Genomic DNA, 1,128,305 nt, shown 5'->3' with positions numbered 1-1,128,305 from the left:
GTCATGTATGGCTCTTATTATTTTGAGGCATGTTCCTTCAATACCTAGTTTATTGAGAGTTTTTAACATGAAGGGATGTTGAAGTTTATCAAAGGCCTTTTCTACATCTATTGAGATAATCATGTGGTTTTTTTCTTTAGTTCTGTTTATGTGATGAATCACATTTATTGATTCGTGTGTGTTGAACCAATCTTGCATCCCAGGAATGAAGCCTAGTTGATCGTGGTGGATAAGTTTTTGATGTACTGCTGGATTTTGTTTGCCAGTATTTTATTGAGGATTTTTGCATTGATGTTCATCAAGGATATTGGCCTGAAGTTTTCTTTTTTTTGTTGTATCTCTGCCAGGTTTTAGTATCAGGATGATGCTGGCCTCATAGAATGAGTTATGGAGGAGTCCCTCCTTTTCAACTGTTTGGAATAGTTTCAGTAGAAATGGTACCAGCTATTCTTGGTATCTCTGGGTAGAATTCAGCTGTGAATCTGTTTGGTCCTCAGCATTTTTTTGTTGTTGTTGTTGTTAGGCTATTACTGCCTCAATTTCAGAACTCATTATTGGTCTATTCACAGATTCAATTTATTCCTGGTTCAGTCTTGGGAGGGTGTATGTGTTTAGGAAGTTATCTATTTCCTTTGGATTTTATAGTCTATGTGCATAGAGGTGTTTATAGTTTTCTCTGATGGTGGTTTGTATTTCTATGGAATCAGTGGTGATATCCCCCTTAACATTTCTGATTGTGTTTATTTGAATCTTCTCTCTTTTCTTCTGTATTAGTCTAGCTAGTGGTCTATTACTTAAAAAAGAAAAAAAACAGCTTCTGGGTTCGATAATTTTTTGAAGGGTTTTTCATGTCTCTATCTCCTTCAGTTCAGCTCTGATCTTGGTTATTTCTTGTCTTCTGCTAGCTTTGGGGTTTGTTTGCTCTTGGTTCTCTTGTTCTTTTAGTTGTGATGTTAGGTTGTTAACTTGAGATCCTTCTACCTTTTCGATGTGAGCATTTAGTGCTATATATTTCCCTTTTAACACTGCTTTAGCCGCATCCCAGAGATTCTGGTATGTTGTATCTTTGTTCTCATTAGTTTCAAAGAACTTTTTGATTTCTGCCCTAATTTCATTATTTACCCAAGAGTCATTCAGAAGCAGGTTGTTCAATTCCCATATAGTTGTGTGGTTTTGAGTAAATCTCTTAATCTTGAGTTCTAATTCGATTCCCCGGTGGTCTGAAAGACTGTTATGATTTCAGTTATTTTGAATTTGCTGAGAAGTGTTTTACATCTGATTATGTGGTCAAATTTAGAGTAAGTACTGTGTGGCAATGGGAAGAATGTATATTCTGCTGTTTTGGGGTGGAGAGTTCTGTAGACATCTATCAGGTCCACTTGATCCAGAGCTAAGTTCAGGTCCTGAATATCGTTGTTAATTTTCTATCTCAATGATCTGTCTAATATTGTCAGTAGAGTGTCTAATATTGTCAGTAGGTCTCCCATTGTTATTGTATGGGAGTTTAAGTTTCATTGAAGGTCTCTAAGAACTTGCTTTATGAATTTGGGTGCTCCTGTATTGGGTGCATATATATTTAGGATAGTGTATTAGGGTTCTCCAGAGGGACAGAACTAATAGGAGAGATACATATATATGGATATATATATATATATATATATATCCATATATATGTATCTATATATAGGTATACATATATCCATACATATGTATCTATATATAGGGGTATATATATATCCATACATATGTATCTCTATATAGGGGTATATATATATATATATCCATATATGTATGTATCTATAGGGGTGTGTGCGTGTGTGTGTATATATATATATATCCCTATGGTGTATAGGGATCGCTATACATCCTAATAAGCTCCCTTTTATATATATATAAAGGGATATATATTATAAACATATATATATAAAGGGATATATATTATAAACATATATATAAAGGGATATATATTATAAACATATATATATAAAGGGACATATATTATAAACATATATATATATAAAGGGATATATATTATAAACATATATATAAAGGGATATATATTATAAACATATATAAAGGGATATATATTATAAACATATATATATAAAGGGATATATATAATGGGGAGCTTATTAGGATATATATATATACACACACACACATATATATGTATGTATGTAAAGGGGAGTTTATTAAGTATTAACTTACACAATCACAAGGTCCCACAATAGGCTGTCTGCAAGCTGAGGAGCAAGGAGAGCCAGTCCGAGCCCCAAAACTGAGGAACTTGGAGTCTGATGTTCGAGGGCAGGTAGCATCCAGCATGGGAGAAAGATGTAGGCTGGGAGGCTAGGCTAGTCTCTCCTTTTCACATTTTTCTGCCTGCTTTATTTTCACTGGCAGCTGATAAGATTGTGCCCACCAGATTAAAGGTGGATCTGCCTTCCCCACCCCACTGACTCCAGTGTTAATTTCTTTTGGCAACACCCTCACAGACACACCCAGGATCAATACTTTGTATCCTTCAATCAAGTTGACACTCAGTATTAACCATCACAGATAGTTAGCTCTTCTTGTTTAATTGAACCCTTTACCATTATGTAATGCCCTTCTTTGTCTTTTTTTTTTATCTTTGTTTGTTTAAAGTCCTTTGTATAAGAAACTAGAATTGCAACCCCTGCTATTTTCTGTTTTCCATTTGTTTGGTAAATTTTACTCCATCCCTTTATTTGAGCCTATGTGTGTCTTTGCATGTGAGATGGGTCTCTTGAAGACATCGTATTGATGAGTCTTGGTTCTTTTTTGTTTGTGTGTGTTATCTCTTTTTTTATTTTTTATTATTATTTTTAAAATATCTTTTTCTTTTTTACTTTAAATTCTGGGGTACGTGTGCAGAACATGCAGTTTTGTTACATAGATATACATGTGCCATGGTGGTTTGCTGCACCCATCAACCTGTCACCTACATTAGGTATTTCTCCTAATGTTATCCCTCCTCTAGTGCCCCCCACCTGCCAACAGGCGCTGGTGTGCGATGTTCCCCTCCCTATGTCCATGTGTTCTCATTGTTCAGCTCCCACTTATGAGTGAGAACATGCAGTGTTTGGTTGTTCTGTTCTTGTGATAGTTTGCTGAGAATGATGGTTTCCAACTTCATCCATCTCCCTGCAAAGGACATGAACTCATGCTTTTTATGGCTGCATAGTATTCCATGGTGTATATGTGCCACATTTTCTTTATCCAGTCTATACTGATGGACATTTGGGTTGGTTCCAAGTCTTTGCTATTGTGAACAGTGCTACAATAAAAATGTGTGCATGTGTCTTTATAGCAAAATGATTTATAATCCTTTGGGTATATACCCCATAATGGGATCACTGGGTCAAATGGTATTTCTAGTTCTAGATCCTTAGGAATTGCCACACTGTCTTCCACAATGGTTGAACTAATTTATACTCCCACCAACAGTGTAAAAGTGTTCCTATTTCTCCACTCTGATGATAGTTTCTTTTGCTGTGCAGAAGCTCTTTAGTTTAATTAGATCCCATTTGTCTGTTTTGGCTTTTGTTACCATTGCTTTTGGTGTCTTAGACATGAAGTTTTTGCCCATGCCTATGTCCTGAATGGTATTGCCCAGGTTTTCTTCTAGGATTTTTATGGTCCTAGGTCTTACCTTTAAGTCTTTGATCCATCTTGAGTTGATTTTTGTATAGGGTACAAGGAAGGGGTCCAGTTTCAGTTTTCTGCATATGGCTAGCCAGTTTTCCCAACAACATTTATTAAATAGGGAATTCTTTTCCCCATTCCTTGTTTGTGTCAGATTTGTCAAAGATCAGATGGTTGTAGATGTGTGGTGTTATTTCTGAGGCCTCTGTTCTGTTCCTTTGGTCTATGTATCTGTTTTGGTACCAGTACTATGCTGTTTTGGTTACTGTAGCCTTGTAGTATAGTGTGAAGTCAAGTAGCGTGGTATCTCCAGCTTTGTTCTTCTTGCCCAAGATTGTCTTGGCTATGCGGGCCCTTTTTTGGTTCCATATGAACTTTAAAGTAGTTTTTTCCAATTCTGTGAAGAAAGTCAGTGGTAGCTTGATGGGTATAGCATTGAATCTATACATTACTTTGGACAGTATGGCCATTTTCACGATATTGATTCTTCCTATCCATGAGCATAGAATGTTTTTCCATTTGTTTGGGTCCTTTCTTACTTCCTTGAGCAGTGGTTTGTAGTTCTCCTTGAAGAGGTTCTTCACATCCCTTGTAAGTTATGTTCCTTGGCATTTTATTCTCTTAGCAGCAATTGTGAATAGGAGTTCACTCATGAGTTGGCTCTCTGTTTGTCTGTTATTGGTGCATAGGAATGCTTGTGATTTTTGCACATTGATATTGTATTCTGAGACTGCTGAAGTTGCTTATCAGCTTAAGGAGATTTTGCATTGTGACTATGGGGTTTTCTAAATATACAATCATGTCATCTGCAAATAGAGACGATTTGACTTCCTCTCTTCCTATTTGAATACCCTTTATTTCTTTCTCTTGCCTGATGGCCCTGGCCAGAACTTCCAATACTATGTTGAATAGGAATGGTGAGAGAGGGCATTCTTGTCTTGTGCTGGTTTTCAAAGGGAATGCTTCCAGTTTTTGCCCATTCAGTATGATATTGGCTGTGGGTTTGTCATAAATAGCTCTTATTATTTTGAGATACGTTCCATTGATACCCAGTTTATTGAGAGTTTTTAGCATGAAGGGGTGTTGAATTTTGTTGAAGGACTTTTCTGCATCTATTGGGATAATCATGTGGTTTTTGTGATTGTTTCTGTTTATGTGATGGATTACGTTTATTGATTTGCGTATGTTGAACCAGGCTTGCATCCCAGGTAGGAAGCTGACTTGATCGTGGTGGATAAGCTTTTTGATGTGCTGCTGGATTTGGTTTGGCAGTATTTTATTGAGGATTTTTGCATCGATGTTCATCAGGGATATTGCCTGAAATTTTCTTTTTTTGTTGTGTCTGCCAGGTTGTGGTATCAGGATGATGCTGGCCTCATAAAATGGGTTAGGGAAGATTTGCTCTTTTTCTATTGTTTGGAATAGTTTCAGAAGGAATGGTACCAGCTCCTCTTTGTACCTCTGGCAGAATTCAGCTGTGAATCTGTCTGGTCCTGGACTTTTTTTGGTTTGTAGGCTATTAATTACTGCCTCAATTTCAGAAGTTGTTATTGGTCTATTCAGGGATTTGACTTATTCCTGGTTTGGACTTAGGAGAGTGTATGTGTCCAGGAATTTATTTTCTTCTAGATTTTCTAGTTTATTTGCGTAGAGGTGTTTATAGTATTCTCTAATGGTAGTTTGTATTTCTGTGGGATCAGTGGTGATATCCCCTTTATCATTTTTTTATTGCATCTATTTGATTCTTCTCTCTTTTCTTCTTTATTAGTCTGGCTAGTGGTCTATCTACTTTGTTGATCTTTTCAAAAAACCAGCTCCTGGATTCACTAATTTTTTGAAGGGTTTTTCATGTCTCTATCTCCTTCAGTTCTGCTCTGATCTCAGTTATTTCTTGTCTTCTGCTAGATTTTGAATTTGTTTGCTGTTGCTTCTCTAGTTCTTTTCATTTTGATTTTAGGGTGTCAATTTTAGATCTTTCCTGTTTTCTCTTGTGGACATTTAGTGCTATAAATTTCCCTTTACACACTGCTCTAAATGTGTCCAGAGATCCTGGTTTGTTGTGTCTTCATTCTCATTGGTTTCAAAGAACATCTTTATTTCTGCCTTCATTTTGTTATTTACCTAGTGGTCATTTAGGAGCAGGTTGTTCAGTTTCCATGTAGTTGTGTGGTTTTGAGTGAGTTTTTAAATCCTAAGTTCTAGTTTGATTGCACTGTGATCTGAGAGACTGTTTGTTATGATTTCTGTTCTCTACATTTCCTCAGGAGTGTTTTACTTCCAATTATGTGGTCAATTTTAGAATAAGTGCAATGAGATGCTGAGAACAACGTATATTCTGTTGATCTTGGGTGGAGAGTGCTGTAGATGTCTATTAGGTCTGCTTGGTCCAGAGCTGAGTTGAAGTCCTGAATATCCGTGTTAATTTTCTGACACATTGATATGTTGTGTTAAAGTCTCCCACTATTATTATGTGGGAGTCTAAGTCTCTTTGTGGGTCTCTAAGAACTTGCTTTCTGAATCTGGATGCTCCTGTATTGGGTGCATATATATTTAGGATAGTTAGCTCTTCTTGCTGCATTGATCCTTTTACCGTTATGTAATGCCCTTCTTTGTCTCTTTTGATCTTTGTTGGTCTAAAGTCTGTTCTAGCAGAGATAAGGATTGCAACTCCTGCTTTTTTTTTTTTCTTTCCATTTCCTTGGTAAATATTCCTCCATCCCTTTATTTTGAGCCTATATGTGTCTTTGCATGTGAGATGGGTCTCCTGAATACAGCACACTGATGGGTCTTGATTCTATCCAATTTGCCAGTCTGTGTCTTTTAACTGGGGAATTTAGCCCATTTACATTTAAGGTTAATATTGTTATGTGTGAATTTGATCCTGTCATTATGATGTTAGCTGGTTGTTTTGGCCATTAGTTGATGCAGTTTCTTCAAAGTGTCAATGTTCTTTACAGTTTGGTATGTTTTTGCAGTGGCTGGTACTGGTTGTTCCTTTCCATGTTCAGTGCTTCCTTCTCTTGTAAGGCAGGCCTGGTGGTGACAAAATCTCTCAGCATTTGCTTGTCTATAAAGGATTTTATTTATCCTTCCCTAAGAAGCTTAGTTTGGCTGGATATGAAACTGTGGGTTGAAAATTCTTTTCTTTAAGCATGTTGAATATTGGCCCCTACTCTCTTCTGGCTTGTAGGGTTTCTGCAGAGAGCTCTGCTGTTAGTCTGATGGGCTTCCCTTTGTACGTAACCCCACCTTTCTCTCTGCCCTTAACATTTTTTCCTTTATTTCAACATTGGCAAATCTGATGATTATGTGTCTTAGGGTTGTTCTTCTCGAGGAGTACCTTCATGGTGTTCTCTGTATTTCCTGAATTTGAATGTTGGCCTGTCTTGCTAGGTTGGGGAAGTTCTCTTGGATAATATCCTGATCTTGGTTTGAGAATTGAACTTGGTTCAATTCGCCTCCTCACTGTCAGGTACACCAATCAAACGTGGATTTGGTCTTTTCACATATATTTCTTGGAGCCTTTGTTCACTCCTTTTTATTCTTTTTTCTCTAATCTTGTTTTCTCTCTTTATTTCATTAAGTTTATCTTCAGTCACTGATATCCTTTCTTCTGCTTGATCGATTCGGCTATTGAAACTTGTGTATGCTTCATGAAGTTCTCATGCTGTGTTTTTCAGCTACATCAGGTCATTTATGTTCTTCTCTACACTCGTTATTCTAGTTAGCAATTTGTCTAACCTTTTTTCAAGGTTCTTAGCTTCCTTGCATTGGGTTAGAACATGCTCCTTTAGCTCGGAGGAGTTCGTTATTACTCACCTTCTGAAGCCTACTTCTGTCAATTCGTCAAACTTTCTCCATCCAGTTTTGTTCCCTTCCTGGCAAGGAGTTGTGATCTTTTATAGGAGAAGAGACGTTCTGGTTTTTGGAATTTTCAGCCTTTTTGTGCTGGTTTTTCCCCATCTTTGTGGATTTATCTACCTTTGGTCTTTGATGTTGGTGACCTTCATATGGGGTCTTTGAGTGGATGTGCTATTTCTTTCTGTTAGTTTTCCTTCTGACAGGCCCCTCTACTGCAAGCCTGCTGGTTTGCTGGAGGTCCACTCCTGACCCTGTTTGCCTGGGTATCACCAGCGGAGGCTGCAGAACAGCAAAGATTGCTACCTGACCTTTCCTCTGGAAGCTTCGTCCCAGAGGGGCACCTGCTGTATGCCAGCCAGAGCTCTCCTGTATGAGGTGTCTGTCGGCCGTACTGGGACGTGTCTCCCAGTCAGGATACACTTGAAGAGGCAGTCTGACCCTTAGCTGAGCTGGAATGCTGTGCTGGGAGGTCTTTTGCTCTCTTCAGAGATGTCAGGCAGGGACATTTAAGTCTGCTGAAGCTGTGCCCACAGCCGCCCCTTTCCCCAGGTGCTCTGTCCCAGGGAGATGGGGGTTTTATCTGTAAGTCCCTGACTGGGACTGCTGCCTTTTTTCAGAGATGCCCTGCCCAGAGAAGGGAAATCTGGCAGTCTGGCCACAGCAGCCTTTCTGAGCTGCAGTGGGATCCACCCAGTTTGAGCTTCCCAGTAGCTTTGTTTACACTGGGAGCAGAAAACCACCTACTCAAGCCTCAGCAATGGCGGATGCCCCTCCCCCCACCAAGCTTGAGTGTCCCAGGTCTATCTCAGACTGCTGCTGTGCTGGCAGCAAGAATTTCAAGCCACTGGATCTTAGTTTGTTGGGCTCTGTGGGGGTGGGACCCCCAAGCCAGACCACTTGGTTCCCTGGCTTCAGCACCCCTTTCCAGGGGAGTGAACGGTTCTGTCTCACTGGCGTTCCAGGTGCCACTGGGGTATGAAAAAAAAGAACTCCTACAGCTAGTTTGGTGTCTCCCCAAATGGCCGCCCAGTTTTGTGCTTGAAACCCAGGGCCCTGGTCGGGTAGGCACTGGAGGGAATCTCCTGGTTTGCGGGTCGCGAATACCATGGGACAAGCACAGTATCTGTGCCATAGTTCCTCAGGCTCAGTCCCTCACAGCTTCCCTTGGTTGGGGGAGAAAATTCTCCGACCCCTTGCACTTCCCGGGTGAGGTGACGCCCCACCCTGCTTTGGCTTGCCCTCCGTGGGCTGCATCCACTGTCCAACCAGTCCCAATGAGATGAACTGGGTACCTCAGTTGGAAATGCAGAAATCACCCTCCTTCTGTGTCAATCTCACTGGAAGCACAGACCAGAGCTGTTCCTATTCGGCCATCTTGCCAGCAATCTGGGTCTTGGTTCTTTATCCAGCTTGCCATTCTGTGTCTTTTAATTGGGGCATTTAGCCATTTACATTTAAGGTTAGTATTGTTATGTGTGGATTTGATCCTGTCTTCATAAAGGTAGCTGGTTATTTTGCAGACTTGTTTATGTGGTTGCTTCATAGTGTCACTGGTCTGTGTGCTTCATTTGGTGTTTCTTGTTTGTTTTTTTACTGGCTACTAATGGTTTTTCCTTTCCATATTTAGTGTTTCCTTCAGCTCTTGCAAGGCAGGTTTGGCGGTGACAAATTCCCTCAGCATTTGCTTGTCTGAAGAGGATCTTATTACTTCTTCACTTATGAAGCTTACTTTGGCTGGATATGAAATTCTGGGTTGGAAATTCGGTTGAGAATGCCGGATATTGGCCCCCAATTTCTTCTGACTTGTAAAGTTTCCACCGAGACGTCCGCTGATAGTCTGAGGGGCTTCCCTTTGTAGGTGACCTGGCCTTTCTCTCTGGCTGCCCTGAACATTTTTTCTAACATTTTGACCTTGGAGCATCTGACGATTATGTGTCTTGGGGTTGATCTTTTTATGGAGTATCTTCCTGGGGTTCTCTGCATTTCCTGAATTTCAATGTTGGCCTGTCTTGCTAGGTTGGTGATGTTCTCCTGGATGATATCCTGAAGCATGTTTTTCAACTTGGTTTTGGCTAATAGACTTCTTAAACTCTCCCTCTCAATGTGGTCCACTCACAGCTTTCCCCAACTCTGTTGATGGCAGCTAAACTTTTCTGGCTGTTCAGACCAAATCTGGAGTCATTCTCAACTACTCTGTTTTACTCCCATGTCCAACTTGTCAGGAAATCCTCTTGGGTCTACTGTTAAAATGTCTGCAGAATCTATCTGAAACCTGTACTGCTTGTTCTGAACCACCCGGTCTGAGCTACGATTAGCTCTTGCCCGCTTCGAGTCATGCTAATATTAATATATTCTCTAGACAGCACCCAGAGCGATTCTTTCAAATAGAAGTAAAGTCATGTCATTTCTCTGTTCAAACTCTGCTATGGTTTGCATTTCACTCAGAATGAAACCTGGAGTCCTTACCAAGGGCCCACAAAGCCCTTTGTGATTTGTCCCCCAACCCCCCACCTCCCACCTCTCCATTATCTTCTGCCAGTATCCCGTCACTTCATTTGGTCCTCTAATTTTGTCTGGCCAAGATAGTGGTTTATTTTTGTCTTTTTCTATGTAATAGGGAAAAGGCAATGAATACAACTAGATGGGAGTTACGTTTCCTTGCAATACAAGCACTAATTGTCTTATTCTTTTGTTAAGCATTCATATACCTGTGGGGCCCCTGCCAGCCTTGGAGTATTCCTACAATGTAGGAGGCAAATGTAAAGCCACCGAAGGTTTTAAACAGGTCAGATTTGCGTTCAGATGGATGATTTTGCATTCATCATGGAGAATGGGCTTAAGCTGAACTCCACTGGAAGCAAAGACTGAAAAACCATTAAAAAGTTTTTACAACTGTTCAGCAGGAGCGCAAAGGAGACTCCAGATTTCAGAAACACTAAGGCAGAATAAAGAGGACCTAGTGCTTGACTGAATAAGACCGTTTGGGGGTCGGGCAGTAAGTTTCAGGGAAAAGCTCCTAGGTTTCTGGCTTGAGTCTTGAGTAACCTAACAGACGAAGGTACCACGTTAGGTGAACATGAGGCCTCCTCGGGTAATTTTTAAGCCTAGCTATCTTGAAAATGCAGCAGTCCTGATGGGCACACACGTGTTGGGGAAGTTTGCGGTTCCTATAGGCCGCGAATTATTTAACTTTTTACACAAGCATTTCATACAACTGTGATGGAGATCAAGAGCTACGTGTTGCCGGCCTCCTGAGGAATGAGGAAAACTGGAGGCCTGACTTCCCTGCTTCCTCCGCTTCCCGGGACCAGCCGTCCTGGCCGCCTGGCGCCCCGCATGCCCGCGGCCTCTCCCTCCCGTGGAGCACCGCGTTTCCCTGGCCGTTGCTGGCGGGCTGTAGTGGAGGAATAACGGACCTGAGCAGCGGTCACCACAGTAACGAATTCGCTGCCAGTGGAGTCTCGAGGGACACAGGCGTCTCCAGGGCGCCCCTTCCGGGTGACCGCGCTGGGGGTCCACACGCGCGTCCGCCCCCAGCCTTCGTTCGCCGCGCTGGTCCCTGCCCAGAGGAGGAGGAAGGGAGGGTAGGGGGCGGCGGGGGTGTTCCCGTCGCAGCTTGGGAACCCCGAAAGGCACCTGAGTGGCCGGCCTCGGCCTCCCTGGGCGGCCGTATTGTCTAAGCTCCATAGCAACCCCGGCGCGGCGCCGGCCACGCTAGCCAGCGTAGCTCCGGAGCCCGCGCGCCGTCGCCGCGTCGCTCAGGCCCTGACCCGCGCTGGACCCGCGCGCTAGGGCCCTGACGGCCCGCGCGGGCTCCAGGCGCGGGCAGCGGGGACGGCATGCCCGAGAAGAGGCTCACCGCGGGTAGGTGGCGGCCCCACAGGGACAGAGGATCAGCCCGCGGCGTCGGGGCCGCACCACGCGCCAGCCTCTGGACTTTACCTCCTGCCCTCCTAGCGGTATCCCCGCTCCCAGACATGAGAAAAAAGGGCTTCACTGCCCTCCTGTTGGATTTTATGACGAATTTCACGTCCTCGCCGGTTTATGCTGGCACCACGTTATCTCGCTTAATTCTGCATATTGTACGTAGAATAATAGAGGGTTCCGTCTATGAAGAAGGGTAACTCCTGGGTCACAGTGAATTAGTGACCAGGCAGGATTCCAGAGGCCTTTCCTTCCCACTTCCACCTTGAATTCCAACTTAAAATGCAAGCCATGTACAGAGAATGAACAGAGGGCCAGAAATGTGCTACGTTTGCCTGTGTATAACGTAGGGCTAGGTGCTGTCTCCCATGATTTCATTTACTCAAAGGAAATCAGATTTGAGGGAGATAATGTAATATTTTGTCTTGTTTCAGAGCCACCAACTATTACAGAAGAAGAATTTGTAAGTATCATTTCAAGGGGCTATTTTTTTCTTTGGCCTTTAAAAAAATAGCAAATATTAGATCATAGAAGAAAGCTGTGTGTTTTCTTTCCTCCTTTTTGCCAGAGTTTTGGTTTAGTAACAATTGTAATAACTGTGTACAAGATCTTTTTAAATTCTTTATCTGGCACATAATTTTAAGAAGGGGCCAATTAATTTGTATGGTGGATGCTGTTCATCATTAAAGTTCTTTCACATAAATGGCCTCATTTAATTTCTCTAAACTCTTTAATGACTCCATGAGAGGAAAGTTTTATCTCCATGGCTGTATTATGATGTGGCTGTGCATTTCCTGGTTGGAGTAAACATAAGTAAATGGCGTTGATGGATAAAGAGTGGTCAATTTATCATTCCTTTACAAATGTACTAAATACTCCCATTTCAGACTTCTAGAGAGGTGAAGTAATAAAAGTATTTGCTAAATATATCCTATACATTGTCATTTAGGTGAGTGCTACATTTAGGCTGGGTTCCATTGTAATTCCCATTGTATACAGTGTTTCAGGAACTTGCCTGAGGTTACACAGACAAATAGGAGCTGTCAGAGCCTAATTCCTACCAAGATCTGAGTCTGATTCCAAGAGCTCTAACCACTTCTATTATTTATTTATGTCTTCCAGCACTTACTTCTCTTGTTGGCTAATTATCTTATTTGCTTTTGGCTTTCAATCAACAAACATGCATGATTGTATAGTCATAGTGTGGTCCTAGATGCTGAGGTTAAGTCTCAAGAAGTTCACAGTCTAGCAGGGACTAAGAGAGAAGAAAGGGCTAAGCCTGTGTGCGCGGGTGGCTTTCACATTCACCTTTCCAGAGCTCTGGTCCATTGCTGGGAGAGACAGACACACACACATCTACACATACACACATACACACACACAGCCACTGAAGGTAGAGGTACACAGAACAAGTCAGAAATTCCTTCCATCTTCTGGCCATGTTGACAGAGCTCTGCTTTAAGAAAAAAAAAAATACACACACACACACACACACACACACACACACGCACATATTTTGAGACAGGGTCTCTCTCTGTCACCCAGGCTGGAGTGTAGTGGCCCCATCACAACTCACTGCAGCCCTGACTTCCCTGGGCTTAGGTGATCTTCCTGTCTCAGCCATCTGAGTCACTGTCCCTATAGGCACGTGCCAGCACGCCTGGCTAATTTTTATATTTTTTGTAGAGACAGAGTTTCACCATGTTGCCCAGGCCAGTCTCGAATTCCTGGGCTCAAGCAATCCACCCACCTCGGCCTCCCAAAGTGCTGGGATTACAGGCCCGAGCCACTGTTCCAGGCCCAGAGCTCTGCTTTTAATGGGAAATTTCTTTAAGCTGCTCCAGGCCTTCCTGAATTTACTCTTAGTTCCAGCAGGAGGTGAGCATTTCTGAAGCCAGCAAATCTTTTCCCATGCTGCTGAAGACTACTCAACAACACGCCACTTACTGTTTGAACAGTTCACTATTTTAGGTGTTGGCCCCATCCTTGAACTCATGATAGCCTGAAGACTCTAGGCATTCCCTTTCTCTTGGCTTGGTTTCACTGTCTCCGAGTTCTCTTATCTTTCATTATTATTCCCCCTTTCTGGCTTCTCTTTTTCTTTTCTCATGAAAGTATTGACCTTCAGGATTCTGTTCTCTGGGCTTTCTCTGGGTGAGCTCCTCTTCTCCTCCTGTAGCTTCAGTACCCCTGTTTCGTGGGACTTCCACATCTCCATACCTCCAGTCCAGACACCACTTTTAATGCCAGCTCTGTATATCCAGCGGTTATTGGGACTCTTTATCATCTGAATGTCCGTGTCAACAGTCTAAACTGAACTTTTCTCCCCAGGCCCCTCCACACTATGCTGTCTTTCCTCCACTTCTTATTTTGGTTTGTGGTGCCACTGGCCATTCAGTCACTCACATCAAAGACTTTCTTCCCTTTTCTTCATCCCCTGCCTGCAATCATTTACCAAGCTCCTTTCATAGCCAGATCTTTTTCTCCATCCACACAACTACTGTCTCATTTCAGGCCCCCACCCTGGGTCTGGACTTTGGTAGTAATCCTAACTGATACCATTGCCTCCAATATTCCTTCTGCCAACTCCAGTTTTTCTTTGTCTAAAGCATAAAATTCAAGCTCCTGAGCATCAGTTGTATTAGATTACTTCCTATTCCTTTGCTCTGTCTACCTTTAGATTTTTCCTTCTCCTATCACTCTTACCCTGGCTATCAGATTGCTATTAATTTTTTAAAACATTACCTTGTTACTGGCTTGCTCAGAGCTTTTATTAATAGCTAGTATTTATTGAATGCTAACAACATGCTAGTATTTAGTCTCAAAACAACCCTATTAGGTGGTTATTACTGCCTACATTTCACAGAAGAGGAGGTCGAAGTTCACAGTGGTTAACTAACTGGGCCTGAGGCCACATATCTCATAACTGGTAAAGCCAAAATGTCAAATGCTTTGCTTTAGCCTTCAAAACCTTTTCTATAACTTTTCAGCCTTCTTTAACCTTACCTCCCAATGCTTTTCTCTGTGATAAAGACAACATTCTTACTGTTTTTGATTTATAAAGTACATCCACATGCCTCCTGCCCCAGCCAAACTATACCCCACTTGTCTCCTTGCCTTTGCTGTCAAATTTTGTCTCAGTTGCCCTTCCCCATCTATTTCACAATCTTGCACATTCTTCAAGGCCCAGCTAATCTCCTCCATGAAGCCTTTCCAACCTAACATCATCCAGACTGCCTGTGAGCTCTGAGCATCTTTTAGCTGAGAGCAGTTTATAACCAGATTCTCAAATTCATATGCTCAACCAAGTATTGTCTATAGATTAAATAATTAACATGTCTTGCACATGTATTTACCCCTGTTTTTCAAAAGTGTGAAAGTATTGTTTTCATTAATAAATTACGTATTCTTAGGAAAAATGTGTCACGGACCTGTAGTTCCCCAAACTCCATTCTCTCCTTTCCATGGTAGATATCAGACCCATTGCTATCCCAAATTAAGACTACATTTTCTAGTTTCCCTTGCAGCCAAACATGGTCACAGAACCAAATTCTGGCCAATACGATGTAGGCAGAAGTGTTGTGTCCTACTTCTCTGGAGAGCTGATGTTTATAGAGATCAAATAATGGACCCTTAGGTCACACAGCTAGTAATTAGTTGAGCCACAGTTAGAAGCTGGGCTATTCTAACTTTAATACTTACATAAGTGTAGAAGGAAAGAATGAGCCCTTTTTCTTCTTTTCTGCCAGCTGGAATACAGTTGTGATGCTGGAGCTAAAGCAGTCATCTTAAATCATGAGATGGATGTGGCATCTTGAGGATGGTGGAGACATAAGATCAGAGGGGCCTGGGTCCCTGATATTTGGGAAGCCACAATGCCTTATGATTAATGTCTTATGATTACAACTGCTTTTGATTACATGAGAAAAATATTTTATTATTTTATTTAAGTAGTTTTTTTTTTTGGTTTCGTGCTCCTGTGTTCATACTAGCTTTTTTTTCATATTGTATTTTCTCAGTGGATCTAAAAGTACCATGCTGTTATAGACATCTGCAAAATAATATTTGAACCTCAACATGGGGTCTTCATTCTCAAAGGATAGAATAACTCATTTAGAATAAATTATTTGTTTGTTAGGGACACATACCTTGTATATATTTTTAATTTTTTACCTAGGTGTAAGATACACATTGAGAAAGTTTAAAGTGAGAGTGAATTACAAAATTTACACATTAAAATTTAGGGCTGGGCGCAGTGGCTCATGCTTGTAATCTCAGCACTTTGGGAGGTCAAGGTGGGCGGATCATGAAGTCAGGAGATCGAGACCATCCTGGTTAACACAGTGAAACCTTGTCTCTACTAAAAATACCAAAAAAAAAAAAAAAAAAAAAATTAGCTGGGCATGCCTGTAGTCCCAGCAACTCGGGAGGGTGAGGCAGGAGAATCGCTTGAATCCAGGAGGCAGAGGTTGCAGCGAGCTGAGATCACGCCACCACACTCCAGCCTGGGCAACAGAGCGAGACTCCATCTCAAAAAAAAAAAAAAGAAATTTAGGAGTCACTGTCACTTTAAACTTACAGCTAAAGTAAGGTGTAAGGTACACATTCAGAAAGTTTAAAGTGAGAATGACTCTTAAATTTTTTTATCATTAAAATAGAGTGCATTAATAGCGAAGATTTAAGAGCCTGACTTTTACATTCAAAATAATATCTTTTTCTTGTGCCTTAAAAGTAGTTAGTTTGCAACTATGCAAGTAAGTGTGCCAGACTTCAAAAAAAGTCTTTATCAAGTCTTCCATCAAAAAATGGAATCCAGGAAAGAAAATTCTTTATGGAGTAAAAACATTGTAGTGTAATGATCTATTTTGTTGAAGGTTTTCTGATTTAGAAAACCCACAGTTTTATTAACGTTAAAACTGGATTAAAAGCTGTTTAAAAAAGGAAAAGTTAAAAAAGAGACTACCTTGTAATCTTACTATCAAATTAAGATAAACTTTAGCTTTAAGCAGTATTTACTTGTATTTTAGTTGTTAAAAGTGGTATTCATTTTTAACTAATTTTTAGTCTGTTCAAATTTCTATTTTGTTATTTTTACAGGTTGAATGAAATTATAATAAACATAGGGTATTTCCCAAGCATGAAGACATTCTCATTATTTTAACATACAGTAACATAGTTGACTCTCCATATCCATGGATTCCACATCTGTGGATTCACCCAAACTTGGATTGAAAATATTCAGAAAAAGGCCAGGTGCAATGGCTCACACCTGTAACCCCAGCACTTTGGGAGGCCGTCGCAGGCAGATCACCTGAGGTCAGGAGTTCGAGACCAGCCTGGCCAACATGGTGAAACTGCGTCTCTACCAAAAATACAAAAATTAGCTGGACGTGATGGCACATGCCTGTAGTACCAGCTACTTGGGAGGCTGAAGCAGGAGAATTGCTTGAACCCAGGAGGTGGAGGTTGCAGTGAGCCCAGATCATGCCATTGCACTCCAGCCTCGGTGACAGAATGAGACTACGTCTCAAAAAAAAAAAAAAAATCAGAAAAAAATACAAACTTTAAAAATATAGGATAACAACCATTTACATAACATTTACATTGTATTAGGTATTGTAAGAAATCTAGAGTTGATTTAAAGTACATAGGAGGTTGGGTGTAGGTTATATGCAAATACTATGCCATTTTATATGAGGGACTTGAACATCCCCAGATTTCAGTGTCTGTGGGGGGTCCTGGAACCAATCCCCTGTGGATACCAAGGGACAACTGTATAGAATAAAGGTCCATAATTCCAGTCCTCCTAAACAAGACTAATTACTTGGCAATTAATGACCACTTGGTGGTTTTTTTCAAACAAAATATGTTAAATTACACATAATTGGGTTAAATGAACAGTGAGAGCCTACTGGGGCTGACACACTAGGCAGCTTCATATGGAAACACTGGAAGATAGGGCTAGACCTAAGTACTACCCCTACGTTCTCCTGTTCTTGTTTCTTTAAGAGGTTGCAGAGCTAGGGGCCAGAAGTGTTGTGAACAAGTCTTTAGGAAACTAAGACAGGTCCCAGAGGTCCTTTGTAAAGTGTTATGCTATTTGGAATTCTTTCATCTCTATGGAATCCTTTACTCTGAGTAGGAATCAAATTCTCTGATGCTTTTTTGGAACTACAGAAACTGTTAACAGTCCCATTGATAAGTTGGTAAATAAGTATATCATTAAGCAACTTTTTCAAGGTATGGCCATATTAGACACTACTGGGGACAAACATTGTCATTAGTCCCCAAAGTAGCATACCTTCTGATCAGAGAGATGGCCTTTAATATGAAACAGTAAAAGGATAAGCAGTTTATAGTTTAAGTGTGAGGTTTGAATTAAAAGTACATTGGGATTTAGAGAAGCTTGCCACATCCTCTTTTTACCTGTAAAGTATAGAATGGGAGACAAGGTGACCAAGGGTGTGAGATACTCTCTGCTTTAAATGAGTTTATTGAGTTGTAAGTATCTTTGTACAAGGAGAAAGCCTTAGGGTGTTTGTGCCTAATGGATTGTCTTAAGCCTAGTAGGTATAATTCGAAGTATTGGATTGGATAAAATTGATTGGATAAAAGGGAGTCTGGGCCAGGCGCAATGGCTCACACCTGTAATCCCAGCACTTTGAGAGGCCGAGGCGGGTGGATCATGAAGTCAGGAGATTCAGACCATCCTGGCCAACATGGTGAAACCCCGTCTCTACTAAAAATACAAAAACTAGCTGGGCTTGGTGGCATGCACCTGTAGTCCCAGCTACTCAGGAGGCTGAGCCAGGATAATCGCTTGAACCTGGGAGGTGGAGGTTGCAGTGAGCCAAGATTTTGCCACTGCACTCCAGCCTGGTGACAGAGCGAGACTTCATTAAAAAATAAATAAAATAAAATAAAATAAAATAAAATAAAATAAAATAAAATAAAATAAAATAAAATAAAATAAATAAAATAATAAAATAAATAAAAAAATAAAAGGGGGTCAGGGGCAGGGGAGCATCCAGAGCTTCCTTCACCTTCTCAAGCCTTTTGGGTACTTGTTGAGAGAGAGAGAGACAGAGAGAAGGAAAGGGAAGAGAAAAGAGAATAGAAGAGAAGAAGAAGGAAGAAAGAGGGAAGAAGAGAGAAGAGAACAGAAACCCGATGGAAAAGTGCTTCTGGATAGATACTGATGTAATCTGTGATGATAACCTTTGGAGGATAAAAGCAGAGTCCATACTTTTGCTCCTCATTGCATGAACCACTTTAATATCTTCCTCCTTCATAGACTTTGTTTCTAAGAAAATATAATTTTGCAAACCAGTGGGGATCTGATATGCGGGCTTTTGGTTTTCAAATTTCAAAAATGCCTTGATCTAGGCAAGCTATACTTTCAACAAGATGTGTTGTGGAGCTTGTCTCACCTTGCATTCTCTTTTTCTGACCCTTTTCTCTTTTGACAATATCTCTTCTTTTAATTAGTATTATTCGTTAGAGTCTTTTTAAAGTTATTAGTCTTTTCTCTTTAGGTTTCATGTCCTCAGTGTAATCATTCAATTATTCAGTAAAAATGTTCTAAACATTTACTATCTAAAGGCATTGAGAAATTAAAAGAATAAATAGGAAACAGCCCTTTTCCTCCAGTTCACAATCCAGTGGATGAGACATGTAAACAATTATAGTATGAAGTGATAAAGGTTTTTATAGGGGAAATATAGATGACCACTACTCCAGACTTCTGGAGAAGAAAAAAGATAGGTACGTGAATAAAGGGGAAAATTTTTCTGGGCAGAATAATCAGCATGTGCCAAGGTGCAGAACTATAAAAAAATTGCTATGACCACAGCGTGTAGTATGAGATAAGGCTGGACAGTGGGCAGGAGCCAAATTGCTTTCACCATAAGCCCTTTTTGTAGTAGAAAAGGATTGGAGATTGGGGGAACAATGGATCCCTTGTATTAAATGAGGTGTGGCTAGGAAGGCTGACCCATAGGGTGGTGTGGATAAGAAGGAATAGGAAAGATGAGGTTTGGCATATGATGGACAGTACGGTGAACCGAGGTCAGTCCCTTAGTGGACAGGATTCCAGAGTAGTAATCAGAAGATGGTCAGATAACCAGGAATTTATTCTAGAGGCAACGATGCTGATTTGAGAATCTGATATTTAATACACAGAAGGCTAAGAAGCCTGTCCATAACGTGCAGAGAAACTTGATCTTATTTCCTTGTACATAAAGCCCTCCTCCAAACATTTTACTAGGAAAAAATTTAAACATATAAGAATTAAAAGAATTGTATAGTGAACACTGATATACCTACCACTAAGATTTCACAATTTTTGTTACATTTGCTTTTTCACATAGCTGTCCTATCTCATCATCCATCAGTCCATCTTATTTTTTATGCATTTCAAAGTAAGTTACAGACATTGATAAACTTCACCTGTAAATACTTCATAAGTATCATGAACTATTAATAATATTCAATATTAGTTTATGATTCTTTTGTTGATGCACAATTTATACACTGAAATGCAAACATTTAAAGAATGATAATTTGATGAATTTTGACAAATGTATACACTTGTGTAATCCAAACTCCAGTGCATACATAGAACATTTTCATAGTCCTAGAAAGTTCTTCAAGCTCCTTGTCAGTTGATTCTCGCCCCCATTCCCCAGAGACACCTGCTATGCTGTCTTGCTTTCTGGCCTCTCTTCTTTGCTCGTGTTTATCTATGTCCTCAGCATTATTGCCCCTCATATTTATATTTCTAAATACAGAATTTGAAGTTATTTGAAATGCATTTCAAATGCCATTTTTCCCACTTGAGTCTCTTCTGATTCATCTTACCAGATAACGTCTTTCCTTCCTTTGGAAGAAACAGTTTATATTGTAATTCCCTTATGGCATGTATCACATTCTTTCTTGGACTGTAGTTTTTTTGTCTGTATCTTATTTCCTCTTCCTTGTTTATAGTGTCTTTGTATATCTTGCATCTTTTAGAGTTGTAAAGAAATTAGGCTGGGTGTGTTGGCTCATGCTTGTAATCCCAGCACTTCGGGAGGTCTAGGTGGGAGGATTGCTTGAGCCCAGGAGTTCAAGACCAGCATAGGCAATATAGTGAGACCCTGTCTGTACCAAAAAAAAAAAAAAAAATTTTTTTTAAATTAGCTAAGCGCCTAAGTGACAGAGCAAGAACCTGTCTCAAAAAAAAAAAAAATTGTAGTTCATCTGATTTGAAGGTGCAGCAAAATAAGTTTAAGCAAAAAATTTTACCTACCATAATTAGCAAGCACACATAAACTATTTTGTTAACCCTCTTTCAGTAAGACCTTTGAGAAGTTTGGACTAAAAATGGAAAAGCTGACTTCATTTTCACAGATGGCACACCTGTAATACATGAAAAAACAGGTTTCAAGAGTACATTCAATTCTGAAGAAGTGTTCCTACCTTCATTCAACAGAGAATCTGTGTTGCAAATTTTGCAGTCAGGCTTATGGAATGATGTAATGGAGGAAATGATTGTAACTCAATTTTCTTCTTGATTGTACCATTAACCATCACCAGTTTATTGATTATTTGGAAGATGTTAAACCTAAGCATAGAGACTTAGAGCATTTTAATATAGCCAAGTAATGGGACTGTGGAAACTCTTTGAGAGTGACTGAGCTACTTCTTCAGCTCAAGGCTTAATTTTGTTTTTTTAATTAAAGGGTTTGTGGTGTAAACAGCTTATCAGATACTCATGGGTTTACAAGACTGCTTAGTGATGTGACAAGATATTTTGAACACATTGAACTAGAAACTGCAGTGGGAAAATAGGTTCCTTTATTTACTAAGAGAAGGACAAGCCTTTCCACTCAGGTGCCAGATGTGGGTTGAGCAGATCGCACTTGCAGGCAACACTTATTTCCCATTGTGGAACTACCCAATATCAACGGAATTGCTGAGGTTTCATATTGATAGAAATTAAGGCACAATTTTATAAAAGATATAATTGATTTTGATGTATTTGATAATACCTGAGGTTTTCATAGTTTTCTGTAAGTGCAAACCAAAGGATATGACTGAATGCCTAGGAAATGTCAAGTCACCAAGGGGTTAGAGCAGTGCTACTGCTGCCACCTGAGAACTCTTATCAGTCTGTAGTGAGATGAGCTGAGCTCAGGAATCTAGAGTAAACTTTTAGAACCTTTATGGCAGTTTGACAGAGTATATTTATATCTGTTAAATTTAATAACAAAAAATTGGGATTGCAATATGTATCTTTTATTTCATTTTCTAATTATTCTTTCAAAGTTATCTGTCTGAAATACGTTAAGGAAAAAAACAACAACAAAACAGGGCTGAGCATGGTGGCTCATGGTTGTAATCCCAGCACTTTAGGAGGCCGAGGCGGGCAGATCACTTGAGGCTAGGAGTTCGAGACCAGCCTGGGCAACATGGTGAAACATTGTCTCTACAAAAAATACAAAAATTAGCTGGGCACGGTGGCATGTGCCTGTAGTCCCAGATACTTAGGAGGCTGAGGCACGAGAATCACTTGAACCCAGGAGGCGGAGGTTGCAGTGAGCTGAGATCACACCACTGCACTCCAGCCTGGGTGACGGGGCAAGACCTTGTCTCAAAACAAAAACAAAAATAAAACGGGTATCTCATCTCAGATAGTTCATTGAGTTAGAATCTTTTAGAAGTGCAAGACATCTGGAAATGAATATATGAATCTGAAAATTAGAAATTTCAGACAAGGTGGCAATTCTAGGCAATACTTACGTCCACCAGGTGCTATGAAATACATATTCTGTATTATGGCTAAAAATTAAAAATGAAATGTATACTTTAGAAAAACTAACAAGGGATTGTACTGCACTACTGCAAATTATTTAAGCTATTCACTGTTCACATCTGTGGATTTTTGATCATGTGATCCAGTACTGCCAAATTTGGCCACCCTTATTGTAGCACAATGCCTTCTACCCAGAATTCAGATGTTTTCTCATAAGAATTAGCAAAAACTAGATAGTCCACTAAATACAGTAGGAATTATTAAAGTAACTTTGAAAGGTAAAGTTTGATAGGTTACTAAATGCCTTATAGCTTCCCCCAAAAGGATATCTGCCTTGTTCTGCTTTGTTAGACTTTGCCAATCAGGACTTTCTTTGAGCACATGCTACTAAGGTACTACTACTAAGGTAGTAAATTTATTAAATCCTTAGTTTGTTGTTATTTTAATCAGTTGAAATTTTTAGAAAACTAAATCTTTTAAGGTTTCTAGTAAGTTTCTTGATATAAATTCTATAAGTGATTGTTTATAACTCTCTTCTGATGCTGCAATTACTTAAAGAAATTACCCTGAAAATCCACTTTCCAAAGTAGGTGCAATATGCTATAGTGTCTTCCTGATAGCACTATATACTTCAATAAATTTTTAAAAATTGGCCAGTATAAAAAGAAAGTAATCAGCCATATGGAAATAATAGCATTGTGTCATATTGTGAACTTTCATGTTAGATTTGCAAAATTGAAGTATAATTATGAATAACAAAATAAACACATGTACCATACAACAGTATGCCATGATGTGCTTTTGACATAATGGAAACAATTGCTAATAAAATAAGGTGTCTTATGATTTGGAAGAGAAATTTTGTTCTTGGCAGTGGCTTTTCAATTTTGCCAATTTGAAAAGTGGCTATGTTGGTGGATGAGATAGTTATGGAAAAAATGCATACAATCTTTATTCTTAGAACACATGCATTGTCAAACTTTCCTCGTGCAAAAGTGAAGCAGGATCCAGATTTAAAAATGTACCTCATTCTGGGGTGGGGGACAGTAGAACATTTTCTTCACTTCCTTTATCATTTTCATTGGGCAATTCAAGAAATTTACATTCTCAATTTCATTTGGGCTCCAAACACTGCTTCTTGTTGACTCTGCCTTTATTTTTATGAAATATGTATATATTTAATAAGTCTGTGTGAAACTTACCATGTGGTGGTATTATTTTGTATTTGTTGATGTTTCATTTAAGTGTTGTGCTATATTTTTCATGTGTTCTGTTTTCCAACTAAGTATAGTAGCAAAGTGTTTTAAGAGTATGCCCACTTCTGTTTTCTTATTTTTTCCTTTCAGAGATTGGAAGGAGACAATAAAACACCATAAACTGTGTTCAGTTTATAGTGAGGGTTCACTGTTGACTGACTAAAAGAGATTTGAAGATCTATGTGATAATAAATTCGTAGCAGAAATAGAGAATAATATAGGCATGATTTAAAATGTATAATTATAATACTGTGTTTTTATGTTTTTTTTTTGCAGGAAGATTCTCTGGCAACAGATGATTTCCTTGTAGACTACTTTAATGAATTCCTAAGCCTTCCAGTGAGTTTATTATTATGATCTATTGAATATATATTATCAAAGCAAAATATTTTAATCACTGGGTTATCTTGTGAAACCAATTTATCAGGGATAATGCTTTTTAAAAAAATATTAAAGCATTTAGGTAAAGGTTTTATCTTTTTACATAGTTAATCATTTGGATTTGAATCATATTTAGAAATTATTCTTATTGAAGAAATCTGGAGTTTTTCTAACCATTAAAAAGCATTCTGTACAAACTCTGGTTCAGCTGTATTTGGCACCATGTTAGGCTTTTTTTTTTGAGACATTGTGTTGCTCTGTCGCCCACGCTGGAATGCAGTGGTATGATCATGGCTCGCTGCAGCCCCGACTTCTCAAACTCTAGCGATCCTCCTGCCTCCCAAGTAGCTGGAACTTCAGACATGTGCCATGATGCCCAGCTAACAGTTAGACTTTTGACAGAGATAATAAGGACAAAATATCAAAAAAGTCAAGGAACTAATTTTTTGCTTTCAAGCAATTATTTTCATCCTCTTGGATAGAACTTAAAGTGGAATTTGTATTTAAGGCAACTAGAGTTTTATATCAGTAGTAAATAGGACTTGGCACACTGTCATTGGTGTAACATAGATTGATGCCAATTAATAGTTTCAGTCATAGACAGCAGTAACATGTATTGTGAGTATTAAGGGATGTCCTAGTCCATATAGTCTATGCTGCTATAGCAGAATAACTGAGATTGGGTAATGTATAAGGAATGGAAATTTATTTGGCTCACAGTTCTGGAAGTTGAAAAGTCCAAGATCAAGGGGCTGCATCTGGTGAGGGCCTTCCTCCCACATCATGCCATGGTGGAAGGGAAAACAGAGATTAAGAGAATGAGGGAGAAAGAGGGGCGCTGACCTCACTTTTATAACAAACTTTAAACAAGTTTTATAACACTCTCTTGATAACCAACCCACTCTCAAGATAACAACATTAATCCATTCAGGAGAGCAGAGCCCTCATGACCTAATCACTTCTTTTTAGGCCCCGCCTCCCAACACTGTTGCATTGGGAATTAAGTTTTCAACACATTAAATTTGGGGGACACATTCAAACCACATTAAGGAATTGGGGAAAAGTGAAATGAGGGGTCATAAAAAGACCTATCTTGTTGTATGAAAATAAAGTTAATAAGGAATGCTGGTTAAAAGATGTATAAGAAAAGGTTTTTGCTATTGTGTTATGAAACTGTTTTCCAGGGAAAATTTGAAACATAAAAAAAAATCACAAGTAATTTTTAAGGGAGTGTACCATAAATGTGAAGTCTCTTAAAGCCTAAACACTGGAATACCTTTTGAAGGGAAAGTACTATTCAGCACTTTCTTGTGTAGATTAGTTTTATATATATATATATGTATCTATGCATGCATGCATGTTTGTTTTGTGATTTTATTTTTCTAAAATAATTTTGTACTCTCTCTGTTGGGCATAGCTAGGTCTCTGGACCCATTATGGAAATTAGATTGACACACCAAAGCTCCTGCTCCCTTTCCAAGAACAAGCCTGAGCAACACCACAGGATATTCAAGGAGTTCTTGTTTGGTCTGACTCTTTAACTTTTGTTGTCCAGTTGTATATTATATAAGACCCAGTAGCATGACAAAATTGCCAGAATTTTGCTTTTCCAGATTACATAGTCTTTCCTGTGGGCTCTGCAATCTCCACTCTCCCTCCAAAACAAGTACATTTTTGTGAAATTTTAAATAGAAAAATCTCTATATAGATCTAATGTCGGTTTCTTAACATTTACATTTCAGTGTCTTGGGATTTGTGATTACATCAACTTGTTTTGGAAAAGAAATAAATTCTCTTAACTTTCTTTTAAAAAAATCTATTTTAAGTTATAGAGATGACATAACAATATTATAGACAGTTTACCAAAAATGTGATAATCCTGCCACCCAGTCAGAATAGACATTGCCATTTTTCTGTTTCCTTTCAGACTTTAGGTGACAGGACAGTGTGATTTCTGTTGAATTCTATGTAGTAATGTTTTTATCCCTCCTGAGCAAGACCTGAAGTTTGACCCCTTTGTGTGTCCCAAGCACTCACCTGGGCTGCCTTTTTCCTGTTTTCCATCTCTCCAAATCCTTCTGTTTTTACCTCCTCTTTTTTTTTTTTTTTTGGAGTTCCTCTTGCATCTACATTCAGGATCACACAGTCTACCAATTAATTACCCATTCTTCACATTACAAGACAAGAGAAGAGAAAATGTTGTCGCGGGTTTTCAAAAAGAATCTGGGGACAGGGAGGAGAAGGAATGATGTATTCTCAAACTAAGTGTCTGGCAAAATTCTAGAACAGATTAGTAATGTTTGGTTTATGAGCACTTAGCTAAATATTAGAAGCCAGTATGGGTTTACTGAGAGTAAGTATGCCAAACTAATCTTTCTTTTTTTGGATAGTTATAGACTGGTATTTTAGGGAACCATAAATTAATGTATTATGATTTCAATAAAGTATTATAAAAATAATAAATTGAATCATGTTACTTCCTGCTCTGTTCAAAACCCTGTCTAGGGACTTCTCATTACACTAAGAATAAAATCCAGAATCCTATATGATCTGGCTCTTGCTATCTCTTGATCTTTATTTTCTACTTATTTTCTCTACTTACTTTCCAACCTGACTGACTTTCTTTATGCTTCTCAAACATGAATATGCCAGATATACTCAGGGTCTTTCTACCTGGCATGCTCTTCTCTGAGATACCTGTATCACTTTCTCCTTGACTTAAATCCCTTCTGTTTAGAAAGCCTTCCCTAACAACCCTATCTAAAATAACAACCTCAACACATGCTCCACTTATAGTGCTTTGTCTCCAAAGACCTTATCATTATCTGTGAAATTAGTTTTCAAGTATTTGAACTGGTTGACTAACCATAACCAGCAGGGGTTGATTTTTAATAACCTACAGATTGAATTCCAAATTTGCTAGTATACAATTCAAGACCCTTTGTAATTTGGCTTCAACTTAATCTTTCTACCTTTATATCTCATTTCACATTACTTTTGCCATCCTGCATACTCTTTCCTGCCTCCCCTAGCCCACCAATCCATCTTGACCACACTTATTCTTCCCATGCTCAAATCTCACCATGTAATTGTTGGTATTAGGAGTGAGAGAACTGTGTTTGATTCCAGCTTTTCCACTCTTACCAGCATGATCTTAGAAACCTTGCTTACTTAATTCCCCAATTTCTTTCTCTATGAAGACAATATGACTATCTTACAAAATTATTATCAAGTGAGGTAACGTATGTTAAGCGCCTGGCACAGGTTTAGTGCTTCACTTTTCTTTTCCTTCACTAATTAGACTATCTCGTCCTCCATTCCTGCAGCATAACAGGCAATCACTGTTTAATGGGATTGGTGGATGGTCAATATAGAGGATAATCTTATGTGCCAAACAAATCTGTCATTGGCTTTGCCTTTTTAACTGTTTTTATCAGGGACTTGGATGAAAAGTTGCAAGTTCCAGTATTAGGTCATGCATCTAGTAAATAATGGTCCACACAGGTTCAGATGGCTCAAAACTTTTGATTGTCCCATCATGCTATGATGTCTATAGAACTGGCAGCAGAGGAGTAAACTAATGATTTGGATAAGAGAATCTGGTCTTGTTTTTATCCCGATAGTGTGAAATGGACCAAAACAAACAAAGCTAATGTGGTTTTAGGGGTCATTAATAGAAATGTAGTCAAGATCAAGAAAAATATTAGTCTGGAGCACAGAAAGCACTCAATAAATGTTTCTTTGAATAGAGTTAAATTGTCAGACTGCACTTAGACCGTTGTGTTCCATTTTTGGTGCCATATGTTAAGAGTTGCTCTGCCAAACCAGACTCAGGGAGTCTTAGCCAATGATCACTCTGGAAACCATGTCAAATGAAGGGTTGAAAGAAGTTTGGTGTTTAACCTGGCTTGGGAATGGGTAGCAGGGGTGAAATGGAGTAGTCCCTTTCAAATATTTTATGATTTGATTGAGGAAGAAGGGTTAACGTATTCTGTGAAACTAGAGTGCAGAACCACGGCCAGCATTTATGAGAGAAATTGATTTGATTTTCACTCACCATAAGAAGGAACTTTAGAATTTGTTTTCTAACAATTAAATGGGCTGACTTGTGAAGGAGTAAACTTGGAGGTATTCAAGTAGAGGTTAGAAAATCATCTTATGAGAATATCGTGTGTGTGTGTGTGTGTGTGTGTTTGTGTGTGTGTGTATCTCGTGTATCTCTATTATGTATATATATCTATGGTGGAAGATTGGACTTTCTTGACCAGAGAAAATTTCCTTCTTCTCTGTTTATTTTATCTCAGGAGCTACATTGTAAATTTCCTGGGGGCAAGGACAGGTCTTTTCTGTATCTCCCAAAGATTCTTGATTATGATTCTGTTTTTATTTCAACATCTTCCATGTAAGATCCTTAATATAAACAAGTAAACCTTCTAATCTTTTCTCCTGCCTCCTTTCTTCACCCACCTCTACCCTCAGTCCCCACCAAAAGCAATAGCCTAAGCCCTAGAGTGTAGATATAGACTATAGGGCCCTTAGGTCATCTCTGAGATGACTTCTGAGACTTTTTCCCTATCTGTAATGACATGCCCAAGGTCCTATAACCGGATTGTGGTAGAAATGGGCCTAGGAATCAGGCATTCTGGCCCCTACACTATTTCTTTCCATTACACCATTATACCCTTGGGACACATTGTAAGATCCTGAAACTGGTGGCTGGTAGCCTGCCTCCATGTTATTTTTTGATGAGGGGAATTCAGGACAGTTGCTGCTATTATAAATGATTGCAGCACTTTCCAAATCCTAGCTTTCATAACTTCATTCCGTTTGTTCTTGTGCCAAGTTCACATTCAGATATTGTTTTCATTTGGTGTCTGGGAGGTTTTTTGCTGTCAACTCTTTATGGACAAGTGTTTGCTTATTAAGTTTTCTTCCGTGCTATAGTGTGAAAACATTTTTTTCCTTTTGGCTTTGTTTTGTGTGTTTTATGCTTAGTGACTGTTGTGGGATTGAGTAGATGAGCCCACGTAGATTTAGGTTGGTCCTCTGTGGGTGGTTTCAAATGTTTGTGACATTTATAGTTTGCAGAAGCTGAAGGGGTGGCCTGTTCTATACCCTCCTCGCAAGGATAGGTATGTCATGTGTTTGCCAGACCATGCTTAGTTATGTGCTGTTGAAATTTTACCATAACTTCTTTTTTTGGACTGATTCTCCACACTTTTTACAATCCGTAAACAGTTATAATTTCTTGCAGCTTTATGAAGGAGTTATATGCTAGATGGACTGTTGTGGGGGGCCAGTGGGGAGAAAGAGAGAGTATATTTTGGGGGAATGCATGGGATGAAGGGTTTGGGTCTTCTCTTGCCAAAATCTAAATACTCAGAAATTGATTTTTACAGGTGTTGATAAAGCTCTAGGAAACTGCTTAGTTCAGTGTTTGCACCTCTGGGTGTTTTGATAAGACTTGTAGCTCAAAAATACAGCACTCAAATTACCTAACTCATTTATTAACTAAGGATATTTTCTATACATTTTATGTGGCACATTATTCATTCCATCCCATTGGTGAATATATCTAGTAAACAGTTTATGGTTAAACATCTAAAATGACAATAAAGCTTAGATTAAAAGAAGTTGTTATTGGTAACTGACTTGTTACATTCAAGTAGTCAGATGTTTTCCATTCACTGACTAGGGATGCATGTTTAAAATACAGCTTTGGAGCTCAATTAGTAAAGACAGAGTTGGAGCAGAGATGAACATGTATTAAATTAACCTAGTCATTAGTTTTTAATTTAAATACTGTTCAGCTAAATAATTTGGCACCCGGTAAGTTTCACTGGTGCTGGGCTGGCAGTTTAAGTACGTCACTAATTATTCACAGGTTTTTTTTCTCTCCCCTTTTCAAAGAAATGTGGAACCAGCAATTTACTCTGGTAAAAATATTTTCATGCACTTGCTTTTTCTGTGAAAATATTTTTCACACATGGATGACTAGTACTACAAAGTTAGCTTTCACCACCTTCAGGTCAATTCGTTTTGGAATATTTGGAAAATGATATCCTTGAAATAAGAAAATTAAGTAAGGAAAAGAGCAGTCTGTAACAGCTTGTGGAGGATTGGGTTTGAGGCTCAAACTGAAGGTTTTTCCTGTTATATGATTTAAGGTTGAGCATTCTCTAAATCAGCCAACTTAGCATTTTGGAGAAAAGACTTTCTACATCATTCATTTCTGTCTCCCATACCCTATGTGTCTTGTATTGTTACTTACTAAACTATAGGAGTTTTATAGATAAGCTTAGAAATGGTTAAAACAAAGGACTTGATGTTTAAGAGAGCTTCTTTTTAAGCAAACAACAGGAATTTGGGTACTAATGAAAGACCAGGGCTCTTTCTCCTGGGTATCAAACACAGACGGCTGGCACCACCTCATATATGAATACCCATGAGAGTCAGCATGAAGTAACCAACAGAATGTGGCTTTGCAGTTTGTCTTCATCTGGATTCTGCCTCTCCTCAGCTAAAAACTCTTCAGTGGCTCCTCCTTGTTGTAAAGCAGTGATTCTTAAACATGTGCATGCGTTAGAATGATCAGAGGGCTTGTTAAAACTCAGAGTGCTGAGCTCCTTCCCCAGAGATTTTGTTATACGGAGGGGACCGATAAGTTGCTTATCTTTCTTTTTTCTTTTCAACTTTTATTTTAGATTCAGGGGTGTACATGTGCAGGTTTGTTACCTGGGTATATTGCGTCATGCTGAGCCTTAGGATATGAATGATCCTTCACCTAGGTACTGAGCATAGTACCCAGTAGTTTTTCAGCCCTTATCTCCATCCTTCCCTCTCCCATCTAGTTGTCCCCAGTGTCTATTGTTGCCATTTATGTCCATGAGCACTCGATGTTTAGTTCCCACTTATAAGTGAAAACATATGGTGTTTGGTTTTCTGTTCCTGTGTTAATTTGCTTAGGAGGGAATTTGCATTTCTAACAGGATCTCAGGTGATGGTGATATTGCTGATCTAGGAACCACCCTATGAGAATCATTGGTTCAACAGTGTAAGTTGAGAGTTACAGCATATGATAGTAGGTCCTCAACGAATTCATCCTTTCTCTCCAGTCTTATTTCTGCTATTCTCCCTTAAAATATTAAAGTTGAATATGTTTCACTGCTTGCAGTTCACCAAATGTAACCTATTATTTTGTGCTCTTGTATCTTTTATTTTTATTTTTAATTTTTGTGGGTACATGGTAGGTGTCATGCTCCTTTATCTTGATGCATTGGCTATTACTTTTGTGAATTCACCTCTTCCCCCTCTTCTCCCTTGTCTACCTGACATTGCCTGTTCATTCTTAAAATTCAGCTCTAGCAGCCCACTTTCCCTATACATCTTCCTTAATTTCCAGAATATATTAATAGTTAATGAATCCTTCTGTGCCATCACATTACTTTGTATGTTCTTCTATTGTGCTTGTTCTGTGTTAAACTGGAGTTCAATATACATCCATTCTTATTCAAATTGAGCTACTCATGTTCTGCAGAGAGAGTGAGGTTTAAAGAGTGACATGAAGAGTGATTTAAAGAGTCACAATGATTTTGTCTGTTGTACCAATCTATGTGTATGTGCCCTGTAGAGGGTGTGAGATGGAAGATGAGAAACTGCCATTCCATCAATGAGTGTCATCCTTCCTGCCTCTTACAGTATGTTGTCATATCATCATGCTAAGGGTGATTCTAGTGTTAAACATACACATTTTGTGTACAGCATGAGCTTTAAACACAAGTCCATCCCTTCATCCAGTCCCTAACTGAAGAATCAGTGACTCATTTCAATCCAGAGGAACAACTGACTCATGAACTTTTTGAGAACATTGTTGAAGACAACTTTATGGATGTTTTCAAGATTTCAAGGGATAATCTTGACTAAATATGATTTCACCTTATGTGCTGACTTTCATATCCCTTCCCCTCATAGGATGGGTCTTTATTGCCTATTTATGTTTACTTATCTGTCTTCCTCTGCTGGATAATGTGTGCTCTGAGGCAGGATCTGTGTCTTTTTCATTTCATTTGGGGCCTTGTGGAGGATGCCCTGTATTGGCTCACTCAATATATTAAATAGGATATTATGATAATAATAATTAAATACTTATTGAATAAATGAATGAGCTAACAAAGGAATAGTGGGGCTGAGTGATCTTACTAAAGAGCAGAAGATATAGACTTTTTTCCTGGAACGTCCATCATGGACTGATGGAGTATCAAACATGGAAAGCACCTTCGGTTTATCTAGTTACAACTTCTTTTTACTGATATGTCTCAGAAAGGCAAAGTGATTTGCCCAACATTTCTTCCATTTTTAATCATTCTGCTTATGTTTCTCTGGGTAGTTTCTAGTTTAGCCAAATCCCTTTTAAAGTGTGATAACCAGACCAGACATAATATTCTAGTATTACTACCCTTGTCACTGGGGACATATTTGCCCTTGGCATTTGCATTTACACAAGTTTTAATTTATTTCGGTATTTTGTTTACTCTTTATCATAGACAAAAATGAAAGATCATGTACTTGTTCCTTCAAGGGCAGAAATAATGTTTTATTCATCTTTGTATCCTCTAGGTTTAGGGCAATAATTGGCACTTGGTAATTCAAACATTTTGCTATTGGTAAAATGAATTACTGAGAGAAGCTTTGAAACAGTTGTTTGCCACTTTTATCATCTTAGAATCATAGTGCTTTTAAGGACCTTCCAGGATCTAAGCTAATGCGTGGCTTTTCAAATACAAAAACACTGATTTACCCCTGGAAAGATCTCTGTTCTATTATAATTAATTCCATAGAAAGAAATTCTTAAGTTTAAAAGTATAAACATTTTTACATATACATTCACATTTCTTTTTTTATAATAAATAGAAACATTGCATGCCATTTTATTATAAACATAATTCCAATTTTCCTTTTGTTGTTTTTACTGTGCTGTTTCTGTAAAGCACTTCTTTTTGACCAGTTCCTCTCCTCACTTTCATGCTTACATACACTTTCTTCCTCAGAATGGATACACTGCCTTTTTCCCTACTAGGTCCATTCAGAATTCAAGTATTTTTGTAAGTGCATACGAGTAGCACAACCTAAAGCACACATGAAATCGTAGCTGTAGGGAGTCTGAGAAATAAAGTTTTTACTTTTCCAGGCTTTGCATTTTAGGAGGTTGGAATGGATTCTGAGTGAGCCAGTCCACAGCATCCACAGTAAGCCTTAACTAAAATTATGTGGCCGGGCGTGGTGGCTCACGCCTGTAATCCCAGCACTTTGGGAGGCCAAGGTGGACGGATCATGAGGTCAAGAGATCAAGAACATCCTGGCCAACATGGTGAAACCCCGTCTCTACTAAAAAATAGAAAAATTAGTTGGGCGTCGTGGCGCCCAGCTACTTGGGAGGCTGAGGCAGGAGAATCCCTTGAACTCGGGAGGCGGAGGTTGCAGTGAGCCAAGATCGCGCCACTGCACTCCATCCAGCCTGGCGACAGAGCAAGACTCTGTCTCAGAAAAAACAAAAAACAAAAAAAAAAAAAAAAAAGAAAAGAAATTACGCGGTCAGTTCTAGGTTTAAAGCAGTTGCATAGTGATAACTCCAGAGTTGTGTTGTAAGCTCATTAGGGGACTTGCTGTAAAGCCATGAAGAGTTCATTTAGGCTTTCTCAGCTGTAGTTTTGCTTTTTATGTAAATATAAAAGTAATTGTTGGCTGGGCACAGTGGCTTATGCCTGTAATCCCAGCACTTTGAGAGGCCAAGGTGGGTGGATCACGAGGTCAAGAGATTGAGACCATCCTGGCCAACATGGTGAAACCCCATTTCTACTAAAAATACAAAAATTAGCTTGGCATGGTGGTGTGTGCCTGTAGTCCCAGCTACTCAGGAGGCTGAGGCAAGAGAATCGCTTGAACCCAGGAGGCAGAGGTTGCAGTGAGCCGAGATCACGCCACTGCACTCCAGCCTGAGGACAGAGCAAGACTCAGTCTCAAAAAAAACCAAAAGTAATTGTTAACTACCTGCTTTAAATACTGCCCTGGCCTCTGCATGTGACGGGGACAGTATCCCATCCAGAGAGTTAGTAATTTTTACATAAAACCTGGTCGCGATGTGATAGCAGTAGCTCTGAGATAACAGCCAGTCTCCCCAGAGTGTGGTGATGGTTCTGCTTCTGTAATGTGAGCAGCCAACCCCACCAGCTCATGAGCTGACAAGCAACCATTACATCTTCCAGACTGCTCCAGAACCTTTCTAAAACACAAATTAGAAGTAACTATTTACTTTCCTACTTAGGGTGTTCATGTGCCTCCCTGTTTCCTAGAGGGTTAAGATAAAGCCCGTACTTGTTAAAATGGCATGCAAAGCCTTTCATGATCTGGTTATACTATGTTATCTACTTCAAGTCTTTTTTCTTTGTTCCTTAAACTATTCCAACTACGGCTATTCTTGTTCTAATCCAGCTGCGTAGAGTTACCCACATACACCATGTTGCTTCATGCCTCTGTGCCTTTACTAGTAAAACCAGGGTAGATAAGAGTATGGGCTTTGGAATCAAAATGCTTTGTTTGAATCACAGCTACCCTAACTTCATAGGATTATTGCTTAGCAAAGAACTTGGTGTAGAGAAGTGGTCAGTACACACTAGTTTTGTCATACGTGAGGCAGTGTATTAAAGAGGAAATGTTCTGTCTTTGGGACCAGACAGACTTGTTTCCATAACCCTGATTGTCTAGCACTTTATAGCTCTGAGTCCATGGACCACCACTTAGCCATCCCTACCATCAGTTTTTTGTAAAGAGCTATGTCAGGAATGTGGAAGGATTCAAGAGAGGGCTTTTAAAGTGTCCATCACGACCTTTAACCCAAGGGAATTAATGCAGGAACAGAAAACCAAATACCACATGTTCTCACTTATCTGTAGGAGCTAAACATTGAGCACACATGGACACGAAGGGAGCAATAGACCTACTATTGTAGGGGCCTACTTGAGGATGGAGAGTGGAGGGAGGGTGAAGATTGAAAAACTACCTATTGAGTGTTATGCTGCTTACCTGGGTGACAAAATTATCTGTATGCCAAACCCCTGCAACATGCAATTTACCCATGTAACAAACCTGCACATGTACCCCTTAAACCTAAAATAAAAGTTGGAAAGAAAAAAAATAAAGTGTCCATCACACACCTATCACATGATAGACATTCAGTAAATAGTCCTTATCATCTTCGTTATTTCTGCCAACTATACCGTAACTACTCACTACTACTAAGTAAGATTGATTACTAGGGTCTTGGAGTATCAATAGCCCCTCCTAATTTTTTTACTTGAGCACTTTTTACTTGATTAGTAGGAAATGTTTTATTTATCCATTGAACTAACTAGTTAACATTCTTTGCGTTGGATTATCACAGCTTTCTGTTCCTCTGGCTACCAGGTCAGAGGGTAGGAGGCAAAAAAAAAAAAAAAAAAGGAAAACAATAAAAGTCAAACTTGTTCTCTTGTTCCATGGATACTCAGAACTAGAAGAAATGTTTTCCAGATGGTCTTTCACTTTATACAGCTTAGTTTCTCCTACTCCCATTAATATTTGATGTCATTCTCTACCAAGTTTAATTAATTTCCTATCTCCAGATAAATCTAATCTGCGATATCAGCAGACTCTTTTTTCTCTTTAGTTAAGTGATAGCATAGTTTAGGGATGGTATTTATGTCATTTAGGTAAATGGTGCCTGTTTGAATCCCATGTTTGAAAGACAGATGCAGTGGGCAACTAATGAAATATATCTATTGAAGAAATTTTATATGTAATTTATGGCTAATTCTTTCTTACTCATTGAGCAATACTTATCATTTTGGGAGAAACTCTTAGTCCTAAGGCTTTTGAGACTGTGGACTGACATTCATCTTGAACCGTATCATCCATGTACTTTAAATTCCTCAGAAGGGGAGACAGTCAGACCTTAGAGATGTGATATTATGAGACATTAAAATTTAAATATATATATATATATATATACATACACGCACACATATATACACATACTTCTAGTTCCAATTTTACTGTGAAATTCTGCCACTTTTTAAATTATGACTATAGTATATCTAGCAATCCCTTAGTAAAACTTGAATTAATGTTCTACTTAGAACACTTACTGATCCAAGGGGAAGAATTTAATTTCTTCTACCACTCGCCTAAGCATGTATAAGTTAATCTACATGAGTAGTCAGTTCACTGAAGGCACCCTAAAATAAATGAATATTCTGAAAAAGGGACCTGATTCTAGATTTGGAAGACAAATGGGAAAAGACATGGCCAATTCACCATTTACTTCTTACGGAAGTGGAGGCCCCAAAAATGTTCAGTGATTTACCTAGAGTCACAGAGGTACTTATTGGCAAGCTGGCATTCAAACTCAAGACTCCTGACTATTGTATATCAACTGACTGGCTTTAAATAAAAGTTGGCAGCATTTAGAATTACTGATAAAAACCTCAGAAATGTTATTTTCTTCTCTCTTTTTTTGTCACAGTGCAAAGGATGGTGTTGAAATAGTCTTAACTGAAGAACATATTGTACTTAAATTTCTCCTTTTGGACAAGGGAGATTGTTAGCCTTCATGGCTCCTAAGGATGAAAGACAATGGGAGCATTATTTCTTCCTTTACTCATTCTTCCCTAGTGATCCACCCCCTTCTAAGAGAATAACATTGCTTTGTAGAGCCAGGTATATATTTCTCTCCAGTTTCAAATAATCACAGACTTAAGATGTTTATACAAAGGGAATTTCTGCCATAGCATACCCTGACACTTACTCGTGGCATAAGTGCATTGGCAAGGAAGAGTTTAGTGGGTTCCCTGACCTCTACCCAAGGGATTTCCTAGCTCCTAAAAAGGAAGAGGGAATGATTACAAACACAGAACTCTGTGAGGTATGCATGCATGTATGTAAACCACAAGTCTTCTTAGAGACCATGAGTTTCCAGGTTTAAAAAATGTTTTAATTTCCACAAATTTATATTGCAGACCTTTTCAGAGGCAATTAGATTTAATGCAGATTATGGAGTTTTTGAAGTAGCTAATGATGCTCCACAATTTCTGGAAAAACAACTGAAAAAAATTCTACAAAACCAGCAACCTCGAAATCCCATTTATGATGTTGTAAGGAAAGGAAAGAATGAGGTTAAACCTGTTCAAATGAATGCCCCCGATGAAGATGAGACCATTAATGTCAACTACAATATTATGGTAAGAAAGTATACTGTTTTATCTTGTTAGATAGATAAAGCATTTGGTGAAATTAACATGAGTTTACTTAGGCTTCCCTTTTTGAAGTGTAGCTACATTTATTAGCTTGTGTTGTACGTACACATAGTATTTGTTAAGCACTTTTCAAATCCAATGGCCAGTTCAGCAGTTTTGTTGATGTTCACTTATCAATTTGAGAAGATTCATATAATTTACCTTGAATATTTGAATATTAGGTTAGTTTTGAGTCATATAAATATAAGTGTCCTTTATAATTTTGATGCGTTATTGAAAATGTGGATATATAGGCAATGTATTTCATTTGGGTTTTGAACCAATCCTATCAAGCAGTTGGGAATTGAGACTTCTGACCCTCAAGTTGCATTGTGTGGCTCTGACCTCCCTGGCCTTAAATTTCATTTTCAGCTTCTGGATTTTGTCTCCTTAGCATGAGGTTGGAAAACCTGGGTTCTAATATTGGCTCCTCTGCTTACTGACTCTGTGTACAAGTCACTTTGATGAATCTGATTTTCATCATCTGTCAAATGATGCCTTTACTACCTACTACTTAGGTTTCTTGTGTGGATGAAATGAAAATAATAATGAATGTTTAACAATACTATTTCACATTGATTCAAAATGTCTAGTATAACCAGGCTAAAGTATGTCTAACATTTAAGACATAGATCTACTCTAGCCTGAAAGTTCTTCAATTCTTCTGTTACTGAATTCAAATAGTATCTATCTTTAACTTTCACCAAATAGTTTCTATCTTTAACTTTCATCAAACTAAATGCTAATAGTTTCTATCTTTAACTTTCATCAAACTAAATGCTAATAGTAATAACCATGTTACAACATTGTTTCGAAGCCAGAACAAGGATATATATTCTGCGCTACACAGTACTATATAATTGTTAGTTTAAAAATTTTTTACTAGGTGGGACAATGTTTATTGTTTTATTCACTTCCTTCAGTGAATAGAAATTTTTGATTGTATGGAGGTCTTTATAGCCTATTTATTTATTGTTAAACAAAAGCTATTTAGGAGATTCTTGAGTTATGTGCTTTGGCACAAGTTTCTCAAAAAGATCTGGATGATCTTATTTGATATATTTGAAGATAGACTGATTAATTAAGCATGTCTATTATAAAACTAGAGCAGCAATTTAGAAGTTTTTAGAAAGAGGCATAAGTAATGAGAACAGGCCAGCTGCAATGGCTCACACCTATAATCCCAGCACTTTGGGAAGCCAAGGCAGGTGGATTGCCTGAGCTCAGCAGTTAGAGACCAGTCTGGGCAACATGGCGAAACACTATCTCTACAAAAAATACAAAAATTAGCCAGGCATGGTGGCGTACACTTGTAGTCCCAGCTACCCAGGAGGCTGAGGTAGGAGGATCACCTAAGCCTGGAGAGGTTAAGGCTGCAGTGAGCTGTGATCACACCACTGCATTCCAGTCTAGCCAACAGAGTGAGACCCTGTTTCAAAAATAAAATAAAAATAAATAAAAATAAAAACAATAGTGGAGATCAAAGGAATTAAAAAGTACTAAATGGAAAGCAGACAGAAAATGAGGAAAAAACAGACAAAGAACATATGGGACACATAAAGAATAAAACAACTAGGAAAATGGTAGTAGTGATTTTAAACAAACCATATCAATAATTAGTATCACATTAATCATATAATATATATGATTAATAATATAATATAATTAATCATATTGAGTTGTCATGATGTCTCATTCGTTTGATTCCAGAGCTTTAGGAGGCTGAGGCAGGAGGATCACTTGAGCCCAGGAGTTTGAGGCTGCAGTAAGCTATGATGGTGCCACTGCACTCCAGCCTGGGTGACAGAGTGAGGCCTCATTTCTAAAAATAATGATAATAATAATATACATCAATAATTACATGATATTTAAATGGCGTAAGCACCCCAAGTAAAAGCCAGAGTCAGGGATGATTTTTTAAAAAAATCCCAATTATTTGCTGTCTACAAGAAACTAACCTTAAAAATGAGACATAAATAGGTTAGAAGTAAAAAGGATATTAAAAGGTATACTATGCAATTATGAATTAAAGGAAAGCTGGAGTGACTATATTGATATCTGGCAAAGCACCCCTCAGAACAAGGAATCTTACTATGGATAAAGAGGAACATTACATAATGATAAAGGGGGGAGGGTCAATTCACCAAGAAAGCTTAACAACTCATATATGCACCGAACAACAGAGGTTCAGAGTACATGATGCAAAAGCTGATAGAAATGAAAGGAGAAATAGATAAATTTATAGTTATAGTTGGAGACTAAAGCACTGCTCTCTCAGTAACTGATAGAAAAGATAGCAGATCAGTAAGGAAATGGAAGTTCTGAAAAACACTAGCAACCAAGTAAATCTAATTGATCTTTACAGAACACTTTATCCCACAACAGTAAAGTATACATTTTTTTCTCTAGTGCACTGGGAATATTTACCAAAATAGACCACATTTTGGGCCATAAAATAAATTTCAGCAAACTTAAAAGATTTGAAATCTTGCCAACTATGTTCTCAGACCACTTCAGAATTAAACTATAAATCGGTAACAAAATCCTTAAATACTTAATTACATAACATACTCCTAAATAATTCATAGGTCAAAGACTAAGTCCCAAGGGAAATTAAAAATTATGTTGAATTGAATAAAAACTAAAGCATAACATATCAAAATTTGTGGGATGCAACTAAATTGGTCTTTACAGGGAAATTTGTACCATTAAGTGCTTATAATAGAGAAGACTAAATAAATCTATGATCTACTTGTCACTATGAGAAACTAGAAAAATTAAGTTAAAATTAAACCAAAAATAAAGAAATAAAGAACAGAATCAATGAAATTGAAAACAGAAAAACAAGAGAGAAAAATCCATGAAAATAAAGCCTTGTTTTTTGAAAAAATCAATGAAATTGATAACCTTTTAGCCAGAATGATGAAGAAAAAGAGAAAGATATACATGCCCAATATCAGAAATGAAAAGGGGATGTCATTACAAATTTTACAGGCAGTTAAAAAAAATAAGAGAATTTTACAAACAACTTTATGTCTATAAGCTCATGGAATTTAAATGAAATAGACTTTTTTTTTCTTTTTTTTTGAGACAGGGTCTCGCTCTGATGCCCTGGCTGGAGTGCAGTGGGGCGATCTCAGCTCACTGCACTCTCCGCCTCCCAGGTTCAAGCGATTCTCCTGCCTCAGCCTTCCAGGTAGCTGAGATTACAGGCATATGCCACCATGCACAGATACTTTTTGCATTTTTAGTAGAGATGGGGTTTTGCCATGTCGGCCAGGCTGCTCTCGAACTCCTGGCCTCAAGTGATCCGCCTGCCTCGGCCTCCCAAAGTGCTGGGATTACAGGGATGAACCACCGTGCCCGGCCCACATATTTCTTAAAAGGCACAAATTATCAATGGTCACTGAAGGGGATATAGATAATCTGAATAGTCCTACATCTATTACAGAAGTTGGATTCACAGTTTAAAATCGTGCCACAAAGACAACTCCAGGCCCAGATGGCTTCACTGGTTAATTCTGTCAAACACTTAAAAGTGAAGTAAACTTGAATTTATAAAAACTTATACAAAAAACAAAAGAAATCAATTTTTAATTCATTTAATGAGATGAGCATTACACTGATGCCAAAACTAAATGAAGGAATTTGAAGGAAAATAAAAACCTACAACTTAACATCACTCATGAACACAGACCACAAAAATCCTCAAAAAATCAGCAAATTAAATCCAGCAATGCAAAAAAGATAATTCTATTTAAGAAGATAATACAGGTGTAAATCTTCATAACCTTGGATTATGCATTGGTTTTGTTAGATATGACACCAAATGCACAAGGAAAAAAAGATAAATCAAAATGCAAAACTTTCACGCTCTAAAGGACACTACCAAGAAAGTAAAAAGACAACCCACAGAATGAGAGAAAATATTTGCAAATCATATATTTTATAAGGATGTGTATCTAAACTATAAAAATAACTCTTAAAACTCAAAAATAAAAAGACAAATAACCCAATTAAAAAATGTGCAAAGGGTTTAGAATAGACATTTCTCCAAATAAGATAAACAATAAGCACATGAAAAGATTTTCAACATCATTAGTCATAAGGGAAATGGAATCAAAATCACAGTGGGACACTACTTCACACCCAACACGATGGCTATGATTAAAAAAAAAAGGGCAAATAATAACAAACGTTTGTGAGGATTTGAAGTGATTAGAACCTTCATACACTGCTGCTGCAATTGTAAGACAGTACAGCTACTTTGGAAAATATTAGGCAGTTCTTAAGAGGTTAGCCCAAGAGTTATCAAATTACCCAGAAATGCCACTTCTAGGTATATACTCAAGAGTATTGAAAACATATGTTCACACAAAAACTTATATACAAATGTTCATAGCAGCATCATTCATAATAGCCAAAAAGTGGAAGCAACCCAAAAGTCCATTCTCATTGGTGAGAATTCCATTTTGGAAAACAGTTTGGCACTTCTTTCCAAGTTAAACATATACCATACCATCTATAGTCCATTTGTGTTGCTATAAAGGAATACTCAAAACCAGGTAATTTGTAAAGAAAGAGGTTTATTTGGCTTATGGTTCTATAGACTGTATAAGAAGCATGGCACTAGCATCTGCTTCTGGTGAGGGCCTCAGGAAGCTCCCACTCATGGTGGAAGACAAAGAGGGAGCAGGAATATCACATGGCAAGAGAGGTAGCAAGGGAGAGAGTAGGGAGGCACCAGGCTCTTTAAACAACCAGGTCTCACCTGAACTAACAGTGAGAACTCACTTATTACCATGAGGAGGACACCAAGACATTCATGAGGGATTCGCTCCCATGACCAAGACATCTCTCCCACTAGGCCCTACCTCCAGCATTGGGGATCACATTCAGTATGAGATTTGGAGGAGGCAAATATCCATACCATATCACTGCCCATCTATCCTACTCCTGAGTATTACCCAAAAGAAATGAAAAGTTATACTCACACAAAAACCTGCATGCGGCCAGGCGCGGTGGCTCACACCTGTAATCCCAGCACTTTGAGAGGCCGAGACGGCTGGATCATGAGGTCAGGAGATCGAGACCATCCTGGCTAACATGGTGAAACTCCGTCTCTACCAAAAATACAAAAAAAAATTAGCCGGGCGTGGTGGTGGGTGCCTGTGGTCCCAGCTACTCGGCAGGCTGAGGCAGGAGAATGGCGTGAACCTGGGAGGCAGAACTTGCAGTGAGCCGAGATCACGCCACTGCCCTCCAGCCTGGGCGATAGAGCGAGACTCCATCTCAAAAAAAACCACAAAAAACAAAAAACAAAAAAAAAACAAAAAAGAAACCCTGCATGTAAACGTCTATAGTTGCTTTATTCATGATCACAAAAGCTGAAAGTTATCCAGATTCCTTTAACTGGGGAATGGATAAACAAACTGTGGTATATCCATACAGTGGAATATTACTCAGCAACAAAAAAGAATGAAGTATTTATACATGAAAGAACATAGATAAATCTTAAATGCTTTATGCTGAATGAAAGATACTAGAATCAAAAGTACATACTATATTGATTCCATTTATATGACATTCTGGAAAAGGCAAAACTACGGAACAGATCAGTGGTTGCCAGAGCCTAGGGTTGGAGGGAGTTGCTGACTACAAAGTGGCATGAGGACATTTGGAGGGTGTTGGAACTATTCTGTATCTTGATTGTAGTCCTGGTTACATGATTATATGCATTTGTCAAAACTTGTAGAACTGTATTAAAAAGGGTGGATTTCACTGTATGTAATTTATACCTCAATAAATCTAACCAATAAGATCTATTGGCTGATAACGATGCTTTGTTTGCCTTGTACATCTAAATATAATTTTTTATTAATCCAATTCTGTAGGCATTTTAGACAGCTTGTGTATGGCTATTTGGAAATGGTTCTGTATTGATTTACCTAAAGCCATCTTCCCTTAACCTTCTGGTCATCCCTTTTTGTTTCTTAACCAACTTAAAGAAATTTTTTTAAGGTTTAAATAATTTCACCTTAGATAGATTCTTTTTGTGTTTCTTATAAGTATTTATTAAGTTATTTTATGGTTGATCAGGATTGTCTTGTATGTTTTTGGTCTTTGTATTTAGTTACTTTTTAAAACCATGAAGAGTTTTGTTTTCAGCTTGGCTAAAGACTTTTCTTCAATTTTTTATTTTATTCTTTTTAAACTTTTTAATTCATTTTATTTTTAGGTCACATAGGTACAAAAACACTCAAAAGAGGATGAATTATAGGTAAACTGTTTACTAGCTGAATATTCAGCAAATTGGTTTTGAATGAACTGACTAGTTTGACAACCTTATAGAATTCTTTAAGGGTTTATGTGGATCTTTATATGTAGTTTGGTATCTTTCTGTGATACATTGAATGTAGCGCTAGTGGGCGTTCAGGAGTCCTGCATGCTTGTCAGTGTGTAGCCTATGCAGAGTCTTTCTAACTACAAGATCCAAATGTCCTTCAGATCTCACTGATAAGCAGTGAGACTGTCAACAAGGTGCTGCTGATTAGGTGCTGGCTATTTCCATGGTTTTCTTCTATTCTTTCATTATGCAGAAGATAGTGTTTGGTGAAGGCAAATACATGTTTTTTTTGTTTTTTTTTTTTGTTTTGTTTTTTGCTGATTAGAAGGAAACTATTTTATGTTCCAATCCTGAATGCCTAAAGACTTCTGCGCGTATCAGCAATGATGAGCACACATCACCCTCATGAGCATCAGCACATTGGATGTCGGCAACACTCTGTATGGACATTCAATTTCCTCACTAGAGTTTGTAATGGTCTATGTGTTAACTCTTATGCAATATCATAGCAAAACTATCACCTTAGATTGTCCATGGAAGCCACATAAATGCAAATACATTTACCTCACTGAGATTGTTTTATTTATTAGTAACATATGTTTTGTGTCCAAGGTACTGATATTATTTAGAATTCTAGAAAAAGTGAATACAAGAAAAAGTAGAATCAAGAGTGAGTAAGTATTTTAGGATGAACAACAGTAACTCTTCAGTAATTCTGTATTGCTCTCACAACCTCAAGATAAAATCTATACTCCTTAATGTTATTTAAAAGGCTATTTGCAATCATGACCCTTTCTACCTCTCCAACCTTTCTCTCTCTCATCCTGTGACCTAATACTGCTACACTTATGGTTTGTCTCCTCTTTTGCTTCCCTGCTCAACCTAGCTAGCTTTGCTTCGGGTCAGAGAGTGAAGTGCGTGTTCTGTGGGAAACCTCTCCTAAGTTGAGTGTCTCTGTAGGCTCCCACAGAAGCCTACACTGTAGTATTTGTAACACTCTACTATCATTGTTAACTTTTGTATCAGTAAGAGAGCGCCTGGAGATGTTAAATAGTTAAAACATTTTTTTAAACTTGAAGAACAAGGGGCCTGCAGTGACTTTGGTGGCCTTACCAAGTTTTCTTGGTGGTTCTTTTTCTGTTTGTGATTATTTTTAACCCATTTTATGACTGTGAAAATACTGAGATGCATTGGCTTTTTTTCCCTCATTCTCCCTCCTTCAACAAGTTACTTAACTTCTCTGGATTCGATTTGTTAATCTGTAAAAATTGAAATAACATATAGTTAATATAGGATTGTTAAGAGAATTAAAAACGTACCAGGGGCAAGAAGTGCCTCACATTTGTGGCTCAGGTTTATTGATCTCTCTAGTGGAAATAGAAGACCTAGGGGTAGGGCTCCTGCTGACAGCTGGAGGTCATTATTGCTCTCACTATTAGGTGTTAATCATCCTAAAAGTGATTTTCTCTGACCTTCTTTTTCTTTTTCTCTTTCTTCTCATAGTGTCTCAGTCGTGAAGAAGGTATTAAGTGGATCAAAAAAGAAAGACTTCCAGCATTTCTGGAAAGTGATTGTTACTTTGAATACAGGTACTATAGTCCCATCAATATATGTATTTTTAAATACATATATATTAGCCTCCCAATTTGCTAGGACTACAGCTGTATGCCACCATGTGTGGCAAATCTTTTAAATTCTTTGTAGAGTCAGGGTCTTGCTATATTGCCCAGGCTGGTCTCGAACTCCTGGCTTCAAGAGAGCCTCCTGCCTTGGCCTCCCAAAACCTGGGATTACAGGCGTGAGCCTCTCCAACCAGCCATATTTTAAAAATTATCTATTGGTGATAATGGTATTTAGGTGCAGGGCGTTTAACAATGAATACTAGTGTGACGCGAAAAACATAGAATGCCGTAGTCCAGAGCCAAGTTTTTCCTTTATGTTCCCTGACTTTTAACATGTAAGAACCTAAAATTTGACCTCTGAACAACAATTTTTAAGTCAAAATCAATTAAAATGAATAATTATTAACTAATTAGTAGTTTTATGAATAAGCTATTAATTTTAGCAGAGCCAAAGAAAATCATCATCAAGAGTGAGGAGAGGAGATTGGCTTGAATACATAAAATTTTAGGTTTTTTCCCTGAATTCTGCCATATTTGAAACTTGTTTTAAATTTGTATGATTTCTAAAATGCAGGTTAGCCAAATTGGTCTCACAAGTAAGATGGAGCAAGTCCGGCATGAATTTCACAGTAGGATCAAATTTTTCTCCCTGGATCGTGAAAAAACCACCCAGTCTACCACCTCCTGCCACTGAAGAAGATAATCTTGTAATTATGAAAAAGTTCTATGTATCACTTGGTGAGGTAAAAGTATGAGCATTTTTTCATGACTTAGCGCTTCACTAACACTTCTGATTTTATTTTTTATTTTATACATATATTTTTTGAGACAGGATCTCACTCTGTCACCAGGCTGGAGTGCAGTGATATGATCATGGCTCACTGCAGCCTCCATCTCCCGGGCTCAGCTGATCCTCCCATCTCAGCCTCCTGAGTAGCTGGGACTACAGGCATGCATCACCACACCTGGCTAACTTTTTTTTTGCATTTTTTGTAGAGACGGGGTATTACCATGTAGCCCAGGCTGGTCTCGAACTCCTAGGCTCAAGGAATCCACTCACCTCCGCCTCCCAAAGTGCTGGGATTACAGGCGTAAGCTACCACGCCTGGCCAGAATTTCTCATTTAAAGCATTTGTATTACCTGAACAGAAAAAATGATTTCAAATACATGTAAAGCAGATTTAGCAATACTTCTTATAGATTTATGCTAACTAATTTGCTCTGCTCTCTTTTTTTTTTGGTATTCACCTCTGCCTCCCAAAGTGCTGGGATTACAGGCGTAAGCTACCACACCTGGCCAGAACTTCTCATTTTAAGGCATTAGTATTACCTGAACAGAAAAAATGATTTCAAATACATGTAAAGCAGATTTAGCAATAATTCTTGTAGATTTATGCTAACTAATTTGCTCTGCTCTCTTTTTTTTGGCATAACTACATATGATTTAATAACACATTATACACCATTAAATACTAAAACAATACAAAAAACCCACAATTATAAATTTCAACAAGAAATAACATAGCTATAATGACATATACCCAAAACCCAGGAAAACAGTGTTCCTTAATTTGGTCAGAAATCTCTATGAAGCTGAAATTAACTGTCCGAGAAAAAACTGAAAGTAGAGTTCTTGATAGTAAAGACAATACATTTCAGTCTTGACCCTTCATATTGGTCACACCATTGTCCCTTGATCTCAAATAGTTTTTTGAAATTAGGCTTTTTCGTTATATTTTTCATACTCAAAGATCTGAAACATCTTATTAAAATTTCTCAATTTTTTCTATTTAACATTTTCTCAATATGTCTAGAAGAGTGAGAGCAAAGGATTGATAAAAATTTTACATTCACAGTGCTATTTTAAAAATCTTATGTTCTCATTTGTTTTAAATTCTCAACTTAGCAGTCTCCACACTGTTATCCTGCTCTTTTCCCCTGGAAACCTAAAAAGAACTCTGAGATGTTAAAATTGTAAATAAATCTCTTATTTAGAGAATTTCTTGAATATTTATCACTTAGATTCGTTATTTTTCTTAGTTGACTCTCCTAGTTTTGTTTTGTTTTTTTTTTTTTTTTTTTTTGAGACAGAGTCTTGCTCTGTCACCCAGGCTGGAGTGCAGTGGCATGATCTCTGCTCACTGCAACCTCCACCTCCAGGATTCAAGCAATTCTCCTGCCTCAGCCTTCCGAGTAGCTGGGATTACAGGCACGTGCCACCACGCCTGGCTAATTCTTGTATTTTTAGTAGAGATGGGGTTTCACCATGTTGGTCAGGCTGGTCGATCACGAGGTCAGGTGCTCTGCTCCCTTTAATTTGAAATGTAGTTAGAAATATTATCCTCGTGTCTGAAGAGACAAAGGCAAGGTTGAAGAACATGCTGTGTCACCTGGGAAGCAAGAGTAACTTGAATTATATCCATGGTTTCATTGTTCATTCCAAAATTGCTATAATTTGGATTCATTTCTTTTGTACAAAAAGATAAATTGAGTCTTTTCCTTCCTGTTCTCTAGGTTATTCCTTAGTAGTAAAATGTGTTATTGTTTAGTTGTTATCAAATACATTTGTCCTCCATGATTAGAGAAATGTGAGGTTGTATGAGAGCATTTGAAGAGATTTAACCTAGAATCAAATGTCCTTTTGGAGAGTCATAATGTAGTGAGAACTGTTATTTGATCTTTGGCCTCTAATTGTTAGATCTTATCTCTGGAACTATACTTCTAATACACAATTCTATACAAAATCAGGAATGGCATCTATGTAGCCCTTGTGCTGCTACTCCCTATGACAGATATTGTTAATCAATTGTGGAAATTTTTTCTGCTGAGCTAGGATTTGGCTCCAGATTCTTTACAACACAGCATTCTGGATAGGCACTTCCAAACTTGCAAATAAGGCACTTTCAGTTGATCAAAATTATCATACAAGAGGAAGCCTCTTTGCTTTCTGTGTTGGAATAGATAGGCTAAGGTTACTTGAACTTTTTTTTTTCATTTGCATCTGCTATTAATTTTGTAGTTCAGCATTTCTATCAGCAATATTTGTCAAAAATGTTCACAGTTATGCCAGTTCCATTATTTCCACTGGATAATGTTTAGTGGTGTATTTAAGGCACATTTTTCTTCTCTCTTATACTGATTTTAAGTATTTTTTCTTCTTTCTTTTTTTTTTTTTTTGAGACAGGGTCTCACTTTATCACCCATGCTGGAGTGCAGTGGTACAATCTCAGCTCACTGCAGCCTTGACCTCCCAAGGTTCAAGGGATCCTCCTGCCTCTGCCCCCCAAGTAGCTGGGACTACAGGCATATGCCACCACTCCCTGCTAATTTTTGTATATTTTTTGTAGAGACGGGGTTTTGCCATGTTGCCCAAGCTGGTCTTGAACTGCTGAGCTCCAGCAATTCACTCACCTCAGCCTACCAAAGAGTTGGTATTACAGGCGTGAGCCACTATGCCTGGCCATATTTTTTCCCTTAATTTATATACTATAGAAATGTTGGAAATGTCCTAAAAAATATGTACTCATAGTTGAGGTCAATAAACATGTAAAGGGAAGAATCAATCTGGGGAATAAGTTCTGATTTGCTATATGTGAATTTAATTAAATATAAGGGAGTTAAAATCCAAACTAGTTTACCTTTGCTATTTTCTGAGATTAAAAAACTCATTTGTATTCACTTGAGTAATACTTTAACACTGTATATATATATACAAAATGTTTTTTGTTGAGACAGGGCCTCACTGTGTTGCCCAGGCCAGAGTGCAATGATGCAATCATGGCTCATTGCAGCTTCAACCTCCCTGGCTCAAGCGATTCTCCCGCCTCAGCCTCCCAGCTGGGACTACAAGAGTGCATCACCATTCCTGGCTAATTTTTAAAAAATTATTTGTAGAGACGGGGTCTATGTTGCCCAGACTGGTCTTGAACTCCTGGGTTCAAGCCATCCTCCAACCTCAGCCTTCCAAAGTGCTAGGATTATAGGCATGAACCACCACACATTGCCGCTTTAACTATATATTACCATTTTTCAATAGCTTTTGAATTTTGCAGATTCAAAGTTCTTGGACCCTTACATTATTTATGTCATGATTATACATAGGGATTAATCTTCATGATAATTGGTAATATTTCTTTGAGCCCTAAGTTATACCATCTAAAAAACAATTGGCACATCTCTTAAAAGTATAGGCCGGGCGCGGTGGCTCACGCCTGTAATCCTAGCACTTTGGGAGGCTGAGGCGGGCGGATCATGAGGTCAGGAGTTCCAGACCAGCCTGACCAACATGGTGAAACCCCATCTCTACTAAAAATACAAAAATTAGCCAGGCATGGTGGTGGGCGCCTGTAATCCCAGCTACTCGGGAGGCTGAGGTGGGAGAATTGCTTGAACCCAGTAGGCAGAGGTTGCAGTGAGCCGAGACTGCACCATTGAACTCCAGCCTGGGTGACACAGTGAGACTCTGTCTCCAAAAAAAAAAAAAAAAAAAATGTATAAAGTGGAATAATTATGTTAAAGATGTTAAAGTCTGACTGATGACTTCTTTCTCTCCTGTGTCCTACTCCCTCATTCTTTTTTTGCAGTTGAAATAGCAAGGACCTTGTATGTTGGTCTCTCTGAACTCCTTGAATGTTTCTTAATTATTTTGGCCTCCTGCTTAGGCTATTGCTTAGAATAAAGTAGTCACTCGATAATTATATGTTAGATGAATGTATAATTAATAATAAGTAACTTGATTTTAAAGGAAAAGGGGAACAAAAGTGAATTAGTCTTTGAAAGCTTTTATGCACCCAGGAAACCTTACCTCTAAGAGGGATGGTGACTACATAGATGCCACCTCTGATTTCTCTGTCTTGCTTTGGTCTTCTTATGTGGCTTGACTTGCTATGTTAATTCTGCTTAATAGATAGGGAGTAATTTTTCTTCCATTTGAGGTACCTATTCTCCAAGTGTTTCTTAGACTAAGTGCTGACCAACCAGCTGACTGAGTTGGATAAATCAGAAATGAGAGGAATGCTGGAAACTCTCTTCTCTGCTCTTGTTGAACAACTTGGATTCTCTAGTAAAAATAAAAAAGGACATTACAGAGAGAGGCAGGCAGAGGAATCTTCCCAAGAAGGCTAGGATAGGAGCTTCTTAGGGCTGGGGTTCTAGAAGCTAAGGATCAACTTCAGAATTGAATTGGCTAGTTCAGGGGTACATAGAGGAAAGGAAAAATGGAATGCTCCATTCAGGGGCAGATGGAGTCAGGAATCAGTCTGCAAGAAGCATTCAATCTAAGCAAACTTGTGAAAACTGAATCTAATGCAAAGGGGCAGCTGAGTTTGGAGAGGTTCCAGTGGCACTAAGAATAGTGTCTCTGTCATACTGGGGGAGCAGTTGTTAAAAACACTGAGCCAGGTGAGACAGAATGGGGGACCTGAAGTAATTGGGAAAGTTGTAAAGGGGAGCAGCTAGCAAAAGGATTGATGGGCCTGGTGACTGCCCATCACCAGGATTGTAGTGAATCCAGGAAGTAGGGTTTCATGCCTTTGGTCAACAATAGTCTGAGAGTGAGAGTGGAGAATTTATAGGTATTGGACACATATTTTCCTTTGGTTATCAAATATGAAAAAAAAATCTGGATTGAAATTTCCTTCAGTGTCCTCTTAGCTAATTAATTTTTTCAGTAGAATTTTATTTTCCTTCATGAGATAATTTTCACTTTACATATTGTACTGTGCAAGTTGAATATTATTATAATGATTTTTCCAGGTTTGTGATCAGAGTAATACTGCTAATCATATGTTAAACTAATATGCTCCCTTCTTCCTAGGCTTCCTATACTCAAACAAAAGATTGGTTTGCATTAGCAAAACAAAGTCAGCAAACAGTATCAACCTTTTCGTTACCCTGTTGTGTACCCTACAACAAACTTAAATCACCAGCTATTTCATCTGTTTCTGGTAAGCAGAAAAGGACAAGAATGACTTCAGAACTTCTCTTTAAGTTTTTGTTTGTTTGTTCTAATTTTACAGTACAGTACTTAGTGGTTGGGGAGAAAAAATTATCCACATACGCTTTGCCTCACTCGACTTCCTATGTTTTTTGAGAGACAACTTTGTATAGTGAAAAGGAGATGGGTTTAGAATGCAACTCTGATATTTATTAGCTGTGTGATGTTTGATGAGTTTTTCCACTTCTGGGAGCCTTGCCTTTTCTCATCTGTAAGATTAGAATAATGATATATACTAAATGGATAGAAAATGCCTGGCCTGGTGCTTGGTACCTAATATGCAGTCAATCAATGTCATTATTTCTTATCACAGTTTATAAATTCTTGTTAAGTCTTTGCAATAAAGTGGGTACAACATTTTTCCCTTCCTAAAAAAAAATTATTGATGGAAATTGAGTTTCCCTTCTGTTTTTAAGTTCAGACTATTTTTCACCTTAAAAAGCAGATAAATTTCTACTGTGGGGAGCTTTGTGGATATACTGACTTTTCATAAAAATAAAAGGAATCTTCCAGAAATGGGAGTCATTAACAGTGATATTGTTAGAGAAAAAAACTTAAGTGTGAGGACTCAGAAGAAGAACCCAGGAATTCACTTACAGTTCTTAACTAATCTCTTTAAGAAGTATAAGCAACCTCTGGGGAAGTTAAATCTGGATTCCCTAGAATTGAACCTGAGTCTAGGTAAAGAAGAAAATAATCTCCCCAATTGAAAATACCTGGATTCATAGGCTTCTTGTTGTTTTCCCAAAATATTGAAGTATATAATTGGAGATAAAAATAGTATACAGGAAGAGAAGGATGGCAGGAGATGGTGAGCTGGAATGCCTGCCTCGCTCTGTGCGACATCCTCCCTTCAGTTCCATGGGATTGAGTGTACATCCAGCATCCTCTCACAGATTTACAAAGTCTAATCTCTCAATATTGGGGAATTTACTTGCAATAAAAATTGTAATGAAATGTTTCCAGTTCATTGAGATTTGAACTCTGGTAATTGAGAAAATGGTCATTGAGAATGGGGCATGGATGACAACAGTTAACTGATCTGTGGCAATTCAAGGCGCAGATTTACTATGTGAAATAAAGCACTAACGTCAGACATGTCACTGATTTTTGAAAGAGAAAATAGGAGCTGAATACTATATCTTTAGAAAAAGCATACAAATAATCCCTTTGTAAACCTTCATAAGTATCTCGTGCCATTTTGTAAGTTTAATGATAGACTGTAAGTTTGATAGTAATTGAATCTTTTAATGAAATGGTGAATTTTAAAACTTGCTATTATTGTTTCCAGTTCTGGTCTGTTCATACATGGTCTCAATCTATGGTAGTGAATTTTCTTTTATCATACAACATGAAATATCAAAGCACATATAATCATTTAGTATACATATTCTAATTCCTTAATAGATTTGGCCCTTATATATTGATATTATATATTAGTCTGGAATATTACATTTTAAAAGTACATAATGTATTTTTGTATATCTTCTGTGTGTTAGGGATGTCAAATATTTAGTCCATCTGCCACCATTCTTTTCCTCCAAATCCAGGGAAGACAAGGTTAATTCCCATTGGCAGTTTTTTTCTACTGGTTCCAAATGTAGCCTCAGAATCCTTCTTTTTTTTCTTTTTTGTTTCTTTTCTTTTCTTTTTTGAGACAGAGTCTTGCTCTATTGCCCAGGCTGGAGTGCAGTGGTATGCTCCCAGCTCACTGCAACCTCTATCTCCTGGGTTCAAGCGATTCTTGTGCCTCAGCCTCCAGAGTAGCTGGGATTACTGTGCCACCAAGCCTGGCTAATTTTTGTATTTTTAGTAGAGAAGGGGTTTCACCATGTTGGCCAGGCTGGTCTGGAACTCCTGACCTCAAGTGATCCACCCACCATGGCCTCCCAAAGTGCTGGGATGACAGGCGTGAGCCACCGTGACTGGCCCAGAATCCTTCTTAAGACACCGGTCCATGCAGTCACTACCTATGATAAACCCATTTGCCATTCTGGCTCTATAGCATCTATTTAATAATAAGAAAGGTTTGTATTCATATCTAATCTAATAGCTTTTTATGACTTAATACAGAGAATTTTATCTTTGATGATGGAGTTCACCCTAGGACAAAAAAGGACCCATCTAAAACCAACAAATTGATTTCTGAATTTGAAGAAGAAGAAGGAGAAGAAGAAGAGGTGTCTGTATCTCTACAAGACACTCCTTCTCAAGCTCTTCTGAGAGTATACCTTGAAAAGAAACAGGATGTTGATGAAAGCCTGACAATGCATTTCTCAACATGTGAAGAATTTTTAAGCTCCTATATATACTTTATTTTGAGAGGAGCAATTCAGCAAATTGTTGGAAAGCCAGTTGGAGAAACCCCAGACTATATAAACTTCAACAATATAACAAAAGTGTCATTTGATGATTGTTTTGAGTCTATTCATGGCAAGAATTTTTTAAGTGAATTAGTTCAAACTACAAAGGAGAGGTCAGAAGAGATAGAACAAACAAGTTTAAGTTCAAAGAATGAGAGCGCTGGACCAGAGAGCAGGGCGGACTGGTGTATTTCTCATAGGACTTATGACATTGGCAATAGAAAGGAGTTTGAAAGATTTAAGAAATTTATAAAAGGTACATTGGGAGAGAGATATTGGTGGCTATGGATGGATATTGAGAGGTTAAAAGTTCTTAAGGATCCTGGAAGACATCAAAGGTAATTCTATTTTTTTATTTTTCAATAGTTTTAAAAACAAATTATGAATATTAATTTGGGTTATTTAGCACAGGGAGAAAGCCCAAAGTAAATTTTAAAAAATGTAATTTTTTACTCTTGGAGGAATGAATGATAATAAAACTTATTATAATAGTAAATATTGATCACACTAGTTTTCTGATTTCATAGTTTTCAGATACTAATGATAACAGTTATTTGGGTTTGCGTAATGTTTCTGCCCATACATTCTAGAACTACTTTCAAATTAATTATTCTATTTTCATTTTTATAACATTAAAATGATGTATAATTTTTATAGAATAAAATAATTTATCAGTTATATAACCACACTAGCATAAAATAGACACCTACTCTCCCTAGCAGCCTGCTTGGTTAACAAATTCCATAACCTTGGTTGGATGCCAGGTAGCTGGGTATCTGGATGAGTCTCTCCACTAGAGAACTTCTTGGAGGTCTGATGGGGCTCAGGTCTTTGGTCAGCTCTGTATGTTTTAGATTACTGTAAGTTGAAGAACCTTAAGAGAACCCTGTTTTAGGAAAGTCTTTAACTTGTGTTTATTCTCCTGAATATTCAACTACATTTTGGTAGTTGAATATTCTACCAATGTGTGTGTGTATATATGGAAATGTGTTTTATTTCAGACATCTTGAGAAGATGAAAAAATGCTATCTAGTGAGCAATGGAGATTACTACCTTTCTGCAGAAATCTTATCAAAATTTAAACTGTTAGATGGATCACAGTGGAATGAAGAGCATTTAAGAAATATTCAGTCTGAAGTTTTAAAACCTTTACTTCTGTATTGGTAAGAAAACATGAATCAGTTACTTACTTTCACTTTCCTTACGCCAGTTATGAGTTATACTTTTTTTGTCTTACGGATATATAACTTATGGAAACATAAAATGACAAGACTATTGTATCTTTGGCCTTCTTTAAGGTACTTGTCCTTTAGATAATTTGGATGTTTGGGTGACTTTAAATCCATAATAAGGTGGGACAGTATTTAAGTTGCCTTTTAACTTTGGTGAGCATATTCTTTTTTTTTTTCAGCAGAATTTATGTTTTATTTATTTATTTACTTTTAACTTCTATTTTAAGTACAGGGGTACATGTGCAGGTTTGTTACATAGGTAAACTTGTGTCATTAGGGGTTTGTTGTATGGATTATTTCATCACCCAGGTGTTAAGCCTTATATCCATTAGTTATTTTTCCTGATCCTCTCCTTCCTTTCTATCTTCCACCCTCTGATAGGCCCCAGTGTGTGTTGTTCCCCTCTGTGTATCCATGTGTTCTCATCATTTAGCTCCCACTTATAAGTGAGAACATGATATATTTGGTTATCTGTTCCTGTGTTAGTTTGCTGAGGATAATGGCCTCCAGTTCCATCCATATTCCTGCAAAGGACATAAACTTGTTCTTTTTTATGGCTGCATAGTATTCCATGGTATATATGTACCACATTTTCTTTATCCAGTCTATCACTGATGGGCATTTAGGTTGATTCCTTATCTTTGCTATTGTGAATAGTGCTGCAATGAACATACACATGCATGTGTCTTTATAATAGCATGATTTATATTCCTTTGGGTATATACCCAGTAATGGGATTGCTGTATCAAATGGTATTTCTCTTGTTAGGGCTTTGAGGAATTGCTGCACTATCTCCCACAGTGGTTGAACTAATTTACACTCCCACCAACAGTGTATAAGTCTTCCTTTTTCTCCACAACCTCATCAGCATCTGTTATTTTTTGACTTTTTACTAATAGCCATTCTGACTGGCTTGAGATGGTATCTCAGTGTGGTTTTGATTTGCATTTCTCTAATGATCAGTGATGTTGAGCTTCTTTTCATATGACTGTTGGCCACATGTATGTCTTCTTTTGAAAGTGTTCATGTCCTTTACCTACTTTTTAATGGCTTTTTTTCTTGTAAATTTGTTTAAGTTCCTTACAAATGCTGGATATTAGATCTTCGTTTGATGCATAGTTTGCAAAAATTTTCTCCCATTCCATAGGTTGTCTGTTCACTCTGTTGATAGTTTCCTTTGCTGTGCAGAAGCTCTTTAGTTTAGATAGATCCAATTTGTCAATTTTTGCTTTTGTTGCAATTGCTTTTGGCATCTTTGTCAGGAAATCTTTGCCTGTGCCTATGTCCTGAATGGTATTGCCTAGGTTGTCTTCCATGGTTTTTATAGCTTTTAAGTTTTACATTTAAGTCTTTTTGTGTTAATTGTTGTGTGTGGTATAAGGAAGGGATCCAGTTTCAGTCTTCTGCATATGGCCAGCCAGTTATCCTAGCTCCATTTATTGAATAGGGAATTCTTTCCCCATTGCTTGTTTTTGTTGGGTTTTTCAAAGATCAGATAGTTGTAGGTATGTGGTCTTATTTCTGCATTCTCTATTGTTTGATTGGTCTGTGTGTCTGTTATTGTACCAGTACCATGCTGTTATGGTTACCATAGACCTGTAGTATAGTTTGAATTCGGGTAGTGTGATGGCTCCAGCTTTACTCTTTTTGCTTAGGATTGCCTTGGCTGTTTAGGCTCTTTTTGGTTCCATATGAATTTTAAAATAGTTTTTTCTAGTTCTGTGAAGAATCTCAATGGTAGTCTAATAGGAATAGCATTGAATCTATAAATTGCTTGGGGCAGTATAGCCATTTTAATTATATTGATTCTTCTTATCCATGAGTATGGAATGTTTTTCCATTTGTTTGTGTCACCTCTGATTTCTTTGAGCAATGTTTTGTAGTTCTCCTTGTAGAAAATTTTCACCTCCCTTCTTAGTTGTATTCCTAGGTATTCCTAGCTATATTGCTAGCTATATTCCTAGGTATGTTTTTTGTGGCAGTTGTGAATAGGGGTATGTTCCTGATTTGGCTGTCAGCTTGGAGCACATTCTTCTATATGTGACATTTTTATGATTGGTATTTCATAAAGTTGGGGTGCGTGTGTGTGTGTGTGTGTGTATATATATATATATATATACACGTAGCTAAAGTTGCAGATTTATCATCTTAATAAACTTTTTTTGAGTATTACTATAGACTAAGTGCTATGCTGAGAATACAAGGGTGAAACATGATCAAATCCTTGTGCTCATAGTGTGATGGGAAGAACATACATGTGACATTAGTATAATAAAAGAAAGTATGGTATATGCACAGGATATAGAGAGGAGGTAATATTTTACCTGGGAACTTGAGGGACTTGAAGCAAGGGAAAGAGAATGGGCATAGTGGAAAAAAATATATACCATTTGAAGATCGGTGAATTGTTCCATGTGAGTGTGATCGATCTGATTGTGTCACTTATCTACAGTAGACTTTTTATTTTAAGATAACTGTAAACTTATAGTCAAAGAAGGCTAAGCATGATGGCTCATGCCTGTAATCTCAGCACTTTGGGAGACTGAGGCAGGAGGATCGCTTGAGGCGAGGAATTTGAGACCAGCCTGGGCAACACAGTAAGACTCCATCTCTATTTTATTAAAACCATTTTTTTAAAATAAAGAAAAATTAAAAAAGAAATAATACAAAGATATACTGTGTATCTTTCATATATTTTTCCCCAATGGTAACATCTTGCATAACTATAGTACAATATCACAATGAGGACATTGACTTTGATACAATTTCTTTGTTATTTTTCTCTCTGGAGGATCTGTCCAATGCTGAAAGTCAGAGGTTGAAGTCTCCAGCTATTGTTGCATTGGGACCTATCTCTCTTTGTAGTTCTAATAATATTTCCTTTATATATCAGAGTGCTCCAGTGTTGGGTACATATATATTTAAAATTGTTATATCCTCTTACTGAATTGACCCCTTTATCATTATATAGTGACCTTCTTTGTCTCTTCTTACAGTTTTTGTCTTGAAATCTGTTTTGTCTGATAGAAGTATAGCTACTCCTGCTTTTTTTTTTTTGTTTCCATTGACATGGAACATGTTTTTCCATCCCTTTATTTTTAGTTTGTATGTGTCTTTGTAGGTGAAGTGTGTTTCTTGTAGGCACCATATCAATGGGTCTTGTGTTTTCATCCATTCAGCCACTGTGTCTTTTGATTGGAGAGTTTAGCCCATTTACATCAATATCATTATTGATAAGTAAGGACTTCTGCCATTTTGTTGTTTTCTGGTTGTTTTGTGGTGTTCTTTCTTTCCTTCCTTCCTTCCTATCTCCCTTTAGTGAATGTGATTTTCTCTGTTGATATGATTTAGTTTCTTGCTTTTTATTTCTTGTGTATCCATTGTATGTTTTTTGGTTTGAGGTTACCATGAGGCTGGCAAATACTATCTTATAATCCATTATTTTAACCTGATGAGAACTTAACACTGCATAAACACACAAGCAAAAAGAAAACTTCTTTAACTTTGTCCTCCCCACTTTTAAATGTTTTGTTGTTTCTGTTTATATCTTACCGTACTGTCTATGTCTTGAAAAGGTGCTGTAATTATTAATTTTGATTGGTTCATTGTTTAGTCTTTCTACTTGGTATAAAAGTAGTTTACATATCACTATTACAGTGTTATAATATTCTGTGTTTTTCTGTTTACTTGCTATTTATTACCTGTGTGTTTTATACCTTCAGGTGATTACTTATTGCTCATTAACATTCTTTTCTTTCTGATTGAAATACTCCCTTTAGCATTTCTTGTAGGACAGGTCTTGTGTTGATGAAATCCCTCAGCTTTTGTTTGTCTGGGAAAGTCTTTATTTCTCCTTCATATTTGAAGGATATTTTTGTTGGATATACTATGCTAGGGTAAAAGTTTTTTCCTTCAGCACGTTAAATATTAGGTTGGTGCAAAAGTTATTGCAGTTTTTGCCATTACTTTTAATATGTCATGCCACTCTCTCGTGGCCTATAATGTTTCTGTTGAAAAGTCAGCTGCTGGATGTATTAGAGCTCCCTGTATATTGTTTATTTTTCTTGCTGCTTTTGGGTTCCTTTCTTTATCTTTGACCTTTGGGAGTTTGAGTATTAAATGCCTTGTGGTGGTCTTCTTTGGGTTAAATCTGCTTGGTGTTCTATAACCTTCTTATATTTGGATATTGATATCTTTCTCTAGGTTTGAGAAGTTCTCTGTTATTATCCCTTTGAATAAACTTTCTACCCCTATCTCTTTTCTACCTCCTCTTTAAGGCCAATAACTCTTAGATTTGCCCTTTTGAGACTGTTTAGGCATGCTTTATTGTTGTTGTTTTTTTTTTTTTTTGTCTCCTCTGTGTATTTTCAAATAGCCTGTCTTCAAGCTCACTGATTCTTTCTTCTTGATCAATTATGCTGTTAAGACTCTGATACATTCTTCAAAATGTGAGTTGCATTTTTCAGCTCCAGAATTGCTGCTTGATTCTGTTTAACAATTTTAATATCTTTGTTAAATTTATCTGATAGAATCTTGAATTTCTTCTCTGTGTTATCTTGAATTTCTTTGAGTTTTCTTAACACAGCTATTTTGAATTCTCTGTCTGAAAGGTCACATATCTCTGTTTCTCCAGAATTGGTCCCTGTTGCCATATTTCATTCATTTGGTGAGGTTGTTTTTTCCTGGATGATGTTGAGCTAGTAGATGTTCTTTAGTGTCTGGGCATTGAAGAGTTAGTCCATTCTCATGCTACTAATAAAGACATGCCTGAGACTGAGTAATATATAAAGGAAAGAGGTTGATTGGACTCACAGATCCATGTGACTGGGGAGGCCTCACAATCATGGCAGAATACAAAGGAAGAGCAAAGGGATGTCTTACATGGCAGCAGGCAAGACAGCTTGTGCAGGGGACCTCCCATTTATAAAAATCAGATCTCATGAGTCTTATTCACTACCACAAGACCAGCATGGGAAAGACCCACCCACACGATTCCATTACCTCCCACTGGGTTCCTCCCATGACCCATGGGAATTATTACAATTCAAGGTGAGATTTGGGTGGGGACACAAAGCCAAATCACATCATTCCTCCCCTGGCCCCTCCCAGAAATCTAATGTTCCTTTCACATTTCAAAACACCATCGTGCCTTCCCAGCAGTCCCCAAAGTCTTAACTCATTTTGGCATTAACTCAAAAGTCCACAGTCCAAAGTCTCATTTGAGACAAGGCAAGTCCCTTCTGCCTATGAGCCTGTAAAATCAAAAGCAAGTCAGTTACTTCCTAGATACAATGGAGGTACAGGAATGACGTAAATAAACCCACTCTAATTGGGAAAAATTGGCCAAAACGAAAGGGCTACAGGCCCCATGCAAGTCCAAAATCCAGCAGGACAGCCAAATCTTAAAGCTCTGAAATGATCTCCTTTGATTCTATGTCTCACCTCCAGGTCATGCTGATCTGAGAGGTGGGTTCACATGGTCTTGGGCAGCTCTGCCCCTGTGGCTTTGCAGTGTATGGCCTCCCTCCCGACTGCCTTCATGGGCTGGCATTGAGTGTCTGCGTCTTTTCCGGGCACACAGTGCAAACTGTTGGTGGATCTACCATTCCGGGGTCTGGAGGATGGTGGCCCTCTTCTCACAGCTCCACTAGGCAGTGCCCCAGTGGGGACTCTGTGGGGGCTCCAACACCACATTTCCCTTCCTCACTGCTCTAGCAGAGGTTCTCCATGAGTGCCCCGCCCCTGCAGCAAACTTCTGTCTGGACATCCAGGAGTTTCCGTACATACTCTGAAATCTAGGCAGAGTTTCCCAAACCTCAATTCCTGACCTCTGTGCACCTGCAGGCTCAACACCATGTGGAAGCTGCCAAGGCTTCAGAGGGACTTGCACCCTCTGAAGCCATGGCCCAAGCTGTGCCTTGCCCCCCTTTAGCCATGGCTGGAGCAGCTGGAACACAGGGCACCAAGTCCCTAGGCTGTACACAGCAGGGGGACCCTGGGCCCCAGCCCACAAAAACATTTTTTTTCCCCTAGGCCTCCAGGCCTATGATGGGAGGGGCTGCCGTGAAGGTCTCTGACATGCCCTGGAGACATTTTCTCCATTGTCTTGGCGATTAACATTTGGCTCATCATTACTTATGCAAATTTCTGCAGCCAGCTTGAATTTCTCCCTAGAAAATGGGTTTTCTTTTCTGTCGCATCATCAGGCTGCAAATTTTCCAAACTTTTATGCTCTGCTTCCCCTTGAATGCTTCGCTGCTTAGAAACTTTTTCCCCCGGATACCCTAAATCATCTCTCTCAAGTTCAAAGTTCCACAGATCTCTGGGGCAGGGGCAAAATGCCACCAGTCTCTTTGCTAAAACATAGCAAGAGTCACCTTTGCTCCATGTCCCAACAAATTCCTCATCTCCGTCTGAGACCACCTCAACCAGGACTTTATTGTCCACACTATCACCATTTTGGTCAATCCCATTCAACAAGTCTCTAGGAAGTTCCAGACTTTGCCACATCTTGCTATCTTCTTCTGAGCCCTCCAAACTGTTCCAACCTCTGCCTGTTACCCAGTTCCAAAGTTGCTTCCACATTTTCAGTATCTTTACAGCAGCACCCCACTCTACTGGTACCAATTTACTGTATTAGTTCATTCTTATGCTGCTAATAAAGACATACCCGAGACTGGGTAATATATAAAGCAAAGAGGTTTAATGAACTCACAGTTCCACATGGCTGGAAAGGCCTCACAATCATGGTAGAAAACAAAGGAAGAGCAAAGGGATATCTTACATGGCAGCAGGCAAAAGAACTTGTGCAGGGGAACTGTAAGACTTATTCACTACCAGGAGAACAGCATGGGAAAGACCTGCCCCCATGATTCAGTTACCTCCCATCGGATCCCTCCCATGACACGTGGGAATTATAATTCAAGGTGAGATTTGGGTGGGGACACAGAGCCAAACCATATGAGGTAGATATTGTAGTCTTCACTACCTGGGCTTTTTTGTACCCATCCTTCTTGGGAAGGCTTTCCAGATATTTGAAAGGACTTGGGTATTGTGATATAAGCTGTATCTGCTTTAGGGGGCACCCTAAGGTTAGTAATGCTGTTGTTCTTGCAAACTCATAGAGGTACCTCCTGGATGGTCTCGGACAATATCTGGGAGAATCCTCTGGACCCCAAGTGGAGACTTTTGTTCTCTTCCCTTACTTTCTCCCAAATAGAGTCTCTCTTTCTGTTCTGAGCCACCTAAAGCTGGGAGTGGAGTGCAGCTACCACCACTATGACTGTGCTGGGTCAGATCTGAAGCTAGCATATCACTGGGTCTTGCCCAAGCCCTGCTGTAACCACCCCCTGGCTACTGTGTATGTTTGCTCAAAGCCCTGGGCTCTACAATTAGCAGGTGGCAAAGCCAGCCAGGCTTGTGTCCTTCCCTTCAGGGTGGCAAGTTCCCACAGGCCCTAGGTGGGTCCAGAGGTGCCATCCAGGAGTCAGGGACTGGAGTCAAGCACCTTAGAAGTCTACCTGGTGTTCTATTGTACTGTGGCTGAGCTGACACTCAAAGCATAACTTGTAGTGCTTCCCACTGTTCCTTCCACTTTCCAAAGGTGGAGGAGCCTTACCCCACAACCACCATCACCATGGGCCATGAGGAGTTCTGCCAGCCATCCCATGTATGATTTATTTGATAAAAGTCTATAGATATGCCCCCTTACTGGTTGACATGCAAATAAGTAATTTTGAATATTTCCAAGTCTGCAAGTAAAGGTTCTGAAACACAGTAGAGAATGACCACAGAGATCTATACCAAATGCTTTCTGATCCTAAACTAATTATGGACTTTGGATTCTCTTTCACTCCCAATCTGTGTCCATATCAGGAGAGATATCCATCTTTTTCCTATTTTATTTTTAAAATTTTTTAAATTTTCTTAGAGACAGGTTTCACTTTGTCAGTCAGGCTGGATTGCAGTGGCATGGTCATGGCTCACTGCAGCCTGGAACTGCTAAGCTCAAGTGATCCTCTCACCTCAGCTTCCCAAGTAGATAGGACTTACAGGAACATGCCACTATGCTCAGCTAATTTGAAAAATTTTTCTGTAGAGACAAGCTTGGTATGTTGTCCAGGCTGGTTTGAACTCCTGGCCTCAAGCAATCCTCCCACCATGGCTTCCCAAAATACTGGGATTACAGGTATGAGCCATCATGCATAGTCATTCTTCCTATTTTAAAGGGAAGTAATTTTCTACCAGGCCTTGAAATATGGAATAAGAATTAGTCTTTGGGCTGTGGCATTAAGGGGAAGACCTGGTCCAAGAAGCAATTAGCAGCAGGCTCTTACAGCTGGAGTTAACCCTATATCCAATAAAGTGTTAGCCCACATACTGAATACCATGATATCTATCCAATTAAGTGTGGCCTTAATATTGTGCCAGACATTCTTTTCCCTAAGTTTCTGTCAGTAATGTTGGTCTTTGATTTATATAAATTGTTGTAAAATTAATTCTTACCTTCAAATTTAAGGCTTGAAAATAAATAGTATGCATTATAACCTACTTTAGTAGCATACTTAAGCATTATAAAAATGTTTATAGGCCAGGCGCAGTGGCTCACGCCTGTAATCCCAGCACTTTGGGAGGCTGAGGAGGGCAGATCACAAGGTCTGGAGATCAAGACCATCCTGGCTAACATGGTGAAACCTGTCTCTACTAAAAATACAAAAAATTAGCCGGGCATGGTGGCACACGCCTGTAGTCCCAGCTACTTGGGAGGCTGAGGCAGGAGAATTGCTTGAACCCAGGAGGCAGAGGTTGCAGTGAGCTGAGATCGCACCACTGCATTCCAGCCTGGGTGACAGAGCAAGACTCCGTGTCAAAAAAAAAAGTTTGTATGTTTTAAACGTTAATTTTATTCTAACAATTTTTATTATAGATAAATGCCAAAGTGCTTTAAAATTATCCCAAGTACATTTTATATTTATTTTACTAGAAACTGTAAGTTGTTTTAAAAATTCCTTTATGGATAGACAGATTCCTTCCTTCCTTTCCTCCCTCCCTCCCTCCCTCTCTCCCTCCCTCCCTTCCTTCCTTCCTTCCTCCCTTTTTTAGATGGAGTTTTGCTCTTGTCGCCCAGGCTGGAGTGCAATGGCACAATCTGGGCTCACTGCAACCTCCGCCTTCTGGGTTCAAGCAAATCTCCTGCCTCACCCCCCTGAGTAGCTGGGGTTACAGGCGCCCATCACCATGCCCAGCTAATTTTTATATTTTTAGTTTTCTTATCAAGCAGCTAATAATTTGAACATAATTTTACTTATGATGTTTTTCCCAATGTATATTGCCTTTTTGTATGAGTCAATGGGATTGCAGGCAGCTGACATATCACAGAAAAATATTTTTTCAAGGCTATGTAGTAGAGAAAGAAGTAAAAGTTGTTAGAAAAGAGGTATGGCAAGACTGTTAATTGTGAGCACAGCTATTATGTATTTTGTAGGCTTTTCATTTTTGAGGCTTGTTGTTTAGTTCAATCTTACATTTATTTTTCCAATAAACAGGGCACCAAGATTCTGTGTTACTCATTCAGCCTCAACAAAATATGCTAGTGCTGAACTGAAATTCTGGCACCTCCGTCAAGCAAAACCAAGGAAGGATATTGACCCTTTTCCACAAATGGCAACCCTCTTGCCATTAAGACCCAAATCTTGCATTCCACAGATACCTGAGATCCAGGTAGGGTGTACATTCATGCTGTGATCTCTACTAAGTTTGTAGTAAAATATGTATGCTTGAGTGTTTGTGCACTGATAATTTTCATTACAAGCTTTGTTGTGATTTTTGCTAATGTACAAGCTGCAACATTTAGGAAATAAGAAAACCTACAGTCTGTTCTCTACCAAGCAGCCAAAGTGAGCCTTTAAAAATATACAATCATGGCCGGGCGCGGTGGCTCATGCCTGTAATCCCAGCATTTGGGAGGCCGAGGCAGGCGGATCACGAGGTCAGGAGATCAAGACCATCCTGGCTAACACGGTGAAACCCCGTCTCTACTAAAAATACAAAAAATTAGCAGGGCATGGTGGCGGGCGCCTGTAGTCCCAGCTACTCGGGAGGCTGAGGCAGGAGAATGGCGGGAATCCGGGAGGCGGAGCTTGCAGTGAGCCGAGATAGCGCCACTGCACTCCAGCCTGGGGGACAGAGCGAGACTCTGTCTCAAAAAAAAAAAGAAAACATATAAATATAAATATGTATATAAATATATATATACATTTATATACATTTATATATTTATATATAAATATACATATATATGTGTATATTTATATATGTTTATATATTTATATATGTTTATATATTTATATATGTTTATATATTTATATATATATTAATATATGTTTATATATTTATATATAAATATATATAAACATTTATATATAAATATATAAATATATATAAACATTTATATATAAATATATAAATATATATAAACATTTATATATAAATATATAAATATATATAAACATTTATATATAAATATATAAATATATATAAACATTTATATATAAATATATATAAACATTTATATATAAATATATAAATATATATAAACATTTATATATAAATATATAAATATATAAACATTTATATATAAATATATAAATATATAAACATTTATATATAAATATATAAATATATAAACATTTATATATAAATATATATAAACATTTATATATAAATATATATTTATATATAAATATATATAAACATTTATATATAAATATATAAATATATATTTATATATACGTATATATAAATATATATTTATATATACGTATATATAAATATATATATGTATAAACATATATAAATATATATTTATATATGTATAAACATATATAAATATATATTTATATATGTATAAACATATATAAATATATATTTATATATGTATAAACATATATAAATATATATTTATATAAATACATGTATAAATATATATGTATAAATATATAAAAATATATTTATATATATTTATTATATATTATATATAAATATATATAATATATATTTATATATAATATAATATAAATAAATATATAAATATATAAATGTATATATATATAATAAATATATATATAAAAATATATATAAAATCATGTCACTCATCTTCTGAAAATTCTCCAGTGGTCTTCTTTTTCACTCAGAATAAAATCCAAAGTCTTTACACAGTTGTATAAGCTCCTGCTAACCCTCTGACTTCATTTCCTACCACTCTAGCTTACTGCATTCCAACCACATTGGTCTCCTTGCTCTTCTTTGAGGACACCACAGAAAAATCTCCAGGGCTTTGTGCTTGCTGTTTGCCTTGCTTAGAGCACTCTTCCTCCAGATATGCAGATGGCTTTCCCTCTCACTTCCTTTAGGTGTCTGCTCAAGTGCCACTTAATCAGAGAGGCTATTCTTGAGGCTTATTATTTCTATATAAGCACACTTACATAGAATAGCACACATACCCTCCATCACTATCTATACCCTTTGCCCTCCTTTATTTTGCTTTACTATATTTATTACCATGTGATTTATCTATTTATTGTCTTTTACCTCCTACTAGAATGTAAAGAACTTTTCTTTAAGTGCATTTCACCAGTGCCTAGAACAGTGCCTGGCACATAATAGTTGCTGAGTAAGTATAAATTGAATGAATGAGTGAGAAGTAGCAATAGCTGAATTATAAGTCATGAGCATTTTTTCAAATGGGGAAAACAGTACAAAAATATAAAGGGGGAAAGTTCAAAAAGAGAAGAAAAGTTAACTATATAGAGAAGAAATAAATAACCCTACATTTTGGCATAGAGCTGCAGTAACTGTAGATACGACCTGTGTTTCAGAAGTAAAGAGCCTTATTAATCATAGTAGCCCTTAAAGGTGTCACCTGTTAACTGTTATTGGCCATATAGTCACATACAACCTCTTGGAAAGATTGCTTTATATTCAGGATGTCTTATTTTAAAAGGCAGAAGATATATAATGTGGTTTTTAAAGTTTTACTTCCACAAGCAGTGTTGTAGAGCTGGAGGGACCTTAACCCTGTCTGTAGTTTAACCCTGGAAACATTAGAATCACCTGCAGAACTGTTCAGACATACAGGGGTCCCGCCTTCAGAGATTCTGATTTAATTGATCTGGAATGGGTCAGGGTCACTCTGTAAAATCAGGGGTTTGGCTTACAACTGAAGTTCTCAACGCTTCCTGAACATTAGAGCCACATTTTAGAACCTGCAACTTATTAAGATTCTCAGGTGATTCATATGTGAAACACTGCTGTAGACTGGTGGTTCTCAAGCTTTATAGCATTCAGAAAAGTCAGCTGAAGAGCTTGTTAAAATAGAGATTCCTGGGCTTCACCCAGAGATCAAAATCCAGTAGTTCTGGGATGGAACCCAAGGATTCATTTGCTTTTCTTTTTTTCCTTTTTTTTTTTTTTGGAGATGGAGTTTCGTTTTTGTTGCCCAGGCTGGAGTGCAATGGCATGGTCTCGGCTCACCACAACCTCCGCCTCCCAGGTTCAGGCAATTCTCCTGCCTCAGTCTCCCAAGTAGCTGGTACTACAGGCACCCACCACCACGCCTGGCTAATTTTTTTGTATTTTTAGTAGAGATGGGATTTCACCATGTTGGCCAGGCTGGTCTCGAACTCCTGACCCAGGTGATCTGCCCGCCTTGGCCTCCCAAAGTGCTGGGATTACAGGCTTGAGCCACCACGCCTAACCTCATTTGCATTTCTAACAAGCTCTCTCCCTGGTGATGCTCTTGCTGCTGCTTTGGGGACCACATTTTAAGTTAATGTACTTTAGTGCACGAATGTTTCCTCATCTTGGAGCTGTAGTACAGGGAGCACATCATCTGATAACATATGAACATTTGTACAAACAACGTTATTAAGCTGAAAAGAAAGGGGGAAGAAAAATTAAGTGACGTGCTTGATGAAAGGAACTCGAATAAGAGAACAATGCCAAAGGAGTGGGTAGAGATTAGCTTGTGTGAAAAAGTGGTATAAACCTGACTTCTCATCTGTTGTTTTCATTTGACTTCCTGAAAATCATTACCATATGCTGTCATTGGTGTTATCTAGTTGGACAGCTCATTCTGGTCTCACTCTCTGTCTCCTTGGCAGAAAATACTCTAAGGAATAGAGCTCAATTCCATTTTATTTTTCCATACAGAAACTAAGGTATAACTTATATACAGCAAAATTCACCCTTTTTAGTGTATAGTTCTGTAAATTTGGACAAAAGTATACATTGTGTATCCACCATCACACTCATGCTGGAGAGCAGTTCCTTTATACCGCCCTCTGCTACAATCCACTGTGACCCTTCCTCAGGCTTTTTTGTTTTGTTTTTGTTTCCCCACCCATCCCCATCAGTTACTTTCTGGGTACTTCTAGCTTTCACCTAAGCCAGCAAGCTCAAAAAGTCTAATATAGGCCTTTGTCTACATGATATGTTAATTTTTTTTATTTTAAGAAAACTTAAAAAATTATTGTGGTAGAACACATAAAATTTGTCATCTTAATCACTTTTTATATGTATGGGTTCAATAGTATTAGTTATATTCACAATGTTGTGAAACAGATCTCTAGAACTTTCTCATCTTGCAAATATGACTCTGCCCATTAAAGACCAACTCTCCTTTTCCCCATCCCCACAGCCCCTGGTAACTACCACCCTACTTTCTGTTTCTATAAATTTGGCTACTTTTGTATTATATACTTTTAATAATAAGCTCAGCCTCTTGTGGTAACTCTCATTTATAGAGTGTTGTTTAATGTCATGCTGTGTTCTGAATTACTAAAACAGATGTAAGCCCTTATATATGGGAAGTTATATATAGAATATACTTGTTATTAATTTTCTTTATAGAATTCTGAAAAAATTATTAGTAGTTATTACATAGAGTATATATAAGGTTTTATTGTTTGTTCTGGATAATAAAACATTAAAAGTATATTCCTTGCTTTCTTGCAATGTATATAGTATTCTAATGGAAGTTGACGTATTAGAAAAGTTTTGTATGTTTGTTTTTGAAATTATAAAAATAATAAAACTACTGTAAATTTGGAAACTGGAGAAGAGACAAATCACTTCTGATCTTACCTACTTCCAGACAACTACTAACTTATTTTAGGCTGCTTCTGTGAATTTTTTGTTTTACTGTACTTAGACTTTTGTTTTCTGATTATCTCTTTTATCATAAGGATTTTTCCATGTGTGTCATCATTTTTGTAACTACTACTTTTAAGTATTATATAATGTTACATTTATGTATATCCCATTCTCCATTTGGACATTTAGTTGTTTATACTTTTTTTAATCCATGCATCTCATATTCTGGATTTAAATTGTTAACTTTTACCATAAATAACTCTAAGAATGGGAAAAATAACCATGAAATAAATGTCCCAAAATGGAAGGAAATAGTGCTGTTAAGATATAGAGCCCTTCTTATGTGGACCAAGGGTATCTTTGTTTCATTTCCCTGCCCTGTGACCGCTGACACCCGCACCCCCCCCCAGTACACACACAGCCCTCGCCACACATACATACATCTAGCTCTAATACCTATTCAGTTATAGAATAAAGAATCGTTTTTACAATGTTCTTTCTCCAGGAAAGAGTCTTCTTTCACAATGGTGGAAGTAAGGATATAAGCCTTTTGCTCTTCCTTTTTTACAGTCTAAATTGCTGTTTGATTCCACTTTGCAGCTTGCATAAAAGTAGGAGTTGGAGAAAGAAAAAATTTCTATTTTATTGGGAAGCATTGTAGGAGGCAAAGGGAAAGAAAAAGTACTCGAGTGATGAGAACAAATTTGAGGTATAGGTGCAGAGCTGTGCTTTTTTCTCTCTCATTTTCATCTTGCTTATGTTACCATCTTTTAGAAAGAAGAATTCAGCTTATCACAACCTCCTAAATCTCCCAATAAATCACCTGAAGTAAAAACAGCAACTCAAAAGCCTTGGAAGCGGGAGCTTTTGTATCCAGGTTCTTCTAAGGATGATGTGATTGAGAAAGGGTAGGTGCAACTTTTTGTGTGTTAAGTGCTTTTCTGCAATACTAAGCGTTTTAGAGAATTTAAAAACTAAACAGAAATTAAAAACTAGTACTTTGATATTTTTACATGGGTTCTTAATTTTCAATGATATGTATTAGAGGCTTATACTTTGCATGAATACTCTAAATTAGGAGTAGAGTTCCAGATATTAGTAATTTTAAAGAGATGATGCCTCTGATCTCCAGCTTCTCAAGACTTCTCTGAGAAGATTGCCCTCTAATTCTTTTTTGGCTCTATTCAATAATTCTATATTTCTCAAATTTGAGAACTTATAAGACTCTCAAGAATATTGTCAAGAATATTGTTACTGACCAGACACGGTGGCTCAGAGCTGTAATCGCAGCATTTTGGAGACCAGGGCAGGCAGATTGCTTGAGCCTAGGAGCTTGAGACCAGCCTAGGTAATATACTGAGATCATGTCTCTACAAAAGTTTTAAAAAATTAGCCGAGTGTGGTGGCACGTGCCTGTAGTATCAACTACTCGGAAGGCTGAGGGATAAGAATCACTTGAACCCGGGAGGCAGAGTTGCAGTGAGCCAAGGTCATTTCACTGCACTCTAGCCTGGGCGACAGAGTGAGGCGCCATCTAAAAAAAAACAAAAAAACAAAAAACGGTATGAAGGGTTTACCAGTGTCTTTGACTCTCGTAAGCAAAGCCTCAGGAAAAAGCAGCCTCAAATGCCGAAGTCACCTCTGTGAATTCTTATTCTCTGGGTTTTGGCTGAGTTATTCTTGACTACATTGTTAACACGCAGATGCCTTTAAGCAGATTTATTTTTGTAAGTTTTTTCAGCTTATCTAGTTGCCTTCTACCTGAGATTGATCCAAATCACCTTCTCTGCCATTTCCAAAAGTAGCAGTTAATGAGCTTTTGTGGCATTGACACTTTGCTTGCATTGTATAAATTAATTCTTTTTTTTTTAAATTGCAACACCGTTCTGAAGGCACATGTATCTGCTAATTCTTACTGGATCCCCATGAAGAAAGCATTATCATCATTTTTCAAGTGATAAAACAAGTGAAAAGACATATAGTCATGAGTTGACAGAAAAGCTGAATTTTGAAAACTATACATTGTTACGGCTAGAGTATTACAGTGAAAAAGCAGGAGATGAGCTGAAAAGTGAGGTTCAGAATGCTATTTCTTATCTGTCATATTAAAGAATCTGGAGATTATTCTCTATGAACTCAAGAACAACTGGAGAGTTTTTTGTGTGTCATTTACTGAAATTGTTTTATTCTTAAAAATTAGAAATATAAACATAGTTCAAAAATAGTGGCATGCTATACACTTGTTTTGTGCCTTGTTTTTTTATTTTAAATTTTTATTAAAATATCTTAGATTTTTTCCATAGCAGTGATTGTGCTATAGCAATAGATATACCATAATCTATTTTGATTCTTATTCTTGTCATCTTGCCTCCTCCTATGTCTGCTTCTTTCATTTTATACCATACTTTGCATTTGTACTCTATTGATGGACGTGACATTGTTTCTATTTTTTTCTGTTACAAACAATGTTATAGTGGATATTCTTATACATTGCTCTATTTCATATATATATATATCCCCATAAAGAAAACATTATCTTCATTTTTCAGGTGATGAAACAAGTGAAAGGACATACAGGCATGAGTTGAGAGAAAAGTTGAATTATTCAACATTAATTCAACAATTAATATTGTTGAATATATATATTATATATCATATATATTATAAATTCCTAAAAGAATTTTTGAGTCAAAATTCATGTGCTTTTTAAATTTTGCTAGATAATATCAAATTGTCTTTCATAGGAGTTATAACAACTTATACTTCCTTCAGCTTGTATAAGAGTGCCTTTTTTTAACCATTCCTTCACCAACATAGTATGCATTACCCTTTCTAAACATATATTTTAAAAACAGTATTTCTTTTGACTGAAGTTGAACTTTTAAAAAATCTGTTTAAGAACTATTTCTACATTATTTTCTGTGTATTTGTTATTCTCAGAAGGAGGAAAAGCAGGACTGGAGGAGGCAGATGATTTTAATTTGGGGTGCTTCCTAGGTGAATGCTCCGGGGTATAGTACAGTATCTGGCACATAGTATGTGTTCAATTAATATTCGTTGAATGAAGGAATATAGAGCCTAAGGTAGTCTTTTTTTTTTCTTTTTTGTTTTTTTTGAGTGTCTCACTCTCTTGCCCAGACTGGAGTGCTATGGCGTGCAGCCTTGAACTTCTGGGCTCAAGTGATCCTCCCACCTCAGCCTCCCAAGTAACTAGGACTACAGGTGTGTGCCACCATGCCTGACTAATTTTTTTTTTTGTAGAGATGGGTTCTCTCAATGTTGCCCAGGCTGGTCTTGAACTCCTGGCCTCAAGCAATCCTCCCACCTCCCAAAGTGCTGGGATTACAGGCATGAGCCACCAAGCCCAGCCAGTACTCCAGGGATGAGATGAAACTATGTTGGGTTTCCGTTTCTCTACATCCGAATTTTTTGTGTGTTGACAATGTGAATTTTATCTCAATAAAAAATGTAAAACTACATTAGGATATATATTGGGATATACATGTTCAAAACAGTTGAAATCTAGGTTTGGAGCCCAGGAGAGAGATCAATTACAAGTAGAAAATCGAGGAAGCATTACACTTCAGTGGGTAGTTGAAGCTGTGGGCATGGATGAGATGATCATGAGAGAGAGAAGGAGCAGTATATAGTGAGAACTAAGTTATCAAGGTTTACAGTAAAGGCAGAGAATAAGGAACTTGAAGAGAAGACCAAGAAAAGATAATCCGAAAAAAAAAAAAAAAAGAAAGGGTAATCTGAGAGATGGGAGATGTACAAATAAGGAAAGAGTGGTGTCACAGAAGCCAAAGGAAGGAAGAATTTTAGGCTGGGCATGGTGGCTCATGCCTGTAATTCCAGCACTTTGGGAGGCCGAAGTGGGTGGATCACTTGAGGTTAGGAGTTTCAGGCCAGCCTGGCCAACATGGTGAAACCCCGTCTCTACTAAATATACAAAAATTAGCCAGGCATGATGGCTCACGCCTGTAATCCCAGCTACTCGGGAGGCTGATGCAGGAGAATACCTTTAACCCAGGAGGCAGAGGTTGCAGTGAGCCCAAATCGTGCCACTGCACTCCAGCCTGGGCGACAGAGTGAGGCTCTCAAAAAACAAACAAACGAACAAACAAAAAAACCAGAATGAGCAGAATGAGTTGGGAAGTGTCCCCTCCCCTTCTAATTTTGTAAGAATTTGGGAAGAACTGCATATTAGTTCTTCTTTAAGTACTTGATAGAGTTCACCAGTGAATCCTTTTGGGCCCAGGCCTTTTATTTGTGTGGGGAGATATCAAATTATTGATTTAATCTCTACTTGTTATAGATCTATTCAGGTTTTCTTTCTTTTTGAGTAATTTTTGGTAATTTGTGTCTCTCTAGGAATTTGTTCATTTCATCAAATTACCTAATTTGTTTGCATATAGTTCTTCATTCCTAAGTATTCCTTCATAATCCTTTTAATTTCTGTAAGGTTGGTATTGAGGTATCCTCTTTTATTCCTGATTTAAGTAATTTGAGTCTTCTCTTTTTCTTGGTTAGTCTAGCTAAAGATTTTTGTTGTTTTTGTGGTTTTTTTTGTTTTGTTTTGTTTTTTGTTTTTTTTTGAGACAGAGTCTCACTCTGCCCGGCCTGGAGTGCAGTGGCGCAATCTTGGCTCACTGCAGCCTCCACCTCATGAGTTCAAGCGATTCTCCTGCCTCAGCCGCCCAAGCAGCTGGGATTACAGGTGCCTGCCACCACGCCCAGCTCATTTTTGTATTTTTAGTAGAGACGGGGTTTCACCATGTGGACCAGGCTGGTCTCAAACTCCTGACCTCACGTGATCCACCTACCTCAGCCTCCCAAGTGCTGGGATTATAGGCGTGAGCCACCGTGCCCAGCCACTAAAGGTTTCTCTTGGTTAGTCTAGCTAAAGGTTTTTGTTCTCATCAGAAAGAGTATTTTTAATGTGAAGACTTGAGTCTGTTGATATGCCTAGAATAGAATCCAGAGGAAATGGAGAAGCTGAAGATATATGAGAAAAAACAAAGGTCTTCATATTCAAAGGAGAATAGAGGGACAGGTTCAAGAGCCAAGGGAATTAGATTAACCACGGGCAGGAGGTGGGGCGCTTCTTCCTGAGACAACATGGAAAGAAGTAAGGATGGGTACAGGTGGATATGTTTGTTGTTCATACCAAGAATGATTTCAGCTGTAAATACCAGAAACCTAACTAGCAATGGCTTAGATGAATTGACCTAATTTTTCTTACATAACAAGAAATCCGATAATAGGCAACTGCCAGTGTTGGTACAATAGATCAGAAAGATTAGGGCCTGAATCTTTGTGAGGCTCTTGGCCTTTCCCTCATGGTCAGCAGTGTTGCGGCTCCTAATATCAGGCTTTCAAGTCAGAATGGAGGAGGAAGGGCAATTTCCATTAACCCTCTCCCTCTTGTCAGGAAAGCAAGCTTCCTCAGAAGCTCCCTAGCACATTTCATTTTGTATCTCATTAGTCACAACTGTGTCTCATGGCTATGTCTCGCTGCAAGGGAGTCTTAGAAGGTTAATGTTTAGCTTTTTCAGGATCTCAGTGGTACTGTATATAGAAGCATGCCATTCGGCTACATGAGGAAATGGAAACTGAAGCATGTTGTACATACATTTTGTGTGAGAAGAACCTGCAAGGTAATCTGCTGGTGGATTGGAATGGAGGAATATTGGCAAGGTAGAATAGGCATGTTTTATGGAGCAAGAAAATAAGGCTTTAGAATAATTGCAGTGTGGGTGTGGGAGAGGGAGCTGGATAAAAAAATAGAAAAAGATAATATCCAAAGTCATTAGTCTAACTCCAAAGTCTTCCATTATGTCACCCCAAACTAATCTATATAATTCCCTATGAATCTCACCTCTGTGAGGATTAAATATTATAATATGAATTATATCTAGCACAGTGTTTGGTATGTAGTATATAATGTTCACTTTTTAATGTTAGTGTCTTCCTGCCCTAAGCAAATTATGTTTGCTGCCTTTTAAACAAGGATTTCCATACCTACCTTCATTTATTGCTCACTATTTTCCTATCTAAAGAGCCCCTCTAAAACACATTAAAATTTTTTTAATTTTATTAAAACACAAATAAATATTTTATTTTAAAATTACTAATATAGGTTGAAGGAATTTCTCATTCTTGCCCTCTCAAAATATTTATTATCCATCCCAGTCATTTGGCATCTATAATAAACCATCTTGAATTCATCTAACCAGCAGTTATTTTGAGAATTGTCTTTCTGTATAACTATGACTCATTTTCTGAACCACCACTTTAGGGCTAGAACGATGTTTATCCTTTTTTTCCTGAGTCACATTGCTCAGAAGTACTCTTGAGATTCGGTGCTATGTATACCAAAAGTGCTCAAAATTTGTTTGTTGATCAGTTAGTTCTCATTCTTATAATTTTAGTTCTCATCCTTATAATTTAGGTCAAAGTACATGTCAGAAAGCAGCAAAGTCATTCATTTAACATCTTTTACTGACATTTCTGAATGTCTCAAGCCCCAGCTGGATAGAAGATACGCTTATACAGAAGAACCTAGGGTGAGTGTTTTGAGGACTGAATAAACCTGATTCTTCATTTAACTGATCAGTATCTCCTGATTTTAGAGAATTTGTATTGATTTATCATAATATTTTTTCTTTACTAAGCAACACATTTGATTTTTTTCCTTGCCAAAGGATTTTTACACAAATATTTCCTCTGTGTTTTTCTTTTGTAGTACCATGGTTCTATATACTGCATTGATTACTGTTTTCAAACACAATGGTGTTCTGGTTTTGGTATGATGACACTTGAAAGAAAAATAGTATTTGATGTTACATTTTAGAAGCCTAGAATTTTTTTTTTTTTTTGAGATAGAGTCTTGCTCTGTTGCCCAGGCTGGAGTGCCGTGGCATGGTCTTGGCTCACTGCAACCTCCACCTCCCTGGTTCAAGCAATTCCCTGCCTCAGCCTCCCAAGTAGCTGGGACTACAGGCGCACACCACCACGCCTGGCTAACTTTTCTGTATTTTTAGTAGAGATGGGGTTTCACCATGTTGCCCAGACTGGTCTCGCACTCCTGACCTCAGGCAATCCGCCTGTCTCGCCCTTCCAAAGTGCTGGGATTACAGGCATGAGCCACCGCACCCAGCCAAAGCCTAGAATTTTTAAAGGGCAGGGTGTTTCCATGGTACAGCTACCCTGATAATGTGGATTTAATGCACTAGTTCTAAATGAAAACTTCATATTCCCTAAGGATTATACTTTAGGTAGAAACCTTGGCAGTCCTAATACAGTCTGAACACTTAGCTATAATTTTGCATAACTATTTATTTTATTCTATGCAAATAGTACTCCATTTCTTTTAACTGTTTTTTTCTACTAAAATAATGATTTTTTTTTTAGTTTGTAATGCTGATAGTTAAACATAGTAAAAACATTAAATTCTCACTTCAGAATTTGTTTAGCAGGCAGATAGAGAGGTGGAGAAATGGAGAGACAGTAGGACAAAAAGAGAGTGAGAACCTTACTTAAACCCTAAATTTTTTATACCATTATTGTCTTATTATAAAGAAGTAGTCTATGAGTTCTATAAAACATATAGCAAAGAGTTAAACTGAATAGTAGATGCCCTTTCATATTCTGAAGTCACTCCTGTGCTTGGAGAAATAGCCAGCTTTCTGTGTTTCAAAAATTGTATGAGGATTGCCAGCACTGTTGGCAGAGAAGCCTATAAACAGCAACATTTTATGAGAACTTACACTGCCATTTACACTGTGCAGGCCATGACCTATACAGGGTGAGACTGTCCAAGAGGGACCCCCTAAGGATAGTTAATGAGCAGCACCGAGAGGCCTTGGAGATAGTTCTCATCATAACCCTCTGTAGCTATAATAGCAGCACTTCAAGGCTAAAATAACATTAAATATGCATGAAAGAGGCCACCAACAAGGATTTGGAATACTCCTAAAATGGTCTTACTTTGCCTGAAACATGAAAATAATTGAGGCTGGGAAGTTGCTTCAACATTATGTTTAAAATCAGATTGGTTTATAATAGAATATATTCTGTGGCTATAGTTGGGCTCCACAAATGAATCTTATATGACTCTCAAATGCAAACATACTGCATTAATTACATATATGGTACAAAAATAAAATAGTCCAGTGGGAAAATGACAGCATGGTAGAGTTTATGAAATCCTGTTGTGTAATGCCATAAAAAAATTACAATGTTTTTGGGTGGATAATAGACTTCTGTTTTGTTATCTAGGTTAAAACCGTGTCAGATGTTGGTGCCTTGGGAGGATCTGACATGGAAAATTTGTTGCAATCTTTGTATGTAGAAAATAGAGCTGGATTCTTCTTTACTAAATTCTGCGAGCATTCAGGGAACAAGGTAGAAAAGAATTATTTAAAATTTAATTTTATAATTTTACTTCATTTAAAAATGAGACATCAAAATAATTAAGTGCTCACATAATTATATTTGATGTTAAAATTCCCATCTGTGATAAGAAAATTCATATTTAATATTTAGTAAATATTTAAGCATCTCAATTATAATTCTTTTGCTCATCCTACAATTACAAATTACATTGAATAGTGGCAACATTATTTCCAGTTGGTTTTTCAAAATTTAAAAAAAAAAAATCAGTCTTACTTTTGCTCAAATGAAAAGTATTGGCCAGGCGCGGTGGCTCATGCCTGTAATCCCAGCACTTCGGGAGGCCAAGGTGGGTGGATCATTTGAGGTCAAGAGTTCGAGACCAGCCCGGCCAACATGGTGAAACCCCATCTCTACTAAAATACAAAAATTAGCTGGGCGTGGTGGTGCATGCCTGTAATCCCAGCTACTCGGGAGGCTGAGGTGGGAGAATCACTTGAGCCTGGAGGCAGAGGTTGCGGTGAGCCGAGATTGCACCACTGCACTCTAGTCTGGGTGAGAGAGTGAGACACTGTCTCAAAAAAAAAAAAAAAAAGTATTTAACTGGTTCAATTACTAGAGTAATGTTTGGTTCTGCTGTAATACACATTGCCCATATATATCAAAATACATGGCTACTCTTTAACTGTTAACTAGAATACTTACCATTTTAATGACTAATTATGTGAGAGGCATACATGCAAAAATATAATCTTCCAGCAACAATATCAATAAATATTTTGTGTATTGCCAGTTTGTGATAGAAGATTAAAACCATCTTAAATTGAACCTGATTTATGGTAACAGCAAGGAGCTAAACAGTTACTTATATTTGAAATTAGAGCTTTGTAAGAGTTTTAATAATTGGGTGGTAATAATTTATGTACTTTTTCCATCTGTAGTTGTGGAAGAACAGTGTGTACTTTTGGTTTGACCTGCAGGCTTATCATCAGCTTTTCTACCAAGAAACACTTCAGCCTTTTAAAGTATGCAAGCAAGCGCAAGTACGTAGTAAATAATATTGGTTCAATGTGAAGCACTAAGTACACAGAGAAATGAAAATTGTGTCCAGTCCCAAACGAGAAATCTGGGATCGCAGGCAAAAAGGCAGCAATTAAATTGTTGCCATGGGATTACTGTATTTGAAATCAGCAAAATATTGTTTTATAATATGATTTGTGAGTTTTCAGTTTTATGTCTTTTATTTGGTTTGCTTTATTTTCTCTTGCCAACTACTTGTTCTTCTGATAAAGAACATCTCTCTCTCTTTTTTTTCTAATGTATACCTTTTTGGTTTGGTTTTGAGTGATTTAAAAGAAGACCCCGAGAATGGACATGTAATGAATCATTGAAGTGATGGGGAACAGAGACATTGACCAATGTTGCTCTCTGAGCTTCCTGCAGATATCAGCTGTTGGACATACTAGGCTGTTGACTTGGTATAAGCAGGAAAAGATGTTGACTGACTATGCAGTGCAGGCCCCATGTAGTTGTTTAGGCTTCTGTTCTACATGTCATAGGAGACAGACACTCAGGGAGTGGAGGAAAGAATGTTTCAAGACCACCCTGAAGCCAAATAGAGGAGGAAAGAAAAAAAAAAATAGAGGGGGAAGAACAGAGGATTCTCTGTAAAAGGAGACAGAATAGCCTCTTTTGTGGGGAAGAAGAAAAGGGAGCAGAATTGTGACTCAAGCTGACTTATTTTTGCAGTTTTTTATTGTCAGGCTCTTCTGATCTTTTATGGAGACAGGTCTCCAAGCCTAGAAAAGTGCTAATCACTTCTATATCTGTTCACCACTTAAGTGATTCTTACAATCCAGAATAACTGCATTCCAGAGGACCTCCCCCTGAACAATGCTAAGGAAACTAGCTTCATCATTTTATTTATTATCTTATAATCTTATTTGATGTATCATAGTGTACCGCTGGATGTTCACTGTTACTTCCCCCACCCTGACTCTGGCATTAATAACTATGCTTTGTAAATCAGCTGACAGAGCTTTGTACTTTTTACTGTGAGATTAAGGGCTTCAGCCCCTACATAGCCCATATCTGTCTCCATGAAATCATGAAATTATATCTCTAATTTACTAGCACCATTTCTGAGACCACCCAGTTGACTATTCTGTTTGTTAATCCTTTACCTGTAATTCTCTATAACCTTTTGCCCTAATCCTCCTAAACTATTGCCCCTGTCTGTTCAAGTACCATGCATTATTTTTATTATGTTTTCACTACTACAAAGAGTATTCCTCCAAAAATCTTCAGCTGCCCAATTGAGTTTTTTTCTTAATAATTTTCATATTTCCATGACCTTGTAAAAGAGGAAATTCTATTTGAGCTTGGTTGACTTGTTAATTATTAGTAATAAATGATTGTAAAACCACACAGTTTTGGTTACTTGAAGGTGGACTATTCTGTTTTGGGATTTTCGAGGTCTGTAAGGTTTTTATCTTCTCCTAGGTTCTCTTTTGGATAGTTAAAGCAGGGTGAGAGGAAAACAATGGAGACATTTGCTTTTAGGAATGAAGAAAGATAAATAAAAAAGCAGATCTATGTGTTTGTTGTTTTTTGACATACTTGCTCTTTGCATCTATAGTTATTTTACTTTGTCTTACTTTTTTATTTATTTACTTTTTTAGAGGCAGGATCTTGCCCTGTCACGCAGGCTGGAGTGCAGTGGAGGGATCATAGCTCACTGCAGCCTTGAACTCCTGGGCTCAAGTGATCCTGCTGCCTCAGCCTAAGTGCTGGGATTACAGGCATGCACCACCATGCCCAACTTTATTTTTTTGGTTACAGGAGCAATTGTCTAAATTAGTTTAGGTTCTAATTATCCCAGGTTTCTGTGACTTAAGATACAAGAACTGCCTGTAATACTATAATCCTAGAGATTCATTTTATGGTATGAAATGCTGTTCGTTTCTTTATAATAGATATATGACTCTCTTCAGGGGTAAATTTTCAATTTAGATCGTTGGATTGATAATGCCAATGGCACAATACAATAAGCTGGACTATGTAAAAATTGCTATGGGCCAGGCGTGTTAGCTCATGCCTGTAATCCCAGTACTTTGGCAGGCTGAGGCAAGAGGATTGCTTGAGCCCAGGAGTTCAAGGCCAGCTTGGACAACAAAGTGAGACCGCATCTTTATAAAAAATTTAAAAATTAGCCAGGCATAGTGATGTGCACCTGTAGTCGTAGGTACTGAAGAGGCTGAGGTGGGAGGATCGCTTGAGCCCAGGAGTTCAAGGCTGCAGTAAGCTATGATTGCGCCACCACTCTCCAGTCTGGGTGGCAGAACAAGACCCTGACTCAAAATAAATAAATAAAGTTTCTATGAACTTGATTTTATATTGTTTTCAAGTTTCTGCCAATTCGTGTGCTAGGAGACTGAGATTTGATTTCAAGAGACTTACATGATTTTCTGTACATAAACGCTGAAGTTTTATTGCCCCATGAACTATTGCAGAAATATCTTTATTCAGACTAGATGGGGAAGGGTATATCAGTAACAGTGATTAGCATGACTAAAGAGTCCAAGAGTTTGAAGTACTGTCTTGGGTACACCCTGAAGATTTCACCACATGGCTTCAAGATAGAATAGTACACAGTTGGAAACCAATTTAAATGGTGTTGGCAAGGAGAAAGGGAATTATCACCATAGTGTAGAGACATCTTTGACCCTAGCGACAGCTTGCCAAGGAACCATATACCACTACTAAGATTTGGAGACCAGATTGTTACTGTAGATCGTTCTACAGTTTTTTTTTTTTAATTTGGAGATTTTTCTTTTATTTCAATTTTTTTTCTTTTTTAAAATTGTTATTATGTTTTAAGTTCTAGGGTACATGTGCACAACGTGCAGGTTTGTTACATAGGTCTACATATGCCATGTTGGTTTGCTGCACCCATCAACTTGTCATTTACATTAGGTATTTCTCCTAATGCTATCCACCCCCAGCCCCCCACTCCACAACAGGCCCCAGTGTGTGATGTTCTCTGCCCTGTGTCCAAGAGTTCTCACTGTTCAATTCCCACCTATGAGTGAGAACATGCAGTGTTTGGTTTTCTGTCCTTGTGATAGTTTGCTGAGAATGATGGTTTCCAGCTTCATTCATGTCCCTGCAAAGGACATGAACTCATCCTTTTTTATGGCTGCATAGTATTCCATGGTGTATATGTGCCACATTTTCTTAATCCAGTCTATCATTGATGGACATTTGGGTTAGTCCCAAGTTTTTGCTATTGTGAATAGTGCCACAGTAAACATACATGTGCATGTGTCTTTATAGTAGCATGATTTAAAATCCATTGGGTTTATACCCAGTAATGGGATCGCTGGGTCAATGGTATGTCTAGTTCTAGATCTTGGAGGAATTGCCACACTGTCCCCCACAAGGTTGAACTAATTTATACTCCCACCAACAGTGTAAAAGCATTTCTATTTCTCCACATCCTCTCCAGCATCTGTTGTTTCCCCTGGCTTTTTAATGAACGCCATTCTAACTGGCGTGAGATGGTATCTCATTGTGGTTTTGATTTGCATTTCTCTGATGGTCAGTGATGATGAGCATGTTTTCATGTGTCTTTTGGCTGCATAGATGTCTTCTTTTGAGAAGTGTCTGTTCATATTCTTTACCCACTTTTTGATGGGGTTGTTTGTTTTTTTCTTGTAAATTTGTTTGAGCTCTTCGTAGATTCTGGATATTAGCCCTTTGTCAGATGGGTAGATTGCAAAATTTTTCTCCCATTTTGTAGGTTGCCTGTTCACTCTGATGGTAGTTTCTTTTGCCATGCAGAAACTCTTCAGTTTAATTAGATCCCATTTGTCAATTTTGGCTTTTGTTGCCATTGCTTTTGGTGTTTTAGACATGAAGTCCTTGCCCATGCCTATGTCCTGAATGGTATTGCGTATGTTTTCTTCTAGGGTTTTTCTGGTTTTAGGTCTAACATTTAAGTCTTTAATCCATCTTGAATTAATTTTTGTGTAAGGTATAAGGAGGGGATCCAGTTTCAGCTTTTTACATATGGCTAGCCAGTTTTCCCAGCACCATTTATTAAATAGGGAATCCTTTCCCCATTTCTTGTTTTTGTCAGGTTTGTCAAAGATCAGATGGTTCTAGATATGTGGTGTTATTTCTGAGGCCTCTGTTCTGTTCCATTGGTCTATATATCTGTTTTGGTACCAGTACCATACTACTGTAGACTTGGAGTATAGTTTGAAGTCGGATAGCGTGATGCCTCCAGCTTTGTTCTTTTTGCTTAGGATTGTCTTGGAAATGCAGGCTCTTTTTTGGTTCCATATGCACTTTAAAGTAATTTTTTCCAATTCTGTGAAGAAAGTCATTGGTAGCTTGATGGGGATGGCATTGAATCTATAAATTACCTTGGACAGTATGGCCATTTTCACAATATTGATTCTTCCTATCCATGAGCATGGAATGTTTTTCCATTTGTTTGTGTCCTCTTTTATTTCGTTGAGCAGTGATTTATAGTTCTCCTTGAAGAGGTCCTTCACATCCCTTGTAAGTTGGATTCCTAGGCATTTTATTCTCTGTGTAGCAATTGTGAATGGGAATTCACTCATGATTTGGCTCTCTGTTTGTCTGTTGTTGGTGTATAGGAATGCTTGTGATTTTTGCACATTGATTTTGTATCCTGAGACTTTGCTGAAGTTGCTTATCAGCTTAAGGAGATTTTGGGCTGAGATGATGGGGTTTTCTAAATATACAATCATGTCATCTGCGAACAGGGACAATTTCACTTCCTCTTTTCCTACTTGAATACCCTTTATTTCTTTCTCTTGCCCGATTGCCCTGGCCAGAACTTCCAACACTATGTTGAATAGGAGTGGTGAGAGAGGGCATCCTTGTCTTGTGCTGGTTTTCAAAGGGAATGCTTCCAGTTTTTGCCCATACAGTATAATATTGGCTGTGGGTTTGTCATAAATAGCTCTTATTGTTTTGAGATACATTCCATCAATACCTAGTTTATTGAGAGTTTTTAGCATGAATGGCTGTTGAATTTTGTCCAAGACCTTTCCTGCATCTATTGAGATAATCATCTGGTTTTTGTGATTGTTTCTGTTTATGTGATGGATTACATTTATTGATTTGTGTGTGTTGAACCAGTCTTGCATGCCATGGATGAAAAGCCAACTTGATCATGGTGGATAAGCTTTTTGATGTGCTGCTGGATTTGGTTTGCCATTATTTTATTGAGGATTTTCGCATTGATGTCAGAGATGTTGGTCTAAAATTCTTTTTTTGGGAGGATTCCCTCTGTTTCTATTGTTTGGAACAGTTTCAAAAGAAATGGTACCAGGTCCTCTTTGTACCTCTGGTAGAATTCAGCTGTGAATCCATCTGGTCCTGGACTTTTTTTTTTTTTTGGTTGGTAGGCTATTAATTACTGCCTCAATTTCAGAGCCTGTTATTGGTCTATTCAGAGACTCAACTTCTTCCTGGTTTAGTCTTGGGAGGGTGTATGTGTCAAGGAATTTATCCATTTCTTCTAGATTTTCTAGTTTATTTGCATAGAGGCGTTTATAGTATTCTCTGATGGTAGTTTGTATTTCTGTGGGATCAGTGGTGATATCTCCTTTATCATTTTTAATTGCATCTGTTTGATTCTTCTCTCTTTTCTTCTTTATTAGTCTTGCTTTGGTCTATCAATTTTGTTGATCTTTTCAAAAAACCAGCTCCTGGATTCATTGATTTTTTTGAAGGGTTTTTTGTGTCTCTGTCTCCTTCAGTTCTGCTCTGATCTTAAGTATTTCTTGTCTTCTGCTAGCTTTTGGATTTGTTTGCTCTTGCTTCTCTAGTTCTTTTAATTGTGATGTTAGGGTGTCAATTTTAGGTCTTTCCTGCTTTCTCTTGTGGGCATTTAGTGCTATAAATTTCCCTCTATACACTGCTTTAAATGTGTCCCAGAGATTCTGGTACATTGTGTCTCTGTTCTCATTGGTTTCAAAGAACATCTTTATTTCTGCCTTCATTTCGTTATTTACTCAGTAGTCATTCAGGAGCAGGTTGTTCCGTTTCCATGTAGTTGTGTGGTTTTGAGTGAGTTTCTTAATCCTGAGTTCTAATTTGATTGCACTGTGGTCTGAGAGATAGTTTGTTGTGATTTCTGGTCTTTTACATTTGCTGAGGAGTGTTTTACTTCCAATTATGTGGTCAATTTTAGAATAAGTGCTATGTGGTGCTGAGAAGAATGTATATTCTGTTGATTTGGGGTGGAGAGTTCTGTAGATGTCTATTAGGTCCACTTAGTGCAGAGCTGAGTTCAAGCCCTGAATATCTTTGTTAACCTTCTGTCTCATTGATCTGTCTAATATTGACAGTGGGGTGTTAAAGTCTCCCATTATTATTGTGTGGGAGTCTAAGTCTCTTTGTAGGTCTCTAAGGACTTGCTTTATGAATCTGGGTGCTCCTGTATTGGGTGCATATATATTTAGGATAGTTAGCTCTTCTTGTTGAATTGATCCCTTTACCATTATGTAATGGCCTTCTTTGTCTCTTTTGATCTTTGTTGGTTTAAAGTCTGTTTTATCAGAGACTAGGATTGCAACCCCTCCTTTTTTTTGTTTTCCATTTGCTTGGTAGATCTTCCTCCATCCCTTTATTTTGAGCCTGATATGTGTCTCTGCACGTGAGATGGGTCTCCTGAATACAGCACACTGATGGGTCTTGACTCTATCCAATTTGCCAGTCTGTGTCTTTTAATTGGGGCATTTAGCCCATTTACATTTAAGGTTAATATTGTTATATGTGAATTTGATCCTGTGATTATGATGTTTGCTGGTTATTTTGCCCATTAATTGATACAGTTTCTTCCTAGCATCGATGGTCTTTGCAATTTGGTATGTTTTTGCAGTGGCTGGTACTGGTTGTTCCTTTCCATGTTTAGTGCTTCCTTCAGGAGTTCTTGTAAGGCAGGCCTGGTGGTGACAAAATCTCTCAGCATTTGCTTGTCTGTAAAGGATTTTATTTCTCCTTCACTTATGAAGCTTAGTTTGGCTGGATATGAAATTCTGGGTTGAAAATTCTTTTCCTTAAGAACGTTGAATATTGGCCCCCACTGTCTTCTGGCTTATAGCGTTTCTGCCGAGAGTTCTACAGTTTTTTTGACATTACATACTTGCTTCAGTGAGAGAGCACTACTAGAGAATGAAACAGACCTGAGGACTACTGTCTTTTGTAACTTGTGAAATCTTTCAGATAAGTTATATCCTAACAAAAATTGTGCATTTAGAATCTATCACTCTCCATAGCATACATAATGATATTTAAATAAAAATAAGTAAACGTATGAAACAAAAATATTAAACATGTTTAAGTACACACACACACACGCACCAAATTTTAAAAGTAAGAAATGGGAAGGAGGAAAAAACTTAGAGTCTAGGAGAATTATATGGAAAATGTAGTAATTAATGAATGAAGAGGGTAGGTAAGAATGAAATGGAAATGAGAAATAAGAGAATTCCTAGGTAAATCCACAGCACTTTTACCACAAAGTGCTATTTAATATAAAGAAATTCTTGCAGCAGTGTGAGATTTTTGTCTTATTGGATTGGACGTCAGGGTAACACACTGTTATTTTAATATATCACCTAGATCAGAGGCTATATGACGTAGAAGGCAAAAAAAAATCACAGAATGTGGCATTGAAGACATGAATTATTTACATTCTCCTAGTTACTAGCTGGGTAAACTTTGTTAAGTCAGTTAGTTTTAATAGGTCTTGGTTTCATGTTCTGTAAAATATGGATAGTGATAATGTTTTACATTTTGTTTTCCTCTACTGGTTTGGAAGTTACATATTATATTTCTCTTTTTACCCTTACAGTTTTGACATGTATACGGAAATCTGTGAAGTCTAAAATTAATCATTATCTTCATCCTTCTCTCAAATAAATCAAGGATCTTAGAACACTTTAATTCTACCATACCTTGCCCATTTTACATATAATTTTTGTACACTATTTTTGTTAATTTCGGCTTTTACCCTCCTAGTAGTCATCATTACTTTTTTAATACTGTCAATGTTTATGTCAGTTTATTCACAAATTTCTTGCTTGCTATTGCTTTTTGTGTCATATTCCTTACTTTCAGTTTAATTCCTGAAGACTATCCTTTAGTAGTTTTTCCATTAGAGCCTGCTAGTGGTAGTAGACCCTATTTGTTTGAAAATGTCTATTTTATTCTCTTATTGTTGATTTAGCTGAATATAGAATTCTAGGTTGACAGTTTCTTCTCACTACTTTGAAAATACTGTTTTATTGTTTTCTGCCTTCCATTGCTATTATTGAGGAGTATGCCATTGCTCCTTTGTAGGAGGATGTTTTTTCTCATGTTTACTTTTGCAGTCTTTTCTTTGACTTTGGCATTCTGTATTTCACCTCAGTGTGTTTACCACTGGAAGGTTTTCAGGGGCAGTAACATGCATGGAGCTGTCATCTCCTGTGATAACAATGCCTTCTTCTGGGATTCCTCCTGAAGCACCTGCCTGAGCCTGTTTTACAGTTAACTTTTTTAATAAGTAGAAGGAGTACATTCTAAAAAAATGATAAAAAATATAGTGTAGCAAATACATAAACCAGTAATATGATCATTTATTATCACTATCAAGTATTTTGTACTATACATAATTGTGTGTGCTATACCTTTATACAACTGGCAGTGCAATAGGTTTGTTTACACCAGCATCACCACAGACATGTGAGTAATACATGTGCTACAGTGTTACTAGGCAATAGGAATTTTCCAGCTCCATTATATTATGAGACCACCATTGTATATGTGGTCCACCATTGATTGAAACAATTTTATGCAGCACATGACTGTATATTTCATGTCACTCTTAACCCCTCTTTCAGGTTTTTCCACCTTTGAATATCTGTGTTGTATGTTTTAGATTGAAATAGATCAATTTTCTTTGTACTGTTTTTCAGTTCATATATTCTTCAGATTTCATTCTGCTATTTAACTTACCCATTGAGTTAAATCATTTTAAGATTATGTTTTTGTATTATTAAACATTATATTTGTGTTTTACAAAATTTCCTGGGGATTTTTGGTCTTTTTCCTCATTTTAAAATTTCTTTTAAAAACATTTTTATTTTACTTTAAGTCCTGGGATACATGTGCAGAGCATGCAGGTTTTTTACATAGGTATACACATGCCATGGTTTCTTTTTTTCTTTTTTTTTTTTTTTTTTTTTGAGACGGAGTTTCGCCTTGTTGCCCAGGCTGGAGTCCAATGGCATGATCTTGGCTCACTGCAATCTCTGCCTCCCCAGTTCAAATGATTCTCCTGCTTCAGCCTCCCAAGTAGCTGGGATTACAGGTGTGCACCACCACGCCTGGCTAATGTTTTGTATTTTTAGTAGAGACGGGGTTTCACCATGCTGGTCAGGCTGGTCTTGAACTCCTGACCTCAGATGATCTGTGTGCCTCAGCCTCCCAAAGTGCTGGGATTACAGGCATGAGCCACCATGCTTGGCCTGCTACAGTTTCTTTTTTGATGTCTCTAATCATTTTAAACGTGTTATAGTTTGTAGCTGCATTAGTTATCTCTTCTGTCATAACAGTATTATCACAAAATTTGTGACTTAAAGCAACACACATCATTATCTCATAGTTTATGTAGGTCAGGATTCTGGGCACAGCTTTATTGGGTTCTCTGTAAGGTCTCAGCCAGGGCTAGTGTCTCATCTGGGGCTCGACTGGGGAAGGATCAGCTTCAGTGTTCACATGGTTGTTAGCAATATTCATTTTCTAGCATCAGAATTGGATTGGACATCAGGGTAACACATTGTTAGACTGATGGCCTCAGATTTTTGTTGGCAGTCAGCTAAAGGCCACCCTCAGTTCTGTGTCATATGGCTGTCTCCATATGGCAGCCCACAGTGTGGCAGTTTGCTTCTCTAAGCCAGAAAAGGGGAGAATTTCTTAGCAAGACAGGCATTGCTATCTTATGTAATGTAACCACATACATGTAATCACGTACAAATCATCACCGTTGCTATATTCTCTTGATTAGAAGCAGCCACATGTTATGCCCATACTTGGTGGGAGAGGATTATGAAAGGGTATGAATACTAGGAGATACTGTTTTCGTGGGGGCCTGGCTGCTATAGTATTCAATAATTCTGTAATTTGTAGTTCTTGGAAGAACTAATTCTGCTATGTATTAGTTCTGCTGACATGGTGGATTCTTTTCTGGCATGTTTTGTAATTTTGAATTATGAGCTTTTTAGTGGGGTTTTTTATCTATGCTGTTTCTGGTAGGCACATTTTGTAATCATTTCCAAGATGAGAAATTAGACAAGTATAAACTTGAACATGAAGCCCACATAATGGTAAACTCACGATACCAAATTCTCAGGAGATATGTTGTTTTCTTTCTTTTACAAAGAGGCTAGGCCAATAGAAGCAAGGCTTTTTTTTTCCTTTTTTTTTTTTTTTTGTCTCCTAGGTTTGGTAGGTATAAAGAAGCTTGCTTTTCTGGTGCTTACTATGGGTATTAAATAAGGGAACATGTGACTGCTTCTTGCAGAGATTTCCTTTTCTGGTATCTTGGCAGCCTAGATTACCTGAAAACTCTTCATCTAAAAAATACCTAGAAATGCTGGATAAAATATAACAAATGTACTTTTAAGTGCATGGCCGAGATGGTAAGGGACATCACCAGGGACCATGGTTAAGAAATGTACTGAGAACCAGAGTGATAAGCATGAGCTGACAATGGGACTGTCATGGATAAACCAAGAAGTGTGGGTTATAAGACCCACAAGGCACAGACAAGGCCCTGGGCTCTTAGAGGCGAAAAGTGACACTAAGACCCCCCACATCTACCAAGGTCTATGAAGGGTTATACACAAGGTGAAATGCAGAGTGAAAAAAGACTATATATATGTTTATAAAAATTTATTTTTAATATGTATTTTACAAGATCATATACAGGTGGAAGCATTTTGTCATATAGTACAGAGCACTCAATGGAATAAACAGTATTATTAGGGTCAATATTTAAGGTTCTATCAATTACCTGGATAATGAGGAAGGAAAATGGGAATTTGAAGAAACTAGGGTGGAGGAACAGTTCTACAATATAACTTAAATTAAAATATACTACATTAGGCCAGGCGTGATGGCTCATGCCTATAATCCCAGCACTTTGGGAGGCTGAGGTAGGTGGATCAACTGAGCTCAGGAGTTCGAGACCAGCCTGGCTAACATGGCGAAACCCCATCTCTACTAAAAATACAAAAATTAGCCGGATGTGGTGGTACATGCCTGTATTCCCAGTTACTCAGAAGGCTGAGACAGGAGAATCACTTGAACCCAGGAGATGGAGGTTGCAGTGAGCTGAGATCATGCCAATGCACTCCAGCCTGGGCAACAGAGTGAGACTCCATCTCAAAATAAATAAATAAATAAAATGAAATAAAATATACTACATTGAATCACAACCTTTTAAGAATCTCCTTTATAATATTCAGTTACTTATTAATGAACATTCACTGAGAAGCCTGCTATGTGCCAAGTAATGTTCTGTGGATAGAAAGATGATTAGGACAAAGTTCTTGACTTAGAAGTCTCACTCTCTAGTGGGGGAAGGAGATAATTACAAAGCACTTCAGTCGTATTTAAAACAGATAATAATGTCTCTCTCTTTTTTTTTTGAGACAAGGTCATCTTGCTCTGTCACCCAAGCTGGAGAGCAGTGGCTCACGATCACGGCTCACTGCATCCTCAACCTCCTGGGCTCAAAGTGATCCTACCACCTCGGTGCCCCCTATGATTCCCCTAGTAGCTGAAACTACAGACACACCACCAGCCCCAGCTAATGTTTTGTAGAGACAGGGTCTCACATGTTGCCCAGGCTTGTCTTGAACTCTTGTACTCAAGCAATCCTCCCACCTCAGCCTCCCAAAGTGTTGGGATTACAGGCATGAGCCACCATGCCCGACCAGGTAATAGTGTCTTAACTGATAATGAAATAATTTCTCGCTTTACTGGCAGAAAACAGTTGGTTATTGTTTTGTTTTACTTTTAAGTCATCGGCTTCTTTTCAAATACCTGTAGGAATGAGGGAACTGTTTCCTTTTTTCTCATTTTTGAGCCAAAAGCTGCTGTCCTTTAGTCTTATGCTTCTTAGGACACTGTCCTGTTTTATTCAGATTAACAACTTCAGAATCAATTTTACATCTTTCTAGTATCTTCAGCTATAGCCAAATGAAATTTTAACATTTGCAAGTCCTGTTCCTGACATCTCCACCCAATGATATGACAGCTTGAAAATACTCTGCTGTAATGCTCCAGTGAGAGACTCCTGTTGTTTCTCCTTCTATTTCTATGAAGAAGTCACTTCATGGGTCCCATGACAAATAAGTCAGTCCTGGTGACTTCTACTATTTACCCAGGGTTTATAGTACTGTTGCCTGTTTACTCTTGTATTTGCAAAATTTCACAAGAGAAAAAGAAAACGCAAAAGCTGAGTCAGTAAATGTCACCAGATCCATGTTGTGCACTGGTGTTTTTAGGAAGCCCATAAGTTGTGATGTAATTGTAATGCAGAATTCATTAAATTATTCAGTAATTATTTATTGCTATCGTTATCCTCTCTGGCCCTAGGTCATTTCAGTCTCCTATTAGGTGATCTGAGACACAGTGTAGATCCAAATGATGTTCATACTGGGTTGTGCATTGTAGCCCTGCCTTAAGGTTCTCTGAGTATGTCTATGTATTTGTCCCCTTTGCTCCTGCTTTTATAGTGTACAAACCAGTAAATCAATATAAACTGAATAGCAGTTAGACTAGCAATTAGGAGCACACATTTTTCCTAGCCTAAACATGTTATTGCTATTTCCACAAACATTTACCAAACACCTACTATACCTTAGGCTGTGATTGGTGCTGGGAACACCTTGGTGAACAAAGCACAGGTGCAGCTCCCCAAGCATTCTTTCTATCAAGGGTCAAGAATGTGCTTTCTTTTGCCTACTTTTCCAGAGAACCCTAGAAAGATTGAGAGAGAAAAAACCAGTTAAGACTATGTAGCTCCTCCCCCGTAAAATTTGGATTGTTCTTACAGTGTTTTCCAATGAAGTCTGAGGTAACACCCAGGACCTTGGGTGTAATCACAAATTCCATTGAAAAAACTTTATGGCATAAGTGGGGCAGTGTTGAAGATTTTTCTCTGATAATCAGCTTTATTTTTCCTTTGCTCACTGTCATCCATTACCTTAATTGTTTAGCTCCTCTCTTTACTTGGCATTTACAGGACCTAAATACTTCAGGGTGGTCCTGACATTTTCATTAAAGTGTCACGAGCTAAGTTCTCCTTCTCTAGGCTGATGGTGTATTTTCAGGTGCACTAACAGAGCTCATTATTTCTCTATTCAGCAGCAGCATTAAGAATCAAGCTCTGTTTTCTAAAAGATGAATGGACATGGGTGAGGGGTGAGGTTGGCTGGTGATTGAATGTGGAAAATCAGGTACCTCTTTATAGCTTTATGGTAAATTTTGGTGTCTTCACAATTAGGTTGTTTCTGGAGTGCTGGGCAATTACTATTCAGGCTTTGTTACATTATTTGTTTTTGTTACCAGAGAGATGGTGTCCCAATTAGCGGCCAGGCTTGGATTCCTGAACACTGTGAATCACTGAGCACAGAATCAGCAGGGTTCTCGTGTTGCATCGCATTTTGTCATGTTTGCTAGTAAAGTGGGTTCAGGAAGAACAAGCACAGCAGCCAGCTTTCTGGCTTGTAGCTACCCACTCATTTCCCCACTTCCTGATGTTTACCCCAGTTATGCATAGAGTCTTAAGATTTTTGAATACTGTAGGATTATAGACCAAAAAAGGATCTCCAAAGATCCTCATTTATTTATTTATTTATTTATTTATTTATTTATAGATCCTCTTTTAATCCTCTTGTTTCCAGAAAGGCCAACACCTGAACTTCTCTGAAACACCATTATCTATTATACCTGACGTTTCGTTAATGTTTCTGTTAGGTTCTGTGGTAATAACTTTATATGGATAATTTTATTTAATTCTAGACAATCCTAAGAGGTAGATTGGTATCCTTATTTTACAGATTTGGAAACTGAGACTTAGGGAAGTTGAATGCTTTCCTAACGCCATCCATTTAGCAATTGGTGAACTTGGAATTAGTACCAAGTATTCTGACTCCAGACCCTATACTCTTAACTTCTAAGCCATTGCTTTCTTATTATTATCTCTAGAAAAAAGAGTATCTGTTTATCACCTTGTTTAATCTTTCACTTTAATATCTTAAACTATCTTTATGAACATTAAATGTCAAACATCACCTTTAATATTTTTTTTCTCCGTGAGACTGTAGGTCCATGAAGACAGTCTGCTCTGTTTACCTTGTATGCTCAGGACTGAAGGTGCCATATAAAAGGTGCTGTGATAGGTATTGAAAAAATTCATGAACTCATTGGCATGTTTATATTTGTAGCAACGTATTATAAACCTAATGAAAGATAGTCATTATTTGGAAATGACAGCCAGCTGAGTGTTTTTATTTTTTTAAGAAAAATTTTATGTGAAAACAGTTTAATGAGCCCCCATATACCTTCACTAAGCTTCAGCAATGATCAACATTCTGTCTTTCCAGTTTGCTCTTGGCTGGGCTTGGTGGCTCACACCTGTAATCCCAGCACTTTGGAAGGCCAAGGTGGGTGGATCACGAGGTCAGGAGTTCGAGACCAGCCTGGCCAACATAGTGAAACCCATCTCTACTAAAAATACAAAAATTAGCCGGGCGTGGTGGCGCTCGCCTATAATCCCAGCTACTCAGCGGGCTGAGGCAGGAGAATTGCTTGAACCCGGGTGGTGGAGGTTGCAGTGAGCCAAGATTGCGCCACTGCACTCCAGCCTGGGCGACAAAGCAAGACTCTTTCTTGGAAAAAAACAAAAAACAACAAAAAAAGGGAGCTCTTAATAAATTGTATTGGAGCAGCAATGAAATCTCCCTGTCCCCTCCCACTTCACCCAAGGAACCTAAAAATATGGTTGCTTTTTGAAATTTGAACTAGGAAATGAATGTGTAATAAATCAGAACAGATATGAGCAGCTGACTAGAGACAAAAAGGCTTCACAGGCCTGCAAGATTTGTAATGAAGATGCCAGCACATGTAAAGAAAGAATTTTCCAGGCCAGGCACAGTGGCTCGCACCTATAATCCCAGCATTTGGGAGGCTGAGCTGGGAAGATCACTTGACCCCAGGAGTTCAAGATCAGCATGAACAACGTGGTGAGGCCCTATTTCTACAAAAAATTAAAAAAATTAGCCAGGTGTGGTGGCCCGTGCTTGTAGTCCCAGCTACTTGGGAGGCTGAAACAGGAAGATCACTTGAGCCCAGGAATTGGAGGCTGCAGTGAGCTATGAGTGCACCAGTGTATTCCAGCTGCAGTCTGGCATTGGCAACAGAGTGAGACCCTAGCTCTTAGAAAAACAGAAAAAGAAAGAATGTTTCACTCATGAAGAGACATTGTTTGGCAGTGGCATCCCAGAAGGTGTAGTGTCTCAGAGGCAGACCTTGACATGCCCTTGAAGTACTGTCCTAAGCTGTCTGCTCCTTGTATCTAGTCAGCCTGAAAGATTTTGATGGAGAGAATATTCATAGGGTTCATACAGTTACCTTCACTTATTCTGACTATGTAAACTTGTTTTCCAAGATGGTGTGCTGGTAAACATAGACCTACAACCTTAATGATGGTTGATTTTCTCATTTTTCATTGTACAGCAATCACTTGATACTCTGGTTTCATGTATCAGTCCTGTGTGCTTTGTTAGCATAGATTATCATACTGGTGAAACAGGTTTGTTTTTTTTCCCAAGCCAGAAATTTTAATATAATCATGTTTTTAAAATTGAATTATTTATCTCAGCATTTTGGGAGGCCAAGGCACGTAGATCACTTGAGCCTAGGAGTTCGAGACCAGCCTGGGCAGCATAACAAAACCCTATCTCTACAAAAAAAATACAAAAATTAGCCTGGTTTGGTGGTGTGCACCTGTAGTCCCAGCTACTCGGGAGGCTAGGCTTGAGCCTAGGAGGTTGCAGTCAGCTGAGACTGCGCCACTGCACTCCAACCTGGGTAACATAGTGAGACCCTATTTAAAAATAAATAAATAAATTAATTAATTAATTTAATTGAATTTTTTTGTTCACTGATTTCCAAGAAATTATTTATTAATAGAAGTTAAATAATTCCATTAGTTTAAATGTATATCTTGCTTTTGTCAGTTAAAGGTTTTTTAAAAAACAAATCCAAAAATTTATAAAATAAAACCTTTATTTGTTCCTTAGATTGCCTTAAACTGCATAGTAATAACTTTTTTTTCTGTGTGCTTGTTTATTTTATTTCATCATGCACTCAACTGATTTTACTTAAAATGTCTTAAGCAATGACCCAAATCTATCTTAAAAACCTAGCCTTTTTTGTCCCTGGTTTGTTCTCGTCTTTTCTTAACACGTTCTATTTTCCCCTTCTGATTTTTTACTCTGTCCCAAATGATTCAAATTGTTTTACTGTTTTATCCTATTGGCATTTTCTTAGGCTCTCATTTGCTTTGAATTCTCTTTAGTAGGGTCTGAGCAATTGGCAAAAATTCTAGTTTGTCATCATTATCTTTTTTCGTACAAGTCCATCTTGTGTTGATCTCTGCAGTAGTTTGCCTCTTGGTATCAAGACGTTGCAATCCCTAGATCCCATCTTTAAGATTCCTGTTTGAAAAACCCAAGGTCCTTCACATGAAAATCCATCTGTGAAAAGCTCCATCTGTAATTTAGTCGCTCTCGGCATAGCTCCTCAGTAATGTTTTTGAGCTCCTAGTGGGATATGAGAGGTCATTAAAAATCATCATTTTTTCCTCCTTTTGCAGAAAAAAAGATTGGATTGCTTGAACTTGCTTGTTATTTTCTTTTTCTGCCGCATATGAACTCAGATAATAATGTTCTATGCCTGCTAGAGCTGTGAATGGTTATGAAAACAGACTTCTCTTTTTGCTGAAGTAAATATTTTGTGATTTCTGAAAGTATCCTGTATCACAGCATTTATATTTCTTTTATAAACACCTCTGGGGACTCTTTTTTTTTTTTTCACCCTTAGCTTCTTGGAGCACAGTTCATCTCATTGTTTTATATAAAGTCCAAGCATAGAGTTATTGAGCCCAGTTGAGCAGATCCCATGTTACTTTGCTATTTGCCATCACATACAGCAATATGGTTTCTTTGTTGTTGTTACAGTTTAGTGGACATCTGTTCTGTTGTGTTTAAGATGATCTGTGAAGTGATTTTGGTCTCTTTGGGGTCCAGACACTGAATCAAGATCCATTAGTACCATTTCTATTTCTCATAATGCTTTAATGTTTCCTCTTCAAATATGTTCCTTGTACTTTCTCATCAGGCCAAGCTAATAAGATTTTCCCCACTAAACTCTTACCTCTTCTGATTAATTTATCAGACTGAGGATAAATGTAATATTTGAAGCTTAGTTTTGACCTTTTCTAAATAAGGACTATTCAGAATGTAAACAAACAATTTTAAAGAAAAGCTGTTGACCCTCCTCTTCTGGTTCAGCTTTACTCTAACTATTAACAGGGCCTTTACTGTATATTTTTTTAAATGGATGTCTGTTAAACAGAGTATGTAAGTAAACTGTTATAAATTGGCATATTCTGGTGTGACTTGGTATATACTGGTATGTAGCTTTGCTGCCAGTAAATATTTGAAGTAGCTGGTGTCATTTGTTTTTTCCTACTTTATTTCTCTTTCTTTAGTGATCATGATAGGAAGAGAAGTATATTTGCCTTATAATCAGTGCTATGATGAGAAATGTTTAACAACCAGATCTCTAGGGGAAAAAGCAGCCCTGATTTGTAGCATTTGCTGATCTCTGGGTATACTCTCACCATGGATGATTTCAAGCTGCCAAAGTGACGTCACTGAATGCAGAGTTGGGAAGAGATGTGCAGTAGCACCCCATCATATAATATTTCCCCCATACAGATACACCTCAAGACCATGGGTAATATTAATCGCAAAACAGTAAAATCAACAAGAAGTAATGAGTTTTGAGTAGTCATTATTTTTGTTTTTAATATAACTTCTTTTTTTCCTGAGGCCTTTGGACTTGAATCATAATTTCTTTAATTGTAAGTTTATGTGATTTAATTTTTGGTAATGACAGAGTTTAACAACTGACTCACAAAATTCCTGAATGTTTATGAATCGGCTCTTGTGAGCTGGTACAAGCTGGCTCCAGTAAACCATTGCTTATAAGGGAGGAAGAGAAGTAATAACAAGAAAAGCATCACTGTGAATCCTCTCCATTTTTTCTCTAATGTTACAGCTGGAGATCCTGACTCTTCACCTTTAAAAAATTTCTTCCACCTTTTGGAGAGTGCTTATGAACCACTCACTTATGCTTACCAAAGAAGGCACATAATCTCTCCTCCAGAATCACCAGGTCCTGCACAGTTTACTGTGAACTTCATGAAGGAGCTTATGAAAAAGCTTTGTATATTTCAGTAGCCAAAGGCTTTTTCTTCTTTTGTCTTTAGAGTGTATGAAATAGTGCCATGGCTTTTGTGGAATATCTCTTTTTCCTAGCGGCTGGCTAGGTCTTTGCTAATACCACCCTGTCAGTCCATCAGGCAGAACCTTAGTGCTACCTGATGGTAAGGAGAAGAAAATTGCGGCCGGGCGTGGTGGCTCACACCTGTAATCCCAGCACTTTGGGAGGCCGAGGCGGGTGGATCACCTGAGTTCGGGAGTTAGAGACCAGCCTGACCAACATGGAGAAACTTCATTGCTACTAAAAATACAAAATTAGCTGGGCGTGGTGGCAGGTGCCTGTAATTCCAGCTACTCAGGAGGCTGAGGCAGGAGAATTGCTTGAACCTGGGAGACGGAGGTTGCGGTGAGCCGAGATTGCACCATTGCACTCCAGCCTGGGCAACAAGAGTGAAACTCCATCTAAAAAAAAAAAAAAGTACTTTTTTTGCAACAGCAGATGGTTTTATAGTTCTTATACTGTCTTGGTGAGCATCTTGGAAAATTGTGAGAAGAATGTGAAAGATACATATTAAAATGCCTTCTGCTGCCTTACTAATTACATGATTAGAATTCCCTCTTTTACTTTTTAGTCGAGTAATGGGTCTAAAAAAAAGGGACTTATTAGTGATACAAAATGCTGAAGCATGAATGTTTTCTCCTAATCTCTGGAATACGATATTGGAAGTCTACTTTTAAAATGTCATCAATTTTAGTTAATCTGGTGATACGCTCTACGAGATGTGCTGTCAACTAGTATTAAGATCTCACAGTACATAGGTTTTGAATACATTTTATTCTTTATGTACTGAGGGACTCATTTTAAGTCATACAGTTCCAAAGTTTTACATTTCACTTTCTTACTTCCAGTCCTGGCCTGGTGGTGACAGCAGAACATCAGGTAATCAGTGTTACCAGGCAATCATAGCAAGATACATACACATGATCATTAAAATAAATACATCAAAACGAAGTATGTGAAACTGTTCCATTAACATAACTAACAGCTGAAATGTAACATAACAAATCAACACATGTGTTACAACATTTGGTATTATTTCTGACTTTGCCTTTTAAGGCTGCAGAGAAATTGTTCTTGTTTTCATTGGAACGCAGATAAGTGTCAAGCTGTAGCTCATCAAATGGCCCCTACTTATGGAAAAGATGCCTTCCCAAAGCCTGTGCTCACCTTTGGCACAGTGAGAATACTTTGCTGGGTGCTTCTACAGTATGCTAATTGGAATCTAATCCCATAGCTGTCATCATTTAGCCTTTGATACAAAGAGAAATCCAAATAGTACAGACAGTTGTGGAAAACATTTCCATTTTTTTTTTTTTGCTTTTGACATTGTTAAAAACAATAAATTCAATAAACACACAATTTTCATTTCTCAGGTATGTTTATCTAGACCTTATCTTCAATAAGAAAACATTAATGTGGGAAAAGTAAGTCTGGCATGCATTATGATACATTTGAAAGGAGATGGGGATTCACTTCTATCCAAGAATATGCTTATAAACACACAATTTCAAAATGATTTTGGAAACTATTAAGTGGTGCGGAAATCTTGCATGAAAAATATCATAATGTTGGAAAAATATAAATTGCAATGGGAAATGTCGTATTTTAAATCGTTTGAGCTATCTCATGTGTATTAATAGTACAATGCAGGTATTATATAGAGGATATTGTCTCTAATTAATGAAGCAGCTGAGATTTCCTTGAAGATGCAAACAGGAATATTTGTTCACTTTTTCCCCCAACAATGTCAGCAAATTAATATGTATTAAGAATAAATTAAACATTGTTCTTCATTTTAACGCTATTTAGAAAGCAAAACATTAATCAAAATATAGATTTTCTTCCCCTACCCTCTTTTGTGTGTGTGTGTGTGTGTCTTCATTTATTCTAATTTTTTTCTCCATTCTTTTTTCTGCTCTCCAATTCAGCTCTTCCTTCTGTCTCATGGTATCCATCCTACATCTTTTTTCTTGCTAGTCTTGTTAACTCTCGAGTAATATTGACAGTTCAGTTAGGCTAGAAAATTAACTCCCAGAATTTCAGTACTGTAAAAGATTTTTTAGGGGCAGGCATTACTTTTTTTTTTTTTTTTTGATACAGATGCCAAGAAAGTGAGTCACAGGCACAGGTGTAGAGAGGTGCGGGGAAAGCAGCACATTGTGCATTTCCTGATTACATAACCTTTGAGTGTCTCCAGGAGAGATGAGGCTTAGAGCCATGTTGTGTGCAGTGCCAGGCAGTTTGATCACAGACAGGCAGTGCTTGTATCCCTTCTCAAAAACTTTCCTGCTGGGTTGTTAAAGCATCATAGGTTAATGTTTAAATTGGACTCATGTTGGCCACAGCTGTGTGTGAGTGAATCTCTGCTTGAATGTGAATCAGAGTAGCTGACTGGAATATGAAGGGAGCATTTTCTTCTCTAACATGAGCTACATTGTTATTTACTCTGTGGCTAGAAAGGAAGAACTGGGCGGCCAGTAAAAAAGCAAATGATTTGGATATTTAAACAATGTTTCTAACCCATAATCAGACTATATTATTTATATATCATATAGTATAATCTTTACGTTTCATCTTAAAGTCAATTTATATCAACTTAAAATGATTTTATCATCTTTATAAAGATTTTAAGTGTGTTGTTTAGCTTTTTAAACTTTTGTTTTAAATATACAATTACAATATCTTGTATTTGCTATATATATATATACTCAGTTGTTAGTTATCCACTTACAGATTGCCTTGGATTATTAGAAAGACATCTTCAGATTTTAGTTCCATAATTCAGTTTAAATGTACTATAATTTTATTGTATGGGCTAATAAAGGATTGACAAACTGAATTCAGTTTTCTCATCCTTACTCTCTTAACCACCTGTGTCCCTACCATCCTGGGGAGGTGAGGAACAGCAGAGACAACTTCAACAAAAGACAACAAATGTGTGTAATGTAGGCTTGGGATGCCATGGATTGGATGACCTCACAAGCCCCTTTTTAATGCTTCCAGTTCTGTGATTTTTCAATAAAGGACTGGGCATGGTGGCTCATGCTTGTAATCCCAGTACTTTGGGAGGCCAAGAAGCCAAGAGGGAAGGATCACTTGAGCCTAGGAGTTTGAGACCAGCCTGGGCAATATAATGAGACCTTGTCTCTACAAAATATTTTTTAAAAATTAGTGGAGCATGGTGATGAAAGTTGACAAGAGGATTGCTTGAGCCCAGGAGGCAGAGGTTTCAGTGAGCCAAGATCACACCACTGTCCTTCAGCGTGGGTGACAGAGCAAGCCCCTGTTTAAAAAAAAAAAAAAAAAAAAAAAAAAAAAAAAAAAAAAGACTGGTAAGGAATCAGGGATGTAGGGAGAGTGTATTATTATTATTAATATTTATTTATTTAAATTATACTTTAAGTTTTAGGTTACATGTGCACAACGTGCAGGTTAGTTACATATGTATACATGTGCCATGTTGGTGTGCTGAACCCAGTAACTTGTCATTTAGCATTAGGTATATTATTATTAATTTACTTATTTTTTTGAGACGGAGTCTTGCTCTGTCGCCCAGGCTGGAATGCAGTGGCCCAATCTTGGCTCACTGCAAGCTCCGCCTCCCGGGTTCACGCCATTCTCCTACCTCAGCCTCCTGAGCAGCTGGGACTACAGGCGCCTGCCACCATGCCCGGCTAATTTTTTGTATTTTTAGTAGAGACAGGGTTTCACCATGTTAGCCAGGATGGTCTCGATCTCCTGACCTCGTGATCTGCCTGCCTCAGCCTCCCAAAGTGCTGGGGTTACAGGTGTGAGTCACCACACCCAGCAGGAGAGTGTATTATTCTTAAGGATTATGCTGGTTGTCAGATGGGGGTTGATATTCTTGAACAAAGAGAAATTGTTTGGGTGACAATAATTCAATAAACGTGGTGAGGAAGCAAAAGAAAAAAAAGTGGAAGGGCAAATTAATACCTACATTTAGGTGCAATCGTTTAGTTCATTTCTTTTTTCCTCCCCTCTGCTCTCTAGTTTATTTATTTTTAACAGGGAAGTCTATGAAGCGTCAACCCAAGTTCTAAATTGTATATTCTTGGTTTGAGATGTTGGCATTCGAGTATAGCTATTCAATTAATATGACTGAGAATTAGACAAATGTCTGTTTCTTATCACCTAACATCTGCTTTTCTTTGCGTTATTTTCAGCTTTAAATATGTGTCAAGTGTTTCTAGGAGTCTTGTTTTAGAGAAACTTCAGAATTTATCTAACTGATGACAATTAAATATAGAGGAACCATATAATTTATCATCTAAACCCAGATACTTTTCAGAATGAAACTATTAATAATTATGCCAAGACAGTAGGCTTAGACCAGAGTAGGGACACATGACTGTCCCAATTATATAGCTCCTAGAGACTGCAGACTCTGTAGCTAAATAATATGCATGAATCCCCGTGGCTAGAGCAAAATATGAGTGTGAGGTCAGGAAGAAAGGTAGCAGACAGTAACCTGGGAAAGGTCTGGCCTTGCTTGGTCAGAAAACTGAGTTTTATGATGTTTCTTGAGATGGAAGTTATGCTACTTATTTCCTCCTGATATTTGTTTTTGTTAGTTTCTCCTTGTTTCATTGGAGAGATTAAATTCATAGGATTTGCATTAGAGAATAAAAAAGGGGAGTGCAGGGAAGAGTCAAAAATTATACTATGAATGGTATATTATTAATGAAAACTGGAGGCCAGGCATGGTGGCTCACACTTGTAATCCCAGAACTTTGGGAGGCCAAGGCAGGCAGATTACTTGAGATCAGGAGCTCAAGACCAGCCTGGCTGACATGGTGAAACCCTGTCTCTACGAAAAATACAAAAATTAGCCTGGCGTGGTGGTGAATGCCTGTGGTCCCAGCTACTCAGGAGGCTGACACACAAGAATCGCTTGAACCTGGCAGGCAGAGGTTGCAGTGAGTTGAGATCATGCCACTGCACTCCAGCCTGGGTGACAAAGCAAGACTCCATCTCAAGAAGAAAGAAAGAAAGAAAAGAAAAGAAAACTGGAAACACAGGAGGAAGGGAGAGGCTTTAGAAGTTAGGAAAGGATAATTTGCTATATTATTGAGTCATTGAGGGTCTGGAAGATATTCATGTAGCTATAACAAAGTAGGCTGCTAGAAGCAAAGGTTTTGAGTTCAGGGAAGAAATCAGGTCTAAAACTATTAGTATTAATATATGGAGTTCTTCCACATTGATTGTTAAATTTTTGGGGCTAGATGAAGTCTTCCATTCATCCACTCATTCTAAATTTCACATTATGCCAGATGCTAGGGATACAGTAATAAACAAAGTAGACCCAGTCTCTGTCTTTGTAGAATGTAGGGTCCAATGGGAAAAACATAAAAGTACAGGGTCCATGGGAACACACAGGATGGATTCTTAAGCCAGACTTCAGGAGCCAAGGAAGCTGAGTCTTTAGGATGAATAGAAGCTCAGTGAAAGGGGAAAAGAAGATGAGGGTAGAGAGCATAGAAGGGATAGAGTGCAGAGTACAAAAATCCTGTGAGGGAGTGCTTGGCTCATGTGAGAAACTGTAGGGGCATGAACTGAGAAGGTGTAGTTGAGCATAGAACTTTAGTGAGTGTCATCTTTTAAGGGAGGAATGGAGGAAAAGGAATCAGCAAAGAGCCTGAGAAGAAGCGGAAATTGGCATAGAATCAAGAGAAAGGGTTGGCGAAGTCAGAGGAAAGAGAGTCAAGGAGAGAGGAGATAATAAGCAGTATTAAAGCTGCATAAGGGATCAGGTTGAATGAAGATTAAGGAAAGAAGCTATTGAATTGGCGATTATGTGGTTTTTAGTGATCTTTGAGTTCATTGTCATTGGCATGGAAGCCAGACTTCCATAGATTGAGGAGTGACTATGGAGACTTGTAGAGAGAGGGAAGAGAGAAGTAGTGTAAGAAGTAGGTGGCAAAACAGAGTCAGGAAAAACGTTTTAGAATGAGAGAGGCACTAGATTTCAACAACTTTGTAGCATAAAGAAGGAAATGGAATCAGTGGAGAGGTAGATTAAAGAAACAAGGCACTAAGAAAATAATTGGTGTTACAGGCTCTGGAGGAACATGGTCGAGCACACCTGAATGGCTTAGGATTGGAAAGATGTCTTTGAGACATCAGAGAAACAAAAAGATTTAAAAGAGAGCTCTTGAGAGGAAAGTTGAGGGCATTTATACCAGTGGTTTTTCCCAGTTATGTGGAAGATAAAGTCTACTGAAAGTGAAGAAGTGTAAGAATACAGTTGGGAGCATTAAAGAGGATGGCAGTTTTAAAATGGGAAATGGCATTGATTAGAAATAAGCAAAAATGTAACAAACTTTTTGATTGCAGCTAAGTTTTTTTTGAAGTCTATAATGGAGTCAGTCATTATGTTTTTAGTAGGAACTTGAGGATACAGTGGGGAGGAATTAGGGATGTTGGTAAGAGTATAGTTGAAATAATGGACAGTTCTCAGTCCCAATTGTGTAAGAAAGTAAGATAAAGCAGCTGGTGCATGATTTATTTAGAGGACGAGAATAACCTTCAGATTGTGCTGAAGGTGAAGAAAAGCTTGGTGAGGAGATACAAATAGATGAAAAGTATGGTCAGAGAGAGGAAGTTGTTCTACTAATATGGTAAGTGGTAAAATAAAGAGAAACTTATTTTGAAGAAAACCATAAAGCAAAATTTAAGAAGGTAAAAAGCCCAAGGCAATTGGATACAATCATATACAGAAACTTAGCTTCAACAGGGCATCATGAAGTGTCCACCATAGTATAGATATAGTAGTAGACTATCTAAATCACACGTAGATAATCTCATGGAACTTAGAGTAGCACTAAATCTTAAAACAGAAAGAGTAAAGGCAAGACTGAGAGTAAAAGAGAAGGGAAATAGATGTAGGCATCCACCAAAGGCTGACAATCCTAACAGCTGTCATTGTTATCCTAGCCACCATTTCAACTTCTTTCCTACTTTACCCTCTTCTCTGTTCTCATTTAAAAAAAGAAATCAGGCCAGGCGCGATGGCTTACACCTGTAATCCAAGCACTTTGGGAGGCCGAGGCGGGCGGATCACGAGGTCAGGATTTTGAGACCATCCTGGCTAACATGGTGAAACCCCATCTCTACTAAAAATACAAAAAATTAGCTGGGCGTGGTGGTGGACACCTGTAGTCCCAGCTACTCGGGAGGCTGAAGCAGGAGAATGGCATGAACCCAAGAGGCGGAGCTTGCAGTGAGCCGAGATTACGCCACTGCACTCCAGCCTGGGTGATAAAGCGAGACTGACTCCGTCTCAAAAAAAAAAAAAAAAAAAAAAAAATCAAAGGCGTTATCCTGATTTCTATATGAGAACTTTTCTTTTACTAACCAGAATGCTCAACATATGAGAATTTGATATGTAGCACATCAGATCTTTTTAAACTATAGTTTTGAATTGCAAAAGAAAAAAGCATATTTCAAAAAAATATTTCTCCCCTAATTTAGCCTGACTACTGATTTTTAATGTAAGTAATTTAGGCTGTTAAATTTTCTTTTCCTTGAAGTGAATTTGGAATTATTGGAGCAAATCCTACATTTTTAAATGTTGTTAATTTGATAATTTTAATCTTTAGTTTCGTAATTTACCTAAGACATTATTTTAGTTTACTTTCAAAAACTCTCTCTCTCTCTCTGTTTCTTTCTTTTCTTTCTCTCTCTCTCACTGTCTCTCCCTCTTTGTCTCTCTCCTCACTCTTGTCACCCAGTCTGGAGTACGGTGGCACCATCATATTTCACTGTAATCTCGAACTCCTGGCCTCAAGTGATTCTCCCACCTTGGCCTCCCAAAATGTTGAAACTACAGGAATGAGCTACCACACCCTGCCAGCTTTAAATTCTTGACCTGTGAAATTTCCCTTTCAAATCACTGTTGCTCTTTAAGCCACTCATCTCTTATTTATATACTCAGCAAATATCTATTGAATGCCTATTATATTCTGAACTTTAGTATTCCCTTTTAACTACTCTACATGCCCTTCTCCCTTATCTTAATCACTGGTTCTTTGATACTCTACCCTGCAAATTACTGTATCACTACCCTGATTTTGACCTCGTTTGCTTTCCTGCGTGTCATGGACCTCACAGTAGAGCATTTCAATTGCACTTTAACCAGCACCTTTGATTCTTTGGTTGCTTTAATGTCTTTACATATATATATATAATATATATTATTAACACCATTTATTGCTGTCTCCTGTCTTTAAGCTAACTCTTCATTTGGCTTCTGTAGCATTACTCTGACTTGGTTTACCTCTTATCTCTCTGACTTCTATTTCTCAGGTTCTTTTACTATTTCTTCTGACTTTATTCGTTATTATCATTTTATTTTGCAATAAGTATTTATTGATATTTACCCACATATTTGTACTTTCCATTGTTTTTGAGTCCATCCTGCTTTTGTCTAGAGCCTCCATTTAATATTTCATTTAGTACAGGTCTGCTGGTGATGAAGTCTCTTTTTTTGTCTGCTGATTTATAACATCTTTATTTTGTTTTTATTTTGGAAGGGTGTTTTTGCTAGACATAGAATTATATGTTGGCAGTTATTTTCTTTTGGCACATTAAAAACTCGAGGCTGGAGTCAGTATCTAGTCCATTCCTGCTCTCAGGGTGTTTTGAGAGCTTAGGATGTTTACAGGGACTTCCCCACTGACAGGTCCTGAACTATAATCCTTGTCTCCTCATCATTGCGAGACTTCCAAAAACTCCATTTATAGGTAATTATAAGGATTTTGACTTTTATTATGTGTGAGATGGGAAGCTGCTAGAGAGTTTGAGCAGAGGACTGCTGCACAAAAGGATTTTTCTGTCTGCTGTGGTAAGAATAGACTGTAAGAAAGCCAAGAGGAGTCTGGGAAGACCAGTTAAGAGGCTACTGCAAAAAAGCAAGCAAGAGGTGAAGGTGGCATATAATTTCTTGTCTAGCTATTGAAATAACTTCCAAACTGCCTCAAATATTGATCTTACTCAAACTATCACATCCAATGACGTCACTCCTCAGTTAAAATCCTTCAAAGATTCCCCATTATATCTTTAAGTAAAAATTCAAATTCCTTAACAAAGGATAAAAGATCATATTCATGCTCTGGTCTCTGCCTCCCTTTAAAGTATCTTCTCTTATTCACCTCTTTCCTTTAGCCAGTGTTACCTACTTGAAGCCTAAAATCCCTCCATAGGTTTTAAAGCTCCCATAGGCCTCCATGCATTGACCTGTGTTTTGCTTCTGCTTGGGCCGTCTTTCATCAACCCTCCTCTATTGTGCGATTATTGACTCCAACTTATCTTTAGAGATTCAGCTTAACAGTTATCTTCTGGAGGCCAGGCATGGTGGCTCACACCTGTTAATTCCAGCTCTTTGGGATGTCAAGGTGGGCAGATTGCTTGAGCCCAGGAGTTCGAGATTAGCCTGAGCAACATAGCAAGACCCCATCTCTTTAAAAAAAAAAAAAAAAGAATTATCTTCTCTCTGAAGAGTTTCTAGAATTCTTTCCTTCCCTAGTCCAATACATAAATGAGTCTTTTCTAGGGATTTGGAAAATTTAATAAATGTTTATGGCATCTACTGTCTGCCAAGAACAGTTCTAGGAATTGGAGATACACCAGTGAATAAGCTACAGTCTTTGCCCTCAAGGATCTCAGTCTAGAAGAGAAGACACATAAATACATAACTGCATTATAGAGTGACAGGCATAGCAGCAGAAATTGTGATTGTTGGGGGAGAATGTGAGTGAAAGCTTCCTAGAGGAGGGGAAATCCATGTTGGTTTTTTATTTTTTTAGACGGAGTCTCACTCTGTTGCCAGGCTGCAGTGCAGTGGCACAATCTTGGCTCACTGCAACCTCCGCCTCCTGGGTTCAAGCGATTTTCATGCCTCAGCCTCCTGAGTAGCTGGGACTACAGGCGCCCACCACCGTGCCCAGCTAATTTGTGTATTTTTGGTAGAGATGGGGTTTCACCATGTTGGCCAGGATGGTCTCGATCTCTTGACCTCGTGATGTGCCCGCCTCGGCCTCCCAAAGTGCTGGGATTACAGGTGTGAGCCACTGTGCCTGGCCTTATGTTGGTTTTAAACTCTAAATTAGTTTATCAAGCAGACAAGGTATGTGGGGTAGTGTAGACATCCAAGATGGAAGGAACAATATGTGCAATGGTATGAAATGGCAAAATAGCAAGACTTAGGGAAATTATAGAAACTTTGTATTTGAATGTAAAATTTGAAAGATGATTAATGGGAGATGAGCTTAAAAGAATCATTAAAGATCTTATTTATAATACATACCTCTCTTATAGCACTTACCGTCCTGTATTATAACCATTGATATTCATCTCCATGTCACCACCAAATTGGCTTCTTCAGAATAGGCATTGACTCTTGTTCATTAATCTTTACATACATAGCACCTAGCCAGGTGTCTAAGATGCAGTAGATGGAGTACTCAGTAAATGCTTCTGTTGTTAACATGGACCCTTTAAGTCTTAAAAGATTATTTTAAATAAGACTATTACTTGCTGTTTGGTACAAATTTATATCTGTATCTGTCTATTCTGAGTTGATCTAGATATTATCAGTTTCAAATTCTAAGTATATGAAATAAAATTGAAATAAAGTATAAGTTAACTAGAGATTTTTAGTAAAACTTGATTTAAAATGTCAGGGCATGACATATCCAGTATGCAAACATTTTTTAAACAAAATGTTATTAAATTGCTTCTCAGATATACATAACTATTATTGAGAGACATGACAATTAGTAGAATGGAACAGATATTTGTGGCAGGTTTGCTGGAGGTTCTATGTATATCTTTCCATTCACTCTTTTTTTTTTTTTTTTTTTTGAGGTGGAGTCTCACTTTGTCACCCAGGCTGGAGTGCAGTGGCATGATCTTGATCTTGGGCCACCGCAATCTCTGCCGCCCGGGTTCAAGCAATTACTTCTGCCTCAACCTCCTAAGTAGCTGTGATTACAGGTGTGCACCATCACGCCTGGCTAATTTTTGTATTTTTAGTAGAGATGGGGGTTCACCATATTGGCCAGGCTCATCTTGAACTCCTGACCTCAAGCGATCCACCCGCCTTGGCCTCCCAAAGTGCTGGGATTGCAGGCATGAGCCACTGCACCTGGCCTCCATTCGCTCTTATGCTTTTCTTTATGTCTTCCACAGCATTGGATACCAGATGGAAAGACTTAATGGCAGAAAGGGGTAATTAGCAACAGTCTTAAGAACTCTGCAGCTCAATTTGGTAGGGCTGGTAGTCTGTTGGGTCTCCAGAAGACTAATAGCCAGCTTTTTAGTCCTAGTGTATTCTTGCCACTTGTTTCCAAAAAAAAGTATTTCAAGCCACTTTGGAAAGTAACACAAGTGTTTTAGAAATGTTGTGAAGATAAAGGAAAAAAAAGAGGCACATAAACTCAAATTTACCATAATAATATTTAGTGCTTCCTCAGATTTTTGTAATCTGAGAAAAATTGACTAATTACTGATGAAGAAATTGGAAAACAAAAGGAAAAACAAAGTCTTTCGAATAGATGCATTGCTTCGTGTTAAGTAGTTTTACCCATATTTTCAAGAAAAATATCACGTGGGCTTATTTGCCTTCTCTTAGTTTTTAAAAAATGCCTATGTTGAGGTGTCTGCTAACCATTGTGGCTTCTCTTAACATCTTCTCCCTTCTTCCCTCTTCTCCTTCAGTATCTTTTTGCCACATACGTTGCTCCTTCTGCCACTCTTGACATTGGACTCCAACAGGAAAAGAAAAAAGAAATTTATATGAAAATACAGCCACCATTTGAAGACCTTTTTGACACAGCAGAGGAATATATCCTTCTCCTCCTTCTTGAGCCATGGACAAAGATGGTAAAATCGGACCAAATTGCTTATAAAAAGGTACCGTGCCACCGATAAATTGAGTGTGAAACCATTCAGGTTTACTACAATACTGACGCCTGTTATCCCAGCACTTTGGGAGGCCGAGGCGGGTGGATCACCTGAGGTCAGGAGTTCAAGACCAGCCTAGCTAACGTGGTGAAAACCCATCTGTACTAAAAATACAAAAATTAGCCAGGCGTGGTGGTGGGCGCCTGTAATCCCAGCTACTTGGGAGTCTGAGGCAGGAGAATTGCTTGAACCTGGGAGGTAGAGGTTGCAGTGAGCCAAGATCGCACCATTGCACTCCAGCCTGGATGCCAAGAGCAAAACTCGGTCTAAAAAAAAAAAATTAAAAAATAAAAAATAAAATAAAAATAAAAATAAAAAATTGTTAGGTTTACTGCTGATGATAAGCAGCATTGTTAACTTGCAAGAGAAAAACTGAAAAAGGTCTCACGTGGCCCTAAGATTTAGAGTTAAGATTTGGGTAGCCTCAAAATTTGGGCAGGGAAAGTATTTACCCACTTGAATTTTTTTTTTTTTGAGTCAGAGTCTCGCTCTGTCACCCAGGCTGGAGTGCAGTGGCATCACTTGATTTTTTTTTTCTTTTTTTTTTGCCGGTTTTCTTATTGTTGTCTAACGAAAGACTTTATGTCATTTTTTGCTCTCCGTACAAGTATGTCAGAGTAGAGAAATCTGAGTTTTGGTTTCCTGTGAATAAGTAAATATGCCCTTCTTGCTAGTTTTCAGCAGTGGCCTGAATTTTGATTAACAGAAAAGCCTATTTCATTTTATGCTAGATGAGTTTCAGTTAATATTACACCTATGGAAAACATAAACGTTTCATATGTATTGTGGAAAGCAGATCCTCTGACTTTGGTACTTCTATTTTAAAGTACCCCCAGATGTTCATCAGGTCAGACTGCTTGACTGGATACAAGTTTCAGCATGTCTTTTGTCATCCTGAAAGAGGTCATTTTAAGCCTCAATGCTTGAATATTTTCCCTATTTTATTAACGGGTGGAGGCAATTTATTTAAATATTTACTTTGAATCACAAATTAAAACCATCTATGTATACGTTTATATTAAGTTAATGCATGTACTGTGTACCTGAGGTCATTTCAGGCGGAACTCTGCTGCCTTTGCATTGTTATTCTTTGTTCACATCTCCTCAACAACTTCTTAGATCGTCATACAAAATTAATACCAAAACACCTTGGATAGAGTTACCTTATTGGATCGTGACTGAAACAACTATTATGATTTACTAAGTTCAATGACCAAAATAATTAGATTTCTCTTTGTCCTGAAAAATTAGCCTAGTATCCTTTTTATTATAAAAATGCATTTATTACAGTAGGGAAATTTGGATATCAGATGAAGTTTTAAAAAATTCTCTCCAGTCATTATTTTAAATATAGTGTATGCCGTAGAGGGTGCAATGGTTTTAAAAAAAAAAAGATTTGGAATTATAACTAACTTCCCTAAACCAAAAAGTTTCGGCATTAGTCATGATTCTTATAAAATGGATGAAACAAATTGTACAGTTTTTAGTAGGAGGAAAAATAAATCTCTCTTAGTTCCAGAAACTTCCTTCTGGAAGTATGAGGACTTATCTAAAAGATCAGCTGACTGTATTCTGTAGACTCTTTCCCAAAAAGAATAACCCAGCAGACTATCAAAGCTAGCTATTAAATAAAGAAAGTTCTCAGGCAGCTCTTCAGCCAAGCTGATTTTCCCCTGCAATAGAGAAATAGAAAATGGTCTTGTTCTCCTGACTATATGAAGTAGTACATTACAAACTCTGAAGACAGAGACCTGCTATGAGGTTTTATTTGATGATTGATGGTCTCCTCTCTTACTACAGCATTAAAGCCTTTGCTCACATACTAATAACAACATGGAGTCTGGTCATTTCTTGTTCTGTGAATTATTTGGTTCCTAAAGCTAGTGGCATCTGCTTTCATGACTATTATCAAGTTATATTGAATAGAAGCTGGAAATGTGACTAATATATTTGCATTGTTTGTAAGTTTACATTCCTCCAGAAAGGAGGAATGATCTTTGGTGGCACTATATCATTACATAGAAATGTATGCATTTTTTATTGCATCCTTTTGAAGTGTGACCCTGCTGTAGCTAATCTTTTAAACTATGTTATCTTCCTGCTTTTGCTTTGAAAATAATTTCCTTTATTGGCAACTGTATTTGTTTTTCAGCCCACTGTTACTAGCAAATTGTACATTCTCTTGATGTCACAAGCTTTATTTATTTTTTTTAGGTGGAGCTGGTGGAAGAAACTCGACAGTTAGACTCCACATACTTCAGAAAGCTACAGGCTTTGCATAAAGAGACATTTTCCAAGAAAGCTGAGGTAAGGCAACTTTCTACTTAGAAAAACAAACTTTTTATCCTGGAGAGGGTTACCACTTTATGTATGGGGCAGGGGGAGATTGTAGAGTGACGAGATCATATAGGCAGTTTCATTTTTCTGCTGTTCCTTTGCCTAGCATGCTGCATTTGACAGGTGTTACATTTTATTGACATATTTGACAAGAGAGCCAGAAAAACAAAGCAGATGAGGTATTTGGTAGGGAGCCAGGCCACTCATTTGCCTTAGCTAAGACCAGACATTGGAGCCTTCAACTGTGTTATATTCCTCTGAATGTTATCAGTTATTTTCTATATGGCAGCTGCTCTTTCTATTTGTTGTCAGGTTACAAAACAGTTAAATTAAATTTTCTAAACAGAAAAGAAACTGTTGCGTGACAGCGATAGGGAAAACAATGAAGAAAAAGTATGGGAAGGAATTGAGGAAGACGGTAAAAAGATCATAGGATTGATTAGGATATTAAAGTGTTATTTTGATTCATAAAGTTGAATCTTTTGGATTGGCTAAGTAAACATAATAAATCCTTAAAGCCATAAAATTAAATTTGTGCATCTACATAAAAATGACAGTTAATTGACCTGGAAAGTGTTTAAGATATATTAAAATTTTTGGAACAGAAAAACTGGTATGGTATGATCGATCCTGTTTATGTAAAATTATATATGTATTTCTGCATGTATCCATAAGTATAAAAAGAAATATCTGAAAAGACACTCACCAAAATATTAAAGATAGTTAACTCTGAGTGGTAAGGTTTCAGGTGATTTTTTTTTAAACTTTCTTCTTTGTACATATCTGAAATTTTTATTCTTATCCAGAAGTTCTCTATTTGATACACTACTACTAGCTTGCAAAGGATACATAAAAATCCATAAAGGTAGCAAGATATAAGGTTGTATTGTAAACTCTATGAACTAAACTTTATAATACTATCCACAATCCTTCTACATAAGGAAATTAATTTTTAAAACATTGGTAGCTTATCTCATGGATCCTTTACAAAAACAAATAGGGAGATGAATTAGTTATGTAAGGAATTATATAAGGAAGGGCCTTACAAAGAATAAGACTCTTTTCCCCTTTGCCCTTTCGTGCTTGTAAACTGTTCACAAAACATCAGAGGTCATAAAATTACCTAAAAATTAACTTTTATATGAAGGCGATTATATTTATATTATATTTTAATATTATATTTGAAGGATGTATTATTAGATTAGTAGCTTGTATTACTCTATAACTTTTAAAAATTATGTTATAAAAGAATATCTTATGTTTATGATACATTGTTAAGAAAAAGAACCAGATCACAAAACTATAAATAGGTGCATAATCCTATCTTTATATTTTGAAACTACATCAGACATTGTAAATCTCTTCATGAATTCAATCTGCTGAACTATGCAACCATCATAGTATCTAATCTTCACTTTTTATTTTTGTTTTTATTTTTAATTTTTATTTTTATACTTTTCTTCATTTTTTATAAACTACACATATATAAGTAAGACTGGAAGGATATATTAAAAAATGTTAATGGTGGTTATCTTTGAATGGTAGTATTATGTATGATTTTTATTTTCTTATTACAAAAGACATTTTACTTCTATACTTAGAAAAATATATCAAAGTTAATAATTTACAAGCAAGTGCTTTGTATAGTAAATATTTACTAAACATTTATGAAAAGAAGGGAATGGAATGAAAATAAACAGAACAGAATTTGATATGTTAGAATCTGAATCAGATTCTTTACCAGATTCTAAAGTCTTTACCCACTCTGCCATTGAATTATTAAATGGCTTTGGCCTAATGGTTGATTTTTCTTTCAGTTTCTCTACTTAAAATTGTAAACAATCTGTTGTGTTTAAGAGATTTTTGCTGAAAAGTACTATTTCACTAGGACACCACTTGTGAAATTGGAACTGGCATTTTATCACTCTCTAACGTCTCTAAACGAACAGAATATTGGGATAATGTTCCTGCAGAATACAAGCATTTTAAGTTTAGTGATCTGCTTAACAACAAACTGGAGTTTGAACATTTCCGTCAGTTTCTTGAGACTCATTCTTCAAGGTGAGGGACATAACCATATATTTCTCACTGAAAACATTTTTCTAAGCTACTATTTTTGATTCAACATATTATAAAAGTGATTTGGTGCTATAACAGATTTTACTCATGTCAATAAAAACTGACAAACATGATTATCTGAAATCTGTATGGGTAACTTTTTAAAGATGGAGTACATTTTGATTGTATCAACCTCCATATTGTTCTTTTAAGTGGTTACATATGTTGATACTTTCAGCATTGGCTAAGTTAAAATACCAGTGTGCTTTATTTTTTCTCTTTTCTACTGTTTCTTTCTTTTATATTTCTCTAGACTGGTATTTTAATTACTGTTTCTGGAATGTGTCCTTTTTATATTTCATTGAGATATTGAAATTATATTTTATAATTTTTATTAACAGATTTATAAACGAAACATTGTAGTTTTACCCAGAATCTTGGAACCTTATAACATATTTATCTAATATAAACTGAAGTATTCAATATATTTTTTTCCTATTAATATTCTCCCTAGTTAACAGAAACTGGTAAGATCTGGGAGCCAAATTTCACTGTATATGGTTTCCCTTCATTGTAATGAGGATTTTTCTATCTTTTTATTTTTTATTTATTAATTTTTTTAATTTTTGTGGCTACATAGTACATGTATATATTTATGGGGTACATGAGATGTTCTGATACAGGCATGTAGTGTGAAATAAGCACATCATGGAGAATGGGGTATCCATTCCCTCAAGCATTTATCCTTTGAGTTACAAACAATCCAGTTATACCTTAAGTTATTTTTAAATGTACAATTAAGTTATTATTGACTATAGTCATCCTATTGTGCTATCAAATAGTAGTTCTTACTCATTCTTTTTTTTTCTTTTTTGAGACAAGGTCTCACTCTGTCGCCCAGGCTGAAGTGGCATGATCCTAGCTCACTGCAGGCTCCGTCTCCTGGGTTCAAGTGATTCTCATGCCTCAGCCTCTGCAGCAGCTGGAATTACAGGCATGTGCCACCACGCCCAGCTAATTTTTCTATTTTTAGTAGAGATGGGATTTTGCCATGTTGGCCAGGCTGGTCTCAAACTCGTGACCTAAAGTGATCTGCCTGCCTGCCTTGGCCTCCCAAAGTACTGGGATTACAGGTATCAGCCATTGTGCCTGGCCCTTATTCAAGCTTTCTATTTTTTGGTACCCATCAAGATGAGGATTATTCTAAATTTGACCTTTTGTCGAATGACATGACATATGTGGAAATTTTCTCATTTTTGAAATTGATGAAATTAGTGAAAGAACTCTGAGATCCCACCAATAATGGTGACGGATTTTTTTTTCTGATCCCAAAATTCCTTTGTCATCATTCATATATTTAGCCAGGATTAGGAGTGTAATAGAGTCAAGTGAACTAGCCTAGAAAGGGATCAGAGATACAATATTGGGTTCGTTATTTCCATGATCTAATGCTACTAGTCAAGATAGCCACTTTCTAAGTTCTGTCAAAACAACAATCGGGTGTTTACTAGAATTTAGAGGAAGAAATATGAAGAGCTATACATTGTTTTTGTTTTCATTTTAGCATGGATCTTATGTGCTGGACAGACATTGAGCAGTTCCGGAGAATAACTTACAGAGATCGAAATCAAAGGAAGGCAAAATCTATATACATTAAAAACAAATACCTTAATAAAAAATATTTCTTTGGACCCAACAGTCCAGCTTCTCTGTATCAGCAGAACCAGGTATCAACATGCAAACCTATTTTTTTAATTGATGTTTGAAAACCGGTATTTTATTTCTATTTTTGCCAACAACCTGAAAGTCTCTTATTTTATTTTCTTTTGCTTATGACTAATGTGTTAAAGACCTTTGATATTTATTTAGGTATTTATGAGCATCTATAAATTAAATGTCTTTAATACTCAAACATTATATAGTATAAAAATGTGTTACTCTAAAAAGTAGTTTATAGAATAAAATAACTTTTATTCACCTACTCATTGACTCATTCAATAAATTTGAGTGCCTTCACTATGCCAGACTGTTCTAGGTGCTCAAGATAAAGTGGTGAAGAAGATGGACAAGCTCCCTGCACCTGTCAACATGTAGGAAAACAGCTGTTATCAACCATTAAGCTAAATCTCTACTACTTTTCTGTTCTTCTCTGAACTGATATTACTCTAAATATAATCAATCTTTGAAAATCCTCTTTACTATGGAACCTTGAGCAAATATTATAAAAGAAAGAAAAGAAAATCCTCCTTACAATTGTATTTTCCCCAGAAAATATTTTTATTGACCAGGACAGTTTGAACATTTTGTTGGACCAAAGTCCTATGGCCTTAATCACAATTTATTAATAACTAAATAACTACAGTGTCATTAGATTGACAGCAAGAATATAAGATTGGGCTGGGCGTGGTGGCTTACGCCTGTAATCCCAGCACTTTGGGAGGCCAAGACAGGTAGATTGTTTGAGGTCAGGAGTTCGAGACCAGCCTGGCCATGGTGAAATCCTGTCTCTACTAAAAATACAAAACTTAGCCAGGTGTGGTGGCACACACCTGTAATCCCAGCTACTCGGGAGGCTAAGGCAGGAGAATCCCTTAAACCCAGGAGGCAGAGGTTGCAGTGAGTGGAGATTGTGCCCCTGCACTCCAGCCTAGACAACAGAGTGAGTGAGACTGTGTCTCAAAAAAAAAAAAAATGTATATATATATATGTATATATATATATATATAAAAAATTGGGATTCAGCGGTAGGTTTGTGTTCATGTAACACTGCTCATGAAATATGATGCAATTTTTATACTTTTGAAATATAAATAATTATCATAATTTATTTAGCTTGAAGTTTGTTAATATTACATTCATACCTAAAGATGTAATGTATAGTTTATCATTTTTTTTTGTTTGGTAGTTTACAAGAATGCATGTTCTAATGGTATATATTAATAAAATACAAATTTCAGATTAATGCTAAATTCAGTAAATTAAAGAAAAACTCAGAGAGGTTCACAAGTAAGGCATACCAAATTTAAAAGCTAGATCTTTGGGGTGCAGGAGAAATTGGCAAAAGGCTTTGGGAGCGAGAGGGAGCAGGAATTCTGGAATTAAGCAACTTTGACAAAAATGCTTTGTCCTTAGTTCCCTGAGATACAAATCTGGGACACATTAGCAAAAGTGGTTGGGTGTCTCAATAAGCACAAGTATGAAATAAACACATGGAAAGCATTTGTTTTCTATTTGGCTTGTGCTACATTGCGTGAGGTTTCATGGTATCTCATGCTACTGTGTGAATCCTCCATAGTACACACAACATGCTGAGAATCTAAGTCAGTGAAAGTCACCCATTGCTATCATAGCAAATAGATGTGCTTACTACAGAGGATTTTCCCCAATGATCCTTCTTTGTCTTTGTCATCACTTTTAAAATGTATTTTATACTTAAGGATGTCTGCATCACATTGTTTTATAAAGATCGTGCTAGTCCAGATTTCAGTTGTGCAGCCAATTTGCTCTTTGATTAGCAAGGTAGTCTTTTTTTTTCTTTTTCTTTTTTGTTTTTATACAGAAAAATATTAGTGTTGATATTATTTAATGATATTATTAAAGGAGAACTAAGAAGAGGATTTCCTTTTTGTTTTTATATAAAACAATAGTATTAGTAGTGGTATTATATTAACATTATTGCTCAAAGGAGAACAAAGAAGAGGGCAGTTGTTCCACTGAGCAATCCAGAAATTTTGAGTGGTATGTACACAGAAACAGGTAGAAACAAGAATGAGTTATGGCAGGAAAAAGCTATTAGTAGCTTGTTGAAGCCAATCATTAAGCAGAAGGAAAATTTAGATCACAAAGAAGTTGTGTTTTACAAATGGTACTTATTATCTATAAAACATGACCTTTTTCTGTTTCCTGTTGCCTCTGTTTTCTGCTTAGAGGTTGTTGGAAAAGCCCTACATTGCTATCACTACAACTGCACTGTTCTGGGTGCATAGTGCACTACAGCTGCCATCATCCTATCTCCAACCCAACATTTGTTGGTAATATACGTATTTATAATATCTGAGTCAAGGTTGTCGTTTAATTAACACATTTTCCTCATCCACAGAAGAAAATTCTTAAGTGGATCAATATGACTAGAATCAGAGATTCATAGGATATTAGAAAACTAATAGACTAATGTCCTCATTTTTCAGTTGGAGATACTGAGTCCATGGAGGGAAAAAAATGCCATTGCTGTGGTCACACAGGATAAAAATCCCACTTCTGTGTTCTTTTTGATATATCATAAGTAAGCACAAATCATACATCTAAAACAACCAGCACATAAACCACAATTGTCTGTCTGATTTTAGGGGAATTATTGCTCAGTATAGCCAGGAGATGTTATACAGAAAATGAAAATTGGCACCCCTCAGGGTGCAGCAAATGGTTTTGTAGTGAATGAATGAATTAATGACTATTAGTGTTTCTTTTAGAAAGCACAATAGTTTCTGTTTCCATCTTAATTTTCTTAGGTAATGCATTTAAGTGGTGGCTGGGGGAAGATTCTTCATGAGCAGCTTGATGCACCTGTTCTAGTTGAAATCCAGAAGCATGTGCAAAATAGGCTAGAAAATGTATGGCTGCCATTGTTTCTTGCAAGTGAACAGTTTGCAGCACGTCAGAAGATAAAGGTATATAAATTAGTATAATCTTTTGATAGCAGTTGTCAGTACCTCTGAAAACTTCAAATGTACATACCTGGTGACCCAGCCATTGTCCTTTTTTTTTTTTTTTAAGGAATGGGCTCTCTCTGTCACCCAGTCTGAAGTGCAGTGGTGTGATCCTAGCTCACTGCAGCCTCGAACTCCTGTGCTCAAGCAATACTCCCACCTCAGCCTCCCAAGTAACTGAGACTACAGGCATGCACTACCATGCCCAGCTAATTGAAAAAAATTTTTTTGAAGAGATGGAGTCTTGCTATGTGCCCAGGCTGGTCTCAAACTCCTAGGCTCAAGCAGTCCTCCTGCCTTGGCCTCCCAAAGTGCTGGGATTACAGGTGTGAGACGCCATGCCAGGCCTTAGTCATTGTACTTCTGTTGAGAATGGTTTGAAGTATGGAGTCAGCCACGTGTGGTGGCATGCACCACAGCTGGAACACCAAGTAGTCCCAGCTACTTGGAAGGCTGAAGGAGGAGGATTGCTCGAGTCTAGGAGATCGAGGTTACAGTGAGCTATGATCACATCAGTGCACTCTAGCCTGGGTGACAGAGTGAAACCCTGTCTCTAAAATAATAATAATAATAATTTTTTTTTAAAAAAGCATGGAGTCAAAATTCCCAAGTTTTTGGTTTTTTGTTTATTTGAGAGTCAGGGGTCACCCTGTTGTCTCAGTGTCCAAACTGGAGTGCAGTGGCTATTCACAAGCACAATCATAGTGCACTACAGCTTTGAAACACTGGGGCTCAATCAATCTTCCTGCCTCAGCCTCTGAGTTGCTAGGACTATAGGAAAGTTCCACAGTGCCCAGCTGTGACTGCCAAGTTTTAATCTCAACACTGCCACATATTAGTTGTACCACCTTTAAGTTTCATAAATTGTTTCCTCATTTGAAAAATTGAGTTGGTCATAGTAATTACTTAGTAAGGTTGTTCTGAAAAATGAAGTGAAATTAACATGTGCTTGTTTCTTAGAATGGTGCCTGGCACATGGCAAACACTCAAATGTTATCTATTAATATAGTTGTTATTTTTAATATTATTAAGTCCTCACACAAGTGGACAAGGTTATACAAGGATATTCATTGCAATATCAAATGGGAGAAGAATTAGATAAGTTATGATAATTCTGTACTATGGAAAAATATGCAGATTTCCTTAAAAAATGAGATTAAAAAATAAAAATGAGATTTCCACATGTACTATATGAAAGATGTCATTTATTGAACAAAACAAGCAGGATGCAGAACAATGTATAGAAGATAATCCCATTACATTTACTTACATCTCTGTCTATGCATATCTATCCATCCATCCATCCATCTGTTTATGTTTATGCTTATGGTAGAAAAACACCTAGAAAGATCTGCCTCCTGGGAATGGGTTTGGGGAGTGAGGATTTTTACTTTTTATTTTGTAAAGTGGGTTTGTCTTTGCTTTGCCTTGTTTTTATTTTATAAGAAGTATTTCTTTGATAATTTAAAATGTCATTAGCACACCTTGTTTTTAGGTTTCAGGCAAACCTGATCTTTATAAAAATAACACAGGGGTCAGAAAACATGCAGTTTTGGACTTTAGTATGCAAAGCCACATGCCATTAATACTAATCAGGAAGAACCTGAAAAGCTTCATTCTATATTCAGTTTCTCAAACACTTTGTGGCCTACTTATTTGGAAATATCCTTAGTCATTTGAGCTGAGCAACTTATGGAAAACACAATGCAGCTGGGAAGACAGAATTTATAGTATGAAGAAGAAGGATTGACTTTAGGAAAAATGTTTCTGGAAATAAGCTTTGGGAAAACTCAAATCTCCTCAATCTCTTTCTTCAGGCTAACTCCAATTCTCTATCCAAAGTCAAGTAAAAGGACATTTGGCTTGCTAATATTATTTACCACGTTTCCTCATTATGTTTATCACTGTAATTTTATTGCAATGCATAGTCATTTCTTGACTTAGCATTCTTTAGGTGGCCAGCAAAATAAACTGATTTTGGCAACCTTGAACCAAAGACAAAAGGAAGGGTGAGGATTGATTCTAAAGTGCTGCTGGGCCACCTCACACACTTAAGAGTTGACATCCAAGCTTTAGAAAAGATGTAGGCCAGGACAGCCCTAGGAACCCAGCAAGAATTCTCAGATCTTTCCTCCTGGCTCTATCAAAAAGACTTAGCCCCAGTGATTCTAGTCCTTATCTCTCTAGATCTGCTTCTGGATCTATCTGCTATGGACAGGGAGATAGAGTCAATAGCACAGGTTTGTTATGAGCGGTTCCCAAGAAAGGGGAAATGATATGAATAGGCAATAACCCCAAGAAATATCTACTGTATTTCCATGTTGAGTAACTTTTAGTACTCTTTTAAAATTAGTTGTGAAAGTATATGGCTAGAAAATAGCTAAAAAGTCTGAGAAGTCGTAATTGTCTTTCCAGCTTCAGTTCCCATGTGAGCTCAAGTGAAACTATCATCATTTGGGGCAATAACAATCGGGTAGTATTATCTCTATTTTACAGATGAGGTTAGAGTGTTCAGAAAAATTTGGTACCTGACCACAGGGCTTCCATTTTTAAGTTTGATCCTCTTTCTCCTAAACTTCACTATCTCTTGTCCAAGTTAACCTTTATCTCATTTTTTTAGCTACTTAATTAGTAAATGATTTCAAGCCTTTAGTCTGAATAACTGGGATAAAATAATTGGTTTTGCTTTCAGGTACAGATGAAAGACATAGCAGAAGAGCTCTTACTACAGAAGGCTGAAAAGAAAATCGGGGTCTGGAAGGCAAGTAATGTTTGTTATATTCTTCCTCTTGTAAGTTTTGCTCTGTCAAAGTATTGTTTTTCTTTCCCTTTCTTGTTCAAAAATCCTCACTGAGGACACACTGTTTTCTAAACTGACAACTGAGCACTGATACTGTTTTTAATTGATGAATGGAATTTGGAGGAAAATGTGACTCTATCAGAACTCTGTTCTTTTTTTATATACATACTTTAAGTTCTAGGGTACATGTGCACAACGTGTACGTTTGATACATAGGTATACATGTGCCATGTTGGTTTGCTGCACCCATCAACTCATCATTTACATTAGTTATTTCTCCTAATGTTACCCCTCCCCCAGCCCCCCACCCCCCAACAGGCCCCAGTGTGTGGTGTTCCCCGCCCTGTGTCCAAGTGATCCCGTTGTTCAATTCCTACCTATGAGTGATAACATGCAGTGTTTGGTTTTCTGTCCTTGTGATAGTTTGCTGAGAATGATGGTTTCCAGCTTCATCCATGTCCCTGCGAAGGACATGAACTCATCCTTTTTTATGGCTGCATAGTATTCCATGGTGTATATGTGCCACATTTTCTTAATCCAGTCTATCATTTATGGACATTTGGGTTAGTTCCAAGTCTTTGCTATTGTGAATAGTGCTGCAATAAACATACGTGTGCATGTGTCTTTATAGCAGCATGATTTATAATACTTTCGGTATATACCCAGTAATGGGATTGCTGAGTCAAATGGTAATTCTAGTTCTAGATCCTTGAGGAATCGCCACACTGTCTTCCACAATGGTTTAACCAATTTACACTCTCACCAACGGTGTAAAAGCATTCCTTTTTCTCCACATCCTCTCCAGCATCTGTTGTTTCCTGACTTTTTAATAATTGCCATTCCAGCTGGCGTGAGATGGTATCTCATTGTGGTTTTGATTTGCATTTCTCTGATGACCAGTGATGATGAGCATATTTTCATGTCTGTTGGCTGCATAGATGTCTTGTTTTGAGAAGTGTCTGCTCATATCCTTCGCCCACTTTTTGATGGGGTTGTTTTTTTCTTGTAAATTTGTTTGAGCTCTTCGTAGATTCTGGATATTAACCCTTTGTCAGATGGATAGATTGCAAAAATTTTCTCCCATTTTGTAGGTTGCCTGTTCACTCTGATGGTAGTTTCTTTTGCTGTGCAGAAACTCATTAGTTTAATTAGATCCCGTTTGTCTATTTTGGCTTTTGTTGCCATTGCTTTTGGTGTTTTAGTCATGAAGTCCTTGCCCATGCCTATGTCCTGAATGGTATTGCCTAGGTTTTCTTCTAGGGTTTTTATGGTTTTAGGTCTAACATTTAAGTCTTTAATCCATCTTGAATTAATTTTTGTATAAGGTGTAAGGAAGGGATTGAGTTTCAGCTTTCTACATATGGCTAGCCAGTTTTCCCAGCACCATTTATTAAATAGGGAATCGTTTCCCCATTTCTTGTTTTTGTCAGGTTTGTCAAAGATCAGATGGTTGTAGATGTGTGGTGTTATTTCTGAGGCCTCTGTTCTGTTCCATTGGTCTATATCTCTATTTTGGTACCAGTACCATGCTGTTTTGGTTACTATAGACTTGCAATGTAGTTTGAAGTCAGGTAGCGTGATGCCTCCAGCTTTGTTCTTTTTGCTTAGGATTGTCTTGGAAATGCAGGCTCTTTTTTGGTTCCGTATGCACTTTAAAGTAGTTTTTTTTCTAATTCTGTGAAGAAAGTCATTGGTAGCTTGATGGGGATGGCATTGAATCTATAAATTACTTTGGGCAGTATGGCCATTTTCACAATATTGATTCCTCCTATCCATGAGCATGGAAAGTTCTTCCATTTGTTTGTGTCCTCTTTTATTCGTTGAGCAGTGGTTTGTATTTCTCCTTGAAGAGGTCCTTCATATCCCTTGTCAGTTGGAGTCCTAGGTATTTTATTCTCTGTGTAGCAATTGTGAATGGGAATTCACTCACGATTTGGTGCTCTGTTTGTCTGTTAATATTGCATAGGAATGCTTGTGATTTTTGCAATTGATTTTGTGTCCTGAGACTTTGCTGAAGTTGCTTATCAGCTTAAGGAGATTTTGGGCTGAGATGACGGGGTTTTCTAAATATACAATCATGTCATCTGCAAACAGGGACAATTTGACTTCCTCTTTTCCTACTTGAATACCCTTTATTTCTTTCTCTTGCCTGATTGCCCTGGTCAGAACTTCCAACACTACATTGAATAGGAGTGGTGAGAGAGGGCATCCTTGTCTTGTGCCGATTTTCAAAGGGAATGCTTCCAGTTTTTGCCCATTCAGTATGATATTGGCTGTGGGTTTGTCATAAACAGCTCTTATTATTTTGAGATATGTTCCATCAATACCTAGTTTATTGAGAGTTTTTAGCATGAAGGGTTGCTGAATTTGTTGAAGGCCTTTTCTGCATCTATTGAGATAATCATCTGGTTTTTGTGATTGTTTCTGTTTATGTGATGGATTACATTTATTGATTTGCATTTGTTGAACCAGCCTTGCATCCCAGGGATGAAGCAGACTTGATCGTGGTGGATAAGCTTTTTGATGTGCTACTGGATTTGATTTGCCAGTATTTTGTTGAGGATTTTCGCATCGATGTTTGTCGGGGATATTGGTCTAAAATTCTCTTTTTTCGTTGTGTGTCTGCCAGGCTTTGGTATCAGGATGACGTTGGCCTCATAAAACGAGTTAGGAAGGATTCCCTCTTTTTCTATTGATTGGAATAGTTTCGGAAGGAATGGTACCAACTCCTCTTTGTACCTCTGGTAGAATTCGGCTGTGAATCCATCTTGTCCTGGACTTTTTTTGGTTGGTAGGCTATTAATTATTGCCTCAATTTCAGAGCCTGTTTTTGGTCTATTCAGAGATTCAACTTCTTCCTGGTTTAGTCTTGGGAGAGTGTATGTGTCCAGGAACTTATTCATTTCTTCTAGATTTCCTAGTTCATCTGCATAGAGTTGTTTATAGTATTCTCTCATGGTGGTTTGTATTTCTGTGGGATCAGTGATGATATCCACTTTATCATTTTTTATTTCATCTATTTGACTCTTCTCTCTTTTCTTTGTTAGTCTTGCTAGCAGTCTATCAATTTTGTTGATCTTTTCAACAAACTAGCTCCTGGATTCATTGATTTTTTTGAAGGGTTTTTTGTGTCTCTATCTCTTTCAGTTCTGCTCTGATCTTAGTTGTTTCTTGCCTTCTGCTAGCTTTTGAATTTGTTTGCTCTTGCTTCTCTAGTTCTTTTAATTGTGATGTTAGGGTGTCGATTTTAGATCTTTCCTGATTTCTCTTGTGGGCATTTAGTGCTATAAATTTCCCTCTACACACTGCTTTAAATGTGTCCCAGAGGTTCTGGTACATTGTGTCTTTGTTCTCATTGGTTTCAAAGATCATCTTTATTTCTGCCTTCATTTCGTTATTTACCCAGTAGTCATTCAGGAGCAAGTTGTTCAGTTTCCATGTAGTTGTGTGGTTTTGAGTGAGTTTCTTACTCCTGAGTTCTAATTTGATTGCACTGTGGTCCAAGAGACAGTTTGTTGTGATTTCTGTTCTTTCACATTTGCTGAGGAGTGCTTTACTTCCAATTATGTGGTTAATTTTAGAATAAATGTGATGTGGTGCTGAGAAGAATGTATATTCTGTTGATTTGGAGTGAAGAGTTCTGTAGATATCTATTAGGTCTGCTTGTTGCAGAGCTGAGTTCAGGTCTGGATATCCTTGTTAATTTTCTGTCTCATTGACCTCTCTAATATTCATAGCGGGGTGTTAAAGTCTCCCATTATTATTGTGTGGGAGTCTAAGTCTCTTCATAGGTCTCTAAGGACTTGCTTTATGAATCTGGGTGCTCCTGTATTGGGTGCATATATATTTAGGATAGTTAGCTCTTCTTGTTGAATTGATCCCTTTAGCATTATGTAACGGCCTTCTTTGTCTATTTTGATCTTTGTTGGTTTAAAGTCTGTTTTATCAGAGACTAGGATTGCAAACCCTGCTTTTTTTTGCTTTACATTTGCTTGATAGATCTTCATCCATCCCTTTATTTTTAACCTATGTGTGTCTTTGCATGTGAGATGGGTCTCCTGAATACAGCACACTGATGGGTCTTGACTCTTTATCCAATTTGCCAGTTTGTGTCTTTTAATTGCGGCATTTAGCCTGTTTACATTTAAGGTTAATATTGTTAGATATGAATTTGATCCTGTCATTATGATGGTCACTGGTTATTTTGCCTGTTAATTGATGCCAGTTTCTTCATAGCATTAATGGTCTTTACTTTTGGCATGTTTTTGTGCTGGCTGGTACTGGTTGTTTCTTTCCATGTTTAGTGCTCCCTTCAGGAGCTCTTGTCAGGCAGGCTTGGTGGTGACAAAATCTCTCAGCATTTGCTTGTCTGTAAAGGATTTTATTTCTCCTTCACTTATGAAGCTTAGTTTGGCTGGATATGAAATTCTGAGTTGAAAATTCTTTTCTCTGAGGATGTTGAATATTGGCCCCCACTCTTTTATGGCTTGTAGGGTTTCTGCCAAGAGATCTGCTGTTAGTCTGATGGGCCTCCCTTTGTGGGTAACTCGACATTTCTCTCTGGCTGCCCTTAACACTTTTTCCTTCATTTCAACTTTTGTGAATCTGACAATTATATCTTGGGGTTGCTCTTCTCGAGGAGTATCTTTCTGGTGTATTCTGTATTTCCTGAATTTGAATGTTGGCCTGCCTTACTGGGTTGGGGAAGTTCTCCTGGATAATATCCTGAAGAGTGTTTTCCAACTTGGTTCCATTCTCCCCATCACTTTCAGGTACACCAATCAAAAATGTAGATTTGGTCTTTTCACATAGTCCCATATTTCTTGGAGGCTTTGTTCGTTTCTTTTTACTCTTTTTTCTCTAACCTTGTCTTCTTGCTTTATTTCATTAATTTGATCTTTAATCACTGATACCCTTCTTCCATTTGATCGAATTGGCTATTGAAGCTTGTGCATGCGTCGCGAAGTTCTCGTGCCATGGTTTTCAGCTCCATCAGGTCATTTAAGATCTTCTCTACACTGTTTATTCTAGTTAGCCATTCATCTAATCTTTTTTCAAGGTTTTTAGCTTCCTTGCGATGGGTTCCAACATCCTCCTTTAGCTCAGAGAAATTTGTTATTACCAACCTTCTGAAGCCTACTTCTGTCAGCTTGTCAAAGTCATTGTCCATCCTGCTTTATTCCGTTGCTGGTGAGGAGCTGCGATCCTTTGGAGGAGAAGAGGTGCTGTGATTTTTAGAATTTTCAGCTTTTCTGCTCTGGTTTCTCCCCATCTTTGTGGTTTTATCTACCTTTGGTCTTTGATGTTGGTAACCTACAGATGGGGTTTTGGTGTAGATGACCTTTTTGTTGATGTTGATGCTGTTCCTTTCTGTTTGTTAGTTTTCCTTCTAACAGTCAGGTTCCTCAGCTGCAGGTCTGTTGGAGTTTGTTGGAGCTCCACTCCAGACCCTCTTTGCCTGGGTATCACCAGCGGAGGCTGCAGAACAGCAAATATTGCTGCCTGATCCTTCCTCTGGAAGCTTCGTCCCAGAGGGGTAGCTGCCTATATGAGGTGTCTGTCAGCCCCTACTGGGAGGTGTCTCCCAGTTAGGCTACATGGGGGTCAGGGACCCACTTGAGGAGGCAGTCTGTCCGTTCTCAGAGCTCAAATGCCGTGCTGGGAGAACCACTGCTCTCTTCAGACGTTTAAGTCTGCAGAAGTTGTCTGCTGCCTTTTGTTCAGTTATGCCCTGCCCACAGAGATGGAGTCTAGAGGCAGTAGGCCTTGTTGAGCTGCGGTGGGCTTTATTTTCACATCATAGTACAGCAGCTTTCAACATCTGACCCACGTTTCAGTGACTTGCCCAAGAACCATATGCATTGTGGAATTCTGATACATCTCTTCAAGAGCCCCCACGTTGCATGCCAAGAATGTTGCAGGACTTTTCCTTCGTTCAGCTAAAGACTGGGTTCTTGTCCATCCCACGGCCAGGAAAATTTAGGCTTGGAGATGGCTTAAAGGGTGAATAAAGCTGGGTTTTATTGGGTGAAAAGGCAGGGGGAAGAAATGGGAAACAGGGTCCTTCTGCAAGGCCAGAGTCCCCTGCTAGAGGCTTCCCATCGGCCCTTGGAATTCAGAACTCTGTTCTTTTTTAAAAAATTATTTTTTATTATTAGGGTCTTGCTCTGTTGCCCAGGCTACCGTGCAGTAGTATGATCATAGCTCATTATCACATCTAACTCCTGGGCTCCAGTGATCCTCCTGCCTTCGCCTCCTGAATAAGGAGCTCTATTCTTAAAGAAATCCTTGACCTGCTCAACCTTAGAAGTGTGTGATTGCCTTAAGTATGTATTTTTCTTTATTCTGCATGTCATGGATTTACTGAGACAAGCTGTGCATTCCAACATATGACAGTTTATTATTGAGAGTAAATTACTCAACAAATGAGTAGCATGCAGCAGAATCAGCAGGTTAAATCGTCTTACATTATGACTTTCATTTATCTGTCTGTCTATCTGTCTATCTATCTATCTATATCTATCTATCTATCTATCTATCTATCTATCTATCTATCTATCTGTCTGTCTATCTATCTAGAGACAGAGTCTCGCTCTGTCGCTCAGGCTGGAATAAAGTGGGACAATCTCAACTCACTGCAACCTCTGCCTCCCAGGTTCAAGCAAGTCTCGTGCCTCAAACTCCCCAGTAGTTGGGATTACAGGCACGCACCACCACACCTGGCTTATTTTTTGCAATTTTGGTGTAGATGGGGTTTTGCCATGTTCCCCAGGCTGGTCTTGAACTCCTGAGCTCAGGCAATCCACCTGTCTAGGCCTCCCAAACTGCTAGGATTACAGGCGTGAGCCAACACACCTGGCACATTATCCCTTCTATTTAGAACTGCATTTTAATCATAACTGTACGCTGCTCTCAGGCATCCTTACAAGGGCACTTTGCCGAGCAGGAGCATACATAAAAAATCAAATCAAATTGAAATAGAAATAAAAATATTAAAAGCAAAAAGATAGAATTTTAGCTTTAAAAGAATTAAGATAACTATCATTTTGGTGACTTAAAACCACTACAATATAATACCTGGCTAGAAATGGCCTATTTTACTTTGTAACAAGCATGATAAACGTAGTCTTCCTTTTGAGCTTATAAGTTTTATGTGTATTTATCCTTCTGCAGGTCCTAATAAAATGTCCAACTAGACCTAGGTGACCCTCTGCTAACTAACAAAAATAGATGTTTATTTGAATATTGGAGGAATGTATGTAACTGTTAATATGCTCTTTTGTGTATTTTCCTCTTGAAAAGAAAGAAACTTTTTTAATGTTTGTTTTTTGCTATAATTTTGATTGAAAATTACATAGAATGGAATTATTTTTATATAATTATTACATATATTTTATTATTTTGTTTAAATTACAGGTTTTAAATTTCTAAGTTTTAGTATCTTAAGCAGATCTTAAAATATTATTTGCTGAGTGGGTTTTAAATAAACGTCCCAGTCTAATACATAGTTGTTCCTATTTGTAGGGCTATAATTTTAATATGGACCATATGGTGGGGGTCTTAACTTTTTGTCCACAGAACATGACATGTGTCTCACTAAAATAGTGATGGACATCTATTCACTTTATCCGGGTTAATGGCACCACCATTCATCTAGACTGCCTGGAGTTGCCTTCACTTTTCAGTTTCCAACTCAGATGTCATCCTCAAGGCCCTTCTCTGTAAAGGTTTTACTCCTCCAGGCAGAATTAGTTACTCCTTCCTTTGTGTTACCATGGCACTTTTTAAAAATATAACTCTCTAAACACTTAAATTGATGGTCACATATTTGTTTCAAGGAATTTATTTTATGTGTTGCTAAATCCATCTAAATCATTGTCTTTGGAATGATACTTCCTTGCATGGTTGTAAGCTAAAAATCAGCTTTGGGAAACTTAAATATTAAAATCTATTTAGTGAATTCAATAAAATCGATTTCTTATGTTTTCAATCTGAAAGGCTAAATGGGGTTGAATATGTGATTTTAAATGGGCAAAATTTTAAAAAGTAGATATTTTATATTTCCAAATTGTAAAGATATAAAATAAATGTTGATAAAAATACCTTTAGGTGTTACTAAAATGCCATGGGTGCTTCTAGCTTTTATGTTATGTAAAGTAAACCATCAGTCAAAGGAATTTTATTAAAATAATTTATTAATAATCATTATTTGTTATCATTATTTTAAATCATAATTTATTAAAAATAACATAAAGATGTCTCATCTAAAAATATAATATTTTCAGGATAAAATTATAGTGAAGCTCTATAGTAAATTATTTAACTTATAGAATCAATTGATAATTTTTTCTTAAAAATGAGAAATATTAAATGTTTAACTACTTTTACTTTTTAAAAGGCAGGAGAATTATATATTAATATATAACATGTAATAATAAAATAAATAATGTAATAACATATAATCATAACATTATGATTACTTTGTTCTGTTTAAGCACAGAACTCATACAATGCACTAAAAAGTAGTTTTTCACCATAATCTCAAGCTGTAATAACTGTTAACATTTTTAAACATTGTAGTCATACGGTCTAAATCATCTAGTCATTTCTTTTTCACTCTACCTCCTAAAAATGAAGCCATAAAAATATAAAGGAGACAAAAGAGAAAGGAATAGGTGAAAATGTTGTGAAATTCTATTATAGCCATGCCAGGCATTTCAACAGGCAAAATTTTAGGAGATAGAAGTTGGTAATTGTTAGCCTAATTAATGAGCTAATTTCCTATATTCTCTGCTTTGGACAGCCTGTGGAGAGTAAGTGGATCTCTTCATCTTGTAAAATCATTGCTTTTCGCAAAGCATTATTGAATCCAGTTACTTCAAGACAATTTCAACGTTTTGTGGCTCTAAAAGGAGATTTATTGGAAAATGGTTTACTCTTTTGGCAAGAAGTACAAAAATATAAGGTATTGTATTGGGAGCTAGAGAAAACCACCTGTTTTGAGGAGGAAATGCATTAAAATGTCAGATTTTTAACTAACTTTATGCACAAGATTTGTATAAGATATCCCAATTTTGCTATCTTCTTCCTACCAGTATATAAATATTGAGATGTTTATTGTCCAATCTCTAGATACATTTATTATTATACAGTGAAGAGTAAGAGTGAGCCCTGGAATGATAACACAGGTTGGGCATTCCAAGTCTGAAAATCTGAAACCTGAAATGCTCCAAAATCTGAAACTTTTTGAGTGCCAACATGATACTTAAAGTAAATGCTCCTTGGAGTATTTCAGGTTTTGGATTTTTGGGTTTGGAATGCTCAACCAGTAGGTATAATACAAATATTCCAAAACCAAAAAAGAATCCAAAATCTAAAACACTTCTGGTCCTAAGCATTTCAGATAAGGGATACTCAACCTGTATTAGGTTTTTTTTCAGGTATTAACATACATAAGATTTAATGAGAACCTTCCTGCAGAGAGTTTTAACTATATTTCTACACATCAATTATCTCTTAAATGTACTGTACATATTTTTTTCCTAACAATGTCTATATTTGGTGTATCCATACAACCAAGATCTCTTTGTAAGAATCCCTCCCAGCCATATTTATAGTAATAGTAATCAAAGATACTGGATTATGGATAAATAAACCAACAGAGAAGAGAAAAGAATTAGAAAGAATTAGAGATGAAAAAGAATAGCCAAATTCTTAACAAAATAAGTAAAAGAGAAATGGCTAGGTACAAAGACAGTTTATTTTCAGGGTTAAGTGTTTAATGTAATCATACAGAATCTTTGCATTGAAGAGGAGGAAGGGACTTTCCATGTTATGTTGTCTAGACTTGAATAAAGAAATGTTGTATAGAAATACTGAAAGGTATTTCAGTCTTTGCTTAAATGCTCCCAGAGGTAGCAGGCTCATTTCCTTGCAAGCAGTCTATTCCATCCCATTGTAAACATGAGGAATAAAAATTAACAATTTAGGAGCATAATGCTTTCAAATGGCCTATAACTATATATTATATGACACTAATACAGTTGCTCAACATACAGTTAGTAGTTGCTCAATAAAATTTATTTCCAAGCTTTTCCAACATACAGTAAAATTGTTTTCTACCCTTTTCTGTTATCAACAGTTTTTGTACTATTCTCAGCTGAGACTATAATATTAAAAAACAATTTTTTTTTGAGACAGGGTCTCATTTTGTTGCCCAGGCTGGAGTACAGTAGCACAATGACAGCTCACTGCAGCCTTGACCTGCTGGGCTCAAGCGATCTTCCCACCTCAGCCTCCCAAGTAGCTGGGAGTACAGGCATGCACCACCATGCCTGGCTAATTTTTAATTTTTTTGTAGAGATGGGGTCTCCCTATGATGCCCAGGCTGGTAAAAAAAAAATTTGAGAGAAGTTTTTTCACAATCTTTCACATGAGCAATATTAAAATAATTTTTTTGAGATTAGAAAGGAGGTAGAGTGTGTTTTCCACAATAGATAATTTTTTTATCATGGGTGGGTGGAACTATCTTTAAGCTAATATGAATATGAACAAGTCTAACTTTGCTAGGACAAGAGGTAATGAGATAAACTTTGTAAAATAGGTATTTTAAAAACCAACTATAGACTTATACACAGTGAACCCTTAGTTTTATGACTTTCTCCTTTAAGGCTGCCCTTGGTCTCCATTTTAATATCTTTTCTACAATATAGCATGACAGACTTACAATACTAGGTAGCTATTAAAAAGCATGCTATAGGAGTAAATTTGTTCATATAACAAACATTTATTAAGTATCAAATGTTATTATGCTAAATTGTAGGCGTAAAAAGGTGAATACAACACACTGCCCTCTTTCAGGCAGGAAGACATCCATGAGAACAAATATTAGGAAATAATGTTGATTCTGATGCATGTTCTGACTAGGTATGGTTTTGGCACAGAGGAGAGAATGATGGGGTATGGGGACAATAGGTCAGGGAGGTCTCAGCAAGAGTGATGACACTTGCATTGGGCCATGAGGGAGTTTGCCAGTTGGAAGGCATTTATTCCACTTTGATAAAGTCTAACCGAGCTAACTCTTATAGGGCTTACTCTTATTAAGTGTTTACTATGTGCCAGATATTGTCTTAGTGCTTTTCATGTAATAATGAATTTATTCTCACAAGAATCCCATGAGGTCAAGGATGTGATTCTCATCACTTCACAGATGAAACTAATGCACAGAAAGGCCAAGAAATTCCCGACATCACACAGCTAATTAACTGGTAGAGCTAGACTTTGAATCAGGTCATTCTATTGCTAAAGCCCATGCCCTTAACCACTAAGCTGTGCTGCTTCTCAGTATTGATTGTGGTAATATACAAAGAGATGGCTGGAGTAATCTTAGTCAAACATTACTCGGGATTGTGAAAAGTTGGAAAGAACCCAGTTGTACAACAAGGACGTTGGTTACTAAATTACGATATATCTATATAGTAGAAGATTCTCTAGCCGTTAAAAATGTTCCAGGAGAATAATCAATGATGGGAAAAGATGTTCTGCTCATTGATCTTTTTTAAAAACTAGCTACTAAAAATCAGTATGGTTTAATCTAAAGTGTGTGTGTGTGTGTGTGTGTGTGTGTGTGTGTGTCCGTAAAGACTGGAAGGATTTATTTATCCAACAAATATTTATTAGGCACCTACCAAGGGGCAGGCCAAATCCTGAGGATACAACTGTGATCAAAACAGTCTACCCTGTTAGAGCATATAGTATCAGAAGAAGGACAAATGAGTGGTAGACAAGGCAATTATAAGAGTGTGATTAGTGCAACAAGGGAAGAAGCACAGTGTGCTATGGGAGTACCTGAGATGGACATCTCTCCTGGACTGAGAGTCACAGAAAGCTTACTAGAGGAAAGTATGCTTAAACTCAGACCTTAATAATAGGCAAGAGTTAACTAAGCTAATGGCACAACAGGGCAGAACAATTAGAAAAAAAAAATCAGTTATAATTCTGACCAAATGCTGTCCTTTTACTCAAAATTATAATTGTATACTTCACAAATTTGTTTTATTTCACAAGCCTTATATTCCATAGTTAGGAGGCTAATTGAATAATATAAAATAGGCTTTTTCTTTTCTTTTCTTTTTTTGAGACACCATCTTACTCTGTTGCCCAGGCTGGAGTGCAGTGGTGTGATAATGGCCCACTGCAGCGTCAACCTCCCTGGGCTCAGGTGATCCTCACACCTAAGCCTCCCCAGTAGCTGGGACTACAGGCATGCACCACCACACCCAGCTAATATTTTGTATATTTTTGTAGAGACAGAGTTTCACCATGTTGCCCAGGATGGTCTCAAACTCCTGGGCTCAAGCCATCTGCCCACCTCGGCCTCCCAAATTGTTGGGATTACAGGCATAAGCCACCACACCTGGCCTAAATAGGCTTTATTCTAAGGTGATGCTAAATTGAGTATGAAGTGCTAATTGTCACAATGTAACATTATATTAAGCTTTTTTCACACTTAACTTATACCAAATTATATATAAAGTTTTACATGAAAGACATCAGAATTTTTGTTTCTTTTGTAATATCCATAGTAGAGCTATTACAATGCCCAGCATATACTGGGTACTTAATAAATGTTGGTTCATTTCTGGGCCTAAAGTGAGAAGTTTCCAAATTTGCTTTCTGATGATTTGGAAAATAATGACTTTGACAGAGAAATGCCATAATTTGAGCTAAACTACCTCTTTATTTTAAAAAATGATAGTCCTACACCTGTGACTTTAAAACTAGCTCATTTTGGGCAAAGGACATGAACGGATACTTCTCAAAAGGTATATAAATGGCCAAGAAACATGAAGAAATGCTCAGCATCACTAATCATCAGAGAAATGCAAATCAAAACCACAGTGAGATACCATCTCACACCAATCAGAATGGCTATTATTAAACGGTCAGAAAATAACAGCTGCTTGGTGAGGCTGCAGAGAAAAGGGGGCACTTGCACACTATTGGTGGGAATGTAAATTAGTCCAGCCACTGTGGAAAGCAGTCTGGAGATTTCTCAAAGAAATTAAAACAGAGCTACCATTTGACCCAGCCATCCCATTACTGGATGTATACCCCAAGGAGAATAAATAATTCTGCCAAAAAGATAAATGTACACATATGTTCATCACTGCACTATTCACAATAGCAAAGACATGGAATCAACCCAGGTGCCCATCAGTAGTAGATTGATAAAGAAAATGTGGTACATATACACCGTGGAAGACTACATAGCCATAAAAAAATGAAATCATGTCCTTTGCAGCAGTGTGGGTGGAGCTGGAGGCCATTATCCTAAGAGAATTAATGCAGGAAAAGAAAACCAAAATCCACACGTTCTCACTTATAAGTGGGAGCTCAACATTGGGCACACATGGACATAAATATGGGAATAATAGACACTGCTGACTACTAGAACAGGTAGTGAGGGGAGGGTGGGTTGAAAACCTACCTGTTGGGTACTACGCTCTACCTAAGTGACAGGATCTGTACCCCAAACCTCAGCATCACGTAATATTCCCATACAACAAACTTGCACATGTACCCCCGTGTCTAAAATAAATGTTGACAATTTTTTAAGTGGCTCATTTTAATGTGTGATCATTAATTTTAGGTTATCTATAAAGAGGATAATACAATAGGGTAACTACACAACATAGATAATAAAAGATATAGAATGGCACACCTGTTGACAACCAGCATGCCCAGTACCTTTTTGAGCCTAAATCACCTTGGCGTAGAAGCAGGACTGGACGGGAAAGCTTTTATATCCACCTGTAGGTGGAGTTAGGTGCCTATTCTCAATGTTCTCCTAGGATACTATGTATACCTCTATCATAACATTTATTAACTATCCAAAATAGGAGCAACATGTTCTCACACTTCTCCTCCAGTGGAGATTGAACCTTAAAAGGGTAGGGCCTGTGTCTTGAGGCTCAGCTCAGTGTCTGGTATATAACAGGCCCTCATTATACGGTTGTTAAATGAGTCAAAGTAGATACTAATGTCATTCCTTTGCCTAGAGGAATAAGTGATCAGGATTATATGAAATCTGTATTTATGTAATGTAGATGTATCAAAGTCTTAGGTTCCTCAAATCCAAGAGAAAGAAAATCTGTAATTTTTTAAAGACAGCCTTGAAATATCCCACTGCCTTCTTGACCTAAAGTTGAAATGCATATATTAATTGAAACACATATTGATACAGTTCTATTAAGTGTTCTGGTAATGCATTAATTATATACCATTCTATCTTTCCTTCTGTTCAGGACTTGTGCCATTCTCATTGTGATGAGTCTGTCATCCAGAAGAAGATTACAACTATTATCAACTGCTTTATTAATTCCAGTATTCCACCAGCTTTACAAATTGACATTCCAGTAGAGCAAGCCCAGAAGATTATTGAACACCGGAAGGAGTTAGGACCATATGTATTTAGAGAGGCACAGGTAAGAGATCAGGGCATGTGGCTAAGCATATTTTAAAATAGATTGACAATCCTTTTAAAGATAGATATCCTTTTGGGCCAGGCGTGGTGGCTCACGCCTGTAATCCCAGCACTTTGGGAGGCTGAGGCAGGCAGATTGTTTGAGCTCAGGAGTTTGAGACCAGCCTGGGCAACATAGTGAAACCCCGTCTCTTAAAAAAAAAAAAAAAAAAACCTAAAAAAAAGTAAATAAAAATTAAAAAGATAGATATCCTTTTAAAGCTTGTACGTTATTCATATTTGACAAGGTTCCAGTCCTCCCAATACTGGGACTTATTCTATTTAATTTAAATAATCTTTGCATATGTGACTGAAATATAAAAAGCTAGTAACTTAAATGCAGTTTTTTTCGTGATCATATACAGTAAATAAAATTAAATATTACCTTTTGGCTTTCCATGGTTACCATTTTTGTTTTTAACTTGTTAACCTCCAGCTAATTCCTCCTTTCTTTTCCACTATTGGTAATTCCTTTTAAAATATCTGCTACCACAAAAATGTGTAAAATATGTGTGTCCCAAGATTTGTGTATTTTTAAAGATTGGAATATTCACATAGCTCATAAAATAAGTGAGAAGAGATTTAAGAACTCTACCAACATAAAGTATACAAACTCATGAAAGGAAAATTGTGCCTGTTAACCTGCTCAAGTTACTTCTTTTTAAGATAAATAATAGAAAACAGTGACTTGGTGAACATAATTTATTTGCATTTTAAAAAGCCTTTTAGTGATGTTGTTACTAAAAAATGATTAAGAAAAATAAATTATAATAGGGGTAATAGGGAAGGCCATGTCATGAATGAAGTGATATGAAACAGAGACTTAGGGTATTATTGCCCTTGAGCATGGAAAAAGGCGATTATTCTTAGATTCATTTGAGAGCCAGCTGTGTTCTAAGTCCTCTAAGGAACTAAAAGTGGACTCACAATCCAAATTATGCATTAAAATAGGCAGAAATATAGAGGAATGATTGAGGACGTGCTATAGAGAAACATGGTGTCAGAATGGTAATATCTGTTAATGAAAAGATCTTAGAGATAGCTTAACCTAGCCTGGGTTTTCTAGTAACCAGGCCAGGACTTACCCATCGATACCAAAGGCCTTGAGTCTGACGGTAAATGTCTGGAGCTGCCGATACCTTTCGGTTCTGGTATACTCTTCAGGGACTGTAACCAAAGAATTTTATTGGAGTCTTCTAGCCTATGACTTCTACCTGATTTTCTAAAAGGGAGTCCTAGATATATCTTAAATATGGACGTTAGAGCATCTGAAAATAAATAATCTTTATTTAGGGGCCACATCACACTGAATCTGTTGTTATTCCTGTTTTCCCAAGGAAGTTTAGAGAATGGCATTGCCTCCTACCCCAGGATACAAGCCACAGATCTGGTTGGCCATCTCCATGTCTTCCCTCTATTTCATTTCCTTACCTCTGTATCTAATCCGTTCCTAAAACTTACCTAGTTGTCTCCTCGTTATCTGTCATTCTATCCACATCTCCACTCAACTACCTCACTTTAGATCTGCAACATGACTCATAATGTATTACAGAAACTCCTGGCCTCTGGGTTCTCTCCAAACCATCCAACTCAGGGCAGACAGAGCAATCCTTTTTTAATGTATATCTGATCATGTCACTTCTCTGCTTAAAATATTTCAATTCCGGTGCAGCACACTGGCTCACACCTGTAAGTAATCCCAGCACTTTGGAAGGCCAAGGCAGGAGGATTGCTTGAGGCCAGGAGTTCAAGACCAGCCTGGGCAATATAGTGAGATCCTGTCTCTACAAATAATAATTTTAAAACTATTTCAGATACTTCCCACTGCCCTCAGAATGAAGTCCATACTCCTAGATATCTCTCTAGCTACATCTTTTACCACTCCCTGCCATCTCTGCCCTAGTCTAATTGAAATAATTGTAGTTTCATAAGTGGCCCTTACTGCTTTCTCTCCTGAGCTTTTTGCAGTATCGTCTTCTCTCCCTTGTTTTTACCTCTGTTGTAACACTTATCACACTAAATTGAAAGTGATTGTTCTCATGTCTGACTTTCCCATTAGACTGTAACCTCTTTGAGGGCAGGGAATGGTTCTTATTTATCTTTGCAGTCCAAATGCCAGGCATAGAGAAGGCATTTTTTGGACACATAAATGAATGATGTGAGAAGAAATATATCATGACAGAAAGGAGTAAGATCAAATTGGATATGAGAGCAAAGTTGAGCAGAAGGGCTGAATAGTAAATTTAAAACTGCTGACAGTTTTAGCATTGTATCAGTGTAGCCTCTGTCTATCCCTCACTCCCACTCCCAATAGCCTGAAAGTTTGCATCACTCAGCCAAATTTTCACTGGCCCCTTTTGCTCATACTAAAGCCATTATTTATCTACTGGCAGTGAGTAAAGTAGCTCTATATTTATTAAAACATTTTCTTATCCACAATTTGGTTATCTTTTAAGATTAGAGAGGTACAGGGTAATTTTAATTAACAATATATATTAACCTACAATCTCAATTGCAACTTCTAACAATAGAGTAGTTTTATGCCTTCTATTGAAAAATTGTGTCTTAATTGGGTGACTTTTACTTAGAAAGCCTTCTAAATGGAAATATATATATTCAAGAACTGGGACTGACTCAGGTTTTAGAAAGATAACTGAGAAGTATGATTAATAGAGGAGGAGGAGTATTTAAGCTTCAGTTCATAATAAAAACTGCCATGATCCCTTAACATTGGAACAGGGGATTACTTAATTAAATGTATGGCAGGTAAATGTAAATGAAAATGTCTTAAAAGCCTGCGTTTCATCAAATAAAGTATCTCTAGATTTTACATTTACACTCCCAAGAGGCTATAGAATTCAATAACAAAACTGTATTTTAGAAGGAGTGAATAATTTTAGTATTACTAATAGCATTCATGTATGGAAAAGAGGAGTAATGAAATACGCCATTTCAGGTCTCTGTTGATCACTGCAGCATTTACTTTTTAAAGATTCCTCTTTTCCCCTATGAGTTGGCTTGGAGCCTAATGGGATGGTTCATTTTTTTCCAGGGTATTAGGTAAAGGCCATTCCTAGCAATAAGATGTTGGACTTGATCTTATGTGGCAAGTCCTACCTTCTTGGAAGTAATGTATGCCTCTGGAACTAATGGAAAAACTTGGCATGAGAATTAGAGCAACTATTCTTATCTCTATAAATATCACAATTAATCACTTAAAGTGTCCTTATAGAAAGCATTTGTCCAGGATACCGTTCTGCTTTTTAAATGTTACTTTTCTTGCTCTCACATAAAAGTAAGAGATTATATCATTTAAAATTTACTCAAGATTTATTCTTAGATCTGCAGCTTTGTTTAAGAGCTTTTCCAGAGGCAAAATGGTATTTCCTTTCTCTAAAAGAAAGAAAAGAGGGAGGAGGGAGTTTCCTTGATGAACTGGACATTTGGAATACTTGCATAAAACAGCAGAGTGTATGGCAGATCAACTAGTATATGTTTTAAAAGAAAACATAAATTTCTTATTTTAAAAGACCTAATGGATTCTTTATTAATACAATCAATTGGTTAGGGAGACATAAAGAATAAAGTGACTTTTAAGTGTATTTAATGTATTTTTTTTTAAAAGAAAGACTTCTCATTGGTAATAAAAACCATTGATGATAAGCATGTGCTGAGCAAAACTATACCAAGATGTCTGGAGACAATAAGTTGGAGCAAACATGGTATATATTAAAGATATAATAGTTAATCTGTTATTATGGTGAATAGAGTTTAAATTGGTACCTTTGTATAAAATTGTAATCTTAGACTTTTTTTTATACAGATGACAATTTTTGGGGTTCTGTTTAAATTCTGGCCTCAGTTCTGTGAGTTTAGGAAGAATTTAACAGATGAAAATATTATGAGTGTTTTAGAGAGAAGACAAGAATATAATAAGCAGAAAAAAAAATTGGCAGTCCTAGAAGACGAAAAATCTGGAAAGGTGAGACAAGACTCATTTTGGGTTTTATCAGACTTTTAAAAGTTATGTGATATGTGTGAATTATAGAATAATTTTGTCTGGGGATATATAGAGAGAAGTTATGGAATACAGATATTAGTGGATTTTAAGCCTTCAGTCAGAAGCTTCAGACTTTTGGAATTCCTCTAAATTCATTTCAAATGTCATCTCTTCTAAGTGAAGACTTCCTTGACTCTCTGTGGCAACGCAAGCAGCTTGCATCCGCTGCAATAACGTTCCTCCACCTTGTAGAACATGCTTTATATAGTCCTGTGATTAAGTTTTTACGTCTGTCATCTTCATTGGACTAAGATCCTCAATGATAGTATCCGCCTTATCCTTGTTTTATAAGTCCTTACACTAGTGTCCAGCACATGCTTAATTATTAATATTGTTTATTGAATAAATCAGGAAATGAATGAACAAATAGTATGTACTGGCAGGGGCAACATTTTCAATATGAAAATTACAGAATGGGCCAGACACGGTGCCTCACGCCTGTAATCCCAGCACTTTGGGAGGCCGAGACGGGCGGATTGCCTGAGCTCAGGAGTTCGCAGCCAGCCTGGGCAACACAGTGAAACCCCATCTCTACTGAAATACAAAAAAAAAAAAAAAAAAAAAAAAATTAACCGGGCGTGGCAGCTTGCGCCTGTAGTCCTAGCTTCTTGGGAGGCTGAGGCAGGAGAATTGCTTGAATTCTGGAGGAAGAGGTTGCAGTGAGCCAAGATTATGCCACTACACTCTGGCCTGGGTGACAGAGTGATATTCCATCTAAAAAAAAAGAAAAATTACAGAATGATACATTGTGAAATGTGTAAACAAGTCACAAATTGGGCAGCCTCCCTATTTGTCTACTATCTGTCCGTTCATTCATTCATTCATTGGTCTCTTTCTCTCTTTATATTTATCTGTTTTAATTAAGAAGGGGTAATTGCTCCCAAATAACATGTTTCATCTTATTTATAAGCTTATACCTATTTCATTTTTAAAAATAAATGTAAAAGACACGGAAAGACACAAAAGTAATATAATGAACACTCACATTTATTTGTGCAGGCCAAAATAAACACTTTTAACATTTTGCCTTATTTTTCTTTTTCCCATTAGAAATAAAACATTGCAAATAGAGTAAGATCTAGTAACCTCAGCCCTGAGTTCTATAACCCTCCCTATATCTAGGAGCAGTCATTAAGTTTGGGATATATTTGTCCAGCTCTTTTTAAAGACAGTGGTTCAGTCGGGCGCAGTGGCTCACGCCTGTAATCCCAGCACTTTGGGAGGCCGAGGCGGGCGGATCACAAAGTCAGGAAATCGAGACCATCCTGGCTAACACGGTGAAACCCCGTCTCTACTAAAAATACAAAAAATTAGCCGGGCGTGGTGGCAGGTGCCTGTAGTCCCAGCTACTTGGGAGGCTGAGGCAGGAGAATGGCGTGAACCCGGGAGGCGGAGCTTGCAGTGAGCCGAGATGGCGCCACTGCACTCCAGCCTGGGCAACAGAGCAAGACTCCGTCTCAAAAACAAACAAACAAACAAACAAACAAAAGACAGTGTTTCATGCATGTGGATGCATTCATAAACAATACAAAGTACTGTTTTAATGTTTTTTAACTTACATAAATGGTATCATATTGTATTAGTCTGTTCAGTCTGCCATAAAAAGCATGTTCATTCTTTTTATTTTTATTTTTTTTATTTTATTTCTTGAGATGGAGTCTCGCTGTGTCACCCAGGCTGGAGTGCAGTGGTGCAATCTCAGCTCATTGCAACCTCTGCTTCCCAGGTTCAAGTGATTCTTGTGCCTCAGCCTCCTGAGTAGCTGGGACTACAGGCACATGCCACCATGCCAGGCTAATTTTTGTATTTTTAGTAGAGACAGGGTTTCACCATGTTGGCCATGCTGGTCGCGAACTCTTGACCTCCAGTGATCCGCCCACCTCAGCCTCCCAAAGTGCTTGGATTACAGGTTTGAGCCACGGCACCTGGCCATGTTCATTCTTTTTAATCAGCAAATACACTTCTAGAAATTTATTCTAAAGGAGAGAATCAGCTGGGTGAGGTAGCTCCCACCTGTAATCCCAGCACTTTGGCAAGCCAGGGAAGGAGGACTGCTTGAGCCCAGGGGTTGGAGACCAGCCTGGGCAACATAGCAAGACCTCATCTCTACAAATAATTTTAAAATAAATAAATAAATAAATAAGAGAATCATAAACATGCACAAAGATGTATATACACAGCATCACTTATAATAGTAAAAAGTTGAAAGTGACCCAAATTTCTTTTTTTTTTTTGGTCATCTAATTATTTTAATGGCAATACACACTATCATCTGGATATAAAAAGTCAAGGACAAGTTCATCCTATGAAATGCTAGGCCTTGGGTCTTCTCAAATTTGTGCCACACTAGCAAAATATCTTGTCCTTTACAGAATATAGCATAACCCTAGCCAGCTACACAGGAAATTGAGAAATAAAATACAGGATTTCCATTATTAAAGCAAGAGTGAACTGTGTTGTTGATAATATCACCAGGTTAATTAAGGATTATTAGTAATAAGAAAATAATAGGTACTTTTAAAATTCTGTCACCACTGCAAACAGATTTATCAGATGTTGGTTCAACAATATAGAATAATCTTAATATTACAAGTTTCTAATCTAATACCAATATATTATTACTATTATTTTATTAATACCATCTATGCATAGTGACTACATTTTAATGTCTTTTCTTTGGGGCTTTTTTTTTTGAGATGGAGTCTCACTCTGTCGCCCAGGCTAGACTGCCATGGCGTGATCTTGGCTCACTGCAACTTCCACCTCCCATGATCAAGCGATTCTTCTGCCTCAATCTCCTGAGTAGCTGGGATTAAAGGTGCATACCACCACGCCTGGCTAATTTTTGTATTTTTTGTAGAGGTGGGGTTTCACCATGTTGGCCAGGTATCTCAAACTCTTGACCTCAAGTAATCCGCCCACCTTGGCCTCCCAAAGTGCTGGGATTACAGGTGTGAGCCACTGTGCCAGGCCTTTAAGACTTTTTTTAATGCATAGGGTTTTATTTTTGTTTTACATAATTATATCCATTTTTTTTTTTTTTGACAGAGTCTTGCTCTGTCATCCAGGCTGGAGTGCAGTGGGATGATCTCAGCTCACTGCAACCTCTGCCTCTCAGGTTCAAGCAATTCTCCTGCCTCAGACTCCCAAGTAGCTGAGATTACAGGCACCTGTTGCCACACCTGGCTAATTTTTGTATTTTTAGTAGAGATGGGGTTTCACCATGTTGGCCAGGCTGGTCTCGAACTCCTGACCTTATGATCCACCCACCTTGGCCTCCCAAAGTGCTGTGATTACAGGCATGAGCCACTGCACCCGGCCTTATATCCATTTGTTATATGCAGTTTTAATCTTTTTTTTCTCATTACTATTGTATCATAAGCATTGTCTACATTAAACATTCTTTGTGAACATAGCATTTTATGACTAGAAAATGTTCCATGGAAGGGTTATGGCCATGGGTTATTTAACCAAACATTTAAATCTAAACATTTCTATCTCACTGTTGCTTATGCTGTTGTAATATTGGTCTTGTTGGATAAAATCACCCCTCCCCAACCCCAGCCCATCACCAAACTTTTGGGTTACTTCATGAAACTATACATTTAAATGTGTAATTGACTGCTGAAAGGGTATAACCATTTTAAGGTATTCAACACATTTACAAATTACTCTCTCATGCAAGTAGTAACCAGGCTCCATTCTGCTTAGCTTCAGAGATCAGAAAAGATACAAATTATTCTATTAAAATGTGTATGCCAATTTAAAATGATCTGCAATCTAAATTGGCAGAAAATACCCATTTTGCTACACTTTTGTTAATATGCATTTTTTTATTATACTTTAATTTCTAGGATACATGTGCGTAACGTGCGGGTTTGTTACATAGGTATACATGTGCCATGGTAGTTTGCTGCACCCATCAACCCATCATCTGGGTTTTTGGGTTTTTTTTGTTTTTTTTTTTTTTGAGATGGAGTCTCACTCTGTCGCCCGGGCTGGAGTGCAGTGGCACAATCTCGACTCACTGCAACCTCTGCCTCCAGGGTTCAAGCGATTCTCCTGCCGCAGCCTCCCAAGTAGCTGGGATTACAGGCGCCCGCCACTACACCCAGCTAATTTTTTGGATTTTTAGTAGAAACGGGGTTTCACCATGTTGGCCAGGCTGGTCTTGAACTCCTGAGCTAGTGATTTGCCCGCCTCAGTCTCCCAAAGTGCTGGGATTAAGGCATGAGCCACGGTGCCTGGCCACGTCATCTAGGTTTTAAGCCCCACATGCATTAGGTATTTGTCCTAATGCTCTCCCTCCCCTTGCCACCATCCCCTGACAGGCCCTGGTGTGTGATGTTCCCCTCCCTGTGTCCATGTGTTCTCATTGTTCAACTCCCATTTATGAGTGAGAACATGTGGTGTTTGGTTTTCTGCTCCTGTGTTAGTTTGCTGAGAATGGTGGTTTCCAGCTTCATTCATGTCCCTGCAAAAGACATGAACTCATTGTTTTTTATACCTGTGTAGTATTCCATGGTATATATGCACCACATTTTCTTTATCCAGTCTATCATTGATGGGCATTTGGGTTGGTTCCAAGTCTTTGCTATTGTGAATAGTGCTGCAATAAACATACCTGTGCATGTGTCTTTATAGTAGAATGATTTATAATCCTTTGGGTATATCCCCAGTAATGGGATTGCTGGGTCAAATGGTATTTCTGGTTTGAGATCCTTGAGGAATCACCATACTGTCTTCCACAATGGTTGAACTAATTTACACTTCCACCAACAGTGTAAAAGTGTTCCTATTTCTCCACATCCTCTCTAGCATCTATTGTTTCCTGACTTTTTTTTTTTTTTTTTTTGAGATGGAGTCAAGCTCTGCCTCCCGAGTTCACACCATTCTCCTGCCTCAGCCTCCCGAGTAGCTGGGACTACAGTCGCCCACCACCACACCCAGCTAATTTTTTTGTATTTTTAGTAGAGACAGGGTTTCACCATGTTAGCCTGGTCGGTCTCGATCTCCTGACCTGGTGATCCACCCTTCTCAGCCTCCCAAAGTGCTGGGATTACAGGCGTGAGCCACCACGCCCAGCTTATTTCCTGACTTTTTCATGATCACCATTCTAACTGGTGTGAGATGGTATCTCATTGTGGTTTTGATTTTTATTTCTCTAATGACCAGTGTTGATTAACTATTTTTCATATGTTTGTTGGCCACATAAATGTCTTCTTTTGAGAAGTGTCTGTTCATATCCTTTGCCCACTTTTTGATGGGATTGCTTGTTTTTTCCCTGTAAATTTGTTTAAGTTCCTTGTAGATTCTGGATATTAGACCTCTGTCAGATGGATAGATTGCATAAACTTTCTCCCAATCTGTAGGTTGCCTGTTCCCTCTGATGGTAGTTTCTTTTGCTGTGCAGAAGCTCTTTAGCTTAATTAGACCCCATTTGTCGTTTTTGGCTTTTGTTGCAGTTGCTTTTGGTGTTTTAGTCATGAAGTCTTTGCCCATGCCTATGTCCTGAATGGTATTGCCTAGGTTTTCTTCTAGGGTTTTTAATTGTTTTAGGTTTTATGTTTCACTCTTTAATCCATCTTGAGTTAATTTTTATATAAGGTTTAAGGAAGGGGTCCAGTTTCAGTTTTCTGCATATGGCTAGCCAGTTTTCCCAACACCATTTATTAAATAGGGAATCCTTTCCCTATTGCTTGTTTTTGTCAGGTTTGTCGAAGATCAGATGGTTGTAGATGTATGATGTTATTTCTGAGGCCTCTGTTCTGTTCCATTGGTCTATATATCTGTTTTGGTAAGAGTACCATGCTGTTTTTATTATTGTAGCCATGTAGTATAGTTTGAAGTCAGGTAGTGTGATGCCTCCATCTTTGTTCTTTTTGCTTAGGATTGTCTTGGCTATGTGGGCTCTTTTTTGGTTCCATAGGAACCTTAAAGTAGTTTTTTCTAGCTCTGTGAAGAAAGTCAATGGTAGCTTGATGGGAATAGAATTGAATCTATAAATTACTTTGGGCAGTATGGCCATTTTCATGATATTGATTCTTCCTATCCCACGATACTGATTCTTCCTATCCATGAGCATGGAATGTTTTTCCATTTGTTTGTGTCCTCTCTTATTTCCTTGAGCAGTGGTTTGTAGTTCTCCTTGAAGATGTCCTTCAGGTCCCTTGTAAGTTGTATTCCTAGGTATTTTATTTTCTTTGTAGCAATTGTGAATGGGAGTTCACTCATGATTTGGCTCTCTGTTTGTCTATTATTGGTGTATGGGAATGCTTGGAATTTTTGTACATTGATTTTGTATTCTGAGACTTTGCTGAAGTTGCTTATCAGCTTAAGGAGTTTTTGGCTGAGACAATGGGGTTTTCTAAATATACAATCCTGTCATCTGCAAACAGAGACAATTTGACTTCCTCTCTTCCTATTTGAATACCCTTTATTTCTTTCTCTTGCCTGATTGCCCTCGCCAGAACTTCCAATACTATGTTGAATAGGAATGGTGAGAGAGGGCATCCTTGTCTTGTGCTGGTTTTCAAAGGGAATCCTTTCAGCTTTTGCCCATTCAGTATGATATTGGCTATGGGTTTTTCATAAATTGACCTTATTATTTTGAGATATTTCCATCAATACCTAGTTTATTGAGTGTTTTTAGCATAAAGAGGTGTTGAATTTTATCAAGGGCCTTTTCTGCATCTATTGAGATAATCATGTGGTTTTTGTCATTGGTTCTGTTTATGTGGTGGATTATGTTTATTGATTTGCATATGTTGAACCAGCCTTGCATCCCAGGGATGAAGCCAACTTGATTGTGGTGGATAAGCTTTTTGATGTACTGCTGGATTCAGTTTGCAAATGTTTTATTGAGGATTTTTGCATCGATGTTCATCAGGGATATTGGCCTGAAATTTTCTTTTTTGTTGTGTCTCTGCCAGTTGTGGTATCAGGATGATGCTGGCCTCATAAAATGAGTTAGGGAGGAGCCCCTCTTTTTCTATTGTTTGGAATAGTTTCAGAAGGAATGGTACCACCTCCTCTTTGTACCTCTGGTAGAATTTGGCTGTGAATCCATCTGGTCCTAGGCTTTTTTTAGTCAGTAGGTGATTAATTACTGCCTCAATTTCAGAACTTGTTATTGGTCTATTCAGGGATTCGACTTCTTCCTGGTTTAGTCTTGGGAGGGTGTATGTGTCCATGAATTTATCCATTTCTTCTAGAATTTCTAGTTTATTTGCATAGAGGTATTTATAGTATTATCTGATGGTAGTTTGTATTTCTGTGGGATTCGTGCTGATATCCCCTTTATCATTTTTAATTGCATCTATTTGATTCTTCTCTCTTTTCTTCTTTATTAGTCTGGGTAGTGTTCCATTTTGTTAATCTTTTCAAAAAACCAGCTCCTGGATTCATTGATTTTTTGAAGGGTTTTTCATGTCTGTATCTCCTTTAGTTTTGCTCTGATCTTAGTTATTTCTTATTTTCTGCTAGCTTTTGAATTTGTTTGTTCTTTCTTCTCTAGTTCTTTTAATTGTGATGTTAGGGTATCAATTTTAGATCTTTCCCATTTTCTGATGTGGGAATTTAGTGCTGTAAATTTCCCTCTTAACACTGCTTTAGCTGTGTCCCTGAGATTCTGGTACATTGTGTCTTTGTTCTCATTGGTTTCAAAGAACTTATTTATCTCTGCCTTAATTTTCTTATTTACCCAATAGTCATTCAGGAGCAGGTTGTTCAGTTTCCATATAGTTGTGCAGTTTCAAATGAGTTTCTTAATCCTGAGTTCTAATTTGATTGCACTGTGGTCCAAGAGACTGTTTGTTATGATTTCTGTTATTTTGCATTTGCTGAGGAGTGTTTTACTTCCAATTATGTTGTTGATTTTAGAATAAGTGCTACCCGATGCTGAGAAGAATGTATATTCTGTTGATTTGGGGTGGAGAGTTCTGTAGATGTCTATTAGGTCCACTTGGTCCAGAGCAGAGTTCAATCCTGAATATCTTTGTTAATTTTCTGTTTCATTGATCTGTCTAATATTGACAGGGGGTTGTTAAAGTCTCCCAGTATTATCGTATGGGAGTCTAAGTCTCTTTGTAGGTCTCTAAGAACTTGCTTTATGAATCTCCTGTATTGGGTGCACATATATTTAGGATATTTAGGATAGTTAGCTCTTCTTGTTGCATTGATCCCTTTAACATTATGTAATGCCCTTCTTTGTCTTTTTTGATCTTTGTTGGTTGAAAGTCTGTTTCATCAGAGACTAGAATTGCAACCCCTGCTTTTTTTTTGCTTTCCATTTGCTTGGTAAATATTCCTCCATTTGTTTATTTTGAGCCTATGCATATGAGATGGGTCTCCGGGATACAGCACACCGATGGGTCTTGACTCTTTATCCAATTTGCCAGTTTGTGTCTTTTAATTGGGGCATTTAGCCTATTTACATAAGGTTAATATTGTTATGTGTGAATTTGATCCTGTCATCATGATGCTAGCTGATTATTTTGCACATTACTTGATGCAGTTTCTTCATAGTGTCATTGGTCTTTCCATTTTGGTATGTTTTTGCAGTGGCTGTTACCAGTTTTTCCTTTCCATATTTAGTGCTTCCTTCAGGAGCTCTTGTAAGGCAAGCCTGGTGGTGACACAATCCCTCAGCATTTGCTTGTGTATAAAGGATTATTTCTCCTTCACTTATGAAGCTTAGTTTGGTTGGATATGAAATTCTGAGTTGAAAATTATTTTCTTTAAGGTTGTTGAATATTGGCCCCAACTCTTTCCTGGCTTACCCTATGGGGTTTCTGCCGAGAGATCCGCTGTCAGTCTGATGGTCTTCCCTTTATAGGTAACCTGACCTATAAAGGGTTGTCTCTGGCTGCCCCTAATATTTTTTCCTTCATTTCAACCTTGGAGAATCTGATGATTATGTATCTTGGGGTTGCTCTTCTCGAGGAGTATCTTAGTGGCATTCTCTGTATTTCCTGAACTTGAATGTTGGCCTATCTTGCTAGGTTGGGGAAGTTCTCCTGGATAATATCCTGAAGTGTGTTTTCCAACTTGGTTCCATTCTCCCCATCACTTTCAGGTACACCAAACAATTGTAGGTTTGGTCTTTTCACATAGTCCCATATTTCTTGGAGGCTTTGTTCATTCCTTTTCATTCTTTTTCTCTAATCTTGTCTTCACGAGTTTTCATTAAGTTGATCTTCAATCTCTGATATCCTTTCTTCCGCTTGATCAGTCTAGCTATTGATATTGGTGTATGCTTCATGAAGTTCTTGTGCTGTGTTTTTCAGCTCCATTAGGTCATTCATGTTCTTCTTTAAACTGGTATTCTAGTTAGCAGTTCCTGTAACCTTTTGTCAATGTTCTTAGCTTCCTTGCATTGGGTTAGAAGATCCTCCTTTAGCTCAGAAGAGTTTGTTATTACCCACCTTCTGAAGCCTATTTCTGTCAATTCGTCAAACTCATTCTTCATCCCGTTTTGTGCCCTTGCTGTAGAGGAGCTGCAATCCTTTGGAGGAGAAGAGGCATTCTGGTTTTTGGAATTTTCAGCCTTTTTGTGCTGGTTTTTCCTCATCTTCATGGATTTATCTACTTTTCATCTTTGATGCTGATGGCCTTTTGATGGAGTTTTTCTGTGGGTGCCCTTTTTGTTGATGTGATGTTATTGCTTTCTGTTTGTTAGTTTTACTTCAACAGTCAGGCCCCTCTTCTGCAGGTCTGCTGGAGTTTGCTGGAGGTCCACTCCAGATCCTGTTTGCCTGGGTTATCACCGGCAGAGGCTGCAGAACAAAAAGATTGCTGCCTGCTCCTTCTTCTGGAAGCTTTGTCCCAGAGGGGCACTTGCCTGATGCCACTTGGATCTATCCTGTGTGAAGTGTCTGTCGACCCCTGCTGGGAGGTGTCTGCAGTCAGGAAGCACTGGGGTCAGGGACCCACTTGAGAAGGCAGTCTGTCCCTTAGCAGAGCTCGAGAACTGTGCTGGGAGATCTTTTGCTCTCTTCAGAGCTGGCAGGCAGGAATGTTTAAGTCTGCTGAAGCTGCGCCCACAGCCACCCCGTCCCCCAGGTGCTCTGTCCCAGGGAGTTGGGAGTTTGATCTATAAGCCCCTGACTGGGGCTGCTGGCTTTCTTTCAGAGATGCCCTGCCCAGTGAGGAGGAATCTAGAGAGGCAGTCTGGCCACAGCTGCTTTGCTGCACTGCAGTGAGTTCCACACCATTCAAACTTCCCAGCGGTTTACTTAACACTGTGAGGGGAGAACTGCCTACTCAAGTCTCAGTAATGGCAGACGCCCCTCCCCCTACCAAGCTCGAGTGTCCCAGGTTGACTTCAGACTTTTGTGCTGGCAGTGAGAATTTCAAGCCAGTGGATCTTAGCTTGCTGGGCTACTTGGAGATGGGACCCACTGAGCGAGACCACTTGGCTCCATGGCTTCAGCCCCCTTTCCAGGGGAGTGAATGGTTCTGTCTCGCTGGGGTTCCAGGCTCCACTGGGGTACAAAAAAAAAAAACAAACTCCCGGAGCTAGCTCGGTGTCTGCCCAAACAGCTGCCCAGTTTTGTGCTTGAAACCCAGGGCACTGGTGGCATAGGCACCCGAGGGAATCTCCTAGCCTGCAGGTTGTGAAGACCGTGGGAAGAGCATAGTATCTGGGTTGGAGTGCATCATTCCTCACAGCACAGTCCCTCATGGCTTCCCTTGGCTAGGGGAGGGAGTTCCCCGACCCCTTGCACTTCCTGCGTGAGGCAACACCCCACCCTGCTTCTGCTCATGCTCTGTGGGCTGTACTCACTGTCTAACTGGTCCCAATGAGATGAACAAGTACCTCAGGAGAAAATGCAGAAATCACCCTCCTTCTGTGTTGGTCTTGCTGGGAGCTGCAGACGGGAGCTGTTCCTATTCAGCCATCTTGCCAGATGAGGTACCTATAATAGTCAAATTCATAGAAACAGAAAGAATAGAGGTTGCCAGGGGCTGGGGATAGAAGGCAGTAAGGAGTTATTATTTAATGGGAACAGAGCTTCTGTTTTGGATAATGAAGTTCTAGAAATGAAAAGTAGTTGGTATGGACTACATGTTTGTGTTCCTCAAAATTCATACATTGAAACTCTCATTTTATCATTTTTAAAGACTAATTTGAAAGGCATGAAATGTTCTTACTTTCATGGCTTTAATTAGTAGGGATATTGAAAAAATTGTCCATTTCTGTTAAGCATAGCATTTCCTCTTTGGGGAAGTTTCTGTTGTGTCTCTTCTTTACTCATCTGTTGGCTTATTTGTTTTTCTTAAAGATTTGTATTAATTGAAATACAATTATACATGGTTCTTTTTTGTTATAATTACTTCAAATGTGTTTTCCTCTTAAGTTTGGGTAAGTTTTTTTTTCTTTTTTTAAGGAAATTTAATTAATTTTTTATTTGTATAGATTTAGGAGTACAAGTGCAGTTGTGTTACATGGGTATGTTGTGTGTGGTAAAGTCTGGGCTTTGAAGTATACTCATCACCCAAATAGTGTATGTTGTACCCAACAGGTTGTATTTCATCGTTCACTTGCCTCCCACCCTCCCAACTTTTGGAGTCACCAGTGTCTGTTACTCTACTCTATATGTCTGTGTGTACCCATCATTTAGCTCCCACTTATAAGTGAGAACATGTGGTTTTTGACTTTCTGTTGCTGAGTAAGAAAATGACCTAAATTTCTAATGAGTGTTGTTAATTAAATTATCTATGATACATCCTTTTTCTAAAATATTATCTGTCAAAAGTGATGATAACATTTATTCATTTTATCATTCAGCAAACCTTTTAGTGCATAAGATCATTCATCCACTGAAAATGGTGATGTAATTTATTAATTTCATCATTCAACAAATATTTGAGTGCATACTATGTGGCAGACACTGTTCTACAGCAGATAAACAATGGTAAAAAATACAAAGGCCCAGAATACATTCCAGCTTTATATTTATTCACATTTTCACAACATATTCTACATGAAAAGGCAGATTTAAAAAGAGCAAACGTAGTTAGATTCTATTTGTATAAAATTTATATAATAAAATATAAAGATTAAAATTGTGAATCTATGCATTTTCCCTAGTGAGAAATATGGATGGATGTTCATGAAAATGTTTATAGTGGTTTTTCTTGGATTCCAGAATTTGGGAATGATTTTTACATTCAACTTAATCATTTCTCTCATTTATTTTAAAGTATTTTTATATTAGTATGAAATAAGATTAAAGATCAAAGCAGGAGACTCTGTCACATTAGTGATATTGACTTGATGAAACCTTAAGTGCAGCACTCACTATGAAATATTATGTCATATGATGTTATAACTCCTTAGCCATAAGTTTATATTAACATATCATTATCTTTTCTGGGTAATAATTTAATTTAATATAATTACAGGATGGAATCAAACAATATGCAAATACTTCAGTGCCTGCTATCAAAACTGCTTTACTCAGTGATTCCTTCCTAGGCCTCCAACCATATGGCCGACAGGTAAGCATGCAAGATGGTGCAGACCTCATTTCCCCGCTGGAGCATTGGATAGTGGAATGCAGTAACTCAGTCATTGTACAGTACTAGAAATGTGTTTGTTTGAAAATAAGCCTACAATTATAATAGTAGGAGAGATTGAAGGGAGTTTCTTTGAGCCTTCATTAAAATTTCAGCCAATCCCAGATAGTTTAATAAAGAAAAATAACTTCTTGAGATACATGAGGAAGACAAATTGCAGAAGTTGAAGTGATCATCTTGTTGGAAAAGAAAATAAGACAGATACAGTACAATAGAACAAGATGGAATATATATAGGATGTTGTATTCTTGGGTTAAAAAATGACAGAAGAATGTCAAATGCTTAGTCTCAAATTTTTAGTTTTTTGAAGTAGTCATAAAATTAACCATACATGACCATCCACCAATACATTATGGTTTCTGTGTTTACATGTACATTTATAACTAGTACATTACTGTTACTTCCCTGAAATGTCGTATGTTTAACTTATGTCTATTTTTGATGACTGGTATTGAAAGCATTTGTACCTTAGAGTAATACTAACTCAAGAAACAATCTTTTTGGCATTTAGGAATGTCAAATAAGTTCAGTTACCCAGCTAAGATAACTGGCTAACTATGAAGCTATTATTGAGAGAAGAGAAATATCCAATTTTATGGAACTGTATACTGAAAGAGATATCTAAAAGCATATGATACCTAGCAAATAATACCATTCATTAGCAAATGACTAGCATTAAATTTTAGAAACACAGTGTGAAAGGGGGAAATGTCCAGTTAGAGATATCAGGGTCCAGTTAGAGATATCAGGCTGCTGCTTTTTTTTTTTTTTTTTTTTTTGAGACAGGGTCTTGCTCTGTCACCCAGGCTGGAGTGCACTGGTACGATAACTCTTTGCAGGTTAAAGGGTGCAAGGGCTCTTTGCAGCCTCAACTTCCTAGGCTCAAGGAATCCTCCCACTTCAGCCTCCCAAGTAGCTGGGACTACAGGCGCACACCACCATGCCTGGCTAATTTTTTGTATTTTTTATAGAGATGAGGTTTCGCCATGTTGCCCAGGCTGCTCTCAAACTCCTGGGCTTGCGCAATTCTCCCACCTTAGCCTTCCAAAGTGCTAGGATTACAGGTGTGAGGTAACAGGCTTCTAATCTTTTTTTATCACAAGTCAGTATTATCTTGAAACCTGGATATAATCACATAATTTCCTTTGAGCCTCTTACCTTATCGGTTAAAAAGAGAGAGAGAGAGAAAGGGATGATGATGATGATGGTGGTGATGACGATGCTATCTTGTCATATTCAAGATTTTTGTAGGAAACTAAAAAACTTTTAGAAACCAAAGATATTTTATAAATATAAATGTAGCTTATAATGATTTCTGTTTAAAGTATACATGTTGAATTACTTTAGCAATTTGTAAAGTAATAATACACTGACATTTTGTAAATGTAGATGCCCTATACAGTTGTTCCTCAGTGTCCACTGTGGGGTGGTTCCAAGACTTCCTGCAGATACCAAAATCTGAAGATGCTCAAGTCCCTGATATAAAACAACATGGTATTTGCATATAACCTATCCACATCCTCTCATATACTTCGAATCATCTCTAGATTACATATATTACCTAAGTATACTATAGCAGAAGTAAATGCTATGTAAATAGTTATACTGTATATTTTATTTGTATTATTTTTTGTTGATTTTTAAAAATATTTTTGATCTGCAATTGGGTTGAATCTGCAGATGCAGAACCTGTGGATGTAAAGGGTTAACTGTATATGAATTTGTTTTAGATAGATTTTGCACATTGAAGAATTATAATGAATCCAAATGCAAAGTTACTCTCCCCCTAAAACTTGATTTACAGTCAAATTGAATATATAAAGATCTTTCCTAAGCACTAAATTTACAATCAAATTGAATATATAAAGATGACTGAATAGCTGTCAATATATCTGTAAAGCTTTTGTTGACATTGATTCACTGAGAAACAGAATATCACCACCCTCACGTTCCCACCTCACCTCCTCCCTGCAAACCAGGGAATTTAAACATTTTGTCAAGGCTATGGAAGAAAATATACTTACTTTATCATAAATATTTTTATGAAAATGGACTAAGGTAGGTTGATAATAATTTGTGGTACCCAGTTAAAAGGTGACCTGGGTACATTCAGTTGGTAAAAATTCATATCATTATAAACTTGTGATGTGCACTTTTCTTTATGTGTGTTATACTTTAATAAAAATTTAAATGAAGAGGCTGATAGAAGACATCTTATCTTCAGTTTATTTCCTAAAGCAAACATTTCAGAATTAACTTTGAAAATTGCTTTTTTTAGCCAACCTGGTGCTACTCAAAGTATATAGAAGCCTTAGAACAGGAGAGAATTCTTCTTAAGATCCAAGAAGAACTAGAAAAAAAGTTGTTTGCAGGTAATTTTTGCCTTCTGCCTACAAGTTTACTTTTTTATCTTTTATCACAGATTAATTTTAGAAGACTTTGCCAATATTTACTTTACTGTTTTTCTTATCTCTTTTATTTTTGTGCAGGCTTGCAACCTCTCACAAATTTTAAGGCTAGCTCTTCAACTATGTCTTTGAAAAAGAATATGTCTGCCCACAGCAGCCAGAGTGAGTTTCCAGTGTAGTCTATCTTCAGTTGTTTCTTTCTTTTTGATGGAGTTTTGCCTCTCACCTGGCCATTCAGAATGTACAGGGAGGAAGGGGTGAGGACCGACCCCTCCACCCTATTCTGCCCCCCAACTTAGGAGAATTTCTCCGTGTGTGTGAGTCCTGCTTCTCTCTGTCTCTGTTCCTCTCCTCTGCTAAGGAGGAAAGACTAAATATATACATAAAACTTCATGTCTTTTCCAGAGTGACAGCATTCTTGTGAATGTTTACATCCTGCTGCTGATAGGTTCAAGGTACGTCATAGTCTGAATGTTGGTTGGTCCCACACATGTCCTCGTAATACACTCATTCATGTACATGCACGCATGCACACACACAGCATACCACACATATAACATGTCCCACTAATAAGTCGATGGGGAGGAGAGCCTTGCCTCCCTTTTGAATGGCACAGTCTCCTAAGAAGTAAGGCCTCTGGAGAGTGATCATGTATTGCTTTTATTTACTCCTTGTCTGTTTTCTTCTGCAAAGAACATGTATGGAAGAATGGGCTATGGCTCAGTTTTCCCAAGATTTTCTAAGCTGGGAATATTAGAAGGAACTTAAAATTAAAAAAAAAAAGAACTAAAAATTGAGGGCCCTTCTCTCACACAGATTCTGAGGTGATTATACAGTTTTGATTGGATACTAGTGTTAGAGTTTAACAAAGCCTTACAAAGTAGTCTAGTAATGTAGTATAATGTGTAATTCATTGACCTAATACTTGAAGAACCCAGTTAAAAGTCCTGTTTCTTTTATATTTTGCTTGTAGATTAGCTTTTTGGTTTCTTAACATCCTTAGTTTTCTGGTTCTTGGGAGGTTTGATGAGTAGGCCTTAATGTTCTTAGCCCACTCATTTTTTTCTCTTCTAGTTTACCCTAGCCTCTATACTCTTTTGCCCATTTCTCCACCCCTCAGGCCAGCCTCATAGTCTCCCTAACATTTGCTGACACTCCTGCTCACATTTTGATCCTTATGACAACTGTATTAGTCCGTTCTCATGCTCCTATGAAGAAATACCCAAGATTGGGTAATTTATAAAGGAAAGAGGTTTAATTGACTCACAGTTCCATGTGGCTAGGGAAGCCTCAGGAAACTTACAATCATGGCTGAAGGGGAAGCAAACATGTCCTTCTTCAAGAGACAGCAGGAGAGAGAAGTGCCAAGCAAAAGGGGGAAAAGCCCCTTATAAAACCATCAGATCTCATGAGAACTCACTCACTATCATGAGAACAGCCTGAGGGTAACCACCCCCATGCTTCAGTTGCCTCCCACTGGGTCCCTCCCATGACATGTGGGAATTATGGGAACTACAAGATGAGATTTGGGTGGGGACACAGCCAAACCATATCAACAATTCTATATAAGTTTTTTGTTGTTTTGCATTTATATTTGTATTTATATTTTCTATAGATGTTTATATTTTCATCCATTTATGTTTCCTTTGCAGGAATTCTTTAAACCAGATTCTGCTGACATGAGAAGCTCCAGTGATTTGTTTTTTTGAAGGTCTGTATCAGAGCAAGCCTAACATCTAAATAAAGTTTGATTCTGGATTTTCCAGGTGGGAAATAAATAAAGAAAATTTGGCTTGTCTTACTCTCGCAGTTTTAAAATTATAGCTATTCTGTACACATGACATACAAGACTATAAGAACTGTTTAACTTATTTAGAATAAAACAACTACTATCTAGGTTTGAAGAACCAAAATGTTTTGCTTATCACAGTCATTAAGGAAGTATGATGCTATGTTCCTCAAGTCATCTTTCAACAAATATTCCTTGAGCATGTACTGTATTTGGTTAACAGATGTATTCAGCAGGCGATTAGGGGACAAATATTCCAAGTGGTAAATTGTCCCAAAACATAAAAGGAAGAGTTTTCCCTACCCCATCCCCAACTCTAAAGGAACTATATTATTATTATTATTATTATTATTATTATTATTATTATTATTATTATTATTTGAGATGGAGTCTCACTCCGTCGCCCAGGCTGGAGTACATTAGCACGATCTTGGCTCACCACAACCTCTGCCCCCTGGGTTCAAGCGATTCTCCTGCCTCAGTCTCCCGAGTAGCTGGGACTACAGGCATGTGCCACCATGCCTGGCTAATTTTTGTATTTTAGTAGAGACAGGGTTTTGCCATGTTGGCCAGGCTGGCCTCAAACTCCTGATGTCAAGGGATCTGCCTTCCTTGGCCTCCCGAAGTGCTGGGATTACAGGCATGAGCCACCATGCCCTGCCAGGAACTATATATTAAAGCAGTGGTTCTCAGACTTTAGTGTGCTTAATACTCACTTGTGACATTTGCTAGCAATGCACATTCCTGAGCCCCCTCCCTGAGTGTCGCATTCAGTAGTTCTTGGGCTGGACCCAGGAATCTCACTCTTTAACAGACACCTGAAGTGATTCTGATGCAATGTTCCATAAACCACTGTTTGAAATAAACTGTTAGGGTAGCAAGAAAAGAGTGTCAAAAGGTAAAAGCCACCTTATTAACTGGAACTATACTTGTGGCAAAGAGAACCCAGACATATACCCTCCTATACTTTTCCTGGAGGAAAAGGAGAGTGTGTAAGAAATGACCTGGGAGAATCATCTGGGGGCCTCATGACTCAAGAGCTCTGAGGATATGACCTAGATCACCAGATTGGAAGCACTGGACTTCCAGTTTTGTATAATCCCAGTTTCAAAGTAGAAACTGCCTCTCCAGATTCTCTGAAGAGTTAGATATTTTAAATGGGTAAACTATTAGGAGATCTACTTCAGAGATCATTTTTTCTTCTAAAGCAGTGGGTTTTCAAAATTTTTTTTTTTTTTTTTTTTTCTGATCATGGGAACCCTGTAGTTTCCTGTGCTCCTACAGTGCCACATACCCTGTAGTGTAGTGGCCATGAAGTTTCCTTTTCTTCTGACTTCTACTCTTGTGCTGCCTTCTCTGGTTTTAATTGAGCATTTTATATGATTCCATTTTTTCTCCTCTCTTAGCATATCAATTATACTTTTTACATTTTTCTTATTCATTGCCCTAGAGTTTGCAATATATATTTACTACTAATAAAAGTCCACCTTCAAATGACACAATAGTGCTTCATGAGTAGTGCAAGTACCTTATAACAGAGTGTTCCCAATCCCTCCCTCCTCTCCCTTATCACAATGTTGTCATTCATTTCTCTTATCCATAAGCTATACTCACTGAATACATTGTTGCTACTACTATTTTGAACAAACTGTTATCTGTTAGATCAGTTAAGAATGAAAAAAATAAAACATATTTTACCTTTTTCCTTTATTCCTTCTCGGATGCTTTTTCTTTCTTTTTATAGGTCTGCGTTTCTGACCTATATAATTTTCCTTCTCTCTGAAGAACTACTTTTAACATGCCTTGCAAGACAGGTCTACTGGAAACAAATTCCTTTGATTTTGTTTGCCTTAAAAGTCTTTATTTCTCCTTTACTTTTAAATGATAATTTCACAGAATATAGAATTCTAGGTTAGTGGGTTTTTTTTTCCTTTCAACACTTAAAATATTTCACTCTACTCTTCTCTTGCTTGCATGGTTTCTGAAGATGAATCAGATGTAATTCTTATCTTTGCTCCTCTATAGGTAATTGTTTCCACTGCTACCCTCTCGCTTCTTTAAAGATTTTCTCTTTGTCTTTGATTTTCTGCAGACACAAATATGCTATTCCTAGGTATAGTTTTTTTGGCATTATCCTGCTTGGTGTCCTCAAAACTTCCTGGATCTATGGTTTGATGTCTATCATTAATTTTGGAAAATCCTTAGTCATTATTACTTCAGATATTTCTTCTCTTCCTTTCTCTTTTTCTTTTCCTTCTGGTATTCCTATTATATATATTTACCCCCTTTTTTTGTCCTACAGTTCTTGGATATTCTGTTCTGTCTTCTTCATTCTGTTTTCTCTTTGCATTTCAGTTCTGGAAGTTTCTATTGATCTCTCTTCAAGTGCAGTGATTCTTTCCTCAGCTGTATGTAGTCTGTTGATGACCCCATTGATAGCATTCTTCATTTCCATTACAGTGTTTTTTACTTCTAGTGTTTCCATTTGATTTTTTTCTTAGACTTTCCCTCTCTGTGCTTACACTGCGCATCTGTTCTTGTATGTTATCTAATTTTTAAATTAGAGCTTATAGCATATTAATCATAGTCATTTTAACTTTCTGATCTGATAATTCCAATATCTCTGTCTTATCTGAGTCTGGTTCTGATGCTTGCTTTGTCTCTTCCAACTGTTTTTTGCCTTTTTGCATGCCTTGTAATTTCTTCTTGGAAGCAAAACATGTTGTATTAGATAAATGGAAATGAGGTCAATAGGTCTTTAGTGTAAAATTTCATGTTTTTCTGGCTGGGAGTTAGGCTGTATTTACTGTTTGCTGTAGCTGTGGCATTAGAGGCTGAAATTTCCTCTATGTCTTTGTTTTTCTCTCCCCTGTTGTTTTGGGCTTTTCATAGAGACTCCTTGATACAGTGCCTGAGACTTGAAGTTCTCTTAGCTAAAATCTCTGTTATTATACAACAGACCTATTGATGTGGTGGGTAGGGCGGGAGGAGGGGAAAGCATTTTATAGTCCCATGATTAGGTTCTCAGTGTTTTATTGAAACTAAGTTGGGTATTTATTTCCCTTCCCCAAGGTTGTTAGGGCTTTGGTAAAACCCTCTTCTGATAGGTTCTGGTAAAATAGTTTCCCTTGAGGCAGGCCTTGTTAAGAATAGAAAACCCTTGGTGTGTTTCAAAATGGTGACTTTACTCCTCCCTCTACCAGAGCAGCTGGGGATTTTTCTCTGGTCTTCACAGGAGAACCTGATGGGCCTCCTGTAGGTAAAACTCAAGAAAGTGTGGGTGCGCCCCTAAGACTGGACCCCCTCAGAGTATTTAATTCTCAAGTTAGTTGACACTAAGCCTCCAGAAGTTTGTTAATTACAGTTTCAAGTATTCCTCCAGATAGTGGCTGCAGCTTCAGGCTTCTGCTCCCACTAAGCTGTGATTGTCTGTATCTGCATGTCTATCTCTCCAGTTTTAGTGGCTGCAGTTTGCTCTATTACCATAATTCTTTGATGGTTCCAAGAAGAGTTGTTGATTTTCGGTTTGTTCGGTATTTTTCTTGTTGTGAGGATGGTAATGATGACCTCCACATTGTTTACTTGGGCCCTGAAGTTTGATACCTCTATTTTTAAAGTATTTTATAGTCAGTTTTGTGCTTAAGATAAAATTAAGAGGCCAGGCATTGTGGCTCATGCCTATAGTCCCAGTGCTTTGTGGCACTAAGACAGGAGGAGTGCCTGAAGCTAGGAGTTTAAGACCAGCCTGAACAACATAGTGAGAACCTATATCTACAAAAAAATAAAAATATTAGCTGGGTGTGGTGGTGCATGTGTGTAGTCCCAGCTACTTGAGAGGCTGAGGCAGGAGACTCACTTGAGCCCAGGAGTTTGAGGTTACAGTGAACTACGATCATGCCACTGCCCACCAGCCTGGGTGACAGAGCAAGACCCTGTCTCCAAAAAAAAGAAAAAAAGGTTAATTTAGTAATTAAAAGTTTTGTGTTATATATGGATATTAAACTAATGGTAATTTTGTATTATAAATATTTACATATTCCTTTTTAGCCTGCCCTGAAAGCATCCCACAGCATGGGCTCATCCTAGTTTTTGCCACCAGAGGCAATTTCCTTATATTAATGTGCCCATGAAGTATCATCTGTAGTTCTACCAGTTTTTCTTAACATTTCTTCAATGCATCTCCTCCTTTTTCCCCTTCATTATTGGATGACTGTCTTATTCCAGAGCCTTATCACCTTGGATATGGGTTCTAATTAGTATCTCTTTCTCCTGCCTGGCCACTTTACAACCATCCTGAGTGATCTTTCTAAAATGTAAACCTTAAGAAATTCTCTTCTCTAAATACTTCATTGAGATGATTGGTAAACCTGTTATTAGTAAAATAGAAGTTCTTTCTTTGGCAAGATATACATATAAGGCCCCCCTATTGAGAGGTGAAGCCAGCTGGACTTCCTGGGTCAAGTGGGGACTTGGAGAACTTTTCTGTCTAGCTGAAGGATTGTAAATGCACCAATCAGCACTCTGTAAAAATGTACCAATCAGCACTCTGTGTCTAGCTAAAGGATTGTCAATGCACCAATCAGCACTCTGTAAAAACGCACCAATCAGTGCTCTGTGTCTAGCTAAAGGATTGTAAACACACCAACCAGCACTCTGTGAAATGGACCAATCAGCTCTCTGTAAAATGGACCAATCAGCAGGATGTGGGCGGGGCCAAATAAGGGAATATAAGCTGGCCAACTGAGCCAGCAGCGGCAACCCTGTTGGGTCCCCTTCAATGCCGTGGACGGTTTGTTCTTTTGCTCTTCACAATAAATCTTACTGCTGCTCACTCTTTGGGTCCTCACTACCTTTATGAGGTGTAACACTCACCACAAGGGTCTATAGCTTCATTCCTGAAGTCAGCAAGACCACGAACCCATCAGAAGGAAGAAACTCTGGACACGTATGAACATCTGAAGGAACAAACTCCAGACATACCATCTTTAAGAACTGTAACACCATGAGGGTCTGCGGCTTCATTCTTGAAGTCAGCAAGACCAAGAACCCACCAGAAGGAACCAATTCCGGACACACTGTCTTCTGAGACAAACATTCAGATCAGGCATTTGTTCTTCTGGGAAGCTGTCTTTGGTATCCTTCCCTTACTACAGATGCCCCAAATAACTACAGAAGTTATCCTCTTCTGTTCTATCACTGTCTTGTTCACTGTTCTGTAATATAGTGTGTTCGTCACAATGATTGTAATTTTTAAATTATATGTGTGTATACCCTAATACAGTTGTTATTTGGCTTTCCATTCCATCACCTTATATAGAACATTTTAAAAATAGATGTATGTTAAATATTGAAAAAGATGAAGGAAATAGCTCCACTATAAAATTCCAGCAAGGTAAAAATCACTGCTCATCTAAGAAAGTTCAGTGCAATGCTATTCATAAAAATGTGCCATTAGTAGTCTTTGTAATTATAAATATATAGTAATGTGGAATTTTATGTGAACTGTAAAACTTTTGTCCTATCTACATTTTTCATATCTGTGAAAATATACCTATGTGTTTGTCATGTCTCTCAGATAATAAATTAAGCTTATTAAGTCACATTAAATCACTTTAGGCTGGCATTTCTCAATCTCAGCACTAGTGACATTTTTGGCCAGATAACTATTTATTGTGGAGGGCTGTGCTGTGCATTGTAGGATGTTTAACAATGTCCCTGATCTCTTACCCTTTATGTCAGTAGCACCTCTTCAGATGTGGCAACTCAAAATATATTTAGATATTTTGCTACATCATCCCTAGTTGAAAACCACTGCTTTGGACTTTTGGGCATTTTTATGTTGTATTTTTTGAAATCTCTGATGACAATGGAACCTTTAAATTCTAATTCTATAGCATATGCTTTTAAAGGTATCATACCTGCTAGCTCTATAAAACTACCAACAGTGTCTTCTAAATCAGTGATGACTCATTTGTTTTAGTGAGTATCTGTACTAAAGCCACTTGAATAATTTATTTACTTTTACATCATATTTGAAAACATAATGCCTAACAGAGATGCTCAGCCAATGTTTGTTGAATTAATAAAACTTAAAATAAGTTTTCTATTTACGCTTATTGTAACATAAACTATATTTTAGGTAATCTTAAAAGTGCCCTTAAATCTGATTTGGGTGTGTATAAAGAAATAAGTAAATAAATTATAATAGTGCCATATTTTTGCATATGATGAGCTGCTTGATATTATGAATTCTCTTGAAGAAAGACAGCTCCCTTTTGGAATATTCCTAGGATTTAAAAACAAACAAGGCTGGGTGCAGTGGCCCACATCTGTAATCTCAGCACTTTGGGAAGCTAAGGCGGGTGGATTGCTTGAGCCCAGGAGTTTGAGACCAACCGGGGAAACATGGTGAAACCCCTTCTCTAGAAAAAATGCAAAAAGTTACCTGGCATGGTGACATATGCCTGTAGTCCCAGTTACTCAGGAGGCTGCAGTGAGAGGATTGCTTGAGCATGGGGGGTCGAGGTTACAGTGAGCCATGATCATGCCACTGCACTCCAGCCTGGAAGCCCTATCAAAACAACAACAACAACAACAACAAAACAACCCAGAAAGTACTGGTATACTGTATCAACTTATACTCTTCAAAACAGGGTAAATTGAGCTCATACTTTGTATGTTTACATTATTATTTGAAGTAAATAAGTATATTTTTAAAAGTTTTTAAACCAACCAAACATCAGTGAAATAAGTATATTTTGAAATAAATACAATAGTGAAATAATCCAAAAGTAATGTGGCCAGTTGGATCAGATTCAGCTTGTGTATAATTTTTTAAAATAAGCAAATTTAGTATTGAAGGCATAAATTAATTTATGTTACATTTCTTTTTCTTTTTTTCTTTTGAGATGGAGTCTCACTCTGTTCCCCAGGCTGGAGGGCAGTGGCATCAACTTGGCTCACTGCAACCTCCGCCTCCTGGGTTCAAGCGATTCTCCTGCCTCAGCCTCCCAAGTAGCTGGGATTACAGGTGCATGCCACCATGTCAGGCTAATTTTTTGTATTTTTAGTAGAGATGGGGTTTCACCGTGTTAGCCAGGATGGTTTCAATCTTCTGACCTCATGATCTGCCCACCTCGGCCTCCCAAAGTGCTGGGATTACAGGCGTGAGCCACCATTCCTGACCGATTTATGTTATATTTCTTAAATGAATATGTTCATCATTTGTCATATAATTGAAAATTACTTAATAGTACATAATCTGGAAAAATTGCATTTTCTTTTTAAATTGGCATACTCTTTAAAATTACAGTGAAATTTCTGCCTCAAAAAATAGATGCTATATATCCAATGATTCAGTAGAATTTGGTTTTGAACCAGGCACCATGGCTCACACCTCTAATCCCAGCACTTTGGGAGGCCCAGGTGGGAGGATCGCTTGAGCCCAGGAGTTTGAGACTAGCCTAGGCATCATAGTGAGACAGTGTCTCTACAAAAAATTTAAAAATTAGCTAAGAGCAGTGTTGAGTACCTCAAGTCTTAGCTACTCTGGAGGCTGAGGTGGGAGGATCACTTAAGCCCAGGAGTTCAGGGTTACAGTGAGCTATGATCACGCCACTGCACGCCGGCCTGGATGACAGAGCAAGACCCTGTCTCAGAAAAGAAAAAAGAAAAGAAGAGAAAAAAGACAAAAGAAAAGAAGAACTTGATTCTGGTCCTAGATCTGTTGCTGCCTTTCTGATTTGGGGCCATTTATTTAACCCCTTTCAGCCACAGTTTATTTTATTTTTTTTATAAAGAACTCAGGGTCCTTTTTTAGCTCTAATATTATGTGATTCTATGAGTTTATAACGTTAAAGCTTTTTAATGTATAACTGTCTATAGAGTTTGGGTCTATTTTTCAATGAGCACTTATTTTTATATTTTGAATTAGAGCCTTAGATCAAATTTTTCTGAGAAGAATAATTTGGTTGGGCGCGGTGGCTCACGCCTGTAATCCCAGCACTTTGGGAGGCCAAGGAGGGCAGATCACGAGGTCAGGAGATCGAAACCATCCTGGCCAGCATGGTGAAACCCCGTCTCTACTAAAAATACAAAAATTAGCCAGGCAAGATGGTACGTGCCTGTAGTCCCAGCTACTCAGGAGGCTGAGGCAGGAGAATCGCTTGAACCCGGGAGGCATAGGTTGCAGTGAGCCGAGATTGCGCCACTGTACTCCAGCCTGGCGACAGAGCAAGACTCTGTCTCAAAAAAAAAAAAAGAAGAATTCAACTTCTAAACTATTTCCTTTTACAGAGTCAAATACTTAGGGTGTTGCCTGGCCCTAAAATAGTTATTGTTCTAGAAAAAAAAAAAATTCAACAGTACATGATAATAGTAAGTGGTACTCTCCCTCCTTACCCCCATTGTAACAGTGACAGAAAATGTGTTTCCAAACATATATTCTACCCTTACTCCTTTTAGTAATGGAATCCCAAGTTTTAGTTGTGCCCAAGGTGACCTAACTGGAGTTAACTATCATTTCCCAATCTACCTCACAGGTAGATACAGCCATGTGACCAAGTTCAGGCTAAGGGGTTGTGAAGAGAAGTGTGTGATATCTGTTCAAGACTTAAGTAAATGAAAATGCTCGCCAACCATATTCTCTCTTTTCCCTTTCTGTAAGCTGGGTCATAGTTACGATGCTGGCTGGCAACCTTTCACTGTGTAGATGGAGTAGATGGAGCACCTATGGAATTATGGAGCCTGGGTCTCTGGAAGGCCTCATGAAAGAGAGCTGCCTTGCACTGGACTGCTATGTGAGATAAAAACAAATCCCTCTCTTGTCTGAGTCACTTTATTTGTGTGCCTTTTGTTTTAGCAGCTTATCCTATACCTTAACTATGCAAAAATTGCCTCCAGGAGTAGGGAACTACCATAACAAAAACCTAAAATATGTGGCATTGATTAAGCAGTCAGTCAGTGGGCAGCAAGGCAACAGATAATTGCAAGCTAGAAAGGTGGTGACCAGACGGGGTGTCATGGCTCATGCCTTTAATCCCAGCACTTTGGGAGGCTGAGGCAGGAGGATTGCTTGAGCCTAGGAATTCAAGACCAGCCTGGACAACATAGTGAGACCTGTGTCTACAAAAAATAAAAAAAAACTAGCCAGGCATGGTAGCGCACCACCTGTAATCCCAGCTACTTTGGGTGGCTGAGGTGGGAGGATTGCTTGAGCCTGGGAGGTTGAGGCTGTAGTGAATTGTGGTTGTGTCACTGCACTCTAGCCTGGGTGACAAAGTGAGATCCTATCTCTAAAAATAAAAATTAAAAAAAGGTGAAGGTGGTGACTTTTGTAATACTATGACAAAATATTTGGCAAAACTATTAACTTGTGATAATTTGGAAGGCAGACCATGTGACTACTAAGCCCATAGCTTTGTAAAGGAAGAGGTTAAAAAAAAGAATGTTGGTGTGTGTTTGTGTGTTGGTTGCCCCTTTCTGCTTTTAGCAAGATATCATGAAGGTAAATCAGTCAAGCATTAACTAGTTTACAAGTAGAAATGGAAGAGAATACAACTCAACTAAGGGAGGCACATTCTCTAACTGTGGCTTGCAGTTAAAACTGATGTAAAATCTAATAATTAGAAGCCTCAAAGTTGGGAAAGTCAATTGCAACTATTCCCTGTAAAGCTGAGCCTTTGGTCATTGCCCTTTACAAAATTTTCTCAGTAAGACCTTTCATCTGGACAATGGTAGCCCAGTAATAAAGGTCAAAGTAAAGGTGTTGCCATCCTAATCTAGCCTATTGTTTTAGATGACCTTAAAATAGCCACCATTAAATAATAGAGAGGGAACTGAGCTAAACACAAACATGAATAAATAAAATAAGAGACTTCACAGGCTTAAGAACTATGACCAGAAGAGATTTTGACATGGAACTGACTGGTAGTAAATAGACTTGAAGCTTACTAAAATTTTGATAGAATTGTATTCCCAGCAAAACCACAAACCTGGCATAAAAGTATCTGTAATTTTTCAGTCTCTAAAATAATCACAAGGTCCCCAAATTTGCATCATCAAAAAGCAAGTAATGAAATTTGTACAGTCCCCAAAGAGGCCCACTCTCCAATGCCAACCTCAAACTTGGCTTAGAGAATAATAGATAAAAATTTTCCCTGAAGGTAAAGCCAAGGGCCTCAGAGGACTAGGGACAGGGAGTTTTTCCCATGGAGTAGATTCAGTATCTAACATCGTGTCTTCACACTTCCTACCCAGAAGATGAATTGTGATTACTGTGTTTGTTGCCTACTCATTCTTTTCCAAAGCATCATATTGTTTCTATTTTCTCCTCTGATTTATGTCAATATCCTCTGTCTTAGTTGATCTTGTGCTGGTATAATGAAATACCACAGACGGGGTAACTTATAATGAACACAGATTTATTTGGCTCATGATTCTGCAGAGTGGGAAGTCCAAGACTAAGGGGCTTCATCTTGGAGGGGTCTTTTTGCTGCATCATAACATTGGCGGAAGGCATCACATGGTGAGAGAACATATGCCAGAGAGAGAAAAGGGGTTCAAACTCATCCTATCAGAAATCCACTCTTGCAATAACTTCACATAAAGCCTGTTCAGATATACTAGTTTTTCTCCAAACTTTCACCTTCAGCTCATCAACCCTTTCGTTCCTAACCATAGCCTTCATTGGAACTTCAGCAGGTTTTGGATTTGCAATACTAGGTAGAGGAACTGCTCCCCAGTATGACATAATACCCATTTTCATATAACATTCAGGTACAGGAGACAACTTCCTTACATAAAACCTGTTTAAACATTCCAATTTTCATCCAAACTTGCACCTGAATCCTATCAACCCTTATGATTCTACATCATGAGAAATACAATTCTAAGCCCCTAACTGACTGAATGGACCTCTTCCTGGCCACAGGAACCTCAGAGAAATCTTGGAAGTTGAGTTCACAGACACACCTAATTCTATCCCTTCTCTTGCTAACCACCTTCTTTCCTAAGGGCTAGACAGAAATCAAACCTTTCAAAAGACTGGTTAAAAGAAAAACCGTAGACAAATTAAATTTAACGGAGTTTAATTGTGCAAAGAATGATTCACGAATCAGGCAGCCTCCCGAATCCAAGTAGGCTCAGAGAAACAGCCACATGATGGAAGATGAATTGACAGAAAAAGGCAGGTGACCTACTGAAAACATAAGTGAGGTACAGAAACCACTGGATTGGTTACAGCTCAGCTTTTGCCTTATTTGAACATGGTTTGAACAGTTGGCCACCATTAATTAGTGAAAACTCAGTGTTCGGCGCAAGAGTAGGTTAGTCTGTGTACTCATGCAGTTAAGGTTTCAGTTTACTATGTACGAAGAAATCTTTAGGCTGAGCTTAAAGTATGCAAGGAGGCAGCTTTAGGCTAAACTTAGTTTATCAGAATCCACACTGATTTTCATGCGTGTCAGTGTGAAGAGACCACCAAACAGGCTTTGTGTGAGCAATAAAGCTGTTTATTTCACCTGGGTGCAGGTGGGCTGAGTCCGAAAAGAGAGTCAGCGAAGGGAGATAAGGGTGGGGCCGTTTTATAGGATTTGGGAAGGTAATGGAAAATTACAGTCAAAGGGGGTTGTTCTCTGGTGGGCAGGGGCGGGGGGTCACAAGGTGCTCAGTGGGGGAGCTTCTGAGCCAGGAGAAGGAAATTCACAGGGTTAATCACTCAGTTAAGGTGGGGCAGGAACAAATCACAATGGTGGAATGTCATCAGTTAAGGCGGGGCAGGGCCTTTTCACTTCTTTTGTGATTCTTCAGTTACTTCAGGCCATCTGGGCGTATACATGCAAGTCACGGGATGCGATGGCTTGGCTTGGGCTCAGAGGCCTGACATTCCTGCCTTCTTATATTAATAAGAAAAATAAAACAAAATAGTGTTGAAGTGTTGGGGCGGCAAAAATTTTTGGGGGTGGTATGGAGAGAGAATGGGCGATGTTTCTCAGGGCTGCTTCAAGCGGGATTAGGGGCGGCGTGGGAACCTAGAGTGGGAGAGATTAAGCTGAATGGAAGATCTTGTGGTAAGGGGTGATATTGTGGGGTTGTTAGAAGAAACATTTGTCGTATAGAATGATTGGTGATGGCCTGGATACGGTTTTGTATGAATTGAAAAATGGAATAAGAGAAGGAGAGAAACAGGTATAAAAGGTCTAAGAATTGGGAGGACCTAGGACATCTGATTAGAGTGCCTAAGGAGATTCGGCATAGTCCTGCCAGCAAAGATTATTTATTTACTTCAAGAGTTTAGAGTGGCAGTTTGGGGATAGCACCAGGAGATATCAGCTGTGATGGCTTGGAGAAACAGTGTAAACTGGCAGTGTAAACAAGAGCAGGGCATGTATGAGTAGTTGAGAAAGGTGAATAGGAGTATGTATGACTAGACAAAAGATAGTAGGGATGACAAGTTTTTTGGGGGCACAGTCTAAGTTGGTCTGGTGTCGAATGAGACTGGGGGCTAATAAAAATGAGCATCTTTTTAAAGATGCTTTTTAAAGAGCTTAAATGGGCTGTACCTTGTAACATTCTGAGGACAGGCCTGAATTCTGAGAAGTGAAAGTGGTAAAAGTATTGTTCAGTCCTTTTTAAGTTGGTGGCTGAGCTTGGTGAGGTGTGTTTTTAAAAGACCTTTAGTCCGTTCTACTTTTCTTGAAGACGGAGGACCGTAAGGGATATAAAGGTTTCACTGAATACTAAGAGCCTGAAAAACTGCTTGGCTGATTTGACTAATGAAGGCTGGTCTGTTATCAGACTGTATAGAGGTGGGAAGGCTAAACTGAGGAATTATGTCTGACAGAAGGGAAGAAATGACTGCGGTGGCCTTCTCAGACCCTGTAGGAAAGGCCTTTACTTATTCAGTGAAAGTGTCTATTTAGACTAAGAGGTATTTTAGTTTCCTGACTCGGGCATGTTGAGTAAAGCTAATTTGCCAGTCCTGGGTGGGGGCAAATCCTCGAGCTTGATGTGTAGGGAAGGGAGGGGGCCTGAATAATCCCTGAGGAGTAGTAGAATAGCAGATGGAACACTGAGAAGTTATTTCCTTGAGGATAGATTTCCACGATGGAAAGGAAATGAGAGGTTCTGAGAGGCGGGCTAGTGGCTTGTACTATAGCATAACCTGCCGTTGCTGGTGTGTGGCGATTAGGCCTGGTGGAACCGCCATCAATAAATCAAGCGTGATCAGGGTGAGGAACAGGAAAGAAGGAAATATGGGGAAATGGGGTGAATATCAGGTGGATCAGAGAGATACAGTCATGGGGGTCAGGTGTGGTATCAGGAATAATGTGAGAGGCCAGATTGAAGTCCTGGCCAGGAACAAGGGTAATTGTGGGACTTAAAGAGTGAATACAGCTGAAGGAGCCGGGGAGCAGAAAGTATATGTGTCAGGTATGAGGAAGAAAATAGATTTTGGAAGTTATGAGAAATGTAGAGAGTGAGTTGAGCATAGTTTGTGATTTTTAGGGCCTCTAACAGTACCAAAGCAGCGGCAGCCGCTGCACGCAGACATGAGGGCTAGGCTAAAACAGTAAGGTCAAGTTGTTTGGACAGAAAGGCTACAGGGTGCGGTCCTGGCTCTTGTGTAAGAATTCTGACCGCACTAACCATGCCTAGGAAGGAAAGGAGTTGTTGTTTTGTAGAAGGTGCTGGGGTTTGAGAGATCAGTTGGCCACGATTGGCAGGGAGAGCACGTGTGTTTTTATGAGAATTATGCCAAGATAGGTAACAGATGAGGAAGAAATTTGGGCTTGATTGAAGTAATGGGAGCTGCCTGTGAAGCTTTGCGGCAGTACAGCCTAGGTAATTTGCTGAGCTTGATGGGTGTCAGGGTCAGTCCAAGTGAAAGCGAAGAGAGGCTGGGATTAAGGGTGCAAAGGAATAGTAAAGAATGCATGTTTGAGATCTAGAACAGAATAATGGGTTGTAGAGGCAGGTATTGAGGATAGGAGAGTATATGGGTTTGGCACCATGGGGTGGATAGGCAAAATAATTTGGTTGACAAGGCGCAGATCCTGAACTAACTCGTAAGGCTTGTCTGGTTTTAGGACAGGTAAAATGGGGGAATTGTAAGGAGAGTTTATAGGCTTTAAAAGGCCATGCTGTAGCAGGTGAGTGATAACAGGCTTTAATCTTTTTAAAGCGTGTCGTGGGATGGGATCTTGGCGTTGAGTGGGGTAAGGGTGATTAGGTTTTAATGAGATGGTAAGGGGTGCATGATCGGTCGCCAAGGAGGGAGTAGAGGTATCTCATATTTGTGGGTTAAGGTGGGGGGATACAAGAGGAGGACGCAAAGGAGGCTTTGGATTGGGAAGAAGGGCGGCAATGAGATATAGCTGTAGTCCAGGAATAGTCAGGGAAGCAGATAATTTAGTTAAAGTGTCTCAGCCTAATAAGGGAACTGGGCAGGTGGGGATAACTGAAAAGGAGTGCTTAAAAGAGTATTGTCTAAGTTGGCACCAGAGTTGGGGAGTTTTAAGAGGTTTAGAAGCCTGGCCTTCAATACCCACAACAGTTATGGAGGCAAGGGAAACAGGCCCTTGAAAAGAAGGTAATGTGGAGTGGGTAGCCTCCGTATTGATTAAGAAGGGGACGGGCTTACCTTCCACTGTGAGAGTTACCTGAAGCTTGGCGTCCTTGATGGTCTAGGGGGCTTCCAAGGTGATCGGGCAGTGTCAGTCTTCAGCCGCTAAGCCGAGAAGATCTGGGAAGGAGTCAGTCAGAGAGCCTTGGGCCAGAGTTCCAGGGGCTCTGGGAGTGGCTGCCAGGTGAGTTGAACAGTCCGATTTTCAGTGGGGTCCCACACAGATGGGACGCGGCTTAGGAGGAATCCGGGGCTGCGGGCATTCCTTGGCCCAGTGGCCAGATTTCCGGCACGTGTAGCAAGCTCCTGGGGGAGAAGGTTCTGGAGGAACACCTGGATGCTGTGGTTCAGGCGTTTGGAAGTTCTTGTGTGCTGGAGATGTGGCTGGGGTTTGTCTCACAGAGGAGGCAAGGAATTGCAACTTTTTTCTGTTATTGTACACCTTGAAGGTGAGGTTAATTAAGTCCTGTTGTGGGGTTTGAGGGCCAGATTCCAATTTTTGGAGTTTTATTTAATGTCGGGAGCAGATTGGGTAGTAAAATGTATATTGAGAATAAGACGGCCTTTTGACCTTTTAGGGTCTAGGGCTGTAAAGCGTCTCAGGGTTGCTGCCAAACGAGCCATGAGCTGGGCTGGATTTTTATATTTGACGAAAAAGAGCCTAAACGCTTCTGATTTGGGATAAAGAAAAAGGAGCATTAACCTTGACTATGCCTTTGGCTCCAGCCACCTTTTTAAGAGTAAATTGCTGGGCAGATGGGGGAGGGCTAGTCACGGAACGAAACTGTAAGCCGGACCAGGTGTGAGGAGGGGAGGCAATAAAAAGATTATAGGGTGGAGGAGCGGAGGCTGAGGAAGAATTGGGACCTAGCTCGGCCTGGAGAGGAGCAGCCTGGGGAGGAAGGGAGAGGTCAGATGGGTCTGTAGAGAAGGAAGATTAGAAAGACTCAGCGACGCTTGGTGTTGGTACTGAGGGGACAGGCAGGAGGGAAAGAAGGAAGATTTGGGATGAGTTGCACTGGGCACAGAGACTAGGAAGGGACTGATGTGTAAAAGGATGCCTGGATGTCAGGCACCTCAGACCGTTTGCCTATTTTATGACAAGAATTACTTAGATCTTGCAGGATGGAAAAATTCAAAGTGCCATTTTCTGGCTATTTGGAACTACTGTCGAGTTTGTATTGGGGTCAAGCAGCATTGCAGAAGAAAATAAGGCATTTAGGTTTTAGGTCAGGTGTGAGTTGAAGAGGTTTTACGTTTTTGAGAACACAGGCTAAGGGAGAAGAAGGAGGAATGGAGGATGCAAGGTTGCCCATAGTGAAAGAGGCAAACCCAGAGAAAAGAGAGCGTAGAGACATGGAGGGAAGGGGTTTGGGGGTTCTTACCCTCCCGAAAAGCAGGAAGGGGGGTTGGGGCATGGAAATAAGGGATTGGGGCACAGAGATAAGAGGTTGGGGTGTGGAAATAAGGGATTGGGGCACAGAGATAAGAGGATGGGGCATGGAAATAAGGGATTGGGGCACAGAGATACGAGGTTGGGGCATAAGGGATTGGGGCACAGAGATGAGAGGTTGGGGCATGGAAATAAGGGATTGGGGCACAGAGATATGAGGGGGCATAAGGGATTGGGGTGCAGAGATAAGAGGTTGGGGCATGGAAATAAGGGATTGGGGTGCAGAGATATGAGGTTGGGGCGCAGAAATAAGGGATTGGGGGTTCTTGCCCCCTAGAAAAGCGAGACTTGCTGTTAAGGGTGAAGGAGAAGGGGTTGAGGGGTACTTGCCCCTCCCCCAGAAAAGCAGAGAAGGGGTAGAGACAAGGAGAGAAGGGGTTGGGGTACTTGCCCCTTCCCCAGAAAAGCGGGACTTGCCGCTAAGGGTGAAGGACCAAGGCAGGCGTCCCTGTGTGGTCTGACACCTTTGAAACGTGGGTGAATAATCAGAGAGGCGTCCCTGCAATGATTAAACACCAAGGGAAGGCTGCCTTCCCAGTCCGTGACCGGCGCCGGAGTTTTGGGTCCACAGATAAAACGTGTCTCCTTTGTCTCTCCCAGAAAATGAAAGGAATTGAAATTAAGAGAAGGGAGAGAATGAAGAGTGGAAAGAAGAAAGTGGTTGAGGGACAGTGAGAGAGGTTGGAGAAAGAGAGTAAGAAGAGGCCGCTTACCTGATTTAAAATTGGTGAGATGTTCCTTGGGCTGGTCGGTCTGAGGACCTGAGTCGTAGGTGGATCTTTCTCACGGAGCAAAGAACAGGAGGACAGGGGATTGATCTCCCAAGGGAGGTCCCCCGATCCGAGTCACAGCACCAAATTTCATGCGCGTCTGTGTGAAGAGACCACCAAACAGGCTTTGTGTGAGCAATAAAGCTGTTTATTTCACCTGGGTGCAGGTGGGCTGAGTCCGAAAAGAGAGTCAGCGAAGGGAGATAAAGGTGGGGCTGTTTTATAGGATTTGGGAAGGTAATGGAAACTTACAGTCAAAGGGGGTTGTTCTCTGGTGGGCAGGGGCGGGGGTCACAAGGTGCTCAGTGGGGGAGCTTCTGAGCCAGGAGAAGGAAATTCACAGGGTTAATCACTCAGTTAAGGTGGGGCAGGAACAAATCACAATGGTGGAATGTCATCAGTTAAGGCGGGGCAGGTCCTTTTCACTTTTGTGATTCTTCAGTTACTTCAGGCCATCTGGGTGTATACGTGCAAGTCACAGGGGATGCGATGGCTTGGCTTGGGCTCAGAGGCCTGACACAGATAATGTTCATTTCTAGCTTATCTTTCCAGGTACAGAACAAAAACAAGATGAGATTACTCAATCCTTTACTCCTCCCTGAGACAGCTACTTCCTCTCTTTTTCTTCAAATGTTCACCTTAACTTACCTAAAATGTAAATTTACAAGGCACTATTTTTAAGGAAAATGTATAAATACTAAAGCTCCTGAGAACCTCTTTGGAAAAAAGAGCCACAGATGTGTCTGACTCACAATTTCCCGGGTGCACCCTCAAGCTGGCTCAGTGAACGTCAGTGATTTGAGACTTATGCCTCAGTCACTCATTTTGGTTGTCCAGCCTCTCAATCTAATTGTAGCTTGTATTAGGGCTTCACAAATGGGTTTCAGTACCATAGTATGTGGGGCTCCCATATCAAGGAGTCCCAGAAACTTCTCTTCTTCACCCCCTGACCTATTTTCCCACTCATGGGCAAAAGGCTTTGGGTCCCCAGCAGGGGTTTGAGCTAGGAGACCCTGATCTTTGTGTCTTCATATTGACTTATCTGCTTAAGCATTGCCCTAAGCCATTTTGGGTCAAGTTTCTCCTTGTCATCTTTGCCCTCTGCCTTTTAAAATTTCTTCATATGTGATAATAGAGTGGACTTCTTTGAGACTCTTTAATGTTAGGGAACCAGCCGGACATTCCTTTAGCCTGACCAACCTTCCATAACGTTGTAGTAAGACCTTTGTTTTAACCCTATCAATGTTCATTTTATTCATGCAATATTGTAACAACCACTTAAAGATTTCCACTCTGACTGGACAGGTCTCTTGGCTCTCCCCTTTCTTTCTCGTCTTTGTTTTGTACCCATCAATGTTTACTATATTCACTTGTTTCTTAAAAACCATTTAAAATTTTCCACCTTGTTAGAAGAGTCCTTTGACTTTCGCCTCTGCCTTTTCTCATTCTTTTGTTAATTAATCTAATATTTTAATTAGCATCTGTAAGACCATTGAGGGGAAACTGAGCCAGCAAATTCAATAAGGCTTCCTAGTCTGTTGCTCAGTTTTGCAGCAGTAAGATCACATAGGCTATCCATGCAAAAGCAGCCCCTTAGTTATAGCATTTACTATGACTTGAGTAATGGACATTTTCAGCAGGTGAATATCCTGGTCATTATAAAGCCAGTGCCACATAGCTTTCATATGAGAATATCAGCTATTTCAACTAGGGTGTTCTACTTGGCATTTACAGGGGAATTGGGCAGTCCTCCTCCCTAAAGGGTAGACCTACTTCACAGCAGCTTTTATCCAATCCAGCAGCCAGGCTTCTCCCTCATGATTAACCTCCTGGGTGTCTAGATCACATAAAGCCATAGATGATTGTTCAGTAGTGAGCTATGGGTCCTCCATCAACCCAAATATGTTCACTCTCTTTTCATTTCAGTTATTACAGATAACAATACCAAGAGATTGAATGTTTCACAATTTTCTTGTTATTTTGCATTTCCTCATGTCACAGCCGAGTTATTCTTGTCTGCTTCCCTGAAAAGAATCCAATTCACTGAGAACAGCAAGCGTTGCAGCAAAGAAAGAGTTTAATAATCATAGGGCCAACCAAGCAAGGGGAACAGAAGACATTTCTCAAATCTGCCTGCCCAAGAATTCAAAGGCTAGGGTTTTTAAGGGTGCTCTGGTCGGCAGGGGTCTGGGGAACTGAAACAATTGATTGGCTGGGGATGAAATTAGAGGAGTGTCTAAACTGTCTTTGTGCAGCTGAGTCAGTTCCCAAGAAGGGATCTCAGGACTCATCTCTTGGTCTGCCCAAATGCTAAATCCGAAAAATATCTCGAAGACTAGTTCTTTAGGTTTCACAATAGTGATGTTATCTATAGGAGCATTTGGGGAAGTTACAGATCTTGTGACCTCCAGTTATATGACTCTGGGGCAGTAAGCAACCTGTAGAAAAGCAAGCTAAGCCATGGCAGGTTATTGTTTAACTATGCCTATTCTTTAGCAAATTTCAGGATCCTACCATAATTCTAACCTTGTTTTATGAATGTGGCTTCAGTCTCTGAACAAGGAGGGAAGTCAGTTTTCCTTGCCTCAAAGTTTAAATTTCTCTCATGGTCTTCACACTAGAATAATCCAAAAACCAATTTAGCCTGTGAGGTTAGAAACAAGATGGAATCATTCATGTTAGATTCTCTCATTTCTTAAATTCTAAAAGAGATGGATCTAGCAAGGAGTGTGGGAAGGGACGGGGAGCTTCTATGGCCTCACTGGATATGCCAGACTTGCAGCACCTCCACGTGTTCACTGCCCCAGAAGCTCCAGCTCAGGGTGTTTAAGTGTAAATTCTGACTAATCATTGACCACTAAGCTGTGCTAACCCAGAGGTGATCCCTAGGAAACAAGACTTAAACATTAAAAAATGAAAAAAACAACTGAGCAAAGACATAAGTTGCTACACAATGTAGGGAAGACAGACTATAGAATTAGTCTAGGCAAGTCACTGAAATAAATGACAAAACTACAATAACTACCCAGGATTGGAGGTGAATCAGAACCCAGAAATGCTATAACATATTATCTTAAATGTCCAGTTTGTTGTTGTTGTTGTTGTTTGTTTGTTTGTTTGTTTTCTGAGATAGAGCCTTGCTCTGTCACCCAGATTGGAGTGCAACAGTGCAATCACAGCTCATTGTAACCTTGACCTCCCAGGCTTAAGCAGTCTTCCCACCTCAGCCTCCTGAGTAGCTGGGACCACAGGTGTATGCCACCACCCCCAGCTAATTTTTATTTTTAATTTTTTTTGTAGAGATGGGGTCTCCCTGTGTTGCCCAGGCTTGTCTTGAACTCTGGGGCTCAAGTGATCCTCTCACCTCAGCCTCCCAAAGTGCTGGAATTACAGGTGTGAGCCACCATACCTGGCTTAAAATGTCCAGTTTTAAACAAAAGATAAACACAAGACATGCAAATAAATATGAAAGTGTGACCCATACAAAGGAAGAAAAGCAGGCAGTAGAAACTCTCTCAGGGGGGCCCTCATATTAGATCTTATAGACCTCAAATCAGCTATTATAAATATGTTTAAATAACTAAAGGAAATCATACTTAAATAAAAGAAAACATGTGGTGGCAAGAGTTCATTAAACAACAAATAACAGTAAAAAGAAATTTTTTTAAATGGAAATTCTGGAGTTGTAAAATACCATAACTGAAATGAAAAATTCATCACATAAGTACAACAGCAGATGTGGGCTGGCAAAAAGAACTTAGAGATAGATGAATAGAGATTACCCAATCTGAATAACAGAAAGAAAAAAGAATGAAAATAAAGGAACAGTCCTTCAGAGAACCAAGGGACACCATCAAGCACAGAATGTGTTGCACAAAAGGAGCCACAGCACGGGGGCAGGGAAAGAAATGTGCAATAAAAATATTTGAAGATATAATGGCCAAAAACATTCCCAAATTAAAGTAAAACACTAGTCACATCCAAGAACCTTAAAGCAAATTGGATACAAGGTCAGTTTAATATCCAAAAATCATTTAATGTAAACCACTATACTAATAAAGGACAAAACCCACATGATCCTTTCAATAGACAAAGAAGCATTTGAAAAAAAAAAAACTAATGCTTATTAATAAACCTTGAAATAATTCAACCTAATAAAAGGCCTCTACAAAAAAACCACAGCTAACATTTATACTTAATGATGGGAAGACCAAAAGCTTCCCCCTAAGATTGGGATCAGTGCAAGGGTATTCCCTCTTGCCACTTCTGTTTATCATTGTGCTGGAGATTGTAGCCAGTGCAATCAGGCAAGAAAAGAAAAAGCGTACAGGTTGGAAAGAAAGAAATAAAACTATCTTTATTTGCAGATGATGTAAAGATGACATGGTTCTGTATGTAGGAAATTCCAAGGAATCCACAAAAACTGCTAGACCTAATAAATTCAAGAAGGTCACAGAATTATTGATCAGCATTAAAAAATCAATATTGTATTTCCATATACTAGCAATAAAGAAACAAAAATGGCCACATTGAATACAATTCTATTCACGATAGCATGAAATTGAATTACTTAAGAGTAAATTTAACAAAGGAAGTGCAAGACTTGCACACTGAAAACTGCAAAACATTGCTGATAAATATTAAAGAAGACCTAAATAAATGGAAATACATTTGATATCATGAACTGAAAGACTGAATATTGTTAAGCTGTCAATTCTCCTGAAATACATCAATGGATTCAACATGATCCCTATCAAAATTCCCTAGGTTTTTTGTAGAAATTGACAAGCTGATCCTAAAATTTAGCTTAGGAAAAGCAAAGGATACATGGCAAAATAATTTTGATAAGAACAAAGTTGGAGGACTTACACTTCTCAATTTCAAAATATATTGGTAATCAAGACAGTGTGGTATTGACATCAAACAGATATACAGATCAATATGAAAAAATTAAGAGTTTATAAGTAAGTCCATATGTTTACTGTCAACTGATTTTTCAACAAGGGCACCAAGGCAATTCAGTGAGGAAATTATCTTACATCAAACACAAAATTTTCCCCAGAATAGATCATACACCTAAATGTAAGAGATAAAAATTTTGAAAGAATGCAGGAGAAAAATCTTTGTGACCTTGGGGAAGACAAATTTTTCTTGATACCAAATCAACTAAAATATCAATAAAAATAAATGGATAAAATTATACTTTATAAAATTTAAAATTTTTTGTGCTTTAAAAGACAATTTGTTTTCATTAAGTAGATGAAAGGACAAGCCACAGACTTGGAGAACATATGGGCAAATTATATATCTCCCAAATAACTTGTATCTAGACTATATAAAGAACTTTTACAATTCAATAAGAAAAAAACATTTAAAAATGAGGAAAATATTTGACTAAATGTTTCACTAAACAATATACATGAATAGCCAGTAACTACATGGAAAGATACTCAACATCATTAGTCATTAGGGAAATGCAAATGAAAACTACAATGAAATACCTCCTCACACTCACTAGAATGGCTATAATGGAAAAGATGATAACAAGTGTTGGCAAGGATGTGGAGAAACTGGAACTCCCATATATTTATAGTGGGAATATAACAGCCATTTGGAAAAGTTGGCAGTTTTTTTATAAGTTAAATATATATTTACCATACTACTTAGCAATTCCACTCCTAGGAATCTACCCAAAAAAAATGAAAACATATTTTCATTTTTTAAAATGAAAGACAAAGATTTATATGTTGATGTTTATAAAAGCATTATTCTTAATAGTTAAAACATGTATACTACACAAATATCAATCAACTGGTGAATAGATAAAATGTTGCACATGTATAGAAGAGAATACCATTCTGCAATAAAAATGACAAGCTCCTGATACATGATACAACATATGTGAACCTCAAAAAACATTATGCTAAGTGAAAGAAGACAGGCAAATACAGTCTTGTGTCGCTTAACAATAGAGATATATTCTGAGAATGAATCCTTAGGTGATTTTGTCATTGTGCAAACATCACAAAATGTACTTATGCAAACCGAGAAGGTATAGCCTACCACATGCCTAGGGTATATGGTATAGCCTATTGCTCTAGGCTACAAACCTGTACAACGTGTTACTGTACTGAATACTGTAGGCAGTTGTAACACAGTGGTATTTGTGGATCTAAACCAGAAATGGTACAGATATGGCATAAAAAATATAAAATGGTACACCTATGTAGGACACTTACCATGAGTGGAGCTTGCAGGACTGGAAGTTGCTCTGGGTGTGAGTCAGTGAGTGGTGAGTGAATGTGAAGGCCTAGGATATTACTGTACATTACTGTACATTTTATAAACACTGTACACTTAGGCTATACTAAATTTACAAAAAAAGTTTCTTCAATAGTAAAGTATCTTTAGCTTACTGTAGCTTTTTTTTTTTTTTTTTGAGTTGGTGTCTCACCCGGTCACCAGGGCTAGAGTGCAGTGGTGTGATCATGTCTCACTGCAGGCTTGAACTCCTGTCCTCAAGCAATTCCCCCACCTCAGCCTCTCGAGTTGCTGTGATTGAAGGCATGGGCCACTGCACTCAGCCTTAGTGTAAGTTTTTTACGTTATAAACTTTTAATTTTTTAAAAACTTTTTGACTCTTCTGTAATAACACTTAGCTTAAAATCCAAACATATCATAAGCTATACAAAAATATCTTCTTTATATCCTTATTCTGTAAGCTTTTTTCTATATATATGGGTATATATATATATAGAAAAAAATATATATAGCTTTTAAAACGTTATTGTTAAAAACCAAGTCATACACGCACATTACCTAATTCTACACAGGGTCAGGATCATCAGTATCGCCCCTGTCCACCTTCACATCTTGTTCTACTGAAAGGTCTTAACGGGCAGCAATATGCATGGAGCTGTCATCTTCTATAACAATGTCTTTTTCTGGAATACCTCCTGAAGGACCTGCCTGAGGCTGTTTCACAGGTAACTTTAAAATATTTATATAAGTAGGAGTATACTCTAAAATAATGATTAAAAGTATAGTAAATACATAAGCCAATAACATAGTTGTTTATTATCATTATCAAGTGTTATGTACTGTACATAATTGTATGTGCTATACCTTTTTGCAAATCTCTTCAATGTTTGGTCAACAAAGATGACCTGCTTCTACTTTCAATCTTATGACATCTTGTTTTGGTCACACTGTATGAAGAAAATCTGACCTCACACAAATGTAGTTGGAAAAAAGAGGAATATCTTAATAGCCTTCTCATATAATAATGGACATTCTTTATACCAACACTTGAAAAAGAGGTAGATTTTTAAAGGTTAGTTGCAATGTGGAAACTGAAACCATAATTAGTAATTTCCATACGCTGCCATATGAAAATCCATTAGTCTGTTTTGCTCTTCGAATGCATCTTTTATCCATGTGTGATTTTGTAACATCATTGGTCTTTTGGGGAAAATAAAAGGTTCATTGAGTTATGCAGGTATTCCAAATGTTGATGTTTCATTGTACACTATCAAAAAATCATTAGTTAATATCACCACCAATATTATCAGAAAAATCTTTGAGTATTGGGAAGCTATCAGATTCACAATGGTAGATATGTTTTCCAAAATTCTGATTTTCACTTATAAGCTTGTATTTTATCACTGGGAAAAATACTGTCTGTTGTTTTTCCTGAAGTGATAGTCTCACTTTGTACATTTTTAGAAAGTGTCTGCCAAATACCCAAGTCTGAATAACTATAATTCATATGTAAGTCCTTAAAGTGAAAATGGTGTTCCATGAGACAAATGGCTAGGCCAGCTGGCAACTCAAACAATTGTACAAGTGCTTTTTCTGGAGATAACCATTGTACTTTGGTATGTGGCAGACATACTTTCTGTGTACTTCCATTTCACCACACAGAATATTAAAAAGATAAGTCTTCAAGGGTCAACATTTAATAAAGTTAAATTTTTTGGACATTATCAAGTGAAACTGGCAGACCTCAAATCTGAGGTCTTTTTTGCTTTTTTTTTTTTCTTGCTTTAAAAACATCTTTATCTATTGCTCGTCATTATACAAATGAGGACTCTTCTTAAAAACGAGCTTTATTGGGGTATAACATAAACAAAAAAACTGTACATATTTAATGTACGCAATTTCATGAGTTAGGATGTATGCGCACACCCATAAAACTATCATCACAATAAAATTATAGCCACCACCTCTAAATGTATCCTGGTTTCTTTTATATATATATAATATGAGATCTACCTTCTTAAAATTTTAAGTGTGCAATACTGTTAACTAGAGGTACTATATTGTGCAGTAAATCCCTAGAACTTACTCATCTCGCATAACTAAAACTTTATACCCATTGAACAACTCTCCATTTATCCCTCCCCCTGGCCCCAGGAAACCACCACTCTAGTCTCTGCTCCCATGAGTTTGACTGTTTTAGATACCACATATAAATAGAATCATGCAGTACTTGTCCTGTGATTGGCTATTTCACTTAGCAGAATGTCCTCCAGGTTCATCCATGTTGTCATACATGGCAGGATTTTCTTCTATTTTAAGGCCAAATAATATTCCATTGTCTAAATAAGCCACATTTTCTTTCTTTCTTCCTTTCTTCCTTTCTTTCTCTCTCTCTCTTTCTTTCTTTCTTTCTTCTTTCTTTCTTTCTTCTTTCTTTCTTTTCTTTTCTTTTTTTTTGAGATAGGGTCTCTCTCTGTTGCCCAGGCAGGAGCGCAACGGCACAATCATAGCTCACCCAGCCTCAAACTCCTGGGCTCAAGCAGTCCTCCTGCCTCAGCCGACTGAATAGCTTGGACTACAGGTGTATACCACCACACCTGGCTAATTGTTGTGTTTTTTGTAGAGATGGGGTCTCTCTTTCTTGCCCAGGATAGTCTCAAACTCCTGGACTCATGATCTTCCTGCCTTGGCCTCCCAAAGTGCTGGGATCACAGTCATGAGCCACTGTGGCTGGCCTCCTTTTTTTTCTTTTCTTTTCGGGTTTTTTTTTTTTTTTCTTTTTTTCTTTGTTGAGACTGAGTCTCCCTCTGTCGCCCAGGCTGGAGTGCAGTGGCATAATCTTGGCTCACTGCAAGCTCTGCCTCCTGGGTTCACGCCATTCTCCCGCCTCAGCCTCCCAAGTAGCTGGGACTACAGGTAGCCCGCCACCACGCCCAGCTAATTTTTTGTTTGCTTGTTTGTTTTTGTATTTTTAGTAGAGACAGGGTTTCACCATGTTAGCCAGGATGGTCTCGATCTCCTGACGTCGTGATCCGCCCACCTCAGCCTCTAAAGTGCTGGGATTACAGGCGTGAGCCACTGCGCCCAGCCCGGCCTCCTTTTCTTTATCCGTTCACCTGTTGATGAACATTTGAGTTGTTTTCATATCTTAGCTATTGTGAGTAATGCTACAATGAACACGGGAATGCAGGTATCTCTTGAAGATATTGGTTTCAATTATTTTAGATATATGCCCACAAGTAGGATTGCTGGATCATATGGCAGTTCCATTTTTAATTTTTTGAGGAACCTCCATATTGTTTTCCGTAATGTATACCATTTTACATTCCCACAAGTAGTGAACAAGGGTTCCAATTTCTCCACATCTTCGCCAATGCTTATTATCTTTTGTGGTTTTTTTTTATAATAGCCATCCTCAACAGGTATAAAATGATATCTCATTATAGTTTTTATTTGCATTTCCCTGGTGATTAGTGATACTGAGCACCTTTTTAAGATAACTGTTGACCATTGATATGCCTTCTTTAGAAAAATGTCTATTCGAGCCCTTTGCCCATTTTAAAATCAGTTTGAGTTTCACATTTTCTTTTGAGTTGTTGAAGTTTCTGTTTTTCTTTTTTCTTTTCTTTTCTTTTTTTTTTTTTTTTGACAGAGTCTCGCTCTGTCTCCAGGCTGGAGTGCAGTGGCGCGATCTGGGTTTACTGCAACCTCCAACTCCCTGGCTCAAGCGATCCTCCTGCCTCAGCCTTCTGAGTAGCTGGGATTATAGGCAAGTGCCACCATGCCCAGCTAATTTTTGAGTTTTTTTCTGAATTTTTATTTTTAGTAGAGGCGGGGTTTCACCACGTTGGCAGGATGGTCTCAATCTCCTGACCTCATGATCCGCCCGCCTCGGCCTCCCAAAGTGCCGGGATCACAGGCCTGAGCCACCACACCTGGCCAAGTTGCAGGAATTTCTTACATGTTTTGAATGTTAGCTCATTACAAGATATATGGCTTGCAAATATTTTCTCCCATTCTATAGGTAGCCTTTTTGTTCTGTTGATTATTTCCTTTGTGGTGTAAAAGTGTTTTAGTTTGATGTAGTTTCACTTGTCTGTTTTTGCCTTTGTTGCCTGTGCTTTTGGCGTCATATCCAAGAAATAACAGCCAAAACCATCATCAATAAATATTCCCCCTATGTTTTCTTCTAGGAATTTTACGGCTTCAGTTTCTTATGTTTAATATTTAAATATAAGACCTGAAATTGTAAACTAAAAACTGTAAACTTAAACTGAAACTATAAAATTCTCAGAAGCCAAATTAATTATTCTTTTAAAGAAATTTAAATCAATTTAATTCAGTCCATTTTGGGTTGATTTTTGTGTATGGTGTAAGATAGGGGTCTGATTCATTCTTTTACATTGGGATATCCATTTTTGCCAACACCATTTATTGAAGAAACTGTTCTTTTCCCAGTGTGTGTTCTTGGCACCTTTGTCAAAGTCCTATTGACCATATATGTGTGTGTTTCTTTTTGGGCTCTCTATTATGTTCCATTGGTCTAAATGTCTGTCTTTATGCCAGTAGCATACTTTTTAAATTATTTTATAATATATTTTGTAATATATTTTGAAATCAGGAAATATGCCTCTAGCTTTGTTCTTCTCTCTCAAGATTCCTTTGACTACTCTAGGTCTTTTGTTGTTCCATATGAATTTTAGGAGACATTACAACTAATGCCACAGAAATAAAAAGGATTATAAGTACTAGTATGAATAATTATACACCAACAAATTGTACAACCTAGAAGAAATGGATAAATTCCTAAAAACACACTTTTTTTTAAACTTTTTTTTGAAATAGATTCTTGCTGTCTTACCCAGGCTGGAGTGGCACAATCAAGGCTCACTGCAACCTCCACCTCCCAGGCTCAAGCAATCCTCCCACCTCAGCCTCCCAAGTAGCTGGGACTACAGGCACGTGCCACCATACCCAGCTAATTTTTATATATATATATATTTTTGTAGAGATAGGGTTTCACCATACTGCCCAGGCAGGTCTTGAACTCCTGAGCTCAAGCAATCCACCCACCTCAGCCTCCTGAAGTTAGAAACACACAATCCAACAAGACTGAATCATGAAGAAATAGAAAACCTGAACAGACTAATAACAAGGAGACTGAATCCATAATCAAAACCTCCTAACAGTAGCAAAAAAAGCCTGGGACCTTATGCCTTCACTGGTGATTCTACCAGGTATTTAAATAAGAATTAATTCCAGCTATTGTCAGACTCATCCAAAAAACTGAAATTGGGGGAACACTTCCAAACTCTTTTATGAGGCCATCATTATCCTGATACCAAAGCCAGACAGAGGCACCACAAGAATAGAAAATGATAGGCCAATATCCTTAATGAACATAGATGCAAAAATTCTCAACAAAATACTAGCAAACCAGATTTGACAGCATATTAAAATAATCCTACACCATGATCAAGTGGGATTTATCCCTGGGATGTAAGGATAGTTCAACATACACAAATCAATAAATGTGATATACCACATTAATAGAATGAAGGCTAAAAATCACATGAGCATCTTAATAGATGCAGAAAAAACACTTGACACAATTTGACACCCTTTCATGTAAAAAATATGCAATAAACTAGGTACAGAAGGAAAGTACCTCAATATAATAAAGATCAAATATGACAAACCCACAACTAACATTATACTTCACAGGGAAAAACTGAAAGCTTTCCTTCTAAGATCAGGAAGAAGGCAAGGATGCCCATTCTCCACCACTTCCATTCAACATAATATTGGAAGATCTAGCCAGAACAATTAGGCAAGAAAAAGAAATAAAAGGCATCCAGCATGATCTTCTATGTAGAAAACCCTGAACACTTCACACAGCAAAACAAACAATCAAAAACTATTAGAGCTAATAAATGAGTTTGACAAAGTTACGAGATACAAAATCAACACACAAAAATCAATTGCCCCTCTATATGCTGACAAAAAACTGTCCACAAAGGAAATTAAGAAAATAATCCCATTAACAAAAAATAGCATCAAAAATAATAAAATATTTAGGAATAAAACCAATCAAGCAGGCTAAAGACTTGTGCACTGGGGATGGCCATAGTGGCTCATACCTGTAATCCCAGCACTTTGAGAGTCCAAGGTGGGAGGATTGCTTTAGGCCAGGAGTCTGAGATCAGCCTGGGCAACATAGCAAGACCCCATCACTAAAAAATAAAAAATTCACAATGTGTGGTGACACACACTTGTAGTCCCAACTATTTAGAAGGCTGAGGTAGGAGGATCACTTCAGCCTAGGAGTTCAAGGTTATAGTGAGCTATGATCGTGCCACTACACTCCAGACTGGGTGACAGTGCAAGACCCTGTTAGTAATATTTTAGTATTATTATCAAAATAGTTTTGGCTGGACATGGTGGCTCACGCCTGTAATTCCAGTGCTGAGAGCCTGAGGCAGGTGGATCCTTATATCCCAGGGATAAATCCCACTTGATCATGGTATAGGATTATTTTAATATGCTGTTAAATTAAACGTGATTTGCTAGTATTTTTGATAATTTTTGCATCTATATTCATTAAGGATATTGGCCTATTGTTTTCTATTCTTGCCGTGCCTTTGTCTGGTTTTGGTATCAGATAATGATGGCCTCATAAAAGAGTTTGGAACTGTTCCCCCATCTTCAGTTTTTTGGAAGAGTTTGACAATAGCTGGAATAGGCTGAGCTTGAGAATAGTCTGGGCTTGAGCCTAGGAGTTCAAGACCAGCTTGGGCCACATGGCAAAATCGTGACTTAAAAAAAAAAAAAGAAAATAGTTTTGATCTCATTGAACCCCTGAATAAGAGGTTTACAGGCCATACTTTGAGAACCACTGTACTATTATAAAATAAATTACTTACAGCTCACAAGTGGGTTATGGCAGTTTCATAACTGGTTCATCTGTCTGGGAATTCCTTCCCTCTTTAACCTGCAGAGCTCCTATCCATTTTTTCAAAAGTCCAACTTGAAAATTGTTTCCTTTGTAAAGCTGTCCCTGACCCCTTCCCTTTTCTTCTCCAACTGAGTTCATCTTTTTCTCTTTTGTCTTGCCATGGCACACATATATCTGCTTTTGTACTAAACAACAGTATTGCACTTTTTGTTTACATGTCTTACTTATATCCTTAGCACTTATTGGACACTGAATAATTTAATGAGACTGAAATTTTATAATTATTTACCAGAAAATCGTGGCAATGGCTGTTTCTTCTTCTGTGGACTGTTTTCTAGGGTTTAAACACAGTACTGCTGCCATTGAATCACCCTGTACTATAGATGTGGGATACTCTATTCCTTATCATTGTATTAGGTTGGTGCAAAAGTAATCGTAGTCTTGCCATTAAAGGTAATGGCACCAACTGAATAGTTCTTAGTTGAATCTCCTTACTTGTTATTTACATATACATCTTACAAAGAAATATTAACCCACATATTCAATTCTCATCACAAGTTATACTGAGATTATGTATTTTCAATCAAATCTGTTTCAGCTTTTATTTATCTTTCTAAGTTAAAGTAGTACCTATTTACTGAACTTCTCTGTTTATCATCATCAGAAGAAAATAGCTTAAATTTCTTTAAAAGAATAATTAATTTGGCTCATAAGAAAAACACTTTATAACATAGTGGTAACACTTATTTCATCTGAGGATTTTAAATGAATTGTTAACAAAAAATCAGTGTACATTTTTCGTTGTGTGTACTATTCATTTTAAGGCTTGTTGGCAGAAAAGGAGAATGCACTTAATGGATTGTGATTTTAATTGAAGGATTTTTTTTGTCCATTAAGACTATTATGGGCATAGTCCTTTTACGCCATATGTGTTTGAAGTTCCCATCCTGCCAGAAATATATATTTTTTCAAATCGAGACAATTATCTCTTCTCAGAAAAAATTCTTGCACACAGAAGAGCAATCATGTCATTAACTAGAATGTGAAATGAGACAAATGACAGAACAAACAAGGAACAAACACATTGTCATACAGGAAGAATGTGCTAGCGTGCAAGAGCTTATGCATTACTGCTGTTAAGACAAATAATTTGATATATCAACAAAATGTAACATACTGTGTAAAAAGTTTTATAAGTGTGTGTGTGGGTGTATGTGTTTGGAGAATGGCTATTCTTGTTGATAAGTCTTCATTATTACATTTTAGCCTAAGAGAAAATGACTGTTTTAATTCAGATGTAATTCAGCAAAGACCACTGTGTAATCATTATAGCCATCAACAAACTGATTCATGTGCAGTTGGTCCAAAAGTTACAAAAGCTGTTTCTGAGTTCTTGTTTGTATCCACCATTTTAAGATTACATCAGAATTAAACCATGCAGGACCTGAACTGACTTCAAAGACTAGACTTAAACTTCTAGCTAGTTTAGCTTTTTTCTTTTATTGGTTCATGTTTTCCATTTGGCTTCCATATCCTGTTCTAGCTTGATGCCCCTTCTAGAATTTCATTTACAAGTCTTACAGTCTTGGTTCGTGAAACACACTAATTAATACTGTGATGGAAGCTGAGTATTTTAGCAATATCATGCCTCCTGCTTGGAAAAATATCTGCTGTTTTTCCACCCATGTCTAGTATCATATTGAACATGGCAAAATGCATCTTAAGTGGAATCTTAAATGCATTTAATCAAAATGCATTTAAGGAGGACTGTTTACACTGTTGCCAATACTACTAATCATTAAGCTCAAACCTTTCAATGCAACAGAAATATGAGATTTACTTTTTCCCAATTAGATTTTTTTTCAAGCAAAACAATAAAGTAAAAACAGGCCATTTTAAGATTTTTTAAAGTCCCAAGTAATACTTCAGCTAACAGCACTCCAGCTTTTAAAAAATGGGCAATTCTATGGGTTTTGTAAATCCCTTATGACTGTATTAAGCAATACTAATTTAAGGGACAAATTTCAGTTCCATAGGTCTTTGGCCTGCCTGGAAACTCTATGCAGGCAGCCAAGCTTAGATTTGCAGCTTTATGCTTATAGAAGCTATGTCTATAACCAACTTCTCAATACATTTTAATCAGTGCTATGGTGCATCTATCATATTTTAGTTGGAGTGGAATAAACCTAAAATTGTTTATTTGCCTACCAAATCTGTAGCAGATCCAGAAGGGACCATATATTTTTGGTTGATTCGAAGCTCACTTTACCTGTATGCAGTCTTGTAAAAATGTAACTACATGTGAATTCCATATTTTTTTAGCAGCATGTAGGGCTTGTTTAGTAGGTTTAAAACTTTTGGAAAAGTAGTTGGGTGGCTTTATAATAGTTGAGCATTTTTTTTGAATGTGAGATTATAGTTAAGTTTTCGACTCTTAGATTTCTCTAACCCTAGCAAAGTGATGAAAAGAAAGACCAACCACTCTTGAAACTCAAAATTCATTGAGCCTGGAACATAACACTTTTGTTTGGTATGCTGACTTGGCTACATTAGTTGGCTGTCTATAAACCAAGAGAGATGGAAAGGATGCTTTGTCAATTTGTGCTGTAGATGGTGCAATCTGCACTGCCAAGTTCAAAGCCCTATTTGCCAGGTTCCCTTCTTATCCAAATCCTCATGTATTTGAAAGTTTTATGTGTCCCTTGAGACCTTCTGATAAGTGTGATTCTGCCATACTCCCAAGAACCCAAGGATCTAAGATTAGCTAGTGAAAAGATAATTTATAATGCATTTACGTTGAGCTCTGATCGGCAGTGTTTGAGTTAGTGTAGTCCCTGTGTTCTGTCTAATGTGTGTGTATGCAAACACAAAGGAATGACAAGTTAGTTCCAAAACAACAATTTTTTAAAGTACAGGGGGAAAAACCTGTATGTGCTTACTTAAGACTGTTTTCCTTATAATTTTTTTTTTTTTAATTGATCATTCTTGGGTGTTTCTCGCAGAGGGGGATTTGGCAGGGTCATAGGACAATAGTGGAGGGAAGGTCAGCAGATAAACAAGTGAACAAAGGTCTCTGGTTTTCCTAGGCAGAGGACCCTGGGGCCTTCCACAGTGTTTGTGTCCCTGGGTACTTGAGATTAGGGAGTGGTGATGACTCTTAACGAGCATGCTGCCTTCAAGCATCTGTTTAACAAAGCACATCTTGCACCGCCCTTAATCCATTTAACCCTGAGTGGACACAGCACGTGTTTCAGAGAGCACCGGGTTGGGGGTAAGGTCATAGATCAACAGCATCCCAAGGCAGAAGAATCTCTCTTAGCACAGAACAAAATGGAGTCTCCTATGTCCACTTCCCTCTACACAGACACAGCAACAATCTGATTTCTCTATCTTTTCCCCACATCTCCCCCCCTTTTACTCGACAAAACCGCCATCGTCATCATGGCCCATCCTCAATGAGCTTTTGGGTACACCTCCCAGACGGGGTGGCGGCCGGGCAGAGGGGCTCCTCACTTCCCAGAAGGGGCGGCCGGGCAGAGGCGCCCCCCACCTCCCGGGCGGGGCGGCTGGCCGGGCGGGGGCTGCCCCCCACCTCCCGGACGGGGCGGCTGCCCGGCGGAGACGCTCCTCACTTCCCAGATGGGGCGGCTGCCGGGCGGAGGGGCTCCTCACTTCTCAGACGGGGCGGCTGCCGGGCAGAGACGCTCCTCACCTCCCAGACGGGGTCACGGGCCGGGCAGAGGCGCTCCTCACATCCCAGACAGGGTGGCGGGGCAGAGGCGCTCCCCACATCTCAGAAGATGGGTGGCCGGGCAGAGACGCTCCTCACTTCCTAGACGGGATGGTGGCCGGGAAGAGGCGCTCCTCACTTCCCAGACTGGGCGGCCGGGCAGAGGGGCTCCTCACATCCCAGACGATGGGCGGCCAGGCAGAGTCGCTCCTCACTTCCCAGACGGGGTGGCGGCCGGGCAGAGGCTGCAATCTCGCACTTTGGGAGGCCAAGGCAGGCGGCTGGGAGGTGGAGGTTGTAGCGAGCAGAGATCACGCCACTGCACTCCAGCCTGGGCAACATTGAGCACTGAGTGAACAAGACTCCATCTGCAATCCCGGCACCTCGGGAGGCTGAGGCTGGCAGATCACTCGCGGTTAGGAGCTGGAGACCAGCCCGGCCAACACAGCGAAACCCCATGTCCACCAAAAAAATACGAAAACCAGTCAGGCGTGGCGGCGCGCGCCTGCAATCACAGGCACTCAGCAGGCTGAGGCAGGAGAATCAGGCAGGGAGGTTGCAGTGAGCAGAGATGGCAGCAGTACAGTCCAGCTTCCGCTCGGCATCAGAGGGAGACCTTGGAAAGAGGGAGAGGGAGAGGGAGAGTGAGACCGTGGGGAGAGGGAGAGGGAGGGGGAGGGGGAGGGGGAGGGGGAGAGGGAGAGCTCCTTATAATTTTATAATGTCTTTTCCAAGATGACATGCTCTAATTTTTCAACATTTAATTGAAAATTTCTTTTGAAATATAGATAAATCTAATTTAGAAATGTATTCCCTGGCTTCTACTTTAAAAACATCTATCACAATTTTCAGATACTTTAACATGTATGCCTTTATAATATTCCTATTTTACTAAAGGGGGTAGGAAGAAAGTCCCAAAATGATAAAATGCATTGTTTACACTCTTTCACATTCTTATACGAAGTGAATGACAAAGTTATGGTCAGTACTAATAACATCTGAATTTCCTTACTATATTGATGATGATTATGATGATTGTTAACATTTATTAAGCAGTTTTTATGTACCAGGTTGTTCTATGCATTCCTCACAACAACCAGAACCATCAATAAAAATTATTATTTTATAGATGAAATAACTGGGGCACAAAGAGGTTTAGTAACTTGTCCATTGTTATACTGCTACAGCTTATACCATTAAAGCACAATGCCTGGCTGGGTGCAGTGGCTCATGCCTGTAATCCCACCACTTTGGGAGGCCAAGGCAGGAGGATTGCTTGAGCCTAGGACTTTGAGACCAGCCTGAACAACATAGTGAAACCCCATCTCTAAAAAACAAAACAAAACGAAAAAGCACAATGCCTTTCATCATCAATTCCCTTTTAATCCCATCAAAGGCCAACTCAAATTTGAATCATTACAACACTTAGATTTAGTGTGAGAGGAGAATTGAAGTTCTAGTCTCATATTAAGCAAATTAGCCTTCTCATTTGACATTAATAATAACATTGCTTATTTCCTAGAAATAAAATAGACTATTAAGTAGTAAGTGCAGATCTCATATTTCTGTGACAGATAGATAGAATAATCTCTTTAGAAGTATTTGGTTTTTCTAAAATGTGATGCTTTACTTTGGTTTTGGACTCTAGTATGTGGCCTGAAAAAAATAGTGACTTTGTTTTTAAATTAAAGTAAATTTTTATTTTTGTAGATTTAGGGGGTACAAGTGCAGCTTTCGTACATGCACATATTTCATAGTGGTGAAGTCTAAGCTTTTAGTATACCCATCACCCAAGTAGTGACATGGTACCCAATAGGTAATTTTTCGGCCCTCACCCTGCTCCCACCCTCCTACCTTTTGGAGTCTCCAGTGTCTGCTATTTCACTCTGTATGTCCATGTGTACCACTTGTTTAGCGCCCACTTATGAGTGAGAACATGTGGTATTTGACTTTCTGTTTCTGAGTTAATTTATTTAGGATTATAGCCTCCGGTTCCATTCATATTCCTGCAAAAGGCATGATTTCATTCTTTTTATGGTATTCCATGGATATATACCACATTTTCTTTACTCGATCCTTCACTGAGGACACTTAGGCTGATTCCACATTTTTGCTATTGTGAATAGTTCTGTGATAAAATACGAGTGCAAGTATCTTTTTAATATAATTTTTTTCCCCTTTGGATACATACCCAGTAGTAGGATTGCTGGATCAAATGGTAATTCTATTTTTAGTTCTTTGAGAAATCTCCATACTGTTTTCCGTAAAGGTTGCACTAATTTACATTCCCACCAACAGTGTATAAGCGTTCCCTTCATTCCTTTTCTCCACATCCTTGCCAATATCTGTTGTTTTTTTTTTCTTTTTTTTCTTTTCTTTTACTTTTTTTCTTTGGAAACAGTGTCTCCCTCTGTCACCCAGGCTGGAATATAGTGGCGCAATTATTGCTGTCTGCAGCCTCAAACTTCTGGGCTCAAGCAATCCTCCCAGGATCAGCTCAGCCTCCTGAGTAGCTGGGACCACAGGCATGTGGTTTTAATTTACATTTCTCTAATAATTAAAAAAACATTGACTTTGAAGATTTTTTTTCCTCTGGTAAAATGTTATTTGATAAGACAATGCTTATAGGTATAATTTTGTATTATTGGTCATATAAGAATTGATTAGCCACTTGAACTCTCAAAGTACGAAGTGAGAAAGTCAATCTTTTAAATGTGGAAGTTATTTTTTGAATGATCTCTGAGACCCCTTTTAATGGCATGGGAACTTAAATGTATGTTGTGTATGTGTGCATGCATGCATGTGTGTTAAGATGGGTTTCACATCTGAACTTTGCCATCCAAATATACTTATACATATCCTCATGGTATTGTTGTTCATGGGTGATGAACAATATGGATACTTTGTAGCTTCCTTTTTACTTTTCAAAAAATAGTCTTATTGGCCGAGCATGGTGGCTCACACCTGTAATCCAAGCACTCTGAGAGGCCGAGGTGGGCAGATCACGAGGTCAAGAGATCAAGATCACCCTGGCCAACACGGTACAAAATTAGCTGGGCATGGTGGTGCATGCCTGTAGTCCCAGCTACTCAGGAGGCTGAGGCAGAAGAATCACTTGTACCCAGGAGGCAGAGGTTGCAGTGAGCCGAGATTGCGCCACTGCACTCTGGCTTGGCGACAGAGCGAGATTCCGTCTCAAACAAACAAAAAAGTCTTATTACATGCTATGATTGGTACTTACGTCCAGATAGGTCAAGCTCTACTATTGTAATTAACCCTGAAATCTAAGTGGTTTAAAATCACAAGGAGGCTGGGCGCAGTGGCTCATGCCTCTAATGCCAACACTTTGAGAGGCTGAGGCAGGTGAATCACCAGAAGTCAGGAGTTCGAGACCAGCCTGGCCAATGTGGTGATACCCCATCTCTACTAAAAGATACAAAAATTAGCCAGGCTTGGTGGCGGGTGCCTGTAATTCCAGCTACTTCGGAGGCTGAGGCAGGAGAATCACTTGAACCTGGGAGGTGGAGGTTGCAGTAAGCCAAGATCACACCATTGCGCTCCAGCCTGGCCAACAGAGGGAGACTCTGTCTCAAAAAAAAAAAAAAAAAAAAAATCACAAGGTGTTTGTTTCTTATCACAGTCTTAGTGGGTCAGTCATCTCTCTTTCATGGCTCTCCTTCAGGCAGTGACTTAAATTTCTAGGCTCCTTCTGTGAGGTCACCATCCTAAAACCATGACCTTTGGGTCACTGTGGAAGGGGAAAGAAATTGAGGCAATTGTACAGTGGTGGAAGGGGGAAGGGAGCATTTTATGGCAGGCCTGGAAATAGTATATATTATTCCACATCCTATTGTCCAGGATTCAGTGACATTCCCCTAACATCGTTACACAAGAGGCTGGGAAATATAGAAATCTAGTGTACCTAAGATAAGAAAATGAAATGGAGTTTGGTGAACACATAGCATTGTCTCTGCCTCAGTGGAAAGGCAACTTCTTGGACAGAAAAGTGAAGAGGTACAAACTACAACTATGTTGTGACTAGCTACAGTTTCATACAAAATGTAAAATGTCCCTAATTCAGTATGTACACTTCCTCTTCTACATAAGGGATTATTAGGGCTTAGCAGCTTCCAAATTGCAGTAGTCTAGTCTTAGAGCCAGTGGTCAAAGGAGAATGGGATTACTAAATTGTCTTCATATTCCAATAATTGAATGGCACCCGGGTACTTCTTGGATGGATTCTTGATGTTTTACCTTTATCTTCAAGAATTCGCAGATCATCTTCTCTGTATCCTCAGTGCATGTTAAGATTACTAAACTTAGCCAGGTACGGTGGCTCATGCCTATAATCCCAGCACTTTGGGAGGCCAAGGTGGGTGGATCACTTGAGGCCAGAAGTTCAAGACCAGCTTTGCCATAATGGTGAAACTCCATCTCTATTAAAACACCCAATCCCAAAAAAAATCTGTGGGCATGGTGACTCCCACCTATAATCCCAGCTACTCGGGAGGCCAAGGCATAAGAATCACTTGAACCCGGGAGGCAAAGGTTGCAGTGAGCCAAGATCCTGCCACTGCACTCTAGCCTGGGTGACAAAGTGAAACTCTGTATCCAAAAAAAAAAAAAAAAAAAAAAATTACCAAACTTATAGGAAGCACAACGATAAGGGTCATGTGTGTTTCCTATCATGTAGAGGACTAAGCTGGAAATTACATGATATAGGTTTGTTGGCCTACCTTTAATTTTTCACTATATAAGAATAGGATTGGTCTATAAAAACTTAAGAAGTATTTGTGGACTTCTTGTACTGGACATGATGAAGTAACTAGCATCAGACCTTCCCTCCTGCCATAAACAACTATTAAACTAAACAAAATGTACAGAACAATTTCTTTTGGGTATGGGATAAGGCACAGTGCATGACTATAATGCTTGAGAGAAAAGAAGCTCAAAATGAGAATTTTACATTCAACCTTGGGGGGCAATTTTCCAAACCACTTTCAGAGAATTGGAGTAGATAAATAAATCGGAGTTTGGGCCTGCAGAGGTTACTGGAAATTACAGGACAGGGTATGTAGATAGAAAAGAGTGACAAAGAAGGAGCCCCAGGAATCTACATAGGAGTTTCCTTCGGGCTCTTGGCCAAATGCTAAACTGCATATGTGCTTGGCAAGATTCTGTAAGATATACCAGCAAAAAACAGCTAGAGGAGCTGAAAACTAAACCTAGATTTCAGAAGTTGCACAAAGCTATGAAGACATTGGAGTTCTGATCCACTCAAGAGTGGAGATACCATGTTGAGACACCAAAAAGACCATGCCCTAGGAGTAAGGACCATGCCATATGAGTAAGAGCCAAATCCTAGAACTAAGGAAAACTGGAAATAGACTCACCACAGAGGCCTAAAATAAACCTCAACAGAATCAAAGTGATCTACCAGTAATTTAACTTTCTTTCAGAAAAATATTTGACACTCTTCAGAGGAAGATAACAAAATCCAGATTTTTTTTATGTCCAGCATAAGATTTTTAAAATTGCTGAACATGTAAAGCAGCAGAGGAAAAACTGACCCATAATTAAGAGAAAAGGTGGTCAACCGAAGAGACTTACAGATGACCAAGATTTTGGAATTAACCAGAAGGACTTTAAACTCATAAATGTTTTAAAATGTAAAAGATCTTTCTCCTGTTGAACCTTATATGAGACCAAAGCCCTGCCTGGCAACTTGACTGTAACCTTATGAGCGAGCTTGGCCCAGAGTCATCTAGCTAAGACAGCTAAACCACACGCAGATTTCTGACCTACCAGATACTGTGAGATAATAAATTACAATATGTAAAGGAAAAGATTGAAGAAATGGCAAAAGAGATGGATGAAATTGCAATAGAAAAAGAGAAACTCAGCTGGGTGTGGTGGCTCACGTCTGTAATCTCAGCACTTTGGGAGGCCAAGGGGGGCAGATAGCCTGAGCTCAGGAGTTTGTGATCAACCTGGGCAACATGGTGAAACTACTCTACTACACAAAAAACAAATTAGCCAGGCGTGGCAGCATGCACCTGTAGTCCCAGCTACTCAGGAGGCTGAGGCAGGAGAATCACTTGAACCCATAAGGCAGAGGTTGCAGTGAGCCGAGATCATGCCACTGCACTCCAGCCTGGGCAACAGAGTGAGACTTGATCTCAAGAAAAAAAAAATAAAAAAACCAGAAAAAAAAGAAAAGAAAAAGAGAAACTAAAAAGAAAGTCAAATGAAAATTCTAAAATGGAAAAATATGGTAATCTGAAGTGAAGAATCCAGTGGATGGGCTTCCCAGCAGATGGACACAGCTGAAAAAGGGATGAGTAAACTTAAAGACAGGCTAATGGAAATTATCCAAATTAAAGCACAGAGAGAAAATAAAAGGAGAAAAATAGGACAGAGTTATAGAGAACAGAGGGATAATATAAAATAATCTAACAGGTATAATGGAGAGAGAATGGGGTAGAAAAAATATTTGAAGATAAAATGCCCTCGATTTTTCCACATTTTATGAAAGATATCAACCTACATGTGCAAGAAATTCAGAGAACCCCAAGCACATAAATTATTTGAAGATGACACCTAGGGTCATTGTAGTCAAAGTGCTGTAAACCAAAGATAAAGAGAAAATCTTAACTGCATCCAAAGGAAAAATACATATTACATTTTAAGGTACAACAATAAAAATGATGGCTAATTTTTTATAGGAAACAATGAAAACTAGAATGAAAAGACACCTTTAAAGTGATGAGGCTGGGTGCAGTGGCTCACACCTGTAATCCCAACAATTTTGGAGGCCAAGGTGGGTGGATCATCTGAGGTCAGGAGTTCGAGACCAGCCTGGCCAACATGGTGAAATGCCACCTCTACTAAAAATTCAAAAATCAGCTGATTGTGGTGGTGGACACCTGTAATCCCAGCTACTCAGGAGGCTGAGGCATGAGAATCTCTTGAACCTGGGAGGTGGAGGTCGTAGTGAACCGGGATCATGCCACTGCACTCCAGCCTGGGCAACAGAGTGAGACTCAGTCTCAATAAATGAATAAATGAATAAATAAATAAATAAAGTGATGAAAGAAGAAAAGAATTTGTCTACTTGGAATTCTATATCCAGTAAAAATATTCTTCAAAATTGAGGGCCTTCACTTCACCTTCCTCTTCCTCTTTGTCAGAGCCAAGAATTAGGTTGGCACAATCAGTGGGAACAGAGTCAAGAATTTAGCTGGCAGTTTTGGCAGAGACAGGTTTAAGAAGATGGCCTGTATAGTTAGGAGACTGATTACATATGGGTATTGCCAAAAAGTATATTGAGGATAATAGGAGCTAGGTTTTCAGTGTTGGAGAAATTACAAATATGGTAACAGAGGATGCTAGAATAAATCTTGTGGTGTTGGATTGGTATTCGAACTATTGGTGTGAATTATTTGAAATTATATAATTTCAAATTATCTTCCTACAAAATACTTACAAATTGTTAATAAGTACAGATATTTATTAACTTTACAGTGGAGAAATAAGGCACATGCCATCTTTCTAAAAATTGTGGTAAAATCTAAATAATTAAAATTTACCTTCTTTTTTTTTTTGAGACGGAGTCTCGCTCTGTTGCCCAGCTGGAGTGCAGTGGCACAATCTCCGCTCACTGCAAGCTCTGCCTCCTGGGTTCAAGCCATTCTCCTGCCTCAGCCTCCCGAGTAGCTGGGATTACAGGAAACTGCCACCACGCCCGGCTAATTTTTTTTGTATTTTTAGTGGAGGCGGGGTTTCACCATATTGACCAGGATGGTCTCGATCTCTTGACCTCGTGATCTGCCCGCCTTGGTTTCCCAAAGTGCTGGGAATACAGGTGAGAGCCACTGTGCCTGGCCCAAATTTACCATTTTAACCATTTTCAGTTAAACCATGTTCATTTTAACCATGTTCAGTGGCATTAAGTACGCTCACATTGCTGTGAAACAATCATGACTCTCTCTCTCCAAAATCTTTTTGTCTTCCCAAGCTGAAATTCTGTACCCATTAAGCAACAACTACCCATTCTCACTTTCCCCCAGACCCTGAGAGCTACCATTCTACTTTCTATCTTTATGAGTTTGACTACTTTAGGTACCTCATATAAGTAGAATCATACTGTATTTGTGTTTTTGTGACTTATTTCACTTAGCATTATGTCCTCCAGTTTCATCCATGTTGCAGAATGTCCTGTTTTTAAAGGCTGAATAATATTCTGTCATATGCATATATCACATTTTGTTTATCATTCATACATTGATGGCCACTTGGGTTGCTTCCATCTTTTGACTATTGAGAACAGGCTGCTATGAACATGGGTGTAGAAGTAACTGAGTCTCTGCTTCCAATTCTTTGAGGTATATATGGAATTGCAGGATCGTTTGTAATTCTGTTTAATTTTTTGAGGAACTGCCATACTATTTTCCATAGTGGCTGCACCATTTTATATTCCCCCCAGCAGGGCAAAGGGTTCAAATTTCTCCACATCCTTAACACTTATTTTCTGTCTTGTTGTTTGTTTGTTTGTCTTTTATAATAGCCATCCTAATGGGTGTGAAGTGGCATCTCATTGTGGTTTTGATTTGCATTTCCCTAATGATTAGTGATGTTGAACCTCTTGTGCTTATTGGCATCTGTATATTTTCATGGATAAATGTCTATTCAAGTTATTTGCCTGTTTGCTGCTTCTTCTCCTTCTCCTTCTCCTTCTCCTTCTTCTTCTTCTTCTTTTTTAAGAAACCAGTGCTCCCTGTGTTGCCCAGGATGGAGAGGCTTTTCACTACAATCATAGTGTACTGCAGCCTTGAACTCCTGGGCTCAAGCAATCCTCCCATTTCAGCTGGGACTACAGATGTGCACCACCATGCCAGACCCCTTTGCTCATTTGCAAATTGGAGCTGTTGTTGTTGTTGTTGTTGAGTTGTGGAATTCTTTATATATTTTGAATATCAGATATATGATTTGCAAATTTTTTCTACCATTCTGCAAGTTGCCTTTCACTTTATTGATTGTCTTTTCATGCATAAAAGTTTTATATTTTGATGTAGTCCAGTTGCTTTTTTTTTTTTTTTTGACAGAGTCTTACTCTGCAACCAAGGCTGGAGTGCTATGGCATGATCTCAGCTCACTGCAATGTCTGCCTCCCAGGTTCAAGCGATTCTCCTGCCCTAGCCTCCTGGTGTGCACCACCATGTGCAGCTAATTTTGTATGATATGGGGCAGTGACTCACGCCTGTAATCACAGCATTTTGGGAGGCCAAGGAAGGCGGATCACTTGAGGTCAGGAGTTCGAGACCAGCCTTGTCAACATGGTGAAACCCCACCTTTAAGTCTTTGATCCATTTTAAGTTAATTTTTATGTACAGTGTAAGGCAAGGGTACAATGTCAGTCTTTTGCATGTGGATATCCAGTTTTCCCAACACCTTTTGTTAAGAAGACTGTTCTTTTTCCATTGAATGATCTTGGCACCCTTGTTAAAAATCATTTGCTCATATAGACAGATTATTTCTGGGCTCTCTATTGTATTCCATTGGTCTGCATGTATTTCTTCATGCCAGTACCACATTGTTTTGATTACTGTAGCTTTGTAGTAAGTTTTGAAATCAGGAAATATAATTCCTCCAACTTTGTTCTTCTTAGTTAAGATTGTTTTGGCTATCCAAGGGCCCATATTATTTTAATCAAATAATAAAAGTTAACATCACCTGTAATGAGGACAATTGATATTACATGCTGATATGGTTTGGCTGTGTATACGCTGATATGGTTTGGCTATGTCCCCACCCAAATCTCATCTTGAATTGTAATCCCCATAATCCTCATGTGTCTAGGGAGAGACCTGGAGGGAGGTAATTGGATCGTGGGGGCAGTTTCCCCTATGCTGTTCTAGTGATAGTGATCTCTCCCGAGATCTGATGGTTTTATAAGGGGCTCTTTCCCCTTTACTCTCCACTCTTCTCTCTCCTGACATCATGTGAAGAAGCTCCTTGCTTCCCCTTCAATTGTTAAGTTTCCTGAGGCCTCCCCAGCCATGTGGAACTGTGAGTCAATTAGACGTCTTTCCTTTATAAATAACCAGTTTTAGGTATTTCTTTATAGCTGTGTGAAAACAGACTAGTACACATGTCTGCTGATATGATGTACTGAGAAGAACACAGAATCATTTCTGTGGTATTCCTGCCAAAAACAAAACAAAATTACACAAAAAAAGAATAACCTCTCTTGAATGATGAGGATATATCAGACAAATCCAAACTAAATGATATTCTGCAAAGTAATTGGCATGTGTTCCTGAAAAATATCAGGTGATGAAAGACAAAAAAAGGGAATTCATCCAGTTTGAAGGAAATTAAAGAGATATGATAACTAAATGTGACGTGTCATCACGGGTTAGATGCTAGACTTATAAAGATCACTCTTGGGTAGTACAGCCATTATGAAAAATAGAATGGAGTTTCCTCAAAAAACTAAAAATAGAACTACCACATGATCCAGCAATCCTACTCTGGGTATACATCCAAAGGAAATAAAATTAATATGTCCAAGAGAGATATCTACATCCCCACGTTCATTACAGCATATTCACAATAGCCGAGATATGGAATCAACCTGTGTCCATCAACAGATGAATGGATAAAGAAAATGTGGCATATATATGCAATGGAGTACTAGTCAGCCTTAAAAAAGAAGAAATATTGTCATTTGCAGCAACATGGACTGACCCAGAGGGCATTGTACTAAGTAAAATGAGTCAGACAAGAAAGACAAATATCATGTAATCTCACTTATATGTGGAATCTGAAAAAGTTGAACTCGTAGACAAAGAGTGGAATAGTGGTTACCAGGGTCTGGGGAAGGGTGGAATGGGAAGATGTAGGTCAAAGGGCACAAAGTTTGAATTAGACAAGAGGAATAAGTTCTGGAAATCTATTGTACAGCATGGTGATTATAGTTAATAATAATGTATTGTACTTGAAAACTGCTAAGCGTAGATATTAAATGTTCTCACCACAAAAAAAGTATGTGAGCTAATTAGCTTGATTTAATTATTTCACAAAAGATATGTTGAAACATGTTGTACAATGTAAATATGTACAATTTTTATTTTTCAATTACACCTTAATAAAGCTGGGGAAGGGGATGAAGAACATTATCAAGACAAAGTGAAATTTGAGTGGAACCTGTGGATTAGATGATAATATTGTATCAGTATGCATTCCCTGAATCGGGCTCATTATATCTACAACTTATTTTTAAACAATTTAAAAATTATCTGTGGGTCTGACTGTGTGTGGTGACTCATGCCTGTGATCCCAGCACTTTGGGAGGCCAAGGTTCGAGGATTGCTTGAGGCCAGGAGTTTGAAACCATCCTGGGCAACTTAGTGAGACATCATCACTATGAAAATTTTTTTTAAAAGGTTATGGGCCAGGGGCCAGGTATGGTGGCACGTGCCTGTAATCTCAGCACTTTGGGAGGCTGAGGCAGGCGGGTCACGAGGTCAGGAAGTCGAGACCACCCTGGCTAACACGGTGAAACCCTATCTCTACTAAAAATACGAACAAATTAGCTGGGCTTGGTGGCACGTGCCTGTAGTCACAGCTACTCAGGAAGCTAAGGCAGGGGAATTGCTTGAACCCGGGAGGCCGAGGTTGCAGTGAGCTGAGATCGCAACATTGCACTCCAGCCTGGACAACAAAGCAAGATGCTGTCTCAAAAAAAAAAAAAAATTATGGACCAGGTGTGGTGGCTCATGCCTGTCATCCCAACACTTTGGGAGGCCAAAGAGGGCGGATTGCTTGAGCTCAGGAGTTTGAGATCAGCCTGGGAAACATGGCAAAACCTCATCTCTACAAAGAATACAACAATTAGCCAAGCATGGTGGTGCATGCCTGTGGTCCCAGCTACTTGGGAGGCTAAGGTAGGAGGATTGCTTGAGCCCAGGAGGTTGAGACTGCTATGATCCAAGATCATGCTACTGCACTCCAGCCTGGGTGACAGAGTGAGACCCTGTCTCAAAAACAGAAAAAAAAAAAAAAAAAAAAAGATGTGGTGTGTGTAGTGGTCTAAGTATATTTACATATACATAGACAGAGAGATTGATTAAGCAAATGTGGCCAAATGTTAACAATTAAATGTTACCAGCTGAAAAGAGTACTTGAGAGTTGTTGGTGCTATTGCAGTTTTTCTGTAAGCTTAAAATTAGTTCAAAGTACAAAGTTTAAAAACCAGAAAAATGAAGGCCAAATATAGACATTTTTCAGACAAACAAAAGCTGAGAGAATCTGTTGGCAATAGACCTGAACTGCAGAAAATACTAAGGAAGTTCCCGGGGTTTAAGAGAAATGATCCCAGATGGCAGCCTGCATCTGCAGGAAGGAAGAAGAGTGCTAGAAACGGCAAGATTTCTAAATGACACTTTCAGACTGTAATTCAATATGGTGGATTAAGCACATGTGTTTAGCTCCTCTCCCTCCTAACTCCAAAAAACGACTGTAAAGTCTAAAGTTATAAATCCACAAAAATAAATAGAAGACATCAGTTGATTAAGAGATTTCAACATCTACAGGGGTTGGGTGGGAAAAAATATATTTTAAAAAGTAAAAATAAAAAGTAAAAGGATTTCAACAAATTTCTGGAGACTGAAAGTGAATAATGGAGTAAGTATGGGGGAAGCAGGGAGGAGGAAACCTCATTTAAAGAAGGTATGATGGATACTATTGCTGAGGAAACTGTACAGCTGCCCCTCAGAAGCCTGGGGAGGCTTAGAATTCAGAAATTCCAGGTCCTGCAGAGATAGCAAAACATGGGGCTGAAAACAGAGGAGTTACTGGAAAGTCTGTAGGCAGAACATTCAACTCAAACATATCTCAGCAGAGAATGCCTCACTCTTCCTAAGTATAGACAGAGAGAGAGACAGAATGAGAGAGAGAAGGAGAGATTGATTGATCTATTGATTTACAAAATAAATCAAAAAAGTGTCTGGTGAGAGACTGGACAGTGAGCGTGTGAGTTAGTGCCCTGTTCAGTGCACAGCTCTCCTCATTCTGTTTTTGAAGATCCAAAGACTAATGGCTGCTCCCTATCTGCTCATCTGAAGTGACTCCTGTCAGGTGGCAAGCCCTACCATGACATATAACTGATAATGAGTTTTTATATTGCCTTATTCTTAAATGTAGGTGGGCATGATAGACAAAAGTGTGGAGTATTAAGGAAAAAGACCCAGATATATGCAAACAAAAACTACTCCCTAGGAAACATAGTTGATTCAAGGAAAAAATAATTTTATAAAATGTATAATTAGTGTCCTCAGATATCTATATAAATATAGATCTATAAAGATATACCAGAAAACAAAAACACGATGCTATGGGGAAAGACTCAGATAAAGAAATTGCATTTGGGAATAAAAAATAGGATTACCAGGCTGGATGTGGAGGCTGTAATCCCACTACTTTGGGAGGCTGAGGCAGGAGGATTGCTTGAGCCTAGGAGTTCCAGACCAGCCTGGGCAATATAGTGAGACTCTGTCTCTACAAAAAATAAGGAAATTAGGCAGCCATGCTGGCAAGCACTTGTAGTCCCACCTACTCAGGGGACTGAGGCGGGAGGATAGCCTGAGCCAAGGAGGTTGAGGCTGAAGTGAGTATGATCATACCACTGCACTCCAATCTGGGCAACAGAGTGAGACCCTGTCTCAAAAAGAAAAAATAATAAAAGATCCATTAGAAGAGTTAGAATATACTCCTCACAAAGTAGAACAAAAAAGGATGGGGAAAAGACCAAGAGGATGTATCGAGGATGTCCAATCTATAATTATTAGGATTTCTAGGAAAGAACAGAGGTGGTTGTGGAGGGAAATGATTAAGGAAATAATACAAGATAATGAAGGAAGTGAGACATCAAATTGAAAGGACTCACTAGGTATCCATCAGAGTAAATAAAGATCCATTCTCAGATTCATCATTCTGAAATTTTAGAATACCAAGAATGCAAATGAAATATATAGAAAAATAAGCAGGTAGTCAATAAAGGAATAAATTCTGAGGCTAGCAGCAGCCTTCCCATCAGCAAGAGACATAAGAAGCCTGTGAAGAAATGCCTTCCAACTTCTGAGGGAAAGACATTTCACTGTAGAACTCTCTAGATCTCTTAAACATGTGTGTAGTCAGAATACAGATATTTTCAAACATATAAGTACTCAGATGTTTACCTTCCATGTGCTGTAGTTCCTTAGAAAGTGAATCCAGCACAGGTGAATGCAGACCAATACCTGAGGTGCAGCCATGGAAACAGGCCTGGAGAGAACCCAGGAGGGAGAACTCCAGAAGAAAGATTTGGAAGAATAAAGGATAAGGGTGATTCAATACAATAGATATGTTGGTGAATATGAAAAAAAAATTGAGGATATGGTAGACTAACCATATACCAAATTCATGCCTATAAAAAGGAGGAACTCAGAAGAACTAGGAGAACCACATATACAAGGAAAGAAATTTTACAATACTTAATTTGGGTCTAAATTGGACCATATTTAAATAAATCACGATAAGACAGCTTTGTTAATTTTCAGCTTTTAAAATCAAACTATTTAGGAATGCAAAAGTTTTATTGGAAAATCAAATCAAACCAAATTAAGCTATTAGCAAAATGCAGAAGAGTTATGGTTATACATAAACTATAAATATCATCAACATTGATTTAAATGTAAAGATTATATGCAGAAAACAGTATGCTGGTTCCTCAGAAGATTAAACATAGAATTATTTTATGATCCAGCAATCCCCCTGTATTAGCCTGTTTTCATGCTGCGATAAATACATACCCAAGACTGGAAGGAAAAATAGGTTTAATGGACTCACAGTTCCACGTGGCTGGGGAGGCCTCACAATCATGGCAGAAGGCAAAAGGCACTTCTTACATGGCAGTGGCAAGAGAGAATGAGGAATAAGAGAAAGCGGAAACCCCTTATAAAACCATCAAATCTTGTGAGATTTATTCACTACCACGAGAACAGTATGGGGGAAACCATCCCCCTGATTCAATTATCTCTCACTGGGTCCCTCCCACAACCCAAGGGAATTATGGGAGCTACAATTCAAGATGAGATTTGGGTGGGGACACAGCCAAACCATATCACCCCCTTTCTGGGCATATCTGTGAAGAAACTCAAAGCAGGAACTCAAACAGTTATTTGCACATGCATATTTACAGCAGTGCTATTCACAATAGCCAAAAGGTGGATGCAGCCTCCTTTTGGACATATTTATTGACAAATAAATGGATATGCAAAATGTGGTATATACATACTGCTGTCATTTGGGTATGGTTTGTCCCCACCAAAACTCATGTTGAAAGTCAATCCCCAATGTGGCTGTGTTGGGAGGTGGGGCCTAGTGGGAGGAGTCTGGGTGATGGGGATGAATCCCTCACAGATGGCTTGATGCATTCTCACAGTAATGGGTTCTTGTTCTTGAGGGAATGGATTAGTTCCTACAAGAATGGGTTGTCATAAAGCCAGGATGCACCTCAGGTTTTGCCTCTCACGTGTTTCTGTTTCCCCTCTGACCTTCCACCATGTTGTGAGGCAGCACCAGCAGATGAGCTGATGTGTAGTAACAACACAATATGGACTAAGACACATGCAATGGATTATTATTCAGCCTTAAAATAGAAGGAAATTCTGACACATGCTACAGCATGGTTGACCTTGAGGACATTATGCTAAGTGAAATAAGCCCATCACAAAGAGACAGATATGGTATGATTCTACCTGTATGAGGAAACTAAAGTAGTCGATTCATAGAGACAGAAAGTAGAATGGTAGTTCCCAGGGTCATGGAGAAGGGGGACTGGGGAGTTGTTTAATGGGTATAGACTTTCTGTTTTGCAAGATAAAAAAGTCTGGAGATTGATTGTACATCCATGCAAATATACTTTATTGAACTGTACACTTGAAAATAGGAAAGATGGTAAATTTTATGTTATATATATTTTACCACAATTTTTAAGAAAACTTAAGAAAAGAACCCTTGAACCCAGAGTTTAGGCATGTCCCAGCAGAACCTTGGGCTATGTTATATATATTTTATGTATTTTACATATATTTTATAGGCTAATTCTGCCTCCACAGGCCCAAGCCTCAGGACGGCCCCTGAGGACATAGGCTCCCGGCTCCAGGCCAGCCTCTGGGGACTCAGGACTTGACCCTACAGGCAATGAGATAGCATTGACAAACTTATTCTGGAAAGAAAATGGACAGTTGTGCAGGAAGAGTGACCTAGGAGTCACTGGTGTGCCCGCCTTCAGCCTCGGGTGGGTGGGGGATTATTCATTCTTGCTCTTGCTTCTTCCCAACCCTCCCTCCCTTCTTCCTTTCCCTTTCTTTCCTTCAACAAATACTTATGAGTGCCAGGAACTTCAGTGTGTTACTATGGACAGATTGTGTTACTATGGACAGATTGTGTTATACATAACACAATGTGCTACTATGTGTTATATATAACACTATATATATATATATATATATATATCACTATATATATGTGTTATATGTATAATACATATATTATGTGTATGTGTTATGTATATATAATGCATATATATTATATGTATGTACATATAATACATATATTATAGATTATATGCATGTGTTACGTATCACACATACATATAATATATATGTATATATAATAAATGAATATATAATATGCAAGTTATATATAACACATATATATGTGTGGCTAATTTTCTTTTTATTTTTGTAGAGATAGGGACTCACTATGTTGCCCAGGCTGGTCTTCAACATATATATGTGTTATATACAACACATACATATGTTATATATAACACAATGTGTTACTATGGATAGTCAGTGTTCTCTGGGGTGTGGGACACCTTTCACTGCAATATGATTTTAAGTGGTACATGGGCACTGCATTTTTTTAAATCACAAAAATTGCAAGAGGAAAAAAAGAGATAGAGGGAAAACCAGTAAATTAGAAGACATATCAACCAATTACAATGCATGGCCCTTATTTGGATCCTGATTCAAGCAGTTAAAAAAAAGACACTTGGAAATTTGAACATTGGATATTTGATGACACCAAGAGATATCATTGTTTCAGGTATGATAATGATATACTAGACAATATCTTTTAGAATATATAACGAAATATTTACCAATGAAATTATGTAATATCTGAGATTTGCTTCAAAGTGATCAGTGAGGGGAGGGGCTGGGGGATTGGGATGAAAACAAGATGCTTCATGGTTTGACTGTTGCTGCTGCTGAGTGATGGGGCCTTTCATCATACCAGTGTGTCAACTTGGCACATATTTGCAATTTTCCAAATTGAACATGTTGAATGATATAATGAAAAAGTTAATGCCTTTTTGGTACTCTTTCAATCAATCTGACTAGACCAGACTAGACTAAGTGGAAAGGCTCTAATTTTTTTTTTAACTGTTTTTTGAGAAAACAACAACAACAAAACTCCAGGCTGGAGTGCAGTGGTGAGATTGCGGCTCACTGCAGCCTCAGCCACCTGGGCCCAAGTGATCCTCCCACCTCAGCCTCCCCAGTAGTTGGGACCACAGGCGTGCACCACCACGCCTGGCTAATTTTCTTTTTCTTTTTGTAGAGATAGGGTTTCAATATGTTGCCCAGGCTGGTCTTGAACTCCTGGGTTCAACCAATCCTCCCAGCTTAGCCTCCCAAAGTTCTGGGATTACAGGCGTGAGCCACCATGCCTGGCCTAACTTTTTTTTTTATAAAGTCGAGCTCAGAGCCTTCAACTAGATATTAATAAAATTATTTGGTTTTTGGCCTGGCACAGTGGCTCATGCCTGTAATTCCAGCACTTTGGGAGGCTGAGACAGGTAAATCGCTTGAGTCCAGGAGTTTGAGATCATCCTGGGCAACATGGTGAAACCTTATCTCTACAAAAAATACAAAAAAGAGTAGCTGGGTGTGATGGTGCACACCTGTGGTCCAAGCTACTTGGGATGCTGAGATGGGAGAATCGCCTGAATCTGGTAAGCAGAGATTGCAGTGAGCCAAGATCATGCCACTGCACTACAGCCTGGGTGACAGAGTAAGATACTGTCTCAAAAAAAGAAAAATATTATTTGGTTTTCAAGTGATCCTGACATAAGTTCCGCTATGATATAAATTTTATACAAAATTTATTTTAAAAATTATTTTAAAATGTATAATTTGGTGTATGTCATTTATATATAATAAATCTTTCAAACAAAAATGTTAGTAGGTATGAACTTTATACAATGTGCTCCCATGTGCAAAAGTTGTAATTTTATTTCTCTATAACTGAACTCAGGTTAGTTCTTGTGCCCTATTTCTTCTTCAGCAACAGAAAGTATGACTAAATTCAGTCAATCCTGATTTAAAATTGGATCTTTTCTGGGGTCAGATCAGAATCCTTGTTAGAATTATGCCCCCTCCTCCTTCTCTTCTCTCTGGACTGACTGATTCTTACTCTGTTGTCAGGGAAAAACAGGGTGCCAGGTCTCCTCTGTTCCTTCACAGGGTGCAGTTTCCTGAGTCCTTCATACTATGCCTGAGCATTGGCTCCTGAAGTCTATTTTTTTCCCTTCTCACCTGCCTTCTGGCTTTGTAAGGTCCACAGCTCAATCTCAGAACCCATCTGCCTGGGGGAGAACATGGGAACTTTTAGGCTGTTCTATAGCCTTGCTATTCAAAATGTGGTCTGTGGATCAGCAACATCAGTATCACTTTGGAACTTGATAGAAATTTAGACTCTCAGGCCTCACCCCAGACCTGCTGAGTCAGAATCTGCATGACGTTAATGTTTAAGAAGCACTGCTCTGCAGCACTTGCGAGAATTGGCCTGAACCCCCTCTCTGCCACTGATGAAGCATCAAGCTCCAGCTACCTCTTCCCTGCTCCTTCTCCTCTCATCTAATTTTATTTCCCTTTGAGCAGAGAATCATGTATATTTTGGACATATTGCTTATCCTGTTTTTATAATCCTGCTTTCTGATAGACGCTTCCCTTTCCTTAAAAAGAAAAGAAAAATTTTCTCTTTCCTCAAAAAGATAAATCAGGTTGGGTCGGTGGCTCATGCCTGTAATCCAGCACTTCGGGAGGCCGAGATGGGAGGGTCACTTGAGTCCAGGAGTTTGAGACCAGGCTGGGCAATATAGTGAGGCCCCATCTTAAAAAAAAAAAAAAAAAAAAAAAAAAAGATAAATCAAAAGACATGGCTTTGAAGACTATTTGCCTGCTGTGTGGTTTAAATCACTTCAACAAGTTGATCACCCTTGAGCATAGTGTGCATGCATAGAAAGCTCTTCCTCTCAGGTGAATGGTGGAGATAGAAACTTTGGGAAATCCCAAGTTAGTGTCCCAAAATTTTGATGGCTGTATATTTTTTTAAATGAGTCAATCTAAAGAAAAATATTAAGTACATAATAGTATAGGGATGTGCAAATAATTGAAGCTTACAAAACTCTAGGTTAGGCTTCGGGCACCCTAGAACTCTCTCCTGGGGGTGCACCCATCTTTACTTGTCTTGAGTCAATCTCTCTCTCTAGAAGGCAGAGGGGGATAGCACAGGTAATTGATCCACTGAGCTTAATGCTACCAATAATGGGAATAGCTGATGATATTAAAGATACAGGAAGCTTGGAGGACAGTGTTTGTTGTTCAGGTGAGAAACAGGGGCTCTGTAGGACTCTGGGAGCTCTCTAGAGTTTGGAACTGAGCTACGTTCATACTTACTTCCACAGAAACTACCACAAAGTCTGGCATATAGTAGCCTCAGTAAACATTTGTAGAATGGGCACCTGAGACTAAAAGAAAACAGAATATTTGTGTTTCTTAAATTATTTAGAGAAAAGCTAGATATGGTCTGATTCCACTTAAAATGGAATGGCTTAAGAGGAATGAGAAGACCTAAAAGTGAAAATATAATGAAAGGAAAAAATGAAAATTAAAATATAATTCTGGATAATCTCAACATGGAAGAAAACAGGAACACCAAAACAAAATTAATGTGGTTGCTCAGGGAGTGAGTTTGGTTGAAAAGCCTATATATGGCTGGGCACGGTGGCTCACGCCTGTAATCACAGCACTTTGGGAGGCCAAGGTGGGTGGATCATAAGGTCAGGAGTTCGAGACCAGCCTGGCCAATATGGTGAAACCCCATCTCTACTAAAAATACAAAAATTAGCCAGGTATGGTGGCACGTGCCTGTAGTCCCAGCTACTCGGGAGGCTGAGGCAGAAGAATCGCTTGAACCCGGGAGGCAGAGGTTGCAGTGAGCCAAGATTGTGCCACTGTCGCCTGGGCGACACAGCAAGACTTTGTCTCGAAAGAAAGAAAGAGAGAGAGAGAGAAAGAAAGAAAGAAAGAAAGAAAGAAAAGAAAGAAGGAAAGAGAGAGAGAAAGAAAGAAAGAGAGAGAGAAAGAAAGAAAGAAAGAAAGAAAGAAAGAAAAAAGAAAGAAAGAGAAAGAAAGAAAGAAAGAAAAGAAAGAAAGAAGGGAAGGAAGGAAAGGAAGGAAGGAAGGAAGGAAGGAAGGCCTATATACAAAAGAGGAAATGAAAGCTATATGACCCAAGTTGGATATAGCAAGAATACTCACTTGTAAGAATGCCAAGAAGGCTGAGGATTGGTCTGAGGCTTGCAAATAATGCTCAAAACATTCTATTGTTTTAAATGGAAAGTATCAAACTTCTTGTATATGCAAAAGTGGACAGAAGTTTATAGTACTCATGTACTCCCACGTACTCATGATCCAGCTAAAATAGTGATTATTTTACCAGAGGGGATTTAATTATGGCCCAAAAGCCAAATCCAGCCCACTGAATGCTTTTGTAAATAAAGTTTTATTGGAACACAGTCACACTCATTTCTTTATATTTTGTCTGTGACTACTTTCACATTACAATGGCAGAGTTGAGTAGTGGGCAACACAGTTTGAGACCCCAGCCCACAGCTACTATCTGGCCCTTTATAAAAAAAAAAAGTTGTGGCTCACACCTGTAATCCTAGAACTCTGGGAGGCCAAGACAGGAGCTTGAGCCTGAGATCAGCTTGGACAACATGGCAAGACCCTGTTTCTATTTAAAAAAAAAAAAAAAAGGAAAAGAAAAGAAAAGAGAAAGTTGGTGACCTAGGTTTTATTTGCCTATGATCAACACCTTCCACTCCCATCTGCCCACCTGCCTACCCCACTTGTATTATTTTGAAGCAAATCATCATCATACCATTTGATTGGTAAATATTTCAATGTGTATTTCTATTTTTTTTAAGTGGCAGTGTCTCAATCTGACACCCAAGCTGGAGTGCAGTGGCATGATCATGGATCAGTCTAACCTCAACCTCCTGGGCTTGAGCGATCCTCCCGTCTCAGCCTCCTGAGTAGCTGGGGATACAGGTGCATGCCACCATGCCTGGCTCATTTTTTATTATTTTGTAGAGACAGGGTCTTGCTATGTTGCCCAGGCTGGTCTTGAAATTTTGGCCTCAAGTGACCCTACTGCCTGAGCCTCTCAAAGTGCTGAGATTACAGGCATGAGCCACTATGCCCTACACCTCCAGATTTTAAATGTGGCAGTGTCAGGGTGACCATACAATATTCTAACGACTGTGTCCTGCTGTCAACACAGCTACTGTTTACTCAGAAGAGCATGTGGAAGCTAAAGATATCCATGTTTGTTGAATTTGACTAGTTCACCACATCCATAAATTAAAATAAACATAAGTTCAAAGTGGAATTCCAAAGAAACTGCTAAGACATCCTTTTTTAAAAAAAATCATTTTAAAAGTCATTATCAAGTGTCCTATCTTAGAATGATAATTTGTATCTTTTGACTTTGCTGTATCCTCTTAGAAGTTAAAATAGGTATTTCCCGCTCCTCTTGTTTTTTTTTTTTTCTCATCTAGTAAACTTAAATTTTTTGCTGTCTCTGTATTCAAAATGCAGCTGAGTTTAACGTGACTCTTTCATTTAACAGCTTCATTTCATAAAGGCCATTATCAGGCCAGGTCATCTCTGTGTATAGCTTCTGTGATTGACGTCAGCCTGCTTCTGGGAAAATTGTTTTAATTAGTACTGCCTCTGAAATGCCCAAAGGAACACAAATATCTGGTACTTAGTTATTGCACAGACCTCATCATCTGAATAAATAACCTCTTTGATTCTCTAAGTAGGGGCCAGGAGGATTTATCAATTCAACTAAAAGAAACTGAAGGCTCTGGAATGATCTACTGATTTAGGAAGTGTCCTCAGTGGCTTGGGACTATCCTCTCAGCCATTAGGGACAACCACACAGGGCACACCATCGGTGCTCAGTGAACCATCCTAGGCTAATGAGTGTTATCCACTGAGATGGATTTGTTTCCTTGGATGTGCTCTCTACAGCCCTGCTGTGGAAGGCAATCTCTGGATTCTCACACTCTAGATTCCAGTCCCAGTGTTTCTGTTTTTCTACCACTATGACCCTCAGTTTGTTTATCTAAAAACCAGAGACAGATGTGGTGTTTTATGCCTTTAATCCCCACACTTTGGGAGGCTGAGATGGGAGGATCACTTGAGCCCAGGGGTTTGAGACCAGCCTAGGGAACATAGCAAGCCCCTGTCTCAATAACAAAAAAAAATTTTTAATGAGCTGGGTGTGGCCAGCTACTCAGGAGGCTGAGGCAGGAGGATCACTTGAGCCCAGGAGTCCGAGGCTGCAGAGAGCTGTGATTGTGCCATGCACTCCAGCCTAGGTGACAGAGTGAGACTCTGTCTCTAAATAAATAAATAAAATAAAATAAAATAAAGGAATTCCTGCTTATCTCACAGGATTATTGAGAGGACAAAATGAAAACATATGTGAACATGTTTTACAAACGACTAGGGGCTACGTAGGGCTTACGAATAGAGTGAGGCAGGAACTCAGCCCTTGGAGAGGCTAGAAAACATTGTCCCCAATCCACGTACAAGCTTCAGGGGAGCCCAGAGTCTCCTAGAATTCAGTACTCCATGAGAAGTCTTGGGAAGCTGGTGCCTCAGGCACTCAACCCCCGAAGGGACCCAAACATCCAGCGTTCCCCTAGGTCAGCAGCAAAGCAGGACTCTTAAGCAGAGGACAGATTCTATTTCAAAACTCAGGGTCTCTTCACAGCTTCTCTAGAGGTTAGTCAGGGCTGAGCACAGGGAGGCCCCTAATGTTGAAGGGCTGGGCTCCACCATTCCATTTTGTTTTCAATTTAGAAGAAATTGTAGTGATCAACATAGCTTATTTCCAGGCCCATCTTAATGTCCCCATTACTTTTTTACATTCCCACCGTCTCTGTCACTCAGTTTATCTGCCTCAGCGTTCACACACATGCATCCCTAACTAAAACAGATACTTGTATTTATTTATTTATTTATTTTACAGCAAAGAAAAAAATGTATTAAAACAAACATTTTACTGCAACATTTTGATTTGGGAGTTGGAGAGCAAAAACTCAATATCTGATTTCTGGGAAAATGCTAATGTTTTATGGCTTTATAAGGAAATTTCTCTGTGTTTAATTTATCAGAGTAATTTATATACTTCAGGTTAAAGCACAATGAGATTGCCACCATCATTTTGCCTTTCACAAGATTTCTTTTCTTTTTTTTAATTATATGTTAAGCTCTGGGGTAAATGTGTGGAACGTGCAGTTTTGTTACATAGGTATACACGTGCCATGGTGGTTTGCTGCACCCATCAACTCTTCACCTACATTAGGTATTTCTCTAAATGCTATCCCTCCCCTAGCCCCCCACCCTGTGACAGGGGCCAGTGTGTGATGTTGCCTTCCCTGTGTCCATGTGTTCTCATTGCTCAACTCCCACTTATGAGTGAGAACATGCAGTGTTTGGTTTTCTGTTCTTGTGTTAGTTTGCTAAGAATGATGGTTTCCAGCTTCATCCATGTCCCTGCAAAGGACATGAACTCATCCTTTTTTATGGCTGCATAGTATTCCATGGTGTATATGTGCCACATTTTCTTAATCCAATCTATCATTGATGGGCATTTGGGTTGGTTCCAAGTCTTTGCTATTGTGAATAGTGCTGCAATAAACATACATGTGCATGTGTCTTTATAGTAGAATGATTTATAATCCTTTGGGTATATACCCAGTAATGGGATTGCTTGGTCAAATAGTATTTCTAGTTCTAGATCCTTGAGGAATCACCACACTGTCTTCCACAATGACTGAACTAATTTACACTCCCACCAACAGTGTAAAAGCGTTCCTATTTCTCCACATCCTCTCCAGCATTTGTTGTTTCCTGACTTTTTAATGATCACAAGACAAGGATGCCCTCTCTCACTACTCCTATTCAACATAGTATTGGAGTTTCTGGCCATCAGGCTATCAGGCAAGATAAATAAATAAAGAGTATTCAAATAGAAAAAGAGGAAGTCAAATTGTCTCTGTTTGCAGATGACATGATTGTATATTTAGAAAATGCCACCATCTCAGCCCAAAATCTCCTTAAGCTGATAAGCAACTTGAGCAAGGTCTCAGGATACAAAAATCAATGTGCAAAAATCACAAGCATTTCTACACACCAGTAACAGAGAAACAGAGAGCCAAATCATGAGTGAACTCCCATTCGTAATTGCTACTAAGAGAATAAAATACCTAGGAATACAACTTACAAGAGATGTGAAGGACCTCTTCAAGGAGAACTACAGACCACTGCTCAAGGAAGTAAGATAGGACACAAATAAATAGAAAAACATTCCATGCTCATGGATAGGAAGAATCAATATCGTGAAAATGGCCATACAGCCCAAAGTAATTTATAGATTCAATGCTATCCCCATCAAGCTACCAATGACTTTCTTCACAGAATTGGGAAAAACTACTTTAAACTTCATATGGAACCAAAAAAGAGCCTGCATAGCCAAGACAACCCTAAGCAAAAATAACAATGCTGGAGGCATCATGCTACCTGACTTGAAACTATACTATAAGGCTACAGTAACAAAAACAGCATGATACTCGTACAAAAACAGATATATAGACCAATGGAACAGAACAGAGGCCTCAGAAATAACACCACACATCTACAACCATCTGATCTTTGACAAACCTGACACAAACTAGCAATGGGGAAAGGATTCCCTATCTAATAAATGGTGTTGGGAAAACTGGCTGGCCATATGCAGAAAAATGAAACTGGACCCCTTCCTTACACCTTATACAAAAATTAACCCAAGGTGGATTAAAGACTTAAACGTAAGACCTAAAACCGTAAAAATCCTAGAAGAAAACCTGGACAATGCCATTCAGGACATAGGCATGGGCAAAGACTTCATGTCTAAAACACCAAAAGCAATGGCAACAAAAGCCAAAATTGACAAATGGGATCTTATTAAACTAAAGAGCTTCTGCACAGCAAAAGAAACTATCATCAGAGTGAACAGGTAACCTACAGAATGGGAGAAAAGTTTTGCAATCTATCCATCTGACAAAGGGCTAATATCCAGAATCTACAAAGAACTTAAACAAATTTACAAGAAAAAATGTAATCCCATCAAAAAGTGGACAAAGGATATGAAAAGACACTTCTCAAAAGAAGACATTTATGCAGCCAAAAAACATATGAAAAAAAGCTCATCATCACTGGTCATTAGAGAAATGCAAGTCAAAACCACAATGAGATACCATCTCTTGCCAGTTAGATACTTGTATTTTTTTTAACCTCCTGTACCAGTCAGGATGAGCTATTTGTCTGTAGGACCAAACAACCCCTGAAGCTCAGTGGAGTGACATACCACTTATTTCTCCCTCACCATATCTGGCCACCACAGGTTGGTAGGAGGACTCTGCTCATCCTAGTGTCTCACAGACCCAGGTGAGACATAGGTGATGACATAAGTGCCATCTCCTTCAATACTTCCATCCTATCAAAGGCAGGGCAAAGAGAAAGTAGTAAATCACATGCTGTCTTATAAAGCATCTACCTGGAAAGGACACATGCCACTTCCACTCATATTGCATTGGCCAAAGCAAGTCATGTGGCTGCTTTGAAGGGAACAAGGAAGTATAACCCTACTGTGTGTCTGAAAGGAGAATGGAAATATTAGTTATACAGTACTAATCATGACCATACCTCCTGTGGTAGGAAGGATAACAGCCCTTCAAAGATGTCTATGTACTGATCCCTGGATTATGATATGTTACATAGCAAAGGGAAATAAGATTGCAGGTGGAATTAAGCTTGCTAACCAGGTGACACCAAAATAGGGAGACTGGTCTCCATTATCCAGGTGGGGCCAATATAATCACAAGGGAGAATGGGGAAGAGGGAGGGAGAAAAGGAGAGGCAGAGGAAGAGATGTGATGGAGCTGGCTTTGAAAATGAAAGAAGGGAACTATGAGCCAAGAAGTACAGGCAGCCCCTTGAAGCTAGAAAAGGGCACAGATTCTTCCTCTTCTAGAGCCTCTGGAAGGAATGCGACCTTGCTGATGCATTAAGTTGAATCTAGTGAGACCTGTGTCAGACTTTTGAACTACCGAACTGCAAGATAATGAATGTGTGTGGTTCTAAGCCACTACATTTGTGGCAGTGTGTTACAGCAACAATAGGAAGCAAATACACCTCTTTTTAAAAAATCACATTTATTATTATTTTTTTCTAACCATAAAAGTAAGACATGATAAAATTTGGATTGCATAAAAATAAAATGTAAAAATTACAAGTTTTTGGTATATACCCTTTCAGTATTATTTCCTGCTTATATATACAGTACATATGTATAAGTGTATGCACATGTTACAAAATTAGATCACGTGGCATACCTTTGCAGCTTGCCTTTTCATTTAGCAATGGCTCATGAGCATTTTCTTATGAGTAAAATGTTCTCATTGTGCTATCCAATACAGTCACATATGGCTATTTAGAACTTGAAATGTGACTAATTTGAATTGAGACGTACAGTAAGTCCTCACTTAATGTCATTAATAGGTTCTTGGAAACTGTGACTTTAAGCAAAACGATGTACAACAAAACCAGTTTTACCATGGGCTAATTGACATAAACAAGAGGTAAATTCCATCGGCATATTTCTGGTTACAAAAACCTCATCAACTTTTAAATAAGGACCAAAACACTTCTAATATTAAACACTGAAATAAATGTAATACAAAATGTAATAAATACATAAATCTTGGAAAGATTAATGAAAACAAGGCCAGGCATAGTGGCTCAGGCTGTAATTCCAACACTTTGGGAGCCTGAGGCAAGAGGATCACTTGAGTCCAGGAGTTCCAGACAAGTCTGGGCAACATAGCAAGACTCTTGTCTCAAAAAAAAAAAAAGAATAAATTAAAAAAAAATAAACAAGTAAGATAATTATTTACCCAATTATTTCAGTTCAGGGTCATTGGAAGTTGGAGCTAGCTCAGAGCACAAGGTAGGAACCAATCCTGGACAGGACACCATTCCATCCCAAGGGAACACTCTCTCTCTGTCTCTCTCTCTCTCCCTGTCACACACACACACACACACACACACACACACACTTACTCACACTGGAACCATTTAGACATCTAATCCTCCTAACACGCACATCTTTTGGATGTGGGAGGAAACCAGAGTACCCAGAGAAAACCCACGCAGACATGGGGAGAACATGCAAACTTCACATACAGAGTGGCCTCAGCCAGGAATTGATTGTTTAAATCAAAGTTACAATGAAACAGTGTTAAGCCAAACGATGTTATTCAAGGGCTTGCTGTACTGTAAGTGAAAAATACACACTAGAATTTAAAGATTGAGTATGAAAAATGAATGTGAAATATCTAATAATTTTTATGTTAATTTCATATTGAAATAATAGTTTGGTTATATTGGGTTAAATATATTATTAAAACTAATTTCATTTGTGTCTTTTTACTTTTTTTAATGTAGCTACTAGAAAATTTAACATTATCCGCATGGCTAGCTTTATAATTACATTGGGTAGCACTGTTCTAACACATTTTATTTATTTTTATTTTTTAAAATTAGAGACAGGGTCTTACTGTGTTGCCCAGGCTGATCTTGAACTCCTGGGGTCAAGCAATCCTCCTGCCTTGGCCTACCAGAGTGTTGGGATTGTAGGCGTGAGCCACCGCACCTGGCCTAGGTAAGATTTTACATGGAAATACTTATTCATCACACAACTGATTTAAGAAGTTATTTGGGACCAGTCGTGATGGCTCACGCCTGTAATCCTAGCACTTTGGGAGGCTGAGGCAGGTGGATCACTTGCGGTCAGGAGTTCGAGACCAGCTTGGCCAACATGGTGAAACCCCATCTCTACCCAAAATACAAAAATTAACCGGACATGGTGGCACACACCTGTAATCCCAGCTACTCAGGAGGCTGAGACAGGAGAATCACTTGAACCTGGGAGGCGGAGTTTGCAGTGAGCTGAGATTGCGCCACTGCACTCTGGCTCTGAATGACAGTGAGACTTTACAGAGTGAGGCTCTGTCTCAAAAAAAAAAAAAAAAAAAAGAAAAGAAAAGAAAAAGAAAAAAAGAAATTATTACGAACTTTCACCATGCCGCTCCTATTTAAGGTGAGGTGTGGGACCATTTTGAGAAATGAATCAGGTTTCCTCTGAACTGTCCCTGTTGTTTGTCATAAGCTGCAGTGAAAACTCTATATATGGGACACTGCTACCGCTGATGAGCTTGGAACACTCCTCCAGGTGCCTTCTTAAACCACATCCGGTCTTCCTGTGCCTCCCAAGCCCCATGCCAAACAGCATCAGTGACAGTGAAGGATCTCTCTGGTAGAGGCTGCCGTTTTTGGAGGCATGTAGAGCCAGCAAACCTCACCTCACCTGGAACTATGTTAAATGTCATCAGTCTTTAAGAGCAGGGGATCATTTGCAGATCATCACTCACAGCATTTTCTTAGTCAATAACAACATCACAGAAGAAACCACAGTATTGTTTTATTAGCCCTTATGAGTTCCCTTGGATCCTTATTTACATGTTGGATATAGTCAGGTCAAATAAAGTACCCCAGACTCAAGCCTTGTGATGGTCCATATCCTCAACTGAATTCTTAGAATATAATTCTAGGGGAAAGAATATGCCTCCTTTTTTCCTGTCCACTTTCAGATAAGTTTCCCTGTTGAATCTGGCTGGTGATTTCTTATTTATTAATCAGTGGGAAGGCAGAATAGGAAGTCTAGTTACATTATTGGGCTGCATCTCTGAAATCCTAGATTTTCTTGGTAATAATGAATAGTAAAGAGAAAAATGCCTCTCTCTCTCTCTCTCTCTTTCTCTATCTCTCCATTAGAGACAGGGTCTTACTCTGTCACCCAGGCTAGAGTGCAGTGTAGCTCACTAACTGCAGTCTTGAACTCCTGGGATCAAGTGATCCTCCTGCCTCAGCCTCCTGAGTAGTTGAGACTACAGGCATGAGCCACCACACCAGGCTAATTAAAAAAAAAAAAAGTTTTGGTTTTTTTTTTATAGGGATGGGGGTCTCACTATATTGCCCAGGCTGGCCTTGAACTCCTGGCTTCAAGTTATCCTCCCACCTTGGCCTCCAAAGTGCTGGGATTACAGGTGTGAGCCACCATGCCCAGCCTGTTGTCTCTGAACTCTAGGATCTAACTCTGACTCAACACTCTCATTATTTGTTAAATTTGAAAGTGGAAATAAATTATATGTAAGAGTCAGTAGATCTACCTCTGAGGTTTGTCAAATATTGCAGCTGCTGCTATTTTACCTCAGATAGAGCTTGTTTCTGTTGTTGCTTTTTAACTTCTGAGCCCCTCACATTTTCTTAATCCATAAAATTATTTCTGGCCCTTCCCACTGATACTGTATTAGTGATATACCTTATGGTCAAAAGGATTGAAAGTTTTCCACTCTTCCGAGTGACTACTGCCTAATTTGTTTCAGGGTCCATTTCATTCCTTTTAGCTCTTGGCATTGTAATTTGCCTTTCTAGGTGTTGTATACACTTTCCACAATAGGAAAGGCTGCAGCACAGGTGAGAGGTCAGGTTTTCTCAAAAGCATGTTCAGAGCAGGATAGTGATGGAGGAGCCAGCATGTTCCTGGGTGTGCTGCGGTAGGCAGCCTAGGCAAACCTACCCCCAAAAGTCTGAGGAAGCTGAAAGGCTGAAAAAGAGGCTGATAAATCTGCCTAAGGGAAAGATTAATGGTCAAGGGTCTTTTGTCCTAAGGACAGGATTCACAGTTAACAAGGAACAGTGGTGAGCAGGTCTATGCAAACTTGCCCCCAAAGGCTGAAGAGAGAGACTGACAAATCCAGTTTCTCAGGAAGAAACATTTAAAAGGGACTTAGGAACAGAAACAATCTCTCTGTTGGCTGAGGGATGGTAGATCCCCGCATCTGTGCTCCAGAAAATATCCTCTATATAGCAAGCTTTTTTGGTAAAACATGCAGCTGGTCATGCCTCAGACTTTCTAGCAAAACTTGTGACCACTGGGGAGGTTAGATAAACATCTTTATGAGGGTTTATCCATGCCATGGAAACACCTTGGTATGCAGTAGTCAAACATCGGTCATCATGGCAGTTTTTCTTCAAGACGGCATCACTCTTGCCATGCAACCAGCTGTTTCCCTACCCTGGACCCCACTTCCCCCTAAGTTTGTATTTAAAAAGTGGCATCTTATCAACACATTTTAAGGTAACATGCTGACCTGGTGATTGTCAAGGCCAGAATGGAGAGATATAGTGGGAACAAGACTGTTGGTATGCCTCTTTACCAATTAAGGGATCCTTGTCTCCCCCAAGTGGATGTGTCTCTGGTTGAGGATGACCTTGAAAGGGACTGATTTCTAGCCATGGGGAATACTTAACTGACATCTAACTCCCAGTATCTTCCACCCATCCATCCTACTTTATTCCTTAGGGCTATGCAGAACAAGCCTAGTCTTTCCACTGAGGCATCTTTTAGTTTAGTGAAGACCATGGGCTTGTTTCATGGGTTGTTTCATCAACCTTTCAATATAAAAAGATACCTCTTCACACAGACTTTCTTTACCCCTACTCTGTTGTTTCCATTCCACTTACCTCCTTCAGATATATTTTTTATTTTTGTTGGTTTTTTCCTCGAAGCCCACTAGAATGAAAGCTTCATGAGGCTTTTCATGCCATTTTGTCATGTGCTGTGCTTGGCACATTATAGGCACACAGTACCCTCTGGCTTTATACTCTCACAGATCTGCAAGACCCCTACTGCAACCCAATGCAAACTCCTCTCTCTATAAAAAGATATCTTTTCCCCCAGTAGTTTCAACAGAAGTCATAGAATTGAGTTTCACTGGCCTGGCCAGAATCCTGTGCCCATCCTCAACAAATTACTGTGGCCAAGGGGATGGGCTACATTGCTTGGCTACTCTTGGGTCATCTGCTCAACTGGAATAATGTTTTTTCTTTTTCTTTTTAAAGACAGGGTCTCACTCTGTCTGGCTGGAGTACAGTGGTGCAGTCATAGCTCACTACAGCCTGCAACTCTTGGGCTCAAGTGATCCTCCAGCCTCAGCCTCCTGAGTAGCTGGGACTATAGGCATAAATCACACTATGCCCGGCTAAGTTTTAAAGTTTTTTATGGAGATGGTGGTCTATGTTGCTCAGGTTGGTCTCCAACACCTGGGCTCAAGTAATCTGCCTTCCTTGGCCTCCCAAAGTGCTGGGATTACAGGTGTGAGCCACCACACCCAGTCTGGAATAAGATTTGACTGTTGTAGAATCACATGGCTAGAAGTGATGAAGGATTGATTAAGCACTGCTACTAAAAGAAAGATTGAAGGAATGCAGGACAGGCAAAAGAACACAGGGAGGAATGCATATTCAGAATGTCTGTTTGTCAAGCACTGTATAGGTTGAACACCCTTAATCTGAAAATCCAAAATCCAAAACGCTCCAAAATCCAAAACTTTTTGAGCACTGATGTGATGCTCAAGGAAATGCTCAGTGGAGCATTTTGGATTTCAGATTTTCAGATTGGGATGCTCAACTGGCATGTATTCTGCAAATACTCAAAAATCTGAAAAAATCCAAAATCTGAAACACTTCTGGTCTCAAATATTTCAGATAAGGGATACTCAAGCTGCATATACATTATCCCATTTAATTTACATCACAACCCAACAAAATGGGTACTATTTTTAGAGGAGAAAGCAGACTTAGAAAGATGAAGAAATTTGCCGCTACAAGTTGATGAGCTGGGACTCAAATCCAGGTCTGTTCGGCTCTAGAACAGAACCTATATGTAACATGTCTCTCTTCATCTATCGCTCAGGTTTTATTCACGTGTCACCCTCAGTCATTCACTATGGTTCACTGGATAGCTAGGGAAGCACAGAACAAACACTCAGTATTTCACTCAGGTCAGGCTCTGTGCCCTGAGTGTGCCTGTCTTTGCCATGTTCTCCCAGCCAATGTTTTCTCTCCAATTTCTCCAGTTTTCCAGGCTTTCCATTAGACTGAAACTCAGCTCTGCTTCCATCTCTTCCACGTATTGTCTGAAGCTTTCCCTGATGGTTTCACATACACTAATCCCTGTGAACTCTTAAGTTCACCACTTCTTCTCTGGGGGTGGGGATGGAAAGAGAATAGAAACAAATTACTCTCTGGACAAATTCCATGCAAAGATTTTCAGCTGGGTAGACCCTTGATAAGAGGCCTGAAAAACGTTGGTAAAGTCCAAACCTACTTTTGAACCTCAATTGAGCACCTTTCTTTGTGGCCAGGTTTCACCCTCCAGAGTGTTGGTTAATAGGTTGAGGACAAAGACTCCCTGATCAGAATGAGACTCCCCGAAGATCTGTCCTCTTGTTTAGCAGAATCTGGCACATAGTAGGTACTCAGTGTATATATCGACTCAATATCATGCATCTGTTGTGTCCCAGCTACCTTCCACAGGGCTTGATGGGTTGACTTAAATAATGCTTTTAAAATTCAGGTTATTTCAATACAAACAGCCTGGCATCATTAAGGCACAAGAGCCTCACCCTTCTACACCACTTTCCACGAACTTCCAGTTGCCTTCCTTCAAAATCCTTGTTTTCTTAAGAAACCCACAAAAATACCGCCCCTCTATCAAAACGTCCTCAGCTTTGCCAGGTAGAGAATTGCTTCTGCAGTAGCTGGGCCACGTCTCTGTGGTAGTGCCCACTGCATGGGATCGGTATTAATCTGTTTGTCTTTTTCATCTTCTGGGCTGTGAGCTCCTAGAAGTCAGCTTTTTCACTTTTACCCAAGCCAAACGGTTATTCGCGTAAGGTTGGTTATAATTAAAATGTCGGTTTGTGCACATGGTTTGGGACTCTGTGTATGAGTACGACTAATATCTTCAATTTACTAAGAAGATAAAGAGGTCGATAAATAAGGAGGTCAAGCCCGTTTTGCAAGGTCACACAGGAAAGAAGCAGACCACGAAATGAACTTCGGCTGTCACCTGCGGTGGGCGCACTAGAGGTCTTTTGAACTCCTTCGGCTACCGTCGCCGCGTTCTCGCTGTGCACTCTTATTCTGCGCCTGCGCGCGGCTACAGCACGGTTCGTTTTTCCTTTAGTCAGGAAGGACGTTGGTGTTGAGGTGAGTCCGGTCCCTTTTGCATCCCTACCCCGACACTGCGGGTTGTCACAACGGCACCCTCCCGCTTTCTCTCTGCCTCGGATTTAGTCGTGACTGTGTGTCTCCGCCGTGGTGCAGCTTCAGGCCTCTCCCGCATCTACTCTCTCACGCTTCCGCTGCGGCCTGAGGGAGGGCGGCGGGCGGACCACGGACCGGGGTGGGTTGCGACGGCCCCACCGAAGCCGGGTGGGCTGCGGGACCCTCGAGAACCCAGCTGGCTTCGGAGTGAGCTGGCCCGGGGCTGGTACCCGCTGCGCTTTTTCACAGCCATTGTGACCTTGGTGAGGTCATTTGACCTATCTGGCCCCGGTGTTTCTCCCGTGAGAAAAGGGGTGGTGGTTTCTAATGCAGCTGGTCGTGAGGCGCAAGGGTTAGTGTAGGCGAAGCAGCTGGCAGCGTCGCTCGCTGTGTGGCAGCGTTTTAAATTAGAGCTGGAAAACTGGAGGAGGGTCACCGTACCTGCCGCAGGAGGGGAAGGATGGGCTTCCTGCAACCTCCCTTGCCCCACGGCTTCCCATCCTACCCCCGGCCGCGTTAGCTGAAGGCCAGCAGGGACGCAAAAGTTTTTAGGCCCCTTAGGTCTTTAGGTGAGGCTGGGCAAAGGAGCAGTTAGGGAATTTGGGCCCTCATGGTATTTGCCGCGTTCCCGTCCAGGTTTTAATGGTATACCGTGTGACCGTGGAAAACACCTGCCTCATGATCTGACAGGGTTGTCGCGAAGGTTTAACGAGTGGACAGAAAATTTTTAGAAGAGAAAGTGTTGCATAAATGGGTTTGCAATCGTTAATTACCAATGCGGAGCTACTGCTTATTTTTCTTGTTGTTGGAAAGATTTTTGTTGCCTTTGCTCGTCCATTACTAGTGTGCCGCAGTTTGTCGCGTTTATTTAGGGTGGTCGCTCAGTATATGGGGGGCGGGGGGAAGATGAAACAGGCTAAGCCAAGAGACAGCTTAGGCTTTGTGGGAGGAATCCATCCACTGTCGTGCTGTGCCTCTCTAGGTAGTAAAATGTACTATGCATGAGAATTCCTTTTGATATCTTTTCTGAGTTTTTCTTTTATTATTTTACCCGAGAAAGGGAAAAAAAGCTCAGAGTAGTGAGAGCTACATGAGGTATGCAGGACGCAGAGACCTGAGTATTGGACTTCAGTGCCGCCCCTCACCCATGTCTCAACCCAAATCTTATTCCTGAATTTGTGATATAAAGGACAGCGTTTAGTCAGTCAATAGCTTATGTTATTTTAATGTAAATTTTTGATAAACAGTTTAGGAATTGCCTCTCATTTTTTCTTAACTCACTTGTAGGCCGGAATCCCAGCACTTTGGGAGGACGAGGTAGGATGATCACTTGAGGGCAGGAGTTTAAGACCAGCCTGGGGAGCATAGCTAGACCCTGTTTCTGCCAAAAAAGAAAAACATTCATTTGTAACTGCTGCTAATCGGAGTGTATATTCAGGGCAGCTCCAATCAATGCTTCCAGGTGGCCATTCTCAAGTTTGTGGCTTAAATAAACTCTGTACTTAATCATATTTTCTGAATCTCTTAAGGTTAGCATACGTATCAAGGACAGTAACTACCATGGCTCCCGAAGTTTTGCCAAAACCTCGGATGCGTGGCCTTCTGGCCAGGCGTCTGCGAAATCATATGGCTGTAGCATTCGTGCTATCCCTGGGGGTTGCAGCTTTGTATAAGGTATGTATGTTTTTTACTTTGTGCCGAAGGTCATAAAGTATGTGTTTTTGGTTGAAAAATCTTTTAAAGAAACTCCCCCTTGTAATGTGTTTCTTTCTAACCCTTTCTGCACTCACCTCAGTGTGACAGGAACTATAGCTTGTCCTCCATCTTTAAATGAAGCTTGTTAGTTTGCTGGAATGCCGTAACAAAGAACCACAGACTGGGTGCCTTAAATTTGCTCGCAGTTCTGGAGGCTAGAAATCTGTTGGCAGGGTTGATATCTTCTGAGGCCTCTGTTGGCTTGTAGATGGCTCCCTTTGTCTTCACAGGGTCCTCTGTGGGCATATATCTGTAGCTGAACTTCTTTCCCTTTCTTTTCCTTTACCTTTCCTTCCTTTCCTTTTTCTGCCCTTCTTTTCATTTTCTTTCCTTCTTTCCTTTTTCTTTCTTTGAAACAGGGTCTTACTCTGTCTCCCGGTACCTGGGACTGCAGGTACACACCACCGGAACTGGCTAATTTTTATATTTTTTGTAGAGATGAGGTTTCAGAGATGGCCACGTTGTTCAGGCTGGTCTTGAACTCCTGGGCTCAAGGGATTCACCTGCCTTGGCCTGCTAAAGTGCTGGGATTACAGGCATGAGCCACCACACCTGGCCTGCTGAATTTCTTAAAAGAACATCACTCATATTGGATTAGGGCCCACCCTAAAGGCCTCATTTTAACTTAGTTATAAAGCCCTTATTTCCAAAAAACGTTTAGATTCTGAGGTACTGAGAGTTAGGACTTAAACACATGAGTTTTGGTCAAACACAATTCAACCCATTACAGAAGCTAGTATGCAGAGGGGCTGGGAAGGCAGCATAGCTGCCCCTCTATCCATGGGGAATTGGTTCAGGAGCCCTGACGATATTTTAAATCATCTCTGGACTACTTATAATGCCTAATGCAATGTAAATGCTATGTCAATAGTTTATATTGTATTTTTAATTTTGTAGCATTTTTTATTATTTTGAATCCATGAGTGTGGAACGTGCAGGAATGGTGGGCCGATTATAGTTCTGTTTGACACCTTGAGTAATTGTCACAGAATTGCGTTTTAACACTCTGCCTAATGTGGATTTTGTTATGCCCTTTATTTTTAATCAAAGGCTGCACATTTACAACTTTTCCGTAAAAATGTTTTTGATAATATGTATATGTTTATCATGCTTGTCATAATACCCCATGAAAGAATTCAGAGCTTTGCTTTTATAACTCTTTGTATTTAATTTTTGTTTAGTGTTTATGTTCTTTACTGGGCTGTGAGCCTCATTAAGGCAGGTACCATGTCTTTTGTTTACTGTGGCACCCTGTTGTTGGGTGCCTGACACACAAATAGGTTATTAAAAGGACCTGTTGAATAAGAGGCAGTGTATAAAATTCAGTACAGTGTTGGGTAATGTAGAGTTTCAAGTGCTTTGGAGGACACAAAAGGCATGTAGCTAAATCTCTGTTCTTAAAGAACTTAGAGTCAAGTTGGGGAGGTGAAAAAAATTAGAAGACATTGCAAGATAGAACATAACTGAAAGAATGGTTTTGGGGGATGTTGTGGTTCACAGTTATTGTGGGTCATAGCTATTTGATAGAGGAGGTGGAATTTGAGCCTTGCAAGTTAGGGAGAGGGGCTGGGTCTGGTGTCTCATGCCTGTAATCCTGGCACTTTGGGAAGCTGAGGTGGGCGGATTGCTTGAGCTCACGAGTTCAAGACCAGCCTGGGCGATATGGAGAAACTACGTCTCTACTAAAATACAAAAATTAGCTGGGCCTTTCTTCTTTTTTTTTTTGTTTTTTTGAGATGGAGTCTCACTCTGTTGCCCATGCTGGAGTGCAGTGGCGTGAACTCAGCTCAGTGCAAGCTCCGCCTCCCGGGTTCACGCCATTCTCCTGCCTCAGCCTCCTGAGTAGCTGGGACTACAGGCGTCCGCCACCACACCCGGCTAATTTTTTGTGTATTTTTTAGTAGAGACGGGGTTTCACCGTGTTAGCCAGGATGGTCTCCCATCTCCTGACCTCATGATCCGCCCGCCTCGGCCTCCCAAAGTGCTGGGATTATAGGCGTGAGCCACCGCACCCGGTCGCATTTCTTCTAAAAATACAAAAATACATGATGTGCCTGTGGCCCTAGCTACTCAGGAAGTTGAGGTGGGAGGTTGGCTTTAGCCTGGGAGGCAGAGGTGTCAGCCAAGATTGGGAGGCGAGGCCAGGTACAGTGGCTCATGCCAGTTATCCCAGCACTTTGGGAGGCTGAGGCGGGCAGATCACCTGAGGTCAGGAGTTCGAGACCAGCCTGGCCTACATGGTGAAACCCCATCTCTACTAAAAATACAAAAAAATTAGCCGGGCGTGGTGTCGGGCACCTGTAATCCCAGCTGCTCGGCAGGCTGAGGCAGGAGAATTGCTTGAACCCAGGAAGGGGAGGTTACAGTGAGCCGAGTTCGCACCATTACACTCCAGCCTGGGCAACAAGAGCGAGACTCTGTCTCAAAAAAAAAAAAAAAAAATTGGGAGGTGGAGGTTGCAGTGAGCCGAGATCGTGCCGCTGCACTCCAGGCTGGGCGATAGAGCCAGACTTTGTCTCAAAAAAAAAAGTTAGGGAGAACTGGGAGAGCAAAGAGGAGATGGAACACTGAGTGGGAGCACTAAGTGGACCTATGCTTTGGGACTCTTTGGAGAGACAAGCACACAAAGTCTTTTGGTCCTTGAGATTCCTGCTGCCTGGCATATATAGTGGGCATGAAGTAAATGTTTGTAGAAGGGATGGATGTGATGCAGAATTTTTGCTCCTTAGTTTAGCTAAATTTGGGTTCTTGTGTCATGACCAGGAGGAATTAGGCACATGGAAACATTGAAGGGTGAGGAGGGCTGAATTTATTGGGTGAAAAGGAAAAAAGAAAACAGACTCTCAGCAAAGCAAGAGGGGGTCCTGCTAACAGGCCCCCACCTCACAGATTGAATACTAGGCTACCACACAGGAGCTGAAGAGACTAGGCTCCTCCCCACTGCACAAGGTGCAGCTTCTCCTGGTTCCACCCTGTTCCCCCAGTGTGCCTGTGGCCATTACTCAAAAAGAATCAGTCCTGAAAGGGTGGGCAAATGTGCAGCTCTCCCTCAGGGTCGTGGGATCTGGGTCCAACAGTCTGGCCTTTCAGCCTTCAGGCTGTTTTAGGCTTGAAGGTGGGTTTTTGCTAGGACCCTTGGCTGTCTCTCTGTCAGATGGATGACTAAGTGAGGTAGGGAGAGTCCAAATTAACCGTACATGTAATGATGGCCCCCAGCACTTGTGCTTCTGCCTCTTTTTATTTTAATTTTTTCAAGACGGAGTCTTGCTCTGTCACCCAGGCTAGAGTGCAGCGTCACCATCTCGGCTCACTGCACCCTCCGAGGCCTCCCAGGTTCAAGCAATTCTCCTGCCTCAGCCTCCCAAGTAGCTGGGATTACAGGTGCCCACCACCATGCCTGGCTAATTTTTGTATTTTTAGTAGAGATGGGGTTTCATCATGTTGGCCAGGCTGGTCTCCAATTCCTGACCTTGTGATTCGCCCCCCTTGGCCTCCCAAAGTGCTGGGATTGTAGGCATGAGCCACCACGCCCGACCTCTGCCTCTTGATTTTATTACTGGGAAGAAATTGGGAATTCAAATAGAAGTGAAGCAGTAAAACTGGTCAGGTAAAGGATTCTTACTGCGTTACTCCATCAAGTAGCATGATTTCTGTGTATTTCTGCAGAGGGAGACCCCATCTTTTTTATTTTTTATTTTTTTTTTATTTTTTATTTTTTTTTATTTTTTATTTTTTTGAGACAGAGTCTCGCTCTGTCCCCCAGGCTGGAGTGCAGTGGTGAGATCTCGGCTCACTGCAACCTCCGTCTCCCGGGTTCACGCCATTCTCCTGCCTCAGCCTCCCGAGTAGCTGGGACTACAGGCGAGACCCCATCTTTAAAAAAAATAATAAGTCACTTAAACTTTCCATTTTTGTCTTGAATCTTCATTTTTTCTTTCTCTGTTGAACCCCACCCACCCTTTGTGTACGGAAACCTCGAACAAAACAAAATAGACACCTTATTCCCCATTCTTTTCTTTGCAAATTTAGCAGTTTCTTAGACTTTGTCTTCCTTTTTATCTGTCACCACCTCCACCCCTTAGGAAATGTAGGGTTTAAATTAAAGGGTGAACAAAAACATGTGTTCTACCTTGTCTTTATATATTATAATCTGGAATCTAATTTCCAGTAATCTGAAAAATAAACTCTAATGGATGGTTGCTTTTTAGTTTCGTGTGGCTGATCAAAGAAAGAAGGCATACGCAGATTTCTACAGAAACTACGATGTCATGAAAGATTTTGAGGAGATGAGGAAGGCTGGTATCTTTCAGAGTGTAAAGTAATCTTGGAATATAAAGGTAATATGGTTATTTGAAGTTACTTAAAAAAAAATTTCTAATTGTGGTAAAATGCAAATACAGGTGACTGTCCCTCACAATGTTTAGACTTAAGATTTTTTGACTTTACGATGGTGTGGAAGTGATACACATTTGGTAGAAACCATACTTTGAATTTTGATCTTTGTCCACATGAGCAATAAGTGGCACAATACTTTTGTGATGTGGGGGAGCACCAATGACCACATCCCCCAGTCAGAAACATAATCACAAGGGTAAACAGCTGATGCTGTACTCTGTAGTGTTGTGTGAGATACTCAGTGTTTTATTATAAGCTAGGCTTTGTGTTAGATGATTTTCTTCAGCTGTAGGCTAACATAAGTGTTCTGAGCACATTTAAGGTAGGGAAGGCTAAGCTATGATGTAAGTTAGGTGTATTAAATGCATTTTCAACTTAAGATATTTTAAACTTATGATGGTTTTATCAGAATGTAACCTGATGGTAAGTTAAGGAGCATCTATAATATAAAATTTGCCATCTTAACCATTTTTAATTGTACAGTTTAGTAGTGTTAAGTTCATTCACATTGTTGTGCAACCAGTCTCCAGAACTCGTCATCTTACAGAATTGAAACCCTATATCCATTAAGCAACCCATTCACACCTCCACTCAGACCCTGGCAGCCACTGTGTTACTTTCTAAGAATTTGGCTACCCCAGGCATCTCATAAGTAGAATCACACAGTATTTGTTTTCTTGTGACTGGCTTATTTCACTTAGCGTAGTGTACTCAAGGTTCATCCATGTTACAGCATGTGTCAGAATTTCCTTTCTTTTTAAAGCTGAATGATCTATTTTAGTTGTGTCACATTGTTATCCATTCATCCATCAGTAGATGCTTGGGTTGCTTCCACTTTTTGATTGTTGTGAGTGATGCTGTGAACCTAGGCATGCAAATATTCCTTCAAGGCCTTGCTATCAATTCTTTTGGGGTATATTCAAAAGTGGAATTCCTGGATCATATGATTTTTAATTTCTTAAGAAACTGCCATACCCTTTTCCATAGTGGCTGCACCATTTTACACTCTTTCCATCCTCCCCAACACTTGTTAATTTTTTTTTTAACAGGGTCTCCCTCTGTCACCCAGGCCGTAGTGCTGTAGTGCGATCATGGCTCACTGCAGCCTCAACCTCCCAGGCTCAAGGGATCTTCCTGCCTCAGCCTCCCAAGAAGCTGGCACTATAGGCATGTGCCACCACACCTGGCTAACTTCTTTATTTTTAGTAGAGACAGGGTTTCACCATATTACCTGGGCTGTGCTTGAATTCCTGGGCTCAGGCGATCCGTCCACCTTGGCCTCCCAAAGTGTTGGGATTACAGGCGTGAGCCACTGTGCCTGGCATAATTTTGGTATTTTTTGATAGTAGCCATCCTAATAGGTATGAGGTGGTATCATTGTGGTTTTGATTTGCATTTCCCTGATTATTTGTGTTCTTGAGCATCTTTTCATGTACTTATTGGCCATTTGTATGTTATCTTTGGAGAAATGTTTATTCAGTTCTGCTCATTTTCAAATTTGGTTTTTTGTTTATTGGTTGAGTTGTTCTGTATATATTCTGGATATTAACCCCTTATCAGATATGATTTGTAAATATTTTCTCCCATTTCATAGGTTGCCTTTTCACTCTGTTGTGTCCCTTGATGCACAGAAATTTTGATGTCGAATTTATTTTTATTTTTGTTCTGTGTGCTTTTAGTGTCATATTCAATAAATCATTGCCAAATCCAATGTCATGAAGTCTTTTTTATGTGTTCTTCTAAGACTTTTATAGTTTTAGCTCTTATGTTTAGATCTTTGATTCACTTGAATTTTTGTGTAGGGTGTAAAGATCCAACTGTATTCTTTTACATGTGGTATCCAGTTTTCCCGAAATCATTTAAGATTGTCCTCTTCCATGGAGTGGTCTTGGTACCTTGGTGAAATCATTTGACTCTAAATGCGAGAGTTTATTTCTGGGCTATTTCTTTAGTCTGTATGTCTGTCTTCGGGGCAGTACTACACTGTTTTGATTACAGTAGTCCGTTTTATCTAAGATATGTTTCAAGACCCCTCTAGTGGATTCTTGAAACCACAGATAGTACCAAACCCTGTATATATTATGTTGTTTTTCGTGTACGTACATACCTATGATGACGTTTAACTCATAAATTAGACATAGTAAGAGATGAGCAACAATAACAAAATAGAACAATTGTAGTGTATAGTAATAAAAGGTGAATGTGATCTCTCAATATCTTGCTGTACTGTACTCACCTGTTTTTGAACCACAGTTGACTGTGGGTAGAACTAAAGCGGTGGAAGGTTAAACCACAAATAAGGGATGACTGCTACACTGTAGCTTTGTAGTATGCTTTAAAATCAGTAAGTGTGAGTCCTCTAGCTTTGTTCTTTCTTTCACCCCACCCGGAGGGTGCTCTAGCTATTTGTGGTTCCTTAAGAGTCTGTGAATTTTAGGATGGATTTTTCTATTTCTGTAAAAATGCCATTGGGATTTTGATAGGGATTGCATTAAATCTGTAGATTACTTTGGTAGTATGGACATCGTAACAATATTAAGTATTCCAATCCATGAACACAGGATGTCTTTCCTCTTATTTGTATCTTTAATTTCTTTTAGCAGTAGTTTGCATCTTTAATTTCTTTTAGTGTTGCTACTCTCTTACTATGCCTAATTTATGAGTTAAGCTTTATTATAGGTATGTGTATATATAGGAAAAAACGTAGCTGTATAGGGTTTGGTACCATCCATAGTTTCAGTAATTCACTGGAAGGGTCTTGAAACATATCACCTTGGATAAAAGGAGACTACTATAATCAAAACAATGTGTCCAAGGACACACATTTCTTTCCGTACTTTTCCTTTATTTTATAGTGACATGTTTCAGTTTCCTTCTTACTTCCTTATGTGTATATTCTGTATTTTCTTTGTGGTTACCATGGGGATTGCATGAATGAGATTTGCTAATTTTTTTAGCAGTATACAGGTATATATCTGTTTCATCTAGGTCAGTGTTTAAGTCTTTCATATTCCTGATTAAATACATTCCTAAGTATTATTTTTGGTGCTATTATAAATAGAATTATTTTCTTAATTTCCTTTATTAGGCATTCCTTTATTTCCTTCATTGTTGGTGTGTAGAAAGAGCTGATTTTTGTATCCTCCAACTTAGTAGAATTCATGTATTCTGACACTTGTGTGTTAGAAATCTTTAGGGTTTGCTGGAGGTAAGATTATATGATCTGTAAACAGATAGTTTTACTTACTCCTTTCCTTTTTGGATGTTGCTTATTCCTTCTTGCCTCATTGCTCTGGCTAGGACTTCCAGTACTACAATGAATAGAAGTGGCAAGAGCGGGCATCCTTGTCTGGTTCTAGGTATTAGAGGAAAAGCTTTCACGTTTTCCATGTTCAGTATACTAGACTTGTCCTTTTTGGCCATTGTTGGGTTGAAGTACATTCCTTCTGTTGATAGTTTTGATCATGAAAGGATGTTGAATTTTGTCAAGTACTTTTTCTGCATTTTTTGAGATGTGTTTTTTATCCTTCATTCTGTCAGTGTGGTATGTCACATCTATTGATTTGCATATGTTGAACTATCCTTGCATCCTAGGGATAAATCCCACTTAATCATAGTACATGATTCTTTTAATGCGATGTCAAATCTGGTTTGCTAGTGTTTTGTTGACGATTTTTGCATCTGTGTTAAAGGATTTGGCCTATAGTTTTCTCGTGTGTTTGTCTTTGATATCAGGATAATGCTGGCCTTATAGAATGAATGTGGAAATGTTCCCTTTTCCTCACTGTTTTTGGAAAAACTTGAGGAGGATTGGTGCTGGTTTCATAGAGGGCTGGGCATGGTGGCTCATGCCTGTAATCCCAGCACTTTGGGAGGCTGAGAAAGGAGGATCACTATAATCCAGAAGTTAGAGATCAGCCTGTGCAACATGGCAAGACCCCATCTCTACCAAAAAAAAAATATATATATATATATATACACACACACACACACACACATACATATATACACACACACACATATATATACACACACACAGATATATATATAGTTAGCTGGGTGTGGTGGTACATGCCTGTAGTCTCAGTTACTTGGGAGGCTGAGGCAGGAGGTTCACTTGAGCACAGGAGTTTAAGGCTGCATAAGCTATGATCACACCACTGCACTCCATCCTGGATAACAGAATATGAGACCCTGTCTCAAAAAAGTTTGGTAGGATTCACCATATGGTCTTGGACTCTTGTTTTTTGAAGTTTTTGGCTACTGATTAAAAATTCCTACTAGTTATAGACGTTCAGATTATTGTTTTCCTGATCCAGTCTTGGTTAGATTGTGTTTCTAGAGTGGGTGTGGTAGCTCATAAGGCCTGTAATCCCAGCACTTTGGGAGACCAAAGCAGGTGAATTGCTTGAGCCCAGGAGTTTGAAACCAGCCTGGGCAACATGGCGAAACCCCGTCTCTACAAAAAAAATACAAAAAATAATGTGGGTGTGATGGCACACGCCTGCAGTCCCAGCTACCTGGGAAGATTACCTGAGCCTGGGAGGTCAAGGCTGCAGTGAGCAGTGATTGTACCACTGCACTCCAGCCTAGGCATCAGAGGGAGATGCTGTCCCCACTCCCCCACAAAATTTTTTTTTGAGTTATGTATTTCTATTTCATTAGGTCATCCAGTTTGTTTACATATAATTGTTCATAGCATTCTCACTCCTTTTTAGATCTGTAAAATCAGTTGTAATGTTCCCTCTGTTAGTTGGTGGTTCTCTTTTTTTATTAGTCTGACTAAAGGTTTGTTGATTTGATCTTTTCAAAGAACTAACTGTTGGCTTTGATTTTTCTCTATTGTAGTCATTTTGTTTAATATTATTCAGCTACATTTGGGTTTAATTCCTCTTTTTCTAGTTCTTAGGTTGATACAGTTTTTTAAAAATTTCCTTGTAATTTCTTTTTTAATTTATTGATTGTTAAGAGTCTGTTTAATTTAAACACATTTGTGGATTTTCCTCTTTTCCTTTGGCTTTTGATTTCTAGTTTCATGCCATTGTGATCAGAAAAGATACTTTGTATGATTTCCAGTCTTTTAAAATTGAAGACTTATTTTGTGACCTAACATATGGTTTGTCTTGGAGAATGTTCCATGTTCTCTTGGGAAAAATGTGTATTCTGTTGTTAGCTGGAGTGTTTTGTTAAGTCCAGTTGATTTGTAGTGTTGTTCAAGTCATATGTTTTCTTATTAATCCTTCTATCTAGTTGTTCTGTCAATTATTGAAAGTGGAGTATTGAAGTCCTCTACTGCTATTGTAGAGCTGTCTGCTTCTCCCTTCAATTCTGTCAGTGTTTGCTTCATATATTTAGAGCTCTGATGTTTGGTGCATATGTATTTATAATTGCTAGATCTTATTGGTGAATTAATCTTTTTAAATTATAGAATGTTCTTTTTTGTCTCTTGAAACATTTTAGACTTGGTCTATTTTGTCTGATTTAGTGTAGCTACCCCTGTTCTCCTGGTTGCTGTATGTGTGGGACATCTTTTTCTACCCGTTCACTTTCAACTTGTGTGTCCTTAGATCTACAGTGAGTCTCTTGTAGACAGCATATAATTGGATCCAGGTTTTTAATCCATTCTGTCATTGTCTTTTGGTTGGGGAATTTAATCCATTTACATTTAAGATAATTACTGATAAAGACACAGTATTGCCATTTTGTTTTCTATGTGTCTTACAGCTTCTTTGTCCCTCATTTCTTTCCTCACTCTTTTATTTTATAGTGACATGTTTCAGTCTTTCCTTTTATATTCAGTATTTTCTTTGTGGTTACCATGGGGATTACATGAAATATGCTAAAGTTAGAACGATTTATTTTAAACTTAAAACAACCTCAATTGCATATAAAAACTCAACTCCTTTACAGCACCACCCTCTTTTCCTGTGTTACTGATATCACACATTATGTGTTTATATATTATGTATCCATTAACATGGACCTATATAGTTACTTCTTATGCTTTTGTCTTTTAAATCCTATAAAAGAATTAAAAATGAATTTACAAACCAATTTTTTTTTTTTTTTTAAGAGATGGAGTCTTACTCTGTCACCCAGGCTGGAATGTAGTGATGCAATCTCGGCTCACTGCAACTTCCGCCTCGTGGGTTCAAGCAATTCTCATGCCTCAGCCTCCCGAGTAGCTTGAATTACAGATGCACCCCACTGTGCTCAGCTAATTTTTATATTTTTAGTAGAGATGGGATTTCACCGTGTTGGCCAGACTGGTCTTGAACTCCTGACCTCAAGTGATTTGCCTGCCTGGGCCTCCCAAAGTCCTGGGATAACAGGCATGAGCCACTGTACCTGGCACAAACCAAATTTTAATATAAGCTTCTATGTTCTTTGCCAGAGAACTTTATATTTTCACATGGCTTTGAGTTACTGACTAGTGTCCTTTTTGTTTCAACTTGAAGGATTCCCTTTAGCATTTCTGTAGGGCAAATCTAATTGGTAAAACTCCTTTGACTTTTTTATCTGGGAATTTCTCCTTCATTTTTGAAGGACTGTTTTGTGGGATGTATTATTCTCAATTGACAGGTGTTTTGTTTGTTTTTTTAAGCTCTCTGCCCTTTTTCTCTTCTGGGACTCGGTAATACCTATATTGGTCTGCTTGGTATAGTCAGATATCTTAAGCTAGTTACTTTTTTTTTTCTCTTCAGACTTTTAAAATTTAATTTAATTTTATAGAGATGGGGTCTCACCATGTTGCCTGGGCTGGTCTTGAACTCCTAGGCTCAGGTGATCCTACTGCCTTGGCCTCCCAGATTACAGGCATGAGCCACCATGTCCGGCCTGCTCTTCAGACTTGATAACTTCAAATGATCTGTCTTGAAGTTTCCTGATTCTTTCCTCTGCCTGAGTCTGCTGTTAAATCCCTCTAGTGATTCCGACCCCTTCTCCCCCCATTCAGTTACTACATTTTTCAGCTCCACAGTGTGTTTGGTTTTTAGAAATAATTTTCTCTTTGTTTATATTCTCACTTGTTTATATATTGTTTATCTAATTTTGCTTAGTTGTCCACACTCTCCTTTAGCTCATTGAGCATTTTTTAGATAGTTGTTCTTAAGGTTTTATAGAGTAAGTCAGCAGCCTCTGTTTCTTTAGGGTTGGTTTGTGGAGATTTCTTTCTTTCAATCGTCCGTGTTTCCCTATTTCTTTATGTGCCTTGTGATCTTTTGTGAAATTCAGGCATTTGCAAAACCAGCTACCTGTCCCTTTGCAGACTGGCTCCATGCATGGAAAGGCCTTCACTGATTAGCGCACCATAAAGGCTTGGTGTCCTCTCAAACTTTTCCTGGGGATGCCATCTTCCCTGGGCCTGTGCATATGCATTAGTTTTAGTTTCCTCCTATACACAGCTGCCTTTCAGTTTTTCTTAGTTTTCCTGAGTTTGCCTCCAGCTTCCTCTTGGAGTCTTAGCTGTTCTGTTATTCTTTTGTCTCTGATCTCTTGCCCACAGGTTTCTGTAGGTCTGTGTTCCCCTGCAGCTCACTCATGCCATGGTACCCATCATTGCTTTCAGCTCTTTCCAACCTCCTATCCAAACTATGCCATTGTTCCCATTAGCACTCTGATTCAGGCAAGACAGAAAGCAGTCCCTTGGGCAGCTCCACACAAACCAGAACATTGTAGGTCAGTTTCATTCTTTACCTTATGTCCTGAGGGAAGAGCCAGGGTAGTTTTCTTCTGACTATTGTACTGAGGAGGGCATTTGGCAAGAGTGAGCAAAAATGCCATGAAATTTCCTGCTACTTTGAGTGTGGCTTTTTCTTGGATAGGTGGTTCCTTTGGTTGCTGCTCAACTGGTTTCTAGAGTTCTCATAAAGCTAAACATTTTTAAATTTTTGGTCCATATGTTTATTCATTATTTTTTGTGGGGGTTTGGGGGCCTGGAGCTTCACAGTCTATCTTGCTGACATGAAACTACTTTTTATGTTCAAAATCATTTTTATAGGTTATGCTATTAATTGCTAGATTGGCATTACGAATGTTACACTTTTAGAAGTCACTTTTTTAAAAAAAAGTATTTGGGACAGTATAGTTTGTTAGGTGGGTGTCCACGAGTGACTAGCTGTCTTTCCATAGGTCTGGTTTGGTCTGTTGTATTCACAAGGTCCTTATGCCTCATGGACAGTGTGAATTAAAGTTCTATTATCTAGAAAAGGACTGACTGGTGTGCTGATGGAAAGTCATCTAAACTGATTTGATAGCATGTATGAAGTACCTTGATGAGACTTCCTACTCTGGAATCTTATGTGTATATTTAACAAAAAAGAACAATGTAGTTTCTTTTTGCCACTTCAGTCTGGGTTTATGCCTTGTAAATGAGTTTGCTGTGACACAGAGAATGTGAAACTGCTATTTTGTCAGGCAGTGTTCCTAAATAAGCATTTCAGTTGCACTACATATATGTGGGTTACATTCCAATAAACCTTATCATATGTTGAGAATATCGTAAGTCAAAAATGCATTTAAGACCCTGGAAAACCCATTAGAAAGTCAAAAAAATTGTAAGTCAAACCATCATAAGTTGGGTACCATGTGTATTAAGGAAAAAAAATCAAGAAAATATTAATGGTTGTTTATAATCTTAACATATCTGCTTTAACTTTGAAATTTTCAAAATTTACAGTGAGCATGCATTTTATAATCAGAAGATGTTAATAGGCTAATTTAAATTTGTTAGATTTTTACCATTTTTAAGATTATGTTTAAAAACCTGTATGAGAGAACATATTTGGAGACAGGAACAAAAATATGGCTTGGAACAGAAACAGTATGTGGCTATAAGGGTTAATGGCAGGGGGGTGGGGGCGGTGGTGGGCATAGAATTGAGAAGGAAAAAAGCAGAATTTGTTCAATGCACACAAGCAATGAGAGTAAGGTGTGGTATGCCCAAAATGGAAAAGAGGCTATTCAGAGTGGTCAGGGAGCTTAGAGGAGCGTAAAGGAGAGTGAAACTTGGAGTCCAGGTAGCCTGAACTGTGCTTTTTCTGTGGCTGAGGGTGAGTGATCAAGGTGTGAAGTCTACTAGTAGGAATAGACCTCAGTTGATCCTCAAAGATGGTGAGTATTGAGAGAGTGTTTATCTCTAACTTAGCCTTTGTGTTTCTCTTCACAGAATTTCTTCAGGTTGAATTACCTAGAAGTTTGTCACTGACTTGTGTTCCTGAACTATGACACATGAATATGTGGGCTAAGAAATAGTTCCTCTTGATAAATAAACAATTAACAAATACTTTGGACAGTAAGTCTTTCTCAGTTCTTAATGATAATGCAGGGCACTTACTAGCATAAGAATTGGTTTGGGATTTAACTGTTTATGAAGCTAACTTGATTTCCGTGTTTTGTTAAAATTTCATTGTTCTAGCACATCTTTAACTGTGATAGTTTGTCCGTTTCATTGCAGTTACTTGGTCTTGGGCTATGGATTAAAAAGTGTTCTTCATGAGCCTGTAAGACTACTGTACTGTGGGCTCTAAGAAGAGATAGAATCCTAATAAAATCTATCCTTGGCCTTCATTGCCACTATTTGGTAGCTGTGCCACCACCACATAGTTGAAATAGGTAATTCAAATGTAGGGTTTCTTACTCAGTATTGCTTTATTAATAACAAGCTAACAGTATGTAATAGAATTTGGATATATATCTAATCCAGAAAAGGTTACTTAACTAGAATTGAGTAATGTCTCCTAATGACAAGCAGAGTATGGTACTTTTTCAGAGGTCTTCTTAGGACTTTAATTCATGTTTATTGCGAGCAAAGTGATACTGGAGAACTTTAAAAAATGACACTTATTCAAAGCTAATTTAATCAGTAACTTTATTATAACAAAACCTGTATATTACCCATTTAAACTCATGTGTAACATTCAGTGATGTGAGCTGTATTAAACCCAGGTATTAGTGAAAATTTGCATTGTAAAACCTGGTAACAGTAGACATCTATGGGTGGTCAGTAATTCAAGGACACCTTTTATTTTAAACAATTTTATATAATTCATATCAATATGCAAAATTACCATAAAAGATACAAGGATTAATACATATTTACATTTTTAGAAATAGTTACTCTGAGGTTGACAGCTGTCACTTTTCTAAATATTTACAGAACAAACTGAAAGAGACATTTTTCATAGTCAGAATTGTTCGTTAAGTCTTGCTTTCCAGTAACAATTATATAGTGACTTCTTATGCCCAACATGTGAGAGTTAAAGATCAGTGGGTGTTGGGCATGGTGGCTCACACCTGTAATCCCAGCAGTTTGGGAGGTGGAGGTGGGAGGAATGCGTGAACTGAGGAGTATGAGACCAGCTGGGCAACATAGTGAGACCTCATCTCTAGAAAAAATTTTAAAAATCAGCCAGGTATGGTGGTGCATACCTGTGGTGGTGTAGTCCCAGCTGCTTGGGAGGCTGGAGTAAGATCACTTGAGCCCAGGCAGTGAGCTTAAGCTGCAGTGAGCCATGACTGTTCCCACTGTACTCTAGCCTGGGTGACAGAATGAGACCCTCTCTCCAAAACAAATAAAACCAGTGGGCATTTAAAATTGCATTCTCTTAGTATCTCAAAATTCTAGGTAACAAGCTGTAGCCCCAAGTTTAAATGTAATATCAATCAGCAAACATGCTCTAAGCTACTGGACTGTAAGAAAGATATTTACTGAACATTTAAGACATCTTGGTAACCCAAGATCTTGAGTCAAACCCATTCTTAGATGCAAAATATTATCAGACAGACACTGGGAATATCTTCATGCTTTGTCAAGTCAATTCCACAGAATAAACAAAATGGACTGGTATAATTGTTAGCATTAATATTGGGGTTCTTGTGTGCTCTATGGCATACCAGGGAGTTCCCACTATGTATGTTTTGTTTATGGAACTAGAGAAACTCACCTGAACACTTTGGGACTGGATTCAATATAGGACAAAGGATTTACTCAAAGTTTGCTTAGTAAAACAAACTGGAAGAAGAACACTTTTTCTAAAATGTACCTGGACAGTAATCAATCAATCATCAGACTGTTGTAAATTTTAGTAAAATGCAGACTTCAGAGAAAATACACATAGCAGCTTTCAAAGAATAGCACTGCAGTTAAATGACAAATGTAACAAGCCACAAAGTCCTAAGCATTTCATTTAAAGAAAGAATCCTAGGCCTTTGCAGACAAAGGAGCATGAGGCAAAGGTGGTGACTCAGCCCAAAAACAGATGCAACTTGAAGTTTTAACTCTGGCTCTCCATTGTAAGGCCTGGCCACATTCTATGATGGAACAGAGAGTTAATAATAGACCCAAATTAATTACAGTAGAGATTTTTGCAAGTGTCATAGAGCAAAAATAAATGCATCCTCTGTATGTGGTAAGAACATATAGGGCCCTGTTAATCATTGTCTCTAAGTGGGGAAGGAACACGTTTTTGTCACTTTGAAGTATCTTTTAGAGGTAAGGATGTAAATAAGGAAACTGTTGGCCTTGTGTCCATATCAGATGATGTTAGAGCTGCCTAGGCTTTTTAAAAAAATGCAGCCCTTTATGGTGGCAAAATGCAGCCCTTTATGGTGGCAGGTGCTTGCAGTCGTAGCTACTTGTGGGTTGAGGTGGGAGGATTGCTTGAACCCCAGAATTTGAGGTCAGCAAGGGCAATGCAGTGAGACCCTGTCTCAAAGAAACCCAAAAACTAAATCACACAAGCAGGAATAAACACCTCAGAGGGGACTCAAGGAAACCCTTTCCTCAGGGCTTTATTTTTCACCATGGTAAATTTACTAAGGAAGACCTGAGCAAAATGTGGATCAACCAGGTAATGGTATGTTTTAACAGTGGAGGGGGGAGGTTCTGCAGCCACCACAGGGCATGGTATTTGCATGGAAGAACAGCTGGGGGCCAGGTGACAAGATGTCTTTGTGATGTAGTCCACCAGTCTGTTGTACTGTTGCTCTGACAGTCTCTCTCGGACTCCATCTACCTAGGATCCAAAAATAATAAAGATTAGTTGCCAGACCCTTACGAGAGTTCCAGAACAAAATTAGTTCTTTTGCCTCGATATATTTGTACATTATGCCTTTTAGGTCATCTATTAAAGCCATTAATCCAGAATGTTTCCTTTTTTCCTCTGAGATATGGCAACGATAACAATGCAGTTTTAGCAGTATAACTGAAAGTTGTGCATGAGACTTAGGACAGCCTCCTTAGAATAAGCATTTGGTGTTGCATAAAATTCCCATGTTTGAAGTTGACGATTTGATAACATTCTACTCACCATTAAAACATCTGTCATTGTTCTTTAGCAGCCAGCCCAAGAAAAAAGGAGAAAAATCTTTCCTCCACATAAATCATCTATTCAACATTAAACTCAGCACTGAAATAAAAGCTCTGTTTGCCTAGCTCCCCAAACCTCTTCAGATAGAACGTCTTAAAGTGGAGAACACCTCTTTCAAACCAGTGGCTTTGGACGGAGCATTAAAAAACCTTTTGAACTGTAACATTTTCTGCTTTTCTAAATCCTAGGATTTAAAGCCAGAGAAAATAGAGAAGCTGGGCAGCGGAAGGGGAAATTTTTATGGAAAAAAAGAGGATGTAAAGTACATTTATTGTTCATAAAAGTCTGGCTCATCTTCAGTGGAACACAAATAGAACTGAGATACACTAGGTTCTTCAGTGAGATTTTCTGAGAAAGCGCTCATCAAAGGCAGCTGAAGCTATAAATTCTTCCTACCCTGAAGTCCTTTAGCTATCTAGTGTGTAGATCAAGTGGAGTGGGAAGTTTGCAATTGTAAGCCACTGATTTGTGAATCTCAGGTAGCCACCAAACTTTCCGTGGTTTTTGCCTACTGAACATTGGCAAGACTACTCTGGAAGAAGTGGTAAAGAAAGACTTGTTTCTAGTTCTGCGTGTGGTCCAGTAACAATGCTATCAAAGTGTCTTAAAAGCTGGAGAAAGTCCGTGCGATGGCAGAGAGATAGTAAAGAGGCTTGCTAGAAGAATAAGTAAGGAATCCCTTAGAGTTTGAATCTTGTGTTTTTAAGCTTGGGGAAAAACGGTCCCCAAAGATTCACTAACAGACGAAAGCTCTGCACCACCAGGCAAAAGCCAGAGCTCTGATATCATTTGATGGGGCCAGAATTCAGCTGGAAAGCTTTGAATACACAAAAAGTTTTAATTGCTCCTCCTGAACAGCAGCACAGGAAAACCCCTGTTGTGAAAGGAACCCAGCCAAGGACTAAATTGACCTTCTGACTCATTTTGAGCCACTCATAAGGGATTTCAATAATGTGCCAGGCATATTAAGCAGTTATTACCCCTAAACTGGTTGCATTTAACCAAGAAAAGCAAATGCTGACTTAAAAAATAAATCTCAATCCTGCCATATTTAAATGTACTGCATGATGTCATCTACAAATTAATTCCTTCCAAAATTCAAAGGAACTAGGCAAAAGCTAAAAACCAGAAAAGTCATTTATAGATCTTAAAATACTACTTTTAGTCTTCACTGGAAGTGTTCACGGCAGACAGGCTTCCTCATGTCTGTGGATTATGTTGGGATGCACTAAGAGCCAGACAGCTCAAGAAAGCTCACTGACAAGGCAGTGCTGCTGGCCACCCTCCCCTGCCCACTCATGTTGAAAATACTCTAGATTACAGCACTTGGGAGGGTTTAGTCTCAAAGACGCTCTGCAGCTTGAGTTTTCTTGGGGGTGAGTAGGAGAGGTTGGGGTTATAGACATAGGATTAAGGCAGCAGTTATTCCTATTAATGACTTCAGGAGAGAGAAAGTGGAATAGAGAAAGCAGAATGTGGAGGCTGAAGGCACACTGGCCCATCTACCTTCCAGCCAGTGCCGGGCCTTGGCTGTGCAGGCACAGTGCTCCTGCTCTCAGTCATGTCTTCCCACTTCTGTTTTAGGCATTCCTTAATCCCAACCCTCTTTCAGCCCTGGACAGCAGTGGAAAATCAGTGCTGAAAATGGTATCTAGAGCTTCAGTGTTGCTTCTCTGATTCCACAATCCCAATAATCTCAGCAACTTTTAGGAGTGGTGACTCCAGATACTATCTCAACCCCTAGGGAAACTGAGGTCTGTTTCCTTCCAGCTATGATGATTCTCCACAGTACCTGCCTCAAACAAAAATACAAGAGAAGGATCACAGTTGAAGACAGTTCAACAGCAAAAGAAATCTGCAGTCTTAATAGTTTAAGATCTGAAATATTTCCCAAGCAGCTAAGGAATCATGATGGTCACAGGGCCTTGGAGGTTTCTCATTAAGGACTAAAGATTTAATCGTAATGATATTATCCCTTGCCAAATCCTATAGCCAAATCACCGCTGCTTTACTCAACTGATCAGAAGATTCTGGCAGATCTAATAAAGTCAGCCTGGACATCTGACCTCTGTTTATTCTCAGAAAGTCATCAACTTGAAGCAGCAATGTAGTCCTGGTGCCAAACCCTAGCTTAAAGCCTGACTATGATCATGATCCAAGAAACTAGAGAAATCTTAAGAGTTGTTGTGGTTGGCTGCTTTCCATCTTCTCAGATAATTTTACCCAAACAGTGGCGTGAAGGAGATACACGCCCCCATCCCAGGAAGAGAATAATGAAAGGAGGGATCAGGCAGAACCTATTGGAGGTAGGTTTGCTGTCCTTTGCTGGGGCCACTCAGTCCCCAGGTTAGGGCCAGCAGACTCCAGTTTGCCACTGATCCACCACTATCTTGCTGTGTGGAAAAAGATGTCTATTATTTAGGTAAATAATTAGGATCTCATGGATCAGGCCATCATCCAGGAAGGAGGGGCAGAGAGCAATTTTCCAGTGGGTGCACCTGTTTTTACCCTGGGCTGGGCTACAGGAAGCTGGGGTCTGTCTGGTTGGGGCTCCCCCTTGACTCTTGACACCCAGTATGCCTTGCCTGCGCATCTGTTCCACATTAATTTATGCAGGCCAGGAGCCAGCCATGGAGCTGCCCCAAGAGCCTTAAGTATCATCCCCAGGGGGGATTCTGTGGTACTCAGGGGGTGGGAAACTATCCTGTGGGAAAGAGAACACAGCCACAGAATACAAAGCAGTGGATTTGAGAGAGAGACCACTTCACAAAATGTTGACCCTTGAAGTCTCCAGGTTTGGGGGTAGGGGAGGGAGTGGAGAGTCTTGTTTCATGATGCCCCTTGCTTCTGCATTGGTCCTTTCCAGCACCCACAGACCTCCAGCACCCTGCAGCCAGTTGCAGGCCTCAGGCAGCCAAGGACCTGACTTTAGGCTTTCAGACCAGGGGACCTCCTTTGTGGAGCAGTTGCGTGGAATTGCTGCCCCAATCCTGGCCCTTCCTGAACCAACCCACTCGTTTTGTAACTCCATTTTCCTGTCCATCGAGCACCCCAGCCCCATGACGGCCAAGCCAGATCAGCCTTGTTCAATTGGCTTGGTTACTTAGCTTTAGACCTTGAGTCCTGCTGGCCGCCTGCTGGGTTCTCCTATACAGGGCTTATGTGCATATCTGGATGGGGGCTTCCCAGTGCCCTTTCGCAGCGGCCCTCCGGCCTCTACACTTCCTCCTCTGGGTAGCAGCTCTCCTTGGTCTCCAGCAGCCACTCCAGAGGCTGCAGCTCAGAAATGCCTAGGTACCAGTGACCAGCCTGCTCCTCAACCTCCCTGGCCAGCTAGTCTTGGTTGCCCTGTTTTCTGAAACGTACCTCCACATCACAGGCCACTCTTGGCTGCTTGAGCTGCACTGTGAGTAAGTTGTTCTGCTTGCTGTCCTGTGCACAGTCGATTTCTGTGACGGGGAAGGCCTGCTGCTGTGTGTCCTCACTGACACTCACCACGAAGAGCACTTCTGATGTCAGCAGCAAGCACCCTTCATGCTCCTGGCCTGAGCCCCTCACCAGAACCACGTCCAGGGCCATGTGGACTTCTGGTCTGCCCAGAGACTGAAGCATTTTCCTGTTTAAAAGGAGAAAAGTGAGGCCAGGGGCCAGCTGTGAAAAGATGGTCACTTATCAGTGCTCATTATTTACCAATGGGGCAACCTCCACAAGGGCAAAGGGCCCTCACCAATCCAGTTACCCATTTTAGCTTGAAATGTAATTGTCAGTTCTCAGACTGATTCTGATTAACAGAACCTGCTTCCTCCTGGGAACAAAGATTTCCCTTGGTTTTGCTTATTAGCTCCTTTTCTCCCCATTAGAAATAGCACCTCTAATTAGAGTGCTGGTTCCACAGGGAATCTCAGGCCCTCTAGCAAGACTGGGTTTCTCTGCCAATGTATGACCTTCCTTGAGTGGTTAGGTACGGAACAGAGGAGTTGTGCAGCCAGCCCCAAACCTGGCAACAGCAGCCTCTTCCTGTCCCTCTACAGTGCTCTTGTGCTGCCTGAGATGCCAGTGCCAACAATGGCTACTCCTGGGCTCCCTGGAAGCATGGCCCATTAGCTTGAGAGCAAGCCAGGAGCTATTAACATACAATATGGATGTAAAGTTGAGCACGTATCTCAATAATTTTACCAGACATATTTGACATGGCTGTTTGGAGCCTGGTCAGCATGTAGATCACTTGGCTGATGGCGCTGTTTGGGAAGCTGAGAAAGTCCAGCTCCATGTAAAATACCTGTGGTAAGAGAAGTAAGGGAGTTTTACTACTTGTTTTCTGGAAAACAGTTTCATGCTGCAATGATGTCATCTGTTCAGAGCCATCCATAAAATGTTACAGATCCAAAATGATGTCACATCTTTGGAAGCAAGCGTATAGATAATCATTAAACATTACAATGCTCTTAACCTTGGTGATCTTGCATTAGTAACAAACTAAAATATGAATGTGTTACACAGTCCAAGCATAGACTAGCAATTAGAGGAAGCAAAAACACCGAAAGTAGCTGGTCATGAACAATAGCCTAGACATCATTTTAATTGATGTGTTAAAAAAGTCTAGATAGGTCTGGTGTGGTGGCTCATGCATGTAATCCTAGAACTTTGGGAGGTCAAATCAAGGTGGGAGGATTGCTTGAGTCAGAGTTAGAGACCAGCCTGGGAAACAAAGTGAGACCCCCATCTCTACAAAAAATAAATAGTGGTGCATGCCTGTAGTCCTAGCTACTCCAGAGGCTGAGGTGGGAGGATCACTTGAGCCCAGGAGTTGGAGGCTGCAGTGAGCTATGATTGTGTCACTGAATGTCAGCCTGGGTGACAGCAAAACCCTGTGTCTAAAAAAAAAAGTCTAGATTGTTAGTTAACTTCCTTAATACTTCTGTATCTGTGCTAAGGCTAGTCAAAAAATAAAAAACACACAGATATATACAAAGGCACACCCTTTGCCTAGATACACTACTTAAATGCTAAGCGACTTAATCCGGCTGTTAAACACGAATCCATATACATTTATGAGCACGCTTGGGGCCCCTGGTTTATGACATGCTCTCCCTGGTGCCAGCACCAAATGAGGGCACCCAGCAGCAGCCACATAGGCCTTTACATAGACTCTCCAGCACCAAAGATGGTACAGCATGTGTGCTTTCTGAGGGCTTGTAAATGTTTACAAACGACGCATAGTCATTAGACTAAGAGTTAGTGGTTTTAAAACCTTCAGTTCGGTAATAAAAGTTTTACAAGAGTGATGGAAACCAAAACGGCCATGTGAAGCTCTGCTCTAAGATCCTCTTACATAAGGGAGCATTCTTCAGCCCTGGGAAACACGGTGAGGGACAATGGCATTTTCAAAACCAAAAGAATTTATGAAGTATGACTTCACTTTACCTCACTGGAGTCCCTATCATAAGGGAGAGTGTAACTTTTCTCACTTATAGGTTATAGCACATCTTATTGACAGTTTCCCTGTGAGTGAACATGTCATTCACAGAAGGAGAGGGAAATGAGGCGGGCGAGGAGGGGAAAGCGAAGAGGAACACATGCTGGCGTCTGTGTGGTCTCTTAAGGATGCTCTCCGGATGGCTGCCTGAAGTGTGGGCACTCATTCATCTCCACTCCCTTCCTTTCAGACGCTGTTTGTTTTTATGCCCCGATCTGGCTGCCTCTTGTCAGGCCTGCTGAGGAGCAGGATGCCTCCCTAGAAACACATCCCATGGGCTTTATGGCCAGATGCGGATGCAGACACAGTGTGCTCACATGTCTGACAAACGGGAGGGCGCTTCTGTCGTTTGTGATACTAGCTAGACAACCTGCTTCATTACCAAAATGATGACACCAATTTTAGGTAAAATGGTAACAGTTCCAGCCACAGGTTTATGGAAAGTCACTTGAATGTGCTCTGCCAAGAACACAGAAAATAAGCCTGGGAGGAGGTGCTTCCTTTCACAGGCACCCATTACTCGTGTGTGCATGCGGCTGCACGGGGAGAGGCCCCGGCACGCCCCATCCAAGTGCAGGTACTGCCATGCGCCACGCACTTCCCAGCTGTCTGCCTTGTGAAAGGGCTTCTGGTTGCAGACCCTTTGTTTCTGCCCAGCCTGGCTGCGAGGGGCAGGATGTCCTCTGTGGGTGAGAAGGCCACCCACACCCAAAGACCCATGTGCACATCCACACTCTGTCTCATTCTCTACTGCTTCTTAGAGTTATCTTCCCACAGCCTCTCTCTCCTTCCACATTTATCATAGGAAAAAGTCTTAATTCTTTTCTCTGCTGTATTCTCCATTCTGCCCTCAACCTCTAAACTGGTTACTTTTCGTTACAGTCTATCAAGTGTACTGTAAAAAGATTCTACGACATATAGACTGAAACTAGTAACTGGTTTCCTGATTCTATGGTTTTATTATTAGTAGTAAAATTCTACTCTGTGTAAATAAGCATAGAGAGGTAAGAAAGATAGCCACTGTCTGCCATGTGAAAGGTTACACTATCTTAGGGAACCCTTGGTATAAGCATGCAAATCAGTAACGTCTGGGTTGGCCTGATGGGTTTTCCACCGACTTACCATAGCCAGTCTGTGACACCAGCTCAGCAGCTCCTCCGATGGGCTTTGTGAACACCCCCATGATTCCTTTCCCCACACCCGAGATGACACCCTTGGCCTTGTGTCCTGCTGAAGCCTGTGCCTCAGATGTTTTCTGGAAGTTCTGCATCGGCTGATCAACTATACCAGCAATTGCACCTGGAATAACAAAAGCCCTCAGTAAGGACAGAGGCTTAAAATCCTCGGAAAATGAAAGGCTCCATCTGGAACACAGTTTTATCTGGATTGAAAATGAGTCCCCACCCTCATTATAAAGGTCTTTACTACCCATTTGTTTACCAGTTATCTAAGTACACCAAGGGCAGTAGACATTTATTATCGTCATCAAAATACAATGTTCAGACGGAGTTTGGTCCACACAGTCAGGATCTGTGAAGTTTAGTTCAGAATTTAACAAACCTGTCAGGCTATTCAGAGTGTCATCCATACATCTTTCCTCAGAAGTCAGGCAACAAAGTTGAGAGAGAGGAGCTAACAGTTCCTCAGGAGCAGAGAAAGACTGTTCAGCCCAATACATTTGCACTGATTCATGAGGATGAAAAACTGGAAGGGGTTAGCCCCTTTCTAACTCTCCACTTTTGATAATAATGATAACAGTCATAATTTAGTAGTATTAATACTTAAGAGTAATTATTGATATAGTAATTATTATTTGGATTATAGGTAATCTATCTTGAATGCTTACTAGGTCTGGGGACTGTGCTAAGAGCTTTATTTGTATGAGATCATTTGATCCTCATATTCCTAGGAGTCATACATTGTTTTTATCCAAATACGGACACTGAGGCACAGAGGTTAAGGAGTTTTTTCCCAAGGTCACACAGCTGTTAAGTGTACAGAGAGTTTGAGTCACAGCATAGCTCTTAACCACCAAGATACTCGCTTATCCCATTTATAAAACAGGCTCTTCCTCTTTGCCAATCTTGGAAAACCTTTCTCTCTCACTGGAATTGAGGTTTGGCCACTTACTCCTCACTTAGAATAGCGACCAAAACCCCTTGGAGCTCTGCTCCCACAGCTGTAGCACAGGGCATCCATCTCCTGCACTGAGCCTGAGGCAGCTACAGATGAAAGGAGCCCCTCAGGCAGTCCTGTGGATACGGCCCCTTTGCTACTCCTGCTTTGAGAGGCCAACAGTGAGAGCTAGAAAAGTCTTACCATTCTGATTTTTTTTTCGTGATGGAGTGGAGGGCTCCCTATCTCAGAAAGAAGGGAAAATTTCTTTACAATTCTTGACAGAATTCTCTGTTTTCAATTCAAAACTGCTAGGAGTGATGAAAATGCTCTGGCCCCTGGTAGAAATTTTAGTGCATATCACGTCAATTGTAAAGGGAATGCTCTTCATGGACTCCTTTCCTCTAGGTTTTGACAGAGACATTTAAGTTTATGCATTGACAGATTCAGAATGACCTGAGGCAACAGACCTGTTTCCCAGCCTAGAGTCGTGCTGCCAAACCTTCTACAGAAATGCCAAGAGTGAGCAGAGGAAGCTGCTCCCGGCAGGCCCAGGCCACCCCAGCTATCAAGAGTGAGGGTCACTCTTTTAGTACCACAGACAGTCAGGCCTGGCGCTCAGCTGGGAGCACCCCTCATTTGCCGTTGATGCTCCACTCCATTTGGAAGATCAGAAGTCATAGTGGCCACACTGAGGGACAGGCAGGAACCCTGGGTCTTCTCTTCCAGTCACCTCAGCAGATTATCAAAGTGAACAGCATCAAATCAAAGAGTGGGGCCTGGGCCAGCTGCGGTCACCCGCACAGGGTGCTGACAGCCACCTGCTCCAGCACATGCAGGTATCAGGTGAGGCCCCCTCTGTTCTGCTCTTCCGTTTTCTCTGGCCACAGTGAAGGCTTCGGTTACTGTGGCTTTGACAGATAAGACTATTTGGGCAGCCCCCCAAAAGTGGAAAGCCTGAGTCCCATGACAAGGTGTTAGATTCTGAGAGTCAGAGAGGGAGCTGTGGAACCACCTGCCCTGGGCTCAGCAGCAGACCTTTGAGGGGGAAAGCTGGCCTGTCACACACACCAACACCTCACCAGCCACCAGGTGCCTTATCTACCTCTGTGCTCACAAGCTGGAGAACAGAGAGGCTAAGAGACCAGCAGCCACTTCATGGTCCCTGCAGCCCTGCTTTGAGAGAGGCAGCCTCTCTGAGAGCCTGGAATGGCTCTCCTCTGAAGTATATCCAGCTAAATCCCACAACTGGTAAATTATGGACTGTCATAGACTTAAACTCTGCTCGAAGGCTTTCAGGAGTGGAAACTGATCCCAAGACTTGTCTGCTGGCCTCAGGCCCGTGGGGTGGGCGACCACATGGAGATGGCTGTGATCTGATGAAGCCAGTGAAGAGAGAAGAGCGTGACTGGGAGGGGTTTCCAGGACTGAGTGAGTGCTGCACCCCGCAGGACACAGGAGCTATTGCCTGTTGTGCCTTGGAAGGCGCAGGAGGAGGAAAGCCTTCATTGTGGAGCAGGAAACCACCAGGCCTTCCCTTACCTCTTTCTGTGACTTGCTCCTAGGCCTTGGGCAGAAACTACTTGGTCACTGGGCTATGGAAGTTCCTGGTGATGTGTCTGTTTTGATGCTGCCTTTACCATGTGGTGTAATTTTGTTTCTGGCAATTTTTTGTCACACTATCAGAAGGACAGGCATAAAATGGGATACCACGCCACAGCTCGCCCTTCCAGAAAGTAACGAGACCCATAGAGTGTACTGCACATTCCAGCTCAGCGCTTCTTTTTTTTGACCAGAACAGACGAGCAAACCAACAAGGAAGCACTTTGCCAGTCATTCCTAAATTCCGCACTGACTATAATACACACCAGTCTGCTAATGGCAGATGGTGGTATTGGAGGGATGACTCTTAAGGGCTGTCTCTTGGGATGTGCAACTCTTGAGTCACTCCCTCGGAGGGGACTTTTCTGATTTCACCTGGCGGAGGCCTGTTTTGTTGGGATTCCAGATGGCATAGCCAAGAGTGCCCATGAAGAGAGAGGAGGTGGTCTCTGGGGAATCCAGCAGCGCATCACAAACCAGGAAGCATCCCAAAAGAAGTGGGGGTCAGAGAAGCAATTCTTGACATCCTAGCTTTGGTGTTCATGAGAAGGCATCAGGTTTGGGAGGAAACGCAGAATGCAGCTGTGATGCGGAGCTGCACGTCCTTTCTCAGTGCAGGCTCCAGAGTGTAGTAGAAAGTGAGGGTGTTGGGGAACAGATCTGGTAAATGTGGGCAAGGCTGATGCCAATACTGCAGGCTAAACGGAGTTTTTCCAAAAGCCGTTGCTCTTGGAAAACTGTCATGGAGCTCATCCAAAGGCCTCGGCAGCATCTCTCAGCCAGCAGACACTTTTCCCTGCTGACCTGGGGCAGTGCGGCTGGGCATGGAGCTGCAGACTTGCTTTAATTTTCAAGGGCCTCATAATGCTCCATAGTGTCCCCATGAGGGTGAAGCAGAGTCAAGAAGGCCCGCCGAACCCGTAAACATTTGGGGGAAATGTGTTTTTCCTACACTGGAACTTGCAATTGTTCAGTCTCCCCACATCCTGATTGTTTCCAGGCCTGGAGCCCCACAGGGGTAGGCGACATGGTGGAAAGGCCCAGGCTCCTGTCCTTGCTGGAGGTTTGACCTGGCTAAGTCGCTTTACCTCATCCAAAGTTGTGAAGCTATGAAGGGTTATGAAGTTGTGAAGGGTTGTGAAGATCAAATAAGATGACACCTTTGAAAACGCTTTGCCAACTCTAAACTTTTCCTTTAATATATTTTTATTAACTGGGTCCTTAACGTTTCTGTCTTTTTATTGAAGAAACTGAGCAACTAGAATATCTATTTCACTGGCATGGGTTTAAAACTATTATTATTACTATTATTATTTTGAGACAAGGTCTCACTCTGTCCACCAGGCTGGAGTGCAGTGGTGTAATCTCAGCTCACTGCAGCCTTGACCTCCTGGGCTCAAGTGATCCACCTCAGCCTCCTGAGTAGCTGGGCCCACAGGGATGTGCCACCATGCCTGGCTAATTTTTGTATTTCATTTTATTTTTGTAGAGATGGGGTTTTGCCACATTGCCCAAGCTGATCTCGAACTCCTGGGCTCAAGCAATCCACTTGCTTTGGCTTCCCAAAGTGCTAGGATTACAAGTGTGAGCCATGTACCCGGCCTGGATTTCAAATTATTATGTGATAATGGCTCTAACTTCAATTAGGCACTGCATTGTATGTGGCAATTTCAAACACCATTTCTGGGGAAGAATTAAATGGTGGCCAATCTATAACTTTCCAAAGTGAGGAGATTTCAGTTTGCTGTACTCCGCTCTTTGTTCTTCTTGCCACACACCTGGTAGTTCTAGGACCAGACATTTTGAGATAACCCAAAGAGTACATGAAACAAAGGAAGTCCTTGAAGTCTTACAGGAAAGGAAGCTGGTTTGAGCCAAGCTTGAGATGCCCACTGTGAACTCTGCAGAGTCAAGACATGGACACACTGCTCAGGGTGTGAGCTGGGCTGGGACTGGGGCTGGCCAGTGTTGGCAGGTGCAGCCAGCATCTACAGAGGAGGCTTATGTTACCCCAAGAATTAATAATCTTCTGGAAATTACCAGATATGCAGAAAGACCCCATGAGCCCACTGCAGTTTCCAAAAATGAATTCCCTCACATGGATAAGGATATGCAAGACACAATGACTACACCAAAGATCAGAGCATTATGACTTACCCGGTCAACAGGACCCACGCCCAGAAAGATGACCTCATCAGGGCTGATTTGTGACTCCTCACACAACTGATTTTTCCCATCAGGTACAATCTTACACACTGAAAACGGAGCATTGGCTGGGGTTTCTCTGACTGGGAAGAGACTGGAACCCTCGGGCAGGAAGGGAGTCGGGGGTTGGGGTGGAGACAGCCACACACCAGCCAGCCCAGGGGTGGGTCTCTCTCTCTCTCTTTGCCTAGAAGCTCCTATAAGGGCTGGGGTGGAGCAGAGTAGTGGTACTTAAGTCTCCAATTAATAGCATCAACAGGTCCCGAATTGCAAAACAATGACCTTGAGATCCTCAATATAACCTCATTGTCACTTCCTCTGGTTACAGCCACTTAATCCATTGGATTAAGTGAAAATATTACTGCCGTTGCTCAAATATTTCTTTTTGCTGAGGCACTCTTGGAAACCAGGCAACTCTTACAGTTCATTTGCTACCATACTATGATAATGATAGGTTCTGTTTACCAAACATGAGCATGGTGGCTGCCATATAACTACCCACTGTTACTTCTAACAATGGTATCACCAGGCCCAATATACAAAAGAGAAACTCAGGTTCAGAGGAGAACTTGCCTGAGGTCACAAAGAAAGGACTTGAACACCCTAGCCCAAGGTCTGGGGCTTCTGAGGGCAGGGTCCACTGCCACACCACCTTCCCCAAAGGAGTCACCATCACCTTTGGGTTACTGAGTTAAGCAAGAAGGTTGCTCCCTTACCCAGCTTGTTTACCACAGGTCACCAGCTTCCCAGTTTCCACATATTATCAAATGACAGTGCCCCACACCACTGAATGTTTTTACCTATATAATTTCCAGCAACTTAACCTGAACTTGTACCATTTTACCACTTCCTCCCAGAGCCTCAGCTAGCTGCAGTTGCCAATCTAGGAGTTCTGTAGAGAACTGAAGATCAGAGAGAGGGCGAGTCCTTTCAAACTCATCTTTTCTACCCTTTGCTCTGCACTGCTTTGGGTCACTTTGATCTCTGGGAGGCACACACTTCCTCAGATGCGCGGAAGGCACATTGCCAAGCAATACAGTTTTAAATTCTTTTGCAAACAAATAAACAAAAAAATCCTTGAAAATCCTGCCCTGCAAACTTTTAGCTCTGAAGCTTCCTTTTCATAAATTTTTTAAAGCAACTTATTTTCAAACATTTGTAATATTTTGAAATATGCAGAGCAATCTTCACCTCTAACTATACCATCTGGCTGCTCTACAAACAATAATTACTCTGAATCAGGCTGATCTCAAAAAAGTAAAGGACAAAGTGGGCTCCTCACTGAAGTTTACGTGACATTTGCATGTTGCTCTAGTGTTTCTCAAACAAAAGAAGCGGCTCAGCATGTGTGGGAGTGAGGGAGCCAGTGCTTCGGAAGCGTTGCCCATCACGTTCTTCAGAAAGCCAACAGCTGGATGCTGCTGTCCTCTTGCAGACACCACTATGCTTAGAGCAGGTCCTATCAAATTAGGATTTCTTTTAAGAACTTCAGTGAGGCCCAAGATACATTTCATGCACAAAGCAAACACAGGCGCTGCATGTGCGGCTGTGCAGGTGAGCCCCCGGCGGGACGCACTGTAGAACTCAGAGCAAGTGCCTTACCTTCTCTGAGCATTTCCTGGTCATTCCCAGGCAGAAGGCGAAGTTGCCCAGTCCTGGGAGACCCTGCATCTCAGCCTGCTGGAGTACAGACAGGTGGGAGGCCCCGCAGCCCCTTACCAAGCAGGCTGATGCCCAGCCGGGACAGGCCCTGTCGAAGCCCCTCGCCCAGGCTCTCGGGGAGCTGCCGCCGCCACTCCTCCTGCCGGTTGTAGTGCTCCTCATCCAGTGAGAGCCGGTCCATGTTCCGGGCCAGGCTTGTGGCGAGGTTGGTGATGGATGTGAGGGTACCTGAGGGAACAAGAGCATGGGGTTAGCCTCCTTGTCGCATACATGATGGACCCCAAGGCAGTAGTTTCAGAGGCAGCGGGAGCACCTGTGGCCCCTCCTGGACATGCCCAGTGGCAAGTGATGGTGGCTCCCTCTCAGGCAATTTGAAGAAAGAGCCTTAAGAAAAGAGGTAAACAACTGGGGTGGTGGCTCACGCCTGTAATCCCAGCACTGTGGGAGGCCAGCGCAGGAGGATTGCTTGAGCCTAGCAGTTCGAGACCAGCCTGGGCAACATGGCAAAACCCTGTCTCTATGAAAAGTTAAAAAATTAGCTGGGTGTGGTGGTGCACACCTGTAGTCTCAGCTACTCAGGGGGCTGAGGTGGGAGGATCGCCTAAGCCCAGGACGTCAAGGCTGCAGTGAGCTGCAATTGCACCACTGCACTCCAGCCTGAGTGGCAGAGTGAGACCTTGTCTCAAATAAGATAAGATACAATAAAATGAAAAAGAAAATGAGGTAAAGAGGAACACTTGCCCACAGGGGTGATGACACTCTTCAAAGGGTAAGAATCGCAGGTGCAGAACACAGCCTAGAGTTTCATATGAAACTATCCTTCACTATAATTTAATTTGTCAAGGTTTGGTTAAAACAGTATTGATGCCTTCACTGAGGCCCAATTTTGAAGGTTAAAATCTGCCTGCTGTGATTTTAAAGGGTAAAGTTATGTTGCTAAGTTTTAGAAAGATTATAAAGAAATACTTCAGCTTTAGGAATAAATTTTATTCCCTCCATATAACTTCAGTCATAACAAAGGGGGAGATACTAAACCTTATCATTTGCCATTCTGAGGATGTAATTATTGTGCCATGGAGAATATGTGCAATTTTGATATTCAGGATGTTAACTGAAAAACCAGTGAGGGGAATAAAGGGAGTAAATCATGTGAGAGCCGTGAATCTGTCTGGTTTTCCTAAGAAGGGCTATTTCAGCATTTGCTCACAATAGCCACAATTCCTCTAGCAGGTCTGCACACATCTTAGTGAGCGAAACTGAGCGACTTTCATGGACAGATCTGGACACTAACAAACTAGCTCATCTGTTATTGCAGGTCCAGTTTCAGGAAGAAATGCTCAATGTCGTTTTTGCAGCTGCATCTTTACCAGTAATCTGAAAAGAAAAATATCTGTGTGCGCACACACATAGGGATGCCAACAAACCAAAAAGATTTTGCTAAGAGAAGAAAAGAACAAGTGTAAAAAACATTCAGTGAGTCAGTAGGCTGAAAATACCACTGAGGTTCAATTTAGCAGGTGTTAGTTGTCTTATTTTAACATAAAAACAACAGAACCACAGAGATTCCAGTGTCAAGAGTGAGCAGTCTGCCAGTGACTCATGGGGTGAGTTTCTGCAGCTCAGCCCCCAGTCCTCCCAGATGATTTGAGGCCTGGGGGAGTGTCCTTTTCATTGTCCGTGGAATTTGTTTTTATGACTCTGGCTGTTCTCTTGCCAGCCCTCCCACCCACAGTCCCTCACCCGCTCTATGGATCATGGATTCTCCTATTTCAAGATCAAGTCTTCTTTTGAGGCCTTCCAGAGACTTTCACAGACCTGTCCTATGGCCTATAGTCAGATGCCTTTTACGGGAAGAAGCCCTTTGCCCTGTTTTCCTTGCCTCCTGCTGAGAAGAAAAGGGGACTCAGATGGCCCTTGTTAGTTCCCAAGTCTCTGCCAACCTGACCAAAATAACATCAAGCACACACACACAGATAAAACTAAAACACTGTCCTTGCGGGAAGCACTTTGGCCTCCATGCCCGATGACCTGTCTGGGCCACAAGATGGCACTGTTTACGTGGCGTGCTAGAGAAAAGTTGGCTGTTTCACCCCCAAATCCGCTTCCATGTCAGAATGTATCCATATCCTTAAGAAAGTTATGACAACTGTATCTACATTTAAAAAAATATGATGAGGCAACACAGTGTAGGGTTTCTGATGTTTAGCAGAAATCCTGAACACCTTTAATATTTCTGTGTTTATCACATGAAATAACATTTGAGCCAATCCTTGTTTTCCCAATGGGAGGCTTAAAATTCTGAAGTTTCTGAAACATTTTCACACACCAGAGGCAAGTAGTGATCTGTTCAAAACATAAGACATTATATATGAGCTTTGTTACAAACCCAAACTCTCACTGCAAGCTAAAAGGCCAAACAAAGCTAGAGGCAATCTGAATGCATTTAAAACTTTAGCACATTCTTTAAAAAAAAAAAAAAAGGGAAGGAGTGAAGGCATTATTACAAGGAACGGAACCCGCTACCTTTGGAGATGTGCTTTACAAACGATGTGGTCCCTCTGGAGACGCCACTCACGAAGGCTCCAGGGCCCCGGGTCAGCCCCTCATACGGAAGCCTGAAGAAGTCGGCGACCCCGTTCCCGATGCTTCTCACCAGGCTTGCAGGGCTGCCAAGAATATCCAGAGACCCAACTACCCAGCCTGCAACGCACAAGAGGGAAGGGGTGATTGAAACCTCAAATGCAGAACTTTCAACATTTGTGAAAAAGTGACCCATTTTCCCTGCAATTCATTTTTCACACTAGAATTGGGAAAGTAATCTGTTTCTTTGGAAGAAAATAAGGGAAATAAGTCATTCTCTGTGAATTCATAAATGGCAAACTTTCATACTTTATAAATCAAAGTGATCCTCTGACGGCCCCACAAATGGCTTTAATATGACTGCCTTGCCCAAGCCTCCCATATTCCTGCTAACGGGGGTCCATGTGGCGGGGATGCACTCTGCTACCACCTGAGGAAGGGCGCCTTCTTGGGTTGCAGGTGTTTGCAGGTGGGAGGTTCTCTCTAAAGCCTCCCCGGGACAGCGGAGGCACCAGGATAGGAGGAGATGCCTGGCCAGGGGCGGCCAGATGCTCAATGGCATGTCGCAAAGGGGATGCAAACTTCTGACAAGAATGGAGGGGTTGTTTTTAATCTTTCCCAATCCTACTGAGTTGAGTGCTTCCCTTTGGAGCAGAGCTAGACCCAGACAAATGTCTTGGACCCTTCAACCCCTGCTCCGGTTATGTAAACACCAGAGACAGGGACATTTTTTTTTTTTGAGATCGAGTCTCACTCTGTCACCCAGGCTGGAGTGCAGTGGTGCAATCTCGGCTCACTGCAACCTCTGACTCCTGGGTTCAAGCGATTCTTCTGCCTCAGCCTCCCAAGCAGCTGAGATTACAGGCACATGCCACCACGCCTGGCTGATTTTGTATTTTTAGTAGAGATGGGGATTCACCATGTAGGCCAGGCTGGTCTTGAACTCTGTGACAGGGACATTCTGATGAGGTTAGTGAGAGGGGAGTGTTCCCTTGTGCATGTCCCAGGAGGGCAGCTTTGGATCTGGTTTCCTCCTGAAGCTTGGGCTGGCCAGAAGCTGGCCTGCCACTCAGCCGCTGCTGCCCCATGGGAACGCGGCTGTGCGTGGAGTCTGGCAGGCACTGCCCTTACCCTGGCTCTCTGGGGTGGGGATTTGGGGCTGTAGGCCCCAAGAATTGGAGGGGCAAGTGAGGGCCCAGGAGAGGAGGAGTCTGAAAAGACAGCTTTCTCCGGGAAGCCACTGACCTCCCCAGCCTGGTGCTCAGAGCCCGGTAATGGGAAGGCTGTGGGGACAGGACTGGGTGGGAGCCATCCCTCCTTCACCAGCAGGCTCTGAAGAGGAGGACAGTCCTGTGACAGAGATCCTCAGCTCAGCGATCTGAGGGGATCAGGAAGGTGAGGGTACAACAGCCACGCCAAGGTCCCGAAGAATCCCATGCCCAGCCCACGAAGAGAGGGACGCTCTTAAATTTTGAGCCCTCCTCCCTTCTCTGGAACGTTAGGATGATAACACTAGGGTTTAGGGCAAAGGAGGGAATAATTTCTGGAAGATAAAGATTACAAATGAGAGGCCCTATGGATGCCAGGCATTCAACACATTTAATTCTCACGGTAACTGCAAGAAAAGTATTCTCTCCCTTCAAATCAGTGCAGGCTAACTGGTGACTGAGCTGCTGTCTGGGTCAGGGAATGGACCAGGCACAGGAGGCAGAGGTGAATGCAACATGGTGGTACTGCTTCCACGGCCTCACAGGCAGGAAAAGGAGGAGACTGAGGCTTGGAGACTAAGCCAACTGCTCACAGTCCCCTGGATGATCCACCTGTGGGCTGGGTTTCCAACCCAGGTTTTCCTAATTCTGAAGCTCACCCACCTCTTTCTTCTGTGAGCTCAGGCTGCAAAGAGTAGGCGAGGGAGCTGGGGAGGCTGTGGAATATTCCTCCATGGAGGGCCTTCTCTGGAGGTAAAGAAACAGCAGATTCCCTTTAGCCCTGAATGGCTGTAAGGGTGTACCTAACGGCAGAAGGTTGGTCTAGAAACATCTTAATTCCCCATCTCTCCACGGAGTCCATGTATAAAAGAAAGGAGTAGCAGCTATGGCCAAGCAGTGTCCCCCACGACAGGCCTGTTCAGGTCGGTGCCGTGGGCGTAGAGAGGGAGTGGGAATCCGCCTCGGCCTCTTGCTCCTGCCAGTGGCAGGTCCTCCCCTGTCGTGGGGTTGGAACCCTTGAATCCTGAAGCCACTGCCTGATAGAAGGGCTATGTGTAGGCCAGAGCTACATCTCAGTGACATCTTAGCTGGTCAGAAAAGGGCAGACAGATCCAAGGGTACTCCTTTATTGCCCTTCAAAAGCAAATCTATCTTTTGCTCAGTCGTTTGGAAATTGGTTGAAGAAGGGAGTCTGCCTGGCTCCCAACAAACTGAGACTTTGGGTTAGAGAGGGGCCTCAGGATAAAGACCACATGCTTTCCTTCAGATAGGGTCAGTTACTGATTTCCAATTACTATTTATTTTTATTCTGCCTCTCCCACCCATACTTTTTTATTTTTAGTTGTTTAATTTTTAAATATTTTTTATGTTTTTGGAGATGGAGTCTCGCTCTGTTGTCCAGGTTGGAGTGCAGTGGTGCAGTCTTGGCTCACTGCAACCTCTGCCTCCCAGGTTCAAGCAATTCACCTGCCTCAGCCTCCCAAGTAGCTGGGACTACAGGTGCATGCCCCCACACCTGGCTAATTTTTTGTATTTTAGTAGAGACAGGGTTTCACCATGTTGCCCAGGCTGGTCTTGAACTCCTGAGCACAGGCAATTCGCCCACCTCGGCCTCCCAAAGTGCTGGGATTACAGGCGTGAGCCACTGCGCCCGGCCTGTTTCTTTATTTTTAAAACCTCTTCAAGTTGATACCACAACTTCCCTAGAAATGAGGTCAGGGTGTTTTCCATGACAGGCAGGGGCACTCTGACTCAAGTGAGATGTGGGTGGGCAACTTGCCCACCTGCAGCCAGCTCTCTCCCTTCCCTCGACAAGGATGCTAACCTGGGAGTCTGGAGCCTCCAGCATCTTCCCATTTCCTACTCCTTCAATCACTGCTTTCTTTCAGATGGTCTTCAGATTGTCCATAGATTTTTAGTGACAGAGTTTCCAACAGGCTCTGAAAACTTGGCCCTCTATATTAGAATCCCTTATCTTGGTATACAGTGAGATTGGAACGGCAGCTTAGAGGATTTTTGGGTGAATTCTATAAAATTCAAATAGAATGTTCTTGTGAAAGCTCATTAAAAATATAAACCAAAACAAAGAGAGCTCGTTTTTAGCACACGGGCTGCAGGGCCCGTTACTTGGTGCCACAGGTAGAGTTTCCCTGCTGCTTACTGCACTGCTGCGTCGTGCAGAGACTGAATGGGAGCCTTCGTCCTTGCCAGGCCTCAGATTGGAGCTCAGTAACCTACGTGCCTGCTTCTTATGTGAAAAAGCAAAGGCTGCCTGAAGGGAAAGTTTCTGGAACTGTTTATAAATACACCCATCTATTAAACTTGAAATGTGGACTGCTTATTTTTAAATGAGTTTTTAGCAATAGGGAAATGTTTTCTTCATTGTTGTGCAAGCTATCAAGACAACAGGTCTGGCAGGACCCTCTCCCTGATCTTGTTGTTATCTTTTATAAAAGAGTCTAGATAACCCTAGTAAGTCTATGAATTTCATTATGGAGAAAATGTAATCTGACCAATATGGCAATAACACAGGTCGTTTACTGCTGCAATCTTAATCTTACATGGGAACGCATTCACAAAGTACAACTTTACAAAGAGGATAGAACAAAGGCTCTCTCCTCTGTTACTTTCAGAAAGTAAGATTTCCATGTTCTTTATTGGAAAGGGCTGACAAGGCTAACTCTGGATGCTGTTCTTTGCTTGAATTTCTGGGAACCCAATTATCAAATTAAAACTGCTTTAGAGTGAACCTGGCTCAAGAACACACACTGTGATGCCGATTACCATAACGTACCCTGAGACCACATGGTTCCCACCACTCAATCTTATTTTTTGGGACAAGGTCTTGCTCTGTCACCCCGGCTGGAGTGTAGTGATGTGATCATAGCTCACTGTAGCCTCAAAGTCCTGGGCTCGAGCAATCCTCCCACCTCAGCCTCAGTAGTAGCTGGGACTACAGGTGCACGACACCACACCTGGGTAATTTTTTAAACTTTAATTTTTTATAGAGACAAGGTTTCACCAGTTGGCCAAGCTGGTCTTGAACTCCCGTGCTCAAGTGATCCTCCCACCTCAGCCTCCCAAAGTGCTGGGATTACAGGTGTGAGCCACTGCGCCTGCTATCCACCAGTTGCTAGTACACAGTAGTCCCTCTATAAAATTTTGTATGCATGTTCAAACCACCCCCTGCAGACTTTTCCAGCCAGACTGAAAAGGGAATCCTTACTTTTCCCACTGAGTCCCTGAGAAACAGCAGCCCTCAGCCTGCAAGAGGCCACCTGCCTGGCCCCAGAGAGTGGATGGGCCATTCCTTCTCTTTGAGCTCAGGTCTGTGGAGAGGCTGACACACTCACAGCCTTCCCTTTGCCAGCTATATAGACAGGCAGTGCAGCACTGGGTAGATAGAGGGCTCAATGTGCATCTTACAAGCACACAAATCCTCTGAATTTCTCACCTACCGCTATTCATAAATAGCAATGAAGAAAATAAACGAGAACTGGACTCCTTTTAGGCCGAGGGACTGAAGACCTGGGCTAGTTTTCCTAGTTGCTCTAGTGTGCTAAGAAAGGGCTCTGTGCCTGCAAGTTGCTAAAAAAAAGTGTGTGCTAAACTGAACTAAAATTCTAAGTTACAGAACAGCTACTACTGCTTGAATGTTTATTGAGTGGCAAGCAAAATGCTGGGTACCTCACGTACTTTCATCTGATCCTCTCAGAAATCTTCAAAGCCATTTTATCGATGAGGAAATGGAGACTCAGGAAGGTTCAATAACTTGCCCAAAGTCTTACAGCTAACAGTGGCAGGCTCTAGATTTAGATCCAGTTCTGTGTAACTGTAGAGCTCAGGTGTGTCACCTCTTGCCAATTGCTTCTTTAGGTCTTGAAATGAGGTGCTACCCCCAAGCGTGTCATTTCTACCCGGGCTCTAGCTCATCACAGACCCTCAGCTTGTGTTCTTACCTGCTCTAAAAAGGGCCCCAGCGGCATAGTGCATTGCCAGGGCGTGCACAAGCTGCCTCGCAGTGGTGAAGATGGGTCCTCTTTCAAACACCGAGAAGGAGAGAGGAGTGTGGTCTGAGGCTATGTACAGCTTGAGGGAAGCGTGGATGCTGACGAGCAAATTTACTGGCTGGATCACCAGTTTCCGTAACTTCACAGGATTCACCAAGGCCCTGGCGTGCTGTGTGACCTGCATGGGCAACACCTGTTTACCCCCGGAGAGGTGTGTGGAGTGACCAGCCAACCTGCTGTTAGGAAGGTAGGTGTCAAACAAAGTCTTGATGTAGTATACAAATGTGTCTTCCACGTATAACCGAGCAGGTTTTAATTCAAAGCTGAACTCATTAATATCACAGAGGATGCTCTTGCCTTCATTTAAGGTGATGCAAAGTTTGATAAAACATTTTTCCTTGTATTCTTCCAACTCTTTGTTGGATATGAGGAGACTCTGCATTTTGGAACACTGAATGGGTTCTGCTTTTTCTCCCTGGCAGACTAAGACAGCAAAGTGGAAATTGGACTTGTTATAAAGCTGGTTGTCTAGCTGCAGGTCCCCACAGCAGATCTCCACACAGTAAAGTTCAAACAACGCAGCCACAGGCTCTTCCCCAGGGAGGGGACCAGCTCCCGGGGCCACACAGAGAAAAATGTTGTCCAGTGTGAGTCTCAGAAGCTCAGCTGATGCTTTGTGGTGGGTGAGGTCATCAAACACTGCCAGGCTTAACTGAGTGATGAACATTTTAAATGTAACAATCTTCTCTGGCGCTCTAGAGGAGAAAGGGACAAGAACATTAGTCCCCCCACTCACCTTTTCTTTCTCTCTTCTTTCTTTTTTATTGACAGTACCCTATTAAATACCTCCTGATGGGACATCAGATTCTCATAAGAAACAAATAAGAACTCAACTTTCAGTACATTGTGTCTGGACGGAGTCAGTCACACTCCAACAGTATTGGGAAATGTTCCCAATGGGACTATTACAAGCTCTTGTCATGTTTCCTTATGTTTCCCTTATCAACACCAGATTTTTACCCCAAAATCCCTCTAGTCTTTGTGTACTAATTCTCTATCATGATGATCACAAGACAGAAAGAGATAATAAAGTAACTGAGACTCCCTAAATTGAAAAAGTGATGTGAGCAGAAGAAAACTTAGCAGGAATTCCTGCCACAACTGCCCATCAACCGTGCCTGAGTCCATGCTTGGCTCTTCTCCATCTCCATTTCTGGGGCGGAACCACCCTTGCTTCTGTCTCAGGTGAACCCCTCTCCAAAGTGCACCAAGTCACTCTGCTCTCACCTACTCAAAGACATCCCTCCAGCAACTCACACCCCTTTCCTCCATCATCTTTTTCTTCATTACTAGCAGCTTGTAAACATGCTGTCATCTCTCAGCTCAAAAAATCCCTCATGACTCCACTCTCTCCCTTAGCTACCACTCATTTTTCTGATCCTCTCTACACAGAAACTCTAAAGTGTGTTCTATACACACTGTCTCCAACTCCTCTCCTTCCCTGCTCTTTAAGGCTTGCTCTAAGCAGCCTTTTGTGCCTCCATCCCCAGCCTAATAAAACAACTCGTCATCAGTGACTTCCATTTGGCTACATCAAATGATGGACTTTCAGTTTTTTGCTTATTCGACATACTAACAACATATGACATTGCTGACAACTCCCTCCTCCTGGAAATACTTTTCTTTCCTGTCTTCTCTCAGCTCTTCTACTTCTCTGACCTCAGTTATTTATGCAGATCCCTCTTCCTCTCCCTGACCTCTTAAAGTGCCTAGGGCTCAGCCCTTGGTCCTCTTCTCACCCCCATCTTCACTGACTTCCTTGGGGATCTCATCCAGTCTTATGACCTGAAATACCATCTATATGTTGATGGCTTCCAAAGTATATACTTATCCTGGAGCTCCCTACTGAACTCCAATCTTGTGTATCAAACTACCTATCCACACAGTCACTTAGATGTCTAAATGACATCTCAGCTTATCATGTCTATAACCAATCTCTTGATCTTTCCTCCTAAATCTGCAGATAGTCTCTCTCATCTTAGTTAATGGCAGCCATATCCTACCAGTTGCTCAGACCAAAAATTTCGGTGTCATCCTTGATGCCTCTATTTTTAGCCATTACTCAATGTATTAGGAAAATCCCATTGACTTTTCCTTAGAAGCATATCCAGAATCTGACTCTTTCTGCCACTTCCACTGACACCACTGTAGTCTAAGCCATCAGTGTCTCTAATGTGAGCAACTGTAATCCTCTCCTAACTAGTCTCCCTGCTTGCTTGTGCCCTTGTTTCTCTACAGTCTACTTCAACAAAGCGGCCAATGATCTTCTAGAAATTTAAGTCACAGGGTGTCACTTCTATGTTCAAAAATGATCCAATGAGTTCCTCATTTCACTTAGAATTAAAGCTAAGCCCTTCAATGGCCCATGAGGTCTCCCTCCTTCTAGCTCTTACCTCCTGGACCTCATGCACTGCTACTTCCACTTCCACCCCCTCCACTGGGCCCACAACAGCCTCTTCCCTGCTCCTCCTTGATGCCAGGCATGTTGTTGCAGGCCTTTGAACTGGCTGTGCCCTCTGCCTGGGAAGTTCTTCCTTCAGATAGTCACATTACTAACCCCCTACTGCTTTCCAGTCTCCGCCCAAACATCAACTTCTCAGTGCAGCTTACCTACACCAATTTGTTTAAAACTACACTTTCCCAGTCCCTTGGCCCTGGCACTTCCAGCCCCTCTTACTGAGCTCTGTTTTCATCCCTGTAGAATGCTGACCTTCTACTGCACCATAACATTTCCTTTCTTTTTAGGTTTACTCTCTACACCCCCCATCACCTTGCCCAATTCCATGCCTATGAGGAGAAAGTCATCTTCTCTAGGGAAGGGATTGGGCCTTTTTATTTATGGATGTATCCTCATCCCATGCTAGGCATCCAATAAGCCCTTGAAAAACATTTGTTGAATGAATGAATGAAATTCCAAGAAATACTTGTACCTTTCTCATGAAAGTTTGCTTCTATTGTTATTAACATTTATGCCCTAGATAAAATGTTTCTGAAATTGTTGAATAAACCCGAAATTTTGTGCTATACTAGTTAAAAGTTCGTCTTCAATTTTGTTATGCTATTAATTTTTTATGAACACTTTTGGGCAAAGAAAACATTCTATCCAACATTGTTTGAAATATTATAAATTCAAATTAGCAGAGTCCAAATTAATGAGTTCTTAACCATATATGAGAAGCAATAAACTTTTTTTGTTGTTGTTTTGTTTTGTTTTTTTTCCAAGATGGAGTCTCGCTCTGTCGCCCAGGCTGGAGTGCAGTGGCATGATCTTGGCTCACTACAACCTCCGCCTCCCAGGTTCAAGCGATTCTCTTGCCTCAGCCTCTTGAAGAGCTGGGATTACAGGTGCCTACCACCAAGCCTGGCTAATTTTTGTACTGTTAGTAGAGACAGGGTTTCGCCATGTTGGCCAGGCTGATCTCAAACTCCTGACCTCAGGTGATCCACCCACCTCGGCCTCCCAAAGTGCTGGGATTACAGGTGTGAGCCACCACACCTGGCTGCAATGAGCTTTTTAAAAGAAAGATTTAAACAAACGTATGAAAGTTGGTGGTATTTATATTTTAATATTAAGTTATTTTTTCTGATCATAAAATAAATGCTATTATAAATAATCAAAATACAGAAATCAAATAATAATTACATATTAAATAACTCATTAACCCCACATCTGTTACCAATTTTGAGTTTTTTTCTTTTCAGTCTTATTTCTAGGAATGTTTTCTGTGTATGTATAAGTACATACATGCGTACTTATGTATGTATGTATAAGTACATACATGCGTACTTATGTATGTATGTATAAGTACATACATGCGTACTTATGTATGTATAAGTACATACATGCGTACTTATGTATGTATAAGTACATACATGCGTACTTATGTATGTATGTATAAGTACATACATGCGTACTTATGTAGGTATGTATAAGTACATACATGCGTACTTATGTAGGTATGTATAAGTACATACATGCGTACTTATGTAGGTATGTATAAGTACATACATGCGTACTTATGTAGGTATGTATAAGTACATACATGCGTACTTATGTAGGTATGTATAAGTACATACATGCGTACTTATGTAGGTATGTATAAGTACATACATGCGTACTTATGTAGGTATGTATAAGTACATACATGCGTACTTATGTAGGTATGTATAAGTACATACATGCGTACTTATGTAGGTATGTATAAGTACATACATGCGTACTTATGTATGTATGTACAGATAACACATAACTAGGATCATATATATTCAATATTATATTCTACTTGTTTTATTTTAGATTATAATATGCATTTTCTATTCCATTAAAATTCTTTGAGATCTACTTTTTGCAGTTGTAACATTTATAGTACAATTATGTATCATCTATTTCCCTATGGATGGGCATTTTTACTTTGAATATTTTGCCATTGTAATTAACTGTGTGATATCTCTCACTGTGTACATCTCTCTGTGTATATCTTTGCCCACTTCTCCATTTCCTTAACTCTGAAACTCCTAACACACTTAAAAGTGGAATTTCTAAGCCAAAAGGATTTTAAAGCTCTTAATATGTATTACCAAAGTGCTTATAAATTGGAAATAGTACCAATTTATACTTTCACCAGGACTGTATATGATACAACATCATTGTTAATTTGATAAATTAGCATTTCTTTGATTACTTATATTTCCTCTTCTTAGAATTTTCTGTTCATGCCTATTGCCCCTATTTTTGTTTCTGTAAGGCCATCTTTATATTATTCCTATTGAATTATGTGAATTCTTTTAAATTAAGGATATTAACTCTTTGTCTATTTCATGTTTTTAAAACCTGATGGCAACATTCAGGTCAAAGTGGGGGGTGGAAAATATGGCTCTAAGAGGCGTATTTATATTTGATGTAGCTCTAATTGCTAAGTTTTATTATTAATTACTACACTGTCATGCAGACACAGAGGTATTAATGTGCATTTCATGCTAATAATAGTGGTATGATTCCAAGATGCATAGTTTGTAAATCAGTTTGTTAACCCTACCACAGAAGGAGTGCAAGTGGTATCTAGGAAAGACGGTTTATTGCTACCTATTGAAGGGATGATTTAGTGCTAATAACCATATTTTTTATGGATTACATGATAATTAACCAAAAGCTTTAATACATTATGTGGAGATGACAAAGATAAATACTAAGTTTACAACTTTGTAACAGTAACACTTACTATGTTGTCACTGGGAAAATAATTAAACCTACCTGTTGGTATTGGTTAAAATAGGTCCTGCTTTTCCTTCTGGGGCCACAGTGATGAAGACTGTGCCACACTGATGTACAACATCCACATACACATAGCCAAAGCCAGTCAGGAACACAACCTGCAGAAAGAATATTCAAAATCTGATTAAAAAGAAATAAGAAACACTATTGAAGTGGCTTGACTTCAAATGTCTCCAGTTCTGATTCAATACCACAAACAATTCCTGGTTATATTTCTTTATATCCATGTGTACGGGCTATTCAGTTGACTTGAAATGAAAAAAAATACCCAAAAGATCAAAACCAGATTTTTCAATATTCAGCTGTAAGGTTCATAGAAAAAAATGATGGATGATGGGGCATGAGTATCTTCATTCTCTGCTTCTTTGGAACTGGCAAGTAACTCTGTGTGGGCTGGAGTTCAGACATGGGGCCCACTATATGTGTGCATATGGATCTTTGTGGGAAAAAAACTAAAACTTGGGACTTGAAGTGCAATGTGCAAACAACTTTCAGGCTCTTGGGTGTTGACTTACTTCTATAGGGGTGTCCTTCTGGGCTAGGGACACAAAAACATACCTCAAAACCCACCTAGGAGCATATCACAACCCCTCTAGGGTCTTTCATGTAACTCGTAACAAGAATGTTAGATATAAGTTAATTTGCTCGGAGTAAAAAATTAATTTTTCTACCATGAGAATATGGACTAAGACCTAGAAAAAAGCTCTACCTCAGGATCCAGGTGCCAGACAGTGGAACAAACACCCTTTCAGTATTAAATAGTGAGTTGCTTAAATGGGTAAATATTTGAAAACAGAACAGGGCTATTTAAAAAACAACTCCAAGAACATCATGTTCACAGCCAGGATTACCTGAGGGTAGGGGCAAAAACCTCCTTATGCTTGGGAAGGCTGGTTCTGATGATTTGCAGTATCAATTCAGTCCAAGTCTGGGCCCTATGTTATTATTAGGGCAGCAAATAAAATCAGACATACTGAAAATTCCTGGATGACGGAACAAAGGTGGCCTCTTGCTTGACCAACAATGAATATATTCTAATTTTGATCACATGAAGAAGCACCAGAGTGTACACAGAACCACAGGAGAAAGCCAGAGAGTTATTTGGAAGCAACTTCAAGGTCACTGGTCTTCTTTCTCATGCAATGGCTTTCTCATGGACTTCAGAAATTCAGAATTTCTGACCATCTTCAGCATGCAGGTTACCTGGATGTCATCTCTGCCTTCTCCCTCTGCTCCTTGCTGCAGCCCAGCCCCTCCAGCTCTTCCTGGTTCTTCCACTGCTGCCTTCTTTTTCATTTTACAGCCTCTGCTTCAGCTGAGGCCCTTGCCTGCCACTCACTACTCACCACGCCTAGAATATACTTTTCTCCATATAAGTCCTTTCAAAAGCCTGTATGTCCTGGTGCATACAGCTTAAAGGATAGCTTACTCCATAGAGCCATTCCTTAATTTTTCTGTTCCCTTCTGGACTGACACCTACTTCTACATTCTAAAACAATTTTAACCATATTTCTATTTGATCAAAAATATTATTGTCTGTACTACAGTTACTTATGTGTCTGACCCAATTATTAGATTGTAAATCTCTTGACAGCAGAAATGGAGTCCATTTGTTGTATCTGTATTCTCTATGAACACGTTTCCCAAATGGACTGTTTTGCAAAAATATCTTTTTCAAAAGACTTGTATTCTGAATTTGCCCTATTTGTTCCAAGGTAAAAATTAAACTTACAATAAAATTTGAGAATAAACATAATTAATGGCTTAAAAATGGCTCAGCTCATGAATCTAAAACAAAAGAGATATTCTTTAAGAAATATTCCTATCTATAAACACCATCCCTTTGTATGATACATAAGGTAAATCAATTGCTTTTCTTTACTAGGTTGAAAGATATGAAATTATCCATTCAGTAGAAACCTTTTTAAGTCCCATGCTCCCATCTCATATTCCTTTTCCTAAGTCACCGTCCATAACTTCAGGACCCCTTAGAGGAGAGAGGGAGGGGATGCGAATAGAGAAATATTTACTGTTCTCTTCTCTAAGTGATTTTCAGGCATTATGAAATGAGGATACTTACACTTTCTAAGATAATAAACCTAAGGTAAGGTGATGGTTTCTGTTAAATGCCCCAAGGGCCTTCTGAAGGCAAGCAAATTAATCTGAACTTTCACGGTACTTCTTCTGGCAAAAAACCTAGACTCTGGAGGGAAATTTTTGCTTGTTGTCCCTTTCACTCACTGCTATGAATGGAAGAAACACAGACTTTAGTCTATCCTTGTCTTTTCACATTTAGAGAAACAACTCACACCTTGTAGCCTTTTGCATGATGGCAGCTCTAGGGGTTAGATAGTTAGGTACCTGAGTGATACAGGAATTAGGCATCTATATCCAGGTTCCCCACAAGTCCAAAGTAAATCCTTATCTTGGTCTAATGGTTTGAACAATCAATTACTTGACAAACACTTAAAGAGTGCCTACAAAGAATTAGTCACTGCATCAGGCACAGAGAAGATGCAATCCTACCCTCGCACTGCTCACAGCCTAGTTGGCGAAAAAGCCAAGTACACAAACAATGAGATGACAACTAACAATTCCAGACCACAGGTGTATAAAATGCGTCTCCCTCTCAGTGTATTCACCATCATGGACTCTGTGTAAGTTCCATGAGGGCAATGGTTTTGTGTGTGTTTTCTTCAGTACTTACAACCAGTGCCGGGTACTCAATAAAGATAAAGCTGATGATCTGAACATACATCTTCTCAATGTGGCTTCTGCTGTATTGACTTCTAGTGTCCACACATGTCTAGCTCTTCTCTCCTTCTGGGAATAGAGCAGGATTATACTCCCCGCCACCCCTGCAGTTAGATATGGTCTTGTGACTAGTTTTGGCCAATGGGCTAAAGGCAGAATTGACATGTATTCCTTCTAGAGAATAAATAAGGGCTTTATGTTCCACAGCTCAGTGGTGGGCCAAATCTGGTCCACTGCCTGCTATTGTGAATAAGGCTTTATTGGAACATGCTCATTTACTTACATATCTCTCCATCTATTGAGAAGTCGGGAAAACATAAGGCCTGCAAAACCTAAAATATTTACAATCCAGACCTTAAAAAAATATTTGTTGACTCCTGCTCTAGATAGCTGTGGAAGACTGTTGCACAATGAATTGTACATCCCAGTATCCATGCCCTTGTGTAGTACCTTCCCATACTGACATTGGGCGTGGCTATGCGACTTTCTTCAGCTAACATGACATCAGCAAGTAAGAAGCTTGATACAGCTTGCTTATTGGGGTTTTCCTGCTTGCCACCCTGGGCTAGCCTCCTTAAGGAGGACAGACAGAATGGTGAGAGAGACACCCAGACTTCCCAGCTGCACCCATACCTCAGCCAACTCTCTAGGTGAATGCAGATGCACGAGTGATCCCAGGCTCATCCTGCAGAAAAGTCACTTGGCCACTTCCTCAGAATCTTGAGAAGTTGTTAATCATTCTTCTTTTAAGCCAGTAGGTTTTGGGGTGGTTAGTTACAAGGGGGAAGATACGAGATGATGGACTTTCCCTCAACCTGGGTCCCTGAGTGACCATGTAGAACAAAACCCCCTGAGGACACACACTAGGCATTTAGCATGAACAAGAGGTAAGTTCTAGGCTTATGATAGGCAGCATAACTGAGCTTATACTACTAATATAGATATTGTTGATAGAAGTAGTGTTCTAGCAAAATCCTACAACAGGAGACCCTGGCTTAATGGTCAGACAGTAGAAATCGATATTGAAAGCTATAAAAATGGGCATATATGTTTTGAAGTGGTAAGATATTCAGTAAAACTGTTGCTTGAGATGACTTGAGAGGTAGATCATAAACTTCATAAATCTGTAGCTCTAGAAGATGAGGTCTGAAAACCAAGCATCAGTGGTGTTATGTTGGCTGCTGTTGCCTGTGTCTGGAACATTACGTTTTGTTTTATGAAGAGATGAGCTCAGGAAAGAATTGGCCAGGTTGCAAATAAAAATGGAAGATAATAGAGAGATTCCAGAAATGTAGAACCTTGCAAAGTTAGAAATAATTTTAAACCTGCTATGGTCTGAATGTTTGTGTTCCCCCAAAATTCATACGCTGAAATTCTAGCCCCCCAATGTGATGATATTAGAAGGCAGGGTCTTTGGGATGCAATTAGTGTCCTTATAAAAGAAGCCTGAGGCCGGGGGCGGTAGCTCACGCCTGTAATCTTAGCACTTCGGGAGGCTGAGGCGGGCGGATTGCCTGAGATCAGGAGTTCGGGACCAGCCTGACTGACACATGGTAAAACCTCATCTCTCCTAAAAATACAAAAATTAGCTGGGCATGGTGGCGGGTGCCTGTAATCCCAGCTACTCGGGAGGCTGAGGCAGGAGAATCACTTGAACCCGGGAGGCGGAGGTTGCAGTGAGCCGAGACCGGGCCACTGCACTCCATCCAGCCTGAGCAACAAGAGTGAAACTCCGTCTCAAAAAAAAAAAAAAAAAGCCTGAGAAAGCCCCTCATCCCTTCCATCATGTGAGGTTACAGTGAAAAGATGGTCATCCATGAACTAGGAAGTGGGTCCTCACCAGATACCGAATCTGCCAGTACCCTGATGTTGGACTTCCTAGACTCCAGAACTGTGACAATAAGTTTCTGTTGTTTATAAGCTACCAGTCTGAGGTATTTTGATATAGCAGCCTGAACAGACTAAGATAAAGCCTCAAATAGCAAGGTCTAAACTTAGCCTCTGAACACGAAGGCAGATTAACACTCAGCCTTAAGACTGACTATAGGCAACACACTCACTGTTAAAACTTAACTGTTATATTGACTTGGAAAAAAATGTAAATCAAGGGTATAACTTTCCTGTAGAAGCTCTCTTAAATCCAGAGAGGAAGGAAGCAAGTAAGCAAAGAAATGTGTCTTAAGGACCATGAATATGGTTCCTGGCACAGGGAATTTTCTGGAACCAAATAGGTAAGAAGTCTACTGAGTTGAGAAATTACCACTGCCCTATATACTTACAAACCTGGAGTAAAAGAGACTGTGATTATGTGAGATGAAACACAAACTTCAAGTGTCCAAGGAAGATCTCCCAGAAGGTGGAGCCAGGAACCTGAAGGACAATGGTAAGAGCTCCTTCAGGATTAGAAACAGTGCTCAGTGAAAGCTGATTTCTTGCTGCCAGGGTATAGACCCCACAATATGTGCCCAGAAAACATTCAGAACTGCCATAGGCAAGAGACTGCCGTATGTCTCTCATTCTTCCCCCTTCCACAGTGGAGGGGTTATTACTGTTACCCTGTCCTATAAAACAGCAGGGAAAGGGGGAGCAGGTAATTCCATAGGTCTCCAGATCAAAGGGCATCACATACAGACTGAGCATCGCTTAGAAGTGCTAGACTTCAAGGGTGATGGAGTGACTGCTTCCAACCTTGCGGGGAAGATTTGTTCTGTGTGTGGGGAAAAAAATAATTAATGACTGATGGCCAAGGGGATTTTTTTTTCAGCTGTTTGTTATCACAGAATAACCCGGCCAGTCCTGATCAATGCCATCATTTGGTTCTTTTTACTTTCTTCACTAGTAGGGTGAGGTGGGGTGGCATGGAAGGCTCTAGGTGACATATACTAAGAGACTCACCGTTTTGCCATTTGAATCTGTGTTAGAGCACTTCAGTCAGCAAGACACTATCATATTTATTTTTTGAGAGAGGGTCTCAGTCTCACTCTGTTACCCAGGATGGAGTGAAGTGGCACGATCATGGCTCACTGCAACCTCCGCCTCCCTGGGCTCAGGTGATCCTCCCACCTCAGCCTCCTGAGTAGCTGGGATTACAGGCGTTTGCCACCATGTCCAGCTAAGTTTTGTATTTTTCATAGCAACAGAATTTTGCCATGTTGCCCGTGCTGGTCTCAAACTCCTGGGCTCAAGCAATCTGCCTGTCTTAATCTCCCAAAGTGCTGGGATTACAGGCATAAGTCTCTGTGCTCAGCCCCATCATACATATGTTAGGTCTAAGAAAACCATTTGAGGCCTGGATACTGGTTTCTACTTAGTACAATATCTTCTACCACAATTACTAACAAGAAGCATTTTAATATAACTTCTGCTTTTCTATGTACTCAGTTATCTTTATTTGAATGATTATTTATATGTAACAAATTTTTTAGAATTATAACAATTTTACTAAGTAAATTAATTACAAGGTGACAAAGAAAATAGTGGGAAGTTTTTTGTTTTTTTAAAAAATAGAGACGGGTTTTGCTCTGTTAACCAGGCCGGAATGCTGTGGCGTGATCATAGCTCAAGGCAGTCTCCAACTTCTGGGCTCAAGTGATCCTCCCACCTTAGCATCCTGAGTAGTTGGGAATAGAGGTGTGCACCACCACGCTTGGTGATTTTTTTTTTTTTTAATTTCTGTAGAGACAGGGGTTCTTGCTATGTTGCCCAGATGGGTCTCAAACTCCTGGCCCCACGTGATGCTCCTGCCTCAGCCTCCTGAAGTGTTGGGATTATAGGCATAAGCCATTGCACCTAGTCTCCCTACTTTTGAACATTTAAGTTGCAGATAGTATCACACTCATCTTTTGCTGCAAGTTGATATGTCTAAACTGATCTGAAAATATGCTACTTAGGCATTTTATTTGTGCAGCTGACTTTGGGCTAAAAGTCATTTCTTACAAAAAATATCATCTCCCATTTTGGGAAGGAATAAATTTAAAATGTACTACTGATATCTCTATATATGTGGTTTGTAAAAGAGTATCTTAACTAGGAAACCATGCTATGGAAGAATTATAGACTTAGACTTTGAAAGGCGGGAAGAGGTGATTGAGCCCTGGCCTGTAGAGGGGGAACAGGAGTGAGACGGGGCCTGATTGGTCTCAGGTGGAGGTCTGTTTTAAGCAACCTGGTGGACTGGGTTCTCTTCTCTGGGCTGGAGTCTGTGTCTTAGGAATCATTTGGGGGTTAGTTACAGAGAGAGACTTGAGGTTGGAGAGGCTGACAATGGAGAGACCTATTAAGGCGCTATGGCTAAAATCTGGGAGGGAGATGATGAACCAAAGGCCTGAAGCAGACCCCAGTCACAGAAGAAAGGGGCAGATTCCAGAGACGTTTCTGAGATATTTCTGATAGAAGCTGGTGGCCTACTGGATGTGTGGAGGATCAGAGAGAAAGGAAGACACTGAGAAGCAGTAGGCAGAAGGTAGGCTGGGAAACCACACAGTCCCAGGTTTGAATCCCAGGACCATTTATCCTGAGCAAGTTCACCTCTCAGAGCTTTGGGTAGCATCTACTTTTAAAGGATGTGACAGGGACTAATGACTATACCTTTAGAGAGCTTGAGATAAAACAGGCATTCAATATTATCTGAATCCATTTTATTTATGGTTTTTGTACTGGGAAAACAGTGATGACATTAACTGATGCAGAGACTCTAGAAGAAGCTGGCTTGGGGTAAGAAAAATGATCATCTTGGTTTCAGATGTGTTGATTTCAGATGCTTGTAGGATTTTCAGGCTGACATGTCTAGTGGGTAGGCAGAAGCACAGATTTGTACACTGGGAGTAATATGGGGCCCGGAGATCAATTTCTGGGAGTGACTGGGTGACAGGCAGTAGCTAAAGCTATGAGGTGAATTAGATATCCAAGAGAAGAAAGGAAGATGAATTTCTAAGTTGATCAAGGTAGGAAGGATTGGACAGAGATGAAAAGAAAACAGTGGATATTCTGGATGTAATTTTTCCTACTGTATACTTCTTGAAAAACATCTTAGGGAAATCACTACTCCTGAGTATCTTTGGAAACAGTTGTGACTCAGCCAGAACAAACTGTAAACACAGAGGAGACTCTAGACCAGGGTACCTAGCAGACATTCAGAAGTCAGTGCCAACTTGCTGGTATCTGTTCGACTGTGCCCTGGAGTACTGGGAAGGTGAGCGAAGTAAGCAAGAAGTCAAAATACCTGCATTACACATTTTATAAATCAGATATTCACCTGCACTGACTTTTTTTCTTTATAAAAATTCCTGAATTGGAGGGTAGACATAACTCTGAAAATTACTACCTGCTGCTTTAAGCTTTAGTGTTCAAGGTTACCTCTGTGTGATCTGCACCAAATGGACAGATTACACATTTGAGTCCTGGTTCATCAAGGCACTTAACAAAGTATGTTCTGATATTCTTGTAGATAATATCTTATACTGTATAGTTTAAAAGTGATTTTAGATGCATTTTCTTATTTAAGAAACATGGGCTAGATGAGAGTGGAGTCTGGCTGATTGACCCCATGCATTCGGGAAGTGTCTAATGATTCACTGCAGTATGTCAACCATGAACTTGTCCTGTTCAACATATTTATTAATGACCTGGATGAACATGTAGAATGCACGCTCACCACATCTATGGATGACATAAAGCTACCAGGAATACTTAATATGTTAGATGACAGCATCACAATTTTTTAAAAAGTGATTTCAACAAGCTGGACTAGGCCAATATCAACAAGACTTAATTTATTTGGGATAAATGTAAAGTCCTGTCTTTGGGTTCAAAAAGTCAACTGTATAGCAAGTCATATGATAAAGACCTGGGGGATGTGGTTGACCACAAGTTCAATAATAACAGACAGTCTGAACTCATTAATAAAAAGCTAACTCTATCTTTTACTTTATTAATGGAAGCATAGGGAGTTAATAGCTGGTTAGACCACATTTGGAATACTGTGTGTAATTCCGGCTGCCAGATTTTTAAAAGGGAACATAACACACTAGAGTGTTCACACAAGGGTAACTGTGGTGATGGGTGTGGAAATTGCATTTACTGAAGGAATGATTCAAGGAACCAGAAATGTTTGGCCTGGATAAGGGAACACTTAGGAAAGATGTTGGAGCTGCCTTCAAATAATTGTAGCGTTGCTGTATTTGAGGGGAAATAAACAATCTGTGATGTCCCAGAGGGCAAAACAAAGATGAATGAATGGATGCTACAGAGTAATAGTTTTCAGATTGATACAAGAAGAAAATTTCTCATAGCCACCACTGGATAAGTAATGACTATTACACTGGGAGCCTTCTGGGGTGAGATGTCATGGAAGGGATTCTTGCATTAGGTGAATGCGGAGATCAGAAAATCTCTTCTAACCTGTGCTTTGATGAACTTTCAGGCAGCTACTATTTGTAGCCAAGGCAAGACTTCAGAGGACAGACAGTGGCTTGAGCCTGGTGTAGGAAAAACAGGACTAGACCACATGGGAGCAGATTTAGGCTCCGGCTTGCTCCTGCTTAGTTGCAAGTCACCTAGCTGATTACTCTTTAAGCCTCAAATCTCTCATCAGTAAATAGACATAAAACTTATTGCCCTTAGAATTTTTGCAGTGATCAAAGGCTTTATCTTCCCTTTACTGCATTTATTGGTTATTCAAGTCTTTGAAGGCAGGAATTGTGCCTTATTTAGGGCAAAGGGTTTGGCACCTGATAGGTCCTCAGTAAAAGTTTGAACAAATGAATAAAAGAATGGAGACTGTGCCTGTGAAAACACTTGGTAAATGGCACAGAGCTGTAGAAACATGAAGGACTGTCATTCTCTCCTCCCCACAAAACAATCCATTTGCGAAGAAACAGCAGTGACACTGACCCGACTACGAATGTCTGCTAAGAGTCAAAGATCATGAGAATTTACTGGATCTTTTCAGAAGGGAATTTACCTGCAAAGGGGTCATTTTAATTCACTTTCTGGGGTTCAAACTACTCATTCTTTGCAGTTCAGTGGCTCAGCAAGTACTTTTCATAAACAATGCAATGACTTCCCATGACTCTTAAGATCAAAACCAAAATCCTTGATAGGACCTACGGGGCCTTGCCAGGTTTGGTCTCTCATCGCCTCACCAGCCCTCTCTCCGACCCTCTGTCATTTGGCGCTACAGCCGCACTGGCATTTAGTTCCCTGAAAGGACCACGTGCCCTCTGAACACTGAAGCTTCAAACACATTGCTCTTTCTACCTGGAAAGATTCCCTACTCTCTTGCCTAGGGAGTGCCTGTTCACCTTGAAGGCACAGAGGCAAGGTCTCTCAGTAAGAGACACCCTCCTTGACCTCTCAAACTTGTCTGCTGTACACCCACATAGCACAACTGTACCTTTCCTGCATAGCTCTTTGTAGTGCTTATAATACAACTACCCGTGCAATTACTTGCTTATTATCTATCTCCTCCACAGGTAAACTTGAGGGCAGGGGCTGTGCTACATTTTTGTTCAGTATATTTTACATGGTGCCAGTACCAAGTTATAATGTCTGGCATATGTTAGAAACTCAGTATTTGTTGACTGAATGAATGAAGCAGGCTTCTCAATGTTGTTGGTAGTTAAGTGGTAACTACTATGTTTTCTTTGTTCCTTATTTTGACTTTTTCAAAATAATGTTGCCTAATTCTGACAAAAGTGGTTTCAGAGTATCAGAAATTAAAATCCTATACACTATGACAGGAGTCTGAACTATTTTCCTGGTAGGATCAAAATTATGACTTAAAATTATTGGTGTAAACTTACTTTTATGACTTTATTTATTGAGCACCTAAAGACTGTTTTTGTCCTAAAGTCAGGCTACCACTAACTATCAAATCATGGGTATGAGCACCAGGTGCCACCTTCAGGTCTCTGGTTGAATAACCATGAGATGTCTCCTGACTAGGTGTGAGCCAGGGATTCAACCACAGAAAGCCCACAGCAACTTCACAATCGGTATTCTGCAGCCTACATGTTAGCAGGTCTTCTCAATAACTGTTGGTCCAAAGAATACTCTGTGAGAGTATACAACTCCTATGTGCATATTTCCTCATGCAATCCATTTCAAAATTCTACAACACGAGACTATCTTATTTATACAATGGAAGCAGAGGGCTTGACTGAAAAAAGTTAAAGGAGTTTTCTTCCTTGCAGCATAATGGGCATTTTATGGTGTTTTGATTTTGCTTGTTTAGGTCAGCTTTGAAATTCACAGACCAATGGCTGAGGAAGGTTCCTGGAAGACAAACTCCCTCCTCCAGAAGGACTGCTCCTTCCTTTCATCAGAGGACACAGCTCCTTTTGCTTCCCAGTGATTTATATGCCCTGGGATATTACTGAGGAGATGTCGGTGAGGGTCTGAAACAAATCTTCCTCCAGAGTAGGAAGTAAACCACGGTCTGCAGGACATATGGCACACAGCTCCTAAAAGATTAATGGGAACATGAGACTGCTGGGTCCTCAAACCACAGATGATAAGGGTGTTGGAAAGAGCACCTCCTCTTAGCTTTGAAGTATCCCTGACTACAAAGTTTTGAGGAAATTTAGAGTGAATGGGAATCCCCAAAATAAGGTTTGACAGGAAGAATGTCTATCGTAAAGAATTCCCCAGTCAAATATAAGCAAGATTTCAAAAATCTTCAAACCCATGCAGGGGAGTTCAGAGACCCTTGAGAAGCTTGCAATATTTATTTTGTAAATTAATGAGACTGGGAGCATCTCCTGAGGCTGCACAGATCCCGCGGGTTTTCACTGTTCAGCCCCTGAACACAGCTGATAGAAAGCACACCCCTGAGTAGTTTGTGGCCACTACAAACGCAGGTCTCCAGGGTGAGTGTGGCCCTCCAGTGCACTCAACCATCCCTTCCCCTGTCTCCAGCCAGGCCCTTCACCAGTTTCCACAGCTACTGCTCTTCTCAGGCCCCTCTCTTTTTCCTTCTCTCCCTTAGCAGATCAGTCATTCCACATTTCACAAATACACTTCACAGGAGCTTTAATGAAATCTTGAGAGATGAGAAAAAATGCACCAGGAGGACTGGGAAAGAGGGGTTCCAAGGGGTTTCATGTAAGGAAACAGCATGCATTGTGCTCAGAGCACCGGCTTTGCAGTCTGGCAAAACTGGATAAAATTCCAGGCCTTTTGCTTCCACTACATGCAAATTAGACCAAGGTACTTCTGGAGGTCTTAGTTTCTACTTCTCCCTCCGTGGAGATGATAGTCACTAACTTGTATGGCTGTTGTCAAGGTTAGATGAGAATGAATGTAAAGTGCTTAGCACAATGCCTCGTATGGTGTAAGTGATTATTCAATGATAACCATTATTATTACTACCGTAAATGCATTTGTAACTTTAATATATGGTTTGTAACCATTACAGTAGCCTACCTCACAAGCTTGTCGTGAAGACCAGATGAACTAATAAATGTGGAAGAACTTTTTAAAAAAGTATGGCACAATATTATTCACTCATAAAAACAAATGAAGTTCTGATCCATGCTAAAACATGAACGAAACTTGAGAACATTATGCTAGGTGAAATAAGCCAGACACAAAATGATGAATATTTTATGATTCTACTTATCTGAGATACTTAGAGCAGGCAAATTCATAGAGACAGAGACAAAGAAGAAGAGAGCTACCAGGGGATGGAGGAGGGGAGAATGGGGAATTATTGCTTAGTGGGTACAGAGTTTCTGTTTGAAATGATAAAGAAGTTTCAGAAATAGTGGTGATGGTTATACAACACTATAAATATATTTAATGTCACTAAATTATACACTAACAAATGGTAAATTTTAAGTCCAGAAGAAAGGAAATGCTAAGTTCTTATGCCATTTTCAACAAAATTAGTATCACTAACATCCAGACGAAGACAGAAACAAATCAAGACATTTTATCTGCTCAGGTTTTTAAAACTGTACTTATATTTGTGGGGTTTTACTAATTTTAAAATTACTAATTTTAAAATACACATATTTATCCTAATAACACACAAAAGAGGATTTGTATTATGACTGTACTAAAATCTGTACAGCTGAACTATGTTCTATCTAAATAAGCCTAACAATTTGATTTCCATTTCAACCTTGGATTAGATCCAAGATGGGCCTGCTTTTACTAGTGCTCCTCTCTAGTCAATGATTGTGTAGTCTACTTTGCAGATACATACTTGAGTTTGAGAATTTATAACTTAATGAGGACGTAAAAATGGATACACATGTTCTCTCACACAGAGAAAAGATGTTCAGCATTTAGAAAATTATGTTTAAAAATAGGCAACTGACAAAACCTCAGAAAAGGGCATTTTTCTTTGGGTCTTGGCAGGAACACATGGCTCACTGACCTGTGTTCCCTGACTGTTGATGTCAATGGCATCACTCCACTCAGTTGTTACTTCATCTAGAGGTTCAACTCTCAAAAGTAGGCTTGGAAGTAAGTCTTTGGTCTTGCAGTCCGGATAACTGGAAATCTGATGATACAGCTCATGATGAATTGAGCACTCGGAGGGAATTTTTTTGCAATAAACCTCAAACTTTGGAATATCTGAAATTTTAAAAAAGGCATATGCAGAATTAGCCCTTAAAGACAGAGACTTGGGGGACAGAACATAATGTGGCAAAAGAAACTTCTCAAAAAGAGATCATTAATGCTTTTATTTAAATATTTTTTTCACAGGATCACAGGTAACTACTAAATCAAAAAATCCCAGAAAAAATACACATTTAGTATTATCTAAATTCGATAGTATAAAACATACCTTTAATGTTTTCCTTTATAAGCATTTTTACTGGACATCTATTGTGGATAATTACTCGAGGACTAGGGTCTTCTGAGAGGGTTAAATAAGTCACTCCGAGGTGTTCTTGATATGTCAGCACTATAGCCCTGGAAGAGAATCAAGTCAAATGACAGAAATGTTTAGGAAAAAAAATGAATGCTCTCTCCTCTGGAACATGTTTATTTAGATTTGCAACATTCAGAACTCGAAAATATCTGTTTTATAACTCAGGGGAGATTCCTTTTCTGATAACAGTAACATATTTATAATATTCATAAAATGTGAAAAAATATTTAAAGGCAAACAAAATAATTCTATCACCCAGAGAGAACTATAGCTAACCTTGTGCTAATATTTCCTGTTGTTCTTTTCTTCCCCCATGCATATGTGTGTTAAACTCCTTCGCCAGGCAGGGTACTTTCTTCTTCCTTAAAAGTGCTTGGTAGGCTGTGCATGGTGGCTCACGCCTATAATCCCGGCACTTTGGGAGCCAAGGCAGGAGAATTGCTTAAGCCCAGGAGTTCAAGCCCAGCCTCAGCAAAAGGGCAAAACCCCATCTCTACAGCAAAATACAAAAATTAGCCAGGTGCTGTGGTGCACACTTGTGGTCCCAGCTACTTGGAAGGCTGAGGTGGGAGGAGGATGGCTGGAGCCTGGGAGGTTGGCTTAAGCCTGGGAGGTTGAGGATGCAGTGAGCCGTGTTTGTGCCACTGCACTCGAGCCTGGGTGACAGAGCAAGACCCTGTATCAAAAAAAATAAAAAATAAAAATAAGAGCTGACCTTCTTTTAAAAGGACTACTAGAGAATTTGGGTGCTTGCTCTTTTTTTTCTAGAGGTAGGCAGGCTGATAATGTTTGCTGTCAATTTCCACAAGCCCATCACACCTTAAAAAATGTACATTTTGATTAGCAGGAGCAAAGCTGTATTATTTGGAGCTAGAAAACCAGCTGTGTGAGTAAAGGTTGCCTTCTGTGATGAAGAGAGAGAAATTTTCCTATTTAGATTACAGACTACCACAAAGAATATTTCTTTGAAGCAGGAAAATGAAATTACTCTGAAGCCTAAATTACATAGAATGATTGCCAAAATTAATCAAAGAAATCAGACAATTTGCCAAATGTGGCCCTCAGCTGACTAAAAGGGGTCAATAATGCTCTAAAAAGCTTCCATTTGCCATCCATCTCATTTGCCAGTGTGAGTACTTCCCAAAGATTGTATTTGTGTGAAATGTCAAAGTGAATGGTCCATTAGCATTTGGTAAAAGCACATTAATCACACCATCTAATGTGTGCTGTTGGTTGGATTGAGGGAAGGAAATAGATGAGGAGATGGGACAGCACAAAATAAATTCATTTTAAGAGTATAGTTCTTCGATAAACAGCAAAGTTCCTTTCCCAGCCTAATTTTAAAACAGCTAGGCGAGCCAAACTCAGATAACTTCTTTTTGATAGCCAAGAAGGCTAGGGCCAGGACTCAAGTATGGTACTTTCTGTCCAATATCTAGCTTAGTATTTATAGATAAGATTAAATTATACTGTAATTATCAGAATTTTAAGCTTAATTTCCAAATTGTTTTGTTTCAAATTTTGTTTTTTAAAAAATGTTTTATTTATTATAAGTTCATATAGCTTTCAAAAAACACCCTTAAACTCACTATGCTTAACATCTCCAACCAGAATGTAAGGATAACCACTCCTCTACAGTGTAAAAGATGACAAATGTTTGTAAAATCAAGGATTTTGTGAATACTGTGAACGAAGGAGGGATGTGTGGAGAACAGAACCTTACCATTATGAATAACTTATTTAAAATATTACTATTAAAAAAATCTCTCTTGTCTTTTAAAATATTACATCAAAAGAGTTAGCATTGCTAAATCTCAAATAAAGTCTACAAATTCATAATCATGAAAATAAGGTACTTATCATAAGGGCACAATATGTTTTCTTTTGTAGCTGTTATATATACTAAGTTATTCTTGACAGCTGCAGAAGGGACATTTTACATGCAAGACAACCACATAATAGAAGTCCAGTATGAACAAACCATTATATGTCTCTGGTTTGAGTCTGTGGTTGTTATTTGCATAACTGGTAATCGGTAATTGGAGCAACTTGCGTGCAGGAACGACCACAGAACAGAGTCTTCTGTGACTTGTGTTTATCTAAGTTATCTCTCTTAATGACTTTTTTGAGAAAAATTCCATTTTGAAGTAAAAGTAAAATATGGGAAAAGAAAAAGGTCTTCCAACTTGACTTGCTCATATTTTAACCCTTATTTCTTATAATTTTATGGAGGCTAAGAACTCATAACAGGTAATTTTTTCATTATGATATGATCTTTTCATACGATGCTATTTGTATGATGATACATATGATCTTTTCATATAATGACATTCTGTGGTACAAGTACCATCATTTCCCCCCAGCGTAAGCTCCATATGGGGAAAAATCCCTTAAGTAGTATGCTGGGACAAGCCATATGTGATTATAACACTTGACCCACTGTATACAATGTCTAGAAGTAATTAAAAATAAAGCCTAATATTACATATGGGGAGCCCTGCGACCATTGTATCTCTCTTGGCATCTAGATGAACAGCTAGACTGACAAGCAAAGAAGAACAGACATTTATATAAACATAAAATACCTGGTACAGAATCCATTTTCCCGGAAATTCCCGAGGGGTACTGCCACACTCTGTCTGGGAAACTCTGGTCTAACTATAGCTGGCAGGCTCCAGCACTGTGAGCTGTCAGCACCTGGGGCAGGAGAAAAGCCCAGCATGATCTGTTTCTGAAGCAGGGATGCATCCAGTACTGACTGACTGATGTCAGGCATCAAGTCCCAGCAAGGAAGGGAGCTGGATTTCATAGCAGGCTGCTCTCCACCTGGGCAAATGCTAAAAGTAGCACTGTCTGGAACACGAAAATACTAAAAAAAAAAAAAAAAAAAAAAAAATGCAGAGAGCACATTAGCTACAGTAATACAGCAGAATTAAACTTTTTAAAGCATATCTTCTTTTCTTTTCTTTTTTTTTTTTGAGACAGTCTCACTCCATCACGCAGGCGGGAGTGCAGTGGCACCATCTCGGCTCACTGCAGCCTCTGCCTCCTGGGTTCAAGCAATTCTCATGCCTCAGTCTCCCAAGTAGCAGGGACTACAGGCACATGCCACCACGCCCGGCTAATTTTTGTATTTTTAGTAGAGATGGGGTTTCGCTATGTTGGCCAAGGCTGGTCTCAAACTCCTGACCTCAAGTGATCCGCCCACCTTGGCCTCCCAAAGTGCTGGGATTACAGGCGTGAGTCACCACGCCTGGCCCCGTAAAGCACATCTTCTAAGACACCATCTATAACTATGTATTTTTAGAAAGAGGCTGGGTTGGGGACATGGGAATATTATGAATCCTGTCCCCATGAGAATGTCCTAATGAAATAATTAGAAGCAGTGAGAATACCACGGATGCTCAAGTCCCTTATACAAAAATGGCGTAGTACTTGTATATAACCGTGCCATCCTACAGTATAACTTAAATCATCTCTATATTACTTGTAATACTTGATAACATGTAAATGCTATGTAAATGATTGTTATATTGTATTTTAAAATGTGTATTTTAAAAATTGTTGTATTGTTAGTTTATTTTTTCCTGAATATTTTTGGTCTATGTTTGGTTGAATCCATAACTATGGAACCTACAGAGACAGAGGGCTGACTTTACCACAATGCATTGTAAGCTTAAAAGTATAAGACTTTTATCCTATTTGATTAATCTAACATAATTTTTAGGAGCTGAAAGCAGGAGGTAAAAGTGCAGACAAAGGTAAAGAAAGATAATACTTTCCTATAAGACAGTTTCAATAGTATAAAACAATAGCATACCACTTAACATTTTCTGTTTTTAAGTTCTCTTAAGACCTCTCCTTACGGCTGGGTACCAGTGGCTCATGTCTGTAATCCTAGCAATTTGGGAGGCTGAGGCAGGTGGATCACGAGGTCAGGAGTTTGAGACCAGCCTGGCCAACATGGTGAAACCCCATCTCTACTAAAAATACAAAAATTAGCTGGGTGTGGTGGTGGGCACCTGTAATCCCAGCTACTCAGAAGGCTGAGGCAGGAGAATCGCTTGAACCCAGGAGGCAGAGGTTGAAGTGAGCCAAGATCATGCCATTACACTCCACCCTGGGTGACAGGGCGAGACTCTATCTCAAAAAAAAAAAAAAGAAAAAAACACCAATTCCCGGGCAAGATGGCTGAATAGGAACAGCTCCGTTCTGCAGCTCCCAGCGAGACCAACACAGAAGGTGGATGGTTTCTGCGTTTCCAACTGAGGTACGTGGCTCATCTCACTGGGACTGTTTAGACAGTGGGTGCAGCCCAAGGAGGGTGAGCAGAAGCAGGGTGGGGTGTCGCCTCACCCGGGAAGCGCAAGGGATCAGGGAACTCTCTCCCCTAGCCAAAGGAAGCCATGAGGGACTGTGCTGTGAGGGATGGTGCTATCTAGCCCAGATACTACGCTTTTCCCAGGGTCTTTGCAACCCACAGACCAGGAGATTGCCTCTGGTGCCTACACCACAAGAGCCCTGGGTTTCAAGCACAAAACCAGGCGGCCATTTGGGCAGATACCGAGCTAGCTGCAGGAGTTTTTTTTCATACCCCAGTGGCACCTGGAATGCCAGCGAGACAGAATCGTTCACTCCCCTGGAAAGGGGGCTTAAGCCATGGAGCCAAGTGGTCTTACTCAGTGGATCCCACCCCCAGGGAGCCCAGCAGGCTAAGATCCACTGGCTTGAAATTCTCACTGCCAGCACAGCAGTCTGAAGTTGACTTGGGATGCTCCAGCTTGGTGGGAGGAGGGGCATCCACCATTACTGAGGTTTGAGTAGGTGGTTTCTCCCTCACAGTGTAAACAAAGCCTCCAGAAAGTTCGGACTGGGAAGAGCCCACCACAGCCCCGCAAAGCCGCTGTAGCCAGAATGCCTCTCTAGATTCCTCCTCTCTGAGCAGGGCATCTCTGAAAGAAAGGCAGCAGCCCTAGTCAGGGGCTTATAGATCAAACTCCCATCTCCCTGGGACAGAGCACCTGGGGGAAGGGGCAGCTGTGGGCACAGCTTCAGCAGACTTAAACGTTCCTGACTGCCAACTCTGAAGAGAGCAGTGGATCTCCCAGCACAGTGCTGAAGCTCTGCTAAGGGACAGACTGCCTCCTCAAGTGGGTCCCTGACCCCCGAGCCTCCTGATGAGGAGAAACCTCCCAGCAGGGGTTGACAGACACCTCATACAGGAGAGCTCCAACTGGCATCTGGTGGGTGCCCCTCTGGGATAAAGCTTCCAGAGGAAGGAGCAGGCAGCAATCTTTGCTGTTCTGGAGTCTCTGCTGGTGATATCCAGGCAAACAGGGTCTGGGGTGGACCCCCAGAAAACTCTAGCAGACCTACAGAAGAGGGGCCTGATTGTTAGAAGGAAAACTAACAAACAGAAAGCAATAGCATCAACATCAACAAAAAGGACAACTACGCAAAAACTCCATCTGAAGGTCACCAGCATCAAAGACCAAAGGTAGATAAATCCATGAAGATGAGGAAAAACCAGCACAAAAAGGCTGAAAATTCCAAAAACCAGAATGCCTCTTCTCCTCCAAAGGATCACAACTCCTCACCAGCAAGGGAACAAAACTGGATGGAGAATGAATTTGACAAATTGACAGAAGTAGATTCAGAAGGTGGGTAATAACAAAGTCCTCCGAGCTAAAGGATCATGCTCTAACCCAATGCAAGGAAGCTAAGAACCGCGATAAAAGGTTACATGAATTGCTAACTAGGATAACCAGTGTAGAGAAGAATATAAATGACCTGATGGAGCTGAAAAACACAGTACGAGAACTTTGAGAAGCATACACAAGTATCAATAGCCGAATTGATCAGGTGGAAGAAAGGATATCAGAGACCGAAGACCAACTTAATGAAATAAAGCATGAAAAGATTAGAGAAAAAAGAATGAAAAGGAACGAACAAAGCCTCCAAGAAATATGGGACTATGTGAAAAGACCAAACCTACATTTGATTGGTGTACCTAAAAGTGACGGGGAGAATGGAACCAAGCTGGAAAACACACTTCAGGATATTATCCAGAACTTCCCCAACCCAGCAAGACAGGCCGACATTCAAATTCAGGAAATACAGAGAACACCATAAAGATACTCCTCAAGAAGAGCAACCCCAAGACACTTAATCGTCAGATTCACCAAGGTTGAAATGAAGGAAAAAATGTTAAGGGCAGCCAGACAGAAAGATCCAGTTACCCACAAGGGAAGCCCATGAGACTAACAGTGGATCTCTCGGCCAAGAGAAACTCTACAAGCCAGAAGAGAGTGGGGGCCAATATTCAACATTCTCAAAGAAAATGTTTCAATCCAGAATTTCATATCCAGCCAAACTAAGCTTTATAAGTGAAGAAGAAATAAAATCCTTTACAGACAAGCAAATGCTGAGGGATTTTGTCACCACCAGGTCTGCCTTACAAGAGCTCTTGAAAGGAAGCACTAAATATGGAAAGGAAAAACTGGTACCAGTCACTGCAAAAACAAACCAAAATGTAAAGACCATTAACACTATGAAAAAACTGCACCAACTAATGGGCAAAATAACCAACTAGCATCATGATGACAGGATCAAATTCACACATAACAATATTAACTTTAAATGTAAATGGGCTAATGCCCCAATTAAAAGGCAAAGACTGGCAAATTGGATAAGGAGTCAACACCTATCAGTGTGCTGTATTCAGGAGACCCATCTCATGTGCAAAGACACACATAGGCTTAAAATAAAGAGATGGAGGAATATTTACCAAGCACATGGAAAGCAAAAAAAAAAAAAAAAAAAAAAAAAAAAAAAAAAAAAAAACGGTGGTTGTAATCCTAGTCTCTGATAAAACAGACTTTAAACCAACAAAGATCAAAAAAGACAAAGAAGGGCATTACATAATGGTAAAGGGATCAATGTAAGTAGAGCTAACTATCCTAAATATATATGCACCCAATACAAGAGCATCCATATTCATAAAGCAAGTTCTTAGAGACCTATAAGGAGACCTAGACTCCCACACCATAATTGTGGGAGACTTTAACACCCACTGTCAATATTAGCTCAACAAGACAGAAAATTAACAAGGATATTCAGGACTTAAACTCAGCTCTGGACCAAGAGGACCTAATAGACATCTACAGAACTCTCCACCCCAAATCAACAGAATATACATTCTTCTCAGAACCACCTAGCACTTATTCTAAAATTCACCACATAATTGGAAGTAAAACACTCAACAAATACAAAAGAACAGAAATCATAACAAACAGTCTCTCAGACCACAGTGCAATTAGAACTCAGGATTAAGAAACTCACTAAAATCCACACAACTACATGGAAATGGAACAACCTGCTCCTGAATGACTACTGGGTAACTAATGAAATTAAGGCAGAAATAAATAAGTTCTTTGAAACCAATGAGAAAAAAGACACAACATACCAGAATCTCTGAGACACAGCTAAAGCAGTGTTTAGAGGGATATTTATAGCACCAAATGCCCACAGGAAAAAGTGGAAAAGACCTAAAATTGACACCCTAACATCACAGTTAACAGAACTAGAGAAGCAAGAGCAAAAAAATTCAAAAGCTAGCAGAAGACAAGAAATAACTAAGATCAGAGTAGAACTGAAGGAGATAAAGACATAAAAAACTCTTCAAAAAAAAAAAAATCAACGAAACCAGGAGCTGCTTTTTTTTTTTGAAAAGATCAACAAAATAGATAAGACTGCTGGCCAGACCAATAAAGAAGAAAAGAGAGAAGACTCAAACAGACACAATAAAAAATGATAAAGGGGAGCTCACCACTGATCCCACAGAAATACAAACTACCATCAGAGAATACTATAAACACCTCTATGCGAATAAACTAGAAAATCTAGAAGAAATGGATGAATGCATGGACACATACACCCTCTTAAGACTAAACCAGGAAGAAGTCAAATCGCTGAATAGATCAAAAACAAGTTCTGAAATAGAGACAGTAATTAATAGCCTACCAACCAAAAATGCGCAGGACCAGACAGATTCACAGCCAAATTCTATCAGAGGTACAAAGAGGAGGTGGTATCATTCCTTCTGAAACTATTCCAAACAATAGAAAAAGAGGGACTCCTACCTAACTCATCTCATGAGGCCACCATCATCCTGATACCAAAACCTGGCAGAGACACAACAAAAAAAGAAAATTTCAAGCCAATATCCCTGATGAACACTGATGCGAAAATGCTCAATAAAATACTGGCAAACCGAATCCAGCAGCACATTAAAAGTCTTAACCACCAAGATCAAGTCAACTTTATTCCTGGGATGCACGACTGGTTCAACACACACAAATCAATAAATGTAATCCATCACATGAACAGAACCAATGACCAAAACGACGTGATTATCTCAATAGATGCAAAAAAGGCCTTTGATAAAATTCAACACCCCTTCATGCTAAAAACACTCAATAAACTAGGTATTGATGGAACATATCTCAAACTAATAAGAGCTATTCATGAGAAACCCACAGCCAATATCATACTGAATGGGCAAAAGCTGGAAGCGTTCCCTTTGAAAACCATCACAAGACAAGGATGCCCTCTCTCAGCACTCCTATTCAACATAGTGTTGGAAGTTCTGGCCAGGGCAATCAGGCAAAAGAAAGAAATAAAGGGTATTCAAATAGGAAGGGAGGAAGTCAAATTGTCTCTGTTTGCAGATGGCGTGATTATATATTTAGAAAACCCCATCAACTCAGCCCAAATCTCCTTAAGTTGATAAGCAACTTTGGCAAAGTCTCAGGATACAAAATCAATGTGCAAAAATCACAAGAATTCCTATACACCAATAACAGACAAACAGAGAGCCAAATCATGAGTGAACTCCCATTCACAATTGCTAAAAAGAGAATAAAATACCTAGGAATCCAACTTACAAGGGATGTGAAGGACCTCTTCAAGGAGAACTATGTACCACTGCTCAAGGAAATAGGAGAGGACACATACAAATGGAAAAACATTCCATGCTCATGGACAGGAAGAATCAGTATCATGAAAATGGCCATACTGCCCAAAGTAATTTATAGATTCAATGCTATCCCCATCAAGCTACCATTGACTTTCTTCACAGAATTAGAAAAAACTACTTTAAACTTCATGTAGAACCAAAAAAGAGCATGCATAGCCAAGACAATCCTAAGCAAAAAGAACAAAGCTGGGGGCATCACGCTACCTGACTTCAAACTGTATTACAAGGCTACAGTAACCAAAACAGCATGACACTGGTACCAAAACAGATATATAGAACAATGGAACAGAACAGAGGCCTCAGAAATAACACCACACATCTACAACCATCTGATCTTTGACAAACCTGACAAAAACAAGCAATGAGGAAAGGATTCTCTATTTAATAAATGGTGTTGGGAAAACTCGCTAGCCATATGCAGAAAACTGAAACTGGATCCCTTCCTTACACCTTATACAAAAATTAACTGAAGATGGATTAAAGATTTAAACTAAGACCTAAAACCATAAAAAGCCTAGAAGAAAACCTAGGCAATACCATTCAGGACATAGGCATGGGCAAAGACTTCATGACTAAAACACCAAAAGCAATGGCAACAAAAGCCAAAACTGACAAATGGAATCTAATTAAACTAGAGAGCTTCTGCACAGCAAAAGAAACTATCATCAGAATGAACAGGCAACCTACAGAAAGAAAATTTTTGCAGTCTATCCATCTGACAAAGGGCTAATATCTAGAATCTACAAGAAACTTAATCAAATTTACAAGAAAAAACCAACCAACCCCATCAGAAAGTGGGCAAAGGATATACACAGACACTTCTCAAAAGAAGACATTTACGTGGTCAAAAAACCTGAAAAAAAACTCATCATCACTGGTCATTAGAGAAATGCAAATAAAAACGACAATGAGATACCATCTCATACCAGTTAGAATGGCAATCATTAAAAAGTCAGGAAACAACAGATGCTGGAGAGGATGTGGAGAAATAGGAACACTTTTACACTGTTGGTGGGAGTGTAAATTAAACCAACCATTGGAACACAGTGTGGCAATTCCTCAAGGATCTAGAACTAGAAATACCATTTGACCCAGCAATCCCATTACTGGGTATATACCCAAAGGAATATAAATCATTCTACTATAAAGACACATGCACATGTATGTTTATTGCAGCACTATTTACAATAGCAAAGACTTGGAACCAACCCAAATGCCCATCAATGATAGACTGGATAAATAAAATGTGGCACATATACAGCATAGAACACTATGCAGAAATAAAAAAGAATGAGTTCATGTCCTTTTCAGGGACATGGATGAAGCTGAAAACCATCATTCTCAGCAAACTAACACAGGAACAGAAAACCAAACACCACATGTTCTCACTCATAAGTGGGAGTTGAACAATCAGAACACATGGGCACAGGGAGGGGGGACATCACACACCAGGGCCTGTCGCAGGGGGAGGAAAGGGAAGAAAGAAATACCTAATGTAGATGACGGGTTGATGGGTGCAGCAATGGCACATGTATACCTATGTAACAAACCTGTATGTTCTACACATGTATCCCAGAACTTAAAAGTATAATTAAAAAAAAAAAAAGGGAAAACATCTAAGATGTAATGGAGAGAAAAAAAAATCTCTCCTCTCTTAAAATATTAACTATTCATTTTAATTGTTCAAAGAACTGAAATTCTTAGATTTATTTTCCATATATTCTGCCATCAAGATGTTAACATAAATGAGCTAGTACATTTCCACATTTTCTCCTTGTAACCACAGAGCTCACTGCTCGCAGATCCACGGCTCAGTTAGGCCCTAGCCTTTTGCCTGCATGGCTCCCCCAGGCACTGCAGCCTGTGAGACAGATGTGCTTTTCCATGTGACCCAGGAGCCAGTCCTCATGACTATGTCTCTGCTTGTAGGAGTCTAGTGAGCATGCTAGAGGACTAGGCTGGAGCCTCTGAGCAGATGGGGCACAGGCAGGACTAATCCAGCAGTGTGTCAGGGCCTCCTTCTTGGTAGGATTTCTGCTCATTAATTACCTTGGAAGCAGTGACCATGACATTCATGGTTTTAATTACAACAAAAATAAGTGAATTTCTCTTTACCTACATTCAGGGTTAGCTTTTCATTTGCTATAGGTTAAAGAGAAGTTGATCCTATTTATTGTTTCTTTATCAAAACTTAGACAAAAGAATCGTTATGATTTGCTTACCTCCTTTCCAGAATGGGGATTGCAGACAGATAGCTGTGGTTTATAAAATATTTGATATGGTGTATTATTGATTATTGTAGTCTTGTCTTCAATCTGAATAATTTGTATACCTTGCTGTACCATGGAGGAAATGCAGAACTGACATAACTACAAGATAATTGAGAAAAAATAATTTTGACAATACTGTAAGGCATATCAAAATCTCTTGAGTATTCCTAAAAGGTTATTTTATCTAATTGTCTGCCAGGACAGTACCAATTTTACCTTTGTTTTTCCCCAGAATATTTAATGGCGTTCCTTTCATTCTCAGAAATGTTCTGGCCCCTGTCAGTATTTAGCCTACAACATGGTGCTTTAGCAGCCCTGTTACTTTTGCTGCTGTTCTGTAGTGACAGATAAAAGACTTGTTTTCTGGTTATTTTACCAGTAACCTCACAAAGTGTTTATTTAGAAAGCATGTATATGTAAATAAATGCCACTCATCTTACTTGGCAGAATTCCACCCAGCCTCACTCCTCCTCCTCCTCCTCCTCATGGTCTCCCAGCAGCTGCCTCACTAATGCCTATGATGAACCAAGGAGAGTTCTGAGAACTTCAGTAATGACGACAATGAAGACAATAAGGATTGACCTTCATATATTGCAATATTGTGTTCCACTAGTTTCAAGTGCTGTATACATATTAACTCACAAAATCCTCACAGTACCTACGTGGGGGAGTTACTATTATTAACCCCATTTTACAGAAGAGGAAAGTGAGGCACAAAGAAGTAACTTCCCCAAGGTCACAAAGATGAAGAGGGTCTAACTAGGGGGTTGGAACCCATGCAGTCTGGCTCTGTGGTGCTGCTCTTAACCACTACATGTATCATTTCATTACCTTATCATGTTATGTAAGGAACTGATGCTCAGAGAAGATGTTTCTTGCTTAAACATACCCATCTAGTTAATAGTATCAGAACACTGGTTTTCAAAGGGTGGTCTGGGGACCCACAGGGGATCTCTGGGCATGGGGTCCCACGGTCAAAACTATTTTTATAATAATAGTAAGATGCTATTAATCTTTTACACTTGAATTCTCTCATGAACGTACAGTGGATTTCCAGAGGTACATGACATGAGATGTTATTACTGTGATAGCTAATGGAATATATATTTGTATATTCTTGTGTTTTAAAAGTTTCTGTTTTAATTTCTAATCTGATAAATACTGATATAACCCACAGAAACAAAAGGTCTTTGGGGGTTCTCAATAATTTTTAAGAGTATAAAGGGGTCCTGAGACTAAAAAGAGTATAAAGAGGTCCTGAGTCACTACCAAAGCATAATTAGACATCAATATGTGTTCCAACAGTACATTCATTGATTCACAAACATTTATTCAACACTTGCTGTGGCTACTTTGTTAGGTGCTAGAGGTATTGGGTGTTGACTGAATATTATAACATTTTTTCCAGGTTTTGATGGTAGTTCTCAACTTACAACTATTCAACTTTGGGTGATTCATGCTTACAGCTCTTTGCCATTTACACCCATGTTACAGTACTTTGGCCGTCAGAGCATAAACATGTGTTGCCCAGACAACTTTGAGGAAATGGATACCAGCCTTGAATGCTGAAGAAAGACCAATTTCTTGGTATCACGGAAATTTATTTTTTAAAAAGTCACCAAATGACCCTAACTTTTCTCAAAAGACTTTTCAAAGACACTTGTCAAAAATCTAACTTCTCCCCTGAAAAAGGTCAATCTGAATTCTACTACTCTGATGAAGTATCCCTTCTTTTTCTAATTTTGGACAGCTAAAATAATGATGATATTAGAAGTACAGCAAAAAACTTCTGCATGGTACACTATGATATTGTACTTTCATACATAATGTGATTAGTTATATTATTCAGCTAATTGTTTTCATAGACTTTAGATTTATGCTGAAAAGCACATACCATTTATATTTAAATGACTTATGTTTTTTGTATGCATCTCCAAAAACATAGACACCAGTCCACTGTTCAAGAATATAACTTCCTCATATAACAGTGGTTCTAGGAGAGAATTAGAATTGATCCACATAATTTTTCTCAGGATGTCCTTTCCAGAAATATAAACTTTGCTGCAGGAGGAGCCTTTGTCCTTTCACTCTATGCTCAGAACGTTAGTGACTCTACTTTCTGCTCTAAAGAAGGAGGCCAAGTACAATTTGTGGATATTTTGGAGTAAGTTCATTTTCTCCCCACATACTATAAATCAAGTTACTGCTGAGTATTCTGAAATAGAACAATTATTGGATAAATTATGTGACACAGCTTTTATCACTGGTAAAGAAAAAAAAGCACTGTAAAACAGAGGTCTAAGAAGTTAAGAAATCAAATGTACTGTTATAAATTGTTTAGAAGAAGTAATATGAAAAAGGTATCAAAAAGAAAAAGGCAGATTCATTTTAGACAGGTTAAGGGGATGGCATGCTATTTCCTCCCAGCCACATAGACTTTGATCTTACCTTCTGATGTCCTGGAAAAGCACCAAGTCTTATTTCAGTATCAACAAACGCTTCTTCATCCAGTGTCACAACTTCACCATTACCTCCATCTTTCCACTTTGGAGATGTCAGGTTATGGACCAGTTTAATTGCTACTGACTTGTGCACAGTGTTTGTATTTGCCCAGTATATTCCAATTTGAAAAGCTTCCTGGAAAAATAATGCCTCAATTATAAAGTAATTTTCTTACCTTTGATATTTTTTACTTCAATCCTCAGGATTTTTTTTTTAATATTATATAATAGGTCTACTAAGGTAACCAAATATCCCTCCATGGTGTGTGTGTGTGTGTGTGTGTGTGTGTGTGTGTGTGTGTGTGTGTGTGTGTGTGTGTGTGTGTTTTGTAATGACAACGTACATTCTATTTTGGCTCCCAATGTATTTTTTTTTTTTTACTCACAATGGAATTCGTATTTACGGAAGGGAGGGGAAAACCAAACCCAAACAGTGACTACCCTGCAAATACCAAAGGCTTTAAAAACTGAAGGTTTCATCTCATTTGACAAGAGAATAATATGCAACATTAGGTCCACATAGGTCAACATTCCAATTCCATAAGGTAACATCACCTGATTATTTTACAGAAAAAAGAAAAAATGCAATTAAATAAAGATGTTTATGACCTGGAGCTCAAAAAAGGATTCTGAAATTGTTCTCTATCAGAAAGACATTTTATTTAGGAGTTACTTTTACTCTATTTTTTAAATAGATTTGTGTGTCTTCTTGAAATAGACTAGCCTTATAAAGAAGGTTTTGTGACAGAAATATAAAATTTTCCTGCGATATTTTGTTTTGCAATTAGGTTTCTCTCTGTGTCAGTAATCATTCCACACTGTTATAATCAACTGGGTAGACATCCATAATTATGAACATCCAAGTCCACCTATAAAGGAAAGGGGTCCCTGACAAAAACAGTTGCTCTGAAATCCTCAATATCTTGCAGATTGCAGAGAATTTCCAGAAGAACAGCAAAGAGTACCTAGGGTATGGATAAGCACACATGATGGCTCTATTTCCTTAATATGTACTGATAGAGCAGCCCAAATACTTGTCAAATATCCTATAACAATGGAAATAAGAATGTAACTAATCCAAGTTATCAAATTTAATGGTAACTCAAGCACCAATAGTGTTGATGGTTAAAAAAAAAAGACATCAGAAAAGTCCTTGAATATCAAAGAACATTCCATACCTCTTACATATGCATCTAAGAAGAATTTTTCACAACTGATTCATTCTGTTAAGATCATAAACGCAACTTTACAATAAAATCTACTTGTTGAGAGATAAGAATTCGTATTAGTTAAAAAAGTTATAGTACCTGAAAATTAGGAGGAATAATAATTTTGCCAGCAGGAACCTGTAGAACAATTTTCTCTCCTTCAAATAGCCAGAGGTCCCATTTGGATTCATTGATAAGCAGGGCCCAGGGCAGAAGTTCTATCAACAAAGTTCTAACATATGGCTTCCAGATTGACAGCTTCACTCGCATTGGGCTATCCCACTGACTTAGCTGTTCATTCCTGTTCCAAAAACCACATCCAAGAGACTCAATGAAATATGATAACTTTAATATTTGTGAAATATGTTTAAAGATTCCAAACACACCATGCTCCTGCATGATACCTCCTCATACCAGAATCTTTCAATGCTAAATTTGCATGCAGGAGAAAGCAACTTTTCATGCAATTATGATCTAGATCATGAATAAAGAAATCTACAAAATACACCTACTAGATGATAAAAGGTAAGAATCTGACAGATACATGCACACACCACTTATGGTATTTAATATTTTTGTGAATGATCATTTGTTAATGTTGAGAAATTTTTGTAGAAAAAGATCACTGAAGAATATTACCTGTCAGAATCCTTCTTATTATAGGGCCATATGGGTTGAAGCGACTTTTCTGGCCCATAGAATTCGTCAAGGATCTGATTAACTGTGCCTCCAGGGTGTACCTTAGTGGCTATTTGCTTAATGAGGGATGTTGAGATGGGAACTGCACAATCTGAAGGATCATATTCTTCTCTAGGAAATTGAAATAAAAACCAAGAATAATTATCAGATTTCTAAAGTGGTATATAATTTATTGAAAAATATCTAACTACAAATGTATTATAGACCAACACCTTTTTGGTAGATAGAGTCCATTTATGGGACAGTGTGTGGATGATCTGGGCCCTGGCTTTTCCTCTTTCTTCCCCCACCCCTCAATTCCTGGGTGTTGATCTCTATTCACATCTTCTTTCACCACAGAAGTCATGTGTCAATGAAACCTAAATTAAATTAAAAGTTCTGATGATCCCTGCTGGTTATTTCTAAGCTTAATGAGAAAGGCTGATTTTTATCTAAAACTACAGATGAGAATAAGAGATCCCTAGGCAGGGCAATTTTAAAATAACATTCTCATAAGATAAGAAATCATACAAAAAACTCCCTCCACTCCCATCTCCCTACCCACCCCTCCCCCGCCGCCCCCCAGTGCAAGGTTACTTTTCTACTTAATTTCTCCTAGGAAAATGTAAAATGTATGGAAGGATTTTTCTAGTACCTTGCTTGGAATGTCAGGTGATGTACAAGGTCAGGTTCTATGTTTTGCAGTGGTTTTTCCTGCCCTTTTCCTGGAATAATTTGTGTTTCACTCAATCCCAGACTCCTTTTCTCCAAATGTATGATAATGGGGTCTGGAAGATGACTCCTCATGATAAAAAGAGGGCTGAACACAATCTATAAAAATAAAAGGATAGAACAACTTTCATATTTGCTTTGTTGCAGTATTCCAGCTGTTTGATGCTGAAACAAACTTGTAATAAATCTCTTCCCTGGGTCACTCTGACCTTAATTTATTTCAGAACAGGAAAGGTCAGAGTCATATACCATATTTTAGGATTGGGAAAGCACTCACCATTCGTTGTTGCACTTGAGAGTTGGGTTCTAAAGTCAAAACTGTGCACCAGACATAAATAATGGAACTGTTTGAAGATGGCACCTGCACATGAAATAGCAAAGGGTCCTATTGAATACTAAGCAGTTTACTAATTAATCAAAATAAGGCACAGATACATCAGTTTGGAAGATTAAAAAGAGTTTAAAGTTTAGGGAAAAAGCCATTATTAAAAAAAACTGAGCAAAAACAGACTTCATTATGGCAGAAAGCAAATGTGCAGTGAGTCAGCGGGGCCAACTCTTTCCATAAAGACAAAGAGATTTGCATAAGGAGAGATATAAGACTAAGTGGCAAAATGAAAGAGAATTTATCCTTTATGGGAATGAAAGTGATGATGGTAAAGACTGAGGAAGAGATAAAGTAACAGACCATCATAAAGATCCTTAAGTGAGGAGGATACCACCCCCACAGTCCCACCCTACCCCTAACCCTGGGGCAGCAGAATCTTTTTCAAGATATCACTTGCGTCTGGGAGGGACAGAGTCTTGGCTGTAAGAACTACTGGAACTGATACAAATGTATTGTCGTGGGATGGGGAGGAAACAGTTTGAGAAGTACTATTCAAAGCCTTTCACTCCCCTTTTTTATATGTCACTTTTTAATAAATTAAGTGCTGTACGAGTAAAGAACATTTTGAGAAAATTTCAATGGTAAAGCTGCTCTATTCTAGATTGAACGTCTTTTCAAACCTGAATGACAATGCTGTACTCAGGGGCTTTGGATTCCAGGCACACATCTCTTGACCAGTCTTCATCTCCTTTGGCCTTCACACACAGCTCCGTCAGTTCATTGTTTTCTAGTATGTACGAAGGCAATTTCTGTTTGGCTGTGAGGCAGTCAAAATGTTCCCGAACTACAGCTTGTCCATCTTGACCAATGTAATGCTGAACGACTTTTAGTTCTATGCTTTGAGACAAGTAACTACAGATGATCTGTCTTCCACAGATGATAATCTAAAAGACAGTTAAGTATATAAGGCTTCATCAATTCAGACTTCATTAACTGGAAATATGTTATCATTCAAACAGAGTAAACTATGTTGATGTTAATGGAAAGAAAATGAAGTAATTAGCTTAAACAGTACAAGAAGGAAAAAAGACTTGAAGTCAAGAAGAAATTTTGCTTTGGCCATGTTGAGTTTGCAGTATTTAAAGGACAGACATGTAGGAGTCCAGTACTCAATTAGAAATGCTGCTCAGGTGCTGGCCAGAGAAAATGTGGAGGTGGAGATAATGATTAGTGAAAGAAGAGCCTTGCAAACATGCACAAGCAGAAGATAGTTTACCTGAAAGAGAGGGTAGAAGCTCAAACCCAGAAACTGACCAATACTCCAAGGGCAGACTCGGGGTGAAAAGCTAGAAAATGGGGCCAGAGAAGAAGGGATGAAGGAGAACAGAGGTGAATCAGGGGACAGTAGTTTTGCTGAAGCCATAAGAGAAGTGCCTGCCCAGGAGGTGGCAGTGAATCTTGTCAAGTGAAGTAGAAATGGAAAAGACTGGGAATTGAAAATCATTTAGCTCTGGTAACTGAGAGGGCAATTGTGATCAATCTATTCCTTGAAGTTGATTTTCAAGGGTTTATTTCACTCTTATCTAGTAAGAAATCTCTGTATAAACAGATAATACAAAATCTTTGATGCAGATATCTAATTTTTTTTATTTTATTCAGTTTATTTATTTAGTTTTTTTTAGACAGGGTCTTGCTCTTTCGCCCAGGCTGGAGTGTAGTGGCATGATCACAGCTCACTGCAGTCTCAATCTACCAGGCTCAAGCAATCCTCCCACCTCAGCCTCTAGAGTAGCTGGGTCTACAGGGAATGCACCACCCCACCTCGCTAACTTTTGTGTTTTTTTGTAGGATGGGGTTTCAGTGTTGCCTAGGCTGGTCTCAAACTCCTGAGCTCAAGTAATCTTCACACCCCAGCCTCCCAAAATGCTGGGATTACAAGCATGAGCTACTGTGCCTGGCCTAAACTGTGTAAGTTTTATCTTTATAAACACACAGATTTATCCACTAAACCTATGGGTTATTCAACTTTACACCCAGGTAAGAGAGTATAGTTCATAGTAGGTATTAAGAAATGGGGGTCTTGGCCAGGTGCGGTGGTTCACGCCTGTAATCCCAGCAGTTTGGGAGGCCAAGGCAGGTGGATCACCTGAGGTCGGGAGTTCGAGACCAGCCTGACCAACATGGAGAAACCCTGTCTCTACTAAAAATACAAAATTAGCTGGGCATGGTGGCACATGCCTGTAATCCCAGCTACTCAGGAGGCTGAGGCAGGAGAATCACTTGAACCTGGCAGGTGGAGGTTGCGGTGAGCCGAGATCACACCATTGCACTCCAGCCTGGGCAACAAGAGTAAAACTCCGTCTAAAAAAAAAAAAGAGAGAGAGAGAGAGAAAACAAATGGGGGGCCTGGTAGAGGCCAAGGTTAGGAGTTTGAGACTAGCCTGGGCAACATGGCAAGATCCCATCTATACAAAAAATTTAAAAATTAGCTAGGTATGGTGGTGTATGCCTGTAGTCACAGCTACTTGGGAGGCTGAGGCAGGAGTATCACTCGAGCCCAGGAGTTCAAGGCTGCAGTGAACTGTAATTGCACCACTGTACTCCACCCTGGGTGACAGAGCAAGACCCTATTTCTACAAAAAACAACAAATGTTTTCTTAAATTGGTTGAAATTGAAAATATAATGCAAAATTTAATACGGTGGTGAATTCTTTCACAAAGCAAATCCTTCTGTAATATGAATATTCACCATGATTGGAGAAAATAGGACTTTCACATACTGAATTTCCTATTTGTAATATTTTTCCAGAATAACACACACACACATACACAGTATATGTACAAGTCTAAGCATATGATATTTAATTTTAGTATGTCAACTTGATTGGGTCATGGTATGAGCAGACATTTAGTCAAACATTATTCTGGGTGTGTGTGTGAGGGTGTTTCTGAGTGAGATGAACATTTGGATTGGTAGACTGAGTAAAGCAGATTGTCTTCCCCACCATGGGTGGGCTTCATCTAACCAAATGAAGACCCAATCGAAGGAAAAGGCTAAGTAAGAGGAAACTCATTTTGCCTGACTGCTTGAGCTAGGGCATTGGTCTTTTCTGGCCTTTGGACTTGGAATGAAGCATCAGCTCTTCTTGGGTCTTGAACTTGCCAGACTTTGGACTGGAACTTACACTATTCGCTCTCCTGGTTCTCTGGCCTTTGTAATCAGATGGGAGCTACACATTGGCTCTCCTGGGTCTGCAGCTTGCTGACTGCAGATCTTGGGACTTCTCTAAGATTATGTCATGTTTCATAATCACGAGTCAATTTATAATAAATCATTCTTTTCCCACACACCCATGCATGTACATGTGTGCATGCATGGGTGTGCACACACACACCCCCTCATCAGTGCGGTTTTTCTGGAGAACACATTCTCACAGCAACCTTATAAAGTAGGTGCTACTGTGACTCCCCATCTTAACAGAGAGAAAATTTAACAGAGATATTTAATAACTTGCTTGGTGTTACCCAGTAAGTCTGGCCCAGAGTTTGTTGATCATCACCCTGATAGTCTGTCTCTCATAAAATTAATATCTACTCATTAAGAAAAGTTAGAAACCATAAAAAAGAAAGTAAGGGCTGCTCTTTATAACATAAATGTGTCAGACACCATTGCTTCTCTTCCCAATAGCTGTTCTCTCCTTTCCTCTTATTGTTAAAAACCCTCACTTGATTTGGTTAGGTATCAAAAGGCAGCAAAGTACTCAGGGAAGGTAGACACCTCCCTTGGCCCCCAGTGGCTGTATCATGATTGGTACAAGCCAATCCTGTTAATTCCATTCTCCTTTTGCCATCGATCAGGGTAAACATGGAACTCTGGTTTGGCTAATAATATGAGAAGGTAAGACTGGTAAAAGGCTCTAGGAAAGATATTACTCCTTGATAATAAGGGAGACAGTTTGAGAAGAGAAGCCCTTCTTTTGTGTCACAGAAGCTGTTATCAGAGGATGTATACAGCTTTAATGCCACCTGAGACCAGGCAGGCAAATCTAAGAGGATGACAGAGAAGCAAATACAACACTGGGTTGCTTAGCCAATACTGAACCAGCCTTCTTCCTCCTCGTTATGTGAAACAATAAACATAAAATAGAATAGTATCTGCCTCATTAACTTGCTATGAAGATTAACAAGCATATTTTGTAACTTCAAACTGAAAGCGTCCTAACTGATACATTTTCCTATGTCATCAAGAGTTCTCTGTAACCATCAATTTTAATGAACTATTATTTACACCAATAAATATGAATAACTATTTATAAATGAACTATTATTATTATCACTATTTTTAGATGGGGGTCTTGCTCTGTCACCCAAGGTGGAATGCAGTGGCAAGATTTCAGCTCACTGCAGCCTTGAACTCCTCGGCTCAAGGGATCTTCTTGCCTCAGCCTCCTAAGTAGCTTGGACTACAGGCACATGCCACCATGCCTGGCTAATGTATTTTATTTTATGTTTTGTAGAGATAGGGTCTTGCTATGTTGACCACGCTGGTCTCAAACCCCTGGGCTCAAGTGATTCTCCTGCCTCAGCCTCCCAAAGTGCTGGGATCATAGGCATAAGCCACTACGCTGGGATGAACTATTATTTAATCAAAAGAAACCTGCTAGATTGAGGAACCAAAAATTAAATGTCATTGTTGTTTTAATTTGCATTATTTGAATGGTGAGGTTTAGATTTTCTCATTTATTTCTCAACTATCTGCTTATTTGAATTTTCTTTAGAAGGAGCACATCTGTAAAACCAAGCTGTGCTGAACAGTTGTATTTCCCCTAGATACTCTAGCCATCATAATCTTTTAAAACTATGCTTTCACAATAACAAACCATAAAAGTCAACTGAACTATGATCCTAAATTAGGAAGCAAACTTTTCTTTAGCATATGCTAGGGGTTACTAGACACTCATGATAAGTCTTATGATGCCATAGCATTGCCTAACTTGAAATAAACATTTGAAAACTCTGAAGCATTATTTAACTCTGTTATTCTTGATGTGCCCAAGCCTGGCAATATATGCACATGGCTCTTGCTTCAGAACCTTTGGACCCCAGGAGATTTAGAAGAGAATTTGGCTGTTTCTCAGAGAAACCACAGAATCTCCACAACCATCTGGGACTCACTTTGTTTAAAGACAAAGATCCTCTTGGTGGGTTTTTATAGTCTCATTTTCAACTAAAAAGCCTGTTAAATAGGCTTTCAAATTTGATAAAAGAAAATTCTTAAAAGTGGCCAGGGAGGGAAGGCTACTTTAGATGAAAGAAAATCCAAAAATGGTCACTCAGTGGAGTAGTGTGCTTGCACGGCTGTTCCAGGGTTAGGCTCAGGAGAGCTCTATCTGCTTTTCTTCAAAGTGGCAAAACTTACAATGCCTTTATTTTGAAAATTATGGTTAGAATTTCAAGATTAATTTATCAGTTGAAGACAGCTACTTAATTTTTTTAAATGCACGGTTTCTCTTTAATACACATTTCCAGGTTTCACACTAATTCCCCTCCTTCCCCAAAGCCACAAAGATGTGTATTGAAGATTTCCACATATGATTTTACTTAGCAGGTTTCAGAACTCTTATTAGATCAGTGCCAAGAAGAATAGTGATATTGAAGAATAACTCCAGAGCACCAGATGCACTGGAAAACGATATCTTAAACATGATTAAAAGTATGTGTATAAAGACACCATTATACATACATACATGTGTACATTTGAGATTTTAGAGTAGTAAAGGTTTCTTCAACAAAAAGATGGGAAACATGGAAGCAAATGTGTGTACATAGTAGTTGTAGAACATACAAAGTTCCCACAAAATTTTCTGTGGTCAATTTTCATTCAATTGAGGGAAATGAGAGGGGTATAAGAAATGCAGAGCACAGATAACCCAGCATCAATGTTAAGAAAAGAGCTTTAGCCAATTCTCCATTATCCAGGGGGTGTTAAGGTGCATCAGGGATCTGCATATACTCACCTCCCCAAATGGGCCCTGGTAATTAGGCAGCTGCAGTTTATTGCAAATTTCCAGGCCCAGGTGGGGTAGAAGGAAAGAAGCCAAGATGTGAGGGAGACAAGAATCCACAAAGCTCTTCTGAAGCTTGGTTCCCTTCTTCCTTCCCAACCTTGCCAATTGAGGAAATCCTACGTCTCTGATGTACTTTAACCAGAACAAATCTGAACGCTAAACTACCCTGACAGCAAAAATTAAATCCAATTGAAAAAGACATTTAACATTTTTGCTTGTGGGTGTGTGTATCTGAGTGAGTGAGGGGGCAGGGAAGAGGTAAAACTGCCAGACATTTTTAGAAATGTATTTTTCAAATAACCAACTTTTATGACATTTGGTAGGTATACTGTTGCGATGTGTAATATTTGTGCAGGAACACTGTATATATTAATTTATCCCTGAAATTTAACATTGTTTCTTGAAAATATATAGTATCTATTCAAGAATGAGTCACTATTGTTATAATACAAAACCGTCCAACTTAGTGTTACTCATGCCTGATAACATTTCATTAGAGTAATTTTAAATATGGTATATAGGGCTATGGCAGGAGGGCAGGCACGTTGTAAGCATTTTACATACACAAACTCAGTTAATCCTCACACTAACTTCCTGAGGAGGGCACTATTACTATCCTCATTTTACAGATGAGGAAATTGATTCACAGAGTTTAAATGACTTTCTGAAGATCACACAGCTAGCAAGCGGATACAGCCAAGTTGCCTATGATCTTGACTACGAGGACATACCATTAAAACCATTTCTCTATGGAGGGACCCTGCCATTTCAGTAACTGATAAATGTTCTAGCAGCCACACTAAAATGAGCTGAACTACCTGGGAAAGTTTAGACTGGAGCTATAGTAGTCAAATTGTGGTCCCTGGACCAGCAGCATCAGCAGCACCTGGGAACTTGTTAGAAATGCAAATTACAGACCACACCCAATCTGAAACTCTGGGGTTGGGACCCAGCAATCTGTGTTTTAACAAGCCCTCCAGGGGATTCTGATGCATACTCAAATTTGAGAAGGCCTAGAGAGAAGAAAACCAAGGGGAAACACAATAGCTTCCCTTATGTTTTTGAAGGGCTATAATGTAGAGGAGAGGTGACTTGTGGAGTTCTCACAAGTTTTGCGCTTGTTGTATATGCCTCATAGTTCTAGGGAATGGGGAAAGGTGGTGGAATGGTGAAAGATTTTTGGTTCGAAATCAGGAAGAAAACTTAGCTGGTGGTAGCAAACAGAAAGGGCTGCTGTGTGAGGGAATGAGCCTCTTGTCATCTGAACTATTCAAAGAGGCTGGATGACCTTTTCTCAGACATATTACTCAATGGGAAGGTGGGTAAGACATTCTTGAAAGACCATGAGTGACAGAATCAGAAAACCAGTATACACTTACTGGGCAGATATTCATTGACAGCAGATTCATGTAAGAGTGTTCTGAGGGCAGATGGGAGTTAGTGACACTCCTTGTTCTCTTTGGCTCAATGCTCACACTAGTAGGCCGGTCCCTGCAGGAATCCTTCAGTAAGACTCATTTGTCCCACATTTGTCTCTTCGTTTATGCTATACTGTCTACTTGGAATGCTCTCTCTTAATCCAAATTCTACATATTTTCCAAAGCCCAGCTCAAGTCATATCTTCTCAGTGAAACCTCTAAATTCCCTTTACACTTACTGTCAGTTGACAACATTGTTGGGCTTACATAAAATTGCAATTTAAAAGCAAAGACTGTTTCACATACTTGGTGTTTTCCATTTTACTTTGTTCCACTTTAGGCAATCAATAAATATTCTGAGGAATGCTCAGTTAATTGGGAAGAGTCTTCCATGCTTCTTTTCTGAGACTCCTCTGCTAGAGTTGAGTTCTCTTTTTATTTCCGTGGCCCACAATAATAAGATCACCAAGTCCAGCTCCTTGATTAGGTGCAGACCAAGAATGCATATGGTGTGGGTCCTACTGTTCACCTCACTAGCAGCTTCCTGATTCCTCCTTGGCATGCAGCAACAGAATAGCCCCTGCTGCTCCATAGGGGAAGCTCCCCTTTTCCAGGGACTAAGTGCTGTTTCTATCATGTCCCACAAAAGCTCTGGGTAGACTGTTACAATCCAGATGTATATGTTGAAACTCTAACGACAAATCCAGTTATTATGTGTGCAGTGAAGCCAGTTTTCAGATTTTAATACTTCCTTCTTTTCTTTCTACTCTTGTCCATGCTTGAAAAACATCTTTTAGAAACCACATTTTCACATCTTAAGAACAAAAAGAAAGTGTCAGATACTTTTTTCCCTTTGCAGTCTTAGAACTTCAAAAACAGCCAAAAAGCAAGTTTTATAAAATACGTAAAAATATGTGCTGAGAGCTGAGGTTTTATATGCCAAGAGTTAGGCTGCAGTGAATTTTTACTGCAGTTAATATTAACTCCTAGGAAAAGAAAAGCTTGCTGGAGACCCAGGCCCACTCTGTCATGGGAGAGTATCACAGCACTTCCTTACAGATCATTCTCACGTGCATGAGAACCAACTCTTGGTTATCCGCTGGTGGATTATCCAGGGTTCCCACTACTCTTTGCTTCTTTTCCTTCTCAATAAAGGACTTTTGGCTATTTCACAGCTCATTAGCACCTCCACCAGAAGGTAGGTGGTGACAGGGAGAAGAGGTGAAACTAAAATCAGTAAATTTTACTGCTTGTTAGCAGCTCTTGTAAAAGAAGTGGGACAAAGGGTTTGAAGCCATCATCATTGTCAGGATCATAGATAAGCATTTATTAAATGCTCACATGCATGGTAGTAGTAGATATAACTAGGCATAACCACTGTGATTTTAAAAAAATTATTAATTATTTTCATCTCCATTACACTGAATAATTAAGAGGTGTCTGGGTCATGAACACAAAGAAACTTACCTGTTTTTGTACTCCATTGAGTTGCTGAACCTTGATGATGAGAGAAGCAGTTCGACCCCTGTACTGAATTGTTCTAATAAAAGTCCCGGCATGGTCCACACTGAAAGGCTCTGACCAACGCCAGTTGCCCCAACCTTCAATACAGATGTGTAACAGCTGGAGAAAAAAACAATAATCGTCATAATGCCAAACGTGCCAACAAAAACCTAGTCCTAAAATGAAAGTCTCATTGCTGGAAAACCTTTCCATTTGTAATATTTTGCATCTGTTTTCTTTCTAACCTGCATTATTCATCCACTTCCAACTTATTCCACCAGGCTAAGAATAGCAAATATGTCACATAGAGTCAATGTGGTTTTTCAGATCACATTTTAAACCTTCTTAAAAATAATTTTCCTATCAAATGGTAAAAGGCCTGCTGAACATTTGAGAAAAGATCATTTCATTCATCTGGAGGACAAAAAGGTTGAAGCGTGAGATCAAAGAACCTTGGTATTGGCTGACGGTTTTTTCCTTCTTATGGCTAGACAGTAATGAAAGCTAAATTTGGTTTGTGGGTTTTTTTTTTAATCATCAATTGTCATACCTTTTTTCTTTTGATAAAGAACAAAATAGCAGTTTGAAGATGCAATTCATTTAATATACTTTCCTTATGAGATCACAGATATATCAAATTAGAAATACCCTCAACATTTTAAATGTAAGATATGATGTATTTGTTCTTTTTTTTTTTTGTTATGTACTTATTGTAACATTTACCAACTGAGCCTCCTGATACATATTTATATTTATTCATGTAGCATTGCCATGTCTGGTCATGTTTGGATTTGTTTTGGGGTCATATATGTCCTATTTCTACTCTTACCCACTAACTGCAGCTAAGAAAATCAGTTTAACTATATGAGTATTCCAAAAAATAATAATAATTAGTACTTTTGTAGGAAACAGGTTTAAATGAAAACAACGTTCTATGATTTGTAAGTACAAGGAAAGACAACTGACTTTTTTTTTTTTTTTTTTTTGAGTCTCGCTCTGTTGCCAGGCTGGAGTGCAGTGACACGATCTCAGCTCACTGCAACCTCCACGTCCTGGGTTCAAGCGATTCTCTTGCCTCAGCCTCCCGAGTAGCTGGGACTACAGGTGTGCCACCACGACTGGCTAATTTTTGTATTTTTAGTAGAGATGAGGTTTCACCATGTTGGCCAGGCTGGTCTCGATCTCTTGACCTCAAGATCGCTTGCCTCGGCCTCCCAAAGTGCTAGGATTACAGGCGTGAGCCACTGCACCTGGCTGAAAACTGATATTTTAAGAAAGATATATTTATATCATATGCAAACAATTTAAATCTTTCTTTCATATCACATATAATTTTTTAACAGAGCTAACCAAAGGTAAATCTCATGAAAAACTCCCAATTAGTAGACAGAATAAAACTTTGAAAACCTCCTGTAAGACTATCATAAAAGGCCCTAATAATAAATACATTAAGGATTTACATGGAAATTGCCATAATATTAAATGTCTTGGTGGAAGCAGGTTAGTTTTTAGTTTCAGCCTTAGGAGGAGTCCTGATAACATGCTTAAATTTAAAAAATTCCCAAGGTCATCACAACATACGTTTTCGATGTTAAGATAGGGCTTTTTTTTTTTTTTTTTTAAATCTGAATACATTATTTTTAAAAATCTCCTAACTCATCTCCCTGCTGTTAATATGGCCTCACTCAAGTTCTTCCTCCACGCACTGCCAGTGATCTTGTGATAGGAAAATGCTATCAGTTAGGTGACTTCTAAAAAAGGCTAACAGCTAAGAAAACACACGTGTGCGTACACACACACACACACACACACACACAAACACACCCTGGATAGTAAATACCTTTAGGGAAAATATGGTCTTATATATACTCTACAACATAAAAGTACCAGAATATCTTTGATGTTTAAATGTTAGTAACAGAGAAAAAAAGAAAAATAGCAGTGTTGGGAACCCTTTCAGTTTTTTATAGCAGCAACTGGGAATCAAGCTCAGGGTACACACAAAACTAAAAGAAATAAGAAAGTTGTTTTCTTTGGACAGACTAGTAGCTAGAAATGACAAAAAAAAAAAAATAATGAGGCAAGGTACTTAAGATCAAGCTCAGCTACATTTTTCCTGAACATTTCATAGACTCTAGAGAAAGTTTTAATGTACACAATGTAATTTTAAGTGAGGAATGTTCACATTTGCATATGAGCTCAGTTTTAGATAGCTGCTCACTCTGTGTACACAGCTTTTAAAGACTGGATGTCACCAAGGAATATGCTGTCAGGTTTTGCTTGGCAGCTATTTGTTCTCAGAATGTTGGCACAGATATTTTCTTTGAATTATGAAAATTCAGATATGTTTGGATTTAGTTCACACAGGAAAATTAAGTGGGAGAAAAGCATTTGTAACACTTCTTCCCATATGCATAATCAATGGAACATTTGTAATGTTTGGTCTACTGTTAAAAAACATCTAAATATCATTGGCAATTAGATGCATATAATTCATTAGGAAAGGAACTACATTCTTGAGAGAAACCAACAAAAAGAAATTCAGGAGGCCTAGCAGTACTTCAGTTTTCCTTCCCATGGTGTAATCACCCCTGCCTGGGAACCCGCGGCACTGGATTTGAGCACTGGATGGCAGTGAGTGCTCAGATATGCACAGACACCTAGCTAACGTGAGAGGTTTTGTTCTTGTTGGACCCACTGACTAAATTTCACTGCTACAGATACTGTAAGTCTCCATTTAGTAACAAATACTTGCATACCTATTTTTATTTCTATACAGAAGGAAGCATAAAATCAGGCACAAAAAAATGTGACATTTGTGTTAGATCACCTGATTCAAATGAGATTTCGATCATTATCCAACACATTTTCATTACTCAAGTACTATAAGGAAGGTAATATGCTAGGCACTATGGAGGAAATATAGAGGAAGAGATATGTTCTTTGCCCCACAAGGAGCTTATGATCACATAGGGAAAATAAGGCAAGAACAAATAACTAACATGAAGCAGTCAGGAAAGGAGAGGAGCAGTCACATAGTAGTCCAGTTAAGGAAGGGTCTGGATCAGGTTGCTGTGATTAAGAAAACATTGGGAAGCAGCTGGGTCTCAGAGTTTGGGTAGGATTTCAACTGGCAAAGATGATAGTTCCTTCCCATGCCAAAAAGACAATGTGAGATGTGCAAAGTAGTACACATGCTCGGGACAAGGTTAACCATCTCAACTGGCGAGAGAAAAGGGAACGTGGATAAAGGGTTGGAGGATAAGGTTAAATACATAGATTTAGATTGTGGCTGGCACTGATTTACTAAACTAAGGAATTTGCACTTTATGCAGGAATTAGTGGATAGTCACTGATATCTTCCCTATAAGTGAGCAATGTGCTGACAAAGAGTGAGAGCACGTGGAGAGGCAGGAAGACTGCAGGAGTTGCATGAGGGGCAACGTGGGCTAGAAATACAGGGGAGAGGAAAGCAATGGGCTTCACAGAAAATAACTATCCCTTCTGCCTGAAGCCCAGGGCATTTTTGTGTTCTTTTATCAATTTGGAAATTTTCTTTCACCTCTTTTCTATTAAGATTTTCCTTCCTTACTTCCCCTACCATCATTCAATCTATCCAGGCTTTTCAGTCTCTTTGGTCTACTTAGATAGTGTCTAATATTTTCCACGGTGGGGGGAAAAGTCAAACAGGAACTATTCTTGTTGGAAGTTTTCGATGACAACTAAAACTAAGCAATAAGGCAGGTTGTATAGTGGCCACACTCGATGGAAGGTCCCAAGAGAGTACATTTTCTTTTTTTCCAGCAGACCCCCAGAGCTGCGCTGGCAGCCAGACTAAATTCATAGTTTTCCCATTGAAGACCTCAGATGGAAGCATATACAGTTTTCAACTCATTTTTTTTCTATACAAAATAAAACTTAAAACAGAATTACTGATCAGGGAATTGGGGATCAGCCCTGAGGACCACCTACAGTTTTGTCCAAAGGGAGAATTCCTGAATTGATATATTTAAGAGGAAAGAAAAATAAGATAAAATCTAGGAAAACAGAGTACACCAAAGAAGAGAAAGTGGATGGTTAAATAAAAAATGTTAAACTGCATCTTAAAACATAAATGATAAAGGTACCAAATACTTTTTTGTGAAGTTACATATTTCACTATTCATTTTAAAACTACTGTCAAGATTTTTTCTACTTCAATAATCACAAATTAAAATTTTATCTTCACACTCATTTGTGTATTTTTTTTTTTGCATTTTATAGTAATTTACCCTACAGTAATACGTAATGTTCTAAACAGAAACTGGAGATTTAAACAACTTCAAAAAATGTCCCAATCCATTGTATTCATTGTAGAAATTTTAAGAGTTCTTAAAAATTAACATGCAATCCAAGTGAAATAAACTACTGTATATATATATATATATTCTGGTAATATATTTTTATATATTATTTATATATCAAAACTTAGGCACCATTTATTTTATTATGTTTTAGAGATAGAGTCAACTCTATTGCCCAGACTGGAGTGCAGTGGTGTCATCATAGCTCACTGCAACCTTGAAATCCTGACCCCTCAAGTGATCTTCCTGCCTCAGCCTCCCGAGTAGCTAGGACTATAGGTATATGCCACCATGCCTGGCTTTTTCAAATTTTTCTATTTTTTGTAAAGATGAGGTCTTGTTATTTTGCCCAGGGTGGTCTTGAACTCCTGGCCTCAATCAATTCTTCCCCCTTGGCCTCCCAAAGTGCTAGGATTACAGGTATGAGCTATTGAACCCGGCCCATTTATTTTATAAACTTCTAAACTCATCGTAATATCCCAAGAGCCTAGTGTATGGCAGGCATTCAATAAATATTTGTTGAATAAATAAATCAAGATTAATACAAAATAACCAACAGTAAATATCTTAAAATGTCAGTGGTGATATTTGTTCATAAAATGGTATCACAGAATTAGTATGAGTGCCTCCTGGGGCCAGAGACTGCAGTCACTCCGTCCCCAATTCAGTCCCCAGTTGCGGTCCCCAGGCAATTACTATACCAAACAGGATGTGCCAGATACTTGATAGGAGGTTGGCCATATGCCCAAATCCTGGTGAATGTGGTCACCCTGCCTCCTATTTTCTGCAGACTAAGACATGGACACTGGGTACTGTGCCTGGGCCCACTCAATCCAGATCATGAAGGCAGAAAAAACTGCAGCCAGCAAGTGCTGCCAGCCATCAGCCAAGCCATTCTACAACTCCGAGATCGAATTCCTGCTGCCTCATGGCATCCTGCGTCGCCAGCACAAGCCAAGCTTCAACACCACGAGGCCCAACACCTTCTTTTAGGTGCTGGGCCCTCTCACCCCAGGTCTGTCCAAATAAACTCAAGAATGTCGAAACAAAACCCAAACCAAAATGAGTATTAAATCAAGATATTTACAAGAGTTTCCTATTTTGAATGATCTTTCAACACAGATTTGTCTTACAGGGATAATAATATTAGATTAAACGCCAAGTCAGTGTAATCCCTCAGATTCATAATTCAGATACTGCAGTACTGATATTAAAATATCAAGTAGGCCCAAAATGATACAATAGGTGAGCATCATGAGTAAAAATTAAGTTAAAATACTAAAATAATTCTTGTCTATCCAAAATACTCTCTGGAAAGTCAATTGAATCGAAATTAAATCACTTGCTTGGAATACATGAGTCTAAGTGGAACTGATAGTACATTCCACACTACTAAATTAGCATAAAAATGAAATATGTTGCTTATTATTGCTTTTTCAAGGAATTTGAATTTCAGGATGTTCAACGTTATCTGAAATAATGCCAAAAACTAAGTAGAAAAATTTCTAGGTAATGACTAATGCTTGGTGTCAATTCAATGCTGAAACTTTTAATGCTAAAATTCTGAGGGCCCTGCATATCCTTTCACATTTATAGAATATAATTTCCCACCTAAAAGAGTAAGTTTAAATAAATACAACTGAATTTTATTTTTGGACCCTTTGATGTAGTTTGTTTTGGTAGGAAAAAGAAAAAGAGAAAGTAAGCTCAACTGAGAAAGCCTTTCTAAATCATTCAGGGTGTGATATAATGGAGGCTGCATTGTCGTGATATAAGTGTTGGCTATTCTTCCACAAACTATGGGTGCTGTAAGTTCTCTCTCAAGATTATCTGAATTAACTGAAGGCCACAAATACTGTGCAATTAGCATGAAACAACCTCTTACAATAGAGGGAAACCTGACACATTCATAAAAAGCTGGTTGGAATAAAAATTGTGGCTGAAAGGTAATCCTTATATAAAAAAATCTTACTTGTAATACCTATTGATGCATCAATTCTATGAAATAATCTATCCTAAGGTAATAATTACAGATGTGTGTAAAGAATGTATCTAGATGTATGTTTATCCCAGTGCTATTTTAATAAAAATTTGGCAGCATTAGGAAATTGGTCAAATAACACAGTAAAAATAAAAACAGCTTTCCTTTATTAGACATTATGTGTCAAGCACTGGGCTAAGTGATTTTTAATATTACTTATTCCTTAAAACAATCTTGTAAGGTAGACAGATGAAAAAACAAATGGAGGTACACAGAGGCTGAGTGATTTCTTCAGGGCCAGAGTGTTGGGAAGGGAAAGATAAAAGATCTGAAATTACTTAGAGCCTCTATTCAAAACTATACTTACACTGTAGAGCACTTTCAAATGACTGAAAAACAGTCATAGCAGGAAAACATGTTAATGCTATCAGTTAACAACAGATTAATTGAAAAACACACATTACAAAAAGGTATGGGCAGTACACCCCATTTTTGTAAAACAAATAAACAAAAAGTATGTATACCTATTCCAAAGGAAGAAAAAGGCTAGAAATAAGCCATAATGCTAACAGTGGTTATTTTAGGGTTATAGGATTATGCATTTTAAGTTTCCTTTTTTCCATGTGTGTTTTGTGTGCTTCCTCAGGTAATTTCCAAATTTTGTATTACAACTATGTCTTATTTGGCAATCAGACAAAAATGTTATTAAAATAAAAAAAATGTCTAATAGGATGCATACAGAGGTCACATTTTTAGGTAAAAAGAAATTACACATTTCTATTTTAAAAATTCAAGTTCAACCTCCTAATGAAAGCCAAATTTTCCCAACTTGCCCTCTTGGCACTTTGCCAAGAGGGTGACATGATCTTCAGTTCATCTCTGTAGTCTCCATAATTCCTAGCACAGAGTCTGGCTTGCTATATTGCTATATTACATATTCACATGATTCTTAGGAGCCATTTAATGCAATTATGTGAGCTTTTTTCCCTAGGGCCACAGCTTGTTTTTTTTTTTTTTATTTGAGACTGGGTTTCCCTTTATTGCCCAGACTTGAGTGTAGTGGCACGATCATGACTCACTGTAGCCTCAACCTCCTGGGCTCAAGTGATCCTCCCACCTCAGCCTTCTGAGTAGTTGGGACTACAGGCATGCACCATAATGCCCGACTAATTTTTGTATCTTTTGTAGAGATAGTGTTTTGCCGTGTTGCCCAGGCTGCTCTTGAACTTCTGAACTCAAGCAATCTGCCCACCTTTGCCTCCCCAAGTACTGGAACTGCAGACATGCACCACTGTACCTGGCTCAATTTGGCAAGTATTTTTAAGGATTTACAGCTATTAAATGTTTACTATAAGCCAACTAACTGTACTACACATGGTAGGTACAGAAAAGAACTAGACAGTACACTTGGGCTGAAAATGCTTACAATATAGTAGGATAAACAGATATTCAGTAAGAATAATTACACTGCAAAATGTTTTTAGAGTAAGAAAAACATAGGGCTTCTGAGGTGTTCTGCTTGGGGAAGTTAAAAGTTGGACCAGAGAATGTATTTTACTTACTCCCCAAAATAAGAAAGACATGTTGAAATAGAACAAAAGATGACAGTAATGTTACTTCCGATAAACAAAAGTAGGTGACAACCTAACCTGTCATGTGACAACCAGGGAGGGAGTAGTTCTTTCTGCACAAAATTTGTGTCTACAAAGCATACCGACTGTGTTAGAAACAAAGACAAGCCATAAATGCAGCAAGCTATGGCTTCAAACTATTTGTGAAAACAACTCCTGGTCATTTGTTTTGTCAACAGAATTTAGAAAATTAACTTTCTATTATCAACTTGTCAGCTTACTTTCCTCTAATAGTTTTGATTGTAACCCAAATGGAGTCACTGAATATTGATTTTGGAAAGAAGGAGTCACTCTGGAATAAAAAAATCATTGTTTTAGGAGGTCAAATCTTGAGACAGAGGGTGGGAGAGAGATATAGGAAGGAAGGGTGAAGAGAAAGTGAACTCTTAGGTCAGTAACTGCTATTTCCTCTCAGAGCATCAATCATCAATAAACACCAGGGATTGATACGTGAGAGACAATGGAACAAAGTAACTGACAAGAAAGTCACTGTTTGGCTGTTTGAAATAATGCTACTCATATGTTATATCTATATTCTTCATAGCTTTAAAACAGTGCATTGTGTCATTTCATCATATACTTTGTAATAGTCATTTGAATTTCCCTGGGTAAGTCAGGGTATCAAATTTCACATGTTTCTAGCAAACATTAAGGCTTAATCCATGTTTCAACATACCTATAATCAAGCCATAGAATCTTTTTATTATTTTTCACAAATAACTATAAACACAACTCTAAATTCAAGAATTTATTTATGGATTTTTATTGTTCAGGAATTTTCTCTGTTCAATCTCTGGCTGAAGTTTACATATGTAAAATAACCTAAAAAAAGAAAAGTGGGGAAAATAGTAGCATTTTTCATTTAAATTATTTTCTACAAAACAATGAGATGCTTCATGGGTATTCTGGGCTAAAAAAAAATTAAATCTAAGTGAACTAAATTAGGGAAAACTAATATACTGCATAAACATTTTTGCAAAAAGATTTAATGAGAAAGATGTTTCATGCATTAAAATATTTCATTTTTAAATTTTATGCATAACTTTTTTTGACCATTTCAATCATGAAATCAGATATAAATACAGTTAAAAAAGTATGAAATGATAAATAGGCTTGTTTTAAATAGGTCATTTCAACATTATACATATCTATTGTTTTCATTCTTCTAAAGGCTTCCCTATAAATGATACGTGACTGAAAAAACATGAGCTGTGATATTAACAGCTGCCTTAAGTCTAGAATTGTGTGACAGTCCTTAAGACTGTTTACCCTTGGTACCACCACAAAGGGTTGAAAAGCACAGATTCAAAGAACTTTGATATATATGTACATACAGAAGAGGAGGGACTGTCTATAAAATCTGAAATAATTCACATTTTCTTTTTTTAAAAATAAGTAAAATAAATACGACTTTGATTGCTTAAGTTATGTCAACAACCAGGAGATTCTGATGCTATGCAGACAAACTCTTAACAGAATGATAGTCAATGGTGATCATGCATTTGGTTAGACCCAATTCTTCAGTGGGAGAGTTAACAGTATGTTAGAAGGAAATGATGATGAATAATTTAGGTGAGCTGAGAAATGGGAGCAACAAGATAAGAAATTGGAGAGGCTGTCTGTTAGTCATTCGGATTTGAATAAATATTCTGGGAGTCAAATTGTCAGGTTTTGTTTGTTTGAAAATCAATTTTGACAAAATACAAACAATAGAGAAACCTACCTAAAGTTTGAATAAAAACTTTCTTTTAAACTGTTCTCAGATGTAACATTCACTATTCAGTAAAATTCAGTTTAATGTAAAATAGAAGACATGCCAACACATGTCCTAAGAAAAGATCAAGTGATTTTTACATAAACTTCATTTTTTAGTCATCATGGCAATGTGGACAACTGTAATTATCTTTAATTTTTAATTAGAAAAAAGAAGTCAATAGATGGATATAAGAGAAATCCAAAATTTTTACAGTTATTTATTTTCATTTAACTAAACTGCCTTGCTGTACTAAGAAAACATTTTTGTAAAGGTTAAATAAAGTATTTCATGGCAACCGCTGCTTCTTAGTGCCTGTATAACAAGAAATATGAGCCAGCCAAAGTTGTGCAAGTTGGTTTTCTTTCCCAGTAAGGGAATGTGGTATCTAAGACCTTGTCCTAACTCATTTTATCCCCAAGTGTAAGTCAAGCAAGTCAAACATGAACTAATGCCTGAAGGGAAGTCCCTGACTCCAGAAGTATGGATTATTTCACATTTATCTTAAAATCTGCTCTCAGAGTTCTTAAAATTCACTAACTTGGCAAGTCCGGAATTATCATGAGAAATGAAATAATTTTATAACTATGAAGTCATCCAACATTCCATGCATCTGACACTCAGTGGGCTTGGCCATGTCCTGGGCATTATTCTGACCTTTAAATAACAAGCTCTTCAATATTCTGGAAATAATTTAAAAGCACGGAAATAATAAGTGCCACAGTATAATAGGTATGCCATTGTCTCTGAGTTAATGCTTTTGTTACACAGACTCATGGTAACAGGTTATGATTAAAGACAACAACATTATGTATGCTGAAATCTTTATAACATTCTTAATCAGTATTTCCCATTACTTAAAAATGGCAAAATACCATGCTTTAATAGGCCAGCTGCATTACCTTTCTCCAAGTACTCTGTATTAAAATTCACATTTAAAATTAGCTCAGTAAAGGACCTTTATGTTTAGACATCAAGAATTTACATTTGCAGAGCACTGGCTTGTGAAAAGGCTTTGAGTGTCTTGTAAAAAGCTTAAGAAATCTTCAGTATATTTTTCTCCAAAGCTATATTTCAATATCTGAGATTTATTGCCAGGGGAGGAAGAGAGAGACCATTAGCCGCACCAGCAGCCATTCCTCTGGGCGCTTTGCACTTGAAATATCCCCATTCTCTTTCATGCAGGCTTGCAGAAAACTCCAGAAATCAGCCCTGGGACTGGATAAAGGACCCTATCACAATCCTATCTTTGCCATTTCTTGTGAAAGACTTTAAAATTCTTGAAATTGGTCATTTTATAAATTAGTTTTACAAAGAAACTTTGAAATATAAAGGAAAAGGAAAACTCAACCCTAAACTTCTGCCTCTGATTTAGGTAGAATGTATCTCCCAACAGAAAATGAAAAAAATCCAAATATGCTCTGTGCATTAAATACTTAATGACCAAAACTGCTAGGACCCCATTTACTTCTACTGGTGACTTCAAAAGGCACTGTAAGCTCCCTCAGAGAATGTAAGTTTCCTGGAATCCCTACAGACTACCTTTTTTTTTTTTTTTTTGGCTATTTCAATTACTGCTTAAAACTGAAATAAAAATGCAGTTGATGGCGGCTGGACGGTAGTTCCTGGGTACTCAAATGGAGTCAGTGTTTACAGAATATTTTGGATTAAAATGCTTGCCAGATGGTCCCAAGAAGTGTTTACCTCACTGTTGATTTTAGCTATCTTAATGTCAGCAACAATAAAAAGAAGCTTGTTACTGCCACTCGGGAGCAAAGGCATAAAATCCTTCCTCCCCAAATGGAACTGCTAGTTGCAGACAGCTGTGCCCTACACAACAATAAGGGTGATACTGTAGATTTCTGGGAAACTATTTCCACAGTTAGAGAAAGACAATATGTGGCAAATTTAACTTGTAATGACATCTACTTTAAATATATAATATTTAGTGATTACACTATATACTTTCAGTTTATGATAAACAACAAAAATTTTCATAGAATAAGCACAAAAGGCTAAACAAAAATGTGAAGAGTTAGACATACATGAAAGTTGTGGCCAATTTGAAGTATATTGCTAATCTCCTCCTGTAGCATGTTCCTATTTTATGATTTTTCATTAGAGGCCATAAGGAGGCCAAAGGGGCAGGAATGGGAAAAGGGGAGGGGTGTGTGACCAGGAGCTACTCTTAAGAGCCCAACTGAATTGACAGTATATTGAGGCATATATTTTGAGATCAGTGCCTCTTTTCTGTGTATATTAATAGTATATACAAAAGTATCCAACATTATGCAAAGAACAGTGTTGACAATTTTATTATTAAGATTTTAAATCTATGTTCTTGAGAAATCCCAAAACTTACTTATTCAATGAACATTTATTGGCTGGGTGTGGTGGTTCACTCTTGTAATCCCAGCACTTTTGGAAGCAGAGGTAGGAGGATCGCTTGAGCCCCGGAGTCAGAGGCTGTAGAGAGCTGTGGACGTGCCACTGCACTCCAGCCTGGGCCACAGAGCAAAACTCTGTCTCAAAAAAAAAAATAATAATAAAAATAAAGGAACACTTATCAGCTGTCTATTATAAGCAAGATACAGGATTAAATATTGTGGAAACAATACCTTATTCAAAGCCCTCTTTTTCTTCCCTTTCATTCTCAGCAAACATCCAATACAACCTCAACCATATTCATGTCCATCTTCATTCTCTCCCTCCTATCTCAAGGAGGAAACTATTGTGGTACATTGCAAATGGCCACAAATTCTCTGCAGCAACTCTCACCAAGATCTAGTTCCTTACTGTTTGGATCTGGCTTAACCTTGTGGCTTGCTCTGCGCAACAGAATGTAGCGGAAGTGATGCTGGGTGAATTCTGAGCCCAGGTTCAATAGGCCTTGGAGTCTCTGCTCTCATTCTCCTGGGACAGTGTTACCAGGTGAAGAAGCTTGGCTAGCTTGTTGGTGAGATCACGTGGATGAGAACCAAGACACCTGGCAAACAGCCTGCTGACCACTAAATATGTGGGTGAGGCCATTGTAGACCACCCAGCCCTGAATGACCTCCAGCTGACTTCAGCCTCCTAAGTGAGACCAGGTGAGACCCACAGAAGAACCTTTTGAGTGCACCTAGATGTCTGACCAACAGACTCACGAGCTAATAAATGGTTTTTAAGTCAATAAGTGTTGGGATGGTTTGTTAAACAGCAATAAAATTTGGTATAAACTTCTTCCCATTCAAGGTCAATCCTTCCACTCGTGATATGAATTCTTTCCTTTTCTTCCCTTCTAAGATTTTATGCCATTAGTCATTCTCTCTTCTGGATCATCAATCTCGCATTTCTTTCTTCTTCTATATTAATGTGCCTAACTCTCTTCCATTTAAAATTGTTCCTTAAACCTGTGGCTTTCTGTAGCTAACACATAATTAAGACAAAAAAAAAAAAATTCATGCTCATCATCACCACTTCGTCACTTCCCATTCACTTCTTAGCCCACTGTAATCTGGCTTTTATCCCTCTCTCTACTGAAAGTGCTTTCCTTGAGCCATCAATGATGTTCCAATCGCCAAATACAATGGTCTCTTTTTTTCAATTCTTACCTCACTCAGTTCCCTTAGGACATTTAACAACACTGATAATTCTATCCCCCTAAATATCCTTTTTGGATTTTAAAACACCATTATGTCCTGGTTTTCCTGTGACATCTTGGTTTTCCTCATAGCTCTTATTTCCCCTCAATACATTCTATTTCACAGCCCAACTCGCAAATTCTGCTACTGATCCTTTTGCAAGCTCACCTCCAAGACAGCCCCAGTAATCCTTGCCTCTTGTTATCTGTGCCTTTATGTTCCCCCCACTGAATAGGACAGATCTGTGTAGGATATTACAAATAAAACAATGAATGACTTCTGAGGCTAGGACATAAAAGATATTGTGGCTTCTGCCTTGGATCACTTGATCTGGAAGACAGCAGCTGCTATGTCATGAGATTACTCGAGCAACTCTCTGGAGAGATCCCTGTAGTGGAGTGCTGAGGCCTCCTACCAAAAGGCATGTAGGTAAGTATTTTGGAGATGGATCTTCCAGACCAGATGAGCCTTCAGAGGAGTGCAGCTCCATGTGATGTCTTGATTACAACCTTATCAGAAACGCTGAGCTGGAATCACTTAGTTAGACCATGCCCCAAATTCTTGACTAACAAGACTGTGGGATAATAAGTGCTTATTGCTTTAACTACTCAAGTTTTGGGGTAATTTTTTATACAGCAATAGGTGACTAATAGAGATTTAGTATCTGTAAATGGGATACTACTGTAACAAAAGCCTAAAATGTGGAGGAGGCTTGGAGCTGGAAAGTGAGTAAAAACTGGAAGAACTTGAGAAGGCTGTTAGTGAATGTCTACATACTTCAGAGAGATTATTAATAGAAACGTGATGGCCCTACAGGAGACTGCCAGCTACAGAGTGCGAAAAATGTTATTGGACATGGGTGGAAAGGGGATCCTTGCTATGTGGTGGCAGAAAGTTTTTCAACACTATCACCTGCAGTAACATGGAAAGTAGAAAATTTGCCTAATAAACTACATGATCTAGCTAAGTAGATTTCCAGGCAGTGTTGAAGTGCCTCCTAGCTTCTACCTGCTGCTAATATTAAAACCCACAAGGGGAGATACAAGCTTAAGGAAGGACCGTCAGATAAAAAGGAGCCAGGATTTGCTATTTTGAAAGTTCCTAGCTTTATCAGATGCAAATGATGCTAAAATCAAGAAATGGCTTCCCAGCAAAGATCAAATCCAGGACATGGTTGGAAAAGCTGGGTCTAAATATGAAGCAAATAATATGCCTGTAAAATCTTTTGAAAGACCTTAGAAAGACCTAAATTGATGGCTCAGAGAGCTAGTCAAACAAAAGGAGTTCTAAGACTCTTAAGGGTTATGTCCCTCAGTAATATCAGAAAAATCTTAAAGTAGAGAAGGGCTTATCTAAAAGATACATGGGTGTTAATTTTGTCTAATATAGTAAACCTCAGTAAGAATAAAAAGAGACCTACAAAGTTGTTTAAAGAATAATATTGGCAGAAACACTGCCAACTTAGACTGAAAGAGATAAAGACAGTACAAAATGAAAAGAGGACTCTGAACCTTCAAAATTCTACCAGCAGAAAGCAGGCTGGGAAAACTACAAGGTGCAAACAAAAGCTACTTTTCATGGAAAAGAATGGGTGACTCAGAGGCTGGAGCCATGTGCACAAAGCCACGAGCAACGGGGAGCTATTTCTAAGCAGGAGTAATACTGAGTACTAATTAAGAAACTTCCAACATTTATCTGATTGAATTTAATAATTTCTATGGACCAGAAACTCCTGTGTGTCTTCTGTTTCCTACTTTTATACATGGAAATGTCTACTGTAGTTATCGTATGCCTATCGTATACCATTGTACATTGTTCTGCAGCAACAGATAATTCTTCTCTTAGCACTCTCTCCTTGGGAATGCTCACTTATTCCCACTTCTAGTTAGGCACCAATAACAGGCCAAATTTATATCTCCAGATCAGACTATTCTTTTGAGCTCCAGCCTCTTACATCGAATTTGCTTACTTTACATGTCCATTTGGATGTCTAGTTAGGGGAAAAGGACTAAAAAGGAACCCTTGGTTATAGAGAGCCAAGTTCTTTTTACTTTAAAGAATGTTTTGTTTAGACAGGGTCTTGCTATGTTGCCCCTGGCTAGTCTCAAATACCTGGCCTCAAGCTATCTTTCCTACCTTAGCCTCCCAAAGTTTTGGGATTATAGGTGTGAAGCACCACTGCACCCAGCCAAGCTGAGTCCTTTACTAGGAACTTTATAAATGTTTTACATGGAATATTTACAACAGTCTCTTAATTATGCAGAAGAGGAAGTTGAAGTGCCAAGAAATTAAGAAACTGTCCACTCTTCATGCAGCTATCAAACCTTAGGAGTGAAACTCAGGTATTTATGGCTTCAAATTTGTGCTTTTTCTAATATACCATCCTTCCTGCCCTCTATAGCAGCCTAAAATTCAATGTGTCCAAAATGGTTGTCACGATTACTCTGTTATGCTCTTACACCCTGCCCCATTCTCTGTCTCTCAAACATTGTCCTACTCAGCTCCCTGTCTTGGCCAATAGCAAAACTAGCAACACATCACCTAAGTCTGAAATCTCAGAGTCAAACCAGACTCTTCTCTTCCATGATCAATAATAAATCCTGGTGATTTTAACCTCCCAAATATCTTCCAAACAGACCTCTATCAAGTTAAACCTTCTCTCAGCAATTTAAAGATGTTGTTTCACTGTCTTCTAGCCTCCATAGTATCTAAAGAGAAGTCCATAGTAATTTGATTGTTGTTCTCCTAATGTGTGGTAGGTAATGCGTTGTTTTCCTCTGGCTGCTTTCAAAATTTTCTCTTTATCTTTGTTTTTCAGTAGTTTCATAATGATGTTCCTGGTATCTTCAAATTTACTTTTTTCTTCCATCATGTATTTTATATATATATATATATATATATATATATATGGAGAGGGCAAGACCCTGTCTCCAAATATATATATATATATAAATTTTTTGGCGACAGGGTCTTGCTCTGTTGCCCAGGCTGGAGTGCAGTGGCATGATCTCAGCTCTCTGCAAACTCTGCCTCAAAGGGTCAAGCAATCCTCCCACTTCAGCCTCCTGAGTAGGTGGGACTACAGGTGTGCACCACCATGCCTAATTTTTTTTTTTTTTTTTTAGAGACAGGATCTTGCCATATTGCCCAGGCTGCTCTTTAACACTTGGACTCAAGAGATCCACCCACCATGGCCTCCCAAAGTGCTAGGATTACAGGCGTGAACCACCATGCTTGGCCCATCTATTATGTTTTTATTGCTCTGTAACAAATTAGCACTAATTTAGCAGCTTAAAACAGCACACATTTACTCTCTCACAGTGACTGTTGGTCAAGAGTCCATGTATAGCTTAGCTGCGTTCTCTGTTTAGGGTTCATAAGACTCCAAATGAGCTGCAGTTGGCTGCATTCTGATCTGGAGGCTTGACTTGGTAAGACTCTACTCAAGCTTGCTTAAGTTGTTGGCAGAATTTATTTTCTTGTGGCTGTAAGACAAGGGCCTTAACTTCTTACTGCCTGGTGCTGGCAGCCATCTTCCGGTTCTGGAGGCCTCCCACAGCTCCCTGCCCCAGGACCCTCTTCATAGGCCATCAGAACATGACAGTTTGCTTCCCAAGGCCAGCAGGAGCCTCTATGCCTCTCTCTCCTTACAAAAGGGTCCGATCACTCTTTTAGGGTTTTTAATCTGATTAAATTAGGCCCACTCAAGATTTTCTCTCTTAACTAAAAATCAACTAATTTAGGACCTTAATTACATCTGTAAAATCCCTTCACCTTTGACACAGACACTTTAGAGTACATGTCCGATAATGCCAACATCTGGGTCATCTTTGGATTAGCATCTATTAATTGTCTTTCCCTGGAAATTGAGTTAACATTTTTTTTTCTGACTCTTATCTGTCAAGTAATTTTGGGTTATATTATGGACATTGTACATGTTTTGTTGTGGAGAATCTGGATTCTCTTATGACTGCTCCAAAGAGTGTTGATGTTTGTAGTTAACAGGCAACTAACTTGTTTAGACTCAAACTGGAAATTCTCATACCTGGGTGAGCAGCAGCTCAGGTTAGTTTACTTCTTTAAGCCTTGGGTACAAACTGCATTCAGTTTGCCCCATGCATGTGTGTGGTTCAGCAGTCAGCTGAACAGTTGGGCTACATTTAAAAATATTATGTTCCCATTTTATGGCTTTCTCCTCTCCAGGGTTTTCTCTTCACACTCTAGCAGCCTAGGATGCCTAGGCTATTTCCCCTGGTACCCTGGGCCAGAAAGATGATAGGCCACCCCTGTGCTGCCGTGACTGCAGTTGCCCTCAAGGCAAAGCCAAAAAAATGGGAAAGTCATCCTGCAAATTACTTGCTCAAAATTTTGACTCCCCTCCAAAATCTGCCTTTGTTTAGTCTCCAGAGCCTTCAGGTAGTTTTTTTTTTTTTTTTTTTTTTTAAGTTCTGTTCAGAATGTGTTGCTGTTATTCACAGAAATATCAGTTTCTTAGGCATTTATATCATTTAATGCCCTTACTCTGTCTTAGCTCAGTTACTATAATCTCTCTCACTCCTGCACTACGCAGCAGTGACCATAGTAGTCTCTGTTTGTATTCTCAATCTTCTCTAGACCGTCTTCTCAAATACATTAGTAGAACTTTTCTGAAATACATCTGTGATCCTGGCATTCCTCTACTTAAACTCATTCAGTAGCCAAGAGCTGCCCATCACATAGATGTATATCTTCTTGAAATGGATTCCCAGGCTCTTGAGAACACAACTCTGCCAGACAGTGGTGTGCTGGAGCTGGCTCATACTTGTTTGTGAAAACCAGCAATTAAGTGTTTAGAGATTTTGCAAACTGGTGGTCAACCCATTGGTAGCCTGAAATAAGCTTTGGAGTATTTACACCATGAAAGTTGGCCATCCCTACAATCAGGGGTTCCCCACCACTACCACTCTAAGAGCCAGTGGACCAGCACATATCTCTTCTGCAATTTTTATGATTGAGTTACACTGCACAAAACCTGAAATCCCTTGACCATAACTTGCTGTTTATATATACCTCCCTTGTTCTTCTTGGTGTACTCCTCCACTGTCATCCGCTGGGCCAACCTATACTTACTGTTCAAACTTAGCTTCTGTGGAAAGCTAACTTTGATCTCTCTGGGTACGTAGATTATCACACCTTTGTGCTATCATGGCCTCAAGACGGTATTAAAACTTCTTAGCACAGCATACAGGAGCCCTCATGGCCTTAGCCTACTTCCCCCTCTTGCAGCTCCACACATGTACTCTACACTGTAGCCAAATTAGTCAAGTTATCCTTCTGTGCCATATTGTTTCATGTCTCTGTGGCTTTCACACATGTTGGTCCTCTTAGCTGGAATATCGCCTCCACCCTCACTTCACTGGCCTAGCTAACTCCAAGGCATTAACGTGTAATACAAATATCCCTTCTGTCTGGAAGCCTTGCCAGCTTCCCATCCTCATGTTGGATTTGGAAACATTTCCTTTGGGTTCCCATTAAGACTTTGTTCATATCCAGATGCAATTGATTTTACTTCCTGATTCCCTGGCATTTCTTCCCTATGGCTAGTGTTTTCATTATTCACCCCTCATTTCTCTCTGTCCTGAACTACTGCAATGATATCCTGATAGACTGATAGACAATGTCATGTCTATAATAATTTTTTACTTTTCTGGGTCCCTCAATAGACAGTAAGTTCCTTAGAAGAATGTATATATTTAAACGCAATAAGTAATACATGAAAATATACTGATTAAAAAAATGAATGTGAGGGAGACTAAATAAACAGCTACAGAGAAATAATGGCAGGAGGGCCTGTGAAAAGACTGAGTTAGCCCTTGGAGGTCAGATAATTTGGATATTATTTAATAAATCATGGTGTAGCATGTGATGGTTTCTGGACAGGAAAGTGTAACAATCAAAGTATTTAGGAAAATTGCTTGAGCTGTAGTCTGAGAGATAAATCAGAGTTAAAACAGGGCAAAACTGTTAACTAAGAGAACAATTGAGAAAAACTATTGCAATAGTTTGTATAAGAAGTAATAAAGATAATCACTCTTGATATATCATTACACTTGGTGCTGTTCCTAAGAATTAATATTTGAAGTTCCTTTTAGTCTGTATGTGAGTTTTGGGTGTGTGTGTGGGGGTGCTTAATGTCTCAAATTTAATTTCTTTCTCCTTAATAAGAAGTTGAAAAGTACATAAAAATGTGACAAAAATAGAATAATATCACCTTACCCAAAATTCAGAGGCAACCACTGATAACATTTTGACATGTCTTTTTCCAGTATGTTTTGTGCATTTGCTTGTGTGTTGTTATGATCACATTGTATACATAGAATTTCATATTCTGCTTTTCTGACTTATATGATATGATATGATAGGTAGGACTTCCTCCATTCCATGTAAAAATGTAAAGATCCCATAAAATATCTATAAGATAGTCTTATGCCAGATTTTACTTAACTCCTTAAAAGTGAACATTTTGGTGCTTTAAATATTTTGTGACAAACTGTGATTAACTTTTATGGTATAAAAATCTTTGTTTTAATTTGCCTTCTCTCCAGTGGGTAGATTACTACTGGGAGACTTACTGGGTCAAAATCTACAATAATTTTAATAGCTTTGAAGTTTCTTACCCAATTGCTTTCTAGAAATAAAGTACCAATTCCATTAGCAACTCCAGTGTGTAATAGTGTCTATTCATTTGCCCTTTCTAAACAAACTTTAACATGCATGCACACATAGGAGAACACTTGAAAAATTTATCAGCTTTGGCAACACAGAGTATTTCTTTGTCCCCCAAGTCGGCTTTTTAAGTTTTTAAATTGTTACTGTGGCAACAAGAAATATGCTCTTTCTCTAAATATATATGTATACATGCATTATATAAACGGATTTGTAAAGCATAGTAACTAAGAATTACAGTCTAGTTAATGAAATTGACAACTGGCTGGAATTACTAAAAGATAGGCAGATACTCAAAACCTGTTGCTTTCCGTTTTAGACAAATGAAAAAATTACCAGGTCTCGTTTTAAAATATTGTTACATACAAAACAAAAATTGGAGAACTTTCTGTTATGTACTGATTAGGACCAGAATGAGTATAATAAAAATATTTTCTGTAATTTGGTGAGTACAGGTTAATTACATAGAAGTTAGATTTTAACTATTATCTGTCATTTCTCAATTTCTGGAACTTTGTACCAAGCTTTCAAATGATAGGAATACCAGTGAGGTCAGAGTGAAAACAATTTTAAATCAAACCTTTAGTCTACTGAATTTGATCAACTGAGAAGTCTTAAAGCAAGTGTTGGCAAACTTAGGCTTATAGGCCAAATTTGGCATGTAGCCTATTTTTGGATAGCCTGTGAGCAGAGAATGGTTTTTACATTTTTAAATGGATGGAAAAAATCAAAAGAATAGTAATTGTGATGTTTGAAAATTATATGAAATTTAAATGTTATTGCCCATAAATACAGTTTCATTGGCACACAGCCACACTCATTCGTTTACATATCACCTATGGCTGATTTTACACAGAGTTGAGTAGCTGCAACAAACTGTAAATCCTGAAAGCTTAAAATATTTACTATCTGGCCCTTTACAGGAAAAGTTTGCCACCTCTGCTTTAAAGTAATATAGGATTTATATTTTTGTCACTATGTGTCACTCTGTTTAATGAATATTTCCAAGATGCTCTGCTGCTCATCAAAATTAATTTTACCTTGTTACATTTTGCTTTTTTTTTTTTTTTTTTTTAAGATGGGGTCTCATTATATTGCCCAGGCTGGTCTTGAACTCCTGGGCTCAAGTAATCCTCCTGCCTCAGCCTCCCAAGTAGCTAGAACTACAGGTATGTGCCACCACACATACTTTTTAAATTTTTTTGTGGAGATTTTTAAATTTTTAAATTTAATTTTTAGATTTTTAAATTTTTAAGTTTTTTTATAGAGATTGGGTCTTGTTATGTTGCCCAGGCTGGTCTTGAGAAGTTCTGGCCTCAAGTAATCCTCCTGCCTCAGCCTCCCAAAGTGTTAGGATTTCAGGCATAAACCACTATGCCTGACCTGTAGTTTTAAATATTTGCTATTTTTTCATAAGCTTATGAAACTTCCGTTATATTCATTTTGGATAAATGTTTTATTATTTTCCATAGCTCTGTCTAGAGCCTATTTCCACTTGCTTGATGGTTTGATTACCACAATTAAGTCATTGGTAACTAGAATTCTGTAATTCTGAAAAAAATGCATAACCCATAAATTATACATGTTTGAGGCTAAAAGCAAGTGTAAATCCTTACATACAAGATAAAGGCAATACTATTCCAAGCAGTTTAACCAACAGTGCTCTCTATTAACTAGAAAAGGAAGTTAAACAGCCTCTATATAAATCCTACCAGTTGGTGGAGATGTCACTATAGCTGGTTTGTCTAAATTAAACAAAGCCTCCCTTGACTATGAACTGCATATACTGCCTATATTTTGGGGAAACATTCTATAAACTCACACTTCTGGTCCCTAGATTCAACGTAGCATAATGTGACATACTTCTTTGAAGACCAGTCCCTTGCTGGTTATTGTTCTCATCCAACCTGATCTAAAGTCTACTGAATTGGAATATTTAAGAGCCCTTTGTGATGGCATCTATGATTCTGTGCAGCTGAATATATTCAATTATTCCCTAGGAAATAGTTTTCTTCTTCCTTTGTTTGTTTAGGCAAGAAACTGTTGTGAGATATCCAGAATGTTAAGTGATTCTGCCCCAGAGCATGTGTTAGAAACTATAAGGAGCATTTTATGACTTTCAATTCTAAAAGGTTTGTCAGCTTTGGATTTCTAGAATTGGTTGTGTCCATGTTTCTCTTCATCCTATTGGGACTTACTGTTGTTAGCAACCTCTTGTGTGGTTTTAAGATATCTTGACCTCTTTGAAACCTTTCCAGGTGTCACTGCCACTTTCTTGATCTCTGCAATGTTAGCTACATTGTTTAGTGGAGTTAAGTTCCGTGAACTTTAGAAATCCTCCCTGAGACTATGAATTGACTAACACCCAAGGTAGCATAAACATGCAGACACAAATGTTCCTAAAACAAAGCTTGCTGGGCAATGCAGGATATGACTTGGAGTCTGGAAAAAGGAATATTTTGCTCAATTGTGCATCTATGACAAGCTCCAGGTGCAGTTTGAAACTGAGTGGCTAGTTTTTCTGATCCTCATGTAGCCTCTCATTAGAACACAGCAGAATTTTCAACTGTGAATGTAATGAATGTAAGGAATCCCATGAAGACCCTCTGGGCCCATTAAGGCTTCTGGCTTCAGAGGGTCCTAAAACCCACTTACATTAGCATACAGAAATATAGTAAGAAGACGTCGTTTTTTATAAATATTATCTAGGTTATCTAGGTTTTAGTCTTAAGAAGATTATAATGACTGCAGCTTATTTTAAAAGTTGCATCCACAAGATGCAGTTACAAATTTAAAAGAAAAAACAAAGTTTATTAGATACCTGTTTTATGTTTAGAGTTTGTGATTAAGAAGCTCCTATTATTTTTGGTAACACAGTTAAGACTTTGCAAGGGTTCATACTTGGACTAAGAATCCCCTATTAGTTTAGCCTTAGATGTGGCCTACTATTCCAGTGATTTCTCAGCCCTTCTTTTCAAACTTCAAAGCTTGGCTATTCTAACAGACAAATCATGCTGCCAAAACCTAGGGGAGTGAGACAACATTGAAGTGACACTGTATTGAGAATTAAAAGATAAGGAATTCAGTCCTAATTCTGCCACTACCTAACTTAACATTTCTATTTGTCTCCTTATCTATAAAATATGCATAACAAATAATACTGCACAGGAATGCTGTGAATATAAAACTTGTAATAAATACAAAAAGGCCTTGAAATAGTGCAAATGAGTATGAAAATGAAAGGTGTGCTGGTGACAGTGGTTGTCTATTCATTCTTTCCTGCTGACCTCCTCTCCACCCAGAAACTGTATGTCTATAGCATGAAGACTACTGCTCCCCACACTCCTGAGCCAGTTGTTCTCTTATGATCACCCTTCCCATCCTGGCTCCAGTGTCCAGAGAATCCTGAGGGTCTCTGAGGGATATGCAAGCTATGCATCTTCAAATGACTGGAGAGTTAAGCTTCCTCTGCTTTGCTTTCTACCGGCTAAGGCCTGGAGCTTGCTGTGTGTGCATCGGTAAAGTGGCTACAGGTACAGTGTACAATTACATGTTACTGCAGCTTCTCAGAGGCTTCTTTCCTGTCCCACATAATTCATTGCTGGGAATGCAATGACAATGGAAACTTAGAAGATCTAATAGGTTATACAGGAAGTGTTAACATGAGTTCTCTCTAGGTGGTTGGAATTATAGGTGTTTTTTGTTTGGTTTTGTCAGTATACCTGTATGCTCTCACTTTTGTAGTCCATAGGAAAAAAAATTAAACATAGATGAATTTGAAACAAATAAAACATCCTTTATGTTACACGAGGAAAACAACTTAAATACTTCTAACATGGACATTTCTAAAGAGGAAAATTAGAAAACAAGGGTATGTGATTTACCCTAAAAATATGAATGCAATACCATATCATGTGAAAAAATTTTTATGAAAAACAGACATGTATTTCAGTGTCCTGTCAGATTAATGTGAACTAAATATATTTAAATAAGAAATACTGCATTATATTTACTTTTCCAAATTGTATACCAATAGTGTGGCAATCTGATGAAAAAACAAGAAATCAGCATCTAGCTACCCTCAGATGGAGCCCAAGGGGTATAATGTATTCTGATGCTGGTCTAGAGACCAGATGGGAAAACTTGTTCTCTAATCTAATGACTTTCTTTTAATCACAAGCAGGCAGTAGTTTTCTTATTACCCAGAGTTTAACAAATACATTATTCTCGAGAGTACTTCCTAGGATTTCTTTTGCTCACTTAAGACTACATCTTTGTATTTAATTCATCTTCATATTATCGCTACAGGACACATATCTCTAATTATTCCCATCTAAAGGGACAGGAAAATGAAATTACACTACTTGGAAAACAGACATCCTTTGGTGTGTCTTTTCTCAGTGCTCCCTTGGACATAGTTTTTCACTGTCATTGTATCACAGATTGTGAGCTGTCCTCAGAGGGCAAGGCCTGTGACTTACCTGTCTTTGAATTCCCAGTGCCTAGCATGTGCCTGCTACCAAGGACACACACAGAAAAAAAATCTGAAGAAACAAATGAATAATAATACCGAACACAATGCTTATGTATTAATGCCTTATACATATGAATTCACTTAGTCCTTATAACCCTATGAAATAAGTACTACTTTTATCCCATTTTACATATGAGAAAACTGAAGAACAGAAAGTAGAGCAAGGTTACACACAGCTAGGATCCAAACCTGGCTCTCGAGTCAGCCTCTTCATCACCACACCCTGCTGCCCCCGCCCCAAGCACCAGTGCTAAACAGGAAAATGCTCCATTCCAAGAGAAGCGTGTGCTCCCATCTCTAAACACTCTTGGGTTTCCGTCAGATGTAGCTACGCTGTGTGGTTCCTTCGGAGACTTAAAAAGGGAAATAACTGGACAGGCACACAAGTGCAGAAGAAATGAATCCCCAACCTTAACAATGGCTGTTTGTAAGGGTGTTTCTCAAATACCTGTGGGGATTTGTGAGAGCGCCAGCTGTACTGGTGACTGTGGAGACTCGCCAGCAGAATATTTTCATCAGTATCCACCTGGCCAAACCGCAGTGTCTCCTGTGTGTCATTACAGATCACAAAATGGCTGAAGACCAACTCCTCTACCTCAGGGCATTTGTTCTGAAAGAAAAAGGATACGAAAGCCAACATGGATCGGATTAATTGTAAGATGTTTGGCAGCTGTCTGCCCAGTGGCGATTGTTACAACACAGAAACCCTAAAAGATCTGTTGTCATTAGCTCTGGTATACAAAGTATTCTATACTGCCAGGATAAGCACACACATAAAAAATACCTTTAAGAGATTTTAAATGTTCCAAGAATGTGTTTTGATTTATACTCCCTCAAAATAAATCATACACGCTGAAGAGTAAAAGAACAATGAGATCCCTCAAACTTTTAACATTTCTTAAAGTGAATTAACATGCTACAAACAGTGCTGTACTGGGTAGTGCACGTTTTTGAGCAGAGTACTGGAGGCTAGAATTACCATGTTCCCAGCTTCTAAACTCAACAATCAAGACCAATTACCAAAGCCACAGTTTGTACCCTACAGAAAGTAAGAATCATTTAGGTAAAACATCCCCAGATCCCTTAAGAGGGAGGGTGGATATGTGTGTGTGTGTGTAAATCTGCTCAGTGAGAGATGTAAATAAAACCATAACTTTCCCTCTATTGTTAAGAGGCTGAACATACAAAACAGATCAACTCCAGAGTCAGTGTAAGCCAAGTTGCAGTTTTCTTGAGAAATAATGTTAGTTGAAACAGTTTTCAGTATTTGTTTCAGCTAAGTCATCAGTCAGCTAAAATCCTTCATTAGTCAGCTAAAGCGCAGCAAATTAATAATACGTTCCTTTGTTGATAACTCCTTTCTCATTTAATGGTGCCTCCATTGGTTGCTGTTACATTAAAACACTGGCAAAGTAATAAAGTATTTCCTTGCTTACTCTTTTATCACTCTGGTTAGGCTATGGCTTAAAAAGAATAAACATACTTTTGGTAAACTAAAAGAATGCTAAATAAATGATTAACTTGAGAATATAAGAAAAACATCATAAGTAGCTAATTAATTTGCAGATAATGGGAGATAACATGTAACTGATGCTTCTCCAGTTGGCCTCTATTTCCTGGCTATGGATCTAAATAATGTCAAAATGTCACACTCCATCATTTGCCACTTTACTGAGAAGTGGGGGAGTAAACAGAGATACAACTCAGAAGCATTGTGATTCAAGTACGGAGGAGGCATGAAGCCAAGGAGACTACAGATGAATGTACTTGGAATCCAGCCTGGGCCATGACCAGACTTGTACCCATTAGGGTACAGACTCATCTTGGGAAACAGAATCTACTCCTAATCATCCAGAATGCCCTTGAAGTAGGTGGGCAGGCTCTATGCTGCAGGTGGTGAAGTGGCCCTGACATACCTTATTCTTCCAGAGGCCCTTGAGGACTTCTAAGCCCTCTCACATCATCCATCTATTCCCATTGAACCGAACCTTGCTTCATAGTCACACTAATCGCCAAAAGAGTTTCTGGCTAAGTGAGACCAAAGTACTCATAACAACAAGCATCTGTCATCTACCATAATACTCTCTACTATGGATTTTAATTGGTAGCAATGATTTCAAAACTTGACTGCTGTTGAGTTTTAGATGAATCATCTTACCCAGCCCCTGCCCATGCCTCCAACTGCATCTTGAGCTACTCTCCATTTGCTGAGGGCATTTGCTCAGGACACTCCAGCTCCACTAGCCTTTTCCAGCTCCTCCAGCACTACGCTGACCTCCTTCCAACTCATCCAACACATCAAACTACTTCCTGCCTCAGAGCCTTCCCTCTGCTTGGACATCTTTTTCTCCATTTCTTGCTTGACCAACTTGTTTCTACTCAACTTCCAGATTCCTGTTTTAAGGTTGGTTTTAAGAGCAGCCTTCTGAGATCCTCCCAAGGTCAAGGTAGGTTCTCCTATTTTACGCTTACATAAGATTCTATATTTCACCTTCAGAGCACTTGTTAATTTGTACCATTATGGGTTCAATATTGTCTCCATAATTAGACTGTATGCTGCAGAAGGGCAGCAACCACGTCTTTACAGTTTTTATTCTTTACAGTTTTATCTTCAGTATCCAGCATAATGCCTAGCCGATAAATACTTAGGAAATAAACAAACGAAAACTTTGGTAGATTTAATTTGTAAAATTATAATTATATATTCACTGTACAAAGTTAGAAAATACAGGGGAGAAGAAGGGGAGGGAAAAATTAGGAAATACAGGAAGTATGGATTTTTAAAAATCTTTAATTTTAAACTCAGCAATAACTACTATTAACATTTTGGTGAATTTTCTTCAAATAGTTTTTCCCTTCTGAATGTCCTGCCTGTTACTATTCTAGTCTGTCCTATCCAATCCTTTTTTATATATTTATCTACAAACCTTCAATCAAACTGGAATCATAGTATGTAATTAGTTTTGATGAGATTTTTCCATTGAGCATTATATAATCAACATGAACTGCTCTACTTGTAAACATTTTTCTTTCCTTTCAGTGCGAGTACAGACATGAAGAAAGGGATATGATTCCAATCTCCCACTTAGTTACACATCCTGAGATTAAAATTCAGTTTTCATAATGAATTGGGATCAATCTGCTGGTAACACAGAGGTTAAGTTACCAGATGGGGCTTGAGCAGAAAAAAAACATCATATTACTTTCTTCATCTCTAAAAACTGACCTTTAATAAATGATGAGGGTTTTAGGAAAAAATGTAAATTAAAGAACACAAGGGGGTTGTTTACATTTTTCTAAAGAATATTCAAAGTCCTCAGGGAACTATTTCTCTACTGCTGCTTCATCTGTGGAGTTCATTATAACTGTAATAAGTTTAAGCATTTCTTGGAATGTTTTAAATTCTGTTGTAATATTAAAAAGTTCACATGTATTTGACGTCACATCATAGATGTTGAGCCTCAGAATGCTCACTTGGAATCATAATTAAAAGATGGCTTATCCACATTTAAGTTTCATGGAGTGTCATACAAGCATTTGCAGTTAAACAGATACACCATTTTGGTGTAAGAGAAGACACATAAGTGTAACCTTAATTTAAGAAAAAAACCCTTTTAATACTTTTTGTCCAAATCTGGGAAAGTGACATAGAAATATAAAACAAATTGCAAATGGCATTTTGGATCCTTAATCTGTTTTCACAAAACAGTCATCATTTATAAAAGGGAAAAGAAAATCTATAGCCAGAGAAATCAGACACTGATGAAGGCTTCTGTTAATCTTGAACTTATGACCTAAAGGTGGAAGGCCAAATTGTTTCATGCTTCAACTGTCTGGTCCATCCACACTGGGGAAAAATGACTTGTCTCCAATATGAATCCGATAAAAGGTATGTGGAGAACTAAAATCACTTTGCTTGCTTATTAAATTCATATTTTTCACTGGCAGCAATTACACTATATGTGAGCAGTATACACACAATAAAATCCAAGTTTGGGAAACTAAACTTCCGCTTCTAAAGGGGATAAACCACATTCAGAACATCTTAGAAACAATGAACTCAATAACCCTTTGTAAGCCCATTTCAATGTCAAATGTCCTATAATTTCAAAGTAGTGCACTTTCATATTTACTTTAGAATACACAGGGTTAGGTGCCTACCACATTAAAACTTGGTGGCAAGTACCCTTGACATGAGAGGAAACAAGAAAATTACAGCAACAATTACAGAAGTATATCCTCTTGTGGCTCATGTTAACGTTGCCAAATCCCTGTATAAATCAGAACCAACTATTCATAGAATGTACCTGTCAGCAATATGCTACGTGACATATGGCTCTACTTAATCAAATATACAATTCCATTAAAAAAACTCAGAATATTCCTTCAAGGCACTATGTTAGCCAGTCAGTCATTCACACTCTGATGTGGTTTAAAACATTTAAATATTTATGCACCATATTTTATTTATATGTATAGCTGTGTCTAAGAGAGTATTTTTACCCTGGGAGGAAACTGGTATTTCTGAAGGCCATTTTGCAGTAGTTGCTACACATGAGTCCCCTTATAATGGTTCTGATACCAAGACAAAAATATCCTGGGTTTAAATGTTCTATCAATGATTCTTTTATATTTTCTAGGTTTGTTTTTTATTAAATGTATTGTTCAAAATACAACCAAAAAACAGAAATTGGAGCCATAGAGGTCTTTTTTTTCACATGGCTATTTGAACCAGCTGCAAAGATTTAGATCACACTAGCTCTTATTTTACGCATGTCCTTTGCAACAAGAAAACCATGGAATGCCCTTAAAAAATATTTTTAAAACATAAAACAGATGTGTTATCTTCTTTCCCTTTGCTATTATAGTGCCATGTTAGGTAATTAATTCCTTGGTCTTGTATAGGTCTTCATGCATATAAAGAAAAATATTTATTCTCATACAAATTCTTAAGTTAGAGAACAAAAGCTCCTCTTCCCCTTAACTGCTCCATCCCAAAAGGAGGTCAGTGGGGGATGAAGCACCGTTTCTCTCGGGTAGCCAGCCTCACACAAATGTAATATATACAAAATGTGGGGAAATGTTTCAGCTTAAATAGCAACACAAACTTGATGGAAATACAATATAACACTAAAATCAGTAAGGGAAGCAGAAGTGATTTGTTCTTAAATCATTGAACATATTATCATCCAAATATTCTGTGAAGTTACTTTTGTGCTAGCAGACATGGACAGGTTTCCCATTTTAAATATGCCACTTATCATAGACTTACGCTTCATCCCTTTTTTTGGTTTGGTTTATTTCTGATAAGAAATAAAAGTTAAAAAATTATTAAAATAATCAAGGCTCTCTAATTGATTTAAAAATCCATTATCTAGTACTTTTTAGTGAATCAAAAAGTCAGAAAGAGTAGAGGAAAAAACTAAGACTGTATTGTACTCACATATTTCATCTCGCTGCTTTTTTTGTTTGTTTGTTTGAAAAGATCGAATGCTTATCATTAGAAAGGGTCACACAGGTTCTTTATTTCTGCAATGGACCGTTAGACAATTTGATACATAGCTAAGTTGAAGCTTTGGCAAACTAAAGCCACAATACTTGGAAAAAATTTCTGGGAATATGTTACTTTCCACACAGATGTGGTGCATTAGTCACAAAAATGTGGGCATGATCTCCAATGCATGTGTAGAGAACCTATATTCTCCAGTTTTTCAAAAATAACATGCATCACTTTGCCAAAACAGAGAAGGCCTCAAGTATAATGGTGCCCATCAAATTCTTCATTCTCTAACATTTTTGTTTGTGTTGAACTTATTATCAGAAGTGATAGCATACAGAACCTAATAAAAGATCATATGTGGCCAAACTGTAAACTGTTATGGAATGTGCATACCTGTTGCCAAGCTTGTATTGCAGTGTTTAGTGAATGGACTACATGCTGTCCAAGGTTTACAAATACAGAATCAACTATCACGGTGCAGTCAAGCAGCTTTTCCACTACATCGCTGGAAACTGCCATCTGCCCGAAGATGCTGAAGGGTTTCACCACACTTTGCATAGTGACATTTCTGCACTCTAGAAGTTTACAGTCTGCTTGAGCTAAGAACTGGATCTCCTGACAGACAGAACCATTATTCCACTGTCGAAGATACATGTGTGGTTCTCTGAAGGAAACAATCATGTATTCTAGTTCAGATGGCATATTTCTGTCGGAAACAAATGGCTGTAGGTACTGTGGTGCAGCTGTTGAGAAAACAAACAAGGAAAACAGCAATTAAGATGAGCCAATATTTTGTGAAAATAAAGAGTGAAATGACATTCAAACTATTCACTTTTTGATTATTGAAATTAGTTTTTGGTGTTTAATAAATTCAAATTATTTATTGAAGATATTATAATCTTTGGATTCCCATTTGATATTTGAAAACAAAACTGTTTTGTTCAATTAGGCCTCTTAAATATATATTGTCCAAAAGTAACTTTCACAAAAAATTGATCACAGAAGCCAATAAATAAACTGAAAAGCAGGTATCTATCTAAAGAGAATTTTATAGAACTGCTCTGTAGCTACCAATCAAATCTCAAAACCAAAACAAAAACATGACTCAAAGAGAGTTAGAGAAAGCAGGTTAAACTCCATTTTTGCTGAAAAGGCAAGATGCTTAACAACAGCTATTTTTTTTTTTTTTTTTTGAGATGGAGTCTTGTTCTGTCACCCAGGCTGGAGTGCAGTGGTGTGATCTTGGCTCACTGCAACCTCTGCCTCCTGGGTTCAAGCGATTCTCCTGCTTTAGCCTTCTGAGTAGCTGGGATTACAGGCACCTGCCACCACGCCCAGCTAATTTTTTTGTATTTTTAGTAGAGATGGGGTTTCACCGTGTTAGCCAGGATGGTCTCAATCTCCTGACATGGTGATCCACCCGCCTCGGCCTCCCAAAGTGTTGGGATTACAGGTGTGAGTCACTGTGCCCAGCCAGCTGTGTTTGGTTTTAATCTGATTTTCTCCTCTTCCCTTCATTACATGTAGGTCAAAAACCTAATATATGAGTCAAAATGTATCACCTAGAAAAGGTTTGGTACAGAGCATATTGAGAAATAATTGTTCAAATAACATTAGTAAGCTTATAAAAGGCCACTTTTGGTGTGTGGGAAAATTTAAACTTCCTTCCAAACTTGTAAAAATGATACCCCTTTAAATTAATTTGAGACTGTGCCTATCTTTTGTGGAAAGTATTCATGATTTTGAAATCAGGCAATACCAAGTATTTTTGGAATCTATTTGCTACTAATGTAATGACTCAGGATACTGAACAAGAACAGACATATTTCTTTCAAAGGGATCTGATATGGTTTGGTTGTGTCCCCACCCAAATCTCATCTTGAATTCCCACGTGTTGTGGGAGATAATCGAATCAGTGGGGCAGGTCTTTCCTGTACTGTTCTCGTGATAGTGAATAAGTCTCACGAGATCTGATGGTTATAAAAAAACGAGTTTCCCTGCACAAGCTCTCTTAGCCTGTTGCCTTCCATGTAAGACGTGACCTGCTCCTCCTTGCCTTCCACCATGATTGTGAGGTCTCCCCAGCCATGTGGAACTGTAAGTCCATTAAATCTCTTTTTCTTCCCAGTCTTGGGTATGTCTTTATCAGCAGCGTGAAAAATGAACTAATACAAGATCATAATTAGAATTACAGTAAAACTAACTTCCTTGAAAAATTCTCATTAGGTAGCATTCAAAAACATGTCAGCTCAATACCATTGACAACTTATATAATGGGTTCATAAGCTGGTTCAGAAGTAAAGGTTATGCCTGTTTTGCCAAGTCAACCCCAGGATAACTTTGCCACTGCTCGCTTTATACTTCCTGAAAATACATTATCTAAGATTGTTGACTTCTCTTTTGAAAACACTCAAGAGAAAATGGTAAGTATTAAATGGATGTTATTCTGATGCTAAAAAAAAGAGTACCTGTGCCTAGTTGGTCAAGGTGATGACAAAGATGGAATTCCAGGTGAGCAAACTGGAAAGAAACGCAAAGGGATGGGACAAACCATGGGGTAAAGCAGGAGTCAACTCTGGTACAGGCAGCCAGGGCTGTTGGAGTCACAAGTGGATCACAAGTGCTTTGAGAACCAGACTCACTTGCAGAGCTATGGGAAAGAAGTGATAAAAGAAGTTCAATAACCAAAATTTCCCAATATTATATGAGTGAAACGTCTTTTTATAAGGGTTTCTAAAACTAGTACTGAAAATCCTATAGTCAATATTTTATCAAATCTTCTGTATTTTCCTATGTAAATTAGCTATTTTTTAAAATTAAGCTCGTGTTTGGCCAGGTGCAGTGGCTCATGCTTGTTATCCTAGTACTTTGGGAGGCTGAGGCAGCAGGATCACTTCAGCTCAGGAGTTCGAGACCAGCCTGGGTAACATAGTGAGACCTCACCTCATCCAGAAAATTAGCTGGATGTGGTGGCATGCACCTGCAGTCTCAGCTACTTGGTGGTTGAGGTGGGAGAATTGCTTAAGCACAGCAGGTCAAGGCTGTCGTGCACTGCATTCCAGCCTGGAATCATGTTGATTATTCTCTATGAATTGTTCACAGAAAACTTTTAAAGGATTCCTCAAATGCCAACTCATACTGATCTATGATCATACTGATCTCCAAATCAATGTGCTTCCATCCACATCTCACAAAACTTACGGGCCATTTGTTCTGTTATTAGTTTAAGATCAATGCAGTTCAGAGTATGACTCTGCCACTCAAAAACCCAATACTTCAGTGTCACCATAAATATTTCACCCTTGTTTTACTTCTCCAGATTGTCCATACCCATATTTCCATAGGAGTCAGTCAATATTCTTTATTAAGCACTCACTCACTACTGTAACGGGTGCCATAAAAGTTATGACCATATCCAGAAGAATGAGGGTCCCATGGACAATTACAATGCATGGGTCCTCTCTTCACTTGCCCATCCTCTTAACACTATTTTATACAAGTTAAATCTTTTCTTTTTTTTTTGAGATGGAGTCTACTTTTGTTGTCCAGGCCAGGCTGGAGCAGCGTGGCACAACCTTGGCTCAATGCAATCTCTGCCTCCCAGGTTCAAGTGATTCTCCTGCCTCAGCCTCCCAAGTAGCTGGGATTACAGGCGCCAGCCACCATGCCCAGCTAATTTTTGTATTTTTAGTAGAGATGGGGTTTCAACATGTTGATCAGGCTGGTCTTGAACTCCTGACCCCAAGTGATCCACCCGCCTTGGCCTCCCAAAGTGCTGGGGTTACAGGCATGAGCCACCAATCCCAGCCTGTATGAGTTAAATCTGATTAAAGTGAATAGTGATGGCATCCATAGAAGGGAAGATGTCTGCACATGGTGGCTGCTGCTGTGCACGGGAAGCATGCTGCCTAGATTGCATTAATGCTAACAGGAGCACGAGACCTGGGAATTTGGGATTGTTGGAGGAGAACAAGGTGTGTCCTGTTAATTGTGGATCACCGAATCAATGTTGCCCTTTCCCCACAGCTCACTGTCTTCCACTCTCTTCTTTTCATCCTGAAATATGCTCTGTAGCTATCACAGCCTGGCTCCCAAATCCATGAGGAGCCTAAGGACAAGCAATGTCATTTACAGTATCCTAGGGAGAACTATGACAGGAAGCACTAAAGAAACAAATCCTTGATTTTCAAAGAACTCACAGTCTAACTGGTGATACTCAATACGTAGACATTTACAAAAATTACCAAACAGAACGACCCCCCAGGAATAGGAAAGTGGGAAGTGCTGCCAGGGTGGAAACACAAGAGGAACTTAATGGCATGGGTGAATCATGTGGGATTTTCAGAGGTGTGAATCTTCCATTGGGTTTTGAAAGAGGTTGTGAAACAGGCTGGTGAAAATGAAAGCTAGGAGCATTCCAGCATGTTTACTGAGTTGTTTAACCTCAAAGGGTTTTCAGTTATGTGGTGTAAGCATTTACTGCAATGCTAGTAAATCTCCATTGCAGACAAAGAAAACAGACTCTGGAGCACTAGGTTATTGACTATGCACAAAAATGCAGCTAAGTATATTCTTAAAACATCTATAATGGGCACAGTAATCCAAGTAACTTTCTAGGAATTTGTAGAGTTAACAAAAGATTTCATTGGCAAGATAAAATTAAAACTTGTATTTATTCAGAAAGAGGAAAATATATTAGTTGTACATGTGTTTTACACATTTGAACTCTTTCCCTTATACTACTCATGTAAGTTTTTAGAAATAGGGCACAATGTTAGTCAAAATATTATTAAAAATCCAGGCAAGAGTTCTATGGGACCAGTTTTTTAAAATGGGTACACAGTTTGAGCATTTTTCTGACCAATTATAGTTTTTGACACTCTGATATTTTCCAAGATTTATTTTTCTATCTCCTGAGAGTGGCAAATATTATAACATATTACAAAAGGTTGCTAAAACATCATGAGTATCTAATACAATCTTTACTTATAACAAATTGATTGATTCTTCACTTTTCCTAAATTGAATGCACAAAGCAATGGTTAGACATATTTTTAGGTATATACAGTAGCTCCTGAATCATAAAATCATACTCCAGTAAGCATTAGTGCTAGTAGCACTACTCTAGTCAGCAATACTCCTTCAATCTTGAAATCCCGACTAAAATGGTTACTAGGTTAATTTATATGCAAAAATTAAAACTTTTATTTAAAAATCGGAGTCAACAAAATCACACACTTCTTAAACACAAAATATAGTATATGTAATTTGAATACAACTTTATTTTACATTAGCACATTTATAGTTTTTGATATTCTTAACTTAAATCACCATTATATACTATAAAAGTAGCATGTATGTGTTTACCTTTTACCTAAGGATTAAAATGATCTAAGTACAATAGGACTAAATAGTCATAAATATGAGTGATGACCCTGCTAGAGACTTGCAGTAGCTACATTTGTATAATTTCCCTAATTAAGTACAACAGTGGATTTTAATCTGATTCACATCTTAAAAGGTCAAACATCAGATGTATAATAAGCAGAAAAAGAAAAGTAAAAAATATCACAACTTATAATATTTATATTTCAATATTTCCCCTTTTCCCAGAAGACTTTCAAAACAGGTCAAATTCATGGCCAATGACAGTGTTCACAGAATTATCTGGTGCTCTTCACTTTTAACTGGAAAATAGTTCCTGGAAGCAAGACCTCTCAAATAGTAATAAACACAATTCACGATTCAGTAATTTATTCAAGTAGCTTTAAGTTCAGAGGGTTATTTAAGTGTTGTTTTTAGGATAGTGGAAATATCCTAGACAGTGAGAAGGATGGCAGGTGTTTTATTTATACCTTCATTTTAGCCAAAGAGTTACTTACCAACTGTCCTGAGTGACCTACAGAGGGGATCAATTCTTTAAACAAGGAGTGTTCAGTACATCTAGATGTAGACTGATCCTATCTTAATGGCACTGTGGGGACCTAGGCACAATCCCTAAAGATCCAGCTCTGAATGTCACTTCTCTATGGATCCCTTTATGGTAATAAAGATTTTATAATATAGGATAATATAGCATAGAGATTAAGACATGACTTGCTCCTCCTTGCCTTCCGCCATGATTGTGAGATTAAGCAGAGAATGACCAAGGTAGGAGAACCTAGAATAATGTATGCGCTGCTATCATTTATACTATAGTATTATGCAAGTTATTTCACCTGGCTAAGTCTCTGTATTTTTCATTTATAAAATGAGTACAGTAATTAGACCTACCTTTTTCAAGTATTACATGAGCTACTGCATATAAACTACTTAGCATGATGTCCACCACTTGATTAAAAACAAATGATGAAAAAAATCCATTCCTCTTTTTCTTGCGGGCAAGACAAGGTACCATACTGGCTACATAGGTTAATGTTAATTGATTATCTTTAGCTTCCTAAGAGGGATCTCACAACAGCATACTGGCATTCATCTCAATGGGGCACTGTCTCTCAACGTTGGTTCACATAAATTCTCCCCTACCCACTGCATGAACACTGCTCTGTCCATCCCGTGAGAGTGCTGAATGGCTGAGAGAGGACGCAGGAGAGAGGTGAGAGAGGATGCAGGAGTGTGTGCCTGTTGCACTGCATTTCTTCCACTCCTTACAATGGTTGTTTTCCAAATGTCTTAACCCTAACTCCAAATAACAAGCACACTTTTATTGTAATCCAGTATACACATATAAAACAGGGGAAAAGGTTTTCTGAAAATATGATGCATACTATTTTCTATTGTGATAATATATTAACTTATATAGCATAAAATTTATCATTTTAACCATTTTAAAGTGTACAGTTCAGTGACATTAAGTACATTCACATTGTTGTGCAACCATCACCACCATCCATCTCTAGAACTTTTTGATTTTCCCAAGCTGAAACTCCATGTCCATTAAACCCTCACTCCCTACTCTCCCCTCCCCACAGCCCCTGACAGCCACCACTATGCTCTTTATGAATTTGACTACTCTTGGGATCTCATGTAAGTAGAATCATATAATATTTGTCTTTTTCAAACTATTTTCTATTTTATTTTATGTTATTAAAAAAATTCCAGTTGTAACCAGCTATTTCATAACCCATGAATGTGCTCCAGTTTGTAGTTTGAAAAATAACCTTAAATGAGCCTTCAGGTAAAACACTCCTTTAAATCTAACTTAAAAAAAAAAAAAAAGGAAGAGTAATCTCCCAAGGTTCATAGAGTAGGCAATACGACATAGAGAGCTCATAAGTACCATCATCCAAGAACTCTGAGACCTGAGCAGCACCTGAGTACTTCAGGGACTGTGTATGCAAGAAGGACTGCATGGCAAAGGCCAACTCCCTGGAGGACTTCGTATACAGAGTTCAATCACCACCTAAAAGAAAATAGCAAAGGGCCTCAAAAGCAAACCTGGGGAAAAAATGTAAGTATTCCTTCCATTCAAGGAAGAGAAGACAAAAACTCAGCTTTAGCCTTAGGGAAGGGTAAAGGAAAGAATTTTCTGGATAAATCCTGGATTATACCAGTGTGTAACTAGAAACACAGGTGACAAAGCAGTTCCAAATGTCAAGATTTATGTATAAATGGCTTATAACACTAAATGAATTACCCAAAAATCTAGATACATCTAAAAGGGCAGACCCAAGTAGCCAAATGGAGAGAAACAATATCTGGAAGGCCACAGTCACTTTTTGGGAGGAGAGAGTTCAACCAGCAGAGAGAAAAGAAATGATTCAGGGACTTATTCATCATCACGCTTTCTCTGATTCCTCCACTGTCTATATACACAAGAATAAAGGTTTTGGGAAATGAAAAGGAGTTCTTCTTCACATTCACACACTCATATATACACAGGCTGTGGATCACTGTCTCAAAGATTCCCAAATATGAGTGGACAGTGATTTCTTTTATGAGACCTTAAGGGAGTAGGAAGAAAAAATATATAGATATATTAAAAAGCACTTTATACAACTCGCCAGAGGTTTAATTTTTATCACATGAAGAAAGAGCCATACACCCTTAAGCCATTTCTCTTTCCAAGATGCCTTCTGTCATGAGTCAGCATTTTGTGGGTAGAGATAAAAAGTCCTTACAAGCAATCTGCTCTCACATGCTTTAATATTGTGAGAAGATGACCATGAAATATGGACAGGAAAGTACCAAAGTCTTGGCACAGATCAAGAGTTTAACATTATCATCAAACAACTTATACAGAATTAACCAGACATACATATTGAGATCTGCACAGTTACTATTGTGTTATATAATAAATGTCTGTAATTTGTGTGACTTTCCACAGCCAAAATAAGTATTTCTGGAATTAGCTCTCTAGGGGTGAAGGTAAGAGGGAATAAATAAAGTAAAAATTGTTCTGATCCATCAGAAGACACCTGATTGATTTCAAACCCAGGGAACCTGCCAGGCTGGCCCAAGAGAGTAGGGCTCATGATTCCTTTTCCCTTTTGTTCCTCGCAGGGTTAGTCACCTGGTAAGAAGCTGCCAATTGCAAATAAGAGTGTGCACTTGCTGGATGTCTTCTGTTTGCTCTCTTGACCCACCTTCTACCATTCCCCACCTTCTTCTTTGCCTCCGGAAGGGAGCTTTCTGGACTGCACCAACAAGCTACTTTGTCCTCTGGCTTGTCCTCGGATTCAGTCAGTGGGAGGTACCCACAAGGTGACTTAGAAGGCAGAAGAGGAATGAGGTAAGGGTATGTATTTTCCCGGTTCCTTTGCAGCCAGATCTCTGTACATTAGCTGTGTTCCTCTACCAAACGTAGCTACAAACATCCTCGCTGAGTTAGAGTTTTGATAATGGCTCTATCACCTGGCTTCTTTTGGCCTAAGATTGGGACAGTTTCCCAGGGTTCCTAGCCCATACTTTTGCAGTTCATTAAACTTTCCCCAGTCACCCAGTCTGAGTTGCCATCTGTTTCCTGTCAGAACCTGACTGATAAGAGGTTTACTTAGGCTTTGGAAACAGGCAATGGGTGTGGACAAATACATACACGATGGGAGTAAGATAAACAGCTGAAATGGATAGCATGACCAGGGCTCCAGAGGGTGCATCCCTTGCCTCTAGTCCAGTGCACAGCAAATAGAAGGGGAAGGCTTTCAAAGGTCAGTACTATAAAGGTCAACATTTACTTCAAATGCTCCCTCCCAAAAACCATAATATGATCAAGCAAACCATTAGTTAAAGATATAGGAACCTAACTAATGACTCATTTTTTATTTTTTGAGACAGGGTCTCGCTCTGTCACCCAGGCTGGAGTGCAGTGGTGTGATCTTGGCTCACTGCAGCCTCTGCCTCCTGGGCTCAAGCAGTCCTCCCACCTTAGCCTCCTGATCAGCTGGGACTACAGGCATGCACCGTTTTGCTTGGCTAATTTTTAAATTTTTGTGTGGAGACAAAAGTCTCACTATTGCCCAGTCTGGTCTTGAACTCCTGAGCTCAAGCCATCTTCCCACCTCAGCCTCCCAAAGTGCAGGGATTATAGATGTTAGCCACTGAACCCACCCAATTATTGACTCTATTTTGTCTTTGGTCATTTGCACTGGGGGCTCCCTGTCATCCATTGAACTGGTTAGTGCCTATTCATTCCTTAAAGTCTCAGTTTAGAAATCAATCTCACAACACCAAATAGCATATTGTTGATGGAGCCAGGCCTTAAACCTAGGTCTTCACCTTGAAAGGTGGAATAGAGGTCTTCTACATCTATTAAATGCTATCTCTATTTACATATTTACGGTGATGCCATTACCACAGGAACATTAAAACTTCATCTCAATTATAGGCAAGAGGCTCTTCTTTTTAAATTAGGCTTCATGGGATATATTTTTGTGACCTTTCTTCCAGTAATGTCCAATAGTCTGATGTAAATCCTTCTCAAACCACTGAGACTATCCTTTATAAGACAATCTCTAATCATAAAAGTACCAGGTTTTTGTCCAGATTTAGATTTCTCTTGTGACAGAATATACTGAGGCTAACTGTAAAAGCTTTCTGTCTGCATGAAATATTGACATATTATCAAATCATTACTGTTTTCTTTCTAGAAATTGGATGAAACAAATATAATCCTTAATAGTGTTTTATTTTGTTGACTTTTAAACCAGCTCTTCTAATTTAATTTCATTAATATCAACTTCTATCTGAAAAATGATTAGTCTCAAACAATTTAAAGTGAGATAAATTGTGAAATATTAGGTAAGGTGAAAAATCCCTGGTGAGGACAAAGATCTGTGACTACAATGTCAGATGCTTGGTGAAAAACTGCCTGAATTTGATTATCTGCTTAAATTTCTGTTTCCTAAAGGCTCCACATTTCTATACTGCTAAGCTTACCACAAAAGTAATTTTTATAAATGTTTCAGATTCAGAGGCATTAGCTTTCTCTACAATGCTTCTTTCGATGGTGAAAATGTATTACTTCATAATTAGAATCAAGAAGTCATTTCTAACTTGATACTATTAATGAAACTCAGATTTAAAAAAATCAATTTAGTTATCCATAGCTCTATTTTCTGAGATTTCCTGGTTTCTGATGAGATAACCTGAACTTAGAAAAAGCAATCTTTCCATCCATGAAATAATTCATCACAGGATGGGTGTTCTTTTTATTGCTGAACTATATGCAGGTAAAATTAAAACACTACTTCTCTAATATATTTTCACTAATTCTACAATACTAGCTAAACTGTTAGGAAAGTAAATATTTTTAAAGAGCCCAAATGACCTAGAAATAGAATATATGAAATATAAAACACAAAACACATTATTATCAAGCATACAAAATAATCAATGAAAAAGACTATGAGGCTACAAACCAAAATGTTAACAGAAGTTATCTCCTTGTAATTATGGGCAGTATTGTTTTATTTTCCAAATGTTCTTCAATGAACATATGTTAATAAAAATAAATATTTCCAAAGAAAAAGTATTCACAATAATTTATAATAAAAAGTAGGAACTGGAATACAAAGTGGTGTGCTATGATTATAACCTTGTAAAAGCGTGTACACATATGGGCAAAAAGAACGGTAACAGAGAAAAGAAAAAACATTTGATTTGCAAGGTATTGGAATGGTGGATGGTTTTTTTTCTGTTACTGTCAGAATGTTGTTTCCAGGGAAAGAAGAAGGTATTACATAAAAGGAATAAGATAACAACACTAAGCCAGCCCATCAGGAGAAGTGGCACGTAGGGCATCCACAGCAATGAACAGCATAGCCTCACAGTACACATGATAGTATATGACCCAAGAAAGCTGTTCCACTGGTTGTGGTTTACTTTGTTTATCGTCTTTTATGGGGGCATGAGCAAAGGGACTTAGCAAATGTGTGTAAGCTAGAAGTGCTGAAGAATAGATTGCTGAAGCTATTTTTCTCTACTGTAAATTAGTGGATGTGTTAAGTAGGCAAAAACTGAAATGAGGATAATCTGGTCTAGAGATTTTTTTTGGTGTGTGTGACAGGGTCTTGCTTTGTCACCCAGGCTGGAGTGCAGTGGTGAGATCACGGCTCACTGCAACCTCACCCTCCGGGGCTCAAGGGATCCTCTCCCCAACAGCTTCCCAAGTAGCTGGAACTACAGGTGTGTGCCACCATGCTCAGCTAGTTTTGTATTTTTTATAGAGATGGGGTTTCACCACATTGCCCAGGCTGATCTCAAACTCATGGGCTCAAGCAGTCTACCCGCCTTAGCCTTCCAAAGTGCTGGGATTACAACTGCGAGCCACTGTGCCCGGCCAGCTCTAGGGATTCTTTATGGCCAGTGAGGCTTTATAGGTGGATAAAACTTTATCTGTATAAAATCCATTGGGTATGAGTTATTTTGGTTAGCTACACAAGTTTCTTAGTGTCTGGAGGACTGTCGCCTTTTTTTTTTTTTTTTTTTTTTTTTGAGAGAGTTGCACTTTGTCACCTAGGGGAGGCTTGTCTTTTAAAGTTTTAAAAAAACAATTAAGATGAAAATATTCCTAAAATTTACCTTTTAGAAGGAGACAATTCAATTTTTTTTTAACATTTCTTTTAATGCCCCAGGATAATCATTACACATATTGATTATGATGTCATTAAGCTTCTATTGAGGTGTGTGTATGACTGTATGCCTCTGTATTTTGAGGTTGAAGATGACTAGACTTTTTGTTTAACTTGCTTTTTTCCATTTTTTTCTTTTTATATTTAAGGAACAGGTTCTTAGTGAGGGCTCACAGAGCTGTATTATGAGTAAAAACACAGGATTTTGAGTATGCAGACTTTGAAACATCAGATTTTGTCTTTCTTTGTGGTTCTCATCTGTTGTTCAGAGAGATGCAGCTGCTAGACAGCTGAGATACAGTTAAGTGAGGGGTCACTAGATAGGAAAAGATGACTTATCATTGTTTCCCAGTGTAATGCTACCATATCATCTTTCAATGAATTACCTTTGGTCATCAGCTCCATTTTGACTGCTGTTCAAGACAATTCTCCAAAGATCTGAAGATACTAATTTCTTCTGGTCATTCACGAGATTGATATCCGGCAACTGCAGTTCACAAACTTTGCTTTCAGACAGATTAAATTCTCTAAATGCAACAAAAACCTTCTGGAGTTCATCCCAGTATTCCAAGCTACAAGGAACCTATGTTAAAATAAAAAAAATTTAGAAGTTGCAAATAGAAACTATGCTTTTATATTTGTTGAAATTCAAATTAAACCTTTATAAAAATTATAACATTAAGACCTTTAGAGGAGAATAAGGTTATAAAAGACAGTAGTTTAGGATTTCTTTTCATATTATTGTATATTCATCCTGTTTATTTTTAAAGACCAATTCAAGAATAATATATAAAAACAGCCAAAATTTTAAAAGTAATAATGGAGAACAAATTCTACAAGGTGTTAAATGTATTATAAACCCATAGTAAGTAAAAGATAAGGCTAGTGTAGTAACATACAAATAGATTAAAAGAATAAAATAGCAGAGAAAGGGCTAAGTACAGACAAAATCTTACTATGCAATGAAGGTGCCAGCCAGGCATGGTGGCTTGTGCCTGTAATCCCGGCACTTTGGGAGGCCGAGGCGGGCAGATCACCTGAGGTCAGGAGTTTGAGACCAGCCTGGCCAACGTGGTGAAACCCCATCTCCACTAAAAATACAAAAATTAGTTAGCCAGGTGTGGTGGCGTGCACCTGTAATCCCAGCTACTCGGGAGGCTGAGGCAGGGGAACTACTTGAACCCAGGAGGCAGAGATTGCAGTGAGCAGCGGTCACACCAGTGACTGCACTCCAGCCTGGGCGACAGAGCAAGAATCTGCCTCAAAAAAAAAAAAAAAAAAAAAAAAAAAGTAATGAAGGTGCCACACCAAATAAGTAGGAGAAAGACGGAAAATGAAGCTGCAAGAACTAACTAGTCACTTGGTAAAACCAAAGTGGGTCCCTACATCATTCTTTACACAAAAGTAAACTCCAAAAGGATAAAACTGCTGAAGGCTAAGAAGTGAAAGTGTAAGAGAAGAAACATGTTAATATTTTTAAAATGTTATAATAGGGTAGACTTTTGTATGTATGGCATGAAACCCATGATAAAATCAAATTTTAAAAAGTAAACTGGAATAAGACAGGTAACATTTGATGACAGGTGAAGGAATATTCATTCTGATAGGAGAGAGCTCTTACAAATCAATGAGAAAATGATACATAATCACAGAGAAAAGGTAGATTTTACAAGTTCCTCAACTGTGCCAAATGTCTACTGCAAGCAGAGCATCCCCCTGGGGGCACTTCTGCATCACGCTTGTGGGACTTGGGAACAAGGGGAACCAATGAAAACATGATGCTCATGCTGCTTGCCATGCCACAAGCAATAGACTTCTTTGCTTCTGACCAGGAGTCTTATTCCTTCTGCCAGCACCCATGAAACACTAACAAGATAACTTACTAGCTTGCACTGGGTAAAATCCCAGATCCTGACAGCAGTTAGATCACAGAAGAAAAAATATAACCAGCCAGTAAACACAAAAAGATAAAAAGATACTCAACTTCACCAATACTCAAAGAGATTCAAATTAAAGCAATAATGTAATATTTTATTTACTAACCTTTCAGTTTAAGAAGACTGATCGGTCTGAGTACTGTACAAGCATGAGAAAAAAACAACTTTTCTTTTATAGACAGAGTTTTGCTTTTTCACCCAGGCTGGAGTGAAGTGGTACGATCTCAGCTCACTGCAACCTTGGCCCCTGGGTTCAAGCAATTCTCCCACCTCAGCTTCCCGAGTAGCTGGGATTACAGGCATGCACCATCACGCCCAGCTAATTTTTGTATTTTTAGTAGAGAAGGGGTTTCGCCATGTTGGCCAGGCTGGTCTCGAACTCCTGACCTCAGGTGATCCACCTGCTTCAGCCTCCCAAACTGCTGGGATTACAAGCATGAGCCACCGCGCCTAGCCAAAACTTTTTTTTTCCCCTAGGAAGTATGCTTCTAAGAATTTGTTTTACAGAGATTCCAAAGCACAAGTGTGTGTGCACACATATATATGTATATACATATGTGTGTGTATGTACTTCAGTACTGTGTTTATTAATAAGAAAAGTTGAAACAAGTCGAATATCATCAATAGAGGATTGGTTACATGTAACATGCAGATCTATAGGATGTATTTCTACACAACTGTTAAAATGAATAAAGTATATCTCTATGCCAGGTGTGGTGGCTCACGTCTGAAATCCCAGCACTTTGGGAGGCCAAGGGGGTGGATCACCTGAGGTCAGGAGTTCAAGACCAGCCTGATCAACAAGGTGAGAAACCCCGTATCTACTAAAAACACAAAAATTAGCCAAGCGTGGTGGCAGGTGCCTGTAGTCCCAGCTATTCAGGAGGCTGAGACAGGAGAATTGCTTAAACCCAGGAGGTGGAGGTTGCCATGAGCCAAGATCGCGCCACTGCACTCCAGCCTGGGCAACAGAGGGAGACTCCATCTCAAAAAAAAAAAAAAAAAAAAAAGAATCTCTCTCTATATTAACACAAAAAGACATCTAGGAAATATTATTTTGTTTAGGATGAGAACATGTGGGTTAATCCTATGTGTCTTAAAAAATAAAAGAGTGGCTCAGATGTGTTTCCCTTTTTGGAAGCATTCCCTAATTACCATCCTCAGAACTGATCACTGCCTCTCTTGTGTCATGTCTATACCTAGTACACTACTCTAACACAGGACTCACTATATTTTGTAATTACTTATTTATATGTTTGTCTCCTTTAGTTGACTCTAAGATCCTTGAGGGCAGAAATGGCACATTATTTAAAAAAATATTACTAGCACCTAACACAGTTTTGAGGACAAAATGGGATCTCAAAAAAGCTTCTTTAATGAACAGATTGCTCCCTAACCTTTCTTTCCTAAATAAGTAATTCTCAATCTTTCAACAGGACTAAATGTTGAAATAAACGTTACCTCCACCTATAATTAAGTTTCTTTTCTTTAAACAGTGACTTGAGCATCCATATATGATGAGATGCTGTAAGGACGAGGGGAGAATGGATATGCGGAAGAGGGTAAATGTGATGAAATAGTAGCACATATTCTGGTTAGTGATAAGTGACATATCCATGGCATTAAACTTTTAGCCACCATTTCTTGAAATTCTCTCTTTTCTTGCTTTCCATGACATAATTTTCTCTAACTTCTTTTCTCTGGGTTATTGCTCCTATATTCTCTCTCAGCCTGAAATACCTCTATACCCCCTACTTTCTCACTGTCTCAGGTCTAAATCCTTCACATCAATCCATAACCAAATAGAATACCACCTATCTCAGCCTTTTCACCTCCCCAGATGGAAAAATCCTTTCTCTTTTCTGAACACAAATAATTTTTTTAAAATGGGAATGTCTTTTACAGCTCTTATCACTATATACTTCATGTTATAGTTATTTCTGTATGTGACATCTTCTCTGGTGGACACATTCCTTGAGGGAATGATTTCTATTTGGCTAAGCTTTGAATTTTCACAGCACCTGGGATAGTGAATACAGCAAATGTTCAAAAAGAGTTGCTGAATAAATGAATGAATAATTCATGAATCAATGAATGAATATACACATTCTGGGTGGTTCAACCCATCTCTGGCACATTAAAGATTCTCCACAAAGAAGTATAGAAGTTGAAAGTATGAACTTTGGATCAGATCTATCGGGATTCAAATCCTAGCTCCATTAACTTTTTCTTGGGCAAATTAATTTTTCTCTTCTTTTTTTTTTTTTTTTTTTTTTTTTTTTTTGAGACAAGGTCTCACTCTGTTGCCCAAGCTAGGGTGAAGTGGTGTGATCACAGCTCACTGAAGCCTTGATATCCCTGGCTCAAGCGATCCTCCCACTTCAGCCCCAAGTAGCTGGGACCACAGGCACGTGCCACCATGCCTGACTAATTTTTGTATTTTTTATAGAGACACGGTCTCCCTCTGTTGCCCAGGCTAGTTTCGAACTCCTGGGCTCAAGCAATCCTCCTACCTTGGCCTCTCAAAGTGCTGGGATTGTAGGTGTGACCCACTGTGCCAGGCCTAAATTAAATTAATTTTTCTAACACAAGTTCCCATATGTGTAAAAGGGGGATAAGAATATAGCTACCCTCATGAATTTTCATAAATATTAAATGAGACAAAGCATTTTATTTAATATCACATAGTAAGAGCTTAAGAAATGTTAGCCATTATTTACCCCTCTCATGCTCAAAGAACACTTTGGAAGCTTATATGTTGTTGCCAGAATCAGGTAAGTTGTAAGAGTTCTGATTATTAGATTTCTTAATAATGGGTTGGACTTCTTGGAAGAAAATAATAAACTATGAATCTGGATGTTCAGGAACACTGTACCCACAGTTCAATATTATTTTCTGCTACATACCTGTTAAAAGTGTGGCCCTCCATATATGCTATGACTTCAGAGATAAAGGAATATATCATTGCTTAACTACTCTCTGGACTGCCAGTGGGTCAGCCCTGTGGTTTAAGACACTCATAACAACCAGCGGTGGAAGAGATATGGTAACTGGAGTATAAATCCCTAGAGAGACATATAAAAATCTCAGTGGAGGCCAGTCACAGTGGTTAATTCCTATAATCCCAGCACTTTGGGAAGTGGAGACAGGAGGATTGCTGGAGCCCAGGAGTTTGAAATCAGCCTGGGCAACTCGGTAAGACCCTGTCTCTACAGGAGGAAAAAAAATTAGCTGGGCATGATGGCATGTTCTTGTGGTCCCAGTTACTTAGGAGGCTGAAGTCGGAGGATCGCCTGAACCCAGGAGGTTGAGGCCGCAGTGAGCCATGATTGTGCCACTGCACCCAGCCCGGACAACAGATGGAGACCCTGTTTCAAAAAAATAAAAAAAAAACCACAAGCAAACAAACAAAAACTCAGTGGACAAGGGAAGGGCAAATGAGTTGAGAAAAAGCATATTAATAATTTAATGATATAGTCACCTTGCTGTGCTATCAAATATCAGATCTTATTTATCCTATGTCTGTATCAAAACATTACGTGTCCCATACCATAAATATATATGATTATGTACCCATACTAACTAAAAATAAAAAATTAAAGAATGTGTTTATTATAAAATGTTGCATAAACACAAGTACAACAAAGAATATAAAATTGCCTATCATCCACCCAAAAGAAAAAGCATATTAATATACCTATTGTTTTTGGTAATACAAATAACGGAATATAAAGTTCAATGTAATCTTTTTGGTGGAGAGGGTATACAGAAAATATGCAAAAAATACTTGTTTCCAGCATCATCTCCTGAAATTCTGCATTAAAATTAATATATAATAGCTTATAAAAATTAGCTGGCACATTGGAAGGCAGAGTAGGACCTTAAGGAAAAAGCACCACTAAGTTTTTAAGTACAAGGCGAGGGTTGGAGTAGGTACATAATATAAGGCAGTCCAAGATGGGAACTGCTGTGGGAAGCCATTAGGTAGCCTAGGGGCAATGAATGTGGACTGCACCAACAGTGGGGTTTAGGGAAGGAGGAATTCTGGGAGCCTAAAGTAAGAGATGTGGAAGAATGCCAAAGAAAAACTTTATTTAGTTCACAACTTGTGTGAGGCTGGCTCTGTAGTTACATACTTCAGCTGGAATATTCTCAGCTACTCTGAAAATTCAGAAAACAATAGATTACTATGGAGATACATACCAAAGTATGTCAGTTATGCGTCAGAATTTTCCTTTATGTGCCCTATTTTACTCTGTTAACAAAGGCATATTAATAAATTCACACCAAATGAAACCCCTATTAAAAATTTAAGTTGTATGCCTTTAAATACATGTATAAAAGTCACGTACTTATTCTTTTTTCCCATTATAAGAATATATAATCATCCTTCAGTATCCATGAGGGGTTGGTTCTGGGACTACCTACAGATACCAAAATCTATGGATGCTCAAGTCCCTGATATAAAATGCTGCAGTATTTGCATATAACCTATGCACATCCTCCCATATACTTTAAATCATCTCCAGATTCCTCATGATACCTAATACAATGTAAATACTATGTAAATAGTTGTTACACTGTATTGTTTAGGAAATAATGACAAGAAAAGTCTGTAAATGTGCAGTAGAAGCACAATTTTCTTTTCTTGAATATTTTTGATTGGTGGTTGGCTGAATCCATGGAGGTAGAACTGATGGATACAAAAGGCTAACTCTATTTGTCCTTAACACATCGAAATAAAACCTAAAAACAACACTGAGTACAATATTTTAAAGATTTTATTCAAATACATATTGAACCATAAATTTACTTTTAAAAGCATGTAGACATCATCTTTACATTATCTTATTTCTCCATCCTACAAAAAAAAAAGTCATTGGTGTCACACTTCGGATAAAATCCTGGCCCTACCACTTAAATCACTGCTCTATGACCTTGGGCAACCTATTTAATGATTCTGAGCCTCAGTTCCCTCACTTGTAAACAAGGATAATAAAACCTGTATTGTTTTTAGGCCAAATTAAGGATTTTTGACTTTATTTTCTTTGAAGGGCTGAAAGCAAAGAAGTGATGTCAAATTTGTATTTTTCAAAGATTTTGGATACTATAGACAACGGAATAAAAAGAGGCAAGTGGCCGGGCATAGTGGCTCATGCCTGTAATCCCAGCACTTTGGGAGGCTGAGGCAAGTGGATCACAGGGTCACAAGTTCGAGACCAGCCTCACCAAGATGATGAAACCCCGTCTCTACTAAAAATAATAATAATAAAAAAATAGCCAGGTGTGGTGGTGGGCGCCTATAATCCCACCTACTTGGGAGGCTGAGGCAGGAGAATCACTTGAACCTGGGAGGCGGAGGTTGAAGTGAGCCGAGATCATGCCACTGCACTCCAGCCTGGGTGACAGAGTGAGACTCTGTCTCAAAAATAATAACAATAATACAAAAAAAGAAAAGAAAAGAAAAAGAAAAAAAGAGACAAGCGTGGATGCAATAAGACCAATTAGGAGGTCTAAGCTAGAAATGTTGATAGCTGAGAGTATGGTTGGTGGCAACAGAGTAGTATGTAAGAGATTCTTGGGACATACTAATTAATAAGTCTTATTGATTGATTGGCTGAGAAGTGAGAGGGAAGTGCCAAGAATAACTCCCAGTTTCCTAGCCTGAGCAGCCATATGGATGCTGATGTCATTTACTGGGATGGGTAAGACTGATACGTAGTATATGTGGGTAGAGGAGGAGAGATCAGAAGTTCATTTTTGGCCATTCTGAGCTGCAGGTACCAATGAGCCATCCCAGCAAAAATACTGAATAAGGGGTTGGCAATTCTGGAGACTGGAAGAGGGAGTTAACTGTGCTGATACACAGCTACAGTTCATTCAGCACTAGCCTTTTGTCAGGAGTGTATAGTGGAAAAACAGAGGGCAATGAAGTTTAGGTTACTTATTTGTAAGAAGGTATTTTAAATGATGAACTAAGAATGCAAACTGGTTAAAAGAGGATATGAAAATGGTGAGCTGATGAAAAGAGGACATCAGAGAACTACAGTTTAATGAATAGTTTAATGAATAACTGTAGTGGGGGTTTTTGAATAAGCAGGACAGAGAGCTATGAAAGACTGTGAGGGAGCTTAAGATGCTGGAATAATGATTTAGGAGTCACAGCAGTTGTGGATGATGACAAGATCCAGGGCTTGTGCATGGGAGTGAGTAGTTAAATGGAGTGGAAAAGATTCCTAGAGATATGAGATCAACGTAGGGTTTTGGCTGGGTAATTTATGGCAGTGAAGAAAAAGGTTGGCAGCCATGGGGTAAGGACTTGTGAGAATGGGAGAGAATGACCAAAAAGTTAGTAGATGGCAACAACAAAGAGGGATGAGGAGAATATAATTAGAGAAAATGAGAAGCAAGGGGACTTGACAAGAGGGTTGAAGAGTAAAGGCCAGTGGCACTGGTGAGCAAGGAGAACACTTATCCTCCTGGCCTTGAGACAAAAAGAACGTGAGAGCCTCCACATCAGAGGGTCGCAATGGTGAACTAGGTCCCAGGGGACAGCAAAATTTTATTCAAAGTAATGGCACAGAAGAACTTCTGGAAGAACAGGTGGAGGTTTAGGGGAGAGTTCATTAATCAAGGAGAAGATGATCCAGAGGGCAAAGTGGAAGGGCATGGAAGGCTGAGGAAGAGGGAGGTTGGTAAGAGTAGGTACAGTATCTAGACAGGAAGAAATGCATCTTATAGTTTGGGTGGTGACTAGAAAACAAGGAAGTGAAGCATGTGGTGGAACTGACACCTGATTTAGGAGGAGTAGAGACAATGGCTGTGGTTCTAAAGGTAACCTACTACTACTTCTTGAGGCCTGGCTTGCATGCCATGTGTTCTCAGATTAGTATTCTTAAAGATAACAATGCTACCTCCTTTAACAGTCTTTTATTCTACGTTCTCAGACTAGTATTCTTAAAAATAACCATGCTACCTTCTTTAGCAGTCTTTTATTCTAAAAAGATCTTGTTTAATATACTGGTACTTCCACTCAAATTATTTTGCATTCATGCCAATTTTTAACAAACTTTGCATTAACTTAACTCACTAATCCTCTCTTGTCTTTCAGTTAGAAGTTGACATTGCCCAACTAATCTCTAGTTGGTGGTGACATAATTAAGCTAAAAACCTAATGTGGTCTTATTGTTCTTATAACTTCATATGGTAGCAATTAATTATTCTCAAGGAATAACTCTGGGCTCTATTTTGTGTGATCTATTTAAAATAACTTTATTATGTGCTTTTAGTTTTGAAAGAGATGACGTGAATGATCTTTAGTTACAATATCTATAACTAAGGATTTGTTATTAATGCCTGTACTGAATAACTTGAAGGAAAGATGACTATTCCAAGAGTTTGGTGCCAAAAAAATAGTTTAGAAAGCCCGAATATCTAGTACTGAGTCATGGGAAGTGGGAACAAGTAAATTGGTTTCACTGGAAAACATTCCACATGTAACACATGGTACATTTCAAATGACTGTCAGGATTATATATTTTTTTATTACATTTTGTTTTCCTATCCATTATTTGACAGGACCTAAAAAATTAGCCAGCCATACATAATAAACTGTACTCTAAGCATATGTAGTCTTTGCATATGAATATCTTAGGTTGTATATCTGCCAGTTGGTAAGAGCACATGTATTTTTGCATTTAAAATGTTATTCCACAATTTGTTTCCATTTGATGGCTAATTTGGGAAGATTTGCATGTGTGTTGGCCATTTAAAAATATTTTTGGTACAAAGAATATTTTGGCACTTAATTTGTTTTTATTACTTAATAGTACTGCCAAGACTGTTAGCAGGGTTATGACTGCCCATCTGTCCTCATGGATTTCTTTGCGCAGGGGCTGCTGAAGCTGGGCCATTACCCCTTTCTCCACTCAGTCCAACTAAGCAACCTAGGCAAAACAACAAAGGAAGTGTCTTTGCTGTATATATGTGCATAATAAAGAGTTGGTAGGTAGAGAGGGGAGATCTAGCAACTGATGTAGCCTAATAAAGAGTTGGTAGGTAGAGAGGGGAGATCTAGCAACTGATGTAGCCTATCAGGTCTGCTCAACTATGACAAAACAGGGTAGCTGACGGTGTAAGTCTGGTTAGTGAGTACAAAGCCAGAGCTTCCATTCTAGACTTAGTTATTAGAGTTTGGTTACAGCAGAGGATACTCTCTTCATCACTTTTCCCGCCATATTTCTAGACTTCCCAGGGTGCCAAATTGGGTAATTATAGCAGAAGAACAGCTATATATCTACCATCATCGGTGTTTTGATAGTAGCAGGTAGTGATGGCAGCTGTGGTAGAAGAAACTACCCTTTGAATAGCCCTCTACAAGATACAAATTTACAGATTTTTCTTACACATTATTTCAGGGAGGAAAATATTATTCCCATGTTATAAATGAGTGAAATATGGCTCAGTGAAGTTAAGTAACCTGCTCAAGATTACACATTTAGTAAGTGGCAAACTTTCTGGTTGTAAATCCTATGCTCTTTAATAATTTTTAGATTAAATAAGATAGACCCCATAATGTGCCATTTACAATTTCCAGTTCCACTTTCTTTAAAGTGGGTTCTTAGGAAGCAATAAACGGAGAATACATTTTCATTTTTGCCACTTATCCCAGTCATTTATAGTTACTTCATTTGGCAGGCTTTTTCTCATTAGTAGTCTTTTTATTTCAGCACTTTGAATATGTCATCTCACTGTCTTCTGGTCTCTATGGCTTTTGATGAGAAATCAGCTGTTAATCTTAGAATATCCCTTATATGTGATGAGTTACTTCTCTTTTGTTGCTTTCAATATTCTTTGTCTTTTGACAGTTTGTGTCTAAGTGTGGATATCTTTGAGTTTATTTAAGGTAGAGTTCATTGAGCTTCTTAGATGTAGATAAATGTTTGTCATCAAATTTGGGAAGTGTTTGCCCATTATTCTTCAAATATTCTTTCTTCCCGTTTCTCTCCTCTCCTGGGACTTCCCCTATGCATATATTGGTACACTTGATGGTGTGTCACAGATCTCTGAAGCTCTGTCCATTTTTCTTCATTTTTTAAAATTTTCTGTTCTTCAGACTCAATAATCTCAAAACAACCTAACTTCAAGCTCACTGATTCATTCTTCTTCCTGCTTAAATTTGTTGCTTAGCCCCTCTAGTGAATTTTTCATTTCAGTTATTACACTTTTCAATTCTGGAATTTGTACTTGTTTTTAAACATTATTGTTTCAATCTCATTATTAATATTCTATATTTGGTGAGACATGATTCCTATACTTAAGCTTTTTAGACATGGCCTTTTTTAGTTCTTTGAATACATTTAAAACAGGTGATTTCAAGTATTTGTCTAATAAGTCCAACATCTGGGCTTCCTCAGGGACAATTTCTATTGATCGCTTTTTTAACATATACAGGCTGTACTTTCTTATTTCTTTGCCCATCTCATACTACTTTCTTGAAAATGGCATTTTTAATGATATAAGATTTTATAATATTAATAAATAACATTATTAACTATATTATTGTAAATAAACAAAGGGAACTTTAAAAATCAGATCCTTCCTCTTCCCCAGGGTTTGCTTATTTGTTTATTTATTTATTTATTTATTTTTGAGATGGAGTCTCCCTCTGTTGCCCAGGCTGCAGGGCAGTGGCACGATCTTGGCTCACTGCAACCTCTGCCTCCTGGCTCAAGCAATTCTCCTGCCTCAGCCTCCTGAGTAGCTGGGATTACAGGCATGCACCACCACACCCAACTAATTTTTGTATTTTTAGTAGAGATGGGGTTTCACCATGTTGGCCAGGCTGGTGTTGAACTCCTGACCTCAGGTGATCTGCCCACCTCGGCCTCCCAAAGTGCTGGGATTATAGGCATCAGCCACCGCCTCCAGCCTCCTCAGGGTTTATTATCCTTGCTATACATTGTAGTTGTTGTTTAGTAATATTTATGAGCTAATTTTGTGAAGTTTGTAATTTTCATTGTGTGGCCACTGAAGTCTCCAATTGATTAGTGAAGTCTCCAGTTGGTTAGTGAAGTCTCCACTTGGTTAGTGTAGTAGTCAGCTAATGATTAAACAGACTTCCCTAAAGGTCTGGAACCAATAAGCCTCCAATTCTTGGCTGAAGGGCTCTTTGAGCTCTGGCGCACACCTTCAACTCCTCCTTAGCCTTCACTTACTGCTTGCACAGAGCTTTAAGGACAGACAGAGGTGAGAGTACAGGACCTTCTCAGGTCTTCCCTGAGCAGGCACACATCCCTGGGGGTGTGCATAGTCTTATTCATGAGCATGTACTTGTAGTTTCCCAGGAATATGTTGGAGCTTTTCAAAACCCCATGGACATCTCATTCCCGTTTTTCCTTTCAAACATTTTGGTTAGCCTATTGTTTACCCCAACTGGTTCCCACTGCCTCAAGCAACTTTAAAACTAATCAATTGCCTCTAATTATTTTTGACATACAACCCTAGGTGTTGTGGCAGGGAGTGGGGGCATGGGGGTTGGGGGAGGCCTTTTGCCCCTGAAAGCTCCTAATTAGTAACTTTTGAAAGAGTAATTGTTGTGAAACTATTATTTCAATTATAGAATGCTATTTTATGTCATTAACAAAGTAAAAGTATATACTGCACTTATACAATGTTAAGATGGTGATAAAACCAAATATATTCCCCAAAGAGAAAAGTACTAGAAAATTAGTAGACAAGTACATAGGTGAAAGAGTTTTAAACTGATGGCTGGAGGAGAGTAAGTAGATAGTTAAAAAATAGAAAGTGAGGTCTGGGCATGAAATAGACATGTTCAGTGACTGAAAGAGACAGTCCTTATCTAGAGATAGGGATAAATGGACAGCATTATGAACATCAAAACCTTAATAGGCTAAGAAACCGGCTTTGTCTTTGTACAATAATGGGAGGTTTCTCTTTATGAATGTGTTAGGGCTTAACTGTCCTTTTAAACATAAAGAGTATTTCTTACAATCAGTTATTTATAATTTACAGTAGGAGACACATATTCATCACTCAAAACAAATGCAAATTGAGTAGAGATACTTTTCAATAGTTACTAAATAAAAATAAAATGTATTCTGGTAATGGAAGTTGGATTTTGAGTTTCTATATCATTTAAAAAATCTACCAATGAGATAAAAGATGAATGTGCTTGCAATCTCAAAAGTTTTAGCTTATAATATTATTTCTTTTTATATGTATCTGCTTTTTAGTTGATTTTGAAGAAGGAAAAGAAAAGCTTCTATACATCTTCAACTAATAGAAGTCATACCAAAAAAAAAAAAAAAAAAACCCTTATACTATTGGAACCAGTTGAGAAACCACAAGTATTCAAATGCAGGAAATCATGATTTTATAACATTTTAATGTGATCTACTCTTGGGAAACAAAGTTAACCAAACCCTATTTTTGTACAGGAAATATTCCAGCATACAGTTGTAATACACTGTGGTGAAGGGGTACAGCTGCAGATTTTTCACCTGTAATGCCCCACTGGTATTGTGGCTTACTGCATTGCATCAAGACTGCCTTCCTGTCCGGAAAACCCTCTAAGTACAAACAAGACTCTAAGTCCAGATTTTATTTTCCCCTGGTATCAGAATATGGTAATTTAAGAGCCCTGAGAAATACTTTTTAGACTTTAAAAGGAAATGTGTAACGTTCTTTTATTAGAATCTATGTTTGGGTTGGTTTTTCAAAAAACTTAACATATGACCCAGTTATCTTATCGATTTATCAAGCTACCAGGTTTCAAGCAAATGCAGGTGTGTAATATGACATCTTTCAAGAAAATATTTTTCCTTAAAGAGAAAGAATAAAAATATACTCAGAACTTCTGAGTTAAAACTTAGAGCAGGGGCAACTTTACTAGTTTATGGTGTCTTTTAATGAGACTACAAACTCTAAACTCATATTATGTTTTAGTCTCATTTCTAACTGTTCAGATATTTTACTTATTTGTATCAAATGCAGTCAAATGTACATCATTTACTATAAATAACAATACTTGGGAATCAGGGAGAGCTTAATTCTACATTTACTTGCTAACTAGTTTTGTCATCTTGAGTTAAAGTCACCTAACCAACGTAAGCCTTAGTTTCCTTACCCACAAAAATTTAGGAAGATAGAATAAGAACTACTTTAGTTCTTTCCAACTCTGAAGAAATACATAAGATTTACTTTTTTAAGTTTATATTTTAGGAAAAGAACTAATATTTTAAAATGCATACTACATGTGAAGATTTACATTATTCAATTTTAATGGTAATTCTGTAAGTTAGTAAGAGTATATCCATTTTACAGATCAAGAAAATAAAGTTCAGAAAGTTAAAAAAACCTGTCAAGGATCTCAATGATAATTAGTTGCAAAGCCGGGACTCCTGGAGATTCCAGAGCCCAGGAAGCTTTTTCACCTTGTCATACTGACTCCCGTATTTCAGTTACTTGACGGTCATGGTTTTCAAAAATATAAACTGACAAATAAGCAATGCTCATAAACCAAACACTTACACTGTGACAACTTGTTACATGATTGTTTTAAAGCTAAAAAGGTGTAATCATTGATAGTTGGTTCTTTCAAAATTTATTTTCAAGTTTTACATTCAGAGGTAGATAATAGGTTCTTAATAACTCTTGATAATGTGAAAACTATAGTACAGATAGGCAACTCTCAGTAACTGTGAAGAAGTCAATAAGGATTAGAGAATAACTTAAAATTTTTAAATATTTTAGAAAAAAGTCAACTTAGCATATTTTACAAAGCTTCCTCATATGTCAAATATTTAGGCTAGATCTAGGGTCAGTAAACTTTGCCTGTAAAGGGCTATAGAACAAATGCTTTAGGCTTTGTTTGCCACGTGGTCTCTGTTGCAACTACTTGACTCTACAACTACTTGACTCTGACTATTGTAGTATATAAGCAATATGTAAATGAGCATATGTGTCTATGTTCCAATAAAATTTTATTTACAAAAACAGGTGGTGGGCTAGATTTGGCCCACAGGCTGTAGTTTGCTGCTGATCCCTTGATTAGATGAAAAGCAATGCCCTTACAGAGGCCCTTTAGGGTATATGTCTACTAGGGAATAGTTCTCCATGGGTCTAGCACATTTTCACATATCTTATAGGTAAAGGCATTGCCTGCCTTTTCCCCAGACTATCTTTTCTTTTCTTAAAATTTAAAATGTACTTTTTTTTTTTAGAGATGGAGTCTTGCTATGTTTGCCCAGGCTGGCCTTGAACTCCTAGGCTCAAGCGATCCTCCTCTCTCAGTCTCCTGAGTGGGATTACAGGCGCATGCCACAAACCCAGTCCAGACTGTTTTTTCAAGGATAAATATATGATAAACAGTCAACGAAGACAGATAGTTGTCTCCCTAGAAAGAAAAGGGCAGGCAGGCTTACTGTCCATTATAAAAGATTCAGGTCCTCCAAATCAGAGTCCTCTACTATAATACAACTCCCTGTGTGTGCAGACATCAGCTGGTCCTCTTCATGTCATCCTCAGAGACTTAGGGTTTGGAACTAGCATATCTGCAGACACTCTGTTGTAGGTAAAGAACTATGTTTCATCTCTGATCCAGCATTCTCATGTTTTCTATCCATGAGACTTGCAAATAAGGTCAAACTCTAACTTTTCACAATTCTTGACAATGTCTGTACTTTATTGAAAGTGATTTTATATGTAACACATATATTACATACATATAGAAATGTATGTTTAAAAATGTGTTTTAATTAGCCTATCAAGTATACTTAATATATTTATCAAATATTCATTAAATGTTTCCATGATAAGTGTAAACTAGGGATACAACGATCAGCGAGGCAGACAGACATGATTCGTGACTTCATAGAACTTACAAACGTAATAAATAGTCAAGTACCTGGGATTACTAGAAGTGATTTGAAGTGTGTTTTAAAAATATAAGCATTTTCTTTACCAATGTACTCATTCCATACTTTTCTGGTAGATTTGAATATGTCTTTACAGTCCAAATTAAATTAAATGAATTAATTTAACTATCAGTGGAAGAGATCTTCTTCTCATATAATAAGTCTGTAATTTCATACTGTAGAGCTGATGAAAAGTAGGCAAGACACTCATGATTTTGACTCTGATGGAGGTGCTGATCAAAATAAAAATTATTTATAGGCAGATAACAGGAAGGAGAAAGAATAAAAAGCATGAAAAGCTAAAAAAAAATAATAAGCCTGCATAATTAGCTCCTAAGTAAGGGGCAGACTATACAGTGTAGTTTTGAAAATAGTTATCTTAGTTGACCTCTGGTATTCTGGATAAATGTCCTAGGGGAATAAATCTCAGTGTGGTCAAAACACAATTGTGTGCAAATTCCATCAACATTCCTAAGGAATTAGGCCCCAATTCTGGCCCCTAACTCTCTGCCCAAACTAATGTACCACTTCACACTACATAGACCTTTAGCTGTCATCAGTTTGTCTCCATTCAGTTTCTTGAAATCTCATCCATCTTTCAAAACTACTCACTACACCTCTGACAAAAAAGAAAAACAAAAACAAACAGCCCTCCCCAATCATCCAAATTAGAAGTAATTTCTGAATTCCCAAAACACCCCATGTATGGTTTAAACTCTTACGGCACTTAATAATACTATCTAATGTTGTTATCTGTGCATATCTGTGCACAGAGAACTCTAACTTATGTGCCCCTCTAACTGCCTGTCTCTCCACAATGGTGCCTTGTGTAGAATAAGCACTAATCTCAGCTTCTATGTCTTTGTTCAAAACCCTCTCCAGAAGTGCTACAAAGGTCTCCTGCTCTTCAGCCTGCTCACGTAAAGCCCAGACTATGGGCTTTACATTTTCAGTACATTAAGATAATCTTCTTCTATTTCATTTTAAGCTTTCATGAAGTCGTAGTCAACACTCACTAAGTACTATGTTAGGCACTGGAGATCAAAGATAAATATTATATAAACTCTGTTCTCAAGAAGAGCAAAGTGGAAGGAAGTAATATAAATGGGCCCAGGAAAGGGTAATATAAGTGTCCCAAAGTGGGGCAACTTTTCCACCTGGTTGGAGACAGGGGACATCAGGGGAAGGCTTTCTGGAGGAAGGGTCAAGAAATAAACATATAAAAGTAACATAAATTCACAAATGTCCACAATGTGTTTGCTATTTCAGAGTTCAACTTAAGGTCTTTTCTACCTTAGAAATACTTCATCACGAATGAATATAAAATATATACCATTCAATTAAAACTAAATGCATATAAAATATAAACCATTTCAAACACACATAAATCCACTGACAGGAAATAAAAATGTAATTATTGCAAACCATTGTGAAGTCTCTTTTTAAAAAATAGATAAGATGTTAAGATGTATTTGCATATAAACTTAAAAATCAGAAAACTTAATTTTCATTATGTGTATAATACGTTTTGTTCATGACACATAAAACTACTTGGATTTATCCAAAAGACAGGCAATAATAAATGCTGGTGAGGGTGTGGGGAAAAGGGAACCCATGTACACTGTCGGTGGGAATATAAATTAGTACAACTACTATGGAGAACAGTATGGAGGGTCCTCACAAAACTAAAAATAGAACTATCATATGATCCAGCAATGCTACTGCTAGGTATATAACAAAAAGAAAGGAAATCATATATTTAAAAGATATCTGTACTCTAATGTTTATTGCAGCACTATTTACAATAGCCAAGATTTGGAAGCAACCCAAGTGTCCATCAACAGATGAACAGATAAAGAAAATGTGGTACATACACACAATGGAGTACTACTCAGCCATAAAAAAGAATGAAATCCTGTCATTTACCACAACATAGATGGAACCGGAGGACATTACGTTAAATGAAATAAGCCAGGCACAGAAAAACAAACTCTGCATGCTCTCACTCATTTGTGGGAGCTAAAAATTGAAATGATTGAACTCATGGAGATAAAGAATAGAAGGAAGGTTACCAGAGGCTAGGAAGAGTATTGGGGCAGGGGAAGGGAGGTGGGTATGGTTAAGGGATACAAAAATACAGTTAGAATGAAAAAGATCTAGTGTCTGATAGAACAACAGGGTGACTACAGTGAACAATAATTTACTGTGCATTTAAAAATAACTAAAATAATATAATTGGAATGTTTATAACAGAAAGAAATGATAAATGCTTGAGGTGATGGTTATTGCATTTACCCTGTTGTGATTATTATGCATTGTATGACTGTATCAAAATATCTCATTTACCTCATAAATATATACATCTACTATGTACCCAAAAAATTAAAAATAAATTTTTCTAACTACTCGGAATTTCAAAATATTTGTTTAAATCTGATAAACATGAATATACTCATGTTTATATAGTAAACTATATACTCCTGAGTATATAGTTTGTCAGCAATTTCCCCAACCCACAGAATTTAAATTCAGTCATTTAAATTCCTCCACTAGGAAGGAGGAGGCATCCTGCCGTTATTGAGCAAGTTCTGTGTGCCAGAAATTCTGCTTAACAGTTTACCTACATTCTGTGCTTTGCTCTTCCCAAATCTTGCGCATTCCATACATCATAATAGTTTAATAGGAAAGGAAACTGCGAATAGAGAGACTATATACTCCTGAGTATATAGTTTGCAAACACAGTCATATTCTTAAATGACCACTTCAACACTGTCTCCACAAAGTAGAATGCAAAAAAAAGGAGTCAAGCACATATGTGACATATACCATTACAAGGAAACATGAATGTCTTTGACATTGATCATGTTCTTCTTTCCTACTGTCTGTCATGTCAAATTTGCTTGAAATAATGACATATAATAGTTTAGCACCAATCACTCTTAACCTTATACATACCTGATTTCCCATAAGAGCAGCCACAGGATTTTCAAAAATATGTCTATTTACATATCAACTGAACATATCAAACCATACATCTGTTCATTTAGTTGTTTTTAGGTTTCAGGTGGCTAAGGGAACAAAGAAGCCTCTCAAAGAATCTATAATTTTCTAAGTCTTGCAAAATCAACCCTTAGAAAATCTACAGAGAGGCAAATTTCCTGGGCTAGAAAGACTGGCTCTTAATTCAGGAATTTGCAGATAGAATTTCTGGCTGCACTGACCACTATTATTTGGTGGTAACCTGTGTCCTGTTACGTGGATCATCAGGTAGAAAGAATGTAATGTGGAAAAGATGAGTTTGGGGAGTGCTTTTTAGACAATTTAGTTAAATTCATAACACATTATAGGGTAGAATAAAAGCCATAGACACCTAATTAGCTATTTAGGGGATACATTACAGGTTATAGGTGGCAAATTTTTCTCTTGAGATTCATGAAAGTTTACAAAAATAAAGATGTAAAACAGAAAACTAAAAAATTGTATGGATGGATAAACGACAACAACACAGATCCAACAACCAGTGGTGCCCATAGACTAGGTCTTACATCCACACAGAATAGTCAATCAGGAACCTTCTCAGTTGTTGCCTACTCTGATCCTCTTCTCCTGACCCTGCCGCCCAAGAGAAAAAAAAAAGTATTCTTGGAACAAGATACCCTTTGAAAAGTTAAAACAAAACAAAAAACCTCAGAAAGAACAAAATCTCCCTAATATAACAAATTCTCCCAAGTTTAGTATGCAATTAAAATGAATGGCATTAATTTAAGAGGCTTTTTCCTCAATAGAACAATAAACAACAAAACAATAAAAATAATGGCTTACTTTTTGGGTTAAAAAGTATAAACATTTTTGCCATATCTCACATAATTATACAATATTTTAAAGGTTTTTATTTCTATTTATAATTCTTGATATGCAACACTGACAATTCCAAAGGGCATCAGAATGATTTTACTTCTGAATGAAAAATATAAGATTATAGATTCTCTAAAAGGTACAATCTGGCACAGGTCTGAAGAACCAACAGCTGGTCTGTATTCACTTGAATGTAAAGAATTATGAATTTTTTCACCTATATATCCTTAATCACAGGACTTCACTGTCTCTCAACTGGATATTATAGCTTAATAGCTTTATCTGAATATTTAAAAAAATTATTCTGGTTAAAAGCCAAAATTAAAACTTTTTTTTTTTTTTGTACAATAACATATCTATTTCTAACTTCTGGCCTGCTTTTCTCTTTGGATCCCATCCCTGACAGACATCTGTATTTTGTAACTTTTTCTACATTCTGGCTCTGAAGACTCTCCAAGTTCTGGCCCAATAATCCTTTTCTGTTTCAATTCATTAGTGTGAGAATCACAGGACTGGAAAGGACTTTGGGAGGTCATATAGACATCAGCTTGCTGCTCTGAACAAGACTAAATCCAAACCTTGAAAACAAATGATGTTTAAAGACTTATAGAAAATGCTTTGTGATACAGTTTTTCATTTTATAAAAATGTTATTTGGTGGACGTCATGGTGTTCCTTAAAATACATACATCTTACATTTTTGGTCCATTAAAGGGATATTTATCACTGAAATAAATTATTTGCTAGGCTCCAATGGTCCAGAATTGGGGCAAGGGAAGTACTAAGCATGTATAACATTAGCATTGCTTTATTGATGGCAGTACAAATGCTACAGATGTTGTTGATTCCATTCAGTTTGGTCTTTACTTTTAATCTAGTTTACTCACTTCTACATATAAATGAGAATTAATATTTTCCAGGTTAATTTTTCATAAAACAACCCTCCAAACCTGCAGAACTGGGCTCACTTACTAGCTACATGATCTTGAACAGATTAATCTCTCTATTCGCAGTTTCCTTTCCTATTAAACTACTATGATGTATGGAATGCGCAAGATTTGGGAAGAGCAAAGCACAGAATGTAGGTAAACTGTTAAGCAGAATTTCTGGCGCACAGAACTTGCTCAATAACGGCAGGATGCCTCCTCCTTCCTAGTGGAGGAATTTAAATGACTAAATTTAAATCCTGTGAGTTGGGGAAATTGCTGACAAACCATAGTACACATCAATGGATGCTAAAACCACATGTAAAATATTCATGGGGGAATTTATAATGATGGGCCAGACTAATACTACCTGATCAATTTTAACATTGCTAAAAGTGAAATAAGCAGACATCTCTTGCCTCCTGTTGTGATACAATAGGAATAATATTATTCTGTCACCTGAGAAGTATTCTTTCCAAAAAATCCAGTTCAAATCTAATCAAGCTCTATAAGATGACTAGATTACAGAAGATATGGGGGAATAGATAAACATGTTAAACGATATTATAAAGACAGAGTGGGCCACAATCCAGAAAGTGGGAAAATTTACAGGCCAAATAATCCAATTTCTTCAATAAGTAAACGGCATAAGGGGGATAAAAGGGGACTCTTACTGATTAAAAGAGACTTAAGAAACATATCAACTAATATAATGTGTGGACCTCAGCGGGATCCTTATTCAAACAAACCAAATCTAAACACAGATTTGTGAGACAATAGGGGAAAAATATAGATAGAGTATAATATGATATTAAGGAATTATTGTTAATTTTTTGTTGGCTCTGATAATATGGATAAAATGATATAGCTGAGACTTCTTTTAAAATATTCCAGAAAAACAATAACAACATCAACAAAAAGTGGAGAACAGATGTAACTAGGACAAGATACTGATAATTACTAAAGATGGGTTAGACTCAGAGTTTATTACACTAATTACACTAATCTCTCTACTTCTATATAGAGTAGTCCTTCCTTATCCATGAGGGATACATTCCAAGACCCCCAGTGGATGACTCAAACTGCAGATAGTATTGAACTCTCTCTGTATATATACACACTATATATGTTCTTTTCTATACATGCATACCTATGATAAAGTTTAATTTATAAATTATGCTCAGCAAAAGATTAATATACACTGTAATAAAAGTTATGTTAATATGGTCTCTCTCTCTCAAAATATCTTATTGTACTGTACTCACCTATGGGTAAATGAAACTGTGGAAAGTGAAACCACAGAAAGTGAAACCATGGATAAAGGGAGATTATTTATTTGAAATTTTTCATAATAGAAAAATTTTTTTAGGGAAATCATCAGAATTTTTTTCAACTAAAATTGACTGAATGATAGAAGTCTCAGTTTGAAGAATAAAATAGGACACATATAGAACAAGAAACTTCCAAAAAAATTACTTGAAGTTCTTCAAGATCAGTTTACAAATCACTTTTTGGAAGGTGGAGTTTATATGACAGAAGTAATTTTGATCAAACTAAATCCACATAACTTAGAAAAGGCCAAATTTGTATTGAATCAAAAAAAGAAAAAAGTAAAAAGAGGCAGCCTAAAAGCTAAAACAAAAAGGGCCATGCCTATTACATGCTATCAAATGATATATTTTAATGTATTCAAAATACATACTTGAAAAAACTGATAGGTTCTTTTTTTTTTATTATACTTTAAGTTTTAGGGTACATGTGCACATTGTGCAGGTTAGTTACATATGTATACATGTGCCATGTTGGTGTGCTGCACCCATTAACTCGTCATTTAACATTGGGTGTATCTCCTAATGCTATCCCTCCCCCTTCCCCCCACCCCACAACAGGCCCCGGTGTGTGATGTTCCCCTTCCTGTGTCCATGTATTCTCATTGTTCAATTCCCACCTATGAGTGAGAATATGCAGTGTTTGGTTTTTTGTTCTTGAGACAGTTTGCTGAGAATGATGGTTTCCAGCTTCATCCATGTCCCTACAAAGGACATGAACTCATCATTTTTTATGGCTGCATAGTATTCCATGGTGTATACGTGCCACATTTTCTTAATCCAGTCTATCATTGTTGGACATCTGGGTTGGTTCCAAGTCTTTGCTATTGTGAATAGTGCCGCAATAAATATACGTGTGCATGTGTCTTTATAGCAGCATGATTTATAATCCTTTGGGTATATACCCAGTAACGGGATGGCTGGGTCAAATGGTATTTCTAGTTCTAGATCCCTGAGGAATCGCCACATTGACTTCCACAATGGTTGAACTAGTTTACAGTCCCACCAACAGTGTAAAAGTGTTCCTATTTCTCCACATCCTCTCCAGCACCTGTTTGTTTCCTGACTTTTTAATGATCACCATTCTAGCTGGTGTGAGATGGTATCTCACTGTGGTTTTGATTTGCATTTCTCTGATGGCCAGTGATGATGAGCATTTTTTCATGTGTCTTTTGGCTGCATAAATGTCTTCTTTCGAGAAGCGTCTGTTCATATCCTTCACCCACTTTTTGATGGGTTTTTTTTCTTGTAAATTTGTCTGAGTTCTTTGTAGATTCTGGATATTAGCCCTTTGTCAGATGAGTAGATTGCAAAAATTGTCTCCCATTTTGTAGGTTGCCTGTTCACTCTGATGGTAGTTTCTTTTGTTGTGCAGAAGCTCTTTAGTTTAATTAGATCCCATTTGTCAATTTTGGCTTTTGTTGCCATTGCTTTTGGTGTTTTAGACATGAAGTCCTTGCCCATGCCTATGTCCTGAATGGTATTGCCTAGGTTTTCTTCTGGGTTTTTATGGTTTTAGGTCTAACATGTAAGTCTTTAATCCATCTTGAATTAATTTTTGTATAAGGTGTAAGGAAGGGATTGAGTTTCAGCTTTCTACATATGGCTAGCCAGTTTTCCCAGCACCATTTATTAAATAGGGAATCCTTTCCCCATTGCTTGTTTTTGTCAGGTTTGTCAAAGATCAGATGGTTGTAGGTACGCTGCTGCATTATTTCTGAGGGTTCTGTTCTGTTCCATTGGTCTGTATCTCTATTTTGGAACCAGTACCATGCTGTTTTGGTTACTGTAGCCTTGTAGTATAGTTTGAAGTCAGGTAGCGTGATACCTCCAGCTTTGTTGTTTTGGCTTAGGATTGACTTGGCGATGCGGGCTCTTTTTTGGTTCCATATGAACTTTAAAGTAGTTTTTTCCAATTCTGTGAAGAAAGTCATTGGTAGCTTGATGGGGATGGCATTGAATCTATAAATTACCTTGGGCAGTATGGCCATTTTCACGATATTGATTCTTCCTACCCATGAGCATGGAATGTTCTTCCATTTGTTTGTATCCTCTTTTATTTCATTGAGCAGTGGTTTGTAGTTCTCCTTGAAGAGGTCCTTCATGTCCCTTGTAAGTTGGATTCCTAGGTATTTTATTCTCTTTGAAGCAATTGTGAATGGGAGCTCACTCATGATTTGGCTGTTTGTCTGTTATTGGTGTATAAGAATGCTTGTGATTTTTGCACAGTGATTTTGTATCGTGAGACTTTGCTGAAGTTGCCTATCAGCTTAAGGAGATTTTGGGCTGAGATAATGGGGTTTTCTAGATATACAATCATGTCGCCTGCAAACAGGGACAATTTGACTTCCTCTTTTCCTAATTGAATACCCTTTATTTCCTTCTCCTGCCTGATTGCCCTGGCCAGAACTTCCAACATTATGTTGAATAGGAGTGGTGAGAGAGGGCATCCCTGTCTTGTGCCAGTTTTCAAACAGAGTGCTTCCAGTTTTTGCCCATTCAGTATGATATTGGCTGTGGGTTTGTCATAGATAGCTCTTATTATTTTGAGATACGTCCCATCAATACCTAATTTATTGAGAGTTTTTGGCGTGAAGGGTTGTTGAATTTTGTCAAAGGCCTTTTCTGCATCTATTGAGATAATCATATGGTTTTTGTCATTGGTACTGTTTATATGCTGGATTACATTTATTGATTTGCGTATGTTGAACCAGCCTTGCATCCCAGGGATGAAGCCCACTTGATCATGGTGGATAAGCTTTTTGATGTGCTGCTGGATACGGTTTGCCAGTATTTTATTGAGGATTTTTGCATCAATGTTCATCAGGGATATTGGTCTAAAATTCTCTCTTTTGGTTGTGTCTCTGCCAGGCTTTGGTATCAGGATGATGCTGGCCTCATAAAATGAGTTAGGGAGGATCCTCTGTTTTTCTATTGATTGGAATAGTTTCAGAAGGAATGGTACCAGCTCCTCCTTGTACCTCTGGTAGAATTCGGCTGTGAATCCATCTGGTCCTGGACTCTTTTTGGTTGCTAAGCTATTAATTATTGCCTCAATTTCAGAGCCTGTTATTGGTCTATTCAGAGATTCAACTTCTTCCTGGTTTAGTCTTGGGAGGGTGTATGTGTCGAGGAATTTATCCATTTCTTCTAGATTTTCTAGTTTATTTGCGTAGAGGTGTTTATAGTATTCTCTGATGGTAGTTTGTATTTCTGTGGGATCGGTGGTGATGTCCCCTTCATCATTTTTCATTGAGTCTATTTGATTCTTCTCTCTTTTCTTCTTTATTAGTCTTGCTAGTGGTCTATCAATTTTGTTGATCGTTTCAAAAGACCAGCTCCTGGATTCATTGATTTTCTGAAGGGTTTTTTGTGTCTCTATTTCCTTCAGTTCTGCTCTGATCTTAGTTATTTCTTGCCTTCTGCTAGCTTTTGAATGTGTTTGCTCTTGCTTCTCTAGTTCTTTTAATTGTGATGTTAGGGTGTCAATTTTAGATCTTTCCTGCCTTCTCTTGTGGGCATTTAGTGCTATAAATTTCCCTCTACACACTGCTTTGAATGTGTCCCAGAGATTCTGGTATGTTGTGTCTTTGTTCTCATTGGTTTCAAAGAACATCTTTATTTCTGCCTTCATTTCGTTATGTACCCAGTAGTCATTCAGGAGCAGGTTGTTCACTTTCCATGTAGTTGAGTGGTTTTGAGTGAGTTTCTTAATCCTGAGTTCTAGTTTGATTGCACTGTGGTCTGAGAGACAGTTTGTTATAATTTCTGTTCTTTTCCATTTGCTGAGGGGTGCTTTACTTCCAACTATGTGGTCAATTTTGGAATAGGTGTGGTGTGGTGCTGAAAAGAATGTATATTCTGTTGATTTGGGGTGGAGAGTTCTGTAGATGTCTATTAGGTCCGCTTGGTGCACAGCTGAGTTCAATTCCTGGATATCCTTGTTAACTTTCTGTCTGGTTGATCTGTCTAATGTTGACAGTGGGGTGTTAAAGTCTCCCATTACTATTGTGTGGGAATCTAAGTCTCTTTGTAGGTCTCTAAGGACTTGCTTTATGAATCTGGGTGCTCCTGTATTGGGTGCATATATATTTAGGATAGTTAGCTCTTCTTGTTGAATTGATCCCTTTACCATTATGTAATGGCCTTCTTTGTGTCCTTTGATCTTTGTTGGTTTAAAGTCTGTTTTATCAGAGACTAGGATTGCAACCCTTGCCTTTTTTTGTTTTCCATTTGCTTGGTAGATCTTCCTCTATCCCTTTATTTTGAGCCTATCTGTGTCTCTGCACATGAGATGGGCTTCCTGAATACAGCACAGTGATGGGTCTTGACTCTTTATCCAATTTGCCAGTCTGTTTCTTTTAATTGGAGCATTTAGCCCATTTACATTTAAGGTTAATATTGTTATGTGTGAATTTGATCCTGTCATTATGATGTTAGCTGGTTATTTTGCTTGTTAGTTGATGCAGTTTCTTCCTAGCCTCGATGGTCTTTACAATTTGGCATGATTTTGCAGTGGCTGGTACTGGTTGTTCCTTTCCATGTTTAGTGCTTCCTTCAGGAGCTCTTTTAGGGCAGGCCTGGTGGTGACAAAATCTCTCAGCATTTGCTTGTCTGTATAGTATTCTATTTCTCCTTCACTTATGAAGCTTAGTTTGGCTGGATATGAAATTCTGGGTTCAAAATTCTTTTCTTTAAGAATGTTGAATATTGGCCCCCACTCTCTTCTGGCATGTAGAGTTTCTGCTGAGAGATCAGCTGTTAGCATGATGGGTTTCCCTTTGTGAGTAATCTGACCTTTCTCTCTGGCTGCCCTTAACATTTTTTCCATTGTTTCAACTTTGGTGAATCTGACAATTATGTGTCTTGGAGTTGCTCTTCTCGAGGAGTATCTTTGTGGCGTTCTCTGTATTTCCTGAATTTGAATGTTGGCCTGCCTTGCTAGATTGGGGAAGTTCTCCTGGATAATATCCTGCAGGGTGTTTTCCAACTTGGTTCCATTCTCCCCGTCACTTTTAGGTACACCAGTCAGACGTAGATTTGGTCTTTTCACAGAGTCCCATAATTTTTGGAGGCTTTGTTCATTTCTTTTTATTCTTTTTTCTCTAAACTTCTCTTCTCACTTCATTTCATTCATTTGATCTTCCATCACTGATACCCTTTCTTCCAGTTGATCGAATCAGCTACCGAGGCTTGTGCATTCCTCATGTAGTTCTTGTGCTGTGGTTTGCAGCTCCGTCAGGTCCTTTAAGGACTTCTCTGCATTGGTTATTCTAGTTAGCCATTCGTCTAATTTTTTTTGCAAGGTTTTTAGCTTCTGTGCCATGGGTTCGTACTTCCTCCTTTAGCTTGGAGTAGTTTGATCGTCTGAAGCCTTCTTCTCTCAACTCGTCAAACTCATTCTCCATCTAGCTTTGTTCTGTTGCTGGTGAGGAGCTGCGTTCCTTTGGAGGAGGAGTGGTGCTCCGATTTTTAGAGTTTCCAGTTTTTCTGCTCTGTTTTTTCCACATCTTTGTGGTTTTATCTACCTTTGGTCTTTGATTTTGGTGACGTACAGATGGGGTTTTGGTGTGGATGTCCTTTCTGTTTGTTAGTTTTCCTTCTAACAGTCAGGACCCTCAGCTGCAGGTCTGTTGGAGTTTGCTGGAGGTCCACTCCAGACCCTGTTTGCCTGGGTATCAGCAGCGGAGGCTGCAGAACGGTGGATATTGGTGAACAGCAAATGTTGCTGCGTGATCTTTCCTCTGGAAGTTTTGTCTCAGAGGAGTACCTGGCCGTGTGAGGTGTCAGTCTGCCCCACTTGGGGGTGCCTCCCAGTTAGGCTACTCTGGGGTCAGGGACACACTTGAGGAGGCAGTCTGTCCATTCTCAGATATCTGGCTGTGTGCAGGGAGAACCACTACTCTCTTCAAAGCTGTCAGACAGGGACATTTAAGTCTGCAGAGGTTTCGGCTGCCTTTTGTTTGGCTATGCCCTGCCCCCAGAGGTGGAGTCTACAGAGGCAGGCAGGCCTCCTTGAGCTGCGGTGGGCTCCACCAAGTTCGAGCTTCCAGGCCACTTTGTTTACCTACTCAAGCCTCAGCAATGGCGGGCGCCCCTCCCCCAGCCTCACTGCCTCCTTGCAGTTTGATCTCAGACTGCTGTGCTAGCAATGAGCGAGGCTCCACGGGTATGGGACCCTCCGAGCCAGGTACGGGATGTAATCTCCTGGTGTGCCGTTTGCTAAGACCATTGGAAAAGCACAGTATTAGGGTGGGAGTGACCTGATTTTCCAGGTGCCGTCTGTCACCCCTTTCTTTGACTAGGAAAGGGTATTCCCTGACCCCTTGCGCTTCCTGGGTGAGGCGATGCCTCGCCCTGCTTTGGCTCAGGCTCAATGCGCTGCACCCACTGTCCTGCACCCACTTTCCAACACTCCCCAGTGAGATGAACCTGGTACCTCAGTTGGAAATGCAGAAATCACCCATCTTCTGTGTTGCTCATGCTGGGAGCTCTAGACTGGAGCTGTTCCTATTCAGCCATCTTGGCTCCACCCTCGATAGACAGGTTCTTTAACTTACCACTAGATGATAGCACTAGCACTAAACATTAGTAAATTATTTTATTGGTCTATGTTGATTGTATTAATATGATGGTATTTATGAAGGTATATTTTATACTCAATGGTAAAATAACTGAAGATTTTCAACACGGTATATAGACTTTAGAGAGATAAAGATATTGCCTGGAAAAAAATGTAAGGTTGTATGTGTAGAAGGAGTCAAATCTACAATAGGATAAACTGTGAAAACGTTGATTCTTCAAGACCATCTTTCATTCTGAATACACGATTACTAAAAGTAGCTTACATCAAGGTTAAGCTCTGAATTTTCTTAATGTGTTCAAAAGAATGTTTTAAGAAAGAGAAAAAATTCAGTAATTTGAGTACCCATCTTTTAAGATAATTTCTAATGAAGTAGAAAGGAACTCTGAAAGCTTGTTATATTATACAGATATACCATGATTTAGCTAAAGAGAAAAAAGATAGTAGTTGGTGTTTGGAATTTGCATTGAAATGGCTTTTCCTCATGGAGAATTAAAAACAAAAAAGGTGTCATGATAAAGGGTTAAAAATGTATGTAAGATTAATGAAATCATTAGTCATTTTTGAAAAATGGTTTAAAGTTGACTTAGCAAATATTTCTGCAACGCTGAATAATTTTCAATCAACAAATATAGATAAAACTGTGAATGTACTCTTATGTATGTTTCCAGATCACTGCAATAAAATGAAGTCTGAGAGCGGTCTTAAGAGAGCTAGTTGTAGTGATAACGAGTCCTTTGAGAATCAGGGTTCAGCTTATATATAGTGAGACTCCCCAAAGTAGAGCACAACCAAATTGGTCATCTCTCTTCACTGGAAATGCCCTTTGGTGGGTATTTCCTTCAGATAGTTAAAAGAGGCTGTCTCCTATATCATATATTGAATAAGCAACCATTCCAGCCTAAGATATGATACAAGAGAACTGTTAACAAGAAAACACACTTACCAAATTCCTTCCAATAGTAGTCTAAAACCAACATATGATTTAGCTGCTTTAGCAGCATTCTGAATATCTCTTCTCAGTGATTCACCACTATGTGGCTGATAAAGCAGTGAAAAAAATGGTTGCCATCTGTAATTACTTATTTGTATAACTCTAGGTTTTCAAAATATTGTGGCACCAAGGTAGAGAAAACTGTCTGATACACGCTTTTGGTTTAATTTTATAAATGCAACAGGATCTCTCCATTAACTAATAGTACAGGTAATGAAATAGAAATTAGAAAACTATTTTATAAGAGTAAAACTAATAAAAATGCATAGTAGAGCAAAATATAGAATTTGGATGGAAAACAAGAGGTGATTTCAAAAATATTATGCTTGTGGGGGAAGGCTGCTGCTTTGGGACCCTATCACCACATCTACAGACTGGAAAAATTTAAGAAGCACTGATCATATGTGAAAGTGTATTTGGGAGGCCGAGGCAGGCGGATCCCGAGGTCAGGAGATTGAGACCATCCTGGCTAACACGGTGAAACCCCGTCTCTACTGAAAATACAAAAAATTAGCCGGGCGTGGTGGCGGGCACCTGTAATCCCAGCTACTTGGGAGGCTGAGGCAGGAGAATGGCATGAACCCGGGAGGCGGAGCTTGCAGTGAGCAGAGATCGCGCCCCTGCACTCCAGCCTGGGCGACAGAGCGAGACTCTGTCTCAAAAAAAAAAAAAAAAAAAAAAAAAAAAAAAAGAAGGACATCTTCAAAGGCTTTCCTGAAACACTTCAAATTCAATAGGACAGAATTTTTCATTAAACTACAAGTATATATCCATCCCTGCAGTTAAGAGTTGTAGGTTCAATAATCAGAATGCCTGATAGAATCTCAGCTTTGCTATTTACCAATGGAATGCCCTTGGGAAAATTATTTAACCTCTCTGGGCTTAGCTTTCTCATCTGTAAAATAAGAATGGTAACAGTTTTTATAAAATAAGAATGATACATTTTTGTAGCATGAGGACTGAACGAGATTATTACATAAAGCTCTCAGCGTAATGTCTGACACTAGATAAGAAAATACATGGAGGCAAAAATATAAAATAAGTAAAAAACTACATCTTTCAGTCCTGAAGTCTTAGGGTTTTTTTCCAAGTTTGTGTCAAGGTTTGTGGGCTACAGTACAATAGCACATGAATATAGCTCAAACTCTCATTTAGGCCTTGTCACCTCACTATTTTTTTTCTTCTTTTAAACTGATTTTTGTTGTTGTTGTTTTTGTTTGTTTGGAGTCAAGAGTCTCGCTCTGTCGCCTAGACTGGAATGCAGTGGTGTGATCCAGCTCACTGCAACATCTGCCTCCTGATTTCAAGTGATTCTCCTGCCTCAGCCTCCTGAGTAACTGGGACTACAGGCACGTGCCACCACACCCAGCTAACTTTTCATATTTTTAGTAGAGACGGGGTTTCACCATGTTGACCAGGCTAGTCTCGAACTCCTGACCTCAAATGATCCACCCGCCTCAGCCTCCCAAAGTGCTGAGATTACAGGCGAGAGCCACCGCGCCCAGCCTAAACTGTTATTTTTACCTCTAATTTCTCCACCTCTAAGGAGAGAATCTTAGCACTCAACTCTCTACCTATAACCCCTCCTAAAAACAACCCCCTCCATGTCCTAAAATCAAGTGTAAACTAAATTCGTAACTTTCTAGTTCCTCACTTCTTCTCTCCATCCTTCAATCCTTTCCACACATACTGAGCAATTGCTACGTTCCAGTCTCTAGACAACAGGGAAACATTGGTAAAAAACAAATGTTTTTACCATTACTCTACTGCTATGGAACTTAACAGTGTATTGAGGATTTCAAACAATTAAGCCCACTGCGACCCAAGCGCAGAGAACACAAGAGGGAGATGGGCTATTCAAAGGGCTCTACATGGTGCTCTGGCAACTAAAATTGATCTCTTCAAGTCAGTGGTGATCTGGAAGTTGTCAAATTCGCAGCGTTTTCCACCCCCCAGTCCATAATATACTCTTTCTGCAGACGTGATACCACTGAGCTCTGTAAACTTCCTGAGATTTTCACTATGCCTGGGCTTTCCTGACACTGTTGCCTCCACGGCCTTCCTTTTTGACCACTCCTTTGTTGATTCCTGTATTAGTTTCCTAGGGCTTCCATGAAAAATTACCACACACTTACTGGCTTAAAACAATTGAGATTTATTTTCTGGCAGTTCTGGAGTTTAGAAGTCTGAAACTGAGGTGTCAGTAGGGCCATATTCCCTCTGAAGGCAATAGAGAAGACCCCCTTCCTTGTCTCTTCCTAGTTTCTGGTGGCTCCCAGCAATCCCAGGTGTTCCTTGGCTTGTAGTTGCGACATTCCAGTCTCTGCCTCCCTCTGCACATGGTCTTCCCCTCTGTGTGTCTGTGTCTCTGTCCAAATTTCCTTTGTCTTATAAGGGATACTGCTTGTTGGATTACAGCCCACTCTAATCGAGTCTGACCTCATCACAACTTAATTACATCTGCAAAAACCCTACTTCCAAATAAAGTCACACTCTGAGGTTCCAGGTAGAAATGAATTTGGGAGGGGAAACTGTTCAACCCATTAAAATTACTCATCTACTATTTATTTACTAGATACAATGAGTTTTTTCATGGTTCTATTCTCATCTCTCTAGTCTTTGAACTCTTTACTTTTTCTGAGTGTGACTTCTATTTTGCTTTCTTGGCTTCACTTTTCACTTCCATGAAGATAATTCCCCAAACCATTTCTTAAATAAGTCTCCCTCTTCTCCGAATTATCAGCCCACATGTCCAAACTTCTAGTGGCATTTACTACGATTATTCCTCCAAAACCTTAAATTTTAAATGTCCAATGTAGAACCTATTATCTCTTCCATAGTCCTGGCTGCTCCATTTTTCTTCTGACATTTCCAGTCCCCATTAATGGTTTTCCATCCATCTAGTCATTTAGAATAGGGTCATCTTTAATTTTCCCTTCCCATTACCATACACATCCGGGCATTGAAATCTGTTTATTCTGCCTCCAGATGTCTCCATCTTACATTCATTTCCTCCTTCCCATTCCAACTGTCATTCTTATTACTTGTGAGTAATTATAATGTGCTCTGAACAGTTGTCTATGCATCCAATATATAGTATGTCCTGATTCATCCTTTCCTCTGTAATTGGTCATGGTCATTGCTCAGCTCAATAGCCTTAATGACTACCTTCACAGAATAAAGTGCTTATTTATGGAATAAAGCCCAAGTGTCTCAGCAAGCACTTAAAACCCTCCACTATCATGCTTTAAGTCTACTTTTCACACCCATCTCCTATTATATCAACTCCCATCCCTGCCTTTAGTTATAACACTTACTGTATTTTGCTGGGTAATTATTGCCAATCTATTTGTTTCATGAAGCTTAGATTTTAAGCTTTTTGAGAAAATGTACATTAAGAGTACCTTGTAAATATGATTAATCATCATCATCATCTTTTGGTCTTCCCCTCAAGTTTGTTGGATACAACAGAGTCTAAGTAAAGTAAATAAGGATTCAAAAAGTTCAAACACTCAAATGTCCATCAGCTGATGAATGGATAAGCAAAATGTGGTATATCCATATAAAGCAATATCATTTGGCAACAGAAAGGAATGAAGTACAGATACATGATACGACATGGATGAACTGTGAAAATAACATGCTAAATGACAGAAGCCAGTCACAAAAAAACTATATTTATATGATTCCACTTATGTGAAATGTCCAGAATAGGCAGATATATAGAGACAGAAAGTAGATTCGTGATTACTTAGGGCTGGGGGTTGGGAAGACCAGAAGGTGAAAGCTAAAGAGTCCTAAGTTTCTTTTTGAGGTGATAAAAATATTCCAAAATTGATTCTGGTGAGGACTTCACAACTTCATGAATATATTAAAATCACTGAATTATACTATTTAAATTAGGGAATTGTATGATGTGTGAATTATATCTCAATAAAGCTGCTAAAAAGGTTGCTGCTAAAAAGCATAAGAGAACCAAGACCTTTAACTTTGACGTAGCATTTAAAAATGTTGCTAGAAAACATCTAAGGTAATAAAGTTTCATTTTTTTTAACTAGGTATTGAATTTTTAAAATTGGAAGCCATGTGTGCTTGACAAAAATAAATTTTTTTTCCAATATCTTTATGGAAAGGACAGATAAAGAGGTAAAGAATTTGTAGCTTGCAATCAAAACTCAGATTTCCTCCAAGATTCAAAATCTAGGACAGAACAAGAGGCAAATTAGCACCTGCAGATGATAAGCCCTTAGCAGAACATAATAATTGCTAACATTTATTCAGCACTATGTGCTAGACACTGTTCTACATATTTTTTTACATCCAACAGTCATTTATTCCTCCTAACAACTGAATGAGGCATGAGCTATGATTATCCCTAATTTGCAGATGTGAAAGCTGAAGTACTAAGAAGTTACTTTACATAACTTGCCCGAGATCACCAGCTGACCTTGGATTTGGACTCAGAGACTTTAGCTCCAGAATCTGTGCTCTTAACAGCTGGACGACATTGTTTTTCTGTACTTCCCTCTTTCCTTCTGTTTGCTGTTCTCTTCAACAATGTAGCTCCCAAGAAATGATCTATGCTTAATGGATAATGGTTTTTATTGTGAATCTCATAGGAGGCAAATACTTCTATTTGACAGAGACCAAGTCATAAAAGATGGTACCAGACCATCAATTCATATTTACTATTCTTTCATTTTTTACACCCCAAACATTTTTAATACTGAGCAGTGAACATCAAACACACTGATTGCTAAACATAGTTCTTCATTTTGAGAAATGCTCCCCTCCCCCTTTTAAATGTGAGAGTATTTAATAGGAAAAGAGAAATAGGCTAATAAAATTTCTACCACCAAATAAAGTGACAGGATAAAAATGACTTCAGTATTCTTCCAGTTTGCAAATGTTTTCCATTTACTTTAAAAGCACGTCTTACTGACAAATTCCTTCCCCACCTCTTACTTTTTTGAAGGGCAAGGAATGCTAGCATTTCAAACTATTTATTATTATTTTTTGTTTCGAAAATCCCATTTGCTTCTTAAGTGTTATCTACAAATTCTGCCTTGGCAGACCTTTCGTTAATGAACTGGAAAGCGAGTTTTCTTACTGCACCATAGACTAGACAAAGAAGCTCACAATCAGGCAAGATGAGAAGCAGTTTACTGGGTGGGTGGAGAGACTGTGGACAGTTCCTTGGTGTTATGGCTGTGATGCCAGCAGGGCTGATGTTGTCTCCCAATATCTCCTCTTTCTTTCTTCCTCTGCAAACGAGCCCCATTTCCCTTTTAACTTGGTGTGGCCATGTGACAAAATTCTGGGCTCTGGGATGTTAGCAGCACAGCAGGACAGTGTGTGGGTTCCAAGGCATATCCATAAAGCGGGGAGGCATGCTCTGTTTTGGTCCTTTCCTATTCTTGTGGCTGGAGCAGGAACAAGATGCTTGAAGCTTCTACAGCCATCTTGGACCATGAAGGAAAGGGTGCTGGGGATGGCAGAGTAGCATACAGCAGGAAGATGGGTCCTCATGACTTCGTAGAGACATTCGCAGTCCTAGATCACTAACCTCCAGACTGTTCCCATGTGTGAAAGGAAATAAACTTCTATTTTACCTAAGCTACTGGTATTGCATATTTTCTGTCTTTCATATCTAAACCTAATACTAATTGACATAGAGCTGAAAAGCCCCAGCAGTGTCTCTTATGTTCTTGTGATTCTTCACGAGAGACTCTTTCATGGCTTATAGGGGGGTCTATAAACTTCCTGAAATTGTATGTTAAATCTCTTGTTAATTCATGCACTGCTCAGGGAGAGGAGGTCCCCCATTTAACTTTTCAGATCCTCAGCTTCTTCATTGTAATAGGGGGATAGCAACACTTTCTCTGCAGGGTTGATTCAGGCTTAGATAGAATGTGTGTAAAGCACCTCACAAAGTGAATAGTGCCTAGCATAGCAGGCACTCCTCTTTATTTCCAAAATTGTGTGAATGCTTTTGCCACACATCCCACTGAGCTTAAATCTTGCAATTACCTTGACTTCTCTTACTTCCTCATTAAATTACCATATTAGTTGTCAAGAACATAGATTTCTTCTCTATAACCTCTCTTGCATTCATTTCTTTTTCTCCTTCCCCACTACTCCCTTCAGGTTGCAGCCTCTCATCTCTCTAAGACCCTTACCAGGTCTTCTTATTCTGGTCTCTCCTGATTCATTTCACCTCCACAAGACTACTAATGTTTCCAAAGCTCTGGACTGCCAGTGGTTCTCCAATGCCTATCAAATGAAATATAAACCCCACACTCTAAATGTAGTCAAGGTAGCACAACAAAGATGAAAGAATTATGAAATCGACAAACTGAGATTTGAATCCTGGTTTTACTCCCTTAACTTGCTTTATGATCTTGGGAAAATTATTTTTCTCAGAACCTCATTTACCTTAGCTCTAAACAGTACATACCACACAGGGTTATAGTGAAGATAATGGTACATACAAGGTTAGAGGGAAGATAGAAGGGATATCACATATAAAATGACAAGTTTGGTGCTTGGTACATACTAGGTGCTCAAAAAATGAGTTTCCTTCTCTTTTCCCACCATGGAATGAATGGAGATTAAGAAGCCACATCTGCGGCCTCTCACTCACTCTTCCACTAATCCCATACTTGTCTAACCTGTGCTAGTCAAACCAGATGATTTGCCACTTCCCAGAAATATGTTCTGCCCTCTCTATCCAGTTCTGAAATTTTGCTCACTGAGTTCTTCTTTATATACAACTTCACTCCATTTTTTTTCAGTTTTAATCCTCTTCATCCTTCAAGGATCACCTCAGTAACCATCTCCTCCATGAAGCCTTGTCTTGATGTCTCAATTCAAATGTAAGCTTCGTTTAAAAAGGCAGATTCTCTGTGGCTTTTTCGTGGCATGTCACAGGTTCTGCCCTGTCATGTTTTATGTACTTGTCCCTCCTGAAAGACTACAGGTACCCTTCAGGAGGTACCTGTACCTGTACCTACAGGTACCCTTCAGGAGGTACCTGTACCTGTACCTACAGGTACCTTTCAGGAGGTACCTGTACCTGTACCTACAGGTACCTTTCAGGAGGTACCTGTACCTGTACCTACAGGTACCTTTCAGGAGAGAAGAGCTAGAGCCCTCTCCACTTTTGTGTCTCTCTCTCAGCATTTAGCCCAGGTCCTTTCATCTGTATTTACTGAGTTAATCTCAAAAATCTCAGGCAGGGCTCTTTTTAATGTATTCCTAGATCTTTTTTTCATACTTTTACAACATTATGAAGACAGAATGATTAAAAGTGTATTCAGGGAACACTCTATTTTAGATTTTTCTTTGTCTAAAAAAAGGAGGCAATGGCTTCTGGAAGCAAAACACTTAGCAGTTGATCCAGCACCGTTACCCATCATTCAAAAACATTTATTATTGTGTCCACTGGATACACAAGACTTGTTCCTTTCCTTTATTTCCTAAGAGTCTGGCTCAACCTCCTACTTCCCCAAAGCCCCCAGGCCTTTTTATTTTCCTTTCTGCATTTCAACAACAATGAATTTCATATCTGGCTTTGAGCATCCCTCCTAAAGATGATGGATAGGAGCAAAGCCTTCTGGGACACATTAGTACAGCTGCCAGTGGGCAGGAGGTGCTTATAAAAAGGCTCAGGATTCTGGGAACATATGTGCAGCTATAAGTGAACTGCCCAACCCAGCTGAAAAGAAACATCCAAGAACACTTCCTTTTATTCTTTTTAAGCTATGTGTGGAAGAGGCAAATCATATTCAATTGCAAATAACTCTCAGAAGGATTCTCTTTTTGTAGTGCCATCATGTGCTAATATCATAACCTTTGCCTATCAGGTCCAGGTGCTTCAAAATTACGGGAAGCTTGTAAAGTCAAATTTAAAGCAGCAAAAGTCTAGTTTCTACTTTATTGGATAATACTGACTATTACTATCTGACTCAGAACATTTTCCATGTAATTATGAAAAAGACAAAAACCCCACACAACTATAAGATTTAATGAAGCTTTAGTTCAGTCTGTGGACAAGTAGTAGATAAAATATTATTAGAAAACTAAACACAATGAAATCACCATCAAGCTACAGACATTAAACATTACATTGTAAACTCAATTTCAAAAAAAGAAAATTACTTTATATGTAAAGCTCTCATACTTCATTAGAACTGGAAGACTATAGAATCTGTGAAGTTGCCAATGTATTACATAGTCATTGCACTAAAAAGCAAGCACTAGTCAAGAAAGGTATTGATCTTAAGCACACTGGAGATAAGAAACTATCTCATGTGTGTCTGTAAGACAAAGGACCTTGCCTAACCTACATTTTGAGAGGATACTAGGGGAAGACAGCGACAGGATTTAAAAATGGTGTAAGGCTTTTCTCCAGATGCAGATAGCCTTTGATGTGCAGAGCAGAATGTCTTTTCCAGATATTTGCAAAGGGAAAAGCTGGAAAAACCACAGCAAAATTGAGTCAATTTTTGTCAGTGAGAGGTCAACACAAACCATGAGTTTGCCCAATATAGCCAGGGTGGAAAGCAAGAGCAGTAAGAGAGATGTGACATAAAATAGATCCCCTGGGAAATTTCTGTAAAGCTCACAATGACCCCAAATTCAGCCGTGTTGGTAAAACGTGGCTCTCCCCATGACCAAAGTTGACTGGGCCAAGAGCACCTGATATCAAACTTGGTAAATTACGAATGTGGATCTGAAACAGAGGCTGGACTTGTAAATGTGACTTTTGGAGCTCTGGAAGCTGTGGGGAAAGTACTGGGTGGCCTAAGAAGAAAGGGAGAAAAAAAAAGTCTGTTGAAAGGGAAGAATAAAGCAAATACGGGGAAAGAAAAAGAGAAAAAGCAATAGCGAGTGAATATTCCCCTGGGTTCCTATCTTCCATTCCTGGCCCCAGTTCTTCCAGAGGCCCTGCTGCAATTTGCAATTGTTTCCAGGACTGCCCACTGTATCTTGATATTAATCCCCCTCATTTTAGCTTAAGCTAACTTCAGTGGGGTTTCTGCTACCTGCAACCTAAAGAACTGTAGTCGACATACTACCAGAGTCCACTAACCATAACTGTGGGGAAGATAGTGTCTCTTACAGCAGTTGCTCTCAATGAAAGCATTCATCAATCACACACAGAGCCAGCATCCCTAACAATTATTACGACATTAACAGACTATAAACACAAAAACCTCCTTCTCAGAAAACAGGGCTTTGTCTGTCTAATGTGGTCTAACACATTAGAATCCCAGATTCTTTGATCAATTGATATGGGAAAGAAGATAATGATGGTAACAGCTACCATTTATGATGTGTCATAATAATTGATTGGGTCTTCAACTATGTAAGGCATTACGCTAAATGCTCCACACACATTATCCCCACTCCTCATAACTCTTAAGGTAGTGAGAATAGACATTTGTTTGAAAAGGTTTGTGACATATTGAACAGAGATGTCATCAGGGAAAGGCCAACCTGCTGGGAGGGGCATTTAATGAAAAGGGCATTTAATGTGATGGATTAACCATCATTCAAGATCTAGCCATTGGTCCTAGAGTCTCAGAAAATTTCAGTGGTATTCTAGCACTGACTAGACTTAGGAATGCTGACTCATGCTAACAAAGTTCACTAGAGACTGACATATAAACAAAATGCCAAGTTATGTTATTAAGTTACCATGAGATGTATAACTGCCAAGCAGTCTGGATACTGATGTTGGCTCAACCAGTGTATGATATACTTTCTCCATGTAGACAGACTACACTGGGAGCCAAACTATTAGAAGGATATTTAGGTGGTTACATGATTTGAATGTTAGACATAGAGATTTGACAGCTGCTACATTCATTTCCATAAAGGGGATTTAGCTACCAGGTGAACCAGACTCTTAGGCACCATTTCTTTGGTTGCTGCCAGGAAGATCTATTCCAACAAATATTTCTGTGACCCTCCTGGGCTCCAGAGCTGACTAGTCATCTTCCTAAAGGAAAAGTTTTTTCTTTAGCTATCTTAAAACCTGATACTGTTTGGCTCTGTGTCCCCACCCAAATCTCATCTTGTAACTCCCATAATTCCCACGTGTTGTGGGAGGGAACCAGTGGGAGATGAATGAATCAGGGGGCAGGTCTTTCTCATGCTATTCTTGTGATAGTGAATGGGTCTCACAAGATCTGATGGTTTTAAATACAGGCGTTTCTTTGCACAAGCTCTCTCTTTGCCTGCTGCCATCCATGTAAGATGTGACTTGCTCCTTTTTGTCTTCTGCCATGATATTGAGGCCTCCCCAGCCATGTGGAACTGTAAGTCCAATAAACCTCTTTCTTTTGTAAATTGGCCAGTCTTGGGTATGTCTTTATCAGCAGTGTGAAAACAGACTAATACAATACCCAATCCATCTTGTGTGTTTGGCAGTCTTTTTATTGACTTAAAGTTACTTTGCATATCTTTGTCTAACTCATTATTTCATGATTTAACATTTGAAGTAAAAGGATAATTCTATTTTCCTTCTTTCCACATTTCTCAGTGAGGTGGCTCACTGTCATTCTAATGTATCATCTCAATTTTTTACATATAAGTGAAAAAAACAGGTTTTATAGTCAGAAAGACTGGGGATTAAATTTTGGCTCCCTCACTTATAAATTTTGTGATTCACAACCAGTTAATTAACTTTTTCTTGGCCTCAGTTTTCCTACTTGTAAAATGGGAATGAGGCCCACCTCATGGAGTAAAATTAAATTTAATGAGTTATTATGTATGTAAAGTACCCAGCACAGTGCTGGGTGCAAAACACACAAGTGATCAGAAATGCCCACTGGAGCAAAAATAACAGAGATCTCTACCATTTAGGTTCTCTCTGTGTCTTAGAAAGTTTATGCTGCTATAATAAAATACTTCATACTGGGTAACTTATAAATAATAGAATTTTTGGTGGCTCATGCCTGTAATCCCAGCACTTTGGGAGGCCAAGGCGGGCAGATCACTTGAGGTCGGGAGTTCGAGACCAGCCTGGCCAACATGGTGAAGCCCCATCTCTACTAAAAATACAAAAATTAGCCAGGTGTGGCTAACACTTTCTCGATTAAAAAAGGCATTTTCAATCTTAAGAATTTGTTCCTGTTCCCTTATCATTGTATTCTTCTTGTTTTCATATTTATTTTCATTTATATGTTGCCATAAACTTTTAGATATCTTCATTTGGCATGTGACAATGGCCAAGAACCATGACAGATCTGTATAGGAATTAAAATACCCATTACCAATTTTACTACCAAAAAATGGATTGAGTATTTATAATCTGGGAACATATGCATTTCCAAAATGGAATCCTCAATAGGCAGTGCACACAGGAGGATTAGGAGAGAGGAAAACCTACTATGTGCCATATACAGTGCCAGAAATTTCTTTTATTGAGACCCATTTAAACTGCACAACACTCCTAGGTTGGTGGCATTACTTTATCTAACAGATGCTAATTTTATTGAGATCTAAATATACTACTAACATTTAAAAGTTCACATGATAAAATTATAAGCTGACCATAAAATAAGCTTTTGCATTCTAGGAACATTACTTTTGAGGTTTTTATTCAGAACCTATGATTAGTTTGATTTATTATTATAGACATGTTTTTCATGTTTATATTTTTCATTACAATTACAAAATAAATTCCATAAAGTGATATGGGGAGTTTGTTTATAAATCTCATCAACAATCATGGAATGAGGAATATAAAGAGACAAATCTGAGGCTTCTGTATTATAAGCCAACTCTATAAGGCCAATTTTTAAGTGAATTAAATGGTCTTGAAGGAAAAAGTCATCTAAACTCAATTCTGTTTTGAGGACTAAACCTAAGGAGATTAATATATCTCTGTATTTAAGAATTAGCTACTGTTTAAGGGAGCAGGTAAGCTTGGCAGACTATTCAATGATATCACAAAGAGGTTGAGTAATGTAATGACATTAGACTGTGTGTACAGATGATACCACTGAAAAATAACACAACGCACCCTGATATAGTTTGGTGTAGAAAATCAAAACACATTCATTCGTTCCATAAAATAGTGATATATAATGTAATACTTTTGAATGATATGAAACAGAACACGGAAGTTCATGGATTCGTTTATCCAGTCAACATATTTATTGAACATCTCTACTGCGATGGATACTGTAAAGCAGTGGTCCCCAATCTTTTTGGCACCAGGGACCGGTTTCATAGAAGACAATTTTTCCATAGACCAAGGGGTGGGGAGATGATTTTGGGATAAAACTGTTCCACTTCAGATGATCAGGCATTGGTTAGATTCTCATAAAGAGTCCACAACCTAGATCCCTCACATGCGCAGTTCACAATAGGGTTTGCGCTCATATGAAAATGTAATGCCCCTGCTCATTAGATTGGGAGGCAGAGCTCAGGTGGGAATGCTTGCCTGCCACTCACCTTCTGCTGTGTGGCCTGGTTCCTAACAGGCCATGGGCTGGGGGACCCTGCTGTAAAGGACATGATGACAAATTAGATACAACCTCTTCCTTTACAGACATACAATCTAGGAGAGACACAAGATGGGGACACATAAGTTCAAGTGTGAGGAATACAGTGAAAAATAGCATAAAAGTAGTACCATGAAGTGCTACAAGATTTCAGAGGAGGGCTTTATCATGTTTGAACATGGCATCTAGGAAAGGCTTCATTGACTACATGGCATTTTAGCTCTTCTGAAGTGTGGGGAGGAATTCAGCTGGCAGAGATGGGAGGGATTCAAATGAAGAGGAAGCAGGATGTTATAGGTTGGTTTGGGGAATGCCAGATAGGCCAGTTTGATAGAGGACAGACCATGTCTAAGGGACTGCAAGGCAAAATTGGGGGATGGGGGCAGTTTATGCCGGGCTCTCAAGGTCAGTCTGGCAGAGTAACAGAGCCACTGAAGGTTTTCTTCAGGGAATTATACAATCTATTTGTTCCTCTAAAAACTTAGAAGGACAGGCTGGAAGGAAGAGATACTGGAGCCTGGAATTCCATCTAGGAGTCTTTTTTAGTGGTCTAGGCATTTGTGTGATAAGAAAAAGCGGAGGGGAGGAAACAAGCCCTTATTAAGAGCTCACTATGTGTAATGCATTTATTTATTTAAGTGTATTAGATATAATACTCCACGACAACTGTGAAAGGTAGATAACATCAACTCCAATGTTCAGTTGAGGAAACTGAAGCTCAAAAAGATCAGTAGTTTGCCCAAGGTCAATGAGTTAGTTAAAATAAGGCGGGGGGTGGGGAGACAGTGGCAACTGAGACTTCAAAACCCATTTTATAATATACACTAGGTTGATTAGGGCCTTCCTTTCATAAGCTCCCTGAAATTCAGGATCAGCTGTTGAGGATTTTAGCTGTGCCTCTAGTATAGAACCAGAAATAATCACATATGGTAGGAGAATGATTCTGACAACAGATGAAATTAGATTCTTCTACCCCACACGACCACAGAAATTTCCCTGCTAGACTGAAGGATTGAGCTTTTAATGAGTTGATTGTGTCTTATCTGTCTCTGGATCCCCCAGAGCAAGCCCAGGGCCTGGCACTGTAGATCCTCAAGGAGAAAGCTGTTGTATTAAATCAAACTTGTGATTCATGTTACATATGTTCTGTCCTCAACTGAAGTTCTAATGAAACAAAATATTTTGTATCGTTCTAATATTGCAACTCAAGAGAGTTGTTTCCACAGATGAGACCCACTCCAAGCTCTGGGACAAACTCTGCTCCTATCTGGGAGAGTATGAGAATTGAACTGAGAGCTCAGCAGCTTGGTATCAAGTCAGCCTCGTTGCCAGTCTTGATCTGTTCCTCGATCCAAGTTGTAGATTCTGAGTGCGCTCCTTCTCACCACTAGGATCCAGCTCTCCCTCCTTTCTAACTTCTGGTAGTTACAACCCTGTCTTGCTCCCTAGGCCAGCATCCCTGTCTTTGAATTTTGCCCACATATAGGATCTTCATTTCTCCAACAAAATATGAAACATAGCAAGACCTTTTTGATACCAACTCTTTGCTTGCTGAAATCTGCCAGGCTGTGTTTTGCTTATATGCCAAGGCTACTGTCTGGGTCCCTGGGACTCTCTGATCTCCTGGACTACTCCAGCTGGTCTGTAGAGTCATCCATCATACTCCAGATCTCCTTGGTCTAGCCTGTGCTTCTACTTGATGAAAGGAGTTTGGACAATAGTCATCATAATATCTGTTGAGTATCCCTTATCCAAAATGCTAGGGACCAGAAGTGTTGGATTTCAGATATTTTTCAGATTTTGGAATATTTGCAAATACGTACTAGTTGAAGATCCCTAATCCATAAATTCAAAATCTGAAATACCCCAATAAGCATTTCCTTTGAGCATCATGTTAACACTCAGAAAGTTTTGGATTTTGGAGTATTTTAGATTTCAGATTTTTGGATTAGACTGCTGAATCTGTAATAGTGGTAATAGTCATACTTATATAACATTTGCTATGTGCCAGGCACAGTTCTATGTATTTTATAAATATTGATTCTTACAATCATCACATTATTATTAGCCTCATTTTGTTGTTGGAATAAAAAGTAAAACAAAAATCCAACCTGAGTGGTTGTTACTTGTCTAATGTGACAATGTTTGCAAGTGCTAGAGCAAGACTTTGAACCCAGGCATTCTGGCTATAGTTCATCCTCTTAATCACTATGCTCTCCTAATAACCGTGAGAAGATAGAAAATATGCCACTAGTAAATGTACTATCTTAGATGCCTTAATTAATATAATTTACATCATACCACCAATAATTAGTTATTACACTTATGTTAATAAATGTGTTAATATCTAGCTATAACTATAAACCTTTAGCCCTTACATGAAGTTAAAACTTTAATGTATGCGTATTTTCATGTTGATTGAAAATCTACAGATATTCTGCATTTAGGCAAGTCTGATAAGACAGTAGAATTCGGCCGGGCACGGTGGCTCACGCCTGTAATCCCAGCACTTTGGGAGGCCGAGGCAGGTGGATCATGAGGTCAGGAGATCCAGACCATCCTGGCTAACATGGTGAAACCCCATCTCTACTAAAAATACAAAAAAATTAGCTGGGCATGGTGGCGGACACCTGTAGTCCCATCTACTCGGGAGGCTGAGGCAGGAGAATGGCCTGAACCCAGGAGGCGGAGCTTGCAGTGAGCCGAGATCTTGCCACTGCACTCCAGCCTGGGTGACAGAGCAAGATTCTGTCTCAAAAAAAAAAAAAAAAGGAATTACATAAGATTGTAATATGACTTATATTAATATGTAGCTGATTTGTATTATAAAACTAATTTGTTAAGAACAGAGCAGTCACTTCAAACATTTGGTGAGTGTACCTATGTACCAGAGGCTGGAGATACATCATCAAGACATATAAGGAGCTTATTTTCTAACAGTAGAAAGATCACACGCAAGTAAACAAATGCATAATTAGGACTAGCAGTAAGAACTATAAGAAAGCAAAACAAGGAAATGCAATACAGAATGAAGTAGTTGTAGTGGGCTAGTCAGGATATGACATTTGAGCTGGTACCTGACTGACGAAGACCAAGGTTGGTAATGTGACAGGTGGTCTGCTCAAGGAGAAAAAGGAGGCCAGAGTGGCTAAAGGATCATGAGAAAGGGAGAAACTGGCATGAACTCCAGTTGGAGAGGTGAGCAGAGTCCAGACTATAGGTCCTTGCAGGCCACAGCAAGAGATCTGAATTTTGTTCTAAGTATTAGAGGAAGTCACCACAGGGTTTTAAGTTAGGGAAGTGATATAGTATAACCTACATTTAAAAAATATCAGTTTAGCTGCTATTTGGAGAATGCATTCCAAGTGGTCAAGAACAGAAGCATAGAGGCCAATTAGGAAGCTACTGGAGTAGGGAACAGAAGATGGCAGCTTGAACTCAAGTTGTATCAGCAGAAACAGAGAAGTAGATGGAATAGGGACATATTTTGTAGGCAGAACTGACAGGACTTGTTGATGGGTTTTGACGCAGGGAAGTAGGGAAAGAAGGCAATCAGGAATGACCTGTAGATTTTGAGTGGATGGTTGTATGATCTGGTAATAGGTGGAAGATTAAGGGAGAAACAAATTTTAAGAGAAACTCCTATCAGTAGAACATTAGTAAGTACAAAGATAACATAGTGATATCCACAATGACATTTATATTAAACTCGGAATAACAAGCAACACACTTTCACAAAACCTTAGGGAATATGATCACAGGTTAGACCTTTTCTTTAATAGAAAAATCAGCCTACCTCAAGCCCCAAGACCATTTCAGCTATGGAAATGAAAACTACAGTCATCTCTTTCTAGCCTTACATGGGCATATTTTGTTTCATGGGGCGGTTCTAGAAACTCTGAAGAGTGTGAACACATGATAGGCACTTAATAAAGGAGTGGTGAACTAAATGACACCTCCTTGTCCCATTATAATCTACTCACAATAAAATGGAGAGTAGAATTGAGAACTCTTAAAATTGCCATGTATCATGAATTTGGATTACATTATTACCTTATTTTTTAAAATCCCATTATATATGTGTGTGGATACACACACACCACACACACAGATGTGTATTTCTCTCTGATACTATTAATGTAAGAAGTAAGTATGTTCCAAACATTTTTCCTAATATATGATCAGCCCTTTCCCACAATGTTTTCATTTTACAATGAATGGTCATTACATACCTGTAGCACATCACCAAGGTCTGCTGTGCTAATATCTGGATCCTCTGTGGTGTTAAAAGGTACAGGAGTTATTCGTACAAGGGTGAGTACTCTAGGTTCTGGATATCTCCATAACATCATCCCTGGGCAATCTTCAGTTTCATTATAAAATAAGACTTCATAGACCCCAGGCAATTTCAAAGATTCTGTCAAATAAAAGTATAATTAATTGTATGATTTAAAGGGGAACATGACAAAGGGGAAAAAGTAAAGGAAGAAGAAATTATGAGAATAAAAGATATAAAGAAGCTAGTTGGTCATTTTTATATATATTCTGGAACAGAAAGAAATGAAGAACTTCCCCTAAGAGAGATTGAATGATAATGTACTATTTTTGTACTGCAAATTTTAACGCACTTTAAAAAGCCATCTTGATTGTTTTTATTTAGTCAACATGCATTTAAAATGCAACCACATGCACAGAGACACTCTCATACTGAGTCTGTTGCTACTTACCAGCATCCTGTACATACTGAAATAGACCTGTCCGTAGGTCATCTGAACTTTGTTCACTTTTAAATGTCTGATTCTTTTCCACAGGAGATGACATTTGAGGCACTGGTTCAGAAACTTGTACTTCAAAATTTCCCTCCTCATTAAGGTATCCATTGAGTAATTCATGTAGAAGAACTAAACAATTCAAATGTTCTTGACCCCAGAAGACCTTTAAAATCATAAAAAAATTCTAGTAGCTTTTAAATACAAACATTTCTTGAGACTAATTAGGTATAATCATATTTGAATTAATGTAGGACTGTAATTATGTTCAATTTAATTACTTATAAACTATAATTCCTAAAAAGTAATTGACTTACAGGATGAAATTCTATTGCTTGAATAAATATATAACAACAAAAAAATTAATTATATCTTATATTGTGTGAATAACAATAAATTTTAAATGTTGAATTGAAATTATGTTGATGTGAAGTAATGTTTATGAATTAATTTAGCTAAGAGGGAAAAGAACACCTATTATAGTCTGAGAGAAGGCAATGAAGATCCTCTAGGCCAAAATGTTAATAAAATCATAATAATAACCTTGTGGGACAGCTCTGACATTCTGCCATGAGATTAAATAAGCAATCCTTATTATAGGGTTTCTTTCTCTGCACTTTTAGAGGGAGATTTCTCAATGAACCTGAACTTAGAAGGCTCCCAACTTCTGTGTTTAGTAAGACTGTGCCAACACAGAGGATTCCAGAGCCCCTGAAAATCAATTATACTACAGTAGCTACAGTAGAGTTTCAGAACAAAAGGACTTAGTGTTTCCTCTAATGGAGATTAAGTTTTATTTTTCTGCATGTGAGTAATATTAGTCTATAACTACTAAGTTATAGACATATAATGACCAGTAGGTTATAATGAAGATTAAAACTTTCAAAAATGTTAATTTTCTCTGTAAATACTGAATAAAGGCAATACAACTATCAATTCTAAGAGAACCAGGTAACGCAGAAAAGAAAAAAGAATATATAGTAGTAGAAAATAATAGCCCCATATCGTGTGGGTAAGTTTTAAACCCTAGCCTTAGGTTCTGCTCTCTGGAATTAAGGCATCTCAGAAATGAAAGTAAAAGATGTAACACTAAGTGTACTTGTGTTCTCATCAATCTTATTTTTATTGGATGCTGAAAAATAGAGACAGGTGAAAAGTCAAACGGGGAGTAGAATGTTGTGCTCTAGCCTTTAAATTGTCAAGAGACAATGACTGTAATACAGAGGTAATACACTGTACTTTGTTTTTGCTTTTATTAATGCTGTGGTTTAAAATTTTCTTACTTTTTATTTTTAAGCACTTGGTCATGTAAACAGATCATTGTCGTTTTCAATGTGAAGTTACTTGGCTGCCTTGGAAAAAAGGTAAGACAATGAATATTCTTGATAAAGTAATACATGTTTATTGCTAAATATATGAAGATTTCTGATAGATACTGAAAATCTCCAAAGCAACACAAAACAGTAAGTTATTAGGATCTTCCCAAATCTTGCTCTGTGCATTAAAAAGGAAACTGGTGAAAACTTGAGGCAATACAACTTTTAGATAAATACAAAAAATTGGCCGGGTGCTATGTATGGCTCATGCCTGTAATCCCAGCATGGGTGGAGGATCACTTGAGCCCATGAGTTTGAGACCAGCCTGGGCAACATAGTGAGAACCTGTCTCTTAAAAAAAATAGTCAAGCATAGTGGTGCATGCTTGTGGTCCTGGGTACTCGGGAGGCTGAGGTGGGAGGATCTCTTGAGCCCAGGAGGCTGAAGCTGCAGTGAGCTGTTATCACACCACTGCACTTCAGGATGTGCAACAAAATGAGATTCTGTCTCAAAAAAAAAAAAAGAAAAAAAGAAAAAAATTCACATTTAATGTCTCCATTATTGACCAATTAGTTGTTTTAATTTTCTATCATTGTGAATCTTTCAAGCTTTTTGGATTCATGTCAAGTTTAGAGTGGCATCAAGTTACATGAAGATTAAATTAAAATCTATCCAAATACAAAATAATCAAGAAATAAGTTGGATGCCTTCACACATTCTATATTTGGCTGTTAAGACAAATGCATTAAGAGCTTGCAGTGTGACTAATTTATCAAGTGTTGTAATCAGATATCATCACATGTAAAATATTTAATATTAGGAAATTGTTCTTATATATTGCTAGTGACACTGTGCTTGCAACAGGTTGACTACTTTGTATTAATAATTAAAAAAATCTATAGCCTCAACAACATAGTGAGACCTCATCTCTACTGAAAAAAAAAATAAAAAACATTAGCTGGGTGTGGTGGCACATAGTTCTACCCACTCAGGAGGTTGATGCAAGAGGATCACTTGAGCCCAGGCGACTGAGGCTACAGTGAGCTATTATTGTACCCCTGTACTCCAGCCTGGGTGACAGAGGAAGACCCTGTCTCAAAAAGAAAAGTCTACCCATAAAAAAAAAAAAATTCAACCCGGCAATTCCACTCCTAGTTATATATCTAAGAGAAATCAAAACATATATCCACACAAAAAGTCGTACACAAATGGTCATGGCAGCATTATTCATAGCAGCCAAAAGTGGAAAGAACCCAAATGTCTATCAACTGATGAATGAATACATAAAATGTGGTATATCCATATGATGGAATGTCATTTGGCCATAAAAAGGAATAAAATATTGACACTTGGTAAACATGGATGAACCTTGAAAACATGCTGAGTGAAAGAAGTCGGTCACAGAAGACCACAGGTTACATGATTCTATTTATACGAAATGTTAAGAATAGGTAAATCTATGGAGACAGAAAGTAGATTAGTGGTTTCCTAGGCCTGATAAGGGGGTTAGAGGGTAATGTGAGTGGCTGCTAATGGATATGGGTTTTTTTGTTGGTGGTAATGAAAATGTTCTGAAATTGACTGTGGTAATGATTGTGCAACTCTGAATATGCTAAAAAACCACTGAATTGTATACTTGAAATAGGTAGATTGCTGGTATATGACTTATATCTCAATAAAGTTGTTGAAAATTTAACAAGTAGCAATCTGACAAATACCCTTTCTTACCACACAAAGATTTAAAATTTAGTGAAACAGTTCAAAAAATGAACAGAGGCTAGTTAATAACCTATGAAAAAAATATGGCCAATACCCACAGACCTGTAGTAGACCTCCTCTTAAGTCAATGGATATTTTTGGTATGGATTGTTCTGGGCCTGGATTCCCGCTGTGTTTACACCACTTAGCTTCCAGATTGGCAGTAGCACAACATGGTCCTATCAGAATGCGGCTTCTTTCTTTGAGACTTGTTTTAAGGAGAAAATCGTTTATACTGAGTAGAAATGATGACCCAAGAATTATGCCTGAAAAAAAAATACAGAAGAGTATATAATTCATCCTTATCAAAAAAAATGTTTGGGAAAGAACTATCTATATTTTTGAAGAGTATTAATTCATCCTTTGTCAGAGTCGTCTTGCTTGGTTGGCAGTCCACCACCGTTTCATGCCGTTTATACAGAGTTCTAGTTATGAAGCAGGTATACCTCATTCACATTCCTAACAAAGTAATATTTGCCAAAACATTATGACTTTTTCCATGTGTGAGCATTTTAAGTTTTATGAGTAGAGACATTTTCATTAAATTGTGCAAGTTTTTCAAGCAACTACATTAAGAATAAGAACAGCTGCTTCATTTGTCTATTGTTAACATGATGGGAAAGGGTAATTTTCTGTGATTTCCTACAGTAACAGAGTGCAGTATGTTACTCTGCTAGACACTCAAGTTTTTTACTGGCCCATGTTAAAATTCAAAACAATCAAAATATATAACGTGTGTTTTCTAAAAATTTTAGTTTAATCCAAACTTCACACATCATAACCACTTGAAGTTTACAAAGTCTTAAAAACAGATAGTGGCAGGTTAGATTTATGAGAAAAACTATATGCTATAGTTCAAAGTAAATATACCCAGAAAAGGAATACACTTTAAAATGTAGGCTTTCTTTTGAACTTAAAATAGGAGTGTAGATCAAAACCTTTTCATAAAACCAATGGCACATTTTAGGATATTTAGATGCAAAGTTAAGAGTGGTGAGTTAACTTTCCTCCCAAGGAGCTCATATTCTAAATTGTCATAGTGAATATTGAATTTCACCAGACCACGTTTGTAATGCCCATGGCTTATTTTTCTAATGATATTTGATCCCTAAAAAAGATGAAAGATTAAAAAACACCTTAGGCCCACAGTATACACATGTTTTAAAGTACAGTAACCACATTGACTTTTCAATTCTGTAGAGACTTGAAAATTTCATATATGTTGTATATTCCTACTGCAGAAATAAGATATTCAACCTCTAATCCTCCACAGAAGGCATCACACCCACAAAAGTGTTAGAGATAAGACTTTGGTTTAAAAATAATCATGGTGGAAATCAATTTCTTAAAATGTTTCATCAAATTGTGAAACTGAAACTACCATTTCATTTACAATTATCCTGATTCAAAGCTTCCACTTAGTCTAAACAAACAAATAAACAAGCAAAAAAAGCACTCCAGAAAATAAAAGAAATAGAAACAGGCCCCAAAATACCCCCAAATAAAAAACCATCTTTATTAACTTCAGTCCATAACTGAAGCCATAATTTTCTGACTTAACAGCATTACATTTCTAAAATATCTAAAACTTCTAAAAGTAAATATTTGCTAAATGAAATATATCTATTCATCATCCAGAAATTTGCCATAAAGGCATAAAAGTATAGCCTTAATTCAGTACAATTATTTAGTAAATGAGCATTAACAGAATGTCAGGATTGCATCATCCTTTATTTTCAAATACACATATCTTTGTACAACCCCACAGTGACATATCTAATTATCTGTTTGTAATCTTAGTGTGATAGTCATATTGAATCCTTGTACACAGTGTTTAATGCCAAAGGCCACCTAGGTTGCTTATCTTATTTAATGGTTATTATTATCTCTTTAGGCACCCAGATTGAAAAACCTCAGGCCCTCTTTGAAGGCTCTTATTTCCTTTGACAAATTTCTAAAACTTATCAATTTCTATTTCATTCTCTCCAATTCCATTATTTTAAAACATCAAAGAAGAGATACCTGAATAATATGAGTGAGTGAAAGAGAAGATCACACAATTTTCAACCTCTAGTACTGACCATGCTGGAGGCAAGGACCAGCTTATTCAGTGTAGTCCTGGGCACAACAGTAGCTATTCAGGACATGTTCCATTGAACTGAATCGACAGTTTAGAATCTGATCCTATTTTTCAGCTGCCTCAACATGTTTCTTAATTGGTAGACAGGAAATAAAACTGCTTACATCTTTGGTTTCGTTTTTTACCACTGTAACATAAAAAGGCTGGATGGAAGAGATCTAGAAATCATCTATTCCAAGTCCCCTCACTTTAAAAAAAAAAAAAGCTTTCTATTTTGAAATAACTTTGGGCCTACATAAAAGTTGAAAAAACATACTGTATAATGTTCCTGTACACCCTTCACCTAGCTATGTACCTTTAGTACAAATACTGAAATCAGGAAATCCACATTGATATAATACTTTTAAATAATCTACACATCTTTTTAAATTTTTGCCATTTTTCCCACTAATTTCCTCTTTCTGGTCCAGGATTCAACCTAGGATCCATACTGAATTTAATCATCAAAGCTTCTTAATATTCTTTAATATGTGACACATCCCCCAGCTTTCTTTGTCTTTCATGACCTTGATACTGTGGAATAACCCAGGACAATCATTCTGCAACGTGTCTGTCTGTTGGGGTTTATCTGATGTTTTCTTGTGATCAGAAAGAGGTTATGCATTTTTGACAATACCACCAAAGTGACCCCCTTAGTGCGTCATATTGGTGTATGTGATACCAATATTTTATTATTTACAATATTAACTCTGATCATATGGCTAAAGTGGTGTCTGTCAGATTTTGCCATTGTAAAGTTAACACTTTCCCCTTGTAAATAAGTATTTTTGTGGGGAGACACTTGGAGATTATGCAGATATGCTCTTTTTCTTCAAATTTTCACCCACTAATGTTAGCATCCACCAGTGGTCTCACCTGCAATGATTTATTGTGGTGTGTGATAATGGTGGTTTCCTATTTCCCTTATTTAGAGCTGTCCCTTCTAGCGCCCACTTTGGTAGCACATATACTACAGCTGTCCCTTCTACCCCATATACTAATTCAATTATTTATTTATATCAGTATGGACTCATGAATATTCATTTTTATGGGTTATAATCCAATACTATCATTATTTACATTGTTGCTTACTCTGAACCAGCTTTGGCCATTGGGAGCCCTTTAAGATGGTCCCTGTGTCCTTTTAGTATATGCCTGTCTTTTTTTTTTTTTTTTTTTGAGACAGAGTCTCACTCTGTCACACAGGCTGGAGTGCAGTGGCATGATCTCGGCTCACTGCAACCTCTGCCTCCTGGGTTCCAGCGATTCCCTGCCTCAGCCTCCCGAACAGCTTGGATTACAGGCACCCACCAACATGCCCGGATAATTTTTGTCTTTTTAGTAGAGATGGGGTTTCACCATGTTGGCCAGGCTGGTCTCAAATTCCTGACTTTGGTTGATCTGCACATCTTGGCCTCTCAAAGTGCTGGGATTACAGGCGTGAGCCACTGCACCTGGCCTATGCCAATCATTTTTTGAGAACTTCTTTACTTTCAGGCCACAAAATATTTCAGGCTCATCTTGTATTTTTACCACCCCATCTCTAGCACCAGCCATTTCTCCAAGGAGCTCTGGTTTCTTTTGTTGAAGAATGGTATCTAGAAACCAAAATCTGGGTGGTAGGTATGCTCATTGCTACTGGGGTGTCACTGTTGCTAGGCCCCTTCAGCAGAGATAAGAAGTATATGTATGTATAGCAACCCCTGTATACCTACATATCTTTGTCTCTCTCTCTATCCACTGGTAAATACATTAAAAACCATGAATGCATACTGATACCTCAGGTTCAAATCCAACATCACAGGGTGGTTTCTAGTCTTCTCGCCTTCCTTATTTGTAACCTCTTTCTATGACCATCAGAAACTTGCTAAGCACCTCTTCAGGTGTGTCTGTTTCTAATCCACCTTAAAACATCACTTGGAGTGGTCAAAATTAAAGCAAAAGAACTAAGAAAGCCATAAAGAACAAGTTTATGGAAGCAAAGGTAATTATCTACTAAAAAAAAGCCATAAAAGGTTGATATTTATTTCTGGAAGTCTCTTTAGGAATGGGCTTGACAACATTTTGTCTACAAAGCATACAGAGGAATGAGATTCCTTTCTCACGCTATAGTGGCTTTCATTTAAAAAAGAGTATTTGTAAGCATGACAAAATCTTATATTTGTAGAAATAACATAATACATATAGAATTTGGATCATGTTAGGTATCTCTATTATGCAGGAACCACTTTAAAATACTGATATTGTGCTAAATACTGATATTGTACTAAAATTATGAGGCTTTGTCTTAAAAGAACTAGTACTGAAATGTCAAAATTCATATCATTCTATATGATGCATATCACTTGCAAAGTGCCTACCTCTTAGAGAACTTAAGTAGAGTTGATGGAAGGCTCTTCTTAACCCCCCCAACGTTATACAATTACAAGTTCTTATTGACTTTATTGACTAGGGCAAGGAGAGAATGAAAAAAAAATTCCAGACTTGAATTATTAGAAAACAAATATAGAAAAACACTTTCCTACTATTACACAAATCCTATTTTTTTTTTTTTTTTTGGCTTGGGGACACAGAATGGGATAGCTAGAATTCTCAAGAGAATAAAGATAAAGGTGGGGACAGAAATATCAGTAAAATTGCACAGAATTAGGAAGCCAATGATCACACAAACATTTGGGAGGCTGGAACAAGAAGAGAGAAAGTCGGCCAGACTTAGGTGAGCACTAAAGAGGACCAGAGGACACACAATGTGCTTCAGAAACAGAGGCCCTGCAATGAAGGCAGGCACTGAGCTAGCTATAGCTATGTTCTGGTGACAACGGAATCCAATGACTGGTTTGCCGGGAAATAGTCTAGCAGGATGGGGAACTTTATGGGACTTTATGTTTGATATTCTCTGGAGATTGATTTGGTCCAGGAATGAGCATAATATTCAATGAAAACCACTAAGGTATAATAATACTTTTGGGAACATGACCCTTCCTCTTGCTCCCTGGTCTTGAGGTTAAGAAAATGAAGGCCTTGGAACTGCTGGCAGTCAGCATGTGGAGCCTAAGGGCTGAAGCTGCGTAACGCAGAGGGAAGAAATCTGACAGACTCTTCCATGCCTCAGGACAACACTGGTTTGGAGCTTTTCACATACGTAAAAACTGCTTAAACCAGTTTAGGTTGGATTTTCTGTCGTGTGCAATCCAAAGTGTCACAAATAATATCTTTAACCAATGGGATTTTAATAAGTAATCTTCAGTTTTCTATTCTCCCCTTGAACTAATATTTCAGCAAACTTCTCTACTCTCATGGCTTAAACCATAATTTCTGTCCTTATGAGACAGTATCTAAAACCAGGCCTAATTTCTTAAACAAGTGCTATTACCATGCTTCTGATTGTTTCTAAGGAATTTACATATCCTGGGTCACCTTCAATTTGATATTTATGTAGGCATGTATCCATTATTCAACCAAAAGTTAGTGGTTATCTACCATATATTGGGTATATGAAGATAAAGTAAATAATTAGCAATTTTCTTTCATATCAGATTTTCTCTTGGCAATGTATTAGCTTCAAGGTCTGCAATCTCAGTAAGTACTGAGTGGGGAAGAGACATCCCAGAACATTTCTAATATTGACTCTGTTAAGCACATGAACTGTTGAACAGGAATACTTCCCTGCTATCATACAAACCCTAATATTTTTTGCTTTCTTTTTATTCACTTTATGTGCTGTTCACTTTTTTTTCAGTCTCTTTTATTCTTTTGCTCAAGCCTACCCCTTGCTTTAGTCTTAGTTTTTACAGTCATTCTACAGTTTTTATTTGCCCGTAACTCAGGCCTACCAGCACTGATCATGAGCTTGTTTAAATACACAAATGACACTGAGAATTTAATAAGATGCTAATGTTTGCAGTGAGGACACAGGAACAGCCATTGCCAGAAAGTACTAAGAAAATACAAAATCTACAGATATAAATATATCCTGCCTGGTCCTTTTTGTCCCTTTTCTTTCTTGCCATATACCTACAAGGAAATTCAGTGTGGTTCAATTTTGAAACTTACACAACTGATTCAACTCCTCCCCATGTGCCTTCCTTGTCTGCTACACATACTGCACACACCAACCTGTTGTGACTCCATTCCTCAATGAGGGAACACAGTTATCTGTAGTACCACAGAAAGGTTAACCCACAAATATCAGCTTTTAAGTTTAAAATAGATATTTCCTTTGAACATTTACTCCTACATTAAAAAAAGCTACAACATAATAATAAACACATTAGTTAAGTGCTTTTAATCTTGGAACCAGTATTTATTTATTTAGAGGCAGAGTCTCACTCTGTCGCCCAGGCTGGTGTACAGTGTGTGATCTCAGTTCACTGCAACCTCTACCTCCCTGGTTCAAGCAATTCCCTTGCCTCAGCCTCCCAAGTAGCTGGGATTACAGGCACACACCACCATGCCCAGCTGATTTTTTTTTTTTTTTTTTTTGCATTTTTAGTAGAGACAGGATTTCACCACATTGGTCAGGCTGGTCTCCAACCCTTGACCTCATTATCTGCCCACCTTGGCCTCCCAAAGTGCTGGGATCACAGGCGTGAGCCAGTATTTATTAAGAGCTTGTGATAACTTAATAGCAATAAAGGGTGGTGATGAATTTCACAAAGGGTCACTTACAGGATAGTAAACCAAATTATACACTTTTACCACAAAATACGAAAGTAATCCCTGGGACTCATGACAGGGTTATTAATTTTCCTTTCCCCTTTATTTCACTCTGAGAAGCCAGCCCATGGGACATCAGGCCTTTCTTTTTTTCCCAGGAAACATACTAAATATCTTCCTTATTTTGAATCTTATATATTACCACACATATAAACCTAGGGCCACAGAGAATACTCAGAGTTCATGTAAACTAGATATTTACACATCCAACAACCTGGTATAAATGGCAACAGAAAGTGAGTTAAGACATGTGTTCTTCTTCCTAGGGGGACAAATGCACCATTGGACAAAATGCCTACAAGTAAAAATTATAAAGAGCTACCTTCTTAACAATGGAACATTGGAAAAGGCCTGAATAATTTTGTAAAGTTCTGTGTGTGTGTGTGTTTATAACAAATAAGACAAATGTTTATATTTGTTCTAGCTCATGAGTACACAGGCATTTGATGAATTACCCTGTACATTTTCTGTACTTGTAGTTTTTTCCCTAAATTTCCAAAAACAGTAAAGACAAAATTTTTAAAAATATGCTTCAAAAGTTTACGATATAAAATCATCACTTAGATGTTTAAAAGCATGAATATTATTAAAGTTACTTACCCAATTGCTGATCAGGTCATTTTTTAAAAACTTTAAATTCTGAAACAATTTTAGGCTTTCAGAAAAGTTGATATCCTTCATCCAGCTTGTCAATGTTAATAACTTACATAAAATCAGATTATGATTCTCAAAAACCATTAAATTTGCAGTGATACAATACTACCAATTTAAAGACCTTTCAATCTCACCAGCTTCTCCTCCAATGTCCTTTTTCTGTTTCAGGATCCCACTCAGGATCCCATGTTGCATTTAGTGATTATGTGATCAGGTCACTTTGACCAATCGTACGGTATGACTTCTTCTTTCTACATTTCCTTCAACAGAATGCTTTCCTGCTGATTTTTTCTGTTGACTTTTCTCAAAAATCTGTTTATCTTTTAAATTTAAGTTTTAGCAAACTAATGGCAGATATTTAATTAAACTAAACGAGGTGTAGCAACATTGAGAAATAATTTCAGAAACAACTGGTACGATAAACAGAACCAATCATGCTTTGTTTGAATACTGACATACTTTTCATTGAGTATAAAAATTTACTTCAAGGAACAAATAGTTTCATGACTTCTAAAATACTCCTTCAGAAGACTAATAAATGCAAACCACTTGTTTTGGAAAATGTTTACAAAGTGCTGCCAGCCCTATGTTGTCAGTGTCTACTAGACCCTTAGTAAGGCTCCTAGTGTCTACATGCTGACTAAGCAAAATGCAATCTAAATCAAGCTTCTATGCATCATTAGAAAGAGTAGTCAATGATGACATTGCTAGCAAAGCATATCCAGGTAATTATTTTATCCAGCTGTAAGTAATCTAAGGCTACTAGAAAATCAGCAAGCATGTGTTAGATACATCCGGAAGCTGATTTGCATAACAGTGAAGCATCAGAAAACCTTAAAATGTGAAAACGACAAAATTTTGTAAGTATTGTCTGTAAAGACATAACAAATCCCTCAAAAATAAAGTCTTCCATTCCTTCAACCAATTATGTTGAAGCAGATAAAAATGGCATTTGGGTGCTCTAGCCATGAAAAAAACATGTTCGTCCCCGCCCTTGATCAGAATATGTAAGTTGATCAGATCCTATTTAATTATATTTAATTCTGTAATAAGCCCATATATAGAGAGCGCAAAAGAGAGAGCCTATATATATATATAGAGAGAGAGAGAGAGAGAGACAGAGAGAGAGAGAGAACCTATTAATATGGTAAACTAAAATACAGGAAGAAATGATATGTGGGACAAAACATAACAAAACCAGAGAACTACATGGACACTGACATTTAAGCTGTAAAAGATGCCAGTATTCCCCAACAAATGAACTTAAAAGTCTAGTCATCAAAATAATAGACCAAATGGGTGGCCAGGCTACTAACATGTTTCCCTTCCCAAAGCACCTGATGACTTCTCATAGGTGAGATTTCTATTCCCCAGGGACTGTGACTTAGTCCTTACTGGTAAGTAAAAGCTGGGACCTCCTAGTTTAATTCAAACCTCTTTGTTTGGACATAAGAAAATGGAAAAACAAGTAACTGGAAGAGGAGTGTTTCTTTCCCATAAAAAAAAGGAAGAATTTGTCATGAAAGAAGAAATGCCTACTGAGCTGGCTACTCACACATGGCCATTGTCTGGGAAAGGTATTTTTTATGAAATGCTTTAGAACTCTAGGATCCTGGAAAAATGAAAACTAAAAATACCAAAGGGTGATGGAGGATATGCTTTGCCTCTTTCTTCCCCTCCAATCTGCCACCATGCTCACGGTTTTTACAGTTGTGTTAGTTTATTAGAAAAATATAACTTGATTGGATCATGTGGCTATGTTTAAAAAAAAAAGCAGACTGGCAGATCTGACTGTGCATACTGGAAAGTGTAAGACAACCTTCTTACATAGGAAAGAATAATAGCAAATACATACTTGAAAAGTTTCTGGGATGAATTCAGTAGCTGGTTAATTGAATTATGCGAGGAAACTGCTGAAGAATCAATTTTTTTAAAAAAGTTAAGTTACATGGATGGAAAAATTGATATAAACTTACTCAAATAATGTTGAAAACAACATGACTTGCTAAGTAATTTACTGCAGTGCCTTAGAAAATGGTCTTGATCTACATAATCCAGGTTTTGAAAGACTGGTATAACAGAAAGGCCAGCAGCCAGGAGATGTGTGTTCTAGTCTCAACTCCACCATACAGTATCCCTGGGCAAACCGCTTAACCTCTTCACTCTGTACTCAATGAGGGAGTTAAGACTAGCTCCATGGGCTTCAACCCAAGGTTCCTTGACACTTAGTGGGTCCCACATAGTAATGGTGGTCCATGAGGTATTTTTAGTATTCCTAAGAACCTAAAAGAAATCATGAATTTGTCTGAGACTAAGTTGTGGAGGTGTTCTAAAGTTTTTGTTTGTTTTGGTTAAAATTGTATCAAGTTGGTATAGTTAGTTATCTAATACTAAATGCAGTGTGCCTAGACCATGAGGTCAATGGGAGAAAAGGATAATAAAGGTTATTGATAAAAAAGGATGACCTTTAAGGTATTTTTCAGCTCTGACATTTAGTAATCTATGACCTCCATATTCATGTGGTGTGATTTTGGGGAAAGGAATATATACAAAGACCAATATTTACTGAGCACTTAATTTGTACCAAGCAATGTGTCGGGTATTCTGCATACATTATGTCACCTAATCCTCTCAAAGTCCTATAAATTAAATATTTTTGCCTTCATTTGGGAAATGCACTACAGAGTAACTTTTGACACAACCAGCTGGTCAGTAAGTAGCAGGGCTGGGGTGCAGATTCTGTCTGCCTCTTTACAGCACCATGTTGCTTTATACAAACTACTGCTATTAGTTCTTAGTAATTTCATTTTTCTAATTGGTAACTGGGTTGTAAATACATGCTTTTTCCTGTCCTCAGTTCCCTTGCTCAGCCCCAGTATGTTATGCCAACATAGCCAACAAGTCCAGGGGACCAACCAGGGAGTAAAAGAACATCTAAGATGTTGTCAGTTACTCATCACTCAGGGTTGCTTTGCTAGAAGCTTTCCTAGCAAACAGCCTACTGGCTTATATGGACAAGCGGGCAATTTCCTGTGACCACAGGCAACACTAAATGCTGTCACAAATTCAGTAGAGTGGGGGATAGAGATTTACTTCTAATCTTTTATTTTTCCACAGTCCTTGGGTTGGGGCTACAGTGCTTGTCCATTTTACTTAATACTAACCTAATAGGGGCTATCATTAGAATGCTAAGGAGATGCTATTAAGAAAAAAGTCTCTAGTACTTAATTATTAGGGCTGGAATTATGTGTCCAATGTAATGGCACACAATTCTAAAACAAATACCCTGAGGCCAGCAGTTTTCTAGCAAACAGTCTAGATTAAATTTGGAATTTGGTAACTAAAACCAATAACCAGAAATGACTAATTTGGTTAAAGATAAGATCTGAAGGTGGATTTACATGGAAGACTATAATGACTACACTGGATTTCTCATTAGAAGGGCTCAGAGTCTTATGAAGACTTCATATTCCCCAAGAGAACCATATTTACACAATTAATTCCTTTGTTGGGAAAAAAGCTTCTCATTATTGCATGTGGACACATGTGGGCTGTGTAAAAATACAAGGGATGTGTAACACACGGTAAACAGAAAGTAATGATCTTAAACAGGCCAAATCCTTGAACTCGTCATTAATAAATGTCTCTCTTGCATTCAGCTACCCCGGCTGCTGGGAGCCTGTTTTCTTCAAGTACTTCAAACACTGAAATCCAGGAACATTTATTATTTTAATCCATTACAGGCAGTGCTTGATTTAACTTTATTGGTTGCGGTGGTGGTGGTGGTGGTTATAAGTGGGGGTACAGCAATGTTCTTTTACACATCATTTCAAAAGGGCTTAATTATATTTTATAGTTTAGGCCAGGAATTCTGCTTGTTTTTTGTCTAACAAGGTTCAAATCGAGTTCAGGTCAGTGATGAATCAGAAGAAAAAGTCAGAGATGGTTATCTCTCTGAAATGAGCTCATCTCCCTCTACGAAAGGCTGGGCAGGTACATCATGTTCACTACACCACAGCACATGAGATCGCTCTGATATCCTAAGTTTGTTGCTTATTAGATAATTTTTATTTTTATGCAGCTTTGAAATACATACATCAGAAACTCAACCCAGTGGATATCTTCCATATCTCTGAAGTTATTCTCCTATGTATTTTAAAGGCTTCCCTTTGGAATCCAAAACAGCTATAGCAACCACACAGCACTAAAACAAAAATGTACATAAACAACATTTTAAAAATGCACAAGCTATTTATCACAGGACAATGAATATATACCTCAAAATAAAAGATGTAGAATACTGTATTTACATAATTTGGTTAAACAAAACAATACATGACTATGTAAACACGGCTGAGCAGCACATACCTCCTAGTGCTTTTTTTTAAATGTCAAACAGTCATAATTTTTAATCTCCTTTCTTGAGGGTGTCAAAAAAATCTTTTCTAAGGTAGTGGTAATTAATAATGATTAGTGTATCTAATCATATAACAGTTACAGCAAGGAGAATATAATTTGTATGTTGAGATGTCTTCTCCATTTCATATAATTTCTAAGAGGACAGGAGAATTACAGTATCTCATACATTTATGGTTTTTATTCTCGTCATATTAGAAAACATAATATGGGACATTTTTTGAAAAAAGTTAAGATAATTTTACTTGTTCTTCTTATTTCCCAGCCAATTTTTAGAAATTCCTGTTCTACTTTTTGTCGAATGCCTCAAGGTTCACCAGGATATACAGAGATATATCATAGTCAAAAATTATCAGTAATCTACAGGTAATCTAAGGGTGAAAAAAGAAGTACATGCCAGTTTATCAGTAGCAACTTTGAACCTTGTTATAAAGTAATAGGAGGGAATCTGACCAGGATTAATAGTGGTACTCAGTCCTGGGAGGGGAGGTGTCATGTTTCACGGACGGTAGGCCATCTGTTCTTCCCCTCTACATTTTACTTCTGCTAAACCATAAACGCACCTCTACCTCAGGGACTATAGAAAGGCATTAGAATTCTTCTGCTTTTCATTATCACAAGATTCAGTAACTCATTTCATTGTCAAGATAATCCCCTTTTACTCTTTCTTTTGCGCTTGTGGGGTATGCCAAAATGACAAATAAAAACCCAGATGTTACAGACCCAATGAGGTCTCCACCTTTCCTTAAGTGTTGGGTTTAAGCTACTTGGGACATAGTGTCAAAAATGACAGGACCCTGATGCCCACACCCAATATTCATTAAGGTTTGTTAGTGATTTGTATAGCTGTCTACAAGCTGTACTTCCACTTCAATCCTCAGTGGCTGCTTAAAAGTTAAGTTTGTCCTCTGGCTTTAACTGTCAAAGAACTCATTTCCTATTGTTCAGGCATTAGACAGAGATGCTATTTCTTGCTAAAAGTAACAAAAGTCTTTGGGGTGCTGTAATTGGCTGGTTATTGCAACATATTATTTTAGGTAGTCATATCTAATTTACTATTTTATTTCCCCTTAGGCTAACTCGCATCTCTGCAGCATCCAAAGCTTATGACAATGCCTTATAAGATTTTCCCTGGGAGACCCAGTTAACTATAGAATGAAAAGTTGGAGCTCCACTTTTTATCAATTAATGACCTGGTTTCACTTTTCAATACATGAAAAGGAACTTTAGGTTCTTTACATTTTATTGGTCCTGAATTCAGTGAACATGAGAAAAGGCATTTTGTATATGTGAAAAATAATGTGGTTATGCTTTCTCTCTCTACTTTTGTTTATTCAAAAAGATAAGTACATCTGGATGACAGAGCCTGGGGTAGTGAAAGTTACATAAACCATAGTCCTTTGACTAGAAGGAGTTCAACTCACTGGTTTTGGCTTGGGTAAAAAGTCACCCAAGTCCTTATGGACAGGGGATCCTTCTAACTTCTTCCCTATTCTGACTAAAATGCCAACCAAGATGACCTCATTAAGGTTCTTCCCCCAATCTTTTGTGGCACCTAACTTGCTCATATTCTATTTTCCTTTTCCTTATCTACATATATGGAGGCTGCCAATCTAAGTGCCCCGAGAAAGAGCAAGGCAGCCTAAAGTTCAGCTATTTCACAGCTCTCAACTGTGTGCTCGTTTGTCGAAATCTAAGGAGTGCCGCCCAAACAGAGCCATAATTTACTCAGACAAGGGGAGCTAAAGTCTGTAGCTCACTCTCCACCCTGCCTCTGGAAAGTGCTACACTGCAAGTTCGCAATTTATAGCTATATACTTTTGGTTTCTCCAAAGCTACATATTTCAAATGGCAAAAATGATTGCGTTGTATATACACGTAAGGGAAAGGCTTTTTTTCTGTTGTTTTGTTTTCAGAAAATACTATAGAATGGGATGGGTTCAATGAATAGCAAAATAAATATTATCTGCCTTAAAATATTTTAAAATATATGATATAATTTCTAAAGGAGATGTACTTTTAATATAATCATAGGATTTTCAGCAATATTATACACCAACCTTAAAAATACAAGCATTACCTCTACTGAAATCAGAAGTTTTGGGTCATTTTACCAAAGATTCATGAGAGAACATAAGTATTCTAACAGAAATGGGAGTTAGTTTATTCTAAGTCACTGCTATACCAGTATCTGCAGAGTGGAATTAAAAAAAAATCAAATCCTATGAAACTCCCATAGTTTAGGGTTAAAGAATAACATAGGAGGCTAAGAAGAACTGGTAGATATTTTTGGTAAAGTAGAAAATATTTAACCATTTCGTTTCATTCCAAATGATAATAAGAGGAATTCCTTTAACTGCTTCAGTCAATAATTTATAAATATTTAGTTTTATAAATCAGTAAATAAATCTGAAAGCACAGATTTAAATGTATTCGGAATGCCCGGGGGAGAAAATTAACTTACCACTTTTGATCATATTATTTCCTTTCCACATACACTTCCTGTAAGCTTATGACAGTTTAGATGATAAAAACATATAATCATTAGGTGAAATCAAATATTTTTGTACCTTTGACAAAGAAACATATCTAAAACACATTCTCAATGGTGTTTCTCTAAATATTACTTAGCACATAAGATTCCTCTAGCATTACAAATCTATTTCGGCTCCTAAATTAAAACTCATCTGGAAAGGACCGTTTTACCCTGTTTATATAACATTGTCACATAAAGAGTGTTAAAAAAATACTTCACTAAAAATAGCTTGCATAAGTTAGGGATTAGAGTAGTTTCTGCTGCTATAATTGTTCCTTTGTAGTTTTTTCCATGATGTTTTTGCACAGTGTTTTTGACTGTGTTTATTAAAATCAGCACATCAAAAAGGATCAAAGAGAAAGTGAGTGAGAACCGAAGAAACCCCAAGTGTGTTCTCTCATTGGGGAGTTATGCAGATTCACATAAACAAGTGCAAATTGTTGAGGTTTTAATGAAAATTTTCTACAATTATTTTATCTGAAGTCATTCTATACAATAACATCTGTACAGCAGATGGCTGTACTGTACCAAGGCAATGCTCCTTTTTCTTTCGTTTAATAGTACATCTGAGATGACTACTTTTGTCACTGTGCTCAATTTGGTTCAGCAAATAATTCTGAAAAGTGCAGCTGCTGCAGATGGTCACAACAGTTATATAAACTGTAAAATCAAAGACACAGTTAAGTATTTCTGTATTAGATTCAAACTATAAAAATCTGACATCAACTCCATTGAGCTCAAAGATATACTAAAGTATAAAAAATTTCAGTTGAATGTAGAACAATGTTACTTGAAAACTACAAAAAGAAATATGACTACTGGTAGGAGGCTTTTATGTGAGTATATTTGCTTTTTGGTGGTGGTGGATAGTTTTTACCACTTATCAAAATTATACTTTGAATATATGTTTGCATGTATTTTATCCAAATTGCAAAGCATGAATTTTTAAGACATTCAACTACACAATGAAATTAACATTCAAAACTTAAGTTATGTTTTATTTTAAAAATACAGTTAAAATCAATTTTTTTGAAAAAAATATGTGGCAATCTCTTAATCACAATTTTCCAAGAAATCAGTCCTTATAACTAGAAGTTAATAAATCTTATTTCATGTAATTACAGTTTATTATTTTGCTAACCTTGTTATCATCCTAAACTGTTTGAGTATGCATAAAGAAAAAACTGTACTAAAAATAGATTTTGGTGTTCATTATAGTCTCATAACAAAATTGTTACTATTAAGTAGCTAATCTCAACTCTGATTTGACTTGATGCAAATAATTATTTTAAAACATTTGCTGGACACTACATGTTAGAGTTGTATAAAGTATGTTTAGTCAAAGCTATAGTTGCTGTTTTTGTGTTTAACTAGATTTAAGAACAGCATTGTAAAAGGATTAGGGGTATATAGTTTTTCTTACATACAGGGGGAAAAAACAAGTTCCAAAACTAGAGTTTACTAACTTGCACAGCTTAGTGAGAGAAGGATTTTTAATATTTTAGAGGTGTTTCCCAAAGACAGACATCATTAAACATGGATAAAATATGAGTAACTAATGAATAAAAAAAGCAATGAGGATGAAAAAAGAAAAGCACCTAAAAGTGAGTATAGTACGTTTAAATTCTTCCATTTTGTTTGAGTCTTAACCTTTCCCTGCTATGATTGAGGTACAACTGGAAAGGCATGGGAACAGACCTAGTGTTGTCTGGGTTGCAATTTATTTGTGGATAAATCAGATACTGTAGTCTCCAGTATTTCATAGTCTTTCATGACCCATGAACTTTACTTACCTTTTTCACTTGTAACTTTTAAGACAATTAAACAAAATACAGAACTTTTAGTTGGCTTGGTCACGAATATTTCTAGTGAGAAAGAAATAAATCATCTATGTTTTGGCCTAAAATTCAGGCTTCTCAACTATAAAACTTTTCCTTTCTGTTTTAACTACTGTGCCCAACCTGGCTATGTGGAACTAAGTTACAGTAAGTCTACAGCTGCAATTTAATTACTTTTTGATAAGCAACTAAGTTGCATATAAGGATTTGCTTTATCCCCTGCACTATCCCCAATCCCCAATTTCCCCCCACAAATTAAAGAGGGAAAATACATGGTTCCCTTTTGCTACATTTACTTTCAGAGCCAAATTTCTGGCCCTGTGCCCTGAAATTTTACAGTAGCAGTTTCTGTGATTGAAAACTGCTATTTCCCACCTGTGTCTTGCCTTTCCTCTTCCCCTCCTCACAATCCTTCTGCCCACACTTCCCATGCTTTTTGAAAAAGTATATAACAATTTAGTCATGGTAACAGAAGTGGAAAATGTAGATGTCACTGCCAGTTGATTTCTCACATATCCTCCCATCAATGGCAGTCACTTTGCAGAGTCTGTACCCCACTTTGCTAGGCTAGGCACAGAAGCACAGCTTTTCGTTGCCAGGTGTTGCTGCCTGATAAAATGCCTCAACAGCATTCTTGCAAAGTTGAACCTTGGCTTCTGTTACACTTTGTGTAGCATATCTGCCACAACACCAACTTTTCTTTTTTAAGTAAATGGTTACCAGTGACTTAATGCTGTGCATCAGAATCACCTATAGGGCTTGTTGAAGCACAGATTGCTGGGCTCCATGCCCAGAGTTTTGCATTTAGTAGGTCATGGGTGGGGTCTGAGAATTTGCATTTGTAACAATTTCCCAGGTGATGCTGATGCTGCTAGTCCAGAGATCACACTTTGAGAAACACTCTTCTTATGGTTCATAAAACTTGATATACTGTTGTTCCACTATAGCTGTTTTAGGTAAAAAGGAATTTAGGAATTAACAGTTTTAGATACCTGGAAGAACATGCCTCAAGAGGACAGGAACATTTCTGTTTAGACATTACTTAAAGGATTTGTTCTAAAATTATCTCTAAAAATAAGGTCACAAACCAGAAATGTCCTCATCTCTAATGGCCTTTACAACTTTTAACTTCTACATAATATAAATCTTCAAAATGATGCATTTTCAGATGTTAACAAATCATCTTACTTGTTCTGTCTCCCCCCTCCCCTTTTCTGTGACTTACCAGGTACTTTTTGTGTTGCCTTGACACTAAGGCTTCCATTGAGGTTTGAGAGAGATGCTAACAGGCATGGTTTGCTGGTATGGGGTACAGTTTCCATGGAGATCACAATCTGAGTAGTTTGAACAGAAATTTTTTGAAAGCAGGAAACAGCTCTCCACATGTTTTCTTGAGCTGAAATCTTTTGCACTCCATCACCATGAATTTTGGGTTTAGACAACTTTCCACGGTAATATTTGGAGACTGGAAGATCATCCTTATTCACCATGGTGTTGGACATGGCTGAAGTCTCTTCACTATGTGCCAAACTGTGTGCATTTTTTATCTTCTTTAAAAAAAGGTTTATCTGATCCAGTTTGGTGAAACTCAGGTTTGCTTTCAAAGGCTTTGATATATCCAAATTGACATCCGCTATAGAAGTAAAAAAGAGAAAACAATTATTGAAGCTTTCTTACTGAATACAAGCCTTTACTTCTCTGACAAGCTCCTACATAAAAGTGTCCCAAGATCCATATTATGGACTCATTAGGATGCCTGAACATGATATATCTCTTACTCATCACTTAACGATTCTTTCCATGTTGTTACTTGAAGGAGCACTCTCCCTGGACTACTTACATGCCTACATTCCTGGCCAATCCTTGTGACATGTGTGGCCCTGATACATCGAGGGCCACACAAGGATATCAAGGCTGTCAATTTCCACTCTGCCCCTTATAGTCCAAGGCAAAATGAAGCAGGTTTTCCAGTTTGTTACCTATATGAAACTGGCCTTTCTTCAAAAAAAAAAAAAAAAAAAAAAAAGACTTTCCTTACTACCCAGAACCATGTTTGACACAAATAATGGTATTACTAATAAATATTTATCCAAGTATCCCTACAATTCTCTAATTGTTCATGCAGAAAATGTCTGTTTCCCCCTTATGACCTGTTGCAAACCAGAAGAGTCCCTGTACCTTTCCCTACACTCTGCATTGATAAAAGTTCAAATACCTTGCCCAATGTAACATTGGTAGACTGAGATTTCTTTAAATCTGTAGTCCATTTTATATGTACCATATACCACATGTTGTCCTTATTTGTCTCTTACTTACCTGACATGAAAACTAGCTGTATTGTTTTTAACCTTCTTATTTCACCTAAAATCACTCTATTTCTATTATTAATAAGACATAAGACTATAAGCATCAAGACAGAGCATGTCACACATCTTTAAAACCCAGTGCTTAGCACAATGTGTCTTACATATGCATGCATTCAACAAATGTTTGAGCTTAACTGACCCTAACAAGTGCTCATTTCATGACACCCTGAGGATGTAACAGAAGACATAATCCCAAATGAAGCTAGGACTAGCAAAGTTATTAGGCATATTATTATTAAGTTATAAATCATATGTAATATTATTTTTCTGTGTGTGCAGGAAGAGAGATCTATTGACACCAATATCTAGAAATCAAGATTCACAGATGAACAGAGGCATCTTCAGCCCCGAGGAGGCTGGGCTGTGTCTCATGAACCTCTGAGGGTGGGCGCAGCTGACAGCTCTGTGTGGGCAGAGTCCGCGTGGTCCTCATTCTCTTCCCTGGGGGCAGGGCAGCCGAGATGGGAGGACACACACAAGGGGGCACCTTCCTGCCCTAGCCTGGCCCAGTGGCCTCTGGAGTCAGGCAGCTGCAGCAGCTGCACCACACCACAGTGTGGTTCCAACACAATTCTGTGGAGGGGTTCTGGGATTCCAGACTAAGTGAATATCCATGGAATGATGAAAATTAAAATTTACTTGATTATGGAAGTCTCTGATTCATTCCAGCCAATGTATTAGATGAGCCACTGAGAATCACCTCAAAGCAATTGCTCTCACGGCCCTCGCCAGGGCAGTGGGGCAGCAGGAGGACAGGTGGCTAGGCCAGCAGCTCTAGCTCTTCACCTCTGCGGCCTCCTTCTCAGTCTTCTCCTCCATCTTCTCTTCTTTCTCCAAGGTCGCTACAATCTTGGCCACCTGGCTGGTGGAGGCATGAACATCTTTGTCCACCAACTCAATCACATTGATGAGGTCATTGATGTTGACCTTGCCATTCTTGTCTTCATCCAGTGCTGAGGCCAGGCTGGTGAGCTTGCTTTCTGGAATGTGCCTGACTTGCTTCATGGTGCTGATGAGCTCAGTGACACTGATGATGTTCTCCCCTACGGGCGCGCCCTAGGCCAGGCCCAGCTTGCAGGCCCTGGTCCATCTCCAGGTGTGAGATCAAGCCCTCGATCTGCCCGATCATCTGCTGCACCCTCTGTCAGTCTCTTGGTGGCTTTAGATGCTTTCACATATTTTTCTTCACCTACCAGTCTTTGAGAGTTCCTTCTTGATCTCTTGCATGTTCTCGCTGTAGTCCTGCACGTCCTCCTTCAGCAGCTCCAGCTCCTCCTTCTCTTTGGTGAGCGACTTCTGCTCCTTCAGCTTAGAGCAGGCATCGCTGAGGATGTCGATTTCCTCCTTAGTTATCTCCTTCTCCTTCAAGCTCTCTAGCAGGGGGCAGTGTCCTTCAGGGTCTCTGACCACAGGACTGCTTCAGGCACTTCTGGCTGAGGTTAGGCCCCTGGCCTTCGAGGGGTGGCTTCCACACCTTCGGGCGCGACATCCTTCTCCAACTCCGAGCGCTTCTGCAGCTCCTTGTGGTGCTCCTGCTGGATGGCTGCCTCCTCCTGCAGCGTGACCTCCAGCTTTACCTTGTGCACTTGCCCACCCTCCACCTCAGCCACTTTCACCTGCTCTTCCTTTGCCACAATCTCTGGGAGAGTCTGCAGTATGGACTTGAGCTGGTCAGCTGGCAAGAGTTTCTGGGAGGTACATCGTCTGGGACAGGATGAGTAGCGATATGGGAATCTCCTGATGCAGGTGCAGGTCCAGACACTGCTTCAGCTGAGGCGGAGGGCCCACATACCTCACTTCCCACACGCCGGCTGCAGCCCCTTGACGTTCAGGTTGTCCACCCCTCCTCAGCAATCAGCTTATCATTGGCCTTTATGGAGCGCAGTCACATGGTGAGCTGGAACCGCAGAAGTTGTTGATGCCGATGGACTGCAGCTCCAGCAGCTTGCACGGCGCCACCAGCTGCGGCCGTGACAGGTTGTCCAGGGTCAGCTCATTCTCAAATAATTTGGAAAAACGCATGATTTCCTCATTGCTGGGTCTCTCCCCCATCCCCCGGATCTTCTGGGAAAACGGAGAAGTCTGGTGGCACTGCCCTTGGCTGCTATGTTCTTCAAGGTCCTCTCCTCGATGGTGTCCTGGAGGAACTCTGCCAGCTCCAGGTTGACCCGAAGCTCCTTCAGGCTCTCCTCCTTGATGGACTGGGTCTCAAACGTGGATGCTGGCATGCTGGGGAAGAGCTTCATGGTCACGGGCGGCAGGAATTCCATGAACTGGACAACCACGAACACAAGGAACGGCACCAAGCGGAGGAGGTCGGCGCGGATCCGGAGAAACTGCCTGCGCTTTGCCTGGTCAGGGTGTGGCTGTCAAGGATGTGCCACAGCATGAGCACCACGATCTTGGCATGGATCCACAGCAGGCAGAAGCCAAGGCAGTAGCGCTTCAGCTCATCCAGCTCCCTCTGCCCGAGCGACTTATTCACCACCACCTCTGTGGGGTGGGGGTGTACACTTGGCCGCCTTCCTCAAGCTTCTTGTTCTTGTCCTTGAAGGACTTGAGGGACTTCTCTACTACCAAGTCATCAGAGACACGGCGTGAAGAGTGCCAGCTGTGCACAGGAAGGCACCGAGGTCCCGCAACCATAAAATCCACTGTGGCAGAGGTCCATGGCACTCTCGCCACCGTGCGTGGGCACTTCTGCCTCAAGGCCTAACAGCCATGGCGATCGCCTCTGAAGGAAGGGTACACGGGGTGGACCGGAGTGCAACAGCCAAATGGAACATTTGCTCCACTCCTCAACCCCAGGATGTTGGCACAGGTGAGACAAGCAGCAGTTGGACTTCTGGGTGGACTACCCAGAAGTTCTCATCAAGGCTTCATGATTGATTACAGCATTCACTCATACTTAATATTCTACATCTTCATGAGCAGGGCCCCTTCTCACCTTCCTCAGACATCAGGATCTTTGGCTTCGCTCCTGGATACCCAGGCTCTCTCAGGGTCCCATCCCTTGTAAGTGTTCCTTCCTTCATGTGGGGACACTGTATTTTCTTTTTTTTTTTTTCTTGGTATGGAGTTTTTTTTTTTTTTATTATACTTTAAGTTTTAGGGTACATGTGCACATTGTGCAGGTTAGTTACATATGTATACATGTGCCATGCTGGTGCGCTGCACCCACTAACTCGTCATCTAGCATTAGGTATATCTCCCAGTGCTATCCCTCCCCCCTCCCCCCACCCCACCACAGTCCCCAGAGTGTGATATTCCCCTTCCTGTGTCCATGTGATCTCATTGTTCAATTCCCACCTATGAGTGAGAATATGCGGTGTTTGGTTTTTTGTTCTTGCGATAGTTTACTGAGAATGATGTTTTCCAGTTTCATCCATGTCCCTACAAAGGACATGAACTCATCATTTTTTATGGCTGCATAGTATTCCATGGTGTATATGTGCCACATTTTCTTAATCCAGTCTATCGTTGTTGGACATTTGGGTTGGTTCCAAGTCTTTGCTATTGTGAATAATGCCGCAATAAACATACGTGTGCATGTGTCTTTATAGCAGCATGATTTATAATCCTTTGGGTATATACCCAGTAATGGGATGGCTGGGTCAAATGGTATTTCTAGTTTTAGATCCCTGAGGAATCGCCACACTGACTTCCACAATGGTTGAACTAGTTTACAGTCCCACCAACAGTGTAAAAGTGTTCCTATTTCTCCACATCCTCTCCAGCACCTGTTGTTTCCTGACTTTTTAATGATTGCCATTCTAACTGGTGTGAGATGATATCTCATAGTGGTTTTGATTTGCATTTCTCTGATGGCCAGTGATGATGAGCATTTTTTCATGTGTTTTTTGGCTGCATAAGTGTCTTCTTTTGAGAAGTGTCTGTTCATGTCCTTTGCCCACTTTTTGATGGGGTTGTTTGTTTTTTTCTTGTAAATTTGTTTGAATTCATTGTAGATTCTGGATATTAGCCCTTTGTCAGATGAGTAGGTGGTGAAAATTTTCTCCCATGTTGTAGGTTGCCTGTTCACTCTGATGGTGGTTTCTTTTGCTGTGCAGAAGCTCTTTAGTTTAATTAGATCCCATTTGTCAATTTTGGCTTTTGTTGCCATTGCTTTTGGTGTTTTGGACATGAAGTCCTTGCCCACGCCTATGTCCTGAATGGTAATGCCTAGGTTTTCTTCTAGGGTTTTTATGGTTTTAGGTCTAACGTTTAAATCTTTAATCCATCTTGAATTGATTTTTGTATAAGGTGTAAGGAAGGGATCCAGTTTCAGCTTTCTACATATGGCTAGCCAGTTTTCCCAGCACCATTTATTAAATAGGGAATCCTTTCCCCATTGCTTGTTTTTCTCAGGTTTGTCAAAGATCAGATAGTTGTAGGTATGCGGCGTTATTTCTGAGGGCTCTGTTCTGTTCCATTGATCTATATCTCTGTTTTGGTACCAGTACCATGCTGTTTTGGTTACTGTAGCCTTGTAGTATAGTTTGAAGTCAGGTAGTGTGATGCCTCCAGCTTTGTTCTTTTGGCTTAGGATTGACTTGGCGATGCGGGCTCTTTTTTGGTTCCATATGAACTTTAAAGTAGTTTTTTCCAATTCTGTGAAGAAAGTCATTGGTAGCTTGATGGGGATGGCATTGAATCTGTAAATTACCTTGGGCAGTATGGCCATTTTCACAATATTGATTCTTCCTACCCATGAGCATGGAATGTTCTTCCATTTGTTTGTATCCTCTTTTATTTCATTGAGCAGTGGTTTGTAGTTCTCCTTGAAGAGGTCCTTCACATCCCTTGTAAGTTGGATTCCTAGGTATTTTATTCTCTTTGAAGCAATTGTGAATGGGAGTTCACTCATGATTTGGCTCTCTGTTTGTCTGTTGTTGGTGTATAAGAATGCTTGTGATTTTTGTACATTCATTTTGTATCCTGAGACTTTGCTGAAGTTGCTTATCAGCTTAAGGAGATTTGGGGCTGAGACGATGGGGTTTTCTAGATAAACAATCATGTCGTCTGCAAACAGGGACAATTTGACTTCCTCTTTTCCTAATTGAATACCTTTTATTTCCTTCTCCTGCCTGATTGCCCTGGCCAGAACTTCCAACACTATGTTGAATAGGAGCGGTGAGAGAGGGCATCCCTGTCTTGTGCCAGTTTTCAAAGGGAATGCTTCCAGTTTTTGCCCATTCAGTATGATATTGGCTGTGGGTTTGTCATAGATAGCTCTTATTATTTTGAAATACGTCCCATCAATACCTAATTTATTGAGAGTTTTTAGCATGAAGGGTTGTTGAATTTTGTCAAAGGCTTTTTCTGCATCTATTGAGATAATCATGTGGTTTTTGTCTTTGGCTCTGTTTATATGCTGGATTACATTTATTGATTTGCATATATTGAACCAGCCTTGCATCCCAGGGATGATGCCCACTTGATCATGGTGGATAAGCTTTTTGATGTGCTGCTGGATTCGGTTTGCCAGTATTTTACTGAGGATTTTTGCATCAATGTTCATCAAGGATATTGGTCTAAAATTCTCTTTTTTGGTTGTGTCTCTGCCCGGCTTTGGTATCAGAATGATGTTGGCCTCATAAAATGAGATAGGGAGGATTCCCTGTTTTTCTATTGATTGGAATAGTTTCAGAAGGAATGGTACCAGTTCCTCCTTGTACCTCTGGTAGAATTCGGCTGTGAATCCATCTGGTCCTGGACTCTTTTTGGTTGGTAAACTATTGATTATTGCCACAATTTCAGAGCCTGTTATTGGTCTATTCAGAGATTCAACTTCTTCCTGGTTTAGTCTTGGGAGAGTGTATGTGTCAAGGAATGTATCCATTTCTTCTAGATTTTCTAGTTTATTTGTGTAGAGGTGTTTGTAGTATTCTCTGATGGTAGTTTGTATTTCTGTGGGATCGGTGGTGATATCCCCTTTATCATTTTTTATTGTGTCTATTTGATTCTTCTCTCTTTTTTTCTTTATAAGTCTTGCTAGCGGTCTATCAATTTTGTTGATCCTTTCAAAAAACCAGCTCCTGGATTCATTGATTTTTTGAAGGGTTTTTTTGTTTCTCTATTTCCTTCAGTTCTGCTCTGATTTTAGTTATTTCTTGCCTTCTGCTAGCTTTTGAATGTGTTTGCTCTTGCTTTTCTAGTTCTTTTAATTGTGATGTTAGGGTGTCAATTTTGGATCTTTCCTGCTTTCTCTTGTGGGCATTTAGTGCTATAAATTTCCCTCTACACACTGCTTTGAATGCGTCCCAGAGATTCTGGTATGTTGTGTCTTTGTTCTCACTGGTTTCAAAGAACATCTTTATTTCTGCCTTCATTTCGTTATGTACCCAGTAGTCATTCAGGAGCAGGTTGTTCAGTTTCCATGTAGTTGAGCGGCTTTGAGTGAGATTCTTAATCCTGAGTTCTAGTTTGATTGCACTGTGGTCTGAGAGATAGTTTGTTATAATTTCTGTTCTTTTACATTTGCTGAGGAGAGTTTTACTTCCAACTATGTGGTCAATTTTGGAATAGGTGTGGTGTGGTGCTGAAAAAAATGTATATTCTGTTGATTTGGGGTGGAGAGTTCTGTAGATGTCTATTAGGTCCGCTTGGTGCACAGCTGAGTTCAATTCCTGGGTATCCTTGTTGACTTTCTGTCTCGTTGATCTGTCTAATGTTGACAGTGGGGTGTTAAAGTCTCCCATTATTAATGTGTGGGAGTCTAAGTCTCTTTGTAGGTCACTCAGGACTTGCTTTATGAATCTGGGTGCTCCTGTATTGGGTGCATATATATTTAGGGTAGTTAGCTCCTCTTGTTGAATTGATCCCTTTACCATTCTGTAATGGCCTTCTTTGTCTCTTTTGATCTTTGTTGGTTTAAAGTCTGTTTTATCAGAGACTAGGATTGCAACCCCTGCCTTTTTTTGTTTTCCATTTGCTTGGTAGATCTTCCTCCATCCTTTTATTTTGAGCCTATGTGTGTCTCTGCATGTGAGATGGGTTTCCTGAATACAGCACACTGATGGGTCTTGACTCTTTATCCAACTTGCCAGTCTGTGTCTTTTAATTGGAGCATTTAGTCCATTTACATTTAAAGTTAATATTGTTATGTGTGAATTTGATCCTGTCATTATGATGTTAGCTGGTGATTTTGCTCGTTAGTTGATGCAGTTTCTTCCTAGTCTCGATGGTCTTTACATTTTGGCATGATTTTGCAGCGGCTGACACTGTATTTTCTTATCAGGCCTAACAAAACTCTGAGTCTTGTTTACAGCTAGTTGTGCATTGGAAAGGGTCAGAAACTTGAGTCACCCGTGCACAATACTAAAATGTTCCTTTCTCCCCATGTTTTTAAACAGGAAAAACACCTTAATGTAAAGGAATTATTTTTTAAAACACCTTATTGACATATAACTCACATGCCACAAAAATTACCTTTCAATAGCATACAATTTATTGTTTTTAGTATACACAAGTTTGTGCAACCATCACCACTGTCTAATCCCAGAACATCATAATCAACACACACACACACACACACACACACAGTATCCCATACTACTGAGCAGTCACTCCTCACTCATGCTCCCCTCCAGCCCCAAGAAACCACTAATTTTCTTTCTGTCTCTATAGATTTGCCTATTCAGGACATTTCATAGAAATGGAATCATATAATATGTGATTTTTGTACCCGGTTTCCTTCATATAGCATAATGCTTCCAAGGTTCATCCATGTTGAAACATGTATCAATACTTCATTCCATTTTGTGGCTGAACAGTATTACAACATAAGCATATATCACATTCTGCTTATCCATTATCAGTTAATAAACATTTGGGTTGTTTCCAGTTTTTGGTGATGATGAATAATGCTGCTATGAATATGTGTGTGCAAATTTGCTTTTTAATTTTCTGAAATATGTACGTAGCAGTGGAACTGCTAAGACATATTTGACTGCAGTTATCCTAGTGAGCGTGAAGGACTATCCCATTGTGATTTTGATTTGTATTTCCCTAATTACTAATGATGTTCAGCATTTTTTCATGTGCTTATTGACTGTATATATTCTTGGAGAAATATCTATTCAAACCCTTTGCTCATTTTTAAATTTGGTTATTTGTCCTTTTATTATTGAATTGTAGGAGTTCTTTTTATATTTTGGATATAAAATATAAGATTATTATATTTGATATATATAGATACATGATTTGCAAATATCAGATATATCATATCAGATATATACTTTGCAAATATTGTATCAGATATATGATTTGCAAATATTTTCTCCCATTCTGTGGATTATCTTCACTTTTTTGCAGCACAAAACAGTTTAATTTTTGCAAAGTCCAATATGTTTGTTATTTTGCTTGTGCTTTTGGTGTCATACCAAGAAACCATTGTTTAACCCAAAGTCACAAAGATTTACACCTATGTCTTCTTTTAAGAGTTTTACAGTTTTATCTCTTAAATGTAAGTCTACGATCTTTCCTGAATTAGTGCTGTGTGTATACTGTATGAGGTAGGGGTTCAACTTCATTCTTTTATGTGTGGATATCTAGTTATGTCAGCAACATTTGTTGAAAGGCATTATTTTTATTTTTGACTTGTAGAATTTGGGGTACTGGAAGAGGCTGGTGGGAAAAATATTTTAGATAAATTGGATGGCTAAAATGACTCACACATTTGCCTCTGCATCCCTGTATGTGGGCTTCCAAATTCTATGACCTCACAGAAAATAATACCTTTAACAACAATAAAAAAAAGGTGCAATTTTAACAGATGATCATTAGAACAAAAACAAAACAAAGCTAAAGTAGAAAGAAGACTCAGATGTTCGATCCTGAAACTGTCTTTTTCTTGGGTGTATAAAATGAAAACTAAAGAAGGGTCAGAAGTACTCATTCTGTAGAAACAATTTAGTAACCTACCCAGGAGGTTGCCCAAATATCCACATAAACCAACTGCTGAACCTAAGGGATCCATTTTCCCTGACTGCAGACTGGCAAAGCATCCATAGAGAGGTAAATACTAAAGCTGCTGATTGCTACCCTCATATCTCAGGCACCATTGTGGTCCCAGGGACACAGAAAAAAACTATTTATAACTCTGGCTGCTTGCTTAACTTGTCTTTCTCTTTTTTCAATAGATTGGATCCCATTATGTTGCCCAGGTTGGCCTCAAACTCCCAGGCTCAAGTGATCCTCCCGCCTCAGCCTCCTAAGTAGCTGGGACTACAGGTGTGCACCACTGTGCCAAGCGCTAACTTTTTTTTTGAGACTCAGACTTTGGATCACTTTGGCCAGCACACCCTTCTTGACCCTTGTTGATGAGTGAGGTGCCTCTCATCATTACTTTTGGAATATCCTGTGCATTTTGCCATTACCAGGCACCTACTGATATTATTTTTGTAGTTACCTACTTAGGTATCTGTCATAGTTCAGTGAGCTGTGAGCTCCTGGACTGTCCTATATTTTAATATTCTAAATACCTAAACTACTGTTTGATCTACAGGAAGTACTAACTGAATGCTGAAGGAGGTAAAAATATTTCATTTCAAAATATGGTTCCCAGTTGTGATGAGTATTTTAAATTAAAAACTCTTAGAGATTAACAAGTACTAGAAGAGACATTTCTGCTATCTATATAAAGATGAAACCGCCCCACCAAGGAGAACAATTGTTCTTGTTCCCCTCTTTATTATCTCATTATTCTTTACCGGAAAGAAGACCAAAAATGTAACCACACCTGAACAGTCCCTTTTTCAAGATAGTGACTATCCCAAGGTCATTTAAGTTACAAAGATAACTATTTACAAGTTATTCTCTGCTCTCTGATCCAGTCATTCTCCCTAGTAATCATTTATTGCCCCTCAATAGAATTTCTGTTCTATCCCTTCCCATAACCTGTTTTACCAGGATCCAAGCCTCATTCTTTCTGTGACCTCGAGATGATATATAAGCTTCTGTACCTTGTTGGGATGCTGGATGTTCACGCTGAAGGCTCCCATGTATATACATTACATACATTTGTATGGCTTTTCTATTAATCAATCTGCCACATGTCAGTGATTTTCAGATAACCTTTAGGGGGCCAAAAGCCTATGGCCCCACAATGTTTAATGATGTAATGAAGAAAATATGAGTGAATGCAAGTCTGTCGCCATTTTCTCCTGAACTCTCACAGGCTCGTCAAATTAATTTATCCAAGCAATCCATTAACTCCTCTCAGACATGCTGTATTCCCTGTCTTAGTTAATGGTTCTATAATCCACCAAGTGGCTTTAGTCAGAAATCTGACTTTTTGACTCCTCATTTCATTCCCTCTTTATCTGGTCCCAAGCCAAAAACTGATTAAGTTCTGTCAATTTTAGTTCCAAAACATTGCTTGATTCCAATCCCCTTCTCTCCAGCATTCCATCCAGTCCCTATTTTCCTCCACCATGTTTTTGATATCGTTCAGTTATTATAAAGCCTCCTAAATGGTTCCCCTGTCTAGACCAATTGTCTTTAGATTTAATCTAGTCTCCACAGAGTGATTTCCAAATAATTTGTTTTAAATGCAATTCTGAGTGGCTCACTCCTGTTTAAAACTCTTTATTGCCTCCTCCTTACCTAAGAAACAAAAGAACAAGCTCCTCAGATAAAAAAAAAAAAAAAAAAAAGCAAGCAAGGAAGCAAGAAAGAGTTCTTGCCTTTCCTTATAATATCTGAGTTTGCAGAGCCCACTTCCCCCAACCCATGCTGTTATATCACTAGGCCTTGTTCATATTGTTCCCTTTATCTAATGTACCCTTTCTTTGCCAGTTTAATCATTGGGATACTGCTTCAGCATTTTCTCCAAGAAGTTCATTCACAAGGCTAGGCCAAGAGGGAGGCAGAGCAAGACAGCTGGATAGAAGCCTCCACCAATCACCCTGCTCACAGCAACACCAAAATGAACAATTATCCATAAAAAAAAAAGGAACTTAACAAGAACCAAAAGTCAGGTAAGCAATCACCGTACCTGTTTTTAACTTTGTATCACTGAAAGAGGTACTGAAGACGGTAGGAAAGACAGTCTTGAACTGTGGATGCCAACCCTATTCCATCTCCGCAAGGGTGGCTGTGTGGCACAGAGAGAGAATCTGTGCATTTGTGGGCGGGAGAGAGTAGTGATTGTGGGACTTGGCATTGGAACTCATGCTGCCCTGTTACAGTGGAAATCAATACCAGGCAGAGCTCAGCTGGTACCCACAGAGGGAGTATTTAGACCATCCCTAGCCACAGGAGAACCATCCTGTGGGCAGAACCTGAGTTCTGGCAAGCCTTGCCACTGCAGGCTAAAGTGCTCTGGGGTCCTAAATAAACCTGAAAGGCAGTCTAGGCCACAAGAACTGCAATTCTGGGTTAAGTCCTGGTTCTGTGCTGGGCTAGGAGCCAGTGAACTTGGGGGGCATGCAATCCAGTCAGACACCAGATGGGGCAGCTAAGGGAGTGCTTGTGCCACCCCTCCTCCAATCCAGGCAGCACAGCTCGCAGCTCTGGGAGAGGAGAGGGAGAGTAAAGGGGACTTTGTCTTGCAGCTTGGATACCAGCTCAGCCACAGCAGGATAAGGCACCAGGCAGAGTCCTGAGGCCTCCATTCTAGTCCCTAGCTCCCAAATGACATTTGTAGACACACCTTGGGCCAGAAGGGAACCGTGCCTTGATGAGAAGGACCCAGTCCTTGCAGGATTCATCACCTGCTGACTGAAGAGCCATTAGGCCTTAAATAATTAGCAGTAGCACCCAGGCAATACTCACCATGGGCCCTGGGTGAGACACTCAAAGATATGCTGGTTTGAGCTGTGACCCAGCACATTCCCAGCTGTGATGGCTATAGGGAGGGATTCCTGCTTGAGAAAAGGAGATAGAAAAGTGAAGGGTAGTTTGTCTTGCAGCTTAGGTACCAGCTAGCCCACAGTGGGAAAGAGCACCAAGTGGGTTCTTGGGATTCCCAATTCCAGGCCTTGGTTCTTGGATGGCATTTCATTTCTGGGCTGCCCTGGGCCAGAGGGGAGCTCATTGCCTTGAGGAGAGTCTCAGGCCTGGCAGCATTCACCACAAGTTGACTGAAGAGCCCTTGGACCTTGTGGGAACATCTGTGGTAGCCACGTAGCACTCGCTGCAGGCCTGGGATGGTGGTGGCCATGGGGAGAGACTCCACTGCTTGTGGAAAGTGGAGGGAGGAGTGGGAAGGACTTTTTCTTGTGTGTGGCTTGGGTGCCAGCTCATTCTCAGTAGAATGGAGCACCAAGTAGATTCCTAAGGTTTCTGACTCCAGGCCCTGGCTCCTGGACAGCATCTCTGGATGTACCTGGGACAAGAGAAATTTCACTGCCCTGTAGGGAAGGACACAAGCCTGGCAGGTTATAGAGCCCTAGGACCTTGAGTGAACACAGGCGGATAGCCAGGCAGGGGTTATCATGAGCCTTGGGTGAGGCCCAGTGCTGTGTTGGCTTCGGGTATGACTCAGCACAGTGGCCACCAGCATTGTGGTGGCCACGGTGCTTGTGTTACCTTCCTTAGCCCCAGCTCCAGGCAGCTCAGTACAGAGAGACTCTATTTGTTTGGGAGAAAGCAAAGGAAGAAAACAAGAGTCTCTGCCTGGTAATCCAAAGAATTCTTCTGGATCTTATCCAAGACCATCAAGGTGGCACCACTGTGAGTCTGCAAGAGCCACACAGTTACTGGGCTTTGGGTGCCCCCTAATGCAGATATGGCTGCAGTGACCAAAAACTTAGATCACAACACCCAAGTCTCTTCGTATACCTGGAAAGCCTTCCTAAGAAAGACAGGTACAAACAAGCCCAGACCATGAAGACTATAATAAACACCTAACTATCCAATGCCCAGACACTGATGAACATCCACAAGCATGAAAACCATCCAGGCAAACATGACCTCACCAAACAAACTAAGGTACCAGAGACTAATCCTGGAGAGATAGAGATATGTGACCTTTCTTTCAGACAGAGAATTCAAAATAGTTCTTTTGAGGAAATTCAGCAAAATTCAAAACAATGCAGAGAAGGAATTCAGAATCCTGTCAGATAAATGTAACAAAGAGATTGAAATAATTTAAAATAAGCAAAAATTCTGGAGTTGAAAAATGCAACTGATATACTGAAGAATGCATCAGAGTCTCTTAACAGCAGAATTGATCAAGCTGAAGAAAGAATTAGTGAGTTTGAAAATACACAATCAGAGGAGACAATGAGAATGAATGGGTGGTCCCTAGGGCTTAAGGCAACCCTTGGACAACAGCTAATAAGGAACTGGAGACCTCAATATTAAAGCCACAAGGAACTAGATTATGTGAATAACTGGAATAAGTTTGAAAGTAGATTCTTTCCAGGAGCCCCCAGATTAGAACCCAGGCCAACTAACAGTCTGATTTTGGCTTTGTGAGACCCTGAACAGAGAACCAGCTGAACTCACCTAGACTTCTAACCATAGAATTGTGAGATGATAAATTTGTGTTGCTACATTTGTCGTAATTTGTTATGCATCAATAGAAAACTAATACAAATTCCATATGCATATTGCCCACATGGCATTTCCAGTTTCAAAAGCAATTAAAATGAAGTTTCAAGACCTAGGTATATTTATTGAAGTTTTGTTTATCTCTTTCCTGAAAGGAAAAATATCTAATATATCTTAAAAACATCTAATGGGGCCAGGCGCGGTGGCTCATACCTGTAATCCCAGCCCTTTGGTAGGCCAAGGCGGGTGGATCACAAAGTCAGGAGTTCAAGACCAGCCTGGCCAAGATGGGGAAACCCCATCTCTACTAAAAATACAAAAAATTAGCCAGGTTGGTGGCAGGTGCCTGTAATCCCAGCTACTTGGGAGGCTGAGGCAGAGAATTGCTTGAACCTGGGAGGTGAAGGTTGCAGTAAGCCAAGATCGTGCCACTGCACTCCAGCCTGGGCGACAGAGCAAGACTCTGTCTCAAAACAAAAAACAAACAAACAAAAAACCCAAAAACCAAATAAACATCTAATGATGTCAGTTGCCTACTCTTTCTTTTTAAAAATTATTTCAGAGTTCTAGGAATGATGGAACCTGTCTCTTCCACTGAATGCAGTTACAAAATCTGGCAATAAACCAGCTATAAAACCTACACAGAGCAGCTATTTGAGAATTTTGAAAAGTATATGGTAACAGGTAGACTAAGGAAGAAGACTAGAATTCAAAATACTACCAAAATGGTGATGAGTTTCTAATTTTTCCTCCCCTACCCCCTTATCCTAGACTAATGGCAGCCCAAAGCCCAGAAGTGGATATCATGTGGAGATAGAGAGAGTTCAAGGAGAAGCCCTCTATTTCTGGCTTCAAGGAGTGTGAAGGAGTCTCTTAATGCTCAGAGGGACTAGGGAAATCTATTGTTTTCCTTCTTTCTTTTCTTCATTCCCCTGTCCTCCAGGAAATAGAAGAGGAGAGAATACTTCTTAATTCATTTTATGAGACCATCATTACCGATACTAAAAGTAGATGGAGAAAGTATAAAAAACAATATACATGGATATTCCTCAAGAAGAGACATAAAAATCCTCAAAAAATGTAGCAAATCAAATCCATCAGCATACAGAACTAATGATGTACCACAACTAAAACAGGGGTTGTCCTAGGACTATAAGCCTTGATCAATCAATGTAAAAATATTAACAGTTTACAACAATAACAAAGATACTATCAATTGATGCAGAAAACATTTTTGAAAAATTCAATATCCATTTATAATAACTCTAGGCAAACTATTGGTAGAGGGAAACTTAACCTGATGAAGGCTATATATGAAAAGCCTACAGCTAACATCATAATTATGAAGAAATGAATGCTTTCCCCCTAAGAACAGAAACAAGGCAAGGATGTCCCTTCTTATTATTCATACTCAACATAGTATTGGAAATCATAGACAGTGCAACAAGGCAAGATAAAAGGGCATAAATAACAAAGAAAACGATGCCCATTTGCAGATGACGTAATTGTCCATGTTGAAAACCCAATAAGAATCTACGGAAAAGCTCCCAGAATTAATAAGTGAGTTTGGCAAAGTTTTAGAATACAAGATCATCACACAAAAATCAATTGAGTTTCTATAAACTAACAATATGCAGGTGGAAAACAAAAAAGCCTTAAAATAAAAGATAGTATTTATAACATATCCAAATAAAAGGAACACAGGTATAAATCTAATCAAATGGTCATAGGATCTGTATGCTGAAAACTACAAAATGCTGACAATAAATTTTAAAAGACCAACATAAATAGAGAGACATACCATACACATACCATATTCATGAATTCGAAGGCAGACAACATAGTAAATATATCAGTTTCTCCCAGATCTGTAGATTTCACAGAATTCCAATAATCCCAGAAATATTTATTTTAAATATAGAAAAGCTGATTCTAAAATTTACATAGTAAAGCAAAGGAACAAGAATAACCAAAACATTTTTGAGAAAGAATAACAACATTGGAGGACTCAAACTACCTGATTTTAAGACTTACTATCAGCTATTAAGATCAAGACAGTATAGTTTTGGAGAGGGTATATGTACCTCAGTGGAACAGAACAGAGTCCAGAAATAGGGTCCAAAGAATTATTAGTTGATTTTTAAAATAGGTGCAAAGACAGTTCAATGGAGAAAGGTAGTTTACAGATGGTGTTGAATATCTGTATACAAAAAAAAGTACCTTAAACTCAACTTCATACTGTATATAAAAATTAACTCAAAATGAATCCTGGATTTAAATATAAAATGTAAAATTAGAAGGTCTTCAAAGAAGAAAACATAGGAGAAAATCTTCAAGTCCTAGAGTTGTGGCTTGGGTGTCAGCTCATTCTCAGTAGAATGGAGCACCAAGTAGATTCCTAAGGTTTCTGACTCCAGGCCCTGGCTCCTGGACAGCATCTCTGGACGTACCTGGGACTGGAGAAATTTCAGTGTCCTATAGGGAGGGACACAAGCCTGGCAGGTTATAGAGCCCTAGGACCTTGAGTGAACACAGGCGGATAGCCAGGCAGGGGTTATCACGGGCCTTGGGTGAGGCCCAGTGCTGTGCTGGCTTCAGGTATGACTCAGCACAGTGGCCACCACAATGCTGATGTTACCTTCCCTAGCCCCATCTCCAGGCAGCTCAGTACAGAGAAACTCTGTACTGAGTCTCTTATACATGATACCAAAAAGGCATATTTTAAAAATTTATAAGTTGGTCTTCATCAGATTAAAAACTTTTCCTCTGTAAAGGGTAGTGTTAAGAGAATGAAAAGAGAAGCTATGTACTGGGAGAAAATATCTGCAAATTACTTATCTGACAAAAGACTTGTATCAAAAAAATATAAAAAAGTATTATAACTCAGCAATGAGAAAATAATCTAATTTTTAGATAGCCTAATTTTTAAATCTCAGAAGCTGGGATTACATGCATGCACCACCATGCCTGGCTAATTTTTTTGTATCTTTAGTAGAATGGGGTTTTGCCATGTTGGTTAGGTTGGTCTCAAACTCCTGGTCTCAAGCAATCCACCCGTCTTGGCCTCCCAAATTGCTGGGATTAAAGTGTGAGCCACCATGCTTGGACAGCACTAAATATTTTAGGAAAAATCTGAAGCAATCTTGGATCTCTGTCTCTCATAGTTTGTCCCAAAAGTCTCAGTGTGATTTTAAACTTTAATAACTTCAGCAGCATAAAAATGCTGCAGGCTGATTTAAAAAACATCATTTGAAAAGTTTAATTATTTAAATCTTTTATAGATTTATTTTGTTTTGTGAATTTGAACAGTGAATTTTTAATGTTAACTTTTTGTGGTGCTGGTTTCTGGACGACCCTTTCTCAGACCAGTGGATTGGTAAGGGAGTTACTTATTTGGACACTTGGTCACTTGATCTATCTTTCCTATAAGGTTATGTCAAAAGTGTTATTTATGTATCAAAATTTAATTCTTTTGATTACCTTAAATTTAGTAATTAAGGATTACAAATGCAACCTCTCAGTCACTGAGCAGCAGTTGATGAAAGTTTTTAGAACGTTTGAAAATCTAGCAGAGCTATATGTATTCCCAAACAGTTGCTATGTTAACTTATTTATTTATTTTTCAAGACAGGGTCTTGGTCTGTTGCCTAGGCTGGAGTGTGGTGGCACTATCCTAGCTCACTGCAGACTCAAACTCCTAGACTCACATGATTCTGTTAAGGTTTAATAAGAAACAAATTGCTATTTAAGACATTTAAGTAATTCACTTTTCAAATGTTTTTTGTATATTTGTTTCCATACAGGGCATACAGTGCAACCTCTGTACAAGACGTACGTTAGTAGGCCACAAAGTCCCTCACCCTGGAGGGACTGGACCACATAGAGACAGTGCTGAGCCACATTTCTTGCAAAACATATTCTGTGCAATGTGTGAACAGAGTGGCTAGGGCAGTCCCAGTTGGGCAAGTTGGAAAAGATGATAGGCCAAGAACCAAAAAAGCAGTTGAAATTAGGCTATATTGTAATACCAGGTATTCCTTTCAAAAGTACCAGGTCCACCAAAAGACAGGAGGCACGCACCAGAATGAGAACCATCACAAGTGAAACAGCACTGTTTATTGTTGTATAAAGTACATCAACATGTTTCTCTGAACTTTCACATCCTTGATCTAGCCAGTTTTTTGGTAGAAAATTAGTCTTCATTGCAAATATTTTCAGTCTGATAATGACAGGAAGATTATTTTTACAAATAGAAAAAAATATGCAAAAATAGTGTCTGGTATTTTTTAACTTAAAAAATAAAAGTAAAAATTGAGCAAGCCACATTTTGTTTTTTGATACTTTTAAAAAATTGATAAAAATATTAATCTGATCATTAAGATACAACATTAAAGAAATGGACTAGGACAGTTTTATTCAACAGAGACACAGGGGGAGCTATAAAGAATAATGTTTTACAGGAACTGGAAATATAACTGGATAGGGAACCAGGCACAGACTGTTACTATAAATTTTATTCCAATTATTATCAGATACTTATGTTTAAGAGTTTAGAATTGTGTTATAATCCTCATTGAACTTTAATAAATGGATTATTTTCAAAGTTTTGATTTTAGGAATATGCAGTAATAGAGAATCTCCCAGCTGAGTCATCTATGTCTCTGCCAGATCTAATTTCTCACCATTTTCAGAACATATTCTGTATCTTTAAGTAAACCCATGCCTGCCAATTATTAGATCCTAATTACCATTCAAAACTTTCTGAACAGCTACCAGGAAACAGAATGATGGAATGACTATTGAGTTAAAAGATTAGACAAATGCAAATAAATTATACTTATTTTATGCTCCTATCATCTTAGAGGATGACTTAATAGTGAAAGGAAAAGTATCACATTGTAATAATGAAATCAGAGAGGGAATTCAAGCCCCAGAGGTGATTCCCATAAGTTTATGTTAATGCACACCTTGTGGGGGACCAAACATCAACTGGAAAAGTTTCCTGAGAACTGTTCCAGCTCTTTTCTCATTTAAAATGTTCCAACTTTACTTGACCCATTAGTCATCATATTACTTACATTTATGATGTATTATGAAATCTATTACCAAAAACCCAATGAATTCAATATGGCTTGTTATACTCAAATCATAACATTTATGAAAGAAAACTTCTTTGTTAAGTGTTTCTTCCTGTGGAATTTTATTTGCAAAAGATAAAAAATTTTTTAGACAAGCAAGACTTACAAGAAAACATTCAGTGCATACACGGGTGGCTATGTACAGACACAGAAATGATGTTTTTATTCACCATCTTAGTAAATGCAAAACACAGAACTAACAAACCCATAATCAAGGTTGACCTTATGTATTATAATAACTCTGGTAAAAAATTATTACTAGGTCATAATATTTTTTTCTCTTATTCAGCAATTGAAATTCAGGTTTTTGTTATAGTGTTCAAGTAAAGGTATTCATGATGACAGTGGACAAGGGAGACGGAGTATTCACAGGTATAAGAGCTAGAAAACCTGGAAAGCTGTCCATGACAATGAGATTAATGTGCTTTCATTGAAGGTGTGAAGTGTAAAGACCTCAGTGATGGCAGACGTGTGCTTTAATTAATGATGGTATACAAAGTGGAACAGGCTACATGCTGTCTTATGTGCTATGAGGAAGCTCAGAGACATGAAATGAAAGGTTCTTGACCTGAATAAGTCAGCAGCAGTTCATGATACTTATCACTGGGATCTGGACATCATCACTACTAGCAAAATTACTCAGAAACGTATTTTTATGATCAAACATTGACTTTCTAAATTTCATAATCCTCCCCAAATCACAACACAAAAGTTCTAATTATAGGGTAATTGCACCAATTTCTAAAGTAAATGTACTGAACTAAACTCATCAAAATAAGTTTCCCTCCCTCTTAGTAATAACCATAAGGGATAACTATATTCCACTACTCCAACAATTTTGTATCTTTTTTGGTGCCTATGTCATCCTTTGTTTGTTTTACTATTTCAATGATGGCATATACTCATCCTTGATGACACACATGATTTTTAGAAACAGCCAAAAGTGGTTTTGAGATAAATTTAGTGAAAATGGTATTACTAATCTGCTTATGAAAAAGGAGAGATCAGCATGAATGGAAATGAAAGGGAAACTATTCCAGAAGAAAACAAGACTTAGGCTAACCTAATGGCAGCTGAGAATTAGAGTGGGCAAAGAAAAAGGGTGTAAGAATTGCAGACTAAGAAAACAGCAAGGTTTAAAACATAGAGAAGCCAGTTTATAGAGATTCTCACTGCCAATGGTGAGACAACTTGAGAATTATTAAAAATAATGAGTTCAAAATAATATCAAACAACATCAACTAACTGGCCACCATTGGAATATGCTAGAGAATGAACTCATTTTTGAAAAGGGGTAAATAAAGGGAAAGAATTAAGCATTTATCCTGCTTTTTTGAATGAGCAATACTACTGAATACTCAAATAGTAGGTTGGGGAATGCTTCTCTTCAAAGAAGTATGCCAGCTAACATATGGAAAAGGAATGCTAGAATTAGAATATTACTATTTACAACCTCCAATAAATGTAGGCATTGAGCACCAATGGGTGCTAGCATCACAAAAAGAGAGACCTTTGGACATTATATGCCTCCTGATAGAGCAATACAAAACCTCTTGCAAAACAGTTTTTCTTAAAAAAAAAAAACAGAATCAGATTAAGCCAAATAAGCAATTTATATGTAAGAAATACAGTGAACAGGTGCACAAAGGGTTGGGGGCTGAGGAGAGTTTTGACTGGATCAACTGAGGAAGGGGGTAGTTAAGATTCAAATAAATTTGGCAGGGGAGGCAAATCTAGTAAGGGCATAGAAGACAGCATTATTGAGTAAATAAGAGAATCTGAAGTTAGTGCTACCAGTAAACAGAATGAGGAAGTAATCAAGGATTAAGCCTACACCAGAGAAGTAGCAGGCATAATTGAGGACTATTTCAAAGAAAAAAGTAGAAGGACTTGAAATAAAAATAAGAATGGCCTGAAGATGGTAGTAAATTGTGAGAGGACATGACCAGAAAATTTTTCCTATCATCAGCAGTTGTAAAAAAAAGTTTGAAGACTATGATAAAGGAAGAAGTGAGCAAGGAGAGAGAAGAGAGAAAATGGCTTAATTTACTGTGAACATGTTTAAATAACAAAGTATACCTAATACCTATATGTAGAAATAGTCTTAGAGTTAGATATTAAGTCAAAAGAGCTGCATTTGGGAGTTGTTGGCATAAAAGAGACTATTGTACAGGGATAAGAAAGGAAGGCTCAAGACTGTGTCAATGGAAAGGCATGGGGCTGGAGAGTAAGGAAAAAAACTGCAGGCAGAAAGTTGGAAAGTTAGAGTTAGGATAAGCCAGAAAATGTTCTTTATCTCTTCTAACTTGGCTTACTCCATGTTCCTAGGAAGACATTTCCCAATTACTCTCACTCTTTTCTGTAGAAGAAATAATTCTAACAGAATTAGGCTAGATGAAGAAATAAAAAAAAATCTAAATGACTGCGACTCTACTGACTTCTCTGCATGAGACCTAGTACTGGCCCCCTACCTCCCTGCCAACTGCACAACCAGCCTCTATGACTCTTTGAGGTCTATTACTTAGCCAAGTAGTTCAGAGGTGTAAACCCTTGAGGGCACCATTTTCAGCTAGGTAATTTTTCTCATTTCTTCCTAAAATAAAAGTTATAGTTGAAAAACAAAAGTTGAAATAATGGAAGGCTTTTCCCTATTTTAAAATTCTTGGTCCATTCCGTAGTTGACATTCTGACATCAAGTTTACTGTTTCATTTTGATAAATCACAGAGAAAACAAACTATGATAATATAGCACTGACACTGGAAATTGGAACCCATAAAATTCAGGAAATGTAAAAGTCAAGGTCCTTACAGTTTCATTAACTAGTTTACATTTCTTAAATGTAGAAGATAGCCTGCTAGCATGGCTGTAAAATTGAATTAAGATAGAGGCAGGACTCTCATGATTAAGGTATAGGCCTTAGCCCAATTTCTGGCAAGAGAGAAGGGGCAGAGGATTAAATATGATTTAAAAATGATATTTTGGGTAAGATGAACAGAAATAAATTATTAAAATTAGCTGCTTCTTTTTTTCTTTTTTGAGATGGAGTTTCGTTCTTGTTGCCCAGGCTGAAGTGCAATGACACGATCTCGGCTCATTGCACCTTCTGCCTCCTGGGTTCAAGCGATTCTTCTGCCTTAGCCTCCCAAGTAGCTGGTATTACAGGCATGCACCATCACGTCCATTTTAGTAGAGATGGGGTTTTGCCATGTTGGCCAGGCTGGTCTTGAACTCCTGACCTCAGGTGATCCACCCACGGCAGCCTCCCAAAGTGCTGGGATTACAGGTGTGAGCCTCTGCACCCAGCCCAAAATTAGCTTCTTAAAATATTTTATTTTGCTTTGAATCTTCTTGCATTTAAAAATCATATTATGAGGGTGGAGCAAGATGGTGGAATAGGACTCTTCAGCGATCATCCCCTCATAGCAACATCATGTTGAACAACTATTCACACAAGAAAATACCTTCACAAGAGCTAAAGAAATGAGGTGAGCGATCACAGTACCTTGTTATATCATAATAATATGAAAAGATGTACTTAAGAGAGTAGGAAGGACATTCTCTGTGTCAACTCTCCCCTATCCCCAAGTAGCAAATTCAGAGAGACACCGTCTGCTTGGGGGAACTAGAAGGAAGTGAATGTAAGACTTTGTCTTGGTCTCCACCACTGGGCCTGCCATAGTAAAATCTAGCATCAGGCAGACTCTTGTAGCCCCTTATTTAGGTCAGTACCCATGTACTGAGCCTCTTGACCTGTCCCAGTGCTAGGCAGGATCCCATAGCCCCTATGAAATAGACTTGATCACTGGCCTGAATCACTACCAGCTGTCTACAAGGCCTTTGGTTTCAGACAAACCTGAATGGCCATGGGCTTTGAGTATGCCCCAGCACTGTGCCAACCTTGGTGGCCACGGGATTCCATCCTGGTGTTGGGCTGGTGTGGCAGGCCTGGGTGTAGGGTGCCCTCTAGAGCTTTGATGGCTGTGGCAATCATGGACTTAGGGACAATGCCAGACAACATGACCAAAAAGTTCTAGACAGGCTTACTGTTGAAGGGCATTCTCAGACAAAGCCAGACTGCAAAGACTGGAATAAGAACCTACTTCTTCAATATCCAGACATTGATGCATGACCACAAGAATAAAAAAAAACAAAACTAGAAACATGACATCACCAAACAAAATAGAGTGCTAGTGACCGACCCCTGAAAAATAGAGATATATGAACTGCTTGACAAGTAATTCAAAATAATTGCTTTAAGGAAACTCAATAAGCCTCAGGAAAACAGATAAACAATTCAACAACATAAGAAAAACAATAAATGACCAGAATGAGAAATTTAAGAGATTGAAAGAATAATTTGAAAAACCCCCAGAAATCCCACAGCTGAAAAATACAATGAGCTAAATGAAAGATAAAAAAGAGAATATCAACAGCAGAATTGATCAAGCAGAAGAAACAATCTATGAACTCAAAGGCAGATTATTTGAAAATATACAGGCAAAAAATACACAGTAAAGGAACGAAGAAAGCTTACAGGATTCATGGGACAGCATCAAAAGGGTAAATTCTTGGTCACTGGTATTCAAGAGAGAATAGAGATAGATAAAGGGGTAGAAAGCATATGTAAATAAAGAACAGCAGAACCCTTTCCAAACCTGGAGAAATATATAAATATTCAGGTACAAGAAGCTCAAAGGTCTTCAATCAGATTCAATCCAAATAAGATTACCCAAAGACATATTACAATCAAACTATCAAAGATCAAAGACAAAGACAGGATCCTGAAAGCAGCAAGAAGAAAGAAGCAAAGAATATAGAAGGATATTCTAATACACTGAGCAGCACACTTCTCAACAGAGAATAAATCTTACAGGCCAGAGGAGAGTGGGATGATATATTCAAAGAGCTGGAAAACAAACTAATTAACTAACCTGCAAACCAAGAATACTGTATCTAGCAAAGCTGCCCTTTAATGAAAGAGAGATAAAAACTTTCCTGGACAAACAAAAGCTGAGGGAGTTAATCACCACCAGACCTGCATTACAATAAATGCTAAGGAGTTTTTTTCAAGCTGAAAGAAAAGGATGATAATAACGCAACAACATCTGAAAGTATAAAACTCACTGGTAAAAATATACCATCAAATGCAGACTATTCTAATATTGTAATGGTGGTGTGTAAATTATATCTTTAGTGTAAAGGTTCAAAGATAAAAATATTAATGACACTAATTTGTTAAGGAATATACAATATACAAATATGTAAATTTTTAAATAACATTCAAAATGTGGAGGGAGGTAGTGGAGTATAAGAGTAGAGGTTTTTTGTGTACATGATCAAAGATAAATTGTTATTAGCTTAAAATAACCTGTTATAACTATAAGATTTTTTGATATGCCTCATGATAACCATGCAGATACACAAAAAATTAAAAAGCAAGAAATCAAAATATACCAATAGAGAAAACTTACTTAACCACAAAGAAAGACAGCGAGAGGAAGAAACAAAGAGTCCATAAGACAACCAGAAGACAATTGACAAAATGGCAGTACTTAGTCCTTACCTTTCAATAACTACCTTGAATGTAAATGGCTTACGTTCACCAATGAAAAGAAAGAGCAAATTAATAGATTATAAAAACACACCCAACTATATGCTGCTTACAAGAGACTCAATTCACTTATAAGAACACACATAGGTTAAAAGTGAAGGAATGAAAAAAGATATTCCATGCAAATGGAAACCCAAAAATAGTAAAAGTAGCTATACTTATATCATACTTTAAGTGAAAACTGTAAAAAGAGATAATGCAAGTCCTATATAATGACAAAGGCATTAGTTCAGCAAGACGGCATAACATTGTAGTATATAGGTACCTAACACTGCAGCATCTAAATATATAAAGCAAATATTACTAGATCTAAAGGGAGAGATAGACTGCAATTTAATAATAGTGGAGGACTTTAACACTTTACTTTCAGCAATGGGTAGACCATCCAGACAGAAAATTAAACAGGAAACATCAGACTTAAACTGCAATCTAGAACATTTGAACCTGACAAACATATACAGAATGTTCCATCCAAAAGCTGCAGAATTCACATTCTGCTTAATTGCACATGGAACATCCTCCAAGACAGATCACAAGTCTTAACAAATTTAAGAAGACTGCAATCATAGTAAGTATCTTTTCTGAAAACAATGGTATAAAACTAGCAACCAATAACAGGAAGAATTTCAGAAAATTCACAAGTTTATGGAAATTAAATAACATGCTCCTGAATGATCAATGAATCAATGAAGAAATTAAAAGAAAAATTTAAAAATTTCTTGAGACAAATGAAATGGTGTTTCCATATACCTAAACCTAAAGGATATAGCAAAAGCAGTTCTAAGAGGGGAATTTTCCAGCAGTAAATACCTACAGTATAAATGAAGAAAGAGCTAAAATAAACAATCTCACATTACAACACAAGGAACTAGAAAAACAAGAACAAACAAAGCCCCAAATTAGTAGAAGGAGGGAAATAAAATAAAGATCAGAGCAGAAATAAATGAAATAGAGACTACAAAAATAATAGAAAAGATCAGAGAAACAAAGAACCAGTCTTTTGAAAAAACAGGCAAACCTTTAGCTAGACTAAGAACAAAAAAGAGAAGACTCAAATAAATAAAATCAGAGATGGAAAAGGAGACATTACAACTGATACAAAGAATCCTTAGGGAATAACATGAACAATTATATGCCAACAAATTGAATAACCTAATGGATAAATTCCGGGACACATACAATGTACCAAGAATAGATAATGAAGAAACAGAAAACCTGAACAAACCAATAATGAGTATGGAGATAGAATCAGTAATAAAAAATCTCCCATCAAAAAAATGCCCAGGGTCCAATGACTTCACCACTGAATTCTACTCAGTACTTAAATATCTAATACCACCAATTCTTCTCAAACTCTTCCAAAAAACTGAAGAGAGGGAAATATTTCCAAATTTATTCTATAAGCCAGTATTAGCCTGATATGAAAACCAGACAAAGACATGCTAAAAAAAGAAAACTTCAGGCCAATATCCAGGATGAACATAGATGTAAAAACCCTCAACAAAATAGTAGTAGACGGAATTTAAAATACATTAAAAATCTACTCGTGATCAAGCGGGTGTCATCACAGGTATGATCAACATATGCAGATCAATAAATGTGATACATCACATTAACAGAATGTAGGACAAAAACCATATGATCATTTCAACAGGTGCAGAAAAAGCATTTGACAAAATTCAAAATCCCTTCGTGATAAGAACTCTCAAAAAATTAGGTATAGAAGGAACATACCACAACACAATAAAGGCCATATGTGACAAATTCACAGGTCACATCATATTGAACAGGGAAAAGTTGAAAGCTTTTTCTCTAAAATCTAGAACCCTACAAGAATGGCCATTCTCACCACTCTTATTCCACATAGTATTGGAAATCCTAGACAAAGCAATTAGGTAAGAGAAAGAAATAAAAGGAATCCAAATAGGAAAAGGTGAATTTAAATTGTCTCCACAGATAACCTTATAACATTTAAGGTTTTCTTATATATAGAAAACCTTAAAAACTTGACCAGAAAACTGTTAGAATTAATACATTCTAAAAACTGTTAGAATTCAGTGAATTTGCGTGATTAAAAATCAGCATACAAAAACCTATAGCATTTCTATACACTAACAGAGAGCTATCTGAAGAAGAAACTAAGAAAACAATCTCATTTCATAATAGCTAAAAAAATTATTAAATACTTAGGAATACATTTAACCAAGGATGTGAAAAATCTGTACACTGAAAACTATAAAACGGTGATCAATGGAAAGATATCCTGTGTTCATGAACTGGAAGAATTAATATTATTAAAATGTCCATCCTACTCATGCTATTGATGTGCCCATGCTATTGATCTACAGATTCAATGAAACTGCTATCAAAGTATCAAAAACATTCTTCACAGAAATAGAAAAAGCAATCCTGAAATTTATGTGGAACCATAAAAGACCCTGAATAACCAAAGCAATCTTGAGCAAAAGGAACAAAGCTAGAAGCATCACACTGTCTGACTTCAAAAAATATACTATAAAACTATAACCAAAACAGTATAGTACTGGCATAAAAATAGGCACACAAACCAATGGAACAGAATAGAGAACCCAGAAAGAAATCCATGTATTAGCTAATTAGTTCTCAACAAAGGTGTCAAGAACACAAAATGGGGAAAGGATGGTCTCTTCAATAAATGCTGTTGGGAAAGCTAGCTAGCCCATGCAGAAGAATGAAAGTAGATCCTTATCTCTCACTATGTACAAAAGTCAACTAAACTTGGGGGGCTGAGGCAGGAGGATCCCTTGACACTAGGAGTTAGAGGATGCAGTGAGCCATGATCACACCACCGCACTCCAGCCTAGGTAACAGAGTGAGACTCCGTCACTCAAAAATCAAAAAACACAAACAAACAAACCCAAAAGCTTCAAAATAGATTGAAGACTTAAATGTAGTAAGACCAAAAACTACGAAACTACTAGAAGAAAACACAGGGGAAAAGCTCTATGATATTGGTCTGGACGGTGATTTTCTGGATATTATCTGAAAAGCACCAGCAACAAAAGCAAAAATAGGATTACAACAAGCTAAGAAGCTTCTGCCTAGCAAAGAAAACAACCAATAGTATGAAGAGATAACCTACAGAATGGGAGAAAATATCTGTAAACTATATAAGAGGTTAATGTCTAAAATATATGAGAAATTCAAACAACACAATAGCAAGAAGACAAAGAACCAAATTTTAAAAATAGGAAAAAGACCTAAATAGACATTTCTCAAAAGAGGACATACAAATGGCCAACAGGTATATGAAAAAGGGCTCAATATAACTAACCATCAGAGAAATACAAATCAAAATCATGAAAGACCACATCATTCCTGCTAGAATGGCTATTATCAAAAAGACAAAACATAACAAGTGTTGGCAAGGATGTGGAGAAAAGGAAATCCTTGCACATTGTTGGTGGGAATATAGATTGGTACAGCCATTATGGAAAACAATATGGAGATTCCTCAATCAATTAAAAATATAACTACCATATGATCCAGTAATCCCACTAATGGGTATAGATCCAAAGGAAATGAAACCAGTGTGCCGAAGAGATATATTTGCACTCCTATGTTTACTGCAGCACAATTCATAATAGTCAAGATGTAGAATCAACCTAAGTATTCATCAGTGGATGAACAGAGGATGAAAATGTGGTAGATATTTACAATAGAATAGCATTCACTCCTTAAAAAGATTGAAATCCTGCCGTTTGAGACAACATGGATGAACTTGAAGATATTATGCTAAATGAAATAAACCAAACAGAAATAGACAAAAACTGCATGATTTCACTTATATATGGAACGTAAAAATGTCAAACTTATAAAAGGAGACATTAGAATGTTTGTTGCCAGGGGCTAGGGGAAGGGACAATATGGAGAGGTTGGTGAATGGGTACAAAGTTTCAGTTTTGCAGGATGTATAAGCTCTGGAGATCTAATCTACAGCATTATGACTAAAATTAATAAATACTACTGTATTATATACTTACAACTTGGTAAAAGAGGAGATCTTATGGGTTCTCACCACAAATAAAAAGTTGTAACTATGTGAGGTGATAAATATATTAATTAGCTTGAATATGGTAACCATTTCTCAATGACACATTTATCAAAACACCACACTGTACACCTTAAATGTTTGTAATTTTTGTCAATTATACCTCAATAAAGCTTGAAATAGGTAACCAAAAATCCATTTGAAATTTGCAATTGAAAAAAATTTTAAAGATTAAAAAATCACATTATTTATTCCTCATTTTCTACTCCAGAAAAATCGAGACACTATTTGATTAATCTTTTCCAGGTATCTCAATCCTCCTGAATCAGTTACCTTCAGATATGTCTGAGTTAATCCCCACTGAGTAATAAATTCAGTAATAACATAAAAGCAGGGTTAACCAAGAAAGGCAAAAGCACTCAAAAAATACATCTATTTGGGGGTAAACAACTTAAAATTTCTACTTTATATTCATATAAACAAACCTATTTGAATGCTGTGTTACTGTACCTAAGAACTCTTTTACTATTTTATAGCATTTAAGTACAAATATTCATTCAAATCAGAAAGGTTTGTGGAAATGCAATCATTTAAGGATGTTTAGGAATTATTTTAAAGTAGAAATGAAAATCATTGTAACCTATAAAATAGTTACATTAATCCATACAATATAAGGAGAAAACTGTATTCAAAACAGGATTATAACCAGTTCAAGTCAACAGATTCTTAAAATCAAAATCAAATAAAACCAGAGATGAAACCAATCAGAAGCCAGAATGAAATCAGAAACACTGACAACTAGACAGGTAAATTAATGAATGAGTTAAACAGGGTGAGACTAAAGAAGTGATTCTATTAGGAGAAAAAGACCAGTGGCCATGCATTTCAAATATAGACACCATATATACTACACTAAAAGAAATGTGAAATTGCATTCATTGTCTTGTGTTTGATATAACCATGTTATTTAAATTATATGATGAATGTGACATGCTAAGCATTAATTTATAATAAAACATAAATGACTTGGGAATGTTTTCCCAATGTGGCATTTTTGTTCTTTGTTGTCATTTAAATGTCATTTCATGGCTACAATGACAGTGGCTCAAAAATTCGTGAAAGAACAATGAAAAAAATACCAGAGAGCTCAAATGTTTTTGCAAATAACCCTGAGTTAATTAGAAAAATCTGCACCATTTCCAGTTCTTCTTCTCATGTGTCAGCTCTCATTAAATTAAAAAAAAATTGCATTTCAAAGTTAAGGAATCCTATGGTTAAAAAAACTTTTAAAATGGGATCAAGTGGGCACATTCCTACATTTCTGTATGATGTCATACCAAACACTTCACAGATGAATTTGAATTTGCAAGAAGTATGATTGATTTTTCAATATAAGACGTATCTGATCTAATGCTAATTTTTTTCTATAGGCTAACTGTGCTGGGAACAGGTGGCCCTGCTTTCAATTATGGAGGGCTAGCATGCCAGTGTGAGGCCTGGATTAGTTCACCTTCTCACGGGGAATTTTCCTTGGTTGGGAATGGATTTATTATGGCTTCACACATGGAATAGAGCTCATGTCAGCTGAGGGCAGTGACACATCATATGATTCAAATTAACCTGCTGTGGACTGTTCCGCAGGGTTTAGATTGTGTATTAAAATGACGACATTTTAAAAACAGCTTGAAAGAAACCAGGATTGCCGAACTGCAATGGTTCCAATTTGTTCCAACTAATCTATCACCTGCTGGAGATATTATTCTAGTGGGTTTCTGGTAGCTGCTGTTTTCCAGGTTTCTCCAAGCCACTGACCTTGCTAATGGGTACAAGGGGAAAAGGTGGGGGGTTGGGAGAGCTTTGAAAGAGTTTTTGATGTAGAAGTTGGGACCTACCATTTGCTCTATTAAGGTACCATTAGGTGAACAGAAGAAATAGGGGAATACTCAAGAACTCTACATTATTTTTCTAAAAACAAATGCTAAAGAGCAGCATTTGTATCACCTTGTTTAGAGAAAATAATCCCTGCAAAATACATCTAAAAGGCTAAATTTCAAAAGCTGTGAAGTTTACATCTTTTTGAAGAAAGCTTAAGGTTAGGCAGTTATAATCAGTATTCCCTCTACCTTTAAGGGTTGCAACTTTTTTTTTTTTTTTTTGAGACAGGGTCTTACTCTGTTGCCCAAACTGGAGTGCAGTAGCATGATCATAGCTCACTTCAGCCTTGACCTCATGGGCTCAAGCAATCCTCCCACCTCGGCTCTCTGAGTAGCAAGGACTACAGGCACATATCACCATGCCTGGTTAATTCAGGGTCATAACTTTCATTGTTACTATACCCTTCATTAAAGAACAAGAAAAAAAATAGGTGGAAATTACTAATATAGTTCAAGACATTCTCTGGAATGATACTTAAATAGGTATGCATACAGATTAAAACATAATAATAGCTAAAGATTTCTAATGATAACACAATGTCATTACCTAAAAACAAAAAGTATTACTTGTAGTGCTTTTATTATTTTTTTGTAATGCTTTTTCTTCAAGGAAAGGGAATGTTATTGGGAACATTATAAAGCTGAAATTTGTTTGCCCAATCTCAACATAAATGACATTCCTCTTAGTATCCTATTCCCTAAGAGCTGGAAAAAATAAAATTTCCTTGAGTTGCCAAAATCTATAAAATAATACATTCGTATGGTAAAAGCTGTTTTAATGTGTCCTGTTATTCCCATTTAATTAGTGGTATGCAAGTCTCACTATCTTCTATAGCCATTTGATTCCTAAATTAATGTAGTAGCATGCCAATCTGGCTGTGTAGTGAGACAATATAATTACTCTATGAAATAACATCTACTTATCTACTCTAAATCACAAATTGCTTACAGTAGGAAAATTTTTGTCTAAGCTAGTAAATTCTGGAACAGTTACAGGCTGTTAGGTTAGTGTTTTAGAAGAAGTCACACACAGCTGATATATCATTTAAACTAATCTTCTCTCAAATAAAAAAAGTACTTTTGTTTAAAATGTTTTAGACTTTGAAGAACTTAAATCATTCATTGGATATTATATTTGATTTTCCATAATCAAAGCACCATTCTAAAAACCATTCATCTTTCTTTATCATTACCCTGTCCTGTTCCCCAAAATATCTGTGGTTTGGCTCTCAAAGACTGTGACTGATACTAAAAACAAAAATCATATATGATAAGTCATGTATAATTTTTTAAAAAGAAGTTTGATAAGAGCCATATAAAACTTGCTACAAAAAGTACAGTCCCAGACCAACAGCATCTACTTCATCTGGGAGCTTTTTAGACATGACTTTCAAGCCCTACCTTCTAGAACTATTAAATCACCATTTGCATTTTAACAAACTCCCCAGGGAAGCTTCAAATGCAAAATCAAGTTTGAGAAGTGCTGCTGTAAAATAACTATTTCAATTCATTTACTTAAAAGTTTAAATCTCTAAATATATTATCACTATTACAGCATGGACATAAAATCAGAAATTATATATATTTAATTCCTAACTTTGAAAAGTATCTTAAGAAACACAAAAGTACAGCTCCTGTAAAAAGTACATTTCTGGGCTGAGACGATGGGGTTTTCTAGATATACAATCATGTCATCTGCAAACAGGGACAATTTGACTTCCTCTTTTCCTAATTGAATACCCTTTATTTCCTTCTCCTGCCTGATTGCCCTGGCCAGAACTTCCAACACTATGTTGAATAGGAGTGGTAAGAGGGGGCATCCGTGTCTTGTGTCCGTTTTCAAAGGGAATGCTTCCAGTTTTTGCCCATTCAGTATGATATTGGCTGTGGATTTATCATAGATAGCTCTTATTATTTTGAGATATGACCCATCAATACCTAATTTATTGAGAGTTTTTAGCATGAAGGGTTGTTGAATTTTGTCAAAGGCCTTTTCTGCATCTATTGAGATAATCATGTGGTTTTTGTCTTTGGTTCTGTTTATATGCTGGATAACATTTATTGATTTGTGTATGTTGAACCAACCTTGCATCCCAGGGATGAAGCCCACTTGATCATGGTGGATAAGCTTTTTGATGTGCTGCTGGATTCGGTTTGCCAGTATTTTATTGAGGATTTTTGCATCGATGTTCATCAAGGATATTGGTGTAAAATTCTCTCTTTTGGTTGTGTCTCTGCCAGGCTTTGGTATCAGGATGATGCTGGCCTCATAAAATGAGTTACGGAGGATTCCCTGTTTTTCTACTGATTGGAATAGTTTCAGAAGGAATGGTACCAGCTCCTCCTTGTACCTCTGGTAGAATTCGGCTGTGAATCTCCTCAAGCTGATAAGCAACTTCAGCAAAGTTTCAGGATACAAAATCAATGTGCAAAAATCACAAGCATTCTTATACACCAATAACAGACAGCCAAATCATGAGTGAACTCCCATTCACAATTGCTTCAAAGAGAATAAAATACCTAGGAATCCAACTTAAAGGGATGTGAAGGACCTCTTCAAGGAGAACTACAAACCACTGCTCAATGAAATAAAAGAGGATACAAACAAATGGAAGAACATTCCATGCTCATGGGTAGGAAGAATCAATATCGTGAAAATGGCCATACTGCCCAAGGTAATTTATAGATTTAATGCCATCCCCATCAAGCTACCAATGACTTTCCTCACAGAATTGGAAAAAACTACTTTAAAGTTCATATGGAACCAAAAAAGAGCCCGCATCGCCAAGTCAATCCTAAGCCAAAAGAACGAAGCTGGAGGCATCACGCTACCTGACTTCAAACTATACTACAAGGCTATAGTAACCAAAACAGCATGGTACTGGTACCAAAACAGAGCTATAGACCAATGGAACAGAACAGAGCCCTCAGAAATAATGCTGCATATCTACAACTATCTGATCTTTGAAAAACCTGACAAAAACAAGCAATGGGGAAAGGATTCCCTATTTAATAAATGGTGCTGGGAAAACTGGCTAGCCATATGTGGAAAGCTGAAACTCAATCCCTTCCTTACACCTTATACAAAAATTAATTCAAGATGGATTAAAGACTTAAATGTTAGATCTAAAACCATAAAAACCCTAGAAGAAAACCTAGGCAATACCATTCAGGACATAGGCATGGGCAAGGACTTCATGTCTAAAACACCAAAAGCAATGGCAACAAAAGCCAAAATTGACAAATGGGATCTAATTAAACTAAAGAGCTTCTGCACAACAAAAGAAACTACCATCAGAGTGAACAGGCAACCTACAGAATGGGAGAAAATTTTTGCAACCTACTCATCTGACAAAGGGCTAATATCCAGAATCTACAATGAACTCAAACAAATTTATAAGAAAAAAACAAACAACCCCATCAAACAGTGGGCGAAGGATATGAACAGACACTTCTCAAAAGAAGACATTTATGTAGCCAAAAAACACATGAAAAAATGCTCATCATCATTGGCCATCAGAGAAATGCAAATCAAAACCGCAATGAGATACCATCCCACACCAGTTAGAATGGTGATCATTAAAAAGTCAAGAAACAACAGGTGCTGGAGAGGATGTGGAGAAATAGGAACAGTTTTACACTGTTGGCAGGACTGTAAACTAGTTAAACCATTGTGGAAGTCAGTGTGGCGATTTCTCAGGGATCTAGAACTAGAAATACCATTTGACCCAGCCATCCCATTACTGGGTATATACCCAAAGGATTATAAATCATGCTGCTATAAAGACACATGCACACGTATGTTTATTGCGGCACTATTCACAATAGCAAAGACTTGAAACCAACCTGAATGTCCAACAACGATAGACTGGATTAAGAAAATGTGGCACATATACACCATGGAATACTATGCAGCCATAAAAAAGGATGAGTTCATGTCCTTTGTAGGGACAAGGATGAAACTGGAAAACATCATTCTCAGCAAACTATCACAAGGAGAAAAACCCAAACACCGCATGTTCTCACTCACAGGTGGGAATTGAACAGTGAGAACACATAGACACAGGAAGGGGAACATCACACACCGGGGACTGTTGTGGGGTGGGGGTCAGGGGGAGGGATAGCATTAGGAGATATATCTAATGTTAAATGACGAGTTAATGGGTGCAGCACACCAACACGGCACATGTATACATATGTAACAAACCTGCATGTTGTGCAAATGTACCCTAAAACTTAAAGTATGATTAAAAAAAAAAAAAAGTACATTTCTGGCTGGGCACGGTGGCTCATGCCTGTAATCCCAGCACTTTGGGAGGCCAAGGTGGGCGGATCATGTGGTCAGGAGTTAGAGACCAGCCTGGCCAGTATGTTGAAACCCAACCTCTACTAAAAATACAAAAATTAGCCGGGTGTGATGGTGCGTGCCTGTAGTCCCAGCTACTCAGGAGGCTGAGGCAGGAGAATCGCTTGAACCTGGGAGACAGAGGTTGCAGTGAGCCAAGATCACACCACTGCACTCCAGCCTGGGTGATAGAATGAGACTCCATCTCAAAAAAAAAAAAAAAAATCACATTTCTAATACTGAGTCATGTTAAATGCCAGAATTGTAAATACATAATTTTTCATTTATTCATTGGCATTTCTCTTAAAATTCAATTGATTTGGTTGCCTTGAAAATATTGTATCTAATTTACCATCAACTTTCAAATTCCATTGTTTTACAAACAAATCAATCAAATGTAAACTACAAGATAATTTTCTAGCCAAAATGAGCAAAGTGTGCCTAAAAACAAAACGAATGTGAAACTAAAACTGAGAAATAAGTAAATCCAAGTTTCCCCTGTCACTCTTCCATGAACTAATTACGTGTTCTTACCCTATTGCATCTATTCTATTGTGTTCAGTCTTTCATGTGTGAACAACTCTGAAATCAGGAAGTGTCTTCAAACTGATGTAATAAAAAGGCCCTGTATCACAGTGTAAAGAGCATATGTTTTTTTCATTTTTAGTGGCATATAGAATGTTTTTTTACAATTGCTAGTGGCTTAGATGGAATGAAATATGGTACTTCATGCTTACTAACCAAATACTAGCACTCACCTTCTTCAGTCTATTACCTCACTCCAAAGGCTTCTTCCTACACTTTAATGACTTGCTTATCCTTCAGTTTCTTGCTTTCCTTCATATATTTAAAACCATATCTAGAGTTTATCAAGATTAGAAATAGTTCTTCATACTTCTACACCTTTACAATCCCAGCACTAGAAAAACATGCTGAAGAAGAATTCGTCCCCAGTGACAAAGTCAGTGGAGATGGTTTCAGTCTCTGTTTAATCCATGACTGGCTTTCTCCATCTGTAGTATGGATCATAAGTACACTAGCACGCCACAACACATGTACTCAACAAAGTCTATATATAAATATTTTTCCTTCCTTAAAATTCATGCCTTGCGGGGTATTGCTAGAGATCTTAAGACAGTTGTAAAATCATTGCTTTAAATTCTTTTCTTTTTTTTTGAGACAGAGTCTTGCTCTGTTGCCCAAGCTGGAGCGCAGTGGCGTGATCTCATCTCACTGCAACCTTTGCCTCCCAGTTCAAGCAATTCTTGTGCCTCAGCCTCCAGAGTAGCTGGAACTACAGGTACGTGCCACCATGGCCAGCTAATTTTTTATTTTTATTGTTATTTTTAGTAGAGACAGGGTTTCACCATGTTGGCTAGGCTGGTGTGGAATTCTTGGTCTCAAGTGATCTGCCTATCTTAGCCTCCCAAAATGCTGGGATTACAGGTGTGAGCCACCATGCCCAGCCTATTTTAAATTCTTAATGGCCAGGAGCAGTGGTTCACACCTGTAATCCCAGCACGTTAGGAAGCTGAGGCAGGCGGATTGCTTGAGTTTAGGAGTTCAGGACCAGCCTGGGCAACATAGCGAGACCTCATCTCTACTAAAAATAAAAAAAACTAGTTGGGCGTGGTGGCACACACCTGTAGTCCCAGCTACTTGGGAGGCTGAAGCAGGAGAATTGCTGGAGCCCAGGAGATTGAGGCTACAGGGAGCTATGATTGCACGACTGTACTTTGGCTTGGGTAACAGAGCAAGATGGTCTCAAAAAATAAATAAATAAATAAATAAAATTAAATAAAATTCTTAAGGAAGAAACTAATACTCATTCCATGGGTAACACTCTGAAGCACTGTAACTACAAAATAACAAAACAAAAAGTGAAATGTAATAATTTTTGTTAAATAAATAGCTAAGACTATACGGAAGTGAGGGAGAAATAACAGAAGAGGGGGAAGAACATGAGATGAAGGAAGAAAAGACAGAGGAGGAAGATCGAGGAATAAAGAAAAAAACTTTAGTTATGCCCAAATTAGTGTAGTACAGAAGTTAAGCTCTGGTCTTTGGAGTCATAAAGACTTAGGTTTGAATGGCTCCTCTGTCACTATGACCTTAGGCAATTTACTTCACTTTTCTAAGTCTTAGCTTCCTTATTCATAAAATAAGAATAACTATAGTACATACTCCTAAAATGCATAGTGCCTGGGACATAATTAGCTCTCAAAAATTTTTGATATCTGTATCTATCTAAAACTGAGTAATTACTATGTTTCAAGCACTTTGCTAAGCATGTGAAACAGGTACATTTAACTATCAAATCTAATCTATCTATGTATACTATCTTATGTATATATATATCATGTTTCCTATCCATTCATCCATCTAGTCTATCCTCTTCATATACAGGTAAGAAAACTGAAGTATAGAAGATTAGATCAATCACCTAAGATCATACAGTTAATTAATAGGAAAGGTAGAAATAAAATATTGGGGCTTTGGCTTCCAGTCAACTATTCTTTAATTGATAACTACCTTTTTGTCAGACTGAAGGTAATTCTTAATGCATATTTATATTTGCCTTTTGATCTCTAAAATGGGCAGCCTGAAAAGCATACACCTCTGGGAAAAAATGAACTATTCATTTTTTGCACGGAATGTCAAGATTACTAACAGATCCTATATACATGCTAATATATTCACATAAAAAATGTACACACATGTAAATTTTATGACTTTCTTACCTGGTCCATTCAGAAAGTCTTTAATCTGTAGTGTTATAAAGGAAGGTGGAATACCACTTTTGCTGTCTATTTCTCCAGGCACTGTCTGTAGCCAAACAGTGCAATAATCAAGGGCTTCAGGCAGAGTCTTCCCAGGATCTAAAGTGACAAAATTGAAATTAAAAACATCAGTTACATCACAAATATCTCATTTTGATATATGAGTTTGAGTTAATAAATGAGAGAAAAACTGGTTAAATAACTGTTTGCAAGCTTCATTGTTTCATTTGTTTGTGCACATACAGTAAACAAGCACTCGCGCTGAAAAAGATAAACTATCACTGTACAATGTGGGATGACAAAACCATGTTTTCCAGAACAAAGAGGAAAAAAATGTTCAAATCTGAATTCATATCACAAATGAGGGAAGGTAAAGTTTATGTATTCTGAGCTGCTGTTTACAGTTTAATGGTTGGATATTTTTTAAAATGTGATATTAAAAACAAAGAAAAAAGGACAATCTTGTCAGCTTTAAAAAAAAGCATATACATTTTCAAAGATACAGTAGATTAGTACTACTTAGGGGCTATTTGATCTGTTTTAAGAGTTTTACTGACATTACAATCACTTTTTACTTCTAGATCTTTGAAGTTAACCTCAGTAGCTTTCCTGCAACCTTCTTTAAATTGATAAAATTGGTCAGTCTCTTAATAATCCTAATTATAATGAAAATGAGCTTTTTCTGTTTTGACTTTTTTTCTGTTTAGACTTTTTTTCTGTTTAATACTATGTATTTTTAAAATTTTCTGGGTAATATTGTATATTTTTTAAAAAGTATTTTTGGCTATTGGTTGTGGTAAACTTAATTTGCTTTTTAATACTTAGGAATCCACAGCTTTTATTGAAATAGCTCTTTAAATAAAAACGACTGCTGTATCTTGGCATACAGTGTAGTAGGCTTTAAAAAACTTCTAAATATTCACAGTTTTTCTTTAGTTTCATGATTGTTTTACTCTCTGTGTTTTAATGGCCTCTGAATGTCAGTTTTATAGGGATGTTCTTGCCATAGAGTCCATCTATTCCATTTTCAGTCTATTTGAAATGTGTTATTAAAGTATTATTTATTTTAGGTTTTATTGATTGGATTGCTTTCAAGAATAGTATTTACATACAGTGTATTATATTCAACATATGGTTATTTAGTATTGCTGTCATATGTGAAGTGGGCATATAAATTCTGCCTTGGAATTTGTATTTCTTGACCTTATCATGTGATCCTTATGAAATTTGGCACATATGAACCTTATGTGATTTCAAAGAAAATGCTGAAAGCAATTGATCATGACGTTAGATCTATATGGTCAAGATCAAACACTAAGCTAGTGCAGTCTTCTCTTTTTATATCATCAGTGATTTTTAAAGCAGTGAGAATATGCATAGTAGATCCATTTCATAGTAACACTGTACTATTCTCTCTTTTAAATATAATGGTCAAGTCTGGTGAAAGGATGATTAAAAAGTCTGTTGCTGGTAGGATCTACAACCAGTTTGTAGGAACTATGTAACCTGCTAGGACCTGGGCATCTATTTTGGGTCCCACCACCACAGCTATCATCAAAAGTGGTTATTATCAGGTAAGTGGTACCGTGATAGATCTAAACAAGGAGACATAACTCTTCATTTTGAAGAGAATACAATGTGGAGATAAAACAGTGATCTAATAGAGAAAACACAGATCTTAAGTGATATAAATAACAAAATAATGAACAGAGATGATTAAATTGATGTAGAAATGTTAATATGATGTATAAAAAACTGACAAGTAAGACTTAGGATAAGTAAAACAAGTTAGAGTAACTGCATATTCAAACTTACATGGCGCTGAGAATGGTTATCCTTGTGGCATATTTAATCAACTTTCTACATTTTTCTAGAAATAGATTCCAAGTAGCAAAATAATGTATACTGAGGTAACGTGCATTAACTATCCTATTGTATATCAACAATAATAACAATAAGACACCAAAACTAAAAAACATAAGGGCTGACATATATGACCACACAAAACTTTTGTGAAAGAACACCATGAACAGAATAAAAAGTCAAATGACAGAAAAGATGAAATTGTAACATATGTGACAGTAAAAGAAAAGGGATACCATTAATATATAAAGAGTTCACATATTCAATATAGGTACCAACAGAAAAACCAGTGGAGGATAGAATAAGCAATAAATGAAAATTACTAAACAAAACAATAAAAGCAAATGGCATATAAACATTTTAAAAATACAAACATTAAAATATACTAAATCTTAATAATTAAAGAAACAAATCTTCAAATAAGATAGAAATTTTCACCTATCAGATAGGCTAAGACTAAAAAAACTGACAACGGGTCTGCAATCCTAGCACTTTGGAAGGCCGAGGTGAGCATATTGCTTGAACCCAGGAGTTTGAGATCAGCCTGGGTGACATGGTGAAACCCCAGCTCTACAAAAAAAATACAAAAAAATTTAGCTGGGCGTGGTGGCACCTGCCATGCCTGTAGTCCCCATAGTAGCAGCTACTTGAGAGGATAATGTGGGAGGATCACCTGAGCCTGGGAGGTTAAGGCTGCAGTGAGCCGTGATTGTGCCACTGCACGCCAGCCTGAGCTACAGAGTGTGATCCTGTCTCAAATAAAAACAAAAACAAAAACAACAACAACAAGAACAAAAAAAACAACACCCGATAATGCCTGTATTGGTAGTTTGTGATGAGAGGTCCACTCTCATTAATTCCTTTCTGGAGAGTATTTTATAATACATAACTGATTTTAAATGTGTATGTCACTTGACCTAGGAAATTAATGTGTAGGAATTTAATCCAAATAAGAAGTCAGGTAAGTGTGTAAATAAACATACTGGAGAATTATCATAGCAAAAATAGAAAACAACCTACATATCCAGCAACAGATTAATGTTTAAATAAATAAATAAATAAATAATCTGTATAATTGTTTAAGAGAATCAAGAAGATCTATATGGTTGACATAAGACAGTTATTTTATATTGTTAACAGGGGAAAAAAAGCAAGCAGGTTAAGCATTTTCATTCATTGGCCATTCAGGATTCCTCAACTACAAAGAATTTATTTACACATTTTTCTCTTGAGTTCTTTTTCTTACTGATTTGTAGGAGCTCCTTATATATTCTGAGTATTAGTGTTTTGTTTGCCTTATTTAGCAAAGCCTTCCTCACGTGAAGAGGCAGTCATTTAACTGTATTCTGATGCTTTTTGCACGCATACTTTTTAAACACATATGGTAAAAAAAATCTGTTAACTTTTACTTTATGAATTTATTCCTAGGTAATTATATATGTTCCTATAGTTTCTTAAAGCATTTTTAAGCTTTTGGTTTTACCTTTAGCTGTTGAATCCTCCTGGAGAGCACTGCTTTATGAAAAATAGGAAAACTCTGCTCAGCTTCATTCTTAATCAGGGATATATAAATTAAAACAAGAAATACAATTTTTCTTCCATAGATTAGCATAAATTTAAAAAATTGATAATATCTTATATTGGGGGAGAAGGAGAAGAAACAAATTCCCCCATGGATGGTTGATAAGGGTGTACATGCAGTATTTTTGCATGAGCAGAGGAGAAGCCTGACAATGAAAGTTTATCAAAATTATAAATGTACATGTCCTTGGAATCAGGAAGGCCGTCTTTAGTACTGTACCTTAAAGAAACACTTAAGAATATATAAGTAAATGTCCAAAGAAGTTGACTGCAACATCATTTGAAATATTAACAATTTGGGAAAATTTAAACTAAATATCTATCTATAGATAAATATAAAATAAACTATGAATGCACCATAAATACTGCATAGAATACTATGCTACTGATAACGAGAATGGTGTGACTCTCATATACTAAAAGAGAAGAGCTTAAAAATATATTGATCAGTGAATAAAACAATGAAATAGGACACAGATTCAGTAAATTCAAATGTAAAAAATCTATCTGCATACACACACACACACACACACACACAATTTTTAAAGTACTGCTGAATGATCACCTCTAGGATGATCCTAAACATATGCTGACTTATAAGTTATTCAGGACTTAAAGACAAAATAGCACTATTTACCAAGCATTTATAAAAATTAAAGGGAAAAAGAAAAAACACTTAGTGGGTATTTGATGCCCTCCTCTCAAGGTATAAACTGGGGGAATAGCAAAGTCTGATAATGTAGATAAGAGTTTTCAAGGTAAGTGAAGTGGGTTTTGTGCAGTTGCCTCTCTTTTGGCACAAGTTAGAGGACCTGACCATCTGGCACCAAGCTTAGGAGTCTACTCTGGGCAATTACAGGGGGAGATGACTTAATAGGAGACACAATAAACCAACTGGCCATAGTAGAAAGCACAGGAGAAGTTAGAAATTAAAGCAACTGTAAAAGTCTAGGAAATCCATCCAAGGAATCCAAAATGACTATTTCCCAACAAAATATTAATATAACGGGTTTTTAAAGTATGCCTGAATTTACAGGGTTGATAAAACAGAATAACTGAAATTAGGAACATCCAGAAAAATACAGGTTGCATGGTTAATGAAAATTGAATGCAGGATAGGGCTGGTGGCCCTTTTCCCAGTTTTTGCTAAACTCTCTACTTCGCATATGCCTGTAGTCATTAACATTGATAGAGGTAAGTATGCCTTTGTTTATCATTTAAATCATAGAAAATATAACATGAGTCAGTGCAGCCAGCTCAAAATGAAACTCTGAAAGCAGCTGTAGTAGCAGAAAGGTGTGTCAGAATCCCAGAGAAACGGCTCAAGTTCAAAAGTCACCCTTTAGTCCCTTATGCTCTAATGGCTAGAAAATGAGGGGCATGACTCCTAGTCTTCCTGTCCTGTCCTCAGTTTAACTTCTCCTTAATTCCATCATCAGGTCTACAATATAGGATTCATATTACACATTCTTCAGGGTCAACACACTGGGGAATGTACCAGATAAACTAAGATTAAAGGAGCCTATGAATGTAATATAAATGGAGTGACAAACAGATAACTATTTCATATTGGAAGCTCTTTCAGACCTCTTCTGGATGTATTCAAGTCATAGGAATCTCTCAAAAATAATAAATTCCTGCTGATGTTGATGAGCACATTTACGCTCCTGTCCCTATGCCAAAGAAACAGGAGAAAGTCTTATCTTATGAGGAGTAACAGAAGGTAGGAAATGTGTCAGAATAAATGACAAACTGCCCACAGCCATAAATTTGGTTCAGAGTGAGTTCGATTTCACTTTCATAAGGCATTTGTATTGACAAAGCTGTAATAATTGTTTTTCTTCTGGGTTGACCAGGTCTCAAAGAAAAACAAAACCAAAAAATCCCAATCCTCTGCTCCAAATTTCATCATATTATGTCATAAGGAATACCTAAAGAGAAGATTCAGAAAGCCCCAACTCAGTTCCCAGATGAATCAAGACTTTCATGAAGACTTGATTAAGACTGCATTCGTTTTGTTTGTAGGTTTGCTCTTCTTCAGAAAAAACCCTTCATTTCACTTAATTGTTTGGCAGGGCTTCCAGTAAATCTGATAAAAGTGGTCTTTTGAAGTGCTGCTCACTATTTCTTTTAACCCTTAGCAAACATTCATAGAGTTAAGTATGTCTTTGGTTACTACTTGAATTGTGTAAAATACAACATGATTCAGTGCAGCCAACTCAAAATGAAACTCTGAAATTGAATTCACTTCTTTTCTTCTTCTTCTTTTTAACCTTTTATGCTTGGAACCTAACAGCACCTGAAAGCAGGGAGGAGACAGTACAGTGAGGAAAAGCATCTGACAAGGCCAGCTGGGGCAGAGGATGGGAAGGATGGAGACACCTTGGTTTGGAAGGCTAGGAAGCAGGCAAAGACTGGCTGTCACTTCAAATCACTAACCGGGCCCACTGATTCCATCTACAATCCTAACCCACCTCCTCGGGACTCCCTATGCCTTCCTACCAGTGAAATGCGAAATAGCAGCACCTACCACAGCCAAGAGAGCACTTAACACAACAGCAGTTTATGGACACGAAGAAGAGAAGGGAGAATAAAGAGGAAAATGATGTTGATCTAAAAGTCTCACTCTGGTCCCTTTTATAATAGATATTTTACTTTGAAATAAACAGATTTTTATGACACTTGGCTTTTTAAGATTCAGTGCTCTTTATTCATATTGTAAAAAGTATCAAAACTCTTTGTCTCTGGTAGATAGCACTTAGAAGTATCCAGTGTAATTGGACTTCGTTATGTATTCAGTGTTGTATCAAGGAAGTAAATAATCTGCAAGCCAAAATAGACTGCTTTCCATTTTCTAAACTAGAAGTTAGAGTGCTGATTCCTTTTCCAAAGGTGTCTGGGTGTATCAACTTTTATTCAAAGAAGGGACTGAAATGAGACTTCAAAATAATTTACAAGTGAACATCAGAACTTCTATTTCAAAGAGTTTTCTGTTTCAAGGATGATCAAGCAGCTAGCTAGAGTAGGGTAGGAGGAAACACCTAAAGAGGAGTTAGGGTAGCAGGTGAGTGCTTAGAGATTCCTTACTCTCCCTTCCTGTGTCCCAATTCATTGAGACAAGTTGTTCCTAGACAGTTTTTTTTTTTTTTGGCTTAATCCTTTTATCCCCAGCCAAGAACAAATAAAGGTGTTTCTTAATAGAACTTACAGAGAATTTAAAGGACAGCATTTTGGAAATTCCTATCATGCTACATTTATTTGTAGTATGATACATTTATTTGTGGCTATCTATGAAATTGATGTTATTAAAGCTCCCAAGCAGCCTCTGCCAGAGGCCAAAGTTGTGAATGGTTTTGGCTATGCTCAACGGCTTCAAGTGTAATCCTCTGCAATAAGAGGTCACTATCAGAACAGTCACTTCTTGACCACTGGACATGTAAAAGGCAAGCTACAAGCTTACTGAGTTTCATACATTTTTCTATACTTACTTGGAGAAAATATATTTTCTATATTTACTTTTTGATCTATAGTTTAAATGGCTAATTTGTTCTTTTTCTTATGTAGCCACAAAAGCAAAAGTAGTCCATGAAGGCTCTATAAAGCCTGCAAGTTAAATTGTGAAGGAATCTAGATCCATTAAACATCATAATAATTCAGTGTCAGCCGGGCGTGGTGGCTCACGCCTGTAATCCCAGCACTTTGGAAGGCCGAGGCGGGCGGATCACAAGGTCAGGAGATCGAGATCATCCTTGCTAACACAGTGAAACCCCGTCTCTACTAAAAATACAAAAAATTAGCCGGGCGTGGTGGCGGGCGCCTATAGTCCCAGCTACTAGGGAGGCTGAGGCAGGAGAATGGTGTGAACCCGGGAGGCAGAGCTTGCAGTGAGCCGAGATCGCGCCACTGCACTCCAGCCTGGGTGACAGAGCAAGACTCTGTCCCAAAAAAATATATATAATAATAATAATAATAATAATCATCATCATCATCCAATGTCAGGACAGCAAAAATCAACCAAGAAACCAGTTCCAAATTGCTCTGGATGCAAGGTAAGTGCCACCATCTCCCTGTGGATATCCAGACCTTTGGCTAACTCTATAAGCAGTATTTCACATGCTCTGCGATTCTGTACCTACTCTGCACCTCGTAAGATGTGATGGGAAGGGCAAGAGATTTCCTGGTTTGAAACCCCAGGTCTGCAGTCCATAGTAACAGGAAAAGGAAGGGATTAAATTGGCTGCTGGAATGTTTGACCATCAATGTCCACTTGCTCTTACTTTTAGAACCAAGTCTTTCATATCTTGCTAGAAGGAAGTGTATTCTTTATACTTAATGAATATTAAGTATAACCAGCAGATAATATGTGAAATATCAATTCAATTAATTCCTTTTAATTCATTTTATGTGCTGCTCTGTGTTGTCCTTGATCTCTTTCTTATTAAAATTTGGTTGTTTCATATTAAATTCTAATGTGGCCAACATTTGATTAAAATTCAGCACAAGTAAGCACAAGGTGCTATTCAGTGAAAAAAAAAAAAAAAAATGAAGTCACATATCCAAGGAAGATCAACTTAATCCCAACTGTAAACCTCTTTTCTGCTCTAAGCAAAGTTGGGTTTTGTAACATTAAAGCTAATCACTGCCTTTAAATGATTCCCCCCATTTTCATTTGTTTTAAGTAAATGTTGATGATTACAATGGGAGTCACAAAGGCCAGGGCACTAATCTTTTCCTCGTGTCTAAAAATGAAAGTTTCCCTTTTAATACTAATAATCACTGAAGTCCCAACTTATGTTTGAATAATGTTTCATATTTCCACTTAATTTCATAAATATCACCTCACTTGAAACTCAGATTTAACCATTAATTGACTAACAGCAGATATTATCAAACCATTTTAGAGATTAGAAAACTAAAGCACCAAGAAATTTAGCTGTTTGCATGAAAGAGCTTTGGCATTAGAACCAAGGCTAAAAGTCAAGATTTCTGATTTCTGTTCTAATACCCTTCCTCATATAATATTATTTCCCTCAGCTGGTTGGGTCATTTCTTATTTAACCTTCTCATCACCTTTCTCTCTGAGTGATACACTAGAATGCCTCTCATTTAAGAGATCTACTTTCTTGCTAATTCCTGTCAAAGTAATAATTTTATTTCATATTATTAGCCAGCAAGCAATGTTCACAGCAGCTAAATTTCCAGATAAATGTTCAGAGTGTGATCATTATGACATTAAAGTCACAGGTTAATTCTAAGCCTTTCCAGGGATATTAACAAAAACCTTAATTCTAAAGAGGCATATAATTCAATCTTTTTCTTAAAGTCACAATAACTAAATGAAATCAAGATATGATTTATGAGGTGTAAGAAGCCATTTTATGATTTTTCAACTGTTCGTTTACTCAAATGTCTTTGGCACATTTCTACAGTCCTATTCATGAAAGGATAAAAAAAAAACCCTCAATTACTGTAACTGAAAATTTTCAAACCACAATAGCTAGAATTACATTGAAATGATATGCATTATTTTACCATTTACAACCACTACTTTAAAAAAACACTTAAAGATATTAACAATGATGACAAAAGCAACAATATTTATTAATAGTCATTGAGCCTTGTGCCATACACTTAGCTAAGAACTTCGCATACATTGTTTAATCCTAATAGCAACACTAGGAGGCTGCTACCAGTATTATTCTCATATCATAGACAAGGAAACTGAGGCATAAACAGGTTAAATAACTTGCCTAAGGTCACACAGCTGTAAGGAGTAGAATCAGGATTAAAACTTAGTACCGAGAGGTCTAATCCTGAGCTCTCATAGGACTCCATATTTCAAGTTTGACCCTTCATTAGACCTTTGGCATTTATAAAACTTCAAAATGCAGAAATTGTCCCATATTAGATAACCTATCTTAAACATTACAGTATCCTACACAGAAGTGTGCTATGACCTACTTTTTCAGTATGATACATTCAAATAAACTTTAACTTCTGTATTTTAGTCTAGTTGATGTTTGAAAAGATACAATCAGGTAAATAAGTTGCAAGATGGCAGAAGTAAATGTTTTCAGTTGGTTTCTTTGTTAGGTCCTAGCACACATTAATGGGTAACAAGATATTGCACTAAGGAGTTAGTTAAATTCCCTCAGAACTGTTCAATCCCTTCACATTTGACCAGATGGCACAGCCATTTCTTCAAAAACAAACAAAAAAGCCCCAAACAAACAAGAAGAAAAATGACTTTTTGAGGCTGCCTTGGGCTGCATAGTCAAGACATGAGGCAATTTCAAATCTGGACTCCATTACCTTAAACAAAACAAATACCAATTTTTAAATATTTATAAACACAACTAATACGATTATGCTAAAAACAACTACATACATCTTTATTTAAATGAGAACTGCCAATAATACAGCTGCTATGTATAAAGGTGCTGGCAGAAGATCTCATTTCTGTTAGAGGTTGCTCCAGGTGGGAAGGGCATGGAAAAGCCTATTGCCACATTAGTCTAATATTTCTAAAAAGAAGTTAACTCAAAGACTTACTATCTACTTGGAAAATCATTTGAAGTAGATTATTAATATTAATATTCATTAAAAATTCAAGTTGATAATTTAGTTTTTAAACAATGTTTTTAAATTAAGGATGAAAAGCATATTGCTATGTATAGCTTAAAGATACAGTCAGCATAATTTAGGACCAGTAAATTATGCAGAATATGAATTATACTCTATTAATAGGACTTTCAAAATTATAATTATCATACTTTTAATTTTGCTTTAGCTTTGTAAAACAGATTTAGATGTAGGTATAGATTCCACTTATTTATCCTGGGAAGTATCTCAAATACGTTTTTAAATGTATATGTTTAAAGTCATCCCTTGTTGTTCACAGGGGACTGGTTCCAAGACCTCCTGTGGATACCATATTCCACAGATATCCCAGTCCCTGATATAAAATGACCTGGTATTTGCATTATAGCCTATTTATATCCTACTGTATACTTTAAATCATCTCGAGAATACTTATAATACCTAATACAATATAAGTGCTATGTAAATAGTTGTTATGCTGTATTGTTTAGAGGATAATAAGAAAAAAAGTCTGTACATGTCCTGTAAAGATGCAATTTTGTTTGGAATACTTTTGATCTATGGTTGGTTGAATCCACAGATGTGGAACCCATGAATACTGAGGGCCAATTTTATACAGTAATCCCCTGCCCTTATCTGTGGTTTCAGTTACCTGCAATTACCTGTGGTCTGAAAATATATTTTGAGAGAGAAAGAGAGACCACATTCACATAACTTTTATTACAGTATATTGTTGTAATTGTATTATTTTGTTATTTATTATTGTTGTCAATCTCTCATTGTGCCAAATGTATAAATCAAACTTTATCATAGGTATGTATGTGTAGGAAAAAACAGTACATATAAGGGTCAGTACTATCCACAATTTGAGGCCCCACTGGGGATCTTGAAACATGTTCCCTATGGATAAGGGACATCACTACAGAGTATACACATATATTTAACTATACATATATATTTTAAAATTGTATATATCAGTCACATGTGCTGGGGAAGGCAGGTTGACAAGAAGGGCAATGAATCTCACAGCATTTTCCCCTGCTAACTTGATTTGATAGTATATGAAAGGAAAGCCCTGAGGAATGCAGAGAGAGAACACCATTGCTGCCCTCTGAGTGTGTGCTTATTGGTGACACGGGAAGAATCAAGTTAATGCTGACAACTCCTTGGGAGCAGTAATTACTGATTAGGCTATATGTAGCTGATCTGTGCTCAAGATGTAAAGATATAAAAGTATCACTTTTAGAGGAAATCCCCTATTAAGTTTCCCAGAAAACCAAGTCCTGGCTAATGGACTAGAAAACATTATTATTATTTTTAAATGGCAGGATTTCTGGTGCCAGCCCAGACTGGAATAACCTCACTGCAGCCTAACTCTCATGCTGCTTACAATTAAAAACCTTGTAAAAGACACAAAAAGCAAATAAATACCTGAGAATTCTGAAAAGTAAATCAGACCAATGCAGATTGGAGAGGAAAGTCCAATTTGTGGCTATAACCGACGTTGTGATGAATTTCCCAGTTCATGTTGTTTTGTGTCTTCTTTTATAAGTTTAACTCGAGAGTGAGCCCTATATTGTGGTGCACAGTGAAGGTAAGGACACATCCAAAGCTCCAACAGGAATATTGTCTGGAAATTAAGTCCCCTGTGGTTTTAAGAGTGTAGGGGAAATCTTGTTGCTTTTTCTTTTCTTTTTTTTTCTCTCTCTCCTGGCTTTGCCCTGAGGGTGGACCCAATATCCAATGTGTGTGTGTGTCTGTGTGTGTGTGTGTGTGTGTGTGTATGTAGAGGGGACTGTTACAGTGGTGGCAGTGACACAGGCATTTAAGACTTTAAGCAGCTGTTACAACTGTATTTCATGAGGTAAAGGTAAACACACCTGAAATGAATTGAAATATAAGTTCTTAACAGATAAATAAGAACTACAAAAAAGAACCAAATGGAAATTTTAGAAGTGAAAAATTTAATAGAAATTATCCAATCTGAAGAGTGGGGAAAAAAAAATGAGAGTCTTAGAGATTTGTAGGACAATATTAAAAAGCTTAACACTTGAATTCCAAAAGGAGAAGAGAAAGAGATTGGTGCAGAAAGACTATTTGAAGAAAAAAGGGCCAAAAGTTCTCAAATTTGATAAACAAAACCAAAACAATATACCCATAAATTTACAGTCAAGAAGATCAGAGAACCCCACACAGGATAGAATCAAAGAAACCAAGTCCAGACACACAATAATCAACCTACAGAAAACTAAAGATAAGCAGGTGTCTTGAAAACAGCTAGAGAAAAACAACACATTACAAATATGGAAACAGTAATTGGAATGAACATGGATTCCTCATCAGAAACCACAGGGGACAGAAGAACATGAAATACTATCTCTAAAGTGCTAGAAGACATGTCAACCCAGAATTTTACATCCAGCAAAAATATCCTTCAGGAATGAGAGAAAAAAAAAAAAGGTACTCGCAGATGAAGGAAAACAGTATTTATTGCTAGCAGCTCTGCTCTAAAAGAAATGCAAAAGGAGGTTCCTAATGCTGAAGAAAAATCTACCAGAGGGAAACCTGGAGCTCTGGGGATAAAGGAGCACTGAACATGGTAAATGGCTGGGAATACAAAAGACCACTTTCCCCCTCTTCAGTTCTTTAAAATATATAAGATTACTGAAACAAAGATTAAAATCTTATCTGGTAGGGTTTTGAATATATAGATGTAATATTTATGACAATTATAAATGGAAGACAGTAAAGGAACCTATGTAGTTGTAAAGCTCTCCCATCTTCCTTTAAGTGATGAAATATTACCTCTAAATAGAGTGTGAATGATTAGACATGCATACTGGAAACCCCAGAGCAACCACTAAAATATATTACAAAGAAATATAGCCAAAAGGCAAATTCATAAAGTAAAATATTTAAAAATATTCTGAATCACAGCTAAAGCTGAATATACAACTAATAAAAAATCAATAACTTTAAAGATGTATCTAAACAGTTTTTCTTAAGCCATCACATACAACTGATACTAGCTTTTCTAAATTGCTTCTCTGGAACTTAAATAAAGGTCATAGGCTTTATTTAATTAATGTAAGTGTTTCACAACCCTCCATGGCATGAAGATCTTTATTCTGCTAAACCTTCAAAATTAATCTTAATAAGTATGGTTATCACATGAAGCAAGGTGCCTGAAGGCAGAAACTGAGTCTTATTACTGGTTTCTCAGAGTCTTGCCCATGTCTGATAAACAGCAAGTGCTCACATTCAGCGAATGAATGAATATTCCCAAAATATGTCTGCTGTATAAATGAAAGCACAATAGGAATAAGATGTTCTTCTGAAGTAATAAGTCAAGCTGATTGTATAAGACAGGAGGGAAGATGTAATTTTAAAAGCCAGACTGATTAAAGTAGTCACCTTGGTATATTACACTGTATTCCTACAACACTCAAAGGATTTTCAATATTCACTTTTGGGCTCTTCATTATAGTTGCCTGAATATGTCAAATTAAACCAAATCTTCATAATTTAATGTCAAAAGTATTTCCATCTTTCTAGAAGCATCACCCAGAGCCATACTTTAATAATGAATAATGCCCATGATCGAGTGACAATTTTTAAGACCCTTATGAATTATAGAATAAAAATCTCTTGAGATAACCAGCGTTATCTGTGTAGGTCCCCTGTGCCTGAATTTTTTTGTGATATTCTTACAAATTAATGAGATAAATAAATTATTAGTTAAATAAAACCTTTGACATATATTCTTTTTATAGTTACATAAGAACTATGATTTTACCTTTTCTGAAAATTATTAAACCTTTTTTTTTTTTTTTTTACAGTCTTGCTCTCTCGCCCAGGCTGGAGTGCAATGGTGTGATCTCGGCTCACTGCAACCTCTGCCTCCCAGGTTCAAGTGATTCTTCCTTTTTAAGTGATTCTTCCGCCTCAGCCTCCTGAGTACCTGGGATTACAGGCACCCACCATCATGCCCAGCTAATTTTTGTATTTTTGTAGAGACGGGGTTTAACCATGTTGGCCAGGCTGGTCTTGAACTCCTGACCTCAGATGATCTGCCCACCTCGGCCTCCCAATGTGCTGGAATTACAGAAGTGAGCCAATCACGCCCAGCCATGAAAACTTTTTAAAGAGTAAAACAAAATCCTTTTTTTATATGATTTCTATATAAAGGAACATGAGCACATATAATAATGGTTTATGACTTGTATAGAAAACAATAAACAATGACAAGCCACATTGTGCTAGGATTTTTTTTTAATAATCAAATGTTATTGTCCTCTCAAAACAAAACAACCCAGAAAGCCAATATCTCTATAACAACCTCACAGGTATTTTTGAAATGTGACAATGGGGCAATTATTGAGATGCGTGTTATGTTAGGCTATTTTTGCATTATATAAAGGAATACCTGAGACAGTAATTTACAAAGAAAAAAGATATATTTGGATTATGGCTCTGCAGGCGGTACACTGCACTAACATCTGCTTGGCTTCTAGTGAGGTCTCAGGAAGCTATGATCACGGCAGAAAGCAAAGGGGAAAGCCAGCGCATCACATGGGGAGAGAGGGAGCAAGGTAGTGGGGAGGCGCCACATTCTTTAAACAACCACAACTTTCATGAACCCAGAGCAAGAACTTACTTATCACTAAAAGGATGGTACTAAACCATTCATGAGGAATCTGCCCCTATAATCTAAACACTTCCCACTAGGCCTTACCTTCAACACTGAGAGTCACATTTCAAGATGAGATTTGGAGGGGATAAACATCCAAACCAAATCATACAATCATACATATGTGCAAAAATTGCTATTGGCCAGTTGCCACTGGAGTTACCTTATAGAAAAGAATAAATTATTTTGTGTTTGAGACAGGGTCTCAATCTGTCATCCAGGCTGCAGTACAGTGATGCAATCTCGGTTTACTGCAGCCTTGACTTCCCAGGCTCAGGTGATCCTCCCACCTCAGCCTTCTCAATAGCTCAGACTACAGGTGCATGCCACTGCAACTGGTGGCAATTACAATTTTTTGTAATTTTTTGTAGAGATGGGGTCTCACTATGTTGTCTAGGCTAGTCTTGGACTCCTTAGCTCAAGTGATCCACCCACTTTGGCCTCCCAAAGTGCTGAGATTACAAATGTGAGACACTGTGCCCACCCAAAAAGAATTTTAATATCCAGAGAAAACATATGAACACTGTGGAAACACATGACATGTTACTTCTTTCACTTTTAACTTATGATGCCTTTAACTTTTCCTGGACCTTTCTTAGAACATTAGCTTCATGGTAATATCTCTTTTAGTCCCTCCAATTTAAAGACACTGCAATGACTCCTTCACTTTAGAATGCAGAAATGGAGCTAGCCACCCCCAACTTACTGCTCTCTCTGCTTCCCTCCCCATGAAAGTTAGCATTATAGCCATTTATATTTTTCTCTTTTTTCTTATCCTTAAGGTTACTATCTTGGGGCTTCCAGAAAACACCAGTTATGGAACAGTGCTTTTTTCAGGAAAGAAAGTACTACATAAAGTGTTTCTGGATAGCCAAATTGGTAATGGGACTTAGACAATTCATTCAAGTGGACAAATATAAAACACATTTCCAGATCAGTTTTTGAAAAATAATTTCATTAACATTTAATAAAACTTATATATTTAAAACTCTGAATAAACTAATTAGAGCTCCACTAGAATATCAAAGGAAATCTGCATCTTCAAAACAAATCAAAATAAATTTCTACCTGATACTGCAGAGCCTTACAGATGTCAACTCCATGAAGCCAAAGCCAAATTACAGAATTCCAAATTACAGAATGATGAAACTTCAGAACTGGAATGGACTTTGTTGATATCTATTATAATCATCACATTTTACAGATAAGAAAACAGAAAGTCAAAGAGTAAACTGCCTAAGATCACTTTACTAATTGATGGCAGGGCCATGAATAAAAATCCCAGGTTTTCTGCCTCCTAGTTAAGTATTCTTTTCACTATATGATATTGACAGCTAAAATAGTACCAGCACACATTTTTGAGGGCCTAGGCCTGCTGGCTCAATGCTAAGTACTTTAGAATTATTCATGAATTATCTCTTTTCATTTCCATAAGTGCATAATGATATAGGTATACATATAAGTGACAGAATTTGAACCCAGGTTTTCCATACCTGAGTACTGTGTAATCACATCACAGACACAGTTAACATAAAAATTCATCAGTTAAAACTTAGACAGGAATCTTTTGCATGGTCTGAAGTGGGACAATAGAGGCTGACTGAGAGAACCTCCAATTCAGATCCTTCTTTTCAGGGGACCCATAGAGGTTGAGAGTCTAGACTCAGGAGTCCAACACTTCTTAGCTTTGAATTGTAGCTCTGTTTATTGCTAGGTCTGTGACCTTGGGGAAGTTACTTAACTTCTCTAAACCTTAGTTTCCTAATCTCTAAGATAGAACATTTCCCATAGAGTTGTCATTAGCATGAAATGAGATAATGCGTTAAAGCAGTTAGGACAATGCCTGGCACAGGGTGATCACTCAATAAATGCTAGTTGAATTTTATTTTTAGCCATTGTATTTTAATTACTTGCCTCCTTTTGGGTCTTCTGAAAAAAATTTCCCTAGATCACTAAGTTCATTTTTAAGAAATATTATCATGCATATTGATAACTTTTGCTTATTACTAACCAGGAGTCATACTACTGAGATAATATAAATGTTCAAGTAGATGCATTCTGTGTAGGGAAAGGCATCCATGAGAATATTATGCAGAAAATGCTCCTTAGAAAGTATGTGAGCCTTTTTCCTCCTACATTTACCCCCCACCCCTATATTAAATCTAGCCCATGACCACCACTCTAGCTTCATGTACCAAAATTGGGTTCCACGTCAGTTTACATACAAGGTTTTTTCCCCGCTTTAAACAAGTGTTCTATTATTTTAACCTAGGAATTGATTATAATTCAAATGCCTATCTTTGGTATGAGCTCTTATAACTTTGCTGAATACAGACTTAGATGAAAATGTATAAACACATGATTTGGGAGTATATCAATAAAACAGACTGAAGCCAATCTTCTCTTACAATTTCAGAAAGTGGAAACAAGTCCATCATTGGCAGTTCTTTTCTATTACTGTGGTCCCTGGCTTGCCTCAGTTTAACAATTTCAAAGGTTGAGGTTATATACAGAGTATCCTTAGGTTGGGCTTGAAGTAAGCAAAATGAGGCTTCTGTGATCTCTGCATATCTACAAATTTAGGAAGAGGTCATAGCTGTTCCTCTCGGCCCCTTTCCCCCTCCTACTTTCCTCTGCCTCTCCTGATGATTTTTAGTACGGGCCACCCACCTATAGAGCGACTGTAGCTGAGTGAACTTAATGAAGGGCTGAGAATTAAGAATTCATCTCCTAATCCTGCACTTAAGTTTTGGCTAACGCCAAGCAGACTTGCAAGCAGGTATCAGGTATATAGGCATGAGTTCTTGAATCACATAACATGTTCCACTATACCAGCATCTCCCACATTTTCATTGCCCCTGAAGTACCTGTTATATCACAGGCACCCAGTAAATGAGAATATATTTGAGAAAGAGAGGCAGTTGTTGCTGGTAAGGGTTTAACAAATGGCTCTTGGTGTAGGAGAGCTGATATGATTGAGTTTGCAAGCATCTGCGGCATAAATACTTTCACCATGGCCAATTTAAGCTACTAGTAGTTTAACAACTGTCTTGCAAAGTTCCTGAGTCTAACAATCAGCTCTTTTGACCCATTATGAGCTGCACAGGAGAGAGGGCCAGCAAGCAGCCTGGGGGTAACCCTAGGTTACTCCTCAGCAACTGGCTAGTTACCCCTTTCTTAAAGCAGGGGACTTGCACTAAACCCTGGCCTAGAGCTCCTTTGATCCTATTTCCTCAGGCTGAATCCTGATTCCCACACCTGCCATCTACCTTTCAGGATCCTGCTGTGCAAAATGGTCCTTCTTAATGGCAAGAATGAACAAACCTGAATTCCAGATTAGATACATTGTCTGAATGCCTCACTGCTGGCTTCCACCTACTGGATGGGACCAGCTGAAAGCAATAAAATGCCTGAACTATTCCTGAGCTTGCTAGAGCCCTCTTTGAATACTGAATCTTAGGTGACCCAGCTACCCTCTCCAGTTTTTTTTGGCCAAATCTCCAAATCTACATTAACTCAGGGAAAGGGTATACTGTCACCTTGCTTGACTCCACTGGCCCTTGTTACTTAATAACTTGTATGTCTTAAATCTGAACCCTGCTCACTTTCCTAGTCTCAACAGGCAAAAAGCTTCGGAAGTTTCATATAATTATTATAATTAGAATAAGGAAGGGATGGGTTGGGCAGCAAGAGCAAATTAGCCAACATCAATATATTTTCTGTAGATGTACAAAAATCTTTAAATAATCTTTATTAATAAACCTTCTCAATTACATTTAATACGATGCTATTGCATGAAGATGATTACATCAAAAGAATACCAAAAACAAACTTCATCTTCTAAGGCTTTTCTTTTTTAATCTGAATAGAAGCATTAACATGGAAAGCATACCTATGGGCCATTAATATGAAAACGAGCTATGCTTTCCAAACACTGGAAACTGTTAAGCATCTCTATAGTCAAGAAAGAGTTCCTGATTCATTCAGTTCCTGGAAAAAGAATGAATATTCAGAGGCATAGTAAGAATACTAAGCTAAACCTCAATACATTTCAAACATTTACTTAAACAGGATTCAGCTGTGGAACATGAACTTTCCATATTCTGTAGAGAAAAGACTTTTGTCTGCCAGCTGTTTCTGTTTAATCAATCTGGAAACTATGGGAATACAACTTATTAGATAGTAATTATTAGCACTCCAGTAAGTTTGAAGGTTCTTACCTATACATTTGTAATCAGAGGCCACCCCTTTAAGCACAGCATCAAAAATGGATACTTCCACTCGCTGCTTTCTGTGGTGACAACTCAGAAGCAAGGAAGGCTGGGACACAATAAAGTACAGAAAAGGCTCTAGCTGTAAGTCACCAGTTCCTCTTCGACCAGGCTGCCGAACAATAGTTATACCAAGTGCTTGTCTAGCAGATGACCTTGTGGATGCATGAAGACTTTCAAGAGAGAGGACCCCTATTTTTTTCCCTGAAGGAAAAGAAATGCTGCTCCTTAAGAGATCTTCTGCTGTCACCGTGGAAATACATGCCTGGTTGGGCTTAGCAACATCTGAATCAACTTCTGGGAGATTTAATGAACTCTTGTCTGTTTTTTCATTATTCTTCTGTTCTTGTGATTTCGATTTGGATAAGGCCATACAGGAATAGGTCATTAGTGAGATTCTACTTGCAGTAATAAATATGTCAAAGGGAATAAAATTTAGATTTTTTACAATTGATGACTGGCGTGAGGGACGGGCAATGCGATGCTGACTGGCACCACTGTGCTGCTCTATTTGCACTATTCTGATTTTAACACTGTCACTGCCAATTCCACTATCCTGAGCACCACTGTAGCGAGATGAGGTTTCAGCCATGCCTCCATCAAATATATCCACTTTTTTCTGTTCTTGTTTAGAGATCTGTAAGAAAAAAGTAATAAAATATTTCAAACTAGTTACATGCCAAGTGTCATATAAACAATGTTATATAAACATGTTGTCAAAGAGAAAATTTTAAAAATGAGTCTAGTATAACTTAAAACAGTAATCAGAAAAATAGAATAGGTGCCCATTTTCTACACCAGACCCCTAAAATCACCTAAAAATGCCAAGGAAATACTTGAGAAAAAGCATCTAATGTTCATTTCCATCATTAAAATATATTTTTGAATGTCAGATCTTCTTTCTTTGCATTAATACAGAATAGCATATATCTTTTAAAATGTCTCTTTAAAGAATTATTTTAATACATACTTTTATAGTGATTTCTCAAGCAATATAATAAACTGTCTGCAAAATCATGATTACTGGTGGTTGAAATTACATTTTACGTAGAAGTAGTTTATGCTATACTCCTTACCTTTCTTATAAAACTGATTTATAGGTTTTTGGACAGTAAGAAAGGGAAAAATCAGTAGTCCTAAATTATGAAGGACAAAGAAAAGTACACTAAAATAAATGCATGCCATTTCAAAAGATGTTTATTTTCTCCTACTACAATAGGACTTAAAACAAGGACAAATATAAGTGATAAAGTAAAATCAAGTCAGTTATTAAGTAATTTAAACCCTTGAGGGTAGATTATTCCTTTGTGCAATAAAGGCTACTAGTTCTCAAAATTTTCCACCAATGACTCCCCATGTATAGAACAAAGAGCAACTTGGTGGCAGCAAGAGTTATAATCATTTGGCTCCAAGAACATCAGTTCCTCTTTCTTAGACTGCCTAACCATCAGTCTGCAACTTGCTATTCTGCACCTAGATATTTTACTTGCTTTTTCAACAGAATTATTAAGGTAACCATAAAAAATCCATAAGAGTAAAAAAAACTACCCCACCCCATCTTATCACCAAACATAACCAATAGTAATATTTCATGGCTCTTCCTTTCAGTCTTTGTTTCCTACCTATGCACAGGTTTGCTTCACTTGTATCCCTTTATGGTTGTAATGATACCATAGGGACAAATTGATAACTCAAATGTTGACATGCTAATGTACTCTTCATAAATATAATTTTTAAAGCTGCATAACATTTCATTTAGTGTTAGAAACAATTTGTTCTACCATTCCCATATAACTGGATATTCAAGTTTTCAATTAGTGCTGACAAACACCTAGTAATATTTTCTCAGGACAGACAGGCTCCTAGAAGTGAAATTATTAGGCCAGGTGCAGTGATTCACACTGGTAATCCCAGCACTTTGGGAGGCTGAGGTGGGAAGACTGCTTGAGACCAGGGGTTCGAGACCAGGCTGGGCAACATGACAAAACCTTATCTCTACAAAAAATATGAAGAATTAGCCAGGCCTGGTGGTGTGCCCCTGTGGTCCCAGCTACTTAGGAAGCTGATGGCTTGAGCCTGGGAGGTGGTGTTTGCAGCGAACCGAGATCATGCCACCACACTCCAGCCTGGGTGACAGAGTGAGACCCTATCTCAAAAACAAAAACAAAAACAAAAATATTTTTAAAAAGTGGAATTATTAGGCAAATGGTACGAAAAAGTTTAAAGTTACTGAATATTGTCAAACATCTATCCAAAAAGGCTGCACTAAGTTACATTACTATCAGCGATAAAAAATGTCTCCCAAAGTACTGGGTAACTGGGTATTGCTTCTTCTTCTTTTCTTTTCTTTTCTTTTCTTTTCTTTTCTTTTCTTTTCTTTTCTTTTCTTTTCTTTTCTCTTCTTCTTCTTCTTCTTCTTCTTATTATTATTATTATTATTATTATTATTATTATTATTATTACTATTTTTAAAGAGAGAGTCTTGTTCTGTTGCCCAGGTTGGAGTGCAGTGGTGTGATCATAGCTCACTGCAGCCTACAACCCCTCAGTGGTGGCTCAAGGAAGCCTCCCATTTCAGCCTTCGGAGGAGCTAGGATTACAGGCATGCACCACCATGGCTAGCTTATTTTTACATTTTTTGTAGAAATGAGGTCTCATAGTGTAGCCCAACCTGGTCTCAAACTCCTGGCCTCAAGCAATCCTCCTGCCTCAGCCTCCCAAAGCTGCTTATTATTTTAAAAACTCCTTAATTTGATTGGTAAAAAAAAACATATTTTTATATATAATAATATATATATATGCAATAACTTATATATATATAACAACTTATGTAAGAATAAATAAGTCAAGAAAGTGAGGTAATCCTCATTAAAATTCTTTTAAGAATATTTCTTGTTAATTGGTTTTTATAGTTGTTGAGAAAGTCACATTGTTAGAGAAATCCAGCATTAGCTATTTGAAACAAAAAGGACTTGTTTCTGTCCTTTGAAGACACCATATTCTTTCAAACTATGCAGTCTATACTGTGCTCTTTCCTTTCTTGGAGTGCCCCTCTGAGCTTGCTGTAGCCGATGAACATTTAGTTATCCATCAAGATAAGTGACATTTGTCCAAGAACTGTTCTCTCACTCTTTTCCTTCTTGGTGATCTTAGTAGTTCACTTATACTTCTATTATATGATATATTTTACTAAAATGTTTTGTGGTGACAGTATCAGACAGTGTTAAGACAACATATAGGCTTTGTAGTCACACAGATGTGGGATCAAGTCCAACACTCTCTAATTGTATGACTCTGAACAAATTACAAATCTAAGGCTATATAATATCATTTGTAAAATGAGGATAATAACTCCTACTTCAGAGAGTTACTGCAATGACTGAATGAACAGCACAGTGCCTGCCTTACAGTAAATATCCAACAATGGGCAGCTGTTATGTGTTTGTCTCTTTTACCAGGTGAAGAACTGTTAGAGGGAATGGAGTATACAATTCTGCTTCTATATATCACTGAAGAGCAGGGCAGTGCCTAGCACACTGAAGAGAATCCACGAATGTTTGATATGTTTATCTTTGATACAACATTAAATGAAAAAATTGCCCAGCAGACTAGAGTTACATGATTGTTACGATATAAAGAAATGTAAATGGAGAATTCTCAATACTGTACTCCTTAAGGTCTTCCCCAGACATAGTCATTCATAGTGTCTTTCCTGATCTGCATACTCTACCTTGTGGGCTGATCATACTTCAAAGAATCCTATCTCTTCCGTCTGTGTCCTCACATTGGGACATTAATACCTAACTCATAGGGTTGCTGCAGCATAAAATTAATTAACATATTGAACAAACACAGTAGGCACTCTAAAAAGGGTAAGTTAAAAAATTCACCTTCTTTGTGAAGACTTCAGCAACCCTTCCAGGTGGTGCTAGTCCTTCCCACTGCTATGCTTTTATAACAAACTAATATTATAGCAATTTTCACACTATATTCTGTCTCAGGGATTGTGAGCAATTGAAGAAAAAATAAAATACCACTGAGTATGTTTATTATTTGCCAGACACTGTTAGCACATTACATAAGCTAACATTATAATTCTTTGAGGAGGAGTACTACTATCTCCATTTTACAGCTGAGAAAATTGAGTTTTATAGAGATTGATCAATAGTTCCAAGGTCAGACAGCTAGCAGGCTTTGGGTAAGAGGAAACATCATGTTAGTTTTCCTAGAACATACTATAGTGCTTATCACATAATAAAGCTTAATAATTGTGTGCTGACTGAATAAATGTATGAACATATTTAAAAATTCAGTAAGATAAAGATAATTGTTATCAAAATAAGTTTCATTTTAGTTATCCTTATTATGAAAATTTCAAATAAACCTCCAAATATATTACCAACTAGGAATTCTCACATAACATGTGAAAAGTGATGAAATCAAGTACTTAAGCAGTCAAATGTGAAATCAAGCATATTTTGAGGCATTACAAACTAAATATCTAAATACAGTATAACTAAAAAATCCTTTAGGTTGAGTTCCATGGCAAACTCCAATCAAGAACTCAAGCTTTATAAGCTATTTTCATTCTTTGACTCAGGAAAGTCAACCACAATTAACTAAATGAAACTATAGTTTCTATGCATAGAGCATTTTTTACTTCTGATTTACAGATTTATACTTAAAATCTACTCTCTCCCTCTTTAAAGTGGATTAAGTGTTCCCATAGGTGTTAACATAAAACAACAAACCACCTGTAGAGAAAGGTAAAGAAATTTAGCATCCAGCCTATATTATGTGCTGAGACTGCTACATTAGTCTCCAGCAAATGTCAAGTGGTGTGATCTTGAGCTATAAATAACCAGCAGTGGCAGGATGGCAGCTATCAGCTCAGGTCACAAAGGTTACTGAACAGAAGTCAGATGGTAACTAATTCTAATCACTACTGAGCAGAATGGAATTTGAACCAATGACCTAGAGATGAAAGACTCTGGCTTTCATTGGAAGGAAAAGAAAAAGTACAACTTACCCAGTACTAGAAAACTAAATTCCTAAAACTGGGTTAAAAGCCAGGATTTCCTCCATTTTTTTTAAGCCTCTAAACTATCTGTAGCACTGAAGTAAACAAGCTGATGATTTTGAGACATATTTAAAAATCCACTGGTTTGTCACCAGTCCACTGCAGATTTACTATATTGAAGGGTATCTGGTCCACTATTAAGAAAAGTTTTATAATTAATTATGTGTGCTGGGCCCTAAACTTGGGCATCAATTTACTATTCCTTTGTGGAAAACGAAGAGTTCACAATATAATAACTCTGAAAGTAACTTGTGCTTTATTATTGTCCAAGGGGACTAATAATTTAAGTTGTCAAAAATAGCAGTATCTGCTTGCTGTTGGTGCAGCAGAAACATGTATCTCTGGGCAGTGCTGTTACATCAGCTCTCCCACTCTTTACCTAACTTATTTAAGATGAACAATAAAAGTTTTCTTTAATTAGCTACTGGTGTGCATTAACATGATCATGATTAAGCCATAAAAACCAACTGTACATTACTTCGGTCCTCTGTTCCATATGTTTTGAATTATTCTGTTTGAAAATGTACTTTGCGTCCCTTTCAAAAGTTCGACCTTCTGCTTTCAGAGAATTAAATGCATATTACTGTATCGAAGAAGATAATGTTTCAGACCTCCAGGCATATATTAAACACACTGGCAGCACTTGAGACAAAATGCTTTACTTATTAGATACTTCCTATTCTAAACAGTGTCATCAAAGGCTAAAAACAAAATCCATATAAAAGCTGCACAATGCTTCCACACAGAACCTGTGCCAAAATCCCTGTACTTTCCAACTAATGAGGAAAGGATGTGTACTCTTAACATATGAATGTAAGATTTTCCAAGCATTCACTTTAGGAAACTGGGATATTGATTCCATATGGGTTATGTTAAATGGAACTGTATTGGTAAAATAACCTTTAAGATATCTGGCATGATAATGATAATTAATATTCAAAAGACTAAAACAAAAGGGAATTTAGTTCCACAATGGCTAATTAAAATAAAATGAAAAAATACAGCATGCCATCTATCAAGATAAATTGTTATTGTTTAAGAACTATTTAAATGCTGTTAAAATATACTTTTAGATAAAATCTGAGAGAGCTGGAAAAATATTTGTGGCTTAAAAATGGATAGTTTGGTGAAGAAAAAAGTATAGGACTCTGAAATTTTATGCAGAGATAACAGCTTTAAAGCCTTGAGCACAACCAGATGGTACTTAAATCAGTGGAATTCTACAGTTTCACTATCAACGGGTTTCAATATGAGACAGTTTTCAATAGCTAGGAAAACATGTCAAGTTGATAGTTTACTTCTTAGATCATTTCAGCGCATTTTCCCATCCTTTCACAGCTGTATACGGTACAGATACTAGCCACCATGGAGAAGGTGCTGAAAGCCGTACTGGTAGCTAACCAACTGTAGCTAATTCCTCTTTTCAATGTATTAAGATAGGTAAGTTTACCAGCTCACTCTGGAGTTTGGTTAAGAGGCATAGTGTCTCAGGAGTAGTAAATAAAACCACATTTGAATAATGCAACAATACCAAGGAATGCATTAAACTAATTTTGGGTTATATTAATTAGATGTTCTTCAGTAGCATTTTGGGGAAGCTTGATTGAAACTTCTTGTTCAGCCATATCAACATTTTTATGAACATATTCAAATGTCAGCTCATTAATAAAAATGTTGCAAATAAATGGATGCTTAAAATTTTAAAGAAAAACCTGTGGAAACCAACCTTTTGAGAATTATTAAGGACAAAAACAAATACAATTTTTGTTTTGATGGCTGACAAGAAAAGGAAATTCAGCATCTATTCCAGGCTTTTAATTAAAATTATGTGTTTTAATCTTTTTGTCTTTGTAAGAAAACTTACTATATACCAAACATATGCATATCCAAAATTTCTTCTAACTTCCTATCATAATTATGGTAATATAATAGCCGTGCTGAAGTAATATTTCCAACAGGCAACAGTCATACCTTTTCCTTGATCAAAATATATTTTGCCAATTATGAGATTATATTTCATATCTTATAAATTATAAAAAGTCAAGTGTAAAACCACAGAATCAAAGTGACAATCACATCTATATATAACTGTGATCTTCATCCTAATTTTACCGCCCTTGCTATAATGTAGTAGTATTTTCCAAAAAGTTAACATCTTATCTAACAAATACAGTAAAAAAAGTTACAGTATTTTAATGGTTTCACATACTGAGATTACAAAGGAGAATTTTTACAAACTTGAAAAAGTTATGCACCTCATTGTGTAAACATTTGCAAACATACTTCTAGCTCTATGCTTTAGAAGTTTGTGGGATGAGGTAGGGTGGGGTGGTTGGGAGAGGCTGTCGCATGCTTTTAACAGAGATAATCTACACTGGAAGCTTTATATAAATAGAAAATTGTATTAATTTAATCTAGACAACAATAAGAATATATTTTTAAGTCTCAAAATTTCAATGATGTCCATATTATGGTTCATAAACCTTTATCATTTTATTAATGAATTACCATCTCAACTCAGTGATGTGCTAGATGAAATTTATCTTAGCAAGCACATTAAACAAAAACACATCAAAAAGAATTGACTTCAATATGAAATGTCTCCTTTAGTGTCACCAATTAATGTTATTTTTAATGAAAAAAATAAACAAACTTGAACAAGCACTGTATGCACTACCTTACTACAGATACCCAGAGCTAGAAAACAAGGGCTTTTTATCTTTTATTTCTCTAAAACTAAATGCTATACAAGATCTCAAATAATATAATTGTTCCCAGTTGAATGGCAAAAATGTTTTTCACAATACTGCAGTAATTATGCAAAAGAGCAGAACTAATGATACCCATCACTGCTTAACAGACAGAAAGATAAAGAGTACTACAGTTTCAAGTTTTCCCTTTCATGAAGTTACTTTTCCGGCTCTTTGAAGTAACAGTATGAGGCCACTACTGCCTGCTAAGTGCTAACTGCAATAAAAGCAGCATGCAGATAGTTCAGTCAAGGTTGTGTTTTACTGCAGTCTGTGTTTGGTCTATTGTTCTAATTTAAGTTGTAAATTATGAAAAGGAACTAAGACTAGTGCTAAACTGACTATAACACCTAGATCATTATCAGTGCCTATTTCAATATGATAAACTAAAAAAAAAGTATATGTATCCACCTACCAACATGGGCACATAGGTAAGTTCAAAACCTTCCTGTTGAGATTTTATCTGCAGTGTTGACCTTTAGACTTTTGTGTGTGTTTGTCCCTTTATACATATATGATTTCACAGCATAAGCTTATTTTCAGGGACTTCTAAGTTCATGAAAAAAATAATTAGTTCCAGGCAAAACTTTGCATATAGTTTAACTCAAAAACAGTTCTCATTCTCTGTTCCGTTCTTTCTCTATGTTGCTCACATATATAGTGAATAGGAATAGGTTGGTCATTTTTGTTCAAGGAGACTGGATCTAATTGATTTATACTAGGCTCTGAGTTTAAGTTTGACTTGTTTGCTTTTTGTAATGAATTCAGTTAAAACACGCACACACACACACACACACACACACACACACACCTGACACATTCTGGCAACTTGGACCTTAATCAAAACAGATGCCTCTACATAAGAAACAACAACCTGCTTTGAAATGGCCATGATGTTAATTCTTACAAAGTGGCTACTGTGTGTACAGGGTAACTACTCTTCAGACTGATGAAATCCAAGGTTCATTCCACTGATGTCAATGTGGAAACCATTTTGTCCCATAGCTGCTTAAAGATTTTCAATAGGATTAAATCAGCTGCAAGTCCTCATTATATTAGGGTTTACAATTGTGTCTGAGTTGGAGTCTGTTTTTCATAGAATTTGACTCAGAGACTGACTTAGATTGGCTCCTTAGAGCTAGTCTGATTTTACCAGAAACAACTGTATCACATCAGCCACTCTCATAAACTTGCTTTAAGATTGAATCAGCCCTGACCCTGAAGCAGATGAAAGTTTACCGAGCCTATATGTAAGTCACAGAAAAGTTTGTATTTAGTTTCTGCAGCAATATAGAAGTCGACTGTGCTTATTAACTATTCCAGTGGGCCTCTGCCTTGCAACTGTGAATGTAATTTTTTGATAAGAAAACTATAGTTGAACTTGGAGAAATTTCTATTGATGAAATACATACAAATCCTTATTTGATTACTTTATCCCCTAAATCATACATATCCCTTTAAAGAAATTATGTAGGATTCATGGAAATGAAGCAAGAAAAAGACATGCTTTTAAAACTAATTTACCCCCAATATTCAGTACAAGTTGAGAAAGTGATGACAATGGTCAAGCAATTAACTTCATCCAGTAGCTGGTTTTCATTGCCAGATAGAAATATTTGACTTGATTTTCATTATTACTTATTCTATTTAATTTAAAAAACCTGGTGTAATTAATGCTAGATTCTCTTCAAAGTAAACCCAAGTCTCAATATTCTCTACTACCTAACTAATTTTATGGAAATCCATCAAGACCCAACAGAATGGAAAGTCATTTGCAAACTTGTATTAGCCACCCTTTACTTTGTATAGATCATATTTAAACTGAACTAAAGCCATATATTCTCTCTCTGTCATATGTTATCAATACCTTAAAAAGTAATGATGCAACAGACTTGAAATGCAATGGCTAAGATGTTAGAGAGAAATATTTGTTTATGCCCTGCAGCCAATTCTTCTTTTCCATTACAAATACTTTGTTCTTCTCTGCTACTCCATAAAAATAATCACTACACCAAAATGACCTTCCACACAAATGCTTTGATCATAACCTCTTCCTTCAATCCTTGGAAATTCAAAGTATTCTCTAAATCAGGTAAAAATTCCTAACAATATCTCTGGTCAGCTAGCCCCATAGCACCAGTAAATTTTAATATGCTGATATGTCACAAGTCATTCTTGCTGTTCTAAGAAAGCAACTTTCTGTATATTAATGAAGGTAATCTAATGTATACATTAAGCTTGGATATTTTTGGTCATATGGAACTGCTTGAATAAAGTTTAAAGGTTAAAAAGAAGACATTCTTCCTCTCAAATATCAAGCATCATCTTTTCAAACATTAAAGTAGTAATCCAGTCTCCAAACTGCTAAGAAAACTTTCTTTAAAAACTATGAATTAAAAAGTAAATTTTAATCATACCTGGTGTATGATTACCAGCTGATCTTATTAGGATGTCTTTTAAGGCTAAATTTTAGAATATCACATTCACAACACTATTACCAAATTAGCACCATTAAAGAGTGTTCTTAGACTTCAAAACTTTCTGACATTTCTCTAGTTAAGAAATAAAGTTTCTACTTTTTCTTACACTAAGATAATATTATTTGGTTAATAATATTACCAAATAATATTGTGCTGCTGGGCTTTAGCTAGAATAATTTATTGGGATAAAATATTTCCCAAGCTTCTTGAAGATAGAGCTAATGTCAAAACTAATTAGCAAAATGTGAAATAAAATTTAATTTCACATCATTCATTCATTCATCAAATTGCTATTGAGCATCTACTATGTTCTAGGCACTAGCTAAGGATATAAAAAAACCAAGCTTTTACCTTCATGAAGTTTACGTTCTAGGGGGAAGCCAGCCAATAAAATATATATATGTATATATAAAACACACACCCACACACACACCATATTTGCTGATAGACTGGATGTTTAGTATTATGAGAGAAAGACAGGAGTCAGGAACAATTTGAGTTTTTTTTAGTCAGAGCAACTGCAAGAATGGAAAAAAATGATTTTCCAGATGATTACAAGCAGCTTTCCAACCTGTCTATGTGTTATGCCAAAGCTTTTACAATTTGCTTTTCCAAACTTTGCCTATTTTGCTAAGAATCATAAATGACCACAGTGATATTCCCATAGGGGCATGACACTCACGACTGTACCCAATTTTAAAGGAATCTCTAGTTCAATTATGTTGTCTTCCTAGTTCCTCCCACAAGCCAAACCATTAATCAGCCGAGAACCATTCAAAGGAAGGCTATGATTAGAGACAATGTTCTAGGGTTGGACCTAGTCCTCTTTATAGACAAACATTTGGCAATCAGAGAAATGGGGCTAAGACATGAAGTCATGCCATGATTCCCAGAAAAACCAATTGAATGAGACACAAATTCTTGGGAAGAAATTTTGGACCTGGAACAACAAGACAGACATAAGATTTTTGAGATAAATTGGAGAAGGGGAAAAGGAGAGAGAGGCCTGGCCTCTTATAATACCTCTGTATTTCTAATTGCTACTAAGCATTTGGATGCCCCATTATCAACATCATAAACAACATATCTAATGCATCATAACATTTTTAATGTCTTTTACCAAAAACATCACCTATCCATTTTACATTTTTTTCTTCTCAAAAGCTCAACTATTAAATAAACTTTTGTGGCCCCCATCAAATACTATTGGTCATTCCTTCATTTCACTAATTACTCTTGCTGTTTCCTTTTTACTTTCTCACTGACCCTTTCCACTGTCTAAAGGCCACTTGCAAGAGTTCCTTAGTTAATTTCTTTCACAGGTCTCTCCCATTCCTAATATATCCCATATAGCACTGCCAGATTACTCTCAGAACACTTTCAATATTTACTTATAAACAGTTGCCCAATGAGAATGTAAGGTCCATGAAAACAGAATTTGAGAGGGTTTTTTTTCCCCTACATTATCACCTAGCACCTAGAACAGTTCATTGGTAAGCAGTAGGTGCTCAGTAAATCTTTACGGAAGGAAGGAAGGAAAGAAGGAGGGAGGGAGGGAGGGAGGGACAAATGAAGGGAATCATTTGCAAGGTGCTCATTAGATTCCTGGGTAGGGGAGTAGATAAAAGGATGAGTTAAAATTGGAGCCTACCTTCTAGGTTAGAGATGTACTCATTTACTAAAGATGCTTTCTGGACATACCTAAACCAGGACAGAAAGAAGCCAGGATTTGGACTTGTTGAAATGGCAGTAGAGACAATGAGGCTTAGGGAAACACACAAAAAAGACACAAAAGATGAAAAAAGAGCATAACTGTAAGGAAAAAGTAAGTGTATGGAAAAGAAAATGTCCCATTTGGCTCAAATAAAAGGTTTATTAATCAGAACAACAGAAGATGTGGTTGAAAAGGCAGGATAAAGCAAGACTCTGGGTGGCAGGTTAAGAGACTTGCACTCCTCATTTTAGGCCTGTCTTCAAAGCAGTGACTCTTGAGCACCTGAATCAGAATCATTTAGGGCACTTGTTTAAATAGAGATTCTCAGGCACCATGTCATAAGCATGTGACCTGAAGGTGGGACTTAGTGATCTGCACCTACAATGAACTCCCAGTAATTCTTATGCACGTTAATGTTTCAGAAACACCGCTATGCACAATGGAGAACTCTAAGAACTTTTCAAGCAAGTCAGTGACAAAAGGATGTTTGAGAAAAATTAATGCGATAAAAATGTGCAGAGGGGAGTAGGTGACTAGAGACTGCAGGTAGCAACACCAGTTGGAAAGCAATCAACTAGATGACAATTATGGGAACCTGAAATAAGGCAATATGTAAACTAGTAGGCCTCAGGTGAATTAGAGAAATCTTATTTGATTACTCCACCTCAGAATCTGGACATGGCAGATTACTGTTTACTAAATAATTTTAACCAGAATGCTGGGGCCTCCTCTTTAACCCACACCTCACTGCTCCTCTATTCAAAGTCTCCATTCTGGAACTTCACATTCACCTTCCTATGTCCAAATCCTCACTTGTGCTGTTCTTTCAGCCTAGAATGCTCTCCCTCATAAGAGTCCATTTTCCTCCGAGAGGCCTTCTCTTTATGAGCCCACAATAACTGCTCTCTTCCCTACAATGCTGTAGAACAAGCTGTCTCTATCACTTATCTAGCACTTAGTATATATACTGCAATTTTCTTTTAATCCTTACACTCTATATTGTAAGCTTCTTGAGTCCAAGAGCATGTTATATCCACTTCTGTAAATCTTGGGCACAATGCACATAAATGTGGCAAGATAAGTATCTGTAGATGGCAATGATGATGGTGATTAAGATGATAACAATGCTAACCTAATTAGTTGATTCCCTGATATTCTTTAAAGCAACAATGCCAACATATAGGTAACACTTACTGGATGCACAGTATGCTCCAGGAACTTTTCTATGTGCACCATGTACATCAACTCATTTAATCCTCAGAACAACTCTACTAAAGAAGTTTCTATTATTATCCCCATTTTAAGGCAAAAAGATTGAGGCCCAGAGAAGTTAAGCAACTTGCTCAAAATCATACAGCTAGGCTGGGCATAGTGGCTCATGCCTATAATACCAGATCTTTGGGAGGCTGACATGGGAGGACTTCCTGAGCCAGGAGTTTGAGATCAGCCTGTACAACATAGCATGATCCCGTCACTACAAAAAATAAAAAAAATTAGCTGGCATGGAGATGCATGCTTGTAATCCCAGCTACTTGGGAGGATAGCTTGAGCTTAGGAGTCTAAGGTTGCAGTGAACCATGATCACGCCACTGCACTCCAGCCTAGGTGACAAAGCGAGATCCTGTCTGCCCCCTTAAAAAAAAAAAAACACATAGCTAGTAAATGGTGAAACTGGAATTTGAACACTGGCAATATAACTCTGGAGTTCATTTTAAAATCACATCCTACATAGTTTGTCTCGGAACCTTATTTCTTTCATAGCTCTTAACCATGACTCAAAAATCTTTAAAGTTTTTGTTGTTGTGGTTGTCCACATGTTTCCTTACTAGATGGCAATATCCTTAATTGTAGGGACTAATTAGTCTTGTCCACTGCTACATATGTAGTGTTGGGCACATACTAGGTGCTTCATAAATATTTGTTTTGTAAAATGAATGAAAACATGAGGAAAAGGGAACAGGAGGCAGGAGTAGAGGAGTGAAGCAACACATACCATTATGAATATCTAAGACAGCTAGGGAGATTTTTTTTTTCCTGCAGATTTCAGACAGATGGCTTTCCAGAGAAAGCTCTTCATCAATACATGAATGTACTTTAAAATGCTGAAAGGAAAAATCCATTTGCAAGGTGCTGGAACCAGGTGTCTCTATTTTAGCAAATCACTGAATTCAAGAACAGGAAGTAGGGCTTGGAGATAGAGCACTGCACTAGGGAGCTAAAGATCTGGCTGAGTTCCACAGTTTCCACTAAGTCACACCTGTGTGCAGCTATGTGGGAAAAAACTGACTTTGTTCACAGCTTTCCTTTAGTCGACACGGAGTTAAAATGGAGTAATCTAGGCCAAGTTCATATTCTAAATTCAATGCATCAGAATCATGACTTGTTAGAGCTGGAGGAGGTTCTGGATCTCATTGTTTCCAGAGATTTTCAAACTACTTTTCTGCCACAGTACACTTTCTTCAAAGAACGTCTTATGGGTTAATGGAACAGTGGTTGAGGGGTGCGTAGGAGAGAGGGGATGCACAATCTGTAAAACATATAAAAGCAAAGTTGCCACAGAACAACTGTATAATGCATATGTGTGCATGTAATTTGAGGGCAACACAGCCCATGCTACAGGTCAACTGCCCCTTGATGTAATTTTTAAATTAGTATTATTTTTGATTGACAAATCATAACTATATACATTTATGAGGTACAGTGTGACGTTTTGATATTTGTACAAAATGTGGCATAATTAGGTCAGGCATGGTGGCTCACACCTGTAATCCCAGCACTTGGGGAGGCTGAGGCAGGCAGATCACATGAGGTCAGGAGTTCAAGGCCAGCCTGGCCAACATGGTGAAACCCCATCTCTACCAAAAATACAAAAATTAGCTGGGCGTGGTGGTGTGCCCCTGTAATCTCAGCTACTTGGGAGGTGGAGGTTGCAGTGAGCTGAGATTGCACCACTGCCCTCTAGCCTGGGAGACAGAGCGAGATTCCACCTCAAATAAATAAATAAATAAAATAAAAATAAAATAAAATGTGGCATGATTAAATCAAGCTAATTAACATATCCACCATCTTATCATCTTGCTTATTTATCTTTTTTTTGAGACAGGGTCTGGCTCTGTTGCCCAGGCTGGAGTACCTATTTTTTTATGGTGATACATTTGAAATTTAGTCTCTTAGTTATTTTGAAATATATAATACATTATTATTGACCACAGTCACCCTGTTATCCAATAGATTCTCAAAACTTATGCCTCTTGTCTATCTGAAAGTCTGTACTCTTTGATCAACAACTCCCCATCCCCTCCTTTCCCCTACCCTCTAGCCTGGGGTAATCAATCATTCTACTTTCTACTTCTGTGAGTTCAACTTTTTTAGATTTCACATGTGAGATCGAGCAGTATTTGTCTGTGCCTGACTTATTTCACTTAGCATAATGTCCTCAAGATTCATCCATGTTATCACAAAAGACAGAATTTTCCCCTTTTTAAGGCTGAATAGTATTCCATTGTTGACATATACCACATTTTCTTTATCCATTCATCTGTTGATAAACACTTAGGTTGACTCCTAGCTATTGTGAATAATGCAGCAATGAATATGGGAGTGCAGATATTTCTTTGGCATATTGATTTCAGTTCCTTTGGGTATATACTCAGAAATGGATCACATGATAGTTCTATTTTTAGTTTATTTTAGGAACTTCCATACTTTTTTCCATAATGGCTGGATGCATTTACATTCCCACCAACAACGCATAAGAGTTCCTTTTTCTCCGCATCCTCGCAAACTTGTTACCCTTGATATAATTTTTCAATATATGCTTTGAGATAATAATTCATCTACTTAAAGTGGATATATAAATGTGCTTTTTGTATATTTAGAGTTATACAACCATCACTACAATCAATTTTAGAACATTTTATCACCCCTTCCAAAGAAACCCCATACCCATTAGCAGGCACTTCCCCTACTACTCCACCTCCCCTACTTCCTGTGACCCTGAGGTAACCAGAAATCTACTTTTTGTCTCTATGGCCTTGCTTATTGTAGACAATTCAAATAAATGCAGCCATATAGTATATAGTCTTTAATGACTAGCTTCTTTCCCTTTGTACAATGTTTACAGGGCTCATCCATGTTATAACATGTACCTTATTGCTTTTTTGTGGTCAAGTAATATTCTACTGCATGGTGCACTACACTTTTATTTATCTATTCATTAGTTGATGGATACAGGTTGCTTCTGCCTTTTAGCTACTACAAATAATGTTGCTATCACATGTACAAGTTATTGTGTTGGACATATGTTTTCATTTCATCTAAGATCACAAAAAATTACTCCTATGTTTTCTTCTAAGAGTTTTATAATTTTAGTTCTTACATTTAGGTCTGATTCATTTTGTGTTAATTTTTGCATACGGTATGTGGTTTCCTCTAATTCTGTTTATTTCTGTAAAGTCAGTATTACTGTCACCTCTTTCATTCCAGATTTTAGTACTGTAGTCTTCTTTTTCATAAACAGACTAGCTAAGAGTTGTCAATGTTGCTGGGTTTTTTTTGTTGTTGTTGTTGTTATTGTTGTTTTAAGGAACTTATTTTATTGCCCAGGCTGGAGTACAGTGGCGTGACCATAGCTCACTGCAGCCTCGGCTTCCTGGGCTCAGGTGATCCTCCCACCTCAGCCTCCCAGGTAGCTGCGACTATAGGCGTGTGCCACTATACTTCGCTAATTTTTTGTAGAGACAGGGTTTCATTATGTTGTCCAGGCTGGTCTTGAACTTTTAGGCTTATGTGATCGCCCGCCTCAGCTTCCCAAAGTGTTAGGATTACAGGTGTGAGCCATTGTGCCTGGTCTATTGTTTATTATTATTAACATATAGGAAACAGGTTCTCACTATGTTACCCAGGCTGGTCTTGAACTCCTGGACTCACGTAATCCTCCCACCTCAGCCTCTCAAAGTGCTTGGTTGCTGATCTTTTTGAAGGATGAAATTTTTTTAAATTTTCTCCACTGCTTTTCTATCCCCCTTTGATATTTTACAAAGGCCTTTGGGAAAGTGAAGAGTTTGAGGTTAAGTAAATAGCAGTTTCCCACCCATCCCACTTTTAAATAAATGACCACATGTCTTGGATGGCCTGAAACAATCCTATTTCATGAGTATTGTCTTGACTTACTTAGTAATAATTTATTTTATTCTAAAAATTTTCCTGTTTAGATGATAATATACATAGTTACCCTAGCAGAAGTTCTGGTCTAAAACTGTGGACCTCCTGCATGTTATATCTAACTTCCTCCCAGCCTTTTCTGTTTGTGTGTTCTCAGGCTTTAATCCCAGCACTTTGGGAGGCTGAGGCGGGTGGATCACCTGAGGTTGGGAGTTCGAGACCAGCCTGACCAACATGGAGAAACTCCGTCTCTACTAAAAAACAAACAAACAAAAATTAGCCGGGCATGGTGGCGCATGCTTGTAATCCCAGCTACTCGGGAGGCTGAGGCAGGAGAATCACTTGAACCTGGGAGGCGGACGTTGTGGTGAGCTGAGATTGTGCCATTGCACCCCAGCCTGGGCAACAAGAGCAAAACTCCATCTCAGGAAGGGGGAAAAAAAAAAAAAAAAGCAAAATAAGGACAAGGACAACACAAATATCAGTTCAAAGAGACACTTGCAGTCAGAATGGTAGAAAAGAAAGAGTTAAATCACAATGAAAAACCTGGTATGTTCAAGGTTTTCACTGGAACAAAAATGTTCATTAAAAGTGGGGGTAAATATTACTGCAATAAAACACAATGATGAAATATAGCTTCCTTAACACTGTAAAGACAGTGGGACAGTGACTCAAGGCACTGGCATATATTTTATTTTGATAATGTAGTTCACAATATAGCAGCTGACTTTATCCTTAGGAACACATTTTATAAATAGCAGGGATGGATTTTTAGGCCTGGCTACACCTACCAGGAAAATGATGCAACCATTATTCACCTCTTCCAACTATGGTTTTTACTGGCATCTTCTATGAGTTACACTTTGGCGCTCTTCTAAACATCATCAGGCCACAAGCTCAGTCTAAATCAAATATTTTTACAAACTAAACAATCCAGTGCTAAAAACTACCTAAGTTACAAAGATCTAATGCCATTTCCATTCCAAGGAATGGACTATTTTATACAGAAAAATGTTCTTACTACATCAAAAGAAAAAATGGTACTTTAAACCAAAAGAACTGGGCTGGCCAGAGCATCAGAAAAAATCAAACCTATACTGGCTACCAACTGACATACATAACCCACCAATGACATTTTCCAATCTCTGTATCCCATCTACCCACATAATGAATTATCTAGGCAAGTTAGTTCATTTGCTATTGGGTCAGTTAAATTGGGTTCACACAGAAAAAAAAAAAAAAAAAAAAAAAAATATATATATATATGTATGTTTCATAGACATAGCCTTTACCTTTAACTCTAACAACCTTGCAAATGTGAGCCCCTTTCACATTACTATTGCAAAAGAACAAGTGCATGTTCTTATGATGATAAATGAGTACCATTATCTCTGCATGTGGAGAGTATCTGATTTTCAAAAAGCTGAGGGAAAGTATATAAGCAATGCTGGCAAACTAACCTACCAAAGCCAGTGAAACTTTCATTTTCCCTACACTTGATCTCAGCCAAAAGGCCAAGAAGTGATTGAATATACCCTTTCCAGTGGCTTCAATTATCTCCCACTTCTACCACTTCTATCTGTAGTTTTACCACATAAGGCTCTGTATTGGTCAACTGCTACCAGAAGCAGCATAATATTACCTCCTCAATAAAACTGTAACTTCTTTGCGGTGATTCATTAATTATATCCATCATTTACTTATTCAACAAATTAGTAGTGAGCCCCTACTATGTGCCCAGTAATTTAAGGCACTGGGTAGATACCAGTAAAAACAAAAAACAACAACAACAACAAAAAAACTCTCCTTGTGGAGCCTATATTACGAGGAGGTAGGGAAATGTCACAAATAAGTAAATAATATGCAGTATGTTAGTAGATTATACATGGTATGAGAAAGACAAGAGCAGAGTAAAGGAGATCAGGAAGGGTTCTACAGGAAGACTGTAGTTTTAAATAGGGAAGTCATGGTAGGCCTCATCAAGGAGGAGACATTGAGTAAAGACTCAAGCTGCTGGGAAAGCACCTTTGCAAAGGTCTGGTGGCAGGAATCACAAAAGACATGCTCAAGGAACAGCAAGGAGGTCAGTGTGATGGACAGCATAGTAGAAGAGGAGGTCAGAGACTGATGGAGGGGTTAGATCTCATAGGGCCTTGAAAGCCATCATTGTCAACACTGGCTTTTCTCTAAAAGAAGCAGGACTCCTTGAAGAAAGCTTTTGAGGGGACAAGAGACTCACTTGACTTAGGTTTTAAAAGGATCACTCTGGCTGCTGTGTTGAGAATAGGGTACAAAAAGGAGATGAATTATGAGGCTACCTTAGTAATCTAGGTGAGAGATGATGGTAACTTGGAAGAGAGACAAACAGTGAAGGTAGTGATAAGAAGTCAAATTCTGGATATATTTTGAAGTTAGAGCCAAGAAGATCTCCTGACAGATTAGATACAACGTCTAAGAAAGAAACAGGAGGTGAGTATAAACTCATATTTGGCCTTAGCAACTGGAAAAGGGTGTTGTATATGACTAATATGAGAAAGACTATGGATGCGGTAGGATTGGAGAAAGGGAAAAATCAGGAGTTCCATTCTGAACATGCTAACTGCATACAGTGAACTGCCATAATCTTTGCAATAAAATTTCAGTTAATTCTCCTCATTATAAAATTATCTGTAGATTAAAAATCAATCTGTGCCCTTTTGTTTTTTAGGCAATCTAAAATTGTGTTGCATATCTCATATAAAATACCTTGTATCCATTACAGGATACTACTTCTCTCACTGGGGTAGTTGGAAATTCTAGTCTACTAATTAAGCATTAAGGAAAATTCCTGCTTGCTTTCCACTTACCAAAAAGAAATATGCTCATAACTTCTTGTCCCCTAGATTCAAGAATAAAATATCTCTGTAATCAGTGTCAGAAGACCTGGAGGCGAAACCTTGGCTCTTCCACTTCCCTGTTATGGGACCGTAATCTCTGCAGATCTCACTGACAACATAAACTGGAGAAAATACCTACTTTACAGGGATGGTGTGAGATTACATTAAATGATGTAAGTGAAAAAATTTCATGGATTGTAAAGAGCTATACCAATGTTAGCAGCTACTAATCTTGTCTCTAGCCTTGCAAAAAATTTGCACAAGACTTTTTAATTGTTTTGCTCATTCATTCATTGATATATCCTACCATCTTACAAAATGGAATGAATGTTTGAGACCAGCCTGACCAACATGGTGAAACCCCGTCTCTACTAAAAATACAAAAAAGCCCGGCGTGGTGGTGAGTGCCTGTAGTCCCAGCTACTCGGGAGCGTGAGACAGGAGAATCGCTTGAACCTGGGAGGCGGAGGTTGCAGTGAGTCGAGATTGTGCTACTGCACTGCAGCCTGGGTGCTGGGTGACAGAGCGAGACTCTGTCTCAAAAAAAAAAAAAAAAAAAAAAAAGAAACAAAACAAAAAACAAACAAACAAAAAAAGGAATGAATGTAGATAAGAGTCTTTTGAGGAATCTCAAACTAGCAAAAAACTCCTGATAAGTTTTCTTGGGGTTTCTTCAGTCTTTCTGCCCATGCCTTTCTAAGAGCTTTCTAGACAAGGGTTACAAAAATAACTTATCTTACATAAGTCAGATTCTGTTATAGCGAATTCTGCAACAAGACAATCACTAAAATGAAAGGGGAAAAAGGCCCTGGTAAAGTAATAGGAGTTAGCATGATAAAGCAATTAAGCAGTGAAGAGTGGGCTATATTACATGTTATAAAAAAGTCAACTGGGCTGATTCCAAAGTGCTAGGGTCAAAACAGAGCAGACTCTTAACAGATAACCTGCTGGGGACAAGAAGATTATATATAGCAGGGGAGGGAAAAGAGACGGCAATGGGGATTAATATCAAGATCTTGTCCTAACTATTGTCAATTTACTTTGTAAAAATTTTGGTCTGACCTTGATAGCCCTTCATCCTTATTTATGGAGAAGAGAAGGGAATGCAAGTAATCTTTCTCAATTATATCTCCATATACAGAGAGACTGGGGGATTTTGCTGACAAAGGCAAAAGGTGGAGTCTAAGTTTCCTGTTAAATCTTAGTAAGTCAGCAGCAGAACAGTGACTTGTGCTCTTAAACCAACAACAAAATTCTGTGGGAAATAATCTCAATCTTTAACAACTTCTTCCTAACCCTAACTAAAGGAGTCTGCAAGATTTATGAAGATCCTCTAGTTTTTCTTTCTCCAGTATGCTCTCAGACACATGGCACTTTTTTTTTTTTTTTTTTTTTTTTGAGATGGAGTTTTGCTTTTGATGCCCAGGCTGGAGTGCAGCAGCACAGTCTCAGTTCACTGCAAACTCCGCCTCCCAGGTTCAAGCGAATCTCCTGCCTGAGCCTCCTAAGTAGTGGGATTACAGGTGCATACCACCACACATGGCTAATTTTGTATTTTGTATATTTTTTTTTTTTAGTAGAGACAGGGTTTCACTAGGTTAGCCAGGCTGGTCTCAAACTCCTGACCTCAGGTGATCCACCTGCCTCAGCCTCCCAAAGTGCTGGGATTACAGGTGTAAGCCACTGTACCCAGCTGACACATGGCACTTCTTATCATATGCCATAATTATTTACTGAGAGGGGTGTCTTCTGATCTAAGGTGTGAGCTCTCTTGAGGTTGGGAAAGTATTTTATTTATCCTTATAACCACAGAGCCTTTGGCACATACATAATGGGAACTCAATAAAGGTCATTTTCCTGGTTCTCCTTCTATGCACAGCTTTCCCTCCCACCCTTTATTTCTCAGTGGCTAACTCCAGAGCTCTTTTAGTGAGATCTCATACATATTTCATTATACTTTGGTGCTGTAGGCTGCCCACACAAAAGTTAAGGCCAAGGAGTTTCAATGCAGGAAACCCAGTATTTTAGACTGCGTATTTCCTCATAAAGAAATGGAATGCTTGGGACATAAGAGGAAAACATCATTCCAGCAATTCACCTGAACTGGGTTAAACTTACTGCTGTCTTAAGAAGAATTTTGGTTTCTAGTTCTCTTGAGTCACCCTCAGTGGTTTTTATTGCAACACTATCATTCTTGTAAACTTATTTTTTTCAATGTCATCACGAAAATTTTCAAACACAGAAAAACTTGAAAGAATTTTATGGTAAGCATCCTACCTACATTCTCTAATGAACAGTTTCTTGTCTACTAATTTTAATAATAACTATTTGGGGATAGCACAGGCCTCAGCAGGAGAAAAAGGAACTTTCACTTATTGTTTATAATTTCAAAAGTAAAAAAAAACCATTAATAACAGCTATATTTACTTATTGAAATATATACTATGTGCTAAGTTCCTTGCCTACATTATTATTATTATTATTATTATTATTATTATCATCATCATTTTGAGACAGGGTCTTGCTCTGTCACCCAGGCTGGAGTTTAGTGGCACAATCTCAGCACACTGCATACAACCTCCACTTCCCAAGCTCAAGTGATTCTTCCACCTCAGCCTCCAAAGTAGCTAAGACTATAGGCATCCACCACCACACCCGGTAATTTTTAAATTTTTTGTAGAGACAAGGTTTCACTATATTGCCCAGGCTGGTCTCAAACTCCGGAACTTAAGCAATCCTCCTGTCTTGGCCTACCAAAGTACTGGGATTGCAGATGCAAACTCCCATACCTGGCCAGACTACATTATTTTTAATCATTATAAAATTGTGGGGAAACTGAGGCATAGAAGAGCAGTTAAGGAACCTGGCCAAGTGCCAGAAGAGGTCTCTAAAAGCTAGTCTTACATCAAAATTTACACTATTTTAACTATTCTACATGATTCTAAAAGCCAGATGAGGAAAAAACAAGACAATTGATGCAGACATTAATCATTACCTACTCACCATACATTCCACTTTCCCCTATCCTAAGAGAAATCTAATTTTTCACAGCACCCCCTTCTCCCAGCCCATGTGTCTCAGGGAAATACACAGCAACCTCCAGGATCCAGGGGTGGAATGGGTCTAAGGGTGATCTTCCTTTCCTTTGGTTCAGAAACTCAAGCCTAAGCCATTCAGATATGGCACTGCTTAAATCACAGGGCTTGGTTCAGGAATGGCATGAGATATAATTTGGTCTAATAAAACATGGGAAGAGGTTTTCTCAAGGCTTCTGGGAAGGAAGCTTCCTCATGCTTATAAGGTAGCTTTGGGAAACAACTTGGCCACCGTGAAGTGCAGACATGTACATAGGAACTATTATAGCCATAACACCACCATGAGGAAAGCAGCCTAGGATGAAACCAACATATCAAGGACAGCAGAGCAGAGAGAGTTAGGAGAAAAGAAGCTGTATTCGACTGAGATCATTCTGGAGTCACCTCTGGGTTTTACAAGAGCTAAGAGAGCTGAGACATTTCCTTCCTGTACAATACTCTAGGTTTTCTGTTATTTGTAGCCATAGGCATCAAAGCTGATTAAAAAAGCCACTAAAAGAATAACACTTTAATGAAAAAACAAATAACTAAAAGAGAACGAGGTCAAAGGATTATATTCAGAGGCGAATGAAGGGTTTATTGAGTTGGGCAGGCTGCAGAAAATACCAGATAATCTGTGGAATTCCATTCTCAGAGTTAAGTTTAGCAGCATCGGCAGTTTTCTGAGGTTGCTCACGGACAGAATTTTTAGACTTTCCCTTGTGAACAATTCTAACATTTCCATCAAAGATCATATAGTAATGAATTCTATTCAAGCTGTAAAAAGTCTAGATGAGTTCTTGCCAGCAGTCCCAAACATGCAGACAACCACTTTGTCACTCAATTCCAGTATTTTTCCTTGTGCTTTTGAGAATGCAATTAACTAGGATTCAGCAGACCTAGGTTCTAGTTCAGGCTTTACTTGATTACCTTTGTCATTTCAACTTTCTGTGATTCGGTTTCTAAACCTGAAAACTCCTGGGATTGCTCTGAGAAACAATTGACAGAATTTTTTTTTTTTTTTTTTTGAAATATACACATGAAGAATTATTATAAAGGAAATACATTAATAGTACATTTGCTACTGCTTACTGGTATCAAGGCTTTTTATCAGTCACTATTATATAAGAAACATGCTAGAAAATTGTCACAATATCACACAGAGGAAAAGTACATCATTTGCCCTTTTTCTCTCACCCTTCCCAGTTGTTTGGAGCATGGTACTGACGGAGCAAACTGCAGTTCTCCATGAGGTTATGTCATTGTTAATATTTATCACAATAGAAAGGAAAGTACTGCTTACCAAGATGGGTACATTTTTCTGGGAACAGAGTATCAGAAAAAAAAATTAACAGCTGAGAGATCATGAGTGAGCTGCAAGGGCTGGGTATGAGGTTGATAACCAATACAAAGAGGAGTGGACAGGGAATGGACAACACATTTCTTCTACTTCAAAATTTTGCCTGAGCAGGGACTGGCACCATTTATACACTTTGCCATCTTAAAACAACAAAGCCTAGCATAAATTAGGGTGGAAAAATTGTTTAGAAATCTTTCAGTGTAATGGATGTGTAAGTATAGGCTTATATTGTTTTCTTGTTCCTTACAGGAGTTACACTTAATTCTGTCCAAAGCAAGTTATGTGTTAAAACAAAAAACAAACAAACAACAGAAAAACAAAAACAGCTAGGTGTGGTGGCTCACGCCTGTAGTCTCAGCAATTTGGGAGGCAGAGGAGAGTGGATCACCCGAGGTCAGGAGTTCGAGACCAGCCTGGCCAACCTGGTGAAACCCCATCTCTACTAAAAATACAGAAATTTGCTGGGCGTGGTGATGCGTGCCCATATCCCAGCTACTAGGAACCTGAGGCAGGAGAATTGCTTGAACCCGGGAGACAGAGGTTGCAGTGAGCCAAGATGGAACCACTGCACTGTAGCCTGGGCGACAGAGCCTGTCTCCGTCTCAAAAACAAACAAAATACAAACAAACAAAAAAACCCCAAACAAATAACCCAAAACCTAGGTTTTACTATTTCAAAGTAATATTATTTGCATATGTTTCACACAATCAACCTTCATTTTTAGGCTTAAAATAGATCATCTATGTGAGAAATTATTTTTGAGGTACAGGAGAGATGCAATTCTTAGCTCCCAAATTTACTCATCTGAATTGTCAAATCTTATGACTTTTCAATTTTTGTGTATATGTGTATCTGTGCTGATATTTTTAAAATTTAACTTATAATCTGCCTTCATGTAATATGCTACCACTTTACATATAGTCTAAGAACCTTACAACTATACATCTCCGTTTCTCCTCACTCAGCTTTTGTACTATTGTCAGACATTTTGCTTTCATATATGTTATTAACCCCCAATATATTATTGTCACTTCAGTCAATTATTTCAAATACATTTTTGTAATGTGGGGGAAAAAGTCCTTTATAGTTATTATTCCCAGTTTTCTTCATTCTTTTGTCTAGAGACAGATTTATATCTGGTGTATTTATTTACAGACAGGATTTCTGGTGCAATCTCGGCTCACCGCAACTTCGGCCTCCCGGGTTCAAGTGATTCCCCTGCCTCAGACTCCTGAGTAGCTGGGATTACAGGCACCCGCCACCACGTCCAGCTAATTTTGTATTTTTAGTAGAGACGGGGTTTCACCATGTTGGCCAGGATGGTCTCAATCTCCTGACCTCGTGATCTGCCCACCTCTGCCTCCCAAAGTGCTGGGATTACAGGCATGAGCCACTGCGCCCGGCCATATCTGGCATTCTTATACTTTCTTGTTAACATCATTTCCCTTTCTCCATATTTTCTGCTGGTGAAATGCCTATTTATCTTTCAAAGTTCACCCTAAGTGTTACTTCCTCTTAAACGTCTTGAGATACCTCTCCTTCACCCCTATAGGCAGAACTGATCATTTCCTTCTCTCTGCTCTTCAGTCCTTTCTTTATACATCTATTACTCATTATCTCGTGAGATTTTTTTTAAAAAATTATCCATCTAGGTAGTAAATTCCTTTATTATCTGGCATAGTAAACATACAATAAATATTTGTTGCATGAAATAAATGTCCAGAGACTGGACCTCAGCATCTCAAGATATAGGCTCTTCTTCTCCCTCTCCCTGCCAAAATGGTAAAGTCCAAATTAATTTTTAGCTAAAACAGAGTAAAAGAATACAGCAGTTTTAAACTTGGTGATAATAATAATCATGTGGTATGCTCATCAAACTACAAATTCCTGGGGCCTTCTCCAGACCTACTGAATCTGTAGAGGAGATTTTTAACTCATTTTAATGAGCACTCCTGATGATTATCATCATAGACTAGGTTTAGAAAACACCTACCTACATATATATATTTATGTCTATGTATATATTGCCTATAATATACATATATACTAGCATCGCATAAAAAAAGACAATAAACGTTTGAAAGAAAGTTGGACTTTTAGAATGAATCATTATAATAATAATATTCCAAAAATAATCACTGAATTCTCGAACTGAAAGGGGCTTTAACATTCACACGTCACAACTCCCCTTGCCAGCAGGAAACAGGCCCAGAGAGGTAAAGTGACTTGACCATGATTCCATCAGGTGTGGCAAAACAAATTTTACAGAAATTTATCTGATTTTTAGTTCAGATTAATGGAGAATCCAAAAGAAATCTAGACAGTGATCCATTATAAACTGCCAAAACATATTTAAGCATACACTTTTCCTTATCAAGGGAATAAAGAGTTTTTAAAAACTTACAAATTAATCTATGGTAGCAGATTCTAGCAGTGATAACTACTACAACTTTTGAGGAGTGTCTACTAAATGCCAAGCTTAAGTGTTTGTTTTCAATGAGCATAATTTCAGCAAGGCCTCACAATAAGATTAAGGATTAAGGAGTACTATCCCAAATTTATAGACTGGGAAACAGGCTCAGAGGAATCACAGAATTTGCTGTCTTTCAAAGCCAGTAAGTGGTAGCGCCAGGATTAGAAAACAGCTTTTCTGACCATTCTATGGTTTTTGCACTATACTGTACTACCTCATTTAGAAGACGGCTAATAATATTACTTATAATAATAACACATGAGTAATTATTACATTGAAACAAAGGCAAATTTTAGAAGACATGAAAACTTCCTGGTACTTATTTTGGCAAGTAAATTTTTTTTTTTTTTTTTTTTTTTTGAGACGGAGTTTCACTGTTGTTCCCCAGGCTGGAGTGCAATGGCGCAATCTCGGCTCACCGCAGCCTCCGCCTCCTGGGTTCAAGTGATTCTCCAGCCTCAGCCTCCCAAGTAGCTGGGATTACAGGCATGTGCCGCCACGCCTGGCTAATTGTGTATTTTTAGTAGAGACGGGGTTTCTCCATGTTGGTCAGGCTGGTCTCGAACTCCCAACCTCAGGTGACCCACCTGCCTTAGGCTCCCAAAGTGCTGGGATTACAGGCGTGAGCCACCGCATCTGGCTGGCAAGTAAATTTTTTAACATGAAACTTGGTAAAGGCATCTGCTTTTTTCTCTAGATTATTGCTTCAGGATAAGAAAAAATAATAGAAGTTTATTTAATCCAAATAATGAAAGCATAAAGTTCTGTTTTAAATCATTAAATAACGTAGGACTATTTCTAAATGACCCGGATTAAGCCTAAATCCCATGAAATACTCAGGTTAAAATAATCCTAGACTTCCTTCTTATACTGAAACACTTTTAAAATAATTGTAATTTAGGCCAGGCGCAGTGGCTCAGGCCTGTAATCCCAGCACTTTGGGAGGCCGAGGTGGGCGGATCACTTGAGGTTGGGCATTCGAGACCAGCCTGACCAAACATGCAGAAACCCCATCTCTCTTAAAAATACAAAATTAGCCGGGTGTGGTGGCATATGCCTGTAATCCCAGCTACTTGGGAGTCTGAGGCAGGAGAATCGCTTGAACCCGGGAGGCGGAGGTTGTGGTGAGCTGAGACTGCGCCATTGCACTCCAGCCTGTGCAACAAGAGCGAAACTCCATCTCAAAAATACATATATATATATATGTGTGTGTGTGTGTGTGTGTATAAAATTTAAAATAAAAACTATTTTAGGGAGTTATTTTTCTCTAGTGAAATCACAGTAGCCTACATAATCTGCCAGTAATCTCTGAATGTAAATCTGTGTTTGCCCTTGAATTTGTCATTTAATTTCTTATTGTTTATTTAACTGAGGGGTATAAACTAGACAAGTACTAAGAGGTTCCTATGGTGTGCGTCTGTAGTCTAGGTACTTGGGAAGCTAAGGCAGGAGGATGGCTTGAGCCCAGGAGTTCTGGGCTGTAGTGCACTATGCCAGTTGGGTGTCTACACTAAGTTCAGCATCAATATGGTGACCTCCTGGAATCAGGAGACCAACAGGTTGCCTAAGGAGGGAGTGACCAGCCCAGGTTGGAAATGGAGCAGGTCAAAACTCCTGTGCTGAGCAGTAATGGGACTGCGCCTATGAATAGTCACTGTACTGCAGCCTGGGTAACATAGCAAGACTTCTTCTTCTTCTTCTATTTTTAAATGGTCTGTTCAGAGTATATATATTGTTGATAGCATGTCACCACGTTAAAAGAAACCATATTTATCCAATTTTACATTTCTATAACCTGTCATTCAGGTCCCGGGTGCTTTGACATTTATGGTAATTTACCACTGAACAACAGAAGAAATGAAAACATTTTCACCTTTCCTTTATGCTCCAGGCTACTAACAAGTCCACACAACAAAACATATTAAGCACCTAGTAAATAAAAGAAATCGTGCTATCTATTGTTTCATATACACAGGGAAGTATAGTCGCTGCTCTTGCCAGCTCTTTCATAGTCTTTCTGAATGAAGTAAGGGACAGGTGAATGGATAGATGGGCAAATAAGAATGTTGATAGGTGAACCACCAAATAATAAATATTGTTTTAACTGCCTTCAAGAAACTTTCAGTCTACTTACAGGAATTGATTTAGAAAACAAGAATTTATCATTGGTCACTGGCCTGGTACTATGTGAGGCATCAGCAATGCTGAGATACATAAGGCAGAGTATTTATGCCCAAAGAATGTAAAACAGGCTGTCTACCCTCCAGAAAGACCTAAAAGGTATAACAACATAGTCACATTTTGAGACACTAAAGATGAATCAGACTTTGAACTTGTCTTTAAAAAAGATTTCATGGTAGTCAATTGTCTTCTTCATGAAAAATAATTATAATTATAAACAAGTATAAAGGGTAAAGCTATCTAAGATTTTTTTAAAAAAGATACAAGGGTGGTTTCACATAGAAACTGGAGGAATCCAGAAATACAAATGATCATTTAAGCTTGGCCTTGAAGGCTAGATAAGATGACAGCTGCCACAGAATTAGAAAGAGAGATAGAAATAGTCAAATAGATAGCAGGAGTAAAGGAATGATAGTAGGAAAATAGGGAGGGGGGTCAGAGTAGGAAGTGGAAAAAGTTGACTATCCACATTTGTCTGAGACTATTCATGTCTGAGATTGTCACACTCACAGAATAATATGGAGTGTCCCTGGTCCTAATCCTCTAAATGCTGAGTGTAGACCTTTAGTAATGCTGACGTTCTAAAACATTTCCAAACAACTGTATTCCCACTCCAAATGAGAACTACACAGGTTTCTGTGAGAAAGAATAAAGCAAGAAAGATAAATTGGAGGCTTCAGTAGCAGGCTGAGTTCTTATTTAGTTCAGCAGGCAAAGGGAAGCAATGAAGGTTTTTGAAGAAAGGACTGAAATGACCCTAAATAAACCTTAGGATAATTACTCTGGCTGCTGTGTATATTAGACTGGCTTAAAATAGAAGGCAGGAAGTCAGCAGAATATTTAGTATTGTGGCATAGTAGTAAGGACCACATGGCTGGAAATACACTCAATAAGAGAGACTTTATTTCACCACCATAGATATTTCCATTTACTGAGTACTTTTGTGTACCAAGAATTGTGCTGAATACTTTTACTTTCTTTTTTATTCTCACAACACACCCCACAGGGATCTGTGATGCTCATAACGTTAAGCACTGCTACTCTTATTCTCATTTGATAGATGAGGAGAGTGAAGTTTAAAGAGTTTAGGAAAGTTGCACAAGAACACAGTCTCTAAAGCCAGGATTAGGAATCCAGATTGCTAGTCTAATGGCAGAAACACAGCCGTACTTTAGACATAAAATCTGGGTTGAAATCATGGCTGTATCACTTACCAATAACAGGACCTTTGGAAAATAACTTAAAATTTTCTGTGTCTCAGTTCCCCCTTTTGAAAAGTGGGAATAAGAATAGTACCTATATTTCATGGAGTTATAGAGAGGGCTAATACTCAGTATTTACCATACTTAGCTAATAATAAGTATACAATAAATGTCATCATTTTCATCTTTATCATTTTTAGTCCTCAGAGTCCTAAAATTTTTAGATATCACATCTTATCCTTTATCTGTATTTCTTTACAGAAAAATTCAATCAAACCCAGTCTATCAGAACAGTATTTCTGGAAAGAAAACAATGTTTTAAAGTTTATAGAAAGGCTAAAAGACTTTCCAGTCTATTTTACTAGTGTTAAAAGAGAGCAAAAAGCAAAACATCTACCACAAAACAATCCTTGTTATCAAACAGAAGACTGCTTAGAGTGTAAAAATGCTGTTTTAGGGTAGTGAAATTACTCCCATAACAAATAAGTATGTCAATGATTGCCACATCCAAAGCTTTGAGTTTTTTTTTGTTTGTATGTTTTTTGGTTTATTTGTTCCCGGTAAGAACAGTCCTCATTTAGCTATTTGAGAATTAAATGAGATAATGAGATAATGCATATAAAAAAAACAGGTAGTACTTGGCAAGCAGTCAATAAGTATTATCTATTGCTATTTTCATCACTATTAATAATGTGATTATTTTAAAGTACAAAAGTATAAATATGTACTTTAAGTCTTCTGAAAATTCCTATCAAAAATATATCACAAATAAAGCACTGACAAAAATGAATCTGATTTCAACCAGCTAAATATCTCTACTTAATTTATTTCCTGTCTATTATATTTTCTATAGGAAGGAAGTTTACTTGCAGACTTTTATATAGCTAATTCATTCAACCTACTGCAAAATTCTTACATATGTTTGCAGCAGTAAGAGGTTTTATAACTAAAGGCACATCTCATTCTTAAAATATTTCTTTAAGTTGTTCAAATGAATTCATTTCCCATAAAACACTGCTTAGGGGAATTTAACTTGAGAATGTTAGAATGTCAGCATAATTCATATCCAATTTCTCAAATCTAACAGTTTTTCTATAACCATTTTTGAAGACTAAAAGATTATTTGAAGATTATTCAATATGACAGACAAATTAAGCCTTGCTTTGGACTTTTTCTAAGTTACAATATCTCACATAGATTTTCTAGTAAAATAGCTGATAAAAGTCTTGGTTTCCAGATTAGAATAAGAAAATTCACTACTCAATATTAGGCAAATAAGTAAAAAACTAATTTCCAATGTTTCCTCATTTTAATATTGTTTATTTTCTGAATTTCTTTAGATCATGAAACTTTTTTTTATTATACTTTAAGTTCTGGGATACATGTGCAGAACGTGCAGGTTTGTTATATAGGTATACATGTGACATGGTGGTTTGCTGCACCCATCAACCCATCATCTACATTAGGTATTTCTCCTAATGCTATCCCTCCCCTAGCCCCCCACCCCCTGACAGGCCCTGGTGTGTGATGTTCCCCTCCCCGAGTCCATGTGTTCTCATTGTTCAACTCCCACTTATGACTGAGAACATGCAGTGTCTGGTTTTCTGTTCCTGTGTTAGTTTGCTGAGAATGATGGTTTCCAGCTTCATCCATGTCCCCGCAAAGGACATGAACTCATTTTTTATGACTGCGTAGTATTCCATGGTGTACATGTGCCACGTTTTCTTTATCAGGTCTATCATTGATGGGCATTTGGGTTGGTTCCAAGTCTTTGCTATTGTGAATAGTGCTGCAATGAACATATGTGTGCATGTGTCTTTATAGTAGGATGATTTATAATCCTTTGGGTATTTGCCCAGTAATGGGATTGGTGGGTCAAATGGTATTTCTGGTTCTAGATCCTTGAGGAATTAAACAGGAGAAATATGATCAAAACAACAGCATATTCCAAGATAACAAAAATATATTTGTTTCTACTCAAAATGACAAATGACTTTCCATTAATCTTAACATTTCTGGAAATATTAGTTTTAGAAAAAAAGAAACAGGGACAGAAAGTTGGGTGTGTGAGAGGAGCATTTGTGAAAGCATGGTCCACAGATCCCCCGAGGTCCCAGAGACCCTATTAAGGACCGTTTAACATCAAAACTAATTTCATAATAATTCTAAGGCACTGCTTGTGTTTTTCACCCTGTTGACATGTGCACTGATGGTGCAAGAGCAATACTGAGTGCCTTAGCATGAATCCAGGCAGTAGCATGAAAACAGCTATTTCTTGCTGAATCCTTCTGACCATACACTTGCGGTAAGAAGCAAACTAAGTAAGTTTCATTTAAGGATGTTCTTAATGAAACAGCAAAAATTATTCATCTTATTAAATCCTGACCCATTAATAAACATCTTTTTAATATTCAGTTCAATGAAATAGGAAGTACACATAAGACATTTTTGCTGCATACCACAAAATGATAGCCTCAAGGAAAAGCAGATGTGCAACTAAACTGCAAGCTGTACTAACTGATTTCTTTATGGAAAAGCATTTTTGTTTGAGGAACTGACAAAACTACAGTTCCTCCAAATTGGGTACTTCACAAACATTTTCTCTACAATGAACAAAGCGGGCCTGTTACTTCAAGGAAAACTATAGATAGCGTTTGTTGCCAATGATAAAATTTAAGCTTTTAAGCAAAAATTAGCATTTTTGAAAACTAAAATGAGTCATTATGAACCTGATAAAATTCCCAATATTTAGGTTTTTCTGATGAAATCAGTGGTAATATTAACCAATGTGAATTTTGATATTGTGTAATAAAATGTATAAACTTTTGGAAGATCTGCATAACTAACTAAACAAATATTTTCCAAATGACTATTATGACTAATATATAATGTTACAAAATCGTGCATGGGTGAAAGATTCATTCTAAGTCAAGAGAAACCAATGAACTATAACATAACAGAATAAGAAAAGTCTGTTGTCATGGTTTCCGATTTCACTTTGCAACTAACCTTTAAGAAACTACCATGGTTAAACAAGGACTTCCCATGTGATCTAGCAATTTTATTTCTAAGTATATTCCTACGGCAAATGAAATCACATGTCTACACAAAAACATGCACATGAATGTTCATAGCAACTCTATTCATAATAGCCAAAAGGTGGAAACAACCCAAAAGTCCATCACCTAATAAATATATATATATTTTTAAAAAACACCTATGGTATATATCTATACAATAAAATATTACTCAACAATAAAAGTAAATACTGATACAGGCTAAAACGTAGAGGAATAATATAGACATTACACTAGGTGAATGAAGCCAGCCACAAAGGACCACATATTATATGACCCCATTTACATCAAATGCCCAGAATAGGCAAATAGATAGAGAAACAAGGTATGTTAGTGGTTGCCTAGCAGTGGAGGAGATGGGGAAATTGGGGGTAGTTATGAGGTTTCTTTTTGGTGTGAAAAAAATTATAAAATTGAATGTGTTGTTAAAATTATTCCAAAATTGTGGTGATGACTAAATAACTTTGAATATAATAAAGGTCATACAGCTGTACATTTTAAATGTGCACATTGTATGATGTGTGAATTGTATTTCAACAAAGCTGTTTAACAAATTCAGTCAATAATGTGGATAGGCCAGATGCAGTGGCTTACCCCCATAATTCTAGCACTTTGGGAGGAGGCAGGAGAATCACTTGAGCCCAGGAGTTCAAGACTAGACTGAGCAAGAGAGTAAGACTCTGTCACTACAAAAAAAAAAAATTAGCTGGGCATGGTGGCATGTCTCTGTGGTCCCAGTTACTAGGGATGCTGAGGTAGGAGGATGGCTTGAGCATGGGTGATCGAAGTTACAGTGAGCCACGATCATACCACTGCACTCCAGCCTGGGCAACAAAGTGAAACCCTGTCTCAAAAAAAAAAAAAAAAGTAGATTAAAAAATATACTACCACTGGTTGAGTTTTAATGCATTATCAAGGAAGAATATCCACAATTATCTTTAAGGTTATTAAAATACTCTCTCTTCTAACTACATATCTATGTAAGGTTGTATTTTCTCCATATGCTTCAACCAAAACAAATATTACAACAGACTGAAGCAAATAAAGGAATCTAGCTGTCTTTCATTAAGGCATACATTAAAGAAATTCACACAAATTTGAGAAAATGCCAGTGATTGTTTTTGTTTTGAAAAATATAATTGTTATAATTTGGAAATATGACTGTTATTTATGTTTACATCTAAGGCATTTTTATTAATATTTATTAAATGAATTAATATTTTTAAATGTCCCATTTTAATTTTTATATGGTAAATATTAGGTTATAGCTAATAAACAGTAATGAGTTATAGCCAACCCACATAAATAAAAGTTCCCTGTGGTCCTCAAGTTTTTAGACTGTAAAGGAATTCTGAAACTAAACAATTTGAGAACCATTGTTCTAGAGTTCTTTTATGTGAGAAAATCGATAATACAAATTGTATATGACCTGCTACTAGACCTATATATAATTCAATAGACTTTCTCTTATTAACTTTTGAGCTTCCATCTCTTAAAGACACTTAACTGAAAAGAATCATAGGGTAATGGGAGTGAGGGAAATACCTGGGACAATCTGAAACAGGTCTAGGCCCAACAGTGTATGAAACTACCACATTTCTTACGTGTGGGAGAGGAGTTAAGAGACTAAAGTTTTCTTTTAAAATACACATGGTATCTTAGATGCATAAGATAAACTACCATTGGTCATTAATCTTGGGCTCCATCTATCCAGATTATCTCTCTAGACCAATGAAATGAAACAATTTTCATCAAGGAGCTCCGGAAATAGTTACAATGTTGGGTATTCACAAAGATTTTATAATTTTGTTTAATGTTCTCTTGGAAAAGAGGGAAGGTTATATACTTTCTCTTTCATTTTTACTAACATAAACAGGCCTCTTTTTATTGCATTTGGCTTTATTGTGCTTCACAGATACTGTGTTTTTTACAAATTGAAGGTTTGTTGGTTACATGGCAGCAGGAACTCTGCAGAGTGATTAAGGTTATAGATCTTGAAATGGGGAGATTATCCTTAATTATCCAAGTAGGTCCAATCTAACCACAAGTCTTTAAAAGCTGAGAACTGTTCCTTCCTGTGCTTAAAGAGACATGTAATGATGGAAGAGCAGTCAGAGACATATTTAATACAATATAGGAACCTGACCTGCCACTGTTGGCATCGAAGATGAAGGAAGAATACCATAAGCCATATAATGCAGGAAGCCTCTAGAAAATACAAAATTAGCTGGGCGTGATTGCGCATGCCTGTAATCCCACTACTTCGGAGGATGAGGCAGGAGAATCGCTTGAATCTGGGAGGCGGAGGTTGCAGTGGCTGAGATCACGTCACTGCACTCCAGCCTGGGAAACAAGAGTGAAACTCCGTCTCAAAAAAAAAAAAAAAAAGAAAAGAAAAAGAAAAAGAAAACAAAAGGCAAGGAAATGGATTCTCCCCTATGGCCCTCCTGAAGCAAACAAAGCCATGCTGACATCTTTTTTTTCTTTTTCTTTTTCTTTTTTCTTTTTTTTTTTTTTTTGAAACTGAGTCTTGCTATGTTGTCTGGGCTGCTCTTGAATTCCTGAGCTTAAGTGATCCTTCAGCCTTAGCCTCCAGAGCACATGGGACTGACATCTGGCTTGATATCCAGATTCCAGTCCAGTGAGACATCTGTGTCAGACTGCTGAAAGAACTGAAAGATAAATTTGTGCTGTTCCAAACCACTAAGTTTGTGATAATTTCTATAGCAGCAAGAGAACACGAATATAATAGTAATGTCAGTTTTCACCTGAGGCTGTTTGAGGAAGATTTACCAAAATATTAAAAAAGTTTCAGCCCGGGCTGCTGGACATGCCTATAATCCCAGCATTTTGGGAAGCCAAGGCAGGTGGATCACTCGAGCCCAGGAGTTTTGAGACCAGCCTGGGCAACATGGCAAAACCCCGTATCTACCGAAAAAAAAAATAATACAAAAATTAGCCAGGTTTGGTGGCATGCGCCTGTAGTCCCAGCTGCTCAGGAGGCTGAGGTGGGAGGATCCCTTGAATCTGGGAGGCAGAGGTTGTAGTGAGCCAAGATTGCACCACTGCACTCTAGCCTGGGTGATACAGTGGGACCTTGTCTCAAAACAAGCAAACAAACAAGCAAACAAACAAAAAAAGTTTCAGCTCCAAGGCCTCTTACTTGCACAGGCCATTTTATGACCCTGAACCTAATTTTGTAATTATAATTTGTATTCTTTTTAAAAAGGACCAACTTCAGGCCCCAGAGAACCTAGATCCACCCACCTGCCCTGGAGAATGCTAAAAGCAATATTAGAGGAATTATCACAGATAGAGAGACACCCACATTCCAAAGATTCACAAATATCTTCCAAGGCTATTGAAAGGGAAAGATCTTAGAATTTATGTGAATATGGCTCCATGAAAAGAGAGATGCCTGAGGAAAAAACTAGAATGATGGGAAGTTAATTTCAGAAAATATTTTAGAACTAAAATTAATGACTGCCAAAACTCTTCTAAAATGTTGAGGAGATAAATTAAGCAGGAGAAACATTTATGAAATGATTATATCTAGGATTAGAGTTATCTATAGATTGAAGAATAGAGTGTTTAGACTCATTTTTTTTTACCAAATGGCTCAAATTTCACAAAATTAGAAGAAAGAGACATTTATGGGTTACTTCTAGAAAGAAACTTCTCTAGTCGTTTCATAGACAATTGAAACTTTTCATGAACTATCAACAATTAGAAGCAGTCTATCTGTGCTACTTTTTCTTAACTACCTAGTTGCTCCAACTCATCTCAAGTCAACAAATAGGCATTTATTTCTTGGACCACAGCACATATTACCACTGGAGGTCAGTCATGGGTTTTCCCTCAGGTCATCAACATCACTAATGAAAGACTAGTAAGGGAGGTGAAGGCCAAATAACATAGTGCAAATCTCACATATTGCAAATGAAAAGACTAAAGCTCTGAAAGACTTAGAAATGCCTGGCATAGAAGGAATTAATTACAGTTGCAATCTGTACTATTAACCGATTTTTAAATGTTTTTGAGAGTTAAAGACACATCTTTCAATAAAATGTTTTATTTATAACACGTATCCTATATGAAGGAGAATAGACAAATCCCTTGAACAGAAGAATTCCATGTGATTTATGTAGATACTCCTCCCTTAACATCAGACAAATCCAAATTAAAAGACATTCTACAAAATATCTGAGCAGTACTGCTAAAAACCGTCAAGCTCATCAAAACCAAGGAACCTGTAATCCCAGCACTTTGGGGGGCCGAGGCGGGTGGATCACTAGGTCAGGAGATCGAGACCACTGTGAAACCCCATCTCTACTAAAAATACAAAAAAAAATTAGCCGGGCGCAGTGGCAGGCGCCTGTAGTCCCAGCTACTCAGGAGGCTGAGGCAGGAGAATGGCGTGAACCCGGGAGGCGGAGCTTGCAGTGAGCTGGGATCATGCCACTGCACTCCAGCCTGGGCGACAGAGCAAGACTCTGTCTCAAAAAAAAAAAAAAAAAAAAAACACCAAGGAAACTATGAGAAACTGTCGTATTCTAGAGGAACCTATGGAGACATAACCAAACGTAATGTGGTATCCAGGATGATCCTGGAACAGAAAAAGGATGTTAGTAAAGTGTCTTTAGCAAAAATTGAGAACATGCAAATAAAATATGAACTGCAATTAATAATAATGTATCACTGTTGGTTCATTAGTTGTGAAAATGTACCATATTATTGTAGAATGTTGACAAGAAGGGAAACTGGGTACAGTATATAAGGCAACTTTCTATACCATTTCCATAACTTTTCTGTAAATCTAAGACCATTCTAATATTAAAAATTTTAAAAGAGCTACATTCCAAAAATTAGTAAACTCTTAAGCGATTTATTAGTAACTGAATCTACCTCTTTTTTGGGCTGCCAAGAAGTTTAGAGCCAAATTTGAGGTTCAGTCCTTGTGGCCTGAATTTACATTGTGTTTTTATGCCTCCAGTCTTAAATTTTAGAAATCTTTATATTTCACCATTATTTGTAAGTATTTTTCTAGATTTTGATTTATATTTACTAGGCTAAAAGTTAAAATTTAAATAGAATAAGCAGGTTCCTGCCACCCATCTCAAACCTGTAAGCCCTACTTATTCCTTAATAGATGGCCTTACATCTTAGTTCACAGAGGAAAAAATCATCAAATGGGCATGTTTCAAATACCTATTAACAAAACCTGTGAATCTACCATTGTCCTCTCTCATCCATGGTTTTACTTTCTATGGTTTTGAAAATATTAAATGGAAAATTCCAGAAATAAAGAGTCCGTAAGTTTTAAATTGTATGCCATTCTTAGTAGTGTGATGAAGTCTCCCACACCTTCCAGCTCCATCCAGCCTGGGTCGTGAATCATCCCTTTGTCCAGTGTATCTATGTGGTATATATGACCCGCCCATTATTCACTGAGTAGCCATCTTGATGATCAGATCAACTGTTCCTGTACTACAGTGCTGTGTTCAAGTAACCCTTATTTTAATAATGGCCCTAAAGGACAAGCATTATGATGATGCTGGCTCATTGTTATAATTGTTCTATCTTATTAGTTATTATTAGTTACTGTTAATCTCTCACTGTGACTAATTTATAAGTTAAACTTTATCATAGATATGTATGTGCAGGAAAAACATAGGATAAACAGGGTTTGGTACTATGTATAGTTTCAGGCATCCACTGGGGGTCTTGGAATGTATCACCCACAGATAAGAGGGAAGTGCTGCACTTGCATCTGTGGTGATCTTCCCTCTTACTTTCGGTTATGTTAGAAGAAATATCCTGCATCCTAATGTTAACCTCTCTGCCTTTTTTAGGGACATACAATTCTCCACTAATTTAGGAATGTCGTTGTATCATTTTTTCCTTCTCATTCCAATAAATTCCAATCTCTCTTTCAATTGGATTCTTCCCACTGACATTTCAACATGCTTGTCTTTTTTCATATTTGGAAATAAAACCAGTAATTCTGTGAAGAAAGTCAATGGTAGCTTGATGGGGATAGCATTGAATCTATAAATTACTTTGGGCAGTATGGCCATTTTCACGATATTGATGCTTCCTATCCATGAACATGGAATGTTTTTCCATTTGTTTGTGTCCTCTCTTATTTCCTTGAGCAGTGGTTTGTAGTTCTCCTTGAAGAGGTCCTTCACATCCCTTATAAGTTGGATTCCTAGGTATTTTATTCTCTTTGTAGCAACTGTGAATGGGAGTTCACTCATGATTTGGCTGTTTGTCTATTATTGGTGTATAGGAATGCTTGTGATTTTTGCACATTGATTTTGTATCCTGAGACTTTGCTGAAGTTGCTTATCAGCTTAAGGAGATTTTGGGCTGAGACAATGGGGTTTTCTAAATATACAATCATGTCATCTGCAAACAGAGACAATTTGACTTCCTCTCTTCCTCTTTGAACACCCTTTATTTCTTTCTCTTGCCTGATTGCCCTGGCCAGAACTTCCAATACTATGTTGAATAGGAGTGGTGAGAGCCAAAAAAGAGCCTGCATAGCCAAGACAATCCTAAGCAAAAGAAAGCTGGAGGCATCACGTTACCTGACTTCAAACTGTACTACAAGGCTACAGTAACCTAAACAGCATGGTACTGGTACCAAAATTGATATATAGACCAATGGAACAGAAAAGAGGTCTCAGAAATAACACCACCCATCTACAACCATCTGATCTTTGACAAACCTGACAAAAACAAGCAATGGAGAAAGGATTCCCTATTTAATAAATGGTGTTGGGAAAACTGGCTAGCCACATGCAGAAAACTGAACTGGACCCCTTCCTTACACCTCATACAAAAATTAACTCAAGGTGGATTAAAGACTTAAATTTTAGAACTAAAACTATAAAAACCCTACAAGAAAACCTAGGCAATACCATTCAGGACATAGGCATGGGCAAAGACTTCATGACTAAAACACCAAAAGCAATGGCAACAAAAGCCAAAATTGACAAATGTGGGATCTAAATAAACTAAAGAGCTTCTGCACAGCAAAAGAAACTATCATCAGAGTGAACAGGCAACCTACAGAATAGAAGAAATTTCTTGCAATCTACCCATCTGACAAAGTGCTAATATCTAGAATCTACAAAGAACTTAAACAAATTTACAAGAAAGAAACAACCCCATCAAAAAGTGGGCGAAGGATATGAACAGACACTTTTCAAAAGAAGACGTTTATGCAGCCAACAAACATATGAAGAAAAGCTCATCATCACTGGTGATTAAAGAAATGCAAATCAAAACCACAATGAGATATCATCTCAGGCCAGTTAGAATGGTGATCATTAAAAAGTCAAGAAACAACAGACGGTGTGGAGGATGTGGAGAAATAGAAACAATTTTACACTGTTGGTGGGAGTGTAAATTAGTTCAACCATTGTGGAAGACAGTGTGGCAATTTTTCAAGGATCTAGAACCAGAAATACCATTTGACCCAGCAATCCCATTACTGGGGATATACCCAAAGGATTATAAATCATTCTACTATAAAGACACATGCACACGTATGTTTATTGCAGCACTATTCACAATAGCAAAGACTTGGAACCAACCTGAATGCCCATCAATGACAGACTGGATAAAGAAAATGTGGCACATATACACCATGGAATACTATGCAGTCATAAAAAATGATGAGTTCATGCCCTTTGCAGGGACATGAACGAAGGTGGAAACTATCATTCTCAGCAAACTAACACAAGAACAGAAAACCAAACACCACATGTTCTCACTCATAGGTAGGAGTTGAACAAGGAGAACACATGGACACGGGGAAGGGAACATCACACACTGGAGCCTGTTGGGGGGTCAGGGGCTAGGGGAGGTATAGCATTAGGAGAAATACATAATGTAGATGATGGGTTGATGGGTGCAGCAAACCACCATGGTACGTGTATACCTATGTTACAAACCTGTACGTTCTGCACATGTATCCCAGAACTTAAAGTATAATAAAAAAAATTAAAAAAAGGAAACCAGTAAAACAAATAAAAAGCTTCTCCTTGAAACTTTAAAAAGACAATAGTCCAGTCTAACATTTTTATTTAGGGTATAAAGGAAACAGTGAGCTGGTTAAGAGTTCAATAAAGTTGCAAAGTGCAGGGAGATGCCAATCAGGGGCCTTCCAGTTTAGGAATAGCTGATGCCTACAAGCAAACATGTAAACAGAAGAGTCATTGCCTTTTGTTATCCAATTTGGAACAGCTGGAGAAAGAAAGCTCTCCAGCACTCGCTCTGCTTCAATACATGTGCTGAGACACTGCCTCTCAGGCAAATGCAAAGTTAGCCCATTACTGGTTTTTCTCCTCTCTTCCCCAAATGAGTGCTTCAATTTATGCTTTCGTTATCTGAATTACTACAGGAGATTACCATGCTGGGTCTCCCTGCCTAGTCCACCTGCCACTATTCCAAATGTGAATCTGATCATGTCATTCTCTTGTTTTTGACTCTTCAATGGCTTACCATTGCAATTCAATAAAATGCAAATTATATACAAGGACAATTAAGGCCTTGTAAAGCCTCATTTTTGCTTAACTGACCCTAAGAACACCCACATCCATACCGGTTAGGTCACTAAACTGTAGTGCTTCTAACCAATATATTCTCAAGTGGGGTGTGTATGTGAGAGAGTGTGCCTGCCCACCTGGCTTTGATAATTATTAGCTAGGTACAAGTTACAGGACTTCCTTGAGACTTTGTTTCCATATCTATCCAATCTGAAAAGTAACCCCAAATTCAGAGAGTGATTATGAAGATTAAAGGAGTTAACCTATATAAAACACTTAGACTACTGTCTCACACAGGGTGAGTTCCCAATATGTTAGCTGGTGTTATGGTGTTATGGATCCTGGGTAGTTGCCTAAGTAATACACATTCTGACAAAAGCTGCACTGAGTAGCCCAACAATTTTTAAAGCTAGGTTTACTGAAGTATAATTTGTAAACAATAAAATTCACCCTTTAAAAATGTACAGTTGAATGGGCATGGACAAATGTATACATTTGGGTAACCACCAGCATCATCAAAGCCTTCCATCTCCCCAGTGTATTTTTTGTCTCTCAAAGGTACACTACTAAATGGGCCAGTCTTCAGAAAGAATGGTGAGGGGCCACCTGTGGCATTTGCTAAAGTCCGAGAATCTTAAAAAATGTAGAAGGAAGATTACGGGGTTTAAGCCATGGTGTTTATTTTTTATTCCTCTATTATCTGAGAGGATTTTAAGTCATTTGCTGTGGAAAACCTTTGAGGAAGAGCCAAAGTTCTAGAAATAAGCAATCTAAAAATGTCTGAAATCTTAGATGAGAATTATATACACTTCCATGGCTCTAATGTTAATTTTTCTTAAAAGTCTATTCCTTTATGTAATAGTAACCAAAAGCCCAGAAGTTGCTTGTTAGAAAAGTACAAACTCAGATAGGAAACCAAGCAAACCACGGACCCTTAATTATTTTGAACAGCCTGCTCATTTGTCACATTTTTACTTGGAAAAGATCATAAATTAGTTAGAACCGATTTTCCTAGGACTTTCCTCCTTCTGCACAAATATTTTTGTGTGTCACAAGTACATGGTATTAAAAGCATTAGAAATCAGAGAACAGTAGGTGAGGAAAAAACAATTATTCAAGAGAAAATTCAGGGTCAGAGAGATGACATAATTTAGCATGAATGGGAAGAAATGGAAATTACAGAGGAGTAGATGGGAGAGGCCCGGGGAGACAGGAAGGCAGATATTAATAGTAACCTTGAGAGGACAGGGGCTGACTGAGATGGAGATGTAGCTGGAGCAAAGGGAGTTTTACCTGTTCTTACCAGCTTGAGTACAATATTTTAAAAAATGTAAATTTATCATGCTTCATAGAGAGTTGAATATAGTGTTTTATGTAGTTCTTTATTCTTTAGATAGTTGTAGAGAAGTCAAATACAATAAATAATGGCAAAAAGTCTGGGGAAAGGGAAACTTTACATTGGATAGAAATAACCACTACTTTAGAAATGTTTAGAAATGGTGAACTAAGTACTGTATATTTTATGTTGGCTAAAGTAATTTTTTTTTTGCAAATGAGATTTTACTTTAAAAAATCATAATTTTTAACTATCAAAGACAGCATAAGAACAGGCACCAAACATTCATGGACAGGTTACCAAGTGGATCTACACTGGGGACTGAAGGGAAGGGAGGGCTAAGGAAGTGCCTAAAACCAAGTGGTTAAGTGGAGGAGGAGGAGGAAGGGGAGAAGGCAAAGGAAGGAATGCTCAATTAGTGTTATAAGTTGTCTTTATTTTCTTCTCCAGGATATGTAGTGCAGAGATCAAAGAACTCCCACATCAGATCTCCAATGATGTGGTTCTATTCTTTGCCCCTAAAAACATGGTTTATATTTTCCTACAAAAGTTTTATTTATTCTGAATCACTGATTTGAAAATGAGCATGTGTTAGTCTTTACATACACTACCTCTGTAAGTAGACTTAATAAGATGATTACTTGCTATTCAGGAATAAATGAATAATTACTGCAGCCAAATGAACGTAACCCAGGGCAATCTCAGCACTCTCGCCCTTCTATATAATCAATAACAATTGTAGCTTCTGAAAACAATGGGTGATACTACATAGTACAGATATTTCCTTACTAAATAATGAGATAATAGGTCCTCATTATAATACAACAGGTAAAATGTAACTATAATATTTATGTTTGAAGATCACATAATTACAGATGACTATTATCGATGTGGGAGCACAACTGAGAGCTTCAGACTAAAACGGATCTGAACTTTCAGGCACACCTGTTTAAGTCATTGTCTAGCTGCACAAACACCAACTTCTCTCTATTGCTCACTGACTTAAGCAAAACATTTCAATCTGATATTCAAAGCACTCCATGGTATGTACTTAACCTATCTGTCTCCCTCAAACATGGAGTTAGCCAACAATTTCTTCCAATTCTTTTGAAGTATATGTTGTATACATCTTATTTTTTCTACTTCTAGGAACAGAAATGAGAATTACTATGAATTCAGGAATCCATTTATTAATTCACTCAGCAAGTATTTATTCAGCATTGAAGTCCATTGTGTGCTCAGTATTTTCCCTGGGTTTTATCATCTCAGACTTAGAATACTGTAAGAACATCTGATCAGTAAGGATTGTGCTTGGCTTTATGTAATAGTGAGCCAAATACCAACGACTTAACTGTTTAGGTTTATTTTGCTCACATAACCTAAAGTTAGGGCTGGTGCAGTAGCTGCATGATGTCACTGATATCTTAGGACCATTTTCTCTGTCCACTTTGTTATCCTTACTGTGTTTTCTCCTCTTGTTTGTCATCACATGGTCACAAGTGGCTGGTCACTTCCATCACTGTTATTCCAAGGAGGAGGAGGAGAAAGAAAGTAAAGACTTTCCCAGAAATCTGTAGAACACTTCTCTTTACACCTCATTGACCAGAACTGTGTCAAGGGAATCAGATGATGTCATCAAGACTTTGTCTCTCAAGTTTGCTTATTTCTGTTCATTTGGCTCCTTCTCTCTTTTTCTCTCTCTAACACTGACAGGTTTTCTTCATACGACAGTGGTAAAGAAGGATGGAGCATGAACAATGAAAGCTTCAGTATTATACCTAAACTTATTTAACTACAGGAAAGACAGTTTACCTTTCTCACTGTCTTCATATGAAACACTATCCTTGTCTGGGCCCTGTGATCAGATCACCCAGTAAATGTCAGGAGGATGGAGTACAACAATTGGCCAGGCCAGTGTCACAGGGCGACCCTATAATGGGAAGCCCCATCAAAACCACAATGGAATAGGAAACTATTGTTTACCTAAAGAAAAGGGAGTTCATCGTCAGATGAAGAGGGGTAGAACCAATAGGAAAAGACAATATTTGTCACTATAGACGTACTGAACAATTTGCAAGCTAACACTATTTCTGACATATTATATGATATAGAACTTTAGGATCTATTTGAGGATATGTTCGAAGTATTGAGGAAGAACCAAAGCTGCTTTCTGAGGAATATCATGACTGCCTACCAGGTAACCCTGAAGACTCTCTAGCTACGGATGCTGGTTGTACTCCAATATCTGTTGTCACCTACTTTCATAGTAGAATAATTTTTAGCAGGGCACACAGCAGAAAAACAATTTTTAGCAGGGCACATGTAAAATACTATATTTCTATTCTGCAATTATACAGGCAGAATAAAAGAAAAAAGACTACATTTCTCAGCCTCACTTGGAGCTGGGTGTGACGACATGGCTAAATTCTGACCAATGGAATGTGAGCATAACTGCTACACGCAACGTCAGAGTTTGTCCTTGTAGGGAGGGGTCCCTACTTTCTGTTTCATTTCCCCTATGCTCTAATCTGCTGCTTATAACACAGACATGGTAAGCCATCTTGGACCAAGCCAGTGAGATACCTCAGAGATGATAAATTAACAACAAGAGAGGAGACAGGGTCTCTGATTGACCTTAGGGAGCAGAGCCACTATACCAGTCTTAGACTACTGACCTAAGGACTGTTACCTGAGAAAAAGAAACTCATATCTATTTTGAGTGTCTGTGACATGCAGCTAAAACAGTCTCCAAGTGAAATGTTCTAACCCTTATTTTCACAATAAACTTCTCTGCTAACTTGTCCATTTCCATCTGGTTTCCTAAGCGTATGTATCTGTCTTTAATCAGAAGTACCACGTCTTAGCTACTCTAGGCTCCAGTTGGGGAGCTATGTAACCCAAAACATGATAGTTTCTGTTTAAAAAAAAAAGAACTTACAGCAAAATTCTTTTCAGAGAAGATACTTTAGTGCAGTAGTTGTCAAATGCTGATCTATTCAACTCTCAGAATTTTGCAAATGTGCCCCAAATGTCACTGGAGCAGTAGGTTATGTAGGTAAACATTCTGGTCCAGTGTAAGAGGGTTCCAATTTTTCCACATTCTTGTCGAAACTTGTTATTATTTGACTTTTTTTGACTGTAGCCATCCTAGTCAGTGTGGTGTTTTCTTGTGGCTTTGATTTGCATTTCCTAGATGGTTCATAATACTGAGAAACTTTTCATGTGCTTATTGGTTATTTCTACAACATCTTTGGGGAAATGTTTATTAAGATTCTTTGAGCCCATTTAAAAATTGGGTTATTTGCATTTTTATTCCTGAGTTATAAGAGTCCTTTTTACAGTCTAGATAGAAGTCCCTTATCAAATATATGATTAGCAAATATTTTCTCCCATTCTGCAAATATATGATTAGCAAATATTTTCTCTGATTCTATGGGTTGTCTTTTCACTTTCTGGGTGATGTCCTTTGAAGCATAAAAGCTTCAGGGTTTTTAAAGTTCCATTTATCTATTCTTTTTCTTTTTAGTTTTTGTGATTTGGTGTCATATCTAAAAAAACACTGCTTAATCAAACATCATGAACATTTTCACCTATAGTTTCTTCAAGGATTTTTATAGTTTTAGCTCTTTATATTTAGGTCTTTGATCCATTTTGAGTTACATATGATATGATTTAGGCATTTTCCTTCATTCTTTTGCATGGGAATATCCAGTCATCCTAGCATTATTCCTTGAAAATACTATTCTTTCCTCCACTGAATGATCTAGACTACCTTGTCAAAAATCAATTGACTATAAACAGGAGAGTTAGTACCTGAACTCTCAATTCTATTTCATTGATCCATATGTCTATCCTTATGCCAGTATCATATTGTCTTGATTGCTGTTGCTTTGTCATACATTTTTATATTAATGAAAGTTTAACATTTTTCATCTATATGTAACCCCCAACAAATAGTTCAAAAAAATATAGGGCACTCAATATAGGATTGACTTTTGAAGCTCTTAACAATTTTAGAGGGTCATATATGGGTCACTAACCATACAGAGCTTATGAAGAGAAACACTGGGAATAATGAATCTTTGAGGAGAAAATGCAAGTGTCTTTCAATGCAGCTTTAACAGTTGCTTCATCTATTGCAAAGAGCTAAAATTTCAGCAATAATTAATTTGACAGTGACCCATTAATAACAGTCCTAACTGATTTCATGAAGATTGGTTATGTAAACCTTTCCTATGGCTGAGAAAAGTCAACAGTGAATCCTGAGTGAAAAGAGCAAGGTGAGCAGAGCAAAGCAGTGGGATACACACATCCTTCTGTTAGTCTGCCACCTGAAAAAAACCCCAGTGCTTACAGAAGCATCTCACTATCAACTGTAGTTTCAGCAAGATCTCATTTACCTGAGGAATAAGCTGCTGGAGCAAACTGTGTTATCAACTGGACAGAAGTCTATGGAACAGACACCCTTTCAAAGCCTGCCAGATGATAAATAGGACATTGGAGCATAATATTACATCATTCTTTTATCCAATCAAGCTCAAAAACATTAAGCAATAGTCATATATGCTCTATAATCAAGCAAACAGGAGAAGGATCTTGGGCAAGATATAATGTAGTAGATAGAAAAAGAGATGAAAATTAACGATCTCTAGATGAGATGACAATGATGGTGATGGCTTTTATTGAGTTCTTATTATATAACAATCACTATGGAAAATGCTTAAGAAACAGCTTCCCAATTAATCTCTACAACAACCCCATTGGGGAAGACTATTATTATCTCAATTTTGCAGATGATTAAATTGAAGCTCACATGAATTAAAGTAACATGTCCAAGGCCACACAGAAAGTAAACACAGGAGATGGGATTTATTGCCGGACTCCAACAACAAAGCTCAAGTTCTTGACCACTATGTTTTCTTTCTTACATGTCCCCCGAGACTCATATCCTGAGAAAAATCAACAAACAGACCTTATCTGCAACAATTCTCTCCATTCTCTCTTAACTCCCCTGATGCAAAAGAAAAGCATTTTTTTTTCCTTTAACGTTTAAGTTCAGTGGTACATGTGCAGGATGTGCAGGTTTGTCACATAGGTAAATCTGTGCCATGGTGGTTTCCTGCACAGATCATCCCATCACCTAGGTATTAGGTGCAGCATCCATTAGCTATTCTTCCTGATATTCTCCATCTCTCCACCCCTCCCTCACCCCTCCACCCATGGACCTCAGTGTGTGTTGTTCCCCAACCTGTGTCCATGTGTTCTCATCATTCAGCTCCCACTGATAAGTGAGAACATGTGGTGTTTGGTTTTCTATTCTTGTATTAGTTTGCTGAGCATAATGGCTTTAAACTCCATCCATGTCCCTGCACAGTACACGATCTTGTTCCTTTTTATGGCTGCACACTATTCCATGGTGTATACTTACCACATTTTCTTTATCCAGTCTATCACTGATGGGCATTTAGGTTGATTCCATGTCTTTGCTATTGTGAATAGTGCTGCAATGAACATATACGTGCATGTATCTTTATAACAGAAGGATTTATATTCCTTTGGGTATATAACCAGTAATGCAATTGCTGGGTCAAATGGTGTTTCTGCCTCTAGGTCTTTGAAGAATCACCACACTGTCTCACACAATGGTTGAATTTATACTCCCACTCAACAGTGTAAAAGCATTCCGTTTTTCTCCATAACCTTGCAAGCATCTGTTGTTTTTTGACTTTTTAAGAATAGCCATTCTGACTGGTGTGAGATGGTATCTCATTGTGGTTTTGATTTGCCTTTCTCTAATGATCAGTGATCCTGAGCTTTTTTTCATGTTCCTTGACCACATGTATGTCTTATTTTGAGAAGTATCTGTCCACGTCTTTGGCCCACTTTTTAATGGGGTTGTTTTTTTTCTTGTAAATTTGGTTAAGTTCCTTGTAGACTCTGGATATTAGACCTTTGTCAGATGGTTAGTTTGCAAAATTTTTCTCCCATTTTGTAGGTTGTCTGTTCACTCTGATGATAGTTTCTATTGCTGTGCAGAAGTTCCTTAGTTTAATTAGATCCCATTTGTCAATTTTTGCTTTTGTTGGGTTACTTTCGGCATCTTCGTCATGAAATCTTTGCCCATGCCTATGTCCTGAATGGTACTGCCTAGATTTTCTTCTAGGGTTTTTACAGTTTGGGGTTTTACATTTTAGTCTTTAATCCATCTTGAGTTAACTTTTGCATATGGTGTAAGGAAGGGGTACAGTTTCAATTTTCTGCATATGGCTAGCCAGCACTCCCAGCACCATTTATTAAACAGAGAGTCCTTTCCCTATTGCTTGTTGTTGTCAGGTTTGTCAAAGACCAGATGGTTGTAGGTGTGCAGTCTTATTTCTCAGTTCTCTATTCTGTTTCATTGGTCTATGTATCTGTTTTTGTATCAGTACCATGCTGTTTTGGTTACTGTAGCCTTATAGCATAGTTTGAAGTCTGGTAGTGTGATGCCTCCAGCTTTGCTCTTTTTGCTTAGAATTATCTTGGCTATTCAGGCTCTGTTTTGGTTCCATTTGAATTTTTAAAAAGTTTTTTTCTAACAAACAGAAAGGAATAGCAACAACGTCAACAAAAAGGACATCCATACCAAAACCCCATCTGTAGGTCGCCAGCATCAAAGACCAAAGGTAGATAAAACCACAAAGATGGGGAGAAACCAGAGCAGAAAAGCTGAAATTTCTAAAAACCAGAGCGCCCGTTCTACTCCAAAGGATCGTAGCTCCTCACCAGCAATGGAACAAAGCAGGACAGAGAATGACTTTGACGAGCTGACAGAAGTAGGCTTCAGAAAGCTGGTAATGACAAACATCTCCAAGCTACGGGAGGATGTTCGAATGCATCGCAAGGAAGCTAAAAACCTTGAAAAAAGATTAGATGAATGGCTAACTAGAATAAACAGTGTAGAGAAGACCTTAAATGACCTGATGGAGCTGAAAACCATGGCATGAGAGCTACGTGACACATGCACAAGCTTCAGTAGCTGATTCAATCAAGTGGAAGAAAAGGTATCAGTGATTGAAGATAGAGAAAAAAGAGAAAAGAAAAGAAAAAAGCCTCCAAGAAATATGGGACTACGTGAAAAGACCAAATCTATGTTTGATTGGTGTACCTGAAAATGACGAGAATGGAACCAAGCTGGAAAACACTCTTCAGGATATTATCCAGGAGAACTTCCCCAACCTAGCAAGGCAGGCCAACATTCAAATTCAGGAAATATAGAGAACACCACAAAGATACTCCTCGAGAAGAGCAACCCCAAGAAACATAATTGTGAGATTCATTAAGGTTGAAATGAAGGAAAAAATGCTGAGGGCAGCCAGAAAGAAAGGTCGGGTTACCCACAAAGCGAAGCCCATCAGACTAACAGCTGATCTCTTGGCAGAAACCCTGCAAGTCAGAAGAGAGTGGGGGCCAATATTCAACATTCTTAAAGAAAAGAATTTTCAACCCAGAATTTCATATCCAGCCAAACTAAGCTTCATAAGTGAAGGAGAAATAAAATCCTTTACAGACAAGCAAATGCTGAGAGATTTTGTCACCACCACATCTGCCTGACAAGAGCTCCTGAAGGAAGCACGAAACATGGAAAGGAACAACTGGTACCAGCCACCATGAAAACATGCCAAATAGTAAAGACCATCGATGCTATGAAGAAACTGCATCATTTAACGGGCAAAATAACCAGTAAACATCATAATGACAGGATCAAATTCACACATAACAATATTAACCTTAAATGTAAATGGGCTAAATGCCCCAATTAAAAGACACAAACTGGCAAATTGGATAAAGAGTCAAGACCCGTCAATGTGCTGGATTCATCAGGAGACCCATCTCAAATGCAGAGACACACATAGACTCAAAATAAAGGGATGGAGGAAGATCTACCAAGCAAATGGAAAGCAAAAAAAAAAAAAAAAAAAAGGAGCGGTTGCAATCCTAGTCTCTGATAAAACAGACTTTAAACCAACAAAGATCAAAAGAGACAAAGAAGGCCATTACATAATGGTAAAGGGATCAATTCAACAAGAAGAGCTAACTATACTAAATATATATACACCCAACACATGAGCACCCAGATTCATAAAGCAAGTCCTCAGAGACATACAAAGAGACTTAGACTCCCACACAATAACAATGGGAGACTTTAACACCCCACTATCAATATTAGAGAGATCAATGAGACAGAAGGTTAACGAGGATATCCAGGACCAGAACTCAGCTCTGCAACAAGCAGACCTAATAGACATCTACGTAACTCCTCACCCCAAATCAACCGAATATACATTATTCTCAGCATCACATCACACTTATTCTAAAATTAACCACATAATTGGAAGTAAAGCACCCCTCAGCAAATGTAAAAGAACAGAAATCACAACAAACTGTTTCTCAGACCACAGTGCAATCAAATTAGAACTCAGGATTAAGAAACTCACTCAAAACCACAGAACTACATGGAAACTGAACAACTTGCTCCTGAATGACTACTTGGTAAATAACGAAATGAAGGCAGAAATAAAGATGTTCTTTGAAACCAATGAGAACAAAGACACAATGTACCAGAATCTCTGGGACACATTTAAAGCAGTGTGTAGACGGAAATTTATAGCACTAAATGCCCACAAGAGAAATCAGGAAAGATCTAAAATTGACACCCTAACATGACAATTAAAAGAATTAGAGAAGCAAGAGCAAACAAATTCAAAAGCTACCAGAAGGCAAGAAACAACTAAGATCAGAGCAGAACTGAAAGAGACAGAGACACAAAAAACCCTTCAAAAAATCAATGAATCCAGAAGCTAGTTTTTTGAAAAGATCAACAAAATTGATAGACTGCTAGCAAGACTAATAAAGAAAAGAGAGAAGAATCAAATAGATGCAATAAAAAAATGATAAAGGTGATATCACCACTGATCCCACAGAAATAGAAACCACCATGACAGCATACTATAAACACCTCTATGCAAATGAACTAGGAGATCTAGAAGAAATGGATAAATTCCTGGACTTATACACTCTTCCAAGACTAAACCAGGAAGAAGCTGAATCTCTGAATAGACCAATAACAGGCTCTGAAATTGAGGCAGTAATTAATAGCCTACCAACCAAAAAAAGTCCAGGACCAGACGGATTCACAGCCGAATTCTATCAGAGGTAGAAAGAGGAGCTGGGAACATTCCTTCTGAAACTATTCCAATCAATAGAAAAAGAGGGAATCCTCCCTAACTCATTTTATGAGGCCAACATCATCCTGATACCAAAGCCTGGCAGAGACACAATAAAAAAAGAGAATATTAGACCAATATCCCTGATGAACATTGATGCGAAAATCCTCAATACCATTTGACCCAGCCATCCCATTACTGGGTATATACCCAAAGGATTATAAATCATGCTGCTATAAAGACACAGGCACATGTATGTTTATAGCGGCACTATTCGCAATAGCAAAGACTTGGAACCAACCGAAATGTCCAAAAACGATAGACTGGATTAAGAAAATGTGGCACATATACACCATGGAATCCTATGCAGCCATAAAAAAAGATGAGTTCATGTCCTTTGTAGGGACATGGATGAAACTGGAAACCATCATTCTCAGAAAACTATCGCAAGGACAAAAAACCAAACACCGCATGTTCTCACTCATAGGTGGGAACTGAACAATGAGAACACATGGACACAGGAAGGGGAACATCACACACTGGGGACTGTTGTGGGGTTGGGGGAGCGGGGAGGGATAGCATTAGGAGATATACCTAATGCTAAATGACGAGTTAATGGGTGCAGCACACCAACATGGCACATATATACACATGTAACAAACCTGCACGTTGTGCACATGTACCCTAAAACTTAAAGTATAATAATAATAAAAAAATACTGGAAAATCAAATCCAGCAGCACATCAAAAAGTTTATCCACCATGATCAAGTCTGCTTCATCCCTGGGATGCAAGGCTGGTTCAACATATGCAAATCAATAAACATAATCCATCACATAAACAGAACCAATGACAAAAACCACATGATTATCTCCATAGATGCAGAAAAGGTCTTCAACAAAATTCAACAGCCCTTCATGCTAAACACTCTCAAGAAACTAGGTATTGATGGAATGTATCTCAAAATAATAAGAGCTATTTATGATAAACACTGAATGGGCAAAAACTGGAAGCATTTCCTTTGAAAACCAGCACAAGACAAGGATGCCCTCTCTCACCACTCCTATTCAACATAGTGTTGGAAGTTCTGGCCAAGGCAATCAGGCAAGAGAAAGAAATAAAGGGCATTCAATCAGGAAGTGAGGAAGTCAAATTGTCCCTGTTTGCAGATGACATGACTGTATATTTAGAAAACCCCATCGTCTCAGCCCAAAATCTCCTTAAGCTGATAAGCAACTTCAGCAAAGTCTCAGGATACAAAATCAATGTGCAAAAATCACAAGCATTCCTATACAATATTAACAAACAGAGTGCCAAATCATGAGTGAACTCCCATTCACAGTTGCTACAAAGAGAATAAAATACCTAGGAATACAACATACAAAGGATCTGAAGGACCTCTTCAAGCAGAACTACAAACCACTGCTAAGCAAAATAAAAGAGGACACAAACAAATGGAAGAACATTCCATGCTCATGGATAGAAGAATCAATATTGTGAAAATGGCCATACTGTCCAAAGTAATTTGTAGATTCAATGACATCCCCATCAAGCTACCAATGACTTTCTTCACAGAATTGGAAAAAACTACTTTAAAGTTCATATGGAACCAAAAAAGAGCCCTCATTGCCAAGACAATCCTAAGCAAAAAGAACAAAGCTGGAGGCATCGTGCTACCTGACTTCAAACTATACTACAAGGCTACAGTAACCAAAACAGCATGGTACTGGTACCAAAACAGATAGTCCAATGGAACAGAAAAGAGCCCTCAGAAATAACACCACACACCTACAACCATCTGATCTTTGACAAACCTGACAAAAACAAGAAATGGGGAAAGGATTCCCTTTTTAATAAATGGTGCTGGGAAAACTGGCTAACCATATGTAGAAAGCTGAAACTAGATCCCTTCCTTACACCTTATACAAAAATTAATTCAAGATGGATTAAAGACTTAAACGTTAGACCTAAAACCATGAAAACCCTAGAAGAAAACCTAGGCATTACCATTCAGGACATAGGCATGGGCAAGGACTTCATGTCTAAAACACCAAAAGCAATGACAACAAAAGCCAGAATAGACAAATGGGATCTAATTAAACTAAAGGGCTTCTGCACAGCAAAAGAAACTACCATCAGAGTGAACAGGCAACCTACAGAATGGGAGAAAATTTTTGCAATCTACCCATCTGACAAAGGGCTAATATCCAAAATCTACAAAGAACTTAAACAAATTTACAAGAAAAAATCAAACAACCACATCAAAAAGTGGGCAAAGGATATGAATAGACACTTTAAAAGAAGACATTTATGCAGCCAACAGACACATGAAAAAATGCTCATCATCACTGGTCATCAAAGAAATGCAAATCAAAACCACAATGAGATACCATCTCATGCCAGTTGGAATGGAGATCATTTAAAAGTCAGGAAACAACAGGTGCTGGGGAGGATGTGGAGAAATAGGAACACTTTTACACTGTTGGTGGGAGTATAAACTAGTTGAACCATTGTGGAAGACAGTGTGGCGATTCCTCAAGGATCTAGAACTAGAAATACCATTTGACCCAGCCATCCCATTACTGGGTATATACCCATAGGATTATAAATCATGCTGCTATAAAGACACATGCACACATATGTTTATTGTGGCACTATTCACAATAGCAAAGACTTGGAACCAACCCAAATGTCCATCAGTGATAGATCGGATTAAGAAAATGTGGCATATATACACCATGGAATACTATGCAGCTGTGAAAAAGGATGAGTTCATGTCCTTTGTAGCAACATGGATGAAGCTGGAAACCATCATTCTGAGCAAACTATTGGAAGGACAGAAAACCAAACACTGCATGTTCTCACTCATAGGTGGGAACTGAACAATGAGAACACTTGGACACAGGGCAGGGAACATCACACACCGGGGCCTGTCATGGGGGGATGGGGGAGGGATAGCATTAGGAGTAATACCTAACGTAAATGACGAGTTAATGCGTGCAGCAAACCAACACGGCACATGTATACATATGTAAGAAACCTGCATGTTGTGCACATGTACCCTAGAACTTAAAGTATAAAAAAAATAGTTTTCTTTTCTAATTCTGGGAAGAGTGTCAATGGTAGTTTAATGGGAATAGCATTCAATCTATTAATTACTTTGGACAGTATGGCCACTTTCACAATATTGATTCTTCCCATCCATGAGCATAGACTGTTTCTTCATTTGTTGTAAAGCACTTTCAAAGATGTGCAAAATAATTGCTCTGTGTTTTAGGGTTTACTGGCCCATCTTTTCCCTCTCCCCACAAAACCACCACTCAAATTTAACATGCATTTGATTAATCTGATTCAGAATCAGCCTTATATTAAAAGTCAGGCCATAACAGAAAAATAGGGGGACAGACAGTAAGACTCATTAAGAAGGACTAGACTAGTTGGGAAGACGGGATGACTCAGGTATTAGACATTACTATGTTGAATCTTCCTCTTCTATAAATGATTGGGTGCCCTGGACAGTGAGTTAAGTGCATAGATATAGACTGCTGACTGACCCAGTCTAAGAATTTTCTGAAGGGTGGATGGCAAATAAATGAACAGCTCTGAGGCCTTAACTTGGCTTTCTAGCAAGGATTCCATCAGAAAAATCATGTGGATTTAAGAGAAGAAGTTATCAGGAAGAAATTTAAGAATCAGGAACCTATACTGTTTTAAGAAAACAGAAATCCTGTTTTAACAAACAGGAAGCTATGCTTTCCTCATCCAATGGAAAACAGCTTAATATGGCATCAAGCTTATACCCTCTCCCGTTTCTGTCAAACTCTGAGGATACTTGAGGTTTTCTGGTTGTGTCCACTGAAAAGAGGAGTGGGGAGTGCAAGAAGGCTCACAGAGGGCAGCAGGAGGCTAAGTAGAGTTTCACTCTCATGTGGGCTAATGAATGATAATGAATCAATTAAATAACACAATTTCTGAAGTACCTGACAGTTCTAAGAGTCTCTCATTCTGTAAGAGGACCTCCATATGATCAGTTTTTGCTTATAAAGTTAAACATAGTAAGGGATTGGAAGCATACTGGGTGAAATTAACTACTCCAACTAGAACTTCCAGTACAATGTTAAATAGAAGTGATGTAAGCAGACATTCTTGTCTTATTGTTGATTTCAGGGGGAAAGTATCTAGTCTTTTATCATCAACTATGATGATAATTGTGAGTTTTTCATAACTGTGATTTATCAAGTTGAGTAAGCTCCCTTCTATTCCTAGTTTTTTGCATGTTTTTATTATGAAAGGGTATTGGATTTTGTCTAAAAATTTTTTTCACTTATTGAGATAATCATATGACTTAAAAAATTCTACCGATATAGTGCTTTACGTTAATTGATTTTCAGATATTAAACCAACCTTGCATTTCTGGGTAATCCCATGTGGCCATAGTGTATAATTCATTCTATGTTGCTGGATTCAGTTTGCTAGCATTTTGTTGAGGATTGTTGCATCCATATTCTCCAGAGGTATTAGTCTGCAGTTTTCATTTTTTATGTTTTATTGAATGCCACTTCAAATCCTTTGCCAAAAAAGACTAAGCATAACAAATTTCATTAAAATACCATTTCTTCTATGTCATACCATTCATTCAAGTCTATAAACTTTGGTTCCCAACTGCTCGTGATAAAATATACACTTCTTAGTGTATCTTCCATTATTTCCCTGCACAGTTCCTTCACTCTAGAAAGATTAATTTTTTTCACTGTCCTACCAAAAAATCCTAATGCTTAGAAACCTCCACGTCTTTATTCATGCTATTTCTCCATGTTGAAACTATTTTTTATTGATGGCAAATTTAATGTATACTCCCTTACTGCTTCTCTTCTCTAACAACCAACATCCTTAATCTAAATGAAGTTTAGGCTTGTAAGAAAAATTAAGTCAGTTACAGAAAATGTAAAGCTATATAATCTCTGCACACGAGTAGGTGTATTTATATTTTGAGGTAGTTCCAAATATTTATTATTGTCTGTCTTCCCTACTAAATATATGTGCATTAGACATGAAAGCAGAAATATTACCTCTTTTGTTTAATGCTGTCACCCTAGTATCCATAATAGTATTTGACGCATAGGAGGCATTCAATATTTATTGAATAAATAAATAGGCTACTCTTTTCTATGTATTCCACTTCTCCATGAAGCTAGATCATTGATCACCTGGCCTAAAGCCTTCTCTTTCTTCCCTGGACTCATAAGTCTAATTTTCCATAGAGTATATTTAACACTTTTCATATACTGCTCTGAGTTCTTAGTTATCATTCCATTTGTCTATGCTTTACTTCCCAACCAGATTATAAAAGCCTAGAGGGCAGAGACCATAGTGTACTTATTTTTCAAACCTCTGTCAGACTGTAGCCAGTGTATCTGGCATATAGTAAGCTCTCAATGAACAATGCCTAATAAGACTAGCGTAGACAGTTTACTGGAGCCTGAGGAAAACTTAACGCATTTACTGGATTTCTGGCAAAGAAATCTATAGGGATAAACATCATGGGGGCTGAAAATTTTAAAATTTTATTGTCTTCTTGATGTCTTACATCTACTTTGAGGCAACTGTGGTGTTTTCCTGTCTCAGCACAAGCTTGTTTATCAGGAGAAAATTACACTAATTTTAACGTTGACAAGGCCTAACTAAAATTGTGACAGATGTGAGAGTTCAATGTACCTAAGAAATCCTTCCCTTGGAGAAGATAGGCAGTAAAATACTTAATATCTTTTCCAGGCCTAGATTTTAAGAAATTTGAGGTATTCCGTCACAGCCCCTCTTGTCCTTTTAAGGCTCTGCTTGAATCCATATTTTACTGGAGTCTGTGTTTATTGCCTGGTTACAAGTGGTCTATCCAGGTGCCTCTGAAAGGAAACAAAATACTCAGCATAGCAACACCAATAGGAGGTCACCCTATGCATATCGTCCAAAATTCCCATCTCCTTTCCTAAATACAGAAATATGTAGCCTCTGATCTGGCTTTTTCCATTCATGACTACCTCAAGAGAGTAAGCAGCAAGACCGACCAGAAAATCGACATACTCCTTCATGCCAGTCTCAGTTTCCTCTCTCAAACCCCCCTTTACCCACATGCATTTTGGTTATTCATTTCCTCTATATCCCTCATCTTACCTGAAATTCTATTCCAGAAGACATCTGTTATTACGCAACCACACAATTAAAGTCCCTTTCCTTCTTCTTTACCTTCAAGTTCCTATTTCTAATTATTTCTGACAATCCTTAGTTTGGTCAAGAATGTCTTGGAGAATTTTTCACTTTCTACTAAAAGACAAGAATTTCTATGCCTAAAATGAAGCACAACTACAAAACTGATTATTTCTAAGTTAAAACAGTAAAATACCACCCCAAACAACCTCTACCATCACTTCACATGGCATAAGCTCAATGACAGTTCATAGCAAAAAAGCCCAATGCATTATTTTCTATTTCATAAAAAACTTTAAATATCCAAGTAGATATTAGCCAGACAACATTTTTCTATACTATTATACTTTTTAATGTAGTAAATAATAATACTTAATATTTTAGAATGAAAGAATAAAGATATTGGTCAATTTACTAATTTATATTAATAGAAGAACACATTATTTTATTGTTCCCTAGATTTTTCTCTAACATTCTTTACACCAACCTCAAATCACAATCTTCTCTCATCTGGCTGTTTTATGCCAAGTGTGCCGCAGGTCTAGAGAACTAACAGTCCCAGAACAGAGAAGGCAGAAAAAGAACTTCAGGAAAAATGGCTCTGGGGGGAAAAGCAGAGGTGATGCTATTCGATAAGTTTTACAGTGTGAAAAATTAAATTGCGAGGAATTATGGTAGAGCCACTGATGGGAATGGGGTGTGCGTTAGTGAGAGGGAAGACAGAGATTTTTAAAAAACTGAGTAAATAGAAAATGTAGCAATGAGTGGCCAGGCGCAGTGGCTCACGCCTGTAATCCCAGAACTTTGGGAGGCCAAGGCAGGCGGATCACCAGGTCAGGAGATCGAGACCATCCTGGCTAACACGGTGAAACCCCGTCTCTCCTAAAAATACAAAAAATTAGCCGGGCGTGGTGGCGGGCGCCTCTAGTCCCAGCTACTCGGGAGGCTGAGGCAGGAGAATGGCGTGAACACAGGAGGCGGAGCTTGCAGTGAGCCGAGATTGCGCCACTGCACTCCTGCCTGGGAGACAGAGCGAGACTCCATCTCAAAAAAAGAAAAAAGAAAAAAAAGAAAATGTGGCAATGAGTAACTTCAATAGTAAAATGACAAGAAATATTATCACACTACATTAATTCACTAAGCAATGAACAATATTTATATCATCTTTATAATGAAGACAATTAAGATTGACAAAAAAGAATATGATATAAGAATACTGGGAAGATGGAAGTGTAGAAAGGAAGTGCAGAAGAGATAGAACCCTTATTAACAACAAATAGCAAGTGAATACGGTAATAGGGAATCAAGATATGATAGGCCATTCAGGTTATTTAGAAATATGGAAATAAATACTTGAAGAAACAGCTTATAAAGAGTGGCTGACTGTTGGGCAGAATGAGGTGAGGGTATCAGGGATTGATGCTACTTTGATGTATTTCATTAGCAAAATTTGGTTGTTAAAATTCACTTACTAATTTGATAAAAATAAAACCATATTATAATAAATAAACTAATGCCCATGATTATATAATTGGGCCTTTATGAGACTAAGACTATCTTGTAAGAAGGTAAAGAACCTTCTGAAGGGTAAACCAATTGTGTCAACCACAGTCCTGTTAAACACTGGTTAAGAAATCAAGGCTGAGTAGTGGAGCTCTGTTTTGGGAGTAAACTTAGAATTGTAAATTTGGCTTTGGCTGTTAAGGTATCCAAAAGGTTGACTCTCACCTCATGTAAAAGGCAAGGAACTAACATGTAAGAATCCCAAATAACGTGCCTGTTGTACTAGTCCTCTAGAGCCAGATGTCACGGAAACATGAAATATAGAATGGGATGGTGAACTATCGCAGCGAGCTAGATAAGGAAGGAAATGTACTTTGTAATATGGAATGCATTTTGATTTTTGAATATTAAATTTGTTTCTTTTATGTAATTTCTCAGCCTGTCATAACGCAGGTTGAGTATCCTTAATTGGAAAATTCAAAATCCAAAATGCTCCAAAATCTGAAATTTTTTTAGTATTAACGTGACATGACTCTCAAAGAAAATGCTCAGGGAAGCATTTCAAATTTTGAGTTTTCAGATAGGGGACTCAACCTGTATGTATAGAGAAATAAGGTTCATTTAAAGGCAGAAACCAAATATTCTGGGAGCTAGAAATCATGGAAATTATAGTACTTGAAGGGGACAGTGAAAATCTAATAGTATGAATACAGGCCCATTGGTCTAGTGGCCTCACCCCATCTAAAACACATTTTTCAGAGCAAAAATATTGGAAAATTTTTGTTTAATGTGGGAGACAATTTTCCTAATCCATCATCCAGTCATTTTGGCTGTGAACTGGTAAATTTCATTATGTGTTAGTTGTCTTTTTAATTAAAATTAATATTAAATATTGGTTCTGGCAAGAATCCTCAGATTACTTTACGGTTTTCACTTCTAGTTTCAAAGATATGTGCATTTTTCCCCTTTGTTTATTGAATAGATGTTTCCTCCACTAATACATAATCCCCCTATCATATTATACTTTTTTTTTTTTGAGACAGGGTCTCACTTTGTTACCTGGTTGGAGTGCAATGGTGTGATCTTGGCTCACTGCAGCCTCGACCTCCCAGGTTCAAGTGATCCTCCTGCCTCAGCCCTGCAAGTAGCAGAGACTAAAGGCACATGCCACCATGCCTGCCTAATTTGTGTGTGTGTGTGTGTGTGTGTGTGTGTGTGTGTGTGTGTGTGTGTTTTGTAGAGATGCAGTTTTGCCATGTTGCCCAGGCTGGTCTTGAACTCCTAAGCTCAAGTGATCTGCCCGCACCTTGGCCTCCCAAGTGATATTATTCTTGAATAATTTTTAATCTTCCTTTTATTTTTTTGAGACAGGGTCTCTTGCTCTATCACCCATGCTGGAGTGGAGTGGCACCATCACACCTCACTTCAGCCTTGACCTCTGGGGCTCAAGTGATCCTCCCACCTCAGCCTCCCGAGTAGCTGGGACTACAGGCACACACCACCACATGCAACTAATTTTTAATTTTTTTTTGTTGAAATGGGGACTCACTATCCTGCCCAGGCTGATTGTGAACTCCTGGGCTCAAGCAATCCGCCCACCTCAGCCTCCCAGTGTTGGACTTACAGGTGTGAGCCACTAGGCACCCAGCCAAAATTAATCTTTCAAATAAATATTGCCAAAGGTTGTCTGAAAATGTTAACACCTTCAAAAAATATACTACATTAGGCCAGGTGTGGTGGCTCACACCTGTAATCCCAGCAGTTTGGGAGGCCAAGGCAGATGGATCCCTTGAGGCCAGGAGTTCAACACCAGCCTGGGCAATATGGTGAAACCTCATCTCTACTAAACAAAAGAAAAGAAAAGAAAAGAAAAGAAATATATATATATATATTTAATGTTATATATATTAATTATACATAATTAAATATACATAATTTCTTCTTATAGAACTATGTTGCATCAACATAGTATCAGATGGTGGACTTAGAACAGATTTGACATTTACTGGTCTATAATTCACAGGGTGCCTTCTAGAAAACCTGATAAATGGGATTCTTATTATTAATCCATAATTCCTATGAAATAGTAGTTGTTTATAATATCAGGATTATATTATATATACTAACATGTATATCTTCCTCCATTTTCCCAATAACTTAGCCAGGTTTAATTTTCCTATTTTTCTTTTGTTCTCAAAAGGAATTTTTAAAAAAATTGTTGGCTAGGCACAGTAGCTCACGCCTGTAATCTCAGCACTTTGGGAGGCTGAGGGGGCCAGATCACCTGAGGTCGGGAGTTCAAGACAAGCCTGGCTGACATTGTGAAATCACGTCTCTACTAAAAATACAAAAATTAGCTGGGTATGGTGACATGCACCTGTAATCCCAGCAACCCGGGACGCTGAGGCAGGAGAATTGCTTGAACCCAGGAGGTGGAGATTGCAGTGAGCTGAGATGGCACTCTAGTCTGGGCAACAGAGTGAGACTCCGTGTTAAAAAAAAAAGAAAGAAAGAAAGAAAGGCCAGGCGCGGTGGCTCACGCCTGTAATCCCAGCACTTTGGGAGGCCAAGGAGGGCAGATCACGAGGTCACGAGTTGGAGACCAGCCTGGCCAACATGGTGAAACCCCGTCTCTACTAAAAATACAAAAAAATTAGCTGGGCATGGTGGCAGGCACCTGTAATCCCAGCTACGTGGGATACTGAGGCAGGAGAATTGTTTGAACCTGAGAGGTGGAAGTTACAGTGGGCTGAGATCGCACTACTGCACTCCAGCCCAGGCGACAGTGCAAGACTCCATCTCAAAAAAAAAGAAAAAAAAATTCTGGTAGTGTTGTTGTGAAACCACACTAAAGGCAATCAACTAGCCCTTTCAAAATATACCTTTGACTTATTATGGAGTATTCTATGTAACTAAAATGTCTTTATATTCATAGACTAGCAGATATGAGTTCTGCTAATAATTTAAAAATTGAATCATATTCTTCCAGTGCACTGTAGGTCTTTTCTAAAATACGGAAAGTTTTACAGATATGTCCCACCAGGGTTGGGAAAAGGTCCAAACAGTCCTTTCTCATTATATAGCCTGTATTTTTTAATTGTGATATATATACATAACATAAAATTTACCATTTTAACCATTTAAAAATGTTCATGTCATCTGTACTTGTAATATGATCTCTAAGAAGAAACACATAGCCACAGATACCTTTTTAAAGCAGAAGAAAACAATGCCTATATAGTTTACGGAATTGTCAGTAATGATTCAACATTCAGGGAAGGATAGTTAGTAACTCCGAGTATCCCTTTATTTACTGAAATTGATCCCCCTAAGAGGCATTAAAAGTATGTAGATAAATAGTTAATAACCAATTTGCTAAGTTATGTGAATCCTAAAACAATCAGTGATCTGAGAGTTAGATTTCTTTGACAGGAGACATTTATAAAATTGGCACAAATAATATAGGAATGTAATTTACTTTTATCCAACTCAACTTGCTTCAGAGGCCTCATCGAAAATGCATGGGGAAATATTTTTTAATTTGCTTATTTTGATGTCATATAATTACATTTTTATGGATTCCCTAATGTATATTTAAAAACTCAATATTTTGGACAATATGTAGTTCTAAAGTCCTTTTACAATAGATATTGAATAAATAGATATCATGGCTAGTAAAGGATGATTACATTAGAAAATCATTTACAAAAGATAAAAGATTTATCATTTTAAAATAATTTTTTTAAAAATAAAGAAGACTGAAAGAATAATGTCACAGTTATAATACATAATCTGTGGCAGAATGGAAACAGTGCTGACTTGAGACCTAAATTCCTCTTCATTTCCTACCTTCTTACTAAACAGAACTTAAAGCTTTCTTTACAACTCATGACAAAAATAAAAGCAACATCTTTTTCATATATAAACAGTTTGTTCACCTGAGTTTTTATAAAATATTTATTCTAAGTACAGAATGTTAGAGAAATGTGGAAACAAAATGCAAAGAAAATATATCTTGAGAAGAATCTAACAAATAGCTTTCTTTGTTTCTTGCTGACATACTTTGTGGTTACAATACAGGCTTCCAATGAACACTGTATCAAAATTAAAATTCTAGGCAGGCATTCAACTTTTATGATTGTGTCCATTCATTTCCCACTGAGCATGGGAAACAAATGCTTTACAAGTTATTTATTGAAGATATTCCCATAGTACTCTTAGAAAGTTCACTTCCAAAAGAGGCCTTATTACTGTAATGTATCCGAGTAAATGAAAGCTATACCAGGATTCTCGCATCATACTTTAGAACTTCAGCAGGCTAATAAAGTTATGTATATAACAGAGGTTCCTCTGAGGTCAGTCCACAGCAATTTTGCAAAGGTACATGATAAATAAGAGGAATAGAGACCAAACAAATTTCTAAAATAAAGAATATCAATCCAAAATGACTTATGACTATATTTTGAATAAAGTTAAACACAGAATAATTAAGCAGAAAGCAGTCAGCTTAATTATAGTTTTCCTACTGTGAATGTAAAGTTGGAACAAATGCAGTAAGCCTGATCAAAATCAGGTAACAGTTACCTCTGCAGCCTTGTTTGATGGTTCCAGTCCAGTCATATTTGCTACTATTAACTGATGTAAGAGTTGAACTTGAGCCACACTTAGGAAGAAGTCCAGGTTTGTGGTTATATTCACTTCTAAGGAATGGCCACACACTAAAATCTCCTGAAGCAAAAACGGTAGAATACAGATAAAGAAACATGATAGCTTTCAGATGATAATTTATCATTCTTACTTATTTGACCTTCACTACTTTGGTGACATTTCCTAGGACTCAAGTTCATACATTAAGGAGAAGAGCAAAAATGGTGAGCACAGCCACTTGACACAATTTAACAGATGAATTTCATATTTATGAGGGCCTGCTGTGTGTTGGGCCTTGTGCTAGATATACACAACTAACAATAAGAAGTCTTCACCTTTTCATACCTATTTGACTTTTCCATAACTCCAACTATTATTATTGTTTTCAATATGTAGCAACAATATAATTGTGTAGCATAATCTTGTTCATGAATTCAAACCAACTAATATTTACTGAGCATTTCCTAAGTACTAGGTACGATAGTAGAGTCCTATGAATATCACAAAGAATAATGTCGGCCTTGAAGGGCAACCTGCTCTTGAGGAGGTTATAATCTAGTTGGGCAGACAGATGTAAACAGACAATTTTAGGCAGGCAATTAATTGCTAAGAGCCACAGTATGAATATTCTCCAAAGGATATACTCTAAATGATTTATAAGAAAACGGAGTGTTGAAGCTAAAGACAGCTAGACTAATTAATTTCACTTCTTTAAACTGCTAAAATCTTGGCAGCATTGGGTAGATGTCCATAACTTAATTGGTGCTGTTCTGCAAAACCTAGTCACTTGAACATTTATCACTGGAAAACCGTTCAGACAAGGAAAACAGAACAAAACAAAAAACCAATACAATAGTTTCACTTAATAAGTCCTGCCTCTTGTCATGATGTGCATGTGGACAATGTTCAAATGCTTGGAAATGTCCAACAGATCTTCCCCTTATAGTATCATCCAGAGGAATGGATTTAAGGAGACTATGACTAGTCCAAATGCAAATGAGACAGCTTAGAGCAGCTTTTAATAAAGCCATGAAGAACAGCATGTCTGAAATAATTATCCTTTTTTTTTTGGTTAAACAATTTTTTCCTCCACAAGTTCTCTGTATTCATTCACTCTAGTTAGAATTCTTATTCTATTCCTCAAGTATTGACAAAAAGGGAAAAAAGTATACCAATTCAGGATTAAAAAAAAATAGTCACCGTAACATTACCCAAGAGCACAAAAATTTGTACTAAAAATAACTTGGCTTTATTGGTGGCATACATCCTGTGAAAACTTGCAAATAATTGATCTTATACTAGTAGGTTAAATAGTATGAATGCAATTGGTAGGATTAGCAGCTAATAATATAAAAACAAGGATAATTTTCATTTTTATAGAACTTTAGCTTCTCAGATTCCTCTTATAATTATTTCTTCTATTGATCAGTTTGAACCTTATGACAATCTAGAGGGCAACAAGAGTAGCTATATATGAGGCAACTAAGGTATGCATAACAATCTGGGTAGCTTGGTTAGCTCCTCTATGCCTCAGTTTTGTCATCTACAAAATACGGATATGAGGAGTAGCAAATAAGATTATTATGAGGACTAAATGAGTTATTACAAGGAAAGCAATAACTGAAGAGTACTACAAAGTGCTCCATAAATGTTAGCTATGATAGTAGCCATTATTATTAATGAGCTAATTTGAAGTCCTATGGGCTGAAACTGTGGCAATCCCTAACATACAAAGAGGAGCAATTCCATTATTTAGACTAAAATAAAATCAAAATTATGTTCTAACCTCAGTATGCAAATTTTCTGGAGAAACTACTTTGGTGAAAATGACAGCAGGTGCTCCAGTTATTCGGACAGAAAAATCTGTCAAAACGGGGGTCAAAATTGCTCTCCTTTCTTGATGCCGCCGTATGCTAAAAGATAGAGTAAAAGATTATTAGCCATTTCATTATTTTCAAAGACAATTTTCATTAAATTTGTACAAGTCTTTGTACTACAAACATGTATGGCAAAATTACATTATTATTTTGAGAGTGCCTATTTGCATATTTTACAGTCATCGTTTCTTAACTTCAATTCCATAAGATTTACAAAAGATGAAAACATCTTGAGAAATTAAGGTGTAATTAAGCAATTTCATATTAGTATCATCCCAGGACTTTTTAACAAATTAATTTTTAAATTTTTACTCCTTTTTGTTCTTGCAAATAGTTTCATATCACTTTTGTTACCACCAATAATCTTACTATTTTTTGGAATAATTTTTCATTTCCTATTTTTAATATCTGACCTTCTATTTGATAACTGCTGTCTTGCTGACCTCATTAGGGTCATAAGCATATCCTTTTAGTCTTTGAATTCTTTTCTTTTTAAGGTCTAAGAACAATGTTAATTCATTTTTTTTTAAGACAAGGTCTTGCTCTGTCACCTAGGCTGGAGTGCAGTGGTGCAATCATGGCTCACTGTAGCCTCAATCTCCTGGGCGCAAGTGATCCTCCCACCTTGGCCTCCTGAGTAGCTGGGACCACAGGAATGTACCACCATGCCTGGCTAATTTATTTTTATTTTTTCTAGAGACAGAGTCTCCTCACGTTGCCCAGGCTGGTCTTGAACTCCTAGGCTCAAGCAATTCTCCTGCCTAGGACTCTCAAAGTGCTGGGATTACAAGTGTTGAGCCACCATGTCCAGCTGTTAAGGTTTTTGTGTGAGATATTAAATGCTTCCTGAAAACAATCCTGTATGTAAAGTAGGGACTGTTAATAGCCCCATTATTATCTGTAAGGAAATGAAGTTCAAGTACTGGGCTAAGGCTACACAATGAGAACAAAGGTTCCAGAATTGGACCTGGAGGGCAAGTTGACACCAAAACAGCTTTTGGCCTCTATTTTAGTTCTTCTTTATGTATTCCCAGCTTTCATCAGTTATTTAGCAGAATATTTTTACCTGAAATTTAAAATTATTAATAATTTCACAATCCAGCATATAAACAGAACCAAAGACAAAGACCACGTGATTATCTCAATAGATGCAGAAAAGGCCTTTGACAAAATTCAACAACGCTTCATGCTAAAAACTCTCAATAAATTAGGTATTGATGGGACATTTCTCAAAATAATAAGGGCTATTTATGACAAACCCAAGCCAATATCATACTGAATGGGCAAAAACTGGAAGCATTCCCTTTGAAAACTGGCACAAGACAGGGAATGCCCTCTCTCACCACTCCTATTCAACATAGTGTTGGAAGTTCTGGCCAGGGCAATCAGGCAGGAGAAAGAAATAAAGGATATTCAATTAGGAAAAGAGGAAGTCATATTGTCCCCGTTTGCAGACGACATGATTGTATATTTAGAAAACCCCATCCTCTCAGCCCAAAATTTCCTTAAGCTGATAAGCAACTTCAGCAAAGTCTCAGGATACAAAATCAATGTGCAAAAATCACAAGCATTCTTATCCACAAATAACAGACAAACAGAGAGCCAAATCATGAGTGAACTCCCATTCACAATTGCTTCAAAGAGAAAAAAATACCTAGGAATACAACTTACAAGGGATGGGAAGGACCTCTTCAAGGAGAACTACAAACCACTGCTCAACGAAAGAAAAGAGGATATAAACAAATGGAAGGACATTCCATGCTCATGGATAGGAAGAATCAATATCATGAAAATGGCCATACTGCCCAAGGTAATTTATAGATTCAATGCCATCCCCATCAAGCTACCAATGACTTTCTTCACAGAATTGGAAAAAACTACTTTAAAGTTCATATGGAACCAAAAAAGAGCCCTCATTGCCAAGACAATCCTAAGCAAAAAGAACAAAGCTGGAGGCATCACGCTACCTGACTTCAAACTATACTACAAGGCTATAGTAACCAAAACAGCATGGTACTGGTACCAAAACAGAGATATAGACCAATGGAACAGAACAGAGCCCTCAGAAATAATGCAGTGTATCTACAACCATCTGATCTTTGACAAACCTGACAAAAACAAGAAATGGGGAAAGTATTCCCTTTTTAATAAATGGTGCTGGGAAAACTGGCTAGCCATATGTAGAAAGCTGAAACTCAATCCCTTCCTTACACCTTATACAAAAATTAATTCAAGATGGATTAAAGACTTAAATGTTAGACCTAAAACCATAAAAACCCTAGAAGAAAACCTAGGCAATACCTTTCAGGACATAGGCATGGGCAAGGACTTCATGTCTAAAACAACAAAAGCAATGGCAACAAAAGCCAAAATTGACAAATGGGATCTAATTAAACTAAAGAGCTTCTGCACTGCAAAAGAAACTACTATCAGAGTGAACAGGCAACCTACAGAATGGGAGAAAATTTTTGCAAGCTACTCATCTGACAAAGGGCTAATATGCAGAATCTACAAAGAACTCAAACAAATTTACAAGAAAAAAGCAACCCCATCAAAAAGTGGGCAAAAGATATGAACAGACACTTCTCAAAAGAAGACATTTATGCAGCCAAAAAACATGTGAAAAAATGCTCATCATCACTGGTCATCAGAGAAATGCAAAACAAAACCACAATGAGATACCATCTCACACCAGTTAGAATGGCAATCATTAAAAAGTCAGGAAACAACAGGTGCTGGAGAGGATGTGGAGAAATAGGAACACTTTTACACTGTTGGTGGGACTGTAAATTAGTTCAACCATTGTGGAAGACAGTGTGGCGATTCCTCAAGGATCTAGAACTAGAAATACCATTTGACCCAGCCATCCCATTACTGGGTATATACCCAAAGGATTATAAATCATGCTGCTATAAAGACACATGCACACGTATGTTTACTGCGGCACTATTCACAATAGCAAAGACTTGGAACCAACCCAAATATCCATCAATGATAGACTAGATTAAGAAAATGTGGCACATATACACCATGGAATACTATGCAGCCATAAAAATGATGAGTTCACGTCCTTTGTAGGGACATGGATGAAGCTGGAAACCATCATTCTCAGCAAACTATTGCAAGAACAAAAAACCAAACACCGAATGTTCTCACTCATAGGTGGGAATTGAACAATGAGAACACTTGGACACAGGGTGGGGAACATCACACAGCAGGGCCTGTTGTGGGGTGGGGGGAGGGAAAGCATTAGGAGATATACCCAATGTAAATGATGAGTTAATGGGTGCAGCAAACCAACATGGCACATGTATACATATGTAACAAACCTGCACGTTGTGCACATCTACCCTAGAACTTAAAGTATAATAATAAAAAAATTATTAATTTCAAAGGAAGTACATGGTAAAAGATGAAACTGGAAAACATTATTGAGAAAGCAAAGTTTGTGCTGGTATAGATCTTCAAGTCCACTGCGTATATTCTTAGTTTTCATTTTATCAACTAATAATACATTTATGTTTCGTTAGCAAGCCATACCTCAAATTTCCCTTCAAGCTATTAACTTAATATTCCTTTTAAATATGCCCTTATTATTCCCTTATATCATAAAATGATAAAGTTCAAATCAGAGAATTGGCATAAATTATCTCATGAAAAAGCCTAGTTAAAATTCAAGTCTTTCTACACCATTTTTTGTTTTTATCAGAGTAGTCCAGAGAATACTCTGGTCTTTTGTTAAACTTGCAATGAGCAGAGCTCTATATGGTGTCTGCCAAAAAAGCAAATTGGATCATCTGGTTCTATGACACATAAGTATTGGATTTCAAGAAAGTCAATTCTAAAGAATTAAGAGATCTGGTGAGTAGAGAGTAACCGGAAGAAGTATTAAAATCTGTGACTACAGAGGAAGGGTTGAGATCCTGAGAGACATCATAATTATAGCCTAATAGCTCAAATTCCATAAAATGACCAATGTGAGAAACATATAACATCTGATGTGCTCTCATAGGGGAGTGCTAAAATATATGATGTATTAAAAATACCTTAAAATGGAAAAGTTGGCAGGGAACCAAATAAGAGCAAACACTAACAACCAAGGGCAATGAAAAAAAGGGTACTTGTCCATATTATACATTTCTCTCCATCATGTGATAAATTAAATCAGTAACACAAAATATGAAAGACCTTTGACCTTAGAAGTAGTAACAAAATATAAATAAGTCAGTAGTCTTATAAAACTATTATTTTTCTGGTATATAGTATTAAGTTTTATGATATCTCTGGTAAATATTTGAGGTAATGGTAAATATTTTTAAAAATCATTGAAAATCTTTACAGATTCAAATATTTTCAGGAATAAATTCAAAAGAAAAACAGAAAAGAAACACTGAATAACTACAATTAAGAATTAAATTCTGTCAATATTTTACCATATAACAGTCTAAGTTTCAAAATTCAAAAGAAGGAACTAAAACACAAAGTATTAACTGAGGTTGTTAATGACCTTAGGGTCATTAAATTGAGAGGGTCAGCACTCTTAATGAATCAAGGGAACAGAGTTTAACAGGTATTTGAGATAAGGCAAGGATTTTTAAATGAGCTGCCTACCTAGATCTGGGGCCCCTGAAGGGCCAGAAAAACATCAACCCATCAGAAACAGGAAAGAATAAGAAAGTTTGCCTGTCTTGGCAAGAGAGCTTGTTGAAAAAACAAATATCTCCCTGGAAAATTAAAAATAATGAGAAATATCCTACATGTATTAAGTGGCTCTAACTTATATTACCTGGGTGGTCCTCAAATACCCCTTCTGTTATTTATACAGCAGTAGCACCAGAATTTTGATAACCCTGGGGCATCTGTCAGAAACAGATGCAAAACCTCTCTAGAAAACATGTCCTCAATGACAAAAAGGATACTCAAGGGAAAAAGATCATTGAAGATAAGCTTCTAATACAGACTATTTTATATATACATAAAAATCCTTATTAGCAAGAGGAAAATTAGATCCCATTTTCAAAAGCATTATCAAGAACTTTTGATAATAAAATTTTAATAGATACTAAATTACAATAAAAATTTTGCTTAAAATTACTAAAAACATACAGAATTAAAAAAACATAAGAAAAAAAGCAAGGCACTATTCAAAAGGGCAAATCAGGTTTCAAAAACAACCAAAGAGAATTTCCAAAAATAAAAAATACAGTTACTAAAGTTAAAGACATAATAGGTGGGATAAATAGCATTTAGATATATCTTAAGACTAGAATATAGATTTGAGAAAATTCCAGAATGTACTAAAATAAATTTTAAAATGCAAAGTTTAAAAGGAAAACGAAGAGACATGGAGAGATGAGTCCAACATATATAACTAGAATTCCAAAATGAGAGAACAGAAAGAAAGGAAAAGAGAAAATACTAAAGAAAAAATAGCTGAGGATTTTCCCAGAAATGATGAAATATAAGAATTCATAGACTCAGGAAGCACAGTGTGTCCTGGTTCAGACAAATACAAGGAAATCCACAAGCAGACATATCTTGGTGAAACTGCTCATCACCCATGATGATGAAAAGATATTAAATTCAGCTGGAGAAAACAGATTACAGCATTCCAAGGCACATAGGGTTATAGGAGCTGTAGAATCAATAATTCGCTGATGTACTCCAATAAAACAATGGTTTAATGTATGTCTATATTGTCCACATAAACAAAGAAATGGTATAATTATCTGTACCTATCATGTAGTAATATAGAGGATTATGTCCATAGAAATTTATTAAACCCTCGATGAAAATAACAAAACATTGACTATTTTAAGGTTCTAAGCAAATAACAGAAAAATAATCATGTGAGTTGGCAAAAGCTGTTCTAGTAAGCTTTGGGAGGTATAGATTGTAAACAAAAAAAAAGTATAGTTCTCTGAAATTGTTACTAAGCAAGAAGGCACAGGTGTATGCCACATGCACTCAAGAAAACACATGTGTCAGAAAGGCTGTGGTCATCTTTCTTGGACTCAGAATATTTACACTAAGGTTCTTCTGCCCATCTGTCATACATTTTGGTATGCCTTTGTGGGAAATACTAAAGGAGTTTAAGAATCACACTTCAAAAACTGCATATTATGAAAGACCAGAAGTAGGAAAAGTGGTACCAAGGTTCCCAAAATATTCCACCAAAAAAGTCAGAATAAGAAATGCTAGATGGTCTGTGTGCACAGAGCAATTCTTTTTTCTTTTTTTTTTTTTCCCTTTTGTGTATGAGAAAGGGTCTCCCTCTGTCTTTGTCACCCAGGCTAGAGTGGAGTGGCATGATCTTGGCTCACTGCAACCTCTGCCTCCTGGGCTCAAGTCATCCCAGTACCTCAGCCTCCTAAGTAGTTAGGGCTATAAGTGTGTGGACTGCACACCCGGCTAATTTTTGTATTTTTTGTAGAGACGGGGTTTCGCCATGCTGCCCAGGCTGGTGCACAGAGCAATTCTTATGCAACATAAAGATTTTCTTAGTATGTCATTATGGCTGAACTTTAGATGGAAGATGCTAGAGCAGAAGATACTTAAAACTTGTGGTAATCGGCCAGGCGTGGTGGCTCACACCTGTAATCCCAGCACTTTGGGAGGCCGAGGCAGGCGGATCACGAGGTCAGGAGATCGAGACCATCCTGGCTAACATGGTGAGACCCCGTCTCTACTAAAAATACAACAACAACAAAAAAAATTAGCCGGGCGTGGTGGCGGGCGCCTGTAGCCCCAGCTACTCGGGAGGCTGAGGCAGGAGAATGGCGTGAACCCGGGAGACAGAGCTTGCAGTGAGCCAAAATTGCGCCACTGCACTCCAGCCTGGGCGATAGAGCAAGACTCCATCTCAAAAAAAAAAAACAAAAAAACAAAAAAAAACTTGTGGTTATCACCTGAGACCATCTCTTACAGTAGTTATTCCTAAATATGAAAACAGTAACATTCCCAAACATTTATTATAAACAATCTGCTACCTGGAAAACTATGTGTTACATAAACCTATTCCTAGATATTCTTCTGTTTATATTAATGGGAGGCATAAAGATAAATAATTTAAATCCTATAGGAACTTAAAAAATGAAATAGTTGGCCAGGCATGGTGACTCATACCTGTAATACTAGCACTTTGGGAGGCCGAGGTGGGTGGATTGCCTGAGGCCTGGAGTTCAAGATCAGTCTGGCCAACATGGTAAAACCCCATCTCTACAAAAAATACAAAAGTTAGCCAGGCGTGGTGGCGTGGGCCTGTAGTCCCAGCTACTTCGGAGGCTGAGGCAAGAGAATCGCTTGAACCCGGGAGGCAGAGGCTGCAGTGAGACGAGATTGCACCACTGCACTCCAGCCTGGGTGACAGAGCAAGACTCCGTCTCAAAAAAAAATAATAATAATAATAATAATAATAGTTATCGGTATATATCCATTTAGAGGCTTTTTTTTCAACAAGAGCACTATCCAATGACTTTCAAATGCAATTAAAATAAAATTCAAACTCTCTCTGACTTACAAAACCGTTCATTATTTAGCCCTTTTCTCCCTAAAACTCCTCTGCTATTACTTCTTTCCTCCCAGCCAGGCATGAACCCTTAAACGTGCTCAACTTGTTCCTACTCGAGTGTCTTTGCTCTTCCTAAAACACTCTCAGCAGAAACACTCCAGGTGTATTTGAACAGATAGCTCATTTTTGTCATTCAGGTATTAGAAGGGGCCTTCCCTGAGCTCCAATCTAAGGAAATTTCCCAATTACTCTTATTATATTACCCAGTTATATTATTTTCATAGCATTTATTACTCTGAAATTGAGAAACATGGATTGAGGGCTCCCTATGGTGCCAGGTCCTTTGCTAGGTGCTGAAACAACAATGGCAAAAATGGATACATAATGTTGTTTCTCACGGAATTCAGTTTAGCAGGAAAGATAACTAAACAAAGTAATCATAAGGTATGATAAGTATAATAATAAGGAAAGTACAGAGAGGTGTGGAAATACTCAATAGGGGACCTAATCTTTTATCTCAAGGTGCTGAACATACACAAAGAATCTATAAAGACATATAAAGCATCTTGTGCACAATGCTACAAGAACTACAGCTTGAAATGATGATTTTTAAGGTACATTTAAAGAAAGTATCAGTATAAATTTAGTTCGGCAAAATTAAATAATGTTAAAATAAAATATTCTCATTCTTGAAAAAAAAAAAACACCAACAAAAACTTTCCTGCCAAAACAAAAGAACAAAACAAAGGTTAATATATTTGTAATGGAGATCACAAGTGCTACGTCTATTTATTACAATATCTAGAAGACAGTTTTATGAGCATACTAAATTAAAATATTAACTTAATTCAATTTTACTGAGATGTCCAATGGATAATAGCTCTGATTCCAGTTGTTTATATCTATAACCTGGAACTGCTGGTCATCTAATTTTACTTGTTAGAACTTTTCAAAGGAAAAGCTTAAAAAAAAACTTCATGGAAGAGGGAGCGACTAGGGGTATTGCTGAATGTTTCTCAGAGAAGAGAACATTAGAAACTGTGTTGAGGATTTAGATAGGAATATACTAAGGGAGAGAAGGTCAGGAGATTTTTTAAATTTCATTTTTAAAGCTTCAATAATATGGCTGGGTACAGTGGCTCACACCTATAATCCAGTGCTTTGGGAGGATGAGGCAGGAGGATCGTTAGAGCCCAGGAGTTGGAGGTTACAGTGAACTATGATCACAACACAGTGAACTATAAGTGACACAGTGAGACCCTGTCATTCATAAATAAACCAGTAAACTTCAATAGTATGTACTGTTGTACCAGTTATAGTGCTCACAGAATTATACAGGATAATGTATAAAAGTTACATGTTGTACAAATGCTTTTAAAATACATTCTTGATATAATCCTGTTTGGCCCCTTCTCTTAAAAAGAAAACACCATGGCTGGGCACAGTGGCTCACGCTGGGCACAGTGGCCTCTCACTACTTTGGGAGGCCAAGGCTGGTGGATCACCTGAGGTCAGGAGTTCAAGACCAGCCTGGCCAACATGGTGGAACCCCGTCTCTACTAAAAATACAAAAATCAGCTGGGCGTGGCGGCACATGCCTGTAATTCCAGCTACTCAGGAGGCTGAGAGGCAGGAGAATTGCTTGAACCCAGGAGGCGGAGACTGCAGTGAGCTGAGACTGCACCACTACACTCCAGCCTGAGTGACAGAGTGAGACTCCATCTCAAAAAAAAAAAAAGAAGAAGAAAACACCATAGGAGGGAAACTGGCTATTTAGGGCTTTGGTCAGTTGGGTTTCAATGAATCAAGGCATTATCTATCCATCCATCTTAGCTGTAAGATGACTGTAAAGTAATTGAAAATACAGAAGATTTTAAAATTTTATCGTATGCTACCATGATAATTATATACAATTTAAACATTTTCTTATTTTTTAGTGCCTACTATATCAGTCAGTAACTACACTAAGATATAAAGAAGAGTAAGACCAGGCAAGACAGGATCTCTGCCCTGTTATATCTACACCATCTTTTTATATTGCCACAGGACACTCTCAGCCAACATGTAAGGAAGAAGATATCTGCTGGCTGCTAAGCATGAAAAACCAACTGCTGCCTCCTGTTGTAACATGAATCCTTTTGCCTTCCCACTCACTTTCCAGGAACTTTTTAGGCAGGAAGAAAAATTCACATTTTTCATGTAAAGGCATGGTAAGGTTTAAGGAAATTATAAAATCATATCATTCAAGTAGGTTTAGGTCAATCTAGGCATTAACCTACAAAGTATGAGAATTAGATTTGGCCTCCCAAAGTAGTGAGAGACCACTGTGCCCAGCATGAGCCACTGTGCCCAAATTTTGCTTAGGTCTTAGCTTGACGTCCTCACAAATTAGTAAGATAAAAGTGATGTTTTTCAGGTTGAAAATTTAAAACAAAGAAAACTTCTTTCTTTCCATATTCCTATCTACAATTCCAGATGCAATTCTGGAAAAAATCTCATGTTTGATTAATCACTAATCAAACTATGCTGGGGGTCCTGTGCGGTGTGAACATTTGGGGAATAGTCTCAAAAATAAAAATAAAAGAGATCTAAGGACACAGAGAATAGTCGTAATCTCTCAGAAATAAAGCTAGAAATATATGGTTTAGGAATTTTAATGCCTACACATAGCCATAGTTCCCCATATTCAATGTTACCAATCCTGAGAAGTATAAGACTGATGAACTTTAGGAATATGTCATGTCAGATTCAAAGTCAGCTTGCTAAGCAAACATAGTAACAACAATTTTTAAAATTCTTTATGTGTAAAAAAAAAAAAGCCCACAGAGTATTACATGTAATTTATTATGTGTATATAAAAATATTTTAACAAACAAATATGCTGTAACTATTTCTCTGACAATGAAGTTTAAAAGATAAATTACCTAACAAAATCAAGTCAGAGATAGGAAGAAATAAAAGTATTATGATCAAAACAAAATTATTTACTTTTAAGTGTACTTTTGCAAAGTCTATTAGAATTATATCTTTAAATATTATACATGAGAAAATTATATCAATATTAACTTGGAGAATTAAGACTTAGTGGTACTTTCAGGTAATCATAAGATAAACTTTCCACCTCCCCCTAAAGCACTAGTATCCATATAAAGCAGCAAGTCACTTGAATGTGCAAACTGCACATGGCAGACATCAGTACATTTCCTCAGATTATAAAATAAACCCAGATGTAGCAAAAATGTTGCTAAGAGAAAAAGAAAAAGAAAGTGATTAGCTAACAATGGACTTTAGCACAAGCCTACGAGGTCTGAGCCTTGAGCAGAAGAAAAGTAGTTGACTAGTAAGAGGAAGGAAACCAAGGTTCTACACATAGCTCTATTTTTTGTGACACTGGACAAGCCAAAGAACCACTTCAAATTTAGTTTACTGTAGTTTTTGTTTTATAACAACTTCCTAAGAATAATTCAGAGTTTAGAGTTTTGCAAAAGAGGAACCTTAACAACATTTGGAAGATGGAGGGAAATAATAGCCAATATTCTTTGCAAGTCTTCATGTTTTAAATGCAGTGAAAGACCAATGGAAAGGTGCTGGCAGATTCTGGCTTGTTCTCACTTTTCCTGTCTCTGTGATCACTTCTTCTTCCTGACTCTTGACCCTGCTGAACAACAGCAACTCCAGCCTCCCGGCCTTACCCCAGATGCAGAGGCCACAGCCTCCCATTAATGTCTATCAGCTCTCTGGTGGTTTCAGTCCACCAGTTGGATGTGCTGCCGGATGTTTCCCAGGTTCTTGAAAGCTCCAAAGTTTTTAACCAGGTCAAGTGCTTCAGGAGGGTTGGTTGTGACTTTGATCCTTCAACTCCCTCTTCTGGACCTTTACTTCTCAGCTTTTTCTACAACTGGGTAAGATTTTATGCCTAAAATGAATCTCTTACTCTGTAATACTCTATTGGTTCTGCTGCCTTAATTAAACCATGATATATTCCTTTGGAATAAAAAAAAATTAAGGTTTTAGGAACAGAAGATCTTCAAGTTTTAAAATCTGATGATTCTCTACACTTAACTTCCCTACTCCCCACTCCCTACAACATACACATAGAAGCACATCACAATTAAAGACAAAATTTGAGTAATGTACCCAGAGGAATGAATGAAAATCATTATAAAGGTTGCCATTTAATATTGGTCAGGGAAGTAAACACATTACTCTTCATTATATCTTTTGAATTTCATCTATATTACCTATTCAGAAACAGAATTATATTAAAGTCCTATTTATACGTCTGTCAAGATTAATCATCAGAACTAAGCTACAACAGATCTAAAATTTTCTGTTTTTATTTGAATGAATATCTTTCATAAACATTCACATTCAGTCTCTTGATTAGTTGGCCCTACTTAATCATCACTCTGTCATTAATTAAGTTAGCCTTTATTTGGTATCTGTTATGTGCCAAGCATGACATTATGTGCCAGATAAAACATGCCACACTTTCATACTTCTAGCCTCTGGATCTACTGCTTCCTTCTTCGGAATGCTCCCTCTACTCTGCAGGCACCCATACTCTGTGGAAACAAGTTCAGAAGCCATGCACTCTGTGAAACCTTCTCTGAAACCCCACCGATAGACTCAATCATTCATTTCTCTTTTTTTTCTTTTAAAAAGAGAAATGAATGATTGACTATTTTGTACCTATGTGAACTTTGCATTAATTTATCTTTTTGCTTATGTGCCTGTGCCTAAGATCTCCTATGTATATGGAATATATTTATCTTGATTTGGATGTGTTTCTTCTGTAAGCCTAACTATGCTGTATTTGTCTATCATAGCATTCTTCACACTGCATTCTAATAGTTAAATAGCAAGTCTGTTTCTTTGATTGGATGCTGAACTTCTTACAGGACATATACTAGAATAATATTAGAAATTATTTCATTTTGTTTCTCCAGTGTAAAAGACCTTTGATGGCATACACTAGACATTCAAAAGTCTGTGTTTTTTATTACTCATTTATTTATTTGAGACAGGGTTTTGCTCTGTTGACGAGGATGGAGGTGAAGTGACATGATCATAGCGCAATGCAGCCTTGAACTCCTGGGCTTAACTGATCCTCCTGCTTCAGCCTCAAGAGAAGCTAGGACCATAGGTGCATGCCACCATGCCCTGCTAATTAAAAAAATTGTGTTGTTGTTGTTGAGACAAGGTCTCACTATGTTGCCTAGGCTGATCTTAAACTCCTGGCTTCAAGCGATCCTCCCGCTTTGGCCTCTCAAAATGTTAGGATTACAAGCATGAGCCATCAAAATTCTGTTAATTTTTGACCACACACAGCCATCAAAAGTCTCTGTCAATTTTTGATGAGGGTGACAGGATCATTCAATGGGGAAAGACTAGTATCTTTAGTAAATGATGACAGCACAACCGGAAACCCATATGTTAAAAAATGAAATTGGACCTTTACCTCATACCATAAACAAAAAAATTCCATTATAAAAAAATTTCTAAATCATATATCTGATAAGGATATAGCATCTAGAATAAATAAAGAACTCTTACAACTCATCAACAAGAAGTCAAGCAACTCAATTAAAAAACAGCCAAAAGGCCAGGTGCGGTGGCTCACACTGGTAATCCCAGAACTTTGGGAGGCTAAGGCTGGTGGATCGCTTGAGGTTAGAAGTTCGAGGCCAGCCTGGCCAACCTGGGGAAACTCCATCTCTACTAAAAATACAAAAATTGGCAGGGCACAGTGGCAGATGCCTGTCATCCCAGGTACTTGGGAGGATGAGGCAGGAAAATGGGTTGAACCCAGGAGGCAGAGGTTACAGTGGGCTGAGATCATACCACTGCACTCCAACCTGGGTGACAAAGCAAGACTCTGTCTCAAAAAAGCGTGGGGTGGGGATGGGGGGGGCAAAAGACAAATAAGCTTTTCTCCAAAGAAAATACACAAACAGCCAACAAGCACACAAAAAGCTGCTCAAGTTCATTAATCATTATAGAGATGTAAGTGAAAACCACAATGATGTACCACCTCACACCCAGTAGGATGATGTGTTAGCTTACCAAAAAACAAACAAACAAAACAAAAGAAAGAAAGAAAAGTGAGTATTAGTAAGAATGTGGAGAAACGAACCCTCAAACATTGCTGGTGGGAATACAAAATGGTTCAGCCATTTTATGGTTGAAAAGAGTTTGGCAGTTTCTCAAAAAGCTGAACATAAAATTGCCATATGACCCTGTAATTCTACTTCTAGGTGTATACCCAAATATGTGAAAACAGGTACTTGTACAGCAATATCCATAGCAACATTATTCACAGTAGCCAAAAAGCAGAAACAGCTCAAATGTCCATCAGTGGATAAATGGATAGACAAATTGTAGTGTACAGATGATCCTCAACTCATAATGGGGTTCCATCCTGACAAACTCATTGTAAGTTGAATGCATCATAAGTCAAGAATGTATTTAATACACTTAACCAATCAAACATCATAGCTTAACCTAGCCTATCTTAAATGTGTTCAGAACACTTACATTGGCCTTGGTTGGGCAAAATCATCTAACAGAAAGCCTAGCTTATACCAAAACACTGAATATCTCATGTAGTTATTGAATACTGTACTGAAAGTGAAAACCGGAATGGCTGTACAGGTATGCAAAGTACAGTTTCTACTGAATGCATTATTATTTTTGCATCATCATAAAGTTGAAAAATCTTAAATTGACCCATTATAAATCATAGATCACTTACATACACACAGTGGAATATTATTCGGCTATAAAAAGATTGAAATACTGATATATGCTACAATTTGGATGAATATACAAAACAGTATGCTAAGTGAAAGAGGCCAGATATAAAAGGTCACATATCATATGATTCTATTTATATAAAATCTCCAGAATACATAAATTCATACAGACATGATAAATCCAGATTGGTGAATTTAGAGGCAGATTGGTGGTTGCTAGGAACTGGAAAGAGGGAGAAAGATAGAGACAAACTGCCTACCAGGCAACGGATTTTACTTTGGGGTGAAGAAAATGTTTTGGAACTAGACAGAGGTGGTAGTTGCTCAATATTGTAAATGTACTAAATGCCACTAAATGTTCACCTTAAATGGTTAATTTTATGTTATGTGAATTTATCTCCATAAATTATTAAAACACATACACACATACACAAACCATAAGTTAAATGAATTAAAGAACAAATAGGAGAGATACAACTAAGGCTAGGTGGCCATAAAATTTCCTAGAAAAATAAGGCTCATGTTCTTTGTTATGATAGAATTTGTGATTTTTAAGACACAATAACCTGTGACTTTTATAAGCTGGCACCTCCTAAATCTGAAAACTGTGTAAAGATAAGGAATAGGAAGGCTTGAAGCTGGATGCTATCATGTGATATTTAGAGGTTATGATTAGTGTAGTTGATGCTGTGGTGTGCCACCAAGATTCTCCTTTATGATGAAAATATTCACTTCCCAGCTGCCATGCAAGTTGCATGCTGATGACTCCATTATTGCATTCCTCTCTGAAATTTACCCTGGCTGGCTGTATGTGCTTCTTCATCCAAATTTACACCCCTTCTCAGGGGCACATTCAATCACTTGTCAGTGAAGGACTACAATAATACATTTTATATACGGCAGTGCTATGTTCTAGGGATAAATCAATGAACATGATGGCGATGATCTCTGTCCTCAGGACCCAGAGGTAGTTATATAAGTAATTAGAATAAAATATGTTAAGTGATGTGATAGGAGCACACACAAATGAGACTTAACTTGGTCTTCTGACAGGCTCAGGGAAGGCTTCCTAGAAAACACGTCTACCATGATTTTATATTTAGAAAATCCCATCGTCTCAGCCCAAAATCTCCTTAAGCTGATAAGCAACTTCAGTAAAATCTCAGGATACAAAATCAATGTGTAAAAATCACAAGCATTCCTATTCACCAATAACAGACAAACAGAGAGCCAAATCATGAGTGAACTCCCATTCACAATTGCTTCAAAGAGAATAAAATACCTAGGAATCCAACTTACAAGGGATGGGAAGGACCTCTTTAAGGAGAACTACAGACGACTGCTCAATGAAAGAAAAGAGGACACAAAGAAATGGAAGAATATTCCATGCTCACAGATAGGAAGAATCAATATCATGAAAATGGCCATACTGCCCAAGGTAATTTATAGATTCAATGCCATCCCCATCAAGCTACCAATGACTTTCTTCACAGAATTGGAAAAAACTACTTTAAAGTTCATATGGAACCAAAAAAGAGCCCACATTGCCAAGTCAATCCTAAGCAAAAAGAACAAAGCTGGAGGCATCACGCTACCTGACTTCAAACTATACTACACGGCTACAGTAACCAAAACAGCATGGTACTGGTACCAAAACAGAGATATAGAACAATGGAACAGAATAGAGCCCTCAGAAATAATGCCGCGTATCTACAACCATCTGATCTTTGACAAACCTGACAAAAACAAGCAATGGGGAAAGGATTTCCTATATAATAAATGGTGCTGGGAAAACTGGCTAGCCATATGTAGAAAGCTGAAACTCAATCCCTTCCTTACACCTTATACAAAAATTAATTCAAGATGGATTAAAGACTTAAATGTTAGACCTAAAACCATAAAAACCCTAGAAGAAAACCTAGGCAATACCATTCAGGACACAGGCATGGGCAAGGACTTCATGACTAAAACACCAAAAGCAATGGCAACAAAAGCGAAAATAGACAAATGGGATCTAATTAAACTAAAGAGCTTCTGCACAGCAAAAGAAACTACCATCAGAGTGAAGAGGCAACCTACAGAATGGGAGAACATTTTTGCAATCTATCTATCTGACAAAGGGCTAATATCCAGAATCTACAAAGAACTTAAACAAATTTACAACAAAAAATCAAATAACCCCATCAAAAAGTGGGTGAAGGATATGAACAGACACTTTTCAAAAGAAGACATTTATGCAGCCAACAGACACATGAAAAATGCTCATCACTGGCCATCAGAGAAATGCAAATCAAAACCAAAATAAGATACCATCTCACACCAGTTAGAATGGCAATCATTAAAAAGTCAGGAAACAACAGGTGCTGGAGAGGATGTGGAGAAATAGGAACACTTTTACACTGTTGGTGGGACTGTAAATTAGTTCAACCATTGTGGAAGACAGTGTGGCAATTCCTCAAGGATCTAGAACTAGAAATACCATTTGATCCAGCCATCCCATTACTGGGTATATACCCAAAGGATTATAAATCATGCTGCTATAAAGACACATGCACACGTATGTTTATTGTGGCACTATTCACAATAGCAAAGACTTGGAACCAACCCAAATGTCCATCAATGATAGACTGGATTAAGAAAATGTGGCACATATACCCCACGGAATACTATGCAGCCATAAAAAAGGATGAGTTCACGTCCTTTGTAGGGACATGGATGAAGCTGGAAACCATCATTGTGAGCAAACTATTGCAAGGACAGAAAACCAAACACCGCATGTTCTCACTCATAGGTGGGAATTGAACAATGAGAACACTTGGACACAGGGTGGGGAGCATCACATACTGGGGCCTGTTGTGGGGTGGGGGTAGGGGGGAGAGATAGCATTAGGAGAAATACCTAACGTAAATGATGAGTTAATGGGTGCAGCACACCAACATGGCACATGTATTCATATGTAAGAAACCTGCACGTTGTGCACATGTACCCTAGAACTTAAAAGCATAATAATAATAATAAAAAGAAAACATGATGTCTACTCTGAGGCTTGCTAAATGATAGGAGCTAGGCAAGTGAAGAGGGTGGGTTATGACAGTTACAGGTACAGAGAAGATCACATATAAAGACCTAAGGAGTACAAACTATATTTTACTGTTTGGTTTTTGATACATTATTTATCTTTTGTAGGCCTTAGTTTCTTCATGTATAATTAGGGAAAATAACAGTTATTACCTGGTAGGATTATTGTGAAAATTAAGTTAAATAAACTGGGTAAAGTGATAAGCGTTGCATAATCCATTATTAATGTTGCTGCTATTATTATTGCCAAGACATGGACAAATGTAGTTTTGGTAGAAAAGGGCAGAACCTAAGCAATCAGAATTGCAAAAGGCATACAATGAAGTCTTCAGAAGATGTTTTCAAGAAATTCAATCAATAAACCACCACGGTATGTTACAAGCAACAGGTATTACTGATTCTATTTTATAAAGAGAAAAGCAGAAGAAAAATAATTAATACTTTCTTAAAATCATAAAGACCTCTAGTTTTACAATATAAAGGTATGTAGCTTTAATGCCTAATACCGCCTTTCTAGCAAATGATTCTACCTATTTCTCCGATGAGAACCACAAGTAGCCTGGGAAAGGTGGCAGTGACTATAAATCGTTAAGAGTACACATTCAGGACTACTTCCTTTAAAAATGTTCTCTACGAGATTTCTTAAAGAACTAAAAGTAGAACTACCATTCAATCCAGCAGTCTCACCACTAGGTATCTTTTCAAAGGAAAATAAGTCATTATATGAAAAAGACACATGCACACACATGTTAATAGCAGCACAATTCGCAATTGTAAAGAGGTGTAAACAATCGAAGTGCCCGTCAACCAATGAGTGGATAAAGAAAATGTGGTATATATACACCATGGTCTACTACTCAGCCATAAAAAAGAATGAAACAATGTCTTTTGCAGCAACTTAGATGGAACTGGTGGCCATTATTCTAAGGGAAGTAACTCAGGAATGGAAAACCAAGTATCATATATTCTCACTTATAAGTGGGAGGTAAGCTATGAGAATGCAAAGTCATAAGAATGATATAATGGACTTTGGGGACTCAGGGGTGGGGGTGGTGAGGAAGGGGAGTGAGGGATAAAAGACTACATATTGGACTCAGTGTATACTACTCAGGTGATGGGTGTACCAAGATCCCAGAAATCACCCCTAAATAACTTATACATGTAACCCAAAACTACCTGTACCCAAAAAACTATTGAAATAAAAAAAATTTAAAAAGATCTATCAACATAGTTGCTTTTAGTTAAAGTGGATGGAAAAAACCCTAGAGCCAGAAACTCTTGTTTTTCCCCACACTCTAACTTAAACATAACTTTGCAGAGTATTCATTAACTTTTCTTGTTATTATAAGCAAAAAGGAGAGTCTAAACATCAAACAATTGACCCCAAATACAATAGATTTTAAGAGAAAATGTGTATCCTTTAGCCTGAAGTAGATTCTTTCAATAAATAGTAAGCTTTTTTTTTCTATGCTAACATAATCCTAAATTTGTAATAATTTCAGTGTAACACTGGTAGGACTAGCAGGTTTCCATGCCAAATCATCAGCTACAATTACAAAATATTTTTTATGCTTATAATGAAAAGCAGAAGCAATACCAAAATACTTAGGTTGGTTGGACATGCTAAAGATTGTATCACCAACTATTCTGGCAATGAAGTATTAGAAAGAGTAGAAAGTTTCTCAATCATTTCCTACCTGCTGGCCATATTCCACTCAAGGGCTGGATTTTGAGAATTCCTTTCAGTCTCTGTTACCACCCCTCCTGAGACACTTTCCTTCTCTGGTTTTAGTTGATGCCACTGTGCAGTACCAATATTGATGGACTGCAGATCTATTTGGTATTGTCTGTCTTCGATTTCTGATCCAGGATCTCGAAGAATTCCTAAGTTCAAGGCTCTCCTGTAAAGGCAGCGAAAAAAACAAAAATAAAAACAAGAAAACAGATAAAATAACCATTCTATGTTTATTTTGTTCACTAACATAGTGTCAATACCATTTTTTTCCTTTGGATTACTGATGAATAAACTGGGGCACATCTATGAAAAAGGTTTCAGAAAGTTAGTACATATTATGACTTGAAAACATATCCAAAACTTATCACTTACAGTAATCTACACTATAATGATTTATTATGTTATTCCTGGCACGTTACTCTTTTTCTAAGTACTCTCACATACATGATTTCAATCCCTGAGATGCTCTGAGGTTCTATTTTATGTCCATTTTTACCAATGAGAAAATAATTCACAGAGTTTGAAAGACAGCTAAAGTTACAAAACTAGTATGGGACAAAACTACAACACAAATACAGGGTTTTTTGTTTGTTTGTTTTTTGTTTTTTACTCAAAACCCTTTCCCTTGCTAATCGTCTACTTTCTTCTGAGCTTTGATTTCTTGTTAGGAAAGGTAATGGAGCCTTCTTAATCTATTTCACCCCTTCAACCCTTGCTCTTCATTCTTTATATAACCCAAATGTAGTTGTTGAGAAATGACAAGGTTTCTGATGTAGAATAACAGAGAGGTTTACTGCCCTATATAGAGTTGGAACATACAACGTTGATCCTATTGGGTCCACTGCTAAGTAAATGAATAAAATAATCTGTAAAGTTAAATTAAAGGAAGTAAATACATAAAAATTTTCATGAAGGTTTTAGAGTAAAATAGCAAGGCAATAAGGTAGGGTGGGAAGCACAAAGTTTGAGAGCCAGAGAAAACTTAAGTCTGCCTGAATTTGGGGCTTTTTTCTTATGTTAAGTTTTGTTGGTTCAGAAAAGTTTTAAAGTAGATGATCAAAAGAAAAAATAGCTTTTGGCCCCCATAAAAGTTTTTATCAGAAGAAAAGTTGAAATAACAAAGAGAATAAAAATAGCCTTACTAGTAGAAATATTTTTAAAAGCTTCAATTACAGACATTAGAAAAAAATACAATTAAGTTAATTACATCAGTTGAACACTAACGAAACTTATTATTGGGAGGTGATGGGGGTCCTAGTGTGAAAAGTATAGAAAAAGGCAAAATCTGATTCAGTTTATGCCTTGGTTGACTAAGAAGGTGTGGAGGTCAGAACAAGCACTCCCAGAGGCTGGTTAAATGATAATGGACAGTGAATGACTGCTCAGACTCAAGACAACGGGTGTCTGGGCCAGCTGCTCAGGACTGGGCCAGGCAAGGTGAGGGCTGACATTAATTAATTCAAGTGAAGAGAGAAGCAAGGAGCAGACCTGAGTGGAATAAGCAAGTGGCTCAGCTAGTGAGATGTCAGAAAGAGTTATGAACACGGGAAAAGGGGAACAAACAGCCACTGGTCAACAAGCCAAAGCAGGAGCCAGAGAAACTGAGGATAATTCTCATGATTCCTAAGGTAGGAGCTGGATCTGTGTTTTCTCCTTTCTAACTTAGAAAAATTACAGGAAAGGTGAACTAAAATTTTATACAAACTCAAGAACTGCATGAGAAATAGGGCTCATAAGTGGGCCATTAATCCTTTCAATTTGCCTTAAGGTAAAGAGAAAAGGAATGAATGACAGTGGGGGTATGAAGGAGAGGCATTTTGAGAGTCTCTCTGTAGAAGAATGTTCTAGTTTCATTTAAATATTGGTGTAATTTTGTTAATTCTTAAAGGCCCAGCTCAGCTAACTCTGTTTTTATGAAGCTTTTCCTGATCACCCTTCCTCCAAACTCCCCTTTCCCAAATCTCTGTTCTTAGGGTCTCTCTATGCTTGTAAATATAATAATACCACATTGACTTATCAGTCTTCCCAAATATACCACACATTCTTGAGGTCAGGAACTATCTATACTATCTAGCAACAGGTAAATGCTGTTTCAATTCACTGATTTGTACTGACATAAATCTTTACAAATCTCAGGCGGAGAACCTATCTGTACACAGCAATAAGAGCACATAGTCTTTAAAAGACTAAACTTTTGAATCAGGGCCACATAAATTCTGATAGCCAGCAAATATCTGAGGCAGTTGATGGCCTAACCTATTTCCCTAGATTATTACTCACCATATAAACATTACTTTTACCTATTTTAAAACAGCCAATGCTCTCTACATTTTAAATAAACTCCCTAAACATATTTTTAAGGTGAACTAAAATACTTTAAGAATACCTTTGAAGGAAAAAAAATGAAAACAAAATTAGTGCTATATTAAAAGACAAATCAACCTAATCCCAATGTAAACAACCGATTTCCTATTTCCCTTGATACATGGAAAAGCTGTATAATTAACAAGATTACAATCACAAAAACACCAAGTTTCATCAGACTTTTACATTGCTTTTAGGCTTGAAATTTCCCATTTTTTTTTTGGACTTAAATTAAGCTATGTTTCTCCTGCCATCATTTATCAATTATTTCCCACAGGTTCTTCTTCCCTATGCAAAAATACTTTCCATTTTGAGTGATAGCCAGATACTTCCAAAAATGGTAATTTTCAAATTTCAAACTTTTAGGGATTAGGATTAGTATTTCTATATTTTTTCTTATTGCTTGCTTTTAAAATTAAACTATATATTTGATATATTGACATATATGTGACATACTTGATTTGAAAAAATTCAGAGTAATTTATAATATTTGAGTATATAAATCCAACTTAAAAGTTAATTGCAAAACCTTCCAAATCTCAGTTGGGGAAAGTAGGATAAGCAGCTGATTTATGTGAGTTTTAGTCTCAGACTTTCCAATGATCATGAGCTTGCAGAAATTATTTAACTTCTCTGTGCTTTAGCTATTTTGATATGACTATTATAAAGATAAATAAAATATATGTGTAATTGAAAAACTATTCATAAAGTACCTTGTAGATTTTATGACTATTATGGAAGTATATTATCTTATATGATTCTGAATGAACAGCATATTTAAATCACCAACTAATCACAGATGCACAAGTATCAAGATAAAACAAAATCCACTTTATGAATGAACTGCAACGAAAACGATAAAGATAAATGTTCCTTAACATTTCTAGTATCACCTATTTCTGAATATGGCATATTAGAAACTCTGAATGAACCTCCTGGCTCTCATAACAAATTGCTTTAACAAATCTAAAGTATTTTTTCAGACACATCCTGGAGCCAACACCAATAACAGAATAACAGAAGCTGGGAAGTCTCCCAAATAATGTGAAACCAGGAACCATGATAAATAAGCACCTGCCAAAGCTGGCTTTTACTCTAAGGTTTTCTGCTAAATCCTGCAGATACTGATTTTCTGCTCTGTTAACTGCACAGGAGGAGATGAAGCTCAGGGCTCACGCAAATGATGAATCTATTTAATAGAAGACAATTCACATAAAGCTGAGATCACGAAGGGTCACCAGTAGTGAAAGGGTGAATTAGAAACAGCCCTTCTACGGACCTCTGTGGTGATAGGACAGTTCTGTATCTTGATTGTGATGGTGGTTACATGAATCTACATGTGACAAAATTACATAGAGCACTATATACATTAACACAACTAAGTGCATGTAAAATTGGCAGAATCTGAATACAACTGTGTATTGATTGTACTAATGTCAACTTCCTGGTCTTGATATTGTACTATAGTTATACAAGACGTTTCCATTGAGGGAAACTGGGTAAAGTGCACACAGGACTTCTCCAAATATTTTTTGTAATTCTTTATGAATCTATATTTCAAAATATATTTTTTAAAGCAACAGTTCTCCTTATGCTCATGTAGAAATGGACAAGGTAATTTATCAACTTACCTGTCTTTACCTTACTAATGGGTAAAGGGGAAAAAAAAAAAAACAAAATAAAAACCAACCAACCCACAAAACCCAAACTAAAAAGCAATGTTCCAAGATTTTGCAGTCATGAGCCAGGACTTGGAAGTTTGAGTCTCACATATGGTATGAACAAAAATTCAGTCTGGACAGTCTTGCTCCAGGTAGACAGTGCTGCCAGATGACATGTAAAGGCAAAAGTAAAAGCACAGTCTCTTGGGATGAAATCAATTTCAACTCAAAGAACTTCCACAGATCAGGTTCCAAGTGAAATGAGACACTCACAGACAAAATTCACAATTCACACAACAGCAGTAACAATGGACAGACTAGCAAACATAAAATATAAAATAATTATTTAAAAAGTAAAAAAGCATCTTCAAAGTATGAGCAGGGAACAAGACTTTAAAAAGAACCATGTAGAACTACAAATGAGAAAAAAAATAAAACTCAAGCAGATTAAGCCCAGCTAAAGTGATAGTGAATTAAAAGAAAGGTCCAATGAAATCCAGAATTTAATCCAAAGAGACAAGGAAATACTATAAATGAAAGAAGGTTAAGATTCATGGAGAATAGAGAGAGAAAGTCTAAAAAATGCTTAATTAAAGCTTGAGGGAGGTAATAGACAGAACAAGGAGGAGGCAATATTTGAAGAGATAATGTCTTATAATTATTCCACAATTATTGAAAAATGCCAAGCCCTAAATCCAGGCAGCCCAAAGTATCCCAAGAAATAATCATAAGGAAGACATTGGTAAATATATGACTAAGTCTAAACATATATTATGTTTAAATTAATAATAATGATGTCTAAATTGTGATGAGAAAACAGGCCAAAAATAAGACACTGGATAATAATATATAAATAAGGGGACCAGATAATTTGAGATAAAATGTTCTAAGTTTCTTGTATTGTTGAAGAAGAAGAAAAAGATATTAACTTCAGACTTCTGTTAAGTACACATGTTAACATAGCCAGAGTAGCCACTAAAATAACAGATATGGAACACATAACTTCCAAATAAATAAAAATTAGAATGTCAGAAATGAAAAACCAAAGTTGGGCAAGTAGAAAGCACCTAAGAAGAAGATACAAATAAAAATCCAAACATAATAAGCAGCATAAATATAAATAATTTAAACTCTCCCATTAAAAGATAAGAACTGTCAGATTGCATTTAATAAATCAATCAATATTCTGTTTTTTATGAGGCACACCTAAAACTTTAGGGCACAGAAAGAGTCAACATATGCAAAAATATATACTAAGCAAACATTTGACAAAAAACTTAAGTAATTAAATTTACATTACATTATACAACATAGACTTTAACTCTATTTAAAAATAGTTACTGCCTGAAGACAAAAGATTCAGTACATTTGGAGGTTAAGACAATTCTAAATTTATTTGTAAAAACAGCCTCAAAACATATAAAAGAAAAACTGATAGCTCTACAAGGAGAAACTGACAAATCTGTCCTCCATGGTGGAAAACTTTAACCCTCTAAGCAGGTAAGAAGAAAAATACAGAAAAATTGAAAAACATAATATGTGTGATGAGGTGAACATTTACAGAACACAGTATCTGACAACTGGAGAATACATATTTTTCTCAAGCACACAGGAACATTTATAAAATCCGACAACCTGCTAGGCCATAAAGCTAGCCTCAGTACATTTCAGTGAATTAGTATCATATAGACTGTATCCTCTGAGCACAATACAATTCAGTTAGATATTTTATTAAAGAAGAGAATTCACAAAACTGCTTATGTTTAGAAATTTTAAAACACACTTCTAAATGAGTCATCCACTGGTCAAAAAAATCATAATAAAAGTTAATACTTAAAAGCAAATGTTATGCATTAAACATTGTAGGATGCAGTTCAAGTGGCACAGGATAATTTATTGTCTAAAATACTAGTTTTAGCAAATAAAAAAGTCTCAATAAGCTGAACATAAAAAGTAGAATAAACTAAAAGAAAGAGGGAAGGATATAGAGCACAATAAAAAAGATCAACAAAGCCAAAAATAGACAAATTTCTAGCATTAAAGGGAAAAAAAGATAAAGATAGAAGGCAAAATATACTATTCGCAAGAAAAAAGGAAACATAACTAGGATGTTGTGAAGATTAAATAGTTAAATGAATAGGAAGATTTATAGCAACAAAGATTTTACGGCTTACTGTGAAAAAAAAAAAAAATCTCTCCTAGTCGTCACTGTCCCTAGAAGATATTTCTATTAATATAGCGTCCTCTAATTTCTCCTACCAAATATAACATTACTTCTTCTATAACTCTTTTTCTACATGAAAATGACTCTATTTTAAAACCATATTGTTATAAAATAAAACTGCTAGTAAAGTAGTAAGTGGTATAAAGCAACCAGTTTCTTCCCTACTCATAGCCTTAGTCAGGACTTCAAAATTATATTCTCCTATCAAAACAGCCCTTCCTCCAGTGACCTGACTTGCATTATTTATTGGGCACTGTATGTCAGGTATTGTGATAGGCCCTAAGAATAATAGGTCCCTGGATGGTCCCTGCCCTCATAACACTTACAGTCTAATGTGGGATTTAGAGGCAATTATACAACACTTAATACTCCAAAAGGTTATGTATAAAATAAAATTGGAAGCACATAGAAGGGACACCTGACCCAGACTTGGGAGGCCCAGGAAAGAGGAAGGCAACATAGAAACAAGTTCAAAAAAGCCCAGTTATCTCATTTCATACAAGAAAGAATCTCCAGCAGAGGAAGTAGCAGGTTCAAAGGCTGAAAGGTGTGAGGCAGTAGCACATCTAGAAACCCTGAAAAGGCTCTGAACAGCGGGCCTGGAGAGAGGCAGGGGAGAAAGCAATGGTATAAGGCATGGAGGTTTCCAGCCAAAGACAGGCCGTTTTGTACCAACTATCAGAGACTTGTATGAGGCCCAGTGTTTGAGGAAGAGGTGCAGCCCACAAGATGGGCTTGCCTTGCAAACTGGCATTTTATCCCGTGCCAAATAGGTTGCATAAATTCTGTAGTAGCACAATAGCCAAGAGGAGAGAAAAACCTGGGTTTCTGTCTTAATTATGAAAATTAAGTGAGATAATATAGAGAGAGCCTGGCACAGAAGTCATCACATCATAAAAACTTCAAAAATTGTCAGGAAAAAAAACCCTACTTTGAAATCTTTCCTCAGACTCTGTATAAAATGTCAAATAGAAGTAAAATGACTGGAAAGTGAGAATAAGACAGACTTAGCTGGATAAAGCACGTACTAGGATTCTAAAAAGAAACAACAGCTGAGCAGAGAACACCAGTGATACTCAATTTAATAAATCAAACTCAATGAATTCTACCCACATTTTCTAATTTGATCTGTTTCATCAACTTAACAGTGTTTTAACAGTATGCTGGTTAGTATGCAATAGACCTCTTACTTTCTAAGCCAAGAAAAACTTTATTGTGGAAAATTTAGGCGAAATAAAAATATTCTTGCATCTTTAAAACACAGTTTCTTCAACAATCTTAGTCTCCTGAGCTATCAAAACCAGGAAACATCAATGTATCTCCTCTGTAGATAGTTTTCCAAGTACAAATGAAAATTTCTATTACAAATTATAAAGGTAGACCATTTAGCTTATTGGTTTGAGTTAATAAAATATTATATTTTGAAGAATTAGCTAATATGTATAAAATTTACAAGTTTGGTTTAATTTTTCTCTAATAAAACAAATACAGGATAGTTTTTTTAGGCAGATAAAAATTTAATTTTTCTTTCTTATTACATAATCCCCAAGATTTATTTTTCTTTATCGTTATAAGAAAATACAGTAGTAATGCACTGATTTACTTCATTTTCCAAAAAATAGGAGGATTTTTTCCCTCAACTTGAAATAGTCACTAATCTCTATTTTTTAATGTGTAAGATATACTCCTGTTTTGTCCTATACATACTTAAAACCAATTTCGGTTATTATGAAATATTAAAAGCATTTTTGCTTTTTCAATATGAAATTAAGAAAACATATTCAAAATGTTTTCAAATACCATATGCTAGCTTTTCAAAATTTTTATTTTTAATGAAAAATCATAATGTATAAATTTATGGGGTACATTAACTTTCATTAAGCAATATTAAGGCAAGATGTCTTCTGAAAGATATTTCACATCTCATGGCTCACTAGAGTTTTTTTAAAGTTTTTGGTAAATAGTTACAGACACAAGATTCACAAATAATTTATTTTTTCAAAGACTGAAAATCATTTTACAATTTTACAGCTCCCTTCCCTAAGAAAAGAACTTTATAACTTAAAAATAAGACTTGTAGGAGTGAAAAACATTCTGATTACAATGCCAAAAATGAAAGTATATTTTATTCAAGAGAACTTTGATTTAGTACACCAAGTTTTCCTAGCACAAACAACAATTGCAGAATAATTAGAGCAAAGAATTCTAATAGAATGATACTTTACTAAGCAGCTAATCATAGGTAAAGGACTATAGCTGGTCCTATGGTGAGGACCAGAATGCCTAATGTTAACGTCTGCCTTAAAAAATACAATGTAAACATCTTATAATAAAAAAGCGTTATATTGTTGTTTCATTTACTAATTAAATGTTTCCTAGAAATGTTTGCTATCATAAACAGGACTTAAATTTTCTGGTCTCAACTTCACATACTTCTAAAAGCTCTATGAACTTTGCTGTCTCCTTATTGCAGCCTTTAAAACCTTGTAGCAATTCAAATCAGGAAAGGGGGTGAATCAAGAAGCCCATGACTTCCTTATCCTTAGCACAAAAAGCTGCTTTATTGGCTACAATGTAGGAGTTATAATTGTAATTGCTTTGCCCTTCCGAAACTCTTATCCCATACCATTTGAACCATTCAGCAGGTGGTGTAGGAGGATAAAGTCTGCAATAGTTGGTCGATAATGTAATCATAAGGAACCAAAGAAGACTTTAAGTATATAACAGGAAACATAGCTTTAATGTTTTCCTTTTTAAATTGATTTAGTCTGGGTCAGGCCTTTTGTATGTTTACATAAGGAACAGCTCATGTTGAACCATTTACTACTCACTGCTGAATAGGCATATCTCGGGAATTCACTGTAAAGAAGTGAAATTCATTCACTTATAGCTCAATTGAGATCCACAAAATGTTAAATAAGGCAGAAAATAGGAATGAAAAAGAAGTAAAACTTTTATGCCTTGATTAAATTAAATGTCTACATATTTATCACCAAGTCTCCATAAGTGACAGTAATTTTGAGAGTAAATAGGACAGGGGATATAATAATTGTCTGTCAGACTGAAACAAATGCTGAGTTCCATCACCAACGATTAGGGCAGGAGTACTAATCTTCAGAGTGCAGAAGAATCACCCAGGGAGTTTGTTCAAAATATTCAGCTCCCATCTTTAGACATTATGATTCAGAAGGTCTGGACTAGGCTGAGGAACATGCCCTCTTTTCCCTTTTTTATCTAAACTAGCATCCCTATTGATTCTCAAAACCACATTCTGATACTTGGGTCATTACAGCTCTCTAACTTTGAACAATGTATCTCTGCTATCTGAACCAAGGTGAGCACAGATAAGGTCCCCAAATGTTCATAGTACATTACTTTTTAAAAGTCAAGTTCTACTTAATTTTCTAAATAATTTCCATAATAAGAAAAAATCATAGAAAAATATTTATGAAAAGTAAATTGTGGCTAAATTAAACTGTACGTAAACAAGTACTAATTCCAAACTGTTTGGGAAACCTTTAATAACAATTCTAACAAAGATATCTCCCTTTATCTCTTAACCAAATTCATTTTTATTACTATGTCTCTAATTATATCACTTAAATTTTTTTCTCTTTAATTACATTCTTTCATTTCCAGTCATTCCAATTCTACTACCAAATTATGAAGAGCTTTGTAATACAAAATACAGAAATACATAAATGATAGTAATAATATTAATAATGCCACTTTACATTTGATTACAGTTTAATGGTTTGCAAAGGGGTTTCAATATTATGTAGATAAATCACAACTCACAGGGTGCTATAGGTAGACTTCATTTTACAGATGCTGATGATTTAGGTAAGGAGGATGAGAAACAGCATAGTCCAAATGGGAAACCACACCTTCTGACTATAAATTCAGTCCCCTCTTGTCGCCTACGTTCTGTACCTAACAATATGAGAACTAGCCTTCAAAATAAAATGTAAAACTATGCTTTATTTAAATGTATTTGTATGTTGTTGGATGAAAAACTGTAAGACTTCAAATTAAACATGATAAAGACTAATTCCAAGGCAACAGATTAGAATTGATTTAAAACAGGAAATTTGAGGAGGAAAAAAAAAACCTTTAGATGTGGTATATAACAAATCAACTCCCTTTAAAAAAATGTTGTCACATTATTTAACATGGTTTTTAATGTATGGAGTTACTTCCGACTCACAAATATTATAAAATCGGTCAAGAAGAAAGAATAGGAACAGAAGTTAGTATTCTCAAACTTACAATAATCATTAAGCAATTCTCTATTTGTAAAGAAAGGTATGAATTTTTAAAAATACAGCAACAGTCCATAAAATCTCTTAATGTATGATGTTAAAATATGAATAACTTAATTTGCAAATTAATCAGAATAAAGATAGTTTCTTTAAGGAAAAGTATCAATCATGATCTTCTAGTTAGCAACAAGGGCTACATAGTCTAACATTTGATTAGAAAATTTAATATATTTTCCTGACAGTAGCACAATGCCCTTCAATTGCCATACATTAGAAAGCATATCTAATCATACTAGGTACCATCCATTAGTTTATCACCTCCAGTTGTAGAGAGAAAATATCTTTCCTTAAACATCATCCACAAATATCTAGTACTAAGATAATCCTAAGTGTATAGTGCCTAATGCAACAGTATTAAGGCTGTTTGCCAGAGAGCCACGAAACTCTTATACTCAGCAATTGAGAATATAAATCTGACACAATTTCGTGAAATCTATCAGCATTGAGGCTATGTAACCTATCACCTAGCAATTAAACTCCTAGATACATAACCCAGAGTTATGCTGCCCAATAGCTACCAGCTGTATATGTCTCTTTAAAATTAATTAAAATTAAATACAATTTAAAAAATTTAGCTCCTTAATTCCTTGAGTCATAGTGTAGTAGTTACATGGCTAACGGCTACTGTATTAGTTACAGTAGTTACAGTAGATAATGGCTACTGTATTAGTGCAGATACAGAAATTTCCACTATCACAGGACATTCTACTAGAAGGCACTGCCCTAGAAAAACTATTACATGTGCGTACAAGGAGAATGTTGAAGAATATTCATTTTAACACTACAAGTGATACAGAAAAATTAAAAACGTAAATCTCCACCAACAGAAGGAATGACATAATAACTTGGCATATTCATGCAATAGAATATCACAGTAAAAATCTATGAATGAAATTATGTTTGTCCAAGTGATGAGTCTTACATGGCAGAGTTTAAAAAGCAAGGTACAGAACAGAGGAAGGTGGTGGGCATAGAAAAAGCATTTTCTTGTACTCTATATTGTTTTGATATAGTTGTTTCAATAAAAAGGCCAAACAGAATTATGGTGTAGTGGTTCAGAGCACAAACTAGCTGTGTGATCTTAGGCATCCCTGAGCTTCGTTTTCTCCACTGTAAAATGAATTACAGCACTGAGTAGTGCCTAAGGATTTGGTGAAATCTAAAGGAGGGAATATATAAAAAAGTACTCTGTAACCTGTAAAATGCTATCTAAATGCTAGCTACTAATATGGCCTATTATTAGGCAGGGCTTGAAACAAGTTGAAAATTATCTGGGGATTTTAAGTTGATATAAACCTCTTGTGTAGCTGGGATAAGGATGCTTGTAAAGGTTTATTGTTGTTGTTGTTGTTTTGCAGCACATACAAAATTACAATTTCTCATTTCATCAGTGGTATTTTACTTATTTAATTTTGCATAAGCAAAAAGCGGTAGGTAGAATTCTTTCCACAATTCAATCAATATATTAAATACTATAGTCAGACTAAGCACTAAGCAATCATTTCAAAAACATTCAATAAGTATAATAATTACGGCTGAATTATAAAATTCAGTAAATACTTCTGAATTTTTTTTATTATTATTATACCTTAAGTTTTAGGGTACATGTGCACATTGTGCAGGTTAGTTACATATGTATACATGTGCCATGCTGGTGCGCTGCACCCACTAACTCATCATCTAGCATTAGGTATATCTCCCAATGCTATCCCTCCCCCTGACCCCCACCCCACAACAGGCCCTGCTGTGTGATGTTCCCCACCCTGTGTCCAAGTGTTCTCATTGTTCAGTTCCCACCTATGAGTGAGAACATGCGGTGTTTGGTTTTTTGTTCTTGCGATAGTCTACTGAGAATGATGGTTTCCAGCTTCATCCATGTCCCTACAAAGGACGTGAACTCATCATTTTTTATGGCTGCATAGTATTCCATGGTGTATATGTGCCACATTTTCTTAATCCAGTCTAGCATTGTTGGACATTTGGGTTGGTTCCAAGTCTTTGCTATTGTGAATAGTGCCGCAATAAACATACGTGTGCATGTGTCTTTATAGCAGCATGATTTATAGTCCTTTGGGTATATACCCAGTAATGGGATGGCTGGGTCAAATGGTATTTCTAGTTCTAGATCCCTGAGGAATCGCCACACTGACTTCCACAATGGTTGAACTAGTTTACAGTCCCACCAACAGTGTAAAAGTGTTCCTATTTCTCCACATCCTCTCCAGCACCTGTTGTTTCCTGACTTTTTTATGATTGCCATTCTAACTAGTGTGAGATGGTATCTCATTGTGGTTTTGATTTGCATTTCTCTGATGGCCAGTGATGGTGAGCATTTTTTCATGTGTTTTTTGGCTGCATAAATGTCTTCTTTTGAGAAGTGTCTGTTCATGTCCTTTGCCCACTTTTTGATGGGGTTGTTTGTTTTTTTCTTGTAAATTTGTTTGAGTTCTTTGTAGATTCTGGATATTAGCCCTTTGTCAGATGAGTAGGTTGCAAAAATTTTCTCCCATTTTGTAGGTTGCCTATTCACTCTGATGGTAGTTTCTTTTGCTGTGCAGAAGCTCTTTAGTTTAATTAGATCCCATTTGTCAATTTTGGCTTTTGTTGCCATTGCTTTTGGTGTTTTAGACATGAAGTCCTTGCCCATGCCTATGTCCTGAATGGTAATGCCTAGGTTTTCTTCTAGGGTTTTTATGGTTTTAGGTGTAACGTTTAAGTCTTTAATCCATCTTGAATTGATTTTTGTATAAGGTGTAAGGAAGGGATTGAGTTTCAGCTTTCTACATATGGCTAGCCAGTTTTCCCAGCACCATTTATTAAATAGGGAATCCTTTCCCCATTGCTTGTTTTTCTCAGGTTTGTCAAAGATCAGATAGTTGTAGATCTGCGGCGTTATTTCTGAGGGCCCTGTTTTGTTCCATTGATCTATATCTCTGTTTTGGTACCAGTACCATGCTGCTTTGGTTACTGTAGCCTTGTAGTATAGTTTGAAGTCAGGTAGTGTGATGCCTCCAGCTTTGTTCTTTTGGCTCAGGATTGACTTGGCAATGCGGGCTCTTTTTTGGTTCCAAATGAAATTTAAAGTAGTTTTTTCCAATTCTGTGAAGAAAGTCATTGGTAGCTTGATTGGGATGGCACTGAATACTTACAAAGTACCAGACAAGTTTTAAATGTTTTATATGCATTAATTTATGTAATCCTCATAACAACCCTATGAGGTAGGTAGTATTATCATCCCTGTTTTACAAATAAAATTGAGGGAGTTAAGTGCTGTATGTTGGCTGAGGTCACTTGGAAAGGCTGTGCTCTTTAAACACTTACTATGTACTTGGCACTGTAATTAATTCTCCCAAAATGGTTCAAACCTGATCAAAAATACTTAAGGGCTCTCCATCCACCTATGTAATAAAGCACAAATTCCTTAACCAGGAATTCAAAGCTGCCACAGTCTGATCTCAATCACTTGTCCCCACATCTCTCTCATTATGCCCCAATAACAAGTACTCTGATACAAAAAACAAGCATCCTCATGTCTCTAAGTGTACCATGCTTTATTTCTGCCTCTATTTTCTGACCACCTTCTTTTCCTCTACCTGGCCTATTTGCCACAGCTCAACATATTCTTCAAAGTCTCACCTATTTCCAACTCTTCCACTGAGTTTTGCAGTGGCTACTATAGCACCAAGAAACCTCTCTGAGAAAATCTCCCTTATCCACTAACCATAATCAAGATGTGATAAATTATATAGATATTATTAGGACCCTCTATTATTCTAAAGAGCAATGATGTGACAAGAAATTCTGATGATGTCCATGTCAATAATAAAGGCCGGGCTTAAGCCTTTATTATTGCTTAGGCCAGGCACGGTGGCTCACGTCTGTAATCCCAGCACTTTGGGAGGCCAAGGCGGGCGGATCATGAGGTCAGGAGACGGAGACCATCCTGGCTAACACGGTGAAACCCCATATCTACTAAAAATACAATAATGAAGGTACATACTTTGAAGAAATGTGCTAGCTATGTTCCAAGGTTTGGCATTAGAATTTGCTTCTTTTGAAAACTTTTCCCTGTAGAAACTTAATCCTGCAAGTGGAGGTTCTAGAAAGGTCTCCATTACATCTAGGATTAAACACTATTCAGATTTCCAGCAATAATTATGTTTAACATATTATATATTATTACTGATAAGAACTTCAAGTATAATATTTTATCCATGCATTCAGGAATTAATAAAGCTGAGAACAGATCACCACCTATTTCACTTGGGAAATGAAACACCATTAGGGCATTCTTAATAAAAAGATACATTTTTTTCTTAAGGAAAAATTAGAATGTAAAAATCTTTTTCCCCATCTTATCCACCAAAGTATGGAGATAGATTTATTTACTTTCGGCATGAATGTTTTAACATGGCAAGAGTTATACAAATATGGGAATAATAAATGTGCTATGCCTTGTTGTCACTCAGTGGGAGTTGAACAATGAGAACACATGGACACAGGGAGGGGAACATCACACACCGGGGCCTGTCCGGGTGCAGGGGGAAGGGGAAGAAGAGCATTAGGACAAACACCTAATGCATGCAGAGCTTAAAACCTAGATGACAGGTTGATAGGTGCAGCAAACCACCACGGCACATGTATACCTATGTAACAACAAACCTGCATGTCCAGCACGTGTAATCCAGAACTTAAAGTTAAAAAAAAATGTGCCATGCTTATTCTTAAGAATATAAAAAAGTTGATTTAGTACCATATCAAAAGCTTTAGCCACATAGGGTTGACTTTAGTCAGAAAATACCAAATATTTCATGAAAATATTTAAACTATATTGTCTATTCTGTTTATAAATTCTTATATAAGTTTTAATTGATACCAGAAAACAATATTCTTTGGTAATCTTAAAAACAGATAAGTAATACTAAAATACAGTATATAGGGTATAAATATATTACCCCTAGAGATTTTCTAAGCTATAATTAAAACAGAAAACACATAGGGAGAATTGAGGCAACATATAAAAAAGTCACAATGTACATTTGGCAGTTTTTATAAGCAGAATAACGACTAAAAAGTATTTAATCTTAGTATTTGTGCTTCTATACCATGACTCTATACACTTTAAGAAAATAACCCTGTAATAGAAAAGAAAACACCGAGCAATAGCAAAGACAAACATTTAAAACATGAAAGTACAGTTATTCGAAATAGGGCCTCGAAACCACAATAAAAATCCACAGAACAATTATGCAGTTTTTAGATTTTGGTTACAAAAGAAATGCAAAAACAAGAAAGTTTTTGTATCTTTCAAAAGAAATACAAAAGAAACTGAGATAATATAGAATATTATTTTACTGATAAATTCTTCAGTTTCAAAAATTTAGTTCTAAAAATGACATGGTCAAAAGTGGAGAAATAGCTAGGAAATATTCTATGAATAAAATTGAGACATGAAAGTCTTGTGAAAAAGGATATTCTTCACACCTTAGCATATGTGCTGAGGCAAAAGCATTCAATATAAACTTTATGAACTGAGAACAATGAGGTCAAACAGCTAGCTGTGAAAGAGATGCTACAAAAATGACTCCCAATTTAGCTGGTGATGAATTTTAGATCTCTTTTTTCATTAATTCTGTAAAGTATTCCTTAAAAATAGAAATGCTTAGGCCGGGCGCAGTAGCTCACGCCTGTAATCTCAGCACTTTTGGGAGGCTGAGGCGGGTGGATCATGAGGTCAGGAGATCGAGACCATCCTGGCTAACATGGTGAAACCCCATCTCTACTAAAAATACAAAAAATTAGCCAGGTATGGTGGCGGGTGCCTGTAGTCCCAGCTACTTGGGAGGCTGAGGCAGGAGAATGGTGTGAACCCAGGAGGCGGAGTTTGCAGTGAGTCGAGATCGCACCACTGCACTCTAGCCTGGGCGACAAAGTGAGACTCCGTCTCAAAAAAAAAAAAAAAAAAAAAAAAAAAAAAAAAATATATATATATATATATATATATATATATATATATATATATATATATATAATTTATTTATATATTTATATAACTCATTTATTTCTATAAGCATTTTTATATATAAATGCTATATATAAATATAATGTATAAATATAAATATGTGTGTATATATATATATAAATGCTTATAGAAATAAATGAGTCCTTTTCTGTTTTATGGTACAAAAAAGAAAAAAAGAAACAGAATATACTTCCAATAAGTTAGCATCAATACTTATTTGCAGGCATCTTTTCCATTACCAATTTATTTAAATACATCTATTCATTATATCAAATTAATTCTTTTTCTCAAGAAATGAGGTCTGTTGCCCAGATTGGAGTGCAGTGGCATGATCATAGCTCATTGCAATCTTGAACTCCTGGGCTCAAGTGATCCTCCAGCCTCAGCCTCCCAAGTAGCTGGAACTACAGGTGTGTACCTGGCTAATGTTTTAATTTTTTGTAGAGACAGGGTCTTGTTTTGCTGACCAGGTTGGTATCAAACCCCTGGCCTCAAACAATACTCCCACCTTGGCCTCCCAAAATGCTGGAATTACAGGCATGAGCCATGGCACTGGCCTAATTTTTATTATGTATCAATAATTCCTTCTCCAAATACTCTGTCTGCAATTCATATTTTGTGGACATTAATAAATCACATTTACATTAAAATACAATATAAAATACAAAAATTATAATCATACATCATTCTTATTAAATATTAATGTTTTTGAATTATACATGTTGTATATCTATATTTTAATATGCTGCAAGATAATGCAAAAGAATGTGCAGAAAATTATTGTACCTATTTTTTAAAGGCCAATTATTTACAAATTAATGGTGAAAGGCCTCAGTTATTTTTAAAATTTTCTTCACATTGTTCTTCATTATGCTTACAATGTAATCATCATCATTTAGATCTTAAATATTAATATCATAAGCCATGACTTGAAAAGTGAGTAAGCTATGACGACAATAGCTTAATTTATAAAACTGGTGAAATACTTTCTTATGGAATAAAATAAATGCAGGCACTACATTGCTACACTGAGGACATAAAAAATTCTGTGAGTTCTTCCTTTATAATCTAAATGTGCCATGTATTTCTTTGCCTAGAGAAAATGTTTACAAGAAATCAATTAATATACTTTAAGTATAATGATAAAGTCAATTAAACTATGTTTCATGAAGGTAAAGATTATGAATAATTTTGTCACCAGTGCAGCTTTACAGCTAGCAAATAGCTAGCGAATGGTAGGTGTTCACAAGTTATTCTAAAGAAATCAATAAGTAAGATAATAAAATTGATTCTTTATGCATGGAGGAAAGACAATTTATTTTATCACATGAAGATCCTTTTAGGCATTTAGCTTTATTCAAATTAATGTATTAATGATATATCCAGTATCAGCATTGAAAGAGACAGAAGGCAAATACCAAAAATATCTGGATACTCACATGCGGGAAAAGATGAAACTGGCTCTTCAAATAAACAACCCTCAAACACACACACACTCAGACACAGATAAACACACATATCCCAAAACAGAGCATATATTCCTTTAGAGCTATCATTGTCAAATTGTCAAGTGCTAAATGACTAATGGGTGAACAAATGATATAAAAGTTTTAAAAAAACCCAAAAGCAAATTTAGAGGGCATAGAAAGATAAAGATGAAAGAATAAAGAACCTACTTTTACATATTTTAAACTGAATAAATATTTAAAAACCTAAACATTTAAAGGAATATCTGAATATGTGATCTCAGAATAACAAAGAACATGTATAATCATCACATTTTGTTTCATTAAAGGTATATAATATTGCTGACAGCAATTTTGTCAATTCTTATTGCCTCTAAGACTCACATCCAGGAAAACTACCATGTAAAGCTAGTTTCCATCTTGAACTTTATATACCCACAGGTAATTGTGGGAAGAAAATGCTGATTTAAAAACAAGGACTAAAAGGTAAAGTGAGGAAACCTAAAGAGCATCTGTCGACAGTAATGCTAGTACTAGCAGGTCTCCAATGTTGAATAATCTCTTTCATGAGAATCACAATCACTAGGTCGATTTTCCAATTATAAGAAATATTTTAATGAAAATGAGACATAGTTGTTTAAAAGAAAACAGTACCTTAATTATGATAATGCTGCTAGGTATAGTTAATGACCCTACACATTAAGGAAGGTTGAACTTTAATGACCTGGACCACACCAGGGTCACAAATAGTAGCAAAACACTGATCATCATATAAAAGCCACCACCAAACACATGAAAAGAATTACAGTACATCACACATCAAACATTTTGGCCTGGTGCTTCCTTCCTCTAATTCTACTGGCAGGAAACACTCTACTTATCCTTTGAGGTGATCAGACACATTTAAAAGTAGTCCCTTGTTAAAAAGAGCTCTCGGATACTGCAATTTTCTCCAAAGAGGAGGGCAACTTCTGTTTAGCACTGTTGCAATACATTTCCATTTGCAGCGTAGAAGTCGAGCTCCACTGATAAGGTACTGTAACTGCATAATGTAATTTCTTCTTTGAGGGTTAAACTATGGAGAACAAACCTGAAAGATGTTTTCGCATTGTATATGATATAGAATCAGGCAAATTCACCTATAAATGTTATAGATTTAACTATTTTATTATAGATATGTATAAATGAAGTATTATTATAAGTAAACGTTTTGACCTACATCACCATAGAAGTTAGCTTTTCACCCAAATATATTTACAGCACTAGAATAAATTTTTAAAAATCTTTTTCAAACATGCCTATACTTTAACTTGGACAATGTACAAATGATTTTAGTGCACTATTCCAAAAAAGGCTGCTAAATTTTTGATGATAGACATTTTCAAATTAAATAAATGAAATTGGGAAAAAAATAGTGAGAGATTCAGACCGATGGACAATTTTACCAGGTGGATATACGTTATTATTTGAAAAAAAGGATTAAAAAATCAAAACATATTTGATTTTGTTTTATTCTACAGTATAAATATATTTACAGCATAATTTGACATGGTTTACCAGAAGGACAAGATATTAATTACTTTTCTGTATATCTCATTAATATAAGTTCTATCATCGAACTGAACAATAACACTGCAATTCTGTAACTCTATGCATGTTACTTTTTTTCCCTAGTTTTTGGAAAATTCTTAAAGTTTAGTGGTACTATACCTCAGTTTTATCAGGTGTTCTTAAAATCACCTGGAAACACTGAGGTTGTGTCTCACTGAACATAAGCTTCGTGACTTCTATTCAGAACTTTAATGACTGGGAATACGTTTAATGCCAAAGACATGCTGTCCACAGTGTGTTTGATAAGCTGACATGGGACAGGGATTCTTTTCACTGTTGTGTCAGTTTATCAAACCCATACTTGGATGACAGTCAATTCAGTTAAAGGATAATGGGGTCCCAGGATACAAAACATTATTTCCTTTACAGAAGCTATGCACTCTATGTTGTACAAATGCCACACACATATGTATATGACATTTTTCACTAAATAACTATGGTATTAAGTGAAATTGATAAAAATTGGCTCAAAAGCTCATGCTACAGCCAGTTATTAGGGTATATGCTAGGAATTTATCTAATGAATGAAGATGTTACAAATTATAATGTTTAATCTTCATATATGGATTTTTAATTTTTTTCCTTATGGTTGCATTCAGAGATTTACATGGAAAATACCAGAGTGGATAATATATTATTTGATATTAAAGTTTAAAACTAAAGTCTAAAATTGTGCTTTAAATTCTGATTAAAATCAGGCCGGGCACGGTGGCTGGCATCTGTAATCCCAGCACTTTGGGAGGCCAAGGCAGGCGGCTCACCTGAGGTGAGGAGTTCAAGACCAGCCTGACCAATATGGTGAAACCCTGTCTCTACTAAATATACAAAATTAGCTGGGCATGGTGACGTGCGCCTGTAATCCCAGCTACATGGGAGTCTGAGGCAGGAGAATTGCTTGAACCTGGGAGGCAGAGGTTGCAGTGAGCCAAGATCGTGCCATTACAATCCACTCTGGGCAAAAAGAGCAAAACTCCATCTCAAAAAAAAAAAAAAAATTTGGATTAAAATCATTTATATTTTGAATTATATGATCTGACATTGGCTCAGAAATTATTTCAAGTAGATTTACAGATGACAACCTATGTTGAGATAAAAGTTTTCACAATGTAAACATTGATAATAACAGTTAGTTATGTCAAACCTAATACATAGTTACAGAGGTCAGAATAATGATTATCTTTGCACTACCAAATACAGGCTAGAATGAGAATGAGTAAGGTTTCTGGGGTGCTGGGTTGTGATAACATGTCTATATATATGTAAAACTTCATTCAACTGTATACAAATGATAAATATACTTTCCTATATGTAAGTTGTAACTCACTTTAAAAAATGAAAAAAGTAAAAAGAAAAAAATTAGCTATGCACTGACTTTTTACCCATTTTTAGGATCATGTTTGTATTTTTCATTACCTTTCTCAATGTAGAATGCTTTTCAGATATTTGGTTTTTGCTCAAAGTTCAATGTTAGAAATGATGAGCAAGGAAAATGTTTCAGATTGAGGAGCTATCTGTCTACACCACAGAGGATGGAAGTTCTTCAAACAGGATAAGTATTTCTAGTACACAAAACAGGCAAAATTATAGTGTTTATTCTAGGACAGTGACCTCAGTGAACACAGAATACAATACAACATAAAGTAAGCATATATATTTAAGACTTATTGTTTAAATTAGTATTTTGGAAAATAATTATTTACTTGCTTTCATGTAAAAATTATTAGGATTTTTTTGGTAACAGCATTTTATCTTACCAAGGCTTAGCAGTGCTCTTATACAATGTGTAGAGGTAATTTATTATTAATTCTGCACATTAAATTAATTAATAGATGTCTGCTTCTTAATTTTCTTTTTAGTTAGCTTCTATTTTGGTTTAGGGGATATGAGGGGGCTGGCTGAAAATGGACACTAGTCAACAAAGGGTAAAATGGATCATTCTGAAATTGTAACTACAAAGCCAACACTGCTTCTCACATTTACAGGTTTCTCACACTTGAAGTTGGTCAAAGATTTTTTGAAAAATCTATCCATCCATTCATTCTGTTCAAGCCTTTTATGATGATGTGCAGGTTACACTATATGAATAGCTATAGGAATAAATTTGCAGGTTACTCTTTTGTTACAATATTTGATCTTTGTTATTAATGAGAAAAATGCAATTCTTCCTTTACATCAGACACTTAAGACAGTAGCACAATGTTTTACCATATTTTGGACAATTGTCTTATATGTTGGTGGTTATGGTGAACAGCCATCATATTCCAGAAGTCCCAAAGATGTATTTTAAAGGTACCCTATGCTTTCTCTCACTTGTCTTTAAACTCAGAGATGTTTAGATAATAATTTCACATGATAATGTTAGTGCCTCAATGAAAGTACACCAGCAGGAATGGTTATAGTAAGATATTATATATCCAGTGTACTTAATATAACCAAAATATATTAGAAAGAAGTATAAAATAGATTTTCCAAATTCGTAACACAAAACTGTTATGATGGGAACCCAAACATTCTATTATTCTGTAGCTTCTAACATGAATTTCTAGAAGAAAGTATAAAAGTGGCAATATAAAAGTAAATACATTTAAAAAACATTTCAAAAATTTATGATGGTAGAACTTATCGTCATTTTCAACACTGTTGTTGAGGTAGCTTTTGGCAGTAAATAGAAACCATATTCATGGAAACCTATATCCTGCTACAGGAAGCCACAAAAGATGCAGTTACTTTGGTGAGGGCCAAATGTAAATGCAAAGCCTTCAACTAAATCAGCAGAATACCATGACGCACTAAAACTCTGCCGATAATATTTTCAAACAAAGCTTTTAGGGAAGTTAATCTAAATACCTACTATCCCAATCTCTCTCTCTCTCTGACTTACTAAAAGGGAATTATTTGAAACCAACACTAACCATTATAGGATTAGGGTCATAATGTCACCAGATACGAAACATACCTTTGCCAAAAACCAAAACAAAGGTTATTTTGAGAATGCCTTTATATAATTAGGAAGAAATTAAAAGTTGGGAGGAGGAAGGAGGAAACAGTTTTGTGGGGATTTGTAGAATTTAATCTTAACACTGCATCTAGAAAATACAGCTCAGTGTTAAAGATGATAAGCTAGGTTTTAGGAGAAACCATAAAGATACATAAAGGAGAGATGCCATACCTTGAGTTACATTCATCAGGAATAAAGAAAGGCTATTATAAACATGTCCATAAAAAAGAATGGTTTTCCTATTTTAAAATAAACACAATGTGTTGAAGCATACAAACATAATTGTTAATGATGTTAAGCTCATCAATAAAAGAATGTTAATCTTGTCTATGATTTTCTATTGGTTATATTCCTCAATTTTCAACTGTTAAAGTATATATGTAAAACAAGACAAAAAATTTAGTTAATCTCAATCATGAATTTCATTGGTCACATTAATGTTACTTCATATTGGGAACATTAACCCTATGAAAAGTCAGAATGACCATTTAAAAATTAGTCAAGAGTATATACATAACAAGAGAAATGAATTTGGAGTTTAAAAATTTTTTTAAAGCTACTGTCAAGATTTTAATGCATGAAACAATTATGTCACTTGCAAATATCTGTATTTGGATCACTTGGTAGTTCCTCAAGGTCAATTTATTTAAAACCTTCAATAAGATACTTAATTTTTAGTAAACTATGATTTTAAAAATCTCAGTAAATTGGCCAGGTACGACGGCTCATGCCTGTAATCCTAGCACTTTAAGAGGCCAAGGTGGGCGGATCACCTGAAGTCAGGAGTTTGAGGCCAGCTTGGCCAACATGGTAAAACCCCATCTCTACTAAAAATACAAAAATTAGCCGGCGTGGTTGTGCGTGCCTGTAATCCCAGCTACCTGGGAGGCTGAGGGAGGAGAATCGCTTGAACCCGGGAGGTGGAGGCTGCAGTGAGCCAAGATTGCACCACTGCACTCCAGCCTGGCCGACGGAGTGAGACTCCATCTCAAAAAAAAAAAAAAAAACACCCCTCAGTGAATTGATTATGCATTTAAAAAATTAAAATACATTTTAGATTAATTTTAAAAAAACTTCTGCTAAGTTATATAAAACAGTAAATTTCTGCTGAAGAAGTGTGTATTTTTGTGTTAAATATTTATGCTATTAAAATTGAGCCGTTAGCATAAATATTTAACACAAAAAATACAATAAAATACAATGAAATAAAGTGAATATTTGTAATTAAAGTTAATTTTTCATCAACTATGTTAAAAATAAAGCATATTTTCACACTCTTCCTGTGGCTGAGGGTGTGTTATCAGACTCATAGTAAGAAACAGAGCAAACACTGTTGCAAAAGTTGCTCACAAAAAAAGCAATAAGCAGATGGAAAACAAATTCTGTATATACTTCTGGAAGAATTTTACTAACACATGTCTTCTAAGGGTGAAAAGTGAATCAGCTCCCTATCTTTTATAATTCTTTAAAGGTAAAATTTCATGGATTAAACTGCCACAGAACAGGGTACACCTTTCAGAAGTCTCACTTATAAAAGATGTCTTTCAAAAGTTTGCCAAAATTACTATGCAGTTTTCATATAATGCTTGTAGACATGTTTTATGAGAATGAAATTATCTATGGAGAAAAGGTAAAACCCATATCAGAATCAAATCTATTGGTACTGAATGCACTAAAAAGGATTAGCAAATGTCTGCAAAAAAATGTAAAACGGTTGAAAAACCTCACAATTGACGATGTTTAAAAAGGAGCTATGGAATAATTAGTCACAGATAAAATTCCAGAAGGGACTTCAGAAAACCCAGAAATATTCATGGCATGAACAAAAACCTATATGCAGAAGTTCACAAATGTTCAATTACAAGAAGAATATACTTCTCTCAAGTTAAAGATGAAAGTTAAAAAAAACTTTTTAATTAAAAATACCTCCGAAGTAAAAAGCTCTGCTTTTAATATTTTAAAGTTCTGTTATAACAAATGAAATACTCTTGAAAAAAGTATGAGGTAAATTATGTTACAATCACTATTTTAAAAAATCTATTTGAATAGGTATGAAGAGCTTTTGTTAATATTTTATAAAATATGACAGAGCAATGATATAGGTGGTCGATATATACTGTTAGATGACTTCCAAATTTATATATCTAATTCTATAAACTCTATATTCAGATATGTAGCTTGAACACAGTATTTCTCAATTGCACAAGATTAGTGGGAAGAAAAAAATCTAAGTTACTAGAAGCCTTCATAACATACTTAGTCAACTTTGCTATAATTTTGCTATATAAAAAATACATGTGAAAATAGTCATAATTGTTTTAAAATAAAACCAATATTTTTTACCACAATTTATAAAAATACTGATATGTAAGTATACAATGGGATGAAGAGAGATATTTAACAAAAGTTTTAACATCTCTTTTTCTTTCATAATTTTGAGACAACTAGATTAATAACTAAATTTTACTAGGAGAAAAGAGAAAAGATTCATAACACTTCTGTTTTATAATGACTTTTAAATATCTCCTATAAATAAAAGCCACAAAATATATTGACTTTGTTAATCAGATACAACATCTATGTAAATATTTATCTGGTCATTACTCATCTCAGAGCTCATAAGAGATGTGAGAAAAACCTTGATGGCAATCAAAATCATTAGCTACGGAGCTATATTTGTAGAATAAATGCAGTATTAAGCACATTCTGATGAAAATTCTCTAAAAACGGATTGCATGTTCAAGTACCTTCAAGGACCAAAGAGCTCAAACACTGGGATTATAAATGTTTTCATTATAAATTGTGGTTTGAAGGTTATAATATTAAGTCCATCCTAGCTAAGACTATTTTAAGGAACACAAGGAGAATGCACTACAAATGGTACTTACTAGTTTTTTGGAACATTTAAATAATAACAAAATTTAATGGAATATAAATTTGAAACTTCAAAAATAAGTTTCAAACTTCATGCTATAAACTGGTTATAAATAACTTGGTTAAACTACAGCTGGTACATCTTATAAGAAACTCAGATACAGGCAGCGAGATGTAGTGGTAAAGTGCATGAGCAATGGAACTGACAGTCCTGGTTCTGTCACTTATTACGTGTGGCCTAGGAGAAGCTACTGAATGTCTACAGACTGAATATTTTATTTCTAAAATACAGATAATCATAATACCTGACTCATGAGATTATTATGAGGTTCGACCGAGATGTAGGCATTGCATTGAAAGCAATGCACAGAATCTTTGACACAAAGGAAGCACTCAATAGATGTTAGCTATTACTGCTGCTGCTACTACTGCTGCTGCTACTATTTTTTTTTTTTTTTTTGAGACAGAGTCTCACTCTGTTGCCCAGGCTGGAGTGCAGTGGCATGATCTCGGCTCACTGCAACCTCCACCTCCCAGATTCAAGCGATTCTCCTGTCTCAGCCTCCCAAGTAGCTGGAATTACAGGCGCCAGCCACCATGCCTGCTAGCTTTTGTATTTTTAGTAGAAATAGGGTTTCACCATGTTGTCCAGGCTGGTCTCAAACTCCTGACCTCAGGTGATCCGCCCACCTTGGCCTCCCAAAGTGCTGGGATTACAGGCATCAGCCACCGCACTCAGCCTACTGCTGCTACTATTACTATTATTATATTATAATTGCATAAAGGTAGGTCAGCCATTGCTGTAGAAGGCCAAAGGAAGGAGACATTACTTCTAAGAAAATGATTATGAAAAATTTCAAAAAGAGAGCAAGATTTAAGTAAGATATTAAAAAATAGATGCGATTCTTAAGGATTTTTAAAAATTAAAAATAGAGTTGAACATCAAAGAAAAAACATTTTTAAAGGATACAAACCCCCATCAATGTAAAGTTCTTCGTAACAAAAACCCTGAAAGGCTAAACTGGAAGTTAGCTGTTATTTCAAGAAAGTTGAAAATGCATACATAAACAAGAGCCACAGAAAGGCGCATAATAAGCATTATTGGATTAGACAAAATATTTAACTTGAACAAGTGTCTTATGTAAAGAAGCAACTAGTGGTAATATTTAAAGTATAGGATAAGGTCAGATCAGAGAGGAAGATACATTTTGCATTAAAAGACAGGGATTTTGTCATGTTAAAAACTGAACACTATGACAGGTGTTGAGCAGAGAATTGATAAACAATGTTTAAGAGTGGTTTGTTAAAGCCCAAACACCTGTGATATTTTAATTCACACACCAGTGTTGAATTGTGAATTACTTTGCCCTTGTAATTCAAATAGTAACAAAGAACACATAAGCTATAATAATTTCAATTTCCTATTTGTGCTGATATACTTGTTCTTCAGGAATTGCCCTGGTAACTATTTCACGGAAGAAAACAACATTTTTCCCTTTTACATTTTATAATGTATAATAAAGTTTGAGGTCAGGGAAGTCTCAGTCACAATATAGTATATAAGAGTTTTTAAGTTTTAATTGAACTTTAATAGTGATGAATATTTTCTCGGTTCAAAACAGAAAGCAGTGTTTACATGAAGTTTTTTATCTTTGCTGTCTAAAACAGCTCAAAAACAGGTCAGTATGATGGCAAGTCTAAATATGATTACACTGAAAGATGACCACAATACATTATTGAGTTTAAATACAAGCAAGTTAAAGAATACTATGCAGAGTACAATTCCATTACTTAAGACAGACAGACACACACGCATACAGACAAACGGTCTGTGAGTTTTGATCTAACAGTGGCCACAGGGTAAGGAGGTGGTTACCATTCAGAATAAGCCCTGGTAAGGAGGAGTATTGCATACACTTTGGTGTTGATTTTTTAAAAATAAACACGATTATCTTTTTATTTTAAAAAATGTAAATGTCTTAGTTATATAGGTTTATTAAAATAAGGGTAGATGTATTTTCAAAAAAGGTATTTTGAAAATTTATTTATAAATTTTTAAAATGTTATTTTACCTTTTCTTATTTTAATTTCATAATCAGAAGACTAAATCATAAGCTAAATTTTTAAAGAATCAATATTTTAAAAAACAGGATATAAACAGAATTTGCAAAAAAGACCAATTAAAATGTACTGAAAAGGTAATGTATTTACTTAAATATACTCATGAATAATTAATGCTGATATTTCTATTCTCTTTATTACTTCTAAAAAGAAAAAAACTTGAATGAAATTTATGAACACTTTTCTCTATTCCTTTGTGTGAAAATTGCAAATCTAGATGGAACTTCTGGGATCATTCTTGCTTCTTACAGTAATTTTCGGAAGATAGAACAGAATGTTGTAAGGATACTTAATGATAAAAATGAGACCATGAAAAAAGTTTAGGGTGCAAGTTCAAAACTTCTAATTTCACTTATTTCATCAATCTAGGCATTTTGGGAGGTGGTGTAGACAAAGCATGCAATTATTATGATACAGAATCTATCAGAACTACAATGAAATTACAATGTAATTGTAAGATAATGTGGTTGAAGTCTTGAGTTCTGTGAAGTCATACAGTACCATATGTTCTAGTCAAAAATATATATCTACTATTGGTGTCTAGTCATCATAAGCACTCAATGTCTGTTGAATAGCTGCAAATATTAATCAATGTATATTTAATAAATGAATTAATCAATGAATGCATGCAAAGGAAGGGCATAAATGTCTCAAAGATCCCTATTGTATTAATAACTAATAAGGCTATTCTATTTCTTATAATAAAAGCTATTTTTAGAAAATCATTAAAAACCATGAAAATCAAGTCAAACTGCTTACACATAGTACTCAGAATCAGAGAAATGAGATATTCAGAAAAGACATAGGAAGTATAATATAAATCCAGTGTAATTCTTATATAGCAATTATAGCATAACATGGCTCAAGGTTCTGAGACTTGTTTTCATTATTTAATAGAAACAACCATACAAACTATAGTTAATAAGGTATAGAGGATACACCAGCATATTGCACAACATAAAGCTTCTAAGAAATATATGTCATTTATATAAGAGAAGTGTAACTATGTTTATTAACTTTTTTTTTTAAGGCTAGTCAAGTGAAGCAGTGGAATTGGAGAAGAAATGAAGAAATCTGTAACTGGTCATGATCAATTAGTTGTAAACATCACTTCACTTGGATCAGACAATTTATTAAATTATTAATATGCTTAAGCTATAAACATATTTAAATATTTTCATCTCGTTTGTTTATAATCTCTAATCAGCCTATGAAAAAACACTTTCACCACAGGTAATTTTTAAAAATCTGCCTTTATAACATCTTACTTAACTGTTTCTTGCTTCTCTTTTGGCTTGAGACAAGGACCTGAAAAATTTCTCAGGAGAAGGGGTTGTGTAAGATAAAGAAACAACTTCAGGTCAGACAGTGCTTCAGGACTATGGTATAAATCAGGGATATGGTTGAACACATCACAGAATAGGAGAATCTCAGATTGAGTTTAAAGGAAACAGAGATCATCCTATCCAGGAGCTGGCAGTTATAAACCAGGTAGATTATCAGGCAAGGAGGAGGCAAGTAAAGAAGGTAAAGGGTTAAGGGAGGGCCAATGACAATACATACCTGGGCTACGCATTGCACAGTGACTGAATAAATAACATGTTATGTATGTTCTGTTGTTTTCTACTGGATCAGATGCTTTTGAGAGTAACAAAGTACAAATTCATATAAGGTGTTAGTTAACAGAAGTGTTTTATTATTTTACATTTTCTCAGTCACAGATTCCAAAAGTTAACCACTATCAACTAAAAGTTTACAAAAATTTTGTTGCTATAAAAAGAATCCACCGAGAGCAAACTCGGATACAGAGTGGGAAAGACTGAGAATGGAGGATATTTAATGTTTCTCACAGAACCTTTCATAGTGTTTTGATTTTTAGCATTAAAAATTGTTAACATTCATTAAAAATATATTTTTTAAATGATCTCCGTTTAAAAGGTTTGTAAAAAAAATGGATTTAATCATCTCCTACAAAGGGTGTAGCCTCTGAAGTGGCATATCAGTATAACACAGTAACAGTATCACACCCAATCACCCAGAAGCCTAGAAGATATGTAAAATTTTAGGCCTCAAACAAGACCTCATAAGTCAAAATCCACATTTTATCAAGATCCTTGGGTGATTTGGAAACACAGTAAATTTAGGAATCACTGGTTTAATTTGACATAAATCATTACCCCTCTTAAGCCTTGTATGTGGCTGATTAGCCTCTGCTACATCAGAAATGGGGAGCTCATTAACTCCTGAGATAGTCAACATTTTCAAAAATAAATTCCTAATCTCCACCCACCCAATCCTCCAAAACAAATCTTCCTACGGTTTTCCTTCTTCAGTTATTTTCATCCTCCTAGTTGTTTAGGCCATATATAACTGAATTATCTTTGTATCCTTTTTCTCAAACCCCATGTGCAAATTCTCTTGGCTCTACCTCTCAAACATCTCCAGAATCTGACCACTTCTCACCACCTCCACAGCTACTAACTTTGCCCAAGCCGCCACTATCTTTTTCCAAGATTACAGCAATAGCTTTTCCCTTTCCCTTGCCTTTCCTTGCCTGAGTAATCTGCTTAAGTATAAAAAGAATCACGTCACTTCTCTGCTCAAACCCTCTGAGGCCTTTCCATTTGATGACAAAATCAACTACTCAATAAGCAAAAGAAATTCATATCATATATTCAGTTAACTCAAGTAGCAAAAATATTAATAATTCTTAACATGATTCTTTTAGGGTTGAATGTCACACTTCCATTTGTTCTTAATTGTGACTCCCTTTATTTTCAAACGTATATTTAACCTCTTTTTAAATGTATATCTCTAGTCCCTGCTGGTGATCCCCATCCCCACCCCCCCATTTCTTTCTGCAGGCAGACATTTAGTAAATAATAAAAGCATTACATATTTCAAAATTCTGCATGTGTGGATAATTCTTCCCCCACAACCATGTCTCACTCAAACTAATAGCCAAAGTCCACACAACGACCTATATGGATCTTCCATAATGTCGTTTTCCTCACAGCCTGCTAAATTCCCCTGGCACCCAATGCTCCAGCCACCACTGGCTTCTCTTACTTCTTCCTGCTTCAGGATCCCTGCACTTTCTCAGTGAGGTGTCTTCTAACTAAGCCATGCTGTCCATCTCTAACTCTCCATTTCTTTTTCCCTTCCCAGCTTTGTTGTCTCCATGTCACTTATTAAATTCTAGTATACCATATGATTTATTTATTAGCTTGTAATTCTCTCTCCCATTAGAATGTAAGTTCTGTGAGAGCAGGGATTTTTCTTTCTTTTGTAAACTGACATACACCCAGTATCTAGAATAGTGCCTGATGTACAGTAGCCTCCCTCAAAATAATTGTTAAATGAGTAAGAACAAAAAGCCCCATTTATTATTAGGCTTTTATAATTTGAAAGATTTTCATTCTATTGAGCTGCAATTAGGGTCATTGTAACATCCACTGATTTAATGATCCTAGGTCTGTTCTTAGCTTTGGAAGGAATGAACTACTCCCTATGACACATTATCAGCTACGTATTCAAAGAATAGTACCATGTGCCCTAGGAGTTTTCTGTTTTTCAAATTTAATATACACCATTATTTTAAACTTATGACAACACTGATTGCATAAACAAACAAACAGGCAAAGAGAAAATAAAAACTCTGTGCTTGAACTTTCTCCTCCTGCTTTTTAACTTTTTGTTGTTTCTATTTATATCTTATTGTACTGTCTAAGTATTATTTTTAATCAGTTCATCTTTTAGTCTCTCTACTCAATATATGAGTAGTTCACATACCACAATTATAGTATTATAATATTCTGAGTTTTTCTGTGTACTTACTATTACCAGTGAGTTCTGTACCTTCAGATAATTTCTCATTGCTCATTAATGTCTTTTTCTTTCAGATTGAAGAACTACCTTTAGCATTTCTTGTAGGACAGGTCTCATGTTGATGAAATCCTTTAGCTTTTGTTTGAGAAAACCTTCATTTCTGCTACAACATGTATGAAGGATATTCTCACTGCGTATACAATTCTAGGGTACAACTGTTTTTCCTTCAGCACTTTAAGTATGTCATGTCACTCCTGGACTGTAAGATTTCCACTGAAAAGTCTGCTGCCAGACATACTGGAGCTCAGTTGTATGGTTTTTGTTTGTTTTTGGAGATAGGGTCTCTCTCTGTCCCCCAGGCTGGAGCGTGGGGGTATAACCACAGCTCACTACAGCCTCAACCTCCTGTGCTCAAGTGATTCTTCCATCTCAGATTGCAGAACAGTGGGACTACAGGCGTGTGCCACCACACCTGACTAAGTTTTAAGTTTTTTTATAGAGACGAAGTCTCATCATGTTGCCTATGCTGGTCTCGAACTCCCGGGCTCAAGCAATCCTCCCACGTAAAGCTTTCCAAAGGGTTGGGATCCCAGGCACAAGCCACTGTACCTGGCTCCATTGTATGTTATTTGTTTCTTTTGCTTGCTTCTTTTAGGATCCTTTTTTATCCTTGACCTTTGGGAGTTTGATGATTAAATGCCTTGAGGTAGTCTTCCTTGGGTTATATCTGCTTTGTATTCTACAACCTTGTACTTGAATTGATATCTTTCTCTAGGTTTAAGAAGTTCTTTGCTATTATAACCCTTTGAATGAACTTTCTACTCCTATCACTCTCTCTGCCTGTCTTTAAGGCCAATAACTCTTAGCTATGCCCTTTTCAGGCCATTTTATAGACCTTGTAGGTGTACTTCATTCTTTCTTTTGTCTCCTCTGATTGTGTATTTTCAAATAGTCTGTCTTCAAGCTTACTAATTCTTTCTTCTGCTTGATCAATTTTGCTGTTAAGAGACTCTGATGCATTCAGTATGTTAATTGTATTTTTCAGCTCCTGAATTTCTACTTGATTCTTTTAAATGATTTCAATCTCTTCGTTAAATTTATCTGATACAATTCTGAATTCCTTCTCTATTATTTTGAATTTCTTTCAATTTCCTCAAAATGGTTATTTTGAATTCTCTGTCTGAAAGGTCACATATCTCTGTCTATCCAGGATTGGTCCCTGGTGCCTTATTTAGTTTGTTTGGTGAGCTCATGTTTTCCTCAATGGTTTTGATGCTTATGAATGTTCATCGATGTCTGGGCATTTAAGAGTTAAGTATTTACTGTAGCTTTTGTGGTCTGGGCTTGTTTGTACCCATTTTTCTAGGGAAAGAATTCCAGTTATTTGAAGAAGCTTGGGTGTTGTGATCTAAGTTTTTGGTCATTGCCGCCATATCTGCATTAGGGAGTAACCCAAGCCCAGTAACACTGTGGCTCTTGCAGACTTGTACAGGTGCCACCTTGGTAGTCTTGGATAAGATCCCGAAGAATTGTCTGAATTACCAGGCAAAGACTCTTGCTCTCTTCCCTTACTTTCTCCCAAACAAACACAGCCTGTGCTGAGCTGTCTGGAGCTGTGGAAGGGGTGTGGGTGTGTGTGTGACACAAGCACTGTGGCTGCCACCACCATTGGGACTGCGCTGGGTCAGACTTGAAGCCAGCACAGCACTGGGTCCCACCCAATGCCCGTGGTAACCACTGCCTGGCTATGGCCTGTGTTCACTCAAGGCCCTAGGGCTCAGCAATCAGCAGATAGAAAAGCCAACCAGGCTTGTGTCCTTCCCTTCAGAGTGGTGAGTTCCCCGGCTCCCAAATGCATCCAGAGATGCTGTCCAGGAGCCAGGGCCTGGAGTCAGAAACCTTAGGAATCTACTTGGTGCTCTGTTCTATTGAGGATGAGCTGGCACCCAAGCCGCAAGACAAAGTCCTTTCCCACTCTTCCCTCCCCTTTCCACAAGCAGGCCCTGGCAACCACTAATATACTTTCTGTCTCTCTGAGTTTGTCTATTCTGGACGTTTCAAATAAATGGAATCACATAATATGTGGACTTTTGCATCTAGTTCACTGAGATTTCATGGTTAACAAAATCATAGGAATAATAAAATCAGCCCTAGTATGCAGGGTCTTTTGCTTTGTGTATACATTTATTATACTGAGCTACTCCCACTCTGATCATTCACTCAAAAGTGGTTTCTAATTCTGCTGTTACTCCTTTGATATCGATGATACAGCATTTCACTGAGATCTTGATACATTTTTGATAAACTCTTATATGAATACCTTTTGTTAGTTTGTTTATGTAGAAATGACTTGAATGTGAGCTTTCAAAGAAAAATTATTAGGTTGAGTTTGCCATCCAGCATCTAGAATTTTACATTTGACATTCTAACACATATTGCTAACCTTGGTCTACAGGGTCACCCCAAGTTACCCTACATGCTTAGAATTCAAGTTGTCCTGAGCCAAAAGAGCAGAGAGCCTCACCCAAGAAGAGTTGGGCAAAAAAAAAGAATAAAAGGAAGACCCTAAGAAATACTAATAGCAAAGAGATTGTTTAAGAGGAAGACCAGTAAAGATGACTGAAAAAAAGTTGCAAGACAGACAGAAGGAAACCCTAAAAAAACAATTTCACACAATTGTTCCCAGAAAGTAAAAATACAACTCATGCAAAAGCCAGAAAGCGGAAAGGGTACAGAAGGAAAGGAATTATCTCAGTGGTTCACTTTACTGATGGTGATAGGATCTCTTAATATAACCTAGATTTCTTTCACCAAAAGTAAAGTAGGTCTCTATTTTAGGACCACTTACTTCTGAAGTAGAAAAGATAAAGACACCTGAAAGAATTTCCAAATGTTAGAAAATTAAAGTATTCTCATATAGAATTTATGTTCTATTATAATCATTTCCCTAGATCCTAAGGGAGTCAAAAGATATGAATTATAATCTTGGCTCTGTTACTCTTTCACCAGGGACAACTACAGTATTCTTTTGGTTATTCAGTTTCCTAATCTGTAAAACAGGGAAGTTGAGTTAGATAATTCCTAAAGACGCTTTCTGCTCTGAAATCCTAAGATTATATATAAGCTAGCTGCATAAAAACTTATTTAAGGGGTGAATACTATTAAATACCTAAAAAAAATACAAGGAAGAGATCATACATACATAAGTCAAAGGAAGAAATTATAACTCAAATATCAGAGAAATATGAGAAATAAAGTTCCTAGATCTATTTAAAGTAAAAATAGCCATCACCCTCTAGATGGTAAATGAATCACCAAAATTAGAATCTTTTCCTAGCAGTAACATTTACTGGAGAACAGTAGGAATTTATTTTTTAGAAGAGTGAGACTACAACATCTGAAAAACAGACCAGCAAGAAGAATAAATCACTTGTTCATCTGTATTTCTGTGACTTTTCTCACTTGGTATTATTTGCAACTGTACTTTTCTGTCTGGCAGCAGTGCCAACTTCAGTATGAATCATATATTATTTTTATCATGTTGATTACATATGTTCACCAGTTTAGTTGTCCATGTATGCTTGGTGTGGTTTGCAAATACTCAGTGACAAAATCCAGAGCATAGCATTTTCACAGAAAGTGTTTACTGTGAAATTTCTCTTTAGAAGTTTGCTTTTCTTTATAGCTTTGATCCATATGACATCCACATTCCTACATTTCAAATAATAGCTTACACTTAAATTAATAAAATGTTTCACTTTGATACAACATGACTACAGTAGGATGTGGTGGTTCTACAGAGGACCTCGTTTTCTTATGTGATTAGAGATTTGGTCAAATTTGACATCTGCTAAAATTTTCCAAACTATGCTTCTTCAGTTTTATGGTGACTTAGTACTTACATTCTGTTATTCATCAACACTTCACAGAAATACTTGATTTGTCTGAATGAATTAAAAAACCCACAACTGAAGAAAATCAGAAAAACCTGGTTTTAAATATCAAAAGATCCTGAATGAGAAATATTTCTACAGGCCACACTAAGTTATTGACCACTATATGTGTTTGCAGGATGAAAATTGTTGCAAGATTGGACATAAGAAAATAAACTTACTGGTAAATATCTTTCCTAAGGACAGATCTGCCAAGGGGATTGTCAGCCTGGGGAGCCATGGCAACAGAGCCAATCTTCAAAACCACAGTGTCTTCTTTTGCTGCCTGATTAGCTGTAACAAAAGAAGGAGATTCATGAATACACTGTGGATCTGTACATAACTTTATGCATAAGGAGAAATCTTTGAGGGAATGGAATAGAGACACATTAAGATAAGACCAATAAATAAGAAAAAGTAAAATGAAAAAAAATCATGTTTAAAATAAAAATCTTTGATGCTTTTCTTAACTCTGTTAATACCCATTAAGTGGTTTCCTGTTAAAATACACAATTAAAATAGCAAAGAAAAGAAAAACAACTCCACTCCCAACATTAAAAATTATGATATTAAATATATATAAGTAATATTGAAGCCAAATGTTTATCTAACTTCACAATCTGCATATTTCTCCTAAATGCTTTTCAGCTTTGGGTTCTTAATACTTCATTGTTGTCTACAAATATATTGAAGGATATTACAAAGTCAGTGACAAATTCTCAAAGCAATTTAAATTTACATGCTAAATAATAATTAAATACAACACACACACACACACACACACACACACACACACACACACAAAGTATATCACTTTAAGCTCCAAAATGTCAGAAAATTCAAAAGAAATATGATGGCTGCAATGTTGAAGATGGAAAACACCAACTATTCAATATGGGAGAACATATCAACCTGTTATTCTAGATACTTTTTAATTTTAATAACTTCTACTGTAAAATTGCTTTAGAAATTGGAACCCCAGACCCCTTTAAAAGTTCTACCTCCTAATGACGTCTAAAACTATGATAAATAATCCCAGAAAACAAAAAAAGGTAAAAGGATGTATCAGTTCTAATTCTCTTTTTTGTACTAAATAAAATGATATTTGACTGTATGCTCTCATTTAGGGCTGAAGTTCAGCACTTTTTCCACAACTCAACAGTGAATTCAATGTCTTTTCTAAGGACTATTTGGCATGAAAGGGGAAATTAATGGCCCCATTCATTACATTTACATTTTTTTATTATACTTTAAGTTCTAGGGTACATGTGCACAACATGCAGGTTTGTTACATATGTATACATGTGCCATGTTGATGTGCTGCACCCATTAACTTGTCATTTACATTAGGTATATCTCCTAATGCTATCCATCCACCCTCCCCCCACCCCACAACAGGCCCCGGTGTATGATGTTCCCCTTCCTGTGTCCATGTGTTCTCATTGTTCAATTCCCACCTACGAGTGAGAACATGTGGTGTTTGGTTTTTTGTCTTGCGATAGTTTGCTGAGAATGATGGTTTCCAGCTTCATCCATGTCCCTACAAAGGACGTGAACTCATCATTTTTTATGGCTGCATAGTCTTCCATGGTATATATGTGTCACATTTTCTTAATCCAGTCTATCAATGATGGACATTTGGGTTGGTTCCAAGTCTTTGCTATTGTGAATAGTGCCGCAACAAACATACATGTGCATGTGTCTTTATAGCAGCATAATTTATAATCCTTTGGGTACATCCCCAGTAATGGGACGGCTGGGTCAAATGGTATTTCTAGTTCTAGATCCCTGAGGAATTGCCACACTGACTTCCACAATGGTAGAACTAGTTTACAGTCCCGCCAACAGTGTAAAAGTGTTCCTATTTCTCCACATCCTCTCCAGCACCTGTTGTTTCCTGACTTTTTAATGATCACCATTCTAACTGGTGTGAGATGGTATCTCATTGCAGTTTTGATTTGCATTTCTCTGATGGCCAGTGATGAAGAACTCAAACAAATTTACAAGAAAAAAACAACCCCATCAAAAAGTGGGTGAAGGATATGAACAGACACTTCTCAAAAGAAGACATTTATGCAGCCAACAGACACATGAAAAAAATACATTTACATTTTACTCTCTATTCTCCAACAGATGATTCTACTATAGTAGCTGTATAAACCCTGTTTAAAAAATGTTAACAATATACAACTTTCTAGGTCTTAAAATAAACGTATATTAAAACTTATAATTTCTCTCAAGGAACTACCATCTGCCAAAAATAGAACAGAAAATGACTGGCTGCAAGACCTAAGAAATATCCTGAACAGAACCTGCCTACAAAGGCATACAATCCATATTTCCCAAACTGTGGTGCCCAAAGAATGCAAAAGCTACGAGATTATTTCCAGCTGTATTTCCAGTATATTATTTCAGTGTATTGTTTTCAGTATATTCAGTATATTTCAGTATATTTTCACATACTTGGTATGGTCTAATTCAGATTAGTCCAAGGAAAGAACGTCAGAATTAAGAAAATCAGAAAAACATAAGAAGAATAAGATATTCAGTGAGAGAAATAAGGAACCAGAATAAGATAACCATGAAGGGAGGAGGGAAAGGCAAAATAGTAGGAAGGTGGGAGAAGGGACAGCAAAAGGAGAAAAAAAGAGATGAACTATCATAACAAATATTAGCATACGGATGTCACAGTAAAGACAGTATTTTTACATCCATAGCAAAAGATCAAATAGAAAACTACTTCTCATGCAGCTGCACTATTTTCAAATGACTTAGAGGTTTGGTTTGATTATGGGTCCTTATAATATGAACATTGTTTACATTTTACAGGTCTTGCATTTTATGCCAACCTTATCAAATAGTTCCATGTGGGTAAAACCTCTGATTAAGCAGCAGTCCTCAATTACGTAGTAAGCCTGGAGAATAAACCGTACCACAAAGGTGCAATTAGTATATTTGCTAACTGTTCTTCCAGGCTACAGATACTACTCACCATATGAAAGTCTGAAATGTAATAGAAACATTGCAGTAAATGAGGTAAATATGGAGGAGAAATGACGTACTTGGTGTTACATACAAAGCCAGATCCAAGAACAGAATTCTGTTTCTGTTAGGGCCAAAAGTGTTCTCAGTAGATTATACTGACTATGAAGTTATAATTAAAAAAAAGAGCACTTAATGCAGATCATTCATAAACTAGATTAAAATAATTAATTTTATTATAGAAAGTATTCAACTTATCAAAATATATCACCGAGATGTAAAAAAAAATAATAAAAATATGTATTTATACATGAAAGTGCCTTGAGTCATTTCTTCAGTTACTTTATCACCGCAAAAAAAAATCAGCTTCTCTTTTTTGGGTTATTTCACCTGTATTTAATAGTTGGACCATATGAGGAAATGTTCCTTCTAGAAATATTTTCAACATGAAAATGAATGCCTTCCTTCCTTGCTTTAACTCTATTTTTTAAAATTGAGCCTCATGAGGAACTACTCATTCTAGACATGCTAGATTTTTAAAAGTCATCTATTGTGAAATAAAAAGATTAAGCTGGAAGTCAAAGACTTGTAGATTTAGAATCCTGATAGTAACTGCACATAATGTAAATAATATCCAGGTTGAAAAGCAGACTTTCAATATCATTTTTCTAAATAAAATAGTAGAATGTTCAATTTTTTTATCATTAACTGAAATTTAGATATGATTAAAGAGTCTTACATTAATGTAGCGTATATTATAAGCCTGAAAGATTTCATCTTTTCTTGGGGCAAGAGAGTGTGTATACGTGTGTGTACAGATGCATGAATGTACATTTGTGTATGGCATATGAAAAGGCTATAAACAACTCTGAAATCAGGAGTTTGTATCAGTAACCAATAGCTTGAATAAAGACCAGAATTTTCATGCAACTGTCAGATAATATAAGAATGTTGCTTACAACAAACTTTTCTTAATTCCAACCTGAATAAAAGTGTTTTGGAGACTTCAACTTTCCTTTAAGATTCTCAAAATAAACTCAATTTAGTAAAACATCTGAAGTCTCAAGAGTATTTGAAGTTGCCACTGTTTAATGTTATGCTTTCATAAAGCCAAAACTGTTGTGACAGCTTTCAACAAAAGTTTTTAATCAGTTATTGCCATACTGGCAGTTGAAGACAAACGTTTCAATAAACATATAATCAATGACCATTATGCATATTAATAGAAAGTTTAGTTGCATTTGGTTTACCACTCATCTTTGACACAGATTACTTACTCTGTGACAAGCACAGATTGCTCTGTGATATTTTTATAATAAAGTTTCTGCTGAAAAGTATGATGTAGCAAGATTTAGTTATTCTTTCACACTTATTAAAACAACTTACATATACTTTTTTTTTTTTTTTTTTTTTTTTTTTTTTTGAGACACGGTCTCCTCCTGTCACCCAGGCTGGAGTTTGGTGGTGTGACCACAACTCACTGAAGCCCTGACCTCCTGGACTCAATTAATTCTCCCACCTCAGCCTCCTGAGTAGCTGGGACTACAAGCCCGGGCCACCATGCCCAGAAAATTTGTGTATTTTTTGTAGGATGGGGTTTCGCCATGTAGCCCAGGCTAGTCTCAAACTCCTAGGCTCAAGCTATATGCCTGCTTTGGCCTCCCAAAGTGCTGGTATTACAGGCATGAGCCACCATGCCTGGCCTACATTTTTAATTTAATTAATCTGATAATCATCTTATTCAAACTTTCTTGTAAAGGCTTTCTAAAATAAAATGAATAGTATACTCTTGACTCCAACTTACTAGAGTCATTAATGACATTTATTTCTAATGAAATTGCTCCTTCAATCATGATTTCCACAGTCCACATTATAGCTTTTAACATGTATTAAATGGACACATCCAATCTCCCATATAAAATATAATGTAAGAATTATCTACACTTTAAAATGGTGAATTTGTTATATGAATTTTACCTCAATAAAAATTTGTTTTCTGACCTTTTCATGGGTGAATTATGATTATTTAAATTAAGAGTAGCAAAGAAGAAAGATAAAGTATAAAAAATACTAACATAATGTGTCAAAATCTGAAACTTTGGCATGCATTTTTGTATTTGCATTCTTAGCTTAGGCACACAGTCTGGCTATTTATAACACCTCAGATAGAGATGCAAGTACAATTATAAGTAAAGATACAGATACATGCACAGATACAGAGATGCAAAGGCTGAACACAAAAAAGTAAAGATATGAGCAATACATATGCCAGACAGAAGGATTAATACACAAAAAATGTATTAATTAATAAGGAAAAGATAAGCAACTCCTTAAAAAGTAGCGTACTTTTCACTAATGAGACCTTTGTACAAAAGGCTAAAAATAAACTTCTGTTAGGGTAAGAGTAAGAAATAGCAGCCATTTAGGAAGGCAATTAGACATCGCTTACTATTTTAAAGGTATGGAATCCTTTGACCTAGCAATCCTTTTGCTGGTAATTTATTCTACAGATACATACATCCAAGCCACAAAAAAAAACACCACTAAAAAGTTGTTTGTTGCTAAAAATATGCATATTTGCAAAGGATTCCACTTAAAGTCCACAGAAAAACAAAAGAAATTATGTTTTCCAAAGACAACTATAAAAACCTTCCCCAATCTCACATACTCTTATTCAAGGTGACCTTAGGAAGTACCTAGGCACCTGAATTCTGAAATTATATGTTAAAAACCCACCACAGCCACCACCAAAAAAAGAAGAAAAAGCAGCAGCAGCAGCAGCAGGAGGAGGAGGAGGAGGAGGAGGAGGAAGCAGAAGCAGCAGCAGCAGCAGCAGCAGCAGCAGCAGCTTTAAAAATAAGATGGCAGAAGTCTGGAAATATTTCTGCAATTACAATTAGTTGAGGGATTTTCCTAGTTGAAGCAACTCAATGGGAAACAATAAAACTGTGTGATATGTAGTATTAATGTTTATAACACAATAAGCCCAAAACAAAAACATATAAACAAACTAAAAAAGCCCCACAGAAAATAAAGTTGTTCTTTTTTTTCCTCTTCTTTCTTAAATAGCCTGATTTGTAATCTTTTTGTCACAAACATATCAGTGAAACATAACTTGTTTCAATAAACCATTGGTAAGTATCACAGAAAATAAAGCTAGAGTTAAACAATGAACTTCAGACCTCTGCCTCACCACAGAGCTGCTCAGGTGCTCGGCACACAGGTGCTGCTATGCTAAGCGTGAGCTCCCTTTGCTCTTCTTGTTGACTGAACTATGCCTGCACATTGGCATTGTTCAGAAAATACCACAAATCGTGCTCTAATCCACAAGGGCTTCCAAGAAGTTTGGTGGTTCCTCAAAAACAGAATTCCAAACAGAATTACCACGGGACCTAAAAATTCCACTCTTAGGTGTACACCCCAAAAAAACTGAAAACAGGGCCTCTAACAGAAACTTCCATGCCAGTGTTCATAGCAGCATTACTCACATTAAACCAAAAAAGGGTGGAAATGACCCAACTGCCCAACAGATTAATTAATAAACAAAATGTGGTATATCCATACAAAACAATATTATTCAGCTATAGCAAGGAATGAAGTTCTGATACATGCAGCAACTTGGATGAGCCTTGAAAACATTATGCTAAGTAAAGTAAGACAGACACAAAAGGATAAACATTGTATGATTCCACTTACATGAAATTTCTAGAGTAGTAAAATTCATACAGACAGAAAATAGATTAGAGGTTACCAGAAGATGAAGGTAGCTATTACTTAATGGCTACAGAGCTTTTGTTTGGGGTGACAAATACATTTGGAAATAGTGGTGATGGTTGCACAACATTATGAATGTAATTATTGCCACTGAATTATATACTTAAAATGATTAAAGTAGAAAATTTGTTATATATATTTTACCACAATAAAAAAGAGAAAAAACAAGGTTTCCAAATTAACAATGAAAACTATTTACATTTATAGGCAAATTTTGCCTTAGAAGGAAACATTTATCACTATAAATAAGACCTATCCAGTGAAGAACACCTAAGGGCTATGACGAACACTGACATGGATGGTGAAAACAAGTCAGTCATGTAGGTTTCTCTCACAGGTATTGCCACAAAAATTTGAGTCAAAGAAGCTCTGCAATGAAGATCTAATTGCAATGAAAAAGCAATTTATTGTGAAAATATTCCTCACTAACAAATACCAAAGACTTTCAGAAGCTTTCAGGACATCAGATAGATAAGATATTTTAAGACAAATGAGCAAATTTTGAATACAGATCAAATGCCCACATTGAGGAGCCGCTATGTCTGACTCAGAAAGATTTACCAGTGTATACATTATTAGATACCCATTTTAAAAGTCTCAGCCTGGCTGCCAAAGATGCAGAAAAAAACAACACACTGATATTGTATCATATTCTTGGTCAAGTTTTAAAACTTAATAAATAGGCAATGAATCATACACATTTGGTTCGTCTTCTAAAATTTAAATTTGTTACTGAAATTGATATTTTGTGGTGTGAAATGGGTTTTCAAGAAGGAAACCCTAAATTAAAACAGTGTAGGGAATAATATGTGATAAATGACTAAATTTAGTGTCCATTATACAATTATTATTCAGACACAATTACATCATAAAATTTGAGAATCATTTATAAATCGTCAACATTTCTTTATTAGTAAAAAAGTCTACCAATTAGATAAGTTGCTTTACTTCCTTTTCTGTCTCTATAGCCTCTCACTATTTCCTCAGCTTTTTTCATAGAGATTCTCCCTGTATTTTTCTATACCTCATCCCACCCTCTCACCTCTAATATCACATTTTTTCTTATGTTTCAATGAAATTTTGGCCTTCCTAATTGTTTGCATTAAACTGAAAATAATTTTACAATTAAGGAATGGGGAACATAAAACAAACACTTCAGGAAATATTCAGGAAATCATAAAAGCCTACTAACATATTTTAAATGAAATACAGGAACTCAAGTTAGAAAAATGAATGTTTTATAACAATCAGAGAGGTATTTGTGGAAAACAATATCCTTGTATAAAAACTATACCTAGAATTTTTTATATTATATAGTATAAAACTTTATTCTTATTTTTATCTAGATATAAAACTTCTGTAATTTTATTTTAATAAAATAGTTACAGATACTGCAACATTATGGTTTTTTTTTTTTTTTTCCCACTTGAGATGGCGTCTTGCTCTGTCACCCAAGCTGGAGTGCAATGGCACTATCTTGGCTCACTGCAACCTACACCTCCTGGGTTCAAGCAATTATCCCACCTCAGCCTCCCAAGTAGCTGGGATTACAGGCACGTGCCACCACGCCTGGCTAATTTTTTGTATTTTTAGTAGAGCTGGGGTTTCACCATGTTGGCCAGGCTGGTCTCAAACTCCTGACCTCATGATCTGCCCGACTCGGCCTCCCAAAGTGTTGGGATTACAGGCGTGAGCCACCGTGCCCAGCCCATGGTCTTTATTAAATGTAATGACCTACCCCAAATTCTTCTCCCAAAACACTGATAAATTTTGTGTAATAAAGACAATCTACTTTTGTTTCCATGGTGTTTTCCTCCCATTCTCAGTTGTAATGCCAAAAACAGTTTGACAATCTCCCCAATCTTTTATGTCTGTGTCTCTTCCAAGGTTGTGGAAAAATGTTATTATAACTGAAACTACAGTCCTCAGGGAATTATCTGTATAAAAACGTAGATTTCTGTTTTCTAACCTATGTAAACTTAATGTAAATTACATTCTCTAAAATTTCATTAGGTGCTCCTATATAATAAGGAAAAAGCATAAAGGTCATTACCTTTGCAATGAATATACTGCTTCTTACTTTTCTGGTTAGCGAGTTGTTTATCACTTGTAATTGGTAAATAAAGACTAACTCTTTATTCTTAACCATTCATGTGTTTCTACAAACTATCTGAACAGATGAAAGCAACTGTATACCACTGTCAGAATATAGGATATTCAGAGAATAGTAATTTCACATCTCAAAGTAATTAATTTTAAGATAGCTTCTAAGAAAAGTTAGACATAAAAAGTAGAAACTGGCTTGTATTAAGAATCTGTTAAGTATAATACATTGAATTTAGTTCTAGCTTGGTAATTAAGCACTATAAGGTTCGTATACAAATATTTTATTACAAAAATGATATGCTAAGAAGCTGGGGCTACAGGTGTGCACCACCATGTTGGGCTAATATCTTATTTCTGTACAGATGGGGTCTCACTATGTTGCCCAGGCTGGTCTGAAACTCCTGGGCTCCAGTGGTCCTCCTATCTTGGCTTCCCAAAGTGTTAGGATTACAGATGTGAGCCACTGTGCTTGACCTTGTTTTTAAAAAAAATTTTAGTTCTCTTAGATACACAGAACACAACATTTGAGTTTAGTAAAACAATTAACACAAAGTATATATATGCTTTACTGGCAAAAGCCCTGAAGAAAAAATTTCCTCAATTTCTTATCCTACTAACGAAGTCAGATAGTTACATAGTATTCTGATGTATTTCCTAATGATTTGTAGAATATCTATATTTCCTCTCTATAAAATATACCAAACCACAAAGCACAACCAACTGCTCATATTTTTTAAAAGAAACAAAAAAACCCAGAAAACTAAGGTCTCTAGAAGAAAATTATTTAAAATCAGACAAAAAAAATCAGAAGACAATACCTTCAACAGTTGGCTGCATTTCTTCTGTTTTTGGAATAAAAATTCTGATTACACTTGTGTTGACATAAATCAAAGGTAAATTGCGGGATGTCAGTGTATGGGTCCTCATGGGCTGACCAGGAGATTTTCTTTTCTCTTTTTGGGTCTTTGGTAGTTTTGCTTGAAATATACTTGCAATGGCATTAAGTAAAGGAAAATAAAGAACAATATCAAAAGCTTGTGCTGAAAGAAGAATTTCATGAAGAAAATGAGGAGAACCATCCATTAGGCCTTCAGATAACTTATGAAAACTTCTTCGCTCATTTCTTGATGTTAACTTGTGGCGGACATTTTTTGTTACAGCTTTTGTGTATGTCAGAGAGAGGAATCCATGCTGCTGATGAGTGCCATCTAGAAGTTTTGTAGTTGTCTGTTCCAAAAAAAGGAAATCACAATACACAGTTCATTAAAAAGATTTTTTTTAAAAATTGGAAAGAAGAAAATGACCTCAGTGAGTATTTTTACCTCTTGGTCTTACCCTACACTTCTTAATAAACACATGACTGATCAATTCTGCAGATGTGGGCAAAAAGCTTCTAAGATGGTTAGAATGACTGAACTAAAGATGGGAATCCTGAGTTCCAGTTCTAGATCTTGAGGGAGGTTATTAATCTTTTTGTGGCTATTTCTGTGACTTCTGCATTTTCTGTAACATTAAGAATTTGAGGCTGGGGTAGCTCATGCCTGTAATCCCAACACTTTGGGAGGCTAAGGTGGGCAGATAACTTGAGGCCAGGAGTTTGAGACCAGCCTGGCCAACATGGTGAAATCCCGTCTCTACTCAAAATACAAAAAATTAGCCAGATGTGGTGGCATGGTAGTACATGCCTATAATCCCAGTTGCTTGGGAGGCTGAGGCACAAGAATCGCTTCAACCCGGGAGGCAGAGGCTGCAGTGAGCCGAGATTGAGCCACGGCTCTCCAACCTGGGCAACAAAGTGAGGCTCTGTCTCAAACAAAAAAACATAGGTTGGAAAAGACTATCTTGATTTTATCTTTTCATTTCGTGATAATTTTTCATTATGAGTACTAAGAGGCTGTCATAAAAAGTATCACAGGTCACAGAAGGGTTGTTTACTCAGGTGAAATTGAAATAACCACATTACATATTTTTATTTGAGACCAAATCTGAATAGGCCAGATGATTACCTTCACTAGATAGGATATAACATTTGTGAAAATGGAGTTTTTCCTTCAATAATTTGGCTAATTTATACAAAGACAGAGCCTACAAAAGAAGCCTCATCGATACCATGCTTTGATAACTGAACTAAATAAACAGTTACTGCATATTTAAACAGTAATGTGATGTAACAATATAACATTTGTCTTTCAGAACTTGCCTATTATCAATAGCTAACGCATTTTTTATAAAATCTAATTATCACTATCCTGTAAATCATAATCTTTGGGTATACTACTATATTAGTACACATATAACATTTAACAGAGTAAAAAAATTATCATAACTTCAATATTTTTGTTAAAACTATCTCAATTAGCTCTCCTATCCAAATTGCACACTATAAACAAGTTAGAGTAAAACAGCATGCTTTTAAAAGAGTAAAGTAAAACATATACTTTTGTATTCCTCAACGTACAAAAAGAATGTCACTTGAAAAAAATCTTCCTCAACCAATTAATAGACATAAAATATTGTTTTGGAAATTGCTCAGCATAGAATTAGAGGAGAACTGTTATATTCCACATTCCCTGCCCCTCTTTCCAACACCTGAAAAAGTTAGTAGGGTCCAAAGAGGAGATTTTTAAGAGGAGAAGTGAACTGGAACAAAGCAAAAAGAAGAAAATATATTCACATAAACAGAAAAAAAAGAGAAATAGGAAAGCAGTAATGAGTCTGAGCTATATTATCCCATCACTCCTACATTTCAATTGCTTCCATTTTCTTCCTCTCATTTTGTTGCCTATCACCCACTGACATGGTGAGAGGAAAAAATATGCAATTCAGTTATCACTGCTAATTTTGCTTTTAATTTAGACTTTATAATGAAGGAAGATAAGAAAATAAATTATTTTTGTATTTTTTAATTGACCATTAAAAAAACCCTGGAAAGTAAGCATTAAATGGTTGTGCAGTATAATCATCTTTCCCAATAATAGCCTGCTCTCAAAGCATTTTTCACTGTTCCCAACATTTTCACTGTTTCTCTTTTGATTCCCCTTCTTTTTTATTTCTGCACTCAAAAACAAAAAGATGTATAGTAAAGCAAGAAAAGTGCTACCAGTTTTATTAGCATGTTGCTGGACAATGAGCAATAACAGATGGAGAAGGATTGTTAAGGTATACCCCCAGTGGAAGAGGCCACAGTGATCACAGTGATGTTGTCTGTTCTAAGTGTCTAAACTGGGGAGAGGGTTACTACTGACCACTAATCTAAAAAAATCTAACTCATAATAAATCTTTATTAATAGCAACATTTGAATCCTGTAAAGAGTATAAAAGGTATTTCAATGTATAAATGTTTTAATTTGGAAAAATATTTTAAACGTGGAATGTAAGCATACTTGAAAGGTAAGCCACATGAAGAAAGGGTGTTTTTTTTTTAATTGCTGCATCCTTAACTCCCTTAACATAAGGCAAAAAGTGAATACTAGTTGAGGTAATATAAATATCATTTTTTCATACAGTAATAATACTTTATACTATTTAAAATAAAATGTTAAAAAACACTAAGTAAAGAAACTTTTTAAATGGCATTTAATTTATAAATTTAGAAAAAATTTCTGAAGAACATTAACGATAAATTTACGGTTTCTTTATGAATATTTGTTAAAATTATTAAGAATGTTTTTCACAGACACTAATGAACATTCAAAGAGAGGAAAATAAATCTAAACACTTCCTCCAACACAAAAGTCACATTTTTTTCCTGCACTAAAGATTAAAGACTATTGCTAGTAAAAGCTCAAAATAAAATCAGAACATAACACTTGCTATGCAAATACACTATTAAAAATTAAATTTAAGAACAAAGTTAACTTTAAGAATATCAGTTAAAAGAATTAGCTTAAGAACATATCCAGATGTTGTACCATTAAAAAAGTCAAGGTTCTAAACGTCTAAAAGTCACTGATACAGCCTTGTGTTCATCTACCTAATCAATGACAGAAATGCAAACTTGTTCAGATTCAAGAAGGTACCACACAAGTTACTTTGAATTAGTTGTAAGAAAACAATGGCATAATAATAGAAAAAAAATTTTTAAAGGCAATCTTATTAAGAATCGTAAGAGGAATGACAAAAGCAGTATTGGTCAACTCTTGATCATTCAATACATGCACAATTTAAAAAAATATAATGAATGTCCTACTTTGATTTCCTTATATTGAGGTAAAATTAGTCTGTACTCATGCAAGTGACCCAGAAACAGGTTTTAGTGGAAAAGCAGTTTTATGATTTTAAATTACATTATACTTCATTTATAAAGTTTATGATATGGAGGAAAACACAAATCAAGAGTTGACTCTATGAATCATTCAATTCCTTCTCTGGGTTCCTGTTAATGGGAGTTGTGTAGCATAATTTAAAGTAATTTCTTACAGAAGGAAAGAAGCCAGAGCAATTACTGAAAGGGTCCTGCTTGCTGATGGGTCGAACCAACAAGGTGCGTCTGTTCAGCTTGTCAGTACAGGAAAGGAAGACACCTCCACATTGCCCCAAAGACCAACACTCTTCCCCAAGGCTTGAAGTGATGGACAGGAGCAAAGAAGGTGAAAAGACAAAAAGCAATAAAAGCCATAAGCAAAAAAATATCTGGATAGTTTTAAATTCTCCTCAAGTTTGTATAAATTTAGGTTTGAGCAACCGCTAGGTATGGCCTCTGCCTGGACCATCTTCTGCAAAAGCAATGTTAATGAAAGTAAACAAAAAATAATTGCTTTTAGTATAAAATTACTACTTCCAGTTTATGGTAAAGAACAATCCAGCATAAACTCACATAAGAATTGGGAAACAATTCCAAAAAGTCAACACAATAGTACATTAAAGATAAAGTATATTAACAAAAGCAAGCCTACCTTTGCCTCTTTGATAAATTTACTTAATTGTTATAACAGGAAGATGGTTACAAAACAGGAGCAGTTTCAAAGAATAAATAGCTTTAAATTTATATGTAATTTTGAAGAAACAGGCTAATAAGAATTTATTCTGAACTCAAATTCTTGTAACCATTAGTCCTATTTTATGAAATAACAAGATAAACAGTTTAAAGTACATTTTCAAAAATCATAGTAACTAAATGGGTCTCACCACAGATTTTTCTTTGCATTGTAGAAATACTCCTTCAAAATGTCCTGACTGCCAACCTTCCCCTGGCCTGGAAAACATAAGTTCACCTTATCTGTTCTCTTCAATTTTTCTGAGTTAAGAAATTGAACATACATAACTATTTCAAATAAGTCTAAAGTTCACAACACTGCACTGAACTAAAACATAAATCTGACAATGCAATCAATAGAACAATTTACATTAGCACCGCACTCTGACAGTTCTGCATAAGAACATTTGTCTTCATGGTAAATTATGTATTTATTTGGCTGATTATTTACTTCCATCTCCTCGATAAGAGTAACATCTATGTCTATTTTTCTTTTTTAAAGATAGAGCCTTGCTCTGTCGCCCAGGCTGGAGTGCAATGGCACAATCATAGCTCACTGTAACCTTGAACTCCTGGGCTCAAGCAATCCACCCACCTTAGCCTCCCCAGCAGCTGGAACTACAGGCATACACCACCATGCCCAGCTCCTTTTTGTGTGTATGTGGTGATGGGGTCTTGCCATCTTGTCCCAGCTGGTCTCAAACTCCTGGGCTCAAGTAATCCCCCTGCCTTGGCCTCCCAAAGTGCTGGGATCACAGGTGTGAGCCACCATGCCAGGCTATTTTTCTTAAACACTACATCCCCAGTACTCATTTAGCATAGCACTTGGTGCATACCACATACACAAGAAATGTATGTTTTTAATAAATTAATAAATTATCTGAATATCTATAATTTATATAAATTTAGCGGTACAGTCAGGGATAAAGTACAACATAATACGTAATATTCATGACATTAAAAATTACTTCAGCCAAAATATTGTATTATCACTTGCAAAGATCATTTTGATACAGACACATACCATTTCAAAGGAACTAAAGAGTTGAACATTCTATTATCAAAAGCCAATTAATAAGTCACTGTTTAATATGACAAAAATAATTATCATATCCATATACATAATAATCATCTGTGAGATGAGAGTCATCAAAGTGCTTAGGAAATGAGCTATTGCTCCATCTCAGTGATTATATCTCTATACCAATGATTGTATTGTATATCTCTATACCAATGATTATATTGGTATAGAGAATGGATGGGACGTATACAGCAAAAATCAGAGCCATCAACTGGGTTGCAGGCATCTTAACAAATATAAAATATAGAAAATAAATTATGTAAGATTATTAGTAAAAGTAGCTTATTTCATTTAATATGGCAATGTATATATTTATGAACAGATTTGTCATCTTATAAAACAAAATTTTATTATACTCCATACATGAACAATTACTAAGTAAAATTAATCAATGTATCTGTTAAGAACCCTCTTTGAGAATAAGTACAGGCATACCTCGGTTTTATGGGCTTTGCTTTATTGCATAGTGCAGATATTATGTTTTACCCAAATTGAAGGTCTGTGGCAGCCTTACATTGAGTAAATCCATCAGCAGCGTTTTTTCCAACAATATATGCTGACTTCCAGTCTCTGTGTCACATATTGGTAATTCTTATAATATTTCAAACTTTTTCATTATTATTATATCTGTTATGGTGATCTGTGATCAGTGATTTTTGACATTATCATAATTATTTCAGGACATCATGAACAGTGATGTCCTGAAGACACAAACTTAATTGATCATTGCTGTGTGTTTTCTGATTGCTCCACTGACCCCACTATTTCCCATCTTTCTCCCTCACCTCAGGTCTTCCTATTCCCTGAAACATAACAATATTGAAATGAAGCCAATTAATAACCCTACAATGGCCCCTAAGTGTTCCAGTGAAAGAAGAGTTGCAAATCTCTCACTTTAAATAAAAATCTAAAAATGATTAAGCTTAGTGAGGAAGGCATATCAAAAGCTGAGATAGGCAGAAAACAAAGCTTCTTGTGCCAAGTTGTGAATGAAAAGGAAGGTTCTTGAAGAAAATTGAAAGTGCTGCTCCAGAGAACTTGCAAATGACAAGAAAGTGAAACAGCCTTATTGCTGATAGGCAGAAAGTCTGAGTGGTCTGGGTAGAGGATCAAACCAGACACACCATTCTGTTAAATCCAGAGCAAGACCCTAACTCTCTTCAATTCTATAAATTGAGAGAAGTAAGAAAGCTGCAGAAGTTAAGTTTGAAGCTAGCAGAAGTTAGTTCAGGAGGCTTAAGGAAAGAAGGCATCTCTATAACATTAATGTGCAACATGAAGCAACAAGTGCTGAAGGATAAGTGGCAGCAAGTTATACAAAAGATGTAGCTCAGTTCACTGATGAAGGTGGCTACACTAATAGATTTTCAGTGTAGACAAAACAGCCTTCTCTTGGAAGAAGATGCCATCTCAGACTGATAGCTAGAGAGGAGAAGTCAATGCCTGGGTTTAAAGCTTCAAAGGACAGGCTGACTCTCTTGTTAAAGGTGAATGCAGCTGGTGAAGTTGAAGATAATGCTCATTTACCATTCTGAAAATCCTAGGGCCCTTAAGAATTTTGTTAAATCTACTCTTCTCCTGTGCTCTATACATGGGAACAACTAAGCTTGGATGATAGCACATCTGTTTACAGCATGGTCTCCTGAATATTTTAAGCTCTTTGTTGAGAACGACTGCTTGTGTAGAAAAAAAAAATCCTTTGTAAATGAGCAGTAGCTCATTGACAATGCACCTGGTCACTGAAGAGTTCCAATGGAGATATACAAGGAGATGAATGTTGTCTTCACATCTGCTAACATCCACTCTTCAGCTCATGGATCAAGCAGTAATTCTGTCTTTCAAGACTTATTACTTAAGAAATACATTCTGTAAGGCTACAGTGTGTTAGTCCATTTTGCATTGCTATAAAGGAATACCTGAGACTGGGTAATTTATAAAGGAAAGAGGTTTATTTGGCTCGTGGTTCTGCAGGCTGTACAAGCATGGCACTATCATCTACTTGGCTTCTGGTGAGGCCTTGGGAAGCTTTTACTCATGGAAGAAGGCAAAGCAGAACAGGTGTGTCACATGGTAAGAGAGTAAGCAAGAGAGAGCAGGGAGATGCTATGCTCTTTTTAAATAACCAGCTCTTGCATGAACTAAGAAATCAAGAGCTTCACTTGTCACCATGGGGAGGCACCAAGCCATTCATGAGAGATCCTCCCCTATGACCCAAATATCTCCCACTAGGCCCAACCTCCAACACTGGGGATCACATTTCCACATGAGATTTGGAAGGGACATATATCCAAACTGTATCAGATAGTGATTCTTCCGAAGGTTCTAGGCAAAGTAAATGGAAACACCTTCTGTAAAAGATTCACCACTGTAGACACCATTAAGAACATTCATGATTCATGGGAGGAGGTAAAAATATCAACATTAACAGATGTTTGTAAGAAGTTGATTCCAGCCCCGATGGGTGACTTTCAGGGTTTCAAGACCTCACTGGAGGAAGTAATGGTAGATGTGGTGAAAACAATGTGAGACCAAGAATTAGGAGTGGAGCCTAAAGATGGGGCTGAATTGCTATAATCTCATGATGAAACTTGAATGGATGAGGAGTTGCTTCTTATGAATGAGCAAAGAAAGTGGTTTCTGGAGATGCAAAATACTCCTGGGGAAGATGCTGGGAACATTGTTGAAATGACAACAAAGGATTCAGAATATTCCATAATCTCATTTTTTACAGCAGCAGCAAAGTTTGAGAGGACTGACTCTAATTTTGAAAGAAGTTCTGTTGTGGGTAAAATGCCACTAAACAGCATCACATGCTACAGAGAAATCTTTCATAAAGAAAGATTCAATCCATGTGGCAAATGACATCATTGACTTATTTTTAAAAATTGCCACAGCTACCCTAACCTTCAGCAACCACCACCCCGATCAGTCAGCAGCCATCAACATCAAGACAAGACCTTCCATCAGCAACAAGATTATGACTCATTGAATGCTCAGATGATCATTAGCACATTTTAGCAATAAAGTATTTTTAAATTAAGGTATGTACATTTTAAAATACATAATGCTATTGTACACTTCACAGACTGCAGTATAGTGTAAACACAACTTTATATACACTGAGAAACCAAACAATTTCTGTCACTTCCTTTATTGAAATATTCACTTTATTGGAATAGTCTGGAGCCAAACTCTCAATATGTCCGAGGTATGCCTGTATAGTATTTATTTTAATAACCAGCCAAATTAAAATAGAAAAAGTCTTATGGTAACTTTGTTCAAAGAAAAATACAGATTTTCTTATATTCATTATTCATTATTTACCTGCTTCTATAGTGATCAATATTGAAACTCTCTATTTTACATTTCACTTTGGTATATACATCCTGGACATCTATGGAAGCACTGAGATCTTCTAGTTCACTGACCATACAAACCTCTGCAATAAGAAACAAGCAGTAATATCAACACAGTCTTCACAATTAATATTAAAACTTTCTATTTTACATTTCACATTGACAAATGCATGCTGGATATGTACAGAGGCGCTGAGATCACAAAAGCTTCTAGAATAATAAGCAAATCAGCATAGGCCTGTTTATTAAGATAAGACATTTATTTCAAGAAAGGGGAAAGCCCAGTTAATGTCTGGAGTGTTATATTTGATATCAGTCAAGGATTTTCCCAATACTTTTAGTGACAATACTATAATGTATCAATATGACCATTGAGGAAAATTCCTCATGGTCTTTTAGATGAATTTTAATACAAACAGGACAAAATTTATGTATTACAAAGTCAAGGAAAATATGTACACGTAAACCTTTAATGTTAATAAGATTCAACATTTTAGCACTGCAACTAGAAATTACTTGAATTAGAGCTAATAATAATTATTTAATTATAAATGACAATAATAAATTACATTTAATATTTCTTCCAAAATAGCGTTTAATATTTGCACTTTTCAGTAAAGAAGAAAAGCAATCCAGGCCGGGCATGGTGGCTCATGCCTGTAATCCCAACACTTTGGGCGGCCAACGTGGGCGGACCACCTGAGGTCAGGAGTTCAAGACCAGCCTCACCAACATGGAGAAACCCTGTCTCTACTAAAAATACAAAATTAGCTGGGTGTCGTGGTGCACGCCTGTAATCTCAGCTATTCGGGAGGCTGAGGCAGGAGAATCACTTGAACCCAGAAGGAAGAGGTTGCAGTGAGGCAAGGTCACGCCAGTGCACTTCAGCCTGGGCAACAAGAGCAAAACTCTGTCAGAAAGGAAAGACAGACAGACAGACGGAAAGACAGACAGACAGACAGACAGACAGAAAAGAAAGGAAGGAAGGAAGGGAGGGAGGGAGGGAGGGAGGGAGGGAGGGACAGAGGGAGGGAGGGAAGAAAGAAAAGGAATCCTGTACCTGTGCCTTTATTTTCAGGATCTGGAGCAAAGAGCTTTATAGTAATTTTGGGAAGCACCCACTGCATCCATAAACTAACACGTCCACTGGTTCCTCCAATATTACTTGTAGTTTGTTCCAAGGTCACAGAATCTGAGAATGGTGATTCCTCACCTGCTTGTATAGAATCTCCCTGGGATGAGGAGAAAAAAAAATCTTACTTTGTAACATAAACAAAAATAACAGAAAATACAAATTATAAATTAAAATCAGAAATTATTATTTGTAACTTTTTCACATCTTACATGCAAATGATAATCATATAAATGTTAATACCAATACATAATGCTAATGTATAAACATACACTTCTCAAATGATTTTTATTGTTAGAAAGCACATGCATGTTTCCAGCTTCCTCTAAAAGTAGTTAAGATCTAGAAAAGGTTAAGATTAAACCAATGAGTATGTTCCTATAGAGTAGAGTCTGCAAGCTACAGTGAAGGGGCTAATCTGTCTGTATTGGGGAATAAATTTTTACTAGATCACAGCCAAATCCGTTCATGTACTGACTGCATATGACTTCTTTTCAGCAGAGTTGAGTAGTTGCTACAGAGAAGCTACAATCCACAAAGTCCAAAGGTATTTACTAACCAGCCCTTTACAGAAAAATATTTGTCTACCCCTTCTATAGAGTATTTATAATGGAATCTAGAATAACTATAGCAAAGTGATTATCAGTTTAAGAAACAGCAAAATATTAATCATGCCTTGCATGTTAATTAAGGAGACATTAAAAATTAGTAGATTTGACAATAGATTTTTTTAAGTGTCTTATATGGTTAAAGCTTTCTTAGTGGAATAGAGCATAAGCTTATCCGATTCAACAAATACATACTGAACTCTGAATATGTATAAGGTCCTAAAGTCAGTGCTAACGAACTTGCTGTCAAAGTCTTGTTTGTTTGTTTTTGGTCTTTTCAGCAGCTTTTAGCAGGCCAGAATAAAATAAACCCTTTTATTTAAAGTTGAACAGCTTCAGTCTCAAATGCAGAAGAGATGCTGCAATCATTGATATGTTGAGTTCTTTTAGGATTAGCTATGAAGTATTGGGTTCCTAAAATCCCAAACTTTGCTGTCCGTTTAAACCTTGCAAACAAAACTTGCGAGCTTAAACCCATATACTCTGAAAACTGATCAAACACAATATAACATTCTTATTTGTTTAAAAGATGTATATATATTTACATATCAGTTACAGATACTTAGTTAAGCTTAGTCTGGCAGGCAGTATGGTGTACTGGGTTAACGAAGTCAGATGCCAGTCAAGTGATTTGAGGCAAGTAGTTTAACTGTACACTCCTCTGTAAAATGGTTATTATAGTGATATTTATCTCATACAGTTAAGATTAAATAGAAATATGAATGTGAATGAAGAATATACACATAGAAAATAGTTCATAAATTGTAGTTATAATTATCATTATCAAGTTGAACTAATGCTTAAGAAATTTTTCACTCACATTCTTATAGAATTCTCATTTTCTCATCTTTCTAACTTCAGACACGTTTTGTTTTGCCGTATATCCTCAACCTCCAATAGTTTATTGCTTTGAATGTCTCAAACAAAAATATTAATTTCCTGTGCTAACGAGTCATAACCAGTAGTTAACTGTCAGAACAAAATACCCCTTAAAATTTAAACAAAGACAATATAATATGGTCAGTATTCCATTTTTTATAGACAGGTTGTCAGAGCAGAAGCCACTAATCTCTAAACACTTAAAAGCAGGAATGATAATTAAAATCCTGTACAAAACAAACCAAAGTCCCGGCTCTCATTACCACAGACATGCCATCTAAACACAGGTATATTCAGCTCCTACATGAGGCTTTTATTTTAACCTCATTGTTTTATAACATCTTTCAGTCAGAAGAAAATTCAATTTCCCTGCAACCTCAGAAGGAGGCCCAATGGGGAAGATTTTCATAGAATGACAGGCAAGTGTTTACTGCAAGAACACTTAGGCACCAAGCATAGCAAAGTAACAGTGTTCTGGGATTTACTATTAGAGAAAATTATAGAGTTAAACCTGAAGACAGTATAGTTACTCTTTGTCCCAAATACACCAAGCAAAGCAAATATCTCACTGTTTGTGCAGTTTTCATATAAATGCTTTTACAAAATAAGTAGTTCTAAATCTGCTACAATAGAAATTCCTACAACTTGAGAAGCTATAAAAAAATCAGGTTTTTGGTTAGCTGTCTAATGCAACACAACATCTAATAAAAAGCATAAACTAATTCCAGATAAGGATGCTTATTAAATAAAAGGCAATATATATAGCCTTTCTTTATGTATAGGTTTATAGAGTAGAAGTATGCTTAAATTAAACCCTCCTTCCAACAGACAGAAGAATATCATATTCCAAGGATGGAGAACTGAGAGAAAATAACATCTCGAATCACTAAGACTTCAATTTTTAACACTACTTGGTATACTTGGTAAGAATGCTAAGAAAACTGTGGCTGCAAATTTAGTAAGCACTCCTCAGTAAAAGCTTTGCTGTACTTCCTCATGCAGTTTCAGTTTTCATTTTGGATTTACAGCATTTTGTTTGGTATTGTTAAACATGTTTGTGCATTAATTTTCTGCTCTGTTTCCAAATCTGTTGTGAAAATCAGGCCGGAAATGGAGATGCTGAACTATTTTCCCATACATCCTTAGGCCAAGTTCTAAAATAAACAGTTCAATTCTTTTACCATTTTGTTGCAAATTGACCAAATGCTAAGTTTATTTTCCTAGGTGAATTTATCTTTGTTTATTTGGAAGAGCAAACACTTTATATCCCTTCATCCTTGGCCTGCTTCAGAGCTTAAGGATGATCATAGTTTTGGCCCCATTGCTACTCTATCTTATCAAAATAACTCCTGCATTCTTGTTCAATTACAAAACTTCCCAAAGGGCTAAACACTTCGACCACTGTTTGTACTTAAGTCAACAGTAACAAGTGGCCTGCTGTGGTCTCAACTACCTTTGCTCCCACTATTTCAATGCAAGAGTGGGAAAAAATGATTAAGTGTTTTAAGCTCAGTACTTAAGCTTCAAACTCATATTTCCCACTTTACCATGACTCAGACTGAAACACAGGAAGCTGCAGCTATATGTGCACAAAAGTACAGTGCTCCCCATCAACATGTCAGCATGAAAAGAATTACTCATAGTTTAAAGTATAAATCATCTAAGGATCATATAAACAAATATTTCCATTTAATACAAACAATTGTTAGAATGTGTTTTCTTTTTTTTATTTTCATGAGCTTATTTTCTTTTTTATTGTTTTTTTTATTATTATACTTTAAGTTCTAGGGTACTTGTGCACAACATGCAGGTTTGTTACATATGTATACATGTGCCATGTTGGTGTGCTGCACCCATTAACTCATTAACTCATCATTTACATTAGGTATATCTCCTAATGCTTTCCCTAGAATGTGTTTTCTTAAACTAGATTCATTTACAGTAAGTTCTCTATATTCAATAGTTTTGACCCAACTAAGCAAGAAAAACAATGTTTTAATAGTAAAATGTTTAAAAATTTTAATGATTGTTTTTGAATGCAAATTGTAATTTAAAAAAATCAAACCTGCAATTTCAAAGTGTTCCCCAGATACATAATTAATACAAGTAACACAAGAAATGTAAGCTAACCTCAGATTATTAGCTTATATTTACATGATAAAACTATCTGAGCTTTTAAAAATCAAGTAGCCAATAATTTAAAGACATTTTTATATGAATATTTTGAAATAGGAAAGGCTTCATACACAAAATATTGTGTTGAATGGTATGTGATGGCTAAACAATAACCTTCATTTTTCTAACCTGTTTTGATATATTTATTTTTTTCATAGATATTCAAATAAGATGATAGTTTAAATGTTATGATTTCTACATTCTGAATAAAAGTTTCTCTCTAAATGTTAAGAACAAAACCATTTAAGGAAAAATATGAAATGACATAAGTATTTTCAGGAGTTTTAAAACAATTACAAGAAATTTTAAAAATAGCAATTGAGTAAATTCAAACTAAATATACTATCTAAACGGTTGTTTGCATAATAATTTGAGGTAGATTACTGCATAGGTTAATTGCACTTGAATAACTGAAAAACTGACAAGAGTTTTGCTACTACAGCAAACTCTGTCAACAACTCTGAAGTTGATGCCAAACAATCTCTCAGTCCAATATTCACTTTTCAATTATCAATGTATGTTCAACAGTTACTGGACATTAAAAAAGGAACCACTTCATGCTTAATTTTTTTAACAACGCTGATAATAAAGCAATTTTAATTCTTGAATCAATAAACAATGCTTGTCACACTTTGCCATGACCCTAAGCTTCCAAACATTGAGTAGTTAATATATCAATTCTTACTTTAGGTAGAGTAAATATTTGTAATAATTTTTTATATTACATAAATATATTTTTATATTTAAATATAAAATATATACATATTATTTTATGTATATATGTATTTTATGTGTATATAAATATATACATATTATTTTATGTATATATGCATTTTTATGTATATATAAATATATACATATATGATACATAAATACATACATATATGTATATATAAATACATGTATTTATATATATTAAATATATAAATACATGTATTTATATATTAAATATATAAATATATTTTTATATTACATAAATATATATATTTATATATGAAATATATAAATATATTTTTATATTACATAAATATATATATTTATATATATTACAAATAAATTATTTGTAAATAAATATTCTAGTATTCACTCAGAATTTTAGATTATTCTACAGCTTTGAAATTACTTCCTATACTACTGCTGTGATTAAGGAAGACGTTACCAAAAACATTTTATATACACAGAAAAAGTTAAAATGAAAAAAACACTAAATAATTTGCCTAAAATCACAACTCAGAGGAATTTAATTTTGTCAACAGAATATAATCCTTTAAAATCACATTTATTGAAACTACTGAAAACCCAGAGATCCAAAATATGATTTTATGTTGTTATAACAGTTTCCCAAAGACATACAGGTTATGAAAGTATCCTGTAAGGGAAGGATGTGTGTGTACTTGTGTACGTATGTATGTGTTTGCTTTGTTTACTTGTCATGAAGAGGAATCATCAAAATGTTAGTGCTTTTTTTTTTCCTGAGATGGAGTCTTGCTGTGTCGCCCAGGGTGGAGTGCAGTGGCGAGATCTTGGCTCACTGCAAGCTCCGCCTCCCGGGTTCACGCCATTCTCCTGCCTCAGCCTCCGAAGTAGCTGGGACTACAGGTGCCTGCCACCACGCCTGGGTAAGTTTTTATATTTTTAGTAGAAACGGGGTTTCACTGTGTTAGCCAGGATGGTCTCGATCTCCTGACCTCGTGATCTACCCGCCTCAGCCTCCCAAAGTGCTGGGATTACAGGCGTGAGCCAACATGCCCAGTCTAATGTTAGTGCTTTTAATGGCAGTTTTTATTGTTGTATTGTCCTATAAGCAAAATAGCATAAAAATTTTAATGAGTATAATTATATAATGTTCCACTTTCTAGACCACTGACCTCAACAAAAATTTGACAACTTCACCTAGCTGAAGTACAGTGCAGTATGTTCTTCATAAAATATAAAGTTTTATTTATCTTTAAAACCAATGCAACAGTGAGTGTGGCAGAAACAGGTGGCTGTATTCCCAAATTTTGCTCTCCCTTCTATAATACAAAGTTGTCTGTGAGTAACGGTAATCCAACTATGGGCTAAATTTCCCAGCCCACTTTGGAATTATGTTTATACGCACATCCATGCCCCATCACTAATATTATAAATTCCTCAAATGATAAAGGACTATGTCTTAATAACTTAGGTTTGCCTGCCTGATCCTCCAAATCACCACAGGGCTATTCCTAGCCATGCACTACTCACCAGACGCCTCAACCGCCTTTTCATCAATCAATTTTAAAGAAAATACTGAATATTAATAAGCTAAGAATAAAATTTAAGAAATTCAAAAAACAACAGAATAAACCCAATAAAAAAGCAATATCTATCTCAGCCTAAGTAGGGCAACAAAGTTACCCCAGAAAATTTTTAAAAACAACTCTAAAGTGCAAGTAGGTTTAAGGACTTGATTTCATACTGCCTAAATGTTTCAAAAAACTTCTAGCTGTAAGATTAACAGTATAGGGGTCCCAGGCTAGAGGCAGCTGCTGAAGTCCCTTAGAGAAGCAAACACATAAAATGTCTTTGTCAGAGGACAGGCCCTCAACCACCATGTAAGGGCTTCATAGAAGAAGTTCCATTGATGAGAATCACCCAACACTAAATTACACAGTGCCAAAGAAAACAATCCAACATGAACAAGATTTAAGAAAACAACAAGTGGTCAGATTCAACTCTAAAGAAGTTCAGATACCAGATCTGATAAAAAATAAAAGAAAATAATTATGTTTAAAATGATTAAGGACAAAAAACAAACTGAAAATACAAACTCATATTGTAAATATAGTTTTACGTATTTACATAAAAATATGTGTAGTGACTTAATGAACATATGCATGTCTATGCCATGTACCACAATAAATGTGATTTAAATTAATCATAATGTGAGTTAGTATTCCAAAATTATTCAACATCTATATTATGAAGAAGACTATGTTTAGAACCTACTTTGAACCATACTTAAGATAAATTGGGGTTATCCTTTAATAAAGATAATGAGTGATGAATGGTGATGGAAAGTTTATATTTCACATCCAGTATGGCACTGAAACAATATAATCACTATTTGACATCTTTACTTCTGTGTCAGTGGAAGTCTCCCAGTCTGAATCATTTTATTTGTAATCTATAGTGTTTGACTTAACAAATATTTAAGATAGAAAAAAAAAACAGTATAAAAAGTACAACTAACATGGAAAAAGTAAAAGCAATAAAGGGCCAGTTTGTCAATATGTCTTTGGCTATCTGTACAGAATTTACTTACAGCCAAAAGAATGTTAGAGGTTTCCCTTGAGAAGAAAATTATAAAAAGAGATAATTATGGTAAACTTCAAAATATTGTCTAATATTTTCAAAATAAATTGGAAAATTTATTCAAAAACTACTAAAGTCCTCACCAGAGAAATTAGGAGACAAAATGAAATAAAAGGCAACCAAATTGGAAAGGAAAAAGTAAAATTATGTCTTTTAGCACATGACATGATCATATATGTATAAAACTAAAGATTCCAAGAAAACTTTTAGAACTAATCAATGAATTCCACAAAGTTGTGGGATACAACACCAACATACACAAATCAGTTGTGTTTCTATGCATTAAAAGCAAACAATAAAGAAATTAACAGAATAATTCCCTTTACAATAGCATCTAAAATAATAAAATGCTTAAGAATAAACATAACTGAGGAAGTAAAAGACATAATGAAAACTATGAAATATCTTTAAAAAAAATTAAGATGACACAAATAAATGGAAAGACATCCAGTGTTCATACATTGGAAGATTTAATATTAAGATGGTGAGTTATTTTTTAACGGATACAGAATTTCAGTTGGGGAAGATGAAAAAATACTGGAGACTGTTGTGAAGGTTGTATAACAATGTGAATGTACTTAATACCACAGAACTGTATACATAAAATGGTAAAAACAGTACATTTTATGTTGTGTATATTGTACCACAACAAAAAAATTAAGCCAAAAAACTTATAGTAATATAAAATCATGATTGTACAGTAACAAAAACACATTACATGTGTTTAGCATCTATATGTTCATTAGTTTTACTTGACATAAATTGGGCCACTGGAGTGGGATAGAAATATTTATCTTATCATTAAGTATTATTTTATCAATACATAGTATGAAGTTTAATTTCTAGGAACAAAGCTATATCAGTGTTGGAGATGGAAAAAGGATCAAGATGCTTCTCTGTGTTCTCTTTAAAATTATTAAATTAGGGTCCTTTGTCCATATGGTCCTTACCATTTCATTCTCTTTCTTTCTTTTTCTTTTTCTTTTCTTTTTTTTTTTTTTTTTTTTTAGATAGAGTCTTGCTCTGTCGCCCAGGCTGGAGTACAGTGGCACGATCTCAGCTCACTGCAACCTCCGCCTCCCAGGTTCAAGTGATTCTCCTGTTGCAGCCTCCCGAATCGGGATTACAGGCACACGCCACCACACCCAGTTAAGTTTTGTATTTGGAGTACAGAAGGGGTTTTGCCATGTTGGCCAGGATGATCTCGAACTCCTGATCTCAGCTGATCTGCCTGCCTCGGCCTCCCAAAGTGCTCAGACGACAGGTGTGAGCCACCACGCCCAACCCATTCTCTCTCTCTTCAAATAATTTTCTAAATGACATCTAAACTAAGACTTTCAAATTTAGATCAGATATGTGTTATAGCCAAGTACCTTTTCAATTAAGATTACTTTTTTAACATGGAAATATACAGTGATTAGGAGAAATTTCAAATGAAAACAGTTTTCTAGAGAGTAGGACAAGAGGGAACACTTGCTAACTCATTTATAAAGAGAGTATAAACTTCTAATCTAATACCAAAAGATGACAAGGCTATTATAAGAAAAAAATATAGAATTCAACAGAATTATATACTTAAAATGGTAAAAATGGTCAGTATCACTCATGACTATAGATACCAAAATCCTAAACAATTAGCAACCTCAATCTAGCAATATCTATCACAACTAAACTGGGATTTTTCTAGAAATGCATGGTCAGTTGAACATGTGAAAATCAATCGATATAATTAGTCACATTAAGAGAATAAAGGAGATAAATTACGTATATAATAATTTCGAAGTCGCTTCCAAGATGACAGAATAGGAACAGCTCTAGCCTACAGCTCCCAGTGAGATCGACGCAGAAGATGGGTGATTTCTGCATTTCCAATTGAGGTACCTGATTCTTCTCATTGGGACTGGTTGGAGAGTGGGTGCAGCCCATGGAGGGTGAGCCAAAGCATGCTGGGGTGTCTCCTCACCTGGTAAGCGCAAGGGGTTGGGGGATTTCCCTTTCCTGCCAAAGGAAGCCATGACAGACTGTACCTGGAGGAACGGTACACTCTCGCCCAAATACTGCACTTCTCCCACAGTCTTAGCAACCAGCAGACGAGGGGATTCCACCCTGTGCCTGGCTCCATGGGTCCCACTCCCAGGGAGGCTTGCTCACTGCTAGCGCAGCAGTCTGAGATCAACCTGCGAGGCAGGAGCCTGGCGGGGAGAGGGGTGTCCACCATTGCTGAGGCTTCAGTAAGTAAACTAAGTGACAGGGAAGCTCAAACTGGGCAGAGCCCACCGCAACTCAGCTAGACCTACTGCCTCTCTAGACTCCACCTCTGTGGGCAGGGCATACTGAACAAAAGGCAGCAGACAACTTCTGCAGGCTTAAACGTCCCTGTCTGACAGCTCTAAAGAGAGTGGTGGTTCTCTCAGCATGTCATTCAAGCTCTGAGAACGGACAGACTGCCTCTTCAAGTGGGTCCCTGACGCCCGTGTAGCCTGACCAAGAGACACCTCCCAGTAGGGGCCGACAGACACCTCATACAGGCGGATGCCCCTCTGGGATGAAGCTTCCAGAGGAAGAATCAGGCAGCAATATTTGCTGTTCTGCAATATTTGCAGTTGATACCCAGGCAAACAGGGTCTGGAGTAGAACTCCTGTAAATTCCAACAGACCTGCAGCTGAGGAGCCTGACTGCTGGAAGGAAAACTAACAAACAGAAAGGAATAGCATCAACATCAACAAGAAGGACATCCACACCAAAACCCCATCTGTAGGTCACCAACATCAAAGAACAAAGGTAGATAGAACCACAAAGAGGGGAGAAACCAGAGCAGAAAAGCTGAAAATTCCAAAAACCAGAGCGCCTCTTCTCCTCCAAGAATTGCAGGTCCTCGCCAGCAATGGAACAAAACTGGATGGAGAATGACTTTGACGAATTGACAGAAGTAGGCTTCAGAAGGTCGGTAATAACAAACTTCTCCGAGCAAAACGAGCATGTTCGAACCCATCGCAAGGAAGCTAAAAACCTTGAAAAATGGTTAGATGAATGGCTAACTAGAATAAACAGTGTAGACAAGACCTTAAATGACCTGATGGAGCTGAAAACCACAGCACGAGAACTACGTGATGCATGCACAAGCTTCAATAGTCGTTTCAATCAAGTGGAAGAAAGGATATCAGTGATTGAAGATCAAATTAATGAAATAAAGTGAGAAGACAAGATAAGAGAAAAAAGAGTGAAAAGAAAGGAACAAAGCCTCCAAGAAATATAGGACTATGTGAAAAGACCAAATCTATGTTTGATTGGTGAACCTGAAAGGTATGGGGAAAATGGAATCAAGTTAGAAAATACTCTTCAGGATATTATCCAGGAGAACTTCCCCAGTCTAGCAAAGCAGGCCAACATTCAAATCCAGGAAATGGAGAGAACACCACAAAGATACTCCTTGAGAAGAACAACCCCAAGACACGTAATTGTCAGATTCACCAAGGTTGAAATGAAGGAAAAAATGTTAAGGGCAGCCAGACAGAAAGATCAGGTTACCCACAAAGGGAAGCCCATCAGACTAACAGCGGATGTCTCAGCTCAAAACCACACAACTACATGGAAACTGAACAACCTGCTCGTGAATGACTACTAGGTAAATAACGAAATGAAGGCAGAAATAAAGATGTTCTTTGAAACCAGTAAGAACGAAAACACAAAGTACCAGAATCTCTAGGACACATTTAAAGCCGTGTGTAGAGGGAAATTTATAGCACTAAATGCCCACAAGAGAAAGCAGGAAAGATCTAAAATCGACACCCTAAAATCAAAATGAAAAGAACTAGAGAAGCAACAGCAAACAAATTCAAAATGTAGCAGAAGACAAGAAATAACTAAGATCAAAGAGCAGAACTGAAGGAGATAGAGACACAAAAAACCCTTCAAAAAATCAGTGAATCCAAGAGCTCGTTTTTTGAAAAGATCAACAGAGTAGATAGACCACTAGCAAGACTAATAAAGAAGAAAAGAGAGAAGAATCAAATAGACACAATAAAAAATAATAAAGGGGATATCACCACCGATCCCAGAGAAATACAAACTACCATCAGAGAATATTATAAACACCTCTATGCAAATAAATTAGAAAATCTAGAAGGAATGGATAAGTTCTTGGACATATACACCCTCCCAAGACTAAACCAGGAAGAAGTCGAATCTCTGAATAGACCAATAACAGGCTCTGAAATTGAGGCAAAAATTAATAGCCTACCAACCAAAAAAAGTCCAGGACCAGATGGATACACAGCCGAATTCTACCAGAGGTACAAAGAGGACCTGGTTCCATTCCTTCTGAAACTATTCCAATCAATAGAAGAAGAGGGAATCCTCCCTAACTCATTTTATAAGGCCAGCATCAGCCTGATACCAAAGCCTGGCAGAGACACAACAAAGAAAGAGAATTTTAGACCAATATCCCTGATGAACATCAACGCGAAAATCATCAATAAAATACTGGCAAACCGAATCCAGCAGCACACCAAAAAGCTTATCCACCACAATCACTTTGGCTTCATCCCTGGGATGCAAGGCTGGTTCAACATATGCAAATCAATAAACATATTCCATCACATAAACAGAACCAACGACAAAAACCACATGAGTATCTCAAAAGATGCAGAAAAGGCCTTCAACAAAATTCAACAGCCCTTCATGCTAAAAACTCTCAATAAACTAGGTATTGATGGAAGCTATCTCAAAATAAGAGCTATTTATGACAAACCCACAGCCAATATCATATTGAACAGGCAAAAACTGGAAGCATTCCCTTTGAAAACTGGCACAAGACAAGGATGCCCTCTCTCACCACTCCTAATCAATATAGTGTTGGAAGTTCCAACCAGGGCAATCAGGCAGGAGAAAGAAATAAAGGGTATTCAAGCAGGAAAAGAGGAAGTCAAATTGTCCTTGTTTGCAGATGACATGACTGTATATTTAGAAAACCCCATTGTCTCAGCCCCAAATCTCCTTAAGCTGATAAGCAACTTTGGCAAAGTCTCAGGATACAAAATCAATGTGCAAAAATCACAAGCATTCTTATCCACCAATAACAGACAAACAGAGAGCCAAATCATGAGTGAACTCCCATTCACAATTGCTTCAAAGAGAATAAAATACCTAGGAATTCAACTTACAAGGGATGGGAAGGACCTCTTCAATGAGAACTACAAACCACTGCTCAACAAAATAAAAGAGGACACAAACAAATGGAAAAGCGTTCTATATTCATGGATAGGAAGAATCAATATCGTGAAAATGGCCATACTGCCCAAGGTAATTTGTAAGTTCAATGCCATCCCCATCAAGCTACCAATGACTTTCTTCACAGCATTGGAAAAAACTACTTTAAAGTTCATATGGAACCAAAAAAGAGCCCGCATTGCCAAGACAATCCTAAGCAGAAAAAAAAAAACAAAACAAAAAACCCAAAGGAGATGGCATCACGCTACCTGACTTCAAACTATACTACAAGGCTACAGTAACCAAAACAGCATGGTACTGGTACTAAAACAGAGATACAGACCAATGGAACAGCACAGAGGCCTCAGAAATAACACCACACATCTACAACAATCTGATCTTTGACAAACCTGACAAAAACAAGTAACAGGGAAAGGACTCCCTATTTAATAAATAGTGCTGGGAAAACTGGCTAGCCATATGTAGAAAGCTGAAACTGGATCCCTTCCTTAAACCTTATACAGAAAGTAACTCAAGATGGATTAAAGACTTAAATGTAAGACCTAAAACCATAAAAATCCTAGAGGAAAACCTAGGCAATACCATTGAGGACATAGGAATGGGCAAAGACTTCATGACTAAAACACCAAAAGCAATGGCAACAAAAGCCAAAATAGACAAATGAGATCTAATTAAACTAAAGATCTTCTGCACAGCAAAAGAAACTCTCATCAGAGTGAACAGGCAACCTACAGAATGGGAGAAAATTTCTGCAATCTACCCATCTGACAAAGGGCTTATATCCAGAATCTACAAAGAACTTAAACAAATTTACAAAGTCTCTTCCAGAGGTTCCACTAACTTAGAATCAAGCTAATATCAGTCAGCCCAGTCCCTACACAGTAACACAAATTTTAATTCTCTGGGTTTCAATTTTCTAGTATATAAAATAAAAATGCTGGTCTAAAGTATCCGTCTGACAATCTTTTTCGAAAATACAACTGTAAGTTGACAGAATTAAGACAAAGATCTTTGCTCACTTATCAAGTTCCACAAAACTATTACACCAAAGTCAGAGGAAGCCAATTGTTAAGACTGAGAAAAGGAGAAAAGAGAGACTTCATAACAACAAAGAGTAGGAAAGTAGTAGACAGTTTAGCTAGTTTTCCCCAGGAGGAAAAAAAAAACATACACCTTAGAGAAAAGCAATTACTAACATTCTTTTTTTGTTTGAAGGGTTACTATAGAAACTAAACAGACTACTCGAATTTTCCCTTTTTTCCTCTTTGGGACCCATATTTTCTGCCAAAATTTTGAAATATACTTGAACACAGTAAGGGATAATATTAAGTGCTACTATAATTCTGGACCATTCAGGATAGTACTAAGCAAATGATATTAAGATGACAGAAATGTGCTCTTCTAAATCAGAAAATCAGCACCGAATAAAGTATCTTTAAAAATACTTCAATTTACTTTCTTTCCCCTCCCTCTGCATTTTAAACCAAATACATCAGTTATCAACATATTCAACAGTTAAAAAATTAAATACTATTTCTAGTACTACATGAGTTTTAAAATGGTTTTTCAGGTGCAAGTCATATAACATGCATACAATTACTTCAAGGCAAAACTATTTCATTAAAAATTCATCAACCCTTGTGCACCAGTGTTCAAAGCAGTATTATCCACAACAGACAAAAGGGTAGAAATAACCCAGATGTCCAGCAACAAAGAAACAGATAAATTAAATGTGTTATATACATACAATGAAATATTACTCAGCCATAAAAAGGAGTGGAATTCTGATACACACAAAGAAAGGAATGAGCCTTAAATATATTACACAAAGTAGAATAAGCCAGACACAAAAGGACAAATACCATACGATTCTTCTTATATGAAGTACCTAGAATAGGCAAATCGATAGAGACAGAAAGTAGAATAGAGGTTACCATGGATGGAGGGAGAGGAGAAGATAGAGTTGTTCGATGGGGATAGAGATTCTGTCTGGGATGATGAAAATTTCTAGAAATAGATAGTGGTTATGCTACGCACTGTGAGTGTGCCTAATGCCACTAAATTGTACATTTTAAAATGGTTAAAATGGTAAATTTTACCATGTATATTTTTTTACCACAATTTAAAAAAATCACCAAAGAAGTTAATTGATAGGATTGAGAAGTTAATATGTACAAGGAGAGTGAGATTAAAAAGACTAGTTCTTAGTAAGAAATTTTAATACTAACAATATGGAGACTAAGCTGAAATGAACATTTACCATTTGTACTACCACAGCACAGATATTCTGGATAAAATGCCAGGTGAATTTAATACCGAAAAGTGCTACATATCTTTTCTTTGGCCCTCTAGATCTACTCTCTACCCTTCACTACCCTCTGTGCTTGGGAAGTTAATCTATGTGAACAATATGAATGGATTTCCTGGTCCTCTGTTTTTTTTTTTTTTTTCTTGGTTTCGGTCAATGAGAAACAGTGGCAGGAGACAGAGGAAGTGGAGAATGAAGTCTGGGTATTTATTCCCTGTTCTGATAAACTCTCTCTCCTGCCCTTTAAGCCTACTGGTGTCACCAACTGCTCCAGCATACTCAATCATCTCCTGTTAACTGAGATTTCCCTTCCCAGTTAACATCTTTGACCTTTTACTAAATTCTCATAAACTCCAATTTCAGACTACCATCTTTTTCTAATACGATAGCAAAACTTGAAATAAAGACAAATACTATGGTGTCAGAAACGAAGAGGAAACACAAAGTCAGGGTAACAAGTGGAAACAGTCCTTGGGAGTATGTAGAAGTATCAAACTCAGATAAGGGTCGAGGGGTTGAGCAATGGTGTTTAAACACTCATTCAGGGACTGCAGACATAGTGTAGAGTCTGAACTGGGGAGTTCTTTGCATAAAGCCTGGAGGCAAACAGAGCTGCTTTTTAAGCAAAAGATACACTAGACACTAGGCTTCAGCAGGCTAAGAAATGCCATGGATGTTTTTCAGATTCCTAGGACAGAGAAGAGGTGAAAGTGGTGGCATGATAAAATCATTCATGCCTGGGCAGGATGGCTCACGCCTGTAATCCCAGCACTTTGGGAGGCAGAACACCTGAGGTCAGGAGTTCCAGACCAGCCTGGCCAACATGGTGAAACCCCATCTCTAGTAAAAGTACAAAAATCAGCCAGGAGTGGTGGCAGGCGCCTGTAATCCCAGCTACTCAGGAGGCTGAGGCAGGAGAATCGCTTGAAACTGGAAGGCAGAGGTTGCACTGAGCCGAGATCGCGCCACTGCACTCCAGCCTGGACAACTATAGTAAAAAAAAAAACCAAAACAAACATGAGAAACTAAATGCTATTATTTGCTTGTGTGGGACGTCGTGCATACTACTTATATGATAAGACAAACCCTTGTTGATAAAGAAACCTAAAAACTGCCCAAGGTTCCCTGAAATCTCTAGCACCCTGGCAAAAGCAGTCAAAATGCTCTGTAGGGACAATTCTGCAACAGAGGGCTCATAGGAATCACACAGAAAAATTAAACTGTTGAAGATGAGTTCACAATAAGATATTACAAACCACATGAGAAAATGAACCAGAAAAAGGGAGAGTCAGCAGATATAACAAAAACTTAGCATCTCCAATAAATGGAGTTAAGAAATCTAAAAGGACTATAAACCAATTATTTTAAAATGTTAAGAAATAAAAGAATGAACAATATGAAGAGGAGACTATATAAATACTTTTTTGTTTGTTTTAATCTATTCAAAAGCCTTTATGCTTCTTTGAACATAGCATTCCTGGAAAGCTCTAGAAGTCCTTCTCTCCTCCTAGTAATAATCATTGTCCTGATAATCTGTTGATTATAAGAATATTTTCTATTAGCCACACTATCATGTCAACAACATAACTATCTGTATACAGATTTAAATATAGAATATATGTGTTGTGGATAGTTATAGTAGTACTTCCCAACCTTTTTCATATCATTGCATATGTAGGAAATGTTATTTGTATCTGTGGTAAGCAGAAAAATCTCCACAGCATTGAAAGCTTCATTCACCCTAGTCCCATCCAAAGACTCTAAAGGCCAAGGTAATCCATGTCTCAGCATAGCTGTGACACATCTCATGGTGTTTCAGCGCACTCGTTAGCAAGCTCTGAGTTATAATTCATCTTTCATAAATATGTTCTTAATATTTTTTATTGCCTTATTAATAAGGTGTTAATGAATTTAAATAACATTGTTACACTGAAATAATTTTATAATTATAGCTCCTTCCTCTCTTGTTATAACAAAATGATATAACAAATAACAGCATAGGGCTACTATGGTACAGCAAGCATTTGATTAGTGTGGCAGAATCTTCTGCCTAGGGCTAAGGAGAAAATTAAAAGTTGAATTGAAATGACATAATTAGTTAACCCTAGTAGGGTTTCAAAAATCTGTTAACAAGTTACATGAAGCATATCACTGACTGTCAACTTGCCTGCTCTGTTGTGAGTAAATCCTAGTGTTGTTCCTGACTTTACAAGAGCTGGGAACATAAAATGAAGACTCACTAAATTGAAAATGTTTAAATGGTACCCTGTGTATATAGAAATTTGCGTGTACTCAAGGCCTAATGCAAAAATTTTATGAAGGAGATTTACATTAGCTTTCCCTTTTGGAGTACTCACTAAACTAAGTATTTTACAAGCATTATCTCTTTTTTTTTTTTTTTGAGACAGGACACAGTCTCACTCTGTCACCCAGATGGTTATGATATGATGATCAATTTTAAGGCATTGATCTAACTTTACCTTGCAACCTATAAGGAGGTGTTTGTCTATCGAATATTTCATGTTTAATTTCTATTCTTGCTCTCAAAAAATATTTACAGGTAGATTAAGATTAACTATGTGTGCATCTGGGTTTAAATTTACCTCTTTCAAAATTAGCCAGTAAATGATGACATAAGAAAACATAGTCATTGTTTTCATTCAGTAGCTTCAATAGTGAATAACCATCTTCATAAAAATCTTCCTGCCCTTTATGAAAAACAAATCAGCTAAATTGTTTTAAGGTACTTCTCAGCAAATAATCTTCCTAAGTGGATTTCAAATTGATATTGGACTAGTAGTAATCACCTCTTTTCTTGACCACACTATATAAATAAGAGAAGAGGGTACATTTTGAAAATTTTGTCATTTTCAGATCTTTCAAATCTGATACAGATCAGATTAAATCTATAGATAGTACAAAACAAACAAATCTACTATGAGCATTTTCATTACTTGTCTTTATAACCCAATCAGAAAAAATCCTCAACTTTCTAATTTGAAATGAATTTCAGTCATATAAGGGTATTATTAAAATCAGAATTAATTCTTTTTAAGCAATTTAGCAAAATTTTCCCCTTTCTTAACTTCTTCACTTTGGCTGATGAAGATACTATTCTTCTAGTATGTATTATTATACATCTAGTAAAACAAAATTGTTATTCATGTCTTACTCATTTTTAAATATCCATCATCTCAAATATTATTTTCTCCACAAAATAGCCACAGACCTCTTAGAATGAATTTATTAATCCTTCCTCTATAAATGTAGGGCATGTTTTTATTTTATTTTATTTTTATTACATTTCACATCAGGGCCATCATGTCCTTTTGTGTTGTTTGTACACTGCACAATGCTAGAGTGTAGGATTCACACTATACCTTGTATGAACGGCAGTCTCTAGATGTATGACCAAAAGCTGTCACCATTTCATGTGAGCCCTGTCTTTCCTGGACTTGAAATGTCTTTTAAATGTTTCTTTCAAAAAAACACATTTCCAAAAGAGTTGAGTGAGCACTCCAAAATGGATGTCATGTTTTTCTAGACATTCCTGTACACACAGTACTTAGAAAACAACTGTTTAATGGAACACTCTCCTTTCAGCCACTAAAATGTCTCTAAGATTTAACTGTATTTATCATTTTCACTTGTATTATCTTTGTCTAGCAACTGATTACCTTAAACTTTGATTACTCTACCAAAGGATTTCACAAAATATATTTTGTAAAGTGTTAATAGGCAGACTGAGAAAGATGAACTTTTGGTTAAGTAAGTGTGGAAACTGCTGTATTCAATAAAGTTAAATAGCTTTTTTTACTGCAGGAATTCTAAAAGATTTTGTATGCTAATAATATTGGAACTCTTCAAGAAAGAATTCACTGCTTTTACTCTAGAAACGATACGTCCCATTAACTTGATACAGGCTCATTTCTAGACTTCCTATCGCTTCCTCATTTGGGAAGAAAAAAGAAAAAAGAGAAAGAATAATCTTATCACCTAGGTTACTGTGATTCTTAAGATTTGGAATGGGCAAGATAGAAAAGTTGCTTGTACAGGGGGTTAAATAGATGTACTCTAAAGTGTTAAATGCTTTATAGCAGCTGAAATTTGCCCTTTTAACTGAGTTTGTTTGCTTTTACTGATTTGTAAGATGAAAGACATTAACATCCCGTTTACTTGATTCTTATCCCATTCTGTATTTTGCCAATAGCTTTATTCCCAGAGGAAATGGTGTCTTTATGCAGAAACAAAAAAACGTTAACTTCTACCTCCATCTACTATAGAACAGTTGCTCTCGTTGGGGAAAGTTCTGTTCTCTAAGCAATGTTTTGGAAATGAATGGGGGTATTTTTTGTTGACTCAATGTTTGTGTATCATTATTGGGATTTAAAGGTTAGGAGTTAGGGGTTCAAGAGATCCTGTGTAGAATAGGGCAGTCCTGAAAAATGAAGACTGTCTCATACATATTCACATAGATAAAAATCCTGTTTATAAAATGTTTCAAATCTAAACACTTTTTTCTTCATTTTTGCATGATTTCAATATACACTAGAAGTTCCAAAATTCAACTACTATAATGAAAGATTGAACTGTGTTGTGTTTGAAACTTTACCAAGAGTTTGTCACTAGTTTAGAAAATCATGTCACCAACAGCAATACCACTTGTGGTACTAAATACAGACCTGTACAAGTCTATTTGCAGCCATCATATTCACAGTAATTGCATGTGACTATTCCGTTATGTCTTCTAATGTAGTCATGCCCAGGCATTTATATATTGAAGTACATAATACTGTATCTTAAATTACTTTCCTTTTATTTAAGACATTATATATTTTTGAAATTATATGTATATGTAAGTTACATTATTTTTCATTTTCATTTCTGGTTATATTTTTATTTTCATATCAGGATAGTAAAGGAGGCATTATAAAATATTTCTTATACAAAAGAGGTACTGGCATGCTAGGTTAGGACGTTAAAAATAAAAAGAAAAGCTTTTATAATTGGGAGGAAGAGGAGAGGGCATTGGGTCTGATAGGGTTGAAAACCACTAATCTAAACCAGGTGACTAGATAATAATAGTCACCTGGTTCAAAAAAGGTGTAGCGGAACAGAGGTAGGGAAAGGGGAAGCATGAGTCTCTTTTTCACTCAGTTTCTACATTTCCATACTTCCGAGGAAACATACCTTTACTGTGTCTCAGTTTTCACCATTTCACAGAACCTGCACTATCCTGAACTACCCCATAAGCTGCTAAAAGTGATTAAAAACAGAAATTCTTGTAGCTAAAAGGAATAGACAGTCACTGCTGCCACAGCTCCTCTTGAACCTTCAGAATCTATCAGTTTTCACAGTAGTGAGGTTATCTTCATTTTAAACCATGATCTGGAAATCTGTGTTATATATTAACCTTCATTTTGTAACAGGATTTTCAAAAACACTTACCTCAGTAGTAGTCCCAATGTCAGCAGATGGGCTGCATGTGCTGGTATCTGGAGGAGCTGTGCCTATACTGCTTCTAACTGGAGAAGTAGGAACAGGCCCTGCCATGGTCTCTGGAGAGGTTGGAGATAGGTTGAGATTGCCTCTCTTCTGAATCTTGTTCCAGACCTTATTCATGATATCAGTTAGTTCATAGAAGAGCTGGACCTGAGAGCATAAGAAAAAAGAAAAGAAAACAAGTCTTTCAACTTCCAGTTTCAATCCACTAAAATAATAATATGAGAAAATTAACTATTCCAGAGAAATAAAATTTATAAAACAAACTCTACCAATGCATCACTGATCACTTTAACTTACACTTGAAATTTGCTTCATACTCACTCTGTGATATTTTCATCAACCTAGCATTCCTGTGGATTAAAACCACAGTAATGTAAGCACAGCTTATTAGCAAACAGTAGATTGATTTCAATATGTGAACAATAGAACACATACAAATGCCTCTCAACCAGAGGACAGAATCAAAATTAAAAAACAAAGGCGTTCTAGTAAATGTAATTATTTAGCATAATATGAAATAACTACCATCTTAATTTCCACATCTAATTTTCTCTGTGATTTCTTGAAACTGGATTTCTTGTCCCACAAAACAAATTTAAAAAGAATGATATAACATTGAACAGTAAAAGGCAAATGTTACATATGAGACTTTTTTTTAATAGATAAAGAACATATCCAACCTACTATTCCCAAAGGAGATGTCATTCCAATATTCGGAGAAAAAACTGTTTAATTTGCACATTGTTTGACTGAGTCCTAAGATATTTACACAAGATTTCATAAATAAGCATTAATCATGAAATTTGTATGACAACGTAGTGCCATATACTGTATAAAACAAGCCCAGGAAGAAAAAATGCAAGCACAATATGTAAGCAAATCCACAGCTGGACACCATATTCTGCTTGCCATTTTAAAAAAGTGAAATTCTCGTATTTATAAAAAGTTTCAGCCCCAGGACACATCCAGATGATGAAGCTGGCTTCTTATGTGGGCAGAACAGATGCATAAAAACACTATTGTCAATCCTCATTTGATATAAAACAGTACTTGGGTGTACAATTTTCTCCTGTTTTTTGTGTAATGAAGTTTCAAATCTCAGGTTACAGCTATTTTTGTTTAAAAGTAATCTAGTAGCTAAAAATCTTATTAAAAAGGTCTTAGAAAAATATTTGTTCAAATTCTTTTGTCCTTCATAATTATGAATGTTTCTCTCTATAGAGAAACAATTTTGTTGCAAACCAGTTTTTAAAAAGATTATTTTGCTTTTTCTTAAATAATTAGAACTGATAAATAAAGAGAGTGCAAACAACAATAACAAAAAGCCAAAACAGGTTCTAAGTATTTCTAAGGGTATTTATTTAAGAGAAATGATGCTGCTTTTATTGTCACTACTTCTGATTCCTTTAAGTGTTAGAAAATACTGTGCCTGAATGGCAACGAGTACACTGTGTGTTTAAAGTGCCATGCAAACCATGACACACACTTTAAACGTATTTTTATTTTCAAAGAAGAAAGTTGCTAACAGAACTCAGACTTTCCAAATTCAGAGGTTTAAAGAAATAAGGCAAAAACATGTAGGATAAATGTTCAACTTTTATCCTTCAAGTTGTGCTAAAACACTATGCCAAGTAAAGCCACAATGAACTACCACTTCCCATGTTTAGAATGTCTAAAATTAAAAAGCCTAACTACATCAAGTATTAGTAAGGATGTAGAGTAACTAACGCTCTCATTTTCTGCTGGTAGGAATGTAAAATTTAGAATACGATTTGACAGTTTTTAAAAAGAGCATATACCTACCGTATATGATCCAGCTATTCCACTCCTAAGTAGTTTCCTAAGAAAAATGAAGCCTATGTCCATACAAAGATGTGTACACAAATGTTCATGGCAGCATTATTTGTAATAGGCAAAAATTGGAGAAAATCCCAAATATACATTGACAGGTAGTTAACAAATTGAAGTACATTCACATGACAGGATGCTGTTTAGCCATAAAAAGAAATAAACTATTGATGCATGCAACAATGTGAATTAATCTGAAAATAATTATGCAGAATGAAAGAAGCTAGGCTAAGAAAAACAAACAAAAATTAGTCTATAATGACAGAAACAATGGTACCTGTGATGGGGAGGAATGGGAGGGAGGACTGCATAAGAACATAAAGAAACTTGAAGATGTTAGATTGTGGGCGTAGTTTCATGTGTGTATGTATGCCAAATCTTAACAAATTAGCTAATTTAAACATGCAGTTTATTGTATGTTAAGTAAACCTCAATAAAACATTTTTTAAAAATCCCTAAAAAATAAATACCATGTGAGGTGGCTTTACATGAGTTCTGTATGAAGGTGTCTGAATATCAACAATGTCTTGTGTATTGAATGCTGACTGAATATAAATATGTAACATTATGTTTAAAAAATTTATTCACACACTTTTTTCATTTAATCTATAGCTGTTCATAAAAAAGATTCAATTTCACTGGAGAGGCTGAGAAAAGCCTCAAGGTATATTCCTGAAGGAGAGACAGGATTTAGATGAGTACAAAGTCATTCTACTCAGAAATACAGAATGAACAAAAGCCAAGCGCAGGGGATGATCAAGACAAGATACAGGGCTGATGAAGAGTCCCTAGGTGGCTAGAGAGGAAGGGCCCATTTTGCAGAGTATCAGGAGATAGTGTCAGAATAGAATCACTAAAGGTAGAGAGGAAGAAGAAAAAACATGGATATACAATGTCAACAGAAATCAAGGAGAAACGGAATTTCACCAATCAATTTAGTGATCTGGGTTGAACAATGCAGAGAGCTCTAAGTTAATACAATCTTAGAAAAACTATTTCATTTGGCATGTAGGTTGTTACTAATCATTAAAACTCAGTTTCAGAAACTTGTTTTTTTTTTTTTTTTACACAAAAACAACTTTTCACATAAAAGATTACACTTGTCCAGTTTAATTTCGTTTAAAAGTTAAAACAAAAATCAAGAGCTCGCGCCAGGTGTGGTGGCTCATGCCTGTAATCCCAGCACTTTGGGAGGCCAAGGCAGGCGGATCACCTGAGGTCAGGAGTTCAACACCAGCCTGGCCAACATGGTGAAACGCCGTCTGTACTAAAAATACAAAAAATTAGCCGGGTGTGGTGGTGGGTGCCTGTAATCCCAGCTACTTGGGAGGCTGAGGCAGGAGAATTGCTTGAACCCAGGAGGCGGAGGCTGCAGTTAGCCGAGACCACACCATTGCACACCTGCCTCGGCAAAAAAAAAAAAACAAAAAACAAAAAAAAAAAAAAAAAACAAAACAAAAAAACAACTGTCTCAAAAAAAAAAAAAATCAAGAGCTCAGAGAAATAAAAAATGGGTGAGTGGTGCAAGGATACAAATCCAGTTTTGTCTAAACTCAAAGCCTGTGTTCTTATACAGCAAACTGATCAACATAACAGCAATAAAAACGATAAATAAATGAATAGAAAACTGGCATAAATCTGTTCTTTCTCAGTTCCACATATATAAACCCCAAAATGCTAAGAAAGTGTTATGTTCCTGTGAATGCCTATAAGAAAACAATGTATCAGTTTGTTGGCCAAAGGTAAACAGAAGTTTCATCACATTAAAAAAAAAAAAGATTCTATGGGCTTCTTTTTTCTTTTTTTTTTTTAAATAAAGACAGCATGTTGTTATGTTGCTCAAGTGGTCTCAAACTCCTGAGCTCAAGTGATCCTCCCACCTTAGCCTACCAAGTCGCTGGGATTACAGGACAGGCTCATTTAACTTTGGAATAAGCATAGTATTTAGGGTCTGAGATACTGGTGTCTAAAGACATTAAAGGAAACAGGGTAACTTTGGTCACATAGTTAAGATGAAGGGAATGGATAACAGAAATCTCTTCTAGTCACGAAAGCACCAAATATTCAACCCAGATAAATATACACAGTGTCTAAGAACACTGAATGGCAATGAAAGTTCCAGGAATAACATAGACAGACAGTAATGTCTGATACAGTAATAAATTTGCTCTCAGCCTACCTTACATACATAGCCTTCTCTATTTTTAAAGTACATTAACTACATGAAGGTACTCTATCTAGGCAACAATGAAATAGATTCAATAGTGTACAAGGGTCACAATTCTGATGTCATCCTAATGGATAAGTCAAAGAAAGGTATTTAAGTAGGAATTATTTCCATAAAATGTAATCAAGAAACGTACACACTGGCTACAGTCAAAAGCTCACAAACCTTCTGACAGTATACCTCAGTATGCAATCTTAATGGGTCTATATAATATTCTGAGAATTGGCTCACGGCTTTTAGCCAATGGTATAAAAAGGACAAGAAGTATTGATTTGCTCCTCTTCCTTACAACAAATATATTTTAAAAACAAAAAGCAAACAACAAAAACAGATGGATAAATGAGAAAGCACAAGAAAGAAATTCTGAGACATTAATTTTAAAAGAAAAAACAGTAAAAGACATTTTTAGGTCATGTGTATGTCTGCGTGCATTTTAGGGGTCCATGATACTCCTTTTAAGACAGGATACCCAGAAAATAAAAAGGAATATATAGGTATCTTTGACCATGAAAGATTAAATTTCTGGCAGAAGATGTCAAAAAGTTTAAAAGCAAATGAACTGCATTACAGTTATGGGGTTTGTATTTATAGAGCCTAAAGAAAGCTTTTACAAATTGCTAAGAAAAATGAATTTAATAGAAGACTGGCTAAATGATATGAATTAACAAATCACAAAAGAGCAAATTCACTGGAAAATAAACATGTGAAAAAAGCTCAATCTTATTAGTAATTAGAAAAATATAAATTAATGTAAACTGTCAATTCACGAATGAGCAAACTCAATGGCCAATAAACATTTGAAGAGATGCTCAGCCATCTGGTGTCATTTCCTTTCAGCATGAAAAATGTTCCTTAGTACTTCCTGTATGCAGTTCCTACTGGTGATAGAGTCTTTTCTCTGAAAATGTTTTTCTTTAGTTTTCATTTATAAAAGTTATTTTTGCTTAATTAAGAACTTCTAAATTGATTGCAACGTTTTATTTTTTATTTTCCTAATTTAAAGATGTTCTTCTGGCCTTCGTGGTTTCTTACGAGAAGTAAGCTGTTAATCAAATCTTGGTTCCCCTGAACGTAAGGTATCATACATGTATTTTCTTGTGATATATTCAATATTTGTTCTTTACTTGTGGCTTTCAATAGTTGGATTATGAGGTATGTAGATATGGCGTTCTTTGCGTGTTTGTTTTATTCATCTTCATGTCTGCCTTACATGTAGCACTCAATAAGAATTTGCTTACTGCATATGGAAAAAAAAAAAAAAAATCAAGCCATCCTTTGGAATTTTGAAAGCATCCAAAGAGAGTCTGGAAGCATAAGCTAAAGCAATCACTCAAAACAAAGAGGTTTATTTAGAGTCTCATGTTTTGTCATTAAAATTTAGGTTAATCTCTCACTTGAAGATATCAAAGAGTATTAATCCCTCTCCAAGTCTTTTAGTTTATATAGATTCTTCAGTGCTGTTATTTTGTGGTTTCACATCTCTTCAGGAATGTTGCTACATTTCACCAGGGATGTTCATACCAATTTGCAAAGATGGTCTCACATTTTAATCAGAGTCAGTCTACACTAATAAAATGATATTCATATAACATTTCAGTGTTTACAAAATATTTTCATAAATATTTCAGACTTCCCAACAACCTTGTGATCAATGTTGGTTACACCAGGTGGTGACAGTTTAACACAATTTTGTTTATGAGGATTTATTGAGTAACTCCAAGGATTTTATGAGATTTATAAAGTAGAATTACATAAAGAGATAAGAGTTACTACATTTCGAGTAAAAATGAACTCTCAGTGCATAAGGTTCATTCATCCTTGGAGTAATTCTAGAAAAAAAGGTTCTTGGCATCAGGAGAACAGGAGAAAGGTGGCACTGGGAACCAGGTGACTCTGGAAGCCAGATAACTGAAGAAAGGACAACAGGGAAGGAACAGACATAGGAAGGAAATACAAGGCCAAACACAAGCCCCATCTAGCTGATGACTTTGCTTAGAGCTGGTTTACATTTAAACAACAACAAAATCTGAGCTTAGCTCCAAACAATGTGGATAGCTAGAGAATATACCAAGTACTCTAGTTTTGAGCCAAAGTATTACATTTAGTAACACCATAAAAATCACAAAACTATTAAGTATCTCAAAGTAAAGAAAATTTTAAAAATATGAATAATAGTGGAGTCTAAGAATATTTTTTGTGTTAGCTAGGACAGCTATGGATAACTAGAACATGTGGAGTAGGACTATCCTCTCACAGCTACAATTATCTTTCCTAAATTATAAGAACTTTGGTAGATAACTCCAAGTAGCAGGGGGCTGTCTATTATATGTAGCTTTAGAGAGAGACTGAGCTACCACTAAGTATAAACTATGACTTTAGAAAAACAACAGTTCTGTATCTTCCAAAAATATCTTCATATCCCTTTGTAATATGTCCTCTTCCTATCACCCCCTCTTTATTCTCTCTCGCTGTTCTACTTCCAGGCAACAAGTAACCTACTTTCTATCACTATATATTAATAGTAATCTGCATATTTTAACATTTTATGTAAATGGAATTATGGAGTAAGAACTCTTTTTCCACTTGGCTTCTTTCAGTCAGCATAATGATTTCAAGATTCGTCAATGATTTTGCATTTTATCAATAATTCAGCCCTTTAATGGCTGATTAGTATTACCTTGGTATGAGTAGGCCATAATTTTTTTACTAATTCACCTGATGATAAACATGTGAGTTGTGTCCAGTTTGGGGCTATACAAATAAAGCTGCTATATACATCTGTGTAAAAGACCTTTTGTGGATATATATTTTTGTTTCTCAGAGGAAATACATAGGGAGAAATCGCTGGGTTGTATGATAAGTGTGTGCTGAACTTTTTCAGAAATTGTCAAGGGGTTTCCAATGTTGTTACATCATTTTTACATTCTCACAAGCGGTGTATGATGAGTTCCAGTTGGTCCACATATTGAGTCTATCATTTATTTTAGCCAGTCTAATAGGTGTGTATTTCTATTTCTTCATGACGTTTTTCCCCTGATAATGATATTGGGCATATTTTCATATGCTTATTGACTATTCAAATAAGTATTTTGTGAAGTATCTGCTCAAGTCTTTTCCCCATTATTTGTCTTTATGTTTATCATTTATTGTTCATCTTCATGTTATTGAGTAGAAAAAATTTTTAGTCCGGGTGCAGTGGCTCATGCCTGTAATCCCAGCACTTTGGGAGGCCGAGGCAGGTGGATTGCTTGAAATTGGGAGTTTGAGACCAGCCTGGTCAACAGGTGAAACCCTGTCTCTACAAAAATACAAAAATTAGCCAGGTGTGGTGGCACACACCTGTGATCCCAGCTACTCAGGAAGCTAAGGCAGGAGAATCGCTTGAACCTGCGAGGAGGAGGTTGCAGTGAGCCGAGATCACATCACTGCACTCCACCCTGGGCAACAGAGGGAGACTCTGTCTCCACAAAAAAAAAAAAAAAAAAAATTGGATAACAGTCCATTGTTTGAAGAATGTCTTGTAAACACCTTCTCCAAATGTCGGGCTTTCTGCTATCTCAATGTGTCATTCAAAAAGTATTTTTTTAAACTTGATTACGCCCAATATCAAGATCAATAAGCCATCAACAATTTGAGTCTTCCAAACTATGAGGAGATATATCTCTTTACTTCTTTCAGGTGTTAAGTTTTCTCAGCAACGCTTTATGGTTTTCAGGATAGAGGTCTTAGATATCTTTTGTTAGATTTATTCATTTATGTTTCTTGGATGTTAGTAAAGAGTGAAGTTGATTTCATTCCATTTTCCGGTTGTTTGCTGCTAGTACATAAAAATACAAATGGTTTTAATACATTAACTTTGTCTCATAAAAGCTTGGTGAGTTTTGTTAGTTTTAGTAATAGTTTATTAGACTCCTTTGGGGTTTTCTATAAAATATGTTACATGCAAACAGTTTTACTTCTTCATTTCTTATCTTTATATCTTTTATTAATTCTTCTTGGTTTATTGTAATGGTTAGGAACTCTAGTATGATACAGAATAGAATTGAAAGCAGAAATCCTGGACTTTTTCCTGATCTTAGTGGGAAACAATTCAATATTTTACCATTACGTATGATATTTACCATTGTTTTCCCTTATATGATCTCTATCAGTTTGAGAATGTTACCTCCTACTTGTAATTTGCTGAGACTTTTCATCATGAATGCATGTTGAATTCTGTCAAATGTCTCACTTGAATTTATTGAGATGATCATATGATTTTTCTCCTTTGTTTTGTTATTATGGTAAATTATATTGAATGATTTTTGAATGTTAAACCAAACTTGCATTTTTAAGATAATTCCTAGTTGGCCATTACGTATAATATATATATTATGCCTTTTAGATATTGTTATCTTTGATTTGTTAACATTTGGTTAAGAACTTATATATCATTTTCATGAGGGATATTAATACCTAGTTTCCTTCTTTTGTAAAGTCTTTTTGAAGTTTTGTTATTAGAGTTATGCTAGCTTCATAAAACCAGTTGGGCAGGGATGCTTCAGGCTTCATTTCTGGGAAAACATTTGTGAAAAATTTATGTTATTTTTTCCAGAATATTTGATAGAATTCATCCATCTAGATTGGAAGTTTTCTCCATGGGAAAGTTTTTGACATCACATTCAATTTTCTTAAAAGATATAGAGCTATTTGGTTTTGCTCTTTTCTTCTTGTGTCAACTTTGATGGAATTCTTTTCCAATGAAAATTTCCATTTCATCTAAGTTGTTGCATTTGTTGGCATAAAGTTGTTCATTATTTTCTTATTATGCTTTTAATGTTATCAACTCCCCTTTATTCATGATATTAGTAGTTTGCATTTTTTTCTCCCTCTCTATTATTTCAGTCTAGCTAAGGAACTGTCAATTTTGTTGATCTTTTAAAAGAATCAGTTTATTAATTTTCTATCTCTTGCTCACTTTTTTGTTAACTGTTCCATTCATCTCTGCTCATATCTTTATTATCTTCTTCTTTTTACTTACTTTGGGTTTCTCTTGTTCTTTTCTTAGCTTTCTAAAATTGAACCTTAAATGGCTGATTTAAGATCTTTCTTCCTTTCTAATATGTCTTTAAAGTTATATTTCCCTCTAAACATTGCCTTAGCTTATCCAGTTTTTTTTTAGTGTCATTCAATATTTTCTAATTTCCCAAATAATTATGTCTTTGTTCCATAAATTATTTAGAAGCATGTTGTTTAATGTCCACATATTTAAAGTTTTTCTAGCTATTTTATTATTATTAATTTCTAATTTGACTGTGGTCAAATAATACTTTCATGTGATTTTTGATCCTCTTAAAAATGAGACCATGTATATCTGTAAAAAAGCACATTCTACGGTTGTTGGATATACTGTTCTATAAATGCCAATTAGATCAAGGTGAGTGCATAGTATTTTCATATCTTCTATATCTTCAATTATTTATTTTTAATCCAGTTGTTTTATCCATTGCTGAAAGAGGTGTTATAAAAATTTCCTACTACGATTCTAGAATTCTCTATCTTTTTCCCTTAATTCTGTTAATTTTTGTTTCATGTCACTCTATCTATGGTAACACACTTTTTATTTGTTCTATCTAAGATTAAAATAAGTAAGTCCAGCCTTTTTATGCTGACTGTTTGTATGGTGTATCTTTTACTATGCATCTATTTATAACGTTTCTTTATATTTAAGTAAAATACAATCTTAGGTATTATACGGTAGCATCTTGTTTTACTTCCCACTGTAGATCTTTGCCTTTTACTTGGAGTGTTTCACCAATAATTTGTGAACTTTCTCTGTGAAGGGCCAGAGAGTAAATACTCTAGGCTTTGTGGGCCATACTGTTCCGTTATTCAATTCTGCAGGTGTAGCATGGCAGAAACCATAGACAATATGTAAAAAAGGAGTGTGGGCAAATTTGGCCTATGGGCATTAGTTTGCAGATTCCTAATTGAGACCATAAATATTTCATGTAATTATTAATATAGCTGGCTTAGCTCCAGCATTTTATTTTTTGTACTGTTTTACCCTCCATTTTTTGTTCCTTTGTTACTTTTTCCCATCTTCTTTTGGCTTCTTTGAATATTTTTTAGTATTTAATTTTAATTTCTCTATTGACTTTTTGGCTTTATCCTTTTGTATTTTTGCATTTTCTTATTAGTTGTCCTAAGAGAGTAAAACATATGCACCAAAACTTTCGGTCTACTTAAGAGTTTATATTGTACCACTTCATATGATATGTAGAAACTTGGCAACCATAGATTCTTTTACTCCATCTTCCACTAGCCTTAATGCTATAGTTGTCTTGTATGCTACATCTACATACACTGAAAAAACCAGCAGACAATGTTATGCTTTTTGATTTCAAGAGTCACACATATTTTTAAGTAGTTTTTTAAAAAATATATTTACCCAGCCATTTATCCCTTCTGTTGGTTTTCCTTCATTCCTAAAGATCTAATTTTTCATCCAGTATCATTTTCCTTCATCCTGCAGAATTTCCTTTAGCATTTCTTGTAGAATAGAGCAGCTGGTGACAAACTTTCTTAGCTTTTCTTCATCTAAAAATGGGTTTATTTCTCTTTCATTTCTGTGGGGTATCTTCACTAGGTTAACAGTTCTTTTATGTTAGCACTTCCAAAATATTGTTCCAATGTCTTCTGTCTCCTGTGGTTTCTAATGAGAAATCTACTCTAATTCAAATCATTATTTGCTTATATGGAATGTGTCTTTTCCTATATCTGCTGTCAAAATTGTCAAAATTTTAAAAAATTTATTTTTCGTTTTCAATATTTTAATCACAATGTGTCCAAATGTTTGTTACTTTGGGTTTATCCTGTTTGGGATTAGGTGAACTTCTTGGATGCGTAAAGACTATCTCTTTCCCCAAATTTGCAAAGTTTTCTGTAGTTATTTCCTCTTTTTTTTTTTTCTATCCCAATCCTTTTATCCTCTCCTTCTGAAACTCCAAGTAGTACACAATATTCGACTTTTCTATTCTACAATCATTGAAGCTCTGTTCACTTTTTAAAAAAACTTTTTTCCTTTCTTTTTCAAATTCAGTAATTTCTACTGATCTATGTTCAAGTTTAGTAACTCTTTCTTCTATCATCTCCAAGCTACCTTTAAGCCCACATAATATGGTTTTCTTCCTTCAGGTACTGTATTTTTTAGTTCTAAAATTCCATTTGACTCTTTTTATACTTTTTATTCCTCAATTGAGATTTATTGCCTTTTCATTTAGTATGCTTTCCTTTGCACCTCATAAAAATTTCTAAAAGCTGCCTTAAAGTCATTTTGCAATTCAATTATTTTAAAACAAGTTGAGAACATGCATTTATGTGGGGGTAGTCAATTGTTTGTTTTTGAATTTTTCCTAGAGTATATAGGAATAATCAGTAGGAAAGATAGGCTGAGGGAGCTTATACTGCCATGCTAAGAGATATCTTATGTTTTCCTTTTTAACAACTTCTGTGATAAAGTGTCTAAAGAAGCTGAATCTGTTCCTCTACATTCTATCAGGCAGAGCCGCCATAACAAAGTACCATAAACTCGGTGGCTTAAAACAACAGAAACATATTGTCTCAAAGTTCTTGGAGGCTACAGTCCAAAATCAAGGTATCAGTAGGGCCATGCAACCTCTGAGATTCTGAGTACAATCCTTCCTTGGCTCTCTGCCTAGCTTCTTCTGGTGGGAACTATCCATCTTGGGTGCTCCTTGGCTTACAGCTCCACTAGTTCAATCTTTGCTTCCATGTTCACATGACAATCTCCATGTGTATCTTTACATCATCTTCCCTTTGTATGTGTCTATGTCCAAATTTTTCTATTTTATAAGGATACCAGTCACATTGGGTCACCCTAATGACTTCATTTTAACTTACTTCTGTTACAAACCTATAACCAAATAAGGTTATATCTGAGATACACAAGGTTAGAACTTCAACATATATTTTTGCGGGGACACAATTCAATCCATAACAGTTTCCTTTCCTTTTAAAAACACTTTAAAGCAACCATTAGCAGCAGCACTCAAAGAGTAATCTCAAAGAAGATAGTCATTTCATAATTATTTTCTTCTATATCACTATGGGTATAATAGAAAGGCAAATAGCCATTAAACTGAAATATTTAGTGTCATTCAAAAGTATTCACTACTGATTCTAAAATAAATGACCTTATGGCATGGTGCTCACACCATGTAATCCCGGCACTTTGAGAGGCTGAAGCAGAAGGATCGCTTGAAGCCAGGAGTTCAAGATCATCCCAGACAACAAAGCGAGACCCTGTTCTACAAAAAAATAAAAATGAAATAAATTAGCTGGTCATGGTGGCATGTGTCTATAGTCCCAGCTACTCAGAAGGTTCAAATGGGATGACTGCTTGAACCTAGGAGTTTGAGGCTGCATGAGCTGTGATTGCACCACTGCACTTCAGCCTGGGGGACCAAGTAAGACCCTGTGTCAAAAAAAAAAAAAAAAAAAGGAAAGAAAGAAAACATGAAATAATGTTTACTGTAGTGGAAGATGAGTTCTTAAGTTTTTATGACAGTGTTCTTTTAATAAAGCTGCCTTGTCATAATTCCAATTAAATGCATTTTTATAATAAGACTCTTACCAATATATTATTAGGTCTAATCTTTTCAAATATAAAAGTTAAATCAAACAGTATAGTATATAGTAGGGAGAAGGAGGCAAGAAGAAAAGAAAGGATGAGGATGGTTTCAAAAAAGACGCTCTATAAAATATGGAATGCAAGCTGATAGTCCAAAGAGAAGTATCACTTGATATAGGGGAGGAAATGGAGTAGGGAAGCACACAAACAAAAATACAGTTAATTGTCACGTGATAGTAAAATGTAAAACATTTAACATTTATGATTAATACTGCTTCATAAAAAGTGAATTAAAACAAAACAAAAAATTTTAAGAGAAAGAGTCTTGCTTTATTGCCCAGGCTGGAGTGCAGTGGCTATTCCCGGGTGCAATCATAGCACACTACAGCCTCTAACTTCTGGGCTCAAGGATCCTCCTGCCTCAGCCTCCTGAGTAGCTGGGACTATAGGCATGTGCCATCAAGCTCAACTAACTTGAACCTACTTAAAAAAGTACTCTTAAAAATTGGCTTATAACAATTAATATAACAAATATAACAAATAATGTTTTTAAAAAATAATATTTAAATTTTTTTTAATATTTCTTTTTAAAAATAATATTTTTAAAAAGAAAAAGATTTCAGGTGTCATAGACCAATCATGCTGTATCTTGTAATTTTACAGTTTAATATGAATTCACATCACCTGGGTTTGCACAAATAATTAGTTGCATACAATTTAACCCTTGTTTATTTACCCTCAAATAGACTAACCATCATTCTGAGCAAATTATTGCAAGGACAGAAAACCAAACACTGCATGTTCTCACTCACAGGTGGGAATTGAACAATGAGAACACTTGGACACAGGGTGGGGAACATCACACACTCAGGCCTGTCGTGGGCTGGGGGGTCGGGGGATAGCATTAGGAGATATACCTAATGTAAATGATGAGTTAACGGGTGCAGCACGCCAACAAGGCACATGTATACATATGTGACAAATCTGCACGTTGTGCACATGTATCCTAGAAGTTAAAGTATAATAATAAAAAAATTGCATGATAAGCAAAGAAGTTCTGAGTGAGAATCTGAATGAAAATTACACTCGATCAGTTCAACAGACTCTTCCAGTCTTACAGTAAAATAGTTCTTCAGTGTTTAAAAACATTACATCTGCAACTGATTTCATTCCATCAGCCAAAAGATACATTTGTACTGCCACCATTACATTTTCAGAAGAGTTTAAATTACACAACTTGAGAGAGCTTCAAAGCAATTCTTAATCTAACCACCCTGATCTTGATGGCCAAGTTAAAAATAATTTAGGATACTCAAGAGAAGAGAAACCCTTCAACAAAATGGATAACAATTGCTTTTAAATCACATTACTTTAAATTTCCTTTCATAAATCAAATGTACCAACCTGGGGATTAGAGCATTTTATCTCTAGTGACTCTAGGTCAACATGGAGACAGACAACAAATGAATGTCGTGTATCAGGTCCCGTAGCAAGCAGTTTTTGAGACGTGACAGCTAGAGTGGAGGTGCAACCCATAGGTTCCACTAGGCAAAGTGTCACTTGTTTTCCAAGAAGGGTATATATGCTGAAATTATGCAAGCTGATCGTCCAAGGAAAAGCATCACCTGATATAGGGGATAAAAGGGAATAGGGAAGCACACAAACAAAAAGACAATTAATTTTCACTTGATAGTAAAATGTAAAACATTTAACATTTATGACTAATACTGCATCATAAAAAGTGAATATAGTATTCCTGAGACCACGGTGCTAAACAATTTACATGCTACTGAAAATTCTGTCAGTAATTATATACACTATAAACCGTACATTAACAGAAATTAAATATATGGGATAAAAATAAAAATAAAAGTTCTAACTTCTTCTTCCCTTACCCTAGTTGGTTGTATTGTGAAACTGTTGGGGACGTATGCAAACCCTGGAGGCCAGAGAAAACAGATCACATTACATAAATGTGATCTGATACCTTGATTTTGGACTGTAGCCTCCAAGAACTTTGAGACAATATGTTTCTGTTGCTTTAAGCCACCCAGTTTATGGTACTTTGTTATGGCAGCTCTGCCTGATAGAATGTAGAGGAACAGATTCAACTTGAATCCTGATTTTATCTATGGTACTGAAAATGACCATAGATCTTGCCATGGAATGAGACAGGAAAAGAATAAACAATCTAATATGGTCTGTTGGATCACCTGCCTCAGAATTCATGTGGGATGCTGGTTTAAAACACAGGTTCCTAGGACTTTAGACCTTCTTAATCAAAATCTCTGATGGTACGACCCAGCATGAATTTTGATATGTTCCCTAGATTATTCTTACATTTGAGTTATTTTTAAATAAAATGCACTTGATAAAAAATTGGCATTCATAAATTTCAGGATTAAAAGCAAAATTCCCTTTTTATACTTTGAGCTTTTACTGACTTATCTCAGGTAAAATTAATTTATTAATATAAACATTTGAGATAAAGCCATTTATTTCTTGTAAATATAGGAAAGTAATTTTTGAACTCTTAAAAAGTCCATTTAGTATTAGAATATTTTTAAACATTTATTATGGTGATATCAATTTTATATCATTTGTATTTTGGACTTTACAATTCTACTAGTGCTTGTCAGTACAGAGAGTATAACACGAACATCATTTTTAGTAATTCAATTATTTTAGAACAAATTGAGGACATTTATTTTCTAATTAGAGAGGTAATAGATGCCATACTGCAGATAAATTGGGAAACATATAAAGAAGAAAATATCAAAACCATTCATAATTTACCTTCTATTTTGCCACCCCCAATAATAAATAATATTAACACTTAGTTATATTTCCTTCATATATATTTTTTCCCCTATGGGTGATGGATGTGCCCAGGCAGAGATGAGATCAGAGATCACACTGCACTCATGGTCTTCCCTTGTTTTTTCACTGAAGAAAAAATACCAAGTGAATTACTAGGTAGATCATACTACAAATATTTTAGAGGAGTCTAAATATATATTCAATATTCAGTAGGTACCAGAAGATACATTCTTATAAGTTTGAACATTAAAAATGTCTTGACCAAATATAGTTAATAAAATTATTATAAAATTAGAAACTTTGAAAGTGAGACTTGCATAATAAAATAAACCTAGCAACATAGTTCACAATAACTTGACTGGAAACAATGATAACTGCATAATAATATGTGGTCAGCACTATGGTACTTTGTCTGTCTTAAGATTTAAAATATTTTTCCCCCTAGGAAGAATGACAAACTAAATCATCTGTAACTAATTCTAAAATTATTTTAAAACCTACATCAAATTCCATGCTATTTAAAAAATAAAGGCTCTGCCAAATTTGTCTTAAAATATTTTGGACTGAGTTCGGATTATATATTTTAAAGCTGGTAGTGAGCTATATATATTTTTTCAAATCCTATTGTATCCAAGAAATGCTAAATGGTGGTTATGCTGGATGGAAGGGGACCAGATTAAAATTTGTTAAATTTTTAAAAATCCCAAATAACATTGGTACTATCACAGTTATATTTCTGCGTCTTCTTTGGAATCAGATTAGGAAATTGAAATTGAGCATATCATACCCTAACTCCTAAAAAAAAAAAAAAAACCTTTCAAGGTACTACACTTCATGTCCATTTATTTAGCATACAGATTGTTTTAAAAAGCACACTATACCTAGAAGATGAAATTTTAACATGCAATGACAAAAATTCCACAATTTCCCACTGTGAGAAAAATTCACAAAACACATTAACTGCACAAGTATTCCTTTCACACACACACACCAGAATGAAAACACCTTATCTACTTATAATACTGGCAAAATAATGTTCTGGGCACTCCATAAAATATGTTCAGACATCCATGACTGGCCAGAACCACATACTATTCTGAGAACTTCATATAGCTTTCTATCAATCTGGGCTGACCTTCAAGATTAAGATTTTTATTTTACTTGGAAAGTTGTAATGCTATAATCTAAGTCTTTCATTTTAGAGAAAATATTGCCGGCAGAATTAAAAAATTTTCAAGCAAAATGTCTAAAGAATAAGAAAAAAAGAACAAGGCAGGAAGATTGAGAATCTCTTTGTATGTGAATTTGTTACCCCTCTATATTATCATTAGAGAAAAGAATACAAACAAAACAATTCTCAAGAAAATGATGACCAAACACTGATGTAATTCAGACCAAATAATGTGAAAGAAAGTGAATATGACAGAAAGCTTTGGGACAAAATGAATAAATAAAGAACAACCAGTGAGACTATGCGTTACATGTGTCAACGCCAAGGGGTGGAGCAGGGAGGAGGTCCCCAAAGGAACATATTAAACTTACAAATGAGTGAAACTTAAAAAGAAAATTACAGGGGATTTCTTTATATTGTATCACATGTTGCTGATATCATACCATGCTATAATCAAAAGATTATGGTTTACATGACACAAAAATAATTTTAATAATATAGATATAAAAAACGTTTTTGTCAATGTTGCGGTTAGTGAACAATGACTATTTATACAAATCCTTATCACAGAAATATAATTTATGACCCTGAATCTTTTTGGGTAGGAATCAATATTCTGGAAAGATAATCAGTCTTTTCCTTTCAAAAAACACTCTACTACACTACAGGAAAAAGTGTATGTACTTGAGGCCAGTTTGAATCACCTTACAAATATCTATTTAGCAAATGTGGAAAGAATGCTGGTCAATATTGGAGATACTTTCCTCAGTTTTCTTTGTTTTCATTACCTTAGTCACTGAATGTTTGTCAAAAGAAACAACAACAAAAATGCCTTCCTCTTCTCCCAGTTTTTTCTCTTACATTCAAAAAACCAGTATGACTCAGGCAGGTCTGTATTTCAAATATGAACCAGTATAACCAGGAACATTCTACCACCTATTGTGAGTATAACACTCGAGAGAAAGATGTACTACAAACATAAATAGGCCAAAATTGCTGAGAGTGTTTATTACTCCAAACTAGTTAGCATTTAACTTATTTAAAGACAGTTAAGGCCTGGAGCGGTGGCTCATGCTTGTAATACCAACACTTTGGGAGGCCGAAGTGGGCAGATCACCTGAGGTCGAGAGTTCAAGACCAGCCTGACCAACATGGAGAAACCCTGTCTCTACTAAAAATACAAAAAAATTAGCCAGACATGGTGGTGCACGCCTGTAATCCCAGCTACTTGGGAGGCTGAGGCAGGAGAATTGCTTAAACTCGGGAGGCGGAGGCTCCAGTGAACCGAGATCATGCCACTGCACTCCAGCCTGGGCAACAAGAGCGAAACTCCATCTTAAAATAAAATAAAATAGACAGTTAAAGATAAAGTGTTTATTAATTCTAAGTGATGTTAATTTAAGTAATAGGTACTTTAAAGAAAATCAAGACATTATAAATGATATCTAGTCCATCTTCATAGAAGAGGAAGACAGTTGAAAGGCATAGAAAGAAAGGAAATGAAAATGAGCAACCTTCAGTTTTATTTGCTCTGTAACTAAAATTCTACATTTGGAATACTGTTTTGTGTTAGGAAATGTGAAATGAACTGCATGTACAAAATGTAATAATAATGATAATAGTATTAAGAGATAATTGATTTCAAATTTGTGAAAAACATTTTACATATAGAAATCTATGTTACTAATAAAACTATTATTTACTTCTGAAAGTCACTACTGGATTAATCGTGACTTGTTTGTCAACATTTCATTATTCATAAAGAAATATAATACTCTAAGATTCTCTAAAACATTATTTCAATTGTAAACAATGCAAAACTAGAATAATCACTGCTTTTAAAAGAAGAAGGGACTGAAAAGAATAGCATTGCCCTTCCAACAACAAAGGTATTAGTAGTTACCCTATAGTTTTGCTAAAAATGTGAATATTATAACAGTGTGTGACTTAGGGTAAATTGGTATTGAAGACTCCTACTACTCTCTATAAGACAAGATCCTATCGGTAACATCAGTGCCATGGAATGGATAGCTGTCTTGGTCAGCATAGGCTGTTATAACACAATACCATAGACTAGTGGCTTAAACAATAGACATCCATCTCTAAGAGCTCTGGGAGTTCTAGTATCAAGGTGCTGGCAGATCTGGTTCCTGGTAAGAACACTCTTTGAGGCTGGAAAACAATTAGATAACCTTCTTGCCATGTTCTCACACGACCAAGAGAGAGGAAGCTCTGGTATTTCTTCCTCTTCATCTTAAGGTACTAATCCCACTGGCTCCAACCTCATGATGTCACAGAAACCTAATTACCTCCTAAATGCCCCACCTCATAAACATCACATTGGATGTTAAGGGCTCAACATATGAATTTGAGGGAACACAAATATTCAATCCTTAACATTAATATAGGTATAGCTAAAATGGGTATCTGGGCATATAAGAAAGGAACAAAGAAGTCAGGTATGTGAAAATCTTAGAGATCTGTAAACTATCAGTGAAAGATGATAGCTAAAGTTTAGGAAAGCTGTACATAGGAAGAATACCTGTATTTAAGAGAAAGGTAGAGGAAAGGGAAAAACAGCCCATGAAGAACGTTCAGAAAGAATGGCCAAGATCCACAGAAAACCAAAAGAGAGTGGTTATCCAGAAGTTAGAAAGGTATTTAAGAAGGAATCAACCAATGATGTCAAGAATAAAAAAAAAGTTCTAATCGATTTGACAACCAAAAAGTTTGTTATCTTGATTGGACAAGATGAAAAGATATCTTGATATTCTTACATGCCACCATGGAGAAAATAAAGAGTTTATAAGCAAGTTCTCTAAAAACACAGTGCATAGCATACAGTACACAAAAGGAAGAGATGGAGGGAGGGAGGGAGGGAGAAAGGGAGGGAGGAAGGGAGAGTTAGGAAAGGAAGGAAGGAAGTTGGAAGGAAGGAAGGAAGAAAGGAAGGAAGGAAGGGAGGGAGGGGAATGAATGAGTAAAAACGGCTGGGTCTTAAGCATTGGCAGCAGTATAAAGATTGCTTCTAGTAAGGCAGATTCTTTTGTTGAACCAATATTCTGAGCTAAAATTATGTGACCTCATTCTAGGATCTAGGGACAGAGCACTGAGCAATACGTACTCATTGTTTTCATAGAGCTTGCATTCTAGTGGTAGAAAGAAAGATAACCAACTATTAACTGATATTTAGTTTATGTCAATGTTGATAAAAGCTCTGGAGAACAATTAGCAGAGTAATGGGACACTAGCTGATGGTGGTGTCATTTTAAAATAGGATACTCCAGTAAGGCCTTTCTGAAAAAGTGTAATTCTTCAGAGAGTGAGCTGTGGGACTATTTGGAAGAGAAACATTCTAGGAGAATTGCAAAGGCTCTTTATTAGGAATGTGATGGGTCTGGATGAGAAATTGTCAATGCTTTCACTGACTTCCATTAAAGTAATATGAATGTTGCCTGTTAAGTAGGGAAAACAATTAGATAACCTTAAAGAAATCGGTAAAAAAAAATTTATCTAGCTACTATAAGGAATGCAAAGACATTAAATAAGTTAGAAAAGCTTGCAAGATCATTAATGAAAGTCACAAGTAATTTTCCTAAATATTGTCAGGAATGTAAGAAGAAAAGCTCAGATGTCAAAGAGCTGGAATGATTCAAAGCTGAACTTCATTTCATGAAAATGAAAATCTGAGAGAGTATGTAATCATACATTTGTGCTATTTATTGCACAAACTGTCTACCACACTCACAGTTGTCTTAAGTATAAAGCAGTCACCAGTAATTCTTTCTGCATAGGTCATAATGCATTGCATTTCCTTACTCGTAATGGGGCCAATCTAAGGAGATAGTGAAATGCAATCATTTCCAGGCTAAATATTTAAAAAAAAAAACTAGTAATACATGAAGTAGCTTGAGAAAAGAAGAGGATTTGGGTTAGACTTGCAGTTATGGCCAAATAAGGAGGTTTTTTAAAATCCTCTTTCCAAAAATAAACTGCAAAGCTAGATACAGTTGATACAACATTTAACAAAAAACACAACCATTTCAGCACTCTGGGATTGAAAGAATGAGAAAAGCATTTATGCTTGAAGAACTGTTGAACTTAGGATACGAAGAGTGAGAATCTGTGATGTTCTTGCATGAAGTCATTTCTATCTCTACCACAGAGGAGGTTCCACTAGCACAACTATGAGGACTGGTGGCATTGCTGCCATGATCAAAGAGAGGTCACTTGATTTGGAGTGGTGAACAATGTCCACACTCAGCAACACTATCAGTGGAAACTGATAACACTACCAAGGAAGAAAAAAAAAACAAAACAGTCAACCAATAATTTTATACCCAGCAAAACTATCCTTCAAAACTAAAAGTGAAACAAAGATGTTCTCTCGTAAACAGGCACTCAGATTATTCAATGGTGGCAGACCTTCCTTACCAGAAATACCTTGTCCTGCAATCTTTCAGGTGTTAACTCCAATGTACAGAAAGAAATGAAGAGCACTGGGTATGACAAATATGTGGGTTATATGAAAGACTCTACAGATATAGTATTCATCATTTCTTCTCTTAAGTACTTGAAAATGCTACTGAATATATACAACAATAATTATAACACTGTAACTGTAACATTGGGTTATATTATATGTAGATATATGTGTCAATAAGGGGGATAAAGATTAGATATAAATTAGAACAAATTTTCCATAATTTACCAGAATTAATTTAGGAGCTTAACTGAGGTAGAATGTAAATTCAAATCATAATACAGCTCCGAGAGCCACCATTGAAAATATACATAGTACAAAAATGAATAGAGAAAATTAAATGGTACACTAAAATACAGATATAAAGCACATAAAGTAGTAAAAGGGGAACAGAGTAACAAAAAAGACAGGAACAACAGACAACAAATAGCAAATTACCAAGTGAGTTCAAATATATTATTATTACACTAAATGGAAATGTTAAAAGCCCCATTTAAAAATCAGAGATTGTCAGACTGCATTAAATAGCAAGATTAACAAAATACTGTTTAAACTAGAAACACTTTCATTCAAAACCAAAAGTAAGTTTAACGTAAAAAGCTGGAAAAAGGTATACTATTAAACCACAACCATAAGAAAGCTGAAGTAGCTATAATTAATAACAGATAAAAACTGATTTAAGACAAGAAATATTACAGAGACAGATATTGCATAATAATAAACAGGGTCAACTTTTTAGTAAAACCTAACAACTATAGGTACATATACATCTAACAACAGAATCTCAAAATACATCATGAGCTACATAACAATGTTTCACTTAATGACAGACTGCATACACAATGGTGGTCCCATATGATTCTAATACCATACTTCTATTGTGCCTTTTCTATGTTTAGATATGTTTGAGATAAAATAAAAAATACTTACCATTATTAACAATTAATACTTACCAAAACTTACAATTGCCTACAGTATTCAGTACAGTTCCATTCTGTACAGGTTTGTAGCCTAAGAGCAATATGTTATACCACAGATGGGCTATAGCCTAAATGTAGAGTAGGCTATGTTATCTAGCTTTGTATATGTATATTCTATGATGTTTGCACAACAAGGAAATTGCATAATGATGCATTTCTCAGAACATATTGTTAAGTGACTCATGACTGTACATGAACCAAAAACTGACAGAATTTAAATGCTAAAATAGACAACTAAAAAATAACACTTGAAGATTTCAATACCCTGCTCTCCATAATTGATAGAATAATTAGACAGAAACTCAATAAGGTGATAGAAGAAATGAACAGGATTATCAACCAACTCAACGTAACTGGCATATATATTAATAGAATGCTGCAGCCAAGAATTGCAGAATACACGTTCAAGTGCCTACGCAACAATCTCCCAAACAGACCATATGCTAGACGTTAAAAAAAGTCTTAATAAATTTAAAAGAATGACCATCATACAAAGTATATTATCTGACCACAATGGACTTAAATGTTAGACCTAAAACCATAAAAACCCTAGAAGAAAACCTAGGCAATACCATTCAGGACATGGGCATGGGCAAGGACTTCATGACTAAAACACCAAAAGCAATGGCAACAAAAGCCAAAATTGACAAATGGGATCTAATTAAACTAAAGAGCTTCTGCACTGCAAAAGAAACTACCATCAGAGTGAACAGGCAACCTACAACATGGGAGAAAATTTTTGCAATCTACTCATCTGACAAAGGGCTAATATCCAGAATCTACAATGAACTCAAACAAATTTACAATAAAAAAACAAACAACCCCATCAAAAAGTGGGCGAAGGATATGAACAGACACTTCTCAAAAGAAGACATTTATGCAGCCAAAAGACACATGAAAACATGCTCATCATCACTGGCCATCAGAGAAGTGCAAATCAAAACCACAATGAGATACCATCTCACACCAGTTAGAATGGCAATCATTAAAAAGTCAGGAAACAACAGGTGCTGGAGAGGATGTGGAGAAATAGGAACACTTTTACACTGTTGGTGGGACTGTAAACTAGTTCAACCATTGTGGAAGTCAGTGTGGCGATTCCTCAGGGATCAAGAACTAGAAATACCATTTGACCCAGCCATCCCATTACTGGGTATATACCCAAAGGATTATAAATCATGCTGCTATAAAGACACAGGCCACACGTATGTTTATAGCGGCACTATTCGCAATAGCAAAGACTTGGAACCAAACGAAATGTCCAACAACGATAGACTGGATTAAGAAAATGTGGCACATATACACCATGGAATACTATGCAGCCATAAAAAATGATGAGTTCATGTCCTTTGCAGGGACATGGATGAAGCTGGAAACCATCATTCTCAGCAAACTATCACAAGGACAAAAAACCAAACACCGCATGTTCTCACTCATAGGTGGGAATTGAACAATGAGAACACATGGACACAGGAAGGGGAACATCACACACCGGGGCCTGTTGTGGGGTTGGGGGGAGGGGGGGGGGATAGCATTGGGAGATATAACTAATGTTAAATGACCAGTTAATGGGTGCAGCACACCAACATGGCACATGTATACATATGTAACAAACCTGCACGTTGTGCACATGTACCCTAAAACTTAAAGTATATATATAAAAAAAAGAAATCAGCAACAAAAAGAAATCTATGAAATTGTAAAATATTTGGAAGTTAAACAACATATTTCTAAATAACCCAGGGCCCAAAGAAGAAATCATAAGGAAAATAACAGAACACTTTAAAGAAAATAAAAAATGTAAACATATCACAATTTCTGGGATGCAGCTTCAGTAGTGGTTAAAAAGACATTTATAGCATTAAATGCCCACATCATACAGGAATAAATTTCTCAAATCAATAATCTAAGTTTTAGCGTTAAGATGAGAAATAATAAGATAAAACTAAACACAAAGCTATTAAAAAAAGAAAATAGTAAAGATTGGAGCTGAAATCAATGAAATGAAAAAAAAGATAGAAAAAAATCAACGAAATTAAAAATTATTTCTAACAGATTATCAAACTGACAATCCTTTAGCTTAACCCAGAAAAAAGGGATAAGTCACAATTACCAGAATGAGGAATGAGAGAATATCACTATTAACTCACCAAAAATAAAAGAGATTAAAAGGGAATGTTAAGAACAGCTTTATGCCAACAAATTAGATAACTCAAGATGAATACATAACTGTCTAGAAAGATACAAATTACTGGCTGGGCGCAGTGGCTCATGCCTGTAATCCCAGCACTTAGGGAGGCCAAAGCGGGCGGACCATCTGTAGTCAGGAGTTCAAGACCAGCCTGGTCAATAAGGTGAAACCCCAACTCTACTAAAAATAAAAATGTTAGCCGGGCATGTTGGTGGGCGCCTGTGATCGTGGCTACTCAGGAGGCTGAGGCGGGAGAATGGCTTGAACCCGGGAGGCAGAGATTGCAGTGAGCTGAAATCACACCACTGCACTCCAGCCTGGGCGACAGAGTGAGATTCTGTCTCAAAAGAAAAAAAAAAAAAAGAAAGATACAACTTACCATAACTGACTAAAGAAGGAAGAAAATCTGTATAGACCTATAACAAAGAAATTAAATTATTAATTTAAAAACTTTCCATCAAAAAAGTTCTACCAATTCCACATGGCTTCACTGGTAAACTGTATCAAACATTTAAGGAAAGAATGTCAATCCCTAATACACACTTACAAAAACAGGACAGAATGAAAGACTTCCCAACTCATTCTTTGAGGCTAGCATTAACTTGATATGAAAAGCAGACAAAGTCACTACAAGAAATCTACAGACTAAAACCCCTCAATAAGCATGGATACAGAAATCCTTTAAAAATTTAGCAAATCATATCCAGCACCATATAAAGAGGATAACACCCTATGACCAAATGGGATACATTTGAGAAATACTAGGTTCACATGATTATTAATTATACATAAGAATTATATAGAATTGTTTAATACACAATAGTAACAGCATAAAGTATAGAAACCACATGATGTCAATATATTCAAAAAACTATTTCATAAAATCAACAAGCAATTCATGATTTTTTAAAAGGTTTCAATAAAATGGCTGGTGCGGTGGCTCACACCTGTAATCCCAGCACTTGAGGAGGCCAAGGTGGGCAGATCACTTGAGGTCAGGAGTTCAAAACAAACCTGGCCAAGATGGTGAAACGCTGTCTCTAATAAAAATACAAAAATTAGCTGGGCATAGTGGTGCACGCCTGTAATCCCAGCTACTCAGGAGGCTGAGGCACGAGAATCACTTGAACCCAGGAGGCAGAGGTTGCAGTGAGCCGAGATTGTGCCACTACACTCCAGTCTGGGAGACAGAGTGAGACTCTGCCTCAAAAAAATAAATAAATTCAAGGTCTCAGTAAACTAGGAATAAAATGGATCATTCTCAAAATGATGATGGGCATCTCTGAAAAACCCACAGCTACGCTAACCCTAACAAATCGATCACAAGAATGTAAAACGGTATAACCACTTAGAAAGTGATTTGGGAGTTTCTTGAACTGTTCAACATAAATTTACCATTCAACCCAAAAATTCCACTCTAAAGACTCTATCAATGATCAGTTACAACATCTGTCCATACAAATACATGTACCTAAATGTACATAACAGCATTATTCACTGTAGGCAAAAAGTAGAAGTACATATCAACTGGTGAATTGATAAAATGTAGCATAATCATACAATGGAATGCTCCTCAGCAATAAAAAGGAACACTACTGATATATGCTACATCATGGAAGAACACCAAAATGTTACACCAAGTGAAAGAAGCCAGATGCAAAAGACTATATATTGTATGATTCCAGTGTATTAAAATGTCCAGAAAAGGCAAATTTATAGGGACAGAAAGCAGATCAGGGTTGCCTAGGGCTGTAGGTAGGAGCAGGGATCAACTACAAATGGACACAAGAAAACTTTTGGGATAATGGAAATGTTCTAAAACTTTATTATGATGATGGTTATACATCTTAATAAATTTAATGTTACATTATATAAATTATACTTCAGTAAGAGCTGGCTGTTTAAGTGTGTGAAACCTCCCCAACCCTCCCTCTCTTCCTCTTGCTCCAGCCATGTGAAGTGCTGGCTCTCCCTTTGTCTTCTGCCATAATTGTAAGTTTCCTGAGGCCTCCCCAGAAGCCAAGCAGATGCCACCACGCTTCCTGTACAGCCTGCAGAACTGTGAGCAAATTAAACCTCTTTTCTTTATAAATTACCCAGTCTCAGGTATTTCTTTATAGCAATGCAAGAACAAACTAATACAAGACCTAATGCAAAACACAAAACTATAAAACTCCTAAAAGATAACAGGAGGAAATCTAGATAACCCTGACTTTTTGATGACTTTTTACACCTAACACCAAATGCTTGATCCATTAAAGAAAGAACTGATAAGCTGGACTTTACTAAAATTAAAAATTTCTGCAAACAAAAACACTCAAGAGAACAAAAAGAAAAGCAAAACTGGGAGAAAATATCTGACAAAACATCTGATAGGGGACTGTTATCCAAAATATACAAAGAAAACTCAACAATTTAAAAAGCCTATTTTTAAAAATGGGCCAAAGACCTTAACAGACCCCTCAATCAAAGACATACAGATGGCAAATAAGCGTATAAAAAGATGCTTCACAGAACATGTCATCAGGAAACTAAATTTAAACAGCATTTAGATACCACTACATACCTATCAGAATGGCCAAAATTCAGAACACCAAATGCTAGTGAGTATGTGGAACAACAGGGATTCCCACTCATTGTTGGTGGGAATGCAAAATTGTATGGCCACTTTGAAGACAGTCTGGTGGTATATTACCGAACTAAACATTTTTACCATACGATCTGGCAGTCATGCATGTACCTTAGTATTTATCGAAAGAAGCCAAAAACATAGGTTCACACAAAAACCTGCAGATGGAGGTATATAGCGGCTTTATTTAAAATTGCCAACACTTGGAAGCAACCAAGATGCCTATTTACACATGAATGGATAAACTCTAGTACATCCAGACAATTAAATATTAGCACAACAGAAATGAGCTATCAGCCAGGTGCAGCTGCTCACACCTGTAATCCCAGTGTTTTAGGAGGCCAAGGTGGGAGGATCACCTAAGACCAGGAGTTAGAGACCACCCTTTGCAACACAGCAAGACCCTGTCTCTACAAAAATTTAAAAACAAAAAAATTTAGCCAGGTGAGGTGGCAAATAGTCCTCCTCAGGAGGATTACTTGAGAACAGGAGTTTGAGGCTGCAGTGAGCTATGATTGTGCCACTACACTCTAGCCTGGGTGACAGAATGAGACCCTGTCTCAAAAAAATAAAAGCTATCAAGCCATGGAAAGACATGGAAGAAGCAAAAATGCATATTACTATGTCAAAGAATCCCATATGAAAAAGTTATATACTGTTTGATGCCAATTATATGACATTCTTAAAAAGGCAAAGCTATGGAGACAGGGAAAATATCAGTGTTTGCAAGGGCTGAGAAATGAGTATGTTGAGCACAGAAGGTTTTGGGGGCAGTAAAAATATTATGCATGATACTACGATGACAGATACATGTCATTATATATTTCTCCAAGTCCACAGAATGCAAAACACCCAGAGTGAGTCCTCTAGTAAACTGCAGATTTTGGGTGACAATTACGTATCCCTGTAGGTTCATCAGTTATAACAAATGTACTGAATTGGAGAGGCTGCGCAGGTTTAGGAGCAGGGGATATATGAACTATTTCTGTCTCCTCCTCTCAATTTTGCTATGAAACTCAAACTGCTTTAAAAAAATAGTCTAAAAATGTGATCAGGAAAAATATGACAGCATATTAGGGCTGCCATATTGGTTTGGTTTTTAAAATAAGTGTGGTGGGGAGAGGGAGGAGATTGGGAAATGCAAAATTGATAAGCAAGGAATAAATAGGGTAAGTTTCCTTTTCAGCCTTTAAAAGCTATAGAACCCTTAACTAAATAAATGATAAAGAAGGCTGAATGTGAGCTACTTAGAGAAGAATAATGTCTACAGCAATTATATTAAGTACATTTAGGTAGTGCAACAGCTTAATTTTACTAGTAATACATACACGATTGTTCCCAACAAATTTATTTAAAAACAACATCATCAAAAACAAATTGGAAGTTAGTTTCTGAGCTTCCTTTTCTCCCCAAGGAATCCTATTTGCATACACGGTTTGAGGATTAAAGTCAAACACACTAAGTGAAACTGGAAAGAAAATAATTGTAACAGTACATCACCATCTTTCAGAACAAGTGGAAATTATGATTATAAAACTATGACTTAAAAAACCTAAAATAGAACAATACATATAAACCACTAAGGTGAACAAGAATTACATAGAAAAGCAGCCCCTGTGTTTTTCATAGATGCTAAATAATTTTCACATCAGTTTCTATTAAAACTCACTAAATCCAACAACAGCAAAGTTTTAATTTATAAATGATCTCAATATTCCATTTCTGTCAAAATATTTTATAAAAGTCACAGGCAACTCATTCAAAGAAGAAAAAACAAACCTCTCTTAGGCACAGTGTAGAAATCCATCTGCTCAGAGGTGTTGGCTGGATGTAGCAAATTACATCTGCAAGGCTCACTGCAAGTGCTCCCTAATGAAACTCAAGATGTTGATTTTGACCCAAACACCCTACACAGATTGGAGCTGGCTATATTAGAGATCATCTCTCCCTTTCCACAGCAATTGAAATCAGATGACACATTTCAGCAAACAGTTCCTCATTTTGAACTTTAGAAGTCCAAGTTCAGCATAGACAGAGCCTCAAATCTACAGAGAACTTTTTGTTCATCCTATTAATCATCTATGTAATGCTTTTTCCCCCCTTTTTTTCATTTCGTAAAGACCAGGAATTATTTTTCAATTGTTTATGGATCTTAAGATAAGTTAGAAGGTAACTTTTTAATTTCTTAAGTTCTTCCTCCCTTAGAGTAACCAACCACGATTTACCATGAATAACTTGAAAATTTCATGTGGCCTGAGAATGTACAGTGAGCTCCCCTTTTGTGGCATGTGTTGTGCTAAATAATGGTAATACAGCAACGAGCAAGAGAGGTATGGCTCCTGCTCTTTTCACCCTAGTAGGGGAATCAGATACTGAAGAAAAATAGTTAAAATTAGGATAAAGTTTGTAAAAGTGATGACTGGAGTACAAAGACAGCACAGAGTTGGAGGGACCTGATAAATGAAATGCCCTGAAGCCTGAAGGAGGAGAAGGAGAAAGATGCCTAGAGGACAGATTGGGAAGGATGAAGTCATGTTTGTAGCATATGCTAAGGCACTGTGATAGGACAGCGCTGTGCTTATTCCAAGAACACAGAAAGGTTACTAGGGCTGGAGGTGGGCAAAGCAAGCAGCAGGGAGTGTAGCAGAAAATACAACTGGAGAGGTGGGCAGGGCCAATTCGTATGGGGTCTTGGTCATGTTAAGGACTTTTAAATGTACCCTAAGACTGAAAGGAAGCCATCAAAAGGATTGCACGCAAAAATAACTAAATTACTCTGCATGACAAAAGGAGAGGAATTTCAAATTACTTTGGTCAAGAGATTAAAGAGGAAGAGAAAAGGGCCAAATAAGCACTGTGTTGTACAAACATGTCTAAGAGACTAACAGCCACTTTAAACACCGTTTGATACAGGGTACACCAGTACCACCTCTTCCCTATGGTAGGACATCTTCAGCAAACTCTACTTCATTCTTTAATACTTCTTTGTGAGTGGATTCTATAAGTGAATTAAAGGAAGTGAAGAGTTATAAGCCTATTACGGAGATAGAGTTCCATACAGGGTTCCAGGAACATGGCAGCAGAAGAGACCAAGGAAAGAAAATGTATCTGGGAAACAGCAAAGATTGAAAACCAGGCCATGGAATTTGGAAATCCTACATGGATGTTGAGAACCATAATGGTTTTTACCGAGCACTTACCAGACACTGTTCAAAGTAATGTATATCTCATTTAATCTTTAGTTACCCTAGGAAAAGATATCAATAGCCAGCAATACATAAGATTCAACCAAGGACTATTTATTGCACTACTCTTCCCAATAGCTTGTAAGATATCAACAAGCAAGCACCATATCTGTCTTGTTCAAATCTGTATTCTCTATGTGACTGCCACATGGTAGGTGCTCAATATGTATTTGTTGAATGAATGGGACAAATAAGGGAAATTTAGGAAAATAAAGAAATACAAAAAAAGGCTGGAGGATTGAGTGGGATAGAGAGGACAGATGGTTGAAGGAAGTATCAGCCTAGGTTTTAGGAATTAAAAGAAAAAAACAGACACCCTTAGAATGCTGTGCCAACTAACTCCCTTACCTGTAAAGTTGTAGATTATGTTTCAAGGTGTACTGGAATCAAATTTATGTCATTTTTACATTCCTCAGTATACTAAAAAAATTTGAAGGTATAAATAAAGAGGTCTCATTTATTATTCTGGTTGCATTCACAATGATAATCCTGAGTAATTTTTTAAATTATTAAATTTTGTACCATATTTTCTGCTTATAAAGTCAGATATTAACAGATGCAATATACCAAAATATTTCCATAAAAAATAAAAGGTTTGAGTATATAATCTTAGTTACATACGAATGTGTTCTTTTTGGTCTATTCCATCATGAATCTAAATAATTGGTTTCAAAGAATTGCAAATTTAATAGAAATTTGGAATCCCAGAATGATAAACAAGCAATTCTAAAGATAGAGAAAAATAATTTCTCAGGGGTTATGAGGACAAGTAAAAAAAAGATAAAGAAAAAAATTTTTTTTTCTTTTTAAGACAGAGTCTTGCTCTGTCACCAGGCTGGAGTGTGGTGGCACAATCTTGGCTCACTGCAACCTCTGCCTCCCAGGTTCAAGCGATTCTCCTGCATCAGCCTCCTGAGTAGCTGGGACTACAGGCGCACGCCACCATGCCCGGCTAATTTTTTGTATTTTAGTAGAGACAGGGTTTCACCACGTTGGCTAGGATGGTCTTGATCTCCTAACCTTGTGATCTGCCCACCTTGGCCTCCCAAATGCTGGGATTACAGGAATGAGCCACCACACGTGGCAGAAAAGAAATTTTTAATTGAACATATGGTCTTCATAACCACCAGAGTCAGATGGTGGGAGTAATATTAAAATTTTAACTAAAAGTCAAAGTTGTTTTCTATAATAGAATATAGACAATGAATCATTAAGTTTCATTTTTGCTTTAGTTATCCTGACTTGGTTTCTGTTTCCTGCACCCAAACAATATCAAGGTATATATACATTCAGGAACCATCCTTTTTCTCCTGTCATTTCTCAAATAATATTTTTAAACAAATTATTTATTAAATTAGTTCTTCATTTCCTTTTCAGTTCTCAAGCCACCATCACTGACTGTCATTAAAATCATTCTTGCTGGGCACGTTGGCTTATGCCTGTAATCCCAGCACTTTGGGAGGCCAAGAGGGGTGGATCACGAGGTCAAGAAATCAAGATCATCCTGGCCAACATGATGAAACCCCGTCTCTACTAAAAATACAAAAATTAGCTGGGCATGGTGGCACGAACCTACAGTCTCAGCTATTCAAGAGGCTGAGGCAGGAGAATTGCTTGAACCCAAGAGGCAGAAGTTGCAGTTAGTGAGCGTGCCACTTCACTCCAGCCTGGTGACAGTGTGAGACTCCATCTCAAAGAAAAAAAAAAATCATTCTTCTGAAAATACTGTGATAAAAGAAACCAGTTACCTAAAATTGTGAAACCTTATAGTTTTTAGTCCTTATCTTATTGGCTACATTTATAAATGATCTAATCATTTATACATGATCCAATCTTACGTCTTAAGCCATAAGACTAGTGCCTCACAGTTTTTCCTCACAGTTTTCCTTACTTACCTGACCTTCTATTGGTAGCTTCCATCACAAATTATTCCTTCCTTTCTCATCCCATAACATTACGTTCCCTGCCTTGTTATATGCAGATCCCACTTCATTTGTCACTCTATAAATGACTTCGGATAATCCTATCTTTTTTCATGTTTTCCCTGTGGTCATTTTGTGTCTCTATGATCCCTCTTTAGAGCTCTAGATCCATATATGCAGCAGCTCATCAGATTTATTTACTTAAATGTCCCATGGATACTTCACCATATGGACCAAACTAAATTCATCCATCCCACCATGCACACCAAAAACTGGCCCTCTTTCTTTGTTCCTAACCATAATATTAACTATGTAAATAATGTATATTGACATCTAAGCTAAGAACCACGGAGTTATTCTACAGATTTTTTTCTCTCCTTCCCTATCCATAACTAATCCAGTCATTAAGTTTGGACAGTTTTTGTCAACCTTTTAAATATTTCTCTCTATTCTGTCCCAGTATCTATTACCACTGCCCTGGTTCTGACAATCATTTCTTCTAAGCTATAATGGCTATCTGGAATATTTAACTAATCTTGACTCCAGGTTTCCTACTTTATCCAATTACCCCCAATCCATCCTCTATACTTACTAAGAAACATTTACTGAACAAAAATGAGCTAAACATAAAACAATAGTATCAGAGAAGTAGAATGGAAAGGGGTATAATAGGAGGTGGAATGGATTCAGACATCCTGTATCTGCTTGAACATAAATGATTGAAAGTTATCTACATTTTGAAACCAACAAAATGACAATGAAATGGAAAAAGCATTATAAATCAAAAAGGACTAATAAGAACAAGAGAGGAAATGACTGAAGATGAAATATATCACAAATTTTTTAAAGCTGGAATGTGTGTAAATAGCAAATGACTGAGGACCAGAGAAGGAAGCTATAAAAGAGCAGTCTAATTCATGCCATCAGTCCCAATACTCAAGAAAGATTGAAAAAGAGAATACAGGCATGACACTGAAACCAGAAGGGCTGTGTGAAAACTGGAAATGAGTAAGTAAACCTCCAAATCAGTTTTCTATCTGGGTACATGTGTAAAGACAAAGAGTAAATTACTTTTAACACGTATGCATCAAAGGCTTATAATATTTTTATAAACACCATTTTAAATGCAGAAAAAGGGATAGATTTCTGGTTATTCATAAGAAGTTAATTTCTATAGTTTTTTAAGACCAAAAGAGAATTTAAATATCTTGAAATAATCTCTTTTCCTCAGAGTAGGTTTGGTCAATGAGAATAACCATGTGGTTAAAAAGTTGTTTCTACTTCATGTTTCAATGTTGATTATGCAGTCACTCTATATTCTCTTAGGGAGTATGAAAAATAGACTGGAAATTTCAATTTGATTCAAGCCCTCTCCATCTGGTATGTGATTTTTTTTAAGTTCAAAATAAATTAAGTTGCCATCTCAGTTCTTGCAATAAATAAATAAATAAATAAATAAATAAATAAATAAATAAAAATAAAACCACCTGAGAATATAATAGCACCTTATGCTTTAAAGATGGAGACTTCCGCAGTTCCTAAGTCATTCTTGATGTACTTGAAAAACAAGATGAAAATAAAATAATTTTTTAATATGAAAAAGACAAGCAGTAGATGTTGGCAGGAGTTTTGTAGAAATAAGAGAGATTTTAAATGAGTATTGAAGGTATAAAGAATGATGGGCACTATATATCGGTCCTTTTATAAAATCATTTGAAAAGACAGAGTATAATAGTGTCACATCATCTTTAAAAAACATAACTGAGGAATTCTATTTACAGCAACACGATAAATATGTTGAATGATCCCTCTCCTAAAAAAATAAAAATGACTATACTGTATTTTAACAATATGTGACACATACTATAAAATTTATATAATGTTTTACACATATACACATGCATGCACACACACACCAAATGATATCTTCTTAAACTTATTAATGAATTTCCAAAAAGAGTAAAGATAATTAAAGCCAGGGGCTGAGGGAAACCAGAAACACAGAGGTATGCAAAGTAAATGCCCGAGGCACTTCAAAGTTGGTTAAAATTGAGCATCCGTGTTTACCACTGAACTGAAGTCAAGTTAAGTCTGACTGAAGATAAAGCCTGAAGCTAACTCACAGTGCAGAAAATAATAAAAGATAAAGCTGGCATGCAAATGGCTAGAATATTCATGTACAGGTAAACTAGAAATAAAGTTTTCTGCTCTTCCCTTCTTTATATGATCCTCTCACAAACGCTGCCAGAAAATGAAACCTTCAATAGATGGGTGGGGGGAAAACCCACAACCACAAGGCTGTAGCTTAAATTTTTATTATCTAAGTGGCATAAAAACCTTTTATCAAGAATTTAGTTTCAAATGGTTCTGAACTCATAGTGCCACCAACATGTTGGAAGTAAATTCAAGCCTGTATAGGAGGAATCTTTCAGGCCAGGCTTCAAAACATTTCTACAGAGAAATTTCTAAGGAAAATAAGTAGCACAGAAAAGAAAAGTATAAACAAGGAATATTAGGTATAGTAGGCAAGAGTCAGCAGGAATTAGGCAATCACGTAAGTTAAAAGTTTCATGCAGAAAGAGATAAAAGGAAGCCTTGAAAATATTAATAAAGAGTTTTAAATAGAATCAAGATAAAAAGAATATCCTATGTAAAATTTTAAATTCAATAAAAGTGCTATTCAATAAGTGCTATGAAGTTCAAAAACAGGAAAACTAATTTGCGGTTTTAGATGTTAAACACAATTTGCCTCCAAGAGAAGATCTTCTGAGTACTGGGAATATTCTTGATCTCTATTCAGGTACTAGTAACATGTATGGATTTATCTGACAAAAATGTATCCAGTTGTATACTTAGCGTTGTACCATTTTCTGTATGTTAGACTTTCATACAGTTGACATTGAAAAATTCAAAGAACAACTTTAACAAAATATTAGACACAATTGAAAAGAAAATTAATGAACTAGATTAAAGAAATTAACTGGAATGCAGGTCAGCAAATCAAAGAGAAAAAATATCAAAGAGTGAAGAAACAACATGGAAAATACAGTAAAAAATCAAAAAAGTCCAACATATGTATGGAAAGAAAAAAAGTAAAGGCAATATCTGAATAGATTATGCCAGAAAACTTGCAGGACTCATAAGATTCGAATATTAAAACTTTAAAACACAAAGACTGAGAAGATCCTTAAAGAACCCAGAGGAAAAGGACAAACGACTTCCAAGGAAACATGAAATGACATTGTACCTCCTAAAAGGCCAATGAAAAGCAAGAGTCAGCACAACAGTATCTTTAATGAGCTGGGAGAAAATAACTATAAACAAGGATTTATATACCCAGAAAATATATTTCAAAAAAAAAGGCAAAGAAACAAAATTGAGAGTTTGCTAACATCAGGCCATCACAAAAACAGCTTCTAAAGGATGTACTTTAGGCAGAAGTAAATGAACTGAGAAAGAAGGAAGGGCTAAGCTGTGAAAAGGAATGACTACTAAAGCACTAGCATATAGGTAGGCAAATGTGGCTCATGGCCAAATGCAGCCAACCACCAGATTCTGTAAATAAAGTTTTATTGGAACACAGTCATACCAATGTATTGACATATTGTCTATGGCTGTCTCTGCACTATAAAGCATGGTTGGGTAGTGAAAACAGAAACCATATAGCTAATGAAACAAAATATTTACTATCTGGCACTTTGTTGAGAAAGTTTTCCAACCTCTGCCTTATTCTATATATGCCAAATCTAAGCAATTATATTACAAAATAATGATATCAAGTTTTAAAAATAAAAGAAAATTTATGACAATAACCTCAATCTGGAGAGAAGGATTAAAGTGTTTTAAGAACTGTATTGTTCAGATGGAGAGTAAATAGACTGATTTACTACATCATTAAATAAATTAAATATGCATCTTAATATTTCTAAAACTAAAACATACTTTGTGGAAATGGTGTTAATTTCTAATATTAAAAAAAAGAATAGTGAGAAAATAATTTCCAACATAGCACAGGAAAACTTTTTAGATTATGTTTATATTTACATATATTTATACAATTTATAATTATTAAAAAAAGTATATATTACATATTATATATCATGTATTATATATACTTAGTTAATTAATTTACAGAGTCAGGGTCTTGCTCTGTTGCCTAGGCTGGAGTGCAGTGGTGCGATCATAGCTTGCTGCATCCTGGAACTCCTGGACTCCAGCAATCCTCCCACCTCAACCTCCCATGGAGCTAGGACTATAGGCTCAAGCCACCACAACCGGGTAATTTTTAAATTTTTTGTAGAGATGAAGTCTTGCCAAATGTTTATACTACAAAATTTATAATATCAATTTATATTATATAAATTTATAATATAAATATTCATATTATAAAAATTTCATATTACAAATGTTTATATGACAAAGAAAGCCATCAAGGAAGTGAAAAGACAATGTATAGAACAGGAGAAAATACTTGCAAATCATGTGTAAGGGTATCGTATCTAGAATATAATAAAGAACTCTTACAACTCAACTGTAAGAAGTCACAAGGTCAGGAGTTCGAGACCAGCCTGGCCAATATGGTGAAACCCTGACTCTACTAAAAATACAACTAAAAAGTAGGCAAAAGATTTGAATAGAAGAAAATATTAGGTTGGGCAGGGTGACTAATACCTATAATCCCAGTGCTTTTGGAAGCTGAGGCAGCCCAGGAGTTCGATACCAACCTGTGAAACATGGTGAAACCCCACCTCTACAAAAATTAAAAAATTAGACAGGCATGGTAGTGTGTGCCTGTAGTCCCAGCTACTCAGGAGGTGGGAGGATCAATTGAGCTCCGGCGGTCAAGGCGGCAGTGAGCCGTGATTGCACCACTGCACTTCAGCCTCAGCAAGAATGAAACCTGATCCAAAAAAATAAATAAATAAAAAGAAATAAAATATTAAAGAAGATATACAAATGGCCAACCAGCACGAAAATAAGTTCAACATTATTAGTCATTAGGGAAATGCAAACCAAAACCACAATGAGATTCCACTTCACACCACTTTTACTATTTTTATAGTAAAAATAAACACCAGTTTCATAATGTAAGCTTCAGTTTTATAAATATTAAGATGTGTATTTAGTATATTAAATGATGTATTAAATCAATCTATTTACTCTCTGCCTGACCAACACAGTTCTTAAAAACACTTTAATTTGGCCAGGCGCAGTGGCTCACGCCTGTAATCCCAACACTTTGGGAGACCAAGGCGGGTGGATCACGAGGTCAGGAGTTTGAAACCAGCCTGGCCAATATGGTGAAACCCTGACTCTACTAAAAATACAAAAATTACCTGGGTGTGGTGGCAAGTGCCTGTAGTCCCAGCTGCTCGGGAGGCTGAGGCAGGAGAATTGTTTGAACCTGGGAGGCGGAGGCTGCAGTGAGCCGGGATTGTGCCACTGTACTCCAGCCCAGGCGACAGAGCAAGACTCCATCTCAAAAAAAAGAAAAAAAAGAAAAAAAAGAAACAAACCACTTAAAATTAATTGCTCTCTCCAGTTTAAGAGGTTATTGTCTAGGATGGCTAGAACAAAATAAAAAAAAAAAGAAAAGAAAAAGAAACAAAGCGGATAATAACAAATAGTGACACAGATGTGAAAAAATTAGAACCTTTGTACATAATGTGGTATTATAAAATGGTGCAGACAGTTTGGATGACAGTCTGGCAATTCCTGAGAAGCTCAAACATAGTTACTATACGACACAACAATTTTACTCCTCAGCATATAGCTAAAAGAAATTAAAACAAATCCACACAAAAATCCTGTAAAGGAATGTTTATACCAGGATTTCTCATAAAAGCCAAAAAGTGAAAACAACTTCAACTGTCCATCAACTGATGAATGAATCAAAAAAATTTGATATATCCATAAGATGGAATACTATTCAGCCATAAAAACAACAAAGACTGCTACAACATGAATCAATCTTAAAAATATTAAATGAAAGAAACCAGTCACAAAAAGACCATATACTCTAAAAACATTCCCTTTAACCTTAAAATTCTATAATTGTATGATAATAGTATTCATGTTATTAAGGACCAAAAATGTCTCTCAGTGAAATCATGTTTTCTTTTAATGAATATAAGAAAAGTAGATTTCAATAGAAATTTCAGTATAGAGAAAAGGAGAGAGAAATCAACATCAAAGTAGAGATCAAAAATTACACAGGCTATGTCTGCTTTTCAGTGACAGTATGTAGAAATTTCAGTGATATCAGGATTCATACACTTACACCATAATAATATGAACAAGGTGTTGACCTGTTTAGCACTGTCAAAAATTTGAGCCTTGTTATTATAATATATATTCAGATTACTTTATGACTCAAAATCTTTCCAGGTTCACATTTTGTTTGAAATGAATATGCCAAAGTTCAAAAGGTTATGAATTCATAACTGAAAACACAGCAATATGAGAAATTAAGTATATATATATTGGAGAAAGGATCATGACTCTAATCATCATATAATTACTTTGTATAAACAAATGAGGAATCTAAAAATACATTATGCTTGCTAAATAATATATTCACGCAATTATTTATATATTTAAAATACATTCATTCATAAATCAAGTAACTTAAATTAAGATCAATCTACTTATCATTCTTAGTTCAGCCTAATGATAATATCCAAAAGCAATTTTCTTCCCAAGTTAATTTTTCCTACGTTTACATTTTAATGATTATATTATATTGCATATGATCTTTTACAGATAACATATGTGAATATATGACTAAGATTAAAAGGTATGGAAGGCAATAAATGGCATCACTTAGTTCACTTACTTTGGTCAGGAAAAATCTTTCAATGAGAAGACTGATTTGCTTATACACTGACACATTTAAAAACACCAACAAATCTAAAAATGTCCATATAAAACATTAACCATAGGAAAAAAATGTTAACATATACCTTCTTCAAGGATGGGTCGTGGGATAACAAATGGAATCTCCTGCAGAGGTTCCATATACTTGTGCCCAGCACTAATAATCTTTATTTGAGGCAAACAGAGGACAAGTGTTCCCGGCATGCTGGTTTGTCCATGGTACCAACTTCTTACTGTTCCAGGAATGTCACCAGATACAATTGTACTTGGGGAAGGCAGGCTATCATTTGGAATAAACACACAACAAGATTGTACTTCAAGCTAGAAAAGAAAAGCAGAATTAAAATATTCGGATTAGACTAAATATGCCTTCAAACACCTAACATCTTCGCCAGAATAAACAACCAAAAAAAGTAAATGTTCCATATTTATGTCTTTATGACTTATTTTCACTAATGAATATTTTAAAAACTTGAAAAGGTATTGTTTACTCTTGTTATAAACTTGATACAAAATGCCTAGTGACAAGAGATGATCTGCCCTTCCACAGTCTTTTCCAAGACACAAGATTGAGTTAGAAAGTGTGCTGGCAAAAGAAGATCAGAAAACACTCTTTCTTTTGCAGTTTATTAGAAAATTTTGTTAACACCAGATAAGGCCTAGAACTACCTAGCATTTTATTGCTGTTACTTTTTTTAAAAAGGGCTATTTTTACGTGAATTTAGTCCTTCCATTTTTACTTTACAGACTAGAATATAAGAAAACATTGTTTAAAACATTCAATTTATAACACTAGACAACCATTAAAGAACATGTTTATATCACATACTTTCACTTTTATATACAATGATTCAAGTATACATACATGTATCAGATTTATTATACATAAATACATCATAATAGGAAAAATCAGAAGACTTAAAAATCAGAGCATTATTTCTTGCTTTTTTCATTCTTCAAATTACCTAAATTGTAATTTCATGTATTATCTTAATGTTCTCCTATCCCCAGTAGAGTTACATTAAGTTGCCAGGACCTCAGAGGTTAAGATAAGGAGACAAAGTAAGCCCAACCCCAAAACTGAATTCATCGTGACTTCTTAATTCAGAAGCAATGTAAAGTCTATTTGTCTTAGCGGTGCTTATAAAGTAATACTGTGTATCTCATTATCAAATTGCTCCAACAGCCTACGATACTTAAGTTATTGAGAAAATACAAACTATGATTGGTTGATTTCCTACAAAATATTTCACATAAAAATATGTTATCTGGAGGTGTGATACAAAATAATTTTTTTAATTCATACATTCTTGGATATTCAAAGAAACTATGTTAGCAAAAAGACTACATTTTTAAAAGATAATAGCAACATCTCTTCTCTTGGGCCTAATATACTATTCTGGTGAGAACATGATTATATTTAACAGGTTTGGAATTCCTTGATAGGATAAATAATTTGTCAACCTATAAATAAACAAACCTGTTTGTCTTTGCTTCACATTTTGGGGCATGGCCAAACTGATGAATTCAGTGATGAAAAATACAGGTAAAATTTTGCAAAAATAAACGCATTGGTTTGTGAAGCATGAGCTCATTTTAGTTCTAAAATCTTATACTGCAGATTAGATAAAGTACATGTGTGTTAAGTAGTTTATTGATTTAAGATCATGATGTAGTTTATTCTGAAATAGAAGTCTATATTGTCTCAGGTAACTTAGAATTATGCTTTAAAATATTTAACATAATTCATTAGTAATTTTCAGTTGCACAATTTAAAATGGCACATTAAGAGCATAGCCTTTATTAATTCAGGTTAAAAGGTCAAAATATGAAGTGTCAGTATTTAACACTTCATGTAGGTATTGATACTACCTTGAAAAATGCTTTCAATATTGTGAGGTAATTAGTTTAGTATGCTACCATACACAACCACATGCATACATATCCTTAGGAAAAAATTCAAATCATGCCAAAATTTCCAAAATCAAAAACATTAATTTCACTAATTTAAAAATCAATTATTTCATCAAGTGTAAACAATGTGAGCAACATAAACAGAATCAACAGTATAGTAGCATCAGATACATAACAACTCTAAAATAAACTTTCTAAAATATATGTTGTGAGAGTTCCTTTAATGATAAGAATCATATAATTAAAATTACTCAAAATTATTATGTTTTATCTATTATATATACTAAAGCTATCACATAAATCTTTTTACACTTTTAAAATAACTGTTAAACTGTATGTATAAAATTGTGGTTTTAATGTAAAATGTTGAGTGATTTATATTACTGAATATAAATCTGCAGCAGTAAATTCTGAATTAATGTAAGGATCTGACAATCCAAGGGAAAGAAAATGAAGTAATCTGCCAGTAAGAAGTCCTCAAGCTGGGGGTCAGATCATGTTCATGGAAACCATCTGGTTGGGACCCTCTGAGCCACACCAAACACAAATGATCTTTTAAAAAAATATCCTATTCATGAATGCATCACAGCTGCACTGAGTGTTACTTCATTTTTCCATGGCAACATCCTTTCTGTTTCAAGGATCTTGTTTCAGTTTTGGTAGCAACGTGTTCTTTTGCCAATACTGAACACATTCATGTGTTAAAGTGAAGGGATTATTACAAATTCTTGAAGTGGAACCACCTCTATTTTGATTCCTACTAGGTCAAGGGCTACATATCTAAGTATCATATACTGAAGATAAACCAATAAAGTAAAAATTATTTGTTATTCTTATTTTAATAAATGAAATGACTGCAATGCATTTTTCCCTGAAGTTTCTAGTTTATGTGCTATTTGAAAGATATATGCCTCTGTAAGTCCTTGGCCCTATATGTGAGGTTTGAGAAACTTAGATTTTTCTCTTTTAGTGCTCTATAATTGTGATCCCAATTCAGCTAAAAAGAAGAGACTAAGATAGGTTTTATTTACCCATTAATCTGAAAATCTTAATTAGCCACTGCCCATCATATAAAGCACTTTATAGATAAAAGCTTTGAAATGTTGTGCCACATTTTCTTCCCTTTTCAATAACATAACTATTTCCTATTCCCAAATAATATATTTATTTTTATTTACAACTTGAAAATGTAGTGATAATTATATTTTGCATAATTTCTACAGTACCAAATGTTCTCTATATAAGTGTATGTTACTCTTCAGGAAAGAGTTTCAAATAAAAAACAAAAATAAAGGAACATTGTATGTTGCATTTCATTACTTTTTCTCTCCTTTATTCATGTACTCTCTAATATCTATCATGAACTGACCTGGAAGTCAGGAATACAGAGACAAAAGACATAGTGCCAGCCCTAAAAAAGCTTAAAACAAGATCACTTTCAAGTATTAATATCCTTACAGAATTCTCACGAGAACATAAACTTTATGAAGTCAAACATTTGCCTATTTTGTACACTATATAGTTTCTGTACATTGTGCAGTGGTGCATGTACTATGTACTCAATAAATAATTGTTCAACAAGTAGAAACAATTAAACAATTATTTTCATCAGATATGGTAATGAAAATAATTGCTTCATGCACGTTGTTCATCATTTCATTCCAGAGGCAACCTCTAAGGTGATTAATAAAACTGATTTGTTAATGAGATGAATTCAACACAGCTGTGGGATATTTGACAAGCTATTTCATCTCTCCATGACTTCAGTTTCCTCATCTGTTAATGGGGGAAATTATAGCATTGATATATATATTTAACACAGTAAGTGTTACCTAAACGTTTGCTAAAGAAAGATAGTCAACAAACAACACCAAGTCTCTCCTATAGGCGAGATCCCATATATTATTAGCCTCATAGATTTATAAAACCTGTTCACAGTGCATTTATTTTCAAATGCTGTTGCTTACGGTTTCACTATCTCTGTATATAGGGGCCATTAAAATTAGTATTCCATTTGCACTACAACAAATATATAAACTATCACCCAAATCACAGTTTTCCTATTTGATAAATTTTCAGTGCATCATGAAAATATTTTGGATATCATCATATGTAGTAGAAATTTAAATATCCCTGATTTGGGGCCATAGATTAAAAGCCTACAGTTGGTTGTCTTGGTTGTCATCCTTTCCAGAGTAAGTGTTATAAATCTTCACACTTTTTCCATAAAAATCTTGTCAAGAGAAGACATTAAAAATTCCTAGATTTGAATTCCAGACTTCCTCCTAACTGCCATGCAATGGCTGTCACTTGTTCAATGCCTATAAGTAAGAATGTGGGCCTGTGTGCAAAATTTGTAAGGATTAAATATAAAATCTTACTTTTATAATTAGCATGATTGATAGTTGATCTCTCTGGCCTAAAATGTCTACTCCCATTTAATCCTGAAAATAAAGGCCAAGGAGTTTACTGGACATCAGGACATCAAGCAGTATGACTTTTTTCATCACTAGTCATGCTCTAGATTTAACTTCCTAGAAGACAGAATTCAACTGGCCCAGCTTAACTGGCTCATGCTGCTTGAGACACCCTGACTGACACTCTCATCAAAATAACACAGAATGTGGGAAGTAGTTCCCTAAAGGAATAACAGCATTATTACCAAAAGAAAGAGACCAGAATGCTTGGTATTGAAATTAAAAATGCCATTAAACTCAGAAGACTTCAGTCCACTCAGAAAAACTCAGAGAGTACAAAAAAAAAAAAAAAAAAAGAGGAAAAGAAAATGCTAGTACATGTCATAGGACAGCAAGATGAACTTCGATGTAAATGACCAAAAAAAAAGCTAAGTCTGGCAATAAGCAGAGAAATGTTCTCCTAGAAAGGAGTAAATTCTAGCCAGCACATTTCTATTTTATCAGCTACATACTATTGCCAATTATGTGCTTCTGGAATAAAAACATAGCTTTAATAGAATCTTTGTTAATGAGCAGGTATAGAAAACTTGGAAAGAACCGGTGAACTTATGCTAATCTATTGTTAAAAGGCCCCCAAAGTTTATATATTTTTATTCTTTTAATTTTTATTTTTGAGACAGAGTTTTGCTCTGTCACCCAGGCTGGAGTGCAGTGGCGCAATCTCGGCTCCCTGCAACCTCCACCACCCAGGTTCAAGCGATTCTCCTGCTTCGGCCTCCAGACTAGGTGGGACTACAGGTGGGCACCACCAAGCCCAGCTAATTTTTGTATTTTTAGTAGACACGGGATTTCACCATGTTAGCCATGCTGGTCTTGAACTCCTAACCTCAAGTCGTCTGCCTGCCGAGGACTTCCAAAGTGCTGGGATTACAGATGTGAGCCACCGTGCCTGGCCCCAAAGTTCATATATATATATATTTTTTTTTAAAAAAAAAGACTGTCCAAGACTACATGGAATATTATAAAATAATCCATTATAATTAAGTATGGAAACTCCTTCTTCCACACTGAAAAACAAATAGGTTACAGCAAATATTGTTAATGATTTTATGTAATATACATGTTTCTATTCTAAGTAAAAAATAATATGGGTTTAGCAAATACCAACTTTGGCTCCAACATCAACTTTGCAGAAATTCTGGTTCCAAACATAATTACCTGCACAAACTTCCACTAAAAGAATAATCATTCGAAACCTTTAAGTTATGATGTCCTGTTTTATCTGATGATAACTTGCAGGGTTTTCTGTTTTATATTTTGGCTCATAAAACATCTTAAAAAATGGACAACGTTTTTAAAAATAAAAGCTCACGCCTGTAATCCCAGCACTTTAGGAGGCCGAGGCGGGTGGATCACGAGGTCAGGAGATGGAGACCACCCTGGCTAACACGGTGAAACTCCGTCTCTACTAAAAATACAAAAAAATTAGCTGGGCATGGTGGCGGGCACCTGTAGTCCCAGCTACTCGGGAGGCTGAGGCAGGAGAATGGCATAAACCTGGGAGGCGGAGCTTGCAGTGAGCCGAGATCACACCACTGCACTCCAGCCTGGGCGACAACTAAGACTCTGTCTCAAAAAAATAAAATAAGATAAAATAAATAAAACTCAGATTTTCACAGTCTAAATTGTAATCATTTAATGAGAATCTAATTTTATCTTTTAAAGTGTTGATGATACATTAACATCTGGAAATGTTTAAATATATAGTATGTTTAACACAGGGCCAGGACTAGGGTGAGGCAAGCCAAGTACCTAGGTCATATATAAGATAACCTATATAAAGATGTATTATTTGGTACTGCAATGATTATGTTAACTGATACTCAATAAGCTTACTCAAATTGAGGAACCACAAAATAAACCATATAGTTTATTCCAAATAGTAAGGAAGGTAAATTTTATGTTATATGTATTTTACCATAATTAGAGATTAAAAAAGGAAAAATGAGGAAAATCACTATCATAACTTACAATTAATTCAAAGTGATATATAAGATTAAGTTTGTTAGTGATGAAGCTAAAAGGTACTGCAACATTATAAAATAAGCAAAAGAATCATACAATAATGTTAGAGTTGGAAGTAACCTTAAATATTATTTAATGTATCCATTTTATACTACAAATAAGCAAGTAAAGCACATAGTTAACATCTAGAATTTGACATTGCTGACCAGTAGCTCCTCAAAATTCTAAGCATTTTTTGCTTTCATGAACTCTCTGGTTTCTCCTCCTCCATTTCTGATCACTAACATAATTTTCTTCAAGGACATTCTCTCTTCTACTAACAACTTTTAAAACGGTATTCCCTTGGCCCATTGCTCTTTCAACTGTACATACTTTCTTGAATGACCCATTCTCCTGGTTTGAAAACCATCTGCAGATAACTCCTAAAATTATATCTCTTCTCTTAACCTGTTTTTTAAACTCCAGATGTAAATATCTAATACATACCTGGATGTCTCACATACATTTCAAATACATGTGTAAATTCAAAATCCCTATTTGCCCCTAACCTGGAAAAGCTACTTCATTTAATAGCATCACTACCACCCAAACACCAAAACAAGAATCTAGAAGATCTCTTAGACTCTGTTCCTTGATTCCCCAAATCAATTAATTACTAAGTCCTGCTGATTTTATCTTAAGTCTCTGAGGAATCACTGTCTACTTGGCTTATTGCCTAGTGGTTTGAAATCTTTGTGTTATATATTTCAATAATTTTTTGGTTATTTCAGGCAGTGAAATAAATCTTATTCCTGTTATTTAATCCTGGCCAGAGAAGGACATTCTCCAGTATATCCTACATTGTGGAATATTGATGTACCTACTTGTTTATCGATAGTGCAAAGATTTCTGATATTACTTGGAATCTTAAATTGGAATATTTTCCCAGAGTTGTCAAATAATCATGTAATCCAATACTATCTTTCATGTTCCCTATTACAGAACTACTCAAAATGATATCAATAAAAGGATAATTATACCACATTATTCAATCATTAGATAAGAGGGAATGAGGTTATTTTTAATATAACTACTTCTATTATCATGAAATAGCATTTAGATCTATAGTAAACTTTAAACAACTAAATATTATTGGTAGCTATCATATTCTAAACCACACAATGGTGTCAACTAGATCTTCTACAAAGCAATAAATACTTACCTAGGATAATATCTAAATTCATCACAAACCAGGAAGTACATGCCCTAGGCATCCTTTCAATAAGTAACATTCCTCTTGACATTCCCATTTCTCTTCTTTCATCGTTAAGTTTTCTAAGGGGCTCCCTACAGTATACTCCATACCATGGCACTTAGCCTTTTCCCAGCTAGACCATGACAACTATTATGTCTCTTTTTTTTTCTCAGCATATAGCCCAACATATAACAAAAATTAAGTGCTGGATGTTACCACTGTACAAAGGGTACCTCTAAGGGAGAAGGACAGGTAAGTCAATGCAAGGAGTTATTAGGATATTCATTACAAGGAATCATGACAGCTGAGACTGGTGAAATATAGCTGATATCCCTAAAAGAGTCATAACTCTGCAAGCTAAGAGTTAATTACACAAGAACGACAAGCCATACTTTCTTCCCCCCATTCTTCTCTTAATTTTCTTATAAGAGGCATGCTCAGAAAAGAAACATGTAAAGGAATGCTAAAATCAAGATTATTGGCTCCTATATTAACTAGTATTTTTATGCACTGGAGATATTTTTGGATGAATTTCTAAAAAGTTTTTATGGCAGGTATGTATTTCTTATAGTGATTAATCAGACTACACTATAGCTATGCATAATGTGTCTGTATCTGTCTATATTAATTTTCTATGCTATATAAGAAATCACCACAAATGTAACAGCCTAAAACAACAGACATTTGTTGCAGTTTCTGTGGGTCAATAATCTTGGTATGGCTTAGTTAAATACTTGAATTATGGTCTCAAAAAGCCGCAATAAAAGTGTTGACCATCTGTGTTTTCATCCACAGGCTCACCTGGGAAAGAATACACTTCCAAACTCACTCTAGTTGCTCACAGAGACAATTTCCTCACATCTGTAGGACTAAGGGCTGGCTGGAGTGTAGGACAGACCAGGGACTTCATAAATATTTTCTGAATAAATTACTGAAATTTCATTTAACTGCTGAATTTTGATCTTAATCAAAACTCCTTTACTTTGTTAAGTGTCATATATTTTTTAATGTTAAATTTAACTAGGGCTGAGTGCAGTGGCTCACACCTGTAATCTCAGCATTTTGGGAGGACAAGACAGGCAGATCGCCTGAGGTCAGAAATTCTAGACCAGCCTGGCCAACATGGTGAAACCCCATCTCTACTAAAAATACAAAATAATTAGCTGGGCGTGGTGGTGGGCGCCTGTAATTCCAGCTACTGGGGAGGCTGAGGCAGAAGAATTGCTTGAACCTGGGAGGCGAAGGTGCAATGAGTTGAGATCGCATCACTGCACTCCAGCCTGGGCGACAGAGTAAGATTCTGTCCAAAAACAAAAAAGAAACAAACAAAAAGTTAACTGGAAAATGAAGAGGAAAGAAGCTAACAGCCAAAAGACTAAAACACACTAAAGCTTTCTCCTTGAATACTATTTTTTTCAATATTCAGTTGTTTTACAACTATTTATACTTTCTGATATACTTCATTACTTTCTGAAAAACCAAGATTCTGTTATAATTTCCTTTCAGCCTAAATAACTTCTATCAGAATATCTTGCAGTAAATTTCTATTAGAGAAAAGTTCTGTCTTTATGTATTTATTGGCCAACATTTTTATGAATACTTTGCTGACTAGAGAATTCTATGTTAATTCTATGTTATGTGCTGATTTTCCTCAGCACATAAAAGTGTTATTCTATTGTCTTCTGGCCTCCATTGTTTCTAATAAGATGTAAGGAGTCATTCTTAATGTTTTTAATCTGTATATAACAGGCCTTTACTGTCTACCCACTTCTAAAATTTTCTCAAAAGGACAGTAACCAAAATGGGTGTGCTGGTAAGCCCTGGACACCTGGAGCTTAATTCTACTGAGGACACACTGACAGACAAGGAATGCCACAGAATCATTTCCCATGGTGGGTGAAGATAATCCCAGGGGTGTTATCTCCATCACTTCTTGTCTGCCTGCTGAAGGGCAGTGCAGCCTTCAGCTGCTTTAGAAAAAAGCTACAGCTACAGGAGAGAAAGATGGAATAGAGAAAGAAAACACAAGTGTTATTGAGTACCCAAATGTTTCCTGATTCTTCTAGGGTTAGCTTAATTGACACGTATGTTCATGAAGCAGGATCATCACCATTATAGTCAAATTATTTTAAGTACAATCATTTAATGAATATCTCTCCTTGCCAAACTATGATCTTCATGAGGACAGGACTGCATTAGTTTTCTTCAGTATGTTCTCTGAATACAGTATGGTAACTTTTGCAAAATGAATCAATAAATGAATAAATTTTGTCAGTTGCTTTTATATACTTTATCACTCTATATTTTCGACCCTCTTCATGAAGAAGATATTATAATCTCCAACTTGTGGATACAGAAACAAGAAAAAACTCTCCAATATTACATTGCTAAGAAATACATATCTAGGTCTGCCTTACTTATAATTTCAGCTTCTTCCAGTATAGTCTTCAGGTAAACAAGAATATTGATAAATAAAGATCTTCCCACTTTAAATAAAGTAAAATAAAATAAAACGTTCTCCGTAAGTTTTCAGTAGTTTGACTACTAGGTACTTAGCTATGTTTTCCTTTTTATATATTCTTCTTGGAGTTTTCTGAGATTGTTGAGTTTCAAAAAGTGAGTTGCTTGTCACTTTTTTGGATTTTAGCACCCTGCTGTTATGGTAATGTCAATTTAAGACCTCAGATCTCTATGGGCTTAATATAGCTGTAATTTTGCAGATCACAAAACCTTGTTCTCATAGTAAGGTGGGAACAAGGTTCTATTGCAACTTTTATATCTTAAGTCAAGGTGAAAAGCTTTGACTTAAGCCTTTGATATTACACTCTGGTACATACAAAATTCTATAAGGATGTCTCTGGTATCACAGAGAAAAAATCCTATGCAAAAACTAAAATTTATAACTGTTAGCTTATCAAATAAGCATCTAATTGTATATTTTAGTCAGGTTAAACATGATCTTGAAAGAAAGTAATTCAATAAGATAAAATTGTGCATTTTAAAGTAAAAATCAATGAGAGGAAAATAACAATAAGGAAATAGCTATTATAATTTTCATATTTAACTTATAATTATGTAGAAAAAATAATTAGATAACCCTTTCATGTTAATTTAATTCCAACTCAGACTTTATCTCAGTTCTGAGATAAGAATGGAACTATATGAACACTAAGAATTTAAAATTGTGAAAATAATGCTTAAACAAAAAGTAGAATGAACTAAAATTTTTTAAGTCAAGAAACATGTCAAAATGTGTAAATTTTTATAACTATAAGGAAGTTCATATGAGTTTCATAAAATTATGTTTAGGATAAGTGAAGTACACCAATTATTTTCAACTAAATTAAGAAAATGAGATGGTATACATAATTGTTACATGTGAGAAAAGTCTTACCAATATTAACAATGCTGGGAATTAAAAAGGATTATAGAAATTATATCCATAATATTTCTAACTTTTATTTTACCTGTAGTGTGAGATGCTTCACTGCATTCCAAACAATTCCAATAAATTCCTTCATTCTTTCTTCAGGACTTCTACAGCTTTCAGATATATTCAACATGGCTTTAACAGGAACTGACAATGGGCGGGATTCTGAGTACGAGAATAGCTAATTATTTAATAGAAACATAACTTACAATTTCACAGAACATACCAAACGTATTTTCAAGATTGTTTCTTTCCTTGCTTAAAATTATAATTTTTATATGAGATTATGAATTGTCATTTTACATCATTTTCTCTTATAGAACTGATTTTTGCAAGTATTCAAAAATAAGCAGGCCTAATTTGTTAGAAGTCAGGAGAGCATTCACCCTTGTCAGGGATTAGTGACTAGAAGGTAGACTTGTGAAGTGATAGTAACGTTCTATTTATTAATTACATGCAAGTATTCACTTTGTAAGAATTCATTAAGCAGTAACTTAACAACTTGTCCAATTTTCAGTATAAAGGCAATACATCAATAAAATCTTTTCTTGGAAGAAAAAGAGAAATTCAACTAAAAAGCACTTGATTCATCCAAAATTGATAGAAAATTATCCTTCCCATATGTAAATGTTCCTGATAACAAAAACTTACCAATAAAATCTCTCAATTTTAAAAAGTGATTTTGGCCAGGCACGTTGGCTCACGCCTGTAATCCTAACACTTTGGGAGGCCGAGTCAGGCAGATCACTTGAGGTCAGGAGTTCAAGACAAGCCTGGCTAACATGGTGAAACCCCGTCTCTACTAAAACTACAAAAGTAGCCAGACATGGTGGCAGGCACCTGTAATCCCAGCTACTCGGGAGCCTGAGGCAGGGGAATCACTTGAACCCGGGAGGCAGAGGTTGCTGCAATGAGCTGAGATTGCGCCACTGCACTACAGCCTGGGCAACAGAGTGAGACACTGTCTCAACAACAACAAAAAAAAAGTTGGGGGGGGGGTGGATTTTGATGATAACCAAAAGAGGTATGTGATTACATAAAAGGAAGATTTCTTAATAAAATGAAATGTAATATTCCACTCCCTATATTATTTAAAATTTTGTTCTTCCAAGTAAAGAAATTAGAGGATTTCAACCATGTTTTCATAATGAAAGATTTCAGGAATTATTTTAAACAATTGAGTAATTTATAGTAATGTATTATAACTAAACAGTTTCATTTAAAACTGGATACATTTATATAATACAGCTTATGTTAATTCAAATACATAATTTATATGTAGTATTTTAGGTACTTATAAAGTAGCATAAAATAAATAAATCAGACCTAAATAAATTAAGTTTGAAGAACCTAGGATGCTCTCCAAAATAAGTAGTACCATATCACTACTATGAGAATGTGGTGATATATGACTAGTTGCCATATCCACTCATACTTCCCCTCTCCCCCTAACTTGGTTAATATATGAGCATTGATACCATATTTAAAATACCTTAAGGGCATGAAGAACGGACTTTTTCTTTCTCATAGTTATATTGTCATATATTATGACATTGTCAATATCAGAAATTGTAAATAAAGTTTATTAAAGCAAACCAGTTTGGAAGAGATCCATGCAGATCTCAGTGGGCAGAGCATTATAGTAGTCAGATGAAACAAAAACAACGAATGTCTGAAGTTAAAGGTATGCATGGGATTTTCAAGCAAAGTATGGAGGCAAAGATGGCTTCAGCAGAGTGAGCAAGGGTGAGAAAAGTAGGACATGAGGTTAGAGCTATATATAGGGACCAGGTCATACAGGGCTCATGTAGGTCATAGTAAGGAGATGGTTTTTACTTGAGGGAACTGGGACAGAATAACAGATTCTGAATATAGTCATGACATTGTTGAATATGTGTTTTGAAAGAACTTCTCTGGCTACTGTGCAAAACATTTACTACATGTATCCAGTGTTGAAAAAGGAAGACAGGTTGTAAGAGACAGCAGAAGCAACGAGGTGGCAAGAAGTGGTAAAATGCTGTATCCATTTCAAAGACATAACCAATAAGACTTACTGATGGATTAGATGTATAGTACAAGAGAAAGCAAAGATGATTCCAAGGTATTAGGACTGAGAGACTGGAAGAATGGAGCTGTAGGAAAAGCACATTTGAGAAGAAAGGAAACTTAGTTTGGGATGTCTTAAACTGAGATTTCCATTAGACATCCAAGTAAAGATATAAGGTGGCAAATAGATAAACGACTATAAAAAAATAGACAAGATAAGAATAGATTATTTACAGAAAAAAAGTTATTTGGCTAGTAACTTATTTTTAAAATGCTCAACATTGCTAACAAAGAAATAAAAATTAAGATATCAGATATCCTTTTCATCAGATATCCAACAATCAGACATACTTTTTCTTTTTTTTTTTTTTGGTTATTATACTTTAAGTTTTAGGGTACATGTGCACAACGTGCAGGTTTGTTACATATGTATATATGTGCCATGTTGGTGGGCTGCACCCATTAACTCTTCATTTAACATTAGGTATATCTCCAAATGCTATCCCTCCCCACTCCCCACACCCCACAACAGGCCCCGGTGTGTGATGTTCCCCTTCCTGTGTCCATGTGTTCTCATTGTTCAATTCCCACCTATGAGTGAGAATATGCTGTGTTTGGTTTTTTGTCCTTGCGTTAGTTTGCTGAGAATGATGGTTTCCAGCTTCATCCATGTCCCTACAAAGGACATGAACTCATCATTTTTTATGGCTGCATAGTATTCCATGGTGTATATGTGCCACATTTTCTTAATCCAGTCTATCATTGTTGGACATTTGGGTTGGTTCCAAGTCTTTGCTATTGTGAATAGTGCCGCAATAAACATACGTGTGCATGTGTCTTTATAGCAGCATGATTTATAATACTTTGGGCATATACCAAGTAATGGATGGCTGGGTCAAATGGTATTTCTAGTTCTTGATCCCTGAGGAATCACCACACTGACTTCCACAATGGTTGAACCAGTTTACACTCCCACCAACAGTGTAAAAGTGTTATTTCTCCACATCCTCTCCAGCACCTGTTGTTTCCTGACTTTTTAATGATCACCATTCTAACTGGTGTGAGATGGTATCTCACTGTGGTTTTGATTTGCATTTCTCTGATGGCCAGTGATGATGAGCATTTTTTCATGTGTCTTTTGGCTGCAAAAATGTCTTCTCTTGAGAAGTGTCTGCTCATATCCTTCGCCCACTTTTTGATGGGGTTGTTTTTTTCTTGTAAATTTGTTTGAGTTCATTGTAGATTCTGGATATTAGCCCTTTGTCAGATGGGTAGATTGCAAAAATTTTCTTCCATTCTATAGGTTGCCTGTTCACTCTGATGGTAGTTTCTTTTGCTGTGCAGAAGCTCTTTAGTTTAATTAGATCCCATTTGTCACTTTTGGCTTCTGTTGCCATTGCTTTTGGTGTTTTAGACATAAAGACCTTGCCCATGCCTATGTCCTGAATGGTACTGCCTAGGATTTCTTCTAGGGTTTTTATACTTTTAGGTCTAACATGTAAGTCTTTAATCCATCTTGAATTAATTTTTGTATAAGGTGTAAGGAAGGGATCCAGTTTCAGCTTTCTACATATGGCTAGCCAGTATTCCCAGCACCATTTATTAAATGGGGAATTGTTTCCCCATTTCTTGTTTTTGTCAGGTTTGTCAAAGATCAGATGGTTGTAGATACACTGCATTATTTCTGAGGGCTCTGTTCTGTTCCATTGCTCTATATCTCTGTTTTGGTACCAGTACCATGCTGTTTTGGTTACTGTAGCCTTGTAGTACCGTTTGAAGTCAGGTAGCCTGATACCTCCAGCTTTGTTCTTTTGGCTTAGGATTGACTTGGCAATGCGGGCTCTTTTTTGGTTCCATATGAACTTTAAAGTAGTTTTTTCCAATTCTGTGAAGAAAGTCATTGGTAGCTTGATGGGGATGGCATTGAATCTATAAATTACCTTGGGCAGTATGGCCATTTTCACGATTTTGATTCTTCCTACCCATGAGCATGGAATGTTCTTCCATTTGTTTGTATCCTCTTTTATTTCATTGAGCAGTGGTTTGTAGTTCTCCTTGAAGAGGTCCTTCACGTCCCTTGTAAGTTGGATTCCCAGGTATTTTATTCTCTTTGAAGCAATTGTGAATGGGAGTGCATTCAGGATTTGACTCTCTGTTTGTCTGTTATTGGTGTATAAGAATCCCCATCAAGCTACCAATGACTTTCTTCACAGAATTGGAAAAAACTACTTTAAAGTTCATATGGAACCAAAAAAGAGCCCGCATTGCCAAGTCAATCCTAAGCCAAAAGAACAAAGCTGGAGGCATCACACTACCTGACTTCAAACTATACTACAAGGCTACAGTAACCAAAACAGCATGGTACTGGTACCAAAACAGAGATATAGATCAATGGAACAGAACAGAGCCCTCAGAAATAATGCCGCATACCTACAACTATCTGATCTTTGACAAACCTGAGAAAAACAAGCAATGGGGAAAGGATTCCCTATTTAATAAATGGTGCTGGGAAAACTGGCTAGCCATATGTAGGAAGCTGAAACTGGATCCCTTCCTTACACCTTATACAAAAATCAATTCAAGATGGATTAAAGATTTAAACGTTAGACCTAAAACCATAAAAACCCTAGAAGAAAACCTAGGCATGACCATTCAGGACATAGGCATGGGCAAGGACTTCATGTCCAAAACACCAAAAGCAATGGCAACAAAAGCCAAAATTGACAAATGGGATCTAATTAAACTAAAGAGCTTCTGCACAGCAAAAGAAACTACCATCAGAGTGAACAGGCAACCTACAACATGGGAGAAAATTTTCGCAACCTACTCATCTGACAAAGGGCTAATATCCAGAATCTACAATGAACTCAAACAAATTTACAAGAAAAAAACAAACAACTCCATCAAAAAGTGGGCAAAGGACATGAACAGACACTTCTCAAAAGAAGACATTTATGCAGCCAAAAAACACATGAAAAAATGCTCATCATCACTGGCCATCAGAGAAATGCAAATCAAAACCACAATGAGATACCATCTCACACCAGTTAGAATGGCAATCATTAAAAAGTCAGGAAACAACAGGTGCTGGAGAGGATGTGGAGAAATAGGAACACTTTTACACTGTTGGTGGGACTGTAAACTAGTTCAACCATTGTGGAAGTCAGTGTGGCGATTCCTCAGGGATCTAGAACTAGAAATACCATTTGACCCAGCCATCCCATTACTGGGTATATACCCAAATGACTATAAATCATGCTGCTATAAAGACACATGCACACGTATGTTTATTGCGGCATTATTCACAATAGCAAAGACTTGGAACCAACCCAAATGTCCAACAATGATAGACTGGATTAAGAAAATGTGGCACATATACACCATGGAATACTATGCAGCCATAAAAAATGATGAGTTCATGTCCTTTGTAGGGACATGGATGAAATTGGAAATCATCATTCTCAGTAAACTATCGCAAGAACAAAAAACCAAACACAGGATATTCTCACTCATAGGTGGGAATTGAACAATGAGATCACATGGACACAGGAAGGGGAATATCACACTCTGGGGACTGTGGTGGGGTGGGGGGAGGGGGGGAGGGATAGCATTGGTAGATATACCTAATGCTAGATGACGAGTTAGTGGGTGCAGCGCACCAGCATGGCACATGTATACATATGTAACTAACCTGCACAATGTGCACAAGTACCCTAAAACTTAAAGTATAATAAAAAATTAAAAACAAAAAACAAAAAACAGAATGCTTGTGATTTTTGCACATTTATTTTGTATCCTGAGACTTTGCTGAAGTTGCCTATCAGCTTAAGGAGATTTTGGGCTGAGATGATGGGGTTTTCTAGATATCCAATCATGTCATCTGCAAACAGGGACAATTTGACTTCCTCTTTTCCTAATTGAATACCCTTTATTTCCTTCTCCTGCCTGATTGCCCAACACTATGTTGAACAGGAGTGGTGAGAGAGGGCATCCCTGTCTTGTGCCAGTTTTCAAAGGGAATGCTTCCAGTTTTTGCCCATTCAGTATGATATTGGCTGTGGGTTTGTCATAAATAGCTCTTATTATTTTGAGATACATCCCATGAATACCTAATTTATTGAGAGTTTTTAGTATGAAGGGCTGTTGAATTTTGTCAAAGGCCTTTTCTGCATCTATTGAGATAATCATGTGGTTTTTGTCTTTGGTTCTGTTTATATGCTGGATTATGTTTATTGACTTGCATATGTTGAACCAGCCTTGCATCCCAGGGATGAAGCCCACTTGATCATGGTGGATAAGCTTTGTGATGTGCTGCTGGATTTGGTTTGTCAGTATTTTATTGAGGATTTTTGCATCGATGTTCATCAGGGATATTGGTCTAAAATTCTCTTTTTTTGTTGGGTCTCTGCCAGGCTTTGGTATCAGGATGATGCTGGACTCACAAAATGAGTTAGGGAGGATTCCCTCTTTTTCTATTGATTGGAATAGTTTCAGAAGGAATGGTACCAGCTCATCCTTGTACCTCTCGTAGAATTTGGCTGTGAATCCACCTGGTCCTGGACTTTTTTTGGTTGGTAAGCTATTAATTATTGCCTCAATTTTAGAGCCTGTTATTGGTCTATTCAGAGATGCAACTTCTTCCTGGTTTAGACTTGGAAGGGTGTATGTGTTGAGGAATATATCCATTTCTTCTAGATTTTCTAGTTTATTTGCATAGAGGTGTTTATGGTATTCTCTGATGGTAGTGTGTATTTCTGTGGGATCGGTGGTGATACCCCTTTGTCATTTTTTATTGCGTCTATTTGATTCTTCTCTCTTTTCTTCTTCATTAGTCTTGCTTTGGTCTATCAATTTTGTTGATCTTTTCAAAAAACCAGCTCCTGGATTCATTGATTTTTTTGAAGCGTTTTGAAGGGAAATGTCTCTATTTCCTTCAATTCTGCTCTGATCTTAGTTATTTCTTGCCTTCTACTAGCTTTTGAATGTGTTTGCTCTTGCTTCTCTAGTTCTTTTAATTGTGATGTTAGGGTGTCAATTTTAGATCTTTCCTGCTTTCTCTTGTGAGCATTTAGTGCTATCAATTTCCCTGTACACACTGCTTTGAATGTGTCCCAGAGATTCTGGTATGTTGTGTCTTTGTTCTCGTTAATTTCAAAGAACATCTTTATTTCTGCCTTCATTTCATTATCTACCCAGTAATCATTCAGGAGCAGGTTGTTCAGTTTCCATGTAGTTGAGTGGTTTTGAGTGAGTTTCTTAATCCTGGGTTCTAGTTTGACTGGCTGGCAAATTGGATAAACAGTCAAGACCCATCAGTGTGCTGTATTCAGGAAACCCATCTCACGTGCAGAGACATACATAGGCTCAAAATAAAGGGATGGAGGAAGATCTACCAAGCAAATGGAAAACAAAAAAAAAAGCAGGGGTTGTAATCCTAGTCTCTGATAAAACAGACTTTAAACCAACAAAGATCAAAAGAGACAAAGAAGGCCATTACATAATGGTAAAGGGATCAATTCAACAATAAGAGCTAACTATCCTAAATATATATGCACCCAATACAGGAGCACACAGATTCATAAAGCAAGTCCTTAGAGACCTACAAAGAGACTTAGACTCCCACACAATAATAATGGGCGACTTAACACCCCACTGTCAACATTAGACAGATCAACGAGACAGAAAGTTAACAAAGCTATCCAGGAATTGAACTCAGCTGTGCACCAAGCGGACCTAATAAACATCTAAGGAACTCTCCACCCCAAATCAACGTATATGCATTCTTTTCAACACCACACCACACCTATTCCAAAACTGACCACATAGTTGGAAGTAAAGCACTCCTCAACAAATGTAAAAGGACAGAAATTATAACAAACTGTCTCTCAGACCACAGTGCAATCAAACCAGACATACTTTTCATCTGTTATACTGGAAACATGTTAAAGAGTTAAGTTGTATACCTATGAAATTTGTCATTGTTGAAGCCTCTTGTGAGAATGTTTTATATATGGGGAAAATAGGTATGCTCTATAGAATGGAACTGCAACAGAGGGCAATTTATATCTGCTACAAATTTAAACATGCCGGCCATGGTGGGTGGCTCACATCTATAATCCCAGCACTTTGGGAGGCTGAAGTGGGTGGATCACTGTAGGTCAGGAGTTCGAAACCAGCCTGGCTAACATGGTAAAACCACCTCTCTACTAAAAATACAAAAAAAAAAAAAAAATTAGCTAGATGTTGTGACACACACCTGTAATCCCAGCTACTCAGGTAGCTGAGGCAGGAGAATTGCTTAAGCTCAGGAGGTCAAGGCTGCAGTGAGTCAAGTTTGCCCCACTGCATTCCAGCCTGGGCAACAGAGTGAGACTGTTTCAAAAAAAAAAAAATTCACACATACTTTTTCTATAAAATAATCCGATTTCTAAGAATATGCTATGGAAATAGTAAAAGTTGTGAGGGTGCATGCAAACAATTTATAAAAGATATTCAGCATCAGTGGTAATTTCTGTAACAGCAAAAAAGAAAGAAAGGAAAGGAGAGAAGACGAGAGGAAAGAAAATGCTAAACAATTTATCTGTCCATCAAAAAAGAAACAGCTAATTTGGAAATATTTGCAATAAAGAGTATAATTAAACCATTTAAGGATGAGGTACAATTACAGGTATGACTAAAGGCATATTTTTGGTATCTTACGAAGTGAAAAAACTCAAACATATGTGTGGTATCATCCAAATATGTTTTTAAACAGTGTACTAAATTTGAATACGTATTTATCTTCCCACACATAGAAAAAGTTATAGAAGTGTAAAAACGTAAGCCTGTGAGAGAGTACCTCTGAGGAGGGAAAAATGGAAATGATGATGGGTAAGGAAGTGGTAAGTATTTAACTCTTTACTATATATGTTTCAGAATTGTTTTATAAAAATGAATTACTTATTGTATTTTTTAAAACATGTATATTAATTAACTTTGTACTTATTTGGACTTCTTGCTTTTCTTCTGTACATTAGTAATTATTAGAAGAAAATGGTTACCTAATATTACTGTATAGCTCTAGGAATCTAAATAATTAGCTTAAAATACAGACCAAATTTTAAAATTACTTGAAACCATGAATAGCAAAGGTTTGCACAAAAGCCTCACGGTCAAAATTTAAAAACCTACCGATGAAAAATATTAGTACTATATGAGTACTATTATTACCATTTGAAAATGAATCTATCTAATAAATGCTAATATTTCCAAGCAGTATGGGCACTATTAAACCACCGTCAAGCAATATTTCCAGTCGCCACTAACCAAAACAGCTACATGTTTTTTGTAAATACTATGTTCTCTGATATAATGATCTAATGAAAAAATTTAGAGACTTTGAAATCTACATGTGGCTTAAAAGTGTTGTTCAAATAGCTATGAAAAACATAATCAGTAAAAGTACACTATTTTGGATATACCAGTTTTCAATTCATTATATTTCTAAATGATGATAGTCAAGTTTGTAAAAAAGAAAAGACAATATTTTCTGCAGCTAGGGAAAGGCAAGACAGGTCTACTACATAAAACTCTGTCAAGCTTCACGCCCATCTATCTTATTTAATCAAAACCTCTATAGCACCTACTACAAGCCAGGCACTGCTGCAAGTGCTTTACAAATTTATTAACCTGTTTGTCCAGGCACGGTGGCTTACACCTGTAATCCCAGCACCTTGGGAGGCTGAGGCAGGCAAATTGCTTGAACCCAGGGGTTCAAGATCATCCTGGACAACATGGTAAAACCTTGTCTCTACCAAAAAATATTACAAAACTTAGCTGGGCATGGTGGTGCATGCCTGTAGTCCCAGTTGCTCGGGAGGCTGAGACAGGAGGATCTCTTCAGCCTGGGAGGTGGAGGTTGCAGTAAGCTGAGTTAATGGCACGGCACTCCAGCCTGGGTGATGGAGTCTCAAAAAATAATAATAATAATACCCTGTTTAGCCCTTGTAACAACCTGACAGGAAATATACTATTTTCAGACTCTTATTATCACCATTTTTAGATAGGGAAACTGATGACAAAGAGGTTAAGTAACTTATCCCAAGTCACCCAGCTAGTAAGTGGCAAAACAAGGATGTAAATCTAAGCAGACTGGTTCCAGGGTCCATCCTTGTAACCACTATGTTATGCTGCCTTTTCTATTATTCAATCCCCATACAATGACTCCTAGTTTTATCAAATGTACAACAAATGTATAAAATTTCTACTATGGATCATGGATAATAAATAGTTCAGAAAACATCAGATTTACTCATTCCCACTAGAGCTACATAAAGCCTAAATTTAACATCGCAATCTCATTTCAAATGTATCTATTACACTTTTAGTTTTCTACAATAAATAAATAATTTTCAGACCCAAATTTCAGTGGTTAAAATAACATATCAACAATTATATCTTGGGGATGAACCATTCAACTTGGTACAATATGATTCCTTCATTTCTGTCCCATGGAAAAAGTACTACACTTGGAGTCAGCTTGTGTTTTAGTTGTGCCACAAGACACATGATTAAGGAAAATGAATTTAATCTAAGTGTCAGGTTTCCGACTTCCACCTTAAAGTTAAAAATATGTGTAGTATCAAGAATACTACTCAATTTAAATGTTGTAATGTATACGAAAACAGTTTATGAAAATACTATAAATATAAGGAATAAAGATATAAAACTTAACTAATCATTGATTATGTAAAGAACCTGAAGACAACTATATCTGAAACACAACTGTACTCCTTTTCTATCAAAATCAACTCATTGTTTTAGTTCTACCTTAAATGTCATTTCCTCTGAGAAATGGTAACTGATTTCCCAAAAAGATTTGGTCCTTCTTCTAGAGCCTGGCAGAATTCTGACTTAATTCTGTATAACGTAACATTCTTCATGGTATAACTTTAAATATTTGAATGTGTGTCTCTCCAAAGGAGGAGCTGAGCATAGTGATATGGTGTAGCAAGAAAGAGTAGTGGCTAATGGCTAGACACTGAAGACACATTCTCTTTATGTCCTCTCTTACTCTTATTCTTCCAATGAGAAATAATCTTTATATACATATTTATTAACATGCCACCAATTAGATAGAATTGGATGAAAAATCATAAACGTAGAAATTCCAAGCCACAGCATTAAATTACTGTTTTGCATCTATATTTTAATCAATGATTTATACGAAAACATCTCTTTACCTTCTTCAAGTCGAACTGGAACCTGATAAAATTACTCAAAATCAGTACATCAAAATCTCTGTTCTTATTCTGGGAGACTGAATAATGATGTCAATGATTAAATGGTAACTCTAAATATCTAGTAACATGTATAAGCCAATGGCACCAAATACTGACACTTGATATCAAATGGCTTATATTCTGAAGTTTAAGATTCTCACAGTAACCACGTTACTTCATCATATCAAAAAGTCAAGATACATTTGTTCAGCTGTAATAATTCAGTTTTCATAGTAAGCACTTCTTAGAATTAAGCCCTTTCTGTTCTAGGTTTTCATCATCTGCTAAGTAAAAGCCTTAAAGAAAGAAGTGCTTTCACTAAAGTAGGTTAGGTTTAGTACTTAAATCAATAAAGAAGGATGACTTCTAATAGGATACTTACTTTAAAATTTTCCCTTTAAACATAAAACTTGCAACCATCAACTTATGTTTATGGACTTTATTCAGTACAGTGCTGACACCAACAGAGTGTTTGTTTTGCTGAAAGGAGAATTCATGTTTCTTTTATCTATTTATTTCATGTAGCAGTAGTATAATGCCTTGCATAGTAAATACTCGATCAAACAATCAATTGATATCTTTTAAAATAGAGAACAAATCATATGTGTACCTTCTTAAAACCTTTTCTATCAGCATATTATTTGATATTCTGTATCACCTTTGTGTAAGGTACCTATTTATAATTTGTGGTTTCATTTTTATTTGAAATTTTAATAGTCATCAAGAAGAAAATCATTGTCAATTTTTATTTTTCCTTTCTGTTCATGGGAAATCAAACTGATAGCCAAGCCAGTATTATACTAGGGGGCAACTGCCTTAACCACAGTTCAATTACCTAAAAGATAAAAATATAAAAATTAAAAACCTCTAGAAAATAAGCCTTGCAAACTCAGATCATAGATCATAATGGAGAGGCAGCATTTTTTAAAGAGTCAAAGGCAGACAGAGAAGATGACTATGAAAAATAACCCATAAGGGAAATTGTGTTAGTCTGTTTTCACACTGCTATAAAGAACTAACTGAGACTGGGTAATTTATAAAGACAAGAGGTTTAATTGACTCACAGTTCCACAGGATTAACAGGAAGCATGACTAGGAGGCCTCAGGAAAACAATCATGGTGGAAGGTGAAGGGGAAGCAAGGACCTTCTTCACATGGTGGCAGGAAAGAGATAGGGAGTGAGGAAGTGCCACAAACTTTTAAACCATCAGATTTCTTGAGAACTCTACCAGGAGACAGCACTAGGGGGATGTTGTTAAACCTTTAGAAACTACCCCCATGATCTAATCACTGCCCACCAGTCCCCACCTTCAACACGTGGGGATTACAATTCCACATGAGATTTGGGTGAAGACACATAGCCAGACCATATCAGAAGTCAAGGTTCCCTGAGATAATGAGAAAAAAGTGGCAAGGCCTTTGCGAGAGAAATGGTTCAGTAGGACCTGAAGGAAGATGACAGAGTTATTTATTTACAAGTTTGCAGAAAGCTTAAGACTAACTGGTGAACACCAAGCCATCTAGAAGAGCGCAAGCTCTAGATTTCTAGGCAATAATTTGAAGGAAGAAGGATAAATTCCTCAGAAGAGAAACCAGGCCTTGACAAAAGAGTGATACACACTATCACATTTCGTCATCCTTTATTCCGAAAATTTCATGAAAAACTAAGATAAAGTGTTATTAGCCATGCATGGTGGCACACACCTGCAATCCCAGCTACTCTGGAGGCTGAGGCAGGAGAACCACTTGAACCTGGGAGGTGGAGATTGCAGTGAGCTGAGATGGGACCAATGCACTCCAGCCTGGGTTACAGAGCAAAAATCCATGTCAAAAAAATGAAAGAAAAGAAAAGAAAAGAAAAGAAAGAGAAAGAAAGAAAGGAAAGAAAGAAAGAAAGAAAGAAAGAAAGAAAGAAAGAAAGAAAGAAAGAAAGAAAGAAAACTATGATAAAGTGTTAACTGTTCATATATCTATTGCTATATGGTATAGTTTTTAAAATACAATATATCTATTGCTATATGGTATAGTTTTTAAAATACTTTTATTAGATAAATAATATGGGCTAATAGGAGAAAAATCAGAAAATGTAGCTCACCAAAAAATAAGAAGAAAAGAAGAAAGGAGGGAGGGATGGAAAATTAAACTATCCCCTAATTTCAACATGTCAAAAAACATCATTCAAAAACTACTTATGGAGTACCTATTATCTTCTTAAGGCTTAGATTAAGAACTGGAAATTCTGTGGTGAGCAAAACAAACACAATCCCAGTCCTCATGAAGCTTATGCTTATTTGAAGAAGCTTTGAGATTTAAAATAGAAACAAAAAATCAAAAAACTCTTTGTGACAGAATTTCAGATACCAGTGAGATTAATATATTTAAATAAAAGTTTCCTGAAAGCATGGACTGGGAGGACTCAGAAAACCTAGGTTTCTTTTTTTATTCTACCAATTCAAGATATGTGATCTTAAAATCACGTCAACTATTTAGGTTTGTTTCTCCTCCATAATTTGCAGGATATAAACAATACAGTCTACCTAGATCTCAATGGAAAGTCATGGGGCAAGGCAGGAATTCTGAAATCTGTCAAGAAAAAAAAACAAGAAACAAAGTAAGGTAAGGGGAATAAAGAGGAGAAAAGAAGTAGAGAGATAATGAGAAAGTGAGTGAGAAAGAGTGAGCACACTGATTAACACTGTCTTGTTATAAATAGCAAAGTAAAGATATGAATGTCTCTAGAATTCAATGTTCAAGTTATATATAGATTACCAAATTAATCCACTGAGACCATTAAAATTCCTTTCTCCTGGCCTAAATTCCAAAACAAATCACATAGACAACAACAAAAAATTTGAACAGGGGAGTAAATGAGCTAAAGCACTTCCAGATAGCATATCATGAGATGTTTAAGAAGCAGTAAGAATTTTTAGGTTGAGAGAGGTAGTTTTTTGCTTATATCTGCAACAGGCTGTCACTGTTTTCCAATATTTTATACTCAGAACTAAGATTCATTAAGAAGAACAAATTATTCAAAGTGTGACTATAAAGCAATAAAGCTGATTTTTATGTAGAATTATGAAATTGGTGTCAATATTTTATGTTCGCCTTTCAATAGCACCCTTCCCACTCTTTGGCTTTTATCATTATTTATAAGGAGTCGGGGAGAAACTAAATATAATCCAGGGAGCTTATAAAAATATAAATTAAAATACTTTGGTTAATCAGATTGCTACTAGAATTTGAATGTTCACATCTACGCTTTTTTGGAAAGAAAAAGGAGAAAAAATGGCCAGAAAGGAAGGAAAAGTAGAAAGTAATTTTGTTCATCCTCAACTACAAATCTTATTAAATGTCCATTTACCACATACTAGGGCTCTGCAGTAAGGGCTTAAAAATATGACACAATCCCTGCCCTAGAAGAGCTTACAAGATGAAGATAAGATATAAACTTAATTAAATACTATGATTATCATTTGGTTTGACAAATACTGCACTATAAAATTCTAGTAACACAGGTGGCTGGCAAGATGGCCGAATAGGAACAGCACAGGTCTGCAGCTCCCAGCGAGATCAGTGCAGAAGGTGGGTGACTTCTGCATTTCTAAGTGAGATTCCCAGCTCATCTCACTGGGACTGGTTAGGCAGTGGATGCAGCCCAGGGAGGGTGAGCCGAAGCAAGGTGGGGCATCGCCTCACTCAGGAAGCACAAAGGGTCAGGGAATGCCCTCCCCTAACCAAGGGAAGCCATGAGGGACTGTGCCATGAGGAACGGTGTACTCTGACCCAGATACTATGCTTTTCCCAGGGTCTTCACAACCCGCAGACCTGGTGATTCCCTCAGGGGCCTATGCCAACAGGGCCCTGGGTCTCAAGCACAAAACTGGGTGGCCATTTGGGCAGACACTGAGCTAGCTGCAGGAGTTTTTTTTTCATATGCCAGTGGTGTCTGGAATGCCAGCGAGACAGACCATTTGCTCCCCTGGAAAGGGGACTGAAGTCAGGGAGGCAAGTGGTCTCACTCAGCAGATCCCACCCCCACGGAGCCCAGCAAGCTAAGATCCACTGGCTTGAAATTCTTACTGCCAGGACAGCAGTCTGAAGTCAAGCTGGAACTCTGGAGCTTGGTGGGGGGGCGGGGGCATCCACCCTTACTGAGGCTTGAATAGGTGATTTTCCCCACACAGTGTAAACAAAGCCATCGGGAAGTCTGAACTGGGAAGAGCCCACTGCAGCACCACAAAGCCACTGTGGCCAGACTACCTCTCTAGATTCCTCCTCTCTGTGCAGAGCATCTCTGAAAGAAAGGCAGCAGCCCCAGTCAGGGGCTTATAGATAAAACTCCCATCTCCCTAGGACAGAGCACCTGCAGGAAGGTGCGGCTGTGGGCGCAGCATCAGCAGGCTTAAATGTTCCTGCCTGCCAGCTCTGAAGAGAGCAGTGGATCTCCCAGAACAGTGTGTGAGCTCTGCTAAGGGGCAGACTGCCTCCTCAAGTGGGTCCCCGACCCCCGTGCTTCCTGACTGGGAGACACCTCCTAGCAAGGGTCGACAGACACCACATACAGGAGAGCTCCAGCTGGCATCTGGTGGGTGCCCCTCTGGGATGAAGCTTCCAGAGGAAGGAACAGGCAGCAATCTTTGCTGTTCTGCAGCCTCTGCTGGTGATACCCAGGCAAACAGGTTCTGGAGTGAACCTCCAGCAAACTCCAGCAGACCTGCAGCAGAGCAGCCTGACTGTTATAAGGAAAACTATCAAACAGAAAGGAATAGCATGAACATCAACAAAAAGGACATTGACACAGAAACCCCATCTAAAGGTCACCAACATCAAAGACCAAAGGTAGATAAATCCATGAAGACTATGGAAAAACCAGCCTAAAAAGGCTGTAAATTACAAAATCCAGAATGCCTCTTATCCAAAGGATCACAACTCCTTGCAGCAAGGAAACAAAACTGGATGGAGAATGAGTTTGACAAATTGATAGAGGCAGGCTTCGGAAGGTGGGTAATAACAAACTCCTCCGAGCTAAAGGAGCATGTTCTAACCAAATGCAAGGAAGCTAAGAACCGGGAAAAAGGGTTAGAGGAATTGCTAACTAGAATATCCAGTTTAGAGAAGAACATAAATGACCTGATGGAGATGGAGATGAAAAACACAGCACGAGAACTTTGAGAAGCATACACAAGTGTCAATAGCCAAATCAATCAAGCAGAAGAAAGGATATCAGAGATTGAAGATCAACTTAATGAAATAAAGTGTGAAGACAAGATTAGAGAAAAAAGAATGAAAAGGAATGAATAAAGCCTCCAAGAAATATGGGACTATGTGAAAAGACCAAACATACATTTGATTGGTGTACCTGAAAGTGACCTGGAAAATGGAACCAAGTTGGAAAATAGTCTTCAGGATATTATCCAGGAGAACTTCTTCAACCTAGCAAAACAAGCCAACATTCAAATGCAGGAAATACAGAGAACATCACAAAGATACTCCTTGAGAAGAGCAAACCCAAGACACATAATGATGGTTGAAATGAAGGAAAAAATGTTAAGGGAAGCCAGAGAGAAAGTTCGGGTTACCCACAAAGGGAAACCCATCAGACTAACATCGGATCTCTTGGCAGAAACCGTACAAGCCAGAAGAGAATGGGGGCCAATATTCGACATTCTCAAAGAAAAGAATTTTCAACCCAAAATTTCATATCCAGCCAAAGTAAACTTCATAAGCGAAGGAGAAATAAAATCCTTTACAGAAAGGAAATGCTGAGAAATTTTGCCACCACTGGGCCTGACTTACAAGAGCTTCTGAACGAAGCATAAAACATAAAAAGGAAAAACCAGTACCAGCCACTGCAAAAACATACCAAATTGTAAAGACCATTGACACTATGAAGAAACTGCATCAACTAATGGGCAAAATAACCAGCTAGCATCATGATGACAGGATCAAATTCACACATAACAATATTAACCTTAAATGTAAATGGGCTAAATGCCACAATTAAAAGATATAGACTGGCAAATGGGATACAGAGTCAAGACCCATCAGTGTGCTGTATTCAAGAGACCCATCTCATGTCCAAAGACACACATAAGCTCAAAATAAAGGGATGGAGGAAGATCTACCAAGCAAATGGAAAGCAAAAAAAAAAAAAAAGCAGGGGTTGCAATCCTAGTCTCTGATAAAACAGACTTTAAACCAACAAAGATCAAAAAGACAAAGAAGGGCATTACATAATGATAAAGGGATCAAGCTAACTATCCTAAATATATATGCACCCAATACAGGAGCACCCAGATTCATACAAAGTTCTTAGAGACATACAAAGAGACTTAGACTCCCACACAATAATAGTGGGACACTTTAACACCCCATTGTCAATGTTAGACAGATCAATGAGACAGAAAATTAACAAGGATATTCAGGACTTGAACTCAGCTCTGGACCAAGCAGACCTAATAGACATTGACAGAACTCTCCACCCCAAATCAACAGAATATACATTCTTTTCAGCACCACATCACACTTATTCTAAAATTGGCCACATAACTGGGTGTAAAACACTCCTCAGCAAATGCAAAAGAATGGAAATCATAACAGTCTCTCAGACCACAGTGCAATAAAATTAGAACTCAAGATTAAGAAAGTCACTCACAACCACACAGCTATATGGAAACTGAACAACCTGCTCCTGAATGACTACTGGGTAAATAATAAAATTAAGGCAGAAATAAATAAGTTCTTTGAAACCAATGAGAACTAAGACACAATGTACCAGAATCTCGGGGATACAGCTAAAGCAGTGTTTAGAGGGAAATTTATAGCACTAAATGCCCACAGGAGAAAGCAGAAAAGATCGAAAATAAATATCCTAACATCACAATTAAAAGAACTAGAGAAACAACAGCAAACAAATTCAGAAGCCAGCAGAAGACAAGAAATAACTAAGAGAGAAGAAACAAATAGACACAATAAAAAATGATAAAGGGGAGATCACCACTGATCCCACAGAAATACAAACTACCATCAGAGAATACTATAAACACCTCTATGCAAATAAACTAGAAAATCTAGAAGAAATGGACAAATTTGTGGACATATACACCCTCCCAAGAGTAAACCAGGAAGAAGTTGAATCCCTGAATAGACCAATAATAAGTTCTGAAATTGAGGCAGTAATTAATAGCCTACCAACAAAAAAAAACCCAGGACCCTATGGATTCAAAGACGAATTCTACCAGAGGTACAAAGAGGAGCTGGTACTATTCCTTCTGAAACTATTCCAAACAATATAAAAAGAGGGACTCCTTCCTAACTCATTTTATGAGGCCAGCATCTTCCTGATATCAAAACCTACAGAGACACAACAAAAAAAGAAAATTTCAGGCCAATATCCCTGATGAACATCAATGCAAAAATCCTCAGTAAAATACTGGCAAACCAAATCCAGCAGCACATCAAAAAGCTTATACACCATGGTCAAGTTGGCTTCACCCCTGGAATGCAAGGCTGGTTCAACATACGCAAATCAATAACACACAAACAGAACCAATGACAAAACCACATGATTATCTCAATAGGTGCAGCAAAGGACTTCAATAAAATTCAACACCCCTTCATGCTAAAAACTCTCAATAAACTAGGTATTGATGGAATGTATCTCAAAATAATAAGAGCTATTTATGACAAACCCACAGTCAATATCATACTGGAAGGGCAAAAGCTGGAAGCATTCCCTTTGAAAACCAGCAAAAGACAAGGATGCCCACTCTTACCACTCCTATTCCACATAGTATTGGAAGTTTTGGCCAGGGCAATCAGGCATGAGAAAGAAATAAAGGGTATTCATGTAGGAAGACAGGAAGTCAAATTGTCTCTGTTTGCAGATGACATGATTGTATATTTAGAAAACCCCACCAGCTTAGCCAAAAACCTCCTTAAGCTGATAAGCAACTTCAACAAAGTCTCAGGATACAAAATCAATGTGCAAAAATCACAAGCATTCCTATACACCAATAACAGACAAACAGAGAGCCAAATCATGCGGGAATTCCCATTCACAATTGATACTAAGAGAATAAAATACCTAGGAATACAACTTACAAGGGATGTGAAGGACCTCTTCAAGGAGAACTACAAACCACTGCTCAACGAAATAAGAGAGGACACATACAAATGGAAAAACATTCCATACAAATGGAAAAACATTCCATACTCATGGATAGGAGGAATCAATATCACAAAAATGGTCAACTGCCCAAAGTAATTTATACATTCAGTGCTATCCCCATCAAGCTACCATTGACTTTCTTCAAAGAATTATAAAAAAACTACTTTAAATTTCATATGGAACTGCAAAAGAGCCCGCATAGCCAAGACAATCCTAAGCAAAAAGAACAAAGCTGGAGGCATCACACTACTTGAATTCAAACTATCCTACAAGGCTACAGTAACCAAACAGCATGGTGCTGGTACCAAAACTGATATATAGACCAATGGAACAGAGCAGAAATAACACCACACATCTACAACCATCTGATCTTTGACAAACCTGAAAAAAAAGCAATGGAGAAAGAATTCCCCATTTAATAAACAGTGTTGGGAAAACTGGCTAGCCATATGCAGAAAACTGAAACTGGGCCCTTCTTTACACCTTATACAAAAATTAACTCAAGATGGATTAAAACCTTAAATGTAAGACGAAAACCATAAAAACCCTAGAAGAAAACGGAGGCAGTACCATTCAGGACATAGGCATGGGCAAAGACTTCATAACTAAAACACCAAAAGCAACGGCAACAAAAACCAAAATTGACAAATGGGATCTAAATAAACTAAAGAGCTTCTGCACAGCAAAAGAAACTATCATCGGAGTGAACAGGCAATATGCAGAATGGGAGAAACTTTTTGCAATCTATCCATATGACAAAGGGCTAATATCCAGAATTTACAAAGAACTTAAACAAATTTACAAGAAGAAAACAAACAACCCCATCAAAAAGTGGGCAAAGGATATGAACAGACACTTCTCAAAAGAAGACATTTATGCGGCCTACAATCATATGAATAAAAGCTCATCATCACTGGTCATTAGAGAAATGCAAATCAAAACCACAATGAGATACCATCTCATGCCGGTTAGAATGGCGATTATTAAAAAGTCAGGAAACAACAGATGCTGGAGAGGATGCAGAGAATAGGAACACTTTACACCATTGATGGGAGTGCAAATTAGTTCAACCGTTGTGGAAGACAGTGTGGCAATTCCTCAAGGATCTAGAACCAGAAATACCATTTGATCCAGCAATCCCACTACCAGGTATATACCCAAAGGATTATAAATCATTCTAGTATAAAGACACATGCACACGTATGTTTATTGCAACACTATTCACAACAGCAAAGACTTGGAACCAACCCAAACGCCCATCAATGATAGACTGGATTAAGAAAATGTGGCACATATACACCATGGATTACTATGCAGCCATAAAAAAGGATGAGTTTATGTCCTTTGCAGGGACATGGATGAAGCTGGAAACCATCATTCTCAGCAAACTAACACAAGAACAGAAAACCAAACACCACATGATCTCACTTGTAAGTGGGAGTTGAACAACAAGAACACATGGACACTGGGAGGGGAACATCACACACTGGCCCCCATCGTGGGGTGGGAGGCTAGGGGAGGGATAACATTTTGAGAAATACCTAATGTAGATGACGGGTAGATGGGTGCAGCAAACCACCATGGCACGTGTATACCTATGTAACAAACATTCATGTTCTACACATGTATCCCAGAACTTAAATTATAATAATAAATAAATAAATAAATAAATAAATAAATAAATAAATAATTCTGGTAACACAGCAAGATTGAATTAATTCACTCAAATATTGGCAGGAAAGATTCCACAAAGGAGGTAACATGGAGTTTGTTTGAGAAAGAATTCTTAAATCAAAGACAGAAGGACTAGCAGACAGAAAGAAGATGCACAAAGGCACAGATTCACAAAGTGCATTGTAAGTAGTTTAGTGTGAGTGAAGTATACCACACAAAAAATGCAACTGGTATACTAGAGGTAAGGCCAGAAAGACAAGATAAGGCCTACTTGTGCAGGGTCTTAAATATCTTGCAAAGAAACATGAAGTTCATCCTGAAGGTACCAAGAGATAGTGAAAACTGTTAAACAATTAAGTGTAATAAAATTTGAGTTTTAGAAGTGAAAGTTCTTTTTATTTTTAACAAATTTTTAAATTTTTCAATAGCTTTAGAGATACAGTTGGTTTTTGGTTACAGAGATAAATGGTAGAGTGGTGAAATCTGAAATTTTAGTGCACCTGTCACCCAAGTATTCCCCCATCCCACCTTTTTAGTCTCATGTCCATTATACCACTCTGTATGCCTTTGCATACCCATAGCTTAGCTCAAACTTATAAGTGAGAATATATAGTATTTGGTTTTCCATTCCTGAGTTATGAAGTGAAAATTCTTATATTAACACAAAGGATACATAATTGGAAGAGGAAGAGAGTGAAAATAGAGACCAACTAGGAGTTGTTTTGCTAATACTCAAAACTCTTCTCATCTTATTTGATTCCTGATACAAGAATTGTAAGTTGAATCTATTATGACGCCAGCATGTAGTCCGGATGTTAACTTAAATAAATCCATTAAATATGTTTACTTGATCTGCATTTAATTGTTTTTCCTGTAAGTGGAGAGCGGAAAAAGAAAGTTATGATCCTTGGTTATTTTGTGGGGGTCTTTGCAATCCAAAGAAAAACCCCAGGCCTAAAAATTTGATTATTTTTTGGTAATTTAATTTGACATATCTAATTGCAAATATTTAAAAAATCCACTAAGTATACAATTGTACATATTTACTGAATGTATGATTTAAATATCTTCAAACTTGTTTCAGGCTGGGCATGGTGGCTCATGCCTGTAATCCCAGAGGGATTAAAGACCACATCCCTCCAGCCCCAATACTCACAGCCTTGCCACCTAATTCTGCATTAGAAACCCCAGTACTAATTCCTTTATGCCATTTGTATTCTGTTTACATCAGCCATCAGGAAAAACCCAAAATTCTAACAATACCCCTCATCACCCAGATTCTCATCACTAAACAGACCTGTGCAATCCCCACCTGACCTCATCTCTCACTCCACACACTGCAATCTCCTCCATTCTGCCATCTAGAACTCATGATATGTCATCAGCAAAATCTTTATCTTCCTAAAACTCTTTTCTGAATCTGAGGCCCTAAGGATCCTCAGAGTGGCTAAATGGAAGGTGGCTGATTCACTGCTTGGAGAAGAGCTATCATACTGTGGACTCAGTAATGGACTTTCCTAGAACTAGAAATGAATTCTGCTATGTTGAGTCACTAAAATTTCTGTGGTAGTTTTTTAGAGCCATTGTTTAACACTGAACTATTAGAGGAATCTGAAAAAGTTGATCATTTCCACATCCTTAAAACACAGTCTTCACTTCTTTCTGAACACTACCATCTCCATGTTCCCATTCTACCTCAGTTGTAGCTCTTTCTCAGTTTTCTTGGTAATTCTTCATTCTCCAGACCACAAAATGCTGGCATGTCCAAGGGTTCAGTACTTGGGCCATTTCTCTTCTCTACAAACACTTTCTTCTTAGAGGATCTCACTCAATGTCATGGCTTTAAGTATCCTCTATGAGGATTCTATTTCCAGGGAATTGTCTGGATCTATCCTGTAAGCTCCAGACTATTTATCCAACTGCGTACTGAACATCTCCATTTGGATAGTTAATAGGAATTTCAAATTTAACATAGCCAAAGCAAAACTCTTGAGTCTCTTTCTCAAAAGCCCCTATGCTCTTCATCTTATAGTCCTCCAAGTTTCAATAAATACCTAATCCACCTTTCTGGCTGCAAAAACAAACGAACAAACAAACAAAACCATGACCCTTCTCTGTTACACCATACATCCTGAAAATTACTATAATCTGTTGGCTCTATCTTAAAATAGATCCTGAATTTGACCTTGCATCCTCTAGTAATACTACCTGGCAAAGTTACCATGATTATAGATATACACTATGGCCAAGAGCCATATGGCACCCGGCTTATCTCCTTCTACACTTTTCTCCCTACAGTGCATTCTCAATACAGCATCAAGATTAATATTGGTAAAATAGCCAAAAAAGGTTATATCATGCCTCTACTCAAAACCCTTAAATGCCATCCCATCTTGCTCACTTTTATTAGTCAAAGTCGTTACAATGATTTGTAAGTCCCTACAGGATCTGGCTTCCTCTTGTCTTTTTTTACTTCCTCTTACATCCCTCTTCCCAGTGCTCTCTCTGCACCAGCCATATTGTCCTCCTTGCTAGTCCATGAAGAGAAGAATTTTGGCAAGAATACAGGTTGAAGAACATAGCAGAAGGGAATCTCATCCTCATCACCTTTCTCTCAATCCCCCATTTCCTCATGTCTTTAGAAGATCACAAAAAGATTTTTAAAATTTCAGCAGCACAGCAGAAATAAAGTCAAACAGATGCCAACTTCTGAATCTTATTACATTGCATTCTTACATTCTGTTGATGTGGCTTGGAAAACACTTGAAAATGAGATAAGTTAATGGGTGCAGCACACCAACATGGCACATGTATACATATGTAACAAACCTGCACGTTGTGCACATGTACCCTAGAACTTAAAGTATAATAAAAAAATAAAAAAATAAACTAATTAATTAATAGGCAAAAAAAAAGAAAAGAAAATGAGATAAAGGAAAATGCTGGCCTCTTCCAAGACTTATGAGCTATGGAAAAGTCGCTTAGTTCAATTCAATAAGTATAACTGAGTGCCTACTTGTGCTAGGTCATGGAGAAACAAAGAGACTGGGGTCACATCTCTGAGGGGCTCTCATTATAAGGAGAGAAATAGATGGATAGCAAAAAATTGTATCATAATGTAGAACGTACAATAATTGTAGAAGCACTGATGACCTCTCACTTTATTCTAAACCACATATGTATGACTATGAAAAAGAAGCTATTATCATTCATGATCCTAAAAATGACTTGGGACTCTCTCAAAAGAAATAAACATAAATTTACATATACCTTTTTTAAAGGGTAAGAAAAAAAGTCAATTTTTAGTTTCAGAAATAACCTAAATCTGTACTTTCTTCTTTGTTTCCCTGGCTACCAATTTGTTGAAAATGTTCATCACTATAAAGATTTACTCACAGTTCTGAAAAGGGTCTTCCTCCTTTAGTTCCATCCTACAGACAATTCTCAGCTATAGGATACTACTTAAGAATGAATCTCTGGTAGAAAGTCAAAGTTCTCTATATGGTTTTCAAAGCCCTGTATAAGTTGGTCTTGATTCTCTGAAACTCTGTTCAACTTTATTTTCCACTGTTTCCACTAAAGACTCTTTACTCCAATCAGTGTCTTCTCTCTGCTGTTCCCATCCAAATGAAAGCACCTTCATGATTGTTACAAACCCTATCTAACACCTATCCTAAGGTCTTCTCAATGAAAACTTTTCTAATTCCTAAAATCTATAGTAATGATTCCTTCCACTCAATTTTCCTCAGTTCTCTAAAGTCTACTATTTGTACGTTACTTTTCTCTCTCCAGATATAACCTAAAGTTCATCATAACAGAAGCCATGTCATACATTACCTGCAATTCCCCAACCCACTAGCACAGAGTGGAGAACACTGACTAGAGGTAAAATTTTATCTTAATATCCTGCATTGTACTTGGATCATTCTTATAATAATTCAACATTTTAAAATATATCTAAATTTCTGATGTAGCAGGAATACACTGGAAGATTATGCACACGAAGTGAAATTGTGCCATGAGCTGCTAACTCCTTCTGAATATTTGATAAATATCTGTGAGAAACCAGAACAGATATGAAAAGTTATAGGACATCAACTTAAATCAATTAAAGAACAGGGGTTTAAAAGATTAAGGAATGAGAGTTTTACATCTCTGAATAAAAATAACGAGAAACAAAAAGGTTAATTCATTCATGCAACAAGTATTTAATACATATTTGCTCAATACCAGAAATGGCTATTAGACTCTGGGAATACAAAAATGAACAATTCACATATAGCCCTTGAGATATATTCTAGAGAAGGAGAGAATAAAAAAAAAAAAAACAAGAACAGGATACATGATAAGTGTTCTAAGGATAGAAAGGGGTGTTAAAGAATCCTGGGTGAGTGGTACAGACCTATTTTAGGGAATACAGAAGTTTTTTTATTGATCATCTAAACTAAGACCTGCAGTATGAAAAGTATATAGCGGCTGGGCATGGTGGCTCACGCCTGTAATCCAAGCACTTTGGGAGGCTGAGTTGGGTGGATTACAAGGTCAGGAGTTCGATACCAGCCTGGCCAATATGGTGAAACACCATCTCTACTAAAAATACAAAAATTAACTGGTGTTGGTGGTGGGTGCCTGTAGTCCCAGCTACTCAGGAGGCTGAGGCAGGAGAATCGCTTGAAACTGGGAGGTGGGAAGTTGCAGTGAGCCAAGATCACGCCACTACACTCCAGCCTGGGCGACAGAGCAAGACTCCATCTCAAGGAAAAAAAAAAAAGAAAAAAAAGGATGAAGTATATAAGAAAATGAAACAGGATCCATGTAAGGAAAAATGACAAAGATGCCATGGGAGAACCTAATGGAGGTTAGATAAGATTCAACTGTGTAGAGCATGGTAAGAAGTCTGGGTTATATCTTAAGTGCAATAGGAAGCAACTACTGCGATTAAGCAGGGAGAGACATGATCTAATTTAGGTTTTTAATAAGATGACTCTTGCTGCCATGTGAACAATGAATTGAGGTAACTGAGATCAGAGGATAATATAATACCAAATGGCACCAGTAAGACTAGTTAGCATATACTTACATTACTCTGTACAAAAAATGATGTGGCTCCATTTGTTGTGGCATACGAACAGACAAAAAGATTCAAGATACAACTTGGAAGTGGAATGGACAGGAAAGGGAGACACTAAGGATGAATCCTAGGTCTCAGCCTTGAGCATCATGGTGAATGAAGGTTCGGGGAAAGGTACACAGTTGTATAAATTTAGGAAGGCAGATGAAACAAGACATGTTAGGCTTGAGCACCCCATATAATACCTAAGTAGAGATGTGTAGGCAGTTGGATATGAGGCACCTTTAAAAAAGAGAAAAAAAAATAAGACTGGTATAACAGAGCAGGTCAGTTAGACAAGTCTAAAAAAGAAGGCAGATCATCAGTGTGAAATAAATTTCATTATGTAGGCATCTGTACTGATACACTGAGATTTAAGGCAACTTGTAGATGATTAAGATCCAAAGGAAAAAAGAAAGAATAAAATTTTACCACAAGGCTAGAAACTTATTAGTCAAAATAAGCTTCACCATGCTTGAAGTCTACAGCTTTCCCTTTAAAATTCAAACATCAAAAATATGATCTTCACCTTCTGAATTGTGTTTTATCATTTTAAAGAACTTTCACATATCTTACTTTACTTGAGGTATTGCTGGGTAAACTTATCATCATTTTATAAATGAAGAAGACAAGACCGTGTGATGTTAGCTTAACATGGGGTAGGGTAAGATAAAAACTTAGGTGTTTTGGTCCCTAAGCTACTGGTTTATATACTATACCTTCCTAATTCTTGATTTATATTTTACACTCATCATTATTTTTGGCAACTGTATTTGGCAATATAAATTTAAATAACTTGAAGAGAAAGTGACCTTTATGTAGTACTATTTTTAAAATTTCTACAAGTTAGACAATATTCAAAGCTTTAAGAAACTTGCCACAGAACTGCAATAATGCATGAGACTTTTCATCAAAATAAACCTGCATTTAATACTATCACTCTTGAAAGCCCCTTGGGAAATAACAGCTTTTGGATTCTGCAAGTCAGCGTGACATGGCATACAAAATTGCATCTCATGCTGAGCCAACCAGGAAAATGTATGTCATCACTATGTGACATTCAGAATTTCATCTGGAAACTATAATCTTGTTCTGACTACTAAAAGGGGGTGAAAAGACTGTAAAAAAAAATTGGTTGAATTTTTGCTGAATTCTTGCCAGTCTGTGTAAAAACTAGAATAACTTACACTTATTTCCAAAGAACTCTATATTTGAAAAACGTTCACATATTAACATTGCAATGTGTTCTCAAAGAACTTTAAAATTAAGTGACATTACAGTTCAAATCACATATTATGATAATTCAAATTAATGGCTCCTTGGGAAAAAACCTTTGTAATGAAACAGATGAAGTTGAAAAATTAATACATTGTGCTAAGCAAAACTGTATTGTTCAAAACTGCACACAACAAAAACATATCGTAATTCCTTTCCCTCAGTTGAATAAACCCTGTGTTTAAAAAAACTAAAACAAAGCCTGTTGTAAAGTCTGCAATCTGTCTTATGCATCTCATGTCTTTTCCTTCCAGATTTTTCCCCCGTTCCCTAGTTCATGTGACTAATACCTTCATAATCAATTTACCATCTTCCTATCAAAACAGTAATGTGTTTTAAACCTGCTGTGACTAATTGTAAAATAAAAAATTAGTACGTACAAACTGGAATAGCTGGAGTTAACCTCATGAGCCATGTTTCTACTATTCTTGCATTTTTTCTGGCATTATATCTCATGCCCCAGAACACAGGGGTGAATACATGACCCAACCTGGGCTGCCACTGGGCCAATCATAGTACCTAACCTTCCTGACCATAGTGACTGTCCAAGAGGTCGGCACATGATTTAAGACAGTCAAGCAAAATCCTCTTCAATTACATTTTTTTTTTTTTTTTTTTGAGACAGAGTCTTGCTCTGTCACCCAGGTTGGAGTGCAGTGACGCAATCTCGGCTCACTACAACCTCTGCCACCCGGGTTCGAGCGATTCTCCTGCCTCAGCTTCCTGATTAGCTGGGACTACAGGCATGTGCCACAACACCTGGCTAATTTTTGTATTTTTAGTAGAGACGGGGTTTCACCATGTTGGCCAGGCTGGTCTTGAACTCCTGGCCTCAGGTGATCTGCCCACCTCGACCTCTTAAAGTGCTTCAATTACATTTTCAATAGGCACTGGATAAGACCTGTTTTTCTTTGATCATAGAGAATTAAGTATGTGAGTTCAGAGGTACCCCAGCCATGTACAAAACTGTCAAGAAATCTGTGTTCAGTAAGAGAAGGTTAAACCAACATGAAAAGATGGCATCCTGATAATGTGGAATCTCTGGTTCTAAGTCATTCCGAAGAAAAGATCCATCTTTGCCTTTACCGTTTTGGTTATGGGATTCAATAAGTAGTCTGCCACAACTGGTTTTCAAACTGAAAATCATTTGAATATAGTTCCTGTCTCTTGCAATTGAAGAGTCCTTTCTAATTTAATTTAGGAATGTTTATTCGCTAGTAAAGAAATCACCTATCAATTTGGGGAATACCAGGCAATTGGTTAGTAGTTGTATGTGCCCTGCCCTAGCAACATCATTGCATAGACTGCATAGATCCCACAATGCTTTAAGCATATCATGAGACTTATTTCCCTCCTTTCTCAGGCTTACTTCTTCAAGAGCTGTTCAACTTCATTGCCTTCCTAGCTCACCTGACTCTCAGTCCTTCTATTAGTATATTCACTGGTCATTATCCCACTGATTATCTGCCTAAGCCAGCAGATTTGAAGATGCTATTGATTTTTTTTTTTCTTTTTACTCCTCTGATCAGAAGGAGGAAAGACTTCTTTCACTATCTCAGCCAATACCTTTCTTAGTTTAAATTGGCTCCTTGGGATCTGCAGGACAGTGCTCTGGTGGCCTTGGACCACCCAGTTCTCCTCCTTTTTTCACTTGTAGTTCTTAAGAATAATTGTACAACACAACATCTTAAGATAGGAAGGGACTGACCAAAACAGCTCAAGTTCTGTTCCAGTCCCGACCAGAAACAGTACACTGTAATGCTTTAGCCAGCAAGTCATATCACCATGGAATATAAAACCCAGAGAGAGATGTCTTCCAGGGACCCTCAGGTGTAGTGCAAGTGCGGCATACACAGATGAGACACCATTTAACCTGAGCACCTTTCTGGAGTCTGGGGGACATGAAGGGGACAAATCACACTGAATCCTAGGCTTCTATTGTCCCTTGATGCCTGTGAGCATAGTCATAAATCTGCTTCATGTAACTCACTGCATGTGAGTGTGTTCTGTCTCACTGGACAAGTTGGTAACCACTGCACAGTGAATCTGCACCACAGGATAATCATATCTGAACTTTACATGAGAGGTTTTCTCTAGGTAATGCTAAACTTTCAGATAATAACATTCCAACACAACAGTATTCTCCAAAATATGTGGTGCACAAAGCTACAAGAACACCCATAGGGTGTTCCTGGCCTGAGTCCAGGAGTTTGAGACTAGCCTGGCCAACATGAGAATATCCACTTATACTAACTTTCATCTAAAAATGAGAAACACATTTATTTATTTATTTATGTATTTAGAGATGGAGTCTCGCTCTGTAGCCCAGGTTGGGTGCAGTGGCGCGATCTCGGCTCACTGCAACCTCCACCTCCCAGGTTCAAGCAATTCTCCTGCCTCAGCCTCCCGAGTAGCTGGGACTGCAGGCACGCGTCACCACACCCAGTTAATTTTTGTGCTTTTAGTAGAGACAGGGTTTCACCATGTTGGCCAGGCTGGTCTCAAACTCTTGACCTCAGGTGATCCGCCCACCTTGGCCTCCCAAAGTGCTGGGATTACAGGTGTGAGCCACTGTGCCCAGCCATAGTTTATTAATATTTAATACAGTAGACTATCATTGGAGTCCTTCCTCATGTCAGAAGGCCACAGATAACACTATGTTAAGTATACAAAGGAACAGGAACACTCAACAACAAGAAAGAATTGCCAAGGGCTCTTCAATCCTTCATTTGTTTTCAGTTAATTGTGGCATATTACAATTTACCATGTACAGTTAATCAGGTTTAAAAATTTTATTATTTTAACTAAATTAATACTCATAACCTGTATACACACTTTAAAAATATTCCTGTAAAACACACTCAAAAATATGGATTAAAGACAAAACTAATTTATTTGAATAAAAAAGGCAATACTATCCCATTAAATTGAAATAACTCATTTTACAAGGAAGATGAAAATTTACTAGCCTTATGTCAGCAAACCTTTGCAAAATAGATGGGACTGAAAAATAAGTATCCTGAGTACAGTCAATGATGCCCTTTTCATCTCTTCAATATGATGTATCTCAGTGAGGCAGCTTTCCAATTATGTCAGCCATTAAAACCAACAATTGGAATAAACTTAATTAAAAATTAAACTTATAAGTTGTTATAACAAAGTATTAAACAAATATTTAAAAAGTAATACCATACAGGCTGGGTACAATGGCTAACGCCTGTAATACAAGCACTTTGGGAGGCCGAGATGGACGGATCACTTGAGGTCAGGAGTTCGAGACCAGCCTGGCCAACATGGTGAAACCCTGTCTCTACTAAAAAACACAAAAAGTAGCCACGTGTGGTGGTGGGCACCTGTAATCCCAGCTACTTGGGAGGCTGAGGCAGGAGGATTGCTTGAACTCGGGATGTGGAGGTTGTAGTGAGCTGAGATTGCGCACTGCACTCCAGCCTGGATGACAGAGCGAGACTCCGCCACAAAACAAAAACAAAAACAAAAAAAAGTAATACCATGCAATATTATACCCACTGAAACATTACTGATGTATTAAAATTCCATCTGAATAGTACAACTTAAATAATAATAAAATTAAAATAACCTTACACGCTTTATTACATTAAATAGTGATACATATAGTTAATGTATAAATCAATAACTACTATGGATGCTTGCTCAAAAAATTACTGGTAGGCGTGCACTAAGAAAAACAATTGAAGACTACTATTTTAGGGTTAACTATTTTTAAATAGTTTATGTTTTCTGTATTTGTTCTAATTTATTCCTTCTTAGTATTCAGTAACGCTTTTAACAAAATGTTAGCCTGCCTCAGCTGTGCTGAAGGAAACCAAGAAACCATGTTTTGGGGTGGGGATGGGGGTTCTTATTTCCCCCTCCCTCTTTTTGTTGTTTTGTTCCAAGTTTGGGCCAGCATGTTCAAAAGTGGGACGGGAGTGAGGTAGTGCTAACAGTAATGGAAGTCAAATAACTCCAATAGGGTACAGAAGTAGAAGCAATTTTTCAACATAATTTACCTTCTAAAGCTTTCTCTTCTGAGAAAATTTAATGAAGTCTATGCTCTACCTTCAAAGTAAAAATAGAAAGCAAAACTTGAACACATTAGAAGAAACCATACACAAATAAATCTGCTTTACAATCCTAGAAAAATAAAAAGTGAGCCAAAGATGTAAGGACCAAGAATTTTTTAAAAATTAAATATGGAATAATTGCTACTCTCTCAAGAAAACGATCCAACAAGATAGGACATTATATGTATGTTAAATAAAGTGTAGTATATTTAAAAATAAAAATAGATAAACCCAGTCTGCTTAACAAACTGAACACTTTGTTAGAATTAATCATCAAATACCAATGATAAAATACTCCGCACGGCACACATGGAGACATACTAAATAAAGTGTAATTACATCTCTTTATGAGCTAATGATTCACTTCAGGAGTTTTCATATGAACACTAGCAATGCAAGAAATTCAAATATGTGGTAAATGTCAACTAAGTAATGCATTTGATAGATACGGCTATAAAAGATTGTCATGAGATGACCGAAGGATGCTTCATGTTTATGAAAGTGATAGCTATCATCAGAGATAATTCATATTTATCATCTTCATAAACTATTACCTTCATAAAACATGAAACATTAAAAAAACAGAGTTAAGGAAATGAAGTCTACGGCTACAATCATCTACAATATGGGTAACATATCAAATAATCATCTAGCATCTGTTGAAGTCCTTTAGAAAATTAATCTTAGAAATATTGTCTAATTATAAATTATGCTGATTACCTAGAATAGTGCAGAAACAAATTATGAAATAATTTTAACTTTGTATATCATTTTAAGCTCTGCAGACTAATACTTTTTTCCCTTGAATTTTGATTTAGAAATAAAAATAATTTTTCTTACAATGTACAAAACAACTTAGTAAACATATATTTTCATTAAATTCTCTGACGACTTTCTGAATTACATTTTCAAGTTATTTTACTTTAGATGTACTTCATTAGATAGACTTTATTTTATTTTCAACCTTTTTCTGTTCCAAAGTAGTAAAATTTTTTAAAACCATCTTTTATCCCTGATAAAATAAATTGCATATTATATAATAGTGTCTACCTTCATGCTTTAATATTTTCAAATGACATTTGTAAAGAAAAAATAAAATTTTAGGGCCCGCTAACCATCTGAATGAACCCCTCTTCTCAGCCAGGGCATTCCAAAGTTAACCTGAAAAACTGGTTCCCTGTATGAGAAAAATAGGAGGCTTGTCATGAGAAAATTATACATTTTTTGATCTCTTAGATTCTCTAAAACAGTGCAAAAAAAAAAAAAATACTTGTCCCACCTAAATACTTGTTTGTGGAAAGAAAAATAACTAAATGAATATATAATGATACATAGTCTTATCTTCTTACCTCTGTCTTAAAGAAGAAATGATTTTTCCTGATCGTTAAGTCTCACATCTGTGCATGGGTTTTATATCTTGCTTACCTATGATCTCACTGTATAAATTATCCTCAGCCTTTGTGGTATCTCCAATTTTGTCTCCTTGTCTCTTTACATCTCTATTGCTATACACATACCCCAAGTGACTATATAATCAAATTTCTTGAATGATTGGTGTACATAGGTTGTCCCTCCTTCTTCAATTCACATCCATTCCTTAACAACTAAAGGTCCTCTGGCCAACTGACCACAGACTAACAGCCTATTTTTCAGCCTCATTGTTCTTGATGATTCTACAGCATGTCATGCACCTTCTTCTTGCAACTCTTTGGAATTGTGTCACACATATACATGTAGCTTTGTTGCCTACTTCTCATAATCATGCTTCTGAACTCCCTCCATTGGCTCCTTCTCCTTACTCTACCATTAAAGAGTTCCTTTGAATGTAATTTTGCACTCTCTTCTCATCCTGCTCTGTATGGTCTCCTGAGAAATCTCAACCACTCTGTGGCTTCCACTATGATCCATATGTTGATGACTCCCAAGTCTATATCTCTTACTGTGAAATATCTAAGCAACACTAAAAACATTTTTTTAACCAGCTTTGTCTTGTGATGTGCATACTAAAAGGAAAATATTTTTATTCTCTATTTTTTTCCAAAATTCAGCTTTTGATTTTCCATTTTAAGTTACTATGGTGGAAGCAGCTAAATAATCTCTACTATCCACTCTCCCTTTCTTTCTTAGTTAGAACATACAAGTTGTAGCCAGGTACATGGCCTTAAAGATTACATACTACATTTGCAAGACCTCTTATGCAGTTAGACAGGACCATGTAACTAGCTTCTAGTCAAGAGTATATAAACAAAATGGGGTGTACAACTTCTGGGTAGTGCTTAATGAGGCAGAAAGCACCTTTTTCTTTCACTGTACTCATTTATGCTCACTGAAATGCAGACTTGATTAACTGCTGAAGCCACCATCATGAACCATGAGGAAAGCCTGGCAATGAAGGCCACTCAAAGTAGAATAAAAAGCTTCCTGATCTTGAAAGATCATAATAGCTTTAGGGTGCGTGCTTAAACTTTCTAATGAGAGACAAAATTGGATCTTGTTTAAAGCACTGTTATTTAGAGTAGTCTGATATTTTCAGCCAAACTTAAGCCTAAACAATATATTATTAAACTTCGGCATAAATTTAAAATATTACACCTTGAAATGAGGTCAGCAAAAAAATGTAATTAGAAATATTCTACTCAGGCCAGATGTGGTGGCTCACACCTGTAATCCCAGCACTTTGGAACGCCGAGGCGGGCAGATCACGAGGTCAAGAGATCGAGACCATCCTGGCCAACACGGTGAAACCCCGTCTCTACTAAAAATACAAAAATTAGCTGGGCATGTGGCACGTGCCTGTAGTCCCAGCTACTCAAGAGGCTGAGGCAGGAGAATCTTTTGAACTCAGGAGGTGGAGGTTGCAGTGAGCCAAGATCACGTCACTGCACTCCAGCCTGGGCGACAGAGTGAGACTCCGTCTCAAAAAATAAATAAATAAATAAAGAAGAAATATTCTACTCAATAACCAAAGATGATTCTCCAAAGACAGATTCTTTAAAAACAAGTAACAATAATCTAAAGCCTTTTATTATCTGTAATATAAACAATGTACTTTTTAAGATTTCAAGATTTTTCATATTTACTTCTCTTGGAGACCTAGGCATAAAAGATAGATTTTCCATATGCCTGATAAAAATGGAAACATCTGAAGGATCATTTTTTTTTTCATTTTGGTAGAAGCCTTAGTATTCTGGAATATATTTAAGGATATATCAAGGCCAAAAAATATATACCAACAGTAGTGTTTCACTTTTGAGTCTCATCCAGGAACTTAACTGTGCATCAGTGAAGTGGCACTCAAATAAAGAAAGGTGGAACCATCAATGCCATTATGAAACACGATCATAAAAGGTGCTTCCCAGTAGTATCTATCTTGGTAACTCTGATGCAAAATCTTTCACTATCTTAGTGCCACGGGACAGGGCTGCAAATTTAGAGTAATTCCTTAGCAAAAAAAAACACACTGAAGTTGGCTGGCTATATATTAGGTATTAGAGATGAAATAGTAGATGACAAAATTTGCACAGACCTGATTTGCAGGACTGCCAATGCCATGAAAGAAAGAAAGCAGGAAATATTCAGAGTGGAAGAAGGAAATAATCGCAAAGTGCCTATACTCTGGCAGTTTCAATTTTTAAAAAGTCTCATTAAATATCTTTTTAACCTCGGATAAGTTGCTTGATCTCTTCCTATAGTCTGGCAATTTCAATTTTTAAAAAGTCTCAATAAATATCTTTTTAACTTTGGATAAGTTGCTTGACCTCTTTGTGACTCAATAGTCTTAATTATAAAATGAAAGGGTTACAGTGTATCATTTATTTCTAAATATATATATATGTATACATATAGATACAGATACATAGATAATTCCAAATCATTTATCCACAGATGTCTACATGGCTCACTCCCTCTCCTGCTTCAAGTATCTGGTCAAATGTGAACTTTCAGTGAGCCCTACCCTCACAACCATAATTAATTATCATCCCACGGTTCGATAAGGCTCTGTACATTTATTTTCCTTTATTCTCTTTGTGCTTCATTTTGGCATGTTTCCATCACTATGTCTTCAAGTTAATTAATTTCTTTTTCTTGCAATATCTACTACTCAACATCTAATTCCACTAAATTTTTTTATTTCAGATATTTTATTTTTCATCTGTAGAATTGAGTTTGGCTCTTTATATATTTTCAATTTCTCTCCTCAATGTGTCCAACTTCTTGTAAATACCTCAACGTAGTTATGACACCTGTTTTAACATATAGGTATTTAATATACCTGCTAATTCTATCATTGGTGTCATTTCTCAGCCTATTTCTATTGGCTAGTTTCTCTCCTGTTTGTAGTTCTCACTCCTTTGCACCTCTAGTAATTTTTTATTGAATGTTTGCAACTGTTATATTTAAGTTGTTGTATGTCTCCATCTTATTGTATTCCTTTTAATGATGTTGGGCTACAATAGTATTGTATTCCTTTTAACAGTAACAGTTACTCACTATTTTGTTTCCTTCAGAGGCTGATTTACAAGCTTGTTTAAGGTGAGTCTAGGGTAGCCTTTACTCTATAGATAGTTTAGCCCCACTACTGAGGCCTAGACCTTCTGGTCTCCACTGAATGTCCTAAATAACCAATGAGAATTATATATGATGGACAGTAGGAACTTCAATGCCTTCCACCCTGTGTAAGGATGGGAATCATTAAGATCGTAGCTCCGAGGTTATTCCTTGCCAAACCCTGTGAGGTCTCATCGCCATGCATTCATGTCTTGCTATTCAGCAAACTCTCAAGAACTCTATTGTTGCTCCCAGGGGCTCTTTCTCTGCATAGCTTTCTTCATCTCTGGAATTTTATTCCATAATTTCTAGTCATCTCTGCCTCCCTTAACTTCAGTTCCTGTCTCTACAACTCAGAAAGACTGCTGAGCTCAGTTTGAGATGTCCTATTCTGCCCTGTATTCAGAAACTTGCCTTGAGGCAGAAAGCTAGGGAAATCCTAGGACTCACCTTTGTTTCCTTTCTATGAGGAATCACACTCCTGCACTGCCTATTGTCCAATGTCCAGAAACTGGGGAATTTTCCCCATATATTTTATCCAGTTTGTTAGTTGTTTACAGCAGGAATATAAATCTAAACCCTGTTACTCTATCATGGCCAGAAGCTAAAGTTCTATATTTTGAATTTATAGTATTATCTACCAAATCTACATCATTATCACATGTCTTCATTTATTACTATCTTAGCAATAGTCAAGGTGTCTTAAATTTAAAAGGCTTCTATTATTTTAACTGTATTTATTATGTTGACGTGAGAAGTAATATATAAACTTGTAAGATAAAATGGTTTATATCTCTTAAGTATCATTTATGGAGTATTCTGCTTGTTAAGTTTTCATCTCCATCACAGACATTTTCATCAAGAATTCCAAATTAAGGTTTATAACATTTCAAAACCTAGGGTAAACAAATGGCATAGCTCTTAGGGGTTTCATTGTTTTGAAGGATATACAGATTCTCTGGAAGATTATTTAGAATTCTGTGATAATAGATTATCTTCATGTGGAACAGCAAGTTTTTATTCTGGCTCAGTCTGCCCTACATGACTATATCATTGAAATAGTGGCATTCTGCTGTTAACACATTCCGAGCCATCAAGCACAGGTCCCCCTGTAGCCAGCCACTTAACATTGGCTGAGTTTGGAAGAGGAAAAGGTCTGCTTCTAACTGAATAATTAAAAAGCAAAATCAAACCCAGTGCAGTATCAGCAGGTCTTTGTATTCATGTGTCAAAACCACTATATATAACTTGTTGGGGATGAACTTAAAATCAACATTGGACCATAGGCTGTGATGATATAAATTTAAAAAATAATTTTAATAAGAACTCAGAAATAAAATGAACATTAACATTTCTCCACTGTAACATGTAGTTAAAAAATAAAATGTGTATTTTACAACAATGTGATTATACCTAATGCTACTGATTTATACCTAATGCTACTGAAAATGGCTAAGATGGTTAAAAAACAAACAAAAACCAACAACCAAAAAAGGTAGGCAGATGTGCAAAAGACTATGAATACCTTAACAAACTCATTATAATTTATGATGCAATATAAATAATAATTAAAACAGTGATTGATAACTACATTTAGATGTATGTACTCACTCTAAGAAATCATAAAATATATTTTTATTCTAAAAAAGAAGACTGTATCCTTTAATTAAAAATAAAACAAAGTGTTAAAACATAATTCTAGGTAAAGAAAATGTTTAGGACAGAGTATTATCAAGAAGAGTACCACTGCCAAGTTCCCCAGAGAATTAAAAATAGTGGGCACCCAAAGGGAAAGAAATAGAATTCATAAACAATAAATGTTATACTCAAGGCCTTTTACCTTTGGTGACTGCTCACAGTCACCAAACAGGGCAATCACAAGCATTAGTTGGATGCCTATTAATTTTTATGCAAGCTTGAGTAAGAATATACATTTGGTGAAATAATAATGTCCTTATCTATAAGAAGAATATCTATAGGATATCTGATGGTTCTAAAGGTGGGGGAACACCAAAGACATAAAATGCAATTATCCTTAATTCTAAAGAAAAGAACCATAGTTCAGATTAATAATTTAAAATTTAAAAAATGTGTTGTTTATGTTTTCATATTTTATAAAGTAATTAATGATGAGAAATTATGTTTTCAGCTTATTTTCCCTCACTAACAATTATTAATTTCTTATAAAAACATAAAGTATAATAAAGAAGGCAAAATAATTATCAGATCAACTGATATCATTTATGAATTGATATGTGATTGGTATGAGTTTACATATAAACTTTTCCACGCATATACAGATGCATTTCAAAATCTGTGATTGCATATTCTAAATAGTTCTATATCATCTATTTTCATTTACATTATAAGCATTTTCTGTCACCGTTAATTATCCTTAACCATTATTTTAAATATATGGTTTACATGCATGTAAGGTAATTCTTACCATTTTTTTTTCACTAATGGACATTTATTTTCTTAACTAAAAGGTGATGTTTATAAACCTTTATGTAAATTAACAGCTCAATTATAAACCTTTATGTAAAACCTAAACTCTAACTCTTAAACTTAACATGACATTTAAAGGAAAGAATATTTAATTTTATAATCAAAACTCAACACAAACTATATAATCTTTTTGTGATACAAAATGAGGCACAGGCATTTTTGTCAATTGATAAAATCTCAACAAAGTAAAAGGCTTGTGGCTATGGACAGGTGGAAGACTAATGATTCCACAAAATAAACATAATTAATGTCATATTTTAGGAAAAATCATAAAGCACAAAATAATAATACTTATGTATAAAATACCATAAACAAATTTATTTTAGCATTTTGGTTGTTAAATACGACTTAAATACTACAATAGCTAATTTGAATTTCCTTGCATATATGATTATATTTTAAATTCTTTAAGGGTAGGGATCTTCTTAATATTTCTGCCCTCAATTTCACTTAGAACAGAGTCTTGCCCATAACAGACTTGATAGATGGTTCTGATTTACTGAAACTATAAAATCTTTATCAATGTGGTTGGGAATATCTGCGTTATAAGAAATAAAGCTAAAGAAAAGACATAAAATTACCCAAAGAAAAGTAGCCAATCATCATAAAAATTAGAGGTTAAGAAGAAAAAACAAATCACAAAATAAAATCATAAAAATTATTTTTTTAATTATATATTGATGAATTATATATGTAAAATTCTTTTTATTACACAAAAGGAAATAAATTATTTTATAGAAGGATAGTTATACTTTATATTTACATAGAAGATCTAGCAGAGAGTATGAGAGAAAGGGGAGGAAAGATGATTAAGGTGTACTGTCGTTTTCAAGAATTCACTTAAAGAAGGAACATACTATTGAGAGATAATTCTCTATGGGTCTTTTAAGTAGAGGTGGTGATTGTCATTGTTCCCTACTGTGTTTTTAAGGATATTTGCATAGCGAACAGTCTCAGAAGATAGAAATACGATCCTGCTTCTGTGCAAAGGGCAAGTGGGCTCACACCCTTGCAAAGGAGACACAGCGCCTCCCTCTGGAGAATAGGGCAGGCATGCTTTCTATCCATTATAAAAGGTTCAAGTTCCCTAAATTCAGAATTCTTGGCCCTCTTCATGCCACCTTATGGAAACTGGGCTCAGGGCACTAACACAAAAAAATGCTAATACTGTGATTATTGCTAATGTTGTGGATAATAAAGTTCTTTGTCTCCACTCAATGAGTCTCATGTCTTTGGCCAGCATCCATGAAATTGTGGATGCTAACTTGCTAGCTTAGAAGTAGAGTACAATCATAGTCCCTTTACAGTACTTGACACATACCTGTTACCGTTTTTGTTTTTACAGGGCTGCTGGCATATTCAGAGGCCTGATATGATTGCTGCTTTGCCAAGGGGGCACTTCCAATAGACACCTCATCCTCTTTCCTTCTACAAACTGGCATAACAAGAGGAACAGCTACCACAGGCTGCTGGAAAGAGACAAAATGAAAACCTTTTTAGTTTTTAGTTTTTCACTATTTCTTAAGCAGCAAAGGTTAAACATGGCAATACTGAGGACAGTCCTTCACAAGTTGGGGCTGAGACTTCATTATTGTAAATCAATCAATCTCTCCCTCCCTCATCTGTCCCCACAGCCCCGCTTTTTTTTTTCTCTCTCTCTCACACACACACAGACACAGACACACATGCACACACAGAGCAATGCTTATCCACTTAAATTTTAAATTAAAATTCTGAGTGAAAACCAAAGAGCCTGTAAGTACCCAGAAAATGTAAGTTTTAGTAAGAAGTATTAAAATAATATGGAAAGAGCAAGTTAAAATTAAAATTCACTTTGAAAATTATGTTTTCAAAAAATGGAAAAGTATCCTTATAAAGTTATCCTTATAAAATGGATCCTTATAAAAAAAATCCTTATGTTTTTAGAAACATACTTTTACAAACTGATTATGTACATGTTAATATGGATAGTCCAACTTTTTTGAAGAATACTGAAAATCTCTACGTTTTGTCTGACAAAAGATATCCATAGCATATTCAGAAAGCACAGAAAAATAACTAGTTAGAGAAAGCTGGAAAATATTATGATCCTCTATTGAATGCATGAGGGCTGAGCTGGACAATAAAGCAGCTGTTTCATCTTTATTCACTGAAATAAAGTCTGATGTTACTGATGATGATGCCCAATACAATTTTGTCATATTATTGGCAAAAAAAGTTTTAAGTTTGCCATAGGATCAAAGATAAATGCTGAAGTGGGTGGAAAACAATCATCAAACGTTGCGTTTTAGCCACAGTTTGAGAAGGAAATTTTAGCTTTGGAAACAACAGATGATAACTGTAACACAGCTGTATCAGATGGTGAATCTGGTGGCGGTTGGTCAGGCTGCAGTGTAGTCTAAGGTTATCTTCAGTACCACAACCAAAGTTTTATAGATCCAACCTTAAGCCTCACCCAACTTAAAATACTCAATATAATGTACATTATAAAAAAGTATTTCAATGAAAACATGTTTATTATATAACTATGTAATAAAATCAATCATGTTCTGAAACATGGAAAAGGGCATATTATTTTACAAGTTGCTAGTCACACTGAGTAAAAAAAAGGAAAAGAAATTAGAGGCTGGGTGCGGTGGCTCACGCCTGTAATCCCAGCACTTGGGAGGCTGAGGCGGACGGATCACAAGGTCAGGAGATCGAGACCATCCTGGCTAACATGGTGAAACCCCGTCTCTACTAAAAATACAAAAACAAAAAATCAGCCAGGCATGGTGGCGGGTGCCTGTAGTCCCAGCTACTCGGGAGGCTGAGGCAGGAGAATGGCTTGAACCCAGGAGGCAGAGCTTGCAGTGAGCCGAGATCATGCCACTGCACTACAGCCTGGGCAACAGAGTGAGACTCCATCTCAAAAAAAAAAAAAAATTTAAAATGAGAAAAGATTAAATAAATTATCGAAAGCATCATAACATAGAGTGCCTGCTTTTATATTTGGTATTTAGTCAAACTGATAATACACAAATCTAAATTGGAAACCATTTTTAAGACCTAGATGAGATATGCTCCTTATATTGTTAAGTTTTGATGCATTTAAATTTCCTCATCTAAAACATAAGGAGGGGGGGTGGACTAGAAAACCTCTTATACTCTAATATTTAGTGACTCCATAATCCTTTGAATTTTTGTCCATTTATATTCCTGGAATACAATCCAAACTCTAAAAAGGTACAACCAAGTTCAGGATTAAAATTAATATACACTTGGCCCTTGAATAATATAAGTTTGAACCACATAAGTTCACTTACATGTGGATTTTCTTCCACCTCTGCCACTTCTGAGACAAGACGAACCCCTCCTCTTCCTCCTCCTCAGTCTACTATTCAACATGAAGACCTTCAAGAATGATCTACTTTCGTCCTATATAGTATTTTGTCTTCCTTATGGTTTTCTTAATAACATTTTCTTTTATCTACTTTAATGTAAGAATAACATATATAGCACATATATAAAATATGTGTTAATTAACTATTTATGTTATCATTAAGGTCTCTGATCAACAGTAGGCTATTAGCTAAGTTTAGGGGGACTCAAAAGGTATACACGGGTTTTTGACCAAGCAGGGAGTTGGTGTCCCTAGCCCTTGCATTGTTTCTAGGGTCAACTATATAATAAGTAACTAGAGAAAATTTATGTGCTATACAGTGTAAATTCAAGCACAATAGCTGAAAGATGCAACTAATGAAAGCACAAAGTTTTATAAATCCATATAAAATTTTATAGATCCAATAAATTTTCGTGGTACTGACAATACTAAACAACAAACAAAAAATACCTTTGGGCAGCTAAAGCTCTGAGTGTATCTTTTTTTTTTCTTTTTGAGACAGAGTCTCGCTCTGTCACCCAGGCTGGAGTGCAGTGGTGCAATCTTGGTTCACTGCAACATCTGCCCTCCGGGTTCAAGCGATTCTCCTGCCTCAGCCTCCCTAGTAGCTGGGATTACAGGCACCTGCCACTGCGCCCAGCTAACGTTTGTATTTTTATTAGAGATAGGGTTTCACCATCTTAGCCAGGCTGATCTTTAACTCCTGACCTCATGATCCACCTGCCTCAGCTTCCCAAAGTGCTGGGATTATAGGCGTGAGCCACTGTGCCCAGTCAACTCTGAGTGTATTTTCACACAGGCAAGAATTAAAAGGCCAAGGCCAAACAAAACCACTTTCTAACACAAGAGTAAGGCTCTTGTATGCCTTGTACACAGCTGTATACAAAATACCTATATTTGTTGAATGACTGCTAATAAAGATGCTGCATGTCAGGCATTAAGTGATACCAAATAAGGAGTAAGACCAGTGATTTCCTCCACTATTCTAGAAATATGGCTACCTTGGTCAAAAACATCAAAATAAGTAGTATTTATTTTTAACAACCTCCTATTACCCTGTGTATATTCTTTTTCCTTCTGGTACTGTAGCTCTTCTCAAATTTCAGTTGCAATCTAGTCTCAGATCTGTTCTATCTTTAACCCAAAAATGTCCCATAATCCCAAAATACCTAAAGCTTTTCATAGCTGCATCCTATAAAACGTAACCATCTTTCACTAATTATTAATTTAACAAATTAAAAAAATACTAGAGGGTTACAAAGAATACAACATACCTATTATGACCAATAATTAATGGCTATTAACAGTTTATCATATTTGCTTTTTTAAAAAAATATTATAGATAAAACTAAAATCCCCTTTGAGTGCCAACCTACTGCCCTTTCCTCCCAGAGTCAACCATTATTATGATATTAGTACAAATGCTTCAACTTAATTTTTACACCTGCATTCACTTACAGACACACATTAAGGGCAGTTTTAGAAAAATATATATAAGTGCCCTCATATTGCATACATCATTGGGAAATTGCTTTTGCATCAACTACAATTTTTGAGACATCCATACTAAGGTCTATTGTATAATTTTTAATAAATGTTATATCCTGTGAATATTTCATACTTTATCAACCTTCTTACAAATTTTCATTTAGGTTTTCAAATTTTCACATTATTGTAATGATTACACAACAGCAGGCTTACACAGTATTCCTTACTTTTATGAATTTCACTCTAAGAGCATACCTACATCAAGAAGTAAAAGTTTGGGGTTATAAGTTGGCTAATTTTCAATTTTATTAGATACTGACAAATTTATCAAATTTTCACTCACAACAATAGTAATCATTCTCTACATTTTCACCAATACTTGTATATCGGCATTTTTTTTTCACCTAACAGATTTTAAAAGGATGAGTGGTCATGACTTAATAAATATTGAACCTGGGTATGGAAACATATGGCTCAACTATGCAATTCTCTCGATTTTCCATGGTGGGGTGGGGCAGGGGGAACATTCAAGAGTAAAATAGTAGATTAAGAACATTTTTTAAAGTATATTTTTAAGTATGCCAAACTGTAGTAAAATAACAATGCTATCAACTGCTGTTCAAAATGTAAACTGGGCTGGACATGGGGTTCATGCCTGTAATCTCAGCACTTTGGGAGGCTTAGGTGGGTAGATGACTTGAACCTAGGAGTTTTAGACGAGCCGGGGCAATATAGTGAGACACCACCTCTACAAAAAAAATTGTTTTTTAATTAGCCAGGCATGGTGGTGGGTGCCTGTGGTCCCTGCTACTCAGGAGGCTTAGAAAAGAGGATCACTTGAGCCCACGAAGTTAAGGCTGCAGTGACCTGTGATCACAGCACTGCACTTCAGCCTGGGCAACAGAGCAAGAACCTGTGTGGAAAAAAAAGAAAAAGGAAAAAGAAAATGCAAATTTTATACCCATTTTGGAAGCAATTTGGTGATACAACAAAAGTCTTAAAATATGTTTCTAAAATGCAAAATACTTGCCTAGTGCTACTAATTACACTTGTAAAAATATATTCCAAGTCAATAAAGATGAATGCAAAGATTTAGGTATGGAGACATATACTCCAACATTATTTGTAACTCTGAATGAGTGGGGTTATGGTATTTGTTAGTTTACCTTTTATTCTTATTATTTTTAGAGATGGGGTCTCGCCCTTTTGCCCAGGCTGGAGTACAGTGGTGTGATCATTGTTCACTGCAGCCTCCACCTCCCAGGCACAAACAATCCTCCTGCTTTAGCCTCCAGTGTAGCTGGGACTATAGGCCTGCACCACCACGCAGAGCTAATTTTTATTTTCTGTAAAGACAGAGTCTCGCTATGTTCCCCAGGCTGGTCTTGAACTCCTGGGCTCAAGCAATTCTCCCACCTTGCCTCCCAAAGTATTGGTATTGCAAGTAGTTTAGCTTCTAAATAAAGCCATTATTTCTGAATTCGAAAAATATACCTATAATTATGTGCCACATAACAATGTTTCAGTCAACAATGGATTGCATACACGATGGTGGTTCCATAAGATTATAATGGCATATTTTTACTATACCTTTTCTATGTTTAGATATACAAATACTTACCTTTGTGTTACAATTGCCTAAGGTATTCAGTACAGTAATACTCTGTACAGGTTTGTACCCTAGGAGCAATAGGCTATACCAGAGATGGATTATAGCCCAGATGTCTAGCAGGTCATACCATCTAGGTTTGTATAAGTACACTCTATGATGTTTGCACAACAACAAAATTGCCTAATGATGCATTTCTCAGAATGTATCCCCATCATTAAGGGGCACGTGATTGTATGTTCATTTTAAAAGTTATAATTTTTTAAAAAGTTAAAAATCAAAATATTTTAATATGCTTGGTATCAATTAAATGAATGTCTAATTTACTTAAGCTGCTAGAACACTCTACTTGACCTTCAGGGATATCTATGGTACACTGGAAATAACTGTATTACTTAGAGAATAACCAATCAAGAATTTACAATGAAAATTATTCCCAACTGGTTACTGCCATTAGTCTAACTTCTGTATCACCCATTCTCTATATTCTGCTAGAGTAAACTTTCTAAAATCCAGCTCTGTTTATACCAATTTCCTATAGCTCCTCTTTACCCTTCAAAATGAAGTCTCAAATACCTAGGACTACAAATTCAAAATTTTTTTTCAGAAATTGGTTTCCAATTTCTCCTAGTCTCTACAAGAACACACTTGACTCCATTCTGGAATCACTGAAGTCTCTTTCTTGTCATGCTTTTGCATCTTCTTTGCCTTTGCTCAAACAGTTCAGTCTAAAACAACCTTCTCTGTCTGTCTCACTCCTAGAATACTCAGCTTAGTTGTTAATTCCTCCTTTTCACACACTACCCTGGTTGTGAGAACTATTCCTCTTGTTTTCACATAATCCTGGACATACATCTACATAGTTAATTACTAAAAATGGCATTACTATATCCCTTAAGATTCTCAAATACACTAAATACTCTCAGAGGGAGGGATATTCTCACCTATGACTTTTATTTCTGTGGCCATGGTGTACAGCATACTGCCTTATATTCTGTAACTACTCATTAAAAGGAAAAATGGGGACAGGTATGGCAGAAGTTTCAAATAAAATTAGGACAAAGTGAAGAAAAACCTTTAAAAGGTGCTCCTTAGTACTTTTTTGTTAAACTTTTTAATTCTTACATAATTATAAAATTGTGTATTCTTCTCCCATCAACTAGCTTGAAGTTACTTCAGAAAAACGATACAAAACTATTCCAAATAGGATATTGCAAAATTATACTTAAGTTGATGGGAAATTATAATTCAATAAAGCACGAATTTGGCCTCAAAAATTCTTAGTTCTGTCATTTACTTAAAGCTGTGTGACTATACATAAATGAATCTCAATAAGCATCAGTTTCTTCATCTTTAAAACGAAAATAATAAAACTGTCAGAATTATGTTTAAGTATTCTAGAAACTATAATTGCCTACTTACTACTTTCTAATTTATACCTTTTTAAACAAACACATATTCCAACCTTTTTTGCACCAACCATCCCAATCCCAGGATTAGGTATTCGATGCATGTTTGTTGAAAAAACCTAAATATGACAAGGAAATGTAGAGATAAAAATAAAAGCTGGTCAGACGCTGTGGCTCATACCTGCAATCCCAGCATTTTGGGAGGCTGAGGTGGGTACATCACTTGAGGTCAGGAGTTCAAGACCAGCCTGGCCAACAGGTGAAACCCTGTCTCTACTAAAAATACAAAAATTAGCTGGGCATGGTGGCACATGCCTGTAATCCCAGCTACTTGGGAGGATGAGGCACAAGAATCACTTGAACTCGGGAGGTAGTCCCGAGAGAATCACTTGAACCAGGGAGTGGGCCGAGATCACGCCACTGCACTTCAGCCTGGGAGGCAGAGTGAAACTGTGTCTCAAAACAAAACAAACAAGCCAACATTCATTTACTGAGCAATTCTTATGTATTGCACACCATGAGAATGGACATGTAGACACTATGAAAGAATGAAGACTGGTGAAATAGGACTCCTAAACTAGTTTCTGTTTTGTAAGCCATTGTACAGAAAGCCCCTTTAATAATCAAAGAAACTTTATACTGACATGCAATTTCTCATACAAAAATAAGGGAACGGAATTGTTTGAAAGGGGTAAGGTGGGGAGACAAAGGAAATCTAGTACATTTGTTAAAAAAGAATCCATCAAAAGACATATATAATTCTACTAAATGAATAAGAAAAATATTTGTTAACAGAAAAAATTATTTAAAAATCTCTTACCTGTTGCATATGTCTACTTGTTCGTTTCTGAGGCTGATAGATGAGCCACGTATATAAGATTGGGTCAATATTAACTGCTAGTCCTTGTATACTGCAAAGAAGTACAGCACCTAAAAGACAAGATTTTTAAACTGTTACATAAGTCCTCATAAAAAACAATAAGCTATTTGTCACTTTACACCATGTAGGATAGCTATGACATAACAGACAAACAGTAACAAGCGTTGGAAAGGATGTGGAGGAATGCAAACCCTGATACATTGCTGGTAGGAATGTAAACTGGTACACCCACTTTGGAAAATACTATGGCATAACTGGGTCATACTGCAACTATATGTCTTTTTGAGGAAATGTGGGCACCGAAAACTTATGCCCACACAAAAACTTGTATTCAAATGCTCATATCAGCATAATTCGTAACAGCCAAAAAGTGAAATCAATATAAATTTCCATGAGTTGATGAATAAACAAAATGTGGTATTTCCAAACAATGGAAAAGTATTTATCCATAAAAAGAAATGAAGTACTGATACATGCTACAGCACTGATGAATCTCGAAAACATTATATTAAGTGAAATAAGCCTGACAAAGAAAACATATATTTTAGAATTCCACTTATATGAAATTGCCAGAAGAGGCAAAAACATAGAGACAAAAAGTAGATTTGTGGTTACCAGGGCCTGTGAGAGGGGAGAGTAGAAATAACTGCTAAGAGCTATGTGGTTTGAGAGTGATAAAAATATTCTGAAATTAGAAAATGATTGTACAACCTGGTGAATATACTATAAAACATTGAATCACACAATATAAAATAATTGTATAGAAAGTGAATTACATCTCATTAAAAGTACATTTGTCCATAAAATATAATAATAAGCTCAACTTTTTAGGCAAAGAACAATTTTTATATTGGCCCTGAAAATGGAATACTTTAGGTAAAATATTCCTAAATAACTTTTTCATTATATTAAAAAATTGATTCATGATTTGAAAGAAGGTATTATAATCATTCAAAAAATCATTAAAAATTACAACTTTTAATGTTCAAAAGCAAAGAGAAAGGGCAGCCTAGATTAAATGCAGGCCAACATTCTGACATAAAACACAAAGCGGAAGTGTAACAGGCTGCAATTCCAACCAACTAACTAACCTATTTTTGTCCCTTTCTGATGAAAAGTAGTTCGAATAGAACTTACCTAAAGCAGAGTATACAATTCTCAATTTATGTGCGGGTTATATACATCTGTAAATAAGTTTCTGTAATTGTACATATATTTTAATACAAATATTATTAGCTCCACTAGGATATATGAAACATAAGGGAAGGGATATTTGTCAATTTTGTTATCAGCCAAACCCGTAGCATATAGGAAATATGCCATCATACTGAATGGGGAAAAGCTGATGCATTCCCCTTGAAAACTGGCACAAAACAAGATGCCCTCTCTCACCACTGCTATCAGACACAGTACTGGAAATCCTGGCCAGAGCAATCAGGAAAGAGAAAGAAATAAAGGCTATCCAGATAGGAAGAGAGAAAGCCAAACTATCTTTGCAGACAACATGAAAATATGTATCTAGAAAATACCATAGTTTTGGCCTAAAAACTCCTTAAGCTGATAAGGAACTTCAGTGAAGTCTTAGGATACAAATTCAACATACAAAAATCATTAGCATTCCTATACACTAACAACTGTCAAGTTGAGAGCCAAATCAGGAATGCAATCCATTCACATTTGCCAAAAAAAGAATCAAATTCTTAGGAAGACAGTTAACCAGGGAGGTGAAAGATCCCTACAATGAGAACTATAAAACATGCTCAAAGAGATGACAGAAACAAATGGAAAAACATTCCATGCTCATGGATAGGACGAATCAATATCATTAAAAGGGCCATTCTGTCCAAAGCAATTTACAGATTCAATGCTGTTCCTATCAAACTACCAATGACACTCTTCACAGAACTAGAAAAAACTATTTAAAAATTCATATGAAATGAAAAAAGAGCTTGAGTAGTCAAGGCAATCCTAAGCTAAAAGAACAAAGCTGGAGGCATCACATTACCCAATTTCAATCTATACTACAAGACTATAGTAACCAAAACAGCATGACACCTTTACAAAAGCAGACACATAAACCAATGGAACAGAATAGACAGCCAAGAAAAAAGACCACACACCTACAACTATCTTATCTTCAACAAACCTGAAAAAAACAGGCAATGGGGAAAAGGATTCCCTACGCAATAAATGGTGCTGGAATTGGCTAACCATAAGCAAATAATTGAAACTGGACCTCTTCCTTAGACCATATACAAAAATCAACCCAAGATGGATCAAAGACTTAAATAAAAACTCAAAACTATAAAAGTCCTAGAAGACAATGTAGATAATCATTCTGGACACAGGAACAGGCAAAGATTTCATGATGACAATGCCATAATGGGAATGGCATGGGAGAAAATGCCAGAATGGGAGAAAATTTTTGCAAACTCTGCATCTGACCAAGATCTAATATCCAGCATCTATAAGGAACATAAAGAAATCTACAAGAAAAAAAAAAGCAAGTCCATTGAAAAGTGGGCAAAGGACATGAACAGACAATTTTCAAAAGAAGATATACATATGGCCAACAAGCATATGAAAAAAAACTCAACATCATTGATCATTAGAGAAATGCAAATCAAAACCACAATGAGATGCCATCTCACACCAGATAGAACAGCTATTATTAAAACGTCAAAAAATAACAGATGTTGGCGAGATTGTGGTGAAAAGGCAATACTTATACACTGTTGGTGGAAGTGTAAATTAGTTCAACCATTGTGGAAAACAGTGTGGCGATTCCTCAAAGAGCTAAAAACAGAACTGCAATTCAACCCAGCCACCCCATTACAAGGTATATACCCAAAACCATATAAATGATTCTACCGTAAAGACACATGCAAACGTATGTTCCCCACAGCACTATTCACAATAGCAAAGACATGGAATCAACCTAAATGCCCATCAATGGCAGACTGGATAATGGAAATGTGTTACATATACACAATGGAATACTATGCAGCCATAAAAAAGAACAAGATCATGTCCTTTGCAGGAACATGGATAAAGCTGGAGGCCATTATCCTTAGCAAACTAATGCAGGAACAGAAAACAAAATACCACATGTTCTCACTTATTAGTGGCAGCTAAATGATGAGAACACATGGACACATAGAGGAGAAAAACAGACATTGGGGCCTATCAGAGGGTGGAGGGTGAAGGGTGGGAGAAGGGAGAGGATCAGATAAAAATAACCATTGGTTTATTTTTTAGTACCTGGGTGGTAATATAATCTGCACAATAAATCCCCATGACACAAGCTTACCTATATTATAAACAGGCACTTGTATCCCTGAACCTAAAATAAAAGTCTTTTTTTTTTAAAAAAAAAAAAAAGAAAGAAAAAGTATCTGCCTGATGGTAGGGGGCTACAAAAAGTATATGTCAGAATAAACCATAGCTGGTTCTCAGGATAACTGAAAATAGTACATTTGTTCTATAATGTTATAGATTATTTAAATTGGGAAAATTACTATTAATAACAAGCCCTATGAAACTGATATATAAAAAGACAGATAAAAGGATGAAGGAGAAAAAGTAAGAGAAAAAGAAATTTATCTTTTTTTCAAAGCTTTCCACAGAATCTTCAAATAACCAAAATTTGCCATGTATACTCCTATTCTACCATGTAGTTCTATTTTTTCCATGGGCCCAGAACCAGTATAAATCCTTAGGCAGCATGCTCAGACAACAAAAGCATGTGCCCTCCCAAGGACCAATATGTGTACTGTTGAGCAATGATTCACTCAAGCAGATGTCAGAAAAGAAAGACACAGAAAAGCTAAGCAAACACAAGATGATTGCAAAATGGGAGTCATAATTAAAGTCAACTGAAAATCCAATTTAATATATAATATACAATTTAACATATATTTCTTACTTTCATAGATTGCAAATTTCTCATAAGGACCTAAATTCTTCTACTTCCCAAGTATCACTTATACACAGAATAAAGGTATAAAAATACTATATTAAGAGAAATAAATAGGACTTTCCCAATATGATATCCAGTTTTCAAACAATTCTGGCAGCTCTACTACAGCAAAGACTGTCATCTCCACAGACTAACAAGAATAAAGTAGTACGATATATACAGTAAGATTTAATTTGCACTGTATTCTTATTTTATAACAACTCATTCTCCCGAAAAAGTTACTATGTAAGAAAGAGAATTTTCCCCCAATATGAAAAATTGTTTATTAAGACCTTTTGATTTTAAAGCAATTAACTGAACAAGATTTAGAGAATTTAAAAGGTTTATTTAAATTCAGGAATATATAATTCAATCTCAAGGGTTAAAAGATCTTTCTAAAACCTACGTAGATAAATAAAATTAAAATTAGATTTAAATTACTATGAATTTCTTTCTGTCAAATGAGCCCCTTGAACTGTAATTTGTTCTATAACTAATATCATATAAATACCACATAAAATACAATAAAGAAAGCATTCACTAAAAGAAAAGTGAATTACACGAAGAAAGAAGACTTTGGATTCAGAAGACAAAAGTGATCCTCAGTTAGATGTGAATAGTGTTAATAAATGGAATGATATAAATTCTGAAATAATGAATAAACAATGTAATCAATCAAATTTAGGATATAATAATATTGGGAGTATGAGCAAATAAGAACATGTGATGAAGGTTGGAGAAAGTGAAAGATAGCCAATTATTATTTTCCACAGTAAGAAGTCAATAAATAATGCTCCAAAATGAATATTCAGGAAAAACCAAGAAAAGCTATGTTATTTTAAAATACAGAAATAAACACCAAAATAATTCCTGAAAATTTGTGAAACTAGTAACAGCTAGAAAAGGAAACATTAAAAAATAAGTTCTGTTGCCCCCCCGCCCATCCGCCAAAAAAAAATGTAACTGGGATTCTGAAACTTGGGACACCAGGAAAGAGAGATAGATGAGCCTTAGACTTTCTTGTGAAGACCAACAATCCCCAGTCTTTATGGCACCAGGAACTGGTTTTGTGGAAGACAATTTTTCCACGGATTTGGGGGGTGGAGGAATGGTTTCAGGATGAAACCATTCCACCTCAGATGATCAGGCATTAATTCAATTCTCATAAAAGCATGCACAATCTAGATCCCTTGTATGCACAATTCATAATAGGGTTTGCGTTCCTTTGAGAATCTAATGCTGCCAATGATCTGACAGTAGGCAGAGCTCAGGTGGTAATGCTTGCTTGCCTGCTGCTCACCTCCTTTTGTGTGGCCCAGTTCATAACAAGCCATGGAATGGAACTGGTCCACGGCCCAGAGGTTGAGGACCTTAGCTCTAGACATGAGAAAAAAGCAGAAAAAAAGTTGTCACTTTGAGAAAGTCTCCAATTCATTGTTATGTGACACCCATAAATTATGATCTGTCATTTATGTTTCCCATAACAAAAAAATCAGCAAGAAGTGCAGAAAATAAACCACTGTTAATAAGAGTCAAAAATATTAATGAACAAAACATTTATATCCTCAAGCACTGAAGGTATTAGAATACAGAATATAAAACAGCTATGTATTGTTGCGGGAAGTCAGGGACCCCAAATGGAAGGACCTGCTGAAACCCTGATGGAAGAACATAAATTGTGAAGATTTCATGGACATTTGTTAGTTCTCCAAATTAATACTTTTATAATTTCTTATGCCTGTCTTTACTGCAATCTCTGAACATAAATTGTGAAGATTTCATGGACATTTATCACTTCCCCAATCAATACTTACAATTTCCTATGCCTGTCTTTACTTTAATCTCTTAATCCCATCATCTTCATAAGCTGAGGATGTATGTCGCCTCAGGACTCTGTGATGATTGCTTTAACTGCACAAATTGTTTGTAAAGCATGTGTGTTTGAACAATATGAAATCTGGGCACCTTAAGAACAGGAAAACAGCGATTTTCAGGGAACAAGAGAGATAGCCTTAAAGTCTGGCTGCCTGTGGGCCGGGCAGGACAGAGCCATATTTCTCTTATTACTGAAAACGGGTAAGAGGAATATCACTGAATTATTTCCCCAGTAAGGAATATTAATAATTAACAGCCTTGGGAAAAGAATGCATTCCGGGGGGGGGGGGCTCTAAAATGGCCGCTCTGGGGGTGTCCGCCTTATGCAGTTGCAGGTAAGGGATGAAACACGTCCTGGCCTCCTGCAGCGCCCCCAGGCTTGCTAGGATTAGGAAATTCCAGCCTGGCGAATTCTAGTCAGACTGGTTCTCTCCTCTTGAACCCTGTTAAGATGTTTATCAATGACAATGAGTGCACAGCGGGACACGGAATTTCATTAGTAATTCTAGTTTCACCCTGACCTTGTGATCTCACCCTGACCTTCTGCCTTGTGATCTTTTGTTGCCCTTGAACCATGTGATCTCTGTGACCCACACCCTATTCATACACTCCCTCCCCTTTGAAAATTGCTAATAAAGACTTGCTGGTTTTACAGCTCAGGGGGCATCACAGAACCTGCCAACATGTGATGTCTCCCCCAGACACCCAGCTTTAATATTTCTCTCTTTTGTAGCCTTTCTCTTTATTTCTAAGACCAGCCAACACTTAGGGAAAATAGAAAAGAACCTACGTTGAATTATCAGGGGCTGGTTCCCCTGATAATGTATAAAATGTTTAAAAACACACTTATGAAATCATGAAGATAAACTATGAGAAAGCATCAGCAACAAGTAGATTTTAAAGAAAAATGAAAATCACAGAAATGACAAATTGTTGAAGTACAAAACTCACTAAACATGTTAAAAAGCACATTAGATGCAGTTGAAGAGAGAATTAAGGAAATGGAAGATACATAACAAGATAGTTTAGGATGTAAGCCCAGATTGAAAAATAATGAAACTTTTAAAATGAAGTTAGAGATAGAGAGGTCTGAGTGAGAAGACATAGCATATGTCTTATTGGGCTCGAGAGAGATAATAGAGAATGGGGAAGAGACAATATGGTTTTTAAAAAAGGTAATGGCTGAGTATTTTACAGAAATGTTGAAAGATAGTAAACCTTAAATCTAGGAGGCCCAATAAACCCTAAACTGGATAATTAAAATAAATCTACACTAAGCAAAAAAAGAAGCTGTAAACAAGTGAAGATAAAGAGAAGATCAGAAAAGTACTCAAAAAGACAGATCACCTAAGGAAAGAATCTATAAAAGCAAATAAATTTATGACCAACTTCTCAGCCAACAGTAAATGATATTCATTATATAATTTTAATTCAATACTTACATATATGTTACCTATTTTTATACATACCTAATGTTACATTGAAAAAACAGTAAAGAAAGAAAAAAGATATTGAGTTGATTTTTTAAATAACTCAGGATTATGTTCTTTTAGATTATGCATCTAAGTACAGGCCATATTATATACTATATATTTTTTAATTATGATGAAAAAATTTCAAAACCTAGTAAACAAAATGGCATATAAATTTAAATGTATGCAAACTGGACAAGATGCAAGTATGTTAAGAAATTACAGATAACCTCCATATTGTACAAATTGTTACAGAAGTCTTTTCAGATATGTCTAAAACTAAATGTGTTCAATGAATTTTCAAACAAATTCTCAACATGTGATTGGTACACCATTTTATTTGAGATTTTAGAGAGAGAAAACGGAAAACAAATATAATAAATATTTTCAAATGGAAAATTAAACTTGAAGGTCTTATTTTATTATAATTAAAAAGTTAAAAATACTTCACCAACCTATGTAAGTTATATGATTACATTATACCAAAAACGACCTCATGACTTACAGCCAGCCTTAAAATTTACGAATGTTATAGATGATAAAAGAGGGTAATTCATTGATTTAACATCAATTTGGTTGAAATTACAATTTAGAGATAATGTTCTCTTTAATTTAGAGAGAGATTTTCATCATATACTCAATTCACAAGATACCAACCTTTAAAAATAGCACACAAGTTCTAACATATAAATATCTGGGTAATTAGTTTGATATTGAGTTGACACAGACCACATCCACCATAGATCACTAAAATTTGGCAGTATTTTATTCTGTTTAATTTTAGCCTGGGAGACAACTAATGAGAAAAGTGTGGTTTACTGCTCTCCTCACTGCCCAAATGGCTCACTTATCCACATTCTTCTCAGCCTTCACCCATTAGTTAAATCAGGGTGCCACTGTCATTTGCAGTTACACCCTACGCTGAAGAATGAGAGCCGAAATAAGAGTTAGAGACCGAAGATGCACAGTATTAAAATTAAACATACATGCCTCTTGGCAGCTATAGAAGCTTGCCAGCCAATGAGACTGTCCTATAATATATCAAGTTATATTAGGAAAAAGTATCCTGTGTTTTTTCTTAAACCAATGAACGAGACAAAAAAACACAAACATATTAATTTACATCTAAGTTGTTAAAACTCACTATTTTTCTACTAAGCAGCTATAGTAAAGAAATTTGTAGATTTGTATAGCTCCTAAGAAATTATGTGCTACTCTAATTTTTTAAGAATAATTTGGATAATTTTGGCTAAACAGTTAAGAAAACAAGAAAAATAAATGAAAGAAGAATCACTACTTCAAAAACAAAGGTAATGTATAAAGGCAAGAGGGGAATCAGAGACTAAGAAATGCAAGAGCAGTGATGAGCTGCCAACTACTAGCAACTTTATCTAGGGGAATTGTCAAATTTAGTATAAATCAATCATAAGATTTGTAGCTTATGTATGTATGGTACAATACATACATGTATGGTATGTGCGTATGGTAGCTCATTACTTCCTCTTCTCGTAGGATGTAGGAAATTGCAAGGGAATTCTATCCCATTGTAGCAACAACGAGCCATGTAATCTATCAAAGCTTTTCAGCTTTCATCAGAGCAGAGTTCCTAAGGGAATCCAATGAATAAAAACTATAAAAGTCAAAGGTCTCTTATAGGAGAGAAGAAATGAATAGTGGCTATAATTCTTGGCAGAGTAGGATAAGGAGAAGAAAGTTGATAAGAAGAAAATAACTGCACTTTTAAAAAAATGTCAAAAGACCCAGTTGGGGGATGCATGATAGTTTAGAATCACTGAGAACTCTAGACACAGGGGATCCCACCCACTTGCCATCTATTTTCCACAGGTGTCGATCAATTGTTCATGAGAATGACAAGAAGCAAGGCTGGAGAGATGAGAAAGACCCCCGGTGAAGTGCAGGCCCATAGATACGAATAAAGTCTGAGTGCGAAGCAGGAGAATGAAAAGAAATCTCATGCGTACTCTAAACCTTAAACTGAGTACCAGGAAGGGCAATCTGTGTCTGGTAGAAAGAAAGAAGCACTAAGAGAGATACCTCCCTAAGGCACAAGTGAACAAGGCATGTGGAATTCTGAAGGTGTATCAGGAGAACTAAGCAGAAACTACAAACCATACAAAAACAAAGATCCTAATCTTGCTCTCAAAAAACACAGGGTCCTGTAGTGAACTTAATATAAATTTTAAAAGAATAAGATACAGCTCAAGTATGGAATAAAAGCCAAAGACCAGATCCAACGGAACTATACTAATATCATGACAAAAGAAGAGGCATGTATTTTTTTGGACATAAACATTATTTATCATAGGCTCCATTCTCTTTATATACAACATTTGACATTACATTAAAAACTACTGTGAAATATAAAAAAGCCAGAAGAAATGACTCATTATAAAAAGAGGAAACAATCAATACACCAGTCCCAGAAGTGGCCCAGATATTGGAATTATCAAACAAGGACTTTAAAACAACTCTAATAATAATATAGATGTCAAATAATTAAAAAGGGTAGATAATATGTTAGAATTGAAGGGAAATTTTAGCAGAGAGAAAGTATAAAAAAGAGTGAAATGAAAATATTAGATTTTTAAAAATATAATATCAGAGGTGAAAAACGATTTCCCAAACTGACATATATCAACCAATAGATTAAAAAAGCTCAGCAAACCCCAAGAAGAATAAATAAAAAGAAACCAGATCTAGATATATCATCATCAGATAGCAGAAAACCAAACACAGAAAAAAATTTTAAATCATCCAGAAGAAAAAAAAAAGACACAATACATATAAGGAAATCACGATAAGGATAATTTCTCATCAGAAATAATGGTGGCCAGAAAATAATAGAATATTTTAAATGTTAAAAAATTCAACCTAGATTTCTATACCCATTGAAAATGTCCTTCAAAGATGAAGACAAAATAAAAATGATAGAATTTGTCTTCAGAAAATTTGTGCTACAATAAACTATAAGATAAATGCTTTAGATTGAAAGGAAATTATACTAGATATAAACTTAATTCTACAGAAGGAATGAAGAACAAAGGGTAAATATGTTGGTAAAAACAGAAGAGTTCCTTTTGTTACTTTTTTGAAGCAGGGTCTCACTCTGTTGCCCAGGATGGAGTGTAGTGGCATGATCACAGCTCACTGTAGCCTCAATCTCCCATCTTCAAGTGATCCTCCCATCTCAGGCTCAGGGGTGCCACCATACCCGGCTATTTTTATTTTATATTTTTTGCAGAGACGATGTTTCACTATGTTGCCCAGGCTGGTGTTGAACTACTGAGCTCAAGTGATCCTTCCCAAAGTGAACCTCAGCCTCCCAAAGTGCTGAGATTATAGGCGTGAGCCACAGTGCTCGGCCTAAGTTAACATTTTATCTCCTTCTATCTGACTTATGTGTCTTATTTCTCATTTGTCACAGAATCCACCAGGAAGATGTAATGGTAACCTCAAACTATGAGTCAGTAATTAATGCTTTAAGATGTTCCAAAGTTGTCCTCTGACTTTATAATCACAATATACACTACTAAAATAATAAAGATAATTATAGACAGCTTTGACAATGAAAAGCTCAGAACTTCTTTTTCTTTTTTTTTTTTTAATTTTACTTCAAGTTGTGGGATACATGTGCAAAACGCAGGTTTGTTACATAGGTATACATGTGCCATGGTGGTCTGCTGCACCTATCAACCCATCATGTAGATCTTAAGCCCTACATGCATTAGGTATTTGTCCTAATGCTTTCTCTCCCATTGCCCCCCACCTCCCAACAGGTGCCGGTGTGTGATGTTGTCCTCCATGTCCATGTGTTCTCATTTTTCAACTCCCACTTATGAGTGAGAATATGCAGTGTTTGGTTTTCTGTTCCTGTGTTAGTTTGCTCAGAATGATGGCTTCCAGCTTCATTCATATCCCTGCAAAGGACATGAACTCATTCTTTTTTGTGACTGCATAGTATTCCACTGTGGATATGGGCCACATTTTCTTAATCCAGTCTATCACTGATGGGCATTTGGATGGGTTACAAGTCTTTCCTATTGTAAATAGTGCTGCAATAAACATATGTGTGCATGTGTCTTTATAGTAGAATGATTCATAATCCTTTGGGTATATACCCAGTAATGGGATTGCTAGGTCAAATGGTATTTCTGGTTCTAGATCCTTGAGGAATTGCCACACTGTCGTCCATGATGGTTGAACTAATTTACACTCCTGCCAACTGTGTAAAAGTGTTCCTATTTCTCCACAGCCTCGCCAGCATCTGTTGTTTCCTGACTTTTTAAAGATCGCCATTCTAACTGGTGTGAGATGGTATCTCACTGTGGTTTTGATTTGCATTTCTCTAATGGCCAATGATGATGAACTTTTTTTCATATGTTTGTTGGCCACATAAATGTCTTCTTTTGAGAAGTGTCTGTTCATATCCCTCACCCACTTTTTGATGGGGTTATTTGTTTTTTCTCTTGTAAATGTGTTTAAGTTCCTTGTAGATTCTGAATATTAGACCTTTGTCAGATGAGTAGATTGCAAAAAATTTCTCCCATTCTGTAGGCTGCATGTTCACTCTGATGATAGTTTCTTTTGCTGTGCAGAAGTTCTTTAGTTTGATTAGATCCCATTTGTTGATTTTGGCTTTTGTTGCCATTGCTTTTGGTGTTTTTTGTTTTTTTTTTTTTTTTGAGACGGAGTCTCGCTGTCGCCCAGGCTGGAGTGCAGTGGCGCAATCTCGGCTCACTGCAGGCTCCGCCCCCTGGGGTTCACGCCATTCTCCTGCCTCAGCCTCCCGAGTAGCTGGGACTACAGGCGCCCGCCACCTCGCCCGGCTAATTTTTTGTATTTTTAGTAGAGACGGGGTTTCACCGTGTTAGCCAGGATGGTCTCGATCTCCTGACCTCGTGATCCGCCCGCCTCGGCCTCCCAAAGTGCTGGGATTACAGGCTGCTTTTGGTGTTTTAGTCATGAAGTCTTTGCCCATGCCTATGTCCTGAATGGTATTGCCTAGGTTTTCTTGTAGGGTTTTTATGATTTTGGGTTTTACATCTAAGTCTTTAATCCATCTTGAGTTAATTTTTGTATAAGGTGTAAGGAAGAGGTCAAGTTTCTGTTTTCTGCATATGGCTAGGAATACAACTTACAAAGGACGTGAAGGACCTTTTCAAGGAGAACTACAAACCACTGCTCAAGGAAATAAGAGAGGACACAAACAAATGGAAAAAAATTTCATGCTCATGGACAGGAAGAATCAATATCGAAAATGGCCATACTGCCCAAAGTAATTTACAGACTCAGTGCTATTCCCATTACGCTACCACTGACTTTCTTTGCAGAATTGGAAAAAACTACTTTAAAGTTCACATGGCCCATATAGCCAAGACAATCCTAAGCAAAACGAACAAAGCTGGAGGCATCACGCTACGTGACTTCAAACTATACTACAAGGCTACAGTAACCAAAACAGCCTGGTACTGGTACCAAAACAAATATATAAACCCTTGGAACAGAACAGAGGCCTCAGATATAGCACCACACATGTACAACCATCTGATCTTCAACAAACCCAACAAAAACAAGCAACGGGAAAAGGATTCCCTATTTAATAAATGGTGCATCTATAAAGTTAATACCTTTTTACTAATTCCATTTCCAGAAATCTATGCTAAGGAAATAAATTGCTTAATATTAAAAATTTCCCATAGAACCATCTAAAGGTCCAAAACTGAGGACTGGTTCAACAAACTGTGGTGTTAGCCATGTAACAAAATGGTAGTAGTCTTTTAAAGATACTTGTGAAGAATATGTGATAATGATAACATTCTTGTGACATTAACAGAGATTTTAAATACAATTTAATAAATGTCAAATAAGTATCAGTAGAATAAAAACCTAGAAGGATATATGTTTAAAAAAATTTCAAGCGGTTTGTGATTTGGTGGTGAGTTATTTTTCTTCTGCTTTCCATATTTTAATATTCCAAAACCTACTTACTAAAGATATAATTACTTTTATAATAAAAACTTAAGGTTGGGCACAGCAGGTCACATCTGTAATCCCAGCACTTTGGGAGGCCGAGATGGGCGGATGACTTGAGTCTAGGAGTTCGAGACCAGCCTGGCCAAAATGGTGAATCACCATCTCTATTAAAAATACAAAAATTAGTCGGGCATGGTGGTACACGCCTGTAGTCCCAGCTACTTGGGAGGCTGAGGCAGGAGTATCACTTGAACTCTGGAGGCAGATGTTGCTGTGAGATGAGATTGCGCCACTGCACTTGAGCCTGGGTGACAGAGTGAGACTCCATCTCAAAAAAAAAAAAAAAAAAAAAAGCCCTTCACTCAATATATGTAGACATCTACAGATTTTATGCATTTAGAGGATAAATCAGATTAAGTTATTCTTCTGCCTAAACACTGCTTTACCAATCTAAATTAAATCCAAACTTCTCACCATAGCCTACAAAGCTGTATACAAGCTGATTCTCGCCTCTCTCTGAATTCTCATCCAGTGGCACTCTCCCTGTTGACCATACTCCAGCTACCCTTCAATATATCAAATTCTTCGCTGCCCCTTCAGGTTAGATCACTTCTCTATGATCTCTTCAGAGAGCCCTGTCTCTTAACACCCTATCAAATTAGGTTTTCCCATTCTTTTATATCACATTACCTTGTTTGTTATTAACATTTATAATAATGTAATTATTTGCTTATTACCTCCTCGGATGGAATGCAAGGTCATATCAGAGACCATTTGTATTGTTCAAATTACATCCAATGCCAAGCACAGTGACTGGCACTTAAAAAATACAAAATCTGTTGAATAAATGTATAAATATATTATTATATCTGTCTTTAATTTTCCAAGCAGTTATTACAAAGTGTAGCTCCATTTCATCCAGAAGTAGTTATTGTAAAGTATGCTTCAAATCAAAGAATACTCCAAATAGTACTCAATAAAAGACACACTGTGATTACTAATGACAGGTAAAACTGTTTTCTGGACTAGTTTCCAATGTTTCAGGGTAATACTATTTTATGTATGCTATTCCTTTAGTCTTTATTTGGATTATATAAAAAATATAGAATCACTGGGGACACTGTAGGATCAACAAAAAAGGAGGGAGAAGAAAAGGAAGTTTTATTAATCAATATTAACATTTTGCTATAGATGAAACTCCTCATATTTGATGACTTAAAACCCTAGTTGTTTCAACATTGTAGCCCATGAAGTTAGTATCCCCAACGAGTATATATTCTAAAAACAACTGCTTTATCTTTTATGAAGAGCCTTTTCCTGTGTCATTTTTCCTGTGTCAAAGTAGATGATACTCTCAAGCATTCCTTTCCCCTTGTCCCAGACAACCCTAACTCTCCAGGTAAGCCTAAATTGTTTCTTATTCCAGTTCTGTGTGGGCTTCCACCAGTTCTACACAGGACAACCTGACAGAACCCAGACTCGTGCCCACTGCCTCACAATCACATATAGTTTATTGGGATTATCAATCAAGGTGTTCTCTACTCCTATGCCTTGCGGATATGTATGTGGCTTAAACCAGGTGTCATAAATTGGTCTTACTTGCCTATTTAAATCTATATATATTTCATTTTATCCTATGCATATAATTTGGTCAACATAACAATCCTCTTCCTTCCCTCTCCCTTTCTTTCATTCTTTAACTAACATTTATGTTCAAATTATTGTGCTAGCGACTCAAGGTTCAAAGATGAATAAAGGAAAATAGCATTCTCAAGGAATCTTGTGGTGATAGTGGGAAAGAGGAACAGCAATAAACAATTATAAAATAAGGGATAGGTACAACTTTAAAACTATGGAAAGGGTAGGGTTAACATGCCTCACAATGAAAGGAAAAGGGACACAGTACAAACGATTTTTAAGCAGAGTCCTAAAGAAGGAGAAGGATTCTGCCAATCATACAAGAAGCAGGAAAGAAAATCACAGAAATAGACACCACCTTGTGCAACAACATGGAAATAAGGAAAAGTATGATACGTTCAGGAACATGAGTAGTTTTGAAAGGATGGAGCAAAAATACATAGAGAATATGGCTAGATCATGAATGCCCATTCTAGGGAGTTAATCTTTTATTCTGGGAGCATGAAATACAACTAAAGACTTAAATACACCTGGGGAAAAATAAAATCTCAAGTGTGCATTTAAGGAAAATAAAAATGAATGGAGCATGGACTATGGATTGGGGGATTTGGGGTACAAAATAGGTAAACACTATTTAGCACCACTATTTTTAAAATTATTTAAGGCATTTGGGACAAAAATCACAAAGGCATGACCTGAGATAGTAAAAGTCAGACTGAAAAGAGTAACAGATTTCTAAAAATATTTTATTTTAGAGACAGAAATAATATTCTATAACTAAATAGATTTAAGATACAGGAAGAAATAGTTTGAAGCACTGAGAGGATACAATGGTACAATCATTTATGAAATGGACTAAAAAAAATGAATTTGAAGAGAAAGATGAAGATGGTAATTTGGGAAATTAGGGACATTTATGGGACATCTTTACCCATATAAACACATTGAGAAGCATTTAAAATACATAAGCTAACATTGTGTGTGTGTTGGGGTAGGGGGGACTCCCAGAGCTAGAACTGCAACTGAACTACAGTGAAGAAAGCAGTTAGGCTAATCAAATTATAAGAGAAACCTGAAAAGGAAATTAAGGAATGGTCAAAAGGACAGAATCAGGATACAAAAACTAAGGCTATCATATGTCTCTTTCTTCAGCATTTTCAAGAGAATGGTCCAAGCACCAAATGCTAATAAAATTAGGCTTTTAAAAACATTTGATTTTATGAAAAGAACAACAGTCTTCTTACTGAGGTTTTATTTCCCTTGGTTCTCTTTCTTTCCCAATAATTAACAATAGTCTTAGAACTAAATCTCCTTGGAGTGGCATGGTTCATCTCCCTTCCCCAATCCCTTTAAAAATGGAACCAAATGGTCAGGTGCGGTGGCTCACGCCTGTAATCCCAGCACTTTGGGAGGCCAAGGTGGGTGTATCACCTGAGGTCAGGAGCTCGAAACCAGCCTGGCCAACATGGCGAAACCCTGTCTCTACTAAAAACACAAAAATTAGCTGGGCGTGGTGGCATACGCCTGTAATCCCAGCTACTCGGGAGACTGAGGCAGGAGAACAGCTTGAACCCAGGAGGTTGAAGACAGGCTATTTGAAAATACACACCCAGAGGAGACAAAAGAAAAAAGAGAAGAGTAAAGCACATCTATCTACAAGATCTAGAAAATAAATTCAAAAGGTCAAATCTAAGAGTTATTTGCCTTAAAGTGGAGGCAGGGAGAGATATAGGTGTAGAAAGTTTACTCAAAAGGATAGTAACGGAGGACTTCCCAAACCAGGAGTAAGATATCAATATTCAGGTATAAGAGGTTTACAGAACACCAACCAGATCTGACCGAAAGAAGACAATCTTATGAAATTTAATCAAACTCTTAAAAGTCAAGGATGAAGAAAGGATCCTAAAAGCAATAGAAAAGAAACAAATAAACTTACAAGGGAGCTCCAATATGTCTGGCAGCAGACTTTTCAGTGGAAACTACAGACCAGGAGAGAGTGACATGAAATATTTAAAGTTCTGAAGGGAAAAACCTTTTACCCTAGAATAGTATATCCTGTGAAAATATCATTCAAACATGAAGGAGAAATAAAGACTTACCCAAACAAACAAAATCTGAGAGATTTCATCAACACCAGACCTGTCCTAAAAGAAATGCTAAAGGAATTTCTTCAATCAGAAAGAAAAGGACATTAAGCAATAAGAAAACATCTGAAGGTACAAAACTCTCTGGTAATAGTAAGCACACAGAAAAAACACAGAATACTGTAATGCTGTAATTGTGGTGTACAAACTACTCTTAAGTAGAAAGATTAAAAGATGAACCAATCTAGGACAATAACTACAATAACTTTTCAAGACATTGACAGTACAATAAGATATACATAGAAAAAACAAAAAGTTAAAAAGCAAGGGGGTAAAGTTAATGTGTAGAGTTTTTGTTAGTTTTCATTTTTCTTGATTGCTTGTTTATGCAAGCAGTGATAAGCTGTCATCAGTTTAAAATAATGCGTTATAAGATAGTACTTGCATGCCTCATAGTAACATTAAATCAAAAAACATACAACAGATACACAAAAAATAAAAGCAAGAAATTAAATAATACCATCATAGAAAATTAACTTCCCTAAAAAAAAGACAGGAAAATAGAAAAGAAGGAAGACCACAATTGAGAAAACAATAAGAAACGGCAGAAGAAAGTCTTTACTTATCAATAATAACACTGAATATAAATGGACTAACCTGTCCAATCAAAAGACATAGAGTGGCTGAATGGATTAAAAAAAAAAAAACAAAAAAAAACAAGACCCAATGATCTATTGCCTACAGAAACACACTTCACCCATAAAGACACTCAAATACAAAATGAAGGGGTGGAAAAAGAAATTCCATGCAAATGGAAACCAAAAAAGTGCGGGAGTAGCTATATTATATCCGACAAAATACATTTCAAGATAAAAACTTTAAGAGACAAAGGAGGTCATTATATAATGATATATGGTAAATTCAGGAAGGGGATATAATTGTAAATTTTAATATACCAAACACTGGAGCATCCAGATATATAAAGCAAATATTATTAGAGCTAGAAAGATAGACCCCAACACAATAAAAGGTAGAGACTTCAACACCCGACTTTCAGCACTGGAGAGATCTGTCAGAAAGAAAATCAACAAAGAAACATCAGATTTAATCTGCACTGTAGACCAAATGGACCTAATAGATATTTACAAAACATTTCATTCAATGGCGACAGAATACAAATTCTTCTCTTTAGCACATGGATCTTTCTCAAGGACAAATCACATGTTAGGTCACAAAACAAGTCTTAAAACATTAAAAAAAAAAAACAACAAAAAACCTGAGATAATATCAAGCATCTTCTCTGACCATGGTGGAATAAAACTACAAATCAGTAACAAGAGGAACATGGGAACATATGAAAATTAAACAATATGTCCCTGAATGACCAGTAGATCAATAAAGAAATTAAGGAGAAAATTGGAGGGCTGGGCATGGTGGCTCATGCCTATAATTCCAGCACTTTGGGAGGCTGAAGGGGGCGGATCACAAGGTCAGGATTTCGAGACCAGCCTGGCCAATATGGTGAAACCCCATCTCTACTAAAAATACAAAAATTAGCCATGCGTGGTGGTGTGCACCTGTAGTCCCAGCTACTCGGGAGGCTGAGGGAGAAGAATCGCTTGAACCCGGGAGGCAGTGGTTGCAGTGAGCCGAGATCGTGCCACTGCACTCCAGCCTGGGCGACAGAGCGAGACTCCGCCTCAAAAAAAAAAAAAAAAAAGAAGAAGAAGAAGAAGAAAATTGGAAAATTTCTTGAAACAAATAATAATGGAAACAGCATACCAAAACAGCAAAAGCAGGACTAAGGGGGAGTTTATAACTAAGTTTATAGCTATAAACAAATACATCAAAAATAAGAAAAACTTCAAATAAACAACCTAATGATATATCTTAAATAACTGGAAAAGCAAGAGCAAGCAAATCTGAAATCAGTAGAATAAAAGAAATAATAAAGATCAGAGCAGAAATAAATGAAATTGAAATGAAGAAAATACAAAAGATCAATGAAATAATATTGATTTTTTGAAAAGGTAAACAAAATTGACAAAGTTTTAGCCAGATAAAGAAAAAAAAAAAGGTAAGATACAAATAAAATCAAAGATGAAAAAGGAGATATTACAACCAATACCACAGAAATTCAAAGGATCATTAGTGGCTACTATCAGCAACTATATAACAATAAATTAGAAAATCTAGAAGAAATGGATAAATTCCTTGTTACATGTAACCTACCAAGACTGAAGCATGAAGAAATACAAAACCTGAACCAACCAATAGCAAGTAATGAGATCAAACCTGTAACAAAAAGTCTCCTAGCAAAGAAAAGTCTAGAACCAAATGGCTTGACTGCTGAATTCTACCAAATATTTAAAGAAAAACTAATACCAATCCTACTCAAACTATTTTCAATAATAGAGAAGGTAATACTTCCAAACTCATTCTACGAGGCAAGTATTACCCTGATCCCAAAAACCAGACAAAGACACATCAAAAAAAGAAAACTACAACGGGCGCAGTGGCTCTCACTTGTAATCCCAGCACTCTGGGAGGCCGAGGCAGGGGGATTGCTTCAAGCCATGAGTTCAAGACCAGCCTGGGCAATATGGCGAAACCCTGTCTCTACTAAAAATACAAAAATTAGTTGTGCATGGTAGCACATGTCTGTAGTCCCAGCTACTTGGGAAGCTGAGGTGGGAGGGTCACTTGAGCCTGGAAGGTCAAGGCTGCAGTGAGCCATGAGCATGTCACTGCACTCCAGCCTGGGTGACAGAGTGAGACCTTGTCTCAAAAACAAAAACAAAAAAAAGAAAACTACGGGACAATATCTATAATGAAAATTGATGGAAAAATCCTCAACAAAATAATAGCAAACCAAATTCAGCAATACAGCAATACAATTAAAAAAACATTCATCATGACCAAGTGGGATTTATCCTGGGTATGCAAGTATGGTTCAACACATGCAAATCAACTAATGTGATACATCATATCAACAGAATTAAGGAGAAAACCATATGATCATTTCAACTGATTTTGAAAAAGCATTTGATAAAATTCAACATTCTTCCTGATAAAAATCCTCAAAAGACAGAGTACAGAAGGAACATACCTCAACATAATAAAAGCCATATATAACAGACCCACAGCTAGTATCATACTGAATGGGGAAAATCAGAAAGCCCTTCCTCTGAGAACTGGAACATGACAAGGGTACCCACTTCACTACTATTATTCCACAGAGTTCTGGAAGTCCTAGCTGAGCAATTAGACAAGGGAAAGAAATAAAAGGCATCCAAATTGGAAAGAAACAAGTTAAATTATCATTGTTTGCAGATGATATGATTTTATATTTGGAAAAGCCTAAGGACTCCACCAAAAAAACTATTAGAACTGATAAATTCAGTAAAGCTGCAGGATACAAAATCAACATACAAAAATCAGTAAGATTTCTATATGCCAACAGCAAACAATCTTTGAAAAAGAAATCAAGAAAGTAACCCCATTTACAATAGCTACAAATAAAATAACTAGAAATAAATTTAACCAAGGAAGTGAAAGACCTCTACAACGAAAACTATAAAACATTGATGCAAGAAACTGAAGAAGGCACAATAAAATAAAAATATATTTCATGTTCATGGATTAGAAGAATCAATATTGTTAAAACGTCCATACTACCCAGAGCAATCTACATATTCATTGCAATCCCTATCAAAATACCAAAGACATTCTTCACAGAAAAACCAAAAAATTATCCTAAAAATAATATGGAATCAAAAACAGACCCAAAATGGCCAAACCAATTTTGACTAAAAAGAAAAAAATTGAACATTACCTCATTTCAAGTTTTACTACAGAGTTACAGTAAACAAAATAACATGGCACAGGCATAAAAACAGGAAACAAATCCATCCATCTACAGTGAACTCATTTTCAACAACGGTGCCAAGAACACATATTGGGGAAAGGACAATCTCTTCAATGAATGGTGCTGGGAAAACTAGATATCCATAGGCATAAGAATAAAACTAGACCCCATCCCTCTATCTCTTGCCATATGCAAAAATCAAATCCAAGTAGATTAAAGACTTAAATCTAAGACCTCAAACTACGAAACTACTAAAAGTAATCACTGAGAAAACTCTCCAAAACATTGGTCTGAGCAGAGATTTCTTGAGTAATACCCCACAAGCAAAAATCGACAAAGGGGGTCACATCAAGTTAAAACACTTCTGTACAGCAAAGGAAACAATCGACAAAGTGAAGAAACAACACACAGAATGGAAGAAAATGTTTGCAAACTACTCATCTGACAAGGGATTAATAACCAGAGTAGACATGTCTCAAAAGAAGACATACAAATGGTAAATATAGAGCTACCATACTATCCAAGAATCCCACTGCTAGGTATAAACCCAAAGGAAAGGAAATCAGTGTATCAAAGAGATATCTGCACTCCCATGTTTGTTGCAGCACTGTTCACAATAGCCAAGATTTGGAAGCAACATAAATGGCCATCAGCAGATGAACAGATTTTTAAAATGTGATGCATACACACAATGGAGAGGCATTTAAAACCTAAATGCCCTGAATGGGTTTTAGGAAAGACACTTTATTTTAAATGTTCCTCTTTACTCATACTACATTTCCAATGGAGACCTTCTAATTCAAATAAGACCATTTTTCCCTTACTTCATCATTTATATTGAATCTGCCCTCAATTATTCAATCATTAACTAAATTAACGTTTATTAGTTATCCACTATAATGAAACTAAAGGCATAAAGACAAATTAGGCCAGGCGCGGTGTCCCACGCTTATAATCCCAGCACTTTGGGAGGCCAAGACAGGAGGATCACGAGGTCAGGAGATCAAGACCATCCTGGCTAACACAGTGAAACCCGGGCTCTACTAAAAATATAAAAAAAATTAGCAGGTGTGGTGGCGGGCACCTGTAGTCCCAGCTACTCAGGAGGCTGAGGCAGGAGAATGGCGTGAAACTGGGAGGCGGAGCTTGCAGTGAGCCAGATCGCGCCACTGCACTCCAGCCTGGGCGACAGAGCGAGACTCCGTCTCAAAAAAAAAAAAAAAAAAAAAGACAAATTAAAATATAATAGCTGCCCTTATCAACATTTATTTAGTAAAAACAACAAAGTAAACGAATGTCCTAGTCATGGTCAAAGTTTAATGGAAACAGAGAGGAGCAGAAGACTTTGGAGTCAAAGGTGTGTGCCCATATCTGGCACTGATTGTTGTGTATTCTTGACCAAATCACTTCACTGCAGATTTCTTAAATGTAAAATGAGACTAACACCACGTAACTTGTAGGGTTGTTATGAAGACTGAATGAGACATTTATAACATGCCTATTATACAGTAGGAACTTAAAAAGTAATAGCTACTCCATCATTATTATCATAATCATCATTATCTTAGATAAAAAATTACATGGAGACCTAAAAATAGTTCTGCCTTCAGCTTTCCTATACAGGCATCATGTTCCAGCACTAAAAGTTTGTTGAATTATCTGGCTAAGGTAACCAATCCTACAAAACAATCTTCCAAGAGAAAGACAAAGAGGAGAAAAGACTCAGTGTGTCCTGTGCGCAAGGAGAGACAGTGCTCTGGTAGGCACATTCAAAAAATGAAAACCTAGTAGGGTTAAAATAATAGGCAAGAGTGGGGTATAATTTAATCAAGCTGGTCTTTATAGCAGGTCTTTAAGGACACTGGCTTCTATATATGCCTAAAGGAAGCCATACAAAATAACACACCTTTTCTCCATTTCCTGCTAAAACAGCAGGAAATGCTTCTACTTTCCTGCTAAAGCAGCAGAGTTGAGTAGTTTCAAAAGAGACCATTCAAAGACCATGCCACAAAGCCTAAAAAATTATCTGGTCTTTTATTAAAAATTTGCTAACTCCTGATTTGACAAGGTATGGTTTCTTAGCCTAAAAACTGAGAGGCACTGAACACCTATCAGTTCCTCAATAATGCAGGTGAGTGTCTAATGAATTTTCCAATGAGACTCTGATAAGATCATTCTGATTCTCTTCTAATGATAATTCCAAGTAACAGCCATTATTTATCCAGTGCTTATTACCATGTGCCAGGTATTATCTTCATTTTACAGATTAGGAAACTGAGGATCATTGAGAAGTGGTAACATTTCAAAGTTACTATACATATCAAGTCAATCCCAGTGTTGTCTCCCCTAAAGCCTGTGGGCATAAGCAGTACTGCCTGGTAAAAGAGAACAGAAAAGAACGGATTGAGAGTGATGATTTCTCTCAAAGGACAATAATATCCTATAGTGATGTAAATAATGATGCAATAATAAATATTTTATTTATAGAAATCAAAACCAATATCCCTGAAAGAATATATAATCTACCCAAGAAAACCTTTTGAAAATGACTAAGAACTTAACTTACATATCATAATTATCTTCCATTGTTAATTCCCTTACTTCTGTCAGTGGCACTACAATTCTTAGGTAACAGACTAGCTACACCACCTTTTGCCCTTGCCAGTAGATCATACTCAAGCCGGTATATGTCCATGAAAAAAGTATAATCATAAAATAACAACGTTACATAAATTAAGAAGTCGTATTTTGTTGTATCTTCAAGTTTATAACAAAATGTTTTCAAAAGAAATGGCCGGGTGGGGTGGCTCATGCCTGTAATCCCAGCACTTTAGGAGGCCGAGACGGGCGGGTCACGAGGTCAGGAGATCGAGACCATACTGGCTAACATGGTGAAACCCCGTCTCTACTAAAAATACAAAAAAATTAGCCGGGCAGGTGGTGGGCACCTGTAGTCCCAGCTACTCAGGAGGCTGAGGCAGGAGAATGGAATGAACCCGGGAGGCGGAGCTTGCACTGAGCTGAGATCGTGCCACTGCACTCCATCCTGGGTGACAGAGTGAGACTCCATAACAAAAAAAAAGAAAGAAGGAAGGAAGGAAGGAAGGAAGGAAGGAAGGAAGGAAGGAGAGAGAGAAAGAAAGAAAGAAAGAAAGAAAGAGAGAGAGAGAGAGAGAGAGAAAGAAAGAAAGAAAGAAAGAAAGAAAGAAAGAAAGAAAGAAAGAAAGAAAGAAAGAAAGAAAGAAAGATAAGGAAAAAAAAAAAACAGGTTGGGCACAGTGACTCATGCCTGTAATCTCAGCATTTGGGAGGCCGAGGTGGGCAGATCACTTGAGGTTGGGAGTTTGAGACCAGCCTGGCCAATGTGGTGAAACCCCATCTCTACTAAAAATACAAAAGTTAGCTGGGCATGGTGCCACGTGCCTGTAGTCCCAGTTACTTGGAAGGCTGAGACAGGAGAGCTATTTGAACCCAGGAGGCAGAGGCTGCAGTGAGCCAAGATCTTATCACTGCACTCCAGCCTGGGCAACAGAGAGAGATCCTGTTTTCTTTGCAATGAAGTATAGTAATACACATGGTTTTGGTTGTACGCTGATTCTAATGTAGAGGCCATACTTTTCATTTAGAATGGGCACACTACTCAATGTATAATTACTATGTGGTTAATCCACGTATTGAATTAAGCTAATTCTATTTAACTCTACATTTAAACTGTTGTTTAATTTTATTACAAATATACAAGGTGGACTAACATAGTAAACTTTGGAAATTTAAATTTATTTTAAAGATATTTGTACCTTTTTTAATTACATGAAAGATGTCATATATCTAGTATATACTTCACTTTGTTGTCTAAAATACAAAATGTCTTTCATTGTGGTATCTGCATTACTTACGATTCTTAGCCTTTATGTTCATCTCTCTTCATGAACATTGAAATATTTATTAGAAATTACATAAACCCCACAATCCAGAATATAATGACACATTTTGCTTTCAAGCCAAATTAGAAAAATCTAAAAATAGGCTAATGGACAATAACATTAAGGAACCAACTGTTCAAAGTACAAAACTCTAAAATAGAATCTTGGAAGAAAATACTCTGTTATAAAAAATGTTGTTTCTAAAATCAATGTTATTTTATGACTATAAAATTCTGTTAAAAAACATTAAAATTGTGTTTTAAGGTTACTGGCAAGGACTACATTTTTTGCATTTTATGACAGCAAACAAGAAAAAATTCATCAAATACACCACACTTAAATACTAATTTCTAAAATAATTTTAAGAAAAAAGGACTTATTTATAATAATGTAATTTAGAGAAAAAGTTGTATCTACTAGAGTAGTCTTAAAACATTATTTCTGTACTTGCAAAGCTATGTTGTTAATATATACCTAAGAATCTGAAACACTTAAATCAATTATTATAATAGGCAAGATCTTACACGTAAAACCTTACGGAAATATTAAGGATTCAATAGTAATCAGTACCCAATCATCAAAATTTGCATGTACTTTCAAAAGATAATTGTTAAAATGAGGTCTTCCCTACTTATCTTTCCCTGGTTATCAAGATCTATATAATAATGGCAGGGCACTAAAGGTAAAAGGCAGGGTACAGCAGACACCACAAGGTGGTGCTAACAGCCTCTCATAACTGTCTGCTATTCTTCAGATGTGTCCTAAAGTGAGACTCTCCACCCCTCAGAGTGAATACCAACTGAAACAATCTCTAGTCCAAAAGAAAAAGCAAAACATTAACAATTTTTGAAGGTTTTTGACTACTGGGTATAGAAAATATTTTGAATTTATAATCTTTTCGAATAAATATTTGGTTTGTGTTGACATTCTTCTCATATGGTTACGGTATTTTATGTGTAAAGAAAATAACTCTATAAGCAACTATCTTTACACTACTGTCAGATGAAATCACTAATTTACACTCAATGAATATATTATTATTATTAAGCACAAATCAAGACTCCTTTACCAATGAATAGTGGGACACTGGTACAAATTATAATTAAATAGTCCAGTATTATGAAACCCACACTGATACTGCCCAAAATCTGTTCCTCAGATTAACATTTTTATTCAGTTCTCATCTTCTGAATGTAATGGACTCTTAGAAAAACATGGAGTTTCCTCACAATTCATCTTCTGAAGGCACCAAACCAACTGCTGCAGTCAAAACTTCCTCAAGATGCTTTTAATCAGTCAGACAGACATGAGGGATGGACGCAGAGGAGCAGCGGTCTGGCTTCAGAAAAACAGCAGCAATACAAATGCAAAAAGAGAATTGTCACTGGGCACATATATTAAGTGTGTGTGGTGTGTGTGTGTGTGTGTGTGTGTGTGTGTGTGATATTTAATCCTCAAAATAAACCATCCCCATTTTACCAATGAAGAAACTGGGTTTTAGAAAAGCAAAGAAAGTTGCCCATGGTCACATAAGCAGTACAGTCTATCTGACTTCTGCGCCTCTTTCCGTTATGCCATAAAATAATTTAACTAATGTTGATGAAGATTGTTAGTACTTAATTGACAACAAAGTGTTAAGCATTTTACATTTACTGTCTCATTTAATCCACACAGCAACCCTAAAAGATCTTCTTATTACAGATGAGAAAACGGAGACACAGAGAGGCTGAATGACTTTACTAAGACCCTACAGCTATTAAGTACTAAAATGGGGGATCAAATCTAAGTAATGTGGCCACAAGAAGTATACCACTGAACACATCACAATATTGTCACTCACAAAACACACAATTATTTCCTTTTGGAATAAAATAAATGGCTGTTTAATGGGGAGTAAAAACAAACCAAAAAAACTTTATTAGGCACACAAAATGAATAAAAATGCTGGGACAGATGCTATGAAAAGAGACCTAAAAGAGCTTGAGATCTATTAGAAACATAACAGTTTGTTAATCTGAAACATATAGTGACAGAAACCACAAAATAAAATAGAAAAAGTAAAATGACTAGTTACCAACGGTTAATGAAAAAAATAAGATATTAAAAAGGGTAAAATATGATTAATTACAAATAATACCTGACATGGTATAAAAAACATAAGCAACCACTTCAGATACAGCAGGCTGGGAAAGTCAGTGAAAAAGGAGATGAACTGAATCTTTCTGGAGATAGAGGTCTGAATAGGTGAGGTAGAGGAAGAAAGGGCATTCTGATCAGTTTAATAATATTTGCATGAAAATACAGATGCAGAAAAGGAAAATTGTGCTTAGGAGTTGATCAATTAGATTGAATGTAGTGTTTTCACATAGAAGAAATTAACGTAGAAAAGTTGAATTAGCTTTATTTTTTCAGGGTTTTCAAAGCCTAGAGGTGAATAAATATATCTATGTTTCTAGTAAATTAATTACATTTTCTATAATAAATATTTCAGAAAGCAAAAAAATAGATTTCAAAATAGATAAAGGATAAATACAAAGGAAATTGGATGATTATGACATAGGAAAGGAAGTAAAACAGAAATGAAAGAGCTAATACAGAAAAGGTTGAAGAAAGTATTCAGTCTATAAGTTTGCAATTCATAAAATATTCAATAATACTAGAGATTCTCCAAAGTAATTAATTTTAACTTCCATCGTTGGATAGTACATGTAGTAAAATTATAATATAAAAGTAAAGCTCACCTTTTAAAATTACTTTATCAAAAAAAAATGGTAAAGATACTTGTTTGTTTGTTTGTTTGAGACAGGGTGTCACTCTGTCCCTGAGGCTGCAGTGCAGTGGCCCGAATACAGTTCACTGCAGCCTTGATCTCCTGGGCTCAAGAGATCCTCTCAGCACAGCCTCCCAGTAGGTGGGACCACAGGCATGTGTCACCATGCCCAGCTAATTTTTTAAAATTTTGTAGAGACAGGGTCTCACCATGTTGTCCAGGCTGGTCTTGAATTCCTGGTCTCCAGCAATCCCCCTGCCTGGGCCTCCCAAAGTGCTAACGTTACAGGTGTGAGCCCCTGCGCCTTGCCCAAGATGCTTGTTTTTAAGTATTTTACTTCTTTTTTAGGGTGGTAGGAGAGAATGTAAAATAATTTATTTAGTGCTTTATGAAAAACTCCTAAATACACCATTTCATTTAAATCTCAGAACTCTTTGAGATATTATTTTATAGAAAAAGAAACATAGTCACAAAGGTATAGTGACAGTCTAAATTACAAGTAAAAGTGCTGAGACTTAAATCAGTTTTCCAGTCTTCGACCTGAAAATTCTTTTTCAGTGTTAATATTAGGCCTCTATTTTCACCCCAATAAAAATTATAATATAAGCAATTAGTTTCTGAAAATTGTGGATAATATTACCTGCACCAGATACAATGATATGACGTGGGTAGCACCCCTAACCTAGGGCAGTGGTTCATTCACTCATCCATCCAACAAATATTTCTTAGGCACCAACTCTATGCCAAGCACTAACAATATAGTAGTTAATAGAGAAATAAAACAAAGAAGCAAACACACAAGAAAACATCAGATTGTGACAAGTATAATTATAATAATTATAAGTAATAGAAAAGAGAACTGGATGACATATTAATATTGAGTGGTCACAAATGCCTATGAAACTGATATGTGAGCTGACATACGACCAGTCAAGTACAAAACAGTAAGACAACCAAGCAAAACAAAAGGCACAGCTAGAACAACAGCCCTAAATAGGAACATACTTGGTATGAAGGAAAGGGCAGAGTCATACATTCATTTAGAGAGGTAGGTAGGGTTTTTTGTTGGTTGGTTTGTTTCTTTTTGAGATGGAGTCTCACTCTGTCTCCAGGCTGGAGTGCAGTGGCGCTATCTAGGCTCACTGCAACCTCCGCCTCCCAGGTTCAAGCGATTCTCCTGCCTCAGCCTCCTGAGTAGCTGGGATTACAGGCATGTGCCACCAGGCCCAGCTAATTTGTGTATTTTCAGTAGAGACGGGGTTTCACCATGTTGGCCAGGATGGTCTCGATCTCTTGACCTCATGATCTACCCGCCTCGGCCTCCCAAAGTGCTGGGATTATAGGTGTGAGCCACCACGCCCAGCCAGTAGGGGATTTTTAAGTTAAGAAAAGCAGTTGGAATTTTTAATTCACAATATGAAAAGAGGGGGCTTTAATAGGGGAATGGCATAAGCTGATTTACATTAAAGGGGAAAAATCACTCTAAGTGAGATAGAATGTTAACAGAGTAAGCTTAGATTATTAGAACTTAATTGGTACAGCAGTTCTTAACCTTTTCCTTGCCCTAAATGCCTGAGGGAAATTATATTCTCCAACAAATAATGGCAATGGAGTTAAAACTCCTTGCCCCCTTTCAGAAGGTCTGTTCTAACAGAATTATAGATAGTACTCTTCCAAAGCTTACTCTCCAACTCCCTTTCTCCCATGACTAGGTTTTTTGTTTGTCTGTTTTTTATATCATTTATTTTTCTCTCCCTAGGCTAAAAATCCACTCTGAGTGTTGCCCGAATCAGAGCTGGATTTTTTGTCTCCAAAGACTGCTGGGGCCTTGCATGTGGCTCCTATAATCCTAGGACTTTGGGAGGCTAAGGTGAGAGGATCGCTTGAGCCAAGGAGTTCAAGACCAGCCTAGGCAATACAGCGAGACAAAGAAATTTTTTAAATACAAAATAAAACACTATTGAGCCTTGGCCTCACTAAATATTCTAAATATTCTTGGTATTTTAATAACTTTGAATTCTGAATAGAGGCAGCTAAAAAAGACATCTCCATAAATAACCAGAATGAATTTCTAAAATAATATAGTTTGTCCTATATATAAGAAAATTCTAAACAGAACCATAATAGGATATTTCCATTTAAAAATCCAATTTTGACATGCTTTCTAAATGTAAAAAAATTTTATGCAGTTTTAGAACAAATAAATTATATAAATTCCAGGCACATGAACATACTAAAGACATCTATAGAAAATTAAAACCACTCTCAGGAATCTGATGAAACAGCAAATTTTAGTTTTAAGTTTCCCATTTCTTTGTATCCTGGGATATTTGTTCTTTATTGTTTAGAAAGCACAGACTCTGAAATACCAAAAAAAAAAAAAAAAAAAAAAAAAAAAAAAAAAAAAAAGGCAGGGGGAGGGGGCTACAGTAGAATGCTCACAACGATTTTCCCTAAAAGTTGTAAATTTTCAACTATTAAGAGTGAAAAATCACTTCCCAACTTGAATCAAATATTTCCAAATACTATCCAAGTCTCAGAAAGCAAATGTTTCTATTTTTATTACCCTAAACAAGGATTATTTGTAGTTATAACATGTTACAAAATCAGGAAATAAGACTTAAATCCCCTTTTCTTATAACAAGAAGGGTAATACAACAAGTTATTTTGTTAATCATGGATCTGATAATTTTGGAAATCAATTCAACCACATTTAATTATAAATGACACATTTATATACCATAAAGCTTTATAGAATGCAAAACACAATTACATAAAATCATAGACAATATTATATAATAATACAGTGTAGTCTTCGAAGTTTTTATTTTTCATAATAGTTTTTACTGCTACAAGTCAGTGAAGAGCCTTCATCAAGGATATGAAATCTAAGACTTCTTTGGAAATATGTTCAGTCACTTTGGGGGGAAAACAGAATTTTGGCAAAACTTAAGGTCAAATAAATGGAATGACAATAAGCAGATCCAGGAATGCATCTAGTGCTATTTTTTCTTAATAAGTAATAACATAAGCAAACAAGTGCTGGGTATTCTGTTGTTTTTTTTTTTTTTTTGAAAGAAGTCTGTCTGCTCTAGTAAGAATGTATCTCCTCAAATAAGCACTTCAATTTACATGTAAGGTGTGCCTTCAAAATTGATGAACCGATTTTTATTTGTCCTGAAATTAATAATCCCTTAATCCTTTACAACACACTGCTCCACAATGTCAAAGGATTAGAATACTGAGGTTTCTTCTAACTCTACATGGTTAAATGTTTCACCACATAAGTTTCAGTCATGCAATTTTCCTCAGAATACAGTCACTACATCTGCTTTTCTTTTATCAGTTTTTTCCAAGGACTGATACATGGTTGACTATCAAGAACATAGTGTGGTCGGGCGTGGTGGCTCACACTGGTAATCCCAGCACTTTGGGAGGCCAAGGTGGGTGGATCACTTGAGATCAGGAGTTCAAAAACAGCCTGGCCAACATGGTAGAACCTTGTTTCTATTAAAAATATGAAAAAATTAGCCAGGCATGGTGGAACATGCCTCTAATCCCAGCTACTTGGGAGGATGAAGCACAAGAATTGCTTGAATCTAGGAGGCGGAGGTTGCAGTGAGCCAAGATTGTGACACTGCACTCCAGCCTGGGTCTGGAGCGAGACTCTGTCTCCAAAAAATAATAATAATAATAAGTTTTTTGTTTGTTTTTAAGTAAATTCATTAGAACTTAAAGTCTGGAAGAAAAAGCATTTAATCAAACTATGCTATTATTGCATACAATTTTTACAATTTGCCCTTTGGAAAAGACATTCCAAAAAAAACTGTTTGTTTGTTTGTTTTTTTTTTGAGATGGAGTTCTGCTCTTGTTGCCCAGGCTGGAGTGCAATGGCACGATCCTGGCTCACAGCAACCTCCGCCTCCCGGGTTCAAGCGATTCTATGGCCTCAGCCTCTTGAATATCTAGGATTAGAGGCGCCCGCTACCATGTCCGGCTAATTTTTGTATTTTTAATAGAGACAGGGTTTCACCATGTTGGCCAGGCTGGTCTTCAACTCCTGACCTCAAGCGATCTGCCCACCTCAGTGCTGGGATTACAGGCGTGAGCCACTGCGCCCAGCCAGGTATTTTCTTTTACTTGTTAGTCAAAGCTCAAGTTTTCCTGGTCATATACATTTTTCTTTCATCTTTTAAAACTCAACTTTATTCTTATTACCACTCATTTCTTCTAATAATCTCTATGGGACTATTTATGACATAAGAGATCACCATGCTGTGTAAGATGGCTGCAGAAAAAAACAGACTAGGAACAAAGTGATGGAACTCTTCAGAAAAGAAACTGGATGAGGTCATTTCATTTGTGTAATGCCTGCCTGCAACCAGTAATAGGAGTTAATAGGGCTCTATACATTAGAAATTATTGGAAACAAAATCACTCAAGGGGAGGACTGCCTATTACTGGTATAACTTTGAAATTAGAAGTTTTAAATTATGAAGGTGGACCCATTTCGGTAGCTTCCACTCTATTTCCTCTATAAATGTTGGAATGCTATGATTCCACAGGAGGAGGGCAAGAAAAATGATCCATTTAATATAACACAAGCCTAAGCAGTTACAGCTTTATTCTAAAGGAGGTTAACATCAGCCAAGCACCTTTATGAAGATAAACTGAGAATTCTCTCTTCCAGACTCCCGAGAGTACTTTCATCCCTCATAATACTACCACACTGATTTATTAATAATATATATGTCTCTTTTCCCTTCTGGATATTAAGATATTTGATAATTTATTTGTCCATTTATCTACCATCCACAGACAACAGCAAAACATCTCCATCCTAACAGAACTCATAACAAAGGTTTACTGAACAACTATCATATGTCAGCTTTCCTTAAAACTCACATTTAATGGAAATAGTTAAACAAGTACACATGATATCATGTAGTATAAGTAAGATGTATATTTGTTATTTATACTACATCTGATACTAGTAATTTATTATATAATAAAATAATAGAATAAGTATAAATGAAACGCTATGCAAAAATTCCTAAGTCTCCCAGGTGGTGACCACATTTTGAGAGAGGTAATGTTTGATCTGTGTCAAGAAAGCTCAGCCAGTATTTTCCAGACTAAAAAGGGATTCCAGAAAGAAAGGTGAACACATTCGAAGATACCAAGAAATGAAAATAAACACACACACATACATACACACACACACACACACACACACACACTCTCTCTCTCTCTCTCTTGAGGAAGGAGAAAAGAAATGAACATAATATAAACTGGTCAAGAAGGTGACAGTTGGAGTTAACTTTAAGTTTAAACTTTCCTTTTCAGAACCATAAAAGGTTTTGAAGCATAGGAATTATCTAATCCGAATCTGTATAGGAAAAGATAGATACATGAAAGGGATTGATTAACTAGAGACAGAGAAACCTGACATAAGGCAACAAATGCTGTAAAATAAACATAATTAAGAGAAAAGATACATTTAGGTACTGATTTGTTGGCAAATGGCCTTATTTCAGAATAGCATTTTCAATTCAAAAATCTATTTCTCCAATAAAATAAATTATAAAAGGTAGGGGAAGTCTCCCTGGGAAAAGTTAAGAAGAAAATCTGCACTTCTTATTTTTTGTTTACCATTACTGCATTTCTTTTATTCTAAAAATACTGAAATAATTTTATAATTTAAAATGATATCTATTTGAATATGAACAGTACTAAATAACTAAAATTAATTTCAAGGTAACTCAAAATATTACATATTACAATCTCCTGATTCATACTACATATTATAATTCATTTTACATATTACATATACATATAATTCATATCATATATAATTCATATTGCATATTATATATACATATTATAATTACATATTGCATATTCATATTACAATCTCCTGATTCATTTACCTCCTGCCATCACACAGTTTCACTTTACAAATCCTATCCAAGTGATTTATTTTAGTTGCTAACCTATTTATCTATGTAATTACTTTAAATTTTTTATTGGCTATATTATTTTTCATTGCATCTTTGTGCAAATCAGAAACCCATGTTAACTTTAATACTTCTCACTTGGTGACTGCCACATATCAACAGCATCACTAAATCCTGAAAATTTTACTTCCTAAATTATCATCAAACCTCCCTACTAAGATCAAACTCCTATTTCTCTCTCATAAGAACTGCTACAACATTCTCTTTACTGGTCAAGCAACACTCACTCTCATGCATACATTTACTCATCATACCAGTTCTCCACACTGCAACCAAAATGATCTTCGCAAAACACATTCTGATCCTGTTAACACCAGTATTGCCCCTTTCAATGGCTTACCATTGCTTTAAAGATGAAAACCTGAAACCTTACACGGAACACAAGTCTCCACAGATTGTGGCCACTATGTTTCTCTACAGCATTATCTTGCACTACTTTCTCTGGAGCTCTCTCCCCTCCTTTACTTCCTCCTACTCACCAAATTATTTCTCCCCCTTCATTCTGTTTGAAAAGCCATCATCTTGACCGAGTTAATGCCTACACGAATTCCTTCATATCTAATCTCAAACTTCACTTATTGAAGAAAGTTTTCTGTGATCTTCCAAACCAACAGAACCTCTGACTGTATAATCTCATAACACTGATGTATCTCTCTTCTGTGATGTTTACTGCAATCGCAATTTTATATGTGTGATTTCTTGTCCTTCCCACTCATATGCTCTATGATGGTTAAGTATCAGATATTTCTATATATTTTTGCCATCCACTGTATCTTTGCCACTCCACCGAAAACAAGTGACTTAAGTATAAAAAATACGTATATACTGAAATAAATTAACACAATGTAGAGAATACAAAGTATTTAAAATCTTCCTTCCTCCCCTCTAACCACCAGAAACAGCCACCATTAATATTCTGCTGCATATTCTCGAAGACTTTTTTCAACGATTATAGAAAAGTATGTATCTATAATTATATATTTTTAAACACTGAATCATAATTAGGGTTGCCAGATTTAGCAAATAAAAATACAAGATGATCAGCTACATTCAAATTTCAGATTAACAATAAAAGCGTGTCCCAAACATTATTTGTTGTTTATCTAAAACTCAAATTTAACCAGGCATCATGTATTTTTACCTGGCAACTCTAATCATAAAATACATACTGTGCTAAATGTGATTTTCTCCATTATGGATTCTAGATTTAGTTTTTGGTACATTTGTGGGGGATCTTAAGTTGTACCTCCAATAAGAAACTATTAGTCTGAGTAGTAAAAGAAAGAAAAAGCATGCTATTTTCTTTTTTTTTTTTTTTTTTTTTTTGAGACGGAGTCTCGCTCTGTCGCCCAGGCTGGAGTGCAGTGGCGCAATCTCGGCTCACTGCAAGCTCCGCCTCCCGGGTACACGCCATTCTCCTGCCTCAGCCTCCCAAGTAGCTGGGACTACAGGCGCCCGCCACTACGCCCGGCTAATTTTTTGTATTTTTAGTAGAGACGGGGTTTCACCGTTTTAGCCGGGATGGTCTCGATCTCCTGACCTCGTGATCCGCCCGCCTCGGCCTCCCAAAGTGCTGGGATTACAGGCGTGAGCCACCGCGCCCGGCCGCTATTTTCAAATATAAAAAATATCTCATATCCTTTAAAAATATATTTCTATTCTTTTAGTGAGTCAGGAAGTAATCCATTTCAAGTATGAAAAACTGACATACTTGAAGTGTTATAAATTTTCTCAGAATAATATTCAAAGTGGGCAATTGGCAGCATGTTTTCATGCTACAAAAAAACTCCTCCAATTCAATTTCATGTGCGTTTAAAAAAAATAAATTATTTTAACTATATATTAACATTGTATCATTAAAATTATGGCAGGAAACAAGTGATTTATACTTAAGAACAAAACACTATAAATTACTGAAAAATAAAGGCATTTGTTAGGTGGTTCCTCCTTATAAGTAATGATTGTACTTTATTATTCCATGAAGATAAAATGATATGACCAATTTTATATCATTTAAAGCAAACTTTAAAATGTTAATGTCAACACTAATCCTCTGATCAAAATCACCATATTTGACTTTTAGAATAGATAGTTGTTTTAAATGGTTCCACAGGGAAACTAACATCATCTAATTTATGTCCATGATGTTTAGCACTGCAGAGGTAAAACAAATAACTTTTGCATGTCATCTGAAAAGTTTATTTTCATGACTGCTTTATTTAACAATCTTGATTTCATCTATAATCACAAATGCAATGTGCTAAATATGGGCTAGAAAGCGAGTTTATTTTGTTAGCAACTTAAAAACATAGGCCATAAAATTGATTTTTGTACGAAATAGAGAACTCTTATGGCAGGCATACTCTATTAGTAACCCTGTTGCAGAAAGCCCTCCAGTGTGCAGAAATATCATGTGGCATCAGTCCTGTGCCAAAAGGCCAAGGTGACCATGAGCTAACTGGAGTCAACAAGTATATCCACTATGACCTCCTAGAAAAGAAAATTAACAGTGTTAACGAATGATTGAACCAGGCTCTGATCCTCTTGGAGATCATGTATGGATACCTAGATGACCCCAGGCAACTGAACAGAGTAAGATGTACCTGCATAGGCATTCAGGATACTATGGACCGTATGGCCACAGTGCAGTTCATAAGCAGAGAGGTGGCCAAATGGCCATATCATCCACCATCCACTGTGATCACCAGACAAGGCTCAGCTCAGGGAAAAGAAAGGTCTGTGCCAGGCCAAGGACATAAATCAGAAAGTATAATTTCCTAGCAACTGCAGATGTGAACTACAGTGTGGGCTTTTAGAAGATGGACCTAGAATCAATCACCAGATCATTCTTGAAAGCTACATATACCCCAGGATTCTTCTTATTCCACTACTCCCACACCTCAATAGTGGTGGCTTGCAGAGCATATACACTGGAGCTGGGGAGGCTGATGCAGTGGACGGCAGGATTGAAATTATTTAGGAGTTGAAGTGCCACAAGATGAATGGTGTGAAGCTGACAGGCACAATCTCAAGCTAGATCTGATCCACAGATGTGATCCTGAAGGTGGCACACGCGTACTGTGGAGTACCAGCAGCCTAGCATACAGCCCATCTCATACATTGGCCTGATGATAATCTGAACACGGGTGTAGAAATTGGGGCCCTCAGTGTTCTCTTAGAACCACGGAATAAAGCAATAACTGGGTAAGACAGGCTAAGGAGACAATGCCAATCCAAGATAAAATCAAGGATCACTTGGTACCTGACCCTGATTGCCATTATAAATGACAGGTAAAAATTAACCTCAACAAGCTGAAGCCCCATGTAAATAAGCCCTTTACCCCGACCTAGCCCACACTGTGGAAGAAGTAGGTACTGTGGTGGAGAAGGAGGGATGGCCTTTGGACATCAAAGTGGGTCTGATCAACAGCTGTACCAACTCAAGCTATGAGGACATCAGGTGCTCAACAGCTATGGCCAAGCAAGTGCTAGCTCATGGGCTCAAGTGCAAGTCACAGCTCACCACAGCACTGGGATCTAAGCAGATCTACACTAATATTGAGCATAAGAGTTATTCACAGATCCCATAGGATATGGCAGGCATTGTCCTGGCCACTGTCTGTGGCCCCTGCATTGGCCAGTGGAACAGGTAGGACATAATAAAGATGGAGAAAAATGCAATCTTCACCTCCTACAAGAGGAACTTGACAGGCCACAATAAAGCAAACCTGAGGCCCAAGCCTTCATCATGTCCCTAGAGATCCTCAAGCCCTGGCCATTTCTGTCACCATCAACTTCAACCAAGAGATTTACTTCCTGACAACCATGTATGGGAAGAAGTACAAATTGGAGGCTCCAGATGCAGATGAGCTTCCCTAAGCAGAGTTGACTCCAGGAAGGACAACTACCAGCACCCCTACCACAAGGATATCAGTAGGCAGAGGGTGGATATGAGCACACCCAACAAGTGCCTACAGCTCCTGGAGCCTTTTGACAAGTGGGAAGGCAAAGACCTGGATGACCTACAGATTCACATATCCTTACAAAAGTGAAAAGGAAGCATACCACTCACTACATTTTGAATATTGGCATATGGTTCAAGTTATTGAGGCACCAGTACAACATCTCCAATAACCTGCTTATTGGTGCCATAAACACTGAAAACAATAAATGCCAACTCCTTAGGTAATGTTGTCACCAGGAGAAGGCCCACTACTGTAAGAAACATGCCATCAGATAGATGGTTATCAGAGATGAGAGCCATGGCAAGCTGGGAGCATATACCACTAGAACCCTGCCACCTTGGGAGACAGGGCATCATCATCAAGAGCTTTACCAGGATCCAGGAAACTAGCTTCAAGAAACCAACCTGCTGTCCCTTACCTTTACTGACATGACAAACTATAAGATCTACCCTGCGTGTAATCTCATCATCCAAGGCTGGAAAGGCTTTGCCCTGTCAAGCCCCTCAAATGTATCATCAAGAACTCCAAGAGGATTCAGGAAACCATCCTCCTGAACCACGAACTTCTACAAGACCCTGATTCAATGGTTCCATGTTGGCAGTGCTCTGAACAGAATGATGGAGCTATAGTACTGAGCTCTAAGCTCATCCAACCACTGCTCTGCCTGCCCACCTGCCTGCCCACTCTGCTATCTGAATCCAGCTCAGGTGCCACAAGTGTAGTTCCTTGTGTGTGTCATGAGAATTGGATCTGATCCAGCTATGGCCTTCTGCTCTAAGATGGCATGGCTAGACACTTCTCCCTGCCCTCGCCTCCCTTGACCTGAAGAATAACTCATGGTTGGAGGGGTTCTTAATTTTCAGCCCCTTGCCTTCCGGTTTTCAGTTTGATTCAGATCTTGAGCAGTTCCATGCAACTGTATTTATTTTTGATGACAAGACTACCACCTAAAGAACTTTTTCTCCTGCCTCATTATTTCACTGGTGACTGAAGAATTTTAAATAACCTTTTGCTCATGTAGGGAAAATAAGAAGCTTAACTTCACAAAAAGTGTATATAAGAAAAGGGGCATAAAAAAATAGCACAGACAATTTTAAGTAAAAGTCAAAGTTCTACTCACTGTTTTATATGGCTTACAAACAATGGTTTTACAATTTTAAATAATTGAAAAAAAGAAAAAATATATAACAATGTGTATATGTGAAAGTTACACAAAATACCACCAAACTCATTCCTTTATATAGCCCACGGTTGGTGTTGCACTACAATGACAGAATTCAGCAGTTGCAATAAAGGCTGTATGGCCTACAAAGCCTAAAATAGTTACTATGTGGTCCTTATAGAAATAGTTTGCCAGCCCCTGATTTTGAAAAAGAAGGTTAAGGTGGGCAGATTTGCTCTAGAAGATACCAAGAACTATAACACTTCAGTAATTAAGACATCGGTATAAAAATAAGGAAAAAGAAAAGCAAGCAGACTAAAGAGCTCAGAAACAGAGCAATGCATACCTAGCATACTATAGTATTGCATACCTAGCATTGCATACTATAGCAATGATGGCTTTGTAGGTTAAGGAGAAAAGATAAATTATTCAAGAAATTGTACAAGGAGAACTAGCTATCCATACAAGGAAAAAAATTGATTCCTAACTAACACCAAAGAATGAGATGGGCAAGACTCAATTCCTAAATGAAAAGAGGAAAACTTGGAAAACTTGAAAATATTTTTTAAAATATGCAGAATATCTTTAAAATTTCAAGGTAGAAAAGGATTTCTTCAACAAGCCACACAAAACACAAACCGTAAAAGAAAAGACAGATAAATCTGACTACTTTAATACTGAAATTTCCCATGCATCAAAACTCATTATATAAAAAATTGGAAAGCAAGCCACACATATAATTGCCAAGAATTAGAATCTGCAATATAAAAAATTGTACAAACCAATGAGAAGAAAAAAACTAACTGGAAAAAAAAAGAGGAACATCTGAGTAACCTGAAAAAAAAGTTCAAATTCACTAATAACCAGGGAAGGGCAAAATAAACCTGCAATGACTTAGCATTCAGATCAGCAAAAATCCATATAAGTCTCACAATACAAATATGGGTGAAGACATAATATGAAGTAACAAGAAGTCTCTTGCTCTTCTAAAGGAAATATAATGTGGTACTGCTACTTTAGAGTAATTTGGCAATATCCAATAAAGTAAAAGACATACCTACCCTATAACTCAGCAATTTCAACCTAAGTATAGACCAAGAGAAATTCGAAAACACATCAATAAGGAAACAATATACTTTGTCTAGACTAATATTGAGGAGCTTTCCCTATGTTTTCTCCTAGTAGTTCTACAGTTTCAGGTTTTATATGTCTTTAATCCATTTTTGACTTGATTTTTGTATATGGTTTGAGATAAGGATCCAATTCCATTTTTGTGCATGTGCACAGCCAGTTTTTCCAACATTTAATGAAGAGACTATCCTTTCCTCATTATGCATTTTTGCCATCTCTGTTGAAAATCAATTGACTATAAATGAGTGGGTTTGTTTCCAGGCCTTCTAACTTGTTCCATTGATCAATGTATTTGTTTTTATACCAGTATCATCCTGTTTTGATAACAATAGCTTTATATGTTTTGAAATCAGAGAGTTGGATATCGTCATTTTGTTCTTTTTGGTCAAGACCGTTTTGGCTATTTGAGGTCTTTTGTGGGTTTGTAAGAATTGTTTTTTCTATTTCTGTGAAAAACAACACTGGACTTCTGATAGGGATTGCACTAATCTGTAAATCGTTTTGGATAGTACACATGTTTTCATAATATTGATTCTTTCAATCCATAAGTACAGGATATCTTTATATTAACCTATGTTTTCTTCCATTTCTTTCATCAGTGTTCTATAGTCTTCAGAATGGTTTTACAATTTTAAATGATTGAAAAGACATTTCATTGCCTGGGTTTAATTTATACCTACTTTTGTTGTTGTTGCTGTTGTTGCTGCTATTGTAAATTGAATTGCTTTCTTAATTTCCTTTTCGGATAGTTTGTTATTAGTGTACAGAAATGCTACTAATTTTGTACGTTGATTTTGTATTCTGCAACTTAAAGCACAGGCAATAATAACCACAAAAATAGACAAATGCATGGCATTGAACTAAAAAGCACAGCAAAGGAAGCAATTAACAAAGTGAAGCAAACCCACAAAATGGAAAAAAATATTTGCATAGCATATATCTGATAAGGGGTAATATATAAAAAACTCAACCCAATAACAAGAAAACAACCTAACTGAAAAATGGGCAATCAGCCGGGAGCAGTGGCTCACCTGTAATCCTAGCACTTTGGGAGGCCGAGGTGGGTGGATCATGAGGTCAAGAGATTGAGACCATCCTGGCCAACATGGTGAAACCCTGTCTCTACTAAAAATACAAAAATTAGCTGGGCATGGTGGTGCGTGCCTGTAGTGCCAGCTACTCAGGAGGCTGAGGCAGGAAAATCACTTGAACCTGGGAGGCGGAGGTTGCAGTGAGCCGAGATTGTGCCACTGCACTCCAGCCTGGCGACAGAGCGAGACTCCCGTCTCAAAAAAAAAAAAAAGAAAGAAAAATGGGCAATAAACCTGAACATTTGCCATTTGTGTCTCTCAAAAGAAGACCTACAAAAGGCAAACAGGTACATGAAAAAAATGCTCAGCATCACTAATCAATAGGGAAATGCAAACTAAAACCACAATGAGAAGTCACCTAATACCCATTAGAAAGGCTTTTATCAAAAAGATGAAAGATGACAGGTATTAGTGAGGATTCAGAGAAAAGGGAAATCTTGTACATAGTTGCTAGAGATGTAAATTAATACAGCCATTATGGAAAACGGTATGGAGGTTCCTCAAAAAACTAAAAATAAGATTACCATATGGCTCAGTAATCCCACTTCTGGGTATATAACCAAAGGAACTGAAATAAATATGTCAAAGGGATATCTGCACTGCCATGTTCACTGCAGCACTATTCACAATAGACAAGATATGGTATCAGCCTAACTGGCTATCAACGGATAAACTGATTTTTTTAATGCAGTATATATACACAATAGACTACTATTCAGCCTTAAAAAGTAAATAAAAATTTGTCATTTTGCAACAACATAGATGAACCTGGAGGACATTATACTAAGTGAAATAAGCAAGGCACAGAAAGATACACCATATGATCTCACATGTATGTGAAATCTAAAAAAGTTGAACTTGTAGAAGTAGCACAGAATGATGGTTACCAGAGGCTAGAAAGATGTGAAGAGAGGGAATGGAAATTCTTGAACAAAGAGTACAAAGCTTCAGACAGAGAGGAGGCATAAGTGTTGAGATCTATTGTACAATAAAGTGACTGAAGTCAATTAATAATGTAGTATGTATTTCAAAATAATGAAGAGTGTAAATTTCAAATGTCTCACCATGAAAAAGGATAGGTAAACGACATGACAGATATGTTAATTGTCTTGATTTAATCATGCCACATTGTATACAAATATCAAGACATCACGCTATACCCCATATATGTATACAATTATGATTTGTCAATTAAAAATAGTAATTTTTTAAATAATAAAGAGTATACAATCTAAAATTGTTTTACCAAATTCTAAAAATAAATCATCAGCAATAAAAATAATTGCAGTACATTGTATTCATAAAACTGGAATTACTACATAGCAATTAAGTGCCTGAATTAAGAATTATAGAACTCAAAATGGAAAACTCTCCCAGCCCCAGTCGGGAGCCTTGTGTCTGCGCTGTCCAGGCCAGGCTGCGGTTTGGCCTTGCAGCTAGTGGAGGAGGCCTCTTGACTATGGTCTCTATTTTGCGTTAAATCTTCTTTCCTCCTGTGCAGCCCAGTGCCACGTGGGCTCTGGTGGGACGCCTGGGGGTTTGACCCAGATTGCTGATGTTATTGGTGGGAAAGACAAAAAAGGCAGAAAGATCCCAGAATATCTAATACATTTTAATAGTTGGAACGGAAGCTGTGATAGATGGGCAGCCAAAGATCACGTACACTGTAATACAGGTGCAAATCAAGGATGACAGCATGAATTGGCAAGAAAAGCTGCAGCTCACCTGAGAAGCACAGGAAGAAGGAAGTGCTGCAGGCTGTCTGGCATCAAATCTGTCTAAAAAAGCCCCCCAGTTGAAGACAAAGATGAAAATGCTGAAAATTCAATAAGCAGTTCTCCAACAGTAGTGAAGACAAGGATGAAAAATAAGTGAAGGAAGTGTTATTGAAGAAGAGACTTAAGTGCAAGAACTGGAGCTGTAAACAGAAAGGGAAATGGAAGAAAGAATATTAACTATAGAAATCCCCGAAGTTCTGAACAAGCAGCTTGAGAGTGATCGTTACTACATTAACAGAAGGAAACAGTTAATGAGACTTCCACGACAGACCAACATCATAATGATTTTGGAGTCCTACGAGAAGCATTTTGCTATCAACACAGCTTTTTCAGCCAGTGAGAGGCCTTGCCACCACCACACTATGCGGCACACCAACATGAAGGTGCATTATAATAATTCCCAGCAGAAAAGAATGCTGACCTTTGTAAGGAGATGGTGGATGGGTTAAGAATAACCTTTGATTACACTACCGCATCAGTTATAATCTATCCATGGGAATAAGCTCAGTATAAAAAGGTGACTTCAGCTAAGTGTTTTCTTTCAATTACGGAAAGCACCACAGACAATAAAATGAGCCAGGGGGAGCTCTCTCCCAGCCCACCTTTGTTGAATCCATCCACACCACAGTCCACAGAGAGTCAGACAACCACAGCTGAACCAGCCACCCACAAAAGGCACAAAGCCAAGCCGGAAGCATTGCAGGCTCTGAGGCGGTCCGCGTGCCACACCACCAACTGCAACAGGCTGGCTGAGAGCAGGCGTCACCTCGCCCAAGTGCCAGCAGCAGGCCACATCTACTAGCATGCCCCAGGCTGCTCCTGAACCTGGAGAACAAAACACCTGTGCATCATCTTCAACTATTCCTCAGCCTCCTAGCAAGGAAGAAAGTGCTGCATTTACTGGCTTTGAAGGGAAAAGAACTAATTAAATAAATGAGGTCCTCTCGTGGAAGCTTGTGCCTGATAATTACCACCCAGGTGACCAGACACCTCCACCCCCTTCACATTTATGGGGCACAACATTTGCTGTGACTTTTGGTAAAACTTCCAGAAATCCTTGGAAACATGTCCTAGTCTGAGAAGAATCTGAAGGCTTTATTGAAACACTTTGATCTTTTCTGAAGTTTTTAGCAGAATATATACCATGATGATTTCTTCCCAGAGTTGGCTTATGTTGCTGCCTATGAGGCATACTATAGCACCTAGAAACCCCCGGCAATTTATTAAAGTGTTGATGGGTCTGTAACAACAACTCCTCCATCTAGCTCTGCACTCTGGGTTCCAACTGTTCCAACTAACAAGGTGCTGGGTCTTATTTACCCAGAGCACAAAAGCAACACCACGTGGGGACTCTGGCAGAGGTGGGCCCTGTTGTTTCAGTTGCCCACATAACTATAGTTATTCTGTTAGGAATTACTTCCTGGGTGTCCGAAAGTGCTCTGACAAGATACTTGCTACTAAGGAGGCTATCTGTGATGGCAGAAAAAAAGGGCAACTGCGTTCACAGTGAAATGTTCATGAAAGTATACATAGGTTAGGCCATTTCACTAGATGTTGGAGTTAGTAAGCAGAAACCACATTGTTTTGTTATTTGTTGGCATTAAACAAAAATTTTTTGCAAGCTATTTTTATTCTATTGATGAGACTGAGCAACTCTGTCCAACAAATTTTAGTTTATATTTGGAAACCGCAAAGTAGTCTCAAAGTATTATAGAGAGAATTGGGGGAAAAAATGCAGCTATACATTTGCTTCTAACAGTGAAACATGATTTTTGGTGACCTAAAGAAAGCACTGCCTTTCTTGTTTGAGATTTTACAGCATACTTTGTTGTGCAATGTTATGGTTCCCTTTCCGTAAAACATTACTTTTAGTGACCTAAATAAAGCCTGTCTTGTTTGAAAAAAACTGGAAAAAAAAAAAAACTGACGTGGTTTGGATCTGTGTCTCCACCAAATCTCATGTCAAACTGTAATCTCCAGTGTTGGAGGTGGGGCCTGGTGGGAGGTGACTGGATCATGGGATGGATTTCTCATGAATGGATTAGTGCCATCTCCCTGTGTACTGTCCTCATGATAATGAGTGAGTTCTCATGAGATCTGGTCATTTAAAAGTGTGTAGCACTCCCCCTCCATTCTCTCTTTCTCCTACTCCACCTCCACCTTCCCCCACGATTTTAAGCTTCCTGAGGCCTCCCTAGAAGTCAACCAGATGCCAGCATCACGTTCCTGTACAGCCTACTGTGAGCCAATCAAACCTCTATTCTTTATAAGTTACCCAGTCTTAGGTATTTCTTTATAGCAATGCAAGAACGACCTAATACAAAAACTCTTCCAAACTTAATATTAAATAAATGTTCAAAAGAATACAAATAGCAAACAAATCAAAACATGCAAAACAATATGAAACTTAAATATTTTTAAAATGATACATATATATGTGCATACATATGTATACTAAAAGTATTTACAGGCACAGGAATAATAATCTCTAACTTTAGAATAGTGTCCAACTCTGATATGGTGAAACAGGAGAAAGATCATCATGAGGAAATTAAAAAATTGACTTTCTTTTTGATCTGTGATACTCATTATATTATTCTCTATTTGCATGTCTGACATACCTCATAATAAAAAAGAAATAATCACTGATCTACCACAGATAGAGTGGGAGAATACATGTCTTCCTGTATGTAATGGACCTCATTATTAATCAAAGATACTAAAATTTTATCATGGTAACAACCTCTGTTAATTAATAAAAATTATAAGAATGTCTAAGCTTCAAAACAATAAAATTCTGCAACATATAAACGATTGAGAGACACTGAATTTCAAAATAATGCTTCCATGTATAAGCAACATAAGGTAACAAAATAATCTGACATTGTTTTCATTAACTATAACATTGAATCCATTTTTATATGTTAGGCAAAATAAAAGCTAAAATTAAATATAATGTGCTCAGAAGAGGCTTTAACATGTGAATCACATACCGTCAAAACTGTCAATTCTTAGAAGTCACATCTTATTTTCTCAGTAAGTATAATTATATAAATTTTGAAATATAAATATATCCTTATAGAAAAATATTCTGTGGGTACCCTAACAGATTATATAAAGAATAAAATGGAATGTAGTACGCAAGAAATAAGTACAAAAGCCTCATGAGAAAAAGACCCAAAAAAATGATGAGATACACTACGTTCAAGGATTAAAGACTCAATATTGTCAAAATGTCCATTTTGTTCTTCAAGATTATCTACAAATTCAATGAAATCCCAATCAAAATTCTAACAGGTGTTTTTAATAGAAACTGACCAGTTGATAATAAAATATAGAAAGAAAACAAAAAACACATAGTACTTTATATAATCTTTTTAAATAGCAAAATTAGAGGACTCATATTACCTGATTCAAAGATTTGGTATATAGCCCCAGCAAACAAGACCATGGTAACTGGCATGACCATGGACAAACAGATTAAAAAACCAGAATAGAATTCCAGAAATAAAATCATGCATATGTTGTCTATTGATTTTCAACAAACATGCCAGGGCACTGAATGGGGAAAGTCTTTTCAACACATGATGCTTTAATAACTGGATGAATGAGAAAAAAAAAACAAAAACTTGATCTCTACCTCACAACTATTTATAAAACTTGATTTTTTGAATCATAGAATTAAAAGCTAAACTATAAGGCTTTTAGAGGAAAATATAGAAGGATATCCTGGATTTCATAGAGAAGTCCAAAAAAGCACTAATCATAAAAGCACTAATCACTAAAAAATTGATAAATGTGAATTTACCAAGGTATTAAAATTTTATTCTTTGTAAAACATTGTTATGAAAAAGAAAAAACAAAGAAAAGACTAAGAAAATATATTATGCACACATATAGCTGACCTGTATTCAGAATATATAAGGAACTCTTACAATTCAATTAAAGACAAACCATTAACATAAAATGGGCAAAAGACCTTCAACTCTTTTTTTTTTTCCCCTTAGGAATCTTTTTTATTATACTTTAAGTTTTAGGGTACATGTGCACAATGTGCAGGTTAGTTACATACGTATACATGTGCCATGCTGGTGTGCTGCACCCATTAACTCGTCATTTAGCATTAGGTATATCTCCTAAAGCTATCCATCTCCCCTCCCCCCACCCCACAACAGTCCCCAGAGTGTGATGTTCCCCTTCCTATGTCCATGTGTTCTCATTGTTCAATTCCCACCTATGAGTGAGAATATGCGGTGTTTGGTTTTTTGTTCTTGTGATACTTCACTGAGAATGATGATTTCCAATTTCATCCATGTCCCTACAAAGGACATGAAATCATCATTTTTTATGGCTGCATAGTATTCCATGGTGTATATGTGCCACATTTTCTTAATCCAGTCTATCGTTGTTGGACATTTCGGTTGGTTCCAAGTCTTTGCTATTGTGAATAGTGCCGCAATAAACATACGTGTGCATGTGTCTCTATAGCAGCATGATTTATAATCCTTTGGGTATATACCCAGTAATGGGATGGCTGGGTCAAATGGTATTTCTAGTTCTAGATCCCTGAGGAATCGCCACACTGACTTCCACAATGGTTGAACTAGTTTACAGTCCCACCAACAGTGTAAAAGTGTTCCTATTTCTCCACATCCTCTCCAGCACCTGTTGTTTCCTGACTTTTTAATGATCGCCATTCTATCTGGTGTGAGATGGTATCTCATTGTGGTTTTGATTTGCATTTCTCTGATGGCCAGTGATAGTCAGCATTTTTTCATGTGTTTTTTAGCTGCATAAATGTCTTCTTTTGAGAAGTGTCTGTTCATATCCTTCACCCACTTTTTGATGGGGTTATTTGATTTTTTCTTGTAAATTTGTTTGAGTTCATTGTAGATTCTGGATATCAGCCCTTTGTCAGATGAGTAGCTTGCGAAAATTTTTTCCCATTTTGTAGGTTGCCTGCACTCTGATGGTAGTTTCTTTTGCTGTGCAGAAGCTCTTTAGTTTCATTAGATCCCATTTGTCAATTTTGGCTTTTGTTGCCATTGCTTTTGGTGTTTTAGACATGAAGTCCTTGCCCATGCCTATGTCCTGAATGGTAATGCCTAGGTTTTCTTCTAGGGTTTTCATGGTTTTAGGTCTAACGTTTAAGTCTTTAATCCATCTTGAATTAATTTTTGTATAAGGTGTAAGGAAGGGATCCAGTTTCAGCTTCCTACATATGGCTAGCCAGTGTTCCCAGCACCATTTATTAAATAGGGAATCCTTTCCCCATTGCTTGTTTTTCTCAGGTTTGTCAAAGATCAGATAGTTGTAGATATGCGGCGTTATTTCTGAGGGCTCTGTTCTGTTCCATTGATCTATATCTCTGTTTTGGTACCAGTACCTTGCTGTTTTGGTTACTGTAGCCTTGTAGTATAGTTTGAAGTCAGGTAGCATGATGCCTCCTGCTTTGTTCTTTGGCTTAGGATTGACTTGGCGATGCGGGCTCTTTTTTGGTGCCATATGAACTTTAAAGTAGTTTTTTCCAATTCTGTGAAGAAAGTCATTGGTAGCTTGATGGGGATGGCATTGAATCTATAAATTACCTTGGGCAGTACGGCCATTTTCACAATATTGATTCTTCCTACCCATGAGCATGGAATGTCCTTCCATTTGTTTGTATCCTCTTTTATTTCATTGAGCAGTGGTTTGTAGTTCTCCTTGAAGAGGTCCTTCACGACCCTTGTAAGTTGGATTCCTAGGTATTTTATTCTCTTTGAAGCAATTGTGAGTGGGAGTTCACTCATGATTTGGCTCTCTGTTTGTCTGTTATTGGTGTATAAGAATGCTTGTGATTTTTGCACATTGATTTTGTATCCTGAGACTTTGCTGAAGTTGCTTATCAGCTTAAGGAGATTTTGGGCTGAGACAATGGGGTTTTCTAGATATCCAATCATGTCATCTGCAAACAGGGACAATTTGACTTCCTCTCTTCCTAATTGAATACCCTTTATTTCCTTCTCCTGCCTAATTGCCCTGGCCAAATTTATAGCACTAAATGCCCACAAGAGAAAGCAGGAAAGATCTGAAATTGACACCCTAACATCACAATTAAAAGAACTAGAAAAGCAAAAGCAAACACATTCAAAAGCTAGCAGAAGGCAAGAAATAACTAAAATCAGAGCAGAACTGAAGGAAATAGAGACACAAAAAACCCTTCAAAAATTAATGAATCCAGGAGCTGGTTTTTTGATAGGATCAACAAAATCGATAGACTGCTAGCAAGACTAATAAAGAAGAAAAGAGAGAAGAATCAAATAGACGCAATAAAATATGATAAAGGAGATATCACCACCGATCCCAAAGAAATACAAACTATCATCAGAGAATACTACAAACACCTCTACGCAAATAAACTAGAAAATCTAGAAGAAATGGATAAATTCCTCAACACATGCACCCTCCCAAGACTAAACCAGGAAGAAGTTGAATCTCTGAATAGACCAATAACAGGAGCTGAAATTGTGGCAATAATCAATAGCTTACCAACCAAAAAGAGTCCAGGACCAGATGGATTTACAGCCGAATTCTACCGAGGTATAAGAAGGAGCTGGTACCATTCCTTCTGAAACTATTCCAATCAACAGAAAAAGAGGGAATCCTCCCTAACTCATTTTATGAGGCCAGTGTCATCCTGATACCAAAGCAGGGCAGAGACACAACCAAAAAAGAGAATTTTAGACCAATATCCTTGATGAACATTGATGCAAAAATCCTCAATAAAATACTGGCAAACCGAATCCAGCAGCACATCAAAAAGCTTATCCACCATGATCAAGTAAGTGGGCTTCACCCCTGGGATGCAAGGCTGGTTCAATATACGCAAATCAATAAATGTAATCCAGCATATAAACAGGACCAAAGACAAAAACCACATGATTATCTCAATAGATGCAGAAAAGGCCTTTGACAAAATTCAACAACGCTTCACGCTAAAAACTCTCAATAAATTAGGTATTGATGGGACGTATCTCAAAATAATAAGAGCTATCTATGACAAACCCACAGCCAATATCATACTGAATGGGCAAAAACTGGAAGCATTCCCTTTGAAAACTGGCACAAGACAGGGATGCCCTCTCTCACCACTCCTATTCGACCTTCAAGTCTTTTAAGACACTTCACAAAGGAAGGTATCTGAAATGCCAAAAGGATGAAAAGATTATTATTATTAGTTACTGAGAAGCACAAATTAAAACAAGAATGAGATATCATTTCAAGCTTAGTAAAACAGATAAAATGACTACACCTAATATTGGCAAAGATATGAATGGAACAATGTCATTCTCATTGTAACACACATTGTTGGTGGGAGAGTTTAAGTCATATAACTACTTGGAAAAAAAGTCTAGTAGTTTTTTATAAAGTTAAACATACAACTACCTTATAGTAACAATTCCACTTCTAAATATGTATGCAATAGAAATGACAATATATGTCCACAAAAGGCTTGTAAAAGAATTTTATAGCAGGTTTAAACACAATAACCACAAAATAGAAACAATACAGAAGTCCATCAATAGTAGAATGAAGAAGTAAACTGTACTGTATCCATACAATGGAATACTATTTAGCAATTCAAAACAATAAACTACCGATATACACAAGACAAACGATTTCAAAAACATTGTGTAAAACACTAGACACTGATACATACATGTATACATCCAGAGAATTATTCTGAGTGAAAAAAGCCAATCCCAGAAAGGTTATATATTACATGACTATTTACATAACATTCTTGAAATGACAAAATTGGAGACATAGAGATATTAGTAGATGCCAGTGGTTAAGACTTGGGGTTAGAGTGGATGGTGAGGAGGAAGCAGAAGGAAAGTAGATGTGGACATAAAAGGGTAACACAAGGGATTCTTACAGTCATGAAACTATTCTGTATCTTGACTATGGTGGTAGGTACATGAATCTACATATGTGATAAAACTACATATAATTAAATACATACAAACACAAATGAATACCAGTAAAGCAGGGGAAATCTGAACAAGATCTATGTATTGTATCAATGTCAGTATCCTGGTTGGGGTGGTATATTATAATTTTGTAAGATGTTATCATTAAGGAAAACTGAGAAGAAGATACATAGGATCCTTCCGTATTATTTTGTACAACTGCATGTGAATCTACATAATTACCTCAAAAGAAAATGTTTCATTAAAAGAAAGTAAAGTTTAAAAATCACCATATATGTGGCCTTTACTTTTCATGCACATCTTTCTCCAAAAACAGATTTCCTGGGCATTAATTTTACATGTCCCTGACCCCCTTCAGATAAAAACAATTTTAAAATTTAAGAATAATGTTACATTTCTAAATGTCAGATTCTTGTCTAAAATATATAAACTCTACAAAAATTCAAACTCTCACTACAAAGCTGCCAGTAACCTAATACTATTTAAATAGACTAAGTACTATTATTTAAAAAGACTTCTGATACTTACATGTCTGAAGAATTATGATTACTCCCTCATGTAGATAAAGCACTGTCTGAAGTCTAAGCTCTTCTCTAAGTAGGCCTTGGAATCATTTTACTATTTCATCATTAAGAAAAATAAGCAACACTATTATATTTGACCACCCTGCTATAAAAAAACATGTGAGCCAACTTTTTATCCTTTCCTATCAACATGAGATTAATGCAATACCAGTAGAATTTCAACATAAATAAATGGACAAAAAAGTGTTATTAGAAGCCTGATATTTAAAATGTTTAGAATTCATATGGGAAATTCAGAAGAAATTTTATTAGGGAGAGTCTGGAAGAAAATGAATAAAGTCTCTTAATCTAAAACTTTCATCTTGTTTTCTGTACTGTGCTTTTAAGGATGTTCTGAAGAATAGCCTATGACTGTACGTAAAGCACTGAACTGAGGATGCAGAGTAAGGGTAACATTTACTTTACAAGTAAATCACCATAAACATCCTTTCCACACTGTACCTCTTGGGACACTCAGAGAATGTACTGAATTAATTCTTCAGAATATATAAAAGAATATTTTATTTGATCTAAAACACTTGAACTGATTGAACAAAAAAAAATTAACTGTTCTCTTACTTGCATAAAGTGGCCATATATGAAAAGATTAATATAGTAACTATAAATCTTAACATTAATTCCTGATTTTTCTATTTCCTTGCAAATGTTTGGGACTTGTTAAAAATAATCATTTAATCCAATTATCTCAGGTTTACTATTTAGCCATTTTCTTTATGAACCACAAGACAAATACTGAAAAAACCTAAGTCACAGTCTATTATTTAAATGATCCAATGAGTCTTTACACTGAGTTCACCTAATATAGTTTTGGATGTCAGAACATAAGACTGGCCAAATTTCTGTCTGATTTATCAATATGTTATAAGAAACCCCATTAAATTCACAATTTTCTACAATAAATAAAAACAAAGCTCTATTCTACGTTTCTGGAGCAGCCAAACTGTTGTTACAAAGATGCTCAAATTTCTGAAAAAATGATTTTGAGATAAATTTTTTAAAAATTCCTTAAACAAAACAGAATTTATGCTGTACTGTGTTAAGTATTCCTTTATCTTAAATTACTAAAGTTATCCCTATGCAGTTACAACGTTGAACTCCAAATACAATTTCTTGTCAACCACCTATAAAATGCTGTAAGATCATGCAATGTATCCTTCTGTCTCATGTAAACATGCAATACTTTAAATTAAATTCCATTATTTTTGCAGCAGCTTTCAGATTTCATTTCCAACCTTAAATTTTACAATTTAACCTACACCAAACCAACATCACCAAAGTCAAAACGTACTAAGAAGTTTACTGTATTGATTTGTACAAAAATGCACAAATGCAACCTACATATTTCATATGTTGTTAACATAACTAACCAACTGGCCCTTACAGGTTATATTTTAATTTTTTTCTTGATTTACTAGTAAAGTATCAGTTTTTTAGCAATTCAGAATTTTAAAATTGATATTCCAGTTCAACTACTAGTGGTGTTTATGCTAATGAGAACATAAGTCTATTTAAATGTTCCTTATAAAGGGATCTTGGCTGCTCTACAGCTCTAAACTGCAAGATTCTAGAAGTAGTCTATAAGTAGTGTTGCTACACAGGCTGACAGTTCTATGGTCATTTACCTGTCAATGTAGTAGCTACTGTAGTAAATGACTAGTGAGTAACGCAATGACAAGCAACACTACTTAAAATGAACAGGTTGATCCCTTAAGTAAGGTTTTCTAAGCACTTTGTAGGACCAGTGCATTATTTAAAAACAACCACAACAAGTAAATTGCCAGCACTGTTCATTTAAGTTTAAATTTTCTTCTATAGGTCTCATTCTCTGCCACAAACCAGATAAGTAAGAGTTTAGTGGAACCATGCATCCTTATTCCGAAAAGAATATTAAAAAATCAGAGGAAATTCAATGGATAGTTCATAAAATTATCTATGATTAAAGAATCTGAATGAAAGCATTTTAATGTATATGAGAATGAAGCTGAAAGGTGAAGGAGGAATTCTTACCAGGAATACAAGGAATTTTCTTTAAGAGACTCAACTTCACCTAATACTCTAATGCAATAAAAAACTAACCCTAAATTGCCTTAAGACAAGGGGGAACAAAAGAAATAAAATTTTGCTTAATGGCTTTAGATATGAAAAAAAAGTTACCATGGGTACTTGGAGAGTCTCTACAAGCCACTAAGAAACAAGATATTGATAGTTTCCGTTCTGGTTGAAGACAATGACTAGATCAAATAACTTCTTGAGGTAGCCAGTGGTACCACTGTAACGCCCTTCTAATCCTCCACTTTTCAACCCAGCACTCCATTATCCCACAACTTAGAAGGAAGAAAAAATTAAAATATAGATTGTAAGTGCTTAGATAAACAAAATTGAGGAAGAAAAGGGGGAACACTTAGGAAACAATTAATTTGGGCTAGGAGTAGGGGTGAGGGAAGACAGGAAGATAACAGAAGGAATAATGCATGAGCTTTAGGTCAGGGGTAAGAAACAACTATATTAAGTGATGGTTCAGAAAGTGAAATTCTGTTCTCTGACTCTGGTTCTTTATTCAGTACTTGATTAAATTCCTGAATTCCCCTTTCTCATCCAAAGTCTCAACCTCCAAATAGAATATATTATTAAAATAACATACCCCCATCACTGGCCTCATCATTCATTCTCTATGAATGGCATAATATAATAGCAATGAGGATAATACTATTTTTAATATTATATATATGATCAAAAGTTTTAATAAGGGGTACTTTAACAGAAAACAATTCTAGTCCAGTGTGTTCTGGAATAGTAGCCCCAAAATAACTAGTCCAAATAACATGTTCAAATATTTGAAGACAATTTTAAATTCTTTTCTAAAATCCTTGGAAGACATGCCTCTCCAAATAGGCATCTCAAATGAGTTAATATATATTACAGAATAAAATATATACTCTAAACAGTGACTCTCAAACAGGGGTGACTTCATCACCCATAGGAAATATAGCACTGTCTGGAAACAAACCAAGGGTGCCACTGGTATCTAGTGGGAAGAGGTCAGGGATACTACAGAATATCCAACAATGTATGAGACAGAATTATGTGGCCCAAAATGTCCTTCACGCCATTGTCAAAATACCATGCTTGAAAGGAATACTGAATGCTATCATTTATCTATTTTATTTTTATTTGCTGTTAGATTCACTATGTTGCAGTCTGTTACTAGAATCTGTCAAGATGATAAGAATGACATTATTTAATAAAATCCTAGAGGAAATATATTTGTAGGAAAAACAGAAAGATAAAGTTCACTGAGAATGCTTAGTGGTTATGTTTAATGTAATCCACTACAGCTGATGGCTCAGAAAGAAATAAGTTGCTTCAAAAACGAAACTGGAAATTACACTCAAAAAGATCAATTTTATTTATAATCTGGAATTAACAGGGTTTTTCCTCTTAAAGCAGATGGATTTCCTTGAATTACTAAAAACATGCATTGGATGTCAAGGCAAAAAAATGTAGACATAAAATTATGATCTGCATTCCCTAAGGTGATTTTGTCAAAACAAAATATATAGACCACAATGTTCTTCCATAATACCTTAAAAATGTATCTTTTCAAAATTAATAATATTTCATTTTACTAAACACATGCTTGAATATAAGCATTGATTGTAATATACTATAGCTGCTTTTATTGAAATGAATCATTTTTTCAGAATATGCCCCAAACTAAAATACAGGGTTTATACCTATGAAAACAAGGCCAAGAGAATTAAATTTTCACTCTATATGTTTCACATAAAAACTGGAAAGATAACAGTTCACAATTTTGAATACTTTAGAAGTCTATAATCCAGAAAGAGCCCAACTGGAAGGAATCTTAGAAATCATCATGAGCTAGACTTTTCAAAAGAGGGTACTTACATATATAGGCATGTATAGTGGTAAGCTAAGAAGCACTCAACTGAAAAAATAAGCACAGTAGGTCTTAGTAGATGAGCAACTTAATCTAATAACTAGGGGGAGGAGAGGTAAAACAAACAGAATGCATTGTGGAGTAGAATGTCAAACTTACAAAGATTTTTAATCTAAGAGACGTAAAGTAGATTTTCCTTTCGTAGCTGCTTGCTTTGGGCTGGAATTTTCAGATGTATGAATTCACACTCTTCTTCTACTGCAGGGATGTAGCTGGACAAATTGAGATCTCCTCAGAAGATATCAAAGAATATTTTGATTTAAAACACTCAAACTGACTGAAAAAAATTAACTGCTTCTTTATTTGCATAAAATAGCCATTTTATAAAAAGACCAACATAGTAACAAAAATCTTAACTTGATCAATTCCTGATTTTTCTATCTCCTTGCAAATACTTGAAACTTGTTAAAAGTTATCTTATCCAATCATCTCAGGTTTAAAATTTAGCTATCTTCTCCTACAAGACACCTATATCACCAAAGTTGGAAACAGAGAGTATCCAGGTCCCACTAAACCTTTCAGGTTGCCATTTGTCCTTGCTTCCCCTACTTCATATCTGTTTTCCCAGCTCAACTTCCTGCCTTGCTGACCTCAGGTGATAGCACCAAACACAAAAGTAATAGTTCCCACAGAATTTTTTTAAAACTCCCACAATTGAGTATGGAGAAATCTTTATAATAAATCCTTTCTATCAGCACTCCTGAACCATTTGGTACCAGGGACAGGTTTTGTGGAAGACAATTTTACCACGGACTTGGTTCAGGGATGGCGATTGTTTCAGGATGAAACTGTTCCACCTCAGATCATCAGACATTAGATTCTCATGAGGAGCGTGCAGCCTAGATCCCTTGCATGCACAGTTCACAATGGGGTTTGCACTCCTAGGAGAATCTAATGTTGCAGCTGATCTGACATGAGATGGTGTACACGCAGTAATGATCACTAACCCACCACTAACCTGCTATGCAGCCTGGTTCCTAATAGACCATGGAACCATTTTGGCCTATGGCCAACAGATCGGGGACTTCTACTTTAAAAGTATATCTCCTAGTGGTTCTGCTTCTCTAATTAAACCTTGACTGATAGAGAATTTTTGTAAGGTATATTTTGTGTATTGTTTGAGAATATTCTGTTACATTATAAATCAAGAAAAACAGGATGAATAAGACTCATAAGAAATGTTAACCATAGATAGTAAGTAAACTAGCATCTTATGAGATACAGATAGAAATCATACAAATTGTGAGTAACCAAAGTAGCTTATGAAACAGTAGAGATCATAAAATGTGTTATAAACATAGAGGGTAAGTTAGTCATCTGTAAAGTGGGCAGGGGATACATAAACATTCCATGCCACCAGATTCAGATAGTGTGGTCTTTCCCATCCACTTATACAGTATCCGAAGTGTGTTGACTGCCCTATCTCTAGTCTCTTGCCTGTAACTTGTGTTTTAATTAACCCCATGTGCTCTTTCCCTCCCACCTGTATAATATCTTATGTGTGTTGACTGCTCTATCTGTCTCCCCATGCTTCTACCTTGTGTCTGATTAATCTTGACTGTGCTCTGATGCAAATTTTTGTATTTATTTGACTGGCTAGCTGCCATTTATTTGACTGGCTACCTATATTAATTATTAATACATTAAATCTAAATACTACATTAATGTAAATTCCATTTTGAAAGTGAAATCCCAAATAAAATCACTGTTCTTTAATAATATTTGGTTAGTCATTGGTAAACTTCAAAATTTAAATTGAATTGGGATGACTCAATTTCCTGCAGTTGCCATTCTACCCAATTAGGTTGACTGCAATTCTGTATTTCTTCTTATCTAAGACACCATCAATCATGACACACAATTATTTTACATGTACATAGAATTGGAAGACCCAAGGGGTACACCTTTGTTTAAGATTAAAGAAAAAAACTCTTCGAAGTAGACAGAAATAGGAAGAAACTCATAAACGAATCTTTGTACTAGGTGGAGGGTAGGGGAAGAAATCTCATAAAATTGAAACCAAAACCCAGTATTAACAATTATGGCAGTCTAAATTCACACTATCAGTGAAATCCAAAAATCATCTAACAACTTAATTCAAAGTGGTCTCATGTGTCTGAGATTGAATGCCAGAGGCAAACACAAACTCCCTCTATCAGAGCTGAACTTCAACTGAGGCCAGTAGTAAGAGGCCATTTATTTTCAGAAAAGTTAAAGTATGAAAAAAGTATCTCAAAATTGATAAAATAAATTGTGATAAATGATATATTTGTAGGAGACTAACAAATACATGAAATTTATTAATATGCAGGGATGGCTGGGCATGGTGGTTCATGTCTATAATCCCAGCACTTTCGGAGGCTGAGGTGGGCAGATCGCTTGAGCTCTCCAGTTTGAGACCAGCTTGAGCAACGTGGCAAAACCTCATCTCTACAAAAAATACAAAAATTAGCAGGGCAGGAGAGCCTGGGAGGCAGAGGTTGCAGTGAGCTGAGATTGTGCCACTAGGCAACAGAGCAAGATTCTGTCTCAAAAAAAAAAAAAAAAAAAAAAAAAAAAAAGCTACCTAGAGATGATAGATAGAAATTCTGCCTTATTTCAAATTATTTAATTTTTTCATAAACTACTTACTTACCAATTAGACAAATTCACATATAGAAGAGGACATTGTTTAAGCTCTCCCTAAGCTTAGAATATAGTTGGGAAATAAGATACACATATCAAACATAAAATGTAAATAACACAAATTTATTCACTCAATATATACACTGAGTACCTGTCGCACATGCCTGTTTTTTCAAGCAGGGTTCCTCATCTAAACCACAAAGCACAGAAAATTATTTGAGTCACTATCTCCCCAATACTTCCACTATAATACATTATTGTTTTTCTGTGCACAGAATAGAAGGAAATGCAATAAGAAATTGCCAAGAAGGAAAACTGTAGAGTAAGAAATAATTTTTGTTTTCAATAAACTGGTTACAAGGGTATGTAAGTAAACCAATCATTAAGGTACAGCTTTGGGAGTATTGAGAAATGACCCCCAAAAAACATATCCTATGGAAAACAAATAAATAATTTAATCAGGGCAAAAATCTAAAGAATAAAAATTTATTTTGGTTGAGATACTAAGGGCCGTAAAAGGAATGCATGATTTAATTATTTGGAATGTAGATACAAAGGGATAAAATAAAAAGTATTATAAGGGTTGATAGGCATTTATATAAAGACCTAAACAGGAAATTACCTGATACTTGAAAGCTGATATCCCAAAAGTGATCTTTTTTCTAAGAGGAACTAACAAAAACATCTTGACTAGGTCCTTGCCAATCATGGAAAATAATGTTAAGGGAACTAAATAATAACTCTCCCCTGAGATGCCAGATTTAAGCTGATTGAGATTTTGGCTTGAGCCACAGATATACACAGATAAGAATTATACTGCTAAGGTTGCTTTGAATAATACATTTCACAAAATTGCCTTTGATAGGGAGGTACCATTTACTTAGGAGGTAGTATTCTGAAGAACAAATAACAATGAAAACAGTTTGTTTCACTAAGTTAGACAGTATATGAGCAGTTGCAAAGGATGAAACATTTGGATTTTATCTGATAGTCTGGACAATTTATAGAGAACAAGTGAAAGAAGGCAAAATTAGCAAGAAAGCAAACTATCCAACCAATTCTGTGATTGACGGTGAGAAGTTAGTCTAAAGCAGGGTAAGCGGAAATAAAAAGCAAAAGATGAATTTAAGAGAATCTTGGCCGAGCACAGTGGCTCATGCCTGTAATTCCAACACTTTGGGGGGCCCAGGTGAGAGAACTGCTTGAACCCAGGAGTTTGAGCCCAACCTCTTCAACATATTGGAACTTTGTATTTTTTTTCTTAAAGAAGAGAATCTCAAAGAATTTTAAGACCTTTTAACTAATTGTATAAGCAGTAAAGCATAGATTAAAATATGTCATTAGCCATTTGAGAACAATAATGCTAGCCTACCTGTTCAGAATCTCAATGAAAATGAGAATGATTAAGAAAAGTGTTTTCAGATTTTATCTAAAAGATACCTTAATATGATTATACAATGGAAGGAGAAGGAAGAGCCTTTAATTAAAAATAAAATATCAAAATACAACAATTTTTAAAACCATATATAATCTTTGTAACTAGATGTAATCTACAAAACTGACTACATTATAGTAACAAGTCCTAAAATTCCCCTCAATATATAAATAATTGGTTCTTTTCTTTAGAATACAAGATTCAAGGTAATCTATACCCTTGTGCTCTGTCACTTGAAATACGTGATCAACAAAAATGTTGAAAACATATCTTACAATTGATACCCTTTAAATTAAACAGCTATATATGTGGCTTTCAAACTTTCTTAGGAACAGGACATTTTTTCTTTTTTTCAGACAAAATCTCATGGAGTAGTCCAACAAATAAATCAGAAAAAAGGCAGAGCTGCTTTGATACAATCTAGAAGCAAGCAGCCAGAACCCCAGCCCCATGAAAACTCTAAGAAATCTTTCAGCTCTGCAAGCAAAGTTTTAAAATAAAATTAAATGGGAAGAGGAACACAGTATATTGCTTTGGTCCAGTGGAATAAAATCTGCATAACTAATGCTGGAATTAAATTAGCTATCTGATTGAGGGATCAAAATATAGAAGTGGAATGGGCAGTACTTAAAAGCTGAAAAGAATAAAAAGGTTAATATTTGGTTAGAGTAAATAGGTACCCAACAATTATTTACTTCAACAGTTTGAGAAAGTGAAAATTATCATGAAAGACTATAATAGATTAATTACTTTCCCATGTTCATATCTCTGCTTGGCTTCTAAGCCTAGGTTTCAGAAAGAGTTTGATCAACTGCTGAGTTTTAACGATCTCCTACTGCTTTTATCTTTTAGTAAAGCTTCTGTCTACAAAGACCTCCCGCAAGAATCATGGAGTATGAACTATAGGATTGCTCATATCTGGATGCTTGTAACTCAGCCTGCATTCATTACTTCACCCCATTAACATTCCACGCTGGGAGTCCTTTGCCAGTTTTATGAGGCGAAACCACAAAACGTCAGGTTAACAAAATCCTCACATAGCAATTTCACCTTAAAATACTGCCTGTCAAGGACTTGCTTCCAAGATATTCAATAAATCACTAACTCTATAAAGCAGGTTGCAAGTCAAATAATTGCAATATTTTGTATCAGAGCACAATCAAGATTAATCAAAATGCAAGCTAATTATTTAGAACAACAACCTTATTGGGGAAGAGGAATACAGCACTATGTTTTCAAGTGTACTTGGTAGCCTATCTAAGTTTTAATTGTGCTTAGATAATAGCCTATCTAAGTTGTACTTAACTAAACTCTCTATTACTTCCATTTCCAATTATTTAGACACTTGATTTGAGATGGCATGATATAATAGAGAGCTTTGGGGATATAAACATATTGGTTCAATTCCTTGTTGTGCCACTTATTAGTTATGTGTCTTTGAGATGGTTAATAAGCCATATTGCAATATATTGCCTAAGCCTGTTTTCTCAATGCAAAAATGAAGGAGTTCTTTCTTCACTGGGCTATTCTGAGTTTTTAAGGATGTAAGAAAATAAGCATCAACCATAGTATCTGGAAATATTGTTCAATAATTGTTAGTTTCCTTCCCTCTATCCTTTGTTGAGACAGAAAATGACCAACTTTCCTAAGAGTCACTGTTTAAAACTCTCTATGCTCCCTGAGAAGATTACTAAGAAATCTCTGTCTCTGTAATTACCGTCATGCAGCTAAGAGTGTCATGATAGGTATGAAAGGAAAAACAAAGTGAAAGTTTGTTGTGTATACATCAGTGAACACGTATCTATTAAACACATTCACCTGTACTTCCTCCCTTGCTCAAAAGGAACGAAAGAGTACGAACTGGCCAAGCCTGTCTACCCCACCCTCTAGGCTGAAGATCTCAGTCGGTCGTTCCTAGTATTTGGCTCTCTTGTGATAATTATTAAACAATGTTGGATAACTATGTCCTGAGCAAGTAATTCACATTCTGATTCTGTTCTATACTTTTCTGGTAAAAATTATTTGTACATCTTTTGTGACTTAGTACAGAGTGCAGAAGATAACACACATCAGAAAGAATTATCAAGGAAGTAAGACAATCGTGTTTAAGAACTATACTTTGTTTTCCTTGTGTCTTTGTTTCTATCCTAATGATGATTATTCCTTTTCTTTGCATCCATTCCAACTTCCTTAAATTCCTTTACAAATGCAGATACAAAACAGAACAGGGTAAGAAACCAAAATAAGGTTCTTGCAATAGCTAAGTCTTTGCATGTTTATACTTCCCATCTCCAGGAAAAAAATACAAAAAACTCTGACACAGACATGTGGATTGCATTCATGTTAAACTCCCAATTCAACATTTAAAGAGCAGTCACGCTGTCAATCTTATAGGCAAAATAAGTCTAATGACCAACCCTCAAATTAAAAATGTACTTTTATTTTCCTCCCTTATTCTCTTAAGGAAAGATTTGTAGAATATTTTTATGTGCAAAATTACATTCATGCCTCCAGAGCAACATAAAGAGCAGCAGCATATTCTTGAGTTCTTGAAAACAAACGGAATCTCTACTCAGGAAAAAAAGTACTAGCCTTAATTAAGTGAAAATATTAGTGATCTAGTAAAGCCTAAATCTAGCAATTCAGCCTAATCTTACTAACTGAATACATTTTCATAGAGCATTTGTACATTTTAATGATGCAGTTGGCTCTGAAGTGTTCCATGAAAAAGGTGGCTATTTTGCTCTAAACTATTAGTAAACAGCAGTCAATTACAAATGGCTCTAGGAAAAGAACAAAATTACACAAAGGAAAAGGCAAAAGCAAGGGCACAAACAACAAGGTTGCTCGTCTGAAGGATACAACTAAAGGAACACGTGGTCTTTGGCCAGTGAGCAAATAAGGGTCTAATTTTATTGTATTCTCTAACACCTAATAGCAGCTTGTTTGGCTTCCCATAATAATTGTGACACAAAAGGCAAAAATAGCCTTCCCAGGAATTTACATTTTGATACAACTAAAAGAAAACAAAAGTCTCACTTTCATTCCCACAGTCTTAGTTTTGGAACCTTTTAATTTCCAAAGAGATAGAAATGAGATTGAAGACAACTAAATATGTATTACGTTTAAATCATAATGTTCTCAATATCCCATAACACATTTCTCATATAGTAGGAATTAAATGATTCATAAGCTTACTAAGCAAAAATAATGTTATGTGCAAGTAAAGTAAAATTACAAATGTTATTCAAATACAAATTTAAAATTCACCTTCTCAGCCTTGGAAATGAATAAATCATTTCTCTGATGTACTTACATTTTTAAGAAATAATTACCAGAGAATGGATAAAAATATGGTTTAAACTTTTATTAGGAAAAATATCATGTCCCTTATCTAATATAGTCATCTATATTAATTATTTACGCACATTCGAAAATTTGGAATAGGCCAGGCACGACGGCTCATGCCTGTAATCCCAACACTTTGGGAGGCTGAGGCAGGTGAATCACTTAAGGTCAGGAGGTCGAGACCAGCCTGGCCAACACAGTGAAACCCCGTCTCTACAAAAATACAAAAATTAGCTGGGCGTGGTGGTGCCACCAGTAATCCTGGCTGCTCAGGAGACTGAGGCAGGAGAATAACTTGAGCCTGGGAGGCGGAGGCTGCAGGAGCTGAAATCACGCCACTGCACTCCAGCCTGGGCGACAGAGCAAGACTCTGTCTCAAAAAAAAAAAAAAAAAAGAAAAAGAAAAAAGAAAGAAAATTGTGAGTAAAAATACCGTCAGCTTCTAAAACAACCTAAAATCATCTGAGCCAATCTAAATTATAACCTGATAGTTTTTTAGTAATTTATAGAATGTTCCAGAATCTGACTTTGGTACTACAGTCTGTAACTGACAATAGTTACTTTTCTTGTGGAGTGACTGAATATTTAAAAAGACAATTGTTGGTAAATCAAATGAATGCTAAATATTTGTTTAGTTTTAAAGATTTCAGCACACACTGGCTCAAAACCAAACTAAAACTGAGTAACCAAAGGTCAAAGGCAAGCAGGTTTGCCAAAGTAGCAATGCCTGACACAAAGGTGACCTGGAAGAATAAAAAGAAGAGAAAGTAGGTAGAAAATTTTAGCTTGTTCACACTGTGAATATCAAAGCAAAGTGACTGCTTTAAAAACTCTTATTCATAATAATCATCAAATATTTAAGTTAAAATTTTAATAAACATCTATTTGGGATAAAATACTTGTAAGGTTCACCATTCTATAAAACACAGAGCAGCATTTACAGATTAAATGCTTTCTCTGCCAAATAAACGACAATTTACAAAGGAAAACTAGGGGTCCCTTCTAACATTTTCAAAGTAATAAGTTGCATTAAAATTGCCAAAAGTAACTATTCTATCTTACATTAGTAAATGGTTTGAATCATCTAAGATTAAAGTTAAACAAGTAACACAACAAAGATAGCAAATATTTACTAAGAAAACAAAATATATCAACATTAATTGGCCAAAATCACAGGAAGAGTAAAAAGAAAATTGAAGAAGAGGAAGAAATTACTGATGTTGTATTTTAAACATTAGTGTAACAAAGATTAGGATTCCCAGGAGAAGGGAGGTCCTTGGTCTTTTACATAGCCCCCACTATCCATCCTGACATTAGCAAAACAATATAAATAAATAAGAAAAAATATCAGGATGCTGGGAAATTAGTGTGCTTATTAAGGCGGACCTTTATCCCATAAATCCCTTTCAAATGTAAAGCAAACCATCATATTTCTATTTAATAAGGTCTTAGAAACTGAAGGCCACAATTCCAAAGAACAAGCATTCTCATCTAAGATTCACAAGTTCTAAAACATTGAAAGGAAAGACACAGATGATAGACATGGTGCCTATTATAAACAATCACTCCCTCTCATGCTTTTAATATTGGAACAGAGTGTGACATATAGGAGTTAAATAACAAGAGTAAGCACGTATTTATTAAGTGTCTACTAGTGATGAAAAAGTGGTGCATAAAAGAGATATAGTCCCATCCCACATGAAGCACATGTCAGGTACCTAAAATACGTTATATTATTTAATCCATAAAACAACTCTGTGAGATATTATCATCCCAGTTTTCCAGACAGGAAACTAAGACTGTAAAAGGTCGATTATCTTGTCCAATATCAAAACCTCAGTAAGAAGGCGGTAAGTAGAAGAAACAAGAATCAAATCCAAGGCTGTGACTCTTGCCTGTAGACTTTCTCTTTGTTCTACAGACAGTCAATTCTATATGAAAGTTGCACCACACTCTGGGGGCATTTTTTAAAAATTAGTGTTTCTGGTTGTCACAATGATTAGGAGACAGTACTGACATTAACCATCAACCAAGAATAATGAAGTTGTTCAATGTCCAAAACAATCCTTTTACAACAAAGAACAGTCGTACATCCTGAACAATTTTGAAATATTCTCGCAGATTTCCATGTAAGTTAAAAACCTGTAGATAATTACTTGAATTTAGACTCTAACTCAATTTTACATCTAAATACAAAGCAGTTTTCACCCACTTTTAATAGACCCAGAAAGCTCCAGAAATCTATCTCTCAGCAATATAGGAGAAAATTTTATATCATTTCGCATTTGACAAAGACATGTTTACCATTTTAGAAAATCACATCACTCACGGCTATTTCATTTGAGGATATTCATTGCCAATATGCAACACATATACACAGGCAAGACTTGTAACTGTCCCGGTACAATACATGTGGCAGGCTGAGTATCTTACCTGAACACCTCATCATGTCTTCAAATCTAGTTATGCTCTAAATATAAAAATGTGTGCTTCTATTATAAATTACTTTCCTTTTATTTCTCCCTTAATAAGATTATATTATATAGATTTATTCATAAATCATAAGCTTAGGAAAGTACAATTATGAATTTTATTTCAAGATAGTAAAGGGACATAAGAAAATACATGTTACAAAAAGGGGCATTAGATTTGATAGGGTTGAGAGCTACTACATTACATCATTATGCCCCTAATTTTAACAATAACTAGACTTTCTTTGGCCTTAAAATAACACACCTGAACAATCTCAGTAATAAGACCCTTCTCTCATAAAGAAATTCATGTAGGGCGGGTGTGGTGGCTCACACCTGTAATCCCAGCACTTTGGGAGGCTGAGGCAGGTGGATCACGAGGTCAGAAGTTTAAGACCAGCCTGGCCATCATGGTGAAACCCCGTCTCTAATAAAAATACAAAAATTAGCTGCTAGGCTTGGTGGTGCGTGCCTGTAGTCCCAGCTATTCAGGAGGCTGAGGCAGGAGAATCGCTTGAACCCAGGAGGTGGAGGTTGCAGTGAACTGAGATCATGCCACTGCACTCTAGCCTGGGTAACAGAGCGAGACTCCATCCCAAAAATAAAAAAAATAATAATTCCATGTAAGTTACTCTCAATGACAGGATATTTTCTTATATTGAAGTTCCTTACTCCATAATTTAAATTTGTTTATTCTTTTCTTTGTCTTAAAATGAGATCTACCATACAGGACAGGAATAGATAAACTGGAAGTACCATAAAGAGGCTATATTTTTATCACTGGAATTTATTCATCAATCTCTCTCTTTTACATACCATATTACCCAATAAGTATTCAATGAATATTTGTTTATAGAATAATTGCACAGCATTGTTATTCAATATCAGTATGCTCATGAACTGAATAAGCACATCAACCATTTTATGAATGCTTGCTACTCAAAATAGTCTTTTGGTTGTTTATATACACTCAAATATTACCCCATCCAATAGGAAAATTCAAAAAGAATGCTTAATTTGCAAAGGCAGTAAATTAGGGCAAGAACACAATGGCATAAACTTAATATCTGAGTTTGAAAACTACTGTCAAAGTTTTAAATGTTAACAGTAAAGTAAAGCTTTCTAAAGGCTCCGTAATGTTCCTAACCCCCCAAAAAAACACAGTTGGAATAAACACACACAGACACATATATATACATATATAAAACAGATATCCCCTATTAGCTTGTGATTTTATAGTACCTTAGTGCATGCACCTACATTCATGACAAAACTTTTTAAAACAGTGAATTGAGTAATTCACATGGTGTTACATATCCTCATTAATGATGAACAAGTCCTTCAGTACCTCTCAATTCAAAGAGAAGTCCCATTGTTCAAATAATAACTGAATGGTTCAGGTTCTCTAGGCCTTTTTTATTATTATTATTCAAGATATTTTTATTACACCAAGGTAAATCCACATACACATCCATACAGCATAGTGAATTTTTAGAAGTTATCACTTCAAATTAAGGGAGGACTGAGAAGAAGGAATGGTTACCCAGAGGATTTCAGTTAACATATAATTTATTAAAAAATAAAATGAATTTTATGTCTACACACACATGCACAGACACACAAATGTATATGAAAACCTAAAATGGTGGAAATAGTAACATTATTAGACTATATTCTGTAATTGCATAGTATTATTATAAATTCCTTGTGATTTGTATGCATACTTCAAAACAGCTAGAAGAGAAGATTTTCAATGTTGTCATCACAAAGAAATGACAAGTGTTTGAGGTGATGGATATGCTAATTACCCTGATTTAATCATTACACAATGTATACATGTATTGAAACATCACACTGTACCCCATAAATAAGTACAAATAATTTAAAAAAAAACTTTATCTAAAGTTCAGATCCATACCCACTCACTAAATAATCATGCAAGATATGAAACTATGTTGGCTTGCCAGATCTGGGATAACCTCAAAGAGGTTTTGCTTATAAACAGAGCAAGGAATACAGTAGATGAACTCATTATAACTTTGAGCCACAAAAGATGTTCCTACAAAGGCCATTCTATGCCACCTGTGAAGCAGCCCCAAGGCCATACACCATTTCTTATAGCTGACATGCATTCCCTTTTAGTAAGAACATTTGTTTCTGTATTTCATAATATCAAGATTCGACATTATTTCATATATCACTAAAACAGAAAAAAAGATTCCAAAAATTGTGTGCATTAGAAAATTGTTGCATAAAGATGGCACATCAAAGCTACTGGTATAACAGGAAATAAGAAATAAAGCCACAAGACAGGGGCTTCACAATGGCTGACTAGAGGCATCTGGTACTCATCCCCTTCACACAGAAGAACCTAGTGAGTAAATAATCACTCTTCAAATAGATCCTCTAAGAAAGAACAATGGAATTCAACAAGAGTGAGAAAAAACACAAGAAAGGAAGGAAAAAGAAGTGAGGGAGCATGCTTGACTGGGACCGGCTGCGACCCTGGAGAGGCATCCCAATGAGGAGAAAGGGTCAGTGAGAAACTTCCAGCAGTCCACATTTCCCCCACAGATCCCTGTAATTCTAGTGAAGAGAGAGAACCTTGACCCTCACAGGCCCCTGAAACTAACATAGGGAGGTGCTGGGAAACCATGTAATGGCATTGCTGCAGAGAGGGCGCTTATGCCATGTCCCAAACGCCCTGAGGCCTAAGCAACTACAGCATAGCACCACTTTGAGAATCCAGGTCCTACCAGATTGCATCATAACCTGGGGCCAAAAAGCCCCTACATCTCCATATCCCTATATTCCCACTGACATTCCCTGCCCTCCGCTGCCACTAAGGCTGGTTGCCACCATTAGGCCCAAAGCAAAAGCCATTGCCAGTGGCCCTGCCACTCCAAGTAGCAAAGCAACTGTGCATTTATAAGCACCCTAAGGACAGGCTACCCCACTCACATCCAACACCTGGGGCCAAAGCAGGCATTCTCCAGTTGCAAGCCTACACCACTGACACTGAAAGCAACCCTGCCTTCCAGAGCACCAGGGCCACAGCTAGCCCAACCTATGCATCCCACCAGAAAACCACCATATAATGCACCCAGAATCAACACCAAAGTTCCCTAACCCAACCAAGATGACAGATACATCTTCAGGTAAAAGCCTTCCCCTATGCAAACAAATTCAAAAAACTGGAAGGAGCAAAAGTTCTACCAATGGGCAGATATCAACATAAGAACAAAAGAAACACACATACAAAAGGCAAAGAAATATGACACCTCCCAAAGAACACAATAATTCTCAAGCAACAAATTCCAATACAAAAAAATTAACCGGGCGCGGTGGCAGGCGCCCGTAGTCCTAGCTACTCGGGAGGCTGAGGCAGGAGAATGGCATGAACCCGGGAGGCGGAGCTTGCAGCTAACAGAGATCACACCACTGCACTCCAGCCTGGGCAACAGAGCAAGACTCCGTCTCAAAAAAAAAAAAAGAAATTTACAAAATCCTGGGGAAATAATTCAGAATATTGATTATAAAGAAGCTCATTGAGATATAAGAGAACACACATAAATGATGCAAAGAAATTTAAAAAAAAAACACCAAGATTTGAATGAGACATTTACCAAAGGATAAACAAAAGAACCAAATGGAAATTCTGGAAATAAAAAATCTGCTGAATAAAATTAAAAATATACTTGAAAGAGTCAATAATAGACTAAATGAAGCACAAGAAAAAAATCCAGCACATGAAGATAGGTCTTTTGAAATAACCCAGTTAGTTAAAAAAAAAAAAAGAGAGAGAGAATTTAAAACAATTAACAAAGCCTGCATGACACAGAGGCCATCATCAAGCAACCAGATATTTGCATTTTCAGTGTCCCAGAGGGAAAGAGAAAGCAAAAGGAATAAAGCTATTTAATGAAATAGTAGCTGAAAACTTCTGAAGTTTAGCAAGAGATTTAGATATCCAGATTCAGGATGCCAGAGATTCCATCAAAAAACAAAAAAATAAATTTTTAAAAACCTTGAATGTAAACAGTCACTTAAAAAATATGGACTGGCTAAATGGATTATAAAAAAACATGATCTAACTATATGCTGCCGACAAGAAACTCATCTCACCTGTAAAGACACATAAAGATGGAAAAAGATATTCCATGCAAATTGAAACAAGAAAAGAGCAGGAACAGCTATACTTATATTAGATAAAAAAGACTTCAAGTCAAAACCAGTAAAAAGACACAAAGAAGGTCATAATATAATAATAAGGGGATCAGTTCAGCAAGAGGATACATTATTTAACAATTCTAAACATATATGCACCCAACACCAAGCACCCAGATATATAAAGCAAATATCATTAGCTCTAAAATGGGAGATAAGCTGGCTGTAGTGGTTCTCGCTCATAATCCCAGTACTTACGGAGGCCAAGGCAGGAGGATTGCATGAGGCCAGGAGTTTCACACCAGCCTGGACAAAACAGCAAGACTCCACCTCTAGAAAAAATTTTAAAATTAGCCAGGCACAGTGATGCACACCTGTAGTCCCAGCTACTTGAGAGGCTGAGGTAGGAGGACAATCACTCCAATATAATAATAGTTGGGGACTTCAATACCCTACTCTCAGCATGAGACAAATCATCTAGACAGAAAATTAACAATGAAATAACCAGATTTAAGCTGTACTTTAGACTAAATGGACCTTACAAACATTTACAGAACATTTCATTCAATAGCTACAGAATATACATTCTTCTCATCAGCACATGGAACATTCTCCAAGGTAGATCACATGTTATGACACAAAACAAGTCTCGGGGGTGGTTCCAAGATGGCCGAATAGGAACAGCTCCAGTCTACAGCTCCCAGCATGAGCGACGCAGAAGACGGGTGATTTCTGCATTTCCAACTGAGGTACCGGGTTCATCTCACTGGGGCTTGTTGGACAGTGGGGGCAGGACAGTGGGTGCAGCCCAACGAGCATGAGCCAAAGCAGGGCAAGGCATCGCCTCACCAGGGAAGCGCAAAGGGTCAGGGAATTCCCTTTCCTACCCAAAGGAACATGTGACAGACGGCACCTGGAAAATCAGGACACTCCCACCCTACTACTACACTTTTCCAACGGTCTTAGCAAATGGCACACAAGGAGATTATATCCCGTGCCTGGCTTGGAGGGTCCCAAGCCCACGAAGCCTCACTCATTGCTAGCACAGCAGTCTGAAATCCATCTGCAAGATGGCAGCAAGGGTGGGGGAGGGGCACCCACCATTGCTGAGGCATGAGTAGGTAAACAAAGCGGCCAGGAAGCTTGAACTGGGTGGAGCCCACCAAAGTTCAAGGAAGCCTGCGTGACTCTGTAGACTCCACCTCTGGGGACAGGGCATAGGCAAACAGAAGGCAGCAGAAACCTCTGCAGACTTAAATATCCCTGTCTGACAGGTTTGAAGTGAGTAGTGGTTCTCCCAGCACAGAGTTTGAAATCTGAGAATGGACAGACTGCCCCCTCAAGTGGGTCCATGACCCCTGAGTACCCTAACTGGGAGGCACCCTCCAGTAAGGGCAGACTGACACCTCACAGGGCCGGCTACCCCTCTGAGACGAAGCTTCCAGAGGAACGATCAGGCAGCAACATTTGTGGTTCAGCAACATTTGCTGTTCTGCAGCCTCCGCTGCTGATACCCAGGCAAACAGGGTCTGGAGTGGACCTCCAGAAAACTCCAATAGACCTGCAGCTGAAGGTCCTGACTGTTAGCAGGAAAACTAACAAACAGAAAGGACATCCACACCAAAACCCCATATGTACATCACCATCATCAAAGACCAAAGGTAGATAAAACCACAAAGATGCAGAAAAAACAGACCAGAAAAGCTGAAAATTCTAAAAATCAGAGCGCTTCTCCCCCTCCAAAGGAACGCAGCTCCTCACCAGCAATGGAACAAAGCTGGATGGAGAACGACTTTGACGAGTTGAGAGAAGAAGGCTTCAGACGATCAAACTTCTCCGAGCTAAAGAAGGAAGTTCGAACCCATCTCAAAGAAGCTGAAAACCTTGAAAAAAGATTAGATGAATGGCTAACTAGAATAACCAATGCAGAGAAGTCCTTAAATGACCTGATGGAGCTGACAAACATGGCACGAGAACTACGTGACAAATGCACAACCTTCCTTAGCCGATTCGATCAACTGGAAGAAAGGGCATCAGGGATTGAAGATCAAATGAATGAAATGAAGCGAGAAGAGAAGTTTACAGAAAAAAGAGTAAAAAGAAATGAACAAAGCCTCCAAGAAATATGGGACTATGTGAAAAGACCAAATCTATGTCTGATTGGTGTACTTGAAAGTGACGGGGAGAATGGAACCAAGTCAGAAAACAATCTGCAAGATATTATCCGGAGAACTTCCCCAACCTAGCAAGGCAGGCCAACATTCAAATTCAGGAAATACAGAGAACGCCACAAAGATACTCCTCAAGAGGAGCAACTCCAAGACACATAATTGTCAGATTCACCAAAGTTGAAATGAAGGAAAAAATGTTAAGGGCAGCCAGAGAGAAAGGTCCGGTTACCCACAAAGGGAAGCCCATCGGACCAACAGCTGATCTCTTGGCAGAAATTCTACAAGCCAGAAGAGAGTGGGGGCCAATATTCAACATTCTTAAAGAAAATAATTTTCAACCCAGAATTTCATATTCAGCCAAACTAAGCTTGATAAGTGAAGGAGAAATAAAACACTTTACAGACAAGCAAATGCTGAGAGATTTTGTCACCACCAGGCCTGCCCTAAAAGAGCTCCTGAAGGAAGCAATAAACATGGAAAGGAACAACTGGTAGCAGCCACTGGAAAAACATGCCAAATTGTAAAGACCATCGAGGCTAGGAAGAAACTGCATCAACTAACGAGCAAAATAACCAGCTAACATCATAATGACAGGATCAAATTCACACATAACAATATTAACCTTAAATGTAAATGGGCTAAATGTTCCAATTAAAAGACACACACTGGCAAATTGGACAGTCAAGTCCCATCAGTGTGCTGTATTCAGGAGACCCATCTCACATGCAGAGACCCACATAGGCTCAAAATAAAGGGATGGAGGAAGATCTACCAAGCAAACAGACAATAAAAAAAGGCAGGGGTTGAAATCCTAGCCTGTGATAAAACAGACTTTAAACCAACAAAGATCAAAATCGAGACAAAGAAGGCCATTACATAATGGTAAAGGGATCAATTCAACAAGAAGAGCAAACTACCCTAATCATATATGCACCCAATACAGGAGCACACAGATTCATAAAGCAAGTCCTTAGAGACCTACAAAGAGACTTAGACTCCCACACTATAATAATGGGAGACTATAACACCCCACTATCAACATTAGACAGATCAATGAGACAGAAAGTTAACAAGGATATCCAGGACCAGAACTCAGCTCTGCACCAAGTGGACTTAATAGACATCTACAGAACTCTCTACCCCAAATCAACAGAATATACATTCTTCTCAGCACCACAGCACACTTATTCCAAAATTGACCACATAGTTGGAAGTAAAGCACTCCTCAGCAAATGTAAAAGAACAGAAATTATAACAAACTGTCTCTCAGACCAAAGTGCAATCAAACTAGAACTCGGGATAAAGAAACTCACTCAGAACCACTCAACTACATGGAAACTGAACAACCTGCTCCTGAATGACTACTGGGTATATAACGAAATGAAGGCAGAAATAAAGATGTTCTTTGAAACCAATGAGAAAAAAGACACAACATACCAGAATCTCTGGGACACATCTGAAGCAGTGTGTAGAGGGAAATTTATAGCACTAAATGCCCACAAGAGAAAGCAGGAAAGATCTAAAATCAACACTGTAACATCACAATTAAAAGAACTAGAGAAGCAAGAGCAAACACATTCAAGAGCTACCAGAAGGCAAGAAATAACTAAAATCAGAGCAGAACTGAAGGAAATAGAGACACAAAACACCCTTCAAAAAATCAACGAATCCAGGACCTGGTTTTTTGAAAAGATCAACAAAATTGATAGACCAAAGCAAGACTAATAAAGAAGAAAAGAGAGAAGAATCAAATAGACACAATAAAAAATGATAAAGGGGATATCACCACCGATCCCACAGAAATACAAACTACCATCAGAGAATATTATAAACACCTCTACGCAAATAAATTAGAAAATCTAGAAGAAATGGATAAATTCCTCAACACATACACCCTCCAAAGACTAAAACAGGAAGAAGTTGAAGCCCTGAATAGACCAATAACAGGTTCTGAAATTGAGGCAATAATTAATAGCCTACCAACCAAATGGATTCACAGCCAAATTCTACCAGAGGTACAAGGAGGAGCTGGTACCATTCCTTCTGAAACTATTCCAATCAATAGAAAAAGAGGGAATCCTCCCTAACTCATTTTATGAGGCCAGCATCATCCTGATACCAAAGACTGGAATAGACACAACAAAAAAAGAGAATTTTAGACCAATATCCCTGATGAACACTGATGCAAAAATCCTCAATAAAATACTGGCAAACCGAATCCAGCAACACATCAAAAAGCTTATACACCATGATCAAGTGGGCTTCATCCCTGGGATGCAAGGCTGGTTCAACATACGCAAATCAATAAACATAATCCAGTATATAAACAGAACCAAAGACAAAAACCACATGATTATCTCAATAGATGCAGAAAAGGCCTTTAACAAAATTCAATAGGCATTCATGCTTAAAAAAAATTCTCAGTAAATTCGGTATTGATGGGACGTATCTCAAAATAATAACAGCTATTTATGACAAATGCACAGCCAATATCATACTGAATGGGCAAAAACTGGAAGCATTCCCTTTGAAAACCGGCACAAGACAGGGATGCCCTCTCTCACCACTCCTATTCAACATAGTGTTGGAAGTTCTGGCCAGGGCAATCAGGCAGGAGAAAGAAATAAAGGGTATTCAATTAGGAAAAGAGGAAGTCAAACTGTCCCTGTTTTCAGATGACATGATTGTATATTTAGAAAACCCCATCGTCTCAGCCCAAAATCTCCTTAAGCTGATAAGCAACTTCAGCAAAGTCTCAGGATACAAAATGAATGTACAAAAATCACAAGCATTCTTATACACCAATAACAGACAAACAGAGAGCCAAATCATGAGTGAACTCCCACTCACAATTTCTTCAAAGAGAATAAAATACCTAGGAATCCATCTTACAACGGATGTGAAGGATCTCTTCAAGGAGAACTACAAACCACTGCTCAACAAAATAAAAGATGACACAAACAAATGGAAGAACTTTCCATGTTCATGGATAGGAAGAATCAATATCATGAAAATGGCCATACTGGCCACGGTAATTTATAGATTCAATGCCACCCCCATCAAGCTACGGATGACTTTCTCCATAGAATTGGAAAAAACTACTTTAAAGTTCATATGGTACCAAAAAAGGGCCCGCATTGCCAAGACGGTCCTTGGCAAAAAGAACAAAGCTGGAGGCATCACACTATGTGACTACAAACTATACTAGAAGGCTATAGTAACCAAAACAACATGGTACTGGTACCAAAACAGAGATATAGACCAATGGAACAGAACAGAGCCCTCAGAAATAATACCACACATCTACAACCATATGATCTTTGACAAACCTGATGAAAACAAGCAATGGGGAAAGGATTCCCTATTTAATAAATGGTGGTGGGAAAACTGGCTAGCCATATGTAGAAAGCTGAAACTGGATCCCTTCCTTACACCTTATACAAAAATTAATTCACGATGGATTAAAGACTTACATGTTAGACCTAAAACCATAAAAACCCTAGAAGAAAACCTAAGCAATACCATTCAGGACACAGGCATGGGCAATGACTTCATATCTAAAACTCCAAAAGCAATGGCAACAAAAGCCAAAATTGACAAATGGGATCTAACTAAACTAAAGAGCTTCTGCACAGCAAAAGAAACTACCATCAGAGTAAACAGGCAACCTACAGAATGGGAGAAAATTTTTGCAATCTACTCATCTGACAAAGGGCTAATATCCAGAATCTACAATGAATTCAAACAAATTTACAAGAAAAAAACAAACAACTCCATCAAAATGTGGGTGAAGGATATGAACAGACACTTCTCAAAAGAAGACACGTATGCAGCCCACAGACACATGAAAAAATGCTCACCATCACTGGCCATCAGAGAAATGCAAATCAAAACCACAATGAGATACCATCTCACACCAGTTAGAATGGCAATCATTAAAAAGTCAGGAAACAACAGGTGCTGGAGAGGATGTGGAGAAATAGGAACACTTTTACACTGTTGGTGGCACTGTAAACTAGTTCAACCATTGTGGAAGACAGTGTGGCGATTCCTCAGGGATCTAGAACTAGAAATTACCATTTGACCCAGCCATCCCATTACTGGGGATACACCCAAAGGATTATAAATCATGCTGCTATAAAGACACATGCACACGTATGTTTATTGCGGCACTATTCACAATAGCAAAGACTTGGAACCAACCCAAATGTCCAACAATGATAGACTGGATTAAGAAAATGTGGCACATATACACCATGGAATCCTATGCAGCCATAAAAAAGGATGAGTTCATGTCCTTTGTAGGGACATGGATGAAGCTGGAAACCATCATTCGCAGCAAACTATCGCAAGGACAAAAAACCAAACACCGCATGTTCTCACTCATAGGTGGGAATTGAACAATGAGAACACTTGGACACAGGAAGGGGAACATCACATACTAGGGCCTGTCATGGGGTTGGGGGAGAGGGGAGAGATAGCATTAGGAGATATACCTAATGTAAATGACGAGTTAATGGGTGCAGCACACCGACGTGGTGCATGTATACATATGTAACTAACCTGCACGTTGTGCACATGTTCCCTAAAACTTGAAGTGTAATTAAAAAAAAAATTAAAAATAAAAAATAAAACAAAAAAAAAGTCTAAACGAAATTTTAAAAAATCAAAATTATATCAAGTATCTTCTCAGGCCACAATGGGATAAAACTAGAAATCAATAACAGAAACTTTGGAAACTGTGCAAGTATACAGAAATTAAACAAAATGCTCCTGAATGACCATTGGGTCAATGAAGAAATTAAGGAGGAAATTAGAAAGTTTCTTGAAACAAATGAAAATGAAAACACAACATACCAAAACCTAGGGAATACAGCAAAAGCAGTGCTAGTTAGGAAATTTGCAGCAATAAATATCTACATCAAAAAAGTAGAAAGATTTCAAATATCTAATGTTGTACCTCAAGGAATTAGAAAAGCAAGAACAAACCAAACCCAAAATTAGGAGATGACATGAAATAATAAAAGTCAGAGCAGAACTAAATGAAATAGAAACTTCAATGAAAAAGGGATCAACAAAAGGAAAAGGTTTTTAACAGATAAACAAAATCGATGGTCGGTTGCTTGTAATAATCAAAAAAGAGATAAGACCCAAATAAACAAAATCAGATATGAAAATAACCAGTGAAATAGCATATACTGTTGCTGCTTTCAGAATTAACAAAAATAACTAAATGAAATTATATTTAGGGAACAAACCAAAAGGGACTCAGTATCTCAATATTCAGGAATTAAAAAAAATGTTCTACCTATGAAGTTTCATTTTATTGTTCATAAACTGGAAGCATCTTTCTTAGGAAGCATTTGAAAATAGAAGACTTTAAAATATTTCTTTGCTTTCATATCTGTGAGTGAAATTATATAACTGTACAAGTTGTAAAGCCTGAGGACAGTAATTTTTAACAATTTTTCAAAGGGTCAAGCTAACTTAAAAGTTAACATTTTAAAATATAATTGAAAAGGAAAAGGAAACCTTAATGCTATTTTCTCTGAAGTCAAATAAATATATACAAACATACAGAGATAGACATATATTAAAAGATATAGAATACATATATAGAACCCTAATTATTACCATTCTCTATCAAGAGATTAAAACAACAGGTGAATTTTGGAGTGCTCTTTAATGTTAACCAAACTCAGATCCACAGTTTTATCAGCAGTGAACCCATTATTACCTCTTTGAAAAATCCGTGTGTGTACTTTTATTCATGTAGTAATACTTGTTTAATCGAGTTAATTAATTACAGCTTAACCAAAAAGCTCAAAAAGACCTCACACAGCATTCAAAGCATAGCTTGAAATCTAACTCTGCCTCACTTTTCTTTAAATTGGCCCTGAGGATGAAGTCAATAAACTGTCAGTTAATCACATACTTTCTTTGATGACTCTTCTGTAATTCACTATCATCCCACTTCATAAATTTTTTAGTATAAGTTCTGAGATTTCAAGTGAGATGCCTCTTCCATGGGAAAACACAGTTTAAGAGTTTTCTGCTGCCAATAAAACAATAAGACAAACTGGCTGATGATCCTCCCACACTATACTGTGTAGGTGTAAGCCCTCAACCAGTGAAAGTTTAATTTGTTCCACCAATAGCACAGAAAACTACTCCAATTTATTCACTAAATAAATATGAACATTAGTCTCTTGCATTTTGTTAAGACCTAGTTTGAACTAAGTTATTTGTAGGCAAAAACAATCCTGAATCAAATAGGGTTAATACAATAAACATAATTAGTATCCCACTACCAGGACCAAGATGTTCCACTACGTATATATTCTATCAACTTCTAATGGGAATGCACTATTTTCCAAGGCCAGCTTCCCCCAAACAGCATTATTTTCTCACTTAATAGTCAAATACCCCTAAAATATAATGAAAACATATAACCTCTACCTCACTAGTCCATCTGGCACTCTAGATATGTCTTTTACCTACTGTCTACATATTCCTGACCTATTGACTCAGATTCTTAGCCTCTTGCCCACTCTCAGGGAAACTCCCTAATTGATATATTTATCCTGCCCACATAGTTCACTGACCTCTTATCCTATAAATGACAGGTCCTTGTCTTCATGCCCTTAATTCACTCCAAGGATTAGTCTTCCTAGTTGCCAGATGCCCTTAAATTGACTTAAAGAATCCACTTCACATTTATTACAACCAATGCGCCAAACATAAGCGAAAACTTTTGTCTTAATAGTCATCTGATAAAAATAAACAGCATTAACAAAAAGTATTAAAAATACAGTGGTGATATAACTAGGTTAAGTGAGAAACAGGCAATTTTTGACAGAGTTGATTAGTACTAACAAGAAAGCAGACAAGACCAAATAGTTAACACCAAAGTGATAAACCAGTAAGAGGAAGAAACTAGCAGAGTGGCTAATGTCAAACGGGTAAAAGCCTGGATGTCAGTCCATTTCTTTATTTTTGCCTCTTGATAATAGCTATTAGCAATTAATTCCCATCATCTCCCATTAAAGACAGGTTTATCATGTAACTTTTACCAAAGATTTTTAGTTCAAAATCTTTTACTAATTCAAAACACTTTTACTCAACACCAACCATATGCCTAAAAGTAAACATTAAGCACTTAGAGATAAATAGGCCCTGTATTTGAACTGTTCATAATTTAGTGGGAGACACTGATAAAAAACTAATGATCATATTGTTTGATAAGTGCTTTAATAAAGACACAGTAATCCCTCAGTATCTGGGGGATTGGGTCTAGCAGCCCCAGTGGATATCAAAATCTGCTGATACTCAAATCCCTTATAAAAAATGGTGTTGCATTTGCATATAACCTACACACATCCTCCCATATACTTGAAATAATCTCTGGGTTTTATAATACCTAGTACAATGTAAATGTCATGTAAACAGTTATTATACTGTATTGGTTTTTATTTGTATTATTTTTACTAGTTATTATTTTTATTGGTTGTTTTTTCCTGAACATTTTTGATCCACCATTGGTTGAACCCACAAATGTGGAATGCATTGATACAAAGAGCCAACTGTATTCATATGAAGTTACAGAATGTAAAGGAGAAGCAAAATACAATGGACACCTAACCTGTCTTGGGAAGCGAATTTGTAAATAAATTTTCAATGAGGTAATGATTGAGTTGAATAAAATGGAGATAATAAAGTAAGAGAAGAAGAAAATTAGGGAGCTTTCTATGCACTAAAAATTGTTTACACTAATGAAAATGGTAAGAGAATGGCATTTTCATGGAATTGCAAATCGTTCCACATGATGGGAGGATGATATGCACATGAAAATACCACACAATATGAGGCTCATGTTGTCCTGCTAAGAAGTCTGAACTTTATACAGAAAACATTGGGAGGGGGGCAGTAAAACATATTTTGAAAGGGAGCAAAAAGATCACATCTGTCTTACAGAGAAGGTTTATAGAAAAGTCTCAGAATTTGTTGATTGCCCAGATATAAAAGATGGAAAATGAGAGAACAGAAACGTTTAGGATGATCCCTAGGATTATGAATGGATTGACTGATAATACTACCATTCATTGTACAGAGAATAAAGGTCAAGGTGTAGGCTTGGAGTAAAATGGCAAAATTAACCTGGAAGTGCTGGGTCTAATGTGCTCATGAATTATCCAAGAGACAATGTTCACAGATAATCAAAAATTCATTGACAGTCCAGGAAAAATGTTGGGACTACCAATGTTACAGAATAGCACAAATTTAATATTTCATCTTTACAGAATTGACTGGCATTATCCAAGACTGGGTACACAATATCAATTCCTTTTAGCCACTGGATTCAATGCCTTATTCCATGAAAAAAAAAACAAAACATGATTTTCTTTTAAAGCAATCACATCTGCCAATAGAAAATATGAATTTCTTTAAAATTTTCTTTCCTAATCCCTGATTATCCTCTCATAGGGAAGTGCTTTCTGATAAAACAGAAAACAAAGACTATCTTATTTGTTTTTTGAGTTCCAACCAAAAACTCGAGCCATTATAATAATAACTACTATTTTGATGTGCCAAATCTTATTCTAAATGCTTTAATTACATGAATTCATTAATCTTCATGACAACCCTGAGACAGATACTATAATTATACCCATTTCACCAATAAGAAAACAAAGTTACCAAAGATTCAAACTAGCCCATGATCACAAAAATCACATGCAGTGGAGACAAAAATCAGTCTGCTTATAAAGCCCATATTTTTAACCACTATACTATAAAATCTGTCATAAATGATATTACTCTAAGAAATCAGGATTATGTGAACGTCAAAATTAAGCTATGGAGAACTACAAAAGAAGCTATGGAGAACTACTGATGGTAACATAAATAAATATGCATATAAATGGAAAAATAGATCACCTTACTGAGAGATCTGTAGTACAAATGTTTTGCCAGGCACTGAGCCACAATCAATACACAATCACTGAACCACAGCAACACACAATCACAAGAAAGAAACATATATTCTTTTTTTTTTTTTTTTTTTTTGAGACGGAGTCTCACTCTGTCTCACCCACGCTGGAGTGCAGTGGCGCAATCTCAGCTCACTACAGCCTCCACCTCCCAGGTTCAAGCAATTCTCCTGTCTTAGCCTCTGGAGTAGCTGAGACTACAGGCGAAGAAACACATATTCTAAAGCCACATTACACGTGGGGCTGTGCAGAGTTTCTGCAGTTGCTTCAAAATCTTGTTACTACTGGAATTTTACTGAATCTAGAATGCACAAGACTTTAAAAGATTTAAAACATTCTTCATTCTTAATGTCACTTTAATTCCTTTAATGGTGGTATTACTATAGAAAAAATATAGCTAGTTACAAAGATAAAGCACTCTATGAATCAAGGGGAATCTGCACCATAGAGGACATGAGCGCCCATTGTTCACAGCAACACTTTTGCAAAACAATGTTTCAGTTCTCCTTCTCAACTAGTTGTTTTCCTTTTTTTTTTTTTTTTTTTTTGAGACAGGCTGAGTGCAGTGGCGCAATCTTGGCTCACTGCAACCTCCACCTCCCAGGTTCAAGCGATTCTCCTGCCTCAGCCTCCCAAGTAGCTGGGATTACAGGAGCATTCTACCACGCCCAGCTAATTTTGTGTATTTTTAGTAGAGAAGGGGTTTCACCGTGTTAGCCAGGATGGTTTCAATCTCCTGACCTCATGATCCGCCCGCCTTGGCCTCCCAAAGTGCTGGGATTACAGGCGGTGAGCCACCACACCCGGCCCTTCTAAACTAGTTTTAAACAACAAAGACAGACATTTTCATCATATTACACAGATGGTCCCCAACTTAGGTTGGTTCAACTTAGGATTTTTTGACTCTAGGATGGTGCTAAAGCAATATGCGTTCAATAGAAACCGTACTTCACGTGCCCATGGAGCCATTCTGTTTTTTACTTTCAATAGAGTATTCAGGCCAGGCACTGAGGCTCACGCCTGTAATCCCAGCATTTTGGGAGGCCAAGGCAGGTGGATCACCTGAGGTCAGGAGTTCAAGACCAGCATGGCCAACATGGCAAAACCCCATCTCTACAAAAAATATAAAAATCAGCTGGGTGTGGTGGCATACCCTGTAATGCCAGCCACCTGGCAGGCTGAGGCAGGAGAATTGCTTGAACCTAGGAGATGGAGGTTGCAGTGAGCCAAGATCTTGCCACTGCACTCCAGCCTGGGTGACAGAGTGAAACTCTGTCTTTAATAAAAAAAAAAATCAATAGAGTATTCAATAAATTGCATGAGATATTCAATACTGTATCATAAAATAGGCTTTGTGTTAGAAGATTTTGCCCAATAATAGGCTAAGGTAAGTGTTCTGAGAATGTTTAAGGTAGGCTAAGCCAAGCTGATGTTCAGTAGGTTAGGCATATTAAATGCATTGTCAACTTACAGTATTTCCAACTTACAGTAGATTTATTAAAACAAAACACACATCATAAGTTGAGAAATATTTATAGTTATCACTGGTATTTAGCATCAAAATACTAAAGTGTTCATCTGAAGCCAACCCTGGTAATCTGGCTAGACAGTTTGGAGCTATGGCCGGAGGAGTCAAGTAAGGGCCAGAAAAGTAAGTATCTTCAAACCCTAGAATAATGACTTCAGAACAGCCTCGTGCAGCAGAAAATCTGATGCCCCTCCTTTCTTAGACTGAGTCCCATTAGAGATCATTGAAATAAGGAGCTCCAGAGCTCTCTTATTTGACACTATGAGTACTGCTTCAGTTGAAGGGTGAAAAAAATTAGTTAAAGTAAGAAATCACAAGAAAGAATACATTTACAGTCTAAACATTTTATTTAGCCTGGGTGCAGTGGCTCACACCTGTTATCCCAGCATTTGGGGAGGCCAAGGCAGACGGATCTCTTGAGCCCAAGAGTTTGAGACCAGGTTGGGCAACATAATGAGACCCCATCTGTATTTAAAAAACAAAAACAAAACCATTTTATTTAAACATAAAACACAAACGTATATCCATTAATTTGTCTTTGGATTTAGATGGAAACAAGGACTCTAAGTTCTGCCTTATCTTACATAAATACCTTTGATATATCATCTACAATTTCTGCTTTCAACTTTTTACTGAATAAGCTCCCGTTCCATTAAGTTACTACGAAGATAAAACAAGATGGGACTCTTGGCTGGGTGCAGTGGCTCACGCCTGTAATCCCAGCACTTTGGGAGGCCGAGGCAGGCAGATCACCTGAGGTCAGGAGTTGGAGACCAGCCTGACCAACATGGAGAAACCCCATCTCTACTAAAAATAAATTAGCTGGGAGTGGTGGTGCATGCCTGTAATCCCAGCTACTCGGGAGGCTAAGGCAGGAGAATTGCTTGAACCTGGAAGGTGGAGGTTGCGGTGAGCCGAGATTGCGCCATTAAACTGTAGCCTACGCAACAAGAGCAAAACTCAGTCAAAAAAAAAAAAAGAAAGAAAGAAAACAAGATGGGACTCTTAAAAGAGTGCCTGATACTAACGAGCCCTAAATAAAAGTTAAAAAAAATTTTTTTTTTGAAACAAGGTCTTGCTCTGTTATCCAGACTGGGGTGCAATTGCATGCTCATGGCTCACTGCAGCCTCGACCTCTCAGGCTCAAGTGATCCTTCCACGTCAGCCTTCCAAGTAGCTGGGACTTCAGGCATGCACACCACACCCAACTAATTTTGGTATTTTTTTGTAGAGATGGGGTTTCACCATGTTGCCCAAGCTGGTCTCAAATTCCTGGGGCTCAAGCGAGCCACCCACCAAAGTGCTGGGATTACAGGCACACGCCACCATGCCGGGCCAAAAGTTAATATTTTTATTATGTGTGCAGAACTTGGTTTACCAAAAAAAAAAAAAAAAAAACTATATTAAATAATCTGATTTTTTCCCAATAACACTATGAGGTAGGCTAACACTTATTAATATTCCTATTTCACAGTGGGATACTTGAGGTACACAGCAGCACATTAATGACAAACACCTAATAAATGATATAGCTGAGGCTAAAACCCAGCTCTGTAAGAGTAATGCAGACAATCTCTCTTGAATGGATAACTAAAGAAAAGGAACTGGGAAGAGAATGCAGGATGATTCATCATATCTCCCAGAAAACCTCCTTCAAAAATGATACCTAGGCTGAAAGGGATAAACAAGTAAGGACGTGGAAACCTGTACTCTTAGCCAAACACATATTAGGGTTGGTTACAAACTGACTTGGAATACAGCAACAACTTTAAGCTACTACTCGCTGGTTGAGAAGTCTATATAAAAAGAAAACACACCCAACATACCAATGTTACCATGTTGCAATTGCATACTGTTGCAGTATTTACAACCAATGCTTTATTGAGAAATATATATTCTTTTAACTATTTGCTTTCAAAAGCTAACATAAAATTATTTAGAATAAGTAACCTGCTGTTTATCAAAGTGCACATTAATGCCAAATATGCTATTAACATAGCAAAAAGCAGAGATAAAGTGACCCAAGTGGTATTTGGGGATTGCAGACAATAGATGGCTTCCCAAATGAGGACATATGAAAACCTCAAAATGTTGTGCTCACCCCTGGTGTACACACAAACACACACACAAGTTTGCTTAAATAAGTCTAAATAAGACAGCTATGGGCAAGAATATCAAAGGAAAGGATTAGAGAGAGGCAGACTCAAAGATTTAGAAACACACTGGTTTGATCTTGTAAACAGAACTTTTGGCACATGTTCCCATTAGACAATCAGGTAGTAGTTATATGATCATATAACAAAACACAACAAGGCAAGCTACTCAGTTTATGTTAAGTATAAATTTACTTTGTTGTTGTTTTTGTTGTTGAGATGGAGTTTCGCCCTGTCACTAAGGCTGGAGAGCAATGGCACGATCACGGCTCACTGCAACCTCCACCTCCCAGGTTCAAACAATTCTCCTGCCTCAGCCTCCCAAGTAGCTGGAATTACAGAGGCCCACCACCACGCTCAGCTAATTTTTGTATTTTTAGTAGAGACTGGGTTTCACCATGTTGGCCAAGCTGGTCTCGAACTCCTGACCTCATGATCTGCCCGCCTCAGACTCCCAAAGTGCTGGGATTACAGGCATGAGCCACCGTGCCTGGCCAAATTTACTTTTAAAATGTAAGGATGGACAGGAAAAAAAAAAAATCTGTAAGTTTAGCATGGTGCAACAATAAAAAAACTAAAATATAAATTCATGTTAAATGTGGAGTTAATCTGCTGGTAAAAATGATATCAGTAGTAACACAAGAAATATTTGCCAAAAAACTGCACTACATACTTTATGTGCATAATTTAACTTAAGCCTTACAAAACTTAAGTGCTGATTCTTTTTAATGAAGAAATTAAAACGTAAAGCGGTGGAATAACTTGGCCGGGTACAGTGGCTCACACCTGTAATTCCAGCACTTTGGGAGCCTGAGGCAGTGGATTACCTGAGGTAAGGAGTTCAAGACCAGACTGGCCAACATGGTGAAACCCCGTCTCTACTAAAAATACAAAAAATTAGCCGGGTGTAGTGGTGGGGGCCTGTAATCCCAGCTACTCAGGAGGCTGAGGCAGGAGAATCGCTTGAACCCAGGAGGCTGAGGTTGCAGTGAGCCAAGATAGTGCCATTGCACTCCAGCCTGGGCAACAAGAGTGAAACTCTGTCTCAAAAAAAAAAAAAAAAAAAAAAAAAAGTGGTGGAATAACTTGGCCAAGATCGCTCTTTGGAATGTGGCAGGACTGAAACTCCAGATCACATCTAACTCTAAGAGTGTTTCTGACCATCAAAAACCATCCCTGCAAAGCAGAGGTGCTGCTTTCTGAGCACCTGCCACTCACTCCTTGGCCTTGTGCTAGCTCTTCATATTCCCTACCTTTAATCCTAAAAACAATCCCTGTAAGGGGGCCAATTTTTTAAATAAATTTTACAAATGAAAAAATAACACTTGGGAAGACAATTAACTCCCAAAGTCATGAAGAAAGTTAAAGCAAATAGGTATCTGAAAACAGGTTTGCCTGACTCCAAAGTCTAACCTCTTTCTCTTAAACAGTGTTGGGATAATGAAACTAAAGAAATGATTTACAAGATACTTGAGAGTAGAATTAAAGCATTAAAACCTTCTAGGAAAAAATACTTACATGTCATTGAGTGAATTATTTATATGACATCTTGACGATCTCCAAGATAATCTTTCTATCAGACAAAAGTATATCTTTTTTATTTTTATTTTATTTAATTAATTAATTTATTTATTTTGAGACCAAGTTTCACTCTTGTTGCCCAGGCTGGAGTGCAGTGACACCATCTCGGCTCACCGGAACCTCTGCCTCCCAGGTTCAAGTGATTCTCCTGCCTCAGCCTTCCTAAGTAGCTGGGATTACAGGCATGTGCTACCACACCCAGTTAATTTTGTGTTTTTAGTAGAGACGGGGTTTCTCCATATTGGTCAGGCTGGTCTCGAACTCCTGACCTCAGATGATCCACCCACCTCGGCCTCGCAAAGTGCTGGGATTACAGGCGCAAGCCACCGCACCCGGCCGACAAAAGTATATTAATTATGATATAGACAAGAAAGACTCACTGGAACTCTCTGAAAAGTTAGCCACTGCATCATAAAATTTGTAGTTAAACTTATTTAGCACTAATATTTGAAGAATAAACTTTTGACAATGTTTATCAAGGGCAAAATAATGCACCAAAACATGCCTTTAATAAAGTTACTGTCAGGCAAGCTCAAAAAGATGAATATAACAAAACTCAGCCCTTCTTTCTATTGGTAAAAAATTAGAAAAATCCCAATATCCAAATATCCACCAATAATGTATTACCCAGCAAGAAGACATTAATTAATTTCAAGACAGCCAACAACAGGATGCTACAATGTCACTTAAAATGAGGAAGAAAAACTGTATTTAGTGGCATAGAAAGATGGCTTTAAAACACTGTTGAGTGGAAAGGCAGGTACAGAAGAAAATGTATGGGTACAAAATCATACGTGTACAATTCTATGTTTATCTAACGTTGCATAGAAAATTGTCTAAAACGATGTTCACCAAAACATAAACACTAGCTAACCACTAGCACATAGTTTCAGATTGCTAACACTTCTTAATATTTTTCTTTCCATGGGAATTTTTGCATTATGCATTTATCAGAACAGTAAAATGACATTTTCATTTTGTAAAAAGAAAAAAGGAAGAAAAGAATTAGCACATGATTTTACATATTACTCAATATGAAGTAATGATGTCTTATTACACAAACCCTTAGACCTAGTTGATTCATATAACAATTATTTAAAAAACATTATTTTAATAAGAAAATAGCTGACAAGTTTCCTAATTTCACCAAAATATAAAGTTACAAATGTGATTACAAGGATTAATACTTTAGGCTGTTAAGAGGTTGACATTAAAAAGAACAAAGTTCTAACAGCTAGTGAAAAACCAATGCAGAGCTCCTATGCGCATCTCAAAAAGGGCTGCCTAAAATGAAACAATAGCCAATTTCAAACAAAATCTTTCACTTGGTTTCAATATAAGAAAAAAAGAAAAATCTAAACTAAGTTTTGTCATCAGAATTTCAGATCAATAAGCAAATAAACCCTATAAAAACCTTACTTTCATTTTACATTTTAGCATCTAAAGTCTCAAATTTTCTGAATTTGTTGAGAAATGTATTTCACATGAGTACACGAGATGTCTTCAAAAAATCCCTCCCCCTCATATATATATATATAAATACACAAATATTTATACTTAAATTGGTGTTTATCACTCTTCTAGTTCATTTGTGCTGCTATGACAAAATACTCAAGACTGTGTAATCTATAAATATTAGAACTTTATTTCTCACAGTTCTGGAACCTAGGGAGTCCAAGATCAAGATGCCTGCAGGTTTACTATCTGGTGAAGTCCTGGTCTCTGTTTCCAAGATGGAGACCTGAAAGCTATGTCCTCACGTGGCAGAAGGACAATAAGGAAAGATGAGTGCTTCCTTCAACCTCTTTTATAAGGTCACTAATTCCATTCACAAGGGCCAACCCTTGTGACTTAATTACCTCATAAAGGACCCACTTCCTAATATTATCACATTGGTGATTAAGTTTTAACATAGGAATTTTAGGAGACACATTCAGACCACAGCAATTACCATCCTTGCATAAATATGCATTCACAATATGCACAGATAAGGTTTTGCTTGTTTTTAGAGTAAAGAAAGATTTAACTATACTAGAAAAATTCATTCAAATTTACATTCAGTCCAGGTTTCCATTTTATGTATTAGAAAAAATGGCATATTGTAGTAATATTAGAAATAAGAATCTAGCATATGTCCTACCTATATATAAATATGTAGTACTTCCAAAATATTTTTCTATCATTAATTACATAGATATTATCCTTATTTCCAGTGAAAAAAAGTTTATTAAAAATTTATAGCTTCTAGAACAATAAATGCTCTTCACATCCTTGCCCTGATCTGGCACAGAAATTATATGTACACAGGTAATATTTGGATAGATAATTAAAAGGGTAACAAAAAAGGCAAATGAATAAACTCCAAACTCATTTTTAGAATTAATATTTACATAATGTACAGATGGTCCCCAACTTACAATGGTTCAGCATAAAATTTTTCAACTTTATGATGGTGCAAAAGCCATATGCAGTCAATAGAAACTATAGGAACTATACTTCCTTTTGTTTTTTTGAGATAGGGTCTCACTGTATTGCCCAGGATGGAGTGGAGTGATGCAAACAGAGCTCACTGCAGCCTTGACCTCCTGAGTTCAAGTGCTCCTTCCATCTCAGCCTCCCAAGTAGCTGGGACTACAGGGGCATGCTACCATGCCCAGCTAATTTTTTTAAATTTATTCTTTGTAGAGACAGAGTCTCTCTATGTTGTTTAGGTTGGCCTCAAATTCCTGGGCTCAAGCAATCCTTATACCTCCCCTCCAAAGTGCTGGGATTATAGGGATGAGCCATTGCGCCTGGCCTTCTACTTCAAATTTTGATTTTGATCTTTTCCTGGACTAGCGATATACAGTATGCTACTCTCTTGTGATGCTGGGCAGCGGCAGAAAGTGATCACAAGGGTAAACAATCTGTACTCTACAGTGCACTGTGTTGCTAGATGATTTTGCCCAACTGAAGGCCAATGTAAGTGTTCTGAGAATATTTAAGGTAGTCCAGGCTAAGCTATAGTGTTCAATAGGTTAGATGTATCAAATACATTTTCTACTTAATATTTTCTATTTACAAAGCATTTATCAAGCTGTAACATCATAAGTCAAGGAGTTTTCATACATACATATATGTTCTGTAGCTTTTATTTGAACACAGTTTCTGACCACTTTAGATTCTTCTGTCAACTTTAGAACAAGTCCCTTCTGATCATAAAATCCATTACTTAACCTCTTTCAAAAGATACTTATTTCATTAATCTTTTTTCCTTTAGGCTGTTTATAGATGTATCATTAACCTGTATATAAAGTTATTATATAAGTAAAATATCATACATATTAATGATGTAAAACTTCTTTTTTATTTTGAAATTTTAGGACATTTTATCACCTAGTACCAAGAGACAATTTTTAAATTAATTTCCAATATATCTCCCTAACTGTTTTCTACTGCTTATTTTATCTGTAAAATCTCAGTATGTCACTAGCATAATGCATCTACATATATGATCAAATGTTTGTCAATGAAGATAAGCTCTTACATTTTCTAATACCAACAAATATTTTTAACACATCAACTAAAAAGGAGAAACTAGTCAAACATAGGATCATCAATGTCATCCACAGCCACCACCAGCCACATGATGCCATCCTTATTTTTACTTCGATCTGTAGAATACTGTCATAATACACCAATTTGTGAGAACAGCAATAATAATAAACAAATTAACTTAGTTTGCAACATGAATGGTGACCTCTTTAAAAGGGTGTCTTTATGCAATGGACAACACAACAGTATTCAGTATCTGGCATTGCAACCATTTAACAGATTAAGAAACAATCAAATTGAGCTCAAGTGATTTACACCAAGATTAAGATCCAGAATTAGAATTCCAGAGTAACAGCTTTAATGTTACAGACACATTTCTTCCTTCATATAACAGGGATCTTGTCTTAGCTATGCCATATCACTCCATGCTATTTTCTTTTTTTATTTTTATTTTATTTTATTTTATTTTTATTATACTTTAAGTTTTAGGGTACATGTGCACATTGTGCAGGTTAGTTACATATGTATACATGTGCCATGCTGGTGCGCTGCACCCACTAACTCGTCATCTAGCATTAGGTATATCTCCCAATGCTATCTCTCCCCCCTCCCCCCACCCCACCACAGTCCCCAGAGTGTGATATTCCCCTTCCTGTGTCCATGTGATCTCATTGTTCAATTCCCACCTATGAGTGAGAATATGCGGTGTTTGGTTTTTTGTTCTTGTGATAGTTTACTGAGAATGATGGTTTCCAATTTCATCCATGTCCCTACAAAGGACATGAAATCATCATTTTTTATGGCTGCATAGTATTCCATGATGTATATGTGCCATATTTTCTTAATCCAGTCTATCATTGTTGGACATTTGGGTTGGTTCCAAGTCTTTGCTATTGTGAATAATGCCGCAATAAACATATGTGTGCATGTGTTTTTATAGCAGCATGATTTATAGTCATTTGGGTATATACCCAGTAATGGGATGGCTGGGTCAAATGGTATTTCTAGTTCTAGATCCCTGAGGAATCGCCACACTGACTTCCACAATGGTTGAACTAGTTTACAGTCCCACCAACAGTGTAAAAGTGTTCCTATTTCTCCACATCCTCTCCAGCACCTGTTGTTTCCTGACTTTTTAATGATTGCCATTCTAACTGGTGTGAGATGGTATCTCATTGTGGTTTTGATTTGCATTTCTCTGATGGCCAGTGATGGTGAGCATTTTTTCATGTATTTTTTGGCTGCATAAATGTCTTCTTTTGAGAAGTGTCTGTTCATGTCCACCCGCTTTTTGATGGGGTTGTTTGTTTTTTTCTTGTAAATTTGTTTGAGTTCATTGTAGATTCTGGATATTAGCCCTTCGTCAGATGAGTAGGTTGCGAAAATTTTCTCCCATGTTGTAGGTTGCCTGTTCACTCTGATGGTAGTTTCTTTTGCTGTGCAGAAGCTCTTTAGTTTAATTAGATCCCATTTGTCAATTTTGGCTTTTGTTGCCATTGCTTTTGGTGTTTTGGACATGAAGTCCTTGCCCACGCCTATGTCCTGAATGGTAATGCCTAGGTTTTCTTCTAGGGTTTTTATGGTTTTAGGTCTAACGTTTAAATCTTTAATCCATCTTGAATTGATTTTTGTATAAGGTGTAAGGAAGGGATCCAGTTTCAGCTTCCTACATATGGCTAGCCAGTTTTCCCAGCACCATTTATTAAATAGGGAATCCTTTCCCCATTGCTTGTTTTTCTCAGGTTTGTCAAAGATCAGATAGTTGTAGGTATGCGGCATTATTTCTGAGGGCTCTGTTCTGTTCCATTGATCTATATCTCTGTTTTGGTACCAGTACCATGCTGTTTTGGTTACTGTAGCCTTGTAGTATAGTTTGAAGTCAGGTAGTGTGATGCCTCCAGCTTTGTTCTTTTGGCTTAGGATTGACTTGGCGATGCGGGCTCTTTTTTGGCTCCATATGAACTTTAAATGGTGCTTTACACGTTCAGAGAAACTTCTCTAGTAACAAACTATAGAAATGATCCCTGAAAGTATAGTCTTCACTCCATGCTATTTTCTAAAAATCCCCTTTGGACCAGTCATCAAAAAGATAGTGAAAAGAAGCTAAATAAGAAGCACAAATAATTAGTTGCATTGTGTGTTTATAAGTAGTTCTGATTCAAAATAAACCACTGTCTGTATCTTAGGAAAGTTACAAACAGTTGCACAAAAATAGATATAACATATAAAATTTACCCAAGAACTGCAATATATGGGGTATATTGTGTGCCCCTTTTAGATTCCATTTAAGGTGGATAAATTATTTTTTATGATATCTAAATTATTTGCTATTTTTAGTGATCCCAATATATGGGATAAACCTGAGCAAAGTAGAAACATCTAGGTCCATGTGTTTAACTTTTATAGATTTTAAATAACATAATATCTAAACATGATCTTTTCAGCTACAAACTGCAGAGGCTTACTTCAGCGACTATAATCATTAAAAGTAATAGATAAAGCTGGTCAGTAATTAAATTGATCACATCTCCCTGAGGGCCAAAAACCTAGTAGATGACAAAAGAGCTCAACATTTTCCAGCTGCTGAAGGGTAAAAGCTTTCAACATTTGGATGTATGCAGGCATCTTATTTTCCCAGGATTTCAAAGTCCACATGCAGGCTGCTGTTCAGCTATTATAAATGAGTAATTCAAGTAGGGCATGACTGCTTCTTATATTAACTTGATAAAGATGTTTCACTCTAAATGCATCAACAGTTGTGTTAAGTCATCCCTTTCACAGGCTGGCTGAGGCATACTTATGCCATGCTTTGTTAACAACAAATCCAATTAAAAGTTTTCTTCACTTCTGCATTTGTTATTCTAAGGCTAAAAATCAAGTTCTACTTAATAATTAACTCCAAGCTTACCCACATAAATTAGATTAAATCTAATAATCCCAACATCCAAATTTTAAAAATTTGTCTTAGAAAACAAAGCAGCAATAACAATCCAATCTTATATTCTACAATCTTTTAAAATTTTTAAATATGATTCCTAATTATACTTATCTGAATATTCTGAAATACTGTAGAGGAAAAATTACCTTACCACAAATATGTACTAAACACTTTTTAACAACAATTATATATTTTTTACTTTTATGGGAATATTGTCTTCATCCAATAATAATTACCATTTAAAAGAAAACAATGTAAGCTAATTGAAAATATTTGCAATGCTAAAATAAGAATTTTCCACTCATGTGCAATCCTTTATCACTCAAGGCTTAAATATCAATCCTTCCTTGAGAGATCTTTCTAATATCATTCAGTCCTCCCTTCTTCAATTCAAATTAATCTCTTTTTCCTCTATTTTTGGATAGCAGAACTTCTCTCCCAATCAATTATATCATTTGTGAAAGTCAAATTAGAATTAGTTGTATGTGTATATAGACTACTTGACCAGGGCCCTGTACTGAGTAACTTTCTATACCAGCCTCTAGAATGCAGCTAGCAGCCAATAAATTAAAGTAAATAGAATTCAATGAATTGAATCATAAATTATCTAGAGTCTGAAATCTCCATAGCCTGTGCTGTTTCACGTAATGGTGAAGAATATGAGTTCTTTATTCAAACTGCCTATGTTCTCTGTAAAATGCTTAGAATAATTCCTGGCACGTAGAAAGAACTATTAGTATTATTACATCTATTGCTTCTATTACCCTAAAGAAAACTTGGTTCTTGTTTCTTTGTTCCTCATTTCAGTAAAAGGCATTTTATTGTCCACCCAGCTCTTCAAATCCACATCCTGGGTGCTTGCCTACTGTGCTCTTTCTTTTGGCCAACATATTCAATTAATCACCTCCTGTAATTCCAACCCATTAATATTCCACAAATCTGTGTAATTCTCTCCATTGACATTAGCATTTTTTCACTGCAACATATTCCTAACTTTTCTCATGGCCTCCTGTCATTTATCCTCATCCACACTACTGCCTATGCTAGTTTCTAAAGCATAAATATAAAAAAAGCCTTTTAACTATTTCCTTTGGCACTCAGTCCAAACCCTTTAAAATGACTTTCAAGGCCCGTTTTAATCTGAGGGAGCTTTCTTATCTTATCAGGCACAAACTATTACCATTGATCCCATCCCATTCAAATCTTCAAATCCACAGAAATTATTTACAGTTTAGCCAAACTTGACCAATTGTTTCTTCTCCAACCCTTAATTAAGGACTCATCTTAGACATGACTTATTCCAGGAATCCTTTTCCAAGTCAGAAAGACTGGGTTAAGGATTTCTTTCAATGTGAATTCATAATACCTTGTTTTGTGGCATTCCTTGAACTACCTTTTTTTTCTTTTTTTTTTTTATTATTATACTTTAAGTTCTAGGGTACATGTGTACAACGTGCAGGTTTGTTACATATGTATACATGTGCCATGTTGGTGTGCTGCACCCATTAACTCGTCATTTACATTAGGTATATCTCCTAATGCTATCCCTTCCCTCTCCCCGCACCCCATGACAGGCCCCAGTGTGTGATGTTCCCCTTCCTGTGTCCAAGTGTTCTCATCGTTCAATTCCCACCTATGAGTGAGAACATGCAGTGTTTGGTTTTTTGTTCTTGCGTTAGTTTGCTGAGAATGATGGTTTCCAGCTTCATCCATGTCCCCACAAAGGACATGAATTCATCATTTTCTATGGCTGCATAGTATTCCATGGTGTATATGTGCCACATTTTCTTAATCCAGTCTATCATTGATGGACATTTGGGTTGGTTCCAAGTCTTTGCTATTGTGAATAGTGCCACAATAAACTACATTTTAAATGTCTACTTACCTGTACGTCTCCATCAATGAACTACATATAAGCTCATTAATAAGAGATAAAAGGGTCTCGTTCATCTTTATATCATAAGGTTCCAGCACCAAGAAAATATGTGTTGAATGAATACAGGTAACTACATGGTCACCTGAAAATGGCCATTTAAAGTAATATACATAATAAAAAGAACTCCAGACAACAAGAGTCAGTCTTACCTCCTCCACTCACTAGATGCTTAACTCTAATGACACTTGCCCAAATAAAATGTTTGCCTTTTCTTTTCTTCTGGACTAGAAATGATCTTGAAAGTCTCCCACTCAAAATAGATGTATTTTTCTACACAGGATAAGTCATTATAATAAATCTTGTTTTTAGGATAACTGATGATTAATGATTCAACAATATCAAACTGATTTTTTAAAAACTTACCAGCAACTTACTTTAATATTGCCTGTTCCTCCTTCACTCTTTCCTCTCCATTCAGTGGCTATTTATCACCCTGCAGAGGTGATACATTTTGGCCTGGTCACCTTCTTTCTTCCTGAAAAGATTATTCACTAAGCTCTGCTTGCTTTTCGTCAACTACAGCTCATTATTTCAGAAATTCTCATGCCCACATAGAAATGAATCGTCTTTAGATTCTTGACATTTCCTGTATCTCTGTCAACTCATCCAGCTATCTCAAGGAAATGTTCTTTCTAGTTCTCAACTTGAGCCCAAAGTAACACTAACCATAGCTAATAATTCTAAATAAAGCCCAAATCAAGAAGACAGGAACTGACTGGAAGTGAGGGTAAAAACAAAAAAGAACGGCAATATCATCAAACTCTAATGTCCTATTATAGATACACTGAAAAATACTTTGATAGTGTCTCTACAGAAGTATATATAGCATTCTCCTAACTAAACCTATTTTACCTGAAGTTAGATGATTTTAGATATTATTCAAATTTACTATTGTTCTTAACTCTTCCTGTAAGATCATTATCTAGAGTATTAACTTCCATTAGTTTCCATTAAGAATTTGGAAAATTTCAACTTTATCGAAGGTTTAACAAAAAAAGATTTCATGAGTTGACCCTGATTTCCCTTTCTTTCTTTCTTTTTCTTTCTTTCTTTCCTTCCTTCCTTCCTTCTTTCATTCATTCATTCATTCATTCATTCATTCATAGAGGCAGGGGTCTCACTATGTTGTCCAGGCTGGTCTCAAACTCCTGGACTCAAGTGATCCTTCCACCTCAGCCTCCCAAAGTGCTGAGATTATAGGCATGAACTACCACACCCAGCTGAACTTGGAGTTTAACTATGACAATCAATATCTTTGTTCCTATGTCAAAATACATGCAAATAGTCAAAGAGCTATTTTTCAAGTGAATATCTGGATGCTGGATCATAAGTCATTGAAGGTTCTTTTGATTTGTACTATACCTGATAGTTGACTAATGATAAAATTCCAACTATACATCAAAAAGAAGACACATTTTATTTATAATTAGAAAACAATTATCAGAAAAATAAAGTTATTTTAAATATTTTAGTCACTAGACTAAAACTATTCAAAGAGAAATGTAAATTATGATATCTTAAAATTTGGTATTTTATTCACATACATATTGAGACCCCTCCCACTTGCCCCTCAAAGCATCTTCAAAAATTGAGCTATAGACTCTGTGACTTTCAGGGTATATATATTCTTTAAAAATGAAATTGTATTTCATTATTAAAGGTTATATAAGAATTAAGTGTGCAAGAATGCTATGTGTGAGCCAAATAACCATAATTCTCTCTAAATAATTGGTTGAAAATAAGTAATTCTGGAGAAGAAATATTTTTTAATATCTATTATGTTTGCAGAAAATATCAAAAAACATAGAAGAGTAAAAGTATGACTGGGAGTTGACCCATAATCCCATTAAGCACTGGTAATCACTATTAAAAGTAATTTTTATGAATACATAAATATACATGCATGCATATATTCATATGTATATACTGAAGAAATTTTACAAAACTGGAATCTTATATGTAGGTTTATACTTTTATTTTTTCACACAAGCTTTTAATATGAACATTTTCCTTTGACATCAATATCCTTCTAGGAATATACTGATTTATTAGGTAATTTGCCTACTATTAGACAACAAAGATAATTTGTGATTATCATAAATAAGCTGACATAAATACCCTTATACTTCAAATATAAGTCTTTCAAACGCATCTTGGATTACTCACTTGGGATATAGTTTTAGAAGTGGGATTATAAAAGATAACCACTCTTAAATTCTTCATAAACTTCGCTAAATTGATTTTTAGAGGCTCTGTACTAATTCATACACCTGCCAGACTTTTATGGACATACTCATCTCATTATAAATTCCTCAGCTTTGTTTTATCATTTAGTAAACATTTATCAATTTCACAGGTAAAAAAATGTTCCTTAGTGTTTTAATGTCGATTTCTTTGACTACTTGTTAATTTGAATTTTTTATGTGTTTTGATCATTTGTGCTTCTTACTTTTGTCCCCTTTGGCCATTTTCCTATGGTGTATTTGCATTTTTATTATTTATCTATAACTAAGTTTTATATAACTTTGGCTATCATATATTTCCAGATAGATATTTTCACAATATTTTAGATTTTTATCTTTTAGTGGAAATTAGATGATGTCATTATTACATTCAAAGAAAGACTTCTGATAGTTTAAATAATACTATATTAAGTGTTTTATTCTCATAAAAAATAGAATAAATTAACTACTAAAATTAAAATATCATAATCAACAGAATGTTACTTTGGTGAGGCTTGGAAACTCTCATGTGTGTAGATAGCTACATATATCCATCTATCATAGATCATATCATAACTCATCATAGATAAGGAGATGTATCTATCTATCTATACAGTACGGAGGGAGAGATAGATAGATAGATAGATAGATAGATAGATAGATAGATAGATAGATAGATAGACAGACAGATAGATACACACACACATATATCTCCTTAATACCTAAAGCAACACCTAATCTACAACAGATACTCAAATATCTGCCATACAGAAAAAGTACTTAGAAGTTAGAACACATTATTTACTTAACTAAAACCAGGTTAGAATATTTTATTTATTTACTTCATTAACAAAGCCTAAAACAAAACCAAAATGAGCCTTATTCTGGCACGTTCCAGGTATTGGCAAAGCAGCTGGCTGAAAGGAACCTAGTACGGCAATATTTGAAAAGTAAAACTCAAGTTAAGGTCAACAGAATTATCCCAGAATTATCAACAATCAATATTTCCTTTGTCTTCAAAAAACTGTTATTTCATTACTGCCCTCTGCCGGTGGTATCATTTCTCTTTAATTTTCCCACCATGCACTAAACCTTCACAAAATTATTTCTGATCTGCCTCTATATTTAAACCACCCATAGCTAGAAATATCCTAGCCATCTGGAATTTAGCAAGCCTCTTAGGAAATAACTTGTGCTTCAATGTAGAGCTCTGTGTTTTTAAAAGCACACCCTTGCAGGTTATCTGATTCTGACTCTATGTTACTCTGCACCTTTCATTGCCTTTACACTATTTTACAAATCAGTAAATTATAGATAACTGATAGCAATGCAAAATAATTATTGACTGAAGGTACGCAAATTCTGTCAGGTAGAAGTTCAATTGATCTCATTTCCCCATTAAGGGAAAAGCCAGTTTGTTCATTTCCAAATCTATTTTGATATTACTGATCAACAAATGCCTCTGTTTTTTAAATTCTCCTTTGATCTAGTTGTAACATATGCCTGGTTCTCTCATTAATGATGAGTTAAATAAAATCTTTAGCACTTGTCTTATTTCTATATGAGAGTTATGATTTTACATTTAAAAATTATTCTTTAACAGACCGAAGCCAGACTACATTTTTCCCCATAGAGCAATTCAGAAATGAAATATGTACCTGCGAACAATAGGGCTATGCCCAAATGGCAAAAATAATTTCCTTTGGACCAGCCTACATTTACTGAATACCTATCATACACTAGTTATGGTTCCCTGCTGTTAAGAACTCCCAACTTCATGGGGAAGGAATCCTATAAATAGTTAAGACTATTTGCAGCATGATACAGCAAAAGTGCTATGGTTGTGCTTAGAAGGGAGTAATTAATTGGGAAGGGAGGGGAGAGGAAAGGGATGGGGAGGAGGAAGGGCAAAAGTCAGAGGGAGGTGAAAATAAAACAGAAATATCCTCAGTAAAACACTTAAACTCTCACACATTAACAGACAACTGAGTCTCACTTATTTACAAAACAATGCAATGGTATAAGAATGACTCCCATGTATACTGAACTGAATAAAAGGAATGCAAAGGCTGTCAGTAGAATGAGGTTTTTTCTAGAGGGTATAGAACAACTAGGAGAAGGGGCAGGTAGCAAAGATTGATGTGAATTTCACCCGTAAGTGTTTTATAAAGCAACTCCTCTTTTGGCCTATATGAAAGCTACTATACAGCCAACTTCAAAATCTGCACAGGATCACAAGGCTAATGTCATTGGGTCTTAAACACAAAAGCTATGAGTTGCAAAAATAAAAACTCACATAGAAAATGTATATTATTTTCTAAGTAGAAAATAAAGTAATACTGGTACCTTTTTGATCCATATAAAACATACTTTAAACAAATTATGAGATAGTCCGTATTTTCTAGTGAAGTTCACCTGCAGCCCAGTATACAACCCGAATACTTTTTGTATACTAATTTACTACTTACTAATGAAGCTACTATTTACTCTGAATACCAGTTTACTTTTACTATACAAGCAGTAATAAAATGCAAAAAATTTGACCTTGTGCTATATAAATGAGGGAAACTGGTTACCCTTAAGGCTCAAGGGATTTCTCCCTCTGGCATCCTTCCAGAATCTGGGACCTTTCAAAGGAAGCAAGCAAAGTAATTTCCTGTTGCTATTGCAACTGTTCCTGACTCCTAACATCATAGCGTCCAGGGTACATTTCAATGTGGAAGGAGAATAACGAAACTAGGTAAAGGATTTGCTCCTAGCTTCAGAAATGCATAATCATAGGTTTGCAAATTTTTACCTTGAGAAAAAATTTAAAGTGGATTCCATTAACTGGGATGTTGAGATTAAGGAAGGAAAAGAAATGACTCAGAAAAACCTTACATTTTCAATCACTGGTTAATATAGGGTACTATTGTGAAAAGAATAATTAATACTTAAAATCCACATTATGTTTTAAAGTTTACAATGTACTTGAGGATACAGTATTTAATCTTCACAACAATCTTAGTAAGCAGATAAGAGTATCTCCATTTTATAGGTGACAAACCAACACTAGGCCAGGTGCTGTGGCTCACGCCTATAAGCCCAGCACTTTGGGAGGCCAAGGTGGAAAGATCGCTTGAACGTAGGAGTTCAAGACCAACCTGGGCAACATAGTGGGACTCTGTCTCTACAAAAACACACACACACACACAAATTTAGCCAGGTGTGGCAGCTCATGCCTGTAGTCATAGCTATTCAGGAGACTGAGGGAGGAGGATCTCTTGGGCCCAGGAGGTAGAGGATGCAAGCACCACTGCACTCCTTCCTGGATGACAGAGTGAGATTCTATCTCAAAAAAAAAAGTAAAGAAAAAAAGAAACCAATACTCAGAAAGGTTTACTTGCTCAAAGTAACATAATTTATAATGGATGAAGCTGAACCCAAAAAATAAGCCTTTATATCATTCATTTATTCAGCTGTAGTTGTTTATATGCTTACTCCTCATTAGAAGTTGATTCACTGTAGAGACTTTGATGCATCGTTATAGTTCTACGCACAAAAAATAGGCAATAAATACTTGTTAGATGAATAAATGAATGATTATGCTAAAAAAGTAGAGCAATAAAAATAGGAGAATGGCAAAGAAATACTGCAAGGTGGTGCTTTAATAAAGATAAATTTGAAAATCAACTAACACAAAGTAATTTCATGATCTGAAAAAAGAAAAAATATTTTAAACATATACATATGCTTTGTTTTGTGTAAACATTTAAATATACACCTGTATTTAAATATCTATAAATTCCCTTAGTTAGTATCCTAGCTAGAACTTGACATTTCTAGTACTTGAAAATATTGTTTTTACAATAAGATATTTATTAAACTTTTTGGGGAAAAAAATTAAAATGCATATGGCAAATAGTTTACCACACCTTTCGTCTTGTGTGTGTATGTGTTTGCATCTCTTAACGGGAAAAAATATCAATATATTTTAGGAAATTAGTAGGATAAAAAAATTCTCTGCACTACAAATGTAACATTTTCAAAAGGCAATGTCCTTACAATTATCATAATCCTTTAGAAATTGTTTGCATTATGATTAAAAAGTACTTTGTTCCTATGTTCCCACAACTAGTTCGTATGGTAAAGAAATCAGTAAACTTACTTTTATGCGTAACATCTTTAACATTTGCTCCCCTTTCTGGGCTTGTGATTAAATGTAACATTTTGAAATCCCAAAGTTCTGAGAAAAGCATAAATCCTTGTCTCACAGCTGCTGTTTGACTGTGGAAACACATGCATTTTCTTTTCAAGCATCTACCATCAAAACTCCCAAAGGGCTTGGACTGGAGAACACCTGCATCTCTTCATTTAGTTCCAATAACAGAGCCTAAACTCCAAAATTACAAAAATAGACGCTCTGTTCAGCTGTAGTTACATTTTGCCCCTAATTCCCGTGAACAAAAATGCTAGGAGCATGAAATCATTCAGGCAAGCTCTGTCATCAAGAGGATAAGATTTTTTGCACCAAAAGCCCAGTGGGAACGTGATAGAAAACTGGCAACAATTACAGATAAAATACATAGTAACGTCCTCAGGGAGGAAAGAGGAAATGTAATAAGATAGATGGGTATAATTTTTACACATTTATGCCCAAACCACAAATGTGAATTGTCTTTAATTGCTACAATATATAAGCATTCTTACTCATATGTTCTGTCAAAAATACTAAACATATAACTTCAAGGCAATTCACTTATTTCTACATTAGGAGCAGAATTTTTTGAAACCAAAAAAGACATTCCCTACAAATTAAAACTTACAATATAAAATACTGTCTCCATTTTTAAAACTCCTAAACAATATATTCTAACCAACCAACTCCAAATGGTGAACCAAAAGAGTGTGTCTGTTTGCTGGTATGTTTTAATCAAGACAAAGAACTACCTCCCAATGTAACAGTTAATTTACAGAGATTAGAGTTGTAATTGTGGCTTTCCTTTCCAATAACAATGACCAAAAGTTTCCCATGTGCGATGGGTAAAATTTTAAATTATTTTTAATTTATCACAATTTGGTAAAGTTAAAAAATTTATACTACTTAATTCTGAAACAAATTATACAAGATAATAAAGACTGGTTTACATTGGCATTACATTTAAAGATACGTTAAGAGGAACACTTATTTTAAATTATTTTAAAATAACATCATAATCACATAAATCTATTTTTCTTACCTTAGTAAAAAACGTTATTTTTAGTTCCATTATATTAAAAGCAAAAATAGCATGTGCATCTGAATTGCACAAGTGACTACAGCTAAGCAGATACTTTAAAAGGTATCATCTTCATTAATGGTGGACCAAAATCAATTAGGTGAAATTTCATAGAAATAAGTATAAAGCTTTCCAAGTAGGTTCATAAACTAATGTAGACATATAAAATATGTAAAAATGTCTTAAGAGTAGTTCGTGTGAAAAAGATCCACGGTTTCCAAGTAGCATACAAGCTCAAGACAAATAGCAACTGAATAGAAGTTCCCTATACAAATCTGAGAAGTATATATATTGTACTTTGTGGTATGTGGAAGACTGTGTTAAATTTTGGAGTTAACATTTTAAAGAAGATATTTTCAAACATGTAGTGGAAGTAGTCAGTTTGACAATCTGAAGACAAATCATATAGAAAATTACTGAAATAAATTTATGATGTTTTGCCTAGGATATTTAATTGGTGGGGTGGTGGAGGCTTTTGTAAAACATCAACCATGTGCAGGGAAGAAAGAAGGCAGAATCAAGGTAGTGCTGAAATTGACAGTATTAAGAGGGAAATAGTGCCATTATTAACTGAAAGAGTGAATAATGAAGTATGAAATAGGGAATAAAAAATTATACTGAGTTTAGTTTTGAATGTGTTAGGCACCACTAAAATATCCAAAGAAAATATTTAAGAAGCAGCTGAAATTTGCAGTCCAGATCTCAAAAGAAAAAAAAATGGACAGAAAGATATAAACTTATGGTTGGTTGCTGAAAACAGATGTATTGATTAGATCATTCAGATACAAAGACAGGGTCAATAACATAATCTTGGTAACAACCTACATTTAAGGAACAGAAGAAAGAAACATCTTCGAGGAGGGGAACAAAGCAAGGAAAACCAAGAAACGACATTGTTCTGGTGTCAAGAATTGTCAGGGACCTAAGATCATACGCTACCACAGTTTCATGAAGGCTGCAGAAGACAAGGATCCCAAGTCACAGATAAGGACTTTATTACTTATCGCACAGGGAGCAACACCAGTATCAACATATTTGCATCAGTTCCCTTTGCCCACAAGTCTCACAGAGGTGATGATGTGCACGTTTGTTCAGATGGCTGCCTGTACATGCAGTGAATTACATAACAGGAGATGAACCCGAAGTTAAGGAACCAAATGTTTTATAACAGGAAGCATGCTTTCTCTTTGCTCCAGAATGAGACATGATACTTGTCTTCCAAGGCTGTTCACTATAAGAACATCTCTGAATAGACAGTCCAGAACAAAGGGCAGTCAGTGCCTCCATTCGCAAGAAGTGCAAAAACAAAAAAGACCTATCGATCAGCGGTCCCCAACCCCTGGGCCATGGACCTGTACTAGTCCGTGGCCTGTTAGGAACTGGGCCACACAGCAGGAGGTGAGGAGTGGGCAGGCAAGCAAGAATTACTGCCTGAGCTCTGCCTCCTGTCAGATCAGCAGCAGCATTAGATGCTCATAGGAGCACAAAGCCTGTTGTGAAATGTGCACGCGAGGGATCTAGCTTGCACATTCCTTATGACAATCTAATGCCTGATGATCTGAGTTGGAAGAGTATTATCTGGAAACCATCCCCCACCACCCAAGTCTATTGAAAAATTGTCTTCCATGAAGCAGGTCCCTGGCGCCAAAACAGTTGAGGACCACTGCTATAGAGACTTGTCTCTGAACATCTAGAAGCCAAAAGAGACTAAGGATTGAATAGAAAGGGTATGATCAACCATAGCAGTAAATGCTGGAGACTAAAGAGGATGAATACCAAATGAAAGGAAGGGTGAAAAAAAGCTAAGAAAGGTAAGATAATATGTGTTGTCAGGTATATTTCAGGCTGATATATTATTTCATGTCATTTATAAGAATAAAATCAGACCAGGAAATGGGAGGTATAGTCCAGTGAATAAATAATCTAATAGTAATTAGAACTGTCTTACAGAGAAAGATATTGGTAGATATTTTCTCTAGTGGTAGATATATGCAGAAGGAAAAGGAAGAGGAGGAAGAAACAGAAATAGAGAAAAGAAAAGGCGGCTAACATGTATCAAGAACTGATTATTTATCTGTCAAATTTATACCCTTGAACATCTGTCATAAATGTTCATTCATTTATTCATTCATTCAACAAACGATTTCTCATGCATTCTTTGTGCATTCATCAATGATAGGCCCTGGAGATAAAATGGTAAGCAGCCAGTGATTAATTCTGCCCTCATGGAACTTACTGTCAAGTGGTAAGGACATATATAAATATATACCGTCTTAACAGCTATGAAAGAATGTAAGAGAGGTACTTAATTAAATTGAGTGGCTTGGGAGGGAGTAGGGAAAAGGCAGAGTCACAGAAGGCTTCCTTGGAGAAACAGTAGTTGAGCTGAGATCTTGAGACTGAGCTGGAAATAAACAGGTATAAAAAGGGTAAGGATGGTTGTGAGAATCCTAGACAGAAAAAAACAGTATATGTAAATACATAACCACCACAGAGAACATCAAAAAAGGCCAGCAGAGCCAGAGCAAAGAGAGAGCAGGAGACATGTAAATAGAACTCTTAACACTGGCTCAGAAATTGAAATGATGGGCCTGGTGCGATGGCTTACGCCTGTAATCCCAGGACTTTGGCAGGCAGAGGCAGGTGGATCACGAGGTCAGGAGATCGAGACCTTCCTGGCTAACACAGTGAAACCCTGTCTCTACTAAAAATACAAAAAATTAGCCGGGCATGGTAACAGGTGCCTGTAGTCCCAGCTACTTGGGAGGCTGAGGCAGGAGAATGGCATGAACCTGGGAGGCGGAGGTTGCAGTGAGCCAAGATCGCGCCACTGCACTCCAGCCTGGGCGACAGTACGAGACTCCATATCAAAAGAAAAAACAGAAATTGAAATGATGGCCTAAATTCTTTTGATTCTAAGCTGATAGAATTCATGGTCATTTTATATTCCTAAATAGCAGACACTCCAAAATTTATTTACACATTAATACCATGATTAACAAAGACTCAGAACTCTTTAGCAAGCAGAACCTGCTATGAATCATAGGCAAAATATAGCATAAGAAGAGCCAAAGTCTATATTAAAAAGACAAGGGAGTCTGGGCACAGTGGCTCATGCCTGTAATCTCAAGCACTTTGGGAGGCCAAGGCGGGTGGATTACGTGAGGCCAGGAGTTCAAGAGCAGCCTGACCAGCATGGTGAAACCCCATCTTTACTAAAAATACAAAAATTAGCCAGGTGTGGTGGTGCGCCTCTGTAAGGCATGAGAATCATTTGAACCCAGGAAGCGGAGGTTGCAGTGAGCTGAGATCGCGCCCACTGCACTCCAGCCTGGGCAACGTTCTGTCTAAAAAATAATAATAATAAAAAATAAGGGAAGAAAATATTTAGAACCTCATTTTTATTTTTATTTATTTTTGAGACAGGGTTGCGTTCTGTCACCCAGGCTACAGTGCAGTACGTGATCTTGGCTCACCGCAACCTCTGCCTCCCAGGCTCAAGTGATGCTTCCACCTCAGCCCTCCCAAAGTGCTGGGATTACAGGGATGAGCCACTGCACCTGCAGAACCTATTTTTAAATGTTTTAATTATGTCAGTTATAGTCACCAAGTGCTTCTACCTACAAAGGAACCAGAGAAGCATCTATTTCTCTATGTGACCTGTTGTATCTACACAAACCTAAGAAATGTGTCATTAAATGGTTCCCCTGAAAAATAACCATAAATACAGAATGTGTGCTGGCATACTGTATTCTAATAAGAGCCTTCAGCTCCTTTGCTGTTAATCAGAGTTAGTCAAGTGCAGAATGCAATCAAGGAAGGAAGTGGGAAAAGTGTAAAGGGAATTGCTGAGACTTCAAAGACAAAGAAATGCTGTAAGATCATGACAGTGTGGCTCTTTTGACAGTGCTTAATATAAAGTAAAAAAGGAGATCCGTTACGTTAGGAACTTTTAAGACTGAAGGATACAGTGTTTAGTGAGGTGGATTCTAAGGTTAAAAGAGAAAATGATAAACAGCCCAACACCCAACATGGTGGGAAAATGTTGTATAGTTAGAAGTTCCAAGTTCTAGTTCAAAGACTGACTTGCTAGGCAATTGGACAAGTCATTGAACTTCTAGGCATCTATTTCCTCCTCTGCAAGACACAAATAATATTTTCTCTGCCTAAAACAGTTTTGATTTGTAAGCAAATAAAACAATTTACACAAATGTGACATTTTAATTGTAAAGTACTGTTTTTATAATGAGTTTTACTAATACCATTAATATTTCTCTCTGTCATAATTCCAAATCCCCATTAATAAAGCTGTCCATTCCCTCACATTCTCAAATCACAGTCAAAAGGCTGCCTAAGTAATAAGCTCCTCTCAAAACTCACTTCCTAATTGACTTTTACGTAACATCTGCAACATTTGCTGGTCCCATTTAACCACCCATCCCCCTCAATTTGAGAGTATATGCACAAGGGCAGCTGTCTTCCACACATCATGCCATGACCCAAAAAAAGCCAGTTAGTATGATCATCATTCAAATTCTATAAGACCATGGGAAAAGTTCATTAACAACCTCACCGGGACATCTATCTGTTTCTGAAAACACAAGCAGAGACCACTCATGATTCCCTTTAACTGTTCACCTAAAAGATTTAACCACCTAACATCTTTTTCTTCCCTTAAGCCTCCAGAAAGATTCCTGTCTCTATTCCATTAGATACTTCAACTTCAAAAAGCAAAGAAAAGTAAATGTAATCATCAGTTACTTGCTTATTCATTCAATAAGTATTTATTGTTAGCTTATGTGCCAGGTATTGGTCTAGATGCTGGGAACACAGTAGTGACCAAAAAGAGACAAAACGTCCTGCCCAAATGAAGCATAAAATTCTAATAGCAGGGGAAACAATCAACAATATAAATCAGTAACATATATAGTATGGTAGATTCTGATAAGTACTAAGGAAAACTAAAGGAGTGTAGAAAAATAAGTAAGAAGTGTCAATATGTGTGTAGGAGACAGAGAGAGAAATTTAGATACAGTGGTCAGGAAAGTAGTTGCTGAAAGTATAATATTTTTGTAAAGTCTTGAAGGACTGTTAAGGAATTTTGATTTTTTCATTTAAGATTTACTTATGACTTGTCTATAACATCAATCATACTCACATATATACATATACACCCAAATTAAATCTTGTTACAAGAACATAAGATTAATTCAAATTATTTTAAAACTGGCATAAAAATAGTACTTATGAGCTCTCTAAACCATATCATAAATACCTAAGCCATGAATGTGGGTGGCAGTTGTAAGGTGGATGAAAAATTTAAATTTAAAAATACCATAAATAAACTATGTGAATGTAGTTTTAAGTTAAAATATATTACATTTTAGGTTCAAAACATACCCAAAGGAATATTTTCAAAGCATTAAATACATGATCACATTAAAATTTTACACACAAATCCATAAACATACTACTATCCATAACACTAATGTTGCAGATTAGGTGAATTTCCTTAACAGCAAGAAAAAATTAAAACTTTATAAATATTATAGGTGTCACAGATAATTTTTCTTATACCACTTTACTTTTAGAGCTATATAAAAAGTTAAAAACAAAAATAAAATTTTGTGACCCTAGAAATGCATTTAAATTATAAAAGGTAATATATTGTTGAAGAACAGATTATTTAAATACACTCAACTTATTAATTTATTTTCATTGTATATGTGGTAAAACAAATATTAAGAGTTCCTGTCCAACTCAAGAACAAGTGGCAAGATTCTAGAAAGATTAATCTCTTCTTAGGTATCAAAATTGTAACTGAATGGTCTGGTCATTTTAGTATCATCTTAAGTTTATTATTTGAAAACAAAAATTACTATATGGGTAATTCTATAAAGAAGTTTACTAAACAATATATTTAAGGAACATGATTAAATAGGCATTAACAAAGTCATGATATTTATCCACCAATTCCTTCTTCTTATAACCATGTTAGACAAACCACATAGGCCAAATCTGGCCCACTTCCTGCTTTTATAAATAAAGCTTTATTGAAACACAGTCACGTCCATTCATTTAAGTTTTGTCTGTAGCTATTTTTGTGCTAAAACAGCAGAAACAGTTGAGACAGAGACTGTATGGGCCATAAACCCTAAAATATTAGCTGTCAGGCCCTTTAAGAAAGTATTTACCAATCCCTGTCTTAAAAGATTGGTAAAATCTTTTCTCTATAGGGACAACCCTACTTTGGATCTGGAGCCATCCTCTGATCATTCATTCTTTATGGTTCTGTACCCATTCTTACCAGGCTGAAATCTTATTTTTGAGGTGTGCTGTCCTTTGAAGCATGCTGACAGACAGCATCCTTAGACTCACCTTTCAAATACTAATTTCCAGTTTTCAATGTGGATACCACTCAACTGCAAATATTATCATAATATACTCATCTTTCAAATGTTTTGTGTCCCTGTATATATTCATTTGTGCACTGCTTTATTCAATATTTACCTCTACATAGTCTCTGCTCAGTTAGTTGCAAATCTTTTCATAGTTTCCACTTGAACATACTAGTGCTGAACATACTTTCTATAAGCTACAGTACTTGTTGAATAATGTTAATGAAGCTCTACTCTAAAGCAGCTATTTGAAACTACTCACTGGCCAGTTACTTCTAGAGAGAAAATGTGGACCACGTATCTTTTAAAACAAATGTCTATATTACTATCACGTTGCTAGCTTCATTGACTGAACACCCTGACTTTGCTAACCACATACTGGCTAAGTGAATTCATGGCTGATAGTGATCTCTACCTATCATACATTTTTCTTTTCTCAGTCTTCATTGATCCTTCTGATACCTTCTCTCAACATGAGAGGTATAGCTCTGCTATTACAGTGTTGAATAAAATGAAATCGATTCTATTCAAAGTGCTACCAGAAAAAAATAAAACTCTAAGAAATGAGATAATGACCTCTGAGATTTTCTTCTCAGTTCTACCATCAAATCTTTTCATTCCTAAAAAATTACAGAAGGTAAAAACACCAATTTACACATGACAAACTTGGGTTACAAAGTGCTACTATCTCAAGAAAATATGCATTATAATGATATGCTATATTTTAAAACTCAGTTGTTCCTTATATATACGAATCTGAAGTTAACCACTATACACACAGCTAAATTCTCTCATATAAATAAAATCATTATTTATAAACACATTTCAATTAACAAAAGTGATACAAAAATTCTTCATTTGAATTTTGAAAAAGCACAACTGCAGAGTAAGCCAATTGACAAAAATACCTAAAAAAAAAAAAATATATACCAATTTTAAAAGCCTTTCTGGAAAAAAAAAAAAAAAAAAGCAAAACAAGGGAATAATGATAGGTTTGTACTTACCGGAATTGTGGCAGTAGTCAATATATTGTGGAACTTGGATTGTGAAGGCCATCAAATCTGGAGCTAAGAGAGACTCTGGCTTTCTACTCTCATTGAGCCACTTGGTGCTATGAAGGTCTTTAGTGTCAGAAGGACCCTGAAGCAAGGGAATCAACTTCTCTTTTCCACTATCAACTGAAAAGAAATATTTATAAAACAATAATAAAAATAAAACATGAGTCACTTGAGAATGTTTGATTTTAAAATATACTAACACCATAATATAACATTTCAACTTTATTTGATAATATTAGCTATACATTTAATTATACTGAGTCTCATAAAATGTAAAGCATTTTTAACTCTTAAGTTTTCATATTTGCTAATGAATGCAGAACATGTCCAGAAAAGCTTATAAAAGGAAACAACTAAACACACTGTCTTCTAAAAATTAAATGAAATCTGGACTTTTATAAACTTACCTTAAATTTAGTTTGCACTGAAAAAAATCACAAATGGTTTTTAAAATATATTATGAAATAAAATATTGGTAGGAAGGTAAAGTCATTTACAACCAAAATTTAAAAACAACTGGGTCTCCTATTTAATTATATTACAATAACAACTTTTTAATTTAATTTTAAGTGTCATATTATATACATATATATACACCTCCTATTCCCCCAAAAAGTATAATAAACATTCCTTTAATTTTTCTCCCTCATAACCATTCATAAAACTAAGTATTTTTCCCTAAATAAAAATTTGTTAAAGTCAAGAAGTACCATCCTGGCACAATTAGAAAAATTTCTAAGTAAAAATTTAAAACGTCTGATTCATAGCAACAGTGAGTAAATTCTTGTTTCAGTAACGCTCCTTGTAAAACGCAAGGCCAATTCTCCTATACAGGCAATAAAGTTTTACACGGTCCAGCTGCACATACCTGGGGCTTTGGCACAAATTTTTATTGATCCCATGGTCCCAGAGGCACATTTGACCAATGATGTGCTGCAGTACTTCAATTCAACATTCTGGATTGAGCCCTCAAGAGTTGGCAGGGGATTCTTAGATTTCACACCTAATAAAAGAAAACTGCAAATGTACTAGCCGATTGAATTTAAATAATTTTTATATTCCTTCACCAAGGCATTTAAACTTAATTATACTCTAACTGTCTACCTCAGATGTTCTTACAGTATTTGTGTTAGGTTTCATAGTTTAGTATTTCAGAGGTGAAAGGATGCAAATTTAAAATAAATGGGCTGAACTCTCATAACTATACTTATGCATTCAATTCTTGATTAGTCAAGCTCAAGAAATAAAAGTAAATGCACAAATACTTTTTAAAAAAAACAAGAAATAATTTTAAAAATCATATTTGGTTTTAGAAAACAATAAGATTTTTCTTTTTGAAACAAATTTAACTTATAAAGTCAAGTTTAATTTAGGCGAAGACTTTATTTTTTATTTTTTATTTTTTTTTGAGACAGAGTCTCACTCTGTCACCCAGGCTGGAGTGCAGTGGTGCAATCTCAGCTCACTGCAAGCTCTGCAAGCTCTGCCTCCCGGGTTCAAGCAATTCTCCTTCCTCAGACTCCCTAGTAGTTGGGATTACGGGCGCATTCCACCAGCCTGGCTAATTTTTGTATTTTTAGTAGAGACGCGGTTTCAGCATGTTGGCCAGGCTGGTCTTGAACTCCTGACCTCAGGTGATCCACCCAACTCAGCCTTCCAAAGTGCTAGGATTACAGGCGTGCACCACCAGGCCCGGCCTAGGTGGAGACATTTAAACATAAAACTACCCAAGCAAGGCTGGGCGCGGTGACTCACGCCTGTAATCCCAGCACTTTGGCAGGCCTAGGCAAGCGGATCACGAGGTCAAGAGATCGAGACCATCCTGGTCAACATGGTGAAACCCCATCTCTACTAAAAAAAAAAAAAGTACAAAAATTAGCTGGGCGTGGTGGCATGCGCCTGTGGTCCGAGCTGCTCGGGAGGCTGAGGCAGGAGAATCACCTGAACCCGGGAGGCAGAGGTTGCAGTGAGCAGAGGTCGCACCACTGCACTCCAGCCTAGCGACAGAGAGAGACTCCATCTCAAAAAAAAAAAAAAAAAACTACCTGAGTAAACAAATTCTCTGAAATATTTTGGTCAGGTGAAATGAGGAAACAGAAACAAAATACAGGTTGAGGATCCCTTATCCAAAATACTTGGGAGCAGAAGTGTCCTGAATTTTGGATTTTGCTGAATTTTGGAATATTTGTATTATATACTTAACAGTAGAGCATCCCCATTCTGAAAATCAAAAATCAAAAGTGCTCCAATGAACATTTCCTTTGAGAGTCAATATTGGCTCTCAAAAAGTTTCAGATTTTAGAACATTTCAGATTTTGAATTTTCAGAGTAGGGGGTCACTCAACCTGTAGCTCAAATAATTCCTGTGTTAAAATACAATAGCTTATAAATAAAATTCACATGCTCTGTATAGATAAAAAGGAAGCAAATAAATTTTTATAAATTAACCAAAAAGTAGATATTAACATCTTTATTATGTACTACTTGCTAAAGGATATAAAAGCACAGAAGGTAATAATTCCCATAAATAAATGGTTGGAAAACTTAATCAAAAGGGAGAACCTCATTTTGATCCTTAAGGGTAGGTGAGAATTATACAGGCAAAGAAACCTTAAGAATATTATACTGACAGTATGGACAACCACCACTAAAATGGTGATGATAGTGATGATGATGATGATAATGACAATTAACTCTAATCAATTAACATTTACTGAGGACTTAAGTATGTGTTATGTACATTATCTCATTCAGTCCTTACAACAGGCCTATATTATAGATATTATTATTATCTTCACTTTACAGATTGAGGATGCAATAGATTAGGGAAGGTAACTAATTTTTGCCCAGAGGACAACAGTTGCTATGTGAAAGATCTAGGGTGTTTAACACAATCTGATTCCATCACAGAAGACTTTATCACTCATTTTGCCAATTATTCATGAAAACCCACCAACGTAATTTTGCTTCTTTTTCCCTTTCCACACTTTGGTTAAATAATTCCATCCTTTATTTTTGAAGCTTCTTTAACTATGTATGAATAATTAAGAAGATCATACACTTTCTATGATAGTTGTATTAAACATTATTCTAAAATCCTTGACTTTAAACTCTAGGGTATTCAAGAAGACTCATAATCTCTCAAAGAAATTATGATTCAGTCATCCTGAGCTATGGCCCAGAATTCTGCATTTAACAAGCACATTAAATGATTTGCAAATGGTTAGAGAATGTTATCCTGAGAAATACCTTGTCCCAAATCAACCCTTATGATATTGTTTAGCTTTGTGTCCCCACCCAAACCCCATGTTGAATTATAATCCCAAGGTTTTAAGGGAAGAACCAGGTGGGAAGTAACTGGATTATGGGAGCAGTTTCCCTCATGCTGTTCTCATGATAGTGAGGGAGTTCTCACAAGATCTAACGGTTTTTAAAGCATGGCACTTCCTCATTCGTTGGCAATTCTCTCTCCTGCCACCATGTGAAGAAGGTACTTGCTTCCCCTTCGCATTCTGCCATAATTGTAAGTTTCCTGAGCCCTCCCTAGCCATGTGGAACTGTGAGTCAATCAAGTGTCTTTCCTTTTTAAATTACCCAGTCTCAGGCAGTTCTTTACAGCAGTATGCGAACGGACTAATACTCGGAGCTATCAATTTGCTAATTTGTATTTTGTCTTTATATAATTGTGTACTAATTGGTTGCTATTTTCCAATATTTGCCACCTGAATTGTGTCCATTTGAAGTGGTATCCATTATCCTCTGAGAAGGAGTTCTAAACCTATGGTCTAGAGCACACTTTAAAGAGTTCATTACACCTATGAAATGGTATCTAAAATGCTGTATATTTATGCATTTTAAAGCATTTTTAACAGATTCTCAAAATTCATGTCTCAGGAAATTTTAATATCTCAGAAAATTAAATGATGCCAAAAATGCTAATACAATCATCATCGTAGTAGTAGTAGTAGTAGTAGTAGTAGTAGTAGTAGTAGTAGTAGTAGTAGTTAGTGGTAGCAGCAGCAGCAGCAATAAAAGCAGCAGCAGTAGTATCAATAATAGTAATCATAGCACTTAACATGCACTGAGCACTTACTGAGTGCCATGCATGATGCCTAGTTTATTTCATTTATTCGGCAAACACAAAATAATCCTTAGGAGCTATTACTATTTTCATTCTATATATATATTTAAAAAAGGATTGGAGAAATAAGGATTTTGCAAAGGCCCAAGTCAGAAAGTGGCAAAGCCTGGATCTCATTTTTCTTTATAACAAAGGATGCTGAGCTACTCTATTTAACATCTACTGTGGTTGCAGGGAGCTATAATCAATAGATAACTTACCCTGTTCCAATCACTATGTTAGATGATGAGAGAGAAACAGAACTTAATAATAGCCTTCCCTCCCCTGGCTCTCAAGCCTTAAGGGTCAAACTCTCATTCAATACCAATTTTTTCAAAAGAAATACAGGAAACCTATATAGTAGTCAGCAAACAAGAGCTACTAAAAGATTCTCTAAAGAGTCGTTGATGGTGTTCAGAACCAAAAATCTGAATTAGTTTCCGGTATATACAAGAGCAAAAGAATATGGATAGACCAAATGAGTTTCTTTAGAATTATTTTATAACACGGCTTCTTTTACAGTTTCCAAAACTTAATACTCTACCTTGAATCATAAATAATAAGTATTTCTTAATATCTCATACATGTTATATATAAGACTCTTATCATAAGTTATCTGAAACATCTTCTGATAACAATCTTGGCCAGGCGCGGTGGCTCACGCCTGTAATCCCAACACTTTGGGAGGCCAAGGCAGGAGGATCACTTGAGGTCAGGAGTTTAAGACCAGCCTGGCCAATGTGGAGAAACCACATCTATACTAAAAGTATAAAAATTAGCCAAGCATGGTGGCAAGCACCTGTAATTCCAGCTAATCAGGAGGCTGAGGCACAAAAATTGCCTGAGCCTGGGAGGCAGAGGTTGCAGTGAGCCGAGATCACACCACTGCACTCCAGTCTGGGCAACGAGCAAGACTCTGTCTCAAAAAAAAAAAAAAAAAAAAAAAAAAGATTCTTATATCTTATATACCTATATAAAGCACTTTGATTTAGACAACTACAATCAAGAATACAGTTTGACACTTTTAACTTTACATTTCTCAAGTATTTTTAAATTTGGTTTAACAACTAAAAGAACATAATGTCATAATTTCTCCTTAAGAAAAGTTTTTTATAAAGTAATTTGTTTTTAGTGCTAAAAGCTCAGATTTTTATAAGGAAGGGATTTTTATATAAAAGTTATATTCATCTCTTGATAGACATTGATATCAAATAGAGAAAAGTAGCTAGTAAAAATAATCGTAGTTTCTTTCCACTCTACCATCAAACTGAAATTATAAAATGCCCCAAATGTGAGCAATAGAAAGGCAGAAAGGAGTACAGTCTTGACATTATACAACTCAGGGCACCACTCACAGGAATACTTCTCTCAGAAACTGTGAAAAGAAATTTACTATTAGGGAAGCAATGTGGTGAAACAAAAAGAGCAAATAAGCTAAAATGTGGCTTCAGATATAGGCAGCATTCTTTACCTTGTAATACAGTGGCTTAAGGCTAGTCACTATTTATTATTGTTACTTAAGGAGGCCAAAATAACTGTAGTTATTGTTCCAGGTGCTTAACTCTGAGAACTTGGCTAAACTTTATACAGAACTTAATTTAGAAAGAGAGTATAATGCTTTTGTAGGATGTAAAGAAAGCTGACATGAGTCAAAAGGACAATCACAAAGATAGTGAAAATACCCACATTTGAAAAAATGCTTTATAAAGTATTCACCTATTCCTTTACTCAAATCCTGTTGTCATAGTCCACTAGAGGAAGGAAAGAGGTATCCCTAAGGTACTGCAATTGACATATAAGTTATACTGCACAGTCAATACAATAATCTAAAAATAATTACCAATTTTTATAATAAAATTAAATATAGAATAATGCACTGTTATTTTCCTCCTCTGTATTAGTCCATCCTCATGCTGCTATAAAGAAATACTCGAGACTGGGTAATTTATAAAGGAAAGAGGTTTAATTGAGTCACAGTTCCATGTGGCTGGGAAGGCTCAGGAAACTTACAATCATGATGGAAGGGAAGCAAACACGTCCTTCTTCACAAGGTGGCAGGAGAGAGAAGTGCCAAGCAAAGGGGGAAAAGCCCCTTATAACACCATCAGATCTCCTAAGAACTCACTCACTATCACAAGAACAGCATGAGGGTAACCACCTCCATGATCCAACTACCTCCCACTGGGTCCCTCCCACAACACATGAGGATTATGGGAACTACAATTCAAGATGAGATTTGGGTGGAGACACAGCCAAACCATATCCTTCTACCCTGGCCCCCCCAAAATCCCATGTTCTCATGCTTCAAAACACTCATGCCCTTCCAAAACTCCCCCAAAGTCTTAACTCATTTCAGCATTAACTCAAAACTCCAAGTCCAAAGTCTCATCTGAGACAAAGCAAGTTCCTCCTGCCTATGAGCCTGTAACTTCCTAGATACAATGGGGGTACAGACACTGGGCAAATACATCCATTCCAAATGGGAGAAATTGGCCAAAACAAAGGAGTTACAGCCCATGGAAGTCTAAAATCCAATAGGGCAGTCATTAAATCTTAAAGTTCCAAAATGATCTCCTTTTACTCCATGTCTCATATCCAGATCACACTGTTGCAAGAGATGGGCTCCCACAGCCTTGGGCAGCTCTGTCCCTATGGCTTTGCAGGTTACAACTCCCACTCTTGGCTGCTTTCACAGGCTGGCATTGACTGTCTGCAGCTTCTCCGGCCACATGGTGCAAGATATCAGTGGATCTACAATTCTGGGGTCTGGAGGACAGTGGCCCTCTTCTCACAGCCCAGTAGGCAGTGCCCCAGTAGGGACTCTGTGTGGGGGCTCTGGCCTCACATTTCCCTTCCACACTGCCCTAACAGAGGTTCTCCATGAGGGCTCTGCCCCTGTAGCAGACTTCTGAGTCGACATCCAGGCATTTCCACACATCCTCTGAAATCTAAGCAGAGGTTCCCAAACCTCAATTTTTGTCTTCTGTGTACTCTCAGGACCAATACCACGTGGAACCTCCCAAAGCTGGGGGCTTACACCCTCTGAAGCAACATCCTGAGCTCTACCTTGACCCCTTTTGCCCATGACTAGAATGGCGGGGACAGAGTACTAAGGCTGCACACAGCAAGGGAGCTGGACTCTGCACCCAGCCCACAAAACCATTTTTCCCTCCTAGACCTCCTGGCCTGTGATGGGAAGGACTCTCATGAAGGTCTCTGACATGCCCTGGAGACATTTTCCCCATTGTCTTGGTGATTAACATTCTGCTCCTCATTACTTATGCAAATTTTTGTGGCCAGCTTCACTTTCTCCCCAGAAAATGGGTTTTTCTTTTTTCTTTTTTCTTTTTTTTTTTTGACGGAGTCTCACTCTGTCGCCAGGCTGGAGTGCAGTGGCAAGATCTCAGCTCACTGCAACCTCAGACCCCCTGGTTCAAGCGATTCTCCTGCCTCAGCCTCCCAAGTAGCTGGGATTATAGGCATGCGCTACCATGCCCCACTAATTTTTGTATTTTTAGTAGAGAAGGGTTTCTCCATGTTAGCCAGGATGGTCTCGATCTCCTGATCTTTTGATCTTCCCACCTCAGCCTCCCAAAGTGCTGGGAATACAGGCATGAGCCATCGTGTCCAGCCGGGTTTTTCTTTTCTATCGCATAATCAGGCTGCATATTTTCCAAACTTTTATGTTCTGCCTACTCTTGAATGCTTTGCCACTTAGAAATTTCTTCTGCCAGATACCCCAAATCATCTCTCTCAAGTTCAAAGTTCCACAGATCTCCAGGGCAGGAGCAAAAAGCCACCAGTCTCTTTACTAAAGCACAGCAAGAGTTAACTTTTCTCCAGTTCCCAACAAGTTCCTCATCTCCATCTGAGACCACCTCAACCCAGACTTCATTGTCCATATCACTGTCAGCATTTTAGTCAAAGCCACTCAACAAGTCTCTAGGAAGTTCCAAACTTTCCCAGATCTTCCTGTCCTGTGAGCCTTCCAAAGCTCTAGGAAGTTCCAAACTTTCCCACATTTTCCTGTCTTCTTCTGAGTCCTCTAAACTTTTCCAATCTCTGTCTGTTACCCAGTTCCAAAGTAGCTTCCAAATTTTCAGGTATCCTTATAGCAGCACCCTACCCTACTGGTATCAATTTGCTGTATGAGTCCATTCTCATGCTGCTATGAAGAAATACCCAAGACTGGGTAATTTATAAAGAAAAGAGGTTTGATTGACTCACAGTTCTACATAGCTGGGAAGGCCATCACAGAAGGGGAAACAAACTAATCCTCTTCACAATGCAGCAGGAGGGAGAAGAGCTAAGCAAAGGGGGAAAAACTGCTTATAAAACTATCAGATCTCCTGAGAACTCACTCACTATCACAAGAACAGCATGAAGGTAACCACCTCCATGATTCAATTACCTACCATCACGTCCCTCTAGAACTCACTACCACAAGAACAGCATGAGGGTAACCACCCCCCATGATTCAATTACCTCCCACCAGGTATCTCCCGTGACATGTGGGAATTATGGGAACTATAAATCAAGATGAGATCTGTGCAGGGACACAGCCAAATCATATCATCCTCCTAGTACTTTTCTGAAAAATATCAACTCCTAACACATAATCTTAGTCCTGTGGTGCACCATTAAACCTATTTTTTTTTCTTTTTTTTAAGAGACAGAGTCTCACTCTGTTGCCCAGGCTGGAGTGCAGTAGTGCAATCATAGCTCACTGTAATATCGAGCTCCTGGGCTCAAGTGATCCTCCCATCTCAGCCTCCTGGGTAGCTGGGACTACAGGCATGTACTCTATCACACCTGTTTTTTTTTTGTAGAGACAGGGTCTCACTATGGTGCCCAGGCTAACCCTAATTCTTTTTCCACCAACCTTCTTGCCCGCTATAATTCTTTAAGACTCACTGAGACCTCTCCCTCAGTGTCAACTTTCTAGTGTTCAGTAGTCAGCTTATGATCACTTCTGTAGTTATGATGTACATATTAAATGATGAACTAATGAGAATGATCTGTATATCTCTGTGGAAGTAAAAGATTAAGGAGTCAAACCATATGATTACTTCTGTTCCCCCACTGAAGTCCACCAAAAGACTATTAAGAAATTATTTTAAGGCGCTAAACTAACAAAGAAACGAAAATAAAAAGACAAGAGCCAAATAGGCCGCTCTCAAACAAGCAAGAGCTATCATCTAAATTTTGAAAGATGGATATCTGATGAACAAGTAGCAATGAGTAGCCTTAGTAGAACAGAGAAAAGTGCCTGTGGGTAATTAAGCTAATAAGCAAATAGATCCTGCAATAAGCCCCAGAAATATAAGAATTAAAAAGAGGCCAGGAAGCTCTGAAGGCAGGGATGCAGATGAGGCTAAAAAGATGAGGCATGACTAAAATTTTATCTAGTGACTACAGATCGTTTTTCTTAATCCATGTAGGATCCTCTCCTTTAATCCACGCAGCCCAGTAACTACCTGACACTCACCTGGCAGAAGACTAAAGGGTTTACTTTGGAGAGGTTAAACCAGGAGGACTCTCAACTAAGGAATATGAGATACAACCATATGCTAAAAGGGGGGAATTATCTTAGAATCTATATGGCATACACATACTGGATAATGAGATCTACCCTTCCTTTACTAAGTACCAGGCTTAGAAACCTCAAGAAGGAAATGGACGGCTTTCTCTCTGAAACGAGCAAGCTCAAGAAAAAGGAAACATGACACTGATAATCGATTATCCTCAAACCAAAAATGAATTGTGTCCAATTCCCCTACAATCAACAAGTTCCAACCTCACACAGAGGTTTCAGTTATTTTGTACTTCATTCTGCAATATGAAGGATTGTTAAATATTAGATGGAAATCACAAATGTGACAGGCAGATATTATTTTAAAACATAATAAAAGGAACATGGGGTAAACAGACAAAGCCAGGAGCAGAAGAAAACTTCAAATAATAATAATAATAATGATTTCTATCCTCAAAGAGTACAGAAGATACTGCAATAAGAAATGAACATTTATTTAAAATATTCAAACAACAAAAACAAGCACATAGAAATTAAAAACATGATGCTAGTTCTCTTTAAATTAATAAATAGATTGGAAAATAAAGTTGAGAAAATCTCCCATAAATTAAAACCAAAAAATCCAAAGAGAATGAAAATGGAAGAAAAATGAAAAGATCAACATAAGCAATCCAATATCTAAAAACCAAAAGGTCTAGAAGGAACTATTAAAAGAAAATGGGGAAAATAATCAAAAACATAGTTCAAGAGCATTTCCAAAACTGTAGAAAAGGAGTTGCAAATTAAAAGTGTTTACTATGTATCCAGTATTAACAAATGAAAAAAACACACACATAAACTCATACCACCTGAACATCAAGGCTAAAGAGACGCTCCTAAAAACTTCTGATATAAGACAGACAGACAAATATAAAAACAAAAACAGGTGACAAACAAAGGTTAAACAATTAGAATGGCATCAAACTTCTCAACAGAAATGCCAAAAGCAAGAAGACAATAATGTGATGCTTTCAGATTTCTGTAGGAAAATCACTCCCACCCTAAAAATCTATATACAGTCCAATCAATTACATATAAAGACAAAATAAAGATTCATTCAGACATGTCAGACCTGAAAAAAGTTTACTTCCTACACTAGGAAGGTAACTAGAGGATTTTGCTCCACCTAAAAAAGAGAGTAAATCAAGAAAGAGTAACATGTGTGGTCTAAGAAACAGGGGATCCAACCGGAGAAAAGGAAATCCCAGGACAATGATAAAAGGAAATTTCAAGACATCTCTACAGTAGGCCTAGGGAACAAACAGAAAAACAGGAGGAAAAAGCATTAAAAAAAAAAAGACTCCAAAAATTAAAAGTAATTATCTCACACACCTGAAGGAATTGAGAGAAGATATGTTTATGTCAGAGTTTGAGGGAATTAATTAAAAATAAGTACATAGAACACTAATCAAGCAATAACAAAAAAAAAGACAGTTATTAACTCCAAGACAGTTATTAACTCCAAGAATACAAGTTTTATAAGAAAAATAAATGCAATTGGTAGCATATTCTAACTCATACATACATGTTTATAATACGTTCATACTGAGTATAGATTTAAGCAAAAACTGTGACATAATTATATTCAAAGATTTAGGAAAAAGGAATAAAAGACAGAGGCTATGAGTATTGGCCCTAAAAACTAGATCCTCTATGACAGACAGAATAATGGTCCCCCCCAAAGATGTTCATATGCTAAACCTCAGGACCTGTGAACATGTCATATTACAACAGAAAGGAAAATTCAGATTCCTAATCAGCTGACCTTGAAATAGGGAGATGATCCTAGATTATTCAGGTGAACCCAACGTAATCAGAAGAATCCTTAAAAGTAGTAGGAGAAGGCAAAAAAGAGTCAGAGAAAGAGATGTGATGACAGATGCACACTCACGGAAATGTAACATTGCTGGCTTTAGAGATGGGGGAAGGGGGTCACAGGCCAAGGAATTCAGGAAATTTCTAAAAGCTAGAAAAAGCAGGGAAAGGGGTTTTATCTTAGAGCCTGTAAAAAGGAGCCCAACTGACACCTTGATTTTAGTCTGAGACCCATTTCAGTCTTCTAAACTACGTAATTGCAAGAAAATAAATGTGTGTTGCTTCAAGGGACTAAGTTTATGGTAATTTGTTAGAGCAGCAATAGAAAACTAATATATCCTCATATTCAATAGTAACTATGCAGATAATATCTACATACTCCTGCCTAACACAGAGAATGATTTAGCTTTCAGGGCCAACACTGACTTTCTCTATGGAAAAACATCAAAAATAAGAAAACTGCAACAAAGACTACTATATAGAAATTTAGAGGTACATATCTAAGAATAAGTTGAAAAATGATTGCCTCTAAAAAGCAGTGAGGATGACAGGGTGCCAGAAGACTGCTCTTTTTGTTACAAGCCTTGCAAAGCTATAATTTAATAAAATAAAACAAAAGATTGGCCAGATGAAGCTCATGCCTATAATCCCAGCACTTTGGGGGGCCAAGGCAGGATGATCACTTGAGCTCAGGAGTTTGAGACAAGTCTGGGCTACATGATGGGACCCCATCTCTACAAAAAAAAATAAAAAATTAGCCAGGCATGGTGACACACACCTGTGGTCCCAGCTACTTGGGAGGCTGAGGTGGGAGGATTGCTTGAGGCTTCAGTGCGTCATGGTCATACCACTACCCTCTTGCCTGAGCAACAAAGCCAGACCCTGTTTGAAACAACAACAACAACAACAACAACAACAACAACAGACCATCCAAAACATTCAAACAGCCAGGAGCCATATTGATACTGGGAAATAACAAAATCACAGGAGAGTGTAACTATAATAAAGGTTTCTGAAAGAGAAAAGAGGTAAATTATTTTAAAAGATGCATTAAAGAGATAGTCAAGAGCTTCCAAATCTTTCATACTATATAGTAAGAAGTAAGTATTATCCTTTCAGGGGAAGAATAAAGGGAGAAAGTGAAATGAGGGGAAGATTTATCACATAAGAAGAAAGTGAAAAACCTAAATAAAAGTGGCTCGCTAGGAAATACTAATAAGACAGGTGTACCAAGAAAGCTAGTTAGTTCTAAGATTCAATAGGTGACAAAGACTGTAAAAATCTCCCTCTGAAAAGAGAAACTTTAAGAGACAGCACACTTAAAAAGGTAGAGGTACTTTTATTATTGTTGTTGATTATAATGATTTTAACAGCAAAAAACAGATGTAGTGACCCATTCTAGGGTTAAGTCAAAATATCCAGGTAAAAAGCACTTACTATTTTCAGCAGAACATAAAATATAACCACTGAAACAACATGAAACAAAAAGTAATCTCAAAAGTACAACTCACAGTGATCATTAAATGACAGAACTGAACTTTAAATATTCACAAGGAACAAAACACAAAGTCTGTACAGTAAGAGCTTAATTTTCATCGTTCTACCCCCACTTGCATCTCAGAAATCCCTGTCCATATTGCTGTAATCACCAGCAAAAGGAGTCAACAAGCATTTACTGACAAACATGTAATTCTTTTTTTTAAACAGCAATGGCAAATAAACATCTGACAAGTAAAAGTTCAGCTTCACAGTGACAGAATGATTTTTAAATGCCTCAATTTAAAGCAATACATTCTGCCACCTTGCTTATGACATAATTCTTAATATGAAATAAATACATAAAATGTGCTTCTAACTCTAAAATTGTATGAATCACAATCTCTCCTACATGTCTTTGTCACACTAACCACATACATTCTTAGAAAACTTATTTGCATTACTAATAAGAATTAACCTCAATGACAATGCCAAATGCTGGTGAGGATGTGGAGAAACAGAACCTCATTCACTGTTGGTGGGAATGCAAAATGGCTACAGTCACTCTGCAAGACAGTTTGATAGTTTCATACAAAACTAAACATACATTTATCATACCATTCAGTATTCACACTCTTTGGTATCTACCCAAAGGAGGTGAGACAAGTCCACACAAAAACCTGCAAACAGATATTTATAGCAGCTTTACTGGTAGTTGCCAAAACACGAAAGCAACCAAGATGTCCCTTAGTAGGTGAATGAATAAATTATGGTAAATCCAGACAAGAAATATTATTGCTAAAAAGAAATGAGCTATCAAGCCATGATAACGCACATTACTAAGAGAATGTGAAAAGGCTACAATCTTGAAAAGGCAAAACTACAGAAACAGTAAAAAGACCAGTGGTTGCTAGGGTTTGGCTGGTGGGGGATAGGATAAATAGGTAGAACACAGAGAAATTTTAGGGCTGTGAAACATTCTATATGATATGATAAGGATGGATACATAACATGTACATTTTCCCAAATCCATAGAATGTACAACACTAAGAGTAAAACCCAAAGTAGGCTATGGACTTGAGTAATTGTGACACATCAGTGTAGGTTCATGAAGGTAACAAATGTATCACTCTGATAGGGGATATTGATATTGATAATAGGGGAGAGACTATACATGTTTTGGGGTGGGGGTATAAGGGAAATCTCTGTATCTTCTTCTCAATTGTACTGTGAACCTAAAACTGCTCTTAAAAAAAATTAAGTTTTTTTTTAAAAAAAGAAAAACTTAAGTAACTTGTTCCATTACAAGCTTATTTACTTAACTTTGATTGATCTACTATGTCATAATTCCAAATGTGGGAATAAGAACATTTCTGGGTACAAGAGACTAGAAATAGAAAATTAAGTATTTTTATTTGGAAGGGGACAGAGTTTGGTTCTTCAGAATACTGAGGAACTTGTAACTTCTAGATATAGTCTCAAAAGAAGATTCAATAACTCACATTGGCTAGAAAGGGGAGGATCACTAGATTGTATGTGGACTTCAAAGAAGTGATCTAGTGATCCTATTCAATCCAATCTAGTGATCCTCCCCTTTCTAGCCAATTAACCTATTGCAAATAGGTTAATACAATGCCTCAAATATAATATATGTTCAAGAAGAAATAAATTTTCTCTATCCTTGACATCTTCATTACCAACTGCAGGAAACTGAATTATTAACATATATGTTGGCAGATCATGCCATTTATTTATTTTCCCTCTGGTTGCTTTTAAGGGTTCATGCTTATCTTTAGCACACCAGAGTTTCACCACAATGTGTCTACTTAGAGGTTTAGGTTTGTTTTTCCTACTTGGAATTTAGGATTCTCAGGTCTGAAGATTCACATCTCACATCTATTTTGTCAGGGGAAAAAAAGTCAATAAATATTGCTTCTCTCCCACTTTCTCCTCCTGAGAGTTGATAGAAATAAAGAATCTTTTCATTCTAACATCCAGATCTGTTGACTGTATTTCACATATCATCTCTATTTTCAATGTTGCATTCTGGGAAACTTCTTTATAACCACCTTCCAGTTCACTTATAGCGTCTTTGGCTGTGTCTAATCTGCTGTTTAATCCATTTAATCCATTAAGGACTTCCAACCTCCAAAAAATTCTTTCATTATAAAAATTCTGTAGTCCTTATGATAGTATCTTGTGTCTCTCTTGTAATTTGAATTCCATCTTTTACTTCTTCAATTATTTTAAAAGTCTTTTATACTGTTTCTGATATATTATCTGACATTGCAGAAGTTGAATTTGGCCACTGGCGGTTTCTGCTCACTCTTACTCTTGCTGAATTATTTCCTCAAATTCTTTGTAATTTTAGATTATGAGTTTACATTTCATAAGGCTTTCTTTTTCACATACATTGCCAGAGGTAAGGGTATGTGCCACAGCAAATACTTGTACTTACTACTAGACACTCAGGGATGTAATTAGCCCACTAAGGATCACATTTTAACTTATTAGCTCAGTAGTTCCCAGGTCAGGCAAGAAATTAAAATCTGAATGAGGACAGAGTTGTGGTTACAAATTCTCCAGGAAAGCACCCTCTCCCTTCCCAATCAAGGCCAACACAAAAAACCTTCTTTGTTAAATCTGGAGTGAAACAGATTTTTGAAATGGTCTATCTTTTCACTAGTGCTTTGACATTATGAGCTTACTGAAGTGGAATATCACTTCCAATTCCCCCCTACTTGCCCACACTCCCTTCTGGTAATCAAAATCCAAATCCACTGGTTAGTGGGGTTGCCAAAGAACATTAGGGGAACCCACACAAAGCATCAGTGCCTACTTCCAACACTAATTTTCATTTTCTCTTTGTTTTTTAAATTTTTTTAGAAGTCTTGCTATATGTTTCTTAAGCAAAAAGTAGCTTATAAACGAATTTTCTCCTAAGATTTCATCCATGATAGAAGAGGAAGAAAAACATAATTTCTGAGGTTAAATACTACAGGATATGCAAAGAAATTAAACACATCATGAGCCCTGAAATTTATTAAACTACGCTAAGTTTTCTCATCTGTAAAACAGGCATAAATCACTAGCTACTTCACACAGTAATCATGAGCACTGAGTAGAATAATAAATGGGCAGTGGTTAATAGTGCATTTGGCATGTAAATGCTCAATAAATGTCAGATACTATATTGTCATTATTGCTACTATTAATATAAACAATACAAGCTGGGATTAGAAAAGTTCAGTTCATATACATTAAAAATTAATAAGGGAGTTTACTGAAAGATACACTAATCCCTAGACCTTTACTCTAGTAAAAACTCTACCATCAAAAAGCTGTATAATGTTGCATTTAAAACTTTGTGGCCCAGTTTCTTCACCTGAAAAAAGTCAGGGACTGGATTTGGTTATGACTATGATTGCTTTTATCTCTAAAAGCCATGATTATCTACAATGGATCGAAGACCATAAATATGACAAAATGGAATATGAAATAAACAGTCTTTCAGGTAGTAATATAGTCAGGTACCTTCAACATTTTTAGAGGCAAAGAAAACTTACGCTAATTAATTACATGAAGTAGTTATGTTTTTGAATATATGGTAGAAAAAATATTGACTAGGCAAAGTCAGGTAGTGATAAAAGCTGAGATAAAATTTTAAAGGAATAACTATAAATTTGTTTATAAACTGATATTGCAAGGAAAACTTTCCAAAACTCTGATATCTCCCCCATAGGCTCCAGAGCTATGTCAGGAGAAGAATGATAACTAATTATTGTTGTGATACCGATAACAAAGTGATGCAATATTAGAGTGATTTTTTTCTCTAAAATTTATTGGTTAAAATAATAATACCCAATGGTGATCATTTAGTATTATCCACATACATAAACTTAAAAAAAAGGCATAAATATGAAAATAATAACTTGAGAAAAAAAACAAAATGCCTGCTTCTCATATTAGTCAATTTCATAACACATATGGAAAGAAAATACATGAAACTAAGTACAAAGTGATGCAATATTAGAGTGCTTTTTTCTCTAAAATTTATTGGTTAAAATAATAATGTTATTTGGTTAAATTATTGGTTAAAATAATAAAAAATAATAAAATAAAACTAAATGATGATAATTTAGCATTATCCACATATATGAACTTAAAAAAACACATGGCATTGATATGAAAATAATAACAAGAAAAAACAAAATGCCTGCTTCTCATATTAGTTAATTTCATAATACATATGGGAAGAAAATACATGAAACTAAGTTCTTAGTAATAACCACTGGTACAAATATCTAAAGAAGGACTACTATGTAAAAGTCATATTATAGTAAACCCCATATTCTGACAGCCCAAGAGGGAAAGAAGGAGAGAGAAACCCATCACTCTTGGGCACTAACTTAAAAAAAAAAAAAGTCAGCATTAGGGCAAAAATCAAATGAGGTCATTTAAAAATACTACACAGGAAACATAGAGTCTATTTTAAAACACCTTGTTATAAACACAATAAGAGAAATCAGTAAAGATTTTTAAAAATATTTGAAGCATGGCTAAAGAAGCTAAATGACTAGCTGAAAGAAATAAAAGAAGTCATAATAAAGACAAAACTATATTTTAAACATCGTGTGTGTGTGTGTGTGTGTGTGTACACACATGCACTCACATGCACGTCTGTTTGGAAGGAGTTGGTAAAGAACACACTGGAATAAAAATGAGTACATTACTCACTATGCACAGATTATTCTCCTTTCTTTAGTTTAACTCACTGTATGCCACAAGGCACTCTCACTAATGCCACAACACAAAATTGTCATCCTACAAGGCTAATTACCTAACTATGAAATCGAGACTCCAACAAGCTATTTTTTTACTATAAGAACTCTGTGTGCAACCAAGATTCCAATCTTACTACTTCAATCAGAGCCCTTCAATTCATGATAAAGAACTACTGCACAAAACTCTAACCTGTTTCTCACTTAAGTTTAGGGCAATCAGTTGCTGCTACGGTTTGAATATATATTCCCTCCAAAACTCACATTGAAATGTAATTGCCCACTAGATTTTCATCCTAGCTTAAGGATGCAAGTTTTGTCTGCACCTAAGCATGATCATTTACTAATGGTCATTCATGTGTGGTGCTAACTTTGATTCATATGTCTTTTATTCTCTCTCTCATTCATTCAATGAATATTTACTATGAAACTACTCTATACCAGACTCAGCCTGGAGTCAGACAAGTAAATAAGACCAATTCAGGCTCTTCTCTCATGAAATTCACAATCTAGTGAGAGAAGCAGTCATTAAAAAAATTACACAAATATATACATATTCAACATTGTGAAAATTGCAAGTTAGAGTGCTATGAAAATGGAGGGAAACAATCTGAGAAAATATCTGCAAATCACTTATCTGATGAGACGCTGGTATCCAGAATACATAGATAATCTCTAGACCTAAATAACAACAAAAAAACCCACTTCAAAAATGGACAAAGGACTTGAATAGACATTTCTCCAAAGAAGATATGCAAATGGATAATAAGCACATGAAAATATGCTCAGCATTACTAATTAAGAAAATGCAAATCAAAACGACAAAGAGATACTACTTCATACCCATTAGGATGGCTACTATTTAAAAAAATAATAATAATAACAGATGATATCCAGGATGTGGAGTAATCGGAACCCTTGTATATTGTTAGTGGGAATGTAAAATGGTACAGTGGAAAACAGTATCGCGATTCCTCAAGAAATTAAACATAGAACTACCATATGATCCAGCAATTGTACTTCTAAGTATGTGCCCAAAATTAAAAACAGAGTTTCAAAAAGATATTTGTATACCTGTGTTCATAGTTTCACTATTTATAATAGCTAGAACATGGAAGCAACCCAAATTCCAAAGAATGAATAAATAAGCAAAATGTGGTATATACATACAATAGAATATTAGTCAGCCTTAAAAAGGAAGGGACATGTAGACCCAGCAAATGTCATGGTAGTAAGGATCACGGGTTTTGTTTTGCTCATATATCCTAGAAGCCAGCAACCCAGAAAGGCCAATGGGTACAGACAGAAAAAAGTTCCCCAACCTGTTCTCCTTAGCCAAAGGACCAGAAAGAGGTATCCTAGCAAAACAGAAAATGTTTAGGCAAAAACTGGTCTCCTCCACCCAAACACCACTCTAAAAATGGTGGTCCTGCCACTACCAACAACAGCAAAGATCAAGTGGGAAGCCTAGACTTCCATCTTCAGCATACTCTAACATGAACCCCAACATCCCTGCCTGGGTAGAATAAGACTAGGCTAAAGAGAAGGCCTAGACTTTTAACTCAACCTAGAAGTAAGACTATGCCCCTCCCTCTTACAGCTGGGGTGGTGTCAAGAGAGACCTAGTGGAGAGTCAAAAATTTTACCAACCTGCGGCAATAACATACCACCTCAGCACCACCATGACATCAGGGGAGGCCTCACTTAGAGCAGTAATGAGGCAATCTAAACACTCCAAGCCAGGGATGTATCAACAGAGGCCTCACTGAGAGCCAGAATTTTGACCCCGGGCCAGAAGTAACAAGAATCCCCCCTGGCCTTAAATAGCAATGCAGGCCAAGTGGAAAACCTGGATTTGTACATCCCCTAGCAGTAATAAGTGGAGGCATGTTCCCTTCCACTGCTGGAGCATTTTCAGAGGAAGTCAGCTAACACAGGTTTAAACACAACACAGAATCTCGGAAAACAATATCCAAACATCCAGGTTTCAAATAAAAATCACTCATCGTACCAAAAACCAAGAAGGGCCTAAACTGAATGAAAAAAGATAATAGATGTCACTGAGATGACAAAGACGGTAAAACTATCACAGAAAGATTTTAAAGCAGCCATTATAAAAATGCTCCAATTAACATTTTGCTTGAAGCAAATGAAAATAGATTTTGGCAAAGAAATAGGAATTTGTAGGGAAAAAAAAGAGAAGAAAATGGACAACGACATAAAAACAAATCAAACAAATTTCAGTACTGAAAAATGTAATGACCAAACCAAGAAACTCAATAAATGGGTTCCATACCAGAATGGAGAGGGCTAAGGAAAGAATCATTAAAATGGAAGAGGGAACAACAGAAATTACCCAATGTGAAATATAGAAAAAAAAACAGGGAAAAAAAGAGAAAAGAGTCTTAAGGACCTATGAGAAAGTTAGATAAAAGATCTACCTTTCAAGTCATCAGAGTCCAGTACAAGAAAAATAAAAAGATGAAACAGAAAATGTACTTCAAAAAAGAGTGGCTCTGTAATCCCAGCACTTTGGGAGGCCAAGGTGGGTGGATCACCTGAGGTCAGAAGTTTGGGACCAGCCTGGCCAACATGGTGAAACCCCGTCTCTAATAACAATACAAAAATCAGCTAGGCATGGTGGTGGGTGCCTGTCATCCCAGCTACTCAAGAGGCTGAGGCAGGAGAATCACTTGAGCCTGTGGGCAGACATTGCAGTGAGTTGAGATCACACCACGGCACTCCAGCCTGGGTGACACAGTGAGATTCCGTCTCTAAATAAATAAATAAATAAAATATAATAAAATAAAATAAAGTTAAAAATTAATTAATTTAAAAAATAGTTGCTAATAACTTCCCATATTTGACAAAAGACAAAATCTAAACATTAAGAAACTGAGCTAGCCCCTAACAGAGTAAACTCAAAGAAATCATAACGCATCATGGATAAACTTTTGAAAATAAAAGAAAAAATACTGAATGGAGTAAGAGAAAAACTACACCTTATGTATAGAGGGGGAAAAATGAAATGACAGTAGATATTTCATTAGAAACCATAGAGGCCAGGAGGAAATAGCATGACATTTTTCAATTGCTTTAAAAAAAAGTACCCCAAATTCTATATTCAGCAAAAATATACTTCAGGAATGAAGGAGAAAACAAAACACTCTCAGATGAAGGGAAACTAAAACAAACAAAAAAAATGTGTCATAAGCAGATCTACAGTAAAAGGACAGGTAAAGATCTCCAAACAGAAAGTTAAGAATAAAATAAGGATTTTTGGGATATCAGGAGAGAAGGGAGAATACAGCAAGCAAAAATAGAGTACACAGACTTTCTGTCTCCTCTTAAGTTTTCTAAACTATGTTTCATGTTGAAGCAAAAATAATATCTGATATGGTTCTCCATGAGGAAGGGTAAAGGAACATAAGAGCAAGTATAGATTCTATATTTCACTTGAACTGGAATAACACAATATCAGTAAACTGTAATGAGTTAGAAATGTGAAATATAATACCTAAAACAATCATTAAAAAGCTTGATGAGATACACTTAAAATTACTGCACATAAGCCAAAATGGAATTCTAATAATGTTCAAATAATGTTCAACTAACCCACAAGAAGACAGAAAAAGAAATGAAAAACAGAGATAGCAAACAGCAAAAAATAAAATGGCAGACATAGAGTCTAACATATCAATTATTGCATTTAATATAAATGCTCTCACAATATATCAATTAAAAGACAAGACTGGAAGACTGGATCAAAGAAACATACTCCAAATATAAAGAGTCAATAAGAAACTCACTTCAAATATAACAATGTAGGCAAGTTGAAAGTGAAAGGGTGGAAAAAGTAGATTATATAAACATCAATATATAAAAATTAGAACATAGCTACCACTTCACACCAAGTAAAATGGTTATAATAAAAAGAGAAACAATAACAAGCGTTGGTGAGGATGTGGAGATATTGAAACCCTCATACATTGCTGCTAGGAATGTCATATGGTCCAGCTGCTATGGAAAACAATTTGGCAGTTACTCAGAAAGTGACCATATGATCCAGCAGAACATCTCCTATGTAGATAACCAAGAGAACTGAACATATATGTCCACACAAAAGCTTATATAAGAATGTTCATAAAACCATTATTTCTAATAGCCAAAAAGTGGAAACAACTCAAATATCTAACTCTTAATGAATGGAGAAACAAAATGTAATATAACCATACTATGAAATATTATTCAGCCATAAAAAGAAATGAAGTACTGAAACATACTACAACAAGAATAAACTTTGAAAAAATTATGCTTAGTGAAATAAACCAGATACAAAAGATTACATATTCCACGATTCCATTTATAGAAAATATTCAAAATCAGAATTCCACAGAGACACTAAGTAGATTAGTGATTGCCAAGGGCTGTGGGGAAATAGGAATGGGGAATGATTGCTTAATTGGTATGGGGTTTCTTCTGGGGAGATAAAAATGTTCTAAACTTAGACAGTGGTGAAAGCTGCACAGCTATATGAATTTGCTAAAAACTCCTGAATTGTATACTTTAAAATAGCTGTATGATACGTTTTCTGTTATGTGAATTTTATCTCAATTTTTTTTTAAAAAAACTGGTTATTTTAATGTCAAATAAAGTAGGCTTAAGAGGAAAAAAATTATAAGAGCCAATCCTCTGAAAAGACACAGCAATTTGAAATATGTATAAACCAAACAACATAGCTATAAAATATGTGAAGCAGAAAGAGATAGAGCTGAAAATATAAATCTACAATTATATTTGGAGACTTCGATACCCTCTCAACAACAAATATAACAAATAGACGGAATATCAGCAAGGATATCAACAATGTTAAAAATGCCATCAACTAATAAGCTGTTTCTAGATTATAGAACAGCAGAATACACATTCTTTTCAAATGCCCACAAAACACCTAACAAGGTAGATAATATTATACTGGGCCAGAAATGAACAAAATTAAAATAAATGAAGCTATACAGAGTTTGTTCTCAGACCACATTAGATTCAAATTAGAAATCAATTTTTTAAAAAATAGTAAGAAAATCCCCCCAAATTTGGAAACTAAACAGACCTAAATAGTCCATGAGCCAAAGAGGAATTCTCAAATGAAACAGAAGAAAAAAATTGAATGAAGATATAATGTATCAAAATTTGTGGGCCACAACTAAAGTAGTACAGAGAGAGAAATTTATAGCACCGAATGTGCACAGTACAAGTAAGTCTTAATTCCATAATCTAGCTCTCACCTAAAACACCAGAAACATGGAAAGCAAAATAAAACCAAAGTAAGCATGGACAAAAAATAACAAAGATAGCAGAAATCAACAAAATTTATATTTTAAATTTAAAAAATAAAGAAATTATATTTAAAATTTTGATTTTTAAAACTTGTTTTTTAAAGATCAATAAAACTGAAAAAACTCTAATAAGAAAGAGAGAAACCATAAATTACCAATATAAGGAATGAAATGGGATATCATTACAGACCCTGCAGTTATCAAAAGATTAATTTTGAAAACAAGCAACTCTACACACAAAATTTGAAAACTATGACTAGATGAATCAATTCTTCAAGGGGAAGAAAAATGAACCCAAAAAGTAAATCTCCAGGTCCAAATGGAGAAATCTACCAAATCTTAAAGAATTAACATCTCTTCTACACAATATCTTTCAGGACACAGAAAAGGAGGAAACACTTTCCATTTCATTTTATGAAGCTAGAATCACCCTGATACCAAAACCAAAGCTATTACAAAAAAGGAAAATTATAGACAAAGATTCCTCATCAATATAAATACGAACTTATCAAAATATTAAAAATAGAATTCAGCGATGTGTTATTGTGTTTGTAAATACAAATATAAATAATACATCATGGCCAACTCAGATTCATTCCAGAACTGGATGACTGGTTTAATGCTGAAAAACATCAATGCAATCCACCATATGAACAGGCTAAAGAAGAAAAATCCACATGACAGTATCAACTGATGCAAAAAAAGCATTTGACAAAATTCAACACCCTCTCAGGATTAAAAGAAAAAAAAAAGTTTCAGGGAACTAGGAATAGAGAGGAACTTCCTAAGAAAGATCATCTACAAAAACACCTAAAATCACTTAATAGTAAAAGACTGAATGTTTTCCATTATGACTGGAACAAAGCCAAGGATTTTGGCTGTCACTGCTGTTATTCAACCTAATGCTGTGAATTCTAGCAAATGCAATAACAAAGAGAGATAAAAGGTATACAGATGGGAAATGGAAAAAACAAACAAAAAAGCAATGCTGTCCGTCTCTGCATTTAACATAACTATGTATAAATCTCAAGGAATCTTAAAACACACACACACACATTCTAGAAGTAATAGGTGAGCTTAGTTTTATAAGGTCACAGGATATAAAATAAAAATAGAAATTATCAATTTCTCAATGAATATATGTGAATACTGAAAATGAAAATGTAATACCATTTAAAATCACAGAAAAAAAGATATAAAACTAACAAAATATTTACAGGACTTGTATGCAAAAAACTAAAAGTGCTGATGAAAGAAATCAAAGATTATTTATGTAGTCCCAGCTACTCTGGAGGCTCTGAGGTGGGAAGATCACTTGAGCCCAGGAGTTTGAGCTTACAATGAGCTATGATTGTGCCACTGCACTCCAGCCTGTGTGACAGAGCAAGACCTTGTCTCAAAAAAAAAAAAAAAAAAAAAAAAAAAAAAAAAAAAAAGAATAAACACACGGATTAGTGGACAGAATGAAGAACCCAAACAGAGACAAAAATATGCCAGATAATTTCTCACATAGGTGCAAATACAATTTAATGAAAGAAAGACAGTCTTTTTCAACAAATCGTGCTAGAATAGGCCATAGGCAAAAACATTAATGCCAAATCTAGGTCTAACACCTTAAAAAAATTAAGTCAGAAAAAAGCATAGGGGGAAATCTTTGGTATCTGAGTTAGGCAGAGAGTTCTTAATCTTAACAACAAAATTATAATCCATAAGAAGAAAAAAATTGGCCTCATCAAAATTATAAACTTTTACTTTGCAAAAGACCCTGCTAAGAGAAGAAAAGCTACAGACTGAGAAAAGATAGTTGTAAACCATATAGCTGAAGGACTAGTATCTAGAATAGTATAAAGAGGCTTCAAAACTCAACAATAAAAGCACAAACAATACTATTAGAAAATGGGCTAAAAACATGAACAAGCATTTCACTGAGGGGATACACTGATAGCAAATAAACATATTAAAAAATATTCAACATCATTTGTGTTGCTATCAGAGAAATGCAAATTATAATCACAATGAGATATCACTACACATCTATCTCAACAGCTAAAATAAAAAAACAGCAGCAAAATTAAATACCAGTGAGTATGTGAAGAAACCAGTAAGTCATACAATTGCTGGTGGAAATGTAAAATGTACAGCCGCTCCTGAAAACTGTTTGGCAGTTTCTCCCCCACCACCCCCAACCGCAAGAGACATGGTCTTCCTCTGTCACCCAGGCTAAAACGCAGTGCGAAGGTAATAGCTCACTGCAGCCTCGGCAAACTCCTGGGCTCAAGGAATCATCCCACCTTAGCTTCCCAAAGTGTTGGGATTACAGGCATGAGCCATCATGCCTGGCCCCAAGTTTGGCAGCTTCTTTAAAACTTAAACATTCAGGCCGGGCGCGGTGGCTCACATCTGTAATCCCAGCACTTTGGGAGGCCAAGGTGGGTGGATCATGAGGTCAGGAGATCGAGACCATCCTGGCTAACACAGTGAAACCCCGTCTCTACTAAAAGTGCAAAAAATTAGCCGGGCGTGGTGGCGGGTGTCTGTAGTCCCAGCTACTCCGGAGGCTGAGGCAGGAGAACGGCGTGAACCAGGGAGGGGCTTGCAGTGAGCCGAGACCGCGCCACTGTACTCCAGCCTTGAGCACAAAGCAAGACTCCATCTCAAAAAAAAAAAAAAAAACCATTCAACTACCGTATAGCCCAGTAACTGTACTCTTAGGCATTAGTCCCAGAGAAACGAAAATGCATGTTCACACAAAAACTTGTATATAAATGTTTATAGCAGCTTTATCGTAATAGCCAAAAACTGGAAACAACAAATATGTCCTTCAACAGATAAATGATTTAACAAACTGTGGTACATCCATATCATGGAATATTATGAGCAATAAAAAAATGAATGAACTATTGATACACACAACAACTTGGCTAGATCTGTGGCGAAAACCAAAAGGTCACATAATATTAATATATGATTCCTTTAATATCAGATGTCCAGAAAAGGAAAATCCACAGAGACAAAAGTAGATTAGATTAGAGGATACCAGGGGATGAGGGAGAGGAGGAATTATGAGCAATTACTTAGAAGCTATGGGGTATTTTTATGGAGTGATATAAAGATTTTGAAACTGAGACCTGGTAGTTGCACAACATTGTGAATGCACTAAATGCCACTGAATCATACACTCTAAAATAGTTGATTGTATGTAAATGTCACCTAATAAGGGGAAGTGGGCTTGGGAGTGGGGGAGAAGCTCAAGGGAGGGAGACATGGAGGGACTGAGGGATGGGAGGGAGGGAAAATCAATCAATCAATCAATGACAGATTTAGAAAGAAAACCATCTGGTTCAAATATTTAAAACCTAAGACAAATTTGAAAAACACCTATTTGTTATCCTTTTAACATCCCTTTTAGTTTATAAAAATTCACTCATAAGAGAATGTTCAGTGTTTAAACAATAAGCAGGTTACTTGTTCTCTGTAAGAGTTAAAAGTGTCAAAAACGAGAAATATAGGGGCTTGTATATCTAGGTGGGATCACTGCAAATCTTTATGGACTAATACATATTTTAATGCTTTATAATGTTCATCAACCAACTTCACAGTTATCCTAAAGAGAGTTATTGTACATTACAAAATTTATTCAATCTTAATGCCTATAAAATGTTCAGTCATTCTTGGAGAAAAGCTGAAAAAAACTACCAAGAAATGTATTTAGAAAGTCCTTCAAAAATATTTTTAAATGCAGATATATATATTTCTATATATGTATACATTGAAAGAAATTTTGGGGAGATTCATTTCCTTATCATTAACAAAGAAAAACAAGAAATTTTTTCCTCTTTCCCTGAAAAAAGTCTTTCGTAACCCAGCCACACACAAATTTCATAACTATACAATGTTATAGGGACAGGCTATTATACCAAAAGAATATTAAACATCAATCCCTGAATCATTAAAGAAATATCTTAATAGTTTTAGTCTCTTTATCTGGTTAGAGCACTGGAAGCTAAGTGGTGTCTGTATAAACCAATCATTTCACCAGCAGTTTTATATTACTTTAAAGCCTCATATAAAAAGCACCTGCCTAAAGTGAGTAATGGAGTTTTATATTCATTGCACTTAGGAACAGTGTATGTAACCTATTCCGTTTTCCTCCCTTGTGGAATATATTTCAGCTTATATTGCACAACACATTACCAATGCATATAAAGACTCTCTGATCAGCCATTTGGACTGCCGTCAGCAACCTGCCTGATTGCCTTATTTTTTTCCCTGCCCCAAATAACATATTCACTATATTTAACAAGTGAAATGAAAAAAAAATTTAAGATAGTGATCTTTCTAAATGAATATAGAAGACATGTATGTGTACTACTTATAGTTGTAACGCAAATGCTAAGACACCAGCCTTGAACAAAATTTATGTAGTTGATAGTTTAAAAGAAAACTAGTTAAACACATCATTCCAGGGGAATAATATAGAACCAATACAGAACACTTTGTGTCTGTTTTCTCTCTTGAGCACCTACAATTAAAAAATTATTATGACTACACTACCAGTAAAAGCCAAGATAATTTCAACCCATTAAAGATCAGGAAGTAGAAAAAACTATTATTAAAATTGGATCAACCTCATATCTGACAGACCACTGAGATATTTTCAAGACACAAATATCACAGGCATTGCCCAAACTCCCTGAAACTGGAATGAAGGCAAATTTTTAAAAGAGTAATGATGATGAAAATATGGTATGCTGTTTTGTAGCTTAGATCTAAACATTAAGTACAAACAATGAGTAATGAAGGTTGACAGTAATTCCAGAAGTGGAAAAAATTAAGGGATTTTCTATAATTATAAAATGATGACTTGGTAATATTCTAAAATACAATAATGTCTATTTTAATAGAAGGAGTTAAAAAAAAAATTGAACATGCACAAAGCAAAAGCTCCACACTGTCCCTTACTGGTACCTTCATGCAATAACCAAAGGCCAATAACTAGAGTCAATTAACGAACATTTACTTACACCCAACTATGCAAAATTAACTATATTAGGGGTTGAGGATTTTAAAGAGCTATAAAATATAGTGCCTGCCCTCAAACAGTTCACTATCTATTAGGCAAGAAATAGAAAGGTAATCAAAAATATCTAGCTAATTCACCAATAGATTGCCTAAAGTACCAACAAACACGAAATATGTGCAAAACTGATGATAATCAGAGCTCATAATCTTTTTTTGTTTTTTTTTTTTTGAGACAGAGTCTTGCTCTGTCGCCCAGGCTGGAGTGCAGTGGTGAGATCTCCACCTCCTAGGTTCGAGTGATTCTCCTGCCTCAGCTTCCTGAGTAGCTAGGATTACAGGCACATGCTACCAGGCCCAGCTAATTTTTGTATTTTTTGTAGAGATGGAGTTTCACTATGTTAGCCAAGGTGGTCTCGAACTCCTGACCTCATAATCCACCCACCTCGGCCTCCCAAAGTGCTGGGATTACAGGCGTGAGCCACCGCATCAGAGCTCATAATCTAAAATGGGTTAGCAAACATTTTTTATAATGGGTTAAATAATAAATATTTTAGGCTTTGCAAGACAGTCTCTGTTGCATTTATTTAACTCTGGTGTTGTAGCACAAAACAGCCATTGATAATAACTAACCAGCCAAATAATGGTGGTTACTGCATTCGAATCAAAAACAGCTGATGGGCTGGATTTGGTCCATGGGTCATACCTTGCCAGTCGCTGTCCTAGAGCACTTGTTCTCAACCATGGGTCCACATTAGATTGACACAAAAAGATTTTATTGAAAGATCAACATCCAGGCCCCATCCTCAGAGATTTCAAAACAACAGGTATGGTGTAGGGCCTGAAGGTCAGCATATATTGGAAGCTCTAACTACTGCTCTAGAGGCAAAGCGATTTTGATATGAGAAATCTAAAGTTAAGCCCTACAGTTAAAACTTGTGTTCTTGAACCCATTGATTTTTGGCCAAAGAATGGAGTGGAACCATGTTGGGCAAGTTTGGAGACCAAAAGGCTTGGTTGAGAAAGCGAGACACAGTCTCAAAAAACAAAACAAAACAAAAAACAGTAAAATATAATTGATTTTTAATGCCAGATTATTCTGTGAGCATAAGGCACCACAGCTAGCTATATTTTGACAAACAGCTGTAATCAAGAACAATTTCCTAATGTTAGAAAAACTGAAATGAGAGACAGTAAAATAATCATACCGCTTTGTCTATACTCAAAAAATAAATCAGGGCTGGGCACAGCGGCTCACACCTGTAATCCCAGAACTTTGGGAGGCTGAGGCGGGTGGATCACATGAGGCCAGGAGTTTGAGGCCAGCCTGGCCAACATGGCAAAACCCTATCTGTACTAAAACAATAGAAATATTAGCCAGACATAGTAGTGAGTGCCTGTAATCCCAGCTACTTGGGATTACTGAGGCTGAGGCAGAGGCCACAGTGAGCCAAGATCGCACCACTGTACTCCAGCCTGGGCGACAGAGCAAGACTCTGTCTTGATAAATAAATAAGAATTATTCTCATATTTAAGGTCAAGGCATTTGACAAGAAAGGAATATTATGACTAAAAGAAATCAGCACAGTGGACTCTAAAAATTACAGAATTATTGACAAGTTCATTCAGATTACTTCTGAGTTCTTAGCGGTTCAAATCATGGTAATAAATGCTTAGGAAGCAGCTAAGAGCAAGACAAAAACATTCCCTTTCCTCAGGATGTTTGGATTGTAGCAGAAAATGCCTAAAGTTTATTGAAGCTTTAAATAAGTACAAGGCACAAGGCACAATACTTCATATGAGTTTTTAATATCACAAAACAACGTAAGTTAATAAACAGTCACTATCACCACTGAAAAACTAAGGATTTGATAGGTTAAGTAACTTGTTCAAAATCACACAGTATTATCAAACTGGAACTTAAATCCAATTTGACACTGAGGACTGTGTTCTTAAACACTATGTTATATAGATCATTATCTATTAAAAACAATTACCGTACTAAATTGATTGTGAAACAAGAGAGAAAGCACAAGAGAGCCAACAATGAGAATAAATCAGTAACATTCACTTACAGTTCTCTATGTCATAGCCATAAGCTCTGGTAGATAACAAAGAAGGACTACTCAATTATTTCTCATGTGTTCCTCCCTACACATACATGCATCCATGCACCACACATGTACACATATTTTAAATATCTAAACTTTGTGTGTGTCTATCTTCAGTCATGAGGTACTCATTTAGCTAATGTAATATAGTCCTTCTTCCTGTTTAGTTTAATGAGTAGGCACTTATATGGACTAATACTGATGAGAAATAACTTTGCTGATTCAGACTCTCATAAGTTTATCATTTTGAGATTTATGGACAAAATGATGAATACTCTTAGTGTTATTATAGAACTATCTTCTAAAATATGACTATTTTACAGATAGATTCAGATATCTTTCACATTCTTATCCGAATAACTCCAAGGCGAAAATGTGAGGATAACTTTTTTAAATGCATAGGTCCTCAGAATATTTTTCTCCATACGAATTTTTGTTCTGTAACCATGGTAGATTTTATGTGCTGAAAAGTGTGTTATATCTAGCATATGCTACTTTTAAAATCTACTTAGTAAAGCTGCAAGAAAAACACTAAATAATATTTATAAAGAAGCAAATTCCAACATCTACAAATTAACAATTAACTCTAAAACCTGCTTATAAAAACTGGACTGTTCAGGGTTCATTGCTTTTTTAATACCAGTAATTCTTAATGCAACTTGAAATATTTATAATCTTGCAGTTTCAAAGAATTATTTTATAACTTGGCTTAATTTGTAAGAAAACAGCTTATATGAATGCCAGTTATACTTCTTTGGAAAGACAAATGTAAACCTATTTAGTGATCTGATTTTCTCTTTCATCTTGTCTCCAGTTTCTGTGTAGATTTATAATGTTCATTGTTTCCAATTTTAACAAATCACCTAATGGCAGAAAGGAAAATATGTTAACCTTAGAATTATTTGCAGTTGGAGAAATCCCTTTTGTCTGGCCCATACAGGGCCTGCAATCTGTTTTAAACACAGATTGTCTGTCTTTCGTCTGACAGCCACCAAGCTGCACAAATTACTTTCTGCCTGTTCACCTGTTTGCAGCTGTGTCTATAAGCTAAAGATTCTGCAGTTGACTTGAGCAACCACTTCAGGATTGATGACATGTGCTGCTGATAAAGTGAGCAATTTGAAGAAATTACTGGCTATAGTTATTGAAAGACATCTGGGCATGAGCTGAGAACTAGAAGCCTTCAATCATATGCTTGCAACCTGCAGTGGCGGCAGCAGCGTTTGAAGTGATATCCTACTAAAGGCAGTTGGCCCTAGCACTAAATAACCAAGCAATGTATGGAACATAATCTCTCAAATAAGTAATAAAAGATTCTTTTAGCTGTAAAAATTTGAGGTTTGGTCCTTTCTTTAAAATATATTTTCAGGAAAAAATGTAAGACATCAGTGAAGCTTTCTTATGTCTATCCTTTTCTGAGTTAACTTTACATGTATATTTCCTATGTAATGAACTTTTTCAAACTGTTACTACTACTGCTTTAAAAAAAAAAGTCAACTATTATTGAACACCTACTACATGCTCCACACCCTGACCACAGAACAGCTTTATGTCCCTTATCTTATTATTAATACTCACATCAATATTAATCAGAATTACTATTCCCTTTCTCTGGTAGAAAAATTAAACTAAACTAAAGCTCCAGGAAACTAGCCTAATAACATACAACTGTGTGTTACAGGGCTAGAATTTTGTCTGTCTCCTGATCAAGAGTTCATTCAGCTATACCATACTGCCTTTCATTTTGGAAATTGAGGTACTTGGTTTCTTCATGCACTTTTTGTCATACAAGTAATTGTATATTTTGTCAGAAACATCTTATCCCTCAGGTCAACCACTGGGAGATGTGGTTTCTAGTCCATCTTCCTGTCTCATTATATAAAACTTATTCCAAATCAAACTTTCCTCATGAATTAAGATGCCGGGATTTAGTCAAAATTTAGACTTTAAGGCTAAGGGACAATGCTAAAAGCTCAGGCCTTTCCCACATTTGCTGAAATTTAATTACAGTAAAAGTTCAAGTGAAATTTTGCTAGATAAAATGGCAAATATACATCCCTTTTATGACAAAAAAAGGCATCATGCCTACCATTGAAGAAAAAGGAATCATGCCTATTAAAACACTATTTAAATTTGTAAAGGCATTACAAACTATTTACAAGTTTGACGCTATCAATAAAAATAATAATTAGGAAAGCATACAAAATGTCAGTAAAATATAGTCAAATAAGGAACTATGATAAGGCAATTCTATAAGTAAAAAGTCAGAACTCAAGTATAACTTACACTAATATCAGAAGAATCAATATATCTAGATATACTTAGGTGAAAGACAAATTCAGTGTGTTTCAGATGCAAAACTGAATACAAGATTACATATGACAACGTATTTTTACATTACCATTAAAATTTTCTAATAAGAAAGTTAACATGATTTTGATAAGCACTTGAACTACTTTGCTCCATTTGCAAATATTTATAAACCTATACATATAAAATGAGACAAAACAATAAAGAGGTTATAAATAAAACAAAAACAAATATAACCATTCTGATAAACAGTTCTTGTTGAGCAATGTCTAAAAATTCTTAATTTATACATATATTTCAAATACAGTAAAAGTCAATATTTTTGAAAATGATTCAACTGAAACATATCCATTAATATTAGAAACCAATTATATATGGGCCTGGCGCGGTGGCTCATGCCTATAATCCCAGCACTTTGGGAGGCCAAGGTGGGGTGGATTACCTGAGGTCAGGAGTTTGAGACCACCCTGGCCAACATGGTGAAACCCTGTCTCTACTAAAAAAGTACAAAAATTAGCTGGCCATGGTGGCGGACGCCTGTAATCTCAGCTACTTGGGAGGCTGAGGCAGGCGAATAGCGTGAACCCGGGAGGCGGAGGTTGCAGTGAGCCGAGACCACGCCATTGCACTCCAGTCTGGGCTGACAATAGCGAGACTCCAACTCCAAAAGAAAAAAAAAGAAACCAATTATATATGGAAAAAAATCACTGCTTCATAAGCAATGATGGTTCTTAGAGAAAATGAATATATCCAGCACTAATTTTAAACAAAAGCTTCCACTCTAATCTATGTTTACACTTAAGTAACAGACATAAAGTATCTCATTTGCAAATATTAATTTGAAGATCAATTTTCTAGTGATCAAATCATTATTCTTGTTTGGGATGGATATAGTCAATAAAATATATTTCTTCATTTAGTTAGAGAAGACATATTAAAAGAAACAAAAAAAATTGCTTCTTTCAAAGGTTCTTTTGAATAACTGGCTTTTCCACTATTTTTATATTGGTTTTAAAATTTCCATAGACTTGGGAAATATTATCCCTGGTATTTATAAACACTAGTATTTCTTTCAGAACAAATTTAAATACATTCTAAAAATGGCAAAAGTGCACCATCCTTTCAACTTGTTAAAATCAAATGTACTTGAAAAATAGAATAGCCAAAGCCTGCAAGTCAAGTAATTATATAAATTTGTCTTTCACATTTCAGTATTCATAAATTGGGATTTCACAAAGACCTGACTGACTCTAGCCACAAAAGAGAATATATATCATTCATAATTATAATAAATCAAAACTTTACTTATCTAATGATATAGTCATAACAACATTATTATACACAGGATAATAGTTAAGAAATACCATCTCTATCACTATCCTCTTTCCTCTCTTTCCTAATCATCTTATGAGTTCATATTTTTAATAGCAGCTTTTATTTTAAAAGACCTAAGTCATGAGAATATTCTTACATACCACTTCATAACTTTGACACAAAGTACATATAAAAAGATTAGACTTTATTTGGTGTAAAATCAGTTGGCAGTTTTACATCTGTGCATGCAACATAAATACACCAGCTGGCATCTCAAGCACACACACATATGGACTTCAAAACAGAAACTTCCTTATTTGCAGCACTGCCAGGGTAATTTTGTATCCTCTGCATACTACAGCTATTTGTCAGGCCCCTGCAGGTGTGCACTGCACATAAACACACAGCTGTAGTCCAGCAAGCCAAGTGTTCCATCAAACACATAAAGGGAGACCTCAGCAGTTGGATTAGTCATCCCTACAACAGGTCCAGAGAGAACAATATGGGTTAGTATTTTTGGAAAAAGCATGGATGGGAAATTTATGATTATGCTAGTCTTACCAAATAACTAGTAGATTGTGTCATTTTAAAAGCAATGCTTACTTACTAAGTTTTTGTTAGAATAGCTGGAGAAAGTGATTTTTTTTAGTTTTAAATATAAATAATAATGTGGCTTATGTACAAATTAGTTTATTAAGCGTAAAATGTAAAAAGAGTTTTCAAACAGTTAATGTTTGGAAATTGTTGTAACTGCATGCTTTGGCTATAATATTTAGAAATCATAATGAGTACATATACTTAAAATATTTACCAGTTCTATGTAACACTTCACTATACTTATAATCCCTTTTATTCATATGTACTTTAGATGAACTTGCCATTTCAAGCTAATTGAGCTCAATATTATGTAGTAGACAACATTTAACTACCTAACATTGCTGCTGTATCAGACTGTAAGGAAATACTATTAAAATATTTAGTTCTCAAGTACATTATTAAATGGCTAGGGAATATATAAAAATGTAAGACATGATCATGATCACTGTACAATCATCTAAAAGCTGCGAACCAAATTAAATGAGGCCTTATTAATATTCTTTAAAATACCGGGTAAGTATTTCAAGCAGTTGATAATTATGGCTGCTTTAACCACATTTCCCCAAAAAATGCCCAGAGTCCACCTGGCAGTTGACAAAACATGAAAGATAACTTAGAAAATGAGCTTGAATGCACTATGCCTAATATACTAAACTTCATTGAATTTTGAGGTCAAAGAGTTAGTAATCAAGAAACAGCAGTCTCTGGCATCAGGGGGTTCACACTTCCTCTTATCTGGAATGCATAAAGGGACTTAGAAGTTACATTAATCTGATACAAATCCTACCCCTCTACATGAAGCCTAACTTTATTAAGTATTATTTTAACTGAGCCACCAAAATACCATCTAAAGTAGGAAATAAAGTAAATGAGGAGGAAAGAGTGAAACCTTTATAATTATTTAATGTCTTTAAATTATTGCATATCTTATTGTTCTGTTTAACTATAAACAGAAAATGCTTGGATTCAACCTGGACACCTTCATTACTGTTGGGTCCCTGAAGTATGATTCATGGCTCCTTAAAGCTTCCTAGTAGCCTTAGATGCTTTAGATTGACTCTGGCTGAACTGATTCTTAACCTCAGAACCTCTCTTTATCTGCAATTCTGTGTCAATTATTTACATCAGTATCCCTAGGCCCAAAATACTGTCATCTAGAAAAAAGTTAAATGCTGAGGATGAGTATTCTTTAAAAACCAAACAGTTTACTAGAAAGATAAAGATATACCTAACTATTACAAATGAGGCATTAGTGGAATACCAGAAACACCAAAGTGAAATGACAGTAATATTGTTGATGTTTCTTTTTGCACAGACTGTAATAAACAAAACCACATGTAACACAGTTTACTCGGCAAAATAGGGTATCCAGATGATAAGAATAAAGTAATTTGACTGATTTTGTCAATTCTAGGTGAAATGTCATGCATTCAATAAGTAACACTTAATTCAATGTACTTAAGATTACTCTAAATTTATGACAGAATTGGATATAACCTGTTGAGAAGAACCTCAGATTTATATAGAATGTGTCAGCCACAACACTCAATGGCCAGGAGAATAAGGGTCAGTCATTAGTATCTGAATTACATAATTGCTGAAATACACATTATTTTCCAATTTGTTATCACATTGGAATGTGATAACACTGGGATGCTCATTAAAGGTCAAATGTAAGGGCCTCACCAACAAAAACAGGACTGGCCTAAGAACCTGCATTTTAGCACAACCCCAAGTGATTCTTACTCAGATGAAATCTTGAGATATTGTCTCATGTAATTCAGGTAAGCCAAATAAATACCTTCCTCTCTCAGTAGATTTTTGGAGAGGGGAAAAAGATGTTTTTCCCTTCCCTTGTAAGATTCTAAATATAAGATTTACCATATAACATATAAATAAATAAGAAATAAATTTATTTTTAGATATATCACTAGAATGATAATCTAATCATTCACTTGATAATAATTATAGGGAAGCAAAATGCCACCGGTTGGCATATTACATGTTTTGCACGTAATGCTATTTATTTTTCAAGACACAGTTTTTCTCTTAGTGCTTAAAAACAATTGTTTTAGCTTTATTATTAATTAAAATAAGATAAACTAGCCAATAACTGTCAGTATTAACATGAAGTATCAATATAAATTTTATTATAGACTAACATCCTTTAACTTATTTTTTATTCTACAAAGTGATGCCAAAATACACTGGAGGAAAAGTTCTTACCAAAATTTATTCTACTTTTATCAGCAACTCGCTCCAGATTAACTTATCCTACACAGCTGAGCTCAAGCATCATCCTTCACCTAAGCTTGCCCCATGGCCATTAGTTTTCCCCTAATCCCCCCAGAGTGGACTAAGAAGTAATATTTAAACATTTAATTGTTTCCTAAATCTGAAAATAGTAAATACTAGAACCAGAATCTACTCATTCAAAACATATTTATTTTGTGCTTATTAACTAAAGACATTGTCTTTTCACACACACACACACACACACACACACACTCCCACAAACTCTTACACTAATTTAGAGAAGTGTACAATTAATATAAGTACTATGACAGTGGAAGTATAGGGCACTTTGAAATTATAAAGGGACCCCTATCCTGGTCTATAGTATACTCAAGGATAAAGAAAAGTAAACTAGATAAGAGGATGAGGGTAGAGTAAATTGAAGTACTCCAGGCAATGGAAAAGCACGACCCACAAACCTAAGGAAGGAACTGGGACTGCCTAGAGGCCTATTACAGAAGCTTACTGGTAGTACAGCCTATAGGAAGTAGGGATGAGAGCAGCAAGACCTGAAATTGGAGAAACGAAGGCCATTAAGAGTTTCAGAAGGAGTTTGCCATTCTTAATTAAAAAAAAAAAAAAATAACCCCAACCTGCACAATGCAGGTCAGGTAACAAACACTTTCTTTTTTTTGTATGAATTTTTTAAAATTTATTTTACTTTATTTCAATAATTTTGGGGGAACAGGTGGTTCGGGTCACATGGATAAGATCTTTAGTGGTGATTTCTCTAATTTTGGGGAACTCATCACTCAAGCAGCATACACCACTATACCCAATGTGTAGTCTTTTATCCCTCACCATCACCTCCTCAATTAATTCTATATCCCTGTGGTATAGCCTATTATCCAAAAACATTCGTGATTTTTTCTGTTTCAGTCATTAATTTTATCAAATGTTTATTTATTCATTTCTTTTTTTCACTGACAATATATTTACATGGCCTGTTTTCCTTTTCACTGAAACATTTTCCTTGCCTCCACTTTACATTAGCCTGGTTGCTTACCCCAACATTTTGACAAAAACCCTCAACTATTACCCTTGCATTGTCAATGTATTGAAAGATAACAGTGATAAAATGTTAAAGAGATATAATCCTCTATTTTTATAGTAGTTTTTGCATTTTTAATCAAGTAATCCAAAAAGTATCTGTAAAAGCAAACACAAATTACTTGGGGGGAAATACCGTCAGGTATCTCATTTACTTCAAAAGTTAAGGTGTTGTATTAGTCCATTTTCGCACTGCTGATAAAGACATACCCGAGACTGAGCAATTTACAGAAAGAGGTTTAATTGGACTTACAGTTCCATGTGGCTGGGGAAGCCTCACAATCATGGGGGAAGGCAAGGAGGAGCAAGTCACATCTTACATGGATGGTGGCAGGTAAAAAATGAGAGAGCTTGTGAAGGGGAACATCTCTTTTTAAAACCATCAGATCTTGTAAGACTTATTCACTATCATGAGAACAGCACAGGAAAGACTTTCCACCAGGTCCCTCCCACGACACGTGGGAATTCAAGATGAGATCTGGGTGGGGACACAGCTAAACCCTATCAGATGTGGTTATAGAACTGGAATTTTTGAAACTACTTTATATCTAAGATAACTACCACAGCATTATCAAATGTAAGAAATCTTAGAACACTATACACATCACGTGAGCAATGCCTCTTTTTTCTCCATTCTCCATTTGCCTTTTTAAAAACATCCAGGTGATTTTATAGGGTGAATGTAATAGGACATGAAGATCACTGCTGTCTGTATTTAGAAATACATCATTCAAATTTATCTGTTCTGTCCTTCAGGAAACATCATTTAAAAGCTACTTGGTAAAAACATTACAGTTTCAAACTTTAAAGTCATTAAGAAGAGAGCTTAGAGATTACATCAAATTAAAATCAACAGGTCAGGCACGGTAGTTCATGCCTGTAATCCTAGCACTTTGGGGGGCCAAAGGAGGTGGATCACTTGAGGCCAGGAGTTCAAGACCAGCCTGGCCAATATGGCCAAACCCTGTCTCTACTAAAAATACAAAAATTAGCCAGGCGTGGTGGCACACACCTGTAATCCCAGCTACTCAGGAGACTGAGTCAGGAGAATTGCTTGAACCTGGGAAGCGGAGGTTGCAGTGAGCTGAGATCACGCCACTGCACTCCAGCCCGGGCAGCAGAGCAAGATTCTGTCTTTAAAAAAAAAAAAAAAATTGACATCAACAAATGAACTAGATGTTACACCTATCATTAAAGCAAAATCCTTGAGAACTGTTTTCCAGACCTTAGATAATGCCTCTACAACACAATTGACCCATGATAGTGGATGAAAAACAGTAGTGCTTTGAAGCATCAGCCAGTAAATGCCACCATGGTATACCATGAGTGAGATGCACAACATATTAAACCACAGTTAATTAAATCAAACCAGTTCTTGCATTGTTAAAATGCATCCTATATTACTTATTCGGATACTACGCAGCTGTTTTTAAACTTTAAGATCTCCACACCCATTTCCAGTAGACACTATTCTATTTTCATTTATTGACAATGAAATAAATAAGTGGTTACCATTGTTTTCTACTGTAGAAGGGAAAAAAGCAAATTTTTGTTTTATGTCTCTATTATCTCTAATTCACAGTAAGTAGTTCTAATAACTATCTCATGAAAGAACTGAGGGAAAACGAAATAACACTGAAAATGTGTTACATGGTAGTACTTGTGTAATAAATTATGTTGAAAAGTACTTCAGTGGATTTAATGTAACGCATCACTTAAGAAGAAAATAATTAGCAATTCCTCTATGTTGAAACACAAAAACTTCTTTAAATTTTATATATAATATGCAGCCTACTAAATTATTAATTAAAATAGAAACTAGCCTCTAAAAAAATGTAGGCTGAAAACACAGGATTTTGCTGTTAAAAATACTTTCTTCTAAACTTACCCAACATTCTGTATAATTTGGGTAAATTAATAAATATGATAGGCACACAGAAAAGGTACAGATTTTACTACTTTCCATATTGTTAAAATATAGCACACTACTAAGCTGCGGCAAAAGCCAAATATCATTGCAGAATGACTTTTTGGAATACAAAGATAAATGTAGAATTTTATTTAAAATAAATTTTCAATATAAATTTCTATTAAGCATGTTAAGAGTTGATTTTTAATACGATAGCATGGTACTCAATTTCTCACCTGCTGTCAGCTGCTACATTATTACTATAGTCTCTACATATTTGTAGTAACAAAGAAGGTGTTCAATTCCAACTGAAATAGATGTGGGAGCAAGACTTTTTTGGAAGCACTGAAGATGCTGATACTTCTAGCAACTAATTATATTTTCTTTCCCCTATACCAACAATTCATTAATTAAAAATCTACACAGAAATGGTTGTAAAGCACTCTTGTAAAATTCTATTATTTTAAGATTACTGAGAAAGTAAGGTGTGTTCTAGATGATCTAATTTTTCTCTAACACTTTCTTCTTTTCATACTCTTCATATTTTTTCATTATTATATTTGAGTCAAGGATTATTTTCTTGGATACTGTTAATCATTTTGTTCCCCTTCCTCAAACATTCTATTTCTCCTTTTAATTCAATCTTATAAATGTGAATAAATCCCAAATAGGGCATTACTTTGGGAGACTTGTTGCAATTAAATAGAAAATGTATATAGTTTAAATGTTTTATTAATGCTTGTACATTAAACAATTTTATAAATTATACAAAGAATGAGGATATAATGCAACCTCCATTAATGTCTTATTTTTATTTAAATGTTTATGAACATTTTGACTTAGAAAAATTAGACTTTCATAAAGTTAATAATGTACTAGGGACTGCGCGAGCGCACTACCCAACTCTCGCCAGCACAAGCTCTGCTCCCAGCCACGCGGCCCCCGAACCCCAGCCCTGCGGCCCCTGAACCCCAACCCCGCGGAAGCCCCTTCCCTACCGGCGTGTAGAGTCGGGGCGGGGCGGCGGCGAGGCCAAGGTAAAGTGGAATTGCATGGGAAAATCATGGAAGTTGATTACTCGGTCTCTAAAAAGCTAAGGAACAGGAAAATTCAGATTTGAAACATACCTCCTCACCTGCAGTGGGCGATGTTGGATGCACCTTTGGCTCAACACGGGATAGTGGAGAATGTGGAACAAGTCAACACAGACACAGAAACTGCTGTTGTCAATGTCACATATGCAACAAGGGAAGAAGCAAAATAGCCATGGAGGAGCTAAGCGGGCATCAGTTTGAGAACTATTCCTTCAAGATTTCCTACATCCTGGATGAAGAGGTGAGCTCCCCCTTTACCCCCTCAGCGAGCCCAGGGTGGGGACCACTCTTCCGGGAGCAAGGTCACGCCCTGGGGGCTCTTCTCAGGCCGGACAGACTGATTTCCCGCTGCGGATCCAACCCAGTTTGTTGGTGCCATGGTCTGAAAGGAGGGCTTGACCATAGTGAACATCACTGAGCAGACCCAGTCCCGGGTAGACATCCATAGAAAAGAGAACTCTGGAGCTGCAGAGAAGCTTGTCACCATCCATGCCACCCCAGAGGGGACTTCTGAAGCATGCCACACGATTCTTGAAAGCATGCAGAAAGAGGCAGATGAGACCAAACTAGCCGAAGAGATTCCTCTGAAAATCGTGGCCCACAATGGCTTGTTTGGAAGACTGATTGGAAAAGAAGGCAGAAATGTGAAGAAAAATGAACATGAAACAGGGACCAAGATAACAATCTCATCCTTGCAGGATTTGAGCATATGCAACCCGGAAAGAACCATCACTGTGAAGGGCACAGTGGAGGCCTATGCCAGTGCTGAGATGGAGATTATGAAGAAGCTGCGTGAGGCCTTTGAAAATGATATGCTGGCTGTTAATACCCACTCCAGATACTTTCTCCAGCCTGTACCCCCATCACCAGTTTGGCCCGTTCCCGCATCAGCATTCTTATCAAGAGCAGGAGATTGTGAATCTCTTCATCCCAACCCAGGCTGTGGGTACCATCATCGGGAAGAAAGGGGCACACATCAAACAGCTGGCAAGACTCGCCAGAGCCTCCATCAAGGCCCAGGGACGGATCTTCGGGAAACTAAAAGAAGAAAACTTCTTTAACCCCAAAGAAGAAGTGAAGCTGGAAGCCCATATCAGAGTGCTCTCTTCCACAGCTGGCCGGGTGATTGGCAAAGGTGGCAAGACTGTGAATGAACTGCATAACTTAACTAGTGCAGAAATCATTGTGCCTCGTGACCAAACGCCCGATGAAAATGAGGAAGTGATCATCAGAATTATCGGGCACTTCTTTGCTAGCCAGACTGCACAGCGCAGTATCAGGGAAACTGTACAAGAGGTGAAGCAGCAGGAGTAGAAATACCCTCAGGGAGTCGCCTCACAGCGCAGCAAGTGAGGCCTCCCACAGGCATCAGCAAAACAACAGATGAATGGAGCCCTTCCAACACCTGACAAAATGAGACCAAACACAGCCAGCCAGATCGGAAGCAAACCAAAGACCATCTGAGGAATGAGAAGTCTGCGGAGGCGGCCAGGGACTCTGCAGAGGCCCTGAGAATCCCAGGGGCCAAGGAGGCGGGGGAAGGTCAGCCAGGTTTGCCAGAACCTCCGGGCCCTGCCTCCTACCTCCCAGGACTTCTGCAGCTTCAGCAATCCACTTCACCATCCACTCAGATCTCTCCTTAACTCCCACAATGCTGTACCTTTTGGTTGAAGTAACATAGGTGAACGTGTTCAAAGCCATGCAAAATGCACACCCTTTTTTGTGGCAAATCTCTGTACATGTGTGCACATATTAGAAGGGGACGATGGTAAGATACGTGGCCTGCGGGTTACGCAGGGTGCCTGCAGCGGTAATATGTTTTAGAAATAACATATCAAATAACTCAACTAATTCCAATTTTTAATCAACTATTAATTTTTTTTTCTTTTTAAAGAGAAAGCAGGCTTTTCTAGACTTTAAAGTCTTTCTTTGGGAGGTTCACGGTGTAGAGAGGAGCTTCGAGGTGACCTACACAAAATTCACCCAGAGGGAAATCTTGTCGGAAGGACACTCACAGCAATTATGGATCATCTGTGTATATCAACAGGAGGGATACCATCTCCTTGAAAAGGAAACTCTGTCACTCCTCATGCCTGTCTAGCTTATACATCCATTTCTCTTTGCTTCATGGGTTTTAAACTGGTTTTTCGCATACTGCTATATAATTCTCTATCTCTCTCTCTGTTTATCTCTCACCTCCCTCCCCTCCCCTACTTCTCCATCTCCATTCTTTTGAATTCCCTCATCCCTCCATCTCAATCCCATATCTACGCAACACCACCCTCGCCCCCGCCCAAGGAAAGCAGTGCTTTGAGTATCCCAACACACAAAAGGAACAAAAGCAAAACACACACGTCAGCCTCAACTTACGCTTGGTTACTCAAAAGAACAAGAGTCAATGGTACTTGTCCTAGCATTTTGGAAGAAGAAAACAGGAACCCACCAAACCAATCAATCAACCAAACAAAGAAAAAATTCCACAATGAAAGAATGTATTTTGTCTTTTTGCATTTTGGTGTATAAGCCATCAATATTCAGCAAAATTATTTCTTTCTTTTTTAAAAAAATGTGAAGGAAAGTAGCAATTTATACAAGGTTGTTGGCCCAGGGCGTTAAATTTACCGATTTTATAAATGAGAAAAACACACAGAAAAAGCTACCTCAGGTGTTTTTTGCCTCAGCACCTTGCTCTTGTGTTTCTCTTAGAGATTTTGTAAAACTGATAGTTGGAGCATTTATTTTCTTAATAAAAATGAGTTGGAAAAAAAATAAGATATCAACAACCAGCCTGGAGAAGGTGAGAGTCCAATTGTGCAACAACTGTTCTGAATTGTCTTCTGCTAGCCAAGAACCTATATGGCCTTCTTTTAGACAAACCTTGAAAACATTTATTAAAAAAGAAAAGATGACAAAGAAAAAGAGAGAGAGAATATTGGAGATGCCGTGAATTTTAATAGGGTATGTGCCATTAGGGCTTCTTGCACTAAAGGATGAACATGTACTGGTTTATGTGAGCAAGCCGTTATACCACCAGACTGCAACACCAGTTTCCTCTACTGCAAACAGTGTTCTGTGACAAAGAAAACAACAACAACAACAAAAGAAATATATCCAGCTAACAAGAAAAAAAAAAAAGTACTAGGTTAGTATTTGTGTTAACTGTCAATCTCCTGACCTAATATTTGAACTTGTGAAATCACGATTTCTATACATGAAACTAACAGCTTCTACAATTATTGACAATTATAGTATTTTACTCTGGTGATAAACACTTATACTTTAACTCATTGACAGAACTTTAACACATAAAGCATATAAGCATATGTTCATTGTCTATTACATTTAGAATGCTTACCTGTAATTAAAAATAAACACTGAAACATTAACAAAAAGTCCAGATGACATGCCTCATTTATCAAAGAAATGTTAGGCTGCTAGATATAATGGTAAGCATTTTCACACACAAATTCAGGAATGCCACAAATGACACTGAAGTGACAATGCTGCTATTCAATTTCCCAAAGGCCAAGGCCAAAGCTGAAACCAGAGTAGATTTCAGATGAATGCCCAACTTGAATCTGCATTTCTACTATCCCTAATAAAGTAATAATCTATTAAAAGTAACAGTAAAACTGTAACAATTTCCATTTATAGAACAGTCATGGTATACCAGACATTCTATATTATTTCACTTACTTCTCACTATACTCTATAAAGCAAGTTCTACCGGTGTTCCCCGTTCTACAGAGGAGGAAACTGATTGTTAAAGAGGTAAAGAGACTTGCCTAAATCATATGGTTAACAAATGGTGTGGCCAAGGTTCAAACTTTGGTACTGAGAAGACATTTCTCAGAACTGGAACCTGGTTTTCATAAACAATTATAAATCTTAAATAAGAATCAACATGAATAAAATAACTTTCAATTAGGCAAGTCAATATTTTGGAGGGGAATGAGATCTAAAATTTCCTATGGGAGGAGGACTTCTGACCTCAAGGAAAATAAAAGCAGTTCTAGAAGGCAGCACTGTGCAGGTCCCTGCTATATGCAGGAAACCTAGGAGCTTTCAATTGTGTCCTGTACTACAACAGAGAGCCATATGGATCGAGTAAGGGACTAAACTTTAACGACTCAAGATATTCACATGAAGAGTTTAAAATGCCTAAATAAAATTCCTACACAAGCATTTTATTTACTTTTTTCAGAGCTATGAATAGGCAAAAAAAACCCCAACATGTATAATAAGTTCTATATACCCAACTAAAAATTAAAATTAATATGGCTCTTACAATTCAGTAATAGTTACTTAAAAGCAAAATAACTGGTTAATGAGTTACTACAGAAACACAGAAAATGGGAAAAATAAACTCTAATAATGGAATTAATGTGTGTTTTCTGCAGATGTTACACAATTACTGGTGATGTGAAAGAATTATCCAAGTGACAACATTGTATAAGTCAGAAGTCAAGATATATTTGCATTATGACTATTGAATGTGGAAACAGGTAAGCAGGAGTAAACTTTCTAAACCATAAGTCAAACTGTATCACTCCTTTGGTTGAAACCCTCCACTGACCTCCCAATGCTATTTGAATAAAATCCAAAATTCTTACTGTGGCTTGCAAGGCTTTAGAGTATGACACCTGCCAAACTCTCTGACCTTGTTTCCCTGTAATCTCTTTTTTTAATCTCAGAATTCTTTAGCCAAAGTGGCCTTCTATCTCTCCTTTAAGCCAAGGTTTTGCCCGTAACGGTCCTTTATATCAGATTTTCTGTTTGCTTAGAAAATTCTTCTTCCATACCTTTTCTCTACATGAGAACAAGGACATGTCTGTTTTGTTCCTATCACCCATACCCAGCCCTAACCCTAGTACATAGTGTCAAACTGTTAACACTCACTGAATCAATCAATCAATCAATCAATCAATCCATGAATAATTAGTATCATCCCAAAGTCCACCCCCACCTTCAACAAAGAACACATTGCCTGGCTACAAGGAGCATGATTAGCTGACAGTCTTCAGCTGTTAGCTTTTATTAAGTTGACTTCAGCTTTTCAGCCAAGGGCATTCTCCTCATGGAGAAGCCCAGAGCCAATGCCTGAATAATGGTGGTAGAAGGACCTAGCCATTTCCACTAATGCAGGAATATTCCAACAACCTTTGTTCCAGAGGTCCCTGCTGGGTTGCCCAGAGACTGCAAAATCAGCTTCACAATGTGATGACTCTTTCCAACCAATCTTGTTCCCGACCCTTTTTTTCACAGGTGTTGCTCTCTAGTACGCAGTTTGCAGTCCTAATTCCATCACAGGGTCAACTTTCTGGAAAACCTAACCAGGCCTGTTTCCATTTCAAAAATCACTCCTTATACCTACAAATAAAATGCCATTTTTAACAGCGCACAGAAGATTCATTTTATGTGAAACATGTGATGATTGAGCTTACTATCACACTCATCCTCCACTAACATTAACACACACACACACAGACACACACACCCTAACCTGAAAATGTCAACTCTTCTCTGAAGCCTTCAAATATAATCATCTGCTGTTTTCTCACGGCTTCCTTTTGAACGTCCAGCAGTACTTACCACACACTATTATAATTACGTGCTTATATATCTGTTTCCCTATTAAAGGAGCTCCCGCAATCTGTACCTTCTTCGCATTAAAAACCCCAGTGCCTCATAATGTACCTGGTACAAGTAGAATGTTCCATCAATTTCTTGATAAAGAAAGGAAACAAACTAAAAGTGAGTTTAAAAAAAAAAACTTTAAAACTATATGGATTACATATATTTTATCTGTGAGATTGGATAACTATGGCCAGCAAATTCAAGCCCCAAACATTCACGTTCTAAAAATAAAATAACTGTATTTTTCTTAGTGAATAAAATTATTTTCATTTTTGAGATACATTCATTAATGTTAAAATTGAAAGCTACTAGGCAACCTGAAGGCCTATTCGTTTTAAATTTTTTAGGACACTTCCTCACAAGTACATATTAGTTACCAAGGAAAAATGAAACACTGGTTTTTACAACTCATTAAATTTCTTTTCAACTTCATATAACCTGTCAGTTCTCAACTGCACTCTCCAGGGACAAAAACCAAGCCAAACATTCCTAGCACATAAGCACAAAATAAAAGTAATCCATGAAAAAAATAAAGTTTCTATAAGAAAAGCATTTCACAAATTACAAAATTTTAATTTTGAGAATTGCTAAGCCATTTTATTTTCTGAGAACAGTTAAGCCATTTTATTTTTTTAAATTCAGTATGTTAAAATGGGCATTACTCCTCCACCTAGTAATCACAGAATAGGTGAACAATTTAGAAATTCAAATATTTGAAAGGAAGGCTAAGCCTCCCATAGGAAATAAAAGTGGAAATGAGTCCAAGAGAGAAAATGGCTTGGTTCCACACCCTTAAAATTGCCTACAGCAATGCATCAAAAAATAAAAATAAGCCCCCAGAGTCTGGGTCAGCAGCATAGTGTTACAACTTAAGCATTGGGTCATCAATGGCAATGGTAGGCTGATTAATGGTTGAGGTAATATATTCACTTACTATAGTGTGGAACTGTATAACACTACCACCAACAGTACAAAGAGTTCTTGTGTGGATATCATGTACAAAGAAATAGTATAACCATCTACTACTTGTATTTTAATATGGATATATGAAACATACCAGAACAGTTTAAGAAGTACACACAAATAAACCATATTATAAATCCTAATCATCATTCAACTTGTTAAAAAAATAAAACTGAACTTCATTCAGCAATCTACTAATTATATTTTCCAAAAAAAAGCACCTCATTTTTGCTGCTCATTATTAAAATCTGATCCTAATTAAAACAACCTTCCTAAAATCTAAAAGATAAAAGCAAAAATGTTAATATGGAAAAAGGCAGTTTTTCAAGTAATTAAGCCATTCCCTAAACTATAAATAACAAAATATTTTACACTTATGGCATTAATAGGTTAAATATAACATTGATATTTCTTCATATTTAACAGGCAGCTCCAATGAGTACAATAAACATGTATGAATTATATTATGTACGTTACTTTTCAGAGTTCTTGACAAATCGATTTTGAAAATAACCAAGGAAAGAAACAGGGAGGGGAAGACTTTTACTATATGTGTTCCCAGTGCCTTGTACAGAGATTAACATACAATAGTGTCTATATATGTTTATAGAATACAAAAATTAATATTAGGTCAAGATTAGGTTTTTCTTAATGATAAAATATTTCTTTTTCTCAGTCATATGTAAGAGCTAAAAAAGTTGGTATCATGAAGGTGGACAGTAGAATGATAGATACCAGAGGCTGGGAAGAGTGTGTGGATGAGTTGCAGGAGATGAAGAGAAATGGGTCAATGAGTACAAACATACAGTTAGACAGAAGGTATAAGTTCTAATGTTGATGGCAGAGTAGGGAGGCTAATAGCAACAATGTATTGTATATTTTGAAGTAACTCAAAGAAAGAAACTGAAATGTTCTCAACATATAGAAATGATAAATACTCAAGGTTATGGATAGTCCAAATATTCTGACCTGATTATTACCCATTTTACGCATGCAACAAAATATCACATATATCACATAAATATGTAAAATATTATGTATCCGTTTTAAAAAATTTCTTTACACAGAGAAAATGTTATCAGCACCAAGAGTCTTGCTTTCTGAAAATTACTATACCTATAACATGTAATTTAGGCAAGATTGATATTAAGAATCATTACCTGAAAGGCAATGCCCAAGAGTCATAAGAAGTGTCCTTAATTTTGACCCAATATTTGTGCTCTCAGAAATTTTTGCAGGAAAATAACTTAAAAATATCAACATGCATGAAGATACAAAATGCTGTATCTAAGAAACAATAAATCACCTAAATTTCAAGTGTTAATGAATTTCTTTAAAAAAGGACGTCAGTGGAATAATATTAAATAATTCAATTTAAAAGTATGTAAGGCATATACTATATAACTGGCACAAGATGTTAGAAAGCACACTCTGGGAACTTAAAAGAAGTACACCTAAAGCAGTCTGAAGGATTTGAAGCTTCAGCTATGTCTTAATGGAAAACAGGTTAAGCAGACAAGAAGAAGAAATGGTTATGAGAGTAGGGAAGATTTTGCAGGAAGATGCAGTAGCATGTGCAACAGCAAGGAGGTATGAGAGACTCTATGTTTTGGCTAGAAATGTACTATAAGTAGTTCAGACCTTCCTGGCTAACACAGTGAAACCCCATCTCTACTAAAAATACAAAAAATTAGCCGGGCATGGTGGCGGGCACCTGTAGTCCCAACTACTTGGGAGGCTGAGGCAGGAGAATGGCTTGAACACAGGAGGCCGAGCTGGCAGTGAGCTGAGATCGCACCACTGCACTCCAGCCTGGGCGACAGAGCGAGACTCTGTCTCAAAAAAAAAGTAAAAAGAAAGAGGCTTGAAGAAGAAAGTTTCCCATGATGAGTCTAAGAGAAGGTCATGAAATGATCATGTACTAACATGGGAAGAAGTTCCAACTTTATCTTGAGGACAAATGAGAAAACACTGAAGGATACAATCAGAATTCCATTTTAGAAAGATCACTGAGACAGCATTGGAGAGAATGAATTGCAAAACAACAAGAGAGAACTTGGAAAGATATTATTACAACAGTACTATTAGAAACAAAAGCATGGTAACACAAAGTAGAGCCCAGGAAGGTTTAGCAGGAAGAAATAACAGAACATGATGACTTACAAGATGCAGACAAGAGAAAATTTAAGTTAAAGAGAATTCCTAGGTGTTTTACATAAAACAAGGGGTGAATTGTGATACCATTAGCTCTGATTAGAAAATAACAGTTAGGCCAAGATGGATGGATCACGAGGTCAGAAGATCAAGACCATCCTGGCTAACACGGTGAAACCCCATCTCTACTAAAAGTACAAAACATTAGCCGGGCGTGGTGGTGGGTGCCTCTAGTCCCAGCTACTCGGGAGGCTGAGGCAGAATGGCGTGAACCCGGGAGGCGAACCTTGCAGTGAGCTGAGATCGCGCCACTGCACTCCAGCCTGGGCGACAGAGGGAAACTCCATCTCAAAAAACAAAAAAAAAAGAAAAGAAAAGAAGAGTTAAATTTCCTTCTGAATATAGTGAGTTTTAGATACCTTGGCATATTCAAATAAATGTCACAGTTTCAGGAAGATGTTCTGGGCTACAGCATTAAATGAAGCAGTTGTCAGTGTATGGGTTGTAGCTGAAGCAACACAGGAGAAAGAGATTACTCAGTGTATTCTCTTAAGATCAACGATAAAAAGACAAAGGAGAAGAGCCCACAAATCAGAAGAGAGTTCTACGTATGTCAAATACAGAGTCAGGAAGTTAGAACTACAAAATATACACCGGACTCAGCATCAAAGCTAACTGGAGAGGCAACATGTACATAATTCTAAGTCATTTCTCTGTGACAGAAAAGAGGAAGATAAAATGAGACCTTGGGAGGAACTTTGAATCTAAGAAAATTTTCTATTTGTATGCTTCCCACAATGAGAGAGACAATCAGAGTGGTACGTGACCACCAAAGAGAAATTTTAAAACATAATGTTATGAAAAGAAGAGCATAACATAAAATGGTAAACATATAATAAATAAAAAACATGTAAAAATGTATATACGAAGACATGAGTTGGAAGGGAATGTGGAGAATTAAAAACAGTCATGCTATACTTGTATCTTTTTACTTTTATGATTTCCTTTAATGTTGTCCTATGCTTTAATTTAAAAGTGAGTAAAAAGAAACCACTCAATACATCTCCTCATCAAATCCCATCAGATTAATATAATTAATTAGCTATAGTCTTATGATTAATAATGTAATGAAAAATAAACCCATTATTCAATCCTAATTTTCTAATAATCATTTCACCTAATCCTAAAATGTGCATTCCTAAAAATTATCTGGTTGTTTCCAAACATCAGAGTACTATAAGATTTCCCATGTCTCACTAAACTTGGAAAATATGAGGTAAATGACATGTTAACTTGAACAATCATAAAAATGCTTAGAAAGTAAAAGGTTCATATAATGAAAAAAACTTAGAAATGTTTCCATATGTTTCTATGAAGTATTCTTTTCCCACTACATGAACACATTCAAGATTTTATTTTTGGCTTTGTTTCAGAAAAAAAACCCATCTGCATAGTACAGCACTTACAAGCACATCTCAGTCATGCAACAGTTATGTCACAGCTCATATATCAAATAAAAATCACATTCAAGCCCGCACAACCTCACAGACCTAAAGTCTTCCTTTCTATTAAGAGTATTCCTGAGAGAGCTCTCAGTGCACCTCACTGCTGATGTCACATGACTTTTGTTAGGATGTTAAATCCTGAAGCTAAAATATCAAACAGTTTGGAATGCAGTTGTGAATGACCTAAAAAACCAACTTTCACTCCTTATAAACTATGAATATTTCCTTTTCACAGAAGCAGGTGCAGAAGTGGTGAAAAAAACTTACTATACTTCGCCATACTTTGTTTTTTTAAATAAAGTATTATTTCATTATGTGAATGACAATAATGTTCCCTTTAATATTTAGAATAATCTTAATACATTCTTTGAATGCATCTCTATTCAATTTTATACACATATGAAAATACGTTCTTTGTAGATTAGAAATATTTCATTATCTAGAGCAGTTTGTACAAACTTCATGTATTTGTATACCAACTTTATTACTACCCTATCCATATATCCTTTGTACTATTATTTATTGAAGAAGCAGCAGTTATTACATAGGGGCTAAGAGGTCAGACACTGTCAGAGTACATGGATTGATATTCCAGCTCTGCCACTTACTAGATTCATAACTAAGGGCAAGAATGTTTACTTCTCTGTTCGCTAATGTCTCGTATTCTCATTTGTACAATGGAAATAATGATAGTACCTACCTCTCTAAACTGCTGTGAGGACTAAATGACACAATAGATAGCAAGTATGTACAAGAGTGTGTCATATATAATAACCACTCAATAATTATTAACAATACTATTAATATTTTTTCTTTAAATTTACTCATTTTACTATATTTAGATTATAATAAATTTATTTTATAAGCAAACTTTTATTCCACTATTATCTTAAGCAGTAATATTTGAAATCATGTGTATAAATATGTGGGATATATTTTTCCTAATACACAGTAAAATAAATAATTTCTAAAATTAAAGTTTCCCACATACTAATTAAAATCGTCTCCTATATCAGGCTGGGTACAGTGGCTCACACCTGTAATCCCAGCACTTTGGGAGGCCAAGACAGGCGGATCACTTGAGGTCAGGAGTTCAACCCCAGCCTGGTGAAACCCCGTCTCTACTGAAAATATAGAAATTAGCTGGGCATGGTGGTGTGCACCTGTAATCCCAGCTACTCAGGAGGCTGAGGCAGGAGAATCACTTGAACCCAGGAGGCGGAGGTTGCTGTAAGCCGAGATCATGCCACTGCACTCAAGCCTGGGCGGCAGAGTAAGACTCTATCTCAAAAATATAAAATAAAATAATCTCCTATATCAAAGGTGATATATACACCAATAATGAGCACTTTATAATATGTAATGGCCATCTTTTGTATTAGACATTAACAACTATTTGCCTCATGAAAAAATTGAGGTATATGTTAACAAAGCACCCATACGGTCCATTCAAAGGAAACATGTTAGAAAACAAATAATACAATGTCATACGATGAATAATTGTCATCCTGTTCGAGTTTTTAAAATCCACTGGTTTTTCTTTTAATCCACCTAAATTCCTTCTAGTTTTAACTCATTCCTTTCTTTTACAGAATTAGAAAACCCTGTTACCCTTCATAAAATCATGAAATAATCCAAGAGAAATTCGATCACTGCTATTACTATAATTAATAACAGTAGCCACCAATTACCAAGCTAGGCACTGTGATTAATGCAATTTATCACAACCAAAACATGAAAAATGTAGTATTAACCATATTTTACAATGAAGAAATTGTAAATTTCAAGAATCTAAGTAAGATGCCTAAGATACTACCAGTTAGTAAATGCCAATATTGGGGGTGAACTGGGAAGGAAGTTACATGGGGCTAGAATTTAAACCATAAGGTCCTGACTATGCTAGTGGATTAGACAGACTAAAATGTGTTGTCTTTCTAAGTATTCATAAGCTAAGCAAATCAGTGTTTCACTGATAAAAACATATTTGGTACTCTTCATTCACAACTACATTTACGGCCTACAGGTCATCCTTCTTAATTGTCCCAGTGATGCCAAATCTTGATTATTTGAGGGGTGAGTCTGAATATTTGAAATAAATAAATACCATTCAGAGCCAAGAGCAGTAGATAAGTAACACTGGATCCCAACAAATCTTTATATTCTAACAAAAGGTATAGTTCTGGATAAATACTGAAAATTGCATTTTGTTTCTATGTCTGCCTCTGAGTCTCTAAAAGAAAAGAAAGTATGTATATGAAGCTGAGGTACTGGCTGGGCATGGCGGTGCACAGCTGTAGTATCAGCTGCTGGGGAGGCTGGGGCAGGAGCATGGCCTGAGCCCAGGAGTTCAAGTTTGCAGTCAGCTATGATGGTTGTGCCCCTGTACTCTAGCTTGGGTGACAGAGTGAGACTCCACTCCTGAATAAATAGCTGAGGTACTGATTTCCTTGTGTGTCTGCAAAATTGGCCACCAAAAAAAATTTCAAAGAAGTTTTAAAACTCTGAGAACACGGTGTGTCCGCGACTGAAAAGTATTAGCTAAAAGAATTTAAAAAAGCAATAGTCATTTAGATGTATGTTTTTTTCTGTGTAACAGAATAAACTTCAAAGATATATTCATAAGAAAATAGTTATTAAAGCCTCTCTCTTTTAAAAAAATTAACATTTCTCTCCTTTTCATTTTTCTTCCTCTTCAAATAGCTTATTGGAAACCTGTTAGGTATTTTTAAATCTTTTCTAATGTCAACAGTACTGCTCAAAATTCTGAAACGAAGTCAGTGTGGCGATTCCTCAGGGATCTAGAACTAGAAATACCATTTGACCCAGCCATCCCATTACTGGGTATATACCCAAATGAGTATAAATCATGCTGCTATAAAGACACATGCACACGTATGTTTATTGCGGCACTATTCACAATAGCAAAGACTTGGAACCAACCCAAATGTCCAACAATGATAGACTGGATTAAGAAAATGTGGCACATATACACCATGGAATACTATGCAGCCATAAAAAATGATGAGTTCATATCCTTTGTAGGGACATGGATGAAATTGGAAACCATCATTCTCAGTAAACTATCGCAAGAACAAAAAACCAAACACCGCATATTCTCACTCATAGGTGGGAATTGAACAATGAGATCACATGGACACAGGAAGGGGAATATCACACTCTGGGGACTGTGGTGGGGTCGGGGGAGGGGGGAGGGATAGCATTGGGAGATATACCTAATGCTAGATGACACATTAGTGGGTGCAGCGCACCAGCATGGCACATGTATACATATGTAACTAACCTGCACAATGTGCACATGTACCCTAAAACTTAGAGTATAATAAAAAAAAAAAAAAAAAAAAGAATAAAACTAAGAAGAATTTCTCAGTTCTTCCTGGTGAATCTTCTGATGTAGAATCAATCCAAACTCATGTTAGCTCTCTCACCAATGTACTAAGTCATGTTCAAAGTACAGATTCATATTCCCTAGGAGTCCAATATAACCCAAAACTCCATAACTTTTCTTGCTTGTGCCAATCAAATCTTTGTTTCTAATTTTATTACCTTTAATCCAAAGTATACTTTAACGTTTTATGCTTCTTCTGTGTCTTAGAGAAAATCACTTCATATGTTTAACAACAACTCTGACAAATTTGGAAATGACATCTAGTTTAATGTGCATACAGTTTTCATTCCTTCTTCCATGACATCAACACAAACAAACAGAAATGGGTCTAGGTGAAATACAAATTAATATGTCTTAAATTAACATGCCAAACCATCAGTAATTATACTTGGCCTAAGAGAGTAATATGTATTTGCTAGGACTCATATTTTAATCAGTGACAGAAAGCCAATTTAAACTAGCCTAAACAAAAGCTGAGATTTATTGGTAAAACCCAGTGAAGATAAGGGAAAGACAAGGCCTCAGAAACTATTGGAAGCAGAGTCTCAAATGACTCCAAAACTCTGTCTCTTTGTCACTTCAGATGACTTTAAGCTCTCTGTAGACCTAATTTCTCATCATGGCAGGAAACAAACAATGACAACTACCAATTCTTACACTTTTTTGTCACTAAAAACAAGCCTCATTTTTCTCTGGTTCCAAGTTCAAAACTCTCAGAAAAAAATTCTGATTTGCCCAACACCAGTTTTATGGACTTTAAACTTATAGAGAGACATTACAACTGGCTCGATCTGAGTAAGGTAGCTGCCCCTGGTCAAATGAAAACAGCATATTCAAGAACATACCAGGCTTGGCACCCAGAAGCTTTTGAATTTACATGAAAAAGTGGCAGCCATCCTGCTATGGTTTGAATGTTTGTCCCCTCCAAAACTCATATTGAAATTTAATTGCCATTGTGACAGTATTGGAAGGTGGGATTTTTAAGAGATGTTTAGGTCATGAGGACTCTGCCCTCATGGATGAACTAAGGCCATTATAGCGAGAGTAGGCTTGTTATCACAGAAGCGGACTAGCCCCCCTCACCAGTGTGCGTGCACACACACTCACTCACTCTCTTTGCCTTTGTGCCATGTGAGGAGGCTGCAAGAAGGCTCTTGCCAGATGCTAGCATCTCAATATTTGACCTCTCAGCCTCCAGAACTATGATCCAATAAATCTCCATTCATTATAAATTATCCTGCCTGTAGTATTCTGTTATAGAAGCACAAAACATAGCAAGACACATCCCTTGGGGAGAAACTTTAACCCTCATTTTGCCACTTGAAGCCAAGCTGCAGGCCTAATGGGGCCTTTGATACATGAAATTCCCCAAAATGTCAGAGTCTGATTCACTGATCATTCAACTAAACTGAAACCCAATGGTATACATCGTGCTACTGCTGCTGTTTTATCTTAGCTCCAGCTATTCAGTGGGCATAACTCAGTAGGCAAAATTCAAGGCCATTCTCATAATTCTGGCAATTATTTCCCTTGAGGAATCTTGTTATAAATGACTGATCGTTATTGCCAATGGCCTACCTGTTTACGCTGCCACTTGGAAAACCAGAGTGGCAGATTTAAAGACTAAAGCTTAGAGGCCACAAACTATAGAAAAAAAATCATTGCTGATCAGATAATCTGGGTCACTCATGCTGATGACCACAGTAGGGGCCCATTCCAGGATGAGGTCAACTGGAATCAAGGTGTTGATCAAACCTGCACCACCCAGATTGTCACAATTGCTGCCTGGATCCATCACTGTATCACATAGCAACATATTCACCATCATAGACTGGGCAAAAAGCAAACGACTGTTTCTGATGCAGAGATTACCACTGTATGGCAGACTTGTGACCACCAAAACTCAACCAGTTTACATCACAAGAAAGGCCACATTGCATGAGGCATTACCACTCCATCCCTTTCCAGACTACTCTTGTCAAACTTATTTCATTCCCACCCACCTCCCATTCATTCTGATCAGCTGACTCCCTCTGCACCACTGTGGCCATAACAATTAAGCTATTACATATTTTCAGTTTTCAAGACCATGTGCCAGACGACAATGGCACTTTGACAATGCCCTTTTATCATAAAGAGCACACAACAGCTAAACAATCAACAATATTTGATGGATATTCCATGTTCGCTATCTAATCCAGAGGCATCAAATATTATCAAACACCAAAACTGCATCCTTATAAATCAACTGAAACACAAAACTCCACCTCCCTTACCCTCTCTTAGTCTACAGTGCTAAGACTGTAAATAAATGTCAACAAATGCATCTGTCATCACAAAGGAATCATCTCCTTTTGGCTACTACCAGGGTAGTGATCAGAAAAAACAGTGCAGATTATGCAGACCAAGGATCAGCAAACTTCTTCTATAAAGGGCCAGATAGTAAATATTTTAGACTTTGTGTGCTACATATGGACTCACATTTCTTCTTCTTCCTCCTCTTTTTTCAATCCTCTAATAATGTAAATAAACATTCTTAGCTTGTAAGCAATACAAGACCAGGCCACTGCAAGCTGCAGTTTGCCAACTCCTGGGATACACTTATTGTGAACGCTCAGGATTCCACTCTGACCATATTTGGATATAATCAAAATCCAACTTTCCCCTAAAAACAATCTCAAGACAGTCTAACTGGCATACCTTTAAGGGAGCAGCCCAGGAAAAACCTAGGAGATTCTAATTTAATTGTGGTCCAGCACTAGATTCTTTTATTGGATTGATATGTTCATGAGTCAGAAACTGGCAAATGTTTTATGCAAAGGGCCAAAATCTTTGTGAGCCATGAAATCTCTATTGCAAGTACTCAAGTCTGGCATTGTGCAAAAGTCACCATAGATAATAAGTAAACAAACTGGCACAACCAGATATGGCCCAAAGCAACCCTAGTCACTACCAAAACTAGTAGCTTTCTTTTTCCATACTTTTTTTGTTCTAGTGACAGCTCTATTTTTATCCTGGAAGGATTTGCCAAGAAAAGGAATCAACTCATGTGTCTTTTATAATGAGGCTTAGTGAGGTTCATATACGCACGGCTCTTTTGTATTTTGAGATTCAAAACTATATTACCAAAAATGAAATACACAAAAATACCCATATATAATATAGCTGGAAAGCATAAACTAGAAACTACACCTTCTCAGTGTTCTTCAAATAAAAAAATATCTACTGAATGCCTACTATGTGAAAAGTCACATGTAGTAAGTCATATAGCCAGAGCTCTGAAAGTAAATTATCTCTGAATCACATTTAATTCTCTAAATCACATTCTTAGGTACTATCATTATCAGGTAGCGGAATTAAGACTCAAACATGCTGTGTCCTTGACCGTGTTACTGCCTCTGCGCCCCAGTTTCCTCATCTGTTAAAAAGGAATGACAATGGTATCTAACAACAGGGCTATTCTAAGGATTAAATGTGTTAGTATATATGAAGCCCTTAGAACAGTGCCAGGCACACGATAATCACTTATGTGTTAGCAATTATTGTTACTATTATAAATGTTATTAGAGGGAATAAACATGAACATGATCTGTTACAGTTGTTTTGATCATTTACTTACATAATGAAAAAAGAGTAAACAGAAAATGAGTAAACAGAAAATAATGAAAAGAGTAAACAGAAAACACAACATTTTTTGCCCCAAACTAGTACCAGTACAATAGGAAAGAAAAGCTAATGTGCCATTTTTTAGATACTTTCTTCTTGATAATAGCCTAAAGTTTAAATTTGTAGGACCACACACTAAGGTAAAACATCAACGCCTCACTTTCCGAGCAAGTACTGTCTATTAGAAAATGTCACTTAAAATCTTGTACTAACCACATTAAAAAAGTAAAAACAGGTGAAATCAATATTAACATTTTTACTTATTCAATATATCCAAAAACAATTTAATGACTTTAAAATGTAATGAAATTAAGATACTTTACATTCTTTTTTTAAAAGTATTTGAACCCAGTAAGTATTTTACACTTATTTCTCAATTCAGATTAGCCACATGTAAGTATCCAATAGCTACATGTGACTGGTGGCTACGATACTAGATAGGGTAAATTTGAATTATTAAATATATAATTCTCAAAAATGTCATACAAATTTTAATCTCTTTCCCTCCTTTTCCTCTAGCACTCCCCTATTCTCCTCCACCCAAATTTTACATTCATTCATTCATTCATTCATTCATTCATGTGATATGCTAGGATGAGAATATGTTCCTCTAGAAAAGAAAAGACAGTAAACAATTATAATCCAATTGAAAGGTAATACTGGGAGTAGCTAACCTAAGAGACATGGGAGGAGAGGGTAGTGAGGTATCACAGATGAAGTTTAAATTGAGACATGAAAAATAAGTGGTTATAAGCCAAGTAAAAATGGAAAGGACCTAACAGGAAAAGTGAATAACACAGTAAAAGCCCTGCAGCAGAAGAAAGTTTGTTGTATTTAAAGTCCAGAAAAGAGATCGATGTGGCTTAAGCATAGTGAACAAAAGCAATTGTAGCACATGATGTGCCCCATTAGGCATTCAAATTTTTCCCAAGGGAGACTTGAAAAAAATCTTAGCATAATAGGATTAGTAGCTGCCTACCTACTACTCATACCCCTTTCTTAGTTACTAAAAGAACTTCAATTTAATTCAATGTAGGAATGTATCTAGCTAGAAGTACCTCTGTGACTAGAATAAAAAGCAAATAACATTAGAAAACATTATTTTAAGAACACTACAAAAAAGACAATATAGCAAGCCTAAGACTGTTATCCTTTGGAAAGCCTGCTTGGAAAGCTGGACCTTGACTGGTGAAGTCTGGGAAGTTGCCTTCCCCGCATCCTCTAAGATAAGAGTGGTTTGCTATGTGGAGCCTTCTGTACAAAAAGAAAAGCTTATACTGAACATCCGCTTTCCTTCTAGGAGTCCAGGATTTTGGTACTTGCAAGGCAGAGGTTGTTTATATGACCAGCCCCCAACGAAAACCTTGGGCACTGAATGGGCTTCAAACAATGCTCATATTAGTGTATTTTTTTGTTGGTGGAAAAAGGAGTATACTCAATACTCAAGCATACCTGTGCCTTCACAGGAGGCAGGGGGCAAAAGGAATCACATGCATGAGTTTCTCCAGACTCAACCTATGTCTTTTCCTCTTATGACCCAAGTATGTATCCTTACTACATTGCTATAATAAATCTTAGTAATGCGTACAACTACATCTTGAGTCCTGTAAGTCCTTCTAGATGCTCTCTAAAGTAAGGATGGTCTTAAGGACTTTAGACACAGATAAGAATGCATACAGAAATTCTATTTTAACAATTTTTCACACATAACTTAAATCACAGTATTTTCTTAACAATTAATTCCTATAATCTAATTGTAAGTGATTTACTTTGCTCACTAACAGAGACTAATCTCCTAGTTTGTACACCCTATACAACACATGGTGTCAGGCAGGCAAAATAAGAGGTGATCTTTAAGAATTAGTAGAATTTGTAAACTATTTACATTTTGAACATTCACCAAAAAAGCAGACATACAACACTTATCATCTTTAGACATTCTGCAAAGTAAACATTAGTTACTGAGGATACAGCAGGGAAAAAAATCAGACATGCAACCTGCCTTTGAGGAACCTATTTTCTACTTAAAGAAGGCTCCTCTGAGGAACTGACATTTAAGGTGGGCTCCAAAGGATAAGTTGATATAAATAGATTAAATAGAGAGACATGGGCATTGCAGAAATATGGAGTATATTGAAAAAAACTCCAAAATAGAAAGAAGCATAGTTCTTTTGAGAAGCTCAGAGGTTACTGGGGAATAGGTCCATATTTAAGTTTTTATCCTACAATTAATATGAAGTCAGTGAAGGGCTGGTAGTACTTGTCACATCTGAGTTTTTCAAAGCTCACTCTGGTACAAAATAGACAATAGATTGGATGGAAAAAGAAATTATGGAATTGCCTTAGTGTGACAGAAGTAAAGATGGAGAGAAATGAATATGTTGTTAAAGTATTGAGAAAATAAATTGGACAACACCTGGTATTTGGTACTATGGGTACATGATTAAACATAGGTAAAAAGTATCAATTAATATAATCAGTTAAACCTATACACATTGTGGATGAGACACGTTAACAAAATGCTGGTAAAAAAAATGAAGAAAAATTAGCAATAAAGTTTAAATTCCAGGACTTCTTCTGTCAATATTTGACTAAGTAAATTTTAAAATTACATGAAAAATCTGATAAGTATGTTAATTTTTATTAAGTTCTCTACAGATAAAAAGTACAATGTTTGAAATAGGCACCATATGAAAAGTACAAGGCTATAAGCTATACTTTATGCAGTGGATAAATTTTTTCTGGTAAAGGGCAAGATAAATGTTTTCAAATTTGTGGACAATATGTTTGTGGCAACTACTCAACCCTACCATTGTAGGATAAATGTAGTCACAGACAATAATTAAAGGAGTGAGCATGATTGTGTTCCAATAAAATTTTATTTATAAAAGCAAAGAGTGAGCCAGATTATTTGCCAAATCCTGATCTCAAGAATTGGATAGAAGGCAAAAGTTGAGACAAGTGGTCAGGTCTAATACCTGTCCAATAAGAAACAATACAGTAGGTGTCCCAGCAGGCAAATATAATATAATGAATAATAACTTTTTAAAAAATTAAATGGGTAGTAAGCAAGTAGATGTCTCCAAATTGGTCTGGTAATACTTATGGGGGAGTACCACATCCAGAGAGTTGGAATTAAGGAAAAGCCTGCAGAACTTATGGGAGTCTAGAAAGGGAAATTCATGACGGTAGCCTCTGACGGGCTAGGATACCAAACAGGGAATGTGGCCCAGCCAAAAAAAAAAAAAAAGGCATCCAGCAACTGAAATGGCAGTTCAAGATGAAAGCTTAGTCAGCTCAAGTAGGAGCTTTCAATACATAAAGCTAAGCCCACAGTCAAGGCAACACACTGCAAAGTTGAGGACATGCTCCTGAATCACATGAACATTGAATAAATGTGCAAAAGTTATACCAACAGAGGTTCATAGACAGGATTAGTCCTGAACCCTGGGGCATAGCTGAAAATACAGGGGCTCTAGCTACAGAGAAGAGAAAAGTATGTATGGACTATCAAAGCAGGCTCTTAGAGAAATATTTACTTTAAAAGAATTACTACTTCTTATATAAAAGGATCTAAAAAGCAGGTCAAGTCAGATAGGGAAAAAATTATTAGCCATTTTACTGAAAAATTATGTTTTCCAAGTTACAAATAATATTAACCCAATTTTTGTCAGAGGACTATCTATAATTTTTGACATGGAAATCTGGAAAAAATGTTATATTTGATTATTAAAACTAATTATTATATTTATTTTCAATGAATATTTGCAATAAAATTTTTATTAGAATTAGGTAGTAATAACAAATGGAAACTTCTTAAGATGTGTATTAACAATATGAACTATTACAGCACATTAGATTTTGTCAGAAAATCTCAGTACAAAAGTAACTACAATAAAGAGTGATGTGTACAAAAAACACACGCCATATTACCCAGCTAGAATTAAAGAGCTTTGAAAACAGGGTCCAAGTCTAGCACTTAGTAGGTAAGAAATATCTGTCAAACTAAGCTGATATATTAATCACAATGATTTCACAAAGGAGAAAATAATCAAATCTGCTTAAATGAGGGAGAGAAGTATTTGCAGAGGATACTTACTAAGACTAATCCTAAAGAAAGAATAAGATTTTGGGGGTATATGAAAACAGGCATATGAAAGCGTGACTTAGCCTAGAAACTTTATGGGGTTGATATGGTTAAGAACATCAAAAATATAAGAGATGTGAAGGCAAAGGGGAGAGTAGTAGTTCTGAAAATGGAGCTACATACATTGGTAGAAAAGAATCATATCATAAGGACCTTTTGATTTCATGCTCAGAAGTTTGGGTTTTATCCTGACAAACTATATCACTTAAGATTCTTCATGATGGAAATAAAAGTAGGAGCAGCACTAAGGAAGAAGAAGAGAAAAAGACCACCTTAGATCAGCTTAAATCATATGGTAATGCAGAGTTCAGAGATAGATCTGAGATTCACAATGTTATCAGTTCTCTGACTCTATTTCTCTGAGATTTCTCAGCTCTGCCTTCCTCCACCTGTCTTCCTCAGACTTCCCTTCTTTGTGGCTATAATGTAATGTAATGATAACACAATGATTGCAACAGTTGCAGATCTCATAGGCTCACAGCACACTTTCCAAGGAAAAGAGCCTATTTGTCTGATGGTTTCAGAAGGAAGATGATTTCTAATTTGCCCAGCAACACCCTGTGACATCTCATTGGTTTCAATTAGGTTTTTCAACCCCATTGGCCTCAATTAGGTTTCTCAACCAATCAGTATAGAAGGAGAGAGGTGAAGGGAATGTTTCGATTGGCTAAAGCCAGTCACAGCCCGTGCCTGAAATTTAGTCAGTCACTTCCATCAAAATTGCACGACTGGGCCAGGTGCGGTGGCTCATGCCTGTAACCTCAGAACTGTGGGACGCCAAGGCGGGCGGATCAATTGAGGTCAGGAGTTCAAGAGCAGCCTGGCCAACATGGTGAAACCCCGTCTCTACTAAAAATACAAAAATTAGCCGGGCGTGGTGGCAGACGCCTGTAATCCCAGCTACTCAGGAGGCTGAGGCAGGAGAATCGCATGAACCCGGGAGGCAGATGTTGCAGTGAGCCGAGATCACACCACTGTACTCCAGTTTGGGTGACAGAGTAAGACTCTGTCTCAAAAAAAAATTAAAATTAAAAAAATAAAATTGCACAATTGCTTTGATTGGCAAAAGAGTTCTCCAAAAGAAACTCGTGGTACTACTGAAAGAACAAAAGTACTGAACCAACAACATCTATTACAGAAAGCATAAGTAATTTTTTTCTCTCTCTGTCGCCAGGCTGGAGTGCAGTGGCGCGATCTTGGCTCACTGCAACCACCGCCTCCCAGATTCAAGTGATTCTCCTGCCTCAGCCTCCTGATTAGCTGGGACTACAGGCACACACCACCACGTCCAGCTAATTTTTGTATTTTTAGTAGAAACGGGGTTTCCAGTAGTAACAGGCTCTAACAGAACAAAAGTTTTAACTGCCAGCTGAACCACAGCTATACCTAACAACTCTCCTTTCCAAAATCTAGCTTGTCTAAATCTACCAAGAAGGATCCTTGGAAATCCTGACCTGCCAGGGGCCTGGAGCTTCCTAATATAAAAGATGATTGTCTTTCAGGGCAGAGAGCAAACCAAGTCCTCTCCCCTTCCTCCACTTTTGTTGCTGTACTTACTATTACCGGGTGGAAGCCTGGTAGAAGATATGCAAGAAGTCGGCAAGAATTCAGCCAGAGGTGTGTGTGAGTTAAAAGAAGTAAAAGGTAGACAGCTTCAGGCTTGTCCTCAAGTGTAAGTAGAGTGACTGCCAGAAGCCTCCCTTACCTTGTCCTCTCATGGCAAAAGAAAACAAAGATGCCTTTTGCCTACTTCATTCAGCCTCTCATTCCTATAAGAAAATTTCACATTTAGGGACGGCTTCATCTTACAATCATGGTAGTAACAAGGATGAGAGTAAGGGAAAAAAATCCAATGGGCTTGTGGGAAGTGAGGATGTCTGGCTGGCAGGCTCCCAGAACTAAGCACCACCTCCTGCGTCTCAGTCATTTGTCACCTGAGATAGTTCTCACATATATCCTTAATTTCCTAGCCCAAGAACGCCATACCAATAGGAAAGACAGTTAAACATTAAATATTTTTAAGACCTGGCCAGGCACAGTGACTCACACCTTAATACCAGAACTTTGGGAGGCTGAGGCAGGTGGATTGCTTGAGCTCAGGAGTTGGAGACCAGCTTGGGCAACATGGCAAAACTCCATCTCTACAAAAAATTAGCTGGCCATGCTGGTGGGCACTTGTGGTCCCAGCTACTTGGGAGGCTAAGGTAGGAGTATCTTTTGAGCCCAGGAGGCTGAAGTTGCAGTGAGCCAAGATTGCACCACTGCACTCCAGCCTGAGAGATGGAAATAAAACTCTGTCTCAAAAATATATATATATATATTTTTCAAGACCTTATAATGTAAGTTTATTGTTCAACTTCCAGACATTCAGCTTTCAAATATAGTTTCGAGAATGTTCTATGTCTAACACAATGGCACCAAATGTGAGACTATAAATGTATTCACATACAAACACTACAAAAATGACCCGATATCCGATCCAGTGGAATCCAATGGCCATAATAGAAAGATACTGAGGATACTGCAGAGTGCCACAGAAGTACACCCCAAAGGAACATAGCTCAATGGGAGATGTGTTTGAGAATATAGGGGTCAATAAAAGAACTGTATGCCACAAGGATTAGAAATGAGGTGCTGAGAATATCCAGGGTAAAATTAGCTGCTCTGCCTTGGAAATTTCCTTTATAGTGTAGGAAATGCTGATTCCCAGAGCATAATACAGGTAGAAGTAAATAAATAAAATGGGATTCTGGTCCAGCACTCAGCAGCTATCTTCTCCTTATTCACTTAAACCTAGAACCAGCCCTACATAATTTATTACTTGAAATTGTGCTCATCTTCAGAATATATTTAGCACATTCTTAATTATTTAAACTATCATCAAAGAAAAATGAGTAATTATGTATATGGTTATACATTTTTAATTGCTTATTATAAGAACTAATATATAGTGACACATATGGGTATTATTTTTAGACCCACAGAACCTACATCTCTTGTCCTTAAAAAAAAAATTTTGAGTACGAACCAAATATTAACATTTAGTATACATTATAAACTTTAAGTTCTGTAACTGAAGTATTTGAAAACTTTTTAGAATAAACTATTTCAAATGTAATTTCTCTTTGAGACTTCCTTGTATAAAGAATATTTAATATGTGAGCCATTTTGACTATACAATTATGTATTACATGAAATTATAACATAATTTATAAAGGGCCAGGCACAGTGGCTTGGGCCTCCAATCCCGGCACTTCAGGAGGTTGAGGTGGGAGGATCATTTGAGGCCAGGAGTTCAAGATCAACCTGGGCAACATAGCAAGACCCAATCTCTACAAAGTAAAAAAAAAAAAAAAATTGTTATTAAAATAATTCATAATAGTAGTGAAAAAATAAGTCCATCTACTGTAAAGAAGCTATATACTTACCTACTAAAACAGAATAAAAATAATATTTACAGATCTTGGTCTTACCTATATTAAAATCAGTAGGAAATTTTTCAAGGATTCACATTAATAAATCCAACAAAGTCCAATATAAATTATACTCTAACATTCTATTTGCCATAATAAGTAAAAATTTGGAATTGTGTAGTATATTACAGCATTATTTCGGTTTTGTTTTTTGTTTTGTTTTTTTTTTGAGATGGAGCCTCAGTCTGTCACCAGGCTGGATGGAGTGCAGTGGCACTATCTTGGCTCACTGCAACCTCTGCCTCCCGTGTTAAAGTGGTTCTCCTGCCTCAGCCTCCCAAGTAGCTGGGACTACAGGCACATGTCACCACACTCAGCTAATTTTTGTATTTTTAGTAGAGATGGGGTTTTAGCATGTTGGCCAGGATGGTCTCGATCTCTCAACCTTGTGATCTGCCCACCTCGGCCTCCCAAAGTGCTGGGATTACAGGCATGAGCCACCCTGCCCAGTCGCATTATTTCTTAAAAAATAAACACAAGTAGTTCTCTGAAAACTAGAACCCAACTTCTCATTCTGTTATTTTTTACTACTCAGTAGCCTTGTAAAAATATCTTCAACAGCTTTTAAACCTGTAAAATATTGTTCAGATTTTCTACTTCAAAGAATGTACAAGAGATTAATGAAAATATGGACTACAAAGAACTTACAAAATTACTTCACTATTGTCACTTGGCTTTCCTGTGAAAGTAAAGGACTGTTTTAAAATTAAGAATTAGGAAGTCAATCTATGATAATAAGACTTTTATCATGATTTCATTTGTTGCAATGATTTGACCTATATGTTCCATGAATCATTAATTAAAATAAGTATTCACTTTATGCAAAATATTTATATTTCAAATAAATCTCTGTGGTAAAGAGCAAACAAAAATCTAGTAAAATCAACATAGTATTTAATCTTACATATAATATGAAGATGTTTATCATATGAGATATACACTTCATTTAAAAAGGTGACTATAAAAAGATAGAATCAGAAACTTGGGATTAATGGAATTTTGCAACCAAAATTTCATTTTAAATTATGAAATATTACAATTTTCCTCCAAGTAGAATCAATAAAAAAAGGAAATAAAAAGAAAGAAAAGAAGTCTTAATGATATGTGATATGGGTTGGATATTTGTCATCCCCTCAAATCACATGCTGAAATGTAATCCCCAGTGATGGAGATGGGGCCTGGTAGGAGGTGTTTGGGTCATGAGGATGGATCCCTCATGGCTTGGTGCTGCGTGATAGTGAGTTCTCAGAAGATGTTGTTTTAAAGTGCATGACACCTCCTCCCAACTCTCTCTTTTGCTCCAACTCTGGCGATGTGACACGCCAGCTACTGCTTTGCCTTCCAACATGATTTTAAGCAGCCCAAGGCTTCAACAAATAAATTTGCTGTTTTAAGTCACCTAGTTTGTGGTACTTTGTAAACAGCCCTCACAAATAAGAGTCCCTTTCTTCACTGTATGTAATTAACTCTTGTCCATTTTTAAAGCCATACTTGATCTTGTAATAGGTGACACAGAAGATTCTACATTCATTACTAAAATCATGTCTATTTCTTGTTAGCTATCTGCTCCCAGAACTGAACAGATTGCAAACTACATATTTTCAAAATGACTGATAAGTGAATACAACCAGAAGAAATACATTTTAGGTTGTGAACAAATAGAAGACATAAACATGAGCAAAGAATACATAGGCAAATAAACAGCAAAAAAATACATAAGGCAAAAAAAGTATCTTTTCTGCAGAAATCTAACTCATTTATCTATTAATATTTTATTATCAACAGTAATTTATTGACACATTTTTATGATGTTCATAAAAGACTTTCTGTAAGACTGAAAAATCACACTAAATTCATATTGCCTACTTTTCAAATATCCAATAAAATATACTTAAATAATAATTCAAAGAATTGCATTTTTCTCAAATCTACTCTGTACACTTACACTTTATATATTTTCTTTCACTAAAGGACACCTAAAATTCCCATTCCTGTGCCATGAAGTATCATCAGAAAAAAATTTACAAACATTATCAAAATGTCTGAGACAGAATAGAGGAACAAAATTAAGTCAGGCATAACTTAACATTCTAAGTGTGTCTTTAACCCCTTTATTCCTAGTGTTGCATTATTAGAATGCTAAGCTTGTGGGAGTTATTTATATCCTACTGTGCAAAGTCATTGCCAAGATCTGATTTTTCACACACACACACAAAATTGCAACCTCCAGCATAAATGGGTTAAACCTATATTAATTACTCACTTCTTAATAATGACCACATATTCTATAAATGAGCTCTCAATACCTGGACATAAGCTGTAGTAAAATGGAAACTTTAAATTCAATAAATATTCATATTATTAAAAGTGCATATAGGGACACCTTAAAACTCACAAGATTCACAAAAATTAATGTCTTTTTACTCCAATTTAAATATCAAGAGGTCTAATTGGTAGTTCTCAATACAAATCTAACTCAATTCATTTTTTTTTACGCAAGAATAAATGTATAGCCAATGCCTGTATCTGGCAAGAAAATTTTATAACATCTCAAAAATATATATCTTAGAACACATTAGAAGTATTTAGCAGACATGATGGTGTTGGGGGAAGTAGTTTGAAAACAGAGGAATAGAAAAATCATATCAATATACCTCAATCTTTTTCCTAAGTGATTAAAGAACTATTCAACAACTCCAAAATCCTTTTTATATGCACACCTGGGAAGAATACCTCCATAACTTTATTCAGTTACAGTGATGTGGTTTTAGACCAGATGTTTAAATGTTACAGTATGTACATTTTCTTCCCCTCTTCTAAGGCAGAAGTAAAGTAAGAGGAATATTTGACTTCACTCCACAAGAGACCTATTTAATAGTTTGGCAGTTATGTAAGTAAAGGTTGCTTGGCTAAGTCAATGTTGACGACATACAGAACGACATGATCCTAATGAGTTGGAAAATATTGGCTCTCATGAGAATAGACCAGATGCTACTGCGCTGAGAAAGCTACTGTATTATTGAATTTCATTTTTATGAGGTAAAATTTATTATTCAACCATTAAGGTATCCCACATGAAATGTTGCATAAAATACTTTAACAGTTACTTTCTGGAAAGTAGATTTTTATTTTAACATTAAGACATAACTTAAATGAGGGATTCGAATGTCCATTTGATCACCTTTAGCACAGATTTTAAAGTCTGTAAGTTATTTCCCTGCAAATACCAGATTAATGAAACTACACTGTCAACAAAATAATGAACTTCTGAACAAGGAAAAGTGGTAGCAAGTCCTTGTTTTCCAGAGCAAAACCAAAGCCATGTGTGACTTTATATTTAATCTTCTCGCAAAAAGACAGGGTTAGAATTTCTATGATTTAAGAGCCATCAGAAACACGAATAACAAAAATATATATTCAATAACCTGATTAATAATACATATTTAGCTCAAATTTTAATCTCTGCTTTATCCTTTATAATTTATTATTTTAATTAAATTTCCAATATTTGCTATAATTTCATTAATATTTTCTAATGAAGTAACACACTTTACTCTATTTCTGATCTCATTTACCAGAGATAGTTTGGTATTGCAGACATAATGGTAGCAGAAAATTCCAAAGGCCTGGCTTCAAAAAATGACTTAGTCAGTGAATAGCTGCGGGATGATATTTAAGAAAAACACTAAATTGTTCTAAGCATAAATGTTCCCATCTGTAAAAAAGGATATATAACCTGCCAACAACAATATTCCTGGTAAGAAGCCAATGAAATTAATAAATGAGACATATCAATCTAAAATAGGTGAGCCAACTCAGTCTATCCAAGTAACTTTAATGGTATCCAGTCCTTACATTATACAGCTCACTAGATGAAAAATGCTAAGCAGACAGCTGTAAAGTATGTGAAAAGTAAATGAAAGTATAAGTTTCGTGTTTTTATTATTATTATACTTTAAGTTCTGGGATACATGTGTAGAACATGCAGGTTTGTTACAAAGGTATACACGTACCATGGTGGTTCGAGCCACCCATCAACCCGTCATCTACATTAGATATTTCTTCTAATGCTATCCCTCCCCTATCCCCCTACCCCACAACAGGCCCCAGTGTGTGATGTTCCCCTCCCTGTGTCCATGTGTTTCCATTGTTCAGCTCCAACTTATGAGTGAGAACACGTGGTGTTTGGTTTTCTGTTCATGTGTTAGTTTGCTGAGAATGATGGTTTCTAGCTCCATCTATCTCCCTGCAAAAACCATGAACTCATCAATTTTTATGGCTGCATAGTATTCCATGGTGTATATGTGCCACATTTTCTTTATCCAGTCTATCACTGATGGACATTTGGGTTGGTTCCAAGTCTTTGCTATTCCGAATAGTGCTGCAATAAACATAAAAATGCATGTGTCTTTATGTAGAATGATTTATAATCCTTTGGGTATATACCCAGTAATGGGATGGCTGGGTCAAATGGTATTTCTGGTTCTAGATCCTTGAGGAATTGCCACACTATCTTCCACAATGGTTGAACTAATTTAGACTCCCACCAACAGTGTAAAAGCATTTCTATTTCTCCACATCCTCTCCAGCATCTGTTGTTTCCTGACTTTTTAATGATCACCATTCTAACTGGTATAAGATGGTATCTCACTGTGGTTTTTATTTGCATTTGTCTAATGACTAGTGATGATGAGCTTTTTTTCATATGTTTCTTGGCCACATAAATGTCTTCTTTTGAGAAATGTTTGTTCATATCTTTTGCACACTTTTTCATAGGGTTTTTTTTTCTTGTAAATGTGTTTAAGTTCCTTGTAGATTCTGAATATTAGACCTTTGTCAAATAAACAGATTACAAAAATTTTCTCCCATTCTGTAGATTGCCTGTTCACGCTGATGAGAGTTTCTTTGGCTGTGCAGAAGCTCTTTCGTTTGATGAGATTCCATTTGTCAATTTTGGCTTTTGTTGCCATTCCTTTTGGTGTTTAAGTCACAAAGTCTTTGCCTGTGCCTATGTCCTGAATGGTATTGCCTAGGTTTTCTTCTAGGGTTTTTGTGGTTTTAGGTCTTACATTTAAGTCTTTAATCCATCTTGAGTTAATTTTTGTATAAGATGTAAGGAATGGATCCAGTTTCAGTTTTCTGCATAAGGCTAGCCAGTTTTCCCAAAACCATTTATTAAGCAGAGAATCCTTTCCCCATTGCTAGTTTTTGTCGGGTTTGTCAAAGATCAGATGGTTGTAGATGTGTGGTGTTATTTCTGAGGCCTCTGTTCTGTTCCATTGTTCTATATATCTGTTTTGGTACCAATACCATGCTGTTTTGGTTACAGTAACCTTGTAGCATATTTGAAAGTCAGGTACCATGATGCCTCCAGTTTTGGTCCTTTTGTTTAGGATTGTCTTGGCTATACAGGCCCTTTTTTGGTTCTATATGAAATTTAAAGTAGTTTTTGCCAATTCTGTTGAGAAAGTCAATGGTAGCTTGATGGGGATATACTGAATCTATAAATTATTTTGGGCAGTATGGCCATTTTCACGATATTGATTCTTCCTATCCATGAGCATGGAATGTTTTTCCATTTGTATGTGCCCTCTCTTATTTCCCTGAGCAGTGGTTCATAGTTCTCCTTGAAGAGGTCCTTCACATCCCTTGTAAGTTGGATTCCTAGGTATTTTATTCTCTTTGTAAAAATTGTGAATGGGAGTTTGCTCATGATTTGGCTGTTTGTCTATTATTGGTGTATAGGAATGCTTGTGATTTTTCCACATTGATTTTGTATCCTGAGACTTTGCTGAAGTTGCTTATCAGCTTAAGGAGATTTTGGGCTGAGACGATGGGGTTTTCTAAATATACAATCATGTCATCTGCAAAGAGAGACAATCTGACTTCCTCTCTTCCTGTTTGAATACCCTTTATTTCTTATTCTTGCCTGATTATCCTGGCCAGAACTTCCAATACTATGTTGAATAGGAGTGCTAAGAGAGGGCATACTTGTCTTGTGCCAGTTTTCAAAGGGAATGCTTCCAGCTTTTGCCTGTTCAGTATGATACTGGCTGTGAGTTTGCCATAAATAACTCTTATTATTTTGAGATACGTTCCATCAATACCTAGTTTATTGAGAGTTTTTAGATGAAGGGGAGTTGAATTTTATTGAAGGCCTTTTCTGCATCTATTGAGATAATCACGTGGTTTTTGTCAATGGTTCTGTTTATGTGATGGATTATGTTTATTGACTTGCATTATGTTGAGCCAGCCTTACATCCCAGGGATGAAGCCGACTTGATCGTCGTGGATAAGCTTTTTGATGTGCTGCTGGATTCAGTTTGCCAGTATTTTATTGAGGATTTTCACATGGATGTTCATCAGGGATATCAGCCTGAAATTTTCCTTTTTTTTTTTTTTTTGAGACAGTCTCGCTCCGTCGCCCAGGCTGGAGTGCAGTGGCGTGATCTCGGCTCCAAGCTGCAAGCTCCACTGCAAGCTCCACCTCCTGGGTTCGCGCCATTCTCCTGCCTCAGCGTCCAGAGTAACTGGGACTACAGGTGCCCACCACCACGCCCAGTTAATTTTTTGTATTTTTTTTTTAGTAGAGACAGGGTTTCACCGTGTTAGCCAGGATGGTCTCGATCTCCTGACCTCGTGATCCACCTGCCTCAGCCTCCCAAAGTGCTGGGATTACAGGCATGAGCCACCACGCCCATTTTTTTTTGTTGTGTCTCTGCCAGGTTTTGGTATCAGGATGATGCTGGCCTCATAAAATGAGATAGGGAGGAGTCCCTCTTTTTCTGTTGTTTGGAATAGTTTCAGAAGGAATGGTACCAGCTCCTCTTTGTACCTCTGGTAGAATTCAGCTGTGAATCCATCTGGTCCTGGGCTTTTTTTGATTGGTAGGCTGTTAATTACTGCCTTAATTTCAGAAATTGTTATTGGGTCTATTCATGGATTTGACTTCTTTCTGGCTTAGTTTTGTGAGGCTGTGTCCAGGAATTTACCCATTTCTTCTAGATATCCCATTGCATTGTCACATCCATTCACAGGTCTATTGACTCCCTCCCCTTGGGAATCTGTAGAACTGAAAATATTTATTCATCATACATTTCTGTGAGCCTAGTGAGGCCTCTTGTAAATAGCTACATTAACAGGGCACAAATGTACACTTTCTTCACTAAGTTCAAACAACCAGACCTAACCAATGTCTTGAATTTTATTCTTTTCTCATCAATATCTATTCATTATCCTATTTTCTTTCTTGGCTTACTCTTTGAATTTACCTTCACTCTATCATCCTTGCAACCAAAATAACGGATCACCTAGACTACAATTCTGACTGTTGTTATCTCAGTCTCCAAGAACTTTATATCCTAGAACAACTTCCATAGGTAATATCTTTAGATGGATGATTCCAGCAAGGTCTATGTCTAGGACAAGAACAACAGATTAAGCCCACAAACAATAATATATTTGGCATTTGCAAGAACTCTATGAGCAGCTATAAACATATTTTCATTATTTTATAGATGAGAAAATTAACTAAAACTTAATGAAACAAACTGACCTTTATTTAGTCATATATAGTTATTGAGAAAATCTTCACACTCCAATTCAGTGATCTTTCCTAAGTGTCAATAGTTGAAAAGTGAAAATAATGCGCAACAGAAATAGTAAGACATTCACTAAACCAGTATTTATATGTAACATAAAGATTACTATAATTCAATGCACAAAATCAAATCCCTAGCAAGCACTAGCATATAACATTTTCTTTTTTATTTTAATATACTTTTAATTTGATTTTTGCAAGAGCTGAGGAAGGATTCATTATTGTAGCATCATAAAACATAATTCAACATCCACAGATATTCTCTTAAAGCCTCTTAAACTCATTCACAAAATAGAAATTAGTGACTGATTCAACACTCAAAATTTATCTCTTACTTTTGGATATAGCATTTATCAAAGAAAAACTTTTCTTACTAAAAGCACTTTGCAGTTTTGATGCTTGAAGTTAAATTTGTTATTGCTTTTGGTGGCACATTAGTCCAACATTTAGAATGAGAAGACTGAGGCACAAAGTTTCTATTCTAGTCTTTTCAAATTCTTAGTAGTAATCAATGAAGTTGATTTCAAAACTCGCTAATAAATCACAATTTATAATGAAAGAAATGGTAAAACTGGAACTCAATTATATACATGCATTTTATAAGAATATCAGAAATCAGTAACAGTTTAATTCAGGTCAGATACAGTTATTTTGGTGGTAGTAAAAGTGAAACATATACACATTTCTTATTTGCAAACAGGAATGACAGAACAGGCATGGAGAAAACAAAGATAAACAGAGAAAGGAAAGAAAAATAGTCTAAAATTATAGTGTCATAGAAAATGTTGGCCAATGGGAATGAAGCTAAAGAATAAGACCAAGAAGGATTCTGTGATATTAAAAAAAATGAAAAAAATAAAAGGACTAAAAGTAATGATGATGACCAAGAATCAATATCAGTATCAAAGGGATAAACCATTTCTAAATGATAACAAGGTCCAATGTAAAGAAGATGTACTTGAGGGTAATGAAAAAAATTAGACAAAAGGTCACCATCAGAAAAGTAAAAAGACAACCCACAAAATTACAGGAAACATTTGCAAATCATATCTGATAAGAAACTTTTATCTAAAATATATAAAGAAATCTCACAATTTAAAAGAAAAAGAGGCAGATCTTAAAATAAGCAAAGGATTTGAATAATTTCTCCATAGAAGAGATAGAAATAGCTAATAAATACACAAAAAGATACTCAATATCATTAGCCATGAGGGAAATGAAAATGAAAATCATAATGATGCCACTTCACACCTACAATGATGGCTGGAACACAAAAGACAGATAACAATATGAGGAGGATGTGGAGAGATTAGAACCATCACACATTGCCAATGGAAAGTACAATGGTACAGCTGGTTTGGAAAACAGTCTGGCAGCTCCTCAAAAGGTTACAAATAAAATTACCATATGACCCAGCAATTATATTTATAGGTATATATACACAAAAGAAATAAAAGCATACATTCACAAAAAAAAACCTGTACTTGAATATTCAAAGCAACATTATTCACAATATTCAGAAGTAGAAACAATGCAAAGGTCCATCAACTGATGAATGAATTAACAAAATATGGTATATGGATAAAATGGAATACTATTTGGCAATAAAAAGGAATGAGCACCGACATATGCTATAATATGGGCAAACTTTGAAATAGTATGCTAAGTGGAAAAATGCACTAATATGCAGTCACAAAGAACTGCATTTTATGTAATTCATTTATATGAAGCATCCACAATAGGCACATCCATACAGACAAAAAGTAGATTAGTATTTGCCTATTGCTGGGAAAATGGGAGGCTCCAGGAGTGATAGCTAGGGAATGCAAGGATTCATTCAGGGATGCTGGAAACGTTCTAAAATTGATTATGGTAATGGATATACAACTCTGTGAATATATTAAAAGCCACTAAACTGCATACCTGAAAAGGAATAAATAGTGTGGTACAAAAATTTTATATAAATAAAACTGTTTTTAAAAACTTAACAGAAGGAAGGGAAAGGAAAAGAAAGAATAAAATATTTCTGACATGGAAGAGGGGAGAATACCTGAAAAAAAGGTAGGAATGTGTAAGAGAACGTAATTTTTCTGAAGTACAAGTAGACTGTAATTAGCATAGTGTTAAATTAAAGGAAAAAGACTAATGTTAAAATAAAGCTAGTGCTCAAAGAAGAGAGGAAACTGTAGGAGAATGTAATCAAACAGAATTAGGTTCCAGATAGAAGAAAAAGCCATACACAGGAAAAAACTGGATATTGTTGGTAGGTAACTATCAATAATATGAATTAAGACAGCAAGTAGGAGGGTAGGCTAGAGGCATGAGATTATGATGAAAGGTGGTGTACAGTCAAACGTAGACTTTAAAAATTATGGTTCTGGGCCGGGTGTGGTGGCTCATGCCTGTAATCCCAGCACTTTGGGAGGCCGAGGCAGACGGATCACGAGGTCAGGAGATCGAGACCATCCTGGCTAACACGGTGAAACCCCATCTCCACTAAAAATACAAAATCTTAGCCGGGTGTGGTGGCAGGCACCTGTAGTCCCAGCTACTCGGGAGGAAAATGGCATGAACCCAGGAGGCGGAGCTTGCAGTGAGCCGAGATCATGCCACTGCACTCTAGCCTGGGTGACAGAGCGAGACTCCATCTCAAAAAAATATATATAATGATAATAATAATGGTTCTTCTTTCACACATTATCAGAACCTAAGTCTGAGAGATCCAAAAATGTACACAGCTTGTATAATCTCTTTATTAATGTGGGAAATGAAAACTAGTTGTAAAGCAAAGGATCACATACTTACACAAAACATATTAAACAAAGCTTAACAGTGCTGAGTACTATGTAATGAGAGTCCTCAGACGCAAAATAATAAAATGCTAAAACTTTACACCCTAAATACATACACATTTCGTGGATCTTTAGATAGAACTATTTGAAGGCACAATCCTTTAAGCACTCCATAAGAATACAAAGCACAGAATGAGGTTTTGTTCTCGGGGGGAAAAAAGACAAGAAAACTGACCACCTGGAAATCTGGCTTTTTAAAACTGTCTTAGCTGATGGTTTCTCTTTAATCTGTTATAAATTTTATAGGCATTCCATTTGATAAAAATAAAATTATTTGGCAAAGAAATGTCTTAACATCATTCTAATTTCTTCAACTCCTCAATATGCAAAAATTAGTTCCACTAATTTTAGGTTTCTAAATGACAGAACTTGAGGTTACAAATAACAATCTGTTGTCACTTACCTAATCAATTTTTCAATACATATGCCACCATTCTTTTAAACACAGAATATTTTTAGAATAGGAAATTTCAAATAAAATGCTTTTTCATAGCACAGTCCATTTTATAAATTCAGAAAAGTAAAAATGGAATAGGTTTGGCTAGGAAAAAGAAAAATTATAAAAGCAAATAATAATTTCATGAGCTTACTAACACAAATGTTCAGGCTATCTAAGCCAATTAATAAAAATAAAAGTTTAAAATTTAAAAAAAACATTAATATTGTGAGACAATAAACCAAAAAATACTCTGAAGAAAATATCACAGGAAATAGAAATTTAGCAAATAAACAAATAAATGAATTAGACAGTTTCACACAGTGATAAGTGCTAATGCCAAGGAAGATGTTACTGTAGAGTTAACTTATAGATGGGCTGGCATCAAAAAGGTAAGATTTTGAATAGTAAATCCATATAAAATAACGGCCACAAGATTGGCAATAACACAGTCTACTTAAATAATCATCAAATTAAAACGTTTTTTGAAGATAAAATTCATATAACATAACCCTCATTTTTTCAAAGTGTGTAATTAAGTGGATTTTACCATATATATTAGGTTGGTGCAAATGTAATCGTGTTTTTTGCCATTCAAATTAATGGTGATTACCTAACGCAAGGTTGTGAATCCATCACAACTATATAATTACAGAATATTTTCACCACCCCAAAAAGAAATCTTGGGGAAAACCACAAATATGTGAAAATTAAACAACATGTTCCTAAATTACCAACAGGTAAAAGATGAAATCAAAATGTATCTTGAGACAAATGAAAATGGAAACACAAAATACACAACCTATCAAATGCAGCTGAAGTATAAGATTTGGTTTTTTGACAAGATAAACCCTTCAATAGACTAAGAAAAAGGAGCATGCTCAAATAAATAAAATTAAAAATAAAAGTGGAGAGATTACAGCTGATAGAAACAACAGAAATATAGAGACTCATCAGAATCGACTACTGTGAACAATGCTACACCAATGGATTGGATAAGCTAAAAGAAATTAATAAATTCCCAGACACATTTAACCTATCAAGACTCAATCATGAAAGAATGGAAAATACGAGTAGACCAATAATGAGTAAGAAGAGTGAATCAGTAACAAAAAGTCCCCATCAAAGAAAAGTTCTGGACTGGATGAATTCTACCAGAACAACTAATATTGATCACTTCTCAAACTCTTCCAAAAATCTGAAGAGAGAATACTTTCAAACTCATTTTAGAAGGCTAGCATTATCCTCATACCAAAGCCAGACAAGGGCACTACAAGAAAACAAACTTACAGACCAATATCTCTGGTGAACATAGATGTAAAAATTCTCAACAAAATATTAAATGAAATTCAACAACACATTAAAATAATCTTTTGCCATGATACAGTGGTATTTATCCTTGGGATGCAAGGATGGTTCAACAAATACAAGTCAATAAATATGATACACCACATTAACAAAATAAAGGACAAAAGTCATATCATCATCTCAATAGATGCAGAAAAGGCATTTGACAAAATTCAACAGCCTCTCGTGATCAAAACTACTAATAGATTAGGTATAGAAGGAATGTACCTAAACACAATAAAGGACATGCAGAACAAGCCCATGGCTAACATCATATGGAAGAGTGAAATGCTGAAATCTTTAAAGATGAGGGACCTGACAAGAATGTTCATTCTCACTACTTCTTTTCCACACAGTACTGGAAGTCCTATTCAGAAAAACTAAGCAAGAGGAAGAAAGAAAAGGCATTGTAATAGAAAAAAAAGAAGTTAAATTGCCTCTACTTGTTGACAATATGATCTTATACGTAAAAATCCCAGCCAGGCATAGTGGCTCACACGTGTAATCCCAGTATTTTAGGAGGACGAGGTGGGTGAATTACTTGAGGTAAGGAGTTCAAGACCAGCCTGACCAACATGGTGAAACCCCGTCTCTACTAAAATACAAAAAACTTACCCAGGTGTGGTGACGTGCCTATAATCTCAGTTACAAACCCAGGAGGTGGAGGTTGCAGTGAGCCAAGATCACACCACTGCACTCCAGCTTGGGTGACAAATGGAGACTCCAACTCAAAAAAAAAAAAAAAAAACCCCTAAAGACTCCATCCAAAAACTTTTAGAACTGATAAGTGAATTCAGTAAAGGTGTGGGATACAAAATCAACATGTAAAAATCAGTACCATTTTTATGCATTAACATGTCCAAAACTAAAACTATCCAAAAAAAATTTAGGAAAACAATCCCATTTATAACAGCAAAAACAAAAATATGTGGATATAAAGTTAACCAAGGATATGAAAGGTCTGTATACTAAAAAGTATAAAACACTGATAAAAGAAACTAAAAAAAAACACAAATAAATGGAAAGATGTTCTGTGCTAATGAACTTGGAGAATTAATGTTAAAATGTCCATATTACCCAAAGCAATATACAAATTCAATGCGACCCCTATCAAAATTCCAATGTCATTTTTCACAAAAACAGTAAAAAAATCCTTAAATTCATATGGAATAAAAGACCTCAAAGAACAAAAGCAATATTAAACAAAAAAGAATAAAGCTGAAGAAATCACACTATCTGACTTTATACTAACAGGCTATAGCAATCAAAACAGCATGGTACTGGCATGAAGACAGACACATCAACCTACAAAACAAGACAGAATCCAAAATAAACCCACACATTTATGGACAATTGATCTTTGATGAAGATGCCAAGAATATACAATGGGGAAAGAACAGATTCTTCAATAAATGCTGCTGGGAACACTGGATATCTACATGCAGAACAATGAGATTGAATCTTTATCTAACACCATGAGGAAAAACCAATTCAGAAGGGATTAAAGACTTAAATATAAGATCTGAAACGTAAATCTACTAGAAGAAACTTATGGACAAAGCTTCATTGGTCTGGGCATTGACTATAACCCTAAAAGCACAGGAAATGAAAGCAATAACAGAAAAATGGGACTGCATCAAACAAAAACTTCTGCACGGCAAAAGAAACAATTAACAGAATGAAGGAAGAACACAGAAACTGGGAGAAAAATTTACAAACCATCCCTCTGATAAAGAGTTGTTATCCAAAATATCTAAGGAACTCAACTCAATAATAAGAAAACAAATAACTCAATTTTAAAATGGGCACAGGACCTGAACAGACATTTCTCAAAAGATGACAAATGGCCAACGGGTTCCTGAACAATGCAAACGGCCAACATATAAATGGTTCATACAAATGGCCAACAAGTATATGAAAACATACTCAACATCATTAATTACTAGAGAAATGTAAATTAAATTCACAATGAGATATAACCACATACCTGTTAGAATGGCCATTCTCAAAATGATGAAAGATAAGTGTTAGCAAGGATGTGGAGAAAAAGAGAATACCATTGGTGGGAATGAAAATTAATACAACCTTCACGCCTATAATCCCAGCACTTTGGGAGGTTGAGGCAGGCAGATCATGAGGTCAAGAGATAGAGACCATCCTAGTCAACATGGTGAAACTCCGTCTCTACTAAAAATACAAAAAATTAGCTGGGTGTGGTGGTGCACACCTGTAGTCCCAGCTACTCGGGAGGCTGAGGCAGGAGAATTGCTTGTACCTGGGAGGCGGAGGTTGCAGTGAGCCGAGATCGCGCCACTGCACTCCAGCCTGGCAACAGAGCAAGGCTCCATCTCACAAAAAAAAGAAAAAAGAAAATTAATACAACCATTATGGAAAACGGTATTGAAGCTCCTCAAAAATCTAAAAATATAAGCAATCCCACTTCTGGGTATATGTCCAAAGAAAATGAAATCATGTTAGAGAGATATCTGCACAGCCATGTTCACTGTACAATAGCCAAGATATGAAATCAGTATAAGTATCCATCAAGGGATGAATGGATAAAGAAAATATGGCATATATCCGCAATAGATTACTATTCTGCCTTAAATAAAGAAGGAAATTCTGTCGTTTAAGACAACACAGTTGAACCTGGAGGACATTATACTAAGTGAAATAAGCCAGGTACTGCAGGATCTCACTTAAATGTGGTATCTAAAAAAGTCAAACTCATAGAAGTAGAGAGTAGAATGGTAGTTAGAGTAGAACGGTGGTTACCAAACGTAGGCGGAATGGAGTGGGGGTGGGTATGTAACAGGAAGATCCTGTTCAGAGGGTACAAAGTTTCAGTTAGACAGGAGCAGTAAGTTCAATTCAAAAAGAGGATACAAATATGTATGTCTGTGTGTGTTTATATACACACTAAAATTTGCATACTACTTCAGGGGGTTCAGAAAACTCTAAGTCTTTTCATAAGCTCCGAGTGAAGAACCTCTAGCCTACTGCAACATTTATCTTGTTATTCTTTATATAATGCTAAAAGCCAGCACCAAAACTACTACAACTTGAACATCCCTAATCTGAAAACCCAAAATCTGAAATGCTTCAAAATTCAAAACTCTTTGGGCACTGACATGATACAAGTAGAAAATTCCACGCCTGACCTCATGTGATTAAGTCACACAAAATTATTAAAAATATCGTATAAAATTACCTTCAGACTATGTGTATAAGGTGTATATGAAATGTAAATGAATTTCATATTTAGACTTGAGTCACATCTCCAGTATATCTCATTATGTATGTGCAAACATTCCAAATCTGAAAAAAATCTGAAATTTGAATCACTCTGGTACCAAGCACTTTGGATAAGGGATAATCAACCTGTATTTTACATTAGTTAATGGCTAGGCCAAATAAGAAAACTCTAATTATGATGTCAGGTCTGAAATTAAAACCTTCAAAAGCATCATATAAGAACAAAAGTCGCTTTATTTTAACAGATAAATTAAAAATAATGTTACTTTAAGCATAATTACACTTAAATTATAACCTTTAAAAACTACTTTTGTGTTACTGACAAACATAACATTATTATTTTGAACTGAAACAACTTTAAAAAGCTTCTATAATTTTTTGTTTACATGCAAACTGAGTGATAAGATGAAGATATCTCTTATAGTGATATGAAAGCAGAAATTTGTATTTTTAGTAGTTAATTAACTCCTTAAGGGTGCCAGATTAATGCTTTTCACACACACACACAAAAATTGTTTACCAAACTAACCAAATATTATGAGTAAGAATTTATTTCATTTTACCAGTATAATCAAACATACTGTACTTATACTTAATTTGGTTATCATTTCAAACACATACATTGATACCCTCAAAAGTTATCCAAAGGGTAAATTATACAAGAAGCTGGTGAAAAATAATCTTTTGCAATTATGAAACATATGCAGAAATAGGTACGAGGAAATAAAACTGGATGGCTTAACTCATAATCTGGATTTTAAACATAAGCTATAAATATCTACATTCAAAGAAACATATTACAATTTAAGTTGACCATGCTAGACATATGGATTTTCATAATAAAATATTAGTTGCCTCTAACACAAATTTTCCATATAGTTATCAAAAAGACTGTGCTCTTACCTATACTTAGGAAGATTTCATTTATCAAAGCTTCAATCACTGCGGAAGAGCTGACATTTCCAAGATGAGACCAACTTTGATATATTGCTTGCAAGAGAAGTGTCTGTGCTCTTGTAGCTTGAATTGTGAGATTTGGAAGTTCAAATATACCTTCAGTTATAGCAATCTGAGATCTTTTGGTCCTGCACAAGAAAACAGAAAGAATCGCAATACAGTAAATAGCATTTACAGACAACAAAATACTAAATGACTTAGGTTGCAAGGGAAGAAAGGGTATACATCCAAAGTATGTATGCAAACATACTACTTAAACAAAATAGATATGCAATTCTGCTAACTTTAAGTTCCACTATTTCAGAAACTCTGAATAATATAAAAATACAAACTAGAATGATGTCCATACACACATATTCACCTACACATATACTGCTCAAGCAATTACTACATAATCAAGGCAATCATCCTGAGTAAAAATAAAAATAGTGCTTCTTAACACTTAGAAAGGATTTACTAGCAAACCTGCATTGTTCTAGATTTCTTTTATCTGTTAACACGTTGAATCCTTCCATAATAACTCTATGAGGGAGGTACTATCATTATACTAGTTTTTCAAATGGGAAAACCAAGACACACACCGATATATTAAGGTATGAAATGTCATACTACTAAAAAGAGGAAAAATTAGAATTTAAATCCAGGCAACCTGATCCACAGCCCTCTATCCTAATACTTTCTCTCAGAAGTATTTATGAAGTATTTACATTACATGCAGGACTCTACTTGATAGTAACATGGAAAATTATTTTTAAAATTTCTGCCCTGGAATATCTAATTTGTTGATCCCTTATTCATTTGGTTTTGTCTATGAATAAAGTGAATTATGTAATTAAATTTTCTAAATAACAAAGCCTCAAAGTAAGAAAACATTTCAATATGTCTGTGAGCAACAAGTTTATACTGAAGGTTAATAAACATGCAAGATAAAATAGAAGAACAATAAAACAAAAATAGATTAAAAAAAATCAGGATGCTACTATAGTATACTGTATGTAACCTGCTCTTTCCTTAACCCCACAAACCCTCCACCATTTGTCATTTTCCCAACTGTAACCACACATGGAGAGTACAGAACTTCTCTTGTATATCACCCTACCTCATATTCTGGCCGCTGCTATGGAGACCAATTCAATGTACACTTTCATTTGCATTGCCTAAAGCCACCATGCAGCATGAGACACCAGCAAACTACTTTGCAATCATATATGCAGAAGATGGAAATGTAGGAACAAATGCTTCCCTCTCTTCTCCCACTAGCTGACTAGTCTCTGAGGAGTTCCCAGGAAATCGAGGACCAGGAAAGATAAAACACTAAAATAGGCCCAGCGCGGTGGCTCACACCTGTAATCCCAGCACTCTGGGAGGCCGAGGCGGGCGGATCACAAGGTCAGGAGTTCGAGACCAGCCTGACCAACATGGTGAAACCCCGTCTCTAGCAAAAATACAAAAATTAGCTGGGCGTGGTGGCATGTGCCTGTAATCCTAGCTACTCAGGAGCCTGAGGCAGGAGAATTGCTTAAACTCAGGAGGCAGAAATTGCAGTGAGCCGAGATCGCGCTACTGCATTCCAGCCTGGGCGACAGAGACAGACTCCGTCTCAAAAAAAAAAAAAAAAAAAAAAAAAGAGAGAGAGAGACTAAAATAACTGAACAAAGCTTTAATGGGACGTGGGACACTATCAAGCAATTTGAAGAAAACTATAAACCCAAATATCCAAGAAATTCAGCAAACCCCAAGCAGAAGAGAATTAAAAACATACCAAGGCATATTATAATCAAATTGCTGAAAACTAGTGTTAAGGAGAAAAACACATCACATGTAAAGAAACAAAGCTACAAAATGAAAGCAGACTCCTCATCAGAAATCATGCAGAACAGAAGACAACAGAATACCATGACTGAAATGCTGAAAGAAAAAGGAAAACTGTCAGCCTAGAATCCAAAATTCAGGAAAAAAAAAACTTTCAAAAATGTTAGCAAAAGAGCTTTTTTATGACTAAACGCTGGGAAGAATTCCTCACCAGCATATCTGTACTACAAAAAATGTTAAAGAAAATTCTTCGGGCTAAATGAATGTGATACCAGATGGAAATATTTGTGGCTCTACACAAAGAAATGTGAAGAGAATGGGAATGGTAAATATATGGGTGAATTTTTTAAAAAAAAAAGAAGAAGAAAGAAACATTATCTTCTAATAAGATTAAGAATTAACTGTTTAAAGCAAAAATCATAACAACATAGTTCAGAGTTTATGACATATGTAAAAGTAGAATGCACAATGTCAATAGCCAAGGACAGGAAGAGGGAAATGGAGGTTCTTACACAATGTATGACACAGTATAACATTATTTGAAGGTAGCTGTGATAAGTAAAAGATGTAAACTGTAAACCCTAGAACAACTAAAGCCATAAAACTAAAAGGTAAAACTAATAAAGGCAATAGTGTAGACAGAGTGGAATAAGAATGGAATAGAGAGGATGAAACGGAATGAATCTAAATAAAGTTATGAAAAGAAAAAAGAAAACAAACAATAGATGGGACAACTAGAAAACAAACAGCAAGATACTAGAACTAAACCCCAAAATATAGTATTAAGTCTCAAACGTCTAAGCATACCAATTCAAGGAAGAGATTCTTCGATTATATTAAAAAAAAAAAGACCCATATATATCCACTTTAAATAATAAAGTAGATAGGTTAAAAATTAAGGGGATAGGGGCATGAAGGAGTAAACGAACGAGCAAAACAAACACCACATAATTCTAATCAAAAAAGAGTTACACATTAACATTAGACAAAGTAAACTCTGGAACAAAGACTATTACCATGGATATAGAGAGATTTTTTTCATAATGATAACATGGTTAATTAAGTTTGTAGGCACTACACATCTCCGAAATACATACATTTTTTAAAATACAGAACTGAAAACAGGAATAGACAAATCCAAAACCTGAACATTTCAACACTCCTCTCTCAGGAATTGATAAAACAAATAGACCGTAAGTAAAGAATTAAAAACAAAAACAGTACTATCAATCAACTTGGCCTAACTGACATTTGTAGGACACCCCACCCAACAACAGCAGAGTACACATTCACCAAGGCATACTACAAGAACATAAAAGCAAGTCTAAGTAGAATGAAAAAGGCTGAAATCATATACAATATATGTGCTGATCACAATGGATTTAAACTATAAACTAATATCATAAAGTTATGTATAAATCTCCAAATAGCCAGAAGTTCAACAAATAAAATATAACTCAAATTAGGAACGTGGTAGATAAAATCTAGAAATACAAAAATAACAATTTTGAAAAATTATAAAACAATATTAGAAAAGGACACTGATATCAGTAACAGGAAAGGGCAATATAAAATATACATAATCAGTGTTCCTAAAGAAAAGAGGAAAACAAATAGAAAAGAAATAGTATACAGAAATATTTATCAAAAAAAAATCTTGTCTAAAATAAACACCTAAACTACAACGTGCACAATGTGTCACAAACAATACTGATTCTGAATGATCATTATCCTAGTAAAGCCACTGAACTCCAAAAATGATAAGGAAAAAATTCTATGGGCATTCAAATAGATAAAGGAATGTGCAGCTACGAAGAAGTAAAATGAAATTCTCCAGAATTTCCCAGACTTTCTATTATCCTTCCTACCCTGTTTACAACAGCCTAGTATACATAGTCAATTTATGTGCACAATTCATCCTTAAAAGAATATAAGGGAACTTTGGCCGGGCGCGGTGGCTCACGCCTGTAATCCCAGCACTCTGGGAGGCCGAGGCAGGTGGATCACGAGGTCAGGAGATCGAGACCATCCTGGCTAACACGGTGAAACCCCCTCTCTACTAAAAATGCAAAAAATTAGCCGGGCTAACATGATGAAACCCCCTCTCTACTAAAAATACAAAAAATTAGCCGGGCGTGGTGGCAGGTGCCTGTGGTCCCAGTTACTGGGGAGGCTGAGGCAGGAGAATGGTGTGAACCCGGGAGGCGGAGCTTGCAGTGAGCCGAGATCGCTCTCATAATTCATAACTCTCATAATTCAACAAGAACAAGATACACAGCCCAATTTTTAAAGTGAACATAGGACCTGAAAAGACACTTGACAAAGAAGATATACAAATGGCCAATAAGCGCATGAAAAAATGCTCAACATTATTAGACATCAGGGAAATGAAAATCAAAACCACAAGATACCACTTCATACCCATCAGAAGGGATGTAATTTTAAAAAATAAAAATAAGCAGAAAATAACAAGTATGGCCTGAATAGGTAGAAATTGGAACATCACGCACAGAGGTATAGTTACTATGTAAAACACAATTTGGCAATTTGTAAAAAAGATGAACATTGAGTTATCATATGACCCAGCAATTATATTCATAGGTATATACATACCCAAGAGGACTGAAAACATGTTCATACCAAAAAATTGCACAAGAATGTTCATTGCGGCACTATTCTTAGCCAAAAAATGAGAACAACACAAATGTACCCCAACTGATGAATAAACAAAATGTATTCGATCCATACAAAGGAATATTATTCAGTGATAAAAAATTAAATACTGATACATGCTATATAACATGGATGAACCTTTAAAATATTACATTAACTGAAAGAAGTCAGACCAAAAAGTCACATATTATATTATTCTGTTATTATAAAATGTCTAGACTCATAGAGACAGAATTTCTTTTTTGAGGTTTTGAAAATGTTCTGGAATTAGATAGTGGTGATGACTGCACAAAACTGTGAATATAGTAAAAACCACTTAATTGTACACTTTAAAATGATGAAATTTATGTTGTAAATTTTAGCTCAATGAAAACAAACTAGGTCCCTAAAGTATTAGAACTCTGTTCTTAGCAAAACTGATTCAAATACCAATGCCTTCCCTCACAAAAAAAAAAAAAAAAAAAATGTCCAAACAACAAAAACAAAAGCCTAGGGTCACCCCTGCCTCTGTCTGTCTCTGTCTCTGTCTCCGTCACTCTCTCTCTCTCTTTTTAAGACAGGGTCTCACTCTAGCCCTGGTTGGAATGCAGTAGCATGATCACGGTTCACTGCAGCCTCCATCTCCCAGGCTTAAGCAATCCTCCCACCTCAGTCACCCGAGTAACTGGGACAATGGGTGCATACCAGCATGCCCGGCTAATTTTTATTTTTTTATAGAGACAGGATCTCACTTAGTTGCCCAGGCTGGTCTCAAACTCCTGGGCTCAAGCAATCATCCTGCCTCACCCTCCCAAAGTGTTGGGATTACAGGCATGAGTCACTGCACCCGGCCTACCCATCTCTCTTAATTAGTATGTAAGATCAATCAAATACACAGTTGCCCAATAAGAAAGCCACTATCCCATCCAACAACTTTCAAATCCTTAATAGCAACATGTGACACTACCTGTGTCCCTCAATCCACAATTCTGATCATATTTGGCTATAAAAGCCAAAGGATTGGAATGAATGGACCAGAAAATAAATATGCAGTAAATAAAAGATCCCTTATGCCAAACAGGTAAAGTAGTAGAGATCAAAAGAAATAGAAGGATAAACAAATATGACTCAATTCATAAATCTGAATGTAATTATCCTTATTATTTCCTTTCGCTTTTCCAACATTTAGAATATTTTTAAAGACATTTTCTTTTCTTTCTCATTTTCCTTTTTATTCTATAAGCATTTTAAAATAGTTAACTAGGTCTCTCCACTATGTTCTCAAATTTCTGTTCAAATTCCTGAACCGCCCCCCGCCCCTGCACCAAAAAACCCACAACATTTTATTAGTGATAAGTAGTAAAGAACACAGATATTTGGAATATCTCCTATAATACGAAAATGTACAATTAATCTATCTTCAGGCACTCTGTGGCAATTAGGAGGTCCTATCGTGTAGCAAGAGCCATGTTCATATAACTACAGCAGTAAGTATTTGTATGGCAATATTATAGATGGGATTCATTTTTTTTACAAGCAGGTCTTTACTATTTCATAATAAATTCAGCTACCGTATATGGTACCCTTTCAAGCCAGCTTATATCACCTAAAATGTTCCCAAATGGATAACATAGACTTGAATAAAAACTTAAACACATGCAAATTCAGAAAGATTAATATATTGTACATTTTAGTAATGCCCAAGGGTAGGGAAAAATTCTCTCCTTAATTATTTTAATATCAAAGGAGAAGCTTACTTTGTACAAAAGTTAGAATTCAATAATAAACACGCCAATTATACACACAGGATATGTCTTTGTGGTTTATTTTTCAGCTGTAACCCACAACAAATAAAAATACATTCTATTTATACTTCTGTTAGATACTCCAGTAGTATTTAAACTGACATAAATAAATTTAAAATGATTTGGGTATAGATGGTATCTTACACAATTATCTGTTAATGTAACAATACCAATGAAGAGGGGTTTTTCTCTTTTGTTTTTGTCAATTTTGAAATATTTGTAACTGGTTAACAAATGTAGAAAATAACAAATACTCAATGTATCTATTACCAATTCATCAAGACATAACATTATACCATATTCACCTCAAAAAATTTTTTAAAGATCAACAGCTTTTACAACTTTATTTAAACTATTTGGGGGAGTCATTAAAGTGTCAATAAAAATGCACAATAAAAAGTGTATTTTTCCTTGTGATTTAGACTACTACATATTTATTAAACTTTACTTAAAACAAAATAGTTCAATATAAATTCATACCAAAAATTTCTAACTTCTGGACTTACCTAATATTTTGAAATATCACTAAATTTCCATTTTAACAGTTAAGCTGTTGAATATAAAATAATTTCTTTAACACATGCCTATTCCTCATATCCAGAAGTCTTAGTCTGAACATATGTTCATTTTACAGAATAGGTTTAAAAACTATCAATTCAAACATTACTCTCTAGGGAAAAATAAATCCTAGTGTAACTAGTGGGATAAACAACTCATTAAAACTCAACTTGGACAAACTCCAGGATAAATTAAAGGAAATAGAAACAAGTAGGTCTTGACTGTATAGTAGCGAAGACTAAAAATGAATATGGCCTAATTAACAAATACTTTGAAAGACTTTGCTTGTACCATTTGTTGACAAACTATAACAGAGAGCTGATGAAATTTCAGGACCAAATGGGCATTTCTATAAAAAAAAATTCCTTCTTCTAAATTTTAAATAAAAATGATGGAAGTGTGGTTCTTACTACTCGATGCAAAGAAATTAAACAATCCATTCAAGTTCATAGCGATACCATTAAATTTTTGCCATATGTACACTTGAGGAACAGCCATCCATTCTTTTAAAATCAACACACCTCATAGCAATTGAAAGAATATTCTCAGCAACAGCTGGATCTAAAGATTTATATAGAGTCCCAAAATGCAAAGTTTGAACCTACAAACTGGTTCCAAAAATGTATTTTTGTTATTACTCATATCCTGTACAGTAAAATAAGATTAGTTCACTTTTTCCAAAATAAAATGAGTACAGTTCTTTGCTAACTCAACTTAGAAATGAAAACAGTTTAAAAAGCTAAGATGTATATTTCTTTACACAGTGACTACTTAACTTACACATCAATACTCAATGAAAAGAAAAAAAGTTTTTAAAGTTTTAAAAAATTAAATAGATAAAATGAAAAGCTAATACTATTTACTCCCAACTCCACACTCTACAGGTAACAACTTTTTATGAGTTTATCATATATCCCTGCAGACCTCTGTATATTCATTTCATGCACTCAAATATACATTTATAATTTTAATGAGAATATACACATAGGTGTATGTCTACAGCCTACTTGATATGAGTAAACAACATATCTTAGAGATCACTAAGATCTTTACATGAATACAAATCCTTCTACAGTGGTCTTTTTAATGCATACATGATATCACGCTGAATTTTCACATTCGTCAGCAGTGTATCGGAGTATCTTTTTCAACATCCATTAGCTTTTGCCATTTTTTTTCTTTTTTTCAAAGCAGAGTCTCGCTCTGTCCCTGAGGCTGAAGTGCAGTGGCACGATCTCAGCTCACTGCAGCCTCCGCCTCCAGGTTCAAGAGACTCTCGTGCCTCAGCCTCCAGAGTAGCTGGGATTACAGGAGCGTGCCACTGCACCTGGCTAATTTTTGTATTTTTGGTAGAGACGGGGTTTCGCCATGTTGGCCAGGCTGGTCTCAAACTCCTGACCTGAAGTGATCCACCAGCATCTGCCTCCCAAAGTGCTAGGATTACAGGTGTGAGCCACCATGCCTGGCCAGCTTTTGTCATATATTTTTAATTACAATGATTTTAGCATTTGCAAATAAAATACAAATTATATCCTGTTTGTCGAGATATAAAAATATGTTAACATTTTTCAAATTTCTGGAATAGTTTTATTTGAATTAAAATATTAGATGAAAAATAGGAAAATATAAGAAAAGCTGCCTACCACTAAAATAAAAGTGTAATAAATGTCTTATTACCATACATAAAATCCAAAATCTTAAAATGAACTAAGCAAACAAAAATGAATTCTTATAAAACTACCATGAGATACTATTTCAACCCCACTGGAATGGACATAATCAAAAAGACAGACAATAACAAATGTCAGCAGGGCTGTGAAAAAACAAGAACCTCATACATTGTTGGAAGGAATATAAAATGATATCATATTGCAAAACAGATTGCAGTTTCTTAAAAAGTTAAACATAAATTTACTATATAATCCAACCATACCCCTGTAGGTATCTACCCAAGAGAAATGAAACCATTAAGTCCACACAAAGACTACATGTTCATGGCAGCATTATTCATAATAGCCTTAAAAGTGTAAGCAACACAAATGTCTATCAGCTGGTGAATGGATAAATAAAAAGTGGTCTATCCAACCAATTGACTACTATTTAGCAATAAAAAGAAGTGAAGTACTAATACATGTTACAAGGTAGATGAACCCTGAAACAAAAGACCACAACATATTATAGATTCCAGGGACAGAACATGTCTAGAGATATTTTCTATTTCTAGAGATACAGAAAGTAAATCTACAGTTCCTTGAAGTTGGGGTAAGAATTAGGATTAACTGTAACAAAGAGGATCTAATTAGGGTGACATGATTATGTTGATGAATGCTCAACTTGGTAAATTTACTAAAAATCATTGAATTGTATGCTTAAAAACAGATTAATTTTATGGTATGTAAATTATACCTCAATATAGTCATTTTTTAAAAATGAATACTTATAGTTTACTTAAGGATTACCTTTATTACTTCAATACTACATTTATGAAAAAATATATTTATATATTAGTTACTAAGATTTTCCAACACTCTGAAACACTACAATTCAAAAGAAAAAATACCCAATTTAAGTCCACATTTATTAGGCAAGTACTAAGTATTAGATACTATTCGATGCTACACAATAATACAGTTAAAAAGCCACTCTGTGCTTACTGAGAACTTAATATCTAACATACCAAAAGATATTCATTGTTTATCCAAACATCTGCCATGCAGAGACCAAATGCAAACTACTAGGCTGCATATCTCCCCAATTCCATCTGAGCATTTCAATATGTATGTTGAACTTTTTACATATTAATCTCCAGAGTAAAATTTCATGCAAAGAAAAAATTCTTCAAAAAAAAGAAAAACAAACAAAAACCCCATTAACCTATATAAACTTCAATATACCGTCAATAGAGCAGCAGCGGGGCATAATGTCTCAACCTAGTGTCTAAATTCAACAAAAGTACTGATGTTAAATAAGAAGAAAACGGCAACAATATGAACAAAAAGGTGTAAATGTGACATATCTTTGTATTAAAAACCATGAGTTCATTCTGATACCTCCAATTCAAATACAATACCAAGGTGAATTATAGTCTTCCTCCTCTTTTTTTTCCATGACGGCCTACCATTAAATATAGTCTTCCACAGCCAGGTGCGGTGGCTCACGCCTGCAATCCCAGCACTTTGGGAGGCCGAGGTAGGCGGATCACCTGAGGTCAGGAGTTCAAGTCTGGCCAACATAATGAAACCCGAAACCCAGTCTCTACTAAAAATACAAAAATTAGCCAGACATGGGGGTGGGTTCCTGTAATCCCAGCTACTCAGAAGGCTGAGGCCCGGGAATCTCTTGAACCTGGGAGAAAGAGGTTGCAGTGAGCTGAGACTGCACCACTGCACTACAGCCTGTGTGACAGAGCAAGACTCCGTCTCAAAGAAGAAATAAAACGATAAATAAATATAGACTTTCTCTTTAACATATTTGTAACTCCTTCTCCACAGGTGAAAAACCTGGATACCATTACTCTGAATAAGCCTACTTATTTAGTCAAGCCTAGAATACACAGAAAGTGCTTTAAGAATTGCTTAACTCATATCATTAGTTGCTAACTCATTCCACTGCAAAAAAGCAAACAGATTTCAATTTTGTTTTCAGTCCTTTTTTCTTTAGGTAAAATTTACAAACAGTAAAATATAAAAAGAATTTTATATTCTTTTTATATATTCTAAAAACTGTAGAATTTCATGAATCTTGACAAATACTCATAACTGTGTTATAACCCTCACCCCAAAAAGATACTGAAATCACCATCTCCCCAGAAAATTCCCTGTGTTCTTCCCAATCAATCCTTCCTCCTTCATCCTCCCAAAGGCAATTTAGACTTTTTTCCACTACAGATTAATTTTGCCTGTTCCAGAAATTCATATAAATAGAATCATACCATGTTTCTGTTGTGCCCAGTTCTTTTCACTCAGGAAACACAACTGTATATATCAGTAGTTCATTATTTTTTATTGATGAGTGGTATTTGTTGTTTAAATATACCACAATTTATTTAATCTCCAGGGTTATTTCAGTTTGGGATTATTTTGAATAAAGCTGTTATGATCATTCTCAACGTGGTTTTAATCTGCAATTCCCTTATGTATAGTTGTTGGGTTCTTTTTTATGTGTTTGGTGACCCTTCCTTTGTGAAATGTCTGTTCAAGTCTTTTGCCCATTTTTTAATTGGTTGTATTTTTTCTTATTCAACTGTAGGATATTTTCATATATTCTGTATACAATAATTTTTTCAGATGTTTTGTGCATCTTTTTACTCAGTCTGTTCCTCAGTTTATTTTCTTAACTGCTTTATAGAAGTTTATAAATTTATTAATAGATTATACCTATTATATTAATACATGTGATTAAAAACAAACTTTTCCTTTTTGGCATGTCAAATAAAACTTTATACAATCTTTGAGAGAAAGGTGACCCATCAATTTTATAAATGTATGTTCACTGAAAAAAGTCAGAAAAAAGTAAATATGCAATAGTAATAATCACAGCTAACTTGCATAAAGAACTTGTTATGTGTCAGGCACTATTCAAAGCAGCTCATATTTGTTAACTCATTTAAGCCTCAAAATAACTCGAAGGTAAGAATTAAGAATTGCCCCTTTTACAAATGAGGAAACTCAGACACAAAGACTTTCTCAGCCACAAGGCTAGGAAGTGGCAGAGCCTATATTTAAATGCAAGGAATCCAGTTCTGAGGTCCATGCTCCTAACCACTATAATACATAAACCACACATTACCTACCACTCACATAACACCATCACAAACAGTTTAGCAATAGCCCAGCCTTTTTACCTGTGCAAGCATATTTTTTGTTCAGATTAATAGACTAACTCTGTATCCCTCTGTTCTGTGACCTTTTTTCACTCGATATTTATCATGAGAACATTTCTATACCAATAAACATATACTACAACAAAATTTTAATGGCTATCCTACATATTGCTAACTGGTATGAGTGTAACATAATTTATACAACCTGTTTTTCATTATTTGCTATTTACATTTTTCCATTTTATCATAACTAATTATTGGTCATTCGCTTAATTATATCTAAGGACAAACTCCTAAAAATGGACATGCTGAGTAAAAGATATTCATGCTTACAGATTTTGATGGATATAGTCAAGCTGTACAGCAGAAAAGTTGTAAGGATCTGTCATATTAAATTTCCACCACTGGTGTCACAATCCTTAACATTCTGAATATTATATTCATTTAACAGTACACAAAAAAGATGGTTAATTCTACATTGTTTAAATCTTTACTTCTCTACTATTAAGGCTAAAAATTGTTCAGGTTATACCTACTTACGTTGCTTTTATTTGTGAATAGACCACCTCTCCAATTTAATCTCTTATCTATCTCCCTTTACTATGTTGCAGTCACACTTGACTTCTATCTGTCCTTCATATGAACTATATCTATTTCTACCTTGAGACCTGCACCAGCTATTCCCAACACTTGCAACACAATTTCCCAAAATCTTTGTATGGCTGCCATTGACTGGTCATTTAGGTTGGAGTCAAAAGTCACATCCATGTAAGAGAACTTCCCTGACCATTTTAGACAAATAAACTCCCCAAAACATTCATTTTCTATCCCATTGGCCATAATTTTTCTTATTACTCACCATTATCTGAAATGCATGTATTTGTCTTAATGCAGTGTTGGCTCTACCTCTTCAGAATATTGGCTCCATGAAACAGAGACAAGGTCTATTTTGTTTACCACTGCATTCCCAGCATGTAGAATGATGACTGGAATTATACCATGGACCCAATAAATATTTATAAATGAGTTGCAGCATGAGTTGTAAGTCTCTGGAGGGAATGGCCTATATACTATACTTGCTCGATATGAGCCAAAAAGTGGTGCTAGTATTACGGAATATGGAACAGCTTAAATAATGGTTAACTGATGTGTGGTAGCAAACAAACAAAATACAAAAGAAGTAAGATGCCTTTACATTATCTCATCTTCTAGACAAGTTAATTTAAAACAGACAATTCATCTACTTAAAATAAGAATGTAACTGCTCAGGAAAAAAAGGAGATGAAGTGTGTTTATACAATATATTTTATATATGTAATTAATAACTTTCAAATATTACCTTGAGAACTCTGAATAGGAAAAGTCACTAAAATTTTAGTTTAATTTAAGTAATTAACATCACTGATTTTCACTTTGGCCAAGAGTAAGTTTTGCATGTATAATGTGAGCTAATAGGAGATAGAACTTGATTGTCAAAAAAGTATACAATCTAAAACCTCATAAATCAGAAAACCAAAAAAAAAATTGAAATTGTTAAAGAAACAGCCAGACGCATGCCAATAAATATTTACTCATGTCTACAACAGATGCGAGGTTTTCACGATAAACGTGCCCCACAGAAAAAGAGATGTTTCTTATGGAGCTTAAAATAAAACGAGTGGGAAAGGCTATTAAATAATCACACAAAGCAGTGTAAAATCACTTCTATGAAAAGTACAATGAAAAACAAGAACATTATCTCATATTTTAAAGCATATTTTAGAGGGGAAGTGACCAGGTCAGAAAAAGTATCAACTGGAGTAGCATCTGGAGTCAGTTACAGTTATTTAGGATACAGAATAGTAAAACAATAATAGTGAACAATTTGGTAAAAGGAGAGAAAATTTTTAAAAGCAAGAAGGAGGGGACAGAGAGGAGGACGTTTCAGATGAGTGTAGAAAGCCAAGCAGGGGCCAGACCATAGAGGGCATCAAAGAATATTTTAAAGCTTTTAAACTTTACCATATAAATTGTAAGAAGCAAAGTATTCTAGTAAAGAGGTCATAATTAGATCTTCCAAAAACAAGCCAAACAAACAAACAAACTTGGCTGCAGATGTATGAGTTAGACAGTATTTAAGAACACCTGTCTAAATTCTTAAAGTATCAAGAAAGGAAACACAAAGACCAAGTGGTATTCACACTCCAAGGCCTACAACACAACAGTTTTAACATGATAGGCACCAAAATTTTTTTTTAATGAATAAATGACTCATTAGTCAGTTGAAATCTGAACAATGTTAAGTATTAACAGATTCTTCTAAGAAGCTGGCAGTATTTTTTAAGTTATAAGGCATAATGAAGAATACAAAGTTCTTATCTAGAACCTGCTATTAATAGCTATTAATCAACATGCTATTAATAGTTCCAACATCAATTAATCAAAAGATGTCTAGGGCGGGCGCAGTGGCTCACACCTGTAATCCCTGCACTTTGGGAGGCCGAGGCGGGTGGCTCACTTGAGGTCAGGAGTTCAAGACCAGCCTGGCCAACATGCGGAAACCCCATCTCTACTAAAAATACAAAAATTAGCCAGGTGTCATGGCACACATCTGTAATTACAGCTACTTGGGAGGCTGAGGCAGGAGAATCGCTTGAACCCAGGAGATAGAGGTTGCAGTGAGTCGAGATCGTGCCACTACACTCCAGCCTGGGTGACAGAACAAGACTCTGTCTCAAAATATAGAAAAATAAAATAAAATAAAATAAATAAAAGATGTCCAATGCAAGCGATTTTATCTCTCTAGGTCTACCATATCACCTTCCCTAATCCTCCATTTCCAGATCTATAAAATAGAAATAAGGATACCTAACCTGTTTATTTCAAAGGTTGGTTGTGAGTATCAAAAAACTTCCTGTATGCAGTGAAACTTAGTTAAGTACAAAATGCTATACAAGGGGATTATGATGCTATTATTAGAAATTTTCTTCTGTCACTAACCTAAGCACTATCTGATCTTTTGAATATGGGAACCGCCAATGATTATTTGTTCTTACATTTCAAGGGGAGGGGGGAGGGATAGCATTGGGAGATATACCTAATGCTAGATGACACATTAGTGGGTGCAGCGCACCAGCATGGCACATGTATACATATGTAACTAACCTGCACAATGTGCACATGTACCCTAAAACTTAGAGTATAATAAAAAAAAAATAAAATAAAAAATAAAAAGAAATTAAATCATCAAAACACAGTTAAGAAAAAAATTTAAAGGTAGTCATAAAAAGAAAACCTAGGCTAAATTTAATAATTACTAACCAAGCCATTTCGCTTTAAAAAAAAATACATTAACAACGTAGAGTTCTTTTGAACTCAAAGAATACTACTGACTTTCACTCTCCCTCACAAAAATAATGAAAGAAAGATACATTTTTTAAAATGCTGTCACTAGAATAGAATGTTGTCACAGGATAATATTTTCCCACTGCTGTGCACAGGCAAAGCCAAATACTGAGGAAAAGTCAATATAATTATTCTGACATAGATATAGGTCATGTAGAAATATTCTCCAATAACCAAAAATCAAATTTAAAGGCAATAAGCTAAGAATGAGTTGTAAATGCTCATTTGGACACCACTAAACAAACTATTTTACTAAGTTTAAAACATTAAACTAGGGAATTGGAAATGCATCATATTTGCCTATACAACTTCACCCCAACTGACCATAAAATTCCATGTGGAAAATATCAAATTTTCCAAAATCACAATCAAAGGAAACTTTCTGTTCTCATTGGACCAACACTCTCTTGCTTGTTAACATATGTCAAGTCAAATGCTCTTTGTGCCCTTTCTAAAAAAATTAAAGGGAAAAAATCTAATATAAAGATACATACTATTTACCTATAATTGTGCTTTTTATATCCTTTTAATTTCATACACATAGGCCATGTTTTAAAAACTATAAATGTATGTATTTTTTGACAAGTTATTTATCTAAACACATTATCAAATCACAACCAAAAATATAAGGAAAAACAGAAATTGGCAAGACCATTAACATATACAAAGACTGGTCAGTCTTTCCAAGAAATTTATTTCAAATAATGCAGTGCCCCTATCATAGGATGGTCCATGTCATAAAAAAAAGTCAAAGGCAATCTTGAATAACTGGAACCCTTCTGCCAGACTGTACAATGTCCATTTGTTTTCTGGCACTGCTTCTCCTACTTCTTATCATCTGGCACAGGTCTGTGAGCACTCATCACTTCCTTGCTAATAAATGTCCTTGGTGGCATTTTTTTCCAGAATAGGGCACTTTCATCTGCACTTAAAATCTGTTCAGGTAGATATCCTTTCTCCTCAATAATTTTCTTAATGGCACCTAGGAAACTCATCTGCTGACTAATATGAGTTTCTTGGTAGCAGAAAGTACTTCTCCTGTTCTCTTGAAATTTTTTAAGCCAAACCTCTTTCTAAAATTGTCAAACCATCATCTGCTGGCATTAAATTCTTCACCTTCAGATCCTTCATCTTCTCTTTGCTTTAAGTTGTCACATAATGACTTCACTTTTTCTCAAATCTTATTAGAGTCTCTAGTATTCCTTTCTTATAGCAATCCTGCACCCACATAAAAGCTGCATTTTCAATACAAAATAAAAAGGTATTTCACAAAAAGTGAAAAGTGTTTGTGCTAGCTGGCAAAACTGAAGCAATGGTTTCACAGATTTCCTTTTATTTTTTATTTTTTTACAATAGTCCTTATGCTGAATTTATCTTTCTTGAAAGGGCAGGCAACTGAAGCTGCAGAATTCAATCTGTGGTACATATCAAGCAACTCAACTTTGTCTTATAGCATCATGGCTTTTTTCTGCTTCTTGGAACCACTTCCAGAATCACTCTGTGTGGACCCTGTGGTGTTATTCAAGGTTTACAGGGCTGGGCGCGGTGGCTCATGCCTGTAATCCCAGCACTTTGGGAGGCCAAGGTGGGCAGATCACTTGAGGCCAGGAGTTCAAGACCAGCCTAGCCAACAAGATGAAACCTCGTCCCTACTAAAAATACAAAAATTAGCTGGGTGTGGTGGCACAAGCACCTGTAATCCCAGCTACTCAGGAGGTTGAGGAACGAGAATCACTTCAGCCCAGGAGGCAGAGGCTAGTGAGCCAAGATCATGCCACTGTATTCCAGCCTGGGCAACAGACCAAGACTTCGTCTCAAAAAAAAAAAACAAAAGTTTATAGTATTTTACAGTATTGCACTAAGCCCAATGACAAATATGTGAGAACTGTGACAGATCACTTTCTATTGCAATACACAGTCATACTGTAGAGAGGAACTGCTCAGGGACTGCTCACATGGAGATGCTTACCATCACACAGCATTTTAAGCAGATACAACACAAAAGCTCACCGCAGTAGCAACAAAAGGTGGCTACGAAATTATTATAGTAGTACACCATGTAGTACTACAATTAACTTTATGCAGTTATGATTTAATACTGCATCTTTATGTTTGTTTACATTTCTATCAGCTCTGAATGGTGCCATGTGTGGTCCCTAAGCATTTGTGTGCATAAGTTTTAACAAATTTTACCTTTTTGGTTTTGGGGTTTGAAACAGACAGGGTCTCGCTGTCACTCAGGCTGGAGAGCAGTGGCATGATCATGGCTCACTGCAGCCTCAATCTCCCGAGCGCAAGTGATCCTCCCACCTCAGCCTCCTAAACAGCTGAGACTATAGGCACATGCCACCATGCCTGGTTACCTTTTTATTTTTCTAGAAATGGGGTCTGGAACTCTTGGGCTCAAGGAATCCTCACACCTTGGCCTCCCAAAGCGCTGGAATTAGAGGCGTGAGCCACCATTCCTGGCCAAATTTTAACTTTTTATAATAAATTTTTGTATATTGCATGGTAGTAAATGATAAAATAGACAAAATCCACATAAATTGTATGCATTCATAACATACCTAACTTTTTCTTCATTATTTTGATATTTCTAGGCTAAATGGTTCATCTGCAAATTTTCAAATTGTTACAAATCTCAAAAAAATTTTCCAATATAGTTATTGAAAGAAACTGAACTCACACAGTTCAAGCCCATGTTGTTCAAGCTGTACATGTTAAAATACTTGATGAGAAATCAAGTTTTTAGAAAAGCTTGCATTAAGTCCTGAATCATCAAATGCACCCTCCTACAACATCATTCAACAATAACTGAAGAATGTTTTCAGAGCTGGCAAATAAAAAATATATTTAATTTATCCAATGGGTTTTTTCATTTATCTGCAAGAATCTATATTTCAATTCCTATCACTGTTTGCTCTACTCCTAATTCGATGGTTTTCAGTTCAAACATGAATCATTAAGAAAAAGTAAAAATGCTGCATTCACTGAAACATAAAAAATAATAAATAGAAAAATGTTAAGTAATCCAAAAGTGTTATGCTATCAAGAACTATTTAAACACCTCCTTTCAAGGCTCAGTACAGCAAAAAGGATGATTTTATGATTCAATTTTAAAAGACAATCTACATGGAGCAATTTTTCTCTCCTTAAAATTCCCTTAATTAAGAGAATGTTTATTCTCTATTGCCATGAGGGGAAATAACTTGCCTATTTTGTTTATTGATGCATCTCCAGCCAGGACCCTGCAATATGGTTCCACACAGTGGAAGAAAATACTTGCAAATCATATATCTGATAAGGGATTAATTTACACAACACATAAAGAACTTCTACAACTCAAGGAAAAAAACTAATTAAAAATGAGCAAAGGACTTGAATAGATAGGACATGAAAAGATGGTCAACATTCCTAATCATTAGGAAAATGCAAATTAAAACCACAATGAGATATCACCTCATATTTGTTACGATAGCTATTATCAAAAAACAGAAAATAATAAGTGTTGATGAAAATATGGAGAAATTGGAACCTTTTTCCATCACTGTTGCAGGTGTCAAGTGGTGTGAAAATCAGTATGGCAGCTCTCAAAAACAGAATTACCATATGATACAGCAATTCCACTTCTAGGTATATACTCAAAATAACTGAAAGCAGAGACTCAAACAGATATTTGTACATGCATGTTCACAGCAGCATCATTCACAATAGCTAAAAGGTGAGAGGTATTTGTCAATGGATAAATGGATAAACAAAATGTGGCATATACATAAAATGAATACATAAAATTCAGTCTTACAAACGAATGAATAAGGAAGGAAATTCTGCTACATGCTGCAACACGGATTAATCTTGAAAACATTATGCTAAGTGAAATAAGCCAGACACAAATGACAAATATGGAATGATTCCATTTCAGTGAGGTACCTAGAATAGTCAAATTTATAGAGACAGAAAGTTGAATGGTGGCACTACTGCACAACAATGTGAATGTACTTAATGCTACTGAATTTTACATTTAAAAATAGTTATTTTTTGAAATAGTAATAGCAATTGTTTTAAGCAAAATGGTACAGTTGATCGAGCCTTGAATCAAGAAGGAGAGGATCAAATTGAGGCACTGATATTAATTAACTGTGTGGTCTTAGGCAAGAAATTTGACCTCTCTGGAACTCAGTTTTCCCATCTTTGAAATGAGAAGATTGTAACAGATGTTAATGTTTCTTTTTTGTTCAAAACATTCCATAAAAGCACATCTTAGATGGCAGAACCAAAGCTGAAAAATCAGTCTAACACCTATCAGGTGGAGATAAGAGAATTAACATCCCATTTAAGGCTTAGTAGTTTTAAGGCATTTAGTTAAAGGGAATGTTAATCACAAAACCAGACTGATGAACACAGTTTTGGAAGGAAGATCTATCTCCAGGTTCATTAAAAACACTCAAGTATAGCTTCTTGAGGCCTCGAACTGTGGTATTACGAAGAACAGGGCAGTTGTATAAACATCATTTTAAGCCCTGGAAGGTTACTTATTGTGTTGATAATAAGTATTACTGGCAATTTTTTTTAGACTTGAAGGTCCCAGTATCCATTAAAACTAAAAGAATTTACCCTGGTGTCACTCTGAGCTGGGGCAAATGATGCCTTCAGTTTCACTTCCAGGGAGGCAAAAGGATCAGTATCTGCCTCACCTGCCCTTCACACACCACATCAATACCACCAGCCTACCAGCACCAAGTCGTGTAACTTCTAATTAACACTGAACTCAAAGATTTCACAGAAGCATTTTTCCCCTGCAAATGATCTGTTCAATAACTTTGCTAGTTAAAATCAACAATTGGCACTGTGCTAAGTAAAAAATGGGAACTTAGAAGTCCCTCAACCTTAAAAAGAAATATGTGTTTTCACACATTTCTCTGAGAATGAAAATGCCTCATGATATATATAAGTAATAATTATATCAGAGAAGAAACATTATTCTTAGGCAGAAATCCAAGTATAAACTTCTCATAAAAGCAAACTTTGATTAAATAAAAGAAAGAAATTTAGAGCTGCCCAATAATGGTTGGCCCAGAAAGTAGCTAACATCCTTGAATAAAATGTTCAAGCAGTACACAGATGGCTATAAACCAAAAGTACGTCATAAAGACTCAGTAACTGGGATAATGTCTAAGATTCCACCTAATGTTAATATCCATCATTTTAAGATCAGAATTACAATAATATCTACATACTATTAACTAATACTAGCAGAGTTCAGATTTATTAGCTAGCCTTTCACTCCATGGAAATTTACTTTAACTATAGGCAAAAAGCATACTGGGCCTTCAAAACTGATTAACAGGGCCTTCAAAACTGATTAACAGAAGATTATATATGTCCCCTTCGCTCCTTCAAGTAATAAAACAATCAAAGATGTTCAAATCAGACAATCCTCTACGAAAATCTTGTGAGGCCAGTGTGTGACTTTGGACAACTTATTTAACCTCTCTGAAAATTAGAAAGAGTTTATAAGAGACAATATCATCTTATCTCACAGGACCGTCATGAACTTTAACTAGGTACCTAAGACTGTATAAAACAATATAGTATGCTCTTTCAGATTATATCCATTCCTCAATATCCTGCTTAAAAATTACCCCTCCATGTTTTCCATGACTTTCTAAGCCAATATACTATTTCTATACTCCAAACTTCCAAAATATGTTGCATATATTTCTCTACAAATAGAATCACACATTTGAACCCTCAATTATAGGACAAAGTGAATTTGAGACTATATTTTAGTTAGGCTTTAACAAACATGAACATGAAGAAATGGGACTAATGAATATTTGATTAACTGGTTTAACTATCTTTAAGTGTTCATATTAAAACATTTAGATATCATTGCTCATGGACAAGTCTAAGGTAGAGTAACTGTCCAAATTCTTCGCCCACTGTATGCAGTGATAGATACATGGATATCTGTCTCATCCACTAATGTCCAATTCTAACAGGACCTCATCTCATCAGCTATCTCTGACGTCCCAGGGAAACTGTCTGCTTTCTTTAAACTTATAGGACATACTGCTTAAGCAGTATTTTATTGAATTCAAACTGCACTAAAACCAACCAATATCTCAATTTATTAAGTTTTCTCTTTATTTTCAAGTTACAGTTACTAAAGTTTTTTTTTACATTTATTAAGAAAATTTCAAGAAATATTTCAAATCAATATACTTCTATAAAGCATAGCAAAAATATCACTGAAATAACACAGAAGTAGTCTTAACTACAAAAAAGCAAAACACATCCAAAAAATATTGGCATTCTGTGATCTCATGCTTTCAGTATTTAATTGGAATATTATTTCTAGATGTCTGTAGGCATATTTTAAGTAACATTTGACAGTATTCATAATACCCTCTTTGTATCCTTCAAATAAGTCTTACTTATTTCAATATTGATTTTATATAAAGGCTATAATCATTTTGAAAAATATGGACTTTTTTAAAGAAATTAAGAATTTTCTATAGTAAATTGCACTGTTTGCAATAAAACTATTTTGGTCCTAGAAATGATAAATTAATCAGCACATAACGGAGAAAATAGTTTTCACAAATACCTATTAAAATTGATATCACCATATCAACTGTGACATATCCCAGTTTATTTCTTAATAGATCAGAATATAAAACTTGACTCAAATGCAACATACCATGTATGCTAATAAAAAGTTAAATCTATCTCTATATAACATAATAAATGACATGTGAGAGGTATGGAGGAGTAAGGACAAAATGAAATTTATCACTAGAAATTAAGAATTATCATTTAATAATGGTTTCACTTTATAGAGGAATTGGTACTAAGACTTAACTACGACTTTTAAAAAAATTTTCTGTATCAGCAGGCAAAGTTTCTTGAAAATATGAGCGATTATTTTATAATTTCATTTTAAAAGTTATATATTATTAAAGAAACAAATTTTTAGCAACTGAAGTATTTTAGATAAGAAATTAATGCTAATTTTCTAAAGGTTATGTCATTTTTAGTAAAAAACTAATAGAAAAACTATCCTGCAAAAATAAGCTTACTAATTAGAATGAGAATACAAAAGACATATTCTAAATCACATTTTAAATTGGAAAAATGGTTCACTAAAAATTAATTTCATATATTTAAACATTATTTTATATATTTAAACAATATATTAAAAGCATTCCTTTAAACTAAAAATTTATAACTGGTAACTACTGGCTTTCTTTCTGTAAATCTCTCCGAATTTAAGGAAATGTGACCTCCAAATATAGCATTCAATTCGGAATGAAAATGGTGAGGGCTACAATCAATTTCTTATAAAATATAGCTACTAGACATGTAAATACATTCTAACTCTACATAATGTGTATACTTTTGTCAGTGGGTATGAATATATACGAAATTATTATTTAATAGATAAATACTTTGGTCTTGAATATTAATTTATAACTTTTTAAAATCTTTATACCCACTCTTGAAAAAAAGGCACTTCCTCTTACAGTTCCTATTATAATCTCAAGTAGTATTTTACACACATCCAACATGAATTAACAGTTATTACCCTAATAACAGTTATTGCTATCACAAAAGACATGATGAACTAACAGATTTCAGAAACTTAAAAAAGACTTTTAGTGTCTCAGTAAAAGTACAAGTTTAGATTTTTTTTCTAAAGTTTTGTATAAAACTAGCATGGGCATAAGACAGATACATTTGGGGGTTTTTTCCCTCCTAATAAATGGAAATTAACATAAATCACATTTTAACATGTAAGACTTACCAGCATGTGGGGAGTTTCAGAAGTTTCCCATAAAGAGCAGTGCTGAAAGAGGGAATAACTGGTACAGGTAAGCAGTAAGATCCACTGCAATCCAAAGACGTCAGTCCTGCCTGGAAACCAAATATCTAAAACAAAAAGAAAAGATGCAAGTGTTCACACAGACAAAGTTTTAATAAGCACAGGATGAAATACGTCAGTTTCAACTTGCTTTACAACAGCTGCACACTAAATATGTTCCAAAGTCTTTTTCCACTTCCCAAACGATCAACATTTTCTTCTATACAATTTGACAGTAGGTCAAAATTAAGAAACTTAAATATACAGTATTTATTTCACATCCCTGAAAGATCACTGCTCTTTTGACAAATTTTTTTAAGTTTCACATTTTATTTCTATACATACTCCTCAGGTAGTGTTTTATTATCTGCTAAAATATACATTTTTCCATAAATATAAACCGCTGACTGCATTTTCTACACAGTAAACTACAAATTTTATAAATTAATGTTAATATTTTATGACTAAAATAACATTAACTACAAGAAAAACTGTTTAAAAATGTATTTTGTCTTCACCTTGTATAATGTACATACAAAAAGGATATCGAAAAATATCCTAAAATGTTATTTCTATTTTCTTTTGTGAAAATAATTGTGGGATTGAGGTTTTAAACCCCAGAAAACTTGGTACATGGCATAAATTACTCTTCATATGTACAAGCATGTCTATGCTTAAAGCAAGCAGACCATACTACAAAATTTTATAAGCAATCCCTGAAATTCCTGGATACTATATTTGTCATAATAGAAAGAAACAACATAACATCACGTTACATGAAATACTGTAGAGAACTGATGATATTTCTGCTTCAATTATTTGTAAAACAACAAAAGATAAACACCTCAGAGTGGAAATACACACATGGATACAAAACAAAGAGTTACTGTTTTCCAGTAAATGTAAAAGTAGCTTAATCTCAACATTTATCTTTAGTTACTGTTTTTTATCCCTTGGGTTTATAAAGCACTGACTTCCATATCTCTAGAATTAATATCAACTGTGAAGTTCTATAATAAAATATGTTTAGAATTTCTTCATAACTGATTTCAAAATACTATTTAATGAGCATAAAATAATTATCAATTTCTTTAAAAGTATTAAGCTACTTCCAAATAGTTTCAAAAAGCTATTATACTCCTAACATTCATCAAATCGACAATGTCAAATTATTTCTTATACACTCAGTTTTGAGTGAACAAAACAATGTTTTAGAAATAAAACATTTTTTAAAATTACATTTTCAAGGAAAACTGCATTTCAAAGAACCTACTTATGTAATTACTATCAAGGAAAACAAAAGTGATGCACCCATCAGCACCTATAACCTGCTATTAACCAATAGATAAGAAGTACAGAATTGAGAAAAAGATATCTTTCTAATACTGAAATGATTACTTAAAATCATAACTTAAAATTAAGATATTTCACATTCATTCTTTTTGAAGACCTGTTCTGAGCAATAATGTATGCAAAGTACTGCGTTGGTTTCTGTACAATTTCAGGATTTCTTATTTCCTCATAAAGGCCAAATATTCAAAGGATTCTGGAATTTACAGTTATTATTATAACAATACAAAACATTTTTAAAACAATATCCAACTGCCAAATATTTCGAGTTATGAATAAAGATAATATTTTATCACATCATATTACCTATGCTCAACTAAGAACTCTCTCAAAGCCACTGTCAAATTTTCCATTAAATGCCCCAACAGTATAATCACAGACACTATCTACCAACTGTACTCAGAAGGAAATTGGGTGTAGACGAGATCCCCTGCTGGTTGTCTGCAGAATTGCAAAGGGCTTTGGGGAAACTACATACTATTCTGTCATTTTTTTAAAAGTCTTTATTATACTTTTGTGTTGCCTAGAGATGCTTCTAAGAAAACATTCAACCAGGTGAAAATTACAATAAAACAGGACCTACTGGACAAAGAAGTTACCTTCTAAATATTGCCAAATTATTATGAGTCATATTTTTGCTTCCTCTATTATCCACCAAATCAAAAAGAACTATTTAAAAATAAATTTTTAAACTCTCTCTTTTAAATTACAGCAATCAGATACATAGATTTACAAAACCTATATAAGCTAATAATTTGTCAACATCCCTTGACCAAGACTATAAATACTTAATCTGGAAAAAGCAGAACCAGCAGTGTAAACTGAAGTTGCTTTCATGAAGGATAGCTCACATATTCAAAAACTGGTTTGGTAAATGTTGCAAACTAATAATCTGGAGCAATAAAAATGTATGAAACAGTAAGTATAACTACCAGTAGAAATTTTAGCTAAAGGAAACTGTAAAGTTGAATAAGAGAACTTACACATCTCATTAAATAAAAAGTTAAACATGTATTGCCACCTGTTTTTAAAAATCCCAATTAGTAAATAACAAAAATGAATACATCATCAAGATTTTAACATTTTACAACAAATGTTCTTGAATTAATATCTCAAATAGAAGAAATTGTAATGGATTTAGAAACATTATATGGCAACTTACTTCTGTAAGATTTTGCCAAAAATTATCATAAATTAGAATTTGCTATTTTAAAAAGACAAAAGTATAAAAAGCACATGCTAATTGTAAATGACAATAAAAACATTATAATTATGATATACAATAAATAATTTTTGTTACTGCCATTATAAAACACATGGTAGTTTTATACCATTAAATAAAACACATAATAGTATAAAACACATAATAGTATAATCAGCATCATAAAGATTTGTCCCTTCACTAAAGGAACAAATAAGCATTTCTTTCATTTTAAAAGTTGGTATGTATGCAATAATACACTGAAACACATAAAAACTGAAGAAAGAATAATAATAACTAGGGTTGTACAGCATAATAATGAACACCTTGTGAAGAAAAACTCTTCAGGGGAAAAGAATGAAATCAAAATCAACCAAAGAATTTTAGAGCTCAAACTGCTTAGAGATTATTTAACTCAATCATCTCATTTCACATGCAGGAAAAATGAAGTCCAAAAGGATTAGGGACATCTTTGAAATTATATATTGATGTAACAAGGATATGATACTTCATTTGATGTAGCTCATCTATTAACTCAAAATTTCACCCGATCTTCCTTCCTTCCTCTATTTCCTCCTTCTCTTCACCTAAAAAGGAATGGCTGATTCTCTGTTTATTCTTAAAGAAAAATAAACAATCTTTCTCACAATGGTTTATTGCTGGGCACTGCATTCTTTTCTACGGGTCTATATGTCTGTGTTTACAACAGTACCACACTGTTTTGATTACTATAGCTCTGTAGTAGCTTCTGGAATCAGTAAGAGTAAGTCCTTCAGCTTTGTTCTTTTTCAAGATCTTTTTGGTTATTTGGGGTCCCTTGAGAGTCCATATGAATTTTAGGATGAGTTTTTCTACTTCTGAAAAAAGACATTGGAATTGTAATAGAGTCTGCACTGAAAATGTGTAGAAAGGATAGCATGGACAATATTAAGTCTTCCAATTCAAGAAGATGAGATGCGTTTCCATTTATGTATATCTTCGTTTCTTTCAGCTCTGTTTTGTGGTTCTTATTGCAAAAGTCTTTCACTTCCTTGGTTAAGTTAATTCCTAAACAATAAACCTCTAAGAAAACAGAACAAAAACCAACTACAGCCTACAGGCCAAATCCCACACACTGCTTGTTCCGGGATAGCCTACAAGCAAAGAATAATTTTTACACATAAACATTTATAATCAACATGGTGGGAACAATAAGTTGAAATCCCAATTAGGTGAAATGTTGTCCCTCCAAAAAGAGTTCCATTCTTCTCATTAATAAAACTGTATTACCTGGCCAGGCACGGTGGCTCATGCCTATAATCCCAGCACTTTGGGAGACAGAGGCAGAGGTGGGTGGATCACGAGCTCAGGAGTTCAAGAACAGCCTGGCCAACATAGTGAAGTCCCGTCTCCACTAAAAATACAAAAAATTAGCCAGGAGTGGTGGCACGTGCCTGTAATCCCAGCTACTCAGGAGGCTGAGGCAGGAGAATCACTTGAACCCGGGAGGCGGACGTTGCAGTGAGCCAAGATCGTGCCATTGCACTCCAGCCAGGGCAACAGTGCAAAACTAGATCTCAAAAAAATAAATAAATAAAAGAAAAATAAAACTGTGTATTACCCAAAAACTGTACTCAATTATTACATTTTGAATATTATAAACTCAACATTTGTAAAATTTGTTCTCTCTCTTGTTATTTAAGTTCCTACATAATATCCTCAATTTTGCCACTTGGTCCACAAAGCCTAAAATATATACTGAGCCTGTAGGCAAAATTTTGCTGACCCCTGCTGGAGGGTATACACTGAAAATTGGAACAAATGGGTGGTAAGGTAGATGTGCTTTCAAATGTATTACATGCTGCTACTTCCAAAATAAATATGCCAATTTATGTAACCGTAAAATGTGTATGAAAACATTATTTCCTCCAAATCCCCTGGGATTTTCTTGAGGTAAAAAATTAACAGATCCAAAGAATCCAAAGGGTTTCCATCCTACTCTAACTCCTTGTTCTGTCTGAAGTATGTATTGCAGCTGATCCATATGAATAAGGCCTTAAAGTTATATACTATTCTACAAATTACACAACGCAGTCACATTACCAAATTTTCTACATATGTTTCAAATATCAGATGCCTTGAAACTCTTAGCTACTCAATACCATACATATTCAAACGATGGGTTTGCCAGATACATAAAGAGGAATTGGTAAGCCATAAGCAAGTGTCATCTCTCGGGGAGAGGAGGTTGAAGAGATGTTAGGCAAAGCATACAAAATTTCAATTAGATAGGAGAAATAAATTTAAAAGATCTATTGTACAACATGAAGACTATAGTAAATAACAATGTATTCTATTAAAAAATCAATGACAGCAGATTTAAACAGTTCTCACCACAAAAATGATAGTATGTGACATAATATATGTTAGCTAAATTGAGCTATTTCAAAATGTATACATATTTCAAAACATGTTATAAACAATAATATATACAATTTTGTCAATTACAAATAAAAGGAATCTTTCATCTGCATATTTTCCATACAGATCCATGCCAACTCTCCCAATTGGTAAATTTTATTACATGAAGTGGGAATTATGAATCATTTTCTTACACTGACAAAGCCATCAAAACGGGAAGGAGAGGGGAGAACAGCAGCATAAGCAGCTGGCAGAGGCAGCAGAAAGGAAAGAAAAAGTCGAAGAGAGAAAGAGAAAGTCAAAAAGACAGAGAGAGGAAGAGACAGAGAGACAGAAAATCAAAGAGGGAGTCAGAAACAGAGACAAAGAAAAGGAGTCAGAGAGAAAGAGGGACAGACACAGAAAGTTAAAGAGAGAGTTAAAAAGAGAAGAAGAGACAAAGAAGAAGTCGAAGAGAGAAAGAGAGAGATGGAAGTAGTAAAGAAAAAACAGTGTATCCTATTCCTTTAAAAGCCAGGGTAAATTTCTATCTACCCAGCCAAGGCATATTCTACTTATGTGGGTCTTCAACCCATATTTGCTTCTCAGACAGTTTGCAAGAAATAACGAAATCTATCCTTACTTTACAATCCCAAATAGACTCTTTGGCAGCAGTGACTCTCCAAAACTGCTGAGGCCTAGACCTCCTCACTGCTGAGAAAGGAGGACTCTGCACCTTTTTAGGGGAAGAGTGTTGTTTTTACACTAACCAGTCAGGGATAGTACGAGATGCTGCCCGGCGTTTACAGGAAAAGGCTTCTGAAATCAGACAATGCCTTTCAAATACTTATACCAACCTCTGGAGTTGGGCAACATGGCTTCTCCCCTTTCTAGGTCCTGTGGCAGCCATCTTGCTGTTACTCACCTTTGGGCCCTGTATTTCTAACCTTCTTGTCAATTTTGTTTCCTCTAGAATCGAGACCATCAAGCAACAGATGGTCTTACAAATGGAACCCCAAATGAGTTCAACTAACAACTTCTACCCGGGACCCCTGGACCGACCCACTGGCACTTCCCCTGGCCTGGAGAGTTCCCCTCTGAAGGACACCACAACTGCAGGGCCCCTTCTTCGCCCCTATCCAGCAGGAAGTAGCTAGAGCAGTCAACGGCCAAATTCCCAACAGCAATTGGGGTGTCCTGTTTAGAGGGGGGATTGAGAGGTGACAGCATGCTGGCAGTCCTCAGAGCCCTCGCTTGCTCTCAGCACCTCCCCTGCCTGGGCTCCCACTTTGGTTGCATTTGAGGAGCCCTTCAGCCCCCACTGCACTGTGGGAGCCCCTTTCTGGGCTGGCCAAGGCTGGAGCCCACTCCCTCAGCTTGCAGGGAGGTGTGGAGGGAGAGGCGCGAGCGGGAACCGGGGCTGTGTGCGGCGCTTGCAGGCCAGCTGGAGTTCTGTGTGGACATGGGCTTGGTGGGCTCCGCACTCAGAGCAGCCAGCCAGCCCTGCTGGCCCCGGGCAATGAGGGACTTAGCACCCCGGCCAGTGGCTGCCGAGGGTGTACTGGGTCCCCCAACAGTGCTGGCCCACCGGCGCTGTGCTCGATTTCTCGCCGGGCCTTAGCTGCCTTCCCACGGGGCAGGGCTCGGGACCTGCAGCCTGCCATGCCTGAGCCTCCCACCCACTCCATGGGCTCCTGTGCAGCCCGAGCCTCCCCAACGAGCACCACCCCCTATTCCACGGCGCCCAGTCCCATCGACCACCCAAGGGCTGAGGAATGCGAGTGCACGGTGCAGGACTGGCAGGCAGCTCCACCTGCAGCCCCGGTGCGGGATCCACTAGGTGAAGCCAGCTGGGCTCCTGAGTCTGGTGGGGATGTGGAGAGTCTTTATATCTAGCTCAGGGATTGTAAATACACCAATCAGCACCCTGTGTTTAGCTCAAGGTTTGTGAATGCACCAATCGTCACTCTGTATCTAGCTGCTCTGGTGGGGCCTTGGAGAACCTTTATGTCTAGCTCAGGGATTGTAAATACACCAATCGGCACTCTGTATCTAGCTCAAGGTTTGTAAACACACCAGTCAGCACCCTGTGTTTAGCTCAAGGTTTGTGAATGCACCAATTGACACTCTGTATCTAGCCGCTCTGGTGGGGCCTTGGAGAACCTGTGTGTCCAAACTCTGTATCTAACTAATCTGATGGGGACGTGGAGAACCTTTGTATCTAGCTCAGGGATTGTAAACGCACCAATCAGCGCCCTGACAAAACAGGCCACTCAGCTCTACCAATCAGCAAGATGTGGGTGGGGCCAGATAAAAGAATAAAAGCAGGCTGCCCGAGCCAGCATTGGCAACCCGCTCGGGTTCCCTTCCACACTGTGGAAGCTTTGTTCTTTCGCTCTTTGCAATAAATCTTGCTATTGCTCACTCTTTGGGTCCACGCTGCTTTTATGAGCTGTAACACTCACCGCGAAGATCTGCAGCTTCGCTCCTGAGCCCAGCGAGACCATGAGCCCACCGGGAGGAACGAACAACTCCAGACGCGCTGCCTTAAGAGCTGTAACACTCACTGCAAACGTCTGCAGCTTCATTCCTGAGCCAGCGAGACCACGAACCCACCAGAAGGAAGAAACTCCAAATACATCTGAACATCAGAAGGGACAGACTCCAGACGCGCCACCTTAAGAGCTGTAACACTCACCGCGAGGGTCCGCGGCTTCATTCTTGAAGTCAGTGAGACCAAGAACCCACCAACTCCGGACACAATTTCATCATATAGCCAATACAGCCAAGGTTCAGTATACAAAATTAAAACTCAAGGATTTGTTTAAGTACTTAATTGAAAATTATATATGGACTAAAATGCCAAACACACGAATCCTCTACTGTACTACTGTAATATGATAAAACTAAAACTTTAAAAACTTCCTCAAAGGCTACTAAAATCAACCCAAGTAATATGAACTGCTATAAACTTTATAGCAAACTGGTAAATGGAGTCACATCACAATAGCCGTATAAAAAAAAACTCTCTACCACATCCTGAAAGTATTCAAAAGTCCTATGTCACAGTAGAAGTATGAAAATGAAATGAAATATTCAAGACAAGATTCAAGGCTTTATTTTCAAAAGTATTTAGTATTCTTGGCCGGACGCAGTGGCTCACACCTGTAATCCCAGCACTTTGGGAGGTCGAGGTGGGAGGATCAATTTGAGGCCAAGAGTTCGAGACCAGCCTGGTCAACATGGTGAGACCCTGTCTCTACTAAAAATACAAAAATTAGCTGGGTGTGGTGGTGCACACCTGTAATCCTAGCTACTCGGGAGGCTGAGGCAGGAGAATCGCTTGAACCTGGGAAGTGGAGATTGCAATGAGCCTAGATTGTGCCACTGCACTCCAGCCTGGGTGACAGAATGAGACTCTGTCTCAAAAAAAAAAAAAAAAAAGGATTTAGTACACTTAACACCAGGGAATGGTTTTCCCACGCATATTAATGCTATTCCCACTCTGCCTAACACCTTACTTCCTGAGACATTAAACGTATCCATTATGACTGTATTCAAACAAGCCAAAATATAAAAGAAAACTAGACAGCATGTGTAGCAAAGGCCCTTTTTCCAAAATATAACTATATCGGTAGTACACTGTAAATAACTTTTACATTACACTGGAAATGTGAGTTTTAACATATTGACAAGTAGAAATCGTGAAGAAGTATTCCAATAAATTTTATGTCAGTATGGATGGTGACTATATTGATGACCAATGGTTTTGGTGAACATCCTTCTTGAGTATAGAGACTCACTTCATTTATCTATAAGCTGAATGTCAATGTTTTATGTTGACTGCATGTTAACCAATATTTGCATATATTGGGTTAAATAAAATATATTATTGACATGAAAAAACAAAGCAAATATTCTTAACACTGTAATCTGATATTAAATTTGTACCAATATTTTTTAAAATTGTACACTTCTATGTATTAATTGTGACAATAAATAAAGCTTAAGTATAAAGCATTGAATCTGAAAATTATAGAGTATAAAGCATTGTAAAGTATAAAGTACATTTATAATCTTTATATCTAGGTTTTGAAAATATTTCTGCTACTCTCCATATAACATAAAACATTATGGTAGATCACTAAAATAATGGCCCCAATGAGTCACACTTCCCTGTGTCCACACCCTTTTGCAATGTGATCTGTTGTTCTTCCACCAAAGGAGCCATCCTTGAGAAAAAAGGCTTTGCAAAAACAACCAAGAAAACATGTTCTTCTAGTCTGCAATGGTCTGAAAACAGTCAAATGTTAACATCTTACATTTATATACACCTGCAGGTGATCTAAAACTGGTATCTTGAAATTGGTTTATTTTTGCGTTACAGATATACAAATACTTAAAAACTTTATAACTTCAAATAAACTAATTAGGCCAAGAGCCTATTTGTGGAGTCCTCTAATCTTTTGATACATTACATGAAAATTAGTGCTTTTTTAGTACCTTTTTTTTTTTTTTTTTTTTTTGAGACAGGGTCTCACTCTGTTGCCTAAGCTGGAGTGCAGTGGCGCCATCACAGCTCACTGCAACCTTGACCTCCTGGGCTCAAGCAAATCTCTCACCTCAGCCTCCCAGGTAGCTGGCACGCAACCACAATGCCTGGCTAATTTTTGTATTTTTTGTAGAGATGAGGTTTCACCACTTTGCTCAGGGGGGTCTCGACCTCCTGGGCTCAAGTGATCCACCCACCTCAGACTCTCAAAGTGCTGAGATTACAGGCGTTAGCCACGATACCCAGCCAGTACTGATTCTTAAATTCAACTTTTTATAGTTTTCTTTTGTTCATAAAACAGAAGTTGATTGTGTACACACTATTTCTATTTAAACTATACATCTCTGCTTGCTTAGCTAAAACATGTATTGTTCAACATTTGAGGTTATTGTTTGTATATACCTGCATTGGATGTATTACTTATTTTTTAAAAATTGAAAGAGCTGGGGAAAGCTACCAATAATTCACTTTACATAACCAGATGGACATACCCAGGAGATACTGCAAGTTCCACATCACCACAATACAACAAATATCACAATAATTTTTGGTTTCCCAGTACATATAATAAAAGTTATGTATACACTTATACTGTAGTCTATTAAGTGTGCAATAACATTATGTCAAAAAAAAAAACTTATATACCTTAAATAAAAAGCACTTTATTGGCTGGGCACAGTGGTTCACACCTGTAATCACAGCACTTTGGGAAGCAAGGTAGGCAGATAGCTTGAGCTCAGGAATTCGAGACCAGCCTGGGCAACATGGCAAAACCCCATCTTACCAAAAATACAAAAAATTAGCTGAGCATGGGCATGTGTACCTGTGGTCCCAGTACTTGGGAGACTGAGATGGGAGAATCACTTGAGCCCAGGAGGTGGAGGTTGCAGTGAGCCAAGATCATGCCACTGCACTACGGCCTGGGTGACAGAGTAAGACTCTGCCCTCACCCCTTACAAAAAGTACTTTATTGCTAAAAAATGCTAATGACCATCTCAACCTTCAGCAAGTAATAACCTTTTTGCCTTGATGTTCATGGCTCCTTACTAATCAGGATGGTGGTTGCTAAAAGTGGTGGGGCTAGCTGCAGCAATTTCTAAAAATAAGACAACAATGAAGTTTGCCATATTGATTAACTCTTCCTTTCATGAAAGATTTCTCCACAGCAGGCATTGATGATTGATTTGAGGTTTGATGGCATTTTAACAGTAGTAAAACTTCTATCAAAATTGGAGTCAATCCTCTCAAACCATGCCATTGCTTTATCAACCAAGTTTATAGAACTTTTTAAATTCTCTGTAATCATTTAACAATGTTCCCAGCATCTTCCCCAGGAGTAATTGCCATCTCCAGAAATCACTTTCTTTGCTCATCCATAAGAAGCAACTCCTCCTCCATTCAAGTTTTATCATGAGATTGTAGCAATTCAGTCATATCTTCAGACACCAATTCTAGTTCTCTTGCTATTTCCATCACATCTGCAGTTACTTCCTCCATGGAAGCCTTGAACCCCTCAAAGTAATCCATGAGGACTGAAATCAACTTCTTCCAAACTCTTGTTAATGTAAATAGATTGACCTCCTTCTGTGAATCATAAATATTCTTAATAGCATCTAGATTGATGAATCTTTTCCAAAAGGTTTTCAATTTGCTTTGCCCAGGTCTATCAGAAGAATGGCTATCTATGGTAGCTATAAGCCTTACAAAATATATTTCTTAAATAATAAGACCCCAGAGTCAAAATTACTCTTGATCCACAGGCTGCAGAATGAATGTCATGTTAACAGGCATGAAAACAATGTGCATCTCCCTGTACATCTTCATCACAGGTGTAGGGTGACCAGGAGCATTGTCCGTGAGCGCTAATATTTTGAGAGGAGTCTTTTCTGGGCAGTAGGTCTCCACAGGCTTAAAATGTTTAGTAAACCATGCCATAAACAGATGTACTGTCATTGAGGCTTTGTTGTTCCATTTATAGAGCATGAGCAGTGAAGATTTAGCCTAATTCTTAAAGCACTTTGGATTTTCAGAATGGTAGATGAGCATTATCTTCAACTTAAGAAGTCACCAGGTACATTAGCCCCTAACAAGAGAGTCAGCGTCTTGCCCTGTCGCCCAGGCTGGAGTGCAACAGCCTGATCTTGGCTCATTGCAACCTCTGCCTCCCGGGTTCAGGCGATTCTCCTGCCTCAGCCTCCTGAGTAGCTGAGATTACAGGCACACACCACCACACCCGGCTAATTTTTTTGTATCTTTAGTAGAGATGGGGTTTCACCATGTTGGCCAGGCTGGTCGATCTCCTGACCTTGTGATCCACCCGCCTCAGCCTCCAAAAGAGCTGGGATTACAGGCATGAGCCACCGTGCCCGGCCGCCTTTTGAAGTTTTGAAGCAAGGCATTGACTTCTCCTCCCTAGCTATGTAAGTCCTAGATGGTATCTTCTTCCAAGAGAAGGCTATTTCGTCTACATTGAAAATCTGTTTAGTGTAGCCACCTTCATCAATTAACTGAGCTAGATATGGATAACCTGCTCTAGTTTCTATGTCAGCACTTGCTGTTTCACCTTGCACTTTTATGTTATGGAGATGGCTTCTCTTACACTTCATGAACCAACCTCTGCCAGCTTCTAATTTTTCTTCTGCAGCTTTCTCAAGTCTCTCAGCATTTACAGAATTGAAGAGAGTTAGGGCCTTGCTTTTCATTTAAGGGAATATTGTAGCTGGTTTGATCTGCTATCTGGACCACTCAAACTTTATATCAACAATATGGCTGTTTCACTTTCTTGTCATTCCTGTGTTCACTGGAGTAGCACTTTTAATTTCCTGGAGACTTTTCCTTTGAATTCACAACTTGGCTGTTTTGCAAAAGAGGCCTAGCTTTCTGGCCTCATCTTGGCTTTTGACATGCCTTCTTCATTAAGGTTAATTACTTCTAGCTTTTGATTTAAAGTAGAGTTATGGGACTCTTCCTTTCACTTGAAGATTTACAGGCCATTGTAGGGCTATTAATTGGCCTAACTTCAATATTGTTGTGTCTCAAGGATTAGGATAAGGGAGAGAGAAGGGGGAACTGGTCAGTGGAGGACCCAGAACACACACAACATTTACCAAGTTCACCATCTTAAATAGGTGCACTTCTTGGTGCCCGAAAAACAGTTACAATAGCAACATCAAAGAACAGTGATGACAGATCACAATGCTAAAATAATAATGAAAACTTGTGAAATATTTGGATAATTACCAAAATATGACACAGAGACACGAAGTGAGCAAATACTATTGAAAAAATGGCACCAAAGCCTTGCTTAATGCAAGATTGCCACAAACCTTCAATTTGTTAAAAAAAAAAAACACACACACACATACACACACACAATTACTATGAAGTACAATAAAGTAATGCATGATAAAATGGCATATGCCTGTATTTAAAATAAATTTCCCTTGCATCAATAAATTGACATGAATTAAATAAAGGTGACATAAAAAAGTTTTAGGCCCTCTTTATGCCTCATTATGCCTCACACAAATGCTCCCTTCAAAAAAACATGAGTCTTCAAAGCATCCATATTAAACTAAGTGCTCTTTCACATTGCTTATAAAAATTACCATCAATGATAAATAAAATTATTCAAAAGTTATGATTAACCATTCATTTATAAATATCAAGCTACTAATCTCACATAATTGAAAAATCTTTAAAATAAGTATATTTTTATTACTTACTTTAATTTATTGGAATAAATACATCTTATTTCTTATTTAAATCTTACCTTTTAGAGTACTATTTCTCTGAAATTACAACATCAAGAAAAAAGAAACTTATCTGATGATCCCAAAGCCAAACCCATGCTAACAAACAAGAAAATTCACTTTTCATACCTTAAGATAGCAGTGTACATAACAATAATGAAGCAGGTTATCAGAAGGTTGAGTAAGGCTGCTGACCACATGCACCAACTGTTCAGCATACATTGGCACTGAATGTTCCAGATTAATTTTATCCACCAATATTCGAATGGATGGCAAAGGCCGAAGAGACTGGAAGTTTGTAGTATTCATGAAGTTACTTGAGTTCTAGAAAATAATAGTGTTCGCTTTATATTTTAAAAGTGGAGCAGTGACTGAGTTGCAGTTCCCTCTATGCAAGCTTCAGATCTGCACATTTGCAGTGATATCAAATCAATCTAGAAATGATGCCTTTCTACAGAACTCTCTTGCCATAACCAAATAACAAATGTCTTTCCATGTATTTTAAATATGTCCCAGACTTCAAAGAATGCATATTTTTTGCAAAATTATCATTGCCCTTTCAGCTCAAGCTTTTTTTCTTTTTCAATCAACTGGAATAGTATCACGACATGCCTCAGTATGATGAAGATATTTTATTAAGCTTAATTATTCCAAAATGTTTCCTAGATATCCAAGAGTCAGCATCTTTTATTTTAATCTCTTTTATTCACATTTAGCTGACTAAAGAACTAAATGGACTACACCACACAATGTCAAAAACATTCACAATAAGCAATGTTTGCAGGTAAGAAAAATTCCTTATCTGTATCGTATCTACTAACAATACACATGTTAAGGGCTCATAAAGTCCTAAGAATCTTGAGGACGGCACAGTATTCTCAGTTTTACAGAATCTTTCTGAGCTTTCAAATAAATACAGGTAAGTTTCAAGATGTCCAGCGTATGTACCCTGAGTGGCAAATGATCCCTGTCCTAGAACTCACTCACTCACTCCCTTAAAATGCTCTACCTGTGGTTCTCAATGAGGAATGCCATGACTTCCCATCCAGAAGAATATGACAAAATGCAAGAAGAGCAGTTTCATTGCTTTGTCTGTCTTTCATTGTCACAATAATATTGGCCTTTAGCGGGTATTGGCCAAAGATGGTAAATGCTACATAATAATTCTCCAATCCAAAAAACCAAAAGTGCCATTACTGAGAATCACTGTGCTTAAAACTAAGTCGAAAATACAATGCTGATTTTTTACTCATTACTAATAATTTTAAAACCACCATTTATTTAGGAATTATGTTGCTTTTTTAAGTGACTTTCTTTGGGATTACTAAAAAATAACACAGAATAAAGCACACAAATCTGAAGGGTAGAGCTGAATGAATTTTTACATCTGTAACCACCACCCATCTGAAGCACCCTATGAGACTGTCCCATGTCCCTTTCAAGGCAATACTAAATCCTCAACAGACGTAGCCAATCACTTCAATTGCCATAGATTAGTTTTCTCTCTTCTGGAACTTCATATAAATGAAATCATATAGTATATAATTTTTTACTCAATATTACACCTGTGAGAATTATCTGTGTTGTTCTTTCTTTCAGTTCACACTTTTATCATTATGAAGTGGCTTTCTTTATTTCAGTAATATTTCTTAGCTTAAAATCTACTTTATCTCTTAGTAAAATAGCCATGCTATCTTTCTTTTGGTTAGTGTTCAAATGGTATATTTTTTCCATCCTTTTCCTTCAAACCTGTATCCTTACATTTTCCAGTTTCACAATTTAATTTGGTGCTTTTTTTTAATGGATTGAGGTCTCTTTGGAAATCTTCCACCTTTTTGTCTTTTTCCTTAAGCAATTAATCATAAACTCCATGTCTAACAACTCTAATACCTTAATCATCTCTAAGTCTATTTATATTATTGATTTTTTATTATATTTAATTCAATTGCTTCTATTTTTAGTATACCTCATAATTTTGTATCAAGCAGATGACATCATGGGTAAAAAATTATAGAGGCTTTGATAATGCTATCTTCCCCTAAAGTAAGTTAACCATTCTTTGGCAAGCAGACAGAATACAAGTACATCATCATGGTCCTATCCAGGACTGGAATTAGGATTGCTCAGACTAATCTATTTCAATCTGTACTTATTCCTAGGGTGTGGCCCTTATAAGGTCTCAAAGGAAGGCCCCAGGTGCTAATGTGGCAGGGCCTGAACTCTAATTGTAGATACACAGCACCATGCAAATAGTCAAATTTATACTTTGCTTTCTGCTGGGTTTCCTGAAGTCTTGCATTACACATGGGCAGCTTAGGAATTAGCCAACAATCTAAAGGAAATTTTATACAAATTTTTGGGCTGCCTTCTGAGTAAGACCTCCTTGTTAGCATTTTTCCCTTTGACAGGCATACTGGAAGACCAGACATGGCTAACAAAAGAATCTCTAAGCTTGAAGTTATCTCAGTAGAAACTGCCAAAACTGAAAAGCAAACCAAAAAAAAACCCGGAATATTTCAGAACTGTGGAACAACTATAAAAGATGTAACATACATGTAATACGAATTCCACAAGAGAAGAAAAGACAGAAAGAAACAGAAGAAACATCTGAAACAATAATGACTGTGAGTTTCCTCAAATTAATGTCAGACACCAAATTAGAAACCCAGGAAACTCAGAGAACACCAAGCAGGATAAATGCCAAAAAAAAAAACAAAAAAAACCTACATACAGACACATCATTTTCAAATCATAGAAATCAAAGATAAAGTCGCCCAAAAAAATCCACAGAAAAAAATACATGTTACTTATAGAGGAGCAATGATATGAATTATACCTGACCTCCACTCAAAAACAATGTAAGCAAGAAGAGAGTAAAACAAAGTATTTTAAGAGGAAAAAACCCACAAACCTAGAATTCCATACCCCACGAAATTATCCTTCAAAAGGAGAAAAAAAGACTTTCTCAGACAAAAAAAAAAATTCAGAGAATTTGTTTCCAGTATATCTGCCTTACTAGATGTGTTAAATTCTTCAGAGAGAAGAAAAATGATAAAGGTCAGAATTTCACATCTACATAAAAAAAAACAGCATCAGAAAAGGCATAAGGTAAAAAAAGACTTTTAATTTTTGTTATTCTTAATTGATCTAATACATAAATTTTGTCAAAATAATAATAGTAATAAGTAATTACGTATGATTGTGTGTGGCAGGCTTATGAATGCTTATATAAAAATAAAATGAATTACAGCAATGATACAAGAAGCAGGATGGCAGAATTAGTATTTCTTTTATTATAAGAAACTCTGACTACCTGTAAAGTGGTATGGTGTTATTTGAAAGTGGACTTGAATTAGTTGTAAAAATATAATGCAAATTCTAGGACAAACACTAAAAAGAAGTATAACAGGTAGGTTAATAGAGGAGAGAAAATCGAATAATATAAAATGCTCAACTAAAACCACAAAAGGCCAAAAAAGAGCGGGAAAAAAAATCAGGAACAAATAACAAGGGCAAAAAATAGAAAATAGCAAGAAGTATGGTTGATGTTAGTCCAATTATATCAATAATAACTTCATATCAATGGTCTAAATGCATCAATTAAAAGACAGATTGTCAAGGCAGCTGAAGATACAAGACCCAACTATATATTGTCTACAAAAAAACCTACTTTTTAAAAAAATTTTTCTTATGTATTTATTTGAGACAAGGTCTCACTCTGTCACCCAGGCTGGAGTGCAAGTGGTGTGATCATTGCTCACTGCAGCCTCAACCTCCAGGGCTCAGGTGATCCGCTCACCTCAGCCTCCCAAGTAGCTGGAACTACAGGCACACACCAGCATGCCTGGCTAACTTTTGTATTTTTTTGTAGAGACAGGGTTTTACCCAAGCTGGTCTCAAACTCCTGGGCTCAAGTGATCAGTCCACTTCTACCTCCCAAAGCACTGGGATTACAAGCATGAGCCACCACACCCAGCCAAAACTCACTTTAAATATGTAGACACTTGTAGATTAAAAGAAAATAGAGAAATACATACCTTACTAAAACTAATCAAAAGAAAGTAGGAGTGGCTATATTAATTTCAGACAGAAGAAAAATCAGACCAGGGAAAGCTATCAGATATAAAGAAGGGATTACATAATGATAAAGGTGTCAATTCCGTAAAAAGACATAACAGTCCCTAACATGGATGTGCCTAAAGACACAGTGCCAAAAAAATAAAGCAAAATGTGATAAAATTTCAAGGAAAAAATCCAACAAACCCACTGTTTTGGTTGGAGACTTCAATATCCCTCTATCAGATATAATCAGTTCCAGCAGACAGAAAATCAATAAGGACATAATTGAACTTATAATCAACCAGATATAATAGACATCAATGGACTGCTTCATACAGCAACAACAGAGTACACATTCTTCTAAAGCTTACATAGAACATTCACCAACACAGACACATTCTAAGCCACAAAACACACCTAAACAAATTTAAAAGAAATCATACAATGTCTGCTATGAGACCATAATGGAATTAAACTAAAAATCAGTAACATAACTAAAAAATGTCAAAATACTTGGACATTAAATAAAATACTTCTAAAGAACACAAGTCAAAGAAATAAATCTCAAGAGAAATACAAAATACTTTGAATTAAATGAAAACAAAAATCCAACTTATCGAAATTTGTAGCATGCAGTGAAAGCAATGCTTAGAGGTAAGTTTATAGTATTGAGTTCATATATTACAAAAAAGGAAAATCTAAAATCAATCACCTAAGCTTACACTTCAGGAAATTAAATAAATCCAAAATAAGAAGAAAAGAATTAAAATCAAAACAGAAATCAATGAAATTGAAAACAGAAAATCAATAGAGAAAATAAACAAAACCAAAAGCTAGCTCAATAAAAATCAGTAAGCCTCTCTAGCCAGGCTAAGAAAAAGTGTAAGAGAATACAAATTCCTAATGTCAGAAATGAAAGAGGAACATTGTTACAAATCCCAAGGACACTAAAATGATAATTTTTAAAATACTAAAAAAGGCCAGGTGCGGTGGTAGCTCACGCCTATAAACCCAGTACTTCGGGAGGCCAAGGTGGGCAGATCACCTGAGGTCAGAAGTCCAAGACCAGCCTGACTGACATGGAGAAACCCCTTCTCTACTAAAAATACAAAATTAGCCAGGCATGGTGGCACATGCTTGTAATCCCAGATACTCAGGAGGCTGAGGAAGGAGAATCGCTTGAACCCGGGAGGTGGAGGTTGCTGTGAGCCAAGATCATGCCATTGCACTCCAGCCTGGGCAACAAAAGTGAAACTCCATCTCAAAAAAAAAACAAAGAAGTACTATAAACAACTCTATACCTACAAATTTGATAACCTAGATGAAATGGACCAATTCGTAAAGGATACAAGCTGATGACCTTGGGTATAATGATGACCTTCAGATATAACACAAAAGGCACAATCTATAAAACAAAGAATTGATAAGCAGGACTTCACTAAAAATTCAAAATTTCTGCTCTGCAAAATACAGGAAAATTAAAAGACAAGCCACAGATTGGGGGAAAATATTTGCAAAAGACCTATCTGATAAAGGACTGTTACCCAAAATATACAAGGAATCCTTAAAATTCAATATTAAGAAAACAAACAACTCTTAAAAAATGGGCAATAGATCTGAAGAGATACCTCACCAAAGAAGATATACAGATGGCAAATAAGCATATGAAATGATGTTTCCATATGTCATCAAGGAAATAAAAAATCAAAACAATAAGACACCATTACACATGTCTTAGAATGGCAAAGAACCGAAGCACTGACAACATCAAATGTTGGTAGGGATGTGGAGAAACAGGAACTCTTATTCACTGCTGGCAGGGATGCAAAATCATACAGCCACTTTGGAAGACAATTTGGCAGCTTCTTACAAAACTAAACATACTTTTAGCATACAATCCATCAATCACACTCCTTGGTATTTACCCAAAGGAGTTGAAAACATGCCCACACCAAAACGTGCACGTGGATGTATATGCCTGTTTTACTCACAACTCTCAAAACTTGAAAGCAACCAAGATGTCCTTCAGTAGGTGAATGGATAAGTAAATTGTGGTACATCTGTAATGGAATATTAGTAAGTGCAAAGAAGAAATCAGCTATCAAGCCATGAAAAGCCAAAGAGGAAACTTAAATCCATATCACTAAGTAAAAGAAGCCAATGTGAAAAGGCTACATACTATATGATTCCAACTATATGACAGTCTAGAAAAGGCAAAACTGTGAGGACAGTAAAAAGATCAGTGGTTGCCAGTGGTTAGGGAGAGGAAGGGATGAATAGGCAGAGCACAAAGGATTTTTTGGGAATTGAAACTACTCTATGTGATATTGTTATAGCAGATAATTATATATTTTTCAACACTCATAGAACATAAAACACCAAGAGTGAACCCTAATGTAAACTGTGGACTTTGGGTGATACTGATGTGTCAATACAGGTTCATCAATTGTAACAAACATACTACTCTGTTGAGGGATGTTGACAAAGAGGGAAGCTATGTACGTGGGGGGAGTCAGTTTATGAAAAATCTCTGTACCTTTCACTCTGCTTTGTGAATCTAAAACTGCTCTAAAAAATAGTATCTATTTTAAAAATTAGATGATAGCAAAAACAGAGATGACAAAATGCAGACATATTTTAATTGTCTCCAGTGAAATTTTCTCTACATGATCTCTTAATCGTAATACACTACCATACTTAATGATGAGTGGCCAGTAGGGAGCAAAAATAAAGTTAATGCATATAGTTAATTCCCTTACATAACTTCTTTAAAGTTAGGACACTTTTTATTTCTATGATTATCACTGTCAGCGGACACCAACCTTTCTGGCATCGGAGATTAATTTCATTGAAGACAATCTTTCCACAGACAGGAGAAGGGGTATGGTTTCAGAATGAAATTGTTCCACTTCAGGTCATTAGGTATTAGATTCTCATAAGGAGTGCCAACCTAGATCCCTTGCATGCACAGTTCACAATAGAGTTTGTGCTCCTATGAGAATCTAATGCCATCGCTGATCTCACAGGAGGCGGAGCTCAGGTGGTAACGCTCACTCACCTGCCATTCACCTCTTTCTCTGCAACCCAGTTCCTAAAAGGCAACTGACCAGTACTGGTCCGCATCCCAGGAGTTGGGGACCCCTGATCATTATATGAACATCAAAAGAAATATATCAAAAAAAAAAAAAAACACATAGGCCAGGTGTGGTGGCTCACACCTGTAATCCCAGCACTTTGGAAGGCTGAGGCAGGTGGATCACCTGAGGTCAGGAGTTCAAGACCTGCCTGACCAATATGGTGAAATCCTGTCTCTACTAAAAATACAAAAATTAGTCGGGCGTGGTGGCATGCGCCCATAGTCCCAGCTACTCAGAAGCCTGAGACAGGAAAGTTGCATGAACCCAGGAGGCATAGGTTGCAGTGAACTGAGATTTCACCACTGCTCTCTAGCCTAGGCAACAGAGCGAGACTCTGTCTCAAAAAGCAAACAAACGAACAAATAAGGCCTTGTATGTATAAGTCAAACTCAGAAAGCAATACATTGTATATGGACCATAAACAAATATTAAGCATTCTCAACAATTACAGCAGACATCACTCAGTTCCTAATACATGCAAAATAGTTTACATGCATTATTTCAATGAAAATTTAAAATAATCCTAGGAGCTAAGTACTATGGTGGGTCTAGTCTGTACCAGCATCCTGATAATGTTACACAAATCCATGCCATGAAGGCAATACTCAACCACAGCAGACCTTGGTAGAATATCCTGTGATCCTCTAAAAACAAAGGATCATATGTGGTCTTGTGAGGAGCTGCTAAAAGAGCATTTCTCATTCACCTTCCCATCTTGAGAGAGGCGGCCATGAAACATTTTCTCATCAGCATTCCTCATTCAGCTGAGTTATGGGCTTTCCACATATGCGCTAAGCTACACCACTGCTTAGCTGCAGTGTGAAACTGAATTGTTGCCAACAGGGTGCCCCACCATGTACCAATAGAAGTCATTTGGCCCTTTGTTTACAGGTTGTCCTATAGAACAAGGGACAGGGGAGCTGGCACCATTACTGACTTTGCTTCTGCTGTCTATGTAAGTAATAAACTGTCTGAATCTAGGCAGGCTGACAGTTTTACTGGCTAAAACTAAAATAGTCAGGCTGCTTGAAAAAATACAATTGTTTTCTTTTTGAGAAGAGAAAATCAGGGCTTAGAGATATAAAGTAATTGTCTATGGCATTATAGCTGGCATATGGTCTGACTTCTAGGCCCATATTCTTCAACATTTCTTTATACACTCTCAAGATTAAGTTTATTTTATTAAAAATATAAATTTAAAATTACATTTTAAAAATTAACAGTTAATTTTTAGTTCATAGTTACATTGCTTTTACTTCATCATGGATAACTATATAAGCAGATACTTTTATCTTTTTCTTTTTTTTTTTTTTGAGACAGGGTCACACTGTGACACCCAGGCTGAAGTGTAGTGGCGTGATCATAGTTCACTGCAGCCTCAAACTTCTGGGCTCAAGCAATCCTCCCACCTCAGCCTCCTGAAGAGCTGGGAATACAGGCATGTGCCACCGTGCCAAATTTTTTTTAGAGACAAGGTATTGCTGTTGCCTAGGCTGGTCTCAAACTCTTGGCCTCAAGTGTGCATCCTGCCCCAGCCTCCTGAATTGCCAGGATTACACACTCAAGCCACTGTGCCCGGCTGCAGATATTCTTTCAGTAAATGACAAAAAAAAAAAAAAAAATCCATATATGAGGGAAAAAAAATATAGCAAATCACAAAATATACCTTTTCTCCCATAATGACAGGTAGTAAATGGTCCAGCAAGTTGAATTCAGCCATGGAAATTGTGCAGGTACATTTGAGGAGAGTAACACTTGTATGTCGAGTAGGAATATATTCCTCCAGAAGAGCCACCTCTTCAGGATTCAGTATTGTTTCATTTTCATCCTTAATATCTAAAATTAAAATGATAAAAAATTAATAAAGAATATTTTTAAATAATATTCTTAAACAACTGAAAAATGAATTAGTTCTCCAAACTATAAGGTCAAATCCTGTTTTTCTTTTCAACAATGAAGCAGGTATAAAATAATAAGTTACCTTTAACAAATATAAGTTGCACTATTCTCGAATGTAAATGTATCTTTGTTATATAAAAATTTACCAGTTTTTCATTTTAATATATCTTTAAGAAATCCCCAATTTCTTTCTTTAAAAGAGTAACAGCTTTTGGTCAGTAAAATACCATTGAGATAATGTAAAGGCAAGACACAGACTGACAGAAAATATTTGCTACAGATAGATGGGGAGGGGGAAGATCCAGCTCCATGAGGGACTTGTATCCACAGCATATTAAAAACAAAAATTTTAAAAACTCCTAAAAATTGTTAAGAAATAGTCTCACACCTGTAATCCCAGCACTTTGGGAGGCTGAGGCAGGTAGATCATCTGAGGTCAGGAGTTCGAAACCAGCCTGGCCAACATGGTAAAACCCCATCTGTACTAAAAATGCAAAAATTAGCTGGGCATGGTGGCAGGTGCCTGTAATCCCAGCTACTCGGGAGGCTGAAGCAGGAGAATCTCTTGAACCCGGGAGACAGAGGTTGCAGTGAGCCGAGATCACGCCACTGTACTCCAGCCTGGGCAACAAAGCGAGACTACATCTTAAATAAATAAATAAATAAGACTACATACCTTCCTTTATAGTCTTGTTCCCCCTTCCTCCTGATTAAAATTACACACTATAATGGTGACCCAATTCTGACCATGTATATATGGCATATCTCTGGGGTTGGCAGAACAATAAAATAGAAGGAATCTGGGTCTAAGACAACCTCATAAAACAGTTTCCCTGGAATACTGACCAACTTGGACTTTTCCATGAGAAAAATAAATAACACCAATAGATCTATATTAAAAGAGTCAAGTGCCAGCACAGTGGTTCATGCCTATAATCCCAGGACTTTGGGAGGCCAAGGCAGGATTGTTTGAGCCCAGGAGTTCAAGATAAGCCTGGGCAACATAGTAAGACTTCATCTCTACAAAAAAAACAAAGATTAGCTGGGCTTGGTGGTGCACACCTATGGTCCTGGCAACTCAGGAGGCTCAGGCAGGAGACTCACTTGATTTTAGGATATCAAGGCTACAGTGAACCATGATCACACCACTGTATTTCAGCCTAGGTGACAAAGTGAGACCCCATCTCCAAACAAAAACAAAACGAAACAGCCAACCCAATATTCCATTAGAGATATATGTAAATGAAAGTTATAATGAGGTTATTTCTAACCTAAGCAAATGTTCCCTCAAAACCAAAATGAATAACTTCTCCCTCCAATATAAAGGTTTACCATAGAGTTACAGTAATTAAGTCAGCATGGTACTGACAGTGGGAAATACCACAGGTCTACTAACTGAAAACAAACTAGAGGACTCAGAAACAGACCCACACAAATATGCTCAATTGATTTTTTACAAAGGTAAAAAACCAGTTCAATAAAGAAAGGATGGTGCTAGTGCAATTGAAAATTCAAAGACACATAAATAAACCCCTATCTAAACCTCACTCCTTATGTAAAAAATTAATTCAAAATGATGACATACTTGAGTATAAAATGAAAAACATTAAAACTTTCAGATTAACCCAATTAATCTGAGCAAAAGACATATGCAGTTCACTGAAGAAATAAAAATGGCAAATAAGCACATAAAAAGATGTTCAACATCATTAGCCAATAAGGAAACACAACTTTAAAACCACAATGAGATGGCAGATTGCTCATTAAAACTACACATCTATCAGAATGGCTAAAATAAAAAGCAGTGACAAAACAAAATGCTGGGAAGATGTAAAGAAGCTGGATCACACAGTCATCGTTGGATGGTAATGTAAAATGGTATGGCCACTCCTGAAAACAGCTTGGTAGTTTCTTTAAAAAAAATAATAAACATGCAACTACCATATGACCCAGCAATTTATCCTGAAGAAATGTTTACACAAAAACCAGTACACAACTGTTCAGAGCAGCATTATTTGTAATAGCCCAAAACTAGAATAATCCCAAATATTCTTCCATAAGTGAGGGAATTAACAAACTATAGTATATGTATACAATGGAATACTACTCAGCAGGAAAAGAAACAAACTACTGATACATGCAACAACTTGAATGAGTCTCCAGAGAATTATGCTCAGCAAAATAAGTCAACCTCAAAAGCTTACATACTGTATGATTTCACTTATTTAACACTGTTGAAATGACAAAATTTTAGAAATGGAAGACAAAAGTTTCCAGGGGTTATCCCTAGCCCCTGGAAAAGAGGGAGGAGAAAGGAACATGGTAGGGAAGTGGGTGTGGTTGTAAGAGAGCAACATGCCAGATCCTTGTGGTATTGGAACTGTTCATTTTCTTGACCATGGTAGTGAACACACAAACCTACAAAGGTGATGAAATTGTATAGAACTTAATACACATGCACACAAATGAGTGCAAGTAAAACTAGGAAAATCTAAATTTTTTAAAATGAAAACATATGCCAACCATACTATTTACTATTAAAATAATAAGTTAATAACTTCCTATTCAAAACTTACTGATGATTTCCCATCACATTTAGAATAAAATCCAGACTACATGGTCCCTAAAACCCAACAAGGTGATTGATGTCTACCTCTATGACTTACAAACATTTATTGTGCTTCAGCTATTCTAGCCTGTTTGTATCCCTGTATATTGCCAAACTGTTCCTACCTCAAGGCTCTTGCACTTGTCTACATAAAACCCTCTTTTCACAAATACATGCATGATTCACTCCGTTACATCATTCACAAGTTAGCTCACATATAAACTTCAGAGAAAACTTTCCTAAAGTCCCTACTAAAACAGCTCTCCCCTCCTTCTGTTTCTGGCACTCTTGCTCACACTTCCTTTTATTTTTCTTCTCTAGTATTTATCAATGACTGAAATATTTTAACTTGTTTACTATTTGTCTACCCCATGAGGATATAAGCTCCATGAGACCAAAGGCTTTGTATGTCTTGTTTGCTATACTATCCTAGCACATAAAGAATGTCTGGCACAGGGTAGGCATTCAAGTAAGGTATAATAAATGAATGCATGAATGTGTCAAGCACTTACTGTACACTGGGTTAAGTGCTTTTATGTGCACTATCTCATTTAGTGCTCAGAACAATCATTGGAAGTAGGTCCTATCAGTGTATCATTTAAGGTAACAGTAAAGTTGCTGGGACAAAAGTAAAGTAATAGAAATTTCAACAAAAACAGCAGCTTTTTTTTTTTTTTTTTTGAAACAGGGTCTTGTTGTGTTGGCCAGGCTGGAGCACAGTGGCACAATCACAGCTCACTGCAACCTCAACCATTCAGGCTCAAGCAATTCTCCCTGCTCAGCCCGGAGACCACAGCCATGTACCACCACACCCAACTAATTTTTTTTTTTTTAATCTTTTGTAGAGACTGGGTCTTGCCATGTTGCCCAAGTTGGTCTCAAACTCCTGGGCTCAAGCAATCCTCCTGCCTTGGCCTCCCTAACTACTGGGATTACAGGTATGAGTGACCATGCTCAGTCCTTATTTCTTTTTCATGAAACAATCTGAGTCTAAAGGATCCAGGGCGGACATGGTGCCATCACAGTACTGAGGACCTAGGTGCTTTTTATCTTGCTACTCTGTCATCCTCAGCATGCAGCTTTAATCTCAGGATCTGAAATGGCAGGTCCAGCCCATACCATTGTATTTATTTTCCAGCCAGAAGAAAGAAGAGAAGAAAAGAAGGAAGGCATGCTCTTTTCCTTTTAAAGTCATGGCCCAAAACATCACATAAAGTTCTGCTCCCATCCCAGTAGACAGAACCTAGTCATATGACTATCCCTTAAATGTATAGTCTTTACTTCTGTTATAGAAATTTCTATTACTATGAAAAAGGATGGATATTGAGGAGACAATTAGCCATCTCTGTCACAGTAACTAAACGTATTGTAGAGACAGAGAAATGAAACATCAAAGATGTTAATTAAATTTCTTAAGGATACTAAGAAGTGAGGGTCAAATTTTAAACCACAGTCTGACTCCACAGGGTGAGTTCTTCATTATCTTATACTTCCTCATTACACTATTATGCTCTACTCTAGAGTTGCTTTACTGCTTTAAAAAGGAATTCGTATTTTATGAAACTATGACAACTATAGCTATCTACCATGTAGAAAAAATTAGTTGTACAGCAACTTTTTCTAAACCAGCAGTGCCTAAGTTTTCTTCAATGTTAAATTTGTGTGTTTAGAGCCCAATTTTGTATCTGGCTCCTTAGAATCCATTAATGTGAAAAAAAAAAATCATATTCACAAGTATCCACTAGAAAAAGTATCAAAAAGGTATAACAATAAAATACTGACAAATACTGGCAAATAAAGTACTTGTGCAATAATTTTCAAATCTTGATCTCTCCAACTTCTACACACAAGTTTATTCTTTAAATAAACAGCTACATATATCAAAGTCCTTGCAAACAGGCAAATTACACTAAAAACGTAAAGTTAGCAAGACAACACAAATTGGATTATATAATTATTCTCAAAACAAATGGCAAAAGATTCAAAATTAATCCAGAAACAAACCTGATTTTAGCCTGCTATATGGTTCATATTCATGTTCCAAGGCACACACAATCATTTTCAAAATCCTATGCACCGCACTGCTATCCAAACGAAAATCAAGAGGACCTATAACAAGGCTTTTGGTGGACTTCTCCTGAACTGTTCCCAAATCTTCACTTTTCCCTGAAGAAAAGTCTTGTTGATTTGTGGAACCTAAAAGAAGTCAAATTTTATATTTTAAGCATCAATTGGATATACCAAGTAAATATTTTAAAATCGCTCTTCTCTCATTTTTATAGCTTGTAGCTTAATGCCTTAAAACAAATTCCCAATCAGCTGCATACAGAGAGCCCTGCTGATTTGTATTTCTCTGTGCATATAATAAATTACTGATAAAAAGCAATTCATTAAAATTTATTCCTGTTATTTAATATTATAACAAGCAATATAAAATCAAAATTGTCATTCTTAGAAAATTATTCTGCAAAACCTAATTGGCTTATATCTAGTAATTCTATACACAATATGCATTGACTGAGAGGGGGTACTTTGGAGGAAACTCCATTTTACTAATTTATCTTAGTAAATTATCTTAGTCTATTGAAAATTGGGTTATTTAAGTAACATGATCACAGGGTGCCTTGAGAGTTTTATAATGACCATGGAAATGAACAGTAGGTATTACCTGCTTTGAACTTTTTCTAGAATAGATTCATTATAGCGATGTTCCATGGTACAGAATCCTACTTCCTAGACTCCTCATCTCCTCATACACTGTTTTCTAAATAAGATATTGGCCCCAGGTATAGGCATGTGTCATTATCTAATATGTACATCTCTTAAATGAGAGGTTTTTTGTATACATGAATCCATTATTGTGATAAAAATGATTTTTAATTTATAATGCATTTTGTTTATTCAGACAAAAAGAAGAAAGAATTTTCCAGGATTTAATAACCTTAGAAACTAGAAAAGCCTACTTACACAAAACTTTTATATCTATACCTTCTAATACTTTTATACAAAAATATATTTCCATTATTTCATGCAAAGGAGTACAGCTCAATCTTTAGTCTTCATCATATGAACAAAAATGAATTAGATTAATTGATTGATTGATTTTTATTTATTTATTTTTGAGACAGAGTCTCAGTCACCCAGGCTCAAGTGCAGTGGCGTGATCTCGGCTCACTGAAAGCTCCGCCTCCTGGGTTCATGCCATTCTCCTGCCTCAGCCTCCCGAGTAGCTGGTACTACAGGCGCCCACCACCACGCCCGGCTAATTTTGTTTTTTTTTTTTTTTTTTAGTAGAGACAGGGTTTCACCATGTTAGCCAGGATGGTCTCAATCTCCTGCCCTCATGATCCGCCCACCTCGGCCTCCCAAAGTGCTGAGATTACAGGAGTGAGCCACCACGCCTGGCCAAAAATTAATTAGATTTATTACTCACATATTTTTAACCAGACGACTTAGTGCAAAGATTATTTTAAAGTTAACTATATAATACAAGTAAAAATCTATAAGCCCAATGTCACATCAAATAAAACATACAAAATTAATCTTATACATATTTTGTAAGATGTATGATTAATACTGACTCACATTAGGAATTAGGTATAAATAACATACCATTCACATCAAAACCATTACTTTTCATAGCTAAAACCATTACATTTCTAGAATTACATGTAAGACAGAATGAGGTAACTTAAAGATAGAACTTCGGTTACAAATCAAAATACTCAAAAAGCAATAAAAATGCCCTGCTATGCGTCCTTTAGGGGATAATAGACTCCCTAAATGATGTCACTGTATAACAAGACTCTTCTTTTAGACACAAAATTGTCTCTAAAATAATACAGGCCAATGCCCCCCATAATGAAAACTGAATATAATGCAGTTTAAATTTAGATACCATGGCTTGTCTGAAATGTAAAAACACAACTGGCTTTTAGCTATATATTTTCAGCTATTTACTTGTGCCCACCTTTCATGCATCTGGCCACTCCAGCTCCCTGAATGTTTGGCTGCCCTTATTAAGAGTCAAGACTCTTTCTCAATTCTTGCCCTTCAATTCAATAACTTAATTGTTTCAGATTTATCTCCTATTGTATCTCTAAAATTGGTTATCTCTAAAATCTTCCTGTTGTACATTACAATTTCAGCTATCTACTTTAGGGTCCATAACATTTGTAATAACCCCCTTAAACAGAAAAGACTAGAAAGGTAGTCATTACAACATTAACAAATATTTACACAATTATATTAATAATAAATATTTCCATTTAGTTTTTAAAACATCACTTGCTTTCAAGTACCATAAAAAAAAGTAAAATAATTGTCAGAAGATGCTTATCTTGTGGAACACAAGGTTCAAACTTTTACTGGTGTCTGTAAGAAGCTCCTGGGCAAAAGATGTTAATTTTTCCAGAGTTTCAGTTGTAAACAAAAATGACTAAAGTATACTCACAAAGAAGGAGAAGGAGGAGGAGGAGGAGGGTGAGGAAGGGGAGAAGGACGGGGAGGAGGGGGAGGAAGGCAAGGAGGGGGAGGAGGAGGAAGGAGAGGAGGAGAAGAGAAGGGGAGGAGAGGGAGGAAGCAGCAGCAGCAGCAAGAAGAAAGGAGGAGAAGGAGGAGAAGAAGAGAAGCAGCAGCTTATCATCAATACCAAATAGTAGCAGAGGAAACTTAATTTTTATTTATATGCCATAGTATAATGTGGACAAGATACTATTTTATCATTTATTACAAGAAAAATAAATAATAGAAGCTTCCTTTATTACTGTATTTACTTCCTTTTTTTTTTTTTTTTTTTTTTGAGACAGAGCTTCACTCTTATTGCCCAGGCTGCTGGAGTGCAGTGGTATGATCTCAGCTCACTGCAACCTCCACCTTCCGGTTTCAAGTGATTCTCCTGCCTCAGCCTCCCAAGTAGCTGGGATTACAGGCGCCTGCCACCACCCCCGGCTAATTTTTGTATTTTTAGTAGAGAAGGGGTTTCACCATGTTGGCCAGGCTGGTCTCGAACTCCTGACCTCATGGTCTGCCCACCTCAGCCTTCCAAAGTGCTGGGATTACAGGCATGAGCCACCACGCTCAGCCTAGTTTCTTACATTAATTAGAATACTGCCATGAACTTACTTAAAACACACAAAATCAAATCCGCCTTCAAACTATCAGGATTCACTACAAACTCTGTAAAAATATTGGCTCAATACGTGTTTAGATATTTACTTAATAAAATTTAGGGCACTTTTTGATAATGTAGACTATAGAAACAAAAAAAAAGTTGTCACAAAAAAACAAGAGTTTTAGATAAAGCTTTTTTTTTTTAAGTATTTACAAGTATCCTCTTATAGGAACTCATTACTTTTCCTAGCTCATTAATACTTAAAATTCTACAAATTTCTTGTTTCAGGTAAACCAAGAAAGAAAGAAATATCAACAGAGGGCCGGGCGCAGTGGCTCACACCTGTAATCCCAGCACTTTGGGAGGCTGAAGCGGGTGGATCACGAGGTCAGGAGATCGAGACCATCCTGGCTAACATGGTGAAACCCTGTCTCTATTAAAAATACAAAAAGTTAGCCAGGCGTGGTGGCGGGCGCCTGTAGTCCCAGCTACTGGGGAGGCTGAGGCAGGAGAATGGCATGAACCCGGGAGGCGGAGCTTGCAGTGAGTCGAGATTGCAACACTGTACTCCAGCCTGGGCGACAGAGGAAGACTCGGTCTCAAACAAAAAAAAAAAAAAAAAGGAAATATCAACAGAATAGTTATAAATGTAGGCTCTAGAGCTGGATAGGTTGGGTTCAAATCCCACATACTGTGTGTGATCTTGGTTCTTGTTACTTTACCTGTATTGGGTTTGCTGTTTCCTCATCTGTAAAATGGGGATAAACCAAAAGCAAGACAGTGGTTCTCATGAATCTCAAAACAGCAATCTCCTCCAGTAAAGGAGGCAGAGTGTGGTAGAAAAGAAACACATAGGAGGCTTACTGGATGCTAACAATGTCCTATTTCTTGGTGTGCGTGGAGAATACACAGGTGTTCAGTTTTAAATTATTTGCTGTTCTGTACATGTGCAATATTCAATATTTTGTTTTAAAAGTTAAGGACTATAATATCTGTAACACTGTATAGTATTCATGGAAGTGAAAAATATGAAAAACCCAAAAGTTAACAAACTACTGGCTTCTCAGAAGTAATATATAAACAATCTAACAAACATAAATCATGTTTCTATCTTTTAAAAACTGCAGGAGAGGCATATATACAAATAAAGATGTTCTGTGCTAGGTTTCCTTTGCTTAAAAGGTAACTACTACATACTTCACCTCCTCACAAGACATGGAATCCACAGCACATGCATAAGACATTATATTGAACAAGAGGAAACCTACCAGTTTACAAGTGGCAACTACAACACTACAATAATTTGCAATGCTATTAGAACACAAGACTTCTGAGTTGCACTTTCATATATATAACTGGCTAAGGAATATTTACACTTCAATGTCCACAGTTATCTCAAAACTCATCTTTTCCTCCAAAAATTTTCCTCTTATTTAGCTTTCTTAATAGTTATCACTATCCACCAAGTAACTCAAGACCAGAATCTAGTAAACTATTTAAATTTTGTTTTTAAACAAACCAATGTCAGGCCCATGAAAATTAACAGCAGAGAATTAAATCCCTGTGATTGCAGTAGAAACTATAGGACTACAATGAAAGCAGGAAGACCAGTAAGAAAGCTTTAGAACCTGGCTGAGTGCGGTGGCTCACGCCTATAATCCCAGCACTTTGGGAAGCCAAGGTGGATGGATCACTTGAGATTAGGAGTTCAAGTCCAGCCTGGCCAACATGGCCAAACCCCATCTCTACTAAAAATACAAAAATTAGCCAGGCATGGCAGCGCATGCCTGTAGTCCCAGCCACTTAGGAGGCTGAGGCATGAGAATCGCTTGAACCAGGGAGGCAGAAGTTGCAGTGAGCCGAGATCATGACGCTGCACTCTGAGCAACAGAGCAAAACTCTGTCTCAAAAAATATATATATATTAGAATCTAGAGATGATGGTACATATGAACTAAATGCTAGTCCATATGGTAACAGTGATACCACTGTTATCATCTGTGGACCAGATGGCTAGGAGCGAGGGAAAAGGTGTGTCATGATGACTCCCAGGCTTCTGGCTTGAGCAACAAGAAGAGGATAGTACGATTTTCAAAGAAGAGAAGCCTAAAAATAAAGAAGCAGAGGTAGTAAGTGGTCATAGGAATATTTATTAATAACTCAATTTTGGACAAAATCAGTTTTGAGATATCTGAAAGACACAGAGGCAAAAACGTCAAGTATGCATTGGATATTTAATTCTGAATCTTAGAGAACTTTGGACTATAAAATGCAAATTTGAGTATCAACAACATATGGAAAGTACTTAAATCCATGGAAAAGAATGAAATTAACTTGGGAGAAAGTTTAGGGAAAGAAATTAAGGATTGACCAATGAAAACATCAACATTTAGAAACCATTCCAAAAGCAGAAGCCAGAAATTTACTGCTCTTTCCTTCTTTCTTCATCAAAAACAAATTTACTTCAAGATCAACTCTGCGAAGTTTCAATCTCACAAGCAAAAGTTGTCATTTTTTTTTTTTTTTACCCACACTTCTAGTTCTCTATACTACTCTTCTTAACATGCTACGTTATAATCATTTACTTAAATGCCTAGTTCAACACCACCTATTGGCTCTTTGGGAAATGCTTTGGTTTTCATTGCATTCATCTGTACCTAACATATCACCTAATACACTGAAATCATTTTTATAAAACATGAAAAATTCACCAAAAAAAACTGTGAACCTATTTTCGCTAACTTTTCAACATAAAAAAGACTGAAATAGTAAGTACATCATATATTGATATAGAAGTAAAAAAAAAAGTGTTGAAATGTTTTAAACGTCATTTATTTCCAAAAAATAGAAAATAATACAATAATAAGGTACATAATAAAATAATACAATATATACATCTAAAGTCTCTGGAAGATTTTCTATTTTTCTGATTGATACAACACATTCTTTTTAATTAAAAATTAGTATCACCTTCAAAGTGTATTTAGAATAGAAAAGGTTTATTCTTTTTAAAAATTTAATGTAATATAAAATTTGATATATCAGAATCATAATATATGGTACACATGAGAACTAATTCTAACAGGTTATACAAAATGTCTTCAGTCAGCTGTATAAAGAATGGATTTGAAATGACAAGAATCTAAGACAATTCTAACATGATGTTAAAATTAAACCACTCCCCAAAGTACTAGAAGATAAATCTTATGTAGCAGAGTACAACCAGTCAAGGACCAATTGATTCTGAGGAAGGCTTTGTTTCAGTTGTTCAAGAAATGGCACACATAAAGGAAAGAAGCCAATACCTTTGCCACTAGTGTTCTCCATTGTATACAGGTAATCCATATAAAAAGCCCCAAACCGTTGCATTCCAGCTATCTCAGTGTATGTCTCCTGCCAACAAAGCAATGCAAACAGAATAAACATTGTATAAAAGAAACTTTTGAGTTTAAAGCTTGATAGGTTAGACACATATCTTTATATAGAATGTATAACAACACAAAGGATGACCAAAAGAACAGAGGTTATTCCAAGAATTTACTTCTAAGAAAGGTAATATTCCATCTATTACAGACCACACAAAAAAGACATCCATACTTTTATGAGACATTTTGACCACTTTATTAATCATGTCTAGTTAATAAATACCTACAATGGAGGAGATAGTACACTCCTGACCTTTATCACTATCACAAAACTGTCTAATAATGTATACTCTCAAATAGAATTAATCCTTAAATACTTCATATCATGAAACAATTCAAACACTAAAGATATACTGAAATATTCTAAATGTATGTTAATTATGCAAGTCAACATTAAATATTTTAACAATGGAAGTAAATCTTGATAAAAAAAGAGTAAAATGTAAATTATCCTATTGCATTAATCTTCAGGTAATTATCTGAATTTTTAACTGATTTCATAAATGTATTAATATTCCATAAACATATTAATATATTCTTACATTTAAAAAACACTAAGAAGTATAGATAGTAAAAAGGTAAATTCCTCATTTCTTTACATCAATCCCACACATTAAAAGTAACAAAAATTAACAGAGGTAATTCAACATGTTTCCTCCACGATTATTTTTGAAGCAGGGCATAAATAAGCAAAATATGTTTACATATTCAATAAAAGATCTCTGTGCACTCCTCAAACATTTCTACATGTATACTGTATAAATGCATTCTAAATGTTTTAATAAACAATTAGCATTCAGAAGGCATTATTTGAAAAGAAAGCTAGAAATCACAAGTATTCATACAATGTGTCCACCCAAACACAGCCTAGAATTTGGTTCAAATATATATTCTCTAACCTTATGATGAGTTGAATCCAAGATAAATTCTGCGCGAGTACCATTATTTTCTGGGCTTCGGTAATCAAACAATGAATTTGTAAGGTATGTGAAACCTTTCGTACTCAAATTGTCACCACAAATGAAGAAACAGGCTTCCTGAAAACAAATGCAAAATTTATAAATGGGAAGAAAAACCATTAGCCTGTTAAACAAAATAAAACCTTGATTTTATGATGCCCATTTACTAGTCAAAAGAAATCACTAAAACAGAAAGATAAGGAATGCTGCTGCTCCACCTTCATTGACTATTTTGCCAAAGATCATTTTTACAAACCAAAAGGAAACTCCAAATAACTGCCATGAACAAAAAAGAAGAAAGATTCATGAATAAGAAAGTAGTTGGAACTACTGTCCAGGTGTTAGGCGCTACCAACTTTCTAAACTTCCCTGAGATCTATAATTTCTGGCAGGTGAAACACAGGGAGAAATAGTAAAGCTCCTCTCTCAAGCCTGAGATATATATAGTCTAACAGATATTATATGGTTAAACACTTCAGTAAGCACTTAATTATTCCTATATCCTATCCAAAAAAGGATGGAGGAAACGGACTTACAGTTTCACTTCTATTCATATTCTCTTCAAAATCTTTAACACCCATAATTCCTTTAAGGCACATGGCTCTGCAACCAACAAACCCAATCTGGCAATCAAAGAAAGGTTCTCCCATCATAAGGGCCTATAAGACGAAAGGAAACATTAGAACTAAGAATTGAATTTAATAAAAATGTTAGAGGCTTTCCTTGTAGAATCTCTAAATTAGTTAAACATCTTTAGAATTATGTCATTTTTAAATTTATTCTATACTATTTATTTATACTATCCATGAGATAGTAAACTCTATTAAAATAAGAAACAAACATCTTACTTGTATTTTTAAATACACTACATCTGATAAAAACAGGTATTTATAAAATATTAAAGAACAAAATATTTAAAAATACAGGTTCAATATTGAAAGATTACCTCAACTGTAGTTCCTTCTTGTTCCCAACACAATACTTCTTTAGATTTTACTTTCTGTGGACTGTAATAACTACTCTCAACTTGCATTTCTGTGAGCTAAGAAATATAAGAATATTAAGTAAATCAAATTTAGTATTAAAGAGCAATAAATTGTCATTATGATGATTAATTGATTAAAACAAGGCCAATTTTAAGATTCAGGAAATTTAAATATTAAGCAGGAAAGCAGGTGCAACAAAAACAGCTGTAACAGATTATCCATGGTATAAAGGTTGAATATGCTAGTCTCAACGTATATAGAGAATTTAAATACTTTTTAAACTCCTTCTTAATATTGTTTTAAAAAGTGAAAGCTGTGTGCAATAACAGTCCCATACTCACAAAATCATTTATGTATTCTGCCAAAAATTTACATATAGTATAACCTCAGTTCATTTTATATTCAACAAAACATTCAACAACGTGTAGTTTCAGTCATTTCCAAGACTTCTCACTATTTGAAATAAAAAAGAAAGTGGTGATGAAATGCAAAAAGATAAAACAGGCTCTTTCTAGTTCCTATGAAGGAAATAGAATCAAGCATATTTCTTTTCAAAAGATGTTTCCTACTAAATCTCATAGACTCATTCAATCATGCAACAAATACTTATTGAAAGCCAGCTAGATAAGAAGTAGGGGCGAACCTCATTGTATTGCACTCTGCTTTATTTCACTTCGCAGATATTGCACTTTTTACAAATTGGAAGTCTGTAGCAACCCCACATGAATCAAGTCTATCAGCACCATTTTCCCAATAGCACATGCTTACTTTGTGTTTCTGTGTCACATTTTGGTAATTCTCCCAATAGTTCAAAATTTTTCATTATTATTATCTGTTATGGTGATCTGTAATCAGTTATCTTTGATAGTACTATTGGAACTATTTTGGGGCACCATGAACATGCCCATTTAAGACTGAGAACTTAATTGATACATGTGTGTGTTCTGACTGTTCCACTGTCTAGCCACTCCCCTCTCTCCCTTCTCCTTGGGCCTATTTCCTGAGACAGAACAATATTGAAATTAGGCTAATTAGTAATATTACAATGGTCTAAGTATTTAAGTGAAAGGAAGAGTCCCTGTCTCTCACTTTAAATCAAAAGCTAGAAATGATTAAGCTTAGTGAAGAAGGGATGTAAAAGCCAAGACAGGCCAAAACATAGGCATCTTGAGCCAAACAGTTGGCCCAGTCATTAATGCAAAAGAAAAAGTCTTGAAGGAAATTAAAATTGTACACACAAGTGATAAGGAAGTAAAACAGCCTGTTGATATGGAGGAATTTTGAGTGGTCTGGATAGACAATCGAACTAGCCACAACACTCCCTTAAGCCAAGGCTGAATCCAGAGTAAAGCCCTAACCCTTAAATTCTATGTAGGCTAATAGACGTAAGAAAGCTGCAGGAGAAAAGTCCGACAGTAGCAGAGGTCTGTTCATGAGCCTTATGGAACGAAGACGTCTCCATACCATAAAAGCGCAAGGGTTGACGTAGAAGCTGCACGCAGTTACCCAGAAGACCTAGCTAAGATAATTAACGAAAGTGGCTACACTAATCAACAGATTTTCAACACAGACCAAACAGCCTTCTCCTGGAAGAAGATGTCATCTGAGCTAGAGAGGAAAAGTCAGTGCTTGGCTTCAAAGCTTCAAAATACAGGCGGATGCTCTTGTTAGGGGCTAACATATCTGGTAACTTTAAGTTGAAGATAGTGTTCATTTACCATTCTGAAAATCCTAGGGCCCTTAAGAATCATGCTAAATCTACTTTGCTTGTGCTCTATGAATGGAAAAAAAATGACTGAATGACAGTACATCTGTTTATGGCATGGTTTACTAAATACTTTAAGCCTATGGAAACCTACTTCTCAAAAAAAAGGACTCCTCTTAAAATATTACTGCTCACTGACAATGCATCTGGTCACCCTACACCTCTGATGGAGACATACAAGGAGATGAATATTGTTTTTCATGCCTGCTAAAATGACATCCATTCTGCAGCCCATGGATTAGGAGTAATGTTGATGTTCAAGTCTTATTATTTAAGGAATACATTTCGTAAGGCTATAGCCACCATAGATAGTGATTCCTCTGATGGATCTAGGCAAAGTAAATCAAAAACTTTCCTGAAAGGGTTTACTATTCCAGATTCCATTAAGAACATTTGTGATTCATAGAAAGAGGTCAAACTATCCACATTAACAAGAGCTTGAAAGAAGTTGATTTTAACCCTCCTGGATGACTTTGAGGTATTCAAGACTTAGGTGGAGGAAGTAACTACTAAAGAATTAGATTTAGAAGTGGAACCTGAAGAGGACTGGCTTCTTATGGATAAAGAAAGAAAGTGATTTCTGAAGATGGAATCTACTCCTGGTGAAGATGCTGGGAACATTGTTGAAATGACGATGAATTTAGAATGTTCTGTATATTTAGTCGATAAAGCAGCAGTAGTGTTTGAAAAGGACTGACTTCAATTTCGACAGAGGTTCTACTCTGAAGCCGGACACAGTGGCTCACGCCTGTAATGCCAGCACTTTGGGAGGCCAAGTCAGGTGGATCACTTGAGGCCAGGAGTTTGAGACCAGCCTGGCCAAAGTGGTGAAACCCCATCTCTACCAAAAATACAAAAATTAGCCAAGCGTGGTGGTGCATGCCTGCAGTCCCAGCTACTCAGGAGGCAGAGGTGCAAGAATTGCTTGAACCTGGGAGGCGGAGGTTGCAGTGAGCCAAAATCATACCACTACACTCCAGCCTGGGTGACAGAGAGAGGCTCTGTCTCAAAAAAAATAGTCCTACTCTGAGTAAAATTCAGTCAAACAGCATCCCATGCTACAGAGAAATCTTCCATGAAAGGAAGAGTCAATTAACGTGGCACACTTCATTGCTGTCTTATTTTGAGAAATTGCCTCTGCCACTCCAACCTTTAGCAACCACCACCCTGATCAGACAGCAATCATCAATACTGAGTCAAGACCCTCCACCAGCAAAAAGTTATGACTTGCTGAAAGTGTAGATGATTGTTAGCATTTTTTAACAATAAAGTATTTTTAATTAAGGTATATATAGTGGTTTTAGACATACTGTTGGACACTTAACAAACTACAATATTGTGCAAACATAATTTTTTATGCATTAGGCAAAACAAAAAATTTCTGTGACTCGCTTTATTGCTATATTCGCTTTATTGTGGTGGTATGGAACCAAGTCCACAATATCTCTGAGGTACACCTGTACTAATCTAGATATTAACAAAACAAAAAATTCTTAACTCCCCAGATGCTTATAACATATTATTTATATGTTTCAAAAATTACATAAATTATTTTACAAAAGTACTATTCTAAATGCAACATGGTATCCTGGTTTGAATCACGGTACAGAAAAAACATATCATGAAATTCAATTAATGTTCAAAATGTAACAGTAATGCATCAATGAAGCCTTCTTAGTTTTGACAAATATACTGTGATAACATAACAATAAGGGAAACTGGGTAAAGAACATAAAGGAACTCTCTGTACTATCTTTGCAACCTGTCTGTAACTCTAAAATTATTCCAAAAAGAAAAGGTTACTTTTTTAAAAAAGGTATTCAGCATGTGTTTGCCAATTATTTACTTCCCCTCATTCTTACGACATAGATATATTCATCACTTTTAAATGCAAAGTCAAAGCTCACATTTTTAAAAAAACCAATATTTAACTTAGGCCTAATGAAAGTTCTTGAACTAGAAAGTTACAATTTTAAGCACAGTGACTTCTCTATATTGAGTATCAACTAATTATTCTCATTCTTTATAATAAAGCTTTTTATATTTTATATTTTTATGTAATGTAGACTCCTATTTCTTGGATGTTTCTAGTACTGATATATACAATGTAGCTATTTTAAAGCACAATTCTGTAATCTAGAATGATTACTGAAGTAAACTTGAATTTTTTTAAATTGATCCCTCTTCAGCTGTCTACAATTATTATAGAGAAAAAGCAATTAATTGATTAAAAGGACTCATGCGGTGGCTCACGCCTGTAATCCCAGCACTTTGGGAGGCCGAGGTGGGCGGATCACGAGGTCAGGAGATCGAGACCATCCTGGCTAACACGGTGAAACCCTGTCTCTACTAAAAAAAATACAAAAAATTAGCCGGGCATGGTGGCGGGCACCTGTAGTCCCAGCTACTGGGGAGGCTGAGGCAGGAGAATGGCGTGAACCCGGGAGGCAGAGCTTGCAGTGAGCCGAGACTGCGCCACTGCACTCCAGCCTGGGCAACAGTGTGAGACTCTGCCTCAAAAAAAAAAAAAAAAAGGACCCGAACATTACAAGAATAATTTTAAACATTCTTAGAAAAATGCTAGATTTAATTTGGCATGATTTTTGCTGGACTGATATCAACTGCTCAAAATGCTAATGTAGAAACATGATCTTGTTTTCTTAACAAAAATATGAACCAGAAATTAATTCCAAACATTCTTCAAATCTAAGCTGAGCAATGAATTCTAATGCTTTCCTCCTTAATATCAAGGTATTTCCCTAAGAGCAAACTTTAAGAAACATAAATGTTCTAAAATTATAAAAAGATATATTAACTATTGACAAATACTGCCCAAGAAGTCTATAAAAATTTTATACACAAATGACTATTTTGTTTTGTTGTTGTTTGCCTTTGTTTGTGTTTTTGACACAGGGTCTTCCTCTGTCACCCAGGCTGCAGTGCAGTAGCACGATCATGGGTCACTGCAGCCTAAAACCTCCAGGGCTCAAGCAATCCTCCCACTTCAGCTTCCGGAGTAGTTAGGACTACAGGTGCACACTACCACACCTGGCTATTTTTTTTTATAAAGATGGGGTCTCACCATGTTGCCCAGGTTGGATAAATGCCTATTTTGACTGATTCCGTTGAATATAATTCCTCTCAACAATCAAGTTAACAGAAATATATCAGAATAATTTCAAATTTAAAACTAAACAGGAAAAAATCACCAGAAAGGACGGTACTTAACTTGTAATCCTTGACTTCCCTCACAATCTTCCACAAAAATAAGTGCTTTATTCCAATCTAAAACTGACAATATATCTTTTTTTTCTTTTTACAAAATGTCAGACTTTTTTTTTTTTTTTTTTTTTAAGGAGACACAGTCTTGCTTGGTCACCCAGGCTAGAGTACAGTGGTGAAAACATGGCTCATTGCAGCTCAAACTCCAGGACTCAAGCAATACTCCCACTTCAGCCTCCTAAATTGCTAGGATTACAGGCAAGCGCCACCATGCCCTGCTAATTTATTTATTTATTTTTTGTACAGACAGGGTCTCACTATGTTGCCCAGGCTATATGTCAGGACTTTTGATATTAAAAAAACTGACAACATATCCAACAATATTTATCAACAGTTGCCTTTTTATTATATTTTTTAATATCTTATTTTATTATATTTTAATTTTGAAGATGAATCCTTATCCCTTTAATCAATGCTAAATCAGTGAATTTCAATCACAAAAATAATTTTTTTCAGTAGAACTGAGAATAATGATGTTAAAATAGTACAGCTAATATATGCATTATAATTTTTGCCCAAACTTTAAAAAATTAAATCAATCAAGCTATGACACAAACTTTAGTTGAAATTTATTCTCTATATTTTTCAACTTTTGTCATATTAGAAAACATTGAATTATCTTAAGTAGAAAAGTCTTTAATATTTATTTGTAAATTTTTTTTTTTAGTAAAGACAGGGTTTCACCATATTGGCCAGGCTGGTCTTGAACTCCTGACCTCATGATCCGCCCGCCTCAGCCTCCCAAAGTGCTGGGATTACAGGCGTGAGCCACTGAGTCCAGCTATCTTAAAGTATTTTATAACTTGCCATCTGTTGTAGTTATAAATTGTGTAGCTTTAGTACTAATACAAAGAAAATCTATGCTAAATTTAAAACCATGGGAACAGAAACTTTTTTTTTTTCCACTGCTGCAACCCCACAATGTAACAAGTTGCCTGGAATAATACCTATACCACTATTTCAAAAGTTTAGCTCATTTCACATGGGTTTATCTCCTTTACAAAAATGCAGACATGAAATAATAAACCCACAAAAAATGAAATTGGAGAGGAAACAAAACCTGAAAAATGAGTCCATAAATTTTTGTAAACTGAAAAGCAGATGAAAAGGTGGGCAGATGTATGGATAATGGATGGATGCACATACTTATTCAAAAAATAAATATTTGTAGAAAACATACCAGGCAATTTCTAAGTGCTGAAGAAACAACAAATTTTTTTTTTTTTTTTTTTTTTTTTTTTTTTTTTTTTTTTTGGGACAGTATCTTGCTCTGTCACCCAGGCTGGAGTGCAATGGCACGATATTGGCTCACTGCAACCTCCACCTCCCAGGTTCAAGCAATTCTCCTGCTTCAGCCTCCCAAGTAGCTGGGATTACAGGCGCCTGCCACCACACCAGGCTAATTTCTCTATTTTTAGTAAAGACGGGGTTTCCATGTTGGCCAGGCTGGTCTCGAACTCCTGACCTCATGATCCGCCCACCTCAGCCTCCCAAAGTGCTGGGATTACAGGTGTGAGCCATCATGCCCAGCCCAACAAACCTTTTAAAATTACCACTTAATGAGCTTTAGTGTAATATCAAAAGGAATATCCATAATTTTTCAAAAGGCTATTAAAATACCCCTTCCTTTCCAAATAAATATCTATGTGAGGCTAGATGTTCTTCATATACATTAATTAAAACATGTCCTAACAGACTGAATACTGAAGCAGACACAAAAATTCAGCTATCTTCTACTAAGCCAGACATTCAAGATACTTACAAAAATAAAACCAATGCATGTCCCTTCTTACCTTTTAAAATACAGTAATTTTACTTTTATTATAAAATGATATTCACATCAACATATAATAAATTCATTTTAAAATAAATTAATATATACATATTCTTAAGATTTGTTTTAACTTCTAATACAATAAATATGAGTAGATGTAATCTGAATAAACAAAACTCCTCAGAGTTCTCAATAATTTTTAAGAATGCAAAGGTTTCCTGGAGCCTTGAGATCAAAAAGTTTGAAAACTACTGGTCTATAAGTTGCAATAAAGCTGATGAGAAATGACTGCATCCTAGAGGTACAGCTGACAGAACATGCTGACTGATTAGATGTGGTGGGAGAAGAAAAGATACTGATAAATGTTAAGCCTGAGCAAATTAGTAGATAATGTTGCAATTTAATGAAAGGTAAAATAGTGGGGGTGGGGGTGCACAACTGCAAAGAAAAATCAAGAGTTCTGTTTGTATGTGTTAAGTATCAATCAGATATGAAAGTGGAAATATAAAATTGGCAGTTGAATTCTAGAGCTCAGGGAAAAGTGAAAAGTGGAGACACAAATTTGGTAGTCTATCAGCATCTATATCATGATGGAGTTATATCACCTTGGGAGTTTGTAGATAGAAAAGAAGAGAGGGTCAAAGACCAAGCCCTATATGCCAACATTTAAAGGTCATACAGAAGAGGAGAAGCACCAAAAACGACTACAAAAAAGTCCCTGGTAACCCAGATATAATTTTCTTTTCTTTCTTTTTTTTTTTTCTTTTTTTTGAGACAAGGTCTCGCTCTGTCACCCAGGCTGCAGTGGCAGTGGCATGATCTCAGCTCAATTCAACCTCCACCCCTCCAGCTCAAGCAATCCTCCCACCTCAACCTGCTAAGTATCTGGTACTACAGGCACACGCCATCCTGCTTAGCTAATTTTTGTATTTTTCTGTAGAGACAGAGTTTCACCATATTTGCATGGCTGGTCTGGAATTCCTGGGCTCAAGTGATCCGCCTGCTTTGGCCTCCTAAAGTGCTGGGATTATAGGCATGAGCCACTGTGCCCAGCGATAACATTTTTAAAGAAAAAGAAGCATATCCCAAAGAAACTCTTCCACATATATATGTCAGAAGATCTGTACCAGAACATTTACATCAGCATTGTTCAAAATATAGCAAAATATATGGAACAGACTGTAAGACCCATTATCCCTCTTTCTTAGACTCATAAATCAATCCCACATCATTCTACTAGTTGTCTGAAGATTTAATTTTGGATTCAGTCCCACACTACCACTGTCATAATCCTTGGTGATTTCAATATCCAGAGAGATGATCATTCCAAAAGTCTGATTTCTCAGTTTTTTGACCACCTCTTCTGCATTGATCTTGTCCTCCAGATTATTTTCACCATCACCCTAACTAAAGCAGCAGAATATGACCAGAAAAATACATACAACCACAATGACTGGTATATCTTCAAATTCATGATCACTTTTGTGTAGTAGGTCCTTAGTGTCCCTAGTGAACATACATATTCAAAGGCCATTACTCCTCATCCTCCCCAAGATGACAATTTTATACCTTCTTCCCTTTCCTCAAAGCTTCTCCTCCTTCCCCATGCTTACTCTGAGTTAAGAGAACTATTTAAAGAAAAAAATAATCCAAAGAGAACTTTCAAAAACCGCTATCACCTTTTCTACCAAACCACTTATGTGGGTGCAAGATCACATTGCTTTCTTTCCTGCTATCATGAATTAATGACCTATTGTCCCATTAGAGATCATCAGACTTTCCATCTCTACAAGAGGTGCCAAGCCCTCTTATCCACTCAAGAATATTACTCCAGCCAATTCTCCCCCTCTTGCCTATATCGATTTTTTCCTCTCTATTAGATCACTCATATCACCAAACAAACATGCTGTAATTACCTGCATCTTTAAAAAAAAAAAAGTCTTTAGCTCCACAACCCCAACCAGCTATTTCCCCATTTCTGTGCTCTTTATAACAAAACTGTCTTGAAAGAGTTTTCTGTACTCTTCAACAATTACTCAACTACCATTTGCATTTTTATCTGTCCTTTTGCATAAAATATACATAATATAATTTATAGTTTTAACCACTTGTCAATATACAATTCAGTGGCATTTAGTACAAAATATTACATAATTATCCCCACTATATTTTTGCAGAGCTTTTACATCATACTAGGCAGAAACTCTGAACCTATTAAGCACTAACTCAACTCCCCTGTATCCTACAGCCTCTAGCATGTCTATTCTACTCCTGTTTCTGTGATTTTGCATATTCTAAATACCTCATCTGTGATGGTTAATACTGACTGTCAACTTGATTGGACTGAAGGCTGCAAAGTATTGTTCTTGGGTGTGTCTATGAGGGTGCTGCCGAAGGAGTTTAACAATTGAGTCAGTGAACTGGGAGATGCAGACCCATCCTCAATCTGGGTGGGCACCATCTAATCAGCTGCTAGCACAGCTAGGATAAAGCAGGCAGAAGAATGTGGAAGGACTAGACTTGCTGAGTCTTCCGGCCTTCATCTTTCGCCTGTGCTGGATGCTTCCTGCCCTTGAACATCAGACTCCAAGTTCTTCAGCTTTTAGACTTTGGGACTTACACCTGTGGTTTGCCAGGGGCTCTCAGGCCTTTGGCCCACACTGAAAGCTGCACCGTCAGCTTCCCTGCTTTTGAGGTTTTGGGACTCCGACTGATCCATCACTGGCTTACTTGCTCCTCAACTTGCAGACGGCCTATCATGGGACTTTACCTTGTGATCGTGTGAGTCAACTCTCCTTAATAAACTCCCTTTCATACATACATATAGCCTATTAGTTCTGTCCCTCTAGAGAACATCATCTAAGTGGAATCATAAAATATTTGTCCTTTTGTGTCTGGCTTATTTCATTCAGCATAGAGATTTCCAGGTTCATTCATGTTTAGCATGCATCAGAACTTCATTCCTTTTTTTTTTTTTTTTTTTTGAGACGGAGTCTTGCTCTTGTTGCCCAGGCTGGAGTGCAATGGCGTGATCTCAGCTCACTGCAACCTCCGCCTCCCAGGTTCAAGCGAGTCTCCTGCCTCAGCCTCCCGAGTAGCTGGGATTACAGGTACCCACCACCACACCCAGCTTTTTGTATTTTTAGTAGAGACAGGGTTTCAACATGTTGGCCAGGCTGGTCTCAAACTCCTGACCTTGTGATCCACCCACCTCAGCCTCCCAAAGTGCTGGGATTATACGCATGAGCCACCACACCTGGCCAAAATTTCATTTTTTTATGGCTGAATATTATTCCACTGTATGTATATACCACAATTTGTTTATTCATTCATCCACTGATGAACATATGGATTGTTTCCATTTTGGGAGATCACTGAATAGTGCTACTGTGAACATTTATGTTCACCAATTTGTTTGAATACCAGTTTTTTATTCTTTTGAGTACATACCTAGAAATAAAATAGCTAGATTATATGGTAATTCTACGTTTAATTTTTTGTGGAACCACCAAACTATATTCCACAGCAGACGCACTATTTTACATTTCTACCAGTCTTCCCATTTGCTTTTAATCAACTCCAGCAAAGATTCTAACAGTGTCATATCACTGCTCTGCTCAAAATCACCAGTAATTTCCACATTGTCAAATCCAAGGATCCATTCTTACAAATAATCTATTCCCTCCTCTTTAAAACCTTTATGGTACTTACCTTCCAGTCTCTTGGTTTTCTGCCTACAATATTGATCACTTATTCTCAGCTTCCCTTGCTATTTCTTCCTCATCTTTCCAATTTCTTATCATCACAGTGCCTCAGAGCTTGGCTCTAGAACCTCTTTTTTCTATTCTACACTAATTTCAGTCTTAATATGATCATGACTATCAAATATATGCACCTAGGCAAACTTCTAATCTGAATTCTAGATCCATATATCCAACTCTCCACTAAGTTACTCTACTTAAATATACAGCAGGCATCTTAAACCTATCCAAAACTAAATTCCTCATCTTCATCTCAAATCTAGTCTTCTCCCAATCCCAGTCATCTCAAAATGTCACAGCTCAACTCTTCTAGTTGTTTAAGAGCCATCCTTGGATCATCTTTTTTTTTTCATTCATGTCTCATAATAAAATCTATCAGGAAATTCTGCCTATTTGACCTTCAAAACACATCCAAAACACAATCACTTTTCATCACCTCCACTTGCTATCACCCTAGTCCAAGTCATTACCATCTCTTGCTTGAAAATTGCATTCCTATCTATTTCTTTTCCTTACTTTTGCTTTCAACACAGCAGCCACAGTGATCCAGATTAAAATATAACCCAGATCATATAATTCTTCTAAAAACTGGCCAAATATTGTTTATCTCACTCAGAATAAAAGACAAAGTCCTAAAAATGATCTACACAGTTTACAACTTGTGAACCACTCCAAACCTCATCACCCCTCTTATCTTTCATACCACATTCATTCATGATATCTCATGACACTACTGCCCCACTGGCTTCCTTGCTGTTTCTTGAACTCTGGTGCCTTTACATTTGTTATTACTGGAATGTTCATTCTCAAATATCAATAAGGCTTCCTCTTTCACAGGTCTTTGCTTTAATATTCCCTTCATAATAAGGCCTTCCCTGATCATCCCATTTTAAACTGCATAATATCCCCTCTGGTGAAAGCACTCACTATTCCTCTTCCCACTTGATTTTTCTTTCTTTCTTTTTTTTTTTTTTTTTTTTTTTGGAGACAGAGTTTCGCTCTTGTTGCCCAGGCTGGAGTGCAATGGCACAATCTCAGCTCACCACAACCTCCACCTCCCGGGTTCAAGCAATTCTCCTGCCTTAGCCTCCCGAGTAGCTGGGATTACAGGCATGCGTCACCACGCCCAGCTAATTGGGTAATTTTTTTTTTTTTAGTAGAGATGGGGTTTCTCCATATTGGTCAGGCTGGTCTCGAATTCCAGATCTCAGGTGATCTGGCCGCCTCGGCCTCCCAAAATGCTGGGATTACAGGCGTGAGCCACCACGTCTGGCCCCCACTTGATTTTTCTACCTAACCTTTATATTCAATGAACACAATATATATGTTATTTGTTTATAATATCAATTTAAGCTTGAAAAAGCAGGAATTTATATCTGTTCACTCTGGTATCTCTGGAGACAAAACAATGCTTAGACACAGCTGGCATTGAAAATATTTGTTGAATGAATTAAGATATTATTCAGGAATATTACATGTATGGTAATAGCATTATAAAAGTCCAGGAAACAAATAACTCAAAAATTAAGTTTGGGTTATATGTGAGAGGAAGAGAAGGTAAAATATGATCAAAGAAGAACACATGGGGGATCAAAGCTACTAGGAATTTTATATTTATTTTGGCTGAAGTGCAGGGGTACTGGGATTACAGATGTGAGCCACCATGCCTGGCATAATTTTATATTTCTTCAAGTAAAGGGGTATTTACTTTATTATTCTTTAACCTAGACATACACATATTTGTATATATCATATATATTTTTGTATAGATAAGAACAGGTATTTTACATGCATTATGTTAATGGAGGAAGTCGTCAAGTTATGTTAAATACTGCTGGAAAAATAGCTAGAAGAGGACCTAGTTAACAATTTTGTCTTGAAAAGCGAAAGAGATGAGGAAAGAGATAATTATATGTAAACAATCCTTTAAAAAAAAATTTGTTATGAGGCTGGGCGTGATAGCTAACACCTGTAATCCTAGCACATTGGGAGGCCAAAGGGGGAAAAACGCTTGAGCCTAGGAGCGAGACCAGCCTGGGCAACATGGCAAAACCCCAACTCTACAAAATATTAAAAAAAAAAAAAAATTAGCTGGGCACAGTGGCACGTGCCTGTAGTCCCAGCTGCTCGGGAGGCTGAAGTGAGAGGATGTCTTGAGCCCGGGAGGCAGAGGTTGCACTGAGCTGTGATTGCACCACTGCACTCCAGCCTAGGCAACAGAGTCAGACCCTGTCTCAAAAAAAAAAAAAAAAAAAAAAAGAGAGAGAGAGATTGTTATGATTGTTACGAAGGAGAGCACAGAAAGGAAACCGTACCTGACAGGTAAAAGAATTCACGGGAAAATTTTTGCTGTTCCTTTCTTTTTTAATGACAATATTAAGGCATGTTTGTACACCAACTGAATGATTCAATAGGGCAAAAAACTATCCATGAAGCTAATAAAAAAGAAATGTGGAGAATGCCCTAAGAAGACAGGAAGGGATCAGAATTCAAAGATTTCAAGTGGAGGAGCCATGTAATTTTATGAAGTAAGAACTGTTAGACTCTATCTCACATCTACTGAATGCAAAGCAAACTTGAATAAAGCTAGAATTGTACTAACAATCCAAATTTAAGCATTAAAGTTGATAGAGATATAAACAGCAAGAGAAAAGACCTACTTTGAAAGTCACCGTTGCCTTTGTGCAATAAAATCCTATAGAAACAATAGGATCCTTCAAAGTCTGTGCTTTTTGTTGATGCATGGTTGATGCAGGATCGTTCCCAACAAAGTCTTCCTCGCCATCGTCATAACTCACAATTGCAGGCACAAAGGACCAGGCCCATGACACCCATCCCTGTGGCTGCTCCTCATCTTGCTGTGAATATAACTCTTGACCTTTATGCTGAGCAGGATATTGCATATCTATTCTTGTTTCATCTTCAGAACCTATCAATTAAAATTAAGTCATTTTAAATAAGTCAAAAGGATTTAACTAAGAGAATAGAAATAGACATCCTTTAAAATTTTTCCTCCCATATCCTTCTAATATAAGGTATAAACAAATGATACAGTGATTATTACTATTTGAAACCAATAATTTAGCATTATGACTCTCAACTTTCTGTATGTTGTACCGTATCTTTCTCCTTTAGTAGGTTATGGTTAATGTGATGTGGAAAGTAGTTTATCAACTGCACATAACTTTTAACTGTATTTGATAAAGACAAATAATAAATTAATTCTTTAACATCGCTCATGAATGTTTTAAACCAACAACAAAAAACCTACCTCTCAAAAATAAGGCTGATATATTGAAAAACTGACTTTTCTCAGAAACATAATACCACAAAGACCCAAGAAACATTCTTCATTTCCTGATCAGCACCCATGGAGGAAAAAAAAAATGGCAAGTGCTTCTAGGCAAAATGCTCCCCTGCCCAAACAAGAATTATCCCAAAAATGAAAGCAAATATTAGAATAAAACAACTTTTATATGTAGTTAAGAAAAATAATAATGTTGGGGCCTCTTTCTTACTAGCAAGTAAGATATGTTATACCTTTCCTGTTGTACAGCTGAAAAAATTATAGCCAAGAAATTTTATTTGGTTACAAACTGGCAGACCAAAGATTTAGATTCCAACTACTCTTTAATTTATGCCACCTTTGTAAAGACAAACTCCATCAAAGTCCTTTAATATAATTATAGCAATATAAACAAAAGAGGCATCATGAAATTTAGAAAAAAAAATTACTTTTTAAAAATTTCATAGGGGCCAGGAGCAGTGACTCACACCTGTAATCCCAGCACTTTGGGAGGCCAAGGTGGGCAGATCACCTGAGCTCAGGAGTTCGAGACCAGCCTGAGCAACATGATGAAACCCTGTCCCTACTAAAAATACAAAAAAACTGTCCGGGTGTAAAATTCATAGGGGCCAGGATCGGTGACTTAAACCTGTAATCCCAGCACTTTGGGAGGCCAAGGTGGGCAGATTACCTAAGCTCAGGAGTTCGAGACCAGCCTGGGCAACATGGTGAAACCCTGTCCCTACTAAAAATACAAAAAAATTGTCTGGGTGTGGTGGTGTGCACCCATTATGGTCCCAGCAACTTGGCAGGCTGAGGTGGGAGAATCACTTGAATCCAGGAGGCAGGCGTTGCAGTGAGCCATGTTTCATACCACTGCACTGCAGCCTGGGTGACAGAGCAAGACCCTGGACCCTGTCTAAAAACAAAAAACAAACAAAAAAAAAACACCATGGAAAAATTAGTCTCCAGCATATTCACTCATATCTACTCTCCATTGATAAATCTATAAATACACATACTCCTTTAAATCTTTAAATAACATCCTTACAGGTTTTCTTACTCAAAAAGCTTTATAACTTTTTAAACTCTTATGACAGGAGACTCTTGGAACATTCTACATTTATAGGTTATGAATGTTTACCTTCTTTCACCTGAGAAGGAAAAGGCTTAATAAGAATTAACTAGAGTAACTAAAATAACAGTACCAAGACACTTAAGCCATTGTAGTTCAGAATAAGTTTTATATAAGGTGCAAACCCTGTTGGGCCCACTGGCTCATTCCTATAATCCCAGCACTTTGGGAGCCCGAGATGGGAGAATCACATGAAGCCAGGAGTTCAAGAACAGCCTACTGCAACAAAGTGAGACCCCCACCTCAACCAAAAACAAAACAAAACAAAATTTATCAGCCACACTCAGTGTCGTGCACCTGTAGTCCCACCCAGCCACTCGGGAGGCTGAGGCTGGAGGATTGCTTGAGCCCAGGAGTTCAAGGCTGCAGTGAGCTATGATCATGCCATCATACTCCAGCCTAGGCAACAGAGTGAGACTATGTCAATAAATAAATAATAAATACATAAAGTAAAATAAAATTTTTAAAAGACACAAAAAAGCTTTAAATGGACAAATATTTAACACATACTTCACAAAGGCAGATAAAGGCCGATAATCACATTAAAAATTCAAAATAATTAGCCATCAAAAAATGCAAATTAAAAAACCATGAGATACCACAACACACTCATCCCAATGGCAAAAAAGTGAAAAAATACACCATTGAATGTTAGCAAGGATGTAGGCCAACTGCAACTCTCACACATTGTTGATAGGAATATAAAATGGTACAACCACATTGAAAAAAGTTATGGAAGTTTCTTTGAAAACTAAACATATAATTCCACTCTTAAGTATTTACCCAAGAGAAAGAATAGCACATGTCTACGTGAAATTTGTACAAAAATATCTATGAAAGCTTTATTTATAATAGCCAAAAACGAAAAACAGCCCAAGTGTCCATCAAACAGTGAATGGTAAAATAAACTATAGTATATTCACATGGTATATTCATACAGTGTATGTAGCAATGAAAAGGAAAGAACGACTGCTACATGCAACAACATAGATAAATACCAAACACACTATGCTTAATGAAAGAAGCCTTTTATACATATTGAGTGTTTCCATTTATATGAAATTCTAGAATCAGCAAAACTAAATCTACAGTTTTAAGGAACTTCAGAACAGTGTTTTCTCGCGGGGAGGCAGGCAGGTGAAAGGGGAATGACTAGAAAGGGGCATAAGAAACTATCTCAGATGTTAATGACCTATATCTTGATGAGTGTTTTGCATCACACAGGTGTATGTATTTCTCAAACTCATTGAATTTTACTTTGGAGATTTAACCTCCAAAAAAAATAAAAAGACCCACCACTTAGTAGAAACTCTAGATAACAACAGGCAGCTGAGGGTTAGGGGTGAAGTGTAGCAATGTATGTAACTTAATTTGAAAGGCATCAAAAACAATTGTATTGATAAATAGGGAAAGGGATGTTAGATGAACCAATATGTGATGAAGCAATTGTAACAGAATATCAATAGAAGACTCCAGATGATAAGTCTGTGAGTGTTCACCTTATAATAACTCTTACAGCTTTTCCATATATTTGAAATTTGTCAAGTTGGAAAAAAATAAATCAAGTATCTTCTACATGTTATGTTTGTTCCAGGTATAAGACACTGTTTCTGTCTCAGCAATGCATTGTCTAACAAAAATTTACCCTCTAGTGTGAAATAAAGGTATGTTTTATATCTACATACTCTGATTAATGTTGTTCTCTATGCTTTATTTTAAGGTAGTAAGATTTTTTTAATGAGATAAAGTTTAAATAGCATAAAATTCAACATTTAAAGGTGTACAATTCAGTGGGATTTTTTTAATAGTCACAAGTTTTGCTCCTATCACCACTATCTAATTTTAGAACATTTTCATCATTCCAAAAAGAAACCTATTTATTTGCAGTCATTCTCTCCTCCCCGCAACTCCTGGTTACTAATCTACTTCCTGCCTCTACAGAACTGCCTATTATGAACATTTCTAATGGAATCATATCATATGTATTATCTTTTGACTGGCTGCTTTCACTTAAGATAATGCTTTCAAGGTTCATCCATGCTGTAGCCTATATCAGTATTTCATTTTTTTGTACAGCTAAATAATACTCCAATGTATGAATATGCCATAATTTGATAATCCATTCATCAGTTGACAGACATTTCAATTGTGTCCAGTTTTTGGCTACTATGAATATGTTACCATGAACATTTCATATATAAGTTTTTACATGGACATATGTTATCAGTTCTCTTGATATACACGTAGGAATGGAATTGCTGGGTCAACATGGTAACTCTATGTTTCACGTTTTGAAGAACTGCCATATTGTTTTCCAAAGCAACTATACCATTTTACACTCCCAACAACTTATATGAGTTCCAGTTTCTCCACATCCTCACCAATACCTGTTATTTTGTATTTTTTTTTATTATAGTCATCTAGTACCTGTGAAGTGGTATCTCACTGAGGTTTTGATTTGCTTGTTTGCTATTTGTTTACCTTCTTTGGAGAAATGTCTCTTTGCCCATTTTTAATTGGGTTATTTGCCCCTAAGTTTTAAATGCCCTTCTCTTAGGGCTTTATCTATGGAAATTAATCACCTGAAAACTTTCTGAGTCTCAGGCCCAATACCAAGTTGAAATCAGTCATCCTTTCATCTTTCTACATCAGATCATTCATGATATTTATCAAACTTTCTGCCATTCTACCATTCATCATACTTAACTAACTACTGACATGTCTATCTGTCCCATTTTATCTTAAAATTCTAAGGGAAAGAAATACATCAAAATGATTTCTGTATTTTCCCACATTACATATCCTTCAATGAAGTATACATTTCATTAATTAACAGCACTAAAATAACTCAATTCAACTTAAGTGAACTTTTGCAGAAAAATTACCAATACTATTATTTACTAGGAAATCTTGAGGTATACTACTTCAACTTTTATCAAATGTATATCCTGGGTCAGGCATGGTGGCTCATGCCTGTAATCCCAGCACTTTGTGATGCTGAGGCGGGCAGATAGCTTATGCCTAGGAGTTTGAGACCAGCCTGGGCAACATAGCAAAACCCTGTCTCTACAAAAAATGCAAAAATTACCCAGGCATGGTGGCATGTACCTGTAGCCCTAACTATTTGGAAGGCTGGGGTAGAAGGATCACCTGAGCCTGGGAGGTCGCGGCTGCAGTGACCCATGATCATGCCACTGCACTCCAGCCTGGGTGACAGAGCAAAACCCTCATTCATAAATAAATAAGTAGTACATTCTGAACACTTATATCTATTATAAATATAGAAGTTATTTTTAGCATATAGGAGAAAATCAGAATGTTATCCAGCATGTAGATAAAATTAAAGTAGTGTAGGCTGGGCACAGTGGCTCATGCCTGTAATCCCAGCACTTTGGGAGGCTGAGGCGGGCAGATCACAAGGTCAGGAGTTTGAGACCAGCCTGGCCAACATGGTGAAAACCCATCTCTACTAAAAAAAAAAAATACAAAATTACACAGGCGTGGTGATGCATGTCTGTAATCCCAGCTACTTGGGAGGCTGAGGCAAGAGAACTGCCTGAACCTGAGAGGCAGAGGTTGCAGTGAGCCATGATTGCACCACAGCACTCCAGCCCAGGCAACAGAGCTAGTCTCCATCTCAAAACAAAACAAACAAAAAAATTAAAATAGTGTAAAACAACCAAAAAACAATCAGCCCATCTCATTAGAATACTGTAAAACTCAAGCTAATACATTTTTTAAAGTTTCCCAATGGTAAAACGTAAGAATAGTCTTAAAATAAAGTTTTTGTTTAATAAAGTTTTACATTACCTGTAATGTTTCCTAGCATATCTTTATTATGACAAGTAAGGTCCTCTATTTCGCCTTCTTTAAAATTGCCTATTTCTCCATAGTAAAGAGCAATTCCAAGTTGCATTATACGAATAAACATAGGCAGTTGTTGATCTGTGATAGAAAGTTTCAAACTTTCCACTAAAGTATGAATCTGCATTTTGAAAAAGACATAACACCAACAAACGCATGTTTAAAAAGAGTATTTTTTACATAAAGAAATGTTTTAAAGTCTTTAAATGGCATAACATAAAAGAAATGCTCCAAACATTTTAATACTTAAATCAAAACAATACTTACTCTAAGATCTTAGGAATTAAGTAAATTTTGCTATGATGATCAATACACGTTAGATAGAAACGATATTAAACCAAATGATGTACATACAAATGGAATTAATAGTGAGAAGGTATAATCACACTAGATTTCCAGATTACTATTCCAGAAACAAAGTTAGTTATATAACCAAATAGCTACTCTATAACATTAAGAGAATAACAGTATTATCCTCAAAAAACAGAACAATCTGTCAAAACCAAGAATAATAAAAATTTTATGTCATTTTAGTGAAACTCTAATCATTCTTTCCAGGTTTATTAACCATAAAGAATACATATACATCCTAAAACCATATGTTAACTGGGGAAAAGACTAGTATTACAACTATGAAAGTATGTAAATAATAAAAATTTTTGTCAAATATGGAAAAACAAGTGAAATATATGTTGAAAAAAGTTTTTCAGACAAATTTTAAGTAAGATTTAAATAACAAAAGTTTTCCAAATTGTAGATAAGATTTAAATGACATAAAACTTATTCAACTGATAAAATGAAACCATTATAACAAAGAAATAAGATTAACTACTAGCAAATAGGATATACAGCAATCAAAGCTCTCCTTAAAGAAAGAGACATCAGTGGAATATAAACACAACTTCAGTGTAATGGTTTCCTGCTGTTATCTAAACACGGAGTAAAACCAATTATGCCATAAAGTCAAGTCTCTTAGAAGGTTTATTTTGACTAATGTATTTCAGTGTCTATGAAAGATGAAGTAATAGTAATGGTAATCATCGTATTTTTAGGGTGCAAAGCACATAAAAAAATGTATGTGAAGGGGGAGAAAACTATATGGGGGGACTGTGAAATACCATATTTCAAATATGAGCACAAGCTTTTAAAAACTGACCTAATAATCATACACTGAATAAACAATGAAGAGGTAAGAAAGCGGGGAATGAGTGTGGGAGGTGAGCAGGAAAGGAGTATGCATGTCTGCTAAGGTTTCCTTAATTTGAAATTCCTCTGTCACATTCTTTTAAATCTTGTATTGCACCAATAGCACTGGTAATAAGCAGTCAGCAAAACCAATAACAAAGAATCTGTCATAAGTATCTTTTTAAAAGCTCCTTAAAATGAGTAAGATTAATACTCAGTAGAAAAATGGATAAAGAACCTGAACTGATAATACAAAGAACAAATGACCAGTGAATGTGTTTTCAAAAATCTAACTTCACTAATAAACGGCAATTAAATTACATATCATTTGTTGTTCAACAAGTTGGCAATTTTTAAAATATGATCATATTTAAGGATAATAAGAGTATGACATAGGCACTCCCCTTAATGTTCATGTGAGTATAACCTGGTTAAATCTTTCTGGAAACAATCTGGCAATACAGATCACAGGTCTTAAAAAAAAAAAAAAGATATTTGCAATTATACAAATCTTTCCTAAGGAATTACTCAGGAAATGTGGTCAAAGTTCTATGCACAGAATTTCACTGCTCTGAGAAACTGCAAAGTAAATTTCTAAAAACAGGAGAAATGTTAAATAAATTACGTACCCATAGGATCTGTATCTCATAAACATCATAATCACCAGAACGTATGTATCTCACACAAAAAAAATGGAAAATTATAAAAAGCCAACCCAACATATAAATACATTCAAAATAAACATACATGAAAGATTTGAAAAGAAATAGAGGGGCCAGGCGCAGTGACTCATGCCTGTAATCCCAGCACTTTGGGAGGCTGAGCCAGGCGGATCATGAGGTCAGGAGTTTGAGACCAGCCTGGCCAAAAGGGCAAAACCCTGTCTCTACTAAAAATACAAAAATTAGCCAGGCCTGGTGGCCGGCGCCTGTAATCCCAGCTACTCGGGAAGCTGAGGCAGGAGAATCACTTGAACCCGGGAGGCAGAGGTTGCAGTGAGCCGAGATCATGCCATTGCACTCCAGCCTGGTCAACAAGAGCAAGACTCCGTCTCAAAAAAAAAGAAGAAAAGAAATATAGTATCTGGAACATTTTGAGAAACCTCTGTGAAGTAATTAATGAGGTCGACCATATCTGTTTAATACATATTCCCTAGGATTAGGACTTGGAAGAATGATGGGTCTAACCCAAAATGGCAAATCTTAACATTACAATAGTATTAACAAAAAACTCAGGCAGGCATGGTGGCTCATGCCAGGAATCCCAGCACTTTGGGAGGCCTAGACAAGAGAATTACTTGAAGCTAGGAGGTTCAGTATCAGCCTGGGCTGCACAGTGAGACTCCGTCTCTACAAAAAAACAATTTAAAATGAGCCAGGGATGGAGACATGCGCCTGTAGTCCTAGCTACTTAAGAGCCTGAGACAGAAGGATCGCTTGACCCCAGGAGTTCAAGGTTACAGTGAAGTATGATTGTGCCACTGCACTCCAGCCTGGGTGACAGGGAGCCTCGAAGGTAAAGAAAAAAGGAGAAAGAAAAAAGGAGAGAAAGCGGAGGAGAGGGGAGGGAAACAGAGGGGAGGGGAAGGGTGGGGAGAGGGAGAGGAGGGGAGAAAAAAGAAAGAGAGAAAAGAAAAGAAGAAAGAAATAAAACCTCCAAAATTGATTTCAGTTGAGTATAACACATTGATATCACATATTTGGCAACTATTATACAAGTTTATTTATGATAAGGGACTTTTTCAGTGAAATGTAATGACTAATCAGTTTTGAGAACACAAACTTACTTATATGCCAACACTAAGTTTTTCCTCATCTATTTTTACCTTCCTCTAATATAACCACATCCTAGAATAGACCATTACATTTGCACTAATGATCAAAAAGAGTATTTTATATAGTAAGCTTCCATATATCCATTACTTGCTTTCAATGTATCTTCAATTTACCTTCACATTCCCCAAATTTACTAGAAAACCCAAGGCTATAGAAAATAAGCGTATTTCCCTGAGACAGAGCCATCACTATTACTGAGTTAATTCTTTTCCATGTTTATCTTTGCCAAAGAAGCTAATTCAAATATAGAAGGAAAAAGTAACAGAATATAAACAAACCAATATGCATTATACACCGTGTGGAAAAAAGTAAAACACAGGTGACTAAGCACTACCAAGAAAAAAACATGTAGATTTTACATATTAAGTACAGTAAGGCTACGTAAAATAGAAAATACTATATTTTTAATAAAATATAAGGTAACAAAAACAAAACTAATTTTTATACAGCCATACTCAAACAGGAACAGTAGTTAATACCAGTGTTCAGACACCTAAGTCCAGCCCTTCCATCTACAGAACTTTGACAGTCAGAGGCAAGTAGTTCAACAATAAACATTTACTCCACATTAAAACCTACTTAATGGGATCAGAAGTCACTGAATTCTTTTTCCAAGATACAATGATAGGCAGACAAACAATGTTCAGAAAACTGTTAAATAAGACAACAATATTTATGCTTAGATACTAATCACATACATTGAAAACATACACTACATTGGACAGAAAATTTTCACATGTATCAAAAGACATGTCCTGTTCTCACTTAGAAGTGGAAGCTAAATCTTGGGTACACATGGACATAAAGATGGGAACAACAGACAGTGTGGATTCTAAAAGGAGGGAAGGAGGGAGAGGAAAAAAGGGCTGAAAAACTTCCTTTTGGGTACTATGTTCACTATCTGGATGATGGTATCAGTGGGAGCCCAAACCTAAGCATCACACAATATACCCTTGTAACAAATCCCTTAATCTTAAATGAAAATGCAGATAAAAAATAAAAAGACATGTCCTGAATAACTCCCTAAGATTTTAATTACATTTTAAAAATCATAAATCAAAAGCTAAAACTTCTTGAACCAATAAACTATTAGGTTAGTATATCAAGCTTTACGAAGTCACCTAGTAAAGAGAAGAAAAAGTATAGATAGCAGATCATGCTGAACAGATTATAAGAACTGAAATACAGAATACTGATATGCAGTCCACTGTGGGTATAAATATACCTTTTAATATTATTTCCTCTATCTACTTGAAGAGAGAAACACTAATAAACAGCTGGAAAAACTAAAAAAAAACAATTACAGAAAAAAGTTGTCTCTAAACTCTAGTAGAATACGTTATACAGAAATGTATAAATACAACATAAAAATCATAAACATAAATAAAATTTTTATAAAAACAAATGGCATACATATTTACAAGGTTAATTTCTTCATTTGTTAATAATGATTAGCATCCACAAGAGTCAATAAACAAAATAAAGACATGCAACTTAACTGCAAAAAAAAGAGATACCTACTTTAATAACAGATGGCATCTTGGAATTTAGGTTTTCATATGTAAAATGAAGACGAGTTCTGAAGGAACATTTGTATAATAAAGGATCCTGGTAAAATTCTATTTTACCACTGGCATTCCGTTTATCAAGACAAACTGTACAGTCAGAAAAATTGATAACCTTTCTCAGCACCAAATCAGTTGCTAAAAAGAAAAAAAAACATTTTAAGTAAAAAGGAAAATTAGCAGGGGAAAGGCAACTATTATTTATTAGTATAAATAGTAATAAAATTAATAATAACAGAAAATAAGATTCATGGAGCATTTAATACATAATGCCAGACCATATGCAATGAACTTTTCATTTTATTATACAATTTAAATCTTCCAACAACTTTATGAAATAGGCACAATTCTCCCCATTTTATATATGAAGAATCAGAGACCTAATTAGTTTGCCCCAATCTGCATGGCACATTAACTACAAATTTTTTTTAATTATGAAAAATTTCACTACAGTTCTCTTACACAATGAGATAACAATAAAATTCTTAAGAATCCACATTAAAGATAATTTTTTGAAGAAGTCATTCATTTAACATTCATTTTATATTAAAAAAAACTCACTGCTACTCTAAACTTGCACTATCCAATATGGTAGCCACCAGCCATATGTGGCTATTTAAATTAATTAAAATTATATAAAAATAAAAATTAAGGTCCTTGGTTGCACTAGCTATATTTCAAGTGCTCAACAGCCACATGTGGCTAGTGGCTACCATATTGGAGAGAGAAGATATAAAACACTTGTATTATCACAGAAAGGTCTAGTGGACACCACCACATTAATTAATAAAGAAATCACCAATAACACTCTAGAGTATATTTTCAAAGGAATAAAAATAAAACAATTGATGGTAAAGTATAAAAGTATGAAATGAAGCCTTTAGCAAATCAATATTTCTTATTTCTTAACTGATAAGCAATTCCTAGGTAAATATCAGGCCCAAATCTACTTGCCCAGTGATTTTAAGTTAGCCATGGGAATTTAAAAAACAATAAAATGTGTTTTAGTTCAGGTTATAACACTATTTCTGAGTATATCCTGGCAACTTCTAATTAATTCAACATTTTATTTTATAAGTTTTTAAAAAGTAGAAATTAAAGAAGATGTGTCTAAACAGTATTATTTGCAGATAAATTTCAAAGTTGTCTGTTAGTTGAAAAAGACATATGACTACCATATTTCAAATTTACATATTATATGAATAATGATTTAGTTACTAATATTATATATGTACACAAATTAAGAAATTACAATAGTAGGACCAGAAATGAGAAAAAAAAAGATATCCTGTAGATGTTTCCTTCCCTCTCTTTATGATAACAATTATCATTTTCTGAGTATTTGCTATTACTCAGATACTACACTAAGTCTTTTACATCTCTTATCTGACAATATTTACACGGTCCTGTTAAAAAATGTGAAAACTGAGGCACAGTGGTAATAGTCTGTCTATTGTTATACAGTTTATAAAGATCAGAGCTGTAATTCAAACTCTGGCAACCTTACTGCAGAGTGCATGTTCTTATCTACTTTGCTATAAGAATGTAAGCTATTCAGGCCAGGCATGGTGGTTCATGCCTATAATCCCAGCACTTTGGGAGGCCTAGGCGGATTGCTTGAGGCCAGGAGTTCAAAACCAGCCTGGGCAAAGTGGTGAAACACCATCTCTACTACAAATACAACAATTAGCTGGGTGTGGTGGCAAATGCAGAAAATCACAGCTACTCAGGTGACTGAGGCACAAGAATGGCTTGAACCCAGGGGTGGAGCTTGCAGTGAGCCAAGATCACACCACTGCACTCCAGCCTGAACAACAGAGTTAAGACTCTCTCTTAAAAAAAAAAAAGAAAGAAAGAAAAAGTGAAGTATTCAAATTTCAAGGATACCCTAGACCCTAGACAATTATTATTCAGTGAAAGAGGACATTACTGTTTTAAAGGTATTTTTTCTTAAACACAAAATATAACAGCAACTATATTTCAAAAACTTAGAAAATGAATTCTAGTTTCTGGTACTTACTTTAGAAATGTGCTACAATTTAATCAGTAAAATATTATTCATCACTGAAATTAGGGCTCTACAACTATATACACCAATATATAGAAATATTAAAAGCATAGTATTGATTGAAAACAACAAACCCAAAATACAACATATAAGAATACTATTTTTAAAAAGAGGTTAGGAAGCTTATTCAAAGAAATAGAGAAAACTTCCAAAACCTGGAAAAAGCAATCAAAGAAAAGCCTAAGACCTTTGGATTCACTGTCATATTCTACCAAACATTTAAAGAACTAATACCAATATTCACAAACTGTTCCAAAAAATTGAAGTGGAGGGAATTCTTCCAAAATCATTTCCATACTATCCAAAGCAATCTACGAAATCAATGCAATCCCTATCAAAATACCAATGACATTTTTTCACAGACATAAGAAAAAACAATCCTAAAATTTTTATGGAACCACAAAGACCCTAAATACTCAAAGCAACCCCAAGCAAAAAGAACACAGCTAGAGGCATCATACTCCCTGACTTTAAAATATACTAAAAGCAATAATAACCAAAACAGTACGGTACTGGCATAAAAAAAGACACATAGCCCAATGGAATAAAATCAAAAACCCAGAAATGAATCCATGCATTTACAGCCAACTGATTTTCTATATAGGGGCCAAGAAAACACACTGAGGAAAAGAACAGTCTCTTCAATAAATGGTGCTGGGAAAACTGGATATCTATATGCAGAAGAACAAACCTAGACCCTTATCTCTCACTATTTAAAAAAATCAACTCGAGATAGATTAAAGACTTAAATGTAAGACCTGACATTGGTCTAGGCAAAGAATTTATGACTAAGACCTCAAAAGCATAGGCAACACGCTTATGAATATAAATCTTTCTACCATAAAGACACGCACATGTGTATGTTCATTGCAGCACTATACACAATAGCAAAGACATGGAATCAACCTAGATGCCCAACAACAGTGAAGTAGATAAAGAAAATACAAGACGTATCCACCATCGAATACTACATAGCCATAAAAAAGGATGAAATCATGTCCTTTGCAGCAATATGGATAGAGCTGGAGGGCATTATCCTAGGCAAATTATGCAGGAACAGAAAACCAAACACTGCATGTTCTCAATTATAAGTGGGAGCTAAGCACTGAGTATACATGGACACAAAGAAGGCAACAATAAATACCAAGGCCTACTTGAGGGTGGAGGGTGGGAGCAAGGTAAGAATCAAAAGACTAACCATTAGGTACTATGCTCATTACTTGAGTGACAGAATAATCTGTACACCAAATGCATGCAACATGCAATTTACCCAAGTAACAGACCTGCACATGTACCCTCTCAACCTAAAATACAACTTGGAAAGGAATAAAAAGAAATATTAATTCTCACAGATAGTATGGATGGTAATAAATTGATTTAATCATTTTAGAGAACAATTCAGCAATATAAAACATAACTGAATGTTTACATATGCAGTTATTCTTTTCCTGATCATAATTTACAGAATTCAAACACGTAACAAGGAAACATAAAAAAGGATGTACATTCCAGCACTATGGGCAATGTCAATATTTTAGAACAACTTGAATGTCAACCACATGGGAGATGATAGGATTCTGCCTCTAATAGTAGAAAAGATTAGATATTCTGAAGACCTTTATACTGAAATAAAAGTCTTGGAAATTATAAAAAAAAAATACGTAAGGGGAAGGAATGAGTTAAAGGAGAAGGAATAGATAGATGGCCCAATTATTTTATTTTTTAATCCATTATGGCAAGTATTTAGTGCAATCTGATTTGGTGTTAATTGAACATCTTATGTTTATTGGTCTTTGGGGTATACTCTTTTTTACGTGTTTGTTCAAGTCTCTTGTCCATTTTTCTACTGAGTTGTCTATTCTTTTCTTATTGATTTATAGAAGTTATATATTGTGGATATAAGTATGTTGCAAATTTTAAGTATCAAGAATATACACTTCCATCTGTGGCTTGCCTTTTTACCCTCACAAAGATATTACAATTCTTATTTTAACTGCAATATTTTAATACAGCCTCGTGCATTACTTGTTAGTAAAAAAATGGCATTACTATTATGAAAAAACTATTTGTCAGTATCTCTGAAGCTTAACATAGGCCTACACTATGACCCAGTAATTTCACTCCTAGGCATATACCCAACAGAAATGTATGTATATGTCCACCAAAGGACATGTATGAAAATGTTCGCTATAGCATTATTCATTATAGCCAAAACTGGACATAATTAAATCTATATCAATGGTACACTGAGCAAAAAAATGTTTTATTCACAACACAGACCAGACCTGCAAACTCGCCATCCCACATATATCCAGGAAAGACCAGTGCAGGCAGAACCCCAACCCTTGCTCACCTGATTGTGCAGGGAGAGGGAATAGATATATACACGCAGAACTGAACTATTGTTACAGACGAAAACCTGAATAAATTTCATTTACATAATATTGAGCAAAATAATCTAGGCCCAAAATACATATGGTTCCATTCATACAAAAATTTAAAAAGAGTCCAAACCCTACTATGGTGTCAGATGTCAGTAAAGTGGTTGCTTTGGGGAAAGAAGGGGCAGTAGTAAGTGAGTATATGTACAACAAGCACTTCTGGGTGCTGATATTGTTCAATTTCTTGAGCTTGGTGGTGGTTACAAGAGTATGTTCATTTTGTGGTATGTCGTTTAGCTATATGGGTTTTTTGTTTGTTTGTTTGTTTTGGGTTTTTTTTTTTTTTTTTTTTGAGGTGGAGTCTCACTCTATCGCCAAGGCTAGAGTGCAGTGGCACAATTTCGACTCACTGCAGCCTCCGCCTCCTGGGTTCAAGTGATTCTCCTGCCTCAGCCTCCCAAGTAGCTAGGATTACAGGCACCTGCCACCGTGCCCAGCTAATTTTTTTTGTATTTTTAGTAGAGATGGTGTTTCACCATGTTGGCCAGGCTGGTCTCAAACTCCTGACCTCAGGGGATCCGCCCGCCTCAGCCTCCCAAAATGCTGGGATTACAGGCGTGAGCCACCACACCCGGCCAGCTATGTGTTTTTGCTTAATGCTCTTTCTTTCTTGCATGTTATGCTTCAATTAAAAAAAATTATTTAAAAAAAAACTAATAAAAGGGAAAATAATAGTTTCTTCCTCAGAGAGTTAAAGGGTTAAACAAGATAATTAATATAAAATATGTAACACTAGCCCTGGTACTAAATAAACAGAAGATACTATTTTCACTGTCTTTATCACCACCATCATCATGAGCTTTCATATGGTATATTTGCTTCTGAAGAGTACACTGGCAAGTTAGAAGCAGTCATTTTATAAATGACTCACCCAAGTTTGCACTGTAAATTAGCAGTGGAGAGAAGATTCAAACTAAGATCTTCCAACTCCTGATCCAGAATTCTAATTCACTATAAATAATTTCCCAAAGTAAAACTGGCATTGCTTCTATACTAAATTAAATTTCTATACCATACTAAATTGCTTCTATACTAAAATTAAATTTCTGGGTGGGCACAGTGGCTCATGCCTGTAATCCCAGCATTCTAGGAAGCTGAGGCAGGCAGATCACTTGAGGTCAGGAATTCAAGACCAGACTGGCCAACATGGTGAAACCCCGTCTCTACCAAAAATATAAAAATTAGCCAGGCATGCTGGCAGGCGCCTAGAGTCCCAGCTACTTGGGAGGCTGAGGCAGGAGAATCGCTTGAACCCGGGAGGCAGAAGTTGCAGTGAGCCAAGATTGCGTCACTGCACTTCAGCCTGGGTGACAGAGCGAGACTCTGTCTCAAAAAAATTAATTAATTAATTAAAATAAAATTTCTTCACCACAAATGTCAACTCATTAATACAATCCTACATTGTCCAGTTCTATTTGTTTTCTATTTTCCATAGCTGCTTCTTCCAGCCTTTTAATCAAATATTTCTTTCCACAGAAGATGCAAAGGAGGCATTAACGATATATAAGAAATGATGCTTGGGCCTTACCTACACTTTTATGCTCACAACAAAGTTGTAAAATCAGGACTACTCTCCTTTTGTTAAATGTGAAGACTAAAGCTTAGAAAACACATAATAATAAAACTCTATTCCAGTTCTGCTACTTCCTAGTTGTATGCCTTAATCAGGCAAGTTAAATACTCTTGAGACTCAATTTCACTTTGCTTTAACCCTTTAACTGGGATTTATGATGAATAAAGGAATATATGACTAAACATTAAAAAGAGATAAAAACAGGCTTCAGGATAATCAAGAAATTCCAGGGCTATCATGGTGGCTCACACCTGTAATCCCAACACTTTGGGAGGCCAAGGTGGGTGGATCACTTAAGCCAAGGAGTTTGAGACCAGCCTGGGCAACAGGGCAAAACCCCATCTCTACAAAAAAATACAAAAATTAGCCAGGCATGGTAGTGCACGCCTGTGGTCCCAGCTACTTGGGAGGCTAAGATGGGAGGATCACCTGAGCCCAGGAAGTCGAGGCTGCAGTGAGCCAAGGTAGCACCACTGCACTCCAGCCTGGGCAACAGAATGAGACCCTTTCTCAAAAAGGAAAGGGGGAAGAGGGAAAGGGGCAGGGGAGAAGCAAGGAAAGGGAAGGGAGGATGAAAGGGAGAGGGGAGGGGGGACGGTGGGGAGAGGGGAGGAAAAGAAGGAAGAAATTCCAAATGTGCTTTGGAACACACAAGCCTAAAACATAAATCAATCAGATATATTGCCTTGCCTTCACCAAGCTTTGTAAATGAAACATGATGCCTTTCACCTTTCAAAAACATAAACAATTCAAACTAAATATCATTTAACTTTTATTGCTACAACCCATGGCACTATAAAATATAGTCATGCACTGCATAACAATACCTAAGTCAACAACAGACTATATATCTATGATGGCTGTCCCATAAGATTATAATACTATATTTTTACTATACCTTTTCTGTTTTTAGATACACAAATACCACTGTGTTACAACTATCTACAATACTCAGCACAGTAACATGCTGTACAGGTTTGCAGCCTAGGAGCAATAATAGCCAATACCATATACCTGAGGTTGTGTACTGGCTATACCATCTAGGTTTGTGTAAGTACACTCTATGATGTTTGCATAACAACAAAATCGCCTAAGATGCATTTCTCAGAATATGTCCCTGTTGTTAAGCAATGCATGACTGTATTATACATCACATTTGAAACAAGCATGTGGCAAGTAAGAAAGAATGAAAATTAAAAGTATTAAAAAACAAGTATAGGCCAGGTATGGTGGCTCATTCCTGTAATCTCAGCACTTTGAGGGGCCAAGGCAGGCAAATCGCTAGAGCTCAGGAGTTCAAGACCAACCTGGGCAATGTGGCAAAACCTTGTCTCTACAAAAAAACACAAAAATTTGGCCAGGCGCAGTGGCTCACATCTGTAATCCCAGCACTTTGGAAGGCGGAGGCGGGTGGATCACAAGGTCAAAAGATGGAGACCATCCTGGCTAACATGGTGAAACCCCATCTCTACTAAAAATACAAAAAATTAGCCGGGCATGGTGGCAGGTGCCTGTAGTCCCAGCTACTCGGGAGGCTGAGGCAGAAGAATGGTGTGAACCCGGGGAGGTGGAACTTGCAGTGAGCCGAGATTGAGCCACTGCACTCCAGCCTGGGCGACAGAGCAAGACTCCATCTCAAAAAAAAAAAAAAAAAAAAAAAGCCGGGCATAGCAGCATGTGCCTGTAGTCTCAGCTACTCAAGAGTCTGAGGTGAGAGGATTGTTTGAGCCCGGGAGGCAGAGGTTGCAGTGAGCTGAGATCACACCACTGCACTCCAGCCTGGGCAACAGAGCCAGACCCTGTCTCAAAAACAAACAAACAAAAACCACAAGTATAGATTTCTGAATTTGGAGTGTCTACTAACCTCCTGTAATTATATGCAACATTTTGTATATGTGCATTTTTTTCCCACACTGGAGGCATGAAGATTTGATAACATTTACCAGCAACTCAGTTGGCCCAAAGAAGGGTTAAGAGTTAAGGTAATTGTTTCAATTATGGAAAAATATACGGTATTCTCCATATTTACTCACCAGAAATATCCATGAATGCACGATCCCATAATTCACCTACTGTATAACATTCTGCAGAAGTGATATTGACGGAAAGGACGATATCATCTTCAACATATTTTAGTATGAGATTATTTATCACAATGTTTACATTATTTACAACTCGTCTAATCAGACTCTGCACATAACCTATAAAATAGAAAAAAAGAATTTAATTAGCCACAAATCTCTCAGTAAATAATTATTTCTTAAAGTGTTATTGAACTTAATGTATGAGAAAGGTGGTTATTATTTAGCATATTTCCCAAAGAGAAACTGAAGTTCAGATAGGTTAAAAGGCTTGCCAAAGTGACACAGGTAATAAGTAGCAGATCGACCCCAACAAACGTCATTATCAAGAAGTTCTATAGTGAAGTATTCATATACTAAGAGAAACCACAAAGACCATATATATTTTTGATAACATAATATTAGATCCCATACAATGATTATCCTATTCTACAAGTACTTTGTTTGATTTTTGCTTATTGTATTATATAAACATTTTCCAAAATGAAGCAATGTTACTATATGCTGATTATACAGTATATTAGAAGATGGTCTTCTTTAAGCTTAAGCCTCTTTTTAAACCAGCTACCTTCATCTCTTCCTAGTTTAGCCATAAAAATATTTAAAAGTTATGCCTCGGATAGAAGAAACATGACCATCATAATGGATTCAACTCTACTCACTTACTAATATTTAATGTTAAAATAGAGTAGAGGGGAAAATATGAATGAAGAAGAAAATGTAGACAGGAAGAGTTAAAGAAATATTTTTAAAATACTACCATGAAGAAGACAGAAAAATGAAAAAACAAAAGTATGGAAGGAAGGAGAATGTATAAAAGTAGAATAAGAACACAGGGAAATAGGAAAAAGAAACAGAAATACAGGTTAACTCCAAACACTAAAAGTAATTAATGAACATTCTATTTCTCCATGGCTTGCTTAGAATCTCCAAAATTTTTCTTTTAATTTCATGCTACTGAGGAATACTCCATAATCTCACTTATGTTTCTCATGTAAGTGTGTACATGGATACATTATTGAGTAATTTAGTTAAAAATATAAATAACACTTTATAAAAAGCATTTTAAAAGCCAGGAGAAAAAAAAATTAATCTTTTCCACTGTAAAAAGCTAACTAAAAGGTAATGCATTTCCACTATTAAAGAAAACTATTTAAAAGGTAATTAAAATTTTAGCTATTTCATGAAATAACCATATGGTTGTATTCTTTAACCCAGAATTTTACTGGACAAAACATAATCAACTTCTGTCAGCATCTGACATTGTTAACACCTACACTAAAGCCTGCTGAGAGAAGACTTACTTAAATCTATTCAACCATAACGTGTGCAAAACCCAACTCCTTCATTCATTCCCAATGATGCAAATAGGAAAGAAATGTAATACAACTTAGATTCGAGGTTTTCTCCTATATAGAAACTATTAGCAGCTTTTAGAGTGCCAATTATCACATGCTATAAAATTAACATTCAAAATATTAATAGATTTAAAGTAACAATTACTCTTCCATGAGTAGATGCTAAAATAATTCTTAATAAATGAGACCTCCAAAAGAAATTGTAAGTATCAACATTTTAACCTTAGAATGTACATAACCCCATATTATTACTACTCAATGCAGATTTTAAAAACAAAAATGGGGCCAAGCACGGTGGCTCACGCCTGTAATCCCAGCACTTTGGGAGGCCAAGGCAGGCAGATCACAAGGTCAAAAGATGGAGACCATCCTGGCTGACACGGTGAAACCCTGTCTCTACTAAAAATACAAAAAAATTAGCCGGGCGTGGTGGCAGGCACCTGTAGTCCCAGCTACTCAGGAGGCTGAAGCAGGAGGATGGTGTGAACCCAGGAGGCGGAGCTTGCAGTGAGCCGGGATCGTGCCACTGCACTCCAGCCTGGGCGACAGAGCAAGACTCCATCTAAAAAATAAATAAATAAAAATGTTTCCAAGAAGTCAAGTGAGCATGACTAATATTGGTTTCCCTATTTCTCAAAAACCTGTCATGAACAGGGAACTTTTTTTTTTTTTGAGACTAGTCTCTCTCTATCGTCCAGGCTAGAGTGCAATGGCATGATCTCAACTCACGACAACCTCCGCCTCCCGGGTTCAAGTGATTCTCCTGCCTCAACCTCCTGAGTAGCTAGGATTACAGGCACGTGCCACCACGTCAGGCTAATTTTTGTATTTTTTTTAGTAGAGATGGGGTTTCACCATGTTGGTCAGGCTGGTCTCGAACTCCTGACCTCGTGATCCGCCCTCCTTGGCCTCCCAAAGTACTGGGATTACAGGCATGAGCCACCATGCCTGGCCAATACAGTACTCTTAAAAACCACGTAAGCATTCATGAGTTTTTATTATCTTTAAAACAGTATCAAAAATAGCATAGAAGTATAATGCAAAGTAATAGAAACAAAACACAATATGTATTTTAACTGATAGAACACTACTGATGGATTGTTCATCTTTTTAAAAATATTTTCTGGCTGGGCATGGTGGCTTACACCTATAATCCCAGCACTTTGGGAGGCCGAAGCAGACAGATCATTTGAGCTCAGGGGTTCGAGATCAGCCTGGGCAACATGGTAAAACCCCGTCTCTACAAAAATACAAAAATTAACTGGGTGTCGTGGCATGTGCCTTTAGTCCCAGCTACTCAGGAGGCTAAGGCAAGAGAATCGCTTGAGCACCAGAGGCGGAGGTTGCAGTGAGCCAAAGTTGCACCATCACACTCCAGCCTGGGTGACAGGAGTGAAACCGTGTCTCAAAATATATATATTTTTTTTTCTTTCCATTTTGTATTATAAAACTGACATACAAATTGAGATGAATAAGCCACTTCACCAAAGTAAAAGAATCAAATATCGAAAGAACTACTTCTGTAGAAGACTATCACTGTTTCCTTACTAAAAATGCAATGTCAAAATAAGTAACAGAAACTTATCAGTGGAATAAATGACAAACCGTCTCTATAATCCCTCACAGTAACTTAGTTCTAAGCAAGGTACAAGATAGTGTCAAGTAGATCTAATAGCTCTCATCACTCCATACTTAGAGACTCCCTGGGAGTATATTTGTTCATCATCCGGGTCTACTCCACACGCATCTGAAAATAGAAAGTCACACTAAGGATGAGAACCTACAAGATGTAATATTAGATGGCTCTAAAACAGCCTGCTACTAGTCAACCTTTCTCCAGAAATTCTTATTATCTACCTCTCCCCATACCTCATATAACCCCTTCTTCCAAACATACATCTATATCCACAGGCCCAGATGAAAACACTAATTTTCACTAACTTTACTCGTGTTCTTCCTCCTTTTTACAATACTTTTTGTCCATTCGCACTTCTTGTTCAGGTGCAGTATAATTTTCCTCTGCCTTATATTGTCTTCTCCAATGTCCTCCATCCTACACCTCAACATTAAAGAGAAATGTCTCTACCACTTTTCTTGGGCTTATGTTACTATTAGTCATTTTTTATGTATATGTATGCTTATCTTCTCTGATAAACTGTGAAGTCCTAGAGAAAAAAGACTGTATCTTATTTATTTCTCTGATAGTCTTAAATGGCATGTATCAAAAAATTTTGGTTACAAAGAGACACCATCTGCAATTGATTCATCTTGATGTGGTCACTGGGAAGCCAAGCTGCTCATAATCAGAAATGCCACGGTTGATGACTTGGTTACAGTACATAAAAACATCGTAGTCAAGTTTTTGGTGTAAAATTTATTTGAGCATTATGTAGCATCAGATAGGAAATTTATGCTCAAATGGTTAAAGGGAAAATAAGTTCTTTAGAATGTTCTTGTCTTTTATGAAATGCTGAAATTGTTTCAAAATAAAAACTTTGTTAAAAGGGCAAGAATAAAAAATCTTTACTGTCAATGTTATAGACAGGCCCAATAAAATATGAATTAAAAACATCAGATTTAATAACTAGATAATAATTTTGGGCAATTACTGTAGGAGCTAAAAAAACCGATGTGAGTTGGTGATACTATATTATTTAAGATGGTCACAGAAGTTCTAGACAATGAAATAAAGGGAAAAAAGAGAAATTAGTGTATAAGTATTGCAAAGGAGGGAAAAAAGTCATTTCACAAAGATGACAGTACTTTTTATATAGAAACTCCAAAAGAAGCGACTAAAAAATACTGAATACTGGTCAGCTAACAAAATATAAAAATTAGCTTTCCTAACAAAAAAGTATAAAAAGAAAATGGTAAAGATGGAAATCCCAATTAGCAATAAAATGTATGATAGCATTTTCCACCTATAAAAGTTTTAAGAGATTTTTTTAATAATAAAAAACAGCATTACACTAAAAATGTGATTGGAATAAAGTATTGTTACAAACTTTCCACAGAGTAATTTAGCCATTTTATGCCAAAAACCTTAAAAGTGCTCACAAATTTTGACTCTATAAATTGGAAAGGAGTTTTCCTAAAGATATAAGCAGAGGTGTATGCAAAGACTTACCTACATATGTTTGCTAAAGCATTTTACAAAACTAAAAATAACAAATAACCTAAATATCAAACCAAAAAAAGGACTGGTTAAATAAACTGTAGAAGAGTTATACAACAGGATTGTATGCCACTGATTGAAATAACAACGTAAAAAATGTGAATGGCCTGGAAACATGTTTTTGGCATAACATTAAATGAAAAATTTAGGTTATAACAAATTGTTTTTGTGTGCATATGTGTGAGTGTGTGTGTGTAAAGGAAGAAAAGACTCTCTAAAAGGTTGTACACCACAATGTTAACCGGTTTCAGTTCTGGATAAGATAAAGTAAACACTCCACCCTGTCTTTCCCAGTGACTGAAGCCATAAAACCTGGAGAGAATGTATGGAGCAGCTACTTCAGGGCTCTTAAAAAGTAAATAGTAGGCATGAGATGGGAAACAGGAACAAAAAACAGAGTGAACAAAGAAAAACAACAAATGAAATGGCAGAAGTAAATACAACCACATCAATAATTATAATCTAATTTAATCACATTGTGGTCAGAGAGAAAGATACATGATAGTGATGCTTTGAAATTTCTCAAGACTTCCTTTTCAACCAAGTCTTTGTTAATATCTGTAGATACTCAATGTGTGCATCAAAAGAAATGTATACTGTCTTATGTGCCTAGTGCAGAGTTTACATGTATCTACTAAAACAAAATTTTGATATCCAGTGAACTAATCTGGAGATTTTTTTTCCCTGCTTGATTTATGACATTTCAAAGTCACATTGTTAGGTCCATACAAAGTCAATGTGTATCTTCTGGAGAACTATATATTTTATTATAATTTAGTATCTTTATTACCTATCTCCATTAATGTTTTTTGTCTTTAGTTTTCTTATTTTTGCCTCATTTTTATATGAAAGATACAGATTTATTTTTGGCTACTATTTGTCTCTTATATTATCTCCCATACTTTCATTTTTGATCTGTCTTGCCTCTGTTTCATGTGTGTGTTCAGAAGCCACACACACCTGGACATGACAACTCCCTCCTTTTAGTGCCCAAAAGATATTACTTGTGGTTCATTAGAGCTCATCTTCCTTTGGCTTTGTACTGTGATTGATAGTTTAAAAGGCTCCTATCCTAAACAGTTAACTCTTTGAGGGCAAAAATAGCCCTCAATGAGCTGCTCTAGCATATTATTCAAATAGTGATACACATTTAGGGAAATAAACAGCCTGTCTCCACTAAACAATAATTTGAAATTCAGTCAAATTAAAATGAAATAAAGGCTCTCTAATGATCACGTTTTCTGTAATAAAATATAAACATCAGCTATCTTGAAGGTTATTAACAAAATAATACTTTGAAGCATAATCCATTTAAGAATGGATTGATACATTAATAAGAAAGAACACCTGTATGGCAGAGAAGCTAGCTATCCATCAATAATTTGTGCTCCCACTTCAGGAATGTGGAATTGCTACTGAGATTTAACTTCTAAGTCATAAGTAATATCCCTGCAAATAGTTCTCCTCAATGAAATTTGATCAGAGGAATATGTATCACTTCCAGCCTGGGGATATTAAGAAGCAGATAGGTCTTCTCCAGACTCTTTCCTCTTGAAAAGGCTGAAAGCAGCAGAATCCAAAGTCTGGCCTAAAAGATACCAGAGTCTCAAGATAAAAGTACCTTGGGCTTGGTACAGTGGTTTACACCTGTAATCCCAGGACCCAATTTGTTCTGAAGTCATGTAGCAAGTACATATGCACATATAGCTTAAAAGTTTTATGATACTAAAAATATATATTCTACAAAGTACTAAAACAATGATCAATTTTTTTTTTTTTTTTTTGAGACAGAGTATCACTCTGTCACCCAGGCTGGAATGCAGTAGCATGATCTTGGCTCACTGTAACCCCCACCTCCCAGGTTCAAGTGATTCTCCTGCCTCAGCCTCCCGAGTAGCTGAGATTACAGGTGCACACCACCACACCCGGCTAATTTTTGTATTTTTAGCAGAGACATGGCTTCACCATGTTGGCCAGGCTGGTCTCAAACTCCTGACCTCAAGTAATCCACCCGCCTCAGCCCCCCAAAGCACTGGGATTACAGGCATGAGCCACCATGCCCGGCCAAAAATTGAAATTTGGTTTTATTGATCCCATTAGAAGTTACCTGGTGGTAAGTCAGGATCTGTAGGAGCAGCCTGCTGCATTCTCCGCGGTTTGATTGATGATTTTGTGCTCTCAGCAGTACTACGGTTGGTAGAATTAGAACCACAGCTTTCATGGTCATCCTATTTTTATTTTAAAGAAAGAAAAAGAAAACCATCGATCATACTCAAGAATTAAGAAAAAAAATTTTTTAATATATGCAGTTTATGGTAGCTACAGGAGATAAGATCAACATAATTTTATTTTTTAGCTCTAAAAACTACATAACCAATTTTCATAATTTGCATTCTCAAACAGCATTTAAAAAATATTAATAACTCATAGTTTAAAACTATAAATTCTTCTTTCTTTAGCTGATATCAAAACAAACTACTTGACAATCTCCAAAGAATTCTTATTTATGGCTCTAGCAAAAGAAAAAATGACTTAATGAAAGCCTTTAAACAACATCCATCTCTATGTAAGTGCAAAATAAATAAAAAGGTTCTTAATTTTTCCCCATTTGTTGTTTATATGTTAAAACACTATTTTCAATCCAAGCTATCTTGGTCATCTTTAATGATTAATCTTAATAATCCTTATAATCCTCTCCTAAACAATGTATACTAAACAATGTATACTAAATTATCATTCATGTTAGGTATAAGTTTTAACTGGGTTTCAATATGAGTAACAGAAACAAATAAATTATACATATTTTTGAAATTTATCCCTGTATTTATAACTGCAAATGAGTACTTTTTTCCTGTCCTGATTCAACATGTATATAATACTCTTACATGCCAAATTGCTGGATTTACAAGGATAAATTAGATATATTTATCTTTGTATCCTGTCCTTAGGGACTTCAGAATCTATCGAACACATGTATAACTAATTCTACAAAAGCAATACTTTTTGTTTGTTTGTTTGTTTTTAAGTAATAAGGAGTATAAAAAGAGTCATTCTGTTTGGAAGAACTAGAAAGATCAGGCCATTCAAAATCAAATGTAGAAATGTTTTAGGTTTAGACTGGGGCTAAATGAGGGGTGGTGGGAGGAACCATAAGCAAAAGCAAAACAGTATCAACGTATGTAGCACGTACAAAGAATGATGATTAGTCAAATAAGGCCAGAGTATACAGTGTCTAAGATGGAAGAAGTTAAAGGCACAGACCTTTCAATAAAAATGGGGTAATGTTAACAACTATAGAGATATTCTTAGTCCTCATTCTAGTTGACCTGTTTCAGGATTTGGTAATTAGGAGGAGGCTGCCACTAACCTATTAGAAAGGTGATTTAGCAGTTCCCACAGAGGGAGAGAAGTGGGAGCAGTAAATGAGTAGCTCAGAGTGAATGAGAAGTTACCATGGAGTCAATTAAAATAAATTGCTCTTTCACGAAGATAGGCATTACGAAGAGAAAATAGGTAGAGTAGTAACATGAGGGAAGATCAGCTGGCAACTAACTTCTTGTTCCTTTTTTAAGGATAAAAGAATACATTTTTGCTTGAAGTAAAGATGCACATGTGGAGTGAGAGATCAAAGATACCAACACAAAGGGTAGCTGAGAGTGCATTGCGCACCATGAATTCATTAATCAATAATAACACTATTTTATAATACTTACAAGAATGGTATTAAATTTAGTTTTTCTACTTTATATATTTGAAGGGAAAATTTCAAGAGCATATAAAAGAATAATCATCACTAGTTTACCAAACTAACAGGGTACTAGAGGCAAATAAGAACGACAATAAGACCTCTTTAAGAAAACTTTTATTCACTATCACACTAAGAGAAATATACAATAAAAGGTGTTTTACAAAACAGCATGGCTTCAGATGGTAGTGATACGTTAGAAAAAAATTTGTTTGAAACTTCATACAAGCAAAAAGACTTGCAACCATAAACAACACTGAAAATTTTCTCATGAACTTATGTTCATTTTAAGTTAATGAAAAACAAACATCACAGGTTTCATTCCACAAAATAACTTCACTATTCAATATTCATAAAGACATCTTCTGTTATTTGGGGGATGTTACAGTCTTAAATACTAAAAGACTACTACTGTGAATAAAGCCTCACTGTAATTACTTTTAGTTCAACTTAAATCCTTAAAAATGTCCATAGTCATACACTTCTGCACAACATTAACATTAAAAGCACATTATTAATTTTTGAAACATATGGTTGTCTCAGAAGCCCAGAAGTAAAACATGTTCATTAAAAAGATGTGAAAAAGTTCCAAGTGAACTGCCAAAACTAGCATAATTATGAAAATATTTAACACTGAAACCATCTGAAATCACATACTGTATATAGATTATGGTGATGTCATAATAAACATTCCAGCCAAAATGCACTAAAACTACTGCAGTCCAATAAATCTGGCATATGTGAGATGACAAACATTTTAAAGCAAAAGAAAGAACAAGTTATTTTTACTCTATTTTTTAAAAATTATTAGCAGCAAAATGGGATTAAATGAAAACGATGAGTTTTCAAATTTTTGTTAAAAAAAAGTGAGTAAAGGTCTATTCAGAGATTCGACTTCTTCCTGGTTTAGTCTTGGGAGAGTGTCTGTGTCGAGGAATTTATCCATTTCTTCTAGATTTTCTAGTTTATTTGTGTAGAGGTGTTTGTAGTATTCTCTCAACCCAAATGTCCAACAATGATAGACTGGATTAAGAAAATGTGGCACATATACACCATGGAATACTATGCAGCCATAAAAAACGATGAGTTCATGTCCTTTGTAGGGACATGGATGAAATTGGAAATCATCATTCTCAGTAAACTATCACAAGACCAGAAAACCAAACACCGCATATTCTCACTCATAGGTGGGAATTGAACAATGAGAACACATGGACACAGGAAGGGGAACATCGCACTCTGGGGACTGTTGTGAGGTGGGGGGAGGGGGGAGGTATAGCACTGGGAAATATACCTAATGCTAGATGACAAGTTAGTGGGTGCAGCGCACCAGCATGGCACATGTATACATATGTAACTAAACTGCACATTGTGCACATGTACCCTAAAACTTAAAGTATAATAATAATAAATAAATAAAAAAAATTTAAAAAAAAAAATTTCCAAATTTGAGGTGCTTTGAATAGCATAGACTCCCAGAGTATGCAGTGTAAAGAACTCTAAGTGAGATATGTTTGTCCACTTTTGTATTTAACTCTTCATAACTTTCACATTTCTTAATGAGGCTGTTCTTTTTCAAGTGCTGTTCTTTCCAGTAACCAAATCCTCTTTGGGGTTTTCCTGTTGTCTTAATTAAAGATACTGTATTTGATTGATTTAATTATCTCTCTACATCATAAAATTTATAATATTATTTGTATAGACATCTTTAGGAGTCATTCAGTGTAATTTTAAAAATAAGTGCTTGACATATTTAATTTGTGGTGCCATTGATTTTACCAATATAAAATATACCAAAGTATACAAAATGTATATAATACATAGCAATTAAATAATGATAGCACTGAAAAAAAAAAAGTGAGTAAAGCTTCCCTGCAAACTACATGTATTTATTATTCAAAAGAAAAACAAACTAAATAACTTTATTTGCCTAAACAAAATTTATTTTAAAAACTTGAAATTTTGGTGTGCTTAAAAAATGAGCATTAATCATGGTACTCATAGGAATATATACTATAAACCAAACATTACCAAACATGTAAACACTTCTTTCTTAATTATGGTTAGGAAACTTTGACAATGTATATACTATAATTAGAAATTAATCCTTTCAATGATTTGAACTTGCTTTCATTTCAATTACATTTTAGTTGTATCAAATAAAAGTGAGTTTCCATTCAAATCATGCCCCAATCAAATTAAATAAATAAAAATAAAGCAAAATAAGAATAATTATAATATTTACTATTAAGACTGAAATTACTTCCATTAGTTTTGAATTCATCATCTGCTTTTAACCAGTAGGCATCACTGTGGACCATTACACAGTTTTCGTTCATTGAAAGCCCTTAATTACTAATAAAAGAAACTCTGTTCTCAAAAATACCAGCTAAAATATTTTAAGATAATCTTTAACACCAAAAGCATTACAGTCATATCTTATTTAGGTTGCAATTTTCCAAAATGTCTGGTAAGTATATTTCATGGCCAAAGAATGTTTTCTCTTGGGGACCACATAGCTATTTCTGAAAATACTGCCATTTGCTCCTCATGAAACAAGCAAGAATGTCATTTCCTTACAAAAGTTCCTAACAGAGGAAAAATGTGTGGCAAACACTGCACGTAAACAGATCCATTACTTTCATACTGACAGATCATGAGTTCATGTTACTCACTTTTCTCCCTGTCCCTCACAGGGTTTGTCAACTAAAACTAGAAAACCATCAACTCCCAGATTCACAATAGTGTGAATAACATTTAGAATAAAACTGAAAACAAGTGACTACATCATTGAAGTCCTTGTCTAAAACTACAGAGCAAGAGGTTAAGATGCAGGAAAGAGCTGAAGAAGGAGAAAGTGGACAGTGAAACTAAGAGGTGATGTACTTTATGCTCTTCAACCCTGTGGCACCAAACTTCGCAAGCAGAAAAGAACTAAGACTCACCTGTCAGCTCTGGTCACCAAAGGGGCTTAGAAATGAACTGCTACAAGGCTTTTAGGAACATTCACCTCTATCCTCTCCAGTAGCAAGTACAATGACAACAGCCAGATGCAATAAAGAATCTCTGAGAGTAATACTGCACACTTCAAAGACAGAAAGCTAAATAAAGTCATTTACTCAGAGGTACACTTGGAGAGCACAAGAGAGAGCCAGGGAAAACACATTCACTAACTTTCATGGTAAAAATAGAAATCTGACTCAACTCTACCTTAACAGCAATATTTAAAACCTTAACTTTAGTCATAAAAAATATATATATCAAGCATGCTTAAATAAAGAGGAATATATAGCACCAATCTCTTCACACATCAACTTTAGTCCACAAGGGAGGCTGTTTCCATCTTCTATCAAGGGTGGAAAAAAGGGGTTATGACAGGCTGGAAAAAGGAAAAAGAAATGACCCTCCCTTGTATTCTTTTCATTTGATCATCTCAAAGGAAGATATAACTAACCTTAATGACCAAAAGCTGAACATTCATTGGGCCACATTTTAACAATAAAAGAGATCACCATATTCACTGTGAACACTTCTATGTGCTTTTCTAATCTCTGCTCTTCTAATCTCTGAGACCCATGCTACTCAGTAAAAGGACCAGAGTCATTTTCCCAGATGACTCAACCATTAGCCATCTCTCCTCTGCCTTCTTTTCACCCACATAGCCCCCGACCCATGATACTGCCCCAGCCACAGAATAATCAAACTATTAAACTATGCCAGAACATATATCAGAGAAATTGCAAAACATGTTATGAAAAATTTGTTCTTTATTGCTACCTATGACATTCCTTTCCTTCATATTGGTGGGTATGTGGGTGTGTATCCGATTGCCACCTCCCTCTCCCACTTTTTTTAAACCACAGAATTGAAACTGTGAGATCCACTCTAAGATTTAGAAGGTGAAATAGGCAGAAATTCAGGGAGGAAGAAAAAAAAAGTAAATACAGAACTACTCTGGTCTAAACCACATTCTACCATCTAATTTTTACCAAATTCACTGGGGGGAACTGGGTTATTGAACAGATTAATTTAACTGCACTTTGTTTTCTTGTATATAACTTCCCTCAGCAAAAGATGTCTGAGCAAAGAAAAGTATGTGTTAGGCACCTTCAGGAAAAAAAAATTTAAAAAAAGTAGTAAAATTGATACCTTTATCTAAGTATTTTACCTATTTACTCAAATAACAAAACCTATGTAAACACTAAAAAGTTAGTAATTTAAGAGTTAATCAGGCCAGGCATGGTGGCTCACACCTATAATCCCAGCACTTTGGGAAGCAGGTGGATTGCCTGAGGTTAGGAGTTCGAGACCAGTGTGGCCAACATGGTGTAACCCTGTCCCTTCTAAAACTTCAAAAAAATTAGCTGGGCGTGGTGCTTTGCACCTGTAATCCCAGCTACTCAGGAGGCTGAGGCAGGGGAATCACTTGAACCAGGGAAGTAGAGGTTGCAGTGAGCCAAGATCGCACCACTGCACTCCTGCCTGGGTGACAGAGAGAGACTCTGTGTGAAAAAAAAAAAAAAAAAAGTTTATGATTATACATGTCACAAAGAAATAGCAGTTACTAGGCAGCAAGTATTTCAAGGATAAGAAAAGTAGAGCTTCTCTTAAGAAAAGTGGAGAGTAGGCATAAACTAAAAATAAAATCCTTAGCCCCCAAAACTATCTGAATGGACCCCTCCGCTCAAGCCATAGGCATTCCAAACTTAACCTGAAAAACTACTTCAGGCTATGATGGGAGTGGGAGGTCAGACATGCCTCATTATACCCGCCTCTCCTTGAAATTCAGGCACAACTGACCAGTATTAACATTAAAACAGAAATCTTAAGACTTTTTGTAGCAATAAGACACCAAATTCTACCCTGACTCTAGTATTGCATCACATGACAGATCACAGGCCCTGAAAGAAATCAAAGTATAACCCTTATACATATTTTGAAATGGCCCTATAAAGCTGTCTCTTGTGGGGAAAATCTATATTCTGTAGAGAATCCCTTTCCCTTTCCTGGTGGTCTTTTCTCTGATACAGGAGAGAATTAACTAAGAGTCTGGCACCTTTTTAAGTGTGATTAAGAAACATTTACAATCTATTCTTTCTGAAGCCTGCTACCTGGAAACTTCATCTGCATAATAAGAACTTTGTTCTCCACAATCCCTTATCTGAACTCAGACACTCCCTTCTATGGATTCCAGGTCTTTAGATAAATTCTTTCAACCAACTGCAAATCTTTGATTCCACCTATTACTTGGAAGCCCCTTCCTCCTAACGTTGTCCTGCTTTTCCAGACCAAACCAATGTACATTTGATATATATTGATTGATGTCTTATGTCTCCATAAAATGCACAAAACCAAGGTGTAGCCTGACCACCTTGGGCACACGTCATCAGGACGTCCTGAGGCTTGTCCTTAACCTTGGCAAAATAAACTTCTAAATTGAGACTTGTCTCAAATGCTTTTTGGTTTACAAACAGAAGGAAGGAAGGCAGGGATGGATGAAAAAGAGACAAACAGAAAAAACATTGTAACACTTTCAATATGTCACATACTGCTAAAGACATTATGTTCATATCTCAATCCTCCTAATCGACTCTATGAATGCAAGAATATCCTCATTTTATAGATGAAGAAACGAAGGCATAAAGAGATTAAATGCTTCAAAATCACACAGCTATTAAATGCCCAATACTAACCACTTTGCCCTACTGCCTCCCTATGAGAAAAAGGGAACTGAAAAATATAATACTAAATTAACAACCTATCCTTTCCTAACCTATCCAACCTAACCTTTCCTTATCCTGAGAAAAGAAAAATCAGAGTGAGATTGAGTAGTCAGGAAAACATCACAAAGAACAAGAGATTTGAAAAGACTGTACCTGCAGGAATGAAAAAGGAAAAGTTGAACAAGGCAAGGTAACATGCCTTACTGAAATGATAATGGATAGCCCAATTTAGGTTAAATAGAGAGCAGTGAAATATCAAGCTGTAAAAAGAAACTAGGGCAAATGGCAGAGGGCCTATTAGTCCAAGAAATTTAAACTTTATTCTATATATTAAACAAGCCAATTAAACTTATGAATGGGAGAATAAAAAGATGAAGTATTTCATTTAGGAAGAAGACTCTTCTGAGTATTTGGCCAAGAGCAAAAGCAGAAACATTAGCAATAGATTATTATAAAAGTTTAGAAATTAAATAATGAGGGAAGTAGCACTGAGAAAAAATTTTTTTATGTGAGCACCTCAAATTGAACACGTCTAAAACAAAACTCATAACTCTGCAACTGATTCAGCTCCTTTTTCCCCTTCTCCCATTGTTTCCCCCAAAATCCTCTGTCCTTTATTCCCTAATTCAGTTAATGACACTATTATCTTCTCAGTCTCCTAAGAAAGAAGAATATAATCTAACTTTTATGTCTGCTCTAACATTGCAAAATGATGCTAATGAGATCTGCAAATTTCAGAACAGAAAAACAGATGCCTGACCATGAGTCATATAAGACAACACTAATCTCTAAGCTCTACACTACCCAGGAAATTACCAATTGATTTTTTTTTTAAGATCTGATATTTAAGGTTAAATGGTAAATTCAATTTTTTTTTTTTTTTTTTTTGAGACAGGGTCTCACTCTGTCACTCAGTCTGGAGTACAGTGGCGCAATCTCGGCTCACTGCAACCTCTGCCTCGGGGGTTCAAGCAATTCTCCTGCCTCAACCTCCCGAGTAGCTGGGATTACACGTGCATGCCACCACGCCCAGCTAATTTTTGTATTTTCAGTAGAGATGGGGTTTCACCATATTGGCCAGGCTGGTCTCGAACTCCTGACCTTAACTGATCTACCTGCTTCGGCCTCCCAAAGTGCTGGGTTTACCGACATGAGCCACTGCGCCCAGCCTAATAAATTCAATTTTTGATAGGTGGTATTTCTAGTAAAGGCATGACATACAATTATATATGTGCACAGGAAAGCTGAATGTGTACTAGAAGAGACTGAAAGAGATCAGTTATATAAAGACTTAGGACTCATTTAAAATACAAGTTATACTTGAAACAGGGCTTTGTAGCATATTCCTATAATCCCAGCTACTCAGGAGGCTGAGGGTGGAGAACTGCTTGAACCAAAGAATTGGCAGCCAGGCTGGGCTACATAAACAGACCCAGTCTATAAAAAAAAAAAAAAACAAAAAAACAGTGGGTGGAGCCAAGATGGCTGAATAGGAACAACGCCAGTCTACAGCTCCCAACATGAGCGATGCAGAAGACAGGTGATTTCTGCATTTCCAACTGAGGTACCGGGTTCATCTCACTGGGGAGTGTCAGAAAGTAGATGCAGGACAGTGGGTGCAGCGTACCAAGCGTGGGCCGAAGCAGGGTGAGGCACTGCCTCACCCTGGAAGTGCAAGGGGTCAGGGAATTCCCTTTCCTAGTCAAAGAAAGGGGTGACAGACGGCACCTGGAAAATCAGGTCACTCCCACCCTAATACTGTGCTTTTCCAACGGTCTTAGCAAACGGCACACCAGGAGATTAAATCCCGCACATGGCTGGGTGGGTCCTACGCCCACAGAGCCTCGCTGATTGCTAGCACAGCAGTCTGAGATCAAACTGCAAGGGGGCAGCGAGGCTGGGGGAGGGGGCGCCCGCCATTGCTGAGGCATGAGTAGGTAAACAAAGCGGCCTGGAAGCTCAAACTGGGTGGAGCCCACCACAGCTCAAGGAGGCCTGCCTGCCTCTGTAGACTCCACCTCTGCGGGCAGGGCATAGCCAAACAAAGGTAGCAGAATCCTCTGCAGACTTAAATGTCCCTGTCTGACAGCTTTGAAGAGAGTAGTGGTTCTCCCAGCACACAGCTGCAGATCTGAGAACCGACAGACTGCCTCCTCAAGTGGATCCCTGACCCCCGAGTAGCCTAACTGGGAGGCACCCCCCAGCAGGGGCAGACTGACACCTCACACAGCCCGGTACTCCTCTGAGACAAAGCTTCCAGAGGAACAATCAGGCAGCAACATTTGCTGTTCACCAATATCCACTGTTCTGCAGCCTCCGCTGCTGATACCCAGGCAAACAGGGTCTGGAGTGGACCTCCAGCAAACCAACAGACCTGCAGCTGAGGGTCCTGACTGTTAGAAGGAAAACTAACAAACAGAAAGAACATCCACACCAAAACCCCATCTGTACATCACCATCATCAAAGACCAAAGGTAGATAAAACCACAAAGATGGGGATAAAACACAACAGAAAAACTGGAAACTCTAAAAATCAGAGCACCTCTCCTCCTCCAAAGGAACGCAGCTCCTCACCAGCAATGGAACAAAGCTGGACGGACAATGACTTTGACGATTTGAGAGAAGAAGGCTTCAGACGATCAAACTACTCTGAGCTAAAGGAGGAAGTTCGAACCAATGGCACAGAAGTTACAAACCTTGAAAAAAAATTAGACGAATGACTAACTAGAATAATCAATGCAAAGAAGTCCTTAAAGGATCTGATGGAGCTGAAAACCAAGGCACAAGAACTACATCATGAATGCACAAGCCTCAGTAGCCGATTCAATCAATTGGAAGAAAGGGTATCAGTGATGGGAGATCAAATGAATGAAATGAAGCCAGAAGAGAAGTTTAGAGAAAAAAGAATAAAAAGAAATGAACAAAGCCTCCAAGAAATATGGGACTATGTGAAAAAACCAAATCTATGTCTCACTGGTGTATCTGAAAGTGACAGGGAGAATGGAAACAAGTTGGAAAACACTCTGCAGGATATTATACAGGAGAACTTCCCCAATCTAGCAAGGCAGGCCAACATTCAAATTCAGGAAATACAGAAAACGCAACAAAGATACTCCTCGAGAAGAGCAACATAATTGTTGCTCCAAGACACATAATTGTCACATTCACCAAAGTTGAAATGAAGGAAAAAATGTTAAGGGCAGCCAGAAAGAAAGGTCGGGTTACCCACAAAGTGAAGCCCATCAGACTAACAGCTGATCTCTCGGCAGAAATCAACAAGCCAGAAGAAAGTGGGGCCAATATTCAACGTTCTTAAAGAAAATAATTTTCAACCCAGAATTTCATATCCAGCCAAATTAAGCTTGACAAGTGAAGGAGAATAAAATCCTTTACAGACAAGCAAATGCTGAGAGATTTTGTCACCACCAGGCCTGCCCTAAAAGAGCTCCTGAAGGAAGCACTAAACATGGAAAGGAAAAACCAGTACTACACACTGCAAAAACATGCCAGACTGTAAACACCATCGATGCTAGGAAGAAAATCCATCAACTAACAAAATAATCAGCTAACATCATACTGACAGGATCAAATTCACACATAACAATATTAACCTTAAATGTAAATGGGCTAAATGCTCCACTTAAAAGACACAGACTGGCAAATCGGATAAAGAGTCAAGAACCATTAAGTGTGCTGTATTCAGGAAACCCATCTCATGTGCAGAGACACACATAGGCTCAAAATAAAGGGATGGAGGAAGATCTACCAAGCAAATGGAAAACAAAAAAAGGCAGGGGTTGCAATCCTAGTCTCTGATAAAACAGACCTTAAACCAACAAAGATCAAAAGAGACAAAGAAGGCCATTACATAATGGTAAAGGGATCAATTCAACGACAAGAGCTAACTATCCTAAATATATATGCACCCAATAAAGGAGCACCCAGATTCATAAAGCAAGTCCTTAGAGACCTACAAAGAGACTTAGACTCCCATACAATAATAATGGGAGATGTTAACACCCCACTGTCAACATCACACAGATCAACGAGACAGAAATTAACAAGGATATCCAGGAATTGAACTCAACTCTGCACCAAGCAGACCTAATAGACATCTACAGAACTCTCCACCCCAAATCAACAGAATATACATTCTTCTCAGCACCACGCCGCACTTATTCCAAAATTGATCACATAGTCGGAAGTAAAGCACTCCTCAGCAAATGTAAAAGAACAGTAATTATAACAAACTGTCTCTCAGACCACAGTGCAGTCAAACTAGAACTCAGGATTCAGAAACTCACTCAAAGCCACTCAACTACATGGAAACTGAACAACCTGCTCCTGAATGACTACTGGCTACATAACAAAATGAAGGCAGAAATAAAGATGTTCTTTGAAACCAATGAGAACAAAGACACAACATACCAGAATCTCTGGGACACATTCAAAGCAGTGTGTAGAGGGAAAATTATAGCGCTAAATGCCCACAAGAGAAAGCAGGAAAGATCTAAAATTGACACCCTAACATCACAATTAAAAGAACTAGAGAAGCAAGAGCAAACACATTCAAAAGCTAGCAGAAGGCAAGAAATAACTAAAATCAGAGCAGAACTGAAGGAAACAGAGACACAAAAAACCCTTCAAAAAATTAAAGAATCCAGGAGCTGGTGTTTTGAAAAGATCAACAAAATTGATAGACTGCTAGCAAGAGTAATAAAGAAGAAAAGAGAGAAGAATCAAATAGACGCAATAAAATATGATAAAGGGGATATCACCACCAATCCCACAGAAATACAAACTATCATCAGAGAATACTACAAACACCTCTGCGCAAATAAACTAGAAAATCTAGAAGAAATGGATAAATTCCTCGACACACCCTCCCAAGACTAACCCAGGAAGAAGTTGAATCTCTGAATAGACCAATAACAGGCTCTGAAATTGAGGCAATAATTAATAGCTTACCAACCAAAAAAAGTCCAGGACCAGATGGATTCACGGCCGAATTCTACCAGAGGTACAAGGAGGAGTTGGTACCATTCCTTCTGAAACTATTCCAATCAATAGAAAAAGAGGGAACCCTCCCTAACTCATTTTATGAGGCCAGCATCATCCTGATACCAAAGTCTGGCAGAGACACAATACAAAAAGACAATTTTAGACCAATATCCCTGATGAACATCTATGCAAAAATCCTCAATAAAATACTGGCAAACCGAATCCAGCAGCACATCAAAAAGCTTATCCACCAAGATGAAGTTGGCTTCATCCCTGGGATGCAAGGCTGGTTCAACATACGCAAATCAATAAACGTAATCCATCACGTAAACAGAACCAACGACAAAAACCATATGATTATCTCAATAGATGCAGAAAAGGCCTTTGACAAAATTCAACAACGCTTCATGCTAAAAACTCTCAATAAATTATGTATCGATGGGACATATCTCAAAATAATAAGAGCTATCTATGACAAACCCACAGCCAACATCATATTGAATGGGCAAAAACTGGAAGCATTCCCTTTGAAAACTGGCACAAGACAGGGATGCCCTCTCTCACCACTCCTATTCAACATAGTGTTGGAAGTTCTGGCCAGGGCAATCAGGCAGGAGAAGGAAATAAAGGGTATTCAATTAGGAAAAGGGGAAGTCAAATTGTCCCTGTTTGCAGATGACATGATTGTATATCTAGAAAACCCCATCGTCTCACCCAAAATCTCCTTAAGCTGATAGGCAACTTCAGCAAAGTCTCAGGATACAAAATCAATGTGCAAAAATCACAAGCATTCCTATACACCAATAACAAACAGAGAGCCAAATCATGAGTGAACTCCCATTCACAATTGCTTCAAAGGAATAAAATACCTAGGAATCCAACTTACAAGGGATGTGAAGGAGCTCTTCAAGGAGAACTACAAACCACTGCTCAGTGAAATAAAAGAGGATACAAACAAATGGAAGAACATTCCATGCTCATGGGTAGGAAGAATCAATATCATGAAAATGGCCATACTGCCCAAGGTAATTTATAGATTCAATGCCATTCCCATCAAGCTACTGATGACTTTCTTCACAGAATTGGAAAAAACTACTTTAAAGTTCATATGGAACCAAAAAAGAGCCCGCATTGCCAAGTCAATCCTAAGCAAAAAGAACAAAGCTGGAGGCATCAGGCTACCTGACTTCAAAGTATACTACAAGGCTACAGTAAGCAAAACAGCATGGTACTGGTACCAAAACAGAGATGTAGATCAATGGAACAGAACAGAGCCCTCAGAAATAATGCCACATATCTACAATCATCTGATCTTTGACAAACCTGACAAAAACAAGAAATGGGGAAACGATTCCCTATTTAATAAATGGTGCTGAGAAAACTGGCTAGCCATATGTAGAAAGCTGAAACTGGATCCCTTCCTTACACCTTATACAAAAATTAATTCAAGATGATTAAAGACTTAAATGTTAGACCTAAAACCATAAAAACCCTAGAAGAAAACCTAGGCAATACCATTCAGGACACAGGCATGGGCAAGGACTTCACGTCTAAAACACCAAAAGCAATGGCAACAAAAGCCAAAATGGACAAATGGGATGTAATTAAACTAAAGAGCTTCTGCACAGCAAAAGAAACCACCATCAGAGTGAACAGGCATCCTACAGAATGGGAGAAAATTTTTGCAATTTACTCATCGGACAAAGGGCTAATATCCAGAATCTACAATGAACTCAGACAAATTTACAAGAAAATAACAAACAACTCCATCAAAAAGTGGGCAAAGGATATGAACAGACACTTATCAAAAGAAGACATTTATGCAGCCAAAAGACACATGAAAACATACTCATCATCACTGGCCATCAGAGAAATGCAAATCAAAACCACAATGAGATACCATCTCATACCAGTTAGAATGGCACTCATTAAAAAGTCAGGAAACAACAGGTGCTGGAGAGGATGTGGAGAAACAGGAACACTTTTACACTGTTGGTGGGACTATAAACTAGTTCAACCACTGTAGAAGTCAGTGTGGCGATTCCTCAGGGATCTAGAACTAGAAATACCATTTGACCCAGCCATCCCATTACTGGGTATATACTCAAAGGATTATAAATCATGCTGCTATAAAGACACATGCCCATGTATGTTTATTGAGGCACTATTCACAACAGCAAAGACTTGGAACCAACCCAAATGTCCAACAATTATAGACTGGATTAAGAAAATGTGGCACATATACACGATGGAATACTATGCAGCCATAAAAAATGATGAGTTAATGTCCTTTGTAGGGACATGGATGAAGTTGGAAACCATCATACTCAGCAAACTATCGCAAGGACAAAAAACCAAACACTGCATGTTCTCACTCATAGGTGGGAATTGAACAATGAGAACACATGGACATACGACGCGGAACATCACACACCGGGGCCTGTTGTGGGGTGGGGGCCTGTTGTGGGGTGGGGGCCTGTTGTGGGGTTGGGGGAGGGGGGAGGGATAGCATTTGGAGATATACCTAATGTTAAATGACGAGTTAATGGGTGCAGCACACCAACATGGCACATGTATACATATGTAACAAACCTGCACGTTGTGCACGTGTACCCTAAAACTTAAAGTATAATAAAAAAAGTAATCTTTGAAGCTTTTAGATTTCCAATAAAAAGAAAAAAGGATTTATACTTCTGATAAAGGCTGACTAGATAAAAACATTGAGGATGGGGGAGGACAAGAAATACTAGCAATAACATAAAAAAGAGAAAAATTTTAACCAGACTCAAAGCATTTAGTCAGATTGAGAAAGACAGGTGGCCATGCAAAAGATGTAAAACCTGGCAGAGGCAGATGAAGAATAAAGAGAACTGAAAATTGTCATGTAAGGATGGGAGACTGTTACCAAGCTCAACGCTTAAAACCAGTAACAGAGTGAATCCCCAATTTTGAAGGAGGCAGAAAAAACTTACTGCCAACCACTGCCTAGAATTTAACATGAAGTTATGTATAAAGGGTGTCAGAAGTAAACAAACCTCATGAAAAACGAAATAAGCAATGCTTTGCTATCACCCAATACAGCAATGCAAGAGCCTTGAACTGTCAAGGTAAAACTGGATTCTAGACCATAGACCAGAGGAAGTAACTATAACACTAACAATGAGCAGAGGAAGGGCTTGAGTAAGACAAGAAGAAGATGGTGAAATAGAGAGATAATGACCTTTCTGTTAAAAATAACCTTACAAACCACCATTCTAAAGCACACGAAGAAATCTAATGCTAAGACAGCTAAGGAAATCAACAAAATTAAGTCACAATAAAATTAATCTTCTAGAACAGCCTTAAACAATCTTACAACAATTGTGTTTAGGATTCTCAGAGATACTTGAATAATATCTATGCAAACAAACACAAAATATAAAGTAAGTGGGGAAATTACCTCCACCCCACATTATGATTTATTTTAGAACCATAATAATTTAAACAAGCCAATGGAACAGAGGAGAGCCCAGAAACAGATCGTGATATATATGGATACATGGAATATGACACAGGTAGCATTATAAATCAGAGGGGAAGAGAAACAATTCAAATGGTACAGGAAGAACCAGTTAGACATATAAAGTGCCATACCTTACACTATACAGGAAAACAAACCCCACTGATTAAAAGATATAAATTAAAAAATAAAGGTTTAAAATTACTACAAGAAACCATAGGAAATTTTATTATGACCACAGGTCAGTTGAAAATTTCACATGAAACAAAAAAGCAAAAAATACAAAAGCAAGAAAAATACAAAAACCAGAAAAACCCAACTTCATTAAGACAAAAATAAGCTATTCTACACAAAAGACACACTAAAGAAAGTTAAAGGAAAATCCAAAGAGTGACAGAATATATTTGCAATACACCTAACATGCAACAAAATTAAGTATTCTGAATAATGACCCCTGCAGTAAGAAAAAGACAAAATAAAAGAAACATTAATGTTATATATAATTTATATGATATAGATAATATACAATATAATACACAAGTATATATTTACACATTATTAATTATAATATGATACATTATTAAGAAAACTAAAAAAACTTGAACAGGCAATTTTTTTAAAATGAAAACTACTTTTTTTTTTTTTTGAGATGGAGTTTCGCTCTTGTTGCCCAGGATGGAGCACAGGGGCGCCATCTCGGCTCACCACAACCTCCACCTCCCGGGTTCAAGCGATTCTCCTGCCTCAGCCTCCCGGAAAACCACTTTTTATGATAAAAATGTAAGTAAAAATGATGATGAGCTAACATTTCAAAACCACTCAACTGGCAAAATTCAAGTATGAAACTATCAAGTATTGATTTCACTATAGACAAACAGAAATTCTCTTACAGTGTAACCTAAAAAAACAATTTTATATTAAGGGGAAAATCAATGTACATAAACTTCAACTCAACAATCCACTTTAGAACTCTAAAATCTATACACAAGGAGAAATAAAAAAAATTCATAGTAGGATCATTATTTAATATTCATTAAACACTATACTATACAGCAGTTAACATTTATAAACTAGAGTAAAATATCAACATGGATAGCATGCCAACCAGGGCCTAGGTATCAACCTGCTCTGTCCACATCCACCACAACCACATTCAATTTTGGGGAGGTGGGAGTAAGGACAGGACTAGCCCACCCAAACTGCCACCACAGCCACAGGTGTCATCTGGAGGCCTGGGAATTGATCTGCCCCAACCTGCTGTCATTGATAATCAGACACACCATGATGGGGGCCTGACAACAAGACCACCCCACCTGCCACCACCACTTGCACACACCATCCAGGAATCAAAGGACAGGCACACCCAACCCACCGCTACTGCCATCAAAACACACCATCTGGGGCCTGGGGATCAACCCATCCAACCTGTGGGGACAGACCAGCCGTGCCCACCAACATTGCCTACGCCCATTCTCCAGAGCCCTGGAGACTGACTCACCACATCTGGCACCTGATATCTGGGAGCCTGGAGATTGATCCTACCGGCCTGCCACTGCCAGAACCCATACACACCTTCCAGCAGCCTGAGGATGAATCTGCCCAGACAGCCACCTTTACCATGTGCACTATCTGCGGGCCTAGACAGACACCCACCATGGCCACTGCTGGCACCAGCATGCATCTCCCAGGGGCCTATATACCAACTTGCTCAGTTTGCCACTATCACCAGCACTCACCTATGCATACCACCTAGGGGACTGGGGACCGGCACACCCAGCCCAACACCACTGCTGGCCTGCCACTGGAGACCCAATGGTTGGCCTGCCACCGCTATTGCTACCACCAATGCCATCACACTACCCAAGACTCTGAGGACCCACCAGACTCACCATACCACTTCTACCTCTGGCACCCAGAAAAGCTGCCTGGACAACCAAAGTTTGGCCCATCTAGACCCATCACCACAATCACCTGCATATGCCACACAGGGCACCAAGGACTGTCATGCGCAGCCCATCACTGCCACCAGTGGTGCCTGAGAACTAGTCTGCCTGTCTTCCTCCTCCCAAGAAAAAGCCACACCAAAGCCTTTACCTAAGAACCACAGCCTAAGCCACTGGGGAAATCACAGACAAGACTAATCCTGATTCCAGCCAAAGAAATCATGCAGACTATACTACTTCACCCACCAAGAATCAAAGACAAAGCACCCTACAAAAGCAACATAATAGATGCATCTATAAGAAAAAAAGTCTTTCCCAACAAAAGACAATCCGCAAAACTAGAAGAAGTGAACGGTACACTAGATGCACAAATATCAACATAAAGACACAAGAAACATAAAAAAGCAAGGAAACATGACACCTCCAAAGCAACACACTAATTCTCTAGTAACAGATCCAAAGAAAAAGGAAAAAGAATTTGAAATGATAACGAAGAGCCTCAGTGAGAAACAGGAGAAAACACATAAATAATACAAGGTTATAAAAAAAAATTCATGAATCAGAAATTCAAAAGAGATAGATGTCATTAAAAAAACAACCAAACAAAATCCCATAACTGAAAAACTCAATGAATAAAATAAAAAATACAACTGAGCACTTCAACAATAGATCAAGCAACAGAAAGAATTTCTAAACTTGAAGACAAGTCTTTTAAGATAACTTTTTTCTTTTTTAAATATCTAACTAGATTTTAGAAAATTCAGAAAATTTTAGAAAATCCAGAAGGAAATGAGATGGGTAAAGGCATAGAAAACCTAATTAATGAAATAATAGCTAAAAACTTCCAACTCCTGCAAGAGCCATACAAATTTCAATACAGGAAGCTCAAGAACCCCAAACGGATTCTACCAGAAAAAGTCCTCCAAGGTACATTATACTCAAGCTATCAAAATCAACGACACAGAGAGAATTCTAAAAATAGCGAGAGAAAAGTGTCAACACACATATAAAGAAATCCCCACTAGACTAAAATCACAATTCTAAGCAGAAACCTTAAGACCAGGAGAGAATGAGATAATATATTCAAAATATTAAAAGAAAAAAACTGCCCACCAAGAAAACTATTTCCAGCAAAGTGCTATTCAAAAATGAAAGAGCAGGCCAGGCACGGGGACCCAAGCTTGTAATCTCAGCACTTTGGGAGGCCGAGGCAGGCAGATCACATGAAGTCGGGAGTTCGAGACCAGCCTGACCAACAGGGAGAAAACCTGTCTCTACTAAAAGTACAAAAAGCCAGGTGTGGTGGCACGTTCCTGTAATCCCAGTTACTCGGGAGGCTGAGGCAAGAGAATCACTTGAACCTGGGAGGCGGAGGTTGCAGTGAGCTGAGATCGCGCCATTGCACTCCAACCTGGGCAACCAGCGTGAAACTCCTTTTAAAAAAAAAAATGAAAGAACAGTAACATCTTTCTAAGAGAAGGAAAAACTGAGGGAATTCATTACCACTAAACCACCCTAAAAGAAAAGCTTAGGGGAGTCCTACATCTAGAAGTGAAAGAATAATATCCACCATCATGAAAACACATGAAAGTATAAAACTCACTGGTAGAGCAGATACACAAAAGAGAAAGAGAAAGGAACCAAACATTACAAATACAGAAAAACACGAAACCACAAAAATAAACAATGAAAAAGGAACAAAGGATATATAAAACAACCAGAAAACAATAAAATGACAGAAATAAGTCCTCACCTATAAATAATAACCTTGAATGTAAATAGATTAAATTCCCCTGATAAAAGATATAGACTGGCTTAATGAATTTTTAAAAAGAAAAAGACCAAACTGTATGCTGCCTATAAATAACTCACTTTAACTGTAAATACACATAGACTAGAAGTACAGGAATGGAAAAAGATATTGCATATAAACAAAAAACAAAAGCAAACAGAAGTAGCTACACCTAGATGAGATAAAACAGACTTTAAATGAAAAACTGTAAAAAAAAAAAAAAAGACAAAGTCATTAATTATAAAAGGATCAATTCAGCAAGAAGATATAACAATTCTAAATATATATGCACCTAATACCAGAATGCTCAGATATACAAAGCAGATATTATTAGATCTAAAGGGAGAGATAGCTCCAATACAATAATAGTGGGGCATTTGAATACCCCACTCTCAGCATGGGACATATCATCCACATGGAAAATCAACCAAAAAAATCAGATGTAAACTGCACTATAAGCCAAACAGACTTAACAGATATTTACAGAACATTTCATCCAACAGCTGTAAAATACACATTCGACTCATCAGCACATAAAACATTCTCCAGTGTAAATCATATATTAGGCCACAAAGTAAGTCTCAGCAAATTTTTAAAAATCAAAATCATGTCAAATATGTTCTCAGACCACAAGAATAAAACTGGAAATCAGTAACAAGAGGAACATTGGAAACTGTACAAATAGAGACAAATCAAACAACATGCTCCTGAATGATCAATGACTCCATTAATAAAGTAATTTAAAACATTAAAAAATTTCATTAAACAAAAATAGAAATACAACATACGAAAACTCATGAGATACAAGAAAAGCGATACTAAGAGGAAAGTTTATAGCAATAAATGCCTACAACAAAAAAGTAGAAAGATTTCAAAAAAACCACCTAATGATGACTCTCAAGAAACCAGAAGAGGAAAAACCAACACAAAGCTAGCACAAGGAAACAATAAAGATCAGAGCAGAAATAACTAGAGACTAAACAATATACATGATCAATGAAACAAAAAGTTAGCTTTTTGAAAAGATAAAATCAACAAACTTTTAGCTAGACTAACCATGTTAAAAGGAGCAAAGACCCAAATGAACAAAATCACAAACAAAATGGCGACATTACAACTGATACTACAAAATGACAAAGGGTCACTAGAGACTATAATAAACAACCGTATACTAACAAACTTAAAAACCTAAAGGAAATGAAATTCCTGAACACATACAACCTATTAAGACTGAACCAGAAAGAAACAGAAAACCTGAACAGACCAATTGATATAGCTTGGGAATTTGGCCCCTCAATGTAACCCCCAGTGTTGGAGGTGAGGCCTGGTGAGAGGTGACTGGATCATGGGGAAAAACTGCCCATTAATGGTTTGGAACTGTACCCTTGGAATTATCCTTACAATAGTGAGTTCTTGCAAGATCTGAGTTTTTAAAAGTGTGTGGTACCTCCCCAGCACTCTCTCTTGCTCCTGCTCTCACCATGTGACATGCCTGTTCCTGCTTCACCTTCTGCTATGAGTAAAAGCTCCCTGAGACCTCCCCAGAAGCTAGGCAGATGCCGGCTACATGACTATACAGCCTGCAGAACTGTGAGCAAATTAAATCTCTTTTCATTATAAATTACCTAGTCTCAGGTATTCCTTTATAACATCGCAAGAATAGTATAGCACATCAATAATGTGTAACAAGATTCAATGAGTAGTAAAAACTCTCCCTAAAAAGAAAAGCCCAGGATGAAATGGCTTTACTGCTAAATTTATCAAGCTTACAAGGAAGAACCAATTCTTAAACTATTCCAAAAAAATGATGAGAAGGGAAGCTTACTAACTCGTTCTACAAGGCCAGGATTACTCTAACACCAAAAACAGACAAGGACACAACAACAATTAAAAAACTGCAGGCCAGGAGTGGTGGCTCACACCTATAATCCCAGCACTTTGGGAAGCAGAGGCAGGCTGATCATTTGAGGTCAGGAGTTCGAGACCAGCCTGACCAACATGGTGAAACCCTGTTTCTACCAAAAAATACAAAAATTAGCCAGGTGTGGTGGCACACACCTGTAGTCCCAGCTACTCAGGAGATTGAGGCAGGAGAATTGTGTGAACCTGGGAGGCAGATGTTGCAGTGAGCTGAGATTGCACCACTGCACTCCAGCCTGAGCAACAAGATTGTCTCAAAAACAAACAAACAATAACAACAAAATACCTGCAAGCCATTATCCATGATGAACATAGATTTAAAATTCTCAACAAAATACAAACCAACTGAACCCAACAACAAATAAGCATCATAATATACTATAATCAGGTAGAATTTTTTTTTTTTTTTGAGACGGAGTCTCACTGTCTCACCCAGGCTGGAGTGCAGTGGTGCGATCTCGGCTCACTGCAAGCTCTGCCTCCCGGTTTCACGCCATTCTCCTAATCAGGTAGGATTTACTTAAGGGATGAAAGGACGATTCAACATACACAAATCAATAAACGTGATACAACACATTAACAGAATCAAGACAAAAACCATATGATCATCTAATTGGTGCTAAAAATGCATTTGATAAAATCCAACATACCTTCATGATAAAACCTCCCAACATATTAGGGATAGAAGGAACACACCTCAACATAATAAAGGCCATATATGACAAACCCACAGCTACTATCATACTGAAATGAGAAAAACTGAAAGGCTTTCAAGGATGCCCATTTTCACCATTCTTACTCAACACAGTACAGAAGGTCCCAGCCAGAGCTATCAGGCAAAATAAAGACAGCTGGGCATGGTGGTTCACACCTGTAATCCCAGTACTTTGGGAGGCCAAGGTGGGAGGACTTGAGCCCAGTAGTTTGAGGCCAGCCTGGGCAATATAGGGAGACTCTATCTCTACAAAAAATAAAAAAATTAGCCAGGCCTGGTGGCACACACCTGTGGTCCCAGCTACTTGGGAGCCTCAGAACGGAGGATCACTTGAGTCAGGGAGGTTGAGGCTGCAGTGGGCCCTGATCGCACCACTGCACTCCAGCATGGGGAAACAGAGTGAAACTTTATGACCAAAAAAAAAGAAGAAAGAAAGAAACAAAAAATAAAAGAAAGAAAAGAAAGTCCTGGGTTTCCACACCAAAAAAAAAAAAAAAAAAAAGGAAAGAAAATCCAAATGGAAAGGAGGAAGTTAAACTGCTCTGCTTTGCAGACAACATGATCTTATATACAGAAAAACCTAGACTGCCAGAAAGCTCTTAAATCTGATAAATTCAGTGCAGGATACAAAATCAACATAGAAAAATCAGCAGTATCTCCACACACCAAAAATGGTCAGAAAAAGAACTCAAGAAAGCAATGCCATTTACAATAGCTACAAAAAAATTAAATATCTAAGAATAAATTTAACAGAAAAGGTAAAAAATAACTCTACAATAAAAACTACGAAACACTCATTAAAGAAACAGAAAAGGATACAAATGAAAAGACATCCTATGTTCATAGATTAGAGGAATTAATATTGTTAAAAATGGCCATACTGCCCAAAGCAATCTACAGGTTCAATGCAATCCCTATTGAAATACCAGTGACATTCTTCATTGAAATAGAAAAGACAGCCCTAAAATTAATCTGGAACTACAAAAGACTCTGAATAGCCAAAGCACTGGGTGAGACCCAGTGCTGTGCTAGCATCAGGTGTGACCCAGAGCATTCCCAGCTGTGATGGCCACAGGGAGAGGCTCCTCCTGCTTGACAGAAGGAGAGGAAGGGTAAAGAGGACTTTGTCTTGCTGCCTGGGTACCCTGAGCAAAAAGAACAAACCTACAGGCATCACACTGTCTTTGAAATATACTACAAAGCTATCATTACCAAAATAGCACAATATTGGTATAAAAACAGACATACAGGCCAATGAAACAGAAAAGAGAACCCAGAAATAAATCCATGTATTTACAGCCACCTGATTTTTGACAAAGGAACCAAGAACACACACTGGGGAAAGGACATCTTCTAAAATAAATGGTGCAGTGAAACTGAATATCCACATGCACAACAATGAAACTGGAACCCTATCTCCCAACTCATACAAAAATCAACTCAAAATGGATTAAAGACTTAACCTTAAGACCTGAAACTATAAAACTATTAAAACTAAAAGAAAACAGGAGAAACACCTCAGAACACTCATCTAGGCAAAGATTTTACGGTTATGACCTCAAAACCCCAAACAATAAAAACAGAAATACACGAATGGTATTATGTTAAACCACCCAGCCAGGGGAGTGCCTATACCACCTCGGCCCCGCACCCCTGGCTCCACCTGCCAAACAAGCTCCCAGGAGACATTCCTGCCTTAAGCTTGAGGAGTGGGAGAGGAGAGGGAAAACTAAAGAGCTCTTTGTCATGCAACTTGGATGCCCTCAACCACAGTAGCATAGGGCATCAGGAAGAGTTCGAGGCCTCCATTCCAGGCCCTAGCTGCCAGATAACATTGCTAGACCATCCTGGGCCAGAAGAAAACCCACTACCTTTAAGGGAAGGAACCAGTCTTGGCAGGATTCATAACGCGCTGACTAAGGAGCCCTTGGGCAGTGGATAAACACCAGCAGTAATCAGGTAGTACTCACCGTGGGTCTAGGGGTGAGACCCAGTGCTGTGCTGGCATCAGGTGTGACCCAGCGTATTCCCAGCTGTGGTGGCCACAAGGAGAGGCTCCTCCTGCTTGATGGAAGGAGAGGAAGGATAAAGGGGACTTTGTCTTGCTGCCTGGGTACACCAGCTCAACCACAAAATCGCAGAGCACCAAGAAGGCTGCTAGGGTCCCCAGTTCCAGACCCTGGCTTCTGGATGGCATTTCTGGGTCTGTCCTGGGCCAGAGGGGAGCCCACTGCCCTAAAGGGACAGACCCAGGCCTGGAAGCAATCACCACAAGCTGACTGACAAACCTTTGGCCCCTGAATGAACATCACTGGTAGCCATGCAGTATTCACTGCAGACCTGGGGTGATGATGGCCACAATGAGAGTCTCCTGCTTCTGAAAAGGAGAGGAAACAGTGGGAAGAACTTTGTCTTGTGGCTTGGGTGCCAGCTCAGCTGCAGTAGAACAGAACACCAAGCAGATTTCTAAGATTCCCAGACTCTAGGCTCTGGCTCCTAGATGACATTTCTAGACCCACCCTGGGCTACAGGAGAACTTGCCACTCTGAAGGGAAAGACACAAGCATGGCTGGATTTTCCACTTGCTGCCAAAAGAGCCTGTGCCTTAAATGAACAACAACAGTAGCCACACAGTGGTCACTGTAGGCCTTAGACAAGACCCAGTGATATGCTGGCTTCAGGTCTGACCCAACGAGTCATAGTGGTGGTGGCCACATGGATGCTTGTGTCACCTTTTTCCCCGCCTGAAGCAGTTCAGCATGGAGCTCAGTAATCCAGGGTATTCTCTGCCTGGTAATCCAGGAAATTCTCTTGGACCTTACTGAAGACCACAAAGGCAATACTTCTGCAAGTCTATAAGAGTCACAGCATTACTAGGCTTCAGGTGCCCCCAGTGCGATACAGCTGCAGCAACCAAAGACTTAGATCACAACACTCACTTCCCTTTAGACACTTGGAAAGTCTTCCCAAGAAGGACGGATACAAACAAGCCCAGACTGTGAAAACTACAATAAACACCTAACTCTTCAATGCCCAAAAACCAACAAACATCCACAGGCATCAAGGCCATACAGCAAAACATGACCTCACCAAACAAACCAAATGAAGCACCAATGACCAATCCTGAAGAGACAGAGATATGAGACCTTTCAGACAGAGAACCTAAAATACTTATTTTTAAGCTCAACGAACTTCAAGATAACAGAGAGAAGGAAGTCAGAATCCTATCAGATAAATTTAACAAAGATTAAAATAATTTTTGGAAATCAAGCAGAAATTCTGGAGCTGAAAAATTCAATTGACATACTGAAGAATGCATCAGAACCTCTCAATGGCAAAATTAATCAAGCAGAAGAAAGAATTAGTGAGACTGAAAACAGGCTATTTGAAAATACATACAGGAGACAAAAGAAAAAAGAATAATGGAAGACTGAAGCACAGCCACAAGATCTCGAAATAATACTCAATGACGTAACAGTTTGAACAATAAATACAGTATGCAGAATGAGAAAACTAAGAAATAAAATTCGAGAAAAGAAGGTAATGTAGACAGTGGAGAGGAAACCTATAGATAATATATGTCTCTGAAGGGGAGTATCAGAAAAACAAAAAACAAAGAGAAAAAAATTAACTTTTACTACTTATTTACTTCTGTACCATTTGAATTATTTTGCAACAAGCATTACTTTCATGGCAGCCATAAGCAGTCAAATACTTAATCTCAAGCAGTTGTAGTTAATTTCAATAAGTATGAAATTGGAACTGTTCTAGAAAACTCAGGATATAATTCCCAAAGTATGTACTATAATACAAAGAAAGAATTAAAGTTTTCACAGAAAAATTTCATGCATCCATTCCAAAACACTTCAAAATATTTAACTGACTGGATAGAAAATTTCTTAGTACTTTAGGATGTTAATAACCTACTAACAGGATATAACAGATCACATATTTTAAGATAATCGAAGAACTAAAAAAAATTTCATGGGGCCAGGTGCTTTGGCTGACGTCTGTAATCCCAGCACTTTGGGAGGCTAAGGCAGGAGGACTGCTTAAGCCCAGGATTTCAAGACAAGCCTAGGGAACCCAATGAGAATTAGTCTCTACCAAAAAATTAAAAATTAAAAAAATCAGCTGGGCATGGTGGTGCATGTCTATAGCCCTAGCTACTTGGGATGCCGTGGCGGGGGGAATCACTTGAGCCCAGCAGTTTGAGGCTGCAGAGATCTGTGACTGTGCCACCACACTCCTGCCTGAGTGGACAGAGCAAGATCTTGTCTAAAATTGTTTTTAAAAACTTTAAAACTTTTTTCAAAAATTTAATTAAAACAATTAAAAATTCATGGAAAAAGGAGCAAGAGAATTTTTTTCAAATGTATTTAGAATTTTTAAAAGTAAACTATATGCGCTCTAAAGTTTTCTGCCAATACTCTTCCAATTTCCTTCTCAAGTTCAACACACTGAATATAACAACCTCTCTTAGGCCATTCTGAATATAATTTCCAAGAATCATAACCCTGAATGGTAATGATAATTTACTCAGTAATAGTAGATCATGCTGTCATTCTCAGATCAACCTACTGTGAAATCTAGACATGTAAATATCTGTGTATACAGATGCATACATACACAAATTATTAGAAAATGTATGTGCACATATATATACACACACCCTAATAACTTATTAGATAACTACATACTCTAATAATTGACAAACGTCATTATTAACTTGTTCTTTTGTCTCTCAATCACAAAATGACTCCTTTTCTTTTGAGACATGCTCTTGTTCTGTCACCCAGGCTGGCAGTGGTGTGATCACAGCTCACAGCAGTATCAACCTTCCTGGCTCAATCCATCTGCCTGCCTCAGCCTTCAGAGTAGCTAGGACTAAAGGCTTGTGCCACCAAGTCCAGCTAATTTTTGTACTGTTTTGTAGAGATGGGGTTTGACCATGTTGCCCCAGCAGGTTTCTAACTCCTGGGCTCAGGCAATCCGCCCACCTCAGGCTCCCAATGTGCAGGGATTACAGGAGTGAGCCACCATACCCAGCCTGACTCCATTTATTTAAGGGCTCAAATTATGTAGGTATTATGTTATCAAATTTTAGCAATTACCAACATGCAAATTCCTATAACAATCTAGAAAAATATATATAATTTTTAAATTATTTTATGCTTTTACTTTTAATAGAATTAAATGTCACTTTTAAATGATCATATACTTTAAAATAAGAGTAGGCAAACTTTCTGTAAAGGGCCAGACAATAAATATTTTAGGCTTGCAAGCCATTTAGGCTTTATCAAAATAATATGGTTTGGCTCTGTGTACCAACCCAAATTTCATCTAGAATTGTAGTTCCCACAAATCAAATGAGGGACCTGGTGGGAGGTGACTGGATCACAGGGATGGTTTCCCCCATGCTGTTCTCGTGATAGTGAGTGAGTTCTCATGAGATTTAATGGCCTTTAAAGTGTGGCATTCCCCCCACCCCTGCTGCCACCTAAGATGTGCCCTGCTTTCCCTTCGCCTTCTGCCATAATTGTAAGTTTTCTGAGGCCTCCCCAGCAATGCAGAACTGTGAGTCAATTAAACCTTTTCTTTATAAATTACCCAGTCTGAGGTAGTTCTCTATAGCAGTGTGAAAACGGCCTAATATGTGCAACTTCTCAATTCTGCCATTGGAGCATGAAAGCAACCAAACACAATATTTATACAAGTAAGAGTGGATGTGTTCCAAAAAACTTGTATTTACAAAAACAGGCAGTGAGCCCATGGGGCATAGTTTGATTACCCCTACTCTAAATCATCTGTCTTTATTAAAAATTTACAGAATAAACTACACAACTTATAAATGCTTTGTAACCTAGTGATTTCATTATAAAAGGCAAAAAGTTCAGACCACAAATATGTCTGAATTATAAGAAAATCTATAAAACAGCTAGGGAAGAAAAAAGCACAAAATTTATGCTTGGCAAAAGTACTGGAAAGAAGACAAGGTATTTCTTCTGTTATTCCTTAACAGTTCTAATGAAAGACTAAAGGGTTAAGAAAAGAAAGGAAAGGAAAGGAAGTATCTGTAAGAAAATGGGCTGAAGAAGATAAAGAGGCTCAAGGGAGAAGAAAAATACAAATATTTCGGAAAATAAATAATACACGTAAGAGCTACATAATATAAAATAGCATATTCCAAACATATGCAAAAGTAAAAGGCGAAATCTAGCCAACATGATAAATATCTAAAAGTGTCATGGGAAAACAATGGGAGCATGGGAGGAAAAAACAGGAAATATCTTATAATCACATATAATTCCAAAACAACGAACTCCGAGAGTATTCAATGTATAAGAAGAAAAGAATGCATTTCAGATAAATTTGCGGTAAAGCACAAAAGAATTTTCTCAGTAATACTTTTGATGCCAACTGAGATTTTAAAGACTTTAAGGAATTGAAGTAAAGGTTAAAAGGGTTAAATTATACATTATACTATTAGCAAGCATAATATTTATAGATTCTTGTTGCTGTTGTGTCCAAGGCATTCCAAAATTTATGGATTTCTTAAGTTATACTTTAAGTTCTAGGGTACATGTGCACAACGTGCAGTTTTGTTACGTAGGTATACATGTGCCATGTTGTTTTGCTGCACCCATTAACTGATCATTTACATTAGGTATTTCTCCTAATGCTATCCCTCCCCCTGCCCCCCACATCATGATAGGACCCAGGGTGTGATGTTCCCCGCCCTGTGTCCAAGTGTTCTCATTGTTCAGTTCCCACCTATGAGTGAGATCATGCGGTGTTTGGTTTTCTATCCTTGTGACGGTTTGCTCAGAATGATTGTTTCCAGCTGCATCCATGTCCCTACAAAGGACATGAACTCATCCTTTTTTATGGCTGCATAGTATTCCATGGTGTATATGTGCCACATTTTCTTAATCCAGTCTATCATTGACAGACATTTGGGTTGGCTCCAAGTCTTTACTATTGTGAATAGTGCCCCAATAAACATACCTGTGCATGTGTCTTTATAGCAGCATGATTTATATTCTTTTGGGTATATACCTAGTAACGGGATGGCTGGGTCAAATGGTATTTCCAGTTCTAGATCCTTCATGAATAGCCACACTGTCTTCCACAATGGTTGAACTAATTTACACTCCCACCAACACTGTAAAAGCGTTCCTATTTCTACACATCCTCTCCAGCATCTGTTGTTTCCTGACTTTCTAATGATTGCCATTCTAACTGGTGTGAGATGGTATCTCACTGTGGTTTTCATTTGAATTTCTCTGATGACCAGTAATGATGAGCATTTTGTCATGTGTCTGTTGGCTGCATAGATGTCTTCTTTTGAGAAGTGTCTGTCCTTTGCCCACTTTTTGATGGGATTGTTTTTTTCTTGTAAATTTGTTTAAGTTCTTTGCAGATTCTGGATACTAGACCTTTGTCAGATGGGTAGATTGCAAAAATTTTCTCCTATTCTGTAGGTTGCCTGTTCACTCTGATGGTAGTTTCTTTTGCTGTGCAGAAGCTCTTTAGTTTAATTAGATCCCATTTCTCTATTTTGGCCTTTGTTGCCATTACTTTTGGTGTTTTAGACATGAAGTCCTTGCCCATGCCTATGTCCTGAATGGTATTGCCTAGGTTTTCTTCTAGGGTTTTTGTGGTTTTAGGTCTAACATTAAAGTCTTTAATCCATCTTGAATTAATTTTTGTATAAGGTGTAAGGAAGGGATCCAGTTTCAGCTTTCTACATATGGCTAGCCAGTTTTCCCACCACCATTTATTAAATAGGGAATCCTTTCCCCATTGCTTGTTTTTCTCAGGTTTGTCAAAGATCAGATGGTTGTAGATGTGTGGTGTTATTTCTGAGGCCTCCATTCTGTTCCATTGGTCTATATATCTGTTTTGGTACCAGTACCATGCTGTTTTGGTTACTGTAGCCTTGTAGGATAGTTGGAAGTCAGGTAGCGTGATACCTCCAGCTTTGTTCTTTTGGCTTAGGATTGTATTGCCTATGCAGGCTCTTTTTTGGTTCCATATGAACTTTAAAGTAGTTTTTTCCAATTCTGTGAAGAAAGTCATTGGTAGCTTCATGGGGATGGCATTGAATCTATAAATTACCTTGAGCAGTATGGCCATTTTCACGATATTGATTCTTCCTATCCATGAGCATGGAATGTTCTTCCATTTGTTTGTGTCCTCTTTTATTTCATTGAGCAGTGGTTTGTAGTTCTCCTTGAAGAGGTCCTTCACATCCCTTGTAAGTTGGATTCCTAGGTATTTATTCTCTTTGAAGCAATTGTGAATGGGAGTTCACTCATGATTTGGCTCTCTGTCTGTTATTAGTGTATAGGAATGCTTGTGATTTTTGCACATTGATTTTGTATCCTGAGACTTTGCTGAAGTTGCTTATCAGCTTAAGGAGATTTTGGGCTGAGACAATGGGGTTTTCTAAATATACAATCATGTCATCTGCAAACAGGGACAATTTGACTTCCTCTTTTCCTAACTGAATACAACTTCCTTTCTTTCTCTTGCCTGATTGCTCTGGCCAGAACTTCCAACACTATGTTGCACAATAGTGGTGAGAGAGGGCATCCCTGTGTTGTGCCGGTTTTCAAAGGGAATGCTTCCAGTTTTTGCCCATTCAGTATGATATTGGCTGTGGGTTTGTCATAAATAGCTCTTGAGATACGTTCCATCAATACCTAGTTTATTGAGAGTTTTTAGTATGAAGCGCTGTTAAATTTTGTCGAAGGCCTTTTCTGCATCCATTGAGACGATCATGTGGCTTTTGTCTTTAGTTCTGTTTATGTGATGGATTATGTTTATTGATTTACGTATGCTGAACCAGCCTTGCATGCCAGGGATGAAGCCGACTTGATCGTGGTGGATAAGCTTTTTGATGTGCTGCTGGATTTGGTTTGCCAGTATTTTACTGAGGATTTTCGCATCAATGTTCATTCAGGGATATCAACCTGAAATTCTCTTTTTTTGTTGTGTTGATACAGTTTCTTCCTAGCATTCATGGTCTTTACAATTTGGCATGTTTTTGCAGTGGCTGGTACCGGTTGTTCCTTTCCATGTTTATTGCTTCCTTCAGGAGCTCTTTTAGGGCAGGCCTGGTGGTGACAAAATCTCTCAGCATTTGCTTGTCTGTAAAGTATTTTATTTCTCCTTCACTTATCAAGCTTAGTTTGGCTGGATATGAAATTCTGGGTTGAAAATTCTTTTCTTTAAGAATGTTGAATATTGGCCCCCACTCTCTTCTGGCTTGTAGAGTTTCTGCTGAGAGATCAGCTGTTAGTCTGATGGGCTTCACTTTGTGGGTAACCCGACCTTTCTCTCTGGCTGCCCTTAACATTTTTTCCTTCATTTCAACCTTGGTGAATCTGACAATTATGTGTCTTGGAGTTGCTCTTCTCGAAGAGTATCTTTGTGGTGTTCTCTATATTTCCTGAATTTGAATGTTGGCCTGCCTTGCTAGGTTGGGGAAGTTCTCTTGTATAATAACCTGCATAGTGTTTTCCAACTTGGTTCCATTCTCCCCATCACTTTCAGGTACACTAATCAAAAGCAGATTTGGTTTTTTCACATAGTCCCATATTTCATGAAGGCTTTGTTCATTTCTTTTTACTCTTGTTTCTCTAAACTTCTCTTCTCATTTTATTTCATTAATTCGATCTTCAATCACTGCTACCCTTTCTTCAACTTGATCGAATCAGCTATTGAAGCTTGTGCATATTTCACATAGTTCTCATGCCATGGTTTTGAGCTCCATCAGGTCATTTAAGGTCTTCTCTATACTGTTTATTCTAGTTAGCCATTCGTCTAATCTTTTTTCAAGGTTTTTAGCTTCCTTGCAATGGATTCGACCATCCTCCTTTAGCTCAGAGAATTTTGTTATTACCCACCTTCTGAAGCCTTATTCTGTCAGCTCCTCAAAGTCATTCCCCATCCAGCTTTGTTCTGTTGCTGGCGAGGAGCTACGATCCTTTGGGGGAGAAGAGGCACTCTGGTTTTTAGAATTTTCAGCTTTCTGCTCTGGTTTCTCCCCATCTTTGTGGTTTTATCTACCTTTGGTCTTTGATGTTGGTGACCTACAGATGGGGTTTTGGTGTGGATGTCCTTTTTGTTGATGTTGATGCTATGCCTTTCTGTTTGTTAGTTTTCCTTCTTTTTCCTTCTAACAGTCTGGTCCCTCAGCTGCAAGTCTGTTGGAGTTTGCTGGAGGTTCACTCCAGACCCTGTTCACCTGGGTATCACCAGCGAAGGGCTGCAGAACAGAAAATATTGCTCAACAGTAAATATTGCTGCCTGATCCTTCCTCTGGAAGCTCCGTCCCAGAGGGGCACCTGCCTGTATGAGGTGTCAGTTGGCCCCTACTGGGAGGTGTCTCCCAGTTAGGCTACACAGGGGTCAGGGACCCACTTGAGGAGGCAGTCTGTCTGTTCTCTGAGCTCAAACACCATGCTGGGAAAACCACTCCTCTCTTCAGAGCTGTCAGACAGAGACGTTTAAGTCTGAAGAAGTTTCTGCTGCCTTTTGTTCAGCTATGCCCTGTCCCCAGAGGTGGAGTCTATGAGGCAGCAGGCCTTGCTGAGCTGTGGTTGGCTCCACCCAGTTCAAGCTTCCCTGGCTGCTTTGTTTACCTACTCAAGCCTCAGCAATGGCAGACACCCCTCCCCCTGCCAGGCTGCTGCCTTGCAGGTCGATCTCAGACTGCTGCACTAGCAGTGAGCAAGGCTCTGTGGGCATGGGACCCACCAAGCCAGGCATGGGATATAATCTCCTGGTATGCCGTTTGCTAAGACTATTGGAAAAGTACAGTATTTGGGCAGGAGTGTCCTGTTTTTCCAGGTACCGTCTGTCACAGCTTCCCTTGTCTAGGAAAGGGAAATCCCCCGACCCCTTGCACTTCCCGGGTGAGGCGACGCCCCGCCCTGCTTCGGCTTGCCCTCTGTGGGCTGCACCCACTGTCCAACCAGTCCCAATGAGAGGAACCAGGTACCTCAGTTGGAAATGCAGAAATCACCCGTCTTCTGTGTCAATCACGCTGGGAGCTGCAGACTGGAGCTGTTCCTACTGGGCCATCTTGGAAGAGTCAATTTATGGATTGTTAAGTGTTCAGATTACAATAATTCATTTCACTATTGCTATAAAAGAGACTCTGGCTCCTAAAAAAATGCATCCTGCTTTAAAAATAAGTAAATAAAGGAAAAAAGGCCATAATGTTTACTATATTCATTTTTAAAATAATTAAGAAATACTTTATTTTGTAGTTGCAATCCTCTAACATCTATTCTATACTTGAGTGCCCATCTATATCCACAGATACTTTCAGTAATGGTTAAGAAAATATCTGAATACCTTAAACTATTATAAGAGAATAATGTATTCTTATGTATTAAGGAATTAAAAATTAAACACATAGGCCAGGCGTGGTGGCTTACACCTATAATCCCAGCACTTTGGGATCCACAAGGCGGGTGGATCATCTGAGGTCGAAAGTTCGAGACCAGCCTGACCAACATGGAGACACCCCATCTCTACTAAAAATACAAAATTAGCCAGGCGTGGTGGCGCATGCCTGTAATCCCAGCTACTCGGGAGGCTGAGGCAGAAGAATCGCTTGAACCTGGGAGGCGGAGGTTGCAGTGAGCCGAGATGACGCCCATGCACTCCAGCCTGGGCAACAAAAGCGAAACTCTGCCTCAAAAAAAATAAACATATAATAAAGTTATTTTTCAGGGCCCATGCTCTTCAACAGTTGAAAGGTTGTCTTATTTGAATAAAAGAAAAGAATAATGATAATTTATTGTGTTTTGTAAAGGCATATCTAATCTCTTATTGGTTTTGACGCACATGAAAATTCTCTGTATGAACTGCTACATAAACAGAACCCTAAATAAGAACAGTTTTCCCTTTTGTAGCATTGGCATTTGTATTATAAATGTTAGACTAATCTTATTTACAGGAAATGGCATGTCCTATCTTCCCTATAAAACGCATAGGGAATCAGAAGCAAATAATGGTTTTACTAAATAAGATACTGAAGTTGAGAATCGATCTAACTTCGGGGGAATATGTGGATTTAGACAAGTTGAAGGAAGCAAAAACATATCCCAGGAGGGCTGAACAGTATACTGTTGAGACATGAGCTTCGACTTAAGGAAGTATTTAACAACTAAGGTGAAACATCATAGGCACCTTTGTGTACACAGAAGCACAAAATAACAACGAACACCAAACAAGATTCACTCCTTAAAATCCAGTGTGGGTAAACACAACAAACACTCTTGTTTTAATTTCTTAAAAATTATTCAAAGCAGTAATAGTTATTATTATTGACCATTGTGAGTGTGTAACATACAGAAGTAAGAGTTATGACAACATTAGCACAAATCATGACAGGACATGAAGAGGAGCATACTGTCATAAACATTCTAGGTAAGGGATAATACTTACGTTACTTATAAAGTGGTATTTTATAATATTATTTCAAAGTAGACATTGATAAGTTAAACATGCATACTGTCAACCCTAGAGCAATTACTAAAAAATAAAGTATGGTTAATTAATAATGAAGAGAAAATAGAATGCTAAAATATACTCAATCCCAAAGAAGGCAGGAAAAGAAAAAAAGGAACAAAAATCAGATGGGACCAGTAAAATATGAAGACATTAAACTTAAACCTAACCACATTTAGAACTAAATAAAAGTAAACACTCCAATGAATAGTCAGGAATTGTCAGACTAGTAAGACCCCACTATAATCTGTCCATAGAAAACTCAGGTCAGATAGAAAAACTAAAGTCTCAGTACAGTTTCTAAATACCAGACATCTCAAGTTTCAAAAAATAGTCATGGCAAAATGAACAAGTTCAAAAAAAAAAAAAAAAAAGAAAATTAGCAGCATCTAATCATCAAAACAAAATCAGAGAACTGTTGCATTTTATAGATTCAAAAGGAACCTCCAGAGCATATGAATCAAATAGAAATCAAAAACATGCCAAAAAAATGGAAGCTGCAATCTGTGTTCCTTATGTCTTTAATGCCAGATAACACATTGAGATGGCATAAAACTGAAGGGAAAAAGAAAACCTGCAACCACCATCAACTTCAAAGTTTCAAACTAAGGTTCTTTCAGTTTGCAGCATTTAGACATAAATTATAGTGTCAAAAGCACTGAACACTACAATTAAGGTTATATTTGCACTTCTGTTACAACCCCATATTTTCACTCATTCATAACATTCTTAGAAAGTCCCTGATGAAACTAAAGCCTTCCTTGTCTTGATCTAAATGTTTTCTTCTTACTTAAAATAGTTGACAGACTAAAAATAAAATATACCTTTTTCAGCTCAAAAAGAAAAAAAAATCTTCCCAATTGTGAAACAAATACAGAATTCCAAAAAGTTTCACTTATGGCAAACAAGAACTAAAACATCCTCAATAAGTTAAAAAAAAGTATTATTGAACTAAAAAATCCACTTTATGCCAAGTTTCATTTTCATATGCCATAAATTTCAGGATTATACATCATATAATAAAAGATTATATTATTTAAATCAATTTTTTTTTTTGTTTTTGAGATGAAGTCGCGCTCTATCACCCAAGCTGGAGTGCAGTAGTGTGATCTCGGCTCACTGCAAAATCCGCCTCCTAGGTTCAAGTGATTCCCCCACCTCAGCCTCCTGAGTGGCTGGGATTACAGGTGCCTGCCACCACACCCGGCTAATTTTTGTATTTTTAGTAGAGATGGGGTTTTGCCATGTTGACCAGGCTGGTCTCGAACTCCTAACCTCAAGTGATCCACCTGCCTCAGCCTCCCAAAGTGCTGGAATTACATGGGTGAACCACCACGCCTAGCCCAATTTATGTATTTTTAAAGAATCAAACATTTATAACACACTATATCTCCCAAATAGCTAACTAAAAAGAATCCTCTATTACTTCTAGGATCTAGACACAAGCTGAAGTTCAAGAAACCATGATTTCTTGTGTTCCCAAACTCTCAGGGAACACAATACAATTTGAAAAAAATTTACCTACACTGTCATCCATCTACAAGTATCAGTGTGTGGTTTGTAGTTTTTTTACTTCTTTTTCAATAATGTTCTCAAATGACCCCAATTATTTCACCTCAAAAAGAAGCTAAACCTTGGCCTGCAGAGTGGCTCACGCCTATAATCCCAGCACTTTGGGAGGCCGAGGTGGGCGGATCACCTGAGGTCAGGAGTTCAAGACCATCCTGGCCAATGTGCTGAAACCCCGTCTCTACGAAAAAAAATACAAAAATTAGCTGGGCATAATGGCGCACACCTGTAATCTCAGCTACTTGGGAGGCTGAGGCAGGAGAATTGCTTGAACCTGGGAGGTGGAGGTTGTGGTGAGCCAAGATCACACCACTGCACTGCAGCCTGGGTGACAGAGCAAAACCCTGTCTCAAAAAAAAAAAAAAAAAAAAGCAGAAGCTAAACCTAAAACAAAAGTTTAGTATCCAATGATTCTAAGATTACAAACAATACTTCATGTTAAAATTAAAATCATAAACCACTCATGATAGATAGTCATACTTCAGTATCTGTAGGAGATTGTTTCTAGGACCCCTGTGGATGCTCAAATACCTTACAGTCAGCCTTCTGCATCCATGGGCTTCACATCCGTGGTACAGAGGGCAGACTGTATCAATTGATACAGTCTTCTTAAAACTCCAAAAAGAGGCTGGGTATGGTGGCTCATGCCTGTAATCCCAGCAGTTTGGGAGGCCAAGGTGGGAAAATAGCTAAGAGCTCAGGAGTTTGAGACCAGCCTGGCCAACATGGCGAAACCCCGTCTCTACCAAAAATACAAAAATTAGGGCAAAACCCCATCACTACAAAAAATACAAAAATTAGCCGGGCATTGGTGGCTTCCGCCTGTAGTACCAGCTACTTGGGACACTAAGGCTGGAGAATCACTTGAACCCAGGAAGCAGAAGTTGCAATGAGCCAAGATCAAGCCACTGCACTCCAGGCTGGGCAACAGAGTGAGACCTTCTCTCAAAAAGACATAAACTCCAAAAGAAGAGAAAGTTTTTGTCTGTATCACTAACTACTATATCCATAGCATTCAGTACAGTGTTATAAAACTCAGTAAGCATGTGTTGAATAAAGAACTTTTCAACTTTTCCTTCAAAGAAAGGAAATAAGTACTAAAATGGTAATTTTCTATGTGGTTTACACACAATGTACTATGCCTACTTTCTGTATTATCCTTCAGTGAGATCTAATTACTAGTAATGTTAGCATATGATGAGCTAGACAGACAAGTCTGAAAAGAATCTAAATCAACAGCACCAAAATCCACACCAATCATCCTAAAGTAAAATTCCATAAGTCATCCCAGAACTTCCTCTGTATATCCTCCTTCACAACCTATCACCACCTCTCCAATGCCACAGACAATGACTTAGTTCCATCTGGGCTCCATAACTTTTCTTCTAAAATATGGCAAAAAGAATCTAACTAATTCTCTGAAATTATTTCCTCCAATCCCTTCCCCTCCACTGTGAAAAAAGTCAACTTCCAAAATTATAAATTCAGTCAAGTTGCTTGCCAATTTAAAATAATTCAATTTTGATTGCTATGTATTAATATGCATGAGACCAGCAATCCTGATATATTTTAATCTCAGGACCTCTTAATGTGTTAAAAATTACTGAGAATCACATATTTACCATAGTAGAAATACAAAAGAAAAAAATTCTAATATATATGTTTATATATTTTATGACTTATTTTTAAATAAATCCATTATTTGTTAATTATAATTATATTATGGATAATTTAAAATAAATGATAGATTTTAGGGTTTTCATATTTTATGAAAAATAGCTATATTTTCTAAAACAAAAATAAAAAAAGGGGGCATTATATTTTTTTTTAAATCTGACTTAAGAGAAGACAGCTACATTCTCATATTTGCTTCTGCCGTCAGTCTGTTCCAGTGCCATACATAACCTCTGGAAAATTCCACACTACATTCATGAGAAAATGAGGGTGAAAAAAGTAAATCATGAATCATGTCTTAGTATTAGAAAAATAATGTTGATTTTGTATATAAAAAGAAAAAACTTGGGAACACCTGGAGGTCTTCAGATCACACTTCGAAAACAACTAGATTACAAAAAATTTCAGTCTCTTTCTTATGAGTTGCACATAAGTTTATGATCTGAGAAAATCACTGAACTAGAAAAGAAGTTTTGAGGAAATGACCCACATTTAAGAATATCATGTCTAGAGACAGTGTGAAAAATGATTCGAAGTACCAATGAAAGCTAATAGATACACTCAAGAGATAGGAAAGCAGTAGAAAACAGACTGATGAATAATTGATATAAGGGATGGGTAAAGTTAAGGACGACCTCAGGGTTCCTGGTTTGGATTGAAAGCACACAGTGGAATTGTTCACTGACACAGAAAATACATAAAGAGGAAAGGATTTGAGGTTTAAGATGATTTCAGTTTGGAACATTCTATGGGACATATAGGTGAAGGCCCATTTAGCTCTTATGCTGGAGTTCAGGAAAAAAAAGACTGACCCCTAAAATAGCATTTTGTGAGTAAAAAATATATAATGATAACTAAATCCATTGGGAATAAAATTATCCAAGGAGAGTGAGCACTAAAATAACGAAAACCTACAAAACTCCTATTTAAATGTGGGATAGGTAGCAGAAAAGTAACAACAGGAGCCAGAGACAGGGTGCCAAAGATGTAGGGAAAGAATCAGAGGAGCCAAGAAAGTGAAGTTTTTGGAAAGAGATGACAAGTATTAAATGGCAAAGGTAAATGAGAATCAAAAAATAAATGAAAAGAATACACTGGATTTTTTAAGCTTGATGTTACTAATGAGCTCTGCCAAAGTGCTTACAACGGCATCATGGAGGCAGAATCCATGAGGTATAAATATTAACTTATAAGTTTAAAAAGGGTAGAAAGGCATACAGACTGGAAACAAAAAAAAAAATACTTTTTGTGGGTGATATTATTGTCTATGTAGGTGGTATTATTATTTATGGAGGAAATCTAAAGGAATCCACCCAAAAAACTCCTAAAATTAAACAGTTAAGCAAGGTCACAGGACACAAGATCAATGCAGAAAAATAAATTGCATTTCTATAACTTAACAATGAACAATCAAAATAAAAAATTAAACATATGATAATATTAAAAATGCCCCAAAGGAAATAAAATATTTAGGTATAAATCTAACAAAACATATATAGGACTTACATGCTGAAAAAAGAAAATGCTGATGAAAGAAATACAAAGGAATCTAAATAATTAGAGAAGCGTACTGTGTAGATGGATTGTAAGACTCAACACAGTAAAAATATTCCTGTGAAATTCATCTACATGTTTAAGGCCAACCAGCACAAAGATAGAGCATTAAACAACCAAAACTAAGGATGACCCTCACAGAGTCCATTTCACCCCCTGCCACCTCCACTGGATGGAGGAATGAGGATGAGGAATAGAAGGAAACTTCTATGAAAAACACACACCTAACATCATATCCAATAGTTAAAGGCTGAAAGCATTCCGTCAAAGATAAATAACAAGACAAGGATGCCCATTTTCACCACTGCTATTAAACACTGTACTAGAAGTCCTAGACAAAGAAATTTGACAAGGAAGAAAAGGCATCCAAATTGGAGACAGAAAAGTAAAACTATCTCTATATATTTTCAGATAACATGACTCTATATATAGAAAATCCCACAGAATCCACCAAAAACTACTACAGCTAACAAACGAATCTGGCAAATGTGCAGGATAAAAGATCAACCCACAGGCTGGGCATGATGGCTCACGCCTGCAATCCCAGCATTTTTGGAGGCTGAGGCAGGCAGATCGCTTGAGCCCAGGAGTTCAAGACGAGCCTGGGCAACATGATGAAAACCCATGTCTACAAAAACACACAAAAAAAATTAGCCGGGCATAGTGGCGCACACCTGTAGTCCCTGCTACTTGGGAGGCTGGGGTGGGAGGATCACTTAAGCCTGGGAGATGGAGGTTCCAGTGAGCTGAGATCACACCACTGCACTCCACCCTCAGCAACAGAGCAAAATCCTGTCTCAAAAAAAACAAACAAACAAAAAAGATCAACTCACAGCTAAGCATGGTGGCTCATACCCGTAATCCCAGCACCTTGGGAGGACAAGGTGGGAAGATCACTTGAGCCCAGAAGTTCGAGATCAGCCTGATCAACATACCAAGACCCTCTCTCTAAAAAAAAAAAAAAAAAAAAAAATTAATTAGCCAGGCACTGTGGCATGTGCCCGTGGTCCCAGCTACTAGGGAAGATGAGGTGGGAGCATTGCTTGAGCCCAGGTGGTCAAGGCTGCAGTGAGCCATGATCACATCACTGCACTGCAGCTTGGGTGACAAAGTAAGACCTCATCTCAAAAATAAATAAATAAAAGATCAACTCACCAAAATTGGTGGTGTATCTGTACACTAGCAACAAATGATCCAAAATGGAAATTAAGAAAACAATTCTACATACAATAGCACCCAAAATAATAATATACCTAGGAATAAATTCAACTAAGAAGGTGAAAGACACAATGAAAATTATAATACACTGCTGACACAATTAAAGATTACTTAAATAAATAGAAAGGCATCCCATGTTCATGGATCACTATACTTAACATCGTTAAGATGCTAATACTACCAAGCAATTGACAGATTCAGTACAATCCCTATTATAATTCCAATGGCCTTTTGAACCAAACTGAAAAAGCTAATCTTCAAATTCATATACAACTGCAAAGAGCCAAAACAATTTTGAAAAAGAAATATAAAATAGGGCCAGGCATGGTGGCTCACGCCTGTAATCACAGCACTTTGGGAGGCTGAGGCAGGCAGATTGCTTTAAGCTCAGGAATTCGAGATCAGCCTAGGCGACATGGCACAACCTTGTCTCTACCAAAAATACAAAAGTTAGACAAACATGCTGGCTCATGTTTATAGTCCCAGCTACTCAGGAAGTTAAGGCTGGAGAATCACTTAAGCACGAAAGCAGAGGTTATATAGCGAGCTGAGATCATGCCACTGCATGCCAGCCTGTGGAACAGAGTGAGACCCTGTAACAAAAAAAAAAACAAAAAAAAAACAGAAATACAAAATAGGAAGCTTATTTATTTCAAAACTTACTACAAAGCACAATAATCAAAATAGTGTTGTTCAGGCTTAAGAACACACACACAAACCAATGGAATAAAATGCTGAGTCCAGAAATAAACCCTATGGCCAGCATAGGCCTATAGGGTTTATTTTCAACAAGAGTGACAAGACCATTCAGTGGGCAAAGAAAAGACTCTTCAACAAATAGTGCTTGGACCACCAAATAACCATAGAATGAAGTTGAACCCATATACAACATATCATATATAAAATTAATCATTCCATATACAAAATTTAATTCAATATGGATCAACAACCTAAATATAAGAGCTAAAACTTTAAAACTCTTAGAAGAAAACATAGGGGGAAATCTTCAAGACCTTAGATAAAGCAATGAACTCTTAGATATAACACCGAAAGCACTAGCAATAAAAGTTAAAAATAGGCAAATTGGACTTTATCCAAATTAAATACGTTGTGCATCAAAATACATTCTCAAGAATGTGACAACACAACCTACAGAATGGATGAAAATATTTGAAAATCATAATCTGCTAAGGACCTACTCTACTACCTTGAATACAAAAGGAACTCTTAAAACTCAAACAAAAAGACAAACAATTGAATTTTAAAATGGTCAAAGATTGCAAACCCATTAAGATAGACACTATCCAAAGAACAGAAAATAAGTGTCGGTGAAGATGTGGCAAAACTGAAACCTTTGTACACTGGTGGTGAGAATACAATGGTACAGCCACTGTAGAAAACAGTATGGAAATTCCTGAAAAAAGTGAACACAGAATTACTATATGATCCAGCAATTCTACTTCTCAGTATATATGCAAAAGAACTGAAAGCAGGGTCTCAAAGAGAGATTTGCACACCCATGTTCATTGTAGCATTATACTCAATAACCAAAAGATGAAAGCAACCCAAGTGTCCATCGGTGAATGAATAAACCAAATGGGGTAAATACACACAAAAAAATATTATTCAGCCCTAGAAAAAAGGAAACCCTGGGCTGGGCGTGGTGGCTCACGCCCGTAATCCCAGCACTTTGGGAGGCCGAGGCAGGAGGATCACCTGAGGCCAGGAGTTTGAGATCAGCCTGGCCAACAGGGTGAAACCCAGTCTCTACTAAAAAATATAAAAATTAGCCGGGGGTGGTGGTAGTCGCCTGTAATCCCAGCTACTCAGGAGGCTGAGGCAGGAGAATCACTTGAACCCAGGAGGGAGAGGTTGAAGTGAACTGGAACTGTACCGCTGCACTCCAGCCTGGGTGGCCAAGTGAGATTCTGTATCAAAACCAAAAAAAAAAGAGTTGTAAGCAAGAAAAAAAAAAAAAAAGGAAAAAAAAAGGAACCTTGTCATATGCCACAACATGGATGAACCTTGAGGACACTGTGCTAAGTGAAATAAGCCAGACACAAAATGACAAAAACTGTATGATTCCACTTACTTGAGGTACTTAGAATACTCAAAATCATAGAAACAGAAAGTATAATAGAATGATGGCTGCATAGTATTCCATGCAGCCATAAAAAATGATGAGTTCATGTCCTTTGTAGGGGCCTGGATGAACCAGGAAACCATCATTCTCAGCAAACTATCGCAAGGACAAAAAACCAAAAAAACCGCATGTTCTCACTCATAGGTGGGAATTGAACAATGAGAACACATGGACACAGGAAGGGGAACATCACACAATGGGGACTGTTGTGGGGTGCGGGGAGCGGGGAGGGATAGCATTAGGAGATATACCTAATGCTTAATGACGAGTTAATGGGTGCAGCACACAAACATGGCACATGTATACATATGTAACAAACCTGCATGTTGTGCACATGTACCCTAAAACTTAAAGTATACTAAAAATAAAAAATAAATAAATAATTAAATAATTAAAAAATTAAAGAACTAGAGAAGCAAGAGCAAACACATTCAAAAGCTAGCAGAAGGCAAGAAATAACTAAGATCAGAGCACAACTGAAGGAAATAAGAGACACAAAAAACCCTTCAAAAAATCAATGAATCCAGCAGCTGGTGTTTTGAAAAGATCAACAAAATTGATAGACCGCTAGCAAGAGTAATAAAGAAGAAAAGAGAGAAGAATCAAATAGACGCAATAAAATATGATAAAGGGGATATCACCACCAATCCCACAGAAATACAAACTACCATCAGAGAATACTACAAACATCTCTATGCAAATAAACTAGAAAATCTAGAAGAAATGGATAAATTCTTCGACACATACACCCTCCCAAGACTAATCCAGGAAGAAGTTGAATCTCTGAATAGACCAATAACAGGCTCTGAAATTGAGGCAATAATTAATAGCTTACCAACCAAAAAAAGTCCAGGACCAGATGGATTCACGGCCGAATTCTACCAGAGGTACAAGGAGGAGTTGGTACCATTCCTTCCAAAATTATTTCAATCAATAGAAAAAGAGGGAACCCTCCCTAACTCATTTTATGAGGCCAGCATCATCCTGATACCAAAGTCTGGCAGAGACACAATACAAAAAGACAATTTTAGACCAATATCCCTGATGAACATCTATGCAAAAATCCTCAATAAAATACTGGCAAACCGAATCCAGCAGCACATCAAAAAGCTTATCCACCAAGATGAAGTTGGCTTCATCCCTGGGATGCAAGGCTGGTTCAACATACGCAAATCAATAAACGTAATCCATCACGTAAACAGAACCAACGACAAAAACCATATGATTATCTCAATAGATGCAGAAAAGGCCTTTGACAAAATTCAACAACGCTTCATGCTAAAAACTCTCAATAAATTATGTATCGATGGGACATATCTCAAAATAATAAGAGCTATCTATGACAAACCCACAGCCAACATCATATTGAATGGGCAAAAACTGGAAGCATTCCCTTTGAAAACTGGCACAAGACAGGGATGCCCTCTCTCACCACTCCTATTCAACATAGTGTTGGAAGTTCTGGCCAGGGCAATCAGGCAGGAGAAGGAAATAAAGGGTATTCAATTAGGAAAAGAGGAAGTCAAATTGTCCCTGTTTGTGGATGACATGATTGTATATCGAGAAAACCCCATCATCTCATCCCAAAATCTCCTTAAGCTGATAGGCGACTTCAGCAAAGTCTCAGGATACAAAATCAATGTGCAAAAATCACAAGCATTCTTATACACCAGTAACAGACAAACAGAAAGACAAATAATGAGTGAACTCCCATTCACAATTGCTTCAAAGAGAATGAAATACCTAGGAATCCAACTTACAAGGGATGTGAAGGACCTCTTCAAGGAGAACTATAAACCACTGCTCAATGAAATAAAAGAGGATACAAACAAATGGAAGAACATTGCATGCTCATGGGTAGGAAGAACCAATATCGTGAAAATGGCCATATTGCCCAAGGTAATTTATAGATTCAATGCCATTCCCATCAAGCTACTGATGACTTTCTTCACAGAATTGGAAAAAACTACTTTAAAGTTCATATGGAACCAAAAAAGAGCCTGCACTGCCAAGTCAATCCTAAGCCAAAAGAACAAAGCTGGAGGCATCATGCTACCTGACTTCAAACTATACTACAAGGCTACAGTAACCAAAACAGCATGGTACTGGTACCAAAACAGAGATACAGACCAATGGAACAGAACAGAGCCCTCAGAAATAATGCCGCATATCTACAATCATCTGACCTTTGACAGACCTGACAAAAACCAGAAATGGGGAAACGATTCCCTATTTAATAAATGGTGCTGGGAAAACTGGCTAGCCATATGTAGAAAGCTGAAACTGGATCCCTTCCTTACACCTTATACAAAAATTAATTCAAGATGATTAAAGACTTAAATGTTAGACCTAAAACCATAAAAACCCTAGAAGAAAACCTAGGCAATACCATTCAGGACATAGGCATGGGCACGGACTTCATGTCTAAAACACCAAAAGCAATGGCAACAAAAGCCAAAATGGACAAATGGGATCTAATTAAACTAAAGAGCTTCTGCACAGCAAAAGAAACTACCATCAGAGTGAACAGACAACCTACAGAATGGGAAAAAAATTTTGCAATCTACTCATCTGACAAAGGGCTAATATCCAGAATCTACAATGAACTCAAACAAATATACAAGAAAAAAACAACCCCATCAAAAAGTGGGCAAAGCATATGAACAGACACTTCTCAAAAGAAGACATTAATGCAGCCAAAAGACACATGAAAACTTGCTCATCATCACTGGCCATCAGAGAAATGCAAATCAAAACCACAGTGAGATACCATCTCACACCAGTTAGAATGGCACTCATTAAAAAGTCAGGAAACAACAGGTGCTGGAGAGGATGTGGAGAAACAGGAACACTTTTACACTGTTGGTGGGACTGTAAACTAGTTCAACCACTGTAGAAGTCAGTGTGGCGATTCCTCAGGGATCTAGAACTAGAAATACCATTTGACCCAGCCATCCATTACTTGGTATATGCCCAAAGTATTATAAATCATGCTGCTATAAAGACACATGCACACGTATGTTTATTGAGGCACTATTCACAATATCAAAGACTTGGAACCAACCCACATGTCCAACAATGATAGACTGGATTAAGAAAATGTGGCACATATACACGATTGAATACTATGCTCCCATAAAAAAGGATGAGTTCATGTCCTTTGTAGGGACATGGATGAAGCTGGAAACCATCATTCTCAGCAAACTATCTCAAGGACAAAAAACCAAACACTGCATGTTCTCACTTATAGGTGGGAATTGAACAATGAGCACACATAGACACAGGAAGGGGAACATCACACAGCAGGGCCTGTTGTGTGGTGGGGGGAGGGGGGAGCGATAGCATTAGGAGATATACCTAATGTTAAATTACGAGTTAATGGGTGCAGCACACCAACATGGCCCGTGTATACATACGTAACTAACCTGCACGTTGTGCACGTGTACCCTAAAACTCAAAGTATAATTTAAAAAAGATAAATAAAAAAATAAAAATACAAAAGTTAAAAAAAAATAAAAGAAGGAAAGGCAAAATGCTCCAGAAAGTCTCAGCAACAGAATCAAACAAGCAGAAGAAAGAACTTCAGAGCTCAAAGACAAGGTGTTCAAATTAACCCAATCCAACAAAGACAAAGGAAAAAGAATAAGAAAATATGAACAAAGCCTCCAAGAAGTCTGGGATTATGTTAAATGACCAAACCTAAGAATAATTGGCATTCCTGAGGAAGAAGAGAAATCTAAAAGTTGGAAAACATGTTAGGGGGAATAATCAAGGAAAACTTGCCCAGCCTGGCTAGAAACCTAGACATCCAAAGACAAGAAGCTCAAAGAACACCTGTGAAATTCATCACAAAAAGATCATCGCCTAGGCACACTGTCATCAGGTTATCTACAGTTAAGACAAAGAAAAGAATCTTAAGAGCTGTGAGGCAAAAGCACAAGGTAACCTATTAAAGAAAAAAAAAAAACCTATTGAATTAACAGCTGATTTCTCAGCAGAAACCCTACAAGCTAGAAGGGATTGGGGCCCTATCTTCAGCCTCCTTAAACAAAGCAATTATCTGCCAAGAATTTTGTATCCAGCAAAACTAAGCTTCATAAATGAAGGAAAGATAGAGTCTTTTTCAGACAAATAAATACTGAGATAATTTGCCACTACCAAGCCAGCACTACAAGAACTGCTAAAAGGGGAGCTGACTCTTGAAACAAATCCTGGAAACATATCAAAACAGAGCCTCTTTAAAGCATAAATCTCACAGGACCTATAAAACAAAAATACAATTTGAAAAAAAAAAAGGTATACAGGCAACAAATAGCACTATAAATGGAATGGTATCTCACATCTCAATACTAATGTTGAATGTAAATGGCCTAAAAGCACCACTTAAAAGATAAAGAATTGCAGAATGGATAGAATTCACCAACCATCAGCTGCCTTCAAGAGACTCACCTACCACATAAGGACTCACATAAACTTAAGGTAAAGGGGTGGAAAGACATTCTATGCAAATGTACACCAAAAGCAAAAGGCAGTATCTATCCTTATATCAGACAAAATAAACTTTGAAGCAACAGCAGTTAAAAAAGACAAAGAGGGACATTATATAATGATAAAAGGCTATGTCCAACAGTAAAATATCAGAATCCTAAATACATATGCACTTAACACTGGAGCTCCCAAATTTTCTTTTTTTTTTTTGAGACAGAGTTTTGCTCTGTCACCCAACCTGGAGTGCAGTGGCTTGATCTTGGCTCACAGCAACCTCCGCCTCCCAGGTTCAACTGATTCTCCTGCCTCAGCCCCCTGAGTGGCTGGGATTACAGGCGCTCGCTACCACACCCAGCTAATTTTTGTATTTTTAGCAGAGAAGGGGTTTCACCATGTTGGCCAGGCTGGTCTCAAACTCCCGACCACTGGTAATCCGCCCGTCTCGGCCTCCCAAAGTGCTGGGATTACAGGCATGAGCAACCTCACCCAGCCTAGAGCTCCCAAATTTATAAAACAATTACTACCAGATCTAAGAAACAAGATAGACAGCAACACAATAACAGTGGGGGACTTCAATACTCCACTGACAGCACTAGACAGGTTATCACGACAGAAAGTCAACAAAGAAACAATGGATTTAAACTATACCCTGGAGCAAATGGACTTAACAGATATTTACAGAACATTCTATCCAACAACTGCAGAATATTCATTCTATTCCTCAGTGCATGAAACTTTCTCCAAGATAGTCCATATGAGAGGCCACAGAACAAGCCTCAATAAATTTAAGAAAATTGAAATTATATCAAGCACTCTCTCAGACCACAGTGGAATAAAACTGGAAATCAACTCCAAAAGGAACCTTCAAAACCATGCAAATACATGCAAATTAAGTAAACTGTTTCTGAGTGATCATTGGGTCAACAATAATATCAATATGGAAATTAAAAATTTCTTCGAACTGAATGACAATTGTGACACGACCTATCAAAACCTCTGGGATACAGCTCAGGTGGTGCTAAGAGGAAAGTTCATAGAGCAGAGCACAGTGGCTCACACCTGTAATCCCAGCACTTTGGGATGCCAAGGTGGGTGGATACACTGAGGTCAGGAGTTCAAGACCAGCCTGGCAAAAATGATGAAACCACGTCTCTACTAAAAATACAAAAATTAGTCATGCATGGTGGCAGGTGCCTGTAGTCCCAGCTACTTGGGAGGGTGAGGCACAAAAACTGCTTGAACCCCACAGGAGCAGGTTGCAGTGAGCCAAGATCGCACCACTGCACTCCAACCTGGGTGACAAAGCAAGACTTCATCTCAAAAATAAAAAAAAGAAAAGGAAAGAAAGAAAGTTCATAGCCCTAAATGCCTACCTCAAAAAGTCTGAAAGAACACAACCAGATGATCTAAAGTCACACCTCAAGGAGCTAGAGAACGAGAACAAACCAAACCCAAAGCCAGCAGAAGAAAGGAAATAACCAAGATCAGTGCAGAAATAAATTAAACTGAAACAAAAAACAATACAAAAGATAAATGAAACAAAAAGCTGGTTCTTTAAAAAGGTAGGTAAAACAGATAGACCATTAGCAACATTAACCAAAAAAGAAGAGAGAAAATCCAAATAAGCTCAATTAGAAACGAAACGGGAAATATTACAACGGACAAGACAGAAATACAAAGGATCATTGAAAGCTACTGTGAACACCTTTACATGCACAAACTAGAAAACCTAGAGGAGATGGATAAATCCCTGAAAAGATAAAACCTTCCTAGCTTAAATCAGGAAGAATTTGATACCCTGGACAGACCAGTAACAAGCAGCAAGACTGAAATAGTAATAAAAAAAATTACCAACAAAAAAAAGTCCAGGACCATATGCATTCACAGCTAAATTCTACCAGACATTCAAAGGGGGATTGGTACCAATCCTATTGACAGTATTCCACATGATAGAGAAAGAGGGAATCCTCCCTAAATCATTCTATGAAACCGATATCACCCTAATACCAAAACCAGGAAAGGACATAACAAAAAAGAAAACTACATGCCAATATCCCTGATGAACATAGATGCTAAAATCCTTAACAAAATACTAGCTAACTGAATCCAACAATATATCAAAAAGATAATCCACCCATGATCAAGTGGGTTTCATACCAGAGATGCAGGGATGGTTTAACACACACGAGTCAATAAATGTGCTAAACCACATAAACAGAATTTAAACAAAAATTAGACACAGAAAAAGCATTCAAAAAAAATATGGCATCCTTTTATGATTAAAACTCTCAGGAAAATTGGCATACAAGTAACATACCTCAATGTAATAAATGCCATCTATGACAAACCCACAGCCAACGTAATACTAAATGGGGAAAAGTTGAAAGCATTCTTTTAGGGAAGACAAGACAAGGAGGCCCACTCTTACCACTCCTCTTAAACAGTACTGGAAGTCCTACCCAGAGCAATCAGATAAGAGAAAGAAATAAAGGGCATCCAAATCGGCCAAGAGGAAGTCAAACTGTCACTGTTTGTTGATGATATCATTGTTTACCTAGAAAACCCTATCAAGACTCCTCCAAAAACCTCCTAGAACTGATAAAAAAAAAAATTCAACAAAGTTTATGGATACAAAATTAATGTACACAAATCAGTAGCTCTTCTATATACCAACAGCAACCAAGCTGAGAATCAAATCAAGAACTCAACCCCTTTTACATTAGCTGCAAAAATAAAATAAAATACTTAGGAATATACCTAACCAAGGAGGTGAAAGACCTCTACAAGGAAAACTACAAACACTGCTGGAAGAAATCATAGATGACACAAATGGAAACACATCTCATGCTCATGGATGGGTAGAATCAATATTGTGAAAATGACCATACTGCCAAAAGCAATCTACAAATTCAATACAATTCCCATAAAAATGCCACCATCATCCTTCACAGAACTAGAAAAAAATCCTAAAATTCGTAGGAAACCAAAAAATGAGTCTGCCTAGCCAAAGCAAGACTAAGCAAAAAGAAAAAATCTGGAGGTATCACATTACCTGATTTCAAGCAATATGATAAGGCCATAGTCACCAAAACAGCATGGTACTGGTATAAAAATAGGCACATAGACCAATGAAACAGAATAGAGAACCCAGAAATAAGCCCAAATACTTACAGCCAACTGATCTTTGACAAAGCAAACAAACACATAAAGTGGGGAAAGGACACCCTATCCAACAAATGGTGCTGGGATAATTGGCAAGCCACATGTAGGAGAATGAAACTGGATCCTTATCTCTCACCTTATACAAAAATCAACTCAAGATGGATCAAGGACTTAAATCTAAGACCTGAAACTATAAAAATTCTAGAAGATAACACCAGAAAAGCCCTCTAGACATTGGCTTAGGCGAGGATTTTATGACCAAGACCCCAAAAGCAAATGCAATAAAAACAAATAGCTGGGACTTAATTAAACTAAAGAGCTTTTGCACGGCAAAAGGAACAGTCAGCAGAGTAAACAGACAATCCACAGAGTCGGAGAAAATCTTCACAATCTATACATCTGACAACGGACTAATATCCAGAATCTACAACGAACACAAGCAAATTAGCAAGAAAAAAAAAACAATCCCATCAGAAAGTGGGCTAAGGACATGAACAGACAATTCTCAGAAGAAGATACACAAATGGCCAACAAACATATGAAAAAATGTTCACATCACTAATAATCAGGGAAACGCAAATCAAAACTACAATGTGATACCAACTTACTCCTGCAAGAATAGCCATAATCAAAACATCAAAAAATAATAGATATTGGCATGGCTCCAGTAAACCAGGAACACTTCTACACTGCTGGTGGGAATGTAAACTAGTACAACCACTATAGAAAATGGTGTGGAGATTCCTTAAAGAACTAAACAGAACTACCGTTTGATCCAGCAATCCCACTACTGGGTATCTACGCAGTGGAAAAGAAGTCATTATACAAAAAAGATACTTGCACACATGGGTTTAAAGCACACACATGTTTATAGCAAAACAATTCACAATTGCAAAAATGTGGAACCAACCTAAATGCCTGTCAATCGACGAGCGGATAAAGAAACCGTGGGGGCGGGGGGTGGTGTGTGTGTGTGTGTGTGTGTGTGTGTGTGTGTGTGTGTGTGTGTATAAAATGGAATACTACTCAGCAATAAAAAAGAATGAATTAATGGCATTTGTAGTGACCTGGAGGAGATTGGAGACTATCATTCTAAGTGAAGTAACTCAGGAATAGAAAACCAAATATCATATGTCCTCACTGATATGTGGAAGCTAAGCTATGAGGATGCAAAGGAATAAGAATGACACAATGGACTTTGGGGACTTGGGGGAAAGAGGTAAGGGATAAAAGACACAAATTCGGTACAGCGTATACTGCTTGTGTGATGGGAGCACCAAAATCTAACGAATTACCACTAGAGAATTTACTCATGTAACCAAACACCACCTGTTCCCCAATAACCTATAGAAATAAAAAAATTTAAAAGATAAATAAACAAAAATAAAATGGTTGATTGTATGTTATGTGAATTTCGTTTCAATTAAAAAAACACACACACACACACAAACATTGACTTATTTTAAAAAAGAAAAAAAGAGGCCGGGCGCGGTGGCTCAAGCCTGTAATCTCAGCACTTTCGGAGGCTGAGGTGGGCGGATCACAAGGTCAGGAGATAGAGACCATCCTGGCTAACATGGTGAAACCCCGTCTCTACTAAAAATACAAAAAATTAGCTGGTTGAGGTGGTGGGCGCCTGTAGCCCCAGCTACCCCAGAGGCTGAGGCAGGAGAATGGCGTGAACCCGGGAGGCAGAGCTTGCAGTGAGCCGAGATCGCGCCCCTGCACTCCAGCCTGGGCAACAGAGCAGACTCCGTCTCAAAAAAAAAAAAAAAAAAGAAAGAAAGAAAAAAAAAAAGAAATGATGTGGTTATAAAGAAAAGAAAAGAAGCTAGAGAGGGAAACATGGTTGCAGGAAAGTATTTCCCCAAAATGTAGCAGAGAAATAAGCACTTTAAATGATAGCAAAGTGCCAATAAATCAAATGAGAGATTGAAGTGAAGGAATACTGTTAAAGTGAGATACTTAAGATACAGAGACAGGATCCACAATAAAGAGAATGCTTCAAGGAACAGCAAACTCCACAACATAACCATAAAGGGATTGGCTGAAATGGAACAGAAATAAGGATGACAGAGTTAAAAATCAAGGAATTGTGTTGCTAGAGAGTTATGTAAGAATCCATATGGACACTGAAATGACCCAAGATGGATGAACTTCAATTGGAAAAAAAAAAGTCTGTGAACCAGGTAACAAAATTTTCAGTCACAGTGGGGGAGGGACCACAAAATCAATGGATGATAGCTATCAGAGGACCACAAATGATTATATAGTCAGGTCACATGAGCTTCAAAAAAATAAGAGATATTTGTGAGTGTGTGTAGAAGAGTAATGGTCTAGAGTCAGTCCAATTAGAAGGCCATTTATTATAACATTCAAGCAATGACCTCACCAATAACAGTGACGATAAACACAGACTTCAGCCAAGCTAAGAGAGAGGTGATACCTCTCTTGTAGGCCTCCTAATCTCAAATTCTAACTAATTGATTTTTAAAATCAATTAATAGAGACTGATTATTAATAGTCTACCAAAACAACTGTACTAATTCATAATAATCCACACTTAAAATTCCAATGATCACATGTAAAATTTCTACAAGTAAATCCATCAAATCCCTGATGGTAAACAGAGCACATTGATGGCCAGATCAAATGACCATCCAGTAAATAAAAAATCCTATCTAAATGTAAACAAAATTAAAAAAAACAAAAAACAAAAAAAAACTTCGTCCTGTGAAAGTATGGAAATTCTCTAGATCCCAGAAAAGTTCTGCTAGATAGAGCAGATAGGTGCTGGTGTCCAATCAAAGAAAGCTTTATTTCCCTGCTCTACAGTGGAAAAAATAATTCTGAAGCCCTTCATCAGAATTAGACATTCAAATCAAAACAGCTGCCTCAGATCTTTAAGTCTAATTACACTGACACAGACTTTGTAGAAAAACAAAAATAAAGTACAAGATGAAACTATAAAAAGAGTTGACATAAAATGCCACAGTCAAGAGTAATAACATATCACTTTTTGATCAGGTCACCTAAATCTATGGGCTGTCAGGACCAAAATTTTTTTCTTATTAATACTGGAAATCAGTGGCTCTTGATTGTAATTCCAGCAATTTGGGAGGCCAAGGCAGGAGGGTCACTTGAGGCCAGGAGTTCGAGACCAGCCTGGGCAACACAGCAAGACGCAGTATCAAAAACAGAAACAAAACAAACAAAAAGTGGCTTACTGGTATCTGACTTAAAATGTTTAAGAAAGGAATCCGTGCTTATGGGAAACAGAAAACTATCTCTGAATTTAAAATACTACATATACAAATATTTTCACTTTCTTGTTTAAAATCTAGCTAAACCTGTAGGTACATGAGATAAAAGGATAAAATCACCTTAGGTTTTCAAACAGAATATTTTTGTAATCTTAAAGAGCCATATCAACAATTAGAAGGTTATGACAGTAAAGAAATAAAATTAAACTTGCAAAAATGATTTTAAAGAAAATTAAGCTAAAAAGGAGAAAGGTGGTAAAAGGTTAATGACAGTAAAGAAATAAAATGAAACTTGCAAAAATGATTTTAAAAGAAGTTAAGCTAAAAAGGAGAAAGATGGTAAGAATATATACATAAAAATAAGTTTAATCTGGAGTGAAACTACAAGTATTTCTCCTATTAGAAGATAATCTCAGATTTTTAGGTTCAAAAGATGATTTTCAAATTTTTTTTTTTTTTGAGATGGAGTTTCACTCTTGTTGCCCAGGCTGGAGTGCAATGGCGCGGCCTCTGCACACCACAACCTCCGCCTCCTGGGTTCAAGCAATTCTCCTGCCTCAGCCTCCCACTTTTCAAATTTTTTAAGAAAAATAAGTATTACTTCTATAAACAGCCTTACAAATAGTTACATTTATTAGATGAAAAGATTTAACATTTATGTTCCAGGTGGTACAAAAACCAGAATAGGTGGTTTAGAAACAGATTTATTACTCTCTTTAGGTTGAAGAAGTTTTTTTTTTTTTTTTGGAGACAGAGTCTCGCTCTGTCGCCCAGGCTGGAGTGCAGTGGCACAATCTCGGATCACTGCAAACTCCACCTCGCGGGTTCATGCCATTCTCCTGCCTCAGCCTCCCGAGTAGCTGGGACTACAGGCGCCGGCCACCACGCCCAGCTAATTTTTTGTATTTTTAGTAAGGACGGGTTTTCACCCTGTTAGCCAGGGTGGTCTCTATCTCCTGACCTCGTGATCCACCCGCCTCGGCCTCCCAAAGTGCTGGGATTACAGGCGTGAGCCACCATGCCCAGCCAAGACTTAATTCAATGATCAAAGAAAGCACATCAATCATATAATTTTTTAAATTGTATAGCAAGTCTTGTCCTGTTTTACAGATGAGGCCCCTAGAGGCTGAACAAAAAAGAATATGAAAAAGGAGAGGAGCACATAGTTAAATGGAAGTTACTGATAATGTTTTAGCTCTTGAGTTATGTTAACAAGTATTTATTAGATTAGCATGGACATGATGTGTCATGAATCAAAAACTGTGTATCTGAAATCAAAAACAGGATAAACAGTTTACAAGTAGTAACTCTGCAAGATTTAAAAGTGAGGGCAATGACTGACATAGATACATCTCTCAGAGTGAATAGGAAATCATTAACAACTATTTCATGAGTGAAGTTTCAATATATTTTTTAAAATTCAGAGTAAACATCAAGATGGACTTTATTTTACCTAACACAACAATTCGGTCACCCTGTCATCCTAAAAATCTCTATAAGTAAAACTGATTGTAAGGATATGTTAAGGCAGTATATTAAAACCATGACCACTAGAATCACAATCATTATGAATCTCTTTTTCTAAGTGTCTTTTGCTGAGATTATATAAATATTTTAGCAATGCTTTTCAGTGCAGTACAGAGTAGACAACCAACAAATGTTGGTAGAATTAAATTGACCTTCACAAACAAGACATGCCTTCTTATCAAGGCATTTAACAAAATCTTATTTTTGGAATGATCTTATCTGATTTAAGCCTCATATTCCTACCTTTTAATCATACTTCAATACATTCCTATGCATAATAGTTTTTTTTAACAGATTCATATCTTTGAGTACCTGTAACTCTAAAAGGCCCCTTCACTGAACCTACCATTCCAACCACAATTTTATTTAGAAAATACGTCTTTTCTTCGTGGTGATTCTACAATGTAATAACTTGAAATACTTTGAATATAAACTAATTCAGTTTTACTAGTACCTGCTTAATTACATACTATACTAATCAAAGCTTAAAACAGGAAAATAAACTATTTTAAAATCTGTTTCATCTACAATGTTTTTACGCAAAATTTAATTCCAATCACTAGCATAAACCCAAGCATTACTCTCCAGAGGTGTACACTGCTAAATAATTTGTCCAAATGTCAACTGCAATTTTCAAAAATCCTTTCTAACCCAAAATTTTAAACATCTGTAAAAAATACTTGTTTTGAGAGTGGTTTACATTCATGACATTTAACCTTTTGCTGTACAAACCACAAAATTCAAGTCCCAAATACCATGCAAGCAGGAAATCTGATCATTCCTGCAGTAGCCATCTGCATAGTCCAATATCAAGTATTAGTTCTAGGTTGCACTAAGTCATGTGTTACAAGTCTTTTTCTGCAGCCTCTATAATTAGTTGTAATTTGCCTCTGTTAAAACATGTTTCTTAAGGGACATCTGGCCTTGAAACTTCTACCTTCTCAATGAAAAAAGTACTTAAGTGTCTGGATTTTTTTTTTCTCTTTTAATATGGAACACTGCATGGGTGGTATAACCAAGTCCAGACTTTGAAAAAAAATAAATTCCAAGAAAAGATAATAATTAAGAACCACTTAACATTTAAGTATTACCAACTATAAATGGAAAGTAAAACTTTGTTGTAATGTAACTATCCACAGATTTCTAAATTAATCTCTCAAATATTAGAAGTTCACAAAGTAACTTTTCATTTTCATGAGAATATAACATTGGTCTATTAACTTCTAGAAACTATATTAAGTTAAATTGGATAATACGTGTTTGGAATCAAAGATTTCATAAATGGAAAAAAGATCTGAGTCCACTGGGTTGATATGGCACTCAAAGCATCCACTTAAAATAGGAAATAATTTTAACAGTTCATACATAACCCTAACTTCACAAAGATTAAAGTTACATTTAGAATACGTTAAACTTACAGATTCATATGAAGTCATTTTAATAATACTTATCAATTTACTTGATTATAGCCAATCTTCCTTAAAACTAAAAGTTAAATATTAAGTGGGTGCTAAAAAAAAAAAAAAACCTAATAAAAATGAATGACAGACACACTACTCTTCTGCAAGGTGAAAGTGGAAACATTCTCCACAATAAGCTATGGTCCTGACCTATTTTGCTTTCCTAGATTGGAAAATTTTTGGTAGAAACTCTTTAAAACCAATATTACATCTGCAAAAAAACACTAGCAAGAAATGTAAGATGGGTCAGAGAAGAAATAAATAAATCTGAAAAAAGAAAAAATCAGTTTCTTATACCAAAACTTCAAAAACAATTATAAAATTTGGTGTAAATATATTTTCATCTTCCCAAAAAATAACCTGAGAAATTCCCTTCAGATTTAGAAAAATTATGTAAAGAAAAAATACATACAGGTCCTTTGCAAAAATCTAAAAATGTTAATGTAAAAATCGGACACAATTAGGCTGCACTTTCATTGTAGATGTAAGTAATAAGCAATCTGCATGGTCCCTAGTAGAGCTATGACAAAGTAAAATCTGTATGAAAACAACCTTTACATACTTTATTCAAATTTAAAAATGACTTTGCAAATAGTCATGTCACTTAAACAGGCATATACAAATTAAAGGCCAGGCACAGTGGCTCATGCCTATAATCCCAGTACTTTGGGAGGCCAAGGTGGGCAGATCACGAGGTCAAGAGATCAAGACCATCCTGGCCAACATAGTGAAACCCCTTCTCTACTAAAAATATAAAAATTAGCTGGGCGTGGTGGCGCACACCTGTAGTCCCAGCTACTCAGGAGGCTGAGGCAGGAAAATCACTTGAACCCAGGAGGAGGAGGTTGCAGTGAGCCGAGATCGCACCACTGCACTCCAGCCTGGCAACAGAGCAAGACTCTATCTCAAAAAAAAAAAAAAAAAAAAAAAAAAGTATATAAGCTAAGATATGTTTATGTAACAGTTGGCATATTTGAAAAGGTAAAGAAATGTCAAATACTACTAAAATTAGTTAACATAAACAACTTGGTTCAATAATTTCTTACCTGTATCCCATCCTTAAGTTTCAAAATGCATTCCATAGTATTGATGGTAATTACCACTGGTTCTGAACCCAGTTTTGTCCATGGTACATGAATCCTCAATTCATGAATATGTCCACTTAAAAAAGTGAATGGTAATTTCAGTTCCTTAAAACACAAAACATTACATAAAAATTAGTAAGTGCTTAATATTTTTTATTATAATATGCAAATTTCTTTTTTAAAAAATAAAATTTCCAACACAAGAATATTCAGAGACTTATTGTTTAGTGCTTAATATTTTTCATTCTAATATACAAATTCCTTTCTTAAAAGAGAAATAAAATGTCCAACACAAAAATATTTTCAGAATTACTGTTTATCAAAAAGTAGCATCAAATACCTTGTTAGGCCATAGTTAATGATAAATAACAATAATTTATGGTACAAGTTACATTTAATAAGTTCCTTAAGCACTCTAGGCCTGTCTCCTACTTTGCTGAATGGAAATAATATATAATACTCAGTACATGATGAAGGCTGATATATGATAGTGCAACAGTATATAGCAGCAGTACTTCAAATAACTGAAATGATGTAATTTTTTAAGTCTCCATCTAAAAATATGTCTTCAAAATATATTTTAAACTAATAGAACAGTATTCTAAGTCAAGTTGAAAGGGGAGCTCAATTGGAGATTTGAAAATAACCTGACAAAATGAAAACTGATCAACTTAAAAAAAAAAAAAAAAAGTATTCCACTTCACCTAATGTAAAATTGAACTGGATACTACTTGGTCATAAATTTTAAATGTTTTCTGACTGCTTTTCATTATCATTAGATAAAAGGTTAGGCATGAAAAATGTCACCAAAATTGCTTTATGCTCATTTGTCTCACTTCTAGATATAATTTGTTTACAAATCAACAAAGGAGGAAGAAAAAAATGTATTTCTATCACATTTTTAGTTATTGTAACTCTATTTGTGAAAGTTAATAAAAATATTAAGCTTATTCATTCACATTTTAGTCTACCTAGTTGGTTCAGCAACACAGTAACAATATGCCTAAATACAGACAGTATAGCAAAGTGATTAAGACCAATAACTCTGCAGCCAGCAGACAGTTTATTGTATCTGTGCCTCAGTTTCATTATCTGTAAAATTTGTATAAAAAGACTACATTTTGAATATTATATTAATCTATATAAAGCTTAGAATACTACCTTCCTCACAGAGAAATCATTATAAAGGTGCTTATTATTATTATTATTATTACAAAAGTGTGGGCCTAATTTGTTTCTTCAACCAGAGGGTTTTTTTTTAAAGGTCAGCTATTAAGTCTATTGTTAGTACTCTATGCTAATGGAATGTTACAATTTTTAGATATTTGTCATTATCACAGTATTTTTAAAATGCATTAATTTCTTCAAGCATTGTTCAGCTAGCACAAGATTATATATTGATCAGTGCCTGTAACAAAAGCAATAAGCACTGAGTATGTACCAGGCGCTATTCTAAGCACCTTACTCGTATACAATCATTTACTCCTCCTAAGAATCACAAAATGTAAATAGCATTATCCCCATTTTACAATGAAGAATCTGAGACATGAAGGGTCAGGAATCTTCCCAAAACGAGTCATCTAGGAGAGCCTGGACTCAAAATTAAGAAATATTATTCCACAGCCATGGCAATTAACCACTATAATACTGCCTCTATACTTCCATTATCAGCACTGAAAATGTTTCCACTGGCTATTTATCTATCTAACTGGACAATGAGCACATTACAATTCCACCTCTACCACCCTACGCCTTGTGTAACAATGATATATTTGCAAAATGGCTACCAAAGTTGCAGTCTAAGGGCATAAATCAGATTGTCTCAGAGTTCTCAGAGTACAAATGTTTAAAGACACCTGAATCAAACTCAAGAACTTAGTATCATCAGAATGCTACTAACCAAACAGTAACACAAGAGGTGGCTTTCTGGATTAGAACATGGAATTTTGAGCCATATGATCTGACTATAAGCAAGATAGTTTCAATTTCAAAATCACAGAGGAAGGAAAAATAAACAACATACATATATAGTAAAAGGTGAAACACAAATGATGATTGTTATAACAAATGGATCTTCCTTAAGATAACCAAAAAAGGAATTTTCTTTTCATTCTTTTCCCTTCTTGAAATATATGTCTACAACTTAAAAATACTTTATTTATGTATAACTTTTAGTTAATACATCATGTAAAATGCATCCCTAAAATCAGAACATCTATGATAATGCAAAGGATATTAGTAGCAAAGAATTTCAGAACAGAGTTGAATATATCTCAAAAATCTAATTCTAGGTAAGGTATTATAAAATAACAGAGAAAAGGGATACTTTTAAAATGAACATAACAGGCAACAAAAGCAAAAATAGAAAAATGAGACATCAAATTTTAAAACTTCTGCACAACAAAGGAAAAAGAGTAAAAAAGACAACCTATGAAATGGACAAAAATATTTGCAAACCATCTATCTGATAAGGTACTAATATCTAGAATATATAAACAAGTCCTATGACTAATCAACAACAAAATAACAATAATTCTATTTTAAAATGGACAAAGGAATTGAAGCCATGTCCACAAAAAAGATATACAAATGGCCAATAAGTATATGAAAAGAAGCTCAGCATAACTACTCATTAGGGAAATACAAATAAAAAAACCACAATGAGATATCTCTCAGCCATAACAATGGCCATTATCAAAAACATAGTAAGTGTTGAGAAAATGGAATACTTATACACTCTTAGTGGAAACATAAAATGGTACAACTGCTACAGAACATAATATGGAGGTTCCTCAACAAATCAAAAACAGAATTACAATGATCCAGAAACCCCAATTCTGGGTATATACCCAAAATAATTTAAAAGAAAATCTTAAGGAGATATTCACACACCCATGTTCAAAGCAGCATTAATCACAATAGCTGTAAAGTAAAAGCAACTCTAATACTCATTTTAGGATGAATGGATAAGCAAAATGTAATACACACATACAATGGGATATTATTCAGCCTTAAAAAAATAAGCCAATCCCATAATATACCACAACATGGATGAAACATGAGGACATTATGGTAAATAAAATAAGCCAGTTACGAAAAGATAAATACTGTATGATTCCACATATATAAGGTATCTAACATTGTCAGACTCTTAGAAAGTAGACTGGTGGTTGTCAAGGGCTGGGGCAGGGGAAAGGTAAAAAGGGAGTCATTGGTTCAATAGATAGAGAGTTTCAGTTTTACAAGACAAAAAAGTTCTGAAGATCTGCTACACAAGGATGTGCATATAATTAATAGTAATATAGTATACACTTAAAAGTGCTTAAGATGGTCATTTCTCTTTAAGAAACAAGGTCTAACTCTGTCACCCAGGCTGGAGTGCAGTGGCACAATCAGCTCACTGAAACCTCAAACTCCTGGGCTCTCCCACCTCAGCATGCCAAGTAGCTAGGATTATATGCACGTCACCACGCCCAACCAATTTTTTTAATTTTTGGCACAGATGAGTCTCACTATGTTGCCCAGTCTTGTCTTCAACTCCTGGGCTTCAAGCTAGCCTCCCATCTCAGCCTCTCAAAGTGCTGGGATTGCAGGCACGAGCTACCATGCCCAGTCTCAATGACAAATTTTATGTCACATGTTTGTTACTACAGGAACACACACACACGCGCGCGCATGCGACAAGACTTCAAGAGTGCTGAATGAGGAGCTCGGCAAATCCTCTCCCCAAAAAGCAATGACAAAACAGGACAAAGTTGTCAAAAACAACAGACAGCTCAGCAGCAATAAGAGTAAGGCTAGCATAGGGTCACAATACAATTTGGGTCAGGCAACAAAACAGCAAACCAGCCCAAAAATTAACAGAGAAATCTGGAAAATGATATAGCCCAACAGGGTCTTGCCAGGGTCTCACATATATATTACTGGTAGTCTAGAAAGTTGTATGCATGTGCAAGATAGTACTTACTCAGAAGACTGTATATCTGTTGTTCCACCAGATACACAGATATAATCCCCTAAGCAACCACAAAGAGAGGGCAGTAACTAGCAAGCTACTCATTTCGAGTTAACCATGAGGCCTCATGAACATAGAGAATTTAAAAAAAAAAAAAACAGACTTATAATCTCCTGACTTTGAAAGTATTACCCAATAAATGTATATATCCCATGCCAAAGAGTAAATACCTAACTAGCTCAAAGGTTTAAACAACCTCCAAACAATCACTGGCTGATGACTAAGTTATAGTAACCCAGCGAAATTCCTAGAATGCCAGGCTTAAAAATAGAAAAGAGAATTTGTTTTAATGAGCAGAGAAATCAGAAGGCACACGAAACAGACATCACAAAATTAGTCGAGGCAAGTCAATAAACAAATAATCCTGAAACAACAACCATCTCCTGGGGGAGAAGAAATCAAAATCCAAAGCTGCTGCAATATATTACACAAAATGTCCAATTTACAACAAACAACTATGACACATGCAAAGTGTACAGAAATAAAAATAGTCAATAGAAACAAACTATCTGTGAAGGAGATCAAATACAGGACTTGGTACACAAAGACTTCAAAACATCAATTCCAAATATGTTCAAAGAAATAAGGGAAACCATATACAAATAATTTTTTTTTTTGAGATGGAGTCTCACCCTGTCACCCAGGCTGGAGTGCAATGGCATGATCTTGGCTCACTGCAACCTCTGCCTCCCGGGTTCAAATGATTTTCCTGCCTCAGCCTCCCGAATAGCTGAGATTACAGGCACCCACCACCACACCCAGCTAATTTTTGTATTTTTAGTAGAGATGCGGTTTCACCATGATGGTCAGGCTGGTCTTGAACTCCTGACCTCAAGTGATCCACCCACCTCAGCCTCCCAAAGTGCTGGGATTACAGACAGGTGTGAGCCACCGCACCCAGCCTCATATTCAAATAATTAAAGAAACATATGACAACAGTGATTCATCAATTAGAAAATGTCAATAAAAACAAATTACAAAAAAAATGAAAATTTTGGAGTTGAAAGTACAATCAACAAAATAAAAAATTCACTAGAAGGGCTCAGCAGCAGATTTGAATTGGCAAAAGAATCAGTGAATTCAAATCCAAATATATCATAGTCAAACTGCAGAAAGCCAGGGACAAAAAATATATAGATATTGAGAGCAGAAAGACAAAAATAATTTTTCAGGTACAAGGAAACTTTTAGTAGATTAACACCTAATTTCTCCAAGAATTCTATATCCAGCAAAATTATCCTTCAATAATGCAAGCAAATTAAAATATACTCAAATAAAGAATAAGATAATTGATTCCTAGCAGAATATTAAAGGAAGTTCATTAGGCTGAAAGGAAGTAGCAACAGCTACTTCACACAACAAATTCACACAACAAAACGATACAGGTAATTATGTTGGTGACTAGTAAAGGACAGTATAAATGCTTTTTTCTCCTTTGTTCTTCTGGTTTAAAAGGAAATTGCATAAAACAATAATGATAAAATTGTATAGTTGAACTTTTAACAAGATGCAATATATGTGACAATAACAGCACAAGCAGCAGAAGAAAATGGAGCTATAGTAGAGAAATGTTCTCTATTTTAATGGAATAAAGTTATCAATAATCTCAACTAGTTTGCAGTAAATCAGATGCATATTATAATCCCCCAAGCAATCACAAAGAAAATAATTCGGGCCAGGCGCAGTGGCTCACACCTGTAATCTCAGCACTTTGGGAGGCTGAGGCAGGTGGATCACGAGGTCAGGAGATCGAGACCATCCTGGCTAACATCGTAAAACCCTGTCTCCACTAAAAATACAAAAAAAAAAAACAAAAATAGCCCGACATGGTGGTGAGCACCTATAGTTCCAGCTACTCGGGAGGCTGAGGCAGGAGAATGGCGTGAACCCGGGAGGCGGAGCTTACAGTGAGTTGAGATCGCGCCACTGCACTCCAGCCTGGGTAACAGAGCGAGACTCTGTCTCAAAAAAAAAAAAAAAGAAAAGAAAGAAAGAAAGTAATTCAAAAGCAATTTGAAAATCAATAAAGGAATTAAAATAGAACATCAAAAATATCAATTTATTACAAAAGAAATTAATAAATATCAGAGGAACAAAAAAGACATGAGGCACACAGAAAATAATAGCAAAATGATAAATGTAAATCCAATCATATGAATAAAAATTAGAAGTGAACAGATTAAAAACTTCAATCAAAATGGTACCCAATGTTCATCTCCTCCACAAAGAAAAACCAAAACAACAAATAGAGCAGTTTGAGTTTAGTGTCTATGGGAGAACAATGGAACTCATCAGGAAGTAATGAAGATCTTCTGAGGTACAGAAACTCCACATGTCAGCATAAAGGGGAAAGGAGAGCACCTGGCCAAGATCAGCCTGGAGCCAGAAGGGACTCCCTATTGACGAGAAAAGTTAAGCAAGACATCCTCAGCAGTCCCCATGACCACTGTGGATACTTGCAATCCAAGCTACAGGGCAGTTCCACAGTCCTCACAAGCCCTGAGTCCAGTATAGGGAGCTACCTGAGGTCCATAAGGCTGGATTGCTCCAAAGAGAGAATTCGCATTTGATCCACTGAATTCCTCAGGATCCAAGTTGCTGCAGTACTATATCATTTGGAGAATGAAGCAACTGCTGGAGTGCATTCTGCCTTGGGGCTCAATAGCCCTGGCATCTCTACATCCCTTGGACACTGTAATCAGAAAATGGCAGCTGAGAAATAGCAGCCATTTCTCAGGGACTAAGGACCAGCCTGCCTAGCATTCCTCACCCCAAGCAAAGCCACACCACTGCCTCCACAAACACCCACAATCTAGCCCACTGAGGCACTCACAGAAAATGCTGATATTGATGACGGGTGAAGAAATCACATAGAAATTACACTACTGCACCCAATGAGGAAAAAAGCCTAAACACCCTACTCAACCAGTACTGTAAGTCAAATCTACAGGAAAAAGTTTTTTCCTACGAAAACTACTTCATAAAATTGGAAGAGGTGGTTGTTCCTCTAGATAAACAGATATCAAGCTAGGGACACAAGAAACACGAAAAGGCATGGAAACATGACACCTCAAAGGAATACAGTAATTCTCTAATAACATACCCCAAGGAAGACAAACCTATAAAATACCTGAAAAGAATTCACAGTAATTTCTTAAGGAAACTCAGTGAAATACAAAAGAATACAGATAGTTAATTCAACAAAATCAGAAAAACAATTCATGATCTGAATGAGAAATTCAACGAACAGATATATGCCATAAAAAAGAACCAAACAGAAATCTTGGCATTGAAGAAGTCAGTGAATAAAATTAAAAAATACAATTGAAAGCTTCGGCAATACACTAGATCAAGCAGAAGAATTTGTGAACTTGAACATAAGTCTTTTGAAATACAGGAAATCTTCACCTGACATCATCAGTGGGTTCTTGGAAACTGTGATTTAAATGAAACAACATGTAACAAAACTAATTTTACCTAGGCTAACTGATATAAACAAAAGTTCCTACAGCCTACGTCTAGTCACAAAAACATCACCAATATTGTAAAGAGTCAAACCACTTCTAATATCAAATACTGAAATAGATGTAGGTTATATGTACATTTAAGAAAGATTAATGAAATTATTAAATTAGTATCAAATTAGTACACTACTAAATTAATAAAATTAAGATTAATAAATATTTACCAAATTTATGAATTGGCGAATGACAGAAGTCACAATGGTTATGAATGAAATCATGAAATAAATGTTTGCAAAGTGAAAACGAGCATCCTCTAATGCCACACAGTTAAAAAAACAATGAATATGGTGAGATCACTGAGTGCTTTCTGAACGCATAATATATTGTGCATTTGTATGATTATCATATACTTTACGCATTTTTATTTTATAGTAACGTGATCATTCATTTTCCAACCTGCTTATTCCAGTTCAGTGTCACAGGTGGCTGAAGCCTATCCAGACACTCAGGGTAAAAAGTGGAAACCAGTTCTGGACAGGACACCATTACATCATGGTACACACACACACACACACACACACACACACTCACTCACTCATACTGGGACAATTTAGACATACCAGTTAACCAAACATTCACATCTTTGGGAAGCAGAAGGAAACCAGAGTATCCGGAGAAAACCCATGCAGACATGGGGAGAACAAGCAAACTCCATAAAGACAGAGGTCCTAACCAGAAATCATTTTTGTCTCAGCAACATTATAACTAAACAACGCTGAACATTATTTTGAGGTCCTGCTGTACCCAGGTTAGCCGAAAAAAAAAAACAAAAAAAACAGATAATTAAAAAGAATGAGAAGAACGCCTACAGGGCCTATGGGATACTATTAAGTAAAAAAAAAAAAAAAAAAAAGCATGTATTTTTGGAGATCCAGAAGAAGAGAACAGACAAAGCATATAAAACCTATTTAAATAAATAATTGCTGAAAACATCTCAAGTCACGGAAGAAATATAAACATCCAGGTCCAGGAAGCTCAAAGTTTCCCAAATAGACTCAACCCAAAAAGGTCCTCTCAGGATACATTATAGTCAAACTGAGAAAAGATGAACATTATAGTGAAACTGTCAAAATTCAAACACAAAGAGAATTTTAAAAATAGGAAAAGTGTGAAGTAACATACCAGGGACTCTCCATAAAACTAACAGCCCTCTCCCTCTCCCTCTCCCTCTCCCTCTCCGTCTCCCTCTCCCTCTCCCTCTCCCTCTTTCCACGGTCTCCTTCCACGGTCTCCCTCTGATGCCGAGCCAAAGCTGGACTGTACTGCTGCCATCTCGGCTCACTGCAAAATCCCTGCCTGATTCTCCTGCCTCAGCCTGCCGAGTGCCTGCGATTGCAGGCGCGCGCCGCCACACCTGACTGGTTTTCGTTTTTTTTTTTGGTGGAGACAGGGTTTTGCTGTGTTGGCCGGGCTGGTCTCCAGCTCCTAACCGCGAGTGATCCACCAGCCTCGGCCTCCCAAGGTGCCGGGATTGCAGACGGAGTCTCGTTCACTCAGTGCTCAATGGTGCCCAGGCTGGAGTGCAGTGGCGTGATCTCGGCTCGCTACAACCACCTCCCAGCCGCCTGCCTTGGCCTCCCAAAGAGCCGAGATTGCAGCCTCTGCCCGGCCGCCACCCCGTCTGGGAAGTGAGGAGCGTCTCTGCCTGGCCGCCCATCGTCTGGGATGTGAGGAGCCCTCTGCCTGGCTGCCCAGTCTGGAAAGTGAGGAGCGTCTCTGCCCGGCCGCCATCCCATCTAGGAAGCGAGGAGCGCCTCTTCCCCGCCGCCATCCCATCTAGGAAGTGAGGAGCGTTTCTGCCCGGCCGCCCATCGTCTGAGATGTGGGGAGCACCTCTGCCCCGCCGCCCTGTCTGGGATGTGAGGAGCGCCTCTGCCCGGCCGCAACCCTGTCTGGGAGGTGAGGAGCGTCTCTGCCCGGCCGCCCCGTCTGAGAAGTGAGGAAACCCTCTGCCTGGCAACCACCCCGTCTGAGAAGTGAGGAGCCCCTCCGCCCGGCAGCCGCCCCGTCTGAGAAGTGAGGAGCCCCTCCGTCCGGCAGCCACCCCGTCTGGGAAGTGAGGAGCGTCTCCGCCCGGCAGCCACCCCGTCCGGGAGGGAGGTGGGGGGGGTCAGCCCCCATAAGCGCTAACTTAAGGGGTCAGCCCCCCGCCCGGCCAGCCGCCCCATCTGGGAGGTGAGGGGCTCCTCTGCCCGGCCGCCCCTACTGGGAAGTGAGGAGCCCCTCTGCCCGGCCAGTTGCCCCGTCCAGGAGGGAGGTGGGGGGGTCAGCCCCCCACCCGGCCAGCCGCCCCGTCCGGGAGGGAGGTGGGGGGGTCAGCCCCCCACCTGGCCAGCCACCCCGTCCGGGAGGGAGGTGGGGGGGGTCAGCCCCCCGCCCGGCCAGCTGCCCCGTCCGGGAGGGGGGAGGGGGGTCAGCCCCCTGCCCGGCCAGCCGCCCCGTCCGGGAGGGAGGTGGGGGGGGGGGTCAGCCCCCCGCCCGGCCAGCCGCCCCATCCAGGAGGTGAGGGGCTCCTCTGCCCAGCCGCCCCTACTGGGAAGTGAGGAGCCCCTCTGCCCCGCCAGCCGCCCCGTCCGGGAGGGAGGTGGGGGGGGTCAGCCCCCCGCCCGGCCAGCCGCCCCATCCGGGAGGGAGGTGGGGGGGTCAGCCCCCTGCCCGGCCAGCCGCCCCGTCCGGGAGGTGAGGGGCACCTCTGCCCGGCTGCCCCTACTGGGAAGTGAGGAGCCCCTCTGCCCGGCCACGACCCCGTCTGGGAGGTGTGCCCAGCGGCTCATTGGGGATGGGTCATGATGACAATGGCGGTTTTGTGGAATAGAAAGGCGGGAAGGGTGGGGAAAAGATTGAGAAATCGGATGGTTGCCGGGTCTGTGTGGAGAGAAGTAGACATGGGAGACTTTTCATTTTGTTCTGTACTAAGAAAAATTCTTCTGCCTTGGGATCCTGTTGATCTGTGATCTTACCCCCAACCCTGTGCTCTCTGAAACATGTGCTGTGTCCACTCAGGGTTAAATGGATTAAGGGCGGTGCAAGATGTGCTTTGTTAAGAGTCATCACCACTCCCTAATCTTAAGTACCCAGGGACACAAACACTGCGGAAGGCCGCAGGGTCCTCTGCCTAGGAAAACCAGAGACCTTTGTTCACTTGTTTATCTGCTGACCTTCCCTCCACTATTGTCCTATGACCCTGCCAAATCCCCCTCTGCGAGAAACACCCAAGAATGATCAATAAAAATAAAAATAAAAAATAAAAAAATAAAAAAATAAAAAAAACTAACAGCAGATTTCTCAGCAGAAACATAGGCCAAGAGACAATGGGATGCCATATTCAAAATGATGAAAGAAAACAAACTGTGAGCCAAGATTACCATATCTAGTAAAACTACCCTTCAGAAATGAAGGAAAACTAAAATCTCCCAGAGAAGCAAAAAATGAGGTAATTTATCACCACTAGACTAGATGTAGAAGAAATGATTAAGGGAATCCTAGAACTGAAAGCGAACAGACTATAACTACCATCATGAAAACATGAAGAAGTGTCAATCTCACTGATGAAGCAGATTCACAAATGAGAAAGAGAAGTAAAACTTATCACCACAGAAACCACCAAACTGCAAAGATAAACAATAGGAAAGTAAGGAAGGAAGAATGGATATATATTTAAAAAAAAAAAGGCAATTAGCAAAATGACAACAGAAATTCCTCACCTATCAATAATAACCTTGAATGTAAACAAATAAAAACCCCAAATTAAAAACTATAATCCTCAATTAAAAGCTATAAACTGGATGAATGGATTACCAAAACCAAGACCTGGCTGGCCACAGTGGCTCACACATGTACTCCCAGCATTTTGGGAGGCCGAGGCAGGTAGATCACCTGAGATCAGGAGTTTTAAGACCAGCCTGGCCAACGTGGTGAAACCCCATCTCCATAAAAATACAAAAATTAGCTGGGCATGATGTTGGGTGCCTGTAATCCCAGCAATTTAGGAGGCTGAGGCGGGAGAATCACTTGAACCTGGGAGGCAGAGTTTGCAGTGAGCCAAGATTGCACCGCTGCACTCCAGCCTGGGTGACAGAGTGAGACTCCGTCTCGGAGCGGGGGAAAAAAAAAATAAATAAAACAAGACCCAACTATATGCTGCCTATAAGAAACTCACTTCTGTAAACATACACATAAACTTAAAATGAAAAAATGAAAAAAGTTCCACCAAAAATGAATAGGAGTAGTTATCCTTATATCAGAAAAAATACACTTTAAGTCACAAACTATATAAGGAGACAAAGAAGGTCATCATATAATAATAATGAAGTCAATTTGGCAAGCATCTATAACAACTATAAATATATACACACTCACTACTAGAACACTCAGATAGATAAAGCAAATATTATTAGATCTAAAGAGAGAGATAGACTCCATTACAATAATAGTTGGGGACTTGAACACCCCACTCATAGCATTGAACAGATCGCTGGCAGAAAATCAGCCAAAAATATCAAATTTCAATTGCACTTTAGACCAAATAGACCTAACAGATATTTACAGAACAACAGCTGCGGGATACATTCTTGCCATTAGCACACAAAAAAATTCTCCAAAAATTTTAAAAGTCCAAGTCATATCAAGTTTCTTTTCTAACCACAATAGAATAAAACTAAAAATCAGTAACAAGTACACTTTGGAAACTGTACAAATACACGAAAATTAAACAGCATGTTCTTGAACAACCAATGGATCAATAAAAAATTAAACAAGAAATTTTAAAATTTCTTGAAACAAATGAAAATAGAAATACAACATAGCAAATCCTACGGAATATAGCAAAAACAGTACAAACAGTTTTTAGCATTAAACAGTTGTATCAAGAAGTTGAAAGATTTCAAATAAACAACCTAACAATGCATGTCAAGGACCTAGAAAAGCAAGAACAAAACAAACACAAAATTAGTAGAAGGAAAGATATTATGAGGATCAGAACAAAATAAATGAAATAGAGACCAAACAATACAAAGGATCAACAAAATGAAAAGCTGGTTTTTTGAAAAGATAAACAAAATCAGCAAACTATTACACAGACTAAGAAAAAAAGAGACCAAACCACAGAAATACAAAGGATCGTTAGTGACCATTATGAACAAGTATTCACCAATAAATTAGTATACCTAGAGAACACAAATAAATTCCCGGACACATATAATCTACCAAAATTGAACCAAGAAGAAACAGAAAACCTGAACAGTCCAATACCGAGTAATGAGATTGAATCAGTAATAAAATCACTCAACAAAGAAAAGCCTGGGACTGAATGGCTTCACTACTGAATTCCACTAAACTTTTGAAAAAGAATACCAATTCTTCTCAAACTATTCCAAAAAACTGAAGGATAGAAAATCCTTCCTAACTCATTCTACAAGGCCAGTATTACCCTAATAACAAAACCAAACAAGGAAACAACAGAAAAAGAAAACAAGACAATATGCCTGATGAACATAGATGCAAAATCCTCAACAAAATACTAGCAAACCAAATCTAATAGCACAGCAAAATGATTATACACCATAATTAAATGGGATTTATCCCAGGAATGCAAGAATGGGCCAAAAAGCTTTTCCTCTAAGAACTGGAAAAAGACAAAATGCCCATTTTCACCACCCTTATTCAACATAGTACTGAAGTCCCAGCCAGAGTAATTAAGCAAGGGAAAAAAATTTTTTGAAACAGGGATCAAAATTGGAAAAGAAAAAGTCAAACTGTCCCTATTTGCAGAAGACAAGATCTCATATGCAGAAATACCTAAAGACTCTATCAAAAAAACTCTTAGAACTGATAAATTCAGTAAAGTTGCAGGATACAAAATCTACAAAAATCAGTAGTGTTTCCATACAACGATAACAAACTAGCTGAAAAAGAAATCAAGAAAGTGATCCCATTTCGAATAGCTACAAAAAATAAAATACCTTAGAATAAATTTAATCAAGGAGGTAAAAGATCTCTACAAAAAAAAATGACAGGACACTGGTGAAAGAAATTGAGGAAGACACAAAGAAATTAGAAAGACATCTCATGTTCATGAATTGGAAAAACTGTTGTTAAAATGACCCAAAAAGATCTACAGATTCAATGCAATTCCTATTAAATTATCAATGCTATTCTTTACAGATACATAACAAGCAAAGATAAAATTTGTATTTGGCTACTAGACTCTGAATAACCAAAGCAATTCTGAGCAAAAGAACAAATCTGCAAGCATCACAATTTCTGACTTCAAAATAAACTACAAAGCTATAGTAATCAAAACAGCATGGTACTTGCATAAGAACAGACATACAGACCAGGAGAACAGAACAACAAAACCAAAAACAAACCCACATATTTATGGCCAATGGATTTTTAACAAAGGCATGAAGAACACACATTAGGGAAAGGACAGTCTCTCCAATCAATGGTGCCATGAAAACTGGATATCCATAAGCAAAAGAGTGACACTAGATCCCGATCTCTCACCATATACAAAAATCAACTCAAGATGGACTAAAGACTTAAATGTAATTCCTGGAACTATGGAACTACTAGAAGAAAACATAAGAGAAAATGCTTTGGGACTTTGGTCTAGACAAATATTTTATTGTATTTTATAAGAGGTTAATATCCATAATACACAAGGAACTCAAACAACTCAATAGCACACATGTGCGCATGCACACACAAACACGCTCTCACACACACGCACAAAGAGACTCCAATTTTAAAATAGGCAATTGCTCTGAGTAGACATTTCTCAAAAGGCGACACATAAATGGCCAACAGGTATATGAAAAATGTTCAACATCACTAATCACAGGGAAAATGGAAATAAAAACCACAATAAGGTATCATATCAGTTAGAATAGCTATTACCCAAACAAACAAACAAACAAACAAAATACTGCTGAGGATATAAAGAAAAGAGAACACTTACACACTTTTGGTGGGAACATATATTAGTACAGCCATTATAAAAAACACCACAAAAGTTCCTTAAAAAGCTGAAAATAGAACTAGATATAATCCAGCAATCCCACTACTGGGTGTACATACAAATAAAATTAGTATGACAGAGATATCTTGTACCTCCATGTTTATTGCAGCTCTATATACAATACAAGGATATGGAATCAACCTAACTATCCATCTACAAAGGAATGATGGATAAAGAAAATGTGGTATAAGCTGGGTGCAGTGGCTCACACCTGTAATCCCAGCACTTTGGGAGGCCAAGGCAGGCGGATCACGAGGTCAGGCATTCGAGACCAGCCTGGCCAATATGGTGAAACCCTGTCTCTACTAAAAATACAAAAATTAGCCAGGTGTGGTGGCGTGCACCTGTAGTCCCAGCTACTTGGGAGGCTGAGGCAGAAGAATCGCTTGAACCCAGGAGGCAGAGGTTGCAGTGAGCCAAGATTGCGCCACTGCACTCCAGCCTGAGCAACAGAGAAGACTCCATCTCAAAAAAAAAAAAGAAAAGAAAGAAAGAAAAGAAAATGTGGTGTGTACACACAACGGAATACTATTATGCCAGAAAAAAAATCTTGTCTTTTGCAGCAACATGAATGGAAATGAAGGTCATTATGTTATGTGAAATAAGTCAAGCACAGAAAGACAAATATTGCATATTCTCATACATAGGGCTGAAAAAGTTGATATCATAGAAGTAGAGAGTATAACAGTGGTTACTAGATACTAGGAAGGTAAAGAAAAAATGGGGACTAGGAAGATGTTTATTAACAGATACAAAATTACAGCTGGACCACAGGCTGGGAAGGGTAGAAGGGGTGGGAGGGGCAAGCAGGAGAGATGGTTAATGGTGGCATATGTATGTGGTCCTAGCTACTTGGGAGGCTGAGGCAAGAGAATCACCTGAGCCCATGTGGTCGAAGCTGCAGTGAGCAATGATCAACACTGCACTCTAGCCTGGGCAACAGGGCAACGCCTTGTCCAAAAGAAAAAAAAAAAGAAAAGAAAAGAGAGAGATCTCAAATCAATAACCTAAAATGTCCACCTTGAGAGTAGAAAAACAAAATCAAACCCAACCCAAAACAAGGAAAAAGAGGGACCACAATACCAAAAAGAAAAAAAAGAGGGACACTTTTCAGAATGATTTTTTTCAAGTATATTAAACAATGAGATTCATGATACTAAATTTGTATACACTTAATAACATAACTTTAAGATATATAAAGTGAAAACTAACAAAACTAAAAATGAGAAATACACAAATTCACAATCTCCATATCTCCAGACATACCTCATCATCTAGTAACTGACAGAATAAGCAAACAATGAAAATCCATATGGATTTACAAGATTTGAAGAACTCTAATGACCAATTTCTGGTAAGTGATATTTACAGAATGCTACAGCAACAAGTGCAGAATACACACTTTTTATCAATTGCACATGAAACACTTACAAAAACAGACTATATATTTATACATTTTAATAAATTAAAATCATACAGACAATGTGCTGCTGACCACAGTGGAATTAAATTAGAAATCAGTAACAGAAAGATAATTAATAAATTCCTAAATGTTTGGAAATTAAGCAATATACTTCTAAGTAAGCCAAATAATAACCCAATAATTAAAGAAATCAAAATGGAAATTATAAAATTTTTTTAACTTAATGAAAAGACAACATGAAATCCCACATGACAGTGCTAAATATATGGTTAGAGAAAAAAATTATAGCATTATATATATATATTTGAGTAGAAAAAGACTGAAAAAAAGCAATGACTTAAGTTTCCAACTCAGGAAACTAGAAAAAAGAAAAGTAAACCAAATCCAAAAAAAGTGAAAGAAATTATAAAAATAAGAACAAAAATAAATGACAAAGAAAGCACAAGTACAATTCAAAAAAGAATCAACAAAAAGAAAAATTAGTTCTTTGAAAATATTAATAAAATTAATAAGACCCTAGCAATATCGATGAAAAAAATACAAATTACGAGCATCAGACATGAAAAGAAGATATCACAGCAGATCCTATAGATACATTTTTGTAAATCAGGCAGCTTTATAATAAACACCAGCCTGGGCATAAGGGGCTCACGCCTGTAATCCCAACACTTTGGGAGGCTGAGGTTGGAAGATCATTTGAGCCCAGGAGTTTGAGACTGGCCTGGGAAACATCGTGAGACCTCGTCTCTACAAAAAGTATAAAAATTATTCGGGCATGGTGGCACTGGCACTCAGAGGGGGCAGAGGTGGGAAGATAGCTTGAGCCTGGGAGGTCAAGACTGCAGTGAGCTATGATCATGCCACTGCACTCCAGCCTGTGCAACAGAGTGAGACTTTGTTTTTTTGTGTTTTTGTTTTTTTTTTGAGATGGAGTCTTGCTTTGTTGCCCAGGCTGGAGTGCAGTGGCATGATCTCGGCACACTGCAACCTCCGCCTCCTGGGTTCAAGCAATTCTCCTGCCTCAGCCTCCTGAGTAGCTGGGATTACAGGCGCCCGCCACCACACCCAGCTAATTTTTGTATTTTTAGTAGAGACAGGGTTTCACCAGTTTGGTCAGGCTGGTCTCGAACTCCTGACATCGTGATCCACCCGCCTCGGCCTCCCAAAGTGCCGGGATTACAGGCATGAGCCACCGTGCCCAGCCACAGTGAGACTTTGGCTCAAAAAATTAAAAAGTAAACAACAAAAAAACCAACTTTATTCCTTACATATAACGATTTAGAGCAGGACAGCAAACTTTTTCAGTACAGAGGGAGACAGTAAATACTTTAGGCTTTTGCAAGCCACTCAATCTCTGTCCTAGCTACTTAATCCTTCTGTTTTAGGGCGAAAGCAGCCATAGACAATAAACAAAATGAATAGCTATGTTTCAATAAAACTGTATTTACAAAAGCAGGCCCAGGACACAGTTTGCTGATCCCTAATTTTCAAGAAATAGGGAAATTCCTTGAAAGATACAACTCACCAAAACTGACAACACCAGAAATAAAAGTCTAAATGATCCTATATGTCTTAAATTAAATCAGCAGTTTATAACTTTACATCATTACCCAGATGACTTCATGTTTAATTCTTCCTAACACTTAAAAAACTGAGAAGTTGGTGATCTCACACTTCCTGATTCTGAAACTCACTACGATGCTACAATAATCCAAACAGTGTGATAGTATCATAAAGGCAGACATATTACTCAATGGAATAGGATTGAGAGCCCAGAAATAAACTCTCACATCTATGGTCAAATGATTTTTGACAAAGGAACCAAGACCATTCAATGTGAAAGTACAGATGTCAACAAATGGTGTTAGGAAAACTGAATATCCACATTTTAAAAAAAGAGAGAAAGGTTGCAACACTACCTTATACTATGTAAGAACAAAAAAATTAGAAGAAAACATAGGAGAAAACCTTCATGACATTAGATTTGACAATGATTTCTTGGATATGACAGCAAAAATCCAGACAATGAATGAGAGAAATAGCTAAGTTGGACTTCATCAAAATTAAAAACTTTGGTGCATCAAAGGACACTATTATAGAGTAAGATGCCACTGACAGCATGTGAGAAAATATCTGCAAATCATGTATCTGCTAAGGGATTGATATCCACAATACATAAAGAACTCCTATAACTCAACAACAACAAAAAACAAAGAACCCGATTCAAAATTGGGCAAAGGACTCAAATAGGCATTTCTCCAAAGAAGACAAACATAGCTAATAAGTACATGAGAAGAGGCTCAACATCACTAATCATTTGAGAAATGCAAATTAAAACCACATTGAGATATCATTTCATACCCATTAGGATAGCTATATTTAAAAAAAAAAAACACGTAAAACAACAAGTGTTAGTGACGATACGGAGCACTTCGAACCTTTGCACATTGCTGGTAGGAATGTAAAACAATGCAATCATTGTGGAAAACAGTATGGTGATTCCTCAAAAAATTAAACACAGAATTATCACGTGATCTAGCAATTCCACTTCTGGGTATATACCCAAATAAATTAAAAGCACAGTCTCAGGTATATTTGTACACCTACCTTCATATCAGCATTATAGCCAAAAGATGAAAGCAACCCAACTATCCATCAACGAATAAATGAATGAACAAAATGTGGCATGTACATATAATAGATTATTTAGACATAAAAACAAAGGACATAGTGGCATATGCTACAACATAGATAAGCTTTTTGAGACATTGTGCTAAGTGAAATATGCCAATAACGAAAGAACAAACACTGAATGATTCCACTTATATGAAGTACTTAAAATAGTCAAATTCATACAGTCATAAAGTAGAATGGTGGTTGCCAAGGGGCTGGGAACAGGGGAAAATAGGGAGTTGGTGTCTAATGGATACAGAATTTCAGTTTGGGAAGACGAAAATATTCTAGAGATGAGTAGTAGTGATGGTTGCACAACAATGTAAACATACGTAATACCACAGAATCGTACATTTAAAAATGATTAAAATGGGCCAGGCACGATGGCTCATGCTTGTAAGCCCAGCACTTTGGGAGGCCAAGGTGGGTGAGGTCAGGAGTTTGAGATCAGCCTGGCCAACATGGTGAAACCCAATCGCTACTAAAAATACAGAAAAATTAGCCGGGTGTTGTCGTGGGCACCTGTAATGCCAGCTGCTTGAGAGGCTGAGGCAGGAAAATCATTTGAACCCAGGAAGTAGAGGTTGCAGTGAGCCAAGATCGCACCACTGCACTCCAGCCTGGGCAACAAGAGTGAAACTCTATCTCAAAAAAAAAAAAAAAAAAATGTTTAAGATGATAAATGTTGTATTATACATATTCTATCACAATTTTAAAAAAACCACTAACATTGATCTTACATAAACTGTTAGAGATTATAAAAAGAGGGAATACCTCACAAATAAATCAATAAGGCCAATATATATATATGACATTCAAAACCAGGTAATCACATTACGAGAAAGGAAAATCATAGGCTAGTATCACTTATAAGCAAAGACACAACAAAATCAATCAAAATTTAACAAATTGAATCCAACAATATGTAAAAAAGATAATATATAATCAGGTTTATTCCAGGAATGCAAGGTTTAGATTTGAAAACAATGTAATTTACCACATTAACAAAATAAAAGAGAAAAATCATATATCAACTCATTAAGTGTAATATTTGATCAAATTCAGCATTCATTTATGATTTTTTAAAACTCATTGGAAAATCATTAATAGAAAAGAATCTCAACTCAGTAAAGGTTATTTATAGCTAACAACATACTTAATAGTAAAACATTGAATACTTTCCCACTGAAATTAGAAACAAAAAAGGATGTCTATTCTCATGACCTCTACTCCACATTATATAAAAGGTCCTAGCCCACTGCAATAATGAAATGAAATGAAATAAAAGATACAAGTATTGGATAGAAAGATGTAAAACTGTCATTATTTGCAGGTGACATGATTGAACATGGACAATCCAAAAGAACCTACCAAAAACTGTTAGACAAGTTGGGCCACTGGATAGGTCGACATACTAAAATTGATTTTATTTCCTGTACTGGTAACAAATTATTTAAAAATAGAGGTTTTTTTGTGTTTGCTTTTTGAGACAGAGTCTCACTCTGTCGCCCAGGCTGGAGTCCAGTGGCACAATCTCAGCTTACTGCAACCTCCACCTTCCCAGTTCAAGTGATTCTTGTGCCCCAGCGTCCCAAGTAGCTGGGATTACAGGCGTGAGCCACCACACCTGGCTAATTTTTGTATTTTTAGTAGAGACGAGGTTTTGCCATATTGGCTAGGCTGATCTCGAACTCCTGACCTCAAGTGATCCACCCACCTTGGCCTCCCAAAGTGCTGTGACTGATTACAGGCAAGAGCCACCACACCTAACCAGAAAATAGAGGTTTTTAAAATGCTACTTAAACATCCATAAAAAGAGGTAAAATTTAATGAAATACATGCAAAATTTCTCTAAAAAGTTCAAAACATTGCTGAGAGAAATTAAAGGCCTAAAAATATGAAAAGCAATGCTCTGTACATGAATTGAAAAACTCAAAACTATGTCAGCTCAATGTTAATATGTTAATTCATCCAAAATTGATCGATAGATTCAATGTAATCTCAGCAAAAAACACTAACAGCTTTCCTTTTTAGAAATTAATTCTAAAAGTTATAAGTTGAAATTAAAATGTATATGATAGGCTGGGCGTGGTGGCTCATGCCTGTAATCCAGCACTTTGGGAGGCCAAGGCGGGTGGATCACCTGAGCTCAGGAGTTCGAGACCAGCCTGGCCAACATGGTGAAACCCCGTCTCTACTAAAAATACAAAAGTTAGCCAGGCGTGGTGGTGCACACCTGTAATCCCAGCTACTACGGAGGCTGCAGCAGGAGAATTGCTCCACAGGGAGGTGGAGGTTGCAGTGAGCCGAGATCACACTACTGCACTCCAGCCTGGGCTACAGAGCAAGACTCTGTCTCAAAAAATAAAAATAAAAAAATAAAATGTATATGGAAATACAAAGGACCTAAAATAGTTATGACAATCTTGAAGGAGAAAAGAACAAAGTTGTACTAATTACACTGAGATACCAACCAAGTCTTATTATAAAAGCTACAGTAACCATATGGAGTGACACAAGAATAGACAAATAGACCACTCAATAGAATAAAGAGTTCAGAAACAAATCCACACACATATGGCAACCTGATTTACAGCAAAGGCTTACTGTAATTGAGTAGGGAAAGAAGAGTTCAACAAATGGTATAGATCAACTGACTATCAATGGAAAAAAATTAACCTTAACCTCTATTACTCATATGCAGAAAAAAAATTTGAGATGAATCATGGAATTCAATAAAGCTCCTAAAAGAAATATAAAAGAATATTTTCACGATGTTGGTGTAAGCTAAGATTTCTTAAACAAGACTAGAAAAACCCTAACCACAAGGGAAAAGATTGATAAATTGGACCTCAGTAAGATTATTAACTTTTATTCATCAAGACACCTTTATGAGTAAAGAGACAAGCCACAAACTGAGAGTAAATACTGCAAAACATCTATCTGGCAAAGGACTCATTTCCAAAATATATAAAGAATTCCTGGCCGGGCGCAGTGGCTCATGCCTGTAACCCATCACTTTGGGAGGCCGAGACAGGAGGATCACAAGGTCAGGGAATCGAGACCATCCTGGCTAACATGGTGAAACCCTGTCTCCATTAAAAATACAAAAAATTAGCCGGGCATGGTGGCGGGCGCCTGCAGTCCAGTTACTCGGGAGGCTGAGGCAGGAGAATGGTGTGAACCTGGGAGGTGAAGCTTGCAGTGAGCCGAGATCGCACCACTGCACTCCAGCCTGGGCAACAGAGCGAGACTCCGTCTCAAAAAAAAAAAAAAAAAAAAAAAGAATTCCTATATATCAATAAGACAGAAAACTCAATTTTTAAAAAAGGAAAAAAGACTTAGACTTCACAAAAAAAAAAAAAGATAGCTAAATGGCCAATAAGAATATAAAAACATAATTAGTCATTAGGAAAATACAAGTTAAAATTACAATGAGGTTATCACTACACACCCACTAGAAAGGCTAACATTAAAATAACAAACATAACAAGTAGTAGCAAAAATGTGAAATACCTGGAATGCTTATAAGTTGTTGGTAAGACTGGAATTGATATAACCACTTTGGAAGACTATTTGGCAATATAAAATGAAAACACAGGCTAAACACAGGCCTACCTTCTAGGTATACACCTAAGAGAAATTAATACTTACGTTACCAAGATAGATGTACTGGAATGTTTATGGAAGCTTTCTTCACCAGCCAAAAATATTAAAAACCCAAGTGTCCATCAACAGGAGAATGAGTAAGTAAATTGTGGAATCTTTATGCAATGGAATAGTACTGACAATACGAAAAACAAACTCTTCTAACAACATGGGTTAATCTTAGAAAGGTTGAAAGAAAAAAGCCAAACATAAATGATTCCAATTTTTTTGAGGTTCAAAACCAGGTAAAACTTATCTATGTTGACAGAAGTCAGATTACCAGTCGCCTCTTTTAGGAGTGGGGAGTACGTTCCCCTGCCCCAGATGGAGTCTCACTCTGTCACCCAGGCTGGAGTGCAGTGGCATGATCTCGGCTCACTGCAACCTCCACCTCCCGGGTTCAAGCAATTCTCCTGCCTCAGTCTCCCAAATAACTGGGATTACAGGCACATGCCACCAAGCCCAGCTAATTTTTTGTATTTTTAGTAGAGACAGGGTTTCACCATGTTGGCTAGGCTGGTCTCGAACTCCTGACCTCATGATCTGCCTGCTTTGGCCTCCCAAAGTGCTGGGGTTACAGGCGTGAACCACCGTGCCCGGCCTGGAGTACTTACAAAAACAGGTGAGCCTTTTGGGGTGCTGGAAACATTCCATTTTTTTATTGGACAGTAGTTGCACAGGTGTAAAACATTTTAAAATTGAGCTGTTGGCCAGGCGCGGTGGCTCATGCCTGTAATCCCAGCACTTTGGGAGGCTGAGGCGGGCGGATCATGAGGTCAGGAGATCGAGACCATCCTGGCTAACACGGTGAAACCCCATCTCTACTAAAAATACAAAAAATTAGCCAGGCGTGGTGGCGGGCGCCTGTAATCCCAACTACTCAGGAGGCTGAGTCAGGAGAATGGCATGAACCCGGGAGATGGAGCTTGCAGTGAGCCGAGATCGTGCCACTGCACTCCAGCCTGGGCAACAGAGCAAGACTCCGTCTCAAAAAAAAAAAAAAAAAAATTGAGCTGTTACACTTGGGATTTGTGCTCATTAAAAAATAAAATAAAATGAAAATATTAAATATTAAGCCACTCAACTAACCTTGGGAAGAGGAAAAAGAAGCAGCCAGGAGTATTATTTCTTAGTGCTAAGTCTAGATTGACTTAATAAAAGAGTAATAAAAGAGGCTGTGGACTATAACTAAAAATTATAAATAACCATCACTGTCAGATTAAGTCTTCCCTTATCTCCTAAAAAGCAGTTGGTCTCTGACTCTTCTGAGCTTGCACAGATCCTCAAGCCTAACAGAATTTCTTGGCATGTTACTAATAAATGTAATAAATGAATTAATGAATATGTGATCTTTGAAGTTACGGTTCTTTTGCATCAGACAAATCTCATGTTAAAAGAAACTAAAACGATTAATAAAGAAGTTTCCAATTTTACTGCCATTCTCAATGTATCTACTCAACACTCTGAGGATGCCGTGGGAAATGTCATCTTTCCTCATGATCTGAATCTGCTCTTTTTTTTTTTTTTTTTTGTCTTTTTTTCCTCGACCCCCACAAGCCAGCCACCCTTCCTGCTGGCTTTCAAACCCTTCCATTGCCCAAAAAGGAGAATGAGAATGTGATGTTTTCCAGGCTCATACAGAATTTTGACAACATAAATTAGCACATTCATAATGCTTGAAAATTGAGTAAGTAGACCGAACAATTCTGACATGAACAATGAAATCGTCTTTCTGTCAAAGCAACTTTAAGTAATCCCATTCTAATATACCAAAACTGGGAACAAACTATTTTTAAAAATTATGCAGGCCGGGCGCGGTGGCTCACGCCTATAATCCCAGCACTTCGGAAGACTGAGGCGGGCGGATCACCTAAGCTCAGGAGTTCGAGACCAGCCTGGCCAACATGGTGAAACCCCGTCTCTACTAAAAATACAAAAATTAGCCAGGCGTGGTGGTGCGCGCCTGTAATCCCAGCTATTAGGGAGGCTACGGCAGGAGAACTGCCTGAGTCCCGGAGGCGGAGGTTGCAGTGAGCCGAGATCACGCAGCTGCACTCCAGCTTGGGCGACAAAGCGAGACTCCATCTCAAAAAAAAAAAAAAAAAAAAAAAAAGAAAGAAAGAAAAAGAAAATAGTGTAAAATAAAGCCCCCTTGTTTCAGGGTAGCTCAAAATACATCAGTAGAAAAGTTACGTTTTTACAGCATAAAGTCAAAGCTTAGGAAACAATAGATTACCGTCTAAACAAGCTGAAAACTGTTTCCAGTTAATGACAGCTAAATAGCTTACCTGTTCCAGCACATCCAACTTTAACTCGAGCTTGCTGAGTACCACGTCTCCACCCCATAGTGAAAGCTGTAGATCCGACGGCTTTAAGTTCTTGATGTAGCGATTCACATAGCTCATTAAAATTGGAGTTACATATGACTCCAGCATCTTTTAAGGTAAGGAGTCGAAGTCGGAAGCTGAAAGGAGTAGACAGAAACGTTAGAAGTCGGCGGTAGAGTGAAGGAAAGAGCGTTCGTTATCTCAGGCCGAAAGCAGTAAGTCCCCACCAAAGCGGCCGTTCGCCTCCTCTTAGAAACAGAGAAAAACTCCAGCGGACTCCCAGCTCCAGCTGCGACTTCCTCACAAGTACAACACCCTTCGCCAAGCGAAGTGAGGGAGGAAGACGTAGTGACCAGAAGAGAGCGGGTCCCTCAGAGTGGAAGAATGAAGTGAGGCGGGCTCCCCTTCGGCCGCAGTAGCCCTTCACCAACCCAGCCACCCCGCGAGGCCCTCGCTTCCCGGAACCCAGCCGGATCTGCCACCATAGAACCAAAGCTAGAAGACCTCCCGTCCCGCTCCCGCTCCCTCTGCACTCCACCCTCGGCTCACACGCCAGAGTACCGCCGCGTCCCCTCCACCTCCAAGTCCCTGGCACCCGCCCCCGCCGGCAGTGCTGCTCCTGTACCGCGCCACTTCCGGGTGTGTCCCACTTGGTGCTCAAAACAAACTGTCCCTCCACGGCTGCCACTCTACGCAGCCGGACCGGATTTCTCAGGCTGGAGAAGCTACTCTGCGCGTCTTCGTGAAGGAGAACTCTTGCGTTCTGCTAGCCAGGGTCCCAGCTCCGACCCTGCTAGTTAGGACAAAGCTCTAGGAGGTGTCTAAGGGGGTGGGGGGAACCGTAAAGGGGAAACACTCGAGATCCGGAAGTGGCGCTCCGGGGAGAAGGTGGCTGCGGCTGCTGGGGCCGCTGCGCCGGCGGCGGTTCCCGATGTGGAGGTCCGTCTTGGGTGGGGAGGCACCCAGGTCGCTGGTTCGATGCAGAGGAAGAAACCACACCTAGCACGTAAAGCCCTGAAAAAATAGAGGTGGTTGTTTTTCTTGAGAAATGGGAGGACTGGGAAGAGGAACTTGGTTGGGTTCACTGGGGAGGGCAGAAGCAATAGGCCGCTGGTAGGAGGAGCGAAATAAGTGACAGATTTCAACTTAGTTCCAAGGTTTATTTGCTGGAAGGAGGGTGGATGTGGGAAGAAAATTGAAGGGATTAGGACATACACCGTTGGAGGATGCGTTTTGGCCAAACGTGTAGACAAGTTCTCGCATTCTGGTACTTTCACAAAGCAATGGTAAAGTACTCCCTAGTTTGCTGATGAGGGGCGGGGGAAGGGATGGTCAAAGAGAATATTGCGGGGAACCATAGGATTGCAGTCTGACGTGGGATTTAGGGAAGCTGCGGGAATAACCAAAATGAAGACAGAATTGAGAGTTCTAGAGACAAAGTGAAAATAACTGATAAGTAATGAATTCAGAGTTGTAAGGGTCGGTGTTGGTTTTATTAGGCTGTAATGAGTATAAAATATTACCTTTCCGTATAATAGCTTACAAGCTAACAAAGTCAAGAAACTCAAACATTAACTCGGAAAATATACACTGGGCTTCAAGGAATCGCATAGGACATGCTCCCCAAGTTTTGCCCAGATTGTCTTATTTTTGGTTATCGCTGAAGAAAACACCTACAACTGCATTTTGAAACTAGACTCCTGGCCAGGCGCGGTGATGCATGCCTGTAATCCCAGCACTTTGGTAGGCCAAGGCCTCCAAATTGCTTGAGCGCAGAAGTTTGAGACCAGTCTGGCCAACATGGAAAAAACCCGTCTCTACAAAGATAATAGTAATACAAAAATAAGCTGGGCATGGTGCCAGTAGTCCCTGCTACTCAGGAGGCTGAGGTGGGAGGATCACTTGAGCCCCAGAGGTGGAAGCTGCAGTGAGCCGTGATCACACCACTGCACTCCAGCCTGGGCGACAGAATGAGACTCTGTCGAAAAACAAAACAAAAAATCAGAAACTAGATTTCTTAAAAGGTTATTAAATACCCACCCATGCCTAAAGCTCTTTCCTGGAATTCAAAATTACCATTTCTTGAAAGAGCTTCAGTAACTGCAACAGAAAAGAGGCCTGAGGATGCCAAGGTGTTTAGGTTTATTTTGTGATTGAAAATAAGGAAATAAGTTTCACCAAAAGAAGCAGCAGCTAATTGCCAATTCAGAGCAGCTGTTCCTTCACAAAAATGCCATAATAACTCAAATATTTGAGTATTATCAAAACTTGCCAAATTATACAAATGAATTAATTTGTTTTTCTGTTATCTGCTTCATCTGAAACACAGGTCAAAGCCATGACTTAGAGGTTTTAACGTAAAGAAAATGGTTCCGCTAATTGTATAGAACCTCTCAGCAGTCTACAACAGTAGCTCCAGGTCTTGTCGTTTTTCTAGAGAAAAAGGGCCTAGTTTTCTTCTGTGGTGATCTATTAAATAAAAACACTATATTAAGATAAATTGGCCAAATATAGGAGTAGAAATGTGACTAAGATGTTTGAACAAATAACATATGGAATGCTAAACATATGGAATGCTAAACGTATGCCATTTTTCTCCTGGAACCAACAAAAAATAGACAAATTCCTGGCTTGGGAAAATTATCTGGGCACTGTGTTTTGGTTTAAGTATCAAAAAATTTGTAGTTTTCAATCTGTGTTCCACTGTGCCCTTTACCATAAGCAGTGAAGATAAATTTAATTCCTTTTCACTAATAGTTTCATTGCTCATTTTTTAAATTGTCAAATGTTAAGCCTTTTCCAAATCTATTATGTCTTTGTATTGTAAGATTTTTCTTCCCCCCACAAATATTGTTTAAGTGTTCTCAAGACTTTGAGGCAGGTTGGTTCTGTAGAGGCAGGCCTGGTTCTTGGTCTTAACAGAAAACCTTCAAGTTCCTCACCATTAAGTATGTTGTTAGCTGTAGGGTTTTTGTAGATGTTCTTTAGCAAGCTAAAGCTCGCTGAGAGTTATCGTAACATAAGTGTTAGATTTTGTCAAATGCTTTTTCTGCATCTATTGATATGAACATGTGATTTTTCTTCTTTAGCCTGTTAATGTGATTGATTACAATAATTGATTGTTGAATATTTAACCAGCCTTGCATACTTGGGATAAGTCCCACTTGGTCATGGCTTATACTTCCTCTTATACATTGTTGGATTTAATCTGCTAGTATTTTGTTGAAGATTTTTGCATCTATGTTCATGAGAAATATTGGTTTGGTTTTCTTATAATGTCTTTATCTGATTTTGGTATTATAGTAAGGCTGGGCTCATGAATAAGTTAGGAAGTATTCCTTTGCTTCTATCTTCTGGAATAGATTATACAGAATTGGTATAATTTCTTCCTTAAATGTTTGATATTACTCACCAATGAACCCACCTAAGCACAGTGTTTTCCACTTTAGAAGGTTATTAACCATTCTGTTTCTTCATTTCTGTTTTTTATTTTCTTATTTATTTCCATCTCCCTGCCTAGATTTTCTAGCTGCAAGATTAAAAGATTGAAAAAGGTAGAGAAAGGCTTCTTTTTTTGTTTAGTTTTCTATTATGTGTGATATATATATGGGATCTTCAACTACAGGGACCTGTATCCCTAATGCCTTGCATATTATGTGGTACCTAATAGGTTATGACAGTGATTTACTTTAACAATTATTCAGGAAATCTGCTTACCTTTTCCTTGTGTACACAGGGCTAGATTATTATTCAGGCTGTCTAACAGCCAGGTGTTGTCAAGTAACTGAGTTCTGACCACCTGAATGTGGATAGAAGTGATGTAGGCACAGGCCTGGCTCATAAAAGCCTCCCACATGACAGCCTTAGTCTTTCTCCGTCACCAAGCAGGATAAAAGTGTGCAGAGGACTCCAAGGTCCAAGGAGATGTTAAGGACAAAAACTAGGAGATTGAGTTTATGAGTCATTGCCTAGAGAAACAACTGCTGATAAGTAACATCCATTAGGATTTTCCATGATTTAGAAATAAACTACTGTTAAACTTACTGAGATTTGGAGGGTTATCTGTCACAGCAGGAAGTATTATTTTAACCAATTCATATAATAGACATAAGCTGATCTTAATTCAACTTTGTTTCAGAAATGTTAAAATTGTAATCAACCAAAGTCTTCTGACTTTATTTCTCCCTTTTGAGAAGGAAAAAAGAAAAACCATTAATTACTACAATCAATAGAACAACAGTTTTCTGGATTTAAAGTCATACACATTAAGCAGCTGTACAGTGCGCTTCTGACTGGCTTCCTAAAGAGTTACAGCATGTAAAGATTCTTAATATACCCTCAGAGTTAAGTGTAAACAAATATCCAAGTCACGTAGATATTATCTCACTATGAAAATTGGGCACAGTATAGATCATAAGTCCAGTTGGCAAGAAACTAATCATCATTGGCTCAAGTTATTTATGTATGTTAGTTTAATATTCTGAATTTACTCATTAGCTGAGACATTCTTTGAATGCCCACTATGTGTTTTACAGCATACCAGTCACTTAGGCATGCCCACATTGAAGGAGCTCAGTTTCATTGGAATCACAGATATAAATGACCTATTAAAATATTATATGATTAAGTAGATTATGTAAAAAGTGCTGTGGGACACTGTAAAAAATCATTTAGAACTATGTGAGAAAATCAGTCAAGGTTTAAGAGAGGAGTTACCAGTTACAGATAACAATGTATTTTTTTCCACTGACCTAAGCCTTTCAAGCAAAATCAGAAAACTGTAATTTTCACTAAAATAAATCATCAATGGAATGACCTAGTTTAAGACCCTTTTGGAAGACAGATAGAGTCCTAGAAATCTCTACTACATCAAAACAAATCAGAGGGATAGGCAAACATGCCAATATAACTGAATAAAGAGCCCAGAAAGAAACCCCTTCAAACATGGCATCTTTATATATGACAATCAATGGCAAAGAGTGCATATTTCAGTAATTGATACTAGAACAATTACTACCTATATGGAGAAAAATTAGATTCCTACCTCAGATGTAGGAAAGAAGTCCAAGTTTTATGAAGCCAAAAACTTATAATTTGGGGATTCCTAAGGAAATTCCAAAATAAATTAACTTTTGAAAATTTTGTAAAAACACAACCCATGTGAACATTACTTGGGCTTCTCCCAGAGCCTTGAAAAGAGCTTATACAAGTGATGGTAGAGTAAATCTACCTCTGTTCACAACGAACACAAAAATAAACTCAAAATGGATTAAAAATTCAATATTTTTTTTAATTTTTAGAGAAATTATAGGACAAAAATTGTTATGCCTCAGAGAGGAAGGAATTCTTAAATAAGGTAAGGCACAAAGACATAAAAAGGACAAACTTTCAATGAAAAGCTTAGTAAGTTTATACATTAAAATTAAAAAAGCTTGTTCATCAAAGAACATGTCAAAATACAAGCACATGTCAAAATACAAGCCACAAGCTGGGTGACGATGATGAAAAATGTTCATTACTCAACAAAGAAAAAGAACTCATTTTATAATACACTACAAATTAATGAACAAATGCAATAGAAAACCAACCAATTCATAGAAGAGGAAACCCAAATGTGTAATAATCACAAAAAACATGTTCAGCTCCACTAATCAGGGGAATTCAATTTAAAACAATAATGACCTATTCCATACCTATCAGACTGACAATATTTTTAATGTATAATGTTAATGAGTGGCATGATAGGAACCTAGTGCACTGTTGCTGAGAACAACACAGTGGAGAGGAATTAAGCAATATCTAGCAGAGTTGAAGACGCATATACCCTATGACCCAACAAATCTACTTGTAAGTATTATAGAAACTTGCAGGCCAGGCGCAGTGGCTCACACCTGTAATCCCAGCACTTTGGGAGGCCGAGGCAAGCGGATCACCTGAGGTCAGAAGTTCGAGACCAGCCTGGCCAACATGTAGTAAAACCCCATGTCTACTAAAAAAAAAAAATACAAAAATTAGCCAGGTGTGGTGGTGCACGCCTGCAGTCCAGCTACTTGGGAAGCTGAGGCAGGAGAATTGCTTGAACCCAGGAGGCAGACGTTGCAGTGAGCCGAGATCGCACCAGTACACTCCAGCCTGGGTGACAGAGCAAGACTCTGTCTCTCAAAAAAAAAAAAAAAAAGAAAGAAACTTGTGTGTATGCACAAGGAGATATGTTTAACACTATTTTGCAGCATTGTTTGTACCAGTTGAGTATCCTTTATCCAAAATGCTTGGGACCAGAACTGTTTCAGATTTCAATTATTTTCAGATTTTGGAATATTTGCATTATACTTACCACTTTAACATCCCTAATCCAAAAATCTAAAATCCTCCAAAGAACATTTCCTTGAGGGTCATGCATATTATACACTCAAAAACGTTCAGATTTTGAAGCATTTTTGGTTTGGGGATTAGGATGTTCAACCTGTATTAGTAAAACAGTGGAAACAATTGAAATGTCAGTAGGACAGTAGTTAACTATCATATTCATACAATAGAATATTACATAGTAGTGAAAATGAATGTTATGACTTTCAAATATTTTACCTACAGTGAGAAATATATTTCATACCATGACTCAATATATATATGCTTATATATAATCACATACATATATGTATATAGGCATTAAATTGAGTACTTATGATACATTTTATTTACTGTTCTGTTTTTTCTAAAGCAGTTCATGACCTGCTATATTGATTTTCTGTGCTACTAATGATTTGAAACCTACAGTTTGAAAAAAAAAAAAAACTAAACAAAGTTATATATTTATCAACATGAATAAATCTGAATAACAAGTATAGCATATTATATAGTGTGTGTATATATATGTATATATACACATACATACATATACATGTATATGGTATTCAAGAAATGCTATATATTGTGATACCTATATTTATATAAAGGAATAATTTTTAAAACTTATGAGAAAGGTAAATACCAAATTCAGGATAGTATTATTACCTCTGAAGAAGAAGACATGGAAAATAAAACGGGAAGGGAATACTGGGTATTTCAACTGTATCTGTAATGTTTTCCTTATTTTACAAAAGGAAAAATGTTAATATTTGATAGGTGTTGAGTACATGGGTGTTATTCATATTTTTTTCAAAATACTTGATTATTAAAATTAACTAGAATAATATTTCTTAATTTTATATCACACTTTGAAAAAAAATCATCTCACTTTTTCCAAACAGGAATTTACAGGTATTTTATTATCTTAATTATCTGTAGCAAATTTTAAAGGAACGTTGCTGGGTGCAGTGGCTCACACCTGTAATCTCAGCACTTTGGGAGGCCAAGGCAGGAGGATCACTTGAGGCCAGGAGTTGGAGACCAGCCTGGGCAACATAGTGAGACCCCATCTCTTTAAAAAAAAAATGTGTGTGTGTGTGTGTGTGTGTGTATTTTATTTTTTTAATTGGCCAGGTATGATGGTGTACACCTATACTCCCAGCTACTTGGGAGACTGAGGTGAGATGATCACTTAAGGCCAGAAGATCAAGGCTGCAGTGAGCTATGATTGTTCCACTGCTTTCTAGACAGGGTGACAGAGCAAGACTCTGACTCTAAAAAAATAAATAAGGTAAAATAAAAATAAGAAGCCCAGCACAGTGGTTTATGCCAGTAATCATTCCCAACATTTCAGGAGGCCAAGCAGGAGGATCACTTGAGCTGAGGAGTTCAAGACTGGCCTGGGCAAGACAGTAAGACCATCTCTACAAAAAATAAACAAAAAATTAGCCGGGCATGGTGGTGCATGCTTGTAGTTCCAGCTGCTTGGGAGGCTGAGGTGGGAGGATTGCTTGAGCCTGGAAGGTCATGGCTGTAGTGAGCCGAGATCGCACCACTGCACTCCAGCCTGGGTAACACAGTGAGACCCTCTCTCAAAATAAATACAGTCAGGCATAGTGGCTCATGTCTGTAATTCCAGCACTTTGGGAGACCAAGGCAGGCAGATCATTTGAGGCCAGGAGTTTGAGACCAGCCAGGCCAACATGGTGTAACCCCATCTCTACTGAAAATACAAAAAAATTAGCTGGTCGTGGTGGCACATGCCTGTAGTCCCAGCTACTCAGGAGGCTGAGGCAGGAGAATCACTTCAACCGGGGAGGTGGAGGTTGCAGTGAGCCGAGATCATGCCACTGCATTCCAGCTTGGGCAACAGAGCAAGACTCCGTATAAAAACATAAATAAATTAAAATGTTTTAAAAAGTTGTGGTCAATCTTTAGGGTTATCTTAAGTATCTTTTTTTTTTTTTTCAAGACAGGGTCTGACTCTGCCGCCCAGACTAGGGTATGGTAGTACAATCATGTAGCTAACTATAAACTCAATTTCCTAGGCTCACGTGATCCTCCCGCCTCAGCCTCCTGAGTAATTAGGACTACAGGTGTGCATTACCACACCTGGCTAATTTTAAATGTGTGTGTGTATGTATATATATACACATATAAGTGTGTGTGTGTGTGTATATATATACACGTGTGTGTGTGTATATATATATGCATGTATGTATGTGTGTGTGTGTGTGTATATATATATATGTATGTATATGAAATGGGGTCTCACTATATTGCCCAGGCTAGCCTTGAACTCTTGGCCTCAAGTGATTCTCCAGCCTTGGCCTCCTAAGGTACTAGGAGGCATGAGCCACCACAACTGGCCAATAGAGATCTTTTTGTTCTCCAATTTTGCCATGCTAATTAATAGAGATACTAGGTGTGGTGGACTAAATGGTGACCAAAAAGACATGGCCTAATCCCCAGAACCCATTACTATTCCCATATATAGTAACAGACTGAATATTACCTTATAGGGCAAAATATGTAGTTAAGAATTTTAAGGGCCAGCATGGTGGCTCATGCCTGTAATCCCAGCATTTTGGGAGGTAGAGGTGGGTGAATCACCTGAGGTCAGGAGTTCAAGCCCAGCCTGGCCAACATGGCGAAACCCCATCTCTACTAAATATACAAAAATTAGCCAGGTGTGGTGGCCTGCACCTGTAATCCCAGCTACTCAGGAGGCTGAGGTAGCTTGAACCCAGGAGGCAGAGGTTGCAGTGAGCCAAAATTGTGCCACTGCACTCCAGCCTGGGCAACAGAGCGAGACTCCATCTCAAAAAAAAAAAATTGAGAGGAGTGTTATCCTAGATTTTCCAGGTGAGCTCTAAATCCAGTAACAAGTGTCTGTACAAGAATGAGGCAAAGAAAGATAACACAGATAGGAGGAAGCAATGCCACCATGACGACACAGACTGGAATGACACCGTTAACAGCTGAGGATGCCAAGAACCACCAGAAACTGGACGAGGCAAAAACAGATTCTCCTCTAGAGCCTCTAGAGAGAGTATAGCCCTGCTGACACCTTGATTTTCTTCTGACCTCCAGCACTGTGAAAGAATAAACTTCTGTTGTTTAAGCCACCCAGTTTACAGTAATTTGTTGTAGCAGTCATATTTTAAGAAGAAAACTGGGGGAATAAATTTGGTGTAAGGAAATGTTATAGGAAATCTAGGTCCACCTGCCTGGTTATGGTGACAAAGGGTGAATACTTTCCTAAGTTAGCAACATCAGAAACATCTTTAAAGTCTTTTTCTACATGAATTTCCTTATTGGTTGCAGTGATTTTAAAATATGTCCACAAATTATTTAATTATACCCCCTCCAAAAGTTGGAGCCTAATTCTCCTCCCTTTGAGTATGGATTATATTTATTGGCTTACTTCTAACAATACAATGTGGCAGAAGTGACCGTTTGTGACTTCCAAAATTAGGACATAAAAGACTTTGTGGCTTTCTCCTTGTTCTTTGACTTAGATTATTCGCTCTGGGAGAAGCCAGCTGTTGTGTCATAAGGATACTCAAGCTGCACTATGCAATGTCCACATGGCAAAAACTCAGTCCTCTTGCCAACAGGAAACCCAAGAACTTGGGCTATCTGAGCACAGTCAGCCTTAAAATGACTGTAGTTCGGGGCCGGCCTTCAAGCGTCAGCAACGCAAGACGGCAGCCACCATGGGCTCGGGAGTAAAAGTCCCTCACAATTTCTGACTGTTGGAAGAACTCAGAGAAGGCCAGAAAGGAGTAGGAGATGGCACAGTTAGCTGAGGTCTAGAAGATGATGAAGACATGACAAAAGATGGACAGGGATGATAATTGGGCCTCCAAGAACAATTTATGAAAACCAAATATACAGCCTTAAAATAGAATGTGGACCTAAATACCCACTAGCACCCCCCTTTGTAAGATTTGTAACAAAAATTAATGTAAATGGAGTTAATAGTTCTAATGGAGTAGTGGACCCAAGAGCCATATCAGTGCTAGCAAAATGGCAGAATTCATATAGCATCAAAGTTGTCCTGCAAGAGCTTCAGTGCCTATTGATGTCTAAAGAAAATATGAAACTCCCTCAGCCACCGGCAGGACAGTGTTACAGCAATTAATCAAAAAGAAAAACCACAGGCCCTTCCGCTTCCCCCCGCCCGATTCGATTTAAGCAGTCTTCGTTTTCCACAGTAGTAAATTTTCTAGATACATCATGTAGACCTCAAAGTACTGGAAAGGAAGCTCCAATTCAAAGGAAATTTATCTTAAGATACTGTAAATGATACTAATTATCCATTTGAAATATATAAGTTTTGCTATAACAAATCATCCTATCAAGTGTAACCACTGTCCACGTAGTTGAACTTCTGGAATCGAGAAATTCTAATTAAATTGATTCCCATCATAACTAGTGGGGCATATCTAACTCAACTGTGAAAAGAAACATCACACAATCACCTTGCTGATTACATGGCCTGGGGGTCTCTGCCTTCTCCCCTTACCCTCCTGCCTCCCACCCTCCCTGCAACAGCCCTCTAGCTTGGCTTGTTAGAGTGGATGTGAAGGTTTCAGGTTGCAGCCTGTGGGACTACTGCTAGGTGTGTGGGGTGCTTCACCTGCACCCCTGGTTTCTTTAAGTCTTATGCACCTTCCAATCCGTCATCCTGTCCCCACACTCCTCCACTCCTGCCTTTGGCAGAAGCATAGGTTGTAACCCCTCCGCTCCCCTCTAAGATTGGCCTTTGGTAAGGAATTCAGGGCTTTCCCAGTATCTTCTCTCCCCCACCTTTATCGAGGGATGCTGTTTTTTCTTCCCTCCTCAAGTTGCTTTCTGCACCATCACCACTCAATACCTTCCATGACACTTCCTTGCTTTGGGCAGAAGCCATCAGGTAAGGTTAGAAAGTCTCTAACCTCCCTTGTTTAGTTTTGGAACCATACTTATTCATTCTCCATCAGCCTGGGAAATGAATATTGGGTTTTCAGCCCTGCCACCCTCTGCTGTCGTCAGCTGATGCGTTGTTTTTAGCTCAGGTTTTGATAAGGTGAAAAGGAAAGTCACCAGGGTTACTCAGACCTGCCAGCTCTCGGAGTCCTTGGTGGTTGAAATTGGAGAAAGACCACAAGAAGACACTTGTAAGCACACGTGATCCCTCTGAATTGTTTTACTTCCTGTAATTGCTTTTGCTTTTAAAAACTGAAGAAGTTTTAAACAGGGCTTTCATTTGGTCATCCTTGCAATCCATTGAGGTCTAGTTTGGAATCTGACAACTGGAACAAAAAGAACCTTGAATCCAGTGCGTGCCTTGGTTTTGGTGCTGCTGCTGCTTCTCAAGATCCTCAGCAGGGATTAAGAAAGAACCCAGTGTGCATAGCAGATCCCTGAAATTGGCGGGCTTGACCTCCTGGGAAATTGGTGCGTCTTTCCACTTTCTGTTCAGGACCATTAAATGCTGAAATGTGGATGCATACCGAAATAAAAGTAATTCATTGTGTAAAAAAATAAAATAACTCTAGTTCAGGATGACATCTTGACTGCAACCTCATGAGAGACCCTGAGCCAGAACCCCCTAGGTAAGCTGCTCTTAAATTCCTGAACCACAGCAGAAATTATGAGATAATATTTAGTGCTTTAATCTACCAGATTTTGAGGTAATTCCCCCCCTTTTTTTTTTTTTTTTTTTTTTTTTGAGATGGAGTTTTGTTCTTCTCACCCAGGCTGGAATGCAATGGCGTGATCTCAGCTCACTGCAACCTCTGCCTCCCGGGTTCAAGCAATTCTCCTGCCTCAGCCTCCTGAGTAGCTGGGATTACAGGTCCCCACCACCATGCTCAGCTAATTTTTATATTTTTAGTAGAGACGGGGTTTCACCATGTTGGCCAGGCTGGTCTCGAACTCCTGAGCTCAGGTAATCCATCTGCCTTGGCCTCCCAAAGTGCTGGGATTACAGGCATGAGCCACCGCACCTGTCCTTGAGGTAATTCTTAACACAAATAACTAATACACTGATGCACCTTCTAAATAAAGTGCCATTTTTGTTCAGGAGGCCTTAGCATAACAAATATCACAATCCTATGAATCTCTAGAAGTTGTCATGTACTAGATGATTACTGACATCAACACAAGTTATAATACCTTAAGAATGATACCATTCATTCAGTACTTCATATGTATATGAATTTTACCAGCACAGAAACTTAGCCTAGGAATCTGTCTAGTTCTCCTATTATTAACATCATACATGAGTATGGTACATTTGTAATGATCAATGAGCAAATATCAATCCATTATTACTAACTAAATTCATACTTTATTCAAATTTCCTTACTTTCTCTTTATTCTCTAAAGTTCTGTGAATCCATGGTCCTATATCTGCACTAATTCACTTGTGTTTTTTCTATATACTTCTGCATCTAAAATACTATTTTTACTAGATTTTTTACCAGACTAATTTCATTGAATGTCTTCCAAAGTATGAACACTTTTATTTTAAAGTTTTCTTAATATCCTCATGGTAACATCAAAATTTAAGGAAATCTGCTTGTCATCAAAAAGGGTTTTGGTAATGCTTTGTTAGATTTGCAAACTTTTCATATTATTTGCTCTTACATCACTTCCATGCTATTTCCTTTGCTTTTAGTGTATTAATTTTGTTCAAAATGGTAAAATAAAAGAAATATTTATACATTATATTTTTAAGTATCTATTTCCTTAATCTAAGGTAAACTTTTCTCAAGGCATTTTAACTTAACAGGATATTACATAGAAAAAAATAGGGGAATAATATCTGACACACTTCAAATGTTCTTTGAACTTTGTTAGTTTAGTGTCAGTTATTGACTGCTTGAATTGGAGAACCCCCTGCTCATATCAGTAACAGCTAGTCAAAATTATCAAGAACATTAAGAACACATCACAGAAATCACTGTCATCAGTTATAGATAGAAAGGAAGATTGCACAGTGAGATGATGTATTCAATAGAAGGTTGTGTGTAGTAAAAATAAGAATTGTAAATGTAAGTCAACAGTAAATCCAAAAGCCATGTCTTTCCAGGGAAATCTAAAAACTATGTTTCCTACTTTCAAAATCCTTTCATCATTACAAGAGTTATTCTTTTCTGGTTCAAAAATCTTGCCTACCTCCTTTTAAAAGTTATTCTTTAAAACATTAGGCCAGATGAGCTAATTTCAGACAGCTTATTTACCTGCTCATGGATTTATATGCCACCTGCTTTTGCTTTTTCTACAGATGCAAAGTCAACCTCTGGGGCAAAATTCCACCTTTCTCTTTCTGCCACACAAGTGGTAAATAACATGACCCAATAAATTTTAGCATTTCCCCAAATGTGTAGGATACAAAAAATGTATTCATTCATGTGAGATATAAAAATGTACACTCACACTTCTGAAATCAACAGCCAGCCATTTCACACTTGGGCCAAAGGCAAACAAACATAATTCTCACTGGCAGCTGGACAACATTCCGAGCTGCCACCACATTAATTAACTCACCTCAATCAGATTCCACTTCAACTTGCACAGCTTGCTGCCAAGAAGCCTAGCAATAAATTGTTAGGTTAAATACTGAACAAGGTAGGGAAATACCATATGGTATGTTGTTATAGAGGCTGGGATATTCTTGTTTAACACTAGTAGCAGGGTTTTCCATTTACTTTTTATTGTCTCTTGTGATTTGAGAAAAATGAGTATATGCTCTTGTTGATAAATGAACTTGCATGTCTTATTGTGAAGGGGAATGGGATGGTAACAAGTTAACAAAACACCTTTGTCCACAAGCTTCTATAGTTGATATTCCCTAAATCGGAAGACAACAGCTTACTTAGCAAGTGCTGGGAGCCCATTAATAGTAAATTATTGGTATTAAACCTTTGGGGAATGTCAAGGAACAAAGACCTCAAATTCCGTTTTCATTTAGGTGTACCGGGAATTTACAAATAAATACAAACTATTTATAACTGGAAAAATTGTAGCTTAGGAGTCAAGATTTAAGTGTGAGTCTGGTTTCTGCCTCTGACTGGCTGTCCACTTTGGCCAAATCACTTAACTTCTCTCATATGATGTCCTTATCTGTCATATGAAGGAGTTTGACTATATGAATGGTTCCCAAACCTTAATGCACATATCATCTTAAGGAGCTTGTCAAAAATGCAGATTCTTGGATTCCATCCTTGGCTTGAAATTGATTCGTTTTGACATGGAGCCTAGTAGTCTGAATTTGTAATAAGCAATACATTATTTTGCAGATATAGAACCCATACGTTGAGAAATAACTGGTCTACATGACATATTGTATCCCTTTACCTCTGACGGTGTATTATTGTAATTACCAATCCATATCATTGTTTTTATAATGTGTGGTGTGATTTTGGAAAGTGGTATAAATTGGGAGTGGTAACTCAAGCCTTAATATACAATAGGCAGTTCAAAACTCTAGTGAAAAAAGACTGAGAACACCTGAATATGACTACCCAGGTGCCTGTGAGCATTTTCTTGGGTTGTAGGATGGGTGATAGCTGACTGACTGTTCCCTCTAGTAATCTTGCCTGTACATATAGTAAGACTGCACATCTAAACAAAAACATTGAAAGCCATCCTACAGATCAGCTTTATTCATATTCCTGATCACTCACCCAGGATAAGGCTTTCTGTGCTCTAAGCGTGTTGTTATGAATGCTCATTTCATTTCTTTTGCTTCTTGTGTGTCTGGTATATTCTGCTTCTTTGTTAAATTCTGAAATCAAAAAACAAATATTTTATCCTTGTTTGTGAGATTTCAAAAGACTAGGAACTTTTGAAAACCTCATTCTCTTTAAATTCTAGGACATGATTTGATAAGTAAAGAAAAAGCTCTTACTGGAAAAAGTTCTTATTACTTACTGAATAGGTGCATATGGATTTATACTAATCCATGTATCTTTTTCCATCTGATTCCTCTAATGACTAGCAGAGAGCCCTAAGGTAGCTGTCTGGGGCCAGCCTTAAATTAGGAAAAGAGCATGCTTAACAGGTCCATATAAGATGGTGTGCAACACAGGCTTTTCCCATCATATTGCAAACTTAACAGACTTGAAGATCCAAAACTAATCATTATTATTTTACTTTTAAAACTGTGGAATCACCTTTGTTATTAGTTTCTATCAGTGGGGGATGTAAAATGGCAATGCAGTAGTTGCTTTACTATTCAATCTTCACAAAAGAAGTCTGATTCTCTTCGATTTAATCAGTTCTTTCCAAGCTATTTTAATTATCACAAACATCCCCAAGTTTTAATAATGTTCCTCAGAGTATGGGTAGATTATCCTTATTGGTCTTTGTATTCTCCTCAGCCACTAAAAGCAGGCTCTTAACTTGGTAGATTCTCAATAATGGAATGTTGGGCTAAAGATATGTTGGCAGAAAAGGAAGTGTTGAATCCTGTTGCAGACTTCCTCATCCCCTGCAGGTGGTGCTGGGAGATAGGTTCTCTATTTACGTATTTAATCATAATTAGTTGGGTTAGTAAAGGTGTTCTCAGTTCTTAGTTTAAAGCTGTTGTAATTACCTAAATTTCTTCCTCCCCTTCACTCTTGTTACTGAGTCACAGAGAACAAAAAGATTTAAAAAGGTGATCAAACTGAAGAAAATAGAGACATTAAGATAACTGATGGTGTCTCCCAGGCCTAGCAGTAGAAAGATGCTGCAGGGCTTTAGGAGAAAGAAAATTTGTACACTCTTACTTTCAAAAGAGAACATATATTCAGGAAATTTTTCTATAGACTATCTGACTATCTCACCAGAACTACTGTATTAACTCTAGTACTGAATCTGTCATCCTTATACATCAAGTATTTCTCACCATGGTCATGTATCAGTGGTTATTAGTATTTGGGACTTAAAGGTTTCCTGTACAATGCTGTCTATGACACCACCCAGGCACAGTTAGCAGCCCTCTCCTCTGTCTTCCTCCAGATTAATGAGTGTATTGCTTATTTTAATATCTGAATCTTCCACTCAATTGGGAGCTCCTATAAAGTAGAGACTGTGTCTTTATCATCGTTGTATCACTAGTTCTTATGTTGCTTCTTTGAATGTAGTAAACACTAAATACATTAAATAGATAAAGCAATCAACAAATCAATTAGAATACTGTCAGCCACATAACTTTAGAGTTGCCTGAAACCAATATGAATTTCTCTTCTATCATTCCTACCCTGAAGCTTACTGATGCCAAAATTAGAGGTCAGTGAAGATGGTCATAATTAAGGAAGCTAGTATTTTTTAATTGATATAACACGATCCCCCAGTATACATTTCTAGCCATATCTCCTCCACCTCCCCCATGTGAATCTTTCACAACTACCAGATTGGTCTGTTTGCTCTCTCTGTAACATGCCTTATACCCTCCTACCTTTAAAATTATGCCATCCCTCTATTTTGCCCTTAGTCTTTTTTAATCAGTGGTTCTCAGAGTGCTTCTCGGGGGCCCACAATGTCAATGGTACGCTCATAATAATACTAAGATGCTATTTGCCTTTTTACTCTCATTCTGTTACAGGTGTACAGTAGAGTTTTCCAGAGGCTACATGACATGCAGTATCACAACGGAAGCAAATATAAGAACCCACCTGTCTCCTGTTAAAATGCAAAATGTAAAACAATACCACTTTGCTAACTGTTTTTGTTTGGGGAAATATAGTTCATAAAAATATTTATGTTAACATGTAATTTAGGTTAAAATAAATTAATAAATATTTGTAAATTGTCTGTTTTAATTTCTAATATGGTAAATACAGATAGATATAACCCATATAAACAAAACCTGTTTGGGGTCCTCAATAATATTGAAGAGTGTTATACAGGGGTCCTAAGGCCAAAGAATTTGATAATGCTGCTCTAAGTCTTCCTTATCCATTAAAGTCCAAATGAAAGCTGGGAACAGTAGCTAATGCCTGTAACCCCAGTGCTTTGGGAGGCCGACATAGGAGGATTACTTGAGGCCAGGAGTTTGAGACCAGACAGGGCAACATACGGAGACCCTGTTGCTACAAAAATAAATTTAAAACGTAGTTGGTCATGGTGGCACATGTCTGTAGTCCTAACTACTTGGGAGGCTGAGGCAGGAAGATCACTTGAGCCTAGGAGCTTGAGGCTGCTATGATCCCGCCACTGCACTCCAGCCTGGGTGACAAAGCAAGACCCTGTCTCTGAAAAAATAAATAAAATAGTTTTAAACTTAGAAAAAAAAGGTTCATGTCAAAGCCTTCCTACTCGATAAGACTTTTTGACCACTGCAACTAGAGAGGATCTTGTCTGTCTCTGAATACTACACACTTATGGCACTTACACACTTATGGCTCTTTTTTATCATTCATCTAGTACAGACCTTGTGCCAAAAAGGAATATTGTTATGTGGATTCAGAGTGATAATTAAAGACATGTGTTTGATGGTGAATCATAAACAACCCTTTTACTTCGCAGTCTCTCTGATTAGTCTTCCCAGCCTAAAGGAAAAAAAAAAAAATCTTGACTTTTCAACCTACCCTTTCTCCTAAGGAAAATAATAATAAAGTTTAATAATGATATATGTAAAATATTTGTTATGGTCATCTTTATTTTAAACCTGATAAATGTTCATTGAAAAAGAAAAAAACTAGAAATTCAAAAATTAAATTTAACCACAATGCCATCATTCTGAGGTAACAACTGCTAACATTTTAGTGCATACATATCCAGTCCTCTTCTATACAGGTATTTTTCCACTATATTTACGTTATATGGAACATATTATTGTCTTTTTTTATACACTATTTTTAAGACACTTTTTTGTTTTTTACTTACTGTCAGGTGGGTGTTACATGGTATTTAAAGAAACAGGTAATGTTCTAACTATAATAAATGAGCTCATGATGAATTTTTAAATATATAATGAACATTTTTCTGTCATTATTCATTATCTCAAGTAACTATAATTTGTTCATTATATTTTATATATGTATGTATGCACACACACACAAGGATTTATTTAACTCTACCATTAGACATTAAGATTATTCTAATTTTTAATACTATAAATGATACTTGGATTTTCTTCCTTGTATACACATTTTGCCTATATCTCTGATTATTTAGAAAAATTCTTAAAAAGGGAATTATGAGGTCAGGATAAACAATTTTAAGACATTTAATCTAAACATGCAATCATCTTTTGATGCCACTTCATCTTTTTCAGTAGAGTAAAAACAAAATTGTTATTTAAGAGAAAAGGAAAGGAGTTCGAGAGGTAGTGAGGAAAAGCTGGGAAAGCATATGGAAGAAGGAATACTCACAGAAAAATTGGTGCCAAAAAAGAGAGAAGGAGAAGAAAAGCCGGAAGCATAAATAGAATTGAAGAATACATAGAAAGGGATAAAACGAGGCAAACTGAACAGAGGTTTTAGAGTCAGGCAGATGTGGATTTAAAAGACAAGGCATCTACTAATTATGTGACCTTAAGCAAGTTACAGAACTTTTCTCTTCATTAAACTGTTTTTTAAAATTGGAAACAGAGCAAATTAGCTTCAGTACTCATTATTTGGACTGACCTTGAACCCTGAAGCTTATGCTTTATACCTGTGCTAGTGCATGCACTCACTTACCTTTCTCTTCTATCAAGCAAAGAAGCAGGTAGTAACACCCTTTTGCCACTCTGCTTTCTGTTATTTCATCTCTAGTCTTTGGTTTCTCTTCCACAAACTGAGAATAATATTAGGAATTAGGAGCCTAGTCGGACTAGAAACTAAGAAAACAGGTTGTTTTTTCTCATGAAATTTTTGGCCCTTCATGCTTCTAACTGTGCCAAAGAATGTCTTAAGACATTTTATTTGGCTCTTCTACTTGAAAATCTAAATAGAACCTGCCTGCACAAAGGTACAAGCCCATCACCAAAAATTTAATATGACTGAAACAGAAAGTCAAATGGGTTGTATATAAATTAATGGTAAAGACTTGCATTGGTTTTTTTACTCTGAAATAATGCATTTCTACTGCTTTTAACTGCTTAATTAGTTTCAGGTTGGTAGAACTATCACCTCTGTGAATGTTGGAAAATTCACTGTAGTTTCCTTATTTGACTCCTCTTTTTCTGTTTAGAGGGTGTTACAGATAGGGTTGACAGTGGCTTTTCACATAGCAAAAATATTTTAGGCACCCAGCAAGAAACATTAAAGTGTCACATAGCAAATATTTCACATACTTTAGTTGAGATCAGTCATCTACAAACTGGGGAAATAAAGGACCATTTGAAATAAAGAATGGGTGACAAAGGTGATTTTCATTCCAATCTAACAGAAGCACTAAGTGGGATTAGACCAGACCAAATTTCTGACTTATTCCGGGCTCTTAAGGCTATCCATTAATCTTATCTCCCACTCAGCAACAATAACTTCCAGGCAGTTTTTCTTTGTCTTCTCCTCTCCTGGTCTAGTCTAGTCTAGTCTAGTCTAGTTTACTCTATTCTACTCTACTCTACTGTACTCTACTCTACTCTACTCTACTCTACTCTACTCTACTCTACTCTATTTTGAGACAGAGTCTCTCTTTGTCTCCCAGGCTGGAGTGCAGTGGTGCAATCTCAACTCACTGTAACCTCCACCTCCTGGGTTCAAGCGATTCTTGTGTCTCAGCCTATAGAGTAGATGAGATTACAGGCACCCGCCACCATGCCTGGCTAATTTTTGTATTTTTAGTAGAGACAGGCTTTCACCATTTTGGCCAGGCTGGTCTCGAACTCCTGGCCTCAAGCGATACGACCGCCTGGGCCTCCAAAAGTGCAGGGATTAAAGGCATGAGCCACAGCATCCAGCCCTTTTTCACTTTTTTAATATCCGTATTCCCAAAGCTCTGAAGTAATTGTGGATCACAACAGTCTAGTTAAAAATCTCTGCATATATTCTAGTTAATTTCAGCTTTCCTAAATCAACTTAGCTATATTTACCTCACTTATTCCTTTATCCTTCCCCTTTAACTTCCTTCCTTTGGTAATTCCCTCCACCCTTAACCCCAATGCACAGACTTTAATTGAAAAAAATTGTTTGATTACATCCTTATACTGGTGAAATTCTTAGATGTTGATTATGTAATATGTACAATTTCTGGCTCTCAGTTTCCAAAAATGTTAGTCAGGTCTTAGAGATTCTCAGCAAAAATAATGAAAGACTCTTACAAAAGATGTCAGTGGGTTTACATTAAAATTCTTAATATACAACTAGCATCATTTATTATCTTTTCTATACTGACATTATAGATCTGTTGAGAACAATGATAGTATCCTTTTAAGATATTCAGTTATTTTAAAAATATCAAATACATTGAGTTTTTCAGGCCATGAAGATATTTTTCATAAAAAATTTGCATCTCCCGGCCAGGCGCGGTGGCTCATGCCCCTAATCCCAGCACTTTGGGAGGCCAAGGCATGTGGATCACCTGAGATCGGGAGTTTGAGACCAGCCTGACCAACATGGAGAAACCCCGACTCTACTAAAAATACAAAATTAGCCAGGCGTGATGGCGCCTGTCTGTAATCCCAGCTACTCGGGAGGCTGAGGCAGGAGAATCACTCTAACCAGGGAGGCACAGTTTGCAGTGAGCCAAGATCGTGCCACTGTACTCCAGCCTGGGCCACAAAAGCGAAACTCAGTCTGGAAAAAAAAAAAAAGTACAATTTTAAAGGCCGGGCGCGGTGGTTCGCTCATGCCTGTAATCCCAGCACTTTGGGAGGCCGAGGTGGGCGGTTCACGAGGTCAAGAGTTTGAGACCAGCCTGACCAACGTGGTGAAACCCCGTCTTTACTAAAAATACAAAAATTAGCTGGGCGGGGTGGCACGCGCCTGTAATCCCAGCTACTCGGGAGGCTGGAGCATGAGAATTGGTTGAACCCAGGAGCTGGAGGTTGCAGTGAGCCGAGATTGTGCCACTGCATTCCAGCCTGGGTGATAGAGCAAGACTCTGTCTCAAAAAAAAAAAAAAAAAATTTGCATCTCCCTAGTAGGAAAACATATCATCAGTACTATGGATTATGGATAAGCTGATTATGGATAGTACTTTTCTTATGCCACGTGCCTTATTTAACAGTTTTTTAAAAACTTTATTGATAATATTGTATAGCCTTGATCTGCACTGTCCAACATGGCAGTCACTTGCCACATGTGGCTATTTAGATTTAAATTGTAATTAATTAAAATGGAATAAAATTATAAATTTGGTTCCTCAGTCACAAAGCCACATTCAAATGCTCAATAGCCATATATAGCTATTAGCTACCCTGTCAGCATAGAAAGTTTTATTGTGCAGCACTAGTCTAGATGAATTAAATATAGTATCTGATAATAATCAATATAATTATCTGCCAGTCATAAATAAATTTTAACTATATCTAAAAAACTAATCATTTATATCTTTTATAATAAAGTGACAAGGTGGTTTTAATATGCTCCTAATGAAGCAACTGAAAAAAATAGTGTTAATTGAACAATTTAGCAAAAATGCAACTCACATAAACTATATGCATAACATTTCTTGCACCCTTCTTATAAATAAATTGACAAGTACATATGTACCCTTCAAAATGTGTATGAATCTTATCACTGTTTTATTCATTTGAAGAAGGGTCTCCCTTTGTCACCCAGGCTGGAGAGCAATGGCAGGATCATGGCTTACTGCAGGCTTGACCTCCTGGGATCAAGCCATCCTCCCACCTCAGCCTCCAAAAAACTGGGACTACAGGCGTGTACCACCACACCCGGTTAATTTTTTAAATATTTCTGGCCAGACGCGGTGGCTCACACCTGTAATCCCAGCACTTTGGGAGGCCGAGGCAGGCAGATCACTTGAGGTTACGAGTTCGAGACCACCCTGGCCAACATAGTGAAACCCTGTCTCTACTAAAAAATACAAAACTTAAGCCAGGCATGGTGGCACACACCTTTAGTCCCAGCTGCTGGGGAGACTGCGGCACAAGAATCGCTTGAACATGGGAAGTTGAGACTGCAGTGAGCCAAGATCTTGCCACTGCACTCCAGCCTGGGTGACAGAGTGAGACTCCGTCTGAAAAAAAAAAAAATTTTTTTTTCGAGGGCCAGGCACAGCCTGGGTGACAAAGCAAGACTCTGTTTCAAAAAATATATATAAATAAATAAATTTTTTTTTGAGGGCCAGGTGCAATGGCTAATGTCTGTAATCCCAGCACTTTGGGAGGCCAAGTCAGCCACATTGCTTGAGCTAGGGAATTTGAGACTAGCCTGGACAACATGGCAAAACCCCGTCTCTACAAAAATACTAAAATTAGCTGCATGTGGTGGTGGGCACCTGTAGTCACAGCTACTCAGGAGGCTGAGTTGGGAGGATGGCTTAATAAGCCTCAGAGGCTTAAGCCTGGGAAAGCAAGGCCACCGTGAGCCAAGATCGTGCCACTGTACTCCAGCCTGGGCGATAAAACAAGACACTCTCTCTACAAAAAAAAAAAAAAAAAAAAAAAATTGAGACAGGGTCACACTACCTCGTCCAGGCTTGTCTCAAACTCCTAGGCTCAAGCTATCTTCCCACCTCTGCCTCCCGAAGTGCTGGGATTATGGGTGTGAGTCATCACGCCAGGCCTCTCATCACTGTTTTAAAATGCTAACTTCCCATGAATTCTAGGGAAGTTCTTCTCCCAGAAATATATGGGGACTGAGTCCAAGTTCTATGGGAATGGGTAGAAATAGAGATTAACATTAATATGTGTCCTTATTGTTTGGTGGGTACACTGTGCATTGCTCCAATGGTGCATGCACTGAAGGCCCTGATTTCCCACAACACAATATACCAATGCAGCAAAATTTCACTTGTACTCCATGAATATATACAAATAACAAAATATGCTTTATTAAATGTGTTTAAAATTCTGTTGTCTTTTAAAAGTGTTTTGAGAGATTAAGCTTCATGAACTGTAGAAAACTGGCTGGGTGAAAAGTAACTTGTTCTGTTGTCATCCATCCAAGAATGCAGACAGTCAGATCATTCCAATATATCTCCTGCCAAAGGCTTTTGGAGAATGGCTATAGACTGAGGTTGTTCTGGAGGTGGAATCAGTTAGCTATATATTTCTTTCTGTTGTCAGCATACACTGGGAAACACACCTGCTACACAGAGTTTATCATTTCTAAAATGATCTGAGAGTTTATTAGTCATGCCAAAAACTGTCCAAGTCAGACAGTTCCACAAAGGAAATAGAAAATTCCTGGCCAGGCACAGTGGCTCACACCTGTAATCCTAGCACTTTGGGAGGCCGAGTTGGGTGGATCACCTGAGGTCTGGAGTTCAAGACCAGCCTGGCCAACATGGCAAAACCCCGTCTCTACTAAAAATACAAAAAAACTAGCTAAACGTGGTGGCAGGCGCCTGTAATCCCAGCTACTTGGGAGGCTGAGGCAGGAGAATCGCTTGAACCCCAGAGGCGGAGGTTGCAGTGAGCTGAGATCGTGCCACTTCACTCCAGCCTGGGTGAAAGAGCGAAACTCCGTCTCAAAAAAGAAAAGAAAAAATTCCCTTGACCCAGAATGTTCAGGTTGTAATGCTATGGCTGACTCCCTCATCATGAAAGGATTCAGAATAGGAAAATGTTAAAAGTTTAGGTTACTGGATCAGTTGCCTTCTGTCAATAAAACTATGAGAAACCTATAATGTGCTTTTCTGTTTGGTTTTCCCTTTTATCAGCACCCTTCACCGCACATACAACTTTTTTTATGTAGACCTGACAGAAGTCTAGTTCAACAGGGATTTTTTTTTTTTTTTTTTTTTTTCTGAGACAAGGTCTTGCTCTGTCACCTAGGCTAGAGTGCAGTGGTGTGATCAAGGCTCACTGCAGCCTCCTGAGTAGCTGGGACCAGAGGCGCTCGCCATCGCACCCACCTGTAGAGACAGGGTCTCATTATGTTTCCCAGGTTCACTTTGAACTCCTGGGCTCAAGAGATCCTCCCACCTTGGCCTCTCAAAGTGCTGGGATTACAGGCATGAACCACCACACCTGGCCTCAACAAGTATTTTTTACAATACTTTCTGTCAAAAAGCCAACTATAATTTGGCCCTTGCCCTCAAAAAGCTCATTCTTTAGTGAATACTAGCCTTAAACAGTTAAGTGCCATGATAGAGTTAAGCAAAGCCTACAATGGAAAATCAAAAGAAACAGGGTCACATGACCAACCAGTAAGATTTCTTAAAAGTAATGATATCCAACTAGAATCTTGATGAACAGTAGTTAGCCAGGTAAGGACGGAGTGAGAAAGGGATAAAATATTAGGCAAGAAAGAACATAAGCCAAAGCACAGAGGTGTGAAGATAGCATAATGAATTCTGGAAATTACATATAGTCCCATATTGCCAAAAATAAGTGTTAGGAGGTTGGCAGGAACTAGATCATTGATTTATTTTTTTCTATAGATGATGGGGAGTTATTAAGTGGTTTTTTTTAACGAGGAGTGATCTGTTCACGTTTGTTTTAGACTGATCACTTTATTAGACTCTGGAAA

At 37.1% G+C, this 1,128,305-nt stretch overlaps 3 protein-coding genes, 2 long non-coding RNA genes, 3 other non-coding genes and 6 pseudogenes across 27 annotated transcripts, besides 21 other annotated features; 10 read left to right on the top strand and 4 right to left on the bottom strand.

The window, feature by feature from the left end:
• The first annotated feature begins 11,238 nt into the window (after positions 1-11,238).
• Positions 11,239-156,352, top strand: RGS22 (regulator of G protein signaling 22). Of its 15 annotated transcripts, none has more exons than NM_001286692.2 (28): positions 11,239-11,391; positions 11,886-11,914; positions 23,779-23,841; positions 36,933-37,154; positions 45,058-45,143; positions 45,751-45,883; positions 50,992-51,121; positions 53,245-53,872; positions 54,536-54,697; positions 64,312-64,486; positions 69,692-69,825; positions 75,372-75,486; positions 77,201-77,326; positions 78,256-78,357; positions 108,719-108,913; positions 111,179-111,271; positions 113,190-113,362; positions 114,924-115,086; positions 117,868-118,026; positions 120,758-120,826; positions 129,669-129,830; positions 135,172-135,351; positions 139,213-139,371; positions 151,858-151,953; positions 154,310-154,403; positions 154,521-154,601; positions 154,845-154,894; positions 156,092-156,352. In NM_001286692.2, exons 1-27 carry the CDS (start codon positions 11,367-11,369, stop codon positions 154,847-154,849), a joined length of 3,759 nt encoding a protein of 1,252 aa, NP_001273621.1. In that variant the 5' UTR covers positions 11,239-11,366; the 3' UTR covers positions 154,850-154,894; positions 156,092-156,352. The 15 variants fall into 15 exon arrangements, with proteins under 15 accessions (NP_001273621.1, NP_056483.3, XP_005250913.1 ...); NM_015668.5 differs by having other exon boundaries at positions 45,751-45,919; XM_047421679.1 differs by lacking the exon at positions 11,239-11,391 and adding an exon at positions 11,662-11,797 and having other exon boundaries at positions 45,751-45,919.
• Positions 112,637-112,706, bottom strand: SNORD77B (small nucleolar RNA, C/D box 77B). The gene has a single exon (NR_145741.1). It is a non-coding gene; the product is annotated as a small nucleolar RNA, C/D box 77B (small nucleolar RNA).
• Positions 169,642-170,142: an enhancer, noted in NCBI's record as "H3K27ac hESC enhancer chr8:100959374-100959874 (GRCh37/hg19 assembly coordinates)". NCBI's record gives its function as "activates a minimal SCP1, AML or CMV promoter by ChIP-STARR-seq in naive H9 embryonic stem cells {active_cell/tissue: H9 hESC(naive)}" and the evidence as "EXISTENCE:reporter gene assay evidence [ECO:0000049][PMID:30033119]".
• Positions 172,906-174,105: an enhancer, noted in NCBI's record as "CDK7 strongly-dependent group 2 enhancer chr8:100955411-100956610 (GRCh37/hg19 assembly coordinates)". NCBI's record gives its function as "activates an origin of replication core promoter dependent on BRD2, BRD4, P300/CBP, MED14 and CDK7 cofactors, with strong dependence on CDK7, by STARR-seq in HCT116 cells {active_cell/tissue: HCT116}" and the evidence as "EXISTENCE:reporter gene assay evidence [ECO:0000049][PMID:35650434]".
• Positions 182,037-182,272: a silencer, noted in NCBI's record as "fragment chr8:100947244-100947479 (GRCh37/hg19 assembly coordinates)". NCBI's record gives its function as "represses an EF-1alpha promoter that drives an FKBP-Casp9 reporter gene in an ReSE screen in K562 erythroleukemia cells {active_cell/tissue: K562}" and the evidence as "EXISTENCE:reporter gene assay evidence [ECO:0000049][PMID:32094911]".
• Positions 208,780-208,980: a silencer, noted in NCBI's record as "peak7123 fragment used in MPRA reporter construct". NCBI's record gives its function as "represses an SCP1 promoter by STARR-seq MPRAs in K562 erythroleukemia cells {active_cell/tissue: K562}" and the evidence as "EXISTENCE:reporter gene assay evidence [ECO:0000049][PMID:32103011]".
• Positions 223,443-224,090: an enhancer, noted in NCBI's record as "H3K27ac hESC enhancer chr8:100905426-100906073 (GRCh37/hg19 assembly coordinates)". NCBI's record gives its function as "activates a minimal SCP1, AML or CMV promoter by ChIP-STARR-seq in naive H9 embryonic stem cells {active_cell/tissue: H9 hESC(naive)}" and the evidence as "EXISTENCE:reporter gene assay evidence [ECO:0000049][PMID:30033119]".
• Positions 223,581-239,423, top strand: COX6C (cytochrome c oxidase subunit 6C). 2 transcript variants are annotated; one of them, NM_004374.4, is made up of 4 exons: positions 223,581-223,649; positions 225,236-225,380; positions 229,670-229,798; positions 239,023-239,423. In NM_004374.4, exons 2-3 carry the CDS (start codon positions 225,267-225,269, stop codon positions 229,781-229,783), a joined length of 228 nt encoding a protein of 75 aa, NP_004365.1. In that variant the 5' UTR covers positions 223,581-223,649; positions 225,236-225,266; the 3' UTR covers positions 229,784-229,798; positions 239,023-239,423. The 2 variants fall into 2 exon arrangements, with proteins under 2 accessions (NP_004365.1, XP_016868509.1); XM_017013020.2 differs by having other exon boundaries at positions 223,581-223,845.
• Positions 223,800-223,969: a silencer, noted in NCBI's record as "silent region_19406". NCBI's record gives its function as "represses an Ori minimal core promoter by ATAC-STARR-seq in GM12878 lymphoblastoid cells {active_cell/tissue: GM12878}" and the evidence as "EXISTENCE:reporter gene assay evidence [ECO:0000049][PMID:35858748]".
• Positions 224,091-224,739: an enhancer, noted in NCBI's record as "H3K27ac hESC enhancer chr8:100904777-100905425 (GRCh37/hg19 assembly coordinates)". NCBI's record gives its function as "activates a minimal SCP1, AML or CMV promoter by ChIP-STARR-seq in naive H9 embryonic stem cells {active_cell/tissue: H9 hESC(naive)}" and the evidence as "EXISTENCE:reporter gene assay evidence [ECO:0000049][PMID:30033119]".
• VPS13B (vacuolar protein sorting 13 homolog B) lies at positions 239,708-1,104,014 on the bottom strand. Of its 5 annotated transcripts, none has more exons than NM_152564.5 (62): positions 1,103,941-1,104,014; positions 1,103,353-1,103,528; positions 1,078,722-1,078,865; positions 1,020,856-1,020,976; positions 1,014,168-1,014,335; positions 1,006,009-1,006,190; positions 1,001,414-1,001,588; positions 995,843-996,111; positions 982,561-982,656; positions 982,151-982,273; positions 981,555-981,692; positions 980,536-980,623; positions 974,123-974,314; positions 969,278-969,447; positions 960,545-960,739; positions 947,125-947,249; positions 924,231-924,412; positions 842,956-843,090; positions 842,034-842,207; positions 732,971-733,080; positions 725,584-725,731; positions 685,624-685,751; positions 674,653-674,887; positions 649,654-649,874; positions 635,486-635,689; positions 615,430-615,601; positions 614,338-614,452; positions 610,085-610,151; positions 605,776-606,184; positions 596,278-596,389; positions 560,635-560,838; positions 541,504-541,630; positions 539,655-539,798; positions 474,790-475,477; positions 455,797-455,934; positions 417,356-417,763; positions 399,915-400,117; positions 396,736-396,943; positions 396,241-396,425; positions 350,318-350,514; positions 340,332-340,513; positions 338,257-338,606; positions 332,812-332,973; positions 307,758-307,913; positions 299,485-299,748; positions 298,754-298,837; positions 298,400-298,575; positions 297,706-297,876; positions 297,166-297,367; positions 295,806-295,994; positions 293,310-293,456; positions 284,636-284,919; positions 281,964-282,091; positions 281,550-281,749; positions 268,394-268,512; positions 263,032-263,837; positions 257,808-257,984; positions 255,342-255,512; positions 248,823-248,999; positions 246,401-246,503; positions 245,591-245,840; positions 239,708-241,870 (listed from the first exon to the last, which is right to left on the bottom strand). In NM_152564.5, exons 2-62 carry the CDS (start codon positions 1,103,497-1,103,499, stop codon positions 241,622-241,624), a joined length of 11,994 nt encoding a protein of 3,997 aa, NP_689777.3. In that variant the 5' UTR covers positions 1,103,500-1,103,528; positions 1,103,941-1,104,014; the 3' UTR covers positions 239,708-241,621. The 5 variants fall into 5 exon arrangements, 4 of the variants coding, with proteins under 4 accessions (NP_689777.3, NP_060360.3, NP_056058.2 ...); NM_017890.5 differs by lacking the exon at positions 610,085-610,151 and adding an exon at positions 609,377-609,518; NM_015243.3 differs by lacking the exons at positions 239,708-241,870; positions 245,591-245,840; positions 246,401-246,503; ... (40 more) ...; positions 842,034-842,207; positions 842,956-843,090 and adding an exon at positions 907,501-907,696.
• Positions 245,392-245,892: an enhancer, noted in NCBI's record as "H3K4me1 hESC enhancer chr8:100883624-100884124 (GRCh37/hg19 assembly coordinates)". NCBI's record gives its function as "activates a minimal SCP1, AML or CMV promoter by ChIP-STARR-seq in naive H9 embryonic stem cells {active_cell/tissue: H9 hESC(naive)}" and the evidence as "EXISTENCE:reporter gene assay evidence [ECO:0000049][PMID:30033119]".
• Positions 248,238-248,745: an enhancer, noted in NCBI's record as "H3K4me1 hESC enhancer chr8:100880771-100881278 (GRCh37/hg19 assembly coordinates)". NCBI's record gives its function as "activates a minimal SCP1, AML or CMV promoter by ChIP-STARR-seq in primed H9 embryonic stem cells {active_cell/tissue: H9 hESC(primed)}" and the evidence as "EXISTENCE:reporter gene assay evidence [ECO:0000049][PMID:30033119]".
• Positions 257,400-257,899: an enhancer, noted in NCBI's record as "H3K4me1 hESC enhancer chr8:100871617-100872116 (GRCh37/hg19 assembly coordinates)". NCBI's record gives its function as "activates a minimal SCP1, AML or CMV promoter by ChIP-STARR-seq in naive H9 embryonic stem cells {active_cell/tissue: H9 hESC(naive)}" and the evidence as "EXISTENCE:reporter gene assay evidence [ECO:0000049][PMID:30033119]".
• Positions 345,726-346,925: an enhancer, noted in NCBI's record as "MED14-independent group 3 enhancer chr8:100782591-100783790 (GRCh37/hg19 assembly coordinates)". NCBI's record gives its function as "activates an origin of replication core promoter dependent on BRD2, BRD4, P300/CBP and CDK7 cofactors, and independent of MED14, by STARR-seq in HCT116 cells {active_cell/tissue: HCT116}" and the evidence as "EXISTENCE:reporter gene assay evidence [ECO:0000049][PMID:35650434]".
• Positions 418,768-421,356, bottom strand: LETM1P3 (leucine zipper and EF-hand containing transmembrane protein 1 pseudogene 3; annotated as a pseudogene).
• On the top strand, positions 427,689-461,715 carry LOC124901989 (uncharacterized). The gene is made up of 3 exons (XR_007061026.1): positions 427,689-427,730; positions 429,297-429,478; positions 461,576-461,715. It is a non-coding gene; the product is annotated as an uncharacterized LOC124901989 (long non-coding RNA).
• Positions 447,707-449,107: an enhancer, noted in NCBI's record as "VISTA enhancer hs909". NCBI's record gives its function as "enhancer in: dorsal root ganglion[5/10] | other[8/10]" and the evidence as "EXISTENCE:transgenic organism evidence [ECO:0001131][PMID:17130149]".
• Positions 473,572-474,156: an enhancer, noted in NCBI's record as "OCT4-NANOG hESC enhancer chr8:100655360-100655944 (GRCh37/hg19 assembly coordinates)". NCBI's record gives its function as "activates a minimal SCP1, AML or CMV promoter by ChIP-STARR-seq in naive H9 embryonic stem cells {active_cell/tissue: H9 hESC(naive)}" and the evidence as "EXISTENCE:reporter gene assay evidence [ECO:0000049][PMID:30033119]".
• Positions 496,252-496,440: a silencer, noted in NCBI's record as "fragment chr8:100633076-100633264 (GRCh37/hg19 assembly coordinates)". NCBI's record gives its function as "represses an EF-1alpha promoter that drives an FKBP-Casp9 reporter gene in an ReSE screen in K562 erythroleukemia cells {active_cell/tissue: K562}" and the evidence as "EXISTENCE:reporter gene assay evidence [ECO:0000049][PMID:32094911]".
• Positions 503,207-503,505, top strand: RN7SL350P (RNA, 7SL, cytoplasmic 350, pseudogene; annotated as a pseudogene).
• Positions 580,427-580,502, top strand: MIR875 (microRNA 875). Its single transcript, NR_030596.1, has one exon. It is a non-coding gene; the product is annotated as a microRNA 875 (primary transcript).
• MIR599 (microRNA 599) lies at positions 580,558-580,652 on the top strand. The gene has a single exon (NR_030329.1). It is a non-coding gene; the product is annotated as a microRNA 599 (primary transcript).
• LOC100420057 (aconitase 2, mitochondrial pseudogene) lies at positions 768,988-771,220 on the top strand (annotated as a pseudogene).
• Positions 775,409-777,658, top strand: MSL3P3 (MSL3 pseudogene 3; annotated as a pseudogene).
• Positions 824,239-824,317, bottom strand: LOC124902102 (uncharacterized; annotated as a pseudogene).
• IGF2BP2P3 (IGF2BP2 pseudogene 3) lies at positions 882,862-886,010 on the top strand (annotated as a pseudogene).
• Positions 1,036,418-1,036,477: an enhancer, noted in NCBI's record as "active region_27683". NCBI's record gives its function as "activates an Ori minimal core promoter by ATAC-STARR-seq in GM12878 lymphoblastoid cells {active_cell/tissue: GM12878}" and the evidence as "EXISTENCE:reporter gene assay evidence [ECO:0000049][PMID:35858748]".
• Positions 1,102,500-1,102,999: an enhancer, noted in NCBI's record as "H3K4me1 hESC enhancer chr8:100026517-100027016 (GRCh37/hg19 assembly coordinates)". NCBI's record gives its function as "activates a minimal SCP1, AML or CMV promoter by ChIP-STARR-seq in primed H9 embryonic stem cells {active_cell/tissue: H9 hESC(primed)}" and the evidence as "EXISTENCE:reporter gene assay evidence [ECO:0000049][PMID:30033119]".
• Positions 1,103,000-1,103,501: an enhancer, noted in NCBI's record as "H3K4me1 hESC enhancer chr8:100026015-100026516 (GRCh37/hg19 assembly coordinates)". NCBI's record gives its function as "activates a minimal SCP1, AML or CMV promoter by ChIP-STARR-seq in primed H9 embryonic stem cells {active_cell/tissue: H9 hESC(primed)}" and the evidence as "EXISTENCE:reporter gene assay evidence [ECO:0000049][PMID:30033119]".
• Positions 1,103,893-1,104,187: an enhancer, noted in NCBI's record as "tiled region #5914; HepG2 Activating non-DNase unmatched - State 1:Tss, and K562 Activating non-DNase unmatched - State 1:Tss". NCBI's record gives its function as "activates a minimal TATA promoter and a strong SV40 promoter by Sharpr-MPRA in HepG2 and K562 cells {active_cell/tissue: HepG2 | K562}" and the evidence as "EXISTENCE:reporter gene assay evidence [ECO:0000049][PMID:27701403]".
• Positions 1,103,893-1,104,269: a biological region, named in NCBI's record as "Sharpr-MPRA regulatory region 5914".
• Positions 1,104,025-1,104,199: a silencer, noted in NCBI's record as "fragment chr8:100025317-100025491 (GRCh37/hg19 assembly coordinates)". NCBI's record gives its function as "represses an EF-1alpha promoter that drives an FKBP-Casp9 reporter gene in an ReSE screen in K562 erythroleukemia cells {active_cell/tissue: K562}" and the evidence as "EXISTENCE:reporter gene assay evidence [ECO:0000049][PMID:32094911]".
• Positions 1,104,050-1,104,269: an enhancer, noted in NCBI's record as "active region_27682". NCBI's record gives its function as "activates an Ori minimal core promoter by ATAC-STARR-seq in GM12878 lymphoblastoid cells {active_cell/tissue: GM12878}" and the evidence as "EXISTENCE:reporter gene assay evidence [ECO:0000049][PMID:35858748]".
• VPS13B-DT (VPS13B divergent transcript) lies at positions 1,104,259-1,121,357 on the top strand. The gene is made up of 2 exons (NR_187478.1): positions 1,104,259-1,104,419; positions 1,120,322-1,121,357. It is a non-coding gene; the product is annotated as a VPS13B divergent transcript (long non-coding RNA).
• Positions 1,121,358-1,128,305: the final 6,948 nt, after the last annotated feature.

The sequence above is a fragment of the Homo sapiens genome, chromosome 8 (assembly GCF_000001405.40).
Source record: "Homo sapiens chromosome 8, GRCh38.p14 Primary Assembly".
Classification (NCBI taxonomy): domain Eukaryota; kingdom Metazoa; phylum Chordata; class Mammalia; order Primates; family Hominidae; genus Homo; species Homo sapiens.
The sequence above is the reverse complement of the archived record's forward strand: the minus strand, read 5'-3'. Positions and strand labels throughout refer to the sequence as shown.

Coding starts and splice junctions, on each gene's coding strand:
- VPS13B (NM_017890.5), bottom strand. CDS start 1,103,499: ATGCTGGAGTCATATGTAACTCCAATTTTAATGAGCTATGTGAATCGC. Junction 843,091..924,230: donor TGAAATCTTCCTAAGTATAG/GTAAGAGCACAG, acceptor TTCTTTTATTAG/GTGTGAAATCTAAGAATCCC. Junction 263,838..268,393: donor ATTTTAACCAATACCAACAG/GTAGGTTTAATT, acceptor TTTCTCCTCTAG/AGCGCCAGAGAAGATTGTTA.
- COX6C (NM_004374.4), top strand. CDS start 225,267: ATGGCTCCCGAAGTTTTGCCAAAACCTCGGATGCGTGGCCTTCTGGCC. Junction 225,381..229,669: donor GGGTTGCAGCTTTGTATAAG/GTATGTATGTTT, acceptor GTTGCTTTTTAG/TTTCGTGTGGCTGATCAAAG.
- RGS22 (NM_015668.5), top strand. CDS start 11,367: ATGCCCGAGAAGAGGCTCACCGCGG. Junction 45,144..45,750: donor GATTGTTACTTTGAATACAG/GTACTATAGTCC, acceptor TCTAAAATGCAG/GTTAGCCAAATTGGTCTCAC. Junction 69,826..75,371: donor GATGATGTGATTGAGAAAGG/GTAGGTGCAACT, acceptor CTTATAATTTAG/GTCAAAGTACATGTCAGAAA.